At 45.6% G+C, this 1,021,298-nt stretch overlaps 1 protein-coding gene and 1 pseudogene across 1 annotated transcript; both read left to right on the top strand.

Annotated features, from left to right (window-relative positions):
• Positions 1-112,633: 112,633 nt before the first annotated feature.
• Positions 112,634-893,316, top strand: THOC2 (THO complex 2). The gene is made up of 40 exons (XM_029607862.1): positions 112,634-112,784; positions 116,332-116,387; positions 127,732-127,823; positions 196,902-196,953; positions 221,183-221,253; positions 228,146-228,267; positions 255,617-255,750; positions 315,685-315,851; positions 347,689-347,781; positions 359,417-359,568; positions 362,600-362,603; positions 437,158-437,330; positions 446,296-446,491; positions 473,239-473,280; positions 490,145-490,275; positions 490,365-490,466; positions 526,970-527,054; positions 536,407-536,500; positions 545,341-545,421; positions 557,337-557,433; positions 585,109-585,226; positions 630,928-631,107; positions 684,522-684,686; positions 685,160-685,438; positions 686,741-686,882; positions 692,972-693,129; positions 725,854-725,982; positions 747,364-747,495; positions 750,818-751,002; positions 752,338-752,522; positions 784,229-784,331; positions 784,530-784,966; positions 795,568-795,626; positions 797,107-797,142; positions 880,890-881,027; positions 882,916-882,982; positions 883,067-883,218; positions 884,018-884,094; positions 884,958-885,005; positions 892,595-893,316. Exons 1-39 carry the CDS (start codon positions 112,720-112,722, stop codon positions 884,983-884,985), a joined length of 4,779 nt encoding a protein of 1,592 aa, XP_029463722.1. The 5' UTR covers positions 112,634-112,719; the 3' UTR covers positions 884,986-885,005; positions 892,595-893,316.
• LOC115094617 lies at positions 777,316-781,908 on the top strand (annotated as a pseudogene).
• Positions 893,317-1,021,298: the final 127,982 nt, after the last annotated feature.

Below are 1,021,298 nucleotides of genomic sequence, written 5' to 3'. Positions count from 1 at the left end.
TTCTGGATGGGAGACCTTTGGCCTGGGCTTCCAACCTTTTGGAGCGCCAGGATCCTCGTTTGAATAACCTGGTACACTTAATTTCTGCTTTTCGGCAAGTCTTTGACGAGGCCGCCCGTAAACCCACCGCTGCTTCTGAACTACTACAGCTACGGCAGGGCAACCGGCCCTTAGCCGACCATGCCATGGACTTCCAGACCCTCGCTGCCGAATTAAATTGGGGAAGTGACAATTTACACAGCATCTTTCTGGAAAGTCTTTCCTCGAGATTACAAGACGAGTTGGCGGCTCGAGATCTTCCCGATGATATGAACGAATTGATTGAATTAGCAGGACGAGTGGACCGTCGCATACAACGTCGCTTTCGGGAGCGGAGAGCACCCCATAGAACTGATACCACTGGACCCGCTTCCGTACACCATGGAAGTTCACCTCCAGCACCTTCGAGGTCCCAGGATGTCGAACCCATGCAGGTGGGCCGAGGGCCGCTCTCCCAAGAGGAGAGAAGAAGACGTCGCTCGCTGGGCCTGTGTCTGTACTGCGGAGGCAGGGGCCACTTCCTTGCCCGTTGCAGAAAATGTCCGGGAAACGCTCAGACCTAGGGACGGTGGGGGAGCTAACCCTAGGTCACGCCACCACAGACTCCCCATGCTTTGTTCCGGTAACGCTGCTACTCCCAGACAGGGAGTTCGAGACTCAAGCCTTAATTGACTCAGGGGCCGGGGAGAGTTTCATCCTCCAGGAGCTGGTGCAGCAACTCCAGATTGGGATACAACCTCAAGAATCTCCGCTTCGGATATCTTCTATCCAGGGGAAACTTCTGCCAGGTACCATTGCCACACGTACTTCGCCTCTTGTGTTACGTACGGGCATCTTGCACCAGGAAGAGATTTCATTCCTCGTCTTAGAGAGATCCATGCATCCGATCATCTTGAGATTGCCCCGGCTTAGGAAACATTCTCCCGTCATTGCTTGGGATTCTCTCCAGTTGGCGTCCTGGGGTCATACCTGTTTTAGTACCTGTCTAACGGACCTACCTTGCGCCCCGGTGGCACTGCTGACAACATCGCTGGCGCTACCCCCTCAGTACCGGGAGTTCTATGATGTTTTTTCTAAGGAGAAAGCTGAAATTCTTCCGGAACATCGCCCATTTGACTGCGCTATCAACCTCTTGCCTGGTGCCACTCCACCGCGAGGCCGGGTTTATCCATTATCCCTTCCAGAGACTCAAGCCCATGTCCACTTACATCCGGGAGAATCTGAAGCGAGGATTCATTCAGCCCTCTAAGTCCCCAGCCGGGGCAGGCTTCTTCTTTGTAGCAAAGAAAGATGGGTCGCTCCGCCCCTGCATCGACTACCGCGGCCTGAACAGCATCACCCGGAGATCGGTACCCACTGCCTCTGATACCGGAGCTCCTGGACAGATTACAGGGGGCTAAAATTTTTACTAAATTGGACCTGCGGGGAGCTTATAACCTGGTGAGAATTCATCCCGGCGACGAATGGAAGACCGCTTTCAATACGAGGGACGGCTATTATGAATACCTGGTTATGCTATTTGGACTCTGTAACGCCCCGGCGGTTTTTCAAAACCTCATGAATGAGGTTCTTAGGGACATGTTACATTCTTCGGTCATCGTCTACCTTGATGACGTCCTTATTTACTCCAAGGACCTAGTGACGCACCGACAACATGTTCGACAGGTACTGCTAAAGCTTCGAGAGAACAAACTCTACGCTAAATTTGAGAAATGTGTTTTCGAGCAAGAGTCATTACCTTTCTTAGGATATATCGTGTCATCCACCAGCTTTCTGATGGACCCCAAGAAGGTTGCTGCAATCAAGACCTGGCCACAACCGCAGGGGGTGAAAGCACTCCAACGTTTCCTGGGGTTCGCCAATTTTTATCGGCAATTTATACCGCAATATTCTCAGAAGGTGGCTCCTTTAACCGCTCTCACCAAGAAGGGGGCGGATGCCAGGAATTGGCCGACCTTGGCCATACAGGCCTTTCATGACTTGAAAGAGGCATTTCTCCAGGACACCTGCCTGCGCCATCCTGACCCCCAACATCAGTTCATCGTAGAGGTGGATGCTTCGGATACTGCTGTGGGGGCAGTTCTAAGCCAGCTATCTGCCAAAGGTAAACTTCTGCCCTGTTCATTCTATTCTCGTAAATTTTCCCCAGCTGAGAGGAACTATGGCATTGGAGATAAAGAGCTACTGGCGATTAAGCTGGCTTTCAATGAGTGGCATCAGTGGCTGGAGGGAGCGCTGCATTCAGTTATCGTTTACACCGATCACAAAAATCTCGAGTATTTGTGTCGGGCCCAACGCCTCAATCCGCGGCAGGCAAGATGGGCCCTCTTTTTCAGTCGCTTCAATTTTTCTCTTCGATACAGACCAGCAGCTAAGAACATACGAGCGGACGCGCTCTCTTGGACATCAGAACCCGAAGATGCAGATAACCCGCCTCAATACATCCTGGACCCAGCCAAGGTCTTGTTAGCAGTTTCCGAGGTGGCTCCAGCGGGAAAGACAGTGGTTCCCACGCATTCTCGAAAGAAGGTCTTAGCCTGGGCTCACGATTCGTTGACTGCCAGACATCCAGGTATCACCCGGACTCTAGAACTCCTGACCAAATTCTACTGGTGGCCTCGAGTGAAGGAGGACGTACGACAGTATGTCCAGTTGTGTCCCAACTGTGCTCAACACAAGCCGTTCCATGGACGCCCCTGGGGACTTTTGCAGCCACTGCCCACTCCTACAGAACCGTGGACCCACCTCTCCACCGACTTCATTGTGGATTTGCCCGTTTCGGATGACAAGATGGTGATCTGGGTTACAGTCGACCGCTTTTCTAAGATGGCTCATTTCGTGCCTCTCGCCAAGCTACCCTCGGCGCCGGAACTGGCCAACCTCTTTATACATCATGTATTACGTTTACATGGTCTACCATTGCATATTTCCTCCGACCGTGGGCCGCTGTTTACGGCCAAGTACTGGAGATCCTTGTGCAGGAAATTTGGGGTGCGCTTGGACTTTACTACAGCCTTCCACCCACAGGCCAATGGCCAGGTTGAACGGACCAACCGGACATTGAAGGCCTTTCTTCGCGCATTTGTTGGGGACTTGCAAGATGACTGGGTCACCCTTTTACCTTGGGCCGAATTTTCCTACAATCGTCATAAGCATTCAGCTACCGACCAGTCTCCGTTACAGCTTGTTTATGGAAAAACCCCTAGGCCTCCTTTGCCGTTGCCTCTATCAGTTACCTCTCCGGCGGCCCAGCTCACCGCCCAGCAGCTGCACTCCCTATGGACTTCCACTCAGGAGACGCTCCGACTTGCCTCGGCTAAAGCGAAAAAGTATGCCGACCGCCGAAGACGGCCAGCTCCAATCTTCCTCCCAGGCAGTAAAGTTTGGTTAAGTACCAAGAATCTTTGCCTACGGATCCCGTCTATGCGATTAGCTCCCAAGTATGTGGGTCCATTCACGGTCTTGGAACGGGTAGGGGCAGTAGCCTACCGTCTACGTTTACCGTCCACTCTGCGGATACATAACGTATTTCACGTATCCTTGCTTAAACCGTTGGTGCTCTCTCCCTTCCATAACACACCTCCCGTGCCTACTACCACCGAAGCTGAAGGAGATGGCATTTATACTGTAAAGGAGGTTTTGGACATCCGATTCCATCGCCGCCTGTGGGAGTACCTCCTCTCCTGGGAGGGATATGGTCCTGAGGAAAACTCCTGGGAGCCAGCCTCCAATATTTTGGATAAGAACCTTCTTCATCAGTTTCACGTTGACCATCCGGGGAAACCCAAGCCTCCAGGGAGGGGGCGTAAGGGGGGGGGGTACTGTTACAAAACCGGGCCGGGGCCCGGTTCCCCTGCTTACCCTGAGGCAGCTCCGGTCGGATAGAGGAGCCCCGAGAACCCCAGAGCCGGAATCGCTGCCTGCCGCAGCTCCTGCACAGCGTCGGAGACGCTGCCGACTCCCGTCGCTGGCCCCGCCCCCTAGACGCGCACACGCGGGGAGGGGGAGCTAGCTCTTATAGGGGCCAGCATGGGAAAAGGTCAGGAAGTGCCTGGGATGACGTCAGACGCCCCAGGGTATTTTTACCCTGCACCTACACCTCTCCAGTGCCTTGCAACAAGGTTCCTGGTGTGGTGTGTTGTTGCTGAGTTCCTGATTTGTTCTTCGTCCTGCTTCTGCCTTCCCTTCGCTGTTTGATTCTTCTGGACTTGACCCGTGGACCGGCTTTGGATCGCTCTCTGGCTTCGACTCGTGGACTGGCTTTGGACCGCTCTCTGGCTTCGACCCGTGGACTGGCTTTGGACCGCTCTCTGGTTACCGACCCCTGGACTGGCTGCGGACCGCGCTTGGACTCCGATTCCTGGACAGACTTCTGGATTCCCTACGACCTGCTGGAGGCACCAGCCGTCCGGAACCACGACCTGCAGGAGGCGCCTGCATCCGGACCACCCTCACCTTCAGGAAGTTGCCTAAGTCCCAGCGGCCGTGTCCCTACGGGCTCCTCCTGGGGGGACTTCGGCTTCCAGGGTGAATCTCCTAAAGTCCCAGCGGCTGGACTCCTAAGGGCTCCTCCCGGGGGAGTGCCGGTCTCCAGGGCGAAGAGTCTTCTACCACTCAGGTCCAACATCGTCCATCCGTTTAGTGGGGATCTAGTCCTTGGTCGCAAAGGACTTCACCTTAGTCCTGTGTGTCAGCCAGCACCAAGCCTCTGAACCGCCTCCTGGTTGGGACATTCGCTGTGGACCTCTACAGCACTCCATCTTCTGTTCCAACCAGCCCAAGGGTCCATGAACGTAACACTACCTTAATGATTAATGCATTTTTCTTCCAGGTACTTGTCCAAACCTTTTTTTAAACACAGCTACACTAATAGCTTTCATCATATCCTCTGGCAACAAATTCCAGAGCTTAATTATACATTGAATAAAAAAAAAAACTTTTCTTATTTTAAATGTATTACCTAGTAACTTCATTTGTGTCCCCTGGTCTTTGTACTTTTCATAATATGGGTAGCCAGGACTGACACTTCTGCCCAGGCCTGCTCCTTTACAACCGAATGAATACACATACAACAGATTTGGGAGTCAACAGGCCACAGCTTTATTAAACATCCCCAGAGCCCGAGCCATGCAAATGTAACAATGAATTCCCCCATTTTCACCCATCTGCCATAAACCAGCAAGATGGGCAACCCAGGCTATCCCAACCTGCAATCTGTGTAAACCCAGGCTATCCCAGCCTGCCAGATGGGCGCACCCAGGCTATCCCAGCCTGTATGAAGCGCCCATCTTTTATCGAATCCCTCGACTGCCACCACCATCAAGCAAGGAGCCGATTAGATCGACCCCCGCCACTGTCCAGCAAGGAGCTGTACCAGCAACAACTGCACCCAGTTGTTTGGCTAGGGACCCCTGACCTACCTCATGTCAGGTCAGACATGTCAACCAAGGCGTAACCCCCCCCCCCCCCCCCCCAAATCGGCTCGGGCTACCTGCTACCCCCCTATTGAAGCTGCGACAACGATAAAGCCCCTTTTTCCCAACCAATAACAACAGGGGGGCGGGTGGGATGCAGCGCTGAAGACCCAGCCGCGGACAGAAAGCTGCCCCGCGGAACGATGGGTAAACCCCCTCCCCGACTCCTCCCACCCCCCAGTTAAACCAACCATGGGAACCAATCGGCTCCCTCCACAAGGTGGTTTGAAACAAACCACCCAATCCCTGCCCTGCTGGGCTCGCAGAGCCTGTGCGGCTGGCCGGCCACCTGAAGCCTCCCCTCCCCTCCCCCCCGGATCCGAACATGCCAGGTTTGCATAAGCGAGCCTGGCACCATATTACCACGGCCGGGCAGGCATGAAGCCTACCCGACCTCACATAATATGGGTAGCCAGGACTGACGCTTCTGCCCAGGCCCGCCCCTTTACAACCGGCCACAGCTTTATTATACACCCCCAGAGCCTGAGCCATGCAAATGTAACAATGAATTCCCCCATTTTCACTCATCCGCCATAAACCAGCAAGATGGGCAACCCAGGCTATCCCAGCCTGCAATCCATGTAAACCCAGGCTATCCCAGCCTGCCAGATGGGCGCACCCAGGCTATCCCAGCCTGTATGAAGTGCCCATCTTTTATCGAATCCCTCGACTCCCACCACCATCAAGCAAGGAGCCGATTAGATCGACCCCCGCCACTGTCCAGCAAGGAGCTGTACCAGCAACAACTGCACCCAGTTGTTTGGCTAGGGACCCCTGACCTACCTCATGTCAGGTCAGACATGTCAACCAAGGCGTAACCCCCCCCCCCCCAAATCGGCTCGGGCTACCTGCTACCCCCCCATTGAAGCTGCGACAACGATAAAGCCCCTTTTTCCAACCAATAACAACAGGAGGGCGGGTGGGATGCAGCGCTGAAGACCCAGCCGTGGACAGAAAGCTGCCCCGCGGAACAATGGGTAAACCCCCTCCCCGACTCCTCCCACCCCCCAGTTAAACCAACCATGGGAACCAATCGGCTCCCTCCACAAGGTGGTTTGAAACAAACCACCCAATCCCTGCCCTGCTGGGCTCGCAGAGCCTGTGCGGCTGGCCGGCCACCTGAAGCCTCCCCTCCCCTCCCCTCCCCCCCGGATCCGAACATGCCAGGTTTGCATAAGCGAGCCTGGCACCATATTACCACGGCCGGGCAGGCATGAAGCCTACCCGACCTCACATAATATGGGTAGCCAGGACTGACGCTTCTGCCCAGGCCCGCCCCTTTACAACCGGCCACAGCTTTATTATACACCCCCAGAGCCTGAGCCATGCAAATGTAACAATGAATTCCCCCATTTTCATTCATCCGCCATAAACCAGCAAGATGGGCAACCCAGGCTATCACAGCCTGCAATCCATGTAAACCCAGGCTATCCCAGCCTGCCAGATGGGCGCACCCAGGCTATCCCAGCCTGTATGAAGCACCCATCTTTTATCGAATCCCCCGACTCCCGCCACCATCAAACAAGGAGCCGATTAGATCGACCCCCGCCACCGTCCAGCAAGGAGCCGTACCAGCAACAACTGCACCCAGTTGTATGGCTAGGGACCACTGACCTGCCCCCTGTCAGGTCAGACATCAGTCAACCAAGGCATAAACCCCCCCCCAGTCGGCTCGGGCTACCTGCCACAGGCGCAGGTAAGAATTATCTGTGACCCCCAAAGATGCAGCCAGGACCCCCATGAAGAATACATTCCACAGCCTCCTGCAGCGAGTTCAAGAATAAATCCAAACCAATAAAGGATAAATGTACCCCATCCCTACGGAAGAGACCCACGACCAGATCCCAGAACCAATCATGCTGAATATGAAACCCCCAATCGAAGTCAACCAAGAACTGATCTGTTGATTGGCCTTGGCCCAACATCGAATTCAAATATTTTTCTTGATCGCTACAAGACAAGGAATTATGTCAGACCAACAGAGAACCATAGCAGGCAGCAGAAAAGAAATGCACATTAAATCTCTGCGCACCATGCCAACGAATCATTGGCCAGACATCTTACCCCAATCATTCCCCCCAAGGTGAATAATCAAAATATCCAGGGGGGCTAAGACAATCCAGCCCCTGCCGCAAACACAATAACAACTCCCCCCAACACATCCCCCTCCGCCCCAACCAACAGAAGGACACTCCACGACCCCCCCAAGTCCAGGTGTGTCCCATAAGGGCGCCCTTGATCATGTGAATAGGCCCAGGCCTCATAGGAGTGTCCCACAATCTATACGATTATCTCGCAGCGGACTGCACCTGCAAAGAGATAACAATTAATATCCTGTGCGATTAAGGAGACCCCTTGCGCACATACCTAGTGAAAGCATCCAACTTCCACCTCCCTATTTGTTGGATCACTCCACCTAACAGACCGGAGATTGCTGCAGAAGTGGCTGCCCCAATGCGAAATGAGTGAGTTCCGAAGTATCCATTCCTAGTGCAGCCAAGCAAGCCCACAAAACTGCCTCAAACTGATACTTCGTCAGCGGCCTCAAATCCCGATGAACAAGAAAGTGAACACCCCCCACAAGATGAATTCACCCAAAGGCAACACCATTAGCTACAGGGCAAATTCACAGATCCGGCACGGGATGGAGCACCACAGAGGACCCTCTGCCCAGCTGATCCGTCTTGGATCTGTAAATAAACAGAACAACTGAATCCGCACTAATACGCATGTGCTGAAATAGAAGCCCAGACACATCAGACCCCTTGGTCACCTGCGCAACCAACTCGCTAATGCGAAAGGCACCGAAAAATGCCCAGACAAAAGCCAGCCGGAACAGACAACATTCAAACTCGTTGTCACAAATATTGGACACACATCCCACAATCGGCACAGAATGTCCTTAGTAATGGGCAGGTGTTTGTCCCCCACCGGAAGGAGAACTGTGAGCCTAACCCGCCAGTAGCCGATGGATCAGGAACCGTCCCACCAGAAAACCCCAACCATGGTCCCTCATGAAGAATGAAAATCCAGCGAGGTGCCTGTAAACCGCTGTCCTGGAATCACCCGACCCTCTAGCCCTTTCGACAAACTGCACCAGTAGCTCATCAGAAACCGGACCCCACTGCCAGCCGTGACTTGCTAAGAAGGACACTACCTTGTTCGCAGACTTCACATAACAGTTCCACGTGGAAGGAGCTAGTTATGCCCGGAGCAGTTTCCATGCCTCCAGGTGCCGAAGCTCCAGAGGAAAGGTGGCACCAATGCTCCTTGCGGATCCACTTCTGATGCAAGCTCCCAAAACAAGGTCCACTTGCAATGAGAAAGAGAATCAGCGATAAAGTTAGCTACACCTGGGACATGCCTAGCCCATACAGTGATATTCAACCCCATGCAACGCAACACAAGCTTGCGCAGCAATTCCGAGACCAATATACACTTGGCTGCCTGTTTGTTGATTACCTCCACAACCCCCAGGTTATCGCACCAAAAGACCACCTTTCTGTCCTGAAGCCAAGAACCCCAAAGGACTACAGAAACCATGATCGGAAACAATTCCAAGAAGGTAATGTTCTTGGTGACACCCACCTCCTTCCAATCCTCCAGCCAAACAGCCACGCACCAGACGCCCCGGAAATAGGCACCAAAACCCACTGAACCAGCAGCATCGGTAAACAGTTCCACATCATGATTAGATACTGCCTCATTTTGCCACAGCGAACAACTGTTGAAATCAGCCAAGAAACGGTCCCAGATCAACAAGTCTTCTCGCAACCGCCGAGTAATGCAAATCCGATGTCCCACTTTTTCGCAATCCGGTCATACTGTAACTCAGCCTATGGAGAAAAACCCTGGCCATAGGGATCATTTGACACGCAAAGATGAGACTCCCCACCAAGGACTGCATCTGACGCAGAGTCAACGTCTTGGCTCGCACAGCCCGGGACACAAGGTCCCATAACACTACTACTTTGTTAGCAGGTAGTCGCAAAGTCATTTCGACCGAATCCAGTTCAATGCCCAGGAAGACCAAACAAGTACAGGGGTCCTCCATCTTACCCTCAGCTATGGGAATCCCGAATTCTGCAGCCATACTCTGAAAACAATGTAATAAATGTAAATGTGTTTTTGTAAAGGTGTTTTTATAAATTGTCCCACTTTCTTCTTCTTCTTCCTATTCTCCCAGTTGTATTCTTCCCTGTTTATTGTAACTACAATTCCTGCACCTGTTTAGTTGCTCAAGTTCTCTGTTCAACGCACAACTTGTTAAATGTAAACCGGTTTGATGCGACCCCTGGTCGTGAAAGCCGGTATAGAAAATAGCAAAATAAATAAATAAATAAATAACTGCAAACACGTTACCGAAGATGCATCATTCACAAACAGGAAGTCGTCCAGGTAATGAACAAGGTTTGCTATCCCAGTTCTTTCAGCCACTACCCAATGAACAAAGGAGTTAAAAGCTTCGAAATAAGCACAAGCAATGGAACATCCCATAGGCAGGCACGTATCGAAGTAAAATGCATCCTGAAAATGAAAACCCAGCAACAAAAAACATTCGGTGTGGATCGGGAGAAGCCAGAAGGCAGACTCTATGTCCACCTTGGCCTTCAAGGCCCCCATGCCACAATGATGAACCATTGCTATCGCCGTCTCAAAAGACACGTACCGCACCGTACAGAGATCCTTTGGAATGTAGTCATTTATTGGATAACCCTCTGGGAAGGAGAGGTTGTGAATCAGGCGGAACTTACCCGGTTCCTTCTTCGGTACCACCGCCAAAGGAGAAAAAAAACATATCATCTATTGGAGGGACCAGGAAAGGACCCACAATTCATCCCAGAGCAATCTCACTTTACAATTTTGCCATGACCACGTGAGCCAATTTACGAACCAACGGACAATTCCGGCCCCCGCCAACCCCAACCGGTCCCTCAAAAGGGATATGAAAACCTTGTTCAAAACCTCTCAACAAAAGATGAGCAACCTCCACCTTTGGGTACCTACCCAGCCATGACAGCATGGCATCCAAACGGACAGGGGTAGGAGCTATCCTCGAAACTTCACTTAGGGGGGTTCTTAGGAACGACACAGCTCCCAATCCCACCACCTGCTTGTTTCGGACACTTGGAGGCAGGGTGACCCAATCCACAGCTGGAACATGCATGTTTAAACTTGCAATCGGGAAAATTGCATGCTGAATGATTGTAGTTCCAACACATATCGGGGAAGCCGACCCCCACTCAAATGCCGCCCTCTGAACCTGCACCGGACCGAAAGGACTGCACTCCGGATCCACTAGAAACTCTATCCAGAGTGGATGACGTCACTGCGCACGCCGGCAGCTTGAGCCCGAGCCGCTCCATCCCTGCTCCTAAAATCAAGCTCCATCGGCAGCCCCAGGCCTCGGTTTTGGCTGAAAATCAGCGAATCCACTGCCCTAGGCACTACAATGACTGCAGTAAGAAAAAAAGCCGATCTTAAGCGGTTCTCATATTTTACGGCCGCGGCAAAAACTGAGGCAGTGCAGGGAGACAAAATGGCGGACGGGGCCGAATCCTCCTCAGAGACGGCATCGGACGGCACTTTAGAGACTCCGGGGCAAGGGGATGGCCAGATCCCTACACGGGCGGAATTTAAGGCCTGGTTTGGGGCTTTTCACGATGACATGGCCCAGTACAGACAGGAAATGGAAGATCTGATGGCAGGCATTAAATCAGAGGTTACAGAGCTCCAGCACCACGTGGAAGCTATAGATGACAGCCTAGAGGAGCATCAAACCTCAATCCAAGCTTTAAGCGAGGACAACCAAAAAATCAAAGACCAACAAGAGGACTTGTCCCGGCATCTGGAGGACATGGAAAACAGGCTACGAAGGTCTAATCTCCGCTTTCGGGGTATCCCAGAGGAGGCAGAATTCTCAGAAAGCTCCCAGGTTGTGCAAGATATCTGCACTCAGCTGCTGGGAGCAGGTGTTGTGTACGGGTGGTTTAGTGTGCCCATGGGCCTCAGCCCGACCCAGACCTTCTGGACCAAGCCAAGGGTTGATGGTGGCCCCGCATGGCTGACGGTCTACCCTCTGCCAGGCCGGCAAGCTCCCATGGCCAAACATCCAAGGATGTTGGAAGGTGAATGGTCCTCCGACCATTCCGGGCCCTTTCGGACCTGCTGCGAGCAGCATGGAGCAGCAGGCCTGGCCTGAGGTTGAGGGCAGACGGGCCTTGACATGAAGACACTGAGGTTGATGCAACGGCATCACATGGCACGAAGACACTTGGCTGAAGACATGACACCAGGGCTATAAATACGTGACACCAGGATCAATGCAGACGGCATCGCAGACGAGACACTTGGGATCGATGCGGACGGCATCGCAGACAAGACACTTGGGATCGATGCGGACGGCATCGTAGACGAGACACTTGGAATCCACATAGGCAACACCAGACATGGACATTGGCACTGTCTCTCAGGGCGCCCTACTCAGACCACCTGCGGGACTGAGTCGCGGACCACCCTGTCCGTTACGCGCCCTACACAGCCCCAAGGCTGGTCACAGACCACGATGGGAGCGGGACAGCACAGGAAGACACATCCGGGACATGACGGCTCAGGAGCACAGGACAACCGTCCACCGGCAGGCAGTCCACCCAGGAATACTGCATCTGAGGGACCCCCGGCCTACCAGTACCAGAAGGCCCGAGAGCAAAGACAAGGCATGGCGAAGGCAAGAACATCCAGGAAGGCAGGAACACCAGGACGAGGAGGAACAAAGACACCTGGACATGGACATCAGGCACGAAGACATGGACATGAAGAACAAAAGCTCCACGAGAAGAAGACCTTACAACCAGCTCTGGCAGGCAGGAGCCTCCAGAGCGAAGACTCGACTACGATGCAAGGCCCTGGAATGAAGAACGGAGCAGCCGTTTATAGGGCTGGAGCAGGAAACAGTCATCTAGGTGGGGCCCAGACACTTCCTGTGTCTGGCCCTTTAAATACAGAAAGAAGACGCGGCCGCGCGCCTAATAGGAGCAGGGTTGTACAGGACCGTGGACAGTAGGGATGTGAATCGTTTTTTGACGATTTAAAATATCGTCCGATATATTTTAAATCGTCAAAAATCGTTAGGGCCACGATACAATACCAATTCCCCCGATTTATCGTCAAAAAATCGTAAATCGGGGGAAGGGGGAGGGCAGGAAAACCGGCACACTAAAACCCCCTAAAACCCACCCCCGACCCTTTACATTAAATCCCCCACCCTCCCGAACCCCCCCCCAAATGCCTTAAATTACCCTGGGGTCCAGCGGCGGTCCATAGCTAAATCGGGGGAAGGGGGAGGGCAGGAAAACCGGCACACTAAATCCCCCTAAAACCCACCCCCGACCCTTTAAATGAAATCGGGGAAAGGGGGAGGGCAGGAAAACCGGCACACTAAATCCCCCTAAAACCCACCCCCGACCCTTTAAATTAAATCCCCCCAAATGCCTTAAAGTACCCTGGGGTCCAGCAGCGGTCCGAAACGGGCTCCTGCTGTTGAAGCGTGTTGTCTTCAGCCGGCGCCATTTTGCAAAATGGCCGCCGCAAAATGGCGGCGGCCATAGACCAACACGATTCGACCGCAGGAGGTCGCTTCCGGACCCCCGCTGGACTTTTGGCAAGTCTTGTGGGGGTCAGGAGGCCCCCCCAAGCTGGCCAAAAGTCTCTGGGGGTCCAGCGGGCGTCCGGGAGCGATCTCCTGCCGCGAATCGTTTTCCGTACAGATAATGGCGCCGGCAGGAGATCGACTGCAGGAGGTCGTTCAGCGGAGGTCCGGAACCCTCGCTGAACGACCTCCTGCAGTCGATCTCCTGCCGGCGCCGGCCATGCCGCGTGGGCAGGCCGACAGCAGCGTCCTGCCGCGTCGGCGAAGAAAAGGCTGCAAGGGTAAGTGGCCTACTCGCGGGGGAACACGCGGGCAGAGCTAGTTCATAACAGCAGGCCAATCATCGGAAGGATCAATGGACATTTTGATAGACAGAGCCCACAGGACCCTGGGAGCTCCGAGGAATAATCAAGCACGGGACATTATAGCTTGCTTCCACAACTTTGCTATCAAGGAAAAAGTGCAGGGAGCCGCCAGGAAACAGGGAGCGCTGCTCTGGAAAGGCCATAAGATAGAAATCTTTCAAGGGAGGTGAAAGAAGCTATTTTAGCCAAAAGATCTTCATTCAAAAATTGGAAGAAGGATCCAACAGAAGAAAATAGGATAAAGCATAAACATTGGCAAGTTAAATGTAAGACATTGATAAGACAGGCTAAGAGAGAATTTGAAAAGAAGTTGGCTGTAGAGGCAAAAACTCACAGTAAAAACTTTTAAAAATATATCCAAAGCAGAAAGCCTGTGAGGGAGTCAGTTGGACCGTTAGATGATCGAGGGGTTAAAGGGTCACTTAGAGAAGATTAGGCCATCGCGGAAAGATTAAATGATTTCTTTGCTTCGGTGTTTACTGAAGAGGATATTGGGGAGGTACCCGTAATGGAGAAGGTTTTCATGGGTAATGATTCAGATGGACTGAATCAAATCACGGTGAACCTAGAAGATGTGGTAGGCTTGATTGACAAACTGAAGAGTAGTAAATCACCCAGACCGGATGGTATACACCCAAGAGTTCTGAAGGAACTAAAAAATGAAATTTCAGACCTATTACTAAAAATTTGTAACTTATCATTAAAATCATCCATTGTACCTGAAGACTGGAGGATAGCAAATGTAACCCCAATATGTAAAAAGGGCTCCAGGGGTGATCCGGGAAACTACAGACCAGTTAGCCTGACATCAGTGCCAGGAAAAATAGTGGAAAGTGTTCTAAACATCAAAATCACGGAACATATAGAAGGACATGGTTTAATGGAACAAAGTCAGCATGGCTTTACCCAGGGCAAGTCTTGCCTCACAAATCTGCTTCACTTTTTTGAAGGAGTTAATAAATATGTGGATAAAGGTGAACCGGTAGATATAGTATACTTGGATTTTCAGAAGGCGTTTGACAAAGTTCCTCATGAGAGGCTTCTAGGAAAAGTAAAAAGTCATGGCGTAGGTGGCGATGTCCTTTTGTGGATTGCAAACTGGCTAAAAGACAGGAAACAGAGAGTAGGATTAAATGGGCAATTTTCTCAGTGGAAGGGAGTGGACAGTGGAGTGCCTCAGGGATCTGTATTGGGACCCTTACTGTTCAATATATTTATAAATGATCTGGAAAGAAATACGACGAGTGAGATAATCAAATTTGCAGATGACACAAAATTGTTCAGAGTAGTTAAATCACAAGCAGATTGTGATAAATTGCAGGAAGACCTTGTGAGACTGGAAAATTGGGCATCCAAATGGCAGATGAAATTTAATATGGATAAGTGCAAGGTGATGCATATAGGGAAAAATAACCCATGCTATAATTACACAATGTTGGGTTCCATATTAGGTGCTACAACCCAAGAAAGAGATCTAGGTCTCATAGTGGATAACACATTGAAATCGTCGGTACAGTGTGCTGCGGCAGTCAAAAAAGCAAACAGAATGTTGGGAATTATAAGAAAGGGAATGGTGAATAAAACGGAAAATGTCATAATGCCTCTGTATCGCTCCATGGTGAGACCGCACCTTGAATACTGTGTACAATTCTGGTCGCCGCATCTCAAAAAAGATATAATTGCGATGGAGAAGGTACAGAGAAGGGCTACCAAAATGATAAGGGGAATGGAACAGCTCCCCTATGAGGAAAGACTAAAGAGGTTAGGACTTTTCAGCTTGGAGAAGAGACGACTGAGGGGGGGATATGATAGAGGTGTTTAAAATCATGAGAGGTCTAGAATGGGTAGATGTGAATCGGTTATTTACTCTTTCGGATAGTAGAAAGACTAGGGGGCACTCCATGAAGTTAGCATGGGGCACATTTAAAACTAATCTGAGAAAGTTCTTTTTTACTCAACGCACAATTAAACTCTGGAATTTGTTGCCAGAGAATGTGGTTCGTGCAGTTAGTATAGCTGTGTTTAAAAAAGGATTGGATAAGTTCTTGGAGGAGAAGTCCATTACCAATGGTTACATGGAATAGACTTAGCAATGGTTACATGGAATAGACTTAGTTTTTGGGTACTTGCCAGGTTCTTATGGCCTGGATTGGCCACTGTTGGAAACAGGATGCTGGGCTTGATGGACCCTTGGTCTGACCCAGTATGGCATTTTCTTATGTTCTTATGTTCTCTGAGGCGTTGTAACACTTGAACAACGTGCCGCCGGTGAGCGGCCAAGGTATCGGAAAAGATCAGGATATCGTCCAAATAGACTAGCACGCATTGGTACAGGAGGTTGTGGAGTATCTCGTTCATAGTATTCTGAAATACTGCGGGGGCATTACAGAGCCCGAACGGCATCACCAAGTACTCATAGTGGCCGTCATGGGTATTGAAGGCCATCTTCCATTCGTCGCCTTCCTTAATACAAATGAGGTTATAGGCCCCTCGGAGATCCAGTTTGGAGAAGATCCTCGCACCTGGCAGCCGGTCGAATAGCTCAGAGATGAGAGGCAGGGGATAACGGTCCTTGATCATTATGGCATTCAGGCCCCTGTAGTCAATGCAAGGGCGGAGCTTTGTGGATGAAAGGCTGTGGAGAAACTAAGCTTAACCTGGAAGCATTTACAGAGGGCTCTCCAGTAGCGGGCTACAAACTGCGAACCTCTGTCTGAAACGATATCCTGAGGGAGGCCGTGAAGCCTGAACATATGTTGGGCAAACAGGTGGGCCAACTCGGGTGCAGAGGGAAGCTTAGGCAGGGGAACCAGATGGACCATTTTAGAGAAACGGTCAACTGTGACCCAGACGACCGTATGTCCCTGGGATGGAGGCAGGTCAACTATGAAGTCTGTAGCTATATGGGTCCATGGTTCAGTGGGAACTGGAAGCGGGTGCAGGAGACCATATGGGGAGCCAGAGTTGGGTTTCTGGCGAGCATAGGTAGGGCAAGAAGCCACATACGAGGAGACGTCACGCCTGATGTTGGGCCACCAGTAATACCGGTTAACGAGCTCCAAGGTCCTCTCTTGTCCAGCGTGTCCTCCGATCAAGGAGTCGTGGGCCCAACGTAATGCCGTCAAACGGTCCCGGCGCGAGAGCACCGTCCGGTCTTGTGAGAGGACGGTCATTGCAGAGAGACGAACCTTAGCGGGGTCCAAGATGAATTGTGGTGGCTCAATGTCCTCCTCGGCACAAGAGGTGCGAGACAAGGCGTCTGCCCGGAGATTTTTAGCAGCAGGACGATACTGTACAACAAAGTCAAAATGACTGAAGAACAAAGCCCAGCAGACTTGACGGGGGTTCAGTCGTTGAGCCTGGGTCAGAAATTCCAAATTCTTATGATCCGTGTAAACGGTGGTGGTGTGTAAGGAACCTTCGAGCCACTGTCTCCATTCTTCGAAGGCGAGTTTAATGGCCAGCAACTCTTTATCCCCAATGGAATAATTACTTTCAGCGGCTGAGAACTTCCGGGAAAAGTACGAGCAAGGGAGAAGTTGACCAGTATCAGAGTGCTGGCTGAGAACCGCTCCTACTGCGATGCTGGAGGCATCAACCTCCACGATGAACGGTCGTGAAGGGTCCGGGTGTAGGAGACAGACATCCGAGAGGAAGGCCTCCTTGAGATCAGAGAAGGCTGCAATTGCAGCATCCGGCCAGTGCTTAACATCTGCTCCTTTCCGGGTCAAAGCTGTAAGAGGAGCCACACGGTGAGAGTACCGTGGAATAAAATGTCTATAAAAGTTCGCAAAGCCCAGGAAGCGCTGGAGGGCTTTGAGACCCGTGGGCTGGGGCCATTTTGTGATGGCGGCTACCTTTTCTGGGTCCATACAAAAGCCAGCTGCTGAGATAATATATCCCAGGAAAGGTAGAGATTCGGCTTAAAAAACGCATTTCTCCAGCTTGGCATATAGATGATTGGCCCGAAGGGCCTGAAGAACCTGGCAAACATGCTGGCGGTGAGAGTCTAAATCTTTGGAGTATATGAGGACATCATCCAAGTAGACTATTACGTGGGAATGGAGCATCTCTCGAAGCACCTCGTTCATGAGGTGCTGGAAGACGGCAGGGGCATTACAAAGCCCAAAGGGCATCACGAGGTACTCGTAATGCCCATCACGTGTGTTGAATGCCGTCTTCCACTCGTCTCCTGGGCGAATACGGACGAGATTATAGGCCCCTCTCAGGTCCAACTTGGTAAAGATGCGAGCCCCTTGGAGGTGGTCCAATAGTTCCGGTATGAGCGGCAATGGATAGCGGTCTCGCTTGGTAATGGCGTTGAGACCACGATAGTCAATACACGGTCGTAGCGAACCATCCTTTTTACCCACGAAAAAGAATCCAGCACCTGCCGGTGACCGGGATGGACGAATAAATCCCTTGGCTAGGTTCTCGGAGATGTACTGGGACATCGCCTTAGTCTCTGGCAGTGAGAGAGGATATACACGGCCACGAGGCGGTATGGTACCGGGAACCAGATAAATGGGACAGTCAAATGGTCTGTGTTCCGGGAGAATCTCCGCCATCTCCTTGGAGAAGACATCTTGGAAACTTTGGTAGGCCTCTGGCAGGAGATGCGCGGAACAGAGATGCAGAGAGTTGGGAGGACGAGGAAGACGTAAACATTGGTCAAAGCAGGCAGAACCCCAGATGACAAGCTGGAAGTCATCCCATCTGATGACGGGGGAGTGCTGACGAAGCCACGGAAGTCCCAGCACCAATGGATGCACGGCTCGTTCCAGGATGAGTAGGGAAATCTCCTCGGAGTGAAATAGACCCGTTTGCAAAGTCACTGGTCTCGTGGAGCGAGAGATAATTCCAGGCAGCAAGGTCCCTCGGATCGAAGAGATGCGTAGAGGAGGATTCCTCGGTTCCGTAGGCAGGCCCAGTTGTTTCACCAGTTCGGCCACAATAAAGTTCCCCTCAGCCCCAGAGTCGACAAAGGCCCGAAGCTGGATCTCCCCACCAGGGTATTTGAGGGTTACAGGCAGAGTGCAGAGAGGAGCGGATCCGGTAGCGCCTAGGTGTAGCTCCTCGGTATAACCTAGGCACGGGCGTTTCCCGGACGCTCAGTGCATGATGACAGGAAATGTCCTTTACCTCCACAATATAGGCAGAGGCCTAGGGAGCGCCGACGGCTCCTCTCTTCCGGAGTAAGTAGTGACCTGCCCAGCTGCATAGGTTCAGAAGCAGGGCTGGCAGCAGGAGAAGTCCTTTGCAAAGGAGACCTGGAGGAGGCGTGTAGGCGTGGCTGACTCCTATTAGCCGACCGAGTCTCTCTGTCACGCTGTTGAAGACGGCGGTCAACCTTGCCTGCAATGTCCATTAAGTCATTCAACTCCACAGGAATCTCCCGTCCTGCCAGTTCATCTTTAATCTGACCAGCCAAGCCTTCAAGAAAAATCCCTTTTAAGCAATCCTCCTGCCAAGCTAGTTCCATGGCCAGGGTCCGGAAGTTGATAATGTACTCCGCTACTGGACGCGTGCCCTGTCGGAGGTGCAGGAGTTCTGAAGCCGCCGTGGACTGGCGTGCAGGGTCATCAAAGGCCAGGCGAAAGTGAAGAAGGAATTCCTGAAGGTTCTGTAGCAGAGGATTGGAGCATTCCCACAAGGGTGAAGCCCATTCAAGCGCCTTGCCATCCAGTAAAGAAAAAATATAGGCCACTTTAGCCGCTTCAGTGGGAAACTGGGATGGTAACAGAGTGAACCGTACTTGACACTGGTTCAGGAACCCACGGCAGGACTTACTGTCCCCAGCGTACCTGCTAGGAGCTGGCAACTGTGTATTGGGAACAGCGACTGGTACAGAAGGCCCTTGACGAGTAGAAGCTTCCAGACGAGAGACCAATTGGTCCACAGTGGCAGCAAGAGTATCAATACAATGTTGCTGCTGTTGAAGGCGCTGCGCCATGCCCGGGATAGCCTGCAGACTGGGAGACTCCGCCGAGTCCATGGCCTTGCAAACTGTTGCAGTCTGGGAAGCTGCAGTCCAGGTGTGAACCCTTGAGCCGAACTACCCTGGAAACAGAGTAGGTCGGTAGGCGGAGCCACAGGCACAGGTCTTCACCCAGGAACCAGGAACCCCCCAGGAGGAGCCCGTAGGGTCCTAGAACCTTGGGACTTAGGAGCACAGGAAAAGTCTCTATAGGAAAAGGCCTGGGCAAGGGTAACCCACAGAGTCCAGCAACAGGGAGCAGGAAGGCCCGGCAAGAGCGGGACAGTCAGATAGAGTCTCTAGCCTGCTGAACAAAAGCAGTCAGTGAGCAGGCCCGGGGTCTGTTGTATGCCGCGGAGCGGAACAGCCAGGTAACAGGAACAGAGTCTGTAGCGTATCGTAGACTGTGACCAGCTGAAGGCAGGACTGGAGTTAGTAGCGTGCAATAGAGCCAGACCGGGCAGAGAGTAGGAACGGAGACGAACCCAAGTCAGGCTGGCAGCCAGTAGAAGCAGTCTCAGGTGCAGGCAAGGGTCGGAGGCTGGCGGCAAGCAGGAGCAGAGTCGGGCACTAGCTGAGGTCAGTGGCAGGCGGCAGGCAGAAGCGGAGTCAGGAACAAGCTGAGGTCAATGGCAGGCGGCAGGCAGAAGCGGAGTCAGGAACAAGCTGAGGTCAATGGCAGGCGGCAGGCAGAAGCGGAGTCAGGAACAAGCTGAGGTCAACCGGAATGCAGGACAGTGGAAGCGCAACTAAGAACTACTAACAGTAGCGACCCTCGTTGCAAGGCAATGAGAAGGCAGACGAATGCCGGTTAAATCAGGCTTGGGGTGTGGCGTAGTTAACCCAGGCGGGGCCAGACTTCCGGCGACTGTGCGTCCATAGCGCGCGCGCGTGGCAGCAGCGAGATGGCCCAGCAATGGCGGACGCCCCGAAGGCCCAGCGGAGCCGCGGGAGCGGCGTTCCCCCGACCAGAGGTGAGTCCTGAGTGTAACATACCTCTAGGAACTAGGGCAGAGAAATGTTGAATCATCATTGTGACATGAAAAGACTGACAATAGAGTGCTGTCTCTTTAAGAGCTGAGGGGGGGGAAAGGAGATTCAAAATTTGATTGTATTGAGCGTGTGCGAACAGATCACTGCTCAGCTTGAACAGAGTTCCTGCCCTGCTCTGAACTAATAAATATTATCTGTGCTGATTAAGGTGAGCAGCCCTCTATAATTGTATTCATGTGTAATGTATTTATGTTAGTTAACATTGTTTTGAGATGTATTGAAGTTGTTTTTTACTTTACCTAAAGAGATGTATAAAAATTTGATTGTATTGAGCGTGTGCGAACAGATCACTGCTCAGCTTGAACAGAGTTCCTGCCCTGCTCTGAACTAATAAATATTATCTGTGCTGATTAAGGTTCTCTTTTCTGGAACCCTGCTGTGGACGACTTGGGAGTAGTTGAACTGTGCCCTGTCAGGATTTGAAGCTCTTCTTTTGGATAGAGGCTGCTGTATTGTGGATTTGGCAGTTGAAGCAGCAGTACTGACGCCCTCTTCAGCTCTAAATTCAAATGGACACACAGTAGGATACAATCTGGGACTTTGCTTGTTCAGAGACTGCTTATGGTCGGGTGCTATATCACATGCTGATTCTGGTTGAAATACTTAACATGAGTTTATGACAAAGTTGAGTTTTCTCTTGTACTATATACATGTGTTTATATGACAAATGCAGATGCTTAGGAAGTGAACAGATTTATTTCAGTCATTCATTCCAGTAAAGATAAAACTGTTACTCACTAAAGAGCGTGTGGATTCATTTCTGATACTGGGTTGGGAATCAAAGTGCAGGTTTCAGACACAAGGAGTCATAAAGAAAATTGAACTTTAAGGGTTACAACAAATTCTGGCGCATCAACGTGGGGCGGTGTTTTGTTTTGTTTTTTTTTTCTCTCTGTCTGACCTGCTACTGAGCGACCCAGCATCATTAGTGAAGTGAGCACAGTATTCTCTTTGTTTCTTTCTCATACAAAATGGAGTATTGCAAGTACTATGATTGTATTCCTGATAGATCTGTTATTCTGAGTTCTGTAAATCCTGAAATATCTTTAGCAAGTGTAGAAGATGCCTTAAGCCCAGCGGGTGTAGTTACAAAATTGAAACGTTTAAGAACTGAGTCATCTGATCAAGTTTTGTGTGAGTTTGAAGAACCGCTTTCTATAATTATTTTAGAAAGAATGAGCTTAAAAGGGGAACTGGACAGTCAGTGGATAATTTTACCTGTCTTAGATGAGACAGTATCAGAACAGGATGTTGAGTCAATGTCCCCTGAAGCATGCACTGACCCACTAGTGAGTGACATACTTTTAGATATGACAGATCGACTTCAAGAAGAATTAGCATATATAGCTGACAGTCATAAAATCAATATTCAAGATCTGAGAAAAAGAACATCTGCTCTCATGATTGAGAGTTTGGGGTCACAAGAAAAAGAAACACGAGATATAGATCAATCACCCCAGAGTATATTGCAGACTCCAGTTAAAAGCCGAAAAAGAGTCCCCAAGTGCTTGGATGCTATGCTAACCCAAAATCCTGTGGCAGTCAATTCTTCTCAATATTCCATTCCACCAATTTCTATTCCTGCGGATGTTTCAAAGGTTATAGTGGAGCATGTGATCAAAACTCCTAAGGAAAAGGGCGCAGAGTTGAATCATACGTACTACAAAATTAAAGTCTTCTCTGGAAATGTCCCTAAACCTAGTAATGAAGGAGACTATGAAACTTGGCATATTCAAATTAAGCATTACTGCAGGATCCAGATCTCACTGCAGGTGGCAAAAAAAAGGAAATTAATTGAAAGTCTCCTTCCTCCAGCTTTAAATATTGTCTCTTACATAGATAAAAGCGCCACAGCAGAGCAGTGTTTAGAGGAACTGGAGAAGGCATATGGCAGTGTAACTAATGGAGAGGAATTATTTTTCAATTTATTGAAACTTTCCAGAATGGCAAAGAAAAATCTTCAGACTATTTGAGAAGGCTTCAGGTCCTGTTACAGAAAGTCGTGGAGCGGGGAATTTTCTTTGGGCTCGCCCCAGACAGGCAGTTACTACAACAGTTTGTACGTGGGTGCTGGGAGGAGACCCTGATTACCAGACTGCAATTGAGGGACTTATTAGAGAGCCAGTCGAAGAAACTGCCACAGTACTCGGAGCTGCTATTTAAAATCAGAACGATTGAGGAAGAAAGAAACATGAAAGAATCTAGGAGGATACGTCAATTGGGAGTTACCCAGATTAAACCTGTAAGCAGGACTTACCTAGCAAATGACATAAGCATTGCTCAACATATGACACCAGAGGCAAGTGAGTTTAAGGTGGGATCTGAGTTGGGAACATTTTCAGGAGAAGATAATGTTTTGCTCGCCCCATTGATCACTCATTGTAGAGCTGCCAATTCAGAAATAGTAAATAGCCCTGTTGCAAACAGCATGATGCGAAGAAACTCTTGGGTAGAGAAGATGCCTCAAAAAGGGAGGCATCATCCCAAGATACTTTCATTTTGCTATAACTGTGGAGAGAATGGACACATGATGGGAGAATGCATCAATTCTGTAAATGCTGCTCTAGTCCAACAGAAATTGCGGGAAAAATTTGAAAAAAAAAAATACCCAGCATTAGGCAGGTTTCAAATACTCCTTTAAACTAAAAAGGTGCTTTTGCGAGGGGCAGACAAAGGCACCAAATACAATTCAGATAAGTCCCAAAAGAAAAATATCCAGTGATCATATCCCACCATGTCCTCTACCAGATGATGTTTTGAAACGCCTCGTGGGAAAGGTTTGTTCTGCAACCGCTTATTTGGATGGTGTGCAGTGCCCTTGCTTAGTGGACACTGGCTCTCAAGTGACGTGCATAACACAAACCTTCTATGAAGACTATTTATCACATCGGAAGCTATACCCGCTAGAAGACTTACTTTGTGTTACGGGTGCAGGAGGTCAACCTGTTCCTTATCTGGGGTATATTGAAGTTGAAGTACAGTTTCCCAAGGAGGCCTGTGGAAGTGGGAACAAATATTCTGTCCTTGCTCTAGTCTGTCCCGATCAAAAGAACAAACCCCTGCCTTTAATAGTGGGAACAAATATTCTCAGACATCTAATACATGACTGTAAAGACTGGCTGGCCCAAATTACCTTAAGGAGTTAGCCATGGACAAAAATTGGGTAACTACATATCAGACCTATGTTTCTCATCAAAGTTCCAATCAAAGAGTTACTAGGCCAATGATGGCTAGATTGACCAGCACCAGACCAATAGTGTTCGAAAGGGATGAAGCCGAAGGAAGTGGAATGCATTCTGAGAATGCCCAGACATGGTCAGAGTTTGTCCATATTGCTTGAGGCTTCAGAAAATTATCCTCTACCCGGAGGCGTACTAGTACAACCTAACTCATCCGAACTGGCAGTAAGTCGCACACAAAGGCTAGGGTGCTATTGAAGAATATATCGGAGTGTAGCATCAGTTTGCCTCCTAGAAGGACATTGGGTGTAGGTGAGCCAGTCGATATAGTGAGGACCATGAACGTTACACAGGCTCGACCTATAAGATGGTGCTAAACTAGAATCTATTGGAGAGGGTAACATGGAGTCTGAGAAGGTGTCGCTAGACTTCGGAGATTCTCCAATATCTGAAGAGTTTAAACAAGAGGCAAAAGGAGCATTTTCCTGTCATGACCTTGATATTGGATGTATTCCAGGAATAATGCATAAAATCACCCTGTTGGATCCAACTCCATTTAAAGAGCGCACACGTCATGTATCCCCAGCTGACTTTGAGGATCTCAGCAGCACCTGAAGGAGCTATTAGCCACAGGAGTGATTGAGGAGTCTGATAGCCCTTATGCTTCACCTGTGGTATTGGTTAGAAAGAAGAATGGTACCTTGAGGATGGTTGTTGATTATCGTAAATTGAACAACATAACCAGAAAAGACTCCTATCCGTTGCCTCGAATTGAGGAGGACATTCACTCTCCTATCAGGTAGCAAGTGGTTCTCAGTACTAGATCTCAAGAGTGGGTACTATCAGATTGAGGTAGAAGAAATGGATAGGCCTAAAACTGCATTCACCACGCCCTTTGGAAACTGGCAGTTTAAGAGAATGGCTCAAGGACTGACAAATGCTCCAGCAAGTTTTCAAAGAATGATAGAGAAAGTAATGACTGATATTAATCTACATGAAGTTGTGGCCTTCTTGGATGATCTTATAATATTCTCGGACACACTGGAAGAGCATGAGGACCGATTGATGAGGGTGTTACAACGACTGTTGAAATGTGGATTGAAGCTCTCTCCATCTAAATGTAAATTCTTTCAGAAGTCAGTGAAATATTTGGGTCATCATATTTCAGAAGAATGAAGAGAAAATTTCAGCCATTACTAAGTGGCCACAACCTAAAAACATTAGAGAGCTGCGATCTTTTCTAGGATTTGCGGGCTATTACCGAAGATTCGTGAATCAATACTCACGCTTGGTGAAGCCGCTCAGTAATCTGTTGGTGGGACTAACAAACAGTCGAAAGGATAGGAAAGAAGCCCGGATTCAAAGTCAGCAGCTATTGGGTACGCGGTGGACCTCAGAATGTCAGAAAGCATTCGAAATTATAAAGGAAAAACTCACGGTTGCCCCTGTGTTGGCTTTCGCAAATTGGAAGCTACCTTATGTATTACACACTGATGCCAGCACTACAGGGCTAGGCGCTGCACTTTACCAAATTCAGAAGGAAAACTGCGAGTGATTTCATATGCCAGTCGTGGGCTCACTAAAAGTGAACGGAATTACCCTATCCACAAATTGGAATTTTAGCCCTTAAATGGGCAGTTTGTGAAAAAATTTCATGATTATCTATATGGTTGCAGAGTTTAAAGTAGTGACAGATAATAACCCTCTGACGTACGTCCTGACGACTGCTAAACTGGATGCCACAGGTCATCGATGGTTAGCATCCCTCTCCCTGTACAACTTTGACATCGGATACAAATCTGGTAAAGCCAATATAGATGCTGACGGGTTGTGTAGGAGACCACATGATCCTGAAGAAGATGATGAAGAATTTTTGAAATATGAGGAGAGGGTTGCCAAGATGCTATCTCGTGTGAAGACAGATCTAGAAGGAATGGACATTCTATCTAAGGTAATATGTAAGGCGGCATTCCAGAAGCATGATGTCTCTATTTTGACACATATTTCAGAAGATTCGGGAGACTACGGACACTCCCATTACACCTCATTCTACTTCCAAGTTGAGTGCAGCCCTGGTGCCTTGGTGGAAATCTTACCTGCAGGAGGAGATGCTGTTTCCAGATGATTTTGATGACCCGGACCTGTGGCCTGGACAACCCACCCTACCTGGGTTTACCTTGGGTGACTGGAGAGTGTTCCAGAGGGAAGATCCATGTTTATCCCGAGTCATAATGATGCTGGAGAGAGGTGAGAAATTTGAAGATCGAGACAGGAATCGGGAGCATCCAGAATTGCGATTATTCTTCAGAGAATGGCAAAAACTATGTCTTCAAGAGGGAGTACTTTTCAGAAAAGTGATGAGGAGTGGAGGACCACACCAACAACTTGTGATTCCAAGAAAATATCGTCAGAGAGCTCTGGAGGGGGTACATGATGAAACTGGCCATCTGGGTTGTGAACGGACCTGGACTTAGCACGTGCACGTTTTTATTGGCCGAGAATGGCACATGGGGTAGAGCAATGGGTGAAGACATCGAAAGATGTGTGCGGAGAAAAGCTAGAGCAGAAAAAGCAGCCCCCTTGGTAAATATAAAAGCTTACGCCCCCATGGAGCTAGTTTGCATTGACTTCCTTACCTTAGAGCCTGACGACAAGGATACACGAAATGTTTTGGTAGTCACGGATCACTTTACTAAGTATGCTCAGGCATATCCCACTAGAGATCAGACTGCAAGAACTGTTGCTGTTACCCTGTGGGAGGAATTTCATCTGCCACTATGGATTTCCAAAACGAATCCATAGTGACCAAGGAGCCAATTTTGAATCTGAACTCATTTCAGAGTCTATGTAGAATAGCAGGCACTAAATCCAGAACCACTCCATATCACCCTCGAGGAAATCCAGTAGAACGCTTCAATAGAACCTTAATAGAAATGTTGGGTACATTAGAGGATAAGCGTAAGGAAACATTGGAGAAAATATGTTCGGCCACTAGTACATGCCTATAATTGTACTCGGAATGACAGTACTGGAATTTCTCCGTTTTTTCTCATGTTTGGAAGAGAACCATCGACTTCCAATAGACTTATGCTTCGGCATCAGTCCAGTGGGTCATAACGCTAAAACTCATCACCAATATGTACGAGAGTTACGTCAGAGGTTGAAGTATGCATACGAGCTGGCTACTCAGGAAGCTGAGAAACATCAACTAGCCAACAAACGCAGATGGGATGCGAAAGTAATGCCATCCTCAGTGGAAGAGGGTGATAGAGTATTGGTCAAGATATGTGAAGTTGAGGGGCAAGCACAAATTGGCTGATCGGTGGGAGTCTTCAGTGTATATTGTGGTAAAACAAATTGAAGGTATACCAGTCTATGTGGTGAAGCCAGAAACAGGGGATGGACCCGAAAGGACGTTACACAGGATCTACTGCGCCCCTGTGGATTTATTTCTGGAAGAGAAGAGGCTGATATTCACTGTGAACCATTCAATAGTACCAAGCAATTGATGAAAAGCAGAAGGAGGATGCTGAGGATAGTATGGATGGCTCTATCATGGAGAGCGGAAGTTCAGATCCAGCTGAACTGGAAGAGAGTCCAATTACTGTGAATTCAGTCAAATGGAACATTAAATCCTAATGCGGAGGAGTTTCATCCAGAGTCATGGGAAGAGGATCCTGTGAAGTTAGTATACCAGTAATCATAACAATTCATGCGATTTGAACAGCTCAGTCAATGAAGAACAGCGTGCATCCTCCTCGGGGAAGAGGAAAAACTCTTGATGAATCAATGACCAAAATAGGACTTCTACAGTTACCTCAAAGATCGCAGAGACCAAGGAGACTGCCTAGTAGATTCGATGACTTTGAAGTGCAATTGCCCAAGGGGTTGCACAGCCACAACATATTGAGACAGTCATATTCAAGGAATCCATTGGAGACGTGTATATCCATGCAGCAACTAAGAGTAGTATGATGCAAGAGATATTGAGCAAACAACAGAGTTTAATATATAAGCTGTGGACATAAATACCTGCCGGGGACGTCAGGGTTTTAGGAGGGGACCATGTAACATACCTCTAGGAACTAGGGCAGAGAAATGTTGAATCATCATTGTGACATGAAAAGACTGACATATAGAGTGCTGTCTCTTTAAGAGCTGAGGGGGGGGAAAGGAGATTCCAAAATTTGATTGTATTGAGCGTGTGCGAACAGATCACTGCTCAGCTTGAACAGAGTTCCTGCCCTGCTCTGAACTAATAAATATTATCTGTGCTGATTAAGGTGAGCAGCCCTCTATAATTGTATTCATGTGTAATGTATTTATGTTAGTTAACATTGTTTGAGATGTATTGAAGTTGTTTTTTACTTTACCCTAAAGAGATGTATAAAAATTTGATTGTATTGACGTGTGCGAACAGATCACTGCTCAGCTTGAACAGAGTTCCTGCCCTGCTCTGAACTAATAAATATTATCTGTGCTGATTAAGGTTCTCTTTTCTGGAACCCTGCTGTGGACGACTTGGGAGTAGTTGAACTGTGCCCTGTCAGGATTTGAAGCTCTTCTTTTGGATAGAGGGCTGCTGTATTGTGGATTTGGCAGTTGAAGCAGCAGTACTGACGCCCTCTTCAGCTCTAAATTCAAATGGACACACAGTAGGATACAATCTGGGACTTTGCTTGTTCAGAGACTGCTTAAGGGTCGGGTGCTATATCACATGCTGATTCTGGTTGAAATACTTAACATGAGTTTATGACAAAGTTGAGTTTTCTCTTGTACTATATACATGTGTTTATATGACAAATGCAGATGCTTAGGAAGTGAACAGATTTATTTCAGTCATTCATTCCAGTAAAGATAAAACTGTTACTCACTAAAGAGCGTGTGGATTCATTTCTGATACTGGGTTGGGAATCAAAGTGCAGGTTTCAGACACAAGGAGTCATAAAGAAAATTGAACTTTAAGGGTTACATGAGCACAGCAGATAGAGGGGAAGCGGTGGAGACCGCAACAGTTGGCAGGCCTGGGAGGCTGATGGCGGCGATCAGGCAGGGCCCTGGAGCCACAGCTTGGAGGCAATTGCCGTGGCAATTCGGCCCACAATGAGCCAGCTGCAAGGTGTTCCAATCAAACTGGGGCTTGTGCTCCTGGAGCCACGGGAGTCCTAGGACAATGGGATGGACAGAGTACTCCAGGACATAAAATGTCATCTGTTCCTGATGCAGGACCCCGGCCCTCAGCTGGACAGGAAATGTGGCGTGCGTCATGCGTTCCAGAAGAGGCTTCCCTTGGATGGAGGAGATGACCAAGGGACAAGACCGTGGAACTTGAGAAATCTTTAAATGTTCTACCAGGCCTTTCATGATAAAATTCCCGCTGGCGCCGGAGTCCACCAAGGCCAGCGTGTGGAACTCTCCATCCGCTACAGTTAATGCCACTGGCAGGGTTAGTGGAGGTGCAGGAGTGGTACAGCCCAGGAAGAGACCTCCTTCAGGTCCTAGGCCCGAGAGGTTTCCACACACGTCGGGCAGGCAGCAATCCAATGGCCCGCTGCACCGCAGTAAAAACAGAGCCCCTCCCTCATTCGCCGTCGACGCTCTTGTGGAGAGACTCTCCTGCGACCCAACTCCATGGGTTCCTCGACAGGGGCTCAGAGGTCGGTTGAAGTGCTCCTAGGGGAGGGCGAGGACCTTCTCGCTGTCTTTACCTCTGGAAGGCGAAACCGCATGCGACGGTCCACGCGGTTGGCTAATTCTATCAGGCCATTGAGTTCGTCCAGCAATTCCTTCGCTGCTAATTCGTTTTGTAGGCGTGAGGATCCCATGGAGGCAATCTTCTCTCCAATTTAACTCTGCAGCTAGAGTGCGGAATTCGGTTGCGTAGTCGGCCACTGTCCGAGTTCCCTGTCGCAACCGGAGCAATTCCGAAACAGCCGTGGGGTTTACGAATCGGCTCATCAAAAACCTGTCGGAAAGCGGATAGGAACTGGCTCAAGTTTTCGAAGACAGGGTCTCTTCTCTCCCACAGATGAGAGGCCCAGATCAGAGGCTTCCCGTCGAGCAGCGACATGATGTAACTGGTTTGGCCAGGTCGCTGGGAAACTGCGGGCAGCAAGGAAAAACGGACCTGGCAGTGGCTGAGGAATCCTTGACACAACTTCGCATTTCCGGCGTATCGAGAGGGAGCCGGGAGTTGAGTGGGAATTCCTTGCCCCAGGTCGCCCCCATAGGCCTGGATGGCATGAGGCTGAGTAGGGCGGCCTCCTTGAGCCCCAGGCGGAGACAGCAGGGTAGGGTTCATGGGCCCTAATGCCTCGAGGCATTGGGTCAGGCCTTGCACTGCTGAGACCAAGGCATCGAGGGTCTGTTGCTGATCCTTTAGGCGTTGGGCCATTCCCGGAATGGCCTGGCGGGCGAATGCCTCCGCCGAGTCCATGGACTTGGCAATCTGTTATGCTCAGGCTTGTGGACCCTTGGCCGACGAGAGGATGGTATACCTTTCGGAGGGTCCGTAGGCTCTCTTGTCGGGTGGCGAGGCAGAACAGGAGGCAGGACCCGCTGACCCTTGGCACTGGAGACTGAGGCGAACACGGAGACAATGAAGAGATGAGATAAGGCACTGTGTCTTCACCACTGGTGGTCTGCGGTCCCCCCGGGAGGAGCCCGTAGGGACCTGACCACTGGGACTTAGGTGGACCTAGGGAGGTCAGGGTAACGGTGCAAAGGCCAACTGGAGCTTTGCCCTGGAAGCCCGCGGTCCCCTCAGGAGGAGCCCGTAGGGACCCGGGCCGCTGGGACTTAGGTGGGCCCTTGGAGACGGAGTCTTGAAGGAGTCCTAGGTCGAGTGCCAGAGGGTCGTCGCTCACCAGTCAGAAGTCGTGTACCAGAGAATCACCGCTTGCCAATCCGAAGTCAGGAACCAGAGAATCACCGAAGCCAATCCGAAGTCAGGAACCAGAGAATCACTGTAAGCCAATCCAAAGTCAGGAACCAGAGAATCACCGTAAGCCAATCCGAAGTCAGGACCCAGGAACACCAAGACGGAACAGGATCCAAAGCTCAAGGACTCACCGAAGCAAGCAGACTGGACAGGGCTGGAGGACATTGCCAAGTCACTGGATGAGCAGAGGAAGCTGCCTTTTATACTTCCCCTGCCCTGGCTGATAGAGAACAGGTGAGGCCATTTAAAGGGATGGGTCCCTTTAATTCTGTGGAGGGGGCATGACCTCAGGCTTAAGCATGGCGGTGGCCATTTTGGATTTCCCCCGCGGAGGGGAGATGCCGCTAGGGGGAAGCAGGACGGCTTCCCCTGCAACGGGCAGCGCCAGAGGCCGCGCGGGCGCGATGGCCCAAGTCGGAGCCCTCCCCCGGGGCTCCCGCGGCAAGGGAATGCTGCGAATCAGGTAGGGGGCCGCGGTCGTGGTGCCCCACGACCGCGGAGCACAACAATCCCTGGTCATGATCGGGCCCGAGGCACAAATAACAATAATTATGTCCATCTGTGAGGGACATAATCTTCCTGCATTGGCAATATTTAAAACCTGATGGTTACTGTGGCATTTTACGGGGGAAAAAGTAAAAAAAATCGAATTTGAAAAAACTCACTGAGAGAGAGAAAAAAGCCCGCGTTCTTTCGGCTCGCGGAAAAAAATAGACTGAGGAGGTATTGCCTCGGGTGTGATCCCTTGTCCTGGGGCAAGGATGGAATGGCTCCTGAAAGGGAACAGGAGGTAACTGGCCCCAGGGGGCAGAGCACTGAAGGAGACAGAGGCTAGGTAGAGCTTCACCACTGGAAGCCCGAGGTCCCCCCAGGAGGAGCCCGTTGGGACCCGGGCCGCTTGGACTTAGGTGGGCCTCGCAGAGTCTCCTGGGAGAACCAGAACAGAATTGGTGATGACAAGCCAAGGAACAGAGCCAGAATCTGGAGACGAGGTCAGGCAGGCAAAAGGTCAATGTCCAAAGGTCAGTCCAAGGAGTGGTCACCGAAGCAAGGGTCAGATACCGGAGGACAGATGTAGTCAGGGGCAAGCAGAGGTCTAGAGACAGGCGGCAGACAGGCGAGCAGTTCTGGAACAGGCTGAGGTCCTTGAGGCAGGCGGCAGACAGGCGAGCAGGTCTGGAACAGGCCGAGGTCCTTGAGGCAGACGGCAGACAGACGAACAGGTCAGGAACAGGCTGAGGTCTTTGAGGCAGGCAGCAGACAGACAGACAAGTCAGGAACAAGCCAAGGTCAGTACCAGTAAGAAAGTCTGAGGAAGGCAGATAGACGAACACAGGAACAGGCAGGACTAAGGAACGAGGATGCAGGAACAAGACAGGAACGGAACTGGAACAGAAGGATCCTGGAACGAGACTAGGAACAAACAGGAACAGACGCGGAGACAATCTAGCATACAAGCCGACCCGATTGCCAAGGCAAGGAAATGAAGTCAGGAACTTCCTTATTGTTACGACTGGGCTCCGGTCAGGAGTCGTGAACATCACCCAGAAGGGTGGCTCCAGGTTGAGAGAGACAAGGATGGCTAGAACAGAGTCTGGGTCCAGGCTGGGTCAGGGCAGGCGGCAAGTAGCAGTGTCTGGGTCCAGGCTGGGTCAGGGCAGGAGGCAGATAGCAGTGTCTAGGTTCAGGCTGGGTCAGGGCACAGTAAGCAGGACAAGGCAGGTCAGAAGGCCCGTAGGCCACACACCGTAAGCGGGGCAAGGCAGGTCAGAAGGCCCGTAGGCCACACACACACAGAAGGCCCGCAGGCCACACACCGTAAGCGGGGCAAGGCAGGTCAGAAGGCCCATAGGCCACACACACACAGAAGGCCCGTAGGCCACACACCGTAAGCGGGGCAAGGCAGGTCAGAAGGCCCGTAGGCCACACACACACAGAAGGCCCGTAGGCCACACACCGTAAGCGGGGCAAGGCAGGTCAGAAGGCCCGTAGGCCACACACACACAGAAGGCCCGTAGGCCACACACCGTAAGCGGGGCAAGGCAGGTCAGAAGGCCCGTAGGCCAGGTAAGGAAAGCCAGAGAGAAGGCCTGAAGGCCGCGCAAGGCAAGGAAAGGAAAGGCCCGAAGGCCGCGCAAGGCAGGCTAGAGCAGGGAGCCCAGGTGAGCTCGATGCTGAAGCCCCGAGGGAACTGTCAGGCAGGGTTATAAGGGACAGCCCAGAACATAGAGTGGACAGGGGAGATGGACTGGGCCTGTCAGGAGAGCCAGCACTAGAGGGACCCCTGGTGGTGAGGCGGTTGCACTGCAGCCATAGCCGTAACACTTATATTGTAGATCAATCAGGGCGCGCCGCGGAACCCAAGCCCGCCCTTGGCCCTACAAGTGTTGGGGCAGGTCACGCGCGCGCTTATGGGCGTGGCTAGCATGGATGGAGACACCGAACCTCGGCGTGAGGCTTGGCGCGCAGTGGAAGGCCCGGCGACCTACTAGCAACTACCGCGAGGGAGGTTGTCCCGGGACCCACCGAGGAACTATGCAGGTGAGTGGTCCCGTGTGCGGGACGGCCACGGGCGGGGCGTGTTACAGTACCCCCCCTTCTAGGCCTCCCCCTACGCGGCTGTGGTTTCTCAGGGTGCATTCTATGGAAGGTCTTCAGAAGGTTCTTATCGAGAATATTCTGAGATGGTTCCCACGAATTCTCCTCGGCCCCATAGCCCTCCCAGGCTAAGAGATATTCCCACTTGTCTTGGCGTCAGCAGACGTCGAGGACCTCTCCTGGAGAGACGTGTCTGGATCTACAGAGACAAAAAACAACGCGGATCAGGAGGGTCTTTATGAGAGGGCCAGGAGAGAACCAATGGCTTCAACAGGGACACGTGGAATGTGCTGTGGATACCCAAGGAACGAGGTAGCTGGAGTTGATAGGAAACAGCTCCTACTCTTCGGATTATTGGAAACGGTCCAATGTATTTGGGAGCCAGACAATGAGAGGGTAGCCTTAGGCGGATGTGTCGAGCACTCAACCATACTTTCTGGCCTGGATGAAAGAGTGGAGCAGGTCATCTATGAAGATCGGAGGCACACTTGGCGCATTCTGCAGCTTGCACCAGTCGCTCCTTTACTTGAGTCCACAAGTGGCAAATGGTTTGAGCCATGGACTGAACCGCTGGAGATGGAACCGTACAGGAAGAGGCAGTCGGGGCTGCCGTCCGAAGACTACTGCAAACGGAGATGTGTTGGTGGCTGCTGCGACATGAGTGTTGTGTGACAGCTCGACCCAGGGGAGGAGCTCCGACCAATTGTCTTGCAGATCATTAACGTAGGAACATAAAAATGTCTTCAAGGTCTGATTGGTCCTCTCGGCCTGCCCATTCGCCTGAGGATGTTAGGCTGAAGTATAGTTGAAAGTAATATTGAACTTTCAGCACAAGGAACGCCAATACTTGGCGGCAAACTGTGGTCCCCAGTAGGACACAATCTCCTTGGGAAGTCCGTGAAGACGGAAGATATCCTTCAGAAAAAGTCTAGCAAGTTACAGGGCAGAAGGAAGACCCAGTAGAGGGATAAAGTGTCCCATTTTCGAGAAGCGGTCGATCACGACCCATATCACCGTGTTGTTCTGGGAAACAGGCAGATATGTATTAAAATCTGTAGAAATTCTGGACCACGGTTCGGTAGGTGCTGGGAGAGGCTGAAGCAAGCCCCTTCCTCGTAGGTGGTTTTTGCTGAGCACAAGTAGGACATGAGTCCATGTAATTTCGGGAGTCTTGTACCATAGTAGGCCACCAGTAATGCCTTCTCAGCATCTCCAAGGTCCGGGCATGACCGGGGTGGCCTGCCATTTTGGAATCGTGAACCCACCTTAACACACGCTCACGTAGCCAGCAGGGAATGACGGTCTTCCCAACTGGAACTGTGGTAGTAGCCGCCAGGGTTATACAAGCAGGGTCAATAATGAAACTGGGAGCTCTGGAACGTCCTCCAGCTCAAAGGATCTGGATAGCGCATCAGCGCGCAGATTTTTTGAACCTGGACAGAAACAAAGGTTGAAGTTAAACCTCTCGAAGAACAAAGCCCACCGGGCCTGACGGGAGTTCAGAAGTTGAGCTTCCTTGAGATGTTCGAGCTTCTTGTGATCCATGTAGATAGTAAACTTATGTTGAGCCCCTTCCAACCAGGGGCGCCTGTTATGCTCAGGCTTGTGGACCCTTGGCCGACAAGAGGATGGTATACCTTTCAGAGGGTCTGTAGGCTCTCTTGTCGGGTGGCGAGGCAGAACAGGAGGCGGGACCAGCTGACCCTTGGCACTGGAGGCTGAGGCGAATACTGAGGCGATGAAGAGACGAGATGAGGCGCTGTGTCTTCACCACTGGTGGTCTGCGGTACCCCCGGGAAGAGCCCGTAGGGACCCGACCGCTGGGACTTAGGTGGACCTAGGGAGGTCGGAGCAACGGTGCAAAGGCCAACTGGAGCTTTGCCCTGGAAGCCCGCGGTCCCCCCAGGAGGAGCCCGTAGGGACCCGGGCCGCTGGGACTTAGGTGGGCCCTTGGAGACGGAGTCTTGAAGGAGTCCTAGGCTGAGTGCCAGAGGGTCATCGCTCACCAGTCCGAAGTCATGCACCAGAGAATCACCGCTTGCCAATCCGAAGTCGTGCACCAGAGAATCACCGCTTGCCAATCCGAAGTCAGGAGCCAGAGAATCACCGTAAGCCAATCCGAAGTCAGTAACCAGGAAGACAAAGCAGGAACCAGAAGCCAAGCTCGAGGAACTCACCGAAGCAAGCAGACCGGACAAAGCTCACAGGAGATGTTGCCAAGTCACTGGATGAGCAGAGGAACCCTGGCTAATAGAGAACAGGTGAGGTCCCTTTAATTCTGTGGAGGGGGCGTGACCTAGTGCTGAAGCATGGCGGCGGCCATCTTGGATTCCCCGGTGGAGGAGAGACGCCACTGGGGGAAGCAGGACGGCTTCCCCTGCAACGGGCAGCACGGGCCCGAGTCGGAGCCCTCCCCCGGGGCTCTCATGGCACTGTGAGTCAGGTAGGGGGACGCGGGCGTGGGGCGCCACAGCCGCGGAGCACAACAGTGCCCTCCTCTTTAGGGCGTCTCCCTGGAGGTCTGGGTTTGGACGGGTGGTCTCTGTGGAACTGGTCCAATAGACTCCGATCCAGGATGTTAGCCAGAGGCTCCCTGGAGTTCTCCTCGGGGACGAAGCCTTCCCACGCTAACAGGTACTCCCACTTCTTTCGATGCTTCCTCACATCTAGTACCTCCCAGGCCTGATAGGTGAGGTCATCTTCGGAGGCGACAGGTTGGGGAGTAGGAGGCGTGCTGGAGGGCCAAGACAATACCAGAGGTTTTAAGAGGGAAACGTGGAAAGTATTGTGTATCTTGAGAGACGGGGGGAGACGAAGTTGATATGAGACCGTCCCCACCTGCCTGATGATGGGAAACGGCCCAATGAATCGCGGGGCCAATCGCGATGATGGCAGCTTCAGGCGGATGAACTGTGTACTTAGCCAGACCTTTTGGCCTGGTCTAAGAGGTGGGTAGGGTCTTCTCCGTTGGTCTGCATACCTCTTTGCCGCCTGACTGGCGTTGATCAGGGCGCATTGTGTGGATACCCACAGGCAGTGTAGTTCCTCCACAGAGAGCTGGGCTACCGGAGATGGCACTGTGATGGGCACGGGCAGAGGCGGGCGTGGATGTTTTCCATACACGATTTGGAACGGGGAAGACCCCGTAGCCGCAGTGATATGGGAGTTGAGAGCGAATTCGACCCATGGTAACAGACTAGCCCAGTCGTCTTGCTTTTCATTGACATAGATGCGGAGGAACTACTTCAATGTTTGGTTGGTTCTCTCCGCGAGGCCATTGGTCTGAGGATGATAGCCTGATGTGTAATCCAGGGTGAAGTCGAATTTTTGACAGAGGGCCCTCCAGAATTTGGCCGTGAATTGAGGCCCTCGATCCGACAGAATACTTTGGGGCAGGCCGTGTAGCCGGAAGATATGCTGGACGAAGAGCTGGGCCAGCTGGGGTGCAGACGGCAATCCTGGCAATGGTATAAAGTGCGCCATTTTACTGAAACGGTCGACGACCACCCAGATCACGGTGTTGCCGCTGGATCGAGGCAGATCCACCACAAAATCTGTTGCCACATGGGTCCAGGGTTCCGAGGGCCCATGTGGGTTGGAGCAAGCCTGGAACTGCCCCAGGGATCCTCTTGTGGCGGGCACACGACAGGCAAGATTCCACATACGCCCGGACGTCTTTATTCATCCGCGGCCACCAGTAGTACCGGCGGAGGGTTTGTAATGTCCGGGATTGTCCGGGATGACCGGAACAACATGAGTCGTGGGCCCAAGCCAAGGCTCGTCTCCGCCAACGTGGCGGAACGAGTGTCTTCCCGGGGGGGATGGTCGTGGTGGCTGACAACATAATACGGGATGGCTCAATTATAAACTGTGACTTCTCGGACTCCTCCGTAGACTCAAACACCCGTGACAAGGCATCGGCCTTCACATTCTTCCCGGCCGGTCTGTACTTGAGGATGAAATTGAAACGGGTAAAGAACAGGGCCCAACAGGCTTCTCATGGGTTGAGTCGCTGAGCCCGATGCAAGTATTCTAGGTTCTTGTGGTCTGTGAAGACTGTGAACTGGTGTTGAGCCCCTTCCAGCCACGGGCGCCACTCTTCTAAGGCCACCTTGATGGCCAGGAGCTCCTTATCACCGATGGCATAATTCCGTTCTGCCGGTGAAAACTGACGGGAGAGGAAGGCACAGGGACATAGCTTATGGCCGTCGGAGGCCTGACTGAGCACGGCCCCTACTCCCTCCGAGGATGCGTCCACCTCGACAAAGAATGGCCGCTGCGGGTCCGGGTGTCTGAGGCAGGGTTTTTTTTTTTTTTATCAGAATCATATTTTTATTGGTACATCATGCAAGTAGCAACCAAGTACACACGAACAACCAAACTATAATGACAAGATACAAAGGAACTCCTGACAAAAGAGTAAACAATACAATACAATCGGGTTGCCACCTTCAGACCCACCTTTTAACTCAGGGTCAACTTGTACCTTGTATCCCTTCCCCCCCCCTACCCCCAATCCAACATTCACTCCACAATCAATCACACTCGCCCCCTTACTGGACGCCCCCCCCCCCCTAGAACAGCCCAAGAAGATGTGTACCCATTCGCCCTAAGCTCATCCTGTAATTCTGTAGGCATTGTTAATACATAGGCATCCCAACAAGCACAATAAACCATATCTGGGCTCCTTCGGCCCAATAAAAAATCCATTCGTTCCAAAAGAACCAGCTCGGCCATGCGCCTGGTCCAGGCCTGAAATGAAGGTGTATGGTCCGGAGTCAACCAGTCCATTAAAATAGTGCGGCATGCCTGCATAATGACCACTCTCTCAAATTTAACCTTTGACCCTCGATCTAACAAGGAGAGTGGCAACGAGCTACGCAGGAGTACCAACCCCGTAAGTCGTACAGTCACTCCTAGACAGGTATTCAGTACTTTTTCTATGGCAGCCCAAAACACGCGGAGCTTCACACAGTCAAATAGTCTATGGGCCAGGGTTCCAGGCCGCAATCCGCACTTGATGCACAACGACGTGGAGGCTAATCTCATCTGAGATCTCCGGATGTCATCACAATAGAGCCAGTGCAAAATTTTAAACTGCACTTCCCGCAGACCGATATCTGGAAGAAATTTCCGCAAGCGTGTAAATGCAGTATGGATCTGTGCAGTAGTAACCGTAAAGTTGAAGGCCTCAGTCCATCGGCCCGCCAAAAATGACGCCCTGTCCAAACTACGGAGTTTCTGCCCCTGAGTCTTCCAGCCAGTGATGGTATTAGTATGATAAGCAATATCAAAGGTAGTCGTGGCAAATTTAATTTCTGCCTCAATATCTGTTGCAGTCCATGCGCAGGAACGTAGGTAGTGACGAGCTTGAAGAAAGGCATAAAACTGTTTGGCTGGAATGTGATAAGTACGTTGTATAGTGGTAAAGTCCAAAAAGTGTCCTGTACTCTCATCCAGCATATGATAAAGAAACAACAATCCCTTAGAAGCCCAAAACTGAAATATTGCCCCGCTGTCCTGCCCCGGCAGAAATTCTAGGTTATGAACCAGGGGAAGTAGGAGAGACTGAACCCCCGATCGCGCATTCAACCGTCTCCACCACCTCCAAGCCCGGATACAGGGAGAAAGCAAAACAGCAGGATACGAAATAGGGGACCGAGTTGCCGCCCTGGCCTGTATAATGCTCACTGGAGAGTACGGTAGAGACATACTCAAAAGCATTCCATCCGCACACAATTGATAATTGCTCGTGAGCCATTCCCCCACAAACCTCATTTGACAGGCCACATTGTACAAGCGGAAGTCAGGCATATTAAGCCCTCCACGATCCCCTGGCAACTCCAACGTGGGGTAAGGAAGTCTCGCCCTCTTCCCCTGCCACAAGAACCTCTGTATACTCGAGCGCAAGCATCGTATATCCACCCCCCGCAACCAGCAGGGTAACATATGTAAGAGGTATAAAAGTTTAGGCACCAGAACCATCTTAACTAATGCACACCTTCCAAAGAAGGAGAGCGGGAGAGGGGTCCATTTCGCTAAGTGGGCCTGAAGTTTGGCAATACAGGGTGTTATGTTCAGAGCATATAATTTCTTTAGATCACGAGGAACCCAGACACCCAAGTATTTGAGCTGGGACGGGGCCCATTTAAAGGGAAAGGTCTCTCCCCACCGATCCTGTAAACCCACGCTAAGAGCCATTGCCTCTGATTTTGCGTAATTAATACGCAGACCTGCCACTTCGGTAAATTGATTAAATAGCTTCATAATTGTCGGGACGCTAGTGTGCGGTCTGCCCACAAATAACAAGATATCATCGGCAAAAAGTGCCAATTTCAGAGGATGGCCGCCCACGCTGAGGCCATAGAAAGCTCGTTCTCTACGCAAGCGACCAGCCAAAGGCTCCAAGGCCAGAATAAACAGTAGGGGAGACAGTGGGCAACCCTGGCGAACTCCGCACCGTATGGGGAAAGGAGAGGTAGTCCTCCCATTTAGTAAAATGGTGGCGCTAGGGTTACTGTACAGGGCAGTCAACCATCCTAAATACGCCCCGGAGATGCCATACTCGCCCAGTACCCAAAACAAATACTCCCAGGAGACAGAGTCGAAAGCTTTTTCAGCATCCAGACTCAATATAAGGGCCTCCTCATTAGGCTGGTAATTAAGAGCAGCTATGAGGCGACGGACGTTTCTCACCCCCTGACGCCCCCGCACAAACCCCGTTTGGTCCTCATGCACCAAAGCTGGAAGAATAGCCTGCAATCTGGCAGCCAATATCGAAGAAAGAATCTTTATATCCACATTTATCAGTGAGATAGGCCTATAGGAGCCCACCTCTAGGGGGTCTTTCCCAGGTTTAGGAAGCACCACTATGACAGACTGATTTGCTATCTCCGAGGGTGGCGAACCCTCCAAGAGGCTAGTATAATAACCCTGTAAGGGGGTTAAAATGGGGTACCCCAGGAGTTTATAATATTCCGACCCAAACCCATCCCGTCCCGCTGCCTTACCCAATTTGAGGCCCTGAATGACCGAATAAATTTCCTGAGTAGAAATGGGGCGATTTAACGCTAGAAGATTCTCTGAGGTCACCCTAGGCCAGCAGTGCCCCTGAAACAGGGTCTCCGCCACCTCCCCGGACATAGGTTGAGCTCCATAGAGCCTTGTGAAATACTCCAGAAATCGTGCCTCTATCGCTGCCTGTCCCGTACAATGTATTCCCTGACCATCTCTGATCCCCGGGATAGACAATCGGGCCCCCTTGGGTCGGAGTAAGTGGGACATGAGGCGGCCAGGGCGGTTACCATATTTATATAACTGGTAACGATAGTAGCGCAGGGATTTCGACGCCCGGATATGCAGCAGGTTATTCAGAGCCTCCCGGGCCATATCCAATGAGGCCTTATCCTCAGGCCGCATAGTGGTCTGATGTAAAAGCTGCGCTGCCTGAAGGCGTGCGGTAAGCCTTAGAATTTCTGCATTTCGTTGTTTGTTTTGTTTAGCCACATAGGCAATAATGGCCCCCCGCATCACCGCCTTCCCAGCCTCCCACAAGATCCCAGGGCTAACACCTGGCACATTATTATGTAGCATATAGTCTGCCCAGCAATCCTGTAGGTATTTCTTAAAGCCACCATCAAAATAGAGATCCGGTCGCAGGCGCCAAGAGAACGGCAAATGAGACCCACGGCCCCAGCTTAAAGTGAGACTGATCGGAGCATGGTCCGTCAATGCAATCGGGCCAATGGTGGCGTCCACGAGCTGGGAAAAACATTTCTCGGAGACCAGCAAATAGTCTAAGCGGGAGTATTTCTGGTGGGGATGAGAATAGAAAGTAAAATCCCGTTCTTGGGGATGAAGCACCCTCCACGCATCCAAAAGCTGTAGGTCACGACATAAAAGGTTTACACCCTTATCCGCATCTGCCGAAATCTGCAGCTTGGGGGGTTTGATATCTACACTTTTGTTCGCCACTACGTTAAAGTCTCCTCCCACGATCAAACTATGGTCAGAGTAGTCCATAAGTAATTTTTGCAAGGTGGCAAAGTACCCAGGAGCATACACATTGGGGGCGTAAACATTACAAAAAACAACTTTCTGTTGATGGAGCGTGCCCACCACCAAAACATAGCGCCCGTCAACGTCCTGATGTAAACGGGTGAGTTGGAAGGGCAAATTCTTATGAAACAGTATGGCCACCCCCCTCTGCCGCCTGTTATAAGATGAATAATAACATTGGCCTACCCAATCACAACGCAGCTTAGCATGTTCCACATCCCCTAGATGAGTTTCTTGCAGAAATGCTACTTGCGCCTTCATGCGTTTAAACTGCGCATTAAGCTTAGTGCGTTTAATTGGGGAGTGGATGCCGTCCACATTGAGGGATACTATTTTAACCTGCGCCATATGGTGGCAGAGAAAACTTAATCAGAATACGGTGCCTCATAGGACACCAATCCTCTACATCAAAAAGTGTCCCCCGGCCTCCCAGCCTAGACCACAGGGACAGATTCCCACGACAGGTAACCGGTAAGAACCATACCCGGTCCTTCCCACACATCAACCTAAGCTGTTCCATAACCCCCCACCTCCCCCCTTCCCCCTGAACACATTCACACACATTCATACTACCCGATTCATCCACCATCTTAGCACACCTCACCATGGCTCCCAGGAGCAGGGGTCCCGACGTGTATCTCCTACGTCCGGGGCTCCCTGCTCCCGGCCCCACCCTCCCCCCTCTCTCCCTGCCCGCCCTCCCCCCCCCCCCCCGACAGCCGCTAGCTCCATACCCCTTAAGGCAGTCAAGGTATACAGTGGCAAAAGAGATATCAAGGTGCTACAAGTCCCCAGCGCCAGTGTCAAAAGGACACGATTTAGGACAGGAAGGCAAACCAGCCCCCCCGAACCCTGCAGTCTCACATACCAAGAATAGTACTGGACCAGGGACGAGAAAACCCCCCATGGCAGGGTGACTAGGTCAGCATTATTATGCCCAAAAACCTCTAGAAACAGTAGAAAGCATACACTGTAGCTCCAAAGCTCCCCTGTCACTCTGCAGGAGGCAGGGAGGCAAGAAATCGATCCGCATCTGCCTTGACGGTGAAAAAGTGGGTTTGATTGTTGTACTGCACTCTCAGTTTAGCCGGATATAGTAGGGCAAATCTAATTCCCCGCTGGTGAAGAGACGAACATGCTGGGGCCAGAAGCTTCCTTTGTGCTGCCGTACTTGCCGAAAAATCGTTAAATAACAGCAATCTGCTGCCCGAGTGCTCCAGCTTTTCCTTCGCCCTATAAGCTCGCATCAGTTGTATTTTATGGCTCCAATTAAGGATCCGAGCCATAACGGGTCGTGGTCGGGCTTGCCCCTCACGCACAGGGCCCACGCGATGGACCCTTTCACATTGGAGACTGCCCTCCTTCAGCTCCAGGCCCACCTGCTGCGGGAGCCAACGTTCCACCAGCGAGCACAGCTCATCATCCCTCACAGCTTCTGGCAGCCCAATAATCTTTAAATTATTTCGGCGGCCGCGGTCTTCCTGCTCCTCCATTTTGGCTAACATCTCCCTCTGCCTGTTTTGCAGCTCCGCCACGTGGCGTTCAGAGGCGGCCAGTCGATCTCCCACATCCGAAAGCGTGGTTTCAGCCACTTCTAGCCGCTTCGAGTGCCCCTCTACCGCAGTTTTGATATCTTCGATGGAAGTTTGCAGCTTAATTAACCTGCTGTCTAGTGCTGCAGTTACACTAAGGGAGATTTTTTCCAGGGCAGCATCCGAGATCGTCGTCACCATGGGCTCAGCCGGGCCTGCTGCCTCCGCCATTTTTGTTCCTCGCGGTTTGTGTGGGCGACGCTCCGGTTTTCCTCTGGTGCCTGTCCTACGCATCCCACACCGACCCAGCTAGGTCGGAACAGCGGCAACACTTCCCACGGCTGCCGGGAGGGGTTCTGGCAAGAAACCGGGCGGCTAATGTTAGTAAAATTGCATGAAACGGAGAGCGGGGCCGCGGAGCTCTTTCCCCCTGCTTCCGTCTCGGTTTACGTCATCGCCGGAAGTCCTGAGGCAGGGTTTTTGCATGAATGCCTCCTTGAGGCGACAAAAGGCGACTTCTGCTTCCGGAGGCCAGTTTTTGGCGTCTGCGCCTTTTCGGGTCAGGGCCGTCATAGGAGCCACGATGGAGGCGTAGTGAGGAATGAACGAGCGGTAGTAATTGGCAAAGCCCAAAAACCTTTGGAGTGCCTTCAGTCTGGACGGCTGTGGCCATTCCTGAATGTGGGTCCATACGGAATCCCTGACTGGAGACTATATACCCCAGGAAGGGGAGAGACTCCTGTTCGAACTGGCACTTTTCGAGCTTTGCATATAACTTGTGTTCCCTGAGGCGTTGCAAAACTTGGATGACGTGTTGGCGGTGGGAGGTTAAGTCCTTGGAGAAGATCAAGATGTCGTCTAAGTATACGACCACGCACTGGTACAAGAGGTCGCGGAGGATCTCGTTCATGGTATTCTGAAATACGGCAGGGGCATTACAGAGCCCGAACGGCATCACCAAATACTCATAGTGACCGTCGCGGGTGTTGAATGCCGTCTTCCACTCATCCCCCTCCCTGATTCGAATGAGGTTGTAGGCCCCTCGAAGATCCAGCTTGGAGAAGATCCTTGCTCCTTGCAAGCGGTCAAATAGCTCTGCGATAAGTGGCAGAGGGTAGCGGTCCTTGACTGTTATCGCATTCAAGCCCCGGTAGTCTATGCAGGGGCGGAGTGTCCCGTCCTTCTTCCCGACAAAGAAGAATCCAGCCCCTGCAGGGGATTTGGACTTCCGGATGAAGCCTCTCTCTAAGTTTTCTTTGATATACTCCTTCATGGCCTGCGTCTCGGCAGGCGAGAGGGCATAGTTGCGACCACGAGGAGGCTCCGTGCCCGGGAGGAGGTTGATGGCGCAGTCGAAGGGGCGATGAGGTGGAAGGGTCTCAGCCTTCTGCTTAGAGAACACATCTGTGTATGCGGAATATGGAGCTGGCAGGCCTGGAAGGGTGATGGAAGCGAAAGGGCAGGATGCTGGAACCACCGATTGGAGACAATTGCCGTGACAATTCGGCCCCCAACGGGCCAACTGCAGGGTCTTCCAATCGAACTGGGGCTTGTGCTCCTGGAGCCAAGGGAGTCCCAGGACAATCGGGTGGATGGAGTACTCCAGGACATAGAATGGCATCCGTTCTTGATGCAGGACCCCAGCCCTCAGCTGGACAGGAATGGTAGCGTGTGTCACCCGTTCCGGAAGAGGCTTCCCTTGGATTGAGGAGATGATCAAGGGACAAGACAGCGGGACTTGAGGGATCTTTAAATGCTCTACCAGGCCTTTCATGACAAAATTCCCACCGGCGACGGAGTCCACCAAAGCCAGAGTGTGGAATTCTCCATCCGCCATGGTTAATGCCACCGGCAGGATTAGTGGGGGCACAGGGGAGGTACGACCCAGGAAGAGACCCCCTTCTGGTCCTAGGCCCGTGAGTTTCCCGACCGTGTCGGACAAACTGCAATCCGATGACCCACAGTAAATCCGATGCTCCACAGTAAAAACAGAGTCCTTCCCTCTTTCGCTGTTGCTGCTCCTGTGAGGAGACTCTCCCGTGACCCAATTCCATGGGTTCCTCAGCGGGGGCTTGTGGACCGGATGAGGTGCTCCTAGGAGGGGTCGGGGATTTCCTCGCTGCCCTTACCTCAGGAAGGCGAAATCGCATATGACGGTCCACGCGGTTGGCCAGTTCTATTACGCCAATGAGGTCGTCCGGCAGTTCTTTCGCGGCCAGTTCATTTTGCAGGCGTGAGGATAGCCCTTCTAAGAAGATCCCATGGAGGCAATCTTCCCTCCAATTTAACTCTGCGGCTAGGGTGCGGAAATTGGTTGCGTATTCGGCCACAGTCCGAGTTCCCTGTCGCAACCGAAGTAATTCCGCAACGGCAGTGGGCTTACGGATCGGCTCATCAAATACCTGTCGGAAGGTGGACATAAACAGAGTCAAGTCTTCAAAGATAGGGTCTCTTCTCTCCCACAGATGAGAGGCCCAGATCAGGGGCTTTCCGTCGAGTAGGGACATAATGTAGCTTGTCTTGACCAGGTCGCTGGGAAACTGTGCAGGCAGCAATGAAAAACGGACCTGGCACTGGCTGAGGAATCCCCAGCACAACTTCGCATCTCCGGCGTATCGAGAGGGTCCCGGGAGTTGCGTGGGGACTCCTTGCCCCGGGTCGGGCCTGGGATCCTGGACAGCATGCGGCTGAGTAGGGCGGCCTCCTTGAGCCCCAGGCTGAGAGGGTAAGGTAGGGTTCATGGGCCCTAATGCCTCGAGGTGTTGGGTGAGGCTCTGCACAGCTGAGACTAAGACATCGAGGGTCTGTTGCTGATCCTTTAGGCGCTGGGCTATTCCTGGAATGGCCTGGCAAGTAGATGCCTCCGCCGGGTCCATGGTCTTGGCAATCTGTTATGCTCAGGCTTGTGGACCCTTGGCCGACAAGAGGATGGTATACCTTTCGGAGGGTCCGTAGGCTCTCTTGTCGGGTGGCGAGGCAGAACAGGAGGCGGGACCAGCTGACCCTTGGCACTGGAGGCTGAGGCGAATACAGAGGCGATGAAGAGACGAGATGAGGCGCTGTGTCTTCACCACTGGTGGTCTGCGGTCCCCCCGGGAGGAGCCCGTAGGGACCCGACCGCTGGGACTTAGGTGGACCTAGGGAGGTCGGAGCAATGGTGCAAAGGCCAACTGGAGCTTTGCCCTGGAAGCCCGCGGTCCCCCCAGGAGGAGCCCATAGGGACCCGGGCCGCTGGGACTTAGGTGGGCCCTTGGAGATGGAGTCTTGAAGGAGTCCTAGGCTGAGTGCCAGAGGGTCGTCGCTCACCAGTCCGAAGTCATGCACCAGAGAATCACCGCTTGCCAATCCGAAGTCGTGCACCAGAGAATCACCGCTTGCCAATCCGAAGTCAGGAACCAGAGAATCACCAAAAGCCAATCCGAAGTCAGTAACCAGGAAGACAAAGCAGGAACCAGAAGCCAAGCTCGAGGAACTCACCGAAGCAAGCAGACCGGACAAAACGCACAAGAGACATTGCCAAGTCACTGGATGAGCAGAGGAAGCTGCCTTTTATACTTCCTCTGCCCTGGCTAATAGAGAACAGGTGAGGTCATTTAAAGGGATGGGTCCCTTTAATTCTGTGGAGGGGCGTGGCCTAGTGCTGAAGCATGGCGGCGGCCATCTTGGATTTCCCCGGTGGAGGAGAGACGCCGCTGGGGGAAGCAGGACGGCTTCCCCTGCAACTGGCAGCACGGGCCCGAGTCGGAGCCCTCCCCCGGGGCTCTCATGGCGCTGTGAATCAGGTAGGGGGACGCGGTCGTGGGGCGCCATGGCCGCGGAGCACAACAGCGCCACTCCTGAAGCACCAATTTGTCCGCGAGGAGTTCGCAGTTGCCCACGGTATAACGTTGCTCTGTGGGGGTAAACTTATGAGAGTAAAACGAGCAGGGAACTAGCTTGCCTATGGGAGAATGTTGACTTAGGACAGCTCTGGCACAGACCACGGAAGGGTCAACTTCCACAATGAATGGACGTCTAAGATTGGGATGATAGAGACAGGGGCCGGAGCTGAAGGCCTCTTTAATTCTCTGGAAGGCAGCAATAGCTTTCAGCGTCCAAACTCGGGTGTGGACCCCCTTCCTAGTCATAGCAGTGAGTGGGGCAACTATATGTTAGTGTTTGAGATAGTTGTGGGTGGATCCTTGGGCTGGTGGCAGATGACCTCGCCCCCAGGGGAAGATCCCGAGAGGGACCACTGGTCAGGCTCAGAGTTTGGAGACAGACACACACTAGTTCTTTTATTAAACAGTATATTGAACCACCAGAGGTGGCAGTAGTGAGCTGGAAGCACTCGGCTGGGCTGTAGTCCCTCAGATATTGGAACAGTGATCCTGGATAACTGAGCTGTAGAGAAACGGAATATAGTGAGTAGGCAGGGTATGGAGAGTTCAGGAACAGAACCTTGATGGTAGCACTCACACAATAGTCTCTTAGAAGCAGCCCAGGAGCTGGAAATGAATTAGGCCCTCGAGGAGCGAGTACCTGGTTCCAGGGAATGCTCTGAGAGAGATGGTAACTCACTGGTGTTGTAGGCAGCGAAGACTTCCTGGAAGAAGTGGTATTCAGTAGGAAGTCCAGGAACGTGGGCCCTCGAGGAGTGCGTACCGGTTCCAGACTGCAACCTGAAAAACAAGAGAGAAAGCGAGGCCCCCGAGGAGCAGGTACCTCTGGTAAAGTCCGAGGAGGCAGAGTACCAAGGTATGTGGAGAGCGAATCCCATCCGCAGCGATACCTGGAGGAAGCTAGATAACCTTTCCTTTGCTAACTCGATTAGTTAGCGAATTCAGAGGCCTAAAGTATCCGGTGAGGATGACGTCATCTCAGGGGGAAGCCCCTGAGGTTCGCGCAACTGCTGGTACTTGAGTCGGGGCCGCACCGCACGCGCGCCCTTAGGCTTCTGAGAAACATGGCGGATTGCAGCGTCTAGCCGGTCCGGGGATGCCGGAGGAGGTCGGCAAGATGACGCCGCGGCAGCCAATCTTCCATCAAGCAAAGTGGGAGACGCCAAAGAGGTAAGGTGGGCATAGTGGAGACGTCGGGCAGCGAGGGTCGCAACAGTACCCCCCTTCAAAGGGCGATTTCCTCTTCGGGTACCAGGCTTGGGTTTTGAAGGATGTGCGATGTGGAATTGATGAAGCATTTCTTTGTCCAGGATATTGGTCTGAGGCTCCCAAGAATTTTCTTCGGGGCCGAAACCTTCCCACTTTAGAAGGTATTCAAAAGTATTGCCTCTTTTACGAACATCCAGAATCTCTTCGACTTTGAATTCTAAGTCGTCTTCTGCATTGATGACAGGTGGGTCTTGAGATTTGGAAGAAAATTCACAGAGTATGAGCGGTTTCAGAAGTGAAACGTGGAGGGGGGCGCGCTGTTGCCACAGAGTAGAATGGTCGCATAATCCAGAGCTCCTGCAACCCCCACACGACAAACAGCGATTGCCTGATTTTTTTCTTGGCGAAATACACCTCAGTGCTAACAAAAAGAATTTGTGATCTGTGGCGATGGCTCAAAAGAAAAAATGCGTGGACTTTAAACAGTTTTCCTACTCTAAAAACGAGCCAGGCGAAACGCGGCCTACAGACACGAGGGACGCCGGCAGCGCAGATGCCTCGGAGGACGAGGGAAGCCCGATCGGAGATCAACCAAATGAGGGAGCACAGGCTGCCCCGACTAGGGAGGAATTTCGGCAGTGGTTTGCAGATCTCAGAAGAGACATGAAGAACAATAAGAAAGAGCTGCTGGAAAAAATGGCGGACCTAAAGGAGGAAATATCAGATATCGGACGGAGGGTTGATGAACTAGATGGTCGCTTGGATGCCCAGGCATTAAAAACAGAAGTCCTGCAATCCCAAGGTGAGCGGCTATCCCAAGAATCGATGGGAATACAATATAAACTGGAAGATTTAGAAAATCGGAGCCGGCGCAATAATTTGCGCTTCCGAGGCATACCGGAATCAACAGAGTACGCTGATTGGGGCGGATTTTCAGAGCCCTGCTCGCCGGGAAGCCTATTTTACATAGGCCTCCCGGCGCGCGCAGAGCCCCGGGACTCGCGTAAGTCCCGGGGTTCTCGGAGGGGGGCGTGTCGGGGGCGTGTCGGGGGCGGGCCCGGTCGTCGCGGCGTTCCGGGGGCGTGTCGGCAGCGTTTTGGGGGCGGGTACGGGGGCGTGGCTACGGCCCGGGGGCGTGGCCGCGCCCTCCGTACCCGCCCCCAGGTCGCGGCCCGGCGCGCAGCAGGCCCGCTGGCGCGCGGGGATTTACGTCTCCCTCCGGGAGGCGTAAATCCCCCGACAAAGGTAAGGGGGGGGTGTAGACAGGGCCGGGTGGGTGGGTTAGGTAGGGGAAGGGAGGGTTAGGTAGGGGAAGGGAGGGTAAGGTGAGGGGAGGGCAAAGGAAAGTTCCCTCCGAGGCCGCTCCGATTTTGGAGCGGCCTCGGAGGGAATGGGGGGAGGCAGCGCGGCTCGGCGCGCGCAGGCTATACAAAATCGATAGCCTTGCGCGCGCCGATCCGGGATTTTAGTGGATACGCGCGGCTCCGCGCGTATCTACTAAAATCCAGCGTACTTTTGCTTGAGTCTGATGCGCAAGCAAAAGTAGGCTGATCGCGCTTCTTTTAAAATCTACCCCATTGTGTTGACGTTATTAAACAACTTGGACAATTTTTTCTGCAACAAGGGGACCCAACGGCATCGACAGACTCCTTGGCGGAGATTGAGATCGAGCGGGCTCATAGGTCCTTGGGGCCGAAGGTAGGGGACAAACCCCAAGACATAGTAGTCTGCTTTACCAGGTTCCCGGCGAAGGAAAAAATATGGCAGACGGCTCGGCGGCAAAATGACTGGGTCTGGAAGGGTAACAACATCGCGGTCTTCGCCGACCTTTCCCCCGTCACCTTGAAGAGACGTTTGGAATACAGGGACATTACCTCCATTCTCGGGAAAGAAGATCACAGATACCGCTGGTTATATCCGCTTGGTCTGGCTATCACGATCAACGGAAAGACCTCAAAAGCACAATCGGTGGAGGAGGCGGCGGCCATTTTGAAGGAAGCGGGCCTCGCGGTGCAGCTACCTCCAGCAACGAAGCGATCCAACAATGTACCACCACCGGACACCCCGAGATGGCAAAGGGTGCCCAAAGGGGGCCGAAGACTGCGTCGCCAGGATGAGGAGATCGATCGTTCTGGCCTCCTGAAAGCAAGCTGAACATTTAAGTTGCACGGTAGTCAATAAACCTGTTACTGTGAGCAGCGGCGAAAGCCAGCTGTAAGGGGGTGTTCGCTTATCAGCATCATGCTTGATAAAACTCGAGGGGATCGTTATCTAGATGTTGTATGTTGTATGATTGTTTTTTGAAGTTTCACAGGGACTGATATTCGGTTATTGCTGTTTACATTGTTGTATATGTTGAGTTATTCAGGGGGGGAGGGGGAGTATGCTCCGATGGAAACACTGTCCTCATCTGCTTTGGCAGATCTGTCCTACTGGCTAGGCAGAATATTGAAGGGGTGGGGGGGGGGGTGGGGTTTCTTTGGAGACATGGGTTTTCAAATTTTTGGGTCAGCAGGGGACTTGCAATACACATCAGGGGAGTTTTGGAACTCTCAAGTTCCAGTTCACCGACTGTTTTCTCATTCTTAAGGCTGGGCAAACTCCAGAGGTGTAGATCGGGTGGGATTGTTGGGGGCGGCGCAGAAAGGGGGGTTTGTAGTAATTATGGCTAAGATCAATATTTGCTCGCTGAACGTGAAGGGCCTAAATGCACTTAGGAAGCGTCAGCTCCTGCGTGAAGATATGTCGCTAGTGGGGTCAGATATATTGTTTTTACAGGAGACCCACTTGCTCAAAAAATATGACCGATTACTACCATGGCCTTCTTATCCGTCCTGTTATAACGCTCCAGCCTCTAAACTGCATAAATACACTGGGGTTAGCATCCTATTGCATAGAAATCTACAAGGTCAGGTTCTTAAACAAATAGCGGATGCAGAGGGGAGGTTTCTTATATTACAATTGGAAATTGGCAATAAGGTCTATAACCTTCTCAATGTATACGCCCCAAATATCTCCCTAGGTCCCTTTCTTACCCGCTTGGACCAGGAGATGTCACAGTTGGGGAGCGGTTCATGGATAATAGCTGGTGATTTTAATATGACCCTTCAACCTCAGGTTGACAACTGTCCAGGAGGGGGTCTGGGGGCTAGGAGGGAGAGGAAGTCCCTCAAGTCATTTATGTATAAGTGGGGCCTTTTAGACGTGTGGAGAGCTCGCAATCCGAGTGCCAAGAATTATACCGTCTACTCCAATCCTCACAAATCGTACTCCCGGATTGACTATTTTCTGGTAGAAACAACACTTTCAACTAGTGTGAGAGACCCGACTATAGGGCAGATTACGTGGTCCGACCATGCTCCCATAACCTTGCACCTACTACTGTCAGGGGTAGAGGAGGGTCGGAAATACTGGAAGCTCAATGACTCACTGTTAGACGACGAGGCCTTTTGCCAAATCGTAAAGGGAGACATAGCGAACTACCACATCACAAATGAGGAGGCGAGGGATAATCCCCCACTTTTCTGGGAATGTTTAAAAGCGGTCCTGAGGGGCAGATTTATATCACAGGGAGCTTACCAGAAAAAAATAAAAACACAAAGATTGCAATAACTACAGGCTGAGATAGCTCGACTGGAGATTTTCCACAAGCAGTATCCCACTACCGCCATCCTCCGAGAACTAAAATCGGCCCGCACACAATACTGTTCTCTCACACTGGCGGAGGTTCCTCATAAACTAAACATGCTTAAGCAGCAACACTTCGAGTGGGGGGACAAAGCGGGTAAATTGCTGGCTCAAAAATTTAAGCGGCGCTGGACCCAGGCACAGATTACAAGCATTAGAGGGGCTGATCGTGCTCTTGTAGTCACAGCGAAAGCTATACACGAGCGTTTCCAGAGTTTTTATGGGTCACTGTATGCCAAGGAGCAATCGATTAGCGAAGAGCAAATCCAGGATTTCTTAAGTCAGGTGCCGCTTCCTCAGCTTTCTGAATGTGACAGGGATCTTCTTGAGAAGGAAATATCGTTGTGCGAGGTTCTTCAGGTCATTAAAGATCTCAAGGTTAACAAATCTCCTGGACTAGATGGCTTCACTGGACAGTTCTATAAAAAGTTCTCCCAGGAGTTAGCTCCGATACTTCTTAACATGTTTAACTCCCTGCTTGGGGGGTCAATCCTTATACAAGGGGTCCAATGTAGCTGGAATCACCATATTGGCCAAACCTGGGAGGGACCCAGCGGAATGCGGATCGTATCGCCCCATCTCCCTTATTAACATCGATTTAAAAATACTTGCCAAAGTACTGGCCAATTGTTTAAAGTTGGTTCTAGCTAAATTGATACATCCTGACCAGGCCGGCTTCATCCCGGGTCGGATGGCGGCAGATAACGTCCGCAAGATCATAGATCTCATTTGGTGGGCTAAGCAACAACAACTATCTACCGTGTTGCTTTCCATAGACGCTGAAAAAGCATTCGATATGGTGCACTGGCCATATCTATTCGCCACAATGGGACAGATGAACTTTGGACCTTCTTTCCTTAGATGGCTGGCAGCCTTATATGAAAATCCCAAGGCATGTGTAAAGGTTAATGGATCATATTCAGAGCCCTTTTCGATTGAGAGGGGGACCAGACAGGGCTGTCCTTTATCACCTTTGCTATTCGCCTTGTTTCTAGAACCCCTAGCCATTAGGATCCGATCCTCTGCAGATATCACTAGGGTGGAAGTGGGAGGGGTAGACTACAGGTTGTCGCTCTTTGCCGACGACATGTTGTTCACTCTGACTAGCCCCCTTAGTTCTCTGACCACAGTAGTATCCCTTCTTCACGAGTTTAGCTCTGTATCTGGATTCAAATTGAATTTAGACAAGTCAGAGCTGCTCAATATATCTTTTCCGCAAGACCAGATCCAGGCTATAAAAGACAAATTTCCTTTCCGATGGGCACCAGAGAGAATAAAATACCTGGGGATTTTAATAAGTAATTCCATAGATGATTTATTCCGCTTAAATTATACCCCTCTTATTGCTAAAATATTTGCAGACATAGATGGTTGGACCCGGCATCAATTATCCTGGATGGGACGCATTGCTGCTATTAAAATGACAGTACTCCCAAAATTCTTATATTTGTTTCAGACGCTCCCAGTTCCTATTTCTACATCCATGCTCAAATGCTGGCAGCGGAAGATATTCGCATTTATTTGGAAACGTAAGCCGCCTAGGGTGGCTAGAACGACCATGTTCAGACATAGAGATAGGGGGGGGCTGGGTGTCCCACATTTGGGGAGGTACTACGCCGCTGCTCAATTGCGGGCGATTGTAGACTGGAATAAAAGAGGAGAAAGGAAACGTTGGATAGATATTGAGCAGGCATTGATGGGCTCTATGCCGCTTTGGGCGACTACGTGGCAACCTAAAGACACTTGGCTACACTGTGGGGTAACTACGCCATCCCTGGTCAATACCTTGAGGACCTGGAGGGACTGGAAGCCACACCTGATAGGACCTAGACAGTACTTCCAGAGTTCTTCTCTATTTTATAACAGCTCCTTTTCCCCAGGTTGGGCGTCGACAGGTTTCACTAAATGGAAAGACCAAAACATTCACACTTTTGGAAAGCTGTGGGAAGCGGGTAGTATTATACCCTTTCAGACCCTCAAAGACAGGTATCAGCTGCTGGATACCGATATCTTCCCATATTTACAAACTGTTCATTTTTTAAGGACGAATACCATAGCAAAGGACCTAGCGTTGGGGGGGGACACAATTTGAACATTGGTGTGCACAGGCTGATAGGGCACAGAAAGTAATCTCTAAAATATATAATTTCCTCAACACTGACATTACTCATATCCCAACCTTTATGCCAGCATGGGAGAGAGACTTAGGGAAGCAGATCGACAAAAAGACTTGGGATATTATTTTTATGAATACTAAGCGAAGTTCCATTTCATCCTCGCTAAATGAAAATGGGTATAAGGTCCTACTACGATGGTATTGTACCCCCTACAAATTGTGGAAGGCTAAAATCAGACAGACAGCGGACTGTTGGAGGGGTTGCGGGGGTATGGGAACCTTCTTCCATATGTGGTGGGAGTGTCCTAGAATACAGTCTTTTTGGACTCTAGTAACAGATACCCTTAGTCAAATCTTAAAGCGTTCTGTATCTCTCACTCCAGAGCAGGTGTTGCTTAGTGTTCCATCCACCACCTGCCGCCTGGAATGGTTGCTTATGCAGCAGATTTTTATTGCATCCAGATGCATCATAGCGACACAATGGAAGAGCGACAGTACTCCCACATTACATATGCTTATTCAGAAGTTAGATCAAATGCAAGACCTGTATAAATGGACGGCACAAAAACGTAGGAATCAGCAAAAGTTTTCTGCAATATGGTTGCCCTACCAGGGCTGGAGACAGTCCTATATTAATCAACCCTAGTGAGGTTGGGCAGTTGCACATTAGGTCCCCAAGCAGAGACCCGTTATCCATCCCCAGTGAACTGGAATGGGAGGAGTCGGTTTGCTCTTGATCAAGGGAATCTAAACATTCCAACCATGACCTGCTGTACCTTCTTTCTTAAAACTATATGCTGAGATTGTACCCATGACCGTTAAGTTTTTCTTTTTATTTCTTTTATTAATTCTGTTAATAATGGAAAAGTTATCCATGTACCAAATGTTTAAATCATATGTATTTTGTTCTATTGGATAATAAAAGACAAATGATAAAAAAAAAAAAGAAGTGAAACATGGAAAGCATTATGAATATCAGCAGCAGTGGTTGTGCTGCTGGGGAAGTCACTGAGAGCTTCAGTGGAAGTGGTGATGTTGGGGAACATCCAAAATCTACTTCAAATGGTGACTCAGTAGTGGATCTTTCAGTTTGATGAGGGGGCTCCTCAAGTCTTCCACTAAACGTCTGAGAATGAAGATGCCTCCTGCCCCTGAATCCACCAGGGCAGGAGTCTGAACCGTGACTGGTCCGTAGGTCAAGGAGACTGGGAGAGAGAGCGGAGGAGAGGGCGTAGCGAGGCCTAAGAACAGTCCTCCTGCAGGACTTAGGCCCGTCCATTTTCCGGACAAATGGAGCATGTAGAGACATCATGGTCGGGCTGACCACAGTACATGCAAAGGCCGCACTTTTTCCAAAATCTTCTCTCTTTGGAAGTCAAACGTCCATGACCAAGTTGCATCGGTTCATCTTTATCAGCAGCAGGGTTTACTGGAACCATCCGAGGTGCAGATATAGCACTAGCCTGTTTCAACCCAGGTAACACCTTAGACCGGAGTTCCTTCACCTTGTCCCGGAGCCGGTGATCAATCCGAGTGGCCAAGGCTACTAATTCATCCAGTGAGTCAGGTGTTTCGCGAGCAGCCAGCTCGTCCTTTAAACGGGTATCCAGGCCTCTGCAAAAGAGAGTCTTGAGACATTTGGAGTCCCAGCGGAGTTCCGCCGCAAGAGTTTTGAACTCTATGGCAAATTCAGCCAATGATCTGTTGCCTTGCTTCAATTCAACCAAAGCAGAACCGGCTACAGAAGTTCGAGCAGGGTCATCAAAAACGGATTTAAACAAGTCCATAAATCCTTCTATGTCCTGCAAAATGGGGTCCTTGCATTCCCACAAGATAGATGCCGAAGACAAGGCCCTACCATCCAGGTAGGAAAGGATGTAGATAGTCTTGGAGAGAGCCATAGGAAATAAAGATGGCTGTGAGACAAAATGCATGCAGCACTGGTTTAAGAAGCCCCGGGTCTTCTGGATTTCTCTGGAAAAGCAGATTGGAGCTGCCAGTGGTACAGCAGTCTTTAAAGTTACCTCCTGTAACTGACCTTCATGGTTTGAAGCTGTGCCTTGAACCTTCTGTGTGTGTAGCTGATGAAACGCTGAAGTAAGTTTCTCCAAGGCGTCTTGCTGCTCCACAATGCGCAGGGCCAGGCCCGGTATGGCCTGCAAGGCATTCAGTTGTGCCGGATCCATGGAGTTAGCAATCTGTTAGTGTTTGAGATAGTTGTGGGTGGATCCTTGAGCCGGTGGCAGATGACCACGCCCCCAGGGGTAGATCCCGAGAGGGACCACCGGTCAGGCTCAGAGTTTGGAGACAGACACACACTAGTTCTTTTATTAAACAGTATATTGAACCACCAGAGGTGGCAGTAGTGAGCTGGAAGCGCTCGGTTGGGCTGTAGTCCCTCAGATACTGGAACAGCGATCCTGGATAACTGAGCTGTAGAGAAACGGAATATAGTGAGCAGGCAGGGTATGCAGAGTTCAGGAACAGAACCTTGATGGTAACACTCACACAATAGTCTCTTAGAAGCAGCCCAGGAGCTGGAAATGAATTAGGCCCTCGATGAGCGAGTACCTGGTTCCAGGGAACGCTCTGAGAGAGATAGTAACTCACTGGTGTTGTAGGCAGCGAAGACTTCCTGGCAGAAGTGGCAAGTCCGAGAACGTGGGCCCTCGAGGAGCGAGTACCGGTTCCAGACTGCGACCTGAAAAACAAGAGAGAGAGCGAGGCCCCCGAGGAGTGGGTACCTTTGGTAAAGTCTGAGGAGTCAGAGTAGCAAGGTATGCGGAAAGCGAATCCCATCCGCAGTGATACCTGGAGGAAGCTAGGTAACCTTTCCTTTGCTAACTCGATTAGTTAGCGAATTCAGAGACCTAAAGTATCCGGTGAGGATGACATCATCTCAGGGGGGACGCCCCTGAGGTTCGCGCCACTGCTGGTACTTGAGTCGGGGCCGCACCACGCGTGTGCCCTTAGGCTTCTGGGAAACATGGCGGATTGCAGCCTCTAGCCGGTCCGGGGACGCCGGAGGAGGTCAGCAAGATGACGCCACGGCAGCCAATCTTCCATCAAGCAAAGAGGAAGTCGCCAAAGAGGTAAGGTGGCCGCAGTGGAGACGTCGGGCTGCGACAGTTGCAACACTATCGAAGAGTAGTTCGCAATGAAGCTCCGGTAATAATTAGTGAATCCTAAGAAGCGTTATAACGCCCGGAGGCCTATTAGCTGAGGCCAGTCGCGGATTCCCTGAAGCTTCTCTGGGTCCATCACGAATCCTTGATCAGAAATGATGTAACCCAGGAAGGGTAAGCGGTTCCGCTCAAATAAACATTTTTCTAACTTTGTGTACAGATGATTCTCCCTCAGACATTGGAGAACAATGTGGACGTGGTCACAGTGTGACTCTATATCTTTAGAAAAAATCAGGATGTCGTCAAGGTAGACGACTACAAAATTGTACAGGAGATCTCGGAAGATTTCATTCATGAGGCGCTGAAAGACAGCTGGCGCATTGCATAGCCCAAAAGGCATTATGACGTATTCGTAGTGGCCGTCTCTGGTATTAAACACCATCTTCCAGATATCATTGGGTTGCGTGCGTACCAAATTGTACGCACCTCTCAAATCCAGTTTGGAGAAGATTCGTGCCCCTTCCAGTCGGTCGAACAACTTGCTGATCAGGGGTAACAGTCCTTACGGGTTATCGCGTTGAGACCCCTGTAATCAATGCAGGGATGGAGTCCACCTCCTTTTTCTTCACAAAAAAGAACCCCGCTCCTGCGGGGGAATCAGAGGGACAAATGAACCCTTTTTCAAGATTCTCCTGAATATATTCCGACATGGCCTGGGTTTCAGGCTGAGACTACGGGTAAATCCTGCCTTTGGCAGGAGTTCAATAGGACAGTTGAACTTGCATAATGAGGGTAAGGTATCCGCTTTCTGCTTAGAGAACACATCACTGAAGTCAGAGTACTGTGGCGGTAACCCTGGATGTTACGAGCGCGCGCGGGCGCGGTCGTCGTAAGCGGGTGGTGGTGAGCCCTTGGGCCACGGCAGGACTCAAGGAGGAGCCCCAAGCCACACCGTGGGAGGTGAGCCGAGCAGGCATGGTGAGCCAGGCAGGCAGGAACAGAAGCAGGGAGTCCGACCCTCAGCCGGACCTGCATGCCCATGGTAGCCAACACGGGGAAGTTGACTAATGAACGGTCCTCCGACTGTTCCCGGCCCTTTCGGACCTGCCGCAGGGAACGGCAATGGGCAGCAGGCCGGACAGAGGCGAGGGCAGACAGAGTCCTTAAACAGAAGACATCAGACGGGGCAGAAGCAGGCTGAAGCAAGACGGAGACATCAGGACAAGGGCTGAAGCGAGACACAGGAAAGGTCCAGGCGAGCAGGAACTCCGATGCTGGGATACTCACATCCGAAGCCCCCTCGGCTGGCAGAAGCTCAAGAGCCCGTGGGACGAATCCCTCCTGTTGGCCACTCCAGGGCCCAACAGGACAGAAGGCTCAGGAACCAGGTCAAGGCAGAGACAGGTAGACATCCGGACAAGGGCTGAAGCAGACACTGAAGACAAGGCTGGACGGGAACATTGCACTGTCCATCAGGGCGCCCTACTCAGCCCACCCGTGGGACTGAGTCGCGGACCACCCTGTCCCAGACGCGCCCTACACAGCCCAGGAAGGCTGGTCGCGGACCACGCTGAGAAGGAGGGTGTGGGGAAGACCCAGGCGAGCAGGAACTCCGATGCTGGGATACTCACATCCGAAGCCCCCTCGGCTGGCAGAAACAGGAGCAGACATCAGGCAAAGACACTGGACTAGGAACCATGGAAAACCTGGATCAGCACGGTTACAGCCAACTGTAAGGCCTGATCGAAGGCCCTGAGGAACTGACAAGCAAGTCCTTAAATACTGGAGGTTGCAGGCAACTCCCTGGGAGGAGTTAGTCAGGACCGCCCACCGCTGGTCCTATAACTAGGGTAGAGAGCTGCGGGCCAGCCCCTAGGGAAACGGGCGTGGCTGGTAACAGGAAGTCCAAACGCTGAGGCTTGCAAGCCACAGGCATGCCTCAGGAGCAGCTAGGCCTCTCAGGCCCTGGAGCAAGTCCTGGATGATGCGCAGGCGAGGCCCTGGCTTCAGAGCGGCCTCCAGAGGAAGGTAAGAGACCTCCTGCAGCGCAGCAGCAGGGGGGATCGCAACACTGGAAGTGTAACCAATTTCAAAACAGGTTATCACGGGGGATACTGGATGCAGAAAAGTCTTCGGGCATTTTATAGAAATGACGGCAGAAAAAGACCAATCGGCCCATCCAGTCTGCCCAGCAAGCTTCGACTCTTATTTTCCCATACTTATCTGTTTCACCAACCACCAACTTCAGGGTTCTTGTTGGTAAATGATTCAAATTTCCTGCCATCTCCTCTCATTGATGCAGAGAGTAATGTTGGAGTTGCATCAAAGGTGAACATAAGGCTTGTATTTAAGGGTTGTAACCGCCGCATCAAGCAAGCTACCCCGTTGCTTGTTCACCCAGACTGCACAGATCGATGCCTTGTTGGATGATGTCTGAATGCAAATCCTGTTTTCCTTACTTCCCCCTACCGTTGAAGCAGATAGCAATGCTGTATATGCTTTCAAAGTGATGTATCAGGCTTGGTTTAGGGTATAACCACCGTAATAAGCAGCTACCCCCACGATTGTTTACCCAGATTGTGAAGTTCAGTCCTTGTTGGTTGTTGCCTGAATGTAAATCCTGTTTTCTACTTTTTTCCTCCTGCCGTAGAAGCAGAGAGCAGCACTGTATATATATTCAAAGTGATGTATCAGGCTTAATTGGTTTAGGGTAGTAACCGCCGTAATAAGCAAGCTACCCCCACGTTTATTTATTTACCCAGATTGTGTAGTTCAGTCCTTTTTGGTTGTTATCTGAATGTAAATCCTCTTTTCCACATTTCCCTTTGCCATTGAAGCAGAGAGCAATGTTGGGGTTGCAATAACCGTGCAAGAGATTTTTTTGAGTAAGGGTAGTAATCACCAGGTAGTAAACATTTCAGCAAGCCACCCCCATGGCTCTACTCTTCATTCCCATCCTCTAGCCTTTATAGATCCACAGTGTTTATCCCACGCCTCTTTGAAAGCTTTCACTATTTTAGTCTTCACCACTTCCTCCGGAAGGACATTCCAGGCATCCACAACCCTCTCCGTGAATAAATACTTCCTGACATTGGTTCTGAGTCTTCCTCCCTGGAGCTTCAAATCGTGACTCTAGTTCTATTGATTTTTTTCCATTGTAAAAGGTTTGATGTTGACCATGAATCATTAAAATCTTTCAGATATCTGAAAGTCTGTATCATATCTCCTCTGCTCCTCCTCTCTTCCAGGGTGTACATATTTAGGTTCTTAATCTCTCCTCATGTCATTTTATGAAGACCATCCACCTTTTTGGTTGCCCTTCTCTGGACCGCCTCCATCCTGTCTCTGTCCCTTTGGAGATACGGTCTCCAGAACTGAGCACAGTACTCCAGGTTGGGCCTCACCAAGGCCCTGTACAAGGGGATCATCACTTCCTTTCTCTTACTAGATATTCCTCTCTCTATGCAGCCCAGCATTCTTGCGGCTTTAGCTATCGCCTTGTCACACTGTTTCGCCGATTTCAGATCGTTAGACACTATCACCCCAAGGTCTCTCTCCTGCTCCATGCACATCAGTCCTTCAACTCCCATCAAATACAATTCTTTCGGATTTCCACTCCCCATATGCATGACTCTGCACTTCTTGGCATTGAATATCAGCTGCCATATCTTCGACCACTCTTCCAGCTTCCTTAAGTCACGTCTTATTCTCTCCACTCCTTCCGGTGTGTCCACTCTGTTGCAGATCTTAGTATCATCCACAAAAAGACAAACCTTACCTTCTAGCCCATCCGCAATGTCGCTCAGGAAGATATTGAACAAGACCAGTCCCAACACCGATCCTTGCAGCACTCCGCTTAACACCTTTCTCTCTTCAGAGTAAGTTCCCTTTACTGTCACACATTGTCTTCTGTCCGTCAACCAGTATGCAATCCAGGCCACCATCTTGGCACCCATTCCCAAGCATCTCATTTTATTCACAAGCCTCCTGTGCAGGACTTTATCAAAAGCTCTGCTGAAATCCAAGTAGATGACATCGAGCGCTCTTCCTCTATCCAATTCCCTAGTCACTCAATCGAAAAAAGCAATCAGATTTGTCTGACAGGACCTTCCCCTGGTGAATCCATGTTGCCTCTGGTCCAGCAGTTCTTCCAACTGTAGATAGTTCACTATTCTTTCTTTCAGCAGCGACTCCATTACCTTTCCCACCACCGAGGTGAGGCTAACCAACCTGTAGTTTCCGGCCTCCTCTCTGCTCCCACTCTTGTGAAGTGGGACCACCACCACTCTTTTCCAATTACTTGGTACCACTCCCGTTTCTAGGGATCTGTTGAACAGGTCACTCAGTGGACTCGCCAGTACATCTCTGAGCTCCCTCAGTATCCTGGGGATGGACCTCATCAGGTCCCATGACTTTGTCCACTTTTATTTTTCCTAGCTCTTCCCATACATTCTCTTCTGTAAACAGAGTTACATCTACTCCACTCCACTCCCCTCCAGTTTCTTGTTAACTAGCGACGGTCTTTCTCCAGGGTCCTCTTTAGTGAACACCGAACTGAAGTATTCGTTTAATATTTCTGCCATTTCTTTGTCTCTCTCCACACATTGATCCTTTTCACCTTTCAATTTCACTATACCATTTTGAACTTTTCTCCTTTCTCTGATGTATCTGAAAAATGTTTTGTCACCTCGCTTTACCTCTTTGGCAATCCTTTCTTCTGCTTGACTTTTTGCTGTCTTGATTACTTTCTTTGTCTTCCTCAATTCCACCAGATATTCTTCCTTGTGCTCCTCCCTTTGGGATCCTTTATAATTCTTGAACACTGTTCTTGTAGCTTTTATTTTGTCAGCCACCTCCTTTGAGAACCAGATAGGTTTCATTTTTCTTTTGCTTTTCTTTACTTTTCTGACATATAGATTAGTTGCCTTGGTAATTGCTCCTTTTATTTTGGCCCATTGTTGTTCCACATCTCCATTGTTCTGCCATCTTTCTAATTCTTCTTCCAGATACTTCCCCATTTCATCAAAGTTTGTATTTTTGAACTGCAAAACTCGGGTCTTCGTGTTACTTCTCCATAACCTATTTGTGATATAGCAAATGTTGCTTACCTGATGTAACAGGTGTTCTCACAGGACAGCAGGATGTTAGTCCTCACAAATGGGTGACATCGAGGATGGAGCCCACCACGGAAAACTTCTGTCAAAGTTTAAACAGAACTTTGACTGGCCCCTACTGGGCATGCCCAGCAAGGCACTGACCCTGCAGCCAGCAGGGGTCTCCCTTCAGTCTGATTTTCAAAGCTACAGGCAGTGCCTAGAAAGTAAAAATAAAACGAACCCAACACCGCGGGGAGGCGGGCGGGTTTGATGAGGACTAACATCCTGCTGTCCTGTGAGAACACCTGTTACATCAGGTAAGCAACATTTGCTTTCTCACAGGACAAGCAGGATGGTTGTCCTCACAAATGGGTGAGTACCGAGCTGAGGATGTCCCGACCTGCACCAAATGTACCCAACGGTGTGCAGCAGGCACAACAACTGAGGAGAAATTTGGGAAAGGGCATCCGCACCCTACCGGGTAGGTGGAAGGGTGTTGGTACATCAGGTTGGAAAAAGGTTACGCAAGACAGACTGGCCGAAGATGGAGTCCTGTCTTCCAGCCTTGTCCAAACAATAATGGGCTGCAAAAGTATGGAGAGAACTCCAGGTTGCAGCTTTGCAGATGTCAGGAAGCGGCACCGATCGAAGGTGTGCCACTGACGTCGCCATGGCCCTCACAGAGTGTGCTTTAACACGGTCTTGAAAAGGAATGCCAGCTTGCTCATAGCAAAAAGAAATGCAGTCCGCCAACCAGGAAGAAAGAGCCTGCTTACCCACAGGTTGTCCCAACTTATTAGGATGGAAAGAGACGAATAATTGAGTGCTCTTCCTGTGGGAAACTGTACGGTCTAGGTAAAAAGCTAGAGCCCGTTTACAGTCTAGGGTATGCAGGGTCTGCTCTCCAGAGTTTGAGTGGGGCCTGGGAAAAAAGATAGGTAGTACGATAGATTGATTGATATGAAACTCCGAAACTACCTTAGGTAAAAATTTAGGGTGAGTGCGGAGTACCGCCCGGTCCTGCAGGAGCTTAGTGTAAGGCGGATAGGTAACTAGGGCCTGTAATTCACTAACCCTGCGAGCTGAAGTAACAGCCAAAAGGAATAACACTTTCCAAGTGAGATATTTCAAGTCACAGGAGTGCAGAGGTTCGAAAGGAGGTTTCATTAGACGACCAAGAACCAGGTTAAGGTCCCAGGATGGGGCCGGAGGACGCAAGGGTGGCTTTAGATGGAGTAAGCCCTTAAGAAAGCGTGTTACTAGGGGTTGCACTGAAATAGGATTACCCCCAATACCCTTATGGAAGGCGGCTACCGCACTGACATGCATTCTGATAGAAGAGGTTTTAAGACCTGATTCAGAGAGATGCCATAAATAGTCCAAGAAGTTGGAGATTGGACAGGAAAGGGGATCAAGGGACTGAGAAGTGCACCATGATGTGTACCTTTTCCATTTGTATGAGTAAGACTTTCTTGTGGAAGGCTTTCGTGAAGCTATCAGGACCCGAGAAACGGAATCTGAAAGGTTAAATGGTTGAAGGACTAACCTTTCAACATCCATGCCGTCAGGGACAAGGCTTGGAGGTTGGGATGGAGGAGGCATCCGTCGTTTTGAGTGAGCAGATGCGGGTCCTTTCCCAGAGGAATGTGCCTGCGGATGGAGAGATCCTGGAGTATTGGAAACCATACTTGGCGTGGCCAGTAAGGTGCTATCAGGATCATGGTTCCTCCGTCCTGGCGTAGCTTCACGAGAGTCTTTGACACAAGAGGGAGTGGAGGGAATGCATAGAGCAGACCGGTTGTCCACTTGAGGGAGAATGCATCCCTCGGCCGAGAGTGCTGGCTCCGAATGAGAGAGCAGTAATCGTCCACTTTGTGGTTCTGAGGGGACGCAAAGAGGTCTATGCGGGGAGAACCCCACTTGTGAAACAGAGAGGTCGCTACCAGAGGATCGAGTGACCACTCGTGTGGGTGGAAGACACGGCTCAGCTGGTCTGCCAATACATTGTCTACTCCCGGCAGGTAAGTGGCCCTGAGGTACATGGAGTGGGAGAGGGCTTCCGCCCAGATCTGCGCAGCTTCCTGACACAGAAGGAAGGAGCCTGTGCCTCCCTGCTTGTTTATGTACCACATGGCCACTTGGTTGTCCGTCTGGATTAAGATTATCTGATGAAAGAGATGATCTTTGAAAGTGCGGAGCGCACAGCGGATTGCTCGAAGTTCCAGGAAATTGATCTGGTGTTCGGCTTCCTCTTTGGACCATAACCCTTGGGTTTGAAAGTCGTCCACATGGGCTCCCCAACCGATGTGAGAAGCGTCGGTGGTTAGGATTACTTGCGGATCCGGTGGAAGAAAAGGTAAGCCCTGAAGGAGGTTGACCTGAGTCGTCCACCAGGTTAAGGATAGGTGCAGCGCTTGTGTGACTGTGACTATGGAGGACAGAGGCTGAAAAGCTTGAATCCATTGGTGTCGTAGAGTCCATTGTGTTACTCTCATGGCTAGTCGGGTCATGGGAGTGACTTGAACCGAGGATGCCATGTGTCCTAGGAGAATGAGGAACTGGCGAGCCGTGGCAGTGTTCTGAGACTGGAGCTGGCGAGCCAGGGACATTAGGGTGTGGACCCTATGAAGAGGAAGGTAAGCCTTTGCCTGTAAGGTGTCCAAGTCTGCTCCAATGAAGAATAAGGTTTGAGACGGGACTAAGCAAGATTTCTCGTAATTGACAAGAAACCCTAAGGAAAGGAGTGTTTGAATTGTCAATTTTAGGGAGGATTGAGCTATCTGTTGGGTGGAGGCCCTGATTAGCCAATCGTCCAGGTAAGGGTAGACGTGGACACCTTCCTTCCTTAAGAATGCTGCTACCACTACGAGACATTTGGTAAAGACTCGTGGGGCAGAAGCCAGACCGAAAGGTAGGACACGGTATTGATAATGGTCGTGGCCTACGAGAAACCGCAGATATTTGCGATGGGATTGTGTGATCGCAATGTGGGTATAAGCGTCCTTGAGGTCGAGAGAGCACAGCCAATCCCCTCTTTGTAGCAGAGGGAGCAGCGCGCCTAGGGTTACCATTTTGAACTTCTCTTTTTGAAGGTATTTGTTGAGGGCTCGAAGGTCCAAAATGGGACGTAGTCCCCCTGATTTCTTTGGTATTAGGAAGTATCTGGAATAGAATCCCTTGCCTCGTTGAGAGGGAGGAACGGGTTCTATAGCATTTGATTGCAGAAGAAGAGACACTTCCTGTTGTAATTGAGCCAAATGGGTGGATAGACTCCACGCTTGAAGAGGCGGGGAGTCTGCCGGAAGAGTTATGAAGTTGAGGTGGTAACCCTGTGCGATAATTGTTAGCACCCACTGATCTGAGGTGATCTGCAACCAAGGTTGTAGAAAATGGTACAGTCGACCTCCTACAGGAATGTCTGGAAGAGGGGTTTGGCATGTGTTCCCTACAGGGGAGTCAAAGGCCAGCCGCAGGCCCAGGAGGAGGGGCTACAGTAGGCCTTTGTTTCCTAGGCTGACGCGGCTGAGGCCTAGTAGAGGATCGAGCTGGACGAGGCCTGGCCGATGGAGGGTAGTAACGGCGTGGCCGAAAGAACGACTTCTTAGAGTCCTTCTTAAGTGGTTGTTTGGAGGAAACCTCAGACGGAACAGAAGAAAGTTGTTTCAACGTCTCGTGGTGATCTTTCAATTCAGCTACTATTTGCTGAATTTGTTCTCCAAACAAATTGTCCCCTAAGCAGGGTAAATCCGCTAAACGATCCTGGACCTCTGGGCGAAGGTTGGATGACTTTAACCAAGCCCAACGTCTGGCCGAGATGGCAGTAGCTGAAACCTTTGTGGAGGCATCGAAGATGTCATAAGCCGTTCTGATCTCGTGCTTCCCCGCTTCAAACCCTTTGTTAAGAAGGGCCTGAAGCTGTGGCTGGTATTGGTCAGGTAATGTGTCAGCAAAATCTTGCATCTGTTTAAGGATGGCTCTGTTATATTGCGTCATGTAGAGTTGATATGAGGCTATGCGAGAAATCAGCATAGCTCCATGGTACACTTTCCGTCCCACACTGTCTAGGAATTTATTGTCCTTGACCGGCGGAGTGGAGGAGTGTGGCTTGAGACGCTTGGCTTTTCTTTGTGCGGACTCCACCACAACAGAGCGATGATCCAGTTGAGGCTTTTGAAAGCCTGGTGCTGACTGGACGAGGTATGTGGAGTCAGCCTTCTTGTTAACTGGTGATACAGATGAAGGAGATTCCCAGTTTTTCTTTAAGAGATCGAGAAACACCTGGTGAATGGGGATGGAAGCGATGATTTTTGGAGCGTCCAAAAATTGAAGCAGTTCCATCATCTGGTGTCTGTCATCGGTCTCAGATTGCAGCTGAAAAAGTACAATTTCGGACATCTCCTTTACAAAATTAATAAAGGAGAGATCCTCTGGAGGAGATCTTTTTCTACTCTCTGTAGGAGAAGGCGGTGATGGTAAATCTGTGTCAGAAGATGTATCATCACCCCAGGTATCATAGGGATCACTTGGGGGTTGAAGCCCCGATGGACCTGGTTGAGGATCCGAAGGCATCGAAGGAAACCTAGGAGGAACCGGTGGTACAATCGGTACTGGGAACGGCATCGAGGGTTTCGGTGCTGCCGATGGAGTCGGTGCCGGTCTTGGAACCGATGGAGCCAAAGGATAAATCGGTGGAGATATACGAGAAGGCACCGATGGGACCACCCCGGAAGGGGGAATCAGGAACGGTGTTTCTCCCACCGATGAAAATCCAGTCGGAGACGATGGCGCTGTCGGTGCTACTGGAATCATCGATGGGAGGGCATGTACAAGTGCCTCCATACGTTGTAGTAGCGGTGCCAGCGCTTCCACCAAAGGTTCGGTGGTCGGTTCCTTCCTCGGTGGCGGAGTCGGTGCCGGGGTCGATGCTGGTGGCAGTGCCGGAATCGGTGCCGGAGACGGTGCCAATGGAGGTTGGAATCTTTGCATCGCTTTCTCGATGGCCTCCTGGACCAGCCGGTCCAGTTCTGCCCGGAGACCAGGGGTAACAATACCCGGCTCGACGGGAGAGGGAGGCTGAGGCAGAGCCGGAGGGACCACCGTAACCGGTGGGATCACGGCTCCCACACCCCGAGAGGGTGAGGGTTTCCTCGATGCCTGCGAACGAGACGTGTACGGTGCCAAGTCTGAACGAGGCCTCTTAGTCGGTGGCTCGGCTTGTTCAGAGGTCGATGACTGTGGATCCTCGACAGGCCGAGACTTGTGCCGTCGATGGCGATGCTTGTCCTTCCGGTCTCCTCGCCCATCCGGGGAGGGGACAGGAGTCGACGGCCGAGAAGTCATCGATGGTGGACGGTCACCGGAGGGTTGACGATGGTGGTGCAACTTCGACGGTGCCGGTTCCGATGACGTCGATGCTATCGATGGCGTTGGGGTGGGTGCATGGAAGAGGAGCCCCATCTTCTCCATCCTGGCTTTGCGACCCTTAGGTGTCATTAGGGCACATTTGGTGCAAGTCAGGACATCATGCTCACTACCCAAACACAAAACACAAACCCTATGGGGGTCTGTGATTGACATAGTCCGGGTACAATCCGGGCATCGACGGAACCCCGTCGCCATGGCTTAAGGCCAAATTTAGTCGCGGGCTCGGTAATTGCCAACAGGCCTCGAGGGCCAAATTCGACGGTAGTCGAAGAAAAAAGACAAAAAACTTACCGGTTTCCGCGGAGGTGACAAAAATTTGTCGAAGGGAGACCCCTGAGGGGCAAATTTTCTTCGGAAAGAAAAATACCGATTTCCTGTCAGGAACGTGGTAAGAGAGCTCCTTTCACCGCGTGGCAACTGCTGCGCGGAAAAAAGAAGACTGAAGGGAGACCCCTGCTGGCTGCAGGGTCAGTGCCTTGCTGGGCATGCCCAGTAGGGGCCAGTCAAAGTTCTGTTTAAACTTTGACAGAAGTTTTCCGTGGTGGGCTCCATCCTCGATGTCACCCATTTGTGAGGACAACCATCCTGCTTGTCCTGTGAGAAGAAACTATACTGTTTGATGATCACTGGTGCTGAGGTGGGCACCCACCTGGACATCAGAGACATTATCTCCATTGGTGAGCACTAAATCGAGTACAGCTCCCTCCCTCGAGGGTTCCATTACCATTTGTTTGAACAGAGCCCCTTGCAGGGCATCCACTATGTCTCTACTATTGTTAGATTCCACTGAAGGGATTCTCCAGTCTACATCTGGCAGATTAAAATCTCCAACAATCACCACTTCTCCCTTCTTTCCCATCTTTTGGATATCTTCAACCAGATCTCTGTCAAGCTTTTCCATATGATTTGGAGGCCTGTAAACTACTCCAGTAAAAATGGATGCCCCATAGTTCTTCTTTGCCCCATCTTCCTTCCAGATCAGATGCTTGGCCATTGTTTCTGACACAAAGAGCCACTCCTCCCCCTTTCCTGTCCTCTCTGTCCTTCCTTAACAAGTTATAGCCCGGTATCGCAGTATCCCAATCATGAGATTCCGTGAACCACGTCTCTGTGACAGCAACAATGTCCAAGTCCACCTCTACCATTAGGGCTTGCAGCTCTGGGATTTTATTGACTAAAATACGAGCATTTGTGTTCATAGCTTTCCAGCTTTTCTCATTCCGGTTATAGCTTTTCTTGGACTCCTTTAACAAACTTTAACTAAATAAGACACTTATTTAGTTAAAGTTTGTTATCTACTTCACCCTTTTCCTTTGCATTTGTATTTGTATTTGGGGGTGACATTTCTTTATGCATTGGGTTTCTTCTCTCTTTTCGGATATCACTTCAATTTCTTTCGCAAGAGCTTCTTCAATAACTAATACAGAGAAGGCTTTTTGCGCTTGTGTCACTTGATACAGTGTGTGTCTCCGCATCACAGGTCTGATTCTAACAGAGCCCACTGTAATTCTGTTTTTTGGGTTCCTTAATGCCCTATGTAAGTGAGGGGGTAATCTTGTGGGCTGCACAGCTGTCAAGAACGGGTGTCTGTGGGTCACAGGTCTTATCCTGCCTGAGCCCACTGTAAACCCCTTTTTCCTTGACTTTTGGTTTTTATGTGATAATGTGGAATTAACTCCTGAATAATATAAAGTGGGTGAAACTTTCTTTATTGCAGCTAATTCCGCTGTAACTTCACCAGCTCTTTTTTCAAGGAAGAGAGTTCTGAGCAAATAGGGCAAGCCCTGAGTTTCCAGATGATTTCCCTGAGAATAAAGACTCCACAATGGTTATATTGGATAGTCCTCATTTTGTTAAATTTATTTGATGGATAACACCTAAGGAACAACCAAATTACTAATTTATCTTGTTGCCAATTATGTATTTAGGCAGACTATATCAGAAAAACAAACCTAGGGATGGGTAGGTACAGGGGTAGGGTGGGAGGGTGGGAGGGAGTTAAACAGTTAACACTTGGCCAGGGCTGTTCACTGGACACTGTATCTGCTATTGATTTTGAATAGACCCTCCTCCAGATTTTGCTAGCTAATTTAAGCTTTTCTCTGGCTCTCCCCAGGAAGTTGGACTGCTGCCTGTCTCCTATTTCCAAAGCAGACTGACTACGAGTTGATCACCTTCTATGATGTCAGCTGCCAAGTAGCTGTTAACCAAACCCTATTTTTTTGTTTGGTATATTTTATGATTTTTTGCATAGACTAACAACACACAACAAATGAAAGCAACAATAGGATATTTAGAGAAATAGACAGATAAGATTAGCACTATACAGAAACAGCAAAGAATAAAAGCCTTCTAAAAAGGATAACTTAAATTAAAAGTATTCTTAGCTTTGCCCATGAAGCTGGACTGCTGCCTGTCTGCTTCTATTTCCACTGTACCAACTGCAGGGACTGCCAATCGAACTGAGGTTCGTGGGCCTGGAGCCAGGTGTGGCGTCCGTCGGTCTACGACGGCTTCGCCACACCTACCTCCCATTACTTGTGGCTCCTCCCGCTCCCCTTGGACTACTGGCTTCTATTTCCACTGTACCAACTGCAGGGCGTCTGTTTGCCGTCCTCTCTGGCGTCCCCGGACCGGCTTTGGTGCTGCCTCCCGCCATGCTCCTCCAAGGTACCTTAGGGCGCGTGCGTGCGCATGCCGCCCTCATCTTTATTTCCACGTTGGCGCGAACTTCAGGGGCGACCTCCTGATATGACATCACGCTGCCCGGATATTTAAGCCTAGGGATTTGCTAGCTCATCGAGTTAGCAACGGTAACTCTACAGATGGGATTAGCTCTCCGTACCGAAGCTGCTCTGCCACTCCAGCACTATCTGGAACTTTTACACCCTTCGGGGTTGCTAACGGGGTACCTGCTCCTTGGGGGCCTATTCTGCTTCTTTCAGGTGCTATCAGGAAACCTGTACTCGCTCCTTGAGGGCCCATGTTCCCTGAGTCGCTGCCTGCATCTTCAAACCTTACTACTTGGAGGACTTCACTAACAGTTTCCATCTGTGAGTAGAACTACCATCTATTCCACAGTACTGGTTCACTGGAACCAGGAACTCGCTCCTCGAGGGCCTGCCCTCTGTTCTGGTGCCAGACCTCTCATCTACTGGAATCTCTGTTACTGCTACGTGAGTACAATACAACTGAGTCTCTCTGCTCTAAGGGATCAGGTACTCGATCCTCGAGGGCCTGCTCTCCCTGTCTCGGAACGTCTCCTAATTCTACCTGGGACTCTGAATGCTTCTCATTGTGTACTCATAACTCTCAGTCTCTTTCCACTACAGCACAACCTAGCAGAAGATTCGCTGTTCCAGCATTCTGTGGGAGACTTGCCCAGCTGGGCTCAACATCTACTACTCACTACTGCCACCTCTGGTGGTTTCCAAAACTGTTTAATAAAAGATTCAAATCTGTGTTTGTGTGTCCAGGGTCTAGCCTGATACTGTGGTCCCTCACGGGACTGCCCCCCGTGGGAGGGGTCAGCTGCCACAGTGTCCAAGGATCCACCCAAACATCAATAACCATAAAACCAGGGAAGCCCCAGGATCACCGGATGGGTAGAGCGTTTTAGGACGTAGAAGGATGTTTTCTCCTGATGCAGAGTACCTACAGTGAGATGGATCGCCACTGTCTGGTAAGTAATGAGACCTGGCAGGTGTTCCCACTGAATGGAGGCAATACGAAGACTCACTTCAAGGGGTTGAAGAGGTATTTTCAGAAGTTTGACGATGTCGTCCGTTATGAAGCTACTGCTTGCTCCGGTATCGATGAGAGCAGTGGTCGCGAAGGTGTGGGCCTTAACGCCGAAAGTTACAAGAAGCAAGAGTTGAGGGCCAGAAACAGTCGCTCCCAAGCTCGGGACCCCTGCCGGGCTCAGGTGTTGCTGTTTCCTGGACAGATCGGGCAACACTGCACATGATGTCCAGAAGTGCCACAGTAAAGGCAAAGCCCCTCCTTCCTCCGATGGAGATTTTCAGTAGGGGATAATCGCCCACAATTCACCTCCATGGGTTCCACGGTGGAAGAAGATGGTAACACCGGATCTTTCACTGGAGAGCGAGATGCACTTGTGGGGCGTGCAACAGAAGGGTGTGGAGCCTTTACTTCTAGACATCTTTGCCGAAGGCGATGATTGATCCTACCGGCAAGAGAGATAAGATCCCCTAGAGACATGGGAGTCTCACGGACCGCGAGCTCATCCTTTAGAGCACTAGAGAGTCCATCTAGGAAGATGGCTTGCAGACAATCTTCTTGCCACCCAAGTTCTGTGGCCAAAGTCCGAAACTCCATTGTATATTCAGAGAGGGTTCTTGACACTTGACTGAGATGGATTAGACTATGACTGGCAACAGCCATGCGACCTGGGTCTCCGAAGGTCTGCTTGAACAAAGTAATGAAGTCAGATAACTTGGAAAGGATGGGGTCAGAATGTTCCCATAAGGGAGAGGCCCATGCCAGGGTCTTCCCTTCCAACCGAGACAGAATGAAGGTGACTTTGGTAATCTTCTTCAAGAACAATGAGGGTTGCAGTGCTGTTATGGTTGTGAGGTGTTGGAGTGGATTCTTGGGTACTGCAGTGATGGCCACTCCCACGGGGAGGAGCCCCGTGAGGAACTGCAGTACCAGGCTAGACTCTTTGCACACAACACAGAGAAGATAGTTTTATTGTACAGCAGGGTGGCACTGCCCGGGATGCTGACAGCAGTGGTAGATAGCTCCAACAGTGGTAGTCCAGGGATCCTTGGCTGAGAAGACCTGTCTCACTCTGTGGTAGGTGGAGACAGCATTGAGAACAGGAAACAGTCCCGGATGTAGAGCGCTGAAGCTGTAGAGGAGATAGACTGGTATGTTAGTACTCTCTGAAGCAGAAGCTGTATCTTTGAGAGTCCTGGCAGGCAGAAGTTGTAGAGTGGCAGGCACCAGGTTAGGGAGAGCAGGCCCTCGAGGAGCGAGTACCTGCGATCCCAGGATAGGCACCTGAAAGAAAGTAGAAGGGCCCCCGAGGAGTGGGTACCCAAGTTAGTAGAATTACCCTGAAGGGCGAAAAGAGCTTCCTGCGGCAGCTAGGAAGCGGCAGAGCAGCTTAGACCGGAGCTATTCCAATCCTTGCTAACTCAGTTTCAGGCCGATACAGTGAAGTGAGGTCTGGCTTGCGCGCTTTTGAATGCGAATTAGATGTGTGTTTTAGACGCGTAAGATGGACGCGCGATTCAGTATATGCTCTAACGCATCCTTAGCGAGTGCTGAAAACAACACGTTGCAATTAGCGCCCGCCGCATGTAGATGGTATGTTAATGGTGTTTAATGACCAGATTAGCTATTCCCCTCGATACAGTAACACGCGCCCAAAATAGTGTGTCTTTAACCAGCACATTTTCCGCGTCTTTACCCTCTATTTTTACCACCTACACTAACCCTGGCGTTAGTGTGGTGCTGTGCTCTTGATAGTCGTGAATATCCAACGGACAGCATCGAACAGCGTCATGGACTACATGTATATGTAGTCCATGACGCTGTAAATGTAAAGTAATGTAATGTAAAGTGATGTAGATAGTCAGTCACTATCTACATCACTTTACATTCTCTTTATGATTGTGTACCCAGTATCAGCTTCTCAAACCCAGAATGTACATAGTTTTTTACACCCTGCCTCAGTTTACCTTGTTCATGAACGTTCTCCCTTAAGTTCTATGTCAACATGTTATAATGTTATAATGTATTCCGCCCCTGAGGCGACAGTTCAGTTCCATGTAAACCGGTGCGATATGTATTGTATACAGGAACATCGGTATAGAAAAAATAAAAATAAATAAATAAATAAATAAATGTATATATTGGCTTTTGTGATCTTTTTTCTACAAGTGAGAGAGAGATTAAGAAATGCTCTGCGAGTGAATTCTAGACGGCCTATTGGAGACAACAGCCAACAGCAGAACACGGCACAAAGACCGGAGGAGGTATGTATATGTGTTGTTTTTGAATATCCAACGATAGCATTTTTCTGTCTGGGCGTCTCTGAGGCCCCGCGGGTCCAGCTGAGACACGGACGCCTGTACGGACACTGGGAGAAGGACGCTGCATCCGACCTTCCTCCGGCATCTCGAATAAGGCATCTCTGGGGCTCCGTGGGTCCAGCAGAGACATGGACGCCTGTACTGACGCCAGGAGAAGGATGCCACGCCAGGCCTTCCTCCGGCATCTAGCATTAGGCGTCCCTGAGGCTCCACTTCTATTGTTATTGTTTATGTATATTTGTTAAATGAATAATAAGATGTATTAGGTTATGCTGATTTTCTTGTGTTGTTTTTCACGCAGGCGCAGCAGAACAGAGTCGTCCGTGCACAGGACAGGGACATCAGCAGACCTGGACATATCATTCGCCCACGGCAACTATCTTTGGCATGTTGGAGCGAGATGTAGTCCGAACCTACCGGCCAAGCTCACGGGCAGTCCTGTTCCTTTATGAAAATCTGCGCTGCAACCTTGATCCCCTGGCCAATCGCCACCATGCTGTGCCAGGGTTGATGAAACTTCATGGACGTCCGGAAAGAGCTGCCTTCCAACGTCCATGGCTGCTGCCTTGAGCGCCCGGACGTGGAAGGTAGCGGAGCCTCTGATCATAGAAGTCCGGGTGCTCAAGGCAGCGGGGCCTCCGATCATGGACGTCCAGAAAGAGCTGCCTTTCAACGTCCATAGCCACTGCCTTAAGCGCCCGGATGTGGAAGGTAGGGGCCTCCGATCATGGACGTTCCCGCCTCTTTCCGGACGTCCCGCTGCCTTCCAATGTCCATGGCCACTGCCTTGAGCGCCCGGACATGGAAGGTAGGGGCCTCCGATCATGGACGTTCTCGCCTCTTTCCGGACGTCCATGATCGGAGGCCCTGCTGCCTTCCAACGTCCATGGCCGCTGCCTTGAGCACCCGGACGTGGAAAGTAGCGGAACCTCCGATCATGGACGTCCAGATGCTCAGGGCAGCAGTCCCCGTGTCCATTCGGTGTCCATGCGGGGTCTGTTGGAAAGAACCATCCAATAGTTTGCCCTTAACTGCTGAAAGCGTTGCCGATCTTCCGAAAAGTACCGCTGTAACCGCTCTGTCCTGGCCCGAACCAAATACAAAGGGACTTTTTTACTTGGCGATGCGACTTATATACACGTCCAAGGTAGGATTATGACGCGGCAATGATGTCACAAAGGGGGAACAACGGAATAAGTTTCCAGATCGATGAAAAGTTTGGAATGTAACATTTCGTTACATTTTCAAAATGACATTTGACAAAATGACATTTCCCGTTCCATAGAAATGACATGTATGGAAGCAGCGCATCCTGGATACTGTGTAGGCGCTCTATAACCTCCTATACAGTAAAATCGATTGCGAACGCCTACTGCTTGATAGGCACGCTTTTGGCGCTCCTTTCGCGCCGCTTGGATTTGCATCTAATTTGAATACTGAATCGAGCGGATTGCGACCCAAAATGTGCACGCGTCAAATGAGCTGGTGCCACACTTTTTTTTTACGCGTCGGTACTGTATCGGCCTTTTTGTTAGCAAATGAAGGGCAGGCTAAATACCAGGATGTGCTGACGTCACTCGGAGGGGATGCCCCCGAGGTTCCCACCATGACGTAGATAAAGATGTGGGTAGTGTACACGTGCGCACCCTAGTAGGCCCTCAGGAAAAACATGGCGAACGCCATCGCCGTTGCCGATCCAGGGATGCCGGGGAGAGCGGCGTGAAGATGCAGTGGCAGCCAACTTCCCAAGGCTTGAGGAGAGAGAAGGAAGCAAGGTGAGGCACAAAGGTTGAAGCCGTCTGAGACCGACGGACGCAAGAAGTGCGAACTGCATAAAACACTGATTAAGAAAGCCACGACAGGAGCGTGGATCTCCATTATACCTGGGGGGGGTGCAGGAAGTGCCAAAGTTGCTTTGGGAAGCACCGAGGCCGAGAGGCCCACCGGATTGGCCATCGCTGTATTTTGTAATTGAGAGCGCAGTTCTTCTACTGAAGACGCCAGCGTCTCTAAGGCTTGGTGATGTTGTTTCACTGTGGCAGCCAGTCTTGGTAGGGCCCTGGAGGCGGGAGACTCCACCAAGTCCATGGCCTTGGCAACCTGTTGCGCTCGGGGGTGGACCCTTGTCCTGGGGCAAGGATGGAATGGCTCCTGAAAGGGAACAGGAGGTAACTGACCCCAGGGGGCGGAGCACTGAAGGAGACAGAGGCTAGGTAGAGCTTTACCACTGGAAGCCCGAGGTCCCCCCGGCAGGAGCCTGTAGGGACCGGGCCTCTTGGACTTAGGTGGGCCTCGCAGGGTCTCCTGGGAGAATGGAAGTCAGGTGTGCCCACAGATACAGAAGGAGCGCGGTCAGGTTTGAGCTGGAGCAGGGAGAACTAGAACAGAGTTGGTGATAACAAGGCAAGGAACAAAGCCAGAATCTGGAGATGAGGTTAGGCAGGCAAAAGGTCAATGTCCAAAGGTCAGTCCGAGGAGTGGTCACCGAAGCAAGGGTCAGATACCGGAGGACAGATGTAGTCAGGGGCAAGCAGAGGTCTAGAAGCAGGCGGCAGACAGGCGAGCAGGTCTGGAACAGACTGAGGTCCTTGAGGCAGGCGGCAGACAGGCAAGCAGGTCTGGAACAGGCTGAGTTCCTTGAGGCAGGCGGCAGACAGACGAACAGGTCAGGAACAGGCTGAGGTCTTTGAGGCAAGCGGCAGACAGACGGATGAGTCAGGAACAGGCTGAGGTCTTTGAGGCAGGCAGTAGACAGACGGACAAGTCATGAACAAGCCAAGGTCAATACCAGTAAGACAGTCCGAGGGTACTACCTGGGAAGGCAGATAGACGAACACAGGAACAGGCAGGACTCAGGAACAAGGATGCAAGAACAAGTCAGGAACAGAACTGGAACAGAAGGATCCTGGAATGAGACTGTTGCGTCCGTTGGTGCTAGATGGCTTCGCCCCGTTTGCCTCACCTTGTTCACGGCTCCTCCCGCTTCCCTTGGGAAAATGGTGGCCGCCGCGTCTACAAGCTGTCCTCTCCGGTGTCCCCAGACAGCTATGATGCTGCCTCCTGCAGGGCCTACTAGGGTGTGCGCGCGCACGCCACCCACGTATTTATTCCAGTATTGGCGCGAACCTCGGGGGCGTTCCCCTCTACTGATGTCACGCCATCCGGGTATATAGCTTGTACTTTGTTGCTAGCTCGTTGAGTTAGGGAAGGATTGGTTTCGGCTTGTCTAAGCTACTCTGCCACTTCTGTGCTGCCACTGGAAGCTCTCTCTCTGCCCTTTGGGGTATTGCTAAACTGGGTGCCCGCTCCTCGGGGGCCCTCTGCTTTATTTCAGGTGCCTTACAGGGATCAGGTACTCGCTCCTCGAGGGCCCGCTCTCCCTGCCTCGGTGCTGCTACCAACTTCAACCTCATGGAATCGCATACCAACAGCAACCATCTAGTGAGTAATCTAACTCTCAGTCTATCTCATCCACAGTACTGCCTTGCTGGAAAATCCACACCGGAACCCCCCTTTACCAACGGGGTGAGAAGGTTCCCCTCTGCCGAGGGTCCTGAGACTGCTACATCCAGACTACCTCACTACTACCACCTCTGGTGGTACACTTCAAGCTGTTTAATAAAAGAACTAAACTCTGTGTTTGTGCATCTGCATTTAGCCCAGTACTGCGGCGCCTCATGGGGCTCCTCCCTGTGGGCATGGTCATCTGCCTCAGTACCCAAGAATCCACCCAAACACTGCTTAACCATAACAGATTGCTAACTCCATGGATTCAGCTCAGCTCGCCGCATTGCAGGCCATTCCAGGCCTGGCCCAGTGAATCTCCGAACAGCAGAGTGTGCTGGAGAGTTTGACTACTGCATTCAACTTGCTGCACACACAGATGAACTTACTCACCACCACAGGTAAAGAAGCTACACCGCCTGAAGTGACGGTCAAGACTATTGTACCTCTATCTGCTCCTACACGCTTCTTGGGGGAAGTTTGGAGATGCAGAGGTTTTATTAATCAGTGTTGCATGCACTTCTCCCTGCAACCTAGCCATTTCCCCACAGCTTATGCCAAGACCACCTATATCTTGGCTTATCTGGACGGAAGAGCATTGACTTGGGCCTCTTCACTGTGGGAGCACGAGGATCCTATTCTACATGACATTGAAGGATTCCTCGAGCTATTCAAATCAGTTTTTGATGACCCTGCCCGGTATACCACTGCAGGATCTTCTCTGGTTCACCTGAAGCAAGGTAATAAGCCCTTAGCTGACTTCGCTATCGAATTCAAGACACTGGCGTCTAAATTACATTGGGACCCTAAATGCCTGAGGACCCTCTTCTTTGAAGGACTGAACTCTTGTCTGAAGGCCAAGCTCGCTGCTTGTGAAATGCCTGAGACCTTGGCTGAACTGGTGAAGTTGGCAACCAGGATTGATCGCCGACTTCGTGACAAGGTTCAAGAGAGACTCCCAGAAGACCCTTTCAGGGTGAAACTCGAGTTAAGGCCACACCCAGGCCTGTTCCTCCGGTTCCAGTGACTGGTGAAGACGAACCAATGCAACTAGGTCGCAGCCTTCTGACAGCTAAAGAGAGAAAAACCAGAAGAAACTGGGGCTGTGCATGTACTGTGGACAAGCGGGCCATGCTGTTCAAACATGCCCTATATGTCCGGGAAACTGGCAGACCTAAGTTCTGCGGGAGGACTCTTCTTAGGTCTTACTGCCCCCTCTCCTCCGCACTCTCTTCCTGTATCCTTGATCTGCGGACCCTTGGAGTATCAGACTCTTGCCCTAATGGACTCAGGGGCAGGAGGTAATTTCATACTTCAACGTTTAGTGGAGCACTTGCGGATTCCCACTACTACTATGAAGTCTCCGCTACTTCTATCTTCAATCCATGGAGAACCCTTGCGGGGTGAAGTAACCTAGCTCACCGAACCAGTATGTCTGCGGACTGGTGCTCTCCATTCTGAAACTATTTCCTTCTTTGTTTTAGAGAAGGCCATGCACCCTTTAGTGCTGGGGTTACCATGGCTGCAGCAGCATATGCCTCAATTCAATTGGGCTACTCTGGAGCTTTCATGATGGGGCCCAGACTGTCATGATAAATGCCTGATGGAGGTCACTCCTATACCCTGCATGCCAACTACTCCAGTGATGTCGGGGTTGCCGCCTCAGTATGCATCGTTCCAAGATGTTTTCTCTAAAGAAGCTGCAGACGTACAACCGCCTCACAGATCCTATGACTGCGCTATTAATCTGAAGCTGAACACTGAACCACCCAAGGGACGGGTGTACCCTCTCTACGTGGTAGAGAATATATTAGGAAAATCTTCAAAAAGGCTTCAAAAGACCCTCCAAGTCTCCTGCTGGCGCAGGCTTCTTCTTTGTGGGAAGAAGGACGGAACATTACGTCTTTGTATAGATTACAGAGGTCTCAATGAGATAACCGTGAAAGATCGTTACCCGCTACCTCTCTTCTCAGAGCTATTTGACAGACTACAAGGAGCCAAGATCTTTTCCAAGCTTGATCTTAAAGGAGCCTATAACTTACTTCGCATTTGCGCAGGCGATGAATGGAAGACAGCCTTCAACACCTGGGACGGTCACATTGAATATTTAGTGATGCCCTTTGGCCTGTGCAACTTCCCGGCTGTCTTTCAATATTTAATGAATGACATTTTCAGGGATCTTCTCTACAAATGTGTCGTCATTTACTTAGATGACAGCTTGATTTTCTCCCAAGACAAGACCACTCATCTGGAGGATGTCAAGAGAGTGCTGCAAAGACTCCGTGACAATCATCTATATGTGAAGTTGTCTAAGAGTGAATTTCACAAAGAATCAGTGCCTTTCCTGGGCTACATTGTTTCCAACCATGGTTTCCAGATGGATCCGCAGAAGCTGGAGAGCTTAAAGAACTGGGCTCAACCCACGGGTCTGAAGGCTCTCAGACGTTTCTTAGGTTTCACCAACTATTACAGGTCTTTCATCAAGAACTACTCCTCGCTCACTGTTCTACTCACAGCGATGATGAAGAAAGGTGCCAATGTTGCTTATTGGTCTACGGAGGCCATATCTGCATTCCAGAAACTAAAAGACACCTTCTCGAGCAAGCTGTGTCTCCGACACCTGGATCCCACTAAGCCCTTCATCGTTGAGGTCGATGCCTCAGATGTTGGCATAGGGGCCGTGCTAAGCCAAGCCGGGGATTCCAAGGCCTTACATGCCTTACATCCATGCTCATTCTTCTCTCGTCGCTTCTCTCCAGCAGAGAAAAATTACGCAATAGGAGATAAAGAACTCCTCGCAATAAAGATGGCATTCGAGGAGTGGCGCCCTTGGCTCGAAGGAGCACAACATCAAGTCACAGTCTTTACAGACCATAAGAATTTGGAATACCTCTGCCATGCACAGCACCTAAACCATAGGCAAGCGAGATGTTCTCTGTTTTTCAACAGATTTGACTTTGTGCTAAAGTATCACCCTGGAGATAAAAACATCAGAGCAGATGCCTTATCTCGCTCATTCCTCTATGAGAATACCCCAGAGGAACCACAACACATCATTGACCCAAAGAGAGTCATTTTGGCAGCTACTCACTCAGTACCTGCAGGTAAAACCATCATTTCCAAGAACCTCAGGAAAAAGCTGTTAGCATGGGCTCACGACTCTAAACTGGCTGGACACCCTGGTCAATGCAGAACTCTGTCTAAACTATAAAAGTTTTAATGGTGGCCCACCATGAAGGAAGACACATTCTCCTACATTGCTTCATGCGCAAAGGGGCGGATTTTCAGAGCCCTGCTCGCCTAAATCCGCCCAAATCCGGGCGGATTTAGGCGAGCAGGGCCCTGCGCGCCGGTGAGCCTATTTTACATAGGCCTACCGGCGCGCACAGAGCCCCGGGACTCGCGTAAGTTTCGGGGTTCTCCGAGGGGGGCGTGTCAGGGGGCGTGTCGGGGGCGGGCCCGGTCGTCGCGGCGTTTAGGGGGCGTGTTGGCAGCGTTTTGGGGGCGGGTACGGGGGCGTGGCTACGGCCCGGGGCGGTTCGGGGGCGTGGCCGCGCCCTCCGTACCTGCCCCCAGGTTGCGTCCCGGCGCGCAAGAGGCCCGCTGGCGTGCGGGGATTTATGCCTCCCTCTGGGAGGCGTAAATCCCCCGACAAAGGTAAGGGGGGGGCTTAGACAGGGCCGGGTGGGTGGGTTAGGTAGGGGAAGGGAGGGGAAGGTGAGGGGAGGGCAAAAGGAAGTTCCCTCCGAGGCCGCTCCGATTTCGGAGCGGCCTCGGAGGGAATGGGGGTAGGCTGCGCGGCTCGGCGCGCACCGGCTATACAAAATCAATAGCCTTGTGTGCGCCGATCCAGGTTTTTAGCAGATACGCGTGGCTCCGCACGTATCTACTAAAATCCAGCTTACTTTTGCTTGCGCCTGATGCGCCAGCAAAAGTAGGCCAATTCGCGCTATTTGAAAATCTGTGCTAGACAGAAGATGCCACCCGGTTGTCCTTGGGGTCTACTCCAACCCTTACCAGTACCAGACGAGCCATGGACACACATTGCCACAGACTTTGTGGTGGACTTACCACTCTCAAGAGGAAACAACACGATTTGGGTAACTGTAGATCGGTTCTCAAAGATGGCTCACTTTGTGGCTCTCCCTGGTTTACCCACAGCTATGGAGCTTGCCAAGCTCTTCATTACGCACATCTTCCACCTACACAGCATGCCCAAGCACATAGTCTTCGATCGCAGAGTTCAATTCACAGCTAAATTCTGGAAGGCATTGTGCAAGAAGTTTGACATTTCTCTCTACTTCACCTCAGCATACCATCCTCAATCTAATGGGCAAACAGAGAGGATGAACAGGACACTCAAGCAATTCATTTGTGCCTACGTGAACACTCGCCAGAATGATTGGGCAGAACCTTTGCCCTGGGCTGAATTCGCCATCAACTCTCATCCAGCAACATCCACTGGATCAACACCATTCGAAGTGGTTTACAGACGACTACCATTGCCACTTCCACTGTCCGTGTCATCCACGGCAGCTCAATCTACTGCCATATTCAACAACTCTGGACTCAGACCAAAGAGATGCTTCTCAAAGCAGGACTTCGAGCTAAGAAAGGATACGATGCTCACCACTGCAAGGCTCCAGATTTCCAGCCTGGTGACAAAGTCTGGCTATCCACTAAGCACTTAAGACTTAAAATACCTTCAGCTTGCTTTGCTCCATGCTTTGCTGGACCTTTTCCCATTCTCCGACGATTAGGCAATCTCACCTATAGTCTGAAGCTACCACCTACATTGAAGATTCATAATGCGTTCCACGTCTCACTATTGAAGCCATTGATCCTTAGTGAGTTCTCCAACAAGACACCTGAACCTACACCAATAGATGCAGAAGAAGACATCGAGTACAAGGTAGATGCTGTCCTTGACGTAAGAAAAAGAGGCAGAGTATGGGAATACCTCCTGTCATGGGAAGGTTATGGACCTGAAGATAACTCTTGGACACCTTTGGCTAATATACTGGATAAAAAGATGCTACAAGATTTCCACAAGATGCATCCTCAAAAACTAAGACCAGGTAGGAAGTACGGAGGATGCCCTGTTGCGTACTGTTGCGTCTGTCGGTGCTAGACGGCTTCGCCCCGTTTGACTCACCTTGTTCACGACTCCCCTCCCACTTCCCTTGGGAAAATGGCTGCTGCCGCATCTAAAGCCGACCTCTCCAGCATCTCCGGAACGGCTATGGTGCTGCCTCCCGCCATGCTCCTCCCAAGGGCCTACTAGGGTGCGCGTATGCACGCCACCCACTTATTTATTCCAGCACTGGCGCAAACCTCGGGGGCGTTCCCCTCTACTGAAGTCACGCCATCCGGGTATATAGCCTGCACTTTGTTGCTAGCTCATTGAGTTAGCAAAGGATTGGTTTTGGCTGGTCTAAGCTACTCTGCCGCTTCCGTGCTGCCGCTGGAAGCTCTCTCTCTGCCCTTCAGGGTATTGCTAACCGGGGTACCCGCTCCTCGGGGGCCCTCTGCTTTATTTCAGGTGCCTTACTGGGATCAGGTACTCGCTCCTCGAGGGCCTGCTCTCCCTGCCTCGGTGCCACTACCAACGTCTTCAACCTGGTGGAATCGCATACCAACAGCAACCATCTAGTGAGTAATCTAACTGTCTATCTCATCCACAGTACTGCCTTGCTGGAAAATCCACACCGGAACCCACCTTTACCAACGGGGTGAGAAGGGTCCCCTCTGCCGAGGGTCCTGAGACTGCTACATCCAGACTACCTCACTACTACCACCTCTGGTGGTACACTTCAAGCTGTTTAATAAAAGAACTAAACTCTGTGTTTGTGCGTCTGCGTTTAGCCCAGTACTGTGGTGCCTCATGGGGCCCCTCCCCATGGGCGTGGTCATCTGCCTCAGTACCCAAGAATCCACCCAAACACCGCTTAACCATAACAGAGACTAGGAACAAACAGGAACAGATGCGGAGATAATCTAGCATACAAGCCGACCCGATTGCCAAGGCAAGGAAGTGACGTCAGGAACTTCCTTATATTGTAGATCAATCAGGGCGCACCGTGGAACCCAGGCCCGCCCTTGGCCCTACAAGTGTCGGGGCAGGTCGGGCGCGTGTATGGGCGTGGCTAGCATGGAGGGAGACGCCGAACCTCTACGTGAGGCCTGGCGCGCAGTGGAAGGCCCAGTGACCGCCGCTGCAGGATGCCAGGCCCTAGCTGGACTAGCAACTACCATGAGGGAGGTCATCCCGGGACCCGCCAAGGAACTATGTAGGTGAGCGGTCTCGTGTGTGGGACGGCCGCTGGCGGGACACATAACAGGAGGAGATGGCTGTTTCGCGCGGGAACACACACCGCACAGCTTCACAGAGTTCAAAACTCTGTGACTCACTGGGGGAAGTTCCGCCTACCAGGATCGCGATGCGCTCCCATACAGCATGGCTAAATCAGCCTGCTATCGATGGGAAATAAAGAAAATAAAAAAATTTGTGTAATTATAGAAATTTTCTAATTGAGTGTATAACTAATTAGGAACATTTCTAAATGTGGTTTTTTGATAATGTGGTTTTATATGGTATGGATGTTGGATGTGTGGGGATGTATGAGATAGATAGATTTTAATTGTTTAGATAGATGGTATGATATCTTGTTTCGAATAAATTAAAAAATGAAACTGTGAAGTATACATTTTCTTCTATGTGTGTTGTTAGCTGCTTGGGACCTGGCAGATTTCCACAAATAGGCTGACATACCTGTAGTGGGCTGCCTTTGGGATCTGGATGCCACCTGTAAAGTCATCCTTACAGTACACGAATTATACAGATCCCCTAGCCATCCCAGTACAGGGGTGCCAACCACTGTGTAGAAGTGTGCCTGGTCCCAAGCAGCAACAGCCCTCTAGACCCTGTGCTGTTTTGTCTGTATACATTGTGGACAAGACAATACTCCTTCACTCCTCCTCCCTAGTTTTCTCACAACAGCTCACACTCTGTTCCAACAGTCAGCAAGTACACAGCAAGTTTACTGTGAAAGTGAGAAAGGGTTGGTTACAGATAGCCTTTCAGTCATGACACTAAGTAAGGGGTCTGAAGATCAAATCTTGTGTGATGATGACTCTAACTTCCCCTTAACACCATACAATCTCTACATGTTCACAAAATACTTTGTGCAGCACCTACCTACTAGCCACATCACATACAGGCCCATGTAAGCAGGAGTTACCTATGATTATGCAGTGTGAAGATGGCAACAAGAGACAATAGTGAAGGTCCTCAGTAATGAGATTCTTCTTTAGCTCTTGCTGTATCCTTTGAAGCATACACTAAGCATAATTTCTATGGGCTATGACATATGCTCTTGCCTGATAGATAAGTGGCAAGTTGGACTGTGCAAGGGCATTCTAGCATGAAAGGAGTCAACCAGGAAGTGTCTTTTTCAAACCAGTGACCACTTTATTAGTGAAGACATGTAGTGCACTGTTTGAAATAAAGTCAATGTGTTAATCACAATGTGCAAGAAGATAGCAAATACCACAAAACCTTGTACATTTAATGAACAGCACATTCTGAGTAGACCTGTAAATACATTGTTTGAAAAGTCATCATTACATATACAGGTTTAACATCTTATCCTTTTGGCACAATCATGATTACAAGTAAGAACATAGAAAGCAGAAGTGGCACCCCAATAGCTACAGTACAGCTCAAGGGGACAGCTTAAGGGCCAAGGCAGCAGAGTTCAAGTAAAGGCCCCAGAGAGTCCATGTTGAAAGAGTGCACTCAAGGGGACAGCCTAAAGGCCAAGGCAACAGAGTTCAGCATGCACGCACGAGGAGCAGGTGAAGATGAGGCAGTATGGAAGCAGGAGGCCCAGGAGGAGACCCAGCAGCATGGAAGCAGCAGCAGGAGCTGAGATGAGAGGACATACCAGCATCTGGAGCAGGAGATGAGACATGGTGAGAAGAAGCGGCAGCTAGACCGTGACTGCAGGCCGCATCAAGGAGGATGGAATATGGGCAGAGCATCAAGGAGGGCTTTATAGTTAGGCTGATGGACTGCAATGACTGACAACAGACCATCCCTTCAGCATGCTGGCATAGGAACTCTATAGGGAGGACAAGACCAGTAATCTTCTTTCATCTAGCCAGCACAGGAACTCTGTACAGAGGCCTCATCCATTTACAGGCGAGGTGAACTTACCGGCTGCTCAGTCATGCCTTCGAACACATAAAAAGTCAGCATGGCTTTACCCAAGGCAAGTCTTGCCTCACAAATCTGCTTCACTTTTTTGAAGGAGTTAATAAACATGTGGATAAAGGTGAACCGGTAGATGTAGTGTACTTGGATTTTCAGAAGGCGTTTGACAAAGTTCCTCATGAGAGGCTTCTAGGAAAAGTAAAAAGTCATGGGATAGGTGGCGATGTCCTTTCATGGATTACAAACTGGCTAAAAGACAGGAAACAGAGAGTAGGGTTAAATGGACAATTTTCTCAGTGGAAGGGAGTGGGCAGTGGAGTGCCTCAGGGATCTGTATTGGGACCCTTACTTTTCAATATATTATAAATGATCTGGAAAGAAATACGACAAGTGAGGTAATCAAATTTGCAGACGATACAAAATTGTTCAGAGTAGTTAAATCACAAGCAGATTGTGATAAATTGCAGGAAGACCTTGTGAGATTGGAACATTAGGCATCGAAATGGCAGATGAAATTTAATGTGGATAAGTGCAAGGTGATGCATATAGGGAAAAATAACCCATGCTATAGTTACACAATGTTAGGTTCCATATTAGGTGCTACCACCCAAGAAAGAGATCTAGGCATCATAGTGGATAACACATTGAAATCATCGGTTAGGTGTGTTTCGGCAGTCAAAAAAGCAAACAGAATGTTGGGAATTATAAGAAAGGGAATGGTGAATAAAACGGAAAATGTCATAATGCCTCTGTATCGCTCCATGGTGAGACCACACCTTGAATACTGTGTACAATTCTGGTCGCCGCATCTCAAAAAAGATATAATTGCGATGGAGAAGGTACGGAGAAGGGCAACCAAAATGATTTATTTGCTTTTTTATACCGACATTCAGCCATGGGTATCACATTGGTTTACATGGGACCTTGTGTGATAGTATGACAACAGGTCATATTATCTTTACAATGTAACATTATTAATTTAAAAGTATAGTCTCTAAATTGTAACTTTTTAAACAAGGTAATAATAAGTTTATATTGTAATATTCCTAACAGTGTTTTCTCAAACATTGTAACATTGTAAATATATACAGTAACATCGAATAAAGTTGCAATTATGTGTTTGATTGTAAACATTTAACGCTATCATGTTGAGTGTCAATTGTATCTTGTTGGCTAGGTGTTATAGCAAATGCAAGTTGATGTTTTAGCCATGTAACAGTAAGGGTTTAAGAGGTGGTGAGGCAGTTTGGTTGGATGAATTTCTGTTGTCGTGGGGGCGGTTTGAAGAGGTGATTTGGAAGGACAGGGGTTGGAGGCGTTGATGTGGGGTTAGCTGTTTTCGGGATAGGCTTTGAGGAATAGCCAGGTTTTTTGTGCTTTTTTGAAGGATTGCGGTGAAGGTTCTGTTCTAAGTGTTTCTGGTAGTTTGTTCCATAGAGTGGGGCCTGCTATTGAGAATGCACGTTCTCGTGTAGAAGTGAGGTGGGCCTGTTTGTTGGAGGGGATGGCAAGTAGTCTAGTGTTTTTGGATCGCAGGATTCTTTGAGAAATGTAGAAATGTAAGGTGTCCTTTAGGCAGTCAGACATTTTGTTGATGATGGATTTGTGCATGAGTATCAGTGCTTTATATTGAATTCTGTAGTTTATGGGGAGCCAGTGGAGGTCTTTTACTATGGGTGTGATGTGTGCGGAGCGCTTGCTGTTTGAGATGGATCTGACTGCCGCATTTTGTAGTAGTTGGAGGGGTTTGAGGGTGAGGTTGGGAGCTCGAGAAGGATGGGGTTACAGTAGTCGAGTTTGGATAGGAGGAGGGCTTGGAGTATGGACTGGTAGTCTTGAATGAGTAGCAGGAGTTTGATTTTTTTTTGAGGACTTGTAATTTGAAATAGCCCCCTTTTATTTTTGTATTGATGTGAGTTTTTAAGTTGAGCTCGGAGTCTAAAGTGATGCCTAGATTTCTTACGGTTGTAACGAGTTGGCTCTTGCTTTATGTGGAGGAGGGGTCTTGGATGTTCCATGTAGGGGGTTTGTTCGAGATGTGCACGATTTCTGTTTTTGTGCTGTTGAGAGTGAGAGATATTTGTGATAGAAGTTGTTGGATTTGAGTTAGGATGGTGTTCCATTGAAGTAGTGTGTTCTGCAGATCTTCTTTTGTGGGGAAGAGAATCTGGACGTCGTCGGCGTATACAAAGTATAGTAGGTTCATGTCGGTGAGGAGTTTGCAAAGGGGGAGCATGTAGATATTGAACAGGGTGGAGGAAAGTGATGATCCTTGTGGGACGCCGTGTGAGAGTGGGAATTGTTTTGATTCTTTGTTGTTGAGTGTTACTTTGTATGTTCTGTTTGAGAGGTAGGAACTGAACCATTTGATTGGGGATAAGGGGATTGGGGATAAGGGGAATGGAACAGCTCCCCTATGAGGAAAGACTAAAGAGGTTAGGACTTTTCAGCTTGAAGAAGAGACGGCTGAGGGGGGATATGATAGAGGTGTTTAAAATCATGAGAGGTCTAGAACGGGTAGATGTGAATCGGTTATTTACTCTTTCAGATAATAGAAAGACTAGGGGGCACTCCATGAAGTTAGCATGTGCACATTTAAAACTAATCTGAGAAAGTTCTTTTTCACTCAACGCACAATTAAACTCTGGAATTTGTTGCCAGAGGATGTGGTTAGTGCAGTTAGTATAGCTGTGTTTAAAAAAGGATTGGATAAGTTCTTGGAGGAGAAGTCCATCACCTGCTATTAATTAAGTTGACTTAGAAAATAGCCACTGCTATTACTAGCAACAGTAACATGGAATAGACATAGTTTTTGGGTACTTGCCAGGATCTTATGGCCTAGATTGGCCACTGTTGGAAACAGGATGCTGGGCTTGATGGATCTTTGGTCTGACCCAGCATGGCATGTTCTTATGTTCTTACATCTGGTCCCAGCCTTTGGACGATTTGTTCCTTCATGTTGATCAGGATGTTAGGACAAGGGCCTCCTCCTCTGGTCCACTGTACGTACTTGTTTCTGGATGCCACCTTGCCTTTCAGCTGCACCTTTATGTCCCGGTACCTGTGGGCCATCTGCTCCCTGCTTCTTGGGGCTCTGCTGCTGTTATGAACGGCCTCGAAAGGCCTTGCATTCTGTTATGTAATGGTGGTTTTCGTGTGCCCATGGCTCCCAGCCCGACCCCAGCCATCCAGGGCCGAACCAAGGTTTGACGGTGGCTCCGCGTGGCTGGACACTCTACCCTCTGCCAGGCCGGCAAGCTCCCATGGCCAAACATCCGAGGATGTTGGAAGGTGAATGGTCCTCCGACCATTCCGGGCCCTTTCGGACCTGCTGCGAGCAGCATGGAGCAGCAGGCCTGGCCTGAGGTTGAGGGCAGACGGGCCTTGACATGGAAACACTGGAGTTGATGCAACGGCATCACCTGACACGAAGACACTTGGCAGAAGACGTGACACCAGGGCTGTGGATACAAGACACCAGGATCGATGCGGACGGCATCGCAGACGAGACACTTGACGAGGTTGATGCAGACGGCATCCAAGGCGAGGATACATGGCTGGGATGATGCGGACGGTATCCGAGGCAAGACACATGGCTGGATAAGGCAGACGAAAACACATGGCATCAAGGCAAGACACAAGGCAAGGACATTGGCACTGTTTCTCAGGGCACCCTACTCAGGCCACCTGCGGGACTGAGTCGCGGACCACCCTGTCCGTTACGCACCCTACACAGCCCCAAGGCTGGTCGCGGACCACGACAGGAGTGGGACAGCGCAGGAACACACAGCAGGCTTCACGGCTCAGGAGCACAGGACAACCGTCCACCGGCAGCCTAGTCCACCCAGGAACTACATCTGGGGAACCCCCAGCCTACCAGTACCAGAAGGCTCCAGAGCGAGGACGAGGCGGAGTGAAGGCAAGAACATCAGGAAGGCAGGAACACCAGGACGAAGACGAAGACTCCTGGACATGGACCTCAGGTGAAGACGTGGAACGTGAAACGAGACATCAAGGTGAGGAGCTCCAAGAAGAAGACCTTACAACGGCCCTGGCAGGCAGGAGCCTCCAGGGGGAAGACCACGACGATGCAAGGCAACGAAGAACTGACGGAGCAGCCCCTTTATAGGGCTGGAACCAGGAAACAGTCATTAGGTGGGGCCCAGACACTTCCTGTGTCTGGCCCTTTAAATAATGTGAAGAGACGGGGCCGCGCGCCTAGGCAGGAGCAGGAGCAGGGCTGTGCAGGACCGTGGACAGCGGCCTGCACAGCGTCTTCGCGTAAGACGCATAGGAAGCAGGAGGAAGCCAGGGAGGCAGGTCCTGACGTCGGCAGCGGCTCCAGCCGCTCCGGGAGGCCCCAGGGGCAGCTCCTGCCACCAATCCAGCCCGGGGCTGCGGCCTGAATGCCGCGAAGATCCAGATGACGTCACGGGCGTCCCAGGCCCCGAAGACAGCCACGGGTCCGACCGCGAAGGCCCAGGAGATGGTGGGCAGCCTCCGGGCCGCGAAGGGAAACTTTAGGCCGCGGTTCCGGCCGCGTGGGAGGGCCGATGGTGGCGTCCTGCCGCATCGGCGAAGACAACGTGGTGAGCCAGCTTGCTCACGGGGGGGGGCCCCGCGGGCAGCGTAGTCATAACAGTACCCCCTCCTCAAAGTCCCCCTTCCTCAAGCCTCCTGTCAACAGCTCAAGGGAAAGGGTATCAGTCCATACCGGATGGAGGTATTCGAGGGTCCAAAAAATGGAAGCTGGTAACTCCGGGGACAGCATGAACAAACAAGGCAAGGCATAGCAGCAGAAACATAGAAGACAACCACAAGAAACCAGACAAGAACAAGACAAAACAAAACACAGCACACAAACACAAGAGACACGACGAGAGACCAAGAGCACGAGACCGAGAGGCAGACGAGACTGAGGGAACACAGGACGAAGGGAACACAGGACTGAGGGAGCAGCGTCCGAACGAACGGAGACCGCGCGACAGAGACCGAACGAACGGAGACCGCGCGACAGAGACCGAACGAACGGAGACCGTGCGAGCAGCGACCGAACGAACGGAGACCGCGCGAGCAGCGACCGAACGAACGGAGACCGTGCGAGCAGCGACCGAGCGAACAGTGACCGCGCAACCGACAACACAAAACACAAAAGAGGGAGCAAGGGAACGGAGAGCGAGGGAGCGGAGAGCAAGGGAACAGAGAGCGAGGGAGCAGTGAGCAAGGGAACAGAGAGCGAAGGAGCGGAGAGCAAGGGAACAGAGAGCGAAGGAGCGGAGAGCTAGGGAGCAGAGAGCGAGAGAGCGGAGAGCAAGGGAGCAGAGAGCGAGAGAGCGGAGAGCAAGGGAACAGAGACCGAAGGAGCGGAGAGCAAGGGAACAGAGAGCGAAGGAGCGAAGAGCTAGGGAACGGAGAGCGAAACATAGAAACAACGGCAGAAGAAGACCAAACGGCCCATCCAGTCTGCCCAGCAAGCTTCACACATTTTTTCTCATACTTATCTGTTTCTCTTAGCTCTTTGGTTCTATTTCCCTTCCACCCCCACCATTAATGTAGAGAGCAGTGATGGAGCTGCATCCAAGTGAAATATCAAGCTTGATTAGTTAGGGGTAGTAGGGGAAGTAACCGCCGCAATAAGCAAGCTACACCCATGCTTATTTGTTTTACCCAGACTATGTTATTCAGCCCTTATTGGTTGTTTTTCTTCTCCCCTGCCGTTGAAGCAGGGAGCTGTGCTGGATATGCGTGTAGTATCAGTTTTTCTTCTCCCCTGTCGTTAAAGCAGGGAGCTGTGCTGGATATGCGTGTAGTATCAGTTTTTCTTCTCCCCTGTCGTTAAAGCAGAGAGCTATGCTGGAAATGCATTGAAAGTGAAGTATCAGGCTTATTTGGTTTGGGGTAGTAACCGCCGTAACAAGCCAGCTACTCCCCGCTTTGTGAGTGCGAATCCTTTTTTCTTCTCCCCTGCCATTGAAGCAGAGAGCTATGCTGGATATGCGTGAAGTATCAGTTTTTCTTCTCCCCTGCCGTTGAAGCAGGGAGCTATGCTGGATATGCGTGAAGTATCAGTTTTTCTTCTCCCCTGCCGTTGAAGCAGAGAGCTATGCTGGATATGCGTGAAGTATCAGTTTTTCTTCTCCCCTGCCGTTGAAGCAGAGAGCTATGCTGGATATGCGTGAAGTATCAGTTTTTCTTCTCCCCTGCGGTTGAAGCAGAGCGCTATGCTGGATATGCGTGAAGTATCAGTTTTTCTTCTCCCCTGCCGTTGAAGCAGGGAGCTATGCTGGATATTCGTGAAGTATCAGTTTTTCTTCTCCCCTGCCGTTGAAGCAGAGAGCTATGCTGGATATGCGTGAAGTATCAGTTTTTCTTCTCCCCTGCCGTTGAAGCAGAGAGCTATGCTGGATATGCGTGAAGTATCAGTTTTTCTTCTCCCCTGCCGTTGAAGCAGAGAGCTATGCTGGATATGGGTTGAAAGTGAAGTATCAGGCTTATTTGTTTTGGGGTAGTAACCGCCGTAACAAGCTTTGTGAGTGCGAATCCTTTTTTCCACATTTCCTCTTGCTGTTGTAGCTTAGAGCGATGTTGGAGTCACAGTAACCATGTGTATGTTTATTGAATAAGGGTATTATCTCCAGGCAGTAGCCGTCATTCTGGCGAGCCACCCACTCTTTATTGACGGCCTCTTGATTTTATGGATCCACAGTGTTTATCCCACGCCCCTTTGAAGTCCTTCACAGTTCTGGTCTTCACCACTTCCTCCGGAAGGGCATTCCAGGCATCCACCACCCTCTCCGTGAAGAAATACTTCCTGAAGGAGCGGAGAGCAAGGGAACGGAGAGCGAAGGAGCTCAAAGAGCGAAAGAGCCAAGAGGGAAAGAACAGAAGAGAAAGAGCAAATGGCGAAAGAGCGAAGAACGAGGAAGGGAACACAAGGGAACGGAAACGCGGGAACGAGGACGGGGAACACACAAGCGGAAACCAACAAGCAAGAAAAAAAGAAGAGGAAAACAAACACGCAACAAAGAACAAGACACAACAAGCAACAAACAAGACCCAGAGAAGAAGCACCCAGAAATACCCAGAAGACCTGGGGGAGGGAACCCAGGGCGGGAAAAGGAAAACGAGCAAAACCAGTGGGGGTGCAGGCGCCTCCTGCAGGTCGTAAAAACCCCAATCTGGCAACAAGATGACAAAAAAAAAGGTCTGGAGCAGGCGCCTCCTGCAGGTCGTTAAAAAGGGATCCAGACGGCTGGCGCCTCCAGCAGGTTGTGGCTATGGCAAAACTGGCGCCTCCAGTAGGTCGTACAAAGAATAAATCCTGAAAAAATGTTTCGGTCCATCACAGTCCAGGACATGTAACAAACTGTGGAACAAGGCGAGAATATCAGCAGAGCATCACCATCGGACACATGGCCTTGCATTCTGTTATGAACGGCCTCGAAAGGCCTTGCATTCTGTTATGTAATGGTGGTTTTCGTGTGCCCATGGGCCTCAGCCCGACCCCGGCCATCCAGGGCCGAACCAAGGGTTGACGGTGGCTCCGTGTGGCTGGACACTCTACCCTCTGCCAGGCCGGCAAGCTCCCATGGCCAAACATCCGAGGATGTTGGAAGGTGAATGGTCCTCCGACCATTCCGGGCCCTTTCGGACCTGCTGCGAGCAGCATGGAGCAGCAGGCCTGGCCTGAGGTTGAAGGCAGACGGGCCTTGACATGGAAACACTGGAGTTGATGCAACGGCATCACCTGACACGAAGACACTTGGCAGAAGACGTGGCACCAGGGCTGTGGATACAGGACACCAGGATCGATGCGGACGGCATCGCAGACGAGACACTTGACGAGGTTGATGCAGACGGCATCCAAGGCGAGGATACATGGCTGGGATGATGCGGACGGCATCCGAGGCAAGACACATGGCTGGATAAGGCAGACGAAAACACATGGCATCAAGGCAAGACACAAGGCAAGGACATTGGCACTGTCTCTCAGGGCGCCCTACTCAGGCCACCCGCGGGACTGAGTCACGGACCACCCTGTCCGTTACGCGCCCTACACAGCCCCAAGGCTGGTCGTGGACCACGACAGGAGCGGGACAGCGCAGGAACACACAGCAGGCTTCACAGCTCAGGAGCACAGGACAACCGTTCACCGGCAGCCTAGTCCACCCAGGAACTACATCTGGGGAACCCCCGGCCTACCGGTACCAGAAGACTCCAGAGCGAGGACGAGGCAGAGTGAAGGCAAGAACATCAGGAAGGCAGGAACACCAGGACGAAGACGAAGACTCCTGGACATGGACCTCAGGCGAAGACATGGAACATGGAACGAGACATCAAGGTGAGGAGCTCCAAGAAGAAGACCTTACAACGGCCCTGGCAGGCAGGAGCCTCCAGAGGGAAGACCACGACGATGCAAGGCAACGAAGAACTGACGGAGCAGCCCCTTTATAGGGCTGGAACCAGGAAACAGTCATTAGGTGGGGCCCAGACACTTCCTGTGTCTGGCCCTTTAAATAATGTGAAGAGACGCGGCCGCACGCCTAGGCAGGATCAGGAGCAGGGCTGTGCAGGACCGTGGACAGCGGCCTGCACAGCGTCTTCGCGTAAGACGCATAGGAAGCAGGAGGAAGCCAGGGAGGCGGGTCCTGACGTCGGCAGCGGCTCCAGCCGCTGCAGGAGGCCCTGGGGGCATCTCCTGCCGCCAATCCAGCCCAGGGCTGCGGCCTGAACGCCACGAAGATCCAGATGACGTCGGGGGCGTCCCAAGCCCCGAAGACAGCTGCGGGTCCAACCGCGAAGGGAAACTTTAGGCCGCGGCTCCGGCCGCGTGGGAGGGCCGATGGCGGCATCCTGCCACATCGGCGAAGACAACGTGGTGAGTCAGCTTGCTCGTGGGGGGGGGGGGGGGGGGGCCCGTGGGCAGCGTAGTCATAACAGCTGCTCCTGGTGATGGCCTGGGCTATGTTACGCCAGTCCTGTCCCTTCGCTGTCTTGGCCGCCCGGTTTCCAAACAGCATGGCATAATTCTGCAGGACCCCTGCAATCACCATATCATTCTGCACACTATTTATTTATTTATTTAGACATTTTATATACCGAACATATTGTATATACCTCATGTCGGTTTACATAATTTACTGGGCAGTCTTTAATGACAAGTGCATAAATTCATTCAAGAAAATAAAATAACAATCAATAAAATCAAAAGATAAATAAAATAATATATAAAATAATAAAAATAGAAATAACCCTATAAAACATGTAAAACTATATCCTAATTATTTTACAAAATAACAAAATACATAAAATTCAATCAATTTGAACTAAAATAGGGTTACAATAGTCTCCATTTTACATGATACAGGGGAAGACGCTCAAAGAATCATACTATGTTGTTAAAGCCTGTTCAAACAGCCATGTTTTTACCTGCTTCTTAAAAAACTGTATATTCTCCTCTAACCTTAACTCGAGTGGGAGAGTATTCCAGAGTTTCGGCCCAGCTATAGAAAGGGTCCTCTCTCTAACTGTATTAAGGTGGGCTGACTTAGGCGATGGAACGGAAAGAAGTGCCTTACCCAGGGACCTAAGATTTCGTACAGGTGTATGAATGTGGAGCGTTGCGTTTAGCCATTCATTCCTGTCACCATAAATGGTTGTATGAATCAATGTCAAACATTTATATTTAATTCGAAAATGAATAGGGAGCCAATGCAAACTCATCAGAATTGGGGTAATATGGTCGAACCTTTTTGAATTAGTTAATAGACGAGCAGCTGAGTTTTGCAAAAGTTGGAACGGGCGAATGGTGCCTAAAGGTAGGCCCAAGAAAAGTGCATTACAATAATCCAATTTTGTCAATAGTAAAGCTTGAAGCACAGCACGAAAATCATTATAATGTAACAATGGTTTCAGTTTCCTTAAAATCTGTAATTTATAAAAACCATTGTTAATTATATTCTTTACAATTGTCTTTAAATGAGACGAGGCCATAGTGCTGGCTGGCTGCCAGAAGGGGGTGTCCAGAGAGGTGTCCTCCTTTTCCTCACCCTCCGTTCCACTCCCCTCTCCCCTCCCTTTGACCCCCCCCCCCTGCCCTGCTGACTCCCTTACCCTATCTCTCTATCCCTAGCCTGGCGTGCTCCTCCCTCACCTGCCTATCCCCTGTCTCCTCTCCCCTCCTCCTGTCCCTTCCCTTCTGCCTGTCTCTACTCTTGCCCCTGTCCCTACTCCTCCTTCCCTTAGCACTCCTGCCTTGGTCCTCCTGCATCTTCTCCCTCCTCACCTCTCCTCTCTCCCCATGCCTCTCATGCTCCATGCTCTCCAGAACCTCCACTCTTCTTCCACACGCCTCCTCCACACCACTCCTCCACAGCAAAAGACAAACAAACTAGACTAACAAACAAAAGCTTTCACTCCAACAAAGAAGACAAAAGGCCTAGGTAAAGGGAAACAGATGGCAACAGAAAACAGGTCAACTCACTCAAGTAATCTCTAAAAACTCCTCTACATTCCAACTAAGCAACAAACCTCCTCTCCTCTCTCTCCAATGCCTGACACACCCTCATAGAGGCAGCTGTAGGAAGCCAGTATATATAAACTGAAAAAATAACACAGCACTCACTAATTTACATTAGACATGATATGCGTTACTTATCTATTTGATGTGGTAAGCTGCAAATTATCCTAATCACACCCTTTTTTTTTATCGCAGGTGCTATTTTTGCTATATTTATAGCGAAATGATGAATCTAGGTCTAAGTTTGTAGTGTCAGCTGGTCTCTTTAAGCTGGATCGTGTTGGTGGTGAAGGGGGGGAGAATCGTATACCCGGAACTGATTTGGTAAAATATGGGGAATTATATGGGGGGGGGGGGGGGGGGGGTAGTATTGGGAACTAGGGAAGGAAGGGAGGGGACTTTTCTAATTTTATTCTTTCTGAGTTAAATATTTGTTTTGCCTCACGCGCACTATAGGGGAAATGGGTAGAGCAAAGTTATATTGTAAGTTGAGAACCTACGCTGTGGGGATTTCTAGCCTTTTTCAACAAATTATGCAGAATGTTAATTATCTTTTTGGGGAAATTTGGTTAAATGCAGTGAAAAGGTGTTAAACTAATTTCCTGGAATGCCTGTGGGATAAATTCGGTAGTTAAGCGAGCTAAAATCCTCAATGCATTGAAAAAGAAATCTACAGATTTTGCTTTGTTAGGGGAAACACATTTGAGTGGCTTAGAACACATTAAGGGGGTCATTTTCAAAGGAGTTACGCATGTAAATGTGACATACTATCGTAGCAATTTTCAAAAGCTATTTACTCGAGTAAAGTGCACTTACTTGAGTAAATCCTATGGACAATTCAATGGCATATATTGTAGCAATTTTGAAAAGCCCACTTACTTGAGTAAAGTGTATTTACTCGAACAAAAACCAGTTTTGCTCGAGTAAATGCTTTTTAAAATCTACCCCTAAGTTAAAAAGGTGGGAGCAGTTCATTTTGCCTTGACCTCGTCAAGATCTGCTGGGGTAGCAATTTTAATACATGAGTATCAATTACCATTCAGATAAAGATCCTAATGGAAGATATTTAATTCTTTTGGCTATTTTTGATAATAAACCATTAGTTCTCTGTAATATTTATGCTCCCAATAATTATGATCACACATTTTTTCATGGTCTTTATAACCATTTACTCCCATACGTTGACAATGGTTTGGTAATGGGCGGGGAATTTAAAATAGTCAGAAATCCGATTTATGATAGGGAGACAAAAGCTCAACGGGCAGGGGTATTTATTTTTTGGAAGATACTTTACATTTGATAGATGCTTGGAGGGTGCTTCATCCTTTTGAAAAAGATTTCACACACTTATCGAGAGCCCACTCCACCTATTCCAAGTTTACTCCTGGGGGAATTCTGCGCTAATGCGGAACGCAGAATTTGCGCAGAATTTCCCCCTGCGCAGAATTGCCAAATTCTGCACAGAAAATAGCTGAGGAGACCCCGGCATGCCACGAACGGAGCACGTCCCGCAGCACATGCTCCGTTCGCGGCGAAGATGAAGGCCCGGCTTGCTGTTCACGGCACATGGGGCCCTTCCCTTTTCACCGCGAACGACGTGCCGGGCTTTCATCTTTGCTGCGGAGCGCGTCCCGCGGCACATGCTCCGTTCGCAGCGATGATGAAGGCCCGGTGTGCCGTTCACGGTGAAAATGGAAGGTCCCCGTGTGCCGCTCTCCATTCGCGGCGAAGATGAAGGCCCGGTACGCCGTTTGCGGCACACGGGGGCCTTCCCTTTTTGCTGCAAACAGAGTGCCGGGCCTTCATCTTCGCCGCGAACGTAGCGCGTCCCGCAGCATGCCGGTGAGAGAGAATGTGTGTCAGAGAGGGGAGGGTGAGAGACAGCAGGAGTGTGTGATAGAGAGCATGGGGGGGATGCTGGTGAGAGAGAATGTGTGTGTGAGAGAGGGGAGGGTGACAGAGAGCATGGTTGGTAAGAGGGGGGTGGGGAGGGTAAGAGAGAGCAGGAGGGTGTGTGAGAGAGCATGGGAGGTAAGAGAGGGTGGGTGGGGGGATGCTTAAGTGTGGGTTTCAGAGAGAGGGAGCCTATATGTGTGTGTGAGAGAGGAGAGGGGGTGTGGGGGAAGGTGAGAGACAGCTTGGTTGGTAAGAGGGGGATTGGATTGGATGCTTGAGTGTGGGTTTCAGAGAGGGAGCCTATGTGAGGGGAGGGTGACAGAGAGCAGGAGGGTGTGAGAGAGAGCATGGGAGGTAAGAGAGGGTGGGTGGGGGGGGATGCCTGAGTGTGGGTTTCAGAGAGAGGGTGCCTATATGAGGAGATTGTGAAGGAGTGTGTTTGTGTGTGAGAGATTGGGAGATCGTGTGTATGAAAAAGGGATTGTGTGTATGTGAGGGTGCTAGCCTGTGTGAAGGGATTGTGTATCTGTGAGACAGAGCCTGTGTGAAGGGCTGCGTGAGAGACATAGGTAGCCTGTGTGAGGATTTATTTATTTATTTATTTATTATTTTTATATACCGACATTCGATCTCTGTATGTGTGAAAGAGAAAGGGAGCTTGTGTGGGTGTGTTTGCAAGAGAGAGGGCCCTGTATGAGGGGATGTGTGTGTGCGAGAGTGAGGGAGCCTGTTTGAGGGTGTGTGTATGTGGAAGGAACACTCTTACAGTGAATTTCTAGGGAAATTCTGCTCAAAATATTTAACATTCTGCAACTTTAAGTAATAACTTTTTTCTGTAATAATTAAAAATGTAATTACTTAAAGACTGTCATGTAAATTGTGTTATTTTGACCAATATAAAGTTTACAGAATTTTGTAGAATTTTCAGTTTTTGTGCGCAGAATTTTAAATTTTTTTGCGTAGAATTCCCCCAGGAGTACAAGTTGGACTACATTCTTGTTGGTCGAGATATTTTTTCAAGGACCACTGACACTGGTATTGATGAAATTATGATTTCAGATCATGCCCCGGTCTGGATTCAGATTTCCTTTCATTTTGAAGATCAACTGATTAAGAGTTGGTGGTTTCCTTATTATTTGGAGACAGATCTTCAATTCCAAGATTATCTGAGACATAAATGGAAAGCATATGAGACCTACAATGGAGTTCACACAGATGACTCAATACTGTGTTGGTACACTGCAAAAGCGATCTTAACGGGTGGCATTATTTCATATGTTTTCCATAGGAAGAGGGCTCTTGATAAGAGGTTGTTGCAATTGAAATCTCAACTTCAGAAAGCCAAACGTGTTTTGTTAAAATCAAATACCACTATTAACAAAGAAAATTACTTATATATGTAGCATTAAATTCCTTAATACATCAATGTACTATAAAAAGTATATTATTTTATCAATTTAAGTTTTATCAGTATAGCAATAAAGCAGGGAAACTTATGGCCAATTTGATCAGGACTAATAGGGGATCTAAATATGACTCGGCTATGAGGATGGAGAAGGGGCGCCTGACTAATTCTAAACAAGAAATCCTTCATTGCTTTAAGAATTTGTATGCCAAACTTTATTCTTCTGAAAGCTGGGATGTGGAAAAATGTAAGATTTTCTGTGAGAAGCTGAAGATTCCCAAATTAATGGAAGACCAATTGTGGTTAAATAAAGCAATTACAAGTGAGGAGATTGCAGTGGGCATTCGTCAAGCTAAACATTTTAAGACTCCTGGCCCAAACGGATATAGCGTGGAATTTTTAGATTATTTTTGATTCTCTCTCAGTCCCATTGAGCTCAGTCTTTAATGCCTTGATAGATAAAAGTGAATATCCAGTATATGTCAATTTAGCACACATTACAGTGATACTAAAATCTGGGAAGGATACTTTTCCTCTGTCCTCATACAGACCTATCTCCCTTTTAAATTTTAATCAAAAGCTTTTCTCTAAAATATTGGCAGACTGCTTAGCAGTGCTTCTCCCCAAGATTATCTGTCTGGGTCAGGTGTGGTTTGTCCGTAGATGTTACACTTTAACCTACGTGAGGTTATTGTTGGCGGCCATGGAACTCTGTCCATGTTCTAAAGAGCTTTTTCTGGAAGTCAGTTTTGATGCTGAAAAGGCATTCAATAGGGTAGAATGGAGTTATTTATTCTTTCTATTACACCATATGGGATTGGAGGGCCTTTTTCACAATGCAATTAACTTAAGCCCAAATTTTAAAATTCCAGCATGCGTAAAAACCAGGGGATACATGCATAGCCAGGCTGAGCGCACACCAAACGCATTTTAAAAATGGCCTGGCCACGCATGAACGTGCCAGGCTCCTTGAAAGTGGCGGGCCAGGGGGACGGAGTCTGGGCAGGGCGGGGGCCAACTGGGACAGTGGCCATTAGGCCCTGACCCGGGGAAACATGCACTGGCAGCTGGCTGGCGTGCAGAACTTACTTCAACTCTTCAGATGAAATAAGTTCGAAAACAAAAAAAAAGGTAAGAAGAGGGATTTTAAGGGTCAGGGAGGAGAGGGGAAAAAGGAAGCAGAGTAGGTAGGGGGGATAGGGAAGTTTCCTCCCAGTCCGCTCCTTAATTGGCAAGGGTCCGATTGTGTTGCCGCATGTACTTTAGAAAATTACCCCCCCCTGCGTACACGCTGCGACTCTCCCGCACATGTGCGGGTATCGTATTTTATTGTATGTGTGCGGCGACGCGCACGTTATAAAACTGGCGCATCCATTTGCGCTCGCTGGGAACCGCACACACATGGATGCGTGCACACATTTTAAAATCAAGCCCTTATTGTATAATCAAACCAAAACAGTAATTGTGGCAAATGGTCTGTATTTGGAAGTATTTCCGATTACTCGGGGAATTAGACAGGGATGCCCACTTTCCCTTCTCTTATTCTTATCATTGGAACCCTTATTGTCTTTTATTCAGAATTCAGAGAGAGTAAAAGGGAAGTTATTGGGAGCACAGGTGTTTAAATATGGGGCTTTCTCAGATGACATTTTGATTTTTTTAACTAACCTGATTAAGTCCCTTGAAGTTCTGTTGGAAATATTTGGGGAATTTGGGGTTTTCTCTGGCTTAAGACTGAATACAGATAAGTCTGAAGCGTTAGCATATCCAGATACGTTACAAGGAGCCAGGGGGGGACCGATTTCTGTTGAAATGGGCTGATAAAACCTTTACATATCTTGGTTTACAAATATCTTTGGATTTGTCAGACCTTTATGATTTGAATATCTCCAAATTGGTATCAATCTCCAGAGATAAGCTGTGAACGTGGTGGGATTTGCCATTGGAGGGTGAATTAACATTTTTAAAATGGTTCTCTTCCCAAAATGGCTTTAAGAACATAAGAAATTGCCATGCTGGGTCAGACCAAGGGTCCATCAAGCCCAGCATCCTGTTTCCAACAGAGGCCAAACCAGGCCACAAGAACCTGGCAATTACCCAAACACTAAGAAGATCCCATGCTACTGATGCAATTAATAGCAGTGGCTATTCCCTAAGTAAATTAGTTAATAGACTTCTCCTCCAAGAACTTGTCCAAATCTTTTTTGAACCCAGCGACATTAACTGCACTAACCACATCCTCTGGCAACAAATTCCAGAGTTTTACTGTGCACTGATGGGCAGATTTTAAATACTTGCGCGAGTGCATACTTTTGTTCGCGCAGCAGGCGCGAACAAAAGTAAGCTGGATTTTATAAGATACGCGCGCAGCCGCACGTATCTTATAAATCCGGGGTCGGCACGCGCAGGGGGTGCACATTTGTGCAACCTGCGCGCGCCGAGCCCCAGCGTGGCCTACCTGTTGCCTTCGAGGCCGCTCCGATTTCGGAGCGGCCTCGGAGGGAACTTTTCTTTGCCTTCCCCCACCTTCCCTACGTAACCCACCCCCCTGGGCCCTATCTAAACCCCCCCCCTACCTTTGTCGGCAAAGTTACGCCTGCTTAAAGCAGGCGTAACTTTGGGCGCGTCAGCCGGCAGCCCCGCTCCGTCCTCCGGTCCCGGGGGTTAGTCCGGAGGCCTCGAATACGCCCCAGGGCCGGCGCCATGCCCCCTGGCCCGCCCCCAAAACGCCGCGGCACGCCCCCGAAATGCCGCATCATTTCGGAACGCCCCCGGACCACGCCCCCTCCCTCCCCTTTTCGAAAGCCCCGGGACTTATGCGCGTCCCGGGGCTTACGCCCGCCGGCGGCCTATGCAAAATAGGCGCGCCGGCCTTTTAAAATCCGCCCCTGAGTGAAAAGAATTTATATCCGATTAGTCTTAAATGTGCTACTTGCTAACTTCATGGAATGCCCCCTAGTCCTTCTATTATTCGAAAGTGTAAATAACCGAGTCACATCTACTTGTTCAAGACCTCTCATGATCTTAAAGACCTCTATCATATCCCCCCTCAGCCATCTCTTCTCCAAGCTGAACAGCCCTAACCTCTTCAGTCTTTCCTCATAGGGGAGCTGTTCCATCCCCTTTATCATTTTGGTTGCCCTTCTCTGAACCTTCTCCATCGCAACTATATCTTTTTTGAGATACGGCGACCAGAATTGTACATAGTATTCCAGGTGCGGTCTCACCATGGAGCGATATAGAGGCATTATGACATTTTCCGTTTTATTAACCATTCCCTTCCTAATAATGCCTAACATTCTGTTTGCTTTTTTGACTGCTGCAGCACACTGAGCCAATTTTAAAGTATTATCCACTATGATGCCTAGATCTTTTTCCTGGGTGGTAGTTCCTAATATGGAAACTAACATTGTGTAACTACAGCAAGGGTTATTTTTCCCTATATGTAACACCTTGCACTTGTCCACATTAAATTTCATCTGCCATTTGGATGCCCAATCTTCCAGTCTTGCAAGCTCCTCCTGTAATGTATCACAATCCGCTTGTGATTTAACTACTCTGAATAATTTTGTATCATCCGCAAATTTCATAACCTCACTTGTCGTATTCCTTTCCAGATCATTTATATATATATTGAAAAGCACCGGTCCAAGTACAGATCCCTGAGGCACTCTACTGTTTACCCTTTTCCACTGAGAAAATTTATGTTCTTCAAAATCTACCTATGCAGTTGAAGTTAAGAGATAGAATGCTCATGGATACTTTATTACGGGAATTCATTTATGGGGAAAGAATCCTAGGATACCTATAGACTGGTTAAAAAGGGACTGGACCCATGGTGCAATAGGACTTCTGGATTTAAGAAACTTAAAGCCATGCTAGTCTTTTACGAATCATTAGGGACTGGATGGCAGATAAATCATGTTACATGAACATTCAGAGAGAGAAAGCTTTGGCGTCCACTTTAGACTTGCAATATATCTTACAAGCACAGCATAAACTGCTTCCAAAACTGTATTTGCATAGTCTCTTGATTGCCCCATTAAGAATGCCAGTTCATTGCACTCCTCTTGGCCTATTCAGAGGGAACTTAGAGTTGTCTCCAGAAATGGACTCTGTTGGGTTTCGTTCATTCATGAATAAAAGTATTACTCATGAATAAAGGTATTACTGGATAAAGAGTCAGATATTATCTTTTGGGGGTTTGAAGGTTAGTTTTGGGCTGGATGATGGTCAGTACTTTCCTTATTTACAATTAAAACATTATATTGGGTCGCTACCTAGGACAGAATTATACTCCCCCCATTATTGATCTTTATGTCAACATTTTCTTTTTGAAAATGTTAAATGTTTATCACTGTCTAAAATTCACAAAGCTCTAATAAAATTCACTGAGGTCAAATATCAACTGATAAATATTAAAAACCTATTCCATCTAACTACAAATTTTACAATCCAGCTTTAAACATTTGTCAGAAGCATCAGTAAATATGTATTTTGGGAAATGCAATATAAATTTCTCAGATAAGCTTATGTATCCCAACAATTGGCTTTTAAGGCCCATTTATCTCACACTGAGATTTGTGAAAAATATAATCAACATATTGGTAATTTATCTCATGCTTTCTGGTCATGCCCATCTATTAAATGTTTTGGGGGCAAGCTTGTGGTTTTATCTAGAAGACCTACTAGAGATACACATTCTTTTGAATCCAGTAATAATGCTTTCTGATAGTTTCCCAACTTGGTCATTCGATGACCGGGTAATCATTTGTTGGTTAAAAAAAGCATGTGCGTTGGGAAATAGAGCAGCTTTTAAACTAGAACAAAGGGGAAAACCGACAGTCGCTCAGCAGCGCATGGTTCGGAGAGAGGTGTCTTCAAAGGATACTAATGATGCATAAGAATTAGGGCATCCCGACAGTGAGGTTCCAATAATAAGAAAAGTAGTCCACGTGCCTGTAACTAAAAACTCACCTGAGGCTAAAAAAATTCTAACTTATCCCTATCAATTAAAAAGCAGAATGATAATACGAACAAAAAACAAACTTTGAAATGTTTGTATGCTAATGCCAGAAGTCTAAGAAGTAAGATGGGAGAATTAGAATGTATAGCAATGAATGATGACAGAGACTTAATTGGCATCTCAGAGACATGGTGGAAAGAGGATAACCAATGGGACAGTGCTATACCGGGGTACAAATTATACCGCAATGACAGAGAGGAGCACCTGGGAGGCGGTGTGGCGATTTATGTCCGGAATGGCATAGACTCCAACAGGATAAACATCCTGCATGAGACTAAATGCAAAATTGAATCTTTAAGGATAGAAATCCCTTGTGTGTTGGGGAAGACCATAGTGATAGGAGTATACTATCGTCCACCTGGTCAAAATGGGGAGACGGACAGTGAAATGCTAAGAGAAATTAGGGAAGCTAGCCAAATTGGTAGTGCGGTAATAATGGGAGACTTCAATTACCCCAATATTGACTGGGTAAATGTATCATAGGGATTCGCTAGAGAGATAACGTTCCTGGATGGAATAAATGATAGCTTTATGGAGCAATTGGTTCAGGAACTGACGAGAGAGGGAGTAATTTTAGATCTAATTCTCAGTGGAGCACAGGATTTGGAGAGAGAGGTAACAGTAGTGGGGCCGCTTGGCAATAGTGATCATAATATGATCAAATTTGAATTAATAACTAGAAGAGGAACAGTATGCAAATCCACGGCTCTCATGCTAAACTTTCAAAAGGGAAACTTTGATAAAATGAGAAAAATTGTCAGAAAAAAACTGAAAGGAGCAGCTACAAAAGTAAAAAGTGTGCAAGAGGCGTGGTCATTGTTAAAAAATACCATTCAAGAAGCACAGTCCAGATATATTCCACACATTAAGAAAGGTGGAAAGAAGGCAAAACGATTACCGTCATGGGTTAAAAGGGGAGGTGAAAGAAGCTATTTTAGCCAAAAAGATCTTCATTCAAAAATTGGAAGAAGGATCCAACAGAAGAAAATAGGATAAAGCATAAACGTTGGCAAGTTAAATGTAAGACATTGATAAGACAGGCTAAGAGAGAATTTGAAAAGAAGTTGGCCCTAGAGGCAAAAAACTCACAGTAAAAACTTTTAAAAAGATATCCGAAGCAGAAAAGCCCGTGAGGGAGTCAGTTGGACAGTTAGATGATAGAGGGGTTAAAGGGGCACTCGCGGAAAGATTAAATGATTTCTTTCCTTCGGTGTTTACTGAAGAGGATGTTGGGGCAGTACCCGTACTGGAGAAGGTTTTCATGGATAATGATTCAGATGGACTGAATCAAATCACGGTGAACCTAGAAGGATGCGGTAGACCTGATTGACAAACTGAAGACTAGTAAATCACCTGGACCGGATGGTATACACCCCAGAGTTATGAAGGGAACTGAAAAATGAAAATTTCAGACCTATTAGTAAAAATTTGTAACCTATCATTAAAATTATCCATTGTACCTGAAGACTGGAGGATAGCTAATATAACCCAATATTTAAAAAGGGCTCCAGGGGCGATCCGGGAAACTACAGACCGGTTAGGCCTGACTTCAGTGCCAGGAAAAATAGTGGAAAGTGTTCTAAACATCAAATCACAGAACTATATAGAAAACATGGTTATGGAACAAAGTCAGCATGGCTTTACCCCAAGGCTTGCCTCACAAATCTGCTTCACTTTTTGAAGGATTAATAAACATGTGGATAAAGGTGACCCGGTAGATGTAGTATACTTGGATTTTCAGAAGGCGTTTGACAAAGTTCTTCATGAGAGGCTTCTAGGAAAAGTAAAAAGTCATGGGATAGGTGACAATGTCCTTTCGTGGATTGCAAACTGGCTAAAAGACAGGAAACAGAGAGTAGGATTAAATGGACAATTTTCTCAATAGAAGGGAGTGGGCAGTGGAGTGCCTCAGGGATCTGTATTGGGACCCTTACTTTTCAATGTATTTATAAATGATCTGGAAAGAAATACGAGTGAGATAATCAAATCTGCAGATGATACAAAATTGTTCAAAGTAGTTAAATCACAAGCAGATTGTGATAAATTGCAGGAAGACCTTGTGAGACTGGAAAATTGGGCATCAAAATGGCAGATGAAATTTAATATGGATAAGTGCAAGGTGATGATTATAGGGAAAAATAACCCATGCTATAGTTACACAATGTTAGGTTCCATATTAGGTGCTACAACTCAAGAAAGAGATCTAGGCGTCATAGTGGATAACACATTGAAATTGTCGGTTCAGTGTGGTGCGGCAGTCAAAAAAGCAAACAGAATGTTGGGAATTATTAGAAAGGGAATGGTGAATAAAACGGAAAATGTCATAATGCCTCTGTATCGCTCCATGGTGAATTCTTGAACAATTCTGGTTGCTGCATCTCAAAAAAGATATAATTGCGATGGAGAAGGAACAGAGAAGGGCTACCAAAATGATAAGGGGAATGGAACAGCTACCCTATGAGGAATGACTAGAGGTTAGGACTTTTCAGCTTGGAGAAGAGACGGCTGAGGGGGGGGGATATGATAGAGGTGTTTAAAATCATGAGAGGTCTAGAATGGGTAGATGTGAATCGGTTATTTACTCTTTCGGATAATAGAAAGACTAGGGGGCACTCCATGAAGTTAGCATGTGGCACATTTAAAACATCGGAGAAAGTTGTTTTTTACTCGACGCACAATTAAACTCTGGAATTTGTTGCCAGAGGATGTGGTTAGTGCAGTTAGTATCGCTGTGTTTAAAAAAGGATTGGATAAGTTCTTGGAGAAGTCCATTACCTGCTATTAATTAAGTTGACTTAGAAAATAGCCACTGCTATTTCTAGCAATGGTAACATGGAATAGACTTAGTTTTTGGGTACTTGCCAGGTTCTTGTGGCCTGGATTGGCCACTGTTGGAGACAGGATGCTGGGCTTAATGGACCCTTGGTCTGACCCAGTATGGCATGTTCTTATGTTCTTATGTAAGACACTAATTTTAATGCATTGGTGAGGATCTGATGTACCTTCTTTTTGGTATTGGAAGAATCTATTACATAAAATGATGCAGATGGATAATATATTATCCCGTAACTTATTCATGTCGGTAAATATTTATGTCCATCTGGGAGAAATACAGTCAAACTTTGTTCCATCAAGATCACTGTCTTATTTTAAATGACTAAATATCTTTATTTCATGAGCTCGATGTCTAGCGATGGTTTTGTGCAACATTCCAAGTGATAGCTTATCCCTGTTGGAATTATCTGGTTATTATACTACTGGGGGTTCAATGGTTTATTTGTTGATTCTGCTGTTCAACTTTTATTCCTGGGAGTATGTACTATGTAACATGTGTGACACTATTCCTCCTCTTTAATTACATACCTTAGTACAGAGCTTTCCAAAGTGTGTGTCGCGACACATTAGTGTGTCGCCTGTAGTGTGGAGGTGTGTCACCTGGGCCACAGGGCCGGCGGAAGCAGGGAACTACAGCCGGAAGATCGGTGGGGCCGTGGTGGAGTTTACATCACTACGGCCCGAAGAAAAGGGTCACGTTCACTCATCCTCCTTCCTGCCTGCACAGCCCCGGAAGAAAAATGTTGCCGGAACCGTGTGGGCAGGAAGGAGGAGGAGCATCTGCTGCCTACAGAAGAAGAGCAGTGTTAATGGGCCACCGCATATCCCACGTCACGGCGGCCCGAGAAGAGGAGGAAACCCGATAGCAGGGCCGCTGTGGATCCCATGTCACCATGGCCCGAAGAAAAAGGTCACATCTAAACGTGCAGGTGCTCCTCCTCCTTCCTGCCCGCGCAGCCCCAGAAGAAAAATGTTGCCAGAGCCGCGTGGGCAGGAAGGAGGAGGAGCATCAGCTACGTGCAGAAGAGGAGCAGCGTTTTTGCAGCGGGCTGAGAAGAGGAGGAGGCCCGGTAGCAGGGCCGCCACTGTGGATCAGTCAGAGAAGATTAAGGCCGCTGCAGAGCCCATCCTGCAGCGACCCGTGAAGAGGAGGCCCAGAGGTAAGAGAGAGGCTGAGGGCCCATAGAGTGTGTGTATGAGATGAGTTGAGAGATTGTGTGCGGTTACGAGATGAGTTGAGAGATTGTGTGTCTGTGTGTGGGAGTGAGGACCTGAATGTTTGCAGAGACAGCATGTGACAGTGAGAGCCTGTGTGTGTGAGAGAGAGAGACAGCAAGTTAAATTACAAAAAAAGAAAAAGAAACGGAACCAACTTCAGGAGGTGAGGGAAATGAGTGACTGCGATGTGTGTCCACGCCCCCCCCCCGACGTCACTGTGAGCTCCGGCGGCGGTTGAAAAGCGCCTCACCATCAGTCGCTGGCGAGCGGGGAGGCCACCCTCCATCCTGGGCCCCGCAAGAAATGAACACCAAGTTAAATTACAAAAAAAGAAAAAGAAACGGAACCAATTTCAGGAGGTGAGGGAAATGAGTGACTGCAATGTGTGACCACGCCCCCCCCCCCCGACGTCACTGTGAGCTCCGGCGGCGGTTGAAAAGCGCCTCACCATCAGGCGCCGCATGCCGTGCGTCGCGCGCCGAAGGGGAGCGACAAAGGGGTTCTCCCCTTTGTGCACCCCTTCGTGCAACTCTTTGTGCTTCATTTAATATTTTTTTCATTTACTTTTTCTGTTAAGTAACCTTTTTTTTTTTTACCCATGTTCTTACCTTATGCCTTGTTAACAATTTTATTACAAATGTTCACTGTATTTGACTATGGAAATATTTTTTCCTGCTTTTCTGTTGTATGTAAACCGGTATGATTTGCATTTTAATGTAAGAATGTCGGTATATAAAAATTAAAAATAAATAAATAAATACATGTGACAGTGAGAGCCCCTGTGTATGAATGATTGTATGAGAGAGAGCATGTGACAGTGAGAGCCTGTGCTTGAGCAAGACAGCATGTGGGAGTGAGAGAAAAAGCCTGGGTGTGTGTGAGTCAGACAGCATGTGCAAGAGAGAGACTGTGTATGAATGATTGTATGAGAGAGAGCATGTGAGAGTGAGAGCCTGTGTGTGTGTGTGAGAGAGAGAAAGCATGTGAGAATGAGAACTTGACTGTGTGTTTGAGGGAAGAAGATAGATGGGGAGAAAAGAAATAGAAAAAAAGACAATATGAAAGGAATTGGCAAAAAAATAAGAAAGGGAAGGTGGAACAAAAAAGCCTGTGAACAACCGATTAGAAAACTAAGATCAGACAGCAAAGGTAAAACAAAAATAAATTACTTTTTAGTGATTGGCACATGTAATCTTTGGTAATATGCAAGAGTAGCACTTTCTCTATGCGGATCTCACAATGTACGAGATCAACATGGAGGAAGTGGAAACCCACGGGGCCTGCACAGAGGAGGCAGCAGAATGGGCTTCAGTGCCAGTAGCAGCAATCAGCGCCTCCCCAATAGCCATGCGGCATCAGTGACAGTGGCAGCATAGGAATGAGAGAGACTCTGAGGTTGCTGGCAAAAGAAAGAGAGGGGGTCTGCCTTTAGTTTGTGCATGTGTACGAATGGGAGTCTGCCTAGGGATGTATGTGTGTGAATAGGTGTCTGCCTATGTGTGGTATATGTGTGCGTGAAAATGAATTGGTGCCTGCCTGGGGGTCTGTGTGTGTGAGAATGAATGTGTGCATGCCTGGGGGATGGTGAGGGAGTGGTGTGAAAATGAATGGGAGCTTGCCTGAGTGTGTGTGTGTTTGTGTATATGTGAGGGAGCCAGAGAGAGAGAGAGCATGAGTGTGTATGAGGAAATCCAGGGGAGTAAGAGTGTGTGTGGGGGGGGGGAGGGTGAGAGAGTGTCTTAGAGCCTGAGAGTGTGTCAGTGTCAGTGTCTGTGAGAGCGAGAGGTTATGGTGGATATAAGAGCATGATGTGTATGTATGTGTGAGAGACAATGGACATGTGAGTATGTGTGAGAGAGAGAGGATAACCTCCTAATCTTTGACAATATCAGGGTGACTGGAAATCAAGAGCTCCCACATATGGACAGCAGGGGCTTTTTAACATCCTTATTAGTTTTAATTATTGGGTGTTATTTGATATATGTGCTGTTTTGAAATATTTTATTGGTGTTTGTAAAAAATGTATATGATTTTAATTAATAGAAATTCTATTTATCAGTAGTTTTAAAATATTCTTTTATTAGTATGGTTTTACTATTATAACTGATGCTTTATGTTTCTTGATTTTATTTAATTTATGAGGAATGGTGGTTCTGTTTTTCCATTGTTAATACACAGAGTCTGGCTTCTTGGGGGTTTCCATTTCAGTTTTTGTCTAATTTGTGCTCCTTTATTTTGTATTCTGTATTTGGTGAGGGTCTGTCTCTGCTCTGTGTGTGTCACCATGATGAGAGATTCTGCTAGCATAGGGATCTATAGCAATCTTGTATGTTTTGTTTCCTAAGTAGGTGGTGTATTGGTATTCTAGGACCCAGTGTAATATTTATCCTTGCTTTTTCATAGGTAGGGATATTGTTGTTTGAGTCCTTGGTGTTATTACTGTTATGTTACAATGGAATTGCAGTATAGATTTTTTTGAGTGTCTTTTTTGCGGGGTTTTGTTAGTTCACAATGTGCCTGGCAGTGGAAGGTGTTTGTGCTGCTGTTACTGTGAGGTGACACCAGAATTTGAAAATATCTTTTAGTATGATGAGCTGTAAGGGAAACATCCAAGCTCCATTGTTTGGGGGAATTTCAGTGGATGCACAGAGTTAGAGAACTGGAGGTGCAGGATTTATATTGACATTCTGTCCCTTCCTATAAATTCCTGACTTCACTCTCATAGCCACATAGAATTAGTTGAATGAGGCTATCAAATAATTTTATAGTGTGAAACTGGCCAGCTTTTTAAAATTACGCAGAATACCCTTTGGACTTTTTTAACACCACCAAATATTCAAAAGCTGTGTTCATCCCATCAAGCTCATATCTCATTAAAGAGGTAAATTGAATAACACAATAACTTTGTTTTATTATTGTTATTCATAAATTATAACAATAACATTTATCTTGGAATATTATATATATTTAATATAAATGAAAGGTTTTCACAAGATAGGTTGTGCTGTGAAACATTTTATTATGTATCTATTTAAGGAAACATACATAAATTGTCTAAATACATTTTGTTCGTTTAACCTTTAACCTCTGGTTTGCTAGTAGACTGAATTACTGTGTCACGAGATTATGTTTGTCTAAAATGTGTGTCACCAACATGAAAAGTTTGGAAAGCTCTGCCTTAGTACATTGTATTATATTTGAAAAATGTACAAAATCATCAGTATTACTTGATGTACTTCAGAGTTCAAGGTACACCGCGTGCTGTTTGATCTCACTTTGTTTAATAAAAGATTTAAATATAAAACTCTTTATTGTAACTTTTCACAGCATACATGAAACTAGATACATGAAAACACCAGAAATATAATTCTCCATTAAATACAACGAATTTATGTATGCAAAAGAGTACTGAGCTAAAGAACATAAGAAATTGCCATGTTGGGTCAGACCAAGGGTCCATCAAGCCAAGCATCCTGTTTCCAACAGAGGCCAAACCAGGCCAGAAGAACCTGGCAATTACCCAAACACCAAGAAGATCCCATGCTACTGATGCAATTAATAGCAGTGGCTATTCCCTAAGTAAACTTGATTAATAGCCGTTAATGGACTTCTCCTCCAAGAACTTATCCAAACCTTTTTTGAACCCAGCTACAATAACCTCACTAACGACATCCTCTGGCAACAAATTCCAGAGCTTTATTGTGCGTTGAGTGAAAAATATTTTTCCCCGATTAGTCTTACATGTGCTACTTGCTAACTTCATGGAATGACCCCTAGTCCTTCTAATATCCGAAAGTGTAAATAACCGAGTCACATCTACTCGTTCAAGACCTCTCATTATCTTAAAGAGTATCATATTCCCCCTCAGCTGTCTCTTCTCCAAGGATGCAGTGTGGACATACATAACATGGACTCCTAGCAGACAATCAGAGAATAACATCAAGCATTCCCTGAGACCGACAATAATCAAGTAACATATTCTAAACTTGATCATATTTAAACTGTTCGTGCTTTAAAGCACGTCGCTCCCGTACCTGAGCCCTCTAATAATCCAGACAGGGGTGTATTTTATTGTATTTTTATTTGTATTTTTTTTTTTTTGCATAGCTTGTACAAGTCTCTGTATTTCATTGCCGTTTCTGCCATTTTTATCTACCTTTCTCACCCCGTATCAGTTCTGTGCCCCTGACAGTTACTACCAAGGCCCCAGCAGTCTGCCGCTCTCCATCAGCCAAGAATGGGTTACAGGCAGGCTCAGGCTTTCCAAAACCTAGCAACACAATTACCGTTTCTGCCTGGATGCCCTTCACAGACTTAATCGTATTGAAGGAGAGGAGAGACTTTGAGAGTGCGGTGAAAGCGTTCGCACCTTCACAACGTTTTAACCAGTCCTGAGATAGTGCGGGATAATCACAGACTAAAGACATCGTTCTCCGCCCCCAGCGGACTTTATAGTTTGGTTTCGTAATTTCTCCTCAGTGGAAGACTCTCCCGACACTGAGCTACATGAATCCCGCCCACTCGCAGCCTCTCTCCCAGTTCTCCGTCCCGAAATGCTTTTCGACCGTCTTTTACGTTTCCCTTTGACCTCCCAATTATGTGCTAAACATCCGGGCTATCCGTGGATTAGAGGGGAAGATGGCGGCGGCAGTTCTACCTGCTGATTGGATAAAGAACTGGGAAAAATCTGGAAAAAACGAATTGTGAGTAGGACACCCCTTCCCAGCAACGAGCTAGGACCCTCCGAGAGCCGATTCTCGAGGCGCGGCGTAGGAAGTGTCCCAACTAGCGGCGGCTCTGGCTCAGTTCGCCCCGGACGTGTGCGGGACTTCGCTGGGAGAGAGGCTGGGTGTCGGCGGGCGGATTGATGGGCCTCTCAGTCTTCCGTTCCCCCACCCCCCACTTCTCGATGCCATGTATTGCCCCGTCTTCTTCGGCTGGCACTGACTCCTCTCTTGGGCTGGGGGGGGCGGCGGCGGCTCTGCCCCCTCCCCTATCTCTCCTGTTCGATGGGACGAGAATCTCACGGCTGTGCAACGGATTTTTCTATCCGGTCCCGCGCCCTCTCGCCAGTCGGTATTTTTTTTTTTTTTTTTTACCAACTTTGGAAAGTTGCTTGAGGGAGAGGAACGTTTCTTAAAGTCCTCCATTTGCATAGAGCTGGATGATCGTTCTCTCACTCTTTAGACATTAATGTTGTTACTAACGCAGAAGTGTGTCATTGTCCCTTTAAAACCTGTAAGATCTTATTTCCTTTTCTTTCTAGTGTAAGCCTCCACTTTTTTTGGCTTATTTTAGTGTTAATATCAGATGAAAAAAAGAGCTAGGAGAAATTGAATTCAACCACTTAAAAGCCTTTTTGTTCTTTCATCAGACTAAATGTCTTTTCTATGAAACATTTTTATACGAAATTAGTAGAAAATAGTTGAAGGCCTTCGGAATATGTTAGATGGTGAAGGCGAATTTTCCGTAAACACATTGAACTTTACGTTCTAATAATGCTGTCTGCATCCGTGATTCTATAAGCTTATTGTGAATTTTGACTTATTCCTGTTTAATATTTTTGCATCCTGATCTTTTTTTTTTTAAGGAGAAGTTAGACGAGGAGAGGGCACTTTGCTAATCTATTAAAAAAAAAAAAAAAAAATCAACACAGTGAAAACAAGACCAGTGATAAAATTAATTAGGCATTGAGATAATGCTGGGTGACAAGCAACATCATCTGCCATGCTTGCCCAAATCACCAGCTGATAGCATTTGAAGGAGCACCTTTGACAAGTTAATGAAAAGAATCTGGGTAGGAGTTGGATGGAGATGCTGAGGCTGGCCAGCCAACCTTTAGTGCAATTAGTGTAGCTGGGTTCAAAAAAGTTTTGGATAAGTTCTTGGAGGAGAAGTCCATTAACGGCTCTTAATCAAGTTTACTTAGGGAATAGCCACTGCTATTAATTGCATCAGTAGCATGGGATCTTCTTAGTGTTTGGATAATTGCCAGGTTCTTGTGGCCTGGTTTGGCGTCTGTTGGAAACAGGATGCTGGGCTTGATGGACCCTTGGTCTGACCCAGCATGGCAATTTCTTATGTTCTTATACAAATGTATTTTATGGAATAGATTTTCTAATAGCTGTAACATAAAGAATAAAATATGCTTGTTAGCTTTAACTGCGAACATAAGCAAACCTCAATTTCAAATGAGTATTTTATGTTGGAGTTGTAGTCTTTTTGTGTAAAAATATCAAGCATTAATTTTGATTTTCCTTATGTTTCTTGGAAAAATATATAGATAGTACCAAAAGAACAAGTTCCACATTTTTGCTTAAGTGGAAAAATAATTCTACTGCTTTCACCATGCTTTTCTTGGTTGAAATCGCTTATTGAAATATATTGTTATTCATTGTAAAAAACCAAATAAGTGACTATGCAATTGTGATTTTGTATTGAGTGAGCTAATATTATTGCCTCTTGATTTATTGTCATGCTTTTTCAAGAGGCAGCCCAGGTGTCCAGCCATGTGATAGTGTCTGACTAAATGCCAGCTACATACACAGAAAATAAGTTGCTAGGAAATGAGCTTTAAAATCCTGTTCTGCAACTACTATGTACATCCGTTTTGTAATTTCCTTCAGTTCTCTGTTTATAGTACAATTCGATACAGTGAATGTTCTCAACATCTCCCGTTCTTTTCTTTGTTTATTGAGCATGTCCAGCTCTGTTGCTGGATTATATGTGGGTTTACTGTTTAGTAAGAATGTGAATGAACACTATAATTGAATAGGAATTTCAGATGAAATATGTGATGTATTAAAATCTGATCTTGATTGGATTATTTTCCAGCGTGAGGGTGGTGAATGTCCTGATGCTTTGGTATCTCCCAAGATGACAAATTTTAAGTTCTTTAGTGCTGGTTTCCTGATGTTTTGGATTGTTTGCTGCTGTCAATTTTTCAAAGCAACATAGCAGTTATGCACAGATTATTAATTCCTATCTATGGTTGTTTCTTGGATTTATGTGAAAGACTGTTTTAGATAGATGGAATTTATAGAAATTGGAGGGCTTAGATTGAAATTAACATGGATAAATTATTTTTGAAAAATTAAGAGATCTTAAAATTTAGCTACTAGTAAATATGACCACGGGTACTCAGTGGCTAAAGTTGTTGTTGTATTCTACACTGTGCCTATATTTTTCTCCCCTCCAATGAAAAGTGGTTCATATTTCTATATATTTGATGTTTATAGTATGATGAATGATAATCAGCAAAGGAGGTAGACTTAGTTTGAAAAACTTCAAGGACAACACTTTTATCACCATCTGGGCATTCAAATGGTGTAAGCATCTTTCAGAAAAAATATAGGGTCTGATTTACTACACTACATAATAATCCATGTTGTTAATACCCTTTGATAAATTGGCCCCTTGCTTTGTACTATAAGCTGTAAACCGTTGTGATGGCTAAACCGAATGACGGTATACAAAACATGTTAAATAAGCTACATTAAAAGTAGCATGTTATAGCAGCGCATTTTTAGTGAGGCTTAGTAAATAAGCCCCTTACATTCTTAGCTGCTAATATCACTGGGTACAATGATGTATAAAGACAAATCATCAGTGGATACCTTGGACAATTTTTTTTTAATTATAAACTAGCTGCATGCAATGAACAGATATTTTGTTTAATCTTTATACTATGTAGCTATGAACTGGTACATTGTCTTCCCAAATGCAGGAATCGAGATCTACTTTGAAATTGTTATCAGTTAAATGTTTGGTTTCTTATTCTATCAACTGTGTCCCTATTCCTGTTCTCTAAAAATAGGCACATCTAATAGTTTGAGATTACAGTTGTTCTCAGTTTTTGAGCAGAGGCAAGGCAATGCATTTATTGGTCAGAATATTACAGTTAGAGCTCATCTTATGGAATACAATTTTTCATTAAAACATGTACTATATTAGTTCCTTAATGTTTGATATCAACTTAATCTCCAGTTGAAGGAAATAACATTTAAACTTTGGTTTATTTTCTAGTTGCCAAATTGGTTTTATGAATAAAGGATCAAACAATTTATTGCTCCTTGCAAACAGTACATCATCTTTTTCTCCTTCAGCACTGTGCCCTAAAAACACTAATATTTTTAGCTTCCATGTTTTATTGAATAACATCTCATTAATATGCAGTTGCCACCCAGTCATTAGATTTGTCTTGTTTTGTGGAAGCAAGACTTTTATCAAGTGTTTATTTTATTTTTACAGTTTGCAATTATGTCGAAGTCTCAGTGAGAAAAGCCATGAAAATGTGACATTTAAAGGTATGTTCTATTTTTAATAGATTCTCTGGTTTACTGAGGGAAATAAAATGAAATCGATACATAATTGAAATCCTTAAGGTCTCAATTAAACTTGTATAAGTGCACAAGTGTTTGAATGATGTGCCCTGAAAATAACAGCAGTGTATTGATAAATGCCATTTTAACTAATACATTCTTAGAAATCTTTTGCTGCTTGAGAACTGGAATCCCTCACCCCCTACTATTCTGTATGGGAGGGGGTGGGGGGTGGGAGCTACACATTTTGAATATTTTTTTTTCTTTTTGACCTAATACCCATTCCCCAATAACTTTGTCCTGTGCCCCACTGATTCTCCACTCAGGGTTCCTAAAAGTACTTCTTTTCTGTTATAAAGGAGGAATTTTGTTGATTGTGGGCAAATAACCTTCTCTCCCCCATCCCTTTCTTTAACCCTGTTGCTATGAGGTGCTAGGTTTTAGAATAAATCTAAATCAGTGTCCTGACACATCTGACTATAACACTGATCCAGATGTTGCCAGTAGTTGAGACATACCAGGTTGATCCAATACTGTAAAGTTCCCCTACCAGGTTTTTCTTACTGCACAGACAGAAAAATGGATTTTAGAGAAAAGAGGTAGAGGAACATTGAGGGATGGAAAATTATTATGAAAACTTAGTAAAGACTATTACACTAGTGCCATTTCTTTTCTTAGTTTTCATTTGCTCTATACATTATTTTGCTTTATTTTTACATTGTACCTTTTTTTTCTGTTTTGTTTGGTTTCCCTTTCTCTCTCGCCTGTGTGGCCCAGTGATAGTTGCCACTTTTAGGCTGTGGCAGTTCTTCTTGGGCCTGGTGGCAGTGCAGATTTGGGCCACTGTGGCTCTTTTCAGGTGTAGCTCGCATGGTGGCTTTTTCTTGACTGGTCCCAGAAGCTGAGTTCTAGACAGGTGTGTGACCTAATGCCCAGGGGTTTTCCAGCCCTGGCAGAAGGTTTAAATAATTGTATTTATATTTCTAGTATAACAATATCATGTTTTAGATTCTTATTGCTAATTTTGCAGTAGATGTGAAATCGCAGATGCCAATTACTGATTGCAATAAAAGCAAAATAGTTTTAATAATTTGTTGATGTGGTTTAGTTTTATTTTTACTGTACATTTTGCAACTCCATGCCTGCATGCATTTTTAATTTAACACATTATAAAAATTTAGCTGATAGTTTGTTTAAACAGTAATTCTATGGTAGTGTGGATTGGTTACATAAGAAGAGCCATGCTGTGTTAAACCGAAAGTCGATTGATTCCAACTTCCTCTCTCTGACAGTGGCAAATCCTAGTTATTAGGAAGTACCCCGCAGATTCCAAAGAGTAGATACAGTTCCTTGTTGCTCCCTCTCAGGGATAAACTAACATTTTGAAGTTTACTGCATTAAGACAGTAAAATAAAAAACACTGGTGCATATTTCAGGTTTGCCCTTGAAAAAATGTCTGTAGAAGAACCCGTGAAAACAAATTCTCTAAATTTACTTTTACTTTAGATTTGGACAAATCACAATGTTTCAGTTCACAAAATGATCTCAAGTCCCATCTGTGCATTACAATAAACAATCCTTCTGCTCATAGTTACTCATGGCAACAGTTTTAGCAAGATCCCTTGTTACCATCCTTTCAGGTTCAGGGCCTCAAAGAGAAGAATCGTTTTTGACTTTGCTTAATGATAACTTCCTTTTTCTTTTGGGTAATCTACCTCTGTAACACTGTGTATTCCCTTCCTCACTCCAAAACACTAATTGTTTAAAAATATCAAATGTTAAATACTTTGCAGGTAGGGAGTTTAGGAAACAGTCTGACAAAATCAAGAAACAAAAGTACATCTATGAAAAATATTAACTTTAAACAATATAAACAAAATAATGTAATTGGAAAATCGCACAGTGATTATTTACCCTTTCAGATAGTATTAGGATTAGTGACACTCCTTGAAACTAGCAGGTGGCAGATTTAAAACAAATTGGAGGAATTATTTTTTCAGTTCATGCCAGAGGACGAGATCAAGGCGTCTAGTGTAGTGGCGTTTAAACATTTTCGTGGAGGAAAATCTGAGAATAGTTAGTTATTAGCTCAGTGAACTTAAGTTTAAAAATTTTTTCCCGTCGATAGCAGGCTGAATCAGCCATGCTGTCTTGGGCTGTCTGTCAGGCTCGGGAAGGCGGAGCTTGATAAAGCTTTACACAGAGTTCAACTCTGTGTGCCTGCACGTCCGTTCCCATGCAGGAAAGGACAGATTCTCCTCTGTTTTTTCCGTGCGCGGAAATGCATGCGGAGCACCAGATCTCTTCACTAAGAAGAAATTTCTTCACATCGTTTAACAAAGAAATAAAGAAAAAACTGGAAATGAAGGAAGGTAAAGTCCCCAGGCCTTCAGGGCTTGTACCTGTGGGAAAATGTCAATTACTGACGACCACTTGGCCTGTTACGTGTGTCTGGGACAAGACCACGATCAGGCAAATTGTAGATACTGTGGCTGAATGTCGCCTAGGGCAAGGCGACAGAGAGCAGAAAAAATAGAACGACTGAGACGAGCGAGGAGCTCCTATGCCCCCCCCCCCCCCTTGGAATCACACTCTCTTCTCCGGGACCGGAGAAACGGCAAACACAGACGCCAGAAAGGGCATCCTTACTAGGCCCTGCCTCATCGGGCACGGGTGAGGGAGACGGTAGAAAGGAGAGAGACCCTAAACGAGGGCATACACACAGAAAACAATCTGAACACACTTCGACGCTAACCACACATACCTCCCCTTCGGTGTCGAGGCCTCCGATTGCGTCGAGACCAACTCATCAGTCTACGCCGAATAAAACTTCGACACATACGTCGACCACGCTGCACCCTTCGCAGGCACCTTTGCCGAAGTGCCTTCCAACGCCAGCGCATACCCCGACCTCGACGCACCCAGTGACACCGGCGCATTTACAGACGCTGAAGACATCAAAACAGCTTCAGACTTCAAATACACCTCACTACTCGACGCATTCTTCGACGCACAAAAAAAACAGAAACCCCATAAACGCAGCCGTGGGGTATCAGAATTAGCAGAGGTATCTCAAAAGAAGAAACAAAGAATAGAAATATCCCCTACTCCTCACTCGGAGCATATTCTAAGAAAACATTCACATAAGAGGAAACATATCTCACACTCGCATTCCTCTGGTGCCTCTCTGCCTACAGATCATTCACATATTTCACCTTTACATTTGAGCTCTACTCATCATAGCTCTCCTACTTCAGGAGGAGTTTCAGCTGATGATTGGGTGAATATATCTTCTCAATCTTCTCAGTCATCGCATTTTTCCCAGAGGTCATTAATCTTATCCTCTGCTTCACATTCACAGGGCAAGGAATCGGTATTTAGTAAACTTTTTCACAAAAAATGACCACGAGAGGTGACTTTTTTTTTTTTTTCCTTTATCATTTTCAAAAATACAAACTATTTCAACAATGTTTGCATAAGAAATACATGATCTGAATGCGGTTACAGAAAGGAAATTATATATTTTAACTTGAATGGAACCTAACCTCCATTAATAAAAAAGAAAACATTAAACCACAGCCAGTTTCATTAGTATTAAACATTTTTGAGGGCACATTGCACTGTAATGAAACTCAATGGGGAGTATTTACTTCAATTTGTTAACAAAGGGCTCATATTAAACCTGCTTACTTTCTACATTCTTATTTACTTAACTCAAATTGGGGATGAGGCTGGGATTTTTCTCTGTTCCAGAAAATCTTTAAGTTGATCAGGGGAGAAAAAGATGAATACATCATTCTGTTTTTTCAAGACACACTTACACGGAAATCTCAAGGTAAAAGTATGACCCGTATCAATTACCTCTTGGCGTAAAGCCAAAAAGGCTTTCCTCCGTAATTGTGTTGAAATAGCTAAATCGGGAAATATCTTAATCTGCTTTCCCATAAAGTTGACAGGATATTTTTGAAAATAGTTTTTCATTATTAAGTTTGTCTTCAAATAAAGAGAAATTTACTAAAAGAGTTCCCCAATCAATTATTTGAGCACTAGACTCGAGAAAATTTGTCAAATCTCCCTGAAAAGGCTGTTCTAATCTATCATTTGAATTTCTTTTCTTGGGTATGAAATAACAATTAACTACAGTTATTTTATCTCCAGAGACAGAGCCAAGAATATCCGTTAACAAACTTTTAAGAGTAATATAGGGTAACTCCCCTATTACTCTAGGGAAATTCATAATTCTTAAATTATATTTCTTAGCTGTGTTTTCTAGAGATTCTAATCTCCTTGAAATTACATCTCTGTCTTTAACGACAGCCACATGAAATTCTATATTTTTCTTTTGGGAGTTCTCTAATTCTTTTGTCCTGTCAGCTAATTCTTTGATTTGTTTCTGTGTTTGTAGTGTGTCTTTTTGAGTTCCTATTATTAAGCTATCAACTTTCCTTTCTAAACCTTTAATATTTAGAAGCATTCCCTCCATCATTTCCCAAAGTGAATCAAGAGTAACCACTGCCGGGCGGGTAGGAAGGACTATACTACTATCTTGGACCTTTTGATCTAAATTCCCTTTCACAGGGGTTTCCAATTTCAAGTCCCCTTCTCCACTTCTTGAAATTGTGTCCAAAATAGCAGATGCCCCCTCAACGATGGTCTCTGCGATAGCCCCTTCAGGGCTTCTCTCCGCCAACCTTTGTGCAGGGGGTATGCCGATGTTCGGGCTCAAAGAAGCCTCCTCTGTAGGCCCACTCAGCCCTCCCTGGCTGGGTGGCACATCAGAGTCTTTGGACTTCAATTCATTCGAAGTAGGAGATAGGAGAAACCTGCTGATTTCTTGCTGTATTGGAGAGGGCAAGGAAAGTGAGGGAAAAACTCGCACTTTACCTTTTCGTTTAGGAGGCATAGTCAAATTAAGATTTAAGGAATCAGCGGTTTCTCTCAATTATGACGCCAAAAATTTACGTGCAATAGCTGGTCAGCAGAGAGGGCAGTTTAATCAAATGGAAAAATAAACAGTACCTTAATAGGGCCAACTAGGTGTTTGGCAACGTCCGATTCCGGGCGAAGCAGGGCAAAGCTGTTTCGCCGCGCGCCCCTTTAGCGCGTGCGGCTTCAGCTGCGTGCCGCTAAGTAAAGAGGGGAACTTCCGGGATCCGCCTCTCTGGTCCGCCCCTCCACGTCACGGCGTCGGCGGTTCAGCTGGAGCTCACAGTCGGGCAGAAAACGTAATCCCCTGCCCCGTTCTCAACAGCTGGTTCAGGTAGTTGTTCCAAGTTCTTTCTCTCTGCGCCCTCCGAGGTGACTTTTTAACACCACCACCTGCTCAACCACATCCAAAAGGTGGGGAAGACTTGCAAGCACCAACTCTCACACCACTACCATTAAACACACTTCCATCTCAAGTGCCAGAGCTGGCACAACAAGCTTTGGTGCAGATTTCCACAGCGCTCATGGGTCTTTTCACGTCAGTACAGATGGCATAACTTCCTCAACCCTCACCACATAGCCCTCCACAATCTCCTTCGGATTCGAGAGGACACTCTCTCCTAAAAGACCAAGAAGTACATCGCCAAGGTCACCAACTCCAACTTCTCCCTTGCCAATACAACCAACAAAACCAGATCCTTCCTCAATTCCACAACAGCCAATTTCCTTACCATCGTCGCCTACATCATCAACGGGATACCCGTCAGATCCTACTGAAATTCCACAGGAGCCTTTTTCGCCTCCTGAAGACTTTACCTACCCTAAATTTATTAGTAAAGTAGGTTCGGCTCTACAATTGGAAATTCAAGCGGTACCTGATCCACGATTGGAAACCTTAGGTCTCTTAAAAATTTTTGACCTGCCTACCGAACCGACCAGCCTACCATCGCATAAAGTTCTCGATACTTTATTTGAATAATCCTGGGAGACTCCTTTCAACGTGACTTCCATTTCTCGAAAGATTGACCTCAAGTATAAGATGAAGCAATCAAAATATTATTCCACCCCGCAACTGCCACATCAATCCATCGTGGTGGAATCAGCTATGCAGAGGGCTACGAGGAGTAAAACTCATTCCAGTAACCCCCCTGGTAAAGACCATAAGTACTTGGATGATTTTGCAAAGAAGTCATTCCAATCAGCAATGTTAGGTGCTCGGATTGGTCAGCACCAATTTTACATCATTCAGTACTTATATGATTGTCTACAGCAGATAAGAAAATCTGTTGCCAACGTCAGACACATCTTCAGTGATGCCTCAGCCTATACAAGATATGGAGGAAGGGTTATGCCATCTTCTCAGAACAATATGAGTCCTTTGAGACATCCTCCCGTACCTCTGCATCAGCAATAGCGGCGCAGAGGATAGCGTGGCTCCGTTCTAGTGCCATTAGGGAGGATATGCACGATAGACTGGCCAATCTTCCTTGCACAGGGGACAATTTATTTGGTAGCCGTTTACAGGAAATGGGTTCAGAATTGAAGGAATGATCGCTGGTTACCCCTCCCACATTCCCCGCCAGGCATTTTTATGTATCACCTTGACGCCCACCATCCCAACACAAACCATCCATTCGTATCCACCCTATCTGCCCCCGAACTATCAGCAATCACAAAGGTCACAGGTTCCGCAACAACAAAACAGACGCGGAAGGGCTCGGAACCAACATACAGAGTCAAACAACTGCATCTACGTCTAAGACTCAATCATCCTTTTTAAATATGATAGGGCCACCACCACAGATTTTAGCGGGCAGAATCACATCCTTTTTCCATGCATGGACTCAGATAACTTCGGCCCGTTGGGTGCTTAATATAGTACAGCACGAGTATCGCCTTCATTTTTCATCCATTCCATCCCTGCCCTCCCTTTCCTATACACAGGGACACAAGACAAACCAGATTCAATTGTCACAGAAAATCAACCAATTACTCCACCAATGTGCAATACAAAAGCATACCTCAGACCTCCTGGGGCAAAGGATTTTACTCCCCATATTTCCTTATTCCTAAGAAGACACAGTGTTGCGTCCTATATTGGACTTGCGTGAACTCAACAAACACCTAGTAAAAGAACAATTCAAGATGGTCTCGCTGAAATCCATCCTTCCTCTTCTCCAACCCAACGATTGGATGTGTTCACTAGACCTGAAGGATGCGTACACCCTCATTCCGATGCATCCAACCTCATGGCAATACCTATGTTTCCAATTCAATGGGAAACACTACCAATATCGAGTACTTCTGTTCGGACTAGCAGCGGCACCCAGAGTGTTCACAAAATGCATGATGCATGGCGGTGATGGTGGCCCACCTAAGGAAACAAGGACTACAGGTGTTTCCATACCTGGATGACTGGCTAATAGTTGCACCCAACAAAAACACTCTACAGATGCAAGTTCACCAAACAATTCAATGTTTACAAACATTGGGACTGGTTGTGAATTTCAAGAAATCAAATCTTACCCCAACACAAGATCTCCAATTTATTGGATCCCAGTTAGACACGTATCAATGCAGAGCTTTTCTGCTGAAAGACAGAAGAACCACGCTTCGAACACTGAGGAAGCTCAGGGCCTCGAATCGGCAAATTCTAACTGTCCTGGGGCATATGTCTGCAGCCATCTACACAGTCCGGGACACTCGTTTCCACATTTGCAGACTGCAATGGGGTCTAAAGAGACAATGGTCGCAGCATTGTCAACCACTGTCAAGTTCCATTTCTCTGACGAGCCAGATGACCACAGATATGGATTGGTGGTTAAGGAAACCACCGCTCACCAAGGGAGCGCTTTTCAGAGCGCTACCTCACAATGCAGTTCTCACGACAGACGCTTCCCACAAGGGCTGGGGAGCTCACCTCGACCATTTAGAGACACAAGGTCAATGGTCCACAATGGAAAGCACATATCAGATAAAACTCTTGGAACTCAGAGTCATCAGAAATGCCCTCAGGACATTCCTTCGTCAGTTGCAGGGCAAAAGAGTCATGATTTACATGGACAATGAAGTCACCATGTACTACATAAACAAGCAAGGAGGGTCAGGTTCATGGATCCTCTGCAGGGAAGCGATTCTAATTCTGGAATGGGCAATTCTTCATTCCATACAACTTCAGGCGATGTACCTTCCAGGAATAGTCAATACCTGAGCAGACAAATTAAGTTGAATTTTCCATCCTCACGAATGGTCGTTGCACCAGCAGATTGCAGACAAGATCTTCCGCCAATGGGGTACTCCATTCATAGACCTCTTCGCAACAGAGCACAAGCAAAGGTGAACAGATTTTGCTCACTACACTGCAGCCCTCGAAGGATAGCTCCGGATGCCTTTCTCATTCCTTGGACGGGCAACCTCATGTACGCCTTTCCGCCGATTCCTCTTCTCACTCACACCATTCAGAAGTTCATTCAGGGAAAGGCAAACCTTATCTTAATAGCACCAGCTTGGCCCAGACAACCGTGGTACGCCTACCTACTCAAACTGTCAATTGACAATCCGCTACGGTTGGAAGACCGCAGCAATCTCTTGTCACAAGAAGGGGGCTCTCTTCTACATCTGATGCACCAGTCACTACACCTGACAGCATGGAGATTGAATGGTTGTTATTAGAGGAAATGGGTTTCTCATACAGAGTACAAGATGTAATACTACCAGCTAGGAAACCGTCCACGAGACGTAATTTACCATTTCAAGTGGAAAAGATACACTACATGGTGTACAGACCACCATTAGAACCCAGACACTGTTCCCTGAAACACCTCTTGGACTTTTTACACTCTCTATATGCAACTGGTCTAGCGACAGCCTCAGTAAGAGTTCATCTCAGTGCCTTCGCAGCCTTGCATGTACTACATAAAGGCCAATCCATCGCCACTCATCCAATGGTTTCCTGTTTCATGACTGGATTCGCACATATTCGTCCACCAGTTTAAAAGCCATCAATCCATGGGATTTAAATACAATATTGGAACAACTCATGTTGCCTCCATTTGACTCTATGGAATCCTCCCATGTTAAATACCTTACGTGGAAGGTAGTTTTCCTAGTTGCTGTTACTTCAGCTTGAAGAGTCGGTGAACTTCAGGCATTAGTTAATTACAGTCTGTACATGGAATTCTACCACAATAACGTGGTGCTTCGTACTCACTCATCCTTTTTACCAAAGGTAGTTTCTGCTTTTCATCTCAACCAATCCCTAGAACTGCCGACTTTTTTCCCAAAACCACATCTGACAGACAGGGAAAGACTTATTACACACATTAAATTATAAACGAGCATTAGCCTATTACAAGAGTAGAATCGTAAGTGAAATAAGCCATTCTCAGCTGTTCCTCACCTTTAACCCTAATTTTCCCGGCTTGCCGGTGTCCAAGAGAACCATGTCTAGTTGGATTGTTCAATGCATACGCTTTTGCTATCAAAAAAGGAGTCTACACCTTTTCTTCACCACCAAAGACGCATCAAGTGAGAGCAATGGGCACTTCACTAGCCCACCTGCGAAATGTTCCGTCACTGGACATTTGTAAGGCGGCAACTTGGTCATCTCTGCATACCTTCACATCACACTATTGCCTCGATCAACAAACAACAACAGATGCTAAGTTGGGTCAGGCAATACTCAACATCCTTGCAACTTAAATATATAGTGGCCAGTCCACATTCTAGGTCACGCTGTATCTAAAAACAAAGTCAACACTTACTCAGCATGACCATTAGCGTGGGACTCCCAAGACAGCATGGCTGATTCAGCCTGCTATCGATGGGGAAAAAGCAAGTTTACGGTAAGCAAACGGTGTTTCCGTAGATAGCAGGATGAATCAGCCATGCGGACCCACCCACCTCCCTGGCCACCTTCACAACAAATTCAAGTCATACGACTGCAATATATTACAGACTGAGGAGAATCAGTCCTTTCCTTTGCGGTAATGAATGTGCAGGCGCACAGAGTTGAACTCTGTGTAAAACTTTATCAAGCTCCGCCTTCCCGGGCCTGAGGGACAGCCCAAGACAGCATGGCTGATTCATCCTGCTATCTACGGAAACACCTTTTATGGTAAGCAGACTTGCTTTTTTCCCCTATTTTGTTTGAGTTGTGCCAGAGAGGATGTTTGTATAAGTACAATAATATCCATTTCTAGTTATTTTTTCTAGTATGGGATAAACACAAATGGGTTAATTATTCAGTGTTGCTAATCTAACCGTGGCTTCTTAGCCAAATTTTTCTGTCTCTGTAAAACTCCAAAAGAGTCAAAGAATCATGTTAAACATAAAAATCAGAAATACATTTTTCTAATTGTTTTCCATTATCCCCTTTATTCCTTGAGTTAAATTAGCAATTTATCGACAAACCTTAATTCATTTGATAACTGTACCCAAGGGTGGAGGAGCAGCAGGAAGAAAAGAAAATAAGTACAAGAAATGAGTTGATGAGGTTAAAATGCTTCATGAGGTGTAGCATTGGCTGTTAGCATGGTTTGGTCTCAGGAAGCATTTCAGCTTTGCCACCTTCTAGTTGGAAAATTTTGAAATGCTTCTTTAAGCCATAATTTCTGCATTTTTATAATGTGAATTCTGCTTTTATGAATTCCAAATACAATAAACCCAATAACAGATGTTCTTTTCCAGTAAAATGATTAAGATCTTGAACATTTTTCTTTCTTTGAAATTAAGGAATAAATTTAGCATCAGCTGTTTGTAATAGTTGTCATTGGCCATCTTGCATCCTGACAATATAATGGAGGCATCCAGAGGTACATGAATAATTTTTATTTCAGCTGCATTTGTACTGTCTCATTTTACACAAATAATGAAGGCCTGTCATTTTTTATTTATTTATTTTTTTTGAGTATTCTGAAATTACCTCTCGTTCAAGAGCCTATATATTCCAATTAATGGAAATGCTTTCAAGAGATAGTGTTTTCTTATTAGTGTGTGTTGCAACTGTAAAATTGTCTCCAAATGTCATTTTAATATTGATTTTTAAGGTCCCTATACAGTTGGTACAGTAGGATTAACACAACAAAAAGGAACCTTCAATGTGGAATAATACATGCAAAAAAAAAGGATCTTGCACTACAAATACAGCTGAGGTAAAAGACTTGTGTTAAGAAGTGACCACCATATGGTGCCGAATCTGCAGAATAAAACCTTCTATACACTATATGGCAAACTGTTGAGTATAATCAACAGTCATTAAGACACATCTGTTTCTTAAATTTGTAATTTTTGTGATTTTATAAGATTTTCACATTTTCCTCTGTGTAGTGACATCAACTTTTGTGTTTTAAAATATCAAAGATATATTAGTTAAACATCTAATCTGTAGTTCTCTGTTTTACAGATATCCAACAAGCTCTCTATGAGCTTGCATATCATGTCATTAGGGGAAATCTAAAACAGGATCAAGCTGCTAATGTTCTCGGTGATATTATAGTAAGTGAATATTTCTCAACTCTTATCTTAGTGCATTTCTGAAATTTGAAAAAGTGCAATTAATTTTAATGTGGCTTTCTGTCTGTCCATCTGTTTGCCACAGTCCAGATCATACTATTAAACAACAGTGAAATATGCTTCTTTAAACCCCTAGGTTTATTGGTCATTGTTTTGAATATTTGAAATTTGGTTTAGCTTACAGTGTGGTTTAAAGGAGCTTTTCAATCAAGCGGTGAGATTGGGTTAAAATGTAGCACTAGTCCCTATTTTTTTTTAAAGAGAATTATTTTTAGTATACGTTTTTATTTGGAGATTAGTAAGTGTTCGATTTGTTATAGTGTTGGGCCTGTGCCTTTCATGGAGCCTTTATTCTTATAGCTGGAGGCTGTCAACAAGTATGTTTGTTTCCTTCTTGCAAGGCTATACAGTTTTACCACTAGAAAAATGAGAGCATTTTAACACAGCTGACTTTTAGGGTTTAGCCATTTACTTTACTGCTTAACATACATTTCTATGTTGTTACTAGACAAAAGTTGACAGGTGCCAAATGGCAGTGTATTATTTGTGTAGGATATGTTTTAAAATGTGTTCTTATACTGTGTGCGCACATAAGAACAAAAGAAATTGCCATACTGGGTCAGAAGCCCAGCATCCTGTTTCCAACCGTGGCCAATCCAGGCCTACAAGTACCTGGCAAGTCCCAAACACTAAGTAGATCCCATGCTGCTGATGCCAGTAATGCAGTGGCTATTCCCTAAGTCAACTTGATTAATGAGTTAATGGACTTCTCCAAGAACTTATCCAAACCCTTTTTAAACCAACTACACTAACTGCACTAATCACATCCTCTGGCAACAAATGCCAGAGCTTAATTGTGCGTTGAGTGAAAAATAATTTTCTCTAGTTGGTTTAAAATGTGCTACTTGCTAACTTCATGGAGTGCCCCCCAGTCCTGTTATCCGAAGGAGTAAATAACCAATTCACATTTATCTGTTCTAGACCCCTCATGATTTTAAAGACCTCTATCATATCCCCCTCAGCCGTCTCTTCTCCAAGCTGAAAAGTCCTAACCTCTTTAGCCTTTCCTCATAGGGGAGATGTTCCACCCCCTTTATCATTTTGGTTAGTCTTCTCTACCTTCTCCATCACAACCATATCTTTTTTTTATGAGTTGCAGCGACCAGAATTGTACACAGTATTCAAGGTGCGGTCTCACCATGGAGCGATACAGAGCATTGTTACATTTTCCGTTTTGTTAACCATTCCCTTCTTAATAATTCCTATCTGTTTGCTTTTTTGACTGCTGCAGCACACTGAGCCGACAATTTCAAAGTATTATCCACTATGATGCCTAGATCTTTTTCCTGGGTGGTAGCTCCTAATATGGAACCTAACGTCGTGTAACTAGAGCAAGGGTTATTTTTCCCTATATGCAACACCTTGCACTTGTGCACATTAAATTTCATCTGCCATTTGGATGCTCAATCTTCCAGTCTCTCAAAGTCCTCTTGCAATGTATCACAATCCGTTTGTGATTTAACTACTCTGAATAATTTTGTATCATCTGTAAATTTGATTATCCTCACTCGTCATACTCCTTTCCAGCTCATTTATTGAAAAGCACCAGTCCAAGTACAGATCCCTGAGGTACTCCACTGTTCATCCTTTTCCACTGAGAAAATTGACTGTTTAATTCTACTCTCTGTTTCATTGAAATCTGAGTGCCCACGTTGAGCGCTGCCTAGTGGCTGCATGCTTACATCACTGCACACGTGGAAAGGAGTATGACGAGTGAGGATAATCAAATTCCCAATCTTTTGCATCGAGTGTCACATGTATGATTTTTACCTGCCGGTGAGAAGTTGTACATGTGCATGTGATGCAAAGAGCTCCTGGCGCTCAGAGAACGAGGCTAGAGTGGCAGACCTGGAGGAGCTGAGGTAGACAGAGAGGTATATAGATGAGACCTTCAGGGACATAGTAGCCAAGCCCCAACTTCAGACTGGCAGCCCTGGTGCTGCCTTGGAGGAAGAAGGTCTCATGTTTGGAGAGCATCAACCGGGTGCAGCAGGAAAGGATCCTGTAGCAAGGACCTGCTCTCCAGGTGATGCATTGTCCTTTCGCACCGAGGATATCTCCCCAAGGCCTACTGCCCAGGATGGAAGGGTTAGGTCGGCCGTCATAGTTGGTGATTCGATTATTAGGAATGTAGACAGCTGGGTGGCTGGTGGGTGTGAGGATTGCCTGGTAACATGCCTACCTGGTGCGAAGGTGGCGGACCTCACGCGTCACCTAGATAGGATTTTAGACAGTGCTGGGGAGGAGCTGGCTGTTGTGCCACATGTGGGCACCAACGACATAGGAAAATGTCATTTATTCCATCCAGGAAGCCAAATTTAGGATCTTAAGTAGAAAGCTTAAATCCAGAATCTCCAGGGTAGCGTTCTCTGAAATGCTCCCTGTTCCACGCGCAGGTCACCAGAGGCAGGCAGAGTTCCGGAGTCTCAGTGCGTGGATGAGACGATGGTGCAAGGAAGAGGGATTCAGTTTTGTTAGGAACTGGGGAACCTTTTGGGGAAGGGGGAGTCTCTTCTGAAGGGATGGGCTCCTCCTTAACCAGGGTGGAACCAGACTGCTGGCGCTAACCTTTAAAAAGGAGAGAGAGCAGCTTTTTAAACTAGAACAAAGGGGAAAACCGACAGTCTCTCAGCAGCGCATGGTTCGGAGAGAGGTATCTTCAAAGGATACTAATGATGCATTAGAATTAGGGCATCCCGACAGTGAGGTTCCAATAATAAGAAAAGTAGTCCAAGTGCCTGTAACTAAAAACTCACCTGAGCTAAAAAATTCTTACTTAACCTTATCAATTAAAAAGCAGAATGAAAATACAAACAAAAAACAAACTTTGAAATGTTTGTATGCTAATGCCAGAAGTCTAAGAAGTAAGATGGGAGAATTAGAATGTATAGTAGTGAATGATGACATACTTAATTGGCATCTCAGAGACATCAGAGAATTGTAATGGCAACCTCCGTGATTCATAACAATAATCTATGACGGTCCCCGACAGTCCCATGTTTCGCTAGACTGTATCGGGAGGGACCATAGGTTCAGTTATAATCTGAAATATAAGGCAAATATACATAACACTGAGTGGATGGTGGGAAAAGGCTACTGTAAGAATACAACATATGGTTCACATACCTTTAACAGTGGTACCCGGAGCGCGAGCGCCCTCACAGGTGACAGGCATTTAAAGGGGAAAAAAGGCGCGAAAGCGGTTAATCTCGCGAGAGCTGTCAAAACCAAACCCTCGGCGGATCCATTCACTTGGTCAAAGAGATACCATTCGATATCTTTATTAAGTCCTTTAGGGGAAACAGTGTCCAGGGTAAAGAACCATCTCTGTTCCCTCTGACCCAGGATCTCAGGGAAATTGCCCCCCCGAGGTGGGCGAGGAACCACCTCGATCACTGTGAAGGAGAGATCAGAGATGGTATGGCCGTAGTCAGACCAGTGAGATACCAGGGGCTCATCCGATCTATGCAAACTAATGTTAGAACAATGTTCTATCATTCTAGTTTTTAACATTCTGGTCGTCTTGCCAACGTATAAAAGTGGACAAGGGCATTTAACAATGTAGATAACACCGGGACTTGGGATGAACTACAGACAAGTCAGCTGAGGGTGGGGAATCCACAAAAAATAATCTTAATCTCAACCGACGAAAAAAACAGTGAAGATATACAAACAACTCAAACATATCCCCCTTTATCGTAGGCACAAACGAGAGACCCCTACGTAAAACCCTTAATTCAAAAGTAGTTAGAGGACGCGATGAAAGATTAAATACAGTTTCTAAGTTTGCTGCCATGGGTCCGCTTGTGAGCAGGTCATATGACCCATCCCATCATATGACCTGCTCACAAGCGGACCCATGGCAGCAAACTTAGAAACTGTATTTAATCTGTTCCATGTAAACCGATGTGATGTGCTAACGAATGTTGGTATAAGAAAACTTCAAAATAAATAAAATAACCTAAACCTTCCCAAAGTTTTTACAGCATCTGACATCACCGCTACCTCTCTTAGTTGGCAGCAGATTAACTCAATTCTTTTCTGCATGGAACCAACATATCAACAGACAGCTGGGTATTAAACATCATAAAGAAGGGTTGTGCGTTAAATTTCCAAACCCTCCCTATGACACCACGCTTCGCGTTCAAATGAGATCAAATCATGCATTCCCAACATTTATGCCTAGAGATCAACAAACTCCTGCAGCAACACTGCATACAAGAACTACCTGTGTCTCCTCTCCACACAGGTTTCTATTCCCCATACTTCCTCATTCCAAAGAAATCAGGAGAATTCCGACCAATCCCGGATCTCAGGGCACTAAACAAGCACCTGAATATAGAGAAGTTCAAAATGACTTCTCTCAAATCTATCCTGCCCTTCATCTAACCCAAATACTGGATGTGTTCCATCGATCTCAAGGATGCGTATTCCCACATATCGATGCACAAGGCTTCCTGGCGGTACCTATGCTTCACGGCAATGAATCGTCATTTCCAATACAAGGTTCTTCCATTTGGCCTATCATCGGCTCCCAGACTTTTTACGAAATGTCTAGCAGTGGCGGCGACTCACCTACGTCGACAAGATATCCAAATATTTCTCTATCTCGATGACTGGCTCCTAGTAGCACCCAGCCCCTCCATTCTACAGACAAATCTCTTGACAACCATCCAATGTTTGAATTCCTTGTGACTACTAATCAATTACGAGAAGTCAAACCTGCATCCCACACAAGTGTTGCAATTCATAGGGGCCACTATCGAAACTTTAAGCGACCAAAGCTTTCCTTCCCCAGCCAAGAGCTCTGGCTCTGAAAACTCTAGCTCAAACTCTGAGTCACTCAACCATGACGCTGGCCCGTCAGATACTAGTGATACTCGGACATATGGCATCTATATATGTTGTTCCCCATACATGTTTACACATGAGATGTCTTCAGTGGGGCTTAAAGACCCAATGGAAACAATTCTCCAACCACCTTTCAACTCCGATTTTGGTAACAAACAACATGAAGAAGGATTTGAATTGGTGGATACAATCAACAGCCCTCACCATAGGAGCTCCACTATTTCATCATATAATACTCACCATAGATGCCTCAAGGAAGGGCTGGGTGGCTCACCTAACCAGCCTCCAAACTCAGGGCCTTTGGACCGCCTGGGAAAGGACACAACAAATAAACAGTTTAGAACTGTGAGCGATTCGAAATGCTCTTCAGGCTTTCCGACTCCAAGGAAAAACAGTAATGATCCATACGGACAACCAAGTAGCAATGTTCTATATAAACAAGGAAGGAGGGTCCGGTTCTTGGACACTATGCAAGGAAGCAGTATCCATCTTGGAGTGGGCGACCGACAACTCCATTACTCTTTAGGCAACATACCTGCCTGGCATAGACAACACCCAGGTGGACAAACTAAGCAGAATCTTCCATCCCCACGAATGGGACCTTCAACAGACTGTAGTGCTACGAATCTTCCAAACTTGGGGATGGCCGCAGGTTGACCTGTTCGCTACAGAACACAATCGCAAAGTTCAAGACTTCTGCTCGGTATATCCAAGCAAACACAGACTAACACAAGATGCATTTCGCCTGGATTGGTCTCAGAATCTCCTTTACACCTTTCCTCCAATACCACTGATTTCTCGCATAGTGCAGAAATGCATCAGGGACAGGGCTGATCTCATCTTAATATCTCTAGCATGGCCCAGACAACCATGGTACGCTTACCTTATTCGTCTATCAGTGGAAGCTCTGTTTCCACTGGGAAACAACCCTCTCCTCCTAATGCAAGAGGGGGGAACCCTTCTACATCCACTCCACTCCTCTCTGAACCTCACAGCGTGGAGGTTGAAAGGCTACTATTTCAAAACCTAAGCCTTTCCCCTCAATTAGAGGATATTCTGCTTTCCTCTAGAAAAACTTTGACCAGACAAAACTACAGAAGAAAATGGTTAAGCAATGCCTCATTTATTTTATTTATTAGCTTTTATATATCGACATTCGTGGGTACATCATGCCGGTTTACAATATAACTGAAGGAGGAAATTACAAAAAACCAGGGTTGGGGGAGAGGGAACAGATAGGAAGAGAGGAGGAGTGAGAGAAGAGAGGGAAAAACAGGAAGAGGAGAAAAGGAACAGTACCTGAATGAAAACAACAGAAGAACATAATGGTGCTCCAACTGTGACATAGACCCGTTCACCTGCCCAGCAGAGAAGTTACTTTCTTATCTTCATAGACTTCAGGACTTTACAGTAGATTAGTATATGAACTCTACACAATAAGCATAACTATAATACTATGTGTGATAAAACTACCCATGTACGTACCTTGGTACAATTGGTCTTGAACTACTTCGCTAAATGACTATGTCTAATGATTTATTGTAACCGAACCTTTGATGGCACCTGTTAGAATGTACTATAGTACACTTTCACCTAAATTAATTATGTGCCTACATGTAAACCGTTGCGATGGTATTTAACTTAGCAACGGTATAGAAAAGTTTTTAAATAAATAAATTTACCAGAGGTCTGGCTACAGCTTCCCTCAGAGTCCACCTCTGTGCCATATATTTATTTATTTATTTATTTATTTATTTATTTAAAATCTTTTCTATACCGTCATTTGGAAGATACAGTCACAACGGTTTACATCAAGGCACATAAAATTAATGATACTGTGATTCGCACATTTACAAGAGTGCCATAAGGTTCGGTAACATAGTTAGTGATCAATAATGTTTAAATGTAACTAATCATGTCCATGTCTCTATCTCGGTTATTATTATAGATTTACTTTAAAATCATGAGTTGTTCTTTAAAGACTACACACTTGTTGAATACAGTGTGTGTGGATGTTATATTGAATGTGCTTTGCCTGTCCCTGGTTTCTATTCTCCCTTCTCTTTCTGAAAAGCTTGTTTAAAGAGCCAGGTCTTTAAACCTTTTCTAAAGGTTTTGCTGTCTCTTTGTAGTCTTAAATCTAGGGGCATGGAGTTCTATAGTATGGGTCCTGCCAGTGATAGTGCTCTCTCTCGCACCTGTGTAAGTCTTGCAGTTTTTACTGATGGAATGGTTAGTAGTGCTTTGTTTGCTGATCTTAGGTTTCTGTTAGGGATGTGTACGCGTAGGGCTGTATTTAACCAGTCTGCATGTTCGTTATGTATTAACTTATGTATGGTGCACAGCGTTTTGTATTGTATTATTTGTTCGATGGGAAGCCAGTGTTTCGGTAATGTGATCCCTTTTATTTTTGCCAGTTAAGACTCTTGTGGCTGCGTTTTGTAGAAGTTGCATTGGTCTTAGTGAGGTGTATGGAAGACCTAGTAGAAGTGCATTACAATAATCAGTGCTCGCAAATATTAGTCCTTGTAGTACTGATCTAAAGTTGGCCATTGTCAGAAGTGGTTTAAGTCTCCTGAGGACCATGAGTTTAGCGTATCCTCCTCTTACTTTTAGAGAGATGTGTTGTTTTAAGCTTAGTTCGGGGTCAATTATTACTCCTAGGTTTCGTACTTTTTCTGCAAGTTTTATTTGTTGATTGTTTTTTAGTGTGATTGGACTATGTTTGATTTCAGTATTTTTTCTCTCTAAATGTAAGAATTCTGTCTTCTCTATATTCACTTGCTACACAACGATTCGCCAATATCTACCCATCCTCTCATCTCCAGATTCATGAAAGGGGTATTGCGACTCCGTCCACCGGTTCGCAAACCACCTGTGCCGTGGGACTTCAACCTGGTTCTGGAACAACTAATGCTACCTCCGTTTGAATCACTAGATACCTGGCATGGAAGGTTCTTTTTCTGGTAGCGCTCACTTCGGCTAGATGAATCAGCGAACTTCTGGCTCTGGTTCACTACTCTCCATACCTAGTTTTCTTCCACGATAAAGTGGTACTACGACCACATCCACATTTCTACCAAAAGTGGTCTCGTCTTTCCACCTAAATCAATCCATAACTCTACCAATCATTTTAACTGAAACTATATGCTCAGACAGTGAAAGATGAAGGTGTTGCCAGCTAGACAGCTTCTGCTGAAATTTGTTTTTATTAGAGGTAAGATATATTATGATGATACCATCTCAGTATTACTGTAGATTTTTATCCCCAAGTACTTAATAGTTTCAGTGACCCATAACAATGGCAAATCGGACCATAAATGTTTTAAATGCCCTGATATATTCAACTCTTCAGATTTAGACAAATGAAACTTTAAGCCTGAACAACTACGGAACCTCCAAATGTAATCCAGGATTACTGGGAGATTTACACAAGCATTGGCCAGAATCAATAGCAGGGCATCTGCAAATAACATCATTTTCAATTCCTGAAGTCTCACTGGGACCATTAAATATTCTCATCAGCTTTGATTTTGCAAATTAATGGTTCCAGAGAAATAATAAACAGAAGTGGCGATAAAGGGCAGCTTTGCCTGGTATGCTTCCTAAGCTAAATGAACCATTTATACATATAAAAGCCCTAGGATCACTGAAAAGAATTTGAATTACTGTCAAAATCGAGCCTTGAAATCCAAACTTCCCATTGCACTGAATAGATAGAGCGGCTTGGGACTATCAGGAATTTCTCTGCGTTGAAATTTATTAGCAGAGGATCAATAATTCTTGATTTGCTACGGGATTCCAGTGCAAACAGGAATTGCCTGATATTTGCATTTGGCTTTCTACCCAATATGAACCCAGTTTGCTCCTGAGAGCTTAAAGATGGTATCACGAACTTCAGCTGTTCAGCTATAACCTTGGCATAAACTTTTACATCCTGATTTAATAGATTGGTCTGTATGTGCCAGGTACTGCTGGGTTTCTGCCCAGTTTAGGTTGAACTATAATCATGGCTACTTTCATAATGTTTGGGATTATGCCATATTGCACCATATTAAACAGATTTGTTAAATATTTATTTTATTTATTTAACACTTTTTTATACTGACATTTGAGGACATCACATCGGTTTACATGGAACAAACTGGTAAAGAGAAATACAGCGAACTTGGTGGCTATGAAGAGAGAGATATAAAATAAAAAAAGGGGGTGGGGAAACAGAACAAATCTGTATAAGGAGTAAAGCTGAGAGGAATTAATACAGGTAAAACCAAGAACAAAACTTGAATATAGGATTGCTTTTACTAAAATTTACAAATTACTTTTACTAATATTTACAAGTTGATCCTGAAAGGAGAGAGATTGCTGGGTGGTTGAGGAGGGAGTTATGAAAAGGCCTGTTTGAAGAGCCATGTTTTAAGTTGTGGTTTTTTTTTTTTTAAACTTTTGTAAGCAAGGCTCTAACCGCAGATCAGGGGGCATGGCATTCCAGTTTAGTGGGTCCTGCAATAGTGAGTGCTCTTTCTTTTGTGGCGGTAAGGCGGGTAGGTTTTGAAGAGGGTGTGTGTAGTGTGCCATTGTAGGCAGATCTGGTGGGTCTGATAGCTGTGTGGTAATGTAGGGAGTCATTGAGCCAGTGCACGTCTCGGTTTTGTATTGTCTTATGTAGGATAGTGAGGATCTTGTAGCAAATTCTGAATGGGATAGGGAGTCAATGGAGGTCTTTTAGGATGGGGGTATTATGGTCTGTTCTGCATGTGTTGGTGAGTATTCTGGCTGCGGTATTTTGAAGCATCTGTAGGGGTTTGGTGGATGCAGGGAGGCCTAGAAGGAGGGAGTTAATTTGGAGAATATTAAGGCTTGAAGGACTGTGCGAAAAGCGTTAAAAGTGGAGTAGGATTTAAGTTTTTTTATGATGTGAAGTTTATGGTAGCATTCCTTCATTGTGGTGTTGATGAATTGTTTAAGGTCAATTGGCTGTCTAGGATGACTTCTAGATCCAGAACTTGTTGAGCGATTGGATTTGAGTGGGAGTGGTTGTTGAAGTTTGTGGCGGGAGGAGTTTTGGGGTTGTGAGATATGAGAATTCCGGTTTTTGAAGTATTGAGTGCGAGATTGAGATTGGAGAGGAGGTGGGTGATAGATTCAAGGCAGGTATTCCAGAGCTCGAGGGATTTGGAGAGGGATTCTGTAATGAGGATAAGGATTTGGACGTCATCCGCGTAGATATAGTGGGTGAGTCCTAGGCTGGATAAGAGTTGGCATAGGGGCATCATGTATATATTAAAAAGGGTGGAGAAGAGGGAGGAGCCTTGGGGGATGCCCCGAGTTAGATTGATAGGTTTAGATTCATGGGTGCCAATTTTGTCAATATAGTGTCTATTGTTGAGGTATGATTCAAGCCATCAAAGGGCGTTGTCAGTGATGCCAGTTTCAGTGAGTCAGTTTAGGAGGATCTCATGGTTGATAGACATCTCTTCTGCCTTTGACACTAACATGGTAAGGATGTAGGAGTGTCCTTTGTCAATACCTTTAAGGATCGTGTCAGTGAGGGAGATTCGGAGGGTTTCTGTGTTGAAAAATTTCTGGAAGCTGAATTATGATGGGTATAGGAAGTTGTTTTTCTCTAGGTAATCAGAGAGTTGGGTGTTTATTGCTTTTTCCATGATTTTAGCTATGAAGGGTAGGTTGGAGATGGGTCGGTAGTTGGCGGGTTCAGAGGGGTTGAGGTTAGGTTTTTTAAGGATAGGTTTGACAATGGCTTGTTTTAATGAAGCGGGGACACTTCCACAGGTGATGGAGCAGTTGATTATGTCAGCTAAGTGTTTGGAGATTAGGTTGGGGATCGTTAGGAGATGTTTAGTGGGGATGGTGTTGGTGGGGTGTAAAGCGGGTTTAATTTTTTTGAGGAGGGTAGCTATTTTGGAAGAGGATATAGTTTTGAAGGAGTGAAGGGTCACGTGGGTTGTTAAGGTTGATGGGGAAGGTGGTTGAGGGGGGAAAACTAGATGCCAGCTTAGAGATTTTGTCGTGGAAGAATCGGGCGAGATCATCACATATGGTTTTGTTATCTGCATTTGGAGGGGGGTGGTTTTGGTGAGGTCAGTTACCAAGGAAAAGAGGGCTTTCGCATTGAATTGAATGTTGTGTATTCTTAGGGCGAAGAAGTCACGTGTTTGGTATTGTCAATAGTGGTTCTGTAGAGGGCAAGTGCGGATTTGTATGAGGCCTGGTTTGAGGGGGAGGGGGTCATGCGCCATTTCTTTTCTAACTTTCGTAGGTTGTGTTTGAGTGTTTTTAGTTCAAGTGTGTACCATGGTTTTTTGGACTGGTGTGAAGGGTTGAGTACTTTAGTTGATAGGGGGCAGATCTTGTTGGCGATTTCTTTGGTAGTGTTGTTCCAGTGGGAAAGGGCAGATTCGGGGTTGGATGGTCGAGGCCTTTGAATTCATGAGTGAGGGATAGAATTAGGTTATCTTTGGAGCAGGGTTTTCTGAATTGGAAAGTTGTAGAGTGTGAGGTTTGGAGGGTGGAGGATTTTTTTTTTTAATGGCGAGCTTGGTTTTGATGAGGAAGTGATCGGACCAGGAGACAGGGGTGGATATTGGTGTTTCGGGTTGGAGGAAGTGGGAATTAGTGAAGATGAGGTCTAAAGTGTGGCCTGCTTTGTGTGTGGGGGTGGTTATGGTTTGGGTGAGGCCCATGGCAGTCATGGTGGCTAGAAAAGCTTCACAAGAGGGGGAAAGGGGGTTAGCGTCTACTTGGATGGTGAAATCTTCAAGTATGACAGTGGGTGTATCCATATTAATATTGAATTAAGGGCTCCTGAAGGTGTGTGTGTGTGTGTATATATATGTGTGTATATATATATATATATATATATATAATATAAAAGCAAGCTTAATCCATCAGGGCCTGGCAATTTATGTAGCTTTAGATTTTTGTTTTCTGAGCAAGAAATTTCAAAAATTAAACTAAACTATTGAGAGCAGCCAGTTGAGACACCATTACTTGGGGTAAACACAATTTGTTAAAGAAATCCAACTGATTCCCTAAATTAGGAACCTCTGCTTTATAAAGCTACTGGTAGAACTCCTTAAAAACCTCCGCAATCTGTAAAGTTGACGTTATATAAAAACCCATCCTGCTTCTTAATTCCACTTATAAATTTAGTGTGCCTGGGCCTTTGTCAAGTTGGCTAACAATTGCCAAGCTTTGATCCCATAGAAAAATAATTTGCCTCTAAACATAAACATAGCTCCCTTTGCTTTCTGGTGTCATTCAACATGTGCTGTGCTTTCCTAAATCTCTTTTTCCAATCCTCTGAGTTATATCTATTCCATTGCGATTTATAGTAGAACATTTTCTTTTCAAGCTCCAAAATCTTTCTCCTTTGCTTTTTCTTAAATGCAACATTTTTAATAATCTCCTTCCTAAGCACAGCTTTAGCTATTTCCCAAAATAACACCGGGTTGTGTCTGTTGCTCATTGGATTCTTCAAACAGCTTCCACTTTTCTTTTAAATTAGATTGAAAATCAGGTTCCAAGCTAAATCACGCTGGCATTCTTCATTGTAAGGGAACTGGCAATCCCATGCTGTTTCCCATTGAGCAAACACAGGACAATGATCTGAAATAACTAGATTACCAATGTTCGCCTTGTCTACCATGTTAAATAAAGATTCTGTAACCGATATATAATCAGTTTTAGATTTGACTAGATGTGCTTTAACATATTGTGTATAATCCCGTTCTTTTGGGTGCAGCGTACTCCAAATAGTGAGGGTGAAGCATGTCACAGAGAAACCGGATCCCCTTCCCTTTTCCCATGCTATCAATCTATGATTTTGAACATGTATCCAACCTGGGGTCACTCACACAATTAAAGTCGTCCCCAGTATAATGGCGGCCACTCCTAGCTCACAGCAACTAGTCAGTGTAGTGTAAAAAAAAAAAAGTTAGGATTATTTTGATTTGGTGCATAAATCGAAGCTAATCTCATAGCTTTCCCAAACAGTAACCTCTTGATCATAATAATTTGATCTTCATTGTCTGCCCACATTTTTTCCAGAGAAAATGATTTTTTTATGCATTAGTATCACTAAACCAGTGCATTTGGATATCCCTGAAGAAAAAAACCTAATTGTTCATCTCACATGTTTCTTGTAGAAAAATAATATCCCCATGAGATCAATGAACATGTGACAATACCGTTTCTATTTTCATGGGAGAACCTAAGCCTGCAACATTCCATGTCCTATATTTCACCTTAGAACCCATAACCAAAAATTGATTATGAATGCGTCCCTCCTATATATAGTTGAATAAATCCAACTCCACGTCCCCTCAGCTTACCGAAAAGAGCCACTATGCTGCACAACCTTCTGCCTCCAAAGCATTGAAATCTCACCTTGTCACAATACACCAAAACATATTTAACATGACCTTGTCTCCATATTTGTCACACAGAGCCTCAGAGACAGTTATAATGTGACCAGGTGTCATCTCCCCTTCCCCCAACCCACAAACAGAATGGGGTGAATTCATAAATCATGTGCATCCTACAAGTGGAAGGGAGTGAGCAGTGGAGTGCCTCAGGGATCTGTATTGGGACCTGTACTTTTCAATATATTTATAAATGATCTGGAAAGAAATACGACAAGTGAGGTAATCAAATTTGCAGATGATACAAAATTGTTCAGAGTAGTTAAATCACAAGCAGATTGTGATAAATTGCAGGAAGACCTTCTGAGGCTGGAAAATTGGGCATTCAAATGACAGGTGAAATTTAATGTGGATAAGTGCAAAGTGATGCATATAGGGAAAAATAACCCATGCTATAGTTACACAATGTTAGGTTCCATATTAGGAGCCACCACCCAAGAAAGAGATCTAGACGTCATAGTGGATAACACATGAAATCATCGGTTCAGTGTGCCGTGGCAGTCAAAAAAGCAAACAGAATGTTTGTAAAAATGTTATAACTAGCAAATACTACCTAATTAAGATTCACTTTAATTAGCCAATGCCTGGGGAAGCTCCAGTAAGTCTGGTCTACAGCAGGGATAGCCAACTCTGGTCCTTGAGAGCCACATACAGGCCTACTTTTCAGGCTGTCCACAGTGAATATGCATATGAGAGATTTGCATGCACTACCTCCACTGTATGCAGATCTTTATCATGCATATTCCTTGTGGATATTCTGAAAATCTGGCCTGTTTGTGGCTCTCAAGGACCAGAGTTTGGTCATCCCTGGTCTACAGGATGCTGTTGAGATGTGGGACAAGGTCTGGATACAGATCTGGTTGGCAATGCTGCTCAGTCAGGACCAAACCTAACCCAGGATACTTGCTTCCTGATCAATAACAATGCTTAACCTTCTTTGTATTTTAAAAGATTTTATTTATAAAGACACTTGACATGCAGAAAATATCGCAAATGTCATATAAGACAAACATAATTAGGGCTTCTTATTTTAGGTGTTTATAAATTATACATTTAGGTTTTACTTTCCTGCTAATTAGGTGTTCTTTCGAGTACCAAAAATCAATATTTATTGGTGTTTTTGCAGCACAGGTTCTATTGCTGGGTATCTTTTCTGGTTGAATCATATACATACATTTGTGCAGCTGAGGAGACAGAGTGGAAAAGGCACAAAAGCAAAGCATAGGATCCAGGGTGGGCAAAACAGGGGTGAGAGTAGTAGGGCACATGCTATTTTTCTGGTGTTTATCTATCTAATAAACACCTATTTTATGTATTTTTTTTTTTAAGCAGGGTATTTTATTGGTGTTTATCAGTTAAAACCTAAAATCAGAAGCCCTACATATATCTTTATATCATTGTAATCATTGACCACATGTAAGTGAAAGCATAGCGCAGGCCTGATTAGAGACCGGTTTCAAGGAAAGGAATGCAACAGTTCTTAATAAGAAAAATCATAAAACTCATGATATGCATTATTATTTACTACTTATGTTGCCTCACCTCTGCATACAAAAGTATGTACAAAATCTTCCTCAGATCTATTTATAACTGTGCTTGTTCCCCTTCAATAGGTAGACTCATTTCTCAGTGTGGACTATGTTTGAATAATTACAGTTGCCAACGGTTTAATGGTATAAGTTTTTTCCAAAATGTGGCTATAGTAAACAGCCTCTATAACCAGTTGCTATAGCTGCCTTTTATGCTTTCTTGATACAGCCAAATCAGCCCATGACCCCAGCATTCCTAAGGCTGGAACAGGGTCAGTCTGAAAATCTATCACATTTGTTGCAATTTTGAAAAACTGTAGACCAAAAGTCAGATATCTTTGGGCATGCTCACCACATGTGACTATGAGAACCTCTGTGACCACAGCTCCTTTAACACAGAGGGCTAGAACATGCATCAAATCTGGAAAAAGAAAAGTGTTCTGTCTCTAAGTATGATAATCTGAATATGAGATATGCATGCCTATGGTATAGCGACTTTATTTATTTATTTATTGCTTTTATATACTGACATTTAGTGTGCAACATCATACCGGTTTACAATAGAACTGACAGATGGAAAATACAAAAAACAGGAGCGGGGAAGGGGATAAATAGGCAACAAGATCTAAAGCCAGGCGGAGCAGAAAATATAACACAACTAATAAGTTAATATGCTGCAGTATAAGGAGAAACATAGTACCAAATTATACACAATATAATAAGCCAACTTATATACAATATAATATACAAATTTGAAAGTAGAGGCTCATACCAGAATCGTAAGCAGGGGTAGATAAGGGGTTGCCTGGGAGAGAGGAGGGTGGGGTCTAATCCGGGTAGGCCTGTCTAAAGAGCCATGTCTTTAGTTTCTTCTTAAATTTGGAGGTGCAGGGTTCAAGTCGCAGTGATGTGGGGAGCGAGTTCCAGTGCTTGGGACCAGCAATGGAAATAGCACGATCTCTTGTGGTAGAGAGATGAGCCTTTTTGAGAGAGGGTACCTTTATTGATGGCCCTCGTGGGACAGTTGGAGTGTGTGAGGTGGAAGTGTTCGTCAAGCCAATTGGCGATATGGCAGTGTATGGATTTATGGATGATAGATAAGGTTTTAAAGAGAATCCGTGAGGGGATGGGGAGCCAGTGGAGATCTATGAGTATAGGGGTGATATGGCAAGATTTCCATGTGTTTGTGATGACCCTAGCTACTGCATTCTGAAACATTTGTAGGGGTTTTATGGTGGAGTAGGGGAGCCTAAGCAGGAGGGAGTTAAAATAATCTAGCTTGGAGGAAAGGGTGGCCTGAATGACAGTCCGGAACTCATATTGGTGGAGCAGGGGTTTGAGTTTTTTTTAGGACGTTGAGTTTAAAGAATCTCTCTTTGAGAATAGAGTTAATATATTTCTTTAGATTAAGTTGCTGGTCCAGGAGGACTCCGAGGTCTCTTACACATGGCTGAGAGGATATAGCACCGAAGGCCTGGTCATTGGAAATGGAGGGTTTGGGGGTATGGTGTTGGGATATGAGGAGCAGTTATGTTTTAGTTGTGTTTAAGGCAAGGTGAAGCTTTGTAAGTAAGTTATTTATGGAAGCAAGGCATTTGTCCCAGTACTTCAGGGCATCAGATAGAGAGTCGTGGATGGGGATGATGATTTGGACATCATCAGCATAGAGAACTTAAGGCCGAGGCCTGTTAGTAGCTGACAGAGGGGAGTGAGATATATGTTGAATAAGGTGGAGGAGAGAGAGGAACCTTGTGGGACACCTTGGGACAAGGAGTAGAGTGTGGATTCTGCATTCCCAATTTTGACTGCAAACTTTCTATTGGATAAGTATGATTTGAACCACAAGAGAGCTAAACCTGAGATGCCTATTTCAGTCAGACGGGTGAGAAGGTGGTTATGGTTGATTGTGTCAAAGGTAGCGGAGATATCCAGTAGTGCCAGAAGGTAACAGTTACCCTGATCCATGCCTCTAACGAGGTGATCAGTGTGAGTAAGTAGGAGCGTTTCTGTATTGAGGTGCTTACGAGAAAACCAAACTGTGAAGGATGCAGGATCTTATTGTTTTCAAGATAATCTGAGAGTTGGGAGTTGATTATCCTTTCCATACTTTTGGAGATAAAGGGGAGGTTTGAGATAGGATGGAAGTTTGAAGGGTCTTTGGGGTCTAGGGAGGGTTTTTTTAAGGAGGGGTTTGACCACAGCTTGTTTGAGGGTGACAGGGACAGTGTCTGAGGAAAGTGAGGAATTAATGATAGTAGCTAGGGGTTTGGCAACTGTATTCGGGACAGAGAGGAGGTTTTTTTTTTTTTTTTTTTTTTTTTAATTCTTTATTTATGGGTTTTCAAAATAATTACAAGAATATATCTTGACTGAAATTACAGAAAATGTTAACAAAGGAGAATATATATTTCCATAATACATATAATCATATATAATGGATAGCATAATGTTCGTTCATTCATTTGTTTTTTCATAGGAAATGAGGGGGGGAGGATACCCAAAGGAAATAAGAGAAGACATTATTGAAACAAACTTATATATTTAAACCGGCTTGGTGTTCTCACACTTCTTAACCTCCGATACTCATGTTATGGCCCTTCCATCTAAAAACTTTCTCAGTTGATCTGGCATAAAGAAAACATATAAATTTCCAGAGTATTTTACAATACATCTACATGGAAAACGAAGGGCAAAGCTAGCCCCTTTGGCCAAAACCTCCGGGCGCATAGCTAAAAATGACCTCCAACGTTGTTGGGTGGGACGCGAGAGATCTGGATAAACCCTCACCGCCCCTCCCATGAAATCATTATTCATATTCTGGAAAAAGGCTTTCATTAGGAAATTTTTTTCTACTTCTGTGTAGAATTGGACAAAAAGGGTAGCCCTTTCAATGATTTCCATTTCTGAATTCTCCAAAAATTGAGTTAAATTATTGGAATCCTCTCTTCCTTCACCCATAGTAATCTGAGAACTACTTCTAAAAAAGAAGAGTTTTTTCACAGTAGGAATCTTTGTTGATTCAATCTTGAGGGTCTCCATTGCGAAACGTTTGAAAGTCACCAAACATGGCTCCCCCATTACTCTTGGAAAGTTAACCAATCTTACATTTGCACAACGCAAATAGTTTTCAACAGACTCCAGCCTCCTTTGAGATGTTATACAGTCCTTCATTATTGAGGAGTTAAGGGACTGGGTCTGATTAACTTTAGTAGTTAGATCTTGAATGCAAATTGAGTGGTCTTGTTTCAATAGCAAATGTTCTTTTTCCACAGTTTCCACTTTATTTTCAAATTTGCTGATCAACTGGGACTGAGTATTCAGAGTCCGGGCCATAGTAGCCATAAGTTCCCATATGGCTTCCAGAGTAATAACTTCTGGCTTTTTAAACTCCAGGGGTTGCAGGATATTTCCCCCCATTTGCTCCTGTGGGTTCTCTCTTGCTGTTTCCAGAGCTTCTCCACCCTTATCCTCGTCCCCCAAAGTCCTCGAGGACCCTTCACGTACCTCCAACAGGTGGGGGGAGGGGAGCCCTGCTCCTATCCGATCTGAAAAACCCTCACGTTGATCTCCCACGACGAACTTAGCGTCCGGGTTTTCAACTCCTCTGATCGGGCGGAGGGGAGAGCTGCTCAGAAGTCCTCGGGGCGCTGGTGGGCTCAAAGAAATTTCGCCAGGCGATATCGCCGCTTCTCTCGGCTCCACCGCAGTGGCGTTAAGAGCTTCCACTATCGGAGACACCGACGCGAACTCCGTGATGTATCGTTGCCCCGCCGGGCTGGGGAGGTTTGGAGGGTATACCCGTACCCTGCCTTTACGCTTGTGTGGCATTTCGAGTAATTTGTAAGATTCAAGAGTAATTTAAGCAGGAAAAAACACAAGCGATCTGCGGAGCAACTCGGTTCAGCATCTCAAGCCGCGGCCATCTTGGCTCCTCCCCTCTAGAGAGGAGGTTTTTTGTGGGGATGGTGTCTGTGGGGTGACAGGCAGGTTTGATTTTTTGGAGAATAGACTCAATTTCCCTAGCCGAGGTTGGTTCGAGTGTTTCTCCTGCATCGTTTCGCCACTCCGCTCGCCGGATCCCGCCCTCCTCCGAGCCCCACCATCGCTCCACGCGGCCGGCGTAGACCAACGGGGTCAGGAGCCGCCGCGACCGATGCCAGGGACCGCCCCCCCCAAGGACCGCCCCCACTGTGTCCACGAGAGGCAGGGCACAGACGGCCCTTTAAAACTGTGCTGCGCTTTCAGGCATCGCGCGCCTAAGGAGTGCGACCAAGGAGCAAGCCCCTTGGCGCGCCCCTTAGCGCGAACCTGTGTAATCACTCCCTCCCCAAACTCCACATAAAAGATCTCCCACTCCAAAGCCCTTAACCCACGCTGCTTCCTTGCACTGGCCTCCCATGAACAACAAATAATAACTCTCATGGACAATAAGTAATAATCTGACTATCCCTGTCTCCAATCTTCATTTCTCAACCACGAACCACAATGCCCACTGAGTCGCCTCAGCCCCATTCAGCTCCTCAAAACCTCCTGAGCATCCCTCACCGAGGCTTTTTGCAACTGCCCCTACATCCTAATACTCTCAACAAGTTCTGTTTGCTCTCAGGATACTGTTTACTAGCTCCTCTTACTGGATGGTAATTTCATTATTCCTCTTCCTACTGTTCTGTAACCTGCTCCCTCCTAAACACCTCTCTCATTGCTGCCGAGCACCCTCCCCCACACCTCCACTCCTTCACCACCCCCACAACAGAGCCCCACCCCCACACTTTCATAAATCTCCCCATCCTTGTAAGTCACTCCTTCCTATCCTCACCACCCCTTGACTCAAATCCTAGGACTCACTACCCTCTCGATAATCCTGTTCAATGCGCAGTCCCGCTCCAAAAAAACATCCATCCTCAACGATCTCCTCATTGACTGTAAACCTGACATCTGCGCAATCACTGAAACTTGGCTCAAGGAGACAGGCACTGTCCTCCTTAATCAATTACCTACCCTCTCCTATGAAATCTTTTCCATACCAAGACCCAAGAAAAGAGGAGGTGGCCTCCTCCTGGTAGTAAAAAAGTACCTTAACCTTAAGCTAGTGCACATTGACTCACCCCCCAAATTGGAAATCGGCCTATTCAAATCTCCCAAGCTGCAAATTTGCCTCATCTATGCCCCTCCAGGCTCCATAGAACGCGATCCCTCCCCTATAATTGAATTCATCTCAGACAACATCAACATAGAAATACCAGCTATCTTATTAGGAGACTTCAACTTCCACGTGGACTCTACCCCCCTCACCTCGTCCTGCGAAACTCTCCTCACTTCTCTCCAAGCCATAGGTTTCAATCAGATTATTACTTCCTCCAACCACAAAGCTGGACACTCTCTAGACCTCTTATTCATTAACCAATGTTTTCTCTCTCCCCCCACCCCTATATGCTCCCCGGTACCCTGGTCAGACCACTTCCTCATCGAAGCATTTCTATCTATAAATGCACTGATCCCTCCCATCCCTGCACAAAACACAACCATTGTTTTTAGAAAATCCTGCACCAGTGAGGAATTATCCACCGCAATCTCCAATGCCCTACCTGATCTTGACTGCTCCAACCCTGACGCTGCTCTTGCCTCCTGGAGACAATTCATGTCAGTCCTTCTTCCTTTTGAATTAGGAGTTCATTATTCTATTTTGAAAGAAGGGAACCTAACTAGAATTGTTGCCCAGAGCTTCAAGCAGCTTATTATAAAACATTGCTATAAATCTATCCGAACACTTGTTACTGAAGAGTGTGCACTCTATTATATTTGGCCTTCTGGGACCTAGCCTTTTGACTTATTTGTTAATGAAGTCTTAATCTGTAAATAAATTTATAAGTTTGAGCTGGAATCCTATATTTTCCTAGTGTGTAGCCAAATGGACTCAGTCAGAATTGAATGCTGATGTCACCCTACATACACCCCTGCAGTGACCTCAGCCCTTGAGTGTTTCTCTGTCTCCAGCAGATTGTGGATTACCTCTCCCTATGGGGATTGCTGTACTTTTTGGAAGGAGAAATTCTACTTTTAAATTGGAGAAAAAAACTGAGCCCCGCTTTCCTGCAGTGATACCTAAAGGTCCCTCCCCCAGTTGAGAATTCCTGTGGCAATTTCAGAGATCCCTCAGAGGTGTGCCTTGGTCCGGTAGTCTGTTCCCGGTGAGGACTTTGCTGCCTAAATGGCTGAAATGCAGCGGGTGCAGGAAGCAGAGTGCGGTGGTGATGGCCAAAGCCCTCTCCCTCCGCAGCCAGAGACCGACTCTGTACTCAGCCGGTAAGCGTTGAGCCTAGGTAAGTAAAGATAAAAACAAGAGATGAAGAGGTTACCTCCTGATTCAGAGTTGTTTGGACAGGGTTTCCTTGCTTGGCATGCCGTACCACCATTGTTCCTGATCCCGTTGGGGTAAGCGGAAGTGGGTTTCTGAGCAGGTTGTGCAGTCCCCCCGGTGGCCTTGGTTTCCCAGACCCTGAAGATGTTGGGAGTTCCTGGGGCGGACTCTGACAGAACCAAAGAAGAATCCCATTCTGATTTCCCTATAGAAAACCTCTTGCTACTTTCCAGTACTGGAAGTCATCCAGGAGTTGACTGACCTGGAATGGGATGCCTCAGAAGCAAGTTTTAAAGGGGGACAAGTGTTAGAAGCTCTATACCCACTGGATCTGGCAGTGAGAGAACGTTTGCATTTCCCTAAAGTGGATGCACTGGTCTGTGCCATCTCTTAAGTGAACAACTATCCCAGTGGCGGGAGGAGCGGCCTTAAAGGATTCACACTATAGATGGATGAAATCCATCCTTAAACAGGCCTTTTGACGCAGTAGCATAGACCTTACAGATTGTTTCTAGTTGTGCCCTGGTAGTTGGTTCGTGCCTGCTCCTCTCTCAGGAGGTGGATGACTCAGGGGTGAATTCCAGAGCGGTTATGGAACCCGCCGCCACCTTTTTAGCTGACGCAGGCTCTGATCTAGTCTGTACTTCGGCCAGAGGAGTGGCCTCAGTGGTGGCAGCCAGAAGACAGTTGTAGCTGCGGAATTGGTCAGCAGACACAGTCTCCAAGACAAATCTTACAAAGATGCCCTTTAAAGGATCACTCCTTTTCGGAAACGAATTGGAAAAGCTGGCATGTTAATGGGGCGAGTCTCCAGTCCCTCGGCTACTGGAAGATAAGAGGAAGCAGTTGCAGCGGCCCTTGCCTATGAGGGGTCGATCCAGGGGCTCCCAATGCTTTTGCCAGTACAGAAACTCAACTTTCCTAGCGTGTAGCAGATGGACTCAGGACCAATGGGTATAGTGTACTCCTGATAGCAGTTGGAGACTGATCAGATTTCAATCTGACGTCAGCCCTAGTACATATACCCCTGCAGGAAGTGCAGCTCTTCAGTATTTTCCGTCTCCATAGCAGTTAGGGACTACCTGCACGCTCTCACAGCGTTAGAACAAATTCAATGGAGAAAACCCAAATTTAGAAGAAAACTTACCTCTACAGACGAGCCCCGCTCTCCTGCGGTGACACCCTCGGGTCTCTCCCCCAGTTGAGAATTCCCAAGGTGATTTCCGTGGTCCCTCGGAAGTAAGCCTCGGTCCGGCGGCCAGTCCTTGGCGGGGACCTAGCCCCCGAATTTGGGCGCGGCTGAGAGGCAGCGAGTGCATCCTCAAGCGTGGCGGTGAAGGTATTTGCCCTCTCCCCCCCTGCAGCCGGAGACCGCCCGGAACAAAACCGGGAAGCGCCGAAGACAAGGTAAGGTAGAAATCTTCTTTAAAGACTCAGAGGTTCGGAGAGTCGCACAGGTCACTGGCCAGGACCAGTGCCACCGGGTTGATCCGCCCTAGCAGGGCTAGGCCCCGGTTAGATCTAAGGGTCCTCTCACATAGAAACATAGAAATGACGGCAGAAGAAGACCAAACGGCCCATCCAGTCTGCCCAGCAAGCTTCACACATTTTTTCTCTCATACTTATCTGTTTCTCTTAGCTCTTGGTTCTATTTCCCTTCCACCCCCACCATTGAAATATCTAGCTTGATTAGGTAGGGGTAGTAGGGGTAGTAACCGCCGCAATAAGCCGCCGCAATAAGCTTATTTGTTTTACCCAGACTATGTTATACAGTCCTTATTGGTTGTTTTTCTTCTCTCCTGCTGTTGAAGCAGGGAGCTATGCTGGAAATGCGTGATGTATCAGTCTTCTCCCATGCCGTTGAAGCAGCGAGCCATGCTGGATATGCATCGAAAGTGAAGTATCAGACACATTTGGTTTGGGGTAGTAACCGCCGTAACAAGCCAGCTACTCCCCTCTTTGTGAGTGTAAATCCATTTTTCCACATTTCCTCTTGCTGTTGAAGCTTAGAGCGATGTTGGAGTCACAGTAAGCATATGTATGTTTATTGAATAAGGGTATTGTCTCCAGGCAGCAGCTGTCATTCTGGCGAGTCACCCACTCTTCATTGGCGGCCTCTTGACTTTATGGATCCACAGTGTTTATCCCACGCCCCTTTGAAGTCCTTCACAGTTCTGGTCTTCACCACATCCTCCGGAAGGGCATTCCAGGCATCCACCACCCTCTCCGTGAAGAAATACTTCCTGACATTGGTTCTGAATCTTCCTCCCTGGAGCTTCAAATCGTGACCCCTGGTTCTGCTGATTTTTTTCCTACGGAACAGGTTTGTCGTTGTCTTTGGATCATTAAAACCTTTCAAGTATCTGAAAGTCTGTATCATATCACCTCTGCTCCTCCTTTCCTCCAGGGTGTACATATTTAGATTCTTCAATCTCTCCTCGTACGTCATGCGATGAAGATCCTCCACCTTCCTGGTCGCCCTTCTCTGTACCGCTTCCATCTTGTCTTTGTCTTTTTGTAGATACGGTCTCCAGAACTGAACACAGTACTCCAGGTGAGGCCTCACCAAGGACCTGTACAAGGGAATAATCACTTCCCTTTTCTTACTCGATATTCCCCTCTCTATGCAGCCCAGCATTCTTCTGGCTTTTGCTATCGCCTTGTCGCATTGTTTCGCAGACTTCATATCATTAGACACTATCACCCCAAGGTCCCTCTTCTGTTCCGTGCACATCAGCTTTTCCCCCCCCCCATCGAATACAGTTCATTCGGATTTCCACTCCCCATATGCATGACTTTGCACTTCTTGGCATTGAATCTGAGCTGCCATATCTTCGACCACTCTTCCAGTTTCCTTAGATCCCGTCTCATTCTCTCCACTCCTTCCGGCATGTCCACTCTGTTGCTGATCTTAGTGTCGTCCGCAAAAAGACAAACCTTACCTTCTATCCCGTCCGCAATGTCGCTCACAAAGATATTGAACAGGACCGGTCCCAACACCGATCCTTGCGGTACACCACTTAAAACCGCTCTCTCTTCAGAGAAGGTTCCATTTACCATCACTCATTGTCTTCTATCTGTCAGCCAATTTGCAATCCAGGTCACCACCTCTGCCCTCACTCCTAAGCTTCTCGTTTTATTCACCAGTCTCCTGTGCGGAACCGTATCAAAAGCTTTGCTGAAATCCAAGTATATGATATCAAGTGCTCTTCCTCGATCCAATTCCTTGGTTACCCAGTCAAAAAAGTTAATCAGATTTGTCTGACAGGATCTTCCCCTGGTGAATCCATGTTGCCTCTGGTCCATCAATTCTCCGGACTGTAGATAGTTCACTATTCTCTCTTTCAGCAGTGACTCCATTACTTTTCCCACCACCGAAGTGAGGCTAACCGGTCTGTAGTTGCCAGCCTCCTCCCTGTTCCCACTCTTGTGAAGCGGGACCACCACCGCTCTTCGCCAATCACTCGGCACCACTCCCGTTTCTAGGGATCTATTGAACAGGTCACACAGCGGAGCTGCCAGAACATCTCTGAGCTCCCTCAATATCCTTGGATGAATCCCATCAGGCCCCATGGCTTTGTCCACTTTCAGGTTCTTTAGCTCTTCCCACACATTTTCTACTCTAAAAGGATTTTCATCCATTCCACTTCCCTCCAGTTTCTTGTTGTGTAGAAATGGTCCTTCTCCAGGGTCTTCTTTAGTGAACACAGAGCTGAAGTATTCGTTTAATATTTCTGCCATTTCTTCGTCTCTCTCCACACATTGATCATTACCACCTTTAAATTTCACTATACCACTTTGGACCTTTCTCTTTTCGCTGATGTATCTGAAAAATGTTTTGTCACCATTTTTTATCTCCTTGGCAATCCTCTCTTCCGCTTGACTTTTTGCCAACTTGATTAATTTCTTTGTCTCCCTCAGTTGGTACAAATATTCTTCTTTGTGCTCCTCCCTTTGGGATCTTTTATATTTCTTGAATGCTGTTCTTTTAGCTTTAATTTTGTCAGCCACCACCTTTGAGAACCAGATAGGTTTCAATTTTCTTTTGCTTTTCTTTACATTTCTAACATATAGAGCAGTTGCCTTGGTGATTGCTCCTTTTAGATTGGTCCACTGTTGATCCACATCTATCTCGTTCTCCCATCCTTTAAGTTCTTCCTCCAGGTACTTCCCCATTTCCTCAAAGTCTGTGTTTTTGAACTGTAAAACTCGGGTCTTTGTGGTTCTTTTCCCTATTCTTTTAGTGATATTAAACCATACCGTTTGATCACTACTGCTGAGGTGGGCGCCCACCTGGACATCTGAGACATTATCTGCATTAGTGAGCACTAAGTCGAGTATAGCTCCTTCTCTCGTGGGTTCCAACACCATTTGTTTGAACAAAGATACTTGCATGGCATCCATTATCGCTCTACTATTTTTAGTTTCTGCAGATGGGATTTTCCAGTCTACATCTGGCATATTAAAGTCACCCACGATCACCACTTCTCCCTTCTTACCTATCTAATGGATGTCTTCAACCAGATCTCTGTCCAGCTCTTCCTTTTGGTTTGGAGGCCTGTAAACCACGCCAATATAAATGGACGCGCTGTCATCTTTTTTTAGGTCGAGCCATAGAGCTTCTTCCTTACCCCAACTTCCTTGTAGCTCAGATGCTTGGATGTTGTTTCTAACATAAAGAGCCACACCTCCCCCTTTTCTATCCTCTCTGTCCTTCCTTAACAAGTTGTAGCCTGGTATTGTTGTATCCCATTCATGAGATTCTGTGAACCATGTTTCTGTGATAGCAACAATGTCCAATTCTGCCTCAGCCATTAGGGCCTGCAGATCTGGGATTTTATTTCCCAAACTATGAGCATTTGTGGTCATAGCCTTCCAGGTACTCTCTTTAAGATTATTGCTTTTCCTGGACTCCTTATAAGATATTAGTTGAGATTTGTTATTCACTTCACTCTTTCTTTTTGTAGTTGTGCCACTGTTGACAGAGTTATTCATCTCAGTTAGATTTTTCTTTTGGTTATGGATCTTGAAATACTGCATGCATTGTATTTTCTCTCTCTTTGCTGGTAACACTTCAATGTTTTTCTCAAGAACTTCTTCAGTTTTTAATATAGAGAAGGCTTGTTGTTCTTTTTGCATTTGGTACATTGTGTGTCTCCTCATCACAGGTCTAATTCTACCAGAGCCCACTGTAATCCTGGATTGTAAAGAATTTCTTAATGACCTGTTTGAGTGGGGGGGTATACCTGTTGGCTGCCCATCTGTCAAGAATGGGTGACTGTGGGGCCTACCTGAGCCTACTGAATCTCCTTTTCTTGACTCCTGGCTTTTCTGTGATATTGGGGAATTATTTTCTGAGTAATGCAATGTGGGTGTATTACTTTAATTGAAGCTAATTGATCTTTAATCTCAGTCAGCTCCTTTTTCAAGGAAGAGAGTTGTGCACAAATTGGGCAAGCCCTAAGTTTCCAGATGACTTCCCTGACAATAAATGCTCCACAATGGTTACATTGGATAGTCCTCATTTTGATAAATTTATCTGATGGATAACACCTAAGGAACAACTAAATTACCAATTTATCCTGTTGCCAATTGTATTTAGGTAGACTATATTAGAACAACCAACCTAGGGGTGGGTGGGTAGAGGGGTAGGGTGGGAGGGAAGCAGACAGAATAGCAAAATTAAAGCTATGTAAAAAGGCTTAATTTAAAGAAATCTTAGCTTTGCCAAGTAAGTTGGACTGTAGTCTCTCCTCTCTCTTTCAAGCAGACTGACACATGGAGACCCTCCGAGGTGGTTGCCATATTGCCCGTGTGGTCGCAGTCGCCATTTTGGCGCTATTCGCCGCTCTGTTCGCTCTCTCGATCCGGGCGCACAAGGCTAGCCAGGCACACAAAATATATGTGTGCTTAAAGTTACACGCACAAGTACCGTGCGCACAAGATACGGGTGTATCGCGCGCTTACTGGGCCGGGCGCATAACTGCGATTTGTGCGCACACCTGAGTGCGCGCACAACCCGCACGCACATCTTCGACGCACCGGAGCGCATAAAGATTTAAGAACATAAGAAAATGCCATACTGGGTCACACCAAGGGTCCATCAAGCCCAGCATCCTGTTTCCAACAGTGGCCAATCTAAGCCATAAGAACCTGGCAAGTACCCAAAAACTAAGTCTATTTCATTTTACCATTGCTAATGGCAGTGGCTATTCTCTAAGTGAACTTAATAGCAGGTAATGGACTTCTCCAAGAACTTATCCAATCCTTTTTTAAACACAGCTATACTAACTGCACTAACCACATCCTCTGGCAACAAATTCCAGAGTTTAATTGTGTGTTGAGTAAAAAAGAACTTTCTCTGATTAGTTTTAAATGTGCCCCATTCTAACTTCATGGAGTGCCCCCTAGTCTTTCTACTATCCGAAAGAGTAAATAACCGATTCACATTTACCCGTTCTAGACCTCTCATGATTTTAAACACCTCTATCATATCCCCCCTCAGCCGTCTCTTCTCCAAGCTGAAAAGTCCTAACCTCTTTAGTCTTTCCTCATAGGGGAGCTGTTCCATTCCCCTTATCATTTTGGTAGCCCTTCTCTGTACCTTCTCCATCGCAATTATATCTTTTTTGAGATGCGGCGACCAGAATTGTACACGGTATTCAAGGTGCGGTCTCGCCATGGAGCGATACAGAGGCATTATGACCTTTTCCGTTTTATTCACCATTCCCTTTCTAATAATTCCCAACATTCTGTTTGCTTTTTTAACTGCCGCAGCACACTGAACCGACAATTTCAATGTGTTATCCACTATGACGCCTAGATCTTTCTTGGGTTGTAGCACCTAATATGGAACCCAACATTGTGTAATTATAGCATGGGTTATTTTTCCCTATATGCATCACCTTGCACTTATCCACATTAAATTTCATCTGCCATTTGGATGCCTAATTTTCCAGTCTCACAAGGTCTTCCTGCAATTTATCACAATCTGCTTGTGATTTAACTACTCTGAACAATTTTGTGTCATCTGCAAATTTGATTATCTCACTCACGCGCCTATTTCCATGGCACCACCGGAAATGGAGCTCAAGGCCTCTGCCCATCATGCCACATCCGAGCCGCACACCACGAAGAGGCCAACGCCCTGTGCATCCAGTGCGAGTAGGCCCTGGGAGACCCAGCCCAGGGCCGATTACTAGCTCCTCAATGAGTACCCCGGTCCTAGCAAATTCCAGTGGGACACCCCCTCAAATGGGGACCCCCAGGGACACAGCGCCCCCTAGCTTGGATCCAGCATCTATCTCATGAGTGGAATTCTTCAAAGGCCTACACACCTTCGTTCACATGCAGACGGAGCCTCCGGCAAAACAGCCACAGCCTCCACCAGAAGACCTTTACGCCCTAGGCCCCTCTAGGCCCAGACAAATGAATCCACCGCTCAGAAGCCCCACCTAGGGAGACATGGACGACTCGGAGGAGGAATCAGAACCCCTGGAAGAGGGGGAACTCCCCCCGGGGACAGAGCCTCACTGGACCATGAGACTCTTCTTCACCAAGGACGAGCTCCCAGACTTGGTCACCCACAGCCTGAAGGAGCTGGCTATCCTGGGCACAAGTGCTTCGGGGGAGCCTAAGATGAATCCCCTGCTAGAGGGAACTCTGCCAGACCTCCCGCCATTTCCCTCTGTTACAAGCCGTCCAGCAGCTAATTGACCTGGAATGGAGTGCTCCAGAGTGTACATTCAAAGGGGGACGAGCTATGGCAGCCATGTACCCTCTGGACCCGGCGGCCAAAGACCTTCTGACATGCGCAGAAGTGGATGCCATGGTCTGTGCAGTCTCAAAGCGCACTGCTATCCCAGTGGAGGGAGGTGCAGCACTCAAAGATGCTCACGACAGACGTCTGCAATCCATCCTTAAACAGTCTTTTGACGTCGCTGCTATGTCCCTACAAATAGCTGCCTGCTGCACCGTGGTGACATGTACCTGCCTATCACAGACCAGGAGCAACACCCCTGGGGAAGCCATGGAACCAGCAGTATCATTCCTTGCGGATGCTGCTTCCAATCTGGTACGCACAGCGGCCAGAGGAGTGTCATCAGCTGTGGCAGCCAGGAGGCAACTCTGGCTCCGAAGCTGGTCGGCTGACGCATCTTCCAAAACGAGACTCACAAGGATGCCCTTCAGAGGATCCCTCCTGTTCGACAGCGAACTAGAGAAACTGGCTAACAAATGGGGCGAGTCCCTATTGCCGCGACTACCGGAGGACAGGAATAAGAAAAACCAGCGACCCTTCCCCCGATCTTCCAGGGGCAGAAGTTCACAGCGTTTCAAATCCATACAGAAACACTTATCAAGCGCCTCGGCCTATAGGCAGGAACCAGTCCTTTTGGAACAAGCACAACAAAAGGGGAACCAGCTCGGGCCCCAGCCCCAGCCGCCCCAAAGGAAGAAGCCATAGGGGGCAGACTTGCCCTATTCTACCACAGATGGGTCGAGAGAACTTCGGACAAGTAGGTCCTAACCATCATTTGAGAGGGATACTACCTGGACTTCCTCCGAACCCCTCAGGACAAGTTCGTGGAATCACTCTGCCACAACCCCTCCAAGAGGGTGGCAGTGGAGGCTACTTTGACCAGATTACTCGCCCTAGAGGCCATAACCCGAGTGCCTCCACAACAAATAAATACTGGGCATTATTCCATTTATTTTATCATCCCCAGGAAAGAGGGAACTTTCAGGTCCATCCTGGACCTCAAGTTGGTCAACCGCCACCTGAGGATCCCCCCCTTCCGCATGGAAATCCTACGCTCTGTAATAAGAGCAATACAACCGGGAGAGTTCCTCACATCCCTAGATTTGTCGGAAGCCTACCTACACTTTCCGATCCATCAAGAACATCAGCGCTTCCTTCGCTTCAAAATCCTGGACCGTCATTACCAGTTCCGGGCACTACCGTTCGGGTTAGCCACAGCACCCCGGACGTTCACCAAGATCATAGTAGTGGTTGCGTCAGCACTGAGGAAGGAAGGAGTCCTCGTACACCCTTACCTAGACGATTGGTTGATCAGGGCGAAATCCCCAGTGGAAAGTCGCCAGGCAACCAGCAGAGTCAAGGCTCTACTGGAGAGCCTCTGATGGCTGGTGAACACAAACAAGAGCTGTCTGCAGCCCTCACAGACTCTAGAATACTTAGGAGTCCGATTCGACACCAAGGAAGGCAAGGTCATCCTGACACCGATGAGGAGATTAAAACTGATGAACCAGTTGTGAACCCTGCTGAGAGAACCTTGCCCCACAGCATGGGATTACCTACAAGTCCTCGGTCTCATGGCATCCACACTGGAAGTAGTACCATGGGCACGAGCTCATGAGGCCCCTACAGCGCTCACTCCTATCGCAATGGAGCCCACTGTCTCAGAACTACACCGTACGTCTACCGCTACCGGGCAAAGTTCGAACCCACCTAAGGTGGTGGCTACAAGACGGCCACCTGAGCTAGGGAAAGAGACTATCCTCACCGACCTGGATCCTGCTCACCACGGACGCCAGCCTACGAGGATGGGGAGCACATTGCGAAGAGCTAACCGCCCAAGGGCAGTGGAACGCAGAAGAGTCGGGGTGGAACATCAACCGCCTAGAAGCCCGAGCAGTTGGACTAGCCTGCCTACGGTTCGGTCACAGACTCAGAGACAAAGCGGTCAGGGTAATGTCGGACAACGCTACAACAGTGGCCTACATCAACCGTCAGGGAGGAACCAGAAGCCAACAGGTGTCTCTGGAAATAGACCCCCTAATGTCGTGGGCGGAAGGAAACCTCCGGGAGATCTCGGCCATCCACATCGCCGGGAAAGACAACATCATGGCGGATTTCCTCAGCAGAGAAAGTCTAGACCCAGGAGAATGGAAGCTGTTGACCACAGTGTTCCAACTGATAGTGAACTGTTGGGAAACACCAACCATGGACCTGCTGGTAAACTGGTCCAACGCCCAAGTATCCAGTTACTTCAGCCGCAGACGGGAACCTCAGGCCCAGGGCATCGATACCCTGGTACAGACATAGCCACAGGAGACTCTGCTATATGCCTTGCCACCGTGGCCCCTACTAGGCACTGGTCCCCTGTGTAGACTTATCACAAGATAAGTCTACACAGGGGACCAGTACATCTTGTGGCCCCGGACTGGCCAAGAAGACCATGGTACGCAGACATGCGAAGATTACTGACAGGGAAACCCCTGCCACTTCCCCCACACAGAGACCTGCTCCAACAGGGTCCGATCCGCCACGAGGACCTAGCTCGAGAGGGCTCTCCTGAGAGAGAGCGGATACTCGGGGGCTGTAATCGACACCCTACTCCGAGCACGCAAGTTCTCCACATCCCTAACATAAAAAAGGGTTTGGAGAGTATTCGAAGCCTGGTGCGAGGACCACGACATCATACCTCGCTCAGTCAAAATTCCCGCAGTCTTGGAATTCTTACAGAACGGCCTACAGAAGGGATTGTCCCTCAACTCCATTAAGGTACGGGTGGCCGCATTGTCATGCTACTGCACCAAGAACGAGGGCGGCAGCATAGCCTCTCACCCGGATGTCTACCGCTTCCTGAAAGGAGTTAAGCACCTCCGACCACCCCTAAAGTGGCCGGTACCTCTTTGGAACCTCAACCTGGTCCTGGAGTTCTTAGCAGGAGCCTTGTTCAGACCTCTCCGCGGCCTGTCTCTCCGACTATTAACATTGAAAACAGCCTTCCTGCTGGCAGTCTGTTCAGCCCGTCGCATATCCGAGCTGCAAGCACTGTCCTGTCGTGAGCCGTTTCTCAGGCTCACCCCTGGAACCATCCAGTTATGCACGGTTCCCTCGTTCCTCCCCAAAGTGGTGTCTCACTTCCACCTTAACCAAACCATCTTACTAGCATTGCCAGATGAACATAAGAATTCGGAAGAGGCTAAAAGTTTACGCCATCGGCAGACTCCTGGCCAGATACCTGGAAATGTTGGAATCCGTACGAAAGACGGACCACCTGTTCGTCCTTCACAGCGGGAAGAAGCAAGGGGAAGCGGCCTCACGAGCAACCATAGGCCGCTGGATCAAAGAAATCATCAAGGCGGCCTACGTAGAAGCAGGCAAGCTGCCGCCTCTACAAAACTAGGCCCATTCTACTAGGGCCCAGGCAGTGTCCTGGGCAGAAACCAAGATGCTGTCACCTGCCGAGATCTGCAGGGTGGCGACATGGTCCTCCATCCACACCTTTTCCAAGTTTTACCGCCTGGATGTTCAGGCCCAGGAGGACACAGCATTCGCAAGGGCAGTACTAAGTGGATCACGGGCAGCCTCCCACCCGGATCGGGAGTAGCTTTTATACATCCCATTGGTCCTGAGTCCATCTGCTACACGCTAGGAAATGGAGAAATTACTTACCTGATAATTTCGTTTTCCTTAGTGTAGACAGATGGACTCAGCATCCCACCCACGGCTGCTGTTACTCTGGGAATTCTCTGAGGACAGCTCCAAGAGCGAGAGAATCAAGGGTAAGCCATACTTTCCTTCAATCTAGGACACCCACCCTACCGGGTGTCGACGTTTCCCGGTTCAGGGCTCTGGCGGTCTCCAGCTATAGCCAATTCAACCAATTCAAGTAATTCAAGTTTATCAAGTTATAAAGTTAATCTAGTTATTCAAGTTATCCAAAATTAGTCAGTCACACATATATCCACAATGCTTTTCGAGGAGAATACTGAAGAGCTGCACTTCCTGCAGGGGTATATGTACTAGGGCTGACGTCAGACTGAAATCTGATCCGTCTCCAACTGTTATCAGGAGTACACTATACCCATTGGTCCTGAGTCCATATGTCTACACTAAGGAAAACGAAATTATCAGGTAAGTAATTTCTCCAATTTCAGAGGTCTCAGCCCTTTGGGAGGTCTCAATCCTTTCATAGTCGACAGCCCAGGAGAGGCGTAGTCTAGAGTTCAGGTTTGTCCCAAACCCCCCAATGAAATTTTGCTAACCCACCCTTGGAATGAGGAGATAGGGGGTCGACTAGCCCTCTTCTACCAGCGGTGGGTCGAGATCACTTTGGACAAATGGGTACTGTAGGTCATATTAGAAGGATATGTGCTGAAATTTCCCAGCACTCCTTGGGACATATTCATGATGTCTCCTTGCCACTCCCAGCACAAGAAGCAGGCAGTGGAGACTACTCTTTTAAGGCTCCTCAGGATGAGGGCTATAATCCCGGTACCTGCACCCCAGGAAAATACTGGGTGTTATTCCATCTATTTCGTCATAGCCAAGAATGAAGGTTCCTTTCGCCCCATCCTGGACCTCAAGAGCGTCAACAGACATCTGCAAGTGAATCATTTCTGCATGGAAACCATATGCTCTGTGGTAATCTCCATACAATCAGGAGAGTTCTTAACCTCTCTGGACCTATCCGTCAAGAACACAGATTCCTATGTTTTGCTGTACTGTGATGCCATTATCAGTTTTGGGCACTGCCCTTTGGCCTAACCACTGCCCCCAGAACATTTTCCAAGATTACGGTGTTCATAGCGGCAGCATTGAGAAAAGAGGGAATCTTGGTGCATCTGTACTAAGATGACTGGTTGATCCGGGCCAAGTCCATGGAAGAGAGTCTCTGGGTGACCAACAGTATGACCTCCTTGCTTCAGGAATTTGGCTGGGTCGTAAACCTGGACAAAATCAGTCCCAGCCCTCCCAGTCCTTGGAATATTTTGGTCCGGTTCGATACCAAGCAGGGCAAGGTCTTTCTTCTGACCATGCAGATAAGGAAGTTGATGTCCCAAGTGTGTCAATTGATGAGCACGATACGCCCGACGGTGTGGTGCTATCTCCCAGTTCTCGGTTTGATGGCGGCAACCCTGGAAGTAGTGCCATAGATGAGGGCACATATGCGACCACTTAAACGCTCACTACTGTCACGTTGGAACCCTCAGTTTTAAGACTGTTCGATTCGCCTCCAGTTACCGATGGGAGTATGCTCTCGGCTCCAGTGGTAGCTCTGCATGAAGCTCATCTGAGCAGGGGTGTACCCCTGTCCTCCTGAACTGACTGGTCCTTACAACTGACGCGAGCCTCTGGGGCTGGGGAGCTTACTGACAGCCTAGGGAAGTTGGACTGAGGAAGAGGCCCCGTGGAACATCAACCGCCTGGAAGCCCGGGTAGTCAGATTGGTATGTCTACAATTCAGCCACAGAATCAAGGGTCAAGCGGTCTGCGTAATGTCGGATAATACAACAACGGTAGCCTACATCAACCGCCAGGGTGGAACCAAGAGCCAGCAGGTGTCACAGGAGATAGATCTAGTTATGAAATGGGCAGAAATACATCTACAGATAATCTCAGCCTCTTACATCGCAGGAAAAGACGTCAGAGCAGAAGTTCTAAGCAGGGAGAATCTGGATCCAGGAGAGTGGGTGTTGTTGGCCAAAGCCTTTCAGCTGATAGTAAATCACTGGGGTCTCCCATCGACCTGCTGCCTGCATCCCACAATGCAAAGGTTCCCCCATTCTTCAGTCGCAAAAGAGATCAGTGGTCCCTGGGGATTGACGCTCTCATTCAGACCTGGCCGGAAGAAAAGTTGCTTATACGCCTTCCCTCTGTGGCCCCTGCTGAGCAGGGTCATTCGCAGAATCGAGAACCACAGGGGATTAGTCCTACTAGTAGCTCCAGATTGGCCCAGGCATCCATGATAATGTGGACACATGGAGACTCCTGGTGGAGACCCCCCCCTGAACCTCCCACTGCACAGGGGCCTGCTTCAGCAGGGACCGGTCCTTCATGAGGATCCAACTCAATTCTGTCTTATGATCTGGCCCTTGAGAGGGCTTGCCTGATTGAAGCAAGGATATTCTGCGGCAGTAATTGCTACTTTATTCTGCGCTCGGAAGTTGTCTGCGTTCCTAGCATATGTGCAGGACTGGAGAGTATTTGAGGCCTGGTGCGAGGAATGCGGTGTGCCCCCCTCAGGCAGTCAAAATCCCATTAATTCTGGAATTTTTGCAGGACGGCTTGAATAAAGATTTGACTCTTAACTCCTTGAAGGTCCAGGTGGCAGCTCTCACCTGTTTCAGGAGTGAAGTGAATGGAACCCACCTGTCTGCTCATGTGGACGTGGCCTGTTTTCTGAAAGGGGTGAAGCGCCTCCAGCCACCCCTACGGTGGCTGGTTCCCTTGTGGAATCTTAATTTTTGGCAGGGCCCTCCTTTCAGCCGCTAAGCATTCTTTCCTTGCGTTTATTAACCTTGGAAACTGTGTTCCTGATAGCTATATGCTTGGCACGTCGCATCTTTGAACTGCAGGCATTGTCGTGTCATGAACAGTTCTTCCAAGTGACTCCAAGAGCGTTACAGATTCGTACCGTTTCATCCTTCTTGCCCAAGGTAGTCTTGGAGTTTCATTTGAATCAGTCGTTGCCATCCCTAGATAAGCACAAGGACGCAGAAAAATACCGCTGCCTCTGTCAATTGAATGTCAGTAGACTTTTAGTATGGTATCTGGAAGTTTCAAAACCAGTCTGAAAGACGGGGACCGCCTGTTTGTCCTTCACAGTGGAAGGAAGCAGGATGAACCAGCTTCACAGGTTACCATAGCTCGCTGGCTTAAGGAGGTGGTCATGGGAGCCTGTGTGGAGGAGGAAAGCCATTACCTTCTCAGGTTAAAGCTCATGCCACTAGGGCTCAAGCGATCTCATGGGCAGAAGCTAGGCTGTAATCTCTCATCAATATCCACTTAATAGCGATGCGGTCCTCCTTGCACACCTTCTCCAGGTTCTATCGCCTGGACGTACAAGCCCGAGAGGACGCAGTCTTTGCAAGGGTTGTGTTAACCGCAGGTAGCTTCCTGCCCCGATCGGGAGTACCTGTTGTATATCCCATTGGTCTTGAGACATCTGGCTACATGCTAGGAAATGGAGAAATTATTTGATAATTTTGTTTTCCTTCATGTAGACAGATGGACTCAGCATCCCGCCTATGGCTGCCCAAGAACCAGTGCCAAGGATTCGCCCATGGAGTGGATATTGATTCCAAGAGATTACGGGTAAGCCATCATCCAGTCCCTAGATCCAGGGCATCTATATTTTTACTGGGGTTCAGTGTTGGTTGAGTACAGTTATGGTTATCAGTTATTAATCATATTTTTAATCAAGTTATTTTTCATTAGTATGTCTACAGTGGCTTTTGAAGAGAATACTGGAGGGCTGAGGGCACTGCAGGGGTGTATGTAGGGTGACGTCAGCTTTGAAATCTGACTCCATCTGCTGGCAGGGGAGCATAATCCATTGGTCCTGCATCCATCTGTCTACACCAAGGAAAATGAAATTATCAGGTAAATAATTTCTCCATTCTTTTGTAATTGTGCGAATGTGACAGTCTGCTCTCGTGATTATAGCTGCCATAAATATTTCAACCTCTGTCCCTCCTAACTGATCAGCTGAGGGGAAAAAGAGCCCACGGAAACAGCTGGGATAATTCAAATGTGAGGTGAATCTTTTCATTTTTTGTTTTCAGTTTATCACAAAGAATCCTCTAGATGGATAAGATTTGAGAGATAATCCGGCTGCCTCTTCAATCCTGCCACTCTAAGCCTTATTGCAAACACTGGGATAAGGCTTAGTGTGATTGCTAGATAAGTTAGAAATGTTTACATTAAAAAAAAAAAGCCATTTCAATTAACTTCCGAGAACTTTCAACTATATGGTCAAACCAGTCTTACACCCAGACCAGTCCTGCAGCCCAATAATAATGAGCCATTCCTCACCGGTCTTGAGGCAACCATAATGTCAGACTAATGCGAGGAGGGTTTTTTGTACCAGATACAACTAGATATTATACTGTTTAAATCTTTGAAAGACATATTGGGCACTGGACATGGAAGACGTTGGATAAGGTACATAAGTCTGAGAAGCATATTCATCTTTAACATTTTAATCTTACCCAACCACAGCAAAGGAAGACCCTGCCATTCAGCAAGGTCATCGTGACCTGTTACAACACTCAAGTAAAAAAAAATTTTTTTTAAAATTTTGTTTATTTATACAAATTCCTATAATTCTTAGTAATGTTGATACCCAGGTATCAGAACCCTTCTGATGATTTAAAACTGGAAAGGCAACTTGATATTGTCATAAAGTGTCCTACTTGCATTATTTCAGTTTTGATAATATTCATCTTATATCCAGAAATACAACTGATGATCTTCAAGAATTTCAAGCAGTTTAGAATGTGAAATTGTGGGAGAGGGAATAAACAAAAGCACACTATTGGCATTCAATGACATTTTTTAACCCTATCATCAATAATAAAAGCTTGAATAGCCTCTGAGCCCCCTAATTGATTGTGCCAGGTGTTTGGTAACCAGATAGGGAGACAGTGGGCACCCGTGCCTTGGTGCTCTGGTTGGGGAACATCCAAGAAGGAAATCATTTATTAGCACTCTTGCCCTACGGTTAGAGTAGATCCACCTCAGAAAACCATCTGGGAACAAATATTTTGCAAGCACTATCTTCATATATGTTCAGTTAACCTGATCAAAAGTCTTTTCGGCATTTAGCAATATTATCAATTCAAGAACTACCTTATAAAGAAAGGTATTTAATATTATGCCTCTCATCTTTTATTTGATGTGCTGCCCTCCCTTGTTCCCTTTTCCCCTATCAATCACGCTAGAATTTTACCTATTTTATCCTCCTGCACACAAAATCTCGGTTCAGGCCTACAAAAAGATTTTTCACTGTCTGCCAGTTGCAAATTTCTAAAATTCCTCCCTTTTGAATGCTGTATAACTTGCAATATATGCTATTTTTGTGTTCATATTTCAGTCATGAAATCTGCAGCTCAAATTTGTGGTGGTGTTGCATTATGACCCTTTTTGCATGAGTAGAATAAGAAATAATGACACGCTTTAGAACCGTTTTTAATGTCTCCTATCTCAATGTGGATAAGTATTCCGATATAGGATGGTGACTTTGAAATTGTTACAGCAATTGCAAGCATCTTTCTGAAATTGTCGCTCCCCACTGACGACAGGTTTAATTTTCAAAAGTAATTGGGAGGCACTTGGTAAGCCAGATTCATTTGGAGGAAAATGGGGTGATGGTTAGATAAAACACACAGTAATATACAAACCTTGAGAGCTAACAGGGACCACAAAAAAATAATCTAACCTGTTATTAAATGTGCCAAGGAGATAAAAACAAAAAATCTGTACAAGTAGGGTTTTGAGATCTCCATACATCTTGCAACAATTATTTAGCAATCATTTCTAGAAGACCTACGTTGTTGTCATAAGACATAGAAAAGTAATTGGATCTATTGTTAGCTGGGTCTATATACATATTCCTATCGCCCACAATGATTAGTAGAATCCACAAAAACATATCTAACTTGTCATGAAGTTGTGTAAAAAGAGAAGCTTGTCTTAAGTTTGGCCCATATACAGTATATTCACCAACCTGAATGTAACTGAGAATAATCCAATGGCCCTCTGGGTCCTTTTTATTACGATTAATAACAATGGGCAAGGACTTGTGTAACAGAAGGCATATCCCTCTACTCTTAGTATTCAGTGATGAGGTGAATACCTATCCTATTCAGTCAGATTTTAATTTTTTATGTTGTGCTTCTATCAGATGTTTCTTGAAGCAGAGCAATTTAAGCCTGTTTTCTTAATATTCTGAAGAACTCTCTTGCACTTAATGGGTGAGGAGATACCACCAATGTTATGAGATAATATTTTTAAATGCAGGTCAGGCATTGCTGTTTAATTCAAAATTGTGTTGCAGTCACCGCTATATCACAGAAGAAAAGAGATAAAATCATGTAAAACAATAATCACCTCCAAAATATCTTTATACTTGAAAAAACATTTCTCACAGGACAAGCAGGATGGTAGTCCTCACAAATGGGTGACATCGAGGATGGAGCCCTGTACGGAAAACTTTTCTGTCAAAGTTTCAACAAGCTTTGACTGACACTGGCACACTGGGTGCACTGAGCATGCCCAGCCTGCAATTATCCCTGTGAGCCACAGGTGTCTCCCTCAGTCTTCTTTTTTCCGCTCTGCAGTCAGCATAGCGGTTGGAGCTCTGTGAGGATTTTTTAAACTAATTACCTCATGGAAACACTTAACTTTTCACTTCAAAAAACACTTTTCCCTGCACAGGTCTCCCTCCGCGTACGTTTTTACGACGCTCGGTGAGTACTAATTCTTATTTTTCGGTCGGTTCCTGTCACTATCTTAAGGCTGTTAACTTTCCCTTCCCCCATTTTTCAGTTAGCTTTAAACAGCTTGCGAGTATCTCTGTGACACTCTGCTTGCTTATGCTAGTGGGGTAGGGATTTTTTCCTTAACTTTAGGACCTCTGTAGCTTCAAGTCCTTCGTTCCCTGGTACCCTCACGCAGTCGATACCCTATCGCTACACCGGGACCCTCCTAAACCGCCCTGGGCTTTTATATGTCATCAGCGCCCCTCCCCCCACGGTGCCCTGATGCCTTTATCCATGTTTTTTGCTTTTCAGTGCTACCAGGCTTTTTCCTCCTACGCACTGTTTTTTTCCTTGGGCTTCCTCGGTGCCGTCCCTACCCGGATGCATGCCATTGACGCACACGCTGTTAGTCACTGCCATGCATACTCGGGTCGCCGCCACCGCTGCCCGAGACACTTTTTAACGATCCCAGGGTCACTTCATCGATGCCACCCCCCCTTTTGGGGATGCCATCGATGCCCCATCCTCCCCACCGATGTCCAGCCCTTTTCCATCGGTGGGCATCGGTGCCACATCGATTCGTCGGTGGGCATCGGTGCCGGATGGTCCCCATCGGTGGACATCGGTGCCGGATGGTCCCCATCGGTGGACATCGGTGCCGGATGGTCCCCATCGATGGACATCGGTGCCGGATGGCTTGTCCGTCGATGGCATCGGTGCCGGATGGCTGTCCGTCGATGGCATCGGTGCCAGGTCCTTTTGCATCGATGGACACCGATGCCCAGGTGTTTCATCCATGGGCATCTATGTTAGAATGCATCCATCGAGGGCAGTCGATGCCAGGCTGCTCCCATCGGTGAAATTCGAAGCCCAGGTGGGTCCCATCGGTGGGTATCCATGCCGGCTCGATTCCGTGGATGGGCGTTGATGCCAATGCCAGCCTTATGGCTGGCATCGATGCCCATGCCGATTCCAGGACTGGCGTTGATGCCGGGATGGAATTCATCGACTGGGAGATCCATGCCATCGATTCCATATGTGTCCATATCGATGCCACGACACACGTGTCTGGGGCACCGATGCCATGTACACTTGGAAATCTGAGTCTGTCCAAATCGATACCGTCAACGTCTGTGGCCCTATAGTTGATGCCCGTGGCCATGCCACAAACGGCATAAATGCCCGCCTCCATGCATCGATGCCCTCGACCCCCTCCGTTTTCCTTCGGTGTCCTTGACGCCCTATTGATTCGACTTCGACTCAGTCGATGCCGGTATCTTTTTCAATAACGGCAATGTTTTTCGATTATTCGATTCCACATCGTTTCAAAGATACCTATGCCACTGCTGTCAGTGCCCGTCACTGTCATCATTCTCCTGGCCAGTCATCGACGATTTTTCATACCCATTTTGATGATATCCTCGAAGCCCCTTAGGTTGCCTTCAATATCGTCAATACCGACATAGCACCGCCACATAATACCCTCGCCTCCTCACATTGCTCCACGCTTTGGGTTCTTTTTTAAGCCCCGTATTAGCTTAAGACACTCCATTGTGTCAGGAGCAGAGCAGGCGTGCTGACAGTTCGTCATCGATCGCCTTCCAGGACGACGAGGGCTTCCATCTCTGCGCTGGGGAAAGACCGGGCCGAGCACCGTGGCACCCATCATCGCCGACATCGTGATCGTCCGCCGCTGACGCCATCCAGCACATCGGTGCCATCCTTCTCCAGGCTGGACAACGCTCGGGCAGAGCGACATCACCACTGCCATCAGCACTGTTCCTACAGTTTTGGCAGTCCTTGGTGATCCAGAACTTCCGGATCCAGGTCCGACAGCTTCTGCATTGGCGTCACGACACATCGAGCCGCTGTGACGAGGGAAGGGAACATGAGTTCCGTTAGGGCTCCTCTGTTCCTGGCGTGCCCCACCGTCAAGTGGTGTGGGACTATGGCCATCTGTTACACTTAGCAGTCTAAACGCCACTCACGCCTGGCCTGTCTCCTCTGTACCTGTGCCACCATACCGGGTTTCAGAGCGAGATGGACGTTTACGTCCCCGGCCTTACCCTCGAGGACTCCGGAGACCGTCGGAGTCAACAATCTTCACCGGCTCGTCTTGCGGCGATCCACGTCGGATGGTAAGTACCCGCTTCGGCGGCATTCCCATAGAGTTGTGTTCTCCCATTCGGACCGTGGTTCGAAAAGTTCTGGGTCATGTGCCTTTTAGAACTGTATTAGTGTCACATATCGCTATGTTAGCTATGTTAGCCACAATATCAGGAGAACCCCTCTATCTTCTTGGGATTGCAGCAGGGCTTCTTCTCTTGTCAGTAACAAGTCCCTGTGCCGACCAATGCTCTGACTCTTGGTTCCCTCCCAACCAAGGTCCAGCTGCATTGGCTGATCTGCTAAACATGAGATTCAGCAACCATTGCCCCATGTACAAGTCCACCTTGAGGCCTGGCCACAGGTCTCAGTGTCTCCTTGTACAGCATACAGAAATGCGGGTACCACTTACCGCTCACACACCTGCAGGAGCCTACATGATATCCTCCATTGGGACACCTCCTGGTCTCCCATCTGGTCAGATATCAGAGCGGCCACCCCACCTTGTACCAAAGTCCCGGTACACTCCCCCAGGCGCTACGAAGTGCAGAGGGGAGAAGGGAGGGGGGTTGGGGAGTTTTAATTGCACTATTCTTTCTTTTAACAGAAAATAGTTACTCTCCGCACATCCTGGACCTAAGAAAATCCAACTTTCTTTAGACGTCACAGGTACAATGGTATCTTTGGTTACCATCACTCCATACTGCAGTAAGTACATTATTTTAATGTTTCTATGTGCTTTATGGTGAGTCAACATTACAACCCCAAGCTCTGCCGCTGGCACCAGCTTCGGTAAGTGAACTGTCTCTTGCATCACTGTTGGTGAATGCTGTTTTCTCTGCGGAGTGTAACATCATTCACTTTCCTTGCATAGACTACTGCTAACCACTTTCAGTACATGCAAGGAGCTCTCACTTTTTTCAGGACTCACTATACATTTACTAACTGGGATTACTGTCACTGCCATAAATCCCTTCTGTAACACTTCTGGACACCACAGTCTTAAGACCCTCTTGTCCAGCATGCGCACAGACATTCTGATACATTGTTATATGTCCCTGCGCATATTTTCCATAACCTCAGCCTTTCAACTTTTCATGGTTGGGCTATGGGGTTTCTTCCCACTATGCATTTTTCTCATAATTCAAAACTGCTATGGGTTATATTCAGTGACATTCTATACTCAATGGACCTAAGTGGTTTCATTGCTTTCGTCCCTGATTCTTATCCCAGTTCGAACTAGGACCTAGTCTCCTTCGACTCATGCTCGCAATTCCTTAGGGTTATAAAGTTTCTCCTGAAAGCTGTCAACCCATTATGCATCTATTGCACTCCAGCATAGTTTCTCATAAACTTCCTGGACGTTGCACCCATGAGTTATGCCCTTATGCCTTCAAATACTGCTTTTGCAACAATTCTTTGTGCATACAGACAGACAGCATAGGGACAATGTGCTTTCCAACTCATAAGCACGCATTACCTCTTAGCTGCTCTGCTAGACAGCTGCGCAGCTCTACCTTGGCCCTTGTTCACTTCATGCCTCCTTGGGCCACATATCTAAGAGATTTAATGAACGCTCTATCTGACCTTCTCCACGTAGGTTCTATCCTCTCGAATGGTCTCAATTACATGTGTACAGGGCAAATCTTTTAACGCTGAGTTTAACTAAACTTTCCTCGGCGTCTGCATCATTCCATACGATGCACAGGTTCTGCTCCCTGCACATGTTTCCTATGCGTTCCCTTAGATGCCTTTTCTTCCATCAAAGGCCTCTTCAATATATCTCTTCTGCTGCCTCTCTTAGCCAGCATTCTTCTAATGTTGAACTGGGATGGGGTTCAGTATTCTTTTCCCCACTCCCTGACTGAGATCAGTATGCTTCCCATACTTCTCAATCCATCATATCAGTAACCTTTTATTCCCTCACCAGTCAGTCCCAAATCATAGACTTACTGATGTTCTTAGGTTCTGGTAGCGTCACAAAACCTTCTAAACATAAATCTTGCCGTTTAATATGGCAGGCTTTACCTCCTGACGCTAAAAAAAAAAAAAAAAGAGGTATTACCCCTTTTACTTTTCCACCATTTTTTCTTACTCCCTCGGATTCTGTTCTCCAGACATCCTCCACATAGATACACCTTTCTCTTAGGAGGTGTATCGTTTTGGGAGTTGGGTTCCCGTTTTCGGTAATCCTCTCTGAGTCGGCTTACCATGGATTATCCACTGATCAAGCCGCCTCTATTTCTCTAATCACGGAATGAACATATATATATTCTCCTTATAAGTCTCATACATTCTACGTTTGAGCCTTTCCATTCCTCTCTTCCACAGTTTGGCAAGGGAACTTCTTTCCCTCTTAATGTCATTCCTGCCAGCAGGGTCCGTGAGTTATGCACTCTTTCCATACTCACCTGACTCCGTTCCTCTGCCACTGAGTAGTTCTACGCATTCAACTTTCTATCCTTTTCAGGTAGATGTTGTATCTCCTTTCCTCAGGAAATACTCTATTAATTTTTCCTAACCTCTCTCTCTCGCCCTAGGGAGAGACTGGGTTTTCCACATTCCTGGACAGTAATGCTGCGCTTACATTCTATCTACATTGCACTGCATTCCATGTGAATTCCACTTGACTCTTTCCTTCATGCAAGGGTCAAGCTGCTACTTCCAGTGGCCACACAGACCTAATCCTTCTGATTAAGTGGTCTATATTTCCTTTCCTACCAACAAGCAGACATTTCACTACAACACTGTGGGTATCCACATACTGTTGTGTCCGTCTTAGCCTTAACAGCTTCCCTTTGGTTACTGCTGCTTGTACTTTTTTATCAGGTTGCAGCCTGGAGTCCTCTCCATACCTTCGCAGCCTATTATTGCTTACATTTGACTAGCCGGCATGTTCCATGTTTGGCCAGTCCGCCTACTCTTACTTTTTTCAATTCACTACCCAACATCCTTCCACGAACCCATTATGGTGTTGCGGATGCCCTCCGTTCCCATTTCCACCTCAGTCGTTACGCCTTTGCGCATCTGCGGTGTATCTGGTGCATTCCCGGGCATCCTCAGCTCGGTACTCACCCATTTGTGAGGACTACCATCCTGCTTGTCCTGTGAGAAAGCAAATGTTGCTTACCTGATGTAACAGGTGTTCTCACAGGACAGCAGGATGTTAGTCCTCACGAAACCCGCCCGCCACCCCCGCGGAGTTGGGTCTGTATACTTTTATTTTAGTTTCGCTTGCGCTTTTTAGCTATAAGACGAGACTGAGGGAGACACCTGTGGCTCACAGGGATAATTGCAGGCTGGGCATGCTCAGTGCACCCAGTGTGCCAGTGTCAGTCAAAGCTTGTTGAAACTTTGACAGAAAAGTTTTCCGTACAGGGCTCCATCCTCGATGTCACCCATTTGTGAGGACTAACATCCTGCTGTCCTGTGAGAACACCTGTTACATCAGGTAAGCAACATTTGCTATACCTATTCATTTATGCCAGCCTGAAATTGAACTTTTTTACCCAAATCCATGTGCTGGCACTGAATACAAATTCTTGAGATTGCCTCCCAGATCTCATCAGAAAACCCTCCACTTGTCAATTTACTCAAGTCCTCATGTGTAACCTAACTAAACCCCCTAGCACCTTGGTGGGAGCATCTTTGGGACCTGGACGTGGTGGTCTACATACTCCAACATCCTTTACCCGCCTATATATATATATATATATATTTATTTGATTTATATTCCTCCTTTCAGCTAGTTCAAAATGGATTACATTCAGGTACTGTAAATATACTATCCCACCCCACCCCCTTTTCAATGTTTGCAACAACTTTAGCACCAGATTGAAAGAATTTCAAAGAGCAGTGTGCCAACCATCAAATAAAGAAAAAACAAATAGAAAATAAATTGTAGAAAGACACCTTCCATAAATATACCCCATGTTCCTCCCAAATGCTTGCCCAGAACAATGAAGCTGATTAGCATAAACGTTGAGGCATGCAGGATTTGCGGCGCGGGGGAGGGGGAGAAAAATCTGACATGTATGTTGCAATCCACCACAAAACTGATAGCTCGGGGCATGCACAACAGCAAACTCTATGTAGCCATCTGCAGCTCCACTCTCCAACGACATCGTACCTGCTTCTGCAAACTCTGCAGACAGGCAATACATTAACAACTCAAGAGCTTTTACATCGGAATAAACTGACTTGCTTCCAGAACCATTCTGTGGAAAATAGCTTCTGACATGCCCGGGTAGGTAGCAACAGAAAGCTTCAGGCATAGTTCTGTGTACATATACCTAGAAGTATGGTGCTAGACAACCCGATCCCTATCCTGGGCGGAGCAAAAAATCAAACAAAACAAATCCCAAAACAATGCAAAAGGAAACCATTTTAAATGTGTAAATGAAAAGAGAAAAATAAAATGGTGGGGTATCATGAACATTGCTTCTGCTCCCAAAAAAAAACAAGAGAATAGTTACTGGTGCGCTCCCGCTGCCGCCCTCTCCAAGAGACTGCAGAAGCTACTTGCCATAAAAGCTTGTAGCTTAAATTGCTATTTAATTCATACCCAAAAGCAAGTTCCCTATGATAAAGAAAGAAGAATAAATGGCAGAGAGAGAACTAATCCTGGAGCACTTTGAAGTTTAGCCAAAACACTCATTTGTCATTTGAGTCAATATCACTCTTACATGAGTGCATAAATTGTTCTGCCTTAGGATCCTTGAATATTTTTATGCAGCAATCTACTGTCAACTAGAGTTTTGTTGGGTATAGCATCAGATAAACTGAGACATGTTTTCTCAGTTTCCTTTTCATATCTGCAAACTTCTGCTTGCGATGCTAAAGCTTCACAGAAAAGTCTTGAAATACAAAGAGCCTCAATTTCTGGTAACAGATTTCTTCCATCTTACAAATTTCCAAAATCACTAGGAGCTTGTTTTCAAAGTTGTGTAATCTGATGATTACTGACCAGCCTTGGCCTATTTTCTTTCCTTCAGACATAGCCCCAAGTGAATAATGAGCCCAGTGCATTTTTATCCTGGCAGGAGCAATGATTTTTTTGCACTCTTGGCAGCCATTCAAAGAAAAATTCCATTGGCCTTAACCTTTCCTTCTTGGAGAGCCCTATCACTCAGATGATGTTATAGTGGCTCCCATTTTCCAAATCCTCTTGTTTGTCAGAGTTCTGTAGGACTGCTCCAGTTTTTCTACTTTGTGGTGGGTTACCGTGAGTTAACTCTCTGCCTCTCCTACATGGTTCACCATCTTGTTTACTTAGGTGTTTAATCTCATTAAGAGTAGAGACCACTTGATCATCGTTATCTATAATGAACACCAGTCCAGACTCACATTAGTTTTGGTGGCTAGCTGATTCAACACCTCCTTCATGGCAGCAGTCATACCTAGAGAAAGAGCTGGGTCAGATCTCAAGTTCATTGGTTGCTATTTTCTCCTTCTGATGCATGCTTTTAGATCCCACTTTAACACTCGCTTTCTTCTGCTTCCCCAGCTAGTCAGACCACATGGTAGGTCTGACCAGCTATCTTTTGATATTGCTTTAGAAGTTTTACAAAGACTGCAGGATGTGATAAAAGGATTAATAATGAGTTACTGGCAAGAGCACAGCAGCTACTTCCCTCCCTGAGACAGTACATAGTCCTCCATTGCTTAACCTTAAAGCACACAGAACATTTGTAATATGACAATTTCCTAGGGAAAGGCAGGAAATGTTTCCATTTTAAATCAATTGGGCAAGTGCTACCCTTTCAGTCCTGCCTGATTCTGAGAAGATCTTCCTAGTTGCCTGGAGTTGCAGAACATTGCAGATACTTGTATGGTTACTTAAGTGTTTGCAAGGGGAGTTCTCACTGTGGAAAACACAGGTCCCAGGGCGAAAAAAGGAATTGCAAAAGACACAAAGATACCTATTTAATTATATACAAGTAAAAGTAGGTCAACAAACAAGTAGTAGGTGATTAACTTTTTAATGGAAGTACATTTTTGGCTAGCTTTTGAGAGCTCCGCAGCCTGATGGAAGAAGCAGAACTCTTGAAAGCTAGTCAAAACTGTGTTAAGTTAGACAGTCTCTCTGTGGAATCGTGCTGCTGTTTTCTGTAGAGCAGCTAATAGGAGGGAAAAGGGGAAACGAGGCATGTAAGTTTGGAGGGTCTTACGGCATAGAAGTTTTTCCTTAGGCTTTTTCATGGTTGTCCCTTTCTTGAAGAAAATAAGGAGGTATATTACCTTACTTGTGGAATAAGCTCTGTAGACTCTGTGGTATTGCTTATTGGGCCAGCATAATTATCCAAAGGAGTTATGAACTTTCAGACTATATAGGTCCCTTTTTCAGATATCCTTAAATTATTTTTATACCTGTCCTTTATGAAACTGAGCCATCCAAGGGTTGTGTGTCTATTTTTACTAAAGCACATTTTTAACACCCACGAATGTGGCATATTTATTTAGGTTCTGGAACTTTGTCATCTGAAGTTTTTGAAACGGCCCTACAGGGCAGTTAAGCTTTGTTTCATTAAAAATTATATAAGAATTTTATACATACGTCAATGGTCCTTTTGATTAATTTACAAGGCATTTTATGAACTTACTGCTTTGATCAAATTGTCTGGTTGTATCAGGATTTGGCACTGCTGTTTTCAGTCTGATTCCAGCTCTCTTTGAAGTGGTTAAGATGTTAAAGCATTTGAAAGCTAGCTATTAAGACTATCAGACCGATACAGTAAAAATCGCGGGAGAGTGGGCCCACAGGACACTCTCCCAGCGCCTCTTTTCGGACAGGAGCGGTGGCTGTCAGCGGGTTTGACAGCAGACACTCAATTTTGCTGGCGTCAGTTCTCGAGCCCGGTGACAGCCACGGGTTCGGAAACCGGATGCTGGCAAAATTGGGCGTCCGGTTTTCAAGCCGCGGGCCTATTTCAAATTTTCCTTTTCTTTTTTTTTTTTTTTAAACTTTTGGGACCTCCGACTTAATATCGCCATGATATTAAGTCGGAGGGAGCACAGAAAAGCAGTTTTTACTGCTTTTCCGGGCACTTCCCCGGCGCCGGCAGAAATTAACGCCTACCTTTGGGTAGGTGCTAATTTCTTAAAGTAAAATGTGCGGCTTGGCTACACATTTTACTTACTGAATCGCACGGGAATACCTAATAGGGCCATCAACATGCATTTGCATGTTGTGGGTGCTATTAGGTTTGTGGGGGGTGGGGTTGGACGCATGTTTTCGACGCGCTATTACCCCTTACTTAATTAAGGGGTACAGCTAGTGTGTCAAACGCGCGTCCAATCGCGGGTTAACAGTGCGCTCCGCCGGAGCGAACTGTACTGTATCGGCTGGCCTGTGTGTTAGAAGTGTCAGATTCATATAATTACTTCAACCTGATGGTATTCTGGAATCTTCTTTAAATGAGAGAAGTGGCGGCTCATGCATTTGACTAATGATGACACCTTTATGGTTTCCTTGGAATTTATTTAAGGGACAATACTTCATGTGAAGTACTCAGTAATTGTATCTAATATGACTTTATAAAATTCATTTGTAGAAATTGTTGTAAAAATTTAGGTTCGTATAATATAACTTCAAATAATATCTTTATGGTAATTTAAAATAACTCCCCTGAGGAAGCTAGTTAATAGCGAAACAGGGGCCTCTGTCTGGGTTCTGGTGTTTCTATATGCTGTAGATGTGAGTTGTGAGTGATAGTCTTTGTGGTTTCATTGTTAAAAAGAGGAATTCTTGATTATTTTGCTAAATTTATTGTCCCTATACATTTATTATATCTTGTTAAAATAGTATGTAAAAACATTAATAAAAACTTGTATTTTGCCCCTCTTTCTATTATATATTTTTGCATATTTATTTAGATCTTCACTAAAGGGTGAAAAAGGTGGTAATGCATCTAAGTTCCTGTCACTATAATGTATTATTGGTCATAGCAACACCAGCCCAATCCCACCTAATGAATAAAAGGACTGCTGTGGCCCAGCATCCAATCCTTTCTCGCTTCTTGTAGATCAGAGCAGGGGATTGCATACCCCAACATCCCTCTCTCCCTCATCCCTGCTGGAGATCAGGTTGTGGGCGGGCATGCAGCTTTTATTCTATTTCCCAGCCCTGCCTACCTCATCTGATGTCCACACATGGAGGAAAGGAGTACATCAGATTACCCAGTATGATATACTTCTTGAGAATGAATGGGACAGGAAGGACTGGGGATATCCTCTGCACTCTTCAGACTTTCATGGATATTGGATGAGGTAGGTGGGGGTGAGAGATGGGTCTTCAGGGCATCAGCCCATGCTCTGATGGGAAGGGCTGCAGTGGGTCTCTTATTCACTGGAAGGAATGGAATCATGTTACGACTATTCTTTATGCTGACTGGTGAGGTGATGAGTAACTAGGTCAAGAGCATCAGCAGAGCATCGCAAAACGCATGACAACATGATTTGTGCTAAGCCATTTTAATATTGATGAACTACTTATTATTCATTTGCCTGTGACACAGCTAATTATTTTTTTGGATGCTGTATGCATTTTTTTGTGTTAATAACACAAGTCTATGCATTACTATTAACATGCACAAATGCTGTTTTAATGCATATGAAATGCCAAAACAGGCATTAATGCTATAATGTTTTATTTTTGTAATCTGTTTTTTGCATCTATGTGGAAAACATGGTTAAAATAAATAAATAAATAAATGCATTTTCTCACAGGACAAGCAGGATGGTAGTCCTCATATATGGGTGACATCACAGGATGGAGCCCAATCACGGAAAACTTCTGTCAAAGTTTCCAGAACTTTGACTGGCCCCTACTGGGCATGCCCAGCATGGCACTAACCCTGCAGCCAGCAGGGGTCCCCCTTCAGTCTTCTTTTTTCCACGCAGGAGTAGCCTCGCGGTTAAGGAGCTCTGCATAGATTCCGGACAGGAATTTTCCTCACGGAATTACCAAAAGTTATTTGCCCCACAGGGGTCCCTCCTCTAAGTTTTTCAAGCCGCGGTACTCCGGTAAGATTTTACCCGTGTTTCCGTCGATTGCCGTCGAGTTTGGCCCTCGCGGCCTACTGGCCGTCGACTGTACCGCGGCTCAATTTTTTTCCATGGCGTCAAGGTTCCGTCTGTGCCCTGACTGTAATCGCACCATGTCCATCACAGACCCCCATAAAGTCTGTGTAATGTGTCTTGGACGAGAGCACGATGTCTTGACCTGCACCAAATGTGCCCTTATGACACCTAAAGGTCGCCAGGCCAGAATGGAGAAGTTGGAACTTCTATTCTGTGCTCAAATCCCGACTCCATCCATTACATCGACGTCGTCAGAACCGGCACCATCAACTTCGCGCCAGCATCGACCACCGGCCGGTGACCCTCCGGCATCGACGACATCTTGGCCTTCGACACCCTCTACTCCCCCTCAGGACCGAGGGGATCGTAGAGATAAACATCGCCACCGGCATAAAAAGTCTCGGATCATTGACCTCGCCATGGTCCGAGCCGCCGTTGAAGAAACCCCATCCAGAAAAGGCACCGACCCTTGACAGGGCGTCGGGAGCTGCGACTCCGTCTCTAACGGTGATCCCTCCAGCTATGCCTCTGCCTCCTTCTTCTGTCCCGGAGCCGGGGCTGCTTGTTCCAGGTCTCCGAGAAGAACTGGACTGGATGGTTCAGGAGGCCATCGACAAGGCGATGCAACGACTTCAGGTTCCTCTGGCACAGACACCGGTACCGATTGCGGAACTGATTACCGACCCGATTCCAGCAGCGTTGGCACCGCTGCTCTCCAGGATGGAAGCGCTCATTGCCGCTTTTCCACCGATGGACCCTGGGTCACCGATGGCGCCGGTGCCCTCCCCGCTCACTTTGTCATTGGGAGGAGAAACACCGTTTCGTATTCCTCCTTTGGGAGTTCTGCCTCAGCCATTGATTCCGATATGTCCATCGCCACCGATCCAACCATCGGTGCCGATACACCCGCCGGTGCCTTCGATGCCTTCATCTGTGCCTCCAATTATTCCTTCGGAGCCTAGACCAGGACCTTCAGGTATCCCACCATCCCGTTCCCCTCTACATCGTAGAGGGGCAGGGGCTGATCCCTATGATACCTGGACTGATGATTCCTCACCAGACACCGATGATTTGCCTTCACTACCTTCACCCACTGAAAGTAGAAAGTGTTCTCCTCCAGAGGATCTTTCCTTTATAAATTTTGTGAAGGAAATGTCTGAATTGGTTCCCTTCCAATTACAGACTGAGCAGGAATGATAGGTATCAGATGATGGAGTTGCTCCAATTCCTGGATGCCCCCAAAGTAATAACCTCCATCCCTATCCACCAGATTTTTCTGGATCTCCTAAAGAAGAACTGGGAATATCCTGGCTCCAGTCCACAGAAAAGCTGACACTACCTATTTGGTGCAGTCAGCTCCGGGCTTTCAGAAACCACAATTGGATCACCAATCTGTAGAATCGGCACAGAAGAGGGCAAAGAGGTCAAAGCCTCACATTTCTTTTCCCCCTGGCAAGGAGCAGAAGTTTCTAGATGCCATTGGCAGCCGAGTCTTCCAAGGATCAATGCTCATCTCCCGAATTGCCGCTTATCAGCTCTATACAGTCCTCAGATAGTTTGTCATTCCTCAGTAACAGACACTATAAAGTTAGAATAAACAACAAAGAATTCCCCAGCATCAGATACTCCTTAGGAGTACCTCAAGGCTCTTCCCTCTCCCCCACACTCCTTTAATATCAACTTACTGCCCCTCTGCCAGCTTCTAGCAAATTCGAATCTAAAGCATTTCCTATACGCTGATGACGTGCAGATTTTGATCCCCTTAACAGAATCCCTACCCAAAACTCTCAATTTTTGGAACGGCTGCCTGCACTCTTTTAACCTCCTCTTCACCAGCCTAAATCTGGTCCTTAACTCAGCCAAGACTGAACTCCTCCTCATTTCCCCAGAGCACAACGACCTCTCCCAGCAGACCACCCCCGCCACCATGGTGACTCATGCTAGAGATCTTGGAGTGATCCTAGACAACCGTCTAAACTTAAAGAAATTTGTCAATAACACAACCAAGGACTGTTTCTACAAATTACAAGTTTTAAAAAGACTTAAACCACTTCTCCACTTCCACGACTTTAGGACGGTTCTCCAGGCTACCCTATTTTCCAAGATAGACTAATGCCCTTCTGCTGGGACTCCCCACTTCTACCACCAAACCTCTTCGGATGCTTCAGAATGCTGCTGCCAGAATTCTGACAAACTCCAACTGAGGAGGCCACACCATGCCCATACTCAGGAATCTCCATTGGCTCCCTATAAGCTTCAGAATCCTGCATAAGTCCCTCACCATTATTCACAAGACCATACTCTATCAGCACTCACTAGACCTACATATCCCGTTACGTTTACACACTTCCAAAAGACCTATTAGAGAAGCTTATGAAGGAACCCTCCACATCCCTACTACCAAATCCATCCTTCATATATCCACCAAGGAACGCGCCTTCTCCACAGCGGGGCCTTCCATCTGGAATAACATGCCTCCAGACCTCAGAGAGGAACCCTGCCTGTTGACCTTCAGAAAAAAACTTAAAACCTGGCTGTTCCATCAAGCCTTCTCATAACCTTATACGCTTCCTCATAATTCCCTTCATCCCTACCCCCTAAGCCCCTGGGACTGGAAAGTCGCAATCCTGTTCTTGTTTAAACATCCTCCAGTACTGCCACGGCACTGCTCCGTGGACACCCTTCCTTCCTCTATATAAGTTCTATTGTATTTAGTTAGGTATCTATTTCTGTATTTTACAGAGTGCGTTATATGTGACCCTTACACATACAGTAATTTAAACATCTGCTGTCTTCGCTCTCAGTTTCCCAAGTTACCATAACACCTTGTTTTTTGTAATTTCTCTCTTCTCGTTACCGTTAATCTTATAATACCCCAGTTCCCTGTAAACCAATGTGATATATTTTTTCATGAGTGTCTGTATATAAAAGAGTTAAATATGACCCAATATAAGAACATAAGAAATTGCCATGCTGGGTAAGACCAAGGGTCCATCAAGCCCAGCATCCTGTTTCCAACAGAGGCCAAAACCAGGCCACAAGAACCTGGCAATTACCCAAACACTAAGAAGATCCCATGCTACTGATGCAATTAATAGCAGTGGCTATTCCCTAAGTAAAATTGATTAATTGCCATTAATGGACTTCTCCTCCAAGAACTTATCCAAACCTTTTTTGAACCCAGCTACACTAACTGCACCAACCACATTCTCTGGCAACAAATTCCAGAGCTTTATTGTGCGTTGAGTGAAAAAGAATTTTCTCCGATTAGTCTTAAATGTGTTACTTGCTAACTTCATGGAATGCCCCCTAGTCCTTCTATTATTCAAAAGTGAAAATAACCGAGTCACATCTACTCGTTCAAGACCTCTCATGATCTTAAAGACCTCTATCATATCCCCCCTCAGCCGTCTCTTCTCCAAGCTGAACAGACCTAACCTCTTCAGCTTTTCCTCATAGGGAAGCTGTTCCATCCCCTTTATCATTTTGGTTGCCCTTCTCTGTACCTTCTCCATCGCAACTATATCTTTTTTGAGATGCGGTGGCCAGAATTGTACACAGTATTCAAGGTGTGGTCTCACCATGGAGCAATATAGAGGCATTATGACATTTTCCATTCTATTAACCATTCCCTTCCTAATAATTCCTAACATTCTATTTGCTTTTTTGACTGCTGCAGCACACTGAGCTGAGGATTTTAAAGTATTATCCACTGTGATCCCTAGATCTTTTTCCTGAGTGGTAGCTCCTAATATGGAACCTAACATCGTATAACTACAGCAACGGTTATTTTTCCCTATATGCAACACCTTGTACTTGTCCACATTAAATTTCATCTGCCATTTGGATGCCCAATCTTCAAGTCTTGCAAGGTCCCCCTGCAATGTATCACAGTCTGCTTGTGATTTAACTACTCTGAATAATTTTGTATCATCTGCAAATTTGATAACCTCACTCGTCGTATTCCTTTCCAGTACTCCACTGTTTACCCTTTTCCATTGAGAAAATTGACCATTTAATCCTACTCTCTGTTTCCTGTCTTTTAACCAGCTTGTAATCCACGAAAGGACATCGCCTCCTATCCCATGACTTTTTAGTTTTCGTAGAAGCCTCTCATGATGGACTTTGTCAAACGCCTTCTGAAAATCCAAATACACTACATCTACCGATTCCCCTTTATCCACATGTTTATTAACCCCTTCAAAAAAATGAAGCAGATTAGTTAGGCAAGACTTGACAGACTCCCTGCCTCAGCAATTTCAAGATCAGCTCCAAGCCCTAGTAAACAAGGGCTTTGAGGCAGGCAAGCATGAGATCAGATCATCTTATGATACCCTTGTAGCAGTATCAAAGATATCTGCAGCTGCTATTTCGGCGAGAAGGTGGGCCTGGTTTAAGTCTTCTGACCTTTGCCCTGAGGCACAAGACAGGTTATCCGACCTGCCCTGTGTATGAGATAATCTGTTTGGCGAACAGATTCAAAGGACAGTGGCGGAACTTAAAGACCATCATGAGACCCTAAGACAGCTCTCTCTGATACCCTCCGACTATTCTTCTAAACAGCCCTTCAGAAATGACTCTAAAAAGTCATTCTTCCACCCGAAGAAGTCCTACCCGCCACCAACCAGATCCCGTGCCACGAGACCTTTTCAAAAAGCACAGTCTCGTCAAACACGTAAACAAAAACCGCAAGCAGCTCCTCAGCCAGGGCCTGCTTCAGGTTTTTGACTTCCACCTAGAGAGCAGCAGCCAGCTTCCATTGCCTCATATACCAGTGGGAGGTTGATTGTGCCACTTCCACAACATATGGCACTCAATCACCTCAGACCAATGGGTACTGGCGATAATTGCTTAGGGTTACCATCTGAACTTTCTGTCTGGATCAAGAGGTCTCACTCCTTCTCCAGTCCAAGGCAATAGAACCCATACCCTACTCTCAGCATGGCCTAGGATTCTATTCCTGGTACTTTCTAATCCCCCAAAAAATCGGGAGGCGTTCGTCCTATTCTGGACCTATGGGCCCTCAACAAGTACCTCCAGCGAGAGAAGTTCAAGATGGTAACCTTAGGCTTGCTTCTTCCTCTTCTACAAAGAGGAAGACTGGCTCTGCTCTCTGGACCTCCAGGACGCATACATTCGTATTGCGATAACTCCATCTCATCGCAAATACCTGAGGTTTCTAGTAGGCCCCAAGCACTGTCAATACCGAGTGCTTCCATTCGGCCTAGCATCTGCACCACGAGTCTTCACAAAATGCCTCGTAGTAGTTGCAGCCTTCCTCAGGACCCAAGGTGTTCACATCTACCCCTATCTAGACGACTGGTTAATTAGGGCTCCCACTCAGCAAGCTGCTTTGTCGTCCCTACATCTAACCTTACACACTCTAATTTCATTAGGATTTCTCGTTAACTACGACAAATCCTACTTAGTCCCATCTCAAACCTTGTCGTTTATTGCGGCAGGCTTGGACACCTTGCAGGCAAAGGCTTTCCTGCCTCGACAGCGAGCCCTCACTCTTGTGTCTCAGCACTCCGCGACTGCATGCCACTTTCTCATCCTTCTGGGACACATGGCGGCGTCAGTTCACTTCACACCAATGGTCCATTTGGCCATGAGTTATGCAGTGAACTCTATGGTCTCAATGGACTCAATCAGCCCCTGTCGACCATTGTCCACGTAACTGACTCACTCCGTCAGTCTCTAGCCTGGTGAGAAAAATCAGATCAATCTCCTCCAAGGCTTGCCCTTTCAGGCTCCAGACCCTCAATTAATTCTCACCACCGATGCTTCCAACCTCGAATGGGGAACCCATGTGGCCAATCTGCAGACACAAGGCTCTTGGTCTCCAGAGGAAGCCAAACACCAAATAAATTTCCTGGAGCTTCGAGCAATCGGATATGCTCTCAGGGCATTTAAGGATTGCCTCTCAAATCAAGTTATCCCAGGACAAGCAGGATGCTAGTCCTCACATATGGGTGACGTCATTCACGGAGCCCTTAAGCGGGAAAAACTTCTGGCAAGTTTCTAGAAGCTTTTGACTGGCTGCCCGAGGCTACTGAGCATGCCCAGCATGCCATGATATTCCCTGCCACAGGGGTCTCACTTCAGTCTTCTTTTTTCCGCGCTGCTAACTGCATCGCGGTTCATAGGAGCCCTGTGAGTTACCTCACAACTATTAAAGTTTTATAATACTTTTTGCCCTTTACGGGTCTCACTCGATTTGTCACCGGCTGGTGACAAAAACTATACGTTTTTCGCCAAGGAAAACACCAAATTCATCGACGGATGTCGACTGAAAAGACTTCGGGCTTCAAGAAGTGCCTGGCCTGCAACCGGACTATGTCAATAACAGACCCGCATGTCGAGTGCGTTCGCTGCCTGGGTGGAGACCATGACATTGCGGCCTGTAATCAATGCCAAGAAATGACGGTGAAAGGTAGGAAGCTTCGTCAGGAAAAGATGGCACAAATTTTTCAAATTCAGGCACTTAAAGACCATCATGAGATGGAAAAGAATTCCGGAGGGTTCCGGGGATGCCTCCTCTCCAACACCCTCCGCGTCATCGACAAGGTCGGTATCTGATACACGTTCAAAACATAAGCACCGACGGCACCGTTCCATTCCTCCATTACCACCGCCGGAGGAACCGGTACCTAAAAAACAAAAAATTTCATCGACCTCCGTAACATCCGGGCAGGAATCGATACCATCGACATCGGTTGCAGACTTAACCATGTTAATCAAACAGATAGTCACCGATGCCCTGAAGGATAAAATACCGGCGTCATCGATGCCGACTGCCAGGTCGATGCCGACTGCCAGGTCGATGCCGATACCGGCTACAGTGTCTATGGAGACAGCCCTGTCGATGCCGGCAGAATTGCCGATGATTTCAACCGCAATGCCGGCTACCCATCCGATGCCGGCGACCCCCATCAACGCAGATGTACGTGATGACTTCCTCGATGCCGTACACTACCTCTTCGATGACAGTACCATTCGCACTGCAAGAACCATCGATGACATCGATAATGTCACAAACCTCGATGACCACGATGGCTTCTAGACCCATTTCATCAATGGTTCCCATCTCCATGTTTACATTCCTTACTTCATCGATTCCATCTACTTCACAATCGATGTCTCTATACACTCTAGCTCCATTTAGAGCACCTGTGCAAGTAAAAACTGCTTCAACAAAAAAGGCATCAGGAAAATATAAACATACTTCCATGCCAGTTCCAGAAGCCTCTTCTGAGACAAGACTGCATGCTATACTCACTAAAAGGTATCAAGACCTTTTAGCATCCTTGCCTACAGGACCTGACGAAGGGGAAATAGAGGATGAAGGCAGAGAGGGTTCACCAGATATTCAAGATCCTTTACAAGGACCATCAGGAGTTCCCCCATCTAAAAGGCTGGAGCCTCATCATTACCAACCTACCTCAGACACATGGTCAGACACAGAATCAGAGCATTCCTCAGAGGATTTTTTTATCTGAGAATACTCCACCTCAAGCTAAAAAGCAGTCACCTCCAGAGGACCTGTCATTTTCCTCTTTTATTCAGGAAATGTCTGAGCCCATCCCTTTCCAACTCCAGGCCGAAAAAGATGAGAGACAACAGACGTTGGAAATACTACAATTTGTGGATCCTCCAAAACACAATTTGGCCATTCCAGTGCATGAAGTGCTTTTACAGCTTCAGCAAAGAATATGGGAACACCCTTGCACAACCCCTGGAGTAAACAGGAGAGTAGACTCTACGTATCTGGTTCAAGCAGCCCCAGGTTTTGAAAAACCTCAACTCCCTCACAACTCCCTAGTTGTAGAATCTGCTCAAAAGAAGTCCCGCAGATCCAGAACACATGCTTCAATCCCTCCAGGGAAGGACAGCAGATTTTTAGATCTCATGGGAAGGAAAATTTACCAGGGAGCTATGCTGAACTCCAAGATTGCTGCATATCAGCTTTATATGACGCAGCACCAGAGAAATCTCTGGAAACAAATAGAAGAGTTTCTACCATCCCTGCCTCAGCAACAACAAGAGGCAGCACAGCAAATTGTGCAGAAAGGCCTAGATGCTGGAAAGCACGAGGTAAGGGCAGCTTATGATGCTTTCGAAACCTCATCAAGAACTGCGGCATCTGGCATCAGCGCACGAAGATGGGCCTGGCTGAAGGCTTCAGATCTACGTCCTGAAGTCCAAGACAAATTAGTGGACCTAGCGTGCCAAGGAGACAATTTGTTTGGCACAAAGGTGCAAGATGCCGTGGCACAGCTTCGAGAACATTCAGAAACCTTGAAGCAACTCTCCACTTTGTCACACGACACTGCAACTCATCCAACCCGCAGGCCACCACGGAGGGACCCTAAACGTCCTTTCTACCGACCAAGGAGATATTATCCTCAGGCCTCTAGGTCACGGCCTCCAAGGACTCAACAACGTCCACAACAAAGACAGCAACGGTCTGCAAGGCCACAGCCACCGCCTCAAACAGCTTCCACCTCGGGTTTTTGAAAGTCATCCCAGAGTGCAGAGCCAACTACCCAATCCTTATCCCGAATTGCCAGTTGGAGGGAGAATTTCCCAATTTTACAAAGAATGGACAAACATTACAACAGATCACTGGGTCCTGTCCATTGTTCACCAAGGCTACCGCCTAGACTTCACATCTCTCCCTCAGGAATTTCCGCCACAAAACTCCCATCTCGAACATATTCCTCAATTACAAACAGAATTATCTGCTCTTCTGAAATCAAAAGCGGTGGAACACGTACCACACACTCAGAAGGGAAGAGGATTCTATTCCCGGTATTTCCTCATTCCAAAGAAAACCGGAGGCCTACGTCCCATTCTAGATCTCAGAAATCTCAACAAATTCCTAAGAAAAGAAAAATTCAGGATGGTGTCCCTAGGCACCATGCTTCCACTAATACAAAAAGGGGATTGGCTTTGTTCTCTGGATCTTCAAGATGCATACTCACATTCCAATATTCCCGCCTCATCGCAAGTACCTCAGATTCACGGTAGGACATCAACATTTCCAATACAGAGTCTTGCCATTTGGCCTAGCTTCAGCTCCCAGAGTATTCACCAAATGCCTGGCAGTGATAGCGGGACATTTGCACAAACAAGGTGTTCATGTTTTTCCTTATCTCGACGATTGGCTAATAAAAAGTCAGTCACAACGAGGAGCACTAACTTCTCTACATTACACAATACACTTACTTCACAAACTGGGATTTCTCATCAATTATCAAAAATCCCACCTGAACCCGTCTCATCTACTCCAATTCGTAGGAGCAGAATTAAACACAAACCTTGCACAAGCTTTTCTTCCAGAAGATCGTGCAGTCACACTGTCCCAGTTGGCGTACTCAATTTCCATACAACCACAAGTGACACAAGCTAATTGAGATGGATAACTCTGTCATCAATAGCACAACTGCAAAAGGAAAGAGTAAAGTGAATAACAAATCTCAACTAAAGTCTCATAAGGAGTACAGGAAAAGCAATAACCGTAAAGAGAGTACCTGGAAAGCTATGACTACAAATGCTCATAGTTTGGGAAATAAAATCCCAGATCTGCAGGCCCTAATGACAGAGGCAGAACTGGACATCGTTGCTATCACAGAGACATGGTTCACAGAATCTCATGATTGGGATACAGCAATACCAGGCTATAACTTGTTAAGGAAGGACAGAGTGGATAGAAAAGGGGGAGGTGTGGCTCTTTATGTCAGAAATAATATCCAAGCATCTGAGCTGCAAGGAAGTTGGGGCAAGGAAGAAGCACTATGGGTCGACCTAAAAACAGATGATGGAGCATCCATTTATATTGGAGTGGTTTACAGGCCTCCAAACCAAAAGGAAGAGCTGGACAGAGATCTGGTTGAAGACATCCATAAGATAGGTAAGAAAGGGGAAGTGGTGATCATTGGTGACTTTAATATGCCAGATGTAGACTGGAAAATCCCATCTGCAGAATCTAAAAACAGTAGAGCAATAGTGGATGCCATGCAAGTATCTTTGTTCAAACAAATGGTATTGGAACCCACAAGAGAAGGAACTATGCTCGACTTAGTGCTCAATAATGGAGATATCGTCTCTGATGTCAAGGTGGGCGCCCACCTCAGCACCAGTGATCATCAAACGGTATGGTTTAATATCACTAAAAGAATATGGAAAAGAAGCACAAAGACCAGAGTTTTATAGTTAAAAAAACACAGACTTTGAGGAAATGGGGAAGTACCTAGAGGAAGAACTAAAGGGATGGGAAAATGAGAGAGATGTGGATCAGCAGTGGACCAATCTAAAAGGAGCAATCACCAAGGCAACTGCTCTATATGTTAGAAATGTAAAGAAAAGCAAAAGAAAAATGAAACCTATCTGGTTCTCAAAGGAGGTGGCTGACAAAATTAAAGCTAAAAGAACTGCATACAAGAAATACAAAAGATCCCAAAGGGAGGAGCACAAAGAAGAATATCTGATTCAACTGAGGGAGACGAAGAAATTAATCGTTGGCAAAAAGTCAAGCGGAAGAGAGGATTGCCAAGGAGATAAAATATGGTGACAAAACATTTTTCAGATACATCAGCGAAAAGAGAAAAGTCCAAAGTGGTATAGTGAAATTGAAAGGTGGAAATGATCAATGTGTGGAGAGAGACGAAGAAATGGCAGAAATATTAAACGAATACTTCAGCTCTGTGTTCACTAAAGAAGACCCTGGAGAAGGACCATCTCTACACAACAAGAAACTGGAGGGAAGCGGAACAGAGGAAAATCCATTTACAGTAGATAATGTATGGGAAGAGCTAAAGAATCTGAAAGTGGACAAAGCCATGGGGCCTGATGGGATTCATCCAAGGATACTGAGGGAGCTCAGAGATGTGCTGGCGGGACCGCTGTGCGACCTGTTCAATAGATCCCTAGAAACGGGAGTGGTGCCGAGTGATTGGAGAAGAGCGGTGGTGGTCCCGCTTCACAAGAGTGGGAACAGAGAGGAGGCTGGTAACTACAGACCGGTTAGCCTCACTTCGGTGGTGGGAAAAGTAATGGAGTCACTGTTGAGAGAGAGAATAGTGAACTATCTACAGTCGGGAGAATTGATGGACCAGAGGCAGCATGGATTCACCAGAGGAAGATCCTGTCAGACAAATCTCATTGACTTTTTTGACTGGCTAACCAAGGAATTGGATCGAGGAAGAGCGCTCGATGTCATCTACTTGGATTTCAGCAAAGCTTTTGATACGGTTCCGCACAGGAGACTGGTGAATAAAACGAGAAGCTTAGGAGTGAGTGCAGAGGTGGTGACCTGGATTGAAAACTGGTTGACGGACAGAAAACAATGCGTGATGGTAAATGGAACTTTCTCTGAAGAGAGAGAGGTTTTAAGTGGTGTACCGCAAGGATCGGTGTTGGGACCGGTCCTGTTCAATATCTTTGTGAGCGACATTGCGGACGGGATAGAAGGTAAGGTTTGTCTTTTTGCGGACGACACTAAGATCTGCAACAGAGTGGACACGCCGGAAGGAGTGGAGAGAATGAGACGGGATTTAAGGAAACTGGAAGAGTGGTCGAAGATATGGCAGCTGAGATTCAATGCCAAGAAGTGCAAAGTCATGCATATGGGGAGTGGAAATCCGAATGAACTGTATTCGATGGGGGGGGAAAGGCTGATGTGCACGGAGCAGGAGAGGGACCTTGGGGTGATAGTGTCTAATGATATGAAGTCTGCGAAACAATGCGACAAGGCGATAGCAAAAGCCAGAAGAATGCTGGGATGCATAGAGAGAGGAATATCGAGTAAGAAAAGGGAAGTGATTATCCCCCTGTACAGATCCTTGGTGAGGCCACACCTGGAGTACTGTGTTCAGTTCTGGAGACCGTATCTACAAAGAGACAAGGACAAGATGGAAGCGGTTCAGAGAAGGCGACCAGGAAGGTGGAGGGTCTTCACAGGATGACATACGAGGAGAGATTGAAGAATCTAAATATGTACTCCCTGGAGGAAAGGAGGAGCAGGGGTGATATTTATTTTATTTATTTATTTAACATTTCTTTTATACCGATATCCGTTCGCACATCGTATCGGTTCACAGTGAACAAAAAACCATTGGGCAGTGCCCGTACATATAACAGATAACATAATATAATATGATGAACTAGGCAACATATAAATAATTTATGGGAGGAGCCCTTACATATAACAGGCATCAATGGGTAGATGCTATGGAATATAAGTATAACTATATACATGATAGTGCAAAGTACAAAATCAGCAGACATAAAGGCGTTCATACCAAGATATCAGTATAACATTCATAGGGGGGTTTTATGTAATAGGGGGTGAGATGGAGTAGGCTTGCTGAAAGAGCCAGGTTTTAAGTTTCTTTTTGAAAGTGGGGGTATAGGTCTCTATGCGGATATCATGGGGCAGTGAGTTCCATATGGTGGGGCCGGCAAGAGAAAAGGCTCTGTTAATAGTGGAGGAGAGTTTAAAAGATTTAATATGATATGATTCAGACTTTCAGATACTTGAAAAACTTTAATGATCCAAAGACATCGACAAACCTTTTCCATCAGAAAAAAATCAGCAGAACCAGAGGTCACGAGCTGAGGCTCCAGGGAGGAAGACTAAGAACCAATGTCAGGAAGTATTTCTTCACGGAAAGGGTGGTGGATGCCTGGAATGCCCTTCCGGAGGAAGTGGTGAAGTCCAAAACTGTGAACAACTTCAAAGGGGCGTGGGATAAACACTGTGTATCCATCAAGTCTAGAGGGCATGAATAAAGTGGAGACATTCAAACACTGCACGGAGCGGCAGTAGCCACAGAGGCGTTCACGGAGCGGGATGCCAGTGGCCAGTAGTTGGTGTTCCACCTTCACGGAGCGGAAGGATGGAGGGCTGCTATTTCCAAAAAAAAAAACCAAAACAAAAAATAAAAACAGGGGTGGGTAAGAGTATGGGGCAAGGGGGTGGCCTGCTTGTTGCAGCGGTTGCTACCCCCAATTGAGCTAGATGTCACTTGGATGCAGATTCAAAGCTGCTCTCTAAATTGGGTGGAGGGGAATTAGGGCTGGAGGGTACTGGAAGCCAATAGTAACAGGTGGGAGAGAGAAAAAGGGAAAAAAAATGGATAAAGTGCGTAGCTTGCTGGGCAGACTCGATGGGCCATTTGGTCTTCTTCTGTTGTCGTTTCTATGTTTCTATGACAGCTCATCAGTTTCTAATCTTACTAGGCCACATGGCTTCAACGGTTCACGTCACTCCTATGGCAAGACTTGCCATGCGACTAACCCAATGGACTCTTCGATCACAATGGATCCAAGCCATTCAACCACTACATTATCAAATCCAAGTAACCCACCAACTATGCTCCTCGCTACAGTGGTGGACAATCAAGGACAATTTACGCAAGGGCCTACCCTTCCAAAAACCGATCCCTCAGATAACATTAACTACAGATGCATCCACCTTGGGGTGTGGAGCTCACCTAAACTCTCTTCAAACTCAAGGAACTTGGACAAAACTTGAAGCCACATATCAAATCAATTTTCTGGAACTTCGAGCTATACGTTATGCACTGCATGCGTTCAAGGGACTGCCTTTCACACAAGACTGTGCTAATCCAGACAGACAATACGGTAGCCATGTGGTACATCAACAAACAGGGAGGTACGGGCTCGTATCTCCTTTGTCAGGAAGCTGCACAAATCTGGGACTGGGCCTTGAACCACTCAATGTTCCTACAGGCCACTTATCTAGCAGGGATTCAAAATGTCATAGCAGACCGACTCAGTCGCCAGTTCCAACCTCACGAGTGGTCTCTAAATTCCTCTATAGCGACCAAAATATTCCAACGTTGGGGACAACCAACAACAGACCTCTTTGCGTCGCATCTGAACCACAAAGTGGACAACTTCTGTTCTCTGCACAAACAGAAGAACCAACCAGCCAAGGATGCCTTTGCTCGCCCTTGGAACTCAGGCCTACTATATGCATATCCTCCAATACCGCTTATCACCAAGACACTGGTGAAGCTACAACAGGACAAAGGGGTCCATGATTCTCATAGCCCCATATTGGCCTCGACAAGTATGGTTTCCCACTCTGCTAGACCTTTCTGTCAGGGATCCAATACGCCTGGGAGTGGCTCCCAATCTCATCACTCAGGATCAGGGTCGGTTGCGCCATCCCAACCTTCAATTCCTATCCCTGACTGCATGGATGTTGAAAGCTTAATCCTACAATCCCTTAATCTTTCAACTAATGTTTCTCAAGTGCTTATAGCTTCACGCAAACCTTCCACATGAAGGAATTATTCTTTCAAATGGAAACGGTTTACTTTCTGGTGCAAGCAAAACAATATTGATCCTTTCACTTGCCCCACAACTTCTCTTCTAGAATATTTGTACTATCTCTCAGACTCTGGTCTTCAGACATTGTCGATCAGAGTGCATTTGAGCGCAATCTCAGCTTATCACAAGATAGGAGATGCACCTATATCCACACAACCTCTCGTCAGTAGATTCATGAGAGGTCTAACTCACCTTAAACCACCGATTCGGCCTCCAGTTACACAATGGGACCTGAATCTGGTTTTAACCGGATTAATGCGTTCTCCTTTTGAACCCATAGATTCCTGTGATCTTAAATTTCTGACATGGAAAACTATCTTCCTCATAGCCATTACATCAGCTAGAAGGGTTAGTGAGTTACAAGCACTTGTCACGTATGAACCTTATACGAAGTTTCTCCATGACAGAGTGGTTCTCCGAACACACCCAAAATTCCTTCCTAAGGTAGTTACGGAATTCCACTTAAATCAAACAATAGTTCTACCCACATTCTTTCCAAGGCCTCACTCTCACCAAGGGGAAAGAGCTTTACACACTTTGGACTGTAAACGTGCATTGTCTTTTTATTTGAATCGCACTACATCCCTCAGAAAATCCAATCAGCTTTTTGTCTCTTATGATCCAAATAAGCCAGGTAAAGCAGTGGGAAAGCATACTCTATCCAATTGGTTAGCAGATTGCATACAATTTTGCTATGAAAAGGCAGGCCTTCCTCTCCAAGGGCGAGTAAAGGCACATTCAGTAAGAGCGATGTCAACCTCGGTAGCACATTTTCGTTCAGTGCCAATCATTGACATTTGTAAAGCAGCAACATGGAGTTCTCTTCACACTTTTGCAGCTCATTACTGTTTGGACAAGGAAGGTCGACAAGATTCAGCCTATGGACAATCTGTCTTAAAGAACTTGTTTCCAGTTTAATCCCAACTCCTTCTACAACCAACCTGCTGTGATCTTCGGCTGCATCATTTTCCTCAAAGACACATTACTACTACCTGCATGGACAATCACTCAGCCTCTAGCTTGCTAATCACCCATATGTGAGGACTAGCATCCTGCTTGTTCTGGGATAAAGCAAAATTGCTTACCTTTTAATAGGTGTTATCCCAGGACAGCAGGATGTAGTCCTCACGGAACCCACCCGCCACCCCGCGGAGTTGGGCCTAACAATTTTTATTATTTTACTTTGCTAACGCTTATTGCTACACACCAGACTGAAGTGAGACCCCTGTGGCAGGGAATATCATGGCATGCCGGGCATGCTCAGTAGCCTCGAGCAGCCAGTCAAAAGCTTCTAGAAACTTGCCAGAAGTTTTTCCCGCTTAAGGGCTCCGTGAATGACGTCACCCATATGTGAGGACTACATCCTGCTGTCCTGGGATAACACCTATTACAAGGTAAGCAATTTTGCTTTATCCTGATCCAGACTGACAACTAGGTGGCCATGTGGTATATCAACAAACAGGGAGGCACGGGCTCCTTCCTTCTGTTTCAGGAAGCTGCACAGATATGGGCGGAAGCTCTCTCCCATTTGATGTACCTCAGGGCCACCTACTTGCTGGGAGTGGACAATGTGTTGGCAGACAAGCTGAGTCGCACCTTTCAACAGCATGAGTGGTCTCTCAACCCCTCAGTAGCGAACTCCATCTTCCATTGTTGGAAGATGGAGTTCGCTACTGAGGGGTTGAGAGACCACTTTGCGTCTCCTCAAAATCGTAAAGTAGAGAACTTCTGCTCTCTCATTTGCAGCAAACACTCTCAGCCCAGAGATGCATTCTCCCTCTCGTGGGCAACCGGACTACTCTACGCATTCCCTCCACTTCCTCTTCTCTCGAAGACTCTAGTGAAGTTACGTCAGGACAAGGGAACCATGATCCCGGTGGCACCTCACTAGCCACACCAAGTGTGGTTTCCAATACTGCAGGATCTCTCCATCCGCAGGCACATTGCCTTGGGAAAGGACCTGCTTCTGATTACTCAAAACGACGGGTGCCTCCGCCATCCCAATCTTCACGCCTTGTCCCTGACGACATGGATGTTGAAAGGTTAATCCTTCAGCCACTTAACCTTTCTGAACCAGTTTCCTGTGTATTGCTTGCTTCACGGAAGTCTTCCATGAGAAAAGCTTACTCTTACAAATGGAACAGGTTCACATCATGGTGCTCTTCTCAGTCCCTTGACCCCTTTACCTGTCCAATCACGAAGTTTTTGGACTATCTCTGGCATTTATCAGAGTCAGGTCTAAAAACGTCTTCCATCAGGATGCATGTCAGTGCGGTAGCCGCCTTCCATAAAGGTATCTGGGATGTTCCTATGTCAGTACAACCCCTTGTAACACGTTTTCTGAAAGGCTTGCTTCACCTCAAGCCTCCACTGCATCCTCCGGCTCCTTCTTGGGACTTTAACCTGGTTTTGGGTCGGCTCATGAAACCACCATTTGAGCCTCTTCATGCCTGTGAACTTCGATATCTCACATGGAAAGTGATTTTCCTTTTGGCAATCACTTCAGCTCGCAGAGTTGGTGAATTACAGGCCCTAGTTACCTATCCACCTTATACTAAACTTCTGCAGGACCGAGCAGTATTCCGCACTCACCCTAAATTCTTACCCAAGGTAGTTTCGGATTTTCATCTAAATCAATCCATCATACTACCTACCTTTTTCCAAGGTTTCAGGAAAAGATGTGCTATGATTTTTTGTCCACATACTGCCAGTAATATATTTGTTTCTAGTTGCCCCTGAAGCAGCTCTCAACCAAAGAGCGAAACTCGGCCAGAGTCGGGCAAATTTCAATAAAGGGCATTTTATACACACCGATCTCAGTTTTCTTCACTGCTACACAGGAAAAGCACTCAATTGTTCTCTTTCCATCCTAACAAATTAGGGCAGCCTGTGGGCAGACTCTCTCCTCCTGGATAGTGGACTGCTTATCCTTTTGTTATCAGCAAGCGGGCATTCCATTTCAAGACCGTGTTAAAGCACACTTGCAGGGCTGCCACCTGGAGTTCTCTCCACACCTTTGCAGCCCACTATTGCTTGGACAAAGCCGGAAGACAAGATTCCATCTTCGGCCAGTGTGTCCTTCGTAACCTGTTTACAACGTGACGTACCAACGCCCTTCCGCCTGCCTGTTAGGGTTCAGGATGCCCTCTGCCAAATTTTATTCTAGTGCCTTGCGCACCTGGATACATTTGGTGCATTTCTCGGACATCCTCAGTTCGCTTCTCACCCATATGTGAGGACTGCTGTCTTGCTTGCCCTGTGAGAAAGCAAATGTTGCTTACCTGTAACGGGTGTTCTCACAGGAGAGCAGGATGTTAGTCCTCACGAAACCCGCCCGCCGCCCCGCGGTGTTGGGTTAGTTACGTTTTCTTATTTTATTTTTCGGCACTGCCTGTAGCTTTTAAACAAGACTGAAGGGGAACCCCTGCTGGCTGCAAGGTTAGTGCCATGCTGGGCATGCCCAGTAGGGGCCAGTCAAAGTTCTGGAAACTTTGACAGTTTTCTGTGATTGGGCTCCATCCGGTGATGTCTCCCATATGTGAGGACTAACAGCCTGCTGTCCTGTGAGAACACCTGTTACAGGTAAGCAACATTTGCTTATTATATATATGCTCCCAAATCTCTTAATTCATTTGTACCTTCAGTATTATGACAATGTGTAAAAATGAAAAAAAGATTATTTGTTGGTTATGCCTTGACATGTTATGAATGATGATTTGCTTTGTTTTTTATATTTTCACCATTTCATTCTAATTTCCTACTGATTGCAGTTTCTCCATTCTTGTCTTAACATACTACTTTTTATATAGGATAAAGTTGCTTAATTATAAAATAATCTCTCCCTACTGTGGCTTACTTGACATGAGTGTATTTAATGTTAGTAAATGCCAGATTTAATTTTTTTTTTTTTTTTTTAATGCTGTCCTATAAATAAATGATCAGTCAATTTAAGAAAACAATTGACTAAGAGAACTGTTTGTGTTTTTACTGCTGTGGTGTTTACTGACTTGTTTGTTTTTATCTCTTTTATTAGGATCTTCGAGATGACATGCCTTCAATCTTAGCAGATGTGTTCTGTATATTAGGTAGGTTCCTTTTAGCACTGGAGAAAGTTGATAGTGGAATGTAGCTCCTTTTGAGAATTTCTGTGATCAGACAAGATAGTGTTGCTCACTCCTCTCCTGGAGGTGCACACATCTCTAACCAGTCGGGTTTTTCAGAATATTCAGAATGGATTTGCATACCGTGGGTCTCAAATGTATGAAAATCTGTCTCATGTATTTATTATGGCGATCCTGAAAACACGACTGGCTAGGTGTGCCTCCAGGAGAGGATTGGGAAACACTAATATAAGAAATGTTTAGGTAAGAGAGGACTTTGTTAGATATTTTCAAAAGTACAGCCTGAAATTGCACAGTATCACTCTGCTTAGAGTGACAAATTGATTGACAGTATTAACTGTATTATATATTTTCCTTTTTTTTAAAATATACTTATGGTCAAGGGTTCATCACTTCTGCATATTTTATTTATTTAACATAATTGATTGGGGAAGACTATAGTGATAGGAGTATACTACCGTTCACCTGGTCAAGATGGTGAGACGGACTGTGAAATGCTAAGGGAAATTAGGGAAGCTAACCAAATTGGTAGTGCAGTAATAATGGGAGACTTCAATTACCCCAATATTGACTGGGTAAATGTATCATCGGGACACGCTAGACAGATAACGTTCCTGGATGGAATAAATGATAGCTTTATGGAGCAATTGGTTCAGGAACCGACGAGAGAGGGAGCAATTTTAGATGTAATTCTCAGTGGAGCACAGGACTTGGTGAGAGAGGTAACGGTGGTGGGGCCGCTTGGCAATAGTGATCATAATATGATCAAATTTGTTTTAAAGACCGGAAGAGGAACAGTGTGCAAATCCACGGTTCTCGTACTAAACTTTCAAAATGGAAACTTTGATAAAATGAGAAAAATTGTTAGAAAAAAACTGAAAGGAGCAGTTAAAAAAAAAAGTCCAAGAGGCGTGGTCATTGTTAAAAAATACCATTCTAGAAGCACAGTCCAGATGTATTCCACACATTAAGGGGTAGATTTTTAAAAACTGCGTGATCACGTACTTTTGTTTGCGCAGCAGGCGCAAGCAAAAGTACGCTGGATTTTATAAGATATGCGCATAGCCGCGCATATCCTCTAAAATCCTGGATCGGCGCGCGCAAGGCTGCCGATTTTGGGCAGCCGGCGTGCGCCGAGTCGCGCAGCCTGCCTCCGTTCCCTCCGAGGCCGCTCCGAAATCGGAGCGGCCTTGGAGGGAACTCTCTTTCGCCCTCCCCTCACCTTCTCCTCCCTTCCTCTACCTAACCCCCCCCCCCCCTACTTTTATCCATGGATTTACGCCTCCCGGAGGGAGACGTAAATCCACGCGCGCCAGCGGGCTGCTGGCGCGCAGAGACCCGACCCGGGGGAGGTTCCGGAGGGCACGACCACACCCCCGGTCCCGCCCCCGAAACGCTGCGCCCCGCCCCCAAAACAGTGTCGTTTGGCCCCGCCCCCGACACGCCCCTGTCCAAAAACCCCGGGACCTACGCGCGACCCGGGGTTTTGCGCGCGCCGGCGGTCTGCTCGCGTAAATCCGGGCGGATTTACGCGAGCAGGGCTTTAAAAATCCGCCCGTATGAAAGGTGGAAAGAAGGCAAAACGATTACCGGCATGGTTAAAAGGGGAAGTGAAAGAAGCTATTTTAGCCAAAAGATCTTCATTCAAAAATTAGAAGAAAGATCCAACAGAAGAAAAATAGGATAAAGCATAAACGTTGGCAAGTTAAATGTAAGACATTGATAAGACAGGCTAAGAGAGAATTTGAAAAGAAGTTGGCTGTAGAGGCAAAAACTCACAGTAAAAACTTTAAAAAATATATCCAAAGCAGAAAGCCTGTGAGGGAGTCAGTTGGACCTTTAGATGATCGAGGGGTTAAAGGGGCACTTAGAGAAGATAAGGGCATCGCGGAAAGATTAAATGATTTCTTTGCTTAGGTGTTTACTGAAGAGGATGTTGGGGAGGTACCCATGATGGAGAAGGTTTTCATGGGTAATGATTCAGATGGAGTGAATCAAATCACGGTGAACCAAGAAGATGTGGTAGACCTGATTCTCAAACTGAAGAGTAGTAAATCACCTGGACTGGGTGGTATACACCCCAGAGTTCTGAAGGAACTAAAAAATGAAATTTCAGACCTATTAGTAAAAATTTGTAACATACCATTAAAATCATCCATTGTACCTGAAGACTGGAGGATAGCAAATGTAACCCCCAATATTTAAAAAGGGCTCCAGGGGTGATCCGGGAAACTACAGACTGGTTAGCCTGACTTCAGTGCCAGGAAAAATAATGCAAAGTGTTCTAAACATCAAAATCACAGAACAAATAGAAAGACATGGTTTAATGGAACAAAGTCAGCATGGCTTTACCCAGGGCAAGTCTTGCCTCACAAATCTGCTTCACTTTTTTGAAGGAGTTAACAAACATGGGGGTAAAGGTGAACTGGTAGATGTAGTATACTTGGATTTTCAGAAGGCTTTTGACAAAGTTCCTCATGAGAGGCTTCTAGGAAAAGTAAAAAGTCATATGGGATAGGTGGCGATGTCCTTTCGTGGATTGCAAACTGGCTAAAAGACAGGAAACAGAGTAGGATTAAATGGACAATTTTCTCAGTGGAAGGGAGTGGTCAGTGGTGTGCCTCAGGGATCTGTATTGGGACCCTTACTTTTTAATATATTTATAAATGATCTGGAAAGAAATACGACGAGTGAGATTATCAAATTTGCAGATGACACAAAATTGTTCAGAGTAGTTAAATCACAAGCAGATTGTGATAAATTGCAGGAAGACCTTGTGAGACTGGAAAATTGGGCATCCAAATGGCAGATGAAATTCAATGTGGATAAGTGCAAGGTGATGCATATAGGGAAAAATAACCCATGCTATAATTACACAATGTTGGGTTCCATTTTAGGTGCTACAACCCAAGAAAGAGATCTAGGCGTCATAGTGGATAACACATATGGATATGTGTTATCCATATGGACATATGGATTTCAATCCACATAGTGGATTGAAATCGTCGGTTCAGTGTGCTGCGGCAATCAAAAAAGCAAACAGAATATTGGGAATTATTAGAAAGGGAATGGTGAATAAAACGGAAAATGTCATAATGCCTCTGTATCGCTCCATGGTGAGACCGCACCTTGAATTCTGTGTACAATTCTGGTTGCTGCATCTCAAAAAAGATATAATTGCGATGGAGAAGGTACAGAGAAGGGCTACCAAAATAAGGGGAATGGAACAGCTCCCCTATGAGGAAAGACTAAAGAGGTTAGGACTTTTCAGCTTAAAGAAGAGACGGCAGAGGGGGGATATGATAGAGGTGTTTAAAATCATGAGAGGTCTAGAACGGGTAGATGTGAATAGGTTATTTACTCTTTCGGATAATAGAAAGACTAGGGGGCACTCCATGAAGTTAGCATGGGGCACATTTAAAACTAATCGGAGAAAGTTCTTTTTTACTCAACGCACAATTAATCTCTGAAATTTGTTGCCAGAGGAGATGGTTAGTGCAGTTAGTATAGCTGTGTTTAAAAGACGATTGGATGAGTTGGAGGAGAAGTCCATTACCTGCTATTAATTAATAACCACCGCTATTTCTAGCAACGGTAACATGGAATAGTCTTAGTTTTTGGGTACTTGCCAGGTTCTTATGGCCTGGATTGGCCACTGTTGGAAACAGGATGCTGGGCTTGATGGACCCTTGGTCTGACCCAGTATGGCATATTCTTATGTTCTTATGGATTTACAGCAAGATGGGCTAATCGCTATAGGTCAAAAATATCACTGAAGGTATATACTAATTCCCTACCAATTTATATCCAGAAATCACAAAAGGGAATTTTATATATTTATGATCATTTATTATCTATAAATACCCAATTTCAAATCCATGTACAGTGACTTCACAAGATATCAAATAGATAGATAAATCCAGGAATACTATTGTTTGCAAAATACACAATCTCCATGTTCACAATTTTAAAAATATATATGTTCAATTATACATCCATACAATACCATGTGTATCACATTCACACATCACATATATTATTATAAAAACCTATACTTTTTTGATAAGATACAATTTATAAATTTTTACAATCGATGACAATTTTTTCAATAAATTCCCTACAAAAAATCCCGATATTGGGGTCCCATGTTTTGCCAAAATATGGCTTCCCTAGGGGAAATCTTCCGTTGTTACATAAACATTGGTAAACATGCTCTTCTCTCAAGATACTGACAATTTACTGATAAATTCAGTAATATTTAAAATCCTGGTGACCAAAATGTAATGGTTCCTCTTCAGAAAAAGTTTCACTGCATATACTATGAAAATGCAGAATTTCAATCTGGCTTGAGTTAATAGTGATAATAAACTGTAACAAAACCACAACATACATACATATTTAAAACTTTTCTTACAACAGTAACTATTATCACCAATATTGAATACCCATTACCTACCAAATAATCACAATTACACTAATGCTGTCGGTCTTTCTCAATACTGAGATAAACCACATCTCGCTATTTTTCCTTTTACCGATTTCGTATTCATTACTCATTTGTCTGGAAGATTTCCCCTGAGGAAGCCATATGTTGGCGAAACATCCTAATGTCAGGATTTTTTGTGGGGAATTTATTGAAAAAATTGTGTACATCTATTGTAAACATTTTTAATTGTGTGTATCTATCAAAAAATGTATAGGTTTTTATAATGTGTGTGAATGTGATATGCAAGGTATTGTATGGATATATGATTGGACATATTTATTTTTAAGTGTGAATAATATGCAGATTTTGTGTATTTTGTAAATACAATAGGATTCATGGATTTGTATTAATGAATTTGATGTCTTGTGAGGTCGATATACATGGGTTTGAAATTTGGGTATTTATAGATAATAAATGATTCATGTCTATAGCACCTCCTGAGCCGCAGAATACAAACTGGTGCTTATATTTGCCACAGAAAGCTGAGGATTCACGTTGAGAGTTAACACAATGGCTCATTCATTTGCAAGGCTGAAATCCAGATTCCATTCCCAGCACAAATCAGTCTGGTGGGGTCGCCCCCTGAAGTAGTGAAGTTCAAAACCCTGGCATTGGGGCTTTTTGCCATTTTCTCTGTCTGAACTGAGAAATTTTGTTTTGGGTGTTAACCGTGAACTGGACTTGCTGAATTTAGTCTTTTCCAGGTTTGACTCTATTGCATGCCTTTGACTGTGTAATGAGTAACTGTATTGGCTTGCATTTTTAGTTTTTTGAAATCTGGGTAGGAAAAAAGTGGAAGATAATGAGGTGATTATTTTTAGAGGAAAGCTGTCCTGCTCCTTCAGTTAGAGTAGCATAGGAGTGTTGTGGTATGTCTTCCGTGGTGAATGGGCAAAGCCAAGTGCGGAGTCTGAACGCGTTGGGGTCTTTTGCATTAAGCCCCTTATCCAGACAAAATTGTCACCATGTTGTGTTGTACTAGAGTAAAACCCGTTAGTCATTGACTGAGTCTGGGTGTTTACATGCCACAGAAATGCCTTAGGAATTCAGGATCTGGTATTAAGCATTTTTTTCAGTAGGCACAAATGTGATAAAGGATATTTTGTGAGTTGAAGCATTAACAAAAAAGGTCCCTGTGAGAAAAGTTGCAAACACAGAGGAGCTGTGGTTTAGGAATTTACTTTTTTTCTTCAAAGTTGTTAACCCCTTGAAGATAATAGTATGTGTGAAGCTCCTGTTTATGACAGGAATGCAAAGTATATTTAATTGGAGGTTAAATGGTTGGGAGAGAGGAGGAGGGTAGAAATAGGAAAGCACTCAATTATATGATAAATTTCACCTGCTATGGTGTTGATTAACTTAGTGGTTCTCAGCCTGGTCCTTGGGGACTGCCTAACCAGTCTGGTTCTCAGGATTTCAGTTTGCATGGCCCGTGTTTTGCATACATTGGGAGAAAGTGCAGACAAAATAGATCTCATGCTTATTCATTAGTGGCATCCTGAAAACCACACTAATCAGGTGATTCCTGAGGACTGACTTGAGAACCACTGCTGGATAATAGCCCCTTGCTGTTGCGTGTTCTGTGTCCAGACATAAGAACTCTTTATTGGCAGGGGTGCCAAGGAATGGTATCCTCTTAAAGTGTAAATGTTTGTGGAAGAACATTGTTCACTGATATATTTTTAAATATCAGTGAACAAAATAAACAGCCATATTGTTCTCTGGAACATAATTTATAATTGATGTAAACAAGAAAATGAATCTGCACCATCAATGTAATTAATATTACAAAAAAAAAAGAATGATGGGCGGTGAGAATTTCTAACAAGATACTAAATATATAAAAAAAGGAACATTTCATATTATACATCAAAACTTTTAATTATAATTTATCTAATTTGCTGTTTATATTGTTTGATGAATTATAATAGAAGTATGACTATAATGAGTGAAATGTGCTTATTTGTTTGCTATTTTAGTAATTTACTGTTGGACATTCTCTCATTGTACATCACTCTTTTTATTGTAGTATAATTGAAGTACAGTTTTAATGATAGCTATTTCTTTTATGCGTAGCAAAAGCACAAATGCCGTTGTGCTAGGTTTGTAGTAAATGATATCTCATCTACTAGTGCAGCGCTTCTCAACCGGTGTTGCGACACACCAATGAGTCGCCAAACACTAGCAGGTGTGTCGCATCTCCCGGTGTCCCACTGCCCCATTGTACTTTACTTCTCCCTTTTTCTAGCCCCCAGGGGCCAGTTGGAAGCCTCCTTTCTTCCTACCCCCACTGCCCAGTGGGAAGCCTCCTCCCTTCTACTTGCCAGTGAGAGTAGGGAGGAAGTCATTGATTGGCTGGTGAGGCAGGCATCGCATAGCCCGGGGGTGGGGGTGGGAGGAATGGCAGTGTTGAACCCCGATGAAGCAAGGCCACCACAGGAGCTCATCCCCGTGACGGCGAAGAGGAAAACCAGACTGCAACGAAGCAAGGCCGCTATGGGAGCCCATTCCCATGGCAGTGAAGAGGAAACCCAACCCAGCAAGGCTACCACGGGAGCCCATCCCTGTGGTGGCGAAGAGGAAACCCAACCCCCGACCAAGCAAGACCGCCACGGGAGCCCATCCCCGTGGCGGCGAAAAAAAAAAGGCCCGCCGGAGTAAAGCCACGGCGGAACTGGAGCCCATATGTGCGGTGAAGGAAAAAGTTGTTTTTGGTGAGAGTTTGTGTGTGTGGGTGTGAATGGGTGCTTGGGTGAGAGCTTGTGGGTGTGAATCAGTGCCTGGGTGAGAGCTGGTGTGAATGGCTGCGAGAGCATTTGTGGGTGAGCATGAGTGTGATTGCGAGAGAGACTGGTCAGGAAGATGACTGGCGTGAGAGAGACCGAGACTGGTCGTGGGGTCTAATTTGGGGGTTGTGTGTGAGTGACTGGTTGTGGGCGCTAAGGAAGAGGACTGAGAGCACAGAGCTTCAGCAGCCCTTTCTTCTTCTGGTGAATGCTATTGGCCTGGAAGGGAAAGGAGTAGGAGAGTTGCTGGAGAGGGTAAGTAAAGGTGGCTTTTTAAATTTATTTTTCTTGATTGACTGCCACTTTAATTATTGGGTATTATGCGATGTCTGCTGGTTTCAAATATTTTATTCATATTTGGACATGTTTTAATAATTTTTATGAGTTTTTAATTGTTTGATATCATTCTGTTCAGCAGCTGTTTTGTAACATTTGTAATATAGCTTTACAATTATTTTCCCAGTAGGAAATGTATTAGTGTTTAGGGCTTGGTTTATTAGTGTAGTTGTATTTCTTAGATAGGGTTGTTACTGTTCAGTGTGTTCCATAATACAGGTGTAACTTTGTGCGGATTAGTTTGTGTGCATTATTGCAAATCCTGAGAGTCTGTTAGGTGCTATATTTCTCTTTCCATTTCTCCAGGTTTGCACTGCTTGCAGAGTGGCTTTTTTGGTTTTCCATTCCAGTTTCTGTCTCCATATTTATAATTTGTGATTTTCTGTACTTGGTGAAGGTCAGTTCTGGGTGTGTGACCGAGGTGAGGTATTTTACTAGCATGTAGGCATTTGTATCAATCTTATTTGTTGTGTTTTCTCAATAGTATATGCATTAGTGGTAAATTACTGTTTTTTGATAAGGAAGGCTATTGTGCCTGGTAGTTAAAGGAGTTTGTTTTGCTTTTACAGAGATGTCATCAGAACCAGAATATCTTTTTTGTATGGCGAGTTTTACAGGGTAATGCCCTAGATCTGCTCTGCACTCATTGCTGGGGGTTGAGGGGATTCCTATGGATGCAGAGTGCATGTTTACATTTAGCCCCGTGATGGTCACATGTTCAGTGTGTCACGCATGTGAGAACCATCTGTCAGGTGTGTCCCAGCCAAAAAAGGTTGAGAACCACTGTATTAGTGGGTTAGAAATTCCAGGTCTTCAAGAACAGTCCTTATGTTTGACTTAAGTTTTGTGAACTGATTGTTGGTTTGTTTTACTTGTTTGATATATGAAATGTTGACTAATTTCTCTTAAATTTCATAAAAACTTCTTACTGGCTGACACCGTAGAAGCAGTACTAAGTTATACTTAAACATGAAGAATAACTTCTTTTCTCCCTCCCATGCTTGTATTGGAACTGCTATTTATTTGTGGCAATTTAAAGGTGTTAGAAAGGCAGTGGAATGACCATTCTGCCTCATTTATAAAATCTGTGTTTGCAATTTAAACATTGATACATGCAGGGCAAACGAATGTCGGTATACAAAAATTTTAAATAAATAAGATACATTTCTTGTTGCATCTTTCTAGTAGCAAAGTATTGAAACGGAAGAAAGCATTGAAATTAGATTCATTGATTGTTTTCAATAAAAGGACCTTTGAATAAGTTGTTAAAAGATTGTGAGCCTTTATAGAGCATGAATTGGAGTTTATTTTTTAATTTTGTTTTTGGATTTAGCTCACACCTTTTCATTGGTAGCTCAAGGCAAGTTATATTCAGGCACACTAGTTTTTTCCCTATCGCTTGAAGACTTAATCAAAGGAGGTTACTTAGTAAGCTGCAATAGATGTTTATAGCAGCAATAATGTGAGGATTTTCAAATGCCATACATTATTTGTCCTCCTTCAACACCAGGTTGTAAATTTTGTATATAAATAAACTCATTACTATGTAATTTCATGCAAATAAAATGAGGCTGACCTGAAAAATTGCAAGCTGCATTATCTCCAGGAAAGCTGGCTACAACTCTAGGGTTGTAACTAACTTTTCTTGGGAGCATCGTTTTAAAGGTCTCTATCAGCCTAAAGATGGCAGCCTCAAGGGGCGGCATAAGTTAAAAAAAAAAAAAAAAAAAAAAAAAAAATAAAAGTATTAAATTATAAATGCTTCTCACAGACCCTGTTCCTTCTCTCTAACCCCCCTTCTCCTTGGATTTTGCATAGCCCTTCCACCCAACCTAGTCCACCGGGGCAAAGGTAGGACAGTGACTAGCTGGTGCTACTTAGAGTGTGGCAGCACCAGGCCTGGAGCCCAAGGATTGCTGTGGGCTCGATTAGACCACCAGGGCTTGATCAGTAAGGACTGGGGAAAGTGTGGGATCTACAGCCAAGATTGGCATTTGACGGACCGCCTCAGGGAGCCATGGAATCTGGGGGGGGCAGGGGTCTCTTGTGACCCCTGGGGGGGTTACTATATCTGACGATGGGGAAGATGATCTTTCGCCTAATAGGGCCTTTTAAAAGATGACAGCTTTGGGATGTGGAGCCGCCTTTGTGAAATATTTTCGCGACTCTGCTAAATTGTGGTATTTCACCCGGCGGCATTTTACCACTAGGGCAGAGCTTTCCAAACTTTTCATGTTGGTGACACACTTTTTAGACAAACATAATTTCACGACACGGTAATTCAGTCTACTAGTAAACCAGAGGTTAAAGGTTAAACGAACGAAACATATTTCGACAATTTATGTATGTTTCCTTAAATATATACATAAATAAAATGTTTCACGACACAACCTATCTCATGAAAACCTTAAATTTATATTAAAAATATATATTCCAAGATTCATGTTATTGTTATAATTTATGAGAAACAATAAAACAAATTGTCTGTCCCCCACACACTCATCTCTCTCCTCCCCCCAGCACATGTCTGGCCCCCACACACTCATATCTCTCCCCCTCAAGCACATGTCTGTCCCCCCAGCACGTTTGCCCCCCACTCACTCATCTCTCTCCCCCCAGCACGTCTGGCCCCCACACTCATGTACCTCGTCTTTTTGATTGTTGCCAGTTAAGTGCTTCACTCCCTTCCATGATCACCAGACACTGCTGCTTGCAGTCAGTACTCCTCATGGCCAGGCCTCATCGGCAGCAGCAGCCAATGCAAGGATGGCTGGGCTCGTTCCACCCACCAAGCCCCCCAAAAAAACGCGATTGACAGCAAAAATCACCCAATAATAAGCAACCCATAAACCGAAAAAAAAAGTGAATCTCTAGAAAAAAAAAAAGCCCAAACTCGCATCAGAGTTGACCGGGCTTGCGCGACACACCTGCACACTGCAGGCGACACACTAACGTGTCCCGACACACAGTTTGGAAAGCTCTGCACTAGGGAAAATCCCATGGGATTCTCTAACCTGTGGTCCTCAGGACTGCAGCTTTGTAAATCCCTTTATTTTTCCCTTTGAGAAAAATAAATCAGCTTAATAAATGATTGACTCCCTAAGGGGCTGAAGCAATACAAATCGCTCAGCTGAGGCACTGTATAACCCGCAGTTGGATGTGGGTTGTATAGGCGCTAACGAATCTCCTTATGCAATTAGGGGATTAGCGCCTCTACAATGCGTGTCCAACGCGGAGTGAAACTAATAGCGCTCATCACATGCAAATGCATGTGAATGAGGCTATTAGCTATTCACTCCCAATGCCAAAAAAAAAAAAAATGTGCGTCTAGGGCGCACATGTCAGTGATCAGAAATTAACGCCTGCCCAGAGTAGGCGTTAATTGCTGAGTGCTTCTAAAACTGTCATTTGTCAGTGAAAGGACCAATCCCCTTTTAGGACAGCCTTCTGAAAGGTGATCGGTCCTTTCACTGACATGTGACAGTGAAGGGACCTATCGGCAATAAGTGAAGGAGTGAATACATTAATATGAAGTGCCCAACACTTTAATATTGATTTATACATTCTGGTGCTGGTAGTCAGGTTGGGAAAATAGATGCTGAATTTATCAGCATCCATTTTCCTATCCTGTGCATGTGCGCCGGTTAGGAAAAACGGACGCTGATAAATTCAGTGTCCATTTTCTTAACCGGCGGACAGCTGCTGACAGCGGACCTTTCTTGGGCGCATGCTGTCAAGGAGCCGCTAGGGGCATGCAGTCGCCCCTAGCGCCACCTCGACAGCGCGAGCTCTAGTTTAAATATTGCAACGCGCCCCCAGGAGAGGTGCCTGGGGGCACATTAGGAAAGCGGGTGCTGAACACTTAGTGCCTGCTTTCAGCGCAACATTTTTGCATCGGCCCCTAAGTTTGTAACTGAGGTAGTAGAGGGTGAAGTAATTTGCCCAAGGTCAAAGGAGCATCAGTGGATCTGAACTCTGTCTTCCACAGTTCTCAGCCTGCTGCTCTGACCACTAGGCCACTCCTCTATGCCCTGATTCACAGTTTACATTTTCTTATTTAATGGGACAAATTTTTCTGCTTTATTTTTTTCCAAACTGTTTTGTTTTTTTTTTTTTTTTAAATTAATTTTTGAAACAGTGAGTCACAGTGGTCACGAATATAAAACAGCATGTCGTGTTAACCGTTCCACTATACAGGCTGTAGATCAAACAGTCTAGACAAAAGAAGAAAGAAAAATTGTTGTTAACCTGTTTCCTTTTCCTTCCTCTTCCCTCCTTACCCCCCCTTCCCTGTTTGCAATTCCCAATTTCTTTTCATACAGCATCTGTTATCTCTTATAATATTATATTGGTCTTATCATCTTATCCCTTTGCAGTCTTACGTCTAAAGCTATCCCCAGGATAGTTGCTCATCATTGGTGAAAGATGATCTATATAGCCTTGCCACATTTCCATCATGTCTTCATACTTTTTCTTAGAGATTTAGCGATTAGGTATTCAAAAGTTAACAATCTAACCAGTCTAGATTCCCATCGAACCAGTTTTGGTTCATCCTGTTCTGTCCAAGTGGCTAAGATTGTTTTCTTTGCAATTATCCAAGAACAATTTCTGTGTAGAGCTTAATTTAGGCTCTACCTCCTCAGAGCCCAACTTTTGATTCTCCTGTGCCTGTCATTTTAAGTAGCTTAAAACAGAATACCTCCACCTCTCTTCAGAATTCTTGGACTTGTGGGCAACTCCAGAATCTGTGCACATACTGTATTTTTCGCACTATAAGACGCACCTGACCATAAGACGCACCTAGGATTTAGAGGAGGAAAATAAGAAAAATTAAAAAATTTCTGTACAGAGCTCCCCCCTGGTGGCTGTCCATGGGATATTTTTTTGGTTTTGTTTTTTATAGTAAGGCAGAGAACATCCACACAGGTACTCACACTCACTGGTTTTCTCTCCCTCACATACATACATAAGCTCTTTCACACTCACTAGCTCTCTCCCCCACTCAACTCACTGGCTCTCCCTCACATATACACATACCCACAGACAATCACACACTCAGACTCTCTCCCTCATACACACAGCTCTCTCACACCAGTTATTTTAAACTTTCATGACTATTCCAAAGTTCAATAATAAATAGGGCTATATTACATTGATTAGGAGAGCAGTTTGCTCCTAATATTTCAACAGGTAGCCACTTAATCAGCACAGGCAGTAATTCTATTTGCTTTTCATTAATTTCAACTGTCAAACTGCTAATCAGTTCCGAAAAGCCACATTGCTTCATATGCAAGAAACATTTTATCAGAAATCACTGAACCACACAAAAAACGAAAAAAGCAAAGGTCTGTGTCATGTATTCTCCATCCCAGGCAGTATACCACCCCCATGACCCTCCAATACATCCAAACAAATGAGAAGGAAATGGCCTGCACCAACCACAAACCCCGATACCATGTATTGTCCTCCGCCGGCAGAGCCCGAGCTCCCCGCTGGTCCGCCGTTCCCGGGGTGCATCTCACTGCGAAGATTGGCGTGGCGCAGGTCAGACATCAGCTGTTAGAACCGCGTGCGCTACGGAAGCCCCTCCAGTTCAAACAGCTCCCTGCCGGTCTGCTGTTCCCGGAGTGCATCTTGCCGCGAAGGCTGGTGCAGCGCAGGTCAAATGCCAGCCGTCTGAACCGGAGGGGCCTCCATAGCCCACGTGGTTCGGGTGGCTGATGTCTGGTCTGTGCCGCGCTGGCCCTTGTGGCAGGGTGCCCCCAGGAGCAGCAGACTGGCAGGAAGCTCGAGCTCCGCCGGCAGAGGATGACACACAGTATCGGGGCCCACTGTCTGCGTGGGCCATCTCCCTCACATCTGTCCAGACACACCAGAGGGTCGTGGGGGCGGTGTGCATTTGACTTGCGCCGCCATGCTGATTGAGCTGAGTTGGGGGGAGGAGGAAGGGGACCGCACGCGAGAGGCAGAGATGCTACATTCGCTCCATAAGACGCACAGACATTTTCTCCCCACTTTTGGGGGAAAAAAAGTGCGTCTTATGGAGCGAAAAATACGGTAATTATCCACCTCTTCACCACAGGTCAGGCAAAGATCTTTTCAGCTTTATTGTTGGGAACCTTTATGGACAACTGTAGATGTTATTTCAAACCCAAATCTCAGTAAACATAATTTACGGAACATTATGCACCAGTGTATTTTCCCTCCTTCCCCCACCAACATACACACACCTTTCATCCAGCTCAATTTTATAGCATAGCTAGTTCAGTCATCTTAGCTTTTGTCGCTGTTCACTGCTTCATGGAGGCAAATAGAAAGATTTAGACTTACTACAGCTATTAATGACACTTTATTCAAAAGAATGCTTTTGCTTATCCCTCAATTAAAATGTTAAGCTACCACCAGCCTCTGTCATTTTTCTTACTACAGATTAACATAGGCACCCCTCTGTAACTTTTAAAACAGGTTAACTAGAACAAATGGCTTTATTATTTATATTCTGCCTTTTGTGTCATGCTCGGATGTCAGAAATCCACCCAGCTGAGAGATCTGCATACGTCAAATGTCATTGATTTCAGAAATCATCTCATCCTATGCACAGAAGTCATTGTGCACTTTTCATCATATGGACATTTATTTCATATGTGATAACTGATTGTCAATAACAAAAAATATGAAATGATACACCTAGTCAATATTTTAGTTATGTACACATTTAAAATTGTCACTATTTAGATTTTAAGTTAATACCACAGTCTGAATTGAAGCAGTCTTTAGTAGCCTTACAGTTCCAGTATTTTGTAGCATTATGCTGTCCTATACCTTATAATGAGTATATGCATTTACTTGCTGTGTCAGTGAGATGATTATTTGATATGTTCTTTTTTACTTTAATCTATGAAAGCTAATCTGATCACACTAACCAAACACCCTGACCCACTGCTGGCCAATTGACTGTGTGATATGTCTTGGTATAAATCAAATATTCCCTTGAGGTAAATTCTGCTCTATTGCTGCTTCTGCACAAGTATTTTTCTGTACCCAATATACTGAATTTAGTGAGCCCCTTCTATTTTTCCCTATATACCTTTTTGGGTATTTCTTCAGGTACTGTAGGTATTTCCCTGTCCCCAGAGGGCTTACAAGCTAGCGGGCTGATGCAAAAAAAAAGCACGGAAAGCGGGCGCTGAAAAGTCAGCGCCTGCTTTCTTAATGTGCACATGGTGCCCGCAAGTTGGGCGCCATGCTATATGCAAATTAGGGGGTCGCGCTAGCAAAGGGACACTAGGGTCGCTTGCGTGCGCCCCTAGAGCCTCCTTGCTAACACGAACCCGTGGCGGCTGTCAGTTAAGAAAACCGATGCTGGTAAACTGTGCATCGGTTTTCATAACCGGCCGCCTGCCAGTAATGAAAACGGACACTGATAAACTTGATAGACTGCTGGTTATGAAAACGGATGCAGAGTTTACTAGCATCGGTCTTCATCCTCGGTGGTCTGCCGAGGTATTTTTTTTCTTTATTTTTATACATGTGCTCAGCTGTTAATGCCTGCTCCAGGCAGGCGTTAATACTGGAGAGCTAAATGTGCATCTTTTTTTTTGAATGCGGAGTGAATGAGTAATAGCCTCATTCACATGCATTTACATGTGATGAGCGCTATAGCATTCACTCCGTGTCGGAAACGCGTTGCATTAGGGGGTGGATTGCATTAAAGGGTGGATTAGCGCCTATTTAACCCGCGTCCGACTGCGGGTTATACAGTGCGCTCGGCTGAGCGCACTGTATTGCATCGGCCCCAAGGTGTGTTCAGCAGAGCCTCAGTTGTATGCACACTTTTCGTGCACAAACTTTACTGCTTTTGCAACACAAAGTGTATACAATAATGTGCATTCAAATTAGTGCTCTTGCTTGGGAAATTCCTTGTGAATGATGACATTAGCTGTTACCTCCTAATGCAAAGAGGTGGCTTAACTCATGTTTTCTTAGTACTGGAAACTTACCTCCTAGTCTGAGGTGGAGAAAAGTTTCCAGGACTGATGGAAACTAGAGTTCCAGCGCTGTGACTTGTACTCAGTATTTTATGTGCAGAAAGAATGCTTTATGCACAAAAGCATGTTTTCCACACAATATGATTTGTGCACAAAAAATGCTTTCTCTGCTGAAAACCATTTTTTGTGTGCATAAATCATATTTTATATGTGGCATACATGATTTTGTATATATAAACTGTTTTCCGTGCATAATGAGTTATATATATAAATCATATTTTGTGTATGAAACTTTTTTTCATCCATAAGCAGGCTGAATTAGCCAATACTTATGGGTGATGTTATCTGGTGGCACTGAACAGACTCCTCTCTCCAAGCTAGTAGCTTTTAGCTCTATTGAGCATATGCAGGAGTTGCCTCGTGAGTCTCCTCAGTCATTTCTAGTCTGAGCATAACATGGACGTGAACTCAGTCTCTCAATTTTTTTCTCTAAAAATCCTTAAAACCTTTTTAATTCGATATTTTTTTTCAGACTCTTCTTGTTAAATTGCCTCGCTACCTCCTCAGTACCGCAACAGCACTCTGTGCAAACATAGAAATGACGGCAGAAAAGGACCAAATGGTCCATCCACTCTGCCCAGCAATCTTATGGTAATATCTACTGTGCCGTGTAGGTTACGCCATGCTCATCAGCTTCCCACACCGTAAAAGTCAAGGCCCTTGTTGTTTGCTGTTTGAATCCAGTTCCCCAATATGCCTTGTCATTGAAGCAGAGAACAGTGATGGAGTTGCATTAAAGTATCAGTCTTATGGGTTAAGGGTAGTAACCGCCGCATCAGCAAGTTATCTCCATACTTGTTTCCGCAGACCATAAACGTTGGGGCCCTCGTTGGTTGCTGTATGAATCCAATTCCCATTTTCCCTTTGCCATTGAAGCAGAGAGAAATGATGGAGTTATATCAACAGTATCAAGGCTTATTGGTTGAGGGTAGTAACTGCTGCATCAGCAAGTTACTGCATGCTCTCTTTTCTTCATTTCCATCCTGTAGCCTTTAGAGATCCACTGTGTTTATCCCATGCCCTTTTGAATTCTTTTACTGTTTTGGTTTTCACCACCTCCTCCAGAATGGCATTTCAGGCATCCATCACCCTCTCCATGAAGAAATATTTTCTGACGTTGGTTCTGAGATGTCCTCCCTGGAGTTTCATTTGTGACCCCTGATTCTGCTGATTTCTTTCCAACTGAAAAGGCTTGACGTTTGTACATTATTAAAACTTTTCAGGTATCTCAAGGTGTGTATCATATCACCCCTGCGCCTCCTGTCTTCCAGGCTGTACATATTCATATCCTTCAGACTCTCATATGTTTTCTGATATAGACCTCACACCATTTTGGTAGCCCTTCTCTGGACTTCCTCCATCCTGTCTCTATCCCTTTTGAGATAAGGGCTTCAGAACTGAACACAGTACGCTAGGTGAGGCCTCACCAAGGACCTGTACAAGGGCATCATCACCTCCATTTTCTTACGGGTTATTCCTTTCTCTATGTAGCCTGGCATTCTTCTGGCTTTAGCTATCGCCTTGTCACATTGCTTCGCCGTCTTCAGATCGCCAGAGACTTGTTGCAACTATCGCGGCCCGACTGCTTCACTCCGCCTACCTTCTCTTTCTGCGGCGACTCCTGCTCCCTGTGGACATCTGGCTGCTGCGGCGTCTGCCTGCCATCCTCTCCGGCGTTCCCGGACCGGCTTGGGTGTTGCCTCCCGCCATGCTCCTCAGGTACCTTAGGGTGCGTGAGCCGTGCGGCCCTCATTCTTATTTCCTCTATGGCGCGAACCTCAGGGGCGTCCCCCTGTGATGACGTCAAGCTGCCCGGATAATTCAAGCCTGTTGTTTATTGCTAGCCTTTGAGTTAGCAAGGGGTTTCCTATGGATGGGATTCACTCTCCGTACCCAGCTACTCTGCCTCCATCTTCTATTTGAACTCTTTGCTGTTAATGAGGTACCTGCTCCTTGGGGGCTCTCTGCTTCTTTCAGGTTGCTACCAGGAACCAGTACTCGCTCCTCGAGGGCCCATGTTCCCTGACTTGCTGCCTGTGTCAATTTCCTCTTCTGCTTGGAAGAATTCGCTACAGACACCATCTATGAGTACAACTACCATCTATTCCTCAGAGCTGTTTCCCTGGAACCAGGTACTCGCTCCTCAAGGGCCTTCCTCCGTTCTAGCTCCAGTGCCATCTTCCACAGAGAACTGCTGCGTGATTACTTGCCAACGAGTCTCTGTGCTCAGGAATCTGGAACTCGCTCCTCGAGGGCCATCTCTCCCTATCTCGGGGCTTCTCCATACTGGGGACTCTGTGATTATCTGTGTACTCATTTTCTCAGTTCTTCTTCCTACAGCACTGCTACCGGAGAAGCTGCTGTTCCAGCACCCTGAGGAATACTAGCTCAGCCGGGCTCCATCTACCCACTATCGCCACCTCTGGTGGCTTCATAAAATGTCTAATAAAAGATATAATCTGTGTTTGTGTGTCCAGAGCTGAGCCTGACCTGTGGCCCCTCATGGGACTTCCCCCCCGTGGGCGTGGTCAGCTGCCACAGTGTCCCAGGGTCCATCCAAACCCTACAAAACATAACAAGACTATCACCCCAAGAAACCCGCTCTTGGTCCGTGCACATTAGCCTCCCCACCGCCCCATCACATACAGCTCTTTTGAATTGCCACATCCCAGATGCATGACTCTGCACTTCTTGGCATTGAATCCCAGCTGCCAAATCTTCGACCACTCTTCAAGCTTTCATAAATCACTTTTCATTCTCTCTACTCCTTCAGGTGCGTCCACTCTGTTGCAGATCTTGGGAGTGGGACATTGTGTTGGCAGACAAGCTGAGTCGCATCTTTCAACCGCACGAGTGGTCTCTCAACCCCTCAGTAGCGAACTCCATCTTCCAACAATGGGGATATCCTCAGATAGACCTCTTTGCGTATCCACAAAACTGCAAAGTAGACAACTTCTGCTCTCTCATTCGCAGCAAACACTCTCGGCCCAGAGACGCATTCTCCCTCTTGTGGGCAACCGGTCTACTCTACGCATTCCCTCCACTTCCTCTCTTCTCGAAGACTCTTGTGAAGTTATGTCGGGACAAGGGAACCATGATCCTGATAGCACCTCACTGGCCACGCCAAGTGTGGTTTCCAGTACTTCAGGATCTCTCCATTCGCAGGCACATTCCCTTAGGAAAGGACCTGCTTCTGATCACTCAAAATGATGGGTGCCCTCAATCTTCAAGCCTTGTCCCTGACGGTATGGATGTTGAAAGGTTAATCCTTCAGCCACTTAACCTTTCTGAACCAGTTTCCCGTGTCCTGATTGTTTAACGGAAGCCTTCCACGAGAAAAGGTTACTTTTACAAATGGAACAGGTTTACATCATGGTGCTCTTCTCAGTCCCTTGACCCCTTTACCTGTCCTATCACGAAGTTTTTGGACTATCTCTGGCACTTATCAGAGTCAGGTCTAAAAACTTCTTCTATTAGGATGCATGTCAGTGGGGTAGTCACCTTCCATGAAGGTGTCGGGGATATACCGATATCAGTACAACCCCTTGTAACACGTTTTCTGAAGGGCTTGCTTCACCTCAAGCCTCCACTGCATCCTCCGGCCCCTTCTTGGGACCTCAATCTGGTTTTGGGTCAGCTCATGAAATCACCATTCGAGCCTCTTCAATCCTGTGATCTTCGCCATCTCACATGGAAAGTGATTTTCCTTCTGGCAATCACTTTGGCTCGCAGAGTTAGTGAATTACAGGCTCTAGTTACCTATCTGCCTTACACTAAACTTCCAAGATACACAAGGATCCAGCTATGTGTAGAACTCAATGTAAACTTACTTTGCAACCGTCATACATAGCCTCAGTAGTATAATGGCTTATAGTGTCAAGCCCTTGCAACTCTGGGCTTGAATAATCATAGGTTGCTGTAAGAATTAAAGAAACAAACACTGTGTCAACACTACAAATGTTTGCTCTAGACGTTTTCCACCAGCCAGGGGAGTAATGTCTTACTTCCTGAAGTGCACGCCCTGGCTGGTGGAAAACGTCTGGAGCGTGCACTTCAGGAAGTAAGACATTACTCCCCTGGCTGGTGGAAAACGTCTCGGAGCGTGCACTTCAGGAAGTAAGACATTACTCCCCTGGCTGGTGGAAAACGTCTAGAGCAAACATTTGTAGTGTTGACACAGTGTTTGTTTCTTTAATTCTTACAGCAACCTATGATTATTCAAGCCCAGAGTTGCAAGGGCTTGACACTATAAGCCATTATACTACTGAGGCTATGTATGACGGTTGCAAAGTAAGTTTACATTGAGTTCTACACATAGCTGGATCCTTGTGTATCTTGACAGTTTCTGATTTTCAGCTATCCTGAGTTGTTTTAAAATTACACTAAACTTCTGCAGGACCAGGCGATACACCACACTCACCCTAAGTTCTTGCCTAAGGTAGTATCGGAGTTTCACATTAATCAATCCATTATACTACTTACCTTCTTTCCCAGGCCCTATTCCAATCCAGGAGAACAGGCTCTGAATACCCTTGACTGTAAACGGACTCTAGCATTCTACCTAGACCGTACAGCTGCCCACAGGGAAAGCACTCAATTGTTTTCTCTTTCCACCCTAACAAGTTAGGGAAGCCTGTGGGTAACAGACTCTCTCCTCCTGGTTGGCGGACTGCATATCCTTTTGCTATCAGCAAGCGGGCATTCCATTTCAAGACCACTGCTGTAGGTGTGCTACTGAAGTCGCCATGGCCCTCACTCTGTGAGGGCCATGGCGACTTCAGTAGCACACCTACGATTGGTGCCGCTTCCTGTCATCTGCAGGGCTGCCACCTGGAGTTCTCTCCACACCTTTGCAGCTCACTATTGCTTGGACAAAGCCAGAAGACAAGATTCCATCTTCGGCCAGTCTGTCCTTCGTAACCTATTTACAACGTGACGTACCAACACCCATCCACCTGCCCGTTAGGGTTCAGGATGCCCTCGGCCAAATTTTATCCCAGTCCTAGTGCCTTGCACACCTGGGTACATTTGGTGCATTTCTCGGATATCCTCAGCTCGGTTCTCACCCATATGTGAGGACTACCATTCTGCTTGTCCTGTGAGAAAGGAAATGTTGCTTACCTGTAACAGGTGTTCTCACAGGACAGCAGGATGTTAGTCCTCACGAAACCTGCCTGCCGCCCTGCGGTGTTGGGTTCGTTACGTTTTATTATTTTATTTTTCGGCACTGCCTGTAGCTTTTAAACAAGACTGAAGGGGGACCCCTGCTGTCTGCAGGGTTAGTGCCATGCAGGGCCTGCCCAGTAGGGGTCAGTCAAAGTTCTGGAAACTTTGACAAAACCGTGATGGGCTCCATCCTGTGATGTCACCCATATGTGAGGACTAACATCCTGCTGTCCTGTGAGAACACCTGTTACAGGTAAGCAACATTTGCTTTACTTAAAATCCTACCCGATACTCGCTTTAAACCTCAGCCATAGGTAACAAGTGCTCTTACTCAATTCCTACGTCAGCATCAACTGCCGGCCCCCAATCGCCATAAAGCTGGAAACACAATACAAGAAGAAGAAAATGTTCTTATTTATTTTCCACAATCTAAAACCTCAAATTAATTTCTAGGCAAAACACCTCATTTATGAAATACCCACCTTCAGCAAAAGGACTTTTAAAGCGTAATTTCCTAAAAACCCAAAACGCTGGACAATCACTTCTTATTGGGATACTTCGATACAAATAGCTATTAAAAAAAAGAAACGATTCTGTGAAACTCCCCGAAATGAAATCACATTATCCTAGTAAAAAATAATGTGGTCCATTCTTACCATATTCATTTAAACATATCTCAAGAGTTTACTTCAAATTTCCGTTTGACCAAACAGACAAAAGCTTGCCATCTAAGGACTTATACCACTCCTACATTTATAAACCTGCAATTTCATTCAAATCTACCAATCAAAAAAGGCCACAAGATAGTAACCAATCAATCACAACTCAGTCTCCCAAATTGCACAGAAAAACCAGCGGTTACCTGCCCTCTTTCAACAAATGCACAATCAGAAAATAAAGAAACTACAATTATAGGAAGATGCCCCAATCAATCCTTTGATTTAACCCATGCAGAATCACCGAATTCCAGCGGTAAATCCATCTTTGTTCAACCTTGATTAAAGATCTTGTCGAATCGCCACCTTGAGGATGGAGATGGATCTGCTCTAAGGCAAAAAATTACAGGTCCGTGACTTCATGTCCAACCTCGATCGAATGATGTACCAAAGGTTCCTCAATGCGTGCATGTTTCAAATTACTGCGATGTTCAATCCTCCCTTTGAGCCATTGGAGTCAGCTGCTCTAAAGTAATTGATATTGAAGGAGGTGTTCCTCATTATAATGACTTTAACCAAAAGTCTGAACTCCAGCTCTCATCTAGTATCATCCGTATATGCAGTTCTTTCACAGTAGTGGTTCTCTATATTTTCCCAAAGGTTCTGCCGAAGGTTGTCTCAGCTTTCCATATCAATCAATCTATCCATCATATTGTCTGTCTTCTTACCTAGGCCCCATACGCATGAAGGCAGAAAAGCTGAACATTATATGGACTGCAAGCAGCATAAAACCGCCCAATGTTTCATCTTACATGATCCCAACTGGCTAGGAGTAGCGGTCACCAAATGTAACTTGTCTAACTGGTTGGCTCCACCTCCACTCCTTAGCAAGTTTGCAAGTCACAGACTCTGTGAAGGCTTATCAAGTGAGAGCCATGTATGTTTCTGTTGCTCATTTTTGAGAAGTCCCTATTAAAGATATCCTTAAAGCAGCAGCCTGGTTTTCTCTTCATACCTTTTAAGACCCACTACTCTCTTGATTACCTCTCAGATTGACAGTAAATGTGGACAGTCAGTTTTGTGAAATCTGTTATTGCAGTAGTCCATGTTGTGGGCTGGGTTGCTTACCAAGTAAATGCTCCGCTGCAACTCTCAGCTTGGGACTCCTCACATGTAATGGCTAATTCAACCTGCTTATTGACAGAAAAAGCAAGTTTGCTTACCATAAACAGTGTTTTTCTTTTTTTAATTTTTTTATAATTTTTAAATTTACAAATGTCAAGAATAACATCTCAAAACTAAAATTTGATTCATTCAATTCAATTACAAACTTTCCATCTTTACCAGAAAAACTTACAGATAATCTTTCAAAAAGAAAAAGAAATTTCACATTTGTATATTCGAAATCATATTTGTTATAAGGAAAAAATGAGGGAAAAAAGAGACAAATTAAATAAGGAGAAAATTATCAGGAAATATTTCAAAGTTTAGACATTAACATAGCTTACAACTGGCATATTACCTGATTACTAGCCTACTCATTTAGAAGCAACGGTGACGATGTAATAGGTGACTGAGCTTCCGAAAACTGTTGAAATTGTTCTATTTGAAAAAAAAAATAGGTTTGTTCACCTCCTTTAATTTCACAGCGACATGGATACCGCAAAAAGAATGAGAATCCTAAAGAAATAGGATGTGTTTTCTGTAGATAGTAGAATGAATTAAGCATGATATGCTTGCCTGCCTCTCTGGTTGACTACATAGCTAGATTAGCTCTACTATAGACTGAAAAGGCTCAAGAGGCAGTGCTTATGTGGGAACTTCTGCATATGTTCAGTAGAACTGAAAGCTTTACTGGCTTGGAGAGGCAAGTTTGTTCGGTGCTGCTGGATGATGTCAGCCAAATGTAATGGCTAATTCAACGAGCAGTCTATGGAAAACACAGTTTATGGTAAGCAAGCTTGCTTTACACACATTTTTCGGTTTGTGCATATTTTTAAACACCTATTGCATTATCATACCATTAGTTTACTGTATCAAGAGTTAAAAAAAAAAAACAAACAAACAAAAATTTTCATGTTTTTGTCCAGTACCCCAAAAAAAAAATCATAGCAAAAGGTGTGCACGTTATCACAAGTTACTGTCAAATCATTTAATTTTTTTTAAAGTTATTCTATGTGCTTGCCTTGAAACTTCTTTCTAAACTGTATCTCATGCTTTCAAAACTAAGTATCAAAAGCTTTATTAGGCATTCTCTATTGTCAAACCAAAAAACAAAAGATAGAGCTGAAGTACAAAACAAGGCAGACAGTATTCAGAAGTAAACTTAGGGGCCGATTCAAAATGCTGAGCATTAAAACTATACACCAAAATTAGCACATATCTTGATGCACAAGTGATTGATTTTTTATACCTGATCTTAGCCAAAAGGCCGAGAAGTGATAAGTAATGGTTTTTAATCTTCAAAATATATTAAGAACTGCATGAAAGCATTTTGTGGACTGGTTGCTGAGAGTCTTATCTGGTCTTTACATTTTGGTTCAATGCTGTTAACAGCTGTACAGAGAGACCGTGAGCCTGAATGCTTGTAAAAATTCAACTATACAGTTGTAGAAGAGGGATAAAAGTGATTTGTCCTATTGAAAAGCTAAACTCAAACTATGGTTCCAAAAACAAAAAGAATGCAGTTATTGATGATACTTTTATTTTCTTTAGACATTGAAACAAGTTGTTTAGAAGAAAAAAGCAAGAGAGACCATTTTACCCAGCTGGTGTTATCTTGTTTGGTAAGTTGTAACTTTGGCAAATAAAATCTCATTGCAATTAAAAAAAATAAAACAAAACAAAAAAACCCAGCACTAGTTGAGCAGAGGTATTCTCTCTCAAATTTTATTAAAAATAGTAAGATGGTCCATTTTTAATAAACAGCAGTTATGTTGTGCAGGAAACATCCTTCTCACAGGACAAGCAGGATGGTTGTCCTCACAAATGGGTGACATCGAGGATGGAGCCCACCACGGAAAACTTCTGTCAAAGTTTAAACAGAACTTTGACTGGCCCCTACTGGGCATGCCCAGCAAGGCACTGACCCTGCAGCCAGCAGGGGTCTCCCTTCAGTCTTCTTTTTTCCGCGCAGCAGTTGCCACGCGGTGAAAGGAGCTCTCTTACCACGTTCCTGACAGGAATTCGGTTTTTTTTCTTTCCGAAGAAAATTTGCCCCTCAGGGGTCTCCCTTCGACAAATTTTTGTCACCTCCGCGAAAGCCGGTAAGTTTTTTGCCGATTTTCATCGACTGCCGTCGATTTTGGCCCTAGAGGCCTGTTGGCACTTACCAATCCCGCGGCTAAATTTGGCCCTAGGCCATGGCGACGGGGTTCCGTCGTTGTCCGGATTGCACCCGGACTATGTCAATCACAGATCCCCATCGGGTCTGTGTTCTATGTTTGGGAAGTGAGCATGATGTCCTGACTTGCACTAAATGTGCCCTAATGACACCTAAGGGTCGTAAAGCCAGGATGGAGAAGATGGGGCTCCTCTTCCATGCACCCACCCCAACGCCATCGATAGCATCGACGTCATCGGAACCGGCACCGTCGAAGTTGCACCACCATCGTCAACCCTCCGGTGACCGTCCTCCACCGATGACTTCTCGGCCGTCGACTCCTGTCCCCTCCCCGGATGGGCGAGGAGATCGGAAGGATAAGCATCGCCATCGACGGCACAAGTCTCGGCCCGTCGAGGATCCACAACCATCGACCTCTGAACAGGCCGAGCCACCGACGAAAAAGCCTCGGTCAGACCTGGCACCGTCCACGTCTCGTTCGCAGGCACCGAGGAAACCCTCACCCTCCCGGGGTGCGGGGGCCGTGATCCCACCGGTTACGGTGGTACTTCCGGCCCTGCCTCAGCCTCCCTCTCCCGTCGAGCCTGGTATGGTTACCCCTGGTCTCCGGGCAGAACTGGACCGGCTGGTCCAGGAGGCCATCGAGAATGCGATGCGAAGATTCCAGCCTCCACCGGCACCGCCTCCGGCACCGATTCCGGCACCGCCTCAGGCACCGACCTCAGCACCGACTCTGCCACCGAGGAGGGAACCGACCACCGAGCCTCTAGTGGAAGCGTTGGCACCGATACTAAATCGTATGGAGGCACTCATGCGCGCCCTTCCATCGGTGATTCCAGTAGCACCGACTACACCATCATCTCCGGAAGGACATTCATCGACAGGAGAAACACCGTTCCGGATTCCCCCGTCCGGTGTCGTTCCATCGGTGCCTTCACATACCTTTCCACCGATTTATCCTTCGGCTCCATCGATTCCAAGATCGGCACCGATTCCATCAGTACCCCCGAAGCCCTCGATGCCGTTCACAGTTCCGCTTGCAGCACCGATTCCATCGATGCCTTTGGATCCTCTACCAGGTCCTTCAGGACTGCAAGCCCTACATGATCCTTATGATACCTGGGGTGATGATACATCTTCAGATACAGATTTACCATCCCCACCATCTCCTACAGAGAGTAGAAAATGATCTCCTCCTGAAGATCTCTCCTTTATAAATTTTGTAAAGGAGATGTCAGAAATTGTGCCTTTTCAGCTGCAATCTGAGACCGATGACAGGCACCAAATGATGGAGCTGCTCCAATTTCTGGATGCCCCAAAAATCATCGCTTCCATCCCCATTCACCAGGTATTTCTGGATCTTTTAAAGAAAAACTGGGAATCACCTTCATCTGTGTCACCAGTTAATAAAAAAGCTGACTCAACATACCTCGTTCAGTCAGCACCAGGATTTCAGAAGTCTCAACTGGATCATCGCTCTGTTGTAGTTGAGTCTGCGCAAAAGAAGGCCAAGCGCCTAAAACCACACTCTTCCACTCCCCCTATCAAGGACAACAAATTCCTTGATAGTGTGGGCAGGAAAGTGTATCATGGGGCTATGTTGATATCTCGCATAGCTTCATACCAACTTTATATGACTCAATACAACAGAGCTATCCTTAAACAGATGCAGGACTACGCTGACACATTACCGGACCAATACCAGCCACAGCTTCAAGCCCTCCTTCACAAAGGATTTGAAGCTGGGAAGCACGAGATCAGAACGGCCTACGATATCTTCGATGCTTCCACGAAAGTCTCAGCTACTGCCATCTCAGCCAGACGTTGGGCTTGGTTAAAATCATCCAACCTTCGCCCAGAGGTCCAGGATCGTCTAGCCGATTTACCCTGCTTGGGGGACAATCTGTTCGGAGAACAGATTCAACAGATTGTGGCGGAATTGAAGGATCACCACGAGACGTTGAAACAACTTTCGTCTGTTCCATCTGAGGTATCCTCCAAACCACCACCTAAGAAGGACTCTAAAAAGTCATTCTTTCGGCCACGTCGTTATTACCCTCCGTCGACTAGGCCTCGTCCGGCTCGATCCTCCACCAGACCTCAGCTACGCCAACCTCGGAAACAAAGACCTGCTGTAGCCCCACCTCCCGGGCCTGCGGCAGGCCTTTGACTTCCCGATACGGAGCACATGCCATATCCCACTCCCCCACATCCCTGTGGGGGGTCGTCTGTGCCACTTTTTGCAGCATTGGATACGGATTACCTCAGACCAGTGGGTGCTGGCAATTATCGCACAGGGTTACCACCTCAATTTCATAACTCTTCCGACAGACTCCCCGCCTCTTCAAGCATGGAGTCTATCCAGCCACTTGACTCAATTACAACAGGAAGTATCCCTTCTTTTGCAATCAAATGCTATAGAACCTGTCCCTCCCTCTCAACGAGGCAAGGGATTTTACTCCAGGTACTTCCTAATTCCAAAAAAGTCAGGAGGGCTACGTCCAATTTTGGACCTTCGGGCCCTCAACAAGTACCTTCAAAAAGAAAAGTTCAAGATGGTAACCCTGGGCACGTTACTCCCTCTGCTGCAAAGAGGGGATTGGCTATGCTCCCTCGACCTCAAGGAAGCTTATACCCATATTGCGATAACACAATCCCATCGCAAATATCTGCGGTTTCTAGTAGGCCGCGACCATTATCAATACCGAGTACTACCTTTCGGTCTGGCATCTGCTCCACGAGTCTTCACCAAATGCCTCGTAGTTGTAGCAGCATTCCTCAGGAAGGAAGGTGTCCACGTATACCCCTATCTGGACGATTGGCTAATCAGGGCCTCCACCCCTCAGATTGCCCGGTCCTCCCTACAATTGACAATCAACACACTCCTTTCCTTAGGGTTTCTTGTCAATTACGAGAAATCTTGCTTCGTCCCATCTCAAACCTTATCTTTCATTGGGGCAGACTTGGACACCTTACAGGCAAAGGCCTACCTTCCGCTTCAACGGGTCCAAACTCTCATGTCCCTAGCTCACCAGCTCCAGTCTCAAGATACGGCCACGGCTCGCCAGTTCCTCATTCTCCTAGGACACATGGCATCCTCGGTTCAAGTCACTCCCATGACCCGACTAGCCATGAGAGTAACACAATGGACTCTACGACACCAATGGATTCAAGCTTTTCAGCCTCTGTCCTCCATAGTCACAGTCACACAAGCGCTGCGCCTATCCTTAACCTGGTGGACGACTCAGGTCAACCTCCTTCAGGGCTTACCCTTTCTTCCACCGGATCCGCAAGTAATTCTAACCACCGACTCTTCTCACATCGGTTGGGGAGCCCATGTGGACAACTTTCAAACCCAAGGGTTATGGTCCAACGAGGAAGCCGAACACCAGATCAATTTCCTGGAACTTCGAGCAATCCGCTATGCGCTCCGCACTTTCAAAGATCATCTCTTTCATCAGATAATCTTAATCCAGACGGACAACCAAGTGGCCATGTGGTACATAAACAAGCAGGGAGGCACAGGCTCCTTCCTTCTGTGTCAGGAAGCTGCGCAGATCTGGGCGGAAGCCCTCTCCCACTCCATGTACCTCAGGGCCACTTACCTGCCGGGAGTAGACAATGTATTGGCAGACCGGCTGAGCCGTGTCTTCCGACCGCACGAGTGGTCACTCGATCCTCTGATAGCGACCTCTCTGTTTCACAAGTGGGGTTCTCCCCGCATAGACCTCTTTGCGTCCCCTCAGAACCACAAAGTGGACGATTACTGCTCTCTCATTCGGAGCCAGCACTCTCGGCCGAGGGATGCATTCTCCCTCAAGTGGACAACCGGTCTGCTCTACGCATTCCCTCCACTTCCTCTTGTGTCAAAGACTCTCGTGAAGCTACGCCAGGACGGAGGAACCATGATCCTGATAGCACCTTACTGGCCACGCCAAGTATGGTTTCCAATACTCCAGGATCTCTCCATCCGCAGGCACATTCCTCTGGGAAAGGACCCGCATCTGCTCACTCAAAACGACGGATGCCTCCTCCATCCCAACCTCCAAGCCTTGTCCCTGACGGCATGGATGTTGAAAGGTTAGTCCTTCAGCCTTTCAACCTTTCAGATTCCGTTTCTCGAGTCCTGATAGCTTCACGAAAGCCTTCCACAAGAAAGTCTTACTCATACAAATGGAAAAGGTACACATCATGGTGCACTTCTCAGTCCCTTGATCCCCTTTCCTGTCCAATCTCCAAATTCTTGGACTATTTATGGCATCTCTCTGAATCAGGTCTTAAAACCTCTTCCATTAGGATGCATGTCAGTGCGGTAGCCGCCTTCCATAAAGGTGTACAGGGTGTCCCTATTTCAGTACAACCCCTAGTAACACGTTTTCTTAAAGGCTTGCTCCATCTGAAGCCACCCTTACGGCCTCCGGCCCCATCCTGGGACCTTAATCTGGTTCTTGGTCGTCTAATGAAACCTCCTTTCGAACCTCTGCACTCCTGTGAGTTAAAGTATCTCACATGGAAAGTGTTATTCCTTTTGGCTATCACTTCAGCTCGCAGGGTTAGTGAATTACAGGCCCTAGTTACCTATCCGCCTTACACTAAGCTCCTGCAGGACCGGGCGGTACTCCGCACTCACCCTAAATTTTTACCTAAGGTAGTTTCTGAGTTTCATATTAATCAATCCATCATACTACCTATCTTTTTTCCCAGGCCCCACTCCAACTCTGGAGAACAGACCCTGCATACCCTAGACTGTAAACGGGCTCTAGCCTTTTACCTAGACCGTACAGTTTCTCACAGGAAGAGCACTCAATTATTCGTCTCTTTCCATCCTAACAAGTTAGGACAACCTGTGGGTAAGCAGGCTCTTTCCTCCTGGTTGGCGGACTGCATTGCTTTCTGCTATGAGCAAGCGGGCATCCCTTTTCAAGACCGTGTCAAAGCACACTCTGTGAGGGCCATGGCTACGTCAGTGGCACACCTTCGATCGGTGCCGCTTCCTGACATCTGCAAGGCTGCAACCTGGAGTTCTCTCCATACCTTTGCAGCCCACTATTGTTTGGACAAAGCTGGAAGACAGGACTCCATCTTCGGCCAATCTGTCTTGCGTAACCTTTTTCCAACGTGATGTACCAACACCCTTCCACCTTCCCGGTAGGGTGCGGATGCCCTTTACCAAATTCCACCCCAGTTGTAGTGCCTGTTGCACGTCGTTGGGTGCATTTGGTGCAAGTCAGGACATCCTCAGCTCGGTACTCACCCATTTGTGAGGACAACCATCCTGCTTGTCCTGTGAGAAAGCAAATGTTGCTTACCTGATGTAACAGGTGTTCTCACAGGACAGCAGGATGTTAGTCCTCACGAAACCCGCCCGCCACCCCGCGGTGTTGGGTTTGTTTTGTTTTTACTTTCTAGGCACTGCCTGTAGCTTTGAACATCAGACTGAAGGGAGACCCCTGCTGGCTGCAGGGTCAGTGCCTTGCTGGGCATGCCCAGTAGGGGCCAGTCAAAGTTCTGTTTAAACTTTGACAGAAGTTTTCCGTGGTGGGCTCCATCCTCGATGTCACCCATTTGTGAGGACTAACATCCTGCTGTCCTGTGAGAACACCTGTTACATCAGGTAAGCAACATTTGCTTTATTATTTCACTGGTCCTTTTGCTTCCTTCATTGTCTGATTCTGTTGTCTTTTGCTCTTCTCTCTCTTCCTTCTGGTTGGTCCATTTGGCGTTTAGTGTTCCTGAAACATAGAATCATTCAGTTTTGCTTTTATCATAAGAACAGAAGAAATGTCATGCTAGGTCAAACCAAGATCCAACGAGCCCATTATCCTGTCTCTGACAGTGGCAGGTTCCCTGTGGTTGATCTGTTTCTTGTATCTCACTCCCAGGAATAAGCATTGGCTTTCCCAAGTCTACCTGGCTGCTAACTGTTCATAGATTTTTCTAACCTTCTTTTGAACCTCACTGTTAGTTGCCTAAAACTTCTGTCATCGTCATCGTAAATGGAGATGCTTCCAACTGATCTTAATTTTTTTTTTTTTTAAATATTGCAGCATTATCCATGGTCCTTTATTGAAGCAAGGTTGTGTACAGCATAAAGGCAGTATAAAGATATGTGAAAGGCAGTTTTATAGCCTTGTAATCATACTGTGTTGGTTGTTTTCAGATAGAGCAATAGGATCTATAGAAGCTATGACAGCAAGAAGAGGTTTATAAGTAATAAGATAAATAAGCCTTACTTTACCCTAAAAAGTACCAGGGCTTTGCAGTGCATCACAACTTATGATCAAAACTGATTTAGCGGTCATTTAATGACTTTATCTTCTCTGTATTTTGTTCAGTATTTGGTTTCCGAAACTATTTTAAAGGAGCGGCTGGACCCTGAAACATTGGAATCGTTAGGTCTCATCAAGCAGTCCCAACAATTCAATCAGAAATCAGTGAAAATTAAGACAAAACTTTTGTAAGTATGTTTTCCTTTGGATAATTGGTGATCAGTCTTTATAGTATAGTATAACATGTGGGTGATGTCCAGTGGCACTGAACAGACCTCTCTTTCCTAGCTAGTAGAACTGTTGCTCTACTGAGCATATGCAGGAATTTCTGCTTGGGCATTGCCTCGTGAGCCTCCTCAGTCTTTTTTCATCTGAGTACAGCATGGGTGTTTCTCTCTCTCCTCTTTTTTTTTTTTCCTGTGAAAATCTCCGCGACAGTCAGCACCAAACGGAATTTTTAGTCTGTGAAGACTTTCATGATAGACTTGTTTGTGTCACAGCGAACCAAAAATCAAAAAACACCCTAGGTCAGTTTTTTGCTCCATTATTCCAAGCAAACTCAGATCCCTTCAGGCACATTTCTGTTTGACTAGAACACAGATCTCAGGTATGCTTTTTTTCATTGATCCCATTCGTAGCCACGATAGTGTAAAAAAAAAAAAAAGCACTACACAAAGATTGGGCCCATCAAAATCAGGGGTGGGTAAACTTTCTTGTGCTGGGGCCTCATTACAAGTATCGAGTGCAGTGAAAGCTGGAGGGTGGGGCAGGACACATCATGGTGGGATGGGTCCCCTTTAGAGCTTTTTGACAAAGCAATCAAATCCCCACCACTTGCTGTAGATATTTCAGTATCCAGCAGACTGAAGTGCCATCATTTTTAACACCCAAGGAGCCCCTTCAATCATGGATCCTAGCCTCTACCAAAATCAGAAAAATCTTCAACAGGGTACAAGATGTTTTCCCAGTTAGCAGACTCGCTCACCTCAGTCACATAAACTAGCCCATAAACTAGTATAAATAATAAGGTGCAGACAAAACCTGTACTGGAAATCACTAAAAGCCAGATTCATATACAGTGCAATAAATCAAAAATAGAAATATCACCATTCCTCAAAAAACAGTCAAGAAATATAAATCAATCATAACAGTGAGGAAACCATACTAATAAATTCAAAATAGATGACAGATAGACCATCTAATAATTAAGAATGATAAACAAAAAAACCCATTAAACTTTAAACATTTTCCCCCAAATCAATCAAATATTTCAAAACAGCAGACACATCAAACACCCAATAATCAAAAATAAGGATTAACCCCTAATTCATACCTGGAAATTTTTCATTTCAAGTCACCCTGAGATTGCAGGTATTGAACCTGGGAGTCCGGTTCGATACCAGACAGAACAAGGTCTACCTCATCCCTCCAAGGAGAAGGAAGCTGATGGGTCAGTTGCAAAAACTGATGACCTCTGTTCGCCCCAAGGTATGGGACTACCTTCAAGTCCTTGACCTCATGGCATCAACTCTTGAAGTTGTTCTGTGGGCAAGGGCCCATATGTGACTGCTACAACGTTCCCTGCTGTCATGATGGAACCCAGCGTCCCAGAACTACTCGATTCGCCTCCAGCTATCGACAGAGGTTCGGTATCAGCTTCAGTGGTGGATGCAGGAAGAACACCTAGGCAGAGTCATAAACGTATCCCCACCAAATTGGATCTTGCTCAACACGGATGCGAGCCTGCGAGGGTGGGGAGCCCACTGTCAGGAACTGATGGCTCAGGGACAAAGGAACAAGGAAGAGGTGGGATGGAACATAAACCGCCTGGAAGCTCGAGCGGTCAGACTAGCCTGCCTACAATTCAGCCACAGATTCCGAGACGAGTCTGTCAGAGTCATGTCTGACAACACAACAACCGTTGCCTACATCAACTGCTAGGGAGGAACCAAGAACCAGCAGGTGTCTCTGGAAATAGACCTCCTCATGGAGTGGGCGGAAATAAACCTGCAAGGGATTTCGGCCTCCCACATTGCGGGAAAAGACAACATCTCTGTGGACTACCTCAGCAGAGAGAGCCTAGACCCGGGGGAATGGACACTGGCGTACACAGCCGTCCAGCTGATAGTAAATTGATGGGGCCCCCCAGCCATGGATCTACTAGCAACTCGTCGCAATGCCCAAGTCCCCAGATTCTTCAGCCGCAGACGAGAACCACAATCTTAGGAAATTGTCGCGCTCGTCCAGAACTGGCCAGAGAAAGGTCTCCTGTATGCCTTTCCACCCTGGCCACTACTGAGCAGGGTCATCCACAAGATAGAGCACCAAAGGGGACTAGTTCTACTAGTCACCCTGGATTGGCCAAGAAGACCATGGTACGCGGACATGCGAAGACTACTGGCGGGGAATCCTCTGCATCTACTGCCATGCAGGGACCGATCTCCCACGAAGACCCGACTCAATTCTCTCTTACGCTATGGCCCTTGAGAGGACTAGCCTAAAGAAGCGTGGCTACTCAAAAGCCGTGATTGACACTCTCCTCCGGGCACACAAGTTCTCCACATTTCTGTCTTACATATGGATGTGGAGAGTATTCGAAGCCTGGTGTGAAGACCGCTGTCTCCTCCTAAGGACTGCCAAGATTCCCACGACCCTAGAATTCCTACAGGACTGCATGCAGAAGGGGTTGTGTCTCAACTCCCTAAAGGTCCAAGTCACACACTTGCCTGTTTCAGGTCCGAAGTGGACGGTATCAGACTATCAACTCATCCTGATGTGTTTCGCTTCCTGAAAGGAGTTAAACAACTCCGACCACCACTAAAATGGCCAGTGCCTCTATGGACCCTCAACCTAGTACTAGATTTCCTAGCAGGGGAGAGTCCTTCAGACCAACAAGCGGCCTGTCGCTAAGTCTCTTGACCTTAAAAACAGCTTTTTTGATCACAATATGCTCAGCTTGGCGCATTTCCGAACTTCAAGCACTATCCTGTCGGGAACCGTTTCTCAGGTTCACCCCTGGCACCATACAGCTGAGTATGGTACCATCCTTCTTACCGAAAATGGTTTCCCAGTTCCATATGAACCAAACCATATCCTTACCATTGCCAGATGAGCACAGGGATTCTGAATACTCACGCCTCCTTCACCACCTGAATGTCGGCAGAATCCTAGTCCGATACCTGAAAAGATCGGAACCCTTGTGCAAAACTGATCACCTGATCACCTGTTCACAGCGGGAAGAAACAAGGGGAAGAGGCATCGCAGGCGACCATAGCCCGCTGGATCAAAGAAGTAATTAATGCAGCCTACATAAAGGCAGGAAAGCCATTACCTCTAGAGGTCAAGGTGCATTCTACAAGGACCCAGGCAGTCTCCTGGGCTGAAACCAAGCTGCTTTTGCCAGCCGTAATCTGTCGAGCGGCGCCATGGTCCTCCCTACTCACCTTCTCCAGGTTCTACCGCCTGGATGTTCAGGCCAGGGAGGATACAGCTTTCGCAAGGGCAGCACTAAGTGGGCCATGGGCAGCCTCCCACCCTGTAGGGGAGTAGCTTTTGTACATCCCATTGGTCCTGAGTCCATCTGGCTACATGCTAGGAAATGGAGAAATTACTTACCTGATAGTTTCGTTTTCCTTACTGTAGACAGATGGACTCAGCATCCCGCTCATGGCTTCTCCAGAAATCAAGAACCTCGGATATCAAATCTTGAGACTGAACAAGTAAGGGTAAGCCACGGCCAACCTCTAGTTCAAGACACCGACAGTTGCCCTGGTGTCGGCCTTTATTGTTTGAGTGCACTGGCAGTCTCCAGTTCCAAAGTTTTTTTTATATATATAGATAATCAGTTGAACCAGTTCAAGGTTAATCAAGTGTAATCAAGTATTAAGCAACATATATCCACTCTGGCTTTTTGAAGAGAATACTGAAGAGCTAAGCATGCTGCATGGGTATATGTAGGCTGATGTCAGCTTTGAAATCTGACTCTGTCACCAACTGCTATCAGGAGAGCACAATACCCATTGGTCCTGAGTCCATCTGTCTACACTAAGGAAAACGAAACTATCAGGTAAGTAATTTCTCCAATACAAATACTATACTAGGCTCTAAAACACTGGGAAACGGAACAAGCCGGACTGCTACAAATCCTTACAGAGAAACTACACTCTAGCCAAAATACTGCATTTCTTTCACATGCGTGCAGAGCTCAGACCAACCCTTACACAATACAGATATAAGAGACTACAAATTAGAATTAGAAATAAAAACATGCAGACAAAACCAAAATAGCCTGAGAAACCAGATGCTAGGCAGTGGGATTCCTAAAGAGCAAAATCTGATCTTTTCATTTTTCTAATCGGTTGGTCCTGATGTCTTTTTTTTTTTCCACTTTCCCCTTGTCTCTTTTCCTAATTCTTTTTTCAAGGTGTCTCTCGTCTTTCTGCTGCTTCTCTCCTCCTATCTTCTTCCCTTCCTCCCTTGCACACACACACACACAGGCTTTCACTCTCTGGTGCCCACACACAGGATCCCCTATTCTCTCTCTCTCTCACCTCCCCACACCCCCCCTGTACTCTCTCTCTCTCTCTCTCACATGCACTCACTCACTCTCACACTCACTCACTCTGTCACTCACACTCTCATTCACACACACACACACGCACACACACACACACACACACACCCTGTACTCTTCCTAGTCTCCACCAGTTTCAAACTCGCCCCTCACTGCCCTCCATCCCCACCAGTCTCTCAATGCCAACGTTGCTCCTGCTTCTTCCCTCACACCCCTTTCCTCCTGCCTTCTTTCTCGTTCACTTCCCTTCCCCATTCCCTCTCACTACTTCTCCCTACTACTTCAAAGGGGCGTGGGATAAACACTGTGGATCCATCAAGTCTAGAGGGCGTGAATAAAGAGGAGGCAGCAAAACACTGCACGGAGCGGCAGTAGCCACAGAGGCATTCACGGAGCGGGATGCCAGTGGTTGGTGTTCCACCTTCACGGAGCGGAAGGATGGAGGGCTGCCATCTCCAAAAAAACAAAACAGGGGTGGGTAAGAGAATGGGGCAGGGGTGTGGCCTGCTTGTTGCAGCGGTTGCTACCCCTAATTGAGCTGGATGTTCACTTGGATGCAGATCAGGCGCTGCTTTCTACATTGGTGGTGGGGTGGAGGGGAATTAGGGCTGGAGGGTGCTGGAAGCCAATAGTAACAGGTGGGAGAGAGAAAAAGGAAAAAAAAAAAAGGATAAAGTGTGTAGCTTGTTGGGCAGACTGGATGGGCCGTTTGGTCTTCTTCTGCCGTCATTTCTATGTTTCTATGTTTCTTACCTTGCCTTCCTTCCTTCTTACTCTCACCTCCCCTCACTTACAATACTCTCCCTTCCCTTCCATTTATTTAGCTCCGTTCCCTTTTCCTCCCCTCCCTTCTCAGAGGGAAGAAAAGGGGAGGGAAGCTGAGTGAGTGAGGCAGATAGAAAGGTAAGAGATGGGGAGAGGAGGTGAGGGAGTGAGACATTCTCACTTCTCCTCCCTTCCCTTTCATAACCTGCGTGCCTCACCTTCTGTTGCCTGTCACATCATCGCAGTTGTCTTCAGCCCACTGGAGGTGGTACTCTTGCCGGCCCGTCTTTGCCAGGCTGTATTGGTCCTCTTCAACCCGCAGCGGGTGGAACCCTCACAGGCAAATCTTGAACATGCTGCCGCGCCTCTGCTTCTGTGCCCGTGTGTGGTGGAAACCTGATGGACATGTCTTCGCGCTGCTGCGGTTCTGCTCCTGTGCCTGCAAGGGGTGGGATCCCTGTCTGTCTTGAAGGCCAACATAAGAACATGCTATACTGGGTCAGACCAAGGGTCCATCAAGCCCAGCATCCTGTTTCCAACAGTGACCAATCCACGCCATAAGAACCTGGCAAGTACCCAAAAACAAAGTCTATTCCATGTTACCGTTGCTAGAAATAGCGGTGGTTATTAATTAATAGCAGGTAATGGACTTCTCCTCCAAGAACTTATCCAATCCTTTTTTAAACACAGCTATACTAACTGCACTAACCACATCCTCTGGCAACAAATTCCAGAGTTTAATTGTGCGTTGAGTGAAAAAGAACTTTCTCCGATTAGTTTTAAATGTGCCACATGCTAACTTCGTGGAGTGCCCCCTAGTCTTTCTATTATTGAAAGAGTAAAAAACCGATTCACATCTACCCGTTCTAGACCTCTCATGATTTTAAACACCTCTATCATATCCCCCCTCAGCCGTCTCTTCTCCAAGCTGAAAAGTCCTAACCTCTTTAGTCTTTCCTCATAGGGGAGCTGTTCCATTCCCTTTATCATTTTGGTCGCCCTTCTCTGTATCTTCTCCATCGCAATTATATCTTTTTTGAGATGCGGCGACCAGAATTGTACACAATATTCAAGGTGCGGTCTCACCATGGAACGATACAAAGGCATTATGACATTTTCCGTTTTATTCACCATTCCCTTTCTAATAATTCCCAACATTCTGTTTGCTTTTTTGACTGCCACAGCACACTGAACTGATGATTTCAATGTGTTATCCACTATGATGCCTAGATCTCTTTCTTGGGTTGTAGCACCTAATATGGAACCTAACATTGTGTAACTATAGCATGGGTTATTTTTCCCTATATGCATCACCTTGCACTTGTCCACATTAAATTTCATCTGCCATTTTGATGCCCAATTTTCCAGCCTCACAAGATCTTCCTGCAATTTATCACAATCTGCTTGTGATTTAACTACTCTGAACAATTTTGTATCATCCGCAAATTTGATTACCTCACTTATCGTATTTCTTTCTAGATCATTTATAAATATATTGAAAAGCAAGGTTCCCAATACAGATCCCTGAGGCACTCCACTGCCCACACCCTTCCACTGAGAAAATTGTCCATTTAATTCTACTCTCTGTTTCTGTCTTTTAGCCAGTTTGTAATCCACGAAAGAACATCGCCATCTATCCCATGACTTTTTATTTTTCCTAGAAGCCTCTCATGAGGAACTTTGTCAAATGCCTTCTGAAAATCCAAGTACACTACATCTACAGGTTCACCTTTTATCCACATGTTTATTAACTCCTTCAAAAAAGTGAAGCAGATTTGTGAGGCAAGACTTGCCTTGGGTAAAGCCATGCTGACTTTGTTCCATTAAACCATGTCTTTCTATATGTTCTGTGATTTTGATGTTTAGAATACTTTCCACTATTTTTCCTGGCACTGAAGTCAGGCTAACCGGTCTGTATTTTCCCGGATCGCCCCTGGAGCCCTTTTTAAATATGGGGGTTACATTAGCTATCCTCCAGTCTTCAGGTACAATGGATGATTTTAATGACAGGTTACAAATTTTTACTAATAGATCTGAAATTTCATTTTTTAGTTCCTTCAGAACTCTGGGGTGTATACCATCCGGTCCAGGTGATTTACTACTCTTCAGTTTGTCAATCAGGCCTACCACATCTTCTAGGTTCACCGTAATTTATTTATTTATTTTTATTTAAAAACTTTTCTATACCGTCGCTAAGTTATGCACCATCGCAACGGTTTACAAATAGGCACAAAATAAGCTATATATAGGTAGTTATCATTCATTCTAACAGGTGCCAAATAAGAACGGTTACAATATCATTAATAAAATTAAATTTTGTGTAGTGATGGCTTAATCCAGGTTCAGTCCATCTGAATCATTACCCATGAAACCCTTCTCCAGTACGGGTACCTCCGCAATATCCTCTTCAGTAAACACTGAAGAAAAGAAATCATTTAATCTTTCCGCGATGGTCTTATCTTCTCTAAGTGCCCCTTTAACCCCTCGATCATCTAACTGTCCAACTGACTCCCTCACAGACTTTCTGTTTTGGATATATTTTAAAAAGTTTTTACTGTGAGTTTTTGCCTCTACGGCCAACTTCTTTTCAAATTCTCTCTTAGCTTGTCTTATCAATGTCTTACATTTAACTTGCCAACGTTTATGCATTATCCTATTTTCTTCTTTTGGATCCTTCTTCCAATTTTTGAATGAAGATCTTTTGGCTAAAATAGCTTCTTTCACCTCCCCTTTTAACCATGCCGGTAATCGTTTTCCTTCTTTCCACCTTTCTTAATGTGTGGAATACCTCTGGATTGTGCTTCTAGGATGGTATTTTTTAACAATGACCACGCCTCTTGTACACTTTTTACTTTTGTAGCTGCACCTTTCAGTTTTTTTCTATTTTTCTCATTTTATCAAAGTTTCCCTTTTGAAAGTTTAGCACGAGAGCTGTGGATTTGCTTACTGTCCCTCTTCCAGTCATTAAATCAAATTTGATCATATTATGATCACTATTGCCAAGCGGCCCCACCACCGTTACCTCTCTCACCAAATCCTGTTCTCCACTGAGAATTAGATCTAAAATTGCTCCCTCTCTCGTCGGTTCATGAACCAATTGCTTCATAAAGCTATCATTTATTCCATCCAGGAACTTTATCTCTCTAGCGTCTCCTGATGATACATTTACCCCGTCAATATTGGGGTAATTGAAGTCTCCCATTATTACAGCACCACCAATTTGGTTAGCTTCCCTAATTTCTCTTAGCATTTCACTGTCAGTCTCACCATCTTGACCAGGTGGATGGTATTATACTCCTATCGCTATAGTCTTCCCCGACACACAAGGGATTTCTACCCATAAAGATTCAATTGTGCATTTAGTCTCGTGCAGGATGTTTATCCTGTTGGACTATATGCCATCCCGGACATAAAGCACCACACCGCCTCCCGGGTGCTCCTCTCTGTCATTGCGATATAATTTGTACCCCGGTATAGCACTGTCCCATTGGTGTCTCTGAGATGCCAATTAAGTCTATGTCATTCACTGCTATACATTCTAATTCTCCCATCCTACTTCTTAGACTTCTGGCATTAGCATACAAACATTTCAAAGTTTTTTTTTTTTGTTTGTATTTTCATTCTGCTTTTTAATTGATAGGGATAAGTTAGAATTTTTTAGCTCAGGTGAGTTTTTAATTACAGGCATTTGGACTACTTTTCTTATTATTGGAACCTCACTGTCAGGATGCCCTAATTCTAATGCATCATTAGTATCCTTTGAAGATACTTCTCTCCGAACCATGCACTGCTGAGTGACTGTCTGCTTTCCCCTTTGTTCTAGTTTAAAAGCTGCTCTATCTCCTTTTTAAAGGATAGCGCCAGCAGTCTGGTTCCACCCTGGTGGAGCCCATCCATTCGGAAGAGACTCCCCCTTCCCCAAAAGGTTCCCCAGTTCCTAACAAAACTGATTCCCTCTTCCTTGCACCATCGTCTCATCCACGCATTGAGACTCCGGAGCTCTGCCTGCCTCTGGTGACCTGCGCGTGGAACAGGGAGCATTTCAGAGAATGCTACCCTGGAGGTTCTGGATTTAAGTTTTCTACCTAAGAGCCTAAATTTGGCTTCCAGAACCTCCCTCCCACGTTTTCCTATGTTGTTGGTGCCCACATGTACCACGACAGCCGACTCCTATCTAGGTGACGCGTGAGGTCCGTCACCTTCGCACAAGGTAGGCATGTTACCAGGCGATCGTCACGCCCACCAGCCACCCAGCTGTCTACATTCCTAATAATCGAATCACCAACTATGACGGCCGACCTAACCCTTCCCTCCTGGGCAGTAGGCCTTGGGGAGAGATCCTCGGTACAAAAGGACAGTGCGTCACCTGGAGAGCAGGTGATGCACTTGTTCCCAATCTGTTTAGAAAAGAAAACAAAAAATTGCGGACCCCTATTCCCCTTCTATCGTTCTTAGCATCCATTATGTTTGACTCCTCCTGAAAAAACAAAACAAAAAAACTCTGCGATAGAGGATTTTCTCATGTCTGCATTTCTGACTGAGGTATATCTACACATTTGCTAAGAACATCAGTGTTTCCTGAACCTTGCCGGTCTGGGATGTCATTATTGTTTTCAAACATTGTCCCTTGACCTGGTGGCTGAGCTCATGAACTATGTACAAATTCATGGTGCTAGTACTTCCGTCTCTACTGCCTGGAGTCATGGAGTCGTGGCTACTGCCTGGAGTCAATACCCTTATTAAATAAACATACACAGGCTTGACTCCAACATCGCTCTAAGCTTCAACAGCAAGAGGAAATGTGGAAAAAAGGATTCACACTCACAAAGAGTGGAGTAGCTGGCTTGTTACGGCGGTTACTACCCCAAATCAAATAAGCCTGATACTTCACTTTCAATGCATATACAGCATAGTTCTCTGATTCAACGGCAGGGGAGAAGAAAAACTGATACTTCACACATCCAGCAGAGCTCTCTGCTTCAACGGCAGGGGAGAAGAAAAGAGGGTTCGCACTCACAAAGCGGGGAGTAGCTGGCTTGTTACGGCGGTTACTACCCCAAACCAAATGTGCCTGATACTTCACTTTCGATGCACATCCAGCATGGCTCTCTGCTTCAACGGCATGGGAGAAGAAAAACAACCAATAAGGGCTAATAACATAGTCTGGGTAAAACAAATAAGCATGGGTGCAGCTTGCTTATTGCGGCGGCTACTACCCCAAACTAATCAAGCTAGATATTTCACTTGGATGCAGCTCCATCACTGCTCTTTACATTAAAGGTGGGGGTGGAAGGGAAATAGAACCAAGAGCTAAGAGAAACAGATAAGTATGAGAGAAAATATGTGTGAAGCTTGCTGGGCAGACTAGATGGGCCATTTGGTCTTCTTCTGCCGTCATTTCTATGTTTCTATGTTTCTACTTAAAGGAGGCATGTTTCTATATAATTTACAATCGTCACACATGCTGGAATATTTCTGTGTGCGGGGGTCATGCTGCTGGGTAGACTAATTCTTCCAGAGGCTCGTAATCGGAAGTTAATTGTTCACTTTCTGGGGTCGATGGTAGTCACAAGAACATGCCATACTGGGTCAGACCAAGGGTCCATCAAGCCCAGCATCCTGTTTCCAACAGTGACCAATCCAGGCCACAAGAACCTGGCAAGTACCCAAAAACTAGGTCTATTTCATGTTACCATTGCTAGTAATAGCAGTGGCTATTTTCTAAGTCATCCTAATTACTAGCAGGTAATGGACTTCTCCATTACCTGTGAGTAGGCACACTTGCGCATGTTGCTTTCCCAGTGGTATCCGTGGTCGCAGGAGTGTGTAGTGTGGTTTCTCTTGCCCCGAGGGTCAGAGTCCACTTGCAGTGGTGACTTTAAGCAGATCATATCAGGGAGAGATTTCCCTAGAGACACTGGGATGTGATGTGAACTGTTTGAGTTATGGGACTCACTATCAGGAGTTGGTGGCACATGCAGTCTGACTGGCATGTTTGTGCTTCTCCGAGAGGCTGGAAGCTTTTCTAGTATTGCTACTGTCAGACAAAGCATAGACACTCTACATTAATCATATAGGCGGCACAGAAGCCTTTCAGCACCTAATAATGTGTCGGAGTTGTCAGATATTGAGAAAGTACCGCAATTCTTCAGTTGGTGATCTGAGAATACAAAATAATGGTGCTGTCGTTCAGGTGTGGCCGTGGAGTAGGATATTGTAAACCTTTCTGCCAGGAACATAGGCATTATCTGTCTCAAGATTACTATCTAGACCGAAGCTGGTTGCTACAGATTGGCCCTGGAGGCCATGTTTGCTGATCTGCAGAGGCTGCTAGTCGACAGTTCTCTCAGCCTGTCATTCGTGAACCTTCGGTTGCTTCAGGGAACCCATGCTAATACCGGTTCAGGGTCAATTTGGTTTTATAGTTTGGCCTTTGAGAGAGTTAGGTTGCTGAAGTATGGTTTTCTTCTGTGGTGACTTCCACTTTGCTACAAGCCACAAAGTGTTTTATCTCTCTAGCTTCTTTTACAGTCAGATTTTCCAGGCCTGGTGTAAGGAGTGAGGTCCTCAACCACGCAAGAAGAAATTCCTTACTCTTGGAATTTTTGCTGGAAGATTTGCTTACAGGCTTGAGCTTTACCACCCTGAAGGTTCAGGTATCAACCCTCGACTGTTGTAGTGGGTGTGTCTTTGGTGGACCATTATTTTCTTATCCAGAGGTATCCTGGTTCTTGACGGGAGTTAAGCGCTTTTGGCCTCTTGTGCAGCTACTAGTGCCACTGCATGTCTTTCATCAGGTCTTGACTGTATTTGACAAGTTCCACCTTGTAGCATTACTTGTAGCTACAGGCCTTCAAGTAGTTTTTTCTCATGGTAGTCTATTAAACACATTGGGTTTCTGGGCTGCAAGATCTTTTTTGCCATGAGCTGTCTTTTTGCTTGCCTCTTGGTGCAGTACAGCTTGAGGCTATGCCTGCCTTCTTGCGGCAAGTGGTTTCTGAACTTTTACTTGACTCACTCTATTCCCCTGCCCACTCTGGAGGGAAGTTCATGATTAGTGGGTCTCATTTTTTTTGTGCGCATTGGATGTCAAGTGGCATCTGATGAGATACTTGAAGATTTCTGAATCTTTCAGGTAGTCATATCGGTTGTTTTTGCTGCATGGTGTGGCGGTAAGCAAGGGGCTTCGGCAACATGGGCAGCTATAGCCCAGATGCCGAGATTTTCTTCTGTAGGTAAATTAGAGTACGTTCAGTGGTGTTGTCTTCAGAGAGTTGGTTATTTTCTCCTGACAAGATTTCCCAGGTAGTGAAGTGATCTTCCTTGCGTACATTCCCATATCTTATCGCTTGGACGTTTGGGCTCCAAAGTGCACAGACTTCAGGCAGCCTTCTGCCCTGTTTGGGAATAGCTTTGGTACTTCCCACTGATGTAGTTTGGCCTGCCTGAGTGCAGAGGAAGGAGAAATTAATACTTACCTCACAATTTCCTTTCCTCTAAGGAGAGCAGGCTAATCCACAACCCATCCTCTGCTGCCTATTTACTATTAGCTCACCCCTTCTTGCAGGCGATGCAGGCAGTTATTCTATTCATTCATTGAAGGATTGGTAAGTGACATGATCGGCCCTTGAGATTAGTGCATGTTTATGCTTTTGTCTGAGCTCTGATTGGGTGAAAACATGACGGGTTCCTGATTGGGTGAAAACATGACGGGTTCACTATTAATATTCGTATTCATCCACAGTTTGGCTTTTCTAGAGAATACTAACAGGCTGAGGTTGGAGCGGGGCTATATGTCTGTGACATCAACTTTTGCTCAGTCTCCCATTTGCTGGTAGAGGTGCATAATCCACTGGTGTGGATTAGCCTGTGCTCCTTAGAGGAAAGGAAATTATCATGTAAGTAAGTAATTTCTTCTTTTTTAAAAATGCCCATGCCTGTTGTACACTCTTAACCTTTGTAGCTGCACCTTTCATTTTTTTCTAAATATTTTTCACATTTTATCCTGAAGACAGAATGATTTGTTTCACTCAAACATTTTGACATCTATTTGGATGCCGTTATCTTCAGTTTGTCAAGTTCTATTAGTTTGTTGGTCACTTTTAGTATTGATATTTACTTTATTTTATTGTTACTATCATAAGTTATTTGTGATTTGACATTTTTTATGATTACTTTTCTTTGTTTTACTTGTTTTATTTTGTTACTCTTATAAGTTATTTGTGTTACGATTTTGTTTTATGATTACTTTTACTATGTATGTTTTATTTGTACCACACCTGGATACAAGCTTAATCAGATGGGATATAAAATTTTAATAAATGGAAAAAAAAAATGAAAATGAAATACAATTAAACCAAGCAAATGACAAATGCTTAACAAAATTACTGTTAGCAACATTTTTAGAAGGTGAGCAGCCTTCTTAATAATTCAGACAGTGGTGACTGAATGTGCTTTGCTTTTGGACTTGGCCATAGAAGTAGTCATATGCTTTTCTCATAATGTCTGTGTATCAGTACCCCAGACCATAAAAGTATGTGCCCAGCATTGGCTGTTGTCTGCATCAACTTCCCCTTTTATCCTCCCCCCCCCTCTTCCTTTACCTCGAAGCAGAGAGCAATGGTGTACTTGTGTCAGAAGAATCGAGGCTAATTGGTTAAAGATGATAATCCCCATGCCCTCTAAGGATAATAACTGCTGTTCCCTGCAGATTACCCTCATGTACCATTTTCTCAATTTCCAGTGTCTAACCTTTAGGGATCCGTAGTGTTCATCCCATGCCTTTTTTAATTTGTTTACTTTTTCATCTTTCCCACCTCTTCCAGAAGGGCATTCCAGGCATTCACCACCCTCTCCATGAAGAAATGTTTCTTGATGCTGATTCTGAGTTGTCCCCCCCTGGAATTTCATTTTTCCCATAGATAAGCAGCTGAATTAGCCATGCTGTCTGGGTAAGTCCTCTGTGCCACTAGGTGGCGGAGCTCTCTAAGATCACCCAAAGTCTTTTGGTGAGGTGTTTCTTCTTGCATACCACTCTTGCCTCCTCGAGGCTCCTAAGTCCATTTTTTTCCGCACGACTGAATGCAGGCAGAGCTCTTCTCTCTGTGAGGGAAAAAACCTATCAAGAAGTTGACAGGAAAACTACTACACTTAACATGCCTTAACCAGGGTTTATGTTTTGTGAATGTGGGAAAATTATGTCTGTGACAGACAGATATCAATTTTGCTATCTATGCCTCGGTCCTAGACATGACTAGGCTAATTGCAGGGACTGTGGCCGCATGTCCCCACGGGTGCAGTGCCAAAGGGCTGCAAAAATCACTCAATTAAGAGAGGAGGCATCTGGCTCGTATGCCTCCTTTGAAGCTTCAGCTAGGTCATCTCAGGGACCGAAGACGACCCCCAAGGCACCAAGCCCTTCGAAGGGCCACCTCTGTGGATCTGGGTCCAAAAGGGAAAAAATGATCAAAGATTCCACCAACGCAGGGTGCGGGAGATGCGCCAAAGACATCTGTGCATCGTGATGTTGACACGCCTCCGACACATGGACGCGTCATGGAAACACAGACGCATCGACGTACCGAAGCACCGACGCATCTGACCAACATCGACTCATCGGCGCACTCATGACACTGCGAAGCCGAAGAAATCTGGTGCACAAGTGTCCCAACCGAAGCTGCTGACGCAACTGGTAATGAAACATAAAAAACATCCCATAGATCACAAAAGGCCACTCTTAATAGTAAACCTGAAAGAAAGCCCGTCTCCTCCACGAAGATCTGGTTCTTCTTTTTCTTCTTCTTCAGAAGTTTTTTCTGGGCTATCTGCAGCCTCTCATCACTGCAGAAGTTCAGGACTGCAATATCCACTTCGCCCCAAAACCATCTACCCACCCATGGATGTTGGCCGCCCAAAAGGACTGGACACTGATAGCCTCAAAGCGGTTATACTACCATTACATCATCAGATGAATCCGAAACCTTTCACTTCGGCTTCTGACACTATCACGCAAATTATTAGCATCTTGTCAAAATTTTTAGAATTAGTTGAACAGGGTCAACCTGTTCCTAATGAACCAGAGGAAATACCCTCATTCCCTAAACCGGGACCAGCGCCAAAAACACAACCTAGGGAACCTTGGCCTTTCCATTGGATTCCCCAAGTTCATCCTCCTCTCCAAGATCATCAACAGGCTACCCGTCCGGCCCGCAAGAGTTACCACCAGAGCCAGTTTCCCCACTGGAGGATCTCACATACTCACAATTCCTAGAAAAAGTGGGTCACCGGTTGGGCGTGGAAACCAAAAAGATACCGGACCCCAGACAGGAGATGTTTGGAATCCTCAAAATCTTCGACACTTCTGCTGAACCTACGGCACTTCCTTCACACCCAGTTTTGGAATCACTGCTGGAAAAATCTTGGGACTCTCCATTTTCCATGACACTCACCCTTCGGAAAATGGACTTGAAGTACAGAATGCGTGATTCACCTTTCTACACTAACATACAACTACCACATGCTTCAGTGGTTGTAGAATCAGCCATGCAGAAAGCATGAAAAACCAGATTGCACTCCAATAATCCACCAGATCGAGACACTAAGTCTCTAGACGATTTTGCTAAAAAAGCTTACCAGTCAGGGGTTCTCAACGCCAAAATCCAAAACAACCAGTTTTACGTGGCACAATACCTCTTCGAATGTCTGTAAACCTTAAAACCTATTTTGCAGCAGGGTTCAGAAGATAACACCCCTCCACCAGAATTCCATGATATGGAGGAAGGTCTTCACCACCTGGATTGATTGATGTATGAAGGATTTGAAACCGCTGTTAAAACGACGGCTAACGCCATTGCAGCCAGGCAACTAGCATGGTTGAGGTCAAGCGCATTAAGGGATGAAGTACATGGAAAATTTGCTAACCTTCCCTGTTGACCAGACAATTTGTTTGGTGATAAGTTAAGGGAAACTGTTGCAAAGTTAAAAGAACAAAAAGTGGCAGTGCTTTCACTAACACATGATACGTCATCCTCTAGGTGTCCTTTTGGTCCATATAAAAAAACCTTATCGCAGGCGACAATATCGTCCTTACCCTACTTATAGGCCACAACAATATCAAACAACTCGCCAGCAATCTTACCAGCAACCAGCTCCACGTCAGCACCCGCATGCTCCTCGTCAGCCATGCCAATCTGCAGACCCTCAACCACCCAAAAACCAACAAAGTTTTTAGGAATAACCCTACCACCACTACCAAATCAGAAAGTTGGAGGATGGCTGTCCCACTTTCTTTCGCAATGGAGCACCATAACATCAGACTCGATATAATGCGGGATGGATACTCTCTCAATTTTATATCTCTTCCACATCCAGTGGTCACCAAACACCAAGGTATTCATCAGAAAATCCTTCTTCAAGAAGTAAACCACCTGCTTTAACAACACTGTATACGGGAGTTACCTCAAACCCGATATCAGAAAGGGTTCTATTCAGAATACTTCCTCATCCCCCCAAAATCGGGAGGACTCCGGCCTATTCTGGACCTACATTCCCTCAACAAATATATACAGAGGGAAAAATTCAAAATTACTTCTCTCAAATCTATTCTTCTCTTCCTACAGCCCTGGGGACTGGATGTGCTCCATAGATCTAAAAGATGCATATGCTCATAATCCAATGCATCCCAATTCTTGGACTTACCTCTGTTTTCAAGCAGAAGAGAGACATTTTCAATACAAGGTTCTCCCGTTCGGTTTCTCCTTTGCACCCAGAGTTTTCACAAAATGTCTAGCAGTAGTGGTGGCACACCTCCGTCGACAGGGGGTTCAGATATTTCCCTATCTCAACGATTAGCTATTAGTAGCCCCTAATCCTACTCTCCTCTGGAACAATTTAATTCAAACGATAACTTGCCTAGACAATCTGGGTCTTCTCATAAATTATGAGAAATCGAACCTTCAACCTACACAAACGCTGGACTTCATAGGAGCTTCTATAGACATCATTCAAGACAGGGCATCCCTGCCACAACCTCTGGCACTAGCTCTCACTACGCTAGCCCAGCGCCTATTACAACTTATGAAAACTTCAGCCCGCTAAATCTTAACCTTGCTAGGTTATATGGCAGCCTGCACCTACGTGGTCCCACACACGAGACTGCACATTTGTCGTCTTCAGTGGGGCCTCAAAACTCAATGGTCTCAATTCTTAAGTTCATTGTCAACTCCAGTGACACTAACAACCAACATGAAAATAGACCTTTGCTGGTGGTTAACGCCGCCAGCATTGACAGAGGGCTCACCGCTCAGGCCCCCTCGACATCAACTAATTCTTACCACAGATACCTCCCCCAAAGCCTGGGGAGCCCATCTTTCCAATCTACAAACTCAAGGATTGTGGCCAACCACGAATGCAATTATCACATAAATTTCCTAGAATTGAGAGCTATCAAGAATGCCCTTCAAGCTTTCCAACACAACCTGCTACACCGTATCATCATGATCCATACAGACAGTCACGTAGCAATATTCTACATTAACAAGCAAGGAGGTTCCGGTTCATGGAACCTTTGCAAGGAAACAATACAGATTCTGGTCTGAGCCCACTCCAAGGGAATCTCCTTGCAAGCTACATATCTGCCTAGGAACAACAATTCCAAAGCAGACAAGTTGAGCAGAATTTTTCACCCGCTCAAATGGGAACTCGATTGAAGTGTTGCCAATTTAATTTTCTCTATTTGGGTCCCGGATCGACCTCTTTGCAACAGAACACAACATAAAAGGTCGATCTTTTTTGCTCAGTATACCCCAGCAAACACCGATTTGATACAGGATGCATTCCTCCTGGACTGGTCTCAAGGCCTCCTTTATGTATTTCCTCCTGTTCCCCTGATCTCCCGCACAGTACAAAGATGCATCGAGGACAGTTCGATCTAATCCTCATCACTCCAGCATGGCCACGTCAACCGTGGTACAGATACCCAATTCAACTGTCAATTTGCAAACCGATTCCTCTAGGGAATGCCCCCACCCTCCTCACCCCACAGCGAGGATCAGTGCTCCATCCACTTCACGCATCACTGAATCTCACTGCATGGAGACTGAAAGGGTCACATTCCAAAATCTGAACATTTCACCTCAACTGGAAGACATTCTAATCGCATCCAGGAAACCATCAACGCGACGAAACTACCAGCGCAAATGGGCGAGTTATGCATCCTGGTGTTAGTCAGTGGACACAGCCCCACTTACGTGTCTGCCGGAATGCCTTCTAACTTACCTCCACCTACTTTACAGACAAGGACTGGCCACCGCCTCTCTTTGTGTTCACCTTAGTGCGGTAGCAGCTTACCACACTCCTCTCAATGGAGAATTGATAGCCTGTCATGCTCTTATTTCCCGATTTATGAAGGGTGTACTACATCTACGACCCCCCCCCTTAAGGAAGCCACCAGTACCATGGGATGTCAACCCAGTTCTGGAACAGCTCATGTTACCACCGTTTGAATCTCTGGACACTTGTCACCCTAGATACCTATCCTGGAAGGTACTATTTTTAGTCACCCTCGCATCCGCAAGGAGAATCAGTGAACTTTCAAGCCTTGGTGCACTACCCACCTTACCTTGAATTCTACCACAAGGTTACTCTGCTTATGTACCCTAATTTTCTTCCAAAAGTGGTCTCCACCTTTCATTTAAACCAAACCATAACCTTACCAACTTTTCATCCCAAGCCACACGCAAATGACAGTGAGTGGCGTCTCCATACATTGGACTGCAAACGTGCACTTGCATATTATAAGAAATGCACTCATTCTAATAAGACACTCTCAACTCTTCCTCTCCTTTCAATCCAAATGCACCAGGACTTCCTGTTTGCAAACGAACATTATCATCCTGGCTTTCTAAATGTATACGTTTCTGCTATCAAAAATGTTCGGAATCCCTGTCTTCCACACCCAAAGTCCATCAAGTGCGTGCAATGGCTACATCTGTCGCACATCTCCACAATGTGTCTATCTCAGACATCTGTAAGGCAGCCACATGATCGTCACTGCAACCCTAAACACATCCCATTGTTTAGACAAACAGACGGAAGGTGATGCAAAGATGGGGCAGATACTCCTAGATGAGCACTTCTTTATCTAATTCAACTCGATTATAAGAACTGTCCGCCTCTTTTATATAGTATTGAGCTAAATGTTACCTCAAGTACTTACATACTCTGGCACGCTTAATACTTAACCTAGGGACTCCCAGACAGCATGGCTAATTCAGCTGCTTATCTGTGGGGAAAAAAGCAAGTTTGCTTACCGTAAATGGTGTTTTCCGTAGATAGATGAATTAGCCACACTGACCTGCCTGCCTCCCCGGACAGTTCCGGCATTGCATATAGTCTTGCTTTGACATAGACTGAGGAGCCTCGAGGAGGCACGAGTGGTATTGCAGGAAGGAACACCTCACCAAAATACTTTGGGTGATTTTAGAGAGTTCTGCCATCTAGTGGCACGGAGGACGTACCCAGACAGCATGGCTAATTCATCTGCTATCTACGGAAAACACAGTTTACGGTAAGCAAACTTGCTTTTTATGACCCCTTGTTCTACTGTTTCTTTTCCAACGGAAAACATTTGAAGTTCATGCATCATTAAAACCTTTCAGGTATCTGAAGTTACGTATAATATCTCTCCTACACCTCCTCTCTTCTAAGGTATACATATTTAGATCCTTTATCCTCTCTTAAGTCTTCCAATACAGATCCCAAACCATTTTGGTTGACCTTCTCTGGACCACCTCCATCCTGTCTCTTTCCTTTTTGAGATATGAGCTCCAGAACTGAACATATTACTACAGGTGAAGCCTCACCAAGGACCTGTACAAGGGCATTATCACCTCCTTTTTGTTACTGGTTATTCCTCTCTCTACGCAGCCCAGAATTCTTCTGGCTTTAGCTATTGTCTTGTCACATTGCTTTGCTGCCTTCAGATCACAAGACACTATTATCCCAAGGTCCTTCTCCCAGTCAGTGCATGTTAGTCTTTCAGATGCATGACTCTGCACATCTTGGTGTTGAATCCCAGCTGACAAATCTTCAACCATTTTTCAAGTTTTCTTAAAATCACTTTTCCTAGCGTGTAGCAGATGGACTCATTACAAATGGGTATAGTGTGCTCGTGCTAGCAGTTGGAGACGGATCTGATGTCAGCACGTGGTACATATTACCCCTGCAGGAAGTGCAGACGCTCAGTAATTTCCGTCTCCAAAGCAATTTGGAACTACCTAACGCTCGCTGAGCGTTCTTCCAAAACCTACAACTAAATTCTTGAAGCATCCTACCTGAAGACGAGCCCCGCACTCCTGCGGTGATACCCTACGGTCCCTCCCCCAGTTGAGTTTCCCGAGGTGATTTCCGTGGTCCCTCGGAGGTAAGAGCCTCGGTCCGGTGGCCAAATCGCGGCAGGGACCTAGCACCCGAGGGAGAAGGGCTCGGGGCGGCGTGAGGCAGCCTCGGTCTCGATCCGTTCGCGGTGAGGACTTGGCCCCCGAGCGAGACGAGTTCGGGCGCGGCCTAGAGGCAGCGGGTGCACTTCCTCGAGCGCGGCGGTGACGGTAATTACCCTCTCCCCCCGCAGCCGGAGACCGCCCGGGTCGCAGCCGGGAAGTGCTGAAGATCAGGTAAGGTGTACATCTTTACTTTGGTCTCCGGAGAGCGAGGATCAGCGGGGTCTACCTTCGTGGCAACCCGCCATTTTGCCTGCCTGCTCTCCATCATTCACGTTGTTAGGCGCACGGCGTTAGGCGCGCGTTGATAGCATTCATAAGCGCACGGGCTTAGGCGCACGTTGCTGGGTGCATGTCGATAGCGTTCCTAGGCGCACGCTGATAGGCGCACATTCATAGGCGCATATTCATAGGCGCACCTTTATATAAGCGCACCTGCATAGGCGCACGTTGATAAGCGCACCTGCATAGGTGCACGTTGATAGGCGCACATCATAGGCGCGCAGATCTTGCGCATTTTACAAGGCGAATCGCATAGATATACTAGACGCAATGGAGCGTATGAGAGCCCAGGCGTCCACAGGGCTGGCACCTCCGGAATCTGGTATAAGAGCTCTAGGCCTCTGCTCAGCATGCCACCTCAGAGCCACACAGAGCGAGGAAGCAGACTCCCTATGTGCCCAATGTGAGGAGGCCCTGGGAGTTCCAGGTCAGGGCCGATCTCAGCCCAGTTTAATTGCCAGTCCCTCAGGAAACACCCCTGACCTAGCAGGCCGAAGTGAGCAGCCGGGGAACCCTAGAGACCTGGTGCCCCTGAGGCTAGACTCTGCTTCACTCTCCTGGGTGGAATTATTCAAGGGGATTCATGCCTTTGTCCAAATGCAGTCTGCTCCCCGTACGGATCCATACGTACCGGATGACTCTGCCCCTGGACCGTCTAGGCCTAGGCGCGCCACTCGCCACCCGGAAGCCCCACTTATGGGGATTCAGATTGCTCTGAGGAAGAAGGCGAGCTTCCCGAGCAGGGTGAACCTCCCTCGGGGATAGAGCCGTATCGAACCATGAGACGCTTCTTCCTTAAGGAGGATCTCCCAGACCTGGTCTCTCAATGCCTGTCGGAATTGGCTATCCCGGGCCACGGCACCCCAGGGGAACCCAGAGTGAACCCCCTGCTAGAGGGCCTTGTCAATCGGCTCACCATTTTCCCCTCCTCCAAGCAGCACAGCAGTTGATCGATCTGGAGTGGAATGCGCCGGAAGCCTCATTCAAAGGGGGTCGGGCCCTGTCCAGCATGTACCCCCTGGACCCGGAAACTAAGGAGCTGCTGGCGTGCCCCAAGGTAGACGCCATAGTCTGCGCAATTGTGAAGCGCACCACCATTCCAGTGGAGGGAGGGGTGGCCCTCAAGGATGCGCATGACCGGCGCCTGGACGCCATCCTGAGACAAGCCTTTGAGGTGGCAGCCACGTCCCTACGAATCGTGACCTGCTGCACCGTGGTGACATGTTCCTGTTTGTCACAAGCCAGGAACAACACCCCGGGAGAAGAAATGGAATCCGCTCTCTCATTCCTCACTGACGCTGCTTCCGACTTGGTTCGTACAGCAGCCAAGGGAGTGTCATCCTCAGTGGCAGCCAGGAGACAGCTCTGGCTACGAAATTGGTCGGCCGACTCCTCCAAGGCATGCCTTACGAGAATGCCCTTCAAGGGATCCCTCCTGTTCGGCAGCGACCTCGAGAACCTGGCTAACAAGTGGGGCGCCTCTCCATTACCTTGTCTACCAGAAGACAGGTCAAGGAGGAACCAGCGCCCTCTTCCTAGACCATCCAGAGGTAGAGGCTCTCAATGCTTCAATCCCTACCGGACTCGCTACCAAGCACCTCGTTCTCAGACCAGGAACCAGTCCTTTCGGACCAGGCACAACAAGAGGGGATCCGGCTCGGGTTCGGGTCCCGGCCGCACCCCGCAATGAGAATCAGCCGACCCATCTGGGGGACGAAGATTTCGCATGGAAACTCTGCGGTCAGTCCGAAGCACAATACAGCCAGGGGAGTATCTCACATCCCTGGATCTGTCCGAGGCCTACCTGCATATCCCAATCCATCGGGATCACCAGCGCTACTTACGCTTCAAAGTCCTGAAACAACACTTTCAGTTCTGGGCGTTACCCTTCGGGTTAGCCACCGCACCGCAAACCTTTACCAAGGTAATAGTAGTGGTGGCGGCGTCCCTCAGGAAGGAAGGAATTCTCGTCCATCCCTACCTAGACGATTGGCTGATCAGGGCAAGGTCACCGGAGGAGAGCCACCGAGCAACCAGCAGAGTTATATCCCTTCTGGAAAGCCTAGGATGGGTAGTCAACATGAACAAAAGTTCCCTACAGCCTTCGCAGTCGCTGGAATACCTAGGAGTCCGATTCGACACCCAGGGAGACAGTCAATCTGACCTCCAAGAGGAGATCAAAGCTCCGGAATCGTTTGCAGGCTCTGCTGAGCTCCTTCCGGCCCACAGCTTGGGATTATCTACAGGTCCTTGGCCTAATGGCGTCCACTCTGGAAGTAGTACCATGGGCACGGCCCATATGAGACAGTTACAATACGCCCTCCTATCTCGATGGAGACCACGCTTACAGAGCTACACTGTGCATCTCCCTATACCGGCCAGAGTACGGAATCAGTTACGGTGGTGGCTGCAGCCCGGCCACATGAGCCAGAGGTCAAAGATGTCCTCCCCAACCTGGACCCTACTCACTGCAGATGCCAGCCTGAACGGCTGGGGAGCACACTGCGAAGAGCTAACCGCCCAAGGGCGGTGGAGCAAAGAAGAGTCGGGGTGGAATATCAACCGACTAGAGGCGCGGGCAGTCAGATTAGCCTGTCTGAGATTTGCGCACAGACTTCGAAACAAGGCAGTCAGTGATGTCGGACAATGCCACCACGGTGGCATACATCAACCGACAGGGCGGAACCAGAAGCAGACAGGTATCCCTGGAAATAGCCCCCCTGATGGTTTGGGCGGAAGCAAACCTCCAGGACATCTCCGCCGTCCACATCGCCGGGAAGGACAACACCACGGCAGACTTCCTCAGCAGAGAAAGCCTAAACCCGGGGGAATGGCAACTGTCACCCACGGCCTTCCAGATGATTGTGGACCGGTGGGGGACTTCGGGCATGGACCTACTAGCAGACAGGTCCAACGCTCAAGTACCCAGATACTTCAGTCGCAGACGGGATCCTCTGTCCCACGGGTGCAACCATGGCCTCAGGGGATCCTACTATATGTCTTTCCCCCATGGCCCCTGTTGGGCGCCATTATACACAGGATTCAGCGACACAGAGGCCTAGTTCTTCTGGTGGCCCCGGACTGGCCAAGAAGACCCTAGTACGCGGACATGAGAAGACTGCTGGCAGGGGATCCCCTTCTCCTGCCCCCTCACAGGGACCTGCTGAGACAAGGTCCCATCCTTCACGAGAATTCAGCTCCATTCTCTCTTACGGTCTGGCCATTGAGAGGGCTCGACTGAGGAAAAGGGGATACTCGGGGGCGGTAATAGATACACTCCGAGCACGCAAGTTCTCCACATCACTAACTTACATACGGGTCTGGAGAGTATTTGAAGCCTGGTGCGAAACTCGCAGCACCAACCCGCATGCTGCTAAAATCACCATCATTTTGGATTTCCTGCAAGATGGGCTTCAGAAGGGTCTGTCCCTCAATTCAATCAAAGTTCAGGTGGCAACACTGTCCTGCTACTGCCCCAGGTGTGACGGCAACAGCGTTGCCACACACCCAGACGTTTCACGTTTCCTGAAAGGAGTCAAACACATTCGCCCGCCACTGAAATGGCCTGTGCCCCTGTGGAACCTCAACCTCGTTTTGGACTTCCTAGCGGGATCCACCTTCAGACTCCTCCGAGGACTGTCCCTTCGATTGTTAACTTGAAGATGGTGTTCATGTTGGCCATATGCTCAGCACGCCGCATCTCAGAGCTACAAGCACTGTCATGCCGCGATCCGTTTCTCAGGATCACCCCAGGGGGCTATCCATCTTCGCATGGTTCCTTCATTTTTACCCAAAGTAGTCTCACACTTCCACCTCAACCAAACCATATCCTTGCCAACCACGGATGGGTTGAAGAAATCGGAAGCAGGTCGAATACTGCGTCATCTCGACATCGGTAGGCTGCTATCCAGATACCTGGAGATGTTGGAAACAGTACGAAAGACGGACCACCTGTTCGTCCTTCACAGTGGGAAGCGGCAAGGAGAAGCGGCCTCACGAGTGACTATTGCTCGCTGGATCAAAGAAGTTATCAAAGCGGCCTACGTAGAAGCGGGAAAACCACCACCTCTACGAGTCAAGGCTCACTCTACCAGAGCACAAGCGACCTCCTGGGCAGAAACTAGGATGCTGTCGCCTGCAGAGATATGTAAAGCGGCAACGTGGTCCTCCATCCATACCTTCTCCAGATTCTACCGTCTGGACGTCCAGGCCAGGGAGGACTCAGCATTTGCAAGGGCAATCCTAAATGTACCTCGGGCAGCCTCCCACCCAGTCCGGGAGTAGCTTTTGTACATCCCATTTGTAATGAGTCCATCTGCTACACGCTAGGAAATGGTGAGATTACTTACCTGATAATCTCGTTTTCCTTAGTGTAGGCAGATGGACTCAGCATCCCGCCCGGCTGCCGATATAAATGGGGATTCATCGTTTCAAGGTAAGCCATGTTTCCTTACATAGGGCATCCACCCTGCCGGGTGTCGACGCCTTCCGGTTGAGAACACTGGCGGTCTCCAGCTCCTATCAATCGGTCAGGTTAATCATGTTCAGTTAATCAATCGGTCAATCACACATATATCCATACAGCTTTTGCAAGGAAGATTACTGAGCGTCTGCACTTCCTGCAGGGGTATATGTACCACGTGCTGATGTCAGATCAGTCTCCAACTGCTAGCACGAGCACACTATACCCATTTGTAATGAGTCCATCTGCCTACACTAAGGAAAACGAGATTATCAGGTAAGTAATCTCACCATTTCATTCTCACTACTTCAGGTGTGTCCACTTTGTTGGAGATCTTAGTATTATCTGCAAATAGACACTTTACCTTCTATCTCTTCCACAATGTTGTTCACAAAGATATTGAGCAGAACCGATCCTTATGGCATGCTAATTAACACTATTCTCTCTTCAGAGTAGGTTAATTTACCTTTAAACACTGTCTCCTGTCAGTTTGTGATCATTTCCACCACATTTGCGCTCACTCCCAATCTTTTCCTTTTATTCACAAGTCTCCTATAAGGGACCCTACAAAAGCTTTGTTGAAATCAAAGTAAATCACATCGAGCGCTCTTTCATGATCCAGTTCTCACGTCACACTATCAAAAAAATCAATCAGATTTGTCTGACAGGACCATCCCTCGGTGAAGCCATGCTGCCTTGGGTTTAGCAACTAGAGATCACTATCATTTCCTTTAGCCTGCCTGCCTCCCTGGAGATTCAACTACTCAGCTAGATTTAGCTCTCAAATTGATTGAAGGGGCTCACAAGGCAGTGCCTGAATGGAAATACCTGCACGTGCTCAGTAGAACAAAATCTCTATTAGCTAGGGGAGAGAGGGCTGCTAGATGACATCACCCACATGTTCTGGCTAATTCATTCTACAATCTACAGAAAACACTGTTAATTGTAAGTAAACCTGCTTTTTAAAATATTTGTCTTTAAATACATTTTATAATTTTTTTCTGGTTTTAATTACTTCCTGGTAAGTGTTCTCCCCCCTCCCCCCCAAAAACAACTTTAAAATTAAAACAATATATAGTGTCAGTATAATATGACTCTCATTCCAGTCTTTTCTGCTGTAATGATTAAACAGTGTAAAAATCATTTTACCTTTAATTTTAATGAGAACCCTGTGTTTGTGCTTTAATAAAGTTACTTATGTTAGTAACATAAGTAACTTTGTTATCCTTCCTATACTGTTTGCTAGAGCGGCACCTGTCTTGCAACTCCCCTACTAAGTCTTATCAATGTCTCTGATCAGCTTGCATGAGCAGAAAATCTGAAGGAAACCTAAATAACCTTTTTTTTAAAAAACCTCCAAATGTTTTGGAATATTTCAATGTTATCCTTAACTGTTTGTCTACTTGACTGAAAAGCAGCACATCATTTTTTTCGCTGCTTTTACTTAACATCAGATGAACACTTGAAACAAGACATGTTTTTCTTTGTAATATAATTAACACTCTTGAGTAGTTTGGTTTGAATGTACTAACCTGTAACTGGTAACTAGTCCTCTAATATATGCATCATTATTTATTTGAGGTTTTAAATTTAGATGTTAATGTTTTTGACAGCTTGTATGCCTTAAACCAGATTTAGTGTAAGTGGATAAAAGTTGAAGTGGCTAATTTATTTTTGTATTTAAAGTTTTCTGTGTAATGGAAACACAATGATGCATGAATACTAGTTGGCGATGGCACCTGTTTCTTCTGACTACATTTATTTATTTATTTATTTATTTTGTATACCGACATTCGATCGAGATATCACATCGGTTTCCAGGTAACAGGTTGAATAGGGCGAGATCTGCCCTATTTGCAAATCTGCCCTATGTGCAAATCTTTAAATATGAAGAATATGAAGAATATGAAGAATAAAATATGAATATGAAGAATAAAACTCCATTACTTTAATTACAGTTATAAACAACAGAAGTTCAATTTATTAAGAGAAGAGAATGAAGGTTATGCAAAGCTGACTGCAGAACTGGGTCAGGATTTGTCTGGAAACATAACTAGTGATTTAATCCTGGAAAATATCAAGTCTTTAATAGGTAAGGGGTTTAATTTATCTGTAGTAAACAGATTTTGCTGATTTCTGTGTAAAGATTTTAATAGATCTTTGGGTTTGTTTTCAATCTGTTTCATTATTTCTCAGTTGGATGGTACCTCCTTTGTTTTCATCACATACTCTTTATTAATTATTTTTTCTTAACTTCAGTGCAAAGGACAGTTCCTTCTTGTATTGTGTTGCACATTCTGGGTAATCCTTCCTATACTGTAACTGACAACACTTAGGATGAAAAAGAAGATTTAGGCCACTAGATTTCTAATTTGCATAATGTTGCATAACATTAGTAGCCATGTTTTCTACTCTAGTGGTGTCTGTATGTATGTGGACCGCATATATGAAGGTGTAAAGCGCACAGTAGGAATTTCTTAAAATGAAAGGTGGTATACATACTGCGAATGTTAAAGCACTCTTTTCCATATGTGATCATTTTTGTTTGTCATTTGTGCTAACATAGGCAAATAAAATCTCCCTAATTATAAATAGGTTGTTAATATTTAAATCCCCTGAGGGCAATTTGCACCAGTAGTCTGCCAATTAGTCCATGTGAAGATTCTATTTACAATGGTAATAAAACAAGAAGTGGTAGTAATATTTTTACAGAAATTGGCTAAATCCTTTATAATTACCAGAGTATTTAAAAGTTAGCTGTATGTATTCAGCAGAAAACTGAGGAAATGCACAGGACGTTGACCACAGGATGTCACCATTGCACCAATGAGAGTGTATATTGTAAGACGTAATATTTTTATTTATTGTTTGGTGTAACATTTGTTTGCCTATCCATGACATTTAACTTAGTGTTTTGTATTCATGCCTTTAGGATTTCTATAAAAGACTATTTGATGCTGTTTTGAGATTTTGTGTTCAGCTGTAGCCAGAAAAGATTCATTGTATATTGTTGATAGAGAAGCAACTGACAGCAGTAGTTGGTTTTATCAGGGTATGATTGTATAACATTGAAAGTGGGATAGGGGTTAGAGGATCAACTGATATCTATAGTATTGCACTAGGAATACAGTTATGCAGACTAGATGGTCCTTATTATTTTTAGCTACCATTAGTATTTAATTGCCCAATGTGCATTGTGATATCCATAGGAAAAAAAGACATCTGTAAGAGTAACCATATGCTATATTTAAAAAAAAAAAAAAAAAAAGCGAAAAAAATACGGTGGGTATGTATGTATGTATATGAAACTACAAAAGGTAAGGCAATATGTGTATTATCTGAAATGCTCAATTAATAAACGGAAAAATCCCAACTGGAAGAAAGGAGCACAGGTGTATACTATATGTTGTCATATAAAACAAATCTTTATTGGCATATAATTCAAAAAAACGTTAAAATGAATGAGCACCTATACAATTAAATCCCTAATATGGCACAAATACATTAATGCATGTGTAATTGTATAGAACATACATAAACACTGATTGATTCCTATGCAAATACGTTTAATGGGTTACATCATAACATTGGAATGCGAATCAAAGAAGTCAATCCTAGGTATGATAAGCTGACGAATATATTAAATGTGTACATAAACATATTCAGAACTGAAAATCACAATACATTTTTATATCACAAAGTAGGTATAGATTAAGAAATCACAATAAATTCAAATGTCACAACTTGGCTGTGGATATCCCACAATATACAATGTGCTCTGGGGGCCAGATTTTTAAACTTATGCACGGGCGTAGATTTGTTCATGCAACCCGGCGCGATGAAATCTATGCCCAGTTTTATAACCTGTGTGCAGCCGCGCGCATGTTATAAAATCCGGGGTCAGCGCGCGCAAGGGGGCGCACACTTGTGCATCTTGCGCACGCCAAGCCCAAGGGGTGCCCCGATGGCTTTCCCCGTTCCCTCCAAGGCCACTCCGAAATTGGAGCGGCCTTGGAGGGAACTTTTTTTTAGCGATTTTCCCATCTCTTCCCCCCCCCCCCCCCCCATCTTTTGTTTCCGAAGTTACACCTGCCCGCGCCGGCTAGCCATTCCCCGGCACAGGCTGCTGTGCCGGAGGACTCAGGACCGCCCCGGGACGTACGCGCGTCCTGGGGCTTGTGCATGCCGCCAAGCCTATGCAAGATAGGCTCAGCGCACGCAGGGGCAGCTTTTCGGGGGTTATGTGCGTATCCCTTTGAAAATCTGCCACGGGTCAATTTCCTAGCGACCATTTATTGTAGAATAAACTAATAAGTTATTTCTTTAAACATTAGAAGTTGATGGTATTGATAATCATCCAAAAGAAATGTGTAACCTCCACAACCTCACTAATAATAGCTGTTAAGATACATGAAAGAGATAACCCCATGTTTTGTGTATCCTGGCTATGAAATGAAATACACTGAAAACTGAAATGGTATAATATATAACCTGGATATGATGTCAGATCCCTGACAAGGCCCTTGTTTAGCTGATGTCGCCTTCTTCAGGGGCAACCCCTGACTTAAAAAACCACCAAAAAACCACCAGTCAGAGAGTCAGAAAAAATGTAATTCATGCACATATGAAAGAATGTGCATGAATGGTATTATTCAAAGTAGGTGATAACACAATAACTTGTAACATTACTGTAATTATCTTCAGAAAGGGAATAACAAAATACCTTTTGTAAGCCCCCCACAATAGTCAGGAGGAGCCGAATCGCAGATGAATAAGACTATCAGCTTTAAGACAACCAGAAAGTAGAGACTAAAAATTAAAAAAAATGTAGTATGTCAAATATTTTTTCCATATTAGTTTAAATCTAAAAAATGTCAAAAATTAAAAATTGGCATAAAAAATAACGTAAAAAAAATCAAAGAATACAATATAAAAAAACAAAAAGGAAAGTAGAGCCACAGACCGTTGTTCTCAAACCAGGGTACACATAAAATCATGGCAACAAGGAATTGAGGTGGAAGAGAATTAGAATGAAAAACAAGGACTGGAAAACAAGAAAATTGAAAATCGGAAGCCCATAACAAAACAATACTGTGTGGGAACAGAGAGTTTGAAGAAACATGTCAATGGTTTCTGACAGTGCATCAGGCTAAATTACTACTTGCCCACATATACCAGCCAGTCACGCGATCCGTGTAATGACCAAACCCACTTACTTGGCTTAACAAGAAAACCCCTGGAACCCCTCATAGAGGATCAGGTGCACACCCAATGAGATTGGTCTAAGTATGTGAAGGTCCTGAAAATTGTGGCGTATCGCTGCACCTCCTCCAACTCAGTGGATTTCGGTCTTCAATTCCAAGAAGAGTTAGTGAGCAGAGGGCAAAGAAAGATCATTAAGTATGGAGCTGCGAGTTCTATGGGGCAAAGATCTGATATAAACATCCCAAGTAAGCAAAAACGTTCGGGATTTATGAGATTTATCAGTCTTCTTTGGCAGTTTCTCATTCAGACAAAGAAGGTGGATTTGGTTTTTCCAGTATGTCAGTCTACCCAATAGTAAAGAATGGCTTTCCTAGCTAGCAATAACATTTTCCAAATCCACGATCTTTTGTGCCTTTGCCCCAGGGCTACTCCACGCAATTGATCTAAAAGGAGGACGTGTTTGCAAAGAGAATTGAATCCCAGCAACTCGAGAAATATAGGCAATTACTGCTTTCCACAAAGCTTGAATTTTTACACAGCACCAAAATTTGAGTCAGGGTGCCAGGAAATTGGGTGCACTTCTTGCAGATGGGGGAAACGGCAATTTTGAGATAATGAGCCCGAACCTGGGAGTAATAATATCAATTAAGAAATTTATATTGGGTTTCTCCAAGGACTTGGCCATAGGCAGTTGTGGGAATTTGCTTAAACCATAAGGCATACTGAGAGGCATTCATATCTAAGGGAAGTTCACCCTGCCATTGCGCCAGTAAACCTGCAAAATTTAACTTAGGCATCAAACTCAGGAGAAGTTTATAATAATACGATATAGAATGGGGGAATGGTTCTTCCATATCTAAAATATCGGATAAAAGTGCTCTTTTATCACTATACCAGGCCGAGTTCCAGACGGACCTGACATAACTCCGGGCCTGAAAATAAGAAACAAGTGTGTCTCAAGTAGGTCAAATTCCTTCTGCACACTAAAGATTTAATCTCACCTTCCTCCGAGAGCAATTGTCCAACTCACTTCAACCCTTGGGTAGCCTGTCAGGAAAATATACCTTTAGTCAGCCCAGGTATAAAATCAGGATTACCAAGTAGCGGGAGAAATTGAGAAACTTTACTGTCCAAGCGTTATGCTGTAGAGAAATAACTCCACACTTGGAGTAAGGGAAAATACAATGAACCAATTTTCAGCAACTTAGGGGCCACCTGTGGAGAAGCATGTAAAAAATATCAGAGAGTAAGACCTGGTGTAAGAAACAGTTGTTCAAACTTGAGCAGAGTAAAATAGGATGTTTCTAATAACCAATCAGCAGCATGATGGAGGCTACATGCTACACTATAGGCATTCAAATCTGCAAGACCCAGACCAACTTCCTCTCTCTCTTTTGGCGAATTGTTGCCCAAGCAAGCTGGGGTGGTTTATTTTTCCAAAGAAAACGACGTAAAAGACAGTCTAAGTATGCCAAATCCTGGTTGGTGAAAAAACAAGGCAGTTTGGACTAAGAAGAGCCACTTAGGCAGAAGAGTCATTTGAATAAGACTGACCCGGCCGGAAGAGAAAGCGGAAAGTCCTGCCATATTGCAAGCATATGCTGGGTTGCCTGAAGCAAACAACAAAGTTAAGCTTCCCGAGATGGGCCAAGTCCGAAGTTATGTCAACTCCCATTTCATAGGGAAAACACCGACCCAATCACGATGCACGGCTGGGTTAACAGGCAGGGCCTCACATTTATCAAGATTCAATTTAAAACCTGCTACGTGCCCATAGTCCTCTACTTCTAAAAAAAAAAAAAAAAGAGCTAGTATAAGTTTAAAAATAGGGCATACCAGTTGTCTAATAGGGATCCCTCTGATATCCTGATTCGTCCGGAATTTACATAAAAAAGGTTCCAAAAATGAATAGCATTGGCGATAAGGGGCAGCCATGGCGGGTATCTCTTCCCAGTAAAAAAAAAAAAAATCACTGGACCTTTAGCCATTGACATGCATAAAAGCCCGGGGTTCTCGGAAAAGTATGTATTTATTTATTTAATGCTTTTTATATACCGACATTCATTGGGAGTATCACATTGGTTTACATTCAGCATGAACTTAGCTTAACATGCTTTACAGAGAAATTTATAAATACGACAAATTATGAGCTGGAAAGTTAGATAACTATGTACAGGGTAATCCAAATTTACAGATGTATATGACAGGTTATTAACTGGATAGCTAGATAATTACATACAATGTAAAGGGTTATCAGGAAAACCTGACTTTGTGTACTATGTGCAGAGTAGGCAGGAAAGGTGGATACACTGGAAATAAGAGTAAATGGAACTCATAGGAGGGTGAGAGCTAGGCATGACAAGGGGACGAGTGGATTTGGGGGGGGGGGGGCAGGATTTAAGGTATATGCCTGTTTAAACAGCCAGGTCTTCAGTTTTTGCTTAAATTTCTTTGGGCAGAGTTCTAGGTGTAGATCAACTGGCAATAGTGTTCCATAGAGCAGGTCCGGCTATGGAAAGCTCACGAGCTTTCGTGGTTGCAAGGTTAATGAGTTTGGGAGTAGGGGTACGTAGGGTGGCCAGGTATTGATTTCTGGTTGGTCTTGAAGTGGTGTGGAATAGTAAGGAGTCATTGAACCATTTCATGTCGGGGTTGTGTAGTGCTTTGTGGATGATGGAGAGGGTCTTGTATTGAATGCGGGAGGCAATAGGGAGCCACTGTAACTCCTTGAGGATGGGTGATATGTGTCCATTTTTCCGAGTGTTAGTGAGGATAAGGGCAGCAGCATTTTGAAGAACTTGGAGTGGGTGAATAGTATTTTTGGGGAGACCTAGGAGGAGGGTGTTACAGTAGTCAATTTTTGAAAAGATGGTGGCTTGTAGTACAGTACGAAAATCAGTGAGGTGAAGAAGGAGTTTGTTTTTTTTAGGGTATGTAGTTTGAAAAAGCACTCTCAGTGTAGAGTTGATGAATTTTTTTAAGTTAATTTGGTTGTCTAGTGTGACACCTAGGTCTCTTGCATGCTGAGAGAGAGAAATTGAGGGGGGGGGGGGGTGCGAATGGTGTAGGGGGGGGAGATGTTAGTGCTATTTTGAGGTGAAAAGAGCATAAGTTCTATTTTGGCAGTATTGAGGGCAAGATGGATATTGGATAGGAGATAATTGAGAGCAGAGTGGATTCCCAGGTGTTGATGGCCTTGGGTAGGGAGTCAGTCACTGGTATGAGTATTTGTACATCATCCGTGTATATAAAGTGTGGAAGACCAAGATCCGATAGGAGGTGGCAGAGGGGCAATAGATAAATGTTGAATAGGGTCGAGGAAAGGGAGGAGCCTTGCGAAACACCTTGATTCAGGGGGATTGCTTTGGATTCATTGTCTCCAATTTTGATTTTGTATTGCCTATTGCTAAGATAAGATTTAAACCAGCTGAGGGCAACTCCAGCTATTCCGATTTCGGTGAGGCGCTGTAAGAGAATGTTATGGTTGATGGTGTCGAAGGCCGAGGATATGTCTAGAAGGGCCAAAATGTATGATTGGCCTTTGTCAAGGCCTTCAATGAGATGATCTGCTGAGGACAGCAAGAGGGTTTCGGTGCTGTGGTATTTACGGAAACCATATTGTGAAGGAGAGCGGAGTAGCTGGTTGTCGACATAGTCTGTGAGTTGTCGATTGACTGTTTTTCAAGGATTTTGGATATGAAGGTTAGGTTGGAGATCAGACGGTAGTTAGACAAATAAGAAGGGTCAAGCTTAGATTTTTTTAATATAGGCTTGACAATTGCTTGTTTAAGGGGGTTTGGGACTGAGTCTGGAGTGATGGAGATGTTAATGATGGCTATAGATTGGGCAATTATGTTAGGGATGAAGAGGAGATATTTTGTAGGGATGGTGTCTGAAGGATGAGAGGACGGTCTAGTTTTCTTAAGAATAGATTCAATTTCTGATATGGCAGTGGTTTCGAATGAGTTCAGTTCTGTGGGGAGGTTTTTTGGGGGGAGTTCTACTGGGTGGGGAGGTTGAAGGAAAGCGTGTCATCAATTTGTTGATTTTATCCTGGAAGTAAAGTGTGAGGCCTTCACATTTTGTACTGGCTTCTTCGTCAGGAATATGAGCCAAGTGGTGTTTTAGTGAGGGTTACGACAAATTCAAAAAGGGCTCGGGCATTATATTGTAATTGGTGGATTTTGAGGGCGTAGAAATCTCTTTTGGTTTTGTTTAACATTTCACGGTAGTTATGAAGGGATTTTTTTTTTTTTTTTTTTTTTAAAGGTGTTTTTATTGAGAGAACATCCAACATAACAGTCAGTATCACATGAAACAGGATACCCTCAACAATTAGATTTTTCAATTTTCTTTACCTTACCCCCCCCTACAACAAGCCCCCCCCCAAGAAATTCCCTCCCCCTCTTCCCCTCCCACCTGGTACAAAGATCAGGAAATAGGACAGAAACATAAAACATAAAAAACTTGGTGTAATTTTCAAAATAAACATAAGCTTGTACATTGCTCTGGGGCTGCCTTATCATCATCAGCAGACCTGGAGATCCCATATGGTGCACGCAGGACCCCTGAGATCCAAGGTGCAATAAGGAACCAGACATGAGCTCTTCGTCTTCTTTCTGGTAGAACGGATAAAAGAAAATAGCAAAATACCCAAAGGCGGGCACTCGCCCTACGTATGACTAGGAACGTCCATCTGAAGAGGTGAGAGCTGTTGAACAGTCGCTGGAAGAACAGCATAATATGCCCTCCAAATGTCACAAAAGTGCCTCTTCTTATTAGGCAGGTATTTCCTGTACAATGAGCCATATTCCAACTGGTAAAGTTCCATCATAAGGTGGGACCATTGCTGTCGTGTGGGCACAGTAGGTTCAATCCATTTTAGTAATATACATTTCTTAGCAATAAGACAGGCCTTGGATATCAAAAGAACATTGTCTACAGACACACTTGATTCCCCCACCTCAACATTTAAGAGGCAGAAGAAACAGGACCAAGCGAGATCAGACCCCAACATGGAAGATAGCGTGTTCCTAATGTCCTCCCAAAACGCCTGGATAAAGCTGCATGACCACAGACAATGTATCAGTCGCCCTGGATTGCTGACATTTAAGGCAAGCATCTGACGCGACGAGTCCCATGGTCCTAGCTCTAGCCGGAGAAATAATGGTCCTGTGAAAGACCCTTTGCTGGAGTTCTCGAAGAGTAGTGTTTATTACCACTTTGGGGATAGAAGCATAGGCGTCTTTAAGCATCGATACAGTCAAGGTCTCTCTACAGTCCAACGACCACTTAGGCATCAAAGACGAATAAATATGATAATCATGATTAGCACACAAATAAGAATATAAACAGGATAGGGAGGCAGTTTTAGTGAGAAAACAAGTTATCAAATTGGAAAATTGCGGAGAATCAATACCACCTGAGATCCCCTTTGTCACAGTGTAGTAAGCTGCCCTAATACTACCATACAGTAAAAAATGTTGTGGCCGCATACCCAGGTGTTCCTGACATTGTTGAAATGAACGTATGCAACCCGTGTGAGGCAAGCAAAATTCCCCCAAGGGCCATCCATTAGTGATAGAGAGATTAAAAGCCTTAGGGGGGAGAGGAGAGATGTCTGAGACTAGCTAGAGGAAAATGTGTGGACACTCTGGCGGGGAGACCCAGCTTAGCACGAACCTGAGACCACGTCTTCCTCATGGTTCTGACCAGTCCAAAGTGAAGCTGACTCTCAAGTTGCCCCACTGTCTGAGTATGTAAAACAAATCGAGGGTCCAACGGGGTGCATATGGCTCGTATTAATGGCGTATCAGTATAGTGGGAAGAGCCAAAAAGCCAATCCCCCAAAAACCGGAGATTAGACGCTAGAGAATAACTCAAAAAATCAGGAAGCCCTAAGCCACCCTGGACTCTAGGAGCAGTCAATGTACTGTAGGCCAATCGGGCCCTTTTCCCCCTCCACACAAAAACCCTGATGGCAGCCTGTATTTTACAATTGTCCCTGGCGGTCAGCAAGCAGGGAATCATGGACAGTAAGTATAGTAAACGAGGGGCGAGAACCATCTTAACCAAAGCAATTCTACCTTGCAGTGATAAAGGTAAGTTGTGCCAGCTCTTAAAGGTAGAGATAAGTTTACCAATGGCTGGCGGTATATTTAAAGCATACCAAGTGTCAGGGTTTGGATGAATCTTTATCCCCAGATATTTGATGGTGGTCCCTGCCCATTTCACGGGAAAGTCCGGCCACTCCACAGCCATCACACCATCCAATGCGAGTGCCTCAGTCTTGTCTAGATTGAGCTTGAAGCCGGAGAGGATCTGATATTGAGAAAAGACCCGCAAAGCTGCAGGGAGGGCGGTGTGTGCCCGCGTAAGGAGAAGAAGAATGTCATCTGCAAAAAGCAGGGTTTTGTAAATCTGCTCCCCCACCTGGATCCCCTCCACCATCGTAGAGTGTTGCAAGGTACAGACCAGGGGCTCCACCGTTAAAATAAATAACAGAGGGGAAAGGGGACACCCCTGCCTGGTACCCCTGCCCAAACGGAACTCCGGAGACAGCAGACCATTGACTAAGACTCTCGCTGTGGGATTAGAGTAAAGAAGGGTAATATACTCAAAGATCCGCCCCGTAAACCCCATCTTGGAGAGAACCTGTTTGAGGAAGGGCCAGGCTACCCTGTCAAATGCCTTCTCCGCATCGCAGGTCACAATCAGTGGGTCGATGAGAGAAGATTTATGGCAGTTTTCCAGGGCAGCCTGGACCTTATGGATATTGACCGCTGACCTCCTACCCGACACAAAACCAACCTGCCCCGGGGAAATGAGCAGGGGCATAAAAGGCTGCAATCTCGTGGCAATTATTTTGGCATATAATTTGATATCTAAGTTCAGGAGGGAAATTGGCCGGTACGAGGAGGCCAGTAAGGGATCACGGCCCGGTTTAGGTAACAACAATCGTTGCTGAACGAAGCGTGGTTGGCATAGAGCCCTGTGTTGCCATCGCCTCAAACAAGGATTGTAAAATTGGGGCAATGTCCTGCGACAAAGCCTTATAGAACGTCGCAGACATTCCATCGGGGCCCGGTGCCTTATTGTCTTTCAGAGCCTTGATAGCCAGCAGGACTTCTGGGATCGTGATGGACCTATTCAGAGAGAGGCGCTGCTCCTCAGTTAGAGCTGGTAAAGGGAGGTGTCGTAAGAATTCTGCAATGGCCAATTCATCTACTGGCTCCGCAGAGTATAAGTTATGGTAATAATCAGAAAACAGCTGGGCAATATCTGTAGACTGAGATTTTACATCCCCGCCAGGTGCCTTCAGATTAGCTATAAATTTAGAAGACTCTTGAGCCTTAAGAATACGCGCTAGTAAGCCACCCGCTTTGTTCCCATATTGGAAAAAAGTATATTGCCTAAAGCGTAGGGACTGTTCCGCTCTGGCATGTAAAAGGTTATTCAGTGCTAGCTGGACCGCTTTATATTGCGAGAGCACCTTCTCACTTTCCCCATTATTCATCTGGCATTTAAGAGCTTGCAATTTTTTCTCTAAGGAGATAATGGCCATCGCCGCTTTCCTTTTTTTGTGACTTGCATAACTAATGATCTCCCCCCTTAACACGGATTTGGCAGTTTCCCACAATAGGACAGGATCCGTGGTATGCTGAGCGTTGAAGGACAAGAAATCTTGCCATTTACCCCTCAAAAATTTTGGAAAGTCAGGATCAGTAGTCAGATGAGTAGGAAGTCTCCATTGCATAGGGGTAGCGGAGTCATGAATACAGAAGTCACCGATCACGGGACAATGATCCGAAATTACCAAGGAACCAATAGAGGCCCTTTCAAATTTGGGAAAGAGGCTTTCGGAGACTAACAAATAGTCTATGCGAGTCCTCGTAGAGTGAGCACGTGCCAAATGAGTAAAGTCGTGCTCCCCTGGGTGTAATACCCTCCATAAATCCATCAACTGTAAATGTTTACACAGGAAAACCGGCCCTTTTCGCTCACTCGGTGGATGCCCGCCCAAGGAAGGAGACCGATCCAATTGAGGATCAGTTACTATATTCAAATCCCCACCCAGGACAATAGGGCAGGAGCCATATTTAGATAGCCTAGACATTAGATCACTAAAGAAGACATGGTCATAGGAGTTTGGAGCATAAACAGACACTAAAACTATGGCCGCTCCCATCAGATCACCCTGAACTATGATATAGCGCCCATTAGGATCAGCCTCCGTTACCTTAACCTTAAAAGCAGTATTTCTATTAACAAGAATAGCCACCCCCTTGCTCTTTGTCGTTCCCGTGGCGTAAAAAACTTGGGCCACCCATTTTTTTCGGAGTTTAACCACCTCCCCAGAAGATAGATGTGTCTCCTGCAAAAATGCAACACTGGCGTGTAATTTCTGGAGATGTGCAAGGACCTTTTCCCTCTTAATCGGGGTTCCCAGTCCCGCCACGTTCCAAGATATAAATTTCAGACCCATGGCAAAGAGCAAGAGTGAATCTCCAGCAGATTCCCAGACAGCCGAAGGATAGGTAGCCTCCAGGCCCGCAAATATCGTAATACAAGCTTCATAATGTTTACAGTTATGTCATCCCAAACCAAAAGATATAAACATTTCTTTGTACCCCCCATCCCACTCCCCCCCTCCCACCCCAGTTCCTGGTCTGCCAAAAACCAAACAAAACATGAGCAAGAGTTGTGCCCCGAACCAGAAACTGTTGAACCTAGACTTCCCCCCCAAAAGCATGAACATCAGAACAGGAGTCACTGTATCCTCAGTGTGCTCGACCACCACCCCGAACAACGTCCCCAGAACAAATTAGCCAGATTCTGCATGTGACCGGGCTCAACTATCCTTCCAGTGCAAATTAAAATTTACCAGATTCGGCTGTAGGGAAGGATAAGACCAGAAAAAGCTACATGAGAAAAAAAACAAACCAAATAAGAGCCCGGAATTTGGCCATTTCAAGGGGTCAGTTCAATGCAAACACCATGAGCCCATGGTAAGAAAAAGCAAAAAACTGAAAAAATCAAGTCATAAGCCCATGAATCCATGGAAGAAATAAACTTGCATCGGATCACTCAACACGGAGTTTCACACACTCCGACACCCGATGAGACTGGCAAACCGTAAATAAGACCAAAACCATCCTCCAAAAATCCTTGACAGAATCAGGGAACATCAGCTCCAGGTAATTCCTGTAGAGTTTGTACATATGCTTTCGCTTCCTCTGCTGAGGAAAAAGACTGCGAGGAGCCCTGATAAGATATGCGTAGTTGAGCCGGGTATAGAAGCGAGAAGCGAATTTTCTTGGCAATGAGCGCAGAGCAGACCTCATGAAAAGCTTTCCGCTTGGTGGTGACCGCAGGCGAAAAATCCTGAAACACCAAAATTTTTGAAGTCTCATACAAAAATTCTTTTTGCCTGCGATAATGCTGCAAGACTAATGATTTGTGGGCAAAGTGTAGAAAGCAGGTAATAATGACCCCGGGCCTGCGATTTTGATCACCGTCAGGTTTCCTGCCGATTCTATGAGCACGTTCGAGCAGTCCCACAGAAGGAGAGGCCAGAGAGGGGACAAAGCCCAGAAGCCATGCTTCCAGCAGGTGAGGAAGATCCACTTCTGCCAGAGACTCAGGGAAACCCACAAATCGCAAATTGTTGCGGCGAGAGCGGTTTCCCAGATCCATCCAGCTTCTCTGCAGTGGTGAGCGCTGCCTTTTCCAAGTCAGCCACTTTGCGCTCGAGCGCCCCCACATAGTCTTCCACAAGGCTGACCCGCCCTTCGGCACGCTCAATTCGGGAATCAAAGTCTGTTAGAGAGGCTCTCACCTCTGCGATCTGTTCCGACAGCTGATGGAGCCGGACATCCAGCGCAGCCACCACCGCCTGAGATATTTTGTCCTCCAGGGACTTGGCGGGTAGGGCAGGCTCTTCCTGAGCTGCGGCGGCCATCTTGGAGTCGGGGGGCCTCGCTTTTTCTTTTTCTTTGCGCGCTGTCCTCGTCGCCATATACAATAGGGAGAAAGATGACCACTCTCCCCGATTCTGTGTCGGCTCAGGACGCAATAGGGATCGCGGTACCGTAAAATAGAGAAAAAAAGAGGAGGATGGGTGGAGATGAAGCCGGGGCGGCGGTCGGAGCTCAGCTTTTGTGCTGCCACTGAGCTCACCACATCACGTGACTCCCATGAAGGGATGTTTTATATTTTGCAAGGAGTGTGGGTACTGGATCTTTGCGCCAGCTCTTTTCTAGTTTTCTAAGATTGTGTTTCATCTTTTTAAATTCTTGCTGTACCAGGGTTTTATTTTTGTTTTTTGTGAGGTGTTTATTTCTCTGGTTTGTAGTGGGCATATTTTATTAGCCACTATGTTGGTGAGGTTGTACCAGGATGAAAGCACAGAGTCTGCGTCTGATAGATCTAAATTGTCAAGGGTGTCAGAGAGGGTTGTGATGAGATCATCGCTTTTGCTTGCTTTTTTTTTTTTTTTTTAGAGTTTGTGTAGGTGAGAGGGTTCTTAATGGAGCAGGTGGTTTTAATGAGGTAGTGGTCGGACCAAGGGATTGGGATACGTGTGTGTGTGGTGGTGGGGGGGGGGGGGGTCAGGGTGTATGAAGGAGTTTGTGAAGATTAAATCTAGGGTATGTCCAGCTCTATGTGTTGGATTGTTAATGATCTGTCTAAAGCCTATTGCATTTAATGACTCTAGTATGGTGTTGCAGCGTTTGGAGAAAAAACCCAGAGATACCGAAAGCTTCCAGCACCCGAAACACACAATTCCATTCTAACTGATCAAACACTTTTTCTGCGTCTAAGCTTAAAAGAAGTGAGGCCAGAGAATTCTTTATTATGGATATTAATAGTTTCCAAATGTTCATGACCGTATTCCAGCCCGGAACGAATGAAACCAATCTGCTCTTTCCCCACAAGCTCTGGGAGAAACCTGCCCAGGTGATTAGCCATAATTTTGGCCAATAGCTTAATATCAAAATTTATAAGGGAGATAGGGTGACATGCCGCCAGATACGTGAGATCCTGACGTCCCTTGGGTATTACTGTAATCATAGCTGTATTAGGAGATAGCGGGAATTGCTAGGAGTCAGTGAGAGCATGAAACATTTCAGTTAGGGGGACCACAGTTTCTTGGGCTAGTAATTTATAAAATTCGGCGGGCAAGTCATCAGATCCCGGAGCTTTGAGAAAATGTGCAGCAGTAACCTCCTGTAAGCTCATAGGGCTATTAAGAATTTGTAATTGCGAATCTGAGAGATGTGGCAGGTCCACTGTTTCCAGATAGCGCTATTTATTGCCCTTAGAGCTTGAGGCCGCAGTATATAACTGCCGATAGAAATCTTGAAAAACATGACATATATCAGGGCCAGAGTTCACCAATTGCCCCGCAGCATTGTATAAAGCAGTTATTAAAGGTGCCCCTTTTTCACAACGGACCAAGTTGGCTAAAGTCCACCCCACCTTATTGCCATAGAGGAAAAAACAGCCCTTATAATACATCAGACCTTTCTTCGTACGTTGATGCAAAAGAATATTGTAAGTGTCCTGAAGGTCAAAAAATTGTTGCACGAAGTGGTGGGGTGGGCATCATAGCGACGCTTAGCTGCATATAGATGCTTTTCAAGAGCTAGAATTTCCAGAGTTAAAGACCTGTTTTTATTGGCCATATATGATATAATGTTCCCTCTCAACACCGCTTTTGCAGTCTCCCAGAATAGAACGGGCGAGTCCACATGTGTGGAATTAAAGAGAACATATTCCTGCCACTTCTTTTTTATATAAACACGGAACTGCTGGTCTTTATAGAGAAATTTTGGAAACCGCCAGAAACGCCGAGAAGGGTCAGAGTGAAAGCCCTCCACATCAAGCCAGACCGATGCATGGCCCGATGTGGGAGTCCTGCACTTTAGCAAAAGTCCCTTTATCAACCAGGAAGTAATCAAGGCGGGGTTGTGTAGCATGCATTAAGAAATATGAGTAAATTCCCTATCAAGAGGGTGGAGCGCCCACCAGCTGTCCACCTATAGTCATGGGAACATATAAGAATGGTGGCAAAAGTTGAACTAGCTTCTGAAAGAATGTATGGGAGTAAATATTTGGGGCATAAATATTGCAAAAAACTCTGGGTCTCCACAAGCACATACCGTCCCTCGGGATCAGCAAAGACATACGTATTTTGGAAGGGAAGAGATTTCCCTATCAAAATTTCTACACCCGCTTTCCCTGCCACTGTTTGAGCAGCATAGACTTTCCCCATCCATTGACATCAAAGTTTCTGATGATCAAATTGGGACAGCCGTGTTTCCTGTAGCATTGCAATATGTGACTTCTAACAGTGCAAAGTTTGTAGGACCTTGAAGCATTTAGTAACACAGCCCAAGCCACAGACGTTCCAAGTAACACATTGCGTAGTTTGAGTCATAGCGGCATACGTTGAAATAGAAAGAATAAATCATAGAATTCTTAACAAGTTTAGGGACAGGGCCCTCTCGCCTAAGCCCATGTCCCAGCAGAGCTTGATGAGCCACTCTACCCTGAGAAAAAATGAGACCATATCCTCCCAACAATGATAGATTTCACACAAGGCCCACTACCTCTGTCCTACTCCCTGCCCAACTCCCTTCAACCTCCCGCCCCACCCCCACCCCCTCCCCCAAACCACAAACCATAACAAAAAAACCAACTATGAGAGCACAACTAAGCATGCCTAGGGAGGTCACTGATCGGATGCAATAGGGCCCCACTCTCACAAAGAAAAACCAAAAGAAAAGGAACTGTCCCTCCTTCATAGAGAAGTCTCTGACATAGTTACTGTGAAAATGACTGACTGGATCCGAGGCCAAGATATAGCAGATATCACGGTCTGAGGAGCCTGAGCTTCTGTTTCTTTCAGCCTGGAGTGAAAGAAAGCATGGGCCTCGGTCGCTGAATCAAAGAGATGAGTTTGGTTATCATAGGGAACTCTATCTCGCCGGGTACTGCAAAGTGAAGCGCACCTGATGTCTTGCTAGTTGAGAGCATAATGGCACAAATAGGCGGCGGCGTGCCGAAAATGCAGGAGAATAGTCCAGGAAAAATAGGATTTTTTCCCCCCTCATATTCTATGGTTCGGCTCTGCTTGAATAAGCGCAGAAGTTCTTTATGATGATAGTCCAAGATTTTTCACCAGGATTGGATAGGGTCTGTTGTGATCAGTAGGCCGACTGCTCACATGGTGTGCTCTCTCAGTCCGGAGGCCCGCCAGCAGATTTGGGGAGTTAAAGGCCTGCTTTAGCCAATCCTCGAAGAAAGAGCGCATATCCCTTTCCGGGAGTGATTCGGGGAAGCCAATGATCTGGAGATTGCTCAGACAGGAGCGATTCTCCAGATCCTCCAACTTGGCTTCATGTTTTTCCAAATCCAGCTGAGTGGAGCGTACCTCATCTCCAGAGTCTGTAACAGGTCTTCGGCCGACCCGATTTGTATTTCCACATCGGTCAACCGTTGAGTATGGTCAGATAAGAGTGACTGAAGCTCGTCGAAATGTGTGTGCAGATTACCCAGTTTTTCATCCACGGCTGAAAATCATTGCTGCAATTCCCATTGTGTCGCCTGGGGCTTCCGGTAATGCAGTTGAGGGCTGGGAGGTTGAGGTTGTTCGCAGCAGCTTTTGGCCTGTCCTTCCTGACCGCTTTTGCTGCCATATATCATTCTGTTCCATGATGCAGCCGGCCCGGCGAGAGATATGAAGAGGGGTGAGCTCTAGATGTGAAGAAAAACCCAAACTGATGCCAGAGGGATGGCAATGATGATCAAAACTTCAGATATGCATCGTCTACTCTTCACCAGGAGCACTTGAGAAAAACTGCTCACCTCTAATTGAATTTCTAATAAATAACATCTCCCTCAACAAACCCATCATCTTACTTGGCGACTTCAATATACACTTCAACTTACCCTCCCAATCTAAAACCTGCCAAACGATCATTGATGCACTTTCAGCTCTAAATCTTAAACAAATAATCCAATCTCCAACTCACAAAGCAGGTCACACAATTGACCTCATCTTTATCAGTACTGAAATTTGGAAATCTTTCTCTACTCACACCAAAGAAATACCTTGGTCTGACCATCACCTAATCCAAGCTGAACTACTCGCCAACCTCAACCTAAAAACGCCTCAAAGCACCCCAAAAGTAATATCTTACCGTCCACCATTTAACACAGATCTCCTACAAAAAACTCTTCAATCAGAACTAATAAACATCAACCTATCTAACGCCGATAATGCTATCTTATCATGGCTAAATATCACAAAAAAAGTAGCAGACAACATTAATCCCACCATTACAAAATATAAACAACAGTCCAAACACAACAACCAATGGTACAATGAAAATATCAGAACTGCCAAATGTCTACTCAGAAAAAAAGAAAGAGAATGGCGGAAAAACAAAAACCCTACCACACTAAATAACTATCGGAACAATCTTACTCAATACAAAAATATCATCAACAATGCAAAAAAATTTTTTTCTCCAATAAACTCTCCAAATTTCATCATAACCCCAGAATGCTATTCACAATAGTTCAAAAACTTACCAAAACCACCTAAGATTCTACATGCACCAAACATGGAAGTGATGACTTTGCGGACTTCTTCAACAACAAAATAGCTCATCTCATCCAATCCAACATAACCAACAACAACCAGAACATCAAACTCAACAGCATGATAACTTCATCCTGGTCAAACTTTGACATCTCCTCCACTCTTGAAATTAGAACTATAATAAACAAAATGAACCCAGCCAACCATCCATTGGACACCATCCCAATAACCTCCCTCAAAACAATCGAACCAACCATTTCTAAAACCATCACCAAAATAGTCAACTTATCATTGACTGAAGGCTACTACCCCAAATGCCTCAAATCTGCTATCATCATATAATCCTCAAAAAGAACAACCTAGATCCAGAAATCCTTACCAACTACTGCCCTATATCAAACCTTTCATTCCTGGCCAAAACCATTGAAAAAGTTGTACACACTCAACTAGATGATTATCTGGAGACAAACAACATCCTACATCCATCCCAATATGGATTTAGAAAAAACCTAAATACAGAATCTCTCCTCATATCCCTAAATGACATTATCATCAGAGGCTTTGACAAAGGTGAAAAATACCTACTCATACTCCTTGACCTATCAGCCGCTTTCGACACAGTAAACCACAATATACTGTTAGAACTACTGTCAAACATTGGCCTTTCTGGTACTACATTACAATGGTTCTTGTCCTACCTCTCTGATCGTTCATACCAAGTAGTGATCAACAATACCCCATCAAAAATGATTGACCTCAAAACTGGAGTTCCACAAGGTTCAGCCTTATCCGCTACCCTCTTCAACATTTACCTCCTACCCATCTGCCAACTACTAAAAGATCATGGAATCTCACATTTCCTCTACGCTGATGACATTCAGCTTCTAATTCCCATTCAAAACTCAATTGAAGATGCATACAAAAAACATCAGATCTACTTATCTCAATCAAGCACTTACTAAACTCATAATCAACTTCGACAAAACTGAAATCATACTCATGGATAAAAAACCCAATCCAACTCCGCCACCCCTTACAATCCTAGATAAACAAATGACAACGATAATCCCTACCACCCATACCAGGAACCTTGGAGTTACCATCGACGCCGAACTCTCTTTCAAACCCCACATTGTAAATAAAACGAAAGAAGGATACCACAAGCTACTAACCCTAAGACACATAAAGCCATTTCTCAACCCTTCTGACTTCAGAACCCTCCTCCAACTGCTTATTTTCTCCACCTTCGATTACTGCAACTCATTACTTATTGGAATCCCTTCATCATCCCTCAAACCACTCCAAATACTGCAGAACTCAGCTGCCAGAATCCTTACCAGAAAAAAAAGAAACGAACACATTACACCCATTTTAACCTCTCTTCACTGGCTTCCTATTTCTGCATGAATTACCTACAAATCTATGACCATCATTCATAAAATCTTAGATGATGATCTTCATGGTCTAAAAGGCTTAAACATAACCCCCCAAAAACCACAAAGAAACCTATGGTCCAACAACAAACTGCAAATTTTGTTTAAATGTAAACCGATGTGATATGTAAAATCGAACACCGGTATATAAAAGTAAATAAATAAATAAAACAACACAGGATTCCTAAACATCCCCACCTTAAGAGACGTTCATCTTTCAACTACGCGAGAGAGAGAGCATTTTCCATTGCTTTCCCCAAAACTTGGAACACCCTACCCATAGAACTGAGGACCCAGCACAACCAAAAAACATTTAAAAAAGATCTAAAAACCCTACAAATAAATAAATTTGGGGAGTGGGGCACTGGAGCAAATCAGGACACATCTGCTTGCTCTCACTACATCACATGACCTAACATAATTTTAATTTTAAAGTGGTTTGGGGAATAACTCAGAGGCAAGCCAATTGTATTGTACTGATTAGCATTAGAGGGCAGGGAGAACACATTAACCAATCAAATGCTGCACTGCTATCCTTTTTGGCTAACAAACACTTTCTTAAATGCAAATTATTCTTTCACTGTATGTGACTTACTCGTTGTTATTTGTACCTATAAAATGCAATGGTCCAAGAAAACAAACCGGTAGCCTATCCAAGATGGCTGTCAGCAATGAAACACGTAGATGGATCGGTATGAACAAATTTTATTGAAGCTTGCCCAACTCTGGCCGTGTTTCACTCAAAGAGCTGCCTCAGGGGCTAGTAAAACATATAAAATGACACACATACATATAAAATTAAAACCACAAATAAATAAAATGTACATCTAACCTCTATAAATAATATTCACAAAAAATATATAAATAATAATAAAACATATTAAAACATGTCATACAACTATAAAACAGAGTGAATACAGTTATCAATATTATTAAACTGTGAGGGTCAAACGTATATTGTCTCATAATTCTGCTGAATGATACTTGTATGTGTGTATGCTAATTACATGGGCATACACTGAAAATGAAGATATGATCTCAGTGGTATGTACGTATAAATCTAAAATAATACTATAATAATACAAACATAAGCACTAAAATAAATATATAAGAAAGGCAAAAATATCCAGTGTGAAGTAAAATAAAATAAAAACAAAATAAAATAAGAAAAACAAACTGAATAATAATAATAAAGTAGATACCTTACAAGCCACATGAATTGGCTTAAAACAACACAAAGTGCAATCAGGAGGAGGTTCCTTAAAATTCGAAGCAGAGCTTTTAATGATATCAGTATTGCATACCTTCAAAATGAAGAAGGACTATTATATTTTATTTATTTTATTTATTTAACATTTCTTATATACCGATATCCGTTCGCACATCGTATCGGTTCACAGTGAAACAAAACTTTGGGCATTGCCCTTACATATAACAGATAACATAGTGAACTCGGCAACATGTAAATAATCTTTGGGAGGAGTCCTAAGATATAACAAGCATCAATGGGTAGATGCTATGGAATAGAATAATAATTATAACTATAACTATATACATGGTAGTGCAAAGTACAAAATCAGCAGACATAAAGCTGTTCATACCAGGAAATCAGTCTAACATTTCACAAAGGGGTTTATGTAATAGGGGGTGAGATGGAGTAGGCTTGCCGAAAGAGCCAGGTTTTAAGTTTCTTTTTGAAAGTGGGGGTATAAGTCTCTATGCGAATATCATGGGGCAGTGAGTTCCATAAGGTGGGGGCGGCAAGAGAGAAGGCTCTGTTGATAGTAGAGGAGAGTTTAAAAGATTTGATAGATTGGGCATGGAGTGCACCTTGGAGTGCTGGGGCAGGTAGGTCTCTTGGATGTACGGGGTGAGGGGGGGGGGGTTAATCCAGTTGAGGTTAGAGTTTACTAGACTCTTGTGTATGATCGAGAGTGTTTTGTAAAGAATTCGTGACTGTATAGGGAGCCAGTGCAATTCAATAAGTGTGGGGGTGATGTGATCTCTTTTCTTCGTGTTTGACAAAATCCGAGCGGTGGCATTTTGTAGGAGTTGAAGAGGCTTAGTGTGTGATGCAGGAATGCCAAGTAAGAGCGCATTACAATAGTCGATCTTCGATAAAATAATAGCTTGGAGGACTGTACGGAAATCGTTGAAGTGTATATATGAATATTTGTCAAATGATATCTTTTTTTTTAAAAAAGGGACTATATAATAAATACATATATGTATATATCAACTGGTGTAGCATCTAGTAAAAATTTTTTTTTTGAGAGAACATAATTAGTTATATGACTATAAGAATTCAATGAGACTTGTGAGCTGGTGTAACAACTGTCCATCTTGGTCACCTTGGTTTTAGCGCTAAACCACAGCATGTATCAGAGTTGGTTTCAATAAACTAATAACAGGACATAACATGTAACTTTAAATATATATATCAAATTTATTTCGAGGCAGCCAAGTAGGTTTTGTCTTTCTAATTATATTAATCGCTAAACATAGGAGACAAACTTATCGGGCAAACTCTGGAGCTCGAAAACAAATGTGCCGGTCCCGCGGGTTTGACGCTAATCGTCGGCTTTTAATAAAATCAAACATTAAACAATAAATACCAAAGTTGTGATCCAAACATCCGTCAGTATGTTATTTCAATATATATGTATATATGGTTTTTAAGTTATGTAAACTATCATATTATCGATTGAAATTTGAAACTAAATTCGACAGAGTTGGTATCGTTGCTATAAAGAGAATAATAGAATTCCCAAGCATCTTTTGTTGCCCATAGCACTCAACCTATGTATAGTTGATACAAATAAAGTAAAATGCGAGTTTTGTAACAATTGCCAAAAAGTTTTGGCGCCAAATATCTGCGTCCGGTGTAACTGCATAGTTGAGGACTCATAATGGGGTAAAGAACTTAATATTATGCCGATACTTTAAAAGAATGTGTGTAGAGCTACTCACCAATTGACGAAGACATACGGAGAAACAAAGCTCGCAAAAACGCTCAACAGTGAGTTCTCACAAATTTGAGTGGGCAGACAGACCGGTGAACTTTATAGCTCTAGCAAGTCTCGCGATACTTCACATTATATATATATGTATGAAATATCGTCTATTGCTACACCACAATCTTCTAAGTATAACAAGTTTGAAAAAAGCATTGCTGTAAATGAGAAAAGGATATATATATACATGTATGTGTATAAATAATTGATATTATATATATGTGTATAAACATGATAGAATAATGTATCAAATCATATTACCACATAATCACATCAAAAAAACTGAATGAACCAACCTCTATACAGATTAAAAAAACTAAGCAAATACCAAAAATTAACAAAATATAATAAATTACCAAAAAATAAAAAATAAATAAAAATAAAAAATGGAAAGTGAAGGTCATTAAGGTTGTAAAACCTATATAAATTAGAAAATAAAATAGGAAATAAATAGAAAATAAATTGAGGTGACAACGGAAAACATGAAAATACATACATAAAAACCAAGATATGGAGGTGAAAACTGTAATAAAGAAGCACTACTATTTTTTGGGAATTTATTATATTATATTTATTATATATAATATCAATTATTTATACATATACATGTATGTATATATCCTTTTCTCATTTACAGCAATGCTTTTTTCAAACTTGTTATACATAGAAGATTGTGGTGTAGCAATAGACGATATTTCATACATATATATATAATGTGAAGTATCGCGAGACTTGCTAGAGCTATAAAGTTCACCGGTCTGTCTGCCCACTCAAATTTGTGAGAACTCACTGTTGAGCGTTTTTGCGAGCTTTCTTTCTCCGTATGTCTTCGTCAATTGGTGAGTAGCTCTACACACATTCTTTTAAAGTATCGGCATAATATTAAGTTCTTTACCCCATTATGAGTCCTCAACTATGCAGTTACACCGGACGCAGATATTTGGCGCCAAAACTTTTTGGCAATTGTTACAAAACTCGCATTTTACTTTATTTGTATCAACTATACATAGGTTGAGTGCTATGGGCAACAAAAGATGCTTGGGAATTCTATTATTCTCTTTATAGCAACGATACCAACTTTGTTGAATTTAGTTTCAAATTTCAATCGATAATATGATAGTTTACATAACTTAAAAACCATATATACATATATATTGAAATAACATACTGACGATGTTTGGATCACAACTTTGGTATTTATTGTTTAATGTTTGATTTTATTAAAAGCCGACGATTAGCGTCAAACCCACGGGACCGGCACATTTGTTTTCGAGCTCCAGAGTTTGCCCGATAAGTTTATTTTGTCTCCTATGTTTAGCGATTAATATAATTAGAAAGACAAAACCTACTTGGCTGCCTCGAAATAAATTTGATATATATATTTAAAGTTACATGTTATGTCCTGTTATTAGTTTATTGAAACCAACTCTGATACATGCTGTGGTTTAGCGCTAAAACCAAGGTGACCAAGATGGACAGTTGTTACACCAGCTCACAAGTCTCATTGAATTCTTTTAGTCATATAACTAATTATGTTCTCTCAAAAAAAAAAATTTTACTAGATGCTACACCAGTTGATATATACATATATGTATTATATAGTCCCTTTTTTAAAAAAAAGATATCATTTGACAAATATTCATATATAATAGTCCTTCTTTTTGAAGGTATGCAATACTGATATCATTAAAAGCTCTGCTTCGAATTTTAAGCAACCTCCTCCTGATTGCACTTTGTGTTGTTTTAAGCCAATTCATGTGGCTTGTAAGGTATCTACTTTATTATTATTATTCAGTTTTTATTTTTTATTTTATTTTATTTGTTTTTATTTTATTTTACTTCACACTGGATATTTTTGCCTTTCATATATATTTATTTTAGTGCTCATGTTTGTATTATTATAGTATTATTTTAGATTTATACGTACACACCACTGAGATCATATCTTCATTTTCAGTGTATGCCCATGTAATTAGCATACACACATACAAGTATCATTCAGCAGAATTATGAGACAATATACAATGTTTGACCCTCAGAGTTTAATAATATTGATAACTGTATTCAGTCTGTTTTATAGTTGTATTACATGTTTTAATATGTTTTATTATTTATATATTTTTTGTGAATATTATTTATAGAGGTCAGATGTACATTTTATTTGTGGTTTTAATTTTATATGTATGCGTGTCATTTTATATGTTTTACTAGCCCCTGAGGCAGCTCTTTGAGCGAAACCCGGCCAGAGTCGGGCAAGCTTCAATAAAATTTGTTCATACCGATCCATCTATGTGTTTCATTGCCTATAAAATGCAATGCAGTTTTTTTTTTTTTTCCTTTGTGGCCAATAAATACATTTGGGGTAGATTTTCAAACATATGCGCGTGTCTATGTGCGTGCGATTCCTGACTCATGCACACGCTGATTTTATAATGTGCGCTGGCGCACGTATGTTATAAAATAGGATGGCCGCGCGTAAATGTGCACCGGATTCTATAATCCGCACATGCGGGCGACATGCGCAAGAGGGGGTGAACTTTTGAAGTTTTGGCACGACGATGCAATCTGGCCTTCCCCAGTTCCTTCTCAGTCTGCTTCAATTAAGGAGCAGACTGGGAGGGAACTTCCCTACCTAAACCCCCTCCCTCCTCTCCTCCCCACCTCCTAAAACCTACTTATCTATCTGTTTTTTGTTTTTTTTTTTTACAAGTTCAGGGCCGGAATTGAAGTAAGCTGCGCATACTGGCTGGTGCGCGAGTCATCGGCACCGTACAATGGCGCTGTCCCAGCCCGGCACTTGTGAGCGTACTGGGGTTTGCGCAAACCCTGGGTTTTACGCGCACAGGCATTTTAAAATTCGGCCTGTAATGTTCAAACCTTTTGTTTTTATTTCTAGTTTCTTTCCTAGCCACAGCCCAAGGTGGAAAACAAGGGTCATAAAATTAGAGTAACTAATGTCTAATTTGTTTGCTTCCATAAAATACTTGTTTTGTGAACCAAGAGACAGCAAATGTTGCAGGAAATAAACCAGCTTATGGAATGGGTGGAAGGTCATCTGCAGGTGATCTTGGCCTCTCACATTACAGGAAAAGGCAATGTAACAGTGGACTTTCTCAGCAGGGAGATTCTGGACCCATGAAAGTGGGTGTTGTCAGCCGAGGTGTTTCATCTGATTGTGGATCACTGGGGCCTTCCGTTCCTAGACCTGCTGGCGACTTCTCGAATTGCGACGGTTCTTCGATTCTGTAGTCGCAGGAGAGATCCATGGTCCCTGGGAATAGACACTCTCATACAGGTCTGGCCAGAAGACAGATTGCTTTATGCCTTTCCTCCATGGCCCTTGCTAGGTAGGATAATTCGAAGATCGAAGGCCACAGGGGGCTAGTACTCCTGGTGGCGTCGGACTGGCCCAGGCATCCGTGGTATGCTGATTTGCGACAACTCCTGGTGGAGGCCCCTCTTTGTCTTCCGCTGCACATGGACCTGTTACAGCAGGGACCTGTTCTTCACGAAGATCCGACTCTATTCTGTCTTATGGTTTGGCCCTTGAGAGGTTGTTAGAGTGGTTATTCCTCTGCGGTGATTACCATTTTACTCCATGCTCATAAGTTCTTCACTTCCTTGGCTTATGTGTGGGTTTGGAGAGTTTTTGAAGCCTGGTGTGAGGAGTGGGGTGTTCTTTGTCATTCAGTTTATCCCAGGACAAGCAAGATGCTAGTCCTCACATATGGGTGACATCAGTAATGGAGCCCTATGTACGGAAAAACTTCTTTCATAGTTTCTATGAAACTTTTGACTGGCACCAGAGTGCCTACTGAGCATGCCCAGCATGCCATGATATTCCCTGCCACAGGGGTCTCCCTTCAGTCTTCTTTTTTCCGCGGAGCAGTTAGCCTCGCGGTTCCTAGGAGTTCTGTGGAGAATTCTCCACAACTTTAACTTAAAAAAAAAAAAAGTTTAGAAAAACTTCAGCCGCAAGGGTCTCCCCTTAGTATACCATCGCGGTAAGTTTTTTTCACCTTTTCTCGCGGTTCCGTTCAGTTTTCACCGAGTATTTGGTCCCTGGTCATTGGTCGTCGACGGTTGTCCGGCCTAAAGTGCCCTAAGTGCACCAGGAACATGTCCATTACCGACCCTCACCAAGATTGTGTCCTCTGCCTTGGTGAGACCCACGATGTTAGGGCTTGCCTCTTATGTGCCACCATGACATCGAAGGGCCGTCGTCTCTGGCTGGAGAAAATGGAACAATTGTTCAAAATACAGCTCTTACCAGCACCATCTTCTTCAACACAATCGTCTCCGGCTGGGTCGATTCAAAAAGTGGTGTTGAAAAAACGTCTACCAGGTGAGTCGGGAGATGCTCCTCTTTCCTCCCCCTCTCCATCGTCAAAGGCATCGACATCGGGTAGTGAAAAAGCCTGCGAAAAAGAGAAACATCGCCATTGACATCGTAGGCCGCATACGGCGTCTACTGCCCCGATTCCCGGTGAGCCATCGACGGAAAGCGGATTGACGACTAAGAAACCTCTGCTCGAGACTCAGGCTTCGGAGCCATCGACAGAGCGATCCCCGCCGATTCCGGCGCAGGGAACCGTACCTTCTCAGGGCTCTAAGGAGGTACCAGCATCGCCACTACCGCCTCCCCCCATGGGTGCTCTGTTCTCACCATCCATGCGGGCGGAACTTGATGTTTATATACGTCAAGCGGTATGGGAAGCATTCCTCGAGGCGATACCGAGGCCTCAACCTTCTACGCCAACGATGCCTTAGACACCGATTCCGGTACCGATGGGGATATCGACCCCGATACCGATGACACCGCCCGTTCCGGCACCGGTATCCTCTATGCCGATTCCGGCCATTCCAACACCACCGCCATCGATGCCATCGATGCCGATTCCGGTGCCAGCACCGATGAAACCATCGATGCCATGTCAAGAAGTCTCCATGTTCCAGCCTCTCATGGATAAATTGGACACCTTAATCCAGGTTTTTTCTCGTACACCTCATGATGTGGACCAGGATACACTTCCAGAGCCATTACCTGGTCCTTCTGGCATTCTCCCAATGAGACCACAGTCACCACTACTTCCTGAGTTTCCATGTAAACCTCTCAGACCATCAGGTCACCCAGTGGACACTGGTACTAAGTCTGAAGTAGATAGCTTATCTTCATCAGATGAGACATCTCAACCTTCACCACCAGAGGATAGGAGAAAATCGCCTCCGGAAGATCTTTCCTTCTCCAACTTCATCAAAGAAATGTCAGAAACCATACCATTCTCACTTCTTTCTGAGCTAGATACCAGACAGAAGACATTAAAGGTACTACAGTTCGTAGATCCTCCTAAAGAGATATTGGCTATTCCAGTACAGGAAGTCCTTCAAGAGCTCATGTACAGGATGTGGGAACAACCTGGATCAGTGGCTGCAGTTAACAAGCGTGCAGATGCCACACATCTCGTCCAACCCATACCCGGCTTTCAAAAATCTCAACTATCACACCAGTCGGTGGTAGTTGAATCAGCTCAGAAGAAGGCGAAGAGGCTTAAAACACATGTTTCCACACCTCCAGGAAAGGACAGTCGTTTCCTGGACAGTTTAGGAAGAAAGATTTTTCAGGGTGCAATGCTGGTTTCAAGAATTAACTCTTACCAGTTATTCATGAACCAGTATCAGCGCAATTTATGGAAACAGGTAGAAGGTCTCACTCAAGAACTTCCAGAACAGTTTCAAGAAGGTTTCTTCAATTTCATGCATAAAGGCCTAGAAGCAGGCAAGCACGAAGTGAGAGCCACATATGACAGTTTCGAGACGGCTTCTCGGTTATCAGCCTCAGGCATTACGGCTCGCAGATGGGCTTGGCTAAAATCTTCTGAACTAAGGCCAGAAGTCCAAGAGAGGTTGGCCGACCTACCTTGTCTCGGTGAAAACCTATTTGGGGACAAGGTCAAGGAGGCAGTGGCTACTATAAAAGATCGTACAGAAACCCTCAAACAACTGTCCCTGATCCCTCAGGAGACACATCAACCTTCTAGGAGGCCTCCTAGAAGAGAAGTACGGAGACCTTACTATCGTCCTCGGCGATACTATCCTCCAGCAGGCCAAGCCAGACAACCACGCCCCACTCAGCGTTCTCAGGTTCGACAGAGGCCTACTAGACCCCAACCGCCTGCTCAGACTACATCTACTTCAGGCTTTTGAAATTCAACCAGAGAGCAGAAGTCCCTATCAAAATCCTCTTCCACACATAACAGTCGGAGGTCGCATAACTTATTACCATCACACTTGGACCTCCATCACAACAAACCAATGGGTACTCTCAATTACAGCTCAAGGGTACCGATTGGATTTTCTCACTGTACCAAATGAAAATCCTCCTCTTTCATCTTGGACAGTGAATCATCACTCCAAAATCCTACAAGCAGAATTATCCACCCTTCTGAGAGCCAGGGCCATAGAACCAGTTCCCAGGCCTCAGTGGGGCAGAGGATTCTACTCCCGATATTTCCTCATTCCAAAGAAAACAGGGGGTCTATGTCCAATCCTGGATCTAAGAAACCTCAACAAATTTATCAAAAAAGAAAAATTCAGGATGGTATCGTTAGGCACCATGCTACCTCTTCTTCAAAAAGGAGATTGGCTCTGCTCTCTGGATCTTCAAGACGCCTACGCTCACATACCCATATTTCCTCCTCATCGCCAGTACCTGCGATTCCTGGTCGAAGGACAACACTTTCAATACCGGGTGCTCCCATTCGGTCTAGCCTCAGCACCTCGAGTGTTCACAAAGTGTCTTGCAGTAGCGGTGGCACATCTTCAGAAACAAAGAGTGCATGTATTTCCTTATCTAGATGATTGGCTCATCAGGAGTCAAAAGACAGAGCTCTCAATTCCCTCAAGCTCACAGTCAACTTGCTTCACTCCTTGGGATTTCTCATCAACTACCAGAAATTCCAATTCACACCATCTCACCTGCTACAATTCATAGGTGCAGATCTAAACACCATCATAGCAAAAGCTTTTCTTCCAAGAGACCGTGCTCAAACACTCGTTCTCCTGGCGCACTCTCTTTGCAATCAGTCTCGAGTTACAGCTCATCAGTGCCTCACCCTACTCGGACACATGGCCTCCACAGTTCACGTCACTCCCATGGCCAGACTTACCATGCGACTAATGCAATGGACACTCAAAAATCAGTGGATTCAAGCCATTCAACCATTGTCCACTCCCATTCAGATAACACAAGATCTCAGTTCTTCCCTTATCTGGTGGACATCAATGAACAACTTGCTCAAAGGCCTACCTTTCCAGCAACCAGTTCCACAAGTGACTTTAACTGTAGATGCATCCACCTTAGGTTGGGGAGCACACATTGGTCATCAAAAGACACAAGGCATGTGGACAAAACTCGAAGCCTCCTTTCAAATAAACTTCCTGGAGCTTCGAGCTATACGCTATGCGCTACATGCGTTCAAAGACTGCCTTTCACACAAGACTGTTCTGATCCAAACGGACAACACAGTAGCTATGTGGTACATCAACAAACAAGGGGGAACAGGTTCCTACCCCTTTTGTCAAGAAGCAGCACAGATTTGGGACTGAGCCCTGACACACTCAATTCTTCTAAGGGCTACTTACCTAGCGGGCATCCACAACGTAGTAGCGGATCGCCTCAGCCGTCAGTTCCAACCTCACGAGTGGTCTCTAGATCCAGCGATAGTAACCAAGATCTTTCAACGCTGGGATCAACCAACAATAGATCTCTTTGCATCCCATCTGAACTACAAAGTGAACAATTACTGCTCTCTCCTCCGGCAGCAGAACAGCCTACCAAGGGACGCCTTTGCTCGCCATTGGAACTCAGGCCTGTTATATGCGTATCCACCGATACCACTCATAACCAAAACTCTCGTGAAACTACAACAGGACAAGGGGACCATGATACTCATAGCCCCATATTGGCCTCGACAAGTATGGTTCCCCACACTTCTAGATCTCTCAGTCATGGATCCAATTCGCCTGGGAGTAGCTCCCAATCTCATAACTCAGGAACTGGGTCAGTTGCGCCATCCCAACCTTCACTCTCTGTCCCTGATAGCATGGATGTTGAAAGCTTGATCTTACAACCACTCAACCTTCCAGCCACTATATCTCAAGTGCTGATAGGTTCACGTAAACCTTCCACTAGAAAGAATTATTCCTACAAATGGAAACGGTTTACTTTGTGGTGCACTCAGAAATCTTTAGATCCTTTCACTTGCCCCACCACATCACTACTAGATTACCTATACCATCTTTCAGTTTCTGGTCTTATTTATTTATTTTTAATTTTTATATACCGATGTTCCTGTAAAGAATACATATCGCACCGGTTTACAAGGAACTGAACAGTCGCCTCCAGGGAGGAAATACATTAAAACAGTCGCCTCAAGGCAGAATACATTAACACAAGTATACAGGAAAACTATTAAAGAGAACTTTCATAAACTCAATTAAATGTAACTGGGAACCATAAATCAGGAACATATGTACAGAGGTAGGTATATCGTCTGTCGCTTCACCAGATTTTAGCTCTCAGGGAAAGCTTGAGTGAATAGCCAAGTCTTTAGCTTCTTTTTGAATGTCGGAAGGCATGGTTCTTGCCGGCGGTCCGGTGGGAGCAGGTTCCAAAGATGGGGACCTGCAGTGGACAGAGCTCGTTTCCTCAATGAGGTTTTTGTTGGCTGGGTTTGAAGCATGTTCTGGTATGCACTTCTGATTGGTCTATTGGAGATGTGTTGCTGTAGTTGGAAGGATAGGTTGAGGGGGGAGATGTTGTGAAGAGCCTTGTGAATCATCATGAGGGATTTAAATTGTATCCTAAATTTTATAGGCAGCCAGTGGTCTTAAGACTTCATCTGTAAGAGTACCCTTGAGTGCAATCTCAGCTTACCATAACAAGCTGGGGGAAGCACCTATCCCTACACAGCCTCTCGTCAGTAAATTTATGAGAGGCCTAATTCACATTAAGCCCCCAGTTCATTCCCTAAGCATACAATGGGACCTGAACGTGGTATTAGCCAGGCTTATGCGTTCTCCTTTTGAACCCATAGATACCTGTGACCTTAAATATCTTACATGGAAAACTGTATTCCTCATAGCCATTACATCAGCTAGAAGAGTCAGTGAACTGCAAGCTCTTGTCACATACAAACCTTTCACAAAATTCCTACATGACAGGGTAGTCCTCCGTACTCATCCCAAATTCCTTCCAAAAGTAGTCAAGGAATTTCATTTGAACCAATCCATAGTTCTACCAACATTCTTTCCTAGGACTCATTCCCACCAGGGAGAAAGAGCCTTACACACCTTGGACTCTAAACGTGCGCTATCCTTCTACTTAAACCGCACAACAGTCCAAAGGAAATCCAGTCAACTATTTGTATCCTATGATCCGCTCCTTTCCATTGCCTCCTCCCTCCCCCTCCCCTCCCCCCCCATCCTCCCCCTTGCCCTTCCACTTCCTTTCCACTGTACTTAATTCCCCCTTTCCCTCATATTTTCCATTAAGTGTAAATAAGGACATTACAAAGGACGATATAATCTCAAACTCAAGTATATTTACCCCCACCAATTGTAGATATCCCCCCCTATATTCAGAATTTTCTGCTCCTCCAAGTTTAGCTAACCCTAATTACATAACCGGCATGATGTGTTCCACGAATGTCGGTAAATAAAAGTTAATAAATAAATAAATAAATAAATAACCGTACCCATATGTTACTTGTAAAAACGAAACTACTATATGTAATCACTTTGGATTAACTGTTCCTCATATAATCATGTGTTAATTGTAAAGCCTGTTGCTAAATTTGTGTTCTCTGTAAACCGATGAGATGTTCCCAACGTTCGTCGGTATATAAAAGCCATTAAATAAATAAATAAAAAAATAAATCCAAACAAACCAGGTAGAGCAGTGGGCAAACATACTTTGTCTGTGGTGAAGACCAGAACTGTGAAAGACTTCAAAGGGGCGTGGGATAAACACTGCGGATCCATAAAGTCAAGAGGCCACCAATGAAGAGTGGGTGACTCGCCAGAATGATGGCTATTGACACAATACCCTTACTAAATAAACATACACATGCTTACTGTGACTCCTACATCGCTCTAAGCTTCAACAGCAAGAGGTAATGGAAAAAAGGATTTGCACTCATAAAGAGGGGAGTAGCTGGCTTGTTACGGCGGTTACTACCCCAAACCAAATATGCCTGATACTTCACTTTCAATGCATATAAAGCATAGCTCTCTGCTTCAATGACAGGGGAGAAGAATAACTGATACTTCACACATCCAGCAGAGCTCTCTGCTACAACGGCAAAGGAGAAGAAAAAGGGTTCGCACTCAAAACGCGGGGAGTAGCTGGCTTGTTACGGCAGTTACTACCCCAAACCAAATGTGCCTGATACTTCACTTTCCATGCATATCCAGCATGGTTCTCTCCTGCATCGGCATGGGAGAAAGACTGATACATCACGCATTTCCAGCATAGCTCTCTGCTTCAAGGGCAGGGGGAAAAAAAAACCAAAAAAAAAAAAACCTGATGCTTCACGCATATCCTGCATAGCTTCAACGACAGGGGTGAAGAAAAAAAAGGATTCGCAATCACAAAGCGAGGAGTAGCTGGCTTCTTACGGCGGTTACTACCCCAACCAAATGTGCCTGATACTTCACTTTCAATGCATATCCAGCATGGCTCTCTGTTTCTACAGCAGGGGAGAAGAAAAAAAAAAAAAAAAAAAAACAACAAGAGCTGTACAACATAGTCTAGGTAAAACAAATAAGCATGGGTGTAGCTTGCTTATCGCGGCGGTTACTGCCCCTACTACCCCTAACTAATCAAGCTAGATATTTCACTTGCATGCAGCTCCATCACTGCTCTCTACATTAATGGTGGGGGTGGAAGGGGAATAGAACAAGGAGCTAAGAGTAACAGATAAGAATGAGAGAAAAAATGTGTGAGGCTTGCTGGGCAGACTGGATGGGCCATTCGGTCTTCTTCTGCCGTCATTTCTATGTTTCTATGTTTCTATGTTTCTATGTCAAACTGGTTAGTAGATTGCATCCAATTTTGTTGTGAGAAAGCAGGCCTTACTCTTCAAGGGCGAGTAAAAGCACATTCAGTCAGAGCAATGTCAACCTCAGTAGCAGACCTTCGCTCTGTACCTATTCTGGACATTTGTAAAGCAGCAACATGGAGTTCTCTTCACACCTTTGCAGCTCACTATTGTCTATACAAAGAAGGAAGACAAGATTCAGCCTATGGACAATCTGTCTTAAAGAACTTGTTTCCAGTTTAAACCCAACTCCTTCTACAGCCAACCTGCTGTGATCTTCGGCTGATTCATTTCAACAACAATACTTCACTGTTGCTTCACCACAAAATGACTCAGCCTCTAGCTTGCTAATCACCCATATGTGAGGACTAGCATCCTGCTTGTCCTGGGATAAAGCAAAATTGCTTACCTTGTAATAGGTGTTATCCCAGGACAGCAGGATGTAGTCCTCACGAAACCCACCCGCCACCCCGCGGAGTTAGGTCCGATACGTTTTATTATTTTATTTTTTGGCTAACGCTAATTGCTACAAAACAGACTGAAGGGAGACCCCTGTGGCAGGGAATATCATGGCATGCTGGGCATGCTCAGTAGGCACTTTGGTGCCAGTCAAAGGTTTCATAGAAACTTTGAAAGAAGTTTTTCCGTACATAGGGCTCCATTACTGATGTCACCCATATGTGAGGACTACATCCTGCTGTCCTGGGATAACACCTATTACAAGGTAAGCAATTTTGCTTAAGATCCATTTCATTCTGGATTTTTTGCAGGATGGGTTGAATAAAGGTTTGGCCCTTAATTCCTTAAAGGTGCAAGTTGTGGCTCTTGCTTGTTTCAGGGGCCTGGTGAATGGTGTTTCCTTGTCATCTCATCCTGATGTGGCCCGTTGTTTGAATGGTGTGAAGCATCTTAGGCCTCCCTTGAAATTACCGGTTCCATTGTGAAGTCTTAACTTGGTGCTGGCTTTTTTGGCGTGCCCTCTGTTCCGACCACTGCGTAGCCTTTCCTTGCAGTTGTTGACCTTGAAGACTGTGTTCCTGGTAGCTATCTGTTCAGTGCATTGAATTTCTGAGCTGCAGGCTTTGTCTTGCCGGGAGCTGTTCCTTCAGGTGACTGTGGGGGTGTCTGTTTCCTTACCATCCATGGGTAAGGTCAGGGATGCCGGAGGAGTATCGCCTTTTGCGCTCCGTGGATGTTAAGCGACTTGTCATGTGATATTTGGAGGTTTCTGAACCTTTTCGAAAGACAGATCACCTATTTGTGCTCCTATTAAGGAGGTAGTCATGACCGCGTATGTGGATGCTGGAAAGCTGTTGCCTACTCAGGTTAGGGCTCATTCCACTAGGGTGCAGGCAATGTCATGGGTGGAGATTAGTTTGTTGTCTCCCGTCGATATCTGCAGAGCTGTGACATGGTCCTCCTTATACACTTTTTTCTAGATTTTATCATCTGGATGTTCAGGCCCCGGAGGCTGCAGCCTTTGCATGTACGGTGTTGGCTGCACCGCGGGCAGCTTCACACCCTGTTGGGGAGTAGCTGTGGTACATCCCACTGGTTCTGAGTCCATCTGTCTACTTGTTAGGAAATGGAGAAATTACTTTCCTGATAATTTTGTTTTCCTTAGTGTAGGCACATGGACTCAGCTTCCCGCCTTTGGCTGCCACATGAGTGTGTAGGTAGTCGTCCTGTGGGGCTCTGGGTCCCAAGGGATTACTGGTAAATGATCATCCAGTCCCTAACTTGGGGTACCTAGAATCTTATGTGAGTTCAGTGTTTATGGTTGGTTGTGTACAGTTCTGGTTACCTGTTTTTAATCAAGTTTTTTGCTAGTCTGTCCACTTGCTTTTGAAAAGAATACTGGCAGGCTGGGGTCACTGCAGCGTTATAAATACTGTGATGTCAGCTTGCTCCAATTCCATCTGCTGGCAGGGGAGCATAAACCCCACTGGTCCTGAGTCAATCTGTCTACACTAAGGAAAACAAAATTATCAGGTAAGTAATTTCTCCATTATCTTTCCAATTAAGAATTAATATAACTGGCACCGACAACATGCAGTCCAAAAGTCTCTGATTGTTCTCTGATAGACTGGTTTGCAACGCAAGAGATGGTGATTTTCATTTTTTTTCAATATGTATTTGTAGGCTCTTTCATGTAGAGAGCTTTTTCTTTTTTTATCAAAAGAGAAGGTGGCACTGAGTGCCTTCCTTTCCTCCTAAGGTTGTCTCCCCCTTTCATCTAAACCAGACCATTTCTTTTCTGACTTAATTAAAGTCTGATCATTTGGAAGGAGAGACAGATCTACTTTGCTTGGTTCATGTGTTGATGTTTATTTTTATTTATTTAGGAACATTTGATATTCCACCTTTCCCAAAGTTGATCCGAAGGCAGATTGATTTACATTTAAATTAACAGCTTGAAGGTCACCAACATGTTTAGGTTATCTGACAGGCTTTTTGTTCTGTTCATTGTCCACGGAAGGGTGAGGTGGCTTCAAAAACCTCTTTATTGTGATAGCGTATATCAGCAAGGGCTTGTGGGTTCCGCAGAGCCTGAGGGCACACTCCACTGAGGCATAGGCATCCACCTGAGCAGAGCACAAATTTATTTCTCCAGCAAACATTTGCAGGGAAGCTTCTTGATCTTACATGCATTCCTTTTAGATGTGCAGGCCTTGGCTTTCTCATCTTGAAAGAGGCTTAAATAATCCCTTGTGTGTGCACTGGCCTTTCAGGGTGTTAAGGAAGGAGAAATTTAAATCTTGCTAGTAAATTTCTTTCCTTAAGTCCTGCCAGAGCAGTCCAGGGCCCACCTTGGAAGAGCTTTAAGGGCAGCCTCTGAGTTTGTTGGAAGCCTTATTGGTTATTGTATTCTGGGGTATAGCTTTTACACAGGGTTACTGAGAGGCTTGCTGGCTGCACTAGGTATGATGTTAGTGAAAGTCTAGTTGTTTGTGTTTTTCTGCTGGCAGGACAACACATACTCCCACATCTGGACTGGTCTGGTAGGACTCTAGGAAAAGAAATTAACAAGTAGGATTACATTTCCATGCCAAAAAGTGCTTCCAGTCTCACTCGCTTTCAGCCCAGGTTTTGACAAGCAAGTAATTAAATCTAAAATCCAAATATAAATAAATAATAAAAAGCAGCAGTAATTGATGGCAATGTCCTTGCTGACAGTTTGCAGCCAAGTATGCCCTTTGGTTTAGAATCAAGGTAGTTACTACAGAATTGTGACAGACTAAGGTTTCTCCCTCTACTGAATATTCTTGGAAGGAAGCTGTTGCTTTAGAATAGGGAAGAGTCCCCCTACCCACCTACCAATGACAGTAAATTATGATAATCTCTAACCACCATTTAGCAACAAGCCACATATTTTCTGAGTCTCCATGCAGTAGGATCATACGCTTTAGCCAGTGCTATTGGTAATATTTGCAGACTTTTATTGAGATTGAATATTTTTTTTTACCTTAAGGTTATTGTAGAGTCCCTGTAATGCAGTACACATGTCAACCCTTTTGACAAATGCATTAACAGTTCCTAGTCTGAGGATCTGAAATAAATTTTAATTCATATGCTGAAATTTGCTTGTTGCACAATATGCTAAATAGCAGAATGTGCTTAGTCCCATGTCAGCACTGAAAATGAGACTTATGCAAGAGTTGTCTTTCTGCATTTGAGTAGATTGTGCTTCTTTGCTTCTGTTTTTTTGCATCTGTATTTTCTTGAGGGGTTTCCTATGAGGGGGTGAGGAAATTATGGAGAAAAAACATGAAAGAAACTAAATTGACTGCAGCCTGGAGTTTCCTGCTGTTTTTCTCCATACTTTGTTTTAGCATTGGCAGGCCAGTTAGAATGCCATCGCAAACAGAGCTGGGCAGTTTGAAAGGCGTCAAGCCAGCAGGCGCTTGTGATGGGGAGGGCTACCCACCAGTGCTGATCACCTTGTAACAGCTAACATCTAAGGTAAAAAGACAAAAAAATTGAAAAAAACCCAAAAAACTGCCTTTGAAACTGAGAAGAGATTTCTGTGGGGAAAGCCATGATTCTGAGACCCACCCCCTCCCCTGACATCATCGCAAACAGAGCCTGGCAGTTTGAAAGGCACCAACCAAGCAAGCACCCCTTCGTGCAACCCTTTGTGTTATTTCTTTAATATGCTCCTTGTTATACCTTTTGCTTAATTGTTAAGAACTTTGATTTTGATGGTTTTATTTTTGTAATCTCTTAGCCTCAGGTACAAAAATTTTAGATTGTAAGCCCTTTTAGGGGATAGTGAATTACCTATTGTACCTTATTGTAAACCGATGTGATATCTCTTTTTGAAATGAACATCGGTATATAAAAAACGTAAACTAAATAAATAAAAATAAAATAAATGTGGTAGTTGCATTCTGAATTAACTAGTGAGCAGGACAAAGACTTGTATATATAGTGGTCATAGTTGTACTCTTGGCCTTGGAATGCATTAGTGCTATCTTTTGTATGAAGAATACTTAACAAGCTGAAAAAAAGAAATAAATAAATAAAATATTCCCTTGGTTATCAGACTGGGGGCAGGGGTTGAAATATTTAGAGAAAATTTGGGAGCGGGGGAAATTCTGTATAGTGTATTTTTATTCTTTTATTTTTGTTTTTTAACCTTATTTGTGTTGAAATATATACATTTGTTTGCTTTATCTTTCTCTACCTTTTCTCCCTTAATTTCTTCCCTTTTTCTGTTGTCCTGCAGCTGTTCTTGGCCCTGGTCCCTGCTGTCACCCTTCCATTTTTTGACCTGAGCTCTTTATGGCCCTTGCAACTCCACTTTCTTGCCTCTGTGCTGCTGCTATTCTCAGCTTCTCCTGGTGGCAAGTTTTAGGACCTGGGGGAAATATGCATTTTTTTTTTGTCTTATTTACTTTTGGTTTTCTTTGCTTTTTTATTTTCACCTATTTTGCATCTGGTTTTTTCCCCCCAGTTTGATGTTTGTATTTTTAAATAGTCAATAAGGCAGCTAGTAAGCAGTAGGTAGTGTGTTTATTTTTAAAAGTCTGTAAGGCAGCTAGTAAGCAAAACTGAGTGTTTGTATTTAAAAAAACAAACCCAAAAACAAAACAAAACAAAAAACACCAAAAAGTAGCCAGAAGCTAGAAATAAGCTAGGAGCAGTGTATACCTAAGTAAAAAGGTTGAAAAGTTCAGACCCCTGTAGGCCACTACCAGACATATAGCGAATTCACTAATACATTAGTCTGGTAGTGGCCTACAGGGGTCTGATCAAACTCTCAATAAAGGTTTTGTTGTTGGTTTTTTTTTTGGTGAAAGTGGCACCTGCCTATAAATTAAAGGATGAGCTAGGGGTGGGTGGGCAAGGGATGGGAGGGTTGGGAAATCCAAACAGTCTAACTTCAGTTAGTCAGCCAGAGTGACTCACTGCTCTCTTGATTAACAAATGTTGGTACCTATTCAAACCAAATCACACTACCTCAACACCTTTACAAGGTGAGTAACTGAACTGAACTTTTCACCCTTTTTACTTAGGTATACACCGCTCCTAGCTTATTTCTAGCTTCTGGCTACTTTATGTGGGGGGAGGGGGTTAAATAGTTAACTTTGCCCCAATACTTTTAAAAAAGACAATGTCCCAAGCAAAAACTTAACTGATTCCTTTCAGCCACCAGCAAGGTGATCCATAACCTCAGCCCCTCAATTCTTCATTGTCGGGCCATGGGGTTTTTTCACTATGCACTTTCCTCATAGATCCAAAACTGCTATGGGTTAGATTCAGTGAATTTCCATTATCAGTGGGTCTAAGCTGTTCAACTGCTTTCGTCCCTCATCCATATTGCAGATCTAGAACCAAAACGTAGTCTGATTCTGCTCATGCTCGCATTTACTCAGGGTTGTAAAGTTTGACCTAAAAGCTTCTCAACCCAATATGCGTCTATTCCACTCCAGGCACAGTTTCACATGAACTTCCTGGAGCTTGTACCCATGAGTTATACCCTTATGCCTTTCAATACTGCCTCTGCATCAAATCTTTGTGCATACAGACAGACAGCATAGGGACTATATGCTTTTCAACACACAAGCACTCACAACCTCTTCGCTGCTCTGCAAGGAAGCTGCGCAGCTCTACCCTTGGCCCTTGCTCACTTCATGCATCCTCGGGCCACTTATCTAAGAGATTTACTGAACGCACTAGCAGACCTTCTCCATGTAGGTTTCCATCCTCACGAATGGTCTCGAACTACATGTGTAGCGGGAAAAATCTTCTAACGCTGAGGTCAACCGAACTTGCCCTCTGCGTCCGAATCGAACCATACGGTGCACAGATTCAACTCCCTACACATGTTTCCAATGCGTTCCCATAGACGCCTTTCTTCCATCAAGGGCCTCTTAAATGTCTCTTCTGCTGCCTCTCATAGCCAGCATTCTTCTAATGTTGAACCGGGACGGGGTTCACTGTTCCTCAGACCCACGTCCTGGCCGAGACCAGTATGCTTCCCATACTTCTCAATCTATCACACCAGTAACCAATTTGCCTTCTCACAACTCATTCTCAAATCGTAGACTCACTGATGTTCTCAGGTACTGGTAGAGTCACAAAACCTTCCACACATAAATCCTACCATTCAAAATGGCATGATTTACCACATGACGCATACAAAAGGGTATTACCCTTTTCCTTTTTCTACACCACTCTTCTCTTGCTCCCTCGGATTCTGCTCCCCAGACATCCTCCACATAGGTACACCTCTGTTCCAATTGGTGTATCGTTTGGGAGTGGGGATACCCGTTTAACGGTAAACCTGTTGTGTCCGTTGGTTCCTAACGCCCTCTCTTCGCCCTCCTTACCTCTTTGGCGCTTCCTCTTCGTCTGCGGGAAGATTGGCTGCCGTGGTGTCCTTCTGCTGAAGTTCTCCGGCGTCCCCGGACCGGCTAGACGCTGCAACCCGCCATGTTTTCCTGGAGGTCTAGGGGGCGCGTGCACGGGGCGGCCCCGACTGAAGTACTGGCAATGGCGCGAACCTCAGGGGCGTCCCCCTGAGATGACGTCACCCATGCCGGATATATAAGGTCTTAGAATTTGCTAACAGATTGAGTTAGTAAGGGTTCGGGTTACTCTACCTAAGCTACTCTGCCTCCTCGGACTTACTAGGGGTACCCGCTCCTCGGGGGCCTCGCTCTCTCCTTTGATTTTCAGGTGACAGTCAGGAACGGTACTCGCTCCTTGAGGTCCCTTGTTCCAAGACTTGCTCTTTATTCTCTTATGTCTGGAAGTCATCACTGCCATCTACATCAGTGAGTTCCCATCGCTCTCTCAGAGCTTTCCCTGGAACCAGGTACTCGCTCCTCAAGGGCCTATACATTCCAGCTCCTGGGTTTCTATGAGACATTATGTGAGTGTTATCATCAGGTTTGGCACATGATCTCTGCTTACCCTGCCTACTCACTATATTTCAGTTTCTCTACAGCTCAGCCTCCAGGGATCGCTGTTCCAGTATCTGAGGGACTACAGCCCAGCCGGGCATTCCAGCTCACTACTGCCACCTCTGGTGGTTCAGTATACTGTCTAATAAAAGAACTAGTGTGTGTCTGTCTTCTATCTCTGAGCCTGACTGGTGGTTCCTCTCGGGAACTTCCCCTGGGGGCATGGTCATCTTCCACTAGTCCAAGGATCCACCCACAACTCTCCTAAATAACAACAGATTGCTAACTCTCAAGCAGACTGCTAACTCCTAACTGATGCTAACTCCCTAACAAAACCCCTTCTGAGTCAGCTTACCATGGATTATCCACTAATCAAGCCGCCTCTATTTTCACTAGTCACGGAATGGAATCTATACCTTATCCTTATAAGAACATAAGAAAATGCCATACTGGGTCAGACCAAGGGTCCATCAAGCCCAGCATCCTGTTTCCAACAGTGGCCAATCCAGGCAATAAGAACCTGGCAAGAACCCAAAAACTAAGTCTATTCCATGTTATCATTGCTAATGGCAGTGGCTATTCTCTAAGTGAACTTAATAGTAGGTAATGGACTTCTCCTCCAAGAACTGATCCAATCCTTTTTTAAACACAGCTATACTAACTGCACTAACCACATCTTCTGGCAACAAATTCCAGAGTTTAATTGAGCGTTGAGTAAAAAAGAACTTTCTCCGATTAGTTTTAAATATGCCCCATGCTAACTTCATGGAGTGCCCCCCTAGTCTTTCTACTATCCGAAAGAGTAAATAACAGATTCACATCTACCCGTTCTAGACCTCTCATGATTTTAAACACCTCTATCATATCCCCCCTCAGTCGTCTCTTCTCCAAGCTGAAAAGTCCTAACCTTTTTAGTCTTTCCTCATAGGGGAGTTGTTCCCATTCCCCTTATCATTTTGGTAGCCCTTCTCTGTACCTTCTCCATCGCAATTATATCTTTTTTGAGATGCGGCGACCAGAATTGTACACAGTATTCAAGGTGCGGTCTCACCATGGAGCGATACAGAGGCATTATGACATTTTCCGTTTTATTCACCATTCCCTTTCTAATAATTCCCAACATTCTGTTTGCTTTTTTGACTGCCGCAGCACACTGTACTGACGATTTCAATGTGTTATCCACTATGACACCTAGATCTTTCTTGGGTTGTAGCACCTAATATGGAACCCAACATTTTGTAATTATAGCATGGGTTATTTTTCCCTATATGCGTCACCTTGCACTTATCCACATTAAATTTCATCTGCCATTTGGATGCCCAATTTTCCAGTCTCACAAGGTCTTCCTGCAATTTATCACAATCTGCTTGTGATTTAACTACTCTGAACAATTTTGTATCATCTGCAAATTTGATTACCTCACTCATCGTATTTCTTTCCAGATCATTTATAAATATATTGAAAAGTAAGGGTCCCAATACAGATCCCTGAGGCACTCCACTGTCCACTCCCTTCCACTGAGAAAATTGCCCATTTAATCCTACTCTCTGTTTCCTGTCTTTTAGCCGGTTTGCAATCCATGAAAGGACATCGCCACCTATCCCATGACTTTTTACGTTTCCTAGAAGCCTCTCATGAGGAACTTTGTCAAACGCCTTCTGAAAATCCAAGTATACTATATTTATTTATTTAGCATTTTTATATACCGACTTTATAATAACAGAATTACTGATCAATTCGGTTTACATTTTAACAGAACAATAACATTGACAAGTAAATGTCTTACAATGAACATGTCGATATAACTTGGATAAGTATTTATGGGGTTAGATACTATATCTACCAGTTCACCTTTATCCACATGTTTATTAACTCCTTCAAAAAAGTGAAGCAGATTTGTGAGGCAAGAGTTGCCCTGGGTAAAGCCATGCTGACTTTGTTCCATTAAACCATGTCTTTCTATATGTTCTGTGATTTTGATGTTTAGAACACTTTCCACTATTTTTCCTGGCACTGAAGTCAGGCTAACCGGTCTGTAGTTTCCCGAATCGCCCCTGGAGCCCTTTTTAAATATTGGTTACATTTGCTATCCTCCATTCTTCAGGTACAATGGATGATTTTAATGATAAGTTACAAATATTTACTAATAGGTCTGAAATTTCATTTTTTAGTTCCTTCAGAACTCTGGGGTGTATACCATCTGGTCCAGGTGATTTACTACTCTTCAGTTTGTCAATCAGGCCTACCACATCTTCTAGGTTCACCGTGATTTGATTCAGTCCATCTGAATCATTACCATGAAAACCTTCTCCATTACGGGTACCTCCTCAACATCCTCTTCATCTCAACATCCTCTTCATCCTCAACATCCTCTCATAAGTCTCATATGTTCTCCATTCGAGCCTTTCCATTCCTCTCATTCACAGTTTGGCATGGGAAATTCTTTCCCTCATACATGTCATTTCTGCCAACAGGGTCAGTGAGTTACACACCTTGTTACATACTCATCAGACCCTGCGTTCCTCCGTGACCGAGTGGTTTTACGTATTCAACTTCATATCCTTCTTAAGGTAGACGTTGCATCTCACCTTACTCAGAATATACTCTGCCCATTTTTCCCAACACCTCTCTCTCACCAAAGTGAGAGGGTCTTTCCACTTCTCGGACAATATTATTGCACTTGCATTCTATCTAGATCGCACTACATTCCATAGGATTTCCACCTAACTCTTTCCTTCTGTGGCAAGAGTCAAACTGTGAGTTCCAGTGGGCAAACAGACCTATTCCTCCTAATTGACGGACTGTATCTCTCTCTTTTTTTTTTCCCTACCAACAAGCAGGCATTTCACTACAACACTGTGTGTAACAACACTCTGTTGCATCTGTCCCAGCCTCAATAGCTTCCCCTCGGCTGCTGCTACTTGTACATATTTATGAGGCTGCAACCTGGAGCTCTCTCCATACCTTCGCAGTCCCATTATTGCTTAGATACGACTAGCTGGCATTCTCCATGTTTGGCCAGTCCGTCTACTCTTTTATTCTTTTCGGTTTAACTACCCAAGATCCTTCCACCAACCCGTTAAGGGTTTCAGGATGCCCTCTGTTCCAAATTCCACACTCGTCATTGCGCCTTTCGCGCATCTTGGGTGCATTTGGTGCACTCTCGGGCATCCTCAGCTCGGTACTCACCCATATGTGAGGACTACCATCCTGCTCGTCCTGTGAGAAAGCAAATGTTGCTTACCTGTAACAGGTGTTCTCACAGGACAGCTGGATGGTAGTTCTCACGAAACCCACCCGCCACCCCGCGGAGTTGGGTCTGTATATGTTTTTACTTTTATTTTAGTTTCGCTTGCGCTTTTAGCTATGACGAGACTGAGGGAGACACCTGTGGCTCACAGGGATAATTGCAGGCTGAGCATGCTCAGTGCACTCAGTGTGCCAGTGTCAGTCAAAGCTTTGTAGAAACTTTGACAGAAAAGTTTTCTGTACAGGGCTCCATCCTGTGATGTCACCCATATGTGAGGACTAACATCCTGCTGTCCTGTGAGAACACCTGTTACAGGTAAGCAACATTCGCTATACGCCATCCATAGTAGAAGTAAAGTTAAATAGTAGGGGATCCCAGTGCTCGCTTGTGCGCGTAAGTATTTACATGCTAGTTTAATTGAGAAATCCAGGAACACCCATGCCCTGCCCATGCCATGCCCATGCCCCACCTTTTTTCTGTAAAAAAAAAAACAAACTTGTACACATACCAGCAAACACACACACATGCGGGTGTCTTTTAAAATCTAAGCAATGCGTGTTGGCCAAACTTCTGCCTGTATCTCCTGGTTTTGTCTCGCTGAACTTTTAAAAATCAGCCCATAGTGTGCAGTCTGAATCATGCACACTTATTTCAATATGTGTGGTAAAATGTGAATGTAGTTGCTGTTGGGCTGGCAGTCAGTCATGTGAATATATATATGCACTGTTGGTACTGGAGGATTTAACCATTTAATGTTTTATGTCATGAGAACATAAGAAATTGCCATATTGGGTCAGACCAAGGGCATATCAAACCCAGCATCCTGTTTTCAATAGTGGCCAATGCAGGCTTACAAGTACTTGGGGAAGTACCCAAACACTATGTAAATCCCATCCTACTGTTGCCAGTAATAAGTAGTGGCTATTCCCTAAGTCAACTTGATTGATATCAGTTAATGGACTTCTCCAAGATCTTATGCAAACCTTTTTTAAACCCAGCTACACTAAGTGCACTAACCACCTCCTCTGGCACCAAATTCCAGAGCTTAATTGTATGTTGAGTGAAAAAGAAATTTCTTCGATTAGTTTTAAATGTGCTCCTTGCTAAATTATTCCAAAAGCGTAAATAACCGATTTACACTTACCCGTTCTTGACTTCTCATGATTTTAAAGATCTCTATCATATCCCCCCTCATCTGTCTCTTCTCCAAGCTGAACAACACTAACATCTTTAGCATCTCCTCACAGGAGAGCTGTTCATCCCCTTTATTATTTTGGTCGCCCTTTTCTGTACCTTCTCCAGTGCAACTATATATTTTTTGAGATGCGGTGACCAGAATTTTACACAGTACTCGAGGTGTGGTCTCAACCATGGAGTGATCCAGAGGTATTATGACATTTTCCGTTTTATTCACCATTCCCTTCCTAATAATTCCTAACATTGATTGATGCATTTGACTGCTGCAGCACACTGAGCAAGACGATTTCAATGTATTATCCACTATGATGCCTAGATCTTTTTCCTGGGTGGTAGCTCCTACTCTCACAGGACAAGCAGGATGGTTGTCCTCACAAATGGGTGACATCGAGGATGGAGCCCAACCACAGAAAACTTCTGTCAAAGTTTCTGGAACTTTGACTGGCCCCTACTGGGCATGCCCAGCACGGCACCAACCCTGCAGCCAGCAGGGGTCCCCCTTCAGTCTTCTTTTTTCCGTGCAGCAGTAGCCACGCGGTTAAGGAGCTCTTACCACATTCCTGAACAGGAATTTCTTCTCGAACTCTTTGAAGTAAAAATTCGCCCCACAGGGGTCCCCCCCTCTATCTAAATTTAGCCTGCGGTACTTCGGTAAGTTTTTTTTTGCCGTTTTTCGCTGGTTACCGTCGAGTTCGGCCCTCGCAGCCTGCTGGCCGTCTACTGTCCCGCGGCTAAATTTATGGTCAATGGCCATGGCGTCGGGGTTCCGTCGGTGCCCAGATTGTACGCGCACCATGTCTATCACAGACCCTCATAGAGTCTGTGTATTATGTTAGGGGAGTGAGCATGATGTCCTGACTTGCACCAAATGTGCTCTTATGACACCAAAAGGTCGCAAAGCCAGAATGGAGAAGATGGGATTCCTGTTCCATGCTCACACTCCGCCGTCCATCGCATCGACTTCCTCGGAACTGGCACCGTCGAAGTCTTTCCATCGTCTGCAACCTCCCGGTGACCGTCTGCCATCGACGTCTCCACGGCCATCGACTCCCGTCCCTTCCCCCGAGGATCGTGGGGATCGGAGGGAAAAGCATCGTCATCGACATCGCAAGTCTCGGACCGTCGAGGAATCGAAGTCATCGACCTCGGTACCGTCCGAGCCTCCACCGAAGAAATCTCGATCAGAAGTGGCACCGTCCACTTCTGTTTCTGAGACATTAAGGCAACCCTCACCCCATCGGGGTTTGGGAGTCGCGATTCCACCGGTGACGGTGGTCCCTCCAGCTCAGTCTTTCCCGGAGCCGGGTATTGTTACCCCAGGTCTCCGGGAAGAACTGGACCTGCTGGTCCAGGAGGCCATCGACAAAGCGATGTAATGGTTCCAGACTCCTTCGGCACAGACTCCGCCACCAAGAGTGGAACCAGTCACCGACCCGATTCCAGCAGCGCTGGCACCGCTGCTCGCCCGGATGGAAGCGCTCATGACCGCCTTTCCACCGGTGATACCCGGGTCACCGACAGCACCGGTGTGCTCCCCGATGCCAACTTAATCTGGTGCAGAAACACCGTATCGAATTCCTCCTTCGGGAGTGGTTCCATCGATGCCGTGTCGTCCCTCGCCACCGATACATTCCTCTGGGGCGATGCGCACATCGGCTCCATCTATGCCGGCACCGATACCTCCAAGGGTATTTTCGATGTCCCCGGTGATTCCTTCGGGTTTCTCGGAGCCTCAACCAGGGCCTTCAGGTATCCAACCCCCTCGTGGTCCTACAGGTCAGCAAACTGACCCTTATGACACCTGGGGTGATGATACTTCCACAGATACCGATGATTTACCTTCACCACCCTCTCCTGCTGAAAGCAGAAAGCGTTCTCCCCCCGAGGACCTCTCTTTCACCAATTTTGTGAAGGAAATGTCGGAATTGGTCCCTTTTCAGCTTCAGTCTGAGCAAGATGACAGACACCAAATGATGGAGTTACTCCAATTTCTGGATGCCCCAAAAGTCATCACTTCCATTCCAATTCATCAGGTTTTTCTGGACCTTCTAAAAAAGAATTGGGAAACTCTTGGATCTGTTGCTCCAGTAAACAAAAAAGCTGACTCTACTTACCTTGTACAGTCAGCACCTGGCTTTCAAAAACCTCAGCTAGACCACCACTCTGTTGTGGTAGAGTCAGCTCAAAAGAAAGCTAAAAGAATAAAGCCATACTCATCCATACCTCCTACTAAGGAGAACAAGTTCCTAGATAGTATAGGCAGAAACGTATACCAAGGGGCCATGCTCATTTCCAGGATAGCTTCTAATCAGCTGTATATGACCCAATACAACAGGGTCATTTTTAAGCAGCTACAAGAATTTTCAGATACCTTACCAGAACAATTCCAACAACACCTTCAAACCCTCGTACTTAAAGGATTTGAAGCTGGAAAGCATGAGATAAGATCATTTTATGACATCTTAGATGCTTCCACTAGACTGTCTGCTACAGCCATCTCAGCAAGACGCTGGGCTTGGCTTAAGTCTTCTGACCTTCGCCCGGAGGTTCAGGACAGGCTCTCCGACCTGCCCTGTCTAGGGGATAATTTGTTTGGTGAGCAAATTCACCAAATAGTTGCTGAACTAAAGGATCATCACGAGACCCTTAAACAGCTCTCATCGATTCCTTCTGACTTCCCTTCTAAACAACCATTTAAGAGGGAAGCTAAAAAGTCCTTCTTCCGTCCACGGAAGTACTATCCCCCACACACCAAGTCTAGGTCAACAAGGCCGTATCAAAAGCCTCAGCCTCGCCAACCTCGAAAGCAAAAGCCCACAACAGCTCCGCCACCAGGCCCTGCGTCGGGGTTTTGACTTTCACTTAGAGAGCAGATGCCTTATTCCTCTACCAAACATACCAGTAGGAGGTCGACTAAGCCACTTTACAGAAAAATGGCATCGCATCACCACAGATCAATGGGTGCTAGCGATAATTGCACAGGATTACCATCTAAACTTTTTAACTCTTCCTTTGGACTCTCCACCTCTGCAGGCGTGGAGACTTACTGACCACTCTGTTCTTCTAGAGCAGACTTGGACACCTTACAGACAAAAGCCTTCCTTCCTCATCAACGTGTCCAAACCCTGGTGTCCCTAGCTTGCCAGTTGCAGTCTCAACCCACAGCAACAGCTCGCCAATTCCTCATTCTGCTGGGACACATGGCCTCCTCAGTTTATGTGACTCCAATGGCCCGTCTGGCCATGAGAGTCATGCAATGGACTCTGAAATCACAATGGATCCAAGCCACTCAGCCTCTGTTGACCATTGTCCACATCACCAATGCACTCCGTCTGTCTCTTGCCTGGTGGACAAATCAATCCAACCTCCTCCAAGGCTTGCCCTTTCATCCACCAGATCCTCAAATAATTCTCACCACCGACGCTTCAATGTCGGCTGGGGAGCCCATGTAAACAATTTACAAACCCAAGGATTCTGGTCTCTAGAGGAAGCCAAACACCAGATAAATTTCCTGGAGCTTCGAGAAATCCGATACGCTCTCCGGGCCTTTCAAGATTGCCTATCAAATCACATAATCTTGATTCAGACAGACAACCAGGTGGCCATGTGGTACATCAACAAGCAGGGAGGCACAGGCTCCTTCCTTCTCTGTCAGGAAACTGCGCAGATTTGGGCAGAAGCCTTCTCCCGTTCCATGTACCTCAGGGCCACCTACTTGCCGGGGGTAGAAAATGTCTTGGCAGACCGGCTGAGCCGTGTCTTCCAACTACACGAGTGGTCACTCAATCCCTTAGTAGCGACCTCTCTTTTCCAGAAATGGGGTTATCCCCACATAGACCTCTTTGCGTCCCCTCAGAACCACAAAGTGTCCAATTACTGCTCTCTCATTCGGACTCGGCACTCTCGGCCCAGGGATGCATTCTCCCTCCCGTGGACAACCGGTCTGTTTTATGCATTCCCTCCACTTCCTCTTCTGTCGAAGACTCTCGTGAAGCTACGTTAGGACAAGGAAACCATGATCCTGATAGCACCTCACTGGCCACGCCAAGTGTGGTTTCCCATACTCCAGGATCTCTCCATCCGCAGACACATTCCCTTGGGAAAGGACCCGCATCTGATCACTCAAAACGACGGATGTCTCCTCTATCCCAATCTCCAAGCCTTGTCCCTGACGGCATGGATGTTGAAAGGTTAGTCCTTCAACCACTTAACCTATCGGATTCAGTTTCTCGTGTTCTCATCGCTTCACGAAAGCCTTCCACAAGAAAATCTTACTCCTATAAATGGAAAAGGTACACATCATGGTGCACTTCTCAGTCCCTTGATCCCCTTTCCTGTCCAATTCCTAAATTTTTGGACTATCTTTGGCAGAATCAGGTCTAAAGACCTCTTCCATTAGAATGCATGTCAGTGCGGTAGCCGCCTTCCATAAAAGTATCGGGGGTGTCCCTATTTCAGTACAACCCCTTGTAACACGCTTTCTTAAAGGCTTGCTCCATTTGAAGCCACCTTTACGTCCTCCGGCCCCATCTTGGGACCTTAATCTGGTTCTTGGTCACCTTATGAAACCACCCTTCGAACCTCTTCACTCCTGTGACCTTAAATATCTCACATGGAAAGTGATTTTCCTTTTGGCTATCACTTCAGCTCGCAGGGTTAGTGAGTTTACAGGCCCTAGTTACCTATCCGCCTTACACTAAACTCCTGCATGACCGGGCGGTACTTCGCACTCACCCTAAATTCTTACCTAAGGTAGTTTCGGAGTTTCATATTAATCAATCCATCATACTACCTATTTTCTTTCCCAGGCCCCACGCCAACTCCGGGGAACAGACTCTGCATACCCTCGACTGCAAACGAGCTCTAGCTTTCTATCTAGACCGTACAGTTGCCCACAGGAAGAGCACTCAATTATTCGTCTCTTTCCATCCTAACAAGTTAGGGCAACCTGTGGGGTAAGTAGGCTCTTTCCTCCTGGTTGGCGGACTGCATCTCTTTTTGTTATCAGCAAGCTGGCATTCCCTTTCAAAACTGTGTTAAGGCACACTCTGTGAGGGCCATGGCGACTTCAGTAGCACACCTTCGATCGGTGCCGCTTCCTGACATCTGCAGGGCTGCTACCTGGAGTTCTCTCCATACATTTGTAGCCCACTACTGTTTGGACAAAGCTGGAAGACAAGATTCCATCTTTGTCCAATCTGTCTTGCGTGACCTTTTTCCAACATGACATACCAACACCCTTCCGCCTACCCGGTGGGGTGCGGATGTCCTTTACCAAACTTCACCTCAGTTGTTGTGCCTGTTGCACGCCATTGGGTACTTTTGGTGCACGTTCGGACATCCTCAGCTCGGTACTCACCCATTTGTGAGGACAACCATCCTGCTTTGAAACAAGACTGAAGGGGGACCCCTGCTGGTTGAAGGGTTGGTGCCGTGCTGGGCATGCCCAGGAGGGGCCAGTCAAAGTTCCAGAAACTTTGACAGAAGTTTTCCGTGGTTGGGCTCCATCCTCGATGTCACCCATTTGTGAGGACTAACATCCTGCTGTCCTGTGAGAACACCTGTTACATCAGGTAAGCAACATTTTCTATATGGAACCTAACATCATGTAACTACAACAAGGGTTATTTTTCCCCTATATGCATCACCTTGCCTTGTCCACATTAAATTTCATCTACCGTTTGGATGTCCAGTCTTCCAGTCTCACAAAGGCCTCCTGTAATTTATCACAATCTGCTTGTGATTTAACTACTCGGAATAATTTTGTATCATCTGCAAATTTGATTACCTCACTTGTCGTATTCCATAGCAGTTTGGGACTCTACACACGCTTGCACAGCGTTAGAAAATCCAAACCAAAGAAGAGAGAAAGTTCCAAACCAAAGAAGAAAGAAATAATCTTAGCTCTACAGACGAGCCCCCTTCTCCTGTGGTGAAACCTAAGGGTCTCTTCCCCAGTCGAGAATTCCTGAGGTGATTTCCGAGATCCCTCAGAGGTAAACCTCTGTTCCGTAGCCGGTTCCCGGCATCGACTTAGCCCCAGGAATGGGAGCGGCTGAGAGGCAGCTGGTGCAATTCCGAGCACGGCGGTGAAGCTAATTTCCCCTCTCCCCTCACAGCTGGAGACCACCCGGCAAGAGATCGGGAAGCACTGAGACAAGGTAAGGTAAAAAACTTTTGTTAGTCTCCGGTCTCCGAGGCTCGGACAGCTGTACAGATCGCCATCCGGCGTCTGTCCTATCGGGTTGAGCAGCCCCATCCGGGCTAGACCCCGATCCAGTCGAGGGTCCTCTCACGTGGAGAACCCTCCAGGGGGGGCCGCCATATTGCCCGTGTGGTCCTCGGCGCCATTTCCACCCCCTTGATTGCCGTATTGTCCGCACCAGTGAGCCGTGCGCACAGCGGCGAGCCAGGCGCATAAACTACTTGTGCGCAAGTGGTGCATGTATCTCTATAAGCGCACATAGCGGCCTGCACACACATCTTTCGCAGCTTGCACGCACATCTTCGGCGCATATCTAAGCTTCCCAGCGTGCGCATATAGACGCACAGACATGTTTGAGCAACTCTACGCGCACAATTCATGGCGCCATCAGCCAAGAAAGCCAATGGACAAGCCCTCTGCCCAGCCTGCCACCTGAGAGCTGCTCAACACGAAGTGGCTACTGCCCTGTGCCTACAGTGCGAGGAGGCTCTCGGGGAACCGGGACAAGGCCCCCCCTCTCCCAGTAGACTAATCCGGCTCCACCAACGATAGTGCCCCGGATCTCTCTATCCCTGGCTTGGCTCCTTCTCAGATGGGTCCCTCAGGGAACGCCGCTGGGCTCAATATAGACCCAGAACCTTTTCCTGGGTGGAATTCTTCAAAGGGGCTGCAAACCTTTGTCCAGGCACAATCGGTGCCATCGGTGCCACAGCCTCCATCAGAAGACCAAAACCTTCCAGACCCCTCTCGGCCTCCCCGAGACGTGCTTCCTCCGGACAAAAGCCTCCCCTTAAGGGACATGGACACTTCTGAGGAAGAGCCAGACTCCCTGGAGGAAGGGGAAATCCCTGCAGGAACGGAACCATACCGAACTATAATGCATTTCTTCTCTAAAGACGAGTTGTCAGATATTGTGTCTCTGTGTCTCTGTGCCTGAAGACACTGGCCATCCCAGGCACAAGCACCGCGGTGGAGCCAAAGACAAACCCTGTTTTGGTCGGACTCCTTCAGGCCTCATGCCATTTTCCAATGTTGCAGGCCGTACAAGAACTGATTTGACCTCGATTTGAATGCTCCGGAGGCCAGCTTCAAAGGAGGGCGGGCCCTAGAAGCTCTATAACCCCTGCAACCCTCAGCCAAAGAGCTTTTGGGGTTACCCAAAGTGGACGCCATGGTCTGCGCTGTCGCAAAGCACACTACCATCCCAGTCGAAGGAGGAGCTGCACTCAATCTCTAGAATACCTGGGAGTCCGGTTCGACACAAAACAAGACTAGCGTGCCTACGATTCAGTCACAGACTCCGGGGCGAATCTGTCAGTCATGTCGGACAATGCCACGACAGTTGCCAATATCAATCGCCAGGGAGGAGCCAGAAGCCAACAGGTGTCACTGGAAGTAGACCCCCTAATGGCGTGGGCGGAAGCAAACCTGCAAGGGATCTCAGCTGCCCACATCGTGGGAAAAGACAACGTCACTGTGGATTACCTCAGCAGAGAAATTCTAGACCCAGGGGAATGGATGCTGTCGACCACAGCCTTCCAGTTGATAGTAAACTACTGGGGAATACCAGCCATGGATCTTCTGGCAACCCGGTCCAACGCCCAAGTCCCCAACTTCTTCAGCTGCAGACGAGAACCACAATCCCAGGGGATCGACGCCCTCGTCCAGACCTGGCCAAAGGAAGATATGCTGTACGCCTTTCCTCCATGGCCACTACTGGGCGGGATCATCTGCAAGATAGAACACCACAGGGGGCTAGTACTGGACTGGTCAAGAAGGCCGTGGTACATAGACATGCGAAGACTTCTGGCGGGGAACCCTCTGTGTCTACCTCCACACAGGGACCTTCTTCAGCAGGGACCGATCCTCCACGAAGACACAACTCGATTCTCTCTTACGGTCTGGCCATTGAGAGGACTCACCTGAAAAAGAGCGGATACTTGGGAGCAGTGATTGATACCTATCTCCGAGCACGCAAGTTTTCCACGTCCCTAACCTACATACGAATATGGAGAATATTCTAACTCTGGTGTGAAGACCGCGACATCCTTCCGCGGACAGTCAAAATCCCTACAATCCTGGAATTTCTACAGGATGGCTTACAGAAGGGCTTGTCTTTCAACTCCATCAAGGTTCAGATGGCTGTGCTGGCCTGCTTCAGGGCCAAAGTGGATGGCATCAGTCTATCTTCCCATCCAGACATCTCCCGCTTCCTGAGAGGGGTCAAGCAAATCCGATCACCACTAAAGTGGCCGGTACCCCTATGAAACCTCAATCTAGTACTAGACTTCCTAGTAGGAGCCTCTTTCAGACCTACCCATAGTCTGTCCCTACGACTTCTGACCTTGAAGACTGCATTCCTAGTGGCAATATGTTCAGCCTGTTGCATCTCCGAACTTCAAGCACTATCCTGTCGGGAACCTTTTCTCAGTTTCACACCGTGATCCATACAGCTACGCACTGTCCTGTCCTTCCTTCCAAAGGTGGTTTCTCATTTCCATCTAAACCAAACCATCTCGCAGCCATCTCCAGACGAGCATAAAGACTCGGAAGACTCGCTTTCTTCGCTATCTTAACGTTGGCAGACTACTAATCCGATACCTGGAAAGATCGGAATCCACATGAAAGACTGACCACCTATTCGTCCTTCACAGCAGGAAGAAACAAGGGGAAGCGGCATCACGGGCAACCATAGCCTGCTGGATCAAAGAAGTAATCAAGGCGGCCTAAGTGGAGGCAGGGAAACCTCCACCTCTACAAGTCAAGGCCCATTTCACAAGGGCCCAAGCAGTGTCCTGGGCAGAAACCAAGATTTATTTATTTTATTTATTTAAGGATTTTTATATACCGCGGTTCTTTAGCAAACATCACCTCGGTTTACAGAGAACATTAAATTAGCAACAAGTTTTACAATCAAAATTAAATTATAGCGAAACAAGTTTGTAAACAATAATAATGTAACTAATACGTTAGGTTAATACACGATAAAACTCAACAATACTTCCAAGGAGGTGTTAGGGTACTGGAGGATCAAGAATATCAGTATAGAAATAGCAGTTCAATTATGATAGAAAGTGAGGGTAACTCATACTAATTAGTGATTTCTAGAAAATTCAAAATTAATAGACTGAATATTACTATTATAGTCAGTATATTTTGAAATAAATGTTACCAAAATGAGTGTTAAGAGTTGTTGACAAATAAACTGAATGAAGGAATGGGAAATTATTCTATACAATGTCATGATATGATATAAGAAACAAAATGGATAGAGTTCATAAATTGTATGCTTTTTTGAAGAGCCATGTTTTTAAATTCTGTTTAAATTTCTTGTGGCATGCTGTCACACGCCGAGATCTGTCAGGCGGCGACGTGGTCCTCCATTTACACCTTCTCGAGGTTCTACCACCTGGATTTTCAGGCCTGGGAGGACACAGCATTCGCAAGTGCAGTACTAAGTGGGCCACAGGCAGCCTCCAACCTGGTTTGGGAGTAGCTTTTGTACATCTCATTGGTCCTGAGTCCATTTGCTACACACTAGGACATGGAGAAATTACTTACCTGATAATTTCGTTTTCCTTAGTGTAGACAGATGGACTCAGCATCCCGCCCACGGCTGCTCCAAAATACAGAAACCTCGGGTGACAATCCCCGAGAGCAAGACAAGCATGGGTAAGCCAGACTTTACCCTTAGTTAAGACACTCAGAGTTACTGGGTGTCGGCGTTTCTCAGTTGAGTGCACTGGCGGTCTCCAGCTAGAAATCACGTCAACCAGTTCAAGTTAATCAAGTTAAGCAAGTTATTCAAACACACATATATCCAGAATTTCTTTTTGAGGAGAATACTGAAGAGCAGAGCTTCCTGCACAAGTGACAAAACATTTTTCAGATATATCAGTGAAAAGAGAAAAGTTCAAAGTGGTATAGTGAATTTGAAAGGTGGAAAGGATCAATGTGTGGAGAGAGACGAAGAAATGGCAGAAATATTAAACAAATACTTCAGTTCTGTGTTCACTAAAGAGGACCCTGGAGAAGAACCGTCACTAGTTAACAAGAAATTGGAGGGGAGTGGAATAGATGTAACTCCATTTACAATAGAGAATGTATGGGAAGAGCTGGGGAAACTGAAAGTGGGCAAAGCCATGGGGCCTGATGAGGATCATCCCAGGATACTGAGGGAGCTCAGAGATGTGCTGGCGGGTCTGCTGTGTGACCTGTTCAATAGATCCCTAGAAACGGGAGTGGTGCCGAGTGATTGGAGAAGAGCGGTGGTGGTCCCGCTTCACAAGAGTGGGAACAGAGAAGAGGCTGGTAATTACAGACCAGTTAGCCTCACTTTGGTGGTGGGAAAAGTAATGGAGTCACTGTTGAAAGAGAGAATATGAACTATCTACAGTCGGGAGAATTGATGGACCAGAGGCAACATGGATTCACCAGGGGAAGATCCTGCAGACAAATCTGATTGACTTTTTTGACTGGGTAACCAAGGAATTGGATCAAGGAAGAGCGCTCGATGTCATCTACTTGGATTTCAGCAAAGCTTTTGATACGGTCCCGCATAGGAGACTGGTGAATAAAATGAGAAGCTTAGGAGTGAGTGCCAAGGTGGTGGCCTGGATTGCAAACTGGTTGACGGACAGAAGACAATGTGTGATGGTAAATGGAACTCTCTCTGAAGAGAGAGCGGCTTTAAGCAGTGTACCGCAAGGATCTGTGTTGGGACCGGTCCTGTTCAATATCTTTGTGAGCGACATTGCGGACGGGATAGAAGGTAAGGTTTGTCTTTTTATGGATGACACTAAGATCTGCAACAAAGTGGACACGCTGGAAGGAGTGGAGAGAATGAGACGGGATTTAAGGAAGCTGGAAGAGTGGTCGAAGATATGGCAGCTGAGATTCAATGCCAAGAAGTGCAGAGTCATGCATATGGGGAGTGGAAATCCGAATGAACTGTATTCAATGGGGGGAGAAAGGCTGATGTGCACGGAGAAGGTGAGAGACCTTGGGGTGATAGTGTCTAATGATCTGAAGTCGGGGAAACAATGTGACAAGGCAATAGCTAAAGCCAGAAGAATGCTGAGCTGCATAGAGAGAGGACAGGAACTGGAACTTGCAGGGATCAGGTATGCAGGAGAATCACAAGGAGTCAACGAAGTACACATCCAGCATGGAGACCTGTTGCAAAGGCGACTATCAGGAGCTGAGCCTGGCCTTAAGTACTGGAGCTTCAGCGACGTCATCATCTGGGGCCGCTGCCAAGTTCCCGCTGTGGGCCCTTCGTAAGAGACAGTGATGCCAGCCCCTAGGGAGGGGTGCGGCGCTGAACGGTGGCGTCTCTCTGCGGGCCATGCAGAGAGGCCCGTTGCAGAACACAGAAGCTTGTAGCAGAAGCTGGAGCACCGGGGGTGGCCCGAGGACAGAGCCGGCAGCCCACCGCCGCCAAAGATGTGGAACTAGACGCTGGATTTGGCGAAGAGAGGTGAGGGGGCCGGACCACGGGTCTGCTGCGGCCGGCACACGCAACAGGGTTTGCAGTCTTTAAAATAAGAGACTGTTATACATGATTTTTGCTTGAGTTACCTTTTGCTTGTTCTCTGCAGAGCAAAACTAGGTTATACCAAGAATATGAAGCTGAGCGGACAGCCATATAGACACATAGGTGTCCTTGGGACATCCAAGCTGTACTTGATAAGGGATCAGACCTTTACCTTTACACCTCAATTTACAGATGAGCACCACTTCTATCTGGCCCTGGATAATCGCATGGTGGTGGAGATGCTGAGGACAGAACTGGCTTATCTCTGCTCGTGCTGGAGGATAACTGGACAGCCCACCCTCACTTTTCCCATTACTCACACCATGCTCAGTAATCTGCGTTTCTTACCCTTTATTTTAATAGTGTTTAGACACCAAAGCCAAGATTTAAATATTCCCACCATGCCCCGGCTACATTTTATCTAAGTAGCATATTATCAGGTCAAAAATAAACTGGCTGGAAAGAGGCAGTGTAGGGGGGGGGAGATCTTCCAGGGGCGGGGCTAAACTTTAGCCAGTGAGCGCTAATATTCAGTGCTACCCGCCCAAAGCTACTGGATAACTCTGGTCTGAGAAATAACTGTCCCAGAGTTTGCTGGATACAGTTAGCTGCATGTATTCAACGGAATGTTTATGCACATATGTTCTGCTGAATATCCGACTTCAACTACTCAGGTGTGTTTCCTGCTTGCCGGCCCCACTGAATACCTACCTCATTGGTTTACAGTACAAAAGTTTGTCTCTCCCCAGATAAGCACAAGTTTTTCTAAAAGGTGAAAAAAAGGAGGGCTCAAGTAGAGCCATCCTTTTCAAGATGACACGTTTTGCCGTATGAGTGCGGGATGCTCAGGAGCATAGATCCATTTCCACCAAGCAGGAGTGTGATGCGTGAGACAGAAATGGCTCCACTGTGTCATACATAGTCTGGATAAACAGATAAGCATGGGTGTAGCTTGCTTATTGCGGTGGTTAATACCTCTAACTAAATTAAGCTATTTTACTTAGATGCAGGTCCAGCACTGCTCTCTACATTAATGGCGGGGGTGGAAGGTAAATAGAATAAAAAAAGGTTACTAAGAGCCAAGAGAAACAGATAAGTATGTGAGAGAAAAAAAAGTGCGAAAGCTTGCTGGGCAGACTGGATGGGCCGTTTGGTCTTCTTCTGCCGTCATTTCTATGTTTCTATGAATATCGAGTAAGAAAAGGGAAGTGATTATCCCCTTGTACAGGTCCTTGGTGAGGCCTCACCTGGAGTACTGTGTTCAGTTCTGGAGACCGTATCTCCGAAAAGACAGAGACAAGATGGAGGCGGTCCAGAGAAGGGCGACCAAAAAGGTGGAGGGTCTTCATAGAATGACTTGTGAGGAAAGATTGAAGAATCTAAATATGTACACCCTGGAGGAAAGGAGGAACAGAGGTGATATGATACAAACTTTCAGATACTTGAAAAGTTTTAATGATCCAAAGACAACCACAAACCTTTTCCGTCGGAAAAAAATCAACAGAACCAGAGGTCACGATTTGAAGCTCCAGGGAGGAAGAACCAATGTCAGGAAGTATTTCTTCACGTAGAGGGTGGTGAATGCCTGGAATGTCCTTCCGGAGGAAATGGTGAAGACCAGAACTGTGAAGGACTTCAAAGGGGCGTGGGATAAACACTGTGGATCCATAAAGTCTAGAGGACGTGAATGAAGAGTGGGTGGCTCGTGGGAATGATGGCTACTACCTGGAGATAATAACCTTATTCAATAAACATACACACGGTTAATGCGAGTCCAACATTGCTCTAAGCTTCAACGGCAAGAGGAAATGTGGAAAAAAGGATTTGCATTCACAAAAAAGTGGGGAGTAGCTTGTTATGGCGGTTACTACCCCAAACCAAATAAGTCTGATACTTCACTTTCAATGCATATCCAGCATAGCTCTCTGCTTCAATGGCAGGGGAGAAAGACCTATACTTCACTTTCAATGCATATCCAGCATAGCTCTCTGCTTCAACGGCAGGGGAGAAAGACCTATACTTCTCTTTCAGTGCATATCCAGCATAGCTTTCTGCTTCAACGGCAGGGGAATGAAGAAAAGTGGATCTATATACAGAGAACCAACAAGGACTGAATTACATAGTCTGGGTAAACAAATAAGCATGGGTGTAGCTTGCTTATTGCGGCGGTTACTCCCCCTAACTAATTAAGCTAGATATTTCACTTAGATGCAGTTCCAACTCTGCTCTCTACATTAATGGTGGGGGTGGAAGGGAAATAGAACCAAAAGGTTACTAAGAGCCAAGAGAAACAGATAAGTATGAGAAGAAAAAAAGTGCGAAGCTTGCTGGGCAGACTGGATGGGCCATTTGGTCGTCTTCTGTCGTCATTTCTATGTTTCATTTCATTTCTATGTAGTGCTGTCATCCGATTGAAATCGGACTCAGTCTCCAACTGCTATCAGGAGTACACTATACCCATTGGTCCTGAGTCCATCTGTCTACACTAAGGAAAACAAATTATCAGGTAAGTAGTTTCTCCATTAAGTTGATCTTCACTCAAAGGATTGAGAGGTTTGAGATTCGCGCGCTGTTAGGCACGCGCTTCCCGTCCTCTTTTACTGTAAAGGGTGCGGGGTCTCTGGAAACTGGGGCTGTGGAGTTTGAAGGCTGGATCGCTCGCTGGGACCTCTTGAGTCCTCTCCCGGGGAGATGCTGGGAACAGTATGCAGATGATTCTTTCAGTCTACTTACACTTGTCCCTAGTTACAAGTAAAGAGCTACCCCCTCTCCGTCTTTTCATCTGTGGAATTCATATTTAATGTTTTCAGTCTCTCTTTGTGGATCTTATTTCATTTTTATAATTGTAGCTGATTGTTATTTATTCTGGAAAAGGATTTCTCCATAGGCTTTCTACTCTAATACATACAGAGCAAATAAAGCCTGCTTTTTAGAGGTGCCATTTTATTGTAATTTTGCATCGATTTTACAGCAATACCCAAACCTTAAATTTTCTGGAGAGTGAAGCAGTGCTTAATGAGAAATTGTTTTTTTGTTTCTTCAAATGTTTTTTTTTTCTCAATAGGTTGTTTCAACTTGGATCCTAATAGAGTTTTGGATATCATCCTAGAAGTGTATGAATGTAGACCAGATCATGATGATTTCTTTGTCCCTTTGATAGAATCCTACATGTGTATGTGTGAGCCTCAAACACTGTGTCATATTCTTGGATTCAAATTCAGGTTCTATCAGGTAACATTTACCACTGTCTCTCTTTTTTTTTTTTTATTGGCTATGTGATTTATAATGTATAAATATCATTTCCACTTGATTTTGTGAAATTCAGTTTTGCTCATTGAGAATGAAAGCTGTAAAACTGAGTCTTTTTATTTTTGGGAGAGGATGGTTTAGAACTGTAGCGGACCATAATAATTTTTTTCCAAAGACAGTGAATCATCAGTCACACAAGTAGTGATGCCATCTCCCAGTGCTGATTGGATGTTTTCCAGAGCTTTCCTCAGTGTTTGAAAAGCACTGGACATGCACAGTCGATTTCATGCTGTTACGGCCATGCATCAGGACTCAGTTCAGTTTTTTTCTGCTAGCAAGAGCAGCAGCTCTCATCTTTTTTTTTTTAATGAGTTTTACTTCTGCCTTTTCAACTGCTATGTTCCTCAGAACTCTTTTGCTAAACCTAGTCAGGTTTGTGGCAACAATCGTTTTTTTTCCTTATCATTCCAGTTGGATGGGTTTTCTCCCCTGCCAGCAGATAGTCACAGAGAATACAAGATTTACTGTAACTGTAGTCCCTCAGTATTTCCATGATCTCAGCAGATGGTAGAGGGGCACAGCCTGCAGTTGGAGGTGCTGGTGGGTCAAATAGGTATGGAGTGTCTAGGTCCTTGAGGCTATCCCCCTGGTAGAGAAGAGATGAAAAGGGAATCTGTGACCCTTGGCTTGGTTCCCTTACAATGGGGGGAGTTGGATCTGAAAGCCAGTAGTCCTGGCTCTCTTTCCACCTCTTCCCCTTCCTTTACTTGTCCCCTTCATTGCTAGATCAGAATTACCTCCCTTCTACAGGGAGGTAATTTTTGCCTGTTTCTTTCTGTTCATGGTTAAAGTTGGGGGGAAAATGTCTGGAATAGGTCTGGTGCTTCAACTACATGAAGGGATTTCATTGGAGGACAAAAGACAGCTCATCTTCTTTCATGGTGTGAGGGGAGTGTTCATTTTGTTGTGTAGCGGGGAAGGAGACGGGACGCCACACTTCACTGTAGCTTGTGTGGCTGCATGGTGAAGACAAGATGGTGATTCCTGTAAAATGTGGGAAAAAGATGATGGTTTGCAGGGGTAAGTGTGGGCCAATTACCAGATTGGGAATCTGTCATGCCGGGAAGGTGGGGAGAAGGCCAATCAAGGGACTCCCTACCCGATGTGTGGATAGAACAGGCAGACTGCACTATCTAGTTTTCTCCCTGCTGGGAGAGAGAAGGTGAGCAGAGGTGTGGTGGCCATTTTGCTTGCTGCTTTTGGTGCTGTGGGAGAAGAGAGGAGAGGCAGAGCTTTCACTGCTTTCTCCCACTGAGAGGGGTGGGGGTGGGGGGGGGGGGGGGTAAGTAATGGTTCCAAGGGAAGGCACAGGGTTGAGTCCTGTCTTTGAGGATTTCTTCAGACAGTTATCCTTGGAGTCTTTGATGCATTGCATCTTTTTGATCAGAAAGGGGGCTGTCTCTAGCATTCTCACAGGACAAGCAGGATGGTAGTCCTCAAATGTGGGTGACATCATCTGATGGAGCCAATCACGGAATACTTTTGTCAAAGTTTCTAGAACTTTGACTGGCACCTACTTGGCATGCCCAGCATGGCAATAACCCTGCATCCAGCAGGGGTCTCCCTTCAGTCTCTTTTTTTCCGCTCAGCTAATAGCCACGCAGATTTTTGGAGCTCTTCACAGTTCCTGACTGGAAACTTTCCTCAGGAAATTATCTTCAAAACTTGTAAAAGTTTATACTCCCTAGGGGTCTCCCTTCTTCGCCATTGAATACCGGGTCGTGCGGTAAGTTTACCACCGTTTTTTGGTTGGTTCCCGGCGGGGACCTCTGTAGGCCTTGACGTCGACCGTGGCCGGCCTAAATTTTTCGACGGCCACGATGGCGACGGGTTTTCGTCTGTGCCCTGACTGTCCGAGGACTATGTCAATCACAGACCCTCGTTTAGTCTGTGTTTTATGCCTCAGACTGTCGCACGACGTGGAGACGTGTACAGATTGTGCCCAAATGACCCCGAAGTGCTGTAAGGTATGGTTGGAAAAGATGGCACTTCTATTCCATCGCCAGTCTCCGCAGGTACCATTGACTCGATCCTCACTGAAGCATCGACGTCGCTCCGAGGCTGAAGATACCCGATCGCTGTCCCAGTCCTCGGCATCTACATCATCGATGCCGGAATCGGGGACAGCGGACCGTCGAGAGAAGCACAGACATAAACCGACGTAGCGGAAGCGGAAGGCTGGCGGAAGCGGAAGGCCGTTGCCGGTGCCTTCCGCTTCCGCTACGTCGGTGGAGCCATCAACGGAATCGCCGATGGAAAAAGACCCGTACCAAGGAGCGTCCAGTGCTCTCGAAGCTGGATTCACCAAGGCGTCTCACGCCTTCGGTGGAAGGGGCTGCCGAGACTCCACCGGGATCGGTGGACCCTCTGGTACTGCCCGTAGTGCCTCCCACTCCGGACCTGGGGCTCACCGCCCCAGAGCTCCGAGAGGAATTTCACCGGATGGTGCAAGAGGCTGTGATCCAGGCGATCCAAAGCCTTCTGAGACCACCGATGCCAGTGCCTCTGCCAGAACCGACTCCGATTCCTCTGGTGCTGCTGCTTCTCCTGGATAAGCTGGATCTGCTCATCGGTGCCCTACCAGGGGCACCGAGAAAATCACCGATACCGATGATTCCATTGACGCCCATCCCACTCTCTTCGGGGGAGGAGGAATACATCCCTGGAGCCGGTTCCAGGGCCGTCGGGAGTACTACCATCAAGGCCACCGACGAAATCCCTGGTGCCATCGATGCCTGGATGGCTGCCGGATCTCTGTTTTCTGATGCCAACACCAGGTCCCTCGATGCCAACACAGATACCTGTCCAACCTCGACCTCTGGCTGGAGAAGTTCCAGGTTTTCCACTGGGACCACTGAGGGATGCAGGCGATCAGCCTTATGATCCCTGGACGGATGATTCCACGGATACCCTGGACTCCACAGAAGTTCCGTCAGCCGTCTCCTCCAGACGAAAGGCATAAGTCTCCACCGGAAGACCTCTCCTTTATAAGTTTTTTTAAAGGAGATGGTGGAGACCATCCCTTTCCAACTGCAGATTGAGGAAGATTCTAGATACAAAATGCTAGAAGTCCTGCAATTCCTGGATCCCCCTAAGGAAATCATGTCCGTCCCAGTTCATGAAGACTTGCAAGACCTGATGCAACGCAACTGGGAACATCCTGGATCGGTTCCTCCAGTGAACCATAAAAGGGACGCTATCTACCTGGTCCAGCCTTCCCCGGGATTTCAGAAGACGCAGCTAGCTCATCAGTCTGTGGTGGTGGAGTCTGCCCAAAAGAAGGCCAGGCGTCCAAAACCCCATTCTTCAGCGCCACCTGGGAAGGAGCAAAAATTCCTTGATGCTTTAGGACGCAAGATATTTCACGGGGCCATGCTTATCTCGCGCATTGCGTCATATCAATTATATATGACCAAGTACCCCCGTAACCTGTTTAAGCAGCTACAAGAATTTGGAGAATCACTTCCTGACCAGCTGAATACCATCATAAAGAAAGGATTTGATGCAGGAAAGCATGAGGTCCGCTTGGCATACGATGTCTTCGACATGGCCTCCTGTCTATCTGCGGCTGGTATCAGTGCCCGCCGCTGGGCTTGGTTAAAATCTTCTGATTTCCGTCCTGAAGTGCAGGATCATTTGGCCGACCTCCTTTGCACAGAGGATAACCTGTTCAGTGATAAAATCCAGGAAATGGGGGCCTAGCTGAAGGACCATAGTGAAACGCTTCGTCAGCTCTCAGCAGCCCAGATGGATCTTTCCACTCCATCCAAATGCTCCTTCAGGCGCGACACTAAACGGACGACTTACAAGCCCTGTAAATATTATCCACCGGCGTCTCGAGGTCGCCCGTCACGGCCTTTCCAGAAGTCCACAGCGTGTTAGCCTCGAGCTCAGAAAGCTCAAGCTCTTTCTCAACCCGCTGCTACAGCGGGATTTTGACTCCAGACTTCAGAGTAAAGACCATCCTCCATTGCCCAATCTGCCAGTGGGCGACCGCTTATGCCACTTCTCCACCAAGTGGCTAACCATCACCACAGACTGCTGGGTGCAAGCAGTTGTTGCTCAAGGCTACCATCTAAATTTCCTCTCCATTCCGTCGGATACGCCACCTCGGCCAGGGTGGACCTTTTCCGACTACTGTCTTCAACTGCAGCAAGAGATATCCTTCCTGCTGCAAGCAAATGCCATAGAACCGGTTCCTCTTGCCCAAAGAGGACACGGATTCTACTCCTGATACTTTTTAATCCCCAAAAAGACGGGAGGAATTCGCCCAGTATTAGACCTAAGGGCCTTAAACAGCTTCGGAAAGAGAAATTTCGAATGGTAATCTTGGGCTCTTTGCTTCCACTTCTTCAGCACGGGGTTTGGCTTTGCTCTGTAGACCTAAAAGACGCGTACATGCACATCGCAATTACCCCGTCTCACAGAAAACACCTCCGCTTCCTTATCAGGAACCAACATTTCCAATACAAGGTCCTCCCATTCGGCTTAGCATCAGCCCCTCAGGTGTTCACGAAGTGCCTAGCAGAAGTAGCTGCATACTTAAGACAACTGGGCATTCATCCTTATCTGGACGACTTGTTGCTGAGAGCTCAGTCATCGGAAGGAGTTCTTTACTCCCTCCACCTTACAGTGCAACTACTACTCTCATTGGGATTTCTAATCAATTGTCAGAAATCTCACCTGACTTCGTCTCAGTTCCTCTTCTTTATTGGAGCGGATCTCAACACAATCCAAGCAAGAGCTTTTCTTCCCAGGGACCGAGCTCACACACTGGCGTCGTTGGCGCAGAACATACGATCTCGTCAAACCACGACGACTCGTCATCTACTGGTCTTGCTGGGGCATATGGCATCCTCGGTCCATGTAACCCCAGTGGCTCGTCTAGCCATGCGAGTAACGCAATGGACATTAAAGTCCCATTGGTCACAGGCACTTCACCCAATGTCCAACATCGTCCACATCACCAGGCGACTTCGTCTATCACTGGCATGGTGGATCCTGGAGTCCCATCTACTTCAAGGTCTGCCTTTTCAAGCTCTAGAACCTCAAATAATCTTGACGACAGATGCTTCCAATCTAAGTTGGGGAGAACATGTCAACACTGCAGACTCAGGGAACCTGGTCAGCAGAGGAGTCGCAACATCAAATACATTTTCTGGAGCTCCGAGCAATCAGATATGTTCTCTCTGCGTTTCAGGACTGTTTGTCCAACAGAACAATCATGATCCAGACGGACAACCAGGTAGAAATATGGTAGATCAACAAACAAGGAGGAACCGGATCCTACCTCCTTTGTCAGGAAGCGGCACAGATTTGGGCCTTTGCTTTATCCCAGGCTTTGCTTCTCAGAGCGACCTACCTGGCAGGTGTGGACAATGTTCTAGCGGACAATCTCAGTTGGGAATTCCTGCCCCACGAGTGGTCCCTCAACCCTGTAATTGCAGACAGAATATTTCAGAAGTGGGGGTACCCTACCATTGACCTATTTGCGTCTCTGCAGAATCGCAAAGTGGACCTTGAATACTGTGTACAATTCTGGTCGCCGCATCTCAAAAAAGATATAATTGCGATGGAGAAGGTACAGAGAAGGGCTACCAAAATGATAAAGGGAATGGAACAACTCCCCTATGAGGAAAGACTAAAGAGGTTAGGACTTTTCAGCTTGGAGAAGAGACGACTGAGGGGGGATATGATAGAGGTGTTTAAAATAATTTATTTATTTATTTATTTATTAACTTTTATTTACCGACATTCGTGCAGCACATCATGCTGGTTTACAAAGAACTCAAGTGGGTGATACACTGAAACATTATAACAAGAACAATGTACAATGAATAAAATAAAAGAGAGGTCTAGAACGGGTAGATGTGAATCGGTTATTTACTCTTTCTGATAGTAGAAAGACTAGGGGGCACTCCATGAAGTTAGCATGGGGCACATTTAAAACTAATCGGAGAAAGTTCTTTTTTACTCAACGCACAATTAAACTCTGGAATTTGTTGCCAGAGAATGTGGTTCGTGCAGTTAGTATAGCTGTGTTTAAAAAAGGATTGGATAAGTTCTTGGAGGAGAAGTCCATTACCTGCTATTAAGTTCACTTAGAGAATACCCACTGCCATTAGCAATGGTTACATGGAATAGACTTAGTTTTTGGGTACTTGCCAGGTTCTTATGGCCTGGATTGGCCACTGTTGGAAACAGGATGCTGGGCTTGATGGACCCTTGGTCTGACCCAGTATGGCATTTTCTTATGTTCTTATGTTCTTAACTTCTGCTCTCTCCATCGCAGTCGCAACGTTGCACCTCGAGATGCGGTCGCCCTGTCCTGGAGGGAAGGTCTCCTTTATGCCTACCCACCACTTCCTCTCATCAGCAGGACTCTCGTGAAGCTACGCATGGACAGGGGTCTAATGATTCTCATAGTCCCCTACTAGCCATGTCAGGCTTGATTTCCAATCCTTCGGGATCTCTCACTGTGTCCACAGATTCCTCTAGGCTCGGACCCGTCCCTGATATCTCAAGAGGAACAGCCAATTGTGCCACCCCGACCTGCAGGCCCTGTCACTGACAGCTTGGATGTTGAAAGGTTGATCCTTCAGCCTCTCAATCTTTCGGAATCTGTATCTCAGGTCCTCATAGCTTCACGAAAGCCTTCCACGAGAAAGTCTTATCATTCAAAATGAAACGATTCTCGTTGTGGTGCACTTCAAAGGCGTTAGATCCTTTTACCTGCCCCATGAATCAGTTTTTAGACTACCTCTGGCATCTCTCGGAGTCTGGTTTACAAACCTCCTCTATCAGAGTGCATGTCAGTGGGGTGGCCACCTTCCATAAGGGTACAGGGAATGTCTCTATCTCAACACAGCCCCTGGTGGTGCGCTTTATGAAAGGATTGCTTCACCTGAAGCCTCCTCTCTGTCCACCGGCCCCGTCTTGGGACCTTAATGTGGTTTTAGCGCAGCTCATGAAACCTTGTTTGAGCCTCTGCATTCCTGCGAGTTGCGGTATATCACTTGGAAGGTTCTTTCCCTTCTGGCGTTAACGTCTGCTCGCAGGCTCAGTGAGCTGCAGGCGCTGGTTATATACCCTCCTTACACGAAATTCCTTCATGATCGGGTGGACCTTTGCACTCACCCTAAATTTCTAACGAAAGTGGTATCTGAGTTTCATTTAAATTAATCCATAGTGCTGCCTATTTTCTTTCCAAAGCCCCACTCACTTCCTGCTGAGCAGGTTCTGCATTCCTTGGACTGTAAACCTGTGCTTGCCTTTTATTTGGAACGCACTGCAGGCCATAGGAAATTCACCCAGCTCTTTGTTTCCTTTGATAAGCTTAAGCTAGGACACCCGGTCAGAAAGCAGACCCTGTCCTCCTGGTTGGCGGACTGTATTTCCTTCTGCTATCAGCAAGCAGGCCTTCCGCTTCAGAACAGAGTTAAAGCGCTCTCCATTAGGGCTATTGCAATGTGGGTTGCACACCTTCGTTCTGTACCTCTCATTGATAACTGCAAAGCAGCAACCTGGAGTTCTCTTCATACCTTTGTAGCACACTATTGCATAGACAAGGCTCTATCTTTGGCCAGTCTGTTCTACACAATCTATTCTCAGCGTAATATCCAACTTCCTTCTACACCCGCTGGGATATTCAGGCTGCCCATCTACCAAAGAAGCACCCCTGTTGTGCCTGTTGCACATCTTTGGGTGTTTTCGGTACATGCGCAGGCATCCTCAGCTTGTTGTTCACTCACATGTGAGGACTACCATCCTGCTTGTCCTGTGAGAAAGCAGAGTTGCTTACCTGTAACAGGTGTTCTCACAGGACAGCAGGATGTTAGTCCTCACGAAACCCATCCGCCACCCCGCGGAGTTGGGTACGCTTGCGATTTAATATGTTATTTTTCGCACGCACTTTTTTGCTATACATAAGACTGAAGGGAGACCCCTGCTGGATGCAGGATTATTGCCATGCTGGGCATGCCCAGTAGGCGCCAGTCAAAGTTCTAGAAACTTTGACAAAAGTATTCCGTGATTGGCTTCATCAGATGATGTCCCCCACATGTGAGGACTAACATCCTGCTGTCCTGTGAGAACACCTGCTACAGGTAAGCAACTCTGCTTTCCCATCTCAGCAGGGATACCCTCAGGAGCTGGAACTGTTCCACTGTGGCACAAGCAGACGAGGTTGGAACAGGAGATGGGGAATGTGGCCTCAAGGTAGTCTGGAGGGGATGTCCTAGAAGAAGGCGTTGAGGGTATTTATCTGGAAAGTGAACCAGATGAAGATCTTCTGCAAGAAGGAGAAATACCTTTGAGTGAGGGAGATGATCCTAGGGTGATTAGATTTTGTTTAAAAGAGGGAATTGCTGTCTATCTTCCAGGTTCTGGTGGAGTTGGGTATTAAGGAGAAGAAGGTTGACCTGGTGCCAAAGGATAAAAATCCTATTTGGGTCTTAGAGGTCTGGCTAAGACACTTCGTTTTCACAGAGTCATTAAAACATTGGTTATGGCAGAGTGGGATACTCTGGATCCAGGTTTGAAGGTTAGCAGGGCAATCACAAAGCTTTTACCCGCTTCTGGATGATACTTTAGAACAGTTTAAACTGGAGATTTCCTAGCGTGTAGCCAGATGGACTCAGAACAAGTGGTTATAGTGTGCTCGTGCTAGCAGTTGGAGACGGATCTGATGTCAGCACGGGTACATATACCCTCACAGGAAGTGAAGGCAATTCAGTAATCTTCCTTGCAAAAGCTGTTTTGGATATATGTGTACTGACGATCAATGAAATAGTGAAACAGGATTCCCCTGACCGATTGATAGGAGCTGGAGACCGCCAGCAATCCCAACCGGAAGGTGTCAACACCTGGCAAAGGGGACGCTCTTATGTAAGAACATGGCATGGCTTACCTTGAATCGGTGAAACCCGTGTATACTGGCAGCTGGGCGGGATGCTGATTCCATCTGTCTACACTAAGGAAAACGAGATTATCAGGTAAGTAATCTCAACATTTCCTAGCGTGTAGCCAGATGGACTCAGAACAAGTGGGATGTACAAAAGCTTTACTCCCGGACTGGGCGGGAGGCTGCCTGAGGACCGCGTAAGACTGCCCTCGCAAATGCTATGTCCTCCCTGGCCTGGACATTCAGACGGTAGAACCTGGAGAAGGTATGGAGGGAGGACCATGTCGCCGCTTTACATATTTCTGCAGGCGACAGCATCCTAGATTCAGCCCAAGATGCTGCTTGGGCTCTGGTAGAATGGGCCTTGACTTGTAGAGGCGATGACTTCCTGGCCTCTACGTAGGCCCCTCTGATAACTTCTTTAATCCAGCGGGCGATGGTGGGCCGAGAGGCCGCTTCTCCTTGTTTCTTCCCGCTGTGAAGGACGAACAGATGGTCAGTCTTTCGTACTGTTTCTGTCATTTCCAGATATCTGGGCAGCAATCTGCTGATGTCGAGATGGCGTAGCAAACGCCCTTCTTCTGATTTCTTCAAACCCGCCGTGGTAGGCAGGGATATGGTTTGGTTGAGGTGAAATTGTGAGACTACCTTAGGCAAGAAGGATGGAACCGTGCGAAGATGGATAGCCTCTGGAGTGGTTCTAAGAAAAGGATCATGGCAGGATAGTGCTTGTAGTTCCGAAATGCGGCGTGCTTGAACACACAGCCAGCAAGAACACCATCTTCAAAGTTAGAGAACGGAGAGACAGGCCCCGAAGGGGTCGGAAGTTGGATCCCCCGAGGAAATCCAAAACCATGTTGAGGTTCCACAGAGGCACTGGCCACTTTAGTGGTGGACGGATGTGCTTGACTCCTTTCAGGAAGCGGGAAACAGCTGGGTGCGTGGCAATAGTCTTGCCATCCCTCCTGGGACCGTAGCAAGACAGCGCAGCCACTTGGACCTTGATGGAGCTGAGGGAGAGACCCTTCTGAAGCCCATCCTGTAGGAAATCCAGAACAATAGGGATTGTGGTCGCATGTGGATTGGTGCCATGAGTGTCGCACCAGGCTTCAAATACTCTCCAGATCCTTATGTAGGTGAGGGATGTGGAAAACTTGCGGGCTCGGAGGAGTGTATCTATCACCCGGCTCAGAGTAACCTCTTTTCTTCAGCCTAGCCCTCTCAATGGCCAGACCGTAAGAGAGAATTGAGCCGGATCCTCGTGGAGGATGGGACCTTGACGAAGCAGGTCCCTGAGAGGAGGCAGGGGAAGGGGCTCCCCTGCCAGTAGTCTTCTCATGTCCGCGTACCAGGGTCTTCTTGGCCAGTCTGGTGCCACTATTTATTTATTTATGTATTTATTTATTTATTTATAGAATTTTTTATACCGAGGTACGTATAGCTATACATCACCTCGGTTTACAGGGAACAATAACTTAGCAACAGGCTTTACATATAACAGTTTACATAGGAGAACAATAATCAGAAGCAGGCTTTCCATTAAACAGCAACAGTCTATACAAATAATAAAAATAATGGCATTCAAGGTAAATCTGCTAGAGGAACTAGGCCCCGGTGCTTCTGAATCTTGTGGATAAGGGTGCCCAGCAGGGGCCACGGAGGAAAAGCATATAGCAGGGTCCCTGGAGGCCATGGCTGGACCAGGGCGTCGATCCCGTGTGAGAACGGGTCTTGCCTGCGGCTGAAGTATCTGGGTACTTGAGCATTGGACCTGTCCGCTAGTAAGTCCATGTCCGGAATCCCCCAGTGATCCACAATCATCTGGAAGGCTGTGGGCGACAGCTGCCTTTCCCCCGGATTTAGGCTTACTCTGCTGAGGAAGTCTGCCATGGTGTTGTCCCTTCCGGCAATGTGGACGGCGGAGATGTCCTGAAGATTCGCCTCTGCCCAAGCCATCAGCGGGGCTATCTCTAGGGACACCTGTCGGCTTCTGGTTCCGCCCTGACGGTTGATGTATGCCACCGTGGTGGCGTTGTCGGACATCACTCTGACTGCCCGGTTCCGCAGTGTGTGAGCAAATTGCAGGCAGGCTAACTGGACTGCCCGTGCCTCTAGACTGTTGATGTTCCACCCTGACTCTTCTCTGTTCCACCGCCCTTGTGCGGTGAGTTCTTCGCAGTGTGCTCCCCATCCGCTCAGGCTGGCATCTGTGGTGAGCAGAATCCACGTGGGGGAGGACATCTTCGACCCCCTGCTCGTGTGGTTGGTCTGCAACCACCACCGTAACTGGGTCCGCACTCTGGCTGGCAGAGGTAGATGCACTGAGTAATTCCGGAAGCGGGGGCTCCAGCGAGAGAGCAGGGAGCGTTGTAGAGGTCTCATATGGGCCCTCGCCCAGGGTACCACTTCCAGGGTGGTTGCCATGAGGCCGAGAACCTGCAGATAATCCCAAGCTATGGGCCGGCTGTCTCCCATCAAGGACCGGAGACGCGTCTGAAGTTTTAACCTTCTCTTGGTGGTGAGACTGACTTTGTCTGCCTGGGTGTCGAACTGGACTCCCAGGTATTCCAGTGATTGGGAAGGCTGTAGGCAATTCTTGTTCAGGTTGACTACCGATCCCAGGCTTTCCAGAAGGGCGATCACTCTGTTGGTTGCCCAATGGCTCTCCTCTCGGGATTTCGCCCTGATCGGGCAATCGTCTAGGTAGGGATGGACCAGGATTCCTTCCTGTCTGAGCGCCGCTGCTACCACTACGATCACCTTGGTGAAGGTCCGCGGCGCCGTGGCTAGCCTGAAGGGCAAAGCCCGGAATTGGAAGTGGCATCCCAGCACCTTTAAGCATAGGTAGCGCTGATGATCCGGATGGATCGGGATATGCAGGTAGGCTTCTGTCAAGTCTAAGGCCGTGAGGAATTCTCCTGGCCGTACTGCGGTCTTGACTGAGCGCAGAGTTTCCATGTGAAACCTCGGGACCCTTAAGTATCGGTTGACTGACTTGAGGTCCAGTACAGGCCGGAAAGTGCCCTCTTTCTTGGGTACCATGAAATAAATGGAATAATGTCCAGAATCCATTTCCCTTGCAGGTACTGGGATTATGGCTTTCAAGGACAGGAGCCTCGCCAGGGTAGCTTCCAATGCCTCCTTGTGGATTGGACACGGAGATTCCACAAACCTGTCCGGAGGGAGGTGATGGAAGTCCAGATAATACCCCTCTTGGATGATGGCGAGGACCCACTGATCCGACGTAATCTCGACCCATCTGGGGTAGAAGAGGGTTAACCTGCCCCCTATGGCTCCGTCCCCCGGATGGATCGGCTGATTCTCATTGGGAGGTGCGGTCGGGCCCTGAACCCGAGCCGGCTCCCCTCTTATGCTGCTTGGTCCGAAAGGACTGGTTCCTGGCCTGAGGACTAGGTGCCTGGTAGCGACTCCTATAGGGAGCTGTGCTGCTTGCAAGAAGGGAAAATGGCAGGCTGTAGAACGAAGACCTTCCAGCAGAGGGTTCTGCGTAGATGGCACCGTAGTGCTGGGGCCTGTAATAGCCAACTCTGCCAGGCACTGAGATACCAGGTCAGAGAGATCTTCCTTGGGAAAGAATCGCCTCATGGTTCGATATGGCTCAATCCCCGAGGGAAGTTCCCCTTCCTCGAGGGGTTTGGACTCGTCCTCCGAGACATCAGGGTCCGCATGAACCGGACTGCCCGAAGGCGGGTGCCCACGATAAGGGCGCGAAGGTCCAGGGGCAGGATCAGCTGGAGCAGCAGCAGGGCCTGGACGGGAAGCTGACTGCATCTGTACAAAGGCATGGATCCCTTTAAAGAGATCCACCCAGGAGATGGAAGCAGTCTCTAGTCGTCGGGGTACCAGGTCCCCCGGGATCCCAGGTTGTTCGAGACTGCCCGCTAGATCCGGGGTGGCCCCTGGGGAACTGTCAGCAAACCTCGGTTGAGACTGGTCCTGGCTCGAGGCTCCCACTGCCTCCTCACATTGGGCACAAAGGGAGTCTGGCTCCTCGCTGTGCGTGGCTCTAAGCTGGCATGCTGAGCAGAGGCTGAGAGCTTTCACGCCGGAATCAGATGGCGCCCCCGCAGGAGATACCGGGGCATTCGAATGTTCCATTGCGGCTTGCGAATGCAGCGCTGAAAAATGTTGAGATTACTTACCTGATAATCTCGTTTTCCTTAGTGTAGACAGATGGACTCAGCATTCCGCCCAGCTGCCAGTATACACGGGTTTCACCGATTCAAGGTAAGCCATGTCATGTTCTTACATAAGAGCGTCCCCTTTGCCAGGTGTCGACGCCTTCCGTTTGGGAATGCTGGCGGTCTCCAGCTCCTATCAATCGGTCAGGGGAATCCTGTTTCACTATTTCATTGATCGTCAGTACACATATATCCAAAACAGCTTTTGCAAGAAAGATTACTGAATTGCCTCACTTCCTGTGGAGGTATATGTACCCGTGCTGAAGTCAGATCCGTCTCCAACTGCTAGCACGAGCACACTATACCCACTTGTTCTTAGTCCATCTGTCTACACTATGGAAAACGAGATTATCAGGTAAGTAATCTCAACATATTCATCAAGTGTGTTTTTTGAGGTGTCAGCTTTAGCTTTCAGGGAAGCAATGTATCATAGGTATATGGGGCTAGAGCGTGTTTATTTATTTATTTCAAATCTTTTAAATACCGAAGTATAGCAATCTGCCTTCACTCCGGTTTACATGAGAACAACTTAATACATTATATGAACATTAGAACAACTTATTACAGTAAATGCACATTTGAACAAGAGACTCGTTAATTGAATGACTATTACAATCTAGAAAACTAACATTTCTAACAACACGCAAATTGAACATATATATGAGTGGACCATAAGATAATTTTATGCAAGTTACGTAGTAACTAGAGTACATAATCGAACATATGGTGCGTTCATCATCGGACATAAGGTGCATATAGCTTTTTCATGTGTGGGTATGTTTGGACTGAGGGAAGAGTCCGAATTCGGTAGGCGGAGGGGTCAAGACTTAACTAAAAATGCTACAACATTAGGAGACCATGGATGGGTGAGAGATGTGGAAAGGTGAGAAATGAGAGAGGAGAACTTTCGAGAAGTTTAGTGTGTGTCACGCAGAGGTGGATAATGAGTTAGGAAGTTGCATGCAGCTTAACCAATACCATCTCTGAAAGTTTGGCTGAATATCCATGTTTTGAGTTCCTTTTTGAAGGATTTGATGTCGCAAGTGTGCTTAGGTACTGTGGTAAGGAGTTCCATAATTTGGGTCCTGCGATGGAGAAGGCTCTGTTCCTAGTGTTGGTAAGCTTTGCTAAAGGAAGAGAAGGTACGTCGAGGTGTAGTTTGCAGGCGGTTCTGGTCGTGCGTTGAGATTTGTGTTTCTGAATCATGTTATTGAGGGCGGTGTTGTCTTCTTTGTAAATTGCATTATGAACTATTGTTAAAGTTTTGAATTCAATTCTTTGCTCAATCGGAAGCCAGTGAAGACTTCTCAGAACAGGGGTGATGTGTTCTGATTTCTTCTTGCCGGTTAGAATTCTGGTTGCGGCGTTTTGTAACAGTTGAAGTGGTTTTAAGGTAGATTTTGGAAGGCCAATCAGGAGTGAGTTGCAGTAATCGAGACTGTTGAAAATAAGAGATTGCAGCACGGTTCGGAATTCTTGTTGGTGAAGAAGCGGTTTTAGATGTTTCAGGATGTGAAGTTTATGAAAGCCTTCTTTAGTTTTAGTGGTGATGTTCTTTTTTTAAGTTAAGTTCATTGTCGATCCAGATACCGAGGTCCTTTGCAGTGTTTTTCACTGCAAAGGACTGAGCTTTGCAGTGAAAATCTTCAGATTCTAGTGGCTGACATGGTCAGTGTCAGAAAAGGAGACGCAGAGACTAGAGGCTACAACCCAAGAAAGAGATCTAGGCATCATAGTGGATAACACATTGAAATCGTCGGTTCAGTGTGCTGCGGCAGTCAAAAAAGCAAACAGAATGTTGGGAATTATTAGAAAGGGAATGGTGAATAAAACGGAAAATGTCATAATGCTTTTGTATCGCTCCATGGTGAGACCGCACCTCGAATACTGTGTACAGTTCTGATCGCCGCATCTCAAAAAAGATGTAATTGCGATGGAGAAGGTACAGAGAAGGGCTACCAAAATAAGGGGAATGGAACAGCTCTCCTATGAGGAATGACTAAAGAGGTTAGGACTTTTGAGCTTGGAGAAGAGACGGCTGAGGGGGGATATGATAGAGATGTTTAAAATCATGAGAGGTCTAGAACGGGTAGATGTGAATCGGTTATTTACTCTTTCGAATAATAGATTAGGGGGCACTCCATGAAGTTAGCATGTGGCACATTTAAAACTTAATCGGAGAAAGTTCTTTTTACTCAACGCACAATTAAACTCTGTTGCCAGAGGATGTGGTTAGTGCAGTTAGTATAGCTGTGTTTAAAAAAGGATTGGATAAGTTCTTGGAGGAGAAGTCCATTACCATTAATTAAGTTGACTTAGAAAATAGCCACTGCTATTACTAGCAACGGTAACATGGAATAGACTTAGTTTTTGGATACTTGCCAGGTTCTTATGGCCTGGATTGGCCACTGTTGGAAACAGGATGCTGGGCTTGATGGACCCTTGGTCTGACCCAGTATGGCATATTCTTATGCTGGTCTTGCCTTCATACCGATGCCTTGTATAATTTTTCCAGACCTCGGCTAGAAGTATAGTAGTGTCAGTATTGGCTATGCATTTGTTGTGGCTGTGCATCTGGCCACAGAAGAGTGGACCAAATCTCATTTTGGGATTTTGCCCTTCTGAGGGAAGCTTCTCTTTGGAGAAGTTGGTGAAGTGTTCAGGTGAATCAAATGCTCATGAGCTGTCTGAAGGCAGGCCTAAGGGGGCTCATAAGGGGTTACCCAGTCTGTAAGCTGTTTGGTAGTAAGTCACAGTCCTTTTAGTCAGGCCGTAGAGGTGCCATTGGCAACTCAGGAGAGCCAAGAGTTTCCAGTGAGGTTCAAGGGGTCTGCTCTCATCTTCCGATTGTTGGAAAATTGTCTGTTTTATGGAGAGTAGAGCTACATTACTATGGACCAGTGAGTCCTAGATATAATAAAGGACAGTTGCACTTTAGAGTTTTCTTGTCCAGTGGTTGATGCGTTTATGGTGACCCCTTATTTCTCACCAAGAAAACAAGAAACAGTAAGAGCGTGTAGCTAGATGGATTCAGGACCAATGGGTTATGTGCTCCCCTGCTAGCAGATGGAGACAGTCAGGTTTCAAAGCTGTCACCCTAGATATACCCCTGCAGTGACCTCAGCCATTCAGTATCTCTCGGAATACTAGCAGATGTGGATTATGTCTCCTATTGGGAACACAGTTCTCTGTAGATGAGGAAAATTTACTTCAAATTTCTACTTTTGAGCCCCGATCTCCTGCAATGATACCTAAGGGTCCCTTCCCTAGTTGAGAATTCCTGAGGTGATTTCTGAGATCCCTCAGAGGTTTGCCTTGGCTGGTAGCTGGTACCTGGTGTGGACTTTGCTGTTGAAACAGCTGAAAGGCAGAGGGTGCAGGAAGCTGAGCATGGTGGTGACGGCCTAAACCCTCTCCCCCTGCAGCCGGAGACCATCTCTGTGCTCAGCTGGTAAGCGTTGAGCCCAGGTACGTAGAGAAGAACTCCTCTTATCCAGAGACGTGGAAAGGCTTTGGTAAGTTTTTCTTTCGTTCTCCTTGCTCAGTGCATTGTACCAACGTCGTTCCCGACCCTGATAGGGTGAAGGAAGGGGGTTTCCGAGCAGGTTGAGCGACCCCCTGATGGGCTAGGCCCCGCTTCAGGCTCGGTGGGTACTCCATGTGTCAGGCCTCTGCAGTGCCATCTTGTGCGTGTTTTTGTTGTGGCGCCATTTTCCCCATTGTCCGATGGTATGCGCGGTGCGGAGTGGTCCTTATGCGCCTAACACACACACTCCTGTGCATATATCTACACGCATAACTGAGCGTATAACTACATGCACATCCAGCCGCTCAGATTTACGTGTGTGGAGAATTCACTTTTGCATGGAAACATTTACTCCATCATAATGGCCGTACAACTGGGAGAGTTCTTAACCTCCCTGGACCTCTCGGAGGCCTGCCTTCCTTTCCCAATCCATCAGGACCACCAGTGTTTCCTACGCTTTGTGGTACTGTGCTGCCCTTCGGCCTGGCAACTGCCCCCAGAACATTCTCCAAAATTATGGTCGTGGCGGTGGCATTCAAGAAGAAAGGGATCCTGGTGCATCCTTACTTAGACGACTGGCTGATTTGGGCGAAGTCGTTGGAAGAGAGCCTCCAGGTGAGCAGCAGGGTCAGGTCCCTCCTATAAGAACTCAGCTGGGTCGTGAACATGGACAAGAGCAGCCTCAACCCCCCCCAGTCCTTAGAGTACTTGGGAGTCCTGTTTGACACCAAGCAGGTCAAGGTCTTCCTCCTTCCCTTGATGATAGGGAAGCTGTTGTGCCAAGTGCCTAGGTTGATGAACACGATGTGCCCCAGGGTGTGGAGCTACCTCCAGGTCATTGGCCTCATGGCGTCAACCCTGGAAGTAGTACCATGGGTGAGGGCACACATGCGGCCACTCCAACATTTCCTACTGTCACGTTGGAATCCACTGTCTCAAGACTACTCGATCTGCCTCCACCTACCGATGGAAGTATGTTCTCTGTTCCAGTGGTGGCTACAGGTAGCTCACCTAAGCAAGGGTGTAAGCCTATCCCCACTGAATTGGATTGCCCTCAAGATGGATGCAAGTCTCCGAGGGTGGGGAGCTCATTGTCAGGAACTGACAACCCACGGGTGATGGACCGAGGAAGAGACGCACTAGAACATAAATCGCCTGGAAGCATGGGCAGTCAGATTAGCGTGCCTGCAGTTCAGCCACAGGCTCCAGGGACAGGCAGTCCACATGATGTTGGACAGCGCAACAACAGTAGCCTACATCAACTGCCAGGGAGGCACCAAAAGCCACCAAGTGTCTAAGGAAATAGACCCCCTTATGGAATGGGTGAAGTTAAATCTACAAGGGATCTCGGCCTCCCACAATGTCAGAGCAGACTTTCTCAAAAGGGAGAGTCGATCCAGGGGAATGGGTGTTGTTGACCAGAGCCTTCCAGCTCCTAGTAGATTGCTGTGGCCTCTCATCCATCGACCTACTGGCCACATCTCACAATGCAAAGGTCCCCCCAATTCATCAGTCGCAGACTAGATCAGTGCTCCCAAGGAGATCAATGCCCTTGTCCAGACCTGGCCAAAGGAGGACTTACTAATACGCCTCCCCCCTCCCCCCCGTGGCTCCTGCTGGGCAAGATTATTTATTTATTTATTATTTCTTTTATTTAATGGTTTTTATATACCGATAACCGTTTGCACATCATATCGGTTTACAAGGAACACTGTAATTACATAGTATAGGATTACAAGGAACATTGAGAGTATAAAGCATAATATAACTGATATAGGAAATAAACCTTTTACATAGAACAATTTGTAGCATGTAGGGTTAACATATGTATATCTATAAAATACAGTATAAACTTTGCATCCCTTGTTTAACCCCCCTTATCCCTGTAACCTTATTTTGTTAACCGTTATGATGGTGTTATTTTGACATTTCCGAATGACAGTATATAAAACTCATTAAATAAATAAATAAATAAACATATTATGAGGCGAGAAGATAGAGTAGGTGTTTAAAAGTTTAAATGGAGCGGATGGATGCAAGAAGGGTTGACGAGTATGGATAAGAAACTATATACATATTTTACAAATAATTAGAGGTGGGAGCATATGGGGCATATGGGGCATATAATAGTAAAAGATGGGGCTGAAAAGCTGTATGTAGAAGGAAGGTGGGATTAAGAAAAGGTCATTCTTAAGAAGTCCAGGTCAGGAGGTAGGAACTAAGGCGGTTTAAGCACAAGGAGAGCATGGGAGGGGCCATGGATGAGGGTGAGTTGGAGCAGAGCGGGTACTTAGTCGAAGGCCTATTTAAAGAGCCATGTTTTATTTATTTATTTATTTTTAAACTTCTGAATGCATGTTTCTATGTGTAGGTCAGGTAGCATTGCATTCCATAATGCAGGACCAACTAACGAGAATGCTCGATCCCTTGTGGAGGAGAGATGTGTAGATTTAGGGGATAGTGTGTGGAGTGTTCCTTGATAGGCGGATCTGGTAGGTCTGTTGGATGTGTGGAAGTGGAGGGAAACGTGTAGCCATTGTGTGTTTTCGTTGTATAGGGTCTTGTGTATAAGTGAGAGGCTTTTGTAGCGAATTCTTGAGGAAATAGGGAGCCAGTGGAGATTCTTTAGAATGGGAGTAATGTGATCTTTCTTGTGGGTATTGGTGAATATTCTGGCTGTAGCAGTTGTAGGGGTTTGGTGGAGGTGGGGCGGCCTAGTAGGAGGAAGTTACAAAAGTTGATTTTGGAGAAGATTATGGTTTGAAGAACGGTTCTAAAGTCATTACCATGTAGGAGGGGTTTTAGCTTCTTTAAAATATGGAGTTTGAAATAGCATTCTTTTAGGGTGGATTTTATGAATGCTTTTAGATTCAGTTGGTTGTCGATGGTGACACCCAGGTTTCATGTATGAAGGGGGGGGGGGGGGGGATGAAGGGTTGGAGTCTGTGTGGGGAAAGAGGCGGGGATCAGTGGAAATGACAGTGAGTTCTGTTTTGGCAGTGTTAAGCGCTAGGTGCATGTTAGTGAGTAGTTGATTGATTGAGGCTAGGCAGTTGTCCCAGATCGTTAAGGCTTTAGGTAAAGAGTCGGTGATGGGGATGAGGATTTGGACATCATCTGCATAAATGGAAATGGGTGATACCTAGGTTAGATAGGAGTTTGCAGAGGGGTAACGTAGATGTTGAAAAGGGTAGAGGATAGTGCAGAGCCTTGAGGAACGCCTCGGGATATGTTAATAGGATCAGATTCGTTGTTACCCAGCTTGACCTTGAATTGTCTATTTTCAAGGTAGGATTTAAACCAGAGTAGTGCTGTCCCTGTTATGTTGATGTCAGAGAGTAGGTTTAACAGAATTTTGTGGCTGATGGTGTCAAACGCGGATGAAATGTCAAGCATTGCTAGGAGGTAGGAGTGCCCTTTGTCTATGTCTTTGAGTATGGTGTCAGTGAGTGTTAGTAGGAGTGTTTCCATGCTGAAGAATTTACGGAAGCCAGATTGTGATGAAGATAAGATTTTGTGGTTATCTAGGTGTTCCGAAAGACGGGTGTTGACTATATTTTTTGTGATTTTGGCTAGAAATGGGAGGTTAGAGATTGGACGAAAATTGGAGAGTTCTGTGGGGTCGAGGTTGGGTTTCTTCAGTATGGGTTTGACTGCTGCTTGTTTTAGGGTGGGGGGGGGGGGGACATGGCCTTGTGTGAGGGAGCAGTTGATGATCTCAGCTAGGGGTTTCGCTATTATGTTGGGAATGGTTAGTAGGAGTTTGGTTTGAATGGTGTCAGATGGGTGAGTGGAGGGTTTGATTTTCTTTAGTAGGGATTCTATTTCGGAGGAAGAGAGATGGTTTCAAGGGAATCAAGGCTGGCTGTAGAGTTTATGGGGAGCGAGTTGGAGGTGTCAGCGGGGAAACTTTGCAGTAAGCTTGGAGATTTTGTTATGGAAGAAAAGGGCAAGGTCGTCACATTTGCTCTTGGAGTTGGTGTCTGAGGGGTGTTTTGAGGAGGTGTTAGTGAGGTCGGAGATAATGGAAAAGAGGGCTTTGGCATTGAATTGGTCATCATGGATTTTCAGGGCATAGAAGTCAAGTTTTGTTTTTAGGTTGGTGATTCTGTAGGAATGCATGGAAGTTTTGTAGGAGGCGAGTAGTGAGGGAGTGGGGTGCTTTCGCTATTGTCTGACTTTCATTCTAAGATCATTTTTCAGTTTTTTAAATTCAGGTGAGTACCATGGCTTTTTGTTGTTGCGGGATGGGTTATTGTTTTTGATGTGAGGGGACAGATTTTGTTGGCAATATCATTAGTGATGTTGTACCAGGAGGACAGAGTGGAACTTGTGTTTGATAGGTCAATTTTATTGGGGATGTCGGTGCATGAGGCGATTAAGTCCTCTCTGGTGCAAGTTTTACGGAATTGGAAGGAGTGGCTGTGTGATGGTGGGGTAGGTGATGTTTTCTTTATGGAGAGAGTGATGTTTATAAAATTGTGGTCAGACCAGAGAAAGGGGGAGCTGGTGGGAGTTTGCGTGGTGATTATGCTAGAGTTTGTGAAAATCAGATCTAGAGTGCTTTATGGGTGAGAAAGTTAATGATTTGTTTAAAGCCCATCGTATCGAAGGAGGAGATAAAGGCTTCACATGAGGGTGAGATGGGTTTGTTATTTACGTGGAGGTTGAAATCTCCAAGTATGATGGCAGGTAAATTGAGGTCTGTGTGTTCTGCAAAAAATTCAATAAGGGGGGAGGCGTTACTTTCAAGGAGACCAGGTGGGGTGTAGATTAGGCATACTTGGAGCTGGGAAGATTTAAAGAACCAATTTCTTATTTGGGGGTGGTGTTGACCATTTGAAGGCTTAGTCTGAGGTCTCTTTTGGCAGCGAGGAGTATGACACCTCTTTTCTTGGGTCAGGGAATGGAGAAAATGTCGTAAGTGTGTGTGTGGGTAGTTGGTTTAGGAGTGTGATGTCAGTATGTTTGAGCCATGTTTCTGTGACAGCACAAAGGTTTGGTTTGGAGTCTGAAAGGATATCATTAAGATTGTGCATTGAAGAGTATTAGGGAGAACAGTGTGAGACCCATAAGTTGTATGAAGGGGGATGCCATGATGGGGATCAGAGCTCTTGTATGGTTGGGAGCGGTGATAGTGGGGGGGGGGGGGGGGGGGGTTTACTGAGATTGCGTGGGGTGTATTTAAGTATGAGGATGGGTAAAGGTGGCAACATTGTCAGAGTGTGGGGGAAGGGAGGTGGAGTGGAGTGTGTCTGGTGCTGGTGTGAGTACCGAGATGAAGGGTTGATGGCTGGCGAAAGGTTGTCGTTTCAGGGAGGAGAGGTGCCAGCGGTTCCTCGGGTGGGGATTAACAGGAAGTCTTGAGGGTGTCTGAATTGAAGGGACTTGGCTGATAGGGGAAGCTGCAGCTCTAATGGGGAAGGGGAGAAAGAGCAGGGTGTCAGTGGTGTAGAGGCTGGAAGAGGAGGGAAGAAGGGAAGTGGCTGGTAAGTGGCGGCACTAAGGGGGGCACAAAGGGGCAAGCCCCTTTGGTCACGCTCCTGCGGTCGCGGCCTACTTTTAACTCGATGGGGGCCAGCAAAGGTGACGGGGAGGCAGTCCCAGGGTTCGGGGAGGGTAGGCCTTGCCTGGAGGGTCCCCTGATGACGGCGGTCACGGCGTGCGCCGATCCGGTGGCTCGCAAGATCGAATACCACAGGGGATGGTCCTTCTGATGGCTTCGGATTGGCACAGATACCCGTAGTATGCAGACATGTGGAGGATTCTTGTGGAGAGTCCCCTTCGCCTCCCCATGCACTGGGACCTTCTCCAACAAGGTCCGGTCTTTCACGAGGACCCAACTCGATTCTGTCTTACGGTCTGGCCTTTGAGAGGGCTCGCCTGACGAAGTAGGGATAATCCCACCTTGCTCCGCATGCGGAAGTTATCAACGTCCGTGGTGTACATATGGATCTGGAGAATATTTGAGCCCTGGTGTGAGGACCACAGGTGCCCCCAAGAACGACCAAGATCCCTATGATTCTGGAATTCTTACAGTATGTCTTGAACAAAGGATTGTCCCTCAACTCCTTGAAGGTCCAGGTGGCGGCTCTATCCTGTTTCAGGGGAGAGGTGAATGGAACTCGCCTGTCTATGCATCCGGACTTGGCCCGTTTCCTAAAAGGGGTTAAACACCTCCGACCACCCTTAAAGTGGCTGGTCTCCCCATGGAACCTTAATCTAGTATTAGACTTTTTAACAGTGCCTTCCTTTAGGCCACTGTACAGTCTGTCTCTATGCCTAGTAACACTGAAGACTGTATTCTTGGTGGCAATATGCTCGGCTCATCGCATCTCTGAACTATAGGTGGTCATGTTGGGAACCGTTCCTCCGGTTCACTCCAGGAACGTGTGGCTTCACCCTGTCCCTTCCTTCTTACCAAAGGTAGTCTCGGAGTTTCACCTGAATCAGACTATCTCCTTACCATCCTTGGTTGGATGCAAGGTCACGGAGGACTACCACCTACTGTGCCACTTAAACGTCAGTAGGCTTCTAGTATGGTACCTGGAATGCTCAGAATCGGTGCACAAGACTAGACAGCTTGTTTGTCCTTCATGGGGGGAAGAAAACAAGGCGAAGCAGCTTTGTGAGCTACCATAGCTCACTAGATCAAGGACTTGATCACGGGAGCTTATGTGGCGGCAGGGAAGCCGTTACCCCTTTAGGTCAAAGCTCATTCCACTAGGGCTTGGGCCGTATCCTGGATGGAAACTAAGCTACTGTTTCCTGTCATCATCTGTCGAGCAGTGAAATGAACTTCTTGCACACCTTTTCCAGGTTCTATCGCCTGGATGACCAGGCCAGAGAGGACGCAGCCTTTGCGAGGGGGAGTGCTAACTGGACAGCGGGCAGCCTCCCACCCCGTTCGGGAGTAGCTTTTGTACATCCCATTGGTCCTGAGTCCATCTGACTACACGCTAGGAAATGGAGAAATTACTTACCTGATAATTTCGTTTTCCTTAGTGTAGACAGATGGACGCAGCATCTCACCCATGGCTGCCTAGGAGAGGCACCAAGGGAATCGCCCATGAGGTAAATCTCTATTCCATGTAGTTATGGGTAAGCTGTTACCCTATTCCTAGTTCAGGGCATCTATAGTATTGCTGAGATTCAGCACTTATGTTGGTTGAGTACAGTTGTGGTCTCCAGTTTTTAATCAAGTTTTTAATCTATCCAAATTCTAATCAAGTTCTTCAATAATATGTTCACAATGGCTTTTTGAAGAGAATACTGAATGGCTGAGGTCACTGCAGGGGTATATCTAGGTGACGTCAGCTTTGAAACCTGACTCCATCTGCTAGTAGGGGAGCACATAACCCATTGGACTTGAGTCCATCTGTTTACACTAAGGAAAACAGAATTATCAGTAAGTAATTTCTCCATTGGATTGGATTCTCCTATTGACGACAGTAGTGCCTGTGCCAAAGGTGGAATGGGGGCTCGATTGTTATTCCTATTTATTTTGTGGTACCAAAGAAGAAGGACCTGTTCTGACCTATCCTAGATTTAAAGAAGGTGATAATATCAAAAGAATATAAGATTTGCCATACTGGGTCAGACCGAACATATACCTTTTATGTGAGATATATGTTGTTCAAAGAAGATAATGGTATTGTGTGGCTGTTTTTCACTTGAGGGGGTCTGGCCTAGTTTTTGGTTCACATAAGAGTTTATTAACCCCTGCTCATTGGGGTGTGTTTGTTTTGGGTTTGATATGGAAATACTAAGGACTACAGTTAGCACAGTGCCTTAAGTAGGCACTTCAAGTAAATCTTTTATTCTTTGTCTCCGTCTGCTGGTAAGGAAGAAAAAACAATCCATCTGGACTGGTCTGGTAGGACTCAAGGAAAGAAAATCAGCAGGTAAACCAATTTTTCCTTTTTTTTTTTCTTTGTTTTGTCTGGGAACCTGCCATTTTTAGGCCATGGTTCCTTGTGATAGTCCATCTGGTCAGTTTTTTGTTCTTTTTTAGGTATCTTTTCTGAATCCTGTCCCCACACTTCTCAATTCACCCCTCCCCCACATGTGCATGCCCCCACCACATACTGCCCAAATGACACCATCCAGCCCCTTTCGCACACAGTCCTGCCACACTAACTCCTGACTACTCAAACACCCACAACCCCCCCCCCCCCCACACAGACCACCATACTACCTAAAGAACCCCCACACACCCCGTCACAACTACATTCCTTGCTTACACTGGCCTCCCTCCTCCCCCCTACATACCCCCCTACTCACCCCCCTACTCATTCTAGAAATCTGTTATATTTAAAAGCGTTTCCAAAGTCCTGCATCTGCATGCTTTCCCTGCTTATTCGTTGCATACAGCCCTTAGCTCAAGAGTACCCCATATGTGTCTGGTGATTTTATTTTAAGAGAAAAAGTAGTTTATTCGTGGTGTCTGAAGACAGGGACACATTGCCCCTCCCCTCTTCTAAAGTTGAGCTCTTTGAGTGAATTATAAGACTTGAAGCGTGCTGTGTACTTGGGGCATACAGGAGCTATCATTTATAACCAGAAGTATTTTTCAAACACTGAAAGCTATGGAAAGCAACAAATTAACACTAACTTTGCCTACTTGTGTGGCTTGTAATATCTCTACCTAAGGAGGAGGACACTTGGTGCAGGTAAGCAACTTTGCTTTATCTATGTGGAGCTATTTTAGCAGCATTATGACTCTCGTAAACCGCTGTAACATTTTTTTTCTTTTAGCTTTAAGATGTAAACATCTTTATTTTCCTGGCGTGTAGCCAGATGGACTCAGTACAAATGGGATAGTATCCGCGTGCTAGCAGTTGGAGACGGATCTGACGTCAGCACGGGGTATATAGCCCCACAGGAAGCGTAGCGATTCAGTAATTTCCGTCTCCAAAGCAGATTGGAGTGCCTGCACGCTGGTTGAGCGTGCTTTCCAAGACTACTTTAATTTTTTATTTTTTCTTATCATTCTAGATTCTACTTTACCTATCTACACGACTATTGAGCCCCGTGCTCCTCAGGGGATACGTCCCTCCCCCCAGTTGAGCTTCCCGGGGTGATTACCGTGGTCCCCCGGACGTGGAAGTCCTCGGTCCGGCCGAACCGCGGCAGGGGCACAGCCCCCGGGCGAGGCTTGGGTGAGGCTTCGAGGCCCTCGGTCCCGGCGTGGATGAGGTAGCGGGTGCAGTTCCTCAGTCGCGGCGGTGAGGTGGTCCCTCCCCCCCGCAGCCGGAGACCGCCTAAGTTCCAGCCAGGAAGCGCCGAAGATCTGGTAAGGCGTACATCTCTTCTTACGGGTCTCCGAAGTATAGAGGATCGGCGGCGTGGCAAGCCGTGGAGGACGCCATTTTGTGGCCTTGTTCAGGTATTCCGCGCCCGTAATAGGCGCGGCTTTCTTCCTCCTTGTGCGTATATTGCATTGTTTCTGTGCATGCATATTGGCTGCCACTGTGAGTATATTGTTAGCCGCATATTGCTGAGAGCCTATTGACGGCCATTAAGCGTATTTTGGCTCACTGCTTAGTGCTGCAAGCCTATTGAATGCCATTGAGCGTATATTACTAACTGCTTAGTGCTGAAAGCCTATTGAATGCCATTGAGCGTATATTGCTAACTGCTTAGTGCTGAAAGCCTATTGAATGCCATTGAGCGTATATTGCTAACTGCTTAGTGCTGAGTGCCTATTGCTTATTGTTGCGCGCTTGTTCTATTCAGCGCCTGTTGCTGCCGCATATTATTCTTATTGTGCGCCTGTTGTATTAAGCGCCTATTGCTGTCGCATATTGTTCCTATTGTGCGCCTGTTGTATTGAGCGCCTATTACTGCCGCACATTATTATTATTGTGCGCCTGTTGTATTCCGCGCATCTTGCTACCGCTTATTCTTGCGCGCTTGTTATACTCGGAATGGATCAGAACGCAGCCGCATCTTCAGCGGCGGCGCCGCTTGTCTCAGGCCGCTTGTCTCAGGCACGTGGCTCTAAGGTGGCATGCAGAGCAGAGCCACGTGCAGTACTGCGCCAGATTCCCTATGTGCTCAATATGAGGAGGCCGGGGGACCCTCAGGCCAGGACCGGTCTCAGCCGCAGTTTATTGACAGTTCCCCAGGGGCTACCCCGGATTTGGGGGGCAGTCTCGACCAATCAGGAATCCCGGGGGATCTTGTACCCCGGCGATTAGAGGCTGCTTCAATTTCCTGGGTGGATCACTTTAAGGGGATTCATGCCTTCGTCCAGATGCAGACTGCTTCCCATCCCGGCCCTACTGTCCCTGCTGCTCCTGTTGTTCCTGCGGTTGCTGCGGTGGCTGCGACTGCGGCGGCTGCCGCTGCGGTGGCAGCGCCTATGGATCCTGTTCCTGGACCCTCACAGTCTTATCGGGAGCGGGACCTCCTGCTGCTGGACAGTCCAGATCAATCGGACCAGGAGGTTTCACCGGACGAGTCCGAACTCCCGGAAGAGGGGGACCTTCCCCCAGGGACTGAGCCATATAGAACCATGAGGCGGTTCTTCCCTAAGGAGGATCTCTCCGACCTGGTGTCTCAGTGTCTGGCGGAGTTGGATATAACTGGTCCCAGCGCTTCGGTACCTTCTGCACAGAACCCCCTGCTGGAAGGTCTTCGTCCTACAGCCCGCCATTTTCCATTCTTGCAAGCAGCTCAACAACTGATAGATTTGGAATGGGCAACACCGGCGGCTTCATTCAAAGGGGGCCGGGTCCTGAAGGGCATGTACCCATTGGCACCGGCTCTCCAGGACCTGCTGGAGTGTCCGCAGGTGGACACCTTGATTAGCGCTGTAATCAAGCGCACTACCATTCCAGTGGAAGAGGGGACGGCCCTCAAGGAGCCTCATGACCGGTGAATGGACGCCATTCTGAAACAAACTTTTGAGGTGGCAGCTCTTTCTTTGCGGATTGCGGCCTGCTGCACAGTGGTGACACGTGCCTGCTTGACCCAGGTCAGGAACAACGCTCCAGCGGCTGACATGGAGTCAGCCTTTTCCTTTCTCACAGATGCGGCATCGGATTTGGTCCGGACTACAGCTAAGGGGATTTCATCCTCCGTAGCCGCCAGGAGGCAGCTCTGGATCCGGACATGGTCAGCTGATGCGCCTTCGAAGTCTCACCTCAGCAGGTTGCCCTTTAAGGGCTCGTTTCTGTTTGGCAGTGACCTTGATAAGCTAGCCATTACTTGGGGTGCCTCTCCAGTGCCTAGACTGCCGGAAGATCGGTCCAGAAGGGGACAGCGCTCCTTTCCAAGGCCCTCCAGGGGCAGGAGTTCACAACGCTTTGTTCCGTATAGGGGTCCCTATCAGGCGACAAGTCCTCAGGCCAGGAATCAGTCCTTTCGGACCAAGCAGCGCAAGAGGGGGGCTGGTCCGGGCTCGGGTCCCGGTCGCGCCTCACAATGAGAATTTGCCGATTCATCTGGGGGACGGGGCCATAGGGGGCAGGTTGACCCTCTTCTACCCCAGATGGGTCGAGATCACGTCGGACCAGTGGGTCCTCGCCATTATCCGGGAAGGATATTATCTGGACTTTCATCATCTTCCTCCGGACAAGTTTGTGGAATCCTCATGTCCCATGGACAAGAAGGCAGCATTGGAAGCTACCCTGGCGAGGCTCCTGTCCTTGAACGCCATCATCCCAGTACCTGCCTGGGAAGTGAATTCTGGACACTATTCCATTTATTTCATGGTACCCAAGAAAGGGGGCACCTTTTGGCCTGTCCTGGACCTCAAGTTCGTCAACCGATACTTACGGGTACCGAGGTTTCGCATGGAAACTGCGCTCTGTGAAAGCTGCTGTCCAGCCCGGAGAATTCCTCACGGCATTAGACCTGTCAGAAGCCTATCTTCATATTCCGATCCATCCAGATCATCAGCGCTACCTGCGCTTCAAGGTTCTGGGCCGCCACTTCCAGTTTCGGGCTCTACCCTTCGGGTTGGCCACGTCACCACGGACATTCACCAAAGTGGTAGTAGTGGTTGCTGCGGCACTCAGGCGGGAAGGGATTCTGGTCCATCCCTACCTAGACGATTGGCTGATCAGGGCGAAATCTCGAGAGGAGAGCCTTCGGACAACCGACAGAGTGATCGCCCTTCTGGAACGCTTGGGCTGGGTAATCAACCTCAGCAAGAGCTGCCTACAGCCTTCCCAATCACTAGAATATCTGGGAGTGCAGTTCGACACCCGGGCAGATACGGTCAGTCTTACGACCAAGAGAAAGTTGAAACTTCGGCAGCGTATCCAGTATCTGATGGGAGCCAGTCGGCCCATAGCCTGGGATTATCTGCAGGTTCTGGGTCTCATGGCATCCACCCTGGACGTGGTGCCTTGGGCGCGGGCCCATATGAGACCTCTACAGCATTCCCTGCTCTCTTGCTGGAGCCCCCGTCGACGGGACTATTCCACGCACCTTCCTCTACCAGCCAGAGTTCGGACCCAGTTGCGGTGGTGGTTGCAGTCCAACCACATGAGCAGGGGGTCGAAGATGTCCTCGCCCACGTGGACCTTGCTCACCACGGATGCCAGCCTGAGCGGCTGGGGAACACATTGCGAAGAACTCACCGCGCAAGGGCGATGGAACAGGGAGGAGTCCACGTGGAACATCAATCGCCTGGAGGCCCGGGCAGTCCGATTGGCATGCCTTCGATTCGCTCACAGACTGAGGCACAGAGCTGTCAGAGTGATGTCCGACAACGCCACCACGGTGGCCGACAGGTATCTCTGGAGATCGCCCCACTGATGATTTGGGCGGAGGCGACTCTTCTGGACATCTCCGCCGTCCACATCGCCGGGAAGGACAATACCACAGCGGACTTCCTCAGCAGAGAAAGGCTAAATCCGGGAGAGTGGCAGCTGTCACCCACAGCCTTCCAGATGATTGTGGATCACTGAGGGATTCTGGACATGGATTTATTGGCGGACAAGTCCAATGCGCAAGTACCCAGATACTTCAGCCGCAGGCGCGACCCGTTCTCGCACGGAATCGATGCCCTGGTCCAGCCGTGGCCGCCAAGGACTCTGTTATACGCCTTTCCTCCGTGGCGTCTGCTGGGCGCCTTCGTCCGCAAAATTCAGAAACACCAGAGCCTAGTTCTTCTAGTGGCACCAGACTGGCCAAGAAGACCCTGGTACGCGGACATGAGAAGACTACTGGCAGGGGATCCTCTTCCCCTGCCTCCTCTCCGGGACCACCTACGTCAAGGTCCCATCCTACACGAGGATCCAGTTCAATTCTCTCTTACGATCTGGCCATTGAGAGGGCTAGACTGAAGAAAAGAGGTTACTCGGGGCCCGTGATTGATACACTCCTCCGAGCTCGCAAGTTTTCCACATCCCTCACCTACGTACGGATCTGTAGAGTATTTGAAGCATGGTGCGACACTCACGGCACCAATCCACAAGCCACCACAATACCTATTGTGTTGGATTTCCTGCAGGATGGACTTCAGAAGGGTCTCTCCCTCAGCTCCATCAAAGTTCAGGTGGCGGCACTGTCTTGCTATGGTCCCAGGAGGGACGGCAAGACCATCGCCAAGCACCCAGATGTTTCTCCTTTCCTGCAAGGAGTCAAACATATTCGTCCGCCACTAAAGTGGCCTGTGCCCTTATGGAACCTCAATCTTGTTTTGGATTTCCTCGCGGGATCCACCTTCAGACCCCTTCGGGGCCTGTCTCTCCGTTCTCTAACCTTGAAGATGGTATTCCTATTGGCGGTCTGTTCGGCACGCCGCATCTCGGAGCTGCAAACACTGTCCTGCCGTGATCCCTTTCTCAGAATCACTCCTGAGGCTATTCATCTTCGTACAGTTCCCTCCTTTCTACCTAAAGTGCTTTCCCAATTTCATCTTAACCAAACCATATCCTTGCCCACCACGGCGGGTTTGAAGAAATCTGAAGAAGGCCGGTTATTACGCCATCTAGACATTGGCAGATTGCTGCTCAGATATCTGGAAGTGACGCAAGACCTGCGACAGACGGACCATCTGTTCGTCCTACACAGCGGGAAGAAGCAAGGTGAAGCGGCCTCGCGGCCCACCATCACTCGCTGGATTAAGGAAGTTATCCGAGCAGCTTATGTGGAGGCTGGGAAGTCTCCGCCTCTACAAGTCAAGGCTCATTCTACCAGAGCACTAGCAGCATCCTGGGCGGAGTCCAGGATGCTATCGCCTGCAGAGATCTGTAAAGCGGCGACATGGTCCTCTCTCCATACCTTTTCCAGGTTCTACCGTCTGGATGTCCAGGCCAGGGAGGAGTCCGCATTTGCAAGGGCGGTCTTACATGGTCCTCCAGCAGCCTCCCGCCCAGGCTGGGAGTAAAGCTTTGGTACATCCCATTTGTACTGAGTCCATCTGGCTACACGCCAGGAAATGTTGAGATTACTTACCTGATAATCTCCTTTTCCTTAGTGTAGACAGATGGACTCAGCATCCCGCCCAGCTGCCTGTGCACATGGGTATCACCGATTCAAGGTAAGCCATGTCATCTGTTTCCATAAGAGCGTACACTCTACCAGGTGTCCACGCCTTCCGGTTGGGAATGCTGGCGGTCTCCAGCTACTATCAATCGGTCAGGGGAATCCTGTTTCACTTTTTGACTGAGCGTCAGTACACACATCTATAACAGCTTTTGCAAGGAAGATTACTGAATAGCTACGCTTCCTGTGGGGATATATACGCCCCCGTGCTGACGTCAGATCAGTCCCCAACTGCTAGCACGCGGATACTATCCCATTTGTTCTGAGTCCATCTGTCTACATTAAGGAAAAGGGGATTATCAGGTGGTAATCCCAACATTTGTTCAGTTCAGTTTTCAATACTGATGTACATGAGCTATACTGAAAGCCTTTAAGAACCACATATTGCTTCCAAACCTTAGATTGCATTAGATTGGTTTAAGAGAGTACACAGAGATAAAACGTGTTTGAATATACAAATCTAATGCAACCATATTGTGTCTTGGTCTACACTTTAGAAGACAGGACTAGTTAGGCGCTGTTGATGAAAAGCTGGTTCTTTTTATATGGTTTATTAATCAAGCATGTTCTTTAATTTGTGTTTCTAAACTTTTAAACTTTTTTTTTTTTTTTTAAACATTATAGGAACCTAGTGGAGAGACCCCCACCTCACTGTACAGAGTAGCTGCAATCCTTTTACAACATAATCTTATAGAACTTGATGATCTTTATGTCCATGTAAGTTATGGCACTGCCTTTAAATATATGATGTTACTTATAGTATTGTTCTGTAGGAAACTTTAGTGGTTATACCAAATAACAGCTAACTAAGATGTTTCAGGAAGAAAGATGTAAATTTTAATTATTTGTTAGATCTCATGGTAAAATTTAGTATTATAATTTCTATTAAAATGGCATATACTTTATAAAAGGATTCTCACATTATATCTGTGACAAAGCACTGTAGAAATAATTCTTCATATATTTTTAAATAATTACACAGGTTCCTCTCTGTTCCCTATGCTCTTTAAACATCTATCTCTTACCGCTATGCCAGCTCCTCTCCAGCCTCAATCTAAAACATTTTCTATTGCTGACGATATTCAGATAATAATCCCTGTTAAAGACACATACTTGAAAAGACTAGATCACTGGGAAACTGCCACAACAAATCAAACTCCTCCTCACTAATCTAAACTTAGTATTAAATTCCTCCAAAACCGAGCTCCTGCTCATCTCTCCCGAGAACAGTAACATCACTTCCACTCACCCTGGCATCCCAGAATCCACGCAACCTGAGAGACCTTGAGTTTTAATCAATCGGATGAATTTGAAAGCTTCTGTCAACAAAACTACCAAAGACTGTTTTCACAAACTCCAAGTCTTGAAAAGGATAAGACCTCTCTTTCACTTGCAGGACTTTAGAACAATCCTTCAGGCATTAGTTTTCTCAAAGTTAGACTATTGCAATTCTATCCTACTAGGTCTCCCTTCCTCCTATACCAAACCGCTTCAGATGGTACAAATGCGGCAGCACGAATATTAACAAACACCAGAAGAAGAGATCACATCTCCCCTATCCTAAAAAGCCTTCATTGGCTGCCAGTGCACTTCAGAATTCTCTACAAATCCATCTCAGGTATCTACAAAATCATTCATCAACATATTTCTATCGACCTGCAAATTCCTCTCCTCTTACACAATTCTTCAAGACCTACCAGAGATGCATATAGAGGTTCACTCCAGGTTCCTCCAACCAAAGCCACTAGACATATTACCTTGAGAGATCGGGCCCTCTCTACCGCAGGAACCCTGCCTCCCAACCTTCAGGAAGAGACTTAAGACTTGGCTCTTCAAACAAGCTTTCCCGGACTCCAGCTAATGTCCTTCAACTTCAAGTTCTATAACACAACCAGCTCATTTAACTGTTCGTTGTAAATATTTAAAATGCTATTAACCTTTTCTTTTTCCTTCCTCTCCCAGTTTAAGCATCCCTGTTTTTTGTAACTGCTGTGTCCGCACTACAGTTTCCAGTTTGTTTTTTCTTTCTATGCACCACTGTTTTAATGTAAATCAGCATGATGTGATTTTATCATGAATGCCGGTATATAAAAACCTTAAATAAATAAATAAATTACATTTTAAGATTTCAGGCTACATGTATGCGCATACTGAAAAATGATTGAATTGGATCAGGTTTGAAACTTGTAAGGATAGCATCATGTAATCCTGTTTATCTTATGTGCATGTGTCTTCCAGTCTAATGTACAGAATGTCTATCCCTGCCCCCCCCCCCTTTTTGATATTCACTTTTTTGATACTTTATTGCATTAACTTTTAATAAGTTTGTTGTTGCGCCCGTCGGTCACAGATAACTGCGACCTTTGCTGCTCAACTCATTTTGCCCAGTAGCTCAGATTTCTGGCTAAGATGGCCGCCTCTGCCTCCGAAGACCACTACGGAGAATCCATCCCAGGTCTTTCTGATGCCGATCCCCCTGGCAATCCTGGTATGGCGAGGCGATCCCGGTCGCCATCTTGAATCTGGTGTAACCTAGGGCAAGCGCGCACGCCTGCCTCCTTCTTATGCACGTCATTGGCGGGAGCCTCGGGGGCGTCCCCTCCGCATGGTGTCACTGCCCTTGTGTATTTAAACCTACTGGACTTTCCTACGTACGAGTTAGCAAGGATTCCATTTTGCTTAATTCCTTTACTCTGAGACACTTCGCATCACTGTTCCTGCGTTCCAGGCTGAGTGACTCGGGTACCTTCTCCTCGGGGGCCTTGCTGTACTCAGGGCTTACCCACTTCTTGGAGAGCCTCTTCTGCTGTCTCACCTTCACCAGCTAAGTGAGTTTCTCCCACATTGGACCTCCGCTGCTGCTACAATGAATTCTCTACTGCATTGTGACCACATCTGTCTTGCTGGTGGATCCTCGGGTTACCCCGCTCTGCGGACCACTACCGGATCCATGCTGTCTTGTGCCAGTTGCCAACACCTATCTCCGGCCTACCTCGCGCTGTGGACCACTACCGGAGTTACCATGCACAAGGTATACCAGAAGCGAGTACTTTCCCGGTTACCCCGCCCTGCGGGCCACTACCGGAGAATCCATCCCAGGGTCTTCTATTCCAGGACTGAGTTTACAAACCCGCTCCTCGGGTTTCTCTTTGCTGTATAATAAATATTCTTTGACTCCTATGTCCATCACTGGTGAGACCCTGCCTGTCGTGGAGAGTCCCCACAGGGCTTCTCCCTGTGGATGGAGTCAGCTCTCTCCACGACCCAAGGGCCCATAAACCAGGTTAAAACATAACATTTGTGACTAGCTTACTAAGTAAAGTGTTTTAAGTTAATACAATAAAAAGTAGTTCCCTACAGTTTATTTGCCGACTATTATACCCCCTGCAGTGACATCAGCCCACCGGTGTTCTCCATCTCCAGGAGATGGTGGATGTGCATCTCCCAACTGGGGAATTGCTTAAGTTTTCAGAGAGAGAAAATTAATTCGCCTCACTCTCCTGTGGTACCATATGGTCCCTCCCATGTATAATCACCCTGAGGTGATATATATTGGATTTTCCCTCGGATAAGTGCCTTGGTCCGGTTGCTGGTTTTCAGCCAGCGTGGACTTAGCTATAAAAATAGCTGAAAGGCCAGCGGGTGAAGGAAGCTGAGCACGGCGGTGACTGTATCTGCCTTCTCCCCCTGCAGCTGGAGACAGACTCTGAGCTGAGCTCAGGTAAAGCAAAAAAAAAACAAAAACAGGGAAGGAGGGTTTTTTTTGTAGGGATTCCTACTTCCACCAATCTCTGTGTTCGGCGTGCTGATCCAATGTTCTTTCCCGCCTCTGAGGGAGTTTAGGGGACGTGGCAACTTGGGATGAGCAGCCTTTTTGGGCTAGGCCTCACTCTTAGACTTATCACTTTGTGCTGAGTAGTAGGCTGCAGTGGCATTTTCGCTAGTTTCCTGCACATTAGGCTGTCCTCTTTAGGACCGTCTTTTCGTGCAAGTGCGTCCAGTTGTGAGCGGCATTGAGGGTGCTCTGTTTTTGGGTGCTTGTCGACACAGGGTTATATGCTTAAATTTTGGACGCTTCTTTTTTGCAGCTAGAATACAGCTGGATGCACACCTTTTAGTCGCATGTTAAGCGTACTGTGACAGGGCTGATGGCCCCTATAGCTACAAAATCTAAGGGGCCGATTTTAAATCCTTAGCACGCGGGGTACATTTGAACGCGCTACCCGGCGCGCACAAATGTACACCTGATTTTATAATATACATGTGCTGCCGCGCGCATGTTATAAAATCCAGGGTTGGCGCGCGCAAGGGGATGCACACTTGTGCACCTTGCGCGTGCCGGGCCCAAGGGGGAGCCCCGATGGCTTTACCCGTTCCCTCCAAGGCCGCTCCGAAATCATAGCGGCCTTGGTGGGAACTTTTTATTAGCATCCCCCCCCACCTTATTTCGCTGAGTTACGCTTGCCTGTGGCGAGGCGAACCTCCTGCATGACAGCTGTTCCGGAGGACTCGGGACCACCGCCGACCCGCCCCCTCCCATTTTTAAAGCCCCGGGGCTTGTGTGCGCCGCCGAGTCTATACAAAATAGGCTCGGCGCGCGCAGGGGTAGGTTTTCGGGGATTACGTGCGTAACCTTTGAAAAATCTACCCCTTAGCGTCTTACCCTTTGTGCTGCTTGTCATATTCTGGCATCTCAGCCTGGCGTTCCTTCTAACTTGTGCCATTGCTGCTTGGAGGCTCAAGGAAAGTTTTCTTCATCTGATTTTACTAAGCCCGGTTCTTTCCAGCCTGATGCAGGCCTGGGTAAAAACGTGCCAGAATAGGTGCCTGACTTTGGAACTCCACTAAATGGCTTGTCAGTGGGGGAAGGTAGTTCACTGCCACAGGACAGGTGCCTCCTGGTTTTGGCATGGATCCTTCTGCCTTTTCTTAGGTCAGAGTTGCAGGGGGTGACCTCCCGCACACCCGGTGCTGCGGTTAAGCAGCTAGATTGGCGGTCAGACTTCCCGATAGGGACCTGGATGGCACAGATGATGAAGTAAACAGCAGCGAGCCACGAAAGGACAACAAGCTATCTAGAAATTCCTCCGGGGTTAGAACAGTGTAGGACTATGTTGTGGTTCTTTCATAGAGATGAGTTACCAGCTCTGATTTCCCAGACATTAAAGATGCTGGGAATCCTTGGGGTTGACTCCATGTCCGAGCCAAAGAAAGATCCCATTTTGATTTCTTTGCATAAAGCCTCTTGTTTTTTCCCTGTTATGGAGGCCATTCAAGAATTGATTGATCTTGAGTGGGGCGCCACAGAAGCTAATTTCAAAGGAGGACGAGTCTTGGAAGGACTGTGCTCCCTGGATCCAGCTGTGAGAGAACAATTGCGTTTTCTGAAAGTGGATGCGCATGTGTGCACCATCACCAAGTGGATGACTATCCCCGTAGAGGGAGGAGCGGCCTTGAAGGATGCGCACAATAGGAGGATTGAGGTCATCCTTAAGTAAACATTTGAAGCAGTGGCAGTGACTTTGCAGATAGCTTCTTACTGTTCCCTGGTGGCTCACTACTGTTTTGTCATATTGTTTCGCCGACTTCAGATCATTAGACACCATCACCCCAAGGTCTCTCTCTGCTCGTGCACATCAGCCTTTCTCCCCCCCATCGAATACAGTTCATTCGGATTTCCATTCCCCATATGCATGACTCTGCACTTCTTGGCATTGAATCTCAGCTGCCATATCTTCGACCACTCTTCCAGCTTCCTTAAATCCCGTCTCATTCTCTCCACTCCTTCCGGCGTGTCCACTCTGTTGCAGATCTTAGTGTCATCCATAAAAAGACAAACCTTACCTTCTATCCCGTCCGCAATGTGGCTCACAAAGATATTGAACAGGACCGTCCCAACACCGATCCTTGTGGCACTCCGCTTAACACCGTTCTCTCTTCAGAGTAAGTTCCATTACCATCACACATTGTCTTCTGTCCGTCAACCTCCTTCGGTCGAACCTCCACAGGGCGCTGTGGAGAAAGTATCGACGCCTATACCACCACCATGTTCAGCTGCTTTGCGTGCACCAGCTGTTTCGCAGGAATTGTCAGACTTTATCAGACAAGCGATACTCCAGGCCCTTAAAGAACAGATGCCTATTCTGGCGACTTCGCCAGTGCTGTCACCAGTGCTGGTTCTTGAACCGGTGCCGGTGCCCTTACCGAAGCCGGTGATTGCACCGAAGCCGGTGACTACGCAGATGCAGATGACCCCATCGATGCCGGTATTGATACCGATGCTGACGATTCCGGTGATGCTGTTACCTACACCGATTCCAGTTAAGGTGACGCCGGCACGACACCGAAGATTCCGACGCCGTCTATTCCGGTGCTGACACCATCGATGCCAATCTCACCGGGGACCTGGGACATCCAGAACTGGCACTATACCAATTTATAATGAAGAGATTTGATGAGGTAGTCGGTGCTCTTCCTTCCAAACCTGGGAAAGAACACCCTGAGGAGTCACTCTTTGATGACCCACAACCAGGTCCTTCAGGGCTTCCTCGGCCACCTAGCACCTCTCCAGTTTCTCCACCTAGACAAGATCCATATGATTCTTGGAGTGATACACACATAGATACCTCATTTGAAGCTTTCATGTCAGATCCTTCACCACCGGATCCAAGGAAAAAATCTCCACCAGAAGATTTATCATTCACAACTTTTATCCAGGAAATGGCTGACACCATACCTTTCACTTTGGTCACAGAGCAGGACATAAGGCAACAAACATTGGAGGTTCTCCAATTTGTAGACCCTCCAAAGCAAGTGGTAGCCATACCTGTCCATGATGTCCTTCTGGACTTACAACATCGGATTTGGGAATATCCATGCTCAGTGCCTGCTATTAACAAAAGAATGGACACTACATATTTGGTGCAGTTTACTCCTGGCTACCAAAAATCACAGCTTCCCCACCAGTCAGTAGTGGTAGAGTCTGCGCAAAAGAAATCCAAGAGGATAAGGCCACATTCCTCAAATCCCCCAGGTAAAGATCACAGATTCTTGGATTCCCTGGGGCAAAAGGTCTATCAAGGAGCCATGTTAAATTCTAGGATATCTTCGTATCAATTATACATGACTCAGTACCAAAGAAATCTGTGGAAGCAGATGTAGGACTTTATACCATCGCTTCCATCACAACATCAGGAAGCAGCACAGGCAATTATCCACAAAGGGCTGGAGGCTGGCAAGCACGAGGTCCGTGCTGCCTATGACAGATTTGAGACAGCATCTAGAGTTGCTGCATCAGATATAAGTGCAAGACGTTGGGCTTGGCTTAAAGCCTCTGACCTCAGGCCTGAAGTCCAGGACAAATTAGTCGACTTCCCATGTCTTGGAGATAATCTCTTCGGATCCAAAGTACAGGATGCAGTTGCTTTATTAAAGGAGCACACGGAGACCCTGCGACAGCTTTCATCAATTCCGCAGGATCCACCTTCACAGCCATTTCGTAGGCCTCAAAGGAAAGACCCTAGAAGACCCTTCTATCGGCAGAGGCGGTACTACCCTCCAACAACTAGGAGCAGATCTTCTAGGCCGCAACAGAGAACTCCACCTAGGGCGACTAGGCCTCAACCTCCGCCACAGACAGGACCAGCAGCAGGCTTTTGAGGCCTTCCCCAAAGACCGAGCCATCTCTCCAATCCTCATCCAGGGCTTCCAGTAGGAGGTCGAGTATCCTCCTTTTACAACCATTGGGTTCAAATAACAACAGACCAATGGGTACTTGCAATAATATCTTGAGGTTACCAACTCAACGTCCTCTCAATTCCAACAGATTCTCCTCCGAGACCTCTTTTTCTAAGCGAAAATCACATAATCCAATTGCAAGTAGAATTATCCACCCTTCTGAGAGCCAGAGCTGTAGAGCCAGTGCCCCGGACTCAACAGGGCAGAGGATTCTATTCCTGTTATTTCCTCATTCCAAAGAAAAGCGGAGGCCTACGTCCCATTCTAGACCTCAGAAATCTCAACAAATTTCTGAAGAAAGAAAAGTTCAGGATGGTTTCTCTAGGCACCATGCTTCCACTTCTTCAAACAGGAGATTGGCTTTGTTCTCTGGATCTTCAAGACGCTTACGCTCACATTCCAATATTCCCTCCTCATTGCAAGTATCTGCGCTTCATGGTGGGCCATCAACATTTCCAATACACAGAGTACTACCATTCGGTCTTGTCTCTGCTCCCAGAGTATTCACCAAGGGGTAGATTTTCAAAAACCGCGAATAGGCGTACTTTTGTTTGCCCTCCAGGCGCAAACAAAAGTACGCTGGATTTCAGTAGATACGCGCGTATCCGCTGAAATCCGGGATCGGCACGCGCAAGGCTATCGATTTCGTATAGCCGGCGCGCGCCGAGCCGCGCAGCCTACCCCCATTCCCTCCGAGGCAGCTCCGAAATCGGAGCGGCCTCGGAGGGAACTTTCTTTTGCCCTCCCCTCACCTTCCCCTCCCTTCCCCTACCTAACCCCACCCCGCCCGCCCCTGTCTAAACCCCCCCCTTACCTTTGTTGGGGGATTTACGCCTCCCGGAGGGAGAAGTAAATCCCCGCGCGCCAGCGGGCCGCTAGCGCGCAGGGACGCGATCTGGGGGCGGGTCCGGAGGGCGCGGCCACGCCCCGGGCCGCCCCGGGCCGTAGCCACGCCCCCGGGCCCGCCCCCGTAATGCTCCCGACACATCCCGAAAACGCAGCGCGGTTCGGGCCCGCCCCGACACGCCCCCTCCGAAAACCCCGGGACTTACGCGAGTCCCGGGGCTCTGCGCGCGCCGGTAGGCCTATGTAAAATAGGCTTACGGGCGCGCAGGGCCCTGCTCGCCTAAATCCGCCCGGATTTGGGCAGATTTAGGCGAGCAGGGCTCTTAAAATCCGCCCCCCAAATGTCTAACAGTAATAGCAGCACACTTGCACAAGGAAAGTGTCCATGTCTTCCCATATCTAGACGACGGCTCATCAGAAGTCAGTCTCAACAAGGAGCTCTGGCTTCTCTGTCGAACCAATTACTCTACTTCACTCCATGGGTTTTTCTCATCAATTATCAAAAGTCCCATCTCATTCCATCTCACCTGTTTAATTCATCGGAGCAGAATTGAACACCATCCTCTCAAAGGCCTTTCTACCCGAGGATCGGGCAGAGACACTTTCCCTATTGCAAACTCCCTACATTCAAAGAAACAAGCAACAGCTCATCAGTTTCTAACTTTTCTAGGTCACATGGCTCCACAGTGCATGTTACTCCTATGGCACTTTAGCCATGCGGGTAACTCAATGGATATAAGATCACAATGGATCCAAGCCATTCAAACCACTGTATTCTCCAATTCAAGTAACCCACCAGCTACGTTCATCTCTACTTTGGTGGGCGAACATGGACAATTTGTGCAAGGGCCTACCCTTCCAACAACCAGTCCCACAAATAATGTTAATTACAGATGCATCCACTTTGGGTTGGGGAGCTCACATAAACAATCTCCAAACCCAGGGTACTTGATCAAAACTCGAAGCAACATTTCAAATCAATTTCCTGGAACTTCGAGCTATACGTTATGCACTGTATGCGTTCAAGGACTGCCTTTCACACAAGACTGTTCTGATCCAAACGGACAACACAGTAGCCATGTGGTACATCAACAAACGGGAGGTACGGGCTCGTACCTCCTTTGTCAAGAAGCTGCACAGATTTGGGACTGGGCCCTAACACTCAATGTTTCTCCTGGCCACTTATCTGGCAGGCATTCACAATGTAGTGGCAGATCGACTCAGTATTCAGTTCCAACCACATGAGTGGTCCCTGGATCCCTTAATAGCGACCAGGATATTTCAAAGTTGGGGGTCAACCAACAATAGACCTCTTTGTGTTGCACCTGAATCACAAAGTGGACAAGTTCTGTTCTCTACACAAACAGAAAAAACAGCCAAGCGAAGGACGCCTTTGCTCGCCCTTGGAAATCAGGCTTCTATATGCGTATCCTCCGATACCGCTCATAACCAAAACTCTAGTGAAGTTACAAACAGGACAAGGGGTCCATGATACTCATAGCCCCTATTGGCCTTAACAAGTATGGTTTCCAACACTCTAGACCTCTCGATCAGGGATCCCATTCGCCTGGGTGTAGCTCCCACTCTCATAACTCAGGATCAGGGTTGGTTGCGCCATCCCAACCTTCAATCCCTATTCCCTGACAGCATGGATGTTGAAAGCTTGATTTACAACACCTCAATCTTTCAACCAATGTATCTCAAGTGCTTATAGCTTCATGTAAACGTTCAACACGAAAGAACTATTCTTCAAAATGGAAAAGGTTTACTTTGTGGTGCAACTAAAAGAGTATAGATCCTTTCACCTGCCCCACAACTTCTCTACTAGACTACTTATGCCATCTTTCAGACTCTGGTCTCCAGACTTCATCTGTAAGAGTCCATTTAAGTGCAATCTCAGCTTACCATAACAGGATGGGAGCTGCACCAATATTCATACAACCTCTTGTCAGCAGGTTTATGAGAGGTTTAACTCAACTTAAACCACCAATTCGGCCACCAGTCACGGAATAGGACCTGAATCTGGTCTTAACAAGACTCATGCGTTCTCCTTTCGAACCCATGAATTCCTGTGATTTTAAATTTCTCACATGGAAGACTATCTTCCTCATAGCCATTACATTGGCTAGACGGGTTAGTGAGTTACAAGCACATGTCACATACTTACTCTATACAAATTCTACATGACAGAGTGGTTCTCCGAACACATCCAAAATTCCTCCCCAAGGTAGTTACGGAATTCCACTTCAACCAATCCATAGTTTTACCCACATTCTTTCCAAGGCCTCATTCACACCAAGGAGAACGAGCCTTACATACCTTGGACTGTAAGCGTGCGCTAGCTTTTTACTTAGATCGCACTGCAGTCCATAGGAAATCCAATCAACTCTTTTTGTATCTTATGATCCAAACAAACCAGGTAAAGCAGTGGGTAAACATTCTCTATCCAATTGGCTAGCAGATTGCATACAGTTTTGCTATGACAAAGCAGGCCTTCCTCTCCAAGGACGAGTAAAGACGCATTCAGTGAGAGCAATGTCAACGTCAGTAGCACACTATCGTTCAGTGCCAATTCTTGACATATGTAAAGCAGCAACAAGGAGTTCTCGTTACACCTTTGCAGCTCATTACTGTTTGGACAAGGAAGGACGACAAGATTCAGCTTACGGACAATCTGTTTTAAAGAATGTGTTTCCAGTTTTAATCCCAACTCCTTCTACATCCAATCTGCTGTGATCTTCGGCTGCCTCATTTTCAACAACAATACTTCACTGTTGCTTCACTACAAAATGACTCGCCTCTAGCTGCTAATCACCCACATGGTGAGGACTAGCATCCTGCTTGTCCTGGGATAAAGCAAAATTGCTTACTTGTAATAGGTGTTATCCCAGGACACGCAGGATGTAGCCCTCACGAAACCCACCTGCCACCCTGCGGAGTGGGTCCGATATGTTTATTATTTTATTTTTTGCTAAAGCTTATTGCTACATACGAGTCTGAAGAGAGACCCCTGTGCAGAGAATATCATGGCATGCTGGGCCATGCTCAGTGGCCTCACAGGGCCAGTCAAAAGTTTTCTTCTAGAAACTTTGACAAAGTTTCTGTACAGGGCTCCATCAATGATGTCCCCCCACATGTGAGGACTAATCCTGCTGTCTGGGATAACACCTATTACAAGGTAAGCAATTTTGCTATTTCTCATTTGCTTGCAATCTGACATTATCCAGGCACCTTACCATTAAATGAAAGTGTTCATTGACTATTGACACTTTTTCTATAAAACCAGTATAGCCAGTACAATTACTTTACTGCTCACTATTATAAGGATTGTTAGCTTCTTTATGGGCCACATCTTCAAAGTTGAACCTTAAATTTCTTGCATTTCATGGCAGCTACTAGATTATTTATAATTACGTAATTCCTGAAAAAAAAACAAAACCTTGATTGCCATCTTTGCTAGCCACTGGCTAGTCCTCTTGGTTTTTTCCTTCAGTTATGTTTATTGAATGGTCTGTATTCTGTGGAATAGGTTTGTTTAGATACTTTTCCTTCAGCCTTTATGCTTGCATTTTTAAAAGGAATTTCAAGGTTTAGTTGCAAAATTGATTATAGAATTCAGTTTACTTGTACATAAACCAGTGCTGTAATAAATTTTATCATCATCAAAATTTGTGGTAACTTCATTTTTCTTTGTCTTCATATTTTAACAAAAAGATTGTTATGCAGAGAAGCAAAATTGTCAAAGCTGTTTATTTGTGTGTTTCTTTAGCTTCTTCCAGGGGATAATATCATTCTTGATGAATACAAACGAGAGATTGTGGATGCTAAACAGGTTGTTCGAAAACTTACTTTGGTAGTATTATCCTCTGATAAGACAGAGGAAAAGGAGAAGGAAAAGGAAGAAGAGAGAGAACAGAGAAGGTATTTTTTAATATACACTGCACTGAACAAATGAAGTTGATATTTCACTCTTGTCATGGGCAGATAGTTCATATAGTATCACCATTGTTTTCCTAGCGTGTAGCAGATGGATTTAGGACCAATGGGTATAGTGTACTCCTGATAGCAGTTGGAGACGGATCAAATTTCAATCTGACGTCAGCCCCTAGTACATATACCCCTACAGGAAGTGCAGCTCTTCAATATTTCCGTCTCCATAGCAGTTAAGGACTATCTGCATGCTCTCACAGCGTTTAGAACAAATTAAATGGAGAAAACCCAAATTCGGAAGAAAAACTTACCTGAAGACGAGCTCCGCCTGTCCTGCGTTGATACCCTCTGGTCCCTCCCCCAGTTGAGAATTCCCGAGGTGATTTCCGTGGTCCCTCAGAGGTGAGCCTCGGTCCAGCAGCCGAATCGCGGCGAGGGACCTAGCCCCCGATCCCGGGTTGCGGCTGAGAGGCAGCGGGTGCACCCTCGAGAGTGGCGGAGAAGGTATTTGCCCTCTCCCCCTGCAGCCGGATACCACCCAGAATGAAACTGGGAAGCGCCGAAGACACAAGGTAAGGTAGAAATCTTCAGCATAGACTCCGGTCTCAGAGGTTCGAGGAGTCGCACAGGTCGCCGGCCGGGACCAGTGCCGCTGGGTTGATTCGCCCTAGCAAGGCCAGGCGGAGGGTCTCCTACCTGGAGACCCTCCGAGGTGGTCGCCATATTGCCCGCGTGGTCGCAGTCGCCATATTGGCCCTATTCGCCGCTCTGTCTGCCGTCTCGATCCGCACGCACAAGGCCGGCTAGGCGCACAAAATACATGTGCGCATAAAGTTACACGCACAAGTGCCTTGTGCGCACAAGTTAAATGCACAAGGGCTGTGCGCATAAGATATACGCTCATTGTGCGCGCCTAGCGGGCCGAGCGCACAACTGCCTTAGGCGCACTTCAACGCGCACGACCCACACGCACATCTTAGACGCGCCGGAGCGCATAAGGATTACGTGCCTATAACCATGGAACCACTGGAAACGGAGCTCAAAGCTTCTGCCCAGGATACCATATCAGAGCCGCACAAAGCGAAGAGGCCAACGCCCTGTGCTCTCAGTGCGAGGTGGCCCTGGGAGATCCAGTCCAGGGCCAGTCCCACCCAGGGTCGAGTACTAGCTCCTCAGTGAGTTCCCTGGACCTAGCAAATTCCAGCGGGACACCCCCTCAGACGGGGATCCCCAGGGACTCAACGCGCCTTAGATTTGACCCAGCTGGAATTCTTCAAAGGACTACACACCTTTGTCCACATGCAGATGGAGCCTCCGGCGGGACATCCACAGCCTCCACTAGAAGACCTTTATGCCGCAGGACCCTCTAGGCCTAGACAAATGTTTCCACCGTCCAGAAGCCCCACCTATGGGGACACGGACAACTCAGAAGAGGAAACAGAGCCCCTAGAAGAAGGGGAACCCCCCCCCAGGGACAGAGCCTCACCGATCCATGAGACGCTTCTTCACCCAGACCTGGTTACCTACAGTCCGAAGGAGCTCGCTATCCCGGGCGCAAGCACTTCGGGGGAGCCTAAGTCGAATCTCCTGCTAGAGGTACTCCGCCAGACCTCTCGCCATTTTCCTCTCTTACAAGCCACTCAGCAACTAATTGACCTGGAGTGGAGTGCTCCAGAGTCCACATTCAAAGGGGGACGAGCTATGGCAGCCATGTATCCCCTGGACCCGTTGGCCAGGGAACTTCTGACATGCCCAAAAGTGGATGCCATGGTCTGTGCGGTCTCAAAGCGCACTACTATTCCAGTGGAGGGAGGAGCAGCACTCAAAGATGCTCAGGACCGGCATCTGGAATCTATCCTTAAAAAGTCCCTACAAATAGCGGTCTGCTGCACCGTGGTGACATGTGCTTGCCTATCACAGACCAGGAGCAACACCCCTGGGGAGGCCATGGAACCAGCAGTATCATTCCTTGCGGGCGCTGCTTCCGATCTGGTGCACACAGCGGCCAGAGGAGTGTCATCAGCTGTGGCTGCCAGGAGAGACAACTCTGGCTCTGAAGCTGGTTGGCAGACGCATCTTCCAAAGTGCGTCTCACAAGGATGCCCTTCAAAGGATCCCTCCTGTTCGGCAGCGAACTAGAGAAAACTGGCTAACAAATGAGGTGAGTCCCCGTTGCCGTGGCTACTGGAGGACAGGAATAAGAAAAACCAGCGACCCTTCCCCTGACCCTCCAGGGGCAGAAGTTCACAGCGCTTCAATCCATACAGAAGAAACTACCAAGCGCCCCACCCAACGGGCAGGAACCAGTCCTTTCGGACCAAGCACAAGAAGAGGGGAACCAGCTCGGGTCCAGGCCCCAGCCGTACCCCACAATGAGATTCAGCCGACCCATTCAAGGGAAGAAGCCATAGGGGGCAGACTAGCCCTATTCTACCACAGATGGGTTGAGAGAACTTCGGACAAGTGGGTCCTAACCATCATTCGAGAAGGATGCTACCTGGATTTCCTACAAACCCCTCCGGACAAGTTCGTGGAATCACCCTGCCACGACCCCTCCAAGAGGGTGGCAGTGGAATCTACACTGACCAGACTGCTGACCCTCGAGGCCATAACCCCAGTGCCCCCACAAGAAATAAATACTGGGCATTATTCCATTTATTTTATCGTCCCCAAGAAAGAGGGGACGTTCAGGCCCATCCTGGACCTCAAGTCTGTCAACCGCCACCTGAGGATTCCCCGCTTCTGCATGGAAACCCTACGCTCCGTAATAAGGGCGATACAACCGGGAGAGTTCCTCACATCCCTGGATCTTTCGGAGGCCTATCTTCACATCCCAATTCATCAGGAACATCAGCACTTCCTACGCTTCAAAATCCAGTTCCGGGCATTACCATTCGGGTTAGCCAGAGCACACCAGACGTTCACCAAGATCATAGTAGTGGTGGCGGCAACACGGAGGAAGGAAGGAATCCTCGTACACCCTTACCTAGACAATTGGCTGATCAGGGCGAAATCGCCAGAGGAAAGTCACCAAGCAACCAACAGAGTCAAATCTCTGCTGGAGAGCCTTGGATGGGTGGTCAACACAAACAAGAGTTGTTTGCAACCCACAGAGTCGCTAGAATACCTAGGAGTCCGATTCGACACCAAAGAGGACAAGGTCAGCCTGACTCCCACAAGGAGATCAAAACTGAGGAACCGGCTACAAACCCTGCTGAGCGAACCTCGCCCCACAGCTTGGTATTACCTACAAGTCCTCGGTCTGATGGCATCCGCATTCGAAGTAGTGCCATGGGCACTCGCTCACTTCTATCACAATGGAATCCACTGTCTCGGAACTACGCCATCCGGACCCAGTTATGGTGGTGGCTGCAGGGCAGCCACCTGAACCAGGGGACAAGGCTATCTTCACCAACCTGGACCCTGCTCACCACAGACGCCTGCCTATGCGGATGGGGAGCACACTGCGAGGAGTTAACTGTCCAAGGGCAGTGGATCGCAGAAGAGTCGGGATGGACCATCAACCGCCTAGAAGCGCGAGCGGTCAGACCAGCCTGCCTATGATTCGCTCACAGGCTCTGAAACAAAGCGGTCAGAGTAATGTCGGACAACGCCACGACAGTGGCCTACATCAACTGGCAAGGGGGAACCAGAAGCCAACAGGTGTCTCTGGAAATCGACCCTCAAATGTCGTGGGCGGAAGCAAACTTCCAGGAGATCTCAGCCGCCCACATCGCCGGGAAAGACATCACGGTGGACTACCTCAGCAGAGAAAGTCTAGACCCAGGAGAATGGAAGTTGTCGCCCATGGTGGTCCAAATGATAGTGAACCGGTGGGGAACACCAGACATGGACCTTCTGGCAAACCGGTCCAACGCCCAAGTACCCAGATACTTCAGCCGCAGGCGGTAACCTCAGTCCCAGGGGATCAATGCCCTGGTACAGACCTGGCCACAGGGGGACCCTATTGTATGCCATCCTGCCGTGGTCCCTATTGGGCGCAATCATTCACAAGATACAGCTTCACAGGGGCCTAGTACCTTCTGGTGGCCCCAGACTGGCCAAGAAGACCGTGGTATGCAGACATGAGAAGACTACTAGCAGGGACCCCCCTGCCACTGCCTCCACACAGAGACCTGCTTCAACAAGGACCGATCCTCCACGAGGATCCAGCTCAATTCTCTCTTATGGCCTGGCCATTGAGAGGGCTCGCCTGAGAAAGAGCGGGTACTCGGGGACTGTGATCGACACCCTACTCCGAGCACGCAAGTTCTCCACATCCTTAACACGTATATAAGGATCTGGAGAGTATTCTGGAGCGAAGACCACAACATCATACCACGCTCAATTAAAAGTCCCTGTGATCCTGGAATTCCTGCAGAACGGACGACAGAAGGGTCTGTCTTTCAACTCCATCAAGGTACAAGTAGCCGCATTGTCATGCTACGGCTCCAAGAGTGAGGGCGACAGCATTGCTTCTCACCCGGAAGTTTCACGCTTCCTGAAAGGAGTCAAACACATCTGCCCACCACTAAAGTGGCCGGTACCTCTTTGGAATCTCAACCTGGTTTTGGATTTTCAAGCAGGAAACTCCTTCAAGCCTCTCCGAGGTCTGTCACTCTGCCTGTTAACCTTAAAGACAGCATTCCTGCTGGCATTTTGTTCAGCCCGACGCATCTCCGAACTACAAGCACTGTCCTCCCGTGAACCTTCCCTCAGGCTCACCCGAGGAACCATCCAGCTACGCACGGTCCCTTCGTTCCTTCCCAAAGTGGTGTCACACTTCCATCTTAACCAAACCATCTCGCTACCATCGCTGGATGAGTTGAAGAATTCGGAAGAGGCTCGTAGCCTATGCCACCTCAACATCGGCAGATTCCTATACAGATACCTGGAAATGTCGGAACCTATACGAAAAACGGACCACCTATTCGTCCTTCACAGCGAGAAGAGAAGGGGAATCAGCCTCGCGGGCAACCATAGCCCTCTGGATCAAGGAAGTCAAGGCAGCCTACATAGAAGCAGGCAAGCCACTGCCTCTACAGGTCAAGGCCCATTCTGCTAGAGCCCAGGCAGTGTCCTGGGCAGAAACCAGAATGCTGTCGCCCGCCGAGATTTGCAGGGCGGCGACATGGTCCTCCATCCACACCTTCTCCAGAGTCTATCGCCTGGATGTTCAGACTCGGTAGGACGTGGCATTTGCAAGGGCAGAACTAAGTGGGTCACAGGCAGCCTCCCACCCACTTCGGGAGTAGCTTTTATACATCCCATTGGTCCTGAGTCCATCTGCTACACGCTAGGAAATGGAGAAATTACTTACCTGATAATTTTGTTTTCCTTAGTGTAGACAGATGGACTCAGCATCCCACCCTTAGCTGCCGTTACGCATGGATCTTCGAATGATTCAAGGGTAAGCCAAGTTTCCATTCACCTAGGACACCCACCCATCCGGGTGGCGACGCTTTCCGGTTGAGTATCCTGGTGGTCTCCAACCATAGCCAGTTCAACCGGATGAAATTTATCAAGTTAATCAAGTTATAAAGTTTAACCAAGTTATAAAGTTAATCAAGTTAATCAAATTAGTCAGTCACACATATATGCACAGTGCTTTTCGAGGAGAATACTGAAGAGCTGCACTTCCTGTAGGGGTTTATGTACTAGGGGCTGACGTCAGATTGAAATCTGATCCGTGTCCAACTACTATGAGGAGTATACTATACCCATTGGTCCTGAGTCAATCTGTCTACACTAAGGAAAACGAAATTATTAGGTAAGTAATTTCTCCATTCTGTAATGTAGTCAAAGCTTTTTGTATAAGTAACTCATATTCCCTATAACTCCTTTAGCTGATTGCTTCCGTAAACCGAAGATTACTAAAGTATTTTTATTTAAAGCCACATTTCAACAGGGCTGACACAGAAGTTGTTGTTTTCCTTGCATCCTAGCCCCCCTGATGGTTATCTGTAAGCTGAAACTTTACCAGGAACTAAAGGTCATCTTGAAATGCAGCAACGGAAAGGAGCTTCAAAATTATGGCGCTGAATACATTTTTTATTCTCATTCATATATCTTTTTGAACGATTTGTTTTTCCTTTTTTCACAAACAGAGAGAGAGAGTTCCATGGGCCTGTTTTTTGTGACTACATTTTCTCTGTTATCTTTAGTGGGAGACAGCATTCTGAACTATTGAGAGTGGAGGTCCACAGGGCATCAGATTCTCCCTAATGTTAGAAAAAGTATCTAATGTTTCAGTGCTCATGAGAGAGAGAGGTTTGGGATTGCAAGTCCTCTGCTGTTCTTTCTAGGTTACAGGTATCCTGAGCTCATTCCTCTCTCCTGGCTTTGGGAAATGTAAGTGTTCCTTGCTATACCTGAGGCTCATCTTAATGTAGAGATTGTCCTACCTTTTTATTTATTTATTTTTTCTAGTAACTTTAAAGAAGCTATGTACTTTGTTTGCAAGAAGGTTGAGTAACGTCTCTATGTACAGTAAAACATGTTAGATATCCTTTTTTGTATTATATATTTCTAAACAAGTATGACAAGCATGCAGAGACATGGCTTTGGAAATGTTTTGCAACATAGATTTGTAGAAGGGCTAAATGTGGAGGGGTCTATGGTAAAGGTGTATTTAGGAGGAATGGGGGTGTGAATGCATATGGGGTTGGGTATGTGTGGTGCAAGTACTTCCTAGGAATCAAAGGTGGTGATTGAGATTCTTTAATTTGCTTCAAAATGTCTCCAAGGACTATAACATTTCAAAGATTGAGGCTTCTAGTTATCTTTCAGACCATCGATATTGAAATCCTGCAAACACTCGACATTGAAATCACAAATTCAAAGACTTCTAGTCAGGAACCTTTGACATCAAAAGCTGCCTCTTTTTTTTTGGACTTGAATTTTATCTTCGCAGATTTACCTGGACAAGACACCAGGGTTTAGAGTGAGAGCTATCAAGACTGATTAATGGTCTCCAAGGTTGATGTTTTTACAACAGTTTACTCCAGTGACATTGTCCACTGGCAAAGACCATGATCTTGTTGGAGGTCTGTAATTCTAAGAGCCACATAGGAAGAGATCTCTTTGATGCCAAGTGCATCAATAACGTCTACCATCCCTTCAAACTTAACAATGTCTCCTCCAGTTTGAGAACGGTCTTCATTTGTCACACGAGGATATTCTTTCTCTTGCAACTGTTCTGGAATCATTACCTGGGTTGTATATGCAAAGGATCTAGGCAAAAGGATACATAACGTCTTTACTTGGCATCTATCTCAACATCAGGCAGCTTTGATGCCAACAGTATTAGTTCCTTTCACTCTGAAGCATATTGCATCGCTACAGATAGAAACTTTGCCAGAATCCATATCAGTAGTGGTCTTCAGCGCAGGTTGGCATGAATCTATGGCACCAACCATTCCACAGAGGAGGAATTCAGCTTTTGAAAGGGAGCTTTCTTCATTTCCTCACAGGTTTGCCCCTAAGAGCTCATCCCAGAGGTGAACATCTTAACCTCTCCCAAAGCCTTATTTTTCTTCTCCCTTATTTGAGTCTGACTCCAAATCAGATTATTCATAATTGTTTATATGTCCTTAGAACTGGACTCTGAGATAGATGACTCACTCAGTCTACCATCTAACCCATTGCTGCTACAACCAGAAGGATCTCTTCTGGAGGATCTTTCCTTCCCAGTCTTTGTAAAGATGCTGTTATGGTTATTGATGTTTGGGTGGATCCTTGGACACTGTGGCAGCTGACCATGCCCACGGGGGCAGTCCCGTGAGGGACCATGATGTCAGGCTAGACTCTGGACACAGGAACACAGATTTGAATCTTTATTTAAACAGTTTTGGAAACCACCAGAGGTGGCAGTAGTGAGTAGTAGATGTTGAGCCCGGCTGGGTGAGTATCCCACAGGACGCTGGAATAGCAAATCCTCTGCTTGGCTGTGCTGTAGTGGAAAGAAACTGAGAGTTATGAGTACACAGTGAGAAACATACAGAATCCCTGGTAGAATAGCAGAGACTCAGACAGGGAGAGCAGGCCCTCGAGGAGCGAGTACCGGTTTCCTGATAGCACCTGAAAGCAGCAGAAGAGGCCCCCGAGGAGCGGGTACCCCATTAGCAGTAAGAGTTCCAGATAATGCTGGAGTGCAGAGTAGCTTCGGTACGGAGAGCGAATCCCATCCGTAGAGTTCCGGGTTGCTAACTCCATTAACTAGCAAAAGTAGTAGACTTAAATATCCGGGTAGCGTGATGTCATCTCAGGGGGATGCCCCTGAGGTTCGTGCCAACGAGGAAATAAAGATGAGGGCGGCGTGCGCCCTTATGTATCTTGGAGGAGCATGGCGGGAAGCAGCACCAAAGGCGGTCCGGGGACGCCGGAGAGGTTGGCAAACAGATGCCGCGGCAGCTAGTAGTCCGAGGTGAGTGGGAGGAGCCACAAGTAGTGAGAGGTAGGCGGGGAGAAGCCGTCAAAGACAGTCTTGTCACAACAGATGTCACAAGTGGTCCCCTTTGACATACAGGAGGAAGAGGCATTTAGAGCCCCCTATTCTAGGACTCTTGTTGCACCCTAAAGATACAGTAGTAATTCCAGTATATCAGATACTGAAGGACCCACAAATGAAAATGAGAGATTCACCTGACTGCTACCCGTGTTGGAGGGAAAAGCAGGATATAAATTAGAGTGCTGCTAGATCCTGAGTTTGAGAAGACTGATCTACCCCACCACTCCACAGTAGTAGAGATAGCATTGAAAAAAAAATCTGTAGTAAAAGACTCATTCCTCAGTTCTCCATGGAAAAGATCCACAAACATTTGAACTTTTTGGGAGGGCGGTTTTCCAAAACGCCATGTTGTCAGCTTGTATATGCCCTTAGTTCATAGTTTATTATATGCACTCTATTATAGATCAATAGCAGAAATACTTTGATTCTTTCTTTATGGGTAAGTAAATAGATTTTCTTGCTTTATCTGTAATAGACAAACGAAAACATTTATATATTTGGCATATGATGATTTTGGACATTATTGCTAATGGTTCAGTCCTAATCATAGGGGCCTACAGACTGGCATGGCTTTGAGCCTCATATCCTAAGGGAAGACGTCTATGGCAGATTGGCAAATGTCATTTGCACAGGTGATAATTTGTTTGGAAGAAAGGTTTAAGAGACACTAAACTTCTATATTCTAAACATTCTCTAATGCAATCTAAGACTCTCCAAACACAGCCATGATATTTCAAAAGTCCTCTTAGAAAAGGCTAGTTCTTTTATAACAAACACTGGTAACCCCTTCAGTCATAATCTTGACAACCTTGATCTGAGGTTATAACCATAAAAGGAAGAAGCCCAACAACTTTTCAAGTGGTCGTGTTTTTGACTTCTTACAGAAACCTTTGCCACTGTCCCAGTCTCAGCTTTCAAATAAACCCCCATTGGGGGATGTCAAATCTATTTTAGCACACCTGTGGCCTCAACTTCTCCACATAATTCAAGAGGGTTAGTGGTTATGGTTTCTAAGAATCCTTCCACATCATCCTGTTCCCTCTCTTCCCCCCCCCCCACCCCCACAAGAAAATCTATTCCAAATATTTCTTAATCCCCAAGACAAGAAGGAGGTCTTCAAATAAATCTTGGACCTTAAAGCTACATTTCTTCAATTCAACAATTCAAGATAGTTGCATTTCCCGTCGTCCTGCAACTGTTGGACAAAGGGGCAATGGCTTTGCTCTCTGGATCTGAAGGGCCGTAAACTCATATAAAGATACACAGAAATCAGACGATTCCTGAGATTTATCATGGGATATCTCTGTCTTTAGTACAGGGTGCTACCCTTCAGCCTGTTGGCAACCTCTCGTGATGTCCTTTCATGGATTACAAACTGGTTAAAAGACAGGAAACAGAGAGTAAGTTAAATGGTCAATTTTCTCAGTGGAAAAGGGTAAACAGCAGAGTGCCTCAGGGATCTGTACTTGCATCAGTGCTTTTCAATATATTTATAAATTATCTAGAAAGGAATACGACGAGTGAGGTAATCAGATTTGCCCATGATGCAAAATTATTCAGAGTAGTTAAATCACAAGCGGATTGTGATAAATTGCAGAAGGACCTTGCGATACTGGAAGATTGGGCAATTTAATGTGGACAAGTGCAAGGTGATGCATATAGGGAAAACTAACCCATGCTCTAAAGTACATGATGTTACAAGATCTAGGCATTATAGCAGATGATACATTGAAATCGTCAGTTCAGTGTGCTATGGCAGTGTAGAAAGCAAACAATGTTAGGAATTATTAGGAAGGGAATGGTGAATAAAACAGAAAATGTCATAATGCCTCTGTATCGCTCTATGGTGAGACTGCACCATGAGTACTGTGTACAGTTCTTGTCGTCACATCTCAAAAAAGATACAGTTGCGATGGAGAAAGTACAGAGAAGGGTGACTAAAATTATAAAGAGGATGAATAGCTCCCCTGTGAGGAAATGCTAAAGAGGTTAGGGCTGTTCAGCTTGGAGAAGAGATGACTGAGGGGGTCATATGATAGAGATCTTTAAAATCATGAGAACACCGGGTGCCTGCGCACAGGGATGCCACACACCATCACCAGCGGGCTCCCTGAACTAACTGTGATGAGAAAGACAGAAAGAAAGAAAAAAAGGTGAAAGAATCCATCTGGAACTGAGAGGGGAGGGACGGTGTGTGATCCTCGATTGAGAGACCCGCCCACCCTCTGATGTCACTGAGGACTGTGACGGACATTAAACGGCGCCATAACACCAGGCGTCGTGCGCTGAAGGGGCATGACAAAGGGGCACTCCACTTTGTGCATCCCTTCATGCATCCCGTAGTGTTAGCCATTCCCCATGTTCTTTTATATCCCTTGTTAACAATCCCCATATTTAAATGTTTAATGTATTTGACAAAGGTAACGCATAAGTTCCTGCAAATTTTGTTTAAATGTAAACCGATGTGATATGTAAAATCGAACACCGGTATATAAAAGCAAATAAATAAATAAATAAATAAATGGGACGTTTAGAGCGGGTATATGTGAATTTGGTTATTTACTCTTTCGAATAATAGAAGGACTAGGGTTCACTCCATGAAGTTAATAAATAGCACATTTAAAACTAATCAGAGAAAATTATTTTTCACTCCTCATACAGTTAAGCTCTGAAATTTTCTGCCAAGGGATGTGGTTAGTGCAGTTGTAGCTGGGTTTAAAAAAGATTTGGATAAGTTCTTGGATAAGAAGTCCATTAACTGCTATTAAGTTGGCTTAAGGAATAGCTACTGCTATTTCTGACATCAGTAGCTTGGTATCTACTTAGTGTTTGGCTACTTGCCAGGTACTTGTAGCTTGCATTGGCTACTGTTGGAAACAGGATGCTGGGCTTGATGGATCCTTGGTCTGACCCAGTATGGCAATTTCTTATGTTCTTATCTTCATGGAGGTCCTATCAAGTAGTTGAGATACATCTCCATAGATATGGGATTCACTAATTCTGATACCTAGATGACTGACTGATCAAGAGCAATTCATGCTCCACAGCAATGGAAGCATTAAATTCAGTAATACAACTGCTGGAACATTTAGGATTTGTCATAAACTATCTCATATTGAATTTAAACTCACCACTCCTCCTGGAGTTCATTGGAGCCCTTTTCAATTCTCAACAGATGAAAGTGCTCCTTCCCACCAGCAGAATAAACAATTTGGTATCTTTGTTGGACAAGGTATATAACAGCCAGATAGCGCACAGTGTTCTAAAAATGCTAGGGTTTATGGCTTCATCAGTATATATTTCCCTTATGGCCAGAGTTCGTATGAGATTCTCTCGTTGGTCATTTAAAACCCAGTGGACTTGGTTGTCGCAAAGCCTACGTCCCCAAATAACGGTATCTATGGAGTTCAAAAACTTTGTTCTGGTGGTGTCTAAGGACAGTCTCATGACCGGCTCATCCTAAGTGGATGCATCATTCCTGGGCTGGGGAGCACACATTCAGGATCTGCAAACAACATGTCTTTAGCCTCATGGGAGTCGGCATATCACATTAGTTTCCAAGAATTATGAGTAAACATAGAAATGACGGCAGAAAAAGACCAATCTGCCCATCCAGTCTGCTCAGCAAGCTCCCACACTTATTTTCCCATACGTATCTGTTTCACAAACCACCAATTTCAGGGCCCTTGTTGGTAACTGTTTGATTCAAATTTCCTGCCATCCCCTGCCATTGATGCAGAGAGTAATGTTGGAGTTGCTTCAAAGGTGAGCATAAGGCTTAATGGTTAAGGGTAGTAATCGCCGCATCAAGCAAGCTACCCAGATGCTTGTTTACCCAGACTGCACAGATCATTGCCTTGTTGGATGTTGTCTGAATGTAAATCTTGTTTTCCACATTTCCCCCTGCCGTTGAAGCAGAGAGCAATGCTATATATGCATTCAAAGTGATGTATCAGGCTTAATTGGTTTAGGGTAGTAACCGCCGTAATAAGCAAGCTACCCCCACGCTTATTTGTTTATCCAGATTGTGAAGTTCAGTCCTTGTTGGTTGTTGTCTGAATGCAAATCCTCTTTTATACATTTCCCCTTGCCGTTGAAGCAGAAAGAAATGTTGGAGTTGCATTAACCTTGTGAAGGCTTATTGAGTAAGGGTAGTAATCACCATGTAGTAGCCTCCACTCCAGTAATCCACCCCATGGCTCTTCCCTTCATTCCCATCCTCTACCCTTTATGGATCCCCACAGTGTTTATCCCATGCCCCTTTGAAATTCTTCACAGTTTTAGTCTTCACCATTTCCTCTGGAAGGGCGTTCCAGGCATTCACCCTCTCCATGAAGAAATACTTCCTGACATTGGTTCTGAGTCTTCCTCCCTAGAGCTTCAAGTTGTGACCCCTAGTTCTACTGATTTTTTTTTTCCAACGGAAAAGATTTGTTGACCATGGATCATTAAATTTATTTTATTTATTTTATTTAAAAACTTTTCTATATCGTCGTTAAGTTATGTACCATCGCAACGGTTTACAAATAGGCATAAATAGGTATATATAGGTAGGTATCGTACATTCTAACAAGTGCCAACTAAAAACGGTTACAATATCATTAATAAAGTTAAATTTTTGGGTAGTGATGGATTAGTCTAGGAAAGTTATTGAGATACTTTATTTCGGTCTATTTCTCAACCGTATTATGTATTTATAATATTGTGATGTCATTTATTCTTAGCTGTGCTTTTCTGTATTTTTCATTCTCTCTCTCCCTCTCTACCCCACTGTTTCTTTTGGAAAGGTTTGCTTAAAGAGCCATGTCTTTAAGGTTTTCTTAAAGGATTTGATGTCACTCTGTAATCTGAGTTCAGTGGGCATTGTGTTCCATAGAAAGGGCCCAGCCAGTGATAAGGCCCTTTCTCGTACTTGGGTTAGTTTTGCTGATTTTACTGTAGGGATTGTTAGTAGTGCCTTGTTAGCCGAACGAAGGTTCCTTTGTGGGACATGGACTCTTAGAGCTGTATTTAGCCAGTCTGCTTCTTTATCATATATTAGTTTGTGTATTGTGCATAAGGCTTTGTACTTGATCCTGTATTCAATTGGTAGCCAATGTAGTTCTGCTAAAGTTTCTGTTATATCGTCCCTTCTTTTTTTTTCCTGTTAGTATTCTGGCTGCAGTATTTTGAAGTATTTGAAGTGGTCTGATTGATGAGCTGGGGAGTCCAAGTAAGAGTGCATTGCAGTAATCGGTACTGGCGAAAACAAATGTTTGTAGGATTGTTCTGAAGTGGGCAGGTGTGAGTAATGGTTTCAATCTTTTAAGGATCATGAGTTTTGCGTAACCTTCCCTTACTTTTAAGGATATGTGTTGTTTTAAATTGATTTCTGGATCCATTATTACTCCCAGATTTCTTACTTTTTCGGCCAGTTCTATTTTCCTTGCAGCTTAGATGCTTGGCTATTGTTTCTGACATAAAGAGCCACTCCTCCCCCTTTCCTGTCCTCTCTGTCCTTTCTTAACAAGTTATAGCCTGGTATTGCCGTATCCCAATCATGAGATTCCGTGAACCACTTCTCCATGACAGCAACAATGTCCAAGTCTGCCTCCACCATTAGGGCTTGCAGATCTGTGATTTTATTGCCCAAACTACGAGCATTTGTGCTCATAGCTTTCCAGCTTTTCTGACCTGAACAGGTTACTGCTTTTCTTGGTGAAGGTTGTTCTCAGTACCCTGTAAGTTTCTCAAAAGACCCTCTCCCAGATTGGCTTGCTAAGTTAAACTTTTTACTTAGCTGGTCAGAAGAAGCTTTAGTTCTTCCTGTCTCCTGGCTCATCACAGCAGACCAAGGACCTGATAGACCCCTGCTAGGCTCAGAGTCTCCCGCCCCCAAGCTAATTACAGCAAGACGCTTTCTGGAAACTTTTTCTTTTGCCTTAAATGAACCCCACACAAATGTATGCACCAATATCAATATCTAGACAAAGAGATTTTAGTGGCAGCTATTTCCAAATAAAGAGAGATTTTAGTGACAGCAGTATCTAATTAAATTTGGAGGTTTTTGTTTTTTGTTTTTTTTAGACTTTTATATAAACCCGCAACAAATTAATACAGCAAAAGTAATATCTAGAAAAAGAGAAAGATTATAATAGCACTTCCCAGAGAACAATATATTATAACACAGAAGCCCTCTAGAATTAGTATACATTTATAAAGTTAGACTAGAATACTAAGGACCTGATAGACCCCTGCTAGGCTCAGAGTCTCCCTCCCCCAAGTAATTTCGTTTGTTCTCATTGTCTTTCAATGACTGTTATATAACAAGATTATTTTAATTCAAACTGACAATCAAATTCCATATTCTACAACAGGGTAGACAACTACATTCAAGGCCTGCACAGCCAACTGTGCAAGCCATGCCCTTATACAGGGTGGCGGCTTACAGGGGATGGTGGCGAGGGGGGCCACAGGTGAACCTTAACCTGCTCATAGCCAAAGTCAAGAGGAGGCCCCAGGGCTACTGTTGGACCTTAATCCGCCAGCGGCTGAAGTCAGGAAGAGGCAGAGAGGCTGCTGGTGCACCCCAGCCTGCCGGTGGCTAAAGTTTAAAGGAGACCCCGGGCCGTTGGTGCGTACCAACTGCTGGCATCCTGACGGAGGAGGCTGCGGCCTTCTCAATGCAGTATCCTACAGAAATAAAGGAGAGGTCTGGGTGAGAGAACGGGTGAGCACAATCATCTCAGAATGAGTGGAAATCAAAAGCTCCCAAATATTGAGAATGGGGAGTTTTAAAGTCCTCATTAGTTTTAATTGTTGGCTGTCATTTGATGTGTAAGATGTTTGGAAATATTTTGTTGCTATTTGGGAAATTTAAAAATAGGTTTTAATTAATGGATTCTGTCAGCAGTTTTGAAATATTCTTTACCATTATTGATATTTTACATTTATTGATTTGTTTGATGTTTTATAAAGAATGGTAATGTTTCTATTTTTCCAGTACTGTACTGCACAGTTTTTTGTCTGCACGATTCTATTTATAGTTTATGATCTATTTTGTATTTGGTGAGGGTATGTGTGCATTCTGTATGCGTGACCAAGGTGAGACATTTTGCTAGTGTGTAGTTTCTGTATAGGAATCTATAGCAGCCTGGCTTTTTCTGTTTTCCTAATAGGAGGTGTATTGTTTAAGGCCTGATGCAGTATTTACGGTGTTGCCTTTTCATAGGTGGGGTTGTTGCTGTTTGAGTGCTGGCAGTTAGTGCTGTTTTGGTATAGAATGGTTTACTATATTGAATTGTAATTCAGTTTATTCATGGCTTTGAGAGCCAAGCCTACACCAAAGATGCATTACAATAGGCCTAGTATTATATGGATTCCAAGTGTATTTTTTGCTTTTTTTGCAGGGTTTTCTGGTTGTCATCAAAGCAGTGCATGTAAATATAATATATATGTTTGTTTTAAGTGATATTTTAAAATCATAAGACTGTACTTTGAATGTGCTTTTTCATGTAAAATCTCTTATGCATAATTTTTAATCCTCTCTTGATTGGAGAGGATTTGAACTAGCTGGCTAAGAACCTCAGAAACCCAAAGCTCCAGCACTTGCCAGTGGATGAAAGCCACTCCTTTTATAGAGTAGGCAGAGGTAGAGGGTGATTTCAGGCCTTTAGACAGTAATGTCCGGCTAGACAGTTTGTTGAGACCACCTCCATAGTTTATTCCGGTTTAAAGGGCCAAGTCATTCCTTTCATAGTGCCAAAAGATAAAGGACTGATGCCAGTTCTGTCAGATGCCTGCAGGAGTTTTACAAGGAGTGGACCCAGGTAATGTCCGACTGGTGGGTGTTGGAGATTATCCATTCAGGTTATGCGTTAGCCCTTCATTGTCCTGTTGTGGAAGTTTTATGGCGCCTCCTTGCTCCATGCCAAACAGGCTGGCCATAAAACTTTATTAAAGCTGCAGATCTTGCAGGCATTGGTACTGGTTCTTTCTTCAGGGCAGGGATAAGGCTGTTATTCTATTTCTTTGATGGAGCCCAAGCTGGACGGTTCTTCTCATCCCATTTTGGACCTCAAAAGTGTGAATTGCTTTTTGTGGATTCCATATCTTTGCATGGAGACGCTGCATTCTGTCCTTCCTGCTATTCATCAGGAAGAGTTTCTGTGCTTATTGGTCTTAACAGAGGCCTACCTTCATATTCAGATTCGGAAACAGGATCAGAGATAACTGCATTTTTTGAGAGCTACCACATGTGTTCACCAAGGTAATAATCATGGTAGCAGTGGCTCTGTGGTGCGAGGGAATTATGGTGCACCCATATCTTGACAATTGATTAAACTGGTCTCTGACTCATGGGTAGGCAATATGCTTGACTCAAGTAGTGCAGTTTTTAGAAAGCTTAGAATGGGTGATCAGTTTTGCCAAAAGTACTCTTCAGCTCACTCAGTCTCTGGAGTAATTGGGGTCATGGTTGGATACTCAGGTGGGACGAGAGTTTCTCAAGGTACTCCATTATGTCTGTTTTCCTGGAGATGCCAGTTCCCTTAGTGTGAGACTACTTGCAGGTGCTTGGATTGATAGTGGCTACCCTGAACTTAGTCCCTTGGGTGAGAGCACTCGTGCTCTCTTCACGCATCGCTTCTGTTGAGAGTCTCAGGACTGTGAACTGCAGCTTCTTTTGAATCAACTGGTGTGAGACTCACTACGCTGTTGAATGGTTTCTTCCCATCTGTTGAAGGGATACATCTTGACTGTACTGTCCTGAATTTTGGTGACAATAGATGCAAGCCTCTCCAGGTGAGGGAGCTCATTGTCGGGATCAGGTGGCTCGGGGGAATTGGTCGCCGACAGAAGCCTCTTGGTCCATCAGCTGGCTGGAGACCAGGGCTATTCGGTTAGCTCTTTTCCACATCCTTTCGCTGATTTGGGGGAGGGTAGTTTGTGTTCTCTCGGTCAGCACCAGAGCGGTGGCATATGTAAATCTGCAGGGAGGAACATGTAGTCAGGGCGTGACAGCAGAAACTCTCCTCTTTCCTTGGGCAGAGAGGAACGTATGGTTGCTCTCAGCAGCACACATTGCCAGTCTGGAAAATATTCAAGCCGATTTTCTCGGTCGAAATCTATTGGATCCTAGAGAATGGGAGCTACGCCTGAAACTCTTCCTCCAGATCTATCGTAGGTGGGGTTGTTCACAGGTGTATCTGTTGGTGATTCATTGGAATTGATTCTTCAACCAGCAGTGGGAACAGGGATCAGTGGTTGTCATCACTCTAGTGCAGCCTTGGCCAGAGGGAGTACTTCCTCCATGGGCTTTCATAGACAGACTGTTGTGGCAGAGAGAGCTAGACAGCAATTGGGTTGTGCTGATTGCGCTGGACTGGCTTCACTTGTCCCTGGTATGCTGACCTCATTTGGTTGCGAGTAGACCAACCTTTTAGCCTCCTGAAGGCGCTGGGATCTTCTGGCTCAGGGGCCTGTGGTCGTGGATGACCAGTCTCCATTCTGTCTTACAGCTTGGCTCTTGAACGGAGATGACTCTGCAAGAAAGGATATTCTTCGGCGGTGATTTTGATGCCATTGAAGTTTTGAAAATGGTCCATTAATTTGGTGTATATTTGTGTGTGACAGCTGTTTGTGTAATTCTGTGGGTCCAGGTTGAAGTGTCCCTGGAAAGCAGATATTCCCTGTATCATGATTTTTTTTCTTCAGGGTGGGCTAGACAAGAGGCTTGCCTTGAGTTCCTTGAAGGTACAGGTGGAAGCTGTCTTACGCTACCGGGGCCCTTTGGGTTGTTATCTCCCTAACTGCTTACTCAGAGGTTTCCTGCTTCTTCAGGGGCGTGAAGACACTGCATCCCCCTTTTCGGCCTATCATTTCCTCATGGACTTAACTTGGTGCTGAAAGCCTGCTTCCTTTGAGCTGCCTTAACACTCTCCACTGAAGGATCTATTACTCAAAACAGCATTCCTGCTGGCAGTTCGTTCCTTGCTGTGAGTCTCTGAGCTGCAAATCTTGTCTTGCCGTGATCTCATTGGGCGTGGTTACTTTTTGTCCCGTGCCATCCTTTCTTCTTAAAGTGATTTCCAAGTTTCATATCAAATCAAGCAATTTCCCTTCTGGCTTTTGCGTGGGAGGAGTGTGGGCCAGAGATTAGGTCTCTTAGGTGTCTGGATGTGTGGAGAATTATTCTGCACTATTTGGAGGCCACTAATGCCTTCCAAAAACCTGACAAATTCTTATTTTGGAGGTCAGTGGAAAGGGGAGGCGGCCTTTAAGGCAACTCTGCCTCAGTGAATAATAAAGGAAACTATTGATTCAGCTTATTGCTGGAAAGGTAAGAAGCCTCCAGAATTGGTGCTTGCACACTCCACCAGGGCACAGTCTGTGTCCTGGGCAGATGTGCATGTGCTTGTGCCATCTGATATTTGCAGGGCAGCTACGTGGTCGTCCCTGAAGACTTTTCTGAAGCACTATTGTTTGGACATGCTGGCATGGGAGGAATTGGCATATGGGGCAGGGTTTTGCAGGCAGCCCTTGCTTCCTCCCATCCAGGTGATTGAAGCTTTGGTACTTCCCACTTATCAGGGCTGGACTGGTGTGCCAGGAAGAGATGGAAGGAGACATTTTCTTACCTGCTAATTTCCTTTCCGTTAGTCCTGCTACATCAGTCCATGACTCACTCGGGAATCTCAGCTGCATGTTTTCTGCCTGTTATGGTTAGAATTCTGATGTAGGTACTTGATGTATGGCTGTGTTAATCTCTCCCTTCTATTTCTTCTCAGGTTTTGTATATTAATATTTAATGTTTTCTCAGAAAATGGGGGTTTGATCTGTTTTTTTCAGAAGGATACTGGATTCCTGCTGCTAGCACCACCTCCTAAAATAGTGGCTGTGATGTCACACAGGAAAACAGTGTTGTCTGCCTCCATCTGCTGATAGGGGGAACTGGGGTCAGGGCTGAACTGGTGGGGCATATACTTGTTTGCTACCAGTTCCATCATTCAGCTTGGCATCAGAAGCATTAGTGACTTACCCACCATACACATAATTCTAAAACTTCTGCCTAACATAATAATGGATAAATCATTGTTTAGTTCTCCCTAATTTCTTTCCTAGGTTGCCCACTCATAAAGCTGAAATGCCCTTTCATATGTTGCATGATAAAACAGCATTGTCTTTCTACATTGACAGAACCGCAAAAGACTCTTATGGCCCTAACAAACTTGGATTAGCGGTTACAAAATGTGCAGTCGCAAACTGGATTTCATTCTGATCCATAAGCTTTGGAAAAATGATGAATTCTTATCCATCAGCATCATTCTCTGAATCTAATCTCACTGTGGGCCGGATTTTAAAAGCCCTGCGTGCATAAATCCGGCCGGATTTACGCGCGGAGGGCACTCGTGCGCCGGCGTGCCTATTTTGCATAGGCCGCCGGCGTGTGCACAGCCCCGGGATGCGCGTAAGTCCCGGGGCTTCGTAAAAGGGGCGGGGGGGGGGGGGTCAGGGGGCGGCTCGGGGCGGGACCGGGGGCGTGGTGCCGGCCCGGGGGCATGGTTGAGGCCTCCAGACCAGCCCCCGGGTCTGGTGATGGCGCGCCAGCAGATTTACGCCTGCTGAAAGCAGGCGTAAATCTGCCAATAAAGGTAGGGGGGGTTTAGATAGGGCCGGGGGGGGGGGGGGGTGGGTTAGGTAGGGGAAGGGAGGGGAAGGTGCGGGGGGTGTAAAAAAAGTTCCCTCCGAGGCCGCTCCGATTTCGGAGCGGCCTCGGAGGGAACAGGCAGCGCACGCCGGGCTCAGCGCACGCAAGTCACACATGTGCACCCCCTTGCATGTGCCGATCCCGGATTTTATAAGATACGTGCGGCTACGCGCGTATCTTATAAAATCCAGCGTACTTTTGTTCGCGCCTGGTGTGCGAACAAAAGTACGCACTTGCGTAAATTTATAAAATCTACCCCTGTGTGTTTACTATGATTCTCACAATCTGGTCTTCTTGAAGGTCCATCAGTGAGTCTCATGATACGGCTTTCAGTTGCCCCTTTAATCTTTTGGAATAGCCTACTTGAGCAGTTGTGGACCACCACTTGAACTACAATGTTTAGAAAGCTTGTAAATACTTATTTACTGTATTTACTTTCGCTTACCCAATTGACTCTAATTGCTTAGTGAACTTTTTTCTAGTCTTTTAAGACCTTGTGCTTTTTAGTATGTAGAATTTAATATTCTGATAGTTTTCTTAGTGAGCCTTTTTTGTAAGGCTTGTTTTTTTTTTTTATTTTTGTTATTGTCAAAATTCGTCTTGATTTTTTTTTTATACCTTTTTTTTTTATTGTGACCTTTTTTTTTTTTTTTTTTGCTGTCTGACTGGACCGTAGGTTTTTTTTTTTTTTTGGCTTCACATTTCCTTTATTTTGCTGTTTTCATTGTAGTACTTGTTTTTGTATTTCTTTTCAGAGTCTCTTTAAAATAAAATAAAAAAACAAAAAAAGAAAGAAGATAGGAAAATATACTGGGTAAATAATCTTCCAAGTGCTACATCAAATGCGGCCATTAAACAGCTACTACAGATTTCAGCAGCCTATGCCTATGATGTTTGGGGCCCTCTCACGACATGGTAAATGTAAAGCCTGTTGCAAAATGTCCCCATGAGCCATCAGATGCCATCAGTTCAAAGTTATTTGTATGACTCCTCTTGCTGGCCAAAAAGGCAGCCTCTATTGCTGGATTGGTACCATCAAAGAGAAAAAAAGTCAAGTCCTCAAAGCGCAAAAGTAGGGAGTTGTCATCTTTCACTCCCATTGGGAGAGAACTCCTTTGACTCATACATCTTTGAGCTATTTGCACAAATCAAGGCAGAAGAGCTTGGCACATTCTAAAATCGGTATAAATCTGTCCAGGCTTTCTCCACCACTGCACCAAGAGCTTTGGTAATATCTACTTAAACTTCCTTGGTACTGAAGATTTTGGCACTGAAATCACCATCAAGTACCTTGGCATAGAAAGACTTTGTGCGAGTCACTTCAGTGCCAAAAGAGTTGGCACTGACTGCGTCTGCTCTGAAAAAATCCAAAACAAAGAAGGTAGCAGGATATATTTTTTAAATAAATAAATTTACCATCCATTATAGTTCAAGAACCTAAAATCTATTACTTTTCCATCAGATGAGCTAGCTATGCCTTACCATAGAAAATATTACATGATTTCATCCACAGTTACATGAAGGATATGCTGGGACCTTTTCAGGAGACAACTCCTTTACTAGAGAGACTAATGTAACAGTGGGATTCCCAGTCATACATTAGAACATTTCAAAAGCCTCCAGCTGATACAGTGGAAACCAGAATTCTCCATCTCATCTTATCAAAGAGCTGAGTTATGAATTCAGATTCTGATGATCAGTACAAATCCTCTTATGATTCTTATACTGGTCCTTTACCACCAGACTCCCCTGGGCTTCCCCCAGTGCCCCCTATCCAGAAACAAGTGGAACTAATGCACTTCCTGATGACTTATCTTATCCAGAATTTTTAAAGAAAATGGCAAAATCTATACCATTCTAACTACAGGAGGACTCCAAAGCTATGGAAAATTTCCCACGATGCTTAAAATATAACAGAGCACCAAAACAGCCCCATACATTTGCAGTGCGCAGGACCCTGCAAGACCTTCAGTTTAAGATGTGGACCATCCTGCTTTTGGCAGTGTTTCTAACAAGAAGGATAGACCTTAAGAACAAGGTCAAAGACTGCCTAGGTCATGAAAAGGTACAGCTCCCTCATGATTCCGTAGTGGAGGAATCAACATTCTGTAGGGCAAAGAAATCTAAAATTGGGAATGGTAAATTCTAAACAGCCACGCGGACGCACATCTATGTGCATATGCTGGCTTGCGCCAATGGATGTGGCCATTTTATAACATATGTGCATATATATGTGCATGGTATAAAATAGGCTGTATGTGTGCGCACAATTTTATAAGGTCGCACATGTATTCAAATGCTGCCTTTTCCACCTAAATGGGGGAATTTTAGCAGATATGCATGCTGATGCAATTACCAATTTTCCCCAGTTTGTTCAGGTAAAGGATAGGACTATCTAACCCCCCTCATTAAATAGCCTCTCTTTTACCCTGTTAGCCCCAACCCTCAAAACCCCGTGACTAGCCTATTTTTTGTTTCCTGACTTACATGCCATCTAATGGCACAAGTAAAGTTTCGTGGTAGGGAACTCCGGTGCAATCTTGTGTGCATAAATACGCTCTGGTTTCCTTAAAAAAAAAAACAAACAAAAAACCAGGAATGCCCATGCCCTGCCCCCCCCCCCTTTTTTTTTTGAAAAAAAAGTTTTGTACGCATACCGGGAGATATGCACGTACTTGCATGTCTTTTAAAATCTGCATGGTGTACACCATCCTAAATTCTGCACGTATATCCCAGCTTTGGTGCGTTGGGCTTTTAAAATTAACCTTTAATCTGCTAATTCTCCAGATAAGGACATATAAACTACTAAATAATGTCAGTAAAATGTTTTCACTCAGCTATGCTGTAGAACATTATATCAATGTATTAATTTCAGATGATGCAATAATTCTGAAATATTTTACAAAAGATCAAGTATGCCTCACCTCTTCTTCCAGCTGATCACCAAGGAAATTTTCAGTCTCATATCTAAGATGTAGAGAAATGTTTTAAGCATCTGATAAAATCCTTTCATGATAATTTTGACATGTTATCCAGATGTTCAGCTATAGCTTTCAGACATTTAGTATGGCTCAAAGAGAGAGGATGTTTATAAGTTGGCTGGCATCCTTTGCACTGATGAAGGTTTATCTGGAGATAAAGTGAAGGAAATGGTTGATCTTATTAAGAATATTGTGCAGTTAAAGACTTTAATTGCCATTGATGATCTGACTTTTTCACAAAGAAGATACTCATCTTGTTTCTACAAAAAACTATTTTATTATCCTCATAGAAGGTATACATTTTACCCATATCAAAGACAATGATTCCAAAACTTTCAACCTCAGCAGCAGCAGCAGCAGCTTCAGAGCAGGTCACCTACCAGAGAAAGGTCTCAACCAAAATCTTTACAAAAGACTGTTCAAAAACTGACTCCTAGTTTTTTACTACAATATCCATTAAGTGCACAAGCACCTTCCAGTGGGCGGAAGTTTGCTTTTTTCCCCACTGCCAATGAACCATAATCACCATAGGCTTTGGATCCTCAGTATTATTTTCAAAGAGTATAGGCTTAATTTTCAAACCTTTTCACCTCAGTTTGACCTTTATCCACATCCTGTTGCCAGAGAACAGTTGCTCATATTAAAACAAGAGAATGCTTCTGTTATTGGCACATAGATAACCATAGATCCATTTCCACTGACAGAGAAAAACAGGGGTTTTTACTCAAGATAAACAACAAATCAAGTGCTCACAATCCTATTCTGGACCTGAGATAATTGAATATGTGTACCTCAAAAGAGAAAAATTCAAAATGAATTCCCTTGCCACCATTCTTCCCAATTTAGAATTCAATGATTGGTTAACAATGTTTGATCTCAAAGATGTGTGTGGTCATATTCCTAGTCATCCAAACCACAGAAAGTACCTCACATTCACATTATGATACAAGGCTCTCCCATTTGGCCTTTAGACTACACCAAAAGTAGTATTCATGAAGGTCTAGCATTGGTAGCAGCCTACCTAAGCAAGAACATTTTCTTCGTTTTTCCATACTTAGATGACTCACTAATATTGAGCAGATTCTTACAAGTAGGAAAAATATGTACAGCATTCATAGTTCACACTCTTCTCTCTCTCTCTGATTTGTCCTCAATGATGAGAAGTCTCCGATAACACCTTATCACTTGGAGTTCATAGGAGCATGATTGGACACGGAAGGAGATAAAACTTTACTTCCTCTTGAAAGAATGAACAATTAGCTCATTTTACAGCTAGAGTTCAGTCTCAAGCAGAAAATTTATGAAATTGGGGAACATTGCAGCAACATTTCATGTGATACCTTTTGCACAGCTGCATGTGAGAACATCACAGTGGCATCTCAAAAATATTGCAATCAACCTTGCCAACTGCAGTCCTGCAGGATATGGATTTCTCTTTTCCTTCTATGCTTTCTGCAATGGTGGACTCAACCCGTGAATCTTCTGTTGGGCTATTCCTTCCATCCTCCTCAAACTCAAGAAATCTTGATCACAGATGCTTCAAATCAAGCTTGTGGAACCCAGCAGACATCATATCTTCTCAAGGGACGTGATCCAAACAGGAGTGAGATCTGCATATAAATGTTCTAGAAATGAGAGATGTTTACAAAGCTTTTTATAACTTTTGAGCTTGTCATAACAGGCAAAGTGCTTCAGATTCAAACAGACAACATCATAGCAATGTATTATATAAACAAACAAGCAGGAACAGGCTCTTTAAGGCTATGCCAAGAAGCAATCAAAATATTGACTTGGGAAATAGGAAGTTTTTACAGCAATGCAATAAATGGAACCTTCTCTGAAGAGAGAGTGGTTTTAAGTGGTGTACCGCAAGGATCGGTGTTGGGACCAGTCCTGTTCAATATCTTTGTGAGCGACATTGCGGACGGGATAAGAAGGTAAGGTTTGTCTTTTTGCGGATGACACTAAGATCTGCAACAGAGTGGACACGCCGGAAGGAGTGGAGAGAATGAGACGGGATCTAAGGAAACTGGAAGAGTGGTCGAAGATATGGCAGCTGAGATTCAATGCCAAGAAGTGCAAAGTCATGCATATGGGGAGTGGAAATCCGAATGAACTGTATTCGATGGGGGGGGAAAGGCTGATGTGCACGGAGCAGGAGAGGGACCTTGGGGTGATAGTGTCTAATGATATGAAGTCTGCGAAACAATGCGACAAGGCGATAGCAAAAGCCAGAAGAATGCTGGGCTGCATAGAGAGAGGAATATCAAGTAAGAAAAGGGAAGTGATTATTCCCTTGTACAGGTCCTTGGTGAGGCCTCACCTGGAGTACTGTGTTCAGTTCTGGAGACCGTATCTACAAAAAGACAAAGACAAGATGGAAGCGGTACAGAGAAGGGCGACCAGGAAGGTGGAGGATCTTCATCGGATGACGTACGAGGAGAGATTGAAGAATCTAAATATGTACACCCTGGAGGAAAGGAGGAGCAGAGGAGATATGATACAGACTTTCAGATACTTGAAAGGTTTTAATGATCCAAAGGCAACGACAAACCTTTACCATAAGAAAAAAATCAGCAGAACCAGGGGTCACGATTTGAAGCTCCAGGGAGGAAGATTCAGAACCAATGTCAGGAAGTATTTCTTCACGGAGAGGGTGGTGGATGCCTGGAATGCCCTTCCGGAGGAAGTGGTGAAGACCAGAGCTGTGAAGGACTTCAAAGGGGCGTGGGATAAACACTGTGGATCCATAAAGTCAAGAGGCCGCCAATGAAGAGTGGGTGACTCGCCAGAATGATGGCTACTGCCTGGACACAATACCCTTATTCAATAAACATACACATGGTTACTGTGACTCCAACATCACTCTAAGCTTCAACAGCAAGAGGAAATGTGGAAAAAAGGATTTGCACTCACAAAGCCGGGAGTAGCTGGCTTGTTACGGCGGTTACTACCCCAAACCAAATGTGCCTGATACTTCACTTTCGATGCACATCCAGCATAGCTCTCTGCTCCAACGGCAGGGGAGAAGAAAAACTGATACTTCACGCATACCCAGCATAGCTTCAACGGCAGGGGAGAAGAAAAAAGGATTCACACTCACAAAGCGGGGAGTAGCTGGCTTGTTACGGCGGTTACTACCCCAAACCAAATGTGCCTGATACTTCACTTTAGATGCATATCCAGCATAGCTCTCTGCTTCAACGGCAGGGGAGAAGAAAAACAACCAATAAGGGCTGTATAACATAGTCTGGGTTAAAACAAATAAGCATGGGTGTAGCTTGCTTATTGCGGCGGTTACTACCCCTACTACCCCCTAACTAATCAAGCTAGATATTTCACTTGGATGCAGCTCCATCACTGCTCTCTACATTAATGGTGGGGGAGGAAGGGAAATAGAACCAAGAGCTAAAAGAAACAGATAAGTATGAGAGAAAAAATGTGTGAAGCTTGCTGGGCAGACTGGATGGGCCGTTTGGTCTTCTTCTGCCGTCATTTCATTTCTAATCTTCCAGGAACTTACATCGTAGTGGATTCCCTGAGCCAACATTTTCAACCTCATGAATCTGTTCACTACGAGACTCTTCAAAGCATTCCCCAAAAGTGGGGAACTCCTTGAGTGGATCTCTTAGAAAGTAAATGCAATTTCAAATGTAACCTATATTGTTCCAAGAGACCAGCCCTGAATGCCATAGCTTCGGATGTGTTTGCAGTCTCTTGTTTGGATGGACCTATGTTTACTTTTTCTTCGATTCCTCTAATTGCCAAAGCAGTCTCCAAGTTATGAAGGGACAGGGAAATAATGATTTTTATAGCCCTGTTCTGGCCATTGCAAGTATGGGTTCCATGGCTATAACTCAGCTAATCAATTTAAAAATATTCCCTGTTACAATATGAAGGATCTCTTCTCGACCCCAACCTCTATTCTCTAGCTCTGAGAGCATGGATTTTGACTGTTGAAAGACAAGCTTTTTGCCTGAGATATCAAAACAGAATTAGCAGCAAAGAAGCCATCTATAAGTTGGTGTTCCCAGCATCAGGATCCCTTTCAATATGAAATTTCCATCTTGATGCACTCTTCCCTTCCTTTCCAAGACCAGCTTAAAATCTAACTCTTATCAGAGTACATCTCTATGCTATTGCATTTACCACCATCCTTCAGAAAGTCTGCCAGTCTCCTATGTTCCCTTGGTAGCAAGATTTAATAAATGTCTTTTTTTCATTGTCATCCTCCTATAAAAGAACATCCATCTCAATGGGACTTAAATCTAATATTATCAAAACTGATGTATCCTTTGGGCCAATTGCTACCAATGATGTAAAATTCCTGACCTGGTAAGAACACAAGGACATAAGGTGATGGAGAAACTAGTCAACACACAACTATCGGATTACATAGAGGAACACGGAATTCTATTCCCTACTCAATTTGGTTTCAGAAAGGCATCAAGCACCGAATCCCTTCTCATTTCACTGACTGACTACATTATATTGGGCCTAGACAAAGGACAGGCCTTCCTTCTGATTCTATTGGACCTATCTGCAGCGTTCGATACTGTCAACCACGCCATATTACTAAAACAACTGGCAAACATCGGTATTGCAGGATCAGCACTAACATGGTTCAAGACATTCTTAGAAAACAGAGGTTTCAAGGTTAAAATTCACAACAAAGAATCCCCCAGATACCCATCTTCGCAAGGAGTTCCTCAGGGTTCCTCCCTTTCACCGACACTTTTCAACTTATACCTTCTCCCGCTTTGCCAATTGCTAAACAAATTGAACCTTAAACACTTCATATTTGCCGACGATGTCCAGATTCTGATCCCCATTAAAGAATCCATCACTAAAGCTCTAGAACTTTGGGAAAATTGTTCTCATGAAATCAACGATCTCTTATCCAGCTTAAATTTAATTCTAAACCAATCAAAAAGCGAATTCATTCTAATCTCTCCAGACAATTGCAAAATCACTACAAACCCTCCAGCCAACTTGCAAACCTCAAAAGTAAGAGATTTAGGAGTTTCCATAGACAACCGATTAAATTTTAAATCATTTATCAACCAAACAACCAAAGACTGCTTCCACAAACTGCACGTATTAAAAAGGATAAAACCCCTATTTCACTTCCATGACTATAGAACAGTGCTCCAAGCAATAATATTTGCTAAAATTGATTACTGCAACTCGATTCTTCTAGGCCTCCCATCAGCACATACTAAACCTCTCCAATTGATACAGAACACGGCAGCAAGAATACTAACAAACAAAAGGAGAAGAGATCACATTACACCAGTCCTCAAAGACCTTCACTGGTTACCAATCCATTATAGAATAATTCATAAGTCCCTCACCACAATTTACAAGAATATCCATGGGCTGGCTCCACTCGATCTACAAATAGCTCTCAAAAAACACTCCTCCAATAGACCCATCAGAGAAGCTTATAGAGAATATCTACAGGTACCACACAACAATACCACCCAACATATAACATTGAGAGATCGGGCCTTCTCCACAGCAGGTCCCCCACTATGGAACTCAATCCCCTTAGAATTAAGACAGGAACCATGTCTCCTAACCTTCAGAAAGAGACTGAAAACATGGCTGTTCATGAAAGCATTTCCAGACCCTTAAGGATTCACTTCCAGCAATTGCAGCAAAATCTAATACAGCAATACTGAACATTTTCTATCAAATAAAATATTTATTTAAAAGAACAATTACTTAATTGAACATTCCCTTCCAAACGGAATCAATCACTACAAACCAATCACTACAATGTTTTAATTCTTATTAAACTTGTTTATCTTTCCTTTAACTCTAATCCCAGTTAGAATAACCCCTGTTTATTGTAACTTTCTCTTCCGTGCACTTGTTTTATACTACTGTAATGTATACTCTTATGTTTTAGTTATGTATGTTATAATGTATTGATCACCCCTTGTTTTATGTAAACTGACATGATACGTACTCCCGTGAATGCCGGTATAGAAAAACACAAATAAATAAATAAAATAAATAAAATAAGAAATGCCATGCTGGAGGCTGGATGCATGAGAGAGGGTCTCCCTGCTAAAAACTCCAAAAACAAACCTGCTGTAATCTCTTGACTAAGAACCCTAAACTCTGTGCAGCAAGTTGCTAAACTAGTGTTGATTGTTTTGCCCTTATGTCACAAAGAAAATAAGAGATCGATCTCCATCCGTTCTCATACAGAGCCTACAGTATGTTAGAACATAAGAACATAACATAACATACCTTACTGGATCAGACCAAGGGTCCATCAAGCCCAGTATCCTGTTTCCAACAGTGGCCAATCCAAGTCACAAGTACCTGGCAAGTACACAAACATTAGATAGATCGCAAACCTTTTTTAAACCCAGTTATACTAATTGCTGTAACCACATCCTCTGGTAATGAATTCCAGAGCTTAACTATGCACTGAGTGACAAATAATTTTCTTCAATTTGTTTTAAATGAGCTACTTGCTAACTTCATGGAGTGCCCCTTGGTCCTTCTATTATCTGAGAGAGTAAATAACTGATTTACATTAACATGTTCAAGTCCTTTCATGATTTTCTTTTTTTTTTAAATTATATATTTATTGATTTTCCAATTAAGAATACAGGTAATTATTGATACTCATATCACATTCACTTATAATCAAAGATAATAACATATCCATATATGTATTCAATTTAACATTATAATGTAATCAATAGAAACTTTTCTAATCATCAACTTACAAAAATCCAGAGGCTTTTAGAACCAAGGGGAGCAATATATCTAGAAAAAACTTCTAAAGCAAATTGACATTGTACATTCCTGCACAATCCTATTTTTATTCACTGGGTATAGGAGATACTACGGATAATCTTCTTTGTTCGATAAAAACTTTTAAATCATCAGGCATGAAAAAAATATAAGTATCTTGTTGTTTTTTAATTATACTTTTACAGGGATAATGCAGTATAAACGAATATCCCATAGTAATAGCTTCTTGACGAAACTTCAAAAAGCTCTTTCTCCTTAACTGTGTAGTTACTGATAAATCAGGGAAGATTCATACCAAAGATTCATAGAAAGAAATGGAGTATTTACTAAAATATTGTTTCATTACCTTGTTCAAGACTAATAAATTCATAAAAGACACCAATAAAACTCCCCTATCAATTATCTGGTTGTTTGTATTTTCTAAGAAATTTGTGAGATTCCCTTGAAAGGGCATCTCTTCTGTGTTCAAATTGGGGTTTTTCTTTGGTAAGAAATAACAATAACTAATAACAGGCAATTCACTATCAATAAATCCTAAGACATCTTTAAGAAACCTTAATAAGGCTTCCTTTGGAACTTCACCCTCAACTCGGGGAAAATTAAGTAATCGAAGGTTCAATCGTTTAATATTATTTTCAAACACTTCTATTCGCTTTGAAAGAAAATCCCTATCTTTTACTACAGCTGCCTGAAATTCTGTGTTGTTTTTCCCCATTTCTTCTAAATTTCTAATTCTAACTTCTGAATTATCTAATACACTTTGGATCTTCGTTATTTCCTGGGTATTAGTCCCTGCTATACAATCCATCTTTTTTTCCAACCCTTTTATATTAGATGCCATCATTGCCATCATATCCCACAATAACTCCAGTGTGACCACTGTGGGGCGTGTCAGATTCACTGGGGTTCCCCCACCAGCTATAGCTTGTTCTTCTTTATCTGACTCAGCTTCCTGAGTTATCCATGTCCTCGGATCTTTTATTGGGCTCACATCAGATCTCTTTATCCTTAATTCTCCAATTGGTGTTTGTGGTTTAGGGACATGCAGCTGAGTTGGTGTACTTCCCATAGATCCTTCAACTTCCCTCCACTCTGGTGGTAATCCTAGATTGGGGCTCAGCAAAGCCTCCTCCAAGGATTCAGACCCTCCTCCCATTTGGCCTGAATCAGCAGTGTCCTTGGCTGCTGGTTTAGATGCAGGAAGAGTCATGAAACGAACAATTTCCTGTTGTATAGATGACGGAGGGAGTAAAGCAGGAAACACCCTAACTTTCCACTTCCGTTTAGGAGGCATGATCAACAATAGAAATAGAAACATAGAAACATAGAAATGACGGCAGAAGAAGACCAAACGGCCCATCCAGTCTGCCCAGCAAGCTTCACATTTTTTTCTCATACTTATCTGTTTCTCTTAGCTCTTTGGTTCTATTTCTCTTCCACCCCCACCATGAATGTAGAGAGCAGTGATGGAGCTGCAACCAAGTGAAATATCAAGCTTGATTAGTTAGGGGTAGTAGGGGTAGTAACCGCCGCAATAAGCAAGCTACACCCATGTTTATTTGTTTTACCCAGACTGTGTTATTCAGCCCTTATTGGTTGTTTTTCTTCTCCCCTGCCGTTGAAGCAGGGAGCTATGCTGGATATGCGTGTAGTATCAGTTTTTCTTCTCCCCTGCCGTTGAAGCAGAGAGCTATGCTGGATATGCGTGAAGTATCAGTTTTTCTTCTCCCCTGCCGTTGAAGCAGAGAGCTATGCTGGATATGCGTGAAGTATCAGATTTTCTTCTCCCCTGCCGTTGAAGCAGAGAGCTATGCGTGAAGTATCAGTTTTTCTTCTCCCCTACCGTTGAAGCAGAGAGCTATGCTGGATATGCATTGAAAGTGAAGTATCAGGCTTATTTGGTTTGGTGTAGTAACTGCCGTAACAAGCCAGCTACTCCCCACTTTGTGAGTGCGAATCCTTTTTTCCACATTTCCTCTTACTGTTGTAGCTTAGAGTGATGTTGGAGTCACAGTAACCATGTGTATGTTTATTGAATAAGGGTATTATCTCCAGGCAGTAGCCGTCATTCTGGCAAGCCACCCACTCTTTATTGACGGCCTCTTGATTTTATGGATCCACAGTGTTTATCCCACGCCCCTTTGAAGTCCTTCACAGTTCTGGTCTTCACCACTTCCTTCGGAAGGGCATTCCAGGCATCCACCACCCTCTCCGTGAAGAAATACTTCCTGACATTGGTTCTGAATCTTCCTCCCTGGAGCTTCAAATCGTGACCCCTGGTTCTGCTGATTTTTTTCCTATGGAAAAGGTTTGTCGTTGTCATTGGATCATTAAAACCTTTCAAGTATCTGAAAGTCTGTATCATATCACCTCTGCTCCTCCTTTCCTCCAGGGTGTACATATTTAGATTCTTCAATCTCTCCTCATAAGTCATTTGATGAAGACCTTCCACCTTTTTGGTCACCCTTCTCTGGACCGCCTCCATCTTGTCTCTGTCTCTTCGGAGATACGGTCTCCAGAACTGAACACAATACTCCAGGTGAGGTCTCACCAAGGACCTGTACTAGGGGATAATCACTTCCCTTTTCTTACTCGATATTCCTCTCTCTATGCAGCCCAGCATTCTTCTGGCTTTAGCTATCGCCTTGTCACATTGTTTCGCCGACTTCAGATCATTAGACACCATCACCCCAAGGTCTCTCTCCTGCTCCGTGCACATCAGCCTTTCTCCCCCCATCGAATACAGTTCATTCGGATTTCCACTCTTTTAAATAAACCAATAGGCTGAACGTCTCACCGCTACAATGCTGTCTATTATCGCCTCTGTGGCAGCCAATGCCCGGAAGAAATGAAGGAAAAATCTTCTCTCTCATCCTCTCTTGTCCGAACGAAGCCGAACAAAGCTGCGCCGGCGGCAGTGGCGCACCTAGGAACGCCGATCTTATGGGCGTCCTGACTCGGCTCCTCCCACCGATGTTGCGGCGAGCGGCAGATTCAAGCAGGTAATAGGTGGCTCACCCGATGTTCTTTCGACCAGGCTTTAGCTGCCCTTTCATGATTTTGTAATCTTCTATCATATCCCCCATCAATCGTCTCGTCTCTAAATTGAACAGCCCTAACTTCTTTAGCCTTTTCTCACAGGGCAGCCGTTCCATGCCCCTTATCATTTTGATCACCCTTCTCTGCACTTTCTCCAGTGCAGCTATATACTTTTTGAGATGCGGTGACCACAACTGCACACAGTATGCAAGGTATGGTCTTACCATGGAGCAATACAGAGGCATTATGACTTCCTCCATTTTATTTTCCATTCCCTTTTTAATTCCTAACTTTCTGTTTGCTTTTTTGATTGCCACAACACACTGGGCTGACGATTTCAATGTATTATCCACTATGACGCTTAGATCTCTTTCCTGGGTAGTAACTCCTAAGATTGAACCTAACATTGTGCATCTACAGCAAGGGCTATTTTTCCCTATATGCATCACTTTGCACTTGTCCATGTTAAATTTCATCTACCGTTTGGAAGCCCAATCTTCCAGTCTCGCAAGATTTTCCTGCAATTCATCACTCCACTTGAGATTTAACTACTTTGCATAATTTTGTGTCGTCCGCAGATTTGGTCACCTCACTCGTAGCCCTTTCCATATCATTTATAAAAATATTAAAAAGCACGATTCAAGTACAGATCTCCACTGTGAAAACTGACCATTTAATCCTACATTACCAACTTGCAATCCACAAAAGGACATCACCTCCTATCCCATGACTTTTTAGTTTTCTTAGAAGCCTCTCATGAGGAACTTTGTCAAATGCCTTCTGAAAATCCAAATACACTACATCTACCTGGTCACCTTTATCCACATGTTTATTAACACCTTAAAAAAAAAAAAAAGAAGCAGGTTCGTGAGACAAGACTTCCCTTGGGGAAATCCATGCTGACTGTGTTCCATTAAATCATGTCTTTCTATGTGTTCTGTGAATTTTGATCCTTAGAATAGTTTCCACTATTTTTCCTGGCACTGAAGTTTGACTCACTGATCTATAGTTTCCTGGAACCCTTTTTAAATATTGGAATTACACTGGCCACACTCCAGTCTTCAGGTACAATGGATGATTGTAATGATAGGTTACAAATTTTAACTAAAAGATCTGAAATTTCATTTTTGAGTTCCTTTAGAACCCAGGGGTGTATACCATCCGGTCCAGGTAATTTGCTAGCTTTAGTTTGTCAATCTGGCCTACTACATCTTCTAGGTTCACAGTGATTTGGTTCAGTTCATCTTGACTCATCACCCTTGAAAGCCATCTCCAGAACCAGTATTTCCCCAACATCCTCGTTAGTAAATACTAAAGCAAAGAATTCATTTAGTCTTTCTGCGATGGCCTAATCTTCCCTAAGAGCCCCTTTAACCCCTCGTTCATCTAACGATCCAACCGACTCTCTCACAGGTTTCTTGCTTCGGATATATTTTTTAAAGTTTTTATTATGAGTTTTTGCCTCTGTGGCCAACTTCATTTCAAATTCTCTCTTAGCCTGCCTTACCAGTGTTTTATATTTAACTTGACAATGCTTATGCTTTTTCCTATTTTCTTCAGATGGGTCCTTCTTCCAATGTTTGACGGATGTTTTTTTGTTAATAGTCTCTTTTACCTTACCTTTTAACCATGCCGGTAATCGTTTTGCTTTCCTTCCACCTTTCTTAATGTGTGGAATACATCTGGGCTGCGCTTCTAAGATTGTATTTTTAAACAATGTCCACGCCTGTTGTACACTTTTAACCTTTGCAGCTACACCTTTCAGTTTTTTTCTGTTTTCCTCATTTTATCAGAGTTTTCCTTTTGAAAATTTAGTGTTAGCACTGTAGATTTACATATTGTCCCCCTTCCAGTCGTTAGTGGCCCCACCACAGTTATCTCTCTCACCAAATCTTGTGTTCCACTAAGAATTACATCTAAAATAGCTCCCTCTCTTTGTGGTTCCTGAACCAATTGCTTAATGAAGCAGTCATTTATTCCATGCAGGAATTTTATGTCTCTAGCATGTCCTGATGTTACATTTACCCAGTGAATATTAGGGTAATTGAAATCTCCCATTATTACTGCACTGCCAAATTGGTTAGCTTCACTGATTTCTCTTAGCATTTCATCATCTGTCTGATCATTTCGGTCAGCTGTACGGTAGTATACTCCTATCACTATACTCGTACCCAACACTCATAGAATTTCTACCAATATAGATTCTACGGGTCCCAATACGGGTCTACCAATATAGATTCTACAGGTCCCAAATCAGATCCCTGAGTGCCTCAGGGATCTGTATTGGGACCTGTACTTTTCAATATATTTATAAATGACCTGGAAAGAAATACTACAAGTGAGGTAATCAGATTTGCAGATGATACTAAATTGTTCAGAGTAGTTAAATCACAAGCAGATTGTGATAAATTGCAGGAAGACTCTCTAAGTCTGGAAAATTGGACATCCAAATGGCAGATGAAATTTAATGTGGATAAGTGCAAAGTGATGCACATAGGGAAAAATAACCCATGCTATAGATACAAAATGGTAGGTTCCATATTAGGAGCTACCACCCAAGAAAGAGATCTAGGCGTCATAGTGGATAACACATTGAAAACGTCAGTTCAGTGTGCTGCGGCAGTCAAAAAGCAAACAGTATGCTGGGAATTATTAGAAAGGGAATGGTGAATAAAACGGAAAATGTCATAATGCCTCTGTATCGCTCCATGGTGAGACCGCACCTTGAATACTGTGTACAATTCTGGTTGCCGCATCTCAAAAAAGATATAGTTGCGATGGAGAAGGTACAGAGAAGGGCAACCAAAATGATAAAGGGAATGGAACAGCTTCCCTATGAGGAAGGACTAAAGAGGTTAGGACTTTTCAGCTTGGAGAAGAGACAGCTGAGTGGGGGGGATATGATAAAGGTGTTTAAAATTATGAGAGGTCTAGAACAGGTTAATGTGAATCAGTTATTTACTCTTTCAGATAATAGAAAGACTAGGGGGCACTCCATGAAGTTAGGATGTGGCACATTTAAAACTAATCGGAGAAAGTTCTTTTTCACTCGACGCATAATTAAACTCTGGATTTTTTTGCCAGAGGATTTAGTTAGTGCAGTTAGGGTAGCTGTGTTTAAAAAAGGATTGAATAAGTTCTTGGAGGGGAAGTCCATTACCTGCTATTAATTAAGCTGACTTAGAAAATAGCCACTGCTATTACTAGTAACAGTAGCATGGAATAGACTTAGTTTTTTGGTACTTGCCAGGTTCTTATGGCCTGGATTGGCCGCTGTTGGAAACAGGATGCTGGGCTTGATGGACCCTTGGTCTGACCCAGTATGGCATGTTCTTATGTTCTACTGAGCATTTAGACTCTTGTATGATCTTTATTCTCTTGGATTCTATACCCTCCCGGACATAAAGTGCCCCCCCCCCCCCCCCCAGATGATCCTCTCTATTATTGCAATATAATTTGTACCCTGATTATAGCACTGTGAGGGAGTCAGTTGGACCGTTAGATGATCAAGGGGTTAAAGGGGCACTTAGAGAAGATAAGGCCATCGCGGAAATATTAAATGATTTCTTTGCTTCGGTGTTTACTGAAGAGGATGTTGGGGAGGTACACGTAATGGAGAAGGTTTTCATGGGTAATGATTCAGATGGACTGAATCAAATCACGGTGAACCTAGAAGATGTGGTAGGCCTGATTGACAAACTGAAGAGTAGTAAATCACCTGGACCGGATGGTATACACCCCAGAGTTCTGAAGGAACTAAAAAATGAAATTTCAGACCTATTAGTAAAAATTTGTAACTTATCATTAAAATCATCCATTGTACCTGAAGACTGGAGGATAGCAAATGTAACCCCAATATTTAAAAAGGGCTCCAGGGGCGATCCGGGAAACTACAGACCGGTTAGCCTGACTTCAGTGCCAGGAAAAATAGTGGAAAGTGTTCTAAACATCAAAATCACAGAACATATAGAAAGACATGGTTTAATGGAACAAAGTCAGCATGGCTTTACCCAGGGCAAGTCTTGCCTCACAAATCTGCTTTACTTTTTTGAAGGAGTTAATAAACATGTGGATAAAGGTGAACCGGTAGATATAGTATACTTGGATTTTCAGAAGGCGTTTGACAAAGTTCCTCATGAGAGGCTTCTAGGAAAAGTAAAAAGTCATGGGATAGGTGGCGATGTCCTTTCATGGATTGCAAACTGGCTAAAAGACAGGAAACAGAGAGTAGGATTAAATGGGCAATTTTCTCAGTGGAAGGGAGTGGACAGTGGAGTGCCTCAGGGATCTGTATTGGGACCCTTACTGTTCAATATATTTATAAATGATCTGGAAAGAAATACAACGAGTGAGATAATCAAATTTGCAGATGACACAAAATTGTTCAGAGTAGTTAAATCACAAGCAGATTGTGATAAATTGCAGGAAGACCTTGTGAGACTGGAAAATTGGGCATCCAAATGGCAGATGAAATTTAATGTGGATAAGTGCAAGGTGATGCATATAGGGAAAAATAACCCATGCTATAATTACACGATGTTGGGTTCCATATTAGGTGCTACAACCCAAGAAAGAGATCTAGGTGTCATAGTGGATAACACATTGAAATCGTTGGTTCAGTGTGCTGCGGCAGTCAAAAAAGCAAACAGAATGTTGGGAATTACTAGAAAAGGAATGATGAATAAAACGGAAAATGTCATAATGCCTCTGTATCGCTCCATGGTGAGACCGCACCTTGAATACTGTGTACAATTCTGGTCGCCGCATTTTTAATAACCTTATATACTAGCATTCTGTCTAGTTATTACCAATTTTTATGTAAAGTTTAAAAATTCCATTTTATTTTGATTATTTTATTTTTGGTTTTAAATCTGTGAACCGTTTTTGATAAAATTTCTTTTTTAAAAAACGGTATATAAATACTTTTTAAATAAAATAAAAAAATATAATTGCGATGGAGAAAGGTACAGAGAAGGGCTACCAAAATGATAAGGGGAATGGAACAACTCCCCTATGAGGAAAGACTAAAGAGGTTAGGACTTTTCAGCTTGGAGAAGAGACGACTGAGGGGGGATATGATAGAGGTGTTTAAAATCATGAGATGTCTAGAACGGGTAGATGTGAATCGGTTATTTACTCTTTCGGATAGTAGAAAGACTAGGGGACACTCCATGAAGTTAGCATGGGGCACATTGAAAACTAATCGGAGAAAGTTCTTTTTTACTCAACGCACAATTAAACTCTGGAATTTGTTGCCAGAGAATGTGGTTCATGCAGTTAGTATAGCTGTGTTTAAAAAAGGATTGGATAAGTTCTTGGAGGAGAAGTCCATTACCTGCTATTAAGTTCACTTAGAGAATAGCCACTGCCATTAGCAATGGTTACATGGAATAGACTTAGTTTTTGGGTACTTGCCAGGTTCTTATGGCCTGGATTGGCCACTGTTGGAAACAGGATGCTGGGCTTGATGGACCCTTGGTCTGACCCAGTATGGCATTTTCTTATGTTCTTATGTTCTTATGTTCTTATGTCCCATTTGTTATCCTCCTTCCACCAGGCCTCTGAGATGCCATTTATGTCTATCTCATCATTTAGTGCGATACACTCTAATGCTTCCATCTTACTTCTTAGACTTCTGGCATTGGCATTCAGACATTTCAAAGTGTGTTTTTTGTTTGTATTAACAACCTGCTTTTCAGTTGATATGGATAATTTGGAATTATTTAGCTCAAGTTATTCTTTACTTATAGGCACAATGACTTGATTGTAAATATTACTGCCCTTAATATAAAGGGATAACCTGCATGGAGCAGCAGTTACTACCATAAGAAACTTGCTGGGCAGACTACATGGACCTTTTGGTCTTTTTCTGCAGTCATTACTTTGTTACTATGTCTCAAGTTCTAAGATCAGTATGGAAAAATCTGAGATCCTGAGTATCTTCATCCTGGATAATATATCCCAGTTACTCAGGCTATGATTCCCCTTTACATGGGTGAAAATGTCAAATATCTAGGGCAGAGCTTTCCAAACTTTTCATGTTGGTGACACACTTTTTAGACAGACATAATTTTGTGTCACAGTAATTCAGTCTACTAGCAAACCAGAGGTTAAACGAACGAAATGTATTTCGACAATTTATGTATGTTTCCTTAAATATATACATAATAAAATGTTTCACGACACAACCTATCTTGTGAAAACCTTTCATTTATATTAAATATATATAATATTCCAAGATAAATGTTATTGTTATAATTTATGAGTAACAATAATAAACAAAGTTATTGTGTTATTCAATTTACCTCTTTAATGAGATATATGAGCTTGATGGGATGAACACAGCTTTTGAATATTTGATGTTAATAAGAAAGTCCAAAGGGTCTTCTGCGTAATTTTAAAAAGCTGGCCAGTTTCACACTATAAAATTATTTGATAGCCTCATTCAACTAATTCTATGTGGCTATGAGAGTGAAGTCTGGAATTTATAGGAAGGGACAGAATGTCAATATAAATCCTGCACCTCCAGTTCTATAACTCTGTGCATCCACTGAAATTCCCCCAAACAATGGAGCTTGGATGTTTCCCTTACAGCTCATCATACTAAAAGATATTTTCAAATTCTGGTGTCACCTCACAGTAACAGCAGCACAAACACCTTCCACTGCCAGGCACATTGTGAACTAACACAAAACCCTGCTAAAACACTCAAAATCTATACTGCAATCCCATTGTAACATAACAGTAATTACACCAAGGACTCAAACAACAATAATCCTACCTGTGAAAAAGCAAGGATAAATATTACACTGGGTCCTAGAATACAAATACACCACCTACTGAGGAAACAAAACAAACCAGATTGCTATAGATCCCTATGCTAGCAGAATCTCTCATCATGGTCACACACACAGAGCAGAGACAGACCCTCACCAAATACAGAATACAAAATAAAGGAGCACAAATTAGACAAAAAGTATAATGGAAACCCCAAGAAGCCAGACTCTGTGTATTAACAATGGAAAAACAGAACCACCATTCCTCATAAAGCAAATAAAATCAAGAAATATAAAGCATCAGTTATAATAGTAAAACCATACTAATAAAAGAATATTTTAAAACTACTGATAAATAGAATTCCTATTAATTAAAATCATATACATTTTTTACAAACACGAGTAAAATATTTCAAAACAGCATATATATCAAATAACACCCAATAATTAAAACTAATAAGGATGTTAAAAAGCCCCTGCTGTCCATATGTGCGAGCTCTTGATTTCCAGTCACCCTGATATTGTCAAGGACTAGGAGGTTATCCTCTCTCACATATACTCACAATGTCCATTCTCTCTCACACATACATACACATTCATGCTCTTATACCCACCATAATCTCTCGCTCTCACAGACACTGACACACTCTCAGGCTCTAAGACACTCTCTCCCCCCCCACACACAAACTCTTACTCTCCTGGATTTTCTCATACACATTCATGCTCTCACTCTCTCTGTCTCCCTCACATACACACAAACACACACACCCAGGCAAGCTCCCATTCCTTTTCACACCACTCCCTCACCATCCCCCAGGCATGCACAAATTCATTCTCACACACAGACCCCTAGGCAGGCACCAATTCATTCTCACATACACCACACACAGGCAGGCACCTATTCTCACACATACAAACTCCAGGAAGACACCCATTCATTCTCATACACAGACACACCCTCAGGCAGGCACCCATGCATTCACACACATACACCCCCAGGCAGAATTCCATTCATACACATGCTCACACTAAAGGCAGACCCCCTCTCTTTCGTTTGCCTGCAACTTCAGAGCCTCTCTCATTCCTCTGCTGCCATTGTCACTGATGCCGCATGGCTATTGGGGTGGCGCTGATTGCTGCTACTGGCACTGTAGCCCATTCTGCTGCCTCCTCTGTGCAGGCCTCGTGGGTTTCCACTTCCTCCATTTGATCTCGTACATTGTGAGATCCGCATAGAGAAAGTGCTACTCTTGCACATTACCAAAGATTACATGTGCCAATCAGTAAAAAGTAATTTGTTTGTTTTACCTTTGCTGTCTGATCTTAGTTTTCTAATCGGTTGGTCACAAGCTTTTTTGTTCCACCTTCCCTTTCTTATTTTTTCTCAATTCCTTTCATATTGTCTTTTTTTCTATTTCTTTTCTCTCCATCTATCTTCTTCCCTCAAACACACAGGTTCTCATTCTCACATGCTTTCCCTCTCTCTCTCACACACACAGGCTCTCACTCTCACATGCTCTCTCTCATAGAATCATTCATACACAGTCTCTCTCTTGCACATGCTGTCTGACTCTCACACACCCAGGCTCTCTCTCACTCCCACATGCTGTCTTGTTCAAGCACAGGCTCTCACTGTCACGTGCTGTCTCACTCTCATACACACAGGCTCTCACATGCTGTCTCTGCAAACATTCAGGTCCTCACTCCACACACAGTCTCTCAACTCACTCTCACACACAGACACACAGTCTCTCAACTCATCTCTTACACGCACACAATCTCATCTCATCTCATCTCATCTCATACACACACTCTATGGGCCCTCAGCCTCTCTCTTACCTCTGGGCCTCCTCTTCACGGGTCGCTGCAGGATGGGCTCTGCAGCGGCCCTAATCTTCTCTTGCCGATCCGCGGCAGCGCAGCCCTAATCTTCTCGGGCTTCCTTCTTTTCTCAGCCCGCTGCAACAACGCTGCTCCTCTTCTGCACGTGGCTGATGTTCCTCCTCCTTCCTGCCCACGCGGCTCTGGCAACATTTTTCTTCTGGGGCCGCGCGGGCAGGGAGGAGGAGGAGGAGGAAGAGCACCCGCACGTTTAGACGTGACCTTTTTCTTCGGGCCGTGGTGACGTGAGCTCTGCAGCGGCCCTGATCTTCTCTGGCCGTGATGTGGGATCCGCAGTGGCCCTGCTATCAGTTTCCTCCTCTTTTCGGGCCGCCGCGACGTGGGATCCGCAGCGGCGCTGCTATCGGGTTTCCTTCTCTTTTCGGGCCGCCGCGACATGGGATCCGCAGCGGCCCTGCTATTGGGTTGCCTCCTGTTCTTGGGCCGCGGTGGCCCATTAACGCTGCTCTTCTTCTATACGCAGCAGATGCTGCTCCTCCTTCCTGCCCTCGCGGCTCCAGCAACGTTTTTCTTCCAGGGCTGCGCAGGCAGGAAGGAGGAGGAGTGAACGTGACCCTTTTCTTCGGGCCATGGTGAAGTAAGCTCCAACATGGCCCTGCTGATCATCCTGCTGTAGTTCCCTGCTTCCGCCGGCCCTGCGGACCGGGCAACACACCTCCACACTACAGGCGACACACTAATATGTCGTGATACATACTTTGGAAAGCTCTGATCTAGGGGGTTTATTTCTATCTTGTCTGTAATGATATTTTTTGGTTTAATTACTCTCCCGCCCATGATTTCAAATATACAGTGTGATTTGGATAAGTGGAAACATTTTAATTTTGTCATGTTTGGGTAGGACAGCTTCAATTAAGATGAATACTTTACTGTGTTTTTGCTATTTATTTCAAAATTTCCTATTCAGGTACCAGATAAGATGATAAAGTGCCTTCAGTACTGGATTTTTAGTTTCATCTGGAGATGGAGGTCCCCAAGGATTGCTAATAAGGTTCTGTACTTGCCTAAATTGTCGGGTGGCCTGGGAGTTCCCAGCTTTAGTCAATGCTGTTTGACCTCTTAGTTGAACATGGTGGTTGATTGACATAGGGAGATAAAATGTAAATACTGGGCCCAAATTGTACAGGCTGTTGTTGGGATAGTATCTATTAGAGCTTTATGGTGGCTCCCTAACAGGTCTAGGTGCTTCCTTCACTTCTCTCACCATTTACTCTTTTTAACTTAAGATTGTGGGATAGATGGAAGACCTGTTGGTGGGTGATAGCGGCTTTTTAAAAGTTTTTCCTGAGAGCCATATTCAGAAGCATTTAGCCAGATAACTCAGAAGTTGAGTAAATGAATATTTGGGCAATTATCTGGTTAAATTCTAGCCAGATAACTACTTATCCTGCTAAAATTTGGCTGGATAAGTTAGGGGGCATTCTAAGCATGTAACAGGGAGGATCTGAGTTAGCCAAATAAATTATCTGGCTAACTCTGATATTCAGATTAAGTTATTTGGCTAAGTCTGGTCATCATGTAGATCTGTTTTAAAGTATGCTGGATAAACTTATGCTGCTAACTTTAGGGTAGCAATTAGCCAGATAAACTTATCTGGCTAATTTGCCAAGCTATACAACTGCTGAATATAGATCTCCTACGAGATTTAATAGGGAATTCCAGCCTGGTATTGATTCACTTGCTTTTCAGTGGTGGGAGAGTTTCGGTTTATCACAGTTGGGCCAAGTTTGGGGGTATACTGGATTGATGAGTTTTATGGAACTAACGGAAGAATTTCTCCTTATGGTTATCCAGCTTAAATATTTTGTGTATTCTAAGAGGGAAAACTTTGAAGGTTATTGTGGCAAGATTAGTAATATTAGGCAGATAATTTCTAAACATTGTTTTATTGAATGGCAATTTAGCTACTAAACCTTGACATTTGCTAGCCTGGAAATTGACCTTGGAGAGACCATCATATTGGTATCAAATCAAAAGGGGTTTACAGTGGGCTCAGGCAGAATAAGACCTGTGACCCACAGACACCCGATCTTGACAGCTGTGCAGCCCACAAGATTACCCGCTCACTCACATAGAGCATTAAGGAACGCAAAAGTCAGAATTACAGTGGGCTCTGGTAGAATCAGACCTGTGATGCGGAGACACACACTGTATCAAGTTAAAAAAGCGCAAAAAGCCTTCTCTGTATTAGTTACTGAAGTAGATCTTGGGAAAGAGATTGACGTGAAATCCAAAAAGAAAGAAGAAACCCAATGCATACAGAAATGTCACCCCCGAAATACAAACAAAAATGCAAAGGAAAAGGGTGAAGTGGATAAGAAAATTCAACTAAATAAGACACTAAAGGAATCCAAGAAAATCTGTAACCAGAATGAGAAAAGCTGGAAAGCTATGAGCACAAATGCTCATAGTTTAGTCAATAAAATCCCAGATCTGCAAGCCCTAATGATAGAGGCGGACTTGGACATTGTTGCTGTCATGGAGACGTGGTTCACGGAATCTCATGATTGGGAAACGGCAATACCAGGCTATAACTTATTAAGGAAGGACAGAGAGGACAGGAAAGGGGGAGGAGTGGCTCTTTATGTCAGAAACAATATCCAAGCATCTGAGCTGCAAGGAAGATGGGGCAAAGAAGCACTATGGGCTGACCTAAAAAAGGATGATGGGGCTTCCATTTCTATTGGAGTGATTTACAGGCCACCAAATCAAATAGAAGAGCTTGACAAAGCTCTAGTTGAAGGCATACAAAAGATGAGAAAGAAGGGAGAAGTGATGATTGGAGATTTTAATATGCCGGATGTAGACTGGAGAATCCCTTCTGCAGAATCTAACAGTAGTAGAGAGATAGTGGATGCCCTGCAAGGGGCTCTGTTCAAACAATTGGTAATGGAACCCACGAGGGAGGGAGCTATACTCGACTTAGTTCTCACTAATGGAGATAACGTCTCTAACGTCCAGGTGGGTGCCCACCTCAGCACCAGTGATCATCATACAGTATGGTTTCATATCACAAATAGGATACGGAGAAGAAGCACGAAGACTCGAGTTTTGCAGTTCAAAAACACGGACTTTGACGAAATGGGGAAGTACCTGGAGGAAGAACTTAGAAGGCTGGGAGAACGAGAGAGATGTGGAACAACAGTGGACCAAACTAAAAGGAGTAATTACCAAGGCAACTAATCTATATGTTAGAAAAGTAAAGAAAAGCAAGAGAAAAATGAGACCTATCTGGTTCTCCAAGGAAGTGGCTGACAAAATAAAAGCTAAAAGAACAGCGTTCAAGAAATATAAAGAATCCCATAGAGAAGAACACAAAGAAGAATATGTAGTGGAACTGAGGGAGACAAAGCAATCAAGAAAGTGAAAATTCAAGCAGAAGAAAGGATTGCCAAAGAGGTAAAGCGAGGTGACAAAGCATTTTTCAGATACATCAGTGAAAGGAGAAAGTCCAAAGTGGTATACTGAAATTGAAAAGTGAAAAGGATCAATGGGTGGAGACAGATGAAGAAATGGCAGAATTATTAAACGAATACTTCAGTTCTGTGTTCACTTAAGACCCTGGAGAAGGACCATCGCTAGTTAACAAGAAAATAGAGGGGAATGGAGTAGATGTAATTCGATTTACAGTAGAGAATGTATGGGAAGAGCTGGGGAAACTGAAAGTGGACAAAGCCATGGGGCCTGATGAGGTTCATCCCAGGATACTGAGAGAGCTCAGAGATGTGCTGGCGGGTCCGCTGTGTGACCTGTTTAATAGATCCCTAGAAACGGGAGTGGTGCCGAGTGATTGGAGAAGAATAGTGGTGATCCCGCTTCACAAGAGTGGAAACAGAGAGAGGCTGGAAACTGTAGACCGGTTAGCCTCACCTCGGTGGTGGGAAAAGTAATGGAGTCGCCGTTAAAAGAAGGAATAGTGAATTATCTACAGTCTGAAGAATTGCTGGACCAGAGGCAGCATGGATTCACCAGGGGAAGATCCTGTCAGACAAATCTTATAGACTTTTTTTTGAATGGGTAACTAAGGAATTGGATCAAGGAAGATAACTCGATGTCATCTACTTGGACTTCAGCAAAGCTTTTGATTCGGTCCTGCACAGGAGACTGGTGAATAAAATAAGAAGCTTAGGAGTGAGTGCCGAGGTGGTGGCCTGGATTGCAAACTGGTTGACGGACAGAAGACAATGTGTGACGGTAAATGGAACTTACTCTAAAGAGAGAGTGGTGTTGAGCGGAGTGCCGCAGGGGTCAGTGTTGGGACCGGTCCTGTTCAATATCTTTGTCAGCGACGTTGCGGACGGGATAGAAGGTAAGGTTTGTCTTTTTGCGGATGACACTAAGATCTGCAACAGAGTGGACACGCTGGAAGGAGTGGAGAGAATGAGATGGGACTTAAGCTGGAAGAGTGGTCGAAGATATGGCAGCTGAGATTCAATGCCAAGAAGTGCAGAGTCATGCATATGGGGTGTGGAAATCCGAATGAACTATATTCGATGGGGGGAGAAGGGCTGATGTGCACGGGGCAGGAGAGAGACCTTGGGGTGATAGTGTCTACTGATCTGAAGTCAGCGAAACAGTGTGACGCGATAGCTAAAGCCAGAAGAATGCTGGTCTGCATAGAGAGAGGATTATCGAGTAAGAAAAGGGAAGTGATTATCCCCTTGTACAGGTCCCTGGAGTATTGTTCAGTTCTGGAGACCGTATCTACAAAGGGACAAAGACAGGATGGAGGCGGTACAGAGAAGGGCGACCAAAAAGGTGGAAGGTCTTCATTGAATGACTTATGAGGAGAGATTGAAGAATCTAAATATGTACATCCTGGAGGAAAGGAGGAGCAGAGGTGATATGATACAGACTTTCAGATACTTAAGGTTTTAATGATCCAAAGACAATGACAAACCTTTTCCGTCCGAAAAAAATCAGCAGAATCAGGGGTCACGATTTGAAGCTCCAGGGAGGAAGACTCGTAACCAATGTCAGGAAGTATTTCTTCACGCGGAGGGTGGTGGATGCCTGGAATGCCCTTCCGGAGGAAGTGGTGAAGACTAGAACTGTGAAGGACTTCAAAGGGGCGTGGGATAAGCACTGTGGATCCATAAAGTCTAGGGGACATGAATGAAGACTGGGTGGCTCACAGGAATGACGGCTACTGCCTGGAGATAATACCCTTATTCAATAAACAGACACACGGTTAATGCGACTCCAACATTGCTCTAAGACTCCAAGATTGCTCTAAGCTTCAACAGCAAGAGGAAATGTCGAAAAAAAGGATTTGCATTCACAAAAAGCAGGGAGTAGCTTGCTTGTTACTGCGGTTACTACCCCAAACCAAATAAGCCTGATACTTCACTTTCAATGCATAACAAGCATAGCTCTCTGCTTCAACGGCAGGGGAGAAAGTCCGATACTTCACTTTCAATGCATATCCAGCATAACTCTGCTTCAACGGCAGGGGGAATGAAGAAAAATGGATCTATATACAGACAACAACCAGCAAGTACTGAATTACATAGTCAGGATAAACAAATAAGCATGGGTGTAGCTTGCTTATTGCAGCTGTTACTACCCCTAGCTAATCAAGCTAGATATATCACCTAGATGCAGCTCCAACACTGCTCTCTACATTAACGATGGGGTGGAAGGGAAATAGAACCAAAAGGTTACTAAGAGCCAAGAGTAACAGATAAGTATGAAAAAAAAAAGTGCTAAGCTTGCTGGGCAGACTGGATGGGCTGTTTGGTCGTCTTCTACAGAGATACATAGAAATATTTCTATGTTTCTATGTATCTCTGCTTCCTTTTGCTGGGGTAAGTGTTCCATTAACTTTTTGCTAGTTGAAAATGGGTACAAATTACTATTTTATTGGCATCTCACCCCTGAATGCCTGCACAAAATTTATCCGGAGGCCACAGTGGAGTGTTGGTGCATGTGTGGAGTGATTGGTATTGTATTTATTTTTGCTGGGAATGCTATTTAGATCACAAATTCTGGAATATGATTATTGAATTGATTAGGGATATTTCTTCTGTTTCTAATTCAGAGGATCCTAAATTGATTCTACTGGGCCTCCTGGCCTCTAATGTTAAGGCTTTGTTTAAGTTCTTTGATAATAAGCAGCTAGATGTGCATTGGCAGCCACCTGGAAGAACCCCTCCATTCCAGCACTGGTCAAGTTTGTCAAAACTTGATAATGTTTTCTATATGGGGAAACTAACTGCACTTAAACATGATCTGTAAAAATTTGAAGGTATCTGGGACCTTACATAGTGTAATAAAAACAACCCCAAAAATCCTGTACCTTCTGAATAGTCTCTCTTACTTTTGATACAATTATCTTTATTTTTATTGGTGATGTCGCCTTCATTTTCCATCTGTTCATTTTTTTTTGTATCTGTGAATGCATGGGATGGGGAGGAGAAGATTTGCGTGGGTGGAGAGTGGATAGGGGATGGGCAAGAGGAGTTTGATGTAAAACTAATAATTTGTCACTGTTTGAGATTCTTTGTTGAAGGTTGAGATTTTTAATACTTCTACTACTCAACATTTCTATAGCATTACAAAAACTTTAAACTGCAAAAAATAAAAAATAAAAAAATAAAAAAACAATTGCCATGCTGGGTCAGACCAAGGTCCATCAAGCCCAGCATGCTGTTTCTGACAGTGGCCATTCCAGATTGCAAGTACCTAGTAGATCCTATAAAGTAGGTTTAATTCCAGTTACTCTATCTCAGGAATAGCAATAGCTTTTTTTTTTTTAATTTATATTTTATTACTTTTTCAAATAATTATGACATAAAAGCTGTCAATACAAATATGATTATCCATCGTTAAAAATAAAATCACAAAAAAGAAAATATACAAAGAGGAGGTAATTAATACCATAAACGTTTTAGACAATGGAAATCATGTTACCATGTAATATTACAGTATACATCTTTATTTTGAGCTATATAAAGGTAATAAATCTATTAATAAATGAAGGTTTCACACTCATTTACCTATATTAACAACTGCTAGGTTGGTTTATATTACGTCCAATTAATTTTTTTGATTCTAAGAATCTTTTTAAATCTCCTGGTTCATAATATATGTATCTCTGATTTTCAAATCTCATTATATATTTAGCGGGATATTGAACAAGGATTTGTGCACCTACTTGCTCTGTTAGGTTTCTCAAGACTAGAAATTTCTTCCTTCTATGCTGGGCTATTTTTGCAATATCTGGATAGATCCATATTTAATAATCACAGAATTTAACTGATCTATTGCACAAGAATAATCTCAAAACTGTATCCCTATCAGAGAGGAAAACAAATTAACTAAAATTGTTCCTTTCTTCTCAACAATGGGATCAGATGAGGACTCCAATAATTCTGAGACGTTTAAGGGAGATGTTTGTTCCTCAATTACAGAGGTAGATACTATAAAATATATCTTAGCGATAGTAGGAAGAGCATCTAATGGTATTTTTAATTTTTCCTTTATGTATTTCTTAAACTGGTCCTGTAAAGTTGAAAATCTTAATAGAGGAAAGTTAACGATTCTTAAGTTTAAATACCTGTTTTCATTCTCTAGTCTTTCTAGATTTCTAGCTTTTTTTTTTTTTTTCAATTTATAGTTTTTATTACAATAAAAATGTAACAAGAGTGTACAGCATATGATAAAACGAAACAACCGCCTATAGCATGAGCCCTAGGGGAAAGTATAAAGTAATACTCAATTTAAGCAAGCTAGTAACAGTTTAATTGTTTACCCCCATCCCCCCTCCCCCCGCATGCCATGTAAAGTCTATACAGTGTTGGTCGTCGATGCATCTTTCCAGTCCACAAAACCTCTGAGGCGGAGCAAGAATAAGGTACAGATAGTAAAGCTTCCTAGGATGGTATCATGAAGGTCAGAGGTCTGCACATGATGTATGGTTCCCAGACTTTGTTAAAGGTCGAAAGACGTTGATATTTCAGCGCAGTGATGCGGTATAGAGTACAAGTCCCATCTAAGCGTTGCAGCAACTCCGCTGTAGTGGGTGGGATAGGTCTCTTCCAGCGATAAGCAATCTCCATTTTCGCCGCCGTACAAATTCGCTGAGCTAGGGTTTGAGCTGATATTTCTAAGGATTCATTTGGGGAACATAACAGTGCCTATTCCATGGTGAGGTTACAGGGAACCCGAAGAAGTTCGGACAGAAGCTGGGAGATATAAGCCCAGAGGGGTTTAATAAAGTCACAGTCCCACCACATATGAAGATATGTCCCGTCTTGGTGACAGTTCCTCCAACAGTGGGAAGGTAGTCTGGGGTAGCAACGATGAATCCGTACCGGAGTTAAATGCCACCTGTAAAGAAGCTTGTAGTTGGCTTCGATGATTCGAGTAGAAACATTCCCCCTCGAGACCTTGGAAAATATGACCAGCCATTCCTCTTCGGATAGGGATTTCTGAATATCAGCTTCCCAGGCGACCTTGTGAGAATGCTTGCTGAAGGGCCGGAATGCTAGTTGTTGGTAGATCTTTGAGATAAGGCCCTCGGTGGCCAAGGCAGAGACGCAGTAACCCTCGAACAGAGAGCGGGAGGGAGACAGAAGTCCCTTGGCTTGTATCTGTAGAATAAAGTGGCGTAGCTGCATATAAGGGAGAAATTCTGTTGAGGGCAGCCGATGGGTCTCCTGAAGAGCGGAGAAAGATAATAGCTGACCATGTGGCATAATGTGGTGCAAGCAGGTAACTCCTGCCAATTTCCAAAGTCCATATGCTTTAGCTGGGAGACCTGCAGCAAATTTAACATTGTGGAAGAGATGAGTAAGTGGGAAATACATGTGCCGCCCCACCAGTTGATGTTTCCACTGTTTCCACACGTTGTAAGTGTGCCTGGTGCAGGGTGTAAGTGAAAGATTGGGTCGCCAAGTTTTATCAGGTTGCCAAAGTAATGAGGCTAAGGGAGTCGGTGCAATCCAGTCTTGTTCTAAGGTGACCCATGGCTTCGTGGAAACAGAACAGTGCCAGTCAATAATTGGACAAAGCTGGGCGGCAACATAGTACCAAGTCAGATTAGGGAGACCCAGTCCTCCCGTTGCTTTAGGTTGGTAAAGAATTTTTTGGGCCACCCGGGGCGGTCGGTGCCGCCACAGGAAGCGAAGCAGCTTGCGTTGCCATTGAAGCAAAGTGGTTCTGCTGAGCTTGACAGGTAGTGTTTGAAAAACGTACAGTAGTCTAGGTAATAAGTTCATCTTTATGGTGGCTAACCGTCCAAGCCAGGTAAGGGGGAGCATATTCCACTTGTCCAGGTCCAGATCAAGTTTCTTGAGCAGGGGAGAGTAATTAAGATGAAAGAGGTCCGCTATATTATTACTCAAATTAACACCAAGATACTTAATTTTAGAGGTAGCCCATTTAAATGCATGTCTACCTCGTAATTTACAAACCAAATCTGGTGGGCAGGTGATATTCAAAATCTCGGATTTATCCCAGTTTATTTTGAAACCAGATATAGCACTAAAGTTAGACAACTCCGACTCAATCGCCGGGAGAGATATGTCTGGATCCCCAACCGTAAAGATAATATCATCCGCAAACAAGGACAATTTGGGCTCACAAGTTTGTAGGGGAAATCCTTGCACCCGCTTATTATTCCTAATGGAAATGGCCAAGGGCTCGAGGAAAATGGCAAACAATAATGGCGACAGTGGGCATCCCTGTCTTGTACCCCGTTGCACTGAGAAAGGAGTGGTATATCTACCATTAATTTTTAGTCTAGCTAAAGGGTTGTGATAAAGGGCCCGTATCCAGTTATGGAAGGAGGCACCAAACCCCATCTCCTGCAGCGTTTGAAATAAAAAGGGCCAGTGGACCATGTCAAACGCCTTCTCCGCGTCAATGGCTAGTAGAAGGTGGTCCACTTGCCGCTGAGAAGCTCCCCAAATAATATTAATTATTCTACGAACATTGTCGCTGGCCATGCGGCCGGGGATAAATCCAGCTTGATCCGGATGAATAATGTGCATGATGAAGCCATTAAGCCGGTCGGCCAATATTTTAGCTAAAATTTTAAGGTCTAGGTTGATTAAGGAGATTGGCCGATAGAATGCACATAGAGCTGGATCTCTGCCGGGTTTAGCTATGATGGTAATGCCAGCGGTATTAGAGTCAGAATGGAGCGTTCCCCCTTCCCGTAAAAAATTAAAGTGACTTTGTAGATGCACAACCAGAGCAGGACCAAAAGATTTATAAAACCTGGCCGTCAAGCCATCAGGCCCCGGAGCTTTGCCCACCTTGAGAGTTTTTATGGCTGCGAGAATCTCAGGAGTGGTGATTTCCGCATTCAGGCTATCCCGCATTGACTGATTGAGGTGGGGTAAGGTGAGGGCCTGTAGGTAATGAAGAATATCTGCAGGTTGGATATGAGATTCAGCGGAATATAATTTTTGGTAAAAATTAAAAAACTGGTTTGTGATAGCTGAATTCGTAGTCTCAATCTGTCCCTGGTCATTTTTAATTTTAAGAATGTGGTTTTGAAAGGACTGCTTTTTAAGTTGATGAGCTAATAACCTGCCAGCTCTGTTGCCCCCCTCAAAGTGTTGTTGTCGAGTAAGAGTGAGTGCATGCGTGATATGATCTAGTTCAAGCCGATGCAGTTCCTCCCTAGCTTCAGTAAGCCTTTTCAATACGCGATGGGAACGGGTGGTGCTATGTTGGGCTGTAAGATCCGCTATTCTAACGCGGAGTTGGGAGCGTACTGCCTCTCTTTTCTGCTTAACATGGGACGCGTAAGAAATAAAATGCCCCCTAATGTAAGTTTTAAAACAATCCCACACTATAACCGGTGAGGAAACAGACCCAACATTAAGGGTAAAGAAATCTCGAATGGTCTGTGTGGTAGATTGGGCAAAGACAGGATCCTGTAGCAAGGAGTCATTGAGGCGCCATAGTTTGGAGCCATGCTCCCCAGCCGGTATGTTGATTTGTAGAGATATAGGGGCATGGTCAGACCATGTAACTATGCCTACCTCGGGGTGACGAACCCGATGGTATAAGTTTTTATCTACCATCAAGTAGTCAATACGGGAGTAGGAGTCGTGAGGTTTATAATAAAAAGAATAAGACCGAGAATGAGGGTAGGTAGTTCTCCATGAGTCCACCAGATGATGCTCCGCCAGAAGATCCTTGAGAGCCCTGGTGTGCACCATGGCAGTGTGAGATAGACCTTTGGAGGTATCTAGAGATGGAGATAGAGTGACATTAAAATCGCCCCCCATAATTAGATAGCCCGTGGCATGTTGAGTGAGAACTTGGTGAAGGTGTCTAAAAAACACTGCCTGTTCCTTGTTTGGGGCGTAAATGGTGAGGAATGTAAACTCCAGGTCAAACATCTTAACCACTAGTAATAGGTAGCGGCCCTGTGGGTCAGAAATAACTTTCTGACACTCAAACACCAAATGTGACGCAAAGAAGACACCCACTCCTGCATACTTAGCATGTTTGTTGGCAGCGGAAAAAACTGGTATGGGAACTTGGGAGACCGCATCAGTGCTTCATATCTGCGAGTAAGGTGCGTTCTCACAGGACAAGCAGGATGGTTGTCCTCACAAATGGGTGACATCGAGGATGGAGCCCACCACGGAAAACTTCTGTCAAAGTTTAAACAGAACTTTGACTGGCCCCTACTGGGCATGCCCAGCAAGGCACTGACCCTGCAGCCAGCAGGGGTCTCCCTTCAGTCTTCTTTTTTCCGCGCAGCAGTTGCCACGCGGTGAAAGGAGCTCTCTAACCACGTTCCTGACAGGAATTTGGAAATTAATTTCCTAAGAAAATTTGCCCCTCAGGGGTCTCCCTTCGACAAATTTTTTAGCCTTCTTACGGAACCCGGTAAGTTTTTTGCCTTCTTCCATCGACTGCCGTCGATTTTGGCCCTCGAGGCCTGTGGGCACTTACCGATCCCCAGCCTAAATTTTGGCTTCCAGCCATGGCAACGGGGTTCCGTCGTTGTCCGGATTGTACCCGGACTATGTCCATCACAGACCCCCACAGGGTTTGTGTAATGTGTTTGGGTAGTGGGCATGATGTCCTGACTTGCACCAAATGTGCCTTAATGACACCCAAGGGTCGCAAAGCCAGGATGGAGAAGATGGGGCTCCTCTTCCATGCACCAACCCCAACGCCATCGATAGCATCGACGTCATCGGAACCGGCACCGTCGAAGTTGTACCATCATCGTCAACCCTCCGGTGACCGTCCGCCATCGATCGCTTCTCGGCCGTCGACTCCCGTCCCTTCCCCGGATGGGCGAGGGGATCGGAAAGAAAAGCACCGCCATCGACGGCATAAGTCTCGGCCTGTCGAGGATCCACAGCCATCGACTTCTGCTCAAGCCAAGCCGCGAACAGACCGGATGCCCTCCACGTCTCGTTTGCCGGCATCGAGGAAACCCTCACCCTCTCGGGGTGTGGGGGCCGTGATCCCACTGGTTACGGTGGTCCCTCCGGCCCTGCCTCAGCCTCCCTCTCCCGTCGAGCCGGGTATGGTTACCCCTGGTCTCCGGGCAGAACTGGACCGGCTGGTCCAGGAGGCCATCGAGAAAGCGATGAAGAAATTACAACCTCCATCGGCACCGTCTCCGGCACCGGTTCCAGTGCCGCCCCCGGCACCGACACCGGCACCGGCTTCGCCACCGAGGAGGGAACCGACCACCGAGCCGTTGATACAAGCGCTAGCACCGCTACTGAGCCGCATGGAGGCACTCGTGACGGCCCTTCCATCGGTGATTCCAGTGCCATCGACAACACCACCGTCTCCGACTGGTTTCTCATCGGCAGGAGAAACACCGTTTCGAATTCCCCCTTCCGGGGTAGTTCCATCGGTACCTTCTGGTATATCTCCACCGATTTATCCTTCGGCTCCATCGATTCCGCGCCAGGCACCGATTCCATCGGCAGCACCGAAGCCATCGATGCCATTTCTGGTTCCACCTACTGCACCGATTCCACCTCGGTTTCCATCGATGCCTTCAGAGCCTCAGCCAGGTCCATCAGGGCTACAAGCCACACATGATCCCTACGATACCTGGGGTGATGATGATGATACCTCTTCTGACACAGATCTGCCTTCGCCACCATCTCCTACAGAGAGTAGAAAAAGATCTCCTCCTGAGGATCTATCTTTCATTAATTTTGTGAAAGAAATGTCAGAAGTTGTACCTTTTCAACTACAATCTGAAGCTGATGATAGACACCAGATGATGGAACTACTTCAATTTCTGGATGCTCCAAAAATCATCGCTTCCATCCCTATACACCAGGTGTTTTTGGATCTGCTCAAGAAAAACTGGGAATCTCCTTCATCGGTGTCACCAGTTAACAAGAAAGCTGACTCCACATACCTTGTCCAGTCAGCACCAGGTTTCCAAAAACCTCAACTGGATCATCGCTCTGTTGTGGTTGAGTCCGCGCAGAAGAAGGCCAAGCGTCTTAAGCCGCACTCTTCTACCCCACCTACCAGGGACAACAAGTTCCTGGATAGTGTAGGACGGAAAGTGTATCATGGAGCTACGTTGATTTCACGCATAGCTTCATATCAACTTTACATGACTCAATACAACAGAGCCATCTTTAAGCAGATGCAAGACTATGCTGACATGTTGCCGGACCAATACCAACCACAGCTTCAAGCCCTTCTTCACAAGGGATTTGAGGCAGGGAAGCACGAGATTAGGACTGCCTATGACATATTCGATGCTTCCACGAAGGTTTCAGCCACAGCCATCTCAGCCAGACGTTGGGCTTGGTTAAAGTCATCCAACCTTCGCCCAGAAGTCCAAGATCGTCTTGCTGATTTGCCCTGCTTAGGCGACAATTTGTTTGGAGAGCAAATTCAACAGATTGTGGCGGAGTTAAAAGACCACCATGAGACGTTGAAACAACTCTCATCTGTCCCACCTGAGGTGACCTCCAAGCAACCGCAAAAGAAGGACTCTAAGAAGTCATTCTTTCGACCACGTCGCTACTACCCTCCGTCAACTAGGGCTCGTCCTGCACGGTCCTCTAACAGGCCTCAGCCTCGTCAGCCGAGAAAGCAAAGACCTACTGTAGCCCCACCTCCTGGGCCTACGGCGGGCCTTTGACTTCCCTGTATTGAGCACATGCCATCTCCCTCTTCCACACATCCCTGTGGGGGGTCGACTGTTCCACTTCTTACACCGTTGGAAACAGATCACCTCAGATCAGTGGGTGCTAGCAATTATCGCACAGGGTTACCACCTCAACTTCATAACACTTCCGCCAGACTCCCCGCCCCTTCAGGCATGGAGTCTAACCAGCCATTTCACTCAATTACATCAAGAAGTATCCCTTCTTCTACAATCAAATGCTATAGAACCCGTCCCTCCTTGTCAACAAGGGAAAGGATTCTATTCCAGATACTTCCTAATACCAAAGAAATCAGGGGGGCTACGTCCAATTCTGGACCTTCGGGCCCTCAACAAGTATCTGCAAAAAGAAAAGTTCAAGATGGTAACCCTGGGCGCCTTGCTCCCTCTGTTGCAAAAGGGGGATTGGCTGTGCTCTCTCGACCTCAAGGACGCTTATACCCACATTGCGATCACACAATCCCATCGCAAATATCTGCGGTTTCTTGTAGGCCACGACCATTATCAATACCGTGTCCTACCTTTCGGTCTGGCTTCTGCCCCACGAGTCTTTACCAAATGTCTTGTAGTGGTAGCAGCATTCCTAAGGAAGGAAGGTGTCCACGTCTACCCCTACCTGGATGATTGGCTAATCAGGGCCTCCTCCCAACATATAGCTCAATCCTCCCTAAAATTGACAATTCAAACACTCCTTTCCTTAGGGTTTCTTGTCAATTACGAGAAATCTTGCTTAGTCCCGTCTCAAACCTTATCCTTCATTGGAGCAGACTTGGACACCTTGCAGGCAAAGGCTTACCTTCCTCTTCAGAGGGTCCACACCCTAATATCCCTGGCTCGCCAGCTCCAGTCTCAAAACACTGCCACGGCTCGCCAGTTCCTCATTCTCCTAGGACACATGGCATCCTCGGTTCAAGTCACTCCCATGACCCGACTAGCCATGAGAGTAACACAATGGACTCTACGACACCAATGGATTCAAGCTTTTCAGCCTCTGTCCTCCATAGTCACAGTCACACAGGCCCTGCGCCTATCCTTAACCTGGTGGACAACTCAGGTCAACCTCCTTCAGGGCTTACCTTTTCTTCCACCAGATCCACAAGTAATCCTAACCACCGACGCTTCTCACATCGGTTGGGGAGCCCATGTGGATGAATTACAAACCCAAGGGTTATGGTCCAAAGAGGAGGCCGAACACCAGATAAATTTCCTGGAACTTCGCGCAATCCGCTATGCACTCCGAACTTTCAAAGATCTATTCCATCAGATAATCTTAATCCAGACGGACAACCAAGTGGCCATGTGGTACATAAACAAGCAGGGAGGCACAGGCTCCTTCCTTCTGTGTCAGGAAGCTGCGCAGATCTGGGCGGAAGCCCTCTCCCACTCTATGTACCTCAGGGCCACTTACCTGCCGGGAGTAGACAATGTATTGGCAGACCAGCTGAGCCGTGTCTTCAAGCCACACGAGTGGTCACTCGATCCTCTGGTAGTGACCTCTCTGTTTCACAAGTGGGGTTTTCCCCGCATAGACCTCTTTGCGTCCCCTCAGAACCACAAAGTGGACGATTACTGCTCTCTCATTCGGAGCCAACACTTTCAGCCGAGAGATGCCTTCTCCCTCAAGTGGACGACAGGTCTGCTTTATGCATTCCCTCCACTTCCTCTTCTGTCAAGGACTCTCGTGAAGCTACGCCAGGACGGAGGAACCATGATCCTGATAGCACCCCACTGGCCACGCCAAGTGTGGTTTCCCATACTCCAGGATCTCTCCATCCGCAGGCACATCCCTCTGGGAACGGATCCGCATCTGCTCACTCAAAACGACGGATGCCTCCTCCATCCCAACCTCCAAGCCTTGTCCCTGACGGCATGGATGTTGAAAGGTTAGTCCTTCAGCCTTTTAACCTTTCGGATTCGGTTTCTCGTGTCCTGATAGCTTCACGAAAGCCCTCTACCAGAAGATCCTATTCATATAAATGGAAAAGGTACACATCATGGTGCACTTCTCAGTCCCTTGATCCCCTTTCCTGTCCAATCTCTAAGTTCTTGGACTATTTATGGCACCTATCAGAATCCGGTCTAAAGACCTCTTCCATTAGGATGCATGTCAGTGCGGTAGCCGCCTTCCATAAAGGTGTACAGGGTGTCCCTATTTCAGTACAACCCCTGGTAACACGTTTTCTTAAAGGCTTGCTCCATCTGAAGCCACCCTTACGTCCTCCGGCCCCATCTTGGGACCTTAACCTGGTTCTTGGTCGTCTAATGAAACCTCCTTTCGAACCTCTGCACTCCTGTGAATTAAAGTATCTCACATGGAAAGTGTTATTCCTTTTGGCTATCACTTCAGCTCGCAGGGTTAGTGAATTGCAGGCCCTAGTTACCTATCCGCCTTACACTAAGCTCCTGCAGGACCGGGCGGTACTCCGCACTCACCCTAAATTTTTACCTAAGGTAGTTTCTGAGTTTCATATTAATCAATCCATCATACTACCTATCTTTTTTCCCAGGCCCCACTCCAACTCCGGGGAACAGACTCTGCATACCCTAGACTGCAAACGAGCTCTAGCTTTTTATCTAGACCGTACAGTTGCTCACAGGAAGAGCACTCAATTATTTGTCTCTTTCCATCCTAACAAGTTAGGACATCCTGTGGGTAAGCAGGCTCTTTCCTCCTGGTTGGCGGACTGCATTTCTTTTTGCTATCAGCAAGCTGGCATTCCTTTTCAAGACCGTGTGAAAGCACACTCTGTGAGGGCCATGGCGACGTCAGTGGCACACCTTCGATCGGTGCCGCTTCCTGACATCTGCAAAGCTGCAACCTGGAGTTCTCTCCATACCTTTGCAGCCCACTATTGTTTGGACAAAGCTGGAAGACAGGACTCCATCTTCGGCCAATCTGTCTTGCGTAACCTTTTTCCAACGTGATGTACCAACACCCTTCCACCTTCCCGGTAGGGTGCGGATGCCCTTTACCAAATACCACCCCAGTTGTTGTGCCTGTTGCACGTCATTGGGTGCATTTGGTGCAAGTCAGGACATCCTCAGCTCTGTACTCACCCATTTGTGAGGACAACCATCCTGCTTGTCCTGTGAGAAAGCAAATGTTGCTTACCTGATGTAACAGGTGTTCTCACAGGACAGCAGGATGTTAGTCCTCACGAAACCTGCCCACCACCCGGCGGTGTTGGGTTTGTTTTGTTTTTACTTTTTAGGCACTGCCTGTAGCTTTGAAAATCAGACTGAAGGGAGACCCCTGCTGGCTGCAGGGTCAGTGCCTTGCTGGGCATGCCCAGTAGGGGCCAGTCAAAGTTCTGTTTAAACTTTGACAGAAGTTTTCCGTGGTGGGCTCCATCCTCGATGTCACCCATTTGTGAGGACTAACATCCTGCTGTCCTGTGAGAACACCTGTTACATCAGGTAAGCAACATTTGCTTTTCTTGTACAAAAATGTCTGGGCTGGTGAATGCTGTCTCTCTAAGAAAGAGAGAACGTTTTTGTGGGGAGTTGAGACCCTTAACATTCATTGAGAGTATTTTAATCACCGCCATTCATAAGTCAAAATGGTGTAGGAAATATGTAGGCGGGTTAGAAGAGTCCCCTCTCTTATAAAAAAATACCAACTATGGTAATGAGAAGTGCCAGGGGAAGCCTAAGGCACCCATATCTTACGCAAGGAGACCCATCCATAAGTGCAGATGAAAACATGAGAAAACACACATACAAAGAGAAAGAAAAAGCATCCCACCATTAGCAAAAAATATGCAACATGCATCGACATTTACAACAGCAACAAAAACCAAAGGCATGCCCCCATTGAGGATCCAGACATTCTTGCGACCCTCTAGCATAATGTCTGCCATAACCTCCATGCAGACTTACTTCCTTCCCTAATCGGGGGAGTGAGTGGCGCCTCATAATTGAGAGATGGAACCCTCCCAGCGCTCCCCCCCCCCCCCCCGATCCACAGCTATACACACATGTAGTGAAGATAAACAAGTGAACTGCTCTCCACATATGATAAACAGAATCTCTAACATGTAGAATCAGTGTCAAACAACAATACATGTAAAATCAGTGCCAAACATTTAGAATACGGCCCTCTAGCCGGTCAAAACATTAATGCCCGCCGTCCAGGTAGACCTGCAGATCAAGTAGGTCCCTGGGCAGCAGTGGGTCCCCCCGGCTGTCTCCTGAGACGGCTATTCCGTTTCCCCACTCGCTGCCATGCCGGAGTTGGTGGTAAACCAGGCCCTGAACTGTCTCCTCTCTGGGACATCTGCGGGGCGGCATAGCCCAAAATGGCAAGGCTCGGTAGAGCTTCCTCCGGGGTAATGCATTTATGGGTCACCCCATCGTGGGTAAAGGAGAGGCCAAACGGGTGCAGCCAACGGTAGCGAACTGCTTTACTGCGTAGGAAAGTGGTCGCCTCCCGGAAAGTTTGTCTACTTTGCAAAGTCGCCTGTGAGAGATCAGGAAAAATGGCGATTTTATGATCATTCCAGACCCATTCATTTTGCGCTCTTGCCGCCGCCGCCGCGATCTGTTCCTTAACCTTAAAAGATGTAAAACAGACAACAATGTCGCGTGGGCGATTAGGTTGGGGGGCACGCAGAGCCCTGTGCGCTCGGTCAAACTGGATATCAAGAGGGCTTGTAGTCGCCTGCGGGTCCGTTTCGCGCAGCATATGGAGACAGAAATCACTGATCAGCGCGTGGCAATCCTCAGGCCCCGGCTCCTCAGGGAAGCCCCTGAAGCGGAGATTACTCCGCCGTGCCCGATTTTCCAAATCGGCGAGTTTGGCGGTAAGTTGTGCATTTTCAGCCCTGAGCGTTTCAGATGCATTTTTGTTTGCTAATATTTGTTCGTGCTGGCCCTCAACCCGAACATCTATATCTCCTACCCTGTGGCCCAGGGCCGAGAGGTCATCCTTTACCTCCTCCACGCGAGTCAGTAGCTCTTGTCGGTAGGCTTTGAGATCCGAGCGAATCGCAGAAAACCACTCACGGAACTCGGCGCGGGTCGGGTGCTCAGAAATTGTGTTATCGGCGGAGTCGGAGATCAGCATAGGAGGCTCGAGAGATTCTGTGCTCGTGGCTCCGCCATCTTGCCCGCCATCTTCCCTCGTTGGGGAGCTGCCCGACTCTCTGCCGCTCTCTTTTTGATAGGAAAAGCGCTGCAGATCCGCCTTTGTCTTCTTACTAGCCATCTCTCGACAAGGCAATATAGTCTCCAAGCTAAACGAGGGCGATATAGTCAAGTGGAGAGCGGATTTCTGTGGATACACCGGGGAAGCAACGGGAGCCCAGGAATCAAGCTGTCATCTCGTAGCGTGACGTCATGCTCCCCCCTAGATTTCTAGCTTTAATCGTCTCCCCTGTATTATATTTGCTTGTACTTCTGTACTTGTGTAAAATTTTTTTCTAATTCTACCAACTGCGTTTTTTGTTTAACTAAATTTTCTTCTGTTTTTAACACTCTATTATTCATTTCCAATGTAACCATTGGTTGATTTTGAAATAGCTTTTTCTAGAGTTACAATCGCAGTCCAAACAGAGTCCAAAGTTATTATAGATGGTTTCTCCAGTTTCTTCATGGGGGTAATATTCACCAATTATGTCCCCTCCTTAGCAATAGCTTTCTTTAGTCTAGCACGTTAATATGTTATGGACCTTTCCTCCAAGAACTTGTTGAAACCTCTTTTAAACCCTGCTATGCTAATCTCCTTCATAAATTCCACAGCTTGATAGTACACTGATTGAAAAAGTATTTTCTATGATTTGTTTTGAATCTGCTGGTTGTTAGTTTCATTGAGTGTCCTTTTGTTTTAGTATTATATGAAAGGGTAAATATCCATCCTTTATTTACCCTTTCCACCCGCTCATGATTTTATAAACTTCTATCATGAGTTCTCTTAGCTGTCTCTCAAGCCTGTGTAGCCTTAGTTGTGTAGCCTAAACATCATAGGAGTTCCATTCCCTTTACCATTTGTTTTTGCTCTCCTCTGCACCTTTTATAGTTCCGCTATGTCTTTCTTGAGATGGGCAACCAGAACTGCACACAGTACTCAAAGGGCAGTCATGCCATTTCTCAATACAGAGGCAATATATTTTCAATTTTATTCTCCGTTCCTTTTCAGATCATTCCTAACATTCTGTTTGCATTATTTTTTCTGCCACCACCATGCACTGAGTTGAGGATTTAAAAACACAAGGATTCAATGATCCTTTTCCTGGGTAGTGACTCTCAATACAGAACCTTTCCTCATAGCTGTTACTTCTGCTCATAGAGTAAGCGAGCTCTACTATTAACTCAAATGTTCAACAACAGGGTAATACTAAGAATTCACCCTAAATTTCTACCAAAGATAGTTGAGTAATTTCACTTGAACCAATCTATATTTTTTTCAAGACCCCATTCCAATAAAATGAAACAAATTTTGTACTCATTAGATTGTAAAAGCTTTTTTTTTTTTAAATTTAGAGTGAACAAAACGCTAAGGAAATCTTCTCGTTTATCTCTCATCCAAATAATCAGGAAAATCTAGTCTGAAAACAGTCTTTCCTCTTGGCTTTTGGACTGCATTACTTTCTGTTACAAGGAAGCAGGAAAAAGTCTTCCCAACAAAATTAGAGCTCATCAGATTTGAGCAAATATCATGATAGTAACCTTTTTCTGTTCTGCCTTGAGGATATCTGCGAAGCAACTGTGGTGTCCTCTGTTCATAACTTTGTCGAGCAATATTGTCTAGAAGATGACTTTTGCAAAGACAGTGCATTTGGTAAAATAGTACTCAAAAATCTTTTCAGATAACAGCTTCAACTTTTCCTCCTACATACTACAGGATTGAATATCCTTCATAAGAAGTAGAAAACTTTTTTTTAATGCAACCTTCAGCTTAGGAGTTCCCACTTTTGTGGCTGATCATTGTCCTGTTTGTCCACTGAAAAAGTAAAGTTGCTTACCTGTAGATGGTGTTCTGAGGACATGCAGGATGGTAGTCCTCATGCTTGGGTGACATCAGATGGAGCCTGATGCGGAAAATGTATGTCAGTTTCTAGAACTTTGACTAGGCATACTGAGCATGCCCAGCATGCCCTATACCACATGATCGCGTGGGGGTCCATCTTCAGTCTCTCTTTTTCTGCTGAGCTGTAAGCCTCATGGTGTGAGTGAGCACACTTTGGCTGTTTTTTGGCCTTGTGGAAAACTTTGCTTTTTCTCACGTTTTTTGCAGGTTTTTTCTTGTTGTTCCATCGCTAGGTCCCTCTGTGCCTTCCTGGAGTGTCTGCTAGTCAGGATTTTCGGCAATTCGGATAAGTTTCCTTTCGTGTTCGATTCCCCATATTGTTGGTGCATCTGTGCCCGCCAGCCATTGATGCCCCGCCAGCCATTGTGTTTGGTTCGTGTCCCTTTTGTTTCGTATGACATGGGTATGTCCAGTTTTCGGCGATACTCCTGGTGCCTGAGGACCATGTCCATTTCAGATCTGTATGAGATATGTGTCCTCTGCCTGGGGGGCATTGCATGATGTCTGGGGTTGCTGTTTATGTGCCCAGATAACCCCAAAAAGATGTTGTCTTTGACTTGACAAGATGGAGCAGCTCTTCGGGTCGAAGAAGTCCGAACCATCGCCATCAGTGGCATTGGCATCAAAGGACCAAGGAACTGCACCGATGGACCCAGAGCCATCGACATCGATGGGACCGTCAGTTCCATCGATGCCATCTGTGGACAGGGGCGCTGGAGACCAGGCATCGTCTGTCTCCTCCAGGCCGTGGATGTCTGATTCCTCATCATCTGCCTCGGCACTGGGGAAGGACTGGGCCGAGCATCAAGGGCAGCTGAAAAAGCATCAATACCAGCCCCCTTGATGCATGGGGATGCACCGGCTTGTGCTGCGATGCCTCCGAAGGGACCCCATGGTGAGAAATGCCAATCCACCATTGGTGCCGGGGGGGTTGAGATGGTCTCCCTGGTCCTGCCAGGACACCGATCAATCTCAAGGGTCTGAAGAGGATTTAACTACTACTTTTACCCAGTCGATGTTGGCATCGGCAACATTTGAGGAGGAGCTGGAGCATTGCGTCCAGCTAGCGGTGGACTTGGCGCTGCAGGGCTTCGGTCCTAGGGCACTTGCACCAGACCCGGTGCCACACATTCTCATACCACTTCCTGAAGAGCTCAATGTGCATTACAGACTCAGCAGGCATCGGTGCCCAGCGGGGCACTGAGGCCTCCCCCTACCGATACGGTGGTTATCAGTTCTTCCAAAGAGGAAGCTCCACTGAGGCTGGCAGAGACGCTGAGGCCTGCTGCCACCCCCCCCCCCCCCCGATCCAGTTTTACTAGTGCCTGTACCTCTGGACGAAGGCCAAGTACCTAGGGACCCATCACTGTAGCTTACAGTGAGGATGACGAACCCTGTGACCCCTGGGGGGATTACATTTCAGAGGGTCTCCCTTCAGACTTCCTTCTTCTCCAGAGGAGTCAAGGAAATCTCCGCCTGAGGACTTAACCTTTGCAGGTTTGTGAGGGTGATGGCAGAAGCCATTCCTTTTCAGTTATTAACTGAGGAGGATGCCGGGCACAAAATGCTAGAGATCCTCCAGTTTATGGAGCCTCCTAAGGATATCGTTGTGGTCCCATTACATGAGATCCTTACGGAGTTGCTGCTGAGGATATGGGAAAACACCTTCACATTGCCTCCCGTCAATAAGAAGGCAGATAGGGTCTACCTCATCCAGAAGGCTACCGGATGTGATAAGCGTCTGGTCCTATCTGTCCTCAGGAGGGCCAAGCACTCTCGGACTCACTCCTCTGTGCTCCCGGGGAAGGACAATAGCGCGATGGACGTTCTAGGGAGGAAGGTATTTCAAGGTGCCATGCTCTTTGCCCGCATTGCTGCCTACCAGCTCTATATGAGCCAGTACTGGTGGGACATCTGGAAGCAGGTGCAGGAGGTAGCTGGAGCTGCTGCCACAACAGCAGTAGGACACCCTTATGTCACTGGTGCATTAGGGCCTAGAGTGCGGAAAACATAAGGTCTGTATGACCGATATTTTTGAGACTGCATTGAGAATCTCTACAGCAGGAATTGGCACCCACAGAAGGGCATGGCTGCAGGCCTCAGATCTCCAACCAGAGGTACAGGAACGACTCGCTGACGTGCCGTGTACTGGAAATAATCTCTTTGGAGATAGGGTGATGGATGCTATGGCCCAACTTCAGGACCACTATTGAACTCTCCAACAATTCTCCGCCAGTACTCTGGACCCGTTATCCTCTTCTAGGAAGATGGCAAGGCTGGGATTAGTGAAGTCTTTGCGAACCAGTGGCCAATATAACCTCGGACCAGTGGGTTCTGTCCATTGTCCATCAAGGGTACCAATTGAATCTATTGGGTGACCCGCCAAATATATATTTATATTTATTTGCTTTTATATACCGACATTCGTTGGGGTACATCACATCGGTTCACATTATAACAGGATAATTGCATGACGGAGGTCGTACCATTTTTACATTGTAACATTAGTATATGCATAGGAACAGTTTTAACATTGAAAACACAGTTTAACATATTAACAGTTTAACATATTAACAGTTTAACATATTAACAGTTTAACATATTAACAGTTTAACATATTTAACAGTGGAGCACAGTGGAACACAGTGGATCACAGGGACAGTAATTTGTACATTGTAACAGTTGAGTAGATCTTGAAGAATGGTGATTTTTATGTCTTGCTTATTATATGCGGTGAGGCTTTCTTGTGGCGTAAGTGTGGACTGAGAAGAGGGTGGGAGGGAAGAGGAGTTAGGTCGCTAGTTGGTAGGCTTTCTGGAACAGCCATGTTTTCAGATGTTTTTTGAATGTTTGGAGAGAGGGTTCCAGTCTGAGGTGAGAGGGTAGCTGGTTCCAGAGGGTTGGTCCGGCTATTGAGAAGGAGCGTTGTCTAGTGGAAGATAGGTGAGCAAGTTTTATGTGTGGAATGACCAGGAGGCCTGTGTTTTGGGAGCGTAGGCATTTCTGGCTTTGATGAAGTTGGGGAGGGTTTTTAGACCATTTGGTTTTTTGGTTGTTGATGGTTTTGTGTAATACGGTGAGGGTTTTGTATTGAGATCTGTGTGAGATGGGGAGCCAGTGTAATGCTTTTAGAGTAGGGGTGATGTGGGAGGTTTGGTTGGTGTTTGTGAGGGATCTGGCTGCGGCGTTCTGGAGTAGCTGAAGTGGTTTAATGGTTGAGGCGGGAAGACTGAGGAGGAGGGAGTTACAGTAGTCTAGCTTCGATAGTATGAGGGTTTGGAGAACTGTGCGGTAGTCATGGTGGAATAGAAGTGGTTTGAGCTTCTTGAGGATTTTTAGTTTGTAGAAACCTTCTTTGATTGTAAGGTTTGATGTGTTTCTTCAAGTTGAGGGCTGAGTCAAGGTGGAAGCCTAGGTCTCTGACCTCATTGGAAAGAGTGGAGGGTGGCTGGTTGGGGGGGGCTGTTATTGCTAGAGTTGGATGTATTTTTGTTAGATAAGAAGAGGATTTCGGTTTTTTTGTGGTTGAGGGTGAGTGATATCTGCGTAAGGAGATTTGATATTTGTAGAGAGAGCGAAGTCCAGAGGGAGATGATGTTAGTTATGCTTTCTTTGACGGGGAGGAGAATCTGGACGTCGTCAGCATAGATGAAGAAGGTGAGGTCCAGACTGGAGAGGAGTTTACAGAGAGGGAGCATGTATATATTGAATAGGGTAGATGAGAGGGAGGAACCTTGAGGGACTCCGTGGGGGAGTGGAAATTGTTTAGATTCGCTGTTGTTGAATTGAACTTTGAAGGATCTGTTGGCTAAATAAGATCGAAACCAATTGAGGGTTGTTTCGGCGAGGCCAATCTCCATCAGGCGGGTCGTGAGAATGTTATGATTTACGGTATCGAAGGCAGCAGAGATGTCCAGTAGGATGAGGAGGAAGGATTGACCGGCATCAAAGCCTCTTAAGACAGTGTCAGTGAGTGATAGAAGAAGTGTCTCGGTGCTGAGGGATTTTCTGAAGCCGTGTTGGGTGGGGTAGAGGATGTCATGAGTTTCAAGGTGTTCGGAAAGTTGGAGGTTGACGTGTTTCTCTATGATCTTGGATAGGAATGAGAGATTTGAGGATAGGTCTGTAGTTGGAGAGATCGGAGGGGTCGAGATGTGTTTTTTTGAGGATGGGTTTGATGATGGCGTTTTTCAGAGCTTCTGGGAAGATGCCCTGCTCTAGTGAAGTATTTATTATGTCCGCAATGGGTTTGGCGATGGTGTCAGGGATGAGCTTGAGAGACTTGACTGGGATGGAGTTGATGGGGTGTTGGGCTGGGTTGATTTTCTGGATGGTCTTTTTTACTTCAGTAGAGGCGATGAGATCAAAGTTGGACCATGTAGATGGTGCTTCGTTGTTCGGAGAAGGAGTTTGTTCTGATGAGTGAAGGTTAGGATTAATGAGATTGCTGACTTTATCAGAGAAGAATTGTGCAAGATCTTCGCAGGTCTTTGTGGTGTTGTTTGTGGATGGGGAGAGGGGAGGGGGTTGCGTCAGTTTGGAGATGAAGTTGAAGTTGGGTTGTGTTGATGTTGATGGATTTTTTTTCCAAAGAATTCACGTTTGGCTTTGTCGGTGTCAGTTCTGTAGATGTAGAGGAGTGTCCTGTATCTATCAAGGTGCGAGGAGGTGGGTTGTTTTCTCCAGGTTTTTTCGGCTTGACGTAGTAATCTTTTGGTGTTTTTCAGAGCAGGGGTGTACCATGGGATGTTGTGGGAGTTGCTGTTGGGAATTGCTTTGGTGATGGTTGGGCATTTTGATTTGGCGAGTTTGTAGTTGATGTCAATCTAGGAGTTGATGGCCGTGTTTGGGTCTTTGAGCTCCAGTGTAGTGAGAGCATTAGCGAGGTCTTCAGCAAGGATGTCACTGGGGCACGGCTTTTGGAAGCTGATGTATTTTTTGGAGTTGTTTGGAGTGGGGTGGTGGTTTGTAAGGTGGAGGGTGGTCTGGATGAGTCTGTGGTCGGACCAGGGGATGGATGTGGTGGTTGTAGGACTATTGGATGTAGAGATTTTGCTGTTGATAAAAATCAAATCGAGGGTGTGTCCTGATTTTTGTGTTGGAGAGTGGATTATTTGCTTGAAGTCAATCGCATTCATGGTGTCAAGGAGGAGTTTGCATTGTGGTTGTAGGGGGGAGGCATCGAGGTGGAGGTTGAAGTCTCCTAGTATTATTGCTGGAAGGTCCAGGTCGATTTGTGATGAGATGGTTTCGATGAGGGTGGAGAGGTTTTGACCTAGGCTGTTGGGGGGGGGGGGGGGGGGGGGGGGGGGGGGGGTGGCATATAGGAGAAGGATTTGGAGGTTTATGGATTTAAAGAGTCCCATTTCGAGAGGGGGTGTGGGGGAGAGGGGGATGTATTTGAGGTTGAGCTCTTTTCGTGCAATGAGGAGGAGACCACCTCCTTTTTTCTTTGGTCTATGGAGCGGGAAAATGTTGTAGGTAGAATGGGGAAGTTGGTTGATTAGGGTGGAATCAGTAGATTTGAGCCATGTTTCGGTGATGCATAGGATGTCTGGGTGATTGTCTGTTAGAAGGTCGTGGATAATGGGAATTTATTTGGAGATGGATTGTGCGTTGATGAGCAGTAGAGTTATTATAGAGAGGGAGGTGGGATGGAATTTGTGAGTGATAGGGATGGTGGTGAGGCGTCTGGGGTGTGAGGGGGGGAGGGGTTTATTGCGGGGAAGGCAGGTGCAGAGGGGGGGGGGTGGTGGGATGAGGAGGGAGTGCATGGCGTGGCAATTATCTGAGGCTGTGACCGGATGGCTTTGGGAGGGTGAAGGGGGTAATATGGGCTAGTAAGGAGTAGGGTGTAGGGTGGATATTGGGTAAGGGTATCTGCATGGGAAGGAGCCTGGGGAGGTTATAGGCCTAGAGAATCTTTGGGTACAGATATAAAAGGGGGGGGGCAGCTCAAAGGGGTGGCACAAAGGGGCGCACTAAGGGGCCAGCCCCTTAGTCGCGCTCCTTTGGCGCGCGGCGCCTAGGTAGGGCGGAATTTAAAGGCCTACCGGCGCTCTTGTGATGCTGTTGGAGCTGGGCGGGCCTCGGGGCAGGCCTCGGGGTCGTCCGGGTGGCGGTCGCAGACGGCAGGTCGAGGTGGGCCTCCAGGGACCCCGATGGGTCAATGCCGCCGATCGCGGTGGAGGTAGCGAGGAGGAGCTGTGCCGGCCGCGTGGCCGAAGAGAGGGTTGGTGCCTAGGTAGGGCGGAATTTAAAGGCCTACCGGCGCTCTTTGTGCCCATTTTAGGGGCTGGGAGTGCATCAGGAGGTACCACTAGTGGGGCTTTCCTCCCTCTTAACAGCCAGAGTGGTTGAGCCCGTACCAGCAGAGCAAAGAGGGTGGGGATTTTTCTCCAGGTACTTCCTGATTCCAAAGAGACTCTGTCCCATCTTAAACCTAAGGGCCTTGAACAAGTTTCTAAGAAAAGAAAAGTTCAAGATGGTTTCCCTGGGCCTCTTGATCCACCCTTTTGCTGAAAGGGGACTGGCTATGCTCCCTGGACTTAAAGGATGTGTACACATATCAATATCTTCCCTAGTCACTGGAAATATCTCAGATTTGTGGTGGGAAAACAGCACTTCCAGTAATGGGTGTTGCTGTTTGGGCTCACGTCAGCTCTGCAGGTCTTCACAAAATGCCTGGCTGTGGTGGCAACGCACCTCTGCAGGCTGGGAGTGCATGTTTTCCCATATCTGGACGATTGGCTGAGCAAGAGCACGTCTCAGGCATGGGCTGCTAAGTCTATCATTTGACTGTCCAGTTGTTGGAGTCACTAGGGTTTGTTCTCAACTATCCAAAGTCCCATCTTAGCCTGTAACTTCAGTTGGACTTCATAGGAGCTCTGCTAGACACTGCTCAGGCCAAAGCCTTCCTACCTCGCCAGAGGGTTGTCACCTTGACGACCATTACGTCAGAGATCCAGCAGGTGTCAGCCTGGCACATGTTGAGAATGTTAGACATATGGCTGCAACTGTCCATGTCACTCCCTTGCACATTTACATATGTGCACAGCCCAATGGATCCTGAGGTCGCAGTCGCACCAGGCCACTCAGAGCCTCTAGGATTGCAACTGAGTTACCCTGTCTCTTCGGGACCCATTGTCCTGGTGGCGGGGGATCTCTTTTTGAAGTCTCCCTACCCAAATTATCCTAACCACGGATGCTTCCACCCTGGGGTGGGAAGCTCATGTAGATGGGCTCAGCACACAGTTTCTCTGGTCTGCTCAGGAACGCACTTGTCAAAGCAATTTCATGGAACGTTGGGTGATTGGGTATGCACTATGGCCTTTCAAAGATTGGCTGTCCAACAAACTTGTCCTGATGCAAGCAGACAACCAGGTAGCCATGTGGTATGTCAACAAGCAGGGAAGCACAGGATCATACTTCCTGTGTCAGGAAACGTTCCAGATCTGGTTGTGGGTCCTGCCACAGGAGCTGCTCAGGGCCATGTACCTGGCCGGGATGGAGAACGTAAAGGCAGACAGGCTGAGTCGAGCCTTCAGACCCCATGAGTGGTCCCTGGACCAGGGGGTGGCGAATCAGATATTTCGCCTCTGGGGGAGCCCGGACGTAGATTTGTTCGCATCCCCCTGCAACAGGAAGGTGCGTCTGTTCTGCTTCCTGAATAGGTCAGACGGCAAACCAGCCTTGGACGCCCTTGCCAGTTATTGGGGCAAGGGTCTTCTGTATGTGTATCTTCTGATTCCTTTATTTTATTTAATATTTTTATAGACCGACATTCATTGGGAACATCATATCGGTTTACATTGAACGAGAATGTAGCATAACCAAGGGCTTTAAAGGGAACTGAGGTTTAAACCATATAATAGCTTGGAAAAGTAATATTAGATAACATTGCATAGGAATTTTTAGAGTAACGAGGTAACAGTAATATTAGATAATATTAACATTACCTAGGTTCTAAAATAGCGTGGTAACAAAGGCTTTATATTGTATAGAATTTACATATATTATAAATAAATTTGACTAGTGATATAGTATAGCAGAGTGACTTGAAGGTATAGTTTGTCGGTGAACTTGACATTGAATTACATTGACTAAGTTTAAAAGAATTATATGCAATAGAATAGAAGGAGGGATGAATTTCAAAGTGAAAGTTAAGCTTAGAAAATTAATTGCACTGTAGAGTGGTAGGTTCTCAGTAGGAGGAGGAGTAGAATGGTGAAATGAACAGGAGAGTAGAAAAATTGTAATGTAGAGAGGTAAGGGGGTTTACTGGGGGGAGGAGGGGAGTCAGTAATATAGTTTCAGGTGTAGGCCTGCTTAAATAACCATGTCTTTAGTTTTTGTTTAAATTTTTTAGGGCAGAGTTCTTGTCTCAAGTCAGTTGGCATGGTGTTCCAGAACGTAGGCCCAGCAATAGTGCACGTTGTTTCGTGGCATTGAGGTGTGTTATTTTGGGAGATGGCGTGCGTGGAGTTGCTAAGTATTGCGTTCTGGTAGGTCTTGTGATGGTGCGAAATAACAAAGAATCGTTGATCCATTGCATGTTTTGATTATGTAGGGATTTGTGTATGAGGGTAAGGGCCTTATATTGTATCCGGAAGGATACTGGGAGCCAGTGTAGCTCCTTGAGAATTGGAGTGATGTGTTCACTTTTGCGGGTGCTGGTGAGGATCTGGGCAGCAGCATTTTTGTAGCATCTGGAGGGGGGTATATTATGTTTTTGGGGAGGCCTAGGAGGATGGTGTTGCAGTAGTCAATTTTTGAAAAAATGGTAGAGTACTCCTCTAACGCCTCCTGCTGTGTCTTGGGACCTCAACGTGGTGTTAGCTCAGCTGATGAAAGCTCCTGTTGAGCTGCTGCGCACCTGTGATCTGAAGTTCCTGACCTGGAAAGTCATAATTTTGGTGGCGGTCCCCTCAGCGCGCAGGGTCAGCGAGCTCCAGGCCTTAGTGACTTATCCATTTTACAGTTACACTAAGATTTATCATGACAGGGTGGTCTTGTGTACGTACCCTAAGTTTCTGCCTAAGGTGGTGACAGACTTTCATCTTAACCACTTGATCATCCTGCCAGCATTTTTTTCCCAGGATCCGTTCGCACCAAGGCGAATGAGCACTGTACAGTTTGAACTGCAAGTGAGTCTTAGTCTTCTATCTGGAGTGGACAGAAGACCATAGATAGACCACCCAACTTTTTTTTTTTTTTTTTTTGATAGAAATAGATTGGGTATTACTGTTGTCAAACAGACACTATCCAGTTGGCTAGGAGATTGCATCTCCTTCTGTTATGCCCAGGCGGGACTGCATCTTGGGCATCAAGGCTCATTCTGTCAGAGCTATGGCAGTGTCTGTGGCCTACTTGCGAGCATTTCCTGTGGAGATCTTCAAGGCTGCGATGTGGAGTTCTTTCCACATATTCACATCTCAGAACCGTCTGGATAGGGATGTCCGATGCAACAGAAGGTTCGGTTGGTCTGTCCTCTGGAATCTCTTTGAGATGTAGAACCCAACTGTCCCTGCCTAGGGTCCGTTGTTTGGGTTCAGGCTGTCTCCCCCTCTGTTACCAACAGCACCAGTGTTGTGCCCGTTAGCACCTCATTTGGGTGCTTGCTGATCCCCTTTTGTATTGGGGAGCAGCCTGAAGCTAGGGATTCACCCAGGTGTGATGATTACCATCTTGATTGTCCTCAGAGAAAACAGAGTTGCTTACCTGTCGCAGGTTTTCTCTGAAGTCAGCAGCAGGATGTTAGTCCTTATGATACTTCCCCACCACCCTGAGGAGTTGGGTTTCTCCTATTTTTTATTTTAATTATAATTCTATGTTACAAGACTGGAGAGGGACCCCGCGTGGACTCGTGGTATAGGGCGTGCTGGGCATGCTCAGTTTGCCTAGTCAAAGTTCTAGAAACTTTGGCATAAGTTTTTCGCATTGCGGCTCCATCTGATGTCACCCATGTGCGAGGTCTAACATCCTGCTGTCCTCTGAGAACACCTGGTACAGGTAAGCAACTCTGCTTTCTCTGTAGACTGCAGGGAAAATATGCACACAGTCTCATCCTTCTCCCCTTAGAGTTGAAGCTCAGCTAGTGAAAAGACTGTGGGAAGACTCGCAAAGAGCCAGTGCTCTTCTGCGCATGCTCAGAAGTCTTTTCTATCTGATCTCTGAGAGAGCATCTCCATGTTGGCACTGTTGGATGTCCTCACTCACTGATTTGGCTGATTTATTTTTCTGCATACAGAGAACACCTGCTACAGGTATACCACTTTGCTTTACTAGTTCCCGCCAAACACTCATTTGTGCAGATTGTCTTAAGGAGAGTACAAATTTCAAGAAATCCCTTAACTTGGGAGTCACCATATGGGACTGATTCATCTTGCTTGTCCATGGAAAAACCAAAATTGTTATCTGTAACTGATGTTCTCTGTGGACAGCATAATAGATCAGTCACACATGCCCTCCCATCTCCTTTTGGAGTTCAAACATTTTTTTCTCGTAAGTTCTGATGTATGACTGAAGGGACCACATGGTGTGCAGCTGTGCGGAGCCAGCTACACAAGAACAGAAAGGTCTTGTAGACTGTTCCATCTGCTGCCAGTATATGTTCTGTTGCTGTCAGAAGACACTCCCACATGTATGACTGATTTATCCTGATGTTCAAAGAGAACATCTTTTAAAGGTAAGCAACTTTGCAGTACATGGGAGCAATAGCGTAGTTAAAAAAAACAAAACAAAAACCCTTGCATACGTATTTTAGACTCTTAGCATGTATATTAGAATTAGCTAAATTACATTTGACAGAAATATGGATTTCTAACCTCTCCATTTTAAACCTTTATCTTTTATCTGTGAAGACCAGTGTTGGCTGAAATACCGGTTTCTACTAGCATTAAGCTGTTGATTTTTCAAAATGTTTCATCCTCAGTTGCAGATTTGCATTGTGGATACCAGTTGACTAAGCCAGGTTCAGGAAACGAAGCAGTGAAAATAAGAGAGATTCTTTTAAGTGTTACTGAACACATCAGCCCATATCATGCTTTGCATACTAATGTCCACATGAAACAAATCCTTCTGTATTATGATTATTAAAGTTGGATAGACAGATGAGAGCAGTCCTAGAAAAAGATTGAATGTTATGTTATCAAGGTAGAAAACTGCAGACAGGCAGTACAGAAACTGGGATGTAGTTTACCAGTCATGTGTTTTATGAAGGCTCTGGCATGCTGTCAACTAAGATACACAAGGTGGCACAATACTGACAATAATTGTTCTGCTTGAAAACCATGTTTAAATCTTTCTGCTAGTATGGAATAACTTTTAAAGTTATTACAATCTGGTTTAAAGACTGGAAACAGAGAGGGATTAATTGGTCTGTTTTCACAGTGTAAAAAGGTAAACAGTGAAGTGCCTCAGGGATTTGTACTTGGACCGGTATTTTTAATATATTTATCATTGATCTTCAAAGGGGTACGAAGAGTGAGGTGATTAGATTTGTAGATGACACAAAATTATGCAGAGTAATAAGTCACATAAATTGCAGGAGGACCTTGTGAGACTGGAAGATTGGGCGTCCATGTGGCAGATGAAATTTAAGGTGGACACATTTAAGGTGATTCATATGGGGAAAAATAACCCATGCTGTAGTTACACGATGTTAGGTTCCATGTTAGGAGCTACCACCCTGGGCGTCATAGTTATTACGTTGAAATCATTGACTCAGTTTGCTGTGTTGGTCAAAAAAACAAACAATGTTAGGAATTATTAGGAAAGGAATGGAAAATAAAGCAGAGGATGTCATAATGCCTCTGTATCACTCAATTGTTAGACTGCACTTGAGCAGTGGTTCCCAACTCTGTCCTGGGGACCCCCCAGCCAGTCGGGTTTTCAGAATATCCACAATGAATATGCACGAGAAAATTTGCAAGCATTGCCTCCATAACATGCAAATGTTCTCTCATGCATATTCATTGTGCATATCCTGAACACCCGACTGGCTGGGGGGTCCACAGGACAGGGTTGGGAAGAGGAATCATTAAAGCTTTGGGTTTCTAATAGTTATTTCAGACAAAATAGGTTCCATGGAAGCCTTAATGATATTGAGATTTCCGCATTTTTGCACATTTTATGAAATCAAAAAGCTTCTGTTTTTGTCTCTCTGTCCATCCGCCTCGTCTTTGACACTGTTAGAAATGTAACAAGCAGGATTAGTGGACTGGCAGGCAAAAGCCAAAACATAAGCTCTGGAGCCTGTCCAAAGAGAAGAGCCCACTGCAAATGGAGAAATGGTGCTGCCAGGGAACCTTGGCTCCACCAACCAAAGCGAAAGTGGTGACAGCACAACTGAGCAGTGGTCCTGACGGGTAGCTCGGACACTGCCAGTTAAAAAGGAGTAGGAGCTGTAGGTGACCAAGATAAGTATTTGGGAAGGAGAAAGAGTAAGAGGTGTGAAGAGTCAGAGGGGTGGGTTAAAGTAAGAATGGGAGAGGAGGGAAGGGCAGGAAGCAAAGAATGTAAGGGAGAAAGAGTATGCCAGTACCATACCCCCAGATATTTCCCAGACAAACATCTCTACATACAATTATACTGACTACACACATATACTCCTCCCCTTACCCTCATTATTCCATCCCCACAGAGAAGCACGCACACTCACTTACCCATTCCCTGAACAACTGAAACACACACAAAGTGTAATGTGGTGAACCTACTAGACCCACAACGACAGCTGACGAATGCATTCTAGGCTGGGACAAGGCTGGACTTTCACCTATACCAGCTCTTTTCCCTGTAGGTTAAGCCCTTGGGTTCCAGGGGCCAGCAGGACTTAGGCAAGAGTCCCACAGGGAAGTGAAGATGAATCTGCGGCTGGACGAAGGTCAGGGCAGGCAACGTTCAGGCAGATACCAGAGTCAGGCCAAGGGTTAGGGCAGGCAGCAGGCAAGGCATAGTTGAGGTCCAAAGCAGAGGACAGTGGCAGGTGGCAGGCAAGAGAGTAGTATAGGTCCTTAGCAGAGGTCAATACCAGGCAGGCAGGCGAGGGACCAGGATGATGCAAGACTGGTTAAGGCAAGATACAGGAACACTGGAACAAGGTAAGATCAGGAATGCTGGAGTAACACGCACTGCTAGAAGCAAGAAGACCTGTTGCTGAGGCAAGGTTAGGGAGAGTGGCTGGGGCTATTATACCCAGCTGTGTAAAATCATCGGGGTGCACCAGCAAGTCTGTTGCCCACCATGGTGTCTTAAAAGGCACCTGCGCTGCGCATGTGCACACCTAGAAAGACCTGGGGCCCAGTGGCATTGGCGTCATGGCGGCATTATTGCGAAGAGCTGGGTCAGCATAGATGCCAATGAGTGCTTTTGGTTGCGGGCATCCTGCCACTGGCAAACGTTAGAAGGTCTTGGAGTCATACAACTTTTTTTTTTTTTGGAGTTCCCATACAATTCTGGACTTGTTTGTGTTAGAGTTATGTAATGAAGCCTGTTGAATCCTAATTGTTCTGTGCCTTAGAAATATCCAATCTGCTTCCTTCCATTGAAATCTAAGATGAATGTCTCACTTCTCTATTTCTATGACGTTAGTAAGATTAAGTCAAAAGGAATAATATAGAGTAGCATGGAATTTATTTATAGAGTATTCTGATCAATTGTGGAAATTCTCCATTGGATTTTGGATTTGGATTTTTTTTTAGTTCAATTGCTTCCCTTTACAAATCTGAGTTTAATTAAGGTGAGTTATAATTAGGTACAGTAGACTCTAAATCTTTTGGTTAGGTAGCTATCTATTGGGCTTATTTACTAAAGGTTTTCTCCCGTTTTGTATATTTATTTATTTAGCATTTTTATATACCGATTTTCCAGTAACAGAATTACTAATCAAGTCTGTTTTGGTATATGGTAACATGCATAGTAAATAAGGCCTTATGTTTGTACCTGGGGCAAGGGAGGGTGAAGTGACTTGCCCAAGGTCCCAAGGAACACTAGTGAGAGAAGCAGGATTTGAAGTCTGGTTTGAATTTTAACGATAGGGCAAAATTTTCACCCTGTGTTTCTAAAGATCTAGTTTAATGAGATATTGAACTATTTATACTGGTAGGTTTACTGTGCACTCAATCAATCTGTTAAATCAATCTGTTAAATTAGCAGCAAATGTTTGCAAAGAGCAAAATGTTGCCTAAGAGGGAACAAGGGATGGAGTTAAGTGCAAAGATTTTCAGTATTAACTGGCCATCATTACTACCTCAGTAGCATTATGGTTATATGTAGTTGGTGAAAGTGTGTGGATATAGAGAGTTTAGAAAACCTTTCTCCTGTAGTCACTTGTTGCATGATGATCTTAATTCAAGGGTAGGCAGCTCTGGTCAGTACATGAGATGTATTTTCATGCACTGCCTTCATTGCGTGCAAACACATTTCATGCATATTCATTGTGGATAACCTGAAAACCTGACCAGTTTGCAGTACTCAAGGGCCATAGTTGCCTACCCCATATTAACTAGTCAGTACTTCTTGTATTATATAAAATGGGCCTTGATTATAGCTCCCAAACTTGTCCTGTCAGATTTTCAGGATATGCATGAGATAGATATTTCATGCGGATTTATCTCATACATATTCATTGTGGATATCCTGAAAACCCAACTGGCTTGGGGGCCCATTGATCTAGACAGTCTTCATAAATAAGAATACTTAAAGTAATGTAGGCCCCTCAAGTTCTCACTGTTCTTGCTCACTATCTTTTTAGCTGCCTGACAACCAGAAACTTGGACTATTGGAAGCACTGTTGAAGATTGGTGATTGGCAGCACGCACAAAATATTATGGATCATATGCCTGCATTTTATGCTACGTCACGTAAATCCATAGCTCTTGCACTTTGCAAGCTTATTCATGTGACTATTGAACCTCTGTACCGAAGGTAAGCTATCTTTAAAAAAAAAAAAAAAAATAAATAAACCTATCCTTTATGGGAAACCACCAAGGTGACAAATGTTTGTCACATATATGCTGTAAAGATTTATATTTTCTGTCAATAAGCAGGCTGAATTAGCCATGACATGTGGGTGTTGTCATCTGGCAGCACCAAACAGACTTCTCTCCTAGCTAGTAGAGCTTTGAGCTGTATTAAGCATGCTCGGGAATTCCCACACAGGCGTTGTCTCATCAGCCTTCCTCAGTCATTTTTTGACCAAGCACAGCACGGATGTGTACTCCATTTCTCCAAATAATTTTTTTATATATGTAAACAATTTTCATTATTTTCTTCAGTATTTTTCTTAAGTTGCCTTGTTTCTCCTGCAGCCCCACAACAGCAATACTACTTAAAAAACAAAAAACCCTTCCTCAGTTTTGCCTCCTCAAAATGTCTGGTAAAAAGAAGACCATGGTGAGCAGGTTTGATCACTCAATAAAAATTGTATTACAAAAAAAAAAAAAAAAAGCTCCATCTGTGGTAAGATAATGTCCCTCCCCAATGGCAATGAATTACTCTGTCTGGATCTTAACCAGGCGAACTGTTATGCTTGCAGATAGGTGTCCCTGTGCACTCAATTTTCCAGACTGGAAGAACTGCGTAAGTCTCTCAAAGTTGCAGTTGGTCCTTCTCCTACAGTGCAGCTTTATCTACCTCGCTAGGACAAGAATTGAGCACAAACTCCTCAAAAACTCTCTCATTGGTAAACCAGGCTGAAACCTCAGGGTTGTGAATTGCTAGCCACCCTGCATCGAGAAAAAAGTGGCATCACTCTACGGAACTGAGCAATCAATGATGAAGCACAAATCCTCCAAGCACAGTGCATTGGCACCATCGATGCATGGTGCTTTGGCACCATTGACACACAGCGCATGAACTTGTGGTACAGATGTCCTTTCAGTGCAAGCAACATAGATGCCATTGATCTATTACCGCTTTATCCCAGCTTCATTAATGCACTTTGAACAAAGTGACTTGATGCAATTGAAGCATGCTTTGTCAAAGACCTGGAAGTAGCTGGTCCCAACAATGCATAAATCAAAGACATTGAATCAATCAATTCATTGAGCCTTGAACATACGCAGTATGCAAAATTGCTAGTACAGCTTTATGCTGGTTGATTAACATTAGGAGCAGAAGGAGATGTGTTATCTATGCCTCCTTCCATTACCAGAGTGCTTTTGCCCTTCCAAGCTTCTGGCACAGGGCTTCCATTTGTTCTCAGGTACCATTTACCTCCAAGAGCAGGAACCCATTCTTGTCTCAAAAGATGCTCCACCACCTATACCAGGTTAGGGTACATGGCAGTCACGTGACCAGATAGCAGAATTGGTGAAATGTTTGGGTTTTTCTTTTTTACCTCTTTGACTAAGGAAACAGAAGGAACCTTCCATCCTCTCCTTTCCAGCATCGCTACAGTAATTCTTTAGGATTTTCTCCTTTTAGGTTGAACACATCATCAGAATACTTGCTAAGAAGTTCATCTCATTCTATTGTAGTGGAATCAAATTGGTCAGAGCTGTAGACCTGGGATTATGCTCTCAAACCACTGTGACAATCCCCTGATTCGCATATTTGTCATTGGGGTCCTGGATTAGTATAACTATGCCCTTGGGTTCCAAAATAGGTCCAACAGGTTCTGACCTGCTTTGGAGCTCCCCCTGGAGCATCTCTCTCCCCTGCAAGACCTGACTTAGTCAAAATATGTTGAAAAAATGTTGAAAAATGCTCAGAGTCAATGTTCACAGGAATAAAGATCCCTAGACAGAAGTCCTTGGCAGCCTTCAAATTCTAGAGATGCTATCAGAACCAGTGGCTCTCTCAGTTCACGACATTCTAAATCAATTGCAGATGAGAATGTGGTATCTTGCATCTTTATCCAAGAAAGTTAGACCTTAAGTTTAGAGTTGAAAAATCATCTGGTTTTGGAAAAATTCAGTTATTTCAGCAATTTGTTGTCATCTAGTCTGATCTAAAGAAGGCAAAGAAAACAAGGATTTATTCAAATTTCCCTCTAGGGAAAGATCATAGACACACCTATTTATTTATTTATTTATTTATTTATTTAATGTATTTATTTAAAATAATTTGACAGCTCCCTCCAGTATTTGAGGTGGTTTACAAGTAAAACAAGCATAATACGATAAAAATAAGAGTACATTATAAAAATATGCAAATAAAATACAAATGAAAACATAAAATAGCAGATGAACATAAAGAAAAGGCTATAAAATTTACACTAAATCTTTAAAATCTGTTTAGATGTTTTTTAAAGCTTTCTTGAACTCTCTTTTTATTGTATAAGGCTCTCGGGGAAGATAGTATACAGTTTCATATAATAGGGCCAGTGATAGAAAAGGCCCGATCTTTAGTTACTACAAACTTTGTGGCTTTGGGGGAGTGAACTTGCAAAAGAAATTGTTTTTTTGTTCTGAGATTATGTGAGGGCATGTCAAGATATAAAATAGTAGAAAGCCAAGGACTTTTATTATTATGAATGAGGTTATGGAGAATGGATTAAATTTTATATTGGACCCTTAACAATATGGGTAGTCAGTGCAGGTTGAACAAGACTGGGGAAATATGTTCCTGTAATCTAGTGTTAAAAGGTGTGCAGCTGCATTTTGTACCAACTGAAGTGGTCTTATTGATGATTGAGGTAAACCATGATAGACGGAATTGCAATAATCAAGACCATTGAGTATTAAGGATTGTAAAACAGTTCTGAAAGCCGTTGGGTCGGGTAAATGTGGTTAAGAAGATGCAATTTATAGACTGAAATTTTAACCAATATGAGCTTGCATGTCAAGTTTAGGGTCGAGAATGACACCGAAATTGTGAGTGTGTTTTGAAATATTGATATGTTATCTATGGAATATTGTCAAAAGAAGGGTTGATAATTTTGGGAAGGAAGTCTTTCAGAGCGCAATGCTGACTGCTCTGTTCACTAATTTTATATGGTACCTTATCTACATGATTGCATACAAAAACTAAACCCCTTCAGCCTACTGAAGAAGGAAATTATAACCCTCAGCTACTGCTAGACATGAAAGAATGCATATGGTATCTTCTTCACACTGTATAAGTCATTTGATACCATTTCACATAGTTCATCTGCCTTCATTGGGGCTTGATGCGTGGCCTGGTTCAGAGAAAGCCGCATTCACGAGATGTTAGCAGATGTGCTATTCCTGGGAGAAAAGCCCAGAGAAACTGTTACCCAACTAAAAGAATAAAATGTAGCTGCCCAATCTCTCTCGATGGGGCCAAAGCAGCAGCCTTCTTCAAGATGCTGCTTCTATTTTTAAGAGACCGTACTTCCAAAGGTGTCTCTTTTGATCTTTTCAAAGTACTGGCTCGTGCCTCTTCCAGCTCAACAGCAACAACTTTTGGTTAGAACTAGATAGGGTGAATGCCATAAGTCTAAGATGACTTAGCAGGTCCAACTAAAACCTGGGCCCAGTTTTTGATCCCTGCAAATACTCAACAGTTGCCATATCCAGTGAGTGGCAGAAGCTAATCCTTCCTGGAGGAGTGGCACAAGATAACTTTGGGTCCTCAAGGTTGTAGAGTCCAGATACTGTTTGCATTTCTCTTGGCTACCATTTCTTCCACATTGACACTCAATCTAGGTGGAGTGGAGTAATAGCCTAGTGGTTAGAGCACTGTACTACATACATGGGAAGCTAATGTTAAAATTCCATTGCCACTGTTTGTGACCTTGGGCAAATCAATTTACCTCTATTGCCTCAGGTACAAACTTAGGGCCCTATTTATTAAAGATTTTTTTTCCAGAGATACAAAAAGGGAGAAAACCTTTAGTAAAATAAAATCTTTAGATTGTAAGCCTTCTAGGGATAGGGAAATGCCTACACTACTTCAATGTAATCTGCTTTGAATTACCAAATAGCGGTTTATTAGGAGGTAGATAACTTTGTGGCTGATGGATGTGAGGATCACCTGGCTACTTGTCTACCTGGTGTAAAGGTGGCAGACCTCATGCGTCACATAGAGGAGCTGGGGAGGAGCCAGTTATCTTGGTACATGTGCTTACCAATGGTACAGCAAAGTGCAGGAGGGAAGTTCTGGAAGCCAAATTTAGGACTTTAGATAGAAAGTTGAAATCCAGAACCTCCAGGGTATTATTATCAGAAATGCTCCCTATTCCATGTGCAGGACCCCAGAGCCAGGCAAAGCTCCAGAGTCTCAATGCATAGAGGAGAAAATAGTGCAAGGAAGAGGGTTTTAGGTTTGTTAGGAACTGGGCATCATTTTGGGGAAAGGGGGGAGGGCCTTTTCCAAAATGATTGGTTCCCACCTTAAACAGAGTGGAACCAGGCTGCTGGCACTAAGAAGGTAGTGCAGCTTTTAAACTAGATGGAGGGGGAAAGCTTACAGTCACTTAGAAGCACATGGTTCGGAATGATATATCTTTGAAGGATACTAAGAGAACATGGAAATTAGGACATCCCAATAGAGAGGTTGAATAAAGTAGATCAGGTGCATTTAACTAAAGAGCAGAGCAGAGAGATTCCAAATTACCCCTGTCACCTGATAAGGAGGTTGTTAATACAATCAAAAAACTTACTTTGAAATGACTGTATACAAATGCTAAAAGTTTAAAAAAACAAACACAAAAAACAAAAATGGGAGAGTTAATGTATAGTGTTGGACAAAGAGGTAGATATAATTGGAGGAGGAATAGCCTAGTGGTTAGAGCAGCGGACTATGAACCAGGAGACCAGGGTTCGAGTCCTGCTGTGTCGCTCCTTGTGACCTTGGGCAAGTCACTTTACCCTCCATTGCCTCAGGTACAAAACTTAGATTGTAAGCCCTCTGGGGATAGGGAAATACCTACAGGACCTGAATGTAAACCGGTGTGATATCTCGATTGAGATCGAATGTCGGTATATAAATAAAATAAATAAATAAATAAATAAAATAAAAAATCTTGGAGACCTGGTGGAAGGAGGATAACCAATAGGACATTGTTGTACCAGGGTACAAATTATATTGAAATGATAGGATGATCAAATTGGTGGAGAGGTGGCACTATATATTAAAGAGGGCATTGATGCAAACAGGATAAAAATTCTGCAGGAAACAAAATGCAATGTTGAATCTTTATGGATAGAAATTTCAAGTGAAAAGGGTAATGAAATAGCAATGAGGGTGTATTACTGTCCACTTGGCTAAAATGAACTAGCAGACAATGAAATGCTAAAAGAAATTGGGGAAGCTAACAAAATCAGCAGAACAGTAATAATGGGTGATTTCAATTATTAGTATTGACTGGGTGAATGTCACATCAGTACATGATAGAGAAGTAAAGTTCCTAGAAGAAATAAATGAGTGCTTCATTAAGCAGCTGGTATAAGAACCACCAAGAGGGGAAACTATTTGACCTAGTCCTAAGTGGAACACAGGATTCGGAGTTAGAGGTAACAGTATTGGAACCACTTGGCAGTAGTGATAACAACATGATCACATTTGACTTAACAACTGGAGGGAGGACACTAAAGAAATCTACTGCATCAGCATTTAACTTTCAAAAAGGTGACTATGATAAAATGAGAAAAATGTTTAGGAAAAAACTGAAAGTAGTTGCAAAGGTTAAGAGTTTATATCAGACATGGACTTTGTTTAAAAATACTATCTTAGAAGCCCAGACCAGATGTATTCCACACATTAGAAAAGGTGGAAGAAAGGCTAAATGAATACCGGCATGATTAAAAGGTGAGATGAGAGAAGCTAAAATAGCTAAAATAACATCTTTCAGGAAATGTAAAAAGGATCTGAATAAAGAAAACAGGCAACAGCAAGTTAGATGCAAAGCATTGATAAGGAAGGCAAAGAGAGAATTTTAAAAGAAGCTTGCTTGGAGAAGAGACTGCTGAGGGGGGGATATGATAAAGGTCTTTAAGATCATGAAAAAAAGGTTTGGAGAAGAAGTCCATTAACAGCTATTAATCAAGTTTACTTAGGGAATAGCCACTGCTATTAATTGCATCAGTAGCATGGGATGATCTTAGTGTTTGGGTTCTTGCCAGGTTCTTGTGGCCTGGTTTGGCATCTGTTGGAAACAGGATGCTGGGCTTGATGGACCCTTGGTTTGACCCAGCATGGCAATTTCTTATGTTCTTAAAGTAAAAACTCATAATAAAACCTTTTTCAGTACATTTCAAGTAAAAAACAAACAAACAAAAAAAAAACCTGCAAGGGAATTAGTTGGACCATTAGCTGATCAATGGGGTAAAAGAGGCTCTTAAGTATGACAAAGCCATAGCAGAGAAACTAAATGAATTCTTTGCTTTGATCTTTACTGAGGAAGATGTAAGAGAGATAATCATATATACACAAGCAGATTTCCCTTCAGACCAAATATATAAACAAAAATCAAGGGATGAAAATATTATTAAATTTAATATCAAATACCAGAAGAACCATTTATAAGACTATTTAGAATACGGCATCAGAAATAATGGTGTAAACCTGATTTACATCCACCGCCTCTTGCCACGCAATGGGCCACAAGCTGTATCGGCAATGGACACCTCTGATCTCATTCATATGCTGGTTCAAAAGACCATTTTTTCGTTATGACTAAATATGTTGTTTATTTTTAATTATGAATATAAATGTAATTAAAAACCCAGCCTACACTCAAATCATTTACTAAACATCAATATAAATCTAGAAAATGGTTACTCATCTTAAAAAGATGAGTATTTCTTCTCTGTCTTCACTGAAAACTCCAAAATCAAAACACCTGACATTTTGGTGGGCAACACCAAAGGAGGGACAATTTAAACTGGGACAACCATTCACTGTATATTAATCTGTTGCCTGTTGTAGGGGTCATGAATCGGTTCAAAAGTAGCAACTCTCATCTGGATAACACCTAATCACAATGGCGAATCGTTATTAGGTTATCCAAATGAGTTGCTACTTTTGAACCAATTGATGACCCTACAATGGGCGACATAGTAATATACAGTGACACAAAAGAATGCAGCAAGTAGCCCTTAAACACAATGACAGCCCAAATCTCATGGGACTGCCATCATCTTAAAGGGCTGTTGCCTCCTCCCCCCCCCCTCCAAAAATATACCATGGCCAAATGGGGAAGTGCTGACCCCTGTTTCAACTCGGGGCCACCCGTTGAGGTGACCCTGATTTCCTGAAAATGTTTTTCAAAGGTTTAAATAATGTGTATGGTGGCAGCCCCCCAGTCTAAACTCCCCACCCCTTACCCTCTTGTTCTCCCCCAGCCCCCTCCCTGATGAGCCAAACCCCCTGCCTCCCCGATGAATCTGAACACCTGCCCCCCCCCCCCCCATGAGTCCAAATCCAATCCTGCACCCCCCAGAGCCCACCTTACCTTAACCTGGATCCCACGCCAGGAACTGGTGCACCATTTTGAAAAATGGTGCCGACCTGACTTTACTCCAGCAATGTGATCGGGGTAAGGTCCGGGGATCAGGCATGTGACCTGGTTCTGATCCTAACCTTACTCAAGTCAAATGGCTGGGGCAAGTTCAGGTTGGTGCCATTTTGGAAAATGGTGCTGACCGGAACAAGTGCGAAGGCGCACCCATCCCCAGTGCAGGATCCAGGTTAAGGTAAGGTGTGCTCTGGGGGGGTGGTGGTGGTGGGTGGTGAGAGTTTGATTCATCGGGGGGTGGGGGGTAGGGAGCTTAGACTTGGGGGGGGGGGGGGCAGTTGCTGCCGTGCACATTATTTAAACTTTTTTTTTTATTTTGGGAGGAGGTGGATGTTGCCTTGACTAGTAACCCTAAGTTGAAATGGGGGTTACCTCCCCATTTGGTTGTGTTTCCTTTTTTTTTAATGTCCGCTGGTAGGAGCCTCGGGACCCACGTAGGATGTGCAGCGGGAGGTCCGGAACCCTAACGCTTCCATAGGAGATGGTGTGATTTTATCGTTGCTGACCACCTTGTTGGTGGGCCGTGATAAAATATTAGCATCAAATTGCTTATTAATGACTTTCTTTGCATGCAGTTGCATTATTCATGCATGCAAATTGCATGCAGAAAAGGTCATCGTAATAGGGGAGACTATCTGGGTGGGAAGATATCGCACATTAGAGCCCTAACACAGCTTGATGAATGACCCTGTAACTTTGTACCTGAGGCAATGGAGGGTAAAGTGACTTGCCCAAGGTGAGATTTGAAACCTGGTTTCCCTGGTTTATGGCCTGCTGCTCTAACCACTATGTATTTTGTAGATAGGATGACTTAACCATGCAAAATACCTGCTTGTCTCCTTGAAGAATTGAGTACCTCACTAGAATTAGCTTTGATATTGACTGAAGAGGCCCATGAGGCAACGCCTACATGTGAATTTCTGTACTTTCACAGTAGAGCTCAGAGTTTTACTATTTAGGAAAGATGAGTCTGATGCTGTTGGATGATGTCACTCATGTCAAGGTTGTTTATCCTGCTATCTACAGAAAACACCATTTATGTTAAGCAAACTCGCTTTCTAAGTTTGCTTTCATAGCTACCTGACTGGCAAGCTTGAAATTACGGTTTGACACCTTTTTTTAAGCCTCTTAATCTACTGTATGCACAGGCTTCAAGAAATGTTAGTCCAGTGGTTCTCAACCCAGTCCTCGGGACATACCTAGCCAGACAGGTTTTCAGGATAATACTGAGTGTATGCAAATCTACCTCAGTTTATTAGTTGTGGATATCCTGTAAACCTTACTGGCTAGGTATATCCCAAGAACTGGGTTGAGAACCTCTGGGTTAGCCTATGAGGTGCCACCAATTGTTTTTGCCGTTTTTGCAGTTACAAACTAATACGGTTACCCTCTGGAAGCATTCAGTCAGATTCAGTAGCTGTAAAAGGGAAGCCAGAGAATTAAATACTGGATTCTGTTTATTTTCAGAGTGGGCATTCCTAAAGGTGCCAAAGGATCGCCTTGTCCTCCTCTACAGAACAAGAAAGCACCAAAACCTGCTGAATGTTTTGAAGATTTGAGGAAAGAAGTGTTCAGCATGCTCTGCTCACTTGGTCCCCATCTCTCACACGACCCCATTTTATTTGCTAAAGTGGTGCGCCTAGGAAAAGCATTTATGAAGGAGGTTGGTTAACTTATGTAGAAAAACAAAAGGGCATAGCATGTATGGTGCAGTTTTGCATAACATTTATATAAAAGCATTCCTATCTTTCCCTTCCGACAGCAGATAGAAAATTAAAATAGACCTAGATTTTATTAGGAAAATGTCCAACCCCTTTTCTTCGACCATATGTTCCTTGTCTCAGTTGACAATAGAGATGTTTGTATTCTCCTAGGACAAGCAAGATGGTAGTCCTCACAAGTGGGGTGACATCATCCGATAGAGCTGGTATGGAAAACTTTTGTCAAAGTTTCTAGAAGCTTTGACCAGCAGACTGAGCATGCCCAGCATGCTACTATCCGCGCGTCTGTCCATGCAAGGTCCTCCTTCAGTCTCTTCTTTTCCATGGTGTAGTTGCCTTGCGGTTTGTGGAGCACCACTCTTTTTCTTGTTTTCTCGAAAGTATCGTGTTTTTCCCATTTTTTACATTGTTTGGTCCCCCTTTGCGGTCGGTGCCTCCTCGGCGTGGTAGGTTAAATTGTTGTTTTTCACTCTTTGTGGTCGATTCCCGACACTGCTAGTCATCGACTGCACGCCAGGTAGCTTTTATGGCGTTGTCTGGCTTTTGTCTGTGCCCCCAGTGCCCGCGGACCATGTCCATCACAGATCCGCATGAGATCTGTATCCTCTGCCTGGGGGCCTTGCATGATGTCTGTGATCAGATGATCCCCAAAGGCCATCGAGCACATCTTGATAAGATGGAGAAACTTTTCAGTTCTTCCAAGTCTGCTCCATCCACATCTGTGTCGGACCCTTCAACACTTAAGAGGTCGCTGGGAGCCCCTGGATACGCTCCCTCTCGCTGTTCCTCTCTCCACTTCTTCAAAGAACTGCGGGGACAGTGACACATCCTCAATGATCTTACCGGTGTCCTGGACATCGGGGTCCTCTGCCTCCTCGGTGCTGGGAAAAGACCAGGCCGAGCACCTTGGGAGATCCTGCAAGCATCGCCACTGCTCACTATCTGCGCATGGCTCCAGTTCCAGCATTGTACTGGCGGTGGCCATACTGCCACTAAAGCGACCCCCGACCATCGGAGGCCCCATCCTCTGATGTCCCCGGGAGTCCCAGGTGTTACCTCACCAATGTCTGTGCCAGGCACCGTGCCACCTCAGAGACCCAAGGAAGAGTCAGTGACACCTTGTCCCCCTCACTGGACTTATAGGAGGAGCTGGACCGCAGCGTTCAGACCGCGGTGCTCAGGGCGCTTCGGAGCGTCGAGCCACCTGCGCCACCGGCCCCCATGCCGGTGACCGGCCTCCGCCGTCCATCCTAGCACCTCTGCTGGAGCATCTGGATGTTCTTTTAAGTGCCCTACTGATGCAATTGGTGCCTGAGGGGCCTTTGATAACCCAACGGCCAATGATATCCCCCACTGGGAGCGATCCCAATCATCGGGTCCTCCGAGGAGGAAGATGCGGCTGGTGCCGTATTCCCGAGGCTTCAGTTCCCTGAGCCCTTACAGGGTCCCTCCAGTCTCCCACGACCTCTGGCCCCCTTGATGCCAGGGGAGTCGTCGATTCCTGTGGTACCCTCGAGGCTTTGAAGCAGTTGAATCCCAGGGCTGATATCCCACATGGGCCTTGCCCGCGCCTTGCTGACCCTAGTGAGGAAGAAGGGCCTTACGATCCTTGGGGGGATGATTCCACAGAGTCTTCCTCAGACTACTGGGATGACCCCCTCTTGGAGCCCTCGCTGCCTGAGGAAAGGCGTCTGTCACACCCCCCCCCCCCCCCCCCCCCGAGGATCTGTCCTTCACGGGGTTTGTCAGGTCCATGGCCGAATGTATCCCCTTAGAGTTGCTCACGGAGGAGAATGCGCGTCACTGGAAGTACTCCAGTTCATTGATGCTCCTAAGGGGATTGTGCTGGTTCCTATCTATGACATTTTCAAGGACCTCCTCCTTCAGATGTGGGAGCACCCGATCTCTATTTCCCATCAGTAGAAAGGCAGATGCCACCTATTTAGTGCAGCAAACCGTGGGGTTCGAGAAGTGGCACCTTCCCCACCAGTCGGTGGTCATAGAGTCCGTCTTGAAAAAAGCCAGGCATTCCTGTACCTACGCTTCTGCCCCTCCCTGGGACGAGAACATAGGGAGCTTGATGCCTTGGGAGGAAGATCTTCCAGGGTGCTATACTGGTTGCCCGTATTGCCATCTACCAGCTATACGTGACTCAGTACAACCGAAACCTTTGGAAACGAGTCCAGGACCTCACAAAGGGTCTACCTCAGCAGCAAGAGGAGGCGCTCTTGGCCATCGTCCTGCTGGGTTTAGAGGCTGGCTATCATGAGGTGCAATCCAGCTACGATGTCTTCGAGACGGTGGCCCGCTTAACCGTGGTGGGCATCTGCACCCATAGGATGGCCTGGCTCAGAGCTTCTGACCTCCACTCAGAGGTACAGGAGAAGCTAGCTGACCTCCCCTGCATAGGTGACAGCCTCTTTGGGGGTAAAGTCCGGGATGTGGTAGCGCAATTGAAGGATCACCACGACACCTTTCAACAGCTCTCCGCTAGTGCTTCCGATTCCCTGACCTCGGCCAGGAAATCTTCCAGGCTGGGATCCCAGAATCCCTTCTATAGGCAGAGAAGTATTATCCTCCGGCCTCCTGAGCTCGCATGCCACGCAGTAGCTTCAGGGGCCGCCCTCACCAGTAGTGAGAGCCTAGGCCCCAGCCGGCATCCCAGCAAACCCCAGCTCCAGGCTTTTGACTAGCAGCGAGGGAGCATGAGTCAGTTGAGTGCTCCCCTGACACTGGATCCCCCAATGGGAGGCAGGCTCATTGGCTTAGCCCCTCACTGGGAGGATGTCACTTCGGACCGATGAGTCCTTTCCATAAACCATCAGGGGTACCATCTCAACTTCAGCAGACTCCCAGGGATCTCTCCCCCATGCCCATCGTGGGGTTTGTCTGCCCTCCTCGCAGCATGCGTGGTAAAGCTGGTCCCTCGCCCCCAGCAGGGCCGAGGGTTCTATTCGAGGTATTTCCTAATTCCGAAAAGGAAGTTCTCTTCACACGTTTGCAGCTCACTACTGCTTGGACAAGGATGGGCGTCAGGGCAGTGCCTTTGGTCAATCTGTCCTGCGCAATCTGTTTCAGACCTGAATCCAACTCTTGCGGCCAGGTACCCTTAGTGGGAGCCAGACAGTCCCCTGCTGACCAACAGTACCGCAGTTGCTGTGCCTGTTGGCACCTTGTTCGGTAACTGTTGGTCTTTTCTGCTAACGGGAACTGTCTGGAGCTTGGTACTACCCACTTGTGAGGACTACCATCCTGCTTGTCTAGGAGGAAATGCAGTTGCTTACCTGTAACAGGTGTTCTCCTAGGACAGCAGAATGTTAGTCCTTGGGAATCCCTCCCACCTCCCCGTGAAGTTGGGTTCTCCTTCCGGTTTATTGTTTTATTTTTTTTCGCTCGTATTTTTTCTAAGTTACGAGACTGAAGGGAGTCCTCGTGTGAACGCGTGGATAAAGCATGCTGGGCATGCTCAGTGTGCTGGTCAAAGCTTCTAGAAACTTTGACAAAAGTTTTCCATGCCGGGCTCCATCCGATGATGTCACCCATCTTGTGAGGACTAACTTCCTGCTGTCCTAGGAGAACACCTGTTACAGGTAAGCAACTGCACTTTCACATATTTGAAGCTCATTATCTTTGGATAATTTTTATGTTGGCACAATAAGAGATATCAGTACCTGCAAAAAATTGTTTCTCCAGGTCCAATATCTAAACCTTTTCATAAGTTTATTATTGTCTTTACCATGTTTTCTATTTTTTAGTTTGCCATTTCTCTGTCAATCGCATGCACCCTAGCACTAGTAATAATTTGCTGCTATATTTCTAGATCACCGTTCTTGTAGGCTATAATTAACATAAAAATCTTTGAGCTCATTGCGCCCTGTCAGTAAGTTATTCTTTGTGATATCTGATCAGAGCCACATGTCAAATCAAGACAAGACAACATTGAATTTATTCTTGGCAAAAGCAGCTTTCTATATACCTCAGCTTTACTCTTCCAGGCTGATCTAATCTTGTTACAAGGTCCATTCAGAAATCAACTCTCAGAGCTGCTCTTTGATTAATGCTGCTATGTGGTCAGAGAACAGGTCAAAGAACAAGAATTGCTGAGTATAAAATTTAGTACTCTTAAATATTAAAATATAGAAAAACTATCATTAAAATAAAACTACTAGTTTAGCACTGTATATCACTGTTTACTTTACAAGACTTTCCATTACTTGGACTAAAAGCTGTTTACATTTTTAGTTGTAGTTTTGTGGTTTGGGTACAAGTGCACTTTGTGGAAGATTGGAGTGTAACGTAGCCTGATATAAATTGTTGAGTGCGTATAAAAATTTTTTTTAAAACCCCAGGTTTAAATTAAGGAATGAGGAATTTAGTCTGCCTTGTTAATTTCCTTTTCTTGAGTCCAAATGAATGGGTTTATGCTCCCTTACCAGCAGATAGAGACAGGACAACAACAGGTTTGCTGACATAACCCTAAATAGGGTGCCACATTTCCTTCTAACTCCACTAATTAGGGTGCTTCCAAGGAACAATGAAGAAAACTCAATCACAACTTCTCAACCAGGAGAGACCAATTTCCTGGAAGCAGAGCAGCTTTGGTCAACTATATCCTTGCAGGTTCTGACACACTGGTTCCCAAGAATTGGAAATGAAGAAACATTTGAAAATAACTGGAGATGCTGGCAGACTGGGAGGGTCCTGGGCTGATCTGGCTAGATTCAAGGAAAAGAAATTAGCAGGTAAGACTAAATTTCTCCCTTTTTTACAGCCTGATTAGTCTGGATGTATAGGAAGTACCTAAGCTATCCCTCATATTGGGTGGGACATTACCAGCCCTGCTCACCAAATGCTCTGACCGAAAGCAACATCTTCCCCTGGCTCAAATGTCCCAGTGTTGATGCTTTGAGCAGAATGCGAGGTTTCTCAAGTGGCTGCTCTACAAATCTCCACTGGCAATACTAAATGGCGCTCCGGCCACAACAAGGCCTGTGTTTTGTCAGAATGCACTTGAAAAGCCCCTGGCTTGAAAGACCCTTTGAGATCCCTGCTTGAAGCAGTTGCCTTCTTAATCCTTCGGACCATGGAGGCTTCCAAAGCTGCTCCACCTTGCTTGAACACCTGAAAGAACAAATAGATAATCCAGTGATCTAAATGCATTAATCACCTTCAATTAACAGAGCAGAACCAACTGGTGGAACTTCCCATAGTCCTCAGAAGCCAACTTCCTCTTTAAATGTAGGGAAAAAAAGAGCCAATTAATGCAGAATTGCAATGCCACCTTTGGTAAAAAGGAAGGACTAGACAATACACAGCTTTATTAAAATGTATTTATTTATTTAAACAGTTTTTATATACTGATATACACGCACAAAGTGGAACCAGGCAGTTTACAATTAAGAGGAGCATACATACATTCAAATAATCAAACAAATAAATAAAATAACTCAGGAAAAGGCTCCCTACAGGACAGAGCCTGTAATTCTGAGCTTTGCTCAGCTGAACAAAATGCAACCAAAAGAACGCTTTGAGTGAGATTCTTCACTGACACGCTTTTGAACGAGCCACACCCAGAGATCTGAAAACCAAAATAAAGTCCCAAGAAGGAACTGTTTCATTCCTGGGTGGACATATATGGTTAACTCCCCTCAGGAATTGCAATGTGTCTAGTGGAGCTGCCAGCATTCTGTCTATAAAGTGGCCCCTCTATCAGACTATAGTAGCCACCTTCACTTTAAGGGATATTTTAGTGCTAGAATCTTATCTAGATCCTCTGGAAAAGGCCATGATCAAGACTACAAAAGCTTTGCCATAGCTAAACATATTTGGACTCACCAGCCTTCAAATTCCTCCACCCCCTACCATAGGCTAGAGAGCTAGAAATCTTCCTTGAGAGTAAACCATGGATATCACATCAGAATAGGCTCTTATAGCAAATGAGCGCCCTCCAGTGCTAGACCTTAAGACAAAATGGTGCCAGATCTAGAGTATTGGCCCTTTTGACATAGACTCCAGGCCAGGGGCAGACTTATAGGGATCCTGACCCCAAGACTCTGTTTCTGCAAATCAAAGGCATCTGCGTTAATCGAAAGCCACCCAAATCACTAGCCCCCAATGCCCAGCTATCCTTTGGATCCCTTGACTACCATAGGCCAAGGAGGACAAATACATAGTCTTAACCAAATAGTCAGGACATCCAGTGCAGACAAATTCTGTGTCTGAAAAACTTCTCCACTTTGGTATAATTATGGTGGCCATCAAACTCATAACAGATTCTCCTCTTCCTTACATGATCTGGGAGGAGAGCATTTCTAACTGCTCCCATTCTCCTGGGTCTAGGGTGTTCCAACTCAAGATGATTCACTTGAACATTTACCACGTTAAGAGGGCACTCATGTGCCTTTAGGGCTACCTTATAAGCAGGCCTATCTCTTCTGCTACCTGAGGATACTTCATCCCTCTTTGGTCATTTAAATACCCAATTTCTGTTATGTTGTCTTGAGAGAATTTGAGTGGCCATATCCTGAAGAAAGTAATCAACTCCTTGAAATGATTCCTTATGACTGTAGCTTCCAAGTGATTGATGGAATATTTGGACTCCAAGATCCCTGAGTTACATTTACCTGGCAATGAGCTCCCCAGCCGAAAGACTGGCATTGGTCATCACCATTGTTAAACTCTGTGTCGCCAGATCCACTCCCACCTCCAGATTCCGCCCGCCCCTTTCTAGCCACAAGGTCAAAACTAACTCTGGTTTCCACTGGCAAAAGATGCTTTGTGGTATAAACCTGCAACTGGGAGGACCAACTAGATTGCAGAAACATTTTGCAAGCGCCTTATGTACACACTCATTCACAGAATCAAAACCAGAGCTGCTATCATGGGACCAGGATCTGAGTGTAGTCTTAACACCCTCCATCTCTAATATGCTAGCAGATGTTTGCTCTGCCTCTGGAACTTCTAAATCATTTCCCCTTTCAGAAGTTGAACTGAGGTCCTAGGTACTCCAAGATTTGAATAAAGCCCTATTCACTCTTGGCAACCTTCACCACCCCACCCCACGAAGCTCTCATAACTACTGTAAAACTCTGGCAGTGACGGTTTGACTCTCTGAAGCTATCCTCTCCCAGATCAGCCAGTCATCCAGAAATAGGTGTATCAATTTCCCCTGTTAGCAAAGCAATGCCAACACTATTTCCGTAGAGAAGGTTCTCTGAATTATTGCCAGCACAAATGGTAGCTCTCGATCCTGGAAGTAATCTCCCAGAATCACAAACCAGACAAACCTCTCATGATCCTCCCTGATGGGAATATAAAGAATAGACATCCATCAGATCAAGGAAAGTCAAAAAGAAAAAATTCTCCTGTTGTCTTACTGATCTCATATGTTTTGAAATAAGAGACTCTTGGTGCACTATTCCAATCCTAGAGTGGGCCAGAAGGTGCCTCCTTTGGGAGCTAGGAAGTAAAAGGAGTACTTTCCAATTCCCTTTGAGAGATCGGAACTGGTATCCGCTTCTCCTATCAACAGTCTATCCAACCTGGTTCTCAGTGCCTCCCACTTTTGTAGGAGGCAACAAGGAAACACCATGAAGGTGCATGAAATAGGACAGAAAAATTTCAAGGCAAAGCTGTCTCTCCTAATATCCTGGATCCACTGGTCTGTAGAAAAATTGAAAAGGGGGGGGGGGGGGGGTTTGAAAGAGGCTGTTAAATGCCCACCTTTGATGCTATGAAAAGGTGGGCATTTAACAGCCTTTCAACCCCCACCCCCAAATTTTACTTCCTAGCTCTCAAAGGAGGCACCTTCTGGCCCACTCTAGGATTGGTATAGTGCACCAAGAGTCTCTTATTTCAAAACATCTGAGATCAGTTATTACTCCAGTAAGACAACGGGAGAATTTTTTTTTTCTTTTTGACTTTCCTTGATCTGATGGATGTCTATTCCTTATATTCCCATCAGGGAGGATCATGAGAGGTTTGTCTGGTTTGTGATTCTGGGAGATTACTTCCAGGATTGAGAGCTACCATTTGTGCTGGCAATAATTCAGAGAACCTTCTCTACGGAGATAGTGTTGGCATTGCTTTGCTAACAGGGGAAATTGATACACCTATTTCTGGATGACTGGCTGATCTGGGAGAGGACAGCTTCAGAGAGTCAAACAGTAACTGCCAGAATTTTACAGTAGTTATGAGAGCTTGGTGGGGTGGTGAAGAGTCTGGATTCCCAAACCTTTATTTGGGGACTACGAATATCTCTGGCACTCCCAGAGTTTGCCTGTGCCACTTTTCTTGGCAAATAGATAGTTCTGCCAGAAGGCTGAAGACTTGGCAACAGTGATCATAACATGATTGAATTTGACGTACTAACTGGAGGGAGGACACTAAAGAAATCTGTGATAGCATTGAACTTTCAATAGGAAGACTATGAGAAAATGAGAAAAATGGTTAGGGAAAAACTGAAAGCAGCAGTTTACAACAGGTACGGGCTTTTGTTTAAAAATACCATCTTGGAAGCCCAGACCAGATGTATTCCATGCATTACAAAAGGTGAAAAAGCTAAATGATTACTGGCATGATTAAAAGGTGACGTGTGAGAGGCTATTATAGCTAAAAACATCTTTCAAAAAATGGAAAAGGGATCCAAATGAAGAAAACAGGAAACAGCATAAGCATTGGCAAGTTAGATACAAAGCACTGATGGTAAAGGCAAAGATAGAAATTGAAAAGGAGCTTGCCATGGAAGCAAAAACTCATAATAAAAACTTTTTCAGGTACATTTGAAGCAGAAGGGCCTGCAAGGGAGTCAGTTTTACCTCTTGGTCATCTAGTGGTACAAGGCCATAGCGAAGAGACTAAATGAATTCTTTGCTTCAATCTTTACCGACGATGATATAAGGGAGACACCCATGCCAGAAATGATATGTAATAGTGACGATTCAGAGGAACTGAAACAAATCTCAGTGAACCTGGAATATATATGGCAAATTGACAAGCTAAGCAGCAGCAAATTACCTGGACCAGATGGTTTACATCCCAGAGTGTTGAAAGAACAGAAAAATGAAATTTCAGACATTACTGTTTGTAATTTGAAACTATCTTTAGAATCATCTACGGTACTTGAAGACTGAATGGTTGACAACGAAATGCTAATTTATAAAAAGGGTTCCAGTGGTGATCCAGGAAACTACAGACCAGTGAGTCTGATGTCAATGCTGGGCAAAATGGTAGAAACTATCATAAAGAAAAAGATTACTTAACATATACTGTAGATATATGTTATATATCTCATTCAGGAAACAGTGCTCAGGAGATCACCTAAGCAAACACCTAACCAAAGAACTAATGAATCTGGACCTCACTGACGCTAACTCAGCGACTTCATCATGGCTCAACATCACCAACAAGGTTGCAGATCGCGTATGTCCCTTGACGACAAAGTCTATCAACCCGGACAAAGATAACAGGAAACCTTGGTTCACCACAGAACTAAAGTCTCGTAAACACGAGCTCAGAAGCAAGGAAAACCAATGGCGTAAAAGCCCATCTACAACAACCCTCCTCAACTACAAATCATGCCTCAACACCTACAGAAACGATATCCACAAAACAAAAAGAGAATTTTACTCCAAAAAGATACACCACTTCTCATTCGACTCAAGAGCACTCTTCTCTTATGTATCAGCCCTCACTAATCCTCCTGGACCAAACATCCCAGATGACCAAGCCCTAAAAAAAGCCAGTGAACTTGCCGATTTTTTCGACAACAAAATAACAGCCCTCGTAGCCCCCCTCAAAGGGCCAACGCCACACGCTAGCCTCACAAGCAACCACAGCCAGCAATCAGATACAACAACCGCTTCTCAACCCAACACTCACACAGCAGTGCTCGAATCTCTCGAACCCACTTCCACCTTAGAAATAGCAAATATCCTTAAGAAGATAAAACCATCTTCTCACCCCTTAAACCATATACCATCAAACCTACTGAGTTCAATACATGACATCATTGCCAAGCCAGTGGCCGACATCATTAACTGCTCCCTCGCCCAAGGCCAAGTTCCTGAACAACTCAAGTTAGCACTTCTCAAACCTCTCCTCAAAAAACCCAACCTTCCCACTACAGATCTGGCTAACTACAGACCTATAGCGAACCTACCTATACTAGCTAAAATTATGGAGAAAATCGTCAACAGACAACTCTCTGATTTCCTTGATGACAACAATATCCTCACCAACAACCAATATGGATTCCGAAAGAAAAAGAGCACCGAATCCCTATTAGCCACACTAACAGACACCATTATCTTCAATCTCGAAAAAGGCCAACCTTGTCTGCTCGTGCTTCTAGACCTTTCCTCAGCTTTCGACACCGTGAACCACCCTAGCCTACTACAACAACTAACAGTCATCGGCATCACTGGAACAGCTCTCAACTGGTTTAAGTCCTTCCTAGAGAACAGAACATACAAAGTTAAGATAAACAACAAGGAATCTCACCCCATCCAAGTCAAGATGGGGGTACCACAAGGATCATCACTCTCACCCACCCTTTTCAACATTTACCTGCTCCCTCTCTGTCATCTACTTACTAACCTCAAGCTCACCCATTTCTTATACGCGGATGACATTCAAATTCTCATCCCTATCACGGAGACCATACACAAAACCATGTCCTACTGGAAAAAATGCCTCTCATCCATCAACGATCTGCTAACCAGCCTCAACCTGGTGCTAAACAACAAAAAAACGGAAATCCTCATCATAGCACCAGATCTACCTGCCCCGCCAACATCCAACAACTCTCCAGACACCTCAGGATATTCCACCGCACCTCAAGTCAGAGATCTGGGTGTACTACTAGACAACAAACTCAGCCTCAATAAATTCATAAATAACACCACAAAAGAATGCTTCTTTAAATTACAAGTGCTAAAGAAACTTAAGCCCCTTCTACTCTATAGGGATTTCCGCACAGTACTCCAAGCCATCATTCTAACTAAATTAGACTACTGTAATGCACTCCTACAGGGCCTTCCAGCATACACTACCAAGCCACTCCAGATGGTTCTGAATGCCACTGCAAGGATCCTTACCAATGCCAAAAAAAGGGACCATATCACCCCAATCCTACAGCATCTCCACTGGCTCCCCATCAAATATAGGATCCAGTTCAAGACCTGCATGATGGTTCACAAGGCACTACATAACATCTCCCCCCTCAACCTAACTTTCCAGCTGCAACTACACTCTTCTAACAAACCAACCAGAAGGGCATACCAAAACAGAATGATCACCCAACCTGCAAAATCTACCCTGAGGAAACGCGCTCTATCCACAGCGGGCCCGTCACTCTGGAACTCACTACCACCGGACCTCCGCCTTGAACCGTGCCACACTACGTTCAAGGTGAAACTCAAGACTTGGCTCTTCCTTCAAGCTTTCCCAGAGAGCTAAAGCAGGAAGAACAAACTTCCAGCCTTGTCATACTACAATAATGTAATGCTCACATTGAGTCAGTTCCAAGTTGTTTTCTAAGTTGATCTTAGTTGTTTCTTAATATATTATACTGTATTATAGTTCATCTGTTCATTATATTATATTTGATATGTTCCATGTAAACCGCCTACCCGGCGTTAGTTATCTTTGTTAAATGTGAACCGGAGTGATATGTATTGTATACAGGAACTTCCGGTATATAAAAACCAAAAAATAAATAAATAATAAATAGATAGTTTAATGGGAGAAAGCCAGCATGGATTTAGCCAAGGGAAGTCTTGACTTACCTATCTGCTATAGTTTTTTGAAAGTGTAAATAAACGTGGATAAAGGTGAACCAGTTTGATATAGTGTCTCTGGATTTACAGGAAGCATTTGACAAAGTCACTCATGAGATTTCTGAGGAAGCTAAAAAGTCATGGGCTAGGAGGCAATATCCTGTTGTGGATTGGGAACTGGTAAAAAGATAGAAAGCAGAATGGTTAATTTTCTCAGTGGAGAAAGGTGAATAGTGAAATACCCCAGGAATCTGTTCTGGGACAACTGCTTTTTAGCATATTTATAAATGTCCTGGAAATGGTTTCAACGAATGAGATGATCAAATTTGCAGATGACACAAAATTATTAAAAATTTTTAATTCTCAAAATGATTGTGAGAGATTGCAGGTGGACTTTGGGAGACTGGACATGCAAATAGAAAATATTGAATGTGGATAACTTTTTCCAAATTCCTCTTCTCTTGGCCTAAACCAGATCCCAGCACTCAGCATGGGATGCTTATCTACTATCTGCTGAAAAACAGCCTGAGTGCAGCATGGAATGCTATATAGTTGATTCCTTTTTTTTCACTTTTGTTTGGGATTTTTATGTGCAAGAAAACAAGAGAAAAAGTAAATACTTGAGACTAGTTACAGACTATTGATTAGTATGTGATTGGATTGGTGCCAAAAGGATCTACAATTGTGATCATAAGTTTACATTCCCCTGGCAGAATTTGTAAGATGTGAACCATTTTAAGAAAATGAGTGATTAGACAAAACATGTCTGTTGTTTTTAATGTTTTCGAATTAAACTTTATGCATCACAGAATAGCATAATCATTAAACAAACCATAGCAATAAAGGAAATAATAAAATGGTCCTGTTCAAAAGTTTGCATACTCTTGAATGTTTGGTCTGATGATTTACACTTAGTTTTACATACACAGGTTGAGATCACATCGAAGGATAGGTTTCCATACTTGTGTCTTGTTCAATTGTAATTAGTGTCAGTTACACTAACTGCACTAACCACATCCTCTGGCAACAAATTCCAGAGTTTAATTGTGCGTTGAGTGAAAAAGAACTTTCTCCGATTAGTTTTAAATGTGCCACATGATACCTTCATGGAGTTGCCCCCTAGTCTTTCTATTATCTGAAAGAGTAAATAACCGATTCACATCTACCCGTTCTAGACCTCTCATGATTTTAAACACCTCTATCATATCCCCCCTCAGCCGTCTCTTCTCCAAGCTGAAAAGTCCTAACCTCTTTAGTCTTTTCTCATAGGGGAGCTGTTCCATTCCCCTTATCATTCTTGTCGCCCTTCTCTGTTCCTTCTCCATCGCAATTATATCTTTTTTGAGATGCAGCGACCAGAATTGTACACAATATTCAAGGTGCGGTCTCACCAGAGAGCGATACAGAAGCATTATGACATTTTCAGTTTTATTCACCATTCCCTTTCTAATAATTCCCAACATTCTGTTTGCTTTTTTGACTGCCGCAGCACACTGAACCGACTATTTCAATGTGTTATCTACTATGACGCCTAGATCTCTTTTTTGGGTGGTAGCACCTAATATGGAACCTAACATTGTGTAACTATAACATGGGTTATTTTTCCCTATATGCATCACCTTGCACTTATCCACATTAAATTTCATCTGCCATTTCGATGCCCAATTTTCCAGTCTCACAAGGTCTTCCTGCAGTTTATCACAATCTGCTTGTGATTTAACTACTCTGAACAATTTTGTATCATCTGCAAATTTGATTACCTCACTTGTCGTATTTCTTTCCAGATCATTTATAAATATATTGAAAAGTAAGGGTCCCGATACAGATCCCTGAGGCACTCCACTGCCCATTCCCTTCCACTGAGAAAATTGTCCATTTAATCCAACTCTCTGTTTCCTGTCTTTTAGCCAGTTTGTAATCCACGAAAGGACATCACCACCTATCCCATGACTTTTTTACTTTTCCTAGAAGCCTCTCATGAGGAACTTTGTCAAACGCCTTTTGAAAATCCAAGTACACTACATCTACCTGTTCACCTTTATCCACATGTTTATTAACTCCTTCAAAAAAGTGAAGCAGATTTGTGAGGCAAGACTTGCCTTGGGTAAAGCCATACTGACTTTGTTCCATTAAAACATGTCTTTCTATATGTTCTGTGATTTTGATGTTTAGAACACTTTCCACTATTTTTCCTGGCACTGAAGTCAGGCTTATCGGTTTGAAGTTTCCCGGATCGCCCCTGGAACCCTTTTTCAATATTGGGGTTACATTAGCTGTCCTCCAGTTTTCAGGTACAATGGATGATTTTACTAATAGGTTACATTACTAATAGGTCTGAAATTTCATTTTTTCGTTCCTTCAGAACTCTGGGGAGTATACCATCCAGCCCAGGTGATTTACTACTCTTCAGTTTGTCAATCAGGCATACCACATCTTCTAGGTTCACTGTGATTTGGTTCAGTCCATCTGAATCATTACCCATGAAAACCTTCTCCAGTAGGCTACCTCCCCAAAATCCTCTTCAGTAAACACAGAAGCAAAGAAATCATTTAATCTTTCCGCGATGGCCTTATCTTCTCTAAGTGCCCCTTTAACCCCTCGATTATCTGACTGTCCAACTGACTCCCTCACAGGCTTTCTGCTTCGTATATATTTTTTAAAGTTTTTACTGTGAGTTTTTGCCTCTACAGCCAACTTCTTTTCAAATTCTCTCTTAGCCTGTCTTATCAATGTCTTACATTTAACTTGCCAACGCTTATGCAATTGGATTCTTCTTCCAATTTTTGAATGAAGATCTTTTGGCTAAAATAGCTTCTTTCACCTCCCCTTTTAAACTGTCAAAGGATCAGCGAGCAGAAATAGTTCTATTTTATATATCAGGAAAAGGATATAAAAAGATATCAAAAGGATTGAAATTGACAATCAATACTGTTCAAACTCTGATCAAGAAGTGGAAAATTATGGGTTCTGTTAATACCAAGTCACGGTCAGATAGACCAAGAATGATTTCAGACACAACTGCCAGGAACATTTTTCAGGATGCAAAGCAAAAAACCACAAGCAACTTCTACTGAAATACAGGCTTCTCTGAAACAAAGTGGTGTGGGTGTTTCAGCGTGCACAGTAAGGAAATACTTGAACAAAAATGGGCTGCATGGCAGAGTTGGTAGAAAAAAAGCCATTGCTTCACAAACACCACAAAACAGCCCAATTACAATATGCCTAACAGCACCTAGAAAAGCCTAAACACTTGTGGAACAAAATAATTTGGAGTGATGAAACCAAAATTGAACTTTATGGTCACAACCATAAACGCTATGAAGAGAACACCATCCCTACCATCAAGCATGGAGGAGGATCTCTGCTGTTTTGGAGCTGGAGGGGGTGAGCTACAGTGAAGCAGGGAATTTAGTCAAAATTGATAGGATGAATGCGGCATCTTATCAGAAAATATTGGAAGAAAATTTGCATTCATCAGGCAGGAAGCTATGCATGGGGTGCACTTGGACTTTCCAACATGACAGTGATCTGAAAGGCCAAGTCGACCCTTCAGTGGCTGCAGCAGAAGAAAGTGAAGGTTCTGGAGTGGCCATCACAGTCTCCTGACCTCAACATTATTGAGCCACTTTGAGGATAACTCATGCTGTTCTTGCTAGACAGCCAAAGAATTTACAGGATCTGGAAGCTTTTTTCCAAGAGGAATGGGCAGCTTTACCACATGAGAAAATAAAAGGCCTCATTCACAACTATCACTAAACGACTGCAAGTCATCATTGATGCACAAGGGGGCAAAACACGATATTAAGAACTAAGGATATGCAAACTTTTGAACAGAATTGATTTTATTATTTCCCTTATTGCTATGGTTTGTTTAATGATTGTGCTATTCTGTGATGCATAATAGATTAATTTGAAACACATTAAAAATAAAGATGGGTTTTGTCTGACCACTCATGTTTTCTTAAAATGCTACACATTTTACAGATTCTGCCAGGGGTATGAAAACGTATGAGCACAACTGTATATGGCTGCTCATGACATAGACAGCGTGAGGTATGCTGGGTATTGACTTACGATTAAGCACATTGTATGATAACCAATCTTCTCAGTAATTTTAAAAATCATACGGTCATCATCTGTTTATATGCACAAAATCTTTTTTTGATGTTTTGAACACCCTCACTTTGACACATGTATATTTGTGAGTAAGTGGCTTATGTTTGGTTCTTTTTTGTTGGTAGTTCTCAGTCTATCCTATATAGGTATATATATCCTGGGGTTTGTTGATAGGGGGAGCATAAACCCATGTGTCTGGACTAGTTTGGCTGGATGAAGACGAATATAAGCTTCAAGCTGCTTGGTCCTTGTATATGTAAATGTTCAGCATGCTTTGAATATTCTGCTTTTAATCGTATATTAATTTTCAGTGTCAAAATATTGGACCCAAGGTAATAAGCCATGCTAAACCCTAGCACGATTTTTAACTTCTGTTTTAGCATGGGTTTTTCAGCGCTAACCTAACCTTAGTATATAATAGAGGTTATAGTGCTGAAAAATGCACAGTAAAGTAGGAGTTAAAATCTGCACTAGGATTAGCACAGGTGCATGCTAATTCCATGTAAATGAAGGTATTTGCTATTGCCGAGCAATTAAAGGGCAACCAGTTTAAAACACATTTCATAATGCTGGAAATTTAACTCCTGGGTCAAAGCAGGAGTGAACTCATATTTCTGATGACCTTGTTGTTCGATTGCTTTGCCCAATGTAGTATAATCAAAAAGATTCTCCACTTAGAGGGTAAATCTATGCAATAAATCAAAAATGAAAAATAAGCCCCACCTAATCAAACCTGATCATTGTTGTTGTGGAAAAAAAGACTGCTTAATTAATAAAGTCAAACACCCATATAAAAATATGAAGTGAAGGACAGTGGTTGTTTCATACTTTTATTTTCAATGTATCATCTAGCTTGCCCAGTATGATTTTTTTGTAATCATTAACTAACCAACAGCCATCTTATTTTTTTGGTAAATGCAGTACCACACAAACATAATCATATTCCCAAAGAGAGAATCTAAAAAGAAATTCTTTTGTTATGCACTTAAAACTGACTAAAAAAGTCTTCAATACTATTTTTAATACGTTGATTGTCGCCGCTCAAACACTAACACTGGATGTTATATCAATGCTGAAAACGTTATTTTGCAGAAAGGTTATTTAATCTGTACATAATTGTAAACGATCCCAAATGTTTATGAATTCTCCTTAAACATCTCACAAAATACTTAGCTCAAACCATGCACTCCCAACATGGCCAGGTTTCGGAACTAGTCCTTCATTAGGGGATCAATCGCTGAACAAAAGGTTCTCCTCTGATTCATACAACAAACAGCATCAAAATGGCTGAAGCAACTTTCTATTCAAAATTTCTGTTTAAATAAACAACCATGAGACTAAGGAACAACCAAAAGTGGAACAAAACGTCATAACGATGGCCAATCCAATTCTTCATTCAGGCCCATAGGATACACAGTTTGCAAAGTGAAAATCAAATAGTGTTCCTGGTAATTGTCGCATTTGATAGTCACCTCCCTATAGTGCAGGCAAATTTTTTCCATTACGTCCACTGGAATTGTTCAAATGTTTGTCTTTCAATACAATGAGCCACTATCGGCGCTGTCAAAGTAAAAGTGTTAAGTCTAGAGCTATGTTCCATCCATCGAACCTTCATTGAGCGACTAGTACGTCTTACATATACCTTTGGACAAGGGCAAACTATCACATAAACAATATTAGATGATTCACAATCCGTGACAGATTTCAGTTTTACATGATATCCTGTAACAGGATCTGTCCACATTTCTCCTTCTTTAGGATTATTACATACACCGCATTGATTACATTTTCCATGCCTTCCTGATGTTTTTTCAACATCTCCAGTGAAATAAAATTTAAAGTAGGACATTTCTTCAGCCATTTTGATGCTGTTCACCATATGAATTGGAGGACAATTTTTTGTTAAGCAATTGATCCCCTGATGGACTAGTTCCGAAACCTGGCAATATTTGGGCGCATGGTTTGAGCTAAGTACTTTGTGAGATGTTTAAGGAGAATTTATAAACATTTGTGATAGTTTACAACTATGTATGGCTTAAATAACCTTTCTGCAAAATAATGTTTTTAGCATTGATATAACATCCAGCGTTAGTGTTCGAGCGGCAACATAATCAGCGTATTAAAAATAGTATTGAAGACTTTTTTAGTCAATTTTAAGTGCATAACAAAAGATTTAAATAAAATAAAATGTTCTTTGGGAATATGATCATGTTTTTTGTGGTACTGCATTTACCAAAAAAATAAGGTGGTTAGTGAATGATGACAGTCATATGCTGGGCAACCTGGATGGTACCTTGAAAATGAAAGTATGATACAAGCGCTGTCTGTCACTTCATATTTTTATATGGGTGTTTGAATTTATTAATTAAGCCATTAATTAAAGTTTAACATCCAGTATAACCTTTTGGGGTGGGTACCTACAGCTCAATGGTACACCGGTGCTGTGCATCCTGACTTTGGCATACTGTGTAGCTGTGGATGCTTGCCCCAGAGAGCTTTCACTTTGTTCAGCTAGCTCTAGGTGCCTACCCCCAGAGAGTTTATGCTTTTGATTTTACTTTGCATGCCTTGCCAAAATGGCATTGGATGCGAGACTGGTACTGTATATCTCTACATTTGGACATATTCTTCATCAAAAGCCATTTTGACAAGGAATGGCAAGTAAAATCAAAGTATAAGCTCCCTTGGGCAGGCATCTACAGCTGCTGAACAAAGCATAAGCTCTCTGAGGAAGGCACCAATAGCTGAATAATACACACTTTGGTACTGTGTGCATAATTAATGTTCAGCTGTTCAGGAAATGCAAGCAATCTCTATGACTGGTGCCTGTCTCAGAGAGCTTACACTGGGAATTTGCCTCCTGGGTCTGAGGTGGAATGAACTCATATTTTTGGTGGCCAGTGTTGTCTATTATTGGGCCCAGTGTGGTACTCCACCTCAGGAGTGTAAACTCTGTGGGTGGGCACCTACAGCTGAACAATATGCCTGTATCGGGATGCACAACGGCAAAGTGCATACTGTTTAGCTGAGGCTGCCTTCCCCTGAGAGCATATACTTTATGTGTAGGTGCAGGTCCCAGATAGCTTATGTTAGATATTTAAATCCTTCCGTGGCCAGTGTTGCTCTGTTGCTGTGTCCAGTGTGATAGAAACAGCTAGTCAGAAATCATGTTGGCACAGCAATAGAATAACATGACCACCAGAAATATGAGTTGACTTTTACTTCTGCTCTGATCCAGGAGTTAAATTTCTATTTCCTGTCGTGTAGCCAGATGGACTCAGAACAAGTGGGTATAGTGTGCTCGTGATAGCAGTTGGAGACGGATCAGATTTCAATCTGACGTTAATCCTAGTACATATACCCCTGCAGGAAGTGTAGTTCTTCAGTATTTTCCGTTTCCATAGCAGTTCGGGACTCTCTGCATGCTAGCTCGGCGTTAAGAGTAATTTACCAAAGAAAACCTAAACAATAAGAAATTTTACCTCTACAGACGAGCCCCGCTCTCCTGCGGTGTCACCCTTTGGGTCCCTCCCCCAGTTGAGAATTCCCGAGGTGATTTCCGCAATCCCTCGGAGGTAAGCCTCAGTTCGGCGTCCGACCCTCTGTGTCGACCTAGCCCCTGACATCGGGTGAGGCTGAGAGGCAGCGGGTGCAACTTCGAGCGCGGCAGTGAAGGTATTTCCTTCTCCCCCCGCAGCTGGAGACCGCCCGGAATGAGACTGGGAGGGTCGAGACAAGGTAAGGTAGAAATCTATTTAAAAGTCTCCGGTCTCCGAAGCTCGAGGAGTCGCACAGGTCGCCAGCCGGCGCCAGTGCCACCGGGTTGATCTGCTCTAGCAGGACTAGACCCCAGTCATATTCGAGGGTCCTCCCACGTGGAGACTCTCCGAGGTGGTCGCCATATTGTCCTCTTGGACGCCGTCGCTACCGTGTCCACCGCCCTGACCCGTGCGCACAATGTCGCACGCCCAAGTTCCGTGCGCACAAGCGACGCGCATAGCCACACGCTTACTGTGTGGGGCGCATAACTTCGATCTGTGCGCACAACAGCGAGTACCAAACCGACGTGCACAACGTCTGTGCACCAGAGCGCATAACTAAGCCACCCGGGCCCTGTATTTTACGCGCACAAGCCATGGCACCACCAGAGAAGAAGCTCAAGGCTCAGGGCCTTTGCCCAGCATGCCACATTAGAGCTGCACAGCATGAGGAGGCCACGGCCCTGTGTATACAGTGCGAGGAGGCCCTGGAGGAAACAGCCCATGGCCCTCCCCAGCCGGTACCGGGTTCCAGCTTCACGAACAGTACGCCGGGCCTAGAGTCCCCCAGCGGGAGCCTCCCTCAAATGGGGCTCCCCAGGGACACAGCGCCTCTTAATTTAGACCCAGAATCTATCTCCTGGGTGGAATTTTTCAAAGGCATGCATACCTTCGTCCACATGTAGCCGGGGCCTCCGATAATAAGGCCACAACCTTTGCCAGAGGACCTCAACATTCCAGGACCCTCTATGCTCAGAGAAGTGATTCCACCGTGTCCCCGAAGGTGGAGCTTCTGGGCGGACAATTCAGATGAGGATTCAGAACCCCTGGAGGAAGGGGAACTTCCCCCAGGGACCGAGCCCCACTGAACCATGAGGTGCTTCTTCACCAAGGACAAGCTTCCAGACCTGGTCACACACAGCTTGAAAGAGCTCGCTATCCCGGGCACAAGTGCCTCGGGGGAACCTAAGAAGAATCCCCTCCTAGAAGGACTCAGTCAGACTTCCCGCCATTTCCCACTATTACAAGCCGTCCAGCAGCTAATTGACCTGGAATGGGAAGCCCCGGAGACTACGTTCAAAGGGGGGCGTACCATGGCAGCCATGTACCCTTTGGATCCAGCTGCCAAAGATCTCCTGGCATGTCCAAAAGTGGATGCCATGGTCTGCGCGGTCTCGAAGCTCACTACTATCCCAGTTGAGGGAGGAGCAGCACTCAAGGATGCTCAAGACAGATGGCTGGAATCCATCCTCAAACAGTCTTTTGACGTCTCCGCTATGTCTCTACAGATTGGAGCCTGCTGTGCCGTGGGGACATGCGCCTGCTTATCTCACACCAGGAACAACACCCCCGGGGAAGCACTGGAACCAGCAGTATCATTCCTCATGGATGCTGCTGCTTATTTGATGTGCACCGCAGCTAGAGGAGTGTCCTCAGACGTGGCAGCCAGAAGACAACTCTGGCTCCGAAGCTGGTTGGCCGACGCATCATCTAAAACTAGACTCACAAGGATGCCCTTCAAGGGAACCCTCCTGTTTGGAAGCGAACTAGAGAAGCTAGCCAACAAATGGGGCGAATCCCCACTGCCGCGGCTACCGGGGGACAGGAATAAGAAAAACCAGCGGCCCTTCCCCCGAACTTCCAGGGGCAGAGGATCAGAGCGCTTCAACCCATACAGAAGCACATATCAAGCGGCTCGCCCTGCAGGCAGGAGCCAGTCCTTTTGGAACAAGCACAACAAAAGGGGATCCGGCTCGGGCCCAGGTCCCAGCCGCAACCCACAATGAAAATCAGCTGACCCGTCCAAAGGAAGAAGCCTTAGGGGGCAGACTTGCCCTGTTCTACCAAAGATGGGTCGAGATAACTTTGAACAAGTGGGTCCTAGCCATCATTCGAGAGGGATATTACCTGGATTTCCACCACCTCCCTCCGGACAAGTTTGTGGAATCCCCCTGCCACGACCCTTCCAAGAGGATGGCAGTGGAAGCTACACTGACCAGATTCCTAGCCTTAGAGGCTATAACACCGGTGCCCGCACAACAAATAAATACTGGACATTATTCCATCTATTTTATCGTTCCCAAGAAAGAAGAAACGTTCCGGCCCATCCTGGACCTCAAGTCGGTCAACCGCCACCTGAAGATTCCTAGTTTCTGCATGGAAATCCTATGCTCGGTAATAAGGGTGATACAACTGGGAGAGTTCCTTACATCCCTGGACCTGTCGGAAGCCTACCTACACATTCTGGTCCATCAAGAGCATCAGCGTTTCTTCGCTTCATGATCCTGGACAACCACTACCAGTTCCGGGCACTACCATTCGGGTTAGCCACAGCACCCCCGGACGTGCATCAAAATCATGGTGGTAGTGGGAGCAACACTGAGGAAGGAAGGAATCCTCGTACACCCTTATCTAGACGATTGGCTGATCAGGGCTAAATCCCCAGAGGAAAGTCACCAGGCGACCAACAGAGTCAAAACTACTGGAGAGCCTCGGGTGGGTGGTCAATACAAACAAGAGCAGTCTGCAGCCCTCCCAATCTCTAGAATACCTGGGAGTTCGGTTCGACACCAAACAAGGCAAGGTCATCCTGACACCGACAAGGAGATCAAAACTGATGACCCAGTTGCGAACCCTGTTGCGTGAGCTTAGTCCCATGGCATGGGACTACCTCCAAGTTCTCGGCCTCATGGCATCCGCACTGGAAGTAGTGCCATGGGCAAGAGCTCAGATGAGACCTCTACAGCACTCACTACTATCACGATGGAATCCGCTGTCCCAGAACTACACCGTACGTCTTCAGCTCCCGGACAAAGTTCGGACCCAACTACGATGGTGGCTACAAGAAGGCCTTCTGAGCCAGGGAGTGAGGCTATCCTCACCAACCTGATTCCTGCACACTTCGGACGCCAGCCTATGAGGATGGGGAGCACACTGCCAGGAGCTAACCGCCCAGGGACAATGGAACAAAGAAGAGTCTGGATGGAACATCAATCGCTTAGAAGCCCGGGCAGTCAGACTAGCCTGCCTACGGTTCGGTCGCAGGCTCCGAGACAAATCAGTCAGAGTCATGTCGGACAATGCCACAACAGTGGCCTACACCAATCGTCAGGGAGGAACCAGAAGCCAACAGGTGTCTCTGGAAATAGACCTCCTAATGTCATGGGTGGAAGCGAATCTTCAAGAGATCTCGGCCGTCTACATCGCCGGGAAAGACAACGTCGTTGTAGATTACCTCACAGAGAAAGTCTAGACCCAGGAGAATGGAGACTGTCGACCACAGCATTCCAATTGATAGTAAACCGTTGGGGAACACCAACCATGGACCTCCTGGCAAGCCGGTCCAACGCCCAAGTGCTCAGCTTCTTCAGCTGCAGATGGGAAACTCAGTCCCAGGGAATCGATGCCCTGGTACAGACTTGGCCACAGGAAGCTCTATTATATGCCTTCCCACCGTGGCCCCTATTGGGCGCAATCAACCACAAGATAGAACACCACAAGGGACCAGTACTTCTAGTGGCCCCGGAGTGGCCAAGAAGACCGTGGTATGCAGACATGTGAAGGTTGCTGACAGGGAGCCCTCGCCCGCTACCACCACACAGGGATGTGCTCCAACAAGGGCCGATCCTCCACAAGCATCCAGCTCGATTCTCTCTTACGGCCTGGCCATTGAGAGGATTCACCCTACTCCGAGCACGCAAGTTCTCCACATCCCTAACATACATAAGGATTTGGAGAGTATTCGAAGCCTGGTGTGAGGACTGCGACATCATTCCACGCTCAGTCAAAATTCCTGTGATTTTGGAATTCCTGCAGAACGGCCTACAGAAGGGATTGTCTCTCAACTCCATCAGCAGCAGTCAAAAAAGCAAATAAAATGTTAGGAATTATTAGGAAGGGAATGGTTAATAAAACGGAAAATGTCATAATGCCTCTATATCGCTCCATGGTGAGACCACACCTTGAATACTGTGTACAATTCTGGTCGCCGTATCTCAAAAAAGATATAGTTGCAATGGAGAAGGTACAGAGAAGGGCAACCAAAATGATAAAGGGGATGGAACAGCTCCCCTATGAGGAAAGGCTGAAGAGGTTAGGGCTGTTCAGCTTGGAGAAGAGACGGCTGAGGGGGGATATCATAGAGGTCTTTAAGATCATGAGAGGTCTTGAACGAGTAGATGTGACTCGGTTATTTACACTTTCGAATAATAGAAGGACTAGGGGGCATTCCATGAAGTTAGCAAGTAGCACATTTAAGACTAATCGGAGAAAATTCTTTTTCACTCAACGCACAATAAATCTCTGGAATTTGTTGCCAGAGGATGTGGTTAGTGCAGTTAGTGTAGCTGGGTTCAAAAAAGGTTTGGATAAGTTCTTGGAAGAGAAGTCCATTAACTGCTATTAATCAAGTTTACTTAGGGAATAGTCACTGCTATTAATTGCATCAGTAGCATGGGATCTTCTAGGTGTTTGGGTAATTGCCAGGTTCTTGTGGCCTGGTTTGGCCTCTGTTGGAAACAGGATGCTGGGCTTGATGGACCCTTGGTTTGACCCAGCATGGCAATTTCTTATGTTCTTATGTTCTTATGGCCGCATTGTCATGCTACGGAACCAAGAATGAGGGAGGCAGCCTCGCCTCTCACCCGGATGTTTCCGGTTTCCTGAAAGGAGTCAAGCAGATCCGACCACCTTTAAAGTGGCCTGTGCCTCTATGGAACCTCAACCTGGTCCTAGATTTCTTAGCTGGAGCCTCCTTCAGGCCTCTTCATGGAGTGTCTCTCTGACTATTAACATTGAAAACAGCCTTCCTGGTGGCAGTCTGTTCGGCCTGTCGTATCTCCGAGCTACAAGCACTGTCCTGCCGGGAGCTGTTCCTCAGACTCACTCCGGGAACTATCCAGTTATGTTTGGTCCCGTCCTTCCTCCCCAAAGTGGTCTCTCACTTCCATCTCAACCAGACCATCTTGCTACCGTCGCCAGATGAGCATAAAGAATTCGGAAGTGTCTCGCAGTCTGCGCCACCTCAAAGTTGGCAGACTCCTAGTCCGATACCTGGAAAGGTTGGAATCCATACGAAAGACGGACCATCTATTCATCCTTCACAGCGTGAAGAAGCAAGGGGAAGCGGCCTCGTAGAAGCAGGCAAGTAGCCGCCTTTACAAGACAAGGCCCATTCCACTAGAGCCCAGGCAGTGTCCTGGGCGGAAACCAAGATGCTGTTACCCGCTGAGATCTGTCGGGGGCGACATGGTCCTCCATCCACACCTTCTCTCGGTTCTACCGCCTGGATGTCCAGGCTTGAGAGGACACAGCATTTGCAAGGGCAGTACTAAGTGGGCCATGGGCAGCCTCCCACCTGGTTCTGGAGTAGCTTTTATACATCCCATTGGTCCTGAGTCCATCTGCTACACACTAGGAAATGGGGAAATTACTTACCTGATAATTTCGTTTTCCTTCGTGTAGACAGATGGACTCAGCATCCCACTCACGGCTGCCGTCATTCATGGAATTCTCGGGTGACATCCCCGAGAGCGAGTTACTTATGGGTAAGCCATGCTTCCCTCCTATTAGGACACCCATCCTACCGGGTGTTGACGTTTCTCGGTTGAAGGCACTGGTGGTCTCCAGCTGTAACCAATTCAACCAGTTCAAATGAATCGTTAACCAAGTTATAAAGTTAATCAATTTATCCAAGTTATTCAAGTTATTCAGTCATGTATATATCCACAATTGCTTTTCGAGGAGAATACTGAAGAGCTGCACTTCCTGCAGGGGTATATGTACTAGGACTGACATCAGATTGAAATCGGATCAGTTTCCAACTGCTATCAGGAGTACACTATACCCATTGGTCCTGAGTCCATCTGTCTATACTAAGGAAAACGAAATTATCAGGTAAGTAATTTCTCCACTGTTGTGCCAGATGAAGCAATTTCAATTACCCCTATACACACACATCCTGACATTTACCCCTCCGCATACACATTTGCACCACTCACATCCTCAAACCCCAATACATTCCACCTAGAACACTGACCCCCCACCTGCACACACACACGCTGGAGGGGATGAGAGAGGGATACAAAGTGGAAAAGGTGAAAGAGAGTGCATGCGTACACACCCACCCCAAATCTCCCACCCCAGTGAGCAGTGACATAGTGCTAGTGTACACTGTTCAGCTGTAGCAGCTTGCCCCATTGTGGCATTGCACGGCATGTAAAATTGGAAGTGTAAGCTCCCTGTAGCATGCACCTAGAGCTGAATAGTACGCGCTGGCACTATGGTACAATGCAAGATTGGATCTCAGTTTAGGCATATTTTCACATGCAAAGCCATTTGGGTAAGGCATGCCAAGTGAAATGAAAATGTAAGCTCTCTCTTGAGCGAGTACCTTATTACCCTTTTTTTTTTTGCCTCAGTTAAGTTGCAGAGTTCCAAAGTGTTTGGCCTTGCATGCGAGATTGTGCTCATATCAAGATGCACAGTGGCAGTCTTTCATACAGGATCATTTTGCTTACACTTCTTCCAGCTTCAGGCACCTACCTTCTTTCTCCAGTCTTTAAAGCACTTTTCTGTATTAGTGCAGATTTTCAGGTAGCTTACATTTTAGCACTTTTTTCTTTTAGTGTGCTTTTTTTTTTTTTTTTAAACTCCTGCTTGATTTGCATCCATTAGTTTATGGCATCCTGAGGTACTGCTGGTTTTTACTGTGTGCATTAACCAAAACCTATGCTAAAATGTAACTGTTTTAGCATGGGTGTTATTACATTGGCCCCCTTGTGTGCACAGGATTTCATTTTGTTTTAAAATCCAAAGTGCATTTCTTGGCTGAGTTGTGTGTCTATTTGGTGAAATGCATACGATAAACAAAAAAAATATATATTGTGCTGTTATTGGTAGTAGAAGAAACAAATGCGTGTTTAAATTTTGTCCTGTTGTCACATGTTCCAGTATATTGCTTTGATCTCTTGGATTTTGCTTCTTACCATATAATAATTTTGTATACTTTTACAATTAACACATCAAATTTTGGTTTAGTTTCAGTCTGATGGAAGCAAACAAGATGAAAAAGAAAAAATGGTGAGTTTTCTAATACATTTATGCGTCATAGTTCTAGCATATTGTGGTGTCTCCTGAAAAGGTCTGAATGATTTTTCCATACATAAAACCAGCGGTGGAAAAAAATTTATAAAACTTAGGTGCCAGCAAAAAAGATTTAAGAACCAGGGAATAATTTTTGGTTTTATTTTTCTGCTTGTTTTTTTTTCTTTCTTGGTCTTTATTTTTATTTACTGTTTTTCCTGTATTTTTCCTTTTCTTTGCTCTCTCATTCAACATTCCCCTTCTGCTTCTTCAGCTCCTTTCAGAAACTTTCTCTCCCTTTTTCCTTCTCTCAAGGCACAGTCTTCCCCCTTACTCTTTCCCCCAGAGACTTTACCTCCCTGCCTTCCAGTTCTCTTCTCCACCTCTCTGCTATCGCCATGGTGTCTTGGGAATCTGCTGGCGATGGCAGCGATTTTCATCTTGCATCCTGGCGACAGTGATTTCTCAGCCTTGGCCCTGCTCTTGATATTGACAACAGCAGTTTTTTCTTGGGCAGGGCTGGGTCCCCAACATTGGTGGAATTTTAGACTCCTGGGCGACATGGTGCCCATTTGTTTTCTGGCTCTACATGTAATTTTTCAATAATAACTTTTAATATTTGTAAATATATAATCCATATCCTTTTTTATTGACTAGAAGTACCAATGAACTTATCTTCAAGATTTTATGTAAAGTTAGATGCTAAAATAAATGTTGACTTGAAAATTCCATTTTTCCTAGTGTGTAGCAGATGGACTCAGGACCAATGGGTATAGTGTACTCCTGATAGCAATTGGAGACGGATCAGATTTCAATCTGACGTCAACCCCTAGTACATATACCCCTGCAGGACGTGCAGTATTTTCTGTCTCCATAGCAGATAGGGACTACCTGCATGCTATCGCAGTGTTAGAACCAATTCAAGAAGAAAACCCAAATTTTGAAGACGAAACATACCTCGGAAGACGAGCCCCGCACTCCTGCGGTGATACCCTCGGGTCCCTCCCCCAGTTGAGATTTCCCGAGGTGATTTCCGTGGTCCCACGGAGGTGAGCCTCGGTCCAGCGGCCGAATCACGGCGAGGACCTAGCACCGATCCCGGGCGCGGTTGAGAGGCAGCGGGTGCCCCCTTGAGCGCGGCGGTGAAGGTATTTGCCCTCTTCCCCCGTAGCAGGAGACCGCCCAGAACGAAACCGGGAAGCGCCGAAGACAAGGTAAGGTAGAAATCTTCAGCGTCGACTCCGGTCTCCGAGGTTCGAGGAGTTGCACAGGTCGCCGAACGGGACCAGTGCCGCCGTGTTGATCCGGCTTAGCAGGACCAGGCCCCGGTTAGATCCAAGGGTCTACCCACGTGGAGACCCTCCGAGGTAGTTGCCATATTGCCCGCGTGGTCGCCGTCGCCATCTTGGCCCTATTCGCCACTCTGCTCGTAGCTTCGAGCCGGGTGCACAAGTTTACTTAGGCGCACAAATTACATGTGCGCATAAACTTACACGCACATATTCCTTGTGCGCATAAATTACATGCACAAGGGCCGCGCGCACAAGATATATGCGCGCTGCGTGCCTACCGGGCTATGCACATATCCACGACTTGGATGCACAACTGCGCACACAACCCACACGCACATCTAGACATGCCGGAGCGCGTAAGGGTTTACCGGGCTATGCACATATCCACGACTTGGATGCACAACTGCGCGCCCAACCCACACGCACATCTAGACATGCCGGAGCGCGAAAGGGTTTACGCGCCGACAACCATGGCACCACCAGAAATGGAGATAAAGGCTCAAAGTCTCTGCCCAGCATGCCATATCAGAGCCGCACAAAGCGAGGAGGCCAACGCCCTGTGCGCTCAGTGCGAGGAAGCCCTGGGAGACCCAGCTCAGGGCCAGTCGCACTCAGGGCCAAGTAATAGCTCCTCATTGGGTACCCCGGACCTTGCAAATCCCAGCAGGACACCCCCACAAAAGGGGGGACTCCCAGGGACCCAACACCCCTCAGCTTGAATCCAGCGTCTATCTCATGGGTGGAGTTCTTCAAAGGGCTACACACCTTTGTTCACATGCAAACGGAACCCCTGGCTGACCAGCCACATCCTCCGCCAGAGGACCTTTATGCCCCGGGCCCCTCGGGGCCTAGACAAAGGTTTCCACCGCCCAGGAGCCCCACCTATGGGGACACGGACAACTCTGAAGAGGAAGCAGAGCCCCTAGAAGAGGGGGAACTCCCCCCGGGGACAGAGCCTCACTGAACCATGAGACGCTTTTTCACCAAGGACGAGCTCCCTGACCTGGTCACCCACAGCCTGAGGGAGCTCGCTATTCTGGGCCCAGATGCTTCGCGGCTGTTTGACATCGAGCTAGAGAAACTGTCCAACAAATGGGACGGGTCCCCATTGTTGCGCCTACCGGAGGACAGGACGAAGAGGAACCAGCGACCCTTCCCCCAGCCCTCCAGGGGCAGAAGTTCACAGCGCTTCAATCCATACAGAAATAACTAGCAAGCGCCCCGCCCTACGGGCAGGAACCAGTCCTTTTGGACCAAGCACAACGAGGGGAGCCAGCTCTGGTACAGGCCCCAGCCATACCCCACAATGAGATTCAGCCGACCCGTCCAAGGGAAGAAGCCATAGGGGCAGACTAGCCCTATTCTACCACAGATGGGTCGAGATAACTTTGGACAAGTGGGTCCTAGCCATCATTCAGGAGGGGATACTATCTGGATTTTCTACGAACCCCTCCGGAGAAGTTCGTGGAGTCCCCCTGCCACGACCTCGCCAAGAGGGTAGCAGTGGAAGTTACACTAACCAGACTACTGGCCCTCGAGGCCATAACTCCAGTGCCTCCACAGGAAATAAATACTGGGCATTATTCCATTTATTTTATCGCCCCCAAGAAAGAGGGGATGTTCAGGCCCATCCTGGACCTCAAGTCAGTCAACCGCCACCTGAGGATTCCCCGCTTCCGCATGGAAACCCTATGCTCCGTAATAAGGGCAATACAACCGGGAGAGTTTCTCACATCCCTGGATCTTTCGGAGGCCTAGCTACACATCCCAATTCATCAGGAACACCAGCGCTATGTACGCTTCAAAATCCTGGACCGTCACTACCAGTTCCGGGCACTACCCTTCGGGTTAGCCACAGCAGCCCGGATGTTCACCAAGATCATCGTGGTGGTGGCGGCAACATTGAGGAAGGAAGGAATCCTCGTACATCCTTACCTAGACAATTGGCTGATCAGAGCGAAATCCCCAGAGGAAAGCCACCAAGCAACCAACAGAGTCAAACTCTACTGGAGAGCCTAGGATGGGTGGTCAACACAAACAAAAGTTGTCTGCAGCCCTCACAGTCTCTAGAGTACCTAGGAGTCCGATTCGACACCAAAGAAGACAAAGTCAGCCTGACTCCCACAAGGAGATCAAAACTGTGGAACCGGTTACAAAACCTGTTGAGCGAACCTCGCCCCATATTGGGGTTACATTTGCTATCCTCCAGTCTTCAGGTACAATGGATGATTTTAATGATAGGTTACAAATTTTTACTAATAGGTCTGAAATTTCATTTTTTAGTTCCTTCATAACTCAGGGGTGTATACCATCCGGTCCAGGTGATTTACTACTCTTCAGTTTGTCAATCAGGTCTACCGCATGTTCTAGGTTCACCGTGATTTGATTCAGTCCATCTGAATCATTACCCATGAAAACCTCCGGTACGGGTACCTCCCCAACATCCTCTTCAGTAAACACTGAAGCAAAGAAATCATTTAATCTTTCCGCAATGGCCTTATCTTCTCTAAGTGCCCCTTTAACCCCTCGATCATCTTAACGGTCCAATTGACTCCCTCATAGGCTTTCTGCTTCGGCTACAAAAGTAAAAAGTGTGCAAGAGGCATGGCCATTGTTAAAAAAAAAACCAAAACCAAAAAACATCCTAGAAGCACAGTCCAGATGATTTCCACACATTAAGAAAGGTGGAAAGAAGGCAAAACAGTTACCAGCATGGTTAAAAGGGGAAGTGAAAGAAGCTATTTTAGCCAAAAGATCTTTATTCAAAAATTGGAAGAAGGATCCAACAGAAGAAAATAGGATAAAGCATAAACGTTGGCAAGTTAAATGTAAGATATTGATAAGACAGGCTAAGAGAGAATTTGAAAAGAAGCTGGCCATAGAGACAAAAACTCACAGTAAAAACTTTAAAAAAATATATCCAAAGCAGAAAGCCTGCGAGGGAGTCAGTTGGACCGTTAAATGATCGAGGAGTTAAAGGGGCACTTAGAGAAGATAAGGCCATTGCGGAAAGATTAAACAATTTCTTTGCTTTGCTGTTTACTGAAGAGGATGTTGGGGGAGATACCTGTTCCGGAGAAGGTTTTCATAGGTAATGATTCAGATGGACTGAACCAAATCATGGTGAACCTAGAAGATGTGGTAGGCCTGATTGACAAACTGAAGAGTAGTAAGTTACCTGGACCAGATGGTATACACCCCAGGATTTTGAAGGAACTAAAAAATGAAATTTCAGACCTATTAGTAAAAATTTGTAACCTATCATTAAAATCATCCATTCCCTGTACGTACCAGGATCGGTCCAGACGGTGGGTTATGTCCCCCGTCCAGCAGATGGAGTCAGACAAAAAACTCGAAGAGGGGGAGGTCCTATATAACCTCCCTGCCCCTGCCTCAGACCTCAGTATCGTCTGACTCCAGCAGATGTGAGCAGGGGACGTTCTGTCCCCAGCACTTGAGTTTAGGTTTTCTAGGCTCTCTGGAGGGATCAATCGAAAAAAGAAAAAAAAAAAAAAAAAGGAAGTAGAAGGGAACTAAGGCTGAAGGAGAGGTCGCAGGAGCAGGGTTCCTTGCTGCCAGACCGGGGTTTTTCCTTTCTCTCCCTTCCTCTCTCAGATTGTTTCTCTCCCCCTGGCTGTTGGCTTCTGGGGTAAGAACATAAGAACATAAGAAAATGCCATACTGGGTCAGACCAAGGGTCCATCAAGCCCAGCATCCTGTTTCCAACAGTGGCCAATCCAGGCCATAAGAACCTGGCAAGTACCCAAAAACTAAGTCTTCCTGTTTTGTTTTTTCTTTACAGCTTGTTTTCCGCGCCGGATCATTGGGGGTGCACGCTAGTGGCGCTAGCCACTCCCCCCTCCCCCCCTCTCACTTGCTCCCTCGCTCCCGACCAGCGGCCCCGCGACGTTCCATTCCCCGGGGCTGCCAGCCGCTGGGAGGTGTGTTTTCCCCGGCGGCAGCTCCCGGTCGGTGGGGGGCCCTCGCGCTCACGGCTTAGATCCGTGAGCGCGAGGGCCGGCCCAGAGGACACGCGCGGCTTGGATCCGCGTCTTTTTTTTTTTTTCTCCTGCCCTCTCTTTCTGCCGCAGCCCCGAACCCCATTGCCGGGAGATGCCGAGAGCTCCTTGCTCCGCCTGCGGTCGGCAGGGGAGCCAACTCTCGCGGGAGGGGCTTTGTACTAGCTGCCGGCTGGCCGAGGAGGGCAGCTCGCTCCCGGGGGATGGTGCAGACGCCTGCGGGGAGGACCGCGCGGCATGCAAGCGGCAGGCCCCGGTCCCGCTGAGTGCAGAGACGGCGGCCATCTTGCTTTCGGAGGAGGAGGCTGGCACTTCGGAGCAGAATCCTGGGGACCCGGTCTTGGCTAGGCCGGTTATGGAGGAGCCTCGGGGGGGGGGGGGGGCCTGGCCTGGCCTGGCCTGGCCTGGCCTACTCCCGTTTTCGCCGGAATTTGTGATGCACCAGGCTTTCCTGCAGAGCAGGAACTTCCCACCTCCCTTGTTCATGAGTCCCTTTCCCCCCAAGCTGGCACGCTCGGGCCCCTCCCTCGGGGAGCTCCAGCCACAAGGCAGCACCCAGCCATCCTCCCTGATGCTAGGCCCCCCCAGGGACCCCCCGGGGGTTATGGAGGACTAGGCCACCCAGGGGGGAGAACCTTCCCTGGCGGGGGATGATCCCACCCTGGTGTCCCAGGTGGAGGGTGACGATCCAAGGGTTCTCCGCATTTTTCAAGCATCGGAGTTGGATGACCTTATCCCCTACATCTTACAGGAGATGGACATCGATCCCCCCCCGGAGTCTGTGGGAGAGGACCCCGGGTCAAAGAAGGGGAGACCCGCTTCTGGCAGGGCTCAAGCCTCGTTCGAAGGCTTTCCCAACGCATCCCACCTTCTTACAGTTGATTTCCCGGGAGTGGGATACACCGGAGGCCTCGCTCCGGGTCGGCAGGGCGATGGAGAAACTCTACCCCCTCCCGGAAGACTTTCTCGAGCTGCTAAAAGTACCGGCCGTGGATTCCGCCGTCTTGGCTGTCACAAAGAGTACCACGATCCCAGTTACGGGTGGCACCCCATTAAGGGATCTCCAGGACAGAAAACTGGAGGTATACCTCAAGAGAGTCTTCGAGGTCTCAGCGCTGGGAATTCGAGCGGCCATCTGTAGCTCCCTGGCGCAGCAAGCGGGCCTTTGTTGGGTACAGCAGCTCCTCACCTCCTAGACCCTGCCGCCCGCGGAGGCCCTGCAGACGGATCGGCTTGAGGCGGTGATGGCATACGGGACGGACGCTTTATACGACCTCCTCCGGGTCTTGTCGCGCTCCATGGTAGTGGCAGTTTCGGCCTGTCGTCTCCTGTGGCTTCGCAGTTGGTCGGCAGATGCCTCATCTAAAGCTCGCCTAGGGTCGCTTCCCTTTAAGGGCAAATTCCTCTTTGGAGAAGGCCTGGACCAAATCATCAAGTCCCTCAATGAGAATGTGGTACATAAGCTACTGGAGGATAGGCCTCGTGCCTCGAGGCCCTTGGGGCCATCCGCAAGGAATAGATACCGGAACCAGCGCCGGGCACATACGGCGAGACAGCAACAGCAGCCTCCCCAGGGCCCGTCCTTTCGCTCACAGCACTGGGAACCGGTCCTTTCGGGGGCGCAGGCCAGGCAGGGAGGGCCGAGGCTCGGGTTCTTCCTCGAAGACATCCCAATGACGCCAGGCGGGCCCACGATCCGACCCCACGGATAGGGGGCCGGATTGCTCTATTCTACAAAGAGTGGCTCCATATCGCAACGGATCAGTGGGTCCTGGATACTCTAAAGCACGGCTACGCGTTGGATTTGCCCGAATACCCAGGGACAGGTTCCTGTTTTCTCCTTGTGGGTCCCTTCTCAAGAGAAGGGCTGTCTGCCAAATACTCGACAGCCTTGGGTCGTTGGGGGCAATAACTCCAGTTCCCGCCTCCGAACTGGGCAGAGGTCACTACTCCATCTACTTCGTGGTGCCAAAGAAGGAGGGCGTCTTCCATCCCATACTGGACCTCAAGACGGTAAACAAGTCCCTCTGGGTCCCGCACTTCTGCATGGAAACCCTCTGGTCGGTGCTGGCCGCGGTCCACCCGGGGGAATTCCTCGCCTCATTGGACCTCACGGTAGCGTACCTCCACATCCCGATTCATCGGGATTACCAATGCTATCTTCGCTTCAAGGTCCTGGGGCAGCATTTTCAGTTCCGAGCCCTCCCCTTCGGCTTGGCGACGGCTCCACGTGTGTTTACCAAGGTTATGGTAGTGGTGGCAGCGGATCTTCGCAGGGAAGGGATCCTGGTACACCCGTATCTGGACGACTGGCTCATCCGAGCAAAATCACTGCCCCAGGCCCTGTGGGCGGTGGACCGGGTAGTACAATGCTTGCGGGCCCTTGGGTGGATAATCAACTTTGGCAAGAGCAACCTTACGCCATCCCAGTCGCTGGATTTTTTGGGCGCACACTTCGACACAAAGGTGGGCAAGACGTTCCTTCACCCAGAGTGAGCCCAGGCACTACGACGGCAGGTTCGTTGCTTCGCATCACTCCCAGGACCCTCGGCAGGGGATTACTTGCAAGTCCTGGGAACCATGGCTTCCACGATCGACCTGGTCCCGTGGGCCTTTGCGCACCTCCGGCCCCTCCAGTGGTCTCTGTTGTCCCGGTAGAACCCGGCGTCCCGGGACTTCCAGGCAGTACTCCCAATCCCGGCGCCGGCTCGCCTCAGCCTCAGCTGGTGGTTGGCTCCTCACCACCTGGCTCGGGGTGTTTCGCTGGAGGTACCGGAGTGGATAGTAGTTACCACAGATGCCAGCCTGTCGGGCTGGGGGGCGGTGTGTGGATCCAGCTCCATAGAAGGCCGTTGGTCGGCGGCTCAGGTGCAGTGGCCCATCAACCGCTTGGAGACCAGAGCGGTCCGTTTAGCCCTGCAGGGTTTCCTTCATCTGGTTCACCATCGGGCGCTCCGGATACTCTCGGACAACGCGACCACGGTATCCTACATCAACCGCCAGGGGGTACGAGGAGCCGACATGTCGCATGGGAGGCAGGCAAGTTAATGCAGTGGGCGGAGACCCACTTGCTCCGCCTGACGGCCTCGCACATTGCAGGCGGGGACAACGTACAGGCAGACTTTCTCAGCCGACAGCGCCTCGACCCAGGAGAGTGGGAACTCTCCGAGGAAGCAATGACTCTGATTGTAAACCACTGGGGGACTCCTCACATGGATCTCATGGCCACAGCGGCAAATGCGAAGGTGCCCTCCTGCTTCAGCCGGAGAAGGGACCACGGCGCGGAAGGAGTCGACGCTCTGGTCCTCCCATGGTCCAGCCGGGTTCTCTTGTACGTTTTCCCTCCATGGCCCCTAGTGGGAAAGGTGATCCGGAGGATTGAGTCGCATCAGGGCCCGGTAATTCTGGTGGCGCCGGAGTGGCGCAGGCGCCCGTGGTTTGGGGACCTCCTCAATCTGGTGGTGAAGGGTCCGTACGCCTCGGGCATCTCCCGTGTCTTCTTCGGCAGGGCCCCATATTTTTCGAGGAGGCAGATCGCTTCTGTCTTGCGGCTTGGCTTTTGAGAGGCGTAAGCTGAGTCGTCGAGGTTACCCGGAGCCGGTTATTTCGACCCTCTTGCGGGCTCGCAAGATGTCCACCTCAGTTACGTATGTAAGGGTGTGGAAAGTTTTTGAGAACTGGTGCAATTCCCTCTCCATCCAACTGACACGCGCCTCGGTGGCGCAGATACTCTCATTCCTTCAGGGCGGTCTGGAACTGGGGCTTGCGTATAACTCTATCAGGGTGCAGGTGGCGGCCTTAGTGGCTCTACTACACGATGGGGATGATTCGAGGTTTTCCTCCCATCCGGATATTATACGATTTCTCAAGGGGGCGCGGCAGGCAAAACCGCCATCTAGGCCCCCTTGTCCGTCCTGGAACCTCAACCTGGTCCTCCGGGCCCTCGGGGCCCACCCTTCGAGACCCTCCGAGGGGCCACCCTCAAGGACCTCACCTTCAAGACTATTTTTCTGGTAGCAATCAGCTCGGCGCGCCGCATCTCAGAGCTCCAAGCATTGTCATGCCGGGAGCCATACTTGCGCTTTACAGAGGGTGGGGGGGGGGGGTGTCTCCTTACGCATGGTGCCCTCCTACTTACCTAAGGTAGTCTCGGCTTTTCATCTTGACCAGACGGTCGAGCTACCTTCGTTTTCCTCTTCCGACTCTAGAGACCTTCGCAAGCTCGATGTCCGACGCTGTCTGATGCAATACCTGGCAACCACCAATGACTTTCGGCTCTCGGATCATTTGTTTGTCCTCTGGTCGGGTCCTAGGAGGGGGCGCATGGCTTCCAAGGCCACCATAGCGTGTTGGCTGAAGGGAGCAATCGCGTCTGCCTATATTGGAGCCGGTCGACTTCCGCCATTGGTGTCAAGGCACACTCCCTCCGTTCACAGGCTATTTCCTGGGCAGAGGGTACATCTGTTTCCCTGCAGGAGATCTGTAGGGCAGCCACCTGGAAGTCGCCCCACACGTTCCTGAAGCACTACCGTCTGGATCTTCGGGCCCCTTCCCAGGGTTCCTTCGGGGATAGTGTCATTCGAGCAGGGCTGTCTTCGGCCCACCCATAGGAGGGAAGCTTTGGTACATCCCACCGTCTGGATTGATCCTGGTACGTACAGGGAAAGGAAAATTATTCCTCACCTGCTAATTTTCATTCCTGTAGTACCATGGATCAGTCCAGACGACCCGCCCTGTACGCCGAAGTGGGGGGCTGTTTGGGGGGCCGCCTCTGCTCGTCTGAACTCTCGGATCCTCCGGTGGTCCTCCAGGGGATTCAGGGCTGTTCAGGGTTCCCCGGTCCTGTTGGCAAACCCTTCCGGGGGGGGGGGGGGGGGGCATTGCTGCGGGGACCCCCTATCTATTTGGGCTCTGCCTCTATATTACGGATGATCGGATGATTGATCCCTCCGCCTCTTTCTCCTCTTTGCTTTGCTAGGCTAGTTACTGAGGTCTGAGGCAGGGGCAGGGAGGTTATATAGGACCTCCCCCTCCTCGAGTTTTTTGTCTGACTCCATCTGCTGGACGGGGGACATAACCTACCATCTGGACTGATCCATGGTACTACAGGAACGAAAATTAGCAGGTGAGGAATAATTTTCCTTTGTACCTGAAGACTGGAGGGTGGCTAATGTAACCCCAATATTTAAAAAGGGCTCCAGGTGCGATCCAGGAAACTATAGACCAGTTAGCCTGACTTCAGTGCCAGGAAAAATAGTGGAAAGTGTTCTAAATATCAAAATCACAGAGCATATAGAAAGATATGGTTTAATGGAACAAAGTCAGCATGGCTTTACCCAAGGCAAGACTTGCTTACAAATCTGCTTCACTTTTTTGAAGGAGTTAATAAACATGTAGATATAGGTGAACCGGTAGGTGTAGTGTAATTGGATTGTCAGAAGGCATTTGACAAAGTTCCTCATGAGAGGCTTCTAGGAAAAGTAAAAAGTCATGGGATAGGTGGTGATGACCTTTTGTGGATTACAAACTGGCTAAAAGACAGGAAACAGCGAGTAGGATTAAATGGACAATTTTCTCAGTGGAGGGGAGTGGGCATTGGAGTGCCTCAGGGATCTGTACTGGGATCCGTACTTTTGAATATATTTATAAATGATCTGGAAAGGAATATGACGAGTGAGGTAATCAAATTTGCAGATGATACAAAATGATTCAGAGTAGTTAAATCACAAGCAGATTGTGTTAAATTGCAGGAAGACCTTGTGAGACTGGAAAATTGGGCATCCAAATGGCAAATTAAATTTAATGTGGATAAGTGCAAGGTGATGCATATAGGGAAAAATAACCCAAGCTATAGTTACACAATGTTAGGTTCCATATTAGGAGCTACCACCCAAGAAAGAGATCTAGGTGTCTGACGCACTAGAACATTGGGAGAAATGCCTTACAGCCATCAACTCCCTGCTCACCAACCTACACCTCGCCCTCAACACGAACAAAACTGAACTTCTACTCATCTCACCTCACGCTGCCCCTGCACCTCCGCCATCTGGTACCTCCAAACTCCACCTCCTCTCAACACAACCAGCCGTGAGAGACCTTGGAGTTCTCCTTGACCACCAACTAAGCATGAAGAACTACATAAACTCCATTCTCAAAGCCTGTTTTTTCAAACTCAACGTACTTAAAAAACTCAGACCCCTTTTTCACACCCAAGACTTTCGTACAGTCATACAGGCCACCATATCATCCAAACTAGACTACTGTAATGCTCTTCTTCTAGGACTCCCTTACTCTTCCATCAAACCTCTACAAATGTTACAACATGCCACAGCGAGACTCATTGCAAACTCTTGTAAATACGACCACATCACCCCTATACTCAGAGACCTACACTGGCTCCCCATAGCCTCTCGTATTATCTACAAAACACTGACCATAATGCATAAAGAAATTTACACCCACAACTCCAACTGGCTAGACCTACCCTTCACAACCACCCAGTCCAATCGACCGACTAGAACGACCAATAAAGGCACCCTAGTTGTGCCCTCCCTTAAAGCAGCCCATCTCACCTCTACACGTGACCGTGCTCTTTCCATAGCAGGTCCCACTCACTGGAACACACTGCCGCCTGACCTACGCCTTGAACCATGTATGAACAACTTCAAAAAGAAATTGAAAACATGGTTGTTCAAACATGCCTACCCAGAATAAAAACTCACACCTCCTCCAATAAAAAATAGACCACATTGCGTCTGTTCCATCTTCCTCATACTGAGGAACCATATGTTGTTATCCTCTCTCCTCGTTCAGACCGAGGAACCATGTTAATGTTAATGTTACTGTTATTTCTCGTCTATCCTATTTAATTATTTACCCTCCTCCCAGTTTCTAATTCCCTGTTAAAATGTAACTTCCATACTTTACCAGTTTTGATGTAAACCGGCATGATGTCCACAACTAATGCCGGTATATAAAAATGTTTAAATACATAAAATAAATAAATAAATTGTGGATAACACATGGAAATTGTCAGTTCAGTGTGCTGCGGCAGACAAAAAAGCAAACAATGTTGGGAATTATTAGAAAGGGAATGGTGAATAAAACAGAAAATGTCATAATGCCTCTGTATCGCGCCATGGTGAAGACCGCACCTTGAATACTGTGTACAGTTCTGGTCACCACATCTCAAAAAAGATATACTTGCGATGGAGAGGGTACAGAGAAGGGCGACCAAAATGATAAAGGGGATGGAACAGCTCCCCTATGAGGACAGACTAAAGAGGTTAGGACTGTTAAACTTGGAGAACAGATTGGCGGGGGGGGGGGGGGGGGGGGTGTGTTATGATAAAGGAGTTTAAAATCATGAGACGTCTAGAACCGGTAAATGTGAATCGGTTATTTACTCTTTTGGATAATATAAGGGACTAGGGGGCACTCCATGAAGGTAGCATGTGGCACATTTAAAACTAATTGTGAAAAAGATCTTTTTTACTCAATGCGCAGTTAAACTCTGGAATTTTGTTGCCAGAGGATGTGGTTAGTGCAGTTAGTGTAGCTGTGTTTAAAAAAGGATTGGATAAGTTCTTGGAGGAGAAGTCCATTACCTGCTATTATTTAAGTTGACTTAGAAAATAGCCACTGCTAGTACTAGCAACAGTAGCATGGGATAGACTTAGTTTTTGGGTGCTTGCCAGGTTCTTATGGCCTGGATTGACCACTGTTGGAAACAGGATGCTGTGCTTGATGGACCCTTGATCTGACCCAGTATGGCTTGTTCTTATGGCAGTAAAGCCATCCAGGCCTGGAGCCTTTCCCAGCGTCAAATCTTTTATAACCAGCATCACTTCCCCCACATTTATTTCCCTTCCCAATGCTTTATGGCACTCTCCAATAAAAAAGGTAAAGGTATATCTGCTAAATAAGTATTTATCTCAGACTCCATGATAGTCTCATCAGCTGCATACAAATCCATATAAAACTCATTAAATCCACAGCCTATACACTCTGTGTATTATACAAATGAACCATCCCTGTTAATTTTAGTTATATGATTTTGAGTGAATTTTTCTTTAAACTTCTGCGCCAACAAGCGACTCACTTTGTCCCCAAATTAAAAAAATTCCAGCTTGATGAGATCCATCTGGAAGGATATCTTATCAAAATCCAAGGCTTGCAACTTGTGTCACATAACCTCCAAATAAGCCAAAATTTGTGGCTCCATTGGTCTTTTGTGCCTTAATTCTAATTTAGCTATCTTCTACATCAATGTCAACTTAGCTGTCTCTGTCTTTTAGGCAGCCCTAGATATTCTTTGCTTCTCACCACAGCCTTCAGGCCATCACACTGGAACTCTTCCCCTGTTTTATTCTTATCAAGGAATTCCTGAATCTCTTTCATCAACTGTGCAAGAAATGTTTTTGCCTTTAACAGACTATCATTGAGCCTCCAAAATTTGCCCCTCTAATGGTATTAATGAGCAGCCACACTGGAGCATGGTCTGACCAAGTTATATTGCCAGTGTCTATATCAAATACCCTCTCCACAAGATCCTATCTAACAAAAAAGTCAATTCTGGAATACGAAAGATGAGCCATATATCCACCAAGCCCCTGTTTCCCATTAAAGATTTGAGAGCCAGTCTATTCTCCCCTGAACCCATGTGCCCCCCTGCTAGAAATGTCTAAATAAGGATATTGAGTAATATTAAAATCTGTCTGCAATGATATCCACTCTCCTCATAGATATATTATCAAAAAAAGGGCTCTGTGTACCATTGGGGGCATTATTGTTAAAGTATATTGTTCTCTTTCAAATATTACCTTCACTTCACGCCTACATAATTGACCTCCTTATCTAAAATGGTCCCCTGCATATCTAGAACTAAAGTTTTCAAGAATAAAATTTCTACCCTACTGTATTTGTTTAATAGACTCCGACGCCAAATATTGCTGTGGGAAAAATGCACATTTAAGAAGGTGCTGATTTTGTCTGCAAAGATGTGTTTCCTGGCAAAAATAACAGCGTTCAAACCAACTGCTTTCTGAAATAATAGATGCCTTTTAAATGGGGAATTCAATCCCTTAGTGTTTTATAGTAACAATGTTCAAGCTTTCCATCTAAATTAAAATTAACCATGATCTCTCTAAAAGAAAACCTTCAAACACCCCTGAAGTTCCATGCTATTATTCCCATATTTTACCCCATAAGCTGTCATCCACATACTTGACCCAGCTCCCTCCATCCTAATCCCATCAATTCTCCTCCACCTCCCATCCCCACTCCCCACCTCCTCCCTTTCATTCATGACTTTCCACCACACCACCTTGTGGTGTATCCTCTCCCTTGGAATTACAACATCACAACCCTGGTTACTCCCCTGCCCCGGCCATCATACATTTAACACATTTCAACAGTTCCATCCCCTCCCCCACACAACAAGCATATAGATCAAACTATTATCCTTCAGCTGTAGCTGTCTTCCAAGTCCTGATGAGAGAACCACTGATCCGTAAGTGATAAACAATCACTGTTCAGTAATAAGTAAAGCTGAATCCTTGGAGGAAGCCACAAAGCCCCCAGACTGTTGCTTCAGATGCCTGCTTTTGTTGTTAACCCTTTACCATTTGGGAGGCATATCACTAGAACAAGATGTTTGCATCTCACGGGCTTTAGATTTTTCACGTGGGGTCTCCTTTCTAGCCACCTACAAGATTTTAGCTGCCTCAGCCATTGTTTTATAGAGATGTGAATCGGAACCGGAATCTGATCGGTTCCGGTTCCAAATCTTAAAATTTTGATCGCCCGGCTCGATTTTTTTTTTTTGTTATCGGCTCCGCCCGAACCGATAACAAAAACCCCCCTCCCCCACCCTCCCGAACCCCCAAAAACCGCTTTAAAATTACCTGGTGGTCCAGTGGGGGCACGGGGAGTGATCTCCCACTCTCGGGCCATCGGCTGCGTTAATAAAAATGGTGCCGATGGCCCTTTGCCCTTACCATGTGACAGGGAATCCGTGCCATTGGCCGGCCCCTGTCACATGGTAGGAGCACTGGATGGCACCGATTTTATTAGTGGCAGCCGATTGCCCGAGAGTGGGCAATTGCTCCCCGTGCCCCCACTGGACCACCAGGTAATTTTAAAAGGTTTTGGGGGGGGGGTCAGGAGGGTGAAGGAGGCTAAGGGGGGTCAATTTAAAGGGTCGGGTGGGGTTTTTTTTTATCGGGCCATTGGTGCCATTTTTTTAGTGGCAGCCAAAATGGCGCAGATGGCCCGAGAGCGGGAGATCGCGCCAGGACCCCCCCACTGGACCACCAGGTAATTTAAAACATTTTGGGGGGGTTCGGGAGGGTGGGGGATTCATTTTAAAGGGTCGGGGTGGGTTTAGGGGTTGTTTTGGTGTGCCGGTTTTTCCCTCCCTCCCCCCGATTTACGATTTTTCACGATAAATCGGGGGAATTTCTATTGTATTGCGACTCTAACGATTTTTGACGATTTAAAAAATATCTGACGATTTTTTTAAATCGTCAAAAAATGATTCACATCCCTATTGTTTTCACACAAGAAGTAACAGTTAATTGTAAAGCTGAGCCCCAACAGGAATAGCCACCTACATTTGAAGTTCTTCTTATGCAGGATGGCTACCAAGTCTTTAAACTCTCTTCTTTTTCTAATTGTAATCTGGGACAGATCCTGAAAAAATTTCAGTATTATGACCTTACTATTGTAACATTGCCATCTTGTGTGCTTGCAGTCCCTGCTGAGTGGAGTTGTCTTTTGGAAAGGACAAATGGACAAGGGAGTTGATACTTGCCATTGCTTTGACATAAGAATACTGACTAGTGCCAATGCAGCACCAGCCTATATACCAAGTGATGGTGCCACTGAAAAAAGGGCATGTCCTCTGTCTCCATGCTAGCAGGCAGAGATATCCCACTAGTCTGGACTGTTATAGCAGGACTCAAGGAAAGAAAATTAACAGCTAAGACCAAATTTCACCTTTTCATAAGTCCTCTGTAATTTCTTTTGAGTGTGGAATGAGTTCCCACTTTGATCTTCACTTTATGGTGCAGACCAAACTCAAAACCTTTTTGACCTTTAGATATTAACAGGACACCCAAGCTCGGATGTGCAGATTTGCTCTGGGTCGTTTACTTGTTGTGCAATTATTTAAGTTCCTATTTCTAATTAGCCAACTGTCCTAAGGAGTTCATTCATTATTTCATACACACTGTGATATGTGAGTTAGTCTTATTTTCCTTCTTTGCATATTATTGTGTCTCAAACATGGAATTGTTTGATACTTTTTTTTATTGCGTAAGAAAAGATTGGTTTCAGTTAAACCAAGGGTATCATGGCAAGAGTTTGCAGTTCTCATTCTTGGGGTTCACAAACTTTTTTACTTCTGAAGGCAAGGATTTAATGCATAACCATTATAGGTACGTGTTTTATTCTTGCTAGATAGCTTTGTAATGAAAACATTTTGAAATGCTGTACAATTCAATATTAGGGTACACAGTAGGTTTTAATGCTCTTTCCTTTTAATTATAGGACATCTTATTTAGCAGTTTGCTCAGTATTACGGACCAGGTGTTGCTTCCATCTCTTTCTCTAATGGAGTGCAATGCATGCATGTCAGAAGAACTCTGGGGAATGTTCAAAACGTGTTCTTACCATTTCAGGTAAAGATTGAATTCATTGTTCCATGTTTTTCTTTACATAATCTGTTCAGATTTTCTTTATTCTTGATACTATATGTATTTTGTTTAAGGTATCATCTTTATGGCCAGTGGAAGAATGAAACGTATAACAGCCACCCACTGCTAATGAAAGTTAAAGCTCAGACAATAGACAGAGCCAAATACATCATGAAGTAAGCTGTCCTGAATTTCTTATTCTCTGGATAATACAGATTTACAGTAGCCAGTTTTATTAATACTTAGTGTTTAGTATGAATCTGTATGGTATCAGATTAAATGACTAAAACATTTTCATGAATAAAAGAAACAGCAATCTGTTTATTTAATCTGTTAAACTGGTACTTAGCAGGCGTAATTAATTTGTGCCATGACAATGTATCTAGTCCAAAGTTAGAATTATCCTACATAAATGTTGAATTTTCTTCTTATGGTTTAAAAATATTTCTATTGTATTTATTGATCTTGCACTGGGTTCTTCAGGGCCAGGTTTATATTTTGGATGCCCATAGGCTAGGAAGAGAGGTAGACTTCCATTCCTCTCTTCCTTCCCCCTGAAGACATCAGAAATATGGGCGGTAATGAAGTGGAGCGAGCACAAGGGACCTCAGATTGATCTTATCCATTTCCTCTCCTCTCTGGACTTTGCCCTTACCTCTGAGCCATGGCAGCATTCTGCTGTAGCAGTAGCAACTCAACTATTTTTTATAAAGGAAATTCAGCGCAGGGACTCCAGCCCCTGTTATGCACTCAAGGCCCTGCAATACCTCACTCTCTCCTAAACAGGCTTCCTGTTAGTATGGAAACCCAAGGGAGAGGTGGGGCTGCTTCAGAGCCTTGAGCACACGTGCCAAATTAGTTTTGTAAAGTTAAGTTGCTGCTGCTGCTGTTGAATCGGAGTACTGCCGACTCAGAGGCAGGCTTAGATAGAGGCATGGAAGCAGCGGCAATGCTCTGGTGCTGAAGACAGTGCTGGGGAGGAGCCGGCTGTCGTGGTACATGTAGGCACCAACGACATAGGAAAATGTGGGAGGGAGGTTATGGAAGCCAAATTTAGGCTCTTAGGTAGAAAGCTTAAATCCAGAACCTCCAGGGTAGCATTCTCTGAAATGCTCCCTGTTCCATGCGCAGGTCAGCAGAGGCAGGCAGAGCTCGGGAGTCTCAATGCGGGGATGAGACGATGGTGCAAGGAAGAGGGATTCAGTTTTGTTAGGAACTGGGGAACCTTTTGGGGAAGGGGGAGTCTCTTCCGAAGGGATGGGCTCCACCTTAACCAGGGTGGAACCAGACTGCTGGCACTAACCTTTAAAAAGGAGATAGCAGCTTTTAAACTAGAACAAAGGGGAAAGCCGACAGTCGCTCAGCAGCACATGGTTCGGAGAGAGGTATCTTTAAAGGATACTAATGATGCATTAGAATTAGGGCATCCCGACAGTGAGGTTCCAATAATTAGAAAAGTAGTCCAAGTGCCTGTAACAAAAAATCACCTGAGCTAAAAAAATTCTAACTTATCCCTATCAATTAAAAAGCAGAATGAAAATACAAACAAAAAACAAACTTTGAAATGTTTGTATGCTAATGCCAGAAGTCTAAGAAGTAAGATGGGAGAATTAGAATGTAGAGCAGTGAATGATGACATAGACTTAATTGGCATCTCAGAGACATGGTGGAAAGAGGATAACCAATGGGACAGTGCTATACCGGGGTACAAATTATATCGCAATGACAGAGAGGAGCACTCGGGAGGAGGTGTGGCACTTTATGTCCGGGATGGTATAGAGTCCAACAGGATAAACATCCTGCATGAGACTAAATACAAAATTGAATCTTTATGGGTAGAAATCCCTTGTGTGTCGGGGAAAACTATAGTGATAGGGGTATACTACCGTCCACCTGGTCAAGATGGTGAGACGGACAGTGAAATGCTAAGAGAAATTAGGGAAGCTAACCAAATTGGTAGTGCGGTAATAATGGGAGACTTCAATTACCCCAATATTGATTGGGTAAATCTATCATCGGGACACGCTAGAGAGATAATGTTCCTGGATGGAATAAATGATAGCTTTAGGGAGCAATTGGTTCAGAAACCGACGAGAGAGGGAGCAATTTTAGAACTAATTCTCAGTGGAGCACAGGACTTGGTGAGAGAGGTAACGGTGGTGGGGCCGCTTAGCAATAGTGATCATAATATGATCAAATTTGATTTAATGACTGGAAGAGGAACAGGGTGCAAATCCAAGGCTCTTGTGCTAAACTTTCAAAAGGGAAACTTTGATAAAATGAGTAAAATTGTTAGAAAAAAACTGAAAGGAGCAGCTACAAAAGTAAAAACTGTCCAAGAGGTGTGGTCATTGTTAAAAAAAAAATACCATTCTAGAAGCACAGTCCAGATGTATTCCACACATTAAGAAAGGTGGAAAGAAGGCAAAACGATTACCGGCATGGTTAAAAGGGGAGGTGAAAGAAGCTATTTTAGCCAAAAGATCTTCATTCAAAAATTGGAAGAAGGATCCAACAGAAGAAAATAGGATAAAGCATAAACATTGGCAAGTGTGGCAATGATGGTGCCCCTGGTGGCAGGTCCTCAGCGGTGACTTCGGGCTCGGGGCTAATTATCAAGGACTGCTTCCACAAAGTCCTTTATAGCAGATCCCTTCCTGAGGCTTCTCCCGGGAGACAGGAGTAGAGGATAACCATACGGCAAGGAGGCTATGGGTCAGCACCACTTGTAAGGGAAGGCCCTCTTACAACTAGGCCCCTGAGACCAAACTTCCCTCATTCTCCACTAGAGTAAGGGTCACCTCCCTGGCAGCCCTTTAACATAACATATTACATTCAGGCAGAAGCTTCTTATGTATGGAAGTTTATTAATTAAACCAAACTCCACAGAAAGGAAAAACACTCAACATAAACAGTATTACCAGACCTGCATTACCAAGCAGTAACTGGGAGCTTGCGGGTTTGACACCCTTTAAGCCCCGATTCACTAATCCCCAAAACATGAAGCTTCTCACTCTGAGTTTCTAGTATACGTTCCCCTGCACAACATGTGGGCAAAGTAGGTTTTTCCCCCAGTACATTCTACTTCCCCCAAGTATAACATAGTACTGACACCTCCCCCACTGCAGGAACGTCTCCTTAGGCTAGCTGCCAGGTCCTCATTACCTCCTTTCCTCCAGCTGCCTTAATTTAGTAAAACAACTCTTTTCCCTGCCACAAGCTCCCCTGGCTTGTGCAGTCCTAAAACCATTTTATATTCTTCCTTTTTAACTCATACTTCATTCTAAACCCCACAATAAGCATTCCACACATTTACATAAGCCTTCCTACCTCAGCTTCTTCAACGCCACTGGAGCTAATCCCTCTAATTAACCCTCAAGGCACTGCTGAAGATACTTATGCATACCACTTGTTACATAGACATTAAAAGTGAAGGAACCCTGTTAGAGCTGACTTAGCTTTTAGTGGAAAAGGTCTGCCTGGGCACCATCCCCCCAGCCTCAGGCTTTGGATCTTACTTGCCTTCCCTCCAGCTCTCCTCCCTCTTTTCTCTTTGGAGGGCTACTCTCTTTATGTCCCGATAGAGTGCCCCTCCCTAGGAAGAAACCACCCTTGTGTTTCCCTGCCCCCAACCCTTCCTGAGGCTGACTACCAGGGCACCTGGGAAATGTAGTTTCCTTCCTGCAAAGTAAACGTCCCTTTGAGGAAAACACCTCACAGTTTTTCAGCACAGAGACTCCGCTCTGGCTCAACTCATCACACACCCTCCCCCTTAAAAAGTCTCTGTGCGCGATATACAGTGTTTCCCCCTTGAACACAAAAGCCACTCTTGAGAGGAGATTATACTATCCCTTCTTCAAAACCTCTTGAAGTGTTACAGTGCAGAGACTTATCTCTGGTTCAGATTACCACACAAGTTGTTAAATGTAAGACATTGATAAGACAGGCTAAGAGAGAATTTGAAAAGAAGTTGGCTGTAGAGGCAAAAACTCACAGTAAAAACTTTTTAAAATATATCTGAAGCAGAAAGCCTGTGAGGGAGTCAGTTGGACAGTTAGATGATCGAGGGGTTAAAGGGGTACTTAGAGAAGATAAGGCCATCGCGGAAAGATTAAATGATTTCTTTGCTTCGGTGTTTACTGAAGAGGATGTTGGGGAGGTACCCGTAATGGAGAAGGTTTTCATGGGTAATGATTCAGATGGACTGGATCAAATCACGGTGAACCTAGAAGATGTGGTAGGCCTGATTGACAAACTGAAGAGTAGTAAATCACCTGGACCGAATGGTATACACCCCAGAGTTCTGAAGGAACTAAAAAATGAAATTTCAGACCTATTAGTAAAAATTTGTAACTTATCATTAAAATCATCCATTGTACCTGAAGACTGGAGGATAGCAAATGTAACCCCAATATTTAAAAAGGGCTCCAGGGGCGATCCGGGAAACTACAGACCGGTTAGCCTGACTTCAGTGCCAGGAAAAATAGTGGAAAGTGTTCTAAACATCAAAATCACAGAACATATAGAAAGACATGGTTTAATGGAACAAAGTCAGCATGGCTTTACCCAGGGCAAGTCTTGCCTCACAAATCTGCTTCACTTTTTTGAAGGAGTTAATAAACATGTGGATAAAGGTGAACCGGTAGATATAGTATACTTGGATTTTCTGAAGGCGTTTGACAAAAAAGTTCTTCATGAGAGGCTTCTAGGAAAAGTAAAAAGTCATGGGATAGGTGGCGATGTCCTTTCGTGGATTGCAAACTGGCTAAAAGACAGGAAACAGAGTAGGATTAAATGGACAATTTTCTCAGTGGAAGGGAGTGGACAGTGGAGTGCCTCAGGGATCTGTATTGGGACCCTTACTTTTCAGTATATTTATAGTGAGATAATCAAATTTGCAGATGACACAAAATTGTTCAGAGTAGTTAAATCACAAGCAGATTGTGATAAATTGCAGGAAGACCTTGTGAGACTGGAAAATTGGGCATCCAAATGGCAGATGAAATTTAATGTGGATAAGTGCAAGGTGATGCATATAGGGAAAAATAACCCATGCTATAATTACACAATGTTGGGTTCCATATTAGGTGCTACAACCCAAGAAAGAGATCTAGGTGTCATAGTGGATAACACATTGAAATCGTCGGTTCAGTGTGCTGCGGCAGTCAAAAAAGCAAACAGAATGTTGGGAATTATTAGAAAGGGAATGGTGAATAAAACGGAAAATGTCATAATGCCTCTGTATCGCTCCATGGTGAGACAGCACCTTGAATACTGTGTACAATTCTGGTCGCCACATCTCAAAAAAGATATAATTGCGATGGAGAAGGTACAGAGAAGGGCTACCAAAATAAGGGGAATGGAACAACTCCCCTATGAGGAAAGACTAAAGAGGATAGGACTTTTCAGCTTGGAGAAGAGACGACTGAGGGGGGATACGATAGAGGTGTTTAAAATCATGAGAGGTCTAGAACAGGTAGATGTGAATCGGTTATTTACTCTTTCGGATAGTAGAAAGACTAGGGGGCACTCCATGGAGTTAGCATGGGGCACATTTAAAACTAATCAGAGAAAGTTCTTTTTTACGCAACGCACAATTAAACTTTGGAATTTGTTGCCAGAGGATGTGGTTAGTGCAGTTAGTATAGCTGTGTTTAAAAAAGGATTGGATAAGTTCTTGGAGGAGAAGTCCATTACCTGCTATTAAGTTCACTTAGAGAATAGCCACTGCCATTAGCAATGGTAACATGGAATAGACTTAGTTTTTGGGTACTTGCCAGGTTCTTTTGGCCTGGATTGGTCACTGTTGGAAACAGGATGCTGTGCTTGATGGACCCTTGGTCTGACCCAGTATGGCATTTTCTTATGTTCTTATGTCTAAATCCAGACCTGGGGTTCTCCCCTTGCTTTCCAATTACATTTCAGCAATTTGACCTAAGGTTGTATTTATGCTGTTGGCATTTTCTATTCTGGATTTCATTCACTGGGAAAGCCTGACCTAGTCTTTCAGATTTAGATTGTTTGTTGTTTTTTAATGTGGTAAGTGTGTACTTGCTGACATGTTTTCCTGCAATAGTAAATGTAAGCTGTCACAGTATAATAATTCTTAAATTGGTTGAGGGTTGTATTGTAATGAAAAGGTGCCAATTAAATACAGCAGCCCATGTGTATTGGACAAAAGTTTTGCTTGCATTCCTGATCAGTGTCTTGACAGCGCTGTGCAGGATGCAGTTTTCTAGAGTAGGACTGGCAAGTTGTTTGCGTTGTGACTTTTAGCCAATGGAAATATAACGGTTCCCATGGCAACCCTGCCCTGTCCCGCCCTACTCCATCCACATGTAAATTTCATTATTAAACAGCTGACAGACATGAGAGAGAGTGGTTGGTAGCAAAGGGGCAACCAAGTCCATGATAGTTCAAGCATACCACTTGCAGTTTGCAAGCTTACAATTAGGTAAATAAGAACGTAAGAATTGCCATACTGGTAAGACTTGAGGGTCCATGAAGCCCAGTATCCTATTTCCAGCAGTGTCCAATCCAGGTCACAAGTACCTGGCAAGTTCCCAAATAGTAAATAGATTCCATGCTGCTATCATGCAATGGTAAAGAGTAGTTATTCCCTGAGTCTACTTGTTTAATAACAGTTTGTGGACTTCTCCTCTAGGAGCTTGTCCAAACCTTTTTTAAACCCAGCTATGCTAATTGCCTTAACCTCATCCTCTAGCAATGAATTCCAGATCTTAATTTTGCATTGAGTAAAAAAAAATGTTCTCCGATTTGTTTTGAATGTACTACTTAATACTATGGAGTGTCCCCTTGTCTTTGTATTTTTTTTTTAAAGCATAAATAACTAATTTATGTTTAGCTGTTCTATTCCATTCATGATTTAATAGACTTCTATCATATCCTACCTCAGCTGTCTCTTCTCAAAGCTGAACAGCCCTTACCTCTTTAGCAGTTCCTCATAGGGGAGCCGTTCCATCCCGTTTATTATTATTGGCACCCTTCTTTGAATCTTTTCCAATGCAACTATATCTTTTTCCAACTGCAGCGCCCAGAACTGGACACCATACTGCAGATTTATTTATTTATTTGTTTCGTTTTATATACCGTCATTCGGTGTAGCCATCATAACGGTTTATAAGATTCAAACAGAATACCGATAATTAAACATAGTCGATCATTGCAAAAATAGTGGGAGGGATGGAGGGGAGGGGGCGAGGTCAGGGGGGAAAAGGAAGAGATGGAAAGAAAGGGAAAGGAGGATGGTAACAGTATTGGGATTTATTCATCTTAGAGGTAAACTCTTAGTGTTGTTTCTTATAAGTTCATATTGGTATGACTATGGTTGATGCCGGTTGTTGTTTCTGTTCCTTTCTTGCGTGGGTTTGGTTGGTGGTATTGATTGTAGTTAGATTGTTTATTTAACTGATCGTTAATGTAGACTTTGTGGAAAAGCAAAGTTTTTAGATCTTTCTTGAATGTTTTGATGTTAGTTTGTGTTCTCAAATCAGGTGGTAGGGAGTTCCATCTTTTTGGGCAGGCAATGGAGAATGCTTTATTTCTTGTGGTTGATAGATGAGCATCTCTGATGGGAGGAATTGTTAGACGAAATGTGTTATTTGATCGATGGTTCCTGTGGGTATTTTGTGGAGGGATTTTTAAACCTGTTTGTTTTTGATGATCGGAGTGTACTAATTTGTGTATGATGGTCAAGATCTTATATTCAATTCGGGATTTAATAGGAAGCCAGTGTAGTGAAGTTAATATGGGGGTGATGTGATCATTCTTTTTTTTTTTTCCAGTTAGAGTTCTAGCTGCTGAGTTCTGTAGAATCTGCAGAGGTTTGAATTTGTTGTACGGAAGGCCAATCAGTAGGGAATTGCAGTAGTCTGTTTGAGAAAATTATTAGTTGAAGAACAGTTCTGAAGTCTAACGAGTTTAGGAAAGGTTTTATATGTTTTATGATTAAGAGTTTGTGATATCCTTCTTTGATTTTGGTTGTTATGTGGTTATTGTAGGATAGGATTTTGTCAATGATTACTCCAAGGTTTCTGGCGTGAGTGACAGGGGATATTGGGTTAATTTGATTGTTAGGTGTGAGTTGAGGTGGTGGTGTTAGATTGGGTTTTTTGTCCATGATGATTATTTCGGTTTTGTCAATGTTGATTGAGTTTTAATTTTGTAAGGAGTTGTCTGAGTCAAGTAGAATAGATGTTTCTTTATATGTTTCTTTATATCAAAAATTCGTTATATCGAAAAATCATTATATCAAATTATATTGAAAAATCATTATATCAAATTATATCGAAAAAACATAAAAAAATATTGATGTTTCTTTATATCGAAAAATTGTTGCAATGAATTAGCACACTTTTTTCAAAACAAAGTCTCCTCACTCTCTGCACAATTCTCACTTAATGCTAACAATGTGACACTTCCCACCCTCAACCTCTCAGCTACACTCTCATCTTTTGACCCATCCTCCTCCCTGGAGATTGAAAACATCCTAAAAAAGATGAGACCCTCCTCCCACCCCTCTGAAACTATCCCCCCCAAACTATTACTGTCTATTCCTAAAACTATTGCTAAACCTCTTTCTAATATCCTCAACCGATCCCTGGAACAAGGCACTGTCCCCAACACACTAAAACAAGCTGTGGTTAAACCCATCCTTAAAAAACCCAATCTTGATCCCTCCACCTTATCTAATTTCAGACCCATCTCTAATCTTCCTTTCCTATCTAAAATCCTAGAAAAACTAGTCAATTCTCGCCTATCTGACTATCTCGAACAATATAATATCCTTCCTTCCACCCAATATGGTTTCTGGAAACACCTAAGTACTGAAACCTTATTTCTATCCCTAACAGACACCATACTCAAAGGAATGGACACTGGTAACTCCTATCTTCTTGCCATGTTGGACATTTCTGCTGCTTTCGATACTGTTAATCACAACATACTTATCAACATTCTCATCAGTATCGGAATTTCTGGAACTGCTCTCTCCTGGATAAAATCCTGCCTTCAAAACCATCACTACACAGTCATTACTGATAACGAATCTGACCCTATAAGCCTTGACCGAGGTGTCCCCCAAGGTTCCTCTCTCTCCTCCACGCTATTTAACATTTACATGCTTCCACTCATCAATCTCCTATCCAACCTTGGTATCAAACACTTCATCTATGCAGACGACGTTCAAATTCTTTTCCCCTTTACAGACTCCCTTCAAACTGCCCTCCAAAACTGGGAATCATGCCTCACTTCTATCAACCAACTTCTTACTGACATGCATCTTGCTCTCAACCCTCAAAAAACTGAACTCATTATCTCCAACAAACATCCATCACCCCCTATCCCCCTTTCCTACTCAACAACTACCTTCCATTCCCACACCCGTAACTTGGGTGTTCAGATTGACAACCAACTCTCCTTTAAACCCTTCATCAAATCTATCCTAAGTGACAGCTATTTCAAGTTACAAACAATCAAAAAACTTCGACCTCTGCTATATTTTTCCGACTTCCGCACAGTATTACAGTCTATTATTTTTTCCAAATTAGATTACTGTAATGCCCTCCTTCTTGGCCTCCCTGCTACCTATACCAAACCTTTACAACTCCTGCAGAATGCCTCAGCATGCATCTTTACAAACTCCAAAACAAGAGACCACATTACCCCAACGCTTATGGAGCTACATTGGCTACCGATACAATCGCGTATCCTATACAAAACCTTATCCCTCATTCATAAAAGTATCATAAATGATTCCTCCCACTGATCAGCCCTCCACTCCTTCCACGCACCTCCACAAGACCTACTCGTCCCGCCCTTCAAGGAACATTCCGCACTCCCTCGATCAAATCCACCAAGCTCATCTCCACAATGAACCGAGCTTTCTCTTTGGCTGGGCCCCTCCCTTTGGAACTCCATGCCCCCAGACTTATGCACTGAAACATCTACACCTAAATCCAAAAAAAAATTGAAAACCTGGCTCTTCCTAAAAGCCTATCCGTCAGACTCTAATCCGCCTTTTCGTGATTAATTTCTTATAATTGTGTAGCATAATCACCGAATAACTGTAAACAATATATTGTTTTTCTCTTACACTGTTTTACTCTCCTTAAGTTGTGCATAATTGTGAATAATATGCGGAAACCTTCTCATTTGATCTGACACTCCTTAATCTTGTGTATTTCTCCATGCCTCCGATCTCGTCTGTAAATATCTCCCCTATTGCTCAGTATTTAATCAGTGTATTAACTCGTACGCTTTAAACTTTTGTGTAATTTTCTCCTGTATTATTCAACCCCCTTATCTCTACCCCCTACCTCTCCTTTCCCTACAACCAAGCCCCTTCCTCAACCTTTTTTTTATACCAATGCCTCCTCCCTTTTCCCTCTTTATCCTCCTTCCCTTAAACTCTAATTTTTTACCTATTGTACTGTTCATACAATGTTAAAACCTTGTACCTAGTTAATCTGTGCCTAATTAATTATTTGCTCTTTTACACTACTCAACTAGTTTCTCTTCCTATTTATCATATAGTTTTTGTTCTATGTAAAGGCTCATGCCTAAATAGTTCCAAGTTACTTGTAAACAGATACGATGTGCAAACGGATGTCGGCATATAAAAAAAAATTCCAAATAAATAAATAAATGTTTTGTCAGTGGAGTTTTTGATGGGAATTAGAAGTTGTATGTCATCTGTGTAGAGGAAGTGGGTGATTTTGAAGATCATTTAGTAGTTGGCAAATGGGTGAAAGGTATATGTTGAACAGAGTGGCAGATAATGCTGAGCCTTGTGGAACTCCAGTATTGAGGTTAATTTTCTTAGAGATGTTATTGTTGAAAGACACTTGGTAGCTTCTGTTGGAAAGATAGGATGTGAACCATTGTAGAGTAGTGTCAGCTAAACCAATTTCTGTCAAACGTTCTAGGAGTATTTGATGGTTTACTGTATCAAATGCTGCGGAGAGGTCGAGGAGTATGAGTAGGTATTGTTTTCCATTGTTGAATCCTCTAAGTATAGTGTCGTTTAATGAAAGAAGGAGAGTCTCAGTGTTGAGGTTCTTTCTGAATCCATATTGGGTTGGGGATAGGATATAGTTTGTTTCAAGGTATTCGTCAAGTTGGGAGTGAATTACTTTTTCGATTATCTTGGCTATGAAGGGTAGGTTAGAAATTGGGCAGTAGTTTGTTAGGTTTTTTGGGTCGAGGTTATTCTTTTTTAGTATAGGTTTGATTATTGCTGATTTGAGGCAATTGGGTTAACTTCCTTCAGTAAGAGATAGATTGACGATCTTGGTGATTGTTTTTGTTATAGTAGGTTCAATTGCCTTGAGGCTTGTTACGTGGATGCTGTCCAGAGGGTGGTTGGCAGGATTCATTTTCTTGATGATTGATTGGATCTGGATGGTGGAGATGGTGTCAAAGTTTGTCCATTTTGACTTTACGTTTGTGCTGAAACATATGGGTTGAGTGTTGTCGACGAAGTTGGACTGTATTAAGTTTAATATTTTATTGTTAAAGAATTCAGCAAAATCATCGCTTTTGTGTGAGGTGCAAGTAGTTTTCTGGGTTGTCTTTGTGAGGTATTGTACTATTGAGAAGAGCATTCTTGGGTTGTGATGAAATTTGTTGTTTTTTTTATATTGTGCTTGGTGTGAATTTATATTGTGCTAGGTGGATTCGAATTTGTTTAGTGTGACTTTACATGCGGCTTCACCATAGAGCGAGAGCGATATGACATTTTACATTTTATCTTCCATTCCTTTTCTAATAATTCCTAACCTTTCTATTTGCTTTTTTGAGTGCCTCTGTACACTGAGCAAGTATTGTCCACTCTGATGCCCATATCCTTTTCCTGGGTGGTAACTTCTAATATGGAGCTAACGTCATGTAACTACAGTGTGGGTTTCTTTTCCCCATGTGCATTACTTTGCTCTTGTCTACAGTAAACTTCATTTGCCATTTGAATGCCCAGTCTTCCAGTCTTGCAAAGTCCTCCTGCAATTTTTTACAACCCACTTGTGATTTAACAAATTAGAATAATTTTCTGCCATCTGCAAATTTGATCACCTCACTCATTGTTCCCCTTTTCAAATTGATTATAAATATATTAAAAAACACCAGTCCTAGTACTATTTATCCTTCTCCACTGAGAAAACTGACCATTTAGTCCTACTGTATGTTTTCTATCTTTCAATCAGTTTGCAGTCCACAATAGGACATTGCCTTCTATTCAGTGACTTTTTAATTTTCTCAAGGATCTCTCATGGAACATTTTGTCAAAGGCCTTGTAAAATCCAAATATGCTACATCAACCAGCTCACCATCCACATGTGTATTAATCCCTTCAAAAAATGTACCAGTTTTGTGAAGCAAGATTTCACTTGTGTAAATCTATGCTGGCAATGTCCCATTAAAACATGTTTTTCTATATGTTCTGTGATTTTGTACTTTAGAATAGTTTCCATGATTTTTCCCAGCACTGAAGTCAGGTTCACTAGTCTGTAGTTTCCCGATCACCCTCTGAGCCATTTTTAAAGATCGGGATTACATTGGCCACCCTCCAGTTTTGAGGTACAATGGATGATTTTAATGACAATTTCATTTATTAGTTCTTTCAGAACTCTCTGGAGTGTATACCATCTGGTCTTTAGTTTGTCAATCTACCTTCAGATGGATCCTTTTTCCAAACCTTGTAAGGAGTTCTTTTGACTAAAATAGCCTCTCTTACTTCCCTTTTTAACCATGCTGGCTCCTTGGGCAAGTCACTTTACCTTCCATTACCTTAGATACAGACTTAGATTGTAAATTCTCTGGGAATAGGGAAATTGCTGTACCTGAATGTAATCCAACTCTGAAATGGCAGAAAGCAGAATATAAATCAAATAAATAAATGTCCTGAGGTTATACCCAGTAAAAAACTGGGGTAATGGAAATCTCCCATTATTACTGTGCTACCAAATTTATTAACTTCCCTAGTCTCTGTTAGCATTTCATCATCTATATGTTGATTTTGGCCAGGTGGATTGTAATATACCCCCATCACACATGGAATTTCCACCTGTAAAGATTCTACTGTGCATTTTATCTCCTGCAGAATCTTTATTCTGTTGTATTCTATGCCATCTCTAACATAAAGCGCTGCTGCATTCCCTCTCTCCACCAAGTTGATCCATCCTATCATTGTGTCCCATTGGTTATTCTCCTTCTACCAGGTCTCTGAGATATCAGTTATGCCTCTCTCTTCATTCAGTGCTATACATTCTAATACTCCCATCTTTTTAGACTTTTGGCATTATCATATAGACATTTTAAAGTGTTTTTGTTTGTATTAACAATCTCACTTATCAGATGACAGAGTAATTTGGAATCTTTAAACTCAAGTGGTTCTTTACTTATAGGTCAACTATTTTACAACTAGAGAATGCCAACAAACTTTAAAATGGACAGGTGGACTATTCAATATCTTTCATTTGTTCCAACACTTATCCAAAATTCCAAAACTTCTCTGATGCTGATTATACAACAGTATCATATTTCCTAATGAGTGACCATCATACTAGGCTTCATCGATGTAGCATTACGCTTTGGACTCTGCCTTATATATAATCATCAGTCACTGGTAACAAATGGTTATATACCAAAACCAATTTTTTAGCTCTTTTTGTATGCAATATTTTAAAAGCCCATATATGGATTACTTAACTTAATAAATCAGTGGTTCCCATGCAACTATTATCATTCTGGATGGTCAGTCATCTCTGCACCTTTCTGTGAGACCATTCTCTGAAAATCTTTTAAATACCGGCTATTCACCCATCTGTACTCCCATATTTCACTCCAGTCTTCCGACACGGAGCAGTGTTTCGGACTGCTAGTTCTTTATCAAGGGAACATTCTGCGTCAAGAACATCATATGAATTAGCACAGATTTTCCAAAAAAAAAGATTTTTTAATCATTCTCAAATATGTTACCGAACCTCTTCCTCTCTAACAGCATTGCATCGTAAATTACCTTAGTCATTTACTCACAATATGGCGGATTGGCGTTTTTCCTCTTTACTAATCATAACATCTTTGCCGGAACTGGATTTAAATTGCGCACCTGACGGTTCTGCTTTCTATACGTCACTCGGTACCTCCCCATTATGTGGCGTATTGCTGTTAGTCATCCAACCCAAATCCATCTGTTTAAATTACTCCACTCAACACAGCGAATACCATTCATTGTTGACATTTAAGCCAAAAGGTGCCACCGTATTTAATCTAAAAATCCATTGTTGCTCTTTGTTTAAAATTTTATTCGGGTCACCTCCACGCGAATTCAGCTGAATTTGTTCTAATACTCACCATCGTAAATCGTCAAAAGTGTGATGCAAATCTTTACAGTGAGCTACCATCGGAGCTGAAATTTTATCGGTAGTGATGCAGCTACGGTGTTCCTCTAATCTAGTTCGAATCATCTGTTTGGTGCAGCCAATATAATAGAGATTACATGGGCATTCAATCAGGTAAATGACGTTAGTAGATGAACAATCAGTATGACAATACAGTGAATGCATATGCCCTTGAACATCTATCCAATCTTTCCCAGTGATTGCTCGCATGCATACAGAGCAGTGTTGACATGCCCAATGTCCATGAGAACCTCCACAATCAATGCCCCTTAATGGTCTCAAAAAGGAGTGTATTAAAACATCACCTAAATGTTTTCCTCTACTGTAAGATATCAACGGAGGAACTGAAAACATATCTTTGTGTGGCTTTAATACATTCCAATGTTGTCTGATTAGGGCAGCAATCTTTGTAGCTTTATCGGAAAAAGGTATTGTACATACTAATGATACAGAATTACTGTTGGAATCCGTATCAAGCAGCAACCAATCACGTGCTGCATTAAAAGCCCGTTTCATTGCATGCTTAACATATTTCACTGGATGTCCTCTGATGAAGAATTTTTTCGCTAAACCTTCTGCCTGGATGCTAAATTCTTTTCTCGTGCTACATAACCGTCTTAAACGTAAAAATTTTCCAATGGGCAAATTCTTTCGTAGATGGTAAGGATGAAAGCTTGTATAATGTAGAAGTGTGTTCTTTTCACACGGCTTACTGTAAAGGCTCGTAACTATTTGGTCATCAACCTTTGTAATGTGAATATCTAAAAAATTCATTTGCGTGGAATGAAATGATATGGTGAATTTTAAATGTGTATCTAATGAATGTATCCATCTATAAAACTGTTGTAGTGAAACTTCATCCCCATGCCACAGAAAGAACACGTCATCAATATAACGTATGCTTGGTATCCTTGCAGTATGAACGAGCTAATGGCACAAAAGGCTGCAAAAACAAATCCACAAATGTGGATGATGATTATATTGGGAAAGCTTTGGCACATATTCAAGATTCGAAAAGTTATGAAGTCTTACAGACTAATCCTACAGAGGAGTTGTGCCATTAGCCCGTTCATACTGCAAGGATACCAAGCATATGTTAACCAAACTCAATCGGGCCGATACAGTACAGTGCGCTCCGACGGAGCGCACTGTTAAACCTCCATTGGACGCACATTTTCAATGTGCTAGCGTTACCCCTTATTCAGAAAGGGGCCGAAAACGCGTGTCCAACCGCCCCGAACCTACTAGCGGCCGCAACATGGAAATGCATGTTGATGGCCCTATTAGGTATTCCCACGCGATTCAGAAAGGAAAATGTGCAGCCAAGCCGCACATTTTACTTTCAGAAATTAGCGCCTACCCAACGGTAGGCGCTAATTTCTTCGGGCACCGGGAAAGTGCTCAGCAAAGCAGTAAAAACTGCTCTTCTGTGCACCCTCCGACTTAATTTCATGGCGATATTAAGTCGGAGGGTGCACTCAACCCATATGTTTCAGCACAAACGTAAAGTCAAAATGGACAAACTTTGACACCATCTCCACCATCCAGATCCAATCAATCATCAAGAAAATGAATCCCGCCAACCACCCTCTGGACAGCATCCACGTAACAAGCCTCAAGGCAATTGAACCTACCATAACAAAAACAATCACCAATCTATCTCTTACTGAAGGAAGTTAACCCACTTGCCTCAAATCAGCAATAATCAAACCTATACTAAAAAAGAATAACCTTGACCCAAAAAACCTAACAAACTACTGCCCAATTTCTAACCTACCCTTCCCTCCCTTGGGTTTTTGCAGAGTAATGCAAAAACCCAAGGGAGAGATACAGTATTGGAGGCAAAATTCTTCTAAGGACAAAAGAGGAGTGGGATCTGGGGGTGATTGTAGCCAAACAGGTGGATAAAGTGATGTTAAAAGTCAGAAAGATGCTTGGCTGCATAGGGAGAGGAATGGTTAGCAGAAAAAGGGAGGTAATATTGCCCTTGTATAGGTCCCTGGTGAGATCTTGCTTGGAATACTGTGTACAGTTCTGGAGACAGCACCTTCAAAAGGATATAAACAGGATGGAATCAGTCCAGAGGGTGGCTACTAAAATGGTCAGTGGTCTTTGTACTAAAGCATATGGGAATATACTTAAAGATCTAAACGTATACCCTATAGGAAAGGCAAAATAGGGAAGATATGATAGAGATATTTAAAATCTCAAAAGTTTAAATGCATTAGAGGCTATTCTGTTTCAGTGGGCTCTTGAGCAAGAAGTAATGGGATGAAGCTGAAAAGGGGTAGACTAAGGAGTAATCTTAGGAAATATTTCTTTACAAAGTGGATCATGGAGGTGGTAGAGGCAAAGTGGTATCTAAATTCAAGAAAGCTTGGGAAAAATGCAGGGGATCTCGGAGGGAGTGATGGGAATTACAAGGGATAGATAAAGTAGACAGATGGACAAACTAGATGGACCATATGGTCTTTCTGCCGTCTTTCTATAAAGCATGCGCTGCTGAGTGACTGTCCTCTTTCTCCAATATACTTTTTATTTCAAGATAAAATATAAAGATAAAATTTTATTTCACCTGCTTTCACCCAAATTACCATGTTTTCTATTCACCCGAGTTTTGTTATCCAGGTTCTTTTCTACCTTGTTAAATGTAAGACAAGACTTTGTCATTGTTGTTTTGCAAGTTATAATGTAAACCGAAGTGATAATTAATCCTGTTAATTGAACTTCGGTATATAAAAAGTTATAAATAAATTATAAATAAATAAGATGGTCTTGATTTAGACATCAAAACCTGACAAAGAGAGGGAAAAGGATCAAAAGTCCAATCCACAAAACTCAAACTAATTAATGGCAAATGACAATATCATAAAAATCTTTGCTTTGGAATTTCAATCTGCAGCCTCTCGCCTCGCAATGGGCCGCAAGCTTCAATCAGCTTACAAAGCAGAATGTAATGTTTAATCATTTATTGTCATTATGCTCATACCAGTATTAAACTTTATTCTAACGTTTTTAATTTTTTACCACCAATTTTATTTCCAAACACCCCTAAAAAAGGTATATAAATATGAAAAAAGTCTATACTTCTCACCAAAATTAAAAAAAATTTTTAACCACAAATTTTGGAGAGAGGAATACTTAGCCAATCCGTTATGATATCAATTGAATCATTCCCGACATGAATCATGTTTCGATTGTAGAACACAATCTTCTTCAGGGGATGTATCTCAACATTTTTTGCATAAGACGGCCAATATTCTTCAATATCTTTTAAAAACAAACACAACATATTAAAAAGTGCACATATCCTAAGTTAAACAAACCCCACAATCGTCTAACTTATAATCCAACCAAAAAGTGATTAACACTGACTTATATCGCAAAGAAAGCTTACCCGGACAAACACTGTCTCAACCGATAATTTCAAGCATGGCGCCAAGGCGTCTCTGAAAAACTTGAGTATCACAACCCTTTAAATCTTACTTCCGTTGTCCGCGTCACCGGAAATCCTGTCAACGGGACACTAAAAAACTACAAATCCCATATTGCAATGATCAAAACAAATCATTTCTTCCTAGGGACCTATCTTCCATTGTTTTAACAGCTAAACAGATCACGCTCACACAAAAGTTTGTATTAAATTCATTCTAATCAAAACACAAACCAATCAATTTCTCTATTCAAGCCTTTAGGAACAACGGTATCGAAATAGTATATCCATTTCTGTTCCCTACGTAAAAGGTAATTATCGAAATCACCCCCTCTATTGCTAGGTGCCAGCTGTTCAATCACTGCAAATCGTAATGTATCAAAAGAATGACAATACTGCAAACAATGTGTACCACAGGCGCTTCTAAACGTTGTCGCACAATGGCACTCCTATGTTCCATCATACGGGTTTTTAAATTACGTTTAGTTTTTCCAATGTACAATAAAGGACACGGGCACCACAACCCGTAAAATACCCCCTTAGACTGACAATCTGTGTGCGATTTGAATCTAAATTTTCCTTTAGCAAAAAACGGAAGAAACTCTCCTGAAAACGATTGATTGCACTTATTGCAAGGAAAATGACCCTTAGGCTCTTTATTGTCAACCACAACCTTTAAAAATTCATCAGAGAGATCAGAACAGACCTTGATTTAGACATGCCATACTGGGGCAGACTAAAGGTTCATCATGCCCAGTATCCTGTTTCCAACAGTGGTCAATCCAGGTCACAAGTACCTGGCCAGGATCCCAAGGTTAGGAAGTGGATTTCTGCAACTCCACCTTAATAGTTTATGGACTTTTTCTCCAGGAACTTGACAACTTTTTAAAATGTACCTACAATAATAGCTTTCACCACATCCTCTGGCAACAAATTCCAGATCTTAATTATGCATTGAGTAAAAAAAAAAAGTCTTGTTTGATTTAAGTATATGACCTAGTAACTTCATTTTGTGTCCCCTGGTCTTTGTAGTTTTTGAAAGAGTAAACCACTGATTGTTTACTCTTTCCACTCCGCTCATTATTTTATAGACTGTATATACCTTCAGCTGTCTCTTCTACAAGTTGAAGAGTCCTAACCTTTTTAGTCTTTCCTCATAGGGGCCTCATTTCATCTTCTTTATGAATTTTGGTCACCCTTCTCTGTACCTTTTCTATTTCTGCTATATCTTTCTTGGGATGTGGTGGCCAGAATTGCACACAGTACTCAAGATGAGGTCTCACCATGGAGCGTTACAGAGGCATTATGATATTCTCTGTTTTATTCTCCATTCCTTTCCTAATAATCCCTAGTATTCTGTTTGCTTTCTTAGCTGCTGCTGCACACTGAGCAGAAGATTTCAATGTATTATCAACTATTTATTATTTCTAGATCCTTTTCCTAATGTGGACCCTTGCATTGTGTAGCCATAATTTGGGTTACTCTTCCCTACGTGCATCAATTTGCATTTGTTCACATTAAATTTCATTTGTCATTTGCATGCCAGTCTCCCAGTTTTGCAAGGTCATCTTTCAATTTCTCACAATCCTCAAGTGATTTAACAACTTTGAATAATTTGGTGTCATAGGCAAATTTGATCACCTCACTCATTTTCCCATTTCTAGGTCATTTATAAATATATTAATAAACGGTGGTCCCAGTCAGATGCCTGGGGCACTCCCTATTCACCTCTCTCCATTGTTAAAAATTTACTATTTAGTTCTGTTTTCTATCTTTTAACCAGTTGCTAATACACAATAGAACACGGTCCCCTATTCCATGACTTTTTAATTTCCTATGAAGTCTCTCATGAGGGACTTTGTCAAATGCTTTCTGGGATAACCCTTTTCCCAATCTCACCTCTGCCTGTTTTAGGATACAGGGTTCCAAACCTTGAAATGCTCAGCACATTACCCACTGGAGATTCTCTGTATCAAGGGTAGCTGCTTCTTCTCTCAAGGTACCCCTTCCCCCAGCTGCCTGGTTTTTTATATGAGGCTTCCTTACAGCCCCTCAAGCCTTCTTGAGGGGCTGTAAGGAAAAAAAAATCTTAAGTTTCTGGGTGACCCACCGTGGTTAATCCCATAGTCCAATTCCCCGGAATGTCCACTTCACCAGCCTCTACTGGCATCTTGACTTCTTCAAGCTGAATTTCCAAGAACTCAATTTCCTTGCCAGTCCTGGTTTTCTTCATCTCTTCTTCTTGCTGATGGGTAGTGGGCCACTTTTCCCCAAATAGGTCTGGCTTCTTCATCTGCTGGACCTCTGGGCTCCTGACCTCCACTAGTGCTTCAGTATTGACCTCTTGTTCCAGCAACACCTTCCTGTGCCACACCTCCCACTCTTCAGAAAGTGGGAGGTGTGGCACAGGAAGAGTGCTGCCCTCCTGTTCACAACTGTGCATAGGACTCCTGTCCTTCTGGCTTTTTCTCTACTATCTGGTATCTGTTCCAGCAGATACCAGATGATAGAGTTTCTGGGCTTTCTGGCCCCTTGTTAGTGCCTCTCTCAGGCTCCTTGATAATGCCTCTCGCCGGCCACTTGGTACTGCCCCCTTTTCTCCCAAACTTCACTTTTTCTTCAATGTTCTTTTGCAATAGTGTTTCTTTGTGCACTGCTTAGAGCAAATGCTTTCTCAGCATTCTTCTCTTTCTTTCATGTACTTTTGCACTAAGGTTTCTCTGTGCAGTGCTTAGAGCAAAGCTTTCTTAAAAAAAAAAAATAAATAAAAAACTTTCTTCCTTCTCAGTGCAGACCATTTAACAACTCTCTTTTAAGACAGGAGGCTTGGACTCCTACCTGTGCAGTCGCTTAGTGCAGAAAATCACACTTCTCATACCATATGTCACAGAGCATGAGTGATCTATGATTGGCTAGAGGACAGAATTACAGTATGGACTCCAGTTTTCCTCTTGCACATCTTTATTCTTTGCACATAAAAAAGGGCATAAGATTGCTTCCTTGCAGTATAAAAGCAAAAGAACTTCAGTAGATCAGTTATTTTTAAGGAACTTCCTTCTCCTCCCTGTCTTGCTCTCCTCTGAATTTATGCTTTAATCCTGCTCAGAGGAGACACCTTGTACCCATAATGCCTTGCATTAAGATGGGCTGGGCCCAGACTGCTGGGTCGTCTATTAAGGTGTTCTGAGGATTTCTATAGGGCACTCTGTCACAGTGGTATTTTTAAAAACCTCCATGTCTGATGTAAACTCTTAATCTTTGTAGCTGTTCCTTTCAGTTTTTTCCTTACTATTTTCCTCATTTTATCATAATTATCTCTTTGAAAGTGAAATGCTGTCACAGTAGATTTCTTTAGAATTCTTCCTCCATTTAAGTCAGATTTGATCATGTGATCACTACCGCCAAGTGACCCCCAACACTATTACTTGTTGCACCAAATCCCGTGTTCCACTGAGGACTAGCTCTAAAATAGGTCTCCTTCTTGATGGTTCTTGTACCAGCTGCTCCATGAAGTCATTTATTTAATCTAGGATCTTTGTCCTGATATGACATTCACCAAGTAGAATTAGAGTAAATGGATAAAGTAGTATGGCATTAGTCTATTTATTTCTGTGCATTCAAGAGTATTAGTCCTCTTGAATGCATAGAAATAAATGTCAATAAATGGAAAATATAAGGTGATACCTTTTTATTGGATAAACAGTACAGTCCTTGATTAGCTTTCAGGAATTGTTAACTTTTGCAAGCTAGTCAAGAAATGTATTGTTAGTCTAATAAAAAATTATTGCCTTATATTTTGTGTGTGTTTGATCTGTATTTCAGTACAAATGGAGAAATTTATACATTTTTATGTGAGGTATATTTGGATTCAGCACATTAAATGTTTTTAAAATTATGATAGATTAATATAATCTTTGTGCCATTTTATATATATATATATATATATATTTCCTAGTGTGTAGCCAGATGGACTCAGGACCAATGGGTATTGTGCTCTCCTGATAGCAGATGGGAGACTGAGTCAGATTTCAAAGCTGACGTCAGCCTACATATACCCATGCAGCATGCTTAGCTCTTCAGTATTTCTCCGTCTCCCATAGCAGATGTGGACACTATCCAAAAGAGAATAGTGTAACATTTACAACTAAGAAGAGAGAAAATTTACCTGCTAAGAAGAGAGCCCCGCTTCTCCTGTGGTGAAACCTAACTGTCCCTCCCACAATCAAGACTTTTCCTGAGGTGACTTCGATATTCCTCAGAGGTGAGCCTTGGTCTGACTGCCGATTCCCGGCTTGGATTTAGCCCCCAGAGTGACTGAAAGGCAACGGGTGAAAATTCGAGTGCGGCGGTGAAGGTATTCCCCTCTCCCCCCGCATGCGGAGACCGCCTGGCACGCGACTGGTAAGCGCCAAGACCAGGTAAGGTAGAATCCTTTACTTCTAAGTCTCCAGTCTCCAAGGCTTAAATAGCCATACTGACCTTCCTCTGATGAGGTTTTAAATCGGGTTGAGCAGTTTCCCTCTGGCTAGGCCCCGATCCGGTGCGAGGGTCCACATTTTGCCACCGGGGTCGTTTGTGCCATTTTCCCTTCCTCGCTGTCTGTACACGTGGAGCAGGCCAGAAGCCCGAGGTGCCTAACTTGAGCGCGTCCGTAGGGATACACGCTTAACTGCGCACACATCTGAGTTGTGCGCAGAGTGGCGTGCACAACTAGGCCACACGCACAACTGCGCACATAACTGTGTCGCGCGCACAAAGCCCACCGCCTGCATGCAAAACTTGTGTGCACGTAGTGCGCATAACTTCTGCACTCTCGACTTGCACAACTAAGCACTTCCACGTGCATAACTCTCGCACGGGCAAGTTTTTAAGCTCTACACGTGCACAAACAATGGCACCACCATCCAAGAAGGCCAAGGGACCCTTCCTTTGCCCAGCCTGAATTAGAATCCCTCCTGTACTGGCAGTGTGAACAGAACCAGGGAGAACCAAATCAAGACCTCCCCCAGCCAAGAGAGGGATTCGGAACCACTGATGATGGCACCCCGAACCTAAGTATTTCCAACTCTGCGCCCCCACAGGAAAGTTCCTCCGGGGCTTCCACTACAATCCCTCCTGGTATCAACATGGACCCAGGAACCTTCTCCTGGGTGGAATTTTTTAAAGGGCTGTAAACCTTTGTCCAGGCGCAACCAGCTCTGGCTGTCCACTTGTCTCAAACTCTGCCGGAAGCACAGGCCCTTTCCAGCACCTCCCCAGGCTCTCGAGACATGCCTCTTCTAACCAAGAGCATCCTGGAAGGGGGATCCAGACACCTGAAATGAGGAAACAGACTCTCTGGAAGAGGGGGAAATCCCCCCCCCAGGGATGGAGCTATACCGAACCATGCTCAGATTCTTCCACAAGGATGAATTACCAGCCCTCGTGTCCCAAACTATGAAGACACTGGGTCTCCCAGGCACGGAACCTACATCGGAACCAAAAAAGAAACCCATATTGGTGTACCTCCGTAAAGCCTCATGCTATTTTTCTATGTTGGAGCCCATCAAGGAACTGATTGACCTGGAATGTATTGCTCCAGAGGCCATTTTTAAAGGGGGACTGGCACTAGAAGCCCTATACTCACTGGAACCCACGACCAAGGAACTTCTATGCTTCCCTAAAGTGGACTCTATGATCTGTGCAGTCTCAAAATGCACCACGATCCCTGTGGAGGGAGGAGCGGCACTGAAGGATGCCCAAGACAGAAAGCTGGAAGCCATCTTTAGGCAGTCCTTTGATATTTCAGCAATGACGCTACAAATTGCTTCCTACTGCACTTTGGTGGCACGTTCCTGTTTGATTCTCTCCAGAGACGCTACCACGCCCGGAGAAGCGATGGAACCTGCGGTCTCCTTTCTCACTGATGCTACCGCAGACCTTGTGTGCACATCATCCAGAGGTGTCGCCGCTGCAATGGCGGCAAGAAGACAATTATGGCTCCGAAATTGGTCAGCTGATGCGACTTCCAAAGCGAACCTCACAAAAATGCCTTTTAAAGGATTTATCCTGTTTGGGATCGAACTGGAGAAGTTAGCCAACAAATGGGGCGAATCTCCAGTACCCCGATTACCTGAAGACAGGAGCAAAAGAACATATCAGCGCTCCTCCCCCAGAAGAACCAAGGGTAGAGGATTGCAGTGTTTTAAATCTTACAAGGAACACACAGTCCCAAGTACCTCATTCTTCAGGAAGGTCTCAGAACAGGCACATTAAGAGAGGAGCAAGCTCAGGGGCAGGTTCCGGCCGTACCCCACAATGAGAAGATGCAGACTCATCCACAGGAAGAAGACACAGGGGGCAGACTTACCCTCTTCTAGCAAAGGTGGGTCGAGGTAACATCGGAAAAGTGGGTCCTAACTATCATTCGAGCGAGGTACTCCCTGAAATTCCAAAGCATCCCCCCAGACAAATTTATGAGATCACTTGCCACTCCCACTCCAAGAGACTGGCAGTGGAAACCACACTAGCAAGACTACTCAGCCTGAAGGCAATAGCTCCGGTGCCCACATCACAACAAAATTCTGGCCACTATTCCATCTATTTTATCGTTCCCAAGAAAGAAGGAACATTCCGGCCCATCCTGGACCTCAAGGCCGTCAACCATTACCCTACGCTCTGTTATAATGGTAGTACAACTGGGAGAATTCTTAACCCCCTGGACTTATCCGAAGCCTACCTTCACTTCCCGGTCCATCAGGACCACCAGCGCTTCCTGCGCTTTGCGATACTGGGAAATCATTACCAATTTCAAACACTACCCTTCGGACTAGCTACCGCTCCCAGAACCTTCACCAAAATTATGGTGGTAGTAGCAGCAGCACTGAGGAAAGGAGGAGTCCTGGTACATCCTTACTTGGACGATTGGCTGATCAGGGCAGAATCTCTGGAGGAGAGTCGCCACACAACCACCAGAGTCAAGAACCTTCTACAAGAGCTTGGGTGAGTCATGAACACAGTCAAGAGCTGCCTACAGCCCTCCCAGTCACTAGAATATCTGGGAGTCTGGTTCAATACGAAACAGGACAAGGTCTACCTTCCCCCTCCAAGGAGAAGGAAACTGATGGGTCAATTACAAAACTTGTTGAACTCTGCTCGCTCCAAGGTATGGGACTACCTTCAAGCCCTTGGCCTCATGACATAAATTCTAGAAGTTATTCCGTGGGCAAGGGCCCATGTGCGACCACTACTACGCTCCCTACTGTCACAATGGAATCCAGTGTCCCAGAACTACTCAATTCGCCTCCAGCTACCGACAGAGGTTCGGCATCAGCTTCAATGGTGGCTACAGGAAGAACACCTAAGCAGAGGCATAAACGTATCCTCACCGAACTGGATCTTGCTCACCACGGACGTGAGTCTGCGAGGGTGGGGAGCACACTGTCAGGAGCTAACAGCCCAGGGACAGTGGAACAAAGAAGAGGCGGCATGGAACATAAACCGCCTGGAAGCTCGAGCAGTCAGACTAGCCTGCCTATGATTCAGCCACAGACTCCGAGGCGAGTCTGTCAGTCATGTCGGACAATGCAACAACCGTTGCCTACACCAACCGCCAGGGAGGAACCAAGAGCCAGCAGGTGTCTCTGGAAATAGACCCTCTCATGTAGTGGGTGGAAACAAACCTGCAAGGGATTTCGGCCTCCCACATTGTGGGAAAAGAAAACATCTCAGCGGATTATCTCAACAGAGAGAGCCTAGAACCGGGGGAATGGTTGCTGGCGGACACAGCCTTCCAGATGATAGTGAATCAATGGGGCCCCCCAGCCATGGACCTCTTAGCAACTCGTTGCAATGTCCAAGACCCCAGTCTTGGTACCGCAGACGAGAACCACAATCTCAAGGAATCGACACGCTCTCATCCAGAACTGGCCAGAGGAAGACCTCCTGTATGCCTTACCATCCTGGCCACTACTGGGTAGGGTCATCCACAAGATAGAGTATCACAGGGGACTAGTCCTACTAGTCACCCCGGATTGGCCAAGAAGACCAAGGTACGTGGACATGCGAAGACTATTGGTGGGGAATCCTCTACGTCTGCCGCCATACAGGGACCTTCTTCAGCAGGGACCGATCTCCCATGAAGACCCGGCTCGATTCTCTCTTACGGTATGGCCCTTGAGAGGACTAACCTAAAGAAGCGCTGTTACTCTAAAGCCGTGATTGACACCCTGCTCCAAGCACACAAGTTCTCCACATCTCTGTTTTACATCCGAATCTGGAGAGTATTTGAGGCCTGGTGTGAAGACTGTGCCCTCCTTCTGAGGACAGCCAAGATTCCCACGATCCTAGAATTCCTACAGGACGGCATGCAGAAGGGGTTGTGTCTCAACTCCCTCAAGGTTCAAGTCGCTGCACTGGCCTGTTTCAGGTCCTATGTATCAGCTCATCCTGATGTGTCTCGCTTCCTGAAAGGAGTCAAACAACTCCAGCCACCACTAAAGTGGCCGGTTCCTCTATGGAACCTCAACCTAGTACTAGACTTCCTAGCAGGGGAGTCCTTCAGACCAACAAGCGGCCTGTCTCTACACCTCTTGACCTTAAAGACAGCATTCTTGATCGTAATATGCTCAGCTCGGCCCATCTCCGAACTTCAAGCATTATCCTGTCGAGAACCGTTCCTCAGGTTCACCCCAGGCACCATACAGCTGCGTACGGTACCATCGTTCCTTCCGAAAGTGGTTTCCCAGTTCTATATGAACCAGACCATATCCTTACCATCACCACATGAACACAGGGATTCGGAAGACTCTCGCCTCCTTCGCCACCTGAATGTTGGCAGAATCCTAGTCTGATACCTGAAGAGTTCGGAATCCTTGCGCAAAACTGATCACCTGTTCATTCTTCACAGCGGGAAGAAACCAAGGGGAAGTGGCATCATGGGCGACCATAGCCCGCTGCATCAAATAAGTAATTAATGCAGCCTACATAGAGGCAGGAAAACCACTACCTCTACAGGTCAAGGCGCATTCTACAAGGGCCTAGGCAGTCTCCTGGGCTGAAACCAGGCTGCTTTCGCCAGCCGAGATCTGTCAGGCGGTGACATGGTCCTCCCTAAACACCTTCTCCAGGTTCTACCGCCTGGATGTCCAGGCCAGGGAGGATACAGCCTTCGCAAGGGCAGCACTAAATGGGCCATGGGCAGCCTCCCACCCGGTAGGGGAGTAGCTTTTGTACATCCCATTGGTCCTGAGTCCATCTGGCTACACGTTAGGAAATGGAGAAATTACTTACCTGATAATTTTGTTTTCCTTAGTGTAGAAAATGAACTTAGCATCCGCCCACGGCTACTCCAGAATGAGAACCTTGGATATCAAATCTCGAGACTGTACGGGTAAGCCATGGCCTACCTCTATTTTAAGACACCCGCAGTTACCTAGGTGTTGACGTTTATTGTTTCAGCGCACCGGCGGTCTCCAGTGCCAAAAGGTTCTTATATATATAATCAGTTGAACCAGTTCAAGATTAATCAAGCATATTCAAGTGTAATCAAGTATTTCCTAGTGTTTAGCAGATGGACTTGGGACCAATGAGTATAGTGTACTCCTGATAGCAGTTGGAGATGGATCGGATTTCAATCTGACGTCAGCCCTAGTACATATACCCCTGAAGGAAGTGCAGCTCTTCAGTATTTTCCGTCTCCATAGCAGGGACTCTATGCACGCTCGCATAGCGTTAGAGTAAATTTACCAAAGAAAACCAAAATAAGAAGAAATCTTACCTCTACAGACGAGCCCCGCTCTCCTGCAGTGACACCCTTTGGGTCCCTCCCCCAGTTGAGAATTACTGAGGTGATTTCCGCAATCTCTCAGAGGTAAGCCTCGGGCCAGCGGCCGACCCTCGGCGGGGACCTAGCTCCCAACATCGGGTGAGGCTGAGAGGCACTGGACGCAACTTCGAGCGCGGCGGTGAAGGTATTTTCCCTCTCCCCCCGCAGCTGGAGACCGCCCGGAACGAGACCGGTAAGTGCCGAGACAAGGTAAGGTTGAAATCTATTTAAAAGTCTCCGGTCTCCGAAGCTCGAGGAGTCGCACAGGTCGCCAGCCGGCACCAGTGCCACCGGGTTGATCTGCCCTAGCAAGGTTAGACCCGGTCAGATCAGAGTGTCCTCCCACGTGGAGACCCTCCAAGGTGGTCACCATATTGTCCGCGTGGTCGGCGTCACCATTTTGATCTGTTCGCTGCCCTGTCTGCCGTTCCAATCCGTGTGCACAGAGGCGAGCCGTGCGCACAACGTCACGCACCCAAGTACCGTGCGCACAAGTGATGCGCATAGCCACGCGCTTACTGTGCCGGGCGCATAACTTCGATCTGCGCGCATATCTCCCTGAGCGGGCACCAAACCTACGCGCACAACTTCGACGCACCGGAGCGCAAAACTGTATTTTATGCGCACAAGCCATGGCACCACCGGAAAAGAAACTCAAGGCTCTCAGGGCCTTTGCCCAGCATGCCACATTAGAGCTGCACAGCAGGAGGAGACCATGGCCCTGTGTATATACAGTGCGAAGAGGCCCTAGGGGGATCCAACTCATGGCCCTCCCCAGCCGGTACCGGGTTTCAGCCTCTCGAACAGTACGCCGGACCTAGCATTGCACAGCAGGACCCCCCTCAAATAGGGCTCTCCAGGGACACGGCGCCCCTTAGTCTAGACCCAGCATCTATCTCCTGGGTGGAATTCTTCAAAGGTCTGCGTACCTTTGTCCACATGCAGCCAGGGCCTCCTATAATACGGTCACAAGCTCCACCAGAGGACCTCTACATCCCGGGACCCTCTATGCCCAGGGAAGTGATCCCACCGCCCAGAAGCCCCACTTTCGGGGACACGGACAACTCGGATGAGGATTCAGAACCCCTGGAGGAAGGGGAACTCTGTCCGGGGACAGAGCCCCACCGAACCATGAGACGCTTCTTCACCAAAGACGAGCTTCCAGACTTGGTCACACACAGCTTAAAAGAACTTTCTATCCTGGGCACAAGTGCCTCGGGGGAACCTAAGACGAACCCCCTACTAGAGGGAATCCGTCAGACCTCCCGTCATTTCCCACTATTACAAGCTGTCCAGCAACTAATTCACTTGGAATGGGATGCCTCGGAAACTACGTTCAAAGGGGGGAGGGCTCTGGCAGCCATGTACCCTCTGGACCCAGCCACCAAAGATCTCCTGGCATGTCCGAAAGTGGATGCCATGGTCTGCGTGGTTTTGAAGTGCACTACTATCCCTCTGGAGGGAGGAGCAGCACTCAAGGATGCTCAAGACAGATGTCTGGAATCTATCCTCGAACAGTCCTTTGACGTCTCCGCTATGTCTTTGCAGATCATGGCCTGCTGTGCCATGGTGACACGCGCCTGCTTATCACAGACCAGGAACAACACTCCTGGGGAGGCCCTGGAACCAGCAGTATCATTCCTCGCGGACGCCGCTTTTGATCTGGTGCGCACCGCAGCTAGAGGGGTTTCATCCGCCATGGCAGCCAGAAGACAACTCTGGCTCCGAAACTGGTCGGCCGACGCATCCTCCAAAACAAGACTCACAAGGATGCCTTTTAAGGGAACACTCCTGTTCGGAAGCGAACTAGAGAAACTAGCCAACAAATGGGGCGAGTCCCCACTGCCGCGGCTACCGGAGGACAGGAGTAAGAGAAACCAGCGATCCTTCCTCTGAACCTCCAGGGGCAGAGGATCAGAGCGCTTCAACCCATATTAGAAGCATATTGTAAAATTGGGCAGCTCACCGCCACTAGGGATAGAGCCTTCTCCATTGCGGGCCCTACCCTCTGGAATTCCCTACCCGTCAAACTCCGCTTAGAACCGTCCCTGAGCCATTTCAAAAAAGGAATCAAGACATGGCTCTTTAAACAAGCATACCCTAATTCCACCCAATCCTAACTGATGTTTTTCCATGACTCACCTCAATCCCAACCTAGCCTATATCCTTTTACCTGATCCTTATCTACCACCCCAGAACCCTCCCCATTCCCCCCCTTTCCCCCTACCCCCACACCCCCCCCCTGCAACCATCCCTGTGTATCAAGTGCACATGCCCCGTTTTACTGTAAATAAGTTCCATATGCTAAATGTATCAAGTGCACATGCCATGTAACATTGTATATTAGTTCATTTGCATATCTAATCCTAATCGAATGCAAATAGTTGTATCGCTGCTTGTTAACTATCCTCTCTTATACTTGTGTATTCACCCAGTTATCCCCTCCCCTGTTCATTGTAATTTCCTTTCCTCCTCAGTTTTTTGTAAACCGACATGATGTGTCCTACGAATGCCGGTATAAAAAAGTTTTTTAAATAAATAAAATAAATAGAAGCACATATCAAGCGGCCCGCCCCACAGGCCAAAGCTAGTCCTTTCGGAACAAGCACAACAAAAGGGGAGCCATCTCGGGCCCAGGTCCCAGCCGCACCCCACAATGAAAATCTGCCTACCCATCCAAAAGAAGAAGCCATAGGGGCAGACTTACCGTATTCTATCAAAGATGGGTCATGATAACTTAAGACAAGTGGGTCCTAGCCATCATTCGAGAGGGATATTACCTGGATTTCCACCACCTCCCTCCGGACAAGTTTGTGGAATCCCCCTGCCATGACCCTTCCAAGAGGATGGCAGTGGAAGCTACACTGACCAGATTGCTAGCCTTAGAGCTATAACACCGGTGCCTCCACAACAAATAAATACTGGACATTATTCCATCTATTTTATCATCCCCAAGAAAGAAGGAACGTTCAGAGACCCATCCTGGACCTCAAGGCTGACAACCGTCACCTGAAGATTCCTCGCTTCCGCATGCAAACCCTACGCTCGGTAATAAGGGCGATACAACCGGGAGAGTTCCTTACATCCCTGGATCTTGTCGGAAGCCTACCTACACATTCCGATCCATCAAGAGCATGTGTTTTCTACGCTTCTCGATCCTGGACCGTCACTACCAGTTCCGGGCACTACCATTCGGGTTAGCCACTGCACCCCAGACATTCACCAAGATCATAGTGGTGGTGGCGGTAGCAACACTGAGGAAGGAAGGAATCTGCGTACACCCTTATCTAGACGATTGGCTGATCAGGACGAAATCCCCAGAGGAAGGCCAACAGGCAACCAACAGAGTCAAAACTCCACTGGAAAGCCTCGGTTGGGTGGTCAACACAAACTAGAGCTGTCTGCAGCCTTCCCAATCTCTAGAATCCTTGGGAGTCCAGTTCGACACCAAACAAGACAAAGTCATCCTGACACCGACAAGGAGATCAAAACCAGTTATGAACCCTATTGAGTGAACCTCGCCCCACAGCATGGGATTACCTACAAGTCCTCGGCCTCATGGCATCCACACTGGAAGTAGTGCCATGGGCACGAGCTCACATGAGACCCCTACAACGCTCACTACTATCACGATGGAATCCACTGTCCCTGAACTACACCGTACGTCTTCAGCTCCCGGACAGAGTGTGGGCCCAACTATGATGGTGGCTACAAGAAGGCCATCTGAGCCAGGGAACGAGACTATCCTCACCAACCTGGATCCTACTCACCACGGATGCCAGCCTACGAGGATGGGGAGCACACTGCCAGGAACTAACCGCCCAAGGGCAATGGAACAAAGAAGAGTCGGGATGGAACATCAATCGCCTAGAAGCCCGGGCAGTCAGACTAGCCTGCCTATGGTTTGGTGATAGACTCCGAGACAAAGCGGTCGGAGTAATGTCTGACAATGCCTCAACAGTGGCCTTCATCAACCGTCAGGGAGGAACCAGAAGCCAACAGGTGTCTCTGGAAATAGATCTCCTAATGTCATGGGCGGAAGCGAATCTTCAGGAGATCCCGGCCGTCCACATCGTCAGGAAAGACAACGTCGCTGCGGATTACCTCAGCAGAGAAAGTCTAGACCGAGGAGAATGGAAGCTGTTGACCACAGCATTCCAACTGATAGTAAACCACTGGGGAGCACCAACCATGGACCTCCTGGCAAACCGGTCCAACAATCAAGTGCACAGTTTCTTCAGCCGCAGGCGGGAACCCCTGTCTCAGGAAATTGATAATCCTGGTACAGACCTGACCACACGAGACTCTGTTATACGCCTTCCTGCCGTGACCCCTATTGGGCGCAATCATCCACAAGATAGAACACCACAGGGGACCAGTACTTCTAGTGGCCCCAGACTGGCTAAGAAGACCATGGTACGCAGACATGCGAAAACTGCTGACAGGGAGCCCCCTTCCACTACCTCCACACAGAGACCTGCTCCAACAGGGACCGATCCTCCACGAGGATCCAACTCAATTCTCTCTTACGGTCTGGCCATTGAGAGGACGTGCCTGAGGAAGAGCAGATACTCAGGGGCAGTAATTGACACCCTACTCCGAGCACGCAAGTTCTCCACATCCCTAACATACATAAGGATTTGGAGAGTATTCGAAGCCTGGTGCGAGGACCGCGACATCATACCATGCTCAGTCAAAATTCCTGTGATTTTGGAATTCCTGCAGAACGGCCTGCAGAAGGGATTGTCTCTCAACTCCATCAAGGTACAGAGGTGGCTTCATTGTCAGGCTACGGAACCAAGAGCGAGAACGGCAGCATAGCCTCTCACCTGGATGTCTCCTGCTTTCTGAAAGGAGTCAAGCAGATCCGACCACCCTAAAGTGGCCGGTGCTTCTTTGGAACCTCAACCTGGTCCTAGATTTCCTAGCAGGAACCTCCTTCAGACCTCTCCGCGGCCTGTCTCTCCATTAACATTGAATTCAGCCTTCCTGCTTGGCAGTCTATCTGAGTATATCTGAGCTACAAGCACTGTCCTGCCGAGAGCAGTTCCTCAGACTCACCCCGGGAACCATCCAGTTACGCACAGTTCAATTGTTCCTCCCCAAAGTGGAGTCTCACTTCCATCTCAACCAAACCATCTCGCTACCATCGCCAGATGAGCATAAGAATTTGGAAGAGGCTTGAAGTCTACGCCATCTCAACGTCAGCAGACTCCTAGTCCGATACCTGGAAAGGTCGGAATCCATACGAAAGACAGACCATCTATTCATCCTTCACAGCGGGAAGAAGCAAGGAGAAGCATATTCGTGAGCAACCATAGCCTGCTGGATCAAAGAAGTCATCAAGGCGGCCTACGTAGAAGCAGGCAAGCCAGTGCCTTTACAAGTCAAGGCCCATTCTACTAGAGACCAGGCAGTGTCCTGGGTGGAAACCAAGATGCTGTCACCCACCGAAATCTGCAGGGCGGCGACATGGTCCTACATCCACACCGTCTCCAGGTTTTACCGCCTGGATGTTCAGGCTCGGGAGGACACAGCATTTGCAAGGGCAGTACTAAGTGGGTCACGGGCAGCCTCCCACCCAGTTCGGGAATAGTTTTATACATCCCATTGATCCTGAGTCCATCTGCTACACACTAGGAAATGGAGAAATTACTTACCTGATAATATCGTTTTCCTTAGTGTAGACAGATGGACTCAGCATCCCACCCACGGCTGCTGTTACTCATGGAATTCTCGGGTGACCTCCCCGAGAGCGAGTGATTCACGGGTAAGCCATGCTTTCCTTCAGCTAGGATACCCATCCTACCGGGTGTCGACGTTTCTCGGTTGAAAGCACTGGCGGTCTCCAGCTATAACCAATTCAACCGGTTCAAATTAATTAAGTTAACCAAGTTATAAAGTTAAAAAAGTTATTCAAATTATTCAGTCATACATATATCCACAATGCTTTTCGAGGAGAATACTGAAGAGTTGTACTTCCTGCAGGGGTATATGTACTAGGGCTGACGTCAGATTAAATCTGATCCGTCTCCAACTGCTAACAGGAGTACACTATACCCATTGGTCCTGAGTCTCTCTGTCTACACTAAGGAAAACAAAATTATCAGGTAAGTAATTTCTCCATTAAGCAACATATATCCACACTGGCTTTTCGAAGAGAATACTGAAGAGCTAAGCATGCTGCACGGGTATACGTAGGCTGATGTCAGCTTTGAAATCTGACTCTGTCTCTAACTGCTGTCAGGAGAGCACAATACCCATTGGTCCTGAGTCTATCTACACTAAGGAAAACGAAATTATCAGGTAATTTCTCTATTTTTTTTTTTTTTTACAAAACAAGTTTTGTTTAGACTAAGCATATTTTAATAAGAATCTTTAATTTTTATTTAAAAAAGATTTTTTGTACCTGAAAATGCTCATCAGGCACTATTCAGAAGAGATGCTTTATCATTGAATTAACCGAATAAAAGTAGGCCTATATTTAATTACGTTTTCGATTGTTATGCCTCCCTCTTCCAAAAAAGGTCCCTTTGCTGGTCAGTTGATATCTTGATGTGCTACAGATGTACTATTGAAAATGTGTTGATTCTGGCCAGTCCTGGATTTGATTCTCTACTTCGGTATTACATTCTCTGGGTGGACTGGGGTTGCAACAGTGACAACTAGTGGCTGTACTTAGGTCCTATTATTGCAGGGGTCCAGAAGAAGCCCTGGTGCATGGCCCCTGGCCGAGGAATGTCACTGCAACGCCTGGACTAAATGTAAACTGGGAAGAGAGATAATATAGGGAGAAGAATCCTCTGGAGCTGTGACTGAAGAGTCCTCGTGCCAGGTTCCAGTCCTGGTTCTGATTGAACTGGAAGTAGAAAGGAGCAGGAGAAAACTGTTTGTTCTGAGTATAAAATATCTGTTCCACATGACCACATCTTGCCTGTTGTACATTAATTGAAATATGTATGGATATTCCAGTGTTAGAAAGAAGTGATATTTGAACATAAAGTACATTCTGGAGATTTTTGTCTGTAAAATTGCTGTCTGTCCATGGAGAGCACTTTAGCTAGCTAGCTCTAAAACTGGCCAGTTGAAGTGCCGGTGTAAGGCAGAAACATATTGCAAAACCAACCATTGTTCAGTTTAGGAGACTGATGCTTAGTACTTATAACCATAGGAGTATAATGAGACTGGGGTTGTTCATTGCTGGAGATGACAGGGTTTAGATGGAATTAACAATCAACCACATTAAACTGAACACATGCCCTGCTTTAAATCAAAGTACAAATGTATTGAATGCGTGTGTCTGTATATGTATATGTTGTTTTTTTAATTCCAGCTATTTTCTTTAATTTTCAGTTTGCCAGACTTCCAATTGAATAATCATTCTAAAGCAAAGATTAATAATAAAATACTAAATTTTTCTTTTTGGGCAGTTCCAAACAGGTGGAAGAAACAGTTAAAACATTTCACCAGAAATACTACCTTTAAAGCAAAAGAAATGAAATTTGTTATTTTAAGAACCTTTGTATTCCTCTTCCTGCGTGCAGCAAGACTGTTAAAGCCGTGCATCTGTTGATAAATTACTGGAGACTGCAGAGCTGTAGTAATGTAATGTGATCAGTGAAGCAGAAATGATGCCTGTATATTTGTGCGAGTTATCAACTAGAGACTTGAAAAGCAGAAAATGCCACACCGATAAATGAAATGGCTTCTATCACAGATTTATATGTGCAGATGAATTTATTTATACTGAAAAGTTTATTTTACAGTACAGACTAATGATCAAAATTACTACTCCAGTTGAAGAATTCTTATATCTTCCTCCTTTTAGTTTATCAGTTGTAATAGTAGTAAAATACTAACTCTGTATCCAGGTTATTTATTCAAGTGGGTTTATATTAACAGCATAACTACTATCATTCTTCTTTTGAGATCTATGCTTTCTTCTCTGCAAGTCATAGTGTTGTGTCTGTGGACTCTTGGGCTAAGGCGAGATTGACTCTATCTGCAGGGAGGAGCCCTGCAGGTTCTCACTGTCAGCAAGTGGACCCAGGCAAAGCAGAGACCAGAGAGGACCTTCACCTTTACCAGCCCATATTCCCCTCAGGTTGAGCCTTTGGGTGCTGGGACTGGGGTCTTACTGATGACTGGAGACATGGCCCGAGACCAGGCGAAGGTTGTAGGCCGGCAGCGAGTAGATGTGTCAGGGTCCGGGCAGCGGTCAGGCATATCCAGAATCTAGGCAGGGGTCAAACCAAGTATCCGTCCGAGGAAGAGCAATGGATAGGGCTGAGGCAGACAAGTAAGGTGGGGGGAACAGGCCGGGCAGTCGAGGACTGAGGCAGGTAGAGATGAAGGCTGGAACGGGCTGGGGAAGCAACATGCACTCACCCGATAGCTGGACCTGTTGCTGAGGCAAGTTGCATCTGGGGAGCTGCTCCTATATAGGGCAGTGCTGATGATGTCATCTCTAGGGGGCCGCAGGGACTTTCCTGCCACGATCTAAGGAGCAGTGTGGCGCATTGCAGTCAGCAGCATCTTGCCACATGGTGATCTGGCAGCGTCTCGCTATGTCAGAGAGCGGCATTCTGCTGCAAGGTGAGCTGGCATTGTTTCGCTGCGTCGGGAAGTGGCGTGGCAGACTCAGGCCCCAGAAGTGAGGGCAGCGGTTCATGGGATTAGCCTGTGGACCGCCAAACACAAATTCTAAATAGCATGTACCATTAAAACTTGTAAGAGGTCCATTCCAAAGCTGTGCTCGATAACTTGAATTATGCATTTTATATGTTCAATAAATGTACAGAATATCCTTTCCCTTTGAACAATTTTGTTCTTCCTTTTGGAAGGTTTGCTTTTATACATTCATAATTGGACGTTTGTTTTTCTTGTATTGGCTTTTTCTATGGTTGATGATTATCTTCTTGTATTTATTTTCCGTGATGCATATTACAGCAATGATTGTATGAGTTCTCATCACAGTCATGTGGAGGAGTTATTCCAGATATACTGATTTTTTTTCTTTCTTTGCAGGCGTCTAACCAGGGAAAATGTGAAACCTTCTGGAAGACAGATTGGAAAGCTAAGTCATAGCAATCCAACGATACTATTTGATTATGTACGTTTGCCCCCCCCCCCCCCCCCCCCAAAAAAAAACACACACACCATCTCAAACATAAGAGAAACAGAATAATTTGCATGCAAGCTTAACATTTTTTCCTGGTAGCTATAATTGTTCCATAACACTGAAAAGATGACTTGCAGAAATAAGGTGATGGAGCTTTAGTGACCCACTTGGCATTCATATACGAATATTTGTATGCACTTGCCTCTAATAGGAATTCTGTGTAATAATAAATGGTCTCTAATTTTAATGCATTACTATGATTTATGTTTTCCTGTTTTTTTTGTACTTGATGCATTAAAGCAAAATCAACCTTTTGATATGGTTTGTGCAAACCCTTAGCATGATGCTTTTCCTGTCGTGTAGCCAGATGGACTCAGAACAAGTGGGTATAGTGTGCTAGTGCTAGCAGTTGGAGACGGATCTGACGTCAGCACGGGTACATATACCCTCACAGGAAGTGAAGCTCTTCAGTAATTTCTGTCTCCAAAGCAGTTTGGAGAGCCTGCACGCTTGCTGAGCGTGTTTCCAATCTACTTTCTATTTTCTACTTTCTACTTACGAAACGTCTACAGAAGCATCGAGCCCCGCACTCCTGCGGTGATACCATTCGGTCCCTCCCCCAGTTGAGTTTCCCGGGGTGATTTCCGCGATCCCTCGGAGGTTTAGGCCTCGGTCCGGTGGCCGAATCGCGGCAGGGACCAAGCCCTCGAGCAGGAAAGGCTTGGGTTGAGCTAAGAGGCGCCTCTGTCCCGGCGTGGACTTGGGAGGCAGCGGGTGCATTCCTCAAGCGCGGCGGTGAAGGTATTTCCCCTCTCCCCCCGCAGCCGGAGACCGCCCGGGTTTCAGCCGGGAAGCGCCGAGGATCAGGTAAGGCGCACAACTTTTACTTTGGTCTCCGAAGTTCGAGGATTGGCGGCGTTGCCTGTATGCGGCATGCCGCGGAGGTCGCCATTTTGTTGGCCCTGTTCAGGTATTGAGCGCCCATGATAGGCGCCTGCATCGTATTGAGCGCTTCTTTTTGTGCATATGGTTGAGCATATATTGTATTGAGCGTATATTGCTGACCGCATATTGTGTTTAGCGTATATAGCTGACCGCATATTATTGAGCGCATATTGTGTTTAGCGTATATTGCTGACCGCTTACTATTGAGCGCATATAGTATTAAGCGTATATAGCTGTCGCTTATTATTGCTCGCATATTGTTGAGCGCATATTATATTACGCGCTTGTTGTATTAAGCGCATACTGCTGCTGCATATTATTCAGCGCATATTCTTCAGAGCGCCATGGAACAATCAAATGCCCCGGTGTCCCCGGTGGCGGCCCCTCCTGATTCCGGCATGAAAGCTCTCGGCCTCTGCTCAGCATGCCAGCCCAGAGCCACGCACAGTGAGGAGCCAGATTCTCTTTGTGCCCAATATGAGGAGGCAGTGGGAGCCTCGGGCCAGGACCAGTCTCAACCACGGTTCGTTGACAGTTCCCCAGGGGCCACCCCGGATCTCGCAGGCAGTCTCGAACAACCTGGGATCCCGGGGGACCTGGTACCCCGACAGCTGGAGACCACCTCCATTTCCTGGGTGGATCTCTTTAAGGGGATCCATGCCTTTGTACAGATGCAATCAGCTTCCTGTCCAGGCCCTGCTGTTACTGTGGCTGCTGCTCCTGTTGCTGCTCCAGTGGACCCTGCCCCTGGACCTTCGCGCCCTTATCGTGGGCAAGCACACCCGCCTCCGGGCAGTCCGGTACAGGCGGACCCTGATATCTCGGAGACTGAATCAGAACCCTCCGAGGAGGGGGAACTTCCCTCGGGGATGGAGCCATATCGAACCATGAGGCGGTTCTTTCCCAAGGAAGATCTCTCCGACCTAATATCTCAGTGCCTGGCGGAGTTGGATATTACAGACCCCAGCACTACGGTGCCATCTACGCAGAACCCCCTGCTGGAAGGTCTTCGCCCTACAGCCCGCCATTTTCCCTTCTTGCAAGCCGCACAGCAATTGATAGATCTGGAATGGGCTGCACCAGCGGCCTCATTCAAAGGGGGTCGGGGCCTGATTGGCATGTACCCCCTGGATCCGGCAATCAAGGAGATGCTGGCGTGCCCTCAGGTGGACGCTTTGGTTAGCGCGGTGGTCAAGCGCACTACCATTCCAGTTGAGGGGGGGGCGGCCCTCAAGGAACCTCACGACCGGCGACTGGACGCCATCCTGAAACAGACATTTGAGGTAGCAGCTCTGTCTTTGAGAATCGCAACCTGCTGCACAGTGGTGACGCGTTCCTGTTTGTCACAGGTCAGGAACAATGCTCCAGCAGCGGACATGGAGTCTGCTCTCTCGTTCCTCACGGATGCTGCATCCGACCTCGTCCGTACAACAGCCAAGGGGATCTCATCTTCTGTGGCTGCCAGGAGGCAGCTCTGGATACGGAATTGGTCAGCCGATGCTCCTTCGAAGACATGCCTCACCAGAATGCCCTTTAGGGGTTCTTTCCTGTTCGGCAGCGACCTTGATAAACTGGTCGGCACATGGGGTGCCTCTCCTATACCTCGACTGCCGGAAGACAGGTTTAAAAGGAACCAGCGCGCCTTTCCAAGGCCTTCCAGAGGCAGAAGCTCCCAACGCTTCATTCCCTATAGGGGTCGCTATCAGGCACCCCGACCTCAGGCCAGGAACCAGTCCTTTCGGCCCAAGCAGCAGAAGAGGGGAGCCAGCTCGGGTTCAGGCCCCGGCCTCGCCTCCCAATGAGATTCAGCCGATCCATCTGGGGGACGGGGCCATAGGGGGCAGGTTAACCCTCTTCTACCCCAGATGGGTCGAGATCACGTCGGACCAGTGGGTCCTCGCCATCATCCGAGAGGGTTACTTTCTGGACTTCCATCATCTACCTCCGGACAGGTTTGTGGAATCTTCGTGTCCGATCCACAAGAAGGCCGCATTGGAAGCTACCTTGGCGATGCTCCTGACCTTGAAAGCCATAATCCCGGTCCCTGCACGGGAAATGAATTCTGGGCATTATTCCATTTATTTCATGGTACCCAAGAAAGAGGGCACTTTCCGGCCCGTATTGGACCTCAAGTCGGTCAATCGATACTTACGGGTCCCGAGGTTTCGCATGGAAACTCTGCGCTCAGTCAAGAACGCAGTACAGCCAGGAGAATTCCTCACGGCCTTGGATTTATCAGAAGCCTACCTGCATATCCCGATTCACCAGGATCATCAGCGCTACCTACGCTTCAAGGTGCTGGGACGCCACTTCCAGTTCCGGGCTTTGCCCTGGCCACATCGCCGCGGACCTTCACCAAGGTGATCGTAGTGGTAGCATAGCAGCGGCGCTCAGACGGGAAGGAATCCTTGTCCATCCCTACCTAGACGATTGGCTGATCAGGGCGAAATCGCGAGAGGAGAGCCATCGGGCAACCAACAGAGTGATCGCCCTCCTGGAAAGCCTGGGATGGGTAGTCAACCTAAACAAGAGTTGCCTACAGCCTTCCCAATCTCTGGAATATCTGGGAGTCCAGTTCGACACCCAGGCAGACACAGTCAGTCTCACCACCAAGAGAAGATTAAAACTTCTGACGCGTCTTCGGTCCTTGATGGGAGCCAGTCGGCCCACAGCTTGGGATTACCTGCAGGTTCTCGGTCTCATGGCATCCACCCTGGAAGTGGTACCCTGGGCAAGGGCCCATATGAGACCTCTACAACTCTCCCTGCTCTCTCGATGGAGCCCCCGCTTCCGGCATTACTCCATGCAGCTACCTCTACCAGCCAGAGTGCAGACTCAGCTACGGTGGTGGTTGCAGTCCAACCACACGAGCAGGGGGTCAAAGATGTCCTCCCCCACGTGGACTCTGCTCACCACAGATGCCAGCCTGAGCGGATGGGGAGCACACTGCGAAGAACTCACCTCCCAAGGACCGTGGAGCAGGGAAGAGTCGGGGTGGAACATCAACCCATAAGAGGCACGGGCAGTCCGGTTAGCCTGCCTGCAATTTGCTCACAGACTGAGGAACAGGGCAGTCAGAGTGATGTCAGACAACGCCACGACGGTGGCATACATCAACTGACAGGGCGGAACCAGAAGCCAACAGGTGTCCCTCGAGAGAGCCCCGCTAATGGCTTGGGCAGAGGTGAATCTTCAGGACATCTCCGCTGTCCACATTGCCGGAAGGGACAACACCACGGCAGACTTCCTCAGCAGAGAAAGCCTAAATCCAGGGGAATGGCAGCTGTCCCCCACAGCTTTCCAGATGATTGTGGATCACTGGGGGATTCCGGACATGGACTTACTAGCGGACAGGTCCAATGCTCAAGTACCAAGATACTTCAGCCGCAAGCGAGATCCGTTCTCTCAAGGGATCGACGCCCTGGTTCAGCCATGGCCCCCAGGGGCCCTGCTATATGCCTTTCCTCCGTGGCCCCTGCTGGGCACCCTTCTCCACAAGATTTGGAAGTACCGGGGCTTAGTTCTTCTAGTGGCACCAGACTGGCCAAGAAGACCCTGGTAAGCGGACATGAGAAGACTACTGGCAGGGGAGCCCCTTCCCCTGCCTCCGCTCCGGGACCTGCTACGTCAAGGTCCCATCCTTCAGGGGATCCGGCTGAATTCTTTCTTACGGTCTGGCCATTGAGAGGGCTAGACTGAAGAAAAGAGGTTACTCGGAGCCAGTGATAGATACACTCCTTCGAGCTCGCAAGTTTTCCACATCCCTCACCTACGTAAGGATCTGGAGAGTGTTTGAAGCCTGGTGCGACTCTCATGGCACCAATCCACATGCGACTACTATCCCTATTGTTTTGGATTTCCTGCAGGATGGACTTCAGAAGGGTCTCTCCCTCAGCTCCATTAAGGTTCAGGTGGCTGCGCTGTCTTGCTATGGTCCCAGGAGGGATGGCAAGACCATTGCCACGCACCCAGATGTTTCTCGCTTCCTGTAAGGAGTCAAGCACATTCGTCCGCCACTGAAGTGGCCAGTACCTTTGTGGAACCTCAACATAGTTTTGGATTTCCTCGCGGGATCCACCTTCAGACCCCTTCGGGGCCTGTCTCTCCGTTCTCTCACATTGAAGATGGTGTTCTTGCTGGCGGTATGTTCAGCACGCCGCATTTCCGAACTACAAGCACTGTCTTGCCGGGATCCCTTTCTCAGGATCACTCCTGAGGCTATCCATCTTCGCACAGTTCCATCCTTCTTGCCTAAGGTAGTCTCACAATTTCACCTCATCCAGACCATATCCTTGCCAACTACGGCAGGCCTGAGGAAATAAGAAGAAGGGCGTTTGCTACGCCATCTCAACATTGGCAGATTGCTGCCCAGATATCTGGAAATGACAGAAACAGTACGAAAGACTTGACCATCTGTTCGTCCTTCACAGCGGGAAGAAACAAGGTGAAGCGGCTTCTCGGCCCACCATCGCCCACTGGATTAAAGAAGTCATCAGAGCGGCCTACGTAGAGGCCGGGAAGTCACCGCCTCTACAAGTCAAGGCCCATTCTACCAGAGCCCAAGCAGCATCTTGGGCGGAATCTAGGATGCTGTCGCCTGCAGAAATATGTAAAGCGGCGACATGGTCCTCCCTCCATACCTTCTCCAGGTTTTACCGTCTGGATGTCCAGGCCAGGGAGGACACAGCATTTGCGAGGGCGGTCTTACACGGTCCTCAGGCAGCCTCCCGCCCAGTCAGGGAGTAAAGCTTTTGTACATCCCACTTGTTCTGAGTCCATCTGGCTACACGACAGGAAATGTGGAGATTACTTACCTGATAATCTCGTTTTCCTTAGTGTAGACAGATGGACTCAGCATCCCGCCCAGCTGCCTGTAGTCATTGGGTTCACCGATTCAAGGTAAGCCTTATCACTTCTTATATGAGTGCGTCCACTCTGCCAGGTGTCGACGCCTTACGGTTGGGAATGCTGGCGGTCTCCAGCTACTATCAATCGGTCAGGGGAATCCTGTTTTCACTATTTCTTTGATCGTCAGTACACATATATCCATAACAGCTTTTGCAAGGAAGATTACTGAAGAGCTTCACTTCCTGTGGGGGTATATGTACCCGTGCTGACGTCAGATCAGTCTCCAACTGCTAGCACGAGCATACTATACCCATTCATTCTGAGTCCATCTGTCTACACTAAGGAAAATGAGATTATCAGGTAAGTAATCTCAACAATTTCTCTTTGACCTGTTTTAGATTGGCTGACTTTAGTTTTTGTAAAAAAAAAATCTGCTAAATTTCTTAGTTAGCAGCAGTTAGTTTATTTAAGTTCCTTATCTGCCTTCCTATTCTGTGTTTTTACTTTCACTAAAAGATTTTAGTTGTATGAGGAACTTCCCATTGCCTTTCTACCTCCAGATTGATATAAGGCATGTATATGCATATATTTCTTTTAGTCTGAAGAGGTAAAATGCTCTATTAAGACTTCTTTGTGAAAGGATACATGAAGGCGAACCGGGCCCGTCCCGTGTTCGCCGAGGGTAACACGGGATCGGGCGGAGGCAGGGCGGGCGGAAGCCGAGGGGGGGGGGGGGAGCAGGGGAAGGGGGGGGGGGAGCGGGAGAGGTAGGAGCAGAGATAGCCAATGGCAGTGCAGCAAATTTTGAAAGGCTGCACTGTCATTGGGCAGGGAAAAAGGAGCGCGGTGCTAGCTGGGGGCAGCCATTAAGGGATCCGGCAGCGAAGCAGGCAGAGGTGTTTGCTTCGTGCCGATACCCTTGGCCAATCCCTTAACATGCGGCGTTCAAGATCCAAACCGGAGGGCAAGCCGACCGCGGTATCGCGTTCCCGCCCCCCGGCCAGATCACGGGCTGGCCGCCTGACGACCGCGCGGGAGGAACCAGCCCCGACGCCAGCAGGTTCGTTCGCCAGCGGGGTAGCCCCTACACCCTCCCTGACCCCTACACGCCCGATCGCTGCTCTCCTCCCCTACCTCTCTGATTCAGGGGAGAGCGGTCCCGAGGCAGCGGCGTGCCCCTCCCCACCCCCACCCTCCCCGGGGCCTACAGCGTGTGCCCCTCCCCCTCATGGGCCTACCACGACCGTTCCCGGCGGCTCTGCTACACCCGCCGGGCCGTCTGGACCCATTTCCTCATTTACCTTCCTGGGACGCCCGCTCATGGACGCCCCCAGTCCCCATGCTGCACGCTTGCAGTCCGTGTCGGCGCTGCGGGTCACTGCCTCACCTATGGATGACCCTCCCCTTCCGCGTGGGCCGCCCCCCCCTTCCCCCCCCCTACGGCCGCGGGGGCCCCCGCGGACCGCCAGCGTGCGTGGTCGCTACACCTCCGGCCCGCATGTTGCCAGGGTCAGGCGCACTAGGAGCCCTCCTGTGCGCAGTTCGGCGCCCCCTAAGAGCTCTGCCTGCAGGAAGCAAGGCCGCTCACAGACCCGTGCTGCCAAGCCCCGCCCGCCCCGCGCCGGTCAGGATCCCCCCCGGCCCCCAGGCACCTCGGCGCCCGGTCCCCTTTACCCCCTGCCCTCTCCTGTCGCCCATTGTGCGCCACACGAGGCAGATGTGGTCTCTGCCTTCCTGGAGCGCATGGCGCAGGCGGGCTACGCTTTCCTCCCTGTGGCTGCTGAGGCCCAGGCATTACCTAACCTGGGCTTGGGCGCCTGGCAGTCCGGGCCGGCCCCCCCCCCCTTCGGGCGGTCAGGTTTTTACATCTGGAGCGCGTGTCTCCGGTCCACACTCCGCGCGTGCCAGAATTTCCTCCTGCGGGAAGGGCCAGGATGCTGCCAGTCGCCCGCCTGGCAGGCCCGGCGCCCTGGATCCGGGCGCCTCCCTTCTCCCGCCACCAGACGATGGAAACCCGAGCCATATTTGAGTGTGTATTAGTGGTAAGGGGGAAGGGCACGTTGCTGGGGGGGTAATGCTCGTGCAGTTTGGGGCTGCTGCACGAGAAGGCCTAAAGAGCAAGAAGGGGCCGATGCTCAGGCCGCCAGCTTACCCTCGCCGATGGCGTGGCGGGGTAAGGACAAGGGGGAGGGACTCCGAGCTGCTTACCATTGGGCCGCGATGGTAAGTGAAGAATGGCATGCGGCAGGTGGTGGAGGTGGAGGGAGTTAAGTTTGGAATATTGTTAACTGTGGCTCGGGTTAGATTTAATAAACTGCGGCCTTATTTGTTATTCCATACAGTTGTCATGTCTAATTTGTGGAGGGTAAGGGGAGCAAAGGCTGAGTGCCTGCCTGTCGACAGGTCACGAGTACCTGTGTTAATCATCAGGACGTAGCAACGGTTTGCTTGACTTTGATGCAGAGGTATACTACAACATAAAATGGTGGAAATGTACCGCAGGATTTACATTCCTTACCTGTGATTGAAGGATAGTGGCCATCATGTTAGTTTACTGAAATATCAGAGAAATAAAGGTCAAAGCATGGACATTTCAAGGGAATACAATTTCAGAAATCTAGCCTACTTAGCTTTATTTCTTCATTCTTTATCTATAAAAGGCATATGTAGTGAAGTGCAGTCCTCACTAGGAGTACATATTTGAAAGCTATGCACATATGCTCCTGGTTACTCATTTAGGGGTCTATTTTAAAACCCGTGCATGCGGTACCCGGTGCGCGCATATGGGCGCACCAATTTTATATCAGCACGCGCAGATGCCCCACTTGCTTTTGCAGAGGGGTGTGTGTGTGTGTGTGTGTTTGTGTTTCAATTATGTGCGGCTACGCAATTGGTGTTTTCCCCAGTACCCTACCCCCCTACCTAACCTTCCTCCCTTTTCTCCTCTCCAACCCGATCCCTAAATCTACCCTAGCTATCCCCCCCCCCTTTTTTTTGTTTTATAACTTCTACTCGGAGGAGGAAGTAAGTTGCTTGCGCTGTCCTGACATGCACCTCGCCCCGGCCCGCCCCTTTTGTGAACCCTGGCAGTTCTGCACGTATCGGTAGATACGCGCGTGGCCGGGCCGTTTTAAAAATGCACTCGGCCTGGCCATGTGTGTATCTAACGACTTTTAGGCATGCAGGGTTTTGGAAATTTGGGTGTTAGGTTACTGCTAATTTTGGCATCACCTGCTGATTTTCTTGTTTGCATGAATGCTGTGGCTATCAAGAGTGGTTAGGCCTGGGTCAGTTTTTCCTTATGCTGTTCAAACTATACTTGGGCCTGCTTGGAGGATCTTCAGCTCTTTCTTCAGCAGATTTACACTTGTGTCACACTTTGCATGTCTCCAAATCCCACTGCAACTCCTTTTTCCAAACACCTTTGTAATTACACTTCAGGAAAACTTGAATTGCTTTCTCTGCCTTTTATGTGCGAATGAAAAATGTGTGAGATGCTTTGAAGATTTTATTGTTGTAAACATGTCATCTGTTTCAATTTTGTGTTCAGATTTTGTCACAGATACAAAAGTATGACAACTTAATAACACCAGTTGTGGATTCCTTGAAATACCTCACTTCACTGAACTATGATATTTTGGCTTGTATCCTTTATCAAATGATTAAAAATATGTAAGGCTATGTGTCTAGTATCTTAATTTCTAAATCAACTTAGAGACTTTCGTTGTTGTTTTATTTCACTGTGTGTAAGGAGCAGAGCTGTTTTTGCATTATATAATTAATTGCTTTTGAACTTTGATAGTCCATATACTTTGTGAAATAATTTCTGTTTTCATAATACAAAAGTAATAGTAAAACTTGCTTGCTAATAATATTTGCTTAAGATTCTCCCATTCCTCCGCTTCGGGGCAGTTCTGCTTTCCTGTCGTGTAGCCAGATGGACTCAGAACAAATGGGTATAGTATGCTCGTGCTAGCAGTTGGAGACGGATCTGACGTCAGCACGGGTGTACATATACCCCCACAGGAAGTGAAGCTCTTCAGTAATTTCCGACTCCAAAGCAGTTTGGTGTGCCTGCATGCTCACTGAGCGTGTTTCCAATCTACTTCTACTTTTCTACTTATCTTACTAAAATCTTTATTGGAACATCGAGCCCCGCGCTCCTGCGGTGATACCACTGGTCCCTCCCCCAGTTGAGCTTCCTGGGGTGAGTTCCGTGCTCCCTCGGTGTTTAGGCCTCGGGCCGGTGGCCGAATCGCAGCAGGGCCAAGCCTGCGGGCTAGGAGGCGCCTCGGTCCCGGCGTGGACCTGGGAGGCAGCGGGTGCATTCCTCAAGCGCGGTGGTGATGGTACTTCCCCTCTCCCCCGCAGCCGGAGACCGCCCGGGTTCTAGCCGGGAAGCGCCGAGGATCAGGTAAGGCGCACAACTATTACTTTTGGTCTCCGAAGTCGAGGATCGGCAGCGTTGCCTGTATACGGCACGCCGCAGTGGTCGCCATTTTGTTGGCCCGGTTCAGGTATTGAGCGTATATTGCTGACTGCATATTATTGAGCGCATATTCTGTTTGGCTTATATTGCTGACTGCATATTATTGAGCGCCTATTCTGTTTAGCATATATAGCTGCCGCTTAGTATTGTGCGCATATTGTATTAAGCATATATAGCTGCCGCTTACAATTGAGCGCATTTTGTATTAAGCGTATATAGCTGCCGCTTAGTATTGAGCGCATATTGTATTAAGCGTATATAGCTGCCGCTTTGTATTGAGCGCATATTACTTTAAGCGCAATGGACCAATCGAATGCCCCAGTGTCCCAGGCGGCGGCGCCTACTGAATCCGGCGTGCAAGCTCACGGCCTCTACTCAGCATACCAGCTCAGAGCCACGCACAGCGAGGAGCCAGACTCCCTTTGTGCCCAATGTGAGGAGGCAGTGGGAGCCTCGGGCCAGGACCAGTCTCAACCAAGGTTTGTGGATAGTTCTCCAGGGGCCACCCCGGATCTCGCAGGCAGTCTCGAACAGCCGGGAATCCCGGGGGATCTGGTACCTAGGCGACTTGAGACCACCTCCATTTCATGGGTGGATCTCTTTCAGGGGATCCATGCCTTTGTACAGATGCAATCCGCTTCCCGTTCAAGCCCTGCTGTTACAGGGGCTGCTGCTTCTGCTGCTGCTCCAGTGGACCCTGCCCCTGGACCTTCACGCCCTTATCGGGCACTGCCTCTGGGCAGTCCGGTTCAGGTGGACCCTGATGTCTCGGAGACCAACTCAGAACCCTCCGAGGAGGGGGAACTTCCCTCAGGAATGGAGCCATATCGAACCATGAGGCGGTTCTTTCCCAAGGAAGATCTCTCCGACCTAATATCTCAGTGCCTGGCGGAGTTGGATATTTCGGGGCCCAGCTCTGCGGTGCCACCTGCACAGAACCCTCTGCTGGAAGGTCTTCGTCCTTCAGCCCGCCATTTTCCCTTCTTGCAAGCTGCACAGCAACTGATAGATCTGGAATGGGCTGCACCTGCGGCTTCTTTCAAAGGGGGCGGGGCCTGATAGGCATGTACCCCCTGGATCCGGCTATCAAGGAGATGCTGGCGTGCCCTCAGGTGGAAGCCTTAGTTAGCGCTGTGGTCAAGCACACTACCGTCCCAGTTGAAGGGGGGGCGGCCCTCAGGGAGGCTCATGACAGGCGACTGGATGCCATCCTGAAACAGATATTTGAGATGGCAGCTCTGTCTTTGCGAATCGCAACTTGCTGCACAGTGGTGACGCGCTCCTGTTTGTCACAGGTTAAGAACAATGCTCCGGCAGCAGATATGGAGTCCTCTCTCTCGTTCCTCAAGGATGCCGCATCCGACCTAGTCCGTACAACAGCTAAGGGGATCTCATCTTCTGTGGCTGCCAGGAGGCAGCTCTGGATACGGAATTGGTCTGCTGATGCTCCTTCGAAGACACGCCTCACCAGAATGCCCTTTAAGGGGTCCTTCCTGTTCGGCAGCGACCTTGATAAACTGGCCAGCACATGGGGTGCTTCTCCCATACCTCGACTGCCAGAAGACAGGTTCAAAAGGAACCAGCGCGCCTTTCCAAGGCCCTCCAGAGGCAGAGGTTCTCCACGCTTCAATCCCTATAGGGGTCGCTACCAGGCACCTCGTCCTCAGGCCAGGAACCAGTCCTTTCGGCCCAAGCAGCAGAAGAGAGGAGCCGGCTCGGGCTCAGGTCCTGGCCGCGCCTCCCAATGGGATTCAGCCGATCCATCTGGGGGACGGGGCCATAGGGGGCAGGTTAACCCTCTTCTACTCCAGATGGGTCGAGATTACGTCCGACCAGTGGGTCCTCGCCATCATCCGAGAGGGTTATTTTCTGGACTTCCATCATATCCCTCTGGACAGGTTTGTGGAATCCTCGTGTCCGGTCCACAAGAAGGCAGCATTGGCAGCTACCCTGGCGAGGCTTCTGTCCCTGAAAGCCATAGTCCCGGTACCTGCACGGGAAATGAATTCTGGGCATTATTCCATTTATTTCATGGTACCCAAGAAAGGGGGCACCTTTCGGCCCGTCCTGGACCTCAAGTCCGTCAACCAATACTTAAGGGTCCCGAGGTTTCGCATGGAAACTCTGCGCTCAGTCAAGAACGCAGTACAGCCAGGAGAATTTCTCACGGCCTTAGATCTATCAGAAGCCTACTTGCATATCCTGATTCATCAGGATCATCAGCGCTACCTACGCTTAAAGGTGCTGGGACGCCACTTCCAGTTTCGGGCTTTGCCCTTCGGGCTGGCCACATCGCCGCGGACCTTCACCAAGGTGATTGTAGTGGTAGCAGCGGCACTCAGACGGGAAGGAATCCTTGTCCATCCCTACCTAGACGATTGGCTGATCAGGGCGAAATCGCGAGGGGAGAGCCATCGGGCAACCAACAGAGTGATCGCCCTTCTGGAAAGCCTGGGATGGGTCGTCAACCTCGGCAAGAGTTGCCTACAGCCTTCCCAATCTTTGGAATATCTGGGAGTCCAGTTCGACACCCAGGCAGACACAGTCAGTCTCACCACCAAGAGAAGGTTAAAACTTCAGACGCGTCTCCGGTCCTTGATGGGTGCCAGTCGACCCACAGCTTGGGATTACCTGCAGGTTCTCGGTCTCATGGCATCCACCCTGGAAGTGGTACCCTGGGCGAGGGCCCAGATGAGACCTCTACAACACTCCCTACTCTCTCGATGGAGCCCCCGCTTCCGACATTACTCTATGCATCTGCCTCTACCAGCCAGAGTGCGGACTCAGCTACGGTGGTGGTTGCAGTCCAACCACACGAGCAGGGGGTCCAAGATGTCCTTCCCCCACGTGGACTCTGCTCACCACAGATGCCAGCCTGAGCGGATGGGGAGCACACTGCGAAGAACTCACAGCCCAGGGGCGGTGGAACAGAGAAGAGTTGGGGTGGAACATCATCCGACTAGAGGCATGGGCAGTCCGGTTAGCCTGCTTGAAATTTGTTCACAGACTGAGGAACAGAGCTGTCAGAGTGATGTCAGACAACGCCACCACGGTGGCATACATCAACCGACAGGGCGGAACCAGAAGCCAACAGGTGTCCCTCGAGATAGCCCTGCTGATGGCTTGGGCAGAGGCGAATCTTCAGGACATCTCCGCCATACATATTGCCGGAAGGGACAACACCACGGCAGACTTCCTCAGCAGAGAAAGCCTGAATCCGGGAGAGTGGCAGCTGTCCCCCAAAGCCTTCCAAATGATTGTGGATCACTGGGGGATTCCAGACATGGACCTACTAGCGGACAGGTCCAATGCTCAAGTACCCAGATACTTCAGCCGCAAGCGAGATCCGTTCTCTCAAGGGATCGACGCTCTGGTGCAGCCATGGCCTCCAGGGGCCCTGCTATACGCCTTGCCTCCGTGGCCCCTGCTGGGCACACTTATTCAAAGATTCAGAAATACCGGGGCCTAGTTCTTCTAGTGGCACCAGACTGGCCAAGAAGACCCTGGTACGCGGACATGAGAAGACTACTGGCAGGGGAGCCCCTTCCCCTGCCTCCGTTCAGGGACCTGCTACATCAAGGTCCCATCCTTCACGAGGATCCAGCTCAATTCTCTTACGGTCTGACCATTGAGAGGGCTAGACTGAAGAAGAGAGGTTACTCGGAGCCGGTGATAGACACACTCCTACGAGCCCGCAAGTTCTCCACCTCCCTCACCTACGTCAGGATTTGGAGAGTGTTTGAGGCCTGTTGCGACGCCCAAGGCACCAACCCCCATGCAACTACCATCCCTATGGTGCTGGATTTCCTGCAGGATGGGCTTCAGAAGGGTCTCTCCCTCAGCTCCATCAAGGTTCAGGTGGGTGCGCTGTCTTGCTATGGTCCCAGGAGGGATGGCAAGTCCATTGCCATGCATCCAGATGTTTCTCGCTTCCTGAAAGGAGTCAAGCACGTTCGTCTGCCACTGAAGTGGCCAGGGCCTTTGTGGAACCTCAATTTAGTTTTGGATTTCCTCGCGGGATCCACTTTCCGACCCCTTCGGGGCCTGTCTCTCTGTTCTCTCACTTTGAAGATGGTGTTCTTGCTGGCTGTATGTTCAGCACGTCGCATAAGAACATAAGAAAATGCCATACTGGGTCAGACCAAGGGTCCATCAAGCCCAGCATCCTGTTTCCAACAGTGGCCAATCCAGGCCATAAGAACCTGGCAAGTACCCAAAAACTAAGTCTATTCCATGTAACCATTGCTAATGGCAGTGGCTATTCTCTAAGTGAACCTAATAGCAGGTAATGGACTTCTCCTCCAAGAACTTATCCAATCCTTTTTTAAACACAGCTATACTACCTGCACGAACCACATTCTCTGGCAACAAATTCCAGAGTTTAATTGTGCGTTGAGTAAAAAAGAACTTTCTCCGATTAGTTTTAAATGTGCCCCATGCTAACTTCATGGAGTGTCCCCTAGTCCTTCTACTATCTGAAAGAGTAAATAACCGATTCACATCTACCCGTTCTAGACCTCTCATGATTTTAAACACCTCTATCATATCCCCCCTCAGTCGTCTCTTCTCCAAGCTGAAAAGTCCTAATCTCTTTAGTCTTTCCTCATAGGGGAGTTGTTCCATTCCCCTTATCATTTTGGTAGCCCTTCTCTGTACCTTCTCCATCACAATTATATCTTTTTTGAGATGCGGCGACCAGAATTGTACACAGTATTCAAGGTGCGGTCTCACCATGGAGCGATACAGAGGCATTATGACATTTTCCGTTTTATTCATCATTCCTTTTCTAATAATTCCCAACATTCTGTTTGCTTTTTTGACTGCCGCAGCACACTGAACCGACGATTTCAATGTGTTATCCACTATGACACCTAGATCTCTTTCTTGGGTTGTAGCACCTAATATGGAACCCAACATCGTGTAATTATAGCATGGGTTATTTTTCCCTATATGCATCACCTTGCACTTTTCCACATTAAATTTCATCTGCCATTTGGATGCCCAATTTTCCAGTCTCACAAGGTCTTCCTGCAATTTATCACAATCTGCTTGTGATTTAACTACTCTGCACAATTTTGTGTCATCTGCAAATTTGATTATCTCACTCGTCGTATTTCTTTCCAGATCATTTATAAATATATTGAACAGTAAGGGTCCCAATACAGATCCCTGAGGCACTCCACTGTCCACTCCCTTCCACTGAGAAAATTGCCCATTTAATCCTACTCTCTGTTTCCTGTCTTTTAGCCAGTTTGCAATCCACGAAAGGACATCGCCACCTATCCCATGACTTTTTACTTTTCCTAGAAGCCTCTCATGAGGAACTTTGTCAAACGCCTTCTGAAAATCCAAGTATACTATATCTACCGGTTCACCTTTATCCACATGTTTATTAACTCCTTCAAAAAAGTGAAGCAGATTTGTGAGGCAAGACTTGCCCTGGGTAAAGCCATGCTGACTTTGTTCCATTAAACCATGTCTTTCTATATGTTCTGTGATTTTGATGTTTAGAACACTTTCCACTATTTTTCCTGGCACTGAAGTCAGGCTAACCGGTCTGTAGTTTCCCGGATCGCCCCTGGAGCCCTTTTTAAATATTGGGGTTACATTTGCTATCCTCCAGTCTTCAGGTACAATGGATGATTTTAATGATAAGTTACAAATTTTTACTAATAGGTCTGAAATTTCATTTTTTAGTTCCTTCAGAACTCTGGGGTGTATACCATCCGGTCCAGGTGATTTACTACTCTTCAGTTTGTCAATCAGGCCTACCACATCTTCTAGGTTCACCGTGATTTGATTCAGTCCATCTGAATCATTACCCATGAAAACCTTCTCCATTACGGGTACCTCCCCAACATCCTCTTCAGTAAACACCGAAGCAAAGAAATCATTTAATCTTTCCGCGATGGCCTTATCTTCTCTAAGTGCCCCTTTAACCCCTCGATCATCTAACGGTCCAACTGACTCCCTCACAGGCTTTCTGCTTCGGATATATTTAAAAAAGTTTTTACTGTGAGTTTTTGCCTCTACAGCCAACTTCTTTTCAAATTCTCTCTTAGCCTGTCTTATCAATGTCTTACATTTAACTTGCCAATGTTTATGCTTTATCCTATTTTCTTCTGTTGGATCCTTCTTCCAATTTTTGAATGAAGATCTTTTGGCTAAAATAGCTTCTTTCACCTCCCCTTTTAACCATGCATTTCCTGTCTTGCCGGGATCCCTTTCTCAGACTCACTCCTGAGGCTATCCATCTTCGCACTGTTCCATCCTTCTTGCCTAAGGTAGTCTCACAATTTCACCTCAACCAGATCATAACCTTGCCAACTACGGCAGGCCTGAAGAAATCAGAAGAAGGGCGTTTGCTACGCCATCTCGACATTGGCAGGTTGCTGCCAAGATATCTGGAAATGACAGAAACAGTTCGAAAGACTGACCATCTGTTCATCCTTAACAGCGGGAAGAAACAAGGAGAAGCGGCCTCTCGGCCCACCATCGCCCGCTGGATTAAAGAAGTCATCAGAGCGGCCTACGTGGAGGCTGGGAAGTCACTGCCTCTACAAGTCAAGGCTCATTCTACCAGAGCCCAAGCAGCATCTTGGGCAGAATCTAGGATGCTGTCGCCTGCAGAAATATGTAAAGCGGCGACGTGGTCCTCCCTCCACACCTTCTCCAGGTTCTACGTCTGGATGTCCAGGCCAGGGAGGACACAGCATTCGCAAGGGCAGTTTTACACGGTCCTCAGGCAGCCTCCCGCCCAGTCCGGGAGTAAAGCTTTTGTACAGCCCATTTGTTCTGAGTCCATCTGGCTACACGACAGGAAATGTTGAGATTACTTACCTGATAATCTCGTTTTCCTTAGTGTAGACAGATGGACTCAGCATCCCACCTAGCTGCCTGTCTACATTGCTTTCACCGATTCAAGGTAAGCCTTATCACTTCTTCCATGAGTGCGTCCACTCTACCAGGTGTCGACGCCTTCCGGTTGGGAATGCTGGCGGTCTCCAGCTCCTATCAATCGGTCAGGGGAATCCTGTTTTCACTATTTCATTGAGCGTCAGTACACATATATCCATAACAGCTTTTGCAAGGAAGATTACTGAAGAGCTTCACTTCCTGTGGGGGTATATGTACACCCGTGCTGACGTCAGATCAGTCTCCAACTGCTAGCACGAGCATACTATACCCATTTGTTCTGAGTCTATCTGTCTACACTAAGGAAAACGAGATTATCAGGTAAGTAATCTCAACATTATAAACTCAATGCTAATGAAATCATGATTTCTTTCTCAACATTTATTTTTATGACATGGCAGTTTTCTCCAGCTCCCTTGTCCTTCCAGCTCATTCAGAACCAGACTTGAGATCTGATGCTATGAATTTTCATTCCCAACTATCTATGGATTTTTTCTTTATTTTGTATCCTTCCCTTCCCATCCCCTCCACAACATAACTAATCTGGTCATTGCATTGTAGTGATAGTCCGTAGCCAGGGTCCATGTACCCGGATTCCTTCAGGTACATGGTACTGAATCCTGCAGTCATGGGTCCAGAATCCAACCACTAAGTGTCATCCTTAAGCAATGACTATAACTACCTCCCCTCAGAGGCTGTGAACCCTTCATCCCCAGCCAACTCAGGGATTGGAAGACGCGACGTGAGGAATTGAGGACGATCTATATGGTAGTGTAGAGTACTAGTCATTTGAGCCACCAAACTGGTCCATTTGTTTTTTGTACATTCAAACAAACAGTCCATGTCTTTATTTAAAGGGACTTCAGGCCTTGTTTTGCACTGTCGCTGTTCAAAATTTTAATATGATTTTAGAAGTACAGAAGGCATAATTAGTAATATATTTAGAGTAATTGCGAGTTCTTTGAGTAACATTACAGTATCCGGTGGATGGAACAATTTATCCAAAAATTCTCTGTTGCTATAGTCTTTCTAATAATTTGTTTGAGACCAAGATTTTCTTTAACTTTGGGGTGGAAAAAGATTGCATCATTGAAGCCCTTGCTAATCCAGAGAAGGAGAAAATGAAACATGAGAATACGACCATCTCTAGCTGGTTGCAGAGTTAGTATTTTCTGTTTTATGTTTCATAGCTTAAAATACTAATTTACTCATCTCTAAGAGCCTAATTTACTAAGGCTTTTTTCCCATTCTATCTCTATGGGACTATGTCTTAGTAAATCCAGCCCCAAGATGGTAACTTTCATAGCAGCACATGGGTGCACATGTGCGCACATTCATCAGCCTGCGCCAAGGGATGTGGCTCTTTTATAACATACATGCATAGATGCGTGCATGTTTGACCACATAAGTGGGAGGATTTTAAAAGGGATGTGCGTCAATGCTATTGCTCTTTTTCACAGCTCGTTTCATTTCACCCAGTTAAGGGTTAGGACTTCCAAGTCCCCCTAGTTTAATAGCCTCCCTTTTCCCCTGTTAGCCCTGACCTTAAAAATCCTGCAGTTCCTGTTCTTACTCAAGATCAGTCCAGACAAGTGGGTTTTGCATTCCTACCAGCAGATGGAAGCAGAGAACTAAAAGCTTTGAGCTACTGCTACATAACCGAGAGTGCCACCTGCAGTCCCTCAGTATTTCTCCGTTTCCAGCAGATGGTAGAGGTGCAAACTTGCAATTAATAAAAAAAGGAGACAGAAGAAGAAGTTAGAAGACGCTCCCTGAGGTGTTAGGTACCTTCGTGGGTCATCCCTCAGTCTGAGCCGGGGGAGATTGGAAATCCCTGATCAGCTTTAGCCTGCAGCAGATCTAGGGGTCTGACAGCCAGGGGTCCTGGTTCCCTCTTATCCCCTGAAGGCTCCTTTTCAGTGGTGTTGCCAGCAGCAGGGAAGTATTCCTTCTTTTGCTTGAATTTCTTCCTTTGCTATGGCTGCTGTTTCTTTAAAGAAAAAAAAAAGTACTCTGGCTGTTTCTGGTTTGATCATCGGGGCAGGCCCGGGCGGGGGAAGGGAGCAGTGTAACTCCTCTGTTCACAGCTTTGGGCTGCTCGAGGAGTTGGAGGCTGCGTTGGGCCATATTCCCCTCCTCTCCCACACGTCGTGATCATGCGGTTTCTGTTCCTCTGCAGCAGGCCCAGCCGCATGGAGACAAGATGGCTCTGAGAGTGATTTCCCAACATGGGAAAGTTTCGGGCTGTTCGGGGACCTGGAGGCTGCATTGGACCTTGTTCCCAGCTGTGTGGAGTCAAAATGGCGCCGACAACGGTTTCCCAGTGTGGGAAAGCTTGTTGGGCCAGCGGCCTGGCTTGGGGATGGCTAAATGCAGCGGCGGTATGCCACGATTCATTTCTGGAGGGGTGTGGCCCCCTGTGGTAAACAAGGCTGTTAGGAGAGTCACAGGTTCCCAAGGCCCTCTCAGTATCAATATTGGGAGCCTAAACAGCTTGTCAGGCAGGAGAAAGGCTACAACTCAGAAGGTGACAGACTCCCAGGAGCCCAGGGACTCTCCCTCCCCTGTTGTCTTTGGCAGTCCCGTCGGGGTGGCGGGTGGGAGAAGATATGAGCTCTGGGCCGGACAGGGGAGAGTTTTCCTCCGAATTTTTCTTGCTTATATATAAGGCCTTTTTAACTAGGTAAAGCACTGGCTATAAAAGGGCATTTCTGTCAGCCGTCTCATCCTACTGCAAAGAGGCCGAGGGACTCCTTGGCCAGGGGGTCAGGGGACCTCCTTTGCTGGTTGAGCCCGGATCATCCTGAGAGGCCTGGTGGCTCAGATGGTTCAGACCTGGATGACTCTGAAGATGGCCTTGGGGGTTTGTCCGAGGGATCTCATGGTGGATGTTGATCAGGACAGGGACATGGTTGATCCAGAAGAGGTCCCGTTAATGGAGGGAGATGATCCATGGGTGGTTTGTCTGTTCTGTAAGGAGGAGTTGAGATCCCTTATTTCCCATATTCGGAAGGAACTGGGTATTGAGGTGGTCCAGGAGAAGTTGAACAGTGAAGGGGTGGATCTGGTGTTGGTTGCACTCTGGGACCCACCAAAAGCCTTTCCTCTCCCTAAAAGGAGCAAGAAGCTGGTGAACCAGGAATGGGACTTACCAGCGGCGAGCCTCAAGGTGGCTAGAGCCATAGCAAAGTTGTATCCCCTCATGGAGGATGCCCTGCAGCTGCTGGTAGTGCTGAAGGTGCATGCTTCGGCCTTAGCGGTCACTAACAAGATAACCATTCTGGTTGCAGGTTTGGCTGCGAGCCTACCAGTGGCGATTTGTGGAAATCTGTTGCAAAGGGCTGTTTACGCTGGGTCCAGAAGTCTCAGGATAACTTTTCAGCGAACACTGGTATTAATAGCCAGGCAACGCAGGTGGAGGCTGGGATTGCATGTGAGTGTGATGCGCTTTTATGACTTGAGCTGGACTTCGGCCAGGAATATGGTCACAGTGGTCTCGGTGCGACATTTCCTGTGATTGCAGAATTGGTTAGCCAATATGTAGTGCAAGTCTCAGCTCTGTAATCTTCCCTTTAAAGGAAGGAAAATTGTTGTTCGGGGAGAACCTGAAACAACTGATGAAGACTTTGGCAGATTCTAAAGGGAATAAGCTGCTGGAGGATAAGATGACAGTCAGTCTTTTCCGCTCACTCTAGGTTTTGGGTGGTACAGGGGTTTTCATCCCAATAAGGGTTCTGCACTGTCTTCATGGCAGAGTGTTTCTCACCTCAGAGAGGTTTCGGAAGTTATAATCCCAGGTGGGCCGGATTTAGTGGATGCCAGTGCCCAGGGCTTGGGATTATCTTCAGGTCTGGGTTCAATGGCATCTTATGTTTAATTTGGTGCTGAGGCTTTTGCCCATATGCTCCCTCTACAGGTAGCATTGCTGTTGCGCTGGAATCCGTTGTCAGAGGAGTTTCATCGGCCTTTACCACTGCAGGGTACATCTAGATCCAGTCTCTTGTGGTGGCTATATTGGCCCAGTTTGGAAAAAGGATTGATCCTGGTGGTTCTGGATTGAGTTATAGGTTTCAGGGATGCCAGCCTCAAGGGTTGAGGGGCTATCTGTCAAGAACAGATGGCACAAGGACTGTGGTAGCATCCTGGTCTATAAATTGCTTGGAAACGAGAGCAGTGTGCAGGGTGATGGTGAAATTCTTTCCACAAGTCTGAGGTCAAATGGTCAGAGTGTTTTCGGACAATGTGACAATGGTGGCTTATATCAATTGGCAAGGAGGAATGAAGAGTGCGGGGTTGCCCAAGGAGCCCAGGATCTTTTTGCCTGGGTGGAGCGACATTTGCAGAGGATAGCCACTTCATATGTTGCGGGAGTGGACAATGTACATGCGGACTATCTCAGCAGGCAACAGTTGGACCTGGGAGAATGGAAGTTGTCAAAAGAGGCCTTCGGCCTTATCCAGTCTCATTGGGGCAGTCCCCATCTGGATCTGATTGTATCAAGGAGCAAAGTCAAGGCAGCAAATTTTTTCAGCCATAGACGATAGGTCGTAGCCAAGGGCATAGATGCTCGGGTTCTTCCATGGCCGACAAGGATCCTGCTGTATGTGTTTCCTCCGTTCTATCGTTAATAGGTCAATTGTTTAGGTGCATTGAGAGGCATCTGGGCCATTCTGGTGGTGCTGGAAAGACTGCATCGTCCGTAGTTCAGGGATCTGCTTCAGCGCGCAATTGACAGGTCCCTGAGATTGGCTCAGTCGCAGGGGCTGTTAAAGCAAGGTCCTATTTTCTCCGTTTTGGGCGATCACTTTTGTCTCGCGACTTGACTTTTGAGTGCAGGCGCTTGAGTGCGACAAAAAGGATACTCTGAGCCCATAAATTTCAAGGGCTTAGTTTACCATTCCTTGACGGTTCCGGTGGCAGCCTTGGGAAGTTTCAGAGGTATACTCCAGGGAAAAGTTTGTGTCCTCACGTCCAGATGTGAGTTTTTTGAAGATGGTCGAACATCTGCAGCCACTGGTGCAAACTTTGGGTCCAGTGTGAAATTTAAAATTGGTCTTGTGGGTGCTTTGTAGACCTCTGTTTGAGCCATTGAGAAAGGCGTCACTAAAGGATCTCATACGGAAGGTGGTATTTTTGGTGGCGATTCCTTCATTCAGAAGGATCTTGGAGCTGCAAGCTTTGTCCTGTAAGGAACCTTTTCTGAAGGTTTCAGATGAAGGGGTGTCTTTGTGCGCGGTACCCTTGTTCTTATCCAAAGTGGTATCATGATTTCACCTGAATCAGACTGTGGAGCTCCTAACTTCCCAAATTGGGCTGCTGAGTCACTGGAGGCAAAGGTCACAGTTTTTGGTGGTCAGATCATTTGTTTGTATTGTTTGGAGGAGCCAGAAATGAATGCAAGGCCTCCAAGGGCATGATAATATGTTGGCTGAAGGAAGCTATTGTTTCGGCCTACCTTTGTAAGGGGAAAAGAATTCCAGAGGGATTGTGTGCGCAATCTACTAGGGTGCAGGCAACGTTGTGGGCCAAGTGTCAGTGTCGCCGCAGGAGATTTGTAGAGCAGTGATATGGTCTTCTCTTCACACTTTATCTTGCCATTACTATTTAGATGTTAAGGCTCCAGGAGAGCCGACCTTTGGCAAAAGTGTGTTGAGAGGGGGTCTTTCGGGGCTTCGCCTAGTGTAGGGGTGCTTTGGTATATCCCACTTGTCTGGACTAATCTGGGATATGAACAGAGAGGAAAATTGGTCTTACCTGCTAATTTTCATTCCTGAAGTACCACAGATCAGTCCAGAGACCCAGCCCCTTAATGTTCTCAAGATGGCAAATCCATGTTCTGGCATGCTTACTGGGAAGAACTGTCAGAATGTATATATACAGAATCTAAAGAAGCTTGCCAGGTTGTGGTTAGCCCCTTGGGTTAATTTGTGGTATTTCTGTTTGGGGGTGCTCCAACCTCTGGGTTTGGCTTTCGCCCTCATTTAGGGGGTTGTTGAGGAGTTACTCTATAGTTCGCTTGGTACAGATCAATACTGAGGGACTGCAGGTAGCACTCTGTTATGTAGCAGTGCCTCAAAGCTTTTAGTTCTCTGCCTCAATCTGCTGGTAGGGATGCAAAACCCACTTGTCTGGACTGATCTGTGGCACTTTAGGAATGAAAATTAGCAGGTAAGATCCAATTTTTCTATCTGCATGTCATCCAATTTGAAGTAAAGTTACAAGGCAGGGGACCCCAGCACGCTCCTGTGCGTGTAAGTATTTATGCTTTAATTTCAAGTTGAAATCAAGGAACACCCATGCCTCACCCCTTGTTTGAACTTTTCATTTGTGTGCAAAGCGGCAAGTACGTGCGTATCCAGGCAGCTTTTAAAATCCATTCGGTGCGTTCCAGCCCAAAATATTCCCACATTGCCTAGATTCACTTGCATCTGGCTTTTAAATTTCACCTTTAAGTGTATAGTCTTTTCTCACAGGACAAGCAGGATGGTTGTCCTCACAAATGGGTGACATCGAGGATGGAGCCCACCACGGAAAACTTCTGTCAAAGTTTAAACAGAACTTTGACTGTCCCCTACTGGGCATGCCCAGCAAGGCACTGACCCTGCAGCCAGCAGGGGTCTCCCTTCAGTCTTCTTTTTTCCGCGCAGCAGTTGCCACGCGGTGAAAGGAGCTCTCTTACCACGTTCCTGACAGGAATTCGGTATTTTTCTTTCCGAAGAAAATTTGCCCCTCAGGGGTCTCCCTTTGACAAATTTTTGTCACCTCCGCGGAAACCGGTAAGTTTTTTGCCCTCGAGGCCTGTTGGCAATTACCGAGCCCGCGACTAAATTTGGCCTTAAGCCATGGCGACGGGGTTCCGTCGATGCCCGGATTGTACCCGGACTATGTCAATCACAGACCCCCATAGGGTTTGTGTTTTGTGTTTGGGTAGTGAGCATGATGTCCTGACTTGCACCAAATGTGCCCTAATGACACCTAAGGGTCGCAAAGCCAGGATGGAGAAGATGGGGCTCCTCTTCCATGCACCCACCCCAACGCCATCGATAGCATCGACGTCATCGGAACCGGCACCGTCGAAGTTGCACCACCATCGTCAACCCTCCGGTGACCGTCCACCATCGATGACTTCTCGGCCGTCGACTCCTGTCCCCTCCCCGGATGGGCGAGGAGACCGGAAGGACAAGCATCGCCATCGACGGCACAAGTCTCTGCCTGTCGAGGATCCACAGTCATCGACCTCTGAACAAGCCGAGCCACCGACTAAGAGGCCTCGTTCAGACTTGGCACCGTCCACGTCTCGTTCGCAGGCATCGAGGAAACCCTCACCCTCTCAGGGTGTGGGAGCCGTGATCCCACCGGTTACGGTGGTCCCTCCGGCTCTGCCTCAGCCTCCCTCTCCCGTCGAGCCGGGTATTGTTACCCCTGGTCTCCGGGCAGAACTGGACCGGCTGGTCCAGGAGGCCATCGAGAAAGCGATGCAAAGATTCCAACCTCCATTGGCACCGTCTCCGGCACCGCCACCGGCATCGACCCCGGCACCGACTCCGCCACCGAGGAAGGAACCGACCACCGAACCTTTGGTGGAAGCGCTGGCACCGCTACTACAACGTATGGAGGCACTTGTACATGCCCTCCCATCGATGATTCCAGTAGCACCGACAGCGCCATCGTCTCCGACTGGATTTTCATCGGCGGGAGAAACACCGTTCCTGATTCCCCCTTCCAGGGTGGTCCCATCGGTGCCTTCTCGTATATCTCCACCGATTTATCCTTTGGCTCCATCGGTTCCAAGACCGGCACCGACTCCATCGGCAGCACCGAAACCCTCGATGCCGTTCCCAGTACCGATTGTACCACCGGTTCCTCCAAGGTTTCCTTCGATGCCTTCGGATCCTCAACCAGGTCCATCGGGGCTTCAACCCCCAAGTGATCCCTATGATACCTGGGGTGATGATACATCTTCTGACACAGATTTACCATCACCCGCCTTCTCCTACAGAGAGTAGAAAAAGATCTCCTCCAGAGGATCTCTCCTTTATTAATTTTGTAAAGGAGATGTCCGAAATTGTACCTTTTCAGCTGCAATCTGAGACCGATGACAGACACCAGATGATGGAACTGCTTCAATTTTTGGACGCTCCAAAAATCATCGCTTCCATCCCCATTCACCAGGTGTTTCTCGATCTCTTAAAGAAAAACTGGGAATCTCCTTCATCTGTATCACCAGTTAACAAGAAGGCTGACTCCACATACCTCGTCCAGTCAGCACCAGGCTTTCAAAAGCCTCAACTGGATCATCGCTCTGTTGTGGTGGAGTCCGCACAAAGAAAAGCCAAGCGTCTCAAGCCACACTCCTCCACTCCGCCGGTCAAGGACAATAAATTCCTAGACAGTGTGGGACGGAAAGTGTACCATGGAGCTATGCTGATTTCTCGCATAGCCTCATATCAACTCTACATGACGCAATATAACAGAGCCATCCTTAAACAGATGCAAGATTTTGCTGACACATTACCTGACCAATACCAGCCACAGCTTCAGGCCCTTCTTAACAAAGGGTTTGAAGCGGGGAAGCACGAGATCAGAACGACTTATGACATCTTCGATGCCTCCACAAAGGTTTCAGCTACTGCCATCTCGGCCAGACGTTGGGCTTGGTTAAAGTCATCCAACCTTCGCCCAGAGGTCCAGGATCGTTTAGCGGATTTACCCTGCTTAGGGGACAATTTGTTTGGAGAACAAATTCAGCAAATAGTAGCTGAATTGAAAGATCACCACGAGACGTTGAAACAACTTTCTTCTGTTCCGTCTGAGGTTTCCTCCAAACAACCACTTAAGAAGGACTCTAAGAAGTCGTTCTTTCGGCCACGCCGTTACTACCCTCCATCGGCCAGGCCTCGTCCAGCTCGATCCTCTACTAGGCCTCAGCCGCGTCAGCCTAGGAAACAAAGGCCTACTGTAGCCCCTCCTCCTGGGCCTGCGGCTGGCCTTTGACTCCCCTGTAGGGAACACATGCCAAACCCCTCTTCCAGACATTCCTGTAGGAGGTCGACTGTACCATTTTCTACAACCTTGGTTGCAGATCACCTCAGATCAGTGGGTGCTAACAATTATCGCACAGGGTTACCACCTCAATTTCATAACTCTTCCGGCAGACTCCCCGCCTCTTCAAGCGTGGAGTCTATCCACCCATTTGGCTCAATTACAACAGGAAGTGTCTCTTCTTCTGCAATCAAATGCTATAGAACCCGTTCCTCCCTCTCAACGAGGCAAGGGATTCTATTCCAGATACTTCCTAATACCAAAGAAATCAGGGGGACTACGTCCCATTTTGGACCTTCGAGCCCTCAACAAATACCTTCAAAAAGAGAAGTTCAAAATGGTAACCCTAGGCGCGCTGCTCCCTCTGCTACAAAGAGGGGATTGGCTGTGCTCTCTCGACCTCAAGGACGCTTATACCCACATTGCGATCACACAATCCCATCGCAAATATCTGCGGTTTCTCGTAGGCCACGACCATTATCAATATCGTGTCCTACCTTTCGGTCTGGCTTCTGCCCCACGAGTCTTTACCAAATGTCTCGTAGTGGTAGCAGCATTCTTAAGGAAGGAAGGTATCCACGTCTACCCCTACCTGGACGATTGGCTAATCAGGGCCTCCACCCAACAGATAGCTCAATCCTCCCTAAAATTGACAATTCAAACACTCCTTTCCTTAGGGTTTCTTGTCAATTACGAGAAATCTTGCTTAGTCCCGTCTCAAACCTTATTCTTCATTGGAGCAGACTTGGACACCTTACAGGCAAAGGCTTACCTTCCTCTTCAGAGGGTCCACACCCTAATGTCCCTGGCTCGCCAGCTCCAGTCTCAGAACATTGCCACGGCTCGCCAGTTCCTCATTCTCCTAGGACACATGGCATTCTCGGTTCAAGTCACTCCCATGACCCGACTAGCCATGAGAGTAACACAATGGACTCTACGACACCAATGGATTCAAGCTTTTCAGCCTCTGTCCTCCATAGTCACAGTCACACAAGCGCTGCGCTTATCCTTAACCTGGTGGACGACTCAGGTCAACCTCCTTCAGGGCTTACCTTTTCTTCCACCGGATCCGCAAATAATCCTAACCACCGACGCTTCTCACATCGGTTGGGGAGCCCATGTGGACGACTTTCAAACCCAAGGGTTATGGTCCAAAGAGGAAGCCGAACACCAGATCAATTTCCTGGAACTTCGAGCAATCCGCTATGCGCTCCGCACTTTCAAAGATCATCTCTTTCATCAGATAATCTTAATCCAGACGGACAACCAAGTGGCCATGTGGTACATAAACAAGCAGGGAGGCACAGGCTCCTTCCTTCTGTGTCAGGAAGCTGCGCAGATCTGGGCGGAAGCCCTCTCCCACTCCATGTACCTCAGGGCCACTTACCTGCCGGGAGTAGACAATGTATTGGCAGACCAGCTGAGCCGTGTCTTCCACCCACACGAGTGGTCACTCGATCCTCTGGTAGCGACCTCTCTGTTTCACAAGTGGGGTTCTCCCCGCATAGACCTCTTTGCGTCCCCTCAGAACCACAAAGTGGACGATTACTGCTCTCTCATTCGGAGCCAGCACTCTCGGCTGAGGGATGCATTCTCCCTCAAGTGGACAACCGGTCTGCTCTATGCATTCCCTCCACTCCCTCTTGTGTCAAAGACTCTCGTGAAGCTACGCCAGGACGGAGGAACCATGATCCTGATAGCACCTTACTGGCCACGCCAAGTATGGTTTCCAATACTCCAGGATCTCTCCATCCGCAGGCACATTCCTCTGGGAAGGGACCCGCATCTGCTCACTCAAAACGACGGATGCCTCCTCCATCCCAACCTCCAAGCCTTGTCCCTGACGGCATGGATGTTGAAAGGTTAGTCCTTCAACCATTTAACCTTTCAGATTCCGTTTCTCGGGTCCTGATAGCTTCACGAAAGCCTTCCACAAGAAAGTCTTACTCATACAAATGGAAAAGGTACACATCATGGTGCACTTCTCAGTCCCTTGATCCCCTTTCCTGTCCAATCTCCAAATTCTTGGACTATTTATGGCATCTCTCTGAATCAGGTCTTAAAACCTCTTCTATCAGAATGCATGTCAGTGCGGTAGCTGCCTTCCATAAGGGTATTGGGGGTAATCCTATTTCAGTGCAACCCCTAGTAACACGCTTTCTTAAGGGCTTACTCCATCTAAAGCCACCCTTGCGTCCTCCGGCCCCATCCTGGGACCTTAACCTGGTTCTTGGTCATCTAATGAAACCTCCTTTCGAACCTCTGCACTCCTGTGACTTGAAATATCTCACTTGGAAAGTGTTATTCCTTTTGGCTGTTACTTCAGCTCGCAGGGTTAGTGAATTACAGGTCCTAGTTACCTATCCGCCTTACACTAAGCTCCTGCAGGACCGGGCGGTACTCCGCACTCACCCTAAATTTTTACCTAAGGTAGTTTCGGAGTTTCATATCAATCAATCTATCGTACTACCTATCTTTTTTCCCAGGCATCACTCAAACTCTGGAGAGCAGACCCTGCATACTCTAGACTGTAAACGGGCTCTAGCTTTTTACCTAGACCGTACAGTTTCCCACAGGAAGAGCACTCAATTATTCGTCTCTTTCCATCCTAATAAGTTGGGACAACCTGTGGGTAAGCAGGCTCTTTCTTCCTGGTTGGCGGACTGCATTTCTTTTTGCTATGAGCAAGCTGGCATTCCTTTTCAAGACCGTGTTAAAGCACACTCTGTGAGGGCCATGGCGACGTCAGTGGCACACCTTCGATCGGTGCCGCTTCCTGACATCTGCAAAGCTGCAACCTGGAGTTCTCTCCATACTTTTGCAGCCCATTATTGTTTGGACAAGGCTGGAAGACAGGACTCCATCTTCGGCCAGTCTGTCTTGCGTAACCTTTTTCCAACCTGATGTACCAACACCCTTCCACCTACCCGGTAGGGTGCGGATGCCCTTTCCCAAATTTCTCCTCAGTTGTTGTGCCTGCTGCACACCGTTGGGTACATTTGGTGCAGGTCGGGACATCCTCAGCTCGGTACTCACCCATTTGTGAGGACAACCATCCTGCTTGTCCTGTGAGAAAGCAAATGTTGCTTACCTGATGTAACAGGTGTTCTCACAGGACAGCAGGATGTTAGTCCTCACGAAACCCGCCCGCCTCCCCGCGGTGTTGGGTTCGTTTTATTTTTACTTTCTAGGCACTGCCTGTAGCTTTGAAAATCAGACTGAAGGGAGACCCCTGCTGGCTGCAGGGTCAGTGCCTTGCTGGGCATGCCCAGTAGGGGCCAGTCAAAGTTCTGTTTAAACTTTGACAGAAGTTTTCCGTGGTGGGCTCCATCCTCGATGTCACCCATTTGTGAGGACTAACATCCTGCTGTCCTGTGAGAACACCTGTTACATCAGGTAAGCAACATTTGCTAACTCCTGTGTAGTGTTTGAAAACAGGGAAAGTATTATGGCCCAGCAATTGTAGAGCAAAAAAACAAGAAGGGAGGCGATCTATGAAAGCCGTTGTGGTGTAAACAAAAAAGATGGATGCTGGATGTCCTTTTTACTGTTTATTATGGTGGAGACATATTAAATTGCCCGACTCTGGCCAAAGTTTCGCCACTGTGCAAGTGGCTGCCTCAGGGGCTACAACTTCAAGAGTGGAGATAGCACATCCAGACTTGGCACAAATGACAGGCACCTAATGCTGATGCATCACTGGTCATTAGTGTGTGTCAAATATGACTCACAAGTGATCAATCTGTGCTTGATTCCTGAACTGAAAGTTGTAGCCCCTGAGGCAGCCACTTGCATACTGGCGAAACTTTGGCCAGAGTTTGGCATTTTAATAAGTCTCCACCATAATAAACAATAAAAAGGACATCTGGCATCTATCTTTTTTGTTTACACCAGCAATTGTAGAGTGCAGTGTGTTTTTATTCTTGTTTGTATTAGAAAGCTAAGCATAAACTGATTGTCTTATTTCAATGATAAAATACAACTTTTTCTTGATTTTTTTTCTTTTTTTTTTTTAAATTTCCTATTTATCCTAGGCCTGGCTAGCTTCTGTGGCGCAGTGTTTCGAAAATACCCCATTGAACTTGCTGGTGTTCTTCAATATGTGGTAAATCAGCTCAAGGCAGGGAAAAGGTATTTATGTAAAATTTAAGTGAAAATATTAGTGCAACATTTTTTACATTTTATTTTATTTTATTTATTTTTTTTTTTTTAAATAAATTCTTTATTTATAAATTTCCATTACATATTCAAGAAATTCCTCACTAGAATGGAAAAACATAACTACCAAAGTACTTTTACAGTTGGAAAAAATCAGGAAATACAAATTAAGTCAATGTATTCAGTCCTCAAAATGGAGATCCAATACACTACGTCATGGAAAAATAACAACTAAATACAAGGAAATAAGCTGGTTACTACGAGACACATACTTTTTAAGCAGTATTCAAGTGCTTAAAGATTTTTCAAACAATGGGGGGATGGACTATCTACTGGGGAAAATTTTTCACAAAGAGGAAAGCTGTGAAGGATTATAGAAAGTATATGAGGCATTTTGATACTTTATAAGTCACTTGAAAATTTAAGAAAGAATGCAGCCCCCATTTCTAACACCTTAGGTTTTAAAATAAGAAATTGTTTCCTCTTTTTTTGTTTGTTTTGCCAAGACCGGAAAAACTTTAACTTTCAGACCCAGAAAACTTTCAGAACAAAAATGAATGAACCTTTTAAATATCCATTCTTTATCTGACTCCAACAGGAATGATACAATAAGCGTAGCCAGAGTGACCTGCTTCCTCATCGTTGTTTCAATGATGTTTGTAACGTCCAATTGTTGTTCTAGAATTGAACAAATCTGACCCCCACGAAGCTCCTCATTACCCCTTTTTAGGGAAGAGATGTAGTTAATCCTTGAGATTAAGGGCAAAGTCTGTTCAGGTATTTTAAGACTTTCTAGAAGGTATCTCTTCCACATATCCCTTGGTGTAGTTAAGGGGTCTTTAGGAAAATTTATAAGACGAATAATTTTTACCCGAGCCTGATTTTCCATTGACACCATTTTCAATTTCATTCTTTAATTTTTCTTTATAATAGAATACTTAACATCTTTTGTTATATTAACTTCCTTTTTTATGATCTCACATTCCTCATGATTTTTCTTTACCTCCATTTCTACATTCCTCATACAATCTTCCAAACTATTCAGTGAATGGCCCAAATTATCATAAAATGTGTGGCGACGCACTAGGACCTTCCCCAGTTCGCTGCCCCAATACCTATACTTCCTCCTCTTTCCCCTCTCCTCTCTACCCCCTAAACCTAATCTACCTTTCCCTAAATTTTTTATTTAATTAATGCTCCGCCAGAACAGAAGCAAGTTATGCGTGGCTGCTGGCGCACGTTTCCCCGGAACAGCAGCTAATGGCCGCTGTCCCGGCCGACCTCTGTCCCACCCTGCCCCGCCCCACCCCACCCAGACCACGCCTCTGGCCTCCCCCTTTTTCAGGGCCGACACTTATGCACATACCGGGGTTTACGTGCGGGACCGGGCCCATTATGAAATGTGCACTGTGCTCACAAATCCTGGTTTTTACACGCATAGGGCTTTGAAAATTTGGCCTTTATCTTTCATCTGTGGATCCTTAGGAAAAACTGGTAAATAATACGCTTTCGAGACTGGGCAAAGCAAATTTTTGGAAGCTTTCACGTTCTCAAGAAAATATCTTCGCAGCATCTCTTCGTAGCCTCTTATAGTGGAGCTGTTCCATCCTTTTTATCATTTTTGTTGCCCTTTACTATGCTGCTTGTTTTAGTTTCTGTGCATCATTTTAAAGATGGGATGACCAGAACTGCACACACTACTTAAGATTGTGGTCACTCCATGGATCAATACAGAGGTGGTGATATACTCAATGTTTTTTGTTGATCATTCCTTTTTAGATTATTTCTAATATTCTATTTGCTTTTATCCCTGTTGCTACCACACACTGAACTAAGGATTTCAGTATAGTGTCCATAAGGACTTCAAGATCCTTTTCCTAGTTGGTGACTCCTAACACAGAATCTAGCATTGTGAAACTATAGTTCCCTGTACGTACCCAGATCAGTCCAGACTCCTGGGTTTTGTCTCCCCTCCAGCAGATGGAGACAGAGAAGTTTTTGATAGACTCTGCTCTATACCCTGAGGTGCCTCCCACAGACCTTCAGTATTTCTCTGTCTCCAGCAGATGGTGGAGGTTCAAAACTCACAGCATGTATGAGTTACTTAGATTGGGGTTTTTTTTGGTGTGTAGGCAGATGGGTTTTCCAAAAAAAAAAAAATGAAAGGAAAGTTTTTGGTTTCTTGAACAAAGACTTAGGGTACTGTGTTGCAGACCCTTCAGCCTCCCAGGGGGTTGCCAGGTCCTGAGGGGACCATCCCCCCTGGTTTCAGAGGCAGCTGCGGCTGGGGGTTGAGGACCCTATTGCCAATCAACAGCAGCACCTGGGGTGATACCGGAGAGCCCGGATCACTCACCCCAGGGGGACCAGGACCCAGAAGCGGCAGGTTTAAAGTTATACAAAAAAAAAAAAAATGTAAGAGATGATCGGGTTAGTGTAGAGCTGAACCGGGGAATATTTTATAGTGATTTCACTCTCCCTTCTCTCACTGCTGACGGGGGCTTGCTTAGCGCTGCGTTTTTTTTCTTTTAAGTTTCCCTGCTCGTTTGGTGCCGGGGCATTCCGAGACTGTCGACCTGCCACGCGCGTGACTCTCCCGGGACGGCTTCTGCTCGGGCTGTTTGCCCGGCGGGGAGGGAACCTCCGCGGCGGCTGGGGGGTTGGTTCTTCGGGTTACTTTTTCTACCCACAAGTTCGGAGACCTGCCGCCTCCATTTTCTCTCCTGTTCCCGCTGAGCGCGGGAACGGGCGCCATCCTTAGGTCCTAGGGCTTTAGCAGCGAGAATCGATGCAGGGAAGGAGATGCTCCCGCCCCCTCTTTCCCACAGCACCTGGCTCTGGCTGCTAAAGGGCCTTTGGGGCAGACTGCTGTTGTGTGTCCTGACCCTCCTAGCCCGACGGTGGACCCCACAGATGATTTGGATTCCTCCTCTTCCTCCTCCTCTGATTTTATTCTTTTTCTACACAAGACCTTTAAGGCCAGGAGGAATAGTAGAAAAAGTTCTGTGGGCAAGGCTGCTGTGGGGGCTTAGAGCTGAGGAGACTGTGGGGGTTCCTACAGCTAAGTGTCCATTGTGATCTGGGGCGTTGCAGAGCGATCAGGACATATCTTCAGACGACACAGCCATGAATTATAAGACACCCCATCCCAGCCCCCAAGGGGGGGTCGAAGGGGATGGGGACCCGCAGAAGGGGACTCTCCGTGAGGCGCATGGTACAGAGGGAGACGATCTCAAGGTGGTTCGTCTTTTCAGGAGAGATGAGCTTGGGCCACTTATTCCCGCCATTTTGGGGGAACTAGGGATCGAAGCTTCACAGGAAGAGTCCAGATTAGGATCAACGGATCCAGTGTTGTTGGGCCTGAGAGGTGGTCCTTCTTTTCCCTTCCATTTTTCTGTTATGGACCTCCTGTTTCGTGAGTGAGACACTCAAGATATGGGATTGAAAGTCGCCAAAGCGATGGATAAACTATACCCTTTACCGGAGGAGGCTTTGGATCTCCTAAGGGTTCCCAAAGTGGATGCAGCGGTGTCAGCGTTCACAAAAAAGACCACTATCCCAGTTACAGGTTCCACGGCCCTTAAGGATCTGCAGGACCGGAAGCTGGAACTCAAGCTGAAGAAGATTTTTGAAGTGTCTGCTCTGGGGATCCGAGCAGCGATGTGTAGTAATTTTGCCTTGACGGCTGGCCTTCGATATTTCAGCAGCTAAAGGCCAATGAAGCGCTATCGTAGGAAGAGGGTCTTCAGGCAGGTCACCTTGAGGCTGTAATTGCGTACAGTGCTGATGTCTTTTATGACTTGTTGAGGACGTCGGCCAGATCCATAGTTTCGGCTGTCTCGGCGTGTCACCTGCTTTGGTAGAAAAACTGGTCGGCGGACGTTTCTTCCAAGGCCCAGTTAGGTTCTTTGCCTTTTAAGGGCAAGTTGCTGTTTAGCAAGGACCTGGAAGATTTGATTCAATCCTTGGGGGAGAATAAAGTTCACAGGCTTCCGGAAGATAGACCCCAGGACAAGGGGTTCTTTTTCTTCTCAGTCTCATAACCGGGGGAGTCAGAGGCCTCGGACTTCACGGTTGACTACTTCCTCCTTTAGACAAAATCCTAACAGGCAACAGTCTTGGTCGCTGTCCTTTCGAGGGAGGCGTTTCCGTATGCCTGGCGGTACCCAGAGCACAGGGAGGCAAGCCTCAGCAATGATGTGCGGCCGGTCCATTCCTCGGTTCCGCTGATAGGAGGCAGACTGTCCCTGATTTACGAGGAGTGGACCAAACTCACATCGGACCAATGGGTCCTCTCAGTGATAAGTCAAGGCTACGCTTTAGATTTTGCACGCCGTCTCCAGCCTCGGTTTCTGGTCTCTCCGTGCGGTTATGCGGAAAAGCATCGGGCGGTAAAAGAACATTGCAGCATCTTCTCGACCTCGGCGCAATTGTACCGGTTCTGCCAACGGAACAGCGGAAGGGCCGGAACTCCATTCATTCATTCATTCATTTATTTATTTATTTATTTATTTATTTTTGTTTTTTATATACCGGAAGTTCCTGTATACAATACATATCACTCCGGTTCACATTTAACAGAGATAACTATTGCCGGGGAGGCGGTTTACATGGAACATATCGAAATAATGAACGGATAATATATAATAAAGTACAATCTATTGGGAAAACAACTAAGATCAACTTAGAACAACTAAGATAAACTTAGAACACAACTTGGAAACATATAACTGAAGCAATATAAACATTAGATTATTGCTGTAAGGCAAGGATGGTTGTTGTTCTTCTTGCTTTTAGCTCTCTGGGAAAGCTTGACGGAAGAGCCAAGTCTTGAGTTTCACTTTAAAAGTAGTATGGCACGGCTCAAGGCGGAGGTCCGGTGGTAGGGAGTTCCAGAGAGACGGGCCCGCTGTAGATAGAGCGCGTTTCCTCAGGGTAGATTTTGCAGGTTGGGTGATCATTCTGTTCTGGTATGCCCTTCTGGTTGGTTTTTTAGAGGAGTGTAGTTGAAGCTGGAAGGTTAAGTTGAGTGGAGAGATGTTATGTAGGGCCTTATGAATCATCATGCAGGTTTTGAACTGAATCCTGTATTTATTTATTTATTTATTTATTTAATATCTTTTATATACCGACGAACGTTGGGAACATCTCATCGGTTTACAGAGAACAGAACTTAGCAACAGGCTTTACATTTGTCACATGATTATAATAGGAATAGTAGAAATAACAATAATAACAAAAACAATAACATACGAATAATATGGAAGTTATACAAGTAATCGCTAGGTCTGACATTGCAGACATCCAATACTATAGCAAATATGGAATTCGCTTTATTTTGGAATTCGCTTTATTTTGGAATTCGCTTTATTTTGGAATTTCGCTTTATTTTTGGAATTCGCTTTATTTTAATGCGCAATCCATATCCAAGAAAACGCACATACTCAATGACTTCCTATCCGACTCTAAACCAGATATCTGTGCCATCACAGAAACCTGGTTAAAACCAGCTGACACAACCCTAATCAACCAGCTTCCTATCCAGACCTACGACATACTGTCCATACCCAGACGCAAAAAAAGAGGAGGCGGCCTCCTCTTAGCAACAAAAAAATCGCTAGGTCTGACATTGCAGACATCCAATACTATAGCAAATATGGAATTCGCTTTATTCAACTCTAAACATCTGACTATCGTGCTAATCTACGCTCCACCCGGTCTTTTGGAATCCGACCCTTCCCCAATCATAGAACTAACAGCAAAACACTTAAATTCAGGAAAACCGGCCATCTTGATGGGAGACTTCAACCTCCACGTGGATGTCCAACCTCATTCCTCCAACTGCAAAACTCTTCTCTCCTCCCTCAACCATATGGGTTTCAGACAAATTGTGACAGAACCCACCCACAAAGCTGGTCATACTTTAGACCTGATCTTTATAAACGAAGGTCTTTCATCCCACTCCACCCCAACCTGCCTTGCGGTTCCTTGGACTGACCACCTAGTAATTTCCTCAATGTTAAAGATCCTTGAGCCTCTTCCCCAAACAACTCAAACAATCACCATCTCAGTCAGGAAACAGTGCTCAGGAGATCACCTAAGCAAACACCTAGCCAAAGAACTAATGAATTTGGACCTCACTGACGCCAATTCAGCAACCTCATCATGGAGCAACATCACCAACAAGGTTGCAGATCAAGTGTGTCCCATGACAACAAAGTCTATCAACCCGGACAAAGACAACAGGAAACCTTGGTTCACCACAGAGCTGAAGACTCGTAAACACGAGCTTAGAAGCAAGGAAAACCAATGGCGTAAAAGCCCATCTACAACAACCCTCCTCAACTACAAATCATGCCTCAACACCTACAGAAACGAAATCAACAAAACAAAAAGAGAATTCTTCTCCAAAAAGATACACCACTTCTCATTTGACTCAAGAGCCCTCTTCTCTTATGTCTCAGCCCTCACTAAACCTCCTGGACCAAACATCCCAGATGAACAAGCTCTTAAAAAAGCCAGTGAACTAGCCGACTTTTTCGACAACAAAATCACCGCACTCATAGCCCCCCTCAAAGGGCCTATGCCGCACACAAGCCACGCAAGCAACCACAGCCCGCAATCAGCTACAGCAACCGCTCGTCAAACCAACACATACACAGCAGCGCTCGAAACTCTTGAACCCACGTCCACCCTAGAAATAGCGAATATCCTTAGGAAGATAAAACCGTCCTCTCACCCCTTAGACCATATACCATCAAACCTGCTGAGTTCAATCCCTGACATCATTGCCAAGCCAGTTGCAGATATCATTAACTGCTCCCTCGCCCAAGGCCAAGTTCCTGACCAACTCAAGTTAGCATTGCTCAAACCTCTCCTCAAAAAACCCAACCTTCCCACCACAGATCCGGCTAACTACAGACCTATAGCTAACCTCCCTATGCTAGCTAAAATTATGGAGAAAATTGTCAGACAACTTTCTGAATTCCTTGACGACAACAATATCCTTTTGGAATTCGCTTTATTTTGGAATTTCGCTTTATTTTTGGAATTCGCTTTATTTTGATGGGCAGCCAATGGAGATGCTGGAGGATCGGGGTGATATGGTCCCTTTTTTTGGCGTTGGTAAGTATCCTTGCAGTGGCATTCAGTACCATCTGGAGAGGTTTGGTGGTGTATGCGGGAAGGCCCTGCAGGAGTGAATTGCAGTAATCTAGTTTAGGGAGAATGATGGCTTGGAGTACTGTGCGGAAATCCCTATAGAGTAGAAGGGGCTTTAGTTTCTTTAGCACTTGTAATTTAAAGAAGCATTCTTTTGTAGTGTTATTTATGAATTTATTGAGGCTGAGTCTGTTGTCTAGTAGTACTCCCAGATCTCTGACTTGTGGTGCGGTGGCATATCCTGAGGTGTCTGGAGAGTTGCTGGATGTTTGCGGGGCAGATTGATCCGGTGCTATTATGAGGATTTCCGTTTTGTTGGTGTTTAGAACCAGGTTGAGGCTGGTTAGAAGATCGTTGATGGATGAGAGGCATTTTTTCCAGTAGTCCATGGTTTTGTGTATAGTCTCCGTGATAGGGATGAGAATTTGTATGTCATCCGCGTATAAGAAATGGGTGAGCTTGAGGTTAGTAAGTAGATGACAGAGTGGGAGAAGGTAAATGTTGAAGAGGGTGGGGGAGAGTGATGATCCTTGTGGTACCCCCATCATGGCTTGGATGGGGTGAGATTCCTTGTTGTTTATCTTTTGTATGTTCTGTTCTCTAGGAAGGACTTAAACCAGTTGAAAGCTGTTCCTGTGATGCCGATGTCTGTTAGTCGTTGTAGTAGGCTAGAGTGGTTCACGGTGTCGAACGCTGAGGAAAGATCCAGAAGCGCGAGGAGACAAGGTTGGCCTTTTTCGAGATTGAAGATAATGGTGTCCGTTAGTGTGGTTAATAAAGATTCGGTGCTCTTTTTCTTCCGGAATCCATATTGGTTAGTGGTGAGGATATTGTTGTCGTCAAGGAATTCAGAAAGTTGTCTGACAATTTTCTCCATAATTTTATCTAGCATAGGGAGGTTAGCTATAGGTCTGTAGTTAGCCGGATCTGTGGTGGGAAGGTTGGGTTTTTTGAGGAGAGGTTTGAGCAATGCTAACTTGAGTTGGTCAGGAACTTGGCCTTGGGCGAGGGAGCAGTTAATGATATCTGCAACTGGCTTGGTAATGATGTCAGGGATTGAACTCAGCAGGTTTGATGGTATATGGTCTAAGGGGTGAGAGGACGGTTTTATCTTCCTAAGGATATTCGCTATTTCTAGGGTGGACGTGGGTTCAAGAGTTTCGAGCGCTGCTGTGTATGTGTTGGTTTGACGAGCGGTTGCTGTAGCTGATTGCGGGCTGTGGTTGCTTGCGTGGCTTGTGTGCGGCATAGGCCCTTTGAGGGGGGCTATGAGTGCGGTGATTTTGTTGTCGAAAAAATCGGCTAGTTCACTGGCTTTTTTAAGAGCTTGTTCATCTGGGATGTTTGGTCCAGGAGGTTTAGTGAGGGCTGAGACATAAGAGAAGAGGGCTCTTGAGTCAAATGAGAAGTGGTGTATCTTTTTGGAGAAGAATTCTCTTTTTGTTTTGTTGATTTCGTTTCTGTAGGTGTTGAGGCATGATTTGTAGTTGAGGAGGGTTGTTGTAGATGGGCTTTTACGCCATTGGTTTTCCTTGCTTCTAAGCTCGTGTTTACGAGTCTTCAGCTCTGTGGTGAACCAAGGTTTCCTGTTGTCTTTGTCCGGGTTGATAGACTTTGTTGTCATGGGACACACTTGATCTGCAACCTTGTTGGTGATGTTGCTCCATGATGAGGTTGCTGAATTGGCGTCAGTGAGGTCCAGATTCATTAGTTCTTTGGCTAGGTGTTTGCTTAGGTGATCTCCTGAGCACTGTTTCCTGACTGAGATGGTGATTGAGTTGTTTGGGGAAGAGGCTCAAGGATCTTTAACATTGAGGAAATTACTAGGTGGTCAGTCCAAGGAACCGCAAGGCAGGTTGGGGTGGAGTGGGATGAAAGACCATCGTTTATAAAGATCAGGTCTAAAGTATGACCAGCTTTGTGGGTGGGTTCTGTCACAATTTGTCTGAAACCCATATGGTTGAGGGAGGAGAGAAGAGTTTTGCAGTTGGAGGAATGAGGTTGGACATCCATGTGGAGGTTGAAGTCTCCCATCAAGATGGCCGGTTTTCCTGAATTTAAGTGTTTTGCTGTTAGTTCTATGATTGGGGAAGGGTCGGATTCCAAAAGACCGGGTGGAGCGTAGATTAGCGCGATAGTCAGATGTTTAGAGTTGAATAAAGCGAATTCCATATTTGCTATAGTATTGGATGTCTGCAATGTCAGACCTAGCGATTTTTTTGTTGCTAAGAGGAGGCCGCCTCCTCTTTTTTTGCGTCTGGGTATGGACAGTATGTCGTAGGTCTGGATAGGAAGCTGGTTGATTAGGGTTGTGTCAGTTGGTTTTAACCAGGTTTCTGTGATGGCACAGATATCTGGTTTAGAGTCGGATAGGAAGTCATTGAGTATGTGCGTTTTCTTGGATATGGATTGCGCATTAAACAGTGTGATTGAAAACAGAGCCAGGCCAAGGCATTGGGTGATGGGTGTCAGCATGATGGGCCTGAGTCTCTGTTGGCGGTTTTGGTGGAGTGGTGTGGTGGGGAGCTTAGGTGCTCTCCACCTTTGGTTGTGGATGATGGGGATGGTTAGGGTGTGCATGATGGGAAAAGGAGCGGGTGTGTAGCCCGTAGGAAGTATCCAGTAGACAGGGGGGAGTTCTAGGCTAGTGGTGTCCTGAAGCGGGAGGACTTCTTGGTATGGGTCTTACACTGAGGTCACGTCAAGCAACCATGCCCGAAGAGAGGGCTCAGCCTTCTAAAATGCTGGATGCTGGAGTGTCTGGTCTAATGCTGGATGCTGGAGTGCCTGGACGCTGGGGTGCCTGGTCGAATGCTGGGTGCAGGAGTGCCTGGTCGAATGCTGGAGTGTCTGGACGAATGCTGGGTGCAGGAGTGCCTGGTCGAATGCTGGAGTGCCTGGACGAATGCTGGATGCTGGGGTGCCTGGTCGAATGCTGGATGCTGGGCTGCCTGGACGCTGGGGTGCCTGGTCGAATGCTGGGTGCAGGAGTGCCTGGTCAAATGCTGGAGTGTCTGGACGAATGCTGGGTGCAGGAGTGCCTGGTTGAATGCTGGAGTGTCTGGACGAATGCTGGGTGCAGGAGTGCCTGGTTGAATGCTGGAGTGTCTGGACGAATGCTGGGTGCAGGAGTGCCTGGTCGAATGCTGGAGTGCCTGGTCGAATGCTGGAGTGCCTGGTCGAATGCTGGAGTGCCTGGTCGAATGCTGGAGTGCCTGGTCGAATGCTGGAGTGCCTGGTCGAATGCTGGAGTGCCTGGACGAATGCTGGATGCTGGGGTGCCTGGTCGAATGCTGGATGCTGGAATGCCTGGACGCTGGAGTGCCTGGTCGAATGCTGGATGCTGGAGTGCCTGGACGCTGGGGTGCCTGGTCGAATGCTGGGTGCAGGAGTGTCTGGACGAATGCTGGGTGCAGGAGTGTCTGGACGAATGCTGGGTGCAGGAGTGTCTGGACGAATGCTGGGTGCAGTAGTGCCTGGTCGAATGCTGGAGTGCCTGGACGAATGCTGGATGCTGGGGTGCCTGGTTGAATGCTGGATGCTGGAGAGGTTGGACGAATTCAGGGTGCAGGAGTTGTGGGGAAGAATGCTTGAAGTGAAGGATGTGGGGCCCTTATGATAATGCGCTGGTGGGAATAGTCAAGGAGAGTAGCAGAGGATTTAAGCTGGTGACGTTTTCAGTTGCTGTTTGCTTGTAGATTGTGCGGATGAGGAAAGTGTGATGATATGAGAGCTGGCAAGAGTTTGGTTGAGTGTTGTTGGCTGTGATAGTTCCGGTGGTAGTGAGAGAGATGGTGATGTAATGGGGTGAAGTAATTGTTCTTTGTTTGATTAAGTGTTGCAATATGTGCTCTATGTAGTTAGGAGTTGTGTCTCAGGGGTGCACGAAGGGGCGCACAAAGGGGCCAGCCCCTTTGTCGCGCTCCTTAGGCGCGCGACGCCGAGAGGTGCATCTCAGAATTTAAAGCCCCCGCTTACCGCTGACGTGGAGGTAAGTAGGTCCAATCGGCTGCTGCTGCGTCTGGGAGGGGGCGGAGTGGAGGGGCCGGTTGCGTGGCCGGCGCTGGAGCCCCGGAGGCGAGTGCTATGCGTTTAGTTAGGGCCTTGCCCCGACGGGCTTCAGCGCCGGATGCGCAAAAAGAGGGCTCGTTCCGGCCCATTCTCGATTTAAAGCGCATAAACAGATGTCTTCGGATCCCCCGGTTCCGCGTGGAGACTTTGCGTTCAGTCATTGCCTCGGTATGGACGGGGGAGTTTCTAGCTTCCCTAGATCTGACGGAGGCATATTTGCAAATTGGGATCCAGGCCGACCACCAAAAGCTCCTGAGGTTTTCCATCCTCGGACATCATTATCAGTTCCAAGCTTTGCCTTTCGGCCTGGTGACTGCGCCTCGGACGTTCACCAAGATAATGGTGGTGGTGGCAGCACAACTGCGGAGGGAAGGATTATTAGTACATCTGTACTTGGACGACTGGCTGATTCGGGCAAAAATCAGAAGAGCATTGTTGGACAGCGGTCCACCATGTGCTTCAGTTGTTGAAAGAGCTAGGATGGGTGGTCAGCTTTGCCAAGAGTCATTTGATTCCCTCGCAGTGTTTGGAGTATCTGGGGGCGCTGTTCGACAATCAGCAGGGCAGAGTATTTCTCACAGCAGAACAGATTGCCAAGCTTCAAGGTCAAGTTCAGAGCTTGTTGTCCAAACAGCTTCCGCGAGTCTGGGATTACTTGCGGGTCCTGGGGTCCATGACATCTACTCTAGAATTGGTTCCCTGGGCCTTTGCTCATATGTGCTCCTTACAGGCAGCTTTGCTTTCTCGGTGGAACCCAGTGTCCGAACAGTTTCATCTGCCGCTGATCGATTCCGCAAAGTCCAGCCTGTATTGGTGGCTTTGCCGAGACAACTTGAACTGCGGAACCCTCCTGGTAATTCCCGAATGGATGGTGATTACCACGGATGCCAGCTTCTTCAGGTGGGGAACTGTATGTATTAGGAAGTCTGTTCAGGGGCAATGGTCTCTGGAAGAATCTTGGTGGTCGATCAATCGCCTGGAGACCAGAGCGGTACGCTTAGGGTTGCAGTCCTTCCTTCTGCTCCTCCGCGGGAAGTCAGGATTCTATCCGACAATGTGACCACGGTGGCATACATCAATCACCAAGGAGGGACCAAGAGTCAATCTGTAGCGGCGGAAGAGCGACAGCTAATCGCCTGGCGGAGCTCCACCTAGTCAGTATCGCGGCATCCCACATAGCCAGGGTCGACAACATTCACGCGAATTTCCTCAGTTGTCACCGTCTCGATCCAGGAGAAGGGGAACTCACTGAGGTGGCTTTTCAGGCCATCTGTGCCAGGTGGGGCACATCCAGTATGGATCTGATGGCGACGTCCAGGAATGCCAAGGCCACCCGCTTCTTCAGTCGCCGAAGAGAGACGGGGCGGAAGGAGTCTATGCTCTAGTTCTTCCCTGGCCCTCAGACGTCCTGCTTTATGTATTTCCACCTTTGCCTCTGATCGGCAAAATACTCCGAGTAGAACTGCACCCGACAGAGGTAATCCTTGTAGCACCGGAATGGCCGTGGCGTCCGTAGTTTGCGGATTTGGTCAACCTGGCGGTGGAGGGTCCACTGCGGTTTCAGGCATTCCCAAACCTTCTACATCAAGGTCCCGTTTGTTTTGACCGGGCAGATCGCTTCTGTCTAGCGGTCTGGCTTTTGAGAGGCAGCGCTTGAAGGACAAAGGTTATTCGGATGCAGTGGTGGCTATGCTGTTGCGATCTCACAAAATGTCTACTTCCCTTTCTTATGTATGGGTCTGGAAGGTCTTATTTATTTATTTATTTATTTTTAGTTTTTATATACCGATGTTCCTGTATAATATACATATCACACCGGTTTACATGGAAATAAAACTGATGCCTCGGAGAGGCAGTTTACATCGAAACATTTTTAACAGAAAAACCAAAGGGGCAGGGGAAAATGGAGGAGGTTACAGTGGTTAAAACATATCTAGTTACATAGCGATAGTGAAATGAAATAAATAAACAGTAACTATTTACATGAGGTAATGGTCGGTCTGAGTCTACGCAGATATTGTGTTATACTGGTTCTTAGCTCTCCGGGAAAGCTTGTGCGAAAAACCAAGTCTTTAGCTTCTTTTTGAATGTTATATGGCAGGGTTCGAGGCGAAGGTCTGGAGGGAGCGAGTTCCAGAGAGTGGGGCTGGCTGTGGATAGTGCGCGTTTCCTCAAGGAGGTTTTCGCCGGCTGGGTGAGTAGCATATTTCTGTACGCACTTCTAGTCGGTCTCTTAGAAGTGTGTAGCTGAAGTTGATAGTTAAATTGAGAGGAGAGATGTTATGTAGTGCCTTATGTATCATCATAATGGTTTTAAATTGAATTCTGTATTTGATTGGTAGCCAATGTAGGTGCTGGAGAATTGGGGTGATATGATCCCTTTTTTTGGTGTTTGTAAGAATTCTGGCTGTAGCATTCATGACCATCTGAAGTGGTTTAGTGGTGCTACCGGGAAGTCCGAGAAGGAGTGAGTTGCAGTAGTCCAATTTCGGTAGTATAATGGCTTGTAGAACCAGGTCTTCTAATCCTGGTGTGTACAGCATAAGGTGGTTCCGACCAGGGCGTCCGTGTCTGATATTTTGGGTTTCTTACAAGCCAGACTAGCCAAAGGATTATCCTGTAGTTCCTTGAAGGTGCAAGTGGCAGCTCTTTGTTGTCTGCGTGGTACTATACAAGGAGTTCCATTTGAATCAATCGGTGGAAGTTCCGTCCTTTTCGGAGCTGGACCGATCGGATCACCTTTATAGGGACTTGAAGAAATTAGATGTCTGCAAGTCTTTGCTGCATTATTTGGAAATTATGAACAGTTTTTCGTGTTTCAGATCATCTTTGTGCTGTGGAGTGGTCAGAAAAGAGGTAATATGGCATCTAAGACCATGATATCCTGCTGGCTGAAAGAGACCATAAGTTCAGCCTACTTGCTGCGTGGTAGACCTTTACTGGTTGGTCTACATGCTCATTCTACCCGTTCGCAGGCGGCATCTTGGGCGGAATGTCGGGTTTCGCCACAGGAGATTTGCAGAGCGGTGACTTGGAAATCTTTACATACCTTTGTGAGGCATTACAGACTGGATGTCCAGGCTTCGGGTTCTGGGGGATTTGGGGAAGGAGTGCTCCGAGCAGGCCTCTCTGGATCCCAACTCAGGTAAGATAGCTCTGGTACATCCCAGGAGTCTGGACTGATCCGGGTATGTACAGGGAAAGGAAAATTGGTTCTTACCTGATAATTTTCGTTCCTGTGGTACCACGGAGCAGTCCAGAGTCCCACCCGATTAAGGCATAGAGATAATGGAGAGTCCGCTCGTTTCAGCATTTGTTAGTTTTATTCTGCAGACCAGTTTAATCTACTGTGCTTCAAGGGTTCTGTTCCCATTGGGGGTTAGTGATCCAGTTTAAGGTTACTGTATATAGTTAATTTGGTTTTGTGCCATTCTGCTTTGTGACTGAGTAATACTGACGGACTGTGGGTGACACCTCAGGGTATAGGGCAGAGTCTGTCAAAACGTCTCTGTCTCCATCTACTGGAGTGGAGGCAAAACCCAGGAGTCTGGCCTGATCTGTGGTACTACAGGAACAAAAATTATCAGTTAAGAACCAATTTTCCTTTGAAATTATTTTTGTTTATCTGCATCACTTTGTTCTTATTCACATTTAAATTTCGTCTCCTATTCAGATGCCTCTTTTTCTAGTCTTGCAAAGCCCTTCTGCAGTTCTTCACAATGCACTGCTGTTTTAATAACTATGAATAATTTTGTGTTATTTGCAAATTTGATCACGTCGCTCGTTCCCTTTTCCAAATCATTTATAAATGTTAAACAGCGCAAGTCCCAGTACTGATCCCTGTGGTATCCACTAATGACCTTTCTCCATTTGTAAACTAACCATTTAGTCCTCTGTTCCCTGTCTCTTAACCAGTTACTAATGCACACTGCTAATTGTAATGGATGGATAGTGTTATCGGGGAGACCTAAGTAGAGAGCGTTACAATAGTCAAGACCAGAGAAAATAGGAGATTGAAGAACAGTACGAAAATCACAGTGAAAGATTAGCGGTTGAAGACGTTTTAGAAGTTGCAGTTTGTAGAAAGATTTTTTAGTTACTAAAGAAATATGTTGCTTCATAGATAGATCTGTGTTAATAATTACTCCTAAATTTGTCGCATTGATTGATTGATTGATATACCATTTCTCACAGGACAAGCAGGATGGTTGTCCTCACAAATGGGTGACATCGAGGATGGAGCTCAACCACGGAAAACTTCTGTCAAAGTTTCTGGAACTTTGACTGGCCCCTACTGGGCATGCCCAGCACGGCACTAACCCTGCAGCCAGGAGGGGTCCCCCTTCAGTCTTCTTTTTTCCGCGCAGCAGCTGCCATGCGGTGAAGGAGCTCTTACCACATTCCTGACAGGAAATTCTTCTCAAACTTCTTTGAAGTTAAATACGCCCCACAGGGGTCCCCTCTCTATCTACATTTAGTCCGCGTAAGTCGGTAAGTTTTTTGCCGTTTTTCGCCGGCTACCGTCGAGTTTTGCCTTCGCAGCCTGCTGGCCGTCGACAGTCCCGCGGCTAAATTTTTGGTCAATGGCCATGGCGTCGGGGTTCCGTCGGTGCCCGGATTGTACGCGCACCATGTCTATCACAGACCCTCACAGAGTCTGCGTATTATGTTTGGGAAGTGAGCATGATGTCCTGACTTGCACCAAATGTGCCCTTATGACACCAAAAGGTCGCAAAGCCAGAATGGAGAAGATGGGACTCCTTTTCCATGCTCACACTCCGACGCCGTCCATTGCATCGACGTCCTCGGAACCGGCACCGTCGAAGTCCTTCCATCGTCGGCAACCTCCTGGTGACCGTTTGCCATCGACGTCTCCACGGCCATCGACCCCCGTCCCTTCCCCCGAGGATCGTGGGGATCGGAGGGAGAAGCATCGTCATCGACATCGCAAGTCTCGGACCATCGAGGAATCGAAGTCTTCGACCTCGCTACCGTCCAAGCCACCACCGAAGAAGTCTCGATCAGAAGCGGCACCGTCCACTTCTGTTTCTGAGACATTGAGGCAACCCTCACCCCATCGGGGTTTGAGAGCCGCGATTCCACCAGTGACGGTGGTCCCTCCGGCTCAGCCTCAGCCTCCCTCTTCCGCGGAGCCGGGTATTGTTACCCCATGTCTCTGGAAAGAACTGGACCGGCTGGTCCAGGAGGCCATCAATAAAGCGATGCAACGGTTCCAGACTCCTTCGGCACCGACTCCGCCACCGAGAGTGGAACCAGTCATCGACCCGATTCCAGCAGCGCTGGCACCGCTGCTCGTACGGATGGAAGCGCTTGTGACCGCCCTTCCACCGGTAATACTCGGGTCACCGACAGCACCGGTGCGCTCCCCGATGCCAAATTCATCGGGTACGGAAACACTGTATCGAATTCCTCCTTCGGGAGTAGTTCCATCGGTGCCATGTCGTCCCTCGCCACCGATACATTCCTCCGGGGCGATACGTACATCAGCTCCTTCGATGCCTTCGATGCCGGCACCGATGCCTCCAAGGACATTTTCGATGCCCCCGGTGATTTCTTCGGGTTTCTCGGAGCCTCAACCGGGTCCTTCAGGTATCCAGCCCCCTCGGGGTCCTACAGGTCAACAACCTGATCCTTATGACACCTGGGGTGATAATTCTTCCTCGGATACCGATGATTTACCTTCACCACCCTCTCCTGCTGAAAGCAGAAAGCGTTCTCCTCCCGAGGACCTCTCTTTCACAAATTTTGTGAAGGAAATGTCAGAATTGGTCCCTTTTCAGCTTCAATCGGAGCAAGATGACAGGCACCAAATGATGGAATTACTTCAATTTTTGGATGCCCCAAAAGTCATCACTTCCATTCCAATTCATCAGGTTTTTCTGGACCTTTTAAAAAAAGAATTGGGAAACTCCTGGATCTGTTGCTCCAGTAAATAAAAAAGCTGACTCTACTTACCTGGTACAGTCAGCACCTGGCTTTCAAAAACCTCAGCTAGACCACCACTCTGTTGTGGTGGAGTCAGCACAAAAGAAAGCTAAAAGAATGAAGCCATACTCATCCATACCTCCCACTAAGGAGAGTAAGTTCCTAGATAGTATAGGCAGAAAAGTTTACCAAGGGGCCATGCTTATTTCTAAAATAGCTTCTTATCAGCTATACATGACCCAATATAACAGGGTCATTTTCAAGCAGATACAAGAATTTTCAGATACGTTACCAGAACAATTCCAGCAACAACTTCAAACCCTAGTGCTTAAAGGGTTTGAAGCTGGAAAGCATGAAATACGAACATCTTATGACATATTCGATGCTTCCACTAGACTGTCTGCTACAGCCATCTCGGCAAGGCGCTGGGCTTGGCTTAAGTCTTCTGACCTTCGCCCGGAGGTTCAGGACAGGCTCTCCGACCTGCCCTGTTTAGGGGATAATTTGTTTGGTGAGCAAATTCAACAAATAGTTGCTGAATTAAAGGATCATCATGAGACCCTTAAACAGCTCTCATTGATTCCTTCTGACTTCCCTTCTAAACAACCATTTAAGAAGGAGCCTAAAAAGTCATTCTTCCGTCCACGGAAGTATTATCCCCCACACACCAAGTCCAGGTCAACGAGGCCGTATCAAAAGCCTCAGCCTCGCCAACCTCGAAAGCAAAAACCCACACCAGCTCCGCAACCAGGTCCTGCGTTGGGGTTTTGACTTTCAATTAGAGAGCAGATGCCTAATCCCGCTACCAAACATACCAGTTGGAGGTCGACTAAGACACTTTACACAAAAATGGCATCATATCACAACAGATCATTGGGTGCTAGCGATCATTGCACAGGATTACCATCTAAACTTTCTAACTCTTCCTGCGGACTCTCTGCCTCTACAAGCGTGGAGACTTACCGACCACTCTGTTCTTCTAGAGCGGGAGGTATCTCTTCTCCTCCAGTCCAACGCTAAAGAACCCATTCCTCTTTCCCAACAAGGACTGGGGTTCTATTCCAGGTACTTTCTGATCCCAAAAAAGTCAGGAGAACTTCGACCAATGCTGGACTTGCGGGCCCTCAACAAGTATCTTCACAGAGAAAAGTTCAAGATGGTAACCCTGGGCTCGCTTTTACCTCTGCTACAAAGAGAGGACTGGCTCTGCTCTCTAGACCTCAAGGACGCTTATACCTACATTGCGATAACTCAGTCTCATCGCAAATACCTCCGATTTCTAGTAGGCCAAAACCACTATCAATACCGAGTGCTCCCATTTGGTCTGGCATCCGCACCGCGAGTTTTCACCAAATGTCTCATAGTGGTTGCAGCGTTCCTCAGTAAGGAAGGCATCCATGTCTAGCCCTACTTGGACAACTGGTTGATCAGGGCCCCAACCCAGCAAATCGCTCTGTCCTCCCTGACCCTGACAATTCGAACTCTAATTTCTCTGGGATTTCTTGTCAGCTACGAGAAATCCTACTTACTCCCATCTCAAACCTTATCCTTCATTGGAGCAGACTTGGACACCTTACAGGCAAAAGCCTTCCTTCCTCATCAACGTGTCCAAACCCTGGTGTCCCTAGCTTGCCAGTTGCAGTCTCAACCCACAGCAACAGCTCGCCAATTCCTCATTCTACTGGGACACATGGCCTCTTCAGTTTACGTGACTCCAGTGGCCCGTCTAGCCATGAGAGTCATGCAGTGGACTCTGAAATCACAATGGATCCAAGCCACATAGCCTCTGTCGACCATTGTTCGCATCAACGATGCTCTCCATCTGTCTCTTGCCTAGTGGACAAATCAATCCAACCTCCTCCAAGGCTTGCCCTTTCATCCACCAGATCCTCAAATCATCCTCACCACCGACGCTTCCAATGTCCGCTGGGGAGCCCACGTAAACAATTTACAAACTCAAGGATTCTGGTCTCTAGAGGAAGCCAAACACCAGATAAATTTCCTGGAGCTTCGGGCAATCCGATACGCTCTCCGAGCTTTTCAAGATTGCTTATCAAATCACATAATCTTGATTCAAATGGACAGTCAGGTGGCCATGTGGTACATCAACAAGCAGGGAGGCACAGGCTCCTTCCTTTTCTGTCAGGAAACTGCGCAGATTTGGGCAGAAGCCCTCTCTTGTTTGATGTACCTCAGGGCCAGCTACTTGCCGGGGGTAGAAAATGTCTTGGCAGACCGGCTGAGCCGTGTCTTCCAACCACACGAGTCGTCACTCAATCCCTTAGTAGCGACCTCTCCCAGAAATGGGGTTATCCCCACATTAGACCTCTTTGCATCCCCTCAGAACCACAAAGTGGCCAATTACTGCTCTCTCATTCGGACTCAGCACTCTCGGCCCAGGGATGCATTCTCCCTCCTGTGGTCCAACGGTCTGCTTTATGCATTCCCTCCACTTCCTCTTCTATCGAAGACTCTTGTGAAGCTACGTCAGGACAAGGGAACCATGATCCTGATCGCACCTCACTGGCCACGTCAGGTGTGGTTTCCCATACTCCAGGATCTCTCCATCCGCAGACACATTCCCTTGGGAAAGGACCCGCATCTGATCACTCAAAACGACGGATGCCTCCTCCATCCCAATCTCCAAGCCTTGTCCCTGACGGCATGGATGTTGAAAGGTTAGTCCTTCAACCATTTAACCTATCGCATTCAGTTTCTCGTGTCCTCATTGCTTCACGAAAGCCTTCCACAAGAAAATCTTACTCCTACAAATGGAAAAGGTACACATCATGGTGCACTTCGCAGTCCCTTGATCCCCTTTCTTGTCCAGTTCCTAAATTCTTGGACTATCTTTGGCATTTGTCAGAATCCGGTCTAAAGACCTCTTCCATTCGAATGCATGTCAGTGCGGTAGCCACCTTCCATAAAGGTGTCGGGGGTGTCCCTATTTCAGTACAACCCCTTGTAACACGCTTTCTTAAAGGCTTGCTCCATTTAAAGCCACCTTTACATCCTCCGGCCCCATCTTGGGACCTTAATCTGGTTCTTGGTCGCTTTATGAAACCACCTTTCGAACCTCTTCACTCCTGTGACCTTAAATATCTCACATGGAAAGTGATTTTCCTTTTGGCTATCATTTCAGCTCGCAGGGTTAGTGAGTTACAGGCCCTAGTTACCTACCCGCCTTACACTAAACTCCTGCAGGACCGGGCGGTACTCCGCCCTCACCCTAAATTCTTACCTAAGGTAGTTTCGGAGTTTCATATTAATCAATCCATCATACTACCTATTTTCTTTCCCAGGCCCCACTCCAACTCCGGGGAACAGACTCTGCATACCCTCGACTGTAAACGTGCTCTAGCTTTCTATCTAGACCGTACAGTTGCCCACAGAAAAGAGTACTCAATTATTTGTCTCTTTCCATCCTAACAAGTTAGGGCAACCCGTGGGTAAGCAGGCTCTGTCCTCCTGGTTGGCGGACTGCATCTCTTTCTGCTATCGGCAAGCAGGCATTCCTTTTCAAGACCGTGTTAAGGCACACTCTGTGAGGGCCATGGCGACTTCAGTAGCTCACCTTCGATCGGTGCCGCTTCCTGACATCTGCAAGGCTGCTACCTGGAGTTCTCTCCATACATTTGCAGCCCACTACTGTTTGGACAAAGCTGGAAGACAGGATTCCATCTTCGGCCAATCTGTCTTGCGTAACCTTTATCCAACATGACGTACCAACACCCTTCCGCCTACCCGGTGGGGTGCGGATGTCCTCTACCGAATTCCACCCCAGTTGTTGTGCCTGTTGCACGCCCTTGGGTACTTTTGGTGCACGTTCGGACATCCTCAGCTCTGTACTCAACCATTTGTGAGGACAACCATCCTGCTTGTCCTGTGAGAAAGCAAATGTTGCTTACCTGATGTAACAGGTGTTCTCACAGGACAGCAGGATGTTAGTCCTCATGAAACCCGCCCGCCACCCCGCGGTGTTGGGTTCGTTTTCTTATTTTATTTTTCGGCACTGCCTGTAGCTTTGAAACAAGACTGAAGGGGGACCCCTGCTGGCTGCAGGGTTAGTGCCGTGCTGGGCATGCCCAGTAGGGGCCAGTCAAAGTTCCAGAAACTTTGACAGAAGTTTTCCGTGGTTGGGCTCCATCCTCGATGTCACCCATTTGTGAGGACTAACATCCTGCTGTCCTGTGAGAACACCTGTTACATCAGGTAAGCAACATTTGCTTTATCAAAAGATGAGATGAGGGACCAATAGAGGATTCTGAGATGGAAGTGAGTCGCACAATTACTGTTTTTGATGGATTTAATTTTAAACGATTGTGTGAGAGCCATGTGTTGATAGTGTTTAAATATAAAGAAACATTGGAAAGAGTAGCTGGCCAAGATGTATGGAACCATGAACTGTATATCATCGGCATAGATTTTAAACTGCTGGTTTAAAGAAGAAAGAATACAACAAGTGGTAACAGATAGATATTGAAGAGAGTAGGGGTCAAGGATGAGCCCTGAGGAAAACCTGAGTGTATGGATCAGAAGCATGATTATTAATGTTAACTTGTTGAGTGCGTCATGTTAGAAATGCTAAGTCCTGCCAAATCTGATAAATAAGTCTATTTCAGAGAAACATACACATTCTTTTACCTGATTTAGGATTGCAAGGAAGGTGGGAGGACAGCTGGCAGTGTCTTGTAGGAGACAAATTCCTGCACCCCGCAACTGGCCTACAGTCTCTGATGGGAAACATTGTCAATGCCTTCTGAAAATCCAAATATACTCTATCAGCTGGCTCATCTTTTATCTACATGTTTATTTACTGTTTTCAAAAAATAATCTAATACAGGGGTTCCCAACCTTTCAGGGAATGCATACCCGTTTCAGCCTCAAAAATGTTTGCAGACCCCCCACACACACCTCTCTTTAATTTTTGCATGCCATAACAAAACAAATATGTACTCCAGAATCATTCATAATGTATAAAACTTAATATTAAAAAATCCTTACTAATCTAACCTGAATAAATAGAGAGGGCAATTTCCTAAGCTATTTAAAAATTGTCCTCATAAATGAAGGTAAATGCCAATAGTAGCCGCATCCTCCCAATCCAGCTGCAATGGGGAAAAGGAAGCAGGTGTTCAAAAAAGTTCCAGGTTGGCAACTTGGTGTGACCTGGGAGAAAATCAGCACTGCCACCTGCAGACCTGCAATCTAATTTTCAAAGGGAAACTGCCTGCAGAATTTCCTTTTGAAATCTCTGTCCAGTGGGGGATGTCAATACTTTTGTAGTGTACTTTGCACCTGATTGCGTGGAAGTATGCATCTGCATGCTTTCATGGAAAGCAAATGTGTGAAAGTGTGCATAAGAATTTCAGAATTAAATCCCTTTATCTACTTTCCCTCCCCCAACCTAGTCTTGCTCCTTTTCCCCCCACATGCTGATCACAACATAAGTACTTTTACTCTCAGTGGTGGGAAGTAACATTTTTCAAAATGCCTTTTTACGTGGAAGTCTGTTCCAAGCATATGATACAGCCAGGTGGAAGGAATTGAGTCAGGAATTGGTGGTAGAGGAGAAGGGCATAGATAGAAATGACTTGCCTGATGAGCGGTTTGACTGAAAATGACTCCAGGTTTCTCTGAGGGCATGAGGGATAGCAGTCCTCACACATGGGCGACATCATCTGATGAAGCCTGGCACGGAAAAACTGTCGGAGTTTCTAGAACTTTGACTGAGCCTCACTGGACGTGACACTGTATCATGCAATCCAAGCAGGGTCCCGTCAGTTTTTCTCTTATTCCACTTAGCCCGTAGGTCATGGTTTGAGCCTCTCTCTCTTTTTTCGCTGAAGTTTGAATTTGTTCATGTTGTTCTTCAGTTTTTGGCGGTTCATCACGAGGTCCCATGGTCTTATCCCTCGTAGCTCCAAAGGTAAGGTTTTTTGGCATTTTTTTTTCTAAGATTCTGTTCACTGTCATTCTCTGGGGCAGTGGAGTTATTGGTATCCCCTGGCCATTGACCCCCTCTGCTGCCATCGAGTTCAATTATGCATCCTTTTTGTTTTGTACCAACATGTCTAGTGGGTTCCAACAGTGCCCTCGAATCTGGCAGGTCCATGTCTATCACGGACCCTCACGACCCTCACGGACCCTCACGGACTATCACGAGGAGTGCCTCGTGCTTGGGGACATCGCACTTCATCTAGAAGTGCTGCAAGTGTGAAGAAATGACTTCAAAAGAAATGTCTGTTCTGGCACTGGAAGTCTGATCCATTAACATCAAAGGTCCTCAGGGATGCATCAATGGAAGGAGGTACTCTTGGAGCAAGAGTATTTTATTCAATTTTGTATTTAATAAAGACCTTTTTATACAATGATTGGTCTCACCCTAGTTTTGTTACCTTCTGCATTACGAGACCGTCCTCCCCTTTTTTTCATTTGGACATTTCCAATGGAAGGAGGGTATTTGCCATCATGGAGGGAACATCAGTTCCTTGGATATCTGTGGCCTGTAGAGAACCTGGAGACAAGCTATTGTCCAACTCCTCCTGCTCGAAGAAAGCATTGGGTTCTGCTTCTTCGGCATTGAGGGAGACTTATACTGAGCATTGAGGGAAGCTGAAAAATATCAACATCTGTCCCTATCAATGTACGATGCCAAGAGCCAGGACTGTCTGGCACCTGCCAAGAACCTCCTTGAGCAGCCACACAGTGAGGAGAACTCATTCTCTGCAAATGTTGGGTGCTTACAATAGTTCTTCCATCTGTTCTGGTGTCAACCATTGATCCTCCTCTCAGTTCCAAAGAGGATGTGACCACAGTTCCTGCCTCCATTCACTATTGGGATTGGCGATTTTCAAGGAGAAACTAAAGAAAAGGATCCAGCAAGCCATGGAAATAGTGCTATAAGGCCTTGGTGCTAGGGCGCTTTGAGGATTCTTGAGCTGCTGTTTAATTCCCTTCAGGTGCTCACCAGTGTTAACATCGATGCCAATGCCTGTCCCATCACTGGTGCCAAGTGGGGCATCTGGATCGGCATTTGTCAGCTTATTGTTGATTTCTGGCTCCTTGTGGGAGGAAGCTTCCCTGACATGGTTCCTCAGGGTCCAATTCCTGGTCCATGACTCGCTGGCTGAGGACAGCGCACCAAGAAAGCAGTGAGTCAGGCTCTTTCAGTATTCCTGGAGTTACAGCTACAACTATGTGGCCATCTCTTCCACCAGATAGAAGGAAGTCACCTCCTGAGGACCTCTTCTTCATAGGCTTTATAAGGGAAATGGCTGAGATGATTCCATTTACATTACAGATGGAAGAAGAGTCCAGGAACAAGTTGCTGGACATCTCCAGTATGAGGAGCCCTTTAAAGAAATCTTGGTAGTCCCTGTTCAAGAGATCTCTCAGGAGATACTGTTGAGGAGATGGGAGAATCCCCTCACAGTGGCTTCTTTCAAAAAGAAGGTGGCATGGTCTATCTTATCCAAAAGACTCCCAGATTCAACAAGTGTTGGCTGCTGCACCACTCTGGTAGTCAAATCTGCTGCCAGAATAACCAAGCACTCTAGGACCCACTCCCTGGTAGCCCTGGAGAGGGATTCTGGAGGCATGGATACTATTGGGAGACAGGTGTTTCAGGGTACTATACTAATTTCCTGCATAGAGACCTATCTGCTCTTCATGAGCCAGTACATGTGGAACATCCTGAAACAAGTGCAGGGGGTAGCTCCAGTCACTGTTAAACAAAGGACAATTCAATCTACAATGTTTTTAAAGTGGCAGTAAGAGTCTCTGCGATAGAGATCGGGGCATGCAGCCTCACTTGGCTACAAGCTTCTGATCTTTGCCTGGATGTGCAGCAAAGACTTACTGATGCACCGTGCAATGGAAAGAATCTCTTGAAGATAGAATCAAGGATGCGGTGGCACAGATTCATGATAATTGTGTATCACTCCAGTAACTCTCCATGGCTACTCCAGACCCAACCTCCTCTTCTAGGAAGTATCCAAGGTCAAGGAAAGGAGGCACTTCTTCCATCCGAGGAAGCATTACCCTCTGCTCCCTCTGTCCTGAACTCAGTAGGCCCCTCATGATCGTCTGAGGCATCAGAAGGGTGTCTAAGCCTCAGTCGGCATCCCAGTCACTTCGTGGGATAGGGTTTTGACTGGACTGCGGAGATCATAGCCAGAATCCCAGTGATTGTGCCAGAGGATATTCCTGTAAGGGGAAGGCTACAATTTTATGTAAACCAGTGGCCAGTACAATCTAGGGCTAAAAAATGGTTATAATTGAACCTCTTGGGTTTCCTGCCAAATTGGCCCCCAAACCCATCTTGGGATCAGTTGCCAGATCAGGTGGTGCTTCATATGAGGCTCTATTCCCTCTTGATGGCAAAAGCAGTTGAGCCTGTCCCACCAAGGTGAAGAGGATGGGGATTTTACTCCAAGTATTTCCTGATTCCAAAGAAAGCAGGGGGATATCATCTCAACCTAGTCCTAAAGGTCTTGAACAAGTTCATCAGAAGAGAAAAGTTCAAGATGGTTTTCCTGGACACCTTAATACCCTTTCTTCAAAAAGCGGCTGGCTGTGCTCTCTCGATCTGAAGGATACTTACACGCACAGAAGTATTTCCAGGTCACAAGTAATATTTCCATAGGTGGAAACTGACACCTTCAGTATCTCATTCTGCCATTTGAGCTAATGTCTGCCCCATGTGTCTTTACAAAATGACTTGTTGGGGTGGTGGTGTGCTACAAACTGGGAATGCATGTGTTTCCTTATCTAGGCTTCTTGGGCCGGAGCCAAGGAATCGATGCGCCTGATCATCCGGGTGTTTGAAGTTACAGGGCTTCATCATCAACTACCCCAAGTCTCATCTCAGTTTGTCACTTCAATTGTAGTTTATCACAGCTCTGCTAGACATGATTCAGCCAAGGCCTTCCTTCTGCAGAAAAGGGCCACCATTCTGATGGCTGCAGCAGGGAAGATTCAAATGAGTCAATAAACATCAGCCTGGCACATGTTGAGGTTGTTGGGCCTCATGGTGTCAAAAGTGCATTTAACTCCCATGGCACGTCTATATATGCGAAGTGCTCAATGGATCTTGAGGTCTTAGTGGCTACAGGCTATACATGATCTTCGGGACAGCATCTGGATCACCCAACCACTCAGGGACTCTGTCCTGGTGGGGGACAGTTCCATTCTGGTGAAGCAGAATCCCTTTCTGAATTTCTCTGATGCAGATAGTCCTCATGATACATGCATCCAATGTGGATTGGAGAGCTTGTGTAGATGGACTCTGCACCCAGTGCTGTTGGTCTACCTAGGAAAAACTACATCAGGTGAACATATTGGAGCTCCATGTGATTCAGTATGCTGTATGGACTTTCAGAGATCAGCTGTCTAACAAAGTTATTCTTGTCCAGTTGGACACGCGAGTGGCAATGTATTACATTAACAAGCAGGGGGAGGTATGGGCTCATAACTTTTATGTCAGGAGGCCAGTGGCATACCTAAAGTATTTTGCATCCAGGGTGGATAATTCCTTTGAACCTCCCCCCAGATTCACTTCTCTATCTCTTCCCCCCCCCCCCCCCCCCCCCCCAGTGATCTGGTTCCCCTCTCCCTCACACAGGCTTCCTGTCTCTCTTGCACACATTTTCACACACCCCTGCACACAGGCTCCCTGAAAGCAGGTAGGTAGAGAGTGCATCAAGCTAGGTCAAGAGTACATTGTACAAATCTCATCTTTTTGTACCTTTCATCACTCCAAATCACATCAAATCTTCACTGATTTCTACCTTGCTGTTCGTACCTCTGACTGTGCATGTAAAACTGCACCCCAAAACCTAAACGACCACCAAAACCTCACCCTGAGTTCAGATTGGCCCCTCTTAAAGTGGTATAAAAAGTTACCTAATATGTGTGTGCCTCCCCAGAGGCCTTCTCTATCTCCTCTCTCTTTCTCTCTCTCTCTCTCTCTCTCTCTCTACCACCCCCCAAGCAAGATTCGCGATTTTTATCACAAATTCCGTTTCAGGCATAACGCCAGGAAAAAAAGTGTAGTTATTTCCAGTGTTTTTTCATGCAATAGCGTGCGTTATGCTATTGCACACAACGTTAAACACCCCTCATTTTTATAAACTCTGCTCAAAGTCCTCCCTTTTGACTAAATTTTGAAAATTTGCATACACATCTCGTGATGCGTTATTTATCATGTGTTATGGCATTATCAAGGGCGTTAGGGCCCTAACGCGATTTGATGAATGACCCCCTTAGTTTCTTGGAGCAGGCAGATACACAGCAGTGGTTATATAGTGATAGTTTCTCTAAAATTTGTCATTACAGTTAGTAAATAAAGGTTTAGTAATAAAATTTAGATTGTAGGTGAAATTATCTGTAAACATTGTAAACTGTTGTCATATGCAGTTTAATCAGTCATTTTGACAATTTGGTATTCATGGTTTTTTTTTCTTTCAGCTTTGATCTACTTATTTTGAAAGAGATGGTACAGAAAATGGCTGGAATTGAAATTACAGAGGAGATAACGATAGAGCAGCTTGAAGCTATGACTGGTGGGGAGCAACTGAAAGCTGAGGTCAGAAAGAAAATTACTTTATTTAAATATGTGCAGTGGTTTGGTTTTTCCTTAGTTTGTCAGATCTACATGATGGTTCTATTTGATGTGCTTTACACTTTCAGTAGTCAAATTCTCACTTTTTTCCACGATACAATAGTATGTTTGAATGTCCTTTGTACCTCCTTAGTCTTAAGGAAAATCCACTACTTGCTCTAATTTTAGAGAGACAAATATATTTTGTAAGAGGAGAATTAAGATGACTGCCTGAAGGAAGACACTATCTGGCTGTCCCTCTTTTCTGTTTCTTCTTTCAAATATGCCACCAAAACGCAAGGGAAAAGTGAGGACTTTCCCCACCAAAATCTCTTACCCTGATGGCCAGCTACTGATTTTGTCCTTTCAGTCGATGTGTGGAAATGCCCCTGTGTTGTGAGTTCCATTGGAGGAGCGATGGTCTCACCTGGGGACAAGGTTTCCCTCAGCCCCTGTCATCAGGGTGCACTGCTGGTTCTGAGAGGGGACCCCTCCCAGATGCAGCGGAGGTGCAGGAAGAAGGTTCTGTATTAGTAAACCTGTTGGTGGAGGCTCAGGGAAGGCTTGGCTCCTGCCTCAACAATATCTAATCTGCCTAATGTGTCTCCTCGGATGGTGGAAGTTCTTCACCAGGTGTTAAGTTTTACCATAGACCCTGGGCCAATGTTGATGGCTGCTGGCTCGAATATTGGAGCTGAGAGATGTCAGTCATCAGACAAGATTCCACAGCTATTGGGTATCTGGCAGCCATAACACTTGATTCAATATGGGAATTAATGTCAAAGTTTGGCCAAGTGTTGATTGATCTTTCATTCAGACTAGATTCTTTTATTTCAAATTTCCTAGCTTGTAACAGATGGACTCAGGACCAATGGGTATAGTGTGCTCCTGATAGCAGTTGGAGATGGAGTCAGATTTCAATCTGACGTCAGCACTACATATACCCATGCACGAGGCTTTGCTTTCCAGTTTTTTCTGTCTCCATAGCAGTTCGGGACTTCACACAAGCTTGCACAGCATTAGAAAACCAAACTCCAAATTTAAAGAAAAAACAGAAAAAAACCCCAACTTACCTCCAAAACGAGCCCCATTCTCCTGCGGTGATACCTAAGGGTCCCTCCCCCAGTCGAGATTTCCTGAGGTGATTTCCGAGATCCCTCAGAAGTAAGCCTCGGTCCTGGCGTGGACTTAACCCCCGGGAAAGGGAGCGGCTGAGAGGCAGCCTCGGTCTGGTAGCCGACCCTGCTTGGACTTAGCCCCCTGAAAAGGGAGTGGCTGAGAGGCAGCGGGTGCAGAACCGAGCGCAGTGGTGAAGGTAATTCCCTCTCCCCCGCAGCCGGAGACCGCCCGGCAGAGGACCTGGAAGCGCCGAGACAACGTAAGATAGAAAACTTTCTCTAAGTCTCCGGACTCCGAGGCCCTCTGGCATCTGTACATTCGGGTTGAGCAGCCCTGTCCGGGCTAGACCCCGATCCTGCAAGAGGGTCCTCCACGTGGAGACCCCCTGAGGGGGCCGCCATCTTACCGCGTGGTCGCCGTTGCCTTCCCCCCCTCGGTTGCCGTATCATCTGCACAACTGAGCCTCCCCTGGACAAATACCTCCCCTTAGGGCAAAGCTTTCCAAACTTTTCATGTTGGTGACACACTTTTTAGACAAACATAATTTCACGACACAGTAATTCAGTCTACTAGCAAACTAGAGGTTAAAGGTTAAATGATCAAAACTTATTTCGACAATTTATATATGTTTCCTTATATATATACATACATTTTTGTGGATTACATAATGTTACACCCACACTGACCCCCAGGCAGCTCCCATTCATTCTCACACCGCTCCCTCCCCACCCCCCAGGCATGCACGCATTCATTCTCACACACACAGAGACCCCCAGGCAAGCAGGCAGGCACCAATTTATTCTCACACATACATACACCACACACAGGCAGGCACCTATTCTCACACAGACAGACCCCAGGAAGACAAATATTTGTTCTCATACATAGATACAGCCTCAGGCAGGCACCCATAAATTCACACATATTCCCCCAGGCAGACTCCTATTCATACACTTGCACACACTGAAGGCAGACCCCCCTCTCTTTCTTTTGCCAGCAACCTCAGAGCCTCTCTCATTCCTCTGCAACTGCTGTCACTGATGCCATGTGGATATTTGGGGAGGTGCTGATTGCAGCTACTGTCACTGAAGCCCGTTATGCTACCTCCTCTGTGCAGGCCCCGCGGTATTAAATATTTGTGGGCTTCCACTTCCTCCATGCCGATCTCATACATTGCGAGATTGGCATAAAGAAAGTGCTACTCTTGCACATTCCCAAAGATAACATATGTCAATCACTAAAAAGTAATTTTTTTTTACCTTTGCTTAGTTTTCTAATCGGTTGGTCTCAGGCTTTTTTTTCCACCTTCCCTTTCTTGTTTTTCTGCCAATTCCTTTTACAGGGACTTTTTTTTTTCTATTTCTTTTCTCTCCATCTGTCTTCTTCCCTCAAACACACAATTAGGTTCTCATTCTCACAGTGGCCCTACTACCGGGTTTCCTCCTCTTCTCAGGCCACCGCGACGTGGCATATGCGGCTGCCCTTTAACGCTGCTCTTCTTCTGTACACAGCAGATGCTCCTCCTCCTTCCTGCCCACGCGGCTCCAGCAGCGTTTTTCTTCTAGGGCTGTGCAGGCAGGAAGGAAGAGGAGAGAATGTGACCCTTTTCTTCAGGCCATAGTGAGATAAGCTCCACCATGGCCCCGCTGATCTTCCTGCTGTAGTTCCCTGCTTCCGCCGGCCCTGCTGCTATGTGGACCAGGTGACACATCTTCACACTGCAGGCGACACACTAACGTGTCGTGACACACAGTTTGGAAAACTCTGCCTTAGGGGGGATACAGATGATTTGGAGGAGGAATCAGAACCCCTGGAAGAGGGCAAACTCCCTCCAGGAACGGAACTGTATCGCACCAGGATGCACTTCTTCCTAAAAGACGAATTATCAGATCTCATAGCCACGAGTCTGAAGGCATTGGCCACCCCGGGCACATGCAGCACAGCAGAGTCCAAGGCGAGCTCCTTCCTGGCCGGGCTCTGCCAGACCTCACGCCATTTCCCTACGGTATAGGCCGTACAACAACTGATCGATCTGGAATGGGACGCTCCAGAGGCCACCTTTAAGGGAGGTCGAGCCCTAGAAGCTCTCTACCCCTTGGACCCTGCGACGAAGGAACTCCTCAGGTTTCCCAAGGTCGATGCCCTGGTCTGCGCCACCACAAAGCGCACTACCATACCAGTCGAGGGAGGAGCTTCACTCAAGGATGCCAATGACAGACGGCAGGAATCCATCCTCAAGCAGTCTTAACAATGTATCAGCTATGACCTTACAGATCACTGCTTGCTGCGCCGTGGTATCACGTGCTTGCCTGGCTATTGCCAGGGACGCAACTACGCCAATCGAGGCCTTAGACCCGGCAATATCATTCTTCACGGATGCGACCTCAGACCTGGTATGCACCTCAGCCAAGAGCCTCTCGTCCATAGCGGCAGCCAGAAGACAGCTCTGGCTCTGAAGCTGGTCAGCCGACGCGACCTCTAAGACAAGGCTCACGAGAATGTCCTTTAGAGGAACACTCCTATTCGGAAGCGACCTGGACAAATTAGCTGACAAATCGGGCGAGTCCCCAGTACCCCCACCTACCAGAGGACAGGAACAAGAGGAACCAACGCCCCTCTCCCCACCTAAGGGCAGAGGATCCCAGCGTTATAGACCATACAAAAACACTTACCAAGCTCCCTGCCCCGCCGGCAAGGGGCAGTCCTTTTGGAACAGACACAACAAAAGAGGAGCCGGCTCGGGACCAGGCCCCAGCCGCAACATGCAATGAGAACCAGCAGACCCATCTACAGGAAGAGATCATAGGGGGCAGGCTTGCCCTTTTCTACCAAAGATGGGTCGAAATAACGTCGGACAATTGGGTCCTATCCATCATCCAAGACGGATACTACCTGGACTTCCACAGCACCCCCCCAGACAAGTTTGTGATTTCTCCATGCCTCGACTCCTCCAAGAGGAAGGCAGTGGAAACCACACTATCAAAACTACTCGCCCTAAAGGCAATAACACCGGTGCCCACGCACCAACAAAATTCTGGGCACTATTCCATCTACTTCATCGTGCCCAAGAAAGAGGGAACATTCCGGCCCATACTGGACCTCAAGACCGTCAATCGCTACCTGAAGGTATCCCGCTTCTGCATGGAAACCCTGCATTCGGTCATAAAGGCGATACAACCAGGAGAATTCCTGATGACCTTGGATCTGTCAGAAGCCTACCTTCACATACCAATCCATCGCCTCCATCAGCGTTTCCTACACTTCGCGATATTAGGCCATCACTTCCAGTTCCAGGCCCTACCGTTCGGGCTAGCTACGGCTCCCCGAACGTTCACCAAGATCATGGTGGTAGTAGCGGCGACACTGAGGAAAGAAGGGATCCTCGTGCACCCATACCTGGACGATTGGCTGATCAGAGCGAAATCGCCAGTGGAAAGCCATCAAGCAACCACCAGAGTCATGGAACTACTGCAGAACCTCAGGTGGGTTATCAACACACCCAAGAGTCACCTGCAGCCCTCCCAATCCCTAGAGTACCTGGGAGACCGGTTCGACACCAAATGGAACAAAGTCACCCTTCCCCCTATAAGGAGAAGGAGATTGATGGAGCAACTACGAGCATTGTTGAACTCCACCCTCCCCACGGCATGGGACTATCTCCAAGTCCTCAGACTCATGGCATCAACCATAGAAGTCGTCCGATGGGCAAGGGGCCCACATGCAGCCCCTACAACATTCCCTACTGTCACGGTGGAACCCGATGTCTCAGAAGTACTCTGCCTCCCTCCGGATACCGGCGAAGGTTTGGAACCTACTACAGTGGTGGCTACAAGAAGACCATCTGAGCGAGGGAACAAGCCTATCCCCACCAGAATGGACCTTGCTCACCACGGATGCGAGCCTGTGGGGATGGGGAGCCCACTGCCAGGAGCTAACGGCTCAAGGGCAATGGGACAAAGAAGAGTCGGCATGGAACATAAACAGACTGGACGCCCAATCAGTCAGACTAGCCGGCCTACGGTTCAGCCAAAGACTCCGGGGCAAATCAGTCAAGGTCATGTCTGACAACGCCACAACAGTGGCCTATATCAACCGCCAGGGAGGAACAGCAGCCAGCAGGTGTCCCTGGAAATAGAGCCCCTGATGATGTGGGCAGAATTAAACCTACAGGGGATATCAGCTGCCCACATCATGGGAAAAGACAACGTCACTGCAGACTACCTCAGCAAAGAGAGTCTGGATCCAGGGGAATGGACACTGTCTTCAGCAGCCTTCCAGCGGATAGTAATCCACTGGGGAACCCCAGCCATGGATCTTCTGGCAACTGTGTCCAACACCTGGTTCCCAAGTTCTTCAGCCAAAGACGGGAACCGCTGTCCCAGGGAATAGTCTCCCTCATCCAGACCTGGCCACAAGAGGACCTACTGTATGCCTTCCCTCCATGGCCACTACTGGGCGGAATCAACCGCAAGATAGAACACGACAGAGGGCTGGTAATTCTAGTGGTCCGGGACTGGCCAAGAAGACCGTGGTACGTGGACATATGAAGACTTCTGGCGGGGAACCCTCTACGCCTACCTCCACACAGGGATCTACTCCAGCAAGGACCGATCCTCCACAAAGACCCAACGAGATTCTCGCTTGCGGTCTGGCCATTGAGAGGTCTCACCTGAAAAAGAGTGGATACTCAGGACCAGTGATTGACACACTGCTCCGAGCGTGCAAGTTCTCCACCTCCTTAACATATATACGAGTATGGAGAATATTCGAAGCCTGATGTGAGGACCACGACATCCTTACACGGATAGTCAAAATCCCCATGATCCTGGAATTTCTGCAGGACAGCGTGAACAAAGGGTTATCTCTCAACTCCATCAAGGTACAACTGGCCGCTCTGGCCAGCTTCAGACCCAGCCTAGCGGCCCACCCAGACGTCTCCCGCTTCTTAAAAGGGTCAAGCACATTCGGCCACCCCTAAAGTGACCGATACCCCTATGGAATCTCAATCTAGTGTTAGACTTCCTAGCAGGAGCTTCGTTCAGACCAACTCGTGGTCTGTCCCTATGGCTTCTGACCTTGAAGACGGCGTTCCTCGTGGCAATCTGCTCTGCCCGTCGAATCTCCGAACTTCAAGCACTATCATGCCGGGAGCAGTTCCTCTGATTCACGCCGGGATCCATACAGCTGCGCACGGTACCCTCCTTCCTGCCAAAGGTGGTTTCTCACTTCCATCTAAACCAAACCATCTCGCTGCCATCTCCAGATGAGCATAAGGACTCTGAAGACTCACGCCTTCTTCGCCACCTGAATGTCGGCAGACTCCTAGTCCGATACCTGGAAAGATCGGAACCTGTACGAAAGACGGACCATCTGTTAGTTCTTCACTGCTGGATGAAGCAAGGAGAGGTGGTCTCGCAGGCAACCATAGTCCACTGGATCAAAGAAGTAATCAGGGCGGCCTACGTAGAGGCAGCCAAGCCTCCACCTCTACAAGTCAAGGCTCATTCCACAAGGGTCCAGGCAGTGTCCTGGGCAGAAACCAAGATGCTGTCACCCGCAGAGATCTGTCGGGTGGCAATGTGGTCCTCCATCCACACCTTCTTGAGATTCTATTGCCTGGATGTTCAGGCCAAGGAGGACACAGCATTCGCAAGGGCAGTACTAAATGGGCCTTGGGCAGCCTCCCACCCGGTTCGGGAGTAGCTTTTGTATATCCCATTGTACCTGAGTCCATCTGCTACACGCTAGGAAATGTCAAAATTACTTACCTGATAATTTCATTTTCCTTAGTGTAGACAGATTGACTCAGCACCCTGCCCATGGCTGCCTCGCAATCAAGAATCCTCGGGGGAACCTCTCCCTGAGTGCAACACAGGCACTGGTAAGCCAACCTTTATCTCTAGTTCAGACACCCATATTACCAGGTGCCGGCGCTTCTCAGTTGAGTGTCCTGGCGTCTCCAGCTAGAAACCACGTCAACCAATTCTAGTTAACTCAAGTTAATCAAATTATCCAAACACATATATCCATAATTGCTTTTCGAGGAGAAAACTGGAGAGCAAAGCCTCGTGCACGGGTATATGTAGTGCTGATGTCATATTGAAATCTAACTCCGTCTCCAACTGCTATCAGGAGCACACTATACCCACTGGTCCTGAGTCCCATCTGTCTACACTAAGGAAAATGAAATTATCAGGTAAGTAATTTCTACAATTTGAGCCACGTGTTTCCAAGCATGAATCTTTTGTCTGAGCATGAAAATAAAATTACTCCTCTTAAACAAGAGATTGTAACAATTCGTGGGGTGCAGTCTACAATGTTTGAGGAGTGAGGTGCTTTGTCTTGCAGAATTGAAACTTTGGAAAATGTGTCAAGATGTCTTAACCTTCTGGTGCTGAATTTTCCAAGAGTATGGGAGAATTACCCCTAATAACTTTTAAAAGATCTATTGGACTGCTTGCACTTTTCACAAGAGACTACTCCTCCTATTAATAAGCTGTATTTTTCATTCTCATCTATCTCTACTAATGTTCAAGATGCTGCTATTTCCTCTCCTGTGTCTAATTTAATTCAGATGTTGGAAACTACTGAGGTTGAAATTGAGTGTTCTACCTTGATTGTATCTTTCTCCACAGAGTCAGACTTGAATAAAGTAATGTCAGCTTATTTTAGGACTATTAATGCTATATTTCATGGGCATACTTTGAGAGTATATCCTGATTTGTGTAGAACAATGCAGGAGTGGAGAAGGGTATTGGCTCTAGATGCAACATTTTTGCTGCGCTATCCGTCTAAATGTTTTTTTAAACATGGTAATAATTCTTATGTATTTTTCTCCCCAGATCAGCTTAAAACTTTCATAGATGCTAGAAGTTATTACCTTATCTCCTGCTTCCATTTTGAATCAATAGTCCCGATATGTATATTAAGAACACAATGTGCATGGATTTCAGGCTTTTTCTTGTTTATCTGATTTTCTTTTTCTTTTGTTAATAATAGAAATGACTTGCAATTAGTATATGTTGATTATTGTTTTCTTGCTAATCCGTTTGTATTCTGCTACAAAGCTTGATGCTTTGTTTAATATGAGCTATTATATAAAAAAAATATATATTTTGTTAAACCCCCAACCAAAAAAAAGAAAAACCATATTAGTTAGCCATCAAAATCTGAGAGGACAATTTATACCTTTTCTCTTGGCATCTATTGTCCTCCCAGCGGTGTTTCAAACAGTCTGATAAATTCCACATGATTGGACAATACTCCTTTATCTTCCATTACTGTGGACAGTCTGTGGGAAGTTCTCCCTGACAGATAAGTCTGAATCAGTTCATGTTGGATTCTCTTAGACCTAAAGAATGAAGCATGTACAGAGCAAAACATTACCGATCACAATAACAAGGTTGCTCTTAGTGACAATAGTAGTTGGGGTTTAATAAATTAAGAGTAAACTATTTTAAATGTTTCTTAACTATAACTTGCTGAGAATTTATATTGCTTTTCAAACATATGAATAGCATTTGATTAATTTTTTTAAGTAGATTTTTTTTTATCTGCTCTATATTTGCCAATCAAATGTTAACAAGGGTGCATTTATCAGCTTGCTGTGTTTTTAGATGTACTTCCTAAAGGCAAGTAATTTTCACAGGGGTGGATAAGTGGCAAAGAAACAAGAGTAGACATGACTGCAAAATTGGGCTGCCACAGAGTGGATTAGTGAGAGGAATTGACAGGATTCTTCTAGGGTGTCAGAAGGTATTTCATATAATTGACTTATTGCAACAAATGTAATTTTATGAGGAAGGACTGTGAGCAAGGACAGGTTGATTCACAATGACAAATTCTGTGCTCTGATAGTTCCAGATAAACAGCCAAGGAAGGGAGGTTAGGGTGGGGGGTAGGGAAGTTCCCTACCCCTTACCCTAACCTCCCTATCTTGGCTGTTTATCTGGATTTGATTCACATGGAAACCAGCCTACAAGAATGACTTTTTTGGGATTTAAACACCGCTGCCCAGCTTGATAAAATCTTGTGTTTTGTTATGCGCATTTAACCAACTCTGTTTCATTAAGGAAAAGAACCAAATGTTCTAGTATATTAAAATGAAAGTACCAAACATGTGAGTTTCTGGCTTTTATTCTCTTCAAACTCATGGAAACATGAGGCAGAAAGACTGTATAACCCATCTAGTCTTACCCACTAGCCCAATTAATTTTGCTTTATAATTCCCATAGCTTATTCTCACCTCTTTAGTTTTATTTCTGCATTTTCAGGCTTGTTTGTACCTCACTAATGTCTTTCTTTTATTTTCATTTGCATTCATTTACTTTTACATTTGTAATATATAATATTTTATAATGAATGTTTTATTGTGAGCTGCCAGAGCTATGTATAGGCAACATATAAATGTGGTAAATAAATTTGTTTTTGTACTCTCAAGTTACATTTGCAGTCCTCCCTTTAAATTTCAGTCATCTGCTTTGGTCATATTAATATTTCTGTTTTATTTTTTCGTAAAGTTCACAATCCCCCCATGATTGCATTTTCATTTTTTTTCCATCAGTTCCCGTTGACCTTAATACTCCATGAGGATTTCCATTTCTTCTTTTTGGTTCTTTTCTAAAATTGTTTTTGTTGATATGAACAGTGTATATTTAATTCCCTGTACGTACTAGGATCAGTCCAGACTGTGGGTTATGCTCCCATTCCAGCAGGTGGAGTCAGAATCAAAAGCTCGAGGGGAGGTCCTATATGACCTCACACCTTGTGCCTCAATCCTCAGTATCTTCTGACTCCAGCAGGTGTGAGCAGGGGACTGACCAGTCCCCATCACAGGTTTTTAGGTTTTAGGCCTTATTTCCTGTATTTTTGAGGAATCAAGAATTAAAAAAAAAAAAAAATAAAAATGTAATAGTTCTTTAAATCTTAGTGGGATAATTGTTTGTTGGGTAGAGAGGAACTTGCTGACTAACTGTCTCTCTGTTCCTTTCCCCTAGTCGTTTCTCACTGTCGTTTTTGGTAAGTGTTTAAAAAAAAAAAAAAAGATTTTCTTTCAGGTTTCCCTCTTGCCAGTTTTCTCGGCACTGGAGGACGACGACATTTGTTGTTTTTCAGTCAGTTTTTCTGACTGCTACCTTTCAAGACACCCCTACCTCCCCCTTCCTAACTAATTTGTTTTTGTTTACCGATCCGCGGCCCCGCGACACAACATTCCCCGGGGCCGCCGGCTTCTGGGAGGTCCTTTCCCCGGCAGCTATCTCGGTCGGTAGGAGGGGGTCGAGGGTTTTTCGGCCGTTGGTTTTCAGAGCGCCGGGGTTCTTTTTCTTCAACTGCCGCGCCGCCTAGTTTCCTGCCTCTCCGAGAGAAGGGGTTTTCCCTTCTCATGCCGCGAACGTCGGCTTGTTCGATTTGTGGCCGTTTGGGGAGCCGCCTCTCCACTGAGGGACTGTGCTCTGACTGCATTCATACCGATATGGTAGACGCACCGGCTGGAGATGGCACAGGAAATTTAACGGAGGAGAGCACTTGTAAGCAGCGGCAGGCCCCGTTCCCGCTAAGTGCGGGAACGGCGGCCATTTTGTTTTCGGAAGATGAGGCTGGAGTCTCAGACTGTGAGGAAGAGAAGGATCCTATTCCTTTACAGACTCCTGTTTTGACGACCACAGGGGCCCAGGGACAACATCTTACTCTTGGGGGACTCCCTGGGGGAATTCCTCCGGGTTTACCAGGATTTTCCCCGGAATTCATCATCCTGATGCATCGCACCTTTTTGCAAACCAGCGCTCAGTCTTTGTTATCTCCCTCGGAGCCTCCTGCCAAAGTTCCACGTATAGATCCCTCACTAGGGGGTCCTTCCTTACAGGGTTCAAACCAACCGATAGCTACGGTGCAGATGCCACTCAGACCTCTTTCGGGTCCGTCTCAGGGATCTCCAATAGTCCCAGGGGGGGGATGTCAATCCAGATTCAGCTGGTGATGATCTTTCTCTCTCAGTGCAGGTAGAGGGAGACGATCCGAGGGTGCTACGCATCTTCCAAGCGGATGAGTTAGAGAGCCTCATTCCATATATTCTCCAGGAAATGGACATTGATCCCCCCCCGGATCCAATGCCTTCGGATCCCAAGGTAAGGAAAGGGGACCCTCTCCTTGCGGGGCTTCGGCCCTTGGCAAAAGCGTTTCCTACGCACCCCAGCTTTCTACAACTCATTTCCAGGGAGTGGGATACACCAGAAGCCTCCCTCAGGGTAAGCAGAGCCATGGAGAAACTGTATCCTCTCCCGATGGATTTTCTGGATCTTTTAAAGGTACCGGCAGTTGATTCTGCGGTCTCGGCGGTTACAAAGAGCACCACCATTCCGGTTACTGGTGGTACGGCTTTAAAGGACCTACAGGATAGGAAATTGGAAGTCTACCTTAAGAGGATTTTTGAGGTTTCGGCTCTCGGAGTTCGGGCTGCCATTTGTACCGCCCTCGCGCAGAGGGCTGGCTTACGTTGGGTACAACAACTCCTCACCTCTCAAGATCTTCCTGCCGCCGAGGCTCATCAGGCAGATAGATTAGAGTCCGTGATGGCATACGGTGCGGACGCACTGTATGACCTTCTCAGGGTTCTCTCTCGATCAATGGTGACGGCTGTTTCGGCCCGCCGTCTCCTATGGCTCCGCAACTGGTCAGCAGATTCCTCTTCCAAGACACGTCTCGGTTCATTGCCTTTTAAGGGCAAGTTCCTTTTTGGTGAAGATTTGGACCAGACAATCAAATCTCTGAATGAGAACGCGGTACATAAGCTTCCGGAGGATAGACCCCGGTCAGCTAGATCATTCAGTTTCTCTAGAAACCGTTCCCGGAACCAGAGGCGCTCTAGAACGAACAGACAACAACCGATATCGAGGACTCCCTCCTACTGCTCACAAGGATGGAATCGGTCCTTTCGAGGGCGACGTCCGGGAAGAGAGACTACGGCTCCCCGCTCAGCCTCCAAGCCAGCGCAATGATGCCAAGTTAGCCCGCGGGCTGATCCCGCGGGTGGGGGGCCGGATCTCTCTCTTTTACGAAGCGTGGTCCAGAGTCACCACGGACCAGTGGGTCTTGGACATATTAAAACAAGGTTACGCGTTGGATTTTGTCCGCGCCCCCAAAGACAGATTTCTTTTCTCCCCTTGCGTTTCGCTTCACAAACAGCAAGCCGTACGCCAGACTCTACAACGCTTGCGGGCCCTAGGGGCAATAAGGCCAGTATCCGTCACCGAGTTGGGACGAGGTCAATACTCCATCTACTTCGTAGTACCCAAGAAGGAGGGCACTTTTCGTCCCATTCTGGATCTCAAAACCGTCAACAGAGCGCTTCGGGTCCCACGCTTCCGCATGGAAACGCTCAGATCGGTGTTAGCTGCGGTCCATCGGGGAGAATTTCTAGCCTCATTGGACTTGACGGAGGCGTACCTCCATATTCCGATCCATCCGGATTTCCAAAAGTATCTGCGTTTCAAGATACTGGGACAGCATTTCCAATTCAAAGCGCTGCCTTTTGGCCTAGCAACGGCTCCTCGAGTATTTACGAAAGTAATGGTCGTAGTCGCAGCGGCACTTCGCCGGGAAGGGATCCGGGTGCACCCGTATCTAGACGACTGGCTCATTCGGGCAAAGTCCCAAAGCCAGGGGGTCCAGGCTGTGGACCGAGTAGTGTCCTTGCTTCAATCGCTGGGCGGGATAATCAACTACGACAAGAGCCACCTAACACCCTCTCAGTCAATAGACTTTCTGGGCGCTCACTTCGACACAAGGGAAGGAAAGGTGTTCTTGCGTCCAGAACGGGCGCAATCATTGAGAGAGCAGGTTTTTCGATTCTTGACACTCCAAGTCCCAACAGCCTGGGATTACCTCCAGGTTCTGGGAACGATGGCCTCCACGATAGACCTTGTACCTTGGGCGTTTGCGCACCTCCGACCTCTACAGAAGGCGCTGTTATACCGGTGGAAGCCAGTATCTCGAGATTACAGTGCGATTCTGCCAATTCCCCCAGCGGCGAGACTCAGTCTCCGTTGGTGGCTGGATCCTCGCTCCTTGGCTCGAGGAGTTTCTTTGGAAACGCCGGACTGGTTGATGGTTACTACAGATGCCAGCCTCTCAGGTTGGGGGGCGGTATGTCAATCGAGTTCCATCCAAGGCATTTGGACGAAGGAACAGAAACAGTGGTCCATCAACCGGTTGGAGACAAGGGCAGTACGTCTTGCTCTACAGGGATTCCTTCCGCGGGTTCGTCGGCGAGCAGTCAGGATCCTTTCGGACAATGCAACTGCAGTATCGTACATCAACCGTCAGGGAGGCACAAGGAGTCGCCTGGTCGCGTGGGAAGCGGAAAAGTTAATGCAGTGGGCGGAGCGACACTTAATCCGCTTAGCGGCCTCTCACGTTGCAGGTATAGACAACGTACAGGCGGATTTCCTCAGCCGTCAACGTCTGGATCCAGGAGAGTGGGAACTCTCCAGGGAAGCGATGTTTCTGATAGAGAGGTGTTGGGGTCGTCCTCACGTGGACCTCATGGCCACTGCCAAAAACGCAAAGGCTCCGCGCTTCTTCAGTCACAGGCGGGAGCACGGTGCGGAGGGAGTAGATGCCCTGGTACTTCCGTGGCCCAAACAGGTCCTCCTTTATATTTTTCCCCCGTGACCCCTGGTGGGGAGAGTGCTCCGTCGGATAGAGAATCATCCAGGACTGGTAATTCTGGTAGCTCCAGAGTGGCCAAGGAGACCGTGGTTCGCGGATCTTCTTCATCTAGCTCGCGAGGGACCGATTCGTCTCGGACACATTCCTCGACTTCTAAAGCAGGGGCCCATATTTTTAGAGAGGGCAGATCGCTTCTGTCTTGCGGCCTGGCTTTTGAGAGGCGCAAGCTGAGGCGTCAAGGATATCCAGAAGCGGTTATTTCCACCTTATTGCGGTCTAGAAAGTCTTCCACCTCCATTACCTACGTGCGGATATGGAAGGTTTTTGAGGATTGGTGTGTGACCCGTTCCATTTTTCCGGGTCGCGCCTCAGTGAATCAGATTTTAGCTTTCCTCCAGACCGGACTTGAGATGGGTCTTGCCTATAACTCCCTTCGAGTGCAGGTATCGGCGTTGGGAGCATTGTTGCAGTCTGGTTCTCTCTCGTCGCTGTACTCTCACCCGGATATCCTCCGTTTTCTCAGGGGTGTACGTCATCTGAAACCTCCTTCCAGATCACCCTGTCCGTCTTGGAGTCTTAACTTGGTGCTCGAGGCTCTCGGAGGTCCTCCATTTGAGCCTTTACGGGGGGCCACCATCAAAGACCTCACCTTAAAGACTACTTTTCTTGTGGCCATAAGTTCCGCGAGACGTATCTCGGAACTTCAAGCTTTGTCTTGCCGAGAACCTTATCTCCGTTTTTCGGATGACGGAGTTTCCATACGGACGGTACCTTCTTTTCTCCCAAAGGTGGTTTCTTCTTTCCACTTGAATCAGTCGGTAGAACTCCCTTCCTTCTTACCGTCAGATTCCAGACAGCTCCGTAGTCTGGATGTAAAGAGATGTCTAATGCAGTACTTGGCATCCACTAATGACTTCCGTCTTTCAGATCATCTTTTTGTTCTATGGTCGGGCCCCAGAAGGGGTCACATGGCTTCTAAAACAACCATCGCCCGATGGCTCAAGGGGGCAATTGCTGCTGCATATATAGGAAAGGGGCGCCCTCCGCCTATAGGAGTTAAGGCACACTCCCTTAGGGCGCAAGCTGCTTCGTGGGCAGAAAGTTCGTCCGTGTCCTCTCAAGAGATTTGCAGAGCGGCCACCTGGAAGTCCTTACATACTTTCTCTCGACACTATCGTCTGGATGTTCGTGCTCCGGGTTTCGGATCCTTCAGCGGTAGTGTTTTGAGAGCAGGGCTGTTATCGGCCCACCCGGAGTAGGGAAGCTTTGGTACATCCCACAGTCTGGACTGATCCTAGTACGTACAGGGAAAAGAAAATTATTCCTTACCTGCTAATTTTCGTTCCTGTAGTACTCAGGATCAGTCCAGACACCCTCCCTGGTGATTGGGATTTATTCAGGGATAAGCCTCTGCTCTCTAAGTCTACTCCTTTTTTCTTCTCCTAATCTAGCCCTGGGGCTCCAGGGCTCATTGTTTCACAGTTTGGTTTACAAGTTCCATGTTGGAGTTGTTTTATCAGTTTTTTAATCTTCGTTCATTCTTGTTGAATAAGTGTTATTCTTGATTCCTCCGTCTCTTCTCTTTGGCTTTGTAAGTCTAGTTACTGAGGATTGAGGCACAAGGTGTGAGGTCATATAGGACCTCCCCTCGAGCTTTTGATTCTGACTCCACCTGCTGGAATGGGAGCATAACCCACAGTCTGGACTGATCCTGAGTACTACAGGAACGAAAATTAGCAGGTAAGGAATAATTTTCTTATCTATTTAGAGAGGAAAGACAGAACATTACTCTTAATTCTGCTTATCTAATGTGCTACTACTGAACCCATTGGCATAAGAATATAAAATCTTAGGAGGAACTTTCAAAAAGATTTATGCATGTAAAACTAGTATATATCGTAGCAATTTTCAAAAGCCCATATATATCCTTAGGTATAGATTTTAAGAGAGATGAGGTTCCTGGCACGCACATATGGACGTGCCGATTTTATAACATGCGTGCGTCGCCGTGCGCATGTTATAAAATACGATATTCGCATGCACATTATAAAATACGATACTTGCGCACACATACGCAGCAGATTTTTATATTGGCGCACGTGCAAGGGGGGATTTTTTAAAAAATGCGCTGCGACACGATCCAATCATTCTCAGTTCCCTCCCAGTCCATGCCAATTAAGGAGAAGACTGGGAAGGGACTTCCCTATCTCCCTTCCTACTCTACCTCCCTTTTCCCCTCTCCTCCCTGACCCCTAAAACCCCATTTCCTACCTTTTTTTTTTAAATTTTGGAACTTACTTCATCTGAATAGATAAGAAGAAGAAGAAAATGCCATACTGGGTCAGACCAAGGGTCCATCAAGCCCAGCATCCTGTTTCCAACAGTGGCCAATCCAGGCCACAAGAACCTGGCAAGTACCCAAAAACTAAGTCTATTCCATGTAACCATTGCCAATGGCAGTGGCTATTCTCCAAGTGAACTTAATAGCAGGTAATGGACTTCTCCTCCAAGAACTTATCCAATCCTTTTTTAAACACAGCTATACTAACTGCACTAACCACATTCTCTGGCAACGAATTCCAGAGTTTAATTGTGCGTTGAGTGAAAAAGAACTTTCTCCGATTAGTTTTAAATGTGCCCCATGCTAACTCCATGGAGTGCCCCCTAGTCTTTCTACTATCCGAAAGAGTAAATAACCGATTCACATCTACCCGCTCTAGACCTCTCATGATTTTAAACACCTCTATCATATCCCCCCTCAGTCGTCTCTTCTCCAAGCTGAAAAGTCCTAACCTCTTTAGTCTTTCCTCATTAGGGGAGTTGTTCCATTCCCCTTATCATTTTGGTAGCCCTTCTCTGTACCTTCTCCATCGCAATTATATCTTTTTTTGGATGCGGCGACCAGAATTGTACACAGTATTCAAGGTGCTGTCTCACCATGGAGCGATACAGAGGCATTATGACATTTTCCGTTTTATTCACCATTCCTTTTCTAATAATTCCCAACATTCTGTTTGCTTTTTTGACTGCCGCAGCACACTGTACCGACCATTTCAATGTGTTATCCACTATGACACCTAGATCTCTTTCTTGGGTTGTAGCACCTAATATGGAACCCAACATTGTGTAATTATAGCATGGGTTATTTTTCCCTATATGCATCACCTTGCACTTATCCACATTAAATTTCATCTGCCATTTGGATGCCCAATTTTACAGTCTCACAAGGTCTTCCTGCAATTTATCACAATCTGCTTGTGATTTAACTACTCTGAACAATTTTGTGTCATCTTCAAATTTTATTATCTCACTCGTCGTATTTCTTTCCAGATCATTTATAAATATATTGAACAGTAAGCGTCCCAATACAGATCCCTGAGGCACTCCACTGTCCACTCCTTTCCACTGAGAAAATTACCCATTTAATCCTACTCTCTGTTTCCTGTCTTTTAGCCAGTTTGCAATCCACGAAAGGACATTGCCACCTATCCCATGACTTTTTACTTTTCCTAGAAGCCTCTCATGAGGAACTTTGTCAAACGCCTTCTGAAAATCCAAGTGTACTATATCTACCGGTTCACCTTTATCCACATGTTTATTAACTCCTTCAAAAAAGTGAAGCAGATTTGTGAGGCAAGACTTGCCCTGGGTAAAGCCATGCTGACTTTGTTCCATTAAACCATGTCTTTCTATATGTTCTGTGATTTTGATGTTTAGAACACTTTCCACTATTTTTCCTGGCACTGAAGTCAGGCTAACCGGTCTGTAGTTTCCCGGATCGCCCCTGGAGCCTTTTTTAAATATTGGGGTTACATTGGCCAACCTCCAGTCTTCAGGTACAATGGACAGTTTTAATGATAGGTTACAAATTTTAACTAATAGATCAGAAATTTCATTTCTGAGTTCCTTCAGTACCCTAGGATGCATACCATTCGGTCCAGGTGATTTGCTACTCTTTAGTTTGTCAATTTGGCCTACTACATCTTCCAGGTTCACAGTAATTTTGTTCAGTTCATCTGACTCATCACCCCTGAAAATCATCTCCAGAACTGGTATCTCACTGGGTGGCTCACGGGAACGATGACTACTACCTGGTGATAATACCCTTATTCAATAAACATACACACGGTTAATGCAACTCCAACATTGCTCTAAGCTTCAGCGGCAATGAGAAAATGTGGAAAAAAGGATTTGCATTCACAAAAAAGCAGGGAGTAGTTTGCTTGTTACGGCGGTTGCTACCCCAAACCAAATAAGCTGATACTTCACTTTCAATGCATGATACTTCACTTTCAATGCATATCCAGCATACCTCTCTGCTTCAATGGCAGGGGAGGAAGTGCATGGCTCTCTGCTTCAATGGCAGGGGGGAATGAATAAAGGTGGATCTATATTCAGGCAACAATCAACAAGGACTGAATTACATAGTCTGGATAAACAGATAAGCATGGGTGTAGTTTGCTTATTGCGGTGCTTAATACCCCTAACTAATTAAGCTATTTCACTTGGATGCAGTTCCAACACTGCTCTCTACATTAATGGTGGGGGTGGCAGGGAAATAGAATAAAAAAGGTTACTAAGAGCCAAGAGAAACATAAGTATGTGAGAGAAAAAAAAGTGCGAAAGCTTGCTGGGCAGACTGGATGGGCCGTTTGGTCTTCTTATGCTGTCATTTCTATGTTTCATTTCTATATTATTAAACACGGAAGCAAAGAATTCATTTAGTTTTTCTGTAATGGCCTTATCTTCCCTAAGAGCCCCTTTAACCCCACGGTCATCTAATGATCCAACTGACTCCCTCACAGGTTTCTTGCTTTGGATATATTTTAAAAAAGGTTTTATTATGAGTTTTTGCCTCTATGGCTAACTTCATTTCAAATTCTCTCTTCGTCTGTCTTATCAATGTTTTACACTTAACTTGACAATGCTTATGTTTTATCCTATTTTCTTCAGGTGGATCCTTCTTCCAATTTTTGAAGGATGTTTTTTGGCTAAAATAGCCTCTTTCACCTCACCTTTTAACCATGATGGTAATCGTTTAGGCTTCTGTCCACCTTTCTTAATTCGTGGAATACATATGGACTGTGCCTCTAGGATTGTATTTTTAAACAATGTCCAAGCCTGTTGAACACTTTTAACCTTTGCAGCTGCACCTTTCAGTTTTTTTCTAACTATTTTCCTCATTTTATCGGTTTCCCTTTTGAAAGTTTAGTGTTAGAGCTGCAGATTTACTTATTGTCCCCTTCCAGTTATTAGTTTAAATTTGATCATGTTATGATCAGTGTTGCCAAGTGGCCCCACCACCATTACCTCTCTCACCAAATCCTGCGTTCCACTAAGAATTAAATCTAAAATCGCTCCCTCTCTTGTTTGTTCCTGAACCAATTGCTCCATGAAGCAATCATTTATTACATCCAGGAGCTTTATGTCTCTAGCATGTCATTATTGCCTCAATTGCATTGATAGGCATATATGTACTCTCTATTAAAACCCCACCTTCTTTTCTCTGTTCCAAGTTATATTACTCCCTTGTTTTATTGTAACTGCAACCCTTAACCTCCTCTTGTTTTATGTTTACTATTACTACTACCATTATTCTTTATGTTATTTAATGTTATTTATGACCTTTGTTCCCTCTACACTTGTTAATTGTAAACTGACATGATGCGATATTTATTGCGAATGCCGGTATAGAAAAACTTTAAATAAATAAATAAGTCCTGATGTTACATTTACCAAGTCAATATTGGGGTATTTGAAATCTCCCATTATTATTGCACTGCCAAATTGGTTTGCTTCCCTGATTTCTCTTAGCATTTCATCATCTGTCTGACCATTTTGTCCAGGTGGACGGTAGTATACTCCTATCACTATACTCTTACTCAACACACATGGGATTTCTACCCATATAGATTCTACTGAGCATTTAATCTTTTGTATGATCTTTATTCCTTTTGGACTTCCGGACATAAAGTGCCACACCCCCACCAAGTTGATCCTCCCTATCATTGCGATATAATTTGTACCCTGATATAGCACTGTCCCATTGGTTATCCTCCTTCCACCAAGTCTCTGCGATGCCAGTTATGTCAATCTCATCATTTGCGCATATAAAACCTAGTTTTAAGCACATACATTATTTTGAAAACTACCCCTATAAGTTTCAAGTTTCAAGGACTGCATTGTAAAAGGCTTAGAATTTATTGCTTTATTTTGTGTGATGTCTTAAGATGTTCACTTGATATAGTTATCTTCCAGTCACATGCCTCTTTCCTTTCAGGTATCCCCACTCTAAACTATGAGCTTGTACATATCGCATGTTTTCTAAATTCCTCAAACTGGCTTAAGCAAAAAAAATATATATAACATAGCATGTTATATATATATATAGCATGTGGCACATTTAAAACTAATCGGTGAAAGTTCTTTTTCACTCAACGCACAATTAAACTCTGGAATTTGTTTCCAGAAAATGTGGTTAGTGCAGTTAGTATAGCTGTGTTTAAAAAAGGAGTGGATAAATTCTTGGAGAAGAAGTCAATTACCTGCTATTAATTAAGTTGACTTAGATAATAACCACTGCTATTACTAGCAATGGTAACATGGAATAGACTTAGTTATTGGGTACTTGCCAGGTTCTTATGGCCTGGATTAGCCACTGTTGGAGACAGGATGCTGGGCTTGATGGACCCTTGGTCTGACCCAGTATGGCATGTTCTTATGTTCTTAAGGTGTATACTGATAGACAGAAGGCCTTTGCTAGATTCTTATGTATTTTTTCTTTTACACATTTTATTTAGTTTTCAAAGTTTTGAGAAGCAGCATCTTAAAATCATCAAACTATAATTGCACCCAAAACAGGAAAAAATTGCTTTCATAAAACAGGAATGTACATATTTCAAAAAAATTCCCTTTTCTACTAGTTTTGGTTTACAAAGGAAAAAAGTGATTAAAAAAAATTAAGAAACAAAGTAAACCTAACAGACAATTTTATTAAGCAAAAATTAACCCCAAAAAGCAGCATATTCAAATTTATCTCATATCTATCTAAATTAATCTAAATGTATTGTTTTATGACTTGTAGTTTGTACTAAATGTATGTTTATTTTGTTTATGAATAGTAAATTTGTAATGTACTCTCAATGATTATTTAGAGATGACAATATAAATATATGCAAAGAAAAAAATCTTATTTATACATTAGACTTTATATTAATCAGCTAACAAAAATACAGCATGATAAAAAATAATTTCAAGTATAGACTGCCACTGATTCTGAAAATGCATTTTTTGAATCTAAAACATTATCTAATTGTCTAGCAATGCTTCTGCATATTTATATCGTAAAATATATATAAAAAATCTTCAAGACCAATGCAAAATATAGCTGTGTAAAGAATTGCTACATTAGCTTTTTTTTCAGAAATTGACTTTTTTTTTAATGAACAGTAATTACGCGGGCATTACTAATTACACGGAACAAACATTACAACTGTCTATGTAAAGTGCTAACTTTGGTATCATCCTTCTCAAATATTCAAAAGGTTTATAAGAACATCTTTAGGCTTCCAGATGTCTTGAAAATTACCTAATCTGTTATGCTTTTCTGCAGCCTCATATTTATAAGTGAGACATAATATTATTCCACCGGGCATTCTACATTTGTTTTAATATTCTGAACATTGTCAAGTAGAGAAGCAAATCTTCTCTTACACCTCAGAGTGACTCTGTCAATATTGTGGAAAAGAAAAAGCAGAGTTGCTTACTTGTAACAGGGGTTCTCCTAGGACAGCAGGATGTTAGTCTTCACACATGGGTGACATCATCAGATGGAGCCCGGCATGGAAAACGTCTGTAAAAGTTTCTAGAACTTTGAGTAGGCACACTGAGCATGCCCAGCATGCCACTATCCACTCATCCATACGGGGTCCCCCTTCAGTCTCGTAATATAGAATTGAAAAAAAATAAAATAAACATAGTAGAAACCCAGCTCTGTGGGGTGGCGGGCACGTTTCCTGAGGACTAACATCCTGCTGTCCTAGGAGAACACCTGTTACAGGTAAGTAACTCTATCTACTAGGACAAGCAGGATGGTAGTCTTCACACATGGGTGAATACCAAGCTTCAGGCTGCTCCCAAACTGATATAAATCCTCAGCCACTGAACCTATTGCTAACGGGTGCAACAACCGCAATGGTGTGGAAACGTAGGGAGGAGCCTGCCCCGAAAAAGTGGGATCTAGGCAGGAAGTGTTGGGTTGTTTCTTATTGAAAGAGGTTCTGCAGGACAGCTTGACCAAAGTTGCTGTCTTTACGGCTCTCTCTATCCAAACAGTAATGGGCTGTGAACTTGTGAAGGGAACTCCACGACGCATCCTTGAAAATGTCAGCCATGGGAACTGCATGCAGATGAGCTACCGAAGCCGCCTTGATGTGGCCTCCAAGCTGAAGGCCTGCCTGTACATAGCAGAAGGAAATACAGTCCGCCAGCCAGTTGGATAACTTGTGCTTGGTGACCACATTTCCCAATCTGTTCTTATCGAAGGAGACAAAGAGTTGCATGGACTATCTGTGACCTGCTGTTCTCTCTAGATAGAAAGCCAAAGCTCTTTTGCAGTCCAGACTGTGTAGAGCGCTCTCACTGTGGTGAGAATGTGGCCTGGGGAAAAAAAGTAGGCAGGATAATTGACTGAGATGAAAATCAGTCGCCAGCTTGGAAGGGTGGGTGCAAATCACCACCCTGTCATGGAAAAACTTTGTATAAGGTGGATATGTTACCAACTCCTGAAGCTCACTAACTCTGCATGCTGAAGTTCAACAGGCGTGGACATTGTTTAAAAATACAGTCTTGGAAGTGCAGTCCAGATGTATTCCACGCTTTAAGAAAGGTGGGAAGGAAGGCAAAATGATTATCAGCACCTTTTAACCATTAAAAGGTGAGGTGAAAGAGGCTATTTTAGCAAAAAAAAAAAAAAAATCCTTCAAAAACATTGATAAGGCAGGTTAAGAGAGAATTTGAAATGAAATTGGCCGTAGAGGCAAAAACACATAATAAAAATGTTTAAATATATCCAAAGCAAGAAACCTGTGAGGGAGTTGGTTGGACTGTTAGATGACTGAGGGGTTAAAGGGGCTCTTAGGGAAGATGAGGCCATTGCAGAAAGACTAAATTAATTCTTTGCTTCTGTACTTACTGATCAGGATATTGGGGTACATTTTATAAAAAAGCACGTGCGCGTACTTGTGTTCGCGCACCAGGCGCAAACAAAAGTACTCCGGATTTGATAAGATACGCTCGTAGCTCGCGAGGGGGTGCACATTTGTACACCTTGCGCGTGCTGAGCCCTGCACGCTCTGCCCATTCCTTCCTGCCTCCCCCACCTTCCAATCCCTTCCCCTACCTAACCCACCCCGCCAGCCCTATCTACACCCCTCTCCTACCTTTACTCCCAAAGTTATGCCTGCTCCGGCTGCTGGCGCACCAGGTTCTTGTCCGGGGGCTGGTCCGGAGGCCGCGGCCACGCCCCGGAACGCCCCGCCCCGGAACGCCCCTGGGCTGGAACCATGCCCACGGCCATGCCCCGGAATGCCACCCGGATGATGCGCCGCCGCGACCCTCCCCCCCCCCCCCCAGGAAAGCCCCGGGACTTATGCATGTCCCAGGGCTTGCGTGCACCGCCGAGCCTATGCAAAATAGGCTCGGCACGCGCAGGGGGGGTTTGGGGAAGGTTTTCGGGGGTTATGCCCGTAACCCTTAGAAAATCTACCACATTGTGGAGATACCGGTTCTGGTGATGTTTTTCAAGGGTGATGAGTCAAATGAACTGAACCAAATCGTTGTGAACCTGGAAGATGTAGTAGGTCAGATTGACAAACTAAAGAGTATCAAATGAGTTGGACCGGATGGTATGCATACCAGGGTTCTGAAGGAAATAAAAAATGAAATTTCGGATCTATTAGTTAAAATTTGTAACCTATCATTTCTTAGCGTGTAGCCAGATGGACTCAGGACCAATGGGTATTGTGCTCTCCTGATGGGAGCCGGAGTCAGATTTTAAAGCTGACGTCACCCTACATATACCCATGCAGCAAGCTCAGCTCTTCTGAAGAGCTGAGCTTGCTGCATGGGTATATGTAGGGTGAATGATACACTATCCAAAAGAGAATAGTGTATCATTTACAACAAGAAAGAAAAAAGAAAATTACTTGTAAGAAGAAAGCCCAGCTTCTCCTTCGGTGAAACCTAAGGGTCCCTCACACAGTTGAGACTTTCCTGAGGTGATTCTCGATATCCCTCGAAGGTGAGCCTTGGTCCGGCAGCCAGCTCCTGGTGTGGACAGACCCCAGGAAGGCACCTCTGGAGCTTACACTACAACCCCTCCTGGGATCAACATGGACCCAGGACCTTCTCCTAGGTGGAATATTTTAAGCGGCTGCAAACCTTTGTCCAGGCACAACCAGCCCCTGCGGCGCATCAGACTCAATCCCTGCCGGAAGCACAAGCCATTCCCAGCACCTCCTTAATTCCTCGAGACATGCCTCTCCTAATCAAGAGCCTCCCTGATGGGGATCCAGACACTTAACAGGACGAAACTGACTCTCTGGAAGAAGGAGAAAACCCCCCAGGGATGGAGCTATTCCGAACCATGGTCCGATTCTTCCACAAGGACGAGTTACCAGCCCTTGTGTCCCAGATTCTAAAGACGCTGGCCCTTCCAGGCACGGATCCTATAACGGAACCAAAGAAGAACCCCATTTTGGTGTATCTCCATAAGGCCTCGTGCTACGTTCCTATGTTGGAGCCCATCAAGGAACTGATTGACCTGGAATGGAATGCTGCAGAGGCCAACTTCAAAGGGGGAACGAGCCCTAGAAGCCCTATATCCGCTGGAATCCACGGCCAAGGAACTCCTACTCTTCCCTAAAGTGGACGCTATGATCTCCGCAGTCTCAAAGCACACTACAATTCCCATGAAGGGAGGAGCGGCACTGAAGGACACTCAGGACAGACGGCTGGAATCCATCCTTAAGCAATCCTTTGACATATCAATGATGCTCAAATTGCTTCCTGCTGCGCATTGGTGGCACGCTCCTGTTTGCTCCTCTCCAGAAACGCAACTACGTCCGGAGAAATGATGGAGCCTGCGGTCTCCTTCCTCACCGATGCCACATCAGATCAATCACACCTCAGACAGGGGTGTCGCCACGGTAGTGGCAGCCAGAAGACAACTATGGCTCCAGAATTGGTCTGCTGAATCAACATCCAAAGTGAACCTCATGAGAATGCCTTTTAAAGGATCTCTCTTGTTCGGAAGCGAATTGGAGAAGTTAGCCAGAAATGGGGCGAATCTCCAGTACCCCGACTACCGGAAGACAGGAATAACATTTCAGCGCTCCTCCGCCAGAAGAACTAAGGGCAGAGGATCACAACGCTTTAGACCTTACAAGAACACACAGTCACAAGCACCTCGCCCCTCAGGAACAGACACATTAAGAGGGGATCAGGCTCAGGGACAGGGTCCGGCCGTACCCCACAATGAGAAGACACAGACCCATCCACAGGAAGAAGACATAGGGGGCAGACTTGCCCTCTTCTACCAAAGATGGGTCGAGATAACATCAGAAAAGTGGGTCCTAACTATCATTCAAGAAGGGAATTCCAAAGCACCCCTCCAGATAAATTTATGAGATCTCCCTGCCACTTCCACTCCAAGAGGCTGGCAGTGGAAACCACACTAGCAAGACTATTCAGCCTGAAGGTAATAGCCCCGGTGCCCACGCTCCAACAAAATACTGGCCACTATTCCATTTATTTTATCGTCCCCAAGAAAGAAGGAGTATTCTGGCCCATCCTGGACCTCAAGGCCGTCAACCGTTACCTGAGGGTACACACTTCCGCATGGAAACCCTATGCACAGTTATAATGGCGGTACAACCGGGAGAATTCTGGACCTATCTGAAGCCTACCTTCACATCCCGGTCCATTAGGACCACCAGTGATTCCTGTGTTTTCCGATACTGGGTCATCATTACCAGTTCCAGGCGCTACCCTTCGGCCTAGCTACTGCTCCCAGAACCTTCACCAACATTATTTATTTATTTATTTGGCTTTTTTTTTTTTATATACTGATAACCGTTTGCACATCGTATCGGTTTACAATTAACTTAGAACTAATAGGCAAAGGCCTTTACATGGAACGGTAACTGAGATAAAACAAGGGAAACAAGAAACAATAATCAAATGATCAAATGAGGAAAACTAGTTTACAGTAATTTACAAGTATTTACAAGAATTAATCAGATAACAAAGGCATAAGGAGTTCTGTTAGCAATCATGAGGAAGGATTGGCAGACGGGTAGGCTTGTAGAAAAAGCCATGTTTTGAGTTTCTTTTTGAATTTAGGAGTTAATGTCTCTGTGCGCAGGTCTGGAGGGAGGGAGTTCCAAATAGTGGGGCTGGCGAGGGAAAAGGCCCTATTCATTGTGGAGAAACGTTTGTAGGGTTTAATTGAGGGAGTGCGGAGAGTTCCTTGAAGGGCAGGACGGGTGGGTCTTGTGGAGGAGCGAGGAAGGAAAGGGGGGGCAGAGCCAGTGGAGGTTATCGTTGGTAATGCTCTTGTGGATGGAGGGATATTGTTTTGTACAGGATATGTGATTGGATTGGTAGCCAGTGGAGCTTGATGAGGGTTGGTGTGATATGGTTTATTTTTCTTGTGTTACAAAGGATACGTGCTGCAGCATTCTGTAGAAGTTGCAAAGGTTTGGTGTGGTTAGCGGGGAGGCCGAGGAGGAGGGCATTACAGTAATCAAGTTTGGAAAATATGATAGACTGGAGTACTGTGCGAAAAACTGAAAAGTGCAGGAGGGGTCTGAGTTTTTTGATAGTTTGTAGTTTAAAGTAGCAGTCGCGTAAGAGGGATTTGATGTAGGGTTTGTAGGAGAGTTGGCTGTCAAGGAGAAAACCAAGGTTGCGAGTGTGTGAATGGAAGGTAGAGGAAGAGTTAGAAGTGGGAACAGGGGGAAGAGAGAGTTTAGAGGAGATAAGGAGTTCTGTTTTTTGAGGGTTGAGGGCAAGATGCATGTCAGTGAGGAGTTTGTTGATGGCGGTAAGGCATGAATCCCAGGTTTGGAGAGCGGACTGGAGAGAGTCAGAGAAGGAGAGGAGAATTTGCACATCATCTGCGTAGATGAAGTGTTTGATGCTAAGGTTAGTTAGGAGGGTGGTGAGGGGAAACATGTAAATATTGAATAAGGTTGAGGATAGAGAGGAGCCCTGGGGGACACCTTGATCTAAACTAATAGCGTCAGATTCATTAATATCAGAGAGGACTGTGAATTGGCGATTTTGTAGGTAGGTTATGAGCCAGGCGAGTGCAGATCCAGTGATATCAATACTACTGAGGATATTGATCAGTATGGTGTGATTAACAGTATCGAAAGCAGCAGAGATGTCCAGCATAGCAAGAAGGTAAGAAGTACCAGTATCGGTTCCTTTGAATATGGTGTCAGTAAGGGAGAGCAGTAAGGTGTCAGTGCTCAGATGCTTTCGAAAGCCATATTGCGTGGAGGGTAGAATGTTGTGAAGTTCAAGGTAGTCAGAGAGGTGAGTGTTGACAATTATGGTGGTTGTGGCGGCAACACCTAGGAAAGAAGGAATCCTGGTACATCCTTACTTGGATGATTGGCTGATCAGGGCAAAGTCTCTGGAGGAGAGTCACCATGTGACTACCTGAGTCAAGAATCTACTACAGGAACTCGGGTGGGTCGTGAGCACAGCCAAGAGCTGCCTACAGCCCTCCCAGTCACAGGAGTACCTGGGAGTCCGGTTCTATACCAACAGAACAAGGTTTTCCTCCCCCCTCCAAGGAGAAGGAAACTGATGGGCCAATTGCAAAAACTGTTTACCTCGGTTCGCCCCAAGGTATGGGACTACCTCCAAGTCCTCGGCCTCATGACGTCAACTCTGGAAGTCGTTCCATGGGCAAGAGCCCATATACGATCGCTACAACGTTCCCTACTGACAAGATGGAACCCAGCGTCCCAGAACTACTCAATTCACCTCCAGCTTCCGACAGAGGATCGGGACCAGCTCCAATGGTGGCTACAGGAAGACCACCTAAGCAGAGGAGTAAACCTGACTCCATCAGACTGGATTGTACTCACCACGGTTGTGAGCCTGCGAGGGTGGGGAGCCCATTGTCAGGAACTGATGACCCAGGGACAATGGAACAAGGAAGAGGCGGCATGGAACATAAACCGCCTGGAAGCTCGAGCGGTCAGAACGGCCTGCCAACGATTCAGTCACAGACTCCGAGGCGAGTTAGTCAGTCATATTGGACAATGCAACATCCGTCGCCTACATCAACCGCCAGGGAGGAACCAAGAGCCAGTAGGTGTCTATAGAGATAGACCCCCTTATGGTGTGGGCGGAAATAAATCTGCAAGGGATTTCGGCCTCCCAAATCGTGGGAAAAGACAAGGTCTCAGCAGACTACCTCAGCAGGGAGAGCCTAGACCCAGGGGAATGGTCACTGGCGGATACGGCCTTCCAGCTGATAGTACATCGATGGGGTCTCCCAGTCGACCTACTGGCAACTCATCTCAATGCCCAGGTCCCCAGGTTCTTCAGCAGCAGACGAGAACCACAATCTCAGGGAATCGATGCTCTCGTCCAGAACTGGCCAGAGGAAGACCTCCTGTATGCTTTCCCACCCTGGCCACTACTGGGCAGGATCATCCACAAGATAGAGCACCACAGGGGATTAGTTCTACTAATCGCCCCGGACTGGCCAAGATGGCCATGGTACGCAGACATGCAAAGACTACTTGCGGGGAACCCTCTGCGTCTACCCCCACACAGGAATCTTCTTCAGCAGGGACCGATCTCCCACGAAGACCTGGCTCAATTCTCTCTTACGGTATGACCCTTGAGAGGATTAGCCTGAAGAAGCGCGGCTAAGCAAAAGCCATGATTGACACCCTGCTCCGGGCGTACAAGTTCTCCAATCTCTGTCTTACATACAGATCTGGAGAGTGTTCGAAGCCTGGTGTGAAGACCGTGGTCTCCTCCTGAGGACAGCCAAGATTCCCACGATCCTGCAATTCCTACAGGATAGCATGAAAAAGGGTTGTCTCTCAACTCCCTCAAGGTCCAAGTTGCAGCCCTGGCCTGCTTCAGGTCCGAAGTGGACGGCTCCAGACTATCAACTCATCCCGATGTCTCGCTTCCTGAAAGGAGTTAAGCAACTCCGACCACCCCTAAAGTGGCTGGTGCCATTATGTAACCTCAAACTAGTACTAGACTTCCTAGCAGGGGACTCCTTCAGACCAACAGATCTCCTGACCTTAAAGACAGCCTTTTTGGTCGCCATATGCTCAGCTCGGCGCATCTCCGAACTTCAAGCACTATCCTGTCGGGAACTGTTCCTCAGGTTCACCCCGGGCACCATACATCTGTGTACTGTACCATCCTTCTTTCCACATGAACCAAACCATATCCTTACCATCGCCAGAGGAGCACACGGACTCTGAAGACTCACGCCTCCTTCGCCACCTGAATGTCGGCAGAATCCTAGTCCAATACCTGAAAAGTTTGGAACCCTTACACAAAACAGATCACCTGCTCGTTCTTCACAATGGGAAGAAACAAGGGGAAGCGGCATTGCGGGCGACTATAGCCCGCTAGATCAAGGAAGTAATCAAGGCTGCCTACATAGAGGCAGGAAAGCCATTACCTCTACAGGTCAAGGCTCATTCCACAAGGGCCCAGGCAGTCTCCTGGGCTGAAACCAAGCTGCTGTCACCAGCTGCGATCTGTCGGGCGGCGACATGGTCCTCCCTACACACCTTCTCCAGGTTCTACCACCTGGATGTTCAGGCCAGGGAGGATACAGCTTTCACAAGGGCAGTACTAAGTGGGCCACAGGCAGCCTCCCACCCTGTTGGGGAGTAGCTTTTGTACATCCTCTTACTCGCGTGCCTGGACCCGACGAACTGAAGCAGATGACCGGACAGGGGTGGGAGCAAGGGCCTGCGCAGCCGGCGCGAGAGCCCATCTGAGTAAGGCCTGTAAATTTGCTCACCTACCGCCAACTGCTCCCCCACCGGCCACGAGGCTCGCCGACCCGGCCTGCTTCTCCTCTGACCATGCGCCCGCCTCCACCACGAGCAACAACCAATCTGGAGGGAGGGAAGCCCGAGCACCAGTAGGGAGGCTACTTCGGGGCCTTTAAACCCCAGCACTCCCTCCAGGTGCCCTCTTACTCGCGCGCCCGGACCTGATGAACTGAAGCAGATGACCGGACAGGGGTGGGAGCAAGGGCTGCCCCTTTGTGTGCCCCTTCGGGCAGCCCCTAATCCTGAGATCTCGATTCCTCAGAGTTCAAGTAGTTTGTTTCCCACTTCTAAACCAAGTGTGCCCCAGGCTCCGGCTTCTCTCTAGCCGGAAGCTACCTTTGCCTGCTACCGGCCCCTCTTCAACTTTGCGCATTCACTTGAGATCCTCTCCTTTCAAGCTCTAAATGCTAACCTCCACCATCCTCTCAATCAAATATCACCCGAGAAACGGCAAAAATCACTCCAGAATCATCTCCTCCTTCCACATGCGCCAACAAAGACTAATACCAATAATGATTTCCCCAATCACACAGTTGCTTGGTCTCTCACTCTTCACTCTTTCACTTTTTTACGCCCAATCACACATCCTTAATGATTACCTCTTAGAAGGCAGTCCATACATATGCGCTATCATGGAAACATGGCTGAAACCCACAGACACAGTTATCACAAATCAACTTCCCACACATCTTTACAATCTTTTCTCCATACCCCAGGCCTAAGAAAAGAGGAGGAGGTCTTCTTTTAGCGGCAAAAAAAGGTTTAGGCCTCACCCTATAACTTACCAGCTCTACTTACAACCTTGAAGCAGCCCTCTTTAAGTCAAATCACCTCCAAATCTGCCTAATCTACGCCCCCACTGGAACCCTGGAATCCAACCCTTCTCCCATCATCGAACTCATAACGAAACACCTCAACGCAGTCAAACCAGCCATAATACTCGGAGACTTTAACTTGCACGTGGACGCTTCCCCCCCAATCTCACAACTGTGAAACTCTACTCTCCTCACTCAGCTATCTAGGCTTCTCTCAAATCGTTAATAGCCCTATGCACTCAGTGGGCCACACTCTAGACCTCATTTTCATCAGTGATGGCATCTCTCTCTCCTCTAAGCCTGATAGCTCACCGGTCCCTTGGTCAGACCACCGGATCATCTCCACGACGCTGAAGATTAAAGATCATCCCCCACAATCCTTCCCTAAAACTACCATACAACTTAGAAAATCCTGCTCTTCTGACCACCTTGACAGCCATCTCTCCAAGGAATGAATTCTTCTCGACCTTTCAGACGTAGATACAGCCATCACATCCTGGAGCAACATCGTAACAAAAGTTGCAGATCAAGTTTGCCCCACCTCCACCAAAGTCCTATGCCCCTCTTCTCATAATAGAAAACCATGGTTCACCCCTGACCTAAAGGCCCTCAAACAAGAGCGTAGGAGGAAAGAGCATAGTTGGCGAAAAAAAACCATCCTCTTCTTCATTATCTGCCTACAAATCTCTACTCCACGCCTACAGGATTGCCATCCTCAGAATGAAGAAAGATTTCTTCGCTAAGAAAATCCACCATTTCATCTTCGACTCGAAAGCTCTCTTCGCATATGTCTCGGCAGTCACCAAACCATCTCCCCCCATCATTTCGGATGACCTGGCACTTAACAAAGCCACAGAACTTGCAAAATATTTCGAGAAAAAAAATCACTAACCTAACCGCCTTGCTTTGCACTCCCTCCGTAACGCCTCCTCTCGCCCTCCCTTCATTAAAACAAAATTCAATCCTTGAAGCTTTCGAACCAACATCCTCAAAAAATTGAAACCAGCTTTGCATCCTGCGAACCCAGTACCGCCCAACCTTTTTTTCAACATCCCTAACACCATCTCAAAGCCAATCTCTGAAATCATTAACCTCTCCTTTTCCCAAGGACTAGTGCCGGACCCTCTAAAGCTCGCTATTCTTAAACCTATCCTAAAAAAGCCTAACTTGTCTCCAACAGACCCAGCCAGCTTCCGCCCAATAGCCAACTTTCCCCTGATTGCAAAAATCATGGAAAAAATTGTCAATGAACAAACAGCTATCAGAATATCTGGAGGAGCACAACATTCTCTCCCCCTCTCAACATGGATTTCAAAAAACTCTAAGCACAGAAACCCTTCTCATATCCCTAGCTGACTCCATCCTAATTAACATGGAAAAAGGACAAACTTACCTACTCGCGCTTCTCGATCTGTCCGCCGCCTTTGACACAGTGAACCATGCTATCCTTTTAGAACGACTAACAGCCATAGGCGTCAAGGGACCTGCGCTTTGTTGGTTCAGATCCTTCCTGTTCAACAGATGCTACAAAGTCAGGATCAACAATAAAGAATCTCCTCTGGTCCGCTCCAACCTGGGTGTCGCACAAGGATCTTCCCTATCACCTACACTCTTTAACGTTTACCTTCTACCACTCTGCCACCTACTCACAAAACTAAAATTATCCCACTATCTGTACGCGGATGACGTCCAAATACTCATCCCGATCAAAGAATCCCTACAAAAAACTCTCAACCACTGGACCAGCTGCCTTCAAGCTATCAACCAACTCCTTTCCACTCTCAACTTGGTCAACACTGACAAGACTGAGATTCTTATCATCTCTAAAGATTTCCCCGCACCCCCGACTTCACCGTCCTCCTTCCAATCAGCCAACTCAACTATTAAACAATGCGACAAGGCGATTCCAATCAGCCAACTCAAGACAACTCAACTCAAGACAACTCAAGACAACTCAAGCCAAATCAAGCCAACTCAAGACAAGGCGATTCCAATCAGCCAACTCAACTATTAAACAATGCGACAAGGCGATAGCAAAAGCCAGAAGAATGCTGGGCTGCATAGAGAGAGGAATATCAAGTAAGAAAAGGGAAGTGATTATTCCCTTGTACAGGTCCTTGGTGAGGCCTCACCTGGAGTACTGTGTTCAGTTCTGGAGACCATATCTACAAAAAGACAAAGACAAGATGGAAGCGGTACAGAGAAGGGCGACCAGGAAGGTGGAGGATCTTCATAGGATGACGTACGAGGAGAGATTGAAGAATCTAAATATGTACACCCTGGAGGAGAGGAGGAGCAGAGGTGATATGATACAGACTTTCAGATACTTGAAAGGTTTTAATGATCCAAAAACAACGACAAACCTCTTCCGTAGGAAAATAATCAGCAGAACCAGGGGTCATGATTTGAGGCTCCAGGGAGGAAGATTCAGAACCAATGTCAGGAAGTATTTCTTCACGGAGAGGGTGGTGGATGCCTGGAATGCCCTTCCGGAGGAAGTGGTGAAGACCAGAACTGTGAAAGACTTCAAAGGGGCGTGGGATAAACACTGCGGATCCATAAAGTCAAGAGGCCGCCAATGAAGAGTGGGTGACTCGCCAGAATGATGGCTATTGACACAATACCCTTATTAAATAAACATACACATGCTTACTGTGACTCCTACATCGCTCTAAGCTTCAACAGCAAGAGGTAATGGAAAAAAGGATTTGCACTCACAAAGAGGGGAGTAGCTGGCTTGTTACGGCGGTTACTACCCCAAACCAAATATGCCTGATACTTCACTTTCAATGCATATACAGCATAGCTCTCTGCTTCAATGACAGGGGAGAAGAATAACTGATACTTCACACATCCAGCAGAGCTCTCTGCTACAACGGCAAGGGAGAAGAAAAAGGGTTCGCACTCAAAACGCGGGGAGTAGCTGGCTTGTTACGGCGGTTACTACCCCAAACCAAATGTGCCTGATACTTCACTTCCATGCATATCCAGCATGGTTCTCTGCTGCATCGGCATGGGAGAAAGACTGATACATCACGCATTTCCAGCATAGCTCTCTGCTTCAACGGCAGGGAAAAAAAAATTAACAAACAAACAAACAACGGCAGGGGGAAAAATAAAACAAAAACAAAAAACTGATGCTTCACGCATATCCTGCATAGCTTCAACAACAGGGGTGAAGAAAAAAAGGATTCGCAATCACAAAGCGAGGAGTAGCTGGCTTGTTACGGCGGTTACTACCCCAAACCAAATGTGCCTGATACTTCACTTTCAATGCATATCCAGCATGGCTCTCTGCTTCTACAGCAGGGGAGAAGTAAAAAAAAACCAACAAGAGCTGTACAACATAGTCTAGGTAAAACAAATAAGCATGGGTGTAGCTTGCTTATCGCGGCAGTTACTGCCCCTACTACCCCTAACTAATCAAGCTAGATATTTCACTTGCATGCAGCTCCATCACTGCTCTCTACATTAATGGTGGGGGTGGAAGGGGAATAGAACAAGGAGCTAAGAGTAACAGATAAGAATGAGAGAAAAAATGTGTGAGGCTTGCTGGGCAGACTGGATGGGCCATTCGGTCTTCTTCTGCCGTCATTTCTATGTTTCTATGTTTCTATGTTTCTATATTAAACACTCTCCATTTGTTAGAGACCTAGGAGTGATACTAGATAACCAGCTTAACCTAAAGAAGTTTGTGAACACCACTGCTAAGGAGTGCTTCTTCAAATTGCAAGTCCTTAGAAACCTAAAACATCTCCTTCACTTCCAGGACTTCAGATTAGTGCTGCAATCCATCATCCTGTCAAAACTGGACTACTGCAATTCCCTCCTTCTCGGTCTCCCAGCCAACACCATCAAACCTCTTCAAATGGTTCAAAATTCAGCAGCCAGGATTCTCACTAATTCCAAAAAAAGGGAACATATCACCCCCACCCTCCAGTTTCTCCACTGGCTACCCATCAAATTCAGGATTCTCTTCAAAGTTCTCACGATCATACATAAAGCTAAACACAACCTCACATCTCTCAACACCGCTATTCAACTTACACCACATACCTCTTCTAGACCAATCAGAAGGGCCTACAAAGACACTCTGTATGCCCCTGAAGCAAAAAATCCCTAAGAAAGCGGGCCATTTCAACAGCAGGACCCCATCAATGGAATGCGTTGCCTCCAGACATCAGACAAGAGCCCTGCCCATCTTCATTCAAAAAAAGGCTTAAAACATGGCTTTTCAGCCTAGCCTTCCCAGATACTTAATTCTCCCTCTCTTTCAGAACGACAATTTCAATCTGACATTCCATTCGGTCTTCACAGACCAATGCTTTTGTTCCTTTTGTGTTCCTGTTCTGTTCCTCAGTTATCATATATGTTATTAAGATGACCTGTTATGTTATGTCATGTCATGTCCCGTTTCCACTGTTAATTGCCTCACATGTTCCTTGTATCGCCCTTGAGCGAAGTTTGCTATTACATTCTGGCTTTTCGAAGAGAATACTGAAGAACTGAACTTGCTGCACGGGTATATGTAGAGTGACGTCAGCTTTGAAATCTGACTCAATCTCCCATCTGCTATCAGGAGAGCACAATACCCATTGGTCCTGAATCCATCTGTCTACACTAAGGAAAACAAAATTATCAGGTAAGTAATTTCTCCATTAAAAATCATCCATTGTACCTGAAGACTGGAGGATGGCCAGTGTAACCCCAATATTTAAAAAGGGTTCCAGGGGCAATCTGGGAAACTATAGATCAATGAGCCTGATTTCAGTGCCGGGAAAAATAGTGGAAACTATTCGAAAGATCAAAATCACAGAGCATATAGAAAGACATGGTTTAATGGAACCCCTTGGGTAAGACTTCCCCTTGGGTAAATCCATGTTAACACAGTCAACATGGATTTACCCAAGGGGAAGTCTTGCCTCACAAATCCCCTTCATTTCTTTTTTTTTTGAAGGGGTTAATAAACGTGGATAAAGGGTGAACTGGTAGATATAATGTTTTTGGATTTTGAGAAGGCATTTGACAAAGTTCCTCATTCTAAGAAACTAAAAAGTCATGGGATAGGAGTTGATGTCCTTTTGTGGATTACAAACTGGTTAAAAGACAGGAAACAAAGGATTAAATGGTCAATTTTCTCAGTGGAAAAGTGTCAACAGTGAAGTGCCTCAGCGATCTGTACTTGGACCAGTGCTTTTCAATATATTTATAAATGATCTGGAAAGGAAATATGTCCAGTGAGGTTATCAAATTTGCTGATGATACAAAATTATTCAGAGTAGTTAAATCAAAAGCGGATTGTGATAAATTACAGGAAGACCTTGCAAGACTGGAAGACTGGGCATCCAAATGTCAGATGAAATTTAATGTGGACAAGTGCATGGTGTTGCATATAGGGAAAAATAACCCATGCTGTAGTTACACAATATTAGGTTCCATATTAGGAATTCCCACCCAGGAAAAAGATCTAGGCATCATAGTGGATAATATATTGAAATAGTCTGCTCAGTGTGCTGCGGCAGTCAAAAAAGCAAACAATGCTAGGAATTATTAGGAAGGGAATTGTTAATAAAACGAAAAATGTCATAATGCCTCTGTATCACTCCATGGTGAGACCGCGCCTTGAATACTGTGTACAGTTCTAGTCACTGCATCTCAAAAAAGATATAGTTGCACTGGAGAAGGTACAGAGAAGGGCGATTAAAATGATAAAGAGGATGGAACAGCTCCCCTATGAGGAAGGGCTGTTCAGCTTGGAGATGAGATGGCTGAGGGGAGATATGATAGAGGTCTTTAAAATCATTCACAGTCTAGAACAGGTAGATATAAATAGGTTATTTACCATATTTTTCGCTGCATAAGATGCATTTTTTTTCCCCAAAAGTGGGGGGAAAATGTCTGTGCGTCTTATGGAGCGAATATTAAAAAAAAATAAAAAAATCTAACTACAACTCTCCTGACCCCCCCAAGACCTGCCAAAAGTCCCTGGTGGTCCAGCGGGGGTCCGGGAGCTATCTCCTGCACTAGGGCCGTCAGCTGCCAGTAATCAGAATGGTGCCAATGGCTCTTTGCCCTTACTATGTCACAGTGGCCGACCAATGGCAGCCGACGGCCCTTTGCCCTTACTATGTCACAGGGGCTACCGGTGCCATTGGTTGGCTACTGTGATATAGTAAGGGCAAAGGGCCGTTGGCGCCATTTTGATTACTGGCAGCCGACGGCTCAAGTGCAGGAGATCGCTCCTGGACCACCAGGGACTTTTGGCAGATCTTGGGTGAGGGGTTGTAGTTAATTAAATTTAAAGGGTTGGGATGGGGGGTTTTTTGGGGGTTTATTTTCCCACAGAAAGAGAACAATAAGTTTTCTGATCTGGGGAATCGACTGAAATGGCCCTCCCCAGACCCAAAAACGAAATGGCGACAAAAAAAAAGTTATGCTCTCCCCTAATTTGCTTCATAAGATGCACAGACGCCCGGGAACAGAGCCGGTTTAGCACACCATTTTTTTTTTTGTCAATTTCCCCCCCCTGTGAATCCTAGGTGCGTCTTATGGTCAGGTGCATCTTATGGAGTGAAAAATACGGTACACTTTCAGATAATAGAAGAACTAGGGGGCACTCCATGAGTTAGCAAGTAGCACATTTAAAACTAATCGGAGAAATTCTTTTTCACTTAACGCACAGTTAAGCTCTGGAATTTGTTGCCAGATGATGTGGTTAGTGTAGTTAGTGTAGCTGGGTTTAAAAAAGGTTTGGAAAGTTCTTGGAGGAGAAGTCTATTAACTGCTATTAATCAAGTTGACTTAGGGTATAGCCACTGCAATTACTGCATCAGTATCATAGTATCTACTTAGTGTTTAGGTACTTGCCAGGGTACTTGTAGCTTCGTTTTGGCCACTGTTGGAAACGGGATGCTGGGCTTGATGGACCCTTGGTCTGACCCAGTATGGCAATTCTTATGTTCTTAAGTTCTTACGTTCTTGTGAAGGAACTGCAGTCAGGAAGATAACCTTCCATTGTCAGGTACTTCAACTCTCAGGAATGTAGTGGCTCGAAGGGAACTCACATGAGATGAGTCAGAAACACTTTAAGATCCAGGATAGCCATAGTAGGCCACGGACGGGGGGGGGGGGGGGGTGCTAGTTCAGCCGAAGCAAACCCTGCATGAACCGGTGTCACCACAGGGGTGCATGGAAATCGGTGCATTATCCACCTTGTGGTGGTAGGCCCCGATAGCACTGAGGTGCACCCTGACGAATTGTTTTCAGACCAGTATCGGAAAGGGATAGCACGAAATCCAACAACTTGGGAGTAGGACAAGTGAATGGATCTAAGCCATGTCTCAAACATCAAATGGAGAACATTCTCCACTTTAAAGTGTAAGACTTCCTGGTGGATGGCGTTCAAGAAGCTACCAGGATCCGGAGATACATCCTCCGAGAGGTCCATAGGACTAACCTCTCATCATTCAGGCAGTCATTCAAGCCCTATCCTGACATCCAAGATGGACTACTGCAGTTCCCTACTCCTAGGGCTCCCCTTACTCCACCATAAACAGCTACAATGCTCCAGAATGCAGTCGCGAGAACCATCACTAATGCCCGTAAATATGATCACATTACCCCTATCCTTAAAGACCTGCATTGGCTTCCGATCCCCTCGCGCATCCTCTATAAAACCCTTACTATTATCCACAAATCCATCTACAGACACAACTCCAACTGGCTTGACGAGCCATTCCATTTCTTACTTTCTAACTGTCCTACCAGAGCAACTAATATAGGAACTCTCCACATCCCATCCCTCAAGAAGGCACACCTCACCTCCACAAGGGATCGAGCCCTCTCTATTTCTGGTCCCACTCGCTGGAACTCACTACCTACAAACCTCCGACTTGAGCCCTGCACCATCAAATTCAAAAATAAATTAAATACCTGGCTTTTCAGACAGGCTTACCCAGATTAGATCCCCCGCATCTCAACCCTTCTGCTGCCTCAGTACGTGAATTGAACCCATTAGTTATGTGACGTTACATTGTTTACCACTTTATTTTTCCATAACTTGATTTCATGTTACTTGTTACTTGTTACTTTCATGTTGTTACTTGTAAAGACTAATTTGTTATATGTAAAGACTAATGGTTTAACTGTTCTTCTTATAATCATGCAATACTTGTAAAGCCTGTTGCTAAATTTTTGTTCTCTGTAAACCGATGAGATGTTCCCAACTTTCGTCGGTATATAAAAGCCATTAAATAAATAAATAAATAAATAAATGTTAGCCTTGTTAGCCAGACTCCGGTTACCCTCCCCCCTTGTTCCTCTTAGTCCCTTCCCCTGCCCTGTTTGATGTATTTTCTACCTTGAGTTTGGATGTAAACCGGTATGATGTAACCATTAATACCGGTATATAAAAAGAATTAAATAAATATCCAGAGGTTGGGGTGGCACAGCCTGCCTCGATCCTGTGTGATCAGGTCGGGGGAGGTCCCCAGACTGATTGGTTCCTTGATGGAGAAGTCCAGAAGCATTGGGACCCAAGCCTGTCTCAGCCACCTGGGGTCGAAAGAATCATGGTTTTTCCTTCTTGCCGGAGCTTCAGGAGAGTTTTCAACACCAGCGGAAGCAGAGGATATGCATACCGAAGGCCCTTGTCTCAATGGCAGGCAAAGGCATCTGAGGCTGGTTTCCCAGTTCTCCAGTGCAGGGAGCAGAAGCTCCTTACTTTGTTGTTGTAGGGGGAGACGAAGAGGTCTAGGTCTGGTACCCCCAGAGGCGGAAAAGGTGATTCGCTACTGCCTGCTCCAGGGACCACTCATTGGGGTGGAATGCTCGGCTCAGGTGATCTGCTATCACATTGTCTGACCCCGCTAAGTACACCACCTAGAGCAGAATTCCCTGGGACTGGGCCCAGGATGAAATCTGGACAGCCTTCTGGCAGAGGAGGAGTGATCTGGTATCTCCCTGCTTGTTGATGTACCACATCACTATCTGGTTCTAGATCTGGACTAGGGGTGCTTGATTGGATAAGTGATTCCAGAATGCTGAGAGCATATACCTGAACACCCAAAGTTCTAGGAAGTTGATCTGGCATGAAATCTCCTGGGCCGACTAGTGACCTTGTGTGCAGAAGCCGTCCACATGCGCTCCCCAGCCCAGGGTGGAAGCATCAGTAGTGAGCACAACCTGGCACAGAGGGCTCTGAAAGGGAACACCCCCCCCCCCCCCTGCTCTTCGTTGGGGAGAATTTCCCACCAGAACAGGGAGACCTGGAGGGGAGGCGTAATGCGTACCCGCATACTGAGATCTTGGGAGGCCTGGCACCACTGTGACCACAGTCCATTGGGCTCTCCACATGTGCAAGTAGGGCCAAAGGTGGTGACATAGACAGAGGTAGCCATGTGACCTACAACTGAAGCATAAGGCAGGCCGGCACCCATCGGCTGCAATGGATCAACTTCGCCAGAGATGCTAGAGCAAGCGCGTGGTCGTGAGGAAGGAAAGCCCAGCCTTGGGTAGTATCCAGGCGGGCCCTGATGAAGACCAACTGGGTTGACTGATCAAGCTGAGACTTCTGGTAGTTGATGACAAACTTGAGGGATTCCAGCAGCTGTATGGTCAAGTTGAGGGAACGAAGCACCCCTTCGTGCGTGACTGCCTTGACCAGCCAGTTGTCCAAGTAGGGGAAGATGTGTTCACCTAGATGATGGTGTGCCCCCATGACTGCCAAGTACTTGGTGAAGACGTGTGGGGCTGAGGCCAAGCCAGGCCGAACGGCAACACCTTGTACTAGAAGTGACTGTTGCCGACCAGGAATCGGGGGAGTTTCCTATGTGGGCATAGGCATCCTTTAAGTCAAAGGAACAAAGCCAGTCCCCTCTTTGCAGGAGGGGAATCGGCGTGCCCAGTGAAACCATGTTGAACTTTTATCTTCGTAGATATTTATTCAAGGCCCTCAGGTCTAAGATGGAGTGTAACACCTCCCCCGCCCCCCCCCCCCCCCCCCCCGTTTTCTTTGGAATCAGGAAATATTTTGAGTATAACCCCCGTCCTTGTTGATCTTGCTTAACGAGTTCTGCTGCTCCAGTCATTAACAGGGCAGAGAGCTTTGTCTAAAGAACCTATTGATATGGGGTCTGGCCCCATGATGAACAGGGGCGAGAGTCCTCTGGGACACACAGGAAATTCAACCAATAATCTCGACGGATTATGGACAGGACCCAGTGGTCCGAGGTGATCTGAGGCCATTGGTCCTGGAAGGACTATAGCCGACCTCCAACTGGGTGCAGCAAGGCCGAGGGTACAAGTATTGGACTTATGCTTCCTTGGGGCCAGTCAAAACCCCATGCTGAGGCTTTGCTGGGGAGCCGGCTGAGGGCTGGGGGTCCGCTGTTGTCAACAGTTGCCTTTAGAATTCCCTCGCAGCATGTGGGTTCGCAGACCTGGAGGAAAATATTTCCTCTGGCGTTAAAACAGCTCTGATGTGAGGACTTCCGGCCCGATGGAGGGTCTGAAGTGCTGGTAGACAAGTTCTTCCCAATATTAGAGCAGGTCAGCAAGTTTGTCTTGGACCTCCAGCCGGAGGTCCGATGCGTGGAGCCATGCCAATCTACGGGCCTCCATGCCCGCTGCTGCTGCTACCCGAGCCACAGTCTTGAAAGCATCATAGGTGGAACACACCTCATGTTTACTGTACTTGAGGCCCTGCTGGGCAACGCCCAGGATGGCTTACTGCTGCTGTTGAGGGAGGTGTTTAACTACCTCCTGGACCTGTTTCCAGAGGTTGCGAGTGTACTGGGTCATATAAAGTTGGTAGGAGGCGATGCGAGCAATCAACATCGCGCCCTGATATACCTTCCTACACAGGGCATCTGCAGCTCGGTGTTCCCAACCCAGAGGGGTGGGTAAGGGAGCATTTTGCTTTTATGAAGGCTGACTCCACCATCACTGACTGATGTGGCAGTTGGCGCCTCTGAAAACTGAAGGCTGGCTGGACGAGATAAAGTGCATCTAACTTACAGTTTACCGGTGGTATGGAGACTGGGTGCTCCCACATCCTGAGAAGTAAATCCTTGAAAATAGAATGGATGGGGATAGCGAGCACCTCCTTTGTGGCATCTACAAACTGGGGAACCTTCAGCATTTTGTGACGGGCGTCCTCCTCCACCAGAAGCTAGAAGAGGACAGACACAGCCATAATCCACACAAAGCCTACAAAGGTCAGATCCTCCGGGGATCTACGTCTCTCATCCGGAGGAGAATAAATCCGAGGGGATGTCTCCAGAGTCCTGCGAGGAAGACTCAGAGGTACTATCTCCCCAGGGGTCATATGGAGCTTCCTCCTCACTTAAGTCCCCTGAGGGGGCCCCGAGGAGGGGTTCCTGCCTTGGAACTGGGGGCACCGAGAACTGGAGCGGGCAAGAGTGTGCGTGGCACCGGTGTCTATGGTGCCCCTGGCTGGGGAGGCGTCCTCATCCAAGGAACCCACAATGGAGATGACTCCGGAAGGAGAAGGACTCGGTATCCGCCGGGGCATTGAGAGATCCCTGGAGCCAGTGGTGACTGTGGGCAAAATGCCCAAGTCGCTCTAGCAGCAGCGCCAGCTTTTCAGGAGCAGGCTCGGATGCCGGGGGCACCGGTAGAGCTGGTAGCTCGATGCCTTGAAGGGCTCGGTGCACCGCCTGTTGCACCCTGTGGTCCAGCTTCTCCTGGAAATCCGCCGAACCGAGGATAGATGGAGGGAGGAGGAGCAGGAATGAGGCATGACCTAAGCCGCCCTGGGGAGGCTTGGTACCCGGCACCGATGTCAGTGGGGAACGCCCAAGACTCCCAGGTATGATGGAGGTCGATGCCTCCTCTCCATAGGGTCGCTTTGGGGGCAGCACGGAGGATCCCAGTGCTGCCCCGAGCACAGTACCATGTGGTGATGGTGACTTGTGCTGATGCTTCCGAAGTTTCCCACGGTGCTCGGCCCAGACTTTCCCTGGCGCCGAGGATGGAGATGATCCTGAGGTCCTTGAGCATGATGATGCTGGAGAAGGCCTATCTCCCAAAATGCGCTCATGAGAGGGTGCCGAAAGGGGAGTGGGCACTGAGGGAAGTAGCTCCATTGGTTCCCCATGGTCCTTGGGAGTAGAGGCGCCTGATGCTGGAGTCGAAGGGTCAGAATTCTTTGACACAGTTTTTCCATTTTATCAAAACAAGCCCAATGATGCTTGGGGGGGGTTCATTTGGTAGCAAAGACGACACCCCCAGACATCATGCAATGCCTCCATGCAGAGCATGCAAACGTCATGTGGATCCATGATGGACAAAAACCCGACAACGCCATGAAAAAGAGCTGGCAAGTGGTCAATGACCAGCGGACACCGAACTCGGCACAGTCAGGAATCGACCACACAGAAGGTACAAAAACTGAAGCACCGATGGGGAAGGGGGGACCCAGCACAGAAAAATACCGATGAAGTACTGAGAGAGACTCTAAAGAGCAGAACTTAAAAAAAAAACAAAAAAAAAACAAAACCCCGCAAGGCAACAGCTCCGCGGAAAAGAAGAGACTGAAGGGGAACCCCGTGTGGTTGTGTGGATAGTGGCATACTGGGCATGCTCAGTGTGTTTAGTCAAAGTTCTAGAAACTTTGACAGAAGTTTTCTGTGCCAGGCTCCATCTGATGATGTCACCCATGAATTAGGACTACCGTTCTGCTTGTCCTAGGAGAATTCTCATACATCATGGCTTTTTTCAACGCTATTTAGAAGCTTTTGTATCAAAATAAACAAGGTTCTGTTCCGGTTGCTCAGTGGCTATGCACAGCTGTGAGGGCTGCCTTAATAGGTATCGTGGTCAGTGCTCAGGGTTGTCACCACAGGCTTAGATTCAGGGCCCATGATTGCATGGCTTCCAGCTAAGGACTACCTCTGCAATGACGAGATTGGTTCTTATTTGCACTGGAAGCCCCAAAACAGAAAGAAGGGTGGGCGAAGGAAAAGGTGAAGACATCAAAGTCTGGAATGTTTTTAAACTGATGCAGACAAAAAATGAACCACTTCAGTTGAAGTTTCAGGAATGGAATTCTATAAATCTTGTTTTCCCTGAACAGTGATGTAAAATCAGCATTCAGATTTTTAGAAAACAAAGCTGCATATTTTTCTCTAATCAAATCAGTAAACTGCTCCTTCATTGCCTTAGCTGGTCACAGAATGCGGAGTATTTTGTCCGTATATTATTCATCATTGCTTCAGTCTGCCATTATAAATAATCTTTAATCACATCAGTGGTCATAGATTTAGAGGCTTCTATTGACTGTAAAACTTATGTAATGACCAGTGACTAGATACTCGAGATTCTCCCTGGATTTGCCTGTAGGAATTCTTTTGTTTCCATTGTTGCTTTGCCCATACAATCACACATTTTTCCTTGCATTCTATTCTTTTTTTTTTTTACTGACTGCAGTGAAGAATCACTAAGAAATAAAGTGCAGTTTTGCTTTGGTTTTGCTACAGTATTTCCCCGAGTCTAGAGTAAGCTACTTATCTGATCCAACTGAGTGACTCTAAAGGAGACATACTTTGGTAACAACTCATCTCACTGAATATGCTGTCAGTAGAACCAATGTATAATATAGTAATGTTTGTAATTTATATCAGCATTTGTTTGTGTTGTGGTGCACCTGGCATTGGGTTCACTTTATCATGGCATTCCATCAGCACCTCTCCTCCCACCTACTCAATACCTGGCATCATTTCTTCCCTCACCCTCCCACCAAGACCTTCCATCATCACCTTCCCTTCTCTTTACACCTCCCCACACTTTGACATCACCAACATCTTTTCTGTTTCCCTCGCCTGGCATCACCAGCTTCCCTTTCCTCCTCTCTCTTTGCCTATCTGGCAAGAGGAATCTAACTAGCAGTGCTCCTTTCCTGCTGCTGGCTTCCTTCTGAAGTCAGAGCCAGGCAGTGCCTCAGAGGCTTGTAAGACGGGCTGGCCCAGTGCAGTTCTGACTTTAGAGAGAATCTGGCAGAGGATGAAGCAGTAGCAAGTAAGGAGCGCTGCTTGTGCATGCTTGCCGGCTTGCTGATAGAAGGGGCTAGTGCAGGGGAAACAGGAAGACTACTGTCAGCAGCAGGCAGCTGTGTCCTGCCTCCTGTCTTCTTTCTCGGAGGGGTCTCAAAATTTCACAACATACCCGAGATTCCCCTGCAGGACACTGGTTGGTAACCTCTGATTTACATAATGCCTTCAAATGTACCTTGGGATACAGGCTCTCTTTCCAAAGATTATATTTTTCAAACATGAGATCTCAATGCATGGTGTCTAAGGCAACTGAATTGGGGTTTTCATATCCACTGCTTTGTAGTTCAATCAGTAGGTCATGCTGCTAGCCCAAAGTGTGTTGTCTTAATAAGATTAGATAGAAACTGATTTTGATTTTGAATAGGTTACGTTCTACATCTCTAGAATGGACGGTTTAAAGTATTTGGCAGTAAAAATAATTCAGTGTGAACTACAAGAACACCTGGTAGCCTTAAACTCCCCACTCTTTTTAAATAAATTATAATACAATAAAGGGGGCTGAAGGGCCTGACCGGCTGTCTCTGCTATCATATATATTGTGATTTATACCACCAGTTCGGCTATGATTGGTGGTCACATCTGGATCGATGATGTAAACCACAATATATGATACCACAGACAGCCAATCAGGCACTTTAGCCCCCTTTATTATATTATAGTAAAAATAATTCAGCCAGAAAAGATAGTTGCAGCACTCAACACTAGTCAAAGAAAATATACCCTATGTTCTTTTGAACTTTATCAGGAATGCTATAAAGATTATGGGAAGAACTGCTAAGATAGTATAATTTAGGTTACTTGAAGCTCAATTATAATTTATAATTTTGTATAGATGTGCATTGTGTTTTTCTTTAAGAAAAGTATTAAAGTGTGGTGATTTATTTTCTGGATTTGTCTAGGGTGGATACTTTGGACAGATAAGAAACACTAAGAAATCCTCTCAGAGGTTAAAAGATGTATTACTAGATCATGATCTTGTCCTCCCACTCTGTCTGCTGATGGCTCAACAGAGGAATGGGGTGATCTTTCAGGAAGGAGGAGAGAAGCATCTGAAGCTGGTGGGGAAACTGTATGATCAGGCAAGTAAAACTAAAATTCGAGATTTTTGTTTTAAACTAAAATGCTTTCATACTCTTGCTTGAGATGTTACTTTCAAGCAGTTAATCTACAAATAAATAGTACTATTTTCATTTATTAAAAAATGTATTTGGTGTCTGTAGAACAAATTTAATGAGAATAACATAAAGGAGGATTTAGATAGGTAGAATATGATGCTGAAATTTAAACTTTCTCTTTTGGCTTTAAATAAAATCCAAAGAAACACATAGAAGTGATACCTTTATCACGAGAAAGAAAGACCTTTTAGAACTAAGAAGATTCCCTTTTTTCTTTGACAAGCAGGCGTGAATTAGCCATAAGGTATGGGTAACATCATCTGACGGGTGCCAACACAAGCCCAACTCTCAAAACAGACGTGTACTGAGCATGTGCAGGAATTCATAGATATGTACACTGCCTTATGAGCCTCTTGGTCTTTTTTTTGTCTGCGCTACTACACAGATGTGTCACAGTCTCTCTTGCATGTTTTGGTTTTTGGCCTTAGTGCCTTTTACTAATTCATTATTTTTTCATAGCTTTTTTTTCTGCTGCCTTGCTATCTCCTTAAACAGAACTTTAAAAAATGCAGTGTCATTCGTTTGGGTTGCAACAACCCAAGGGAGTGATGCAGTATAGGAGGTGAAATTCTTCTGTGTATGAAACAAGAGCAGAATCTGGGGGTCCAAGGTAGCTAAACAGCAGATAAAGCAATGATAAAAACCAGAAAAATGCTTGGGGTGGGGGGTGAGGAAATAGGGAGAGAAATAGCAGAAAAAAAAGAAATGATATTGCCCCTGTATAAGTTCTTGGTGCAGGGCTTCCCAGACTGTGGGTTGGGACCCCAAATGGGGTCATAAGTGCTACAAACAGTAGCACTCTTCAAATGCCATCAGCAGTATTAATAGTGGAAGGTAGCATGGGGCCTGTAAGTCAGCATGCACTCAAGGCCAGCTATATTTTTCTGTGGTATCAGGAAGCCTTGCATGAGGATGGATCAGAGCTTCTGTAATGCCTGTGGGCTTGCACTTGCTTACAGGCCCCATGCTGACTTTCATTACTAATGTAATGCTGTTGCTGCCTGCAAGTTACACCCTGATTGGGTTCAGCCAAGAGGAGAGGGGAGGACATGGGCTGGTGAAGATTGCCACAGCTCCTCTCTCCTCACCTACCACTGAATCTACCCAAGAGAAAAATGTTGCTCAAGTCAGCCAGTCCTTTTTTCTCACCAGTTGTCACCCACCTTTTGCTGGGGGCCCAAAGGAAAATGTTGCAGCTCACCATGGCCAGGGGGATGTTTAGAGAAGAGATTGATCAAATGCATGATGGGTTTGAGGATTGGATTGGCAGTGGAAAGTGTTAAAGAAAAAGTGAATATTAACTGGAAGATATGAGAGGAGCTGGGGGAGATGAGAGATTGAGGAGCAGATGGGATGGTGGGGATAACAGAGGATCAGATGGGGGTTATAAGAAAAGCTTGGAGATGAAAGAGGGTTAGCTGTGGGAGGATGGAAAGAGGGCTGAAAGGGTGGGCTGGGGAGGTGAGAGAAGCTGGTGAATGTAAGAAGAGATTAGGTGGAGGAACAGAGGTTGAGAGGTGGATCTACTGGAGAAGAGGAAGTTAAGAGTGGGTTGAGAGGAGGATTGACGAGAGAGGATCCACTGGAATGTGATGAGTAAGAGTGAAGTGATTGTTGGATTGCACCCCTGCTAATTTGTTTTGGTCATCCTCTGGGCACATGTGAATTTTCAAGTGTTAAATGGGAGGTCATATTGGGTAAAAATTTGGGAAGCCCAGACTTGGTGAGACCTCATTTGGGAACACTGTGTACAGTTCACGAGCCTGCACCTTCAAAAGGATATAAACTGGATGGAGTCAGATAGCTACTAAAATGGTGAGTGATTTTCATTATAAAGCATATAGGACAAAAAGGAGGTGATTCATCAAGCCATGGTAGGGCTATAATGCACGTTAAACAGCATATATCATGCAATATATCTCTTTTGCAGTGATAGATGAAATAATTTACATATTTTTCTCTAGATTCCTACCCCTATGCCAATGAGTTTCTTTGCATGGGATTTGCATGCATGAATTTTACAAATCCATGCAAATCAGTACATGCATAGGTAGTGCCATGTAAATAAATTAATGTGGCTGACTTTAAAAGTTGTCAGCTACATTAATTTAGCTACTGCTCCTGAGAAAATGTTAATCAAACGTGGGAGCATTGAGTCCTTAATGTGGGTCCCAATGCTCCCATGTTAGATTTAAAGGAGTGACCACGGGGGAAAAAAGTAGACAACATTTTTAAAAAGTGTGCAGGGGTCAAACCTGATCCTTCCTTCTTAGCCTGTGGCCACCAGTTGAGGTGTCACCAACAACCAAACCCCGAAAATATGTCTAAGTTCATGCAATAATAGAGCCCACCACCCCACCTAATCCAAATTAAAAAAAGGTTCAGGCATAAAATACCGACCCCTTTCCATAAAAACAGGGCTGGCAGGATCCTCCCCTGGCATCCCAATCTCATGATTTAAAAAATAACCCAAAAAAACCTTGGTGTCTAGTGGTGTCCAACCCCTGGGCCCTCCAAGTTCAAAATATCATTAGGTTCAAGTGGGTAGACATCCCTGTTGCCCCCCCCCCCCAAACCACCCTCCTGCTCCCCAATACCTCAGAAAAATGACAGTCAACACTCGGAAGGGCCCGGGTCACGCCATTCCAAAATGGTTATGTGACTGGGGCAAGGTCTGGGCACCAAATCTTGGCCACGTGGCTGTGGTCAGGTACCTGGACCTTGCCCTAGTCATGTGACTGGTGCAAGGTCAGGTTGATGCCATTTTGAGGGGAGTGGGGGTGGGGCCAGGGGTAGGCTTCTTGCTTGATCCCAATGATTTTTTGGAGGGTCTGGGAGGAAGGGGGGCAGCACTACTAGATTACCAACAAGGTGCTTTTTTTAAATTGGGGGCAAGGGTGAGTTGGGATACTGGGGGGGGGGTAGGGACCTGCTAGCTCTCTTTTTTATGAAAAGGGGAGTACCTTATACCTGCATCATTTTGATTGGCTAGGTGGGGGGTGTACTCTGTTTTCTCACAAACATGTACTAATATTTTATGGGTTTGGTTGTTGGGGCCACCATAAGTGGCGGCCCTGGGCAGAGGAGGGGGCCAGGTTTGACCCCTGCACACATGTTAAAAGTTTTGGGTACTTTTTTTTTTTTTTTTTTTTACTTGGGTCGTTCATTTAAGGCAATGGGTGGCCCCGTGAATTGAGTGCCTTCATTGCACATAATGGGACAATGCTACAGTGGTGTTGCCGTGAGACAAAACAACATGGTGATACATCTACGATATTTATTTCAGGGAACTCACTATTGCAGTTATAATATCTTGACCCCCCCCCCCCCCCCCACCCCACCCATGATAGTGGGACCCTTCCTGTGAAAAAACATGATGGCTTGATAAATCCTCGCCTAAACATGTATACATGTACAGACATAGTCTGCCAGAGGTGTGACCCCGAGGCTGGAGTGGCCAGTGTACTGGCAATGCAAGTCAGGTTTCAATTAGAATAGCGGCAGGGCATCTTCTGTCTGCAATGGTGTTGCACTCTCTGTGTGGGAAATAGAGATGGAAACCTTCCCTGTTTTGGTCGTGCAAGCACAGAAAATCTCTTCCCACACCCCAGTGATTTCCGGATCTGTCTCTTATCAAGGGTTGAGCATGGCGCAGAAGCCTGTGGAGTTGAGAAAAGTGCCTAAATTAATGCTAGGTATCTCCTTCAGGGCTGCTGCCCTTCAAGCTGAAGGAAAGACTGGCTCCCATCAGCACAGGGCTCTGTTGGAGTGGGTCCTCTTTGATGCAAAGGTGGGAGGCAGCAGCATTGACACAGGTCCCATCATCCTTCATGATATGGAAGATTCTCATGGTACAAAAACATTTATTTTACCGGGACCCGGGGCCAACCAGGGCCCTGTCTGTGCCATTGGTATGGAGCTTATTTTTCAGGGCATAGTCTACACACTGCATGGTGTAAGGTACCATCAGTGGCTTCAGTGTCTCAGCACATAAGCCTGAGAATCCTGGTGCTGTTGCGCAGAAGACATTGCAGGTGTTCTTCAGGGATCAAGACATTGTTCAGGCCTTGTCAACATAACCAGCACAGAGGGCATCAGATCTGATAACTGCCATGGCATTGGGTTCCTTCTCTGTTATATCAACAGACCTCAATGAGGTCTCTGAAGAGGATGTCTCCCTCAGCCAGTGGTACACCAGCTATCTGAGTTAGTGAAGATTGTTTTGCCTCCTTGAGCCTTGAAGACCAGCGAAGGAGATTAGAACATCTCCTGTACAAGATGGAGGAAATTATTCACATAGTGGGACTGCCCAGGAACTTCCATTGTTGGAGGTAAGTCTTCACCGTGAGCTGGCAGAATTTCCTCCTTTATGGGAGTCCCTTCACAAATTAGAAAGAAAAGAAGAGGGATCATTTCATTCTGAGTTTCTACAGGACATTTCCCCTCTGGACAATCAGAGATCCTCCTCCTTGTTGCCTTCATCATTGACAGGGTTGTAACTCAGGGTTCCTCCATTGTCTGGTAAGAAAGATTTCACAGGGATTTCATCAAATCCCCTGCTGGACTTGTCATAACATACAGTATCTCTCTTCCAGAGGATCTCTGTTACTACACATTCTTGGATAAGCTAGCAGAAACACTGTCCATCAGCATTAGAAAGGGAAAGGATCTGGAGACACCGCTTCAGGCTTCTTCATTTCCTTCAAACCCCAGTTCACAAACTCCTCGAGGAACTGCAGATGAAGATGTGGCAGATGTGAACATCTTGCCTTTCAGTGGCCCAGCAGCTGTTATCAAAGTATTGAGGCTAAGCTTTCCCCACTTTTGAAATGGTCCAGTTACCTCACCATTTCATGGTGGAGGAGTCAGTATTGATACTGGGATGCATCCAAATGCGTTAGATGTATTTAAGGAAAATGTTTTCCAGGAAGTGTCTGGATTGTCGCTCTCCAGCTCTACATAGTGCAGTATTTGCAGAAATGCGTCCAGAAGTTAAAGCCCTTGATAGAATCATCAGACTTAAAACAGGGGGACTTTCATTGAGCAGTGGAAGGACCCAGTCTTTTGACTCCTTGTAGTAAAAGGTCTTGTGTTTTCAAATGGGCCGATTAAGTAAAGTCCGCGGGAGAGCAGAAGAACGCCCGTTCTCCCTAGCGCCTCCTTTTGACCCTGAGCGGTGGCTGTCAGCGGGTTTGACAGCCAACGTTCAATTATGCCGGCGTCTGTTCTCGAGCCCGCTGAGAGCCACGGGCTCGGAAAACCGGACGCCAGCAAAATTGAGCGTCCGGTTTTTCAGCCCGACAGCCGCCGGCCCATTTTAAATTTTTTTTTTTTTTTTTAACCCTTCGGGACCTCCGACTTAATATCGCCATGATATTAAGTCGGAGGGTGCACAGAAAAGCAGTTTTTACTGCTTTTCTGTGCACTTTCCTGGTGCCGGCAGAAACTAGCTTCTACCTTTGGGTAGGTGCTAATTTCTTAAAGTTAAATGTGCGGCTTGACTGCACATTTTACTTTCTGTATCGCGCAGGCATATCTAATAGGGCCATCAACATGCATTTGCATGTTGAGGGCGCCATTAGGTGCCGCGGGTTGGACGCGGTTTTCAGCCCCTTACTGAATAAGGGGTAAGGGAAAACGCGCGTCCAAGGGCCTGAAAGTTTGAAAAAGATGCATGAACTTTGTCACAGTCAATGCCTTTGCGTTGGGTAAATTATTTCACTACTAGGCATGTCATGTATCATACAACTTTACCTACTGCATTGGCTGTGTTTCATAGTTCCCACTTGCACTTAATGGCAGTGCTGCAATTTGGCAGCTCTCCAAAGTTCCAAGTGCAGTGCTTGTCCAGTGATTTTATTTTGTTTTTAATTGCTTCAAGCCATTTTGCTGTGTCTGCTCTTGATGGCTGTATTGCATGAGGTCGATATGTCTGTCTCAGTCTTCTTGTGGGCTGTGTTTTAGAAGCCCTAGCTTTGGGGTACTCGGGAGACTTTGCTTCTCTAGAACACTCTGTGGAGGTTTTCTAATGGTCATCAAATGCTTTCTTTGGAATGGTGATCACTTATAGTCTCATGAATTTTCATGGATGGTGACATCTGATGCTGTTTCATCCAAATTGGCTTCTCTGTTCGACATGTGGGAAATCATCCTCATTTTTGTTATCTGAGTGAACATCCTTTTCATCATCTTTTGAGTTCTTCACCTCTCTCTCCATGATGAGATGTGACTAAAGTACTTAATAGAAGGTAAGTTGACTTGACGGTTTATAGCTCTACTTAGTGCATCTTAGCTTATTGTTGAATTATGGGAATGGTGCACTAACATCCACACCCTCTGTCTGCCTTCTTGCAGAACATATCCCATAAGTGTTAGGACCTACAGAGGTACAGTCATTTTGAACTCTCCCTTCTGTCTGTGAATATGAACAAAATGAACAAATCTTGACAACCAGTGGCTCTTGGGTGAGACACTCAGATTTTTCTCTGAAACCACAGCTTGTCTGGAATCTTCTCATTTGTGTTCATTGTACAGCTCCTGGTGTATGCTGCTGTGCATGCCAATTCACCAAAGCTGCCTTGGATAATCCATTGTTGCTTATTGTTTTCCTGACAAGATCAAATAGGGCATGATTCATCTCCTCCATTATTTCATTTTGGTGTGTAGTATACACCATTGTGTACTCATGTATAATCCCATATGCTGAACTGAATGTGTTCCAGGCTTTGGAAAAGAACTGTTGTCAGTGCAAGTTCTCATTGGCATTTTCTGAGTCTTCTAGCCTTTGTCATCCATTCCTTGAACTTCAGCATACCTCCTTTCAAGGGCCGGAGCAAGGGTATTAGGCACCCTAGGTGAACCTTCTGCCTTGTGCCCTCCCCCTGGTACAGGCCACAGCTCTGACCTCATCCTCATTCACTCAGACAGGCCCCTTCTCTTACACACATTTAGGTTCCTTGTCTCATTCACTCACGCGCCCTTAACACAGGCTCCCTCCCTGTCTCTCACTAACACCATTGTTCTCTCATACATACACAATCCCTCTCTCACACACACACACAAACACCGCTCGTGGCATGCCGAGACTCTAGGTGCTGCTCACGGCCTGCTGGGTATCTGCATTTCTCAGCCATGATCAGGATGGGTGCTGCTCGCAGCTCTTTGCCACTCGTGGTCCACAGAGTCTCTACTGTTCGTGGCCCGCAGAGTCTCCTCTTCTCTATGCACACAGCTCGACGTGGCTGCTCTTTGCCTCCACTTAATAGCTGGCGCCCTAGGCGACTGCCTAGTTCGCCTATTGGGATGCGCCAGCCCTGTTCCTTGGTTCTGCAAAAAGAACATGTGCATGTATTTTATTGCTTCATCAATGATAGTGAGAATATACATTATTCTACCCCCAACTCATATTGAGTGGTCCCATAAGATAACCATACTCGAGGGCCAGTGGTGTCATCATCTTTGTCTTCTCTCCCAGCGGTTGCTTTGGAAATTGTTGACGTATTGATTTGCCTTTCAGCTGCTGCATTTATAAGAAACACCACACCCCATGATACAACAATGAATTAAGAATAATTAAAACACTAAGAAAAGCTGAGAGACTCTGGAAAGCATCTCCTTCTACTGAAACGTTAACTAACAACACATCTTTATTACATAAATACAATGAATCGATCAGTAAAGCAAAAAAAGAATTTTATTCTAACAAAATAAATAAATTTCAATATAACCCCAGAGTACTGTTTTCATATGTAAAAGACCTAACAATCCCATTGAAACTCCCACATCAAACAATTCTTATAATTGTAATACAATTGCACAATATTTCAAGGAATAAACCTTAAACATACTAAAAAACCTATCTCCCTAGAATTCTAACCAAATTGTTCTACCAAGTAACCCTAAAGACCATTTAACCACCTTTGACACAGTTTCATCTCTTGAAATTGAAGGTATAATTAAAAAAATGAACCCAGCTGCTCACCTAGTTGACCATATTTCAACAAAACTACTAAAAACAGTCACCAATATAGTCTCCAAACCTATTGCCGATATAATTAACCTAACCATTACTGAAGTGAATGTCCCACACATTTTAAAATCTGCAATAGTGAAACCAATCACAAAAAATCCACAATCCAATTCATATGATCTTTCAAACCTAAGACCCATTTCTAATTTACCTTGTATTTCAAAAATTCTTGAGAAAGTCATTAACAATCAACTAACAGATTATCTTGAAAAGCACAGTACCCTGTATCCGGCACAACATGGTTTCCGAAAATATTTTAGTACTGAGACCCTTTTAAGTTCACTACAAGATATTGTCCTCAGAGGAGCCGATACAGCCAAACTTACTTCCTAGTCATGCTAGATATTTCAGCAGCCTTTGACACAGTTAATCATAAAATCCTCCTTGATAGACTAAAGGAAATAGGCATTAAAGACTGCACTGAAATGGTTTAACTCTTACTTAAAAAATAGAACCTTCAAAGTAAAGTTTCTTGATAACGAATCACAATCAATCGATCTCCACTATGGAGTAACTCAGAGATCCTCGCTATCCTCAACCCTTTTTAATATTTATATGCTTCCATTATGCAGAATTCTATCAGGCCTCGGTCTAACACATTTTGCTATGCTGATGATGATCAGATTTTAATACCGATCCAAAAATCTATCAACCAAACTCTTAAGCTCTGGGATATATACAGATCCGCCATTGAAAAGGTATTAACCCAAATGAATCTTTCCCTAAACACTAATAAAACTGAAATTCTATACATCTCACCCAAATTAAGCAAGATTAAAAAGCTTGAAATTCAAGAAGCAGCAAAAAATTACCCCATCTCCCTAGAAGTTCGAGATCTAGGGACCCTCATAGATTGCGAATTCTCAATGAAATCTTGCGTTAAAAAAATCATAAGCGATGGTTATTTTAAATTAAATATCCTCAAAAGCTTAAAAACCCTCCTATTCCCAAAAGATTTTAGAACCGTTTTGCAGGCACTTTTCTTGTCAAGATTAGACTACTGCAATTCACTATTTTTAGGCCTACCCGCAAAAATTACAAGACCATTGCAACTTCTGCAAAATTCAGCAGCTAGACTATTGACAGGAACTAGAAGATTCGAACATATCACCCCAATATTGAAAGAACTTCACTGGCTACCAGTCAAATACAGGGCCCAGCATACAATCTTGTCCCTAATTCATAAAACCCTCTGCAGTGAAAAAATTGAATGGCTAACTTCATCACTTCATTTCCACATCCCTTCTAGAATTAGTAGATCAACTGGAACAGGGATGTTGCCAATTCCTTCCCCTAAAATTGCGCATCTAAATAATGTAAGAGAGAGAACTATCTCTATTGCTGGACCCCAACTGTGGAACTCTATTCCACAGGAATTACGATTAGAAGCAGATATCAAATTATTTAAAAAGGGCATTAAAACTTGGTTTTTTAAATAAGCCTTCCAAGAACTGTTAACATAATGAGTTCAAACGGCTGATTTTATACCAAGGTAATGTATATATTTTTTATTTTATTATATCTACTCCTACTATACCGTCTCTGTAATTGATTAAATTTTAAGATTATTTAGCCTACTATTTTTAATTTACTATTTTATTTATGCACATTATGAAACTATGTATCTACTTCCTTTTTCCTTTGGAAATGCAATTATTTTTAAATGAGTATTTGCTAACTACTGTAAACCAATTTGATATGCTCACATGAAAATTCAGTATTTAAAAATTATTAAAGAAATAAAATAAATTTGTCAGGTGAAAAAGTATATTCCCTGGTTTTGAACTTGGCTCTGCCTAGTTCGGGGCTGGGGTTTTGCTTATAGAGCCACAGGATGGCTCAACCAGAGCTAACTCTACTGTAAAGAGATCCCCCTATAGAGCCCTGCTCCTCAAGGTCCGGATTGTTCTTCAGGGAATTCAAAAGGAGTGCTGGGACACCTCACAGCTGTTGCCAGCATTTAGATGACATGTAGGCCAAACCAAAGTATGGGATCTCAGAGGAAACTCCTGAGTTTTTGATTATGTGAAATGTTGACTATATGTAAACTGTATTGTGAAGTCTTGTCTCAAACTGTGCTTATTGTCTCTGGAAGGAATCACTGTGTAAAGACCTGGACTGTCCATCTGGATTTGATGTAAGCTTCATCATTTATTATGAAATACCTCTGTATATTTACCTGCAGCCATAAGCCAGGAACTGTTAAGTTCACAATCATTTATAAATAAAACCACTTGCAGTCATAATTCTGTGTCTGTGTGCTGCAGGGGCTGTTAGTCTTGACAACATTTTAGGTTTCACTGCTTGTTAATCCCGTTTTCTCACAGTTTGTCTTGTTCATCTTCATAATTTTTCCCTTGTTTACATGCATCATTCATTGATGCCACAAGTCTGAAGATTCTTTCTTGATTATGAATAGGTCCTAATTCATCTCGTGGTCTTCAGCTTTGCCATCACTTGGTGACTGAGTTATCGTCTTCACAGTACCAGCCCTTATTGAAAGTTAAATCATACCCTTGTAGGACACAGCTGATTTCAGAACAGCCATTCTGAAAACAAAAAGAGATTACTCTGCCCAGAAAATCCACAATTACCAATTCGACGCCAAAGCCCTCTTTGCCTATGTATCCTCCTTCACAAACTCAGCCCATCCCCCCATCTCAGACACTGATGCTAAAATTAAATGTGATGAACTGGCCAACTTCTTCCATGCTAAAATCATCAAAATTATCTCTAATTTTCCCCCTCACTCCCCTCTCCCTTTAGGCATCCAGATGAGTCCCATCACCCCTTTCAACTCCTTCGAGCCAACTTCAGCTTCAGAGATATCTAGACTCATAAAGAAAATGAAACCCTCCACACACCCAGAAGACCACATCCCCACTAAATCTCTTCTTGCTATCCCCGATATCATAGCCAAACCCATCTCAGAAATCATTAACTGTTCCCTCTCCCTTGGTCAGGTCCCGCCTGAACTGAAACAAGCCACACTCAAACCTATCCTAAAGAAACCTAACTTAGACCCCTCAGAGCCTGTTAACTTCAGACCAATCTCCAACCTATCTTTTATAGCGAAACTCCTGGAAAGGGTAGTCAACTCTCAGCTCATAGATCACCTTGAAAATCATAACCTGTTATTCCCCTCACAGTATGGTTTTCGAAGATTCTTTAACACCTAAACCCTGCTAATTTCTCTTACAGACACAATTCTCAAAAGTCTGGACAAGGGCCAAACATGCATCCTGGCCATGCTAGACATCTCCGCGGCTTTCGATACCGTCAGCCATAATATCTTAGTCAATCAACTTTCCAACATTGGTATCTCAGGCTCTGCCCTGAATTAGTTTACCTCCTTTCTGGACCATCGCTACTACAAGGTCAAAATTGGCAACTATGAATCAAACCCAGTTAGGCTATCCTATGGGGTCCCTCAAGGCTCCTCCCTCTCCCCTGCCCTCTTCAATATTTACCTCCTACCATTATGCCAACTCCTTGCAGACCTAGGTCTTATGCACTACATTTACGCAGACGACGTGCAGGTTCTTATCCCTGTCACTGACTCCATAGCAAATGCTCTCTCAATACCTGGGATAATTCCCTCAAGGCAATCAACAGTCTCCTCACCAACCTCAACCTGGCATTAAATGCCTCCAAAACAGAACTACTTTTCATCACCCCATCCCCCCAACACCTCCTCTCATCAGGTAAGAGACCTAGGGGTTTACTTTGATAACCACCTCAACTTCAAAAAACACATCACTAACACAGTCAAGGACGGTTTCTTTAAATTACATATACTTAAGAAACTAAGATCCCTCTTACACCTCAGCGATTTCCGAACTGTCCTCCAAGCCACCTTATTTACAAAGTTAGATTACTGCAATGCACTACTCCTGGGCCTGCTCTCATCTACAATCAAACCACTGCAGATGCTGCAAAACACAGCAGCCAGAATCCTCACCAACACACGTAGAACAGACCACATAACCCCAATTCTCAGAGATCTCCACTGGCTTCCAATCACAGCCAGAATCCAGCATAAATGCTTAACAATCCACAAAACCCTACACAATAAAGAGATACATTGGCTCTCAATGACTCTCTCCAGTATCTCACCCCTAACAGACCAACCAGATCCGCCTATTTAGGATCTTTATCAACCCCTTCACCTAAATTCACTCATCTAGCCTCCACCCGAGAAAGAGCCCTCTCAATTGCAGGACCATCTCTTTGGAACTCGATGCCACCTGACCTACGCCTAGAACACTGTACTACCACCTTCAAGAAAAAACTGAAAACCTGGCTGTATAAACAAGCTTTCACTTAATCCTACCATACCTTCACCATCTAGAATTATAATAGTCAGCACTGTAATATAATTGTAATATACCACCATCTAGAATTATAATAGTCAGCACTGTAATATAATTGTAATATACCAACAGTTAACAAAATTCAGCTCACGGCAATTGTTCTTCTTCTATTATTAATGCAATAACTCAAGATGTAGACTCATTAGCTTAATGTGATATAATATAATATTTATTTATTTATTTATTTTTAATTTTTATATACCGGAATTCCTGTATGCAATACAAATCAATCCGGTTTACAAGTAACGAAAAGGTTGCCCTGGTCTGGGGGGTTAGACCGGGGTTATTTTACATGGAACATAGAACAATAACTAATCAACCATTGAACATTATTTCAGGGAATATTGAAAGTAACAATAATATTTAACAAATTTAAACATAATAACAAATAAACTTATTCGTGTATTGAATAGTATGTGTGTGTTCACCTTTTTACAAGGAACTTTAGTAGCGTAAATGGTCTGCAGTAAGCGGTAATATAAAGGTGAATATTGAATGTTAAATAGACATGCGAATAAGCAAGGACGGGTATGAAATTAAGTGACAAGGTGTTAGAGACACCCTGCAAGGTTGGATCTGAAAGTCAGGAGAAGGTGCCTAGTTACACTCTGGGAGTTGGAACGCTTGCCTGAAGAGCCAGGTTTTTAATCCTTTTTTGAACTCTGGTAGATTGGGTTCGAGTCGTAGGTCTGGTGGTAGCGCATTCCATTGGTTTGGTCCCGCCGTGGAAAGTGCTCTTTTTCTTAGTGTTGATTTGGCAGGAGCTGCGACTAATGTGCCTTTGTAGGCGCTTCTGATGGGTCTGGCAGATAAGTGTGGACGAAGTTGGGTTTGTAGAGATATAGGTGCGACGTTATGAATTGCTTTATGAATGATGGTTAAGGCTTTATATAGGATTCTCTGTTTGATGGGTAGCCAGTGGAGGTTGCACAAGATGGGGGTAATATGGTCTCTTCTATTAGTGTTAGTTAGGATTCTGGCTGCGGCATTTTGTACCATCTGTAGGGGTTTGATGCTATTGGAGGGGAGGCCAAGTAAGATTGAGTTGCAGTAATCAAGTTTCGAAAAAATAATGGATTGAAGGACGAAGCGAAAGTCATTGAAGTGAAGGAGTGGCTTCAGTTTCTTGAGGACCTGTAGTTTAAAGAAGCAATCCCTGGTGGTTGTGTTTATGAATTTTTTTAGGTTAAGTTGGTTGTCAAGCCATGCTCCTAGATTCCTGACGTCCGCAGAGAGCTCCATGTTTAAAGATGTAGTTTGTGTCAGGATAGATGTGTGGGTGTTCGGGTTGTGTGAAATCAGTATATAGCGATGTAATACTGTGATGTAATATAGTTTCTGGTAATTTACCCTCTTCTCTCTCTAGGTCTTCCTATCTTTCTTTCCTCATCCCTGTTCCTTTGAAACCCCTGTTAGATGTAACTTTTTATTTTCCGGTCCTTCGCTTAAGTTGTTACCCCAGTTGAATGTAAACCGATGTGATATTCATTTGAATGTCGGTATATAAAAGTTATAAATAAATAAATAAAATAAATAATTAGGAAATTCACCTGTAAATTTAAAGTACTCTAATTCCAACTCCCTTAGTATCCTAAACTTAACTAGGAACTCAAAATTAAGATGAAGACAGCAATCCAGCAGCAAGTGGGGGGCTTTCCAGTCTTTTGTATTGAGTGTCACATGTATGATTTTTTTACCTGCCTGCCGGTGAGAGATTATTTGTGTGCACTTGGTGCAAAGAGCTCCTGGCTCTCAGGGACGGAGTCCAATCTCTGGAGGCTAGAGTGGCAGACTTGGAGGAGCTGAGGCAGGCAGAGAGGTACATTGATGGAGACCTTCAGGGACATAGTAGCCAAGTCCCAAATCCAGTCTGGCAGCCCCAGAGCTGCCTTGGATCAGAAAGGTCTCCCAGTTGGACAACATCATGCTGCTGTAGCAGTAAGTGATCCTTTAGCAAGAACCTGCTCTCCAGATGATGTATTGTCCTCTTGCACTGAGGACACGTCTCCCAGGGCTACTACCCAGGGAGGGAAAGGTTAGGCTGACCATCATAATTGGTGATTCAATTATTAGAAATGTAGATAGGGTGGCTGGTGGACATGAGGACCGCCTGGTAACTTGCCTGCCTACTGCGAAGGTGGCTGACCTCACGCGTCACCAAGTTAGGATTATAGACAGTGCTTGGGGAGGAACCGGCTGTCATGGTACATGTGGACACCAACGACATAGGAAAATGTGGGAGAGAGGTTCTGGAAGCCGATTTTAGGTAGAAAGCTGAAATCCAGAACCTCCAGGGTGGCATTCTCTGAAATGCTTCCTGTTTCACGTGCAGGTCCCCAGAGGCAGGCAGAGCTCCAGAGTTTCAATGCGTGGATGAGATGATGGTGCATGGAAGGGGGAGACTTCTGAAAGGGTGGGCTCCACCTTAACCAGAGTTGGAACCAAGCTGCTGGCAATAACTTGTAAAAAGGAGATAGAGCAGCTTTTAAACTGGAACAAGGGGGAAAGCAGACAGTCACTCAGCAGTACATAGTTTGGAGGAATGTATCCTTGAAGGATACTAATGAAACAGGAGAATTAGGGCATCCCAGTACAGAGGTACCAATAAAAACAAATGTAGTCCATGTGCCTTTATATAAAAAATCACCTGAGCTAAATATTTCCAAATTATCCCTATCAACTGAAAATCAGGTTGTTAATACAAACAAAAAACACACTTTGAAATGTCTGTATTCCAATGCCAGAAGTCTAAGAAGTAAGATGGGAGAGTTAGTGTATAGCAGTGAATGATGAGATTGACGTAATTGGCATCACAGAGACCTGGTGGAAGGAGGATAACCAGTGGGACAGTGCTATATCAGGATACAAATTATATCGCAATGATAGGGAGGATCAACTTGGCGGGGGTGTGACACTTTATGTCCGGGAGGTTATAGAGTCCAACAGGATAAAGATCATACAATAGACTAAATGCTCAGTAGAATCTATATGGGTAGAAATCCCATGTGTGTTGGGTAAGAGTATAATGATAGGAGTATATTACCATCTACCTGGACAAAATGGTCAGACAGATGATGAAATGCTAAGAGAAATCAGGGAAGCAAACCAATTTGGCAGTGAAATAATAATGGGAGATTTCAATTACCCAATATTGATTGGGTAAATGTAACATCAGGACTTGCTAGAGACATAAAGTTCCTGGATGTAATAAACGATTGCTTCATGGAGCAATTGGTTTAGGAACCAACAAGAGAGGGAGCTATTTTAGATTTAATTCTTAGTGGAATGCAGGATTTGGCGAGAGAGGTAATGGTGGGGCCACTTGGCAATAGTGATCATAACATGATCAAATTTAAACTAATAACTGGAAGGTGGACAGTAAGTAATCTACAGCTCTAATACTAAATTTTCGAAAGGGAAACTTTGATAAAATGAGGAAAATAGAAAAAAACTGGAAGGTGCAGCTGCAAACATTAAAAGTGTTCAACAGGCATGAACATTGTTTAAAAATGCAGTCCATATGTATTCCACGAATTAAGAAAGGTGGAAGGAAGGCAAAACGATTACCGGCATGCTTAAAAGATGAGGTGAAAGAGGCTATTTTAGCCCAAAAAAAAATCCTTCAAAAATTGGAAGAAGGATCCATATGTAGAAAATAAGAAAAAGCATAAGCATTGTAAAACATTGATAAGACAGGCGAAAAGAGAATTTGAAATGAAGCTGGCTATAGAGGCAAAAACTCATAATAAAAGCTTTTTAAAATATATCCGAAACAAGAAACCTATGAGGGAGTCGGTTGGACCGTTAGATGACTGAGGGGTTAAAGGGGCTCTTAGGGAAGATAAGGCCATTGCAGAAAGACTAAATGAATTCTTTGCTTCCGTGTTTACTGATGAGGATGTTAGGGAGATACAGTTCCAGAGATGGTTTTCAAGGGTGATGAGTCAGGTGAACTGAACCAAATCACTGTAATCCTGGAAGATGTAGTAGGCCAGATTGACAAATTAAAGAGTAGCAAATTACCTGGACCAGATGGTATGCATACTAGCGTACTGAAGGAACCTAAATATGAAATTTCTGATCTATTAGTTAAAATTTGTAACCTGTAAATCTTCTGGAGGGCGGCCAATGTAACCCCAATATTTAAAAGGGCTCTGGTGCGATCCGGGGTAACTATAGACCAGTGAGCCTGATGTCAGTGCTGGGAAAAATAGTGGAAACTATTCTAAAGATCAAAATCATAGAGCATATAGAAAGACATGATTTAATGGAACACAGTCAACATGGATTTACCTAAGGGAAGTCTTGCCTCACAAATTTGCTTCATTTTTTGAAGGGGTTAACGTGGATAAAGGTGAACCAGTAGATGTAGTGTATTTGGATTTTGAGAAGGCGTTTGACAAAGTTCCTCATGAGCGGCTTCTAAGAAAACTAAAAAGTCATGGGATAGGAGGCTATGTCCTTTCGTGGATTACAAACTGGTTAAAAGACAGGAAACAGTAGGATTAAATGATCATTTTTTTCTCAATGGAAGATGGTAAACAGTGGAGTGCCTCAGGGATCTGTACTTGGACCGGTGCTTTTCAATATATTTATAAATAATCTGGAAAGGAATACAAAGAGTGAGGGTATCAAATTTGTGGATGATACAAAATTATTGAGAGTAGTTAAATCACAAGTGAATTGTGATACATTACAGGAGGACCAAGCGAGACTGGAAGACTGGGCATCCAAATGGCTGATGAATTTTAATATGGACAAGTGCAAGGTGTTGTATATAGGGAAAGTTTGCACAAAGTTAGGTTCCATATTAAGAGCTACCACCCAGGAAAAAGATCTAGGCATCATAGTGGATAATCCTTTGAAATCGTCGGGTCTGTGTGCTGCAATAGTCAAAAAACCAAACAGAATGTTAGGAATTATTAAGAAGGGAATGGTTAATAAAACGGAAAATGTCATAATTCCTCTGTATCACTCCATGGTGAAACAACACATTGAATAGTGTGTCTGGCAGCCCCATTGCTGTTTTGGATCAGAAAGGTCTCTCAGTTGGAGAATATCACCCTGGTGTAGCAGGAAATGATCCTATAGCAGAGACCTGCTCTCCAAGTGATGTATTGTCCTCTTGCACTGAGGACAAGTCTCCTAGGGCTACTCCCCAGGAGGGAAGGGTTAGACAATTCTGGTTGCTGTAATGGAGAAGGTGCAGAGAAGGGAGAGAAGGGTTGCTGTAATGGAGAAGGTGCAGAGAAGGTGCAGAGAAGGGAGAGAAGGGTTGCTGTAATGGAAGAAGGTGCAGAGAAGGGAGTGGTGCCGAATGATTGGAGGAGAGCAGTGGTGGTCCCGCTTCACAAGAGTGGGAACAGAGAAGAGGCTGGTAACTACAGACCGTTAGCCTCACTTCGGTGGTGGGAAAAGTAATGGAGTCACTGTTGAAAGAGAGAATAGTTGAACTATCTACAGTCGGGAGAATTGCTGGACCAGAGGCAGCATGGATTCACCTTGGAAGATCCTGTCAGACAAATCTGATTGACTTTTTGACTGGGTAACCAAGGAATTGGATCGAGGAAGAGCACTCGATGTCATCTACTTGGATTTCAGCAAAGCTTTTGACACTGTCCCGCACAGGAGACTGGTGAATAAATGAGAAGCTTAGGAGTGAGTGCCGAGGTGTGGCCTGGATTGGCAAACTGGTTGATGGACAGAAGACAATGTGTGATGGTAAATGGAACTCTCTCTGAAGAGAGAGCAGTTTTAAGCGGTCCCAACACCGCAGGGATCGGTGTTGGGACCGGTCCTTTTCAATATCTTTGTGAGCGACATGCGGAAGGGATAGAAGGTAAGGTATGTCTTTTGCGGATGACACTAAGATCTGCAACAGAGTGGACAAGCCGGAAGGAGTGGAGAGAATGAGACGGGATTTAAGGAAGATGGAAGAGTGGTCGAAGACATGGCAAGCTGACATTCAATGCCAAGAAGTGCAAAGTCATGCATATGGGGAGTGGAAATCCGAATGAAACTGTATTCGATGGGGGGAGAAAGGCTGATGTGCACGGAGCAGGAGAGAGACCTTGGGGTGATGGTGTCTAATGATCTGAAGTCGGCAAAACAATGTGACAAGGCGATAGCTAAAGCCAGAAGAATGCTGGGCTGCATAGAGAGAGGAATATTGAGTAAGAAAGGGGAAGTGATTATCCCCTTGTACAGGTCCTTGGTGAGACCTCACCTGGAGTATTGTGTTCAGTTCTGGAGACCGTATCTCCGAAGAGACAGAGACAAGATGGAGGCGGTCCAGAGAAGGGTGACCAAAAAGGTGGAAGGTCTTCATCAAATGACTTATGAGAAGAGATTGAAGAATCTAAATATGTACACCCTGGAGGAAAGGAGGAGCAGAGGTGATATGATACAGACTTTCAGATACTTGAAAGGTTTTTAACTGATCCAAAGACAACGACAAAACCTTTTCCATAGGAAAAAAATCAGCAGAACCAGGTGTCACGATTTGAAGCTCCAGGGAGGAAGATTCAGAACCAATGTCAGGAAGTATTTCTTCACGGAGAGGGTGGTGGATGCCTGGAATGCCCTTCCGAAGGAAGTGGTGAAGACCAGAACTGTGAAGGACTTCAAAGGGGCGTGGGATAAACACTGTGGATCCATAAAATCAAGAGGCCGTCAATAAGGAGTGGGTGGCTCGCCAGAATGACGGCTACTGCCTGGAGATAATACCCTTATTCAATAAACATACACATGGTTACTGTGACTCCAACATCGGTCTAAGCTACAACAGCAAGAGGAAAGGTGGAAAAAAGGATTCGCACTCACAAAGTGGGGAGTAGCTGGCTTGCTACGGCGGTTACTACCCCAAACCAAATAAGCCTGATACTTCACTTTCAATGCATATCCAGCATAGCTCTCTGCTTCAACGGCAGGGGAGAAGAAAAACTGATACTTCACGCATATCCAGCATAGCTCTCTGCTTCAACGGCAGGGGAGAAGAAAAACTGATACTTCACACATATCCAGCATAGCTCTCTGCTTCAACGCAGGGGAGAAGAAAACTGATACTTCACGCATATCCAGCATAGCTCCCTGCTTCAACAGCAGGGGAGAAGAAAAACTGATACTTCACGCATATCCAGCATAGCTCTCTGCTTCAACAGCAGGGGAGAAGAAAAAAAGGATTCGCACTCACAAAGCGGGGAGTAGCTGGCTTGTTACGGCGGTTACTACCCCAAACCAAATAAGCCTGATACTTCACTTTCAATGCATATCCTGCTTCAACGACAGGGGAGAAGAAAACTGATACTACACGCATATCCAGCATAGCTCCCTGCTTCAACGGCAGGGGAGAAGAAAAACAACCAATAAGGGCTGAATAACACAGTCTGGGTAAAACAAATAAGCATGGGTGTAGCTTGCTTATTGCGGCGGTTACTTCCCCTACTACCCATAACTAATCAAGCTTGATATTTCACTTGGTTGCAGCTCCATCACTGCTCTCTACATTAATGGTGGGGGTGGAAGGGAAATAGAACCAAAGAGCTAAGAGAAACAGATAAGTATGAGAAAAAAATGTGAAGCTTGCTGGGCAGACTGGATGGGCCGTTTGGTCTTCTTCTGCCGTCATTTCTATGTTTCTATGTTTCTAAGGGCAACCAAAATGATAAAGAGGATGGAACCGCTCCCCTATAAGGAAAGGCTGAAGAGGTTAGGGCTGTTCAGCTTGGAGAAGAGATGACTGAGGGGGGGATATGATAGAGGTCTTTAAAATCATGCGAGGTCTTGAACGAGTAGATGTGAATTGGCTACACTTTCGGATAATAGAAGGACTCTAGAAGTTAACAAGTAGTACATTTAAGACTAATCGGAGAAAATTCTTTTTCACTCAGCGCACAAGTAAGCTCTAGAATTTGTTGCTAGAGGATGTGGTTAGTGCAGTTAGTATAGCTGGGTTTAAAAAAGGTTTGGATAAGTTCTTGGAGGAGAAGTCCATTAACTGCTATTAATCAAGTTGACTTAGGGTATGGCCTCTGCTTTTACTGGCATCAGTAGCATGTGATCTACTTGGTGTTTGGGTACTTGCCAGATTCTTGTGGCCTGGTTTGACCTCTGTTGGAAACAGGATGCTGGGCTTGATGGACCCATGGTCTGACCCAGCATGGCAATTTCTTATGTTCTTACTTCTGTGCCTCAATGAGCAGGTTCCCATCCTCAAATTGAAAGTGACATCAGTAGCCATTACCAACTGCACTGATTAATCTCTGGTTGAAGATTTATTTATTTGATTTATATTCTGCCTTTCAGGCACTTCAAAGCGGATTACATTCATGTTCTGTTATCCCTTATCCCCAGAAGGGCTTTGATGGTTTTGTCAATTGATTCACTTATTTTCCTCTGGTTCCTGATTATCTTATGTAATCTTTCTCCCATCTGCTGACATAGTCATCCTACCTACTTTTATGATTCTGATGGTCCTGTTTTACTTCACCATGGAAAAGTAATTCTTGTTTGGTACTATGTGGTGTATTTCTCTAAAATCAATGATTCAAGTTTTGGAGAAATTTCTACTGATAGCGCTGCATGCCAGGAGCCTGTCACAGCCTTGCTTACCCTTTGTAGCATTGCTCATAAATCGCCTATGCACTTCTGGCTTGGCTTTCCCTTGCTTGTGTGCACACTAGCAAACTAGACAGTTCTTCCAAACTTAAAACACTTCACGTCTGTTTTATTCAGCTGTTTCTTGTTTTTGCTTACACATTAATTGTTGTCATGTTTTGACTGTCATGGCACACACTGCTTTTCTCAGAAAGTTGCTCCTTCTCTCCATGTAAATTCCTACACTGGTCTGTTGCATACACATGATATTATCTTATCACAGATTTCAGAAACACCACACAACAGTCATAGCTAAACTGTTGCCTGCCTATTTTGTCACCATTGTTCACAAGTTCAGTCCCTGTATGATTTTTTTTTCCTAAATGAAAAGTCCTATTAGTATTCTTGGTAAGCTTTTAACAATACAGCTGGCATTTCAGCTGAATTATACAATACTTACTGGTTTTTTTGGCGTGTATAGTTTCTGAAGTTCTTCCCACATGTCCTTTGGGTTGGTTAAATACTGAGCATGCTGCTGCTCCTCATTGCCTTTCCCTAGACGTATCTTAGCAAGTGTCCTTTCTTGCTTTGATGCAGACTTAGTTTTTCTGTTTCATTGTTTTCTCTGTTTAGACAGTTGTTCATAAGTCCTATCCCATCAACACTAATTATTTTCTGGCCACATAGTATAATTTATGCCAGTCAGTTTGATGGCTGTACATTTCAATGGTATCTCCTCACATCTTGATTTCATAATATTAGTCACAATATCTCTTTATGCACAGTGTAATTGCATGTCCTGGGCCTTATAGCTATTTGAGGTTAATAATGCAATGTAGATGTAAATGAGAGAAGTTGCAAACCGTTTACAAAAGAAGCACCTGATTATTTTACTGCACACCTTGATTACCATAGGAACAGAATGATTTTTTTTTTATTCATTCTGCAACAGTCCATGATACAGTGTTAGGTAATGTTTTGAGACCATGCCTAGAAACAATTCACATTGCACTTTCTTAAAGAGAAATGAAAGAAAAAAACCCAATGCTGTTTTATAATTGAATTTGTTAAATTGCCCTCTTGCAATCCCTATGTTAATGGTGTATGCTGTGTTACTTGCATAACTACCTTTGAATGTCCTAAAACTTAATAGGCCAGTGCAGCACTTAATATGGGCTGTTTGAGCAGCCTTGCCCTTGAGTAATCTGATGGACAAAAGAGACTTCCAAAAGTGATGACTTTGATTTTATGATACAATGATATTGGTTCATAGAAATTATTTTTCTTAAACAGTGGTAATGCTTTTGTGCATCACAATGTGTCAATATTTATTATGCAACCTAATTGTATTTGGTATCTTCTTTTCCCTTAACCTACCCAGTTTTATTTTGTTAATTGTATGTAGTTCATTGCATCCTAAAGAATTGATTGTCTCTTCACTAAATAGATTATAAATTTGAGGGTTGAAATGAATGTCTGTAAATGATTGAATGTCAGCTATGCACACATACAGTAATATGATGGTACACTTCTGCTATGCTTAATAGGTTTTGCACAAATGCTGTATGGGATAGATGGTCATAATTTCCTTTCCACTGAGTTAGCTTTAGTGATACTGTTTATTTTCAGTTGGCGATAATAGATTTTGCAGGAAGTACCTTTTGAACTTCTTTCGTGGATTGCAAACTGGCTAAAAGACAGGAAACAGAGAGTAGGATTAAATGGGCAATTTTCTCAGTGGAAGGGAGTGGACAGTGGAGTGCCTCAGGGATCTGTATTTGGACCCTTACTGTTCAATATATTTATAAATGATCTGGAAAGAAATACGACGAGTGAGATAATCAAATTTGCAGATGACACAAAATTGTTCAGAGTAGTTAAATCACAAGCAGATTGTGATAAATTGCAGGAAGACCTTGTGAGACTGGAAAATTGGGCATCCAAATGGCAGATGAAATTTAATGTGGATAAGTGCAAGGTGATGCATATAGGGAAAAATAACCCATGCTATAATTACACGATGTTGGGTTCCATATTAGGTGCTACAACCCAAGAAAGAGATCTAGGTGTCATAGTGGATAACACATTGAAATCGTCGGTTCAGTGTGCTGCGGCAGTCAAAAAAGCAAACAGAATGTTGGGAATTATTAGAAAGGAATGATGAATAAAACGGAAAATGTCATAATGCCTCTGTATCGCTCCATGGTGAGACCGCACCTTGAATACTGTGTACAATTCTGGTCGCCGCATCTCAAAAAAGATATAATTGCGATGGAGAAGGTACAGAGAAGGGCTACCAAAATAAGGGGAATGGAACAACTCCCCTATGAGGAAAGACTAAAGAGGTTAGGACTTTTCAGCTTGGAGAAGAGACGACTGATGGGGGATATGATAGAGGTGTTTAAAATCATGAGAGGTCTAGAACGGGTAGATGTGAATCTGTTATTTACTCTTTCGGATAGTAGAAAGACTAGGGGACACTCCATGAAGTTAGCATGGGGCACATTTAAAACTAATCGGAGAAAGTTCTTTTTTACTCAACGCACAATTAAACTCTGGAATTTGTTGCCAGAGAATGTGGTTCATGCAGTTAGTATAGCTGTGTTTAAAAAAGGATTGGATAAGTTCTTGGAGGAGAAGTCCATTACCTGCTATTAAGTTCACTTAGAGAATAGCCACTGCCATTAGCAATGGTTACATGGAATAGACTTAGTTTTTGGGTACTTGCCAGGTTCTTATGGCCTGGATTGGCCACTGTTGGAAACAGGATGCTGGGCTTGATGGACCCTTGGTCTGACCCAGTATGGCATTTTCTTATTTTCTTATTAAGGGGGCAGTTTTGCAACCCCGTGGATGCTTTGTTCCCTTACATGTTGTTGGCCAGCTGAGCCCCCTCACTTTTTTGGAGTAGGTAAAAGTAACAGTGCAGTTGTTTCTTACAACACCCCGTCTGCCCCTCTGCACTGATCAGGAGGAAGAGGAGAGTGAGGTCACCTTGGACTGCATATTTGTGTTCTCCTCTCCCAGCACCTGACTGCTGCTTTTAACCCTGTAGAACAAAGTACTGCTTGCAGTTAAAGTAGCAGTTGGATACTGGGTGGCAGAGAAAATGGAAGGGCTCAAATCTGCTGCTTTTCATCATTGGGTAGGGGTGGAGGGTGAAGTTAAATGCACTGCAACCTCCCAGACCTGCTCTCTGGCAAGGGTCAGATTTTGTGGCCCTTGCCGCAGAATTGTGAGAGACCTAGGTCTCTGGCTGTAAGTTTTCTGAAAGGTGTCAAGATTCTTCAATTGAGAATCTTACCTTCTTTACCCTCATGAGAGACACATTTAGTGTTTATGAATTTACTGGATTCTCCAAGGACAAGCAGAATGGCAGTCTTCTCACGAGTGGCATCGAGTGGAGCTTGGCATAGAAAATGTCAACATTTCTAGAATTTTGACTGAGCCTTATCCCAGGACAAGCAGGATGCTAGTCCTCACATATGGGTGACACCAGTAATGGAGCCCTAGTGCGGGAAAACTTCTGTCAAAGTTTCTAGAAACTTTTGACTGGCAGCCTGGGGCTACTGGGCATGCCCAGCATGCCATGATATTCTCTGCCACAGGGGTCTCACTTCAGTCTTCGTTTTTCCGCGCAGCTGGACAGCAGCACGGATATCGGAGCCCTCTGAGTTACCTCAGTGTTACAATTCTAGTATATATTTCTCTCCATTAAGGGGTCTCAAAATTTTTTTCATATATCACCGGCTGGTGAATTATTTCGTTTTCCAAAAAAAACAAAATTCAATTTTCTGTCATCGATGGCCGTCGATGTCAAGATGTCCTCAGGATTCAAAAAATGCCCGAATTGTAACCGCAGAATGTCGGTTACCGATCCACACGAAGAGTGCGTTAGATGTCTCGGGGAAAAACACGACATTTCATTGTGTGAGAAATGTCAAGAGATGACGCTAAAAGGCCGTAAGCTCCGCCAGGAGAAGATCCAACAGCTATTCAGCTTACAACTGAATCCTTCTCCAGCTACTTCTTCGAAATCTTCGCCATCCGGAGTATTGAAAAAGGTACTGTTAAAAAAGTGCCGAGCTGACGGTTCCAGAGATAAATCCTCCCCTACTCAGTCAACATCGTCGATATGCTCGGCAGTAGACGTCCGGCCTAAACATAAACATCGCCACAGACACGCCCCGACCTCACCGTCTGCACTTGACCAAGGAGAACCGTTACCGAAACGGCCTAAGCTTACTGTAGCCTCGGTGCCTGAAGGGCCTACTCCGACGTCACTTCCGCAGCATTCGGAGGCATCGACACTTCCACCGGTGGCACCACCTTCGTCGATGCCACAGAACTTCACAGCCTACATAAGAGGCAGTTTTACAAGCGATTAAGGAACACCTGCTGGCACCTCCACTGATGCTTGTGACGTCCCCTTTAACATCGACTTCACCGATGCCGGTACAATCAGTACCGAGGTCTCTTCCATCGATGGTGCCAGCGATTCCGGGACATTTCCCGATGCCGGGTACTGACCCGATGCCGGGTATCGACCCGATGCCGGGACCTGTCTCTATGCCGGGTGCTCTCTCGATGCCGGGCACCGTCCCAATGCCAGGCACAAGCCCGATGCCGGCCATTGCCTCGACAACGGAGGCTTACTCGATACCGGCCACTAGATCTATGCCATTCACTGCCATGTCGACAACAAACATAGCAGCGCAAAGCCCCGACCGGCTTCCGGATTCATTCCTCCCTCCAGAGCGAAAGACTACATTCACCTCGATGCCCTCATCGATGCCTATTTTTTCATCGAGTATACCATCGATGCTTCCTGCTCGTTTTCATCAGGCATCGCCGTATATACCCACCATGGGTACCGAGCAGTCATCGAGAGACAAGACACCGATGTCAGCGATGACAAAGACAAAATCTACGATGCCACTTTCTTCTACAGTGGATACATCATCTGAAGCAAGATTATACTCAATACTTCAGAAAAAATATCAGGATCTCCTGGATTCTTTACCTTCAAACCTGGTGGAAGAGGAGGCTTCTCCACAAGAACCCATTCCAGGACCCTCTGGTGTACCTCCTCCACATCCAGCTAAAAAACCAGGCCCTCATACTCCAGAATATGATTCCTGGAGCGACACACAATCTGACACCTCAGAAACTTTCATGTCTGACCCGTCTCCTCCTCATCCAAGAAAGCAATCTCCACCAGAAGACCTTACTTTCTCCTCTTTTATCCAAGAGATGGCCGACTCTATTTCATTTAAATTAGAATCTGAGCAGGATCTCCATCACCAAACTCTTGAGGTGCTACAATTCGTAGATCCCCCCCAAGCAAGTCATGGCAATACCTATCCATGATATTCTTCTTCAACTTCAACAAAGAATGAGGGAACATCCTTGCTCTGTTCTTCCCATCCATAAAAGAATGGACTCCACCTATTTAGTCCAACCTGCACCAGGTTTCCAGAAATCCCAACTACCGCATTCTTCTGTGGTGGTAGAATCAGCACAGAAAAAAGCAAAAAGATCAAGAGTGCACTCCTCTAATCCTCCAGGGAAGGATAATAGGTTCTTGGACACATTTGGAAGGAAGGTTTTTCAAGGTGCAATCCTCAATTCTAGAATTGCAGCCTACCAATTGTACATCACACAGTACCAAAGGAACCTCTGGAAGCAGATGGAGGAGTTCATACCATCCTTGCCCCAGGAATTCAGAGAGCCAGCACAACATCTCATTCAGAAAGGTTTTGAAGCCGGCAAGCATGAAGTTAGAGCCGCCTATGACTCATTTGAGACAGCCTCAAGGGTGGCAGCTTCTGGCATAAGTGCTCGCAGATGGGCCTGGCTAAAAGCATCAGACCTCAGAACAGAGGTCCAAGAAAAGTTGGTAGACCTACCCTGTGCAGGGGATAACTTATTTGGCACAAAAGTTCAAAAAGCGGGGTCTCAACTAAAAGAGCATACGGAGACCTTAAGGCAGTTATCTTCCATGCCTCATGATACCACTACCCAAGTTGTATGTCGTACCCAGCGAAGGGATATTCGCAGGTCCTATTACCATCCTAAAAGATACTATCCACCGGCAACTAGGCCTCGCCAACCAAGATCCCAGCACAGGCCACAACCTCGCCAACAAAGAACAACCAGACCTGAACCTGCTGCTCAAACAGGTCCCACAGCTGGTTTTTGAAAACATCTCCAGAGAACCCAGCCAATCTCTGAATCCTCACTCACACTTACCGGTGGGGGAAAGATTATCCCATTTCTACAGCACATGGAAAACCATAACGACAGATCAATGGGTTCTTTCCATCATATTCCACGGGTACAAGCTCAATTTCCTAACAATACCTACAGAGCTTCAAGCACCTCTGATTCCTCCCGACAGAAATCACATTCCTCAACTTCAAATAGAATTATCCACCCTTCTGAAATCCAGGGCCATAGAGCCAGTGCCCCAGTCTCAGCAGGGCAGAGGATTCTACTCCGATATTTCCTCATTCCAAAGAAATCAGGAGGCCTACGGCCCATCCTAGATCTCAGAAATCTAAACAAATTTCTAAAAAAGGAAAAGTTCAGAATGGTCTCGCTAGGTACCATGCTTCCACTCCTCCAAAAGGAAGATTGGCTTTGTTCTCTGGATCTTCAAAATGCATATGCTCATATCCCAATATTTCCTCCTCACCGCAAATATCTGCGTTTCATGGTAGGTCATCAACATTTCCAATACAGAGTACTGCCCTTTGGACTCGCCTCTGCTCCCAGAGTATTCACAAAATGTCTGGCAGTGATAGCAGCACACTTACACAAACAAGGTGTTCATGTCTTCCCATACCTAGATGATTGGCTCATCAGGAGTCAGTCTCAACAAGGAGCAATCAATTCTCTCAATCAAACCATTGCTCTACTTCACGCCATGGCATTTCTCATAAATTATCAAAAGTCCCACCTCACACCGTCTCACTTGCTCCAATTCATAGGAGCAGAGTTGAACACCGTCCTTGCAAAGGCTTTTCTACCCAAGGATCGAGCAGAAACATTAGCCTTCCTAGCACACTCGATTCTCTCAAGCATGCAGACAACAGCTCATCGTATTCTAATTTTACTAGGCCACATGGCCTCCACAGTTCATGTCCCTCCTATGGCAAGACTAGCCATGAGAGTAACCCAATGGACATTACGGTCACAATGGATCCAAGCCATTCAACCACTACATTCTCCAATTCAGGTAACCCACCAACTACACTCTTCGCTCCTTTGGTGGATCAACACGGACAACTTGCGCAAGGGCTTACCCTTCCAACAACCAGTTCCACAAATTACTTTAACTACAGATGCATCCACCTTGTGTTGGGGAGCTCACATAGACAATCTCCAAACTCAAGGAACTTGGACAAAACTCGAAGCAACATATCAAATCAATTTTCTGGAACTTCGAGCTATACATTATGCACTACATGCGTTCAAGGATTGCCTTTTGCACAAGACTATTCTGATTCAAACAGACAATACAGTAGCCATGTGGTACATCAACAAACAGGGAGGTACGGGCTCGTATCTCCTGTGTCAGGAAGCTGCACAAATTTGGGACTGGGCCCTGAATCACTCAATGTTCCTACGAGCCACTTATCTGGCAGGTATACACAATGTCATAGCGGATCGACTCGGTCGTCAATTCCAACCACACGAATGGTCCCTGGATCCTGCAGTAGCGGCCAGGATATTCCAACGTTGGGGCCAACCAACAATAGACCTCTTTGCGTCACATCTCAATTACAAGGTGGACAAGTTCTGTTCTCTACACAAACAGAAGAATCAACCAGCCAAGGACGCCTTTGCTCGGCCTTGGAACTCAGGCCTACTATACGCGTATCCTCCAATACCGCTCATAACCAAAACTCTGAAACTACAACAGGACAAGGGGTCCATGATACTCATAGCCCCATATTGGCCTCGACAAGTATGGTTCCCCACACTGTTGGACCTCTCAGTCAGGGATCCAATTCAACTGGGCATAACTCCCACTCTCATAACTCAAGATCAGGGCCGGTTACGACATCCCAACTTTCAGTCCCTATCCCTGACAGCATGGATGTTGAAAGTTTGATATTACAACTACTCAATCTTTCAACTCATATTTCACAAGTACTCATAGCTTCACGTAAACCTTCCACAAGAAAGAATTACGCTTCCAAATGGAAAAGATTCACCTACTGGTGCAAGCAAAACAACATTGATCCCTTCACTTGCACCATTACCTCGCTACTAGACTACTTATACCATCTTTCAGACTCTGGTCTTCAGACTTCATCCATAAGAGTTCATTTAAGTGCAATCTCAGCTTACCATAATAAGGTAGGAGATGCACCAATTTCCACACAACCTCTCGTCAGCAGATTTATGAGAGGTTTAACTCAACTCAAACCACCAATTCGACCTCCAGTCACAGAATGGGACTTGAATCTGGTATTAACAAGACTTATGCGTTCTCCTTTCGAACCCATAGACTCCTGTGACATTAAATTTCTCACATGGAAGACTATATTCCTCATAGCCATTACATCGGCTAGAAGAGTTAGTGAATTACAAGCACTGGTCACGTACGCACCCTACACAAGGTTTTTCCTTGACAGAGTGGTCCTATGTACACATCCAAAATTCCTTCCCAAAGTGGTCACGGAATTCCACTTGAACCAATCCATAGTTTTACCCACATTCTTTCCAAGACCTCATTCTCACCAAGGAGAAGCAGCCTTGCATACTTTGGACTGTAAACGTGCTTTATCCTTTTATCTCAACCGCATTGCAGTTCACAGGAAATCCAATCAGCTCTTTGTATCTTATGATCCAAACAAACCAGGTAAAGCAGTGGGTAAACACACTCTATCCAATTGGCTAGCAGATTGCATACAGTTTTGCTATGAAAAAGCAGGCTTTCCTCTCCAAGGGCGAGTGAAGGCACACTCCGTAAGAGCAATGTCAACCTCAGTAGCACACTACCGTTCAGTGCCAATACTTGACATAAGTAAAGCAGCAACATGGACTTCTCTTCACACTTTTGCAGCTCATTACTGCTTGGACAAGCAAGGAAAACAAGATTCGGCCTATGGACAATCTGTCTTAAAGAACTTGTTTCCAGTTTAAACCCAACTCCTTCTGCAACCAAATTCATGCTATCTTCGGCTGACTCATTTCCACAACAACACATCACTGTTGCCTTCATATTAAATGACTCAGCCTCTAGCTTGCTAGTCACCCATATGTGAGGACTAGCATCCTGCTTGTCCTGGGATAAAGCAAAATTGCTTACCTTGTAATAGGTGTTATCCCAGGACAGCAGGATGTAGTCCTCACGGAACCCACCTGCCACCCCACGGAGTTGGGCCTTCCTATTTTCCTAATTTTATTTTGCTAATGCTTATTGCTACATACGAGACTGAAGTGAGACCCCTGTGGCAGAGAATATCATGGCATGCTGGGCATGCCCAGTAGCCCCAGGCTACCAGTCAAAAGTTTCTAGAAACTTTGACAGAAGTTTTCCCGCACTAAGGCTCCGTTACTGACGTCACCCATATGTGAGGACTACATCCTGCTGTCCTGGGATAACACCTATTACAAGGTAAGCAATTTTGCTTTATTGAGCATGTTCAGGCATGCATTATATCATGCGTCCACATGGGGTCTGCTCTAGTCTCCTCTTTTCCATGGAGCCTATCGTCTCGCAGTCAGGTGAGAGCCTCACTAGTCGCTGGAGACCGGCCATTGTTGGGCTTCTCCTGGTCGAGGATATTGGGTTAGTCATCCTCTTCCTTGGCACGGGGAAGGGCCAAGCTGAGCGCTGAGGAAGCATCTGCATTAATCCCTATTGATGCAGGGTACCGGGCACAAGGATGCACCAGTTTCTACTGCGGTGACCCCGCAGCGAGGAAAGCCAGACCTTCATTGATGCCAGGGATGTGCCATGAACTCCATTGGTCTGATGCTAGCCACTGATCCTCCTCTTGGTTCCAAAGAGGATCTGGTTATACCTCCTGCATGCCAGCTTGCTTTGGTATCGTTGATATTCGAGGAGGAATTGAGAGGCATTTGCAACTGGCCATCGAGAATGCAATACACGGCCTCGGTGTCACAGCACCGTCGCTCCTCTAGCTGTTGCTGGAATCCTTACATGCACTTACCGGTGTGTTACTGATCCAGTTCACATTGGTTCCTGGAGCGGCATCGATGCCCTGCAGGGTACCACCGCGGCCTCCTGACGATCCAGTCGCTGATTCCTCAGAGGAAAAAGCGCCCCTGATGACAATGAAGGCACTTGGGCCTGGGTCACCATCCGGTTCCACTGGTGCCTGCACCACTGGGCGGAGGCTGAGTGCCTAGGGCCCCATCTCCAGTCGATGGCAGTGAGGACGAGGGCACCTGTGGCCCCTGGGGATGATTAATCTGTGGTATCTGACTATACTGTGGAGGGTCTTCCTTCAGATCCATGTTCTCCAAAGGTGCGAAGGAAAACCCCGCCAGAGGTCCTCTCCTTCGCAGGTTTTGTTTGGTTGATGGCGGAGCCATCCTCTTTCAGTTGATGATTGAAGAGGATACCAGGCACAAAATATTGGATATCCTCCAGTTCATGGAACCTCCCAAGGAGATCATGGCAGATGCAGTGCATGAGATACTTGTGGAATTACTGTTGAGAATGTGGGAATATCCCCTAACAGTGCTTCCCATTAACAGGAAGGCTATTGAGATTTATTTCGCCCAAAAGGCTCTTGGATTCAACAAGCATCAGCTATCCCACCAGTCAGTTGTTGAATCCACTTTCAAGAAGGCCAAGCACTCTAGGACTCATTCCTTGGTGCCTCCAGGGAAGGATCACAGAGTGATGAATGCTGATAGGTGGAAGGTGTTTTAGGGTGCTATTTTTATTGCCCACATAGTTGCTTATCAGCTTACATGAGCCAGTATACACGAGAAATCTGGAAGCAGGTGCAGGATGTTGCTGAGCAACTGCCTCAGCAGCAAGACACCCATCTTTCACTGGTGCACAAGGGCCTGGAGTATTGAAAACATGGGGTCCGCTCAACCTGCAATGTTTTTGAGATGGCATAGATTGTCTCTGCAGTGGGAGTTGGCGCCCGCAGGCTCACATGGCTGTTGGCCTCTGATCTCGGACCAGAGTTACAGGTGCGACTCACTATTCCCTGTACATACCCGGATCAGTCCAGACCATGGGGTTATGCCTCCCTTCCAGCAGGTGGAGACAAAGAAAAACTTGAAAGGCACCCTCACTTAATCTGGTGTGCCTCCTGCATCCCTTCATTATTTGTCTCCAGCAGACGGAGGAGGTGGTGCAAACCTTGCAGTCTTGCCCTGTTTCTGAGGTTTAGGTTATCCCTTGAAATAACTAAGAGTGAACTAGCTATATAAAGTTTTGAATCAAGCAAGTTTAAAAAACAAAAAACAAAAAACAAAAAAAGTTCTTCTGCAGCAGCAGGGAGTGTTTCCCAGTCTTCCCAGGGGGTTGTTAGATCCTGCGGGGTCATCCCCTCTGGTGGCAGGTTATTGGAGCTGGGGGCTCCAGCCAGGTAAGGAGCTGGAAAAGAAATTACCGGTACTCTCGTCCCTCTCCTCTATTACCTTGTACCAATCCTCAGTGTTTGAGGGGAAAAAAAAAAAAAATCAAAATTTTTGAAAATGTTTCTTTTTTGATGGGCTGCAATCCAGGACTCCACTTCATCTGAATAGCCGTGTTTTTGCCGAGTTTTGGGCTGTTCCTCCCCCCCCCCTCCATGATGCCACGGCCATCTATGTGTATGGCTTGTGGAAAATTATCCGCACGGTTTTCCCAGGCTGTTATTTGCTCCCGCTGCATTCCTGGAGGGGAAGGCAACTCTTTTTCTGGGTCTGCAGCATTTGCTAAGCCCCAAGGGGCTCAAAAATGATCTGCTTCGTGGGAGCCTCGTGCTGACCCGTTTCCCCTCAGTGCAGGGACGGCAGCCATCTTAATCACCTTTGCTGAAGCTCGGGTAAGGGCTATGGGGCCCGGGGAGCTTCCCCCAGTACTGTCACCAGTCCCTGCCAGTCCTGATGATACTCTTGATCAGGACCAGGATTTTTTTTTCCAGGAGGACCCTATCTCAGGGGGAGATGATGTTGATTCTAATTCTTTTTCTTTAGATTTTGTCCTCCTTATGCATAAAGCCTTTTTGGCTTCCAGGTCTCCACAAGGTGGTGCTTTGCCAGTGAGACCTGCGCAGGGACCCGACCCCCAAGGTAGCCAAGTGCACGGGTGTGCCCGTGTCTCTACGGGTCGCGAAGTTAAAAGGCGCTTTGGCTTCAGGAGGAACAGCCGCTCCGGAGGTTCCGGGCAGTGCGGCTACATATGCGGGGGCCTCTCCTTTCCCCCCTGCTGGTGGGGGATTGGATGAAGAGCAGGGGAAACAGACCCCCTTGGATCGAGATGACCCTAAGGTGGTCAGTCTGTTCCAGAGAGAGGAATTAGAACCCCTCATTCCTGCAGTTCTTTCTGAGCTCAGAGTGGAGCTCCCCCCACATGTTCCGCCACAGAACTCGGTGGACCCAGTTCTGGCGGGTTTGCGAACACCGACCCGGGCTTTTCCTTTCCATCCCATGCTTCAGCAGCTGATGACCAGGGAATGGGATGCTCCCGGATGCTGGTTTGTGGGTTGGTCGGGTCATGGATAAGATTTATCCGTTATTAGATGAATCTCTGGAGCTCCTGCGGTCCCCTAAGGTAGATGCTTCAGTTTCGGCTGTTGTCAAGTGGACCACTATTCCAGTTGCAGGTTCGGCTCTCAAGGATCTTCAGGATCTTCAGGACCACAAGCTGGAAGTCCTGCTTAGGTGCATCTTTGAAGTGTCGGCCCTGGATATCCGGGCGGCAGTATGTAGCAGTTATGTGCTGCGGGCGAGCCTGCGTTGGGTTCAGCAATTACTGACGTCTACAGATCTTCTTTCGGGAGAGTCAGAGCAGGCAGAACGATTGGAGGCTGCGGTGGCATATGGAGCGGATGCAGTGAATGACCTGCTTCGCACTTCCTCTCGCACCATATCGTCTGCATTGTCGGCAAGGCGTCTGTTGTGGCTCCGAAACTGGTCAGCAGATGTTTCATCCAAGGCTCAGCTTGGGGCTATTCCCTTTAAAGGTGGTTTTTTGTTCGGTGATGATTTGGAGCAGTTTATAAAAGTCCCTGGGGGAGAACAAAGTTCACAAGTTACCAGAGGACAGACCGAAACTCTCTCTCTAGAGGGTTTCCTTCCTCCCGCTCTCGTTTTTGGGGTTAACGGATGTTTCAGCAGAACAGGCAACAAGTGGCCGGGCAGTGACAACCGTTGGCCAGAAGCCAAGCCTGGACTGCGTCCTTTTGTGGCTGCAGAACCTCCCGGGAGGGTGGTTCTTCCTCCTCTCTCGCCTCCAAGACAATACAATAATATAGGGCAGTTCACTCCTCGATCCCTCGGATTGGGGGTCGCCTGTCCCGGTTTTACGAGGCGTGGACCAGAATTACTTCCGATCAGTGGGTGCTAAGCATAATAGAACGAGGCTACGCTTTGGAATTTGCTCGACCTCTCCGATATTTCTACTTAATATATCCATGCGGTCCCAAGGTCAAATAGCAGATTGTTCGTCAGACTCTCGAACGTCTCCTGGCTCTCGGAGCTGTAAAACCGGTCCCTCCAGAACACTGGAGGAAAGGGAGGTACTCCATTTACTTTGTAGTCCCAAAGAAAGAGGGATCCTTCTGACCAATTTTGGACTTCAAGAAGGTAAACAAGTCTCTCAAGGTGCTGCACTTTTGCATGGAGACTCTGCGTTCTGTCATTGCAGCGGTACGCAAGGGCAAATTCCTGGCTTCTCTGGATCTGATGGAGGCCTACTTTCACATTCCCATTTGCGAGGATCAGCAAAAGTTCCTTCGCTTTATGGTCCTGGGAATGCATTACCAATTCTGCGTGCTACCGTTCGGTCTCATGACCGCCCCCCCCCCCCCCAATACGTTCACCAAGGTCATGGTGTTTGTGGCGGCGTCCCTCTGGAGACAAGGCCTTCTCATTCATCCCTACTTGGACAATTGGCTCATCAGGGTGAAGTCGAGAGATTGCTGTGTGGAGGCCATCCACATGGTGACCGCTCTCTTGGAATCCCTTGGATGGGTAATCAATCAGGTCAAGAGCAACTTTGTCCCTTCTCAGACATTGGAATTTCTGGGAGCCTGGTTCGACACTGCTTATAGAAACATAGAAATGATGGCAGAAGAAGACCAAACGGCCCATCCAGTCTGCCCAGCAAGTTTTGCACTTTTTTTTTTCTCATTCTTATCTGTTACTCTTGGCTCTTAGTAACCTTTTGATTCTATTTCCCTTCCACCCCCACCATTAATGTAGAGAGCAGTGTTGGAACTGCCTCTAAGTGAAATATCTAGCTTAATTAGTTAGGGGTAGTAATGCCGCAATAAGCAAGCTATACCCATGTTTATTTGTTTACCCAGACTAAATAATTCAGACCTTGTTGGTTGTTGTCTGTATATAGATCTACTTTTCTTCATTCCCCCTGCCGTTGAAGCAGAGAGCTATGCTAGATATGTGTGAAGTATCAGTCTTTCTCCCCTGCCGTAGAAGCAGAGAGTTATGCTGGATATGCATTGAAAGTGAACTATGAGACACTCTCCCCTGCAGTTGAAGCAGAGAGCTATGCTGGATATGCATTGAAAGTGAAGTACCAGGCTTATTTGGTTTGGGGTAGTAACCGCCGTAACAAGCAACCTACTCCCCACTTTTTTTGTGAATGCAAATCTTTTTCCACGTTTCCTCTTGCCGTTGAAGCTTAGAGCAATGTTGGAGTCGCATTAACCGTGTATATGTTTATTGAATAAGGGTATTATCTCCAGGCAGTAGCCGTCATTCCCGTGAGCCACCCACTCTTCATTCACATCCTCTAGACTTTATGGATCCACAGTGTTTATCCCACGCCCCTTTGAAGTCCTTCACAGATCTGGTCTTCACCACTTCTTCCGGAAGGGCATTCCAGGCATCCACCACCCTCTCCGTGAAGAAATACTTCCTGACATTGGTTCTGAATCTTCCTCCCTGGAGCTTCAAATCGTGACCTCTGGTTCTGCTGATTTTTTTTCTGACGGAAAAGGTTTGTCGTTGTCTTTGGATCATTAAAACCTTTCAAGTATCTGAAAGTCTGTATCATGTCATCTCTGCTCCTTCTTTCCTTCAGGGTGTACATATTTAGATTCTTCAATCTCTCCTCATAAGTCATTCGATGAAGACCATTCACCCTTTTGGTCGCCCTTCTCTGGACCGCCTCAAACTTGTCTCTGTCTCTTCGGAGATACAGTCTCCAGAACTGAACACAGTACTCCAGGTGAGGCCTCACCAAGGACCTGTACAAGGGGATAATCACTTCCCTTTTCGTACTCGATATCCCTCTCTATGCAGCCCAGCATTCTTCTGGCTTTAGCTATCGCCTTGTCACATTGTTTCGCCGACTTCAGATCATTAGACACTATCACCCCAAGGTCTCTCTCCTGCTCCGTGCACATCAGCCTTTCTCCCCGCATCGAATACAGTTCATTCGGATTTCCACTCCCCATATGCATGACTCTGCACTTCTTGGCATTGAATCTCAGCTGCCATATCTTCGACCACTCTTCCAGCTTCCTTAAATCCCGTCTTATTCTCTCCACTCCTTCCGGCGTGTCTACTTTGTTGCAGATGTTAGTGTCATCCGCAAGAAGACAAACCTTACCTTCTGCTGTCAGGAAAGTTTTTCTCCCGACGGATCGAATGCACACACCGATGGGGCAAGTTCGTCGCTTGTTGGCTCTTCCACTGCCCAAGGCCTGGGACTACCTTCAAGTTCTCGGCTCAATGGCATCTACTCTGGAGGTCGTTTCCTGGGCTTTTGCTCATATGAGACTGTTACAAGCATTGCTTTCCCGTGGGATCCTAAGTCGGAGAATTTTCAATTCCCTCTGCCGCTTACCGATCACGCCAGGTCCAGTCTTGGGTGGTGGCTTTGCCCACACAACCTGTCTTGAGGGGTGGATCTGGAAGTCCCGAACTGGATAGTGGTGATCATGGATGCCAGTCTCTCCGGCTGGGGAGCTGTTTGCCAGTATCTTTCAGTACAGGGCAGCTGGTCCCCGGAGGAGTCCGGATGGTCGATCAGTTGCCTGGAGACTAGAGCAGTTTGCTTGCCCTTGCAACAGTTTCTCCCCCAATTATGCTTTCAGGCAGTTCGTGTTCCCTCTGACAATGCGACGACGGTAGCCTACATCAACCGTCAAGGAGGCATCAGAAGCCAAGACATAGCCGACGAGGCGGAGCTGCTCATAGTTTGGGCGGAGCAAAATCTTGCGATGCTAGCGGCATCTTAAATCGCCGGGAAGGACAACATACAAGCGGACTTCCTAAGTCGGCGGCACTTAGATCCTGGAGAGTGGGAGCTCTCAGACCGAGCAATGGATCTCATTTCTCGCAGGTGGGGGACTCCACGCCTGGACTTGATGGCGATGAAGGACAATACCAAGGCTCTTCATGTCTTCAGTCGCAGAAGGGATCACAGCACAGAGGGGATCGATGCGCTAGTACTTCCCTGGCCCACATTGGTTCTCCTGTACATGTTCCCTCCTTGGCCTCTGCTGGGCAAGGTGCTTCACAGAATAGAGGTCCACCGAGGGAGTGTAATCCTAGTAGCTCCCGAGTGGCCCCATTGACCGTGGTTTGCGGATCTAATCAATCTGGCAGTGGACGGCCCTCTAAGGCTCGGGCATCTTCCACATCTTCTTCTTCAAGGTCCTATATATTTCTACCAGGCAGATTGCTTTTGTCTAGTGGCCTGGCTTTTGAGAGGCGGAGATTGAGAAAGAAAGGGTACTCTGAGGAAGTTATCACTACACTGCTACAAGCCAGAAAAAGTCTACCTCTCTCTCGTATGTTAGGGTGTGGAGAGTTTTTGAAACGTGGTGTTGTGAGCGAGAGATTCTCCCCAGAAACACTACGATTGCTCAGATGTTAGCCTTTTTACAAAATGCTTTAGCCAAAGGCTTGTCTTTTTATTCCTGGGTACAGGTAGCGGCCCTAGGCACATCTGGATGTGATGCTCGGTGGTGTCGCATCCAGATGTGGTACATTTCCTCAGAGGAATAAGTCATTTGTAGCCTCCTGTTCGTCCGGTATGTCCGTCGTGGAGTCTTAATTTGGTACTTCGCATATTATGTGATTCGCCGTTTGAGCCCCTTAAAACGATGATGTTGAAAGATCTCACTCTGAAAACGGTCTTTTTGGTGGCTATATGCTCAACTCGTAGAGTGTCTGAGTTACAGGCTCTCTCTTGTAAGGAATCTTTTTTGAGAATTTCTGAGTCGGGGGTTTCCCTTCGAACTGTTCCGTCTTTTTTGCTGAAGGTGGTCACGTCCTTCCATTTAAGTCAGTCAGTTGAGCTCCCGGCTTTTCCTAATTTATCGAACGATGTTCCACAGGCACGGCTAGATGTTCGACGTTCTTTGTTACGCTACTTGGAAGTCACAAATTCTTTCAGACTCTCAGATCATATGTTTGTCCTTTGGAGCGGTCCCAGGAGAGGTCACAAGGCTTCTAAAATGACGATTGCCCGCTGGTTGAGAGAAGCAATTTCGTCTGCATACATTTGTAAAGGACAACCTGTTCCTGAGGGCCTGAAGGCCCATTCTATTCACTCTCAAGCAGCTTCTTGGGCCAAATGCCAGTTGGTATCGCCTCAGGAGATTTGCAGAGCTGCTACTTGGAAGACGCTCCACACATTTGCTCTCCACTACCGCTTAGATGTTTAGGCGCCTGGAGATTTTGGCAGTGGCGTGCTGCTCGTGGGACTCACGAGGTCCCACCTGGTTTAGGGAAACTTTGGTACATCCCATGGTCTGGTCTGATCCGGGTACATACAGGGAAAAGAAAATTGGTTCTTACCTGATAATTTTCGTTCCTGTAGTACCACGGATCAGTCCAGATGCCCGCCCAAAGACTAGGAGTGGGTAGCAGGGGGATCTGTAAAGTCCGCGTGCGCATATTCAGGTTATGTTATTACAGCATACTAAGAAAGAAAGCTACAGGTTACATGTTTATATGTTCGTTCTTATAGTTCTGTTCTTGCTTGATTCATTTCTAGTATTATTCTGCTTTGATACTCTATATACTGAAAAGATGCAGGAGGCACACCAGGTTAAGTGAGGGTGCCTTTCAAGTTTTTCTCTCTCCACCTGCTGGAAGGGAGGCATAATCCATGGTCTGGACTGATCCGTGGTACTACAGGAACGAAAATTATCAGGTAAGAACCAATTTTCTTACGTGCTGTGTATGGGAGAGAATCTCTTTGGAGATAAGGTCAAGGATGTGGTGGCCCAAATCCAGGACCACCATGCTACCCTTCAGCGCTAGCACTCCGGACCCTCCCTCCCGCCTCCAGGTCCTCAAGGTCTGGGCCTAGGAATTCCTTCTTCTGTCCAAGGAAGTACTATTCTCTGCCTCCTCATTCCTGTCAGTCTCATCAGGGCTTTTGTGGCAATCTAGGCAACAAAGAGCCTCAAAGCCCCAGCTGGCGTCTATCAACTCCAGGGATGGGGTTTTGATTGGATCGTAGGGAACATAGCCCAGTCACCTGTGCTCAGAGCAATGGATCTGCTAGTCAGAGGAAGGCTGTGGTTCTTTGCGAATTGGTGGCACAGTATAATCTGACCAGTGGGTTCTTTCTGTCGTCTGCTAATTGAACTTATTAGATTTCCCGCCAAATTGCCCTCAAGCCCATTCTGTGGCCTGGTAGTGCATCAGGAGGTAAAAGTATGAAGCTGTTCTCCCTCTTAACAGCCAGAGTGGTCAAATCCTTTCACCAGGGCAGAGAGGGTGGGAATTTTACTCCTGGTACTTCCTGATGCCAAAGAAAACAGAGGGACTCCCTCCCATCCTAGACCTAAGGGCTATGAGCAAATTCATCAAAAAAGAAAGGTTCAAGATGTTTTCCTGGGCACCTTGATCCCTTTCTTGCAAAAAGGGGACTGACTAAGCTCTCTGTATCTGAAAGTCACACCCATTTTGAGATCTTCCCAAGGCACCAAAAGTATCTCAGATTCGGGGTGGGAAAACAGCACTTCCAGTATCACATGCTGCCGTTTGCGCTCGCGTCAGCTCCCACGTGTCTTTACGAAATGTCTGGCTGTAGTGGCTTTGCACCTTTACAGGCTGGAAGTTCATGTTCCTGTATCTGGACGATTGGCGGGGCAAGAGCACCTCTTGGGCGGGGGCTGACGAGTCCATATGTTCAACCATCCAGGTGCTGGAGACACTAGGGTTTGTTATTAACTATCCCAAGTCCCATCTCAGCCCGTCACCTCAGTTGGACTTTATTGGAGCCCTGCCAGACACAGCTCAGGCCAAGGCCTTTCTGCTTTGACAAAGAGCATCATCCTGAAGACCATTGTGGCGGGAATTCATCAAAGCCAGCAGGCGTTGGCTTGGCATATGTTGAGGCTGTTGGACCTGTATTGCAGCGACAATTCATGTCACTCCCATGCGAAAGGCCCAATGAACCCTGAGGTCTCAGTGGCGTCAGGCCAAGCGGAACCTCCAGGATCACATCCAAGACACTTTATCTCTCATGTCTTGGTGACTATTAATTTCAAAACTGGAATGGGGGATCTCCTTTCAAAATCTTCTTACCCAATTGTCCTAACCATGGATGTGTCCACCCTGTATTGGGGAGCTCATGTAGATGGGTTCAGCACTCAGGGTCTATGGTCCTGCCAGGAACATTTTTATCAGATCAACTTCCTGAACTCCAGGCGATTGGGTATGGGCTTTCAGAGATTAGCTGTCCAACAAAATTGTCCTGATCCAAACAGACAACCAAGTGGCAATGTAGTATGCAAGCAGGGAGGTAAGGGATCGTACCTCTTATGCCAGGAAGCGGTCCTTCAGGTCATGGGCTCTCGCCCTCGGGATGGTGCTCAGAGCCATGTACTTGGCTGGAATGGAGAATGTAATAGCAGACAGACTGAGTTGCGCCTTCAGACCCCACAAATGGCCTCTGGATCAAGGGGTCACGAATCGGATCTTCTGCCTCTAGGGAAGTCCAGATGTACATCTTTTTGCAGCGCCTAGGAACAGGAAGGTTCCTCAATTCTGCTCCTTGTACAGGACACGTGGCAAACCTTTGCCCATCATTGGAGTGAGGGTCTCCTGCATGCACTGGTGGTGAAGACTCTTGAAGTTTTGCAAGGACAAAGGGCCTATGATTCTCATAGCCCCTCATTGGCCGAGACAGGTTTGGTTTCCACTTCTCAGGGAGCTGTTCATCTGGAAACCGATCGGGCTGGGGAATCTCTTTACTCAGGATCAAGGCAGGTTATGACATCCCAACTTCCAGGCCCTGTCACTCACAGCCTGGATGTTGAGAGGTTAATATTGCAACTACTCAATCTCTCAGAAGATGTGTCTTGGATCCTGGTGGCTTTCAGAGAGCCTTCCACTATGGTCATATGAACTGAACTAGAGGATGTTTTCTGTGTGGTGTGAGTAGGAAGCTCTAGATCCATTCTCCTGCTCCCCACAGAGACTACTTCACTATCTTCTTCCATCTATTGGAGGCAGGCTTGAAGACTAACTCCATTACAGTTCATCTAAGTGCAATTAGCACATACCACCATGGTGAAGTCTGTACACCCATCTCTGCACAGCCTATAGTACATTCCAAGCGAGGCCTCCTTCAGTTGAAGTCTAAGGCCTCCTGCTGTGCCTTGGGGAGGCATTCCTCTCTCCTGCTTTTAAAAACCAGGTCATGCATTTATGGGAGCTTAATTGTATAAATAATTTTTCAACAAAAGCCTGACTCAAGCCGAGTTTCACCAAAGGGCTGCTTCAGGGGCTGCAAAATGTCACACAAAAATAACAAATAAACAATTAGTCAACATGTTTGTATGCGTGAGATCCTAATTTGTGTAATATTGATGTTTAAAATAAATTAAAATACATATAAAGGGTGAATAAAAATGCAAATAATCACTTAAATTCTAAAAAAAAAATTCAAAATAGACAAATGGCCCTGTGTGTATGCTAAAATATGTAGATAGTGTTGACAGGCGTCAGTATAAACAGGAGGCACATAAAAATTAATTAAAGATTAAATACCTGTGTTGGCAATATAACTGTCATATAGATTAATGTGGGTTTGAATAATAAGAATTGCATGGATATGTGAGTAGGGATTGAGAAGTCGCATGATTATATTAAGAAAGAGATCTAAATATTTTTATTACCTGGACTACTCGTGAAAAGCTTGCTGATGAGGTCTCTCAATTTATTATTAACTCTATGGTAAATATAAAATATTTTTAATCATAGCAAAAATTATATACTAAAATGTTCTTCATAAAAATGGAAAGAAAAAATACTGAAAACAAATTGAACAACAACAAAGTTAGAGGTACTAGTACTGTCCCATAAATATACACAAAAGTAAAAAATAGGCACTGACAGTACCACTTGATCATCAAGCCAAATTGTTATTAAGGGGAAGATGTTTAATAGATTTGTGTAGAGCAAATGTAGGAGCTTATACATAACTGTTATGAACTAGTGATTCTCAAATGGAATGATGGTATATAAAACATTTAAATAAATAAATACATAATAAACAGGAGCATGAAATGGGATCTCTTCTTCATTTTGGATCTTGTGATCTCCAGCAATGTGACATCTTTACCAGGGAATTGGCCAAACCTCATAGTCCAGTCTTGTGACCTGGCAGTGACAGAGTTCCTTGCCTGATAAGCCCACTTGTTTGTCTTAGGGGCTTTGTTTACGGATTGAAGTTGTTATTCCCTCAGAGGGGCCTTGTTAAACAGGCAGATCAGATAATTCAGTCACGTATTGCTATTCTGGCCAAAGTTCATCTCTGTATTTCTGCTGAAATATAGGTCAGGGTCCATCTTGTGAAGTCAGCATTCGTATTTTGTCACATACATTAATGGAAATTCTGGTATCTCCCTAAACCCACTGAAGTTTCATATTGTGACCCCTAGTTCTACAATTTCCTTTCCAATAGAAAAAATTTGATATTTGTGCAACATTAATAAATTTCAGGTATCTGAAGGGTCTGTATCATCTCCTTTGCAGCTCTTCTCTTCCAGGGTATACATATTTAGTTTTGCAGCCTCTACTAATAGGTCTTCTGATACGGTCCCACAACATTTTGGTCACCTTTCTCATGCCTGCTTCCATCCTCTCTCTACTTTTTGAGATACAGTTTTCAGAACTGAACACAGTACTCTAGGTGAGACCTCATTGAAGACATGTAAAAGGGTACTGTCACCTCCTTTTTTCTACTGGTTATTCCTCTGTGCAGCCCAACATCCATTTCACTCTAGTCACTGCCTTATTGCATTGTTTTGTTGCCTTCAGATTACCAGACACTATCATCCTAAGGTCCCTCTCCCAATCTTTGCACATTATTTTTTCACCCCTCATCACATTCAGCTCTTTTGAATTACTACACCTGAAATGCATGACTGTACACATCTTGGCATTGAATCCCAGCTGCCAAACCTTCTTCCACTTTTCAAGTTTTCTTAAAAGGCTTTTCATTCTCTGTTCTCCTTCTGGTATATCCACTCTGCAGATCTTAGGAGCATTCGCAAAAAGACAGACTCAATAAATATCAATAAAACAGAGATAATATACCTGATGAGAGAGACAGTCACAAAACTGCTTCCTGTTTTTTAAATTTAGCCGTAATGAAATAACCATTTGTAGCTATGTCCGTGACCTAGGAATAATTCTTGATAACTGACTCAAAATGACTGTACACATTCTGCACTCAACAGTTGGTGCTTCCGAATACTAAAGATACACGGTTGCACCAAACTTCTAAACGAGCCTTTTCTCACATTGCACCAAGATTATGGAATAGTATTCCTTTGGAAATATGTTTTCTGAATGATTATAAAAGTTTTAGTAAAGTGCTAAAAATCTTTTGTTCAGGGAAGCTTTGAATGTGTTTTTCTGGATTGTCCAATTTTATGCTTTTTATTTTGTATTCTTTTGATTTTGATGTGTGATTTCTTTGAAGTTTAGAATACTCTAAACTATATTTGTTTTAAATTAATATTGTAATCCATTCTGACCAATTGTTTTGGAAAGAATGAGGATTAGTAAGTTCTTGTAAATAAAAATAAATAAAAAACATTCAAGCAGTGATCAAAGTGGGGAACAAGCTTCAAATACTAGAGCATTTAAAACCTATCCTTGAGCATGAAGAGTTTTTTGTAAAGTTCTATAAACACTTATATTCTCAAATATAGATTATTGCAATTCCTTACTCTTGGGACTCCCAAGCAGCACATTAAGATCATTTCAGCTACTTCAGAATTCTCAGCTCAGGTTCTAACTGGTCTGAGAAATTATGATCATATTACTCAAACATAATCGTCATTACACTGGCTTCCAATTCAATTTTGTATACACTATAAAATATTAACACTTATTCACAAGGTTCTTATGAACACTATTTATTTATTTATTTAAAACTTTTATATACCGGCGTTAGTGGGGACATCACACCGGTTCACATATTAACAGCAGAGCAGAAAATTACATTATAACAGGGCAAAGGAACTTGGGAGGGAATAACACTGGCTGGGAGCAACACTGCATCTTTATGTCCCATAAAAAATGTGGAGATCAGTGAAGGAATTGGTAGAGGTGCCCTCTGTACACCATGCCATTTTGGTGAAATTTGTGATTGAGCAATCTCTTTAGCTGGCCAAAGACTATGGAACTCAATGTCTGAATTTCTAAGAGCAACAATTGACACCAAGTCAGAAAAACCTGGCTTTTTACAGTAGCTTTTGATATTAAATAATCATATATTCCACGTGCTGATCCAGAGAAGTATTTGTATATCTGATCATTTGTTTTATGTATTATTCACATTTTATATACTATATATGTTTTTAACTCTGTAAACTGCCCTGATCTCCCCAGGAAGGATGGAATATAAATACTTGTAAATAAATAATTCCTCTGCAGTGTTGCTAACAAAGATGTTGAAAAGTTATTTTTACTCTATTTTATTACCTATTATTAGCTAAATAAGTTGTTCTTGATACTGTATTTTACTGTTTTAATGTATTGTTGAATTCAGCTATTATTATACTGTTATATGTACACGCAACTGCGTATTTTTGTTCTATGTACACCGACATGATATCTTTGATGAGCGGCGGTATATAAAAACCAATAAATAAATAACAACTCCCAAAACTGATCCTTGCAGCACTCCGCTTAACACTGTTCTCTCTTCAGAGTAGGTTTCATTTACCATTAACATGTTATCTCCTGTCAGTCAACCCATTTGTAATCCATTCCACCACTTTGGCACCCACTCTCAGACTTCTCATTTTATTCATGAGCCTCCAATCTGGGACCAAATCAAAAGCTTTGCTGAAATCCAAGTAAATCATATCGCCTGTTCTTCCTTGATCTAATTCTCTAGTCATCCAATCATAAAAATCAATCAGATTTGTTTGACAGGACTTCCATGTTGTTTCATGTCCAGCAACCCACTAGATTGTAGATAGTTCACTATCCTTTTCTTTAGCAGAGTCTCCACTAATTTCCCACTACTGAGGTACAACTAACCGGCCTGTAATTTCCATCCTCCTTTGTGAAGCAGGTGTACAACTGATCTTCTCCAACCTTGTGGCACCATTCCTATTTCCAGGATCTACTGAACAGGTCTTTCAGTGAACCTGCTAGCACATCTCTGAGCTCCCTCAGTATCATCCTGGGATGTACCTCATCTGGCCCCATATTCTTGTCCACTTTCAATATTCCTAGTTCTTCCCATACATACATTCTCTTCTGTAAATGGGGTGCATCTACCCAACCCCATCCATGGTCTTGTCAGGCAGCAGTGGTCCTCCTCCAGGGTTGTCTTTAGTGAACACCAAACTAAAGTATTTATTTAATACTAGCTGTACCCGGCCACGTGTTGCTGTGACTCAGTCTGGTTAAATGGAAAAGAAAGAAAAGAGCGCACGTTTCGAATATGGTTAATTTCACAATGCTTGTGGGTATATAATATTTTTTGTTGTTCCATTGTCTGTGCAGATAAAGAGATTGTCTGGTTTGCCGACTCTAGAACACGCATCATATAATTGTCCATGTGAGAAGCAATCCGTGTCTAGATGTAAACTGCCTAATTCTAGAAATGAAAAAGAATGAAAAAAGAAAAAACATAAACTATACTCACTAAGGGGCGGATTTTAAAAGCCCTGCGCGCGCAAGTCCCGGGGCTTTCGAAAAGGGGCGGGAGGGGGCGTGTCTGGGGCGTTCCCGAAAGGACGTGGCGTTTTGGGGGCGGGCCCGGGGGCGTGGCGCCGGCCCAGGGGCGTGGTCGAGTCCTCCGGACCAGCCCCCGGGTCAGGTGACGGCGCGCGCAGATTTACGTCTGCTTTTAGCAGGCATAAATCTGCCAACAACGGTAAAGGGGAGGGGTTAGGTAGGGGAAGGGAGGGGAAGGTGGGGGGAGGGTGAAGGAAAGTTCCCTCCGAGGCCGCTCCGAAATTGGAGCGGCCTCGAGGGAACAGGCAGCGCGCGCTGGGCTCGGCGCGCACAGGTTGCACAAATGTGCACCCCCTTGCGCGCGCCGACCCCGGATTTTATAAGATACGCGCGGCTATGCGCGTATCTTATAAAATCCAGCGTACTTTTTTAAGATCTACCCCTAAATGAACGGTATGGTAAACGACACAGCTCAATTCCAATGCAATGTCACACGAAATAATTAAATCAAAACGAAAATAAATCGAAATCTATGAAAATTCAATTTAACAATGCAATCGGAAACATTGAAATGGAACCATAAAATATTTAGTCCAAGCCGTTAAGCCCGTTAAAACGGGCGAGATTTTTGTGCCCTCTCCTCCTACATCTTTGCTCTGCTCCCCCCCTCCCCCCGCACCACGAAGACCCCTTTCACTCTATCCTTACAGGCCCCAACTACTTTGCTCTCCCATTCCCCTCTACACTGAACCCCTTCCACTGTAACCTATAAGTGGAGAGTTGGGGGGGGGGGGGTAGAGACTCTCTCTCTCATATAGCCCCCTACATAGGCTTCCTCTCTCTCTCTCTCTTGCATATACACTCTCCCTCTGTCCCTCACACACACACGTCCAATCCCTCTCACACACATACACAATCCCTCACGTAGTCTCCCTCTCTCTCTGGCACTCACACTCGCCTTCAGCGCACATTACCACACTTCTCTCTCACACAGTTAAAACAGGCGGGATTTTTGTCCCCTCCCCACCTAAGTCTTTGCTCTGCACTCGCAAGAGCTTGCAAAATTCCCACGCTAGTTGTGTCTGGGAGAGAGAGGAAAACACTCCATCCCCCCCCCCCTCGCAAAGGGTAGGCGGCAGGCACTGCAACAGATTTGGGACACGTTGCCTAGCTTACTTTGCTCTTTCTGGCAGACCTGTGCCTTTAAGAAATTTGATCGGGGGCTTGAGAGGGAGGAGGGAGCAGGGCTCTGGCTTTCACTTTCGTCACGGTGCTTTGCTGGGCGTGGGGGTGGAGCGATGCCCATGTAAACTCTTCCCGTGACGGCTGAGACCCATGGGCGGGCTGACAGCACTGCCTTCCCCCTCCCCCCCCCCCCCCCCCACCACTGTTGCGGGATATTTACTTGGCTTCTCCTTATCTGCGGGACTCAGGGGGCGGGGGAGGAGGGTGAGCTGTTCTCTGTTCAGTTCTTTGCGCTTTGGCGGCTGTAGTTGCTTGTGATCTCTTCACAGCAGCTTTCTACTGCATTTGCTCTGCTCTGGCCATTCCAACTCCCTCTCCCCCCCTTGCCCAGCGGTGGACGGATTGGCTCTGTGACTCTTCTACCCTTTCCTCCTCCTGTGTGTAACTGTCCGGCAGTCCCTACTCCCTCCTCCCTTCTCCAGCGGGGGAGGAATGGGCTGAGCCATTTCTCGGAGCGGTGACTCATCTGCCCTTTCCTCCTCCCCTCTGTGACACCCAGCACGTAGTGCAGAGCTCAATGGTCCGCACATGCGCGGTAGAGCTGTTCTCTACTGCACATTTGCCGGCTGTGGGTCAGAGCCCATTTATATTGTAGATAGGGTGTGTTGCTTGTATGTCCAACAGATGACGCTCTTTTTCCAAAAAAGCATGTTTTTACCTGTCACAGGTGTGACATCTATATAATATAGGTATGTAAAAACATACACATATTCGAATGCAACATTGTGTCAAAATTTCAAAGCAATCGGTGAAGAACTTTTGGAGATTTAAGATTTTGAACAAACGAACATTTACATTTTTATTTATATAGATTTCTTCTATTTCTTTGACACATTGCTCCTTGTCTCCTTTCAATTTTATTGTACCACTTCTGACTTTCCTCCTTTTCTCTGATATATCTGAAAAATGTTTTATCATTTTGCTTTACCTCTGGCAATCCTGTCTTCTGCTTGACTTTTTGCTTTCCTGATTTCTTTCCTCGCCTCCTTCAGCTTCACCAGATATTCTTCCCTGTGTTCCTCTTTTTTGGGATCCTTGGTACTACTTGAATGCTGTTCTTTTTGCATTTATTTTTTCAGCCACCTCCTTTGAGAACTCTGTTTTTTTTTCATTTGTTTAATTTTTTTACATAAAGATTTGTTGCCTTTATAATAGCTCCTTTTAATTTGGCCTACTGTTGTTCCACTTTACATAGCATCTCCTAGTCTAAGAGATTCTCTTCAAGGTATGTCCCTAATTTACCAAAGTCTGTAATTTGAAATCTAAAAGTTGGATCTTTGTGTGATTTCTTTCCATCCTGGTTGTTATATCAAACCATACCATCTAATAATTACTGGTCCTCAGTTAAGCATCTCCCTGGACATTAAAGATGTTATCCCCATTTCTGAGCACCAAGTCAAGTATCGCTTCCTCCCTCATGGGTTCTATCACAATTTGTTTGAATACAGCCCCTTGAAGTACATTCACTTTCTCTACTTCTAGCACGTTTTGCAGTAGGGTTACTCCAATCTACAGCGAGCAGAATTAAAATCTCCAGCAAACAAGACTTCTCCATTCTTTCCCCTCTTTTGGATGTCTTTGACTAGATGTCTGTCCAGTTCTTTTGTCTAAATTGGATGCCTGAATTCTCGGAGGACAAGCAGGATGGTGACATCATGACATGCCACCATCCTGCCACAAGCAGGACATGAGTGACATCATCGGATGAAGCCCCGATCTGGAACTTTGATCTCAAAGATTCTAGAATTTTCAGACATACCCTACTGAGCATGTTCAGCTGTAGTTATCACCCTGACCCCTAGGCAGAGTCCCTCAGTCTCTCTCCCCCCCCCCCCCCCCCCTGGAGCCATGTGGTCACTGAAGCCATATATAATCACGATATTCAGCTGTTTTTATAAGTGGTTTTTTTTTTTCTAGCGCTGCAGCTGTTTTTCTTCCCCTTTACCGTATGGTAGTTTTATTTTCTTTTTTTTTCCCCTTTTTTTTCTCTTTCCACTGTCTGCCAGCTGCCTGCTGGTGGGCCTTAGTCGCTGTGCAGCATGGCAGAGTCTAATACTATCCCTTATTAAATAAATACTGCACCTGCAGTTTGATATTTGTCCTCTCCTTGCTCTGTCTATTGTTTATACCTTTGTCAGGTGCTGGCGGGACTGACAAAATGCAGCCCATTAGTAATCTTTGTAGGCTGCTGAGCCTGGGGACTCGCCTGAGTTCTACGTGGGCAGGAGTTCTATGTCGTTTCACCAATCGATCGGCATCAATGGAAGTTCAGACAGGGAAGAGCTTGAGGACCACACAGTTCCTGTAGAGTGGAGGGCTCATCCTCCCCACATTCAAAAGAACTAGTCTCCATGGGCAGGAATTCTGGATGATGTAGCCTCCCCTCCTTGCCTGTGATGGCAGTGCAGTCTCCTTGCGAGTGAGGGTGAACAGGAGCCTAGGCAAGCAGCTTGCTGCTGCACCTTTGGTGCCATGCCCAGTAACGGTTGCTCGCGCACATCTGTGACCAAGGCATTGATGATCTGACACGTCGATGTCAGGACCACATCAGGGACCAGGAGCACCTTGATCCCGTCGATGTACTGGAGCACCCTTGATGCCATCGAGTTGCATGACCACCTTCAATGCTGTAAGGGCCTTGTGTGCCGGAGGCATCTGTAGACTCTATGCACTGGAATCAAGAGCTTTGGGCCTCGATGTGGCAAACTCTAGTGTCTGGGACCAGGACTGCCATCGAGTGCCATGGTCCCCATCTATGCCATCGGAGCCACCATCGATGCCCTTGATCCCATCGAGCTGCGAAGCCTCGATAATATGACCACACTTGATTCCATTGAGGTATGTAGCCTCAATGACGTGGCCTCAATGCTGTTGAGATGTGGAGCTCCCTCGATACCCAGTGCCATCAAGGTGCAGGATCACTATGGAGGCCATCGGGTGTGTTAGCCATCAATGCCATTCGTTGCCACTCTCAGCGATGTTGAGCACCATCAACACCCTAGTTGCCTTTGAGGCCATTGACTGCCTGGGCTTGAGAGCCCTTGAGTGCTACCTATGCCCTTGGGCGACAGGGCTTTCGGTCTTGGACGGACTTTGCACTGTTGAGCACCAGGGTCATCATCTACTGAAGGCACCCTGGATCACAGAGGTATCCCGCCGCAGTGTTCTGGTGCCCTTGAGTGTCCTTTCCAATGTCCAGGCGGGGCACCAAGGGGCATCGGGCTGTCCCATCACTAGCCTACAGCTATCGTGCACCATGGATGTCGATGATCTCAGGGGCCTTGAGCCGCTGAGATCAGGAGGCGACGGAGGCCTCACCTGGCTTTGTACATTATCAGTGCTAATGAACACTAGCGTGGTTATTGTCAGCCAGCCATAGCCACTGGTGAGGGATGCCATTGAGCTCGTAGCAATAACACCCTCGGATGTATAGGTGAGCCGAGGGGAACCGTTGATGGTGCCGACAGTCATCGGTTTCTATGGGCATCGATGAGGCATGTTGGGCCTGCAGGTGCCCCTGGCATCCTCTGTACTGCCAGTCCATCGATGCCTTCGGGCCCCGGAGTCTCTATCGGTGCCGCCGGGCTGTCAATGTTCATGGTCGCCTGTTGCACTGGGGATGGTGCCATATACCGTTGAACTGATCAAGACACGGTCAAGCACCGTTGAAGCTCTGGGTGCAACATCGTTTGGTGCCATTAATATGATCCATCGTCTGTGAGTGCAAGAGTGCTATGGGCCCTATGGGTGCCATTACCATGGTGGACACCAGTGAACACAGTCAGATGCCACAGGACATGATTGAAGAGCACCAGGGGCACGGTCAGTCGCCATGGACTTCGCTGCTGCTATTCCATGAAGGAAACAGCAGTGAGCCTTTCCCCACGCAGTTTCAAGGACTGTGTCCAGCCTCTTGGAGTGTTATCAGATATTGGAAGTACCATGGGTGTGATACCATAGAACGCCACCTACCACAACGCCATAATTGGAGCCCCAGTAGTACTGGGGAGCCTTTGGCACACTGTTCCTATCCACTCCATTGGGAGTTAGTGTAACAGTGGAGCGCAGCATGCACGGCCGGGTACGGCAGGGCATCTACTCCAAACACCTCGGTGCTGGCAGGCAGCATTCTCCCTGTCTGTGTAGTACACATTCATGACAGGGTTCTGCTATCATCGTGTCAAGGTATCAGCCTCCTTGTCTGTTCTGTAACTGGTGAGGAAGGCACCATCACACACTCTGTGATTGCTTTTTGGCAACGTGCTGCCACCGACTCTAGCAGGTGGTGCTCTGTCTTTGCTGTGTCCTTTTGGAAGAGGCAACATGTGGTTTAACATGTCACCAACCCAAGTGAGCATAATTGGGAAACGCTATGATGTCAATTTATAGTGTCAATAACAGATGTGTTCCTCGATTAAGTACAATATTAAAAATTAAGTATAATGTACTGAAATAATATTGATGAATTTATGAGGTGTGGGTATATTGATTTTTAATGCTGGATGTAGTATGAGTGGTAAGTGTGGCATGTGATTTTTAAGGGGTGATGGTCTAACAGCATGTGCAGTATATTTGTAAAGATTTAATAAAATATTTTTGAAGTTTTATCTATTGCACTGTGGATATGCAATACGATAGTGTCTATATAGATATATAAATAGAATTATAGATATTTAGATAGATTATATATATCCATATATATATATGTTTATACCTACAAAATAAAACCAATCCCCCCTCAAGAAATATTAAATCAGTTAAAACTTTATTACAATATTTTCAAAACAAATTTGATTAACTCTATTGAATTTTATAAAAACCTGTCTGTTGCCTTTTCTTACAAGTAGAGAATGCTTCAGTTTGTTTTACATCAAATATCTTACAAATTACACACAGATACATATACCATTCTAAAACAATATCACTGCATGGCCCTGTGACTCTTTGTTATTTTGGAGAGACATACTTCTCAACTGGAACACACCTTATATAATACCATATGTTAAATCAGAGAAGTAGCTGTGCTTATTTTCTTACACGTACATTTTCTAAACAAATGTTCTCTGTTGTGCCATTGCACATCATGAAGATCTATTGCAAAGTTTACAATAAACAGGTCCAAAGATGATCAGTGAACAAGCTCCAACAGTTCTAAAGGTAAACGATGAATGGACACCCTCCTCATAAGTAGACAAACTCCTCTACAAAAGCATGTTATGGGCTTCCTCAGGAAGAACCAGCGCTGTTGTGGTTTGTTTATTGTGAACTTTGGAATAGATCTTCATGATGTGCAATGACACAACAGAGAACATTTGTTTAGAAAATGAACATGTAAGAAAATTAAATCAGAGAAGTAGCTGTGCTTAACATATGGTATTATATAATGCATGTTCCAGTTGAGAAGTACTCTGGTATGTCTCTCCAAAATAACAGAGACACAGGGCTATGCAGTGATATTGTTTTTGGAAGGGTTATGTGTGTGTGTGTGTGAGGGATTTGTGAGATTTGATATAAAACAAATAATGACGTGTATATAATGTATTTCTTCACTAGCTTTTTTGGAACTACACTTTTTATCAGGTCAAAATAAAATGACCAATTATAGGAAAAGAAGTTAACCAAACATGCAAGTGAATTATAGATTACATTCCACCCCTTTATGCCATCACTGTAATGTAATGTACCAAAGAATAATATGAATGACTAATTTTTTGTTCTTTCTTATTTAGTGTCATGACACGCTGGTGCAGTTTGGTGGGTTTTTGGCATCCAATCTAAGCACAGAAGATTATATTAAGCGAGTGCCTTCAATAGATATTCTCTGTAATGAATTTCATACCCCCCATGATGCTGCGTTTTTCTTGTCAAGGCCTATGTATGCACATCATATTTCAGTGAGTAGAAACGTTCTGCATTTACAATTACTTATTGCATACTTAATTTCTAACAGTATGAGACAAGATTTATAGCTTACATCTGGGGTTTACCTCCAGTAAAAATTAAAACTTTTATATTAAACAGAGACTACATTTTTCTTTTTTTATACTATCACTAGATTGGTGACTTTTAATACTGGAAAAGTCACAAATTGTTTAAAAAAATAAAAGCTAAGCAGAATAAGATTTTGTAGTTCCTGGAGTCCTTTCTTGTAAATTACAGCTCATTGTAATCTCTTTAAAATAATTTCTTTTGTGTAGCCAATTAAATACAGGGTTGCCATAGCCAAAAGAGCTTCTGATTTTACTAGAATCTTAATAAAAGGGATAAGATTAGTACACTAATCCATGCACTCGTGATATATTGACATGATGTAGTATTATATGAGGCATGATATGCTGCTTAAATCTACATGTATTTAAATCTGCAGTCTAAATATGATGAGCTCAAAAAGGCTGAAAAGGGAAGCAAGCAGCAGCAGCATAAGGTCCACAAGTACATCACATCGTGTGAGATGGTCATGGCTCCTGTCCATGAAGCTGTGATCTCACTGCATCCTCCCAAGGTTTGGGATGACATCAGTCCACAATTCTATGCTACCTTCTGGTCCTTGACCATGTACGACCTTCATGTTCCACAAGATAGCTATAACAGAGAAGTCAATAAGCTCAAAATCCAAATGAAAGCCATTGATGATAATATAGAGATGGTATGTATCTTTCAACCTAATTGAAATTGTACTTTTGATTAGTTTTATATATTGTCACTAAATACAGATTTTCAAGCAGTTATTTAAAAAGTTAAACCCTTTTGATGATGATGTCATTGTGTCATGTGATTAGGGACAGAAAATATTTTAGAAAATTTAGGAGCCGGGGGAAGATTTTTATTTTTTTTCCCTTTTGCTGTGCTTCCCCTTTTAACTTTTTTCCCTCCCCTCCATTCAGGTTCTTGCATTTCTTTTTCTTCTACAGACCGCTCCCCACTGCAGCAGCCTCTACTGGACGCAGCCCATCCTCAGCCACTGTTACTGTGCTCTGGTAGCTCCTGCTCTTTCTGGTTCCTTCTCCCCACCTTTGATGGCTGCTGTTCTTTCATGCTTGGAAACATGCTACTCCTCCCTGCCTTGGTTGCTGCTGTTTCTTCAGGCCCAGGGCTGGGACTGTTCCTCCCTACCCCAGTGACAGCTGTTCTTCCAACCTTTAGCAGTCACTGTTCTTTCCAGCCCCTGTAATGCTCCTACTTCTCCCTGGCCCCAGTTCAGGTTTCTTCACCCAGCAGCAGGTATTAGATGCCAAATTTTAGGCACCTGGTTGACATGGAGCCTGGTTATTTTCCACCCAGGGTATAATTGCATACAAAGTGTTGAACAGTTAGTTTCATAGTTCATTTGAAAGATGACACAGCCATTATTTGTTTGTTTTTTTGTTTATTTATTTAAAATACTATTCTTGTATAGCAGACCAGCTCAACTATGTGGATTATAGCAAATTAAAACATGTCATAATAACAAAACTCATCAATAAAACTTAAACTACAGTAAAAATAAGATGGCTACATAAATTTAAAAACATTTTTGACTGGAGATGACCTGATATGTATAATTTGTAGAAACATGACTGGTGTATGTGATTGCAAAACAAAAACCTGCTTTATTCATATAGGTGAATATTTAGCTTACAAAGGGAAAACAAAGCTTAACACATTGCTGACTTTAATCAAGAAATGCTTTGTTTATGACTGAGAAAAGCAAAAGCAGCTTACCTACTGCACAGGGATTTTTGTTTCATTTGCTAATCCTAATCCAAAGACAGTATTTTTATGTATCAGCATAAGCTATGGTACCTAGTTCTGAAATGCTAAAGAAAGGACAAAGGTTTGGTCCCAGTAATGTTTGTTTAAACCTAGTGTTTGCAGTAGTATAAATAGTTTACTGTTTGGAGAAATATCAAATACGCTTGCCTTGACATCGCAGGACAATAGTAAAATGGATTTGTGTTTGAATTCTTAGCCGCCAAACAAAAAGAAAAAGGAGAGAGAGCGTTGCACGGCCCTTCAGGACAAACTTCAGGAAGAGGAGAAGAAGCAGATGGAGCATGTAGGGCGAGTTCTGCAGAGAATGAAACTGGAGAAGGACACTTGGCTTCTGGCAAGTGAGTGTAGAACTGGAGCAGACACACTTTGGAGCTGCTGCTTCTGGTTCTTGCTTTTCTGCTGCTAATTTTCTGTTACAAAACAAGGCTGTTTAATCATTAATCTTGTACAAGTACAGTAAATTAAAATCAAAGTAATTTTCAACCTTACAAGGTGCATAGTATTAGGAAAGCCACCTGTGTGCCCAAATTATGGCTGATTTCTGTTTGCCAAACATTCGTCTCTGCTCATACTGAGAATCTTGACATCCTTTTCCAGCCTGCAGATAACTAGAAGTTGCAGTAAATTTGGTGGTTCCAGTTTTTTGGGGTTTTTTGCTAAATCGAGCTGTGATCATGGAGTCTTAAGTATGATGAGACTTGAAAATGTTACCTTGATGAATGGTCTCCCATATTAATTTATTTAACAAGGCTTTGTTATATTAGAGATTTGTATATACTGTTAGAGCAATCACAACTGAAATCAAAATTTGATTAGGAATAATGAAAGATTTGAAGTGATACTTGAACTATTATATTAGCCTTTAATCATTGTATGATTCACTACAGCTTTGAAGCCAATAGGCTGACAAGCAGCTACAGTAACATTGTGAATCTGCATGTAGAACTAGGCAAAATTGGTCTTATACTCTAATGTATAATATAGATTTCCTAACATGTAGCAGATGGACTCATTACAAATGGGTATAGTGTGCTCGTGCTAGCAGTTGGAGACGGATCTGACGTCAGCACGTGGTACATATACCCCTGCAGGAAGTGCAGGCACTCTGTAATTTCCATCTCCAAACCAGTTTGGAGCTACCTCACGCTCGCTGAGCGTTTTTCCAAATTCTAATGACTAAATTCATAAAAGTCCTACCTGAAGACGAGCCCCGCACTCCTGCGGTGATACCATCGGGTCCCTCCCCCAGTTGAGTTTCCCGAGGTGATTTCCGTGGTCCCTCGGAGGTAAGAGCATCGGTCTGGTGGCCGACTCGCGGCAGGGACCTAGCCCCCGAGTGAGAAAGGCTCGGGCGCGGCATTGAGGCAGCCTCGGTCCCGATCCGTTCGCGGTGAGGACTCGGCCCCCGGGCGAGACGAGTTCGGGCACGGCCTAGAGGCAGTGGGTGCACTTCCTTGAGCGCGGCGGTGACGGTAATCACCCTCTCCCCCCGCAGCCGGACACCGCCCAGGTCGGAGCCGGGAAGCGCCGAAGATCAGGTAAGACGTACATCTTTACTTTGCTGGTCTCCGAGGAAGCGAGGATTAGCGGGTTCTGCCTGCGTGGCAGCCCGCCTAGGAGGTCGCCATTTTGCCTGCCTGCTCGCCGTCACCATCTGCCCTGGTTCGCCGTCTCGCCCTAGCGCTCAGACCGGACTCGGCGCACAGGCGACGGGCGCGTATGTTAGGCGCCCGAAAATAATTGGGCGCACATTGATAGTTGCTAGGCGCACGTTGCTAGGCGCACATCTTCGCGCATATTACAAAGCGCATGGAGATAACAGACGCGATGGAGTGTATGAGAGCCCATGGACGCCATTCTGAAACAAGCCTTTGAGGTGGCAGCCATGTCCCTACGAATTGCGACCTGCTGCACCGTGGTGACGCGTTCCTGTTTATCACAAGCCAGGAACAACACCCCGGGAGAAGAAATGGAATCAGCCCTCTCGTTCCTCACTGACGCTGCCTCCGACCTAGTCCGTGCGGCAGCCAAGGGAGTGTCATCCTCAGTGGCAGCCAGGAGACAGCTCTGGCTACGAAATTGGTCAGCTGACTCCTCCTCCAAAGACGCGCCTTGCAAGAATGCCCTTTAAGGGATCCCTCCTGTTCGGCAGCGACCTCGAGAAACTGGCTAACAAATGGGGCGCCTCTCCATTTCCCCGTCTACCAGAAGACAAGTCAAGGAGGCACCAGCGCCCTTTTCCTAGGCCATCCAGAGGTAGAAGCTCTCAACGCTTCAACTCTTACAGGACTCGCTACCAAGCACCTCGTTCTCAGACCAGGAACCAGTCCTTTCGGACCAGGCACAGCAAGCGGGGAACCGGCTCGGGTTCGGGTCCCAGCCGCACCCCACAATGAGAATCAGCCGACCCATCTGGGGGAAGAAGCCATAGGGGCAGGCTAACCCTATTCTACCACAGGTGGGTCGAGATTACTTCGGACCAGTGGGTCCTCGCCATTATCCGGGAAGGGTATTACCTGGACTTCCTTCACCTCCCTCCGGACAAGTTTGTGGAATCTCCTTGTCCGCCCCTCAAGTGGGCGGCGCTGGAAGCTACCTTGGGAAGGCTCCTGTCCCTAAAAGCCATAATCCCAGTGCCTGCATGGGGGATAAATTCTGGGCATTACTCCATTTATTTCATCGTGCCCAAGAAGGGGGACACCTTCAGACCCATCCTGGACCTCAAGTCGGTCAACCGGCACTTAAGGGTCCCAGGATTTTGCATGGAAACTCTGCGGTCAGTCCGAAGAGCCATACAGCCAGGGGAGTATCTCACATCCCTGGATCTGTCAGAAGCTTACTTGCATATCCCAATTCATCGGGATCATCAGTGCTACTTACGCTTCAACGTCCTGGGACAACACTTTCAGTTCCGGGCTCCACCCTTCGGGTTAGCCACCACGCCACGGACCTTTACCAAGGTAATAGTAGTGGTGGCGGCGTCACTCAGGAAGGAAGGAATTCTCGTCCATCCCTACCTAGACGATTGGCTGATCAGGGCAAAGTCGCCGGAGGAGAGCCACCGGGCAACCAACAGAGTTACATCTCTTCTGGAAAGCCTAGGATGGGTAGTCAACACAAACAAGAGTTCCCTACAGCCTTCGCAGTCGCTGGAATACCTCGGAGCCCGATTTGACACCCAGGGAGACAAAGTCAGCCTGACCTCCAAGAGGAAATTGAAACTCCGGAATCGTTTGCAGACTTTGCTGAGCGCCACCCGGCCCGCAGCTTGGGATTACCTACAGGTCCTTGGCCTAATGGCCTCCACTCTGGAAGTGGTACCATGGGCGCGGGTTCATATGAGACCGTTACAACGCGCCCTTCTATCTCGGTGGATCCCACGATTACAGAACTACACCGTGCACCTACCTCTACCGGCCAGAGTATGGTATCAGTTACGGTGGTGGCTGCAGCCCGGCCAAATGAGCCAGGGGTCAAAAATGTCCACTCCAACCTGGACCCTGCTCACTACAGATGCCAGCCTGAGTGGCTGGGGAGCACACTGCGAAGAACTAACCGCCCAAGGGCGGTGGAACAGAGAAGAGTCGGGGTGGAACATCAACCGACTAGAGGCACGGGCAGTCAGGTTAGCATGCCTGCGATTTGTCCACAGACTTTGCAACAGAGCAGTCAGAGTGATGTCGGACAATGCCACCACAGTGGCATACATCAACCGACAGGGCGGAACCAGAAGCCGACAGGTATCCTTAAAAATAGCCCCCCTGATGGCTTGGGTGGAAGCAAATCTCCAGGACATCTCCGCCGTCCACATCGCCGGGAAGGACAATGCCACGGCAGACTTCCTCAGCAGAGAAAGCCTAAACCCGGGGGAATGGCAGCTGTCGTCCACGGCCTTCCAGATGATCACGGATCAGTGGGGGACGCCGGGCATGGACCTACTAGCGGCAGGTCCAACGCTCAAGTACCCAGATATTTCAGTCGCAGGCGAGATCCTCTATCCCAGGGGATCGACGCCCTGGTAGAACCATGGCCTCAGGAGATCCTACTATATGCCTTTCCCCCATGGCCCCTGCTGGGTGCCATTATACACAAGATTCAGCGGCACAGAGGCCTAGTTCTTCTGGTGGCCCCGGACTGGCCAAGAAGACCCTGGTACGCAGACATGAGAAGACTACTGGCAGGGGATCCTCTACCCCTGCCTCCTCACAGGGACCTGCTGCGACAAGGTCCTATCCTCCACGAGAATCCAGCTCAATTCTCTCTTACGGTCTGGCCATTGAGAGGGCTAGACTGAAGAAAAGGGGATACTCGGGGCCGGTAATAGATACACTCTTCTGTGCACGCAAGTTCTCCACATCACTAACTTATATAAGGATCTGGAGAGTATTTGAAGCCTGGTACGAAACTCGCAGCACCAATCCACATGCCGCTAAAATCCCCATCATTTTGGATTTCCTGCAAGATGGGCTCCAGAAGGGTCTGTCCCTCAATTCAATCAAGGTTCAGATGGCAGCGCTATCCTGCTACGGTCCCCGGAGTGACGGCAACAGCATTGTCACACACCCAGACATTTCACGTTTCCTGAAAGGAGTCAAACACATTCGCCCGCCACTGAAGTGGCCAGTGCCCCTGTGGAACCTCAACCTAGTTTTGGAATTCCTAGCGGGACCTGCCTTCAGACCCCTCTGAGGCCTGTCCCTCCGTTTGTTAACCTTGAAGATGGTTTTCTTGCTGGCCGTGTGTTCAGCACGCCGCATCTCAGAGCTACAAGCACTGTCCTGCCGCGATCAGTTTCTCAGGATCAACCCAGGGGCTATACACCTTCGCACGGTTCCTTCCTTCTTACCCAAAGTAGTCTCGCACTTCCATCTCAACCAAACCATATCCTTGCCAACCACGGAAGGTTTGAAGAAGTCGGAAGAAGGTCGAATACTGCGCCATCTCGACATCGGCAGGCTGCTGTCCAGATACCTGGAAATGTCGGAAGCAGTACGAAAGACGGACCACCTGTTCGTCCTTCACAGCGGGAAGAGGCAAGGAGAAGCGGCCTCACGGGCGACTATTGCTCACTGGATCAAGGAAGTTATCAAGGCGGCCTATGTAGAAGCGGGAAAACCACCACCTCTACGGGTCAAGGCTCACTCTACCAGAGCGCAAGCAGCCTCCTGGGCAGAAACTAGGATGCTGTCGCCTGCAGAGATATGCAGACCGGCAACGTGGTCCTCCCTCCATACCTTCTCCAGATTTTACTGTCTGGACGTCCAGGCCAGGGAGGACACAGCATTTGCAAGGACAATCCTAAACGGACCTCGGGCAGCCTCCCACCCAGTCCGGGAGTAGCTTTTGTACATCCCATTTGTAATGAGTCCATCTGCTACACGCTAGGAAATGGAGAGATTACTTACCTGATAATCTCGTTTTCCTTAGTGTAGGCAGATGGACTCAGCATCCCGCCTAGCTGCCGATATACATGGGAATTCACAGATTCAAGGTAAGCCATGTTTTCTTACATAGTGCATCCACCCTGCCGGGTGTCGACGCCTCCTGGTTGAGAGCACTGGCGGTCTCCAGCTACTATCAATCGGTCAGGTTAATCATGTTTGGGTAATCAACTGGTCAGTCACACATATATCCATGAAGCTTTTGCAAGGAAGATTACTGAGCGCCTGCACTTCCTGCAGGGGTATATGTACCACGTGCTGACGTCAGATCCGTCTCCAACTGCTAGCACGAGCACACTATACCCATTTGTAATGAGTCCATCTGCCTACACTAAGGAAAACGAGATTATCAGGTAAGTAATCTCTCCATTTATTTGCTGATTGTATTACTTGGTGTGAATAAAATTTTATAATTACATTGCTATAGCAATTTAGAATTTTTGAATTTGAATTTATTAAAATTTATAGTCCACCCTCATCACAAGAACACAGCTTAAAAATTACAATATGTTATGAAAAAGACATAACTTGAATTCTTTCTGCTTAGATATCAAACTGAATAATTGGTTGCTGCTGCAGCAATGTATTGCTTCCAATATGAAAGCTGACAATTCATAACTGATAACAATAGAAAAGTTGTTACATGCCACTGTATGAAACAAAGATAACATCAGTAAGACTGTACATGCCAAATGAAAGCATAAAGCCTGGTCATAGAAGTCTATTAGAGACTATTTCAAATAGAATTCACTAAACTTGTTGGACATGGCTGTAGGCTTGTCCAAGCAAATATGTTTTTAATGCCTTCTTGAACAAATCATCAGACTCGATAAGTCTTATTTGATCAGGTAAAGGAGTTCCAAAGAAAGTGGTCCAGCAGTTGAGAATGCCCTGTCTCTTGTAATGTCCAAGTGTGCAATCTTAATTGGCAGAACTTCCAGCAGACTTTTTCTGATCTTAATTTTGCTCTCTTTTTTTCTTTCAAGAGTCTACCAAAAATGAGACAATCACGAAATTTCTACAGTTGTGCATATTTCCTCGCTGCATTTTTTCAGCCATTGATGCCATTTACTGTGCTCGGTTTGTTGAGTTAGTCCATCAACACAAAACTCCTAATTTTTCCACTCTTCTCTGCTACGATAGAGTGAGTAGTTCATTGCATAAAGTGTACCTGTCTACCATTTGTGCTGTGAGAACAAACTGGAATATTTTTGTATTCATTGGGCTGGTGAAATAGCCAAAGGGTTAGAGGACAAAGTTGTGAGACCTAATATGAAGTTCCAGATCAATCGCCCTTACTCTGTGTGACCTTTCCTAAGGCAAGTCACAATCTGCTTTTGTGTTAAAGCTTCAGTTGTACAACTTTCAGGGCAGGAATCTTGTATCCATGAAATTTGTCTTAAACAGCACTATAGAAATACAAAATATTAAAATTGTTCAGTGGTATCACTCCTTTGAATGATTAAAAATATGGTAGTCATTGCTTTTCTATACATACTACAATACTACTGTACTTTACCAGTTACTATTTGTGTATGAAAGATGTTTGCAGAAATCTATGATTAATTATTTTTGCTTTTTTAAAGCACCCTAAACAAATTACATGCAGGTTCAAGAACTCCTTTCTGAAAACTTAAGTCTAAGTGGCCATCTGAGACAAGGGGAAATAAAGTGACTTTCCCAAGTGTCAAGACAAGACAGTGGGAGAAGCAAAATTTGAATCTTTGTCTCCTGGGGCCCAGTGCTTCTCGGCCTTTTTTATTCCACAGCACACTTGTGAATTTGCTTAATCCTTGCATCACATTGAACCAAATTTCACATGATTCTCTTATCCATAACCCATTCATTCCTCTTTTTCTCCCTTCTCCCTTGAGGGTTTTTTTCCCTCCCCTGCCCCATGTTTTCCTCATTCTCACCCCCCATCCCCAATGTGTATGCTTCTCTTTCACTATTACCCTACCCACTCATGTTATTCTTTCTTTCGAGATCCCTTCTAGATGTATGGTCCTCTCTATCAATCTCTCTCAGCTGTTCCCTCCCCCCATCCTCTTCTCCTTGCCTTCTGGCCAGCAGGAGGAAAGAGGCTCTTATTTATATCAGTTGCCTCTTATGCTGTCCTTGGTCCAGTATTGGTATATGTGATGCTGGTGGCTTCAGAAAATTGTAGGACCTTGTGTTCAAAATGAAATTGGACAAGGAGGCAGATGTGGTTTGCTTTCCTCTTTTCAGTCAGAGGGAGAGGTAAAAGGATCATGACTTGGGTGGGGGGGAAGGAAGAGAGCCTCAAGCCAGGGCTGCCACACCCAATGTACAGCAAAGATTCAGCTGTGGCACACTGAGAAGCACTGCTCTACTCAAAAGGCCATTACTCTCTTCCTTGGGTAATAAAGTGTAACGGGTATCATCAGTAGCAGTGTTTCTCACAGGACAAGCAGGATGGTAGTCCTCACATATGGGTGACATCATCAGGATGGAGCCCAATCACGGAACACTTTTGTCAAAGTTTCTAGAACTTTGACTGGCCCCTACTGGGCATGCCCAACATGGCACCAACCCTGCATCCAGCAGGGGTCTTCCTTCAGTCTCTCTTTTTCTGCGCAGCTTTTGCCACGTGGACTTAGGAGCTCTCTCACAAGTTCCTGACAGGAATTTTTTTCTTCAGGAATTTCTTTGCAATTTGAAAAAGTTTATACCCCCTTGGGGTCTCCCTTCTTTGCCGTCGATAGCCGTGTCCGTACGGTAGGTTTTTACACGTTTTCCGGTCAGTTCCCGCGGGGACCAATATAGGCCTCTCAGGCACCGACCGCTACCGGCCTAAATTTTCGACGGCAGTGATGGCGATGGGTTTCCATCGATGCCCTGATTGTCCTAGGACAATGTCCATCACAGACCCTCACCAGGTCTGTGTACTTTGTCTGGGCCCGACACATGACGTAGACTCGTGTACCAACTGCGCCCAAATGACACAGAAGGGCCACCGAGCTCAGCTTGATAAAATGGCTGCTTTGTTCCACACAAAGCAGCGCCCGTCATCCCAGGCTTCCGCGTCATTGGCGCCGGCGAAGTCCCGTCATTGGTCGGATACCGATGACTCGCAGTCGACGTCGAAGTCTACTGCGTCACCATCCTCAGTGTCGGACACAGGTAAGGCCGAGCACAGAGAGAAGCATAGACATAGGCATCGCAAGTCCATGCCGTCGGCACCAGATGCACCGGTGTCTTCAGCTTCTAAGTCTCTCGAACCACCGAAGAAGAAGGCCTGCGCTGAGGAGCTCCCAACCTCCTCTGAACCGGGTGCATCGAGTCGTTCCCTGCCTTCCGTGGCGCAGCAGCTGAAGACTCCACTGGGACAAGTGGACCCTCTGGCAATGCCCTCCATGCCTCCTACTCCGGACCTGGTGTTAGCTGCACCAGCGTTCCATGAGGAATTGCACCGGATGGTGCAAGAGGCGGTGGTACAGGCCGTCCAGGGCCTGCCAAAGCCATCGACACCAATACCGGTTCCCGTGCCAGCTCAGGAACCGATGCCACCGATGCTTGTTCCGCTCCTCGAAAAGCTGGATGTCCTCATCACTGCTCTACCATTGGCACCGGGGAAAGCACCGATACCGATCGGTCCCTCAGCACCCATTCATCTCTCCTCCGAGGAAGGTTCATCGATGCCGGAACCGATTCCAGGGCTTTCTGGATCATTTCTACCGAGGTCACCGATGCTGTCGGTGCCCCTTTGCCCTTCACCGATGCCGGACCCGAGACCATCGATGCCGCAATCCTCAGACCTACGTCCAGAGGTACAGGACCGGTTAGCAGACCTACCCTGCGCTGGGGATCATCTCTTTGGCTACAAAATCCAGGAAACAGTGGCACAGCTAAAGGACCACCATGAAACGCTGCACCAGCTTTCCTCAGTACCTTCTGATTTCCTGTCCACTTCTAAGAGGACATTCCGAAGGGACTCTAAACGACAGTCTTTTAAGCCACGGAGATATTATCCTCCTGCCGCTTGAGGTCATCCTTCCAGGCCTTACCAGAAAGGCTAGTCCAGGCAAACCCAACCGGCCCCTCAACCGGGCCCAGCTGCTGGGTTTTGACTCCTCGCTGGAGAGCATATGCCAACCTCCTCTACTGTCCCTACCAGTCGGCACTCGACTGTGCCACTTCACCAACATATGGCATACGGTCACTTCCGACCAGTGGGTCCTGGCTGTAGTGTCCCAAGGGTACCACCTCAACTTCCTGACTGTGCCAGAGCACTCCCCACCTCGGCACTCCCCACCTGGAGCAGGAGATTTCCGTCCTCCTCGAATCCCAGGCAATAGAACTGGTGCCCCTCTCCCAGCAGGGGCAGGGGTTCTATTCTTGGTATTTTCTCATCCCCAAAAAATCAGGGGGCATTCGTCCCATCCTGGACCTACGTGCATTGAACAAGTATCTGCACAGAGAAAAATTCAGAATGGTAACCCTGGGTTCCTTGCACCCTCTACTGCAAAGAGGAGATTGGCTTTGCTCTCTAGATCTTCAGGACTCGTATGCACACATTACCATCACTCCGTCTCACCAAAGATTTCTTAGGTTCCTAGTCGGCCCCAGGAACTTCCAGTACTGGGTCCTGCCATTCGGCCTGGCGCCTGCTTCTTGAGTTTTCACCAAGTGCCTCGTAGTGGTCGCGGCCTACCTCAGGAGTCAAGGAGTCCATGTCTACCCTTATCTCGACGATTGGCTGATAAGGGCTCCGACCCCCAAACCACGCACTAGAATTCTTACGTCAAACCCTCAATACACTTCTGTCTCTCGGGTTTCTAGTCAACTATGCCAAATCCAAACTAGTTCCATCTCAAACCCTATCCTTTATAGGGACTGAACACCATATAGGCAAAGGCCTTCCTCCCTCAGGATCGAGCTTACACTCTCACGTCCCTGGCACAATACCTCCAGGCTCGAGATTACTCTACGGCTCATCGTTTCCTCATTCTGCTGGGTCATATGGCATCCTCGGTGCATGTCACGCCCATGGCCCGCCTGGCCATGAGAGTGACACAGTGGATCTTGCGATCCCAGTGGGCTCAGGCTTATCATCCAATGTCCAGCATTGTCCACGTTACCAAGCAGCTCCTCCTGTCGCTGTCCTGGTGGATGCAATACTCCAATCTTCTTCAAGGCCTTCCTTTTCAGGCTCCAGAGCCTCAGATTATCTTGACAACAGACGCCTCCAACCTAGGGTGGGGTGCTCATGTCAACGATCTGCAGACTTAGGGAACCTGGTCTCCACAGGAAGCCAAACATCAGATACATTTCTTGGAGCTTCGGGCGATCAGATGTGCCCTCCGGGTTTTTCAGTATTGCTTCTCAAACAAAGCCATCCTGATTCAGACCGACAACCAGGTGGCGATGTGGTACATCAACAAGCAAGGAGGAATGGGCTCTTACCTACTGTATCAGGAAGCTGCACAGATATGGGCATGGGTTCTTTCCCACGCGATGTGCCTCAAGGCAACCTACTTGGCGGGCGTGGACAATGTTCTGGCGGATGAGTTGAGTCGAACCTTTCATCCGCACGAGTGGTCCCTCAACCCCATGGTAGCGGACACACTTTCAACGCTGGAGTTATCCACATCTGGACCTCTTTGCGTCCATCCGCAACTGCAAGGTAGAAAACTTCTGCTCGCTCACTCGCAGCTGGCACTCACGGTCGAGGGATGCATTCGCCCTCTCATGGCCCACAGGTCTCCTTTACGCGTACCCTCCACTTCCACTCATCTCCAAGACTCTCGTGAAGTTACGAAGGGACAAGGGCTCAATGATTCCGATAGCCCCTCACTGGCCACGCCAAGCATGGTTTCCAATCCTCCGCTCAGCAAACAAAGCACTACTAACAATCCCTTCAGTAAAGTCAGCAAAATTAACCCAAGTGAGAGAAAGGGCTTTATCATTGGCTGGGCCCATACTATGGAACACGATGCCCCCCGAACTCAGATTACAGAATAATCTCAAAACCTTTAAGAAAAATCTAAAAACATGGCTCTTTAAAAAAGCCTTCACTAAAGAGTGTGGAGGGTAGAGAATGAAAGTACAAGGTAATGCAGATGAGAATGAATTTACTCAATCCTACATTTAAGAAGTAATATTTCAAAGCGATAGTAACTCAATAATATACCTGGACTTGACCAGCATTACTCAAATAATGATTTTATTTATGAAATTGTAACCGAACTTTATTGGCACCTGTTAGAATGTAAGATATCCTACATTTCTCACAGGACAAGCAGGATGGTTGTCCTCACAAATGGGTGACATCGAGGATGGAGCCCACCACGGAAAAACTTCTGTCAAAGTTTAACAGAACTTTGACTGGCCCCTACTGGGCATGCCCAGCAAGGCACTGACCCTGCAGCCAGCAGGGGTCTCCCTTCAGTCTTCTTTTTTCCGCGCAGCAGTTGCCACGCGGTGAAAGGAGCTCCCTTACCACGTTCCTGACAGGAATTCGGTACTTTTCTTTCCGAAGAAAATTTGCCCCTCAGGGGTCTCCCTTCGACAAATTTTTGTCACCTTCGCGGAAACCGGTAAGTTTTTTGCCTTTTTTCCTCGACTACTGTCGAATTTGGCCCTCGAGGCCTGTTGGCACTTACCGAGCCCGCGACTAAATTTGGCCTTAAGCCATGGCGACGGGGTTCCGTCGATGTCCGGATTGTACCTGGACTATGTCAATCACAGACCCCCATAGGGTTTGTGTTTTGTGTTTGGGTAGTGAGCATGATGTCCTGACTTGCACCAAATGTGCCCTAATGACACCTAAGGGTCGCAAGGCCAGTATGGAGAAGATGGGGCTCCTCTTCCATGCACCCACCCCAACGCCATCGATAGCATCGACGTCATCGGAACCGGCACCGTCGAAATTGCACCACCATCGTCAACCCTCCGGTGACCGGCCACCATCGATGACTTCTCGGCCGTCGACTCCTGTCCCCTCCCCGGATGGGCGAGGAGACCGGAAGGACAAGCATCGCCATCGACGGCACAAGTCTCGGCCTGTCGAGGATCCACAGTCATCGACCTCTGAACAGGCCGAACCACCGACTAAGAGGCCTCGATCAGACTTGGCACCGTCCACCTCTCGTTCGCAGGCATCGAGGAAACCCTCACCCTCTCGGGGTGTGGGAGCCGTGATCCCACCGGTTACGGTGGTCCCTCCGGCTCTGCCTCAGCCTCCCTCTCCCATCGAGCCGGGTATTGTTACCCCTGGTCTCCGGGCTGAACTGGACCGGCTGGTCCAGGAGGCCATCGAGAAAGCGATGCAAAGATTCCAACCTCCATTGGCACCGTCTCCGGCACCGCCACCGGCATCGACCCCGGCACCGACTCCGCCACCGAGGAAGGAACCGACCACCGAACCTTTGGTGGAAGCGCTGGCACCGCTACTACAACGTATGGAAGCACTTGTACATGCCCTTCCATCGATGATTCCAGTAGCACAGACAGCGCCATCGTCTCCGACTGGATTTTCATCGGCGGGAGAAACACCGTTCCTGATTCCCCCTTCCGGGGTGGTCCCATCGGTGCCTTCTCGTATATCTCCACCGATTTATCCTTCGGCTCCATCGATTCCAAGACCGGCACCGACTCCATCGGCAGCACCGAAACCCTCGATGCCGTTCCCAGTGCCGATTGTACCACCGGTTCCTCCAAGGTTTCCTTCGATGCCTTCGGATCCTCAACCAGGTCCATCGGGGCTTCATCCCCCAAGTGATCCCTATGATACCTGGGGTGATGATACATCTTCTGACACAGATTTACCATCACCGCCTTCTCCTACAGAGAGTAGAAAAAGATCTCCTCCAGAGGATCTCTCCTTTATTAATTTTGTAAAGGAGATGTCCGAAATTGTACCTTTTCAGCTGCAATCTGAGACCGATGACAGACACCAGATGATGGAACTGCTTCAATTTTTGGACGCTCCAAAAATCATCGCTTCCATCCCCATTCACCAGGTGTTTCTCGATCTCTTAAAGAAAAACTGGGAATCTCCTTCATCTGTATCACCAGTTAACAAGAAGGCTGACTCCACATACCTCGTCCAGTCAGCACCAGGCTTTCAAAAGCCTCAACTGGATCATCGCTCTGTTGTGGTTGAGTCCGCACAAAGAAAGGCCAAGCGTCTCAAGCCACACTCCTCCACTCCGCCTGTCAAGGACAATAAATTCCTGGACAGTGTGGGACGGAAAGTGTACCATGGAGCTATGCTGATTTCTCGCATAGCCTCATATCAACTCTACATGACGCAATATAACAGAGCCATCCTTAAACAGATGCAAGATTTTGCTGACACATTACCTGACCAATACCAGCCACAGCTTCAGGCCCTTCTTAACAAAGGGTTTGAAGCGGGGAAGCACGAGATCAGAACGGCTTATGACATCTTCGATGCCTCCACAAAGGTTTCAGCTACTGCCATCTCGGCCAGACGTTGGGCTTGGTTAAAGTCATCCAACCTTCGCCCAGAGGTCCAGGATCGTTTAGCGGATTTACCCTGCTTAGGGGACAATTTGTTTGGAGAACAAATTCAGCAAATTGTAGCTGAATTAAAAGATCACCACAAGACGTTAAAACAACTTTCTTCTGTTCCGTCTGAGGTTTCCTCCAAACCACCACTTAAGAAGGACTCTAAGAAATCGTTCTTTCGGCCACGCAGTTACTACCCTCCATCGGCCAGGCCTCGTCCAGCTCGATCCTCTACTAGGCCTCAGCCGCGTCAGCCTAGGAAACAAAGGCCTACTGTAGCCCCTCCTCCTGGGCCTGCGGCTGGCCTTTGACTCCCCTGTAGGGAACACATGCCAAACCCCTCTTCCAGACATTCCTGTAGGAGGTCGACTGTACCATTTTCTACAACCTTGGTTGCAGATCACCTCAGATCAGTGGGTGCTAACAATTATCACACAGGGTTACCACCTCAACTTCATAACTCTTCCGGCAGATTCCCCGCCTCTTCAAGCGTGGAGTCTATCCACCCATTTGGCTCAATTGCAACAGGAAGTATCTCTTCTTCTGCAATCAAATGCTATAGAACCCGTTCCTCCCTCTCAGCGAGGCAAGGGATTCTATTCCAGATACTTCCTAATACCAAAGAAATCAGGGGGACTACGTCCCATTTTGGACCTTCGAGCCCTCAACAAATACCTTCAAAAAGAGAAGTTCAAAATGGTAACCCTAGGCGCGCTGCTCCCTCTGCTACAAAGAGGGGATTGGCTGTGCTCTCTCGACCTCAAGGACGCTTATACCCACATTGCGATCACACAATCCCATCGCAAATATCTGCGGTTTCTAGTAGGCCACGACCATTATCAATACCGTGTCCTACCTTTCGGTCTGGCTTCTGCCCCACGAGTCTTTACCAAATGTCTCGTAGTGGTAGCAGCATTCCTAAGGAAGGAAGGTGTCCACGTCTACCCCTACCTGGACGATTGGCTAATCAGGGCCTCCACCCAACAGATAGCTCAATTCTCCCTAAAATTGACAATTCAAACACTCCTTTCCTTAGGGTTTCTTGTCAATTACGAGAAATCTTGCTTAGTCCCGTCTCAAACCTTATCCTTCATTGGGGCAGACTTGGACACCTTACAGGCAAAGGCTTACCTTCCTCTTCAGAGGGTCCACACCCTAATATCCCTGGCTCGCCAGCTCCAGTCTCAGAACACTGCCACGGCTCGCCAGTTCCTCATTCTCCTAGGACACATGGCATCCTCGGTTCAAGTCACTCCCATGACCCGACTAGCCATGAGAGTAACACAATGGACTCTACGACACCAATGGATTCAAGCTTTTCAGCCTCTGTCCTCCATAGTCACAGTCACACAAGCGATGCGCCTATCCTTAACCTGGTGGACGACTCAGGTCAACCTCCTTCAGGGCTTACCTTTTCTTCCACCGGATCCGCACGTAATCCTAACCACCGACGCTTCTCACATCGGTTGGGGAGCCCATGTGGACGACTTCCAAACCCAAGGGTTATGGTCCAAAGAGGAAGCCGAACACCAGATCAATTTCCTGGAACTTCGAGCAATCCGCTATGCGCTCCGAACTTTCAAAGATCATCTATTTCATCAGATAATCTTAATCCAGACGGACAACCAAGTGGCCATGTGGTACATAAACAAGCAGGGAGGTACAGGCTCCTTCCTTCTGTGTCAGGAAGCTGCGCAGATCTGGGCGGAAGCCCTCTCCCACTCTATGTACCTCAGGGCCACTTACCTGCCGGGAGTAGACAATGTATTGGCAGACCAGCTGAGCCGTGTCTTCCAACCACACGAGTGGTCACTCAACCCTCTCGTAGCGACCTCTCTGTTTCGAAAGTGAGGGTTTCCCCGCATAGACCTCTTTGCGTCCCCTCGGAACCACAAAGTGGACGATTACTGCTCTCTCATTCAGAGCCAGCACTCTCGGCCGAGGGATGCATTCTCCCTCAAGTGGACAACCGGTCTGCTCTATGCATTCCCTCCACTTCCTCTTGTGTCAAAGACTCTCGTGAAGCTACGCCAGGACGGAGGAACCATGATCCTGATAGCACCTTACTGGCCACGCCAAGTATGGTTTCCAATACTCCAGGATCTCTCCATCCGCAGGCACATTCCTCTGGGAAAGGACCCGCATCTGCTCACTCAAAACGACGGATGCCTCCTCCATCCCAACCTCCAAGCCTTGTCCCTGACGGCATGGATGTTGAAAGGTTAGTCCTTCAACCATTTAACCTTTCAGATTCCGTTTCTCGGGTCCTGATAGCTTCACGAAAGCCTTCCACAAGAAAGTCTTATTCATACAAATGGAAAAGGTACACATCATGGTGCACTTCTCAGTCCCTTGATCCCCTTTCCTGTCCAATCTCCAAATTCTTGGACTATTTATGGCATCTCTCTGAATCCGGTCTTAAAACCTCTTCTATCAGAATGCATGTCAGTGTGGTAGCCGCCTTCCATAAGGGTATTGGGGGTAATCCTATTTCAGTACAACCCCTGGTAACACGCTTTCTTAAAGGCTTGCTCCATTTGAAGCCACCTTTACGCCCTCCGGCCCCATCCTGGGACCTTAACCTGGTTCTTGGTCGTCTAATGAAACCTCCTTTCGAACCTCTCCACTCCTGTGACTTTAAATATCTCACTTGGAAAGTGTTATTCCTTTTGGCTGTTACTTCAGCTCGCAGGATTAGTGAATTACAGGCCCTAGTTACCTATCCGCCTTACACTAAGCTCCTGCAGGACCGGGCGGTACTCCGCACTCACCCTAAATTTTTACCTAAGGTAGTTTCGGAGTTTCATATCAATCAATCTATCGTACTACCTATCTTTTTTCCCAGGCCCCACTCCAACTCTGGAGAGTAGACCCTGCATACCCTAGACTGTAAACGGGCCCTAGCTTTTTACCTAGACCGTACAGTTTCTCACAGGAAGAGCACTCAATTATTCGTCTCTTTCCATCCTAACAAGTTAGGACAACCTGTGGGTAAGCAGGCTCTTTCTTCCTGGTTGGCGGACTGCATTTCTTTTTGCTATGAGCAAGCTGGCATTCCTTTTCAAGACCGTGTTAAAGCACACTCTGTGAGGGCCATGGCGACGTCAGTGGCACACCTTCGATCGGTGCCGCTTCCTGACATCTGCAAAGCTGCAACCTGGAGTTCTCTCCATACCTTTGCAGCCCATTATTGTTTGGACAAGGCTGGAAGACAGGACTCCATCTTCGGCCAATCTGTCTTGCGTAACCTTTTTCCAACCTGATGTACCAACACCCTTCCACCTGCCCGGTGGGGTGCGGATGCCCTTTCCCAAATTCCACCCCAGTTGTTGTGCCTCTTGCACACCGTTGGGTGCATTTGGTGCAAGTCAGGACATCCTCAGCTCGGTACTCACCCATTTGTGAGGACAACCATCCTGCTTGTCCTGTGAGAAAGCAAATGTTGCTTACCTGATGTAACAGGTGTTCTCACAGGACAGCAGGATGTTAGTCCTCACGAAACCCGCCCGCCACCCCGCGGTGTTGGGTTCGTTTCCTTTTACTTTTTAGGCACTGCCTGTAGCTTTGAAAATCAGACTGAAGGGAGACCCCTGCTGGCTGCAGGGTCAGTGCCTTGCTGGGCATGCCCAGTAGGGGCCAGTCAAAGTTCTGTTAAACTTTGACAGAAGTTTTTCCATGGTGGGCTCCATCCTCGATGTCACCCATTTGTGAGGACTAACATCCTGCTGTCCTGTGAGAACACCTGTTACATCAGATAAGCAACATTTGCTTTACTTACCTTAGTCTATGTGCCTATTTGTAAATCGTTGCGATGGTATATAACTTAGCGACGGTATAGAAAAGTTTTTAAATAAATAAAATAAATAAAAGTACGCCAGCACGTTCGCCTAGGAACAGACCCGCTACTGATAACTCAGAACAACAGGAGCTACTCCACCCCAACCTCCCGGCCCTGTCACTGACGGCCTGGATGTTGAAAGGCTGATGCTCCGACCCCTTAACCTTTCAGAGTCTGTATCTCGAGTCCCTAGTAGCTTCACGAAAGCCTTCCACGAGACGCTCTTATCATTCTAAGTGGAAAAGGTTTACGGTCTGGTGCACATCTGTATCCATTGACCGCTTTCGCTTGTTCCACCGCGAAGTTTCTGGACTATCTCTGGCATCTGAGTCAGGCCTGAAAACTTCCTCTATAAGAGTGCATGTCAGTGCGGTAGCCGCTTTCCACAACGGCGTGGGGGGTATATCGATTTCCACACATCCCTTAGTCACACGCTTCATGAGAGGTTTGCTCCACCTAAAACCTCCCTTGCGCCCTCTGGCCCCTGCTTGGGACCTTAACGTGGTCTTAGGGCAGCTCATGAAACCTCCATTTGAGCCTCTCCAATCCTGCGATCTTCACTATCTCACCTGGAAAGTAATTTTTCTTCTCGCTATAACATCTGCTCGCAGAGTTAGTGAGTTACAGGCATTAGTCACCTACCCGCCTTACACTAAATTTCTGCATGACAGAGTACTCCTCCGTACACACCCTAAGTTCTTACCAAAGGTAGTATCAGAATTTCATCTTAATCAATCTATCATCTTAGCTACTTTCTTCCCAAAACCCCATTCAAACCCAGGAGAAAGGGCTCTTAATTCCCTGGACTGCAAACGTGCCATAGCATTTTATTTAGACTGCACGTCAGCCCACAGGAAATCCACCCAATTATTTCTCTCCTTTGACAACATCAAATTGGGAAATCCAGTAAGAAAACAGATCCTTTCCTCCTAGCTGGCGGACTGTATCTCCTTCTGCTACCAGCAAGCAGGCATTCTGCTACAAGTCCATGTGAAAGCATACTCTGTAAGGGCCGTTGCAACTTCAGTGGCACACCTTCGTTCTGTTCCACTTATAGATATTTGTTAGGCTGCGACCTGGAGCTCTCTCCATACCTTCGCAGCCCATTATTGCTTGGATAAGGCTGGCAGGCAAGATTCCATTTTTGGCCAGTCTGTCCTGCGCAACCTATTCTCAGCTTAATACCCAACGTCCTACCAGCAACCCGTTCTGGGTTTTCAGGATGCCCTCCTCCCAAATCCACCCCTGTTGTTGTGCCTGTTGCACGTCTTTGGGTGCATTTGGTGCTTTGCTCAGGCATCCTCAGCTCGCTATTCACCCATGTGTGAGAACTACCATCCTGCTTGTCCTGTGAGAAAGCAGAGTTGCTTACCTGTAACAGGTGTTCTCACAGGACAGCAGGATGTTAGTCCTCACAAAACCCGCCCGCCACCCCCGCGGAGTTGGGTTCGCTTGCAATTTATTTTATTTTTTGCACGTACTTTTACAATACACAAAACTGAAGGGGGACCCCTGCTGGGCTTGCCCAGTAGGTGCCAGTCAAAGTTCTAGAAATTTTGACAAAAGTGTTCTGTGATTGGACTCCATCCTGATAATGGCACCCATGTGTGAGGACTAACATCCTGTTGTCCTGTGAGAACACCTGTTACAGGTAAGCAACTCTGCTTTCTCACAGGACAGTAGGATGTTAGTCCTCACAAAACCCACCCACCACCCCACGGAGTTGGGTACGCTTGCGATTTGTTTTTACTTTTCGCACGTACTTTTACTATACATGAGACGGAAGGGAAGACCCCTGCTGGATGCAGGGTTGGTGCCATGCTGGGCATGCTCAGTGGTGCCAATCAAAGTTCTAGAATCTTTGACAAAAGTGTTCCGTGATTGGGCTCCATCCTGATGATGTCACCGATATGTGAGGACGAACATCCTGCTGTCCTGTGAGAATACCTATTACATGTAAGCAACTCTGCTTTCTCACCCACTGGTCTGTGAACCGGCACTGCTCTCTGGAAGCATTTTTACCAATGATTTCAGGAGAATGAGGAGGAAGCACAACCTGCCCTGAAGCTGCACCGCATCCTGCGTCACAGCCTAATCTTCCCCCTCTGCCCTGCCCACCTTTCCAGTTGGGACCAGTCCTGAGGTCCTATCTCTGGGAAGGGAGAGCTGCAGCAGAACGTTAATAAGTTGGTGTGAGACTGATTTGGTGCCTTCTCTGTTCTCAGGCTCCACCTCCTGTACAAAAACCAGGAAGGGACAGGACTACCACAAGGCCTGAGTCTCATGCCAGCTTAATAACATTCAACTGATGGCTGTCTGGGGGGAGGGAAAAAGAGAGGGAGGTATTTTTCTTCAGTGATCAGCTGGTGGCTGCTGGGAGGGAGCAAGAGGGAATTTTTTTTTTTCCCTGTGGACAATACTGTTGGCTGGCTGGAAAGCGAGGGGGGTCATTTTTTTTTTTTTTTTTTTAAAGAGCAACTTCTTTTTAGAAAACAGTTTTCTTAAACTGGTTAGTTGTCGCCTTAAAATGACAGATCAGCTGCAGGGCTGACCCAAGATATTAAAATATGGGTGGGGGAGGGGAGTATATTCCCTCTGCTCTTTCATTTTCTGGGGACTGCCCCTCCTCTTCTCCCTGCACTCATCAGCGCTACAACTGGTCCATGTAATTTAAGGAAGGTAGCTAGCCAGTCTTGCATATAAAAGGTTGAGAAATGCTGATCTAGAGGGTTTTACAAGTATTTCCAATGTAAGGCTGTCTTTTTTAAAAGGTCAGATATAAAGTAGTGTACTTCTGTTTTTTTATTTTAACCTTTTCTGCAGCAGGATGTTTGCAGCCTACATGGACAAGGCTGTTCTATATACGACAGATCAGTATTGAAATAATGGTAGCCTTGTTGTAGAATAAATACTTGATGATAAGCGTAAAAATCAGGAAAATTTACTCCTCCACTATTTCGGGTAGCTTTCAATTTAGAAAGAGCAATTCTAGGTGCTTTATTTTGCCAAAGAAACTTAACTAATAGTTTATCTACGTGCTTATAGAAGTCTGTAGAAAAAAAATGGATAACATGGAGAGAGTATATGTGATTTTGGGCGCAAGACCATTTTAATGGTGTCCAATCTGCCCCACCATGTAAGATGCAAGGGCGACCATTTTAGGATTGTCTTGTAACTGTTGAAGTATATTGGATTTCCCATGGGTTATCGTTACTACGGGATCTGTAAAAAAATATGATTCCATGATATTTTAATCCGTGTGCTACTTTTTGTATAGGATATTGAGAGGTCAGTTTTGGATACTGAGTGGTTTAGAGGAAGGAGTTCAGTTTTATGCCAGTTAATTTTGTATCCAGACATAGAAGAGTAGGCCAAAATCAAATTAAACAAATGTGGGAGTGACCTTGAAGGGTCTAGTAAGAAAAGAAGAACATCATCAGCATATGCAGATAATTTAAAGGTTTCAGAGCCAATAGTTACACCTTTTATGGAAGCATTTTGTCTAATAGCGGAAAGCAATGGTTCCAAAGCCAGATTAAATAATAGCGGGGAAAGAGGGCAGCCCTGACGAGTGCCCCTATGTAGTGGAAAAGAGTGAGATGCCTGATGGTTGATATAAAGAAAAGCTGTGAGAGAGGTATATAAATATTGTATCCAGGCTAGGAATTTTGGACTGATACCATACCATTGAAGTGTAGCAAATAAGAAGGGCCATTCAACGCAGTCAAAAGCCTTTTCTGCATCCAAGGATATGGCAACCACTGGAGTTGGGACAGAAAAGGCAGTCTCTTGAATATGAAGAAAAGGCAGGGGGTATTAGCTATGAGACTATGTTTAATAAATCCGGATTGGTCATGATTAATTAGCGAGCCCATGACCCAGGAAAGTCAAGTAGCAAGAATTTTGATAAATATTTTATAATCAGTGTTCAAAAGAGAAATTGGTCTATAATTAGCTGGGTGTGTCTCATCTCTGCCTAGCTTTGGAAGCACTACTATACAAGCTTCTGTAAAAGAGGAGGACGAGACATCTTGAGAGAGAAAAGAAGAGAAATATTCATGTAAAAGGGGAGTACGGGTCTTCTTGAATGCGTGATAAAAGTCCGATGTAAATCCATCCAGTCCGGGTGCTTTCCCAACGGCAAGAGAAGAAATGGCGGCTTCAATTTCCTCGGAAGAGATCGGTTCATCCAAAAGAGCAGTCTGGTCAGGCGCTAAGGAATGATGGGATATAGTAGCGAAAAAATCGTGTATCGATGTTTGTGATAACGGTACTTCTGATTGATATAAAAAGCATAAAAATCCTGGAATGCTTGCAAGATATCAGCATCTTTAGTCAACATCTCATTGGAAGGAGAGAGGATCTAGACTGTGTGTTTTGTCAGTCTTTTTTTCAAGGTATGAGGATAGTAGATGACCACATTTATTGTTGCCAGCATAATATTGTGCTTTGGATTGAAAGATATGGAGATTGACTTGGGAGCTGAGGAGTTGATTGTATTGGTACTGGGCTTTGACCAGAGCAGTCAATGAGGAGTGAGAAGGAGATGCGATATGTTCCTGTTCAAGAGAAGTAACTTTTTGTTGGAGGGCAAGCAAATCTGCCTTTTGAGATTTGTGCCGACAGATTGAGAAGCTAATCATATCTCCGCGTATTGTAGCTTTGAACGCTTCCCAAAAAGAAGTAGCTGATACTTCTGAGGTGCGTTAAAATGAAAATATTCAGAAACTTTTTGTTTCACCAGGTCTGAAAAGGCAGGTTCAGCGAGGAGCGTAGAGTTTGAAACGCCATTGTCTGTCTATGGTAAATGGAGTGGATACTCTACACCTGAGAGTAACTGCTGCATGATCCGATATCAGGATGGGGCAAATCGTTGCAGAGATGACTTTAGAAACCATCGTATTTGAGGTTAGGAAAAAGTCTATACACGAATAGGATGAATGTGGAGAAGAATAAAAAGTATAATCTTTTCCTGTGGGATTCAATAAACGCCAAGGGTCGGAGAGGCCAAATGTAGTAGCAAGGTGTTGTAAGGTTCGAGTGGATTTTGATATGGTTAGACGAGCATCTGTTTTTTGTCTAGTACAGGGTCCATTGGTTGGTTGAAATCCCCACCGACAATACATTGAGAGGAATCCACTGCTAGCAGCTGTGCAAACAGTCTGAAAAAATTCTGGAGTATCAACATTTGGTGCATATATATTGAGCACAGTAAAGAGCTCATTGTGTATTGAGACTTGAATAAGGTTCCATCTGCCTTCAATATCAGTAGAGTGATGTGTGACCATCGCATCCACTCTTTTGTGAATTAATGTAGCCGTACCTCTTTTTTTGTTGCACGGCAGGGCTGGAAAAAACTTGCCCTACCCATTGCTGTTGAAGCTTAAGTGCTTCAGAAGAAGAGAGGTGGGTCTCCTGGATGAGAGCTATATCCGCTTGTAGAGATTGTAAGTAGGTCAGAATCTTTTTGTGTTTAATAGGGTGTGAGAAACCATTAACGTTTAATGAACCAATCTTGAATGAAGTAATGTTTGACGCCATGAGTGAAAAAAGAGATTGGAATTTCATCCTGGTTGGTCTTGATTTCCACTGAAAAGTATTGAGCTAGTAATAAATAGAAAGGAGATCCAGAATAAGAGAGAAAAAGAAAAAACTGTTTCCAGAACAAGGGGAGAAACTGAAATATACCTCAGGGTTTCAAATTTGCGGAAAAGGAACACCACAGTGCAAGGCTTAGCCATGCCAGGGCATTGGTTGCCAAAATAGAGAAATATAAAGAGCCTCAGGGCAGACCAAAGGCTTCCCAAGTCACTCACTCCAAAGCAAGGAGCCATATATTCTATGCTTGAAAGGAAAAAAAAAATGGACTTAGATTTTGTTAGAAAAAGAAAAAAAGAAAAATGAAATTGGGAGTATCTTCTCCATTGACTCAGAGTCCAAAGAATATCATGCCAGAAAAAAAAAAACACTTATTGGGAGACCAAGTGATAGAGTAAGGTCTCTTGTATAACCCTGACATGTAGTCAAGGTATACTAGGGATATTAAGAGCAGCCTGGATTGTGTCCAGGCAGTCTAGAAAGTTATTGTGCATAATCCATTTGGCAATCAAGTGATCATATTTGTAGCTTGCTGAAGAGTGCAGGAATTCTCGTGGACTATGAAACAACTTAGTTTGATTGTGGCAAGTGACCCTCATTTGTGCCAGGTAAAGCAGACCATACTTCGCCCCCAGGGATTGTAGACAGGGTCTCAGCGCTAAGAAAACCTTTCGCTTCGCCGCCATGGTTTTCGCGAGGTCGGGGACAATTAGAAGGAATGACATTGAAAAGTAAGGGGCGCTTTGCTTCTAGCTGCCGCAAAAATCAGTAGAACATGGGGGTATCTCAGCACCTTAAAAATAGGTCTGGGGTATTTGGAGTTTTTGAGAGGTCACGATGGAATTCTATGAGCCCTTTCCAGTTCAAAAGGTTGATCAAATTTAAGTTGCAAGCTGGAAGGAATCATTTGATGAAGGAATTGAAATATATCATTACCTTCTGCTCCTTCAGGTATCCCCAGAATTCTAATATTATTACGGCAGTTTCTGTTAGATAGGTCTTCCACATCCTGTCAAAGTTGCTCCACTTCTTTTGTTAAATGAGGAAGTGGCGCAGTTGTGATAAGTAGGAATGAAACTTGTGATTCAGCATCTTCCAACCGTGATTGAAAGCCATCCTTTCGAGTGGTCAGTGATTGCAAATCACTTCTGACAGCAGATGTGGTATCAATATGTACTTGGATCAAGTCTTTTAGTTGTTTCAATTCGACAAGCACTATTTCTGCCGACGCCATACCTTTAGATTGCGGGGCCTTATCGGGTGACGGGGGATCCTGTTTGGCTCGTTTTGTTCCGGTTGCCGCAGCAAAGGCAGATTCTATCTTCCCCGTTTTCGATGAAGCCATAATTAGGTACACTCAAGAGGGTCAAAGTGGTGGAGAAGATCTCCGGTCAGGTTTTTTTTCCGTAAATAGGAGTGAGGTCTCTCAGAGCTTCAGACTCTGGCAGCCATTTTGTGCACCGCGCAAGAGCGCCCCCCCAGTGTTATGTATTTATTAATTAAAATACATATTTTTGTAAATTTTATAAAATGAAAGTGCACTTATAAATTACAAATATCTAACTATACATGGACACCTTTTTAACCAAGCACCATGCCATACTACATAAGACGCAATTAATGTATGCTGAATATATCACCATTCACATAAATTAATTTCACAATACTGTGCTGTACTTCTTAAGCGACGCAAAGAATATATACAGTAATTATACACACTTATATTGATTCAATATTACATCATATGTGTAGGACAAATTTGAGAAAATTAACAAATACATTTGTCAAGTTTATTGCATTAGAACGATATCAATATAAACCTATTGGAAATATTTAAACCTGTGCTGTTGAAATATATCATAGGTTTTATTGATCCCCCAAAAAACTGGCGCTAATCCATTCTTTCTCACAAAGCCGATCCTCTCTTATTTCCCAACCCCATCAGTCTCCAATAATTCTCCACTTAGCCCCTCCTAACCTTCCCAAAATGATCCCCCTTTGCTGTCTGCTCCAGGCTCACCTCCTTCCCTCCTGTTCTACTGTCTTGTTTCTTTGTGATAAAATATTAAATCCACAAGAGTGTATTCTTTCCCCCCGCATTGTGTAAGGGGTTTAGTTCAGGAGCAGCAGAACACTGTTTTGGTTGGGGTGGGGCCTGAGGAGAAGCAAGCCAATCATGCTCTGCCCCGCCTCACCCTTCTCTCTGTCCCTCTATCCCCCACCAATTTCACTTTCCCCTGCCTTCTGTCCCCACATCTCTTCTATCCCTATCCCCCACTTGCTCTAACTTTGTTTTCCCCCCAACAGAGATCAGCGGCAGGAGGAGGAAAGCAGTGGCGTCTCAGGCCCTTCTCCACTGATGTCTGTCCCGACTGCAGCAGTCAGGCCCAGAGCTGCAGGATGTGGCTGTGTCTCACTGCTGCTGCCACTGAATAGCCTCTGCCTGTCTGCCCCGGATCTCCCACAGCGATTCTGTGCGTGGGCCACCTCATTCCAAAGCCTAGGCTTTAATTGGGAAATTATGTGGCTGTTAAGTCACATTTACCTCTATCAAAAACTGCAGCATGTATGTGGAACAGTAGTGTTTCAATAAAATAATACTCTAATGCAGTGTGTATATATTATGGGTAAGGTAGCATTGCAGGGGAAAGAATTGCCCTGCAATGCTACCTTCCAAAAGCCCATATTTTGTCAGGCTTGAGAAAATATAACTTGTGGAATGATGCCTAATTGTGCAGATGCTGTTTTCTTCATAGAAATAGGCTCTGGTTATCAGACAGTTTTGGTGCAGTTTATACCCACTGTCTCTCTTTCTTTGTAAATTCAGCATCTGTACGGTAAGGTGTCTAAGCATAACTTCTATGTTCTGAATCTGCAAGAAAACAAATTAAAAAACATTAATTTCCTAGTGCCATTCTGTGGTTCAGTGGCAGTGTTACATGGGGGACTTAGATGCGATTCCCAGCCCAGGTCTTTCATTTCTTGGGTCGGATGGCGCTAGGGATGCTACAGATGTGGAAGTCACAGTCCCTGAGGAGTCCCAAATATTGTATAATGGTGACACCTACTGGCTGGCATTAGTGTTCATGGTCCCAAAGCCTTGAAAGTAGCCCTGATGCATAGTCCCTAGCCAAGGACTGTTGCTGCAGAACTGGAGTAAAATAATTTGGAAGGTGATATAAAAGAGGGGGAACACTCCCCGTATACATTCCAGCCCTTGGTTTTGATTGAACTGAAAGCCCAAAGAAGCAGAAAGAAACGGCCAGACCCACAAAAAAAAAAAAAAAGACAAATTTCCGTCACAGAGCCATTTCACTCACAGTTCCTTAAGAATTAAGGAACAGAAGTGTGGAATTGCCATACTGGTTAGTAATGATGCTCTAGTTCAGAGATGGCCAACTCTGTCCTCAAGAGTCACAAACTGACCAGATTTTCAGGATATCCACAATGAAGATGCATGAGATAGATTTGCATGCACTGCCTCCATTGTATGGAAATCTAGCTCAGGTATATTCATTGTGGATATTGTTGTGGGAACGCTGCAGGCGGTCCCATCTCTCGAATTTCGTGTACCCTTGGACCACGACACAGCCACAGAGCAGCTCCGGTAAGCGCCGTGGCAGGCAAGGAGTGTCAAAGCACGGGCTGAAGATCCAGGAATGCTGAACCCTGGCCACTGCCGAACCTGATCACATAGAAGAGACCCAGCAATGCAATGTTGGTCTCTGGAGTAGCCCTCTGGCCACTCGATAGCCCTTTCAGACCTGCCGCACGGGAGCAGCAAATGCGACAGGACGGACAGTGGCTGAAGGGCGAAGACATCATACGAAGACATCAAATGACGACGAAGACTCAGGATACGTGAGGGCTTCACAGAGACTTGAAGGGATGAGATGAGACTCAAGGTATCCAATGAAGGGACAAAGTATTGTAGGCTAAGGCGAGTCTTGGTATACGGAGGACTCCGACAGAGTCACAAGGAATGAAGTTATCCGGTGGAATTCTGAAGTGGTACTACCACATCATGTGCCCTACACTACCAATCAAGGCAGGTCGCGGACCAGGTTCTCACGTGCCCTACACTACCAAGCAAGGCAGGTCGTGGATCTTGATCTGAGGTCTCCCAAGCCAGGTTGCTTGAAGATCCAGGAAGAAAACATGAAGACTCCAGCGAGGCCTGAACAGAGATGCACCCACCCAGCCAATCAAGGCAAGGCGGACACGCCAGGACGGACAGGATAAGCAGAGTTCATATCAAGGCGGAGGCAGGTGCAAGAGGCTCCGAAGATCTGGACGGATTCAGGATTAGGAGAAGACTTCAGGATCCATGCCTGAAGCTTGCAGATTAAAACCAGGGTTCCGGAGGAGGAAGTGACGTCACCACAGGGGATGGCTGCATAAACCGAGAGCTCCTCCAACCACTAAAACAATCCCTAAAAATCAAAACCATCCATGTTCTTATTTCTTCCTCCACGGATCGGAACACGTCCTCTTTTGGTAAAGATGTCTATGAGACGAAAACAAGTAGACTTCAAGAAATATTCTTACCAAAAATCAGATGAGGACGGGAGACCGGCAGCAGACATGATGGCGGAGGACGAAACTGCGCCACCAGATGCTGAAGGCGCCGAAACTCTGGCCGCCCATACTGATGGCGGGGACCTTCCAACAAAATCAGAGATGAGAACATGGTTTCTGGATCTCAAAGCCGAAATAGCGAACAATACGCAAGATATTATGCAATCCATCGAGGAGTTGAAAGGGGAGCTAGCGGAGCACGGTCGTCGGATTTTTGAAATTGAAACACGTGTGGACGCGAACTGCGAATATATAAAGGCCACTCGTGCCACATTAACTCTGAACTGGAGAGGCTCAATGATAAATTAGAAGATTTAGAGAACCGCTCGCGGCGCCAAAATTTAAGATTTCGGGGGGTCCCAGAGACACCAGAGAACCAAGACATGTTACTGGCGTCAGCGGCGACTCAGAGCGATGACAACCTAGAAAGGGAATTGAAGATCGACAGAGCCCATAGAGTTATGGGGCCTCGTATAGCTAACAAGCCGAAGGATATCCTGGCCTGCTTTCACGATTTCGCTCAAAAGGATCAGCTGGCAGTGATAGCACGGAAACAGGCCACGTGGACTTGGCAGGGAACGGCCATTATGATTTTTGCGGACCTTTCGCCCATCATTATTCGGAGACGACAAGAGCTGAAACCCTTAACGGATTCCCTACAGGCGGATAATGTTCGATATCGCTGGCTCTTCCCTTTTGGGATGAGTTTCTCATTGAAAGGTGAAAATCATAGAATAAAAACACTGACGGAAGCCGCGAAAATACTGCACTCTGCAGGCTATGTGGGCTTTGAACAGTTACAGATGGAGCCAAAAATCAATAGCCGCAGAGAGGATTATCCGCGATGGCAGAGGGTGACTAGAGGTGATAAGCGTCTGAGACGGAATACGGATACCACTAAACTACAACATGAAGATACTTGAGTTTCTGAAAGTGTTTCAGGTTTTCTTGCTCAGCAGTCTGTGTTTTTTCCCTGGCTAAAGACCTGATGGTCGGTCAGAATTTCAGCTGTAAAACTGGACTTATTACTTTACTATTCCAAGAATGGTTATATGACAGTTTTATGTTATATGATTACATTTCAGGGTTACTTTGTTCTGGTTGACAGGATTATATCTTACTACTTCATGGTTGGAGGCCATGATGCAGACATATTGGGGTAGATTTTCAGAGCCCTGCTCGCCTAAATCCGCCCAAAACCGGGCGGATTTAGGCGAGCAGGGCCCTGCGCGCCGGGAAGCCTATTTTACATAGGCCTCCCGGCGCGCGCAGAGCCCCGGGACTCACGTAAGTCCCGGGGTTCTCGGAGGGGGGCGTGTCGGGGGCGTGTCGGGGGGCGGGCCCGGTCGTCGCGGCGTTCCGGGGGCATGTCGGCAGCGTTTTGGGGGCGGGTACGGGGCGTGGCTACGGCCCGGGGGCGTGGCCGCGCCCTCCGTACCCGCCCCCAGGTCGCGGCCCGGCGCGCAGCAGGCCCGCTGGCGCGCGGGGATTTACGTCTCCCTCCGGGAGGCGTAAATCCCCCGACAAAGGTAAGGGGGGGGGTGTAGACAGGGCCGGGTGGGTGGGTTAGGTAGGGGAAGGGAGGGGAAGGTGAGGGGAGGGCAAAGGAAAGTTCCCTCCGAGGCCGCTCCGATTTCGGAGCGGCCTTGGAGGGAACGGGGGGAGGCAGCGCGGCTCGGTGCGCGCAGGCTATACAAAATCTATAGCCTTGCGCGCGCCGATCCAGGATTTTAGTGGATACGCGCGGCTCCGCGCGTATCTACTAAAATCCAGCGTACTTTTGCTTGAGTCTGATGCGCAAGCAAAAGTAGGCTGATCGCGCTTCTTTTAAAATCTACCCCATTGTGATGGCAGACTCCTCCTTTCTTGAGGCAAGCTGGATGTTGTTGGTAAAGGTAAAGCGGGAGGGGGGAAGGGGTTGGGGGGGAACTCACACACAGCATAATGGTAATCATATTAGGGCAAAGTTTCATGCTCTTATTGAATATACGAAGTCTAACTATGGAATTCTAGAGCAGTTTTGTACCAGGGATAATGATCAATCACAGCTACCGGGCTGGGCACATATATATGCATATAAATGGTGGTATTGACTTTTTTATCCCTTAATGTAAAGGGATTAAACTCTCCCTACAAAAGGCACTGCTTATTCTCAGAATTGAATAGCCATCAAACTTTGAGGCGCCATGAAAGCCTTCTCAAACATCCATCTTTCCCTGCACAATATTGGTTTGCACTACCTTTATCTCATAAATATTTGGGAGTGGGAATTTTAATTACCAAAAATGTGATGTTTGAGGAGATTGCCCAGTATACTGATCCAGAAGGCCATTATTAGGGATGTGCAGAGGGACGCCATACGTTGCATTCGTGATTCGGAATCGTCGGGGAGCAGATACATTGCATTCGGCCATATGGCGCCCCAATGCGTTAATACGGCGATTTCTATTCGTGTCCCAACTAAAATTAAAATTAACTACAACCCCCCACCCTCCTGACCCCCCCCCCTTAAATAAGTACCTTGCCCGTCATTGGGTACATATACATTTACTAAAGTATATTTTTCCCCTCCTATTGCAATAATGAGAATGAGATAATGGCTAGGGGTGTGCATTCGTTTTCGCCGTATTGGCGATCCGCAAAGTATATTGCACTATTCGTAGTATTCGTAGGGAAGCGAAACGTATCGCGATTCCCCACGAATACACGAGTCTTCGCCGAATTATATGGCCACCTAAATAAAAATTTAAACAAACCCCCCCCCACCCTCCTGAACCCCTCAAGACTTACCAAAAACTCCCTGGTGGTCCAGCGCGGGGTCCGGGAGCCACCCCCTGCACTCACACCCTCGGTGCTGGTTTCCTCATGGTGCCGATAGCCTTTGTCACAGGGGCTACCGGTGCCATTGGTCAGCCCCTGTCACATGGTCATCGGCGCCATCTTGTGCTCCTACCATGTGACAGGGGCTGACCAATGGCACCGGTAGCCCCTGTGACATAGTATGGGCAAAGGCTATCGGCGCCGAGTACTGGCATCGGACGGCCAGAGTGCAGGAGGTTGCTCCGGGACCCCCGTTGGACCCCCAGGGACTTTTGGCCAGCTTGGGGGCCTCCTGACCCCCACAAGACTTGCCAAAAGTCCATTGGCGCCATCTTGTGCTCCTACCGAGATCGGTACCTGTGACATAGTGAGGGCAAAGGCGATCGGCGCCATTTTGAGTACTGGCATCGGACGGCCGGCGTGCAGGAGGTTGCTCCCGGACCCCCGCTGGACCACCAGGGAGTTTTGGTAAGTCTTGGGGGGGTTCAGTAGGGTGGGGGGTTTTGTTTAAATTTTTATTTAGGTGGCCGTATAATTCGGCGAAGATTCGTGTATTCGTGGGGAATCGCAATACGTTTCGCTTCCCCACGAATACTACGAATAGTGCAATATACGTTACGGATCGCCAATACGGCGAAAACAAATGCACACCCCTAGCCGTTATCTCATTCTCATTATTGCAATAGGAGGGGAAAAATATACTTTAGTAAATGTATATGTACCCAATGACGGGCAAGGTACTTATTTAAGCCGCCTCAGCCACTTAATAGACAAATATGCTGAAGGATCTATAATAGTGGGTCGTGATTTTAATCTTATTTTAAACCCCCACCTTGATAACTCACGGGGTACCACAAATACCTCGAGACATGATCGTGAGCTTTTTAAATCCTTTGTCACATTTGGATTTAGTAGATGCATGGCGTATATGGAATCCCAAAGGCAGGCATTACTCCTTTTACTCGAGAGCACATCAGACCTATTCCAGGATTGATTTCTTTCTTATAGCTAAAAGTTGTATTAATCAGGTGAAGGATCCACAAATTGACTCAATAACCTGGTCTGACCATGGCCTGATTTCATTCCAATTAGATCTGAGCTCCTATGATAAGGGCCAACAATTTTGGAAACTAGACGAGAGTTTACTTGATGATGATGCCTTTGTCCTGCAAATTCAAGCTGACATAAAGGAATATTTGGATTTTAATGATAAGGAAGCGATTTCTCCTATGACATTGTGGGATTATTTAAAGGCTGAGTTGCGGGGAAAATGTATTGCTCGGGGAACTTACTTAAAAAAAACTCCGCACTAAGGATAAATTAGACACTTTACAATTATTACATCAAATTGGACTTAGACATCAAAGTTCCGGAGACGCCACACTTCTGGCTGAAATGGATCGATTGTGGTCTCATTTAGAAACCTTAGAAGCAGCCCAAATTGCCCATAAACTTACAATTACTAAACAACTGTATTATGAGGGGGGAAACAAAGGCGGGCCGTCAAATAGCTAGGAAATTGAAATGCTACCATACTCAAAATAACATCGTTAAATTGAAGAATGAACACGGGGAGATGTTGACTTCCAATGCTGACATACGGCAACGGTTTATACGTTTCTATTCAGAACTGTATGCTACTGATCAATCTATTGCGGCTTCAGGGATTGATGAGTATCTATCTCAATCTCATCTCCCTGTCATCTTACCTGATGACCAAGAATTTCTGGATCGGGACATATCTCCGGTGGAGGTTACTTGGGCCATAAAAAACCTAAAGATGGGGAAGTCCCCGGGCTTGGATGGCCTAACAGCTGCCTTTTATAAAAAAAATTCACTGGGTCGGTGACACCTTTATTTGTAAACCTTTTTAATGCTCTGCAAGGACCCATATCTCTTTCTTCATCTGCTAACCTAAAGGGGGTCACTATCTTGGCTAAGCCGGGGAGAGATCCTACTATATGTGGATCCTACAGGCCAATTTCTCTTATCAATTTAGATATGAAGATATTGGCAAAAATTTTGACAAATAGAATCAATAGCTTACTTCCCCAATTAATTCACTCTGACCAATCGGGCTTCATACCGGGCAGAATGGCATCCGATAATGTTCGGAAAATAGTAGACCTTATGAGATGGGCTCGTAGTCATGATACCCCATTGCTACTCCTAGCGATCGATGCTGAAAAAGCATTTGATTATGTTCATTGGCCATTTTTATTCCAAACTATGAGAGCTTTCCAATTTGGAGAGCGCTATATCAGGTGGATTCACAAAATGTATGAGGCCCCGAAAGCGTGTTTAAAGATTAATGGAGGGTACTCTCAACCGTTTCCGGTGGGCAGGGGTACACGTCATGGCTGCCTACTCTCACCATTACTTTTTGCCATTTTTCTGGAACCTTTCACACATCACATTAGGGACAATTATAACATTCAAGGGGTTGGGGTGGGATCGTTCTAGTCCAAACTATCCTTATTCGCAGACGATATCCTCTTTACTATAACTAACCCGTCCCACTCCTTAGTAGCCCTTACGGAAGAAATATCGACCTTTAGCAGAGCTTCGGGTTTTAAAATAAATTGGGAAAATCTGAACTACTGAATGTCTCAGTCCCACAGTCTATGGTTGATCAAATCAAGAAATCTCATCCCTTTAAATGGGCTAAGGAGAAAATTAAGTATCTGGGGATCTATATTGAACATAAGGATCTCTTTCAGTTGAATTACCCACCCCTGTTAGCAAAAATTTATAAAGACTTGGAAGAATGGGATCGCTACCACATTTCGTGGCTAGGGCGCTTAGCTAACCTGAAAATGAATGTCCTGCCTAGGATTTTATATTTGCTGCTAACGTTACCTATCTTAGTACCCACAAAACTAATTGACAAGTGACAGGGAAGATTATTTAAATTTTTGTGGAAAGCCCGGAAACCCGGGGTTAGGAAACAGACTTTATATCTCCCCAAATCACAGGGAGGGTTGGGAATGCCAAACCTCCTGGGATATTATGGTGCAGCGCATCTTAAGGCAGCTGTGGAGTGGAATAATGTTCAATCACCGAAACCGTGGGTAGTTTCCCATTATCGGCTATTCTATGGCAAAAACGATCCACCTGGAACCCCACGGTCCATTTACCTGAGTCTGTACAGGCCACATTAGCTGTATGGAACAAATGGAGGGTCATGCTTGTTTGTCACTGACAATATTTTCATAGCACACACCTTTTTCACCACCAATCCTTTAGTTATGCAGCACAATCATTAGCCTCTAAGAAATGGACAGCAAAGGGAATATTTCGGATCTCGCATATATGGGAACCAGGGGGGCTGATATCTTTTCACACCCTCAGTGAACGATATAATCTTGATGACAGACTATTATTTTTACCTACAAATTAAGAACTTTGTTCTTCGAAATCAGATGAAAGGAGAGCTTACGCTAGGGATACTTCCATTTGAAGCTCTCTGCCTGTAAGCAGCTAAGGCACATAAACATGTCTCCAGACTTTATTCTATGCTAGTGGGAGTTCTTTCTTTACACACACCCCACATTGTAGCATGGGAAAAGGATCTTCAGGGAAATTGGTCAGTGGAAGACTGGAAACGTCTCAGCCATTCACTGGGGGAGGGTCTTATCTCTTCTTCACATATAGAAAATGGATACAAAATGTTATACCGGTGGTATTTGACTCCGGTCAGAATACACAAGATGCAACCTACTATATCGGATCACTGTTGGAGGGGGTGCCATGAACCGGGCACGTTCTTTCATATGTGGTGGCTATGCCCTAAAATCCAAACCTTTTGGGCGTCTGTTTCCCTTTGGCTGACAACAGTATATGGCAGTGACATCTCACTCACTCCATCTCAAGCACTGCTAAACATGGACAACACATACTTATCCAAGCTTCAAAATGCTTTTATTAAATATGTTGTGACGGATTCCAGAGGGGTTATAGCCCGACTGTGGAAAGCCTCAACCATACCGACTATACAGGAGGTGCAACAAAAGATGGTTCACATACATACCCTAGGGGAAATTACTGCGCCTAAACATAGGACCATCTCTAAGTTTCATAAAGTGTGGCAGCCTTATATACATTGGCAGTTAACACCCCAAGTATAATACAGTCTGTTTTTTCTCTGAATGTTCGTTTCATCCCTGTGGCTTTTACTTGCATATACTTGTCTGACTTCATTCTCAAATGTGAACTGTTTTAAATGTTATGCCAAATGGTATATAGCCCTGTTCCATCCAGATTAGACATTTCTGGCCGTGATAAGACTCATTTGGTGAAAATGATATAAGCACATGCTAAAACAGGAAGCTTAGGCTACCATCTCCTAGTCATTACTTGTTCATTCATTACTATATATTGGGGGAGGGGGGGGAGACAAGGAGGGCAATGGGTTAAACATTCTAGTATCATAATGGCACAAGGTTTGTGGGAAATCTTGTGGCTATGACAGTATTATGTACCTGAATTATTGAATAAATGCCGATGTTCTGTATGTTATAAATGCCAATAAAAAACTTTATACATTAAAAAAAAAATAAAACCAGGGTTCCGGCTAAGGACGCCTTCAAGATCCAGGGGCTCTTAGTGCGACTCGGCGCTGAGCTCGAGTGGACTCAGAGTATGGACGCTGATGCTGGGAAGAATAAAAGTCGGGATCATCTGAAGTGTTGCACTGCCAAGATGAAGAGCACCTGGAGATCTGAAGAATGAAACATCATCATGTCTGGGGAGAATGAAGACATCAGAACAACTGGAACTGACAAGACAAAGACGCAGGGTCAGACGAGACCGTACGAAGATGAAGACATAGACCTGGAATTCCAGTGATGAACATGGAACAGAGTGCCAACGAGAAGCTGGGTTGAAGAGAAGTCCAAAGGAGGACTGGCTCCTTGCAAAGGCAAGGGAGTCGTGAAGCCAGGCCCTTTTTATAGAGCTAAAGAGAAACTCCCTTGATGACATCAGAGGTGGACTACTCCTTCACTGGCCCTTTGATGAGAAGAGAGGCGTGGCCTCGCCCCTTAGGAAGAAGGGGGAGAGCGGCCATCACTGCGATGCAGAGCAGGAGCAGGAACCAGGCCGCAGGACAGGTCTCGAGGTGAGCGGCAGCATCTAGGCCACTGAAGATGGACCAAGGACAGCTCCAGCTGCCAGGCAAGGCCAGGGATGATGGCCCTCTCCCCACGGAGGGCTCGAGGTAAGGTTGGTGGCCTCCGGGCCACATGGGGATGCTGTTGGCGGACTCCTGTCCACATAGGAGGGCTGTTGGTGGCTCCCAAGCCGCAGGGCAGCATCCGGGCGGTTCCCTGCTGCCGGGCAAGTAAGAGGAAACGTCTGAGGTCTCTGGACCGTGAAGGAAAGCAGTCAGTGGTCCCCTGAGTGCAGGAGTTGCGCAAGTGCAGCTCCTGCTACGAAGGAACAGCAGCGGTGGTGGTTCCCTACCACGGGTCGGGAGAGATGGCAGTCTGCAGTCACCGGACCGCATGGGCCGCAGGAGCACGGCTCCAGCCACATGAGGAGCACTTTGGCAGTCTCCGGATCGTGGAAAAGGAGAAAAAGGAGGTGAGAGGCGGCTCGTGGCTCCAGCCACGGGCCAGATCGCAACAGATATCCTGAAAATTTGGCCTGTTTGTGGCTCTCAAGGATTGGAGTTGGCCACTCCTGCTCTAGTTTGAGGATTTATGAATAAAATCAACATTTTACAGGATAAAGAAAATCTATCAGTTCCTGTAACTCTTGTTTTGTCTAGTGTCAGTATATTATAGCATCTTAATGTATAGACACTACATTTAGTGAGACCTCTCTCTCTTGATTAAGTCATCTTGTTTTGGAACAAAGCTGTAGAATGGTAACATTTTTCAATAATCAGTTCAGGCAGATCTGAGTAAAACATCTTTGCAGTGGAGCAGATGTCACCTGCCCTCATATGTAGCTTTGGAGAAGGTAAAGAATGGCATGCGCTTTTCTTCAGAAGAGAAGTAAGTCTTAAGTTTCATGAATCTTCTGCAAACAGCAGCTCAACAATGACATATCTTTAAACCAGTTATATTTTCTGGTATTAACACTAAATGATGTGGCAAAGGATATAATGCAAAACTTTTTTCACAAAATATTACCCATATCCTAACTGAGATGAATGTTCTGTGATTTGTATACTGACGTTCCATGTTAAGGACCCTTATAAGCAGGGTTCTTCTCAATCTTCCTTGGCAAGGGCTGCAAAATCTGTGGAATCGTGAGAAGCTGGTGGGGCTGGATACAAGAGGCAACAGTGGCCTGTACATTGCAGGCTTGTTGGTAGGAGGAGCACTGTGATGGCATGACATATTGGGCCGTATCATTGTCACGCTTTGACTGCATGGCACAATGGTGATCTATGAAGATCAAATCATGACACACCAGCCTTGGGTAGCAAAGGAGCAAGTTGCAACTGCCTCTGTTCTGACAGCAAATCTAGCTCAGCATAAGGATCGGCATGGAGTAAGGGGGTTGGGAGTGGGGAGTGGTGGGGGGTAGGAGTTTAAGATGTTTGTTTGTAAGATTGCGTGAGGGAATGGGAGGGGGTTTGGTGCAGGTGCGAGTGACTGGTTAGACATCAAGTGGAGGGGTATGAGAGTGAATCTTTCCTTCCATTCCCTCCCACTCTTTTGTTCCTGGATTTCTCCTCTAATCCAAGATGCTCCTTTTGCTTATGAAACTATCCCCCTCAGCTCCCTGAGCCTACTCTTGTCCTGTCTGAGATCTCTTCTCCCTCTCCTCTTTGATTCCCTCCCCTACCTAGTGCACCGATCATGAGCACCATTTTTTCTGCAAAAAGAGCAAAATAAATTATATGGGTATATAAGACATGCTAAGAGCCTCTTTCCGTTATTGGATTTGCATATGTTCCTCGTAATTGCCACAGAAGTTTGGGAACTTTGCTCCAGAATCTGGCCGTCAGCAGCGGTAGGCAATTGAGGCTTTGCTTTAGAGAGCATCATAGAAAATAAACCTTATAGCAGGATGCTTTCTTCTTAAAGCGCCGTTTTCAGAAGGAAACTTAGGAATGGCCTCTTGGTCCTGTCCTTTTTCCTATGAGAACAATAAAGAACCTTGATTCAAATGATGATTTCAGAAATTAGATATATTCCGTAATGTGTGACACAGTTTTGGTCTGCAATGTGGTTTGTTGCCCTTCCTACCACCCCCCCAAACGCACACAATTTTTTTTTTTTACCTACAGCATAAAAGAAGCCTACTTGCTGCTCTGCTGTCATCCTGGCTGTCTTTGTCTAACCTGTCTTCATATTTTCTTTGTCGTCTTTTGCGCCAGCCTAAATCCCTTCCTTAATGTTTACACTGTCTTTTTTTTTTCCTCATCTCACTTTTCATCTCCTTTTTATGCTTCTTACCTCCCAGCACTATTCTCTCCTCCATATCTCCCTTTGATTTCCTCACCCCTCTCCCCCTTCTTTCCTAAAATTATCCCTGCCTTTCCTCCAACCTCCTTTTCTTGTCCCCAACCCCAGAATTGTTTAATTCCATCTCATTGCTTTTTGTTCTCTAATTCTGACTCCCCCCACCCTCCTTTTTTTTTTTTCTTTCATTTTTGAACCAGTTTTTCCCCAAAGGAGGGCCCAGGCTTGCCACCTACTTCCTGACCCCTTAATCTTGATTTATTTTTTTATGGTAGTTTTGCCTTGATCCTTTAAGAGGATGGAGACTCTTGAGCACTGATGTTTGCTAGCCCTATGACTATATATTCACACTCACTGTGGTGGGTGGGGAGGCATGCACAGATAACCCATTAGCATTACTATAGCTTAAAGCTGCTCATAAGATGAATTCTTTCTTACATTTGTTTAGACAAGGTAAATAGCATTTGATTCATTTGTGCTATGTCCCTGATTATATTATAATGATTCTGAGGATATTACATTTATTTTCATCAGATGAAACTGGCTTTTTTTCCTTGTAAGTGACATAGCCACACGTTCTCAGTGGTTCTACTGAGTGATAAAATCCTCTTTTTATAATTCTCAGTGCTGGCTTTGATCAGCTGTAGGTGCCTGTATAAAGTTTCATAGGTGTCTGTTTAATGTTAATATACAAGTATCTGCACTGTGCTGTGTAAATTTGAATACATATTTTCCACTCTTGTATGCATTAAATGAAATATGGGCACCTGTAGTGATACTTTAACAGATTGAATTTCATACTGCCGACAAAACTTGTTTTTATAAAGATTTGTCATAAGTTGTATAAATACATCAATATACTTTGTCCTTATGATTAAAGATTAAATAGCAGAAGATTTGTATATATATTGTGTAATATATGGCAAGTTTGCTTGTGCATCTGAATACCAATGCATACTGTATTTTAAGGAAATATCATTTGTGTTTTGATTCTGAAATTTAGCAGCTGTTCATAAAGAGATTTGTTTTCCATTGTATTGATCAAATTAAGGGAACATTAATGTAGAAATTCAGTGGCCAACTTATACTGCCGGATTTAATGATTTGCTTTTTCTCATAGGTTTTTTCTGATATTATTTACACGGTGGCAAGCTGTACTGAAAATGAAGCTAGTCGGTACGGCAGGTTTCTGTGCTGTATGTTGGAGACCGTGACGAGGTGGCACAGTGATAAAGGCATATATGAAAAGGTACCACAAGCCGCATATTTATAGCATATGATGATTCAGGTCTTATGTACAAACTTATATTTTAAACTGCACCTCAAATGTTTGGTACACCGCTAAGTAATCTGCTGACAGTTTAGCTTATCTTGTGCTTTTGAAGCTCAATGATGTGAAGCTTTTTACTTATGTTTAAGACTAGCAACTCTCATAGGCAAAATATTTACAGCTACCATTTGTGTGTGCAGATAGCAACACCAGAGACTTAAAAGATACAGCTGGATAGCATTTTAGTACTTCATTATATTTTAAATATGGTAAAATCAACCTAATTGACTTGATGCTTTTCCTTTCAATTTACCCTCTGGCTCAGAGATGTGCATGCTTTCAGTACATACCATCATGCTTACACCAGACTTATTTTAATTTGATAACCACTTCACCATAGACTTGTCTTGTTTTTCTCCCATTTTTTTGATTTCCATAAAAGAAGCTATGGTTTAGTCGAGCTGTGCTTTATGCTGTAGACAACAATAGAACCTAAAAATACATCGCAATAAAATTATTCAGAATTTTGTCTGAATTAATTAAATCATCTTAGCATAAAAAATCCCTTGTAATAGTGTCATTGTTTAGATCTGATTTACATGTAATCTGATTGGAATAGCAGCACTATTTATTTTGTTAAATTTTGTCTATGTTGGGCTTATTTACTGTTCCAAACATACAACATGGACAGGAATGAAAAGTAAAATATTGCTCATTCTCAATAGGCTTATAGTGAAGTGAGGCATATAATGTATGTCAATCTGAGATTTCTTAGCATCGAATCAGATGAATCCAGAACAAATGGGTTATGCACCTCTACCAGCAGATGGAGACTGAGCAAACTGACATCACAATATATATATCCCTTCAGTGACAGCCTGCCAGTATTCTCCATCTGCAGCAGATGGTGGATGTGCAGTTCCCCACTGAGGATTGCTTCATTTTAAAGAAAAGGAGAATTAAGGAAATAACTTTGCCCCACTCTCCCGCGGTGATACCAAATAGTACCTTCCACAGTTGAGAATTCCTGAGGTGATTTCAGTGGTCCCTCAAACGAGTGCCTTGGTTAGTTAGATGATTTTTCAGCCGCTGTGGACTTAGCTGTTTGAGCAGTTGAAAGACAGCGGTTGCAGGAAGCCGAGCATGGTGGTGATGGCACATACACTTCCCCTGCAGCCGGAGACTGCTTCTGTACTTAACCAGGTAAGGCTGAACTCCGGTAAATTAAAAAAAAAAAATTATGCAGAGAAATAAAAGGAGGTTTTATGTTGTGCAGGACTTCCTCCTCCCCGGTCTCCATGCTCGCCGTGCCGGTCTGATGATCATCCCACTCTGTGGGAGGTCGAGGGATGTGGGTAGCTTAGCAGGTTGAGCAGCCTCCTTCGAGGCTTTTCACTGTGCACAGCAAATTAGGCCGCAACAGCATTTCATGTGCCTTCTAAGGCTGCCCTCTACAGGATTGTCAGTCTGGCTTGTGTGTCTAGCTGTGCGTCCAGGTTATGCGCCTGTTAAGCAACACCATAGTGGTCACACGCTTACCTCTGCGCACAAGTGATACTGTGCACTTAAGTGTTTTTTGTGTGCTTATTTTTTGGGCACCTAAGTGTGTACATGCCTAAGTGTTGGATGCATTATTTTTGGGCACCTAGGTTGAGCGTGTATAATAAAAAAAAAACAAAAAAACAACCCCCCCCCCCCCCCCCCCCCCCAGCTAGACATACTCTTCCAGTCACCATAATGGAGCCTATACCTAGACTCACGGCCATAGAGGCAAAAACTCATAATAAAAACTTTTTAAAATATTTCCGAAGCAAGAAACCTGTGAGGGAGTCGGTTTGACCATTAGATGACTGAGGGGTTAAAGGGGCTCTTAGGGAAGATAAGGCCATTGCAGAAAGACCAAGTGAATTCTTTGCTTCTGTGTTTACTAATGAGGATTTTGGGGAGATACCAGTTCCTGAGATGGGTTTCAGGGGTGATGAGTCAGAAGAACTGAACGAAATCACTGTGAACCTGGAAGATGTAGTAGGTCAGATTGACAAACTAAAGAGTGGCAAATCATCTGGACCAGATGGTATGCATCCTAGGGTACTGAAAGAACTAAAAAATGAAATTTCAGACCTATTAGTAAAATTTTGTAACCTATCATTAAAAATCATCCATTGTACCTGAAAACTGGAGAGTGGCCAGTGTAACCCCAATATTTAAAAAAGGCACCAGGGGCGATCCGGGTAACTATAGACCAGTGAGCCTGACTTCAGTGCCAGGAAAAATAGTGGAAACTATTCTCAAAATCAAAATCGTAGAGCATGTAGAAAGACATGGTTTAATGGAACACAGTCAACATGGATTTACCCAAGGGAAGTCTTGCCTAACAAATCTGCTTCATTTTTTTTGAAGGGCTTAATAAACATGTGGATAAAGGTGAATCGGTAGATGTAGTGTATTTGGATTTTCAGAAGGCGTTTGACAAGGTTCCTCATGAAAGGCTTCTAAGAAAACTAAAAAGTCATGAGATAGGAGACTATGTCCTTTCGTGGATTACAAACTGGTTAAAAGACAGGAAACAGAGAGTAGGATTAAATGGTCTATTTTCTCAGTGGAAAAGGGTAAACAGTTGAGTGCCTCAGGGATCTGTACTTGGATCGGTGCTTTTCAATATATATATAAAGGATCTGGAAAGAAATAATACGAGTGAAGTTATCAAATTTGCGGATGATACAAAATTATTCAGAGTAGTTACATCACAAGCGGATTGTGATACATTACAGGAGGACCTTGCAAGACTGGTGATTGGGCATCCAAATGGCAGATAAATTTAATGTGGACAAGTGCAAAGTGTTGCACGTGGGAAAAATAACTCTTGCTGTAGTTACACGATGTTAGGTTCCATATTAGGAACTACCATCCAGGAAAAAGATCTAGGCATCACAGTGGATAAATACTTTAAAATCGTCGGCTCAGTGTGCTGCAGCAGTCAAAAAAGCAAACAGATTGTTAGGAATTATTAGGAACGGAATGGTTAATAAAATGGAAAATGTCATAATGCCTCTATATCGCTCCGTGGTGAGACCGCACCTTGAATACTGTGTACAATTCTGGTCGACGCATCTCAAAAAAGATATAGTTGCGATGGAGAAGGTACAGAGAAGGGCAGCCAAAATTATATTGGGGATGGAACAGCTCCCCTATGAGGAAAAGCTGAAGAGGTGCTAGGGCTGTTCAGCCTGGAGAAGAGGACGGCAGAGGGGGGATATGATAGAGGTCTTTAAGATCATGAGAGGTCTTGAACGAGTAGATGTGAATCTGTTATTTACACTTTCAAATAATAGAAGGACTAAGGGGCATTCCATGAAGTTAGCAAGTAACACATTATATCATTAGAATCATCCATTGTATCTGAAGACTGGAGGATAGCAAATGTATCCCCAATATTTAAAAAGGGCTCCAGGGGCGATCCAGGAAACTACAGACCAGTTAGCCTGACTTCAGTGCCAGGAAAAATAGTGGAAAGTGTTCTAAACATCAAAATCACAGAACATATAGAAAGACGTGGTTTAATGGAACAAAGTCAGCATGGCTTTACCCAGGGCAAGTCTTGCCTCATAAATCTGCTTCAGTTTTTTGAAGGAGTTAATAAACACGTGGATAAAGGTGAACCGGTAGATGTAGTATACTTGGATTTTCAGAAGGCGTTTGACAAAGTTCCTCATGAGAGGCTTCTAGGAAAAGTAAAAAGTCATGGGATAGGTGGCGATGTCCTTTCGTGGATTGCAAACTGGCTAAAAGACAGGAAACAGAGAGTAGGATTAAATTTTCTCAGTGGAAGAGAGTGGACAGTGGAGTGCCTCAGGGATCTGTATTGGGACCCTTACTTTTCAATATATTTATAAATGATCTGGAAAGAAATACGACGAGTGAGATAATCAAATTTGCAGATGACACAAAATTGTTCAGAGTAGTTAAATCACAAGCAGATTGTGATAAATTGCAGGAAGACCTTGTGAGACTGGAAAATTGGGCATCCAAATGGCAGATGAAATTTAATGTGGATAAGTGCAATGTGATGCATATAGGGAAAAATAACCCATGCTATAATTACACAGTGTTGGGTTCCATATTAGGTGCTACAACTCAAGAAAGAGATCTAGGCGTCATAGTGGATAACACATTGAAATCGTCTGTTCAGTGTGCTGCAGCAGTCAAAAAAGCAAACAGAATGTTGGGAATTATTAGAAAGGGAATGGTGAATAAAACGGAAAATGTCATAATGTGTCTGTATCGCTCCATGGTGAGACCGCACCTTGAATACTGAGTACAATTCTGGTCGCTGCATCTCAAAAAAAATATAATTGCGATGGAGAAGGTACAGAGAAGGGCTACCAAAATGATAAGGGGAATGGAACAGCTCCCCTATGAGGAAAGACTAAAGAGGTTAGGACTTTTCAGCTTGGAGAAGAGATGGCTGAAGGGGGATATGATAGAGATGTTTAAAATTATGAGAGGGCTAGAACGGGTAGATGTGAATCGGTTATTTACTCTTTCGGATAGTAGAAAGACTAGGGGACACTCCATGAAGTTAGCATGGGGCACATTTAAAACTAATTGGAGAAAGTTCTTTTTTACTCAACGCACAATTAAACTCTGGAATTTGTTGCCAGAGGATGTGGTTAGTGCAATTAGTATAGCGATGTTTAAAAAAGGATTGGATAAGTTCTTGGAGGAGAAGTCCATTACCTGCTATTAAGTTCACTTAGGAGCGGATTTTAAAAGGAGCGCGAATAGCCTACTTTTGTTTGCGCTCCAGGCGCAAACAAAAGTACGCTGGATTTTAGTAGATACACGCGGAGCCGCGCGTATCTGCTAAAAACCTGGATCGGCGCGCGCAAGGCTATGGATTTTGTATAGCCGGCGCGCGCCGAGCCGCGCAGCCTACCCCCGTTCCCTCCAAGGCCGCTCCGAAATCGGAGCGGCCTCGGAGGGAACTTTCCTTTGCCCTCCCCTCACCTTCCCCTCCCTAACCCACCCGCCCGGCCCTGTCTAAACCCCCCCCTTACCTTTGTCGAGGCGTAAATCCCCGCGCGCCAGAGGGCCTCTTGCGCGCCGGGCCGCGACCTGGGGGCGGGTACGGAGGGCGCGGCCACGCCCCCAGACCGCCCCGGACCGTAGCCACGCCCCCTTACCCGCCCCCAAAACGCTGCCGACACGCCCCCGAAACGCTGCGACGACCGGGCCCGCCCCCGACACGCCCCCGACACGCCCCCCTCGGAGAACCCCGGGACTTACGCGAGTCCCGGGGCTCTGCGCGCGCCGGTAGGCCTATGTAAAATAGGCTTACCGGCGCGCAGGGCCCTGCTCGCCTAAATCCGCCCGGTTTTGGGCGGATTTAGGCGAGCACGGCTCTGAAAATCCGCCCCATAGAGAATAGCCACTGCCATTAGCAATGGTAACATGGAATAGACTTAGTTTTTGGGTACTTGCCAGGTTCTTATGGCCTGGATTGGCCACTGTTGGAAACAGGATGCTGGGCTTGATGGACCCTTGGTCTGACCCAGTATGGCATTTTCTTATGTTCTTACATTTAAAACTAATCAGAGAAAATTCTTTTTCACTCAACGCACAATAAAGCTCTGGAATTTGTTGCCAAAGGATATGGTTAGTGCAGTTAGTGTAGCTGGGTTCAAAAAAGGTTTGGATAAGTTCTTGGAGAAGTCCATTAACGGCTATTAATCAAGTTTACGTAGGGAATAGCCACTGCTATTAATTGCATCAGTAGCATGGGATCTTCTTAGTGTTTGGGTAATTGCCAGGTTCTTGTTGCCTGGTTTGGCCTTTGTTGGAAACAGGATGCTGGGCTTGATGGACCCTTTGTCTGACCCAGCATGGCAATTTCTTATGTTCTTATGTTCTTAAGAAGCCTAAGCATCTTTCTCTTTGCACTGCTTGGTTTCTTAGCCAGAAGTGCGTGCAAATTTGTGCCAGTGCTGTTTGGATACTCAAGGAGATTTGTCTTCCTCTGATTTCACTAAGCCTGATTCTTTCAAGTCAGATGTGGGTCTGGGTAAAAGCGGCTCAGCCTGATTTTGGAACTCTCTAACTGGTTTTTCGGCAGGGGTAGGTAGCTCAGTGAGTACATCTCAGGTACCTCCTGGTCTGGATACTTCTACTTTTATTTATTTAAAAACTTTTCTATACCGTCGCTAAGTTATATGCCATCGCAACGGTTTACAAATAGGCACATAGACTAAGGTTAGTAAATCTAGGATATCGTCATTCTAACAAGTGCCAATAAAGTTCGGTTACAATTTCATAAATAAAATCATTATTTGAGTAATGTTGATCAAGTCCAGGTATATTATTGAGTTACTATCTCTTTGAGATATTACTTCTTAAATGTAGGATTGAGTAAATTCATTCTCATCTGCAATACTCTGTACTTTCAATCTCTACCCTCCACACTCTTTAGTGAAGGCTTTTTCATGGGTAGAATTTTTCCAGGGGTTGCAGTCCTTTCTTAAGGTGTAGTCCTCAGCCATGTCCAATGCTTCTGGAGCAGAGGAGCCAGGTAGGAACCTTGCCTGGACCTTCTGTTAAGTGCCGGAGTACTCCTAGAGCTGTAGCGGGGACCTCTGAATAGAGATCCGGATGGCACGGATGATGATGCCGATTCTTGTTTTTTCCCTGTGATAGAGGCCATTCAAGAATTGATTGATCTTGAGTGGGGCGCCCCAGAGGCTAATTTCAATGGGGGTCGGGTTTTTGGCAGGCCTGAACATTCTGGATCCAGTGGTAAGAGAGCACTTACGTTTTCTGAAGGTAGATGCACTTGTGTGCGCAGTCTCCAAGTGGACCACTATTTCTATGGAAGGAGGTACAGCCTTGAAGGTTGCTCAGGATAAAAAGATTGAGATTATCCTTAAGCAAGCATTTGAAGTGGTGGCAATGACCTTGCAGATTGATTCTTGTTGTTCCTTAGTGGCTCCCTCTTGTTTGCTTCTCTCTCAGGAGGTTGATGACTTGGGTAAACTCCAGGGCAGTTATGGAACCAGCTGCTGCCTTCTTGGCAGATGCGGGCTGTGATTTGGTCTGCACTTCAGCCAGAGGGGTGGCTTTAATAGTAGGGGCCAGGTGTCAGTTATGGTTGAGAAATTGATCAGCCGATGTGACCTCGAAGGCCAACCTCACCAAATTGCCCTTTAACGGCTCGCTTTTGTTTGGCAGCATGTTGGAGAAACTGGCCAGTAAGTAGGATGAATCTCCGGTCCCTCGTTTTCCAGAGGATACGAAGCAGGCGCAGCGCTCCTTTAACATGAGAGGTTGTGCTAGAGGATCCAAGTGTTTTCGACCCTATAGACGATTGACAAAGAGGATTCGGCCCTTTGGTAGGACTCTGTCCTTTCATCCTAGACAGCCCAGAAGAGGCGCAGGCTTAGGTAGTGGAACCTCCTGAACCTTCCAGTGAAGGTTGCCAATCCACCCCCGGGAACAGGAGATAGGGGGACGTCTCTCTCTCTTTTATCAGAGGTGGGTCGAAATCACATCGGATAAGTCGGTCTTGGAAGTGATATGAGAAGGATATGCGATGGAGTTTCGCAGTGTTCCTCGGGACATGTTCATGGAGTCTCCCTGCCACTCTCCGCAGAAGAAGCGGGCAGTGGAGGGTACATTGGCAAGGCTCCTCAGTCTGAGGGCTGTGGTCCCAAGGCCCATGTCTCGAGAAAATATAGGGCAATATTTCGTTGTGCCAAAAAAGGAGGGCTCTTTTTTTTCAACCTGGAATGAAGCATTTTCGCATGGAAACATTGCGCAAGGTGATAATGGCCGTGCAGTCGGGGGAATTTCTGACCTCTGTGGATTTTTCTGAGGCATTTCTCCACATTCCCATCTAACTAGAACATCAATGCTTCCTGCGGTTCACAGTTCTGGGACATCTCTTCCAGTTTCAGGTGCTTCCCTTTGGTCTGACCACTGCTTCCAGAACCTTTTCCAAGGTAATGGCGACAGAGTTGAGAGAGGATGGATTCCTAGTGCACCTATATTTGGACGACTGACTGATTCACACCAAGTTGCTGGAAGAGAGCTGCCTGGTGACTCACATGGTGATTTCCTTGTTGCAGGAGCTCAGCTGGGTAACCCAGCTAAGAACAGTCTTTAGTTTACTCAGTCGCTGGAATACCTGTGGGTTCAGTTCGACACAAAGCTCAAATTCAGAAGTTGCTAGCTCAACTCCGTCTGTTGTTGAATATTCTGCGCCCGACTATATGGTCTTATCTGCAGGTGTTTGGCTTATTGGTGGTAACCCTGGAAGTGGTACCCTGGACGATGGTGCTTATGCTTTCTCTTTAGCGCTCCCTGCTTTCTCTGTGGAATCTGCAGTCCCAGGACTATTCGATTTGGCTCCACCTGCCGATAGAGGTTTCTTCCCAACTGCAGTGGTGGCTGCAGGTGGATTATCTATGGAAGGAAGCTTCCCTATCCCCACCGGACTGGCTAGTACTGACGTTAGATGTGAGTCGCCTTGGTTGGGGAGCACAGTGTCAGGAGCTGACAGCGCAAGGGCGCTGGAGTGCAGAAGAGTCTCTGGAACATCAATCAGCTGGAAGCCAGGGCGGTCCAGTTGGCATGTTTACAGTTCGGCAACAGGCTGCAGGGTCGATCGGTCCGAATCATGTCAGACAATGCAACGACTGTGGCTTACATCAATCAACAGGGAGGTACCAAGAGCTAACAAGTGTTGCAGGAAGTAGATCAACTTACAGAATGGGCAGCATTGCATCTCTAAATGATCTCAGCCTGTCACATTGTAGGCAAAGACAATGTAAGTGCAGGCTTTCTCAACAGGAAGAGTCTGAATACAGGAGAGAAGGCGTTTCAGCTGATTCGGGGTCACTGGTGTCTCCCATTCCTAGACCTGTTGGTGACCTTGCGCAGTGTGAAAGGTCCGCAATTCTTCAGCCGCAGAAGAGATCCGAAGTCATTGGGGATGGATGCACTAGTGCAGGAGTAGCCAGAAGACAAGTTGCTGTATGCCTTTCCTCCATGGCCCATGTTGGGCAGATTGATTCGGAAGATCGATCACCACAGAAGGCTCTTAGTCTCTCCAGATTGGCCCAGGAGACTGTGGTATACAGATCTGCGGAGGCTCCTGGTGGATTTGTTTCTTCGACTTCCAGCACACAGGAACCTGTTGCAGCAGGGACATGTTCTTCATGAAGATCCAACTCTATTTTGTCTTATGGTATGGCCCTTGAAAGGGCTATGCTTGCTGAAACGTGGATACTCTGCGGCAGTGATTTCCACCTTGCTAAGAGCTAGAAAGTTCTCCACTTCCTTGGCCTATGTCTGGATTTGGAGTGTGTTTGAGGCCTGGTGTGAGGATCAAGGTACTCTTCCTTCCTTGGTCAAGATTCTGCTCATTTTGGAATTTTTGCAGGATGGCTTGAATAAAGGCTTGGCTCTCAATTCCTTAAAGGTACAAGTAGCGGCTTTTGCCTGTTTCAGGGATCAGGTAAATGGTAGATCCTTATCAGCTCATCCTGATGTGGCCCATTTTCTGAAAGGAGTGAAACATCTTAGTCGTCCTTTGCGGTTTCTGGTGCCTCTCTGGAATCTTAATTTGGTTTTGTATTTTTTTGGCAGGCCCTGTCAAACGCTACATACTCTGTCCTTGCGGTTGCTGACATTGAAAATGGTGTTCCTTGTGGCAATTTGTTCTGTGCTTAAGGTTTACGAATTGCAGGCCTTGTCTTGCAGGAAGCCATTTCTCCAGGTGACTCCAGGGGCGGTAGAGCTGAGTACTGTTCCTTCCTTTTACCAAAGGTGGTCTCTGAATTTCACTTGAATCAGTCCATCTCCCTGCCATCTCTGGACAAAGAAAGATGTAGAGAAGTAACGTCTATTGCAAACCTTTGCAGAAGTCGGATTGCCTGTTTGTCCTTCACAGTGCTACTAGACAGGGAGAGCCAGCCTCTTGGGCTACAGTTGCTCGCTGGATTAAGGAGATAGTCACAGCTGCATATATGGATACTGGGAAGCCATTACCTAGTCAGGTTATGGCTCATTCCATTCTGGCTCAGGCAGTGTCATGGGCAGAAGTTAGATTGTTGTCTCCTGTCGACATTTGCTGAGCTGCGACTTGGTCCTCCTTGCACATCTTTTCTAGGTATTATTGTCTGGATGTTCAGGCCCGGGAGGACATGGCCTTTGCGCATGTGGTTTTGGCTGGACTGCGGGCAGCCTCCCGCCCTATTCTGGACTAGTTTGGGTACTTGTTCTGAATTCATCTGACTGGATGCTAAGAAATGAGAAATTACTACTTTCCTGATAATTTCGTTTTCTTTAGGACAGTCAGATGAATCTAGCTTCCCTCCCTTGGCTGCCAAATGATTGCATATTGATTCTCCTGTGTGCCTACGTGTTACAGGGATTACTGGTAAATGTTACGCCAGTCCCTAGTCTAGTGTTTACATTCTTGTCTGAGCTCAGGGTTGCCTGTTGGCTGAGTATTGAAATGGTTATCTGTTTTTAATCAAGTTTTTTTGCTAGTCTGTCCACAGTTGGTTTTGAAGAAAATACTGGCGGTGGTGAAAAATGAACGTTACTTGATCAATTGGAAGGGGCATGGAAACAGATAAGCATGGGGGTAACCTACACAGCGCAGCAGATACTACCATAAGCTTGCTGGGCAGAGTGGATGGACCATTTATTCCTTTTATGCCATCATTTCTATGTTTCTATGTTACTTTAACAGAGTTGTGGAAACCAGTGGAAAAGCTCAACACCCCGTTGCTGATCAAGAGGTTTCATCATCTTTTTCCCGATAAACCTAAAAAAGGGATCTTGGAGGAGCCTGTAACATTCTGCCAACCTCACAGTGCTGCACCAAGACAGGCATCCTGTACCACTAGCTCCAGGGCTCAGCACTGTGACCTGCAGCCTGCTGGGGCCGTCCAGCATGGCTTCCGGCATCCTGCTACTCTCCGGCATCCTGCTGCTCTGACTAAGGACCCACCACAGTCTCCCAGTTTTATAGCCCTAGCACCCAGGATTTCCTGTGGCGCAGACTGATTACATCACCGCTGCTCTAATATAAAAGGAAGCTCAGTCCTCTGGGTAGACACCTCAGCAATAGGTCTGTTTCCTTAAGTTCCTGGGCATCTTGCTGTTCCTGATTCCAACTGAGACCTGGCCTGGTCTCTGACTCTACTTTACTTTCATCTGCTGCCTGCCCTGTTCCGTGCTTGTCTCCTGCCTATGAATGAACACTGCCTATCTACCTGACTGACCATGTCTCCACCTCACGTTTCTGCATGATGCCTCGTCTCTGTCCGTCAGCCATCTCAGAATCCACTCTGAAGCCCTTGACAGTATTTAATTTTGTTCCATATGTATTGATAGCCATAACTCTAAAGCATCCTGCAATTTAAATAATATCATTGCTTTTAATTATAAATAATGGAGACAGGAAACATTGTAGAAGAGCCGGTTTTGGTCTCTGTTCTTTTTTCGCTTGAGTACATTAAGCAGTACAGATGCAGATTCAGCTACAGTTGTTTTTCAGAGGCTGTGGAGCATAATAATTTTGCTGTCTCATTGACCTGGTTGCTCTTTTGTTTATTTTGTTTATTTAAATTGCTTGTATGGTTTATTCCCTGTACGTACCCGGATCAGTCCAGACACCTGGGTTGTGACTCCGCGCCAGCAGATGGAGACAGAGCAAAACTTGACGGGCTCCCTACATATAGTAAGGTGCCACCCACAGCCCCTCAGTCTTACTCTGTCTCCAGCAGATGGGGCAGGTCCACCCACAGTCTCTGGGATCCCTGGGATAGTTAGTCAGGGATAAAGGAATTTGAGAATTTTATTTTTACAATAGTGTAGCTTAATTTACAAAAAAAAAAAAAAAGATAAAGAAGAAGAAGATTGGGAAAAGTTTTAGCTTCGAAGGAAGTCTCCCGTCGGTGGAGCCTCCCAGGGGGATTACAAGATCCCGAGGGGATCATTGCCCCTGGTTGAGGCCGCTGCTGAGGGTCGAGGACCCGGCCGTGCCTGGCAGCAGCGTCGGGGGTGACACCGGGGAGCCCGGTTCACTCGCCCCCGCAGCAGCAGACAGTCTTCAGTACCTCGGCCAGCGGCTAAGTATTACAAAAAAAAAAAAAAAAAAAGGTTTCGGCTTTATTTTTCTGACGCGCTGGCTCTCTCTCTCCCTCTTCTCTCTCCGGTTCTCCTCGTCGGGGCTGCGCGGGGGAACGGCGAAACTTTATTTTTCACTTACTTTGGTGGTGCCTGTGGTCAGCGATGCCCAGGGGGACTGCTTGCTGCGCGCGCGGGTCTCACGAGCCGGTGTTTGCGCGAACTGCGTGTCGGGGGGCGAAGGGCCTTCGGAGGGCGGTTGAGGGGGTCGTTCTCGGGGGTCCCGATCGCCGCCACGCGCCGTGTCTGCAGCAGCTGACAGGGCCGATCCGTTCCCGCTTAGCGCGGGAACGGCGGCCATTTTGAATACAGTCAGGGAGGCAACGAGGAAAGCCCTGGGAAATGGCGACCAGCCGCCCCCCCTGTCTCCTCAGCGTCGCGGTTCGGAGGGGGAGGTCCCAGGGGCCCAGGAAGCGGGGAGTTTGGTTTCGAGGGAGGACTCCTCCGATTCTGAGGGTTCTTTCTCAGAAGATTTTGCCTTGCTTTTAAAAAAATTAGCAAAATACAAGCGTTCCAAACACAGACCACAGAAGGCCCCAGGGGGCAGGGAGGGTCGCTCCCAACCCCAGAAGAGATCGATCCGACAGGCGAAAGCGCCGGGTCCACCCAGGGAAAAGAGGCCATCGCGAGGGAACTCGCGGAACTATGATACGGACTCTACCTCCTCGGAGGAGGAGGGGGCGGTCTCGGAGACCGCGGAAGGGCCCGAGGGGCTCGATAATCAAGATCCAGTCAAACCGGGAACAGAAAAAGGTACGCTAGTGGCGGATGGGGATGACCCCAAGGTCGTGCGGCTCTTCAAGCGCGAGAAGCTGCTTCCCCTTATCCCGGCGATCCTCGATGAACTCGGGGTGGAGGCCCCTCCGGTAGAGACCCGTCAGGGGGCGAATATGGACCCAGTCCTCTTGGGCCTCGCGGGGCCCGCGGTGGCTTTCCCTTTCCATTTTTCGGCATCCGACATTCTGTTCCGGGAATGGGATACCCCAGAGTTAGGCCTGAAGGTGAGTAAGGCGATGGACAAGTTATATCCTCTGCCGGAGGATGTATTGGAATTGCTGCGTCTCCCACGAGTGGACACCGCGGTGTCGGCAGTGACGAAGAGGTCTACGATTCCTGTCACCGGAGCTACCGCGCTCCGGGATATCCAGGATCGGAAGCTGGAGGTGCAACTCAAGAAGGTTTTTGAGGTCTCCGCCCTGGGAGTCAGGGCGGCCATTTGTAGTAATTTTGCGTTGCGGGCAGGGCTCCGCTGGGCCCAAACTTTGCAGGCGAATGCGGGCCTCTCCGCCGGGGAGGCCTCGCAGGCGGATCACTTGGAAGCGGTGATAGCTTACAGCGCGGACGCTATGCACGACCTGCTGAGAACATCAGCCAGGGCCATGGTGTCGGCAGTCTCTGCCCGCCGTCTTCTCTGGCTCCGGAACTGGGCGGCGGATGGTACGTCTAAAGCCCACCTGGGCTCATTGCCTTTCAAGGGAAAGTTATTATTTGGTAAGCAGTTGGACGATCTGATGCAGTTCCTCAGCGAGAACAAGGCTTTTAAATTGCCGGAGGACAGGCCCAGGCATCTTTCGACCTTCTCCCCAAGGAACCGGTTTCGATCCAACCGGCGACAGCGACCGCAGAGATCGGCGAGGGCAGGACAGTCCTACCGTTCGACCTCTGCTAGACCTTCCTCATGGTCTCAGTCCTTTCGAGGGAAGAGGTTTAACAGGACTGGCGGAACCCCGTCGGGATCGGGGTCCAAGTCGGCCCAATGAAACGAGAAGGGTCCGTTCCTCGCGGCAGCCTCCAGAGGCCGTCCCACAGGTGGGGGCGAGGCTCGCCTTGTTTTACCAGGAATGGACCAAGATAACTTCAGACCAGTGGGTTCTCGGCGTAATAAGGAACGGCTACGCGTTAGATTTTGCTCGGCTACCGTGGGACAAGTTCCTCGTCTCTCCTTGCAAGGCTCTTTTCAAAAGGGACGCTGTCCGAGCGACCCTGCGACGTCTGGAAGATTTCGGCGCCATTTCTCCCGTGCCATCGGCACAACGGGGACTGGGAAGGTACTCCATTTACTTCGTGGTCCCGAAGAAAGACGGCTCCTTTTGTCCCATCCTCGACCTCAAGGGAGTCAACAGATGCCTTCGCATTCCGCGTTTCAAGATGGAAACGATCCGCTCGGTGGTGGCCGCGGTTCGTCCGGGCGAATTTCTGGCGTCGCTGGATCTTACGGAAGCGTATCTCCACATCGGCATTCAGCCGTCCTACCACAAATATTTGAGGTTTTGCGTCCTAGGCAGGCACTATCAGTTCAGAGCTCTTCCGTTCGGTCTCGCCACGGCTCCACGCACCTTTACCAAAGTCATGGTGGTAGTGGCGGCCCAACTCCGGAGGGAAGGGCTCCTGGTTCACCCTTACCTAGACGATTGGCTCATCCGGGCCAAGTCCGAAGCCGAATGTCGACAAGCGATTGCCCGGGTTCTACAGCTCTTGCGCTCTCTCGGCTGGGTAGTCAACCTCTCCAAGAGTCAGCTACAGCCTACTCAGCGGTTAGAGTACCTGGGGGCCTTGTTCGACACAGAGAGGGCCAGGGTGTTTCTGACTCAAGAGAGAGTGGTCAAGCTACAGCGACAGGTGAGACGTCTGTTGTCCATGCGGTGCCCGCTAGTCTGCGATTATCTGATGGTCTTGGGTTCCATGGCATCGACGCTCGCCTTGGTTCCCTGGGCTTTTGCTCATCTGCGACCATTACAGTCAGCGTTACTGTCCCGTTGGAAGCCGGTCTCGGAGGAGTTTCATCGACCGCTGCCACTCACGGACCGGGCCAGGGACAGTCTGCATTGGTGGCTCTCCACCGACCACTTGACGTGCGGAGTCTCCCTGCTCATGCCCACCTGGACGGTGGTGACGACAGACACCAGTCTCTCCGGCTGGGGAGCGGTCTGTGGGAGCCGCTCGGTGCAAGGTCGGTGGTCGAGTCAGGCAGTCGCTGTGGTCCATCAACCGGTTAGAGACCAGGGCGGTGTCGTTGGCGTTACGAGCCTTTCTCCCGTGGATTCGGGGACGAGCGGTCCGGGTTCTGTCGGACAATGCGACCACAGTGGCCTATATCAATCGCCAGGGAGGTACAAGGAGCCAACAAGTGGCGGAGGAGGCGAGTCTGTTGATGGCCTGGGCGGAACAGCACCTCAGCGGCATAGCGGCGTCTCACATCGCAGGGGTGGACAACGTTCAGGCGGATTTCCTCAGTCGCCATCGGCTGGATCCAGGAGAGTGGGAGCTACCGGAGGTAGCGTTTCGGCGCATCTGTGCCAGGTGGGGACGGCCCCACCTGGATCTCATGGCCACCGCTCTCAACACAAAGGCTCCGCGGTTCTTCAGCCGCCGGAGGGAGCGGGGCGCGGAAGGCGTCGATGCATTGGTGCTTCCCTGGCCCACGGACGTGTTACTTTATGTGTTCCCTCCGTGGCCTCTGATCGGAAAGGTTCTGCGTCGGATAGAATTGCACCCGGCGGCGGTGATTTTGGTGGCACCGGAGTGGCCATGGCGGCCGTGGTTCGCGGATCTCCTTCAGTTGGCGGCGGAGCCTCCGCTTCGATTTCACGGGGACGCGTCCATCCTTCAACAAGAACCCGTCTGTTTGGAGGATGCGGATCACTTTTGTCTCGCAGCCTGGCTTTTGAAAGGGCGCGTTTGAGGAATAAGGGGTACTCCGAGTCCGTGATTGCGACTTTATTGAGGGCTCGGAAACAGTCTACGTCCCTAACCTACATGCGGGTCTGGACAGTCTTTGAGGACTGGTGCGGTACTCGCGACATAGATCCTACACGTCCAGCTGTGCCGGCGGTACTTGAGTTTCTTCAAGAAGGTCTCTCGAAGGGACTGTCTTGGAGTACCTTGAAGGTCCAGATCGCTGCGCTTGGTTGTCTCAGGGGTAAGGTCCAGGGAGTGTCCTTGGCCTGTCATCCGGATGTGGTGCGTTTTCTTCGTGGGGCTAAGCACTTGCGCCCTCCTGTCCGAAACCCTTGTCCGTCCTGGAATTTGAATTGCGTACTATCAGCCCTCTGTGGGGCACCTTTTGAACCAATCAAGCGCGCGACTCTGAAAGACCTTACGCTGAAGGCCGTATTTTTGGTAGCGATTACGTCTGCTCGTCGAATCTCGGAGTTACAGGCGTTGTCCTGTAGAGAGCCTTTTCTGCGTTTTTCGGAGACCGGGGTCTCCCTACGGACTGTTCCATCCTTTTTGCCCAAGGTGGTATCCTCTTTTCACTTGAATCAATCCGTAGACCTGCCTGGTTTTTCAGTCATGGATCCGGGGGACAAGAGGTCGAGAGACTTGCGCAAACTCGATGTTCGCAGGATTCTCATTCGTTATCTGGAGGTGACTAATGCCTTCCGGGTGTCTGACCATTTGTTTGTCCTATGCTCCGGAACTCGCCGGGGGTCTGCGGCTTCGCGGGCCACGATTGCGCGTTGGCTCAAAGAGGCGATTGGTTCAGCGTATCTTCTGCAGGGGAAGTTGGCACCTCGGGGACTTCGTGCTCATTCCACTAGGGCGCAGGCCACGTCCTGGGCTGAGGTTTCTCAGGTGTCCTCGCAGGAGATCTGTAAAGCGGCGACGTGGAAGTCGTTGCATACGTTTACTAAGCATTACAGACTCGAGGTCCAGGCAGCTGAGGCTCAGGGTTTTGGAGCGAGTGTTCTCCGAGCGGGACTCTCTGCTTCCCACCCTCAGTAATTTGCTCTGGTACATCCCAGGTGTCTGGACTGATCCGGGTACGTACAGGGAAAGGAAAATTAGTTCTTACCTGATAATTTTCGTTCCTGTAGTACCACGGATCAGTCCAGGCTCCCGCCCGTCTGTTCTGCTTCCGATGAAGAGTGAGAGAGTCTGCTCGTTTGTTTTTCGGGCTGCATTATTGCGAGTTTTTGGCATATAGCCTCTTGCCTCTGGTTCTGTTGGTTTTCTGTTTTTCTGCCAGGGGTGTGTTCTGGATTAGCATATATATTGCAGTTTATAGTTAGTTAGTCGGGCACTTGTTTTTGCTTTGACAGTACGTTCGACTGAGGGGCTGTGGGTGGCACCTTACTATATGTAGGGAGCCCGTCAAGTTTTGCTCTGTCTCCATCTGCTGGCCCGGAGTCACAACCCAGGTGTCTGGACTGATCCGTGGTACTACAGGAACGAAAATTATCAGGTAAGAACTAATTTTCCTTTCTCATTGTCAACAATGTGCTAAACCTTTGTACTGTTGGGACAATCTGTGCAGTTTATTTAAATATATATATGTATTTATTTTTCCCTTCTTTAAAACATGTCCTTTCCAAAATCATGGCTTTTGGTTCTACATAATCAATAATATTCTTGACAAAATAAGTGTGTAAGATCTCCCTTCAATGTATTAAAATCCTGAAAATGAGAAATATTTTAGTTTATTGAACATTGTGAAACAAAAAAATATGCAAGACTATTAGTCTTGGTAGTAAGAATTTTTCTTTTTAAATATATAATCCCATCAGACACGTTTCTCTAATCTATCAGCATTTTATTGATGGGAAGGAACTGCTTCCTTACAGCCCGATCCAGTAAAGTCCGTGGGAGAGCGGACTAACGCCCGCTCTCCCGGCGCGCGCACCGGCCCCTTGCTGGTGCGCGCGATCCAGTATTTAAATTAGGCGACACGGTGCAAACGAGGAAAAGGAGGCACTAGGGACACTAGCGCGTCCCTAGCGCCTCCTTTTGGCCTGGAGCGGCGGCTGTCAGCGGGTTTGACAGCCGACGCTCAATTTTGCCGGCGTCGGTTCTTGAGCCCGCTGACAGCCACGGGCTCGGAAACCAGACGCCGGCAAAATTGAGCGTCCGGTTTTCGGCCCGACAGCCGCGGGCCGAATTCAAAATTTTTTTTTTTTTTTTTTTTACTTTTTTATACTTTTGGGGACCTCTGACTTAATATCGCTATGATATTAAGTCGGAGGGTGCACAGAAAAGCAGTTTTTACTGCTTTTCTGTGCACTTCCCTGGCGCCGGAAGGAATTAGCGCCGACCTTTGGGCGGCGCTAATTTCTTAGAGTAAAATGTGCGGCTTGGCTGCACATTTTACTTACTGGATCGCTCGGGAATACCTAATAGGGCCATCAACATGCATTTGCATGTTGAGGGCGCTATTAGGTGCCGCGGGTGGGCCGCGTGTTTTCCTCCCCTTACTGAATAAGGGGTAAGGGAAAACACGCGTCCAGAGCAGGGTGACAGTGCGCTCCGACGGAGCACACTTTACTGGATCGACCTGTTAGTGATTTGGCTGCCCATGGACTGGGTAATGGAGAATCTCACTTTCTGGGCATAGCTGCAGTCCAAACCATTGTTTTTAGTAATATATTCCTAAGCAAATTCTCAATATTTTTTAGACAGCTAATGTTAAGACTCTACTGTACATCAGAAAGAAATTTGTCAAATATGCTTCCATATTATATTAGTCTTTTTTTTGTTGTTTTTGTTTCAGTGTCTGTGTTCCTTCCATTTTGTACCTTTTGGGACAGGGATCATTTGTAGCACTTAGTAGGCCTTATAACATAAGATGGGTTAGTGCATTTTAATTGTTAGCAATGATGTTTGCTTGAAATATTACTGTATATATATCAGGCAGCAGTAAGGGTGTTCTAGTGTTTGCAGCATAATGGATTCAAAACTTCTGATTTTAATATATTACTTCTGGGCAAATTCTGTGCCAAAGAATTAAAAATTCTACATACTGTTTTAAAGCTCTGCAGCAATTCTGCATACTTTATTTTTCAAAGTAATCCAATAATATAATTGTCTTTCAGTAGTACCGTAATTAATTTAAATTGCAGTACGTAAAGATGCATAATTTTTAAGGTGTTGGAGCATAATTTCCCTTGGAGTACAATAATTATCACCATAACTAGGGCTTCTGGTTTTTGGTGATTTTTATTTGGCAAACTATGGAATCCTTGGAATGTCAGGCTGCAAGCAGCACTAACTTCTTGCAGCAGTGTCTGTGGTGATTGTTTTAAATGCCAGCAGTTGAAAGAAGTCTATGCTGCCTACAGACTATCTTGGGCTCCAAAGATTGCCAAATTAGATTCACAGACATTAGAAGCCTTAATCGTATGACCATAGACATGTTTATTTTGTTTGTTTATTTATTTATTTGTTTTTATATATCAACATTCATACATGAGTATCACATTGGTTTACATGATAACTTGTGAGATAGTGTGACGACAGGTCATATTACCTTTACATTGTAACATTGTAAAACTACAGCGAAGTATTGTTTTAAAAATTATAACATAACATTGTAAAAGCAAAAGCGACTTATTATCTTAACAATATAACAGCAAACGTTATTGAAACAGTATGGATTTTTGATTGGACTATTATGTGTTCTCATTAGTAGGTTATGTGCAGGGTTAGAGTTCTGATTGTTAGGGGTTGTTTAACAATGACGTGGGGTTAACTGTTGGCTGGATAGGCTTTTTGGAATAGCCAGGTTTTTAGTGATTTCTTGAAGTTCTGTGATGAGGGATCCGTTCTGAGTTTTGCTGGTAGTTTGTTCCACAGTGCGGGGCATTTCCTCCAACCTTCCCTCTACTCCCCCAATTCTGTTCTCTCCCTGTACTAGCTCATCTCTACTATCTCACACTCTCTCCCTTCAGCAGCTCATCCTGAGCACAGGCTTTTTCATGACTTAGGTCATACACCCCACCACACGCTCATTTATTTCTCTCTCTGCCCTTGGTTCATCCTTCCTAGATTGTGGCTCTGTCAGTATGCACTTTTTTGTTCCCAGCTTCCCTCCACAGTAGATTCCCAGCTCATTACTACCCCCCCCCCCCCCCCCCCCGGGCACAGTGGTCCCCAACAGCTAATCTCAAACTGCCCCCACCACCAGGCTCCAGTCCTCTCCCCACTGCAAGTCAGTCTCCTGCAGACCCCCTTCCCATCTCTAGTGAGTTTCCAGCAGTTTCCGGCAGACTTCCTTCCTCCTGTCATTCAATCCATCCCTCACCTTATCCTGATCCTCACAGCCACAGCCCTTGGAGCAAGTGTTCCTTTCTGGCATTGCATGGCTCTCTGTGCATTAGAGTTGCTCTGTTCCCAAAAGACCAATATGAGAATTAGGGTGCTGTGCGGTGCCAGAAGCTACCGCAGTTCCAAAGGCCGCAGCCATGAGTATTGGAACAAGGAGAGGGTTACCGATGGACTTAATGGGCACCAGTGATGCTCTCGGTGCTTTCTCTTCCTTTGGCCCTGTGTTTCTGTGTGGAGTTTCTGTGTGGAGGATTTTAGCACAAAATCTGCATTGTGTAATGATGCAGAATTCCCTCGCCTCCCCCCCCCCCCCCCCAGTAATAATTTATAGCTTATTTTCTTAGTCTGAGGTTTGTATCTGGTTTATCATATTTTTTTTTTTTTTTAGAAGAGCATGAAGCATGCAGTCACTTTAAGAGTTCATTTTCTGTTGTGTAAGAGTATTTTTGGTTCCCAAAATTCTGTTTTACATGTATACTTTTCAAGATACCCTTTTTTTGGTCCTGGTTTTGTGCATTATTTGTCACCCTCAAAAGTATGCAGAGACACATTGAAAGAAATATTATTACATTTTGGGCCATCTCATTGGCATATAGATGCAAACTACTGCCCCAGATATAATCATTTATATCAATGCTTGCATTCTTCACAAAAATTGCTTTTCTGCCCATCCCTTGTTCAAGTCAGAAAAATTAAATTCAGTCTTCAGGAAGCTCATGTACTTCATATCTCATGTGTCACAATCACAAAGAGACAAACTACAAACCTCAAGAGCATCTTTGACATTTTCCACATGAAACTTACATACTAAGTTGAAAGATTCTGTACTGTTAAACTTTCATCTTAGACAAATCAAAGGATTCCACAAACGCACGAGTGAATAGTTTGAGAGGCGCTTTAATATGTAGTGCCACAGATCACAATTATTTTGTTTTGCTGTCAGGCTAATCCTCTAACAGTATATTTTAAACTGCAGCAGCGCTAATCTTTTTGACTGTAAGAGCAGTGCTAAACATTTTTTTGTAAAGCATGTGTGAATGCTGTTCAACTCTTACATATATTTGCTGTGTTAGCATAATTATGCAGATATAATTTTTCATTAGTTTTCAACTGCATTTGTTTTCCTAGGAATGTGGAAATTATCCAGGCTTCCTTACCATATTAAGGGCAACTGGATTTGATGGTGGGAACAAAGCTGATCAGTTAGATTATGAAAACTTCCGACATGTGGTCCACAAATGGCATTATAAATTAACAAAGGTAAACTGGACTTAGGAACATAAAATGATTTGTCTTCCACTGTGGTTAATTCTTTTAAAGCCCTCTCTGAGAATGTCATAATGCTTCTTTTTTGTTCCATGGTACACCTTTTGTGTAGTTTTGGTTGCCCCTTCTCAGGAAAGATATAGTAGAACTAGAAAAGGTTCAGGAAGGGCAACAAAAATGATAAAGGTGGTGGAACAGCTCCTGGATGAAGAAAGGCTAAACAGGTTCAGGCTTTTCAGCTTGGAGAAGAGACATGATAGAAATTTATAAAATCATGAGTGGGGTAGAAAAGATAAATATGGAACACTTATTTCCCTGACAAGCAGAGCTGAATTAGCCATGACATGTGGTGATATCCAGTGGCACCGAACGACCCCGTCTCTCTATCTCTGCAGAGTATATGCAGGAAGTTCTTCTTACACAGTGCCTCATGAGTCCTTCTGTCTTTTTCTTGTCCTAGCTTCCTCTCAGAGGTGCCTTGTATTTCTTCAAAGTTTTTCCTTCCAGCTCGCTTCGAGTTGCCTTGCTGCCTTGGCAGCGCTTCAACAGCATTTTTCAGTGCTACCAAAAAGAAAAAAAAAGATCATGACCAACACCAAGAAGCCACTTCGAGTGGTTTGAAGGACTGTGTACATGATCACAAGATGACCATCATTAATGGCTATGAAAGATGCTTGAGACCAGTCTATATCTCAGCCATTTGCTATGACTGTGGCTGGATGTTGCTGAGGTCCCAGAGGAACAGGGCCTGAAAGAAGGAAGAACTTCACAGGTCTGTGTAAAGTTGGAGTCATTTGACCTTTTGGAGATGGGCCTATTTGGGCTCCCTCTGTGTCCAGTCAAGCAGGAGCTCCTAAGTCAAAGCTCTCCCAACTGCAGTGCTGGTTTCTGGATCCACTATAGTTCAGGGTCAAGCAAGATGCAAAAGCGTTGAGAGGGGTCATTGAGCCCTGCTGGTGGTGCAATTGGTGCTGCCAAAGCTTAAGTTGGCACCGAAACAGGCATTCTACCATGCCTATGACCCCATTGATACATAGGCCTTCTGCTCCATTGTTGCACCAAGCTTCAACTCCATTTCTGTCAAGGTATCAGGCTTCGTCCTCGTTGACACAACCATCTGCACCATCAACAAACACATCCATCCTCGGCTGCAGTGTTGTCAGTGTGCCATGCTTTGCTACAATTTGCTCACAGGTCCTCAGCTCCACCTGTGCACTTGATTCAAGAAAAGACTTTGGGGGGTTCTGGAAGTGAATCAGTGCATTTAGCACATACCGTGTTGAAGTCCTTATCTCCATCCCATCTCCTTGATTGTGAACTTTGCTCAAAAACTCTAGATCCAGTATGTTACATTGAACCTCTGGTCTTTATGCAATTTCCAGTTCAGTTAACCAGGAGAGTGACCCCTCCCAGATCTTAGTAGGAGCTTCACAGGAGGATGACCCTATACTGATATCAGAGGAGACTCTCTCTTCTCCAACTCCAAGTCAGAAGACACAACAGTCCATAGACCAGATAGCTGAACTGGTGAATGTTTTCTTTGCCTCATTGGCAGCAATTGACTGGGAGGGCAACTTTCAACCTCTCCTGTCCAGAATGTTGGAATTTTTTTCCCTAATTGGGGAGTCCCCCTCTCATCCACAGCTCAGGAACTGCCACCAGAAGGTTCCGGTAGTGGAATCTAGCCCTCAACCAGCCCTCTCTGAAGAGGGAGCATAGGAGGACACCATCTGGAGTGTACCCTGGGAGTATTCACCTCCCAAGTCATGGCTACCTTAGAGTCATGTCCATTGATGACATCTGCAAAACTGCATCTTGGTTGTTAGTTTGTATCTTCATGTCCCATTACTCTCTCAAGAAGCGACAGTAACTTTGGGTAAGTAGGTTTGTGCAGTCTGTACACTTTCCATGATGGGGTCTGTATTGCTTTTTAGTAAGTGCTCTGCCATGCATCCCTCAACTCTGGATTCCCCATGTGTTATGGCTAATTCAGCTAAGCTTATCAATGGAGAAAGCAAGTTTGCTTATTGTAAATGGGGTCTCTATAGACCATAGGATAAATTAGGTATGTTTAATACCCTCTTGCCACCCTGTAGAGTCAACTGCCTAGCTAAAGCTAAGCTCTGTGATCAGCAGAGGGGGCTCATCAGATAGCACATGCACAGGAACTCCTGTGTATACTCAGTAGTAAACTTTACCAAGTTAGATAGATGAGTCTGTTTTGCACTGTCATATGATGTCATCTATGTGTCATGGCTAATTCATTCTGTTGTTTGCAGAGAACCCTGCTTATAATAAGCAAACTTGTTTTATCCTTTACGTAATATAACAAGGGGGCACTCTAGAAACTAACAGATTTAAAACAAATTAGAGTATTTTTGCAGTCTATGTACAATCAAGCTGTGAAATTATTTTCCTGGAAGATGTAATAAAAGTATGTGGCATAACCATGTTCAAAAGAGGATTGGGCAGGCACTTGGAGGAAAAGTCCATAAACAATTATTAGCTAGGCAGACTTGGGAAAGCCACTGCTTCTCCCTGTGAGTGAGCAACAAGGAATGGATTTATTCTTTGGGATCTGCTGGATTGGCCCCTGTCGGAGACAGGATACTGGGTTTGATAACCCTTTAGTCTGATACAGCATGGCAAGTTCTTATTTATGTTCTTAAAATCTGATGTAACATTACTCTTTTTTCTAATCTGAACTTGCTCGGTGTAGCAGTTGCAACCTAGAATAACAGTGATACAACAACATTGGGATTCCAGGAAGGCTGGTGTGACATATTGGAGGGACCATGGTTAAATTGTGTAAAGAATACGACACATTGCCCTGTCGCACGTGATTTATTGGAATTGAATTCTCTTGTTTGCTCTTGGTCATGCTTAAATAAAACAGATTTCGAAAAAAAATCCAAACTTAAATGAGCACGAGGAGACTGAATTTTTGTATTTGACAATATTGTCACTAACCTTAGTGACTGTGGGAATTATGTTATTTGATAGTAATATATAGAAGGGCTATGCAGTTGGCTATGTATTGGTCTTGTAAGAAGTGACATTGAAGATGACAAGGTCTGATGTGGCCTACCAGCAGAGGTGGAGGAGCCCATCACCGTAATAGATTTTGGGCATACTTGGGTTGGATATGGAGGGCAGTGGTAGGAAAAGGGTTGAAAGGGCAGTTAAGACATATGGAATGAGAATTTGTATCTGTTTGCACATAGCCAAAGAGGAGACAACTCAACTGGGCTGACTGGATGGTTCTTGTTAGTCATTATCTGCTGTCATTTACTGTGTTACTGTGTTTCTATTCTAGGCATCTGTACACTGCCTTGAGACAGGAGAATATACTCATATCAGAAATATCCTGATTGTGCTGACTAAAATCATTCCATGGTACCCAAAGGTTGTGAACTTGGGCCAGGCATTGGAAAGAAGAGTTGATAAGATTTGTAAGGAGGAGAAAGAGAAGAGGCCTGATTTATATGCTTTGGCTATGGGGTAACAAAACATTGTTTTAAAATGTGATTTGAAAAATGGAGGCAAAAAAGATTCTGACAAAATTGGCAATTTTGTTTAGTTTGCTGCTGTTCTTTCTAGTATACAGATAGCAGTGCCTGGCAAAATCTATGCTTTTTCCCCCACTCAAAACCTAGGACACAGTGAGAGTACTTGTTATAAAATCAGATCTCTCCAAATTCATTCCTTCCTTTGTTTTATTTTGTATAATTTTTTTTTTTTTTTTTTTACAGTTTCTATAGCAGAACTTAAATGCGGAGTTTAAAACGATATAACTTGCTTGCTGTGCACAAGAAACAAGTTGTTTCTATTATATTTCTATAAAAAGTTCAAGCATAAAATGATACACCTGTAATGTTGACAATGCCCTTAGAGTCTAAAAGAAACCCACCATATCTTGACCGTTGTCTCTTTCTTGATTCGTCTAATGGAGGTCACTTCTTGCAAGTATTCCAAGACTTGGTTAGAGTTTTTGTGAGAACCCATTGTGTTAGGTAGAAACATGAGCTGTGCATTAGCTAGCCTTAGAGGAGTAACTTGATGGGTGCCTGATGTTGCCCTAGCACTAAATAAATATTCCCAACTGCACATGGCTGCCTTTTAAGAGCCCTGTTTGAGGGTAAGTCATTGCTCTCCAGGGAAAATGGGTGGCAGGGCTAAATGGCCTGAATATATATTTTTATGTTTACATGACTAATTTTACCTGACCAGATTTTGATCCCAGTGTTTACTTAAAAATTGTGGCTGTTTATTACAGCAAATATATATATTTCCATCAGGCCAAGCAAAAGTAGCAAATTATCTGAAATCTGAAGCATTGTTTCCTTACTATAGAGCTAGATTGCCATTAGAAAACCACCCTCTTAAACTTTTAGAAGTACATTTATAAATAGAATATGCTATAATTTAACATTCAGATGCATTTTATTTAAAGCAGTGCTCCTATGAAAAGTAAATTAGTATGGATCAATTGTAGGATATGTTTGCACCTTTTTTTTTTTTTTTTTTTTTTTAAAGGAACAGTTTTTCTTGTTTAAAGGTTTCTTTCCCTTCCATGCTACTTGCTTTAGATCAAACAGCAACTTGGAAGAAATCACCATACAAACTAGAAAAGCTAAAAATATAACTGGAATTATAAATCCAGAACTTTAAAAAGTACTGTGTAGCACAGCCTAAAAATGTAAATTCTCTCCAGCATTAGTAAAATAAAATAGAAAAAAAAACCCAAACAAAACTCAAAACACACACAAACACACCACACATTTTTTCCTCTTGTTTTGTTGTTTCTCCCTATTTAACACTTTGCGCGAATTTCAGCTATTCTGGGCAGTTGAAAAGTAGAAAACCTTCCATGGTGCCTGAAAATGAATTCCACCACAAGGATCCACCGGTGAGGAGTGCAGCCCCAGCTGTGATCCAGAATGGGCCAGGTGGCGCTGGTCAGCTTGCATCCATCACAGTGAATGCAGCCAAACCTGAAGAAAGCACTGCTGAGGAGACTGGTAGGATGGTTTTTAAAATTCATTTTAACATTTTGCTACTTTTAAATCCTTTAAATGGTTCCTTTTACTTAGCATGCCTATCTCAAGAGAAGGCAAATCCTTTTATTGTGGTTGACATGAGCACAATTATTACATAATCTGAGCTGACAGCTTACATATAAATCTTGTGAGCTCTGTTGTGACCTGAAGATGGCTGTTAAGTTATTCCAGTGACTGCATCTGCTCACTCAGTGCACCATGGGAGTCAGTATACTAGTGCAGTAGTTCTCAACTTTTTTTCAGCCAGGACACACCTGAAAGATGGTTCTCACATGCCTAACACACTGAACATGTGACTGTCACAGGGCTATATGTAAACATACACTCTGCATCCAAGGGAACCCCTCGACCCTGACAATGGGTCAGAGCAGAACTAGGTCATTACCCATACAACTCACCATACAAAAAAGATGTTCTGGTGACATCTCAGTAAAAGCAAAACAAACTCCCTTTACTACTAGGTACAATAGCCTTCCTTATGAAAAGACAGTAATTTATTACTAATGCATATACTATTGAGAAAACACAATAAATAAGATTGATACAAATGCCTACAGGCTAGTAAAATACCTCACCTCAGTCACACAGAAAGCCGACCTTCACCAAGGACAGAAAGACCACAAATTATAAATTTGGAGACAGAAACTGGAATGGCAAACCAAAAAAGCCACTCTGCATGCAGTGCAAACCTGGAGAAATGGAAGCAAATATAGCACCTAACATAGTCCCAGGATCTGCAGTAATGCACACAAACTAATCTGCACAAAGTTACACCTGCATTATGGCATGCACTCCAACAGTAACAATCCTACCTATGAAAAGGTAACACTACAAATATTAAACACCAGTATACTTCCTATTAGGAAAACTGAATAAGCCGAGCTGCTATAGAATCCCACGCAGAAATAATTGTAAAACTATACTAATAAATGTTTCAAAACAGCTGATGAACAGAATAACATCCAACAATTAAAAACTCATAAAAATTATTTTAAAAATTGTCTAAATACCAATTAAATATTTCAAAACAGACAGATTACATAATACCCAATAATTAAAATGGCAGTCAATCAAGAAAAATAAACTGAAAACAAAACAAAACACCTTTTCTTACCATCTTACCCATGTTCCCTTTAAGAGACCCTCAGATACCCTTTAGGTCTTATACTGCTTGTCTGTCCTCTATTCCTAGCCCTCTGCTTATCATCCTATTTCCTACACCCTAATAGATCCATGCCCAATTAATTGGATTGATCGCTTATTATGACCTTTATTACTATGTTTTATTTTTTTTTATTTATTTGTGTTTTTCTATACCGGCATTCACGGAAGTTCGTATCATGTCGGTTTACATAAAACAAGGGGTGAGCAATACATTATAACGTACATAGCTAAAACGTAAGAGTATACATTACAAAAGTATAACAAGTGCATAGAAGAAAAAGTTACAATAAAACAGGGGTTATTCTAACTGGGATTAGAGTTAGAGGAGAGATAAAAAGTTTAACAATTTAACAAAAAGTTTATGTAATTCAAATTGTTTTTCCTGGGCAGTTAACTTTCTGACTATGTTACCCAGAGTTTTTTTCTTATATGTTCTTGGTTCCATGTATCGCCTACAGGCAAGTTTTTGTTCATTGTAAACCGGTTTGATTTGTATTTAATGCAAGAAGATCGGTATCTAAAACTAAAACTAAATAAATAAATAAATCTCCAGCAACTCTCCTACTCCTTTCTCTTCTAGGCCAACAGCACACACCAGAAGCAGCAGCAGCTGCTGAAGCTCTATCCTCATGATCCTCTTCTTAGGGCCCACAACCAGTCACTCTCTCGCGCACGCGCACGCACACACACACACACACACACACACACACACACACACACCCATTCACAGCACACCCAGGCTCCCATTCACACCCGCACATCCCATTCACAGCACACCCAGGCTCCCATTCACACCTGCACATTCCATTCTCACATGCATTCTTCTGTGGCGGCTTTGCTTCGTCAGGGTCGGGTTTCCTCTTCGCCACCACAGAGATGAGCTTCCGTGGCGGCCTTGCTTCGTCAGGGTCGAGTTTCCTCGGCCTCGCTTCTACACTGCCACTCCTCCCAACCCCCCACCCCCGGCCTGTGCTATGTCCCTTCTTCCTGCCTCACCGGCCAATCAGAAGCTTCTTTCCTTCTTTCTATTCCCACTGGCAGGTAAAAAGGAGGAGGCTTGCCATTGGCCCGCGGGGGCAGGGAACGGGGAAGCACAAGCAGGGCAGTGGGGACACTGGGACCCACAACACACCTGCCGGTGTTTGGTGACACACTGGTGTGTCATGATACACCAGTTGAGAATTGCTGCAATAGATTATGTGTTGTGTTTTTGTTTTAAACTAATTGTTAACTATTAGGGTTTTGAAAAGCAAATGCCTGAGTAGAGGGAACCCAGCTGTAATGCTTTGGTGCCTGAGATCCAATTCACTCATTACACAGTCGAGGGTTTTGTCTGGGCTTTGAATCCTGTTCTGTTCCCTAAGGTTAGGGAATGTCATTTTTTGGAGGGGGTTAGAGTTTGAATATGCTGTGCGTCTTCCCGAAAATGCACTGTCTGGATGCAGATAAGATTCATTTCACAGGGAAAGGAAAAATGGTTTCCTTCCTCCACACCAGAATTTGGTTGTTTCTAACACAAATTATGTTTTTAAGGCAGTTTTTAATTTGATCTTGTGGAGATTTGCTACAAAAAAAACAGCTCCGTGTGGGAGTGTACTACCCAATTAAGCACGCAATCGAACTGTAAATATTTTAATATTTTTATCTGGCGTTCTATCCTGTGCTTTTCTGAGCTAATAGCAGATTACTGCTGCTTATTTCCTCAGCATTACTAGATGTACATCTCTGAATAGTAGAGCTTACAGTCCAGACCAATAAGATCTTTGGGAAATGTATTTGTTAAAGAAAACATGGTCATGGACCGGGGGAGCCATGGTGGGATGTACTAATTCAAGTAGGCAGACATCAATAAACAAGAACTGTAGTCTGCTCTCAGCTCCAGAGTAAAACACATCCTGACTGCTGCAATCCATTTCCTCTGCTCCCGACTTCATGTTTTGCTCAGTTGTACCCTCTTCAGGATCCAGAAACAGTACAAGAATTCACTTTACTTCCATTGGGTAATGGCCCTCTGTTCAGGGAATGGCCAGCACTCACTCTTTCTGCTTTGATTCCCAGTTTAGAGCTATTTAGTTTACTGGTTAAAAGTAGCTTTTTAACACGCTCCTTTATTGAAGAGTTAGTGACATAAGTAGCTCGAGATATTTTCTCTGCTGAGCTGCTGTAAACCAGACCAGGCAGTAACCTACTGGAAGAACCCATCCCGTGCCTGGCAGTCCTTTGTCACTCTGCAGTAGCAAAGCATGTTAAAAAATTACCTTACCGCAGTGAACTGAGTAGCTCTGAGCTGGGGGCTACCAAGCCAGTGACTCGTCTGCTGAGAAGGATGGCCTGGCACAGAAACTGCCTGTAATGGCAGCAGTGTGAGTGCAGTGATGCTTTCTGAATATGGTACTTCCCGAGGTTCTCTGCGCAGCAGCTTAATGAGTTGTGACAGCTTCCCAGTTTTACTGCCTATGATCTGACCTATACATAAATGTACCAAGCCTCACATTGGATCTAGGACTCTGTCTGTGCTCAGCAGGCACCAGTGAGGCCTAACCTTGCAATGAGAAGCACTCCTGCACCAAGAAGAGTCTTATGCACACAAGCGTACCTCAATGTGCTTTTTAAAAGGTTTTATTAGGGGATCTTTTTAACAAGTGGTATATGGGCAATACAATTAATTTGAAAGAACAACACAGCAAACTAATTAACAAAGTATTTGCCAACTAAACAACTTCTTTATAGACCAAAGCTTCAAATACCTGTGCTTTCTCCTAATTAGCATGCTGATATAATACAGTGTGGTCAGCCAAGCGTACTGCTTAACCGTGGTTGGAAGTGCGTTTTAGACATGCAACCACCACCCTTTATGCTATAAGGGGATTAACGTGTCGAAAACGCGTATTCCCCCCTCCCGAAGCTAATAGCACTCATCACATGCAAATGCATGTTGAAACTTTTAGTTATTTTCTCCCGATTCGATAAAAATAAGCGCCCCATGTGCACATTTTTACCCTCAGAAATTTACGCCGGACCAGAGCGCCAGTATTCTCTGCGTGGTTATTGCATCAGCCTGAAAGTACCTTTCTCACAGGACAAGCAGGATGGTAGTCCTCACATATGGGTGACATCATCAGGATGGAGCCCAATCACGGAAAACTTCTGTCAAAGTTTCCAGAACTTTGACTGGCCCCTACTGGGCATGCCCAGCATGGCATTAACCCTGCAGCCAGCAGAGGACCCCCTTCAGTCTTCTTTTTTCCGCGTAGCAGTAGCCTCGCGGTTTAGGAGCTCTGAACTGATTCCTGACAGGAATTTTTCCTAATGGAATTAATTTAAAATACTTCGCCCCACAGGGGTCCCCCCCTCTAACGTTCCTCGACCGCGGTACTCCGGTAAGTTTTTTTCACCGTTTTTCGTCGATTACTGTTGAGTTTGGCCCTCGCTGCCTACTGGCCGTCGACCGTACCGCAGCTCGATTTTTTCCATGGCCATGGCGTTGGGGTTTCGTCGGTGCCCGGACTGTACTCGCACCACGTCTATCACAGACCTTCATGGAGTCTTTGTTTTGTGTTTAGGCCGTGAGCATGATGTCCTAACTTGCACCAAGTGTGCCCTCATGACACCTAAGGGTCGCAAAGCCAGAATGGAAAAGATGGGACTCCTCTTCCGTGCTCACACCCCGACGCCGTCCATTGCATCTACGTCCTCGGAACCGGCACCGTCAAAGTCGCACCATCGACAACTGTCCGGTGACCGCCCTCCATCGACGTCTTCACGGCCATTGACTCCCGTATCTCCCCCTCAAGATCAAGGGGATCGTAGGGAGAAGCATCGCCATCGGCATCGTAGGTCTCGGACCGTCGAGGGAGTGAAATCATCGACCTCGCCACAGTCCGAGCCACCATTGAAGAAGCTCTGTCCAGGAGCGGCACCGACCACTCCTGCGACCGGGACATCGAGGCCACCCTCACCCGATCGGGGTTTGGGAGTCGCGATTCCGCCTGTAAAGGTGGTCCCTCTGACTGTGCCTCAGCCTCCCTCTTCCGTCACGGAGCCGGAGCCTATTGCCCCAGGTCTCCGGGAAGAACTGGACCGGCTGGTCCAGGAGGCCATCGACAAAGCGATGCAACGACTCTAGGTCCCTCTGACACCGGCACCGAGAGTGGAACCGGTCACCGACCCGATTCCAGCAGCGCTGGCACCGCTGCTACCCTGGATGGAGGTGCTCATGACTGCCCTTCCACCAGTGATTCCCGGGGCTCTGGTGCGCTCCCCGATGGCTGCTTCATCGGGAGGAGAAACACTGTTCCGCATTCCTCCTTCGGGGGGTGTAGTGCTTCAGCCATTGATGCCAATGCCGTCCCTCGCCACCGATTCAGTCATCGGGGGCGATACCCACATCGGCGCCATCGATGCCTTCAATGCCGGCACTGATGCCCCCCAAGGTGTCCGTGGTGCCCTCGGCGATTCCTTCGATTTTCTCGGAGCCTCAGCCGGGCCCTTCAGGTATCCAACCACCCTCTCGTCCTACAGGTCAGCCTTCTGATCCTTATGACACTTGGGGTGATGATACCTCCACAGACACCGATGATTTACCTTCACCTCCTTGTCCTGCTGAAAGTAGAAAGTGTTCTCCTCCAGAGGATCTCTCTTTCATTAATTTTGTGAAGGAAATGTCTGAGATGGTCCCTTTTCAACTTCAGACGGAGCAAGATGATAGGCACCAGATGATGGAGCTTCTCCAATTCCTGGATGCCCCCAAAGTGATCACCTCTATTCCCATTCATCAAGTTCTTCTTGACCTCCTCAAAAAGAACTGGGAAAATCCTGGATCCATAGCCCCAGTACACAGGAAAGCTGACACTACTTATCTAGTACAGTCAGCCCCAGGCTTTCAAAAGTCTCAGCTTGACCACCACTCAGTTGTGGTAGAGTCAGCTCAGAAGAAAGCGAAAAGAACGAAGCCGCACTCCTCTACCCCTCCTGTCAAGGAACACAAGTTCCTAGACAATATTGGTCGACGAGTGTTCCAAGGGGCCATGCTCATCTCTAGAATTGCTTCTTACCAGCTGTACATGACCCAATACCATAGGGTCATCTTTAAGCAAATACAGGACTTCTCTGAAACCCTGTCTGACCAATTCCAAGAACATCTTCAAACCCTTGTCAATAAGGGCTTTGAAGCAGGATAGCATGAAATAAGAACAGCTTACGATATCTTCGACACTTCCACTAGAGGGTCTGCAACTGCCATTTCAGCACAACGTTGGGCCTGGCTCAAGTCCTCGAACTTTCGCCCAGAAGTACAAGACAGGCTCTCCGACCTGCCCTGTATTGGTGACAATCTATTCGGTGAACAGATTCAGCAAATAGTGGCTGAGTTGAAGGATCATCATGAGACCCTCAAACAGCTCTCATCGATACCTTCTGACTTCCCGTCTAGACAGCCCTCCAAGTAGGACCCTAAGAAGTCATTCTTCCGGCCAAGGAAGTACTATCCTCCACCGACAAGGACCAGAGTGACGAGGACTTATCATAAATCCCAGCCTCGCAAGCAAAAGTCACAAGCAGCTCCCCAGCCGGGGCCTGCTTCAGGCTTTTGACTTTCACTTGGAGAGCAGCAGCCTAATTCCTTTGCCAAGCATACTGGTGGGAGGTCGACTATGCCACTTTCATGGAATGTGGCAAACAATCACAACCGACCAATGGGTGCTGGCAATCATTGCTCAGGGTTACCATCTGAATTTACTTGCTAGGACTCCCCATAGCTACAAGCGTGGAGACTAGCCGACCACTCTGGCCTTCTGGAGCAGGAGGTTTCCCTTCTTCTCCAGTTAAGAGCAATAGAACCCGTTCCTCTTTCGCAACAAGGCCTAGGGTTCTATTCCCGATACTTTTTGATTCCCAAAAAATCTGGGGGCCTTCGTCCAATTCTGGACCTACGTGCCCTCAACAAGTACCTCCAGCGGGAAAAGTTCAAAATGGTAACCTTGGGCTCCCTTCTACTTCTTCTACAAAGAGGAGACTGGCTCTGCTCTCTAGACGCATACACCCACATTGCGATAGCTCCAGCTCATCGCAAGTACCTCCGGTTCTTAGTAGGCCCAAAGCACTATCAATACCGGGTGATTCCATTCAGCCTAGCATTGGCACCATGAGTCTTTACCAAATGTCTCGTAGTTGTCGCAGCCTTCCTCAGGAAAGAAGGTGTTCACGTCTACCCCTATCTAGACGACTGGTTAATCAGGGCCCCAGCCCATCTAGCAGCTCGATCGTCCCTGGATTTGACCCTACACACTCTAATCTCTCTAGGAGAAATCCTATTTATTCCCATCTCAAACCTTGTCTTTCATTGGGGCAGACTTGGACACCTTACAGGCAAAAGCCTTCCTACCTCAACAACGAGTACAAACCCTCGTGTCTCTCGCTCACCAGATGCAGTCTCAGTACACAACAACTGCTCAGCAATTCCTTCTTCTTATTGGACACATGGCGTGCTCAGTCCATCTCAATCCAATGGCCTGCCTGGCCATGAGAGTCATGTATTGGACTCTACGGTCACAATGGACTCAAGCGACTCAGCCTCTCTCAACCATTGTCCACATCACTGACACACTCCGTCTGTCTCTCGCCTGGTGGAAAGATCACAACAATCTCCTCCAGGGACTGCCTTTTCATCTACCAGATCCTCAACTCATTCTCACCACCGATGCTTCCAGCCTCGGCTGGGGAGCTCATGTAAACGATCTACAGACACAAGGATCTTGGTCTCAAGAGGAATCCAAACACCAGATACATTTTCTGGAGCTTCGAGCAATGCGATATGCTCTCAGAGCTTTTCAGGATTACCTATCAAATCACGTCATCCTGATTCAGACGGACAACCAGGTGGCCATGTGGTACATAAACAAGCAGGGAGGCACAGGCTCCTTCCTTTTCTGTCAGGAGGCCGCTCAGATTTGGGTGGAAACGCTCTCCCACTCGATATACCTCAGGGCCACCTACTTGCCGGGAGTGGACAATGTCTTGGCGGACAAACTGAGTCGTGTCTTCCAACCACACGAGTGGTCGCTCAATCCCTCTGTAGCGACCTCTCTGTCTTCCAGCAATGGGGATATCCCCAAATAGACCTCTTTGCGTCCCCTCAGAACCACAAAGTAGACAATTACTGCTCCCTCATTCGGAGCGAGCGCTCTCAGCCCAGAGATGCATTCTCCCTCTCGTGGGCAGTCGGGCTGCTTTATGCATTCCCTCCACGTCCTCTTCTCTCGAAGACTCTTGTGAAGCTCCGACAGGACAAGAGAACCATGATCCTGATAGCACCTCACTGGCCACGCCAAGTGTGGTTTCCAATACTCCAGGATCTCTCCATCCGCAGGCACATTCCCTTGGGCAAGGACCCGCTTCTGATCACTCAGATCGACGGATGTCTATGCCATCCCAATCTTCAGGCCTTGTCCCTGACGGCATGGATGTTGAAAGGTTAATTCTTCAGCCGCTTAACCTTTCAGATTCGGTTTCTCGTGTCCTCATTGCTTCACGGAAGCCTTCCACAAGAAAGTCTTATTCCTATAAATGGAAAAGGTATACATCATGGTGTTCTTCACAGTCCCTTGATCCCTTTTCCTGTCCAATCCCGAGATTTTTGGACTATCTCTGGCATTTATCGGAATTCGGTCTAAAGACTTCCTCAATCAGAATGCATGTCAGTGAGGTAGCCGCCTTCCATAAAGGTGTCGGGGATGTCCCTATATCGGTACAACCCCTCATAACACGTTTTCTTAAAGGCTTGCTTCATATCAAGCCACCCTTGCGGCCTCCAGCCCCTTCTTGGGACCTTAATCTGGTTCTTGGTTGGCTCATGAAACCTCCATTTGAGCCTCTTCACTCCTGTGACCTAAAATATCTCACATGGAAGGTGATTTTCCTCCTAGCTATCACTTCAGCTCGCAGGGTTAGTAAATTACAGGCCCTAGTTACCTATCCGCCTTACACTAAACTCCTGCAGGATCGGGCGGTACTCCGCACTCACCCTAAATTCTTACCTAAGGTAGTTTCGGAGTTTCACATTAATCAATCCATCATACTACCTACCTTCTTTCCCAGGCCCCATTCCAATCCAGGAGAAACAGGCTCTGCATACCCTCGACTGTAAACGGGCTCTAGCGTTCTACCTAGACCGTACAGTTGCCCACAGGAAGAGCACTCAGCTATTCGTCTCCTTCCATCCCAACAAATTAGGGCAGCCTGTGGGCAAGCAGACTCTCTCCTCCTAGTTGGCGAACTGCATATCTTTTTGCTATCAGCAAGCAGGCATTCCTTTTCACGACCGTGTTAAAGCACACTCTGTGAGGGCCATGGCGACTTTAGTAGCACACCTACGATCGGTACCGCTTCCTGACATTTGCAGGGCTGCCACCTGGAGTTCTCTCCACACTCTCGCAGCCCACTATTGTTTGGACAAAGCCGGAAGACAGGATTCCATCTTCGGCCAATCTGCCCTGCGTAACCTATTTCCAACGTGACGTACCAACCTTCCGCCTGCCCGGTGGGGTTCAGGATGCCGTCTACCAAATTCCACCCCAGTTGTTGTGCCTGTTGCACGCCGTTGGGTACATTTGGTGCATGTTAAGAACATAAGAACATAAGAAAATGCCATACTGGGTCAGACCAAGGGTCCATCAAGCCCAGCATCCTGTTTCCAACAGTGGCCAATCCAGGCCATAAGAACCTGGCAAGTACCCAAAAACTAAGTCAATTCCATGTAACCATTGCTAATGTCAGTGGCTATTCTCTAAGTGAACTTAATAGCAGGTAATGTACTTCTCCTCCAAGAACTTATCCAATCCTTTTTTAAACACAGCTATACTAACTGCACTGACCACATCCTCTGGTAACAAATTCCAGAGTTTGTGCGTTGAGTAAAAAAGAACTTTCTCCGGTTAGTTTTAAATGTGCCCCATGCTAACTTCATGGAGTGCCCCCTAGTCTTTCTACTATCCGAAAGAGTAAATAACCGATTCACATCTACCCGTTCTAGACCTCTCATGATTTTAAACACCTCTATCATATCCCCCCTCAGTCGTCTCTTCTCCAAGCTGAAAAGTCCTAACCTCTTTAGTCTTTCCTCGTAGGGAAGTTGTTCCATTCCCCTTATCATTTTGGTAGCCCTTCTCTGTACCTTCTCCATCGCAATTATATCTTTTTTGAGATGCGGCGACCAGAATTGTACACAGTATTCAAGGTGTGGTCTCACCATGGAGCGATACAGAGGCATTATGACATTTTCCGTTTTATTCACCATTCCCTTTCTAATAATTCCCCTCATTCTGTTTGCTTGTTTGACTGCCGCAGCACACTGAACCGACGATTTCAATGTGTTATCCACTATGACACCTAGATCTCTTTCTTGGGTTGTAGCACCTAATATGGAACCCAACATTGTGTAATTATAGCATGGGTAATTTTTCCCTATATGCATCACCTTGCACTTATCCACATTAAATTTCATCTGGCATTTGGATGCCCAATTTTCCAGTCTCACAAGGTCTTCCTGCAATTTATCACAATCTGCTTGTGATTTAACTACTCTGAACAATTTTGTGTCATCTGCAAATTTGATTATCTCACTCTTATTTCTTTCCAGATCATTTATAAATATATTGAAAAGTAAGGGTCCCAATACAGATCCCTGAGGCACATCCTCAGCTCGGTACTCACCCATATGTGAGGACTACCATCCTACTTGTCCTGTGAGAAAGCAAATGTTGCTTACCTGTAACAGGTGTTCTCACAGGACAGCAGGATGTTAGTCCTCACGAAACCTGCCCGCCGCCCGACAGTTTTGGGTTCCTAACGCTTTGTTGTTTTTATTTTTTCGGCACTGCCTGTAGCTATAAAATAAGACTGAAGGGGGACTCCTGCTGGCTGCAGGGTTAGTGCCATGCTGGGCATGCCCAGTAGGGGCAAGTCAAAGTTTTGGAAACTTTGACAGAAGTTTTCCGTGATTGGGCTCCATCCTGATGATGTCACCCATATGTGAGGACTAACATCCTGCTGTCCTGTGGGAACACCTGTTACAGGTAAGCAACATTTGCTATATCAAACTACAGCAGTCGAAACATCCCATTTAAGCTCACTGAAAATCAAATGCAGTCATTACAATTACATTTACCAAAATACTAAATCCTAACTACTACGAACAGCAGAGCAGGTAGCAAACAAGATCAGCCAATCGCCCCTCAAACTGCCTATGACTTTGGGTGAGTCACATTACCCTCCATTGTCTCTGATTAGAAGCACCTGGGACAGGGAAAATACTTAATGTACTTGAATGTAACTCGCTTTCTGCCACCACTGAAAACGCATGAGCCAAATACACAATAAATACATACATCAAAGTCCTACAAATTCCAGCAGGATGGGATTTCCTGGGCGTGGAGTGACAATGCAGAAGCCTTTCCCTGCATTCTGATCAATCTCATCTAGGTTAGGATGAAAGGAAACCCCTTGTGCTGATTGCAAAACCCAGATAGGTACATGTGGAAGGCCCAATTCATTTAGGTCTGCAAAGCTAAATCCAGCACTTTGAACTGTGTATGAAACATATGGGCATCCCTTGGAGATCCTTTACAATAGAGTTAATTTTGGTCCTAGCATTTGCACTGGTTGTAGCTTGTGAATGCTTGCCCCACATAAAAGGCATTGCAATAATCACGAGATGCAACCAGAGCATGAATTACTGTGATTGGATCCCACTGGGCACTGTAAATATTATGATTACTAATAATTTCTGAGGCACTTCTGGATGCATGCAGTGCTGTCCTGATGTATGTAAGAGACAATCCCATCCGGTCCAGACACATAGAAAAGGCAAATAAGAGGATGCAGAAAATGTATCTTGTAGACTCTCATGGGCACTAGTCTTTGGGGGCTGGTGTCTGCCTCCTTCCCCAACCATCTCTAATAATTAAAGTGCATTCTGCTATTCAAGGAATGGCTCCCGCATCTTCTGAAACATTTTGGCTTTTAATTTCCAGGCGTCTGTGTGCCTGTGTGGGTTTATGTTTCACCCCTAATAACTTTATTTTCTGGTGTCCTATCCACCCTGAACTTTCAGGATCTATCATGGGGGCATAACTCTGACAGGGCTGTTGGTTTTTGGGTCTACCCATGCAGTAGGTGTAGATCGTAGATTGGCAGAGTGTTGAGGATCTGAGAACTCTTCCATACCCAGAACTGGATTTAGCCGGTATACTTCCTCCTCAGAGCCAGCTGCATCCTCCCTGCCATCTCTATCCCTGATTTAGGACACACAGAGTGGCAGAGCCAGGTGATTTAGGACACACAGAGTGGCAGAGCCGGGACTTAAACTGCTTGGGTGCATAGGGAGAGGAATGGTCAGCAGAAAAAAAGGAGGTGATATTGCCCTGAATAAGAGACCTGCTTGCAATTCTGGAGAGTTCGCCTTCAAACTCAGGGGCGATTCGAGGCAATCTGCTGCCTGAGATGAGAAAACAGGGCGCGATGCAGATCAAATCAGTGAGAGGGCAAAGGGGTGAGTGCCCCTTGGAGTCTCGCCCTGGGGAAGGGTCAGGGAGGGTCAGGTTTCCCAGAGGTGCGGCAGATAGAGCGATATTTCTAGGAAGCTGGCAACCCGGTCACATTCCCGATAACCCTACCCACCTGCTTCCCAAGTGAGGGATGGGGGAATGGTGTGGGTCTGTGTGTGTGACAGTCTCTCTGGGCTGGTGCAAGGATACCCAGCACCCTATAGGTGAACCTTACAGTCTGGTGCCCATCTCCCAATCCTCCCTCCCCCCCCCCCCCCACACACTTTAACAAATGAAGTATTTATTATAATACTTTACATGAAGAAGGGGATACAAAGTCCTCTGGGAGTAAAAAAAAAAAAAAAAAATCACTTACAAATTAATATTTCAAAACAGCAGTCAAATAGAACATTCAATTAGAAAACGCATACATTTCTTTTAAAGGTTCCCAAAAATCACTAAAATATTTCCAAAGAGCAGACACATCCAATAATGAAAACTATTAAGGATACAAGAAATTCCCAACTGGGGCCGGCCCTCAGTCAGCCTCACCTACCTGGCCCGCAGCAGGACACTGCCATCCTCATGCTGCTCCCTTTGCCTCTAAGTCGCACGCCTCTCGTTCATCCATGGTAGGTTCTGGCTGTGGCGCCAAAAGATGACATCACCACCGGCAGGGTATTTAAACCACATCGCTCCTGCAGGCCAGCAGCCTCACAGCAGGTTTCCTGCTCTTAGCAGCAGTACAGCTGATCTCCTGCTCTTAGCAGCAGTGCTACTTGCTCAGTGCATCCCAACCTGCTTCCTGCTCCGTTCTTGATTCCTGCCCTAATCCAGGTGGCTGTTTGGTGAGTTCCTCTTCTGCTCCTGCCTTGTCCATCTTTGTCTGTTTCCTGGTTCCCTGACTCCCAGTTCTACTTTCCACTGGCTTTGACCTCAGACCGTGCCTCTATTTTGCTTGCCTTCTGCCTGCCTTGACCTCAGACCAGACCTGGACTTCACCTTGCTCTCACCCTGCCCTGATCACAAACCGGCCACCAACATAGTTTATCACATCCACCATCTCACTGAGCCAAGAATGTCTTGCCAGCCGCCAGAACCGGTGGGCTCAACCCAAGAGAGAGGTGATCGGCCAGGCAGAAGACCTACTCCAGTGATGCGTCATCCTCCATCTTTTAAGGCTTATCTTGTGCTTGCAGAAGATAAACCGTGCACAAGGAACAGTGGCTCAAGGGCTCACTAGCCCAAGTCGTGCCACCATGATGCCCCCCCTCCACCCTATCCTCATGCAGGAAAGATTCACTGATTGTACCTTTAACATCCCCCCTCCCTCCGGGAATGCCTCTACTGGTTGCGTGGCCTGCTGTGTGCTGTGAAGATGCTGCCTCTACTGCCATCAGTGCTCCTCCCTCTGCCATTTCCTCCATCACTGTCACTGCCCCTCCATTCCCTGCCCTTAATCCTTCTTCTCCCCTTCCCCCTCCCCTCTAGGCCTAGTCCTATTCCCTTCCAACTGTGAATTTGCTTCCCCTACAGTCTTCACTAATGCTCTGCATGGCTCAGTTTCTGCACGGGGTGCATGTAATGACTGAAGCACAGACCCGGCCTCTTATAGTGAGGACTGTAACTGCCTGTATTGGTATTGTGTAGTGGAAGGGATTCAGGGGTGTCCTTCCACCATCTGCTGGGAAGAAAAAGTCCCTGCAGAGCTAAAGCCAGAACATTAGTGAGGACACAGGGGAGCCAATAGGGTTGTGTGTTACGGGAAGCCCCTGGAGTGAATTAGCCAATCAGAAACTGCCTTTCACTTGCTTATACCATAATGGGGTGAATGGAGTCATTCCACTGGGAAATACTGGAGGCCAGCTGGCCAGTAGGATCGTTTGTATGGCTGAACTCTGTCAGTTTAGTGGCAGCCAATAACAGAGCTCCTTTCATACACTAAGTGACTCAAAAGCCAGCCAATGAGGTTTAGAGGCAGGAGTGTGAGGCACCAATGGGGGTTAGAGATGGGTGTATAGGGAATCAATGAGGGTTAGAGTTGTGTGAGGCACCAATGAGAGTGAAAGCTGGGTGTATGAGGAACCAATGGGAAGTGTGCGCTCATGTTTGTTAATGTATCCCCGGCTCGTCCTGTCTCAGGATGGGAAAAGTGTCAGACAAGGAAACACAAGACAGAACCTGCCCCACTGCCCAGGAGATTTGATATTTATTTCTGCGTCCTGGGGCGTGGGGAGACATTATAGGGAGAGGGAGGTGGGGGACACGGTTTTCTGGGAGCTGAGGGTGTGCAAAAACTCCATGAGAAGGAAGGGGGGGGGGGGTCTTGCCATCACCTGGGGATACTTGGCAATGCAGCTGAGGCCTTAGTGAACTGGAAGGGAACACTGGGCCTCATCTTCTCCTGAGCGAGAGCCCCCGGGCAATGGGGATTCTCCTCGGCTATGAGGCAGGGGAAGTTTCATTTTACAATGCAGATAAATCTCACCTGTACACCTTCACTCACACCTTCACCAGCACTCTCCGGCCTTTCTTCTGCACTTACGGAGCTCTGAGGTTCCTCCCAGTGCCAGGCTGGGATTGAGAGCTCTGGGCTCAGGATTATCAGCTCCAGTTTCTGGGAATTCCCAGATTTTCATTCCATGGCCTCAGGAGGAGGATGATGAAGAGGAAGGTTTGTGACAGTAGATGGAAGGAGCTGCTCCTTGTGACCTTGGGAAATGTCACTTTATCCTTCATTGCCTCAAGTATAAACACAGATTGTGATCTCTCTGGGGATAGGGATAAACCTAAAGGATCTGGAATCCAAATTACTATGATTTGCAGACGACATGTTGATGACCTTAGCTAATGCCAAACACTCGTTGGACATAATAAAGTTGTATGGTACATTTTCTGGTTTAAAATTAAATTTGGGGAACTCAGAGAGGTCACCTCCAAAATGGTTGGAGTTCCTTTCCTTTTATCGTAGATAAAGGATTCAATAAAGTATTTGGGAATTATTATTCATAAGGATCCCAAGCAATAGTACAAATACAATATTCCCCCTCTTATGGTGGGAATAAAATGTAAATTAAAATCTTGGATGACCTTTCTAGTCTTATTTATGAGAATTGTCCTCGTGAAGATATTTTTAGTACCCAAGCTTTTATATATACTGCAAATGGCCCCTTTTCTATTGTAAACTTATTTTATAGGATCTAATAAAAAAAAAAAGTTTATAAATAAATAAATCAATTCTTCTGGAACAATCGCAGGCTTTGTTTGTCTATGGCTAAAATAATGACCCCAAGAGTGGAGGCAGGACTGGGATTTTCCAACGTAAAACTGTATAACATTGCCTGGAATATGTTATCAGTTGGGGAATGGTTAGGAGATAAGTCTCAAACAGCTTGTCTAATTTATGAAAATCCTTATGCTCAGCCACTGGATGTGCATTTTGTACTTCATGCTTGAAAAGTCCAATTGCCTGAGCAAATATCTAATTCAGTTTTCATGAAGGCTAATCGTTGGGTCTGGAAGTATTTGAGGGTCTCACCTGGGAAGCTTTCTCATTTCTGCCCTTGGTGGGAAATGTGCAAATATTTTACAATAAACTGAATGCTGATGGTAAAGCTGTTATTAAATATTTTATTGATCCAGTTTCAAGTAAGATATATTATTTTCAACACTGTAATACACTCCTTCCTCTCGGCTCTAGTGATTATTTTTATTATGTACAAATAATAAGTTATAAAGAAAAACAGTGCTGAGGGATAGGGTAGTACACACCTCAGGACCTTTTCAGTGCTTAACCCATCTTTTTCAAAGCCAGAAAGTCTCTACAGCTGTGCTATATAAATATTTGCATATAAGTATGGGATATCATCTACTGGATGTGTTACCTGATACTTGGTGCAATCATTTAATTACCAAAGTATCTGATGTTGAAATAGTAGCTTGTAATAAAATAACTCAGTGCTGTGCGTGTGAAGTACATTTTAAAATCATAAACAGGATTATCTATTGGCCTCTGAAGACCAAAAAAGCAAAAACTTCAACTGTCAGCTCTAGTCTCAAGTGCTCAGCTCTGGATGCCACACTTATGCACTGTCTTTGGGAGTGCAAGGTACTTCAAGATTTTTGGAATGCAGTTCAAGTCTACATGAACAAGGCTTTAAAAATCTCCTTTTCCTGGTCTTCATTTTGTCTATTGGGCCTCCTTGACAAATTTTCAATGAAGAGATCCCACCAGCTTCTCATGATTCAGAGCTGTGTGAGTGTGAAACAGTACATCTGAAAGTCTTGGCTAGATAAGCGTGGTCAACACTTATCTAGCCAAGACTATGAATGAGTTGCTTCTTATGGAGCATAGATCTGTGGATCCCCAGCACTCAAATTCTTTCTAGCGTTTCCGAGTAGTGTGGTCGCCTTTCTTCTTCTCTCTGTCTGAAGCAGTAAAAGATAAACTTAAAGATAAACGTAAGCATAAACTAAAATGATTCCAATCTAATGGAAAGAGGAGGCCATCAAAACAAGTTTGGGCTTGATACAAGCAGAAGCCCGACTAATAAATACTTAACAGATTAGCATCCGCTTCACATGTCAATATCATCTTCACTAATGGAGTTTACTGGAGTTCTTTACCAACGGTTAGGGACTGGTAGGGGTTGGGGATAGGGAGTGGGTATTTGACGGTGTATAGTGGGTCATATTTGTTTAGAAGGAATGTTCATTTATGAATGGGATGATATTGGAAATCATTGCTAATGTTACTTATTTCTTGAAAAATTAATAGAGTTATAAAAAATAAGATAAAATGCACAACTGTTTAAACAATGAGCCCAAATAGACATAGAGGTCAATATTTAAAGATATCTGGCTAGGTACAGGGTTACTCCCCTCCTAGCCTGGCATCCAGTGTTTCTCTGGCAGCAATGCTGGGGCATGATACACAACAAGTATTGCTGACGTAGCAACAGTGGATAGCATCTAGTGATGTCCTTATAGAGCAACTCGCAAAAGTATACCAAACCTGTCTGCAGGCCATAAACATATAAGAGACTATTAGTAGGGCATTCATCCATACCATACACGGACTGGGAGAGGGATCTTGGGGTGATAGTATCTGGTGACCTGAAGGCAAGGAAGCAATGTGACAAGCTAAAAGATAAAGCCAGAAGAATGCTGGGTTGCATAGAGAGAGGACTAACCAGTAAGAAAAAGGAGATGGTGATGCCCTTGTACCAGGTCCTTGTTGAAGCCTTACCTGGCAAATTGTGTTAAATCTGGAGTCCATTTCTCCAAAAGGCTAGAGACAGTTTAGAGGTGGTCCTGAGATGGGAGACCAAAATGGTGTGGGTCTGTATTAGGCTGAAGGATCTGCATCTGTACAACCTGGAAGAGAAGAAATGCAGGGGAAATATGATACAGACCTTCAGCTGAATGAGAAAACTTATATACTTATATACTGGAGAGCGATGACATCATAACAAGATGGCGTAAGGAACAATCCCCAGCCCTACAATCCATGTTCCGATCCTACCTCCACACTTACTGGGAGGCCATTGACAAGACTAAAAGGGATTTTTACGCCCAAAGGATTCATCAACTTCAGTTTAATACCCGAGCCCTCTTTGAATTTGTCTCTACCTTAACTAAAACCACTCCCACCCCCTCCCCTGATACGGATGACAAAACCAAATGCGAAGCACTTGCTCTATACTTCCACATTAAAATAGAAAAAATCATGGCACGCTTCCCTCCTACTCTCACACTCATTAATACCCCAACTACAAACCCCTCCGCCACTACGCCCACCACATCCCAAGCAGTAAACATCCCTGCAGTACTCGAGTCATTCGAGACCACCACACACATTGAGATAGAATCCATCTTTAAGAAAATCAATCTTGCAGTGCACCCCTCAGATACTATCCCCACCAAAACCCTCCTCTCTATCCCTAACATTATCTCCAAGCCTATTTCTAATATCATCAACATCTCTATATCACTTTGCACAGTCCCAAACCAACTTAAACAAGCCATAATAAAACCCATTTTTTAAAAACTCTCCCTCGATCCAACCGACCCTGTCAACTATCGCCCCATTTCCAACCTTCCCTTTATTTCAAAAATCCTAGAAAAAACAATCAATAGGCAAATAACAAACTACCTAGACAATCATCGCATCCTCTTCCCCTCCCAATATGGGCTCCGCAGACACCACAGCACCGAAACCCTCTTCATCTCCCTTTCTGATTATATCCTGAAAGCTCTTGACATAGGTCAATCATACATCCTGGCCCTCCTGGACATATCTGCCGCATTTGACATGGTTAACCATAACATCCTAATAGCCTAAGAGAAATTGGCATATCCGGCTCCGTACTCCGCTGGTTCCAATCATACCTAACAGGCAATACAGAGTAAAAAGTGGGCTCTGTGAATCAAAACCCATAAACCTGTCTCAAGGTGTACCTCAAGGTTCCTCACTGTCCTCTACCCTTTTCAATATATACCTCCTTCACCTCTGCCATCTCCTATCCGAGCTCAGTCTTCCGCACTTTATATATGCAGACGACGTTCAGATCCTCATACCCATAACAAATACTTGACCTAAAGCCATGAAGACCTGGGAATCAGCCCTCGCAGCCATCAGCACCCTGCTCTCAGACAACTACCTTGTGCTCACTACCTCTAAGACGGAGTTCCTACTTATCTCACCCCACTATAACAACTCGAACCTTCCCATGCCCAACACACTACACCCACCACTTCCTTTTCCCAACACGTTCGCAGCCTCTGCATCACCCTGGACAACCACTACAACCTAAAAATGTTCATCAATTCTACCCTAAAAGACGGCTTCTTCAAGCTTCACATGCTAAAAAAACTAAAACCTCTGCTTCACCTTAATGACTTTAGCACAATTCTCCAAGCCACTATTTTATCCAGAATTGATTACTGCAACGCCATCCTCCTAGGCCTCTCCAAAAATGCCATCCAGCCCCTTCAGATGCTCCAGAACTCTGCTGCACGTATACTCACCAATGCCCACCGATATGATCACATCACCCCTCTCCTCAAACACCTACACTGGCTGCCAATTACATCACGGATAATGTACAAATCCCTCACCATCACCATCATCCAAGTATGAGACATGCTTTGGTTCAAAGAGCACCTCCGATTTCGTACGATGGACAGACCCACCAGAACACAATGCCGGGCGACACTGCATACAACCTCGCCCAAACTTAAAACTTATGTCTACCAAAGAACGTGCCCTCTCCATCGCAGGGCCTGCCCTTTGGAACAATATGTCCCATAGTCTTTGCCAGGAACTATGCCCAAAGAAATTCAAACAAAACCTCAAGATCTGGCTCTTTAAACAGGCCTACACCTGAACCGGCCCATCCAATACCCCCCCCCCCCTTTTCTTTCTCCCACCGCCCCCCTCTGTAAATACCCATTTGTAATTACCATTTGTAAATACCCATTTGTAATTACACTGTTAATACATAATCTCAAAAACCCTTAATGTTATCCTTTCTGTTTGTACATTCCTCCCTCAGGTCGCAGTGAATCGTCTAACATTTTTATCCTTCCGGACAATGGCCTCTTTCTGTACATATCACCTCCAGGCCATAGCAACCCATGTATGAATGTATAATACTATTCGTCATCCTCTCATGCATATAATATATGCCCTTTCGACACAGTTAATTAGTTTGCGGTGTTTTTCTGTACTCTTTTAATTCCTGTTGCTGCATTATGTTACCTGTTTATTGTAAAGCCTGTTGCTGCATTATGTTACCTGTAAACCGGGGTGATGTTCCCAACGTAACTCGGTATATAAAAATGCTTAAATAAATAAATAAATCATTAGGGAATGCCACAGGAAGTCCAGGATGCTGGGCCTATGAAACCAGGAAGTGAGCACTGCAGGGTGCAAACAAGGAGCCGGTGCCAGAGGCTATGCAAGAACATTCACAAGTAGCAGAAGTCAGTGCTGGAGCCAGAAACGTGACCCACTGGGTGCCCGCCCGTGGCTGGAGATAGATCACGCCCTTCTTCCTCCCAATTCCAACCTTTGCAGCAATATCACCACTCCTGCCTGCACATCTGCCTGCCAGCCCATAGGGACTCTGCATTTCCCACCACCACCGTCAATCAGGCCTCCCTGGCAGTGAGTGATGAGTCTCGCTTATAAAGTATAAAAAACTTTACCTTTAATTTTTCCTGTATCGCCAACAAGCCAGCAAGGGGCTCAGGATGTTCTGGAACCTAAAAATAAATGGAATAATACTGAGGAGAGATATGATAGAGGTCTTTAAAATAATGAGAGGTCTTGAAAGAGTAGATGTGAATTGGTTATTTACACTTTTGAATAATAGAAGTTAGCAAGTAGCACATTTAAGACTAATCGGAGAAAATTCTTTTTCACTCAATGCACAATAAAGCTCTGGAATTTGTTGCCAGAGGTTGTGGTTAGTGCAGTTAGTGTACCTGGGTTCAAAAAAGGTTTGGAGAAGTCCATTAACGGCTATTAATCAAGTTTACTTAGGGAATAGCCACTGCTATTAATTGCATCAGTAGCATGGGATCTTCTTAGTGTTTGGATAATTGCCAGGTTCTTGTGGCCTGGTTTGGCCTCTGTTGGAAACAGGATGCTGGGCTTGATGGACCCTTGGTCTGACCCAGCATGGCAATTTCTTATGTTCTTATGTTTGGTGATGTGCATCCTGATTTCTTGGTGTGTGTGAAAGCCAGATCTGGTTGTGGCACTCCAGAATTCACTTCGCCTACCCCTTATCTAGGCCAAGGCCAGGGAACGTCCATCCCAGGACAGATAAAATGCTTAGCTCAGTTCTAGCTAGGATACAACAAAAGTCCCAAAACAGCTGTTTGTGGTGGTAACTCCTGCTCTCTCCTTGCCAGGTCTCTTGTTCCTTCTCCAAACCTCCCCCCATTCCCCCTTCAGAATCTGTGTCCACAGCAGGAGTGGGTGCCCACCACCCTTCACAATTAAATGTTTGTGAGGGAAGCCGTATATCCTCCTTTCCTTCCCGTGCTCTCTCCCCCACAATTCTGTGTTTGTGAAGGGAGTGAGGAAGAGAGAGATTTCCTGCTGTGGCTCTGCTTCCACCCAATGCTAATTTTACAAATAATTGTCAGTAAGATACAAAAATAGAATCACCTTCAACACATGACAGCGAGGCCTTCTTTGTAACTGAGGCAGGTGGCGCTGTCTTTGGGGACTGGTCTCTTTCCTCTGGAGGAAGCGGAGTAATTGTTTTTTGCCGCTTGACCATCTAAAGATGAAGGGAATATAAAATGTGGAAAATGTCAGGGGGTGTGAGAACTCAGCAAACAGCCCGCCAATGCCATTTTACAATCTCACTGCTATATTCTTCCATTCTCCCTCTCCCCTTCTTTAATCTCTCTCATGCACTCCCCTCATCTCTCACACAGATATCCCATCCCCCTGCACAAGCCTTCATTCTTTTCCTGCTCCTCTCATACACATCCCTCCCCTCCTTCCCTCAGCTCTCCCTCCCTTCCTTTCTCCCTACTCTTCCTTCCTCTCCCTATAACATCTTTTCTGATAATGTACTTACAACTCAGGTGTCAGAGGCTTTACAGGAGGTCTGCCGACAAATAAAAAATATATATAGAGAGAGAAAAAAAATTCTATGTATAAAAATTAAAACAAAAAAATAAAATATGTACAAATAAAATAAAAATAAATATATATAAAATATGTGCAAAAAACTACAAAATCAATATAAAGAAAAAAAATATGTATAAATACTAGTGGTACCCGGCCACACGTTGCAGTGGCAGAGTCAGGTTCTTTACCCTCCCTTCCCCTTCCACTTGCTCATTTACCTCAGTCCCTCATCCTCCTCCCCCTTGGTCACTCACCCCCCCTTCCCTCCCCTGTCCCCACTCCAACTCTCTCCCCTTACACTCACCTCTCCCCTCATTCTCCCTCTCCTGACACTCACCTCCCCCCTCATTCTCCCTCCCCTCACTGTCACCTCCCCCCGCCTACTGCCTACCCTTCAGATCAGAAAACCTTTGTCTTTCTATTTCTGTGGGAACCCCCCCCCCCCCCCCAAAAAAAAACAAAACCAATCCCAACCCTTTAAATCAAATAACCCCCCACCCTCCTGCCCCCTCCCAAGACCTGGGAAATTAAAATTGTTCGTGCTACATGTGGTCCGTCCCTGGGCGTCTGTGCGCGTTATGTAGCCAAATAGGGGAGTGCCTAACCAAATTTGCACTTCCAGATTTGTTTTGTGGTCTGGGGAGGGCTATTTTGGTGCGTTCCCGAGATCGTGCAAGTTTAGTGTATATATTTGTGCATGAACCTCCCCCTTCCCCCAAGAAACAACCCTATGAGAAAAGTTCTCTTAAACTAACCACCCCACACTCTCCTGCCCCTCCCCCAGCCCTGTGAAAAACAGTAGCCCACCCCCCTGCCCCCCAGAGTTGCTGAATGAATGAAACCTGCCCCCCCTCGTGACCCCTCCCCAAGATGTTCGCAATAAATTCATTACCACCCCCCACCCTCCAGACCCCTCGAGACCTGATAAAAATGTCTGTCGGTGGAGCGGGCGTTCAGGAGCGGTCCGGGAGCGATGTATTGGCGTTGGTCAGTTGGCTGCGAGCACTGAAACAGGTTCTGACGGTCCTTTGCCCTTACTATGTCAGTGGGGTGGAGCAATGTCAGTGGTAGGTCCTCTGACATAGTAAGGGCAAAGGTCCGCCGGCTGCCAGTCCTGAAAATGGCGCCGAGGGGCCCTCGCCCTTACTATGTCACATGGGCTACTGCCGCCATTGGTGTCCCCGAGTGGCATAGTAAGGGAAAGGGCCATCGGCGCCATGTTGATTGCTGGCAGCCGACGGCCGTAGTGCAGGAGATGTGTCCCGGATCGGTCCTGGCCCCCCGCTGGAGCCACCCGGACTTCTGTCAGGTTTTGTGTGTGTTGTGAGGGCCTGGGAAGTAAATAAATTTGGCATGTGTGTGGGGGGTGTGAGGAGAGTGGTGGGTGTATTTTATCTGTAAAGGAAATAGTTATCTTCCGGCGAAAAAAGTGCGCGAATGTGTTAAAATGGAAGTGAAACGTGGACCTGGACTGGCGAAATGATTAGTGTAGCGTATGTTAGTGTAAGGTGTAACAGATGGCGCTTACGTCCAGCAGATGTCGCTGTTTTCTTGAAACAATTTTTAAACCTATTTTATCTGTCACAGGTGTGACATATCTGTAATGTAAGTACAGAAGAACCTTCCTGTATGCGAAATGAAGGTTGTGTCCAAATTTGAAAGCAATCGGTTCAGTGGTTTCTGAGATTAGCAATTTTGTCCAAACTATTTAACATTTTTATTTATATAGATGTTACAAAAAATATATAAAAAATCAAGTACAAAGATATAGATAAAACATGTACAAAAAATAAGAAAAATATATATTTATATACAATTATATAAATAAAAAATGTACAAAATATAATACAAAGAAAACAATATATGTAAAATATATACAAAAAATATGTACAAAATAAAATACAAATATATATTATATATGCAAAAATATGTACAAATAGAATAAAAGTAAATATGTATTTATATAGTTATATATTAAAAATGTACAAAATAAAATACAAATATATATTTTTATATATATGCAAAATATGTACAATAGAATAAAAGTAAATATATATTTATATACAATTATATATATAAAATGTACTAAATAAAGAAAATATGCAAAGAAAATATACAAAATAAATGTACAAAATAAATATATATTTATATATATATATGCAAAAATATGTACAAATAGAATAAAAGTAAATATATTTATATTCAGTTATATATACAAAAATATATAGAAATATACAAATAAATATATATTTACTTACAATTATATGTACAAAAAAGTTTACAAATTATAATACAAAGATATATATATGTATTATAAAATATATACAAAAATAAAAAAATAAAAAAAGAACAAAATAATCAATCAAAACAAGAAAACTAAATAAACAAGAACAAAAGTAAAAAAATAAACTATATGAAGAAAAAGAAGAAAATAATAAACTACAAAACATAGCTAATACAGGAAATAAAAAAACAAACCATAAAAGGGCAAAACTTCTGAAATATAATTCGTAGCGACTCTCCTCAACACCACTTCCTCCTTAATCTGCCTCTCTCAACCCACAAAAGCCTTTGTCCTGCCGCAAGCTCTTTTCTATCCTGAGGTTCCGCCGCTGTCACAGAGCTCTCTTGTGACCTCATCACTTGCTCTGCTTGGCTGCAAAGTTCCAAGGGACAGAAAAAAACCCAATAAAAAATTCCTTAAAACCCGCTGAAGGTCCCCAAGATGTTACATCTCTGGGAGAAACAGGATGCAAGGTTACCAAAAGCCCTGAAGTACACGGGGAGGACAATGTTCAAAGCCACAGACATGGAGAAAGAGTGATTATATGAGAAGGGAACTCCCTCAGTCCAGCTTTAGCCACGTGCGCACCTCCACAATACGTTGATCTTGGGTTGTACAAGTGGGGAGGCATCCTCAGGGGCGTATTTCAGTCGGGGAGGAATATAACATGCCCTGATTGTACGTACATTGCTTTCCTTACAAAATCTACATGCAAAAGTTCACAACAATTTTCTTCCTATTCTAATCCTGCTCTACCAGCCCCTCTGCAAGATTACTTTTATGCTGTCTTTGTCTCCAGCACCTCCCAGGGAGGCTTTTCTAGGCTTCCACCACCCTCTCTGCAAAGAAATATTTCCTCTCATTTCTCCTGAGTCTACCCTCAGTCACCCTCATCCTACGACCCCGAGTTCCAGAGCCTCCTTTCTTTTCAAAGAGGATCCCTCTTGTGCATTGATACCTCTGAGGAATTTAACTGTCTGTCACGTTTCCTCTAGGCAATATCTGTGTCTGTCCCCATAAGCTTTGCTATGAACATCACTGACCCTTTTAGTAGCCACCGCTGTGCAGACTTCATTCAGTTTATGTCCTTTTGCAGGTGCAGTCTCCAGGATTGTACACAGGACTCCAAAGGAGGTCTCACCAGGGACCTGTGCAAAGGCAACATTGCCTCCTTTTTTAGATCCTTATTTAGATCATTTGAAGACTTGTATTTTGATTATGTCAGAGAACCAGTAGCCAGGGCTGGTCTCTGAGGGTAGGCCTCTGGCCACTACGAAGGCCCTTTCGGACCCCAGATAAGCGTGAACCCCTGTGCTGAACGCAACCTGCATAGCCCCGAGGCAGGTAAGCACATCCAGTCAGTGATTGTCATCACTTATGATGCCTCATTCACCAGAGAGGATCCAGTGATTCCATGCAGGTTACCCCCATGTTTCTGTTGAGGGTAGTAGCTGCTGCTCCGTGCAGGTTACCCCCATGTTGCTGTTGAGGATAGTAGCTGCTGCTCTGTGCAGGTTACCCCCATGTTTCTGTTAAGGAAAGTAGCTGCTGCTCCATGTAGGTTACCTCCAAGTTTCTGTTAAGGAAAGTAGCTGCTGCTCCATGCAGGTTACCCCCATGTTGCTGTTAAGGTTAGTAGCTGGCCTTCCCACCCCCTGGGAATCTCTTCAGAGCAGAATGCACAGATAGAGGCTTGGGGGGTGGGGGCGGGTTTCCTCCTTTGCCACCCCTTGAGAATGTCTGGGGGCCAGAATGCACAGGATGGAGGGGGAGGAGTGTTAAGGCACTAACTCCCTGTCCCCTCCTCCCCCATCCCTTGTAGGCAGCAGAGAGAATTCAGTGCCACTGATTTGTCCTTTACACGCCAGCAGCATCTGCCTGCAGGTTTCTGCGGCGGGATAAGTGTGATGATGATGCTTTTATGCTGAGCTTTATACTATTTGTCTTAACGGCTAATTTATTTCTTATTCTGTATAGTTTTAGCTGTTACTATTTTATGAATTATTGTATTTCTTATAATATTATAATCTTGTAAACCAGTGTTCTGGTTTGTCTGATACATCGGTATATAAACAACAATAAACTAACTAACTAACTTCCTCATGGCCAGGAAGCAGGGACAGAGGACCCCACTGCTGTGGGTCTGACTGTGCCTCAGGGCTGCCACCCATTTCTTTTCACACGCGCCCAGAAGACTCTGGAAGCTTCCCAGCTTTGAATGGCTAAAGAGTGTCATCGCTTCCTGCATATTCGGGAAGGGAGCTGGAGGTGACCGCCTCTACCTAGCTCTGATTAGCTAAAGGTAGAGATGCTTCCTGAATATTCGGAAGGGGGTGGGAAATGGCTGCCACCACCAAGCTCTGATTGGCCTGTGCGGGTACACCTTTCCGCGAATGTTCCCGATGGTTGCCGGGGTGTCCGGAAATGCTGTGCTCTGATTGGCCAGCCCTGCTGGCTTGATGGTTAGGCCGCGGTGAGAGCTGAGGAGGAACTCTTTCAGCCATGCTCCGCCCTCTTGCATAAGCCGGCTTCATAAATAGCAGAGCACGGGTTCGGGGGAGTAGCGGTCAGCAAGAGAAGCTGGAGGAAAGGTTTTAGCTGTTGTGATCGAATCGTCTCCAGTCAATTATCCTGACACAGAGTGGAGACCCAAGATGTCTGCGTCCAAGGGAGTGGCTATCGGCATCGACCTGGGCACCACCTACTCCTGCGTGGGGGTGTTTTAGCATGGCAAGGTGGAGATCATCGCCAACAACCAGGGCAACAGGACCACCCCCAGCTACGTGGCCTTCACGGACACCGAGAGGCTGATCGGGGACGCCGCCAAGGACCAGGTGGCCATGAACCCCCCAGAACACCGTCTTCGTCGCCAAGAGGCTTATCGGCAGGAAATTCGATGACCCCGTGGTGCAGTCGGACATGAAGCACTGGCCCTTCTGCGTGCTGAGCGGGGGCAAGCCCAAGGTGCAGGTGGAGCACAAGGGGGAGGCGAATCCCGGTATATAAAAATGTTAAATAAATAAATAAATAAATAAATACCCGGAGGAGGTTTTCTCCATGGTGCTGACCAAAATGAAGGAGACTGCGGAGGCTTACCTGGGGCTCCCGGTCAGCAACGTGGTCATCATGGTGCCAGCTTACTTCAACGACTTTCACTGCCAGGCCACCAAGGATGCTGGAGTGATCGCCGACCTGAACATGCTGAGGATCATCAACAAGCCAATGGCGGCTGCCATCGCCTACGGCCTGGACAAGAGCGGCCGGGGAGAGCACAATGTCCTCATCTTTGACCTGGGCGGGGGCACCTTTGATGTCTCCATCTTGACCATCGATGATGGTATCTTCGAGGTAAAAGCCACGTTGGGGGACACCCACCTGGGAGGGGAAGACTTCGATACCTGAATGGTGAGCCACTTCATGGCGGAGTTCAAGAGGAAGCAAAAGAAAGACATTAACCAAAATAAGAGGACAGTCAGGAGGCTGAGGACTGCCTGCGAGAGAGCCACGAGGACTCTGTCACCCAGTACCCAGACCAGTGTTGAAATTGACTCCCTGTATGAGGGCATCGACGTCTACACCTCCATCACCAGGGCTTGCTTCGAGAAGCTGTGTGCTGACCTCTTCAGAGGAACGCTTGAACCAGTGGAGAAAGCCTTGAGAGATGCTAAGATGGATAAGGCTCAGATCCACGACATTATTCTGTTTGGGGGATCCACCCGCATTCCTAAAATCCAGAAGCTGCTCCAAGATTTCTTCAACGGCCGTGAGCTTAACAAGAGCATCAACCTGGATGAGGCCGTGGCTTAGGGTGCAGCCATGCAAGGAGCCATCCTGGTAGGGGACAAGTCTGAAAATGTGCAGGATCTGCTCCTGGATGTGGCTCCATTGTCCATGGGTCTGGAGACAGCAGGAGGAGTGATAACCACCTTCATCAAACGCAACTCTGCCATTCCAACCATGCAAACTCAGACCTTCACCACCTACTTGGATAACCAGCCTGGTGTCCTGATCCAGGTGTATGAAGATGAAAGAGCCTTGACTAACACAACAACCTATTGGGCAAGTTTGAATTGTCTGGAATCCCACCTGCTCCTTGTGGTGTGCCGCAGATCGAAGTCACCTTTGACATTGATGCCAATGGCATCCGAAATGTCTCTGCTATGGACAAGAGCACAGGCAGGAATAACAAGATCACCATCACCAATCACAAGGGCCGGCTGAGCAAAGAGGAGATTGAGAAGATGATGCAGAAAAGTACAAAGCTGGAGACAATGCCCAGCGGGAGAATATCTCTGCCAAGAACTCCTTGGAATCCTATGCCTTCAATCTGAAGAGCACTGTGGAGGATGAGAACCTGAAAGGCAAGATCAGTGAGGAGGACAAGAAGAGCTTCCTGGAGAAATGCAACCAGACCATCTCCTGGCTGGAGAGCAACCAGCTGGCTGAGGAGGAGTATGAGCACCAGCAGAAAGAGCTGGAGAAGGTGTGTAAGCCCATCATCAGCAAACTCTACCAAGGGGGGATGCCAGGAGCCAACTGTGGGGCCCAGGCCTGCCGGGGCACCTCTAGCACCGGTCCCACCATTGAGTAGGTGGATTAAACAGACTGTGATGGACATTGAAAGGACTTATTTACATTTTGATAAAAATGAGATAGATGGCATAGTTATATCTGTAAATAATTCATCTTGTGTCAGAAGGTGGCAGACAACAGATCTTATAGAACTGAAAGCATTAGTTATACAGTGATAGTATGTACTTAATGTGGTTTATAATTATTTTTATACTACTTTTCTGTTTTACAGTGTTTGCCACCGTGAGTGCCTTGTTCATTTTAATAACTGGATTTTAATATTATATTTTATTAAAAAAATATTCAATAGATCAGTGGTTCTCAACCTTTTTTCGGCCGGGACACACCTGACAGATGGTTCTCACATGCGTGACACACTGAACATGTGACTGTCATGGGGCTATATGTAAACATACACTCTGCATCCAAGGGAACAACCTTGACCCCCGACAGTGGGTCAGAACAGAGCTAGGTCATTACCCATACAACTCACCATACAAAAAAGACATTCTGGTTCTGGTGACATCTAAGTAAAAGCAAAACAAACTCCCTTTACTACTAGGTACAATAGCCTTCCTTATGAAAGACCATAATTTACCACTAATGCATATCCTATAGAGAAAACACAATAAATAAGATTGATACAAATGCCTACATGCTAGTAAAATACCTCACCTCGGTTACACACAAAGCCGACCTTCACCAAGGACAGAAAGACCACAAATTATAAATTTGGAGACAGAAACTGGAATGGAAAACCAAAAACGCCACTCCTCATGCAGTGCAAACCTGGAGAAATGGAAACAAATATAGCACCTAATAATTAAAATGGCAGTCAATCAAGAAAAATAAACTAAAGACACCTTTTCTTACCATCTCCAGCAACTCTCCTACTCCTTTCTCTTCCAGGCCAAAAGCACACATCAGAAGCAGCAGCAGCTGCTGAAGCTCTATCCTCACGATCCTCTTCTTAGGGCCCACAACCAGACAGACACACACACAGACACACACACACACACACACACACACTCTCTCTCTCGGTTTCTCATGCACACACCAATCACCTCCCTGACCAGTCTCTCTCTCTCACCCAGAAACACATCACCTCCCTGACCAGTCTCTCTCTCTCACCCAGAAACACATCACCTCCCTGACCAGTCACACCTACACACTCCCATTCTCACATGCATACATCGGGCCTCACCGCCAAACCTCTTCTTCCTTTGCTGCAGGGATGGGCTCCAGTTCCGCTGCGGCTTTACTCCAACAGGACTTCTTTTTCACCGCCTCGGGGATGAGCTCTCGTGGCGGCCTTGCTTCATCGGGTCGGGCTTCCTCTTCACCGTCATGGAGATGAGCTCCCGTGGTGGCCTTGCTTCATCTGAGGTCAGGTTTCCTCAGCCTCGCTTCTACACTGCCACTCCTCCCAACCCCCCACCCCTGGCCTTCTTGCCTCACCGGCCAATCAGAAGCTTCTTCCCTTCTTTCTACTGCCATTGGCAGTAGAAAGAAGGGAAGAAGCTTCCGATTGGCCTGTGCGGGGTCAGGAAGAATGGAGGAGGCTTGCCATTGGCCTGCGGGGGCAGGGAACGGGGAAGCACAAGCTGGACAGTGGGACACCAGGAGCCACGACACACCAGTTGAGAATCGCTGTACTAGCAGATATAACATGGAAAAAAACCTGATAATCCGTCGCACATATACAAATAACCAACAACTATGAAGTAGATGCAAGAACATTTCTGTGAAAAAATTATTGTGAAAGTGAATGGACAGTGAATGGACTGTGAATGAAAGTGAATGGACTGCAGCAGTGAGAATTACAGCAATTCAGGTGTTTTTAAATACTAGGCTCATGTATCCAATGCCAAGTAGTCCTGCACACTGTGGCATTATTGCCTGGTGTTTCAGCGTCTGTCTAATGCTTTCTTCAGGGGCTAAAATATCTGTGGTGAGCTGTGGGATTTGTGGCTCATGTCAGTTTGATAATTCAAAATGGATATTTTAGCCTGCTGAAGCAGGTGTTGGGCTGACACCGAAGCACGACTGTGTCGTGCAGTAATTTCATGATGTGTGTCACTGCTTTGGACTTGGCTTTAGATACATGATTAAGTGTTTACAAATATATATTTCATTTCATAGAAGACTTGAATTGCTGTAATTCTCACTGCTGCAGTCATGTGAATGGACAATGATTATAACAAGCACTTTTTAAATCTTGAAAGGGCAATGTTAAAGGTTTTTGACTTTGCTGCCAGTTTACGACTGCCATTCACTTTCACATTAAGTTTTTCATAAAAACTGTTCTTTGATCTAATCCACAGTGGTTACTGGTTATTTGACTGTGGGAGAACTTGTGTGGTCTCAGTAGGAAATAGTGTGAATTTTGTTCATATTCAGCTTCCACAAATGTGTGCATTCAACAGCTTGTGTTCTGTGCTTCTCTTGACAGATAAAGCAAAAGAGAAATCTCAGAGTGCTGCGAAAGTAGTTAATAAAGCTGCCAATGCTACACTAAAGATGACTACCAGTAATGGGAACACGGCATCAAACAGGTGAGAATTCTGCTCTTCTACCCTGCCTTAGATATTATACTGTGTAAAGTAACCTTTTTACTGTATCTCAAAAATTTTCTGTTCATCCTTGCGTGCCATGTAATGCTGTGCACCAGAAGCTGGGTGGGGGATGGCCATGCTAGCTAAATAATGAAATGCTGCTCCTGTCTATAACATGTCGTTTCTCTTTGTCAATAGCAAAGTTATTAAAGAAAAAGATGACAAAGAAAAGAGTGGGAAAGAAAAAGATAAAGAAAAAAAAGAAAAGACTCCTGCTGCAATTCCAGAGGCCAAGACACAAGGGAAAGAAGGAAAAGAGAAGCCAAAGGAAGAACGGGCAGTTAAAGATGACAAGCCGAGAGAGGCCAAAGAAAAGACACCCAAAGCTGACAAAGAAAAGGATAAAGTCAAGAAGGAAGACAAAGCTTCTAAAGAAGACAAATCCAAGATACTTGTCACCAACATTGAATCAAAGTTGGCTGCAGAGAAGGAGAGAGAGCGAGAGTCCCCCAGAGAGAAAGATTTAATGAAGGATACGAAATCCAAGGAAAATGCTAAGGGAGGAGACAAAGTTGCAGGTGCTGGGTCCTTGAAGTCACCTGTTCCCCGAGCAGAGCCACCGGAGTCTGAGAGGGGTAAGCTAAAACCAAGCTACTTTTGCTTTTAGTGCATGAATGAATTAAAACCAGAACTTCAGTATAATTTAGTATTATAACCAATTCTCTGCTCTTAAATTTTATAGCTTGTTTGGTCTGGCAGATTATTATATAAACTAACTAGCGGTTTGTACTGTCCTGGTTATCATGAATTGCTCAATTTTCAATTCATTGTTGCTTTTGACTTTTTAAAAATATTGCTCTACAAATTTGAGACTTTGTGAAATGAAAACATTGGGCCTTATTTTCAAAACATGTGCGCCGGGCCTATTTTCAAAAGGCCCGGCAACGCGTGTAAGTCCCGGGGCTTGCAAAAAGGGGCGGGGAGGGGGCGAGGCAGGGTCAGAGGCTCCCAGCACAGCGGCCATTTGCTGCTGTGGCCAGGGAGTCGCGCGCCTGCAGTTGGCTGGCACGTGCAACTTACTTCAGCCCCAGGAGCTGAAGTAAGTTTTACAACAGAAGAAAACAAAGAAAAAGGTAGGAGGGAAAGGATGGAGTAGGGAAGGGAAGGTTGGGTTGGGGGGTAGGGAAGTTCCCTTCCAGGCCGCTCCGATTTCGGAGTGGCCTGGGAGGGAATGGGGGAAGGCAGTGCGGGCTCGGCGTGCAAGGTGCACAATTGTGCATCCCCTTGTGTGCACCGACCCCCGATTTTATAACATATGCGTGCCTGCGCACGCATGTTATAAAATCGCGTGTCCATGTGTTGCGTACCGGGTAGCGCGCGCACATGGATACGCTCCTGCAAATTTGAAAATCTACCCCATTGGTTTCTTAGTTTTGGAGCAATACTCAAATACAGATTCTGTAGGCTAATCAAAAGGATTGTGATACTAAGTAAGACTATAGGACAGATTTTAAGTTTTGGGTAAAATGTGCAAGAGGCCAGAATTCTGACATCATGCGGCTTTTACCCACAAATCTAAATTTTTCCCGCAGAATTGTGGAAGGGAAATATTTCTTTAAGCAAGCATGTACAAAACGTACTGAGAACCTTTTTGTCTGTTAATTAAACTGAGAGATTTTGGGCCAAAAGCTCTCCAGTGATTACTGCCAATTATTTTTTGTTTGCACTTTTTTTTTCAGTGATTTTTTTTTCTCCTAAAGTTGCAAGAAATGTAACCCTTGTTCAAATAATGTTTTAGTAAAACCGGCTTGCACTTGTTTTGCACTCTCTTTGCTTTACTTACGTCTGAAACTTAAATCTGGCCCTCTCTGTGCAAGAATGGAATTTTTGTGTTGTAAGGCAGTGCTTTGTACGTTTACCTTAGTTCCCTTAAAATCATTCCATTTACCGTATTTTCCTGTGTATTGGTCGCACCCCTCTGCCACCAATCCTTTTCATGAAAAACTCAGCAGATAATCGCCACCATTAGATAAGACGCAGGAGATTATGGCGTCGGGCTGTGAGAGGACGAGGTGGTAGTATGGTGAGGGCCCAAGTGTTCTGGACGTATGTGGGAGGCATCCTAGGGGAGCGCAAATGTTAGAAGGCTGTGTGTGTGTGCGAAGCGGCTGTTGGTGAAGGCCGCATGGAAGAGCAGATGCACGGAGGCTCCGTTGGTAAGGAGAGAGGAGAGAGAGACACCCCCCGCTGACGCTTAAAGCACTACATATTATTCACACCAGTGTATAAGATGCAGTGATGGGAAAGCCAAGAAAAAAAACAAACATTTCCTGGACATACCCAGATCAGTCCAGACAGCTTGGTTATTTATTTTATTTATTTATAATTTTTTATATATGCACTCCCACCAGAAGATGGAGGCAGAGAACAAAACTTTGAGGCACGGCTATATAACTCTAGTGCCAACTGCAGCTCCTCAGTATTTCTCTGTCTCCAGCAGATGGTGGTCGTACATACTACAGCTCTGGACTGAGTTTTGTAGGGCTCCCTGAGGTGTGAGGTTTCGATCACGGGCCATCCCGAGGGTGGAGCAGGGCAAATGGGAGGTTGGAACACCCACGGCTGTATAGCCCTTGGATTCCGGGGAGTTGGATAGCCAGGGGACTGGTTCCCCTCCACGCCCCGAAAGCCCTCTTCCAGCGGCCTCCTAAAGGAAAGTACCCCTTTGGGGAATTTTTTTGTTACTTACAGAGTTAAAAAAAAAAAAAAAAGGGAGGGGGGAATTCTTGCCTTCAGTTTTTTTCTGTGGAGGGGCTTTCTCTGAAGCTTGCCATTTCAGGCAGTGCTCGGCTGGGGGAGGAGGAGCATCCTTGTGCTTGTAGCCTCCTCGGGTGGGGGAAGTACCTCCTGGGTGTTTTTGGCCTCAGGGCAGGCATTCTGAGGGCCTGGGCAGTTAAAAATTACTGCAAACCTCCAGTTTAACTGCTTCCTTCCTCCTCCGCGGAGCGCTGAGCTTGGACTATTTTTGGAGCCATTTTGTTTTTTTCACGGATCCCGTGCTAGTACTCAGCATGACGATATTTCTTCCTTCTGGGACCCCAGGGAAACTGGGGGAAGGACTGTCATGTCTGTAAGTGCCCTGGTGAAGGTCTGTAGGGCCTGTGGCCTGGTTTTAGAGTTGGATGCTCATTCTCTCTGTGCCTCATGTGCTGTGGGGGGAGGGGTCATCTGCCAAGGGTCAGAAGCCCAGAAAGCCTAAGGGCGTGCCTGGGGGACGAGCATGAATGCAAGCTAAATCCCTGGGGTCAAAGATTACCCAGGGGACGGAAGCTAAGGAAGTCGTCCCCCACCCACCTACTTTCCCCAGCAGTGGTAGAACCGGGCCAGGGAGATCCAAAGGATATAACTTCGGATTCAAGTAGCGATGAGGTGGGACCCGGAGGTTTCTCCCCGGAGTTTGTGCTACTAATGCATGAGGCCTTCCTGGCTAGGAAGGCTGCAAAGAGGAGGTCTCAGGACCGCGCTGGTGGCTCTGTCAAGCATCTAAAAAGACAGGTTCTACCTTCTCTGGGCCCTCGGGCTGCCACACCCCAGCGTAACTCTGACTCTGATCCGGACCCAGATGCCGACGGGGACGATCCATTGTTGGTGGACGCCCCTGGGAGGGGAGGGGGGGGTGATGACCCTCAGGTGGTCCAGCTGTTTAAGCAGGAGGATTTACGTCCCCTTATTCCCCAGGTGCTGGAGGAACTGGAGCTCAAACTGTCACAGGAGGATTCGGACAATGAAGGAGTCAACCCGGTCCTGGACGGGCTGCGAGGACCCCCCCCCCTCAGTTTTCCCAATTCTGAAGAAAATTCAGAAGCTTATCAGCAGGGAGTGGGATGCCCCAGAGGCCGGTCTCAAGGTAGGACAGACCATGGCCAAGTAGTATCTGCTGTCGGAAGAGCATTTGGAGTCCTTAAGGACCCCCAAGGTAGATGTGGCGTTCACCGCCGTTACTAAGAAGACTACCATTCCTGTGGCAGGTTCGGCGACCCTGAAGGATGCCTAAGATTGAAAATTGGAAGTCCACCTGAAACACCTTTTTGAAGTCTCGGCTTTGAGCCTCAGAGCGGCTGTATGTGCCAGTATGATGCAGCGCACCTGCCTGTGTTGGATTCAGCAACCACAGGACCTGGCCGCCTCGGGGATCATGTCCCAGGCACAGGCCGCGCCCCTGGAGGCGGGTGTGGATTACACGGCAGATGCCCTGTATGACCTGGTACGGACATTGGCGCATTCCATGGTCTCTTCAGTGGCGGCCCGATGCTTGCTGTGGCTCCGGAATTGGTCGGTTGACTCATCTTCTAAAGCACGTTTGTGCAATCTTCCCTTCAGGGGGAAGCTCCTGTTTGGCGAGGACTTGGACCAGCTGGTAAAGTCACTGGGAGAATTGAAAGGGAATAGGCTCCCGGAGGATAGAAAGCCCTTTCAGAAGGCCTTTGCCCCAAGGACCCGGGTCAGAGATTTCAGAAGATTTAAGTCAGGAAGGGGGGGGGGTTCCTCACTTCCTATGGATCCAGGCCTTCCTCGAGACATCAACAGTCCTTTTGGGGACCCAACCGGGCTGGGAGAGGAGGTTCCAGCCAGGGAGCTGGAGCGGCAAAGTCTCCAATGAAATCAAGAGCACCCACTCCCAGAGGACAGGGTAGGGGGACAGCTGTCCCAATTCCTCGAGGAGTGGGCAAGAATTATGACCGACCAGTGGGTACTGCAGGTGATCCGCGTAGGTTACACCTTAGAATTTTCTCACCCTCCCAGAGATGCCTTCCTAGTGTCGCGCTGTACTTCCCTAAACAAGCAAACCGCGGTGGAGGCCACGCTATGCCGTCTGGTAAGCCTGCAGGCCATCGTTCCAGTTCCAGAGGTGGAACAAGGGGCTGGATGGTACTCTGTGTACTTTGTGGTGTCAAAGAAAGAGGGGACATTTGTCCCATTCTGGACCTCCAACAAGTGAACCGGAATCTGAAAGTCCCACGTTTTCAAATGGAAACCCTGCGCATGGTAATTGCAGCAGTGCACAAGGGAGAGTTCCTCGCCTCCTTGGACCTCACAGAGGCCTACCTCCATATCCCGATCCAGGGCAATCATCAGCGGTTCCTGCGGTTCTCAATCCTGGGTCAGCATTTCCAGTTTCAAGTGCTTTCCTTCAGGCTGGCATCTGCACCCCGCACCTTCACCAAGGTTATGGTGGTAGTTGCGGCAGCCCTTCGGCAAAGTCGGAGGAAGACTGTCAGCATACTATTCGTCATGAGACCCACATGCTGCAGTCGTTAGGATGGGTGATCAACCTTGCGAAGATTCACCTGATTCCCTCCCAGGTCCTGGAATACCTAGGGGCTCGCTTCGACACTCGCCTGGGCCGGGTGTTTCTGACGGAGTAGCGAATCGCAAATGTAACACCAAGTGAATTGCTTGAGGGCGACGCAGACCCCTACGGCCTGGGACTATCTACAGGTACTGGGATCCATGGCCTCCACAATAGAACTTGTCCGTGGGCGTTTGCTCACCTTGAGGCCGTTACAGCAAGCTCTCCTGTCCCGGTGGAGCCCAGTGTCTGAGCAGGATCAGGTGCAGCTGTTCCTGACCTTGCAGTCCAGATCCAGCCTGGAATGGTGGCTAGGTGGATTCAATCTGCAGAGAGAAATTCCCCTCGAAACCCAGACTGGGTAGTAGTGTCCACGGATGCCAGCTCTGAGGCTATGGGTGCGGTGTGGCCTGGCAGAGCTGCATAGGGCGTGTGGTTGGAGTCAAAAAAAACTTGGTCCATCACAACTGCCTAGCAACCAGGGCAGTGCACAGGGCGTTGGAAGCATATTTCTGGCTTCTGGTGCAGGGTCGGATGGTTCGAGTTGTTTTCAGACAACGCCCCCATGGTGGCGTACCTCAACTGCCAGGTGGTACAAAGAGCCCTGCCGTAGCCCGAGAAGCTCATCTCCTTTTCGCCTGGGCCAAACGCCATCTGGAGGGCATTGCTGCCACACACGTGGCAGGCGTGGACAACGTCCAGGCGGACTTTCTCAGCAGGCAACAGCTGGATTCAGGGGAGTGGGAGCTGTCCAGAGAGGGGTGGAACCTCATTTGTGCCAGATGGGGACTCCCCAGTTGGATCTCATGGCGACCCCACCTCAACGCGAAGACGTGTTTTTTTTTCAGTCTAGAACCATCCTTACACAATTTTAAAAAAGGCTTTTCAAACAGGCCTACCCCGATACTAACCAAACCTAGACAAGGCCCACCCTGCCTCGCAGAACTCACCTTACAATATATTTATGTATATAGCTAGCCCAGTTACTTTATGTATTCTCCCAATGATGTAAATATAGTAAGTTTCTATAGCTATTTTGGTTCCTCTCCACTCTCTCCTCTTTACTTTGTTTCAGTACTCTACTGTTAGTCCCTCCCTTTCCCAGCCCTTCTTTTCTCCCCTTTTCTTGCCTGCTCCCCTCGCCCCACGCCCCGTTAAATGTAATTTTCCTTTCTTTGAGTTAATTGTAAACCGGCGTGATGTGTTCTACGAATGTCGGTCTATTAAAAGTTCATAATAAATAAATAAATAAAATGAGGTCTGTAGGTCTCGATGCTCTGGTGTCCAAATGGCTGACAGGGATTCTGTTGTACGCCTTTCCTCCTTGGCCTCTCATAGGTCGAATCCTCAGACGAGTGGAACAGCACCAAGGTCAGGTAGTGCTGGTGGCTCCGGAGTGGCCACATCGCCCTTGGTTGCAGATCTGGTTACAACCTAGCCATGGACGAGCCCTTACAGCTGGCGCATTTACCGGACCTGTTGCGTCAGGGTCCCATCTTCTCGGATCGGGAGGATCGCTTCTCTCTCGTGTCTTGGCTTTTGAGAGGCAGTATCTGCGGCTGAAGGAGTATTCAGAGCCGGTGATTTGCCACACTGCTACAGGCTAGGTGCCCTTCCACTTCCATGGCGTATGTGCGAGTGTGGACAGTGTTCGAGTCCTGGTGTGCGCAACAGGGGATCGGGCCAGGGTCGGTGCCCATCCCTCATATTCTGGCCTTTCTACAGCAGGGACTCTCCAGGGGCCTAGCATACAATTCCATATGGGTTTAGGTTTCCACTCTGGGATGATTTAGGGCAGGGGTCGGGAACCCATGGCTTGCGAGACAGATATGGCTCTTTTGAGGGCTGCATCTGGCTCGCAGATAAGTGTTACCACACTTTCCAGTCCCCCGCTGACCCAGCTGCTCCCTGGTCCTCCTCCGCCCGGGCTTAAAATGCTGTCAGCCCGGGCAGAACGCGGCAGGAGCATTCACTCTCTCTCTCCCCCACCCCCACCCCGGGAACTCGCGGCAGCAGCAGCAGCAGCCTCCTCCCAACGCTAACCTCCTTCATTTTCAGCCCTCGCGGAGGCGGAGTCCCATCGGCCGCGGTTGAAGCTCTTCATTTTCCTCCGAGCCGCACTGCAGTCTTCTTTTCTTCGGGCTGATGCCGAGCGCACTAACGTGGCCTCTTCTTGCCGCGCACACACCCGATACTCTCCACTTCCTCTTCAGGGCCGCTGGGGGGGCCTGTGTGTGTGTGTGTGAGAGATTGCATGTATGTGAATGATTGAGAGCTTGTATATGTGAAAGAGAGTATGTCTGTGATTGAGAGCCTGCCTGTGAGAGAGAGAGCATGAATGTAAGTTTACCATTGGGAACTTGTATGTGTAAGTTTGTGATTGAAAACCTGTTGTGTGAAAGAGTATGTGAGTATGATTGAGATCCTTTGTGTGTGAGAGAAATCATGTGTATGTATGATTAAGAGCCTGTGTGTATAAGTAAGAGAGAGATCATGTGTGTCTGTGTGTGATTGAGAGCTGGTTTAGGTGATGGAGCATGTGAGTATGTGATTGAGAGCCTGTGTTTAAATGAGAGAGAGAGACCTTGTGTGTCTGTGTGTGATTGAGAGCTGATTTAGGTGAGGGAGCATGTGAGTATGTGATTGAGAGCCTGTGTGTAAATGAGAGAAAGAGAGGACATGTTTGTAAGCATGTGAATGAGAGTCTGTGTGTGAGAGAAAAAGACAGCATGTATTTATTGTGATTGAAAGCCTGTGTAAGCGTGAAAAGATAGACAGCATGTGTGTAAATGTGTAATTAAGAGCCTATATAAGTGAGAGAGAAAAAATCATGTGTATATGTGAGTACTGAGAGCATGTGTGTATAGGTGTGTCCTGAGAGCTATTGTGAGAGAGAGCGCTGGTATGTGACTGAGAGAGGAGAAAGTTCCAAGCAACCACCCCACCTCCTGCTAATTCAGAACAATCTCAGGACACCTGGATATCAAACGTTCCCAGGTATGCAGAGCAAAAAAATTTTTGTATCCTTATTATTTTTCATTACTGGGTCTTTGTGTCTGCTATTTTGAAATATTTTGTTGGTATCTGGAAATGTTTTATATGCGTTTTTAATTATTGGATATTCCACTCATCAGCTGTTTCAAAATATGTTCTTTTTGTTAGTACAGTTTTACTGCTGATGATTTTATATTTCTTGATTTGTTTTATAAGGATGGGTGATGTTTCTTTTTTCCTTTGTTACACTGCATACAGAGACTCTGGCTTGTTGCAGTTTCCAATTCAGTTTTTTCTGCATGCTTCTTGTTATGCGTTTTGGTCTCTTTATTCTATGTTAGGTGAGGGACAGCATGTGATTCAGGTGAGGTTTTCTGCTGGTGTGTAGTTTCTGTGTAGGACTCTATAGCAGCCTGACTTGGTCTGTTTTCCTAATAGGAGATGTATTGGTGTCTTAAGGCCTGGTGTAATATTTTCAGAGACTTATTGTACTTTAAAAGTGTGATCTTACATAAAATGCACACATTTACTTGTATTTAGTTTTAAACATATTGTATGGCTCTCATGGAATTACATTTTAAAATATGTGGCGTTTATGGCTCTCTCAGCCAAAAAGGTTCCTGACCCCTGATTTAGGGGATGAATAGATGGCAGATCCCTGGCCTGCCACCCCGATGTGGTTCGCTTCCTCAAAGGGGTCAAGTATTTGAAGCCGCCTGTTTGGAAACTGTGCCCAGAGTGGAACTTGAACCTTGTCCTACGGGCTTTGTGTGTACCGCCCTTTGAGCCAGTGGGTCAGGCTTCTCTCAAGGACCTAACCTTGAAGATGGTCTTCTTAGTGGCTATTTGTTCAGCACGGTGCATATCTGAATTGCAGGCTCTCTCCTGCCGGGATCCATTTTTGCGGATTTCAGTGGACAGAGTGTCCTTACACACGATGCCGTCCTTTTTGCCTAAGGTAGTGTCTGCATTTCATATTAATCAGTCGGTAGAGCTCCCTGGCTTCCCAGACTGGTCCCGCAATTCGATAACAGATAGAGACCTGCGTTTGTTGGATGTGCGTCGGATTATATTGTGCTATTTGAAGATCACCAATCCCTTCCAGAAATCGGATCATTTATTTGTTCTGTTTGGTGGTCTTAGGTGAGGGGACAAGGCATCCAAGGCCACTTTGTGTAGGTGGCTGAAGGAGACCATTGTTTCCGCATATATTTGCAACGGCCACTCCATCCTGGTCAGCTTGACAGCACATTCGACGCGGGCACAAGCGGCCTCTTGGGCAGAGTTTCGCCACAGGAGATATGTCGAGCCGCGGTTTGGTCCTCTCTGCATAACTTTTCCAAGCATTACCGTTTGGATGTTAAAGCGCTGGAGGACTCCAATTTTGGGGGACAAGTGCTTCGAGCAGGTCTTTTGGGATCCGCCCCAGAGTAGTGTGACTTTGGTACATCCCACTGGTCTGGACTGATCTGGGTATGTCCAGGAAAGGAAAATTGGTTCTTACCTGCTAATTTTCGTTCCTGTAATACCACAGATCAGTCCAGAGGCCCGCCCAGATGTGACTGCCGAAAGATTGGCTGACCCTTAGGTGAGCTACTGTGTTGAAGAATTCTGAAGGAAGTACTCTTTATTCCAATACTAATGGAGACTGGGTAGGGTTTCCAACCTTAGGGGAATCCAACCCTCCTGTTTTTTTGATGTTTGCCTTGTTCAGGGTGAATAGATGTTTAAAGTTAGTTTTAGTGTTTTGGTTTTTTTTGCTTGGGGATCGACCAATACTGAGGAGCTGCAGATGGCACTAGTTATATAGCCGTGCCTCGAAGTTTTGTTCTCTACCTCCATCTGCTGGTGGGAGTGCATAACCCACTGGTCTGAACTGATCTGTGGTATTACAGAACGAAAATTAGCAGGTAAGAACCAATTTTCCTGTCTTTTACACTGGAAAATATGGTATATCTTCCCCTCCCAATTTTTCCACGGATGCTATACTGTCACTTCACTTACTAACATTTGATTGCATGACTAGGGTTTTTCTGAAGTGCAATCTTGGCACCATATTGTTGCTGGAGGGTGTGAGGTTGATACCTTTTATTAAGCTACCTAATAAGATGACAACATACATGAAATTTCAAGACCACATAGAGTAGTATTGATGTGTATTATGCATCTTTGTTATAATGTTTTATTCTGTAAATGGTTTTAGTTGTATAATGCTGTTTACATTTTTTTAATTTATAAATGTAAAATACTTTGATTTATTGGAAAGGCAGTATAACAAATTAAATAAACTAAACAGACAGGGAGCAATTTTCACGAAGCCATGTAACTGCAAGGCATTGCATACTTCTGTACTGCATATGTGTGAGTGCATTTTCAAAGAGAAACTCCCCAGCTGCTTTTCCCACTGCTATGTTGGCAAAAAATCTATGAAGGTCATTTTCAAAAGGATTTATGTGCTTAAAACTGGGTTTTATGTGCATAAGTGGGCTTTTTATATATGCTACTTTTACATGCATACATACTTTTGAAGATTACCCTATGTGTGTTGATTTTGAAAATTCAGTTCCACATGATTAGTTTACTCTCCTACCTAATTGTGCTACTGTGAAATGCCTCTCTTTAATCAGGATAAAAGTATGAACTTGCTTTTTGACCAATATATAGGAATCTAGCCAAGTAATGCCATATTTACATAGCTTAGATCCCTTTGAAAATTGTCCTTGGAGACACTATTTCATTCTCCAAAGTTCGTGAACTACAGGATAAAAAGTTTCCTGTACATCTGATTGTAAAGTAGAGAAAAAATCTAAGTGATGGACTGCTGGTTTAAGCTAATTTGCTGTTTAGAAACTTTAGTAAATTTATCTTTTCATTTTTAAAAATCTTTTCCAGAACAAAAACGCCGCAAACTTGATAGCCACTCTTCTCCATCACATTCCTCAACAGTAAAGGTTAGTATAGGCCTGAGGAAGGCAGCGCCCATGTTTATGCTCACCTGTCTGAAGTACCAGTGTTCGTCTTCCTTCAAGTTTGGTGCCAAAGTGGTTCATTGGAACCTCTGAAGGTTGCTTTTATTATTATTATTGGCAGCGCAGAATGCATTCCTTTACTTTTTTGGTGGACTATTTTTTAATAAGTATTTTTACAAAAGTAAATAAATACAATAAATCTTCAAGGACCTAGCACTAATTTTGTAATAGTGTGAATTGAAAATTGCAAGTGAAGAAGATTAATCCAGAAGTGCCTTCTTGCTTTAAGCAATCAGTTTTTTGGGCCTGCTGTGTTGGTTACAAGCAAACAAGTCTTCCAGCAATGTGAAGAATATTTTTTCAACATTTAATTCTGAAGAATGTATAACACTGAAGATCCCCTGGATGATACAGGATAAACAGGATACCTTCTGAATTCAACCTACACCTTGATGAGCATCATGCCAGCTTCTGTGGAGGAATTCTGAAAGGAGTTCAGTCTTTAAAGTCTCCTTGGTGATCAGTTTTCCTGTAGTTGTCTGTTCCGTGAGCATGCAGCTCCTGCTGTCCCTACTGTTCGAGGTTTGTTTATGTTCCATTGAGTGCCCACCCTGTTGAGCCCTGCGGTACAAGTAAAGCAGATGAGGCAGCCATCCAGCCTGCTGCCCAGCCTACCACCCAGCCAAGAGAAGCTCCTGGCATCCAAGCAGCACAAACCCATGGGCGTAGCCCTACATGGACGACTCAGAGTAGCCTTGCGCCATGTGTAATTTTAATTCTAAATCATCTAAGTTCATGGAATCTTTGAATTTGCAGTTCGTTGAACCCTTAAACTGTAAGTTTCTATTACTTCATCAAGAGCACTGTGATGGATTACCGTGATGTGCTGTTTAACTTTCATCAGCTTATCAACTTTTTTTTTGATTGACATATTTATTGAGAATAATTTATTGTCAAATACTGTTTCCTTCTTGTAAGGTGTTTCCTTGCAAATTAATAATTCTGATTGAATAAATGTAATGGTATGACACACACATAGATATTTTCATTCAACTATGAACCAGAACTTCTTTTTACAGTATGGAGCATCTTAATGCTGAAGTTCTCCACCTTGATGTATATAATTTATTTAAGTATAGTTGGGAGTAAATTTATGGTACTTATTTTCCTAAAGTAAAGATCACAAAGTGCATGTATTACAATGTTAGTTCTTAGGAGATAACTGTACAATATTTTTTTATAGTTAAATAAAATTGCATTGCTTATATGTAGTAATATAGTTTTAATTAGTTGTCAGGGATGTTTCAGTGTTAATCTCCATTTGGTATTTTAACCAAAATGAAAGATTTATTCCAGAAGGAGTAGCTGTTCTGTTTGAAGGTTGCAGCCATGCCATCCACAAGTTCTTCTGGTTTCTGAGATCTTTGCCAGCTTATGTGTCATCTCCATTCATTTTCTGCAGGACAACCTCAGCGAACTCAAGGATTCTTCAGCAAAGGTTTGAATGGTTTTTTTTAAGATCTCACTAATTAGGGTCCAGTTGTTTAATTTGTATAGCATTTTTATTTAAGACTAACTGACCTGTTACCTAATGAATTTCTAGCCTACCCTATGTTTCAAATCAAGAAGTACAACCTATTTAGGGCACATAGTAAGAGTGTTTGAATTAATAGAGGATTGAAAGTTCTGAGCAGTAGTGCCCCTTCATGGCTTCAATAGTGTTTCAGCCAACTCTGCTATTTTTTTATCAGATGTTCAAAGATACATTTCTAGATTTCTGTCATAAACTGCTCAACTAGTTTTATTTTCCTTCCAAATTATTCTACTGGACATCCAGGCGTTATGAACCCACATACCTCTTCAAGAAGAGCATATGTTGAACTATAACTTCTGGAAAGAAACCAATCTCATTCTGCAGTTTGAGTCCTATCATTTTGCTGTTGTTGAGTGGGTTTTGGACAATAAACACAGCATAAATCACTTGCCTCAAACATATGCACACACTGATGTTCTTTAAATCTGTTTGTTTGCTATTGCTTTAATATTCTTATTACAGCTCCTAGAAATGTCATGAGATAGTTATGCAACCTGAGATTAGCAGCAGTTTGACTTTATTGACTTGAGAATTACTATACTTTGAGTATGGATTAATTATTATGCTAATCCTTGAAGATAATAGTGTTAATGTAATTCCATTTTAGAGTGTAGTCTCCTTATTGTCTGTTTACAGAGACATCAGAAGACTTCTTTCCTTTTAACTATTTATTTTATTTTATTTAAGAAATTTTTTATACCGATATTAGTCGAAATATCATATATGTTTACAGTGGAACAAAAGAATGGAAAATATATTGAACAGGGAAGGGAAGACATCATTTATTTGTGGGTGTTGGCAACTTAATTCTTCCCAATTCCATTTGCTGTCCCTCTCATTTAGTGTAGACTCTCGGAATAAAGGATCAAAATTATTACACTTACATTAGCAATATTTTCCCAGCTGTTGTATTCTGCTAGACAATCTTTCCCAGAAGGGAAGTGAAAGTTAAAGAGATAAGGAAAATTTTTATATTACTCTTAAGGAATGCTTGGTATCCAATTAGCATGCCTTGCAAAATCTTAACGTCCTTGAACATTTTTCACATTCTGTTGTCTAATAAATAAAAAGCAAAATTAATTAAAGTAGGAGTTTGTTTCACCAATTTACATATCATCCTTTGTACTTTATTGTGAAAGAATTATAGAAATAGTCCAAAGATAATTAAGAATTAGAAAACTAAAAAGTCTTCATGCCCTTTGTCATAGCAAAGCCAGTTTTGCTTTGGTTCAAATTCTTTCCTTAAGGCACATAATAAGTTAAATAAAGCCCACTTAAATCGAGTCACAGAATTTGGGCTGATTTGAAATACTCCTGAATGATGAATCAAGCTGTTTTTTGTGTGTGAAGTGAATTTGAAGTAAAATTCCAAATAGGCCGAACAAGGAGCTGCCAAATGAACTCCACAATAACATCGGGGGGAAGGCTATAAAAAAAATTCCTCGCGTTCGGGCAGGTCTGTCCTAACGAGTGGAATTATGCACCTCTGCCTGGAGATGGAGCAAAAGCTGACATCATGGCCAAATAGTCTTGCCTTGACAGCCCGCCAGTATTATCCATCTCCAGCAGATGGTGGACATTGCCTGTGAGTAAAGAAAAAAAAAAAAAGAAGAAAAGTTTGAAAGGAGATATCGGAAAGATGAGACATCTATTAGCACCACTTGCCTCCTGAGGTGATACCGTATGGTCCCTCCCCTCAGTAGCATGCCCTCAGTCCGGTAGCCTTGAGTGGCGAATAAATTCTAATCAGCAATTGCAGGCCGAGGGAGGCTCAGTGGTGAAGGCTTTAGCCCTCTCTTCCTGAAGCCGCAACCCGTTCTTGCTCTCAGCCAGGGAGGGCAGAACTCAGGTAAAAGTTTTTACTTTATTAAAAAAAAAAAAAAAATGAGGAAATCAGTGAAAAGAAGAAAGTAGGTGAAGGGTCTGTTTAAGAATATAAGAAATTCTATAATGGGTCAGACCAAAGGTCCAGCAAGCCCAGCATCCTGTTACTAACATGGTCAATCCAAGTCATAAGTACCTGACAAGTACCCAAACATTAAATAGATCCCAAGCTACTATTCCTTATTGATTAATAGCAGTTTCCTGAACATACGCAGATCAGTCCAGAAAAGTGGGTTGTGTATCCCTACCTAGCAGGTGGAGTCAGAGAACAATTAGAACTTTGGGCACTGCTACATAAGAGAGTGCCACCTGCAGTCACTCAGTATTTCTCTGACTCCAGTAGGCAGTACAGATGTACACTTGCAGTCTTGAGTTATATTTTTTATTTAGTTTTAATTTAATTTTTTGGTTTACGGTTGCTTCCTGAGGTGTTAGGCGCCTTCGTGGGCCATCCCTCAGTAGAAGCTGGGCGTCCGGGGAATTGGATATTCCTGTCAGGGTTTCACCCGCCACAGTTCGGTGTCTGACGACCAGGGGCTCCTGGCTACTCACCACCATCTCTGCTCAGCTGCTCCCTTGTCTCTTGCAACAGCTTTTCTCTGCGTCTTGGTAAAGTTTATTTAAAAAAAAAAAAAAAAAAAAGCTGTTTTCACTGCGACTGTCTGACAGTCTTCAGTGCTGAGGTGCAGGAGGTCTTTTAAGGCCGGCCGGGGAAGCTGTCAGCAGTGTTCCCCTCAGCTCCCGGGGCGCCAGGTCGTTTTCTGAGGGCAAGGGTGAGTTTTTTTCCTCCGTGTGCCTCGTTTACTCGCCACTTCCCTGCTGGGGGCCTTGCGATTTCACTATAGACAGGCTCCTTTCCTGTGGCACGGCTGCGCATGTTTTTTACTCCTCAACCGGTAGTCTCTTAGCCCGCAGCATGAAAACTTTGTTTTTCTGGTCCTGCCTGACTGAAATTTTCTCCGCGTTGCGGCTCTGAGCGTTTCTTTTTTTATTCGCGCCCTTTTCTATTTCATGTCAGACTATCTGTGCGCTGCTGCGGATGGGACCGAAAACAATCGCAGGCCTGCCGCGTGTGTGGGTCACGCGGCCAGGCGTTAGATGTGGCCTCCTTATGTGCAGCATGTTCCCTGGGGTTAGAGGGCTCTTCAGGGCTTCTTGCCTCCTCTCTCGGGGAGGGGAACGCGTGTCTCACCTTCGGCTTCGTGGGAAGAGGATTCTCCGCCTGTTCTAGCCCCGGTGAGGGAAGACCTCACCGGGGGAACTGATGATATCACCTCAGCCGACTCTGTAGTGGGAGAGGGGAACCTGAGGGGTTTTCCCCAGAATGTGTCCTCCTTATGCACCAGGCTTTCCTGGCAAGGAAATGCTCGGTGGTAAAGTGACCCGGTCTCCTGGGGGCAGGTTCGGGACCCGCCTATGAAAAGAGGTCGGGTACGGACCCTCGTCAGTGCCTCCCTGATCTGGCTCACCCCACAGAGGATTCTCCCCAGGGTACGCGAGATCTGATCCCGGGGTCTGGGGTGACGTCGGCTTCTGGGGTAGTAGGGGCGGCAGACCCGGATCCGCAGCCGGATCCAACTGATGTGGATACTGATGATCCGGATGAGCCCGATGACCCTCCTGCGGACGGGGATGACCCCAGTGTGGTGCATTTGTTCAAGCGGGTTGAGTTAAGACCCCTTATTCCCCAGGTCCTTGAAGTTCTGGGACTTAAGGTTTCTCAAGAAGAGTCTGACAACGAGGGCATCAATCCAGTCCTCCACTGCATTAGGGTCCCACAACATCTTTTCCTCTGCCTGAGAAGATTCGCAAACTAGTGACCCGAGAGTGGGAGACTCTGGATTCCGGCTTGAAGGTGGGCAGAGCTATGGCGAAACTGTACCCGTTATCGTATGATGTTTTGGATTTACTGAAGATTACAAAGGTGGACGCTGCAGTCTCGGCAGTCACAAAAAAGACCACTATCCCGGTTGCTGGGGCGGCTGCCCTTAAGGATATGCAGAACCGCAAGCTGGAGATCCAGTTGAAGCGAGCATTCAAGGTTGCCGAGCTAAGCCTTCAGACAGGGGTTTGCGCTAGCCTCATGCAGAGGGCCTGTCTGTGTTGGGTCCAGGAGTCGGCTGCCGGTACGGGCGACAGTGGGGCTCTGCAGTCCGCCCACTTAGAAGCAGGCATCGCTTATGTTGCAGATGCTTTGTATGATCTGGTGAGGACCTCAGCGAGAGGTATGGTGTCCTTGGTGTCAGCTCGGCGTCTCCTCTGGCTGCGAAATTGGGCGGCGGATTTGTCCTCCAAGTCCCAGCTTTGTAATCTACACTTTAAGGGCAAGCTCCTGTTTGGGGAGGATCTGGATCAGCTGGTAAAGCAGCTTGCCGAATCCAAGGGCAATCGGTTGCCGGAAGATAAAAGATCTAAGAAAGTCTTCCCTCCTTGAGCTAGGTTTCGGGACTCTCGCCGCTTCAGAGCAGGTAGATACTCTGCACCTCCTGCTTCTAAACCTGCTTTGGGGCTCCTTTCGATGGGGTTGCCGGCCCGGAAGAGATTCGGTACATCTTGGTGCAGGAAGTAATAGAAACCCCCAATGAAGCCACGAGCACCCATTCCATCGTCAAAGCTGTCTGAGGCAGATTCTCCAACTTTTACATGGAATGGGCAAGAATTACATCAGGGTCTTAGAAGTGATCAAAGACGTGTGTGCACTGGAGTTCTCACGCCTGGTCTGGGAGGTTTTGTGGAGTCCCGAGTGATCTCAAGTGTCAAGCGAGAGGCAGTCCGGGTGACTCTACAACGACTTCTCGAGCTCAAAGCTATTGTCCTAGTTCCGGAGGCTCAACAGAGACAAGATCGGTACTCCGTGTACTTTGTGGACCCCAAGAAGGAGGGCACGTTTCGGCCCATCCTCGATCTGCAGAAGGTGAACCGTTGCCTTCGGGTTCCTCGCTTTTGTATGGAAACCCTGAGGACAGTGATGGCCGTGGTTCGAAAAGGGGAATTTCTCGCTTCTCTGGACCTCACGTAGGTGTATTTACACATTCCGATCTAGCTAAATCACCAGAGGTTTCTGCGGTACAAGGTCTTGGGATGACACTTCCAATTTCAAGCCCTCCCATTTGGTCTTGCAACAGCTCCTCGCACATTCACCAAGGTGATGGTGGTGGTGGTTGGCTTCTTCGTCAGGAGGGAATCTTGGTCCACCTGTACCTGGACGACTGGTTGATTCGCGCGAAGACTCAGGAGGACTGCAAGCGATCAGTGCACATGGTGATGTTCACATTGCGATCCCTAGGTTGGGTAATCAATGTGCAGAAGAGTCACTTGGAACCCACTCAGAAATTGATTTATCTCGGAGCACAATTCGATACCTTGCTGGGCAAAGTGTTCCTAGCGGCGGACCGAATAGGGAAGTTGCAGGAACAAATACATTCCCTTCTTCGAAGGAACAATCCCACTGTGGCATCATCTTCAGGTCCTGGGCTCCATGGCTTCAACCTTGGACTTGGTTCCTTGGGCATTCGCTCACTTAAGACCTTTACAGCGTGCGCTTTTGTCTCGCTGGAGCCCGGTGTCGGAGCAATTTCATCTACCAATGCCTCTACTTCCGGAATCGAGAGCCAGTCTGTCATGGTGGCTGTCACTGGACAATCTGGAACGGGGGTGGATTTGGACACTCCGAATTGGCTGATAATCTCCACCGATGCCAGCCTCTCAGATTGGGGGGGGGGGGGGGGGGGGGGGGGTGTGCAGACAGGTCTGCCCAAGGGCTCTGGTCGGCAATGGAAAGATCCCAGTCCATAAACCGGCTCGAGACCAGGGCTGTACGTCTGGCCCTGCGGGCGTTTCTTCCCTGGATCCAGGGCAGAATGGAGCGAGTCTTCGAGTCCCGCCTTAGCACTGGAGGCACTTCTTCTGTTCACCTGGGCGGAGCGCCATCTCGAGGTCATTGCCGCATCCCATGTCGCGGGTGTAGAGAATGTGCAAGCCGATTATCTCAGCTGTCAGCAACTAGACCCAGGGGAATGGGAACTATCTCTCGAGGCGTGGAATCTCATTTGCGCCAGATGGGGAACTCCTCAGCTGGATCTGATGGCAACGCAGGCGAACGCAAAAACAGTTTTTTCAGCTGTCGCCGAGAACAGGGCTCGGTGGGCATAGACGCTCTCATGTGTCCTTAGCCCACGGGGATTCTTCTGTATGCCTTCCCGCCCTGGCCCCTCATAGGTCGGCTTCTCTGTCGCATAGAGCGGCACCCGGGAAGAGTGATTGTGGTGGCACCGGAGTGGCCATGTTGACCGTGGTTCGTGGATCTGGCATGCTTGGCTCTAAAGGGTCCACTTCAGCTGGCTCATCTAATGCATCTGCTCCGTCAGGGGCCCATATTTTCGGATTGGGAGGATCGCTTCTCTCTTGCGGCTTGGCTTTTGAGAGGCTACGCTTGAGGGGTTATTCAGAACAAGTCATTTCCACCCTCCTACAGGCGAGACGTCAGCCACCTCTATGGCCTATGTGAGAGTTTGGAAGCTTTTTGAGATGTGGTGTCATCAGCGTTCCTGCGACCCTTTAGCGGTGCATGTTCCTCGGGTGCTTGATTTTCTGCAACAGGGCCTCGCTAAGGGCTTGGCGTTCAAGTCCCTTCGTGTACAAGTTGCAGCTCTAGGTGCCTTGCGGGGAAACTTTGATGGCTGTTCGCTGGCAGCGCATCCGGATATTGCTCGGTTTCTTAAGGGGGTCTAACATTTGCACCCTCCCATCCGTTCGGTGTGTCCAGATTGGAGTTTGAATTAGTCCTGCGAGTTCTATGTGGCGCTTCTTTCGAGCCTCTTCGTGGAGTTTCCCTGAAAGATCTGACTTTGAAAACGGTGTTTTTGGTGGCCATTTGCTCGGCCCGTCGGATCTCAGAGTTGCAGGCGCTGCCTTGTCGGGATCCTTTTCTTCGGATTTACGATGATCGGGTATCGTTACGTACGGTTCCGTCCTTTGTCCCTAAAGTGGTTTCAGCCTTTCACGTCAATCAAACTGTGGAGCTTCCGGGGTTCCCTAACTGGTCCCGGGAGTCTTCTCAAAATAGAGACCTTCATCTTTTGGATGTGCGGCGCGCCTTATTGCGTTATCTGGAGGTTACCAATGACTTCAGACGTTCTGATCATTTGTTCGTTCTCTTTGATGGCCCAAAGAAGGGGGACAAAGCGTCAAAGGTGGATTAAGGAAGCCATTTGTGCGGAATACATAGCCCGATGGCATCAGGTGCCTTTGGGTCTCAGAGCTCATTCTGCTAGGGCTCAGGCTACCTCCTGGCAGAGTGTCAGTTACTGTCGCTTCAGGAGATCTGTAGGGCGGCGGTGTGATCGTCTATTCACACTTTTACGAAACATTATCGATTGGACGTTAAGGCTTCTGATGAACCGTCCTTCGGGGAGAGTGTGCTCTGTGCAGGTCTTTCGGATTCCCGCCCAGTGTAGGGTGGCTTGGGTACTGGACTGATCTGGGTATGTTCAGGAAATGAAAATTGGTTCTTCCCTGCTATTTTTTGATCCTATAATACCACAGATCAGTCCAGAGGCCCACCCCTTTCTTCAGATACCGAAAGACTGTCTTGGTCAGAACCCGCTTAAGTTTTTTATTGTTGAAGTTCCTTTTTTGCAGACATGATTCATGGAGCAGTTTTTAGCAGTTGTTCGGTCTGGATTTTGCCAGCGGCGAAGTGGTAGTCGGGAAATTTGATTGGGTGCTACCCTTCGTTATTTAGTTCTGTTAGCATGGGCTTGGGTACAGGTCAATACTGAGTGACTGCAGGTGGCACTCTCGTTATGTAGCAGTGCCCAAAGTTCTAATTGTTCTCTGACTCCACCTGCTGGTAGGGCTACACAACCCACTTTTCTGGACTGATCTGTGGTATTACAGGAACGAAAACTAGCAGGTAAGAGCCAATTTTCATTTATGGACTTTTCCTCTAGGAACTTATTTATTTATTTGTTTGTTTGTTTGTTTATCAAGTTTTATATACCGTCATTCGGTAATGCCATCACAACGGTTTACATATTTAAAGAAGGGATATGAAAGTTTACAAATAAAAAAGGGAGAAATAAATAAGTAGAACAGAGAATATCACCAGGGTACAAATAAGGTCAATGTACAGTCGGATGAAGGTATAGCAAATAAGGTAAAGAGGAGTGAGGAAATAAAAAGTATGGGAAAGGTTATGTTCTCAGCTGGAAATGGTTCAGAGTTAAGTTGAACTTGGTAACTGAGAATATCTTCATATTATTTGAGAGTTCAGTTGAGATGATGTGAGAGTTAGGGTTTCATTATAAGCTTTGAAAAACAGCCAAGTTTTCAGATCTCTTTTGAATGTTTTCAAATTGGATTACGTTCTAAGGTCCATGGCGAGTGAGTTCCATAATTTTGGGCAAGCGATGGAGAAGGCTCTTTGACGGGTTGTTGATAGTTGAGCTGTTCAAACGGGGAATTTTCAGAAGGCCTTTGTTGTTTGAACGAAGGTTTCGTTGAGTCATGTGCGGAATGAGATTGATTGACCGACCAGTTAAAATCATCTTTATATATTAATTTATGTGTAATGTTCAGGGTTTTGTATTCAATACGGTATTTGATTGGTAACCAGTGTAATTATCCAAACCTTTTTTAAACCCAGTTCTTGTTCACACCCAGATCAGTCCAGACCAAGTGGATTTTGCATCTGTATCAGCAGATGGAGGCAGAGAGCATACAGAGAGTGCCACCTGTAGTCCCTCAGTATTTCTCTATCTCCAGCAGGTGGTAGAGGTGCAAGCCTGCAGTCTGTCAAAAAATAAAAAGAAATAGACAGTTCAGAGAAGTTTGTCGATTGCTCCCTGAGGTGTTAGGCTCCTTCGTGGACCATCCCTCAGGTGGAGCAGGGCGACCGGGGAGGGTTGTAAACCCCTGTCTAGTGTTCATCCTTGGCTGGCCCAAGGTCCTGATAGCCAGAAGACTGGCTCCCTCAGGATTTCCTAGGTCTCCTCCTGAAAGGTCACCGTTCTCAGGAAAGTACGCTGTTTTGTGCATTTAAGTTTTTGTTTGGGGAAAAAAAAAAAGTTGAGCTTTGTTTTTTTTTACAGCGGCTGAAGAAGCAGTTGGGGAATTGGCGGTGTGTGCGCCTGGGACAGTGGGAGTGTCAGCACGTTCAGGAGAGGAAGATTCACGAGATTGCCTTTCTTCCTGGGGGGCACAGGTTTGAGGGAGGCCTCGATGGCACCGCTTCTTGCGTTGGGGAGCCTTGTTGTTAACTGCAGCTGTGGTTTAAGGTTTTCTGCTGCACCACTCAAGCCAGCAGCACCCCAGAGAGGTGTGGTTCACACGGTGGTAGTTTCATGCCTTCTCCTGTGCGCTGCCTGGGTCAACTTTTTTTTCAGCATGGCGCACTGTTTTCAGCCACATGTGCGGCCTGCTGTTGGTTTTGAGCACGCTGCAAAGTAGCATGGTACCAAAACTGGGAGTAACTGCCTGGAGGGCTTGTGGTGTTTGGTCTGCACAGCTCAGTGGTTGGTCTGTGTGTTCTGGCTGTGCAGCAGGAGGCGAGGGACCTCATCGGGGGGTGCTCTTGGAAAAGAGGACCCTCCAATCATCAGGAGGCTGCAGCTGTGGTCTTGGGGGAACCCCGGAGGGCAGCCGTTTCCGCAGGGGATCTCTGGCAGGGGTCCTCAGTCGCTAGAGACTCCAGGGATTCCCTTCCTCCTTTGTCACCTGTAATGGGAGAGAGGAGTTTTGACAGCCTTCTAGAGCAGGGGACTGTGGATTCTGAAGATTTCTTGCTGGAGTTTAACTTGTTCCTCCATAAGGCCTTCCTGTCTAGGAAGGGGTTGGGAGCTAAGCGCATGAAGGCAGGACCTCCCTGTCGGGCTTCTAAAAGTCATAAGGTGGTTCTTTCTGGAAGGTCCGGGGATCTGCTGCGACATTGGGGTCTGAGTTACGCAGGTTCAGAGGCTGATCCTAGGGATCTGGGTGATTCAGATAATATGCAGGAGGACCCTCCAGACTAGCATGGGGCAGATCCGGATGTGGATATGGATGTGGCTACGAATGCGGACCCAAATGCTAATAAGGATGATCCGGATCAGGATGAGTTTCTGGTGTCAGAAGGAGATGACCCTAGGGTGGTCCGCTTGTTTAAGAAGGATGAATTGTGCCCCCTTATTCCTCACCTTAACCCCCAATTCCTGAGGAATTGGGGGTTAAGGTGATTCAGGAAGAGTTGGATAATGAGGATGTGATTCCAGTTCTGGATGGGCTGTGGGGCCCTTCTAGTGCTTTTCCCTTGCCTAAGAAGATTTGCAAGTTGGTGAACCGGGAGTGGGACTTTCCGGAAGCGGGTCTTAAAGTTGGCAGAGTCATGGCTAAGCTTTACCCGCTGATGGAAGAGACCTTGGAGCTCCTGCGAGTGCCGAAGCTGGATGCGGCGCTTTCGGCGGTGACCAAGAAGATGACCATCCCGGTAGTGGGGGTTGCCTCTCTGAAGGATGTTCAGGACCGCAAGTTGGAGATTGAGTTGAAGCGGATGTTCGAAGTTTCCACTTTGAGTCTCTGAGCCGCGATTTGTGGAAGCATGATATAGAGGGCTGTACTGGGTGCAGAAGGCTCAAGAGCGAACCTCTTCAGGAGATGTTTGTTCTCTACAGTTGGTGTGCTTGGAGGCTGGAGTTGCTTGTGACTTGGTGCACACTTTGGCCAGGAGCATGGTCTCGGCAGTAGCAGCTCACAGGCTTTTGTGGCTGTGAAATTGGTCAGCTGATATGTGGTCCAAGACGCAGTTGTGTAATCTTCTGTTCAAAGGAAAACTCCTTTTTGGGGAGGATTTGGATCAGCTGATGAAGACTTTGGGAGAGTCCAAAAGGAGCAAGTTGCCTGACTATAAGAACACCAGGAACCAGGAAGATTTTTTTTTTGTCATAGTCCCATTTTTGGGAGTCACGTATGTTCCGGGCAGACAAGTCCTACTCTGGTCCGGGAGTGAAGTGGTTGGTGGGACAGCAGCAGTTCTTTCGAGGCCTCTGCAGATCTTCCAGGGATGTTGCTGGTCAAGGGGCCAGTGGTGGAAAATCATCACAATGAAGCCAGCATCGCCCATTCCTCAGGAGAAGCGGTAGGGGGAAGATTGTCGATCTTTTATGAGGAGTGGGCCAAGATTACCTCAGACTGTTGGGTTCTAGAGGTTGTGTGAGAAGGCTATGCTCTAGAATTTTCACGCCTTGTCAGGGAAGCCTTTCTGGAATCCCACAAGCGAGAGGCGGTGTGTGGGGAACTCTGCAGAGACTAAGATTAAATGCAATTAAACATGGGAGATGCAGGGTCAGGAAAGGTATTCCATCTATTTTATGTGCATTCTTGGTGGTGTTGGATCTGATGGAAGCGTATCTCCATATTCCCATTCGAAATGAAAATCAGAAGTTTCTTCGGTTCATGGTGTTTGGGGCAGCACTTCCAGTTTCAAGCTCTTCCCTTCAGCTTGACCACGGCACCACCAACCTTCATGAAGATGATGGTGGTAGTGGCAGCAACTTTGCAACAAGAAGGGATTTTGGTACATCCATATCTGGACAATTGGCTTGTTTGTGCGAAGATGGAAGAAGAGTGCATGCAGTCGCTTCAGCAAGTTATGGGCACCTTGTGCTCATTGGTTTGGATGATAAATGTGGCAAGGTCACCTAGTCCCAACCCAGTCATTGGAGTATCTGGGGGCGCTTTTCGACACCCAGAAGGGCAGGGTGTTTCTGACCCCGGACAGGTTGGCAAAGTTACAGGCACAGGTGACACGTCTGTTATGGCTATCAGTGCCAACGGCCTAGGATTATTTGCAGGTTCTGGGTTCCATGGCTTCCACATTGGATTTGGTTCTGTGGGCCTTCGCACACATGAAACTGTTGCAGAACGCGCCGTTGTCCTGGTGGAATCCCATGTTGGAGGAGTATCATCTGCCTTTGCCTCTTCTATAAGAATCCAGGTCCAGTCTTTTGTGGTGGCTATTGCTTCACAATATGCAAAAGGGGATGGATCTAGAGACCCTGGACTTGGGTGGTGGTGATCACGGATGCCAGCCTCAAGGGTTGGGGAGTGGTGTGCCTGGGGAGGACTGCCCAAGGGCTTTGGTCAGTGTAGGAGAGCTCTCGGTCTATCAATCCTCTAGAAACAAGGGCAGTCCGACAATGTGATGACAGTAGCATACATCAACAGGCAAGGAGGGACAAAGAGTCAAGCGGTAGCTCTGGAAGTTCGAGGGAATAACAGCTTCTCACATTGCAGTGCAGACAATGGGCAGGCGGATTTCCTCAGCAGGCAGCAGTTAGATCCGGGGGAGTGGAAGTTGCCTCGGAAGCTTGGGATCGCATCTGTGCCAGGCGGGGCGTTTCCCAGTTAGATCTTATGGCCACACGGGCTAACGCAAAGTCGGTAAGGTTTTTCAGTCGCAGAAGAGAGGCCAGCACGGTGGGGCTGGATGCTCTGGTGTGCCCTTGGCTGACGGGATATTTCTGTACGTGTTTCCCCTGAGGCCATTCATCGGGCGAGTTCTACGGCGCATAGAGTCACATCCGGGATTGGTGGTGCTGGTGTCACCAGAGTGGCTGCGGTGCCCGTGGTTCATGGATCTCATGCATCTCACAGTAGAGGGACTCCTCAGGTTGGCCCATCTGCCATGCTTGCTACGTCAGGGTCCCATATTTTCAGATCTGGAGGTCACTTCTGTCTTGTGGCTTGGCTTTTGAGAGGCAGCTGTTGCAGCTGAAAGGTTATTCTGAACCGTTTATTTCTACTCTCCTCCAGGCTCGGAGGCCTGCTAGGTCTCTAGCATATGTCAGGATCTGGAGAATCTTTGCGTCGTGGATACCCTAGCTGTGGATGTTCCTCAAATTTTAGCCTTTTTGCAGGAGGGATTGTCTAAGGGTTTGGCCTATAACTCCTTCTGCATTCAGGTATTTGCTTTGGGTTCCCTTAGGGGCAAGTTGTGGGGGAGGACCGTGGAGTCTCATCCTGATGTGGTTCGATTCCTGAAGGGGGGTCAAGCATTTACGGACACTGATTTGGAAGATGTGCCCAGATTAGAACCTCAGTCTGGTTCTACGAGTGCTCTGTGGTGCGCCCTTTGAGCCTTTGAGATGGGCGACATTGAAGACAGTGTTTCTGATGGCCATATGTTCTGCCAGGCGGATTTCGGAGTTGCTGGCTCTGTTATGCAGAGATCCCTATTTGCGTATTTCTAATGATGGAGTCACATTGCGAATGGTCCCCTCCTTCTTGCCGAAGGTGGTGTCCTTTCACATTAATTAGACGGTGGATCTTCCGACGTTTCCAGAGTGGTCTAAGGATTCTCCTCAAGAAAGAGAACTGCATTTTTTGGATGTGCGTTGGAGTCTGTTGTGGTATTTGGAGGTCACTATTTTTTTCGTTGGTCTGATCACCTTTTTGTGGTGTTCAGGGGTGTGAAGAAATGTGATACTGTTCCTCTTCCAGTTATTAATTCAAATTTTGATCATGTTATGATCACTATTGCCAAGCGGCCCCACCACCGTTACCTCTTTCTCCAAATCCTGTGCTCCACTGAGAATTAGATCTAAAATTACTCCCTCTCTCGTCAGTTCATGAACCAATTGCTCCATAAAGCTATCATTTATTCCATCCAGGAATGTTATCTCTCTAGTGTGTCCCGATGATACATTTACCCAGTCAATATTGGGGTAATTGAAGTCTAGTAGCAAAAATTGTGGAAATCGTAATATTGTAAATATTAGCCTAAGAAGGTGTCAGCAAGCCTGACGTTATATGTCTTTGTAGCAGACACTAACCGGTCTACTCATCCACCTTCATCAGTTTTTAAGGCTTGAATATTGCAAAAGTTATTTTTATAAAGCTTTTTTCTTTTTAATTAAAATTGTCCTCCATGGAATTCAAAGTATATCAGACTCTTATCGGACAGCTCGTTTTTATTGCCCTACACGGGTCGGTGTTTCGCTTTGCTAAGCTTCGTCAGGGGCACATCGAATGATGTTATACCAAGAGTCAGTTACCTACAATAACCATATAATTAATTTATATATATCGAAAGAGGGAAAAAAGGTACTTATCTTAGTCGAAGCAAGGCTTCACATCCTTCGTCTGTGGATTTATCTGTACTTTCAAACCCTTCTACTTGGAGTCCCCCAGGACCAGAAGATCCTGCGATTAATGTGTTTTACCAACTCATTTCATGAGATATTTCATCTTTGGATCTCCTGCGCTCCGCTGAGAATGAGATTAAAAATTTCTCCCTGTCCTCTCGGTTTCTGAACCAATTGCTCCATCAAACTGTTATTTATTCCATCCAGGAACTTCATCTCTCTAGCATATCCTGATGTACATTTATGCAGTTAATATTGGGGCAATTGAAATCTCCTATTTTTACGGCAGTACCAATTTGGTTAGCTTCCCTAATTTCTCTTACCTTTTCACTGTCCGTCTCATCATTTTGGCCAAGTGGACGGTAGTATACTCCTATCGCTATACTTATCCCCAGCACACAAGGGATTTCTACCCATAAAGATTCAATTATGTATTTAGTCTCTTGCAGGATCTTTATCCTGTTGGACTCTATGCCATCCCGGACATAAAGCGCCACCCTGCCACCAAGTTGCTCCTTTCTATCATTGCAATGTAATTTGTACCGTGGTATAGCACTGTCCCATTGTTTCCTCAGCATTTGGCTATCCCGCTCACGTCTCTGAGTTCTGAGATGTGAGGAGGTAGTGCAGGCTTGGCATGTTGAGCGGCTGTTTGGCTAGGCCCTTTTTTGGTGCATGGTAGGCCACGAGATAATTTCACATGTTTTGCTGCGGGCTGTTGGCGCGCACCTGTTTGTCCGTTTGGATATCCATTCTTGCCTATGCGTTCTTTCTGGATGCACATCTTGTTCATCCAGCTTAGGCATATTCCTTAGTGTCGGTACTGGATGTCCAGTTTGGGCGTCTACTTGGACGAATGACATAGGGGTGGGTGCTTGGACGCACATTTTTTGTGCATCCGTTTTGGGCATGGCTGATACACGTGGGTACTCTTAAGCGTGAGCTTTTGCCATCTGCATGCTTACAACCATGGTGCCCACAACGAAGAAGCCAAGGCGCTTAGCTATTTGTTCTGCATGCCACATTAGGGCTATTCTGCCGGAGAAAAAATAAGAATAAATAAAATTTGAAGATCAAGATTAAAATTAAACACGGTACATACTAACATAAAAGATCAACCTAACAGTTGTTCTCATAAGGTTCAGTATTACCGAGCATGAACACATTCACTGAAAATTTCCCACGAGTGGTTTGTGGTTTGGAAATTTCTTTAAGCCTGTATCAGCCCTGCCTGGATGCTCAGGGAGATTTACGACCTCCTGATTTTGCCAGCAGTGGTCCATCTCCTCGGTCTGAGGAGAGTGGGACTGAGGGCAATATGATGGGGGGGGGGTCCCCTCCCTTGATCGATCCCCAGACCGAGTCGTCAGGGAACACTGGTTTTCAGGAGGCCAGATTCGGGCCTGGAATGGACCTGTCCTCTTTTCCTGGGTGGAATTCTTCCAGGGATTGCAGACCTTTCTACAGGACCAGTCTTCTGAATCGGCAGTACCTACTAAGGTAGGTCCGTGTGCTCCAAGTACTCCTCTGCCTGTCTCCATGGTCAAGGGCTGTGGTGCAGAGCCGTCTGACAAGGGTCGAATGCAAGTGGATCAAGATGATGAGTTGAGGAAAAGGACATCCCCCCAGATTTGGTTAGGAAAAGGACATTCCCCCAGATTTGGAGCCATATAGAACTCTTCTCTGTTTCTTTCATAGAGATGAACTTGTCGAACTTGATCTGTCAGATCTTGAAGACCCTTGGAGTGGCTGGGCCTGACTTTTTGGGCATGCAGAAGGAGGATCCCATTTTGGTCACCCTACACAAGGCTTCTTTTTTCTTTCCCCTCCTGGAGGTAATCCAGTAGTTGATTGATCTAGAATGGAGTGTGCCAGAGATGTCCTTAAAAGTACGCATTTTTGCTGGTTTATACCCCTTGGATCCGCAGGTGTGTTCTATCACAAAATGTACCTCCATCCTGGCAGAGGGAAGTGCAACACTGAAGGATGCTCAGGTTAGAAGGATTGAGGTTATCCTAAAGCAAGCCATTGAGGCAGTGATAATGAACTTACAAATTGCTTCTTGTTGCGCCTTGGTAGCTTGGGCTACCTGGCATCTTTCTTTGTCAAGAATCTGGTAGCAGTGTGTATGATCTTAGACCTATGGTAGAACCAGGGGCTGCCTTCTTAGTTGATGCAGGCTGTCAGAGGAGCTGCTTCACTTATTGTGGCATCCATTGGTCAGCGGATGCTATTTCAAGTCCAGTCTTACCAAGCGGCCCTTTAAGGGGCTCTCTTTTGTTTGGGAGTGAATTGAAAAGAATGGCAAGTAAATGGGGAGAGACCCAGGTCCTTCAATTGCCAGAGGACAAGAAACCCGTTGCCCAATCTTTTTGGGTGAGTGGCTGCTCTCGAAATTACAGGCATTTTCGCACTTACAGGGCATGTTCTTCCCAGAGGTCCTGAACCTTATTTTATTTTTATTTATTTAAACAGTTTTATATACCGACAACCGTTTGCACATCATGTCGGTTTACATGTAACTTACTAACCAAAGTATATATAGGCATTGCCTTTACAAGGAACAGAGAACAATAAGACGCAGTAACAACGAAAAAGCTAGATAAATTAGTAGAAGGGATTCAACTGGGAGTAAACATAAGTTGGGAGCGGTGAGAGAGTAAAAACAATAACAAACAGGAGAAAGGTTATGTACAGAGTTCCACGATATATTCGTAGATATTGCTGGTTCTTGTTTGGGGGAACGAAGACAGGAAAAGGGGCTAGTGGGTGAATGTTGGAGGTAGGTCAAAGAGGGGGAGGGTCAGTAGGCGAGGAAGAAGGGGGGTAGGCTTGGAGGAAGAGCCAGGTTTTGAGTTTCTTTTTGAAAATGGGTGTGGAGGTTTCAGTGCGTAGGTCTAGAGGCATGGCGTTTCAGAGGGTGGGGCCGGCGAGAGAAAGGGCTCTGCTGGTTGTGGAGATAAGTCTAGTAGATTTTATGGATGGGGAAACTAGAGTTCCACGTAGGGAGGAATGAGTTGGTCTTGTGGAGGTGCGAGGGAGGAACGGAGGGTTTATCCAGTTGTAATGTTCGTTGGTGATGCTTTTGTGAATGAGGGTAAGAGTTTTGTATATGATGCGTGATTGAATGGGAAGCCAGTGGAGATCAATGAGAGTGGGAGTGATGTGGTCTTTCTTATTGACATTTGTGAGGATGCGTGCAGTGGCGTTCTGAAGGAGTTGTAAAGGTTTGATGTAGGTGGCAGGGAGGCCAAGGAGGAGAGAGTTGCAGTAATCAATTTTTGAAAAAATAATAGATTGGAGTACAGTACGGAAATCAGAGAAATGTAGAAGGGGTTTGAGTTGTTTAAGGGTTTGTAGTTTGAAATAGCAGCTGCTGAGGATAGATTTGATGTAAAGTTTGAAGTTGAGTTGGTTATCAAGTATAACACCCAGGTTTCGTGTATTGGATGGGAAAGTGGTAGAGGAGAGGGTAGAGGGTATATGTGTTGAAGAATGTTTGGAAGAGATGAGAAGGAGTTCAGTTTTTTGGGGGTTGAGGGATAAGTGCATGTCAGTGAGGAGCTGGTTAATGGAGGCAAGAATGGTGTCCCATTTTTGGAGTGCGGTGAGAATGGAATTTGTGAAAGGGATGAGGATTTGTACATCATCTGCATAGATGAAGTGTGTAACACCAAGGTTGGAAAGAAGGTTGGTGAGGGGGAGCATATAGATGTTAAATAGGGTGGAGGAAAGGGAGGATCCTTGGGGGACACCACAGTCGAGCTTTACAGGTGAGGATTGAATGTTGTCGGTGAGGACTGTGTAACTACAGTTTTGGAGGTATGACTTAATCCATAATAGGGCAGTGCCGGAGATTCCAATGCTGATGAGAGTGTTGAAAAGGATATTATGATTGACTGTGTCAAAAGCGGCAGAAATATCAAGCATAGCAATGAGATAGGAGTTGCCAGCGTCCATTCCTTTGATAAGGGTATCCGTTAAGGAGAGGAGTAGGCCCCAGGGGCCTCAAAAAGATGTGGGCTCCAGATATGTATTATAGCCATACCAAACATCCGTCAAAGATAACACAATATATATACATTTCTTATATTGCGAGGAAAAAAATGAGGGTGCCTAGCCAGGTATTTAAGGGAGTTTTACAGAATTTCTCTAAAAAGAAAACTGGCTTAACGGAGATGTCTGTTTTCATTATTATGATTGTCTTATTAGCCTTCTTCAATAATACTAGTCACATTCCTGGCATACAAAAAGGACGTAAGTTGCTCTACAATTGTAAATACAAAACTCTCATCTTTACGTCTGATAAAGCAACGACATGGATATTTAAGTTCAAAAGTGTACCCTAAAGCCAAAACTTGAGGCCTCAAACCTAGAAACTCCCTTCTTTTGACCTGAGTCAGTCTAGATAGATCCGGGAATATTTTAACAACTTGGCCGTAGAATTCTACATCCATATTTGAAACGTAATTTGGCATTACTTTACTGACGTCTCTTTCTGTGGCGAAAGAGACCAGCAAAGTTCCTCTATCCAAAATTTCTACTGCTGAGCTTTCAATAAACTGGGTTAAATTTTCCATGGCTTCTAAACAATCCCCTCCTGTTTTTTTCATTGACCTAGTCAGGAAATAGGCTTTATTTATCATAGGTATTTGAGCTTCTTCAAATTTTAAACATTCGCAAAGAAACTTTTTCAGTGTGCTTTGGGTGTTCTCACCCAAAGCCCTGGGAAAATTGAGAAGTCTGAAATTCAAATGTCTTGTAAAGTTCTCAAGATATTCCAGTCTCTTTGATTGCATGCCAATATCTTTAATCAAGTTTACGTTCATGACTTGGACTTCAGCAACTTCTATTACTCTATTTCCCATATCTTTTATTTGTCCTCCCAGGTTCTGATTAAGGGATTGTACCTCCATTTCCACCTTGGAGTATTTACTTTCACAGACGTTAGCTATTTTTACCAAACTAGCAACCAAGTCCCATAAGGTGTCTAGGGTGACTACTGCCAATTTAGGGGATAGTTAGAATAACTCACCCTCTGCCTGGGCAGTCGATGTTCTTGCTGGTTCCAGTGCTTGGGCTTCCCGAATCCTGCATTCCTCTTCCACTGGGTCAACTGGGGACATCGATGAATCCAGTCCTCCCGTCCTCCAGACTGTGTTTCCATTGGTTTTGAGAAGAGCCATAGTGCAGGCACGGTTTCACTCTCTTGGCGTCCCCCTCCCATCGGGCAGATGACCTCATCTCCCTGCGCCGCTTCGAGAGCTTTCACCAAAGTCGCTGGAGCCAGCGACAGCCGGCAATCAAGGGGACTGAGCGTAGTCTCTCCAGGCGATGGTGGAGCTTCCACTCACTGCAACAGAGATTTCATCCCCCTTCGCTTCCGACATCGGGGCTGCATAGGCGGTGATCATTTTTTGGCCACTAGGTAAGACTGGCTCAGGGGGGTATACCCGAATTTTACCTTTCTTCTTAGCAGGTATATTTGCAATGGAAATAAATTTCTCTCTGAAGAGCGGCTAGCCCATACAACCTCTCACGTCGCCATCTTGCACTCTTGGAACGCTAGACTCTAAGTCAGGGGTGGGCACTTCCGGTCCTCGAGGGCCACAAACCAGTCTGGTTTTCAGGACATCCCTAATGAATATGCATGACATAGATTTGCATACAACTGAGGCAGAGTGCATGCAAATCTCTCTCATGCATATTCATTAGGGATATCCTGAAAACCAGACTGGTTTGTGGCCCTCGAGGACCAGAAGTGCCCACCCCTGCTCTAAGTGGAAGTGACCCCTGTTTTTATCACAGTTGCATTCAGATTACTTCTGATCAATGAGTCCTTATAGTGGTTCATGATGGCTACATTCTAGAATTTCTTCGTGTTCCTCCGGATGCCTTCATGTTTTCTCCATGCAACTCCCCTCAGTAGAGGGTAGAAATGGAAGCGACATTACAAAGACTTTAGCACCCGAAAGTGGTGATTCCTGCTTCTGAATCACAGCGAAATACGGGCCATTATTCCATTAATTTTGTTGTGCCCAAGAAGGAAGGGTCGTTTTGGCCCATACTGGATCTCAAGGGTATCAGCCGACATTTACGAGTCATGCATTTCAGGGTGGAACAGTATGCCCTGTTATAATGACGGTAGGGGATACCTCATGTTTCTGGATCTGATGGAAGTGTATCTGCACATTCCCATCCGTCGGGAACATCAGTAGTTCCTCCAGTTTGCTGTTCCGGATCATCATTACCAGTTTCAGACTCTGCCTTTTGGGCTAGCCACAGTGCCTGGGACCTTTTCCAAGGTTGTGGTAGTAGAGGCGGCACTCTGCAAGGAGGGCATTCTAGTTCACCTCTATGTGGATGACTAGTTGATTCGGGCCAAGAACGTGGAAGAGAGTCTTTGCACTTCCCATAGGTTAGTGTTCTTGCTACAGGAACTAGGCTGTGTGTGGCCATGAGCAATTTGCAGCCGTCTAAGACACTGGAGTATCTCAGGCAGGGCAGAGTATTTCTTCGATCCACACGTTGATTGTGCAAGTTTGATCCCTGCAGAACGCTGTTTGACCGTATAATCTTATCTGCAGGTCATGGGGTTGATGGCTGCTGCACATATGCACCCTCTTCAGTGTATATTGCTTTCCCGATGGAGTCCGCAGTTTCAGAACTATGTGGCGAGGCTGTTCCTCCCGTTAGAAGTGAGGTCCCATTTAGACTGGTTACAGGTGGATCATCCCAGGAAGGGGATTTCCCTGAAGTTGCTGGATTGGTTGGTACTCATGACAGATCTGAGCTTCTGTGGCTTGGAGGACTTGCTGTCAGGAGTTGATGGTACAAGGGCACTGGAATGCAGAAGAGCAGCAGTGGAATATCAACTGGAGGCACGTGCGGTTTGGTTAGTATGCCTATGGTTTGCTGAGTGGCTAGAGGCTCAGGCAATCTGGATAATGGCCGACAATGTGTAATGACAATGGTTTACATCAATCATCAGGGTGGAACCAAGAATCAACAGGTGTCGGAGGAAATAGATGCACTTGTGGTATGGGCAGAGCAACATCTTCTAGGTATTGTTATTTGTGATAGTTGTGGGTGGATCCTTGGGCCGATGGCAGATGACCACGCCCCCCAGGGGAAGATCCCCGAGAGGGACCACCGTTCAGGCTCAGAGATGGGAGACAGACACACACAAGTTCTTTATTAAACAGTTCTTGAGAAGCACCAGAGGTGCAGTAGTGAGCTGGAAGAGCCTGGCTGGGCTGTAGTCCCTCAGGCACTGGAACAGCGATCCCAGAAAGTTTGAGCTGTAGAGAAACTGAGATAGTGAGTAGGCAGAGTATGCAGAGTTCAGAAATAGAACCTTGATGTTAACACTCACACTGTAGTCTCTTAGAACAGCCCAGGAGCTGGAATGAAGTAGGCCCTCGAGGAGTGAGTACCTGGTTCCAGAGAGAGATGGTAACTCACTGGTGTTGTAGGCAGCAGGTGACTTCCTGGCAGAAGTTATATTCAGTGGCAGGTCTGGGAACATGGGCCCTCGAGGAGCGAGTACCAGTTCCAGACTGCGACCTGAAAAGTAAAAGAGAGAGCGAGGCCCCCGAGGAACGGGTACCCCTGGTAAAGTCTGAGGAGGCAGAGTAGCAAGGTATGTGGAGAGCGAATCCCATCCGCAGCGATACCTGGAGGCAGCTAGGTAGGAAACACTTTGCTAATTCGATTAGTTAGCGAAATGAAAGACTTTTAAATATCCAAAGATGATGACGTCATCTCAGGGGGTCGCCCCTGAGGTTTGCGCCACTGCTGGTACTTGAGTCAGGGCCGCGCGCGCACACTTAGGCCTCAGGAGAACATGGTGGAAGGCAGCGTCTAGCTGGTCTGGGAACGCCGGAGCAGGTCAGCAAGATGACGCCGCGGCAGCCAAACTTCCATCAACCCAGGAGGGAGTCGCCAAAGAGGTAAGGAGGGCGAAGTGGAGAAGTCTGGCAGCGACGGTCGCAACAGTACCCCCCTTCAAAGAGCGATCTCCTCTTTGGGTACCAGGTTTGGGTTTTGAAGGATGCGCAATGTGGAACTGACGAAGCATCTCTTTGTCCAAGATATTGGTCTGAGGCTCCCAAGAGTTTTCTTCAGGGCCGAAACCTTCCCATGATAGGAGGTATTCATAAGTATCGCCTATTTTCTGAACATCCAGAATCTCTTCGACTTTATACTCTAAGTCGTCTTCTGCATTGATGACAGGAGGGTCATGAGATTTGGAAGTAAATTCGCTGAGTATGAGTGGTTTCAGAAGTGAAATGTGGAAAGCATTATGGATGTTGAGACCAGGTGGTAGCTTCAGATGGTAGGTGACTTTGCCAGTACGTTGAAGGACTGGGAATGGTCCCAAGTAATGAGGAGCAAACAGAGAGGAGGGTAGTTTGTCTGAGGTGCTTGGTTGACAACCAAACCTTGTTTCCTGGCTTGAAGACTGGAGCTTGCGAATGGTGCGCATCTTAGTACTTCTTAGCACGGTCACTCACTTTGATTAGCATGTCCTTTGTCTGAACCCATAGATTATGGATATCATCAGCAGTGGATTGGCTGCTGGGGACGTCACAGTTTCAGTGGAAGTGGCAGTGTTGGGGAACGTCCATAAACCACTTCAAATGGTGACAATCCAGTAGATGTTGCTGGATGAGAATTGATCGCGAATTCAGCACATGGAAGCAATTCGGCCCCGTTATTCTGTCGGGACGGGACATAAGCTCGAATAAACTTCCATCTGGCCATTTGACTGCGGCTGAGTGTAGTCTAGAGAGATGTCAAACAATTTGCACAAGGCCCTCCAGAATTGTGCCGTGCATTGGGACCCACGGTCGGAGATGATGTGATAAGGTAGTCCGTGGAGGCAGAATATGTGCTTTATGAAGAGCTTTGCAAGCTCCAAGGCTGAAGGTATGTCAGGGAGCGCCACGAAGTGTGCCATGTTGCTAAATCGATCCACTGTCACCCAGATGGTATTCATTCCTCCGGAAGTAGGTAAATCGACTACAAAATCAGTAGTGATGTGCGACCAGGGTCGTTCCGGAACTGGCAGAGGTTGCATCTGACCCCATGGTTGTCCAGAAGCGGGTTTGTTCTTAGCACAATTGGTGCAGGATGCCACGTAGGAATAGGTATCCTTTTTGATGTTAGGCCACCAATACAGCCTCTGTATCTTGAGCAGGGTATGGCGTTGGCCAGGATGGCCAGCCAGCTTGGAATCGTGCACCCAGAAGAGCACTTTCTTCCTGAGTCTTTTTGGAACAATGGTTTTACCAGCGGGAACAGACTGAGTGGATGCCAAGAGGATCTTCTTCGGGTCAGTTATGTGCTGTGGCTCATCAGGCACATCCTCTGAATGAAAGGAGCGTGACAGAGCATCTGCTCTGGTGTTTTTATCTCCAGGGCGGTACTTCAACACAAAATCAAAATGATTAAAAAATAAGGACCATCTGGCCTGTCTGTAATTCAGACGTTGTGCGTGGCGGAGATACTCTAGATTTTTATGACCCATGAATACGGTTATTTGATGAGCGCCTTCTCGCCAAGGCCGCCATTCCTTGAATGCAAGCTTTATTGCCAAGAGCTCTTTATCGCCGATCCCATAGTTTCTCTCGGCTGGAGAAAATCTTCATGAGAAGGAACAGGGACGTAAGGCTTTCGAGTCTCCTGTTTGGCTCAATACAGCTCCTACACCTACATCTGAAGCATCAACTTTAACGATAAAGGGCTTATTTGGGTCTGGATGCCGCAAGCACGGTTCTGTGGAGAAGGCAGTCTTCAATTTCTCGAACGCCGAAATGGCCTCCGCTGACCATTTTGAAGCATTGGCACCCTTGTGGGTCATCGCAGTCAAGGGTACGGTTAAAGAAGAATAGTTCTTTATAAAGCTTCGATAATAGTTGGCGAACCCCAGGAATCTCCTTAAAGCCTTTAGGCTGGTGGGTTGGGACCAATTTTTGATACTTTCAAGTTTGTGAGGGTCCTTTGGAAGCCTTCTTTTGAGATGATGTACCCTAAGAAAGGCACTGAGTCTTTGTGAAATTCACACTTAGAGAATTTGGCGTACAGCCGGTGTTCGCAAAGACTGTGGAGTCCTTGCTTGACATCTGCAATGTGGGTGTCCAAATCCTGGGAGAAGATTAGTATGTCATCCAGGTAGACCACAACATTCTTGTACAGCAGGTCCCGCAAGATGTCGTTCATCATATTTTGGAAAATGGCGAGTGCATTGCACAACCTGAACGGCATTACAAGATACTCGAATTGGCTGTCTCGCGTGTTGAAGGCAGTTTTCCATTCATCGCCACTCCGAATGCGAATGAGGTTGTAGGCCCCCTTCACGTAAAGCTTTGAAAATATCTTGGCCCCTTGCAGCCGGTCAAACAGCTCAGAGATTAACAGCAAGGGGGTAATGGTCTTTGATCGTGATCTCATTAAGACCTCGGTAATCGATACATGGACGTAAGGTACCGTCCTTCTTCCCCACAAAGAAAAAGCCTGTGCCGGCTGGCGATTTTGATGGTCGGATAAAGCCCTTCTGGAGATTTTCTTCAATGTATTCTGACATTGCTTTATTCTCAATGGTTGAGAGAGGGTAAACCCGTCCTTTTGGTGGCTCAGCATTGGGCTTCAGTCTTATGGCACAGTCATAGGGCCTGTGTGGAGGAAGAATATCAGCTGCTTCTTTGGAAAATACGTTCGCGAAGGAAGCTTATTGGGGCAGAAGTCCTGGCATCACTGGAGTTGTAGGCATGCAAATTATAGGCGAGATTTCCTTAAGGCACCTCCCATGACATTCTGGGCCCCAGCGGGAGAGATCCAAGGATGCCCAGTCGAATTGGGGTTGGTGCACTTGCAACCAGGGTAACCCCCGGACGATAGGGTGCATGGCCCTTTCTAATACAAAGAAGGAGAGCAGTTCAGTGTGGAGAGCTCTGGTGCAGAGAGTAACTGGTACGGTTTGGCAAGTCACATCGCCCGGTAAGGGCTCTCCATGAATGGAGGATTGGAGGATAACAGTAGTGGATCTTTGAACTTGATGAGGGGAATCCTCAGGTATTCTACTAGACGTCTGAGAATGAAGTTGCCTCCTGCCCCTGAGTCCACCAGGGCAGGAATCTGAACCGTGACTGGTCCGTAGGTCAAGGAGACTGGGAGAGAGAACGGAGGAGAGGGCGTAGTGAGGCCTAAGAACAGTCCTCCTGCAGGACTTAGGACCGTCCGTTTTCCAGACGAATGGAGCATGTAGAGATGTCATGGCCAGGCTGACCACAGTACATGCATATGCCGTGCCTCTTCCGGAGTCTTCTCTCTTTGGAAGTCAAACGTCCATGACCAAGTTGCATCTGTTCACCAACATCAGCAGCAGGGATTACTGGAATCATCCGATGTGCAGGTATAGCACTAGCCTGTTTCAACATAGGTAACACCTTAGGCCGGAGTTCCTTCACCTTGTCCCGGAGCCGGTGATCAATCCCAGTGGCCAAGGCTATTAGTTCATCCAGCAAGTCAGGTGTTTCGCGAGCAGCCAGCTCATCCTTTAAACGGTTATCCAGGCCTCTGAAGAAGAGAGTCTTGAGACATTTGGGGTCCCAGCAGAGTTCTGCCGCAAGAGTTTTGAACTCTATGGCAAATTCAGCCAATGATCTGTTGCCTTGCTTCATTTCAACCAAAGCAGAACCAGTGACAGCAGTTCGGGCAGGGTCATCGAAAACGGATTTAAATAAGTCCATAAATCCTTCTATGTCCTGCAAAATGGGGTCCTTGCGTTCCCACAAGGTAAATGCCCAAGACAAGGCCCTACCATCCAAGTAGGAAAGGATGTAGGTGGTCTTGGAGAGAGCCGTAGGAAATAAAGATGGCTGTAAGGTAAAATGCATGCAGCACTGATTTAAAAAGCCCCGGGTCTCCTGGATTTCTCCGGAAAAGCGGTTTGGAGCCGCCAGTGGTACAGCAGACTTTAAAGTTACCTCCTGTAACTGTCCTTCATGGTTGGAAGCTGTGCCTTGAAACTTCTGTTTGTGTAGCTGATGGAACGCTGAAGTAAGTTTCTCCAAGGCGTCTTGCTGCTCCGAAATGCACAGGGTCAGGCCCGGTATGGCCTGCAAGGCATTGAGCTGTGCTGGATCCATGGAGTTAGCAGTCTGCTGTTATTTGTGATAGTTGTGGGTGGATCCTTGGGCCGGTGGCAGATGACCACGCCCCCGGGGGAAGATCCCAAGAGGGACCACCGTTCAGGCTCAGAGTTGGGAGACAGAAACACACAAGTTCTTTATTAAACAATTCTTGAGAACCACCAGAGGTGGCAGTAGTGAGTTGGAAGAGCCCGGCTAGGCTGTAGTCCCTCAGGCACTGGAACAGCGATCCCAGAAAGGCTGAGCTGTAGAGAAACTGAGATAGTGAGTAGGCAGAGTATGCAGAGTTCAGGAATAGAACCTTGATGTTAACACTCACACTGTAGTCTCTTAGAACAGCCCAGGAGCTGGAATGAAGTAGGCCCTCGAGCGAGTACCTGGTTCCAGGGAAAGCTCTGAGAGAGAGATGGTAACTCACTGGTGTTGTAGGCAGCGGTAACTTCCTGGCAGAAGTTATATTCAGTGGCAGGTCCGGGAACGTGAGCCCTCGAGGAGCGAGTACCGGTTCCAGACTGCGACCTGAAAAGTAAAAAAGAGAGTGAGGCCCCTGAGGAGCGGGTATCTCTGGTAAAGTCCGAGGAGGCAGAGTAGCAAGGTATGCGGAGAGCGAATCCCATCCGCAGCGATACCTGGAGGCAGCTAGGTAGGAAACCCTTTGCTAACTCGATTGGTTAGCGAAATGAAAGACCTTTAAATATCCGAAGATGATGTCATCTCAGGGGGACGCCACTGAGGTTCGCGCCACTGCTGGTACTTGAGTCGGGGCCGCACAGTGCACGCGCCCTTAGGCCTCAGGAGAACATGGCGGAAGGCAGCATCTAGCCGGTCCAGGAACGCCGGAGGAGGTCGGCAAGATGACGCCGCGGCAGCCAAACTTCCATCAACCCAGGAGGGAGTCGCCAAAGAGGTAAGGAGGGCGGAGTGGAGACGTCGGGCAGTGAAGGTTGCAACAGGTATATCCGCCTCTCAGATTGCCAGAAAGGACAATATCAGAGCCAATTTCCTCACCGGGAGAAATTTGGATCCAGGAGAATGGGAACTAATGGGCGAGGCCTTTCAGCTCCTGGTGGACCACTGTGGTCTACTGAATCTAGACCTGTTGGCGACATTCCACAACGTGAAAGTCCCATACTTCTTCAGTCGCAGGCGAGACTCAAAAGCGATGGGCAATAGATGCTCTTGTTCAGGAGTGACCACGCGGCGCCCTGAGGTGTGCGTTTCCACCCTAGCTTTTGATAGACCAGGCTGGTCCAGAAGATTGCAAGTCAAACCAACACCACTTAGTGGCGTCAGATTGGGCTCGAAGGCCATGGAACGCCAATCTACAGAGACTTCTCGTGGACAGTTCCTTCGGGCTACCATCTCAGATGGATTGTTGCATCAGGAGCCCATTCTTCACGAGGATCTGGGTTGATTTTGTCTTATGGTTTGGCCATTGAAAGGGCTTGGTTGTTGAAGCGGGGTTATTTCACCTGCTGTAATTTCCAGTCTACTTTGGGTCCGCAAATTCTCTACTTCTCTAGCCTATGTTAGAGGTTGGAGAGTCTTTGATGCCTGTTGTTCTGAGCAAGGTACTCAACCGCTCAAGGTGGATATTCCTTTGATTTTGGAATTTTTATAGGACGGCTTGCATAAGGGTTTTGCCCCTTAACACCTTGGATGTTCAAGTTGCAGCGCTGGTTTTTGGGGCAGAGTCAATGGAGAACCTTTGTCTTCCTATCCAGATGTTTCCCGTTTCTTGCAGGGAGTTAAGCATCTTCACCCCCCTTTGTGGCTTCCAGTGCCTCTGTTGGGAAGTTAACTTGGACTTTGAGTTTTTGGCAGGTCCAACTTTTCAACCACTGTATACTCTTTCCTTGCAGCTGCTTACCTTGATAGTTTTTCTGGTAGCAATCCGTTCAACATGTCAGTCTCTGAGCTGCAGGCTCTTTCCTGCTATGAGCCTTTTCTCCGAATGACTAGAGGTGTGGTTTAACTTCGGACTGTGCCCTCCTTTTTGTCAAAAGTGGTTTCAGAGTTTCATTTGAATCAGTCAGTTTCCCTGTTTGCCTTGGACAGGGACAGAGATGAAGAACGGGTACTGTCTTTTGTATTCCTTGGATGTTAGGCGTCATTTGCTGTGATACTTGGAGATGGCTAAAGCAGTTGGGAAGTCAGATCACCTATTTGTACTCCATGGTGGAGGTAAACAGGGAGCTCTGGCAATGCAGGCAAAGTAAACCCGCTGGGCTAAGAAGGTCATTACGACAGCCTATTTGGCTATTGAGGTTTACTTGCCAAAACAAATTAAACCACGCTCCATGATGGCTCAGGTGGTATCGTGGGTGGAACTTCATTTGTTGTTGCCTGCTGAAAGTTGCTGAGTGGCGACATAGCCATCTTTGCAATTTTCTCCAAGCATTACTGCTTAGATGTTAGGGCTAGGGAGGACACCGCGTTTGCATGGGTGGTGTTGATTGGACCGCTGGCGGCCTCCCGCCCTTATCGAGATTAGCTTTGGTACATCCTACTCATTGGGATTGACCTGCCAGAACACTGAGGAAGGAGAAATTACTACTTACCTGATAATTTCCTGTCCTCTAGTAAGGGCGGGTCAATCACAGACCCGCCCTCAACTGCTGATGATTAAATTTGTGGTTAGCTGCCTTCTGGCAAGCTATGCAGAGTATGATCTCGATTCGTGGAAAATTAATACGGTTTCTCTAGCCCTTAGTTTACTAGATATGTTCCTTCTTTTGGCTGAGCTCAGTGTTTATGTTGGCTGGGAAGCCTGAATGGTTGGTTGTTAATAGTAATGTTTAAGTATAATCAGTGTTGTCCACAATTTGGCTTTTCCAGAGAATACTGGCAGAGTGTGAGTGTGATTATATAGCCGTGAAGTCAGATTTTGCTCTGTCTTCATCTGCTGGCGGGGGTGCATAACCCCACTCGATGGGACTGACCTGCCATAACTAGAAGAAAGGAAATTATCAGGTAAGTAGTAATTTCTCCTTTCAATATGTTGGAATATCTCTTGTCAGGTCCATCATTGTAAAGGTAGGTACCACCATGACACTGGCATGCAGGCCATAGCTCCAAAATCAGTACCCATGGGTTAAGGAAGCTCTTGTGCTTCAGTGAATAAATTCTTAGAGCCAAAAACTGTGGAGAAAAACTTTATTAAAGCTACAAAAAGAAACATGCAGAGTGCTATGCAAATCACCAGTATAAAACTCTCTCAAATGATTTCACTGATATGACATTATGTAGGATTTTACACTTGTACCTTTCTAACCATTAAACTAAGTTACATAATTGTCAACATTTCTGTGATTGACTTTTTACTATAAACAGTCTAAATGGCCATATGTAGATTAGCTCTTGTTCTGCATGTATATTAATTCTTGCTTTGTATGCAAATATTATCTATGGGCCTGCAACTAGCTGCGGTGTCAGCATGCCTTGATCCATTCTAAATATTGCTTCTGAAATCCTGTCGTACAGTTCTTTTCTGTTAATACAGCATTTCTATCTAGCTTCTCTTTCTGTGGCATTTGGCTATCTAGCAAAAACAAAGCACAAATTTGAAGCAAAAATGTTATAGCATCTTGCCAGTAATTATGAAGCTACTTAAGATCAAAACTAAAAAATCGTAGGAGAACATAGTAATGACAGCAGCTAAAGACCAAATGGTCCACCTATTCTGCCCAGTAATTTGCTTATAGTAGTAACCTCCGCTCTGTGCAGATTACCCCATGTGTTCTGTTAAGAATAATGACTTCTTGTGTGACATGTCAAAAAGTGTTTTACTGCCACTTCACCACTCTTTTATCATAAGTCATAGGGCTTTGTGCACTCACAACAAAATTGCTGTAGAAGGTCACTGTAAGGCCTAAAATTACTTTAAAAGAACTACAGGAATCTCTGGCCAAGACTGAGGAAAATGTTGATACCTCAACAATTTCAAGTCTACAAACATGGTCTATGTGGGAGGGTGGCAAGAAGGAAGGCTTTGCTGAAGAAAATTCATATGATGTGCTGCATTGCATTTACAAAGAAACACGTAAGGTTTGCATGTAGGAGAATGTTCACAAGTTTGAGACCAAAGTGGAACCTTTCGATCAAATTGCTAAGTCATATGTAGCATAAACCACCCTGCTAAGACCATCCCTACAGTAAATCTTTTGGGGCAGCATGATGTTGTGGGGATGCTTTGCAGCATCAGAGACAGGGAGACTTGTGAAAAGAGGGCTGTTCCAGCCTGCCATAGACTTGGGACTGGGGAGAAGATTTACCTTGCAGCAGGACAATGATACTAAGCAAAAGCAATGAGTGGCTTAGCAAGAAGAAAGGGAATGTTCTTGAGTGACCAAGTCAAAACCCAGACCTGAATCCAATAGAAAATCTGTGACAAGAAAACTGCAGTCCATAGACAATCCCCTACCAAACTGAAGGAGCTTGAGCTCTTCTGCCAAGAAGAAAGGGCAGAATCTACACCATTCTACTGTGCAGAGTTGGTAGACACTTATCCTAAATTATTCATATCTGCTGTTGCTACAAAAGGGCTTCCACCAAGTATTGTCAAGGGATGTGAGGACTTGTGCAATCAAGACTTTGATTTTTTTATTCTTAATTATTTTTTGAGTATTTTTATAATTGCTCTTTCACGATAAGTGTGATTATGTTGTGTTGATCAGTGAAACAAATTCCTACTTTAATGCAATTTGATTTGTATTTTGTAGAATGCAAAAAATGTACAATGGTGTGAAGACTTTTGCAAGGCACTGTAGGTGGGCATTTTCATTTAGATGGACACTAAGGCCCTGATTTTCAAAAGCATTTACATGCTTAAAACTGCATTTTACCCATGTAAGTGGACTTTTGAAAATTGATGTTTGCGTACGCTGTGTATTTGAGGAGTCTGAGATTGTTTTGATATTCTGTGAAACACAGAATTTGAGAATTATGAAATCATACTAAGATTTAAAGAAACTAGGAAGTGTAACCTTAAAAATATTCAGCATAAACATAATGGTGTCATACCAAGTTATCTTGGTAAATGTTGTTTATTTATTTATTTATTTATTTACTTAAATACTTTTGATATACCGATACTCAAGACTAGTGTCTTATCGTACCGGTTTACATAGAAACAAGGGGTAACCAATTAACTATGAAAAAGTTACAATGAACAGGGGGATTACAGAATGGGAGAGTAGAGAGCAAAAGCATACGATTAATATAAGTTATACATAACTTATGTTATTCAGATAAGTGTGCATTTCAATGTATGTGCGAATGAACATAAGAATTGACATGCTGCTTCAGACTGAGAGTCCCAACAGTTGTCAATCCAGGACACAAGTACCTGGCTAGATCCCATGCTGCTATTGCACAGTGATAAGTAGTGACTATTCCCTAAGATGTTAACTTTAAAACAAGTGCACGGGCGCCCATATCCTAGAATTTTAAATCACGTGCGCATTTGCAAGCTTCTGATTTAAAATATGTCTGTCGTGCATATGTGTGCTCCTAATTTTAAGCCTTTACTCAAACTTACTTCATGTATCTTCTTTAGGATTTTGTCAGCTTTAATGTGCGCAGGAGAGCAGATTTTAAAACTTGCTCTAGTGAAGGACTTTCCCAGTTTTACCAGTTATTCCACCAGTTTCCCCAGTACATCTCGAGGTCATCAAGACCCCTCTGGTTCTTCAGCCTGCACCCCCCCACAGTTGAGCCAGATCCCTCACCCAGGCCTTAACAGAGATTTTTGCATACTTACACCTCATCAAGAGCAGAAGTAAAAATGTGTGGCTAACTGCCTGCTGTGCCCAGTAGCTGCTAGATTTAAAATATGAATTTATGCGCTTAACTCTTGGGCTCACCCCAGAACATCCCTGACAATGCCTAACTAACTCTGCCCCCCTTTTTTTTTCTTAGCGGTCACGCATATATGTGTATACTTGGCTTTTAAAATATGCGTTGTTTATGTGCTGCTCTTATATTAACATATACCGAGGTTTTTAAAATTCGCCCCTAAGTCTACTTGGAGGTCCATATTCAAAAGCATTTAGCAGGAAAATTCAGATGTAATCCAGCTAAATGAAGATTTGATCACTTATCCAGCTAAGTTAAGGGTATTCCAGGGACATAACTGGGAGGTGTTAAGTTAGCCGGCTAACTTAGCCAGCTAATTCTGGTCAGACCAAAGAGCTTCCTAAAGTTAACTGGATAAAGTTAGCCAGCTGTGTTCAATAGTGCAGCTACACTATTGAATATACCTCTGGACAGCAACTGAATATGGACCTCTTGGTTAGTAATAGACTTCTCCAACAGGAATTTGTCCAAACCTTTTTTAAACTGGGCTATGTTAACTGCCTATACTCCAGCAACGAATTCCAGACCTTAATTGTAGTTTGAGTGAAAAAATGTTCTCTGATTTGTTTTGAATGTCTCCTTACCAACTTCATGGAGCCTTTATATTTTTTGAAAGAGTAAATAACCACTCTGCATTTACCTGTTCTATTCCACTCATGATTTTATGGACCTCTATCATATCCTCCCCTCAGCCATCTTGTCTCCAAGGTATATAGGCCTGACCTCTTTAGCCTTTCCTCAGAGGGGAGCCATTTCATCCCTTTTATCAGTTTGGTTGCTTTTCTCTGTACCTTTTCCTATGCAAGTATCTTTATCCACTGTGATGCCCAGATCCTTTTCCTGGGTGGTAACTCCTAATATTGAACTTAACATCATGTAACTACAATGTGGGTTACTTTTCCCCATGGGCATCATATTGCACTTGTCCACATTAAATTTCATATGCCATCTGGATGCCCAGTCTGCCAGTCTCACAAGGTCCTCCTGCAATTTTTCTCAATCTACTTGTTAATTTTCAGAATAATTTTCTGTCTGCAGATTTTATCACCTCACTCGTTGTTCCCCTTTCCAGATCATTTATAAATATATTTAAAAGTCCCAGTACAGATCCCTAAGGCACACTAGTATTTCTCCCAGGAAAAAGCAGGATGGTAGTCCTCACATGTGGGTGACATCATCAGATGGAGCCCTGTCACGGAATACTTTTGTCAAAGTGCCTAGTATGCCACTAACCCTGTGGCCACACGGGGTCCCCTTCAGTCTCTTCTTTTTTTACGCGCAGCAAGTTGCCTCACAGTTAGGAGCTCTGTGAGAAATTTCCTCACAACTTTCCTCACGGAAATATTTGAAGTTTGCCTTCTTAAATTCACCCTCATTGGGGTCCCCCATCGCGCTCCGTTCCCTCTGATACTCAGTAAGTGTTTTTCCTGTGGTTTGCGGTCTGCTACTGGTGGCATACCTCTGGGTGCCTGATGGTCACCGATCGCACGCCATTTTTTCGGCATGGTGACCGGGTTTAGAAAATACCCCGAGTGTCCGAGGACCATGTCCATAACGGACCCGCACAATGTGTTTTGTGCTTAGGTCCCTCGCATGATGTCCGTCGCTGCCCCAGTTGCACACAAATGACTCCCAAAGGCCGGCGTGCTCGACTGGACAAGATGGAACAACTGTTTGGGTCACAACGTTCTGATCCATTGACTCCAGCTCTAGTGGCACCAACCGGAGAGGGTCCATCGACTTCGGAGATGCCCCACCAGGAACATCGTGGAGCGGGTGACCGTCCATCACCAACCCCCCCCCCCCCCCCCCTCAAAGGCATCGGTGGCGTCATCCTCTGTGCCGGAGAAGGACCGGACTGAGCACTGAGGGAAACACCGGCACCGATACCGCAGCGCCATTGACTTCCATTGAGCTGCCTGCGAAGAGGGCCCAGGGAGAGGAGCCCCCATCCTCCTCTGGACCCGGGACCCCGAGACGTTCCGCAGCGATATCGATGCTGGGTACTGAGCCTCCACAGGACCCCTGTGGAGCCTCCAGTAACGCCTAGCCTGCCTCCTACCCCAGGCACAGTGTTGTCTACACCAGCCTTCAGGGAGGAGTTGGACAGATTAGTCCAACAGGCAATGCTGAATGCCCTTCGGGGCTTCCAGTTGCCACAGGCGCCAACCCCCATACCGGAACCGGCACCCTCTATGTTCGCACTGCTCCTCGAGCGCTTGGACACCCTCATCGGTGCCCTGCCGACTCAGCCTGTGTCATTGGACACGTTGGCTCCAAGTCAGCCATTGAGGCCTCCGCAGATCCCATACCGGGTTCCTCGGAGGAGGAGGAGGCGACTTCTGGCCCGACCCCGGCATGGAATCCACCGATGCCGGAACCCATTCCAGGGCCATCGGGACTCTCGGTACCTAAGCGCACCTCATCTGCCTCGGCGCCATCAATGCCAGCGCAGCCTCCATCGATGCCACCTCGTCATCCATCGATGCCTTCTTGTCCTCTCGGCTTTGGAATCCTTTCTCCCTCAGGAAATCCACCAGGAGAAGGTGAAACTTCCTATGATCCATGGGAGGACACATCCTCTGACCATTCCTCACAAGCTTCCGAGGAGTTGTTCTCAGAGCCTTCACCCCCGGAAGAAAGGAGTCGATCTCCTCCTGAAGATCTCTCCTTTGCCAGCCTTGTCAAGGAGATGTCTGAAAGTATTCCATTTCCATTGGTGACGGAGGAAGATGCTCTCCGCAAGATGTTGGAGGCCTTTCAGTTTGTAGATGCTCCGAAAGAGGTGATGGCAATACCGGTGCATGAAGTTCTGCTTGATCTTTTGCACCGCCTGTGGGACCATCCGGGTATTGTACCTCCAGTAAACAGAAAGACGGATGCAACGTACCTGGTCCAGCAAGCCCGAGGATTTAAAAAAAGCCAGTTGCCCCACCATTCTGTAGTGGTGGAATCAGCCCAAAAGAATTCTAAAAGGATACCATCCACATTCCTCTGCTCCTCCTGGAAAGGAACAGAAGGCATTGGGGTGCAGAGTTTTTCAAGGGTCCATGCTAATAGCACGAATAGCCGCGTACCAATTATACATGACCCAATATAACAGGAATCTCTGGAAACAGGTCCAGGAATTCGCAGACACCCTACCTCAACATCAAGAGACCTTAACTTCCATCCTACAAAAAAGTTTAGAAGCAGGTAAACATGAAGTTAGAGCTGCTTACGACTTTTTTGAAACAGCATCCAGAGTCTTGGCAGAGGGCATTAGTGATAGACACTGGGCCTGGCTCAAGGCCTCAGAACTATGCCCTGAGGTCCAGGACAAAGATGCTGATCTCCCATGTACAGGAGAAAACCTGTTTGGAGACAGAATTCAAGATGCAGTGGCCCAATTAAAGGACCATCATGAAACCCTACGTCAGCTGTCCACTGTCACTTCAGACATACCCTCCGTAGCCCGCAGGGGCATACATAGGGAAATCAGGAAGTAATTCTATAGGCCATGCAGGTATTATCCTCCCACGTCCCGTGCTCGACCTGCTTGGGCCCCTCAGAGAGGACATGCACGCCCAGCGAGAACTCCTAGAGCGCAACCAGTTTCACAAGCTGGTCCTGTAACTAGGTTTTGACTCCTTTCCAGAGAGCAGCAGCCACCTCCTCCTGATCCTACAACCCGATTTACTTCATAACCAAGTGGCACCCAATTACAACGGACCAATGGGTAATGTCCATCATAACCCACGGTTACCGTCTAAATTTTTCAGCGGTACCCCCGGACTCCCCACCCAGTCCAGTGTGGAGCCGGGACGATCACACAATACTTCTCGAGTCAGAGCTCTTAACCCTTCTGTATACCAGGGCCATACAACCGGTTCCCTTGACCCAGCAGGGGAAAGGATTCTACTCCAGGTATTTCCTAATCCCAAAAAAGACCGGCGGCCTCCGGCCTATTCTGGTCCTCCATTCCTTAAACATATTTCTCAAAAGGAACGGTTCAGAATGGTGACCCTCAGCACCATGCTCCCCCTCCTACAACAGGGGGATTGGCTCTGCTCTCTAGACCAAGACGCTTATGCCCATATTGCTATCTTCCCTCCTCATCGCAAATACCTGCGATTTGTAATGGGCCACGGACACTACCAATACAGGGTACTGCCATTCAGCCTGGCCTCAGTGCCCCGAGTGTTCACGAAGTGCCTGGCAGTCGTGGCAGCACACTTTACGCCGCAAGGGTATCCACATCTTTCCATATCTCGACTACTGGCTCATAAAAAGCCAGTCCAGACAAAGAGCCCTCGACTTCCTCGATCTCACTATATGGCTTCTGGACTCATTGGCGTTTCTGATCAACTACCTGAAATCCCACTTGACACCGTCTCACCATCTCTCTTTTATAGGAGCAGACCTAGACACCAAAGTGGCCAAAGGGTTCTTACCCACCGACCGTTCAACCAGGCTGTCCAACCTTGCCAGTTTTATCCGCAGTCGACAAACAGCCTCGACTTGCCAGTTGCTCACATTACTCGGCCACATGGCATCAACAGTCCATATCACCCCAATGGCACGCCTAGCCATGGGACTGACTCAATAGACCCTAAAATCTCAGTGGTACCAAGCCACTCAGCCACTTTCGTCCCTTGTCCACATAACCAACCAGCTTCGTCTGTCCCTTGCTTGGTGGACGCACAAAGCCAACTTACAAACAGGTCTTCCCTTCAAGCAACCAGCTCCTCAGGTGACCTTAACCATGGACGCCTGCAACCTAGGTTGGGGAGCCCATGTCGAAGGCCTTCAAACCCAAGGGACTGGACAAAAGCCGAAGTGACCTATCAAATCAACTTTCTAGAGCTTCAAGCGATGCGGTACGTCTTTTATGCAGTCAGGGACTGCCTATCCAACAAGGTCGTCTTGATTCAAACAGACAACCAAGTAGCAATGTGGTACCTGTACAAACAGGGGGCACGGACTCTTATCTTATCTAAACCGACCTGCTTCGATATTTTATATCGAGAATGTCTGTATATAAAAACCCTAAATAAATAAATAAATAAATCTGCTCTGCCAAGAAGCGGGGCTTATTTGGGCATGGGCACTGTTGCACTCGATTCTACTGCGAGCCACTTACCTGTCAGGCACACAGAATTCAGTGGCGCACCACCTCAGCCGGAGTTTCCAGCCCCACGAGTGGTCTCTGCATCCCTCTGTTGAGAGCAGAATCTTCAACTGGTGGGGTCAACCGCACATCCACCTCTTTGCGTCCAGCCAGAACTGCAAAGTGGAACAATTCTGCTCCCTACACAGGGACCAAAGAGCAACAACCATTGGATGCCTTTGCCCGCCCCAGAAACACAAGCCTGCTATATGTAGAACATAAGAACATGCCATACTGGGTCAGACCAAGGATCCATCAAGCCTAGCATCCTGTTTCCAACAGTGGCCAATCCAGGCCATAAGAACCTGACAAGTACCCAAAAACTAAGTCCTATCCCATGCTACGGTTGCTAGTAATAGCAGTGGCTATTTTCTAAGTCAACTTAATTAATAGCAGGTAATGGACTTCTCCAAGAACTTATCCAATCCTTTTTTAAACACAGCTATACTAACTGCACTAACCACATCCTCTGGCAACAAATTCCAGAGTTTAATTGTGCGTTGAGTGAAAAAGAACTTTCTCCGATTAGTTTTAAATGTGCCACATGCTAACTTCATGGAGTGCCCTCTAGCCTTTCTATTATCTGAAAGAATAAATAACCGATTCACATTAACCAGTTCTAGACCTCTCATGATTTTAAACACCTCTATCATATCCCCCTCTCAGCCGTCTCTTCTCCAAGCTGAAAAGTCCTAACCTCTTTAGTCTTTCCTCATAGGGGAACTGTTCCATTCCCCTTATCATTTTGGTCGCCCTTCTCTGTACCTTCTCCATCGCAATTATATCTTTTTTGAGATGTGGCGACCAGAATTGTACACAGTATTCAAGGTGCGGTCTCACCATGGAGTGATACAGAGGCATTATGACATTTTCCGTTTTATTCCCTTTCTAATAATTCACAACATTCTGTTTGCTTTTTAGACTGCCGCAGCACATGGAACAGACGATCTCAATGTGTTATCCACTATGACGCCTAGATCTTTCTTGGCTGGTAGCACCTAATATGGAACCTAACATTGTGTAACTATAGCATGGGTTATTTTTCCCTATATGCATCACCTTGCACTTATCCACATTAAATTTCATCTGCCATTTCGATGCCCAATTTTCCAGTCTCACACGGTCTTCCTGCAATTTATCACAATCTGCTTGTGATTTAACTACTCGGAACAATTTTGTATCATCTGCAAATTTGATTACCCCTCTCGTATTTCTTTCCAGATCATTTATAAATATATTGAAAAGTAAGGGTCCCAATACAGATCCCTGAGGCACTCCACTGCCCACTCCCTTCCACTGAGAAAATTGTCCAATTAATCTGTTTCCTGTCTTTTAGCCAGTTTGTAATCCACGAAAGGACATCGCCACCTATCCCATGACTTTTTACTTTTCCTAGAAGCCTCTCATGAGGAACTTTGTCAAACACCTTCTGAAAATCCAAGTACACTACATCTACCGGTTCACCTTTATCCACATGTTTATTAACTCCTTTAAAAAAGTGCATCAGATTTGTGAGGCAAGACTTGCCTTGGGTAAAGCCATGCTGACTTTGTTCCATTAAACCATGTCTTTCTATATGTTCTGTGATTTTGATGTTTAGAACACTTTCCACTATTTTTCCCGGCACTGAAGTCAGGCTAACCAGTCTGTAGTTTCTCAGATCGCCCCTGGAGCCCTTTTTAAATATTGGGTTTACATTAACTATCCGCCAGTCTTCAGGTACAATGTGTACCTTCCGATTCCACTAATAAGCAAGACTCTCATGAAGCTACAACAGGGCCGAGGCTTAATGATACTCATAACCCCGTATTGGCCATGCCAACTCTGGTTTCCTATACTTTCGACCTCTCTGTCCAGGAACTCATTCGCCTGGGCACGGCACCCAATCTCATAACACAGAATCATGGCAAGTTGCGCCACCCGAACCTCCAGACCCTGTCCCTGTCGGCCTGGAAGTAGTAGCGTCTCTCAAGTCCTCGTAGCTTCACGAAAGCCTTCCACGTGGAAGTCTTACCACTCTAAATGGAAGAGATTCACCATGTGGTGCACACAGAAAGGATTAGATTCCTTTACTTGCCCCACACCAGCACTCTTAGATTATCTCTGGTGCGTCTCGGAATCTGGTCTCCAGACTTCATCCATCCGAGTACACCTCAGTGCCATCTCTGCTTACCATCAAGGAGTAGGAGATGCCCCAATAACGGCTCAACCACTTGTGAGTCGCTTCATGAGAGGCTTACTAAAGCTTAAGCCTCCTCTATGACCACCAGTCGTGGCATGCGACCTCAACGTTGTACTCGCACGGCTCATGCGTCCTCCTTTTGAGCCCCTATACTCTTGCGAACTCAGATATCTTACGTGGAAAGTAATTTTCCTGGTAGCTATCACATCTGCTCGCAGGGTCAGTGAGTTGCAGACTCTTGTGACCTACTCGCCCTTTACAAGGTTCCTCCATGACCGGGTGGTTCTCCGCACTCACCCTAAATTCCTTCCTAAGATTGTAACTGATTTCCACTTAAACCAATCTATTGTCTTGCCCACTTTCTTTCCAAGGCTTCACACACCCAGGTGAGTGAGCTCTGCACACCTTGGACTGTAAACGTGCACTAGCATTTTACTTAGACCGCACCGCAGTCCACAGGAAGTCCACTAACTCCTTGTTTCTTTTGACAAAAACAAGCTTGGAGTTGCGGTGGGCAAGCAGACTCTCTCCAACTGGTTGGCAGACTGCATTGCATTCTGCTACCAGCAAGCAGGCCTTCCACTTGAGGGACTAGTGAAGGCGCACTCAGTCAGGGCCATGGCAATGTCCGTAGCACACTACTGTTCAGTACTGATTGCCGACATCTGCAGGACTGTGACATGGAGCTCTCTCCACACCTTCGCAGCCTACTACTGTATTGTCAAGGCTGGATGACAAGACTCCTTCTTTGGCCAGTCTGTCCTACGGAACTTATTCCCAGTGTAAAAACCAAACTCGTCCTATCTCGACCCGCTGTAAATTTCATGCTGCCTCATCATTGCCAACAGCACCCCAGTTATTGTGCCTGTTGCACATGTTGTGTGCTGCTTGGCCTGCTTCATTATGAGTCAGCCTGTAGCTTGCTATTTACCCACATGTGAGGACTACCATCCTGCTTATCCTGGGAGAAAGCAGAGTTGCTTACCTGTATCAGGTGTTCTCCCAGGACAGCAGGATATAGTCCTCACGAAACCCGCCTGCCACCCTGCAGAGTTGGGTTCAATACCGTTTTCTTATTTTATTTTTCTCTCGTACTTTTTGCTACAAATGAGAATGAAGGGGGACCCTGTGTGGCCACAGAGTTATTGGCATGCTTGGCATGCTCAGTGTGCCAGTCAATGTTCTAGAAGCTTTGACAAAAGTATTCCGTGACAGGGCTCCATCTGATGATGTCACCCACATGTGAGGAATAACATCCTACTGTCCTGGGAGAACATCTGTTACAGGTAAGCAATTCTGCTTTACCCTTCTCCACTGAGAAAACTGACCATTTAGTCCTCTGTTTTCTATCTTTTAACCAGTTTGCAGTCCATATATATAATTTTTCACCCTTTTATTTATGCAAATGATTTGCAGATTGTGGCTTTATTGGGGGAGAACATAGATGAGGATATTGCTTCACTGAATCTCTGTCTAGAGGCTGTACTGACTTGGCTAAGAGACAATAAATTGGTTATTAATTCTGCTAAAACAGAGTTGTTACAGATTGGAACCCAAGATTGGCAGGATTAGAGTTAGTTCCGAAAGAGGATGTGTGATCGCCGGGGGTGGTTTTAGATTCGCATTACTCTAGAGTGTCATGTGGCGCAAGTCATTCACAATTTTTATTTCATATTGAAAATGGTAAAGCAATTAAAATAATATTTGGAATTATCAGCTTTAAAAGATGTGGCCTATACTACAATCCTTTCCCAATTGGATTACGGTAATGAAATCCTTTTGCGCATACCAAGGAAAACAAAAACTGCAATTGATTGAAAATGCAACTGCTCGTATTGTGCTGGGAAGATTATGAAGAACTTTGACCAAACCTTTACTTTTGCAGTTGCTTAGGCTATCAATAGAGGAGCTCTATAAATTCAAAAATCTAGTTTTAGCATTTAAATGAAATTTTCCCATCAATTGAGAAGACTTCTAAAATAGTATGAGGATAAGAGGAATCTTAGATCAGCAGGGAAACATCTTTGCAATTGCCTTCTAGTAAGGTATTTGATCATTTTCATTTGTTTAACAGAACTTTTCAGCAGCCATTCCAAGCATTTGGAGTGTTCTTCCTTCTTTTTTGAGAGCCAAAAATGATCTGTTGAAATTTCTTAAGCAATTAAAAACTTGGCTCATGTCAGTTGGTGGTAGTGGTTCATTTCTAAGTATTCCTTGTATAGATTTCAGTCTGTCTGAATTTTTGTGAGAGGATATGTTCTTATTGCAGTATTTTATTTTGTCCAAATATTGTTTATTTTTTGTTAATTACATTAGTCAATTTTTAATCTGAAAAGTGATCAAGAAATGATAAATAAATAGGAAATTGCCTCCTATCCCATGACTTTTTATTTTTCTCAGGAGTCTGTCATGGGGCAATTTGTCAAACACCTTCTGAAATCCAAGTACACCATATCCACCAGCTCACCATTATCGAGCTCTTTATTAACCCCCGTCAAAAAATGTAGCAGATTTGTGAGGCAAATCTTCCCACATGTTAATCCATGTTGGCTGTGTCCCATTAAACCATGTCTTTCTATATGTTCTGTGATTTTGTTCTTTAGAAAAGTTACCATGATTTTTCCCAGCACTGTAGTCATGTTTACTGGTCTATAGTTTCCTGGATTACCCCTGGAACCCTATTTAAAGATTGAGGTTATATTGGCCACACTCCAATCTTCAGGTACAATGGATGATTTTAATGATAGGTAACAATTACTAGTAATAGATCTGCACTTTTATTTTTGAACTCTTTTAGAACTCTGCAGTGTATACCGTCTGATTTGGGCAATTTGCATATTCCAGTTTGTTAGTCTGCCCGATTACATCTTCCAGCTTCACTGTGATTTGTTTCAGTTTTTCTGAATCGTCACCATTGAATACAGTTTCTGGCATGGGTATCTCCCCAGCATCAACTGCTTCAGGCTGAGCAATGATGGATCCATCGTCTGGGTACTGTTGACCCTGATGGTTTGAATTCAGCACTAGAATTTCAAGTTTTTTTGTGAAAGATTGTTTATTAGAAGGTACCATAGTAACTCGACATTTTGACGTCATCACGGCACTACGTTCTACAATAGCGTGGGCTATTTAAAGGTGCAGCCAGTTCAGGGCGGAAAAGTGAAGTATTGGGAAGAGGTGCGAAATTTTTCCCGCGATTTCCATGCAGATGTCTGATTGTCTTTCAAAATAATAGAAATATTTTCCTTGAAGAGGATCAGTTAAGACAGTATTTGGACTCTTACTCCTAAGAATCCCTTGAAGCAGTTGGCTAAGATATGTGATTGCATGAAGCTATGCTATCTGTATTGTACATTGCTTCTGAATCTGCTTTAATTACTCTTGCCCCCCCCCCCCCCCCCCCATTTTCCTATCAATAATAATAGATGATAGTTACTGAATAGCCCTACGGGGCTTTTTTTCCCTTTTTCTTTCTTTCTTGTAAGATTTAAAAGTAACGTTGTCTTTATGTAAAATTGATTGAAAATTCAATAAAATTAAAATTAAAAAAGAAAAAGGTTTGCTACGCTGCTACCATCAAAGCTAAGTATTGCTTTCAATTCTTTGACAAATTATTGTCTGCTTTTTTTTCCTTTATTTTTTAGTATATTGAATTTTCATTGAGACTCCCCTAAGAAGCAACTGCCCGGTTGCGAAACACCGGCCGCTGTCAGGTCTCATATAATAATATCTGAGACGGGTACAGACAGACTAAATTTCAAATATGTCATTTCTAATTCTTCTCAAAGCATTGATTGTGCTTCTATAAAATCACCACATATGAGGATTAGACCGGGCGGCTCTGCTGCATGCATTGCCATTGTCAGGCTTGCTGATGCGGTTTCTTTCTTAAAAATAATATTTTCTAAATCTTATCTACTACGGCGTTGGCAATCTGCTATTTAAGATTTATTGCACAGTGTCCTTTTGTTGTTTTGTGTTTATGGGTATCTCCCCAACATCATCTTTAGTAAACTCTGAAGCAAAGAATTAATTTAGTCTTTCTGCCATGGCCATATCTTCCCTAAGTGCCACTTTAACTTCTCAATCATCTAACAGTCAAACTGACTCCTTCACAGGCTTCCTGCTTTGTTATATTTTTTAAAGTTTTTATTATGAGTTTTTACCTTTACAGCCAGCTTCTTTTCAAATCCTCTTTCACCTCATCTTTTAGCCATGCTGGCAGTCATTTGGCTTTCCTTCCACTCTTTTTAATGTGTATGGAATACATCTTGACTGGGCTTCCAAGATGGTATTTTTAAACAATGTCCACATTTGATGTAAATTCTTAATCTTTGTAGCTGCACCTTTCAGGTTTTTTTTTTTGTTTTGTTTTGTTTTTTAAACTATTTTTCTTACTTTATCAAAGTTGCCCTTTATAAAGTTTAATGCTAGAGCTATAGATTACTTTGTCCTCCCTTCAGTCAATGTCAAATTTAATGGCACTATGATCACTGTTGCCGAGCAGCTCCCCTTCCCCCACCACCACCCTTTTCTCTTGCACCAAATCCTAAGTTCTAGTAAAAGTTAGGTCTAAAATGGCTCTCCCTCTCATTGATTCTGTACCATGAAGCAGTTATTGATTTAATTTAGAAACTAGCTCCCAAGCAAATCCTGATGTTACATTTATCCCAGGACAAGCAGGATGCTAGTCATCACATATGGGTGACATCAGTAATGGAGCCCTATACGGAAAAACTTCTGTCAAAGTTTCTAGAAACTTTTGACTGCCACAGTGTGCCCACTGAGCATGCTCAGCATGCCATGATATTCCTGGCCACAGGGGTCTCCCTTCAGTCTTCTTTTTTCCGTGGAGCCGTTAGCCTCGTGGTTATTTGGAGTCCTATGAGGTGATTTTTCACCACATAAAAAATTTAAGAAAATTCTTTGAAAACCTATAGAACCGCAGGGGTCTCCCGTTTTTCATCGTACACGGTAAGTTTTCTCGAGGTACCATACGATCCCATACCATTTATTTCGTCTGCAAGTCGTTGGCGGCTGTCCGATTTCGCCATGGCCTCGAGTTTTAAAAAATGCCCGGCTTGCTCCCGCACAATGTCCATTACGGACCCACACTTAGAGTGTGTTATTTGCCTTGGCGAAAAACACGATGTTTTAAAATGTACTAAGTGTGCCGAGATGACACAGAAAGGCAGAAAACTCCGGATGGAAAAAATGGAGCATCTTTTCAGACTACAACTGATGCCATCCACGTCTACATCAACGCAGTCGTCTCCGGTTGGAGCAACTTGTAAGGTTCTCCTTAAAAAGAAAAAAACGGACAGAGCGGGAGATAGACAGTCACCGACTCTGTCAAGGTCCTCCATGCACTCGATGTCAATCACCGAAGGTAAACAAAAACATCGGCATCGACATCGGAGGTCACACGAGTCAGACACCGACCCAATATCGGGTAGTTCGAGGGACTCGGGATCAGCACCGAAGAAACCTCGGGGACCGGACGTTTCACCGAGGCCTTCCACACCGAGGCGATCCCCACCGATATCGGTGCCGGGAACCGTACCCCCACAGGGCCCTGTGGAGGTACCGGTATCGCCTTCGCTGCCTTCCCCCATAGCTGCTCTGGTTTCACCAGCTATGCGTGCGGAACTGGACGGATATATCCGCCAGGCAGTACGGGATGCGCTCCTCGATATGATGCTAGCTCCGACTTATCCATCGAGGCCAGTGCCATCAGCATCGCCATCGTCAGTGCCACCGTTTCCATCGATGCCACCTCTTATTCCATTACTGGTGCATCCGACACCATCGATGCCACCACCGGCGCATCCACCAATGATACCTTCTATGCCAGTGGCGGATCTATCTTTTTTGGTACCACTAATAGCAAAACTAGACACCCTTATCGGTGCCATTCCATCAAAACCTCTGGAGAAACCGGTACAAACTCCAATTGAGGAAGAACCACCGATCCCAGAACCAATCCCGGGTCCATCAGGGATTCCACGCTCCCACCCACCAGTATCACCGTCTTTTCCATCAAAACCGATGGAACATCCATCGATGCCAAAAGAAGTTAGACCCTTGACGCCTCTTGGATCTCATACCCCGGATACCTGGCAAGATACAGACACTGATACCTCCTCAGAGGAAATTCTTTCTGAACCATCTCCTCCAGAGGAAAGAAGAAAATCTCCTCCGGAAGACCTTTCCTTCTCAAGTTTTGTGAAAGAGATGGCTGAGACCATACCCTTTCAATTACAAACTGAAGAAGATGCCAGACAAAAGACCCTAGAAGTGCTTCAGTTTGTGGATCCTCCTAAAGAGGTCTTAGCCATTCCAGTGCATGAGGTCCTTACTGAACCTTTACAAAGATCATGGGAGCATCCCTGTTCCATCCCTCTGGTAAACAAAAGGACTGATGCGACGTACTTAGTCCAGCACACTCCTGGTTTCCATAAGACACAGCTACCTCACCATTCAGTGGTAGTTGAGTCAGCGCAAAAGAGATCAAAACGAGTGAAGACTCACTCTTCTACTCCACCAGGCAAGGACAACAGATTCTTAGACAACATTGGCAGAAAAATGTTTCAAGGGTCTATGTTGGTTTCCCGGATTGCGGCCTACCAATTATATATGACCCAATACCAACGAAACCTTTGGAAACAGATACAAGAGCTCTCCGAATATCTCCCTCAACAGTTTCAGGAGTCTTTCTCATCCTTAATTCACAAAGGCCTAGAAGCGGGTAAACATGAGGTCCGTGCAGCATACGACTCTTTCGAAACTGCATCTATAATGTCAGCTACCGGAATCAGTGCTCGAAGATGGGCCTGGCTCAAAGCATCTGATTTGAGGCCCGAGATACAGGACAAACTGGCTGATCTCCCTTGCTTGGGAGACAACTTGTTTGGGGACAAAGTGAAGGAGGTTGTTTCCATCTTTAAAGAGCATTCGGAGACTCTCAAACAACTGTCCGCTGTCCCTCAAGAGTCTCAAGCATCAAAGAGGTTGCCCAGAAAAGAATCAAAATGCCCATATTATAGACCAAGGCGTTATTATCCTCCTCCTGCCCGTGGTCGCTCCTCTAGACCAGCTCAACGGTCACAGCCCAGGCAGTCAAGAGCAACCAGACCTCAACCCCCTCCTCAGACAGCATCCACTTCAGGGTTTTGAACTGTATCCAGGGAACAGCAGTCTATCTCCCAATCCAGCACCAGAATTACCAGTAGGGGACGGATAACATTTTTTCACCACAATTGGTCATCCATCACCACGGTCCAATGGGTACTCTCCATTATAACTCAAGGGTACCACTTGGATTTTCTCGCCGTCCCAAACGACACTCCTCCCACTGCGTTTTGGACAGCAAACAACCAGTCCACACTTCTACAAACAGAATTAACCTCCCTTCTGAGTGCCAGGGCCGTGGAACCAGTTCCCCGGTCTCAGCGGGGTAGAGGATTCTACTCCCATTATTTCCTCATTCCAAAGAAAACAGGAGGCCTATGTCCCATTCTAGATCTCAGAAATCTCAACAAATTCCTAAGAAAAGAAAAATTCAGAATGGTGTCTCTGGGAACCCTGTTGCCTCTGCTTCAAACAGGAGATTGGCTCTGTTCTCTGGATCTTCAAGATGCTTACGCTCACATTCCCATATTCCCTCCTCATCGAAAGTACCTTCGATTCCTAGTTGGTACTCAACATTATCAATACAAAGTTCTACCATTCGGCCTCGCCTCAGCACCTCGGGTGTTCACAAAATGTCTAGCAGTTGCAGCAGCCTACTTGCACAAACAAGGCATACACGTATTTCCTTATCTAGACGATTGGCTGATAAGGAGCCCAACCAGACAAGGAGCTCTCGATTCTCTCAGACTCACAATAAATCTGCTCCACTCCTTGGGATTTCTCATCAATTACCGGAAATCCCACTGTACGCCGACTCGCCTGTTGCAATTCATCGGAGCAGAATTAAACACCACAGCGGCAAAGGCTTTTCTTCCAAAGGACCGTGCACAGACACTGGTTTCTTTAGCAGGCTATCTACAAAGGAGCACACGGATAACAGCACATCAATGTCTCACCCTATTGGGGCACATGGCCTCCACAGTCCACGTCACTCCTATGGCCAGATTAGCCATGAGACTCACTCAATGGACACTCAAAAGACAATGGATACAAGCCATTCAACCAATGTCTTACCCGATTCACATAACGCGGGAGCTACAGTCTTCGCTCCTATGGTGGACGAACATAGACAACTTGCTCAAGGGCCTACCCGTTCAACAACCAGCTGCACAAGTAATGTTAACTACAGATGCATCCACCTCAAGCTGGGGAGCACACATCGGCCATTTACAGACCCAAGTTACTTGGACAAACCTCGAAGCTACATTTCAGATAAACTTCCTAGAGCTTCGAGCTATATGTTATGCGCTGCATGCATTCAAGGACTGCCTTTCCCACAAGACTGTTCTGATCCAAATGGACAACACAGTAGCCATGTGGTACATCAACAAACAGGGAGGTACAGGCTCGTATCTCCTCTGTCAGGAAGCTGCACAGATTTGGGACTGGGCCCTGACATACTCAATGTTCCTCCGGGCCACTTATCTGGCAGGAATCCACAGCATAGTGGCAGATCGACTCAGTCGTCAGTTCCAACCACACGAATGGTCCCTGGATCCCTCAGTAGCGTCCAGGATCTTTCAACCTTGGGGATCATCCAACAATAGACCTTTTTGCATCACACCTCAATCACAAAGTGGACAAGTTCTGTTCTCTACACAAACAGAAGACCCAACCAGCCAAGGACGCCTTTGCTCGCCCTTGGAACTCAGGCCTACTATACGCGTATCCTCTGATACCGCTTATAACCAAAACTCTAGTAAAGCTACAACAGGACTGAGGAACCATGATTCTCATAGCCCCTTATTGGTCTCGACAAGTATGGTTTCCAATACTCCTCGATCTTTCGATCAGGGATCCAATTCATCTGGGAGTAGCTCCCACTCTCATAACTCAGGATCAGGGGCAGTTGCGTCATCCCAACCTTCAGTCCCTATCCCTGACAGCATGGATGTTGAAAGCTTAATTTTGCAACGACTCAATCTTCCATCCAATGTATCTCAAGTGCTTATAGCTTCACGTAAACCTTCAACACGAAAGAACTATTCTTCGAAATGGAAAAGGTTTACTTTGTGGTGCAGCCAAAAAACTATTGATCCTTTCACCTGCCCCACTAATTCTTTACTAGACTACTTATACCATCTTTCAGACTCTGGTCTCAAGACTTCATCTGTTAGAGTACATTTAAGTGCAATCTCAGCTTATCACAACAAGATGGGAGATGCACCAATATCATCACAACTTCTTGTCAGTAGATTTATGAGAGGTTTAACTCACCTTAAACCACCAATTCGGACACCTGTCCCAGAATGGGACCTTAATCTGATGTTAACAAGGCTCATGCGTTCTCCATTTGAACCCATGAATTCCTGTGATCTCAAATTTCTCACATGGAAGACTATCTTCCTCATAGCCATTACATCAGCTAGAAGGGTTAGTGAGTTACAAGCACTTGTCACATACTCACCCTACACGAAATTCCTAAATGACAAAGTGGTTCTCCGTACACATCCAAAATTCCTACCCAAGGTAGTTACGGAATTTCACTTGAACCAGTCCATAGTTTTACCCACATTCTTTCCAAGGCCTCATTCTTACCCAGGAGAACAGGCCTTATATACCTTGGACTGTAAACATGCTCTATCTTTTTATTTAAACCGCACCACAGTCCACAGGAAATCCAATCAACTGTTTGTTTTTTATATAGAAACATAGAAATGACGGCAGAAGAAGACCAAACGGCCCATCCAGTCTGCCCAGCAAGCTTCACACATTTTTTTCTCATATTTATCTGGTTCTCTTAGCTTTTTGGTTCTATTTCCCTTCCACCCCCGCCATTAATGTAGAGAGCAGTGATGGAGCTGCATCCGAGTGAAATATCAAGCTTGATTAGTTAGGGGTAGTAGGGGTAGTAACCGCCGCAATAAGCAAGCTACACCCATGCTTATTTGTTTTACCCAGACTATGTTATTCAGCCCTTATTGGTTGTTTTTCTTCTCCCCTGCTGTTGAAGCAGGGAGCTATGCTGGATATGCGTGAACTATTAGTTTTTCTTCTCCCCTGCCGTTGAAGCAGAGAGCTATGCTGGATATGCGTGAAGTATTAGTTTTGTTTATGACCCAAACAAACCGAGTAAAGCAGTGGGTAAGCATACTCTATCCAATTGGCTAGCAGATTGCATAAAGTTTTGCTATGAGAAGGCAGGCCTTACTTTCCAAGAGCGAGTAAAGGCACATTCAGTAAGAGCAATGTCAACATCAGTAGCACACTATCGTTCAGTGCCAATTGCTGACATATGTAAAGCCGCAACATGGAGTTCCCTTCACACCTTTGCGGCTCACTACTGTCTCGACAAGGAAGGATGACAAGATTCAGCCTATGGACAATCTGTCTTAAAGAACTTGTTTCCAGCATAATCCCAGCTCTTTCTGCATCCAACCTTTCGTGATTTCAGGCTGCCTCATTTTTTCCAACAGTACACCAGTTGTTGAGCCTGTTGCACAAGTTGTACACTGTTGGTCCAATACAAGAATGTCTCAGCCTGTCGCTTGCTAATCACCCATATGTGAGGACTAGCATCCTGCTTGTCCTGGGATAAAGCAAAATTGCTTACCTTGTAATAGGTGTTATCCCAGGACAGCAGGATGTAGTCCTCACGAAACACACCCGCCACCCCGCGGAGTTGGGTCCATTACGTTTTATTATTTTATTTTTGGCTAATGCAAATTGCTACACAAAAAAGACTGAAGGGAGACCCCTGTGGTCAGGAATATCATGGCATGCTGAGCATACTCAGTGGGCACACTGTGCCAGTCAAAAGTTTCTAGAAACTTTGACAGACGTTTTTCCATATAGGGCTCCATTACTGATGTCACCCATATGTGAGGACTACATCCTGCTGTTCTGGGATAACACCTATTACAAGGTAAGCAATCTTGCTTTACCATTGGTTAATTGAAACCTCCCATTATTTCTGTGCTGCCAAATTTGTGAACGTCCCTAAACTCTTAGCATTTTATCATCTATCTGTTCATTTTGGCCATGTGAATGTAGTATACCCTCACTGCTCTACTCTTCTCCATCACAAATGGAATTTCCATCCATAAAGTTTCTCCTGTACATTTAGTATCCTGCAGGATCTTTATTCTTTGGACTCTATGCCATATCTAAAATAAAGCTCCCCCCCCCCCCCCCCACTTCAAGTTGATCATTGCAATATAATTTGTACCCTGGTGTAGCACTGTCCCATTGGTTATCCTCTGTTCATCAGGTCTCTGAGATGCCAATTATGTCTACTTCTTCTTTAAGTGCTATACATGCTGAGACCAATATTCAAACGGCGGATAGCCAGATAAGTAGGACTTATCAGCTTATTAGCTGCTGAATATTCGCTTACATTCAGTGGCTGCTAGATAGCCAGATAAGTCACTTATCCAACTATCTCTTAACCAGAAAGCTTACTGGGCAGGCATCAGGCAGATTGGGGGCGGCGCTTCTTAGCCAGATAACTTATCCGACTAGTGATGTCATGATAATTAGACTTAGCTGGATAAGTTTTCCGTTTAAGTTAGACTTGCTCAATAGAAGAAGTATAAAACGTATACAGCTTAGTAGCGTCTTCTATGTATATATTTAGCGCATAGCCATGCTGCTGAATATCTATGTAACTTAGCTGGATAAATTATATTCGGCTAAGTTACTTACCCGGAGAGGCTTGGAATATCTGCCCTCATAATTTTCCCATCTTACTTTTTAGACGTCTGGTATTAATTAGCATACAGACATTTCAAGGTATATTTTTTTTATTTGTATTAATGATCTGCTTATCAGTAGACAGGAGTAGTTTGGAATCTTTTAACTCGGGTGGTTCTTTACTTATAGGCATCTAGGATACTTTTACTTTTATTGGAACCTCTCTATCAGGATGCCCTAACTACTCTGTTCTAGTATCCTTCAAAGATGCCTCCCTCTGGACCATGTGCTGCTGAATGACTGTCTGCTTTCCCCCTTGCTGTAGTTTGAGAGCTGCTCTATCTATTGTTTGAAGGTTAGTGCCAGCAGTTCCACCCTCGTTAAGGTGGAGCCCATTCTTTCAGAATAGGCTCTCCCTTCCCCAAAATGTTGCCTAGTCCCTTAGAAAATTATCCTGATACTTCACATAATCAAATAATATCTGCATTATTTCAAACACTGCCCAAACTCTATCCTCCCAGAACACCTCTCTCCTATGTGCTTAAAATTACACAAATATATTTTTTTATTTCATTTAGATATATATTCTGCCTTTCAGCCACTTCAAGTGGATTACATTCAGGAATACTGTAGATATTTCAGCTAGGCATTTTTCAAATCATGGAACATGATGGCAGATAATATGCCCATCTACATCTCCTGCTTAACTTTATAGTCTCTTTCTTCCCTCAGAGAGATTTGTATTTGTCCTATTCTTTCTTGAATTCCAATACTGTACTCATCTCTTCCATCTCAACAGGTAGGTTGTTCAATGTATCCACCAATATTTCTGTAAAGAAATTTCTGTAAAGAAATATTTCTTAGCATTTAGACAGGTGGATCCAGAGAAAGTGGGTTATGCACCTCTACCAGCAGATGGAGATGGAGCAAAGCTGACATCACAGTGTATATATACTCCTGCAGTGACATCAGTCCGCCATTATTCTCCGTCTCCAGCAGATGGTAGATATGCATCTCCCTATTGAGAATTGCTTACATTTTTAAAAAGGAGAAAAGAAGAAAGAAAATTAATTCACCCCGCTCTCCTGTGGTGATACCATATGGTCCCTCCCTCGGTTGCGAATTCCTGAGGTGATATATAGGAATTTTCCTCAGATGAGCGCCTTGGTCCGGTAACTGGTTTTCAGCCGGCGTTTACTTAGCTGTAAAAGACAGCTGAAAGGCAAGAAGGTGCAGGAAAGCTGAGGGTTGCGGTGACAGTTTGTCCTATCCCCCCGCAGCCAGAGACCGATTCTGTACTCAGCCAATCCTGGCTGAGTACAGAATCGAACTTGAGTAAAGCAAAAGAAAAGTACGAAGAAGGAGTTTTGATAGGGATTCCTACTTCCTCCGGTCTCCGTGTTTATGGAGAGCTCAGGAGACGTGGGCAGCCTGGCGGGTTGAGCAGCCTTTTTGGCTAGATCTCGCTCCTAGGCTTAACTCTGTTCGCTTCGTGGTAAGTCACGACAGCATTTTCATGCATTTTTTTTCCTGCCCATTAGGCTGCCCGCTTCAGGCCCGTCGGTTTGTGCGAGTGTGTCTGGCTGTGCATCCGGTTGTGTGTCCAGTTTTTGAGCTCCCATTTGGGTGCCTCGTTGCATGTCCAGTTGATAAGGACATCTGTTTGAGGCACATGCTTCCCTATACGCACAATCTGAGCAGCCTTGTGGGTATCATCCTTTGAGTGCTCATCGACGCATAGGCTTGTATGTCTAAATTTTAGACATCTATTTTTTGCAGCATGAATACAGCTGGTCGCAGATCTTTTGGTCACCTGTTAGAGCATACCGTCAGACTGATGGCACCTATAGCAAATAAACCTAGGTATCTTATCCTCTGTGCTGCTTGTCATATTCGGGCAGCTCAGCTGGATGTTCCCTCTAACGTGTGTCAGCGCTGCTTGAAAGCTCAGGGGAATTACCTTTGTCCTGATTTTACTAAGCCCGGTTATTCCCAGCCTGAGCGGATCTGGATAAAGATGTGTCAGAAGGTTCACTTGACCTTGGAGCTCTCCTAACTGATTCGTCAGCGAGGGAAGGTAGTTCAGTGGGCACAGGACAGATGCCTCCTGGTTTTGGCATGGATCCTTCTGTTTTTTCTTGGGTGGAATTTTTTCAAGGATTAGTCTTTTCTTCAGACACACTCCTCTGCTCCGACCAATCTTGCCAGGTCAGAGTGACCTGGCAAGATTAGTGACCTCTCTCTTACTCTGTACTACTGTTAAGCGCAGAAGTACTCCTAGATCGGCAGCAGGTCTTCTTGACAGGGATCCAGATAGCACAGATGAGGAGGCCAATCCAGGAGGATGGAGAAATTCCCCCGGAATTGGAACCATATTAGGACTATGTTGCGGTTTTTTCATAGAGACGTTGACAATAGTCCCAGAATCTTTAATGTCTGATTTCGCAGACATTAAAGATGCTGAGAGTACCTGGACCTGACTTCATGTCTGAGCCAAAGAAAAATCCCATTTTGGTTTCTTTGCGTAGTCTCTTATTTTTTCCCTGTTATGGAGGCCATTCAAGAATTGATTGATCTTAAGTGGGGCATTTCGGAGGCTAATTTCAAAGGGGGTCAAGTTTGGATGGCTTGTATCCTCTGGATCCAGTGGCATGAGAACATTTGTGTTTCCCGAAAGTGGATGCAATTGTCTGTGCCATTTCCAAGTGGACAACTATCCCCATGGAGGGAGGAGCAGCCTTGAAGGATGTGCACAATAGAAGGATTGAGACCATCATTAAGCATTTGAAGCAGTGGCAATGACCTTACAGATAGCTTCTTGTTGTTCCCTGGTGGCTCACTCTTGTTTACTTCTTTCTCGGGATATTGATGAATCGAGTGAATTGTAGGGCAGTTATGGAGCCAGCAGCCGCCTTTTTGGCAGATGCGGCTGCGATTTGGTCTGCACCTCAGCCAGAGGGGTGGCTTCGGTAATAGCGGACAGGTGTCAGTTATGGCTGTGAAATTGATTGGCTAATGCGATCTCTAAGGCTAACCTTATGAAATTGCCCTTTTAAAAAGTTTGCTCTTGTTTGGGAGCGAATTGGAGAAACTGGCCAATAAGTGGGGCGAATCCCCAGTTCCTCAGTTGCTGGAGGATAAGAAGCAGAAGCCGCGCTCCTTTGACATAAGAGGTCGTGCTAGTGGATCAAAGTGCTTTCAACCCTACAGAGGAGCAACCTTTCAGAGGACTTGACCTTTTGATAAGTCTCAGTCCTTTTGTCCCAGACAGTCCAGATGGGGTGCAGGCTCAGGTAGTGGAACCTCCCGAGCCTCCCAATGAAGATTTGCTGACCCACCCCCGTGAACAGGAGATGGGGGGCGCCTCTCAGCAGCAGTGGGTCAAAATCACATCAGATCTTGGAGGCGAGACGAGAGGGATATGTGCTAGAGTGTCACAGTATTTCTCGGAACATGTTCATGGCTTCTCTCTGCCACTCCCTGCAGAAGAAGCAAGCAGTGGAATGTACGTTGTCAAGGCTCTTCAATCTGAGGACTGTGGTCCAGTGTCCATGTCTCAGGAAAATACAGGTCAATATTCAATTTATTTTGTTGTATCCAAGAAGGAGGGCTCGTTTCGTCCAATCCTGGACCTCAAAGGAGTCAACCGTCTTTTGCGACTGACTCATTTTCGCATGGAATCATTGTGCTCAGTGATAATGGCCATACAGTCGGGGGAATTTCTGACCTCTTTGGATCTGTCTGAGACATACCTCCATATTCCCATTCGATTGGAGCACCAACGTTTTCTGCATTTCGTGGTGTTGAGGTGCCATTATCAGATTCTGGCACTGCCTTTTGGTCTGGCCACCACATCCAGAACTTTTTCCAAGGTGGTTGTGGTGATGGCGGCAAAGTTGAGAAAGGATGGGATCCTGGTACACCCATATTTGACTTATTCCCTCCTATTGTTTAGCTCTCGTTTACTTGAATTGTTACTCCAGTTATTCCCTGTTAAATGTAAACCGATCCGATATGGTTATTACTATGAAGGTCGGTATAAAAAACTGTTAAATAAATAAATAAATAAATATTTGGACAACTGGCTGATTCAGACCAAGTATCTGGAAGAGAGCAACCTGGTGACCTGCAAGGTGAACTTTCTGTTGCAGGATCTCGATTGGGTGATGAACCTGGCCAGGAGCAGTCTTCAGCCATCTCAGTTGTTAGAGTATCTCAGTGTTTGTTCAACATGAAGCAGGGCAGGGTTTTCCTGCTGGAAGCCCATATTCAGAAGTTGATGGCGCAGGTACGCCCGACAGTGTATCTACAGGTACTCTGTTTGATAGCGGCAATCCTGGAAGTGATGCCATAGGTGAGTGTGCATATGCGTCCTCTTCAACACTCCCTGCTGTCTCAGAGCCCAGTCTCAGGAATAGCTGCCTTCAAGCAATCAACCTACTTCTCACCAGCCTCAACCTCGTCCTCAATACCAATAAGACGGAGATTATCATCATATCTCAGGATAAAAACAACGTTCTGCTCAACTCTCCAAGCTCTTCCCAATTTGCCAAAGCATCTGTTAATCACTCACCATTTGTGAGAGATCTAGGTGTTCTGCTTGATAACCAACTAAACCTAAAAAAATTTGTAAACAATACCACAAAAGAATGCTTCTTCAAATTGCAGGTACTAAGAAAACTGAAACCTCTCCTTCACTTCTGAGACTTCCGTCTGGTGCTTCAATCTATCATCCTGTTTAAAATCGATTATTGCAACTCCCTTCTTCTGGGTCTCCCTGCTAACACCACCAAACCCCTGCAGATGGTTCAGAACGCCGCCGCCGCCAGGATTCTTACCAACTCCAACAAAAGAGAACACATCACTCCCATCCTTCAGAAACTCCACTGGTTACCCATCAAATCCAGGATTCTCTTTAAAGTCCTCATGATGATTCACAAGGTCATTCACAATATCTCCCCCCTCAATCTAAGCATCCAACTACGTCCTCACATATCGGACAGACCCATCAGAAGAGTATACAAAGGCACACTGTATGCCCTCCCCCTGCAAAAACCCTCTTTAAGGAAGCGAGCCTTTTCAACAGCTGGTCCCCCTCATTGGAATGCGCTCCCCCCGGACCTCCGCCAAGAACCCTGCCCTCTGGTATTCAAAAAAAAACTTAAAACTTGGCTTTTCAATCAAGCCTTTTCGGAAAGATAACAATCTCTGAAGCCATTCTCGGGCAAGTCACTCCGTCCTATTCGATTTAGTCCTCCCAGATCTTACCTGGGGCCCCATTCCAAGTCCACCATGTCCAACTGCCCTCTAGCATGTCCAGTTCACCCTATGCAGACCATCCCCATACTGCATATTAGACCTTTTTTTTTTTTTTAATTGTATTTAATTAACCTTTTAATTAACCTGTAATTTAGCTGATCGCAAATGTATTCTAACATAATCCTTTAACCTGCTCTCAAGGTCATGAGCTTTTCACCTGGCATTCAACAGTTTCTCATTTTCTTTGTAATTAATTGAACGTATCCAAAGTTGATTTGTTGTGAAGTTATTAATTTTCTTGTAACACATGTTCCTTGTATCGCTCTCAGGCGATTGTTCAGTTTCTATGTAAACCGGTGTGATGTGTATTCTATACAGGAATGTCGGTATATAAAAGTTAAAAATAAATAAATATTCGATTCGGCTCCACCTGCTGATAAAGGGCTGCTCTCAACTACAGTGGTGGTTATAAGCAGATCATCTAAGAAAGGGGGTTTCCCTAAAATCACTAGACTGGTTGATATTCACAATGGATGCGAACCTCCAGGGTTGGGAAGTTCACTGTTAGGAACCGACAGCACAAGGACACTGGAGTGGGGATGAGTCTTTCTGGAACATCAATTGGTTGGAAGCCCATTCGGTCCAGTTGGCATGCTTGCAGTTCAGCGGCAGGTTGCAGGGACCAGTGGTCCGGGTAATGCCTGACAATGCGATGACAGTGGCTTACATCAATCAGCAGGGAGGAACCAAGAGCCAGCAAGTGTTGCAGGAGATAGACCAACTTATGAAATGGGCGGAAGTGCATCTTCAGGAGATCTCTGCCTCACATTGCAGGAAAAACAATGTAAGAGCAAACTTTCTCAGCCGGAAGAGTCTGGACCCAGGAGATTGGGTATTGTCAGACAAGGTGTTTCAGCTGATAGTGGATTGCTGGGGCCTTCTGTTTCTAGAAATGCTGGTGACTTCTCGCAGTGCGAAGGTTCCTCAATTCTTCAGTCGCAGGAGAGATCCGAAGTCCTTGGGTATCAATGCTTTCATGCAGGAATGGCTGGAGGACAAGCTGCTGTATGCCTTTCCCCTGTGGCGCATGTTGGGCAGAATGGTTCAGAGGGTTGAGGGTCACAGAGGTGTGGTGCTTTTGGTGGCACCAGATTGGCCCAGGTATGCGGATCAGTGACAGCACCTGGTAGACTCCGGTTTCCGGTGCATAGGAATCTGTTGTGGCAGGGACCTGTTCTTCAAGGAGATCCAACTCTGTTTTGTCTTACGGTATGGCCCTTGAGAGCGCTCACTTGCTGAAGTGTAGATATTCTACTACAGTGATTGCCCCTTTGCTACAAGCAAGAAATTTCTCCACTTCCTTAGCCTATGTGTTTGACGTGTGTTTGAGGCTCGGTGTGAAGATCGTGGTGTTCTTCCTCCTTTGGTTAAGATCCCGCTCATTTTGGAATTTTTGCAGGATGGATTGAATAAAGAGTTCTCTCTTAATTCCTTAAAGGTGCAAGTAGTGGCACTTGCCTGTTTCAGGAGTCAGGTGAACGGTGAATTCTTATTGACTCATCCAGATGTGCCCCGTTTCTTGAAAGGAGTGAAACATCTTTGTCCTCTCTTGCAGTTACTGGTACCCTTGTGGAGTCTTAATCTGGTTTTAGATTTCTTGGCGGGCCCTACATTTTGACCAATGTGTAGCCTTCGTTGTGGTTACTGACTTTGAAAACGGTGTTTCTTGTGGCAATTTGTTCTGTGTCGAATATCCGAGCTGCAGGCATTGTCTTGCCTGGAGCCATTCCTTTGGGTGACTCCAGGGGCAATACAGCTGCGTACTGTTGGTTCCTTTTTGCCAAAAGTGGTCTCAGATTTTCACTTGAATCAGTCCATTTCCCTGCCATCTCTGGATAGGGAAAGAGATGCGGAAGAATATCGCCTTTGAGACATATCGTGAGGTATCTGGAGGCTTCTTAACCTTTCCAGAAAATGGATGTCCTGTTTGTCTTTCATGGTGGAGGTAAACTGGGTGAGCCGATTTCGCAGGCTACAGTAGCGCGCTGGATTAAGGGAGGTAGTCTCGGCCCTGTATGTGGATGCTGAAAAGCCATTATTACCTACTCAGGTTAGGGCTCATTCCACTAGGTTTCAGGCAGTGTCATGGGTGGAAGTTAGATTGTTGTCATCCGTCAACATTAGCTGCAACGCAGTCCTCCTTACGCATTTTTAAAATGTGCAGGCCCAGGTGGACACAGCCTTTGCACGTGCGATTTTGACAGTATCGCAGGCAGCCACTCGCCCTATTCAGGAGTAGCTTGGGTATATCCCACTGGTTCTGAATTCATTTGTCTGGGCACTAGGAAATAAGAAATTATTATTTACCTGATAATTTCCTTTTCTGTAGACCGGACAGATGAATTCAGCTTCCCGCCCTTGGCTGCCGAATGTGTTATGGACCTCCTGAGTGGCTACGTGTTCCAGGGGTTACTGGTAAGTTTACTCCAGTCCCTAGTCTAGTGTTAATGCATTCTTTTTCTGAGCTCAGTGTTTGTTGACTGAGTACTGAAATGGTTATCTGTTATTATTTAAGTTTTTGCTAGTCTGTCCACAGATGGCTTTTGAAGAGAATACTGGCAGGCTGATGTCACTGCAGGAGTATATATACTGTGACGTCAGCCTTGCTCCTTCTCTATCTGCTGGTAGATGTGCATAACCCACTGGTTCTGAATTCATCTGCCTGTTCTAAGAAAAGGAAATTATCGAGTAAGAAGTAATTTCTCAGTTCTTCTGTACTTAGTCCCTAGTATAAGGCTTTCCAAACTGTGGATTGAGACCCCAAATGGGGTCACAAAACCTTCAGTTGGGGTCATAAGTGACTCAAATGGCAGTATTTCAGGTGCAAGAAGCAGCAACATTAGTAATGGAAGGCAGAATGGGGCCTGTGAGTCAACGTGCACTTACAGACCCTGCAATGGCCCTGCCCGGACATGAGTTTCTGTGGTAACAGGAAGTCCTATCAGGGCTACTGCACGGCCTGTGGTCTTGCACTGGGATCACAGAGCCTGTACTGATTTTCATTACTAATACTACTGCTACTTGCAGATCACCTTCTGGCTTGGGACCAGCCAAAATGGGAAGGGAGAGCTGTGTGTGCAACGGCCAGTGTGTGATCTCCATTGGCTACCTGTCTACATCTAGTTCAAGATTAGTTGTCTGGCTTTCAAGGCCCTTTGCTCTGGAACTCCCTCATATCTAGCTAATCTCTTAATCCCATATGTTCCAAGTCGCTCTCTTTGCTCATTCCACCACGATCTTGATCAGAGTCTCAGTTTTAAAGAAATTGTTTGAGGGTACCGAGGAGATGGCTTTTGCTTTTCTGGCCTCCACATTTTGGAATTTTTTACCTCTTATGGACCAGTTTGAGAGGGAGTACCTTAAATTCAGAAAACTACTTGAAGACTTTTCTGTTTAGCAAGGCCTTTCCCGACTGAGATTCTTATGATTATTTTGTTACCTTTTATAATTTATTCTGTTAAGTACTGTACGATGGGCATTCGTTTACCATATGTTTTGTATTAATTTTTATATTTTTTTTGTTTATTTTTACATTTCATTGTAAAAAGATTTGATTTTGTAAGAAAAGTGATTCATCAAACATAATAAACTAAGTGAATATTGCCACTGCTTTTCTTACCTCAACCATCACTGAACCTACCCAAGAGAAAATTGTTGCCCTTGTCATTAGCCTGCCTTCTGTTCTCACTAACTGCCATTCATCTTTGGACCGAGGCATAAAGGAAAATGTTTCTGCTGACCTTGGCCAGGGGATGTTAGGAGAAGAGGCTGTTTGAAGAAGGAATCAGATGCAGCAGGGGTTTGAGGGAATGATCAGTTGGAGATGGATTAGCTGTGAAGGATAAGAGAGAGGGAATGAAAGGTCAACAAGGGGATGAGAGGGATCATTTGGAGTACTGTGGGAAGAGATGAGGCTGGGAAGTGAGAGAGAGGATGGGAGACGAAAGTGAGGAGGGGATGGGGTGAGGGTGAGAGGGAAGACATGATAGGATGAGTTAAGGGGTTATAAGAAGGGTTTGGGGGCAAGATCAGGTGGGGAATGTGTGCAGGGGGATGCAAGAAGATATCAACTAAAGGAGTAAATGATGAGAGAGTGAGTCTCCTGGCAGGAAGAAGGTTGAAGTCCTCTGGAGAGAGTGGAGACTGAGGAAGTGGGTGGAAGTTGAGAGGGAAGTTTTACTAGAGAGAGGGGATCAGCTAGAGTCTGGGTAGGGTGACAGTGGAGTGATTGATGGAAGGGGATCACACTCCTGCTAATTTGTTTTGGTCGTTCTCTGGGATTGTATGAATTTTCAAATACTAAAATGCTGTCACATTGGCTAAAAGTTTGGGAAGCCCTGCCCTAGTATCTTATTTTATTATTCATAGCTTATGAAAATATTCAGATGTACTTAACCCTCATTTTATGCTGATCTGAATGTGAATAGTAGATGAAATGTTTTAAACCTTTGGAAGATCTGATAATGCCACATGATTTTGTCGAGAGATTTTTCTGAAAAGTAAAATTGTGTTTATGTACCATTGAAAATTCTGCTGAATTATTTCTAGTCATTTGTAAGAATCACAGAAATTCATTTTTTAATTCTGGTAAGATCTGTGCATTCATGACATACAGAAGGTTACCATTAGAATTTAATTCCTGTACTGATTATATCTGTGCTCGTGAGTATTTCTACATTTTAAGAATTTCCAGTATTTGCTGTTCACTTTCCATTATCAGTATGCTGATGAGGAAAGAGATTTTTGATTTTCCATGGACAAGCAGAATGATAGGTCACACATGTAGGTGACCACCCAACGGCAACAAGAACAGAAATGTTGACTAGTTTGAGATAAAAAGGGCTAGAAGACTGTGCTTAAATGTAGTCAGTATTGATGCAAGGCTCTTTTTTTTTTTCGCATCCCCACAGAACAAGATAGATGTGTTGTTCCTGCAGAGAAACTTTATTTGAAAACTTTAGTCATAAAGCTTCCTCAAATAGGAATGCTGTAGACATATAAAAGAACTTGACTGACTAATTCATTTAGGGGTCCCTTTTTTCTACTTACATTTTATTTTATTTTTATTCAACTGACTTCATTTTCCCCATGATACCTTGAAAGAAAAGTCATGGGATTCAAATGGTGTCTTGTTTCTTACAGAAAAAATATCAATAACTAATTATCATACTGGTTATTTGTGCTGTTTAGGACTCAGACATGATGTTCCAAATTGTTAAATTTGTTAAAAAAAAATGTCTCCTAGGGCCATCAAACTCAGAAGACTGCGACTTCACGATATCTTTCAGGCTATTCTGAATCTGTCGATGACATCGAAGGCTTCAATCTTGAGTGCTTACACCTCAACTCATTCAGCGGAAGATCCTTCAACACAAAGATTGCTGCTGCCTCTTTGGAATCGAGTGCAGGACAGGTCAGGGACACCTCTGATTCCATCCACTGTACTCCCCAGAATGACCTGATAGGGTTATGTACAAGAGTCAGAGCAATTGAGACCTAGCAATAGGTTCCATGCTCGGTGCTTCAGTTTCAGTCTGTTCCTGCAACTTTGTCCACAGGCATCAAAAATGACAATGTAGAAATCTGCACACACCCCCCCCCCCCCCTCACATGCAGCCAAATCTTATGGCAACACCACTGGTTACACAAGAAGATGTAATATCCTCAATTGCTACATCCAAATTAGTGCTTGAGGGTATTAGATAAATGTATGCATGACCTCCTGGCTTGGCATCTATCTAAATTCTAACTAATTTTGACTCCAAATGCACTGTTGCCTTTGGTGTTGATGCCCATTGCTACTACACAGGTAGGACCTGTTTTAGAGTCTTCTAAATAACATCTGATGGCACTGTAGAGTTAGCACCAATTATGCCTCACTGAAGTCACTTGGCCTCTAAAAGGGAGATGTTGTCTTCTCCCCTTCTTCCAAGGGCCTTGTCAAATAATTTCTAGGAACATGCCTCAAAAGAAGCATACGCCTTCTCATTCACTGATGCTATATGTTTCCCCTTCTTTGTTAGAATATGACTGATCTCTTTTGGGGGATGGATTTTGAATTCACAGACCTATATTCTAATTAAGAGGACTTTCCAGGTCTACCATCAGACCAATCACTGCCTCCAGAGAAACTTTCTGTCCCTGCTTTCATCAAAAAGATGTCACAGGCCTCTCACTTTGACTTAAAGTGGGAGAAACCTACTTTAATACTGGGACACAAAGTATATTAACATATTTAAAAATACTATAGCAGTTTTAATTCATCAGGTATTACAAGAACAACAATTGAAGATCTGGGAAACTTTGCTTACTACTACTCCTGTGATACAGAAGCTTGATGTGAAGTACCGGGTACAAACAACTTCCAGTTTGAAAAAGCCTCAGTTACCTTATCATTCAATAGAGGCATCTGTGAAAAAATCTAAGAAGTCAAAAAGTCCTTCTTCAGTTCTGTAAAGTAAAGACCCACAAACATTGTACCTTTTTTGGCAAGAAATTGTTCTAAAATACTATGCTGTCTGCCCATATATGTTCTTATCAATTAGTCATGGTACAGGCTATGCATTCTGTTTTGGGAATACTGAAAAGCCTTTCAAAACTACCTTCTACAGCTTACTCTCTTCAGGGAATGAATGCAGAAAACACCTTGTGCATTTCTGCATATGATGGATTTGACTTTGCAGTATTAGCCATAGGTGCCCTCAGAATGGCATGGCTTCAAACATCTGGGTTAGGAGAGGATGTCCACAAGACATTTTCTTAGGAGACAAGATTAGAGGCAGTAGATTTTATATATATATTGCTCCAGTGTGCTCCAGTGTGCAAACATTCATTACTGCAACTTCAGACCCTTATTCAACTGCTATGATGTTCCACCCAATCTTCCAAAAGTGATAATTTTTACCATAAAAGGAGTTATCCCAGGACAAGCAGGATGCTAGTCCTCACATATGGGTGACATCATTGATGGAGCCCTATTGCGGAAAACTTTCTGTCAAAGTTTCTAGAAACTTTTGACTGGCCCTGTGAGGCCACTGAGCATGCCCAGCATGCTATGATATTCTCTGGCACAGGGGTCTCTCTTCAGTCTTCTTTTTTCCGCGCTGCTGTAGGCATCGCGGAGCAGGAGCCTTTGTGAGTTTCCTCACAGTTTTTTGTCTGACTAAAAATCAGATTTCATATTCATTTTCTCCCACATTGGGATCTCTCAGGTTTCCACCGGCTGGTGAGTAAATCTTTGTCTCGTTTTTACTCTGAGTAAAAAAATTGTTTTCCCTTTCAAGTTTCTTATTTCATCAACAGCTGTTGACATTAAAATGGCCACGGGATTTAATAAATGGTCCCATCTGTAATCGGGCAATGTCCATTACAGACCCACACCTTGAGTGTGTGCTTTGTTTGGGGGAAAAACACGACATAACCTATCCCAACTGTGCAGAAATGACCGCGAAGGGAAGAAAGGCCCGCCAAGAAAAGATGGAGCATTTATTCCATCTACAACTTCTGCCATCTCCCTCCACATCGACTAAATCGTCTCCGGCCGGAGTCTCCAAACGCATAATTTTGAAAAAACGTTGTCTGGAAGGGTCAGGGGACCATCCATCGCCAACATCATCGATAGCATCAACAAAGTCAGCGAACGAACACCGTTCAAAGCACCGCCATCGGCACCGACACCCATTGATACCAGAGGTGCTTCTCTCCCCAGAGGAATCAACCACGAAATGGCCTAGAATCCAGGAAACACCAGTACCTCCGATGCCGAGGCCTTCATCCCATGGCGATGCACCAGTTGTCAAATCTCCACAGGGTTCTGTGGAAGGAACATCGACACCTCCACCGCCACCGCATACAGCTGCTCTGCCCGCACTAGCTGTTTCACAGGAATTGTCGGATTTCATCCGTCAAGCGGTGCTCCAGGCCTTAAAGGATCAACTGATGTCAATGCCAGTGCCTACACCGATGCCGGTTCCCGAACCGATGCCGGTACCTGTACCAATGCCGGTTCCACCAAAGCCAGTGCCCGCACCGATGCCGACAGCCCCATCGATGCCAGTGCCTGCACAGATGCCGGCACCACAACCTAAGTCGATACCGAGGCGACCATCGATACCGACATCGATTCCATCGCCAGTGCCTGACCCGATGCCGCCGATGCCACCTAGGGCTCCAGGACATCCTGAATTTGTGCTGTACCAACTTCTCATGAAGAAATTTGATGAAATCGTCGGTGCCATTCCATCCAAGCCACGAGAAGAAATTCCTGGACGGATACCTATAGATGATCCGCAGCCAGGTCCTTCTGGACTTCCTCGTCCACCAAGATCTTCTCCAATGTCTCCACATCAGGATGATCCATATGATACATGGGATGACAGGCATACAGACACTTCCTCTGAAGGATTTATGTCAGATCCTTCCCCTCCAGAACAAAGAAAGAAATCTCCACCGGAGGATTTATCCTTCACAAACTTCGTTCAGGATATAGCGGACACAATACCCTTCACCCTGGTAACCGAGGAGGAGGCTAGACAGCAAACACTGGAGATCCTCTAATTTGTGGATCCTCCAAAACAAGTATTAGCCATACCTGTCCATGAAGTCCTCCTAGACTTACAGCATAGACTCTGGGAGCAACCATGCTCAGTACATGCTATCAGTAAAAGAGTGGACACTACTTATTTGGTACAGTCTGTTCCTGGCTACCAAAAAGCACAACTTCCACACCAATCAGTGGTTGTGGAATCCGCACAAAAGAAATCAAAAAGGATAAGGCCACATTACTCTACTTCTCCAGGCAAGGATCATAGATTCTTGGATTCCCTGGGTAGGAAAATTTAGCAAGGAGCCATGTTAAATACAAGAATTTCATCATATCAGTTATACATGACTCAATATCAGAGGAATCTGTGGAAACAAATGCAAGAATTTTCAACTTCATTACCACAGCAATATCGGGAAACAGTCCAAACAATCATTCCCAAAGGACTTGAAGCTGGCAAGCACGAAGTCCGAGCCGCTTATGATAGTTTTGAAACAGCCTCCAGGGTAGCGGCCTCTGGTATAAGTGCAAGACGTTGGGCATGGCTTAAAGCCTCAGACCTCAGGCCTGAAGTCCAGGAAAAGTTAGTTGACTTACCATGTATTGGTGACAACCTTTTTGGTTCTAAAGTGCAAGATGCTGTAGCACAATTAAAAGAACACACAGAAACCCTGCGCCAACTATCGTTAGTTCCACAGGATTCTGCTACCCAGTCATCTTGCCAGCCTCCAAGAAAAGAATCTAGATGACCCTTCTATCGACAGAGTCGTTATTACCCTCCAGCATCAAGGGGCAGATCTTATTTATTTATTTACTTATTTATGTTTTTTATATACCGGTCTTCTAGGCCGCAGCAAAGAGCTCAGCTCAGACAACCTAGGGCCGCTAGGCCTCAACCTCCGCCGCAGGCGGGACCAGCTGCAGGCTTTTGAGGTTTTTCCCAGAGACCAAAGCCATCTCTTCAATCCTCAACCAGATCTTCCGGTAGGAGGCCGAGTATCCTCCTACAACATTGGTTACAAATAACAACAGACCAATGGGTACTTGCAATAATATCTAGAGGTTACCAACTCAATTTTCTCTCAACTCCAAGAGATTCTCCTTCGAGATCTCTTCCTCTAAGCGAAAATCACATAATCCAATTACAAGTAGAATTATCCACCCTTCTGAGAGCCAAAGCTGTAGAGCCGGTGCCCCGGACTCAGCAGGGCAGAGGATTCTATTCCTGCTATTTCCTCATTCCAAAGAAAACCGGAGGCCTACGCCCCATCCTAGACCTCAGAAATCTCAACAAATTTCAGAAGAAAGAAAAGTTCAGGATGGTCTCTCTAGGCACCATGCTTCCACTTCTTCAAACAGGAGATTGGCTTTGTTCTCTGGATCTTCAAGACGCTTACACTCACATACCAATATTCCCTCCTTATCGCAAGTATCTGCGCTTCATTTTGGGTCATCAACATTTCCAGTACAGAGTACTACCATTTGGACTTGCCTCTGCTCCCAGAGTATTCACCAAATGTCTGGCAGTAATAGCAGCACACTTGCACAAGGAAAGTGTCCATGTCTTTCCCTATTTAGACGACTGGCTCATCAGAAGTCAATCTCAACACGGAGCTTTGGCTTCTTTCAGTCGAACCATTACTCTACTTCACTCCATGGGCTTTCTCATCAATTATCAAAAGTCCCATCTCATTCCGTCTCACCTGCTTCAATTCATAGGAGCAGAATTGAACACCATACTTTCAAAAGCTTTTCTACCTGGGGATCGGGCAGACATGCTTTTCCTACTGGCAAACTTGCTTCACTCAAAGAAACAAGCAACAGCTCATCACTTTCTGACCGTACTAGGCCACATGGCCTCCACAGTTCATGTCACCCCTATGACAAGACTAGCCATGAGGGTAACTCAGTGGACTTTAAGATCACAATGGATCCAAGCCATTCAACCACTGTCTTCTCCAATTCAATTAACCCACCAGCTACGTTCATCTCTACTTTGGTGGACGAACAAGGACAATTTGTGCAAGGGCCTACCCTTCCAACAACCAGTCCCACAGATAATTTTAACTACAAATGCATCCCCCTTAGGTTGGGGAGCTCACATAGACGATCTCCAAACCCAGGGTACTTGGACAAAACTCGAAGCAACATTTCAAATCAATTTCCTGTAACTTCGAGCTATACGTTATGTGCTGCATGCATTCAAGGACTACCTTTCACACAAGACTGTTCTGATCCAAACAGACAATACAGTAGCCATGTGGCACATCAACAAACAGGGAGGTACGGGCTCGTATCTCCTTTGTCAAGAAGCCGCACAGATTTGGGATTAGGCCCTGACACACTCCATGTTTCTCCGGGCCTCTTATCTGGCAGGCATTCACAACGTAGTGGCAGATCGACTCAGTCGTCAATTCCAACCGCACGAATGGTCCCTGGATCCCTTAGTAGCGACCAGGATATTTCAACGTTGGGGACAACCAACAATAGACCTCTTTGCATCACACCTGAATCACAAAGTGGACAAGTTCTGTGCCTTGTACAGACAGAAACACCAGCCAGCCAAGGACGCCTTTGCTCGCCCTTGCAACTCAGGCCTTCTATACGCGTATCCTCCGATACCGCTCATAACCAAAACTCTAGTGAAACTACAACAGGACAAGGGGTCCATGATACTCATAGCCCCGTATTGGCCTCAACAAGTATGGTTTCCCACACTTCTAGACCTCTCGATCAGAGAACCAATTCGCCTGGGTGTAGCTCCCACTCTCATAACTCAGGATCAGGGTCGGTTGCGCCATCCCAACCTTCAATCCCTATCCCTGACAGCATGGATGTTGAAAGCTTAATTTTACAACCACTCAATCTTTCAACCAATGTATCTCAAGGGCTTATAGCTTCACATAAACCTTCAACACGAAAGAACTATTTTTCGAAGTGGAAAAAGTTTACTTTGTGGTACACACAAAAGAACATTGATCATTCTCCTGCCCCACAACTTCTCTATTAGACTATTTATGCCATCTTTCAGACTCTGGTCTCCAGACTTCATTGGTCAGAGTACACCTAAGTGCAATCTCAGCTTACCATAGCAAGATGGGAGATACACCAATATCCATACATCCTCTTATCAGTAGATTTATGAGAGGTTTAATTCACCTTAAACCACCAATTCGACCACCTGTCACAGAATGGGACCTGAATTTGGTCTTAACAAGACTCATGCGTTCTCCATTTGAACCCATGAATTCCTGTGATCTTAAATTTCTTACATGGAAAACTATCTTCCTTATAGCCACTACATTAGCTAGAAGGGTTAGTGAGTTGCAAGCACTTGTCACGTACTCACGTTATACAAAATTTCTACATGACAGAGTGGTTCTCCGAACACATCCAAAATTCCTCCCCACGGTAGTTCGGAATTCCACTTGAACCAATCCATGGTTTTGCCCACATTCTTTCCAAGACCTCATTCTCACCAAGGAGAATGGGCCTTACATACCTTGGACTGTAAGCGTGTGCTAGCATTCTACTTAGACCGCACTCAAGTCCACAGGAAATCCACTCAACTTTTTGTATCTTATGATCCAAACAAACCGGGAAAAACAGTGGGTAAACATACTCTATCCAATTGCCCAGCAGATTGCATACAATTTTGCTATGAAAAAGCAGGCCTTCCTCTCCAAGGGCGAATAAAGGCGCATTCAGTAAGAGCAATGTCATCCTCAGTAGCACACTATCGTTCAGTGCCAATTTTTGACATATGTAAAGCAGCAACATGGAGTTCTCGTTACACCTTTGCAGCTCATTACTGTTTGGACAAACAAGGACGACAAGATTCAGCATATGGACAATCTGTCTTAAAGAACTTGTTTCCAGTTTAATCCCAACTACTTCTACATCCTATCTGCTGTGATCTTCGGCTGCCTCATTTTCAACAACAATACTTCACTGTTGCTTCAATACAAAATGACTCAGCCTCTAGCTTGCTAATCACCCATATGTGAGGACTAGCATCCTGCTTGTCCTGGGATAAAGCAAAATTGCTTACCTTGTAATAGGTGTTATCCCAGGACAGCAGGATGTAGTCCTCACGAAACCCACCCGCCATCCCGCGGAGTTGGGTCCGATACGTTTTATTATTTTATTTTTTGCTAAAGCTTATTACTACATACGAGACTGAAGAGAGACCCCTGTGGCAGAGAATATCATGGCATGCTGGGCATGCTCAGTGGCCTCACAGGGCCAGTCAAAAGTTTCTAGAAACTTTGATAGAAAGTTTTCCGCAATGGGGCTCCATCAATGATGTCACCCATATATGAGGACTACATCCTGCAGTCCTGGGATAACACCTATTACAAGGTAAGCAATTTTGCTTTATCCCATATAGTCACGTTTTGAACCTCTTCAAACTCAGAGATCTTTATAGGGGTGACAAAAGACCAAAGAAACCTAACTTAACTTCTCAATCTAAATCAAGATTTTGACTCCTTACAGAGAGTATAGCCAATGCCCACAGTCTTAGGGCAAGTATATATCCCTCTTGGGAATGACTAACCTATGTTGCATATTTATGGCTACAAATAACTTCAGATTCTTGGGTTCTTCATGTAGTCAATCAAGGTTACAAGTTACGATGCCTTCAGATCATCCCTCAAGAAGATTTCTTGATCAAACTCTTTGAAGTGCCTGAAAAATGAAATATAAATCAAATAAGAAATGAGAGGAATTCTCTTCCCTGCTCCAAGCAAGAAGAACATAACATAAGAAATTGCCATACTGGGTCAGACCAAGGGTCTATCAAGCCCAGCATCCTGTTTACAACAGTGGCCAATCCAGGCTATAAGTACCTGGCAAGTACCCAAACACTAAGTAGATCCCATGCTACTGATGCCAGTAATAGCAGTCTCTATTCCCTAAGTCAACGTTGTTATTAGCAGTTAATGGACTTCGCCTCCAAGAACTTATCCAAACCTTTTTTGAACCCAGCTACACTAACTGCACTAACCACATCCTCTGACGACAAATTCCAGAGCTTAATTGTGTGTTGAGTGAAAAAGAACTTTCTCTGAATAGTTTAAAATGTGCTACTTGCTAACTTCATGGAGTGCCCCATGGTCCTTCTATTATCCGAAAGAGTAAATAACTGAATCACATTTAGCTGTTTTAGACCTCTCATGATTTTAAAGACCTCTATCAGAAGTTCAAGACATTCTAGCCAATGAAAAGAGAAAAGGCTTGTATTCCAAATTCCCAAGAAAAATGAAGGCTTTCAACCTCTTTTTGGATCCCAGAGCCCTAAACAAAATTTCCACAAAAGTAAAAATTCAAGATGGTAACATTGCTCAACATTTTACCACTGTTAGACATGTGAGGTTGATTTTGCTCTCTAAACCTGAAGGAAGCATATGCATTTATGATGATTCATCTGGCCTCCAGGCGATTCCTCAAATTGGTTCTGGTTGCAGCATACCTGCAAAGACACATGATTTATGTGTTTCCATACTTAGACTGTCTAAGTAAGTGTGACTCATGTTCCATAAGACTAAATGCATTGAATTACACAAATTCTTAGAATGTCTGGGGTTTGTCATAATCTATCCCAAATCCAATCTGAGCCCATCACTTATTTGGATTTCATTGAAGCCCTGTTTGATTTGCAGCAGGCCAAAGTGTTTCTGTCCAGCAAAATAATAAAAATTTTGATGCCTTTGATAAGAGATAAAATTAAGCAGCTAAGTAACTACAACTCACAATATTCTCAAGATGCTGGACTACATGAACAAACTGTATATATTGTCTCTCTGGTTATATTCCATATGAGACAGTCCAATGAATATTAGGATCCTAATGAAATCAGTCTTCAGAAGACCTACAGCACAAAACACAGGTAACAGATGAGCTCAAGAACTCCCTATTTTGATGATTTCTATGGTGATAAACTGACAGTCTGTTCCCTTCTATATCAGGTTATCCTAATGACAGATGCATCACTCCTAAATAGGGGAGCACACAGCTTAAGCTTCTGAATAAAGGGCTATTGATACCCTGAAGAAATAAAATATCACATCATTCTCTCCAACATACCCTCACAGTTTTCTAGTGCTTGATGATCAACAAGTTTGCCAGTTTTTATCAAGATAATCAAGTAGCCATGTTCTACATAAACAGAGGGGAACTTGTTCTCTTCCCCTGTACAAAGGAACCATCCTTATTTAGAAAATGATCACAGTTCAATTCTCTGAACCACATATTTACCAGGAAAGGAGAATATAATAGCAGAAAAGCTGAGCTGAGTCCTAGATCCTCACAAATGGTCTTTATGTCAAAAGGTAGCAAACAATATTTTTCCTCCTCTAGGGAAACCCCACAGATGAACTTATTTGCCATAAGTTCAACAACAAGGTGAAACTTTCTGCTGATAGAGATACTCCTGACAGAGTTTCGTGTCAGATGCCTTCTCCATTTATTGGGGGATAGGCTTCTTCTATACCTATCTTCTTTGTTGCTCATAGCCAGGACCCTAGAAAAAGTAAGGGAGGATCATGTAACTTTGATACTTATACCTCCCTCTTGGCCTCTCCTCCTCTGCTTGTAGACAATAAATCCAATTAGTTTGAAGCATCTTCCAACCCTACTGTCGCAAAATCAAAGAATTCTACTTCATCCGAACATCCACTCCTTATCAGTAATAGTATAGATGTTAAAAGGAAACTGTCTTCTTTCATTTGTTCAGAGTCTGTTTCCTAGGAGCTACTTGTATCCAAGAAACCTTCAACCAGAATCTCTTATGCATTCAAGTGGAAGAGTTTTTCCATATGGTGCTAAAAAGGACATTAAAGCCTTTATCCTGTTCTTCAGTAGAATTACTAGTCTGCCTTCTCCACCTATTTCAATCTGAGTTAAAAACAAATTCAGTAAGTGTTTATCTTAGAGAAGTAGGCACTTTCCGTAATCAGGCTGAGAGAAAACCAGTTTTCTTTCATCTTCTGGTAACCTGTTATATGAATGGTTTACTCCACATCAAACCTCCCTTAAAGCTGCTGGCAGTTTCTTGGCATCTGTGTGGTCCTCATGGATAGGATGAGAACACTCTTTGAGCCCAGACATACATATCAATTAAAATCTGTCAAGGAAAATGTCTTTTTTTCTTGTAGCTGTTACTTCTGCTAGAAAGGACAGTGAACATCAAGTGCTAATGACTTACCCACTGTACACACAGTTCTGTCACAACATAGTAGTTTTTGCATACAACATAAATTTCTTCTAAAAAAGTTGTTTGATTTCCATGTTCATCAAACTATTCTACATTCCTACCTACCTTCCTTTTCCTAGGCCTTGCTCGCATTCAATTCAGTTCAATTTATTTAATTTAAACTTTTTATGAGCGGTATATTATCAGAGCAGTTCACAATAGAAATAACCAACAAATGCAATCGGTTTAAATACTATAATAGTAATTCAGCCTAATAAAATATAATAAAGTAACAAAATACAAATCATTAAATAGTATAAAAACCAAACAAAATATCAAATCAATCAAATCAGAGCAATATAACAGCAGTCGTAAATTCAAAAACAGAAACACGAATGACGAAGCGACTGCAAAAACAAATCATAACATTTAACATAAAAACTTAATCTGCACTTGCACTTGATGTTCAAATAGCATAGCACTCCCAAATCACTGTTGGCGCAGCTTACTCAAAAAATGGTTGGCTCTCTAGAAAGATTTCTATAAATCAAAAGCATGGGAAAAAAGTCATGATTTAACTGCTTTTAGAATTTCAGAAACTTGGATTCTGCCTCTTTAGGTGCAGCAAAAAAAAAAAAAAAAAAGCGTGGCTTTTCTATAATGATAGGACAAAAGACATTAGAAAATCCATCCAGCTGTTTCTTTCCTTTGAACCTAACAGACCTGGGCAAGTAGTCCTAAAACACACAATTGCAAATTGGATTTCAGATTGTATTTTCTTTTGCTGTGATAAAGCAGGCCTCCCTCTAGAAGGTTAAGAACATTAGTAACCATACTAAGTCAGACCAAGGGTCGATCAAGCCCAGCATCCTATTTCCAACAGTGGCCAATCCAGGTTACAAGTACCTAGCAAGTACCCAAATATTAATTAGCCTGATTAATAGTAGTTTCCTGGCGTGTAGCCAGATGGACTCAGAACGAATGGGATAGTATCCGCGTGCTAGCAGTTGGAGACGGATCTGACATCAGCACGGGGTATATATATCCCCACAGGAAGCGTAGCAACTTAGTAATTTCCATCTCCAAAGCAGTTTGGAGAGCCTGCACACTTGCTGAGCGTGTTTTCCAAATCTACTTTTTCTTTTCTACTTACTGAAACTTCTACAGCACGAGCCCCGCACTCCTGCGGTGATACCCTAAGGTCCCTCCCCCAGTAGAGTTTCCCGGGGTGATTTCCGTGATCCCCCGGAGGATTAAGTCCTCGGTCCGGTGGCCGAATCGCGGCAGGGACACAGCCCCCGGGCGAGGTTCGGGTGAGGCTTGCAAGGCGCCTCGGTCCCGGCGTGGACGAGGCAGCGGGTGCATATCCTCCAACACGGCGGTGAAGGTACTTGCCCTCTCCCCCCGCAGCCGGAGACCGCCCGGGTTCCAGCCGGGAAGCGCCGAGGATCAGGTAAGGTGTACAGCTTTTACTTCTGGTCTCCGAGGACTCGAGGATCGGCGGCGTGGCACGCCGTGGAGGGCGCCATTTTGTGGCCTTGTTCAGGTATTGAGCGCCCGAGATAGGCGCAGATACTAAGCGCATACTCGATTCCTCATTGTGCGTATATTGCTACCCGCTTATTATTATTAAGCGCATGTTGAATACATTGAGCGTGTATTGCTAACCGCTTATTGCTGAGAGCATTGCAATGACATTGAGCGTATATTGCTAGCCGCTTATTGCTGAGAGCATACTGAAAACTATTGAGCGTGTATTGCTAAACGCTTATTGCTGAGGGCATTTGAATGACATTGAGCGTATATTGCTAGCCGCTTATTGCTGAGCGCATACTGAAAACTATTGAGCGTGTACTGCTAACCGCTTATTGCTGAGAGCATATTGAATACCATTGAGCGTGTATTCTTGACAGCATACTGCTAAGCGCATATGGCATATCATTGAGCACATATTGCTGCCGCATATTATTGTTGTGCGCCTGTTGGGTTAAGCGCATATTGCTGCCGCATATTGTTAAGCGCCTGCTCTGTTATGCGCATATTGCTGCCGCATATTATTATTGTGCGCCTGTTGTGTTAAGCGCATATTGCTGCCGTATATTATTATTGTGCGCCTGTGGTATTGAGCGCATATTGCTGCCGCATATTATTATTGTGCGCCTGTTCTGTTCAGCGCATATTGCTGCCGCATATTATTCACTGTATTTAAAGTTCAAGGTTCTTATTGAAAATATTGTTTTTTACGTTACGTTATGCTTTACACTCCTTGTTATTTGTAAACCGGGTTGATGTGATGCCTATCATGAAACTCGGTATAACAAAAACAATAAATAAATAAATAAATAAATAAATAAATAAATAAATATTATTCAATGGAACAGAACGCCTCAACATCTTCAGCGGGGGCGCCTCCGGCATTAAAGCCCTTGGCCTCTGCTCTGCATGCCAGCTCCGGGCCACGCACAGAGAAGAGCCAGACTCCCTATGTGCCCAATGTGAGGAGGCCGTGGGACCCTTGGGCCAGGATCAGTCTCAGCCACGTTTTGCTGACAGCTCCCCAGGGGCTACCCCGGATTTGGCGGTCAGTCTCGACCAAACGGGAATCCCGGGGGATCTTGTACCCCGGCAATTAGAGGCTGCTTCAATTTCCTGGGTGGATCTCTTTAAGGGGATTCATGCCTTTGTACAGATGCAAACGGCTTCCCGTCCAGGCCCTGTGGTTCCAGTTGTTCCTGTTGTTCCTGCTGTTTCTGCGATCCCTGTGGTGCCTGCGACAGCGGCTGCCGCTGCGGTGGCGGTTCCAGCGGATCCTGTTCCTGGACCTTCACGCCTTTATCGCGAGCGGGACCTCCCGCCGCTGGACAGTCCAGATCTGTCAGACCAGGAGGTTTCACCGGATGAGTCTGAACTCCCGGACGAGGGGGACCTTCCCCCAGGGATTGAGCCATATAGAACCATGAGGCGGTTCTTCCCTAAGGAGGATCTCTCGGACCTGGTGTCTCAGTGCCTGGCGGAGTTGGATATTACAGGGCCCAGCGCTACGGTGCCCTCTGCGCAGAACCCCCTGCTGGAAGGTCTTTGTCCTACAGCCCGCCATTTTCCATTCTTACAAGCGGCACAGCAATTGATAGATTTAGAATGGGCTGCGCCGGCGGCCGCATTCAAAGGGGGTCGGGCCCTGACGGGCATGTACCCACTGGCGCCGGCTATCCAAGAGCTGCTGGCATGCCCTCAGGTGGACGCCTTGATTAGCGCTGTGGTCAAGCGCACTACCATTCCAGTTGAAGGGGGGGCGGCCCTCAAGGAGCCTCATGACCGGCGACTGGACGCCATTCTGAAACAGACCTTTGAGGTGGCAGCTCTATCTTTGCGGATTGCGACCTGCTGCACAGTGGTGACGCGTGCCTGTTTGTCACAGGTTAGGAACAACGCTCCAGCAGCTGACATGGAGTCAGCTCTTTCGTTCCTCACGGATGCTGCATCAGACCTAGTCCGGACAACAGCTAAGGGGATCTCATCCTCCGTAGCCGCCAGGAGGCAGCTCTGGATCCGGAGATGGTCGGCTGATGCGCCTTCAAAGACACGCCTCACCAGATTGCCCTTTAAGGGCTCTTTCCTATTTGGCAGCGACCTTGATAAACTGGCCAGTACATGGGGTGCCTCTACAGTGCCTAGACTGCTGGAAGATCGGTTCAGAAGGGGCCAGCACGCCTTTCCAAGGCCCTCCAGGGGCAGGAGTTCACAGCGCTTTGTTCCTTACAGGAGTCGCTACCAGGCACCACGTCCTCAGGCCAGGAATCAGTCCTTTCGGACCGAGCAGGCCCGGGCTCAGGTCCCGGTCGCGCCTCCCAATGAGAATCCGCCGATTCATCTGGGGGACAGAGCAATAGGGGGCAGGTTAACCCTCTTCTACCCCAGATGGGTCGAGATCACGTCGGACCAGTGGGTCCTCGCCATTATCCGGGAGGGATATTATCTGGACTTTCATCATCTCCCTCCGGACAAGTTTGTGGAATTGTCATATCCCATACACAAGAAGGCAGCACTGGAAGCTACCCTGGCGAGGCTCCTGTCCTTGAAAGCCATCATCCCAGTACCTGCATGGGAAGTGAATTCTGGACTCTATTCCATTTATTTCATGGTACCCAAGAAAGGGGGCACCTTTCGGCCTGTGCTGGACCTCAAGTCAGTCAATCGATACTTACGAGTCCCGAGGTTTCGCATGGAGACTCTGCGCTCCATCAAGGCCGCAGTACAGCCAGGAGAATTCCTCACGGCATTAGACCTGTCAGAGGCATACCTGCATATCCCGATCCATCCAGATCATCAGCGCTACCTACGCTTCAAGGTTCTGGGTCGCCACTTCCAATTCCGGGCTCTGCCCTTCGGATTGGCCACGTCACCGCGGACCCTTCACCAAGGTGGTCGTCGTGGTAGCAGCGGCCCTCAGGCGGGAAGGAATTCTAGTCCATCCCTACCTAGACGATTGGCTGATCAGGGCGAAATCACGAGAGGAGAGTCATCGGACAACCGACAGAGTGATCGCCCTTCTGGAAAGCTTGGGCTGGGTAATCAACCTCAGCAAGAGTTGCCTACAGCCTTCCCAGTCACTGGAATACCTGGGAGTACAGTTCGACACGCAGGCAGACACAGTCAGTCTCACTGCCAAGAGAAGGTTGAAACTTCAGACGCGTATCCAGTACTTGATGGAAGCCAGTCGGCCCATAGCCTGGGATTATCTGCAGGTTCTTGGTCTCATGGCATCCACCCTGGAAGTGGTACCTTGGGCAAGGGCCCATATAAAACCTCTACAACACTCCCTGCTCTCTCGCTGGAGCCCTCGTCTACGGAACTATTCCACGCACCTACCTCTGCCTGCCAGAGTCCGGACACAGTTACGGTGGTGGCTGCAGTCCGACCACATGAGCAAGGGGTCGAGGATGTCCTCTCCCACGTGGACTCTGCTCACCACAGATGCCAGCCTGAGCGGCTGGGAAGCACACTGCGAAGGACTCACCGCACAAGGGCAGTGGCGCGGAGAAGAGTCAGCATGGAACATCAATCGTCTAGAGGCTCGGGCAGTCCGATTGGCATGCCTTCGATTTGCTCACAAACTGAAGAACAGAGCAGTCAGAGTGATGTCAGACAACGCCACCACGGTGGCATACATCAACCGTCAGGGCAGAACCAGGAGCCGACAAGTATCTCTGGAGATTGCCCCACTGATGGTTTGGGCAGAGGCGAATCTTTAGGACATCTCCACCGTCCATATTGCCGGGAAGGACAACACCACGGCAGACTTCCTCAGCAGAGAACGTCTAAATCCGGGAGAGTGGCAGCTGTCACCCACAGCCTTCCAGATGATTGTGGACCACTGGGGGATTCCGGACATGGATTTACTGGTGGACAAGTCCAATGCTGAAGTACCCAGATACTTCAGCCGCAAGCGCGATCCGTTCTCCCACGGAATCGATGCCCTGGTTCAGCCGTGGCCTCCAGGGGCTCTGCTATACGCCTTTCCTCCGTGGCCTCTGCTGGGCGCCATCATCCACAAGATTCAGAAACACTGGGGCCTAGTTCTTCTAGTGGCACCGGACTGGCCAAGAAGACCCTGGTATGCGGACATGAGAAGACTACTGGCAGAGGAGCCCCTTCCCCTGCCTCCTCTCCGGGACCTTCTACGTCAAGGTCCCATCCTCCACGAGGATCCAGCTCAATTCTCTCTTACGGTCTGGCCATTGAAAGGGCTAGACTGAAGAAAAGAGGTTACTCGGAGCCATTGATAGATGCACTCCTCCGAGCTCGCAAGTTTTCCACATTCCTCACCTATGTAAGGATCTGGAGAGTATTTGAAGCATGGTGCGACACTCATGACACCAATCCACATGTGACCACGATCCCTATTGTGTTGGATTTCCTGCAAGATGGGCTTCAGAAGGGTCTCTCCCTCAGCTCCATCAAGGTTCAGGTGGCTGCGCTGTCTTGCTATGGCCCCAGGAGGGATGGCAAGACCATCGCCAAGCACCCAGATGTTTCTCGCTTTCTGCAAGGAGTCAAGCATATTCGTCCGCCACTGAAGTGGCCTGTGCCATTATGGAACCTCAACCTTGTTTTGGATTTCCTCGTGGGATCCACCTTCAGACCCCTTCGGGGGCTGTCTCTCCGTTCTCTAACCTTGAAGATGGTGTTTTTGCTGGCTGTATGTTCCGCACGCCGCATATCAGAGCTACAGGCACTGTCCTGTCTGGATCCGTTTCTCCGAATCACTCCTGAGGCTATCCATCTTCGCACGGTTCCCTCCTTTCTACCGAAAGTGGTTTCACAGTTTCATCTTAACCAAACCATATCATTGCCTATCATGGCGGGTTTGAAGAAATCTGAAGAAGGGCGTTTATTGCGCCATCTTGACATTGGCAGATTACTGCCCAGATATCTGGAAGTGACACAAGAACTACGAAAGACGGACCATCTGTTCGTCCTGCACAGCGGGAAGAAGCAAGGTGAAGCGGCCTCGCGGCCCACCATCGCCCGCTGGATTAAAGAAGTTATCAGAGCAGCTTATGTGGAGGCTGGGAAGTCTCCACCTCTACAAGTCAAGGCTCATTCTACCAGAGCACAAGCGGCATCCTGGGCGGAATCCAGGATGCTGTCGCCTGCAGAAATATGTAAAGCGGCGACATGGTCCTCCCTCCATACCTTCTCCAGGTTCTACCGTCTGGATATCCAGGCTAGGGAGGACTCAGCATTTGCGAGGGCGGTACTACCTGGTCCTCAGGCAGCCTCCCGCCCAGGCTGGGAGTAAAGCTTTTGTACATCCCATTCGTTCTGAGTCCATCTGGCTACACGCCAGGAAATGTTGAGATTACTTACCTGATAATCTCCTTTTCCTTAGTGTAGACAGATGGACTCAGCATCCCGCCCAACTGCCTGTGTACATGGGTTTCACCGATTCAAGGTAAGCCATGTCATTTGTTTACATAAGAGCGTACACTATGCCAGGTGTCAATGCCATCCGGTTGTGAATGCTGGCGGTCTCCAGCTACTATCAATCGGTCAGGGGAATCCTGTTTCACTTTTTTACTGAGCGTCAGTACACACATCCATAACAGCTTTTGCAAGGAAGATTACTAAGTTGCTACGCTTCCTGTGGGGATATATATACCCCGTGCTGACGTCAGATCCGTCTCCAACTGCTAGCACGCGGATACTATCCCATTCGTTCTGAGTCCATCTGTCTACACTAAGGAAAAGGAGATTATCAGGTAAGTAATCTCGACATTAATGGACTTCTCCTCCAGAAACTTATCTAAACCTTTTTAAGAGCTATACTAACTGCCCTAACTACATCCTCTGGCAACGAATTCCAGAACTTAATTGTGGGTTGAGTGAAAATAATTTTCTCCAATTTAAATGTGCTGCTTGCTAACTTCATGGAGTTGACCGCTAGTCCTCCTATTATCTGAAAGAGAGTAAATAACCAATTCACATTTACCTGTGGTAGTCCTCTCATGATTTTATAGACATCATATCCCCCTCAGCTGTCTCTTCTTCAAGCTGAACAGCCCTAACCTCTTTAGCCTTTCCTCATAGGTGAGCCATTCCATCTCCTGTATCATTTTGGTTCTGTATCTTCTCCAGTTCAACTATATCTTTTTAAGTTGCGGTGACCTGAATTGCAAATAGTGTACAAGGTGCGGTCTCACCATGGAGTGATACAGAGGCATTATCCGTTTTATTCACCTTTGCCTTTCTAATAATTCCTTTCCTTTTTTGACCACTGCAGCACTCTGAGCTGACAATCTCAGTGTATCCACTATGATGCCTAGATTTTTCCTAGGTGGTTACTCCTAATATGGAACCTAGCATCATGTAACTATAGCATGGCTAACCTTTCCCTATATGCATCACCTTGCACTTGTTCACATTTAATTTCATCTGCCATTTGGATGCCCAGTCTTGCAGTCTCTCAAGGTCCTCTTGCAATTTTTCACAATCCCCATGTGATTTAACTACTCTGAATAGTTTTGTGTCATCTGAAGATTTGATCACCTCACTTGTCGGATCCTCTTTCCAGATCATTTATAAATATAATGAAAAGCATTGGTCCAAATACAGATACCTCAGGCACTCCACTTTTACTTCTTTCCACTGAAAATCTGACCATTTAATCCTGCTCTATTTTCCTGTCTTTTAACCAGTTTGCAATCCATGAAAGGACATTGCCTCCTATCCCAAGACTTTTTAGTTTTCTTGGAAACCTCTCATGAGGGACTTTGTTAAATGCCTTCTGAAAATCCAAATACACTACATCTACTAGTTCACCTTTATCCACATGTTTGTTAACCCCTTCAAAAAAGGTAGCAGGTTTGTGAGGCATGGCTTCCCTTAATTAAATCTATGCTAGCTATGTCCCATTATACCATGTCTATCTATATGTTCTGGGATTTTGTTCTTTAGAATAGTGTCCACTATTTTTCCTAGCACTGTAATCAGGCTCACCGGATCACCCCTGGAGCCCTTTTTAAATTTCAGGGTTATATTAGCCACCTTCTAGTCTTCAGAGGCAATGAACGTTTTTAATGATAAGTTACAAATTTTTACTAATAGATCTGAAATTTCATTTTTTATTTCTTTCAGAACCCTGGGGTATATACCATCTGTGCCAGGTGATTTGCTCTCTTCAGTTTGTCAATCTGGCCTACTACATCTTGCATGTTCACAGTGATTTGTTTCAGTTCATCCAAATCATGACCCTTTAAAACTGTTTCTGGAACTGGTATCTCCCCAACGTCCTCATTAGTAAGCATGGAAGCAAAGAATTCATTTAGTCTTTTTGTGATTGCCTTATCTTCCCTAAGTGCCGCTTTTACACCTTGATCATCTAACAGTCCAACCTGCTCCCTCATACGTTTCCTGCTTTGGATATGTTTTTCTTATGAGTTTTTTTTGCCTCTATGGCCAATGTCATTTCAAATTCTCTCTTAGCCTGTCTTATCAATGTTTTACATTCAACTTGACAGCAGTTATACTTTTTCCTATTTTCTTCAAATGGATTTCTTCTTCTAATTTTAGAAGGAAGTTTTTTGACTAAAATAGCATCTTTCACTTCTCCTTTTAACCATGCCGGTAATCATTTGACTTTTCTTCCAACTTTCTTAATGCATGGAATACATCAGGACTGTGCTTCTAAGATGATATTATTAAACAAGGTCCACTCCTGTTATACACTCTTGACCTTTGCAGCTGTATCTTTCAGTAGTTTTCTAATTATTTTCCTCATTTTATCAAAGTTTCCCTTCTGAAAGTTTAATATTAGAGCTGTAGATTTACATATTGTCCCCTTCCAGTCATTAGTTCAAATGTGATCATGTTCTGATCACTGTTGACAAGTTTCCCCACCACTGTTACCTCTCTTTCTAAATCCTGTGTTCCACTAAGAATTAGATCTAAAATAGCTCCCCCTCTCATTGGTTCCTGAACCAATTGCTCCATGAAGTAGTCATTTATTCCATCCAGGAAATGTATCATTCTAGCATGTCCTGTTACATTTGCCCAGTTAATAATTGGATAATTGAAATCTCCTGTTATTACTGCACTGCCAAATTGGTTAACTTCCCTGATTTCTCTTAGCATTTCATCATCCATCTCATCATTTTGGCCAGGTGAATGGTAATATACTCCTGTCGCTATACTCTTACCAAACACACACGGGATTTCTACCCATAAAGATTCTACTGTGCATTTAGTCTCTTGTATGACCTTTATCCTGTTGGACTCTATACCATCCTGAACATAAAGCACCACACCTCTCTTCCCCCACCAAGTTGATGTAAGAGCAGTAGCAACATCAGTAGCTCACCTTCTCTACCTCTGTTGAGGAAATATGATAAGCTGCTATATGGAGTTCAGTCCATAAGTGACTCTGCTTCTTAGACACTCCTGCCATGATAGTAAATTTGTTCAGTCTGTATACTAATAAAGCTTTTTAATAGTTCAAAGATGTGTTTTTTCAATTCCTTCCTGCCAAATCTCCATTAGATTGGTTATTTTATGTAGAGTAGACTCCAAAACAACCCTTAGCTTGGAAGTCCCCACGTATGCGATGTATTTATCCTGCTTGTCCGTGGATAAAACAGAATTGCTTGTCTATAACTGGTGTTTTCCATTGACAGTAGAATAATCGGTTACACATATCCTTCCACTTCCTGTTGGAATTAAAACATTTTACCTAATAAGCTTTGATATTTGGTTGAGGTAGCCCTGTAGCACATGAGTATGCAGTACTAACCACTTTTAAGCAAAAGAGCTTCTAGCCTTCTCTAGCTCAAGCTAGCAAACATTTCCATTCTCTGTACCCTTGAATGACATCGCCCACATGTGTGTGTGTGTGTGTGTGATTATCTTGCTGTCTATAGAGAACACCAATTATAGGTAAAAAAAAAAAAAAAAGAAAAAAAACCCTCTATATGAATAACATGTAAGACTCATGGTGAATTTTGCTTGAGTTTAATATTTGATTTTATACATTGAACCCAGTGGTGGAATATAATGAAAGCTTGGCATGTGGTGATTGCCATAGGAAATTTTTTTAGCATTTCTTTTTCACTCAAACATGCAAGTCCTTTCTAGAAAGAAAAATTTTAAAAGACCATTGATCTGCGTAAATGGTATTTATGCTTAAACTGTAGGCTTTGGAATTAGAGTACTAAAATGGACAGTTTTTTAAATATACATTGAATACAGTTTTGCTATAATATGCTGAATCGTTTTCTGTTAATTTCTTTATGCTGGACATCTGGTCCAGTAAGTGGTATACTCAACCTGGCCAAAATGCAGAGACAAAAATTAATGCTTAGCTTGCCAGTGAGTGTTAATAGCCAATATGCCCACAGCTGTAAAGATAAGGGGTCACTACGGCAAAGCGGATTTAGTGCCACTGTCTTTCAAAGTGTAAAAGCCATATTTTTTGCTTGCTTTTTTTTTTTTGTAGCTTAATATCTAATAATAAAAATGACCTCCAAGTTGGGACGTTCCTGTTCATTAACCTCAGTTAATTTACCAAGGCATTAAGTAGTAGGAAATGCTTGACTCTTCGGCTATTACAATTTAATTACAGTAATATTTGAAATTGTCTTTAAGGAATTGCAATTATGCCCATGTCATAATGAGCTGAGTTTGTGCTTAAGGAAACAAATCTTTTATTTATGTGTTTACAATAGTTACAGGTTACAGTAAAACATAAATAATAATAAATCAACATATAGTGATCCAATGTTTTATTTTCCATCATTCTGTTCAATAAAATGTGATTAAGTATTTCTAATGTAAAAACTAGAATTGTATCACTTGTTCAGTTTTAGTTAGCTATGTACTTGTGATCATTTTTAATAAGAACTGTATTTCAGTAATATTGCATTTGTTTAACAGCACTACACTAACCATAGTACTCCAGCACTGTCGAAGAGCAAGGAGAGAGAAGTGGACAAGAAAGATTTGGACAAGTCAAGGGAAAGGTCGCGGGAGAGAGAGAAGAAAGATGAAAAGGAAAGGAAGGAGAGAAAGAGGGTTTGTTCACATCTTTATAACTTGGCTTGGAACGTTAATGTGTACCTGAGCACTGCTTGTATTCTGTAATTTATGATAGCTGCAGCAGAACTAATGATGTTCTGAAGTGCTGCCTATTGCAGGTAGTAGTGAATTGCTGCTGGGTGACTCTTCATTTATTCTCTTGAAAGGTCATGATTTAAGTGTTGATTGATTTCTCAGTTGCATTTTAACATTCTCTACAAGTAAAGGTCAAAAGAAGTTCAGTCACAACAGCCTGTCCTCTGCAAAGTACACTACCCCCCAGCCCCCACTGTACATATCTTTTCAGATTTAGACATTCAGGATTGGAGTCAGAAAGTTAAGAGGACATCAGTAATCCATTTTTATCTCAAGAATAAAAAGCAACAATAACTTGGTTTAGTACAGTGGCTTGTTGAATCTTTTTAACCATTTTTAACAGTTTTTCTTTCTGTTGCATCATGAAAAATAATTTCATCATTATTGCTCTGCAGCTAGCCTTATTGGGACTTGGTCTGGATTTGTCTCCTGGGAGCTGCAGTTCATAATAATCATGTCTTTTTAAAATTTGTACTCTTTCTGCTGAAAGAAGGGAAAGAGGAGATATGATGCAAACATTCAAATATCTAGCAGGCTTTGAAAAGGCACCAGAAGGTAGCATCTTCTAAGGGTGATTTTGTAACCATCAGCTAGGGGGCCGCCAACTTTCTCTGCCATTCCTCATCACCCTCTTGGCTAAGACCTTGTTTCTTCTCTCCCTTCCCCACCTTACTTTCCAGTTAGCAATTATTCAGTCCATCTAGCCTTCTGGGAGCAAGTTAACTTCTACAAAAAATGCTTTGATTGGCTCCAAACCTGGTTCTGTGCACTGTATTCATTTGTTGCATGATTCAGGTTGATATGTGTTTCTGATGAAGATCAGCACAACAGCACTTCAGACTACTTAGATTCATACTGGCGTGTACTTAAATAATTGGAGCTTTTGAAATATGAAAAACTAGTTTCTGGAAGAATGCAATAAAGAAAAAGAGAACAACCTTACTGTCGCTCTTGAATAATTTTAGCTGATAGCTGAATTATTTAAAGGAAAATAGTACAACTGCTTTAAAAAGTTTGTTTCATAGAAGTATATTGTTTGTAATTGTTTTGGACAGACAAGATAGGCCAAATGGTAATTTTCTGCCAAAATATTTGTTTTGAATACCGTATTTTGCATGGCAGTATAAAGTACTGAGCAGGAAATGTCCAAGTGCAATATACAGTTTTCCAAACATAACACAAGTTCACCCTTTGATAAGCTAGAGGATTCTATGCAAAAAATCCATGGATGCTACACTTTTGCTGCATTATATTTTGTGGGGACTATGCACTTCCCCGTTAGAATCTGAAGAAACCACCCTGAAGTGCCTCAGAGCCAGCTCTGCACTCTGAATCATTCTTCTTGTGTTAGTTTGTAACCCAGCAAAGTTATGGTCCAGAGTGTTACTTCTTTTCCTGTCTTTGTCCCCCAAAGCCTTATGTTTTTGCTGTTGGCATCACCAAGAGTTGATTTGAACTTTTATCCATGTTTGCATTAATAGTCTCTCAGTGTCCCCAATCTGATGTCCAAGTCAAATTATAGAGATCACTAGTAGCAATCTAAGGAGTGGATTCTTGAAGGTTTTTTTCCCCATTCTGTGTTGGAAAAGACCTTGATGAATAAGATCCTAAATGCTGGATGTAAGGCTGTTAGCCTGAATCTTCATAACTTAGGAATTTTTCTTTCTGAAATTCCTGGCTTCTAAAGAACTGCCACCCAGAAGATATCCCAGTTTGCTTCCGTGTGATATGGGGTTTCAAATTTCCATAGACTGGTTGCATACTTAATATAGATTTTTTTTTACTTTAGGATCATTCGAACAATGAGCGGGAGGTGGTCCAAGAAACAAAAAGACGCAAAGAGGAAAATGGAACAGGTAAATGGGCTAAATGTTTCTTCTTGCCTTGTTGCATGTCCAGCCATCCCACAAAGGCTCACAAGCTCCACATGAATGTTTCAGGTGGCTCTGCCAAACACAGTAAGAGTGAAAGTCCATCTGATTCCCCTCGTTCGAATGAAAAAGAGAAAAACAAATCGAAATCTTCTAGCAAAGAAAAAGGTGATTCTCTCAAACCAGAAAAGATGGAGAAAAGTTCCTCTGGAAGCAAGAAGGTATGGTAACTTTTCCCATTGCCCTCTTTGTGCTAAATCTTTTCTTGTAATATAGATTTCAGAAGGCTTGGAGATGGCAGCCAGTTGGCTTTGTCAGTGCTTATGAAAGGGCAGTCTGCAGTCATAACCCAGATGACTTAGTAACTCACAGGCCGATGCAATAAGCTGTGCATCAAGAAACAGTGCACTGGTTTTCAGCACATAGTTTTTAAAGCACAGATTAAAAAGATATGCTAATGCATCAGGAGTTAAAAAGTGTGAATACTGAATTAAACCATGCGTTTGGCACACACTGAACATACATTTTAACTCGTGGGATGGGGCAGGGGGGTTGGGAAAGAAAGAGACTGTGCTGAGAATAAAGAAAAAAGGTAACCTGATAGCGCAGCTAACCACTACGCCAGACAAGTCAGCACTTATTCAGCTATCTGGCCACGGTTAGCTGCCCCCACTTAAGTCAGCACTTATCCAGGAAAAGTCATGGACCTTCCAGCTACAGAATATTTTCAGTGTGCCTCATACTTGGTTTGCCCATTGTCCCCATTACATACAGTACTCAGAGGGGCAGATATATTTAACAGAATGGCATATGACTAAAGCTAGAAGCCATCTCTCCCCTGTTAATGTAGGAAACTATGTAAAATGTTCTTTCAGTGGGGCGTTCACAGCTCCTAACGCACCTTGTGAAATTTGAGCCACAATAGTTATTGAAGTATCAAAATGTAGCTTCCTGGCATACTTACTGTGATGGAGATAATACTGAATTGTGTGGCTAATTCTCTGAATTGTGTGTACACAGGAATCCAGACACGATAAGGAAAAAGCAGAAAAGAAGGAAAAACGAGAAAGCTCTGGAGGAAAGGAAGAAAAGAAACAATATCCTTTTTCCATTTTTAAGTCATCCCTGCTTTGTATGATGAAACAGTAAGACGCAGCAGTGGTTTGTGTTGACTCAGATTTTAATAATTTATTCAGAGATGCACGAGGCTTGTATTGGAAAATCATCTTTTTGTTTTGTTGTAGAAAGTGACCCAAGGATATCTAGAATATCTTGCTGCTAGCATGAAATAGATCTGTGTAGGAAAGGTACAAGCAAAACTAGTCAGTTTGCTTATATGTTCAACTTTTTGCGGTTGAGCACAGCATAACTGATGTAGCCAAGCAGCCTTAGTTGCTTTGAGATTACATTTGTGTATGTACACAGGGGTTGCTCTTACTGTAATACACATCTGTGAACAGAAGTCAGGATAAAATCATCTGCCTCAGGCCCATTTTTATTTTTGCAAGCCTTCAGTCTGCCACATATTTAACTTCAGTTATTCAAATCTGTTATACGTCTAGTGATTTTTTTGTTGCAAATGAATAATTGCAAGCAAGTTTGTAGGATTTCTCTGTGTTAATTGTCTACCATTTTCCTTTACCTAGGACTTTGGTTTGTCTGATATATATGTGTGCTCTTATGCATTAGGATTAAGAGCAGAAATAAATCTTTTGTAATGGTGGCAATTCAGATTGTATCAGGGTTAGAGACAGCCTTGCCAGCCCCCTTCAAATATCCTGCTGGCAGCTTGAGTCAGGCCTGCATTCAGAAATCCTGCATAGTAATTAAAGTTTGCATGGGCAGTACAGTGGGTGAAGTGTAGATGAAATTCTTTAGTGTGGATTGCTATATTAAAATCCAAAATATTCTTTTGTAAGAAAATTCTCAAACTGTGTTTCTTCCTTAATGTTTTATTTACCCATAAATCTTCAGATAAGCACAGATAATAAAGAATAATACAATCAAGGTAATATATCATTTAACTCTTCCTTTTCCATGAGGTTTGAGGGTGCAGTGAGCCACTCAGTCTTCTAAAATACTGTGGCTGGAAAGGGCTTTATGAAATCAAATTGTTTTCACATTTGCAGTTGATAGACATTTTGTTAAATATGTGCATGATATGATAGTGATTAGTATCCTATAAAAAACCATGCACAGCTTGTTTCCTTCCATGTGTAATTGATTGAAAAACTCATGTTTAGATCCATTTGAATGGACAAACAGGGTAAGCAGTCACATATGTGATACAATAGTAGCAACAGTAGCTTTTTGTCCATGAAGGTTTTTTATGATAAGCAAACGTTTGAATGAAAAAAATAATTGGGGGGGGGGGGGGGGAGTTGCCTTACTCCAGCAATGTTGGGTGTGTTTTGTTTTGTTTTTTTTCATTTTAACACATGCTGACATCACATGGCAGCAGTTCTTCATGCGCTGCAGTTTGCTGAAGTATTGGCGGTTTCTTTGCTAACTATAGCAAACATTTTTTTTTTGAGTGTGGGAATTCAGCAAAGTTGCTTACCTGTAACAGGCATTCTCCACCGACAGCAGGAAAATTCAGCCCAGGTGACCTCATTGGGCTTCTCACTTGTGTGGCTGGATTTCATCCTGCTTGACCACAGAGAAAGCAAAGTTTCTTACTTGTACTAGGTATTCTTTGTAGACAGGAGGGCAATTCAGCCACATAAGTGAAGAGTCCAATGGCTGAATTCTGTCCTCTTAGTCCACAGAGCATGGGGATTTCCCTATCAGTTCTATGGAGTCGGGGCAAATAATTGTTTAAGCGTATGTAGCGTTATGGAGAGAGGAGTGTGGGCAGATGTTTTTGGCTCCTTACTCTTGGATCACACCTAGTCTGCATATAGCATTTTCCCCAAAGACACAAAATGGGAACTATCCATCAGTATATCAGGCCCCGGCATGCACAGTGCGTGTTTCCTGACTTTCTGTAGAGGACTGACATCTGAAAAGGGATAGCCTCAGAACAGGGTGGGCCCAAACTGCCTCTCTAAACATCCATTTTTGCCCTATTTGACCTTCTGTGCAGCCTCTGCTACAGCATGCCCCAATTTTGCTGTTTGCCTCGGCCACCTTTCCAGTAGGAAAAGAGGTAGTCAACTTCTCTGAGATTAAGATTTTGTTAGGTTGCAATGAACCGGAAGTCCAAATTTTACCTGTTCATTGATCCCCTGGCTACATTGAATGTGTGTCCTAGCACAAGGTCTGATGCTTATACAAGCAATCCTCAAAGGGTTTTTTTGAGATGGGTCAGTTTGTATTTTGTTGCAGTAGATTTATCACCAGATTGATTTACTGGTATTTATTTATTAATGATTGACGTTCTGTTTTTCTGTGCATAATGTAGGCAGGTTGACCATCAAGCTCGATTGCTAGTGATAGCTGAATGTCCTTCATCTTCACTTTCAATTTTGGGTGTCATTAGGCCTCTCTGATATAATTAACTGCATTTTTGCTTTTAGTTAATTCCTTATGCATTATTGATCACTGTCCCTGAGCTATTCTCATTATTACAATGAGAGATGTCCAAAGAAAATCCAATTCTCAGCATGAAGCATTTGGACTGTTTTAATTGTTACAAATTTTTGTCCCATCACACATTTGTATTTTTTTGAGGATGGCACTGTTTTTCTCTCTAATTTTGTATTTTGATAGCATTACTTGCTTTTATGTAGATTTCATTATAAGTCAAATAGTATAATAATCTTGATATTTGAAAATATGGGGCCAATTGAGAAGACTGCCAGTGAGCACATCCTGATTCTGGAGTGACTAACTCGTGTATTTCAGACCTGCTGCTCTTGGCAATTGAAATTTTAGAAGGCAGAAAAATCAGAATGGTCATAAATGACTTAGTATTGGCATTTCCACATTAATTGTGATTTCCTAGCGTGTAGCAGATGGACTCAAAACAAGTGGGTATAGTGTGCTCGTGCTAGCAGTTGGAGACGGATCTGACGTCAGCACGGGTACATATGCCCCCACAGGAAGTGTAGCAATTCAGTAATTTCCATCTCCAAAGCAGTTTGGAGCTACCTCACGCTTGCTGAGCATGTTTCCAAATTCTACACAACTAAATTCATAGAAGAAACCTACCTGAAGACGAGCTCCGCACTCCTGCGGTGATACCAGTCGGTCCCTCCCCCAATTGAGTTTCCCGAGGAGATTTCCATGGTCCCTCGGAGATAAGGGCCTTGGTCCGGTGGCCGGCTCGCGGCAGGGACCTAGCCCCCGAGTGAGAAGGGCTCGGGCGCGGCATAGAGGCAGCCTCGGTCCCGGCGTGGACTTGGCCCCCGAGCGAGACGAGTTCGGGCGCGGCCCAGAGGCAGCGGGTGCACTTCCTTGAGCGCGGCGGTGACTGTACTCACCCTCTCCCCCCGCAGCCGGAGACCGCCCGGGTCGCAACCGGGAAGCGCCGAAGACAAGGTATGGCGTACATCTTTACTTGTTGGTCTCCGAGGAAGCGAGGATTCGCAGAGTCTGCCTATGTGGCAATCCGCCACGGAGGTCGCCATTTTCCTGCCTGGTTTGTCACCGCATGCTGTTAGGCGCACATTGTTAGGCGCACATTGTTAAGCGTATCTTGTTAGGCGCACGTTGGTAGGCGCGCATTCATAGGTGCCCGCTGATACGCCAGGCACACATGGAGCGTTAGAGAGCCCATGCGTCAGCGGAGCCGGCCCCTCCAGCATCAGGCATGAGCCTCTGCTCGGCATGGAACCTCAGAGCCACACAGAGCGAGGAAGCAGACTCCCTATGTGCCCAATGTGAAGAGGCCCTGGGAGTTCTGGGTCAGGACCGGTAGCAGCCCAGTGTACTTGCCAGTTCCTTAGGGAACACCCCGGACCTAGCAGGCAGCAGTGAGCAGCCGGGGACCCCAAGGGACCTGGTACCCCTCAGACCAGATCCTGCTTCGCTCTCCTGGGTGGAATTATTCAAGGGGATTCATGCCTTTGTCACAATGCAGGCTGCTCCGCGAGCGGGTCCATATGTACCAGATGACCCAGCCCCTGGACCCTCAAGGCCTAGGCACGGCCACGCGCCACCTGGAACCCCCACTTATAGGGTTTCAGATTGCCCTGAGGAAGACGACGAGTCCCCCGAGGAGGGAGAACTGCCCTCAGGGGTTGAACCATATCGGACCATGAGGTGCTTCTTTTTGAAAGGGGATCTCCCAGGTCTGATTTCTCAATGCCTGTCGGAGCTGGCTATTCCGGGCCGAGATGCCCCTGAGGAACCTAGAATGAACCCCCTGTTAGAGGGCCTGCGCCAAACGTCTCACCATTTTCCCCTCCTACAAGTAGCTCAGCAGTTAATCGATCTGGAATGGAATACGCCGGAGGCCTCATTCAGAGGGGGTCGGGCCTTGGCTGGCATGTACCCCTTAGACCCGGCAACCAAGGAGAAGCTGGCGTGCCCCCACGTAGACGCCATAGTTAGCGCAATTGTGAAGCGCACCACCATTCCGGTGGAGGGGGGGACAGCCCTTAAGGATACACATGACCGATGCATGGACACCATTCTGAAACAAGTCTTTGAGGTGGCAGCCATGTCCATACGAATTGCGACCTGCTGCACCGTGGTGACATGTTCCTGTTTATCACAGGCTAGGAACAACACCCCGGGAGAAGAAATGGAATCAGCTCTCTTGTTCCTCACTGATGCAGCCTCCGACTTAGTCCGTACGGCAGCCAAAGGAGTGTCATCCTCAGTGGCGGCCAGGAGACAGCTCTGGCTACGTAATTGGTCGGCCAACTCCTCCTCCAAGACACGCCTCACGAGAATGCCCTTTGAGGGATCCCTCCTGTTCGGCAGCGACCTTGAGAAACTGGCCAATAAATGGGGCGCCTCCCCATTACCCCGTCTACCAGAAGACCGGTCAAGGAGGAACCAGCGCCCCTTTCCTAGACCATCCAGAGGTAGAACCTCTCAGCGTTTCAACCCTTACAGGACTCGCTACCAAGCACCTCGTTCGCAGGCCAGGAACCAGTCCTTTCGGCCTAAGCACAACAAGAGGGGAACCGGCTTGGGTTCGGGTCCCGGCCTTACCCCACAATGACAATCAGCCGACCCATCCGGGGGTAGCAGCCATAGGGGGCAGGCTATCCCTCTTCTACCGAAGGTGGGTCGAGATTACCTCGGATCAGTGGGTCCTCGCCATCATCTTCGACTCCCGCCAGACAGGTTTGTAGAATCTCCTTGTTCACCCATCAAGAGGACGGCCCTAGAGGTTACTTTGCGGAGGCTCCTGTCCCTAAAGGCCATAATCCCATTGCTTGCAAGGGAGATGAATTCTGGGCATTATTCCATCTATTTCATCGTGCCCAAGAAGAAGGGCACTTTCTGGCCCGTTCTGGACCTCAAGTCAGTCAACCGATACCTACGGGTCGCCAGCTTTCGCATGGAAACTCTGAGGTCTGTCAAGAATTCAGTACAGCCAGGGGAGTTTCTCACATCCCTAGATCTGTCGGAAGCCTACCTGCATATCCCAATCCATCGGGATCATCAGCGCTATTTATGCTTCAAGGTCCTGGACCAACACTTCCAGTTCCGAGCTTTACCCTTCGGGTTAGCCACCGCGCTGTGGACCTTTACCAAGGTCATAGTAGTAGTGGCAGCGTCCCTCAGGAAGGAGGGAATCCTCGTCCATCCCTACCTGGACGATTGGCTGATCCGGGCGAAGTCACCAGAGGAGAGCCACCAGGCAACCAACAGAGTTATAGCTCTTCTGGAAAGCCTAGGATGGGTTGTAAACTTGAACAAGAGTTCCCTACAGCCTTCTCAGTCGCTGGAATACCTAGGGGTTCAATTCGACACCCAGGAAGACAAGGTCAGCCTGACCTCCAAAAGGAAGTCGAAACTCCGGAATCATCTGCAGGCCCTGCTGAGCGCCAGCCGGCCCACAGCTCGGGATTACCTACAGGTCCTCGGCCTCATGGCATCCACTCGGGAGGTGATACCATGGGCGCGGGCTCATATGAGACCATTACAACGCGCCCTCCTATCTCGGTGGAGCCCACGATCACAGGACTATACCGTACACCTACCTCTACCAACCACAATGCGGGACCAGCTACGGTGGTGGTTGCAGCCCGGCCACATGAGCCGGGGGTCAAGAATGTCCTCCCCAACCTGGACCCTGCTCACTACAGATGCCATCCTGAACGGATGGGGAGCACACTGCGAAGAACTCACCGCCCAAGGGCGGTGGAACAGAGAAGAGTTAAGGTGGAACATCAACCGACTAGAGGCACGGGCAGTCAGGCTAGCGTGCCTGCGATTTGCCCACAGACTTCGCAACAGAGCGGTCAGAGTGATGTCTGACAATGCCACCATGGTGGCATACATCAACCGACAGGGTGGAACCAGAAGCCAGCAGGTATCCCTAGAAATAGCCCCCCTGATGGCTTGGGCGGAAGCGAATCTCCAGGACATCTCCGCTGTTCACATCGCTGGGAAAGACAACACCACAGCAGACTTCCTCAGCAGAGAAAGCCTAAACCCAGGGGAATGGCAGCTGTCGCCCACAGCTTTCCAGATGATTGTGGATCAGTGGGGGATGCCGGGCATGGACCTATTAGCAGACAGGTCCAACGCTCAAGTACCCAGATATTTCAGCCGCAGGCGGGATCCTCTATCCCAGGGGATCGATGCCCTGGTACAGCCATGGCCTCAGGGAATCCTGCTATATGCCTTTCCCCCGTGGCCCCTGCTGGGTGCCATTATACACAAGATTCAGCGACACAGAGGCCTAGTTCTTCTAGTGGCCCCGGATTGGCCGAGAAGACCCTGGTACGCAGACATGAGAAGACTACTGGCAGGGAATCCTCTACCTCTGCCTCCACACAGGGGCCTGCTGCTGCAAGGTCCCATCCTCCATGAGGATCCAGCTCAATTCTCTCTTACGGTCTGGCCATTGAGAGGGCTAGATTGAAGAAAAGAGGATACTCGGAGCTGGTAATAGACACATTCCTCCGAGCACGCAAGTTCTCCACATCACTGACATATATCAGGATCTGGAGAGTTTTTGAAGCCTGGTGCGACTCTCGCAGCACCAATTCACATGCCGCTAAGATTCCTATCATTTTGGACTTCCTACAAGATGGACTTCAGAAGGGTCTGTCCCTCAGCTCCATCAAGGTTCAGGTAGCAGCGCTGTCTTGCTACGGTCCCAGGAGTGACGGCACCACCATTGCCAAACACCCAGACGTCTCACGTTTCCTGAAAGGAGTCAAACACATTCGTCTGCCACTGAAGTGGCCAGTACCCCTGTGGAACCTCAACCTAGTGTTGGAATTTCTGGTGGGATCCGCCTTCAGACCCCTTCGATGCCTGTCTCTCCATTTGTTGACCTTGAAGATGGTGTTCTTGCTGGCTGTATGTTCAGCACGCCACATCTCAGAGCTACAAGCACTGTCCTGCCGTGATCCGTTTCTCAGAATCACTCCAGAGGCTATCCATCTTCGCACAGTTCCTTCCTTCTTACCCAAAGTAGTCTCACAATTTCACCTCAACCAAACCATATCCTTGCCAACCACGGAAGGTTTGAAGAAGTCAGAAGAAGGTCGAATACTGCGTCATCTCGACATCGGCAGAATACTGGCCAGATACTTGGAAATGTCAGAAGCGGTACGAAAGACGGACCATCTGTTCGTCCTTCACAGCGGGAAGAAGCAAGGAGAAGCGGCCTCACGGCCAACCATCGCCCGCTGGATCAAAGAAGTTATAAGGCGGCCTACGTAGAGGCGGGAAAACCACCACCTCTACAGGTCACGGCTCATTCTACCAGAGTGCAAGCAGCCTCTTGGGCAGAAACTAGGATGCTGTCGCCTGCAGAGATATGTAAAGTGGCAACGTGGTCCTCCCTCCATACCTTCTCCAGATTCTACCGTCTGGACGTTCAGGCCAGGGAGGACACAGCATTTGCGAGGGCAATCCTAAACGGACCTCGGGCAGCCTCCCGCCCAGTCCAGGAATAGCTTTTGTACATCCTACTTGTTTTGAGTCCATCTGCTACACGCTAGGAAATGTTGAGATTACTTACCTGATAATCTCCTTTTCCTTAGTGTATGCAGATGGACTCAGCATCCCGCCCGGCTGCCGGTATACATGGGGATTCGCCGACTCACGGTAAGCCATGTTTGCTTATATAGGGCTTCCACCCTGCCGGGTGTCGACGCCTTCCGGTTGAGAACACTGGCAGTCTCCAGCTACCATCAATTGGTCAGGGTAATCCTGTTCATTTAAATGATCAGTCAGTCACACATATATCCATAAAAGCTTTTGCAAGGAAGATTACTGAATTGCTACACTTCCTGTGGGGGTATATGTACCCGTGCTGACGTCAGATCCGTCTCCAACTGCTAGCACGAGCACACTATACCCACTTGTTTTGAGTCCATCTGCATACACTAAGGAAAAGGAGATTATCAGGTAAGTAATCTCAACATTAATTGGGGGATAACATTTGTTTGCTAATCTATGAGCAGATGTAGGATCCAAGGCAGAATGCTGCTACTGATACCTTTCATGGTTTTTTAGGTGAAATTTCTATTCGGAAGATAACCAGCTGTGACCATATTTCTATTGTACCGGAATATAGATTGCACAGAAATCTGTGAATGAAGAGGACCCACCTGTGTCTCCTTAAATTATTCATTTCTTTGCATTTCTTTTTCCCGTTCTAAGAATTAAATGTTAAGTTGTGCATTATTGTATTTTAACTTGTTGCTTAGTTTTCTTAGACATTTCTTTTCAGTACATGGCTGAAAGTGTTATCTATGCCATAATTTTTTTTAGCACAATGTGCTGCAGTCAGTTGCCATAGTGCAAATGAAGTTTCCACATGTGTACAGCGTTCCATATTACATTATCTGAATACTGCCTGAGATTTATTACAACTTCAAAATCTGAAATGCATTCTTTTTAATGTCAAAACCCCCCCTACAAATAAACAGTTATTGAATCTTTTTGGAATTTACCTCATTTAAACTCCACTTTTATTTATTACTTGGCTTGTTTTTAATATCAGTGACAAAATATACGTGGGAGCACTGTTTCTGTGCAGTGCTTAGGAACTATTTGTATATTATGCATACAACGTTAAAGGCCTGTTAGGGAGGGAAAAAAAAAAACAAACCTTAGATTTCAGCGCTGAAATATCCTTCACCACATTTTTGTCTGTCATGATGTTTTTAAATAAAGAAAAAAAAACAATATCCACGAAATGGAAAATATTAGGGTACAATTATACAGCTACAGGAGCTTTGTATTGCTGAACTATAGTCTGAAAAGTTTCAAAATGACTTTTTTTAAAGAAATTTTTATCTGCTGAATTCTACCAGTGTAAGCTTTTTTTCTAAATAAACAGTAGTTTTCTCAATGGGTCGTAAATCATTGTGTGTGTTGTGACTTATTCAGCGACCTTGGCTGAGATGGGTTTTTGCAGGATTTAATAGCACAGAGTAAGTCAATTCTAAAAGGAAGTGAACGGTGGGAAGGATTGCTTGTTGGTGAGGCTCACAGTCTCAAATTGCCAAAGTGAGAATTGAGGAAACAGCAACACTGGTAGCCAGCTATTTTAAAACTTAAAACATAGTAAGCACTGTGGGGCCAAATTCTACTATTTGCATTAACATTCTGCCACAGTTGCCATGCATGACTGAAGTATGACTTCTCCTAAATAGATTGGCTCTTATTTTATCAATTTAGAGCAGTAAGATGCCGCTGGGAAAAATGATTATCCCTTGTTAAAGAGTGGAAAAGTGGAGCATTCTGTGCACCGGTTACCACCTGGTATGATAGTCCTTGTGTATGGACTCTTCAGATTCTATTCACTGGTGGACTGTTCCAGTATACAGTAAGTCCAATTCGTCCCTTCCCCTCTTTGGATCTATTAGCATCGCCTGATTTTTAAAGCAACCCTGCAAACACATCGGTCACTGAGAGACCAGAAGGAAGTCATAGTGTTTTTCTGTATGATTTCCTTAGCTTCTCTCTCCCACCACATAAGTTTTGGTGCATTATTGCAATGCTGTTCAGGTCAGCCACTCAGGTATACATTTCTCCTCCCCTGGTTAACTCAGAAATGTCATGCTGTATTTAGGCATTTAAAAACTGAAATCTTTATTCTATAGCAAGATGGGGAATAGTAGAGAATTCCTGGAATGTCTCATTCATTCATTCTGACAAAGAAAGCAGATGCAAATAGAAGTAGTCCCATAAACTGAAAAAAAAAATCCATAATATATTGAATGTTCCAAGTATATTAGATTGTCATGTAGTGCTGCATGTTCAGGAAGGCCCATCTATAGGTTATTCTCTCAGGGCAAGCAGGATGGAACACTTTTTTGTCAAAGTTTCTAGAACTTTGACTGGCATACTGAGCATACCCAGCATGCCACTAACCCTGCAGCCACCAGGCGTCCCCCCTCTGTCTCTTTTTTTTTTTTTTCCATGCAGCAAGTTGCCTCTCAGTTAGGAGCTCTGTGAGAAATTCTCACAACTCTTCCTCACGGAATTTTCGAAGTTTATTTTTCATAAAATTACCCTCACCCGGGTCCCCCATCGACATCCATTCCCTCCGATGCCAGTAAGTGAAATCCCCGGGTTTTGTGGTCGATTCCCAACCGCGCACGTCCCAATGGCAACCGGATTTAGAAAATGCCCCGAATGTCCGAGGACCATGTCTATAACGGACCCGCACAAAACTTGTGTTTTGTGCTTAGGACACTCGCACGATGTTCATCGATGCCGGAGTTGTACACAGATGATTCCGAAGGGACGCTGTGCTCGATTGGAGAAAATGGGGCAGCTCTTTGGCTCAAAGCACATGGCTCCATCATCTCCAACTCGGGTACTGCAGTCCAAAAAGGGTCCATCGACCTCAGGGACACCTAGCCAGCAGCATCGCAGGGCAGGTGACCGTCCGTCACCGACCCCTTCAAGGACATCGGCGTCATCATCCTCGGCACCGGAGAAAGACCGGGCCAAGCATCAAGGGAAACACCAGCACCGACATGAGTCCCCGACTGGTGCCGGCACCAATTCTGCAGCAGCATCTACGGCTGTCGAGCCACTCACGAAGAAATCCTGGGGAGAGGAGCCCCCATCCTCCTCTGGACCCGGGTCCCCGAGGCATTCCTCACTGATATTGGTGCTGGATACTGAGCCTCCACAGATCCCTGTGGAGGAGTCAGTAATGCCTAGCCTGCCTCCTACCCCAGGCACAGAGCTAACTATGACAGCCTCAAAGGGGGAATTGGATGAATGGTCCAAGAGGCAGTGCTTAAAGCCTTTCGGGGCATCCATTTGTCACTGGTACCGGTCCCCATACCGGCACCGTAATTGGTGCCCTCGATGTTCGCACCACTTTTTGAGCATTCATCGGTGCCGTATCGACTCGTCCTAAGACGCCTGATATGCAGGCGGGTCATCCATCGAGGCCTCAGCAGGTCCCGATCCCCAAACCGGGTTCCTTGGAGGAAGATGAGGCAGTTCCCGGCCAGATCCCTCCATAGGATCCACCGATGCCAGAACCCTACACCGGGACCATCGGGGATATCGAGGCCTAAGCGTACTTCATTCGCTTCCATGCCATCGATGCCACTACCGATTCCATGGATGCCGACACCGGTTCCATCGATGCCAGTTCAGCCTCCATCGAGGCCTTCCCAACCTCTTGGTTTTGATGTGCTTCCTCCCTCGGGAGGTCCACAGGAGAAGGGAAGCCCCCTACAATCCTGGAAAGATGAATCCTCCGATGACTCTTCCCATACTTCCGAGGAATTGCTCTCAGAGCCCTCACCCCCGGAAGAGAGACGGCGATCTCCTCGAGAAGACCTCTCCTTTGCCAATTTTGAAAAGGAGATGTCTGAAACAGTCTCTTTTTCACTGTTATGGAGGCAGACGCTCGCCACCAGATATTGGCGGTTTTACAATTTGTGGATCCTCCAAAAGAAATAATGGCGATACCAGTACACGAAGTACTACTTGATCTTCTACACAGACTCTGGGACCACCCAGGTACTGTACCACCAGTCAATAGGAAGACTGATGCGATGTACCTGGTGCAACAAGCCCCACACTTTCAGAAGTCAACTGCCCCACCACTCTGTAGTGGTAGAGTTGCCACAGAAAAAAGCCAAGAGGTTACGTCCACATTCCTCTGCTCCTCCTGGAAAGGACCAAAAAGCATTGGATGCATTAGGACTCAGTCTTTCAGGGGTCAATGTTGATAGCCCGAATAGTGGCATATCAGTTGTATATGACCCAGTACAACAGAAATCTGTGGAAAAAAGTGCAGGAAATTGCCGACACTTTACCACAGCAGCAACAAGACTCACTGACTTCCATCCTACAGAGAGGTCTAGAAGCAGGCAACCACGAAGTCAGGGCTGCTTATGACTCATTTGAAACAGCTTCTAGAGTCTCAGCAGCAGGCATAAGTGCTAGATGCTGGGCCTGGCTTAAAGCTTCAGACCTACGCCCAGAAGTACAAGGTAAACTAGCAGATCTTCCCTGTACAGGAGAAGACAACCTGTTCGGGGACAAGATCCAAGACGTAGTGGCTCAATTAAAAGACTGAGTAAGCAAAAGGCACCACCTTTTAATGATTCAACGTGGCTCAATCAATGTCAAACAAATCCAAAAGGATATAACAATGTATATATAAGTGAATATACAATATTTTGTAAGATGCCGCATCAGCAAGACTGGCGACGTGTTCAACCATGCAGAGTTGAACCGTCCGGTCTGATGATAATCTGCGGCTCTTAACGCTGTGTAGCCTGTGAAGGATGTTAAACAATAACGGAGTAGAGATCTTTTTGAAATCCGTCCAAAACAGCTATAAAGCCTGTAAATTTATGCTTATAATCCTTATAAAACGGCTCAGAAGCCTGTAGCAGTATTAAACAGGTAATCCGTTTGTCCTGACTGTACAGTGTATCTGTCTCTAAACCTAGAGACAGATATACAGGACCAATCCAGTACTCTTTTTGCTGTTTTGTCAATTAAGACTATCATGACACCCTGCTTCAATTGTCCTCTGTTTCCCCAGATGTAATCTCTGATGCCCGCAGGGGAACATGAAGGGACGTCAGGAGACAATTTTACATACCACGCATGTACTATCCCCCCTGTGTCCCGTACTCAAGGAACTAGGGCTCCTCAGAGGGGAATTACATGACAAGCAAATACACCTAGAGGGCAGCCAGCTCCACAGGCTGCTCCTCCGGCTATATTTTAAATTATTCCAGCAAACAGATTTTTCTCACTTGAATTCAGTAGGAAACTCATAAGATTAATACCTACACCCCAGACTCAACTTTTCATTGTGAAGCCGTGAGTACCGTACCTACGGTATCCCAGAACCATTATCCATTTCCTTACCAGGGGAGTTAGTGCTACTAAAAAAAAAAAAAAAAAGACGGATCCGACTTCTTTTCCACTGGTATGTCCTATATACATTTCCTTGCCAGGACAGGCTTCCTTTCTGTATCAGTGAGACTGAATCTGTTCTATGGGCATTCATAAACATATGTTTCTTTCGAATACACACTACTGCTCGTTGGTGTCTCCTCAGCACCAGAGTAGTTTTAAGGAACTGGCCAGTAGTGACTGCACAATTACTCCGAAGTGTCATCTACTTCTCCGTATCTGGACAGCTTTCTTCACAAAGCTAGTCCAGATGTATACCCTTGACTCATTAGAGTTCTCTCATAAGGATACTGTGCTCAGAGGAGTTTCTACTTATCTGAAATCCCTCTCTGCACCATCTCCTCATCTCCTCTTTCAGAGCTGAATTACACCTTACATTAGCCAAAGGATTCTCCCGAATAATTATGCAGTCACGCTATCCATCCTCGCCAGCTACTCGCAATCGAATGACACCCTCGATTCAACTATTGCTTTAGCTAGAATGTATAATCTCAACAATTCATGTCACCACATTGGCACAAATGGCCAGCAGCTTGACCTGTTGGACTTTGTCTCAGTGTCCTCATTTGTGGACACAAGACAAAGCTGTTTGCAAATCTACCATTCAAGCATAACACACTAAGGTAACCTTCACCATGGACATCTCCTATGTTGGAGTGCCCAGATCGCAAGTTTGATGTTGCGGCAATGAAGACACATCAGGCAGGATTCATGGCAAAAAAGGGCTGAACACTCCCGTGGGTCACCCTTTTATTGTACATACATCCATAGCATACAGATGTGCCATCACATCATTGGCTCTCTTAGCCATAGCATACAGACGTGTCATTAGACCATTGGCTCAGGAGGTGTGGACAGATCATTTCATTGGCTGCTGAAGCCTATACCATGTATGTGTCTGTCTTCTGCCTGCAGCTGATTACGTGGCAGCCAGGTATCCTCTCCTTAGGCAGTGGGGGTTAATTATAAGCTAAAGCTTTAAGATGTGCTAGTCCTGCGGCACTCAGTGCAAAGGTCAGAGATAAGGAATTGAAGATGTATTGAAATCGCTGAGTCAGCATGGTTTGCCAGCCACTGCCTCAGCATACAAAATATCTTTGTATCCATGCTGAAAGCGAGGTTTCAGTATGGATATGAGATTGGGTATGCACTGAATGCAGCAGCACAGGCAAATAAGTAAGACAATTACAATCATTATAATAGGAATCACCTTTTTGAGACCAGAAATATCAGGAAGCCAGGACCATAGCCAGTCCCAGGGATAAATTGGTGTTTTGTCTGAGAGTGGTGCATCAGCAATCATGGTCTCCATCTGCTTTATGGTATGTGTGAGATTTGCCTTATAATCTGATATGTATACACAGCAATGAGATCCAATTAATGCACAAACACCGCCTTTAGCAGCCAAGATGGTCTCTATAGCATAGCGGTTTTGTAGTACTACCTCTCTAATCTGAGAAACTTCTGTTGTGAGTAGTTTTAATGCATGGACTGTCTGATTAAATAGATCAGTCGTCTAGTTAGCTAGGATGTGCAAGTCTCTGTAATTCATAGCTGTTCCCATTGGGGGAAACAGGCTCCTAGATATCTGAGTTTCTGGATACTTATCTATAGGACTTTTGATTGCCTCCCTTTTGTTACGGAGTATTGCTTTAGGTAAATTTTTGACTGTGTAGTAAGAGGGGAGGATGTAGCCTAGAGTGCATCTGCCTCTCCACCTGGGGGGAATGTGCTTATATGCTCTACGCCCGCATAACATCCAAACGTTCCCTATCTGGTTAGTGGACCAGTCACGGGTCTGTTTAACTTGTTGTATCATTTGGGCTGCATAATAACAAAGGTTAAATTGCCCGTCTGAGAATCGTTCTCTTTTCACACCTTTTTGGTTCTCCCACGGAACATCCTGAGATCAGCCAATTGCACATATAGTGGGTAAAGGTATGCAAGTATTCCGTGATATTTGTTGGGTATGCTTTTACATCATAGTATGATCTGTTCATGATTTCTTGTAATACAATGGTTCGGCTACAATATGGATATTTCCCCACCTGAAGCCCCTTACCATCCCCTGGATCATATTCCCAGCACAGTGCAGCAGTCTCTTGAATACGACTACCGATGGGTAGTATGGTATTACCAACTGGAGAGTTAACAAGATAACCTCCCGGCCAAGGGTAAGTAGTCCATCCTGTAAGATTAAATGGTACGGCGTGCATCAGTAGTCCTCCACGGGTGTGGGTCGGCATGTGCATGCAGATCCAACAGTCTGTTCGATTCAAACAGGTGCGATAAGTTGTGCGTATCGGTGATGTACATGTTGTTCCGCCATAGTCCTTGTTCAGAAATCGCCATGGCAGGAGAGAGAATGCAAGATAAGAAGATGCACATCACAATTGTCAATGAATTGGCATTCAAGCAAGAAAATGCAGCAAGCAAAAAGTTTTCTGGAGTTTTTTCAAGTCCTTGCTGTTCCAAAAGCTGTGTAGATTGGCTGGATAACGCTTTGATTTGTCCACAGGTCACCTGGTGCCGCTTGTTGCGGGGAGCTCGGTCTCTGTCCTTCTGAGGGTTGTGGAGGCTCAGGGTGAAGTTTGGGATTGGTTTCTGTAGACCTTGATGCCATGCCATCTTTCCAAGGCTTTATACAGCAGCTCGGAACCCAAAGTGGACCTGTGGAAGCAAGCACAGCAGCATATCCCCGTCCCCATGTTAACAAAGGAACAGGACCATGCCAGACAGGGTTAGGTAACATTCTATACAAAACGGATGGCTGTGGGTGACTAACCCATGTCCCTTAATGATTATCCACGGCTGTGGTCTGATTTGAATTTGATATGTTTAGATGTTTCAAAGTAAACAATACTTTGTTCAGCCAGTCCTGCTTAGGGGGAAGTCCGATGGCATTCCCTGCTTTTTGTTTGTGTTTGTCAAGGGCTGTCTTAAGGGTGTGATTGGCTCGTTCTACAATAGCCTGTCCGATGGAGTTGTAGGGAATGCCAAATATGTGCTTAATGTTCAATTGTTGGCAAAATTCAGCAAAAGAATGGCTGCTGTAGGCAGGGCCATTATCAGTTTTCAGAACAGAGGGTATTCCCATTATGGAGAATGTTTTTTATACAGTGATTAATTTTCATTCAGTAAATTAGCATAAATGTAAATTGATCATTTAAAGGAAAAGTCATTTGCAGTAGGCTGAACCACAAACAACAAGTACTTCAGACATTACATTAAACATATGTTACACAAAACTGACACACATTCATCCATCCTGCAAATATTCATTCATAGTCTTCTTGACTCAAGGACAGACAACAGATAACACATAACTTGAGCTCAAAATTCGTATCAAAAAGTATCAAAAACAAAATTAGATCAAAGATCAAAAATCAAAAGTTGTTAGAAAAATGTTTGAAAAATAAAAGTTCAGAATTCTGTATAAAAAATTAGAAAAAGAAAATAAAACTGAAGTTTCTTTAAGACAGGAGGACTGTTAGACCTGAAAAATAAAAACTAGTATACAACAGAATTATTAAAATAGCAATATAGTGCATTTGAATAGGATAGCATAGTGCCTCCTGGTGGATGCACCACCATCATCACTTTATAGATTGCAACCTGGAGCAATAAATTCAATCAGTAATACTCTGAGCTTAAATTCAATGTGGAATATCAGAATACAATATCAATTAATTATTAGAATAGGAACTTAAACACGCTGTTCGCTCAGCTCTGTCTGCTACACGCTAAAGCAACTGTTACTACTATTAAATGTCCTTGTCAGTAACCTCAGTTCAGTATTAAAGAAGTTTGAAAGTATTAAAAAGGTTCAGTATTGAAGGTTGAGGGAAAAGAGGTTTGGATCAGCAGGAGATCTGATCTGTCTCGTGCCCCCCTTTGAAAGCTGCAACGCACAGTTGGGGCAGATAATTCAGGAAGGAAAGGTATGAAGTATGTGTTGTGATAAAGAAATGTATCAGAGATATAACAGATACATAAATTAGGGAAAGAAACTGCAATACTAGTCCAGTTTTTTCTTTTCAAAAGTTCTCCCTCTCCCCCACGAGTGGCAACCAAGAGTTAACAACAGAAAGACAGAGTGAGAGGAAGGGCTAGTGTAGGAATGCAGAACAGCGTTTCTCAAGAGAAAATAAACAGAGGAGAGAACTCCATTCAATGAATCAATCCTTCAAGTCTAGAGGAACTGGAAAGCGGCACTGTATAACATTAGCTTAGTTAAACTAAAATCCTTATATAAGAAATGTACCAGCAAGTGATAACATAACTAGATAACATCAACCAGAGACAATAAGACTGGCAAGGATTTGCTGATCTCTTGTAAACGGATTCTATCTTAACTTACTTTGTCCTAAAATGAATACTGCAGTAAAAATGCAAATTATGTGCACTGGCAATGCAAGCAAAAGCTACAAAAATAAATCTCAGAGTAAGGGAGTCATCCTAAATCTGGTCCTATTTAACTTTGTCAAAGGGGACCATGTCACATTGAGTTTACACAGTGTCCTGTCCCAGTTTCACTATAGTTACAACGTAAGGCTCTGCATACACTGGATCTTTCTCTGATGGGTGGGGGAACACTGCCTGTGGGGAAATGCGCTCTAAATATGCAGGCTTCCTGCAACAGAATAGCAAGGCCCATGATAAACATTCCTTCCAGGTTGCTTTGTCTGCTCAATCACTTTGGTTTATTCTGGTTTGGCAACAGGTCATTGTACTGTCTCATTAGATTCATTTCTCTCATGTTGGTACTGTTTTTGTTTGTAACGCCACTGTGATATCAGGACTGCGGCTTTACCGGAATCAGGAACCTTCTTAAAGGCCTTGGTCACACAACGAGTGATCGCTGGAAACGGCAGCGGCAGGCGTCCCCACTGCTTGCTCTTCCAGCGTTGCAAATTGTCCCACCCCGTAAAGATGGTCAGGGAAATATGCTCCTCCCGAGGCAGTACCAGCCATGAGGGCTTCTCTTTGATATGCTGAGTCCCAGACCACATACTGAGCAGGGGTAAGGATCATATGGGACAGATCTTTCCAATCTTGGGAAATGAATTTATAGCTATTCGCAATTTCTGTTAACCATCCCACGAGTATAGGTGGAATGAATGCCTGTTTCTGTGATGCTCTTTCAAAGTTCCCTTAAAATAGTATAAGGTAGTGCTGACCACTGATACTGAATCTCACCCTGGGCATTATGCACCTCTGTAATGGGAAATGCTTGAATCCTTTCCAATAATTCCTCCCCTGTGAGATTTCCATTCACCTGTTCTAGATGAAACCCCATGCTGACCGCAGCACATAAATCATTACAGGGAGTGGCGGTTTGAGATAGTAATTTACCTGGACAAATCGGTGATGCAGAATCAAACGACTGTCGCAGGCAATGGCAGCTGGGGGTACAGGGAGCTGGTGGTTGGTGGGGGAAGGGGCTTGCAGGTAAGGGTGGAGGGAGGCTGCTTCTTTGATTTCAGTGTCCTTTAGTTTCCTGGGTTTTTCCTCTGAGGTGGACGCAGAGGAAGCCACGGGAGCCGTGGTAGGGGACGGTGATGTCCCAGATATTCTATCGCTTCTGTGCATTTTTGCCAGAGTAACAATTGCCTTATGGGAGCGCGTGGAGGCTCATGGAGACTGTTGCCTATCTTAATCCAGTCCTGGATGTCCAGAGTCCCAGCCTCTGGATACCATGGACACTGGCAGCTATTTCACCTATCAATTTTCTAAGTCCCCTAGTCTGACTTGTGCTATTTCTTCCCTGGTGACGAAATAATGATTCTTTATTATTTTTTGCAGCTTTTTTGCATGACACGTCTGTTGAGCTGACAATTCACCTCCCATACTCACAAATGTTGGGAGCAAACTCGCTGAAAAATACTTACAATTGCGGGAGCGGGTCTGCTGCTGCGGTGCGCACCTAGGCTGTTCCAGCCGAGTGAGCAGGGGCTATCACGTCGCGGGGTCACCAGATGTTGCGGCAATGAAGACACATCAGGCAGGATTCATGGTAAAAAAGGGCTGAACACTCCCATGGGTCATCCTTTTATTGTACATACATCCATAGCATACAGATGTGCCATCACATCATTGGCTCTCTTAGCCATAGCATACAGACGTGTCATTAGACCATTAGCTCAGGAGGTGTGTACAGATCATTTCATTGGCTGCTGAAGCCTATACCATGTATGTGTCTGTCTTCTGCCTGCCAGCTGATTACGTGGCAGCCCAGGTATCCTATCCTTAGGCAGTGGGGGTTAATTATAAGCTAAAGCTTTAAGATGTGCTAGTCTTGCTGCACTCAGTGCAAAGGTCAAAGATAAGGAATTGAAGATGTATTGAAATCGCTGAGTCAGCATGGTTTGCCAGCCACTGCTCAGCTGATTCCCCACATTTTCAAACTCCATACTTACATATATCCCTTAGTGCCCTATAAAGGCTATTTCCTGGAGTTTTCGGAAGAGTCAGTCATTTTCTAGGCTTTCAAGAACTGCCTCTCTAACCAGGTGGTCTTCATTCGTAAACCACCAGGTTGCACGTTAATACTCGAACAAACATGGCAGTTCAATCTCTTACCTCCTCTGCCAGAAAAGACAGAGGTTTACCCTAGTCCATACGGTACTCTCCGTTGTGCTATGCACTAATCTTGGTACGTGTATGGAATGTATTAACATCTCAACTCAGCTGACAATTCCAGCCCCTTGGATGGGGCTTGGATCCCTTGTTTCGAGCAGAACCATCCACTAGCAGACATCATCAACCATCCATTTTTTGCGCCCCATCTGAACCACAAGATGGTGCTTCTACTTCCAACACACGAACAGATGAGCACCATCCAGGGATGCCTTAGCTCTTCCCTGAGATATAGGTCCTGCTATAAATGTCCCATCAGATGCCACTTATAGCAAGGCTCTTATGAATCTGCAACATAACAGGCTCCATGATACTCATGGCCCCTTCAGACGGTGCCATGTCTATTTCATCTTTCTGCAGCCGTTCCTCCAGGTCTTGTAGTTTCACGACACTTCATGCGGAATTCTTAACCGCTCTATATGGCAGGGGTCTGCTTGGTAGTGTACGTAGACAAGCTTTATCCACAGTCCACTTTGTACACTTTATATTGCAATTTTTCAAACTCTGGTCTCCAGACTTTCTCTGCCCAAAGTTGCTTCAGTGCCATTGCTGTACCTCATACAGGTATGAGGGATGTTCCGTATTGGCTCAATCCCTGGTGAGTAGCTTAGGACAAGCTTATTTTCACCTTAAACTCCTCTACAACCATCATTATGGCATACCACTGTACTGTAGTCCTTGCACTATGAACCTGCGAGTATAAATATCTCTTCCTACGAAATTCTTTCCCAGTAAGCATAACATCTACTCGCACTGTTGGTAACTCGTGCCCCTTATGGCATACTAGCCATGATCTGATCATTCTCTGCACTCACCTACATACCTTCTTCAGGTGATTACTGTTTTCCACAAACTCAGTCCATACTCTTCAAGGATCTTACACTCACTCGAGGGCTCGACCTTTACAACATCTTGGACTGTAGCATACAGTTTGCACATTATGTGAAAGATCTGCAGTCCAACATGACATCCACCCGACTCAGGTTGCTTTACTAAACTAGCCTCGAGTTCCGATGGATATAACACCCTCTTTGCCTGCTTCAGCGAATGCATTGCATTCTACCATCAACAAGGGACTCTTCCACTTCTAGAATAAGTGAAGGCATTTCAAAAAAGACCATAGCAACGTCAGTAACATACAACCGTATAAAACTGACTGCCAACACCTCTGAGACTGTGACAATGGATGTATCTCCATTCCTTCACAGTCCTCTAGTGCCTAGACAAAGCCAAATGACACCATTCTGGCTTTCCCCTGTATGTACTAAGAAATTCTTCCATCTTTACAACCCAACTCGTCCTACCACGACCTGTTGTGAATTTCAAGCTGACTCATAGTTGCCAGCAGCACCCAGTTGTGCCTGTTGCACATATTCTGTGCTGCTTGGCCCTACACATACGACTCAGCCTGTAGCTCGCTATTCACCCATATATGAGGACTACCATCCTGCTTGTCCTGGGAGAAAGCAGAGTTGCTTACCTGTAACAGGTGTTCTCCCAGGACAGCAGGATATAGTCCTCATGAAACCCACCCACCACCCCATGGAGTTGGGTTCGATTACTTTTTCTTATTTTATTTTTTGCTCATACTTTTGCTACAAACGAGACTGAGGGGGGACCCCTGGTGGCTGCAGGGCTAGTGGCATGCTGGGCATGCTCAGTGTGCCAGTCAAAATTCTAGAAACTTTCACAAAAGTGTTCCGTGACAGGGCTCCATCTGATGATGTCACCCATATGTGAGGACTACATCCTGCTGTCCTGGGAGAACACCTGTTACAGGTAAGCAACTCTGCTGTACCTCAACACGTTAGGAAGTAAACAATCTAGAGGTTTATAAGCAAACTTTTAAAAAGAAGTACTTTTTGAAACATTTGCTATAAACTAAAAAGGCAGTATTTGGAAAAGTGTCGAATGGCTAATTTAGCTAGATAATTTGTCAGGCATATTCAGCAGGATAAACACTCCACTGAATATCCTTGTCTAAAGATAGGCCTGATAATGTTACCCAGATAACTTTCAAAACCTAATTGGCCAGATTTAAAAGTTATCTGAGTACGTATACTTGGGTGACTTTAACTTGATTGTCTGTATTAAAAACATACAGGTAGGAAGAGCTGCGTTAGTGCAGCTCACCTACCGCTCGATCCTGAACACTAATTTTATTTAAATGTAAAACCGCGTCCGTGAAGCCTTAGGTCCGCGCAACCCATTTACTGGATAGAGCGCCTATACAGTATCCTGGGTGCGCGGGCCTAAGGCTTCACGCCACGCTGGTATCTGTCATTTCAAATGTCATTTGAAATGACAGATACCAGGGAGGAGTGGAGAAGAGATGACAGCGGCGAAGCAAAAAAAAAGCGAAAAAACCAAAAGCAAAAAGTAAGTCGCTTCGCCGCTTCACTCTTCCCTCCTCCCGGAGCAGGGCGCGAAAAGCAGCCTTGCTCCGGGAGGAGGGAAGCGGCGAAGCGACTTACTTCTTGCTTTTGGTTTGTTTTTTTTGCTTCGCCGCTGTCAGTGTCTCCCCTCCTCCGGAGCAGGGCGCGAAAAGCAGCCTTGTTCCGGGAGGAGGAGAGACACCTGCGGCGAAGCAAAAAAAACCAAAAGCAATTTGGGTTTTTTTTTCCAAAAGCGACAATTTTGGTTTTTTTCCAAAAGCGACTTACTTTTGGGATCTGTCAAGATCCCAAAAGTAAGTCGCTTTTGGACGCCTGCACAACTTACTTTTTTTTGCAGCCATCAGCAGGAACATGATCGTAGCTCCTCCAGACGAAGATGGCCGCCTGCACGGGGGAAAGCGTACAATTGGCCGCTCAAGACGTGGCGTCACATCCCGTGACGCCAAACATCGTGACGTCACGTCTTCAGCGGCCAATTGCACGCTTTCTCCCGTGCAGGCGGCCATCTTTGTCTTCGTCGGGAGGAGCTATGATCGTGTTCCTGCTGATGGCTTCAAAAAAGTAAGTTGTGCAGGCGTCCAAAAGCGACTTACTTTTGGGATCTTGACAGATCCCAAAAGTAAGTCGCTTTTCGAAAAAAACCAAAATTGTCGCTTTTGGAAAAAAAAAAACCAAAATTACTTTTGGGTTTTTTTTTGCTTCGCCGCAGTGTCTCCCCTCCTCCCGGTGTCTCTCCTCCTCCCGGAGCAAGGCTGCTTTTCGCGCCCTGCTCCGGGAGGAGGGGAGACAGCGGCGAAGCAAAAAAAAAAACCAAAAGCAAAGAAGTAAGTCGCTTCACCGCTTCCCTCCTCCCGGAGCAAGGCTGCTTTTCGCGCCCTGCTCCGGGAGGAGGGAAGAGTGAAGCGGCGAAGCGACTTACTTTTTGCTTTTGGTTTTTTTTTTTGCTTCGCCGTTGCTTCGCCGTTGCAGTCTCCGTAGCAGCCCCAGTCCGGACATCGGAGGGGGGCTGCAACGTTTTTTTCTCTTTTTTTTTTGGCTTTGGGAGCAGGGGAGAGGACTGGGGCTGCCACGGAGACCGGCACCCATGATCGCGGCCGGGGCAGGTGAGCGGGGGCTGGGGGAAAGCTTGCCACCTACCCTTACCCCTGCCTCTACCGCATGGGTCAGGGTAGGCGGTAAGTTTGCAGGTTAAACGCGCGACAAAACGGCAGGGAAAACTAGCGATAGTCGGGGCGCGGGTTACGGGATGCTAGGGAATAGCTAATTCGCTCGTTTGCATGCAATATGCATGCCGCGTGCGGAAGGGGTTGCCCGGGGAATTTAGGACGCGGTAGGAGTAGGTTAAAGGGGATTCGGGATCACAGGAAGGGCTAACGCGGCCGGAAAGTGAGTAAAAAGCGGCTTAGTTGCAGGGTAAACGCGGCCGCACTTTACAGGGTAGACCCGATAGTTGGTTAAGTGGCTGCAAAATTAAACTAAGAAAAAAAATAAATTCTTATGAGCCTGCTGGCTGGATCTGCCCCCATCCTCCAAAAATATGTGATGAGACCTAGTGCTTGAACTCTTCCTCCACCCTAAACCTCCCGAAAGAAAAAAAAAATGTTGTAGGCCTATCGCCTGAAGAGCCTCACTGCTCCCCTGATTTTGGAAAATTAATGTTGCCTGCAGGCCCCTCCTCCTGCCCACCTTCACCTTGCAATCCTCCTGTCCCACCCAGCACCCCTAACAAAAGTGTTGTATCGCGCACCTTTCACAGATGTAGAGAGGTCGTTTATGGCCAAAAGAAAAGATAGGACAGCACTGATGCCCCATCAGTCTCTTCCACATTTCAAAACCGAGGAGGAGAGGGAGCTAAGACACACATGAACCTGTCAGGATGTACCTGCTCCCTCTTAAGTGCAAGTGCAGGAGAAGGGAGACATGTGTGGGGAGGGCAACTGGCTCACAGGGAAAGTAATGGGACGCGGCTATTTTAGAACATATGTGCATATATACACACGTTATAAAATAACTGTCGCATGTACAGGTGCGCTCAATTTTTATGTGAACGTGCGCATGTACGTGCAAATCTCGCTTCTTTTAAATTTTAAATGGGACGTGCACTGAAGCCATTGATAGTTTTCTGATTTCATTCGCAGTTTGCCCAGGTAAGGGATAGGACTTCCAAACCCCCCTAGTCTAATAGCCTCCCTTCCCCCATGTTAGCCCCGACCCTTAAAACACCGCCAAACTAGTTTTTTGTTTTGTTACTTATACATCATCCATAGCAGAAGTAAAGTTATGCGGCTGGAGTCTCTGGCACATGCCAAGGCATGTATGTATGTGCAAATTTCAAGGTAAAAGCCCAGAACGCTCATGCCCTGTCCCTTTTTGGAAGCTTATTTGTGTGCACAGCAGCATGTATGTCTGTATCCCACCAGCTTTTTAAAATCTCAGCATATTCATGTATCCCCCTAATTGATGCGTGCATCAGGCTTTTAAAAATCACCTTTTAGTTTCCTTGGCTGCCAGAGCTCCTTCAGCGCTGCTCCCAGCATTCAAAGTGAGTTACAGCCAGTGCTCAGTGTGTACTCTCCCCACCTCACTCAGCCTGAGATAAGATAAAGGCTAGAAGAATTCAAAACTGAGAAGAGGAGGTGGTGTGCGCACTATAGCCCAAATTTTCAAAGGCCCATGTGCGTAAAAAGCGGGGTTTACGCTTGTGGCCGGGCCTTGCGCATGCCGCCTGCATTTTAAAATGGGTCCGGCCACGCGTAAAGCCTGCTACATGCACAAGCACCGGGCCCTATAAAGGGGGGGGGGGGGGGGATGGAGACCGGCCGGGATAGCGGCCATTAGCCACTATCCCAGGGAAGCACGCACTGGCATCTGGCCAGTGAGCGGAAAATACTTCTGCTCTGGAAGAGCAGTAAGTAGAAAAATAAGTTTTTTTAGCTAGATAGGTAGTGGTTAGGGGAAATGGAAGGAAGGTTAGGCAGGGGGGTAGGGAAGTTCCCTCCCAGTCTGCTCCCTAATTGGAGTGGGGGAAGGGGGAGGTAGGGAACTGGGGGAGGCCTGATTGTTAGGGATGTGCATTCGTTTCATACGTTTCCTATACAAGCATGTAATATGAAACGAATGCACATCTAATTGACATGTAATGGGAAACGTATGAAACAAATGCACACCCCTACTGATTGTGTCACTGCCATGCGAATTCATGGAAAATTCAGCCCCTCCATGCCCTCACGGATTTTTAAAATCTGGCGCACATGTGCACACGGCCATGAGATTTTATAACATATGTGCACCAGCGTATGCATGTTATAAAGTCAGCATGTCCATGAGCGCATGCCAGGAAGCACACGTGCATGGATGCATGTGCGCTCCTTTTAAAACCGCCCCCAATATGTGTTGCACAAAGCAGGTCCCAGTTATCCATGCCTTGTGTACTGCTCATTAAATAGTAGAGATGTGCATCGTGCCGACGATTGTTTCTGCTTTCGTTTTCATAAAACTGCAGGAAATTTCATATCTCCCGCAGTTTGGTATTTTTTTTTTCATGGTGAATCGTTTCCGGGTTAGTGCGGACTAAACCGAAAAATGATTTTTCCCGAAAATTCGTGGAAAATGTGATCGTTTATCGGTTTTACCGATATATGACGAATTAGGAAATACACTATTTCCTAATTCGTCAAAAACGACTGCACATCCCTATTAAATAGCACATGGCAGGGTCTCGTACGGTAAGTTAGGAGCATTAGACATATTCTCAGAAAGGAGTTCCTACAAGTGTAAGAGCAACCACTGCTGTCTCTTGTTGCTGTGATGTACTAAGAGCAGAGCCCATGCAGGCTGGGAAATACTATCTTTCAAAGCAGTAGTGAAAGGATCATAGTTCTCTTATGGAAGGTGTTTTTCCCACTCAGAACGCTGGCAGTTGGAAAGAAAAAGGTGTTATTCAATGAGACTTTTCCCAGGGCACAGTGTACTATACTGCAGAGATCTACAGAATGGGGTGCAGCTCGGCTTGCAGCCACTTGTGTAACAATTTTTATATGGCCCCTCCCCTATACCCTTGCTCTGTTTACCAGTGCACTGGGGCTGGAACGGAGGCAGGCCCTTGAGGAGCGAGTGCCTGGTTCCAGGGAATAGCTCTGAGGTGAAGATGGTAGTACTCACTGATTTTGAAGATTAGCAAATCCTTCCAGGCAGAAGAGAAGGTAGGAGTAGGCAGTGAGTCAGGGAACATGGGCCCTCGAGGAGCGAGTACCGGTTTCCTGATAGCGACCTGGAAAGCAAGTGATGCCCCCGAGGAGCGGGTACCCCATTAGCGTCAGAGAGTCCAATAGAGATTGGAGAGGCAGAGTAGCTGGATACGGAGAGCGAATCCCATCCGTAGGATTCCCGTAGGATTACCCTTGCTAACTCAAAGGCCAGCAAACATTGTAGGCTTTAAATATCCGGATATCATGACGTCATCACGGGGGGACGCCCCGGAAGTTCGCGCCAAGTAGGAAATAAGAAGGGCTGCGCAGCGCACGCGCCCTACGGTACAAGCGGAGCATGGCGGGAGGCAGCGCCCAAGCCGGTCCAGGGATGCCGGAGAGGATGGCAGGCAGATGCCATGGCAGCCAGGCGTCCATCTGCAGCATAAGGAGGAGCAAACAAAGAGAGGTAGGCGGAGAGAAGCCGTCGGAAAGGGACGGTTGCAACAGAGGGGCATGCAATCTGGTGTGGATCCAGCCAGAAGATATCTGGAAGACTGCTTTCAATTCTAGGGATGGCCATTACAAGTATGTAGTAATGCCGTTCAGACTTTGTAATGCCCCTGCGGTCCTTCAGCGCTTGCTGAATGAGATCTTCCGGGACCTACTCTATTCATTTGTTGTGGTATATCTAGACGATATACTGATCTTTTCCAAAGACCTGATGTCCCACCATTCACACGTCCAGACAGTCCTCCAATGTCTTAGAGACAATCATCTCTATGCAAAGTTAGAGAAGTGTATCTTCGAACAGACTCGTCTTCCCTTTCTGGGCTACATTATCTCCAATTGTGGTTTTACCATGGATCCTGAGAAACTCCAGGGAATTTGAGATTGGCCCCAGCCAGTAGGTCTCCACACCCTACAGAGATTCCTTGGATTTACAAACTATTACAGGAACTTCAATGCTAACTATTCCATGCTCGCTGCTCCACTCACAGCCATGATAGGAAGGGTAGTAACCTTCAAGTCTGGAGCCCCAAGGCTCAATCAGCTTTCCACGCCTTGAAAGGGGCATTCTGCACCGGACCTTGTCTATGCCACCCAGATCCTAACTGTCCCTTCATCGTTGAAGTAGATGCCTCCGCCATTGGGGCAGGGGCGGTCCTGAGCCAATATTCTCCCAAGGGGGCCCTAGTAACCCTGCTCCTTCTACTCTCACAAGTTTTCACCCACAAGCAAAAACTACACCATTGGTGACCGTGAGCTCTTAGCTGTGAAATTGGCTCTTCAAGAGTGGCATCCCTGGTTAGAAGAGCCCAACAATTCATGATCTTCATAGATCATAAAACCTTGAACACCTAAAGGAAGCTCAACTATTGAATCCCAGACAGGCCTGCTGGTGCTGTTCTTCGAACGCTTTAACTTTGAGCTCTGCTTCCGCCCTGCTGCAAAGAACACCTTAGTGGGATGCTCTCTCTCGCTCTCTTGAACCAGAAGATACGCCGGAAACTCCCAAGCACATCATTGACCCAGCCCTGTATAAACCTCGTGGTTACCCACATGGTGCCAGCTGGGAAAATGGTGGTCCCACACCATCTCCGAGAGCGCATCCTCTGCTGGGCCCATGACTCAAAGTTGGCTGGCCATCCCGGCCGAACTCAGACCCTTGAAATGTTGAGAAGACATTATTGGTGGCCCAGCATGGTCAAGGACTCCCACAGTTATGTTGATTCCTGTCCTATCTGCGCACAGCAGAAAGCCTCCCACAGGCCATCCTTGGGGACTCCTTCAGCCTCTTCCAGCTCCCACTGCACCCTGGTCAAGCATCTCTACTGACTTCATCGTCGATCTGCCCCCATCAAAGGGCAACACGTCATCTGGGTTATTATCGACCGCTTTTCAAAAATGGACCACTTAGTTCCACTCCAAAGTCTCCCTTCGGCTCCTGAGTTGGCAAAACTCTTCCTACATCATGTATTCTGACTACATAGCCTACCCAAAGAGATCATTTCCAATCGTGGACCACAATTGCAGCCAAGTACTGGAAGTCTCTATGCACAAAGTTCGACATCACCCTGACCTGACCACAGGCCTAACACCCTCAAGTGAATGGCCAAGCTGAGAGGACGAACCATTCTTAAAGACCTTCCTGAGATCCTACGTGAAACGATCAACAGGACAACTGGGCCGACCTCTTGCCCTGGGCCGAGTTGCCCCCACAATACTCATCTCGCCTCTGCCACCAACGTCTCTCCCTTCTCTGTGGCCTTTGGTCACCAGCCACACTTGCCTCTTCCAGTACCACTCTCCGTACCCTCACCTGCGCCCAGACCATGGCACAGATGATTCGTCGTCTCTGAATCAGGTCAAGGACAGACTGGGTCAGCAGCTGAGAAAGCCAAATGCTTGCGGATACTCACCGTCGCATGGCGCCTCTGTTCCAACCTGGCCAGAAGGTTTGGCTCAGTACAAAACACATCAAGTTATGTCTGCCTTCCCAGAGATTGGCTCCCAGGTTCATTGGACTGTTTCCAATCATCTGCAGAATTGGAGCAGTCACTTATCAATTACGACTGCCTACCTCTATGGGAATCCACAATACTTTCCATGTCTCCCTATTGAAGCCTCTAGTCTTGAACTGGCCTTCTCACAGACGTCCCACTCCTTCACAGATCACCGCTGAACCCGAGGATATTCTCCAAGTTTGGGAAGTTTTGGACATCTGGCAAAAGAAAGGTCATTGGGAAAACCTCCTGACGTGGGAGGGCTTCGGTCCGGAAGAGAACTCCTGGGAGCCCTCCCACCACATAAACGACAAGAACCTCCTTGCGGAGTTCCACAGGACTCATCCTGATAAGCCCAGGCCAATAAGGGGGAGGCCTAGAAGGGGGGGTACTGTTGTGCTTCCTGGTCGCGTCCGCTCAGCAGCTGGGCCTGCTCACTGGCCCGACCATCCACCAGTCCACCCTGAGTCCCCGCGCTGCTCTGCTGCGACTTCCACGGGCGCCCCCCAGCTCCTTCACAGCCTTCCTCATCGCAGCTGTCCTCGTGCCAGGGCTCGGCATCCTCCTCAGCGTTGGCCCCACCCCCTAGCGTGCGTGCGCGGAGCTCTTCCCAAGTTAAAGGGCCAAGCGTGGGAAAACCTCGGGCGACGCCCAAGTCTGATGTCACTTGAGCAAGGTATTTAAACTACAGCTCAACCCCTAGCTCATTGCCTTGGCAATCGGGTCGTACACTCCGGTGTGTCTAGGTTGCCTTCCAGTGTCTCTTGTTCCAGTGTCTCTTGTTCCAGCGTCTCCTGTTCCAGCGTCTCCTGTACCAGCATCTCCTTTGTCTCCTGTTCCAGCATTTCCTGTGTCTCCTGTTCCAGCATCTCCTGTTCCTTCGACTCTCCATCCCTTGTAGTACTCTCCAGACTGATCTCACGTTACTGACCATTACTTGCTCTTGACTATTCTTGATTGCTGCCTGGACCTGACCTCTGCCTGTTCTCTGACTACTCCTGATCACTGCCTTGAACCGACCTCTGCCTGAACACTGACTACTCTTGACCGCTGCCTGGAACCGACCTCTGCCTGAACACTGACTACTCTTGACCGCTGCCTGGAACCGACCTCTGCCTGGACACTGACTACTTCCGGAATGACTACAGGTACTGACCCTTGCTTCGGCTGACCGTTCTAAACTACTACTCTGGCCTTGATCCTCGCTTTCCATTCGGACTCTCTGTTCTGGCCTCCTACGACTGCTAGACATTCTGGTTTGGACATCTACCGCACACCCTTGTTCGCGGTGGGCACTCCTCTGCACTTCCTCTCCAGGAGATGCTGCGAGGCCCACCTAAGACCAGGCAGCCTGGGTAACCAAGGGCTCAACCTGAGGGAACCTTGGGTTGCTATTGGTGAAGCTTCAACTAGCCTCTGTCTCCTCCTGTGCTCCGCCTCCTGGTGGCAGGTGCGCTCCGGGTCCGACCGGAGTGCAATACCAACCCTGCACCAGGCCAAGGGTCCACCTCCAGCGCAACAGTTAGTGAGCAACCACAGATCTGGAAAGACTCCCACATCTGTCAAATCAGGTATCCTTGTATGTAACCTGCACTAAAAAGTTTGTTTCAAATAAGTCAATGTAAATTTGTGTTGCAATTCTGTATACACAGATGGTATTGTATAAATAATAATAACATAGTAATTTTTTCTAATGGAATACCTGCAGAAAATAATTATAACATATTATATCCCTTACATTCTATTACTAGCCCCTTTGAAAGGGTAGCTTTCACCCAGGATTCCAGAGCAGCTCAAACACTGTTGAGGCAATTTTCAAAGGAGTTGTGCATGCAAATGTAACATACTATTGTAGCAATTTTCAAAAGTAAAGTGCTCTTATGTGCATAAATCCTAAGGACAATTCAATGGCATATATTGCAGCAATTTGCAAAAACCCACTTACTTGAGTAAATGCTTTTTTAAATCAGGCCTGTGTGTTTAAAGCACAAAGCTGGAATTATTTTAGGTAAGCCGCTCCCAACAGTAAAATAATGTTCCTTGCTGAAAAAAAAAACTGTGATTTTCTACATCTAATTTGTATATACCTATGAGCCCAAGAAAGATTCAATAAATACAAATTAGTGCACTGAAATTAATATGCATGCTTAGTATAGATGCTGTTTAAATATTCTTTGTCCAATTTGTAAGTTAGACACTTGGTTTTTACTATAATAAATTAATTGAACTAGCATTTGCAGATGCACACTGCATCTCAGTTCCAAAGTTTGTATAAATTACTTTAACATACAAGTGCTTTAAACAGAGAGGCTAATTCATGCAAATTAAACAGAATGTTTTAAATATTAACAGAAGATCATAAACATGTAAGTTAGGAATATCCAAGAAGGGTGAAAGGAGTCAATAGTGGCTAGTGGAACAGCTTGAGACGTAGAAAGATAATGGAGGCAAGGATAATACAGTAGCATCTTCACATTTGTAACTTTTTTTTTATGGTGTTTGCAGTTTCCTCCTCCTTCTCCAGGCTTTAAGCTTGCTCAGAACTGGCCCTACCTGGCTGACAGTGCTACAGACCTTTGTTTTCAAGTGTCGGCGTTTTTCTTCCATATTATAACCTTCCCAATCTAGCCCAGCCATGGCCTGGGCCTTGCCACAGGGTGCCACTTGCCCTCCAAGGGCTGTGAATGTTGCTTCTACAGCTGAGATTTTCAGCTCAGTATTTGGGTCATGCCCAGCCAATTGGGTTTTCAGATATCCACTATTAATATGTTGGAGAGAGATTAGATTGTGCTGTCTCCATTGTATGCCAATTGCTCTTATGTATATTTATTGTGGCTATCCTGTCCCAAAGACTGGGTTGAGAACCCCTGCTTTACAGCATCCTCAGACCTGGGAGTCCCAAATAGCAGACGCCAGGCTCAGGAGTCAAACCCAGCTTTGCTATATGGCAGCTGCTGGGCTGACCCTACACTTGCTGGAGTTTGACTCTTGATTCCAGGGGATCATTTTAACATTATATGAGGGATTCTTTGTAGTTTGCAATATCTTTTATTGGTCTGTCTAAGAATAATCTAAAATGTAGAAAGCAAGATTTTAGGGTGTTGCATCTGAAGGAAAGGCTTGCATGGTCTCAAAATTCAGTAATCACTATAGTTCCTAGAAATGTTCACTGCAAACTCACATGATCTGATACTTAACAGCAGGGGTGCACAGCCACAAAATGTTCATTATTTTGATTTAGTGTGCACTAAACATGAAAAAAAAAAAGCAAATCCCTACTTAATAGTGTCACTGAACGAGGGGAGCTTATGACCACTAACATCCCCAGCATGGCAGCATATTGGGCTGGAAAAAGCAGGACCAGTTGGAGAACCTCCAATGCAGTGCGACTCCACCACAGATTTTTAACTCATCCCTGTATTTCTTTTCCTTTTTCCAGCCTGTGAGGATCCTGATAGCACTTCCTGTTCGCAACTGCCTTGTGCAGGCTGGTGTGAGCAGGCTTGGCAATGATTGGGAGCCTCGGGAGCACAAGTACCTCTCAGAGCAGTATTTGAGAAGTTGTGAAAAGACCCTTTCTATCCATCTCAATGTATATTTCTAAATACTCATAGACTGGGGCCCTAAATCCAATGGAGACTGGGGATGTGATGTTTGAAAGGTTTTGATCATCTCTATCCTATTGGGAGGTTTGGGAGAAAAGTGTTCTGTAAAGAATTTTAAAGGTGCTTTCATTTGAATGTGAAATGGGACCTCAACAAAAGTTTTCTCCCTAAGCCTTGAACATGGCCAACAAGATCATGTTGCTGAATCTTCCTGTATAGTTTGAGCTGTTGTTGCTATCTGCATAGTTTAAGTATGCATTTTTATCTTTATTTTACATTTTTGTTGCCCATTTTTGGAGCTGGGATCTTCATGAGCCAAAGCCTTGCTTGAAACTAAGTGCAATTTTATTTTGTTATTTACCTGTGCTTAATGTTAAAGGGTTTTATATTTGCAAATGATTGTGCCTTGTCTGTTAGAAACAGTGGCGTAGCCACGGGTGGGCCTGGGTGGGCAGCTGCCCACCCAATTTAGACCCAGGCCCACCCAACTGACACCAGAACTGCAAGGCTGTCACGGGATCCCATCCCCCGGGACAGTGAAGAGGAGAACCCATGCTTGGCACGCCATCACGGCACACGTGAGGAAGCGGTCCTACAACCATATGGCCGACCGATCTTCCTGTTTGCGGGGGGAGGGGGGGAGTGGAAGCGCCGCGCGCAGCTTCCACTTCCTCCCCCCAAAGCAGGAAGATCAGCTGGCCTCTCCTGCTATCTTCGGGCCGTATGGCCGACCGATCTTCCTGTTTGGGGGGGGGGGGGGGGGGGAGGAGAGCGGAAGCGCCGCGCACAGCTTCCGCTCCCCCCCCCCCCCAGCAGGAAGATCGGTCGGCTGTATGGCTCGAAGATAGCAGGAGGCCAGTGGCAGCAGGAGAGGCCAGCTGATCTTCCTGCTCTGGGGGGAGGAAGCGGAAACTGTGCGCGGTGCTTCCGCTCTCCTCCCCCCCCCCCCAAACAGGAAGATCGGTCGGCCATACGGCCCGAAGATAGCAGGAGGCCAGTGGCAGCAGGAGAGGCCAGCTGATCTTCCTGCTCTGGGGGGAGGAAGCGAAAACTGTGCACAGGCTTGAATGTGTATGTGAGGATGAGAATGGGAGCCTTGTGTGTGTGTGGGTGAAAATCGGACCCTGGGTGTGTATGGGAGTGAGAATGGAGTCTTGAATGTGTGTGGGTGATAATGGAAGCTTGAATATGTGGGTGAGGATGGAAGCTTGAATATGTGGGTGAGGTTGGAAGCTTGAATGTGTGTATATATGGGTGAGGATGGAAGCTTGAATGTGTGTATATATGGGTGAGAATGGGAGCCTGGGTTTGTGTGTGTGGGTGAGAATGGAAGCTTGAATATGTGGGTGAGAATGGAAGCTTGAATATGTGGGTGAGGATGGAAGCTTGAATGTGTATATATATATATGGGTGAGAATGGGAGCCTGGGTTTGTGTGTGTGGGTGAGAATGGAAGCTTGAATATGTGGGTAAGAATGGGTGCTTGAAAGTGTGTATGTGTGGGTGAGAATAGGACCTTAAATGTGTGTATGTGTGGGTGAGAATGGGAGAATGGGTTTGTGTGTGTGGATGAGAATGGGTGCCTGGATGTGCGTCTGTGTGTGCATAAGAATATAAGCCTGGGGAGGGGTGAGAAAGTGAGAGCTTGTATGTGTGTCTGCAGAGAATGTGAGCTGGGGGGGAGAGCATATGAGAGTGAGAGCCTGAGTGTGTGAGGGAGTCTGTGAGAGAAAGCATTTATGTATATATGTGTGTGTGTGTGGAAGGGAAGAAGACAGTAGTAGAAAAGACACTGAAGAGGAATTAGGAAATGAGCGACAAGGGAAAAAATGGGAAAGAGAGACCAGGACCAACTGATTAGAAAAATACAAAGATCAGACAACAAAGGTAAAAAAAAAAAAATATATATATATATATATAGAGAGAGATGTTAGCAATTTAAATATGTCATCTTTGGGAATGTGCATTCTTATATTTTTGTATTTTGCTCTTTCTTAAGTATTCCACTGTTCAGACATTTTTGTTTCTCAGGCTTTCTATTTTGGCTTTATCTACATGTTTCTGTTTCTAATTTATAGTCTCTTATTTCTATATTAGGTAAGGGTCGGTCTCAGTTTTGCCTGTTTGTGACAGAAATGAGTATTTCTAGCATATAGTTTCTCTGTAGTAGTAGTCCAGCCTGTTCTGTTATTCCCGTAGGTGATGTATTAATGTTCTAGGGCCTGGTATAGTATTTGCATTGCTGCTTTTTCATAAGGTTGCTGTTTGAATCCTGAGAGTCAGTGCTGTGATTGTTTGGCAAGGTTCCAGATGCCTCTTTCTTTGCAAGAGTTTGTTACTTCACAAAATAGCAGTGGAGGGTTATTTTTTGCTGAGATTACACCAGAATTTGAATTTTTTTTTTCATGTTACTTGTAATGTGAATTGTCCTAGCTCTGCGCCGCACCTGTTCTGATGATTAATTATATTTTATTGTATTTATGAAGATTTCTGGGTTTCTGCAAAGATGGTTCATGAAAGAATACATTAATTTTTGTTTTATTATATGATTGGATTTGATTGTTTTCTATACTTGAAATAATTGAAGTAAATTATTTTAAAGTTTCATACATGACACATAATGGCTGTTGCAAACTACTTAGAAAGCCATTCTAGGGTGCAGTATATGGCATTATTTATCAGTAAAAAAAACAACTAGTAGACCTGCATGCCTTGTGCCCACCTATGTTAACCTTGTGCCCACCCAAAAAATCAATTCTGGCTATGCCACTGGTTAGAAAGGGGCAGATTTGAAACTGAAACCTGAAAGAGCTATTTTGTGTGCTTTCTAAGGCTAAGACTTAAAAAAAAAAAAAAAGAACAGTCAATCTCCTTAGCCATTGTTAGTGGGGGTGGGACTAATTGATTTGGTTTGCCATAGTCTCATGAACTGGGAAACAATCTTTTTGGAGCTGGGATCTTCATGATCCAAAGCTTTGCTGAAACTAAGTGCAATTTTATTTGTTGTTTACCTGTGCTTAATGTTAAAGGGGCTTTATATTTGCAAAAGATTGTGCCTTGTCTGTTAGAAAGGGGCAGATTTGAAATTGAAACCTGAAAGAGAGCTATTTTGTCTGCTTTCTAGGGCTAAGAATTAAAAAAGGATAGCCAGTCCTCCTAGCTATTGTTTATTTCCTTCCCTTCCTGCCCCTCTACCCACCCACCCCTGGCTTTACTTTTGTATATACTCTTCCCTGGTCTCCTAAATAATTAGCTTCAATTACCTCATCCCCAATTACTTGATAGTTCCTTACAGTCTAAATATAACTTATATTGTCATATTGCTTGTAAAATTTGGTTTGCATATTCTATTAACCTTTACTGGATAACACATACTTTTAGTTCTTAGTTCAAATACCTATTAAAAATTTTTGCTAGGGACTAACCATACCTTACCTTACCTTATCTTTAGGATTTTAATTAATCGGAGAGAATGGCTTTAATTCAATGCAACAATTGTGGTGCTTATATCCCAATGCATATCATTTGGAGAACCAAGAGCTGTCCGTTATGCCTTCAGCTGTCTAAAATTAAAATGGAGCTGATCCATCTAAGAGAGCAATTGGCCAGGATTCAATTAACATTCCCTTCCTTGAAACATCCATCTGTCACCCATCTTCCACAGCGGTTACGGAATCCCAGGAAAAAATGGTTTATAGTGGGCTGTGGTAGAACTAGACATGTGATAATTAGGCACCCACCTTCCCCAAGTTTACAGCAACCTGTACCTCAGTTCCCACTCCCACAGAGTTATCAGACATCCAGGATTCAAAAACCCAGAATTAATTGGATAACAGGATCTGGCAGAATTAGACCTGCGACGGACTTACGAAGTGAAAATAAAATCAGTCAGCTTAAAAAAATAGAAAATGTTCCTAGGAAGTGCAACATAGCAAGGGAGAAATATTGGAAAGCTATCACTACAAATGCTCGCAGTTTGGGCAATAAATCCCAGACCTGCAGGCCTCAATGGGTGGAGGCAGACTTGGACATTGTTGCTGTCATGGAGACATGATTCACGGATTCTCATGACTGGGATATGGCCATACCAGGCTATAACTTGTTAAGGAATGACAGAAAGGACAAAAAAAGGGGAGGAGTAGCACTTTGTCAAAAATATCCAAGCAACTGAACTGCAAGGAAAGTGTGGTAGAGAAAGAAGCATTATGGGCCGTCCTAAAAAAAGATGATGGTACATCCATTTTTACTGGATGGTGTACAGGCCTCCGACTCAAAAGGAAGAACTAGACAGAGATCTGATCAAAAACATTATAAAGGTGGGAAAGAAGGGAGAAGTGTTGATTGTTGGTGACTTTAATCTGCCGGACGTAGACTGGAGAATCCCTTCTGCAGAATCTAACAGAAGTAGAGAGATAGTGCATGCCCTGCAAGGCGCTTTGTTCAAACAAATGGTGATGGACCCCACGAGGGAGGGAGTTATACTTGACTTAGTGCTCACTAATGTGGCTAATGTCCGGGTGGGTGCCCATCTCAGCACCAGTGATCATCAAACAGTATGGTTTGATGTTGCAAATAGGATCCGGAGAAGTGTCACAAAGACCCGATTTTTGAACTTCAAAAAAACAAACTTTTTAGAAATGGCCCAACTTTGTAGAAATGGCCCAAACTAAAAGGAGCAATTACAAAAGCAACAAATCTATATGTTAGAAAAGTAAACCAAAGTAAGAGAAATAAGAATCCAATCTTGTTCACAAAGGAGGTGGCTGATGTAATAAAAGCAAAAAAAGCAGTTTTTAAGAAATATAAAGAATCCAAAAAGTAGAACACAGAAAGGATTATCTGGCGAAACTGAGAGAGATGAAAAAAGTAATCAAGAAAGCAAAAAATCAGGCAAAGGATTGCCAAGGAGATAAAGCGAGGTGACAAAACATTTTTCAGATATATCAGAGAAAGGAGAAATGTACATAGTGGTATAGTGAAATTGAAAGGGGATAAGGATCAATGGGTGGAGAGAGATGATGAATTAGCAGAAATATTAAACAAATACTTCAGTTCAGTGTTCACTAAAGAAGACCCTGGAGAAGGACCGGCACTTGTTATCAAGACTATAGAAGGGCGTGGAGTTGATGAAACTCCATTTACAGAAGATAATGTATGGGAAGAGCTAAGAAAATTGAGAGTGGGCAAAGCCATGGGGCCTGATGAGGTTCACCCCAGAATACTGAAAGATGTGCTGGCGGGTCCACTGTGTGACCTGTTCAATAGATCCCTGGAAAAGGGTGTAGTGCCTAGTGACTGGAGAAGAGCGGTGGTGGTCCCACTTCACAAGAGTGGGAGCAGAGAAGAGGCTGGAACTACAGGCTGGTTAGCATCACCTCGGTGAAAATTAATGGAGACTCTGCTGAAGAAAAGGATAGTGAACTATCTATAATTGGTGGGTTGTTCGATCAGGGGAAGGTCCTGTCAGATGAATCTAATTGATTTCTTTGATTGGGTGACTAGAGAACTGGATCAGGGAAGAGTGCTTGATGTAATTTACTTGGATTTTAGTAAAGCTTTTGATACGGTTCCACATAGAAGACTCATCAACAAAATGAGAAGCTTGGGAGTCAGCTCCAATATGTTGGCGTGGATTACAAACTGGTTGACGGATAGAAGACAACGGGTGATGGTAAATGGAACCTACTCTAAAGAGAGAATGGTGTTAAGTGGCATGCCACAGGGATCGGTGTAGGGACCAGTTCCGTTCAATATCTTCTTGAGCGACATTGCGGAAGGGATAGAAAGTAAAGTTTGTCTATTTGCGGATGATTCTAAGATCTGCAACAGAGTGGACATGCCGGAAGGAGTACAGAGAATGAGATGGAATATAAGGAAGCTGGAAGAGTGGTCGAAGATATGGCAGCTGGGATTCAATGTCAAGAAATGCAGAGTCATTCATCTGGGGTGTGGTAATCCGAAAGAACTATATGTGTTGGAGGGGTGAAGGGCTGATGTGCATGGAGCAGGAGAGAGACCTTGGGTTGATAATGTCTAACGACCTGAATTCGACGAAGCAGTGTGACACGGCGATAGCCAAAGCCAGAAGAATCTTAGGCTGCATAGAGAGAGGAATATCTAGTAAGAAAAGGGAAGTGGTAATCCCCTTGTACAGGTCCTTGGTGAGGCCTCACCTGGAGTACTGTGTTCAGTTCTGGAGACTGTATCTCAAAAGAGGCAGGATGGAGGTGGTCCAGTGACGGGTGACCAAATTGGTGGGTGGTCTCCATCGAATGACTTATGAAGAGAGATTGAAGAACCTGAATATGTATACTCAGTCAAGTGAGAGAGAGCATGCAGTTATCTATAGCAGGCCCCAAACTCTGGAATACATTGCCAGCTGAGATGAGATTACAATCTGATACCAAAAAAGCAAGTCAGAACTCAAAACATGGTTATTCCGCTATGCGTATGCAGAACTCAAATGAGAATGGCCTTGTAACTCTTGCTTTTATTTTTTAAGAGCTGTTTTTATCTTTTTATTTATATCTTTTATCTAACTTGCTGTTTCTAATTTTTATCCTTGTATTATTTTTATGGTTTGAATTTTGTATTAATCATTATTTGTTATTTTATAGTTATATATTTGCTTGAAACCTGTTTTATTGATGTTATACCTACAATTGTATTTTACTCTTTTATATTGTAGACCATTGTGATGGAATACCCGTTATGACTGTATATAAAACCTAATAAACTAAACTAAACTACCCTGGAGGAGAGGAGGAGCAGGGGTGATATGATACAGACCTTCAGATACTTGAAAGGTTTAAACGATCCATGGACATCAACAAACCTTATCCATTGGAAACAATGTAGTAGAACTAGGGGTCACAATTTGAAACTCCAGGGAGGAAGACTTAGAACCAATGTCAGGAAATATTTCTTCATTGAGAGGGTGGTGGATGCCTGGAATGCCCTTCCGGAGAAAGTGGTGAAGACAAAAACTGTGAAGGATTTCAAAGGGGCATGGGATAAACACTGTGGATCCCTAAAGGCTAGAGCAAAGCTTTCCAAACTTTTCATGTAGGTGACACACTTTTTAGACAAACATAATTTCACAACACAGTAATTCAGTCTACTAGCAAACCAGAGGTTAAAGGTTAAACGATCAAAACGTATTTCGACAATTTATGTATGTTTCCTTAAATATATACATACATTTTGTGGATTACATAATGTTACACCCACACTGACCCCCAGGCAGCTCCCATTCATTCTCACACCACTCCCCCCCCCACCCCCCAGGCATGCACGCATTCATTCTCACACACACAGAGACCCCCAGGCAGGCACCAATTTATTCTCACACATACATACACCACACACAGGCAGGCACCTATTCTCACACAGACAGACCCCAGGAAGACACCTATTTGTTCTCATACACAGATACAGCCTCAGGCAGGCATCCATACATTCACACATATACAACCCCCAGGCAGACTCCTATTCATACACTTGCACACACTGAAGGCAGACCCCCCCCCCCCCCCTCTTTCTTTTGCCAGCAACCTCAGAGCTTCTCTCATTCCTCTGCTACTGCTGTCTCTGCTGCCATGTGGATATTTGGGGAGGTGATGATTGCAGCTACTGTCACTGAAGCCCATTCTGCTGCCTCCTCTGTGCAGGCCCTGCGGTATTAAATATTTGTGGGCTTCCACTTCCTCCATGCCGATCTCATACATTGCGAGATTGGCATAGAGAAAGTGCTACTCTTGCACATTCCCAAAGATAACATGCCAATCACTAAAAAGTAATTTTTTTTTACCTTTGCTTAGTTTTCTAATCGGTTGGTCACAGGCTTTTTTTTCCACCTTCCCTTTCTTGTTTTTCTGCCAATTCCTTTTACAGGGACTTTTTTTTTCTATTTCTTTTCTCTCCATCTGTCTTCTTCCCTCAAACACACAATCAGGTTCTCATTCTCACAGTGGCCCTACTACCGGGTTTTCCTCCTCTCTTCTCAGGCCACCGCGACGTGGCATATGCGGCCGCCCATTAACGCTGCTCTTCTTCTGTACACAGCAGATGCTCCTCCTCCTTCCTGCCCACGCGGCTCCAGCAGCGTTTTTCTTCTAGGGCTGTGCAGGCAGGATAGAAGAGGAGAGAATGTGACCCTTTTCTTCAGGCCATAGTGAGGTAAGCTCCACCATGGCCCCGCTGATCTTCCTGCTGTAGTTCCCTGCTTCCACAGGCCCTGCTGCTATGTGGACCAGGCGACACATCTTCACACTGCAGGCGACACACTAACGTGTCGCGACACACAGTTTGGAAAGCTCTGGGCTAGAGCATTGGAATAAATAAAAAAGCTTAACCGACATGGAGCAGCAGTTACTACCCTTAACAGAAACGTGGGGGTAACCTGCACGGAGCAGCACTTACTACCTTGAAAGAGTAGCACTTTCTCTATGCCAATCTCGCAATGTATGAGATCGGCATGGAGGAAGTGGAAGTCCACAAATATTTAATACCGCGGGGATGCCCAGCAAGCACCTTGGGATGCTTGCTGGGCAGACTAGATGGACCATTTTGGTCTTTTTCTGCTGTCATTACTATGTTACTATGTAAATGAGCTTCTGGCTGCTCATTAATTGTTACTAAAGATCAGCATGCATACATCACTTTGAACTGGCCAAATGAAATATTTTTATTACTGAAGTCTCTTCACTCTTGATAAGTATAACAGTCATTGAGACAGGCATGGGTCAGGGTTTGTGTATCTTCGGTTTTGCAAAACATGGTAATTTTGCCTTCATGGAAATCTTTTTGCAGAGTCTTTCTTAATTCATAATTGTACCTTGATAGGTACACCTCGCCTATGGTTTGGTTTTTTTTGCATATGCTTTATTATTTTTTTTAAATATTATTTAATGAACAGCAAAAGTGCTGGAGAGTATAATTAGACTGGATTATTAACAAGGTGCTTGGACATTTTCAGCTTTGTGTCAGAAAATTTGTGGACCAAATGACATTTAATTAAAGCAGAAAAAGTGTCTCATCACAGGAGGAAAAGATGGATTTCTTTGCAAATGGATACAGTGAATTAAAACCAGATCCTGTCTAGATTCTAGAGATCAGAAACGCAACAGTATTCTTTTAAAAGTGGTAGGCAAGGTACCTCTGCAGTCTGCCTTAATTCTATTCCCAGGGTGCCATTGTTACATATTGTGCTACACTACCAGGGGGGCAGAGGACTTTCATATATCTGTATTATAATTTTAAAACATACAAAAAAAAATATTGTTTAAGGGTGGTTGCAGTGGCATTCTGAAGGGGAGGAGGGGCTCCATTGCCCCTGGATGCTGGGCTGTAGGGGGCGCCAGCTGACCAGCCCAGAAATATATTGTCTCTTCGCAACGCCCCCCTTCCCACTTGTTTGCTTTCTTTATTAAGGTGCTGGAAGTCTGAGTAATGAAAGTGCTCACACTGCCGGCACCATAATAGAGAAGGCAAAGCAGTGGGGAGTGAAGGGGGCAGGCTCCCATTGTTTAGTTAATCTGACAAAGGGTGGAGAATGAGGCAGGAAGAGGGGAGTGCAAATGCTGGAAGAGAGGTGTGGGAGAGGCAGCGAGAATATGCTGGAGGAAAGGGGGCAGATGCTGGAAGAGAGGTAGGAGATGCAGGGGGGAGATGTTGAGGGAGGAGAATGGCAGAGAAAATTCTGAAAGAGAGGAGAAATGGCAGGGGAAGATGGGAGGGGAATAGAAGAGAAGGCAGATGCTGGGGAAGGTGGAGGAAGAAGCAGGGGTCAGATGTTGGGAAAGGGAGAGGCAGGGAATGGATGTTGTGGAGGGGGGGAAGGAGACTGGAGAGTGGATATTGGAGACATGGGGATAGGGGACAGTAGAGACTCAGGTAGCAACTTGGGGACTGGATGAGAGAGAGCAGAAAAGCACAGACAGATTAGCTAAGGATTGGGAGGAGAGTGGAAACAAGTTGAGCAGGGACTCGAATTAGGAGGACTATGGGGACTAGGCAATTGGGTAGAGGGTATGAGACAGGATGAAGAAAGGAGGGGAGGAGTGAGGAGATTGTGTTAAAGAGCTTGGAGGGGTTTGAAGGCAGTAGAAAGGGATAAGGGGGCCTTTGGAAAGGTGAGAGAAGAAGGGAAGGAGTCTGAAGGGAAATGAGAGAGGGTAGAAATGGAGGAGGTGAAAAGGGTAATGGGAGGCTGTGTAGGGATAAGAGATACAGGGATGAGAGACAGAGGAAGATAGATGAGGGCTGGGGAAGGGGTGAGTACAATACATGAAAGAGAGGGAATAGAAGACTGAGAAGGAGTGAAATATAAGGGGAATAGGAGAACTAGAGAGGTGAGAGTAGAGATGGAAAGCTGGTAGGTAGATGAAAAGAGAAGAGAGGTAGATTGAAGACTGGAGGATGAGAGGCATGGAGGAGTAAAATCTAACTACAGGTGAACAGAGAGACAAAAGAAATGAAAAAGATGAAAAGACAAAATGAGTGTCAGAAATAGATCTAGAGGAGAAAGAGAAGAAGATGAGGGGAGAGAGAAGACAGAAAATGGAAGAAAGATCTGGGCAAAGGATTTAGGAAAAGAGAGACTGTGACCAAACTGATTAGGAAAATAAAAGGATGAAAAAATGAAGGTACAAAAACAATTATTTGGGTTTTTAATAATTGGAATATGTCAGTTTTGGAAAAGTGTATTTCTTATACCTTTGTATTTTGCTTAGTACAGGAGGAACTGCATATCTGTTTCTCTTCAGTGCTCTGCTTGTTTCTTTGGCTTTCCATTTCAATTTTGTTTGCATGTCTCTGTTTCTAATTTGTTGTTCTTTATTCTGTATTAGTTAATGGCTAATCTGTGTTCTGTGTGACTGAGATGCAATATTTTTACTAGCATATAATTTCTATATAGGGACCTGTCGCAGTCTGACTAAGAGAAGGATGGGGAGGTGGGGAGAAAGCACAAATTCAAGCACTGGCTCCTCCCTTCACCCTTACCCTCAGGTGCCGGAGACCTATGATATGCCTCAGGTACCTGGCCTTTTTCTGTGTATCCAGAGAATGTCAGGAAATTTCTAGACAAACTAAAGAAAGAGGGTGCTGTGGCTCGCAATGAAGAAGTTCACCATAATGATATGTCATTGGAAATTCTAAGGTTTAAGGGAATATAAGCTCAGAGAAATTGTCTTCCTTATTAACTGGAGATATCCTTCCCAGACAAATATTGTGACCATCATAATAGGAACTCGCGGTATCAAATACCTTTTTGCCTTATATATAATCATCTGCCAATATCTGATTTTCACTTTTTTCTTTTTTTCTTTTGCAAATAAAAATGTATCTTAGTAAGTCATGAAACTGGAACTCCCCGACATGGGTCCATATTTTGAATCACAGCATCAGGGAGATGTTGTCTTGTCATAACCACTATTTCTTCTATTTTCAGATTATTTTAATTTTCAAATTGTTCCTACAATAAAAATACATTAATATGAATATCATCAGATCATCATGCTGTATAAAAATGAACATGCCTATTATACTAAGCAGCACAGATAAGTCTACCTCACTGGATTGCTAAACACATTTAAAAAAAAATTATTTAATTTTTTCTCTAGAAAAGCAATCATTTTTGTGTTACTCGTTTTAACCATACCATCCTTCTTGGCGCCAATGAGAAAACTGGAAGCTGCAACCTAGAGAGTTCCGGTGCAGGTATTTAAATTAACCCCTCATATTACAGAATACCATTCCACTTCCAGGTTCAATCCCTGGGGGGTTACAGTATTCAAGTTGTAAATGCAAAATTGTTCTCTTAGGTTAAGGCAGGATGCCCGATTGCTTTTTTCTAAAAGAATTTGTCATTTCTTCCAGTATCCCCCATTTAAATTCTGCAAAATGATGATTATATTCCAAGCAGTTGGAGCTTAGTCTTGCCCATATTCACACAACTTTTTTGTTCTTTCAAACGGGTTTTTAAGCTGCGTTTTGTCCAGCCAATATATATTTTTTTATTACATGGGCACTGTAGGAAGCAAACAACATGCGTGGACAAGCAATCAGTGTTACTGAACAGTTTAATAGTTTTTCCTGAAGCTGGTTCAATCCACTGTGCACCTGTGACAGTTTGTATGCAAAAGTTACATTTCCCACATGGTCTATTTCACTTATTGGAGTTGTTTGTGTGGATGTCTCTGAGGGCAGGAAAGAATGTACAATTAAATCCCTATTTCTTCCTAATTTGTATGCAAACAATGGGAGTGCCTTGAATACTGTATGTAGCGATAACACTTGCCAGAGTTTACAGTTGATCAGTGCAATTCTTCTTGCTAAATGAGAATATTGCAGCGCACATACCAAAGGTGATTTTTCTGAGTTTTCTTTGTGTAGCAATAGCCATGTGCAATTCAGCATGTATGGATCTTTTTTACACTCTTTTGATTACATGAAACTGGTAAACCCCAATTCAGTAATCGCGCGGTCAACTCCTGTGCATGCAATATGAAGTCTTTCTTCTTAGAATAAATACGACGTATTCTTAAAAATTGTCCTGTTAAGTTGTTTCTTAAACCAATCAAGTGAAAACTGGAGTAATGTAATAAATTATTCTTCTCAGTTGATTTCCGGCATAAAGATGTTTCTAACCTATCACCCTATTTTGATATCCAGATGTCTAAGAATATTTTTTTGGTATTACATTCCATGACAAACTGCAAGTTCTCATCTTGTTGATTTTCATGGAGGATAATGTATTTGTGGAAAAGTGGCTATCAATTTTAAATGTGTTTGTTGGATCTCATGCTTTTAATAACTGAAACTACTAAGAAAATGGCTGACCCATTAAAAACCACAGTGGAAACAGCTAAAGTTCAGTTACCAACAAGTATTTCTGTACACAATTATGATAAAGCACTGAGGGAACACAATAATACCATTGATCAATTTAGAGCCACCTTAAAACAAGACAAAATTTGAAAACTGTATCGGGATGAGAAAGATTATCATGCTGGGACAGTGTACGCTTGGCAGCAACAACCAAAAAAATCTACTAAAAGTTACATTTTTAGATTCTTCAGGTGAATCGTCAATTTCTGATAAAAGCGGATATGAAGGAAATTTTAATCCTTTTCCTGCTGAGATTTCCTGTGGTTGTCAACCTTTTTTAGAAACAGGCCACTAATTGGCGCAGACCAAAGAAGAACCTACAGGATCCAACGTACCCAAGACTGTTTACTCGGTCACAAATTCACTAGGTACCTCAATAATTAATTTATCTAGCTTAAGAATTACCGCTGAGCAAGAACGACTTTTGAATAAAGGTCTTTGGTTTGTTCCCGCACATTCACATAATTTCAATGTAGAATAGATCTGTTTCATTTCATTAGGCTCATAGATTATTTTTTGACAATAATCCTGCCTTATTATCAGATACTTCCATTGTAGAAAAAAAATCCAAGTGGATCCTTCCAGGTCCACTTGATGCACATATTAAGACATTCATTGACTTAGTATTACGTAATGTCATCATGATTGGACATCGTACATATAAGATCTAACGTAACTTGAGTCATGTGGAGGGAGCAGCACTTAAACAGTTACACAACAATACTGATGTGGTCATAAAACCAGCTGATAAAGGAGAAGCTATTGTCATGCAGGATTGCAATCAGTATCATGAAGAAATACAATCACAGGTAAATAATGATATGTACTACAAACGCCTTGAGAGAGATCCAACACCAATGTTGGAAGATTTGATACTAGCAGAACTTAATTTAGCAACAACAAAAGGCTTTTTGACAACCCAGGAAATCAAATTTCTAACACCAGAAGATCTGACTTATCCCAGAGTTGTACACACTACCGGTGCATAAACAGCTACACAACCCCTCTGGACACTCGATTGTCACCTGAGTTGGTTCTATTTTAGAACTGTCACAATTCGTGGATTTTTTTTTTTTTTTTTTTAAGAATTAAGTACCAAAAGCACAATCTTATGTGAAAGACACCACACACATGCTTACTATATTGGACACGATTATATTGAATTCTGAATCTACTCTTTTAGTATCATTGGATATTCAGTCTTTGTATACCAATATCTCCAAATGGCAGCCTTAGACATCATAAAGAATACAGTGGATATACGCCCCAACCCTCATCGGATACCTACTACTTTTATAGTACAAATAGCCCTTTGCCATAATAATTATTTTGTTTTAGATTAATTTTACATTCAACAACATGGCACCTCAATAGGCACAACAATAGCTCCAAGCATTGCACAATTTGAAGTATATTTCCTATATCCACCTGAATTTTTTTAAGTACATCACAATATGGTGTAGATATATTGATGTGGTAATAGCAGGAGTGGAGAGCCTCATATACCAAAGTACAAATGTAAATGAAGAAATGTGAGGAAATAATTTAAATTCCAATTTAATCTTTTTGATGATATGGTGCAATCATGAGATTTCCAAATGTCAAGTTCATTGAAACATAGAAGTGACGGCAGAAGAAGACTAAACGGCCCATCCAGTCTGCCCAGCAAGCTTTCACACCTATTTGTTTTCATACTTATCTGTTTCTCTGACCGCTGAGGTCAGGGCCTTTATTGGTAACTTTTTGGTTCCAATTCCCTTCCACCCCTACCATCGATGCAGACAGCAGTGCTGGAGCTGCATCTAAGTGAAGTATCTAGCTAATTGGTTTGGGGTAGTAACTGCCGTAATAAACAAGTTACTCCCGTTTGTTTACCCTGCCTGTGCAATTCAGTCCTTGTTGGTTGTCTGAATATAAATCCTCTTTACTTCATTCCCCCCTGTCGTTGAAGCAGTGAGCTGCGCTGGATATGTATTCCAAGTGACATATCAGGCTTAATTGATTCGTGGTAGTAACCGCAGTAACAAGCAAGCTACACCCATGCTTATTTGTTTACCCAGATTATGTAATTCATTCCTTGTTGGTTGATGCTGAATATAAATAATCTTTTCTTCATTCTCCCTGCCGTTGAAGCAGAGAGCTATGCTGGATGTGCATTGAAAGTGAAGTATCAGGCTTATTTGGTTTGGGGTAGTAACCGCCATAACAAGCAAGCTACTCCCCTGCTTTTTTGTGGATGCAAATCCTTTTTTCCACATTTCCTCTTGCCATTGATGCATAGAGCAATGTTGGAGTCGCATTATAACTGTGTGTATGTTTATTGAATAAGGATATTAATCTCCAGGTAGTAACCGTCATTCCCACAAGCAAGCCACCCCCTTGCCTCTTCTCTTCATTCACATCCTCTAGACTTTATGGATCCACAGTGTTTATCCCACACCCCTTTGAAATCCTTCACAGTTTTGGTCTTCACCACTTCCTCGGGAAGGGCGTTCCAGGCATCCACCACCCTCTCCGTGAAGAAATACTTCCTGACATTGGTTCTGAGTCTTCCTCCCTGGAGTTTTAAATCGTGACCCCTGGTTCTGCTGGTTTTTTTGCAACGGAAAAGGGTTGTCATCTTTGGATCATTAAAACCTTTCAAGTATCTGAAAGTTTGAATCATATCACCCTGCTCCTCCTTTCCTCCAGGGTGTACATATTTAGATTCTTCAATCTCTCCTCATAAGTCATTCGATGAAGACTCTCCACCTTTTTGATAGCCCTTCTCTGGACCGCCTCCATCCTGTCTCTGTCCCTTCGGAGATATGGTCTCCAGAACTGAAAACTGTACTCCAGGTGAGGCCTCATCAAGGACCTGTACAAGGGGATTATCACTTCCCTTTTCTTACTCGATATTCCTCTCTCTATGCAGCCCAGCATTCTCCTGGCTCTAGCTATCGCCTTGTCAGATTGTTTCGCCAACTTCAGATCATTAGAGACTATCACCTGAAGGTCTCTCTCCTGCTCCATACATATCAGCCCTTCTCTCCCCATCGAATACAGTTCTTTCAGATTTCCACACCCCATGTGCATAACTCTGCACTTCTTGGCATTGAATCTCAGCTGCCATATCTTCGACCACTCTTCCAGCTTCCTTAAATCCCGTCTCATTCTCTCCACTCCTTCCAGCGTGTCCACTCTGTTGCAGATCTTAGTGTCATCCGCAAAAAGACAAACCTTACCTTCTATCCCGTCCGCAATGTCACTCACAAAGATATTGAACAGGACCGGTCCTAACACTGATCCCTGCAGCACTCCGCTTAACACCGCTCTCTCTTCAGAGTAAGTTCCATTTACCATCACACATTGTTTTCTTCCGCCAACCAGTTTGCAATCCAGGTCACCATCTCGGTACTCACTCCTAAGCTTCTCATTTTATTCACTAGTCTCCTGTGCGGGACCATATCAAAAGCTTTGCTGAAATCCAAGTAGATGACATTGAGTGCTCTTCCTTGATCCAATTCCTTGTTTACCCAGTCAAAAACGTCAATCAGATTTGTCTGACAGGATCTTCCCCTGGTGAATCCATGCTGCCTCTGGTCCAGCAATTCTCGCAACTGTAGATAGTTCACTATGCTTTCTTTCAACAGTGATTCCATTACTTTTCCCACCACTGAGGCGAGGCTGACCAGTCTGCAGTTACCAGCCTCTTCTCTGTTCCCACTCGTGTGAAGCGGGACCACCATCGCTCTTCTCCAATCACTTGGCACCACTCCCATTTCTAAGGATCTATTGAACAGGTCACACAGCGGACCCGCCAGCACATCTCTAAGCTCCCTCAGTATCCTGGGATGAACCTCATCAGGCCCCATGGCTTTGTCCACTTTCAGTTTCCCCAGCTCTTCCCATACATTCTCTACTGTAAATGGAGTTACATCTACTCCATTCCCCTCCAGTTTCTTGTTAACTAGCGATGGTCCTTCTCCAGGGTCTTCTTTAGTTCAAAATAAAATCTTTATTAGTTTCATTCTGATATCACTGTATCAGTTATTAAATTATTGAACATTTAAGTTATGTTTTTAAGCATTACTGTCCCCCGACTCAGCCATGCTTTGCTAGTCGGCTTCTTCGGGAGGGAGCTCATTAGGATACTGGTCTATGTATATCACTAGGCTAGAAGCTGTTTCACAGTATCCTAGTGAGCTCCCTCCCAAAGAAGCTAGCTGGTGAAATATAGCCATGTCGGGAGACTGTAATGCTTAAAAGGATGACTTTAATGTTGAATAGTTCAATAACTGATACAGTGATAATATCGGCATGAAATAGATAAAAATGCTATTTTGAATTGACATTTGAAACTCTCATGATTGCACCGTATCATCAAAAAGATTACATTGGAATTTAAATTATTTCCTTATATTCTTTGTTTACATTCGTAGATATATTAATGATATTTTCTTAATATGACAACAAAAATCACCACTTGTGGGGTTAACTATACAAAATATAATGCCAAATGTGATTTTCAACCCCTATGTTAAATTGTGAAAAAGTGATAAATCTGTTCCTGAAAACTTTTTTACAAAAACCATTAAAATGATGTTAAAGTGAACAGTGGTAGTTTCATACATTAACCACTCTAAAGCACCACCGATGTGGCTGCTATACTGTATAATCATTAACTAACCACCTTCCACCTAATGATGTAACAGGAACACCACTATTTTTAATAAAAAATAACTTGTGAAAAAACCCAATTGATTGTAATAGAAAAAAATTCTTAAATTGTATTCAATAATCTTATTCTTAAACAACTCCTGTCTCATGCTATGCTGGATCACTGGAAATATATTTCAAAAAGTCAGTACCATAAATATGGTTAACATGTACTTAACTTATAGCATCTCCCCAAGCTGAGGGCTTGTGTTGATTCAGCTATTTTCCTTACGGCTAAAGAAAAAATATTTTTGGTTACTGACCATCCAAATACTCCAATTATCTATTCTGTTCCTAAGATTCATAAAAATGTGGAATCTCCTCCTATTAGACCGATAGTATCTTTAAGGGGTTCTATTTTAGAGCCTCCAGCCATCTTTGCGGATACATTTTTGCAATCATTAAAAGACACAATACAATTTTTAAAGAAGTTGCAAGGAGTTCAAACTTGGGATACTAAATATATTTTGGTCACAATGGACATTCAGTCGCTGTACAACTAGATCCCTCAGCAGGAAGCTATTGATATTGTATCAAACCACTTCTTTTTCACCATGACTACCGCACAGTACTCCAATCCCTCATACTATCGAAGCTTGACTACTGCAACTCCCTCCTCCTCGGTCTACCCACCTCGACCATCAAACCACTTCAGCTACTCCAAAACGCCGCTGCCAGATCCCTCACAAACTCCAACCGATCCTCCCACATCACCCCCACTCTAAAAGCATTACACTGGCTCCCCATCTCACACAGATCTCAATACAAAACCCTCACTGTATTGCACAAAACCATCAACAACCATAAAACCAAATGGTCAAAAACCCTCCCCAACTTCATCAAAGCCAGAAATGCCTACGCTCCCAAAACACAGGCCTCCTGGCCATTCCACACACAAAACTTGCCCACTTGTCCTCCACTAGACAACGCTCCTTCTCAGTAGCCGGTCCTACCCTCTGGAACCAGTTACCCTCCCACCTCAGACTGGAACCCTCTCTCCAAACATTCAAAAAACATCTTAAAACATGGCTGTTCCAGAAAGCCTACCAACTAGCGACCTAACCCTCCTCCCCCCTCCCCTGTCCTCCCTTACCCTCTAGAAAGCCTCACTGTAATAACAAGTAAGATATTAAAAAAAAACAAAAAAAAACACCTTGTATAAAGTTCTCCCCAATTGATACTATGTACAAATACTGTCCTTGTGCTCCACTGTTTCACTGTTAAATTGTTAACCTGTGTTCCTCTGTTATACTGTTCCTACGCTTGTTTTAATGTTTCAATGTAAAAATGGTACGACTCCCGTCATGCTATTATCCTGTTATAATGTGAACCGATGTGATGTACCCCAACGAATGTCGGTATATAAAAGCAAATAAATAAATAAATAAACAAATTGGTGAATGAACTAGGTCCTCAATGGATTCTAGCTTCATTTTTTATACAGTTGATAGAATTGTGGTGTTAAATAATTTTTTCATTTTTAAGAACACATTTTACCATCAAGCCCATGGGATAGCAAGGGGGTCTTCATTAGCCACTTCAAATTCAGCTACTTGTACGTGGCTGAATTTGAACGCAAATATATTTACCCTTCTAGATGGCACCATTCAACATTGGTGCCCTTATATCGACATTTTCTTCATATGGTCTGCATCAGAAAAGGAGTTACATGAGTTTATGTCATGGATAAATTCACTTAACCATCACCTTCAATTCACACACAGTTTCGATCATGAGTCACTTGTGTACTTGGATGTAGTGGTGAAGGTTCAGGACAACAGACTAACCACTACAGTAAATCGGAAAGCCACAGACTGGAACAATTTGTTAAAAATATCATAGCCACCATCCGGTACCATTTAAAAAAGGACTGCCTATTAGCCAGTTCTTTCGAATCAGGCAGATATGTTCCACAACTGAAGCTTTAGAAGTTCAAGCCAAGCTTTTATTTGAACGTTTTAAGGTGCGGGGTTATCCCTGAGCAGTTATCACTAGAGCTTATAAATGAGCTAAATATTCTGATCGCGATCAACTGAATACCAATGGAAGAAGGACCAGGGGAGAATAGTTTGTGTATTACAGCAGAGTACATCCACTGCAGCTATAGCATCTTCAATGAGAAGGCATTGGCATATTTTGTCTTTGCATGGGATTTTTAGTGAGCCCACGCTAATAGCCATTTCCCGAGGATCAAATATACGGGATTATATTGTACATACTCATATTGATTCAAATTATTCACTCAGGACCGGGGAAGGATACACATAAGAACATAAGAAAATGCCATACTGGGTCAGACCAAGGGTCCATCAAGCCCAGCATCCTGTTTCCAACAGTGGCCAATCCAGGCCATAAGAACCTGGCAAGTACCCAAAAAAAGTCTATTTCATGTTACCATTGCTAATGGCAGTGGCTATTCTCTAAGTAAACTTAATAGCAGGTAATGGACTTCTCCTCCAAGAACTTATCCAATCCTTTTTTAAACACTGCTATACTAACTACACTAACCGCATCCTCTGGCAACAAATTCCAGAGTTTAATTGTGCGTTGAGTAAAAAAGAACTTTCTCCGATTAGTTTTAAATGTGCCCCATGCTAACTTCATGGAGTGCCCCCTAGTCTTTCTACTATCCGAAAGAGTAAATAACCGATTCACATCTACCCATTCTAGACCTCTTATGATTTTAAACATCTCTATCATATCCCCCCTCAGTCGTCTCTTCTCCAAGCTGAAAAGTCCTAACCTCTTTATTCTTTCCTCATAGGGGAGTTGTTCCATTCCCCTTATCATTTTGGTAGCCCTTCTCTGTACCTTCTCCATCGCAATTATATCTTTTTTGAGATGCGGCGACCAGAATTGTACACAGTATTCAAGGTGCGGTCTCACCATGGAGCGATACAGAGGCATTATGACATTTTCCGTTTTATTCACCATTCCCTTTCTAATAATTCCCAACATTCTGTTTGCTTTTTTGACTGCCGCAGCACACTGTACCGACAATTTCAATGTGTTATCCACTATGACACCTAGATCTCTTTCTTGGGTTGTAGCACCTAAAATGGAACCCAACATTGTGTAATTATAGCATGGGTTATTTTTCCCTATATGCATCACCTTGCACTTATCCACATTAAATTTCATCTGCCATTTGGATGCCCAATTTTCCAGTCTCACAAGGTCTTCCTGCAATTTATCACAATCTGCTTGTGATTTAACTACTCTGAACAATTTTGTGTCATCTGCAAATTTGATTATCTCATTCGTCGTATTTCTTTCCAGATCATTTATAAATATATTGAAAAGTAAGGGTCCCAATACAGATCCCTGAGGCACTCCACTGTCCACTCCCTTCCACTGAGAAAATTGCCCATTTAATCCTACTCTCTGTTTGCTATCTTTTAGCCAGTTTGCAATCCACGAAAGGACATTGCCACCTATCCCATGACTTTTTATTTTTCCTAGACGCCTCTCATGAGGAACTTTGTCAAATGCCTTCTGAAAATCCAAGTATACTATATCTACCGGTTCACCTTTATCCACATGTTTATTAACTCCTTCAAAAAAGTGAAGCAGATTTGTGAGGCAAGACTTGTCCTGGGTAAAGCCATGCTGACTTTGTTCCATTAAACCATGTCTTTCTATATGTTCTGTGATTTTGATGTTTAGAACACTTTCCACTATTTTTCCTGGCACTGAAGTCAGGCTAACCGGTCTGTAGTTTCCCGGATCGCCCCTGGAGCCCTTCTTAAATATTGGGGTTACATTTGCTATCCTCCAGTCTTCAGGTACAATGGATGATTTTAATGATAAGTTACAAATTTTTGCTAATAGGTCTGAAATTTCATTTTTTAGTTACTTCAGAACTCTGGGGTGTATACCATCTGGTCCAGGTGATTTACTACTCTTCAGTTTGTCAATCAGACCTACCACATCTTCTAGGTTCAGCGTGATTTGATTCAGTCCATCTGAATCATTACCCATGAAAACCTTCTCCATTACGGGTACCTCCCCAACATCCTCTTCAGTAAACACCGAAGCAAAGAAATCATTTAATCTTTCTGCGATGGCCTTATCTTCTCTAAGTGCCCCTTTAACCCCTCGATCATCTAACGGTCCAACTGACTCCCTCACAGGCTTTCTGCTTCGGATATATTTTAAAAAGTTTTTACTGTGAGTTTTTGCCTCTACAGCCAACTTCTTTTCAAATTCTCTCTTAGCCTGTCTTATCAATTTCTTACATTTAACTTGCCAATGTTTATGCTTTATCCTATTTTCTTCTGTTGGATCCTTCTTCCAATTTTTGAATGAAGATCTTTTGGCTAAAATAGCTTCTTTCACCTCCCCTTTTAACCATGCCGGTAATCGTTTTGCCTTCTTTCCACCTTTCTTAATGTGTGGAATACATCTGGACTGTGCTTCTAGAATGGTATTTTTTAACAATGACCACGCCTCTTGGATATTTTTTACTTTTGTAGCTGCTCCTTTCTGTTTTTTTCTAACAATTTTTCTCATTTTATCAAAGTTTCCCTTTTGAAAGTTTAGCACGAGAGCCTTGGATTTGCACACTGTTCCTTTTCCAGTCATTAAATCAAATTTGATCATATTATGATCACTATTGCCAAGCGACCCCACCACTGTTACCTCTCTCACCAAGTCCTATGCTCCACTGAGAATTAGATCTAAAATTGCTCCCTCTCTCGTCGGTTCCTGAACCAATTGCTCCATAAAGCTATCATTTATTCCATCCAGGAATGTTATCTGTCTAGCGTGACCCGATGATACATTTACCCAGTCTATACTGGGTCTATACTGCACTGGGTCTATACTGGGTCTATACTGCACTACCAATTTGGTTAGCTTCCCTAATTTCTCTTAGCATTTCACTGTCCGTCTCACCATCTTGAGCAGGTGGACGGTAGTATACCCCTATCACTATAGTCTTCCCCGACACACAAGGGATTTCTACCCATAAAGATTCCATTTTGTATTTAGTCTCATGCAGGATGTTTATCCTGTTGGACTCTATGCCATCCCAGACATAAAGCGCCACACCTCCTCCCGAGTGCTCCTCTCTGTCATTGTGATATAATTTGTACCCCGGTATAGCACTGTCCCATTGGTTATCCTCTTTCCACCATGTCTCTGAGATGCCAATTAAGTCTATGTCATCATTTACTGCTATACATTTTATTGTTTATTTAATATTTATTATTCTCATGTTCTGAAACTCCGTTTATTGTAACACCTCACCGCGATTGTTTTGTTTTATGTAAACCGACCTGATTTGATATTTGTATTGAGAACGTCGGTATATAAAAATGCTAAATAAATAAATAAATACATACATTCTAATTCTCCCATCTTACTTCTTAGACTTCTGGCATTAGCATACAAACATTTCAAAGTTTGTTTTTTGTTTGTATTTTCATTCTGCTTTTTAATTGATAGGGATAAGTTAGAATTTTTTAGCTCAGGTGAGTTTTTAGTTACAGGCACTTGGACTACTTTTCTAATTATTGGAACCTCACTGTCGGGATGCCCTAATTCTAATGCATCATTAGTATCCTTTAAAGATACCTCTCTCCGAACCATGCGCTGCTGAGCGACTGTCGGCTTTCCCCTTTGTTCTAGTTTAAAAGCTGCTCTATCTCCTTTTTAAAGGTTAGCGCCAGCAGTCTGGTTCCACCTTGGTTAAGGTGGAGCCCATCCCTTCGGAAGAGACTCCCCCTTCCCCAAAAGGTTCCCAGGTTCCTAACAAAACTGAATCCCTCTTCCTTGCACCATCGTCTCATCCACTGATTGCTTGTCCATGCATGTTGTTTACTTCCTACAGTGCCCGTGTAATAAAATATATATTGGCTGACAAAATGCAGCATAAAAACTTGTTTCACAGAACAATCTCCAATTGTATCCCACTGCTTGGAATATAATCATCATTTTGCAGAATTTAAATGGGGGATCCTGGAACAAGTGATAAATTCTTTTAGAAAAAAACAATTCGTCATCCTGCCTTAACCTAAGAGAACAATTTTGGATTTACAACTTGAATACTGTAACCCCCCAGGGATTGAACCTGGAAGTGGAATGGTATTCTGTAATATGAGGGTTTGATATAAATACCTCCACTGGAACCCTTAAGGTTGCATCTTCCGGTTTTTACACTGGCGCCAAGAAGGATGGTATGGCAAAAAAGAGTAACGCAAACATGTTTGCTCTGCTGGAGAAAATTCTCAAAAAATAAATTTTTCTTTTTTAATTTGTTTAGCAATGCAATGAGGTAGACTGTTATCTGGGCTGCATAGTATAATAGGCATGTTCATTTTTACACAGCATGATGATGTAATGATATTTATATTTGTGTTTTTATTGTAGCAACAATTTGACATTTAAAATAATCTGAAAATAGAAGAAATAGCAGTTATAACAAGACAACATCTCCCTGATGCAGTGATTCAAAACATGGACCCGTGTCGGGGAGTTCCAGTTTCATGACTTACTAAGATAAGTTTTTATTTGCAAAAGAAAAAAGAAAAAAAGTGAAAATCAGATATTGGCTGATGATTATATATAAGGCAAAGAAGGTGTTTGAAACCGAGAGTGCCTATTATGATGGCCACACAGATGGTGGTAATATTTTTTTTTTTATTTTTATTTGTAAGTTTTTATATACCGAAGTATTGGTGTTGGCCTTCACTCCGGTTTACATTTACAACAACGTACTACATTTGAATCAGATGAACAATAATAACAATGATTAGCATTAATAACTTCAAGACAACTTTTGCAGCCGCGATCTACAGTTAAATCAGAGGAACAACAATAGCAGTGATTGACATTGTAATTTCAGGATAACAGTGGGAAAATTGGTTAATAAAGAGTGACACTGGAAGTGGTTAGATAAAAACATTGGATGAAGGATGGTTAGATAAAAACATTAGATGAAGTGGTTAGATATAAACATTGGATGAACATTTGTCTGAGAAGATATTGATTAAATTTAAATTTTCCTTCCAATTGAGCACGATTGACATATCATTTCCTTATTAACTGGTCATCCAAAAACAATTTCTTAGGGAAGAACCTGGATATTTGTATCTTATGTCAGAGCATGGCATTGAGAGCAAAGCCATTTTTCACAAGTCTCTGAAAGGAGAGGATCCATGACGTGGACTGCTTGGTATCCTTACAGAAAAAGAGGAGACAGCCTTCCCCAGATAGAATAATGCATGCTGATTGTTTCGTAGGCCAAGGATGGCACTAGTCCTACTTGTTTTTTAAATCAACCAAAAGAGTCCTCACCCATTCACAGAAAATAATTTCAAAAATGCAATTTATTCATGAAAACACATAAAATAGATCCTATCTAGACAATGATTCCTAAACTAACACATTCATCCATCCATACCACAAACATATCACAGTTCCCATCAACCCCTTTTATAAAAACAACAAATATATCGTATAAAAATCCCAGCACCAATGTGTAACACTGATTATTAATATAATATCACATATAACTTACAATCTTTTATTCTCTTAATTTAAATAGCATTTCATAATATCTCACAATGAATGCTGCAGTAAAACCACTGTGTGTGTTGGAACCAGATATTCTCACGTTTCCGTATTACACACTATACTTTTCTCAGCAAACCGGTGACAACGTCCATTGGACCTGCCCGACAAGAAGTCCTTGTTTCGCCCGCTTCATCCGGGCTTCATCAGGGATATTTTCGTCACTGTCATCTCAAATGATCTGTATTAAATACATATATTCATAACAATAACAATCCACCCTTCTTACCCCTAAAATCTACTCACTCTCCCAAAAAATATATAGAAAGGATCTACCTGTGCAAAAACGCTTTTAAATTCTCTTCTGGTTAAGATAGGCAACATCCGTTGCCGATTTCAGAACTTTATATATCTTCCAAATCTTCAAATATATCAGAAAACCATTTCTCAATCCAACACGCTTCCGCTAATTCCAGGGACCAACCCTGTAACCAAAACATAGCGGAAGACATAAATATAATGCCAGCAGCTCGGGCAATCTCTGACTACGATATTAGAATCTCCTCCATACTCACATTTCCTCCGGAACTGATGCCATCACGTCTAAACGGCATGAGGTAAAGCCATACGCCTAAACCTAGGCTTATATAGTGTCACTCATTAAATCCTTAACTGGTCTTGAGATTTACTCATAGGCTTAATCATTAACTCCTGTCAAAACACTCTCCATATCCACTCTAGTGACAATCATTAATCCTCACAAAAAGGCTGGCCATTCAATTGGCCCATTGAGTCCATGGGGTACACTTGTCCGCCAATCAAAAATGAATCTTTGCTCTACTCTTCTTAAAACCGCGGCTAAATCACCTCCATGCTGTAGCATTATTCTTTTAATGACAAAGAAACGTAGCTCATCAATCTCATGATTAACATCTAACCAGTGTTTCACCAAAGGAGCGTTAATTTTTTCCATTTTGATCCTGCTCTTGTGTTCAATAATGCGAAATTTCACAGAACGCGTAGTTTGTCCTATGTAAATCAAAGAACAGGGACACAAAATTGCATACACCACTCCTGCTGATTCACAGGTAAATGTATCCGGAAGAATATATGGCCGTTTTAAATTTGGATGGCAAAACTGTTGTATCTCTAAGACCTGAGAGCAAACCGAACACCGCCCGCACTTTATCTGTCCCGTCCTGATAGTATTACTTTCAAAAGCATTATGATGCATTTTAAGATTGTCCCACAAATTCCTACGTTTTTTGACAGCAAAAATTGGGCTATCCTCAAAAATTCTTAACGGAGCCAACACTTTCCAATGATTTTTAATTACATCTCTAATTCTGGAGGATTTAGACGAAAATGGAATAGAACAAATGGTACGACATGGAGATTCTTTATGTGCTTTGATTAATAAATTGTCTCTGTTCGAGTACAATGCTCTTTTATAAGCTTTTCTAATCACTGATTTGGAGTAACCCCGCGCCAAGAATTTATCACTCAAACCTAAAGATTGTTTTTTAAAATCTTCAACAGACGAACAAAGTCGTCTGTATCTCAAAAATTGTCCTGTAGGGATGTTATTTTTTAATTGTCTAGAATGAAAGCTATCAGAATGTAGCAAATTGTTCTTATCCGTAGGTTTTTTATATACTGTAGTGGCCAGCCTCTTTCCCACAATGTAGACTTTCATATCCAGAAAAGGCAATGACCGGGAACTAGTATCAAAAGTAAATTTCAAGTGTGGATTAGCTTCATTAATCTCCTGCCAAAAAATTTTTAATTCGTCCATAGTACCCCTCCAAATTAAAAAGATGTCATCAATATACCTGACCCACCACACCACTTTATCCCACCATGAAGAGACACAAACCGTTTTGCTTTCAAAATCAGCTACATATAAGCACGCGATTGTAGGTGCAATCGGGGATCCCATTGGAATCCCTGATATTTGTAAAAAAAGTTGATGTTTATAAGAGAAAAAATTACAAGTTAACACCAATTCTGTCATTTTCAACAAAAATATCAATTTCCTATCTGAAAACCCCATGGTGGACAGCACTGTCTCAACCATATCTAACGCTGCATCTTGCGGTACATTTGTATAAAGTGCTGTAATATCCGCTGTCGATAGCAGAATTTCTTCTGAAAAAGATGCAAGCTGGTCTATATGGTTGAGAAAGTCTATTGAGTCTTTAATGTAAGATGGTATAGATTGCAACTTGGGTTGTAATATATTATCTAAGTATTTGGCCAACGGTTCCAAAATTGAACCGATGCCAGACACTATAGGTCTTCCTGGAGGAACTGTAAGCGACTTGTGTACTTTAGGGAGGATAAAGAACCGGGGGGTAACCGGATGAGTAACTGTCAAGAAATTAAATTCCTTCTTCGAGATCAGTTTATTATCCAATGCTTCCTGTAACAGATCATCCACTTTTGCATGTATTTGGGACGTCGGATCATAAGTCAACTCCTTATAAAAATTTACATCCCTTAATTGTCTCATAATTTCAGAGTGGTAGTCACCCTCATTCATAACTACCACACCTCCTCCTTTATCTGCAGACGTGATGATAATAGAATCATCATCACGTAATGCCTTTAAGGCTTGCCATTCCTCTTTACACAAGTTATAAGAAGGAAATTCCATAACTTGCTCTAATTTGGAAAGATCGCTCAAAACCAAAGTTTGGAAGGCTTGCAAAAGTACACTCGGGGGTGTCGGTGGTACCCATCGTGAAGGTTTATACAATCTGTTTCCCCCTATATCCATCTGGGTATCTCCAAAAAATTCTTTAATCTGTAACCTTCTAAAGAACTTATATAGTTCAACCCTAGTCTGAAACGCATCATACTTTGCGTAAGGCGCAAATGAAAACCCTCTATTTAACAAAGAAATCATAGGGTCTGTCAAGGGTTTAGTCGAAAGATTGAAAACAATCGAATTCTTTAATGTCACCTGCGTAGATTGTAGTTGGTTGAAGTCTGGTGTGCTATCTGGGGTCTTGACCCCCTGAAATTCTTGCCCCCCCGAGCCCTGGATCCTAAAAAAGAGGAAGTTAAAGGAGCTGTCACAGATGAATGACAATCTACATTCTGATCACCCATTGATGTCTGAAAACCCACGCGTCTCTTATCTTTTTTCTTTTTATCACCACTCACTTCTTCAGTGGAATCCTCAGAGGATGAAGAAAAATCTCCATGTTTTCTACCTCTCCGTTTTCTATTTACATTCATCCATGGGTAAACATATCCCACTGTATAATCTTTCTCATCTCTATTCAATTTCTCAATTTTCTGTTCTCTAGTTTCTTTTCTGTATTCATCCAGTTGTTCTTGGATATCTTTTAACTGATTCTCCATCGTACCATTTGTAACATCTTCCTGTAACTTAGACAATTCTACCTCAATCTCCTTGTTAAGAATTTCTATTTGTTGTGTTGTAGTCTCCACAATCAATACCATCAAATCATGGGAACACTTATTCAAGATGGCATTCCATCTATGAATAAATTGTTCATTATCAGAAAATAAAGACGGTTCTTTATTTAATCTCAGACCGCGTGGTATTCGTTTCATGTGGCAATATTCCGCCAATGTTGCCGCATGTAATTCCATTCTAATGGCTTTACGTCTATTATTCGTGTAGCTATCCCAGCTACTCTTTAACGGAGTATGTGTACCGGAGTCAAATAAATGAAAATTAGCCAGTATATCCGATGCTGCCTGTTCTGAATAAGCATACATGTCATCCATGATCCCTCAAATCTTGGCAACCCTAAGGTACACTACACTGAGGGTAATTTCTATATGAAGGTACTCTTCAACCAAGTAATTTAAATCAACCAAAAGAGTCCTCACCCATTCACAGAAAATAATTTCAAAAATGCAATTTATTCATGAAAACACATAAAATAGATCCTATCTAGACAATGATTCCTAAACTAACACATTCATCCATCCATACCACAAACATATCACAGTTCCCATCAACCCCTTTTATAAAAACAACAAATATATCGTATAAAAATCCCAGCACCAATGTGTAACACTGATTATTAATATAATATAATATGATGAAGCCCGGATGAAGCGGGCGAAACAAGGACTTCTTGTCGGGCAGGTCCAATGGACGTTGTCACCGGTTTGCTGAGAAAAGTATAGTGTGTAATACGGAAACGTGAGAATATCTGGTTCCAACACACACAGTGGTTTTACTGCAGCATTCATTGTGAGATATTATGAAATGCTATTTAAATTAAGAGAATAAAAGATTGTAAGTTATATGTGATATTATATTAATAATCAGTGTTACACATTGGTGCTGGGATTTTTATACGATATATTTGTTGTTTTTATAAAAGGGGTTGATGGGAACTGTGATATGTTTGTGGTATGGATGGATGAATGTGTTAGTTTAGGAATCATTGTCTAGATAGGATCTATTTTATGTGTTTTCATGAATAAATTGCATTTTTGAAATTATTTTCTGTGAATGGGTGAGGACTCTTTTGGTTGATTTAAATTACTTGGTTGAAGAGTACCTTCATATAGAAATTACCCTCAGTGTAGTGTACACTAGTCTACTTGGGCATGGCTATGTTTAGGTCTGTTTTTACATCCTCTCTTTTTCCCCTTCTTTCTCTCATGGTAGAATATTAAAGACAGTGTGTCTCACTGCAAATCTATTTAGTATGAGTCTTTCCAAACCTGTACTAGGGAGCCTACAGCCAATCAGGGTTTCAGGATATCCACAATGAATATGAAAAGGTAGATAAAGCAATGGCAAAAGGTAGAAGGATGCTTGGGTGGAAAGAGGTGGTGATATTGCCTCTTGTGAAACCTCATTTGGAGTACAGTGTATAGTTCTGGAGACTGTAGCTTAAAAAGAATATAAACTGAATAAAGTGGATCCAGAGGGCAGCTAAAATTGTTGCATGCCCCGTCTGCGGCAGGCCCATGTCTGGGTCCACTTACCCTCGGCTTCCAGCTCCCACTCCCGGTTCGTCCTCCTTCATATGATGGTTAGTAGGTAGCCGCCTACACACCCGAGCCTCCTCTGCTGTCCCTGGTTCCTCCGTGGACTCCTCTGTTCCTCAGCAGGTCTCTCCCCATGTCCTGAGGGGAGACGCTGTCGTCCAGTGCCATGCCGCCCTCTAAGCGCGCTCGCCTTGCCAGGTTTTAAAGAGGCCATGGTGGGAATCCAACCCGCGGCCCCGGATGATGACATCACTGGACCCTGGTATATAAGGCAGGGCCCAGCCACCAGTTCCTTGCCTTGGCAACAGGTCTCCATGCTTGTCGTGTGCTCATTGCTCGTTCCTGATCCTGTCTTCATTCCTGGTAACTGTTCCTGATCTGTACCCGGTCCTAGCCCTTTCTCATTTGGATTGACTTCTGGCTTTGACCCCTGCTACGCTTGACTATGATTGGATTGACTTCTGGCTTTGACCCCTGCTACACTTGACCATGCTCGGACTGACTTCTGGTTTTGACCCTCACTTGTTTGACCACCTTTCCTTGTCTGCTGCTTGCCCCAATGCCAGCCTGCTCTCCACCTCTTCCTCTGGTATCACCCTGGACTTGGCCTTTCAGGCTCCGGCCTTCTATTACTTGGGTGCCACCTGTCCTTGCCTCTGGTTTTCCATTGGCCTCCGGTCTGTGGATCTCTGCCTCGTCTGGACTCGCTTCCACCTTCCTGTTACCACTGCTGGCCCCTGGTTGAATACTACATCATCTACTGGGAATCGTCAGATGGAGGCCCGCCTAAGACCAGCCGGCCCCGGCACCCAAGGGCTCAACTTGTGGGGAACATAGGCTGGTATTGGCAAAGCTCCAGTCGGCCTCTGTCGCTCAACCAGCTCTGCCTTCCAACGGTGGGGACCTGTAGGGCTTGCCCTGCTGGTAGAGTCAACCCCACCTCGGGCCAAAGGTCCACCTCCGGCGCAACAAAAATGGTCAGCAGTTTTCATAATAAAGCATAAGGGTCAGACTAAAAGATAGAAACATATGTACCCTGAAGGAAAAGAGGGAATATGGCAATATGATAAACATTTAAATACTTTTAAAGAATACATGGACAGGAGATTGGCCTCTTTCTGTGGAACAGAGGCTCAGGAATATGGGGGTCATGGGATGAGGATGGAGGGAGGTAGATTCAGGAGTAATGTAAAGAAATATTTCTTATAGAAATGGTGGTGGACACATGGAACAGCCTCCTTATTGGGGGGGGGGGGGGGTAGTAGAGACGCAGATGGTACTGGAATATGTGGGAATGAAACAAGCGCAGAGGATCTTCACAAAAAAATATGCCTGATATAAATGTGCATATACCAGGTCTTCAATAAATGTAAATTTACCTCAGGCATGTTCATTGTGGATTTCCTGAAAACCTGACTGGCTGTGGGATTACCAAGACAATTTTGGAAACCCTGCCCTAAAGATATCCAATGTGGGAAGGGGGGTTTGAAGGAAGCTTGTAGATCTCCCACTACAACATGGGAGTACCATTAACTGCCTTCACTACTCATTGAGTTGATGAAGAATTTCTTTCTCTCCTTGACTCCTGAAGACAGAAGGAACATTGCAGCCTTTCCTATCCAAAATGGAAGAAATATTCCTGTAATATACTTGCCTAATTCCACACCAATGAGTTGCCTACTACAAAAGTTACCGGCTATTGTGGTTAGCACTCCACAATCGGCAAGCTGTGTCCTGTGTCCTGTGATCGGGAAATCTTGCCCTGGGTTGGAGGAAGGAAGAAACTTCAACTAGGTCAGCTTCTTTCCTGGGCATGTCCAGAGGTCTTCTCCTTGGTCACCAAAATTATCATTGGGGTCATGGATCAGTATTTTCCCATTAAAGAGGCTGAGGAGAATTCAATGGAAGTACCATCAGACTTATTGCTTGACTCCACAACAGTCCTCCCACACAGAGAAGTTCTTTCAGGTTTCTGGAAAAGTTGGCAAATGTGCCAAGTATCAATGATAGGAAGGAGGATGGCTCCTGTGGATTCAGCTGCAATCCCAGCAAACAAATTATTCCAGGAACTCCACTCCAGGATGTAGCACTACTTGCCTGCCAGTAGCCAGAAAGCTCGCTTTGAGGTACAGGATGCAACCACCCCTGACTGATCTCTTGGAGTAGTTCAGCTTCCTCACCACTCTTGTGGTAGAGTCTGTATTTAAGTGGGCCAAGAAGATTCATGGGATTCCAGCACTCCTCTGGGGAAGCTTCTGGACATCTTTGAGAAGAAAGTTCTATGCTAAATGCTCATATAGCAGTTCACCAGCTTTACATCAGTTTTCCAATCTTTTCATCTCCAAGGCACAATTTTCACCAAATGGGCAGTGCAGACATGGAGAGGTCCTAAATGGCCAAAAGAAGATAGGAAAGCACTAAGGCCCCACCAATATTTCTTCCAAATTTTAAAACAAAGGAAGAGAGGGAGCAAAGACACACATGAGCCCATTAGGATGGACTACTCCCTCTATATACAAGTGCAACCACTAGGCGAGCTAGGCCTGTGCCTAGGGCGCCGAGACTTAGGGGGCGCCATGTCAGGCAGCAGAATTTTGAAAGGGCAAAAAGTGCCCTTTCAAAATTCTGCCAGCCCCTGACTCGTCCTGCCTCCCCCCCAGTGCCACCCTCCCGATGCCCCCCCTGGTGGTCCAGCGGAGGGCCCAGGAGCGATCTACTACTCCCGGGGCCTCGGCTGCCACTAAGCAAAATGGTGCCAGTGACCTTTAGCCCTACAATATGACAGGGGCCAACCAATGGCACTGGTAGCCCCTGTCACATAGTAGGGGCTGAAGGCCACAGACGCCAATTTGGTTAGTGGCAGCCGAGGCCCCGGGAGCGGCAGATCGCTCCCGGGCCCTCTGCTGGACCACCAGGGGGGTGTCAGGAGGGAGGCACTGGGGGGGGGGGGGGGAGGCAGGACGAGTTGGGGACTGGCTGCCTGCCGCTGCGCCCCCTAAGTCTCAGCCACAGCCCCTAAGTCTTCAGCCACGTGATCAGCTAGACCGGCTGTGCCGATCTTTCTGTGTGTGTGTACATTAGGTTTATGTGAGAAAGGAATGGTGCTTCTGTGTGTGTCTATGTGCTGTGTATGTGAGAAAGGAATAGTGCTTCTATGTGTGTGTGTGTGTGTGTGTATGTGAGAAAGGAATCTGCCAATTTAAATAAAAATGAAATGTGATAATACATATACCACAACTTTTGTGCTGGTAGCGCAACTTTTGAAAAGTTGGATGAAAGATGAAATTACTGAATTTTAAGCATCCCTCCTCTGGAAAATAAAGTTTAACAAAGTGGAGAGAGACAAATACTAAAGCAAAAAAAAAAAATTAAAGTATTTAAAATGTTCATCTCAGCAAAACCACAAATTTAAGATACTGATGCCAGGTGGGGTTTGGTTTTTTTTTTTTTTTAAGCATGAATTCTAGAACAGTTCCAATATGAAACGGTTTTGCTTTTTTTTTTTTTAACCCTTTAGAAAATGCATATTTTTAAATGACTAAGACTGGAATCTTCCCATTTAAAAGGGAAGCTAAGGATGTCTTTCGGTTCCATATCTCCCACATGAATAATCATACAACTTGCTTTATTGCCTGAAAGCGTAAAACAAAAGAAGCTGTACGGTGTGGGTGGCTGTCCCTTGGGAGGACAGAACTTGAAGGAAGGGTGTCATTTCGCCTTCTGACAGGAATGTGGTTTTCTTATTTAACGGTTGGGAGCATCACTTTCACTTTTAGTAAAAGTGAAAAATGCTGCAAGTCTGAAAGCAAGGTGCTTCTGTGAGAGTGTAATGTGTATGTGAGACAGGGAGGGTGCTTCTATATGTGTGTGGTGTATATGTGAGTCAGGGAGGGTGCTTGTGTGTGTCAATGTGTGTGTGTGAGAGAGATGGAGCACGTTTTTGGCTGGCTTGTGGCTGTGAGAGAGGGCATGTGTGTGATTGAGCCTGTTTATAAGTGAGATCGAACATGTGTGTGATTGAGAGCTTGTGTATAAGTGAAATAGAGAGAGCATGTGTGTGATTGAAAGCCTGTGTGTAAGCAAGAGAGAGCAAGAACATTGTGTGATTGAGAGAGACTGGCCAGAGAGGTGACGTGTGTATGTGTTAGAGAGACTGATCAGGGAGATGACTGGTATGTGTGTGCTTGTGTGTGTGTGAGAGAGAGAGATAGACTGGTTGGGGAGATGATTGGTGTGTGAGAGACAGAAACTGGTCCTGAGGGTGTGACTGGTGTGTGTGTGTGTGTGTGTGTGTGTGTGTGTGTGTGTGTGTGAGAGAGAAGAGACTGGTCGTGATCCCTAAGGAAGAGGACTGTGAGGACAGCTTCAGCAGCTACTGCTGCTTCTTGTGTGGCCTGCAAGGAAAAGGAGTAGGAGAACTGCTGGAGAGGGTAAGTAAAGGTGGCTTTTTAAGTTCATTTTTCTTGATTGACTACCATTTTAATTATTGGGTAGTATGTGATGTGGCTGCTGTTTGAAATATTTTATTGGTGTTTGGTAAAGCTTTCAAAATTTGCATGAGTCTTTAATTATTGGATATTCTATTCATCAGCTGTTTTGAAATTATTTTATTTGTATGATTTTATAATTATGATTAATGATTTATATATCTTGATTTTATTGATTTGTTTCATGAGGAATGGTGAAATTTTTGTTTTTCCATTGTTACACTGCATAGAGTCTGGCATGATGCGTTTTACAATTCAGTTTTTGTCTGCACATTTCTATTTATACTTTGTGGCTTTATTCTGTATTTGGTGAGGGTTTGGGTTCTGCATGCAAAGACTAAGATAAAGCATTCTTTTAGCATGTGCTTTCTCTGTAGGGATCTGTAGTAGCTTGGCCTGTTCTGTTTTCCTGATAGGAGGTGTATTGATATTTTAGATTCTGGTGTAATATTTGTGGTATTCTTTTTCATAGGTGGGGTTGTTATTCTTTGAGTGTTGGCAAATAGTACTGTATTGATACAGGAGGACCATGCCGAAATTTGTCACAATAGGTATGATGCCATATGAATTCCAAGATGCAAAGTTTTCTTGTTGGCATCACAACAGTGCATGAAATTATCACAACAACTTGTATATTAATTTTACCTCAGAATATAATTTTTCATGTAAAATATGTTATAAATGCATACTTTTAAATTGTGTATGGGGAGGGGGTACCAGACTGTAAGGTTTGCCTAGGGTGCCTTATACCCTTGCACCGGCCCTGGCTAGGAAGAAGAGGCATGCATTACACATTTTCTCAGAAAGGAGTTCCTACAAGTTTGAGCCACAACTGGTATCTCTTGTTCCTACAAGATGCTGAGAGCAGAGCCCGCATGCTGGCCTGGATCTGAGCATCAGGCTGCGGTGACTTTCCCCTGATCTGGTCTGAAGGCGCATTGGTTGGAAAATTCTGCTATGTATGATGCAATACTTAGATGAGTGTGTTAAAAATCTGAAGCCCTTAACAGAATTACTTGATCCAGAGCAATCTGTGGTTCATAGAGCAGTAGAGGACATGGGAAAGTGTGAGAAACATCTAATACATTCAGGGGCGGATTTTAAGAGCCCTGCTCGCCGGTGAGCCTATTTTACATAGGCCTACCGGCGCGCGCAGAGCCCCGGGACTCGCGTAAGTCCCGGGGTTTTCTGAGGGGGCGTGTCGGGGGCGGGTCCGAACCGCGCGGCGTTTTCAGGGCGTGTTGGGAGCGTTCCGGGGGTGGGCCTGGGGGCGTAGCTACGGTCCGGGGGCGTGGCTGCGCCCTCCGGACCCGCCCCCAGGTCGCATCCCGGCCCGCTAGCGGCCCACTGGCGCGCGGGGATTTACGTCTCCCTCCGGGAGGCGTAAATCCCCTGACAAAGGTAAGGGGGGGGGTTTAGACAGGGCCGGGCGGGTGGGTAAGGGAGGGGAAGGTGAGGGGAGGGCAAAAGAAAGTTCCCTCCGAGGCCGCTTCGATTTCGGAGCGGCCTCGGAGGGAACGGGGGTAGGCTGCGCGGCTCGGCGCGCGCCGGCTATACGGAATTGATAGCCTTGCATGCGCCGATCCAGGATTTTAGTGGATACGCGCGGCTACGCGCGTATCTACTAAAATCCCGCGTACTTTTGCTTGCGCCTGATGCGCCAGCAAAAGTACGCCAAATCGCGCGGTTTGAAAATCTACCCCTCAGTCTATGAGGCATATGATATTATGGCTAGAGCTTCAGCAACAACCATTGTGGCATGCAGGCTGACTTGGCCATGACCCAGTGGTCTGCATGGATGTCCATCATCAGTTTGTGGACGTTCCTTGTGCTTGTACAGTGACAAGATCAAGGAGACTGTAGCTCAGATTAAGGAGTATCAAGCTATTATTCAGTCTCTGTCAGTCAAAGAAGATGACCAACTCTCCTCCCCCCAGATGCTAATATTTCTCTTATAGATAAGTGTTCTTTCAGAGACACTCCTTATAGAAACATAGAAATGACGGCAGAAGACCAATCGGCCCATCCAGTCTGCCCAGCAAGCTTCACACTTCTTTCCTTTCATACTTATCTGTTTCTCTTGGCTCTTAGCAACCCTTGGTTCTATTTCCCTTTCACCCCCACCATTAATGCAGAGAGCAGTGATGGAGCTGCATCCAAGTGAAATATCAAGCTTGATTAGTTAGGGGTAGTAATCGCTGCAACAAGCAAGCTACACCCATACTTATTTGTTTACCCAGACTATGTTATTCAGCCCTTATTGGTTGTTTTTCTTCTTCCCTGCCGTTGAAGCAGAGAGCTATGCTGGATATGCGTGAAGTATTAGTTTTTCTTCTCCCCTGCCGTCGAAGCAGAGAGCTATGCTGGATATGCATTGAAAGTGAAGTATGCATTGAAAGCCACATTAACTATCAACAAATATTGAATAAGCCTAATAATTGGTAATACCTATAGCCTATGAACTCTCCGTTAATTTTACATACTCTTACCCACCCCTGTTTTGGTTTTTTTTTAAATTTGGAGATGGCAGCCCTCCATCCTTCCGCTCCGGGAAGGTGGAACACCAACCACTGGCCACTGGCATCCCGCTCCGTGAATGCCTCTGTGGCTACTGCCGCTCCGTGCAGTGTTTTGCTGCCTCCTCTTTATATACGTCCTCTAGACCTGATGGATCCACAGTGTTTATCCCACGCCCCTTTGAAGTCCTTCACAGTTTTGGACTTCACCACTTCCTCCGGAAGGGCATTCCAGGCATCAACCACTCTCTCTGTGAAGAAATACTTCCTGACATTGGTTCTTAGTCTTCCTCCCTGGAGCCTCAGCTCGTGACCTCTGGTTCTGCTGATTTTTTTCTGACGGAAAAGGTTTGTCGTTGTCTTTGGATCATTAAAGTTTTTCAAGTATCTGAAAGTCTGAATCATATAACCCCTGTTCCTCCTTTCCTCCAGGGAGTACATATTTAGATTCTTCAATCTCTCCTCGTATGTCATCCGATGAAGACCCTCCACCTTCCTGGTCGCCCTTCTCTGTACCGCTTCCATCTTGTCTTTGTCTCTTTGTAGATACAGTCTCCAGAACTGAACACAGTACTCCAGGTGAGGCCTCACCAAGGACCTGTACAAGGGGATAATCACTTCCCTTTTCTTACTCGATATTCCTCTCTCTATGCAGCCCAGCATTCTTCTGGCTTTTGCTATCACCTTGTCGTATTGTTTCGCAGACTTCATATCATTAGACACTATAACCCCTAGGTCTCTCTCCTGCTCCGTGCACATCAGCCTTTTCCCCCCCATCGAATACAGTTCATTCGGATTTCCACTCCCCATATGCATGACTTTGCACTTCTTGGCATTGAATCTCAGATGCCATATCTTTGACCACTCTTCCAGTTTCCTTAAATCCCGTCTCATTCTCTCCACTCCTTCCAGCGTGTCCACTCTGTTGCAGATCTTAGTGTCGTCCGCAAAAAGACAAATCTTACCTTCTATCCCATCCGCAATGTCGCTCACAAAGATATTGAACAGGACCGGTCCCAACACCGATCCTTGCGGTACGCCACTTAAAACCGCTCTCTATTCAGAGAAAGTTCCATTTACCATCGCACATTGTCTTCTGTCCATCAACCAGTTTGCAATCCAGGTCACCAACTTGGCACTCACTCCTAAGCTTCTCGTTTTATTCACCAGTCTCCTGTGTGGAACCGTATCAAAAGCTTTGCTGAAATCTAAGTAGATGACATCGAGCGCTCTTCATCGATCCAATTCCTTGGTTACCCAGTCAAAAAACTCAATCAGATTTGTCTGACAGGATCTTCCCCTGGTGAATCCATGCTGCCTTTGGTCCAGCAATTCTCCGGACTGTAGATAGTTCACTATTCTCTCTTTCAACAGTGACTCCATAACTTTTCCCACCACCGAAGTGAGGCTAACCGGTCTGTAGTTACCAGCCTCCTCTCTGTTCCCACTCTTGTGAAGCGGGACCATCACCGCTCTTCTCCAATCACTCGGCACCACTCCCGTTTCTAGGGATCTATTGAACAGGTCACACAGCGGACCTGCCAGCACATCTCTGAGCTCCTTCAGTATCCTTGGATGAATCCCATCAGGTCCCATGGCTTTGTCCACGTTCAGATTCTTTAGCTCTTCCCATACATTTTGTACTGTAAAAGGGTTTTCGTCTATTCCACTTCCTTCCAGTTTCTTGTTGTGTAGAGATGGTCCTTCTCCAGGGTCCTCTTTAGTGAACACAGAACTGAAGTATTCATTTAATATTTCTTCCATTTCTTCGTCTCTCTCCACGCATTGATCATTTCCACCTTTCAATTTCACTATACCACTTTGAACTTTTCTCTTTTCACTGATGTATCTGAAAAATGTTTTGTTACCATTCTTTATCTCCTTGGCAATCCTCTCTTCCGCTTGACTTTTTGATGACTTGATTAGTTTCTTTGTCTCCCTCAGTTGACTCAAATATTGTTCTTTGTGCTCATCCCTTTGGGATCTTTTATATTTCTTGAATGCTGTTCTTTTAGCCTTAATTTGGCAGCCACCTCTTTTGAGAACCAGATAGATTTCATTTTTCTTTTGCTTTTCTTTACATTTTTAACATATAGAGTAGTTGCCTTGGTAATTGCTCCTTTTAGATTGGTCCACTACTGATCCACATCTCTCTCGTTCTCCCAGCCTTTTAGTTCTTCCTCTAGGTACTTCCCCATTTCTTCAAAGTCCGTGTTTTTGAACTGTAAAACTCGGGTCTTTGTGTTTCTTTTCCATATTCTTTTAGTGATATTAAACCATACCGTTTGATGATCACTGGTGCTGAGGTGGGCGCCCACCTGGACATCAGAGACATTATCTTCATTAGTGAGCACTAAGTCCAGTATAGTTCCTTCTCTAGTGGGTTCAATTACCATTTGTTTGAACAAAGTTACTTGTATGGCATCCACTATCGCTCTACTATTTTTAGATTCTGCAGATGGGATTTTCCAGTCTACATCTGGAAAATCCCATCTGCAGAATCTTATGCTCATCAATACGTAACCCCTGTGATGATAGAACCCAAATAACAGTTCCAAAGGCCATATCTCACACTTCTATTTAGTTTGATACTGTAACTATTCCATTAGATATATTTCTAGGGTTTCTTGCACAGGGGTGGAGGGTGGGAGGAGTTTCCTTTCAAGGCCCTCACATTGATCTTTACCTTTCACATAGTTAAGTCTCTTGCATACAGCACTGATAATCTCAGCATTGAAGATAATGAAATCACTATTCAATTAGACACATAAGAGTTGTTTGGTGGTTTCCAACATTTCTCTTTTAACATTAAGGTGCAATGATGATTTAAAGTCTTTACAGCTGTGAACTTTACTTTCAATTTAATACAAGTGCTTTTAGTAAGTTTGTGACTTCTTACAATCTCTCTAAGTTCAGATGTCTCTCCGATTTACTTAGTTCTTTTAGTTACGTCATTTCTTTTCTCCCATTGGAATATAGGGCAAGTGGGATGCTTCCCTCCCAGTGTAGATGAATTATCAAAACTGTACTTTTAACATGTTAAGTCTTATCTCCTATCTCTTCTTGCAGTATCAAGGGAGATACCTTTTACTCCTCTTTCTCCCAAACCTCATTAGATATTCATGGGCTATTGATGTGGGCCATCTCCTCTCCCTGTTTCCCCTTTCTCCTTCTTTCTTCTCTCATAGGATAGCTGGAAGTCATCTTCTCCTTGGATTCTGGTGATCTCAGGTCCCTCTTGTAAGTAGGGAACCTCTTCCATTATTTAAAAAAGAAAGCTCACCACAGCTTAACTGAGTCTGAAAGGGATTTGGCACTCCAACTCAAATAAGTTAAAGGTGGCATGAGAGGTTGGAACTTAAGGTTAAGACTGAGAATAATAAGAGAACATGCTGCGTCCTTAAAAGCAAAAAAATCTGCATAGGCAAAATGGTGATCTATCCAGAAAAACACTGAGGACACTACCAGTGTTAACTGCCACATGGGGGAGCTGCAAACAAAACAAATACTAATCTGTCTACCCCTAAACCTAATTGGTATATTCCTTATCCAGTATTAGTAGGGGACTATTAGGATCCGTACAAATATTATTGGACTGCCCTTGCTCTTCAGCAGCAAAAGCTTCTTGCTAGGGGGTGCCAAAGAGAAAGACATCAATCTAAGGCCCTGCTGTAGCCATAGTTGAAAACTGGGCCTAGTTTTTGATGAACCTTAAGCCTAACACCCCCGCTACCTCTGTTGGGGGTTGTGGGGAATGCGGTCCTTTCAAAGTGGATGAAAACACCAGATATCATTGTGTCCTGAAAATTGTAGCATATTGCTACCACTTATGTTTTTCTTGCCTTCCTATGACTCAGCAGTTTTCAGTCTTCAGTTCAGACCTTTCTCAATCTGCTAAACTTCAGTTGGCAGTATAGTTGCTCCTGCAGTAGAAGCTTCCTTCTTCAGAGCATAGTCAGGGATTTTACTCCTGTTACTTTATCATCCACAAAAAGACCGGGGACCAAGACAGATTCTGGATTTATGAAGACTGAAGAAACTGCTGACTCAGGAGCTTTCAAGATGCACTCCCTCCACACAATTCTCCCACTCATTCAGCTTGGGGATTGGATGTGCACCTAGACTTCAAAGACACTTATGCTCACATCCACATCTACTCTTCTCACTGGAATTACCAGTACAAAATCTTCCCCTTTGGCCTGGCTGCAGCTCTGGGGATGTTCATGAAGTGCCTGGTTATGGTAGCAATGCACCTTTGCTGGCTGGGAGTATGTTTCCCCTACCTGGACAACTGGCTAGTGATGAAATCATCCCAGGCAGGGGTTTTGGAGTCCCTAGAGATCATTTGACTTCTACAGTCTCTGAGATTCCTAGACAAGTCAGTCCTCACTCTTGTCCAGAGAATTCAATTCATAGGAGCATGGATAGATTTGATAAAGAAGCTTGTGTTTCTCCCAGACAAAAGAGCCATAGTGCTAAGGGACCTGTTGAAGGACCCTCTGCAGAGGGACTGGACTCCAGTGAGATCAATCTTGCTCATCCTCAGCCACTTGGTGGCTACAGTGAATGTCATCCCTACAACATGGTTGCACATTCTGTAAGAGGCTTACAATGGGACAAGTGATGTTGTGGGTTCAGCTAGCTTATATTGGCTGATGTCTGAACAGTTTTTTATCTTATAAATATGACCATTACAGAATAAACACAGATTTCCCCTGTGAGGCTCCCGCTTAGAAATGAGCTCAGACAGTTTGTTTTCCTTTTAAAATGGGGGCTGTGTTTGAGCTCATTTCTAAGTGCGAGCTCCATGGAGGAAGAAGCTCCTTACAACATATGTTTTTTGTGATGCTCCTCTGATTAGCGAAGGTGTCTGTTAGGATCCGTGGGTTCGTGGGCCCTTGGCCTGAAGGTGAGAGTTAGTACCGCTCATGGGGAGGAGCCCCACTGGGCCTCACCGTCGGGAGGCGAGGTCTGTAGCAGCAGATGACACAGCCCAGAGAGTAAGGAGAGAGAGAGGCTGGGATGTGGGTGCAAGTGCCAGAGTAGGAACTCACTGTGGTGGAGCACAGAGCAGGCCCCAAGGAGTGGGAATGCGAGGCAGAGTATTAGAGGAGTGCCGAGGGGACAGCCCTGAGGGGTGGAGCCACGTGGTGAGTCAGCATAGGAGAAATGATGTATGCTTACCCGAGGAGCGGGGAAGCCCAATGAAGTCTCTGGCAATGCATGTAGGCACTACCCCGAGGAGCGGGGATGTGTGAGCACAGTCTCTGAAGTGAATCAGGGCACTGCCCCCGAGGAGTGGGGGAGCGCGGCATGGTCACTGAAGTACACAAGGTGCTGCCCCGAGGAGCGGGGAAGTGTGGCACAGTCACTGAGGTACACAAGGCGCTGTCCCGAGGAGCGGGGAAGCGCGGCATAGTCATTGAAGTACACAAGGTGTTGCCCAAGGAGCGAGGGAGCATAGTACAGTCACTGAAGTAGAAAGGCAATGGCCCGCAGAGCAGGGTACACCAGTGTTGAGACTCCAAAGAAGCAGTGTAGTTCCAGGAGCAACCCCGAGGAGTGGAAAAGCTGGAAGGAAGGGCTTCAGAGGCGCGGGATAGCCAGAGGCAGGAGCGAGCCCCCAAGGAGCGGGTAACCGGAGAGTGTCTCATGCCAGGAAGTACAGGATACGGGAACCACGGGTCCGAGGAGACTGCAGCAGGAATCAGCAATGAGGGAACTCGTTGCCAAGTCGATTAGAGCCAGGCCCAGATGGCGCTTAAAAGTCCAGGGCTAGTGATGTCATCAGGAGGAAACGCTCCTGAGGTTCCCACCCTAGTGTCCTTAAAGGTGGGCTGAGTAGCACACGCCTAGGAAGGCTCTGAGGAGATATGGAGGTCGGCGGCGTCCCTGTCACCATGAGGTGTCTTGAGACAGGGCGACATGCGTCGGGAGTGGCTAGCCACTCCTGCGAGTTTACCCAAAGGAGCGAGGGCAGCAGCACATGATGTGAGTAAGAGTGGTCGCAGCCGTCTGCAACCAATGGTCATAACAATGTCTTTGAGACGTTTTTGTGACTTAGAGCAATCAGTAAGTTTGTTTGCTTATATGTTTTAAGAATCATATTTAATATGCTTTGCAAATATTTCAGTTTTTCCAAGTTCATAACTCTTGTAACTTACCTCATAAAATTTGAAGCAATTAGATTTTGCAGTTCGTATGCTATACACGTTTTCCTTTTTGTGATCATTTAAGCTGACTCATTTATTTTTTGTACCCCTGATGTCAGTGTTGGGTTGATGTTTTAAGAACAAGAACTGTGGAAGTCACTCTTAATAGGTAAGTTTGTTGTTTTACCTGCATTTATAAAAATTGTTAAAAAATTATTAAACATAGACACTAGGAAATCTTAAGACCAATGATTAGAACAAATTAACACAATGAAAGACATCAGCCACATTTTATATGTGCAACCTGCGTTTATCCTATGATAGTCATATTTACAAGATAAAATATTGCTTAGACATCAGCTCATATAAATGAATGGGGTTTTTTTGCATTCATTTCATAGTGATCTGTTTAACAATTAGTACTGAAGCATTATCTCATCACATTTCAGTGATGGCTAGATTGAAGACAGCTCTGCTTGGTGGCTGAATCCATCAGTCCTGAAAGTGGGCCTTTCTCTGCAAGATCCATTTCTTTAGGTAACTCTTTCAACAGACGCCACCATCCTTTGGTCTCTAAAGTCATGAAAAGATTGTGTGGCATTCTAAACTTCTGGTACCTTGCATCATAAGAACATAAGAAATTGCCATGCTGGGTCAGACCAAGGGTCCATCAAGCCCAGCATCCTGTTTCCAACAGAGGCCAAACCAGGCTACAAGAACCTGGCAATTACCCAAACACTAAGAAGATCCCATGCTACTGATGCAATTAATAGCAGTGGCTATTCCCTAAGTAAACTTGATTAATAGCAGTTAATGGACGCCTCCTGCAAGAACTTATCCAAACCTTTTTTGAACCCAGCTACACTAACTGCACTAACCATATCCTCTAGCAACAAATTCCAGAGCTTAATTGTGCGTTGAGTGAAAAAAAATTTTCTCCGATTAGTCTTAAATGTGCTACTTGCTAATTTCATGGAATGCCCCCTAATCCTTCTATTATCCGGAAGTGTAAATAACCGATTCACATCTACTCGTTCCAGACCTCTCATTATCTTAAAGACCTCTATCATATCCCCCCTCAGCCGTCTCTTCTCCAAGCTGAGCAACCCTAACCTCTTCAGCCTTTCCTCATAGGGGAGCTGTTCCATCCCAATATCATTTTGGTTGCCCTTCTCTGTACCTTCTCCATCGCAACTATATCTTTTTTGAGATGCAGCGACCAGAATTATACACAGTATTCAAGGGGCGGTCTCACCATGGAGCGATACAAAGGCATTATGACATTTTCCATTTTATTAAACATTCCCTTCCTAATAATTCCTAACATTCTGTTTGCTTTTTTGACTGCTGCAGCACTCCGAGCTGATGATTTTAAAGTATTATCCACTATGATGCCTAGATCTTTTTCCTGGTTTGTAGCACCTAATATGAAACCTACAGCAAGGGTTACTTTTCCCTATGTGCAACACCTTGCACTTGTCCACATTAAATTTCATCTGCCATTTGGATGCCCAATCTTCTAGTCTTACAAGGTCCTCCTGTAATGTATCACAATCCGCTTGTGATTTAACTACTCTGAATAATTTTGTATTGTCTGCAAATTTGATAACCTCACTCTTTGTATTCCTTTCCAGATCATTTATGTATATATTGAAAAACACCGGTCCAAGTACAGATCCCTGAGGCACTCCACTGTTTACCCTTTTCCACTGAGAAAATTGGCCATTTAATCCTACTCTCTGTTTCCTGTCTTTTAACCAGTTTGTAATCCATGAAAGGACATCGCCGCCTATCCCATGACTTTTTAGTTTTCTTAGAAGCCTCTCATGAGGGACTTTGTCAAATGCCTTCTGAAAATCCAAATACACTACATCTACTGGTTCACTTTTATCCACATGTTTATTAACCCCTTCAAAAAAATGAAGTAGATTTGTTAGGCAAGACTTCCCTTGGGTAAATCCATGTTGACTGTGTTCCATTAAACCATGTCTTTCTATATGCTCTACAATTTTGATCTTTAGAATGGTTTCCACTATTTTTCCTGGCACTGAAGTCAGGCTCACTGGTCTATAGTTACCCGGATCACCCCTGGAGCCCTTTTTAAATATTGGGGTTACATTGGCCACCCTCCAGTCTTCAGGTACAATGGATGATTTTAATGATAGGTTACAAATTTTAACTAATAGATCAGAAATTTTGATTTTGAGTTCCTTCAGTACCCTAGGATGCATACCGTCCAGTCCAGGTGATTTGCTACTCTTTAGTTTGTCAATCTGGCCTACTACATCTTCCCAGTTCACAGTGATTTGGTTCAGTTCGTCTGACTCGTCATCCTCGAAAACCATCCCAGGAACTGGTATCTCCCCAACACCATGATTAGTAAACACGGAAGCAAAGAATTCATTTAGTCTTTCTGCAATGGCCTTATCTTCCCTAAGAGCCCCTTTAACACCCCGGTCATCTAATGGTCCAACCGACTCCTTCACGGGTTTCTTGCTTCGGATATATTTTAAAAAGTTTTTATCATGAGTTTTTGCCTCTATGGCCAACTTCATTTAAAATTCTCTCTTCACCTGTCTTATCAGTCTTTTACACTTAACTTGACAATGCTTATGTTTTATCCTATTTTCCTCAGATGGATCCTTCTTCCAATTTTTGTAGGATTTTTTTTGGATAAAATAGCCTCTTTCACCTGACCTTTTAACCATACGGTAATCGTTTTGTCTTCCTTCCACCTTTCTTAATGTGTGGAATACATCTGGACTGTGCCTCTAGGATTGTATTTTTAAGCAATGTCCATGCCTGTTGAACATTTTTAACCTTTGCAGCTGCACCTTTCAGTTTTTTTCTATTTTCCTCATTTTATCAAAATTTCCCTTTTGAAAGTTCAGTGTTAGAGCTGTAGATTTACTTATTGTCTCCCTTCCAGTTATTAGTTTAAAATTTATCATGTTATGATCACTATTGCCAAGTGGCCCTACCACCATTACCACCCTCACCAAATCCTGCATTCCACTAAGAATTAAATCTAAAATAGCTCCCTCTATATTTGGTTCCTGAACCAATTGCTCCATGAAGCAGTCATTTATTACATCCAGGAACTTTGTCTCTAGCATGTCCTGATGTTACATTTGCCCAGTCAATATTGGGGTAATTGAAATCTCCCATTATTATTGCTCTGCCAAATTGGTTAGCTTCCCTTATTTCTCTTAGCATTTCATCATCTGTCTGACCATTTTGTCCAGGTGGACGGTAGTATACTCCTATCACTATACTTTTACCCAGCACACATGGGATTTCTATCCTTATAGATTCTACTGAACATTTAGTTTCTTGTATGATCTTTACTCTGTTGGATTCTATACCCTCCCGCACATAAAGTGCCACACCCCAACCAAGTTGATCCTCCGTATCATTGCAATATAATTTGTACCCTGATAATATCCTCTTAGCTCAGCTCATAAAGCCTCCATTTAAACCCTGGAGTTGGCTTCTTTAAGATTCCTTATGTGCTGTTTTTAGTAAACATCACATGTGTTCAAAGAGTCAATAAATTACAAGCACAAGTCTCTCTTATTCACCATACCTTCAGTTCTTCCACAACAGGGTAGTACTGCATATTCTTCTAATGTGAAAAGGTAAAAAAAATTATTATTAAATAAGTTACCTGGGCTTTGCAGAAGCAGGGCTGGGAAGAGACAGCATGCTGCTCTTCTGTTTTGGTACAGTCTCTCCCCTGGTATGAACTGTTACTAGCAGCCAGCAGTGATGATGTCATAGCTTGGACTCTTAAAGTAGCCAGGTTATATCAGTACCACAGGGGCAGGCTCAAAAGTAAAATAAAAGAAATCAAAGTAAAACAAAGCTAAGACAGAGTAAAATAAAGGCAAGGGGGAAAGGATAAACAGCAGAGGGTACTTACCAAGCTCCTGCAGCAATAACAAGCTACTACAGCCCCTCTGTGACAATGTACCACAGCCCCCCTCCCTAGGAGTGACAGAGGCACATTTAGGCACAGCAGAGACAGCAGCAAGGGATGCTGCGGATAGCTTCTGCTGCTCGCTGTATGAAAGAAGGTCCTGAAGCAAAAAATGAATCCTGGTAAGCAAGTTCATGAAGCCCCTGGGAAAAGTAGTTTAAAAAGACATGTTTGAACCACATTGAGTATTGGGGTGACCAATGCTAGCCCCCATCACTTCTGCAAGGCTAGTTTGGTCTATTTGGCCAGGGAAAGCCCCTGTGCTGGGACTTGAAAAAAAAGATAACATCTGAGAAGCAAGGCAACAGCTGAAGCAGACTGGAGAAAGAAAGACATAGTTGAAAAAGAAAGTAATAGAAAGAAACAGCATCAAAGAGAGAGAAAGCAAAGAAGAAAAAACAACTGGAACAAGACAGCAGCAAAAGCATTGCTCCTGCCACTTCACAGGACCTGCTTCAGTGACAAAAAGAAGAAGATACTTATATAAGTAATAATTATATTTGGTTTGTTGCTTATTCTGAATACAGAGAATAAAAATCAGGAGTTAGTTAATGGTAATTGCCCAGCTGAAGATGTGTGTTTATTCAAATTCAGCTTATTAAGACAGGACTGTATAATCTTTATTGTTGACGAATTTGAAAGTGAACATTTATTTGTTCCCACCTATTGTTGAGAGATCCATGTTTATCTGTGAGAATCCTTTACAGAAAGAACTCACTATTGTTGTAACTCTAGCATAATTTAAGATTTTTTTCTCTGAGACTGTGTGAGATTGAGTTTTACCACAGCCAGTCAGTGGTAAAGGCTGCAGCAACCTGCAACATCAGACTGTCAAACTTTACCCAGGACAACAGTAGAATGTGATAATCCTTAGGAAAGGAAATACAAGATAAATGGAGAACCAGCAAAGCTATCTTTGTTTCACAGTTATTGTGCAAGGGAAGGAAATTGCTGCAGACACAGTGTAAATGCTACAGTCAATGCAACTGCAGACACAAACAGTGTAAATGCTACAGTCAATGCAACTGACGTTTTTGAATGACAAAATTAAGAACCTAAAAACAAAAATTCTAAATACAATGAAACAAAATGAAAAAAAGAGATGCTAAACAATGGACGACATTCAGTGAGACATCGGAACTAGAAATCAAATCTATGCTAAAAAAACTAAATTCCGCCCCACATGCATATGACATAATACCAACCATAGACATAAAAAAAGTAGCCAAACAATACCCCCGACATTAGCAAAGATCATTAATTTATCCTTAGAGGAAGGACTCATGCCAGAGACACTAAAAGGGGCAATAGTAAAACCAATTTTAAAGAAGAAAAACAGCGATCCGCTTAACCTGAGCAATTACAGACCAGTATCAAACCTACCCCTAATTGCAAAATTAATAGAAAAAACTATACAAAAGCAGCTAGCAGAACACTTAGATAGCAATAATATCCTGTATCCATCACAACATATGGCTTTCGAAAACACTATAGCACAGAGACACTACTGCTTACGCTGACAACATCATGAGAGGTTTCGACAGTGGCAAACATTACATTCTAGTGATGCTAGACCTGTCAGCAGCCTTTGATAGGTAAATCATGGCATACTTTTAAATAGAATAGAAGAAATAGGATTAAGTAACAAAACTATCAAATGGTTTAGATCATATCTAAGTAACAGATATTTCCAAGTACAAATCAAAGACGTAATGTCAGAAAAAATAAACCTTCAAACAGGTATACCACAGGAATCAGTCTTATCTGCTACACTCTTCAACATCTACCTGTTACAGCTATGTCACCTGGCTGGTCTGGGCATCACACATATATATGCTGACGATATTCAATTAATACTACCCATCGACGACACAATTGAATAAACATTAAACATAGCTAACATGTATCTAGATATCATCAAGCAACTACTAAACCAAATGGAGTTAGTAATTAACATAGAGAAAACAGAATTTCTACATTTAGAACGAAAAAATATAGAGACCATTCAAAACTCAATCACACTCAAAAACAATCAAAAAATAGAATTAGCAGAGAAAGTACGGAATCTAGGAGTAATAATTGACATGGAACTAAGCTCAAAACAACACATATCTTTAAAAGTAAAGGAAGGATACGACAAACTCATGGTTCTTAGAAGTCTTAAACCACTTCTAAGAACCGCCAACTTTCGATCAGTACTGCAAGCATTGATTTTTGCAAGCACTGATTACTGTAATGCCCTTCTGCTAGGTCTACCATACACCTCACTAAAACCACTACAAATTTTACAAAACACAGCTGCAAGAATTTTGAGCGGTAAAAGTAAAAGAGACCACATCACCAAAACCCTGGCTGAGTTACACTGGCTACCCATAGAGAAAAGAATACTGTACAAAACACTATGCACCATACATAAATTAATACATAACGAAAAAGCAGAATGGCTGAACACAGCCCTTCGCATACACGTCCCGAACAGAAATCTGAGATCAGCAAACAAAGCACTTCTAACTATTCTATCAATCAAAACAGCAAGACTCACAAGTAAGAGAAAGGGCGCTATCCTTGGCAGGACCCTTTTTCAGGAGTTTCCCCACTGTGCATACCTCAGCTTGGGACTTCCCATGTGTAATGGCTAATTCAGCCTGCTTGTTGAAGGAGAAAGCAAGTTTGCTAGCCTGTAGACAGGGTTCTTCATTGACAACAGAATGAATTAGCCATGCATAATTCTTATCTCCCTCCCTGGAGAGTTAACTATTTTACTAAAGCTAAGCTCTGCAGTAGCCTGAGGGGCTCGCAAGGGAGCACACACACAGGAATCTCTGCACACGCTCAATAAAGTTTTACTAAGCTCTGAGACATGGGTCCATCCAGCACTGTCAGATGACATCACTTACATGTCACGGGTAATTCATCTTGCTGTCTAGAGAGAATCCTGTTTACAATTAAGCAAACTTGCTGTATATTTTTTTGTAGCAGTTCATTCCAAATAAGAGACAGACAATTTTGACAATTCAACCACTTCTAGCTGCAAGCATATATATTTACATGTATATCCCCAGGAGGTGGAAAGCGATCTCAGTCCAATGATGACTCAGAAACTAATTCTGCTGGTCAGAGGGTAACATTAGCAAAATGAAAGGCATGAAATCCTCCTCCTTTGAAAGGCGTTTAGTTGACTGTGGAAATGAACATACTGTATTTATTACTGTTAAAGACAAATCTAAAAATGTTTACCAACTATGAAACACAGAAACATAGAAATGACAGCAGAAGAAGACCAATCGGCCTTCCAGTCTGCCCAGCAAGCTTCACACTTCTTTCCTTTCATACTTATCTGTTTCTCTTGGCTCTTAGCAACCCTTGGTTCTATTTCCCTTTCACTGTTAAGAAATACTTCCATTATGATAAAGGACTGTAATCTCCTTGGCTCCAGGTTATCATGGTCTGAGTGTCTTTACTAGAAAAATACAGAAAAAAAGCATTATTGGGCCATTCAAGGTTGCTGAAGGAAATTTGCTTAGACAACTTGGCTTAGATGAACATAATCAGCAACTACTTTTCATCCGTTTTTGAAGGGAAAATTCTAGCAATGTCCAGCTATGTGCTGGGCAGTGACAGGTTGACAAGGGTGGCCTCCTTGTGCAATCCTGCTGCTTCCAGTAACAATGCTATCACTCCCCTGGGGATTAGTAATTACGAGCCTCTTCGCAAACACTCTTGTTTAAATATAGAGAGAAGCCTGGGCAAAGTCAGAAGCAGAACCTGTAGCATGGACACATGCTGGGAGTTCCCTGCAGTAGACTGCTCCTGATGTCAGCCCCCACTTCTCGGCTTGAGGAAATTGGACGGTAAGGTCTTGAAACAAGTACTGCTGGTGAGGCATTTAGTCTATTACATTGCTTTGTGATATGAAGATTGTATGTGGTAGGTTAAACATGTTCTTGTTAAACAGGTTGTGCAGCTCAGCTTTCTGACTCCCTGTCAGGAATAAGGCGGTCTGATCAACCCCTACATGCCAAGGACAGGACGAGTCCGAGTGGGCAGTAGCAACTGTTGCACATAACATGGGGGGATAGTGATCAATCATTTCTCTCTCGCACGCACCCTTGTTTACGGCACGGTATAAAAGAGCTGGACTTTCCAGTGTCCAGCGGGAATAGGAGATATTGCCTCTATAGACGTATAGAGTGCTGGACACTGAAAACACCCTTCTCGCCTTTGCTGACCTGACGACTCCTCGATACAAGGCTGATGACACGAAGGGTGCTGGATGGCATATGCAATCATGTGGTATGTAAATAACTTTCTGTAAATAACGTCTATTACCATGATGTCACATTAATGAATGATGTCATAGATATTGTGTCAGAATACCTTACTCTCTCATTCCCAACATATGTCTATTACATTGCTTTGTGATATGATGATTGTGTGTATGTCAGTTCAATCCTTTATAAATAAATTCTATACATCCTGACTGCATTCTTTTTTGGGACCCCGTAAATAAGTGGTTCCAGACAAGGAGTATTCAATATTCCTTACAGTTTTCTAGAAGCTGGAGGAACCAGTAGAGCCTTTACTGGCTATGAAGCTTGAATGTTGGCCACACCTAAATGATATCAGGGTAAGTACTGATCAGATGAAAATGAACCAAAGTAAAATTAATATGACAAAGGTAGCTAAAGCTAATCGATTCCTTCCTAAGTCTGTCTAGGACGTTTGGCAGACCCATGATTCTAAATTTCTAGGAACATGCCTGAAGCAAGAGAGGAGTTTTGTACTGGAATATGGCAAAAGGATTACCAGGAGCACCAACAATCCTTAGTTTCAGGAGAAGGTGTTGGCATCAGTAATGCTACATTAAGAGTTACCACTTAGGAAAAAGGATCTTGGAGTTGTTGTGGACAATAAACTGAAATTCCCAACTCACTGTGCAGCAAAAGTCAAAAAAGCAAATAGAATGTTGGGAATTATTCAGAAAAAAAAGGCCTAATGCCTCTGTAGGGATCTATGTAACTACCAGACCTTAAATATGGTGGCATTTGTGTTTCCCCCTTTCCAATAAAGATATAGGAGAATTAGAAAAGGCACAGAGAAAGGCAACAAAAATGATAAAGGGGATGGAATGACTCCCTGGTGGAAGAGCCTGACAGGTTAGAGAACACTGAGTAGGAATTATAATAGAAATTTGTAAAATCATGAATCATGTGAAACAAATAAAAAGGGAATGTTTGTTTGCCCTGTCAAATAGTATTTAGTTTAACTCCTGGGTGGGAAAACCTGGACAATGGACCCAAAGACACACACTAAAGGTTCAGTCCCTATCTGCAAAGTTATTAAGGAATTCAATAAATCTGAGACTCCAAGGCTCTTCGTGGTGAGGGGAGGTGTGGGAGGAAGCTTAGCTTCAAGGCTCTTTTGCATTGTTCAATAATTACAGCCCTTTAAGTCCCTTATAAATTGCACCGATGATCTCCAACAGTCTATAGCAGGAATAATCACGCTGAAAATGGAGTGGTTTTCAATTTAACTTTACTGATAGTTGATAAGATGGATGAAAAGTTCTTTACAGCTCTTTGATGTTACATCCAATTGATTTACACTTTGAAATTAATACATTTGTGACCTTACTCTTCCAGTAAAAGTCTTTAGAATTTGTAATAATTTAGCTCCTTTGCCTTTCCAATGAATCAGACTGAAGAAAGTACACGTTCTCCCAATTTCCCAAATTTACTTGAAAATTTTTTTACTGTGAAATGGTTAGAAATTTAGTAGCAATTTCATAACAGAATGAAAAATCCCAATTCTCATACCTTTCTATAGTCTTCTTGGTAATACCAAGCTGGCCCTCTTCTCCCAAGTGAAGGACATCTGGAATTCTTTATTGGAGCGAACTGGGAGGGAACTGGGAAAAAGGCCCAATTGCGTTGCCACATGATTCTTTTTAAAATCCCTCCACCTGTGCGCGGAGGAAGCCACCTGCCCACACATGCGCATGTGGACATTAAAATCCGGCGTGCATGTGCAGGCAGGAATTGCATTTTATAACATGCACACGCCGACGCGCACATATTATAAAATAGGCGTGTCCATGTGCGCGCGCCAGGAACCCATGTGCACATGGACGCACATGTGGGCCTTTTAAATACTACCCCTGTATGAAAAAGGGGAACCAAATGAGAAAAAGTAAGGGTGGGAAAAAAATCTGCCTTCTCCAGGAACACAAGTTTCCAAAACTTTGGACCAAAAACAGGGTTAAGACATTCTGTTTCCAACTGTCTTTACTGAGGTCTCTATAAAGAAAAACCTCTGAGTTCTTTCTCCCAAAATTTGTTGTTTTGGGACTGCATAGACAGGGCTGTCCCACAGCGGGGCAATACAGGAGAAATTAAACTAAGAATTCATGCCCTAAGCTGGTAATTGAAGTTTATAAAGGCTCAAGCACACATCATCCTTTTCTTTAAATCTCTCTCTGTACCTCCCCAGAATGATTGGTTCACTCCTTCCGGTGAGGAAACCAAGGATTAGGGGCAGGGGCGGCTCAAGGCACTTTGCCGCCTGAGGCGAGGGATGAGATGGCACACCCTTGCCCCGCCCCTCTCTTGCTCCACCCTCGCTCCTCCTCCCTTCAGCCACCACCAGCCTGGTCTCTGGCGGCAGTGCCCTGCAGCAGTGACCCTCCTCGTTCCTGCCACCACTGGCCTGGGTCGGCAGCCGCGGCAGGGGCAGGCAGGGTGAGACGGGTGCCACAGTGGCGTTCTGAGAAGGGGCGTTTTTGCCGCCTCAAAATTCTGCCGCCTGAAGTGGCTGCCTCACCCTGCATCATTATACAACCGCCCCTGATTAGGGGACACTCCATGAAAGTAACTGGGAGTTGATTTAAAACAAATTTAAGAAAGTATTATTTCAGTCAACGCACACTAAGGTGTGAAATTTATTACAAGAAGATGTGGTCAAGGCCAGTATAGTTGTCATTAAAAAAGATATGAACAGGTTTCTGGATGGCAGGTCCATTAGTGACTGTATTAGCCGTGTCAGTTTGGGCACTGCCACTTCCATCTGCTGGAAGATGATTCTGAACAGCAGTGAATGAATCTTCCTATTCAGATTTGTTGGGTACTTCTTGCAAGTGATCCAGATTGACCACTGGGCCTGATGAACCAATGGTATGACCCAGTATGGCATTTCTTATGTTCTTATGACCTGCTTCTACTATTACTCCACCTACCTTTTCTATAGTGCTACAAAACATATGCAGCACTGTACGGATATACATAAAAGACAGTCATGATCCATGGAAATTATAATTTTGTCAAGGCACACAGACAAGACTAATTGGAGATGTCCAAAAATGTATGGTTAAAAGCACTAAGGCTGTGATCAGGAAAGGCCAGGGTTTAAGATTTAATGCAGTCCCAAAATGGTAGGTTTTTGAACATGGATAGAGAGCGGGCATGACTCCTTACAAATTTTTGTTTTCATATATTTATTTTATTTATTTAACATTTTTCTATACCGAACTTCATGACAAGCTTCATATCAGGCCGGTTTACATCAAACTTAGGGGTTAACTTCAGAGCCATAAAACAAGAAGGCCGAGGCGCAGATACAAATAACATGTTTGTCTTGGCTAGATTGTAAGCTGCTTGGTGCAGGAACTGTCTTTTATGTGTGTCTATGCAGTGCTACGTATGGCTAGTAGTGCTTTAAAAATGATAAATAGTAGTGGTGTGACCCACCAATTTAGGAAAGCTGCTGAGAATCTACAACAATGCAAGACGGAAAGCGCAGAGTTGCTGATGGAGAATGGCACAGATAAAAGCAGTTTGCCCAATGAATGGAGAACATGAGAAAGAGTGTAGGGGACATAAAGAGGAGAGCTGCATAGTTAGTGCCTTGTAGGTAAGTAGGAGAAACTGGAACTGTATGTGGAAGCAATTGTGGAGCCCATGGACTGACATGAGAAGAAGGGTTTCATGGTCATTAGAGGAAGCTAAGTTTGGCAGCTGGATCTCAGGGAGACTGTAGTAGAGAGAGATGGCTCAGTGGGACACTTGTGAGGAACAAGTCGCAATAGTCTAAGTGAAAGGGCGAGATAGCAGAAAAGGGTTTTGTCAGCATGTTCAAAATAGAAGGGACACCACATGTAAGAAGTGTTGTGGATATGTGAGGAGAAGTTAGGAGAGGAAGATGGAACCCAAAATTGCCTGATGAGGGGATTAGGAGGATTATAGCACCAATGCATCAATGGTTAAAAAAAACCAAACAAAGATATAGCAACTCATATCCATGTTAAAAGTCGACATGGATGGCACTGTGGTACATAATGTCTGATAAACTGTATGTATATATATATATATATCATTTTTTTCCCTTTGAGCATAGATACCATTGGCATGAAGAGCATGGATGCCATTTTCTTGGAAAAGTCAGGGTATTTTGTATGTTGCCTACTACAGACCCTGGCATCTCAAATAACTCCAGTCCACAAGGGACACTTTGTGTTTATTTAAATGCCTATCATTCAGCTAACTTGTATTTCTCATCCTGCTTTGGCAGTGCCAAATGCAGGGCTATTAATTGCAGAAAGCTGAGAGTTGAAAAAGCAGGCCTGGCTCAAGGTGTGCTGGGTATATTGGACCTGCCTGGGAAACATACACATCGCCCTTCAGAATAGCCATGGGTTAATGGGAGGGCCTGGATTTGCAAGCATAATTTCCATACTTCCAGTAAAGCTTTCTATTTTTTTTTTTGACCTGCTGTAAGAGACATTTTATTATGTATTATTGCACTACATTTTGCCAAAATTAGGTTAGTTTGCAGATGATGCAAGAAAAATGACACTGTTTGTGCTATTGAGATTAATTTGAGTTTCATTATAATTTTCTGCTTTGTAAATTGATCCTCTTTTGAAGGATGTCAGTTTCATATTTTTTTTCAGAGCTTCTAATATATTGATATAACAAATAAATAAATAAACTGCACATAATTTGGCACGAATAAAGTACCCACAGAAAAAAGTAGTGCAAATCTCTGTGGCTGTAAACAAAGCAAAACTATATCCATAGGTTTGCTTTATTGGTGCCAACCCTGCAGGGCCAAAAATTGCCTGCTGCATTTTTACCACTGTGTGGGGAGTTTATTGCTCCCATAATGCAGATACACAAACCCTAATACATGAATAACACATGACAAGCTAATCATGAATGATGTAAATGTGTGGGAGAGTAAAATTCCTTTCACAATGTCTCTTCTATTCTATTTTTTCACACATCCCCAGGATTCTGCCTCCACAGTCCCAGCACTCTTCCCCAGCACTCTTCTCCTCTTCCCACACAGCCCCATTATGTTTCTTGCACAGGCCTAGCATTCACAACCCCACTCCTAGCACTCTTCCCTACCCAGTCCTCTTCGTCCCACACCCCCTGCTTCCATACTGCACCCTTTAACTAAGACCTGTAGTTCCCCAAGCGATCCCCTCCTAGGTAAGTTCTGCGATTCCCTCAGTCGCCCCTGGCAAGAACTGCTGGCCCCAGCTGACAGACCGGGGCTCGCTGCTGTCAGGGTCTGCACAGATAGGCTAGCAGCTGTACCTTCTCCAATGGACCTTCTCTGTGAAGCGCTCGTTTCTGGGTTAACAGGAGCTGTAGATGGGATGCCTTGTGGTATCCTATTAAACTATGGGTAATTTTTGGGAAGTTTGAACTGTAGCCGACTGCATGCAGGAGAGCATTATCAGAGGTGAGAGCTGCTAGTATAAGACAATGGTCTTCCGCAGGGGAAGGGATAACAAAGAGCGACACAGAGCTCAGGAGCCTCAAGTTGCAGACCCTGAACTGAATGTACAAAACAAAACATATAATTAAGGAATAGTGTCCTTGTGGATTGGGAGCTGAAGGCAGGTGCATCTCATGACATGGCAAGAGCGTTCATCTGATATCACCCACTGCCTATGGCACTTTGCTATTTAAAAAATGTTATTAAATATTTTTCAAAATCGAATGGCTAAATGTTTTTTAAACCACCACATTTAGAATCATATTCAGTGATCTATAACAGTCAGTTAATATCTGCTGATTTGTTCATATTCCATTTTCTAATTAGATTTATTCAAAGATTTTCCACTGTTAAGGGTGTTTAAGCAACAACATAAAATTCATATACTATTATTTTGCATTTCCACGTCTACCTTGCAAAAATGATACTAAAACAAGAATTGTACTGATCTGAGTTGGTTTAGTTACCCAAATCTAACACTTCATAACTGTATTTTATAGTGGAGATGGATTAGCATATGATTCCCAGATTTGTAGAGTGTTCATTAAAAGGGGGTCATATTGGTTTTTCAGTCAAATCAATTTAAATCAGCTTAGGTCTACATGGGGAAATCAATGTTTATTGAGCTGCACTGTCCATGAAATATCCACAAAGCAAATGCATTTTTCTCTTGAATCCCTGCTACTGTTAGACTAAATAAAGACAGGTCATTTAAAAACATAAATGATATGTACCTGGGTCCCTGTCTATAGCTCCTTAAATAGGATTTCTCATCAAAACATTCTCTTCAAAATAAACCACAGAATCAAACACGTGCGCCCTCTTCACACTAGCAGAGCACCTTTGAACAAAGAGTAAACCTGATCATAGCCAGCAGAGTTCCTTTATATCTCCGGCTTGCCCAGAGAAAGAATAAGATCTGGAAGCCACATACTGGTACAGAGAAAGGTTGCACTGGTTTAATACATAATAAAACAAGCCGTTAAGCCCGTTAAAACGGGCTACATTAACATTTTTTTGGGATCATTTCCTTCCCCCTCATTCTCCCTCCCACCTCCACCACTCTCTCCCCTCAGTCACTCCTCTCTCTCCCCTCCTCCCCCCTCCCCTCAGTCACTCCTATCTCCCCCTCCCCTAGTCACTCCCCTCAGTCACTCCTCCCTCCCCCCTTCCCTCAGTCGATCTCCGCCGAAGACCCAGAGCGGCAGCGGCGGCGGCATGCGCGGGAGGGACAGACTTCCTTCCGTCCATCTGTCCCTCCCTCGCGCGCATGCCGCCACCGCTGCCGCTCCGGGTCTTCGGGCCGCCGCTGCCGCTCCCGCTGCTCCGGGCCGCCGCCGCCGCTCTTCGGGCCGCCGCTGCCGCTCCCGCCGCTCCGGGTCTTCGGGCCGCCGCCGCTCCGGGTCTTCGGGCTGCCGCTCCGGGTCTTCGGGCCGCCGCTGCCACCCGCTCCTGCCCGGGTCTTCGGGCCGGTGCCGCCGCTCTTCGGGCCGCCGCTGCCGCTCCCGCCGCTCCGGGTCTTCGGGCCGCCGCTCCTACAGTGCCATTTTTATTTTTAAGAGGCACACTGTGACCGACGTGCTCGCATGCGCGGTAGAGCTGCTCTCTACTGCGCATTTGCGGCACGTCGGTCAACCTTCGTTTATTAGGTTGACAAGCCGTTAAGCCCGTTAAAACGGGCTACATTAACATTTGTTTTGGATCATTTCCTTCCCCCTCATTCTCCCTCCCACCTCCCCCACTCTCTCCCCTCAGTCACTCCTCTCTCTCCCCTCAGTCACTCCTCTCTCTCCCCTCCTCCCCCCTCCCCCCTCCCCCCTCCCCTCAGTCACTCCTATCTCCCCCTCCCCCAGTCACTCCCCTCAGTCACTCCCCCCTCCCCCCAGTTACTCCTCTCTCCCCCCTCCCTCGAGTCACTCCTCCCTCCCCCCTCCCCTCAGTCACTCCTCCCCCCTCCCCTCAGTCAGTCACTCCTCTCTCCCCTCTCCCCTCAGTCACTCCCCCCTCCTCCCTCCTCCCCTCAGTCACTCCTCTCTCCCCCCCTCCCTCCTCCCCTCAGTCACTCCTCCCTCCCCCCTCCCCTCAGTCGATCTCCGCCGAAGACCCAGAGCGGCGGCGGCGGCATGCGCACGAGGGAGGGACAGACTTCCTTCCTTCCGTCTGTCCGTCTGTCCCTCCCTCGCGTGCATGCCACCGCCGCTCCGGGTCTTCGGGCCACCGCTCCGGGCCGCCGCTCCTGCCCGGGTCTTCGGGCCGCCGCTCTTCGGGCCGCCGCTGCTGCTCCCGCCGCTCCGGGTCTTCGGGCCGCTGCCGCTCCGGGTCTTCGGGCCGCCGCTCCTGCCGCTCCGGGTCTTCGGGCCGCCGCTCCGGGTCTTCGGGCTGCCGCTTCGGGCCGCCGCTGCCGCCGCTCCTGCCCGGGTCTTCGGGCCGGTGCCGCCGCCGCCGCTCTTCGGGCTGCCGCTGCCGCTCCCGCCGCTCCGGGTCTTCGGGCCGCCGCCGCTCCGGGTCTTCGGGCCGCCGCTGCCGCCGCTCCTACAGTGCCATTTTTATTTTTAAGAGGCACACTGTGACCGACGTGCTCGCATGCGCGGTAGAGCTGCTCTCTACTGCGCATTTGCGGCACGTCGGTCAACCTTCGTTTATTAGGTTGATGTCTCTTACAGCAGGCAAAGTTGAAAGCTTTACTGGAAGAATGGAAATTGTGCTTGCAAATCCAGGCCCTCCCATTAACCCATGGCTATTCCGAAGGCCGATGTGCATGTTTCCTAGGCAGGTCTAACATACCCAGCACACCTTGAGCTGAACCTGTTTTTTCAACTTTCAGTTTTCTGCAATTTGTAGCCCTGCATTTGTTCTGTGCCACTTATGCATTTTCTCTGAATGCTGATTGATTTCTTCCTTTGTTGCCTGAAGGAAGAGTTGACTGATGAAACCTGCTTGTAGAGTGACTCTCTTAATAGTAAGGGTGCAATCATTATATTTATTATTATTATTATTATTATTTATTTTTTTTTTTTTTATATACCGACATTTGATCTCAATTGAGATATCACACCGGTTTACATTCAGGTACTGAATTGCTGTTTGGCCTCTGTTGGAAACAGGATGCTGGGCTTGATGGACCCTTGGTCTGACCCAGCATGGCAAGATTTTATTTTATGTTTATCAATCTACACTGATTTCCTATCTTCTCTTGCCTGTGCACATCATCTCCTCCCCCCCCCCCCCCCCCCCCCCCCCGGCTCATTTTCTGAATTATGAGATTTATTACCATAAAAGAAGCAATAGTTTTCCCCTTACCCTTCTTGTTTCCATAAATGTTGAACAGTAAATATTTTTCTGTTTGGTAGTATAAGAAAGGAAAGCAGATGTTCGCTGAGGGAACAACACAAAATTAACCCTGGAGCTGGTCTCAGTCTGCCAGAGCCAGTTCTCAGAGCGCCTCCAGTGGGGAGGAAGCAGCCATAGAAGAAACCATGAGAAGAAAATTAAAATAGGCTAAGTTTCAGGGATGGGAGGCCCAGGGGAGGCTTTTTTTCATTTTTTTTAATCTGATAGAGCCCGACATTTTTTTTTTTTGTTTCATTTTGGTTTTCCTTTTGCTTTTTCTCTTTGGTTTTTTTTTTTATTTTATTTGTTTGTTTTGTTTTTACATTTTAAATAAAAAAGAAATGAAGCAAACAAATGAAATGAAAAAAAAAAGTCTCTGCATGCCCTTATTTTTATTTGTTAATGGACCTGGCCTCCAGAAACTTGTCCAAACCTTCTTTAAACCCTGCTATAGTAATAACCATGACTGGCAGCCGGGTATGTTTGGCAGGCTGCAAGGGCCTGACCCCAAACGCTGTGCCTGCCCGTCCAGCCCTTATGTCACTACAAGGGCCTGACCCCAAACGCTGTGCCTGTCTGTCCATCCCTTACGTCACTACAAGGGCATGACCCCAAACGCTGTGCCTGTCTGTCCATCCCTTACGTCACTACAAGGGCCTGATCTCAACTGATGTGCCTGCCCGTCCAGCCCTTACGTCACTACAAGGGCCTGATCTCAACTGATGTGCCTGCCCGTCCAGCCCTTACGTCACTACAAGGGCCTGACCCCAAACACTGTGCCTGTCCAACCCTTACGACACTACAAGGGCCTGACCCCAAATGCTGTGTTTAGTTCTAGTATCTCTAATTTCCATTTCATGTATTTGTGCATCACTTCTTTCCAGAATATTCTTTTTCCTGTTTTACAACATTTGGAATGTAAGACATAGAAAGCTGACTTAAGATGTTTGGAGCTTGCATATTTCATATGCTCAGTAGTTTTCATGACCTTCATAATATGGGCCATTTTCCCTAAATCTTTCTTAGGTGCCAACATTAATGTTTCTAGTACTATAGAAAACTGGTGGTAGTTGTACTCTAGTTCATCCTCTGTGTTACCATAGGGGAAGATTTTTAAAGAAGCATGCGCGGGGTACATTTGCGTGCGCTTCCCGGCCCATATTCACATGGAAAACCTCCTCCACATTGCAACACTTTCCGAGTCTCGTGCCCCACTCTCGGGGAGAGCCCATTTCAGGGAGCCCTTTCCTGCACAGAGGAAAGGGAACTCTCCCTGGGTGTCGCCTATCTTTTAACACTCACTGACACATGTTGAAGCACATGGAAACCTCCTCCACATTGCAACACTTTCCGAGTCTCGTGCCCCAATCTCGGGGCAAACCCATTTGAGGGAGCCCTTTCCTGCGCAGAGAAAAGGGAACTCTCCCCGGGTGTCGCCTATTTATTTATTCATTTATTTATTCAGTTTTATATACCATCATTCGGTTCAGCCATCATAATGGTTTACAAGAAACAAATAGAAAACAGATAATTCAACATAGTTGCAAAAAATAACAGTGGGAGGGATGAAAGGAAGGGGGAGAGGGTGGGGTAGAAAAGGGAGGAGAAGGAAATAAAGGGAAAAAAGGAATGTAAGAGTATTGGGATTTATTCATCTTAGAGGAGGGCTCCTAGAGTTGTTTCTTATAACTTCAATATTGCAAAGACTATGGTTGATGCCAGTTGTTGTTTCTGTTTCTCTCATGCATGGGTTTGGTTGGTTGTATTGATTGTAGTTGGATTGTTGATTTAGTTGATCGTTAATGTAGACTTTATGAAAAAGGAAAATTTTTAGATCCTTCTTGAATGTTTTGTTATTTGAGTTCTCAAATAAGGTGGTAGAGAGTTCCATTTTTTTGGACAGGCAATGGAGAATGCTTTATTCCTTGTGGTTGATAGGCGAGCATCTTTGATGGGAGGAATTGCTAGATGAGAAGTGTTACTAGATCGAAGATTTCTATTTGCATTTTGTGGAGTGATTTTTAAACCAGCTTGTTTATGGTGATCAGAGTGTATTAATTTGTGTATGAAGGTCAAGATCTTATATTCTATTCGGGATTTAATAGGAAGCCAGTGTAGTGATGTTAGTAAGGGGGTGATGTGATCTTTTTTTTTTTGTTCCAGTTAAAATTCTGGCTGCTGAGTTCTGAAGAATCTGCAGAGGTTTGATGTTGATGTATGGAAGACCAATCAAAAGGGAATTACAATAGTCTATGGTTGAGAAAATTATTAGTTGCAAAACAGTTCTGAAATCCATTTAATTTAGGAAAGGTTTTATACGTCTGAGGATTAGGAGTTTGTGATATCCTTCTTTGATTTTGGTTGTTATATGGTTATTGTAGGATACGTTTTTATCAATGATTACTCCAAGGTTTCTGTTGTGAGTGACAGGGGATATAGAGTTAATTTGATTGTTAGCAGTGAGTTGAGGTGGTGGTGTTAGATTGGGTTTTTTGTCCATGATAATTATTTCAGTTTTGTCAATATTGATTATAAGTTTTAATTTTGAAAGGAGTTGTCTTATTGATTCAAGTAGCATAGAGGTATCTCTGTATGTTTCATTAATGGAGTTTTTTATATGAGAATAAGAAGTTGTATATCATCCACATAGAGGTAGTGTGTGATTTGAAGATCATTTAGTAGCTGGCAGATTGGTAAAAGGTATATGTTAGAGAGTGGCAGACAACGCAGAACCTTGTGGAACTCCAGTTTTGAGGTTAATTTTCTTAGATATGTTATTATTAAATGAAACTTGGTAGCTTCTGTTGGAAAGATATGATGAGAACCATTGTAGAGTAGTGTCTGCTAGACCAATTTCTGACAATCAATCTAGAAGTATTTGATGATTTACAGTATCAAATGCTGCAGAGATGTCAAGGAGTACGAGTAGATATTGTTTTCCATTATCCAATCCTCTTAGAATAGTGTTATTTAATGAAAGAAGGAGAGTCTCAGTGTTAAGGTTTTTTCTAAAAAAAAACACCATATTGGTTTGGGGATAAGATGTTGTTTGATTCAAGGTATTCATCAAGTTGCCTATCTCTTAACACCCACTGACAATTTGAACTGCTGTTCACATGGAAACCTCCTCCACGTCACAACACTTTCCGAGTCTCATGCCCTACTCTTGGGGTGAACCCATTTCAGGGAGCCCTTTCCTGTGCAAAGGAAAGGGAACTCTCCCCAGGTGTCGCCTATCTCTTAACACCCGCTGACACATGTTGAACCAGAACCGCTGTTCACATGGAAACCTCCTCCGCCTCGGCCTTCAAAATTCTCGTTTGTATTTGCTACATCCACCAGATTTTAAAAGACCAGCGAGAGCTCACTAGATGCCAGTGGAACCACCACACTCTAGGGGTGAACCCATTCTAGTGAGCCCTTTCCTGCTCAAAGGAAAGGGAACTCTCCCCTGGGCTCTTGTTTGAATATTTGCTACTACCACCAAGATCTGCACCTGCAGCAGCTCCATCCCACCCAGGCATAGTTCATCATGTTTCAGGTCCTAGCACGTGTGTTAGACTCCTTAGTCCGTGTTTCAAGATGGGTTGGGTTGACAGTCGCGCCACATACAGGGGGCCCTGTCCCCCTTCACCCCACCCCTCTTCATGGGTCCTATCTGAGAAGCTTGTTTGCTGTTTGAGCTCTCTCAGAGTGTCTCAAATCTTTATTCAATTGCTATTGCTAGTGTGCTACAATTAATTTTCTAATGCTGAAAAAGATATTTGTTCTTTTTTGCTGCTGTGCTCCGAGAAGACCTGGTCCCGGTGCGCCGGGGGCCACTACTACCGGCCTAACAGCATCCGTGGGCTGAGCCTCATCTTGTCTTGCCTCCTTGTCTTTCCCCTATCAACACAACAGCGACCTGACTACCTCAGCTCTGCCAGCCTGTCTTGCCTCTATCAAAACCACAGTGACCTGACTATCTCAGCTCTGCCAGCCTGTCTTGCCCCTATCAAAACCACAGGGACCTGACTACCTCAGCTTTGCCAGCCCATCAGCTTTCTTGGCCCTATCAAAACCACAGGAACCAGACTGCCTCCGCTCTGCCAGCCTGTCTTGGCCCTATCAACTTTCTGCCATTCTGCCTTGCTGCGATATACCAGACGACTCACTCAACTCCTTGTGGTGTTCATCATGGTTCCTCAGTGTGTTGGTACTAGTCTTTCTGCTGCTTTGTCCCTTTATCGGCACCTTGTGGTTTTTTCTGACACTCTTTTTGTTTGCTATGTTCCCCCTTCATTGTGCTGTAGGATGTTGATGTCACTTGTCTTGTCACTTTGCCTGTCGTGCTGCCTTAGAGGGTTCATGTAACTGTTATTGGTGCTCTTTTCTGAAGCTGTGGTGTATTTTTGACACACTCACTGCTGCTTTGCACCTCTGTTAAAGCACTCTTGCCACTCCTGGTACCCCTTTGCCCCTTTACAGTGCCTTAGGCTATTCATGCCACTTTGGTGCCACTTTGCCACAGTCTAAGTATCTTGGAGCTCTTTCTCGTTCTGATGATTGCTCCCCAGAAGTATAATCATTACATATATGCATCATTACTTTCTGCCATATATGCATCATTACATATATGCTGATGATGTTCAGCTGCTTATACCCATCACTGACTCCCTATCAAAAACCATGGACTTCTGGAATGAAACCCTCCATTCCATTAACAATCTCCTTTCCTCCATCCACCTTGCTCTTAATACCAATAAAACTGAAATTATGCTCATCTCACCCCAAAGCCAACCGATCCTCCCCCCTCTTCCTCAGTTCCAATTTGCTCAACAAGTCCGTGATCTGGGTATCATTCTTGATGGTCACGTCACACTAAAGAAATTCATAAATAACATTCTAAAAGACGGCTTCTTTAAACTCCACACACTAAAAAAACTCAAACCCTTATTACATCCCCCCGATTTCCGTACAGTTCTCCAAACCACAATCTTCGCCAAAACCGACTACTGCAATTCCCTACTCCTCAGCCTACCTAACAATGCCATCCATCCCATTCAAATCTTACAAAACACCACAGCCCGGATCTTGACCAATTTACGTAGACATGACCATATTACACCTGTTCTAAAAGACCTACATTGGCTTCCAATAGCCTCCCGCATACAATATAAGGCTCTCTCTCTCATCCACAAAGCCCTATACAATCCCGAAATGAACTGGTTCAATGAATCCTTCCGTTTTCACCAGTCTAATAAGCCCACCAGACTAGCACATCTCGCAACCATGCCTATCCCCTCTCCTAAACTCTATAAACTCACTTCCACAAGAGCCCGTGCACTATCGATAGCCGGGCCGACCCTCTGGAACAAAATGCCTGTTGAACTACGGCAAGAAGAATGCCTCAAATCTTTCAAGCGGAAGCTCAAGACCTGGCTCTTTGCAAAAGCATACACTTAATTTTTCACTATACCTCACCATTGTCCCCACTCTCCATATTCCTCCCCTGTTTCCCATTCTACCGCCCCTCTCTCCCCTCCCCTTTTCTCCGCCACCTTCTTTTCTTTCTCTCTGCCCCCCCTCTTTCCTCGCTCTCCTCCCTTCTCTTCCCCATCTTATCTCCTAGCCTGATTAAAATTAACCTCATAGTTTTCTTTCTTTTGTACATATGTATATAATTGCAAACTTTGTTTATAATTTTATTGCAAAACTTCCCATGTTATTGTTCCCCCTCTCGTTAATGCCTTGTTATCATGTTTTTACTGTTCAATGTAAAGCGCCATGCCGTGCGTTTGTTTTTGCGTTACAATGTGAACCGATATGATATCCTGGATGAATGTCGGTATATAAAAATTTTAAATAAATAAATAAATAATCAGAATTGATAAGAAAACCCCATTTCTGCAGCCAAAAATAGACTGCAAATACTTCCCCCATTGACTTTAATGGCAAACGAAAAATGAATGAAACTAATAAATGAATTGTTTTTCCCCCCCCCTATGAAACTAATGAAATGAATTTGGGCCCTGGTGAAATGAAGAAATGAAACTAATTTTTTCCTTCTGCACATCCCTAGTGTATATAGCAATTGTGTGATGTGCGTTCCATAAGGATAGATTGCATAAGTGGCATCTTACAAGTTGTTTTGTGTTATGTTGTACACAGAATCCTTGTTTTTTCAAAATAAAATGGTCTGCAGGTAATGATTTCTTGGCATTTTGCAACTCAGATAATTTAGAAACAGATATAACACATTTCTAATTGGAAATTAATTAAAGAAACTCTCAAAGTGCCACATAATAATGTCAGAGGTTGAATGTGATGCTTGTAAAGTGTGTTCCTGAGGCAAAATGATTTTTAACAATTGCTCTATGAACTCTTAACACCGCTTAAATACTTATCACATCAATGTATATTAATACATGGCACTGACTGTGGAGGCTTCCATTCCCCCTTGTAAGGAGAAAAGGAATAAATAGTGACATGCTTGGCTCAATGAATATTTATCAGAACATTTAAAATCAACCATTTATCTGCTGTTCTGAAACTGTCTGCAACAACAGCATGGGTAGATCTGCAGAACCTGTTCATACTGGGAGAATAGTATATCTTAGCCTGCCATTACAGCCTCTTGCACACGTTCATAATTGGTACAAGAAGAGAGTGTGGTGTCGCTCACAGTGGTGTGCAGGAAATTCTGACATGCTCCTTGCTTGGAGGGAGAACGACGTGAAGCTACTTCCTTATGCTTGTGCACTTTATAGTAGGCTGGAATTGGATTTCGCAGAATAAATTTGTTGAAGAATTAGAATAAATTTGGTTTCATTTGAAATATGGAACGCAGGAGCTCCGGAGAAAAAATAATAATAGTTTATCTCTATAGTCTGAAATGAGAGTTGCTTCTCCTGGTTCTCTGACTATATTATATAAAGGTTTTAGAATAAATAAAGAGCAGGTAATATCGCATATTAAAGCTGTAATCTCGGTGTGTGACTTCACATTGTGTTTAGATTCCAGCACATTGCCTTCCTAGATGTGATAGACAGGGCCAGTGTTAGCTTTTTTGCTGCTCTGTGCGAAAAATGACTATGCTGCCCCCCCCCCTCCCCCCCTTCCCGATTCATTCAGTGCCCATCAAATAAAGCCCAGCTCCATCCTGCAATCTATATTTTTTTAAAACTGACACCTCCCAATCCCAGAACCCATGGATAGGGAAGGGTATTAGGTACCCTAGGCAAACCTTAATGCATTATAACAAGCCACTCCACACACCCCCACATTTATTTATTTATTTATTTAACATTTTTTTCTATACCGTCGTTTGGTGGGAACTGTCACAACGGTTTACATTACGGCACATAAAATGAGGCTAACGTATATTAAGTTACATAGGTGCCATGTTAGGGTCGGTAACATAGTTTGTAAATGATATAAATTGGTAAGTGTAATGAGTCATTTCCAATTCACATTTTAACAGTTTAGGTTACTAGATTACCTTTATCATTGTACTTTCACCCTTTTGCTGAGCTTTAAAAGAATGAAACTTAATCTGATTAAAATTACACACATTGATTTTGGTTATGTGTTTGTTGTTCAATTGTTTGTACCTGCTTTCCCTTGAGTACTATTCTCCTTTTTCTTTTTGGTAAGCTCGTTTAAAAAGCCAGGTTTTTAGATTTTTTCTGAAGGTTTTGTTGTTGCTTTGTAGTCTCAATTCAGTGGGCATGGTGTTCCAAAGTATGGGTCCTACCTAGGATAGAACTCTTTCTCTTGTGTGAGTCTAGCTGTTTTGACTGGAATAGTGAGGAGTGCTTTGTTGGCAGATCTCCGATTCCTATTTGGGATGTGTACACAAAGGGCCAGTCTGCTTTTTCATTGTGTATTAATTTATGTATGGTGCATAGTGTTTTGTACTGAATTCTTTGTTCAATCGGTAGCCAGTGTAATTTTGCTAGGGTTTCTGAGATGTGGTCTCTTTTGCTGGTTAAAATTCTAGCAGCTGTGTTTTGTAATATCTGTAGTGGTCTTAGTGACGTGTATGGTAGGCCTAGCATAAGGGCGTTACAGTAATCGGTACTAGCAAAGATCAGCGCTTGGAGTACTGATCGGAAGTTGACGGTTGTTAAAAGAGGTTTAAGTCTTCTCAGCACCATTAGTTTGGCGTATCCTTCCTTTACTTTTAGAGATATGTGTTGTTTTAAGCTTAGTTCTGTGTCAATTATTACGCCTAGGTTCCGTACTTTATCTGCGAACTCTATTTTTTGGTTGTTATTGATTATAATTGGGTTTTGAACGATCTCTGTTCTTTTTCGTTCTAAATGTATAAATTCTATTTTCTCAATATTAATTACTAGCTCCATTTGGTTTAGCAGTTGTTTGATGATACCCAGATACATATTTGCTATTTTTAATGTTTTTTCGATTGTGTCGTCAATGGGTAGTATTAACTGGATATCGTCTGCGTATATGTAATGTGTGATGCCCAGACCCGCCAGTAGGTGGCATAGGGGTAAGAGATATATGTTGAATAGTATGGCCGATAGGGCAGAGCCCTGTGGTACTCCTGTTTGAAGGTTTATCTTTTCTGACATTACTTCTTTGATTTGTACTTGAAAATATCTGTTACTTAGATAAGATCTAAACCATTTGATAGTTTTGTTACTTAATCCTACTTCATTTAGTCTATTTAAAAGTATGTCATGATTTACGGTATCAAAGGCTGCAGAGAGGTCTAGCATCACAAGGATGTAATGTTTACCAATATCGAACCCTCTCATGATGTTGTCTGTTAACGCCAGCAGCAGTGTCTCTGTGCTATAGTGTTTTCGAAAGCCATGTTGTGACGGATACAGTATATTATTGCTATTGCTATTATTATTATTATTTCTACAAGTTGCTTTTGTATGGCTTTCTCGATTAATTTTGCGATTAGGGGGAGGTTTGATACTAGTCGGTAATTGCTTAGATTAAATGGATCACTGTTTTTTTTCTTTAAGATTGGTTTTACTACTGCCCCTTTTAGTGTCTCTGGCATAGTTCCTTCCTCTAAAGAAAGATTCACGATCTTTGTTAAGGTCGGGGCTACTGTGCTTACAACTTTTTTTAAGTCCATGGTTGGTATTGTGTCATTTGGATGTGGGGCGGGATTTAGCTTCATTAGCATTACTCGATTTCTAGTTCTGATAACTCATTGAATGTTGTCCATGGTATAACATCTCTTTTATTCATTTTAATTACTTGCTTTGCTGTAGTTGGGATTTTAGTTTTAAGGTTGTTGATTTTGTCATTAAAAAACTTGGCTATTTCATTACATCTATTTGCTGGTAAATTTTGTGGCGTTCCGGATTTGTCAGTTGTTAGGTTTTTTACTATGGTAAATAAGGTTCTAGGGTTGTTTGTGTATTTTTCTATTTTAGTGCTGTAGTACTGTTTCTTTGTATCTAGAATTGTTTTTTTATAGTAGGCTAGTAGCTTTCTGTATTTGGTTAGGCTTTCGGTTGTTTTAGCTTTTCTCCATTCTTTTTCTTGTTTCCTTAGATTTCTTTTGACTTCCTTTATATTCTCATTATGCCAGGGGTTTGTTAGTTTGGGTTCCTTGATGTTTATACATTTAATCGGGTTTGTCTCATCAGCTATGTTTTTTGTTATTTTCATCCATGCAGTGGTAGCAGTGTGGCAGTCTGTGTAGTCTAGATTAGTTAGATTTTCTTCTAGGCTGTCCTTCAGGTTATCTAAGTTATAGGGTGGACGATATTTAAATTTGATGGGTTCTTTTTCTCTCTGTGTTAAATGGTGTTCAATGCATTTGATGGAGGATTGCATGAGGTAGTGATCTGACCAAGGGATTTGTGTGTATTCTGATTTGATGTGTTCTAGGTGACTGTGGTTTATGAATGATAAATCAAGAGAGTGTCCTGCTCTGTGAGTGGCCTTGTCAGTGGTTAGTGTGAAGCCTAGTGCTGTCATGATATCTATTAGTGTTTGGCAGGTGTTGGATAATGGCTTCTTGTCCATGTGAAGGTTGAAATCGCCTAGAACAATGGTGGGTTTTGAGGTGTTTAAGTGTGTTGTTAAGAATTCAATTATAGGGGAGATTTCAGATCAGTCCTTCAACTACTCATCTTCTCCAACCTGGACTACTGTAACTCCCTACTATTCAACTTACTGCTTAACACCATCCAACCACTCCAAATCCTACAAAACGCAGCTGCAAGAATACTCACTGGATCTAAAAAACATGATCACATTACTCCTACACTTATATCACTACACAGGCTCCCAATAAAATTTAGGATCGAATACAAAATACTATCCATACTACACAAAATAATACACGAAAAACAAACAAACTGGCTAAGTTCATCCATAAAATTGCATTCTCCATACAGAAATCTCAGATCAGCAAATAAAGTACTATTAAAGATTCCACCTGCTCGTTCTAAACAACTCACCTCAACTCAAAAGAGCCTGTAATGATAAAAAAGTTAACACAAAGAATCAGATTTTCTTGGATTAAAGGTGCTAGTATCTTGGTGAGATGTAATCCATGTAAAGGAGCTGGTTTCTATTCAAAACACTGTAAAAAAAAATTAGAGTGAGAATAAAATATAAAAAATTGTATATCAGAAGTAGAATATTTCTCATTGAAAATATTGGAACAATTAAAATATTTATTCAGTTCAATAATTAAACTTGTGTCCAGAGGTGAAGAATATGAAAAGCTATCCATTTCCCAGCAAAATAAAACTATTAATTTAATTATAGAAGTGCCTTTGAGTACATTTTTCTACTTTGACTTTTTAACGGTGAAAATAATTGCCAAGGAGATAAAAAATGGTGACAAAACATTTTTCAGATACATCACCGAAAAGAGAAAAGTCCAAAGTGGTATAGTGAAATTGAAAGGTGGAAATGATCAATGTGTGGAGAGAGATGAAGAAATGGCAGAAATATTAAATGAATACTTCAGCTCTGTGTTCACTAAAGAAGACCTTGGAGAAGGACCATCTCTACACAACAAGAAACTGGAGGGAAGTGGAATAGATGAAAATCCTTTTACAGTAGAAAATGTATGGGAAGAACTAAAGAATCTGAAAGTGGACAAAGCCATGGGGCCTGATGGGATTCATCCAAGGATACTGAGGGAGCTCAGAGATGTGCTGGTGGGTCCGCTGTGTGACCTGTTCAATAGATCCCTAGAAACGGGAGTGGTTCCGAGTGATTGGAGAAGAGCGGTGGTGGTCCCGCTTCACAAGAGTGGGAACAGAGAGGAGGCTGGTAACTACAGACTGGTTAGCCTCACTTCGGTGGTGGGAAAAGTAATGGAGTCACTGTTGAAAGAGAGAATAGTGAACTATCTACAGTCCAGAGAATTGATGGACCAGAGGCAGCATGGATTCACCAGGGGAAGATCCTGTCAGACAAATCTGATTGACTTTTTTTGACTGGGTAACCAAGGAATTGGATCAAGGAAGAGTGCTCGATGTCATCTACTTGGATTTCAGCAAAGCTTTTTATATGGTTCCGCACAGGAGACTGGTGAATAAAACGAGAAGCTTAGGAGTGAGTGCCGAGGTGGTGACCTGGATTACAAACTGGTTGACGGACAGAAGACAATGTGTGATGGTAAATGGAACTTTCTTTGAAGAGAGAGCGGTTTTAAGTGGTGTACCGCAAGGATCAGTGTTGGGACCGGTCTTGTTCAATATCTTTGTGAGCGACATTGCGGACGGGATAGAAGGTAAGGTTTGTCTTTTTGCGGATGACACTAAGATCTGCAACAGAGTGGACACGCCGGAAGGAGTTGGAGAGGATGAGATGGGATTTAAGGAAACTGGAAGAGTGGTCGAAGATATGGCAGCTGAGATTCAATGCCAAGAAGTGCAAAGTCATGCATATGGGGAGTGGAAATCCGAATGAACTGTATTCGTTGGGGGGGGGAAAGGCTGATGTGTACGGAGCAGGAGAGAGACCTTGGGGTGATAGTGTCTAATGATATGAAGTCTGCGAAACAATGCGACAAGGCGATAGCAAAAGCCAGAAGAATGCTGGGCTGCATAGAGAGAGGAATATCGAGTAAGAAAAGGGAAGTGATTATCCCCTTGTACAGGTCCTTGGTGAGGCCTCACCTGGAGTACTGTGTTCAGTTCTGGAGACCGTATCTACAAAGAGACAAAGACAAGATGGAAGCGGTACAGAGAAGGGCGACCAGGAAGGTGGAGGGTCTTCATCAAATGACATACGAGGAGAGATTGAAGAATCTAAATATGTACTCCCTGGAGGAAAGGAGGAGCAGGGGTGATATGATTCAGACTTTCAGATACTTGAAAAACTTTAATGATCCAAAGACAACGACAAACCTTTTCTGTCAGAAAAAAATCAGCAGAACCAAAGGTCACGAGCTGAGGCTGCAGGGAGGAAGACTAAGAACCAATGTCAGGAAGTATTTCTTCACGGAAAGGGTGATGGATGCCTGGAATGCCCTTCCGGAGGAAGTGGTGAAGTCTAAAACTGTGAAGGACTTCAAAGGGGCGTGGGATAAACACTGTGGATCCATCAAGTCTAGAGGGCGTGAATAAAGAGGAGGCAGCAAAACACTGCACGGAGCGGCAGTAGCCACAGAGGCATTCACGGAGCGGGATGCCAGTGGTTGGTGTTCCACCTTCACGGAGCGGAAGGATGGAGGGCTGCCATCTCCAATAAAAAAAAACAAAAAAAACAAAAAAACAGGGGTGGGTAAGAGTATGGGGCAGGGGAGTGGCCAGCTTGTTACAGTGGTTGCTACCCCTAATTGAGCTGGATGTTCACTTGGATGCAGATACGGCGCTGCTCTCTACATTGGTGGTGGGGTGGAGGGAAATTAGGGCTGGAGGATACTGGAAGCCAATAGTAACAGGTGGGAGAGAGAATAAGGGAAAAAAATGGATAAAGTGCGTAGCTTGCTGGGCAGACTGGATGGGCCGTTTGGTCGTCTTCTGCCGTCATTTCTATGTTTCTATGTTTCTATGATAAGTGCAAGGTGATGCATATAGGGAAAAATAAATAACACAATGTTAGGTTCCATATTAGGAGCTACCACCTAGGAAAATATCTAGGCATCATAGTGGATAACACATTAAAATCATCAGCTCAGTGTGCTGCAGCAGTCAAAAAAGCCAACAGAATGTTAGGAATTATTAGGAAGGGAATGGGAATGGTTAATAGAATGGAAAATGTCATAATGCTTCTGTATCGCTCCATGGTGAGACCGCACCTTGAATACTGTGTGCAATTCTGGTCACCGCATCTCAAAAAAGATATAATTGCGATGGAGAAGGTACAGAGAAGGGTGACTAAATTGATAAAGGGATGGAACAGTTTTCTATGAGAAAAGGCTAAAGAAGTTAGTGCTGTTCAGCTTGGAGAAAAGACAACTAAGGGATAAAGATCTATAAAATCATGAAAGGATGAACAGGTAAATGTGAATCAGTTATTTACTCTTTCAAATAATAGGAGTAGGGGACACTCCATGAAGTTAGCAAATAGCACTTTTAAAACAAATCAGAGAAAAAAATGTTTCACTCAATGTACAATTAAGCTCTGGATTTCATTGCCAGAAGTTGTGGCTAAGGGAGTTAGTATAGATGGGTTTAAAAAAGGTTTGGACAAGTTCCTGAAGAAGTCCATAAATTGATATTAATCCAGTTGACTTAGGGAATATCTACTGCGTTTTACCAGCATTAGTAGCATGGGCTCTATTTAATGTTTAGGTATCGCCAGGAACTTATGACCTGGATTGGCCACTGTTGGAAACAAGCTCTCCATATCAGGTTTTTAGTCACAATTTTAATTGTATGCATTCAGGATCCATCCTCACTAGAATGTATTTAAATGACTCAGCTTGTAACAGAACAATCAACATGATGCAATCACTTAGCCTGTAGCAGTCTCACAGTTTACCTTCTAGAGTTCAATCCTGTTGTCACATTTTGTTGGTTTTGCAATGTAGTCTTTCGTAGTAAAACAACCCGCACATGGTTAACACCATATGAAGTCTTTGGGATTTGCACAACAGGCATGAAATTGCTCTCTTTCTGTGTCCTTCCTTCTCCTTGTTAAAATCTTAGCTTAGGTATGAGTCACACAATGACCACCGCTTCGCTGATTTCTCACTTCATGAATCTTTTCACGGACAGTTTTTTTGGTCTAGTTGTTGTTAACTGGTCGACTTTTACGTATTATTGTAATGAGAAATACACAGGGCCGGTGCAAGGGTCTGTAGTGCCTTAGGCAGACCAATGTAACACTGCTCCCCCCCACCCTGAATTGAATGTGCCCTCTGACAGGGGTAGATATATAGAGTTATGATCACCCTCTTACAGTTCTCTCATTCTCTCTCTCTCTCTCTCTCTCTGTGCCGCTGCCCTAGGCCTGTTGAAATACAAAATTGTTCTGAGAGATATGTGTCATGTAAAAAACAAAAAGGGACACAGGCATAGCTTTTGGTTTGGTTCTGCAATTAGTGCAGGGGGTCCTCAGATCTGGTCTGGGTTTCGGGATTTGCACTGTGAATGTCTCTTGAGAGATATTTGTGTGCACTGCCCCTCCATTATATACAAATATATCTGATGCATTTCATTTTTAAAAACCTGAAACCCAGACCTGTTTATGGCTCAAAAAATGGATCTGGGACCTGTACATGATTAGACAGTTCTGGAGCAAATATTGGAAATATTCAGAAAAAGATAATACAAAGATTTCCATTATCAGCAGTGTTATGTATATTTGAACACCTGATGATCTTGTGCCCTAGAAGTAAACAATTGAAATTATTGCGGAGAAAGGTTATTTTATTTAATAGCTAAAAAGACTATATTAAGTTGTTGGCTACTGTAAGAGGCACCTACTTTAACTTAATGGAGAATTCATTCACATAATCTAATCAAAATGGAGCAACACATTGCACAATCAACACAGAATTTCCTAACATTTGGGAAAATTATATACTGATTCTTGAAGGTCTTCTCCCATAGTTAAAGGGAGGGTAATTTTTAAAGGAAGGAATCTCCATGAGTTTTATCTGCAGAAATGGCCTTTTACATAATCGTTGCCCTCTTTTGTGGGCAAACATATTCGCAGTTATCATATTCGTGTATAAGTTTACCGAGGCTGAATGGAAGTGACTCCAGTGGCAGATTTGGGGGAAGTGTTTGGACTTATACAGTATCACCCAAATTTCAAAAGTCCTGCGCACGTAAAAATCAGAGGTTATGCGCGTGGCCGGGCCCTGCGTGTGCCGTGTGCATTTTCGAAAGGGCTCGGCCATGCGCATAACCCCCCATACTTGCCGAAGTGCAGGGCCAACTAAAAGGAGCAGGGGGCGAGCTGGGACGGCGACCATTAGGGCCTGTCCTGGGGAAGTGCGCGCCAGCAGCTAGCCAGCGCGCGGAAGATACTTCTGCTCCGGAGAAGCAGTAAGTATGAAGACAAAAAAAATGGGGGATAGTTAGGTTTAGTTTAGGGGTCGGGGAGGAGAGGGGGACAAGGGAGGAGCGGACTGGGAGGGAACTGGGCAAGAGCCCGATTGCGTCGCTGCGCGTACTTTAGAAAATCCCCCCCCCCCCCAACTACGGGCGCAAGTTGCAGGCCGCCCGCACATGCGCACAGATATCGTATCTTATAACATGCGCGCGCCAATGCACACATGTTATAAAATGATCGCATCCATGTGCCCGCCGGAAACCATGCACACATTGGATGGACGCATGTTGGTTAGAAAATCTACCTTTATATGCACAAAATTTCATTGAAAAATTTAAGCGAATATTTTAGTAGGTTTGTGTGTGGCGCAGATTTGTTGGGATAATTTTCAAAACTTGGGTGCTTAAGTCTGCTCTGAAAATTAGTGTAACTTATCTGTGCATTTATTAGCTAGCTCATACAAGATATTGCACAATTACTTCTAGAAAGGAAGAAGAGGCCTTGTTCATTCAGCATATACGGGCGGATTTTAAAAGCCCTGCTCGCGTAAATCCGCCCGGATTTACGCGAGCAGGGCCTTGCGCGCCGGTGCACCTATTTTCCATAGGCCGCCAGCGCGCGCAGAGCCCCGGGACGTGCGTAGGTCCCGGGGTTTTTGGAAGGGGGCGGGAACCCGATGATGCGGCGTTTTGGGGGCGTGGCATTTTGGGGCGGGACTGGGGCGTGATTTCGGCCCGGGGCATTTCGGGGGCGTGGCCGCGCCCTCCGGAACCGCCCCCGGGTCGAGTCTCGGCGCGCCAGCAGCCCGCTGGTGCGCATGGATTTACGTCTCCCTCCGGGAGGCGTAAATCCGTGGATAAAGGTAGGGGGGTTTAGATAGGGCCGGGGGGGGTGGGTTAGGGAGGGGAAGGTGAGGGGAGGGCGAAAGAAAGTTCCCTCCGAGGCCGCTCTGATTTCGGAGCGGCCTCGGAGGGAACGGTGACAGGCTGCGCGGCTCGGCGCGCACTGGCTGCCCAAAATCGGCAGCCTTGCGCGCGCCGATCCAGGATTTTAGAAGATACCCGCGACTACGCACGTATCTTATAAAATCCAGCGTACTTTTTTAAAAAATCTACCCCTTAGTGAGAAGTTTGGCTATCAACCAACGATGCCTACTTTGATATTGAAACAAATTCTAATGTATGTTAAGAGTTTCGCTAAGGGAGAATGTTACACGTCTTGCTGAAGGAAGTTTGCGATGGAATGGAATGAGTGAATTATGGCAGTGCATTGAATCTGCAACAAGTCTCTGGAAAGGCTGAGGTGGACGGGATTGGGAGTGGAGGGTAGAAAGATAAATTAGGAAAATATCACTTGTACAATAACTTGTTTGAAATGATTAGATGTTGCCAATATGACCAAGAAATAAGATGAATTAAAAAAATATACTATGATGGCCGTTTCTGATTTTGTACACACAATACTTATAAGAACTGCCATACCGGGTCAGACAAAAGGTCCATCAAGCCCAGTATCCTGTTTCTAACAGTGGCCAAGCCAGGCTGCAAGTACCTGGCAGGATCCCAAATAGTAGAAGGAATTCAAAGATATGTCCCAAAACAAGCAGTGGCTTTCCCCAAGTCTACTTGATTAATAAACGTTTATGGATTTTTCCTCCAGAACTTGTCCAAACCTTTTTTAAACTCAGCTATGCTGACTGCCTTTATCACATTCTCTGGCAATGAATTGCAGAGCTTAATTGTGCTTTGAGTGAATAGGGGCTGTGACGGGGGCTTCACAACTCTCACCAAACTTTTCTCTTGTGTGGGGATTTTTGTATTTTTTAATTCTCCTTTATCTTGCGATCATCCCCTTTTTGGGATGGGATTTACCATATATGGAGGTAAGCATGCTCAGAAGAGGGTTCTTTTTTCTTTTATGTGTGCAAAACCTCCAAATTGAAATAAAAGCAAAGCACATCCCTTGTTGCCAGGGCAGGGCTGAGAACCTCCTAGGACAGTTTACGAAATAAATGCTGGAGATCTGCCTCATCATGTCTTGATGGCATCTCTTCCGTTTTCTCTTTCTAACAGTACCAGTATGTTAGATCTTCACTCAGCATGCAGCTGCTGCATCAAAACTGTTATCCTTTTCCTCCTGCTCATCTTAGATAACAGTCTTTGGTCGAAATGTAACCTCTAAAACCAGTGATTTTCACCAGAATCACTCATGCACAGCAATGGTTCCCAACCCAGTAATTGAGCTGCAGCCAGTCAGTAGGAGTTTTCAGAATATCTACAATATTACACATGAGACACATCTGCATACATTGAAAGGTCAAATTTCAAAAGTTACGCAATGAAAAATAGCACTTATGCATGTGAAATAGCATATATGTTAGTGTATACTATTTTAGAAACCTCAATTTACACACATAAATCAGGGTCTGTGAATAAATTTGCATGTGTAAAAAAAGGGGCAGGGAAGGGGCCAAAATTTATGCCAGTAAGTTGCTGTTTTAGAAGCTATTTCCGCTTGTAAATGTGGCACCTTTCTTGTACATTTATTTAATTCTGCTCAATATCAAGAGTAAGTGATCAGTCCCTATATGTGTAAAAGCCAATTTTCAGGGGTAAATGCGTCTAAATAACGCATTTAAAATCTTCTTGTGTTTCACTTTATAATTGGAAGTAAAAATATATGGGTATATCATTTGCATTCACTTATCTGGCTAAATTTGACTTATCCGACTAAGTTGTGCCATTTATCAGGATGTTCCGATTTATCCGGCTAAGTAGCAACAAGGAGCTACTTAGGGGGTCATTTTCCAAGGAGTTACTGCAGGAGATAATTCCGCAAATCGCGCTAACAGCCGTTAACGCGATTTGCGAATGCAAATTTTTAATTTTGTATTCAGGGGGCGGAGTATATGTTAAGTAGGAAAGAGTTATCGTGTGCCGCGAAACAGCCGCAGTGTTAGCGTGGCCAAATAGCTACACCTCTTTCATTTGCGGTACGTTGTGCGCTAGAGGCTGGTAAAGGTTTATCGCAGTTCATGATGTTTCCGGACAGCCTGTTTCAGTGTGCTGCAGGCGAGAGAGAGAGAGAGAGAGATGCTATAGTGCCTCTTCCCTAGACAGGTATTTGTATCCCTATGGGAGGCCCACCTAGTAACTCGAGGTGGGGATTAGGTATGAGTGTAGGGGGTTGGGGGCCACTTTGACATTCAACATGAGACGTACGAACAGAACAGTGGTCTCTTCTGAAGATTTTATGGCCTTCGGAGTGAGGAAACTCACTCCAAGATGAGATTTGGGCAATGTTCTCTCCACCTAGCTTGATGGGCACTCTACCTGGGCAACAACAAGCTAGGTGGAGAGAACATTGTCCAAATCTCATCTTGGAGTGAGTTTCCTCACTCCGAAGGCCATCAAATCTTCACAAGAGATCACTGTTCTGTTCGTACGTCTCATGTTGAATGTCAAAGTGGCCCCAACCCCCTACACTCATACCTAATCCCCACCTCGAGTTACTAGGTGGGCCTCCCATAGGGATACAAATACCTGTCTAGGGAAGAGGCACTATAGCAAGTCTCTCTCTCTCTCTCTCTCTCTCCCCGCCCCCCCCCCCCTCTCTCTCTCCCCCTGCAGCACACTGAAACAGGCTGTCCGGAAACATCGTGAACTGTGATATATACTCGCAATGTAGCCCAAATTGGGTTCATAGCGCAACTTGTGCTAAGAGTGTGTTGCATAGCTGTTATTGCAATTTGCGATATACATGCTTATTAGCATAAGGTAACACCCCATGCAATATTGGAAAATGAGGCTCTTAATCAGATAAGTCTGAAAAGTGCTTCTTGCCTCAGAATTTGAAGGAGGTTTTAACCACCAAGTTTAGGAAGACGTTGAAGGCTGTTTTATTTGCTCAAGCTTTTAATCTTGTATATATTGTTTAAGCACGGTTAGGATGCAGTGTTAGGCAGTTCAATATTTATATTAGGTCTATTTATGTTACATTTATTATATTTTTATCTGTTTGTTTTATTTGATTTGTTTTACTAATTCATTTTTTAGGTTGTTTTATATTGTTTGTAATTATATGTATGCTTTGATTATGAGTGTAAAATTGAAAACTACGTAGAAATGTTGATAGGCAATTTTCAAATTTTTAATAAATAAAATAAATAACTAGAACTTTTTAGACTCATCTGGCTAAGTAGCGGCTTTGGAACTTAGCTGGATAAATGCTGTCACTTATCTGGATGTCTGAACTTGTGCAGTGAACAGTTTTTACATATGCATGAATATGTGATGTGTATTTTATAACCTGAATACATAGAAACTAGAGATGTGCAAAGCCTGAACCTTTTGGTTCGGGCTTTACTTTCAGCCCGCCGCAGTTTGGGCCTTTGAAATTCAGGTGACCCGCATTTTGGATTAGTGCGCACTAACGGGAGATAGTGCATGCTAACTCCCATTAGTGCACGCTAACATTTTAACGTTAACGTGCACTAACTCAAAAACTGAATTTTCCCGAAATTGCCTAATTCGTCCTACACAATTGCACATCCCTAATAGAAACATGGAAATGTAGAAATGGCAGAAAAGGACCAAATGGTTCATCTAGTGTGCCCAGCAAGCTTATGGTAGTATCTGCTGCACCGTACAGGTTACCCCCATACTTATCAGTTTCCCAGATTGTAAAAGTCAGGGCCCTCATTGGTTACTGTATGAATCCATTTCCCTGTTATCCACTGCCGTTGAAGCAGAGAGCAATGTTGGAGTTGCATCAAAAGTATCAGGCTTATTGGTTAAGGATAGTATCTGTCATATCAGCCCCAGTTACCCCCATGTACTTTTTTCTTCATCTCCATCCTCTAGCCTTAAGGGATCCACAGTGTTCATCCCATGCCACTTTGAATTCTTTCAGTTTTTGTCTTCACTTCCTCCACTGGAAGGGCATTCCAGGCATCCACCACCCTCTCCATGAAGAAATATTTCCCGACATTGGATCTGAGTCATCCTACCTGTAGTTTCATTTTGTGACCCCTAGTTCTTTCCAATGGAAAAGGTTTGTCGATTGTGCATATTTAAAACCTTTCAGGTATCTGAAGGTCTGTATTATATCTCCTCTGTTCCTCCTCTCCTCCTCCTTCAACATTGTATGCAGGCAGGTTTTAAAATATTGTAGGAACTTTGCACGCATCCATATGTACACTTATATGGCTGCGCATGTGCAGCTTTGAAAATTATCTTCCCTGTATGTAGCTGAGGAAGTTTTCTGAAGGTTGACTTCCTGGTAGGCCTCATGACTCACCAGTTTAAAGATTATTTGGATAGAATGGGATTTTTTTGTGATCTTGACCAGTTCTCAACAGGAAGGCCAGTACACCCTTGCTGGAAGGGCTGGTTTTCTTTTATGCAAAGCTAAAACTTTTAGATCATGCTTCTTTTCCAGTTGGCCTGTTCTTTTAATTCATTCTTTCAAAACAGTACAGGGGATGCCAGGCAGCACAAAGCAGGCCTTGGCTTTATTACAGATACTGTGGTGAGAATATGATAAAACTCCCCATGGCGTGCTTAATTGGTGCTTTAGCTTTTAGAATGGAAATATTATTCTTGCATTTTAAAGTTAAGTCGAGCATTCTTTGATGGTGTATTAAAGACCAGTGGGGTGGTAAAATATTTAGCAAAGTTTTTTTTATTTTACGGCAGTTTGCTGCAGCAGTTGTGCATGTTTGTGCACAGGCAGGATACTTTGCGCCGAGGATGGTATGTGTTATGCAAACCTAAATTACACTATGCTCACTGAAAACATTAAAAGAAAGTTTCAATTGCAAACAAAATATGCAATTTCAAGTCATTCGCTGATTCAGTACCTTCATTCGTGTTGTCTCTAAAATAAGTACTAATTGAAAATTCATGTGGATTTGCATTAATTACTAACCATTCCAAATCTGAGCTCAAGGTGAGAAACCACCAAGTACATAAAGTATTTCACAGCCCCTGATGGCTTACAATCTAAGAGTTTCATTTACTAAGCATTTTTGCCAAAGACGCAGAATGGAAGAAAAGCCTTAATAAATGAGGCCCTAAGCTGTTACCTGAGGCAGTGAAGGTGAAGTGAACTGCCCAATGTTGCAAGCAGTGACAATGGGAGAAGCAGGATTTGAACGCGGGTGTCCCTGGCTCTCAGCCTACTGCTCTCAGCACAAGGCCAGGCCTCCATGCTTGGGAATGCACATATGCATACACACCTGTTCATTTTGCTATTTCACCATGTACTACACAGTCAGAGTGCTATCAGAGATCCCCAAATTCCTTTCTATGTATCAGATCAGCAGGGGGCTCACCGAGGGTTTAATTATGAACACAGAACAGCTTATATCAACAAGGTGGAGCTTTTGTCAACAAGTCAAGACAGGATTTGGATGTGATTGGTGTAACTCACTGATTCTTAACCCGGTATTGGAGGCACACTTGTTTCTGGTTTTCGAATATCTGTAACAAATGTGCTTGAGATATATTTGCATACATTGGAGACTCGGTGTATGCAAATTTATTTCATCCAACTTCATTGTTACTATGCTGAATACCAGACTGGTTACGTGTGTATCCGTTAGGGGTATGCACGGAAAACATTTTTATTTCCTGTTCCCTTTTTTGTTTTACTGTTACTTTTTTCCCATTTCATTTTATTTCTTTTTGGTACTTTACGCATGTAAAGTTATATTTATGTGCATAAAATCAATTGTTTATGCATAGAATATTTATGCATGTAAAACCCCCAAAATGAAATAAAATAAAATCACATCCCTCAGGGCAGGGCAGGGATAGTTTACGAAATAAATGCTGGAGATTTGCCTTTTCATGTCCTGATGGCGGCTCTTCTGTAATCTTTTTCTAGTGGCACCAGTATGTTAGATCATTCAGCATGCAGCTGCTGCATCGAAACTGTTGTTATCCTTTTACTCCTGTTCGTTTCTTAGATAACAGTCTTTGGTCCAAATGTAATCTCTAAAACCAGCAATTGTCCTTCAGTGATTTTCACCAGAATCACTCATGCACAGTCCAAGCTTAGTAATCAAGCCACGGCCAGTCAGTAGGGGTGTTCAGAATATCTACATTATTGTGCACGAGACAAATCTGCATACATTGAGTCACCAATGAACCAGATCCATGCATGTACATTTTTTTTATTTTTATTTTTTACAGTTTCCAGCTTCTTTATTGGCACTCATAAGAAGAGACCCGAGGCTTATCCTTCCCTACTACAGAGAATCCACTTAGCCCTGATATTGAGTGTGAGTCAGGATACACTTAAGGAATTGGTGGCAAGTGCCCATCCACCCTCTCCCAGAGAACACTATGAAGATGATTGGAGATCGCCCCACACTCGGTGATAATGCTAAGCATCAACATTAAAAAAAACAACAAAAAACCTTGAAAATATTGAAAAAACTGAAGTTGGGAGATTAATAAGGGTAAACACAAGATATCCTTCCTCAGAGCAGCAAAGAAACAGCTGAACCCTAAAGTGGCAACAATAGCAGGGGATGCAGCAATGGTGGATGAAAACCCGCCAAGAAACAACAGGTTTGGTGGCCCGCAGGCAACGCCACATGTATTCCGAAGCTTTACTAGAAAGCCCTGTAAGAATCCTCTGCACTAACACATGACAGAGTCATATGACATCATCAAAGCACCATGCCGGATCGCACCACTGACGGCCTCTGACACCGATCAGTCTGGGTCACTTGGAAGTACCCGAAAAATCCCAATAGGGAATCCCATTCTCTATTGCTCACCTTCAGGAATGAGGGGGCTGATCTCCATGTCTATCTGGCTAATAAGTTAATATCGTTGTTCAAATCTTTTAAAAACCCCATTACACTACTAGCCTTGAGTATAATAACACTTTCTTGTTTTAAATCTGGTACCAGTTAGTTCCATAGAAGTCCCCCCAGTTCTAATACAATCTGAAAGGGTAAATAACTGTTCCCCATTGTTCCACACTACCCATGAGTTTGTAAACTTACATCATATCTCCTCTCAGTCTCTCAGCCATCTCTTCTCTGAGCTGTTTAGCCTTTCTTCATAAGGGAGTTGTTCCATCCCCTTTTATCATTTTTCTTGTTATCTCTGCACCTTTTCTAGTTCTGGTACATCAGTGGTCTTCACTAATTATTAAGCAGGGGCCATGCATGTGCATTTTTTTTTTTGCATCCATGCTTTATAATTTTCAAATGAACTGATAACATTTGATATAGGAAGTTGTAGGTATGCCATCTATAGATGGTCAGACTCTTATACCTGTGAGGTATTTCCTTGGTTAAGCCTACAAACAGATGCTAATGGAAGTTCTTTTTTTTATTTTGATTTCCCTGTTATAGTTCATGAAATTAGATTTATTAAAAACAATATAAAAATAAGTTGTATGCATATACAAATATTGATTGCATGTCCTTTTATCAAAGCAGAAGAATCAAAGTTTTTAAAATTTTATAGGCATTAAACATTTAATTGTTTTCTAGAATTTCTTGCATTTGTAGCTCTGTGATCTTTTTCCTCTCCAAAAATGATTCCTGCTTTTCTGGGACAGCTTGTGGTGTTCCCCAAGTCAGTGTTGGCTACTGACTCATCTCTGTATCCATTCTGAGATTACTGTGATCTGTTCTGGTTTTCCAAAGCCCATGCCAATGCCCTTCGCAAGGTTAAGATCAGTAGGTTGTGTTAGCAGGAGAGAAGGGAAATTGGAAGTGGACTTGTATTGCTTGATAAAATGCAGTTTGCTTAGCGACATTCATAGAGGAATGTTGCACAATACTGCAGGAATTTGTAGCTTTTCCGGACTGTTTCTTTTCATGCTTTAAACCTTTTGTATCTTAGTTATTACATTAGTATCAGTGTTTTTTGTGCTCTTATGCCTGCCTTGGAAGCCACGTATGACCCATTCATCTGCAAGCAGTGTATCATCATCATGACCTGCAATGCATTATGGGAGTTTGAGGTTGACCATCATTGTATTTTTCTTTAAATATTTAATTTCTTTTGTCATATGAGTCAATAGAAAACCATCAAAGTTGACAGACCTGAATGGAGGGCCAATATTTGTTTATTGTTCCACTCTGTGTCATACAATATTTTCCTTTCTAAGCTGTCACCTTGAGAAGTCTATCTCATTCATTAGAAAAGTAATTCAGTGAAAAGTACAGAGAGGCAATATATTCTACACCTGCTAGGGATTCTGCATGTTGGGTTCCTTATCAGGGGACGCATATCCTGATATTTTGGTATACTGTGTTGCAATCCTGCTCATTTTAAGTGAGACCTGCTACTTTGTATATTGAATATACTCATTTTTTATTCTCTTTTAAATAGAAATGTAGACCAGTTAATAAGGCAAAATATTTTGCATGGACACCAGGCATCTTGTAGGTCCTTTTCTTCACACATGTCATTATTTAAACATCCATTCTATAGTGATATGTCAACATTTAAATTTGATATTGAGTTACTAAATGGTGTTACTTAATGGCTTAGAAATATAGTAGATAGTGGTTGATACAGACAAAAATGGTCCAACTCCCGTACACTCAACCATGTCTTTTACCTGACACTGCCCTCCTTAACTGTTCCAAGCATGGACAAAATCTGCCACAGTGATGGCTTCCACCACCTCCACTGGTAGACTATCTCAACTTTGATTCTTTCATGATCAATACTTAAGTCAACACCCAGTCCCCCTTATATGTCTTATTACTAAGTTTGATAATAATCCTCAAAGCCATCAAGGTTAGTGAGGCTTTTTGATAAAATCTGTCCTCCCCATGCTTATTGAAGTTTGTGTTTTAACCATGGCCCCAACATGTAGGAAACCCCAGCTTCTTGAAAACCCAATGCTGTTAAACAACTGCTGTTTATAGTTGTTAAATGCTGTGCTTTGCAGGTTACCCCACCGCTTTCCTGGATGCCCGATGCAATCATACCAAAGCTTATTAAGAAATTCAACATTGATATGTAGGTTTTTCTTAAATATATGTAATAATTTCTGTTGTCTGGATACAATTAAAGTTTTCTATTATTTACTCATTTTAGAAATATAGAAACATGATCTTTTATTTTTTTAATAGTCATTTGTTGTGGCTGTTGTACATATTTGTGCAAAGGCAGGATACCTGCAGATAAAGATCATATGGCTTATTGAGTCTGCCCATCCATCCAACTAATTCAGCTTTACAATTTCTACCATTCCTCAGAGATCCTCTGTGCTTATCCCATGCTTTCTTGAAATCAGATACTGTCTGTCTCTACCACCTCCACATAGATAATGTTTTATGCATCCATTTCCCTCTCTGTAAAGAAATATGTCCTTAGATTACTCCCGCATCTAACCTCTTTCACTCTCATCTCATGACCACTCATTCTAGAGCCTCATTTCCATTGTTAGAGGCTAGGTTCCCGTACATGGAAACCTTGGAGGTATTTAAATGTCTATCATATCTTCCCTATCTTACTTTTCCTCTAAGGTATACATGTTTAGATATTTAAGTCTATCCCCATATGCTTTGGAATGAAGACCACTGACAATTTTAGTAGCCACCATCTGGACAGACTCCAACCAGTTTATATCCTTTCGAAGGTACGGTCTCCAAAACTGTACATAGGATTCCAAATGAGATCTCACTAGGGACCTATACAGGAGCAATATCACCTCCCTATTTCTGCTGACAATTCCCCTCTTTATGCAGCCAAGCATCTTTCTGGCTTTTGCCATCATTTTGGCTTTTGCCATCATTTTATCCACCTGTTTGACTATCTTAAAATCATCAGATATGATCATCCCCAGATTGTGCCCGTCTTTCATGCTTAGAAAAACGTTATCCCTTTACTGTACCTCTCCCTTGGATATTTACATTCTAAATATATTACTCTTCAATTTTTAGCATTAAGTCTTAGCTTCCAGCATCTAGACTACCTCTGTGGAGGCTGTGGGTGTTTTAGCACCCATGATATTGTCTCCCGCACTCCTGTAGATTGGGAGCTGAGATCTCTATGTTGCAGGGCTATGGGGGATGGCAGTAAGGAAGTGTTTGTCTCCTTGCTATTGCTCCCACCTGCCCTGCAAGCCTATTGGCTGGTTGTGGAATGTCTGATCAATGGGCTGCAGGAGAGGGCAGGTACTGCACTTCTGTCTTTCAGTTACTGTTCCCACCATCCCTTGCAGATTATTGGCTGGCTGTTGAATGTCTGACCAATGGGCTGCAGGGGAACCAGAGGACAGTAGCAGTTTAAGAAACAGTCTTTCTGTGATGCAGTGATGATGGGGAGGGCTGGTGACAGAGGGACTAGGAAAGGTAAAGAACAGAGGAGCTATAAGGAGAGTGAAAAGGGCAGTGAGAACTGCTGGAAGATGGTTGTACTGGCTGGGAGAGAGAATATTGCTGTGAGGGTCTAGGAGAGCAACAGAAAGAAGGAATTTTGGCTGGGAGAGGAGAAGAGGGGAAGAGGCACTAAGGGTGATAGTGTCTGATGGTCTGAAGGTGGCAAAGCAATTTGACAAGGTGATGGCTAAGGCCTAAGGGATGCTGAGCTGCTATGAAAAAAGGCATAACCAGCATGAAAAAGGAGGTGTTCATGCCACTGTAAAGATCTTTAATGAGGCTTCATCTGGAATATTGTATTCTGTTCTCAGGACCTCATCTACAAAAATGATAAGGACAGAATGGAAGCAGTCCAGAGGAAATGGTGTGGAGTCTGTACAGAAAGCCACATGAGATGAGACTGAAGGACCTAAATATGTACACCCTGGAAGAGAGAAGAGACAGTGATGAGCGCGCGCCTAGGGAGGGGCGCAGCGCTGAGTGGCGGCATCTGTTTGTGGACCATGCGGAGAGGCCCGACACGTAGCACAAGGATCTGTAGCTGAGCCAGAGGCACCAGAGGCGACCCGAGGATGGAGCCGGCAGCCTACCACCACCAGGGACGAGGGACCAGGCACTGGATACACTTGAGAGAGGTGAGGGGGCCGAGCTGCGGGTCTGCCGTGGCCGGCACGCATAACAGGGAAAGTAATTGAGAAAAGGGAAAAGGGGATACAAGCTGGAAGACAGGATATGGGTTGTAATAAGAAGAGAAGCATGGGTGAGTGGTTAGGTGAAGGGAACTTAAGTTGAAGAGAGAGGTGAAGGGTTTTGGGAAAGGAGAAAGACTGATAGGGGAGTGTGAGGAAGTCTATAAGAAACTCCCTTAACCCATCTTAAAGGACTGGCCACAAGTATCTGGCTGTTGTGTTTGTGACATCGTGTGGACCCTTAGTTGCAATGGAGATGACTCCTCCCACAGGGAGCGGCCCCGTGGGGAACCACAGCGATAGGCTAAACTCAGAGAGCAGACACTTGTAGATGGAAAGCTTTATTGTACTGCTGTAGATAGATGGTATGAGGCAGGAAGGAAAGGCACTGAAGTCCAGCAAGGCGCCAATACATTCAGACAGTCTCAGATGCAGAAGTCTCACCCAGATGTTCAAGGTAGATAGGAACCTGCAGTGTGGGAAAAGCCGAACCTGGTGGGTGGAGTTGGAGAACCGGATCATAGAGGTACTCACAGGAACGTAGTACAGGCGTCTTCCTGGCAATGGAGATGGTGGGACCGAAGGTCCGTGGTGCAGGATTCACTGCACTGATAGGCCCTTGAGGAGCGAGTACCTGATAGCACAGAAAATCCTGAAATAATAGAGAGAGGCCCCCGAGGAGCGGTTGTCTAGTAGTAGAAACCCCAAAGGGTTGGTGGAAGTAAGAGGCCCTGAGGAACGGGTGCCTAGAGCTTCATTAGGAGCGAGATTCCCTGGAGGGTAGCGAGGCGTCTAAGCGAGCAGCTTAGAGTGGTCAGAGTAGCTAAACCGAAGTCCTTGCTAACTCAACGTAGGTAGCGTAGTGGAGGCTTAAATACCCGGAGGTATTGATCTCATGCGGTGGGGACACCCCCGAGGTTCCCGCCATGACGTGAACTTAAGCGTAGGCAACGTGTGCGCGCGTGCACCCTAGGAGGCCATGGGACTGAGCATGGTGGACTGGGACGCCCATGCTGAGTTGGAGATGCCGAGGGTTTCGGCACTCGGCACCGGAGGCAGCCATCTTGCCCAAGGAGGAGGAAAAGGGTAGAAAAGAGGTAGGCAGAGCGGTTGCAGCCATCTGCGACCAATGGATGCAACACTGGCCCTATCCTCCTTAAGGACACTGCAAGGGATTCTGGTCCAGGGGAGTTCCTTTTAGCCTGGGTTAAGTTGGCAAGGCCCAGAGGAGTTAGAGAGGCCTTGGGAAGCAGAGAGAGAGCTACTGTGTGTAAGGATCTCCTATGTTTAAAGGACTGTGCAATACCTGAAGTAAGGTGTGCCGTATCGTTTATTCTGTTGAAGTGAAGGTGTGTTGCCATATTTGTTTTGAGTTTGTTTCACTGCAAATAAAGTGCACTTAAGGAACAGCCAAGTTTGCCTCCTGTTTCCTCTGGTTGTTATCAAGCCGCAGACCGCTCAAGCTACTGCAGAGAGGTAAACCAAGTAAAGGGCTGTGAGAAGAAAGGGGATCATGGTGAAGGGAAGAGCAAGAAGAAATGAGGAGAGAGATGGAAATGGTGAGATTAGGACGAAGTGAGACAAATACTGAGCTATGGAGAACAGCTGGTGGAGAGAAAGAGATACACCCATGGAGGAAACATAACAAAGAAATGAGAGGAGGACCAGAAAATAAGTTTTAAAAGAAAAGATATGAGGAGGGAGAGATGAAATAAAGAGCCAAAAGCAAGCAGAGATGGAAGATAGAGCCAAACCACAGATACAAAGGAGCCGATGCAATACAGTGTCTCAGCCGAGCGCACTGTATAGCCCGCACTCCAACGCGGGTTAAATAGGCTCTAATCCACCCCCTAATGCAATAGGGGGATTAGCGCCTATTTAACTCGCTTTGGACGTGAAGTGAATGTAATAGAGCTCATCTCATGCAAATGCATGTGAATGAGCCTATTACTCATTTACTCCGCATGCAAAAAGATAAATGTGCCTGCTTACCAAAGGTTGGAAAATTGTTTATTCAAAGTTTGGCGAAAAGAGATTTCTGTGCTAACTGGGCAGGGTCAAGGGTGGGGGACAAGTGGAATCTGTCATTTTCTTTCAGTCCCGCAGTCACCAGGATAATTAATTAAGATATTTCACTGGAAGGAGGGGCAGGCTGTGATGGCATGAAATGTCAGCTGCACTCTTAAAAACACGCACACTGTTCAGAGTGTGTCCTTTTACTTGCATAAATAAAATGGGTGGAGAAAAGTTGGGGAGGCAAGGTGTGCCCAAAGATTGCATTTGTAAATCTGTCTGTATCTATCTAGTGCCTACTTCAATGCAGGTGCTTAGTACATGGATACTTTGTAATCATATGTGCACTGGCAGGAGTTTCATTCTTGCAGGGAGGTTCATTATTGCCCACAGAGGATGACATTTGTTAGGGAATTCTCCATAGGTGTCTAACTATTGAGAAAGCCCTTTTGAAAATCACCTCCCCTTCAGTAAACAAAACATTTCCCCATGGGAGAATGGGGCTGGGGCCTTCCCCATAAAGTATGTGTGTGAGAGTTTATTTTTAACTCCTTGCATGAACTTGCTGGCAGGGGATTTGCTATCTGCAAACTCTGTAAGTAGTCTTGTACTTGCAGGCCCCACCAGGCCATACATTTTCAATAGGGGTTTACCTTTGAAAATCAGCTTGTTCGCTTTCAGGTACAAACTGTACTCATGGACCTTCAGAATCCACAGGGAGTCTCCCAGTTGGCCTCATAGTGAAGGAGTTCTCATGTCAGAATGCAGTTTTTTGAGACTGAGCTTTTTGGAAAGGTGGAATATAATGATATGTAGCCCTGGGGAATTTAGAGTCAGTTACCCTCCAGCGCTTCATCTCCACCATTATGGGTGGATGGTTTTGTTGTACAGGATAGCACATGTTGGTTATTCCTTTAAGTAAGACTTTAGAGAGAGATGACCTACAGAGGGAATTGACCTTGGTAATATAAGGCTAAGTTTTGAATAAGGAGATGTGTTCAGAGGCAGAAGGAGTTTGAAACCCAAGACAGCAGGTCCCATCCCTGGGTTCTGGGAGCATTCCATCAGGCCTTCCAGTGTCCAGTTCAGAAGCGGCCTCTCTTTTTCCTGTGGACGCTAGCATGCCAAAGAACAGGCTCCTACGTGCAGATGCCTGTTCTCATAGCTAGAGCACAAGGAGTTGCAATGGACACAACTATATAACAGAACAATTCCCTGCCAAGTAGAAACTTATGCTGATGGGCTCAGGGCTACAAGTGAGTAACATTTGTTTTTTTATAATGGGGTCAAGCTGGAGATTTGATGACTAGAGCTGATGAAGTTCTGATGGCTGTCACAGAGGGTAAAAGGTTTTTGTCCTCTTCTCCGTGTCGTGCAGAGTAATACACACCTCCAGCCCCTGAGCCTGGTCCAATCCAACATCTTACCTGACCACTTCTGTGAACCCACAGAGCTGGTGCCAGGACAGAATACCCCAGCATCAGGACCCTATCTTATGTGCCTAAGCAAGGGTCATATGTAAAAATGAAAGTACATTTAAATTAAATAAAAATAATGAAAGGAAGGAATTCATCAGGACGTAAGTATGGTAATTTCTCCTTTTATACATAAAATACACCCAAGTGTACATTATAAGGGTATAATTTAGCAAAAATTGTTCAGGTGACTTTGCAAGTCTACCGGTTTATTTATGTAATCAGAGTCTAACATAAGATTGGTTCCTTATGCCATATGCTTGTGCATTAACTTTGCTAGTAACAAAATTTATCTGCCTCTTGCCACTGTACATCCTAGAGGAGAGGAGAGGAGAGATGGGGGGGGGGGGGTATGATAGAGATTTTCAAATGACTGAAAAGTATAAGGCAAGCACAAGATGGCAACCTTTTCCAGAAGAAAGAATGCTGTAGAACGAGAGGTATAACACGCCCGGGGTGGGGGGAAGAGGTAGACTTAGGACCAACATCAGAAAATACGTTTTCATGGAAAGGGTGATGGAATGGCCCCCCCCCCCCCCCCCCAGTAACAGGATTCAAGAAAGCATGAGAATCCCTAGTTGCAAAAAAAGCGCAGGGACAGCCAAAAATCAGCTGGGGTCTATCACTGCACCTGGAGTGATGTCAGGCAGACCAAGTGGGCCTTTCCGTCCTTATCTGCCTTCATAATCTCTGTTTCTCTCTTTCGCAATAATAAATATAAAAAATGTCATTTGTTGATTTTGTAACTTCTGTATTTTGCAAGACATTTCAGCATTTTCTACTAGAAACATCAGATATAAAAGAAATAAAGGTGATACATAATAATAAAAGAAAGCAACAAAACGTATTGTGCCTGGATTTAAAGTAAATCCTAAACTGTGAGCCATCCAGAGCATTATTTGGAAAGGCAGACTAAGAATCCTCCCAAAATGATGGATTGAATTATAAATGATAAAAAAAACAAGACTAGAAAAATGTGCAAGCATCAGCTTCCTAATTTAAAGAGACCAAGCATAGAAATTCTGGAACATTATTCTAAACCCAAAATGTAATTAAAATTGCACCATCCATAGATGGGCCTAGGACCTTTCACTTCCGTGAGAGCTTTTATTAGTTTCTGTTGGCATTTATGGTTAAAAACATATCAGTTTAGAAATCAAAAACTGTATAACATGTGCCACAAAATAAATATTCAAATTATTATTTAATGTTAAATACAGTAAATAACTTAGAAACTGCAAAGAACAAAATGATGATCTGAACAACTGACAGGCCGATACAGTACAGTGCGCTCCGATGGAGCGCACTGTTAGCCGGCATTTGGACATGCATTTTGGACGCACTATTACCCCTTACTGAATAAGGGGTAAAGCTAGCGCGTCCAAAAGGTAGGTGCTAATTTCTCCGGGCACCGGGAAAGTGCACAGAAAAGCAGTAAAAACTGCTTTTCTGTGCACCCTCCAACTTAATATCATGGCGATATTAAGTCAGAGGTCCCGAAAGTTTAAACAAGTAAAAAAAAAAAAAAAATTTGAAATAGACCCACGGCTCGTGGGTTGAAAACCAGACAATTTTGCTGACGTCCAGTTTCTGAACCCGTGGTTGTCAGCGGGCTCGAGAACTGACACCGGCAAAGTTGAGCGTCGGCTGTCAAACCCACTGACAACCGCCGCTCCTGTCCGAAAAGAGGCGCCTGGGACGTGCTAGTGTCCCTAGCGCCTCTTTTTACCACCGGCCCTAATTTTAATAAACTAAAATAAATTAAAATACACAATTTTACTGTATTGGCCCTTAAGAAAATAAAACAACTGGTTCAAAAGTAAAACTGAAGTCCAGACATGGCTATGTTCAGGACTTCAGTTTCCTTCCTGAATCAGGACCCCTGATTCAGGAAGATGCCTGAATCAGGGGAAAGGTTTAAAAGAATACTAGTACCTATTTTCTTTCCTTTTTTTTAACACAATACTGATAGTCTGATTGATAAGGAGATTGTCAACAAATAAAGCTGCTATTATAGTCACTTTCTAACACCTTCCGGATAGTAAACCAAGAGTTTCATAGTCTTCTACTGAGGTCAAAATACCTGCTGTGGACAGTGGTCCCTCTCCAGCTCGTTTCCTGAAGAAGAGCCAATAGCTAGACTGATGCATCAATAGGAAAATCTTTGCTACTTTCACTGAGGAGCAGAAAGGAAGTTCAGTGATTGCTTGGTTTTCAGACCTACTTCTGTCAGGCTATGTGAATTTTCCACCACATTAGAAATACACTATCATTCTGGTACAGTCCTTGGGACATCTTTGGGCAGCATTTGAACTAACCCACTGATCAGGATCCAGCATTCTCCAAGGACAAGCAGGATGGTAGTCCTCACACATGGATGATATCATCAGATGGAGCCCCGAAGCAGACAAAGTTTCTAGAACTTTGACTAAGCACCCTGAGCATGCCCAACATGTCCTATACCACGTGTCCACATGGGGTCCCTCTTCAGTCTCTTCTTTTCCATGGAGCTGTAAGCCTTGCAGTGTGATTGAACTCACTTTGGCTGTTTTAGCCTTGTGGAAAATATTTTTGCTCTTCGTGTTTTGCAGTTTTTTTCCTTTGATTCTGTCACTGAGTCCCCCTCAGTGCCTTCCTGTAGTGTCTCTAGTCAGGGATTTTGAGGTTTTGGATAAGTTTCCATTCGTGGTCTTATCCCCCCGTGGTAGTGGTGCCTCAGTGTTCGCCGGCCATCGATACCCGCCACCATTGCTTTCAACTTTGCAGCCCTTTGGTTTCGCCCCCTCATGGCCAAGTCTAGTTTTCACCGATGCCCCCGGTGCCCAAGGACCATGTCTATCACTGATACTCATGAGGTTTGTATCCTCTGCCTGGGGGCATCACATGATGTCCAGGATTGCCGCTTATGTACCCAGATGACCCTGAAGGGACATTGGATTTGACTCAACAAGATGGATCAACTCTTTGGGTCGAGGAAGTCCAATCCTTTGGCATCGGCAGCATCGGCATCGATGGACCTTGGAGCCGCATTGATGGACACCACACCATTTTATACATAAGGATGCCAGGTTCATTGTCTTCAACCTCAGCACTGAGGAATGACTGGGCTGAGCACTGAGGGAAGCCTAAGAAGCATCGGCACTGGTCCCTGTCAATGCATGGTGCTGGAAGCGGGAATGCACTGGCTTTTGCCACGATACCCCTGAAACGACCCCGTGGTGAGAACACATCCTTTTTCAGTCGCAATGGTCTCTACCGGTCCTGGTGCCAGTCGCCGATCCCCGTCGCAGGTCCGAAGAAGATCTGGCTCCCCCTTCTTCCTCCCAGTCAGTGTTGGCATTGGCAACATTTGAGGAGAAGCTGGAGCACTAAGTCTATCTGGTGTTGGAGCAGGCACTGCAGGACCTCGATCCTGTGACACTGACAGACCTGGTGTCACCTGTGCTTGTACCGCTTCTGGAGAAGCTCAATGTGCTCATTGGTGTGTTACCGACCCAGATAGGCACCAGTTCCCAGGACAGCATCGGTGCCCGGTGGAGCGCTGAGACCTCCCCTTACCAATATGGCAGTCATTGCCAGTTCCTCCAAGGAGGAAGCTCTATGGAGGCCGGTAGGGATGCTGAGGTCTGTAGCCTCCCATACAGTTTTACTGGTGCCTACACCTCTGGGTGAAGGCCGAACACCTACGGTCCCATCCCCTGTAGCATCTAGTTAGGATGGGGTCCCTATGATCCTTGGGGGGATGATCCAACTGAGTCCTCCTACAAGGACTTGGATGATCTCCCATCAGACCATTCTCCTCCAGATGAAGTCCCCACCTGAGGACTTGACTTTCACAGGGTTTGTGATGGTGATGGTAGAGGCCATCCCACTTCAACTTTTGACAGAGAAAGATGCCAGGCTCAAAATGCTTGAGATCCTCCAGTTCGTGGAGCCTCCTATGGAGATTGTGGTGGTCCCGGTACATGAGATCCTTAAGGAGTTTCTGCTGAGGATATGGGAACAGCCCCTCATAGTGCCTCCCATTAACATGAAGGCAGTCGGGTTCTACCGCATCAAGAAGGCTGCCGGATTCGATAAGTGTCAGCTGCCTCACCAGTCGGTGGTAGTTGAATCTGCTCTCAAGAGAGCCAATCACTCTTGGTCCTATTCCTCAGTGCCCCCGAGGAAGGATCACAGAGCAATGGATGCTCTTGGGAAGAAGATGTTCCAAGGTGCAATGCTTATTGTCCGCATCACTGTACAAGAGCCAGTACTTGCATGACATCTGGAAGCAGGTGCAGGAGGTAGCTGATCAGCTGCCTCAACAGCTGGTGCACAAGGGTCTGGAGTGCAGAAAACATGAGGTCTGTGCAACCTACGATGTTTTTGAAACAGCCGGTCTCAGGCCCAATTCCTCCTACCTCTTTTGCACCACCCACTGTATGCTTCTCAGGGCCATGAGCAGCGTGCACTGCTCACGGCCCAAAGAAGCTCTACTCCTCTTTGCTGCAAGCAGCTCCACTCGTGGCACCACCTGGCTGCTCTTCAGTGCCCCACAGCCCTGCCTGTACCTCCAGTCAAAGATCCAAGGCCCACAGCCATGCCATTCTGCAGGCACCGATTCCTACTGGGTGGTGTGAATGTGTGTGTGTGGGGGGGGGGGGGGGGGGGGATGCAGCATGGCTGAAATGGGGGGGGGCAGGTTCAAGGCAGAAGTTGCCTAGGTCACTCACTACCCTTGCACCGGCCCTGGGTACAGGAATGACTTGCTGATGTTTCGTGTACTGGAATCTCTTCAGAGATAGGGTAAGAGATGCTGTGACCTAAATTTGGAACCACCATGAGACCCTCCAACTCTCCACCAGTACTCCCGATCTGTTCGCCTCATCCATGAGGCCGTCGAGACCGGAGCTAAATAAGTCTTTCTTTTTCCAGAGAAAGTACTATCTTCCACCTCCTCACTCCCATCAACACCATCAGGGCTCCCGCGGCCATCCCAGGTAGCAGGGAGCCCCAAACCCCAGCCAGCACCTCAGTCAATTCCGGGGATGGGGTTTTGACTGGGCCGTAGGAAGCATAAGCCAGTTGCCCATACCCGGGATGATGGACTCTCTGGCTGGGGGCAGGCTGCGGTTCTTTGCGAACCAGTGGCCCAGCGTAACCTCGGTTCTGCCCATCACCTGCCAAGGGTACCAATTGAATCTATTGTGTGTCCCACAAATTGCCCTCTGTGCCCACAAAGGGGATGAGTAGCGCATCAGGAGGTATTACAAGTGGAGCTCTCCTTCCTTTTAATGGCCAGAGCAGTCAAGCCCATACCACCAGGGCAATGAGGGTGGGCATTCTCCTCCAGGTACTTCCTGATTCCAAAAAGAACAGGAGGACGTCATTATTCTATCCTAGACCTAAGGGCCTTGAACAAGTTTCTAAAAAGAGAAAAGTTCAAGATGGTTTCCCTGGGCATCTTGATTCCCTTTTACAAAAAGGGGACTGGCTATGCTACCTGGAACTAAAAATTGCATACACTCACATTGAGATTTTCCAAGGTCACAGCAAGTATCTTCAGTTTTGTGGTAGGAACACAGCACTTTCAGTATTGAGTGTTGCCATTCAGGCTTGTGTGCTCACCACGGGTCTTCACAAAATGCCTGGCCATGGTTTCAGTGCATCTCTGTAGATTGGGAGTGCATGTCTTCCTGTATCTGGATAATTGGCTGGTCAAGAGCACATCTCAGGCAGGGACTGTCGGGGTCCATGCACTTGACCATTTAAGTGTTGGAATCACTAGGATTTGTTCTCAATTACCCAAAGTCCCATCTCAGTCTGTCACCTCAATTGGACTTCATAAGAGCCCTGCTAGACACGGCTTCTCTGCCCAGTCAGAGGGCCATTGTCATGGTGACCATTGCAGCAGAAATTCAGTAGAGCCAGCTGGTGTCAGCCTGGCACATAATGAGGCTGTTGGGCCATATGGCCACAACCATCCATGTTACTCCCTTGCAAAGCTTGCACATGCGCAGAGTCCAATTTACCCTGAGGTCTCAGGCGTGTCAGACCATGCAGAGTTTCCAGGTTTGCATCTGAGTCACCTTGTCTCTCCAGGACTCATTGTCCTGGTGGTGGGTACTTTCCAATCTGGAACAGGGGATCTCATTTCGTAGTCTCCCCACTCAAATTTTCCTAACCACTGATGCATCTACCCTGGGGTGGAGAGCTCATATAGATGGGTTTGGTACCCAGGGTCTTTGGTCTGCTCAGGAATGTTCTTGTCAAATCAACTTCCTGGAGCTTCGGTCATTCAGGTGTGCGCTATGAGCTTTCAGAGATTGGCTATCCAACAAAGTTGTTCTGATTCAGACCAACAACCCAGGTAGCCATATGGTATGTCAACAAGCAGGGAGGCACAAGAATGTACTTCCTATGTCAGGAAGTGGTCCAGATCTGGTCATAGGCCCTGACCCATGGGATGGTGCTCAGAGCTATTTACCTGGCTGGGATAGAGAACATGGTTGCAGACAGGCTGAGTCGAGCCTTCAGACCTCAGGAGTGGTCCCTGGACCCAGGGGTAGTGAATGGGATATTCCACTTCTGGGGGAGGCCAGACATAGATCTGTTCATGTCCCCCTGCAATAGGAAGGTACCACGGTTCTGCTCCCTATACAGGTCAGACAGCAAACCAATCCTCGGACGCCCTTGCCTGACATTGGGGCAAGGATCTTCTGTATGAGTATCCTCCAATTCCCTTAGTGGTGAAGACTCTTTTGAAGCTTTGTGAGGACAGAGGAACTCTGATCCACATTTCCCCTCATTGGCCAAGACAGGTCTGGTTTCCACTCCTGTGGGAGGTATCCATCTGGAAACCAATCAGTCTGGGGACTTCCCCAGGTCTCATCACACAAGATCTGAAGAGGCTGTGGCATCCCATCTTTCAGGCCCTGTTGCTCACAACCTGGATGCTGAGAGGTTGATTCTCAGCCACTTAATCATTCAGAAGATGTGTCTTGGGTCCTAGTGGATTCTAGAAAGCCTTCCACTAGAAAGTACTACAGACTGAAGTGAAGGAAATTTTCTGTGTGGTGTGAGCAGAAGACCCTAGATCCATTCTTCTGCCCCACTCATAAACTGCTTGGTAGGCCCATCTCTGTACAGCCTATAGTTGTACGTTTCATGTGGGGCCTGCTTCAGTTGAAGCCTCCCCTAAGGCCTCCTGCTGTGTCTTGGGATCTCAATGTGCTGTTAACTCCTTTTGAGCTCCTGCACACCTGTGACCTGAGGAACCTGACCTGGAAGGTCATATTTTTGGTAGCTGTCACTTCAACATGCAGAATCAGTGGCTCCAGGCCTTGGTGACTTATCCACCTTATACATCATAAGTTCCTGCCTATGGTAGTGATGGATTTCCATTTTAACCAGTCAATCGTCCTGCCAATATTCTTTCCCAAGGCAAACAAGCACTGCACAGTTTGGACTGTAAGCGAGCCTTAGTCTTCTATCTGGAGCGGACAGAAGCCCATAGACAGTCCACCCAACTTTTTGTTTCTTTTGATAAGAATAGGTTGGGCATTGCCAAACAGACAATATCCAAGTGGCTATCAGATTGCATCTCCTTCTGTTATGCCCAGACGAGACTGCATCTTGGGGGTCATGTCAAGGTTCATTCTGTCAGAGCCATGGCAACTTCGGTGGGCCACTTGTAAACAGTTCCCATGGAGGAGATCTACAAGGCTGCAACATAGAGTTCTCTCCACACATTCACATCACATTACTCCACACATTCACATTCACATCACATATAAAAAGGAAATCTTGACCACCAAACGAGACTACTACAGTCTTAAGATAAAGAACTCCACAAACAGCTCCAACGCTTTATTCAACATTGTAAGAAACCTGATTGAAGAAAACAACAACAACCACCACACCACCTCACCAAATGAAAACAACCTAAGTCAAGACCTAGCAATGTTCTTCTGGAACAAAACAAACAAGATCTCCAACTCCTTCAACACCCCCTCAAATACAACAGATCAAAACATCAAACATACCAATACACCCTGGGCGAACTTTACGCCTATTTCCAACAAAGCCGCCGAAAACTTAATTAAAAAAATCAACCCAGCACGCCACGACCTAGACTCAATTCCCACCCGATACTTGAAAGAACTGGCACACATCATCGCCCCGACCATAGCAGCCATCATTAACAAATCACTAGAAGAAGGGATACTCCCTGCACAACTAAAAACAGCAACCATCACCCCTATCTTGAAAAAGAAAAACCTCGACCCGTCTGATCTGAACAACTACCACCCCATCTCAAATCTCCCACTCCTAGCCAAGCTGACCGAAAAAGCGGCCTTGATTCAACTAAATGAACATCTAGAGGACAACAATATCCTCCATACTTCACAACACAGATTCAGAAAAAACAGAAGCACCGAAACCCTACTAATCAACCTTTCAAACACATTAATTAGAGGTCTAGACAACAAGCTAAATCATCTACTTATCCTCCTCGACCTCTCCGCAGCTTTCGACACGGTGGACCACAAGACCCTGATCGACAGCCTAGCTCACATCGGCCTGACCGACATTACACTAAAATGGTTCACATCCTTCCTAAAAGATAGACTCTTCAAGGTCGCCATTAACAACAACTCTTCAAACCCACTACCACTGGACACCGGGGTACCACAAGGCTCCGCCTTATCTGCCACCCTCTTTAATATTTACCTACTCCCACTCTGCCACTTCATCTCAAGTCTGGGCATAACATATTTTATGTATGCAGATGACATTCAACTTATCATCCCCATTTCAAACACCATCGAAGATGCATTGAACTCAACAGTCAAGCACCTAATAGACATCAGAGACAAACTAAGCCAGATGAAACTTTGTCTCAATATGAATAAAACCGAATGTATCCTCATAGGCAAACACAACCCTGGATCAACTACCTCACCACACTTCCTTCAAATTGACAACCACAGCATCCAACTCAAAGACACAACAAAAGACCTTGGAATCTGGATTGACAGCGACCTCAACCTAAAAAAGAACATCGCCATAAAAACGAAAGAAGGCTTCCTGAAACTCCACCTTCTGAAACACTTGAAACCACTTATCCACCAGCAAGACTTCCGCACAGTTCTGCAATCTCTAATCTTCAACAGCCTTGACTATTGCAACTCCCTGATGATCGGCCTCCCAAAATCCACCATAAAGCCACGCCAAATGCTGCAAAACGCTGCCGCAAGAATCCTCACTGGCAAGAAAAAATCAGATCATATCACTCCCGCCCTGAAAAGCCTACACTGGCTTCCCATAGCACAAAGGATTGAATTTAAAATGCTAACAACTGTCCACAACTCAATCTACAATGCAGCCAACCCCGCCCTCATTGACATGATTCACCTTCACAAAGCACAACGAGCCACCAAAACAGAAGGCAAAATGACACTAGACATACCTTCCCCCAGCACAGCCAAACTGACAGCCACGAGGAACAGAGCATTCTCCGTCGCAAGACCCAAATTATGGAACACCCTTCCCCATTACCTAAGATCACTCAGTGACAGTAAATCTTTCAAAAAAGAACTCAAAACCTGGTATTTCAACCTAACCTTCTGCGACGGAGTTGGCTAAGCCTTCCACATCCCTCTTCCCACCTCTGCCCCTCTTCCCCCCCTCCCTTTCATCTACCACCCCCCTCCCTAACTAATACCCGCACTCCTCCACCTACTTCCCCTTCCAACCTTCCCCCAACCCTTCCATGACTTCCCACCCCTCCCTTCTCCTTACCACCCCCTTTGGCATCCCATCCTACTTCCCCCCCCCCCCCCCCTCCCGCCCTCTCCTCCTTGTCACTGGTTCTTCAATTTTTTGCGACACAGCCCTCTATCCAGCCCGCCTCAGCTGATCCCCCCCCTGGCCCCACCCTAACTCAGCTCCCCGCTAGAGTGCCCCAGTGACTGTTTTAGTTACCTATCTGTTTACCAAGTTATTTAAGTTGTATAAGATGTTATATTCGTATTTGTATAAGTTACCAATTGGTCACCACTATGTATAAGTTGTTTATCCTGTAAACCGGAGTGAAGGCATCCCGCTATACTTCGGTATAAAAAAGCCTCAAAATAAATAAATAAATAAATTACTATCTGGATAGGTTTGGCCGACACGACAGTAGGTTCGGCCAGTTCTTCAGAATCTGTTTGAGGTGTAGAGCCCTACTCTCCCAACCTAGGGCCTGTTGTAGGGTTCAGGCTATCTCCCCCTCTGTTACCAACAGCAGTGGTGTTGCTGTGCCCATTGGCACCTCATTAGGTGTCTGTTGGTCCCCTTTTGTGATGGGGAGCAGCCTATGGCTAGGTATTCACCCATGTGTGAGGACTAACATGGGTGAATCCCTAGCCATGTGTGAGGACATGCTTGTCGTCAGAGAAAGCAGAGTTGCTTACTGTAACAGGTATTCTCCGAGGATAGCAGGTTGCTAGTCCTCACGAAACCCACCCACCACCCTGTGGAGTTGGGTTTCTCCTATTTTTTTATTTTATTTTTATTGTAATTCTATGTTAGGAGACTGAAGAGGGGCCCTGCATGGATGCATGGTATAGGACATGCTGGGCATGCTCAGTGTGCCTAGTCAAAGTTCTAAAAATTGACATAAGTTTTCCACATTGGGGCTCCACCTGATGATGTCACCCATGTGTGAGGACTAACATCTTGCTGTCCTCTGAGAATACCTGTTACAGGTAAGCAACTCTGCTGTATTTGGAATCAAGTATAAGTCATTGTTCTCCCCTGAAGCAGGCATTTTCTTCTGAAAAATGGCTATGTCAGGACTTTTAAGTTTTACTTTGGAACCGGTTCTTTCGTGGTATTTTGTGAGTGTTTATGGATCTTAATTCTGTTCTTTGTGCTTTCTGATTTATTTACTGTATTTGGTGACACATTTTATACATTTTCTAATATCTCACTTTTGTATTATTCTGATTGGCACAACTTTCCCTGTTTTGGTTTCATTTTTATGCCGGTGTGCCTTTCCATTTGTCTACTTTACATTGTACATTCTTAAAAAACACCTGGTGCAGGTTTTAAAGCAAGGGTCTCAAATCCAGTCCTTGAAGGCCATGACTGGGTCTGGATTTCAGGCTGCCCACAAGGAATATTCATCAGAAATACACTGGGTTAATTTGCTTTGTCTTGGTTGCTCTGAAAAACAGACCTGTTTGTGGCCCTGAAAGACTGTAGTTGAGAATTCCTGTCTTACATCAAGCTGAGGTTATGGACTCTAAATTAGACAAGGTGTGGTCATAATTCATCCTCTTTTATAATTTACAAATCATGAACAATCCCAGCTGAGTAAGCCTTACACATGAAGAATTGCACAAAGCAGCCTCCTCACTGATTGTTACATCCACTGGTCACGGAGGGCCGCGACCGGCTTCCCGCATTCACCCCCGCTGCAGCATGGTTCAGGCAGGCCCCGGGACACTGGTAACGGTGGGGAGCCGCTGCCGACGCAGCTCCTCCTCGCTGGCTCCCCGCCGGACCAACGCAGCCGGGTCCTCCGGCTCTCCACCTTTGCTGGCATGCGGTTGAGTGCCGCCACAGGCTCCTCGCTCCTCTTGGGTGCTCTAGACGCACGCGCATGTCCTTTGGAGATTTAAAGGGACCGCGGTGGGAGAATGCCGTGGCTCCTCCCTCCAGATGTCAGCGGTCCATCCTATTAAAGGCAAGGTCTGGCCTCTGACATGTACTGAAAATTTGGTGTGGCTTGGACAGCAAACACAAAAGGGGCATGTTCAAACACGGCAGAGTGTCAGCAAAACTCTCAAGGTGTAGCGTCAGGGCTTGATAGCTAGGCAGAGAGGTAGCAAGACCCCCAAAGTGGTACCCAGAGGTATGACAGCAAGGCACAATGGCAGCAAGACCCTCAAACGTGTAGCATGAAGGGTATAGCAGCAAGGAAGTATGACAGCAAGACCACCAAGGAGTAGTGTCAGGGACATGGTAACCAGGCAGAGTGGCAGCAAGACCCCCAGTTCTTGGATGTGTTCAGAATTTGGCGCCTTAGGCACATGCCTATCTTGCCTATGCCTAAATCTCACCCTTTTGAGTCATGATGGCTTAACCCTAATGAAGAAAAAAGGCTTATTCCTTCTGTCAGAACATAATCTTTTTATGTTTAGATGGTTTGTTTGTGTGAGTGTTCTTTTTCTGGAAGAAATTTCATGAGTGAAGAAAATTAGTCTTTGCAGGTTTGGACACTTTTTATAGGCCCGACATATGAAATATCCTTAGATGCTGCAGTGTTACATGAGGGTTTTTGCAAGTACAAGATATATGGACATTAGGCTATGCTTTAAATATACAAACTAACAAATATTCTCTTTTTTCTTTAATGGCTTGGCAATTTCTTCCTTCTGCTTTCAGTTTCCGGTTCTGTTGGTACTGGCTTGTGCTAGGTTATGGAAATAGGAGACTTTGAAGCCAACCTGGGTTCCCCCCCCCCCCCATTTTAATTCCCTCCCCCCCTTGTAACCCAGCTATTAGAGTAACTGGGCAGTGCTTCCCTCTAATTTTTTTGTGGGCTCTGTGTGCACAAAACGTTCTCTTGTGCATGCAGCACAAAAACATTCTATTTTCTTTTCATTGCATGTGCTGTGTTCTATGTGTGCTTGTTTCATGACCTGTGTGATACATGCACATGCACACAACTTACAGGAAACAGTGGTCCTTGTCCAGGATGCCACAGAATGCAGCTCTTTTGAGAACCTGATATGCATGCACACCCTGAGTCTGGTCATTAGGTGTCGCTGAAGTGTAATGACTGAGACGTTCTCTCCAAGGCGCTGTGAACATTTCCTTTGCAGCATCCTTGGCCTTGGCTAGCTCAAGGAACAGAAGCCAAAGTCAAGAAAAAAGGAATATTACTTTTGCGTTAGCTTCCTCACTCTGGCCTCTGTTCTGCAACACTAAGAAATATGCCAAAAAATGATGTACTGGAATACATCTCCACAGAGAAGTGCTGACATCCCTCAAGCTGGGCCATATATTCTTTTGGCAACCTCAGGAAAAAAAATGCTATGATATTAAACTCTCCAGATATTTGACCAATTATGTTCAAAAAGGTGTTGAATAGAGACCTAAATGAATTCCTTCTAA

The sequence above is a fragment of the Rhinatrema bivittatum genome, chromosome 6 (genome assembly GCF_901001135.1).
Source record: "Rhinatrema bivittatum chromosome 6, aRhiBiv1.1, whole genome shotgun sequence".
Classification (NCBI taxonomy): domain Eukaryota; kingdom Metazoa; phylum Chordata; class Amphibia; order Gymnophiona; family Rhinatrematidae; genus Rhinatrema; species Rhinatrema bivittatum.
The sequence above is the reverse complement of the archived record's forward strand: the minus strand, read 5'-3'. Positions and strand labels throughout refer to the sequence as shown.

What these genes read in the sequence shown, in the direction of transcription:
- THOC2 (XM_029607862.1), top strand. Translation starts at nt 112,720, where the DNA reads ATGGCGGCGGCAGTTCTACCTGCTGATTGGATAAAGAACTGGGAAAAA. An exon ending in AGATGTGTTCTGTATATTAG is followed by an intron (nt 196,954 to 221,182) that starts GTAGGTTCCTTT and finishes TATTTTCTTTAG; the next exon opens with ACATTGAAACAAGTTGTTTA. An exon ending in AAATATCAAGTCTTTAATAG is followed by an intron (nt 255,751 to 315,684) that starts GTAAGGGGTTTA and finishes TTTTCTCAATAG; the next exon opens with GTTGTTTCAACTTGGATCCT.